At 38.1% G+C, this 1,062,092-nt stretch overlaps 6 protein-coding genes and 1 pseudogene across 9 annotated transcripts; 2 read left to right on the top strand and 5 right to left on the bottom strand.

The window, feature by feature from the left end:
• Window positions 1-4,156: 4,156 nt before the first annotated feature.
• Window positions 4,157-90,328, bottom strand: DPP4 (dipeptidyl peptidase 4; the record flags this gene model as incomplete). Its single annotated transcript, XM_081095210.1, has 26 exons — window positions 4,157-5,263; window positions 6,936-7,009; window positions 7,273-7,345; window positions 16,973-17,037; window positions 20,058-20,157; window positions 20,745-20,799; window positions 24,315-24,509; window positions 26,296-26,365; window positions 28,629-28,727; window positions 28,976-29,023; window positions 31,131-31,252; window positions 31,614-31,667; window positions 32,568-32,635; window positions 32,910-33,017; window positions 35,277-35,321; window positions 38,130-38,265; window positions 48,075-48,178; window positions 49,611-49,771; window positions 56,819-56,939; window positions 57,785-57,853; window positions 57,966-58,022; window positions 64,548-64,628; window positions 66,116-66,207; window positions 66,564-66,659; window positions 89,714-89,798; window positions 90,323-90,328. 26 exons carry the CDS (start codon window positions 90,326-90,328, stop codon window positions 5,162-5,164), a joined length of 2,286 nt encoding a protein of 761 aa, XP_080951336.1. The 3' UTR covers window positions 4,157-5,161.
• Window positions 90,329-146,010: 55,682 nt separating this feature from the next.
• On the bottom strand, window positions 146,011-151,004 carry GCG (glucagon; the record flags this gene model as incomplete). The annotated part of the gene is made up of 4 exons (XM_081096092.1): window positions 146,011-146,152; window positions 147,492-147,629; window positions 149,285-149,446; window positions 150,913-151,004. 4 exons carry the CDS (start codon window positions 151,002-151,004, stop codon window positions 146,011-146,013), a joined length of 534 nt encoding a protein of 177 aa, XP_080952218.1.
• A 20,822-nt stretch (window positions 151,005-171,826) lies between these two features.
• Window positions 171,827-233,668, bottom strand: FAP (fibroblast activation protein alpha; the record flags this gene model as incomplete). Its single annotated transcript, XM_081095209.1, has 26 exons — window positions 171,827-172,216; window positions 173,850-173,923; window positions 174,186-174,258; window positions 174,730-174,794; window positions 175,825-175,924; window positions 183,774-183,828; window positions 188,876-189,070; window positions 189,808-189,877; window positions 190,342-190,440; window positions 195,725-195,772; window positions 199,340-199,464; window positions 201,338-201,391; window positions 204,333-204,403; window positions 204,501-204,605; window positions 210,759-210,803; window positions 214,618-214,753; window positions 215,227-215,330; window positions 217,542-217,696; window positions 218,590-218,710; window positions 219,391-219,463; window positions 224,881-224,933; window positions 226,459-226,533; window positions 227,433-227,527; window positions 228,723-228,824; window positions 231,903-231,944; window positions 233,578-233,668. 26 exons carry the CDS (start codon window positions 233,666-233,668, stop codon window positions 172,115-172,117), a joined length of 2,328 nt encoding a protein of 775 aa, XP_080951335.1. The 3' UTR covers window positions 171,827-172,114.
• A 31,300-nt stretch (window positions 233,669-264,968) lies between these two features.
• Window positions 264,969-326,167, bottom strand: IFIH1 (interferon induced with helicase C domain 1). The gene is made up of 16 exons (XM_081095329.1): window positions 325,133-326,167; window positions 318,495-318,654; window positions 311,135-311,281; window positions 296,358-296,462; window positions 290,331-290,551; window positions 284,366-284,576; window positions 283,502-283,719; window positions 282,002-282,118; window positions 276,264-276,387; window positions 275,437-275,709; window positions 274,595-274,854; window positions 271,831-271,980; window positions 270,142-270,303; window positions 266,222-266,412; window positions 265,675-265,768; window positions 264,969-265,576 (listed from the first exon to the last, which is right to left on the bottom strand). The coding sequence occupies exons 1-16, from the start codon at window positions 325,583-325,585 to the stop codon at window positions 265,397-265,399; spliced, it is 3,066 nt and encodes a 1,021-aa protein (XP_080951455.1). The 5' UTR covers window positions 325,586-326,167; the 3' UTR covers window positions 264,969-265,396.
• Window positions 326,168-345,437: 19,270 nt separating this feature from the next.
• GCA (grancalcin) lies at window positions 345,438-360,940 on the top strand (the record flags this gene model as incomplete). The annotated part of the gene is made up of 8 exons (XM_081095170.1): window positions 345,438-345,464; window positions 349,848-350,021; window positions 353,056-353,125; window positions 356,483-356,526; window positions 356,841-356,988; window positions 359,713-359,826; window positions 360,147-360,205; window positions 360,809-360,940. The coding sequence occupies 8 exons, from the start codon at window positions 345,438-345,440 to the stop codon at window positions 360,833-360,835; spliced, it is 663 nt and encodes a 220-aa protein (XP_080951296.1). The 3' UTR covers window positions 360,836-360,940.
• Window positions 360,941-372,539: 11,599 nt separating this feature from the next.
• Window positions 372,540-777,909, bottom strand: KCNH7 (potassium voltage-gated channel subfamily H member 7). Of its 3 annotated transcripts, none has more exons than XM_081095167.1 (17): window positions 777,622-777,909; window positions 775,729-775,959; window positions 518,792-518,947; window positions 503,834-504,262; window positions 497,906-497,926; window positions 497,461-497,484; window positions 489,123-489,337; window positions 442,798-443,223; window positions 428,200-428,599; window positions 422,830-423,029; window positions 405,850-406,102; window positions 402,576-402,781; window positions 399,602-399,701; window positions 393,099-393,362; window positions 386,303-386,471; window positions 375,554-375,746; window positions 372,540-374,151 (listed from the first exon to the last, which is right to left on the bottom strand). In XM_081095167.1, the coding sequence occupies exons 1-17, from the start codon at window positions 777,695-777,697 to the stop codon at window positions 373,885-373,887; spliced, it is 3,630 nt and encodes a 1,209-aa protein (XP_080951293.1). In that variant the 5' UTR covers window positions 777,698-777,909; the 3' UTR covers window positions 372,540-373,884. The 3 variants fall into 3 exon arrangements, with proteins under 3 accessions (XP_080951293.1, XP_080951294.1, XP_080951295.1); XM_081095168.1 differs by having other exon boundaries at window positions 405,850-406,093; XM_081095169.1 differs by lacking the exon at window positions 497,461-497,484.
• Window positions 608,040-610,348, top strand: LOC308521979 (targeting protein for Xklp2-like; annotated as a pseudogene). Its single transcript has 2 exons — window positions 608,040-608,875; window positions 608,943-610,348. The product of its transcript is annotated as a targeting protein for Xklp2-like (transcript).
• Window positions 777,910-1,062,092: the final 284,183 nt, after the last annotated feature.

Below are 1,062,092 nucleotides of genomic sequence, written 5' to 3'. Positions count from 1 at the left end.
TCCAAGGCTCAAACCAAACTCTGTGAGTGGTCTATAAACTTCTAGTAAGACTGCATCCAAATAGACTGAAGTGTACTCCCTGGGTACTTAGTAAGTCACTCCAGATATAATAGCTATATTATAAATCCTTTTATGTAGAGCATTCCTTTAGATAATGTGTTTGAGTTCTACTTGGAAATAAATGTTTTGAAAAACATGATATTGCCCTGGCTGGTTTGGCTCAGTGGATAGTGCGTTGGCCTATGGACTGAAGAGTCCCAGGTTTGATTCCAGTCAAGGGCACATGCCCAGGTTGTGGGCTTGATCCCCAGTGGGCGGGGTGGGGGGGGGGTGTGAGCAGGAGGCAGCCAATCAGTGATTCTCTCTCTCATCATTGATACTTCTCTCTCTCTCTCTCTCTCTCTCTCTCTCTCTCTCTCTCTCTCTCTCTTCTCTCTCTCTGAAATCAATAAAAATATATTTTAAAAATAGAAAAGAAAAGCATGATATCACAGTAATCCTGAGACTGTTGAAGAAATCTCAGTGTAGTACAAAATTCAGCCAGTGGCTGGTTCATCTGGGCCTAGAGGCCACCTGCTCCCACCCATCCTTTAATTCTCTTCATTACATCCATTTTTACCATGGACTCAGCTTTGTATCTACATAGTCTTGTCATCAGATGCGGGTGTAGTCATAGATGTCTGCCATGTAACTTGCTTCTTCCATTTGTTTATAAGCTCCTTGAAGGCAGGAATAGTGTTTATCTCTCCTTTGTAACTCTCCAGAGCCTAGTTCTGTGTTCTGCTCTTTATCCACCCAGTAAAGGCCGTGGACAGAATTATAAGTAAAATGTATCAGAAGATGCTATTGCTCAATTTACTAAGAATGATTAAAGATCCAAAAAAGATTCTCACTCACATATTAATTTTGGAACAAAAAGAAATGCTTATTTTTTAAAAAAATATTTTTATTGAGTTTATTTATTTCAGACAGGAAGGGAGAGGGAGAGAGAGATGGAAACATCAATGATGAGAGAGAATCATTGATAGGCTGCGGGCACACTGGGAATTGAGCCCGCAACCCGGGCATATGCCCTGACTGGGAATTGAACCAGTGACCTCCAGGTTCATAGGTCGACACTCAACCACTGAGCCACGCCTGTCAGGCAAGAAATGCTTATTTTTGAAGTGTATCTAGCACCTGTGGACACACAAGGCTCAAGTGAAAATCTGAACAATCTATGGTGTCATCAAACTAGGAGAGGAAGCTAAATAGTTGTGGCTAGGAGGTAGAAAAAAGGGAAAGCAAGGTGCCAGGCATAGATATAATGCCATAATATATAAGTAATCAGCAGGTGTTTTTGCACTTCTTTCATATTCAGAAACTGACATTCAAAGAGGCTAAGCAATGGTCTTTAAAATGTGTTTCTCACTGTGGGAGGTGGTTCTGAGACAACCCATGTCTATGTAACCTCAGCTGCAGTACCCTGAATCTCCAGCAGAAGGTGAGCATTGGGTGCCTTCCTCATTTAACAGGCACTCACTCAAGCTCATGCAACCAGACTCAGGTTAAGATGTGCAGTGTTCCTTCTCAGTTATATTATATTTTCTTTGTCACTCATATTTCTGTGGTTAACATTGGGAACCGAACCTACTCAGTGAACTACTTTTTTTTTTCATGCTCACGAGTCACAAATATCATGACTTTGGACAGGAAAAACTTAATGGAATAGTTTGGGTTTTTGCAGTTGGATGGGTCACACTTCTCTCTATACAGTACATGCATTTTAAATATCAGCCAAATTTGTGGTGACTTTTCAGGGAAAGATTAAAGATTATGTAGATTAAGAACTTTAATTGAGTTTGTTTAAAGTCTGTAATACCAGAAAAGATACCATTCGCAATTTAACTGTAAGAAAATTATCTTTCTTTTTATTAAATTTAAATATCAATATTATCACAGAAAGATGACATGCAGAAAGATGATAAATTTCTACTGAGCATGACATTGGTCTTACTAATGCCCTGCTCTGAGCTTTTCTTATTGGTAGTGACTTATGCTTTATTACCATGTTCATCTCTCATTCTCAACCTTTTGTATCTGTCAGAAATCCTGAATAGCCACTCCAGGTCATTGAGGATATATGTAAGAAGGTTCTCAGACACTGCTAAAAGAACTGTCACAAAGTTCTCAAAACAAACTCCTCTTACTTTAAACTCGTTTTTTTGGTTGCTTTTTCTTTGTTAAACGGCATTTAAATATATAAAATAAATATCAAAAATATAAATCTTTGTTTTACTATGGTTGCAAATATCAAAACATTTCTACATGTGACACAGCACTAGAGTTAAGTTAGGGTTTTTCAAAATGCTGACACGCCGAGGTCAAAAGGTTCACCATCACTGCTCTAACAGGTTGTTTGTGAGAGGAATCTCAGCATCCACGTCCCTGCTGAGGCTGCGGCTGACAATGGCAGGTGAGTCTGAATCTCTTAAGGTTTCATTAGGTCCTGGGTGTTTCAGACTTGCCCTCAGACTAAGTTTCTCTCTAACTTATTTGTCAATGTCTTTAACTTCCTTTTCCAAAACGCTAAAACTCTTATTGGAGAGTAAAACTTCTCTTGGGGGGGAATGGGGGGGAGGGCGGGAACGTCAAATGAAATCTGACTTTAACTTCAGTCACATTATTGCCATTTGCAACCTTAATTATGCAAAAAAATATGCTGAGATTGTTTTTACCTCTGGGTTCCAGAAGAAACAGTTTTGATATTGTACAATACTTATACAATAATATCAAGTCAGCCATTGTACAATATCTGATATTACACAATGGTCTTACTATCTATTATTTATTTGATATTGTACAACATCTGCTATTGTACAATGGCCTTATTAATATCTGATATTGTGCCATTTATGGTTTCAATTAAGATAAAAGGAGGATTTCCATTTCATTTGCTTTTATGACTATTAATTCAGTCCAGGATGTGAACATATGCTCTATGACTACTGTTCTGGATATAGAGCTTTGCAAAGATCAGTCCAGCTACTCACTATGATTAACTCTATTAAGAAATAAAATTATAACAAGAACCCTACAGGCTTGGATGTCAGTTTATAATTCCAATGGATGAGTGAGATTTGAGATTTAAAGTGAAGCTACTCAATGGCATGCTCTGAAAATACAGTTAAAGCTGAATTTCACAATCCTCTGTCCATTCCCATGCATGACTCACCAGTTTAATATTAACAGATTTTTTCCATTTCTTCCATTTTAAGATATTTATGCTATAGCTCACTGTCTGAAATAACTTTTTCCAACAAATGGTCTGAAGCTAAGTTTAAGTTTCTAAAATCAAATTTTAAAAAAATGAGGCCATTTTGCAAATAACTGAGCAAAAAGTCATGTTTCCTTGGTTATCTAGTCATTACTTTGCTAGGCTAAAGTCAGCATCTGAAATCTATGCTTTCATTAATATACTGGTAGTTATATGATCCAAAAACAGTCAAAACCTTAAGTGATTAACTTGGCTCTTTTTTATGCTACTGAGCCATCAGAGTTACCAAGATGATATTGTTAATATTACTTGTTCTTATAATATGAGCCTCATCATAGTTACCTGGGATTAAATTATAAATTACATAAGTAACCAAAATTTTTAAGTTGATGTTTTCAAAAGTTTTATATATATATATATATATATATATATATATATATATATATATATATAGTTATAGTTATATATATGTATATATATCAGTTGTTTATATATGTAAAAAACTGACATATATATTTCATGAAAATCTTATGAAATGCTTAATTTAACATTTCTATGTATCAATTTTTAAAAAATATTTTTTTATTGATTTCAGAGCGGGAGAGAGCTAGAAATATCAATGATGAGAGAATCATTGATTGGCTGCTTCTTGCATGATTCCTATTGGGAATTAAACCATGACCTCCTGGTTCATAGGTCGATACTCAACCACTGAGCCACACAGGCCAGGCAAATGTATCTATTTTTTAACAAGAACTGAACTCCGCATGTTTACAAGGCTGTCTGGAATAAGAAGCAAAATAAACAAGAGGCTTTCTGGATAAATGTGTCCATATGCCAAAGTGATTTATGTCTGATTCAAGACACAAAACTCATTACCTCTAAAAATAAAACAACAAAAAAAAACGAAGGCGCATTTATTAAATGACCAGGAGAAATTCTACAGTATGTAGAACAGGAATAATAATACATAATTTTATAGTTTATTTTTAAAAAACAAATCCAAGGAAGTAAAAATATTCTTTTAATTAAATGCTCGAAGAAATAAGAAAAATTGGTGCAAGGACGCCTTCAAGTTAGGATTTATGATACAAATATTTTCATCTTTTAATAGGGCAAGCTGGTGTTCACATCTCAGTTCCAAGCTGCCTCTTTCAGGAGGAAATATCAATATTTTTTAAAGCACATGTACAATGCTTTGCCATCACCCCTGCTGTGTTTTTGTAGCACCTATAGCCATAACTGGCACCTGGGGGCCTTGCATTGTTGGCAGTTTCCCTCTCATTTCTTTGGAGTCTGTTCACCTGCTGTGGTTTTACTTAGAAGTCAGTGCTTTGCATAGATGATTTCCTGAGGCAGTTTGAACAGTCTTTCTCAGAAAATTGTGCCCTTCTGCCTGTGAACAGCTCTTCTCTGGGCGGCGCTGACAGCAGCCTGGTCGGGTCCGCGTGCTTGGACTTGGGTTCCCAGCCATGCCGGGCTAGCTTCTCTCCCTGTCCTCTCTTCCCCCCGTTTCTGTGACATCACTGCCCACATCTTGCTGTTCCTTTAAAGAAGAGAACAAGATTTGGACTAGTCCAGTTAGAAAAAAATAAAATGCTTCCCAGGAAACTGATGCAAAGCTCCCATAAAAGCAATTCATAGTTGTTTCAGCAACTGATGTGAAAGTGATTTTAAATAATAAACAAAACCAGACTGAATATTTCAAATTTCTGTAAGGCAATAATCTGTTGCAAGGACATAAGTCTCCACTGCGTGTTCTATCTATGAAATTTGGGAACAAAGTTAACCTTAAATTTTCTTGATTTGAGAATCTTTTTAAAAGATCATCTTGACAGTGCAGTTTTAAGATAATAAAAACAAAATGGCTTTAATAAGCTTTAAATGGCATGCTGCTTTGAGGTGCTAAGGTAAAGAGAAGCACTGCTTTATGAAGTGGGTCATGTGGGTATATATATGTTGGTGTGCTGTGCTGGTAGCAATTCCATGGTCTTCGTCAGTATACCACTAAAGAGAGAAAGAAAGAGGTCAGGATTAGAAAGTCAGTTGTCTTTTATCCCGCAATCAATTCAAATGAGCTGTCATGAGCATGCACAGAATAAAACAGGGTGTTTTAACTCCCAAATCGGTGTGTGAGCTAAAACGTCATCACCAGGGTGCCTAATCCCCCCCCCCTCCCCCAAGCTTTCCCAGGGCGAATTGTTCTGTCCCACAGAAGGTGCGGAAAGAACTCACTGTGAATTGGGTTTTAAGGATGTGTACATTCTAATAAAAATACCCGAATCCATTTCTAATTTGAGTCAAAGGACACTTAGAACCATATCAAGCACAGGATGGAATGTTTATCCCATTATGCTCACTAGTTTTAATTAAGTGTTAGCAAGTGTCAAATTTCTCCTACACTGCAGTAAGATAAACTGTATTAAAAATAAATGAGTTCTTTTAAAGGTAATTTTCCCTAATATATGTCAGGAAGAAACTAGAAAAATCTACGTTGGTATTCCATAAGTGAAGTCAAAAGTCAAATGTGTTATTTGGAAACACTTCGATTTTGCACTAGAGATTTTATCTATATGTCTGGCATTTATGTAGAATGAGTTGACCTGAAGCAAAAATTTATCAACTCATGCTGCATTAAGCAACTGAGACATCATTGCCAGGCAAACATATATTATGGAGAGATAAATTAACTTTTAAAAATTGCTTAATTAAAGCATGTCTTTTCTTTGAATATGAAAAAATAAACCCCAACCTCTTATAAGAATCTGACCCAAAAGATATTTACCACATGTTTTGAGTATAAATGACTATCTCACTCCTATACAATGGGCACCATTTGAACTGAGCATACAGCAAAGAGTGTGTGTTACAAGAAAGTGAGGAAAAGCAGGCTTTTCCAGCTAATACAGACAACACACATATGAATGTGTATTTACATAGATACTAGAGGCCCGATGCATGAAATTTGTGCAAGGGGCTCAGCCCTCACAGCCACGACTTCGTCCGGAAGGTCGTCTGGAAGGTCATTGGCTGTCTGTCTGGTCTAATTAGCATATTATGCTTTTATTATTATAGATTATTTTTCTTAATCAGAAAAGGTCAGGTGCAGAAAATGAATTTCACTTAATACCTAGAAACCTCCTACTATATAGGCAACAACTGCTCTAGCCATTTCTGACTTTATAAAACAATCCTAATTATTTATTGCATGTGGTTGTTCAACAAAAGACAACATGCCAATTGCAAAACCTGAAGTGTGCGGATTATTAATATTCCACTGTTAGAGAAGCTAGTAATACACAAGGCAGAGGTGGAGTTTCCTATTTGAATTGAGCTCTTATCATGCTGGTTTCACTTCAGAATTACTCTGCCACACATTTCCTGAGTAAGTGATTATTTCTGAATCAAAATAGGGAGAGACTGAACAATCACACCAATAGGAGAGCAGTGTCTGACAAGCACAGGAAATGTTGTGCTTCTCAACTCCCAACTCCCTAATATCATTGAACATTTCTCTGTCTGCGGTTCAAGGATCTCACTTCTCCCACTTCTCATTGGAACCACAACCCTTCTAATTCCGTTCCTGTCTCCTGAGACCTCTGTGAGGCGCAGAATCCCAAAGTGGAGAAACCAGACCCCATCAGCAAGCTCCCTCCCCTTGCACAAAGTTTTGCTATACCATCGCCTGGAAATCCACGCCAGCATCCACTAAGGCTCTGGTGATCTGAGCTGACTGCTGAAAATGAACGTTATCTGCGGGCAGAGAAAGGAAACATAGTCACTCACAGCAGCTCCAGTTTTCTGATCTGGAAGGGTGGGAAAGGCATAAGAAGAAAGGGACTGTTTAAAGTTCCAGGACTCAGCATCCCATTTAGCCCAAGACAAGTGAGTTGTGGAAAGCAACACTGTTTTATTGAAGTAGATGTAACAGTCTTGCCCCTCATGCTTTTGTTTTGTCAGTAGTGAAATTGCAAACCTGTCTGTGATACTAAAAAGTCTAATTAACTGAAACTCACCATCTGCTGTTCCATGAATAAGGAGGTACTCGACGAGTTTAAAATTTTCAGCTCTGCTCATGACTGTTGAATTCTGGAATTGGGGGAAAAAAAGAATGTCATTATTCAAAAAAAGATCTGCCATAAACTGATTTTTCAGTTCAGTTTACAAAATAAAATGTTTTCAGCTGGGGCCCCCTTTGATACAAAATATAGCAAACCGATATTCAAGCAAATGCTGTCTCCATGCATGGCAGAATGCATAGCATGCCCTGAGCCTGGGAGACAGGACTGGAGAGGGAGATGCCACATCTTCCTTGCCCGTGTAGGAAGAGGGTACCTGCTACTCAGGCTGCATGCAAAGCCCCTTGAGCTCCAGACCCCATATTGGCTGTGTCCTATGCATTAGCACAGGGCAGAGTCTCATATTAGCAATGTATGTTCCATGGGCTTATGCTGTAGTTCAGCCAAAAAGTGTATTGCTATGGCAACCATGTGTCACATGGTGCCATACATGCTACGTTTCAAAGAGCCTGTACATAGCATTTGCAACTAAACATACTCTGCAATATGGCACATGAACTTTGGTCCACATTGCTAGGCTCTGAATGAGAAGCAAGTATACCTCTTTTGGAGCAGATGTTTAAAAACCTAGGCAAATGTAACATATGGGAGGGAAAACGGGTGAAAAAGATCAAGAACGGCCTTAGGGAATCAGTAGGTTGTTGTCTGCTTCATTCTGTATTGCGGAAAACGCCGCTATTGGATCAAGTTGTTCCCAAATCAGCCAGGAAAGTAGGACCCAAAATTGGGAGGTCAGTTTTTTGAAGACTGGTTTATGGCCTCAAGTAGGACTTTCAGAATGAGGGTGGAGTCTTGGGTGAAAAGGCCTTTGAAAGCACGGAACTGGTTGTTCTGATCTTAATTCCTGATGTTTACAAAGTTGGGATGAAGGTAAAAATGGCACATAGACATTTTAGTGCCTTTGGGAGGGGATGAGCTGGAGGCGTCTGCTTCTGTTGTCTTGTTATGGGTTGGGAGGGTTGAAACCAGCCAGCTAGTCCCACAGCATCCTGGTGAATCAAACTCAACTTTGTAAGGGCCAAGGTTTGTATTTTACAGATATCTTTGTAGCTACCACCAGCAGCAGCCTAACATTTTTTTATGGGAACCCTGATTGTCTGGCTGGAAGCTGGATGGGGCTAAGGGCAGAGCGCTTGTGTCTAGTCCGGGTTCAATGTCAGTGAGCTGTGCACTGGAGACAGGCTGGGCTCTGAGCCTGGTTTTCCATAAAATGGGAATGAGAACAACTCCTCTTCCTCCCTTACAGAAATAGGGACCTAGAGACATGGCTTTCTCCACCCCACACCCCCTTTTTAGGTTAAATTGCTGACGCTGATGTGAGAATGCTGTAACACAGGGAAGACATTCTGTCCACAACTTTCAGGACAGAGTTAACCAACATGTTTCAGTGGACTGAGGCTCCCAAGGGCATGTTGCCCAAACATGCTGAGAGCAGATGCCCACCCACTCCAGTGCAGGCTGGTTCCCATTTGTCCTGACCGTATTACATTTCGGACCCATGTTGAGAGGTTTCCCATGAGCTTTAGGAATAAACACCTAGGACTCATTAAAGATCACACTTTCATTTTACTTCATTTTGAAAGAAGTGTTTTATCTGGTGAGATGTCCCAGATAAATTTATCCATGTATATGAATCCATCGATCCCAACATTACCCCATTTATTCTTTCATCTGTTCATTCATTTTTTTTCATCCAATCAGTCAATACTTATTTGTGATATATCCCACTAAACAATAAGATCCATGAGAAAAAGGATCTGTCTATATTGTTCATCATCATATTCTTAGCATCTAGTACAGTGCTAAGTAGTAACCAAAGGAATAGCTGAGGGACATTTAAGCACCTATATTGTACTATTCACTGTAAGTGGTCCTACTTTTGCAGAGGCAAGTGGGAGCCGCTGGGGTAGGTGAATCCTGAGATATGTTTTGCCGACTTTTAACCCGTACCCCATGCCATTAGTAATAGTAGCTAACATTTATTGAGTATTCACTCTGTCAGTCGCTGTGCTAAGCACCATGACAGATTTATAAAAGCACTGCTCTCATTCCCGTGAGATCCTGCTTCCCACGTGGAGACAGCGAGATCCAGAAGTGAGTAATTTCCACCTGGTTCCATCTGTGGGAAGTGACAGAGCTGGACACGAAGTCTGGCGGCAAAACCCTATCCACCTCCTATGCTCGTGATCTGGGCTGCCAGCAACGGAGCAGCGGGGAATAAGCTGTTAATTAGCCGTCTTGGAGGTTAGCACACAGATACAACGGGACCCTTTGGCTCCTGGGTCCCCAGGCTTCCTGAGCCCGAGCTAATTGGCAGAGATCTTGGTCTGCACAGCCCTGCGAGATTTGTGAGGCACGTTTTCTGACGGTGGGTGCCCGTGCAGCAGAGGAAAAGGGTCAAATTCAATCTCCCTACAGGACAGGGTAGGAGTCTAAGCTGGAGACAGAGAGGCTGGGCCTGAACCCTGACAGTGAACGTGAATAACCTGAGCCCAGGCCCTTTCGAGTCCTTCTGGGTGATCCTCTCTGCTGGCTCGCTCCTCAGCCTGCGCAGACTGCACTGCCGTGTCCTCCCCTTGCTCCTGCCACGTTAAATCTAGCTCTCTGCTCACAGAAGACAGTCAACGTTAGCACCTAGGTCTGACCCAAATGTGCATCTGTGTCAGCTCACCTCACCTCCCAAAGCCTCACAGTGCTTTCCTGTTTGGCAGCGTGAACAGCAAAAGCTGCTCCTACAACCTCCCTGAGCCATACAACTGAGAAATGCCACCGAAACATAGAGTCATGCTTAGGAGACATATAAATACGCAGGACAGTTAGCAAGGAATGTGATAACTACTGGAGTTTGGACCAAAACAGTTTCTGGCTGCCTTTTTTTTCTTTCTTTTTTTTTTCTTAAATGGAGTGAATACAGGCTGAAAGAAGACAATTTTTATAAACAAGTAAAACCCCGAGCCTAAGATAAATGTTGTGATGTACACACTGTAGCTGTGATGAACTAGACATGGTGAGAAATGCAACATACTGAGAAAAAGACGAAAACTGTGATAAAAGTGTCATGATGCAAATTGTTTTACATTAACAATATTACACTACAAAGAAAGAAAGACAAATACTTTAATGCAGCAAGGGGAAAAAATCACACAAAAGCTTCCCCTGCAACTGCAAGATCAGAGCGCCGCTGCCAAAGCACGCTTCCCCTGCGCAGGGGCGAAGCCTCCTCTCCCTGCGAGGGAGACAGGCCGCCAGCGCGCGCTCCCACTCCAGGCTCTCCGGCTGCTGAGAACATTTTTTCTCCCCCAAAAACGTGCAGCCGTGTCCCCTAGCCTCACTCCCTACCAGACTGCGCACCCTGGTTTCTCCTCAAGAAAGACTCACGGTAGAGCCCTTTGACTGTGAACGTCAACCCCCAAAGCCAGGGAAAGAAATGCGTTCATTTCAGGTCTGATTAGCAATGAGAAACAACTGCATTGTGCTATTTTAATCCACCCCATTTGGATAATCCCCGTTTGCCTGTTGATGGGAACTGGAATAAAAAAAAATTTTAAAAAAAAGGAAATGGATGACTAAGTTAGAAGTCGAACAGTCTATCACCAACTACTAAAAAGGAAGCTAAGAGTGATAAATGGGCAAGGATGCAATGGTGGTGCAGTTGGCACCCTCCTGAGGCTAGAAACTTCCGGAAAGCCCCGCTGCCAGCGACAGTCTGGCAAAGCAGAGTGGGAAGGATCGGTCCAGTGGCAGTGCCGACTCCACAGCATCTCTGCAAGGAGCTTTTCCTTCAAGCCCCAAGGAGAACCATCTGTAGCTGCTCCTTGGATCATGCTGGCTCCTCAGTTACCTTCCAACAAATAAATCTTTGTATTTTTGAAATAAAAGAGAGAACTGATGAGAGTGGGGAAGTACTGTGAGAAACAGAAGGTCTCACAATTTTTAAGCTACCCCCTGTGCCATCCAGGAGCCACAAGGACGACTGGCTTCCTGAGGACAAAGGTGGCAGCTGCCATGTTTACAAAGCTTACTTCATGGCACAGGCACAGGGATCTCACTGAATCCCTGCAATAGCCCTGGGGTGGATCTGATTATCCCCATTATCCAGAGGAGAAAGCTGAGGTTCAGAGAGCCGATGTAGCCTCCCAAAGCTCATCCTGCTAGTAAGAACTAGATTTTGAGTACAGGGCTAATTCCAAAGCCCATTCCCTTCACAGGATAGCCAGACAACTTATTCCCTTTCCAGAACCTTGTAGAAAGAGTAAACAGCCACCGGTCTCATGGACAGCGCAGTACTTCAGTGACACACTAGCTTGGGTGTACTGACTTCTTAATGCATTCTCCCCCTTGAAACAAAGCCTTATAAAATAATATTAAATGGTGCTATGTGGGGAAGCACCAGCAATGCCACAGAAAACAGGGGCTACTGAAAATATTTAAGAAAAAATCAATTCAACCCACGATATCAGATGTTTTACTTGTTTACATCTCTCACACAACTGTCCCCACGAGATGCCAAGCAAAGAGCGCCCATCAACCCGACAGGGGGCTCTACCTTAGGCCTCAGCAAGCAACACTGGCTCCTTTAAAGATCACACAGCAGTCAACATTTTATCAGCACTCAACAAACAAGTTAAGGTTTGGCTTAAATCTGAAGGTCTCTCTCCCTTTGGCATATTCTGGGATAATAGAACAAATGTCAAATCAGTACAAGATGGCATATTTACAAAATTGCACCCTGTTTTGCATAACCTAACGATGCAGCAGTTCTTAAGGATTGAACATTTCAAATCTGCTAGCAGAAGACTGCCAAATCTATGACTGTTTCACACACTTGCCAAAAGCCTATCAAATTTTGAGCAAAATGCAAAATAAATCTCCTCTACAAGTTAAATCAGTCCCTTCTGTGTGTTCCAGGCTGCCCTCTCTCCTGGCAACCAGTCTCAGGACTTGGGTCTCATTTCCCTTGCCCTTGATCTTATACTCTTCTCTTATGCATTCATAAATCCATTCCCTCCCCAGTCTTCTGTCCTGCCTGATTGGTCCCTATTTGACCTGCTCTTCCCACAGACCTTCTTTGGTGTTATTCCTCCGTTCATGGGACCTGCTTCCCAACCCCGAGAATACCAGCTCTGTCTGCTATTCCTGTGTCTACTGTGCCTCACTGCCTCGTCCCTGTGCGGCCCGGGGAGAACACCTATGCTCCTCCTCTCCATCTTCCTCAGTCTGCCTAGGTTGGCCCCAGATAACTGCCCTCTCCCTTTTCTTCAATATCTGTATGTTATATAACATTTTGTGCCTCGGTTTCTGTGTCTGTAAAATTGAGATAAATTTAGAGCACTTATTTCAGAGAATTCAAAGGAAAATTGAACCTAACAGTTCATTCATGTAAAGAGCTTAGAATAATGTTTGGCCATAAACGTACGCACTTAATAAATGAATGAAAAAAAAGAAACAGATGGAACTGGATCCCCCTGGTTGAGAAGAGGGGTGGGAAGGTGACACCCTAACTTCTTGGCCACTTCCCTTCCCCTCCCTACATCCTTGGAAGGTACAGAATTCTTGGGACGCCACAGTCACAATTTGGGAACCAATAGCCTTTTTTATACCTATGAGGCACTTTGTCTAATTTAAGTTCATGCTTCACTACCTACTCTCTTTTATTTATCTCCCAAAGTTTTGCGGGCATGTTTTGTTTCACCAAGACACCTGAACAGTTAAAACAGCAGCCACCTTAAATAGTAAACGAAAGTCTACCACATGTTAGTATTTTTTTTATGGATTTAACTAAAATACCTATGGTTAACCATATAAGAGACTATTTGGCAAGGTGAGTCAGGAACCCACTCCTCAAAGTGTGGTCACAGTTGTTCATTGCTTATTATTGCTATTGGGGGTGAGGGTTCTCTCATTGGCTATCTGATGCCTGTGTTCAAGTCTGTCTGTGGACTGAAACCCACTGCAGAAAAAATGTGTACAGGTCAACACTGCCTATTAGCTGTGTGTGTCATCCCTACAGTTTGGCTGCTGACTTAGAGCTTCTGGGACCATCTCATTGGGGTTTTAAGGAGATGAACATTTTCCTTCTTCTTTGAGTCCCTGGTATCCTTTAAAAGTGCTTATGCACCACAAGAGTCTGATGGAGTCCCTGCCTTTGTCGCTGCAATGGGTTCAAGCCTTAGTTCCTGGGTCCCCTCATTTCAACAACAGTTTTGTGAGACGAGGAAAAGGTGCTCTCTCAGGATGCGGCCTCAGAGGTCCTCGCCTTAGGGGATGCATCATAGACTAGCTTTCACCAGTGTGCAAGCTAAACAATTGTTCATGGCATCCCTGGCTCTGCCACTGGAATTTGTATGTGGTTCCCCCAAGTCCCTTCCCCAAATGGTAGATAGAACCTTTATTTCACAAATGTGCCTCTCTTGGCGATCTGGGTTTCTCTAAGTTCTTCCAAATATGGGTCATCAATCACCTAATCATGAATCCCATTTGAGTTTTATTAAAATTTGTATTCTCTTCCAAAGGCTCTAGTGCTGGCCACTGCACAGATGATTTGTTAGCTGAAAACACGGACGAAGATCAGGGTCTTGCTTCTCACAGACACTTCGGGCCCTTTTATCCTGGATGTGCTGAAGGGAGTCATTGGCCAGAGTACATGGGAATCATTTTCAAAAAGCTGTCCTTCTGACCCAGGAAATGAACAGGGCAGTGAAAGCCTCTAAGAAATTACCTTCTTTGTCTTTTTAAAGAGGGTGGGAGGATAAATGGGGAGAGAGAGAGAGGAGAGAGAGAGAGAATAAATATAAACCACCTGGGAAAGAAAAGTAAAAGAAGATGGGGTCCAGAGGGGCAGCTGGGGCCTTGGAGGAAAATAGAATCTTTGAATATATTCTTGCCAGAGACAAAAGCACAGGCTCATTTAAAAAACAAAGGAGGGCAGCTTTATTCTAAAGCCTGCTGTGCACCAAAAATAGGCACTTTAGATTCAGTTCTCCACATTCAGAGGAAGCAGCAAACCAGGGTGGAAAGAATTCTGTGAATACATTCACCTCACTTTCTCCGGCCCACCTTAACCATTGCTGCCCAAATAATTCCTCTGAGTAACACATTGGGAACCTTTAGCTCCCTGGTACTGGCAGTTTTAATGTGTCCATTGCCAGCAGTGAAATCTGTGCCAAGAAAACCCGACTCCTGGCGGTGGAAGGATTAAACAGTCCTCGGGTGCCATCTGTGCAGTGAATCGAAGGAGTGACTCTGTGCACCCAGTGTGCGTGTGTTGCCATTGGCAGTGAGAAGTGACTTCTGTTTACATGACTAGCTCATGCAGCTGAACACCTAAGGGGAGAGATGAAAGCGGCCATGGCAGTGAGGGGTAGGCTGGGACAGAGGGGGACCATTGTGAGAACGAGGAGCCCATGGGAAGGTCTAAAAAAGATGAAATGGCAGATTAATTATCCAATAAGGGGAGGGCTGGTTAGAGGAAACACCCTGTTGGCAGATGTTCATCTGGGGAAGTAGGCTAGGTGCCATGAACTTGCTTAGATTCAGGATTTGGACTTGCCTGTGTACTTACTTCTAAGTTCAAAGACTTTTTTCAATATGTAATTTTGAAAGTGAATGTTTGATTCACCACCCACCAGCTTCTAGAGTCAGGGTTAGGATCCTGGGCAGTACACCTTCAATGTTTCAGGAATTTTTAGTACATTGGGCAATCTGCAAAGGGCCTTGGGCTACTCAGCAAATATGGCGTACTACAGAAGGGGTGGTTTTCAAATGCAAGCATCCTGGTCAGGTCATTGACAAGAAAATTCCAGCTGTAAAATGAGAGAGGTGGTGGAGACAGATTTTTATAACAATGTTTCCCTTCAAAGAGTTTAAAAATTAGATAGGGAAAAGTTTCAAGGTTTATACTTCATAGTGGGTAATCCAAAAAATATATAAGGTTGAGTAAAGCCTTAAATAGCTAAGAATACTGCAGAGGGGAAATGGGAGTACAATCCAACCATGAGTCCAAGACAGTGAAGTGGGGGCTCAACGAGATCTGAGGAAGACGTCATGGCATTCCAAAGGGGGTGCTACTCCTAAGGGAGAGCAGTACAAGTCTCCCAATAGATGGAGATGGAAAGGAAATGACATTCCACGCAGAGGGAAAAGAGGACAAAGCCCCCAAATATTCAGAGAACAGTGAACAGTCCAGGTAAAATGGGCCATTAAAGTGTTGTGGGTAGGGGTTAATCTCATAACTCTGTGGGGTATAGGGTAGAAGATACAAAGACAGCTAAGGGGAGATCAATTGGCCTATTGTTTTACAAGGGAAGGTAGTCATGTGATGGCAACGACATGGTTATGAAGAAGGGAATGGGTGTCTGAAGCAGCTTATTGGATGTGGAGGAGAAAGAGTGGAAAGAATGGAGTCCAAAGTATCATGTGGGACAGTTAGCAGAAATGGGGCTGGCCTGATTTGAGCATCTCACTTTATAGGTTGAAACACACACACACACACACACACACACACACACACACACATACACACACACACCCCTCCCTGCCTCTCCTCCACCAGCCTTGTTAAATAATGCTGAAAATAAGAGGTAGGACGGCACTGTCTATGCGTGTGTTGCAAAACTAGAAATTTTGAGTTTTATTGTGTTTTGATCAAGTGGCATTAGAATCCATAGTAAAAACATTTTATTAAAATGTGCAAATAATGCTCAGAGAAATGTATCAATATGAAACCCATATCTTGAGAGTTGTGGTACAAATTGTTCTCTTAAATTATTCTTGTTTTGTTTTGTTTTCCCTTCTTTCTTTCTTTTTAATTAACTGTCCTGGGAAGAGTTTTGAATTTCCTTTGGAGAATGTAAATATCAGATGATTTGCCTTGTCATCTGGAGTTTCAGCGTTTTTGACTAACATGACAGAATCAGGAACATTTTAGATGAGCCACAGTGCTAGAAGGGTCCCCCAGTCCTTAGACTAACACTTCCATCTACCTCAGTGTGGCTCTGGCTTCGTGGCAACATCCACACTAGCACATGGGGCTGCCACTATCACCGACAGCCCCATATTTCAAGTGCTGTAGCCCATCAGAAGAGCAACCTGCCCACGGGGTCTCCTGTCAGGCAACAGCCTGTTGGATGCTATTGAGCAATTAGGGTTCAAGGGCTTTTCGGGGTATGGCTCACTGTATTACTCCTCACCTACGTTAGTCAAATCTTGTGTGAAAAAAAACTACATGCTTAGTTATGAATAAGAAAATTATAAGCTTGTTCATACATCTTAATTATGATAATACCATAAAAAATTTAATATATTGCTAAAGTTTTAGAGTCTTCTGGCTGTAAAAAAAAATATGCTGAATTTGACATGTTTTCTAAACTGAAATTTTTATAATTAAAGTAATTATCTGGTGTTGCTTTGTATTTCCAAATGAATGCATATTGTGACCTATATAGCATACGATAAAGATTGTAATTATGCAGAATATAGTAGGGGAAGCTACTGGAGTATCTTTAAACCACCTGTGTTATTTCTTTCAACAAGAATTTTGTTGGAAATAAAAAAAATATATTTTATAAAATACAATTTAACATGTTCTTAAACCACTTCTAAATAGGTTATGAAATGGACCCGGTTCCTCATCTCTTACCTTGTAATGGTCAAGGTTGTCTTCTGGAGTAGGGAGACCCATGTAACGTTCTGTGTACACTGAATCTATGGTGGAGAAAAGAAAAAAAAGTTAATTCATACAACAAAAACTTTTCTTACTTTTATTGGGTTACTTTATGTGCTTTGGTATGTCTTAACTTTGCATAGGTCTGTAGTGTTATCCTCAGAAATATCTCCTCCAGATCATTTTTATTTGGCTTGTTAATTCAGCCAGACACCTGCTCAGACTCCTGCTTTCCACACTCTTGCCTAGCCTATCCCCAGTTAGCCCTCATGGTGAGTGCAGAGAGAGATCAAACTAGATGATCAGAAACCCAATCAATAACCCACTTTCAGGAAAAGCAAAGGTGAAGTGCTAAGAGGTCAGGAATCTATACATTAACATCTGACCTTCTCAAATAATCTTAATTAGGAAGTCACTTAATGCCTCAGTTGTCTTGAATGTTTTGGTCCTGACACAGTGTGTGCCCTAATTTATAATATGCTATTATTACCTTTTGGAAATCTCTAATAGTGTCCAATTACTGGTTGCTTAGATAAATCATAATTTTGGCAGGTTGAAATTCACTGTAATACAATAATTCAGTTATCATTTATATTTGCTGTATAACCCCATATTGGCTCAGCTACTCCATCATACTGCAAGTTAAACATTCGTTTTCTTTCATTTTGTGCAGAGGCCTCAATTTTGATGTAGTGGTTGGGTATTGTGAAACAGATTACATTAATATCTGTCTGCTGAAATGACATAAACTTTTTAACCTACCTATATATGGCAAAAAATGTATGCATTATTGGTTTGGTTATTTTGGGTTATTAAACATATTTTTGCTCTATTAAAAAAATTAATCATATATAATATCTATCATATATGATATGTGTATTATATCTTGCATATATGATTTTTATATCATATCAGTTATATCATATTATATACATTATATGTATTATTATATATGTCCTAAAATATCAGTGAGTTATTTCCAATATAACTTTAAAAATCTGAAAGAATTGTTTTGAAAGATGCTCCCTTAAATGACCAGATTATAGAAAATAAAAGTATAAGAATAATACATTGCCATTGTGCTGTATAGGTATGACTTGAATTTCACTGTAATTGTACAGGTATTTTAATACTGATCTCATTAATTCTTTAAATTAATATATCACCTAAACCACCAGCTCAAGCAACATTCTTACCCTTTTCGTAGATAAGAAAAGACATTGATAATGAGTGTTAATTGCTCCACATGTCTTCTTTTGACATGTCATTTCTATGCAAGTCTTAAATATTTTCCTCCAAACATGGTAAGAGTAGTATTTTGCCATTTTGGCTACAATAAATACAGACTATATGTGTTTTTACATGCCCAAAGGACAATAAAATAGAAAATATAATATTTTAGAGGATACTTTATGAGATCTTCATAAAATACTCATATCCTTTTAAAAATATTTAAATATGAATAACATAGTAATTTGATAGGGGAAAAATGTCCTTTTAGGGCAAAATAAATTTTTTCTCAAACAGCCACAGACTTCAATTCTTCTTGTCCTAGAACATAATAACCCTTTCTTATCAAACTTGCAAGTGTAAGATGTCACATTTTAAAAATAAAATTTAAAAAATGCATAATGCACCCTGGCTGATGTTGCTCAGTGATTAGAGCATGTGCTCCCGTGCACTGAAGGGTCATGGGTTTCATTCCAAGTCAAGGGCAGTGCCTGAGTTTGATCCCTGCCACCCTCCCCCAGGGGAGAGGGTAGGGGGAGATACATGCGGAAGGCAACCAATTGATGTATCTCTCCCACATCAATGTCTCTCTCTTTCTCTCCCTCTCTTCCACTGTCTCTAAAAATCAATGGAAAAAATATCCTCCTCAGATGAGGATTAACAACAACAAAATAGATAATGCAGTCGTAAACCTTTAGAAATATGCCATGAAATACCATATATGTGTTCCTTTGATCTGATCTGTTATGTAAAATTTTTCAAATTTACATATGTAGAAGAATTTTAGAAAGCTCCGATGTGTTAGGTTGGTCCATAGACATTTATGGAAGATTTCTTCTTATCATGACATGTCTCTAAACTCACAGTTTGTTCCTATTATTTTATTGACCACCAGAGGTCTCCAAAAACAAGCCATCCAATAGAATAATTATTAATATCAAGCAGAAAAGTGTTATATGGAAACAAATCCATGGTGTGAAGATCAAATCCTAACGATGTTCTCCAATTTTTTTAAAACAGAAAGATAGCAATATATTTTCTTACATTGGCTTCTCTTGATTTGGAGAGGGTTTAAAAAAGCATTTCCACAAGATCGGTGCTACCATATGTTAGGACATAAAATATTTAATGAGCATATTCATTATCGATGATTCTATGCTTACACTTCAGAAAGGACTTGAGATGGGGTCAGACGAGACACAGCAAAAAATTCATTTCCTCACTACCTCTGACTCTTCTTCCCTACTTACTGTTGCCCTGCTCACTCCTTCCCCCTTGGGAATTATAGTGTTACATGTGTATGATGCTTGATAGAATAACATTTTCTTGATGATGAAGATTACTTAGAGACAATGAAAAAAACAAACCTCCCAGAAATTCCATTGTCTCTACTCTCCTCTTTCCATCCAAAGCCTTACTTATATTTGATCTTTACCAGAAGAGAGACACATGTTTCTCTTATTCTGCTAATATGTGAAGCTCAACCCTCAAGATAGAATAAAGATAAGGAAGGGTTTATTTATCTGCAGAAATGTAGCATTGGGGATGTCTGGGAATTTGGAAAACAGAATTTGTTTACAAGATTTGTTGGTAAGAGATTTGAGAAACAGAATTTATTGCTAAGTAAATGTGTAGATAACATATATACCATCCAGCCTTTCACAGTAGCAGAATAAGGGAGATTGTTTTATTACAAGTCTCCATAAAGTATGTGTAAGATAAGTCAGTTTATTCACTGTAGAAATACTGCAACCCAAAAAGGAATGGTTTTGTCATTGGAATTTCAAGGTCAACACTCAGTGTCTCTTTGTACTTGATAGCAATTACATACCATAGAACTCCCATGCTGACACGGGCGCCACGGCTATTCCACACTTGAACACACGACTTCCTGCTCCCAGGACCATCGAGGTTACGTACCCTCCATATGACTAAGGAATGGAAATGGTTATTTTTATGGAGGTAAAGGAATTAAGAACATATGGTAAGCGAGTTGCAGTTTCCACATTTCTCACATCTTTATATATTGTGCCTCTTTAGAGATAGAAAGCATGGTAGAGGAGGCTTAAATTGGCCTTAATTGGACAGTATCTCAAGACACATTTTCAGAGCCCTGTCCCTTTTCTTAGTAGGTGTGAGGGGGAAAACACTGAAAAGTTGCTGGATAGTACCATTAAAAAAATTAAAATAAAAACAATAAACACTAAATATTTACAGACTTTGACTCATGAGAAAAAATCTTCCTCCCTCTCTCATTCCCCTTCTTCTTCCCTCCCTCTCTCCCTCTTTCTTTCCTTCCTCACTTCCCTCCTTCATCATAATAAACAAAGGTGTTTATAAACTTGGCTAGTAGGAACTCATTGCTTAGAGGTCTAGGACATTTTATTCGGACCTTTTAGATTAAAATGATAGACAGGATTTCATCTCCAAATATTTGCATACAAAAGATATATTCTCCTGCTCTGGGTTATATTCACCAAGAAATGTGTATAGAGTTATCAGCCAAACAACTACTCACCCAGCCCCAAATTGCAATTCGTTTGTCGTCCACAAATCCCATTTTTGAAAATTGTCTAAAATACATGGGAGGAGTCCACAGATTAGTATTATGTCGTATATAGAAAACTAAGATAAATATACAATGTGAAACCCTGACATTTGTTCTCTATTTCATTCTATGAGAAACTAAGATATATTACTGCCAGCAGTCAAACACCTGAGACCAATGTCTATCATTTTTAACTTAAGAGCCAGATGAACAAGGTTCACCTTCGTTGGAGTCCATAAAAATCGCACGTGTGTGTGTGTGTGTGTGTGTGTGTGTGTGTGTGTGTGTAGGGAGAGAAGGGTATGATTCACAGAAAACAAATCCTGGCAGTTTTTTTCACAGCTTTATATAAAAATTTGCAGCCCAGATGCACTTTTCTTTACATAATTGAATTTAAATCTCTCCAGATGTTTTTCAGTTTGCGAGAGGCTGCCCCTGCTGTGGAGAAATACAGGGGCCTGGAGAACATCTGGGTAGGACTTAGAAATGTATCTGAGCTCCCTACCTGAGAACTTAAAAACCATTCTCTAAATAAATCCCTTCTAATGATGGGTGTTGATTAGTTAGCTCAGCACTGTTAAACCAGAAAGACTTTTTCCTTGATGAATTAAGAACTCTTTTTGCCACAAAATAGCGTTCAAGATAGGAACCCAGGTAAAGAAAAAAGAAAAATGTTTTATGCTAAAAATACTCATCTTGGAATTACATAAAAAATAACTTACTTTTTAAAAATCTAGCCTTTGGGACACAATTTTGTAGTACTGAGGAGTGTGGGAAACCCTTGCTTTGACCTATATGTGACTTGGAGAATCTGTGTTTTCAATTGATAATGTATGTCTCAGGCTACCCTGAGTAAGCAATATTGCTTAAGCAATACTAATAAAAATCTAATGTAGTTTTCAACTCGTCATCTTCTTCTTCAGTAAACCTTTAAAATGTAGAATGTATATGTAAAAAAAAATGTGCACCAAGTCATGGGTGTAAACGTTGTTAGGTCTTTACAAAGTGAGCATATCCTTGAACAAAGATAAAGAGCTTACTATCACCCAGAAGTCTCTGGGTCGTTTGGGTTCTATAAAAATTTCACCTAAATTTGTGCCATGGTTTTGACTTTATGGAAATTGGGCTGTGCCTGGCTTCTTCCATTCAACAGTTTGCCTGTGAGATTCATCTATGTGGTGGTGTATAGTTCTTTTTAGTTGCTGAAAAAATACTCCATTGTATAAACACACTACATCTCATTACTTTTTAAAACTGCAGTTGTATATTGTGGATATTCAATTCTATAATTTTAGGGCTTGCCTCCATCAGACTTGAGAAGCCCTGGGAACTATCCCCTTTCTCCCAGGGGACCAATGCAAATACATAAAAACTCATTTGCAAAAGAGTACAGCTTCACTCTTGAAAAAAAATGTCCTCTCTCTAATCTAAGCCTCTCCTTTTTTGATTTTAAGGAAATAGTTCATCATTAGTGTTGGTATAAGAGACTCAGAAATACTCAATAAGTTGACATCTCTTCAGTTGTTCCTGTTCTTAAAGGAATTTTCCTCTACCCATTTAATCACTCACGATTTTTCTGCATTTCCTGGTTTATGACTTCACAATATTATTTTAAATCACCTACTTATTATGCTTCTGTGGACATTTAAGCACTTGGTTATAGAAAGTCAAAGATTACATTTCCCATTTACCAGTTGAACGCAACTGAATGTAAGACCTGGATTCCAACCCTGACTGACCTAATTTAGGACCCTCCATTTTATTCACCTGAAACATGTAATACCAACATCCACCTCCCAGGTTTGCTATGCAGCTTCAATGACAATGCACGTGAAACTTTTCCCATGTTGCACGCACATTAAGGAGTAACCAACATCTATAATTAAGATCTCTGTTAAGTCAGATCAAGTCTATCTCTACAGTCCCACAACTGGAGAGCACAAGAATGAAATGGGACTCATCCTTCACAAAGCCCTTATCATTGTGAATAATGAGGGTTGTGCTCCACACTTTTCCCAAAATTAGATGAGGAGTAATCCTTATCCAGCCGGCTGTAGGAGCCACTCCTAGGACTCCATAGTCTTCACCCTCCTCCAGGTTAAATAAACACGGAACTCCTCTCCTTATCCCTGCCTGTATGGATGGTTTGCTTGCTTCACTAGATGTTTACCCAAGTGCACATTTATCCTTCAATTTGTCCACGTGTTTGATGCATTTTGAGTTTCTGTTCCTCAAAGGGGGTAGCACACGTGTCAATTTCCTTTTTAGAGTCGCATATAGACAGGGATTTAGGAAATATCTTTTTTAAACTTTATATAAAGCTATAATTGTTATAGGCAGTTAGACAGACACGAGCAGAGCAAGGATGATGGGCAGAAAGCCCTGGATGCCTAGCAAGGGGCAAAACTGGGAAAAGGTTACTCCCCAGGTAACCTTTCCTCCCCTACCATATCGCTGGTCATGCGGTTTGGACCCCTGATTTTTCATTTCGCTAGTCATGATGTTTAGACCCCTAACCTTTTCCTCCCTAAAGATAACATCTAAGCCTCAGTTGTATTTCAGTTCCAGGCCCAGAAAAGCAGCAAAATCAGACAAATGACCCTAAGGCTGCTTCAGGACCAGCTACACCCTGGCACTTCCAAGCAGTGGAGACCGTGACCCTGAAAGAGCACACCTGGAAAGCTGATGATTATTCTGTTGAGCCCCCCCCCCCTGAGACCTCCCCTAAGATTTCCACCTGCAAGAGAGAGACAAACATGCTCAGGCTGAAGGAACCAGCCCATGTTCTCCCCCAGGGGAGCAGGCCCACACCATTCCCTCCCCGCTTCTTCCCACTAAGTGACTCCAGGAGACTTGCAACCAGAGGAGCAATGGGCAGCGGCAGCTCTTCCTGGGCTAACCCCCTGAACCTGTCTCCAAGGCCCCCTTTTCTCTGTCTTCTCAGTGAGCCAAAGCAGCCCAGCCTAGGCTCTCCTGGTGCTTCTCCTATGTCCTTCCTTGTTTCACTGTCCTAAGTATATTTTTGCTGAGGCCAATAAATTCTTGCTTGCTTTATTTTTTCTTTTAAATATTTTTATTGATTTTTTACAGCGAGGAAGGGAGAAGGATAGAGTCAGAAACATCGATGAGAGAGAAACATCGACCAGCTGCCTCCTGCACACCCTCCACTGGGGATGTGCCCGCAACCAAGGTACATGCCCTTGACTGAAATCGAACCTAGGACCCTTCAGTCCGCAGGCCGACACTCTATCCACTGAGCCAAATTGGTTAGGGAAATTCTTGCTTGCTTTGGTGCACTTTGTCTCTTGATTGAAATCTTTCCTTTAAGAAGACAAGATCCTACCTCTTGTTGTCCCACCAGTAACATATTAACACATATTTTTTTTTGTCTAAATATGATTATCTTCACAAAAAATCCACCCCAAGGATGAAACACTACAAGTTCATGCCAGGACACTTTAAATTCTTTACACTTTAGGGAATTAAATATAAATTGGATGAGGGAGATCAGACCTTTGAATTTATCTCCTAGTCACTCACTTGGCTGCTTCAATTTGATCTTCAACTTCAAATGTTCCCAATCTTCTGTTGATTGCATGCATGATCTTATCTCCTTGGTAACCGCTTCCTCTGCCATCAAAGCTAGCTACTATAATATTTTCTGTGCTTGCAAGGTAAGTAGCCCAGCTGAGTTTGAAGGTGGCATCTGCTTTTTGACTACAGGGGCCTGCATACCTGTGGGGGGAAAAAACAAATTTTTAGCCTGTATGGTTTTCCTGAACCGATTGAGGAGTGCTTGCATTTCTAATCCTTGTGGACAAGAAGTGTGCATCTTTCCTGATCATGAGCCTGAAATCGTGCCAGCCACCGAGGTGTTCACAATAGGTCTTCTAATACTTGGCAACATGACTATAATGACTGTGTGTTCCCTTCAGATATGTACCCATTAATTTCATCTTTGAAGATTGTTATCAAACAGACTTCATTGGCCAACATTTTCTTGGAAATCAAAGAAATAAATTTCTCTGCAGAATTATGTTATGAAAAAATAACGAGGATGACAATAAATGCAGCTTTGAAAACGCCTTTCCATCTCAGCTTACAAAGATTTCTTTCCTAGACTCCAAGTGTCTTTCCTAGGTTGGAACTTCCTTAGGGACTTTGACTACTACATGATATGCATCGCATTTCCTCCACTTCTCAGCACCAGGGTGCACACTAAAGCTCCCAAAATCATGTGGAATGGACCAAAGTATGAATGAACACGATTCTTTAAAAGTTCCAAGGATAAGCAGACTATTTGAAATTGGGTAGGTTGTTTGGCGTTCTATTTGTTAACAAGTTTAACTCCCTTGAATCTGCGATCTTTATAAGCTACATCTTACCCAATACACAGCTGTATGCAAATTTCTCTCCAAGCCCTCTCTTTTCCCCTTGTTAATCAAAAGAGGCTCCCCATCGCTTCCTCATTGCTTTTAATTTAAACATCTGGAAACTTAAAATACCTCTTTCCTTCAGCTTATATGTTTTGTTTACACAGAACTGTAAATACAATGGAACATGGCTGTATCTGATGCTAAATGTGTACCCTTCCTTCTTTTGCTGGTAACAACAGAAATGTGGTGTTCCTGAGTTTGAGCTTCAGTTTTTCTCTTCTGCATAATGGGCCCAACAGAACTCACCACATGGGTTTGCTGTGTGAACCAAAGAAGGCAAGTCACCTGGCACACACAAGGCACCCAACCCATTTGTTGTTTTGTTTTGTTCTGTTCTGTTTTGTTTTGAATAAAGGAAATGAGTCAAGCTAGAACAGGAAGACTGGCATTGTGGCATTGTGGGTGAAGTCAGAGCAATTTTAGAAGGATGAAAGTTAAATGTATTCCTAATAATTATCAAAGATGTTTCACAAAGCTGCCATATTTAGAATTCACATGAGTTCACAGTTATTGCTCAAAGACTTGTGATTTCAGAACTTTCTTTAAGATTTGAAGAAGTTTGGATTATAATGACTACTTTCTTATATCACATATGTTCTTTTCACCAAAAAGAGGAATGGAAAATACCAGGCAGTGATATTTCAGGAACTAAAGAAAAACCTGATGTCCTATTAAAACAAAGGCAATCATGGGAAATGTTGTGGCCAAGTTTGTGGGTAAGGAAACTGTAAAAGCTGTTAATACCATCTTTCTCATTAAAATGTCCACAATGAAAGGATAAAAATGGGGACTTGAGAATTCCTTTGGAATTCTCTTGGAGTTCAGGGAAACAAATAAAAACAAACTCCATATGCTATTATGATGAAAGAAGGGTGTCTCCCTTCTCCATTAAAAAGAAGGTAGAAAATACATGCTTGGGTCTGTGATTACAAAATAGAAGGAAATAGTAAAATTGCTGCACAGTGATCCAGGAAGAGAGAAAGGATGTGTTTTGCTTTAGTTTTTCAGCAAGCTACACTGAGCATAAAAAAGTACAATAGTTAATTTCTGAATTTTTAGTTCCCTCCTCTTGAATACATACTTACACATCTATTAGTAGAGGATATTTCTTGGATTTATCAAAATGAGGAGGCAAGATCATCTGATACCAAAATTCTAAACAAACAGAAAGATTAATTAGTGAATTAAGAACAATGATTAGCACATGATTTTGGTTCCTTAACTGTTAGTAATAAGTCATATCTAGAGTTTAAAAATGTGTTAAATTAGAATAGGAAAAAGAAGTGAACTACTTGCATTCAGAATGCTTTTAAGAAATAAAATCATTCTCTATCAGGTTAAAATACTAGTTCAGATTAAATCAATAAAATTGTTTCTAATGTATCTACTAATTACTATTAAATACATTGGCGCCTTGTAAGATAAAAGTGCATTTTAGAATTGCTAATGCTTTGTTTTTGTGATTCTGTTCTTTGGCATTTTGATCTACTTATCTAGTTTGTTTATGGCTTATGTTCTAAGTTTGCCTGCAAAATGTTTTCCTCTTCTTGAATTTCCTTGAAGATGTTTAGGATTTTTAGTTGGCCCCAATTCTATTTTAAAGCTCTTATCTAATAACATTTGTGTAATTCTTATTGCCATCCCAGGCCACGAAGCCGAGCTCCCATTCTCAGCTGTATGCTTCACAGCATGAAATCAGGCTTACATAGAGCAGACTGTTGGGTACTTTCTATACGATCTTTCCCAGGCCTGTTTAATTCTCTGTGCTTGATTTAACATCAGTTCAATAAAATGTGTCCCTAAATAATGAATTGGTTTCCTTTGCTCCCAAATTCAGGTTGATGAGCTAGACTAATAAATCAAAAAGAGAGAAAAAAATGAGTTGTTCCATATTTTAATAAGATTGCCTCCAGCTTCAGGAGATTGGACTAACCTGTAGGGAAAAATTTCCCTGTCTGGAGCTGCTTCTTCCTTAGATTTATCTTTTTGGTTTTTTTGTGACAATTATTTTAATTGTTGAAAAAAGTAAGATTTAGGAGTGAAGTCTTTATATAGACTTCTCCCATTTGTATGTTACTGATTATTTTATGTCTTTTGATCAAATGTATTTATAAGATCAGAAATGTCAGTGTTTATTACATTTTGATCTATGAGTTAGTTGATCATAATGTTTCTAATGAATATGCCAAACCCACCATTGGATCTCTCTTTTGTTTGAATTAGCACTAGTTGATTAGAAGTGTTTTAGTTCCCCCCTTTGAAGATGCGCAGTCTATTCTTTGGGGAGTGGGTGTTCCTTCTAATCCCTAGTCCTACCTCCCTTTGCTCCCTCCTCCCAGACTCTCCCTAGGCCTTTCTTTCCTGGAGTTTGAATGGTATAATCATGCCCCAGCTGGAGCCTCCCCCTCTGGCAACACCATCCTTCACTTTCTATCAGGTTATCTATCCAGTCCTGTGGTTTCCCTGGCCCTAAAACCTTCTGGAGCTCCCCACTGTTTACCAACTGAAATAGAACTTCACATTTTGGTATTCAATGCCTCTGTACCTGGAAGTCCAGCTAGTTCTCCCAAACACTAAGGGGGTAAGCCCTTGCCAGATAAGCCTGGTACAGGGGGAGCAGCTCTGGCAATGCTTGGAAACTTATTACAAACTCAGAATCCTGGGCCCACCCTAATAGGAATGTGCATATTATCAAGGTCCAAGGTGACTCTTTTGCACATTCAGTTTGAATAGCACTGCTCTAGGCTGTTCTTCAGAGGTGCCCTACACTTCCCAGGGCTCTTCCTGCCATTTAAAATTAGATGAGGTGAGTTTTTTTCTATTATTGTCCTATATTTAAAAAAAATAAATCTAATACTGTCAACAATAAAATTAAATTTAAAAAATAAATCTAAAATAAATCCTGATGGATTTCTCCCTCTTTATGAATTGTCAGCCCTTAGAAAAAAAACAAGCAAGCAAACAGAAATGAACAAATTATAAGATTTCCTACTTGTTGTTCTTAGTGATCCCTTAATATAATCCATGATCAAGCAACCAGGCCAAGGACTAGAGTAACTCTTTCTTGGGACTAGAGGGTTAGGAAAAATTCAGAATTTCTCTCCTGAGACAGAGTTTCAACATTGTATAGCAAACCTTAATTTTTTTATACAACCATCTTAGATATTTTTTGTCACTTTGGGTTAAGAGAAAGTACATGAAGGTATCATTAAGTTAAACACACAATTAAGACTTATTAGGAGAAAAGAGTTACTATTGAGATGAGTGATGCTGTATTTTAAGACAAAAGAACGTAAAACTAGTAGTTCTTGTGACAACATTTCATGGGGAGACAACCTTCAATTCCATTTATATACACTCTGAAATGCATATTTTCAGATCAAGTGATTGTATTTATTTGTATTTTTATTTAACTTACTCGTCCCATTCAAATGAAAGAAGTCCAGTGTTTTACTTGGCATCTGGATGTTCTGCAGTGTCTCATACAAAGCTGTATTGTTTTCCAGGAGTCTCAGTTCTAAACAAATAGTCGAGATTACCGGAAATTCATTACAATGTGAAGCATTTGCATTGTGCAAAGCAATAAAGCACAAGTGGACAATTCACTGATGGGACTATGCATGCATCAGGTTATAAACCGTGTGTTCAGTGTAACTGTTAAGACACTCTAAAGCCAAAGAAAATCCCACTACATTAAGTACACATCGGTCCTGTTTACATACACTTTTCTAAGAAGCAAAAGAATGATGAAATAAAAGAGAATACCTTTATCATTGCTGCTGCTATGCAAACTATAGCGGGGGATTTGCGGGCCTGTTAACATAATCAGGGAAAAAATATATTTTAATACATTTTAGCATAGTATTCTTTTTTTTTTCTAAATACATATTTTTCAAAAAAGGCATTTATTACCATTTAACGTTGATAGAATTTTGATACCATTTAACTTTGATGGAATACATATCATAGTGGATAAGGGACTTAATAAGTGTTAGCTGTTTTCCCTTCCTTAAAATCAGTGCAACTTGAGTGTGAGTGTGAGAAATATTACCAGAAAGGCACAGGGCTCAGGGGAAAGAAGCAGGAAATGAACTTCTGGCCCTGCTGGTGCCTCCGGCACGTTATCATTCTGGTGCCCAATTTCCTCATTTGTGCACTAAGCCGTTGGAGAGCTGCTAGGATTCTCTGCCCTAAATCCACAATCCCGAAGGACCACACAAGTCCTCAGGCCCGCTGCCCCTCTGAGTGGAGCTGTGGAGCCAGCCTCCCCTAGGGGAGGGCGGATTTCCCTCCCGCTGCCCACGGAGGAGTCCTCAGCCTCGCGGCACATCTGCACAGTGCCTGACTTGGATAAGCAGTTCCTTCCTGGCATGCAAAAGTGTTTTTCTCACCCTCCCATATCTTCACTATTTATCCCAACTGTGGGAGTTGCAGAGTGGAAGGTAATGTATAGAAAAGCTATTTTGTGAGCTATTTAATTTTCTGCATTTGGATAATATTAATTTTTTCCTTGATCAGGACCACAGTGAAAGCATTACCTGGTATACAGACCTGGGTTTGAATCCTGTCTTACCTGCAGTGTGACTTAGGACAACATATCGATGCTTCAGTTTCCTCATATAAAATGAGGATAATATTATCTACATTAAAGAGTTTTCTCAAGGATCAAACTTGATCATGAAGCTAAAACTTTTAACACAGTGCGAAACAGCCATAGTAAAGAGCCATAAAGAAAACTATGATAATGAAGCAACTATGCTAGTAAAGAAAGATTCGGATAACTGGTTTGAAGACCTATTTTGGTTAGGAACAGTTTCCAGAATATCCAGATTCTGTCATTTTGAGATGTAATTTAGCACAGTATTACAGGGAGGACTTGGGAGACAGGGGCCTGTGTTTTAACCCTGTTGTGCCTTTATTAGCTGTGTGACCTGTGGACATCACATTACCTCTCCTTGTCCAGGTTTCTTCATTTATAATAAAAAACACACACACACAATAATAACAATAGCAACAGAAGATAGGGCAGTGAGCAAGTGGGGTAATGGGCACCATCCACATACATTTTCTCATTTAAAAGGGAAAGTGCAAAAAATAATAAACCATTCACAGTATCTTATATAATAAAACCCTAATGTGCAAATTGACCGAATGGCAGAACGACTGGTTACTATGACACGCACTGACCACCAGGGGGAAGACACTCAACACAGGAGCTGCCCACTGGTGGTCAGTGCACTCCCACAGGGGGAGCACCCCTCAGCCAGAAGCCGGGCTCATGCAGCCACAGTGGCAGGAGCCTCTCCTGCCTCCATTGCAGGCGGGCGGTAAGGAGTGAGGGGTCCCGGACTGGGAGAGCCCTGGACTGTGAGAGGGATGTCTGACTGCTGGCTTAGGCCCAATGCCCCCAGGGGACATCCTCCAGGCATCCCAGACTGCGAGAGGGCGCAGACCCGGCTGAGAGACCCTCTGCGCCAGTGCACGAATCTAGTGCACTGGGCCTCTAGTGTTTATATCTAAGGATGGAGTGCTATGTTACACAAGAGCTCTGGGGTGTGACTGTTTTCAGAATAAAACAAGCCTCTTGGTTAGAAGGGGAAGGAAAGGTGATTAACTCACCACTTAGATGTGAGTGAAGAGGACTTATATGATTTCAAGAACTCCTCAGATTCAAAAGGAGAGAACTGAGCAGGGAAGAAAGAATGTTTCCTAAACTGGACATAGAAAGAGAGACTTCACGGATGGAAATGCTGAGCCAGGAGGTAGTAAGAAGGTTGTCCAGAGAGAGGAGGGGCCATCAGCTGGGGAAGTGTGGAGGGAGGGGAGCTCACAAGCAGAGGGATGGAGGGAGCTACTTCAGATGGACATTGTGGGTACCCACTGCTGCTAATCTACCTCCCAGAGGTCAGGTCACACTTACCTGAACATCTCAGCTGATAGTACTTCGCCCCTTTACTAAATGATGCCGAATAGTACTGACACCTTTCTGGATCCAGCTCACAACTCAGACATGTCACGTTTGCGTAGTTATTAAGTTGGATTCTGTAAAACCAATGGCAGAAATTAAGTGTTTGATTAAAGGGTAAAGAAAGAGAGGAATTGAATAATGCCCTATTCCAAGATATCAGAATGCCAAAGCAATCCTCGGAAACTTTTAAAAATCAAAACTATGCACTGATTCATAATAACCTCAAACCTCCCAATGTTTGGAAATATCACAAAACATCTAATAAAGTCATTCTCTTTTGTTGACCTGCAGATTGATTTATAAAGAAATAAAAGCATTTGAGAATAACTGCAGTTTAATATATTAATTAGGATAAGCTTTTCCTCCCCCCCCCCAAAGAATCAAGAAAGTGTTCACCAGCTTAAAAGACTCAGATCAATTTGACAGAATTCTTACTTATAAAGATTTCTTCCTCCTGGCATTCCTTTATATTCATTACTGATGTAGTATCTGGGAAGAAAATAAATGAAGTGTTTATTAATTATGTTTTTAAGAAAAGTCAAGTACATCGTATTTAACTCAACACCAAGCATTAGTGCTCATACATTAGTACTTGCCCTTCTTTTACAATTTTCCCCTGCCCCTGGCCCCCAGAAGCCATTTTTTGCCATCATCTCTAAATAGGATATTCTTTTTATTTAACAGACTGAAATATCTGAATGCCAGGATTGCTCCCCTAACTAAAGTGGCAAGGAAAATCTCAAAAGAAGTATTTTCTAGGAAAAAATGTAATTGGACAATGAACTTGAAGTTGAGACCCCATTTATCTATACTGTTTCCCGTATTTTCTGGTTTATAACCCACTCCTAGATGGCAGCAGCCCCATCTGAAGAGAACCTTTGAAAACTGCTTTGGGCAGTGGCCACCTTCTTCCATGGGGAGACCAATGAAGAATTACAACTGTGCCCGAGATTCTAATGAAAATGAACACTCCCTTCCCCACCAATTCATGGTAGCCGACAACCTCTGCAAAGCTTTCCATTTTCCAGAGTAAGGCCGAGACATGGGCAGTTAAAATAGCTGCTCCAAGCCTACCAAAATGTCAGTGCCAGTTGGAATTTAATGAAATGCCCCTGAATACTAGTTCAGTATTCCAAGGTGGTTAAGAAAAAGAGGCTACAGCTCTTCTAGTGTAAAGCAGGTAAGAGCAAGAGGTAGAGCTGCTTGGTGGCAGGGTATCAAATCTGCTGAGCATATGTGAAAATCATTAAGGCTCCGTATGTTAAAAAGAAAAAAAAAATCTGAACTCATTCCAAACAGACTACTCTTTATTTGTATGATATTTTTTTCCTATTTCTGGGCAAAGAGGGTGTGATTACGACGAGTACATTTACCTCCTAGAATACTCACAGGTAATCGTTGGTAAGGGCTTCTATCCCGATGACTTCCCAGGCTCCTTTTGTAATAAATGTGCAATCCTGATTGGGATTTTTTTTAAAAAAGAGGTTGATTAGACTCTCTTTCTAACTGAGGTTAAGGAGAGAATTAAATCATTTCTATTAGGAATTCAGATCATCTCAGGTCTTTTTCTTGGGTCTCCCACCCCATCCACCTTACTTTGATGCACCGAGAACTTGGAGTTAGTTTGATTATTTGTACACATTCATCGAATGCCTTCCACTTCAAGTCAGATTCAAAAAAATAAATAAATAAATAAAACCAACCTGAAATGAATTGTGTAAGAATACTTACTGGCTTATCAATTTGGAAAAGACAAATGTGTTTGTAGCCCTCACTATTGCTCATGATCTTGTAGAAGCTATTCCCATCAGAGGTAAAATGAGGTTCTGCAGGCTTAAACTAGAAAATAATAGAAAACAAAAAGCATGTTAAAGCACAGTCATCTCATCTCAGTCCCAGCTTTAGTTTTAGAAATTACAACACCTATGCTTGAAACCCAGCCTTCATTTACTTGCCAAATGAAACCAATTTTGTCTTGAAAGAAAATTCTCCTTCTAGAAAATGCAGACAAAAAGATCTAAGTCCTAGAGAATTCTTTTGTGAGGAGCAAATGAGAGCATGCCCATAAGGAAGCTTACATAGGATACGCAATGCATAGCAAGCAGTTACTGTTATTCTTGGACATCTCTCTTTGAGGGCTAATGCTGACTTCTGGCTATAGATGTGCAAAAATTAGCATTCGCCTTGCAGTTGCAAGTAGTAAACTTCCTCAGTGTCACAAATGCGCTTTCTTGAAGCAGACTAATATTATTGTTGACTGTCTTTTACACAGATTTCCTTATGAAAAGTCAGACTTAGAAAGCCTTTAACCATTTCTGGACTAGATACCATAAGAAATGTGTCGTGTATTTCAGTACAGAAACATTCATATAGTTATCATTTTTATTATAAGCCTCTTCATTTTGCTGAATACGATCAACAGTTTACAAAAAAACAGTTGTATGGAAATATAGAACAAAATTTCCATTTTTTTTACAGTGCAATAAAGATAGTTCTCAGAACATAATGTTGTTTAAGCAGAAAGAGTATCTACCCCAGCCTGAAAGGAATATGTCGCTTCACAACTTCAGTTTCCTTACTACATTTGAGAGCAGGTAGGAGATGGCCTTTTGAAATTGTTGGTTCCCTTCACCCTTGATGTTTCCTTTCTCATCAGCTCCCATTTTGGAAATGAAGAAAAATGCTCTCCGGTTCTCTTTAGTGATTCAAAGCGAATTCATTTATGGAGCAAGCTGAGGCGTGCAGTACACTGTTCTCATTACAGAGCTCTGAAACACATTCCCCTCTCTAGACCTGTGTTCACAGCCTTATCTTTTTAATACATTTCCCTGTTTCCCCTGGATGGAGTTGTGCCTAGTAGAAATGTGTGAAAAGTGGCATCTGTCTGGTTAAATACAGAGAGGAAAAAACATATTTTTTTCCAGAGAGTCGTGAGGAAGTGTAGCATGTCTCTTGCCATGGAGGAAACCACTTTTCATGTTGGCAAACCTCTCTCCTCTGCCCAATCAATGCCTGAAGAGAAAGGACGTGTGAATGCTATCGAGCTCCCAGCCCAGCTGGAAGGGGCCGTGCTCCTGAACCAGGGGGCCCCACATCCATACCCAACGAGCTGTGAAAGCTTGGCATGCTTTGTGTCACCTTGTTTCTCTCTTAAAGAGGGCTTAACAGAAGCGGTCATAAAAGCTAGGTGAGATTCAGGCTCCATCTTTCACATGAGGTGCCACGATGGCTGGAGTTCCTTTATCCACTTGCTTCATTCCATGGCTTACAGCAGCATGGTTGGTGATTCTGCCCAAGGCCTACTACGCATTGCGATGGGAGTTAGAAGCCCGAGAAGTCTCCGAGGGTCACTGCGCTTTCTTAGGTAAAGCTCTGCATCTGGGGCCTATCCAAGTGTCAATCCACATGAGTATAACGTGCTCCAGAGAGAGCTGCATGGGGGTGTGACGTGCATGCCACTGAATTTCTGCTGATGTACAGTGGTCACATCTCCTTCCACACTTGTGCAGGCCATGGATGCAAACCATGTTTTTTGTCTCCGAAGCACATAACTTCAAACAGGAGGTCAGTGAGCACATTCAGCATCTTAGCTGCAGTGAGTGATTGCTTTTCACACACCGGGAGCTACCATTTGCCTAGAGCAGTGGTCGGCAAACTGCGGCCCCTTGAGTGTGGCTCTTCCACAAAATACCACGTGTGGGCGCGCACGTACAGTGCGACTGAAACTTCGTGGCCACACTCAAGGGGCCAAAGAGCCTCATGTGGCTCGTGAGCCACCGTTTGCCGACCACGGGCCTAGAGTATGTGTCTTGTTTTGTCTGCTCATCATTATTGCTTTTCTGCCTTTTGGCTAAGATCAAGTGCATGTTCTTCATTGATTTTTCCATTTGTCCCCTTACTTTTTTCAACTGAGTATGTTATCCTTGTCTATAAAAAGATGTCTCTGCAGGGAGCATGTAAATATTTTGAGAAACAGGTAAACACATATCTTTACTATTAGCAAGTAACCTAGGGCCCTTGTTTGGTATATCTACATATTAAATAGCTCTGAGTATCTGAGCCATACAACAGAAAAACCCATAACTCTTAAACACTTACTCTTCCAACCCAGCCAGTAGTACTCGCTTCAATATGTTGCCGTGACTAGGAGGGAAAAAGACAAAGACAGTGTTTTAAAAATAAGTGAGATAGGAATTCAATTCTTTAGTCCTAATTTGTGGTAATATAAATAAAATTGCATTTATAATAAAATAATTAAAAACATTCTCCATTCATATATTTGTATCTGTGTTAGTATTTTTTATATATTATATAATTACTAGAGGCCCAGTGCATGAAATTTGTGCACGGGGCAGGATCCCCTCAGCCCAGCCTGTACCTTCTCCAATCCCGGACCCATCGGGGGATGTCCGACTGCCAGTTTAGGCCAGATCCCGGACCTAAACCGGCAGTCAGACATCCCTCTCACAATCCTGGACTGCTGGCTCCTAATCGCTCACCTGCCTGCCTGCCTGCCTGGTAGCCCCCATCTGCCCCCCCCCCACCAGCCTAGTTGTCCCTCACTGCCCCCCCTGCCAGCCTAATTGTCCCAACTGCCCCACCTGCCAGCCTGGTTGCCCCCAACTGCATCTCTCTGCTGGCCTGGTCACCCCTAACTGCCCCCTCTGCTGGCCTGGTTGCCCCCAACTGCACCCCCTGTTGGCTTGGTTGCCCCTCATGGCCCCCCCCACAAGTCTGGTTGCCCTACGCAGCCTGCTGTTCAGTCATTTGGTCATCCCTCACTGACCCCCCTGCCGGCCTGGTCATAGGCAGCCATCTTGTGAGGGTGTGAGGGTTAATTTGCATATTACCTCTTTATTATATCGGATATAACTTACCTCTCTTACCTAGAGCTCTGTCCTGGGTCCATACCCACCTGATGCCCTGAAGCTCTACTGGCATTTCAGTTCAACATGTAAAGAACTGGGATAACCTCATTATCTTCCCTCCATCCCCACCAGCTTGTTCTTACTCCTTCATTCTTCTCCTAGTTCAAGCATTTCACACTCAAAGGCTACCATGGGCCAAATAAATGAGGCATGCAGCCCGCGGGCTGCGAGTTTGACATGCTTGTCCTAGTTAGTGGCTGATTCACCCAAGCCATAGATGTGGAATCACTCTAGACTCCTACTCTTCTGTGGTGAGTCACTCCCTCAGCCCCTGCCATCTAGTTCTTTGACTTTGCTTGTCCTTGTCCACCACTACTGCTCTAGTTTATGGCCTCAGGTGTGCCTTGGTGCATTGCCCTGATCTCCTGGGTGGAGACCCTGCTCTTCTTCTCTCCTACCAGACAGCTCTCCACCTGTTCAACCCCCAGCCTACTTCATTTGGCAACAGGTAGCTCTATCTCACCATCATCCTTTCCTATTTAAAATAGCTCTCATGTCTTTAAGATATGTCCAAAGTTCTCAGAATGGCACCTGAGCCTTATTCTGGATCTCCAACTTCAGTTCTCCCCATTGTCCTTCTCTCCCAAACCTAGGCCTATGTACCTCGCCCCCCCCCCCCCCCCCCCGCAATCTTGCATGCTCCAACCTATTTACACTGCACAGCTTCTACTCATAGGGCCTTTATTCCTTTACCTGCCCAGCATATGGCAATTTATTCCAGAAGGATCCAGGTCTCTCCCACTTCATATCCCATCCCACTGTGTCTGCCCTCAGTCAAGTTGATCTTATTCCTTTTCTCTACATTCTTTGAGCCTTGCTTATGCCCTTCTAGGGCATAATACTCTGATATTGGATAGTTTAATTGGCGGGAAGCAAAAAACTTAGGTTTTACACTTTGCATTCAGGTTATTGTGTGACCTTAACCAGCTCCCTAACCTTACTGAGCCTCAGTCTCCACAGTGTGTGGCTACTGTGAGTGTTCAAGAAATGGTAACTATTACTATTGATTTTTCTAATAGTAATGGTATTCCTTACTGGAACATAAATATTTGGCGGAAAGGCATACGGTCTAATTATTTTTTTATTTTAAAAAAATATCCAGTGCTTAGCACAGAGCTGGGAAAATAATAGTGTTTGTTGCATAAAGAAACGAATGAATGAATCAAGATACTGGGTGCCTAAACTTTCTGAGGTGAGACTCTGTCCTTTTCCCAACCAGGATGGGAACAGTAAGGGATGGTGTGCAGGCCCATTACCAGAAAAGCAGTTTGTAGAGGTGTCGCTGACTTACGCCAGCAAACCTCCACCAGGCTTTACTCTCCCTGGGGAACTGGCTCCCAAAGGGGCTTTAATCCTGCTGCACCAGCCTGGCTGTACCCTGTGGTCTCCTGGATGGACAAATCCCCCCCCCCCGCCCCGCCCTCTGCTTACCTGGCACCTCAAGGTTGGATCAACACTCTCATTTGCTTCATTGTTGCCACCCTCAGACTGGTAGTTCTATATTTAAATTCTAAAACTGTTTACTGCTTAAAGATAGTCATGGTATGGTATAAATCTGTAGCCTCTTGATATTTGTTTTGTTTCATATATATATATATATATATATATATATATATATATATATATATATTCATTCAGCCCGTCATTCCCCATCCCATGTATTTTCTCTTTTGAAACACACTTCATTGACTGCGCAGAACCTGGCCTCTGGTACTTTTGAATTTTGACATCAAATTCTATCTTCTGGGTTTCCAATCACCAACCTTCCCAAGTGGCAATATCCATAACCAAAACAGCATGACCCGTGAGCGAAGGTGAAATAGAAGCACCGCCAGATATCCCGTTACAGTATCTAAAAGTTAGTCAATACTTACTTACTGCCTCAGGGTCAGACAAAGAGTTGGAAAGAACAGAAACTCAAACTTTACTTCCTGATGCCCAAACATTCCCTCTCTCCCAGTTTTCACACAGCCCTTTGCTGATAACATGTAGCTTTAGAAGCAGAACATCCCATCAACCTTACCACTAAGCAATTCCATTTGGGAGTGGACTCATTATAGTCACAAATATCTATTATTGAATAGTTCTGAATCCTCCGGAGCCACTGCAAAGAAATCCTTTCTTTGGTTGCCCATGTCACGTCACACAAGTAGTGATCCCTGGAAGAAAGGAAGGAAGGAAGAAGGGGAGAATACTTATTTCTAGATCTTGGTACATTTAGACATTCTACTCAATGCAATGAATCTTAATGGGAAGACAATTTTAAATGTCTGTTGAAAGCATTTAATACCATTGTGAATGAAAAAGAGGTCTTATGGAAAGCAACCTCACGGGGTGATCTGATCATAAATTCCTAACTGGGCCGGTTATGGTGCTTCAAGCCTATAATGTCTTTAGTAAAAGGTCCATTTTTTGCCTTAAGCAAGCCCTGTTTATTTTAGTGCATGTAGGTAACACACCTTTGAAATGTCTCCTTTTAGACCTCTCAGGAGCAAAACCACCCTCAAGAGAGCATATAATCTTGTTAACTATCCTGTAATCCAATCACAAGCCTGCCTGGCTCCCCCTTCCCCACCCCTTAATTCAAATGCATAAAAGAAGCTGCAAACTGCCAATCTCCAAAGCATTTTTCTCAGTCTGGTGAGATCTTCCAAGTGTATCCTCTGTTTGACTCAAATTATTTTTTCTAAAAATTTCCACAGGTCATGTCACTACCATAATATTATACCTTTTCTGAAAGCTCAAAGTGTAATTTAAAAAATATATATGTTCTTATTTTTTTATTTTATTTTATTTTTTAGAGAGAGAGAGGCAGGGAGAGGGAGAAAGAAACATCAAATGAAACATAAGTTGATTGCCTCCCATACATACCCTGGCTGTGATCGAACCCGAAAGCTGGCATGTGACCTTTCTGTGCACAGGACTATGCTCAGCCAACTGAGCCACACTGGCCTGGGCAAAGTGTAATTTAATTTAATTTTATTTTATTTTTTATTTTTTTAATATATTTTATTGATTTTTTACAGAGAGGAAGGGAGCGAGATAGAGAGTTAGAAACATCAATCAGCTGCCTCCCGCACATCTCCTACTGGGGAAGTGCCCGCAACCCAGGTACATGCCCTTGACCGGAATCGAACCTGGGCCCTTTCAGTCCGCAGGCCGACGCTCTATCCACTGAGCCATACCGGTTATGGCATAATTTAATTTTAAATAGAAATTAAAATAAATCTGACAAAAGGAAAGCAGCTAACGTTACATGGCAGTTAGCAGATGTGGCCCACACCATGACAGGATATTTCAAGTCCTCAGCTTGGCCTTCGGTGGTGCCAGGGAGTCAAGGGTGACATTTTCCCATCACTTTTCTCTCTTGTGGGAACGTTACCGTGAGGCCAGTGACTCTGACTGAGTTTGGAGTATTTTCTGGTAATTTGACGTGCTTCTCTAGAAAATTTTTATTTGAATGAAACCACAGCTGACCTTTTTCTCAATTTCATGTTTAAAGGGGGAAAAGATTGACTCATATCTCTACAAACGTTGAAAATAAAATAATGATATTCCAAAAAAACTTCACAGGAGTCAAAACACGAACAATGTGAAGAAATTAAGAAACGCTTCGGCATTTTAAGGTAAATTTATACAAATCGAGATATCTCTAGCAGTGCATTTTCTGCCCACACATACCTTTAAAAGTTTTTGGAACTGCGTTTTGATTTGTAGTGTCATGTGTGGAATTCATAATTTACTTTTCTGCTAGCTTCCCTAACACTATTTGCTCTGGATATTTTGTTTTATCTGCTCTCCCACCTCCCATTGTGATTGTGTATAACTGCTCTTACGTTGCTCTTTTCCACTGACAAAAGCCTGCTTCCAGCCTGGCCCCGTGGCTGCAATCCCTCCCCATAAAAGCTCTGAGACCCTCCCTTGCTCTGTCCTTCACAGGCTCTGCCCAGCCCTCCTCCGGCACTTAGTGGACTGGAAGCTCTCTGAGGCAGCCCACAGTTGTCTTGTTTGCAAGATACACCCCCAAGGCCTGGCAGAATACCTGCACGAACCAAGGACTCACTAAAATTCTGAGGAATGCAGCACTGAAGAAAGGGGGGGAAATGCTATGCCGTCCTTTGTGGCTTAAATAGCTTTCCTTCTGCACAATTCACGGGTCACTTTCCCGTGCCATTCCCTTTATAGACACTAAATCAAACAATAAACATTTATTGAGCACTTAGGGTGAATCAGGTGCTGGATTAAGCACTTTACAGTAAATCCCTCACCATTTCACTAACCCCCTTTCACAGCCGGGTACACAAGGTGCTCATGCAGCCAGGGTACCAGGGCCTCTAGGCTGTCCCCACATAGGTGGCAGACACTGAAGGAAGACCAACCCCCTTCACCCAGCAGCAAAGCACTACATTCCCGGAAGCAGGCACTCCCCTCCACGTCAAACTTTTCTCTTATTAAGAATATATATTCAGTGCAGCCAGCATGGTTCAGTGGTTGGGTGTCTGCCTATGGACCAGGAGGTCAATGTTCAATTCCTGTTCAGGGCATATGCCCGGTGGCAGGCTCAATCCCCAGTAGGAGGCGGCTGACCAAAGATTCTCTCTCATCATGGATGTTTCTATCTCTCTCTCATTCTCCCTTCCTCTTTGAAATATATTTAAGAAAATAAAAATCTTAATAAAAAAGAATGTATATTCAGCCCTAGCCAGTTTGGCTTGGCAGTTAGAGTGTCAGCCCTCAGACCGAAGGGTCTTGGGTTCCATTCCAGGCCAAGAGCAGGTACCTCAGTTGCAGATTTGTCCAGTGACCTGACAGGAGGCAACCAATCGATGTGTCTCTTTCATGTCAATGTTTCTCTCCCCCCCCCCTTTCCCCTCTCTCTAAAAAGTCAATGGAAAAAATATCTTCAGGTGAGGATAAAAAAAACAAAAGTACATTCGTTATCTCGTCTGCATGGCTGGTATTCCTAGCTGCCCCGCTTTGTTCAGCCTGTCCTTCAGTCTGAAACGCCTGTCATGCTCTAACTCCTTTATTTACTCAAACATCCCCTGGCCATGATGATTTCTAGGAAACTCCTCCTCCTACACCACTCAGTCTGATGGTGCTGAAGGGTCTGAGAGTGCAAATGTTTCTTCAAATACCCAGGAGCAAGGGTGCCCCATCTAGTCTAATTCTTCATGGTGCCCAATGCATGTTACATGAGGAAAAGGAAAGGCAAATAAATCTGACAGGGAATTACAATACTTGTAAAGGGAATGGAAGAATGCAACACAAAAGAGAAAATGAAACTTTCTGAAATTAACTTTTTAGGCTATGATCAGAAAACTTTCAGGAAAGGACCAGATAGTAAAATTTTAAGCTTCCTGGGCAATATTCCCTCTGTCACAACTACTCAACTCTGCCTTTCAGAGACCGTAAGTAAACAAAAGAGTGTGGCTGGGCTTTGTGGCAGGCAATAAGACAGGCATGAGCAGAGCAGGGACGATGGGCCAGGTACAGAAGGTCACCAGAGCAGAAAGCCCTGGGTGCCTAGCAAAGGGCAATTGGAAAATAGGACCTCACCCCCAGGGTGACCTTTCCTCCCGAGCATATGACTGGTCATGCAGTTTAGACCCCCTGATCTTTCCTCCCTATAGATAACATCTAGGCCTGTGTTTCAGCTCCAGACCTAGAAAAGCAGCAAAACCAGACAAGGGACCCCCCACTGACATCAGGTCCAGCTGCCGTGGCTCCGACCCAGAAAGGACACCTAGACCTGGAAAGCTGCTGACTATTCTATTGAGATCTTCCCCTGGGACCTCTCCTAAAATTACCCTTAAAACCCTTCGGATGGAGGACCCAGTGTGCTCTCCCTCCCCAGAGCACACCAGTGCCTTCCCTTTTCCTCTCCTTCCCCCCCCTTCCCCCCTCCCCTCAAGCATGTCACCGTTACCTTCCTCACATCTAAGCTCCAAGGGCCTTTTCTTTGCCTCTATAACTTGTTTCCTTGGCTCATTTCTTCTATGAATTACTTCTTCTACCTTTGCGATTTTCTAAATAAATGTTCTCTTATACTTGGAGTCTAGGCTCTGAATTCTTTCTTAGCCAGAACAGAGGTACTAAGGTTGCTGAACCCAGGTCTGGTCATATCCCACCGGTCTAGCACCTAGTGCCATTCTTGCCACCCCCAATAGTCCCAAAGAAATGCTGACATTTGAAGTTCATATAATTTTTACATCTCATGAAGTATAATGCTTCATTTGATTTTCCCCCCAACTATTCAAAAATGTAAAGTTATTCAAACTTGCAGATCATAAAAAATGGTCAGGGAGGTAGGACTTGCCCAGTGGTATGCTCTATATAAGTAGTTCTCACTCTTTTAGGTAAAAAATTCTACGTACATGTGATTACAATTATGTATCTCCACACCCATCTATACACTTTCCAAGGGTTCCATGGGACATCGTTAGGAACCTGGGCTCCAGAAAGAGCCTTCCCCCTTTCTACAGTGGCTTGGCAGGGGAAGGGACAGACAAGGGGGAAAGACTCTTACATGATTAGTGGGTCACCTGGTACTGAATGCTTTATCTACTTACAGCCATAAATAATGCTTTCGTGTTCACAAATCAGCCATAGAAACTATTCCCCATTTGAAAACACTGAGCAATGGAACTTGGGAAGTCTGCCAGGAAACTCACATGCATCTGGCACCTTCCCTGCCCATTTCTAGATCAAAGGTTCATGAGCCTGTATCCTCCACTACCTTTGTCACTCTCCATAGCTCAGGGTGTACTCTGCACCCTGGGAGTGCCCAGTGAGATAGTTCACCAGCAGAGCATGCAGTAATTTTTGAATTCTAAGGTATATGCATTTCTCTTCAATCATAGTTTCTATTTAGGGCTTGGAATTAGCAGGAGACAGCATAAGAGTGCATATCCCAGCCCAGAGTTGAGATCATGACAGGACCAGATGTCAGTGAGTCATGAAAAAGATATAAGGGAACCAATGGCTCAACGGTACTTTTTACCGAAAGGTCGAAGTCTCCTTTTAAAACTAGAAAACCCCAACAAGCAGGATTATCAGCTATACTTTTCACTCCAGCTGATTTTATTCTGCAAAAATCAGGGAGGCAACTGTGGAGTAGACTTTGGTTAGGTAATGGTTGGGGGGCGGGGGGCGCGTGTAGAAGAGGGATTGTGACCTCCTCTTGAGACAGTGACTGCCTACCCCAGATTTGACCTAGTGATTCAACCAGCTCTTCTAACTTCTGGAATGGGGTTAGTACAATGGGAATAGGGAGCAATGGAGTAATTTATGGACAAAATAATAGGTTACACCCATGTGGAATCTACTATGTACCAGGAACCGTTCTAAGTGCTCTCTTGACATAAAGCTCATACCCACTGTATGTGGCAGGAATGTTAGAGTTCCTGTTTCGCAGACATGGAAATGGCAGGGCAGAAAGGCTAAGTGACTTGCCCAAGGTCACACTCTGGAAAATGCTGGAGCCAGTATTCAAACTGAGCAGCTGGCTTCAGATTTTCCGCTTCTAGTCGCTCCCTCTGTGGAACCTCTACCCATCCCTCTGGTAAACATTGCTAGCTTCACCTTTTTGCTTCTTTTCAGGATAAAATTCCTCACTCTAGGAAATCTATCTATTCCTAGCGAGTGTGTTTAAACTGAACAACTGAATTTGACAAAGCAAATCATATTTGAATGCACTGGGAGAGACTTGCTTTTGAAAGTCACACTACAGGGAATCCCCTGGTAAAGTGACTGCTGCCTTGCAAACAGTAGGCATTTAGTAACTGTCTGTTGAGTGACATTAATACCCCTAACTTGTGTAAATGTTTCTTTTGGTATATTAAAGATGCTTAAAATAAGGTACACATTACTAACTGGAAAGAATATTGGAGAGAAAACTGCTACTAAGAGCAAGTGCAGACGGTGCCGTGATTAATTCAGCGGATCACCCAAGGAAGCAGGCGTCCTGCCAGTGCTGGCCGTGGGCTCCATGCCACCCTCTGCTCTGACAGAGATGCCAACCCTCCCGGGGCCGCTGACAGATCGCTGAGGAGAGGAATGGGTGGGGTGAGATGGAGCAGATCTGAGCTCCTAATCTGCCTCCTTTCTTGGAGGTGTCACCAGCTTCCAGGGCACTGCTATCCAGTTCATTCATCTCCTGTGTGACAATCTCAGACCGTCTTGTCTCTACTTTATATACCACGGGTCATCAACTGTTCAGAGGAGACATAGCAAGTCTATCTATGGTGTTCCTCAGGAGCAGAGAGCTGGGTGGGGTAGGTCCCCTGAGCCATTGAGCAGATGTTGGGTTGGATCACCTCAGTAGAACTCTCCCTGATCCTCCAGCTTCAGGCCACAGAATTTTCCCTGATCCTCAAGCTTCAGGCCACAGAATTTTCAAATGACTGGGAGGGGGCAGAATACTGGAAATGCTATGCCAGGTCATTTTGAAGGTCATCTTTGGTGCCAACTGTCTAAGCTATTTTGCACTCACAAAGTCACATGTGAACTATACCTCTCCTATTCACCCATCCATGCATTAACTCTATCCATTTATTCTATAAATATCAACTGGGTATCTGCTATGTCTTAGGCATCCTGCTAGGCACTGACTATATTATAGTAAAGATTGGCCTCTACCTGTAGAACTCATCTTACTTCAATTCAGCAATGTGAAGCATTGCTCTAAATAAAGCAGTTAGGAAGGAGATTGATGATTTTACATTACCTGTTGTTTTCTCCCAAATAGTTTGAGCTTTCAAACTCCCAGCATGAGCAGTCAATACAAAAGCACAGCTTAACAAATCCAATGAACTTGAGCTCTAAATCAGGGAAGGCGGTAGGGAGGCTCACCCTAATTCAGAGTCAGGCTTGTGCCTCTGGCAGAGGGACCTGGATGCCCTTCTCGCTTGTTATCAGAGCAGCCCATTCCTAACAAACTGCAAACCAGCCTTATCCTCTTGTAGGATTTCACCTGCTGGAAGCTCGGGGGTGAAAGGTCATGGCCTAACAGGAAAATTGTGGTGGGCGCATGGGCTGAGGAGGAAACAATCATGCTGCTCCTGGCAGGGCGTCACACTCCGGGACCTGTGACTTACCAGGCAATGCAGCATAGGGTGCTGGGCAGTTTACTGAGAGGCATAACTTGCCTGGCTCTACTTGGCCTTGCTGGATCTTTGCGTGAGGCCAGAAAACGGAGCATGACCATGTGTTAGAATGTTTCCACAGACATGATCTCAAGCCTGGTTTAAGTACAGCTGGGTCCTTACTGATATTAACAGAGACCAGAGCGGGATTTGCACTTTCCTATCTTATATATCCTGTGGCATTTCCAAAATACAATTCTTTGGTAAAATATGTTCCACACAAATATCTCCATGGAGTGAGGGAGCCTTCGGTAGGAGGGTGCTGTAAAGAACTACAAAGAACTACATGGGGCAAAAAATAAATCCTTAGAATTACGGAAGTTTCCTGAGCTTGGAAATTCACTCCTGCTCCTCGGAAAGTAATTTCTAAGTGGGGAGGACTCTATCTCTTCGTCTGTTAAATGGCCATGAAAATTACACCATAGGGAGTATGTGGAAAATAAATGAGCAGACACCAAGCACAATCCCAGCCCACAGGAAGCACTCAATATGTTTTAACTCAATTATTCTATTATTCTGGCCTGGCAGGTGCTGGCCTCTGTCTTATTACCAGTTCCCACACTAACTTGCTGTGTGACCGTGACCAAATGAGCTTACCTCTCTGGACTTCAGTTCTTTCACCTGTGTCTCACAGTGGTGTTCTGGAGCCTGCAGGTTCTGTCTAATTGCCTGAGACTCGGGGGGATAGGAAAGGGGATGAGGACTGGGCCTGCAACCTGCGCAGCTTCCATTTTCTGACTGTACTTCTGTGCTATCTCACTTGAACAAAGTCTTCTGGGTCTTCAAAAAAAAGTTTTCCAACCACTGGTGAGGTCTAAATCCCCTTCCAGATCTAATACATATATACTTTTATTGATTTCAGAGAGGAAGGGAGAGGGAAAGAGAGATAGAAACTTCAATGATGAGAGAGAATCATTGATCGGCTGCCTCCTGCATGCCCCCTACTAGGGATTGAGCTTGCAACCAAGGCATATGCCCTGACTGGGAATCAAACTGTAGACCTCCTGGTTCATAGTTTGATGCTCAACCACTGAGTCACACTGGCTGGGCTAGATCTAATATTTTTTCAGAGCAGACGCTCATGGTTCATCCTCCCCTCAGACAGATATTAGCTGTAGACCAGGTGGTCACACCAGGCCCTGCTGCTCTTGGACAGCCCCACCCTTTCCCATGTGGTTCCTCCCACCTCAGTGCTCTTCCCACCGTGCCCTGCTGTAATCCTACCTGTTCAATCGGCAGATTCTTTGATTGCTGGGGTCATGAAAAACCTGCCTCTCCCCCACTCCCTCCAGAAGGCCTCCAGCCTTTTGTTTATACCTCTGTCACATTTGCTCTTGGAGTCATTTATGGGAATGTCTTACATCCTCTACCCGATCATAAGTCTTAGAAGGGCAGAAACTCACTCTGAGGACTTTCGTGTGTGTAAATAGTGGGTGCTCAATCAATGTTGATTGAAGAGATGGCTGGATGGGACCGAACACCAGGTTTTAGAACCACTGGGTAAATTTTTTCTATCCTCGGACAAACTCAGGAAAAAATTATTTTTAAATTTACTAGTAACTGGTCTCCCTCCAAAGAATAAATAGGTTAATATAAATATTTCTAAACAAGTTAATGAATTAGCAATTACAGAGCAAAGCTGACAGCATGCCTGATGTAGTAAATGCAACCCTGAGAAAGCGGATACTACATTTTACTCTGATGACAGCTTCAGGAACCTGAGGGCACCACCTGAATTCGCACAGAAGGAGACACCTAGCAGAATGCTTACAAGCGCTGTTCTCCAAGTCAGAAAGACAAGTTTGAATACAAAATCCTACTTGGTCATTTTCTTAATCTCTAGGACTCATTTTTCTTATCTGTAACACAGGCATATGATAATAGTTGTTGGAAAGAGAGAGTTACTTTTGACAGTAGCCTGTGTTTGGCACATAGGGAGTGCTCAAAATATGCGAGTTATTATTTAACAACAACAACAAAACCACTATAGATAAAAGAAATGAGCAAGGAGAAACTTGATAGCACTAAATCGCATGCAATACAGTGGTTATCTTTACAAGAAAATAACAAGGGGCAGAATTCTCAATAGCAGAATTTCAAACCACTAAGGATTATTTAAGCAACTGACATCCTCAGGCACATCAGCATCATGAGGCTCCCAAAATTGAATCCACAGTTGTCCTGCATTTTCCTAGTTCTTAAGTGGACTTGGAAAGCCTGTGTGATCTGGCCTTCCTCGCAGCACTTTCCTCTTCACTCAGGTGGCTCCGTCACCCTGTCCTCCTCACAGGTCCTTTAATGCACCAAGCGTGTTCTCTCCGCAGGGTGCTTCCACTTGCTCTACCTCTGCCTGGATTCGGTACCCCTCGCTATCCATGTGGCAAGACCCACCCCCACCCCGTTCTTCACATCAATGCTCACAGGTCATCTCATCAGAGAGGCCTTCCCTAACACTCCTCCCCGCCCCCCAGCATCACCATCTCCGTCACTTTGCCCTGCTTTAGTTGTCTTCACAACATTTGTCACCACCTGACATTTTATATATATCTTTATTTGTTTCCCTGGTTCTTGTCCGCTTCTCCCACCTTGAGTATAGGGTCCATGACACTAGGGACTCTGACGGCTCTATTCATTGTGCAACAACATCTCTGCCCAGCACAGAGACCTCAAGTGTGGTCAACAAAGATTAACTAAGTGAAAGAATGAATGACTGCCAGCCTGGGTGATACCATGGGAGGATACTACGGAATCTGCTATTCATTTTTTAAATTTTCTCCTTGGGAGCGATGCAGCTACCCACTCATTCGGGTCAAGAGTCTTACCCTATTAACACAGAAGCAGGAGCAACGATTTGCACAGGCTCTAGATTGGTGAGGTTGTCAGTATTTACAACATAGAGCTTTACAGTTGGATTCTTAGCTCCTGCCTAGGAAAAAGCAATCACAGGATTGGTATTGACAAAAAATACAACATCATTGCACAAGTTTAAAACTGTACAAAAATGTCTGCATTACAGCCATAAAATTATAACAATCAGACACATTCAAATAATTTAATGTGGATAAAATGAACATAAGGGAGGGTCATGAAATGCAACCTTTTCATGTTCAGTCAGAAATATATAGAGACCCCAAACACTCCTGTTTAATTAATAAATATTCATAATTTATGTATACTTTATGCAGACAAGTATACATTTCTTAAAATCATTTCTGATATTTTGCAAATATATCCTGACTCCAGAAGACAAGAAGTCAACTGGCTGACCACTAGGAAAAATTCCTTGGGTTCAGCCAAAGACACAATCCACCAGGAAAATTAGTTTCCCTGAGATGAGAGCCAATAATGCTAATTAGGAAGCTGTCATTTTCACTCCAAATTCAGGTTCACCACGTTGGAGCTTTACAATAAATAGCATGACAGAAATCTATAAAACCTTCTTATATACACACATAGATCCTCAACTGACAAATTAGCTAGAAATAATGTATTTTTAGTAAGAACATTTTATGGTTTGTTTGTTTTTTTGCCAGTTTCACTCATCAAAAATTACATTTCACTGAAAATACATCTCCATATTTAGTCTCTGATCTTTTTTTCTCTGTCTTCCTAAAATGGCAGCTCTTCATAAAACAAATTGAGCGAGTTGGTAAAAATAAAAATCCCTTTTTCCAAATTGCTTACAGCAAAACAGCACTTTACTATTACATTTTCCTATGGACAACATGGTGGCCATTATTATTATGATACTAGTGAAGAATTGTAGTTCTTCTAAATTCCCCTCTTCCTTAGCTTACACTGCTGAAGGGAGCTTTTCAATTTTCATAAACATGCATCCGGAGGGGGAGAACAGCCTTGAGAACCAAGACATGACACTATTATTCCAAATGTAGGATGTGTGAAATTAGCACTAGTGCCAAATCTATAATAGAACCACTAAAACTAGTCTTGTATCTGTTAATTAGTAATACAACCTGATATATAATCAAGCTTTTCAACTTCATCTAGGGCACATTCCAACTTCCACAAATGAGATGAGCTTGTGATTCAATTATAGCCTCTCTTTTCCTCCATTCAAACATTTTCAGTCCCCCTACCTCTTTTAAAAGCATTTCCCCCATCTTTTTCGGCTTGTCATTCCTCAAAGTTTTTGGAGAAATTACAAAACCTTAAATCACACTCTTTCCTGGGATAATAAAAATACTTTAAAATTGCCAGATGCTGTTGACTTCAGCAAGGGTAATCACAGCAAGCTGTTGAAGAGAGACTGACAATATTTTCATTAGCAGGAAAGGATTAAATGAAACCATTCTCTTCCCATCAAATCACAGAACTGCTATATGAATAGGAGCACAGACCTTTGGATATGGAATGTGGATAGTCTTTGGGTACTGCAGCGACTCGTCCAAGTAGACAGAGTATTCAATACGTGGGACGTCGGTGTCGTTAAACTGGGCATATGCTAAAAATGTGCCGTTTGGAGACCACCACAGAGCGGAGTGGGTACTGAAGATTTCCTCTGAAAAGAGACATAAATTGTTCTGTTACAAGAAGTAGATGATAAATTGGCTTTGGCATTCAAAATATTGTTCTCATTAGCTTTAGTAATTACAGTAGAGTTCAACTAATGAACCACTTTGCATTTGCTGGGCTTCCAAAATCAGAGTAATACAAATGAATAAAAACAAAATCTTCAAGGATAGATCTGGGCTATAAAAATAAGTAACCCATTGGACTGTTTTTAGAATATTTTAGCACATAATATTTAATATAAGCTCTACATGTTTTTCTTTATCTTATAATCCTCTAAATTTATGCTGCAAAACATACTCAAAGTAAATTTCACATAAGGGGCTGATCCTCCTTTCACATTTTCAAACCGTCAACATGCCAGCATACTCTCCCCAACTGGGTGGGTGGTGTGTGGCTCTATGCTATTAAACCAATATGGTGCCCAGAGTTTACTACTCTTGGCACAAACAAGGTGAGGGAAGGATAGATTTAGAGTGGCGAGGAGCTCCATGAGACCCCTACTCAGAAACATCTCCTTCGCCTAATCCAGTGGTCGGCAAACAGCGGCTCGCAAGCCACATGCGACTCTTTGGCCCCGTGGCATGGGCCACGAAGTTTCAATTGCACTGTACGTGCACACCCGCACGTGGTATTTTGTGGAAGGGTCACACTCAAGGGGCCAGTTTGCTGACCGCTGGCCTAACCTGAAGAAACTGAAGACTCCCTTGGATTAACACCCTCCTCTGATGTCTAAGATGATGGGTGAGGAAAGAGGGCCAAAGAGGAATGCAAAGGAAAGGAAAGGTCTTGATTTCCAGAACACTCTTGGCCTAGTTCTCACTCTCTGGCAAAGGTAGCTCCTTCCTGTGTTTATTATCAAGTCTGTTCATGGGACTTCCAACTACTAGTTGTGAAAATGCCAGAACCTCTTTTATCAACTGGGGATGGAGGATTCAAGTAGACTAGATAGAGACTCCTAGTTCTTTATGCAGATTTAAACCACAAATCTTATGTTCTGATGTGAATATAAAGGTAAAAACAAAGGCATAGAAACTTGAATCTTAGAATTAGGAAACTATTTATCCCAATTACTTTTCTGATTCCTGGGGCTTCCTTACAAGTTTCTTCCAAATGCTTGTTTTCAATAATAACAACAATAGTAGTAGTTACAGTATTAATAATAACAATAATAAAGTACAATACTAATTAAGATGAGCAGCAGCATATAATGAATGCACCAGGAATTGAAAAGCAACTGACATCTATTATCTCAGTTAATCCTCATGATAATTCATTGTGTGCAGATGAGCAAAAGGAGGCAGTTAGGCTTGAAGAGAATAAGTAATTTGTCCAGGATCACGCAGGCAACAATTGATAGAATCAAGAATAAATCCAGGCTTATTTGGTATGAGTCCATGCTTTTCATTTCCATGCTCTGCTATGTCTTCCTACCTATTTCAGCACCTCTAGTAACAGAGAACCTTCTTCTTGATTAGGAAGCCTGCTCCCCCTTTGACTGCTTTATACCTATATTGTTGACTTACATTTATGTAGCAATTTAGAATTTACAAACCACTTATCTAATTTAGTCTTCACAAAGATCCATGGGAGAGTCTATTCATAGCCCATTTTACAGAAAAGGCAACTAAGGCAGAGAAGGACTGAGTGAATTAGGATGCAGGCCTTGTGATTCTAAGTCAAGGATATTTTGCACTAAGAACTTCATTATACCGAATTGATGTCTCACTACTTGTGGCCTCTACCCATTGGTTCTAGTCTAAGATCAAGATGCAAATACATAAAATTAATATAATTACAGCAAGATTATGATTTTTAAAATTTCTTGTAAATACAAGTAGCAGATAGTGCTCTAAGTTTTGAATTGGTGGTTATTCAGAATACAGAACATGCTTTTCTACATTAATGAATATTAAAATCCTATATAATAAAAGGGTAATATGCAAATTGATCAAGTGGCAGAATGACCAGTTGCTATGACACACACTGACCACCAGGGGGCAGACGCTCATTGCAGGAACTGCCCCCTGGTGGTCAGTGTACTCCCATAGGGGGAGCTCCACTCAGCCAGAAGCCTTATCATGGCTGGTGAGCACAGGAGCAGTGGTGAGAGCCTTTCCTGCCTCTGTGGCAGCTCTAAGGATATCTGCCTGCCGGCTTAGGCCCAAGGACTCCCAGACTACAAGAGGGCACAGGCCGGGCTGAGGGACCCCCCTCCCCCCCCCCCCCCCCGAGTGCATGAATCTCGTGCACCAGGCCTCAAGTTATCATTATAAAACTACATCTGGTTGAGGGTTTTGGGTCAAGATGGCAGTGTAAATAAATGTGGTTCTTGCATCCTCCCACAACCACATTGAAATTACAACTAAAATACAGAAAAAAAGCATCACTCAGAACTACCTGAAATCTAGTTGAACCTGAATGGAAGTCCTACAACTAAGGAATTAAACAAGAAACTACATCAGAACTGATAGGAGGGGTGGAGATGCAGAACAGGCTGGTCCCACACCCATGTGTAGTGGATAAAAAAGGTATATCTTGGCTACAGAGGCCCCCCACTGAGGAGCAAGGGGTTCCAGCCCCACACCAAGCCCACTAGCCCAGGGTTTCAATGCCAGGAAGAGAAGTCCTCACAACTTCTGTCTATAAAAAGAGCAGGGATTGTGGCTCAGTGAGATGGAAGGCTGCTGGAGTCCCAGGCATTCCTCTTAAAGGGCCCATACATGCATTTATTCAGACTCACTGGCTCTGAGCTCCAGCACTGGGGCAGCAGCTCAAAAGGCACCGGGTATATACAAGGATGAACTGAATTGTCTGGTGTGAGGGCAAGAGCTGGAGGGGCAGCTTTGACAGAAGTATTGACAGAGGCCATTGTTTCTCTGATGAGCCCTGCTCCCACAGAGCAGGCAGGTGGGTACCATATCCGAGTCTCTATCAACCTGGCTCACACTGTTAGCCTCACCCTGGTGATTCCCTGAGACCCTGCCCCACCCAACTTGTGGGCTCACCCAAGCTTTTCCATACAAATGACCTGTCTTGGCTCATGCTTCCAACTTTCCTAAAACTTTCAAACAAGCAGCATCTGGCATTGGCATGCCCTGTACCTCTTTGTATGTGGCCTCAGGCCTGGTAATAGTGGGAGCCAGCCTTGGTTGGCAGCTTGGCCTCTCCTAGGCACCTCTAAGTCCAGTACAAGTAGCATCCACCTGCAAATTGCTTTGTAGCTCATAATTGGTGGTCCCAAACTGAACACAGATGGTGGCTGACCTTGGCCAGCACCTCCCAGGAAGCTCCAGAGGCAGCACACCTAGTTGGCAGCTTCAAACCACGTTGACGCACCACCCAACCACCTCCACAAGCGACACACCCCACAATGGACTCAGCAGGCACAAGAGCCCTGTTAAAGTAAGTCCTGTTCTGTGGAGTGGGCCCCAGCACAGCTGATCTTCCACAGTGGGCACAGCCAGTCTTTGCAGCCAATGAGCCTAGGCATAAATCCCTCCCATTGACATGTCAACAACAATCAAGTCTCAACTGCAACAGAGGGTATACACAGGCCACATGGGGGCACACCTGGAGTGTCTAGCTTGGGTGATCAAGGAGACTATGCCACTGGACCCTACAGGACACCTACTACATAAGGCCACTCTACCAAGCCCAAGAGACATACTAGCTCTACCTAATACATAGAAACAAACACAGGGAGGCTGCCAAAATGAGGAGACAAAGAAACATGTACCAAATGAAAGAACAGAACAAAACTCCAGAAGAACACTAAACACAATGGAGACAAGCAATCTACTAGATGTAGAGTTTAAAACACTGATTATAAGGTTGCTCAGTGAACTTAGGGAAAGAGTAGGTGAAGTTAGTGAGGACTTCAACAAAGAGACAGAAAACATAAAAAACAAAACTATAAGACATAAAAGAGAGCCAGTCAGAAATAAAGAATATACTAATTGAAATGAAGAATACATTACAAGGAAACAACAGTGGAGTAGATGAAGCAGAGGATCAAATCTGAGATTTGGAAGATAAGAAAGCAGAAAACACCCAATCACAATAGCAAAAAGAAAAAAGAATCCAAAAAAGGGCAGTATACGGAGCCTCTGGAACAATTTCAAGCACACCAACATTCACATCATGAGGGAGCCAGAAGGAGAAAGAAAGAGCAAGGAATTGAAAACCTATGTGAAAAAATAATGACAGAAAACTTCCTAATCATTTTTCTGATTCCTGGGGCTTCCTTACAAGTTTCTTCCTAATGCTTGTTTTTAATCCTATCTAATAAAAGACAAAAAGGGTAATTAACTGTACCTCCACTATGCTTCCCATTGGCTAATCAGGGTGATATGCAAATTAACTGCCAAGAAAGATGGCGGTTAACTGCCAACAAAGATGGTGGTTAATTTGCATATGTAGGTGCCAAGCGATGGAGTGAAGCTGGCTGGCCCCAGGCAGGAGCAGTGAGCGAAGGCTGGCGTGGTGAGCGAAGAGCAAAGAGGGGGGCCCGCCTGCCACGTGCCGTGGCCACCACCACGCCCCCTGGGGCCTGTGCACGGCAGGCTGGGGGCTTAGCTAAGGCTTAGTGCATACTCCCTGGTGGCCCCACAGCAGGGCATCCTGGCAGACTCCTGACAGGCGGGGGGGCTGGGAGAGCTGAGTGGGGCAGGGGCTGCAAGGAGCCATGGAGGGGCAGAGCAGCCAGAGCCAAGTTCCCAGGGGTCTGAGGAGAGTGCTTGACAGGAGCCCGGACTGCAAAGAAGGAAGAGAAAGTGGCCACAGGGAGCTCTTCTAATCCCCCTGCACGGACACCCTACCACAGCCCCCCATACCCCTGGGGGAACGGGGAGGCTGACCAGACAGGAGAAGACCCAGCTTTGGGGGAAGCTGCAGCCCATATCTCTGACTCCCGACGTCTTCCCCTGCCACCCCCGCCAGGGGCGCCCACAACAATAGCACGCCTGCGACAACCTGTCAGCATCCCCGAGGCACCTGAGGCCTGTGGCCTGCTGCTGCTGGGCCCCCTCCGCTGGGGCCAGGCACGCCTCTCCTCCCTACAACTCCAGACCCGGGTGAAGGCAGGCCTAAGTGGCCCCTCAGGGTCAGACTCATTCCCCCCCACACCCCTTCCCCTACAGCAGTGGCTCCATCTCTGCAGCAGAAGTGCACTGAACCTTGTTGGGGAAGCAGCTAAACCCGCCCTCCTAGCCCACTAAGCAGTCAGTTGGACATCCCCCCAGGGCTCCCAGGCTGTGAGAAGGCACAGGCCACACTGAGGGACCACCCGCCCCCCCAGTGCATGAATTTCGTGCACCGGGCCTCTAGTAATAATAATAATAGTAGTGGTTACAGTATTAATAATCCTATATAATAAAAGCCTAATATGCTAAGTGTCTGGTCTTCCGGTGACTGGTTGACTGTTCAACCAATCAAAGCATAATATGCTAAGGCCACTCAACCACTCACTATCATGTGCACTGATCACTAGGGGGTAGACTCTCTGACTGGTAGGTTAGCTTGATGCTGGGCAAGATGGGCTGGAAATGCCCTGGAGTCCTCCTGCAGTCCCTCCCCAGCCCCAATTGTGCACTGGTGGGGTCCCTCAGCCTGGCCTGGCCCCTCTCACAATCTGGAACCCCTCAGGGGGTGTTGGAGAGCTGGTTTCAGCCTGATCCCACAGGCCACTCTCCTGGGGAGGGTGCCAGATGCAGGGCTCATGGCTGGCAAGTACTGCTGCAGAGGCAGGAGCCTCTCCCAATTGGGACTGATTGGGCAGGAGCTCACAGCAGGCACAGTGGGACCAGATGAGCAGGAGCGGCAGGTAGGAGCTGCAGCTGGCATTGGACTGTGGGTTTCAGTGCGATCTCCGCAGGCCACTCCGAGGGACCCCACCCATGCATGAATTTGTGCACAAGCCTCAAGTAACAATAATAAAATACAATAATAATTAAGATGAGCAGCAGCATATAATGAGTGCACCAGAAATTGATAAGCAACTGACATCTATTATTTAATGCAGGGGTGTCCTTATTTTACATGCAGCTATTCCTGAGGAAGGGTCGGGTCACAGCTTTGGGAAGAGGCTGTATGCTGTTCACACTGGGGATCCTGGAGGCTTTGCTGTGCTGTCCACCAAGTGTTGAAGATGTTTTCAATTTCTAAGTGACTAGTCTTAGTAAATTTCATTGCAAGTTTTAATCATTTCTTTTAAAGTAATTTTTTATATATAATGTTATTCATTTAATTAAACTTGACTTGAACTGGGAGACAACCAAAATTAGGTTATGAAGGAAACTACTTTTTTAACTATGAAGAAAAAATAATAGGATGAAATAAGGAGTCTTTAATAAGAATGAGACAACTTTGTGAACTATTTGAAACATCTCAAAATACCTCTTACCTTGTCAACTATAGACATGAAAAATGTTTTTCTAATATTTCCTAAGTCTCTAGAATGTTTTATATTTCCTAAAACTCTGTGTCTTAAAGAAAATAAATCCTTTTTTATCACTTTTAGTTCTGTTTTTTGACCCATTTTTTCTTAAGCCTTTCCAATCATTTCTTTTAGTTTTTAACATCAGGAAATTATAATTTGCCTAAGAAAATTAACATAAATCTTTTATAAAATGGGTGTTTTCTTCACCTCTGCCCCTCAACCTCCAAACAATATTTTGTCATCCTTTGGAATGTTGTGGGAGTACTTAGCTTACTTCTGGGGTAGGTAGGCTTGATGTTAATCTGCAGGCTTTTATGCATCTGTAAAGCAGAAAAGCTACCTACACAGAAAGGCTCTTTGTAGCGGTTGACTGAAGACAATAGGAGCATTGAGAGACAATGAGGACATAAGCAGCACTAGCTACTGCTAAGAAACTCTTCTGTGAGGTATCTGGTGCTGTGCTAAAAAAGATTGATAACATTATAAAAAGTGCAACTTTTTTGAATGCCACTGAATGTCTTCCCTTTTGAAGAAATGTTTGACTGTTTTTAAAAAACTTACAGATTTTCTGATTTAAAAACACTTTAAAGTCTCTACCTTCATAAACCCAGTCAGTTATTCCATTACTGATTGCATCTTCTCTTCCATCATGTGTGACCCTCTGACTTGGTGAATATGGATCATTTTTAACATAAATATCATTGTTCCAAACATATGCCTAGAAAAATAAAAAATAATATTGACATATAATTACATGATATAATATATTTTATCTTGAAGTTCAAGAAAACATTTATCAATTATTTTATTTTAAAACAATATTGGTGTGCAAGTATAATGGTTACCTTAGGTTATTCAATTTGGGAAAAATGAAGAGTCATTTACTCCCTCCCCTTCATATTCTTAAATTATCAGTATACAAGCTACAACCCTAATTAATTTTAAGAATACTCTTAATATATTAAAAAGAAGAAGCTCACAACCACCACTATTTGGATGCTAACGTATATAAGAACACTGACCACTTCTATGGAATGATGTGTGCTTTGCATTTGTTCTTAGGGGAGGTGACTAAGGGAGTGCAGTTGCATGCTGGGAGGGAGAAGTTTAACTACAAGGTAAACATTCCATCTTCCTGTTTAGATTGGGAATTTAACATTCTCTTAGCTCTATAGAACATGCAGATATATCTCTAGTGACGCAGAGAAGGTCATAGAACTAGCAGAAAGCAGGTATGCTTTAAAAACACCCACCCACAAACTATAACAACAGCAACCACTCCCCATAAAAACCCCAAACAAACCGAAAGCACAATAGAGATTAGAATTTAAGAGTTAACTGAACATTTTCCCATTAAATAAACAATTTCCTAAGAGTAGTTCAGAGACTTTCAGGAATTGTGTTTACTATGTTAGACTAGTAAAATATTATTTTAGGCAATAATACTATATCTGATACTAAAGTTTTGGCTCCCTAAGTGTCTACTGTGCATCAAGATTAACAGCTTCTGCATATGAGAGACTTGAACCATTATTCCTCTGACAGAAAAAAAGACTCACTAACCAATTTATGACCCTCTGGTGACCATCTGATCAATTGTGTGTCATTTGGAATTCTTTCTTCTGTTATCAGCTGCCTGGAAAAAAGATAAAAGGAAAGAACTACCAAATGAATAAATCACAGTGTTTTGTTTTGTTTTAATTATTACACTAAAAAAGCATAATATGTTTTTTGAGGAAGTCACTGACCTTTTATTTAAGTCATAAATGTCATATGAAGCTGTGTAGGAATGTCTCCATTTCTATAAAAGAAAATAAACATTTCAGGCTTCTGTGATTATGGATAGTTTTTCCACTTGCTATAGGAGCTCAAGATGACAAAGTAATAAAATGTATAATTCTCAAAGTTTATCTCTTCTTATAATTCTCTATTTAGATTCTTAGAATTTTGGAATTAGAAAAAAAATCTTAGAGACCATCTAGTCCAAACTCCTCTGGATTTCATCTACAACCTAATTTTAACATCCCCTTTGCCGAGGAGCCTTTCCAGAACCTCAGGAGGCTAATGTGCCACTTCCTGTGTAAACATTATTCCTAGCACTAACCACAGCATGTTAAGTTCACCTGTTGAAGAAGAATACAAATTTTCACTTTTCAACCATTTTACTAGCAAAATATTTAAAATATCTATACTTCTAGCCCGGCCAGCGTGGCTCAGTGGTTGAGTGTCAACCTATGAACCAGGAGGTCATGGTTTGATTTCAGTCAGGGCATATGCCCGGGTTGTGGGCTTGATCCCCAGTGTGAAATGTGCAGGAGGCAGCCAATCAATGATTCTCTCTCATCGTTGATGTTTCTATCTCTCTCTCCCTCTCCTTTTCTCTCTGAAATAAATAAAAATATTTTTAAAAATCTATACTTCTATTGCTAGAGGTGATGTGGAGAAATGTTTACTTTTCTACACTGACCATAAAAATATGAAGTATTATAGATATTTTGAAAGCCACCTACCAATATATATTAAAATTGAAATACATATACTATCAATATTTTAAACAACCCTCTCAAGAAGATCAAAAATGAAAAGCAAACCAAATCTAAAGAAATCAGAAAAAAGAAATAATAAAGGTAAAAGCAGTAATCAAATAAAAAAAACAGTAGAGATAATTCACCAAAGTCAAAAATTGGTTCTTTAAAAGATTAAAAAATGCTAACATAGTAAGTATGAGAGAAAAAAAGGTATGAATGACAAATATCAAAATGGAAAATGATATACCACAACAGACTACAGACATTACAAGATTATAAGACCCTACTACAAACATTTTTTTGCTAATAAATTTTGTTAGAAAAGGAAAAATTCCTCATAAAACAAGTTATTAAAAATAAGACAAGAAAAAATGAAAAATCTGAAGCAAAAATGGAAAAAAGATAAATATATATATGATTACAGATTCATATTTATGAAAATGTTTATATGTGGATGCAAATGTAAACTTAAAAAATCATTTATCTGAATGTCCATCTCCCTTACCATATTCCTAGAGGGAAAAAATTGTCTTCTATTCACCTTTAAAATACTAGAGCTTGGTCTAGTGGAACTGCATAGTATGTATTCAAGGAAGAAACACAACAAAAAGAAAAGTCAGATTTTATCTAGAAGGATGAAATAGATATGAAATAAGTTACCCAAGGACCCAGCTGTATAATGGCAGAGCTGAGACACAAGCCATGGTTCCTAACCTTGAATAATATTTCCCTCATATCATTTGTCATCCTGTAACCTCTTATGTCAACAAATATTTATTAAGGCCTACTTTTTGCAAGTTCTACATTCCTTTTTGAATCCTGGATTATTTTGACACACCCCAGGCTTGTTTCTGGGAAACCTCTGAGTATACTTGCTAGAGCCAAAAGGTGTGGTGCAGGCTAAAAACACAGAGATTTAAGAAGGTCTGAGATCATTTCAGGATGACAGATCCACCCCAGATTTTAAAAGGACACCCAACGCATTTGTAATGTTCACTTCATCTTTTGGAACAGACTCATCTATCTACACTAATAAAAGACAAATATGCAAATTGACCATATCTCCACTACACCCTAAGCCACGCCCACCAGACAATCAGAGCGACTATATGCAAATTAACCCAACCAAGATGGCGACCGGCAGCCACGAAGCTAGAGCAAGCAGGAGGCTTGGTTGCCCCAGCAATGGAGGAAGCCAAGCTTCCCACCTGCCATTGACGGCTCTGAGCTCCACTCAAGACAACAAAGTTTCAATTATAGAAGATAAATAAATCCCAGATACCTGCTTTCAGCCAGCTGTGCCCATTGAGCTGGAGCGAGCAGGAGGCTTGGGTTGCCCCTGGTGATGGAGGAAGCCAAGCTTCCCACCTGCCCTGGCCTGCTCAGAGCTCCACTCAAGGCTACAAAGTTTTAATTATAGAAGGTAAATAAATCCCAGAATAAAACAAACAAAACAAGAAAAGGAGAGGCTGGGAGCTTCCATCGCTGGGGGGCTTGGCCAGCCAGGAAATGGCCCTCAGCCCCTCACCCAGACTGGCCAGGCACCCCAGTGGGGACGCCCCAGCCATCAGCCCCTCACCCAGGCTGTCCAAACCTCCATGGGGTGAGGGTCCCCACTGAGGGGGCTTGACCAGCCTGCAAACAGCCATCAGCCCCTCACCTAGGCTGGCCAGGCACCCCAGTGGCGACCCCCACCTTGAAGGGGGTGTGACCAGCTACAGAAAGCCATCAGCCCCTCACCCAGGCTGGCAAGGTACCCCAGTGAGGACCTCCACCCTGAAGGGGGTGTGACCAGCTGCAAAAAGCCATCAGCCTCTCACCCAGGCTGGCAAGGCACCCCAGTGGGAACCCTCACCCTGAATGGGGTGTGACCAGCTGCAAACAGCCATCAGCCCCTCACCCTAGCAGGACCCCCACCCTGATCCGGGACACCCTTCAGGGCAAACCAGCCGGCCCCCACCCATGCACCAGGCCTCTATCCTATATAATAAAAGGGTAATATGCAAATTAACCCTAACAGCAGAATGACTGGAAATGACTGGTCACTATGACACACACTGACCACCAGGGGGCAGATGCTCAATGCAGGAGCTGTCCCCTGGTGGTCAGTGCGCTCCCACAGGGGAAGCTCTGCTCAGCCACAAGCCAGGCTGACGGCTGCCAGCACAGTGGTGGTGGCGGAAGCCTCTCCCGCCTCCTCAGCAGCACTAAGGATGTCCGACTGCAGCTTAGGTCTGCTCCCCGCTGGTAAGTGGACATCCCCCTAGGGCTGCCGGGCTGCCAGAGGGATGTCTGACTGCCAGCTTGGGCCCAATCCCCCAAGGAGTGGGCCTAAGCCAGCAGGTGGACATCCTCCGAGGGATAGGCCGGGCTGAGGGACCCCCCTGAGTGCACAAATTTTTGTGCACTGGGCCTCTAGTTTAGGATATAAACATTGGCAACTATCCCCTGTGAAGTATTATTAGATAAAACAGGCTCCCTCTCTCTGAAGATTCATAGTTGAATGGGGGACATGAACAAGTGAATACAAGAAAAGAATCACAGAAGATTAAATAGAGATGGGTGGGGATAGGTAGAAATCATAAATTGGGCCTTGGGGAGAGAAAAAGCCCTACAAAAGGTGATTCTTGGACCAAGTTTCAGTGGCAGAGGATGTTCACACAGAGAAGAGGTAAATGAAAGTATTGTAGCAGAGAAAAATGGAAGCACAAAGATAGGAAAGATTACAGAGTCTTCTAACCTGGATTCAAGTCTTGCTATAGACTGAATATTTATACCTCCCATCCCTAAATCATATGTTGAAGTCCCCAATGTGATCATATTTGGAGGTGGGGCCTTTGGGTGGTGACTAAAATTAGCTCAAGAGGTTGGAGCCCTCATGAATGCATTAGTTCCCTTATAAGAGACTCCAGAGAGATTCTTTGCCCTGACCACCATGTAAGGATATGCAGAGAAGATGGCCAGTTATGATCCAGAAAGCAGCACCTCACCAGACACTGACTCTGCCAGCACCTTGATTTTGACTTCTCAGCCTCCAGACAGTGAGAAATAAATTTCTGTGATTAAGCCATCCAGTCTGTGGTATGCTGTTACAGCCACTTAAATGGACTAAGATAAGTCTCTAAGGTGTAACAGCAGACAAGTTTCTCTCTAAGCTTCAATTTTCTCTTTATGAAAATGTCCACAATGACAACAATAATCTCATGTGAATGAGAATGCATGTGAAGTGCTCAGAAGGATGAAATAGCTATGAAATAAGTGAAGTGCTTAGCAAGGCTCCTGGAATTATCAATGTGTGATAGGTGAGGCTACTGTTTCTAGCGCATTAGGCAATGAGTAAAGATGGTAGGAGAACATCCATACCAGGCTGTATGGTACTTATTTATTTATGTATTCACTTATATTTTATAGCCACTTAGAAATGATCATTACTTCTTAGAAATATCTTAGAAGTAATAACTGATCTTTCTGGAAGCACTAACTCAGTCATGAAGAAGTCATGAAGTAGGCTATAAAGAACACTGCATAGCAGACCTTCCAAGGAAATGGAATAAAATTAGACTAATTTTTTGTTCTGGATAGGTTTCTTGAGCATTAATTAGTCAAAAAAATTATGCTGCACAGAAAATTCTATTGCATACTCTGGGAAGTAACATAGAAGATATAGTTCTTTACTTTCAATAATCTTATATTTTAGTGTTTTGCAATAAATTTATGAAGAAAGTAAAATAAGCTAACATGTTAGAGAGTAAATGGTGCATTGTGGGGGAACAGAATGACAGAGGGCAATGTTAAACACAGTGATCCAAACCAGCCTGGACCTGAATTACTAAAAAGGGAGAGCCAGTTGATGATTGGGGAAAGAAAGTTCCAGAAGAAAGCAATGGAAAATGCATTAGCCCATAGGTAGAAATGAAAGTAATGTTTGATTAAAATAAAAAGCTGTGTATTTAAAGGTTCTTAACTTTGGATCCTTGGGTCACCTGGGAGTCCTTAAATCTATCCATGCCTGGGCCCACCCATGGGTATGTGGGGCTAATTGGTGAGGGGTAGGTTACATGCATCTGTATTTTTAAAAACCTCCTCAAGTCATTCTAAGGGGCACACAGGAGGAGAAGCACTGGCCAACCATGGTGAATGCAGAGAGAGTTGGTAGGAGATGGGTTCTGATGGGCAGAATGGGGTCCAATCACACAGGCTTCTGAGGATGCTGTGTTAGAGTCTGAGCTATTGGAAGCCAATGATAATGAGGATTTAAGCATAAACATGATATAATCTGACTTAAAAGGAGCTCTTGGATACTGCCTGACAAGCATGGATGGCAGGAGGAAGGAAAAGAGTGAAAATAGAATAAGCAGTTAAATACACATGTATATTCCAGTGACATGACAAATACAAATTACCAGTGAGGGTTGTCCAGCTAAGGTCCACCAGGGAATACATCCATTAGTGCACTTCAAATTAGTGCACCTGCTGAGCTTGGCTACATAGTAAATTGAGTTGGCAGTTACTATTCCATTTCTATCTTAACCTCACAGTCTGTATATGTTAGTCTTTAGCATAGGCCAATGTTATTCAGTGGTTCTCAACCTTGATTGCCGATTAGAATAATCTACAGATTGAAAAAAATAATAGTGATGCTGGCTTCAGTCTAAAGACTTCAATTCATTGATTTGAGAATTGAACTTGGACACTGAGAATTTTGTAAAACTCCAGTGATTTTAATACATAGACAGCAGTACAAACCACTGAATTAAACAAACAATAATCCATTAATAGGGAACAGATGTGCTAAAGTTGGCATAGAATTCTGATTTGCTCATAGTTGATAAGTTTAGCAGAACACAGTCATCTAGTCTTCATGTCCAGGAAATGGAGCCCAGCACAGTGAATCCAGGGTAAATATTATGATTGGGAGTCACCATCCCAAAATAGGAAACGGAATATGGGATGGTTTGCTTGGCCCGAGTACAGCAGCATTGGTGTTTGAGATAAGGTATTTATACTAATATTTATCATTTATTCTAGAAAACAAGCAGAGATGGGGATCCCCAGCTTTGTATTTTTTTTTCAATGCAGGATATCTCTACAGGTTTTTGGTTTTTCTTACGTCTCACAACTTCCTATACTTCACATACTGTTGTCAAATCCACGAATAACCAAAAAGCTGCGGTTAAAATTACTGGTGCTTTGCAGCCATCCCAAACATGAAGAGGATGTGTGATCAAACTGTAACCTTTCCATGAATGTGGGAGAACTTGATGTGGGGCTGGATGACTGGGGGAAGCTGAGTGTTCTTATAGGGATGGGGCTCCCCTTTAGAATGGGGTATATATGGTGGGACAGGCAGGCTGGGGAGTGGTCTGGGTCACCTTGCAGAGTCTCTTCTGAAGGAAGAGAAGTTTAATATTTTTCAAAGCAAATACTTATTGAGAGTTTTACTGCATGTAAAGCTGAGACAAAGAAAATAAGGAGTTATATTACTGGATGTTCAAGTCAGACATGCAAACTTACTTTTCAATTATAAGTTCTATTTTGTTATGTTTTTAGTATCTATATTATATTACCTATACTTTTTAGTATTTGCAAATACTCAAATAAATGTCTTTTAAAACATTTTTTGGATTTATGAATGAGAAGCATTTCTCCTCCACAGGCTGAATTAATAAGTTTTTAGTGCCTGCTATATTACTAGGTATCAATCTTAAATGTACCTAGTACATATCCTGGAAATCAGTTATAACATAACATACTCTTAGGATTCTTTAAATGTCACAATAAGAAAACATTTCTGTTACCTTCACATAGTTGTACTCGAAGAGAACAAACTGTCTGTCAGGAGACACTGAATAATCACTTATGGAATGTCCAAATTGATCCTGCCAATCAAGTAGAAAAAAGAACAATTAAACAATCCCATTTAACTGCCATTTATTGAGCACTTACTATGTAGAGGGTATCGCTTTAGATATGAGGCTTGTGCCTTGGGAGCTTCCAATCTGGAAAGATGGCACATTCTTCCACACCAATGACCATGATGAAAGGTGGATGGTGATCAGGGTTAGAGAACCAGGGAGGGAAGGATTAATTTTAATGAAGAAAAGACAGCTGTGAGGGTGGGGATCAGAAACAGAGAACTTTCTTGGTAGGGGGAACAGCATGAGCAAAAAGGGTATCTATATATATATATATTATTGATTTTTACAGAGAGGGAGGGAGAGGGATGGAGAGTTAGAAACATCGATGAGAGAGAAACATCTATCAGCTGCCTCCAGCACACCCCCTACTGGGGATGTGCCCGCAACCAAGGTATATGCCCTTTACTGAAATCGAACCCGGGACCCTTCAGTCCTCAGGCTGATGCTATCCACTGAGCCAAACTGGTTAGGGCAGGGTATGCATATTTAAAGACTGTCTAAAGGTTAGGTGTAACATGAATACTAGTACAGTATATGGTATATCAGACAAAATATAAGCTAAGAGGACATAAAATTATAAAAATAGCTAGGACTTAAATATAAGAAGCAGAAATATGACTATTTTTGCAGATGAATTTGCTAGAATCTTATCTGTTTTTTTACAAAGGTGCTCTGGTGACACAGTAACTGAGATGAGATGAGAGGGGTTGTCTCAGCCCTGGATGTGGGCAATGCAGTGATCTGGTCTATGGTTTGGAGAGAGGGACACACATTAGAATACTCACTATCACAAGATGAAACAAGCCTTGAACCAGGACTCTACAGTGAAATGGAAACCTGAGAGACACTTGAGAGGTTTTGTTGATTAGCTAAATATGGGGAGGAGCCAAGGAGGATTGGCTTGTAGGAGAGCACTATTTACCAAGATAGGGAACTCAGGAAGAGGAGCAGGATGCTCTCAGTTTGCTAGGAGAGTGAAGGGAAAATAACTAGTTTAGTTTGGGATACTGAGTTTAAAATGCCTGCAGACCATTCATTTACAGAAACAAGCAAGCTATTAGAAACAGAGGTTTAGATCATGAGAGGAGGTTAGTGTTAAAAGTGTATACTGGAGAATCAAGGCCAGAAAGAGAATGCTGAGGTTGTGGAAGGGCATGGACTTTACTGAAGGAGAGCATGCAAAGTGAGGAGAGGGGCCAGCCAAGTGAGGAGAGGGGCCCTGAGGACACTTACATTCAGGAGTATGGGCAGAGGAGGAGGAATCGTCAAAGGAGACTAAAAAGTAGCCAAGGCAGGGAACATTCCAAGAAGGAGAGAAAGATCCACTGTGCCATATGCTGCAGAGAGAGTCCAACAGCATGAAAAGATAGTACTCAGAATTTAAAAGGTTATGAAAAAAATCCCCAGAATTTCCTTAAAGTATGAATTAATTATGTGATTAAACATACAAATGTACTGTTCTCCAAGAAAGTGGAGCTGTTTCCATGGTCAGCATTGAATAGCAAGATATTATTTTCTTGTTTGTAGAGATATTCATGGTCTAAAGAGAGAAAACGACCAGATCAATATTTCAAGTTGCTATTAAACATCTTCATAAGCTAAAAATTATGCAACAAAAATTTAAGATTCAAGTTTGCACAAATACTAAATAAGCATTTCTAAGTTTAAAAAAACGTTAAGTGATGACAATTACACTGGTATCCATTCACTTGTCCATGATTTTTGTGAAATAAACTTTCTAGCTTAACTCCCTTTGCACCCTTAGGTAGAAAAAGATTCTTTCCTATATGATTTTTAAAAGCAAGAATATCTTCTCAGTACCATAAAAGTGCTCCACAACCTAACTGGAATGAATATAAGCATAAAAATCCGCCCCCTTCCCCAAAAAATCCTTACCTGAAATCCACCGCAAGTTGTAGTTCTTCATTCTAATAGTACTTTTTAAATAATCAGTTAGAGTGTAGGTCCTGCGATCATCAACTATAACATCATCTGTTGGTTGAAAAAAGAGCCAAATGTTTAGTAAGATGGAATAACCTAAGTTTTGCATAAAATAAACAAATGGGTCTCTATAATATACTGGTTACAAGATACAAAAATATACTCACAAAATGCAAAGCACATTTTGAAAGATTTCGAATTGGGTGGATGGAGTGAAAACGCATTTAACCATTAAAGAGTATGTGAGTGTGTGTTTCACCATATATTAGTGACCTTCATTATGAAGGTCTAGATCAGTGATGTTCAATCTATACTAATAAAAGGGTAATATGATAATTAGACCGGATTGACCGGACATCTTCTGGATGTCCGACTTCCTTCTGGACAAAGCCATGATGGTGGGGGCCGAGGCAGAGACGATTAGGGGCAATCAGGCCAGCAGGGGAGGGCAGGTAAGGGTGAGATCAGGCCGGCCAGGGAGAAAGCAGTTAGGGTGATCAGGCCGGCAGGGGAACAAGCATTTAGTGGTGCAATCAAGCCGGTGGGGGAGCAGTTAGGGGGCAGTCAGGCAGGCAGGCAGAGGTGGTTAGGGGTGATCAGGAAGGCAGGCAGAGTGGTTAGGGGCGATCAGGCTGTCAGGGGAGCAGTTAGGGGCAATCATGCAGGCAGGCAGAGGTGGTTAGGGGTGATCAGGAAGGCAGGCAGAGTGGTTAGGGGTGATCAGGCAGGCAAGTAGGTGAGCGGTTAGGAGCCAGCGGTCCTGGATTGCGAGAGGGATGTCCAACTGCCGGTTTGGGCCTAAACCGGCAGATGGACATCCCCTGAGGGGTCCCGGATTGGAGAGGGTGCAGGCCAGGCTGAGGGACACCCCTCCCCCCCATTCACAAATTTCATTCATTGGGCCTCTAGTAAAGATACAATGTAAGTACACTTTCTAGTGAGCCTTATTAAAAATTTTTAAGATGAAATTAATTTTAACAGTATCTTTTATTTAATCCAATATATCCAAAATATCACCATTTCAATGTGTAGTCAATATTTAAATGCTATTACTGGGGTCTTTAACATTCTTTTTTAAATGCTACATCTTTGAAATCTGGTATATATTTTATGATTACAGCATATACTAGTTTGACTAGGCACATTCCCAGCCAATAGCTGCTTTCTTGAGGCCCCAAGGTCTCTTTCAATCCCTCTCCCAATGCACAGACCTTTAAGACATGCTCATTACCCAATTCAGGGATCTTTGGTTGTATGGTCACTTTTCCTTAACTTGGTGGAAGTTTTCATGAAACCTTGCCCTTGATTCTGTAACTCTTCAGCTGTTCTGACTCATTGACCGTTACTTTTTCTATCTCCTGTTTTGACTCAATGTTTCTCCATTGACCTCTAAGGCAGAAATGCTTTGATTCTCAGCCTTCAGCTTTCTGTGCTTCTCTCTATATATTATTCCTTCCAGAGAACTCCGAAGAATGTGACTTCCTGAATTTTAGGCATATTTTCCATTTAAATAAATGACAAAATCTGTACTCATTACCACACCCCAAATACATTTCCCGTGCTGTGTTGCAGTTTCTTAGTTGACTTGTCCCATGCTTAATCCTATACCTACTTTATCTAAAAGTATTGTCTTCCTTCCAAAAGTAGTTTTCCCTAGAGAGTTTGTGTGGTTTTAAATTTTTTACTGGTGACCCAAATTCAAAATCTGAACATCATTTTTGATGTCTCCCTCTCTTTTACCATTATCCCCATCCACACAATCCTCTAGAGCAGCAGTTCTCAACCTGTGGGTCACGACCCCTTTGGGGGTCGAATGACCCTTTCACAGGGGTCACCTAAGACCACCGGAAAACACATATATAATTACATATTGTTTTTGTGATTAATCACTATGCTTTAATTATGTTCAATTTGTAACAATGAAATTGGGGGTTACCACAACATGAGGAACTGTATTAAAGGGTGGCGGCATTAGGAAGGTTGAGAACCACTGCTCTAGAGTCTTCCTGTGAAACCTTTTTTCCCAGGTACCCTGGCATAGGTTTCTCTAATCCAATGCTTCCACTGCACAGCCACTAGAATGGTTTTCCTAAAATGCCACTTTCCTCCTGGCGATCTCTTCCTCAAAATCTTTCAATGATTCGCCACTGCCTGCAGGAAGATTCATACTCCTCAGCCTGGTATTTGTGGCCTCCACAATCTAACATGAGACTCCCTTTCCAACCTCATTTCCACTCTCTCCTGCATGAACCTTCTTACCTAGCTACACTGATCTGCCTACTGAACCCAACAGATCTTCTGAGGCTTTCCTGCCTCTGTTTCTTGGCCTAAGCCACTTCCCTGCAATGTCTTCAAATGCTTCCTTGGCTGTGGCAATGCTCCACCCTCCAATTCCCACCTCTTCACGGAAACTTCAATTCTACCTTCTCTGACTTTTGCCCCACACTGCTCATTTGGCTCTTGTAACAATGACCTGCACTGATAACTGTTTTTCCAGGCCTACCAGCCTACCTGTGTGGTCTCTACACAGGTAGGCCATGTAGGCCCTTATGTATGTATGTATGTATGTATGTATGTATGTGTGTATGTATGTATGTATATATGTATAGCATCCATCTTAGCTCCTAGCACAGTTCTATGCTATAGTAAGTAGGCACACACACAAAAAGGTTTTGTTTTTGAGTGACATAGGATATATTCCAACAAGCATAGTCAAGACAATGTGATTCTTCTTCCTCAACCCCAGATCTTCCACTGATGACAAACAGCCTGAAGTCTTTTTTTCCAAATTCTCTACTGTTTCCACATGCAAGCAAACACAAACTCACAAAAGCAACCACCATCATAATATTCCTACAGTGGCAATTCTTACTCTTTGGGGATTGTAAAGCTAGCAATACCTTCTCTAGTTAATTTTTTACAGCCTTTGGAAATGTTATTCTCTTATAGGAAATCCTCTTTCAAAATCTATTCTTAAGACTTTATTTCTTTTGATCTTATCACACAGCCTTGATTCTGTCTATGAAAGCTTTAGTTTTAAACAGATAAATTTGCAACATTTTGCTTCATTACTCCATGGATTTAAACCTAGTTTATTAATTAAGTAAAAGAGGTTTGATTTTTAGAAAAAAAACACCTTTATTTTTATTTTTTTTTTCAAAATTAGGTCTGCATTTTACCTCTGAAAGTTAGTAAGATATTTATGTTTGTAAGCAGAAATAAAGCAAATGAATATAACCAGCCTTTGGATTTGTCAACATTCAAACAAGAGTAAAGCCTTGGGCCACAGAAAATATTATGTGAAACTTATATTGGACTACAAAACTACAAATCTAGATTTGTCCAGTAAATGCCCTCAGTTGTTTGTATTCATTCAATCAGTCTTTCATACATCAAATAGCTATAAAGTGAGTACTAAAAATACTGTTGAGAATATATAACCTGCTACCAAGAGATATTAGTCTAACATATACATAACACCCATCCCTAAATTAGTATAAATCAAAATATAAATGGTTATAGACATTCACAGTCCTAATATTATCTGCTACTGCTTATGTCTAGATAGACCTATACTTACAGCCTACCTCACTTTTTTTGCATATACAGCAATGGACTGAATGTTTGTGTCCCACCAAAATTCATATGTAGAAATTTTAACCCCGACGTGATGGTGTTTGGAGATGAGGCCTTTGGAAGGTGATTAGGTCATGAAGGTGGATTCCTCATGAATGGAATTAGTGTGCTTAGAAAAGTGACTCCACCATGTGATGCCACAGGACACAGACCCTCACCAGACACCAGACACTGAATCCTCCAGTGCCTTAGACTTCCCCATCTCCAGAACTATGAGAAATAAATGTTTGCTGTTTAAGTCACCCAGACGATGTTAAGCTGATACAGCAGCCTGAATAGACTAAGTTGTATATATAAAAAGCAGACATATCCCCACAGAACATCTATCACAGATCCTTGGTTTTGTAAGAAGAGAATGAATTGAGTATCTCTAATAGATCACACACAGTATTTACTCAGGTTTCCCAGAATAATACAACTACATCTGAAATATTGTTAATTGAGGTAAAATTCCCTGTGCTGTCACAGCGCTGCCCAGAATGCTGCTCTTCTCACTGAGCACTTACCTGCCCTCCTCAGACACTGCTGGGCTCATTTTCCGTTAGGCCATAGCTTTTCTAAAGCCATCCTCTCTACCATGCTCAGCCTCCTTTCTGCTCATAATGGGCCCAGCGTGATTTTGACCCATCTGCTCATGTTCCAGATATCAACATGGATGCCACACTCTTGCTATGGCCCATGACACCCATGCCAGGCTCAGGTCCCCCTTGTTCTGTGTTGGTTCACTCGGCTCCTTTACAATGACCCTGCGAGTCAGCTTCCATATCCTGGCTACCCAGCCCAGAACAGTGCTGCTAAATTGGAGCAAGTAGAGCAACAAATGTTCCTTGTTTTTTTGCCTTGCCATTTGATAAGCAGTGCGCATTGGAAGACACTTGTGAAACATCTAGCTAAGCGAGTTCTGTGAGATGTGAGTGCCAAGTCCAGGTTTTGACCTTTAGCAAGTTCACAGTTGGCTGCCAAGTTACAACCTATTCTGTCAAACAGAGGACATGCCCACGTCTCTCCTTCCTGTCTACTTGCTCACTGACAGGGCGCTGCTGCGGCGACAGATGAAGGGCTTTGGCTGCTTGTGTGGTTTTCCTGGTGGGCCTGGGACATGTCGTTCATTTGACTTATCAGTTCAAAGCACTGTGCTAGCCAAGTAGAGCAGTTAATCATATGTTATCCGTCAGCATATATAGAAACTCTCAGATTCACATTAAAAATAATTTAAATTTTCTTCAATTTAAAAATTAAAAAAAGGCTAACAACTTTATATTCTACTTCTTGGATGAGAGCAACCAGTAGGTTGAACCATAGGAAAATGCCATTTTTTATCAGTCAAAACTGCTTTAGCATAACAGCTTCCAAAATGATTCAACCTGAGGATGAATTCTCATCAAAGTGTGTGGTCATCTAATGAATCCTTGCTATGGGATCAAAATCATTTCTGAGTACAAGTAATTCCAGAATGGCAAGATCCAAGTAAGAGAGTAATGTCGTCCCATGGAATAGTCTTGCTTTGATCAGTTGTTCCTTTATGGTTACAGGATATTTTGAATACTTATATACTCATTAATAATAAACTTTTTTTTGTCTGTATTAAGCTATGATGTATAATATTTCTACTTCACAAAGTTAAGCTGTTTTAGTAAATAAGTGGCTAATGAAATATGCTCTTTACACCTCATAAACTCATAAAGTTATTAAACATGGGAAAAAGATATCTGGTTATAAAGTACTTGTGTTCCATACGGTAATTGTGGGAAACTGACTGTTTATTGCCTTCACTATCTGATAAGCATAGACAGAGAACCCCCCCCCCCCAAGGCTGGATGCCTTTGAAGCCCTAGCAAAGGTCGGAGCTAGGCACCACCTCTGTTTGTCCAGACAGTGGTAGCTGAAACAACTCCCCCATTTATGATTATGTAAATCCTTGCTGATGGGCTAGTCTGCCTGTTGCAGGGGGTCACCTGCCTAAGGGCTATGCTATGGGTGCATCCCAGATCAATAAAAGCTTGGTGAGGCCTGAGCACAGGAGGAAGTCCTTCCCCTTGAGTTGGACTTGTCCGCCTGGTCCCCCAATATTTCAAATTATCTCTTGTCTTTTCATATTCATTTGTGTGCGGCTCTGCTTCCAGTTCCTGAACCCTGAGCCACGCGGGACGTTGGAAGGAAACACTCAACAGGTAATCAGTTATTTTATATTGATGCTAGGGAAATAAAATGAGGGTTACTTTAGAATTTGATCTAGAAAAATAGTAGCTTTGACATAGGGACAGAGGAAGAAACATCAGGACGGCAGAAGGAGAAATTGACTAGAAGGTTCCTCATATCCTGTGTGACCAGCAGGACATGCAGGCTACCACCCATCTCCCAGTATATTGATTCAACAAATCTCAATAAGGGGTTGGGTCCCTAGTGGCTTTGAAATCAGAGAGATTGGATTTGAGCTCAGGTCTAATTCTCCCTCTGAAGCCTTGGGAAAATTATCGAATCTTTCAAAACCTCACTTTTTTAAATCTATAAAATGAGAATAAAAGCATTATCTAGCCCATAGGGATTTGCCATGATTAAATGAGATAACATATGTAAAGTGCTTAGCTCAGGATTAAAATTCAGGAAGCCCTATGTGCTGGGCATTCAGGCACAAAAATGAATAGCAAGTCTCTCCTTTGAATACCGAGCAGTGGTGCTGAAATTAAATAATTGCCATTTAGTTTCACCATGTTCATATCCCAAACGATCCTAATAAGAGCATCACATTGAAAAAATATCTATTAAATATCTATTGTACTTGTACAATCTGATCATTTGCTAAGTGCTAGTGAACATTACTTTTTTCTCATCGACATGTCTAATACCATCCATAGCATCTATAGTGGGAGTCAGCTGTATGGAGGGAAAGTGTTGAAGTTAATGGACTTAGAGGATTTGTGAAAGGTGATGTTTTTCGGATTACCATATACAAGATGCATTATAGCACATAATCACAATAGTCAGATTTGCCTCCTCAGTAGAAGAAACATCAAGGTACTTCAAGTGGCCTCTGAAAAATGCATTGCCATCACTTTTTTTCTATGGCTTGAGCTTATAGAATTTACTCTAAGATCAGAGTGTCAGATGACCAAATTTTTCTTAAGGAAGTTATTAATGTACTAGAGGCTCAGTGCATGAAAATTCATGCACTGGGGGGGAGGGGAATCCCTCAGCCTGGCCTGTCCCCTCTCATAGTCTGGGAGCCCTCAGGGGCAGGAGGCGACCCGGCAATGAGGGGAAGGCAATGCCCCATCACACCTCTGCTGCTACCACTGCTGGCAGTGCAAGCCTAGGCCAGCCCTGGTTACCTGAGCCTCAGGAGGCCCTGGACAGCTGGGCAGCCACTATCCGAGGCTTCCCTGTCCCTCGGGCCGGCCCTGGGCAGCTGGGGTGCTGAGGGGACTGGGGGATTCCAGAGGCAGGCACGCGGAGTGGCCGGGCCCATCTGCCACCCCGGTGGGCCTGAGGGGACTGGCCACCACCATCTTGTGGCTCTGGGCACTGCCATCTTTGTGATGGTGTGAGAGTCAATTAGCATATTCCCTCTTCATTAGATAGGATTTTCAAAGGTCTACTCTGAAAGGCCAACCAAATGACACAATGCACATTTCTCAGAATAGTAATAATTTGGAAAAAAAGGGAAACAATTTAATGGGGCAGGTGTTGTCTGTTATGAAAAAGCCTCACCTTCTCATCCCCCGCCTTTTCACTCTACTCCATCCACAGTGGCTTCCTGCTGTTCCACAGACACAGGGGCCCATTCCTGCCTTAGGGACCTTGAACTTGTACTCTCGGCCTGTAATGCTCTCCTCAGATATGCCCAAGGCTTGCTATTCCCTCCCTTCAGATCTTTGTTTAAAGTAGTCTTTCTTCCCCAGACCAATACTTCCAACCCCTCCTCCCAACACCCACACTCACATACACACACACACACCACCACCACCACCACTAGTTTACACTGCCAGATTCACTCTGCCTTCACCCTGTAAGAGCCAGCAGATTCAGCACACACAGGAAGCCGGCACCAAACAGGATGTCAAGGCTGTTGTATTCTTTCATGAAATGGAAATTGCTTTATCATTATCTTTTCTGACTATAGTCACTCCCTCTTCCCTTGTTAGGACTGTTCGGGGAATAAACAAGACTAGTACCATAATGGTCAAACAAGGTTTTCAAGGTTTTTTATGTCCTACTGTGTCGACTGACATTAAGCCAGTGTAATTCAAGGTGATGAGAAAGGTGGAACTGTATAGATAAATGACCCACAGGACCATGAAACATGCAAAAATTGAAGCAAAGTTCTGGTTTCTCCTGAACACTACTCAAAATAGTTGTAGTAAGACATCAATGGAAGGTGTTACAGTGCAAGCTAAGAGTGACTAGTCTGTGTTAGGAAGAAAACTGATTCGAGAACATCAGCATTTGAGGAAGTTGGAAGCTCTAATAGTGAATCATTCAAGAACTTCCCAGAAAAATTTATAGGCAATGCTACTCTCTGTGCCAAGTGTTTGTCTTCATTTGAGAAAAAATGATCATTGGAAAACAAAACTACAATAGAAATTGCCCTTACCAGCATTCGCCAGGCAAAACTTTCAAGAGTGTGGGACAGGTGCTATTACAGTACCTGCCCCTAGAACTATTAAAATAATAATAAAAAAGTTGAAAATACATAAAAAATAATAATTACAAATGCTTACAGAGTTCTTACAGTGTTCTGGGCTGTTCTAGCGACTGTATACAACTTATTCTCATCCCATTTTACAGGTAAGGAAACTGAGGCACACATAGGCTTGGACAATAACTGGACTCAAGTCCATGACTAGTGAGCACCAAACCACATCTGAACTAGACAATGTGGCTGCAAAACTTGTGATTATAACCATTCTTCTAAACAATCCAAGTATCTGGAAAAGTGGCTACACATAGTAAATGCTATGTTGGCAGTTTTTGTGAATTAGTGTAGATGAATTACACTTTATGGAAGTGTTCGTATTCAAAATTTGAAACTAATACCAATAAGCAGGTTGGTAGTAACATTTGGACTTGGGTCACTGAGTAGGTTACCTTAGAACATAATTTGTTCAAGTGCTACTTAGTCAAAGGGGTACCAATTCTTCCTGAAAACCCTACAGTGTTCTCTCTAGACTCTTATTCAGAATGGCAACTCTGTGACTTCCTGGAAAGGAGCTTCTACCACCCTCATTCTCTCTTCCCTCGTATTTCCAGTAACTCTCATTATCTCTTTCTTTTTAAACTCATAGTTTTCATGAGAGCTTTATAACAGGCTTCTTTCCTTCCTTTCTCTTTTTCATGTTTCCAAGATTTAAAACAGAACACAATCCTGAACAATTCAGCACCTGCATACACATTTTCAAAACAGTATGAAGTTGTCCAATGAGAAGATTCAGTGATTCCTCCTTTGCAGCAAAAGCCACCATAGAGCGCATTTCCCCCTTCTATCTGTCCCTTGCACCACTCTTCAATCCTTTCCTTGGCTCTCAGAGTGACCAGCAGGCCTGGCCTGTGCCTCAGATCCTTGTCTTCTTGCTCCTTAGGGGCTTTGTTTTCATCTCTTCTCCCTCAGCACCTATTCAATTTCTATTCACTGCTCACTCCTGCCTTGTTCTTAAGTTTGCACAGGGTGTGCTGATCCTAAAAACTATTTACCTGACCCTGCTGCTTCCTCAAGCCATCTCTTCTCAAGTAAACAGTCCACATCTGTGGCCTTTATTTTCTCAGGGCCCCTCCTTGTGCCTCTGGATCAGTCCCTTACTACTTACGTCATTTCTCTTTCCTTATCATCTTTAATAATTATTTGCTATACCAAAAAGTTTGCCAATTAATCAAATAATTTTATATCATTATTAAAATATTTACTCTGAACAGTCTTATCTTAAATAGACTATAAGTAAGCTGGAAGAATGAGTTTATTTTACCTTTATCAAACAGCAGCTAGCACTGTGCTCTAGCGATAGGAGGTACACATGATCTAGTACTGGATGACTCAACTTTATATTTATGAATGTAAGTATTTTTATCAGAATAAAGCAACATTAAAAATCTTTCATCAACAATTTTTTTTTTTCGCATGAGCTCTAAGATAATCCCTTTAATTCACCAAATACTTGTCAGGTTGTATTGGGTTGAAGAGTCCAGTTGGAATCTTAGAACAGGACCTTATTTGGAAATAGGGATTTGCAGATGTAGTAGTTAAGATGTGGTCAGACTGAATTAGGATGGGTCCTAAGTGCAATGACTGATGTCCTTACAAGAAGGCACGTGAAGACATACTTTTGCTGACTTGGAGATAGATAAGACCATGGGGAGACACAGAAGGAAGAAGGCCCTGTGGAGATGGAAGCAGAATTTGGAGCTTCCATACAGCTACAAGCCAAGAAACACCAATGATTGCCAGGCAAAATATTCAAGGGCGCGAGACAAGTGTTATTACAGTACCTGTCTCTAGAACTGTTAAGATAATTTAAAAAGTTGAAAATATATAAAGAATAATAATTACAAATGCGTACAGAATTCTTCCAGTGTGCTGGGGTGTTCTAGGGACTGTATACAACTTATTCTCATTCCCATTTTACAGGTAAGGAAACTGAGGCACACATAGGCTTGGACAATAACTGGACTCAAGTCCATGACTAGTGAGCACCAAGCCACATCTGAACTATACAATGTGGCTGCAAAACTTGTGATTATAACCATTCTTCTAAACAGTCCAAGTATCTGGGAAAGTGACTACACATAGTAAATGCTATGTTGGCAGTTGTTGTGAATTAGTGTAGATGCATTACACTTTATGGGAGTGTTTGTATTCAAAGTTTGGTAGGTTACATTAGAACGTAATTTGTTCTAGTGCTACTCAGTCAAAGGGGTACCAATTCTTCCTAAAAACCACCAGAAGCTAGGAAGAGGCCAGGAAGGATTATTCTCTGGAGTCTTCAGAGGAAGCATGGCCCTCTCAACACCATGATTTTGAACTTCTAGCTCTCATAACTGTGAGAGAATAAGTTTTTGTTATTTTAAGCCACCCAGTTTGTGGTAGCTTGTTCTGGTTGCCCTAGGAAGCTAGTATAAGCACTCACTGTGTTCTTCAATGTTTAAGGCACTAGCTATAAGAATGAGTAGAACATGAAAACTCCTGCCTCAGAAAGCTTACATTCTAATGGGGGGACACATAGGAACATATAGTAAGTAAATAATGCACATGTTAGGTGGTAAGTGCCACAGAGAAAATGAAGTAGGGAAGGAGTGACAGGTCTGGGGACACTGCTGTGATAAACAGTATGTATGGTGAGGGAAGGTCTCACCGATAAGGTGGCATTTTAGCAGATGCCGAAAGAAACTGAGGGGGTGAGCAATGGACAGGCCCAAGGAAGAGGAATCTTGGCAGAAAGAGCAGCAAGAATAAAACCTCTAAGTCATGAGTGAGAAAAGGGAAGAGAGTAGGAGAGGAACTCAGAGAGGCAAGGCAGTGGAGCTCAGGTTACAAGGGCCTTGTTAGTCATTGTAAGGACTCTGGTGTTTATTCTGAGGGAGATGGGAAGCCGTGGGATGGATCTGAGCAGAGGAGGATGTAATCTGACTTATGTGTAAAAATGATCACTGTATTAGCTTTCTATTGCCGTGTAACAAATGATCACCAATGTAGCGGTGAATCCAATGTAAATATTAGCTCAGAGTGCTGTAGGTCGGAATTCCAGCCTGGCATGGTTGGGCTCTCTGCTCAGAGTCGCAAGGTTGAAATCAAGGTGTTGGCCGAGCTGAGTTCTCACCTGGAGGTGCTGGGGGAAAAGCTGCTTCCAAGTTCAGCAGGTTGCTGGCAGGATTCAGGTCCACATGGCTGTAGGACTGAGGGCCCTGTTTCCTGCTGGCTGCCAGCCTGGGGCTGCTCTCATCTCCTAGAGGCCAGCCACATTCCTTGCCATAGGGTTGCTTCCATCTTCCAAGCCAGCAGTGGTCTGTCAAATCTTTTTGTCAAATCTTTCTCAGCTGATGACCTTGCTTTTTGTCTTCATGGGAAAATTAAAGCCATCAGAAGAGAGCTTTCTCAATTCCCTCCAGCCTGTGCACTCACCTGCACTGCCTCTCCCCGGGCAATGGATGAACTCTCCCAGCACCTGCCCAAGGCCAGTCCTCCTTTGTGCACAGGCCCAACCCCCTTTGCCAGATGTGTCCATCTGGCTGCTGTGAGCAGCCAGAAAAAATGCTCTAAAGGGCTCATGTGATTAGATCGGGCCTTTCTTAAAGTGGAGTGTACCATAGAACATAACCTTATTACCAGAAATAAACTCAACATATTCCCAACCTCAGAGATTAGGCAGGGATTAGTACATGGGGGAAGGCAGAAAAATTTGGGAGCCATTTAAAGTTCTTTCTACTACAATCACCTTGACTGTTGTGTTGAAAACATACTGTAGGAAGATAGGAAAAGAAATAGGGAGATTTTTACGATAATTCAGATGAAAGGTGATGGTGTCTTGGACTAGGGTGGTAGCAGTGAAGGTGGTAAGATATGGTCAAATTCCGAAAGAATATGAAGGAAGAAGTGATAGGATTTGCTGACCATTGGATATTGAGTGTGAATGATAGGGAGGAGTTAAGGAGTGTGAATGAAAGAGAGGAGTCAAGGAGAACTGCATGGACTTGTGCTTCAGCAACTGGAAAAATGGAATTGCTATTTGCTAAGAGACAAGCTATGCTAAGGGAGGAACAGGTTTGGGGGGATAAAAGCTTTTGGGAGATGCTACTTGAGATGCCAAACACACCCAAACGGGGTTGTCCACATAGTAGTTGCATATATACAATAGAGTTCAGGAAAAGAGTCTGGCCTGGAGACATAAATTTTGGCATTATCAGGTTGTAGATGGGGTTTAAGGCCATGGGATGAATGAGATCACCTAGTGGAAAGAGGGAAGGAGTTCCAGGATGGAGCCCTGGAGAGTGGTTCAAGGTTAGAAGTCAGGCACAAGGAGGAACTCCCAAGGAGAATGAAAGGGAGCATGTAGAGAGGTGGACAGCAACTAGGAGAGAGGGGAACCCCAGAGGGTGCTGAGAAGGGGGATGATCAACTGACAGGGCATGAGACACTCAGAGGAAAAGCTGAGCTCTGGACTTGGTAACATAGAGGTCAGGGACCTTGGTGAGAACAGAGCTGTTTTAGTGGCTGGGTGACCATAAGCCTTACTCCAGTGGGTTTAGGAGGGAGCCAAGAGAGAAACTGCAGACAGTGATATTAAACTCTTTGAGGAGTTTGTGGTAAGGAGAGCAAGGAAAGAGACTGGGAGATTGGTAGGGATGTGAGGACCAAAGAGGACCTTCCTTCTTTCCTCCCTTCCTTCCTACCTCCCTCCCTCCCTGCCTGCCTTCCAGGATGTGAGAGATTACAACATGTTTATAGAGAGAGAGGGGAAATGGAGATGCAGCAGGCAGGGCAAATAGCTGGAGCCATGTCTTTGAGTAAGCAAAAGGGGTTGGGCCTGTGCACAAAGGAGGACTGGCCTTGGGCAGGTGCTGGGAGAGTTCATCCATTGCCCGGGGAGAGGCAGTGCAGGTGAGTGCACAGGCTGGAGGGAATTGAGAAAGCTCTCTTCTGATGGCTTTAATTTTCCCATGAAGACAAAAAGCAAGGTCATCAGCTGAGAAAGAACATAGTGGGGCCGGGGGGCTGGAAGCTTAGGAAGAGGAGAGACAGGAGAGAGGCCATCAGGAGAGAGGGCTAGTGAGCAAGTGGGGAATATGGGGCATTGCCAGACAGTACCAAGGGGCCACTTGATGGTGGGTTATGGATTTTATTTTCAATGCAGTCAAGCCATTTTCATGCAGATTAATTTCTTCCTTCTTGGAAATTTTACAACAAAGATTTGTCATCAATTAGGTTATTTTTCTCCATGTCACATTCAACAGGAGGTAGCTTCTAGATATTGTGAAGTTATTCTGTTTGCCTTTATTTATTTATTTACTTATTTTATTTTGTATTATGGCCATGAATTATTTTAAGTCCTACTTTCCTGGGTCGACTTTTGGAGATCTAGTTTTTGCCATGTATTTTTAAACTTTGTCCATTTTATTTTATGTTGACTGTGCCACATTTTCCATTATGAATTGACATGATAAAATATGACATAATAATGATATAATGATAAAATATTACCGTTTATATGTGCTTTTTATGAGCAATTTGAGAGTAATTTCCCTCAGATGTTTCTGACCCACTCTATTGTCTCAGATTTATATCTTAAATGATGTAAAATCAAATCTTCCCTATTCTTTATCACTTTGAATACCAAGAGAAAGCAAGTGCTGGCCCCAAAATACCCTCAGGATTAAAAAAAAAAAAAAAGGCAGCATCAAAACACTCTGTTTTGCAATAAACTCATGTGGTTAAGAAAGAAAGTGAGAAGAGGGGAAGGAGAGGGTTATATGCTCATATTCTTCGGAGATAGGAGCTGCCTTGACATCTATTTAATATATATATATACACTTGAGAGAAAGAGATTTGTTGTTCTACTCATTTACGCATTTATTAGTTTATTCTTGCATGTGCCTGGACCAGGGATCAAACCTGCAACCTTGGTATATCTGGATGGTGCTCTAACCAACTGAGCTACTATTTCCTTTTGTTAGCAAACTAAAATTTTTAATGTAATGATCAAAGGGTGGTTATAAAGTATATCATATGCCTTCACAGACAACTCCCAATCTTTCAGAATTCCTAATTCAACTTAGGTAGTTAACTTTACTCTTCAACCTTCCTTTTCCAAGTGCTAAGGAAAGAGTTTCCTCCTTGTCCCAGAAAGATGAGTCTTGATTAATCTAGTCCAAGCTTGGTAATTCATTCCCTTTGCCAACGATCCGTTTTGAAGTGGACAAGTGACACAAATCTGGCCAACAAGACATGAAGGAAAGTTATCTTGGGCTGAAGGACTTCTGAAATGTTTTTTCCCCCTGATAAAACAGATTGTCTCCCTGATAAGATAGCATCCCTTCTGCTTGTGAAGCAGCTGTGTGAGCAAATGATGTGTTGTTGCAGCAGCCACACTTGCCCCTAGAGGACAAGCTTGAGAACAAAAGCCAACAGTCTGAGAATGGCAAAGCTGAAAGACAGAACGAACCTGGGTCCTTGAGGATGTTGTTGGATCACTGCGCTGTCTTACTTCTGCACTTCCAATTATATAGCATGCTAATAATATCACAATAAGAAAGAGGAACATTTAATACATGTTGAGGAGTTAATAAATATGGCATCTGGCCTCTATAGGCCAAAGTTCAAACCCTTGGTCAGCTTTTCTGTTACTTGTAGCCAAACACTGACACACTCCTCATACAGAACCAGGGGATGTGAATTGTTGAGCTCTACACATTTGTTGAACTGCACACCTGGCACCCAGTCCCATGGCTCCAGGATTGGAAGGTGTGTGTTTAGGCCTATAAATTATTAACTCTTTGAGTTTGGTTGTTTTCTGTGCAGACTTGCCTGGGCAGCATTTATCATTTGCTTTTTAATGTTTCCATTGCACTTAGATCATTTAATGGAGAGACATTTAGCACTTTTTATCATAGTTGATGCTTACGTTTCCTTTAAATTTGTGAATTATTTGAGGACAACGGTCTTACCTATCCTTTTTATATCTTTGGTGACCACCAAAGTGCCTGGCTATAGAAAATGCTCAATTAACATGTGCTGACTTGGAGAATTACTTTCTATTGACATGTGTGTGCTGGGTGCACGATGCAGAAGGCCCTCCTGAGCTCGGCAGTGGGAAGGGGAAGCAGATTCTTTAGGAAGAAGAGTTAGGTCAGAGGAACCTAGTAGATTAGCTCTTGTCAAAAGGACACAGTCATGCGGACACGAGAAAATTCTGCACTTTGATGATCCAGCAAGCATTTAGGGAGTCATCCCTGTCTCTACTCTTCCTCATTCTTTTTCTCTTTTTAAGGGTAGTAAAGATTGACTTATTTATTTATTTACTTATTTTTAATCCTCACCTGAGGATATTTTTCCATTGATTTTTAGAGAGAGTGGAAGAGAGAGGGAAAGACAGAGAGAAATATCAATGTGGGAGAAACACATCGATTGGTTGCCTCCTGCACTCGCTTGGGACCAGGGCCTGGGCCAGAGAGGAGCCTGCAACCAAGGAGCATGCCCTTGACTGTGCCCTTGACCAGAATTGAGCCTGGGACCCTTTGGTCTGCAGACCGTTGCTTTATCCACTGAAGCCAAACGGTCTAGGGCTTCCTCACTCTTCATGTTCCCATACATTATGACTTACCATCAAAATACATCTTGCTCTTTTTTTTTTTTTTTAGCATCTCCAATGCTATCACTCCCTCCAATCTGCCATCTCTCACCTGGACAAACCAACCTTCACCCCCTGCCGCCATTATCTACACAGTGTCAGAGACATATTATAGAAACAGAAATAAGAGCCTGCCACACTCATGCTTAGAGTCAAGAGAAATTCCTCTCTGTGTCCCTCTGTCCTCTCTATCACACTATTTTTGTCCTAGCAGCTATTACTGTCTGATATTACTCATGTGCTTGCCTACTACCCATTGCCCCATAAATTATAAAGGTCCATGGTAGCAGGCTCCTCATCTCTACTGTTTAGGACCAGATCCCTGCACCTTCCATAACACCTGCCATGCAGGGAGCATTTAATACATGTTGAGGAGTTAACAAATATGGCATCTGGCCACTATAGGCCTTAGCCTTGAAGAGGTTTTAAATGGAATTAAATAATAAAGAAAAGCCACAGGGAAATGAAGCTGTCGGTTAAACTCATGGACCTGAGCTTGAGCGGGTGGGGTTTTAAAGCAACTGGGAAAACAAGAAGAGGAGGTTTCAGCCCTACAAAGATGGTATAAGATGACAGGAGCCATCAAGACAGTTTTGTGGGACCCAGTGTGAAGTCAGAGAAGGGATGGGTGATAGTATCCACCTGATACCCACCCCGTAGACTTCCTCTTTCTCCCTCATACGTCCTGAATCAGAGTGGCCCCCAGATGTCATTATTAAAGTCCCTTCTGGCTTTGGCTCTGCTTTAAATTACCTCTGCTTTTTTGGGCCTTAGATGCTGAATTGTGTGACTTAAGCTGAATTCTGTGACTTTGGTTTACTTCCCCAGTGAACCAAATAATGAAAAAATGTGCACGTTAATGTGTACTCTTAACTAAAGCAAATGGTTTATCATTAAATTAAAAAAAAAACACCTTCCTAGGAAGTTATAATTTTGAAGTGCAATATAAAACTTCAAATACAGTACTTGGCAAAAATAAAACAGCTAACTCTGAAGTTCCAGTTTTGTGGTTTCAGTTTACTCTAGGTTGAGAGACACACCTCTATTGGAAGTCACAATGGAGCTATGAAGACTAAAGGTAAAAATATTTACAAGCTACTGATTTACAACAATGAAAGTCTAAGCATCAAGCCATAAAGCAATGATTTATCATTAACTTAAAAAACTCTCATCAAAGCATTTTTTCACACAGTTACGTATGGGAACCAGCAGCCTGGAGGAGGGCTAGAAGTCAAAAGACTTGGATTCCCAAGGCCTAGTACTTACAAAGCCCCGGCTTCGATGCTTCAGTTTCTTCAGTGTATAAAGTCAGGCTATTAATACCTCTTTCTGATGTGGTTGTTTCATGAAGATCAAATGAAATAATACAACATCCATTGGAAACAAAGCAAGTGTAATTCAGTGCAAGAAGTACATCTGGAACTACTACTACTACTAAAAACACTAAATAAGTCCAGTCAAAAGCGTGGGGTATCAGTCCTGGGCTGGAAGGCGTTGCCTATCTACAGCTTATACAGGAAAGGAGGCAGCAACAGCCGGTGCTTTTCCTCAGGACACTTAGCATCCAGGGATTGATTAGCAGTCATGACATTATAATCCAGGTATATGAGTGGGAATTTGTAACGTTTATGCAAATACGGCCTCATTAATTTTATACTTGATCACTAACAGAACGATTTGGGTTCAAGAACACCAGCTCTAACGTCACATTGCCTAATTCTAACTCGGTGCAACTTAGAGCAAGTTCCTTAGCTTTTCTGGTAGCCAGCCTCCAAGATGGCCCCAGTAATATCCGCCACTAGCACCCATGCCCTTGTGTAATGCCTCTCACACTGCAGCAGGGTTGCTCTGTGTGACCAACGGAATACAACAGACATGATGGTTGTATAGCATTGGTCACACTTCTGAGGCGAGGTCATAAAAGGCACTGCAGCCTCCTACATGGATCCTTCATTCTAAGGCAGTGGTTCTCAACCTGTGGGTCGCCAACCTGTGGGTCGCGACCCCTTTGGGGGTCGAATGACCCTTTCACAGGGGTCGCCTAAGACCATCGGAAAACACATATATAATTACATATTGTTTTTGTGATTAATCACTATGCTTTAATTATGTTCAATTTGTAACAATGAAAATACATCCTGCATATCAGATATTTACATTATGATTCATAACAGTAGCAAAATTACAGTTATGTAGTAGCAACGAAAATAATTTTATGTTTGGGGGTCACCACAACATGAGGAACTGTATTAAAGGGTAGCGCCATTAGGAAGGTTGAGAACCACTGTTCTAAGGGAAGCCAGCTGTCCTGGTACCCTATAGAGAGGCCCACATGGTGGGGAACTGAGGCCTGTAGCTATTTACAGCAATGTGAGAGAGCTTGAAAGTGGATCCTGTAGCCCCAGTCAAGCTTTCAGATAATACTTTGCCTGCAACCTCCTGACAGACCTTGACCAGAGCCACCCAGCTAAGCTGCTGCCAAATTCCTGACACAACTATGACGTAACAAATGTTTGTTGTGTTAAGTTCTGGGGTAATTCATTGTGCAGTAATAAATCATTAAAGCAACTTCTCAGTTTCTGAAAACCATCTGTAAAAATGGGGATGATAATAGTATCCTTTTCAAAGGGTTATTGTAAGAATCAAATGAGAAGTATATTAAAAGCCCTCAGCCCCATACCTGGCACACAATGTTGGCTGTTATTACATCTTTGCATACCTTCTTTTCCACAAGCAAGGTGATCCCACATGCATTTACAGTCACAGTCCCTGTAGGCCTTAGCACTTTGTTAAATCATAAAATTTCAAGTATATAGATCCAGCTCTAGTCAGTCCCTTTCTATGGCTTTCTCTAAAACCATCAATTGGGCAAAGAGTCTTCCCTTTTTCTCTCTAATCCCTTTTGGGATGAGCAGCAAGATGTCTAAGAGAGAAAAATCAAAGGCACATGCTATGGCCAGGGAACCAAATGCCAAATGAGCCGGCCTGAAAAAGACCAACCCATTGACCTTATGAACACTCAACAATGGCTGACAATAGTTAACTGAGCTAACTGGAGTCAATGCGAGCTTTCACAGAGCTCACTGTTTAGAAATTGCCCCTGAAATATACAAAGCTTTCATTCAGGCTTATTTCTGTGCTGGTAAGCCTGGAATAGATGCTGAACTTCCTCAGGCAAACTTCATAGATGTTATCTTTCTTTCTTTGATTATTCCTGTCTCCTTCACATTTGGGTTTTCTTTTGTTACTGATGGATGGGTGAGCAGTCAAATTTCCTATGCACTGCAGAAAGGTATTGAGGAAATTTACTGCTAAAGCAGTGCAAAGGAAAAAAGAACATCTATGTTTCTATTCCATAGTAAAACTCAATAATAAAATCATTTGACAAATAATAAAATGAAGTAATAAAACCATGTGACAAACATTTTAAAAACTCAGCCAATCATATAATTTAAAGAGGGAAATAAAGAGATCAAAGTACTGAATGAGACGGTTCTATTGCCACTAAGCCATGAGGACTTCTATAATCCATTATGAGTACAATATATGTTTTACTGCTGATCCTCTGGGAAAAGAATGCTTAAATATGTAATATCCCTTTTAGGAGGCTATTTTAGAAATTTAAAACAAAACACAATCCTTTTTTTGTACATAAAAAAGGAGGTGAACTTTTAATTTTGCTTAGTGAATGCATAATTCCTGACATCAAGGAGTTTTTATTCTGAAAAACATATAACATTAGTATTAAGTAGGCTTCCCCCCCCTCCCCCCCCCCCCCCCCCCACACACACACACTCATTTTCCACCTCCTTTCTGGGTGTGTCTAGTTCTGCTGAAGTCATCCTTTCATATGGAAACACTTAACCTTCTCTTAAACCAGTCTCTCAGGGGATGAAACTGAGTTTGCTCATTTCTTCCTCCTTACTTTTGGCTGTTTATTTCTTTGCTTTCCACATAATCTAGCATTTTGTTTTGTTTTTCTATCAAATTATTCCTTCATTCCTTCCTTTTCTCTCTTTTTTCCTTTCCTTCCCATTTGTATTTCCACTCTCCTGCCTCACCTCCTCTCTTCCTTCCAGGTATGTGTTTGATTTTAAACCTAGATTGATGATATGAAAGACATTTTTGGGGTAATAACTCTGAATTCTTTGTAATAATGCAATCTCTTACAGTGGCCCAGCCCAGGAAAGGTATGGCTGATTTAGCAAAAATTCTGTGTCAAGGCAGGAATTGAAACATGGTGAGTTCCCTTTTCTCCTCAAATATGTAAACTGTAAATGCCATTTAAGAAATATGAGGAGCCCTGGCCGGTGTGGCTCAGTTGGTTGAGCATCATCCCAAACACCAAGAGTTCAGTGGTTCAATTCCCAGTCAGAGCACCTGCCTGGGTTGCAGGCTCAATCCCCGTAGGGGGCATGCAGGAGGCAGCTGATCAATGTTTCACTCTTATTGATATTTCTCTCTCTCCCTTCATCTCTCTCTAAAATCAATGAAAAAAACATATTCTTAAAAAATGTATGAGGAGACAACTTCACTGGTGGTATAAATAAAGCACAAAATGAAAGCACATCTCCACCTAGTTTCCCAAGAATTGTCCTTAGCCAAGCTCCCCTTACTTCCTGTGTTCCCAAAAAGCAAAACCTAATCATCCACATTTCTGAGTAGCTCTTTACAGTATAGGCTCTACATTCTGGTCTGCACCACCAGTCTCCGGGGATACGTCCCTTGATTTCCCTCCAGCCTTGCTCCACTTAAACTCACCTTCCTACTGTCATGCCCAAGGGTTCAGGCATGCCCAGAATTCTCCAGCAGTTCTTCATCCCCTACAGGTTAAAATCATATCCTTTTCCTGCTGCCCACCTTCCTCTCTTGCTCAGAGTCCTTTTATAATCCCAGATTAGAGCATGTGATCTGGTGTCTCTGTGTTGACACAAAAGGCATTCACATTCTTTCTAGAAAAACCTGACCTCCAGAGCCTGGTGTTAACCATTCAAGACTCCCTGCATAGGAAGCTTCTTGGGAAGGTTTCCCCATACGTTCCCAGAAAGATCCTTCTAACCCCAGGGAAGTTTGCTCAAGCCTCACTAACTTGTCTTCTTGAGTCACATTCATAGGTGAAGACGTGAATCTCTGGGGAAGACCCTATCAGAGAAGATGTTCTTGAGATATTTGTTCAAATTTCATTTGCAGAGAAAAACTAAGTACTCTTTAAGGGAGGGAAATGATAAGACAGACAGCCCCTCCCGGGCTTCAGGAGCCACTCAACGAAACAAAACACTCCTAGTTTAGCCACCAAACCCCTTGGAAGACAGTTTTGTGACCTAAGCCCCTAGGCCAGTGGTCGGCAAACCGTGGCTCGAGAGCCACATGCGGCTCCTTGGCCCCTTGAGTGTGGCTCTTCCACAAAATACCACGTGAGGGCGCGCACGTACAGTGAGATTGAAACTTCGTGGCCCATGCGCAGAAGTCGGTTTTCGGCCTGGGCGAGTCTATTTTGAAGAAGTGGCGTTAGAAGAAGTGGGGTACATTCGCTGAGGTCGACCCCTCAGATTGAGGACGTTTTTAGCAAAGGCCAGTTTAGGAGTACCCTAATTAAGTTAATAACAATGCACCTACCTATATAGTGTAAGTTTAAAAAATTTGGCTCTCAAAAGAAATTTCAGTCGTTGTACTGTTGATATTTGGCTCTGTTGACTAATGAGTTTGCCAATCACTGCCCTAGGCCATTTCACTGCCATCCCAAGTGGCTTATCAAAGTAGAGTGTTCCGTCCCCTAAGGCAAGTTCTGGTAATTACAGTTTTACCTATCCTTCCTGAGCCATGTGGTGGCTCAGTGATGTTTTGGTTACTTTGATTTGTTTGCATATGTGTCCCACTAAATTACTATGAACTTCTTGAGGTCAGAGTTCTTTACATTTATAAAATTTAACCTTTGTCTTTGCAGCCACTAGTACAGTGCCTGACACATAATGTAAGAGGTGAATATTTGCTTGTATGAATGACCCATTCTTTGGCTTTGTGTGTGTGGTTGTTTAAATATACAAAGTATCATTTTATAAAAAGAGTTAAAGTTCAACAGTTCACAACAGAGTCAAATGTGTGACTGATGCCTGACGTGTAACAGTCTAAAATGGTAGTAACCATTGCTTTGAGTCAGTAAAGTCATTATCAATAGGTCAACACATTCAGTTATTTAACCTTTGGCACCTTTGCCCTGGAACTGAAACTGCTGGGCAAACAAGGTTTTTGATAGCTCTATAAACCAGTTCTGAACAGAGATTTGGGTAGCACACCCTCAGTATATAAGCACTATCCACACACTTCCTGGCTGACTACACCATCCAGAGTGGATGCTTCAGCTAGCTGCCCAGCATGTGTAACACTGAACTGACAATAAATCTTTAAAAGGAAAGTTGGACCGAGGAGACCCAAACTAGTTCTTCTCGAATGCTCACATCGACAGCGCGTGTTCCGTTATATGAATGTTTTATATTAAGAGCTAGGGCTGAACTGGAGCAGTTGGCCAAGCTGAAGGAAATGAAGGTGGCTTTAAATGGAAGAACCCACCAAGCATCACTGCTTCTACCCCGCTCTGAATATCATCATGTAGTCCAGCAGCTTCATGATTTAACTCTGAAATACTTACGTCTCTAACTTCTATAAGTGGCCAAACAGTTATGGTCCCTCAACCCACCTCTGAGGGGTTTCCCTCATTCCTGAAGGGAAACTACCTGGGGCGCGGTGCTCTGTCTTCTCCAAACCGCATTTTGGGGCCCACACCCCTGTGACATTTGATATCTTTAAACACTGCCTCCTTTCCTTTGAAGACCACAACCACGAACATTTAAAAAATTAATTTGAATTTAATACAAAAAAATCCTAACCCGCCCCGCTCCCCTAATTTCAGGAGGTATGTGTTGCTTATACCCAGGCTCTTGCAGCATCAACACGGGAGACCCCGCGGAAGTCCATCTAACTGCTACCCCAGAAGCAGCAGCAACGCCTGGGACGCCTCAGCTACAACCTGTCACACGGGTCCCAGCCCCCGACAACATCCCCTGTCCCCCTTCCTGTAGTGAAACAGAAGCAGATCCTGGTCTCCAATGGTCGAATCTCGTTCAAAGAGGACAAACTTACTACCTTTGCTCAGCAGAACCGCGGGCACGGTGATGATGGTGATGAGCGCCGCAGCCCCCAGCAGTCCCAGCAGCACCTTCCATTGCGTCTGCAAGCGGTTAGATCAGTCCAGTTAGATCAAGCCCTTCAGCCCTCGTCGGGGTGAGGGGGTCGGGACCTGGGCTTGCACCCCTGGCCATGGGGAGTGGGGGGGGGTTGCCGGGGGGCGCGCATTGGGAGGGGGCCCGGTGGGCTGGGAGGGTTGGGAGCCAGTGGGAGGTTGTAAGAGCGGTCGCCCTTGAACTTGTGACCTCTGAGCACATTACCCTTTGCTTCTGCTAAGCCTGCACGTCAGAAGCGCAGTGAGAGTTCTGGCGTGCGTTTTAGGGGTGTCTCTCCGGGTCGTCCGAGGCTCAGCGCCCGGGTCCTAGCCGAACCCCGCAGGTCCCAGAGGGAGAGCCGAGATCTAGAAAGTCCCTTCACCTGTCAGAGGGCCGCCCTGGCGCTGCTGCCTAAGGAGCCCCCTGGTTCCGCTCCGGGGGACTTGTGGGATCATTTGGGGAGAGTTTGGTGGAGAGGCACCTACACCTCGACCCTGGGGCTGGGGGAGCGGGAGGCGCGCTACTCACTCACCTTCATCGTCGGCGGCTCCTCGGAACTGAGCGTCCGTCCAGAGCGGGGAGGCAGCAGAAGTCAGACTCGCCCGGGACGCGCGTCCAGCTCCCCGCTCCCCGCCGGCCCGGAGTCACTCGGCGCTCCAAGTTTCGGCCCCGAGTTAAACATTAGCGAGGGCCCGGCCCGCTAGGCATAAAGGGCTGCGGGGCAAGCTGCGGGGCAAGGCGCGCCGCCTCCGGACACTGGCATCCCGGCCGGGGGGCGCCAGAGAGGCACCTCTCCTGCGCTGTGCGGGGCGCCCGGCGGCAGCCAGGGTGCGCTCCGTGCGGGGGGGGGCCCGGGACTCGCGGAGCGGGTGTGAGACCCCTATGGGGATACGCTGGCGCCCGGGATCCCACGCGGCGTCCCAGGTGGCAGACGCCGGGACCTGGGTCTGTTTTGTAAGAAGCCTTGGAGCTGAGCTCCTGCAAGCTCGCGTGGACAGGCAGAGCCCAGAGAGGGCATGGGCTCCGTGCGCTCACACAGCTAGCTCACTGTGAGCAGCTGCGACTAAAGCCCAGGCCTCTCTCTAGCCAGTGAAAGGTGTGTTGGGGAGAAGGGGGTGTTTAAAGCTTCTGGATGGCAAAGCGAGGGAGAAGGTGAGTGTTCACATATGAATGAAACTTAGAGGCTAGGTATCTGGATTCACCCTCAACAGGGAATTTCTGGCTTGCTTTGCAGGCTTACCTTTTCATCAAGATGCCAAAAATAATAACACTGACTCTGGTGTGGAATCTCCCCCCCCCCCCCCCAGGCGTTGCTCTAAGCATTTGCTGTGTTTATTTTACAGGAAGGAAGTCTAGGCTCAGAGAGGTTGAGTCACTTGGCCCCTTCGCTCAGCTAGGAAGTCGTGGAGTCTGAATTAGGGGCCAAGTTAAGAATAACCACAGGCGCTCGCTTATCTTTCAGGCTTGCAAAGAAGATTTGAAGAAGAGAAAAACCATCAGGTGTGGCTCTGCCTTTTCCCAGCTCCCCATTATACCCTGTAGGTTCGCTCGTCCGTCCGTCCATCCATCCATCCATCCATCCATCCATCCATCTCCACACCCTCCCATTTATTCCATCCATTTCACTAATATGTTCATGACTCTCTTTTAGAAGCCAAAGTAGAGAAGTGGAACAAGACAGATGAGGTCTGTGCACTTGGCGCTTTCAGTATAAAACACACAGGTACATATTTGCGTTGTGGGCCCCTCTTCACTCATTCTCTTGAGGATGTGCTACACTTTACCTTCTAAAAGGCCTCTTCAGTTTGTTCACAGCTGTTGAAAAACAAAGCCTCTCTGCCCATAGTTAAAAATGCAAAGTCCTATGGAGCATTAAAACACACAGATGGCGGGGGGGGGGGGGGAGCATAAGAGGGGAAGGGAGTAATGGGGCGATAAAGATGCATATGTAGTCTTTTTAATCAATAAAAAATGATTATGAATAAATTCAAATTTCCCATCTGTGTCTCCATTCCAGACTTAGCTTCTGCAGTCAAGGGCTTGTTTCGCCTCTTGACCACTAGTTGCTTATGATACACACATACGCTCATCCACACCCACCTCCACAGGCTCAGACTGAACTCCGTCTTCCCCAATACCCCCGGCCCACCCTTCTCCGATCATCTTTACCTTCATTAAACATATCTCCATTCACCGTTCACAGAAACTGAAAACATTAGTCATCTCAGGGTTTCTCTTCTACTCTCCTGCTATAGTCTCTTCACCACCAGCAGAAACAGAGCTTTAGTCATCTCAGGTTTCCTCTTCTTGCTTCACTCACTTCATCACCAGTTCCTCACCAATTCTGCCTTTACCAGAATCTCTCAAATCCATCCCCGCCTCCCTCTTCCAGCTTCTGGTAAAAGCGTGTCAATAGCAATATTGTTACTGGAGCCTGTGAGCTGGAGCGGTGAAAACAGAACGTCTAACAAAGATGAGAGGGAACAGTGCCATATTGGGAGCTCAGTGTCAGCCGCTGCTCTCACCAGTCTGTACACTGAGCAATGGAGGAAGGAAGCTACAGCTTTGGGGTGGGCCATGCATGCATTGAGCCTATGCTTAACCTCCAGGCCCACACCATGGCACTGTACATCCAGCAAACGCTGGGGAGGTTGGGGAAAGGTTGGGTACCATCCAAGGAACATATCATCTTGTTCTATGGAGGCCATGGCATGAGACACACGTCTTCACACTTGATGCCCATTTCAAAAAATTCTTCCACACATCTCCCTCACTCAGACCTTTGTCACCAGTCTCTCAATCTTGTTTTTGAAAAGTCTCTAGGAAACAGCTGGCCAACACATTAGCCACCACTTATGAGTCAGTGTAATTTTATATTAGGCCATCTCTCTTTCCATACAAAATGGAAAAACAGATGTACTGCTCAAAGTTCTGCCTGTTAGGAAGATTTCTCTTTCTACAGTATTTCAGGGTATCCCTGAGAAGGGGCTGTGATGACTCAATGGCTGGTACCAACTTACTTTGCATAAGGCCCACTCTTTTCCCTCCTCTGTTGCTTGGTTATATGGTACTCCCCATGAAAGTACAGGAATGTGTGGAGGGAGAGACACTGAAATAGAGGAAGCGGGTACCATGGAGTCCGAATTCTCTGCTCATATGGACTTCTTGTGCCTCTGGGACACTTGGGTGTATCTCCTATAGCTTATAGATGCCATTTCCACTTAATAATGGGATGCTGCTGAGCATGCCCAACTATCACTTGGTGGATCAGGTAACGATCAGTTTATTATGGGTAGTTCAGGTTGTACGGTTACTTGTTGTTATGGGTTGAACTGTGTCCCCTCCAAAAGAGATACGTTGGGCTCCTAATCACCAGTATTTTAGAAAGTGACCTTCTTTGGAGATCAGGTCTTCACAGAAGTAATCAGGCTGAAAGGAAGTCATTAGGGCGTGCTCTGATCCAAAATGACCAGTGTCCTTATTAAGAGGGGAAATTTGCACACACAGACACACATAGAGAGAAGATGGTGTGAAGAAACACAGGGAGAAGGCAGTCTTCAACGAATGAAGGAGAGAAGCTTGGAACACATCCTTCCCTCACAGGCCTCAGAAGGAACGTTGCAACCTTGTCAGTCCCTTGATTCTGGACTTTCAGCCTCCAGAACAGTGAGACAACACATTTCTGTTGGGTAAGCCACCCAATTGGTGATGCTTTGTTATGGTAGCCCTAGCAACCTATGTGCTTGGTGTTCCATGACCATGCTTTCAGTCTCTACCAAAACCTTGTAGAAAGAGAGGAGCCTAGGGGGTGGGGGATGGTTGAGAAAGGTGAAGGTGAATAAAACGTACAAACTTCCAGTTATAAAAAACATAAGCCATGGAGATGCAATGTACAGCTCAGGGAATATAGTCAATAATATTGTAATAACTTTTCATGGAGACAGATGGTTGCTAAACTTAACATGTTGATCACACCGTCAGGTATGTAAATGTCGAATCATTATGTTGTACACCTGAAACTAATATAATACTGTGTAACTATGCTTTAATTAAAACATTTTAAAATAAAACACAATCAATTCTGGGAAAGCAGCACTGGGGGCATGGGCTAGGCAGAGGGAAAAGAAGGACACAAAAATAAAAAGAAAGAAGTTGATTTTCATACAGTGAATAGTCATTGGTTGCTGTAGCCATCATCCAAGAAGAGCCCCAAAATATATGGGGTATTTTATTATATACCAATAGATAACGAATACATTTTTAAAAAAATGGCCTGGCTTTATTCTAAAAACGTTAAGCATATCCTCTGTGATTCTCCTATTGGGGTTTACTGGAGGCTCTATAAGTTTTCTCTGGTTGCCACAGACATTTCTGGCAACTATTGTGTCTGCTAAGTCATTAGAACCCCAGTATCAAGGCAGCTTGTACTATAGCCTGGTCCTAGGGAGCCCTCTCTTGCTCCAGGCTTTATTCAAAGCAGACAGCCTTATAGGTTACTGACCAAATGGGTTGGAGAAGCACATCCATTTGTGGTATATGGTGTCTCCAAAATCCAAAGAGTTCTGGCAAACATTGTCCCGCTTGTGGTGGGCATGCAAGGTGTAGTAACTTAACTTGCATTTAGCAGGTGTATCCTGACATGTTCTAAACCACTGGGTGCCTTGAAACTTTCAAAAATCTTCATGGGATTTATCCTCTACCACGTGGCTACATTTATCTTACTAAAACATTTAAGGAATTTGCTACTTATGTACGCCAGGGTGAATTAGCATAATGTCACCATGTAATGGACCAATGTGATGTTCTATGGGATAGCAAGATGATCTAGTTTTCAATAGACTATGTTATAACACAGAGCAAGAGAGTTGGCTTAGCCCTGAGTAAGATGGTGAAAATAAACTGTTGCCTCTTCCAGGTAAAGGCAGACTTTTTAAATTGGTCTTTATTAATTAAACTCAAGGGGGAAAAAGTGCTCATCAGTTTAGTAGCCCCAGAAACCAGGACTGTATTGCTTGACCTCGTAAAGTTACCATACCTGAGATGTCAGCTGAGATGGATTCATAATAATTTCCCACAATCCATTTTACTTTGCACAGGCTGAACAGGACTATTTCAGTGAGTGTGGGATAGGAAACCCACACCCCTGCCTATTTCAGAGCTTTAGATTAGTGACACTAACCTCTATATTTGCCCAGAAATGCAGTATTATTTTGGTTCACCATGTAGTTGTGGTGGGACAGTGCTAAGGGTTTCCATGTGGTCTGTCCTGCCACAGTCTCTCTCCAGGGGTCAGGAGGATAAATGAGCCAAGGAATGCAGGCCAACCCCAGAAGCTGGAGAATTCAAGCAAATAATTTCTCCCCCAGAGCCTCTAGAACAGTGGTTCCCAATCTTTTTTGGCCATGCCCCACCTAAGCATCTCTAAAATCCTGATGCTTCCCCTCCATCCCCATGACATATAATTCTTCTTATTCAGAAAGTGAACTCCCATTCACATGGAGGAAGCCTAAAAGGCCATTAACTTGGTCTAAACAAGCTTCCAAAGAACATGGCATCCATGAAAGAGAAAAATAAAAGAATAAAAAGACAGTTGAAGTACTGAGGAAGAAATCACTAAGAAATTGTTTAAAAAATAATAATATGAAGTGTTTTAAAAATAGCCAATAAAGTTTCAAAACATTTAATAGAGAATTGAAATGCATAAATATGTCACAATATATTTATATACTCTATATGAGGCCCCTAGAACCATAAGAAATGCAAACAAATTTACTGTTAATAACTCATTTTTGAATTGCCCCCCCCTTAAAATCAACTTGCCTCCCTGTGGCACACGCCTCACATTGGGAACCAATGTTTTACAGCCGTGGGCAAACTACGGCCCGCGGGCCAGATCCGGCCCGTTTGAAATGAATAAAACTGAAAAAAAAAAAAAAAAAAAAAAAAAAGACCGTACCCTTTTATGTAATGATGTTTACTTTGAATTTATATTAGTTTACACAAACACTCCATCGATGCTTTTGTTCCGGCCCTCCGGTCCAGTTTAAGAACCCATTGTGGCCCTCGAGTCAAAAAGTTTGCCCACCCCTGCTAGAAGGAACTTTAGTTGGACCCATTTCAGACTTCTGACCGCCAGGACTATCAGATAAGAAATTTGTGTTGTTTTAAGCCACTGGGTTTGTGGTAATTCACCTCTGAACCATGGTGGTGCTTTAACTACACAGGAATTAGTAGAAACCAAAGGCCAGTATTTAAGAACTCCTGGGAGGTCTCAGCTTATCCCATTTCACAGGTCATTTTCAAACTTAGTTTTATGCTATGTGTGCTCCTGAGGAAGGCTTGGAAGAAGACATAGGTATGTACTGTGGCAGCACTGCAGGCTCCATCCTAAAAAGGTCTGGTTTCCATTTCAAACAAGGCATTCTGGGCCTATGAACTGGTTGGAGTTTGAGACTTGATGAGAGGCCATGAATTTATATTATGACGACTTAAGGGAGATTTCTGCACCATACATTATTTTTATGAGTGTTTAAATCAAGCCATAGTTTAGAATGCTGCCCATCTATTTCCTTCTTAAGTACCCCAGGATAAATGAACCACCACCACTGCAGGTCAAACACTCTTAATACAAGAGGTATCCCTGCAATCTTTTGTGGGAATAGCCCCTATAAAGAATCTGTGACTTGGAGGTGGGGGTCTCCGAGAATGAACTGTTGACCTGGAGGGATAAAGCCAAAAGCACAAAGAAAACACAAAGCAAAAGGAATAAATACTTTGGTCTCTTTTCTTCCTTGTCTTCAATACCTTGCTGGTACCTTTTCTTGACTGAACCCAACTAAAGGTGGAGGGTAAAGATCCTTATTGCACGGTTGGTATGACTCAGTGGTTGAGCATCAACCTATGAACCAGGAAGTCATGATTCAATCCCAGGTCAGGGCACATGCCTTGGTTGCGGGCTCAGTCCCCAGTGTGGGGTGTGCAGGAGGCAGCAGAGTAATGATTCTATCTCAGATTGATGTTTCTATCTCTTTCTCCCTCCCTCTCCCTTCCTGTCTGAAATTAATATATATATATATGTATATATATATATATATATATACATATATGTATATATGTATATATGTATATATATAGTCTCAATCTTATTTTAATAGAGGATGCTATCCGCAGCCTCCTAAGGCACCAGACAGGGAACATAAGAGTGAAGAATGTATTAGAGACCAAATGAAAAATAACTTGGTAAGTAGCCCAATACCATTATAGCAAATATTATTTGCTAAACTATCACTTCATGAAGATGGGAAATGTTGCAGTTATTTTATCTTTCTTCCCATCTTTCTCTCTATATTGCCTAATAATGTGCCTGGAACACATCAGTAGTCAATAAGAGTGTATTGAGTAAATAAAGTGAAATTATAAATGAAGAAAAAATAACATCAGATCTTTCTCTGTGTTCTTGGGGACTGTAATTAGAGGCCTGTAAGAAATGGGATCTTACACTGGAAAGAAGGAAAGAGGGAGGATGGCATGGGGGTGGGAAAAGCAGTGATGAGGAAGCTGAACAGATCTCACTCCCTGCCCTCCACTCTGGAAGATAAGCAAAGTGTGTTTTTTGGAATTTTTTATTTTTTCTCCTTGGACACTTGCCCTTCAATCAGGGAACTCTGTCCTTGCTATATTAGGCTCTGAGAAAATCAGACTTTGCTTTTGTTCTCAGTTAGATGGTCTTTGTTCATTTCCATATAAGAAGTGAGGATGCAGCCATGAAAGAACTTACACATGTTTCAGGAGCAAGCATGGTTCATTCATTGGTTTCTGTTTTTTTTCCCAACTCCACCAAAGGCGGTTATAACATTATTTATTTTCTTTTATCAACCACACTATCTTAATAATTTTAATGATGTGTCCACATTCATCAGCCATTTGACTACAACAGTTATAATATTCAACATATGATATATATTTTAGAAAACTAAAAGAAATATTTTGAGCATAACTAGTTGTTTATTTACATTTAGCTTTGATTCAATAAAGGTTAACATTTATTGAGATGCTACTTTGCAGACAGTGTACTGAGAATATCTTGGTGAACAATCAGGCCCATCACTGGGATAACAATGCTTACAAATAAGTTAGCAATTGCTAATTCATCTATGCTTGCTAGGAAACCCCAGATCAAACCATTACTGGCCTCCAAAAAGCTTTTTTTACAGGAGGCTGAGGGAAGAAAGTGGAATTCCCAGAGGCTACCGGAACACACTAGGCTGTGGATCTGATGTTTATTGTGGAGGTCCTCTTGGCTCCTTCCTGGAGGTGTCCTCCCTCTTTCGGTCTCTTTCATTGTCTCTTTTAAGCCCAGTATCCCCTTCAAACCAGTCCCCTCAGACAGAGGCTCCACTTCTCCACCCTGCCTCCACTCTCCAACTCCACCCAGTCTGATGAATAGACTTGATTGGAGGTTGACATGATTGACATCGGCATTTTATCTGTACTTTTGGGGCCAGAGGTTCTTCCTGATTCCCACAAGTTGTACCAAATACACCTCAGACACACCTCCATCACTGCCCTTACCATATTATATCAAAATGACTGTTGACTTCCTCTCTCTCTTACCCTGCTTTGAATGTGGCAGACATGCTTTATTAATATTTGTGTTTCCATAAACTACAGCAGTGTTGGGCTGGAGTGAACGCACCCAAGCCATGAGCGCAGAAATGAACACTTCTTCCAAGCACTCAATATACCCCCTGGAAAGCAGCATGGAGATGAGAAAAAGGCACAGATTTAAAGTCAGACAGGCCTGGATCTGTCATCTAATTATTATATGCCTGTGGGTCTTTTCTTTTAACCCACTTCACAGAGTTAAGGGGATTTAATGATATAATAACTGAGTAATCTCAGCTACTCCTTGAAGTGTTCAAAGGTATCTATCCGCTGATGATTTCTCCACATATCTCTTTAGTTGGGATTTCTCTACTGGATTCTGAACCACCTGGATGTCCTGGCCTGGATGATTCAGAGGCCTATCAAAAGCAATTTAACCAAGAGTCAGTTAATCATTAATTATTGCTGGCACTACCCCCACTTATCCCACCTTCCCCACTACACACACACACACACACACACACACACACACACCAAGTATGATCCTTTTTCATCTTGTCCCACCTCAGTGAGAGGAATCGCCTGCCAGGTTGTCCAAGCCAGAAACCCAGGAGCTACTGGTCTACTTACCCCACACATCAACCTCTTCAATATCTCTTACTTCTCTACATCCCTCAAGGCTTCACCTTTGTTCAGGCCTTCCCCTCTTTAGGTTCAGATCACTGCACCAGTCTCCTGTGACTGGCCTCTTGTCTTGTAATTTCACTCCAGTGCAGCCTCTATTATCTTCCCACTTAAAATGTGGCTTCCCCCACTGCAGAATAAAGTCCATTCCTTAACATGGCCTAGTCTCTCAACTTTCCTTTTCACTGCTCCTCCCCAACCTTCCACACCTGCACTAAGCTACTTGCATTTCTAAGAATTGCTGTCTTTCTCCTTTGCTTCCAAAATATCAGACACAATGTTCCCTCTACCTGGTGTTTCATTCCCCTTGTTTTTCTTCTGGCTAAATCCTAGTAACCTTCCGGACTCGGGTGCCACCTCTAAGAAGCCCTCCAAGAAGCCCTGCCCACCTCCTGTCCCAGGGTAGTGTGTTGCCTCTGGGCTCTCTCAGAGCACGAATAAATGCTAATTCATTTGTCTCCTCCTGAAGGCCAGGGACTGGGGTTTCTCCACCGTTATTCCCAGCAACTAGCCTGGCATCTGGCACATAATAAAATTGTTGAGCCTCTCTCTCTCTATGTTCATAGCCACGTTGAGTTCTGAGGTTCCATTTTGACTTATTTCTTTTAGACCTTGCTTCCCGCCCACTATGCATTGACACACTTTGCTGCGTGTCGATTTTCAGTGTGAAGAAAAAAACCTGGTCAGCTGCTGCTTGACAGCTGGAAAAACAGAGCTGCACCGGAGCCAAACAGTCCGGCACCTCGGAGAAGTAGGGAGGAGAGCCTCTTGCCTCGAGAGGCGTGTGGGCGGAGGGCTGAATCATCGAGTTCTTTGAGTTCCTTGGAAAAAGGTCATCAAAGGAATATTACACAACATGGAGGAATAGGAGAATAAGCAGGCATGGAACATGACTGAAATGTTGAAAACGAAAATCAACGAGACTAAAAATAGCTGAGACCAAGTTGGGACAAGGAAAGGCTGCGGGTCCATGTTCCAGTGCCCCAGAGAGCCGCGCGCCTGAGCAGGCTCCAGTCTGAAAGATGCTGAACAGATGTTCACAGTCCTGTTGGAGGAGAGGAATGTGCAAGAGGCAAAGGCAGCCCTTTGAGGAGCAGAGAAGGGAAAAGACAGCCTGGGCTTCGGCAAAACATTGTGAAAGGATGTCCTCACGTTCCCCGGAACCCAGGCAGAGGGGAAGGGGGTGCATAAGCAAGGATAGTATTTCCTAGGTAGTAGGTATATTTGGAATTTTTCTTTTCCTGGAGATTTCATGTCCTAATCAATTTGAAAAGTGCATTGCAAAATTTTTCTAGAAATTTTGAAAACTTAGGGTGGGGCGGAGTGTGTATGTGTGTGGGGGGCAGGTCAGACTTGGCTAGTCACGTAAACAAAATTCTCAGCTCCCATCCCTGGCTTGTTTGGTAGCTAACACTTCAGAGGTAAATTGGCATCGGAGAGGGAGTGTGGACCAGCTGCCTACACAGGCTATGCCTCCTGGTCTTTTGAGCAGCATGTTGCCAGCAGTGTTCCAAGGACTGCAGAGGGACACAAAATAATTAAACACGTACTGAAGGGCACTCGGGAGGCTCCACGCCTGGGCATGGGGCTATCATTAGTATTATTTGTCACTAGCATTATTTTCTTAATTTCCCAGCTAGGATTTCTGAAGATATTGCCCAACCATGAGAAAAACTGGTGTAGGTGGATCTCAAAGTCAGAAGAGCTTATGATTAGAATGAAGGGACTGAATTTTCGCCAGTCCCTGGTTAAGGGGGGATTGTGGGTGTATTTTATTCAACAGTTTGTTCCACAGCCCCTGTTTGGGTATTAAGGGAGGTGCCATATAAGTGTATGGTAACAATTAGTGCCTTGAGGGAGGAGGGGGACTGTGTTATAGGATGTTTTCTAATTCTTTCATATACGTTCATCTTTTCTGCCCTAGAAGAATGCGCACATTTTATGGGAAGGGACCACATCTTTTAATCTGTATTTATAACCTTTCTTTTCTTTTCTCAAAGTTTTCAGGAACTAAAAATGCACATGTGGATCAAACAAATCCAGAAATTTAAGCTACTTGTATTGCTAATTACACGTAGAATTTCATAAATGTAATTTATAAAGTATAAATGGCAAGTTTTTTTTTTACCCAATGACTTTGTGTGACACTAGGTATGCTACACATAGTAGCAAACTACGGCAACCCTGGTTCCTGTGAAGACTTCCATCAGGCAGGTCTGACCTCCTTCCTGGATCTCAGGGGTTAAGGGTGCAATGTGCCTGCATCCCTACTCCGAGGTCCTGCTGACCCTACGGCTGCTTTGAAGCAGAAGTGACCAAGGCACTCTCACTTTTGAGGGGTAGTGAAATAAAACTGTCTGGACAAACCAGTTTCTTTGAGTAAAGCCCTCAATCTTCCTGTTCTCCCAAGAGGAGGCTCTGCTTTTCTTATACTCTATCGAAGGCATAGCTGGTGGACAGTTTTCAGTGGACAGTTTTCTCCTCTCTATTGTTTTGAAAGGCGTTGATTAATAAGTAGATTATTTATGCTTTGCAATTACTCTTTGAAGTTTTATTCAAACACATAATTTACTGTAAAACAAACCAGTCTTCATTGTTTCAGTAAATATCATAAATTTAACTCAAACATACATAAAATTAGGTTTCCAGACCTCTTATCCACCTAGTGACTAGGACCTAGTCATTCCTGTTGGAAGTTAATTTTTATGGATGGGTGAACTACTTTTACAAGTGGTGAATGGAATGTATGTTATAAAGATGTTACTTCCTTTAGGCATTCACTTGTGATTTGGTGAACATTTGATAATTTATCCTGATAATGGAAAGGGGTAAAAAACACACACACTGGTTTGCAAGGATTAGCTTTGAACCACGTGAAATTGCTGATTCTTGAGCATTTTGACCCATGGTATGACAATTTAATATAGTTCAACCTAATGTGTCTGTGGTTTGTTCATCACACAACACATTCTACACTATGTCAATATAAAATTGAAATTGGAACAGTAACATAGAACATAAGTTCAGAAGAAGATAAGAAGGTAAAAAAATAAGTTCAAAAATTGATTTAAATACAGCTGCAAAGTAGGAACATGATAGCAACTTCCATTCTACAGTGGACCAGTAATTGATGAAAGAAGACCCAATTATGTTTTGTACCCAGTAATTAAATACTAGTTTTATAATGATAAAGATATATTAGTTTATTATTCATACTAAAGTCAATAACGTTTTATGAATTAACAATTGTGTTGTCAGAGATGAATTGTGTTGAGGAGGTTTAGGAAATCTTCCTTTATCTCACTGAAGATTATGTACTTTAATAAGTAATGATTAAATTTTAACTACTCTACATGTGAATAAACAGTGCTAATGCATAAAATATATAAAAATTAATTAGTAAAAATAGTCAATAATAATTTTAATTAACTGTTATCATGAGAATCCAAGAAATGTGCACAACGGTGCTTTGGGAAAAACTATCTTTGAAAAGCTTATAGTCTGTTTTACTTTCTGTGCATTGGAAAACTATATCCTGTATAATAAAGTGCTAATATGCAAATGGTCATCACGCCCTCATGCTGTCATGCCATAACAGCTCAGACACTCAACACTGGGAAGAGAGGAATGGGGACGAGCCAGACACAAATGAGCTCACAGGGGAGGAATGGGGACCAGCCAGGCTGTGGCCCGGGAGATGGACAAGCTGGATGCCCCGTGGTCCCTGTGGTCCCTGGGGTCTGCAGCCTGGGAGAGGGACAAGCCACTGGCCCCATGGTCCCAGGTGCCAGTGCCTGTGCTTGTGGCCCAGGAGAGGGACGAGCTGCCCGCCTCACAGTCCTGGGCATCTGGGGCTGAGGCCTAGGTGAAGCCAGCCCAGGTCCTGGGTGCCTGTGGCCGGCCAGAGGGAGGCAAGCCCGGGTCTCAGGTGCCTGGAACTGGCCGGAGGAGGGAATCCTGGGTGTGGGGCAAGGCAGAGGCAGTTAGGGGCGATCAGGCCAGCAGGGTAGCAGTTAGGGGTGATCAGGCTGTTAGGGGAGCAGTTAAGGGTTATCAGGCAGGCAGGCAGAGGTGGTTAGGGGCAATCAGGCAGGCAAAGGTGGTTAGGGGCAATCAGGCAGGCAGGCAGAGGAGTTAGGGGGAATCAGGCAGGCAGGCAGGCAGGCGAGCGGTTAGGAGCCAGAGGTCCCAGATTAAGAGAGGCAGTCAGACATCATCCAAGGGGTCCCAGATTGGAGAGGGTGCAGGCCGGGCTGAGGGACCCCTGCCCCCATGCATAAATTTCATGCACCAGATCTCTAGTAGAATAATAAAAAGAACACACTTTTAAATTAGATATGACTTTATATTTCAGCTTCACAATTTTCCAGGCTTGTGAATTTGAGTAATTTATCCAACTTTCCTGAGACTTAAGATATGAATCAGTATAGGGATGAAAGATGCCTATCTTATGGAGTTCTTCTAAGTGCTAAAATGAGACTCATCAAACATCCTATAATAAAAGGCTAATATGCAAATTTTCCCCTCCACCAGGAGTTGACAGGGAGTTTGACCAGGGGGCAGGGTGGCTGACCAACCACCGGTAGCCCCTCCCCCCAACTGGCCTGACCCAATCTGCCCTGATCAGCGTGGGCCGGCTGGACCCCACCTGTGCATGAATTCATGCACCAGGCCTCTAGTGTACTAAAATAGGCTCTTGAAAATGTTGGCATCTGTTCCCAAATGCAGCTTAACTTCCACTTAACAGGAATCTGCTCACCTTTCCGGTGGTCTTGAGATGCTCCTCCCTCATGTATGTGATCACGAGCTCACACAATTATAAAAACATATTGAAAAGAGGGTAAGAGAGTTTATACTTATTAAAAAGAATATTCATAAATATTATAAATTAATCAAATATGTATTTTCCAAGAATTTATAAATGTTTAAAGCATTATATGTCAAATATCCTATCTTACTATATAAAATAAGTAAATTTAAAATTAGATTTCAATGGACAGAACTCAGTTTTATGGCGTGGGGTTCAAATAGAATTGTATAGTGCATTAATTTAAAAATTAATTGTTTGCAACTAAATAGACTCAACATTTTAAATTTTGAATGTATATTTTAAAATATAATGTAATTGTGTTTTATACTTGGTAATAACATAACTTTTAAAGCAAAATTTTCTCTAAATAGTTACAGTAATTACTCATTTTACTTGCTTGAGTAATGAGTTAAGAGATATGCAGAAACTTCTTTTTCTTCTTCTTGTTATTTGGTGAAAGTCTATATTCTAAACTAGGACAAAACAGAGTATGCTGAGATAGCCTTATCTTCACAAAATTTATATAGCCCACGGCTAGTTTTACATGTTTTCTTTGCCGGCTGGATTGTGGCTGATCATGGCCAAGTGTTTTGATGCTGTTGGTTTGGCTCTCAAATGAAATTGGATCCTGACAGCAAAGTTCAAGAAGTATTGTCGGCTTTTCTGCATAACTTAGAAGCATCTCCAAAGGCATATGTACTATTGCCCTAGCAGACATATACATGAGTACAGTGTAACACCTCCATCCTCCATGCTTGGCAAGTTAATGTGGATGTTCATTTTTATAGCCGCTAACTTATTAGCTGTGGATTAGGTTGTCACTTTGTGTGTTACATTTCCAAGCATAAGAAGTGTGAGTGAGTTCTAAGACATGTGAAATGAAGGATCAGCTCGCAAAAGCTGGTCTTGAAGGCATCAGAGAGTAGGGATAAAGCTCGATCATGTGGTTCAAAGAGCCTGCCAATTCTTTGATTGACAGCTCTCTGTATGGCAAATCTTGAGGGACTGGGTATTTAAATCTAATTACAAAAAAGTGTGATAGAATACTAAAAACCATTCAAGGAAACTGGAAGGCTTATCAGTAATATTTCTCTATTAATCTCATATACAGAATAAAATATGATTGACAAGATGCATACAAAGAGTGTAAAGGAATTTAGGACATCAGCACAAACCTGAAAGGAAAATTTTAAACCATGTGCCATAAATATGCCCTACTTTATAAATTAAATTGTCCCATAATCATATATGCAAAATGATTAAAATTAGCTTTATAATAAGATATAATCTAACTGGTCCAAACACCTAAAATCTCAGTAACAAGATCCAAACAAACAAAATGTAATATAAATAGCTGCCTTTCTTAGGAAATAAAAATCACAAGAATTTATTACAGAAAGAAAAGGATCTTTTTTCAAAAGATATAAATAAGACAAGTGTAGAGCTAAATTTTTAAAAGTAAAAATTGAGAGATATTCAAGAATGCCAGTTATGCTCTTGTGTATTTATATCTTTGTAATTCCCTATTTAAAAAATATTTTTATTGATTTCAGAGAGGAAGGGAGAGGGAGAGAGAGAGATAGAAACATAAATGATGAGAGAGAATCACTGATCAGCTGCTTCCTGCATGCCCCCACTGGGGATTAAACCTGCAACCCCAGCATGTGCCCTGACCAGGAATCGAACCATGACCTCCTGATTCATAGGTTGACACTCAATCACTGAGCCACGCCGGCTGGGCTGTCATTTCTTATTAATTTATTCATTCAATAAACACATGAAGGGATTATCCAAATCTTTGCCAAGTGCAGAGTTTGAAGATAACAATGGCAAGGTCAGATCAGAGTCCAGCAGGAAAGCACTCATAAAAAGTCATAGCAATAGACTGTCATTCAAGTAAAATAAAAAACCTGGATATCTTCTGTTCCCCAACCCCCATAGCCATTCTCCACCCTTCTCTACCTTGCTCTTTCTTTTCCCTGGAGCGGCTGATTTGTATAAACTGTATTAATGGGTTCCTTTGCCCATTGGCTCTGGTTGGGGTCTGCCAATGGAGACCCTTGCAGCAGATCAAAGGAAAGGAAAAGTGTGAGGTAAAGTATCAAATCTCCTGGCTCCTTTCACAGTGGGCTGCCTGCATCTGTTGACCAGTCACAGTTCATTTCAGGAAATGTATACAAATTACCCATGTGGATGTACCGTCTGTTTCCAAGCAGGCCCTGACTGATACACTGTGGGAACGCATAGGAAGGAATCCTATGAGGAATCTAGAAAGACTCCATAGAGCAAGTGGCACTTGAGCTGGGTCTTCAAAGATGAGTAGGAGTTCCTCAGGAGATGGGGGAGAAGTTCAGTGTGCCTGGCACACAGGGCAAATGAATAAAAGGTGGGAAGGAATTGAGACAAATATTGGGGTGGATTGTGAAGAGGCTTGTGTTTTCTATAGAGATGTTTGGACTTAATCCACAGACAATAGGCAATAGCGTATTTTGGTGGGTTTTAAAGGAGAAGGTAACTGATAACAGTATAAAGCAGTGTTTCTCAAATCTAATTATTACATGCATTCTTTGAATGGAAGTATTTTTTAAGAACTATTTTAGCTCCTTTAATGAATATTTATTTGTATTCAGTAAAATAGCAGGATACAAAATACATATCCAGAGTTCAGTTGTATTTTTATACACCAATAATGAACTATCAGAAAAAGAAACTAAGAAAATAATCCCATTTATAATTGCATAAAAAATGCCTAGGCATAATTTATCCAAGGAGTGAAAGACCTATACTTTGAAAATTGTAAGACACTGAAGAAAGAAACTAAAGAAGACACCAATAAGTGGAAGCATATACTGTGTTCATGGATAGGAAGAATTAACATCATTAAAATGTCAATACTATCCAAAGGAGTCTGTAGATTTAATACAATTCCAACAAGGTACCAATGGCACATTCCAAAGAACTGGAAAAATATTCTAAATATTTATGTGGAATAATGAGAGACCCAGAAAATCCACAGTAATCTTGAGAAAAAAGAACAATGTTTGAGGAATCATGCTACAAATCATGCTGTTATCAAACCATTACCAGGCCATGGTAATCAAAACAGCATGGCACTGGCATTAAAATAGACATATAGGCCAATGGAACAGAATAGAGAACCCAGAAATAAACCTACAACTTTATGATCAACTAAAGTTTGACAAGGGAGGAAAGAACTTACAACGGGATAAAGATAGTCTATTCAATAAATGGTACTGGGAAAATTCAATAAATGGTACTGGACAGATATGTGCAAACAAAAAATTAAACTAGGCTACCTTCTTACACCATACACAAAAATAAACTCAAAATTTATTAAAGACTTAAATATTAGACTCAAAAACATAAAAATCCTAGAAGAAAATCTTGGCAGTAAAATCTCAGTCATTTCTCATAGTAATATTTTTTTCTGATATATCTCCTTGGACAAGGAAAACAATAGAAAAAACAGACAAATGGGACTACATAAAACTATAAAAGTTTTGCACAGTAAAAGAAACCATCAACAAAATGAAAAGACAACCCACTGAATGGGAGAACATATTCACTGAAGATACATCTGATAAGGGGTTAATACTCAAAATTTATAAAGCACTTGAACAACTGAACACAAAAACAAACAATTGAATTAAAACATGGGCAAAGGACCTGAATAAACGCCTCTCCAACAAGGACAAACAGATAGCCAATCTATATATATAAAAACCTAAGCGACCAAACAACTGAGCAACTTGTTGACCGATCGCTATGATGCTCATTGACCACCAGGGAGCAGATGCTCAACACAGGAGCTGCCCCTGGTTGTCAGTGTGCTCCCACAGTGGAAGTGTCGCTCAGCTGACCAACCCATCCCAGCAGTCCTCCAGCCCAGCGGCAGCCACTCAATCCCTCAGTAGTCCTACAGGTCTAATTTCTGGAGAACAGGCCAAACATCAATGGACCAGTGCCACTAGCATGATCCTGACAGTGCTGCCAGGCTCCTGGAAGTCAGCCTCGGCACTGCTGCCACTTCCCCTCCCTAGACACTCCACAAGGAAGAAACTATACAAAAGTGGTGGTCAGGTGGCTCCTGACAACTGGCAAGAACGTCAACGGGATGGATCCAGATCCTGGGCCAGCAAGGGCGTCCCACTGCCTGCCCAGTGGGCTGATTTTGTCCCCCCCCCCGCCCCCCCGCACACACACACACAGGACAGGTGCCAGATACAGGGTTCATGGCTGGCGAATGCTACTGAGGTGGCACAAGCCTCTCCCAATCAGGACTGACTGGGTGTGAGCTCGAGGCAGGTGCAGCGAGGCTGGGATGAGCAGAAGTGGCAGGCAAGAGCAAAAGGTGGCATTGGACTGCTGGTTTTGGCCCAATCCCCACAGGCCACACCGAGGGACCCCACCCATGCACAAATTTGTGCACTGGGCCTCTACTAGATATACAAAAAGATGCTCAACATCACCAATCATCAGAGAAATGCAAGTTAAAACCACAAGGAGATATTGCTTCACTGTTGAGTGTTTCCTTCCACGTCCCGCATGGATGAGGGTTCAGGACCTGGAAGCAGAGCCTCAGACAAATGAAAATGAAAAGACAAGAGATAATTTGAAATATTGGGGGACCAGGCAGGCAAGTCCAACTCAAGGGGAAGGACTTCCACCCGTGCTTAGGCCTCACCAAGCTTTTATTGATCTGGGTGCACCCACAGCATAGCCCTTAGGCAGGCGACCCTCCATTAACAGGCAGACTAGCCCATCAGCAAGGATTTACATAATGATAAATGGGGGAGTAGTTTCAGCTACCACTGTCTGGACAAACAGAGGTGGTGCCTAGCTCCGACCTTTGCTAGGGCTTCAAAGGCACCCAGCCTTCGGGGACGGGGGAAGGGGGGCTTCTCTGTCTATGCTTATCAGATAGTGAAGGCAATAAACAGTTTCCCACACTTCACATCTCTCATAATGGCTATCATCAATAAATAAACAATAAGTGTTGGCATGGATATGGAGAAAAGAGAACTGTCGTGTACTGTTGGTAGGAATGCAAATTGGTGCAGCCACTATAGAAAACAGTATGAATTTTCTAAAAAAATTAAAAAAGGAACTGCCTTATGCCAGCAATTTCATTTTTGAGAATATATCAGAAGAAATCCCAAACACTAATTCAAAATGATATATGCACCCTTATGTTCATTGCAGCATTACTTACAATAGCCAAGATATGGAAGCCATCCAAGTGCCCATCAATAGATGCATGAATAAAATAGTTGTGGTACATTTACATAATGGAATCTTACTCAGCCATAAAAAAGAATGAGATCTTATCATTTGCAACATGGGTGGACCTGGAGAGTGTTATGCTAAGTGAAATAAGCCAGTCAGAGAAAGATAAGTACCATATGATTTCACTTGTATGTGAAATCTAATGACCAGAGTAAACTAACAACAACAACAACAAAAATAGAAACACACTCATAGATACAGAGAACAGACTAACAGCTATCAGAGGAGAGGGGGTTTGAGGGTTGAGTGAAAAAGGTGAAGGAATTAAGCAAAAAACCCCACAAAACACAAAACAGTATGGTGATTACCAGAAGGAAAAGGGAGTCAGGGGAGGGAGAGGGAAAAAAAGAAATAACTTTATCAGGGTGGGTTTAAATTATTTTTATTATAATATGTATCCTATATATGTCAGTTTTAACTGGTTATATATAAATTCCTTTTGCTTATAATTTTTATACAACTAAAGAACCCAAATTAATTTACATAATAAATGAAAACAAAATCATATGAAATTTAAAGTCAAATAACATTAACATAATGTGAAGGATTATGTTTTGCTAAAGTAAATTTATGAAAATAACAAGTTTCATTAATCATAAAAGAGTGCCACATAACTATAATACCCTGTGTTTGTGATATTTTAATTCTTCTACTTCTTTTTGTTGCTCAAACTGTAATGAACTTTTCATCTATACAACATGCAGGGAAGGCATTTGATTTTCATTTAATATATTAAGTCTCGCTCAAAATCAGCTGCTTAAAGAATCATTTTATTATGCTTATGGATTCTGTGAGTCAGGAATTCAGACTGAGCACAGTGAAAATGGCGTGTTTTTTCTCCAGAATACCTGGGGCTCAGTTGAGAAAACTCAATGGCTGGAGGTAACTCAACATCTTCACTTTGGTAATTGATGAGGACTGTTGGCAGGGACCTCAGCTGGAGGGGTTAATAGGAGCTTCAACAGATGCCTTTCCAGGCAGCCCCAGACGTCTCCCAACATGGGACTGTCAGGGTAGTCAGGCTACTTTTGTAATAAAATGATTTATTTCTAAAATATAAAAATATTAATGTGACATTTGTAGACACATCCTATCTACTAAAAGAGAAACATGGTAATTAGCGTACATCCACTACCATTGCCATTGGCTAATCAACAAGATATGCAAATTAACTGCCAGCCAAGATGGCGGCAGGCAGCCAGGCAGCTGGAAGCTAACATGAGGCTTGCTTGCTTCAGTGACGGAGGAAACCAACGTTCCCCACTTGCCTTGCCGGCCTCTGAGCCTGCAGTTTGAAACATCGTTACAAATATAGAAGCTAAACAAAACCCCAGAAATCTGCTTTCAGCCCACCAGGATCTCAGAGCTGGAGTTGATACAGTGTTTTGATTATACAACCCAAACAAAAAAGATACCTGCTTTCAGCAGCAGAGGCCTCAGAGCTGGAGCCAGAGCTAAAGCTGGCCCAGAATAAAAAAGAAAAAGAAAAAAAGGAGCAGTTGGGAGCTTCCGTCACCCGCCAGCCTGAAGACAGCCCTCAGCCCCTCACCCAGACTGGCCAGGCACCCCAGTGGGGACCCCCACCCTGAAGGGTGTGTGACCAGCTGCAAACAGCCATCATCCCCTCACCCAGGCTGGCCAGGCACCCCAGTGGGGACCCCCACCCTGATCCAGGACACCCTTCAGGGCAAACCAGCCAGCCCCCACCCGTGCACCAGGCCTCTATCCTATACAGTAAAAGGGTAATATGCCTCCCAGCACTGGGATCAGCGGAGCCGAGAGGCCTCCAGGCACTGGGATCAGTGTGACAGGGGGAAGCGCCCAAACCCCCTGATGGCCCTGTGGCTCTGTGTGTAACAGGGGGTGGGGCCACAACCTCCCTATCCGCCCTGCTCTCTTCATGACAGAGGAAGGTGCCCCAACCCCCTGATCAGCCCTGCTCTGTGCCTGATAGGGGGAAGCTCCCCAACCCCCGGATCGCCCTGCGGCTGTGTGTGACAGGGTGCGGTGCCCCAACCCCCTGATCGGCCCTGCTCTGTGTGTGACAGGGTGCAGCGCCCCAACCACCCCCCCCCCCCCCCACACACACACACGGGCCCTGCTCTGTGTGTGACAGGGTAGAGCCATAACCTCCCCATCGGCCCTGCCCTGAGTGTGACAGTGGTGGCGCCGCAACCCCCTGATCGACCCTGCTCTGTGGGTGATAGAGGGCAGCGCCCCAACCCCCTGATGGGCCCTGCTCTGTGCGTGACAGGGGGTGGCGCCGCAACCTCCCCATCGACCCTGCCTTGAGTGTGACAGGGGATGGTGCCCCAACCCCCCAATCGGCCCTACCCTGAGCTTGACTAAGGGTGGCATCGCAACCTCCTGATTCGCCCTGCTCTGTGCATGACAGGGGGCGACGCCCCAACTCCCCAATCGGCCCTGCTCTGAGCCCGACCAGGGGCTGCACCTAGGGATTGGGCCTGCCCTCTGCCACCCGGGAGCAGGCCTAAGCCAGCAGGTTGTTATCTCCTGAGGGGTCCCAGACTGTGAGAAGGCACAGTCGGGCTGAGGGATCCCCCCCTTCCCCCCTAGTGCACAAATTTTTGTGCACCGGGCCTCTAGTTCTATATAATAAAAGCCTAATATGCAAATTGTTTGACTGGGAGTTCAACCTCTCTCTATGACATGTGCTGATCACCAGGGGGCAGCATGGAACATGGCAGGTGTTGGCAACGCTGCACCAGAAGTGGGTGGCAGTGGAGGTGCTGCTGACCCTGATGGGCCCTGATGAGAGCAGGACCACGACAGGATGGTGGAGCAGGTAAGTGGGTGGTGCCAGGTCAATGCAACTGCGAGCGGGGAGCCTGATCACCCCACAGACAGTGACCAGTGGCAGGGCCAGCCCCAACTGATTGCCCTGCAGGCGGGATGGTGAAGCAGGTGAGGGGGTGGCGCCAGACCATGGCAAAGTGCCAGATGGGGCTGTGAGTCTGGGGGGTGCGAGCTGGGGCCCAATCCCCGCAGGCCACCCAGGGGGACCCCACCTGTGCACGAATTTGTGCATCAGGCCTCTAGTATAAGAGTTATTATGGTAAAGTCTTTTTTAAAAAGGCATGGGGTTACTTCATTTTAAAAATCTAATATAAATATTATGTTCAAGGAAAAAAGCTCAAGTTTCTTAAATTTTTGAAAAGATATTTGGACATCTTATAGAAATTTTAATATTTAGTATCTTCCCTCATGGACTGTGTTGTATTTTTATCATAATACAACAGCATAATATAAAGAAAATGTAACAAATTTTATACCAACCCCTCAGACTTCTAGAGTTCATTCATGATTTGCCTCTGGCTAATTGGCTTCATGAGTTTATGAAACATTAAGTAACCTCCAGGACTGTGATTCTCAAAATGTGGATGGCAAGAACTAGGAAGGATTTGAGATTTATCCTACTTAAGGCTAATAGGTTAGCCTGCCACAGTTTCATGTATGCTGGCAGAAGACATGGGATGCTTGGGTCAGAGACTAAGAACAATTTGTTATCACAACCACAGCAATAGCAAAAGCTTCATCACTTTTGCACCAAGTTCACCAAATCTCAGTTCCCATATGGCAGCATGAAAAGTGTCAGCTGACATCTGCACATGCAATGAATGGTATCACAGGAGAGAAAGCAGAATCATTGATAATGGGCATTATGAGGTTTTCTAATGAACTTTTGCCCCAGAGACAGACGTATCTTTATTATGTTGACACTAAGAAAGCCTACTCTTTTCTCTGGAAGGAGACACTGTCTCTGTTTTTCCAAGCTTGTTCACAATACAAACATTTTTGAAAAAATAGTGCTAGAAGGTGGTTGGTGCCTGTGCTGTGAGACATGCAGAGACACAAGAGCCTCATGCAGAATTGTCTTCCAACAGTTGATGGAAACTCTAAAGTTCCCTGAGTCCTTACATGGGGGCATCAATGAGACCAAGACTTTAAGACATTATTTGCCTTTTCATTCTTTTTGTTGTTGTTATTAATCCTCACCTGAGAATATTTTGCCATTGCTTTTCAGAGAGAGTGGAAGGGATGGGGTTGGAGAGAGAGAGAGAGAGAGAGAGAGAGAGAGAGAGAGAGAGAGAGAGATGCGTTGACTGGTTGCTTCCTGAATGGACCCTGAGATCCTGCAACCCAGGTATGTGCCCTTGACCAGGAATCAAAACCATGACCCTTCGGTGTTCAGGCCAATACTCTAACCACTGAGAAATACCATCCAGGGCACCCTATTCACTCTTATTCCCACATGAGTGTACAGCGGAGATTCCCAGAGGCTAATGAGATGACATGATGCCATCACTCTGATGGCTAATAAAAGGTGTGCATCTGTATTTATGTGTTTTAAAAACTTCTCTATTTCAATTTCAATAGACATAACCACATAAACAAAAGCTCTTTGGGGTCTTCAATATTTTTAAGAGGGAAAGGAGTTCTGAGATCAAAAAGTCTGAGAATTGCTGCCCCAGCAAAATGGTCAGGAAAACAAGACCTCGGGAGTGATGTTTGTATATGTTAGTCCTCCCCCTGAGTAGAAAGGAGACTCCAGGAAAATTGCTTCCAGACATTGAGGAAGTCCTAGGAAAGGGAGATCAGTCTTTTCTGAGCTGCATGCCAGGTCAGGCAGTTGATTACACTAAGTTGCTATGAACTTAATTTGAGCAAAATGATCAGAGATTTGGATAGAGATGACAGGGTAGAGTGAAGAGCTAACAGTGCAGTTGTTGGCACTCACACCCTTTGGTGTGGCAAGGGTGCATGATTTTCCTCTGAGTCACTTGAACACTTTGTAGTCAGCTTCAACCATCTTGTCAGTACCCCACCCAAAAGGACTGGGGTGAAGGAGTTTGAGCCTCAAGAGGCTCTGGGGTAGATCACTGAAAATAGGAGATGGAAGCTATGGACATTCTACATATTTGACAACTGGCTTGCCAAAAATAAAATTGAACTAATTTGTAATTTTTGCCAATTTGTGTACTGTAAATTCTCCTACCATGGCTGATTTCAAGCTATCGATGGATTAACAACCAGTTAAAATAATTTCTGAAATTTTAACAACTGGCCATTGTGTGCTGGCTCCATAGGAACTGGAATAAGTTAAGCTGGATCAGATATCCTATACTCAGAACTATATAAGAACACACCATGCCCCAAAGTGAATTCATACTGTGCTTCAAAAGAGGCCACATCCAAGGATTGGATCAATAACCAGTGTAGTCAAGAGAGAACTACAACAGCGCCCGATTGTCTCTTTCCATAACTTCTATACCCCTGACTCCCCACATTCTCACCTGAGAAGTGAAAATACTAAAGATGAGGACCACATCTTCTGTTCCCTACAGGTTTCAGGCCATTGGTTAAGCAGCAGGAGTTGGAGGAAGGAGAAAAGAACCATATGACAGCGAAGTTTTAACTGGTTTAAAATGGACTGGACTGGAAGTAATCTGAAAGTAACTTGAAAGAACAAATGAATGTTGTAATTGGGAAACTGTTTTAGGTTTAGACTCCCACCAAGTTCAGCCTTTTAGTAAATCATATTAAATTGATTTGAAGTTTATAAAAACAAATTTTTTAGAAATGATATTCTGGATAATTCACAGAAAGATACTTTAAGAATAGACTGAAACTGGGAGGTGAATTAGAAAACTAGTAATTGTCCAGAATTCAAGGTTGAAGATCTGAATTAAGGAAATGGTAGATAAGAATTTGGATGGAGACTGGAGACAGATTCAAGAGGCAGATACCTGACTGGGTGACCAGTGTTACAGGACGGGCAAGAAACAAAGTGTTAAGATTGACTTTTATTTTCTAACTTGGAAGGCTAAATGTAGTTTTGTGTTTTTGGAACTAACAGTTTTTTAAATTGGCATGAATTTAGAAGACATTATTTTACATGTATGTTGAAGTTGGAAGAGTCCTATCTGAATCATAAACTAAGATAAAGATGATGAATGTATCTCACAGTGTAACATTTACTAAGATTCATGTTATTAACATAGTTTTGCTTGTTTTAGAGCTTTTTATTAATGGCATCATATTCTGTTTGGTCTTCTGGGACTTAATTATTCCACTCATTATGTTTCTAAGATTTATTCACGCTCAGTTGTGTGTAGCTATCGTGCATTCATTTCCACTGATGAGCATGCTATGGGGTGAATATAACATAATTCATTTATCTGTTCTTTGTTGGAGGAATGTTTGTGCTGTTTTTAGTTGTGTGTTATAATTATTATGTACTGCCATGCACGTTCTCCTGGTGCCCATATGAGGGATAAGATAGAGAAGAGGACAGGGCGTTTAAAATGTATTAATGTATTAATTCTTAATTTGTGGTGAACTTCATAGGTGTTTATTTTATTAGTATGTTTCTAATTTACATATATCTTATGTAGATTATTTTGTGTGCATCAAAGATTACACTGTAAAAGAATAAAATAGTGTCGTGGAGAGAATAAGTGGAAAGAGAATAAGTGGAAAGGAGAATGTCAGTTTGGAGAGGGAAGGGCGGCTGGTTAAGTGGGGTGGGCAGAAAAGACTCACTGAAAAGGGGACATTGAGCAAGACCCCAGGGAGGCAAGGGTGTGGCCATGAGGAGATCTGGGGAAAAAGAGTTCAACTATAGATGCCATGTAAAAACTCGAAAAAGAAGACACTAACAGCTATTAAAAGGGATCTGTGGGGAGAGAGAAGGGCACAGAATCCGTTATAACAGCTGTTCCCATCCTTCCTCTTGAGTTTCTCCCCTGGCTCTTTAGTTGGAACAGCTGCTGTGAGTGGGATTTATGGCTTCTAGAAACAGAGCTCTGCAGCTAAATTCACCAAAGTGGGGAAAATCCCCTTTGCTTTTAGCTTTTGGGACACACACAGGCATGTTCACACAGACAGGCACACACATAGGACCTGACTAGAATACATGAACATAGAAATCGATCCATTTACAAGATACAATTTGTTCTAAAGAAAGTAAAATATAGCCCTAACTGACCTCGGTATCACTTCTGTTCTGAAAGTCAAACCTGTTTGGCAAGCTGTATCCAAAAGTTCCTCCTTTGAATCTTTGGGTAATACCCTGTTCTAATTTCTATTCCTCCTCATTTCTCCTCGGGCCTCATCCTCTTCAGAAGCAGACCCGGGGCAAAGAGTTGAATTGTGGGCTCACTTAGGTGAACAAATGCTTAGTGAATTTGTGGATACTTTTCTGGAGAAGGTAACCTTGTCCTCAAAATACATCAGAAATATGTACTGGCTTTCCCTACATCTCTTCACATCACCTACCGTGTGGTAAAGTCATTTCTTCCTGAAAAATTTGATAATAAACCTTGAAATAAGACAATGAGATTTTTATTATTTATTAATTTTTAATCCTCACCCAAGGACATGTTTTTTTTAAAATTCATTTTAGAGAGGAAGGAAGAGAGAGGGAGAGAGAGAGAAAAGGGGTGGGGGAAGAGAGAAGAGAGAGAGAGAGAGAGAGAGAGAGAGAGAGAGAGAGAGAGAAAGAGAGAAACACTGATGGGTTGCCTTCTGCGTGCATCCTGACTGGGGATTGAACCAGCAACCTAGGTATGCGCCCTGACCAAGAATCAAACATGAAACCTTTTCGGTGTACGGAACAACATTCTAAACAATTGTGCCACAGGCCAGGATGGCGATGAGATTTTTAAATAAACTTTAAGAGGGGTTACTAAAAGTATCATGGCCCCCACAACAAGCCAAAGAATAAGTCATTTTCCTTAAAAAGCACTGTAACTGGAACAGTTTTGTTTCCTGGTAGATGTTAAAAATTTCCCCATTATTCTCTTATATCAACTAACAATGCTGCTATTGATAATAAAATATACAGGAAACTCATACAGGAAAACTCTAAGTCATCATAAGGAGCCCAAACATTTGTTGGTGGTGCAAAGATACTTTTGGCAAGAAAGCACCTGCTATGACAAATATGATTATTCAGTGTATTATGTAAATGAAATGTAAACTGTGCTTTCTCAGGCCACCCCAGCCTGGGGAGGATGACCAAGTGGTTCCAGTGGGATTTTGGGGACCCCCAAGCTCCTGTCCCCCAACTCCCAAGCTGATTCCTTTTTAAATGTGTTTTTATTGATTTTACAGAAAGGAAGGGAGAGGAAGAAAGAGAGAGAGAGAGACATTGATGAAAGAGAGAAACATTGATTGGTTGCCTCTCAAATGACCTTAACCAGGGATCAAACCCACAACCTGGATATGTGTGTGCCCTGACCAGGAATCGAACTGGTAATATTTTGGTTCATGGGACAAAACTCAACCAACTTAGCCACACCTTCAAGGGCCCAAGCTGATTCTTTAAAAAAAAAAAAAAATCTTTATTGTTTAAAGTATTACATGAGTCTACTTTTTCCCCCATTGACCCCCTCCCCCGCCACCCCTCCCCCAAGCACAAGCCCTCACCCCCCTACTGTCTGTGTGCATTGGTTTTGCTCATATGCATGCATACAAGTCCTTTGGTTGATCACTTATCCTGCCCCCCCTCCCCACTTCCCTCATAGGTTGTACAGTCTGATGCTTCTATTTTTGTTTATCAGTTTATGTTGTTCATTATATTCCACAAATAAGTGAGACCATGTGATATTTATCTTTCTCTTACTGGCTTATTTCACTTAGCATAATGTTCTCCAGTTCCATCCATGCTGATGCAAATGGTAAGAATTCCTTCTTTTTTACAGCAGCATAGTATTCCGTTGTGTGGAGGTACCATAGTTTTCTAATCTACTCATCTGCTGATGGGCACTTAGGCTGTTTCCAAATCTTAGCTATGGTGAATTGTGCTGCTATGAACATAGGGGTGCATATATCCTTTCTGATTGGTGTTTCTGTTTTCTTGTGATGCATTCCTAGAAGTGGGATCACTGGGTCAAATGGAAATTCCATTCTTTAATTTTTTGAGGAAACACCATACTATTTTTCACAGTGGCTGCACCAGTCTGCATTCCCACCAGCAGTGCATGAAGGCTCCTTTTTCTCCGCATCCTCACCAGCACTTGTCATTTGTTAAGTTGTTGATGATAGCCATTCTGACAGGTGTGTGATGGTACCTCATTGTTGTTTTGATTTGAATCTCTCAGATGATTAGTGACTTTGAGCATGTTTTCATATGTCTTTAGGCCTTCTGTATGTCCTCTTTTGAAAAATGTCTATTTAGATTCTTTGCCCATTTTTTGATTGGATTGTTTATCTTCCTTTTGTTAAGTTGTATGAGTTCCCTGTAAATTTTGGAGATTAAACACTTATTGGAGAGAACATTGGCAAATATGTTCTCCCATGCAATGGGCTTTCTTGTTGTTTTGTTGATGATTTCTTTTGTTATGCAGAAGCTTTTTATTTTGATGTAGTCCCATTTGTTTATTTTTTCCTTAGTTTCCATTGCTCTAGGAGCTGTATTGGTAAGGATATTGCTACCACATATGTCTGCTATTTTGCTGCCTATGGAATCTTCTAAGATTTTTATGGTTTCCCATCTTATGTTTAAGTAATTTATCCATTTTGAGTTTCTTTTTGTGTATGGTGTAAGTTGGTGGTATAGTTTCATTTTTTTGAAAATATATGTCCAATTTTCCCAACATCATTTATTGAAGAGTCTGTCTTGACTCCATTGTATGCTCTTGCCTCCTTTGTCAAATATTAATTGAGCATAATGGCTTGGGTGGATTTCTGAGTTCTCTGTTCTGTTCCATTGGTCTATATGTCTGTTTCTGTGCCAGTATCAGACAATTTTGAGAGTAGTGGCTTTGGAATATAGCTTGATATCTGGTATTATGATTCTTCCAACATTGTTCTTCTTTCTCAATATTGCTGTAGCTATTTGGGGTCTGTTTTTACTCCAGATGAATTTTTGGAAAGTTTGTTCTAGGTCTTTGAAATATGCTGTTGGTATTTTAATGGGGATTGCATTGAATCTATAGATTGCTTTGGGTAGTATGGACATTTTAATGATGTTAATTCTACCAATGCATGAACACGGTATATTCTTCCATTTGTTTATGTCTTCCTCTATCTCTTTTTTCAGTGGCCTGTAATTTTCTGAGTACAGGTCCTTTACCTCCTTGGTTAAATTTATTCCTAGGTATCTTATTTTTTGTTGTTGTTGCAATGGTAAATGGGATTTTTTTTTTTTTTAGTTTCTCTTCCACGCTGATTCTTAATCTTGTTGTGAAGTAGAGGGAACTCAGTTTTACCTTGGAAGCCATGGCAGCCACTATTGATGTCCTGGTACAGCTCTGGCCTAGATATTGGCTTTCTTTGTGATGGCTGCTGTCCTGATTGGATCTTGTCAAGACATCTGTTGATCTCCCTTTTAATTCAACTGAACTCTGAGTAGCCTATTCCTTGAGGAATACTGAGAGCCTTTTGTCTTAGAACTAGAGCAACATACCTAATTTCAAAGCTTTGTCCACCCCTTACTACATTGAGTGGTTGAAACAGTGCAGAGGGGAAGGAGAAAAGACTCCAGGGGAACTCCCCTAGTCCTCTGGGCCATCTGAGGAGTCAGAAGCTGGTGTTTGGTGACAGTGAAAGAACAGCTCCTCCAGGGGCCAGAGCAACCATTGTCCAGCGAAGGCCTGCAGCAGGCTGGGCTCTCAGGAGCTTTGGGCACCAGTTGGGAACAGTGCTGTGTGTTGAGTTCTAGCTGGAATGGCCTGATGACAGGCTGTCTGGGGAAATGTCAATGCTGGCCTGGGATAATAGCTTGCCAGGTCCAAGTAGATTGGAGAACTTTCCATATGGGAAGGGAGATATAATTGGGAGTGGACAGTTGCCTATAATTCCTTCAGCTCTTTGGGTCCTGGTGGAATGTGGGGGCCACTAAGCAAATGCTGCATTGGATGGATGATCTTTTAGCCCCAGGCTTTCCACTCACTGACTTTGTGCATCAGTCACCTTAGCCTAAATTGTATGACAGGAATAAATGACCCTCAAATAAACACAGGATCATTTCTTGTTCAGCTTACATGTCCACTGTGGATTGGCTAAGGCTCAACTCTACTTATTTTATCACTGACCCAGCTTATTCCCAGGGCATGCAGGTCTATGGCAAGGAAAGGGAGGTAGAATAATCACTTTTAAAGCTTGTGTTTAGAATTGGCATCTGGCCCTCTATTCACATTTCATTAGCCCAAGCAAGTCACACTGCCAAGCATGATATCAAATATGTGACAAGGTTTAATCCTACCATGGTGTGGGGCAGCCCATATTTGGGTACAACAATATAGCTTGTCATACTTTGTCAACTTGAGCAAGACTTTTACCTCTCTGAGCCTCAGCTTTCTCCTATGCACAGAGGCTAAGCATAGCCTTTTACCCCTCAGGGTTGCTTAGAAGGTAAAATGAAGTAATGCATTTAAATGCCATGTAAGTGTGAGTCAGAGAATTGAAATGCTTCCCCAGGATGGCTCTATCTCAAATATTATTATCTCAAAAAGCTGTGAAAAATTTCCCCGTTTGATTTCTTATTCAATACAGGAAATAATTATAAGGAAAAATATACATTTTTAATAAAGATATTCGCACATGTGAAAAATGTATCTTGTCAACATTAAAAATTGTACCTTATTTGTCTTACTTCCAAAAAAGTTATGCAATACAGCAAAAGTTGTTAACGTAGGGGTCTTTCTACAACTTTAGGCCACTGTTCCCTTCCTCCTAAAGGGAGGTATGGCTGTGAATGCCTGGTTTCTTCCCCTGGGCCCTTCCAAGGAGGCTCTGCCACTGCCCACCAGTCAGTAGAATGTGTGCTGCAGAATTTTGAGACCACGGATAGGCACCTGTCCCTCAGGGTCAGAAGGAAAGGAGAGGGTGGAGCGATAAGAGCCCTGTCATGGAGAGGTGAGATGTTTTTCTCTTGGGGATTGAAATAAAAGTCTCTTGGGGCCAGGGTCCTAGAGACTGCAGGTGGAGAGGAGTTTTTCTAGGGCATTTTAGTAAAGGAGAATATAGAAACGCAGAATGTAAGGGATTCAACTTTGAATCAGTCAAGATTACATTGGTCTGCAAGCAAAGAAAAACCTCTGAATTATAGTAGTTTGAATAAAACAGAGGATTGATCCTTAGTCAAAAAACCAGAGGTAGTTCATCACCATTATGGAAGTACCATGACTATCAAGGACTCAAGTTCCTTTTCTCTTCTTGTCCACCATCCTTAGCAAGTTCTCTCATGGTTCAAAAAGTAGGTGTTTCAGTTCTAGCCAAAGCATTTGTATTTTTGTCCAGCATAAAAGAGGAAGGAACAAAGAAAGCCTGCCAATTACCCTTTGGGTAAATTTTCCATGTGTTGCACCCAATACCTCTACTTAAACTGTCGCCCAGCACTTAGTCACCTGGGCAACTTGGGAAGTGGTTTATTTTATTCTAAACATCTAGCAAAATCAGGAGTTCCATTTTTAAGGAAGGAAAGAAAAATGGATATTGGGATGAATCACTAGCAGGAGTGCCATTACAGAAGGGAAAGAGAATCTTAAGGGAGTCTTGTAAACTGTGTACTTCAATATTTTCCACAGTTCTTAAGAAATGAAGAACTTGAGTTATTTTGAAATGAAAGCTTGGTTTCTATACTATATTTTATTGCCTGCGACATAGATTTTTTTTTATTGTTTAAAGTATTACATATGTCTCGGCTGAGCCACATTAGCCACAGCTTAGCACTTATCTGGCCACTAAGTTCTTTTTTTCTGGGTATCACCCATGGGCTCCTCCCACTGAAATGCCTTTCTGCTTCCGTCTATATAACCATCTGTGAGGCAGGAAAGGACTTTGCCCCCCATCAACATTCTAATTTATTGGATTCCCAATGGACGGCCCTATCTCTTGCTCTCATATACAGTGAAGACATGTATATTTAATTATATTACACTCCTTTTTGAAAACTTGAGACAAAGTGTTGTGGACAAGAGCATTTCTCTATTAAGAACGTCAGTGTTCTAGAGCAAAGCCCAGGGCCCTGGGACTCTTTCCTATGTGAAGATGTGGTTTCTGCCCATAGGAGAATCTAGGAAATGTCCTGTTGCCTCACTCCTCTTACATAAGAGTGTTAATGTTGGAGTCCTGTGAGCCTCACCTCTAGGAGTCTATGCTAATTTGCCATTCTCTTATGGTAGTCTTCAAAAGCCCAAGTTTCACCAATAAGTATACAGATTAACCATTTACATTTCTTTTTTCTCAGGATGCTGGTTATAAATACATTATAATACAATTTTTATTATAAAAATGCATCTTCATTGTAAGAAATTTGGAAAAGTATAAAAAAGGAAAAAAGAGCACTCACATTCTAACCATCTTAACCATGTTCATTGGATTCTTTCCAGTCTTATTTCTATGGGTTTAAATGTGTGTACATGTCTATATGTGTGTTTACATGCGTGTTTTAAGCAAAATTGGTAATATTCTACAAACACACTGTTTATGTGTTTTGCTTTTCACTTAACTTGAGCACTTTCTATCCAAAATATTTTTTGCAAGCATAATTTTAATTGCTGCATATTACTTACTTGTATATACCACTAACGTACACTTCAGTAGGGATTTCCATTTCTTTGCTGTTGTTGGGTTTTAAAAGTGAAATGACTTTAACAACCACATGGCAAAGTCAAAATTAGTAAGGATTGATTTGGTATTTGAAAACAGAGTAGAGGCAAATGTCATAAACAGCTGACTGAGAAATTTCCGTTCAAAATCATTTTTTATTCATTTGGGAAGGTTGTGCTTTAGAAAGTATACCTTGTTTTGCTTTGGAACTCCAAACTTAAAAACAAGAATCAGGTGTACACAAGCTGTGGAAACGGTGTTGTGTCCTTGCTGTTTCCACCACAGTACAGGGAGGCCAGGGGAGGTGTGACAGTAGAGGTACCATTGAGCCAGGTGCTTAGGTAGGTGTGTTAAACGTGGGAAAGTTATGGTTTTACACGGTTTCTGGGATTTGAAATAAGAAGAAAAGAACTGGAATTATTTTCAAGCTTTCTTTGCTCAACCCTATTCTTTAGCCTCTTGTGGTCAAAGGTAGGTTTTAGAAAAAAAAGCCAGAAGTAGGGTGGAGGGAGATAGATGTAGAAGAGGAAGGATGGGGCACTCATGCAACTTGCACTTTCTCCAAGAAAGACACAATCACAGCCCTCACATGAAAAGCAGAGTGCTTTCCCTGTTCCTCTTTTTCTCAGGCCTCCTCTCCCTCTGAAACCAAAGCACAGGCTGCACTCCACGGGAAGTCCTGCAGAATAAGAAAGGGCAGTAGCCTTCCCGGGAGGCCTAGAAAAGACCTGAGACCTCGGCTGAGGACAGAAGTGTGTTCCTCATGTGTCCTGAGCCCGGTGCTGTGGAACAAATTTGTAGGCGTGGCAATCAGAGTTTTTGTACCTCAGAATCAGAAAGTCCGCTTCTCTGCCATCATGGGAAATAATTAATGGGAAGAGGTCAGCACAGAACAAATGCTCAACAAATCTCGTTACCCCTGTTCAGACTGCAGCACGGAGGCATCTCCGCGCTAACATAATCAAGTTGCAGTGTCCAAGAGGCGATGTGCAAGTATGAAGTATCATAGAAAATAAGGAGGGATCTTAGTCAATAAAATTGTGGTGGCTATGCATGCTGCCAGGTGGGTACTGGGAATATCAGGTGGAACACTTTGTAAAGTATAGGATTGTCTGATCAGTATGCGGTACACCTGAAACTACTAATAAAATAATACTGAATCTAAACTGTAATTTTAAAAAAATTAAATTTTTGAATAAATAAATAAAAGTTAAATAAAATAAGGAACACCCCAGGCTATTAAATACCAAAGCCCCTTTAGCTGTTAGAAGGGTGGGCTCTGAGGTGGGCTCTGAGGTGGGCCCTGTCATGTGGTAGAGGGCATCCCTGCCACCCTGAACTTGTGCTCTCTTGCTCTAAACATTTAAAAACATGACAAGCGTACACAAACCTCCTGCAGAATATTCTCATGACTGCAAATTTTAACCGTGAGGGAAAATTTTAGTAGAAATAACCAGCACCCAGGTGAGCCTTCTACAAAAACAACATGAAGCGCCCTGAAAAAGGTGGGCCTACTTAGGTTGCTGCCAACTTTCTAATTCACAAAGGCGTGTGTGTGCTCCTCTCAAGGTTGTTATTGAAGCCTGGCCGCTTGCTGTGTACAATTGGAGCTGCCCGGAGAGGCTCCCTCTCACTGTGAAATTTCCCAGCTAACCCAATTCTGACTTCAGCTTTCAACATGACTCTGCTCGGCTTACCCCTTTCAACAAACCACCCGCTGCTTCTCTTCTCTGTTCTCCCAGGAAATATGGGCACTGAGTGGTTTTCCGAGGTATGTGTTACTTGGTCTCACCCTGGAACAGAGGCGATTTTGCCTTATTCAACTTCAAAAGGCTCCTTTGATAAATTGATTCGGGGTTCTTACTTAAATATTGAACAATCCAGCTTATTAGCACTTCTACTTTGTTTTAAAAATGATTTTTTTTATTACACCCACTAAATTCATACCAAGAATGTCCAGTTTCTCCTTAAGCAATTAAGAAAAGCCACCTGCCCTGACCGGTTTGGCTCAGTGGATAGAGCATCGGCCTGCGGACTGAAGGGTCCCAGGTTTGATTCCGGTCAAGGGCATGTACCTTGGTTGCGGGCACATCCCCAGGAGGGGGCGTGTAGGAGGCAGCTGATCGATGTTTCTCTCTCATCGATGTTTCTAACTCTCCATCCCTCTCCCTTCCTCTCTGTAAAAAACTCAATAAAATGTATTAAAAAAAAAAAGCCACCTGGATGTAATGTACAGTGTAAGGAACAGGGTCAATAATATCATAATAACTATGCATGGTGACAGATGGTTGCTAGACTTATTGTGGTGATCACTTTGTAAGGTACATAAATGTTCAACCATTATGTTGTATACCTGAAATTAATATTGTATGTCAACCATAATTAAGAAGATGTTTTTTTAAAAAGAATATATGTTTGAGGAAAAAATTAAAAACCACCCCATCTATCAGCTGTAGGAAGGCTGAGTATGGGGTTATGCAATGTTTAACAATTGTCCCTTCTGTCTGGGGTCTTGTGCCTTAATCCTACCCAGTCACAATATTCAGCTGTCAGGCCACCTGTGGGTTCTTATTGCATAAATGAACCAGATTATGTCAGACTAATTCTGAGCGATCAAACCCAGCAGACTCATTTGTGAAACAGTAGGCCAACTTAAATAATTTACAATGAATGAAATGCCAGGTCAAACCACAGAGCAACTGCTGCTAGTTGAAATATTCCGTCATCCATAGAATATTTATTGATATTAAGCCAAACATTAGTGTTCCTTCAAGCATAGTTTGAGAAGTGCTGAGACAGCATGTATTGAAACAATTTCATTACATTATTTCTACTCTAGGATTCAGCTAAAAAAACACCCCTCCAGGGGCCCTGCCTGACTTGACCTCTATTGTACTACTTACTCTGGAACACACTGTGTGAGCTCCCTCTCTCTGTCTCCCCTTGGATTGTGTGCTCTTCACATGTATTAGCCACAAGTTTGGCTTTGTAGATGAATTGAATGAACAAATAAGTAAATCAATGAATGAATGAGTGCTGCATCAGATGTGTGTAATGTTGGAAGAATATTGCACATGATGAGTAGCTGTATAACCCAGGACTTTCCATGTGTTATGGTGACGGTATTACCCACCTCGGAAGGTTGATGAGAAGAAAAAATGAGATGAGCCCTATTATTTTATTCAACAACCTTATAATCGAGTGTCTACTCTAAGCCAAATACTGTGAGAACATTCCAAAGTGCTTAAAAGTGATGTTTCTATTTATCTCATAATAGAATTTGGTTGGGAATGCCTTTAACTGTACATACACCACGAGAGAAGGCAACTTTCCATTGCTCTCTAACATCCTGTTTTGGGATTTTCCAGCTAGGAATTAACATTTCCTCATAGCTTACTGGTATTACTACTTTGTAGTATTATAACAATATGAGTGGTCCCATAGGGATCCTGTACCAGGAGCATTTTGATAATCTTACTTGGTTTAATTTGGACATGGTTGTGGAAAAAGAAAAGAGGGGAAAAAATAAAAACTTTAACATTTGTGTTTTAATAATTAAACATAATCCTTTAAAGATATCATACTTATTTATTTTAGTTTTTTTTAAACTTCAATTTCTATTGCACTTGGTGTGTTCCAAATAATCAGAGAATAGCTTGAGTATGGAAAACAAGTTTGATAGAAATCTGAATTTATATTTGTTTGGCAGTTGCATGCCAGAGCAACGTAAGAAACATTTTCAAAATTTGAGACTATTTGGGTTTTTTAAAAGTATGTATTATGTAAGGTAATGAGTACATGGTTTTAAAATGGTACACACACTAATATATGACTGACAGGAAAAGTCAGGAACAAAAGGGCATTTTCACTACGAACAGCTAAGTTTTGGAACTAACAAGCGTAGAGCACATAGATAATTTGGTAATTGTTGCATGGAATAAACATACATGGTAAAAGCCCATTTACTTCGAGAACATTCCTATGTTTTCCAAAATAAGGTATAACGTCATTTTGTATAATGGATAGGTTTCTTTCAGTGGTCATGGTTTCATAATTTGTAAGACCTAAAAAATGTGTGAGCTTCCAGCTAGAATTTTTGCTTTTGTAGTTATTTTCTAGAGTGCTACGGTGTATTAAATTGCTTTGTGTTGAGTGTTTTAAATTCTGATAGATATGGCTCCCAAAGGTGCTCAAATAAAATGGCAGAAAGACAGACTCATTGGCCTCAATAGTTACTTAAGTCAAATAACAAATTTGTACGCGACTACAGATTGTGTTGTGCTTCTTCACTAATGAAAAAATTGGGTTTCAAACACTTTGAGGTTTGGGTCTCAGACCCTCATTTTCATAGAAAACCTGACATAAATGATGCGTAGGTTCTGAAGCCACGCCATCAGGATAATTGAATATACATGGCTGCAGAAGGCTGACTTCAAAAGTAAAATCAGGAGCTTGACTCATGACTGAGTATTCCTAAAGGGGGGTTCATGGTATCAGGGCCAGGCAGTCTCTGTGGTCCTCCGGCCTGAAGTCGAAGTCCTATGCAAGGAGCTGTAGAACTTTACGTGAAGGATGAGGAAGGTTGGATGCTGGCAGAGGTGCCAAAGGCAGGGCTGCCTCAGGCAAAGGGGGAGGTTTCGGGCTCTGTCACTAGGGGGTTGTGGTGGTTGCAGTGCAGAAAGTTAGTGCTTTCTCAACAACATTGGGGAGGATGGGTGTCTGTGGGTACAGATGACAGGCAGATGCTCATGCAGCCTAGAGAGAGTAGGTGTGACTGGGCTTTCATAAGCTGTGTCTGTAAATGACGCTCTTATAGTTACCACGTGTAACAACCACAAGACTTAGTGGTGTGAAAAAACATACCAACTGTTATTATGTTCATGAATGCTTTGGACAGGGCACAGTGAGGACAGCTTGTTTCAATGAGATCTGAGGTCTCATCCAGAAGACTGGAAGTCTGGGGCTGAAATTATCTGAAGACTTGCTCACTGTCTGGTGGATGACCTGGCTGTTGGCTGAGGGACTTTTCTGGGGGTGTTAATGGGAGAGCCACACGTGGCTTCTCCATGTGGCCTGGGCTTTCCCTCAGCTTGGTGGTGGGTTGTCTGGGGTGAGCATCTTGAGCAGGGCTGGCTTTCTGGGCCTGTGTGACCAGTGCAGTCACACAGGGCCCCACACTCAAATGGAGCCTGTACTGGGTCTGCGTTTTGTTGTCATTGTCATGAAATGTTTAATCTTTGAATAAGGGGCTAGTTGCCGTTTTTAGCCTAGTCTAGGAAGTCAGGCTCCCACTACGCTGTTTCTGTTAGAAGTGAGTCACTGAGATGTCCCATATTCAAAGAGAGAAGAATACACTTCAGTGCTTGATGGAAGGATGTCAAGATTCTGGGAGAGTTTGTGGAACATGAATATTGCTGTGTTTAGTTTTCACAAATACAATCTGTCATAGGTGCAACCTACTGGGTAGAGTTTTTTTGTTGGATAATCTTGTGTAATAGAGCATTAAAATTCAAGTTGGAGACTGTGGACCCCGAGATGGACTTGATGTGCTATTCTATCATCAGATCACAATATGCAAAGTTTACATTCCATGGCGTCAAGCCCCGCGACCCCTTTTATATGGAAAGGGCTCACCTGGAGGAGAATTTTTCATCGTTTCTCTGAGAAGAACAGTTGCTCCATCCTAGGGAATGGTGGTGCTCCCACTTTATTTACTAAGAGGAGACCTCAAAGGTTTTGAACAATGTTTCTTGCAGTTGGGATTCTGAGAGGACTAGTGCCCAAGTTATACCTTGGAAAACCAAAGAGGGCAATGACAATAGGATAAACTGCTAGCCTTGTTTTTTATTAAAATCTTATATTATTAAATATGTTTTTTATTACTATTACTTTATTTAAAATAAGTTTCATTTTTAAATTATGTTATTAAAATTATTTTAGCTTTTTGAAAGAAACTTAATAAGGCCTTTATGATCATACCGTATAGTGTAAACAAAGTAGGTAGCCCCAGGTTAGGGTTATTTATGAACTCACCATATACTCACAGGGGCTACGTGTGGACTTGACCTCATCCATGAGGAGTGGGAATCTTCCTGAGGATCCCCTTGGCCGTCATCAGACTCTCTCAGAGGTGATGGAAGGAATATGTCCTATGGGCCCAGGATACACGATTCTCTCCAGGAAAGGGGAAGGGAGGCATGGGGACCTGCTTTCTCTGTGCTTTTGGAGATGATAACTGCAAATATTTGGATTCAGGCAGGATGGAGGGTTCATACTTTCAGATTTCAAAGGAGCAAAGGACTATTTCCTGTGGACCGGATATGTGAGTAACTTGGCTCAGTGAATCAATGTGGGTTTATCTTAAAGCCCTAAAGGGGTGAAGGGCCAGAAACCAGAAATTAGAATTAATACCAGATGATTAAGGGCTGTTGAAGTACCCACAACTAAGGTGACCCACCATTCTGGTTTGCCTGGGCCTGGGGGGGGGGGGGGCTTCCCAGGACACACCTTTCAGTACTAAAAAAGAGACATTCCTGACAACCCAAGCAAAACAGCACGCACCTGTCTGCCTCGCCCCTTCCAAGATGCAGGAATTGCAGGGAAGGGATCCAGGAGAGACCCTATAGACACCTATGAAAGTGTTCATGAAAGAAAGACCCAATTGTGAACATTTTAAACAAGGCCAGTTTCAGGATCAACATTTCTTATCCCCTTACTCGTTTTCTCTCTTCTCTTGGCTCTGGCTCCAACAGGGACACTGCCTGCCAAGCTGCGGGGAGGCGCGGGGCGGGAGGAGAAAGCATAAGGTGGAGAATGAGCCACCCACAGGGAAGCAGCCCAAGCAAGGGGCCAGTTCCGATTAGAGAAGATATTCTAATTACTACATTTAAAAGCTCCATTTGCTACTTTAGTGACTATAGGGTGTCCTTGTCCTGACATAGATACCCGAGAGTATCTAGGAAAGTCCTAGATGTGTCTGAGTGCTCATCCAGGGGCAAGGGAAGGTCAACTTTACTGAACTGCTTTGCAGGCAGAGTGCACCACAAAAACAGAGGTGCTGGGACCTCATGATGGCCATGCCAGCTCAATATCTGTTACACGAAAAATTAAAAAACCCTCTTGCCTGGGGCGGGCGTGGAGGTGGGCTGGAGGGGGTCAATGGGAGGAAAAGGGGAACATAAGTAATACTTTCAACAATAAAGAATTATTTAAAAAAATAAAAAACCCCTCTCGAACGAGAAGCAACAAATTGCATGTCCAAGAAATAACTTGTCATTTCTTTTAATTTTTTTAATTCTCACCTGAGGATATTTTTGCATTGATTTTTAGGAAGAATGAAAGAGAGAGAGAAAGGCAGAGAGGAACATCGATGTGAGAGAAACACTTCATTGATTGGTTGCCTCCTGTAGGAGCCTGACCAGGCCCAGGCCGGGGAGGAGCCTGCAACCGAGGTACATGCCCTTGACCAGAATCGAACCTGGGACTTTTTGGTCTGCAGGCCAATGCTCTACTCACTGAGCCAAACCAGCTGGGGCTGGCTGTCAGTTCTTTTACTCCACTTTTTAAGAATTACCCATTTTCCATGAATTGTTTAAAATCCGTAGGATGATCTAGTTAGATGAAGAAAAAAACCCACCCATTCCATCCTTAGCTTAGCCCCCAATCATATCAATGGCCATTCCACTAAGATATATAAATATATTTGTTTCTCCCTCGGTCCAGAGGTCCAAGAATTCAAGGAGATAAGCATCAGATCTTCCACATGAACTTTGGGTTCATTTATTCTCTGGGATGACTACCAGAAATGATTCAGCCTCCTCCGCATCCACCCCACCCTCTCAGTAAGGTGACCCACCCACCTGCTCCTTCCACCTGTGCTCAGCTGGGTCTATCTACTTCGGTTTGAGTTCTGGCACCAAGGAAATGCCTCTTCCGGCTGATTGTCAGTGTCACTATTCCCATCCAATCCCTGCACCCACCCATATCTGGCACCTAGTCTCAAGATGTGATGTTGGTTCCCTGGTCTTTCTGGAATAAGCCATCTGAAGCTTCTGACTCTGCTGCATAGGATTTCTGTGAGGGCCCTGGTTGTTGCTGCCCAGGCGCTGCTTCTTGGCTATTTTGGATCTGGATTCTAGTCTCAGTTCTGTTACCACGCTCAGTATAATTTCAGACAATTGTTTTAGCCTCTGCAAGCCTTAGTTTCTTCATCCATACACTTGGGATAAAAATAGCTGCTTTTCTTAGGGATATTGTGAAGAAACAATAAACTCAAAAGCAATTCGGACAAGTTAGGTAATAAATATATGAATGATGTTATTATTAGTACAATCTGGTTACCAAGATGGAATTGGGGTTCCCACTACTGTAAATTTATCTCTACCCTTTTCTATCATTACTGCATCCCTTGGCCCTTTACCCAAATCCCTGATTCTCAAGATCTGGTGTTCTAAATGCTAATATCTACTCTCCCACATGGACCATCTCCCTAGGGTCAATGTCCTCCTACTGATTCATGCAAATGACAACTTCTCTCCTTCAATCTTAGATGTGCCGCTCTAGTCATCTCTGTTTGACTATTCTCTCTAACCCAATCTCTTAATGACTATAGAGATCTGTATAATTCCAGTTTAACCACCACTCTTCTGCCTTCTGCCCTCATAGCAGTCCTACAGGAAAAACAAAACAAACAAACATACAAAAAACCCCAGGAGAACAAAGTGTTCTGGACACCAGGTAAAAAGTTTTGGAAGAAGTAAAGAGTGAACAGTCATATCACATATTGACAATTAAGGAAGATGAGGACTGAGAATGAATTATTGGATTTATCACCATGGAAGCTATTGGTGAGCTTGATAGAAACAAATAAATGTTAATAAACCTTTGATTAGAGTAGGCTCAACAGGGAACAGAAGGAGCTAAATTAGAGACAAGTATAGACAGATCTTTCAAGGACTGTTGTTTTTAAGGGAATGAGAAGAATGGGCAAGAACTGGAGAGAGAAATAGGATGAAGAGAGTTTTTAATCAGTGAAAACAGACATAAAAGCATATGTATAGGCTGATAGAAAAGACCCAGTAGAGAGGAATACATCGATGGGGCAGGAGAAACAGAGGAAATTGCTGGAGCAACGGCTTGAGTAAGTTAGAGGGGATAGGGTTTAGTGCACCACTGGGGGGGATTGGCCTTTTGGAACATGAATGGATCAACCATAATGCAATAAGGGAAGTGGTGCATGTGCACACTTATAGGCGGGAGAGTAGATGTGAAGGGACCCCTCTAATTGATTTAATTTTCTTAGTTACATAGGAAGCAAAGTCATCCTCTGAGAATGAGGATGAAGGAGGTGTTGGAATTTGAGAAGGTAGGACATAGTCACTTTGGAGAATAAAACTGTAAATGACCTAAAAAAAATACAATATAATTATTGGACAATGTAAATCACCCCCATAATGTAAGCAACAGGCATCTAGATAGATGGCATCAGTGGATTTTTCTCTAAATACAGTGAGGGCTTGACTTACGAGTGTCCCGACTAACGAGTTTTTTGAGATACCAGCTGTCTCTAGGCTGATTTTTTGCATTGAGTTGACAGAGTAATTTGAGTTAACAAGCTCCTTAACGAGCTCAGTCTCGGAACGAATTAAACTCCTAAGTCAAGGCCCCACTGCATGTTTATCTGGGTCTCTAAGCGAGTTCATCTGTCTCTAAACATAGGCATGGAATACGGATAATGTTCAATTTAACTAGCATTGGCTTCAGCCGAGACAGTTTGATGAAGCAAGAGCAGAACAAATTTAAGGAAGTGATAAGTATGGAATTTAAACTGGATAATGGGAGAAATGAGTGAAGATTTAAGGACCAGTGAAAATGTTGTAGAATCAGTGAATGGAGGTATTTGTGGAGTTGAGGAGTTGTTGAAAGTGGGGTATAGGAAGTGAGCTGGGGAGTGAAAAGGTAGTTATTGGTCAGAATGTAGGCTGTTTAAAATTTATATAATCAAGGACTTGCAGTTATTATGTCCAAGGTTATTTCCATAGGAATGAGTGGCCAAGGTCTAGGGAAGGACAAGATCATTGGAAGAGGGGAGGGCAAGAAACTGAGAGGACAGACATGAGGAGCATTATCTACATGCATAGTGAACTTACCAAGAAATATGGGAGGAGTAGAATTAGAAAGAGTGGACCTTATACCAGCTTCAAAGAATAATAAGAAGTAACCAAGTAACACTGAGGGCAGTGTTGGAGTGGGGGTGTAGATGATTTCAACAAATTCAGTCACCTCCAGAATGACATCCAGGTCTGGCTTAACATGTTCTCCTAGCTGTTCCATACAGGCAAGCGGACAATGAGGATCCATTGTTCAATGCTAGTGTTGTTATCCTCCTCATCATTATTTTTTAGTTTGTTGAATCATAAGTATTAAAAAACAAAGAGAGAGGAAAGAATTTGGAGTAATAATAATCCAGCCAAGTAATTAATTTCAAAGTGTGGCCTGGCATCCCCTGGAGTTCCCCAGGCCCTTTCTCAGCTCATAACTATTTTCATAATAGTATTAAGATGTCATTTGCAGTTTTCACTTCTTGTCTCATGCATGTACAGTGGAGTTTTTCCAGAGGCCCCATGATGTATGATGGCACAACAGATTAAGTGTAGAAGTAGACTTGAGAATCCAGCTATCTTCTATTAAACTAGAAATTAAAGAGATTTCAAAAGATGTGAAACTGCCACTTGAATTTTTTTTCTGTTTTGAAAAATACTGTTATTTTCCCCATAAAAAATAGTTATTTGTGTCAATTTTTTGTTTATTTACTTTAAATTCCATCAATTTATTAAACAAATTTACTGAGTGTCAACTATGTTATAGATATTGAAGAGGATTCTGAGATAATTTGTATAGCTTACTGGATGATGGAGAAATCAGACACAGAAACAAATAAAACACAGTGTTATAATGGTATGATAATATTTTCTGTCTGTGGGTATAGCTACATTTCCTCCTTCCTGTTCCTTCTTCCCCAACCCTCATCTTCTCACAGCTGGTTTCTCATCATTTGAGGTCTCAGCTAAAATGTTTCCTTCTCAATAAGATTTCCCTCAGTCTATCAAATTATCTGAAGTATCCTATAGCCAGCTCCTTCCATAAACACGTCTGAAGACACCAACCAACAGAATATGCCAAATGTCATAAGATATATGTGAATCTATCATTCTCTTATATACGACTGTAGTGCCCTGTTTTTTTTTTTAAAAAAAAATCTTTATTGTTGTTTTTAAATATTTTTTATTGATTTCAGAGAGAGGAAGGGAGAGGGAGAGATAGAAGTATCAATAAGAGAGAATCATTGATTGGCTGCCTCTTTCATGCCCCCTACTGGGGATTGAGCAGGAAACCTGGGCATGTGCACTGACTGGGAATGGAACTGTGATCCCCCTGATTCATGGGTCATGCCAAAATCTTCCAGTTCCCCAAGAGTTATTGAGGTACAATTGACAAATAAAATTGTAAGTCTGCAGTGGATGATTTGATATGTGTATACATTGTGAAAGGATTCCCTCATGGGGTTAATTAACACATCTCAAACCTCACGTATTTACCGTTTTATTTTGTTTTTGCTTAGAATATTTAAGTTCAATTATGGTAGCACATTTCAATTTACAATACAGTGGCATCAACTATAGTCACTATGTTATACATTAAGTGTTAAGAACATACAACTTACTTATAATTCTACCTCTCAGAGATGAGTTACTGTATTATCTATTTTCTTTTGTCTTTTTAAACAAAGTTATCATGTTGTATATATCTACTACCCTTACTTAACCTTTTATTATGAGCATTTTCTAATTTGACATTATTTGAAATCATTATATGTAGTGAGGTATGTATTCCATTTAGATTATTCAACTTATTTAGCCAGTCTGCTTCAGTTGGACAGGAGAAGTTCCCTGCCTCCCATTTTTTATAAAGAATACTAGAGGCCCAATGCATGAAATTCATGCAAGAGTAGGCCTTCCTTCCCCTGGCTGCCGGCATCGGCTTCCCACTGGCACCCAGGACCTGGGCTTCCCTCACAGAGAGAGGCCCTGCCCCCACGCTGCAGCCCTCCAGTCTGTGGCCAGGCCATCCCTCTTTAGGGCTATCATGGAGCCCCGCAATTGATCGCCCTGCTAGCCGGTGACTTGGGCCTCCCTCTGTGGGGCGATCATGGGCGATGACTGGGCCCCCAACCAATCGCATTGCACCTGCCTTGGCTGGCCTGTTGACAGTGGGTGTCACAGCATGGTCCCGAATGGTCATCCAGATGGTCGGATGGTCAGTCTGCTGTTCGGCCGTTCGGTCTGTTTGTATATTATGCTTTTATTATATAGGATTTGAATGTGTCCCTCTCTATATAATCATTTATTCTGCACACATGCACACACATACACTTGTGCATGCCAAAAACTCTGAATATGTTCTTGTCTACATTACTGGTTCAAAAACATCTATTTTACTGAGGAAAATAAATATTGCAAAGTTTTAACATTCTTCCAAATTCACTTCTACATATATTGTTATATTTTTAGGCAATTCCAATAAAAGTGCCAGTGGATTGAAATAAAATGATTAAATGAGCCCAACATCATGTGGATAAATTAAAAGATAAGAAAGACTTTAAAGTTGAAGACATTACTGAGGGGTAATATCGGTCTAGTGAATATTAAAATGTATTATAAAACTAAGACTATTGAAACAGCATGGTTTTGGATTGAAAGAAAAAATAAAATCACCTAAAAACATAGTGTAGCATATATAGAAACTTAGTATACAATTAAAGGCAGTATTACAAATAAATAATGACACTGAAGGCTGCTCAAGAAAAGGTGTATTAACTCTTTAGAAAACAATAAACAAACAAAAGCAAATCCCATTGCTAAACAGCAAGTTTGAGATAAAATCAGAAGGAAAGACACATGGTGCCATCTAGTGGCAAAACAGATAATTGCATACATATTGCTCAATGCAGCATCTATTGGCAGAAATTTAAAACAGAAGGAGACTCCAGGGAGGTAAATTATTCACTAATAAAAAGACTTATATCTCCCATTTCAGCACTAATTTAAGGAAAATTTTGTCATGCTGATAATATGATTTTACTGTTTTCGAGAATATAATAAATGGTAGCCTGTATAATGATCCTAAGTAACAATGTAAGAAATTACAGTTATAGACATTCATGCCAACCTGTCAGACATTTTAAAATAACACGAAATAAAAGAACAATTTAAGTAAGAGAATGCTGACTGAAAATTCATGGGTGAGAGTAGACTCTGCCAGGAGCTATAGTCCTGAATAAGAACTCAGTCCTGGAAACGGCTTGCAGGATTATGGAGGCTTATGGCAGTCCAGAGCGCTCCTGGCCTTGTGGCTACTGTGGCTGTGTAGTTCCCGGGGTTAGTGTAGGCTTCAACGCTCCTCACTGGCCCAGGTAGAAGCTCACACGTGCAATCACCTCCCCATTGGTGTACCTTCAGGCTTTCCATCAGTCATCTCAGTGGCTGCAAGGACCCATGGGCGAATCTGCAAAGAAGCCCTTCCATTTCTGGGAACAAGCCCTCCTTCCCATCCAAGTGGCCTCAGCACAGGCGCCCTGTTCTCATGCACCTCCGCTCCTCTTCAGAGGTGAGCCCCCAGGCTCAAGCTGGGCCTAGGCGTCCTGCGTATTGGCCCTTTGGATTCAGGACTGAGAAAACTGGGTCATTCTATCCTGGGTGAGCTTAAAACTCGGGAGCTTTGGGCGACCATTAATAGAACTGGAGAAACAGAAAGAGCACGTGAAGGGGATGCAGCCCAAGGAGCAGCAGTGGGTGCTGAATGAAGCCCCGGGGCGCCCGTCCTGGCTCTGCTGCTCCTGACAAGCACCTTAGCTGTTTGCTAAGCTTGGATGTTCGGTTAGTTCCTCCTTGGACTCCTTATGTTCTCAACAGCCCTCCGATAAACTTCCTTTTGCTGAAGCAAATGTAATTTTTTTCCTCCTGAATTCAAGTGGACTAATACATCTTTTGCAGGACATAACTGATCTATATCTTTCAGTGGCTGCTCATGACCTTTCACATCGAGTCCAAATTCTTTAGCGTGGCCTGTGAAGCTTCTCGTGATCTCCCAAGCCTCACGCCGACTTTCCCTCGCTCTCTGCCTCCTCCCATGCCCCCTACATCCTCGTCCTCCACCTTCTATGCTCGAGCCATAGCCAAAGACGCTGACTTGTGGCACCATGGCATGCTGCCAGCCTCTCAGCCAGGCTGCTTTCTCTCCAGGAAATACTCTTCCAGCACGCTCCTCCCCCAGCAGGTTCTATTCATCTGCCCCTTGCTCCAGCTGAGCTGGTTCTTCCATGTATGTTAGCTCTGGGTCTCCCACCCCATTATAGCTTTTATCACTCTGTATCCAAACCGTCTGCTAATTTGCTTGTCTCTCCCAGGGGATTCTAAGCTCCCCGAGGAAGGGGCAGGGTCAGCCTCACTGTTGCATGCCAGTGCTTTGTGCATAACCTGGAATATTGTCAGCACTCAAGTATTTGTTCAATGAGCAAATAAATGCACACAGAGACCGTATCTGTTATCTAAGTGAGAAACACTAAATCCCAAGCGAGCTGCAAATCTTTTCAGAGCAAAGTGTCCAATCAGCCTCATTTCTGCTTAGACCAGGGCCTGTACATCTCTATTAATGTTTTTGAGAGCTGCAGCCTCAGATTTCAAAACCAGACAAATAATTCTAACATATGTAACTCCCTCATAGGCTAAATCAAAGCTAAGTGCACATGAATCAATATGCGGGTTATCTGTATTTTGTGGACATGGGTGGTCCAGACACCTACGAGGAGATAAATAAATGTTTGAGGTGGGTCCTTCAATGATTTTTACAACTGATGCCAATTTGGCAAGCTTGACCGGGCCCTACCAGTGTGAGGAACCATGATTTTGGTATGATGTTGGGGAATTTGTGGCTTCCATCTGCTGGTTATCTCACAAAATGTGGAGCTGAGAAAAATCACATACTGATTAAATCATAGAATCCCACACTTGGAAGGGACTTCATGAGCTGATCTGGGCCCGCCTCCTGAAGGTCAATGCATAAATCATCTTGTGCAGATGGCTGTTTATACTATTTTTAAAGCTCTTTAAGGATGGAGATCACACAGCTTCCCTTGATAGTCTGATCTTCATGGTCAAGAACTTCCTTTTTTAAAAGCCCATCTTTGCACTGCAGTGTGCCCCATTCTCTCTCTCTCTCTCTCTCTCTCTCTCTCTCTCTCTCCTCTCTCCTCTCTCTCTCTCTCTCTCTCTCTCTCTCTCTCTCTCTCTCTCTCTATATATATATATATATATATATATATATATATATATATATATATAGTGAGTACACGGTCAACCTTTTCTACTAATTATCTCTGGCCCTCACTCCATACTGTTGCAATTAATAATTAAGATTCCTGCTATTTCTCTCCCCCTCCCCAAACTACACAGTTATAATTCCTTTATTTTTCAGAAGACTTATTTTTTTTTCTCCCTCTATAAGGGTTTCTTTAATTTAGTTTTTCTCCTTAGAGTTTATTCCATAGCTCACTGTATAAAACTGTTCATGGTATTTCTGCTCAAGTTCTAATCAGCTGCAAATAATAGCAGAAATTTCTACTTGTCTACCCAGCCAGCATGGTTCAGTGGTTGAGCGTCGACTTATGGACCAGGAGGTCATGGTTTGATTCCTAGTCAGGGCACATGCCTGAGTTGGGGGCTTGATTCCTAGTGTGGGACATGGAGGAGGCAGCTGATCAATGATTCTCATCATTGATATTTCTCCCCCCCCCTTTTCTCTCTGAAATCAATAAAAATATATATTTTTTAAAAATTTCTTCTTGTCTTATCCCAGTATCATATTTGCTGTTTAAATTATATCAGTTCCTTTTTTTTGTTGTTGTTTCTGGCCTAAGTTATGTTCTACAATAAATCTGAAGCCTTTTACTGTCAAACTGCTACTTTCTACATGCCATATCTGTATAATGTATCTTGGGTTTTGGGGTAGGCTAAATAAGGACCACCTAAAAGATATTCACATCTGTACCCCAGGACTTGTGATTATGTTAACTTACATGGAAAAGAAGACTTTGCAGATGTGATTAACTTAATGATCTTGTGATAAGGATTATCCAGGTTGAATCAAGTGATCACAAGGGTCCTTAGAAGGGATAGATAGGTGGATTAGGGTCAGAGAGAAAAGAGATAGGATGATGGGAGCAGAGATCAGACACATACACTTGGAATATAGAGGTAGAGGCCACAAGCCAAGGAATGCAGGCAGTCTCTAAGAGGTTGGAAAAGGCAAGGATATGAAGTTTTCCCTAAGGCCCCTGGAGGAAGTGTAGCCCTGTTAACATTTTGATATCAGCCTATTAAAACCCATGTTGAGCTTCTGACCTGCAGAACTATAAAGTAATAAATGTGTGTTGTTTTAAACAATCAGTTTATGGTAATTTGTTATAGCAGCCATAAGAAATGAACACAACTCGACTTGTAAAAATATCTGCACTTGTTTCGAACTTCATGGTTTTATTTAATAGATCATTTTTGGATTTATAAATGTCTCTTAGTATTATGTTCCCATCATCCAAATTCACAACAAAACTAGTGGGTTTTCACCAGACTATTGCTAACCTTAACTGCTTATCAATTGTTTTAAAATATGTTATGTAATGTAGGATTTCATGTATCAAAAGGGTTTTATGTGCCAGGCACTGCACTATGAACTTGGAATGGGCTATCTTACTTATGTGTCACAACAAAGCCACGAGGTAGGAATTATTATCCCCATTTTGCTGGGGCTTGAAGAAGTGAAGCAGCATGACCAGTCACCAGCAGAGCTGATATTCAAGCCCAGTCTGCCTGATTTTAAAGCACATCTCTCTGCTCTGCCACGTTGATCTGTCACTGTTCTATGTTCAATTTCTCTAGCTGGGGTAGAATATTAAGAATCTGAAGCGCCATGAATTTTCAGGAAAGATGTGTTACTATAAATGTATCTTTCTTAGGGGGGAAAAGCTAGTTTCCTAGAATGTCATGTGCTTGTTCCAGATGTCAGATGGAAATGATTTCAAACATCAAAATTGAAATTGTGATTGTTGGAAAAGTCAGAGGGATCACTCAAAAACACTGAGGGGAAAGCAAAAACTCTCTCTGTCTTGGCAGGAACCTATAATTTCCCTGGGGAAAAAAAGAGTAAAACTTTTGAATTAATACCCAGCAAAGTTATGGTGTAAACTCATATTCTGCCTATGAAGTTTTCTGAAACTGTATTACTCTTCAGTTGTTTTTTGTTACCTACATACTAGACGCGTTAGCCGAGGACAGATGCTATTTTCGCCCCTGGGCTCTCTACTTTTTCTCAGTTCTCTCTGTTTGAAAGAGAGCGCAACTTGAAGGGAGTGCAATTTCATTTTGCATGCTCACCTTTTCCAGTTCTGTGTTACATGTAGTCTGCTCAGGCTGGGAGGAGGTACAACTCTGTTCTCCAGGCACCTCTTCTGAATGAATCAGCTGACACATTAAACCAGCTAACAGCAAATCCTCGAATTCTACCAATCAGCCCCTTTCCCTCTTTTCCATCTGAACAATTAGTAAGTATATCATTTTTCAATTTTATATAGTACATTTTCAAAGTCAAGTCCTACCCCTCTTCCAACCAACCATGCTGCTCCTTGCCCTTCTTATGTCTAAGGACACTCCTCTTGGGAGAAACCTGGAAGACCACAGTGGTTCGTTATCTGTACCCCCATTTCTTTTGGTCTCTTCTTTTCCACTGTCAGTACATCGCCATCACTGTTTTGTGGGACAAGTTCTAGTGGGTTCGTGTGGGGTAGGGATGGATGTGGAAGCCAACTGGATATCCTTGTTATGACCAAACTAAACCTTCTGTTTCCCCTCCAGCCTCTAAAAATCTCTTCCTCATTCAGTGTTTACAGCAAGTCCTTAAATAATATTGTTTTTTCAATGTTGTTTTGTTATAACATTGATGAGATGCCACAGGAACTTAACTCTTGTTTGTATCAATTAGCCTACGGTAAAATTAGTTTTATTGTATTTTTTTTTTCGCTTAAAGGCACAGAACCTATGAATGACATTGGGTGTCATAATTATACATATCTGTACAGACAAATACATATATGTGTGGAGATAATAAAATAAATTTTTAGATCTCTTAATATGATCTAATTACATCAATAAATTTCCTAATATTGAAACATCCTTGGTAATTTGGAATAAATTACACTTGGTCATGGTGTAGTAATATTTTTAATATGCTGTTGAATTCTATTTGCTGATTATTTTTTGGGATTTCAAAATCAAGATCCATAAGCGAGATTAGTCCATACTTTTCTTTTTGTTTCTTCTATCTTTATCAAGTGTAGGTTTCAATGATATACTCAGATTATTAAAAGAATTAGGTCATTCTTCTCATTATTTCCCCTAGCCTCTGGAATAATTTATGAAGCATATTATTTACCCACTCTTTGAAAGTTTGATAGATGTTCCATGCGAAACCATCTGGATCTATACCATTTTATGAGTTGGTTCTTTAATACTTTTGAATACTTCTTTGATGGAAATAAGTTTTTTAAAACTTTTTATCTGTACTAGTGACAATTTTTAAAAATTGCGTTTAAAATTGTATCTATAAATCTTAGATTTTAAAATATTTTTATTCAGCACTTTCAGCAGTCTCAAATTTGTTTTAATTCACCTGTTTCAATGGTTATTTCCTAATTAATTTAATTTTATTTATAAGGCTGGGAAAAGTAGGTTTATAGATGTAATACAAGTAAATAATACAATAATTAAGAAATAACAATACAGGAATAAACTCTGTGCTTTGTGAACTCACAACGGTAACTCTGCTCAGCCCTGCATTGCTTACTTTTATTCTTTGCTTAGGTTGGCTAGTGCTGTTCTATTTTATTACTTTTTATAAAGTCCTAATTTTGATTTATTATTCCTACAAATTATTTTTTTCTACCCAAAGTAGTTAAAGGTTTTAACTTTATTATTATTATTTTCTGAGAGTTTAGCACAATGTTAATGGGTCTTGAATTTCATTAGGTGTGTTTGCTACATTTATTGAAACAAGCATATTAATTTTCTTCTGTTTATTTCTGTTAGTGTTGTGAATTAGTGTTGATTTGTAAAACATAATAAACCACCCAGAAATTCTTAGAATGCACCATGTTTGTATTGTTATATTTTTCTTATATATTGCTAGATTTGATTATTGATGTTTTGTATAGGATTTTTCACCTCTGTCCATTAATCAGATTGGTCTTTTCCTTTTCTATAAATTCTTTGTTAGATTTTTGTATCAATAGTATCCTGGCCTCATACAATGAGCTGGGAAATATTCCTTATTTTTTCCTTATTTTGAAGAGTTTATGTAATGTTGATGTCTTTTCTTCCTTAAATGTTTAGAATAATTCACCTGTTAAGCCATCTGGGCCTGAAGTTCTTTCTGGAAAATTTTAAAAATAACACATCCAACTTTGAGAGTACAAAGAGGACTATTAAGATTTTCCTATTATTTGTGTCTATTTTAGTAATATTTTTAAAAGAGTTTGTTCATTTCATCTAATTGCTAAATTTGTAAGGCATACACTTTTATGCAGCACAGAGGTGGGCAAGAGTAGCTTTATAGTTTGTGAGTATGCTAAACACAGAGTTAATAAAGCTATTGTAATAATCATAACCCACATGTATTTTTTCTGTATGAACAACTGTAAACCTACTTTTGTCCACCCCTGTATGTTCTTATTATACTTTTATTGTTTGCAAAATCTTTAGAATTTTCCCCTTTTACTATATATTAGAGGCCCAGTGCATGAAAATTTGGGGTGGGGGGTCCCTCAGTTTTGCCTGTGCCCTCTCACAGTCCAGGAGTCCTCAGGGGATGTCTTACTGATGTCTGGCCTCCCTCTGCAGGAGGTGACTGGGCAGGCAATCAGGGGATGGTGCCGCCCCATCACCCTGCCATTGCCACCCGGCCTCCCTCTGCGGGAAGCAACCAGATGGGCCTATCAGAGGATGGTGCTGGCCCCCCTATTGCCCCTCTGCCGTTGCTGCTGGTTGCAGCCTCCCCTCCCCTGCAAGGCCGTTCCCTCCCTCTGCCCCCTGGCATGCGCCTTGGCTGGCCTGGCACAGCCTGCTCATTGGCCCCACCCCCTGCCAACTGGTCATTCTGCAGTTTGGTCGATTTGCATATTACTCTTTTATTATATAAGATACTGGTAACTTTTTCTCTCTTTTCTTTTTCTTGCTTCGTCTTGCTAGGAACTTATTAATTTTACTAATCTGGTCAAAGAACAAACTTTTGGCTTTCTTCATTTTTATTGCCAATTTTTGTGTATTTCATTATTTTCTCCTATCTTTTTCATTTCCTCTTGTTTACTTTTTGAGAGGTGATGTTCTTTTTTTCCAGTTTTTTGAGGTAAAAGTTAAGCTATTGTTTTTCTAATTTCTTCTTTTCTAACAAATGTATTTAAAGCTATCTTTTACCCTTAAGCACTGCTTTAGTTGTGTCTCCAGTTTGTATTTATTATATCTTCATTATCATAGAATTCAAAGGTATTTAATTTTATTTTACTATGATCTCTTCTTTGACCCATGGGTTATATAGAAATGATTGCCTAGTTTCAAGCAGTTGTGAATATGTAAGGTATCTTTTTTTTTTTAATTTTTAGCTTAATTCCACTGGGTCAAAGATCATACTCTAAATAATTTCAATCACTGAAATTTATTGAAGATTTTTGATCCAGCATAAGTCAATCTTGGTAAATATTTAAAGTGTACTTAAAATATTAATTTTATTATTCCTAGGTGCAATATACTATAAATGTTAAGTGTATTTAGTTGATTGAGTTTATCAGATTTTATTGATTTTCCTGTCATTTTGCTCTGTCAGCTCAGCCCTGAGAAAGAAGGAAATTCTGCCATTTACCAACAACGTGAATAACTTTGAGGGTATTATGCTTAGTGAGATAAGCCAGACAGAGAATAACAAATATTATATAATATCACTTATATGTGAAATCTAAAAAGCCAAACTCATAGAAACAGAGAGTAGAATGGTGGTTACCAGGGCCTAAGGGTGGAGGAATTGGGGAGACATTCTCAGAGGGTACAAACTTGCAACTAGAAGATGAGTAAATTCTGCCATCTAATGCAGAGCATAGCGATTAAAATCCACAATACTGTATTATTTACTTAAAATTTGCTAGAAGACTAGATCTTAAATGTTCTCATGCCCTAAAGAAATAATCATTATGTGACCTGATAGGTTTGCTAAAACTAAGGTGGTAATCATATGGCAATAAATAAATGTATAAAATTTGCTCATTGTACAACTTAAACAATGTTATATGTTGATTATCTCTAATAATAAAAGCCTAATATGCTAATTAGACCAGACATCCTTCTGGACGACCTTCCAGATGAGGCCACAGCAGCGGCGGGGGCTGAGCTCCTTGCACGAATTTTGTGCATTGAGCCTCTAGTATTGTGCCTGGCATGGCAATCGACATCAGACTGACCCAAGATACTGGACAATGCAGGATGGGGAGATAGGGTACAGGGCATGATGGTTACTTAAATGTCAGCAGGTGCCAGGCAAGTGAGATGCATAAGTAAAGTGGGCCAGGGGAAAGTGCCTACTGTGTACATTACATGGGTGTGGGTATATGAGCACATATAAGTGTGCAGTTTGTGTGTGCGTGTGTGTGTGTGTGTGTGTGGGTGTGTGTGTGTGTGTAGGGGGCACAATAATGAGCTGTGACTCTTTAAAAGGAGGCAGCTGGTATTCCTCTCCAGAAGAGATTTGTTTTGTGGGTCTAATGTTGCCTGATGTCCTAATTTTTCAAGAGAAGCCAGAAAACAATACATTTATATAAAATATCATGAGTTTGCAACATTGGCTCAAAATGTTAACAACATGAAGCAATGCCTGGGTGCCAGAGTTGGGTTGTGGACTTCAGGCTCGGGAAGAAGAGATGTTTGGAAGGAGTGGGGGCAGGAAGAAGCGAAAACAGACAACAGTAAAGAAGCTTGAAGGTTTTATTTAAGTATGTCTTTGATATATTGAAAGATGAGCATTTTTATGACAAAAGTTTCAAGAAGAAAGTTTTCTTTCCAGTTTCACCACTGTGACTACCAGCCCAATCCTTATTTTAATGCAGAGATGCTGTGATTGGAATAATTTACATGTACAAATTATATCATAGAAAACCAATTCCATTGCTAACTATAAGCAGGTTAGTGTACTTCATCCAAAATAAGAAGAAAATAAGAGACTTTGCACTTTTATATTTTAAAGCTGATATTTTAGCAATAGTTTGACAATGGTTTATTCCATTTATACTCTTTTGGCAACACAACCTTAAAAGACAATCTATTCATTGGCATGCAAAGCAACATGGCTTCAGAATACACCTCTTAAATTTACAGAACTTAAAATTTCAAACATCACATGTGGCTGGTGACGTTATGAAGATGATCTTGAGTAGTGACATACTTATTTCCTAAAGACAAAAGAAAAAGACAGTCATATAGCAGAGCTATCATACTCAGATGATGTAGTTAAATTATCTGGGAAATATTTTAAAGATTTATTTTGGTAAAAGCTGTTTATTAATCTTTTTGTCTTATGAATCCCTTAGTCTTTTGAATTTTTCAAATATTTGCATTCAAAGATGACATCCTAAAGTTCCCCGATCAAAGAATATAAAGTATATAAGTAGTTATAAAAAGCCATTATAACCCATCAAGATAAGTGGTTACTTTCGGTGTTTTGATTTTTATTACTATCCTTATTAAATTAAGTATATAATACCAAATTTATTTGTGCTAAAAATTCAAAATACATAGCAATATAGAATGTCACATTACCACGTGAATGATGTATATTTCCACGTTTTATTCTTATCTGTGTTCCTAATGCCCTGTCCCTTAATTGATACTTAGGAAATATTTTTGGAGTAAGTGGGTGAATGAGTAAAAGTGTAATTATCTAAAACAAATATAACGATGTATTCTTCAATGAGACATACTTTTGCTTATCTACCAAGGGAGCAAAGACTCCCCTCCCCACACAAGGAACACCCTGTCGCTGTATGATACAACGTATGAAAGCTTTGATGGTTTTCAGAATGCACTAAAATGCAATCACCTGTCGGTATATTTGTTTTGCAGCAGCCAGTTTATAAAGTCCTGGGTGGCAAGATTATCAAGAACTGTGTTCATCTCATCAGAGAAAGAGCCTTCGGCATGTCTGCGGCGGAGCGCTTCAGGAATGGCTTCTGGGAGGCTGAGGACAAGGGGGATAAAAATCGGTATTTGGTTAAAGGCTTTAAATAAAGGCTTTCTGACTGCACATCACCGGTAACGTGTGCGGATCACTGAGAAAGCAGGACGTCATATTTACAGAGGGCCAACTGTGGGGACCTGCATGAACGGGTGCATATCAGAATGGACCATCTGGAGGTAGTGACGACCAGAGCAGGACGGGAAACCCAGCCTGTATAACTTCCTGCCTTGTGCAGCGGTCCAGCTGCTCCAGAGATTTTAGTGTATTGGCAACACAGAAGTTATTACTGAGACTATTACTTTGTTTAAAATTCAGGAAAATGTAAAACTAGTGGTTATTAGAACAGCCTTGCAAAGTGCAGTAGTTAGGCATTAAACTTTAATTTATATTAGATTTTCTTTTTTTATTAGCTTAATTAGCAGCATTTTTGGTGCCCCTTTAAAATATTATAAAACATCCTCAAGTATCAGTGACTATTTTACCACTGATTTTGTAAATTGGATCATCAATGTTTAAAAAAACAGTGACAATATCAGGTTATTAGCTAAATAATAACACAATCCCTTTTGTCTTAAGATTTCTCCAAGTCTCAGTAAGCTTGTTTTAAATCTCACAAAAAATTGAGTTGAACATGAATTTCCTGCTTCTCATAATTCAAATGTCAATCAAAATGGCCAAGAGAAAATGAGCTGGTTCAGGGGTCTGTTTGGTTGTGGTAAGATCCAAGAAGGTACCTAACGGCTTAGTCTTATTTTCAGCTGTGAAACTTTAATGGCTATTTATATGACAGTCCCATAAAAAATGGGGATGTTGTTAAATATATGGATGTTTGCACATATTTATATTTTGAGTGTCATTTCATTAAACATCTTAAGTTTAATACCTTTCAGTCTTCATCAGATTATTAGCTAAACAGTAATACAAATATATGTTGATCCCATATGTAAATACTTAACGTCAAACTTTAAGTTTTCAGCATTATTTCTTTTTTTCCTTATCCCGAGTTTTTCTAGTTTAAGCTTATCATCCTGATGTAGTTCTCCATAGCACCTTATTCTCAAAAGTGTCTTGGATTGACAAATTAATAGCTTAATTATAACACAACTCTAATGTGGGATAAAAATACCACCTGTCTGACTCTATCATTAATACTTGCTACTACAGATAAAACATATTAAATTCTTGTAGATTGTCTCCCACCAATAGGAGTTATTTCCTTACTTTGTGAGACTATACTAATTGTTTCTGTAACTCAAATCAACAAATAGATAACTGTAGTGTAAGTTTTCAACATCATGCAAACATAAAAAAAAAGTTAAATAAGAGTGTACAGACTTACTCTTGCCTTTCTAGGCCTTTCACCAGCCAAGCAATGAATTCCTTGGCAGCTTTGCCGTCCAAATAAGAACTGAAATCACTGGTAAAGGTCCCTTCAGAGTGTCTCTCAAATTCATCATGACGTTTGGCAATGTTATTACTGAAAGAAATGTGAACGTTACATTGAAGATCTGTCTCTCTAGCAATATGGTTTGCACCTATAAGTAGTGGCAGCTTGGGGTTGAAGAGGCTTAGGGAGATTTAGGAGATGAGGGTAGTTAGGAGACTCGTCCTGAAACTTCATGAATTATCTGAACGGACGGTTGGTGGGCCAGAGATAATAGCAGTTAAGGGGAGCATTTGGCCCACTCAGCACACCCATTTCCACATCTTTTGCTTATCCGTGCCATTGATTATTACGGTTGCATTTACTTCAGCCTCAGTGTATGTGGACTGTCCAATGTGCTATGCAGCTTGCAGACAAGGCAGCTGTTTGTTAATACTTACAGGCTCAGACATAGTTAAATGAGTCAAGGGAAAGCTAAGGATCATCTCAAAATGTCATCAAAAGGACCACGTGATAATGGATGAAAGGAAACATGTGATGGGACAGCAGTGAGGAAAGCTAAGATGATGACCCCATCTCATCCTCAAACGTGATCTGTGTAGGTGGTTGACCAGCTGCCCTCCTGGATCTATTACCCCTGGAAGGTTTCAACTTAAACACAAAACAGAAATCGCCTGAGAGGGAGGATTATTTTACAGTAGATTACCAAATTGTAGCATTACCTTTCCAGAAATGAGGATAATTGTTTTCTTTTTTTTTTTTTTTCAAATTTGTGATTCCTCTTATTTCACCAATGGCCATGTCTGTAGTCACTAACAGGGACTTCTCCCAGTGTCTGCTCTGACCATGACAACCATCTTTCCTGTCATGCCCTCCACTTTAAGAACTTTTGGTAAACCACTCTGTCTCTCCAATTCTTCCTGCTGGCCCATATTCATTCATTGTCTCATTCATTTTCTCTCTCTCTTTCTTCCTCTCTCTCTCTCAGCAAATCTATGTCCTTATCCTGATAACTTAGATTCCTTCAGCTACTTTGTATGCACAACTCCCTTCCCCTGTGGGCTACTCTCCAAAGAAATTGTGAAATTCCACCATCTCTGTGAAACCCTTGTGGAAGATTTCCTTCAGTAGCCTACATGCATCGTAAAACCCAACACTGTCAACGAAAATCCAACATTAAAATGTATGCCTTACGAAGGGCTTGTGCTCTTATTTGCCTTCTTCTCTCTTTATGCGGTGCAGCTAGGTTATAATTTTAAATGTGTATCTTGGATTGTATTCTACAAGAAAATGACTGCATCTGTTTCCATTCCTTACCATGATTAAGTTGGCTAGGGTTACTTTAAATGTGATTGCAGTCATGAGTTTGAATCCTACAAGGGAATGTTGAATTTGCTGTTATCTTTTGGTCAAAAAATAGATTCCTAACCATTCTGGTCTAAAAAAGTCAGCTTTCAATTTTAATAGAAAATGGGTAAGAGAGTAAATATTGCTCAGACCACAGTAGGGAAAATAATTTAAAATCTACGTTTTATTACAGGGTGGGTAAGGCATTTTCAGGGTGAGAAGTGGGACTTTCAGAGGCATAATATGAAGGAGAGCATCACCAACCTTGAAATCATCAAAGCTGAAAGAGCTTATCTGCCCAATTTGATGAGCACGGTAACATAAGGAAAGTCAGGAGATATTTTAGACATAGTTAGCTAATACATTTGTGTGCAAATTTGGGGCTAGGTTTAGACTCTCACTTGGTCCTCTTGCTGGCCATCAACCACTCCACAAAATCCTGGGCACGCCTGGCGTCCAGGTACTTGCTGTAGTCACTGGTGAATGTGCCCTGGGAGTGGCGCTTCTCTTCATTGATCTGATCCGGGCCATTGAGCGAGTCTGCCTGGGGAGCTGGGAGCGAGCTGTGAAGAACAGTGATTGGTGCAACTAAGTCTCTTCTTGAGTGGACTCGCTCAAGAAGCATCTTGAAAACACAAGACCACAGGAAATTGAAAGGCAGGTGCCTTGAGCATTTCAGTTGATATGAGAGACACCTTGCTTGCCACGGGAATCTCAGAGTTTTGTTAGAGTTGAATACACTCTGATTCTGAATCCTGGGAGCAGATTTTTAACTGGCTTCCTCTTTAATGAAATAAGATCAAATAAATAGTTTTTTAAAGTAATTAATGTACTTATGATTCTGCTAGTAATGATAGAAGAGAGCAATGAATTGACTATTTTAAAAGAGTGAAGTATCCCAAATCATTTGGGCAGCTGATCTGTGTTCTGAATTTTGTTTGCATGTGTTAATATAAAAATGTAGCTCCATTACCTGGTTACATGATAGCTGATGATGAAAGAGGAAGACAATTAAAAATATAAAGAATGCCAAGAAAAAGCCCACTTGCTAATTTCAAACTGTGTAGTGGATAATCCACATGCTGGTAATCAACAGTTGTTTGCCATGGCAAATATGGAGAAATATTCAATAGTATTAATACTCAGAAATAAAATTGAGATACTATTCTCACCTGTCAAAATAGCAAAGATTAAATATGGGGGAAGGTATTATGAAAGGAATATTTCTATAAGGCTGATGGAAGTGTGCATGTGTATGACTTTTCTGGAAAGCAAGCTGGCAAGATATTACAAAAGACTTAAACTTATTCAAACCCTTTGATACAGTAATTTTAGTAGCAAAAATCTAGCCTCAGGAAAGAGTAAAAAGTATAGGGAGAAAAGTTATTTGCAGCATTCTTTGTGGGAAAATGTAAAAGAACTCAAGTGTTCAATAGAAGAGGAATAGCTAAATAAATATTGTACATTTTTGAGATGAAATAGTATGCAGCTATCAAATATCATACATTTAATAGATATTTGTAAAGCTATACGAAAGAGCTAACAATACAATGCTAAGATAAAAGGCATAATATGAAGCTGTATAATGATCTGAGATATATTCTATATACAGTACATACATAACATTTTTTGCATATTTTGTATCATGAACATGTATGACTTTTACAATTAGTAAGAAACAGTGTTATTTTTTAAAAAGGAATAAAAAAAGAAAAAGTTGGTGTGAATAATTAAAATAATCTACTATGCAGTGTGTGAGTAATGAATGGATAGATAGGATCAGCTGAAGATTTCAACAAGCTATAATTTCCCATGTAACACATTTTCCAACATAGCCTACTCCTTTGGTTGCGAAACAACGTACTCTGATCTATACTCCAGAAACAACTTTATCACAATGATATTTTAAACTTTTTAAAATTGTACAGAGTATTTACTCTCAGTTACTGAGCCCTCTTCACAAATCATAGTTTTCACAGGCTGTATTATAACCATCGTGCTTGTTAGTTCAAGTCTAAAGATTGAATACCTGGACTTCTCCTCTGTGTCCTGAAGAGAACGCTGCCAGCTGCCTTGGACCAACATCACAAATAATCCAGCCACAAAGTAAATGCTTTTCATGTTTGCTGCCTGTTGGTGCACAGAGGCAGGGAGAGGTGGGGGAGGGAGAAAGGCAACCATATTTAAACACATCAGGCTCAATTCATTTAATTATGATGAAGTAAATATTATAAATAAAAAGAAAATCTATTTCATTTTGAGTATATTTTAAAAAGTAGATTATATTTTCCCCTAGTTTTTTTTTTTGGTGGCAAAAAAAGGATTTAAAAAATGTGTACCACCTTTAAGATTTTTCATTAATGTAAGACACTTCTGTTAATAATTAGAAGGCTCATTTCCAGATTTGGAATTAAAAATGTCTATGATAAACATTTAAGATACCCACTGTAGATGATATACTACATATGGTTAGCCTGAATGTCACCTTATCCATAATGCCACCCCCTTCACTATCAGTCTGGCTTTCAATTAATAGTCCTTCATTTCCAAGCATTTACATTATACTGCATTTCAACCATCTTAAAGCAGCCTCGGGCTACAACTTGGCATACCAGCTGTCGGTTCAGATGTATTATTCATTTATATTTTAAATAGTGTAACTTGGTCTAGACTTTGTAATTATAAAGCGGCCAACAGATTTGAGGTATTTTAGGGTGCTTTGACCTGTTCTAAATTAAAGGGAAAAAATTGTTTTAAAGACAAGCAATTTGCAACAAGAACTAATGCTTCTGGCAACTTGAACAATCACAAGTAAGAAACTCAAGAGATCACTGTCATAATGAAAATTAACGCCTGTTTCTGAAGTCTCAGAAGTCCCCAGGTTGTTTTATAATTGGACTTAGTCCAGGACGTGTCACTCACTGCTTGTGACACCCCAGGCCTAGTTGTGGGATACACCTGGTTGCTTGTCCTTGTACCACACGCAGATGCCCCGTGAAGCCACCGTATGCCAAAGGCATGATGATGCAGTGTGCAAGGTGGGAACTAAAATGAATTTGGGGCAGAAGATCCCCACAGGGCAAGCTCCTCTATTTTCTGAATAGAAACCTCAAGTCCAGCATTTGTCATGGACTTCTCTCTACTTCTCAAGTCCCACCATGTTTCTGTGAGATGTGGGGATTTCAATCCCAGTTTGATTATGTTTATCCATAAATAATTTGAATGAGTATTTTTAGCAAATGGCATTTGGTTTGAAATAAGGATTTTACAAATATTATCATTTCAAACTATCAATCTTTTCTTTAACATCCTAGCCATATTTACTGTCTAGCTTTGGCACTAAAACATGGAGACTGGAATGGCAGCAGTGGCATTTTTTTCTTTGAAATATTAAGTCTCTTTAGATTAAGTAGTTAGTTAAACAAAGCAACATAATAGTAATTACATATTCACCCTTCTTCATTCATCAACATGAAATTACTAATTTGGCATTTTGCTATGCTTTGGTTGATCTAGTCGGCAAACTTTGGAAACTTTGCCATATATGTAGGTAGTGTCTGCTGATTATACATCTCAATTATAAACTCATGCTTTCCAGAATTAAAAAAAAAAAGCTAAGATTTCTTTTAGAATCACACCCCTGTTGCAAAAACAAATTAGTCCCAAATAATTCCTTCTATGCAAAGTCCCTAAAGGTTTTCAAAATCTTCATTATATTCTATATGGAGGGAGATTTAAAGCATGTGCTGTTCTGCTGCTATGGGAGCCGATGGAGGGAGAAACAGAAGTGAATGTTCCAAGACCTCTATAGGCAGTGAATTGAGTTCTACTGAAAGAGAAATTGATTTTTAAAATTTTATTCATTCATTTGTAAGTTTATAGAATTGTGAAAAACTTTGAGAATAAGTTTAATTGTTTGAATGCCACTACTGAGAAAGCAAATGTTTATATTATTTTAGATTCAAAATCTTATTCAATAATAGAAGAGTTTCCAGTTACTCCCCTCCACCCTCCTTCGGATAGCCTAAGGAGAGAATGTGTAGTTTTGTAAAAACCACACATTTCCACTCAAATTTAAAGGGAAAATATGGGAATATGGGAACAATAGCATTCTCTGTGTAGGAAGTCTTTTAGAAAGATTAATCTTAGACATAAGCAAGGTGACATTATATAATAGCTCTAAATGTATTCGTGTTGTAGGCCAAATACATACTTTTTAAAACTGACCAGCTCATTTCCTTTCATAGGTCCTTGGTATGTGTGGGAAAACACACCGCTTGATCATTTACTCCATTGAGGATCTTTGCAAAATCATTCTTTGTCCCCAAGGGCTTAAATAGGTATTTTAGAACATCTGATTTTGTTTCTATAGAGAATTACTAAAATCTTATTTCAGATTGTGGGCATTTTAGACAGTTTATTTATTGCTATTGGTTCTGAATACATAGTAGATAATTATTAATCGGAGGTTTCACTCAGCTCCATTCAAAGAATTCCCAATAATTGATTAGTTCACTGCACCAAATGTGCTGTCTTATTTACAAACAGCTGATTTCATGGACTTAGAGTTTTTGATAGACTTATCAGAAATTTGAATATTTGAAAGATGATGTTGATTCTTCTCTTTTAGAAAATGATAAATTTTCATTGGTAAGGAGCAATTGCTATTATAGCCTCTCTAATGGACACATTTCTGCTGAATGTAAAAGGCGCCTTCTGTTCAAAGTAATAGATACGTTAATCAAAACTAAGAAAAATATTTATATATTTTAAAAACACAGTTCTCATAACAGTTAAGTCTTATAACAAGTGCCTTGATTTGAATCTTTGTTTTTCTTTCTACTTCATATCTTTTTATTGAATTATTTTTCCGACTCATTTTGCGGCTTCACTGTGTTGACGTTTATGTAAATACATTTTGTATCACTTTTTCATCTCAATTCTACCCTGTGTGTTATTAGTGAAAAGTATAAGATGAAAGAACAACATTCAAATTCATAATACTTTATCCCCTTAAAAATACTTAACTGTACCCAAATCAGAATAGACAGTCTTACAATCACTCAACAGAAATCTTACCTTCTGATACCAGGCGTGGAACAGAGCAGGTGGAGAGAGAGAGAGCCCTCTTTGGAACTGGAGATGAGCTGGGTCTTGAGCTCTGTACTTCTGCACCAAAGCACACTGCTTTTATATACTCTCTAGCGCTGTTTAGCCCCACAGATATTACGCTGACAATATAAATTTCTCATCTGTAAGTAATGGGTTTTTGTTACAAATGATTTAACTCGCCCACTCACTTTGCTCATCTCATTCTATGCTTGCATTGGGTGGGATCTCAGAGGCCAGGAAACTTTATTTACTCTCCTGCCTTTATTTTTTTCCTGGGGAATGGAAAGGACAATTGGGAAATTCACCTTTCACTCACCAATCAGGCATGAAAATTGCTGACGGACTCTTGTTGTAATGTACCCTGCGAGTCGAACAGAGGACACTTCAGTCACGAAATCGAATCAAGGAGTCTTTAATTTAAAAGCCAGCGGCTACAAGGGGGCATTAGCTCTCCAAATCTCGCAGTCCCAAGTGAGTACAGCAGAAGCTTATAAAGGCAAAAAACAAATCCTGCTAGATGTTGGAATGTGGAACTACCTTGTGAAAGCAATTAGTACAGAAGCCAAATTGAGCAAAGTTAGGTATTTCTAAAGGTTATCTATAGCTTTAGTTCCTGGAGCCACTGAATCAAGGGAAAGCATTTTTGCAGTTCTGGTTCTCAGGTACAGAAGAATAGCCTTTGTAAAACCACAATGGGCTGGCAACAAAATGGGGTGATTTATGTGAGTTTCCAGGTATTATTCTGGAAACAGAGGTCAAAATGGAGTCCCTTAGGCTAACTACCCAATTATTTAAACAAGCAAATGTTTACAGAAGCCAGAATATCAGGGTTGAAATTTTAAACAGCAGTTTTTACCCAAGATGGAGGTTACTATGCTTTACTCTAAGTGAGTTTTGATGCTGCGGATGTGAAATTGCTTAGTTTTTGGCTAACCTTTCTTTGAGGACGGCCTCAGTTAAGGGTCTTACAAGTCTTTCTGTTTTGCTACTTAGTTATGATGAATTGATCTGAATATAATCCTTTCATCTCCCCAAATAAATACATCACCCACTTAAAACATGGTTAGTAATCTTCTCATCCCCACTATATGGAATTCATTTGTATTTTTTTGGCAATTTTAAAGAATATTCATTCGAACCTAAACTGTTCTATTGCAATAAATTGGAGTCCAGAAGAAGGATAAAGCAAAATGAGGATTAAACATCCAAGATAGGTGATGCTAATAAGACACAGTTTAGTATATCTTTTTCCTTCTAATGGATATTTAAAGGCTAATTCTACTGATAAGAGAGCTGGACACTAATTTACAAAAGGACAGGATACAATGCATGCTATCATATGTATTTTTTTGAGTTTCATCATCTGCCACTTAGGACTTCAATGATCTATAGGATTTAGCAGATATGAGTCTGATCACTTTAGACAAAGAGAAATATAGGAAGTGACTGGACAGACAGCATGAGGACTGTGTAAGTGTAATTAGGTTTTAGCCTGGCTGCTGTCAACATGTTGTGTGACTGTGGTCCAGTCACACATCGCTCTGTGCCTCAGCTTCTGGAACTGTAAAATGAGAGGGTGGCTTCAACGACCCTTCTAAAATAAAAATCTAATTCCATGTGACAAACCCAACACAACATTTTCTAACTAGGTGTCAATCTTCTAATATCAGCAGCAGCGCGGTGAATCTGATGACTTGTACAGAAGTAAATCACTGATACAACTGGAAGAACATTTCCAATGCACTCAAACTCTTCAGTGGTGGATTGGACCCACTATTGGGTAGAGAACTACTTACATGCCATCGGGATTAATTCTACATGAAATTGGAAAACCTCAGGAAGGGGTTTCCATGCTGGTGATTTCTGATGATAGAAGGCGGTGTAATTCAAAGCATAGTCTATGGACCGGAATCACCTGCTAGAAATGTAGACTCTGGGCCAAGCCCAGACTTACTGAATAAGAACCTGCATTTTACCAAGATTCCAGGCAATTCATATGCATATTAAGGTTTGTGAAGCACAGCTGCATAAAACACCGGCTCATTTCTTCACCTCTTCCCTGGTGCTTGCTGCAGTTTTGACCTGAGGACTGCTTCTTGGCACTGCCAGCAGGGGGGGCAAAAGAGCAGAGAACAGTGACACCCAGGGCCATCTGGACCAACACATAAATGCAGTAAGGGCGTGAAAGTGTGATTTAGTTTAACATATGATCAAATTGTGCTTCCCTCTTGCCCTGATCCTCATGAGTATATTGACTACAGTTTATTGTTTGGCATTCAGTTCTACTTTTCTTCCTTGCCAATGTGGGTAGGTGCTTCTTTGCCTCTCTCTTTCTGTGTCTCTGATTTTCTTTCCTTTCCAGGTGCTACTTGTTTGTGGGGCAGTCCTAAGAAGGGAGCTCTGCAGGTGATGTAACGATATAAGATATAAAGACATTAAGCCAACACAACATCTGGCATCTCAGTAAAAGTCCTCCCCCAATATCTCACGAAAACTTGTCTCTTTCCCTCCACCTCACTTGCTTTCTATGATTTCAGAAGTGACGATCCCAAGTTCTTTCAGGAAATTTCTTCTGGCTTCATCTCCAGCCCACCAACACTGATTCTTGGGGTGCTTGACACCATAATGATAAGCATTCTGAGAATACAGAAGCATTAAGAACCCCACTATATAGCGCTCGACTCTAGGAAGGGCAAATCAAGCTCTTACGGACATTGCATTATGAGAAAAGAAGACAAGCATCAAGTGCATTTTGAATGTATAGATCTTCCAATATTGTCCCAACACCAGCCTCCACTTGGCCTCCAATTTCCATTATAGCAGTAATTTATTTAGATGAGAGTCAAGAAAAGTAGTGGCCTTATATTTATATGACTAGTGTTAAAAAGCTTGTCTGGAAGTAGGGAAGTTCTGAGAGATGTCACCTATAGTTTTCCTATCAGGCGACAAGGGGGTTGCCTGATGTTCTGACCAGTATATGTTTGATCTCAGTATATGAAAGGTCAATTTAATTTGATATAAGTAATATAAAACACAATTACTATATGGAATAGAGTGGAAAAATTTACACAATTTTAGATAAAATAAGGTACTTATTCAAATATTTTTTTATTATGATGCTTAGGAGCAGAGACAGCACCCATGGGCGTATGACCTATGCCATTGCATGGGGACACATGCTTACAAGGGCTCCATGCTTGGCTTAATGCTGTACTCTTACTATCTTGAAATTTTAATGATTTGAACAAGGGTTCCATTATTTGATTTTGTACCTGGTCCTGCTCAGTACCTCACCGCACAAAATCATGGTGCGTGAGGTTTTTTCATGTTTGTTTTCCTTAGCTGTTCAGGATACTTAGGTTGAAATGTTTGAGAATGGTGATGATCCAGGTACACGGTGCACTCTGTTGGCAAGAATATGGACAAGACTGATGGCAGTGTGACATGTCACAGATGATTGGAGGCACAATTTGACAATAGTATCAAAATTATAAATACCTGTAACCCTTCGTCTACTGATGCGAAAGCACCATTCTAAAAATTAATCATATATACATATCTATATATATATACACACATATACATATATATGTACATATGTGTATACATAATGGTGTCAGTACAAGGTTCTTCATTGAAGTATTGTGTATAATAGTAACAGTTTGGAACCAACCGAAGGGACCATCAGTGGAGCAGTGTTTAGTAAAAGAATGAAGAACAACCTCTTTGTTCACCAATATGGAAAGACACCAAGATATGTTGTTAAGGGAAAATAGGGAGATGCATTATGGATATATAGGAGGCTACCTTTGGTAGGAGGAGATGAAAGGGGTCAGCTATGTTAACTTACTCATAATTGTATTTAAAAATTTAAAAAAATGCACAAGAAACTAAGGAAAGTGTTTTCCTGTAGTTTGAAGCAGTGGGTTAGATGGGAGCAAGGAGAAAATAATACTCCTCATCATATACCTGTTAAGGTGTTTTGATTTTCTTGGCCATTTAATTTAATTATTAATTTACCCCACCTCTCTCCCCCCCCAAAAAAGCTATTTACAACCACTTTGGGAAAAGGTTAAACTTTAAAGCTAAAGGTACAACTACACTTTGACTCATAATTCCACTTTTGGGCATTTTATCCAAGAGAAATGAAAACATGTACCCACAAAAAACCTCATACAAAAATATCCACAACAGCTTCATAGATACAATAACTAGAAAGTCGAAACAACCAAACTATCCATCAACAAAAGAAAGAATAGACAAACTATGGCATGAAATTGGTCCACAGGGATACTACTAAACAATAAGAACACAACGGAACCAATAACACACTGGCAGCAGCATGGATGAATTCCATAGTATTATGCTGAGTGAAAGAAGCTGGACACAAAAAGCTCCATGCTGCATGAACCACTTTGTAGATGTTAAAGAACAGGTAAAACTAAGGTTAACAAAACTCAGAGCTGTGGTTGTGTCTTTCTCAGGAGACAGAAATATTCTATATTGTGAAAGGGGTGTGTGTTACCCAGGTATGTTTGATTGCCAAAATGCTGTAGCTAGGACTTGTCATTTCAATTTATGTAAATTTTAACTAAAGAAAAAAAGTAGTAAAATTTAAAGAGGGGTGTGGGTGAATGAATAAATAATACAAGCATGGCAGACTTATTGAAGCTGGCTGATGGATAGACAAGGTTTACTCTGAGATTCTGTTTAAAATATATATATATATTTGAAATTTTCCAAACTAAAAAATTTAATTAAAACTATAATAATAAAAAAAAGTGTGGGGCAGGGCATTAGCACCAATTAATCAGTTACTTTGGAAGCTAAAGAGTTTGACCTTTCAGTTACTACTGATAAGTATGAGCTAGGTAAAGCAAAAGTAGCTTGAAGATAATTGGGAATATCAAAGCTTGGAGGTAAAATGGTAGCACAGGGCAGAGCCCAGGAAAAGAAAAACAATTGCAATGAAGGCAGGGCCAGGGAGTTACCGTTCATTCAGAGATAATAGAATAATGATTCCAGTTTCACGTTTTAAACTTCTTCCAGGCCTGTCCTGAGGGTGTGACTCCACTCTGTTACACGAGACCTGGTAATGCCCAAGGAAACTTTCCGTAGGAGCTCGAGATCCATTTTTGTTTCGAGGAGGTAATCATCTCAGTATGCCCTGCTCTTCCCAGATTAGAACACAATTCTCCATAACAAGGGTCTTCTGAAAATAAGTGTGAGCCTTCAAAAGATTTTTTAAAGTAATTAAAAATATGTATAGCACGCGCGAAAAAAAGTTTACATTGAGATTTTTTTTAGCTTTGAAGAAAAAAATATAGCCATTTCACAATAGGCTTTGAAAATTCACAGAGTTGAGTACACAGGCTGTAAGGATCCACTCTAGAAGGGCCTTGATGGGATCAGGGATCCAGGGGCAATAAAGGAAGAACTTCTGGGACATCCTGAGTTTGCCTGAGGATGTGAGGAATGTTCTGAGAGATATATTGAAGAGACAGCTGTGACCCATCCATCTGGGACTTGGGGGTGTGGGGGAGATTGGGTCATCAGCTCAGTGGACAGTCTTCCTGCCTTGAGGCTCTGAAACCAGAGTTCACAAGTCTGAGCCCGGGACTTAGCATCACGGCTTTGCACACGTTGCTTTTATCCTTTGCTGGATCCCTGGTATAATGAGATGCTTAAAATTGTTCTAAGTTTCAGTTGTTATTTTTATTCATAAAGGGAACAAGAAAAAGAAAGAAAACAAAATCACATTTGTACAAAATAATCTTATCTCATCATTGGTAACTAGAATATATATTTATATGTATAAATACATATATATCATTGAATACATGTGTTATGCTTCTATTTTTCACATATTGTAGCTATAAAAAAGCAAGCCATATGTCATTACATTTATCCAACCTCTTGCTCATCTGGAAAGACTTTTTCTTCTTCAAGCTTGTAAGAGTCTTTAGTGTGAACCAGTTGAAAAATTGAAAATTTTCAAAATTTTCTAATTTTCAGCCATTAGAAAATTTGAAGTTTGAAGTCTGTATACTAAGCAAATGAAAAAAATGCAAAAGGGTGTTATAAGCACTTTTCTTTATTCATTACTAGAGGCCCGATGCATGAATTCATGCACCAGTGGGATCCCTCAGCCTGGCCTGTGGGATCGGTCCGAAACTGGCTCTCCGACATCCCTGAGGGGTCCTGGATTGCAAGAGGGCGCAGGCCAGACTGAGGGACCCCACCAGTGCACTACCAGGGCCTGGGAGGGATACAGGAGGTTGGCCAGCTGGGGAGGGGCTGCAGGAGGGCTCCAGAGCATTTCTAGCCCCTCTTGCTCAGTCTGGATCGGCAGGACTCCAGCAGCAAGCTAACCTACTGGTTGGAGCGTCTGCCCCCTGGTGATCAGTGCAAGTCACAGTGAGTGGTTGAGCAGCCTTATCATTAGCATATTATTAGCATATTATGCTTTGATTGGTTGAACGGATGACTGGACGACTGGATACGTAACATATTAAGTTTTTATTATATAGGACACCTGGTATTGAAATTGCCTCCTGCTTGAAACTTGTTCAGTGTTGCCCATTCATATTTTATCAGATGTTTTGCAAAGATATGCTCAGTTTTTTGGTGATATTGAAATGACATAAGCATAGAGTGGAGGACAATTTATACAGCCCTACATACTATTGTTCTATTTTTAAGCAGAATTTATAAATTTTATGATAATTCATTGTTTGGTTATTTTATTTTTCAAACATAAATAATTACTTTTTATAATTTCATTTTTTAATGAATCACCAAAATAAGTTATTTCTGCACTCAAATACATCTATGACCAGGAAGTCTTCAATACTGTGGTCTAATCCTGATTCCTGCTAAAAAAAAAAAAAAAAAAAAGTAAGAGATTTCTTTGTTGCCACATTATCAGAGGAAGCAAAGATGGATTTTTCACTTTTATTTTAATCATTTTTTTTCTTGATAGAGCACAACAGAGTAGTGACTGTGAGCCCTTTCTAATGCCGAAGAAAGATAAATCCGGCCCATGACCACCAGCATCCGTCTCCAGGAACACAGACCAGCTGAATGCTAGAACTCAAAGGGCATGGCTCTTACACTGTCTCTGCACCCCTTCCTCTCAGCATTGGGCATGTTGCATAGCAAGAGATGATTCAATGAAAATCTTAAAATTTGGTTTGATTTATTAAGCACCAATTTGCATCTAATATTTTTAAGGGCAAGCCCTACATAAATGTATCATTTAGGACAGTTAACACTGATGAAAACAATGATCATTTCAGGGCTGCATCTGACTAAACACCTGGATGAAAGTGTAATAGCCAATCATACATGTTTAGCACATAGTACCAAACACCTGGGTAGGTAATTACTTTCTTTCACTTTTCACCTGGAATTAATACTCCGACTTAATTACCAGCAACAAATATAGAAAACAATAATAACTCGAAGGGAATAAAAGATACTTCTACAATTTAAGTCAGAATTTTTTACTTGTCAGAGATGATAGAAATAGCTACCATTTACTGAATGCCTACTAAAGGCAAAACTCTTGAGTATGTTATTGTCCAATCCTCACAATATTTCTGCCTCCACTTTACAAATAATGAGATGAGGCTTTTGAACAGGTAACCAATTTGTTGAAAGCCACAGCTGTATCTGAATCCAGACCACATTGCTTTTCTAGAGCAAGGCTCTGCCAAGTAGTGGTAGGAGTCCCAGCAAAATCTTCTAACCACCTCAGAATCTGCCATGACTGCTGTCTGAATCTATTCATAGCTGCCAGATGGTTAAGGTAGCAAAACATCTAAAGATTAAACAATTGGCAATCCCAGATACTTTATAGTTTAGCTTTTATTTTTAGAGTATATGATTCAGTGGTTTTTAGTATAGTCACAATGTTGTGTAACCCTCATTACTGTTTACTTCCAGAACTTTTTCATTATTCCCAAAAGAAACTCTATACCCATTAATAGTGACTCCTCATTACCCCTTTCCAAACACTTTATGACCACTACTCTACTTTCTCTCTATTTATATATTTGTGTAATCTGTACTTTTCATGTAAATGGACTCACTCAATATGTATGTGGCCTCTTGCATCTGTTTTCTCTTCCTTAGCATAATATTTTCAAGGCTCATCAATGTTGTAGCATAGATCAGTACTTCATTTCCTTTCTTTTGTTTTCTAAAGTTAAATTTATTGGGGTGACATTGGTTAATAAGATCATATAGGTTTGAAGTGTAAATTTCTAAGATACATGCATAATCTGTATATTGTGATGTGTGACCACCGCCCACGGTCAAATAGCCTTCTGTCACCATATATTTGGTCCCCCTTTTCCTTTACTACTGTTCCCCACCCTCTTCCCTTTGGTAACCACCATACTATTGTCTGTATTTAAGGGGTTTCATTTTTATATCCCACATATGAGTGAAATTGCATAGTTCTTAGCTTTTCTGACTGACTTATTTTGCTTAGCTAATATTCTAAAGGTCCATCCATGTTGTCCCAATAGCAGTATTTCATCTTTTCTTATGGCTACATAGTATTCCATTGTATATGTGTACCACATCTTCTTTATCCAATACTCTATCAAATGATGCTTTGGTTGTCTCTATGTCTTGGCCACTGTGAATAATGCTGCAATGAACATAGGAGCGCATACATCTATGTTTTCAAGTTTTTCAGGTAGATCCTCAGAAGAGGGACAACTGGGCCATATGGTAACTCTATTTTTAATTTTTTGAGACAATGTCATACTGTTTTCCATAGTGGCTGTACCAGTTTACTTTCCTACCAGTGGTGAATGAGGGTTCTTTTTCTCCACAACCTCTCCGACACTTGTTATTAGCTCTCTTGTTGATAATAGCCATGCTAACAGGTGTGAGGTGGCATCTCATTGTAGTTTTGATTTGTATTTTCCTAATGGCTAGTGAAGGTGAGCATCTTTTAATATATTTGTTGGTAATTTGTATGTCTTTTTGGGAGAGGTGTCTGTCGCAAAGCTCAAGTCTATTCTAGAAATAAAGTCATAATTATTTATAAGTAATACAGATTACTTATACTGAAAATTATTTTAAAAACAGATTAAAAGAATTGTTGAAATGATATTTATATAATAAAATCAAACCTTTTTAAATAAACAATTCTTTGGCATGGAGTACATTCACACCCCTATCTAGTACCAAAACATTTTCATCATTCTAAAATAAAACTCCCTGTCCATTAAGCACTTTCTCCTCATTTTCCCCTCCTGCATCCTCTGGCAAATATGAATCTGCCTTCTATCTCTACGGATTTACCTATTCTGGATATTTCACATAAATGGAATCATACAATACTATTCTGTGTTTGGTTTCTTTCAGTTAGGATGTTTTCAAAGTTTATACCTCAGCATTTATCAGTACATCATACCTCTTTATGGCTGAATAATAGTCCATTGTATGTATATATGGCAATTTGTTTATCCATTCATCCTTTGATGGACCTTTGGGTTGTTTCTGCCCTTTGCCTATTGTGAACAGTGCTGCTATGAACATGCTTGTATATGTATCTGATTGAGAACCTGTTTTTAATTCTTTTGAGTATATATCCAGGAGTGGAATTGTTGGATTATATGGTAATTCTATGTTTAACTTTTTAGGAGCTCCCAAACTGTTTTTCACAGCAGCTGAACCATTTTACATCCCCACCAGCAATGTGTGAGGGTTCCAATTTCTCCACATTCTCGCCAACACTTCCTTTCCTTTCTTTTTCAAGTAGCCATCTTCATAGGTGTGAGTTGGTACTTCAGTGTGGTTTTGATTTGCATTTTCCTAATGACTAAGGATGCTGAGAATTTTTTCATGTGCCTGATGGCCACTTGTATATCTTCTTTGGAGAAATATCTATTCAAAACCTTTGCCCATTTTAAAATTGTGTGGTTGAATACTTTATTATTCTAGATAATGGGACTCTACAAATAAAGTTAAAAATAAATATATATATACACACACTTATACATGTATATGTATATTGTGCATACAAACATACAAAATATGAATATAACATATAAAATCATTGTTCAAAAATGAATAAAATTCTAATGAAAAAGTATACATTTTAATGAATTACACATGTTTACAATTGCATTTATTGTGTACTCATTTTCTGGAAAATATAACACAAGGTTCTGTGACTATTGATTAGCTATTTATAAGATTTACCACAAATTTTTAACAGTTTGTTATTGATGAATTCCCAATATTTGGTAAGAAGAAATACCATGCCAAAGACTGTAAGTCTACATCAAGAAACTGATACCAGGGTTTCTTATAGCAGGGTTCAGAAGATTATGTAAACAATTTTTTATGGCTCCTGATGCTGTAACTTGAAAAAGTAAATAAAAGTACTCTGGATATTTTGAAAGTGCTTTGGCAACCTAGAGGCACACAAATTTCTTCTTCTTCTCCTTCTTTTTTTTACAGAATACATTGACAGCCTCTAACTCAAAACAGGGAAGAGATACAAAATACTCATTTCACATGGAGTTAAAATTTTTTACTTTTTGTTTTTCTAAAAAGCTAATCTGGAGGAATGAAAAAACCTCAGGTTTATACTTTCATTGTTCTTTATTTCTGGAGACTCTGCTTTGGCAGCCTGAGTGCTGTTGGCAAGACGCAACCGATGCCAAGTTGGGGACCATTCTTGTGTGATATCTTTGAAGCTCCCCCACCCCAAGCTGCCTCCTTCTGAATCTTCATGGCCACGGCGTAGGAGTTGGCAGGAGAACAGGTGTGGGAAGACACAGAGCAGGGGTAACATCAGAGAGAAGACATCGAGAAAAACTACTGATGAGCAGAGAAAAGGTGATGGGAAGACTGGAAAGCTAACGTTATTTTGAGCCTAGTCACGAATTGGATTTACATATTGGATAGCTTGCCTGTACACACACAATATTTTGCTGGGGCCAGAAACAAGTTGCAAACCCTGCAGAAGTCGCTAAGTTATTGAGGGAGGCACAGAATTCTGTTTTCAAAGCCACCCTATACGTATTTATTTAAGCAGTCACTTAATGCTATTCATTAACTGTGCTTAAATTCTAATAATGGCTGATAAGAGCCTATTACTAGGGTTGTTTACTTATACAGACCTCTGTATTGAACATTTGATTAATGGTAGTAATAGGTGACAAAGCCATCTGGTAGGCATCTCACATACTCCTGGAAGTAGCTGACCAATGGTGCTGCCCTTGTCACGTGGAGGTATGATGGTGCTAGGAACACCTGAACCTATGGAATCTCAAGTAAGTTTCCTAACTTGTACCTCATTTTCCTAATCAGAAGTACACATATTTTTATTTTATTTTTTTAAAAATATTTTTAATTGATTTTTTAGAGAGAGGAAGGGAGAGGAATAGAGAGTTAGAAACATCGATGAGAGAGAAACATCGATCAGCTGCCTCCTGCACACCTGCTACTGGAGATGTTCCCACAACCAAGATACATGCCCTTGACCAGAATCGAACCTGGGACCTTTCAGTCCGCAGGTCGACGCTCTCTCCACTGAGCCAAACCAGTCAGGGCCACATATTTTTATTTACAATGTACAGAATTTGGATAATTAAATGAAACAATGCGTATGGAGTCCTTGGTATATAACTGACATCCAAATAGAAACGGATACCCACAGGTTAAGTCTGGCCCACAGATGCGTTTTATTTACTTGTGTATTAGCTGCCAAGCGCTCAAAATTGAGGCTTTACATTTTAAAATCCAGTTTTTTTTTATTCCTCTTGACAAAAAGGAGGCCAGCAAACAATAGGCCCACTTTCCCACCCGGCAACGATTTGAACCAGTAGTTACCTCTTCAGTTGTGCCCACCAGCTTGCCGACGTCCCACCCTGAGGTTATGAGAGACCGTGCTGACACTTCCTTGGTTTGCTTCATTCATTCTGGGTGCCTCACTGGCCTCAGCAGTTGTTTGAGATTGGGAACTGTATGCTAAGGCATCTGTTACATTTTTCCAATACAAGATTCTAAACCTTTAATTAATTCATACAAAATCAATCTCATTAAGGAAGATGGTAGATAGTGATGGTGATGACAGTTATTTTGAGTATCTATCTATCTATCTATCTATCTATCTATCATCTCCTAATGGCTTATTTTTGATGATTCTAAGTTTATAATCTGCATTTAAAAGAACCAGCCAACCAAAATTTCAGGGTCTGAACATATGGCCGACCTTTCCCTTAAACAGTGTAAGGCATGGTATCATTGTTTTATACTGTAAATATAACCATTAGTACTTAAAATATATTAAGTGAAATATATTTTTAAAAATACTGTGTGTTTTGTTTTTTTTTTAAATAAACGCTGCTAGAATAACCAGTATTACTCTGGAGGTTTAGCTGACCTTTTCCCATCTGAACATTTCTGCAAAACATTCTCAGTTGCGGCGTCCTGACGATTCACCCAGAGGCAGTAAGAATTAGTGGTAGGACAGTACAGTGGGCTGTGTTCTCACGTCCTAACCAAAATCATTTTTGTTGAAAGACCAACCTCTTTTAGATTTCTGTCTAAGGTTCATGTCCTTCCTAACCCCATTCTCCTGGCTGTGGGCTACCTGCTGCTCAGGGATTTTTTTCTCTCTGTTTGCTTTAAGGGGGAAACAGCAAGTTTCTATTACATACTAATTTCCAGAAAGGGTGAGATAGATGTCTCCACTGTGAGATCACACATAAGGATTCCAGTTTTATGCCTCCCCCCGGCCCCTGTGCACAGAAGACGGAAATAGAGTCAGCACATATTTATCAAGCTCCTAACATCTTATCCCAGGACTGTCTAGTCTAGACCCTGGTGCAGAGATTTGAAAAGACAGAGGGTCACTGCTCATAGGGAGCTTATATTTGAATGAAAGAAATAGGTAACCAATAAGCACACACATAAGTAAAATAACTTCTGATGCTCCTGAGTGATATCAAGAAAACAGTGAGATAATGTGGTTGGAAATCTCTGGATGTGGTAGAATACAGTGAGCAGAGAAGTCCCCTCTAAGGTGGCCATGCAGAGAGAGAGAGAGAGAGAGAGAGAGAGAGAGGGAGAAAGGAGGCTGGTGTGGCTGGCTTTGGGAGAGTGGTGGAGATCCTCGCCCCTCAACCACACGGTTCCCTGGCTGGCGGTCCTCCCCAAAGGTGCTTCCATCACTATTATCAAATATTTGACTCTTCAAACAGGTATCAAGGATGGACAACTTATTCAAGATAAAGTACCAAGGTTGATGAGCTTCCTTGGACACTCACAACTTCTATATTGGTTATTCCTAAAAGGCCCCATTCTTTCAGAAAAAGATAAAGATTAATTTTTAATTGGATTGATGATCCTGGTACTTAAGCTACATTCACTGATCTGGAAAAGAAACTATTGGCTTCTGAATCAGACTATTAATTTCTTGAGAATTAATTTATTGAACATACTAACTTAAAAGTTGTTTGCTTTATGTACGTAGCAAACCCTTACAAAATACTTACCACATGCCAAACACTGTTAGCTCTACAAATAACAACTAATTTATAAGCTATCTTGTATACTATTTGAAAAGGAACAATTGCAATATTGGAAAGTATACTTTAGTCTTCTGAAAATAAAAAACACAAGAGAGACACATTGTTTCCTGTTAGTATGCATATAAAGTACTCGTATATATTAAAGCATCATCACTTTTTATCATCTCTTAAAACTGAAAAGTTAGCTTAGTTCTAGAGTGATATAGGCAACTTTTATGACATATCTAAAATATCTATGTCCATTAATATCTAAAAATATGTTTTAATAACAAACTGAAGATGCGTGAATGGATAGTAGTTTTTTTAATGAGTAGTTTTTATATCATTTTAAATGTTTCATTAAGGCATTTATCTAAAAAAATTCACCTTACGTAGCAGTTAAAAAAATTACTGCCCCTAATAATTAATGGCTAGTAAAGATGTTCCCGTTTTTTTCTTGTCAATTAAAAGCAATTAGGAGAGAAGGAAAATGAGTTGTCAAACCATTGTGGCATGAACCTGGCTTAATTACCGCTCTCTCTTACTCACAGGAAACAGACTTTATAACCACCGAGTGCAGAATGGAATGCTGTACCAATGAATCTTTGTGAAAACAGATACTGTCAAAGCAATTTTTTAAGTAAAGTAAATAATGGAGTATTAATTAGAGGCTAATAGACTGATATCATATTGCTCTAACTTGCCAAAGACATTACCTGTTTGTCAAAAAAGAACTGTTTGTGGCCAGCATGTGAAGCTGCAAGCCAATAATCTGAGCAGGTGGTCATTAGAGACTTTTGCCAGAGGCCAGATCATTTTCTCCATGAGTAGCTTGGTAAGGTTCAGGCACTTATTTCTCCCTGAATCAGCAATTATTCCACTTCCAACTGCCGAGGTACCTGTCCATAATGCCAAGGAAGAGTTTGAGTATTTCTCCTTTCATAAGCTGAGATTGATTTACTGTGTTCAGAATTTCTTTATCTGTTTTATTGGGTAAACTCAAAATATCTGCTCTACTGGATAAATTTCAATGATCTGGTAAGTGCCTCCTTTCTTCTCTACAAACAGCATATTTGAAAACATTGTTTTGGTAGAATCTTCCCAGAAGACCACATAATCACTATTTAAATTAGCCCTAATTCATTTTACATTTGCTTATTTTACTGTTAACTTTCCCAGAACTGTATTTTTTGTTTTACAATTAGAACATCTGAATTTTAATTACATTACCATCAAGAAGCTCATTAAAGTCACTTAATTGGCAACATTTCCAAAAAAACCTTAGCTGGGTTTAATATATTTTAAAGAGTTACTGTCAAAGTATAATTTCACCATTACAAACAGCTTGGCAACAACATTTGCATAAAGATCTGTCAGTTTCTGAAAAATGCTCAAATGTTGGGAAAATCAGATTCGTTAAGTCGCCTTTACTGAAACAGTCCGGAAATGGAGAAATTGTCACATAAGTCATCTTTGTAACCTCTGCAGTGTGCAGAGCACTGCCATGCACAGCACAGATATTCAAAAGCGCTTTCATGAAGAAATAAATCATACATTTTATATTTTGGGGGTAGATTTTTAAAAAGTTAAAACTTCAAAAAAGTTTCTTTATTTGTGTTCAGTTTAATAAAATATTCATTTTCTTGCTGCTTCTTTCTCATTTACTCTGAGAAATATTATTTTTTTAAAAAAATGAGCTGGCCCAGTGTGGCTCAGTTGGTTGAGTGTCACCTTGTGCACCAAAAGGTTGCCAGTTAGATTCCAGGTCAGGACACATACCAAGGTTGCAGGTTCAGTCCCAGTTGGGGTGGAGAGAGGCACCCGATTGATGTTTTTCTCTCCCTCTCCCTTCCTCTCTCTCAGAAAAATCAATGAAAACATTAAAGAAGAGAAATATTAAATGGTCACTTAGAATTTTGAAACCTTTAAAAATATCTCTAAAGTCAGCATTGTGAGACTAAGAGATGAGATTATTTTGAGATGGCAAAATATTTTATAGTTTCCTTCTTACACATACTAGAATCCCATCCCTACAGCACTGATCTCATTTGAAGTTGATTGTAGTTACATTCATTTCTCACTTTTACAAGACTTGGCGCCCCTGCCTTTAGACAGGCATCCTCTCTAATATACTGGTCTGTTTCGGGAGGATGGGGGTCCTGAAATAGTAGCTTGCAATGTCATTTGTCAAACAAATGAATGAAAATCTGAAGTTTGTCATATATGAAGGATAACTGTGCATTCATTAGGGTGTTGGGGCATTCTTCACCCCAAACTTCATGTGCAAGAATAAAATGTGATCAATGGTAGTTATTACAATTTGTTTCCTACAAATATAAAAGGTAAGATGTTCTTCAATTATCCCTTTTACTTTGGTATTTTCTACTAAAACTTTTCCCTCTGTGGTTTGCATACCTCTTATCTTCCAAGCCAAAAGGAGAATTTAGAAAAGCTCTACAAAAGGTGAGCATTCAAAAAAACAACAACAAAAAGCACTGCCTCTCAAGTTGCTACCTTACTCTCTGCTGTAGCCTCAACGTCCTGCAGAGTGTCTGATACGTAGACAGACTCAATGCACGTTTGTTGAATAAATGAATAAATACATAAACACACACCGACAGGCCTGAGGAGCATCCGGATGGTTCTGCCGGAGGGGCTCAGGGAAGGCTGCATCGACAGAAATGTAGGAAACCTGAGTCCCCGAGCACAGAGGCATTCACTCACTCATCATTGGTGAGCTCCTGTCCTTGGCTGCGTCCCAGGATACGGCCTGTGAAGACTCCCCCAGGACAGCACCAACCAATCGAAGTTTTGTGATGATGGCAGCAGTCTACATCGGATACCTCCACTACCGTGTGGTGGACCCTGGAGGGTCCTACATGGGAAAATGACACAATTAGATTTGCCTTTGAGACATTGCCTCTGTGACAGTGGGAACGAAGGCCTGAGGTGAAGACCACTTACTGCGTGGTGATACCAAATGCATATCCCACCACGGCAGAAAATAAGTGGGAGGAGCAAGACTGTCTATTACTTCTGATTGTCCTGTTGTCTCTGACTGGTGGTTTCTCTCCTCTCCCTGGCTGGAGAGAGTAAATGGTGAGGAAATTATGAGGCAATCTTGTGGGCTTGCTTCAGAGGCTGCTCCACGCAGAATGGGAAGTGAAGGTATTAGCTTCTCTCTGACCCTCAGGGCACCTGCAGCTGCTGTGGAGGAAGGAGGCTGTGGCCAGCCCTGAATCTGTGGGGGTGCTGTCCAGGCTCCCTGACCACCACAAAGTACCTGAGGGCTGAGGTGGGGCCATCTGGCGTGAGTGGGAGGCATGCTTTCAGAACACAGTGGTGGTAAGAGTGCTGGACTAAGAAATCTGGAAACTCTAGGGGAGTCTGTTCTCTGACCTTTGACACCCCTTCCTGCTCAATGTTGTATGTCTGTGTTCTGGCTACAACACATGAGAGAAGGCCTGAGGGTCTTCTACCTGCAATTGGAAAGAATCAAGCTAGGGGTGGGAAGACAGCATCCAGGGCAATCAGTGCTGGGAAAGATGGCAATGAAGAGTGCCTGAGGCATCGGCTGCACGGACACTTCCAACATTCAGTGAAGAAGTAGCTTCTGCTGACCTGGCGTGGCTCTCTGTCATTCCGTGGCACTCACAGAGATGGCGAGCTGCCCACACACTTCTCATTGATGGGGATAGTTCCTGGCAGAGCACTGCCTTTGCGATTTCAGTCATTATGGCTTTTTTTCCCCTGTTTCAGAATGAACTCTATAGCGTAGAAGTCAAACCCCAGAAAATCTCATAGACAACATTTTTCCTTTTCAGCTACTGATGTCCATTTTATTTAGTTTGGGGGTTCATTTAGGCTGGTGTGGTTTAGCAATCTGAAGGCAGTTACTATGACTAATTCAAAAAAGGGATACAAAATAGGTATGTTTCTAATTTTGAAGCATCTCTTAAAAGGAGCCCGAACACAAAATTCTGACTATGCTCCTGGCAATGATGAAGAAGTCTTCTGGGAGACATGCAATAAACATTTCCTGGAGGGAGAGCATAGCTGCAACATCAGAGTTCCTCTCCCAGTGCCTCTCTGACTGATCTCTGCCCAATGCCATTGGGTGCTCTGAGCCAGCATTAGAGTTCTCATTACAAAACACCCCACTCTGCCCCTGGATCCTCCTCCGTCACAACCAGCCACCCTGATAGTACTCACGCCCTTGCCTAGCAGAATGCCTTGCTTTCTTCCATAGAGACTGGAACCTGAAATCACTGAACACAGACAAGATAATAGCATCGGAACTTCTGACTTTATTTCCCCCCAAACAGGTGATACAATACTGTGTCTGAAGCAAAAGGCCCGGCTCCCTTTTCTCTCCTTCCGCAGAGTAACAGAGAAATGTAAACAATATTTCCATTGAACCCCCGAGTCCACCTAATTTTTGGCCAGCCATTCGAACAACATTCACTTGTTTGTTTATACCAACACTTAACAGAATAAAGAGTAACACAAGCAAACAGTCTGAGGCGTTTATCTGATGTGTTCAGATGGTGATACAGGCTTGTATCGGCACCGTGTTCAGTCTGACAAAGAAAAGCATTGCTTCAGGAAGTGGGTCATGTGGGTGTACAAGTGCTTTATGGACAGGCCGGATATGCCATGGTTCTGGTCAGAGTACCACTGAAACACAAAAGGAAGAAGCCGCCTTAGTCCTGCAGCCACACGATGTCGTGACCTTTTCAGGCTCTAGGACCTGGCTAACTTTTCTAATATTTTAGTTGAAATTCTACCTAAGAACACTCAAATACACAAATGTAAGCATTTGGAGTGGAACGATTGAAGGATCTGTTAACCTTCACTACAGTTTTGTCTACTTTAAACTACAGTTTAGATCTCTGTGGCTAAGTGTTGCCGACGGCCAGCGTCTCGGGGTCAGGAGACACGGATCCCAGAGCTCAGGTGCTGGGTCCATTGCTTTGCTTGTCTGGAGCTTGGTTTCCTCATTTGTAAAATGAGAGGCTTGGATCTGATTTTCTCTCAGGTTCCTTTGAGCGCAGACATCCCATGAGGCTTTTAGTCTCTGACTCTAATTCCTCTCTGTGGCAGAAAATCCACTACACGTATCAACATAAACATCCTTTACAGGATTTAAAAAGAGTATCATTTTCAAAACCAGAAATATGATACCATAGATTTAAACTTTATTGTAGGAGAGATGTTGGTAAGATTATTTTCACTAAATAAAAGCGGCTAGTGGTGGTGATGTAATACTATGAACTTATAAGTTTAATTTACCTTGGGAGGTGACAATAAAAAAAACAACAACAACTAGTCCAGCCAGTGTTGCTCAGTGGTTGAGCATTGACCTCTGAACCAGGAGGTCATGGTTCGATTCCCAGTCAAGGCACATGCCCAGGTTTCGGGCTTGCTCCCCAGTGTGGGGCATGCAGCAGGCAGCCGGCCAATGATTATCTCTCATCATTGGTGTTTTTATCTATCCCTCTCTCTTTTCCTCTGAAATCAATAAAAATATATTTAAAAAAAAAAGACTGGGAAAATCTCACCTCACCTTTAGTACATTATTAAAAAAACCCACACACAACAAATTTCCAAAAGGTGGGGGTTTCCTTTTCTGGATTCTGTTCAATATATAAGCAAGTGAGGAATAATTTAGGCTTCCTAAGAGGGGGAAGGATAGGCATTAGGGATTGTCTGTCTTGCGTTGGTTTTTATTTTATTTTCCTCTGTTTTCATTTCCCATTCCTCATTTTACAATTTTAAAATCCAAAACCTGGATTTTACAATGAGCTCATTCGGTCCTTCACTCAGTGAAAACGGGAGTCCTGTGTTGGCCACATCTGTGCCAGGGGCTGAGGACACATGGAAGAAAGGATCCTCTAATGAGTGGAGTGGCATGACTTCGGGGAGCCTCGGCGGGTCTGATAACGTCCTGCGCTTGCTTCTTACAGAATAAACAGAATCTTCTAGCTGCTTTGGGACTCCCGGGTTGTGCAGGGACTCCTGGCATATAGGATCACAAAACTATTGGATGTGTGAGCTAGATAATCTAATCTTGTGGACGCCTTTATTTTATACAGGACTCAACCGGGACCACGAGAGGGGCCAGGACTTGCCTAGTGTCCTTCAGGGAGTTAACGAAATATCAAGATTCATTTGTTAATGTTATGCCTACTCTACCCTTCCGCCTGTTTGTCAGGTTTTGTAAAAAAAACAATTAAGAATTAAAAGTAAGATTCCTCCTTTTAGCTTAGGGGTCTAAGGCCGTGAACATGAGTGAAAGAAAATTAGGTACCATTGCCTGGAAATCCACTTGTGCATTAACCAGAGCTTTAGCAATCTGTGCTGAGTTTTGAAAGTGCACATTATCTGCAACAAAGAGAGAGAATTAAAGTGCTGTTAAATACCAGAAAGCGCAGAGTGACAATGTACTGCCTGGAAATGAACACCGACAATTATCTAGTCATGCCGTTGACATTGTCAGCAGTGCGGAATCACACTCGTTTATGGAAATGCCCCTGACTCTTAGGTACTGACCCTGAGCACAGGCATAGGAGGATGCTTAATGTTTCTTAAACAAAGTGATGCTGGCTCAGTATTTTTATGTGTAAGAGTCTTGCTTAAACCTCACCATCTGCTGTTCCGTGGATGAGAAGATAGTCTACATTTCTGAAATATTCTGCTCTTGCCATCACAGTTGAATTCTGGAAAAGAGGAAAAATTAACATTTTAGTTGCTGCAAGTTCTAATAGAAAACCAGCTAAATCATTGTGCAATGGACTTAGCACCAATACTGAAATTATGTATTGCTTTGGTTGATAAATATTTAAGAGTCAGAGCAACACATTTTCTTCATCATTTGCATTACCTCCATCTGATTCTTGGTTTGAAAAACTGAAAGTTTATGTGTCATATGTTACATATGAGTGAGACCTTAGGCATAAATGATGCCTGCTCAAGCTGTGGAGGGGTTGGGGGTGGGAGGGAGGGTGGAAAAAGAAAGAATAAAATCCGAAAGGAGTAAATTCCTTTCTAGTGAGGTGTTTTACAGCAAACAAAAGATCATCATACTTCTTTGGGGACCCAGCAAAAGTGAAAACTCTGAATGACAGCTTTAAAATTATTGTGCACATCTGAAAGAAATTAATGACCTAAATATCACAAAAGATTCTTACTTTATAGTGCTCCAGATTATCATCCTTTGTCGGGAGACCCATGAATCGCTCCGTGTAGATAGATGCTATAAAATTATAAGAAGATGTTGTTTGCATAGGGTATGTATCATTTCATTGACCCATGAGACCCCCTGGTTTGATAACTGCTCCTCAGTTCTCCCATGTGCAGCTGCTCAGGAAGGTTCTTGCTGTTCTTTACTGCGATGCTCCACCCAAGGCTGTTGCTCTACAATTTCCCTCCGTAGGGCTGGCGAGGGAATGGAGGAGGAGATTATGGAAACGGGAGCATCTATCATTAGAAAAGGTTGATTCTTAGCTTTTCCACTTCTACCCAAAGTGTGTCCCTTGAGGGAATGTTGAGCTAGAAATGACCCCATGGAATGACTTCATTTTATTTAAAAGAAATCACACATGTAGCCACCTGTATTACTCTCCTTCGTGTCTTAAATAATCTGGGATAGACATCTGTCCCCCAGCACACATATACATTATTTTTTTTTCCTGAATAAGGATTCCCTACAAGTCACAACTGTCTCATTTCTACCCCAACACAGGGACGAGCGTCTGATGAGAGCTCATTTTTGTAAAATTATTAGAGTTAATTCCAAATAGTCATCTGCATTGATATGAATCATAAAAAACAGGCAGCAGGAGAGGTGTAATTTTTGAACAGATAGTTATTGCTCTGATCTCTGAAGCAATGGAGCTGGAAGCTGCAGATTGTGGTGTAGAGATGAATTACTTGGCCTTCATCGGACTTGGTATAGGATGTGCTTAGAAGCCAGCTATGCTGCAACTGTGTCTGCAGAAACACAATTCGCTCTGATTTTAAAGGTTTGGTTCAGCAGGAGGAGCAATATTTATTGAGAGAAGAAGATATATTGGATTTTGGAAAAGTCCTCCCCACTCTAAAATGTCTTAAATTGTTACAACACGATTATATTGAATCATATAAATAATCTTGTTTATACATTGTATTTCCCCGGTGATGCTGGGGTAAATTTTACTGCATAATTTGTTTTCCTAGCAACCTCAAATATAGAGTAATTACGTGTTAAATGCTTTCGCAGCAATGTTTATGAAATGTTTCCATACCATAATATTCCCAGCTGGAGACTGGAGCTACCGCTATCCCACATTTGAAAAGACCAGTTCCGGATGCAAGGGCCAGTGATGAAACATAACCACCGTAGGACTGTGGAGACATTGGTATGAGTTAGTCCCACATTTCCTTTCAGGAATTCTCCTCTATATTTTTACAGTAACTTTACTCACAATAAGTGCTGATGGGAGCTGGGGAACATGGATAGGGTAGGTTAAATGTCTACCTTACACCCTTGGCAGCAAGCCCCACCAGACGTGACTAATTTCATCCCTAGTAAATGACAAATACTTGGCATGTTGATCAGAACATGGTAGGAGCAGTTTAAAAGATATAATTGTAATTTTTCTGAAAACATTTCTTTTTTTCCCCTCTCTCTTCTATATTTTTCCAACCAGGGCTTTGCTACAGCAAAAACAGGATTTGACTTAAAAGAAATGCACCAAAAAAGATTTTTCCCAAAATGTAAATGCAAGCTACTTCCCATAGTTTGCAAAAGTCCTGTGAGGCAGAGCTTGTGTCTGTGTATTTACTAATTTACATAACAGAACAACAAGGTAATGACATAAGAACCTTCTAGATTGTTTAAGACATGGCCAGGGTCTGTGTATAATATCCTGTTACATATTCTGAATTAAGGATTTCTGGCAAGGCAGCTCAAAGAAGGGAAAGCCATAGTGTTTTAAACATTTTTACACACCCTCTCACAAATATAACAGAAAAACAAAGAAATACACATGGAAATACAAATTTCAGAGTCAAGAGCAGGTTTATCTTTCATCACTTTTTCCCTAAGAATCAATAGGTAATTCAGAAAAGGGACTCTAAGAACAGAAGGAGCTGTCTGTCCATGTTGCTCAGAAACACGAACCTTTTTCTAAAAAATGAAGAAAGAAGCAGAGCATCACCATAAGGTCACATCTCTCCCTAATCTGTATGCACAGCTGGGAGTGGTACTTCTCCTGGGAACATGGATTGAGCAGTGTTCTAGAGCATGAAACACCCCCTACACACACACACACACACACACACGTGTGTGTGTGTGCTAGATTAGGAAGCGAGTCTTGGTGCTATTCTTGCCCCAGTGCTGGGACATCCCCACAAGACGTAAGAGGACAGTGTAAGCCTCCAACTAAGGACGTACCACAAATATTATTAAAATATTATTGCCACAAATTTCTGGGAATCATTTCCCTCAGGTCAGGAGAGATCCTACCCCCTTTTGGTACAGAAAAGTCTGTCTTTAGAGAGAGTGAAAGAGTGAGAGTGAGAACTCTACAGAGCAAGACAGATGGCCAGACGGACAGACAAATGTAACAATGGCAGCAGGAAAGCGCCAGGGGCCTAATCTTAATCCACAAAACACATGAAATGGGGGAACAAGCTAAGCAATCTTGCTGAATGCAATAGTTAAAGACCGAACTCTCTACATAGTTTACAGTTTTATGTTTCCCGCTGCCAGGAGTTTTACTGAGACCCTTGACTCTGAAACAGAATAAAAGAGGCAGTTCTGATTCTACCATGGGCTCTTGTTGTTCTACATGGAGAAAAACGAAAACATGTTACAATAGGGGAAATATATTTTAAAAACAGGAGAAACACTTGGACTGCAAAATCATTTTGGTAAGTGAAAATCACTATCAAGTTCAAGCTTTCACCTCTAATACCCAAATGTTTTGTTTTGATGAGTAGGTTAGCAACAAGTATTACTGAAACAGAAGATCTTTCCTTCCTTCTTAATTGTAGGTTCAAATGAGAGTAGAGCAAGCTTAAGTTCATTGTTGCTTATGGTTTTATTGGGGAAGTGTGTTCACTGCAAATAACAAGGCTGGGTCCTGCCTCTCCTCGTCTATGCTCCAGAACAGGAAATAGCATGGCGTGAGATGGAAAATTGAAAGCATTTGCATAGAGCAAAAGGGTTTTGAACATTGCTCTTCAAAATCTTAGAAATTCTTAATCTGTATCTACTCAGGGATTAGATAATAGTGCTGTATCTAAATAAAATGTCCATGTTTTCAGGATGAATACAAACTGTCTCTAAGAATGTGCAAGAACATAACTATAGTGGCAGCACAACAAAAGAAGGTATACTTTAAATTCTCAGGCAGCCTCGCTAAGCTGATTCCTCTGTACAAAGGAAGAGGAGAAAAAAACACCAGAGTTAACATCTTTCTGCTCTCCCATGGGTGGGGCTCCAAGGCAGAGTGGGTGGCTGCCACAAGAAAAGAACCCACGGAGCAGATTGGCCATGAGAATTCTAGAAGTTTGTCCTTTGCACTTAGACGCCTTGCCATTTTGCTTAAATGAAGAATGCCTTTAAAACATTTTTAGAAGGGCACAGAATTTTTAGGGGTTTGTGGAATATTCTTATGTGAACTATAATGCACATTGGAACATTTTCCCTACAGGCAATAACAATGAGCTAATGTTTGTATGGCCAATGTACTGCAAATGTCTTTGTGGTCCCACACAATGTCTCCCTTTTCCCACCTCCCACCTCCCACCTCCTACCTCCCCCTTGCTCACTGCCCATCTTCATGTTCTTTGAACTCTCCAAACATGATCTAGCCCCAGGACATTTGCAAATGATGCCACTCTCTGCCTAGAATACTCTTACTCCAGAAATCAGCATGGCTCACCTGTCCTACTAATCTGAAAAACCAATCAACCCTGCACACCATGCTTCTTTCTTGATTTTTCTTTCCTCCAGCGCGCTTAACGTCATTTTAATAACCTAAATATTTTACTTATTTATCTTGCTTATTGTATTTCAACCATTCCTAACTCCAGAAAGGTAAAGATTTTTATCTGTCTTGTTAATGAACATATCCCCAGCACTGGGAATATGACCTAAAACACAGAAGGGATATATTGGTTTAATATATGACTTCCCTATTAATTCATCTAACCTTCCCAGTGGTGAAGAAATTATTGCTGAATTTCCTGATGAGGAAACTTGAGGCTCAGAGTCAACTTAGAGGAGATATATGTTCAGTAAGCAGCAGAGCTGATATCAGCCCAGGACACCTGGCTCTCCAACCCATGCCACTTCCTCTGCATCCCGACACTAGAGCAAATGCCGTGGGGAGCTTTAAGTTTAGAATCTAATGTAGTCTCATTAGAGGTGCATTTGTCCTACTTTTACATCGTTGATCACACATAGCAATTCAAATCGCTTATAATTAGTCACTGGAAGAGAAAGGAACTAAGATTAAATCATGCACTAATGCTTATTCAACACCACCTGGCTAGGCCTATATTAACAAAGCAAATCCCATAAATGAGGTTGTTATTCTAATAATTTAGGCAAACCCCCCACTGTTCTTCAAATCATCAGAAAATAATTGCTCCAAGTTTTGTTCCATAAACCAGGCTTTGCAACTGCAGTGCTGTTGACACTTGGGGCTGGACAGATCTTTTTTTGTGGGATCTGTCTGTGCATTGTGGGATAGTTAACAGCATCCCTGGCGTCTCTTCACTAGATGCCAGTAGTACCACCCCAGTTGTAACAACCAAAATCTCTCCAGACAGTGACAGATGTCATCTGAGGGACAAAACTGCCCGGTTAAACACCTCTGTCACAACAGGCTCTTCCTAGGCACAGTACTGAGGGCAGAGTGGATAATAAGTAGCTAAAACCAGGACTGGACTTCGGTTTGTGTGAGCCAGAAAAAAAATGAAAGGGTAAGATAAAAATTCCTCCTCTCCTCTTCTTAATCTGGATAGGGGAAGGAAACAGGATTTGCAGCTTATTAACCAACTGACTTCAAAAAATGTTGTGTGGTTAGCTATAGTACATTTCTCAGGCCGTTAACATGCCTAACGCTTCATGGAATCAGAAAGTTCCTTCCCAAATATGGAACACAATAATAGCCAGATAACCCTCATGGTCATTCTCAGTGTCTTCCTCTCCTCCCTCTCCAATTTCCCATACCATAGAAGAGCACTCAGAGCTATGACCTCTTCACACCCCCTACTTCGCTGCCTAAATTCAGGCCCTTCGTATTGGTTGCCAGTATTACTTGTTGCCTCACTCCTTAGCCCACTCCCTCCCTGCACCACAGACCATTCTTTACTTTGTAGCCAGAATCTTTCTGATACACCAATTCCACCCTCTATTGAGTTCCAGAGCACTTCTCAGATAAATACTTTTTGGTAATACTGTATTACACAAAATTTAACAGCATTCTTTTTTCATAGATTTTAAATATATTTTTATTGATTTCAGAGAGGAAGGGGGAGAGATAGAGAGATAGAAACATCAATAATGAAAGAGAATCATTCATTGGCTGCCTCCTGCACACCCCCTACTGGGGATTGACCCCACAACCCAGACTTGTGCCTCTGACTGGAATTGAACCTGGGACCCTTCAGTCTGCAGGCCGAGGCTCTATCCACGGAGCTAAACTGGCTAAGGCTAACAGGATTCTTTACTACTCCTTTCCTAAAGTCTATAGGCTCTATTATTTAGAATTTATGATTTACCAAATTATTAGACCAGGGGACCTTTTCTTGAAAAGTTTCTTGTCACTAATAGAACACATTTGAGGAAACTTTGACTTATACGGTTAAATTCAGTATAAACAACATCATCGATGTGTGACATGGTCAAGCATTGTGCTAAGCATTTGAAAAAGAAAGCTAAATAAAAGACAAAGTCCATTCCCTTGATGAACTTACATTCTTATGGGAAAAACCAAGAGACAGACAAAACATTGTAATTCCTATAAGAGCAGTATAAAGATCTATTGGAGCACAAAACATGTCATATGTGAGTTAGGTCTTAAAGAAAAAGTCAGAATTATCCATTGTGGGTTGAGGAATAGATGGGGAATAGAAGAAAAGAGTGGACAGGTATAGGGAACAAAACTAACAAAATCACTGGAACTAGGAAAAACAGACATAAATCAAACTATTAAACAGGTGCAGGGAAAAGTGAAGAGAGATGAGACTGGAAAATTAGGCTGCATCCAGTTTGTCAAGGACCTCGCATGCAAGGAAATATTTTTGGGCACTAGAGTGAGGTCAATGTAATAGAGTGAACCCTATGAAATATATAAGCAGAAAAGCAACTTGTTAAGAGTTGTGCTTTGTAACAATAACCTCATTAGAAATATTGAAGCTTGTGAGTCCAAAGCAGTGAGGCTAGTTAAGAATAGTTAAACTGGTACCACACAAACAATTGGAATAGTTAAACTGGTACCACACAACCTATGGACCATAGACCAAAAGAATCAGCCTTACCTGAGATCCTGTTAGAAATGCAACCCCTAGGCTTCCACCTGAAGTACTGAATCACCATCTCAGGTAGTAAGGCCCTGGAAACTAGGTTTAACAAGTTCTCCAGGTGATACACATGCAGCCCAAATTTGAGAAGCTCTGGCCTAAATAACATGAAGAACTATGGCAATGTCAGTGGGGATGATAAAAGATTTCAATGTTTGAAGGTAGAATTGACAGAATTTACTAACCAAGACTGTTTGGAGTCAGGGAGCAGGGAAAGTTGAAAACAGCTCTGAACTTAATGACTTGGATGACTAGGTGTGTGGTGGGGTCCTTAATAAAGATGAGGACGTGTTTTAAAGTAGACTACTACAAGCTTAGCTTGAGCAAGTTAAGCGTGAGGCCCCTTCATGACATTTTCAAGAGGTGATCAGCAGGTATTTGAAAGGTGGAGCTCAGAAGAGAGAAGCGGGTTAGTGGCAGGGATCTGGCACTTGTCATTATCCTTGAAACCACATGGGTTTCCCCAAGGAAATGAAGAACAGTGAGAACCAAGCTCAGACCCAGAGAAAACACCAACAATTAAAGAGTGAGTGGATTGTAATGACCATAGAGACATAGGAAAATGAGAAGAGAAACATGTCACAGAGCCATGGATAAAGCCCATTCTCCTTTATGTGGCCTAAAAGGACTTCAGGTTCATGGCTACCTATCTACTCAGATGCACCTACACCGTATTCATCATACACCTTATAGTGATAAAATTTCGGGCATTCCTAACGAACTCAGGGCCCCCTCCCATAGGCCATACTCTTTGTTACCTTAGGACCTGGGCAACGTTGCCTTCACTCTGCCTGGACTGCCCCTTCACTAACTTCTTTTCATCAAGCTCTGATGCTACCTCATTTCTGAGTCGCTCCTGAGCTCTCGCAGCCAGAATTAACCACTCTTCTCCCTGGTGTTCTCCACAAGTTTTATCTCTCCCAACACTTGCAACGTTTCCTGAGCAATTCTTTTCTTACTCTCTGTGTTCTCTACTAGAGGTCCAGGGAGATAACTTACTCATCTTTTCATCCTCTAAAGAACCTAATAGAGGATCTAGTTGAGATCCACTAACTCTTTTGTACATGGAAGGAAGAATGAATGAGTCAACGATAAGATGGATGGATTAATAAATACGAATTGGTCTTACACTTAAAGAACTAACAAAACCAGTACAGTGTGAAGGTCTTTTTCCTTCATGAACCCCCAGGTCTTCCTGCTGATTTTAGGGGCTGCTCAAGTGTTACATCCCTTAGCAGTTTACTCATTTCTTCGCCCACACATGCTTTCAGGGTTTACCTCACAATCACTGCCATGTTGGAAAGTAAGCAATAAAGGGGCCTAATATACAATTTCTTCCAGAAGCATTGCACAGATATGGTGAAAATCTCTTATTAAAGAATTTCAGACTGATATGGATGTATTTTTGGGTGATGAGTGGGTTCCTAAAATCATCCCACATAGATGGTTCTCTACCAAATTAATAGTTAGAATGTTCCAGAAATGAAATTAAAAGTTTTACTTTATAGTTATTTCAAAGCCTACAATAAAAGCATAGTAAAATTCTAAGAGAAATGTTAATGATTATATGTGAGTATTCGGCTTGAAATTTGAATCTTTCAAAGCTTTACTTTAGAAAACTTCATAAAAATGGATGGTAGGATGGGTCTTATCTGAAATATTTCACTATAAAGTATTTTATTTATTTACACCCTTTGAGTCCCATTCTGTTTAGATACTTAACATTTGATGGTTTTTAAGAAGCACCAAATGGCCTGAAGTAACAACTTTCCACAAAATCACAACAGCTCTTCATCTGGTCACTGAGCTGAGACTTGCGCTGAATTCTGCAGATTCCCTTCAATATTGGGTTTCATTCCCTCCATCGTGTGCAGGCCTCTCTCACAGAAAACAGCCAAGAAAAACAACGCAAGCACAAATGGCTGCAAATTGACTTGCAAATGTACAAATTCAGACCAAAAAGTGAAATAGGAAATCTTTCTTGAAGAGTAATTATCATAATTTATAGTGGGCAAATTAAATCCTTTGCAATATTTCTCTAAACTTTTTAGTGGCTTCATTTCCCATAACTGATAACTTTTGCCACTTCCTTTTAAAGACCAGCACAGTTCCTTAGAGATGGGAAATTATTGCCAGGACCTGTAGCTAGCACAAATTAACATTAGGTTTGGTAAAAATTTTTATTACCCCTCTGCCCCTAAATCAAATAAGATATGACCTGGATAAAAAAGATTCTAGGGAATTTATATTCTGAATGTTTCTATAATTTCAAACTTTAACTTAGATTTTCATAAAAATGAAATGATTAAACATGAAACAAAAGATATGTATTAACCTGAATATGACAAAGGGAATTCAACCTCAGATAAATACGGATCAGTCCAGTAAAATATAATATAATACCAAAAAATTAAGTAGAAATGTGTTAATCATGAGTTAATTTGCTATACAGGGAAGAAATGAAACGATTGGTGGAAAAAAGAAACAAACAATTATGGCCATCACTTTGAAGCCCAGATTATTAAAATTGACTGTTTTCATTGACAGATTAAATTATGTTTCAACATTAACATTTCATGAGAAATCTTATAAGCGAACAATTTAGAAAATGATTGCTGAACTGAATAACAAGCATAAAACATATAAAACAACTCACCCAGCCCCATATGGCTATTCTTTTTTCATCAATGAAACCCATTTCTATGAATTTTCTAAAGTAAAAGAAACAAATTTTTAGAATTTTAAGTGTGTACACATGACATTTACTTCATTACACAAGCATATTTAATTCAAAAACTTAATAGAAGTGCTACATTTTCTTTGTTTAAACACATGCATAATCAGGCTGCATTTACAAATAATTAAAAGAATATTATCATGTTTTTTTCAAAAGATAAGAGGATCCTCTAGACTCCGATGTACATCTATCAAGTAGTGCTTTTCAGGGCTGGAAGGCCTTATAACCTAATTGTGTGGCTGAGTTATGTGCAACTCAGAGAGGTCAAGAGACAGGCTCACAGTAACACAAGGGGTAGTGGCACAATGACTAGGGCCATATTTCCAAATCCCCAGCTTTGGAAAATAATATTTTTGTTGTTGCTTTTTAAAATTTTATTTATTTTATCATGCCCTGGTTTGCTTAGATGCTAATGATAATCACCATCTCATTTTTGGTCACAGCCATCCATGGGAAAATATCCACCCCTCTCCCATTTCATACTTCAGTACCCTCAGTTTATCATGGTATCAACAATCATGTGTGTCTTTAAGCACATGGACGTGGTTCAGTTGAGCTCCATCACAGAAGAGCCTCTATTTGAAAACTATTTTGAAAATAAATCTCTCCTTAGGAACAAGGGGCATGCTGAAGGGCAGCCTTTACAAGTCATGGGAAGCCCTCAGAAATGTAACTTTGCAAGGTTGGCACACACACACACACACACACACACACACGTTTTCTTAGGCTAATTTATCCCATGCTCCCTTGAGGGCTGGTCTTCCAGAGAAGTTGTGATTTATTTCGAGAATGGTGTGATAAAAACTCAGGAAACTCGCAGAGAAACAGAAGCAGAGGGAGGAAAAGGCAAACTGGACGAGCCATTGCAGAGGCCAGGATGCAACAGTAATGGGGAGGAGAGGAGGAGACAGAGTGGCAGACATGCCCCCAGAAAAACACATATTTTTTTGTTCCTCTCAGCTATGTTAGTGCTCTTTCTGGCTCTTCTCGGAAGGCAGGATGGAGTGATTTTCATTAGTTGAAACACTGAGCTTCTCTACCGTGACCATGTTGCTCATTGCATTGATTCGACGTGTGCATCGCCAGTGCGCAGAGGAGTTGGGTACATGCCCGGGACAAACAGATGGGAAGAAGCCCTGTCAGTCACAGCTTACCCAACACCGACTTTGAGGGACACCGAGGCGTGTACAGGGAGGAAATGCAGTAGCAAATGGAAAATTGCTACCTGGGCGGATGCCGTTCACGGTAAAGCAGAGAAAATGTGCAGCCAATTGTGGCATTTTGGCAATTCTTCCTCCAACTTCAAAAGTCCAATGAAAAAAGAAAAGGTTTACTTCCTTTGTTAAAAAAGTAAGCTTGCCACTACTGCTTGAAGACAGTTCTGAGCTATAAAACCAATCGTGATTTTTATGATCTCCCAGAAGCTAGCAATCATATAACCTTGCATCTGGGGTAAAAGCAAATAACAGGTGATACATGGGAACAGGAAATTTTTAACAGCTCCCTTCCTAGGTGTATTCTGAAACGATGACGTTCATAGGAAGTGATAGCGCAATAGTTAACATGGAAATGAAACATTAACACTTAATGTGGCAGGACTAGGTTAAAGGTTACCTAGATAATATGAGCACTTTGGGACCAACAAGGCTCTATAAAACGCACCTCCAAATTCTAAAGAGCTTCCAGAAGGGTTATCAGAAACACTGTTGATAATGCGGTTAAATCAACAAAATGTTAGTAACAACTGAAAAAGCATGTTTTTCTAATTTGGGATGCTGGACTGAACTTTACAACTTTTCTCTCATAAAAAATAGCCCTAGACCAAAGGTCAACTTGGAATTCTAGTGATCAATTATTATTCTATTTTAGAAATGCTCTTATTGATACCAAGTATAATAATATGATATATATATTTTTTAATATATTTTATTGATTTTTTACAGAGAGGAAGGGAGAGAGATAGAGAGTTAGAAATATCGATGAGAGAGAAACATCGATTAGCCGCCTCCTGCACATCTCCTACTGGGGATGTGCCCGCAACCCAGGTACACGCCCTTGACCGGAATCGAACTCGGGACCTTTCAGTCTGCAGGCCGACGCTCTATCCACTGAGCCAAACTGGTTTCGGCAATATGATATATTTTTATTCCATAATTCTTCCTTTATTATTAACCTCAAGTTATATAAAATTTCCAAACTGTGGGAATGTAAAAAATGCCGAATATATCCCAAATGAGCAGAGTTGACTCTGTATCTACCAGAATTTTTGGCTCTCACATATGTAGCATTTGCAGAGGAGCCCGAAGAAAGCAGGTTCCAGTTTTACTTATTCTTTGACCTCACAAGCGTCTCCTTTGAAAGATTTCCTTTGTGTAGTCAAAAGTTGTGAGGTTGCGCATTTTCTTTTTAAACATTCCCCCCGCCCCTTGCTTTTTCTTTGTTTGAATCTCTTTTTCGACCCTGACTAGAATTTACTGTTGTTTCCAAGCATATACATATGATTTTCTTTTAGTATGTAAACATTTAGCCAGATTGAATTTTATAAGAGATTCACAGGGTCAAATTTCATTCTTTCGGGGGGAGGTCATTTGAGGACTACCACAGAGGGATTGTGATCCCAGTTCCCTAGGTCAGACATTCAGTGTCAGATTCCTAAAACACTTCTTGGGGAACCTGTGGTTGAGCTATTCCCGGATTATCATTATAAATCTATTCTTTTTAGCCTTTGTTTTTGCAAATCATTGGGTTCCAAGTCTTCCCTGTCATTTACACAGAACAACAGTTTCAAGCAAAGCCAAGGCCAGCCCCACTGGCACCTTCACTGTGGCGTATGTCCTTGGTGTGGGCCACGCAGCTACCTCTTATTCACTAGGGTGTTTACTGAAAGTTTTATTGAACAGCAGTGCTGTCTCTTTAGAGTGTAGGTGGTTTAACCACTTTACAAAGATTGTAAGTACATTGAGACTAGAGATTGTAAACTGCACATGTTTATACAGAGTGTATTTCAATGGCATATAGTAATAGTTGATCTTGTTGAGTGGCTGAGCAAATGAGTGAACATATGCCTGACCTGTAGCAGGAGAACTTCTTTAGGTTCCATTCTAAAAATAGTTCCCTGGAGATAAAGGTAGCCAATTACTGCCACTGGTTGGTTCACCTGCAATTCTAAATGCCAAAGACATTTATTTATGTTAGAGTGAAAAGCAGTAGACTTTTTGGCTTCTTGTGCTGTATGCTGAACACCAGAAAGAACAAACTTTTTTAAGGTTTCTACATAGGCTTCAGTTTTACATTTCCATTCCATCCAAGGGACACATTAAGAAGCTATCTGTGTTGTTTCTTGGGGTATTCTTAAATTTGAATGCTACATTTTTGGTGGCAAATAAATGCACAAAAATATAATGTCAAATTTTGTTGTTATTGGTAGGTTGTGGTGATAAAATGATGATCATGGGATTGTTTTTTAACCAATGCCAAAACAAACCACTTTTTAGCTCTATGAATTTTGGGAAATATCTAATTGATTACAAGTGAGGCATAATTTACATCTCTATCTTTTGATGTGGTCCCAGGATTACCTGTCATTGGTGTTTATTCCATGGTTTAAATACAAATAGATTTGAACTGAAGTGTGAAAAGAATTAGGTCTATACTTCTGACAATTGTATTAATATTCCTGGTAAGGTACACCATAGTCTTATCTCCCTGTGGAGTTTTTCTTTGAACTATCTCTTCTATTTCTCTCCATCAGGCAGAAGACTCTCCCAAGGTTAATAGCAGAAAGGTAAAAAAGCTGGATTAATAAAAAAGATGGAACTTCCTACAACGTAGGCATGAATGCCCTACAGATTGTGAAGTGTTATTTGATAATCTACTTACTGATTTGTAAGATTTTACTCAGAGTCTGTTTTTAATCAAATTTTTTGTGTGTATTACTGTTCACAGAATGGAAGAAAAATTGGAAAACATATGGGTTATGATTACTTTTCTATTTTAAAAAATAATTACTTTTGAGTCTAAACTTTTCTGCTTTGATTACAGACAAAATACAGAAAAGTGTTGTCTGGGCCTGGCTCCTAGATGTAAAATACAATCTGTGTTGTATATGCTGAATGAAATCAATGACTATTAATAACATTAAGATGATCAAAGAAATGTACTAATGAATTTTCTAAATTGCTATTTGGTGTGACACACTGTGACTAAGAGTGCCATCAACCTGTGTTCGCTTTTACATTTATAAACTACTATTGTCTACCTTCATCTACTCACACCAATAATAATAGAAACCCAACAACTATAGAGAAATATCCAGAAAAATCCTGAACAGTGTTTTCAAATAAGCAACATATTGATGACTATAACTTGTGTGTTTTTTTTTTTTAAGGAAAAGATGATTGATCCATAAATTGTGGTTGAGAATGTAGTTGGGAAGAAGGACTCAGGTCATAAACCTGTCTTTTCTCTTAATGTTTTCATAATATAATTTCTGTAATGTAAATGAACTTTTTTCAAATGAAAATAAGGAAACACTTTTATGCTAGTACAACCATGCTTCACAGCTGGTTTATTACAAATAAATGTTTAACATCTATAGGTATAGAGTGCTGATGAAATCTTGACCAACTCCTAAATGTGTGAGTTAGAATCCACAATACTTGGCAAATTCAGCTGTTTGGTTTCCCACAGACCATCCCTAGAATTATACACAATTTTCTGCTATTGTGAGGCATGTTAATAAATGAAAGGATATAAGAATAACAAACATCGGAAGAGAGTATTTGTCACTATCTCTATGAATCACTTTTCTACACATTTATCAGCTCTCTTCTATGAAGAATATTTTTCTCATCTTGGACAAAAATATCCCTTTAAGATTAATGGTAGCTTTAGATGAAGTTGGAAAACTAGACATTATAAAAATAAGCAAAAAAGAATTAAGCCATTAAGCATGAGAAACCTGATAGTAATTGCATGACTTTTGTCGCACATCAATTTCTGCCTGAATGACCGGTGCTCACCTGACAGCTGTGATCTGGTCCTCAACTTCGTACACACCCAGCTTTCGATACACTGCATGCAGGTGTTTGTCACCTTGGAAAGCTGTTCCTCTACCATCCACCAAGGCAATGACTATTCCTTCCTTACTTGCAAGATAAGATATCCAACTAATAGCAAATACAGACCTTACACTCTGACTGCAGGGACCACCATACCTACAGGAAAGAAAACAGAATCTCTGATTCCTTTGTAAAACTCAACTTCCCATCATGGCCAAGAATTGCCTTTAGTACTTCCCAGTACATTTGTGTGATAAGATTTCAATAACAGTGACATTAGAACTGGCTCAAAACCAAGAGAGGACCAGGATTTTCCCCAGAGGTTTGCTATGAGGAAGTTGTTTTGGGACACAGCCTCTCCTATTCCCCAAAACGGATACATCTAGGGTTGGCATTTCAAGGAATATGTGTGGGTTTTTCGTCATTTCTGCCACCTGCCACTTGCTAAAAGCAGACATAAGATATACTAAAAAAAATGCATGGTGTTTTAAGCAAATTGTGTGTAGGTCAGCACTGATTTTGGGTGTTATTCCACTAAATGTATTCCATTCCCTTATTTCATTTCTAACTCAATTACATAAGATGCTAAGATGATTTACAATATTTTTTTTTTGGCTGCAATTTATCTCAAAGGTATTCTGACACATTCGGCAATTTGCCATACAAAGGAAATTCGACACAGCAAATGCAAGCAAGTCCATCTAAAATCTTAAAACTTCCTCAATCTATTTAAATAGCCATATTTTATTTACTCTTATTAGTGGAGGAATATATAAAAACAGCATCAATAGGAAATCTTACTAAAGAGAGTGGTTCATTCTATCTCATAAATGTGTGTTTAATCCAACATATTTTCAGTAAATAATTTTTACACCAAAGAAAATATTACATACACTTGAATTAGCAAGGGATACTTCTTTGATCTGTCAAATTGAGGAGGAAAAATCATCTTGTACCATAAAGCTTAGGGGGAAAAAAGAGAGAGAAATCTTTATTACACTATACTCATAGTATTATTTATTTCCTTTAATAACATATATAACATAAAATCAATTTGTCACTAGTAAATTGTTGAGAATCCAGAAAATGTTTTAAATAGATTTTTACATATTTTTGTTTAATTTATGAATTGCTAGAAATCTTGAGTAATTGGTTTATTAGAAACACACATTCTATAATTAAAATTAGATAAGCTCTTTAAAAAAATCAGCCTTGAAATAGGACTATAGAAAAGTATAACATCAACTCTATTTACAAGCATATTAAAAATATTTTGTAAAACTGTAACTGTTGTTACAGCAAGATTGTTTTAATTAAGATCCATATAATGTCAGATTTGGACTATAATATTTACGGTATCGTTTTTTAAAAGCAAGATAAGTGCTCAAATTCTTATCTATAAATGAGAAGTTTTTAAAAGATCTTACTAATTCCATCCACTTCAAGTTTCTTTATTTCCTCTTTAGGCAGCTGGATATTTTTCAAAGCACTTTCCAATTCCTTGTTTTCTTCCAGGATTTTAATTTCTTAAAAAAAATAAAATGTCCATTTTTAATTAGTAGCATTCCATAAGAAAATTCCTTTCTAAAAATGCCTTTGTGTTTAATATGGACGCAACTGAAACAACGTAAGGACTGCTTCAGGAGTTTCACATCGGCAAGCATATTTTGAATCCAGCCTTTAAAACAGGTATGAGCTTAGGAAGGACGGCAACCATTATCTCCTAAACAGATTCTTAGAGGATTAGAACACATTTTGAGCAGAATCACAGAAGCAAGAATGTTTATTAAGCCATATTTTCCCATCTCTAATTTTTTTTTTAACATAGCTATGACCTGAGTGGGTCACATTTATTTTATCATTCACTAAAAACGGGAGAAATAAAAACTTTATTTCTGAAACCCCAAATTTAACATAATTATTTAAGTGGTTATGAAAGCTGTTTTAAAATGTTAATGTATTGCTTCAAATACATTTCTGGTTTTTTAATATGTATTTCTTCCTTAACCCTTTCCTGCTGTATACTTGATTGATATAGGGCATTCCTTTTTTGTATTGAATTACTGTGCATCTTATTTCTTCAAATTCTTTCTCTCATAGTAGTTATATATCTTACTAAAACAACAGTATGTACACATTATGATCTCTTTCTGTTTTTCACCTTTAAAACTTCTCTTAAAAAACCCCACTGTTTATATGTAAGCTTAGTTATATTTCACACTTTACTCTTTGAGCTGAACAAATCCATTTTTCAGCATACAGGGCTTTTTGTAAGTTTTATTTTGAACTAGAGTCTGTACCAAGCATCTTCTAGAGAAAAGTTAAACTTTCATATAATATGTAGAGTTTGTAGCTTTATTTTTTAAAAGCAAGTCTGAATAATTTCTGAAATACAGAGGTTTCTACGTAAGACATCCTGTGAACTTCTTGTTTTTGTGCCTTTTAAAAAAAGTAGTCCTTGAAGATGAGGAACTGGAGGAGGAGTACTTGGTGCTACACTAGGTTTGCCAAACCACTTCCCTTGTAACTCTCAGTTTTCATATATTCATGGCATTTTGCTCCAACATGTTATATTTAATCTTAGAACAATTATAGATGTTTTTGGTTTGACTTGTATAAGACATAATAAATTTCATTTTAACTTTGGATAATCCATCAGGAAAGAGATACTTATGTCATCTTAAAAGTTAAAACCAGTCCTGGCCAGTGTGATCAGTGGTTAGAGCATTGTCCCATGCTCACAAGGATTGTAGGTTTGATTCCTGGTCAAGGGCAGGTACCTGGGTTGCAGGTTCAATTGCCAGCCCCAGTCAGGACAGGTGCGGGAGACAACCAATCAATGTGTCTCTCTCACATGACTCTCTCTCTCTCTCTCTCTCTTCCTTCCACTCTCTAAAAATCAATGGAAAAAATATCCTTGGGTGAGTATTAGCAAAAAAATAAATATATAAAAAAGGATAAAACCAGCCTTGTCTGGATGGCTCAGTTGGTTGGAGCATGGTCCCATAGTCCCACACACCAAAAGGTTTCAGGTTCATTCCTGGTCAGGGCACATGCTGAGGTTGCGGGTTTGACCCTCAGTCAGGGGCATCAGGAGGCAACCAATCGATGGTTCTCTCTCGCATTGATGTTTCTCCCTTCTCTCTCTCCCTTCCTTTCTCTCTAAAAAAAATCAATGAAAAAACATATTCTCTGTGAGGATTAAAAAGAAAAAGTTAACATTAAATTATATATATGAATAAATAAATGGATACACAATTCTGAGTATAATGAAGCCTGCTCTTCATTCTCCCTGTGTGGGTTCTATATGTTGAACTATCATGGATACAGGAAATCCTGTGTGAAGCAAACACACACTGTGGCTGCTTGTTTTATTTTTTTACTAGAGGCCCAGTGCACGACATTCATGCGCTGGGGGTGGGAAGGTTCCTCAGCCCGGCCTGCGCCCCCTTGCAGTCTGGAACCCCTTGGGGGATGTCCACCTGCCGGCTGAGGCCCTCTCCCTGCCAGCAGACAGACATCTCTGAGGGGTCCTTAGTACTGCTGCAGAGGCAGGAGCTGCTGCACTCACCAGCCATGAGCCCAGCTTCTGGCTGAGTGGCACTCCCCCTGTGGGAGCACACTGACCACCAGGCTGCAGCTCCTGCGTTGAGCATCTGCCCCTATGGTGGTCAGTGCATGTCATAGCGACTGGTCATTCCACTGTTTAGTCGATTTCCATATTAGCCTTTCATTATTTAGGGTTTATTTATTTATTTCTATTATTATCATTTCTCCAACACATATTAGAAGTCAGAGACAATGAGTAGATGTTTCCAGATTGGTTTGACTTTGATTTCATCTCCATTCTGTCCCTAGTTATTTAACTTTTCTGATTCTTAACTTACTGAAATGTCAAATTTAATTTAAAAGTTTACTAATATTTTTACTGTCTAGAGTTGCATTTTTACTAAGAAAAGGGTGATTTTTTTCACCCCTTGGAGCAAAATGGAATTTTATAGGCTGTGAGGAGTGGGGGGATGGCAATTGGGCTTCTCTATGTAGCTTTGCATTAAAAGCCTATAATCTGGCAAAGGAGTGTCACAGTCTAGACTGCACCTTTAACCTTGTTCCACTCATTGTATATACTGCTCAGTGCCCAGCACTCAGTACCTAGTACCTGACATGTAGTATGTCTTCTCTGCATATTTGTAGACTTTTTGTTATGATAAAATTAAGTGGTAAGAATGATGGATCATGTAGGAGATTTTTGGTTAAATCATATTAACTAGCATATATTGCCCATTAATTAAATTATGTGAAGAATCTGTTAAAAGCTGATAAATGAGGTCATTCCATCAGTCGGGTAATTTTAATGAGCACCTGCTGTGCCTGAAGCAACTAATCCTCAACGGGGCCCTCAATGTCAAGTGCCAACTCTTCTGAGTTTCTACAGCATCTGGTTCAAGTACTATCTGTTGTTTTCAAATGACCTTACCCACTTTGCAGAGAAAATGAAGCTGTTGTACTATTTTCTGCAATGTCTGCAAGCTTTCATACAATTGCATCCATAATTCTCCACTCGCTCTTCCTTCACAATGCCAGAGATCAATCCCCTCACCTATCTCTGGACTCCATCTTTTCCCAACCTGTCAGGGACCTCCCTCCTTAAGGCTTCTACCCCTTCTGTTCTCCTAATTAAATTTACTTCAGTCTGGTTTCCACTTCCATTGTTTCACTGAAATGGCTCTGATAAACTAATGCTAATTTCCCTCTTGCTAAACTCATGGATTTAAAGCAGGCCTCACTCTCTGTAGCACCTGACACAGATTCTCTTTTGCCCCACCCTCTAGGCCAACATACTTTCAAGGTTGTCCTCCTCCTTCTGTTCCCTCTTGGTCTTCTTTACAGATTCATGTTTTTCTTTCCACTTCTGGTGTTGGTGTTCTACACAGCTTCAGTCTAAGCTGACTCTCCACTCTCCCTGCTCTCCCTCATTTTCCCCACTCCGCTGTCTATCCGCTTCCATGGTCATGGTAACCATGTGATCAATGTCAATAAACAACTCAATATCATTCCATTGACCAAGCAGCATCAATCCTTCCTTCACTTGTATGAGTCAGTAGTCTGATATAGCTATCATTAAGAAACATTTCCCAACCCAAAACCCAGATGAGCTGTCCTACTTATGTGCTTCCCATGCTATTAATACTGTACCCCACTGCATCCTTACTGTCCATTCACATATTTGCATTCTCCACTAATCTATATTCTCATTGAGGACAGAGACCATATCTGAGCCAATATCAGTTCATTTTAAGAATTTATAATCCAACATAGTGTGAGAAGTGCTTAATAAAGATCTGTGGAATAAAGATTTGTGGCACCAAATGCAGTGGGAAATGAATGAAAAAACTACAAATAAATAGAAGACACACCATCTGCTATAAAATGCAATTCCAATTTTTTTTTGAGAATTTATTAAAAACACAGATTACCTAACCTAATCTAGGATCTATTGAATTGCATCTTCTGGGAAGAGCCTCAGAGTATTTACAATAAACATCTCTGGAGAATTTTATCATTAGGCACATTTGCAGAACTGTGCTCTAAAAAAATTGCATTCTATTTCACAAGTTGGAAAACATATAATCATAATATGTATTATGTATATTTCTAAGTATTAGGTAAAGTCATGAAGCTATGTGAGCCTTACAGTAATTGGTGTCTGGGAAAAGGGAAGCTGACCTTTATTTTGCAGTCACAGAAAAATAGGAATTACACATTTATAGTGATTTTCATTAAAATAAAAAATGTTACAGATTTGAAAGTGGAACTGCTTTAAGTTCTGAAGATTGAGATGTGCCAAACTAAGAAATGCAATGTTATTCTTAAATGTATTTCATTATTAGACCCAAGGTAAAACAACAAAAACAAAAAAAAACTTCAAAATGAAACTAAATTCACAGTCCCATTACTACAATGCCTGTTCTGCCCAGAACCGCGGAGTTGACGTCCTCATTCCCTTATTTTCACCTATTCCTGAGCCTTTGAGCTGACAGCCAGCCTCATCCCAAAGCATTCTCCTGGCTTGTCACAGAGGCTGTGCAGGGATGTCTGCAGGCATGAGTGCCGAAGTCCCTCATTGTCCCTAGTCACCATCAGCTTCAACCCTATAATTCTGTTTAATAGTCCGTCGAAGGTATGGAGAACTTCAGGAAGAGGTTCAGGGCAATCATACACTTGGATAACTCTGCTGAGAACAAAAAGGGTTATCTGCGATCTGTGAACTATTTTGAGGCAATATCACAAATATAGGATGGACAAGGACTATCTTGGTAGCAGTTAAACATGGAGAGAGCCTCCAAATTTGGGGCTTTCCTATGTGACAACAGTGTGACTTAGCTGTTAAAACAAAAAAGCTAGCATGATAGTCACCCCCTGCTTTGAACTGAAGTTATGTCTGGAATTTGTCTCCAGTTTGAAATGTTACAGAAAACCAAAAAAACAGGAATTTGGTAAGTTATACTAACTACCCTAAGTTTCCTTCCAATTTTAAGCTTCTGTGCTTTTTATAAAGCTGATTGGGGAAGATAGAACTAATCCCTCTGATATAGCTCATCTGTGTTATGTCAAGTTCTTACTGCAAATAATTATTAAATTTTATATGATCTGGTTTGACTCAAAGAATAGCCAACTCTGTGTAACAATCAGCTGGGTGGTAACAGGGTTCCATCACACCTCCCCTTGTTGGTGTGGAAACCCTCTGGCTTCCTTCAGGGTAGTGTGAGGCTGTCTGTAGTCAAGACAACAGCATGCAGGAGAGCCTACCTTGATCGGTGCGGCCATCATGAAGGGTGGAGATGGGGAGGCCTGGGCCTGTGCACAAAAGGAGAACAAAAACATAACTTAGTTTGCAATGAGAACTGCTAATAGTATTGGTGATTAATGTCAAGTACATGTTTTAATTCTGCACCTATTTTTTCTCCCATAGAGAAGTAAACACCACCTTTTAAGTTACATTTAAACAACGCATGAGATCAGAGCCCAGTCCAAGAACAGATGTGAGGGGGGAGTTGCCAGGGCACTTTTCCAAGAGAGATACTGAAGTTCGGATCTATTTACGGGTGGACCCAGAAGTGGCAGTAATCTGTGGCCTTCTGGGAAGATGTCATGCTGTTTGGGCCAGTTTTAGCTGTGTCTTTATCAAGTAACCTTCACCAGTACCCAGATTATATTTTCAATGTGGCTTTTTGGTTCATTCATTTTGGTGCATAAAATCCAGCATCTCTTTTTAAAGTAATTAATACATTAAGAAATGAATTTATATAGAATAATTTGCCTGTTCCAATAAGCTGTGGAAGGTCACATTCCATAGGAAACAGACCCAGAAGGAGTTTTGTGGGGCAGAAGTTTATCTGGGGGGAGGTATTAGAATGCACACCTGTGGGAGAGGGGAGGAAAATTGGGCTACAAAGGAGGGTGAGCTTTAGTGAAGTCACAATGGAGACCTCAGCCAACCCCCGGAGAGCTCAGGAGCTGATGTCATGAAGAGTTGCCTCAAATAGTGTCAATGGGGCTGGCTTTTAGACTGCATGGTGGAGCAGTCATTGGATATAGCCTGGGTTGAGAGCAATCCCCAGGAGGTGGGGAGGGGGCTGGGCTGTGAGGTGTCAGCCACCAGAACTCTCAGCAGCTGGAGATATGAGGGATTCGGTCCTGAGGTTGGGAGGTCTGGGTGACACACCAGTGTCTACTATCTATTCCAACATGGAATGCAGGTTCTCTGCGTAGGAACTAGATATTTTAACAAGATGTACAAATCATTACACACGATCACAGATATGAGATACAGAATAAAATAGTTCCCCGGGTAAATTTGCTCAAGCAGTCAGTAGGTTAAAAGCAGCAAGCATGGAGCTAGGGGTGAAGGTACATCTGTCCTCCTTCGGAAGCTTGCTTCCTTCGATGTGGAAGGAGTGTCATTAGAGCAGCACCTTGGTCCCAAACAAGCAGAGGGGAATGACCTATTTGCTGAGGTCTGAGAAGACCGGAGCATAAGTAACTCCTTGTTCTGCCCTGTTCCAGGCACTTTTCACCTGCGGAAACATGCTTTTGATCTGCTCCTCAGTGCTCTACGTGTGACAGTGCCAGGTGCCATGGGAGAAGCCAGTGCCATCCAGTTGTGCTCACATTTGTGTAATTAATTCTGGGGTATGATATTAGGAAGCTGCACCCTAGCCACATTTCCCAACTAACCTTTACAGGTAATAAAGCTAATATTTTGATTTCCTTCCTGACACCTCAATCTAACTTGGGAGTAAAGAGCAGGGATATTATGTATTAGGATCCCTCAAAAATCAGGAGTTCTGTATGGTACGGAGTTTCAGAATTTTATAGAATTTCTTTTCAGAGATTTTTGTTCTGCTTTTCTTCAAAGTTATTAAAAGGAACAAGCACACATTATATTTTTGGTCAGGATGTAAGGAAATGAGACATAAATCTGGATTTCTTGACTTTAGTCAATCAGTATCCGCCCTATGGAATTTTCATGGCTATGCAGCTCCAGAAGTGACAACTGGCATATCTTTTTTTTGCTCAAGCTACAAGACAAACTAATGCCTGACTGCCCTTGACGAAAATGGCCTGAGGGTGTGATCCTAATGGCTTAAGCACCAATTGTCTAGAATTCCTCTTTGGCACTGCTTTTGTTCCATCAGCATCATGAACGTGATTTCCCCTATTTTAATCCTATTATTTGGGATTTACTCACCATCGCTCTTGGAGAGTTTGAAGTTACATAATGAGGCTTTACTCTTAATCCTAAAGGGAAAGATTTCAAGGTTTTTCTTATGATGGTGCGGTGACTCATTTTACTGGAGCTTCAAAAACACCAGACGATGTGATGCTTCCCACACAGTATATTTTTTGCTAAATGGGAAATTACCATACTGCCGAACAAGAGGGAGTGTGGAAAAGTCAGGCAATTCAAGTTCCAGAAAGGACTCTTCCACCAACTTTTGACTTGAGCTTAGATTTTGCTCTCTTATCCCTTCAGTGGGCACTCCGGCTTAAGCAGGCAAAGTGATGCAGTGCTTTCAAAAAGGGTTAAAAGTGTTGGATAAAGGCAGAATGCATATAAATATAGAGGGATAGAATGAGTCTGTTGGTAGATTGCAAAAGGCAGCAGCAATACTTTGATCTTTCTAGCACTTATGTTCATTCAACAAGCACTCAATGTCTGTTACCCATTAGCCATTCTTCTTGGCCTTGTGATTATAAAGATTTAAAGAAAGCAGTTTCTGTCTTCAGGAGAAAAGGACAGACAGACAACTCAGTACAATTAGTTCAATACCACATGCCTGGCATGTAAGCTTTCAATATGTTGTATAAATATATAGCTTGAATTGAAAAAATGTTACATATAACTTGAAAGGACATTAATGTATACCTTTAAATGCCACAATCACACATATATCAACAACAACAATCTCTTGACTTTTCAAAGATGCCATTGACCAAACATTGTATGAAAGTGTTGTATCAAAATGACTTATTGAAGGAGCATTTGGGCTTAAATGCTCATTCATTTCCACATGGTCAGATGAGCTGGGTTGCAGGCTCTGGGGCCAGGTGGTTGGGGTGATAGAAGTGGCATGTCAGGGTGCCTTCCTTCTGGGAAGTAAAGGGAACCTCAGGGTCCTTTGCAACTAGGCAGGGATCTCAATCAAAGATTCTATTTGTTGCCTTAGCCGCCCACCCTCACATGGGGAGTTGAAACCAGAAACAGGGAAATAATGGGCATTTTGTAATAACTTCTGTTTTCTGTCCCCCACCAGGGAAACTCAGGGATTAACTGGGGCATAGGTCAGAGAATGACAAGTAGATATTTCCCAAGTCTGTTTTCTAAACCCCTAGGACCCAAGCATAGTTCATCAATCCACTCATCCCCTAACCTAACCTATTTTATTGCTTACCCAATGATCAAGATATAAATAACATTTTATGTATAAAATTATCTGGATAGAAATTATTCACTAAATGTACACGTGGCCTAAGCAAGCTGGAAATATTTAATTTATTACCTATGATTTTTTAAAATATTTGAATGAATACTTATTATGTTTCCCAAATTTAGAAAAAAACATACTCGGTGACAAAAGTTCATTTTCCATCCCATCTGAAACTACATTTTAAAGAATTACTGGCCTCCAAGTGAAGGGCTTTGGTTTCTAGGCCACTGTTCTTTCCCTGGGCTGAATGAGTTTGACATTTCTCCAGGCAAATGGGTGAAGTCCAGCAACCATTTTATCAGAGAACACTTCCTTGTATGATATTGTTTAAATCCTGCTTACTCATCCGTAGCTAAGGATTGATCAGATGGTGGTGACGAGGATGACGACAGTGGCAGTGAAGTGGTGCACTTGTGTTAAGTCCATTACCTACCATAGCAGATGAGTGCATAGTACTTGGAGTAGTCACTGAAACTTGCTGTGTAATATTGGCACCTTTCTTGCCTTAGATGGCAGGTAATACACTTCTTGCTTGGAGGATAGCTTCCAATGCTAATTCTAGAGAAAAATGAAAATAAATTCAAAATTTAAGATTGTATTTATCAAAATGTACTAATGCACTATAAAACGACTAATTTACATATTGACATCAAACCTACTCCATTTTTCTGGTGCCAATGTCATTTAAAGTGAAGGGGAGCCAGGCCAGTGTGGCTCAATGGTTGAGCATTGACCTAGAAACCAGGAGGTCACCAGTTCAAAACCTGGACGCAAGCCCAGGTTTCTGGCTCGATCCCTAGTAGGGAGCGTGTAGGAGGCAGCCGATCAATGTTTCTCTCTCACGGATGTCTCTATCTCTCTACTCCTTTCCCTTCCTCTCTCTCTCTCTAAAAGTCAATAAAAACATGAAAAAAATAAAGTGAAGGGGAATTCTTAGCATTCTGATGTAGCCTGATTTTCAATTTTTGCCTGACTAGGCACAAGCCTCAAGGGAGAAGCCCTCTGTGGTTTCCTTGGGTGGGGGAAGTATCTAACACCTCGGATGGGCATGAGGTAATCACTTCTCATAGCCATTCATCTCTCACACTTCACAAAGCGATTGGGAATGCATAGCTCTTCCTCTTCCCACCTCTCTTTTTGCATTCCCACCAGCAAAGCATACCAGGGGAATCTGTTCTTATCATATAACTGGAAGGGGAAATTACTAACAAGCAAATTGGAAATAAGAAACCACAAGTTATGTTCCTCCTGTGCCTTCCTTCCATGAAACAGGACATTTGGGCCCAGGGAAGCTCTTCCTGGCAATGCTCCCTCCACACATTTCTGCACAAGCCAACCTGCACCTACCATGCTGGGCCCACTCTCTCCTCGGCAGAGGCCTCTGCGTGGTTTCTGAATGGGGTGATTGGCTTTGACATACAGACTCCCAGATCCTGTCAGAACTCTAGTCTTATAATTTGGTGGAGACTAGGTGGTATCATGCCAGGATGGAGGCAGGGTCATAAGCACAGCATGGGTGGTAAGGTCTCCTGTGGTCTCGTCAGTGTTCCTTCTGCTGCTTCCCCTGACTTTGCCTTGGGTAGAGGGTGGCCAGAGACATGGCGAGCTCCATAGAGGGATTCTCCCCAACCCCAACCAATAAGGAGACAAGATCCAAGGGGGAACAGAGGAACAGAGGAATGCAGCAGAGTGAAAATGTCTTGTTTCCTCAGTTACAGTTAATATTCATGTTCATATTTTGGTGTGATCTGGGAAATGTGAGGTAGGCTGCTCACAGTAAGGGGTCAGGTGCAGCTTGCCCAGGTACAAATCCTGGCTTCAGCTATATCACCTGCCTCTTAGATTTGTTGTGGGAGTTAAGTAAGATTAATACATAAAGCAGTAAGAAGGTACCTGGCAAATAGCAAACTCACCAGCCTACAGTTACTGTTGTTTGTACTCCACATCCAGAAGGGGCTGTTTAGGGCACCCTTCCAATCATCAGAGCAACCACTGGACCAACTTAAACACTAATTAGGAACGCAGATGAACTCCTTCCAATCACCGGAGGCTTATGCCATAGTGAATGATGTTCAAAGAAATCACACATGATGGGAATAAATGCAGTAGGTACTTAATACATGAGTGTAAGTGAATAAATGTCCTCAATTACCTGTAATAATTTAGTTAAATTATTTAGCATTATGTTTACATCTGCATTAAAATTTCATGATTTTTCTTTTTGAAAACAAACATTTGAGTTAGCTGATATTTGGGGGTTATATAACTTTATACTGATTTAGTGCAAAACATTCTCTGAATGTTTTATCTCAATTCACAAGTTATTCCTACTTCATTTCAGGCTTTTAAATTCTATATATCCTGAGGATCATGACAGATTTTATTCAAATATCAATACAGAAATATACTAAACTGAATTGACATAAATTACCTGTAGATATTTCTTCTTCCAGGGACACCTTCAAATTCATTGCTAGAATAAAACCTGAAAGATATTCAGAAGTTATTAAATAACTGCCAATAACTAAATGGTAATACGATTGTTGGTACTAATTCTGACATATTAAACAATGCAGTCCAATGTTCATCTAAACTACTCTATTAATAAACAATAAATGAATGATTAATTTGTAAACTAATCCTAATTAAAGTATTAATAAACACTTCATGAAACTGTTTACTGATTGACACTTATATTCATAAATCTCTACTGTTTATAACTGAATTTTGTGTGCTTACTCTGACTTTCAAACCTTAGAGGATTAAATTAAGCAGAGTACTCTTTTATTATAGGTACTAGAGATCCAGTGCATGAAAAATCTTGCACTGGTGGGGTTCCTTCAGCCAGACCTGCACCCTCTCAGTCTGGGAGTCCTCAGGGGATGTCCTACTGGACATCCTGGTGAAAGCGGGCCTAAGCCGCAGTCTGGCCTCCCTCTGCAGGAAGCAACCAGGTCAGCTGATCAGGGGACAGCACTGCCCCCATCACCCCGCTGTTGCTGCTGGGCCTCCCTCTGTGGGAGGCAACCGGATGGCCCATCAGTGAATGGTGCTGGCCCCCTCCATCACCGTTCCCTCCCTCTGCCTGCTGGCACATGCCTTGGCTGGCCTGGCGCTGCCTGCTCGCTGGCCCTGTCCCCCACTGACTGGTCATTCCGCCGTTCAGTCAATTTGCATATTTGCTTTTATTGTATAAGATATTATATTCCATTTCACTAGCTCTGAGCCACAAAAAATAAACTAAGATATTTGATTAATATCGCCCATTTCTTTTTCCATGATTAACAGTTTACTGGTTTCTCTATGCTATATTATTTAATTTTGTCTACTATTCTAAACACATTTGAATTTACTTTACAGATGCCCTGACAATACATAGGTTTGCTATAAACCAGGAAACTCATCCACACTGGGGTTCCACACAAAGGAGCATGCTAATTTACCCAGATGCAAAACAACTCGCAAGAAAACATACTTGCTACTTAAGTGTCTGGGTCCAGTTCTAACCTGTCTTCATATAGCCATGAGGCGGTAAAGCCAATTACACAGCATGATTTTCACTCATCTGGGAGTGAGTTCATCTGACTAATACAAAGTAACTGTCTTGTTTTTTGTTTGTTTGCTTTTTGGAAGACCATAATAGGGTGTGAAAAGTTTAGAATAACCAAGGTTATTAAAAGAATAACCACTTTTTAATTACCAGGACTCTTCGGCAGCCCGGGTACTTTTCTGTCCTTACTCTCATAAAAGTCTTGTTATTGCCAAATAAAAGGAAAAGGCAGCATGATACAGCTCACTCACAGTGTTAAATGTATCCGTCTACATGTTTTTCCTAACTTCACGTGACTCCAGTCATCACTTGCACTTGCCTTTCCCACATCATCTCAAATTATTTGTGAATAAACTACTCAGAATCTTTTCCAACAGCCCCCTGCCGTTTTCTGATGTCAAAGGTTTCACAACTGTCTTCATCTCTGACACTTGCCACAGCATCCATGTTCCTCTTTTTGTTCCCTTCTCCCTCACAGCCACTAAGCCACCACTCCTGCTCAGCCTCCATCTGTCTTTCCTGTCTATCTATCTATCTCTCCTCTCATTCATTTAACAAATATTCATTGAACTCTGGCTCTGTGTCAGGCACTATGCCAAGTGTCAAGGATGAAAAAAAGAAGGAAAGAAAGAAAGAAAGAAAGAAAGAAAGAAAGAAAGAAAGAAAGAAAGAAAGAAAGAAAGAAAGGAAGGAAGAAAAAAAGAAAGAAAGAAAGAAAGAAAGAAAGAAAGAAAGAAAGAAAGAAAGAAAGAAAGAAAAAGAAAGAAAGAAAGAAAGAAAGAAAGAAAGAAAGAAAGAAAGAAAGAAAGAAAGAAAGGCATCATTTTTCCCTCAAAGAGTCTGTATTTCACTGCCACTGTGCTAGTTCATGTCTCTGTCACCTCAGGCCTAGATTGTGACCATACCTGGGTCTTCCTGCCTTCAGTTTTCCCCTACCTTCTGAACATATCATGCCTGAAATCCCCCATCTGTTTTTATCTTGCCACTCCTCTTACGCTGGTGATTTTAATGGCTGCTCCATATAATGTCTGAACTCCTTTGCTGACTGTTCAAAGAATTTCATGGATTGGCAACAGTTTCTGGCAGGTTTCAGCCAGTGAGCCTGAACTAATGGTCCTCCTCTTTGCTTTTAGAATTCCAGCTAATGGTAAGCAAGTCATGGCAGAGTACCCTGGATTTGGACCTTATAAGGAGTGAGGAAAAGGCACTATACATTCTTGATTACAGAAGTTTGACCACAAATGACTATTTTAAGGCGGTTTATTTAGACTGTATGCAGGATGGACCAGAAAGGAAAGAAGTCCCCGTGTGGAGGTTAACAATAAGAACGTTAGGTTGAACGGGTTCTAAGTTTGAATCCTAGCTCTGCCACTAACTATGTGGCCTTGGCCAAGTTAAATTTCCAAGTATTGGTTTTCTTATCTGTAAAACTGGGATAATTGTTTCTACTTTACAGCATGCGGTACACAGTAATTGTTCAATAAACTATAGGTGTTACAGATAATAACAACTTTACATAGCAGTGAATCACGACAAAAACGTTTTCTATGTACGGGTTGCCATCAGTGGATTTTTCAAGCTTGCTCATTGCTTCAGGTGCTGAAGAGTAAAACTTGTCTTTAGAGCCAGTTATTACTTTTTAAATTTACACTTTTATATAGTAACCTATCACATATCAGAAAAGAAACGACCACCTACCGTATATTCTTTCCTAGTTGTTAAAGAAATGCAGTCTTAAGAAAAGCATAGCTGTCTGAACTAAACTACAGAGTAGATAACTAAAATGCTCTTAACAGAAAGAAGTGGTGCAGGATCCCTTGTAGTCCATTGGCTAATTAAACCCTCATTAGGGCAACATGCTTCATGCAATACTTACAGTGAATCCTGTGTTATTCTGAATATATTTATGGCCTCCCACTTGCCACTTGTAATTTGAGTAGCGTTTTCCTTTAAAAGACAAACATTATGTGGTGTGAAGCTGAGCGTTATTTGAGCAACCTCAAGTGAATGATCTTTGAGGAGATAAATATTGGAAGGAGCGTACCACGGTGTCTTTGATATAGTGAATATGTTTGTAGCCATCCTTGTCACTAAATATTTTGTAGTATGAAGTGGCATCATAGCTGAAAACTGGTGTTGAAACAAAGAACTGAAAAAGAAAAGGTTGTGTTCAAAAGACAAACCAAACTGAAACTATCGATTTTTAAAAGCAATATGTATAAGAACTAGAACACCTCCCCCCACACCTCCACCTTCCGTCACTCACATTTGGAAGTCCATTCTTTTAGGTAGACAGTTTTTCTAGTGATTTTAACAGGCACTTTTACATTCCAACTACTGTTTAATTGCTACTACAAACCCCTGGGTTTAAAATGTTTAATTTGATTGAGTGTTTAATTTGTATGTTCTGAGATTATGTGATGGACTGGAAAGGAGAGTTGAAAGAATCACACATGAATGTTGATATTTAAGCAAGTCAGTCTTCAAAATGTGATATTTGACCAAAATGTGGACTCTTATGAAGGCTGATAGCCCTTTTAATTCTTGATATGTATGATGCCAAGTACCTAATGCCAGTGATTCAATGAAGACATTTGAAATATTAAATATCATGGCCTGCTAGCCACAGTTTTAGGGAGAGACTTCTAGCTAGAGAGAAAAATGTTACCCAGGACAAGCAAGTGGGGGATTTAGTTCTTGAACTTGGGGAGCAGAGTAGACCTCATTAGCATCCATGACTTCTTTGCAGGGACCCTGCTGGGCACCCCTTAATGACCTAAGGAGTCTCTGACACTCAGTTCTAGTGTGCCCTGGAGCAGAGCGGGCCACAAGTCGACATCCTGAATGGTACAGATAACTAAAAGCCTGCCAAGGTCCTCAGACCCAATTTTAGCTGGTAGTTACTCCCCTTAAAAATGTAGACTCATCTTACATTTGCTGGTGTATTTATAATCCTGGTCAGCAGGTTTTGAAATGGCAGTAAAGTGATGAAGGTGTTACTCAACATCACTCAGAGTCTGTATTCCCACAGATAATCCAAAACCAGCTCTCTCTAGCCCCGTGCTTTCATATGGCGGTGAACATGATGCTCAACTCCTGTAGAACTGACCAAGCAACAACAGCCAAATGACTGCAGTATCTTTTAGCTAAAGACACCGATCCTGCTGACACCCAGCCTGGGACTCCCTTTTGAGTAAGAACATAGGGAAAGTTGATGTTTGCTACTTTAGTGATGGTCCCGTGTGTGATCTGATATTTGATGCTTTCGATAAAATTGAGTATGATTATGTGACTTTTTAAATGCAATTTATTTGACATGGTATCTGTAATATTCTGAATAGTCTTCCCTAAAATTCATTTCCATCCAGAACTTCAGAAGGGGACTATTAGAGACTGAATATTTCTCCCAAATTCATATGTTGAAACCTTACCCCCCACAAAGATGGTATTAGGAGGTAATTAGGGTTAGATGAGATCATAGGGTTGGCGCTCCCATGAATGAGATTAGTACCCTTATAAGAATCACCAGAGAGCTTGCTTGCTTCCTTTGCTCTGCCCTCTGCCACATTAGGATACAAGAGGTGGAAGGGTGCAACTGGAAGAGAGCTTTCACCAGAATGTGACTATGCTGGACCCTGATCTCAGACTTCCAGTTTCTAGAACTGTGAGAAATAAATTCCTGTTGTTAATAAGCCACCAGTCTGTGGCACTTTGTTGAAGCAGCCCAAACCGACTAAGACAATGACACTATTTAAAAATAGTCTTTACAGATGTAATCAAGGTAAGAATCAAGATGTGAGACTGGATTAGGTTAGGCTCTAAACCAGTGATGGTGAACCTATGACACGCAAACACATTTTTTTTGGTTGATTTTCCTTTGTTAAGTGGCATTTAAATATATAAAATAAATATCAAAAATATAAATCTTTGTTTTACTATGGTTGCAAATATCAAAAAATTTCTATATGTGACACAGCACCAGAGTTAAGTTAGGGTTTTTCAAAATGCTGCAACGCCGAGCTCAAAAGGTTCGCCATCACTGCTCTAAACCCAATGACTAGTGTCCTCATAAGAAGAGAAGAGGATGCAGAGATACAGAGAGATATGAAGAAACAGAGATTGGAGTGTTGTAGCTACAAGTTCAGCACGTCCAAGGATTGCCAGCAGCTATCAGAAGCTGGAAGAGGCAAGGAAGAATTTTTTCCTGGAACTTTCAGAGGGAGCCTGGCTCCACAGACACCTTGACTTTGGACTTCTAACCTCCAGAATGGTGAGAGAATGAATGTACGTAGTTTTAAGCCACCAAGAGTGTGGTAATTTGTTACAGCAGCCCCAGGAAACTAACAGTGTCCTAAGTCATCACTTTGGCATAGAAATGATAAATCTTTAACAAAATGAAAATGGAATAATGAGAAAATGCGGTTTCCTTGCACGAACCTCTTATTAATTGCATTAATAAGACCAGCCTTGGTAGCATTTTGTGTATTGAGACCAGTGCCTCTAAGTGAAATTGAGAGGCAAGAATCCCAAGAATAGGAAATTCTGATTTGCAGTTTTGTGGACAGAATTTCATTAGTGTATGTCTCACAACAATCATTCTTTTACTCTAGAAAAAATTGTGCTTTTTTTAGCAAATGAGTATATACTTAGTAGTAACCACTTTACTCTTACTAGTAACCTCTCACTCCTCAGGATAAAAGTAAAAAACTGGCTTTACGTTGTCTTAACTGCTAAAACGGAACCGGGGTCACAAAATACTTTAAGGTGCTAGAGTAAAACTACATTCTCCTCACACCTGCAGTTAGTTGAGAAACTTGGGGGAAAACCTTTGTTCTAGATTGAAACTTAAGATTTAATTTTCACACACAAAAATAATAACAGGGTAGAGTGTTATGTTTTTAAGATACTAGAATCAAGCAAACAGGAAGAATATTTTTTGCTAAGTAAAGACTGTTATCTTCTCCCCTTTTGCTGCTCACATCAAAGACACCTACTTTAGATAAACAGGTAACTGGGGTGCAGTAAAGAGAGTGTGAAATATGTCCTCATTCACTTTTCCAGGGCTGGGTCCACAATGCATTCTCATTTAAGTGCTTCTGGCAACAGGTCACATCTGGACCCTAGAAAGTCACAGTTATCACCAGCCTCTTCACAGATCCCTTTATCTTGCTTAGATTTTCTGATAAATTACTCATCTCTATGTGCAAAGCCATTCAAAATACCTTACTTGGAAGGTAAGATTATTTACCACCAGATAATTTCTTGCTAAGGTTGGCAAATGATCTACTTACTAAGGCTAATGCCTGAACTGAGTCCACATGTAGTCAAAGCACAGACTTCCAAGCATCAAGCAGAAAATTTATTTTTCCCAGCTGAGGGATTTGGCCAACAGTCTAAAGGAGATGTGGTGTATTGCTTAATTATTTTGAAATTATTTAAATGTGGCTTTGCAGTCTAAGCATTATGCTTTGTAGTGTTTGTTCCCACAAACTTAGTGATTAAATACCAGATACATTGATTACATCCTCCTTTTAGTCTGTTTTCTATAAAGAGCAAAAAGAGATTTATTTCAAGTGAATTTGTTGTTTGCTTTCTGATCAAATACAGAAAAACTTAGGCTATTTTTCCCAAGTTCAGACACTGACTATCTCATGCTGGAGGAAAAAAAGTGATAAAGTTCTTAAGAAACTGTTTGCTAGTTTTGTGCCTGCAACTAAACAGGTCAATTTTAGCAAGTCAATTAATCTCACTTTTCTAATTCTTAGGTAATCTCTGAAGGCCTTTTTCAGTTCAAAGCACTTTGATAAGTTCTAAAGGAAGAACTGTTCTGAAGTTACTCTTTAAATTTATATGAATAAGACCAGCTTGTACATTTGTCCACAAACCTCATAAATATTACCTGAATAAATATCAGAAAGACATATTTCTGGGTAATTTTATCAAGTCACTGATTTAATTATTGGTTCAAGGAAGCTAAATAGCATACTAGGGCAAAGAAGCTAGCTATGACTATATGAAGTTGTGCCCTGTCTTTTTCTAAAAAAGATGTCTGAACCTATAAAATCTAAAGAATCACCTCTTCAAAGCAGTTCCCTTGGGAGAGTGAGAGCATACTTTTGAAAGCCATCATTGCAAAGAATTTTTGACAATTCCACTTCTGGTATTTTTAAAGTTTACTTACTACTGGATATATTTTAAGAGCTTGAGATTAGTCAATAAGAAATATAATGTTTCCCAATAGAATTCTAAAGCTACAAGTATTGACATGATCTAGCACAAAATCATGTGCTGCAGATACTTTATTTATTCACTAGATTTATTTTGGCAAGACTTTGGATTTAATATCAGAACCTCATCTTCCCTCAAAGAACACTTATGTCCCTCCACTGAAGGTATTTTTTAAAAATATATTTTTATTGATTTCAGAGAGGAAGAGAGAGGGAGAGAAAGAGAGAAACATTAATGATGAGATAGAATCATCAATCAGCTGCCTCCTGCATGCCCCATACTGGGTATAGAGCCTGCAACCTGGGCATTTGCCCTGACTGGGAATCGAACCGTGAAATCCTGGTTCATAGGTCAACACTCAACCACTGAGCCATGCTGGCAGGGCACTGAGGGTATTTAAAACAGTGATCTATAGTTTTAGAAGGCTACTTATTTATTTATTTATTTATCTATTCACCCATTCATCCAGCTAATGTTTGCTCTATAGAGTGTAAAAAATGATAAGATGCAAATATTTCAGAATGTTTTGAATGCTGGTACCATTTTCAGAATAAAATATGGATTCCTAAAATTATGTCTTTGAGAAGGTTGTTGGTATCATTGTTTATCTATCTGTAAAATCACATCATTCATGTTACTTTATAGTAACCTTAGTTATATTATCATCATGGAGAACACAATGAAAGGAAGTTTCAAGCCTTCTCCCTTTCTTTCATTCTTTACTGGAAATCTTTATAATGGGAGTGAATTCATAGGTTAATTTTCCCTTTTATTCAAGTTTTCAAATGCTGGTCTAGGAATTGTCTTCCTAGAAGGCGAGCTTCTGATTAACCAAGAATCCAAAATATTTAGAAGATCCTATTCTTTTACTGAATATGCCTAATTTTTCCTGGGTTATTTAGTACAGTGACAAAGATTAAATTAAATAGGACTTTCCAGGTTTTTTTTTTTTTCCTGACTTATCCGTATCCTTGTTACCTTGTTATTTTAGAATATATTTTACATTTACTGTATATAATTAATAAAGTAATAACTAGTCTTTAGCTAATGAATATAACTGAAGACTGAGTGAACATATGCAAACTAAAATCATTGGATCTAGGAAAAGTGTTCAATAGAGTTTTTAATATCTAAAGATTTTTACTTTATAATTTACCTTCTCCTTACCCATTTTAACTTTGAATTTTTATGAGACTTACCATCTTAGAATTGACTTCTGAATTATTTGTTGTCCTTTTATTATGGGTTAATGTGTTAAATGAAGTCACAAGAGTTTCCTCTTTCTTTGAATGTGTCAAAATCTCAGAAAACATCGTGTTTTTAAAAACCCAAATGTTAGTTGAATTCAATCATATTTTTGTATTAAGTTGCAGTAACCTTGCAACATTCACTTATTCTGTCTTATTTTGTATTATTTATAGAGGATGTTAGATACAATTGATATTTTCCTAAAACCTATTTTTTCACAGTAAAAATCCCCATAAATCACTGAATAAGCTTATCCAAGTGATCACAAATCAGAACCAAACACACATCTTCCTATTTGCTATCACTTTGCTTAAAAACTAAAATGAATGAACATATATAAATGAATATATATACACATTCATTTTAGTTTTTAAGCAATTTCAGTTTATAATAAAATTTAATGAGAGTTAGATTGTCTCTAAATTTCAAAGGATACTCAATATATTTATTTTTGCTGAATTCAAATGGCTAATGATTAATAAGATAATTTTAGGCAGATCAGGGACTATGTTCCTTTTTTAAAAATGATCTTTATTATATTTGTTTAAGAAGTAATATTAATTATCCATATCAGACAGTTTGTTGAAAAAGTTAAGGTTGGAACATGAAGAATATGATTGATTTCTTCTCAAAAGAATTCTAAATGTACATTAAAATTGTCTAGCACAAAATTGCTGAAGGGATCACTACCTTTATATTTTTTACCTTGATATTTTTTTCTATTAAAAAAAGTACTGCCAGTTTGAATACATTTCAAATGGTCCTTTCATAGTTGAGAATCTGTCAAGTGTCATTAAAATATAAAAAAAAGATAGCAAAATCATACTCCACCAGCCCATCCAGTTCTGCTTTCTTCTATATGCTCCTGGGTCTAAAAGAAAAAAAAAAAAAAAAGATCATATAAAGCTTAGTGTTAGTAAGCTGTTTTTTCTAAATATAATCTGGACATTTGAACCAGTTAAGCTGCCTCATCAGAATGTACTATCAATAGTTAACTAACTTCACACTTGAGTTTAAGATGACTATATTAAAAATTTTGTACAATAACACTATTGCATGCACATGGATAATCTAAAGGCTGGATTTTATCACAAACCTTTAATAATTCTGGTTAAACTTTCTATGATACAGTGAATTATCACATCATCAATGAAGGCCTAGCAAAACCCAAGTACTTGGTGTCATATAGGTAAAAGGGCATATAGGGATCTTAATATTTGCACCAAATCTTATTTTGGTATACATTTTAGCATGGTACCAATCAATCATGTATTGAACAAATATTTAGTAAGCCTAAGAAAATGAATAGGCTTTTCTAGACCAATAATTAGAGAAAGAACATTCTAGGTAGAATGAACAGTGTAGAGACTAGGCCAGCTTAGTAAACTACAGGTGATTGAGTGTGCTGAGTGAAGGGTGACTAAGGGAAAGAGAAGATGAGGGCGGATCCAGAGGTATCAGCAAGATCTCTGAGAAACTTTTATGCCACCCTAAGAAGTTTAAATTTCTCTTGGTAAATCCTTTGAAGGATTTCAAATCCACAATTTGGGAAACACAATTGTGAACATGATACAGAAAATAGATCAGAAGTGGGTAAGATAGAAGGAGGCAGACAGATTGCTTGGATGGCTACTGTATTGTTTGGAAAAGGATGATAAAGACTCAAGTCTAGTTAGCAGTAGTAAGATGGAGCAGAGAAGATGTTGTCAGAGATATTTAAAAGTTCAAATCCGCAGAAAGAATTAACAACCATTTTTTCTTTTTTTATCCCCCCCCTCACCTGAGGATATGTTTTGAGAGAGAGAGAGAGAGAGAGAGAGAGAGAGAGAGAGAGAGGAAGAGAGAGAGAGAGATGGGTTGTCTCTCATGCACACCCCCACTGGGGACTGAACCCACAATCTGAATATGTGCCCTGACTGGAAATCAAACCAGCAAACTTTTGGTGCATGAAATGAGTTATTTTTTTACTCGGATGTTAGCAAGACTGTATTTCCCAGGCCCTCTTCCAATTGGATGTGGTCATGTGATAAATTTTAACCAATTGTGTGAAAGCAAAAGTGACTCATGCTACTTCTAGGCCTAATCTATAAAAACCTCTTGTTATGCACAATCCTCTGTTCTTTACCCCAGCCCCCAGATGGATGTTGATGATCAGGCTTGAATAGCCTTGGACTAGCCTAGGTAGTCACTGGATGAAGACAGCAGAAAGATCATCAACCTGAGTTCCTTACTGACTGCGTGGAGCAGAGCACCCCATCCTCCATCCCCTCCCTAGTCCCCAGTTACTTAGATTCACTATTAGGTGGGCACACAAATGTAAAAAATTTATACTCTATTAATCCAATGAATTATTGGAGGTATTTTGTTGTTGTTATTGCTATTGTTATAACAGTTAGCCTACCTTGAAAATATATTAACTTGGAGAATATTAAGATTTCTAGAGAAGTCAGAAGAAGAGCTAGAAAGGAAAAGAAGAATCAATGAAGTAGACAAAGGATCATGAGAAAAGTACTGTCATAAAAAGCTAGGGAATAATAAATTTAAAAAACAGTTTGGATTTTCTCCTATAGGATAGGCCAGTGCCTCTGAGAGAATAAGACATGAAAAAATAGTGAAACATTTTGACTCATTACTTGTAGCTATAAAGATAAAATTAATTTTGATTCCCTTTTGAGAGAAAAAAGAATAATATGAAAGGTGTTCCTCCCCCTAGTTATAAATTTCTTAATAAATCTTATTAATGTAATTCTAATAAAAGTATTGCCAGTTTCCTTTGCTTCTTTGTTTTTGGTATGACTTCCAACATGAATAAAATGTTGCCAGATCAATTAATCTTAAATGGTATTTGTTTTAAACACACACACATCAATCATGAGTCTGGTTGCTGGAAAATTTAATACTCTGTTGTTCTTAAATTTAAAAATGTGTTCCATGTAATTATCAGATTATTTTGAAAAAGAGGTTGTTTTGAAATCCCAAGATTATTCAAACCTGGTGTTCTAAATGTAATCACTTTTTTGGGCCATTAACTAAAGTTTATATTCCAGGTAACTCCATATCTTAGTGAACAAGCATCTATATGTTCTGTCAGTTTGGATTAAAATAGTCTCAGGTTGTAATAAATTAGAATTTCATATTCCAAAGCAATCATAGTTTTGAAATGCCTAGTTTTAATAACTAAAATGGTATCTAAATGACCAATTTTATAGTTTTAAACTAACAAAATTAAAACTATAATTTCTAACACCCAGATTCAAGAAAATGTCAAAGCTGACTAATCAGACCAATGGTTTCTAATTAACCAGCATAATCCAATTTATTCTCTCTTTTTGAGTATGTGTATGACACTACATTAAGGCCAACATCTTTCTGCTTTGTATACCAAAATATAAATAAGATAAAAATAAACTTCTAGCATATTCCATCAAAATTAGTTAAGCTTATTGCAGAAATAGTAGTGATTTTAAAAAATATATATTTTTTAGCCTGAGTAACTTGGCCATTCTAGTCCTGATGTAGTTCCAAACAGATTCACATGACTTTTTTCTTGCAGAACATAATGTCCTAATTTCTAGATAGAATTCAGTGATTTACTTTGATTGCTCTGTGCTTTTCTTCTTACTTTACAAAATAGGTTTATCCTATATTTGGTTTAATGAAACATCTTTTTATAATTAGAAGTCTCATGAAATGTACCCATCAAATTTCCTATTTAAAGAAAACATTTTTGCATTTCTTAGTCTCTAATGTGAGTACTTATGAACAAGCTCATTATAAAGCTTTTAGATTGGTGAAGTAGTTTTCTGACTCATTAATTCAACAGATTATGTTTGGATTTGAGCAATAGAAACAATTAAAACTCAACAATAAATCTGTGCCTAGTTTTCTCATTTTTTTTCTCCCTAAAATTAGCACAGTATAAAGAACTCTCCTAAGATAGGATTGCAAGACAATTAGATCTAATATTTTACCTCATATTTGCAGTTATCTACTTTTGATTTTAAAATGGGAATATTTGGCTTTCTTGCTTTTCATTTTCTTTATAATTTTTATTCTTCAACTTTGACATTGAATAGAAGTGCCACCATTTGCATGTTATCTCAGTTCTTTTGAGCAGAACATATATTTCCCTAATAAACCCAGCTTATCTTTTCATCTTCATTGTTTTGCTTTTTTGGACTGTCAATTTTGTAATATCAAAAGTATGAATTTCCATCCTAATACAGAACCAGATACTTGATGTTTCCAATTAACATATTATTTTATTTAGTTTTTTTCTTTATTCTAAACAAAGGCTAAAATTATTCAAAAGCTAATATTATTTATTTAATAAAAAAATGACCCTGCAAATAGGGAGTGTTGTTTTGTTGTTTGTTTGTTTGTTTTGCAAAGCAACCCAGAGTTGGATGCAGTAATTTCTGCTTTATAGTATAAACTAAAGGCCCAGTGCATGAATTCACTCACAGGTGGGGTCTGGCCAACCTGCCCTGATCAGGGCCAATTGGGCCGGGCCATCCGGGGAGGAGGGGACCTGGGAAGTTAGCCAGCTGGCGCCGCCCCCTGGTTGAACTCCTGGTTGAGGGGACAATTTGCATATTAGCCTTTTATTATATAGGATGTTGGCTATAAATAAGTCCCCTCTCTTGAACTTTTTTCGGAAAGACACTTCTGTTTTAATAACCTACCTTTGGACAATTCCATGTCTGCCAGCCTTCATTGAAATCACATATAGACAAGACCGAAACATTCTGAATTCTTTTTAGCCACTGCAAGCATATTCGTTCATCAGTAACCCACGTGAGCCAACTGAAATAATAATCACTGCAAATAAATTGAAACCGACTGTCACAACCATAAACCAATATCACATTCAAGTAATTTTTTAATTCTGTTTTCTAAAGGATCTATTTTATTGTTATTACATTAAATACTTATTCCATAGATAAGGAAGGCAAAATGTTCCCTTTCCGCTGAGTAAGTTTAAATATACCTGCTGACTTTTAAAGACTATCTATAAGAGTTCATCCATCTAATGCAATTATTATTTTACTTGAGTTTGCTCCCCATTTTGGATTTTTATATTTTAGAAAAGAATTTAAGACATAAAGCCAAAGCTACTGGTCCATGTGTAGGAGAGAAAGCATTAAATTAGCTCTTAGGCATAGGTAAACTCAATTTTTGCTTATAGTGCATATACTCATCATTAACTCACTAGAAAATAAATCTGAGCACTGATTAAGAAATTTGTATTAAAATATCACTTCAAAGGTGGAAAGCATCTGAGATGAATATACCTTGAGGCTATCATTGCTGGAACTGGCACTTCTATGGGACCTACATACTCAGGGTAAGTGGTATCGACAATAAATATCCGAACAACAGGATTCTTAGCTCCAGCCTGACAAGAAAATAAAGATAGATCAGCTCATAAAATTCTAATTATCACCAACATTTGAAAGACGTTTTAAGAATTTAGGCATGTTTTTATAAGATAAAAATATTAAGTATATTTCTGTTGAAAAAAATATAATTATAACATGACCAGGGATTTTATTTCAATTTTACTTGCAGGGCAATTACAAATACTGTGTCAATTAGTGTGAAAACACATATTTTAAGTGATTAATTAAGAAGCTTTGATTCATAGAAAAAATATTTTGGATATAGTTCTGTAATCGATATTTTCTTTTCTGATTTTTAAGGCAGATTATTTCCCATTTATGATGATGATGACGATGATAATTATTATCATTATTATCATTTCTCCCTCTGCTAGGGCGATTGTGGTTGAGAGGCAAGTGTAAAACTACATAGTGAAAGATACTTTTTGCTTTTACCCTATAATTTTGTCCAAACAATCACCAAACAATCTCCTAGATGGTTACACTACTACTGCTACCATCCCTCCAAACTTAGAAAAGTTTCATCTCCAAATATGGAATTTATAATTTCCTTGTTTTATGTTTTCTATGCTGTTATACACCCTAAATATATATGACAGTATAGTTCACGCCCAAACAGCTTCTTATAGTTTCTCTGTTATTTCACCATAGGAAAAGAGAATCTTGTAATTGTTAAATAACTTAAATCAACTGTTTAGGTCAGTAGTCTTAAATGACTCCATGCTGTTTGGATTTATCTAAGGACTGTGCGCGTTTTCCTCTGACCCCCTGTTTTACTGAAGGCTCAGCTGGAACTTCTTGCTTCTTCCAACTAGTCTCACCTCTCAGTCCAAAGTCAGATGATTTAGGAACTTTGGTCTTCAAAGAAACATGGGAATTTGGGTCCTAACTTCTCTGTCAGTTCTAGTTACTCCTCAGCTCTTCATCGCTTCCTGCTCCCTTTCACCTTCCTAAAGACCCAAGTCCTTTTACATCACGGATCCCAAGTATCACATCTCTCGCTTCCAAGCACCTCCAGCTTTCAGACTTTATAGTCAGCCCTTGAGAGGTCTCCTACCTAAACACTCATCTCTATTCCTTAATGTTTCTCCTACGACTTTAAAGCGAATTTTAAACTGTGTAACATTTCTATTTCTGTCGCTATGGCCACTTCAGAATCTGCTAGTGTGTAGGTATATCCATCTCATCTCTGTCACATAGGGACCCACTGGGTCCATCCATGGCAGTGTCCCCTGACAAGTAAAAACAATGGGGCCCAAACCGGTTTGGCTCAGTGGACAGAGCGTCGACCTGCGGACTGAAGGGTCCCGGGTTCGATTCCGGTCAAGGGCATGTACCTGGGTTGCGGGCACATCCCCAGTAGGAGAGGTGCAGGAGGCAGCTGATCGTTGTTTCTCTCTCATCGATGTTTCTGACTCTCTATCTCTCTCCCTACCTCTCTGTAAAAAATCAATAAAAAGTATATACATTAAAAAAAAAAAAACAATGGGGAGGAAAGGACATTGTGCTACTTTCTAAAATCACTTTCACTCCTTGTGCAAGAGGAGAATTTGTGATTTGCTCTCCTTTCAGACTTATTGTCTAAATTAAATTAGGACATGATGTTCTCCACTGAGACCTGGCCATTCTCCAACTGCACATACAGGTCTCTCCAGACGTGGGAATGAATGAAAAGTATGTACACTAAGACTTCTAGAATGTTTATGCAAAAGTCTTTGGACTCACACCCAGTCTAATTCACTCAAGGCTCACAAATTTAAGCTACCTTTTATGTCCAGAAAAGAGCATAACTCATGCTTGCTTCTACCTGACAGGAACATCAAGTTCAACATTTGTATTCCCCATTCAAACTTGCATGTACATGGGAATTCAAGAAGAAACTGCAAGACAGAACTTTACCCTGAATTCGGAGCATGAAATATGAAAAAATTAAATTTAAGTTAAGCTTGTTTTTCCTCCATGATCTAGACCATATGTTTTTCAAAGCTTCTGCAATAGAATTTAGCAAAGACAACTTCATCCAGCACAACCAGATGTCCAAAGCAACAGATGTCCACATAAATAATAGATCACAGTACAATGTTTGCTTCACAATGCACAAGGATAAGAAGCTCTCCAAACTTGTTGGTCCCACCTCTCTTCATAGTATTGGTTGCTCATTTTGACACCAGGGAAATAGAAGCATCTGCTAAAAGTATTCAACATACCTTTGGGTATGGAATATTTATTGTCCTAGGATATTGCTCATCACCATAATAGGAATAGGCAATCACTGGGATTTCTGTATCATTAAACTCTGCATATGCCAAAAATTTTCCATTCGGAGACCACCAGAGAGCATATTTTGAAGCAAGCATTTCCTCTGAAAAATAAATACTAGTATATTAATTATAATTGGAGCTTACTCTTAAAGTCATTATAAATATTTTAAAATACATTGTATATATCCATTATTGCCCAAAATAATTTATTTAATGTAGATGTGATATATGTCCTACTTTGGTTTTTAAAAGATAAATAATCTGGATTTAGAGGAATAGTTTAGCATTATGCCCTTTATCAAACAGACTTCTTAGGATTTGACATTAATCAGAAATGTAATTTTAAAATAAATAATAAACGTATTAACAGGAATTAATTTTTCCCTTTGGGGCAACTTCTGGTTCTTATAGTCACCTAAAATAGCCAAAACAAGGAAACTGTAATTATGCTACAGAGTAACATAAACATTGAATGTTGACTTTCTCTCCTGGGAATATTATTTTTTTAAAAAACAGTTAAGTTACATATTTATTTAATAAAAAATAAGGACCAGAAAGCCTTTTAAAGTCCAGTTATTTCCTGGATCTTACAGAACCTAGAAAGAGGACAAAATTCACAAAAGTATAACAAATTAAGGATATTTTCCTACAAAATAATATAAACAGTTGTTTAGTTTTAGAAAAAAATATTTCTTTCTTAAGAAAAAACAAACCTGAGAAAATGAACTAACACAGCATTTAAGGACCATAAACTTCTTGGAATATAAATTGTTACTACCACTATCTGATGCTCATTAAAAATAAACTCTACCAGTCTGATAAGATTTTGTTCTTTCAGAACATGCACGTCCTGTTCATAGCACAGAAAACAGCTTTCAGAAATGCCACCATTCATCTCAGCAGCATAGCACTCATCTAAATGCTACTAAACGTATGCAATTATTTTCAATTAAAAGCCTAACACAGCAGCAGTAGAAAGAAGAATACAGCTTACCTTCATAAACCCAGTCTGGGATCCCATTAAATATTTTATTTTCTTTTCCATTATATGTTATTTGGAAAGGTGGGTTTTCTGGTCTTTGTTTCAAATAGATATTGTTCTGATACACATATGCCTGAAAGTGGCGGTAAGCTAGTTAATACAGGGAAATTCCATAAGAAATACAATTAAGTCTGTATAGTTGTGTTAATTATTGACCTAATGACTTTTAAAAGTGTAGCAATTCAGATGCAAAAAGACTCACAAGTACTATCTCACTTTAATAGGTCAAAAAACAACAACTGATTCACATGATCATCTGTTATGATTTTTAAAGTCTATGTCAAATAAAGAATAAAGTCTACTATTTTATTTGTGGTTTTATTACCCAAGTAAATAATTATATGTATATTAACAGAAAGTAAAATCAATCTCTGAATATTAATAGCTAGCCAGATCTAATCTTTATTTAGAGTCCTTAAATAAGAGCTTGGACAAAATTTCATGTTGTCTGAAGCTAGTCTGGGAAACTTGTGAAAACCATATTTTTCCTGAGCTTTCTGGCACAACGCATTCTGGCTGAGTATAAGGATAAAGTTTCTGACTGAGATATTTAAAGAAGTCTATCCATGAGCTTGAGATTTTGCGGAATTCTCAGATGGGTTTCAATTTATCAAAACTCTTCTTGTTTTTAACCACTGAAAAATAGTAATACATTTTTTTTTTTCTTTTAAGCAAGGGAATTTACCAAAGGCCAAAACAAATGGCTCCTCTTTTATTTAAAGGATTAAATACTTCTATAATTCAAACACTTACTAATTTACTCCCAATGGGTGACCAGCAAATGTACTGAATTGGACGGGGAAGCTCATTTCTTCGTACAAAATCTCTAGAAGGAAAAAAAGACAAAAAGAAAATACACACAAAAAACCTTGCTGCTCAATGTAAAAAAAAAAAAATCTTTATAAACAGAAAAAATAAACAAACAATAAAAACGAAGAGTCATTCTCTCAGCTTCTTCAAGCCTAATGGAAAGAATGCCGCCCCTGGGGACTGGAGAGATGGGCTGGCAGCTGTAGCTCTTCACTAGTTACTTAGACATCATTTAACTTCTCTAGGTCTCCGTTTGCTGGCCTTTGTAGGGAGATAGTAAGTTAAAGATGTATAGACTGTGAAAGTGGGAACAGCTCTAGAAATTATCTAATGGAACTCCATTTTGTAGAAAATAAATGTGAGGTTAGAGAAATAGTAGGACTTTCAAAAATCACACTGTTAGTTCTTGGCAGAGGCCCAAATTAAACTCAAGCCTTTGGCCCTGTTTTGTCCACACCAGGGTAGGATGGTCGCTGGAGTGCCTTCCTGCTCTGACATCTACAATGGTGCTGACGTTTTATAAGTACTCTTGCGCATTCCCATTCACAACCCCAGCTCTGTGCATGCACATGCATTTCAAATTTTTGAAAATAAGATGCCATTTGACAATCTCCCCAGAGATCTGACTTGAAATCAGAAACAGAAAGGAACATCCGATCTAAGTTAAAATGAAAAACAGATTGTATACTAGGCAGTATGCCTTAAGCTTGCTAAGTCCTACATTCATGGGGAAACTTCAAATATCCTTTTAGCCAAAAACCTCACTTTGATCCTTAGAGTCACCTTGCAAATTCTCAATGGACTGACTTGCTTTGGGGAGCTTTTGCACTTCTTCAGCAAGAATGTGTTCCGATTTCATGTATTAAAGACTCATAAGATGCCATGCTTAAGTTTTAATTATCTTCTTGGAGATACATATTAATAGTTTCATTTAGATTTGGGAGCAACCCAAGTGTCCATCAGCAGATGAGTGAATTAAAAAGCTGTGGTACATTTACACAATGGAATACTACTTAGCCATAAAAAAGAAAGGAAATCATATCCTTTGCAACAGAATGGATGGACCTGGAGAACATTATGCTATGTGAAATAAGCCAGTCAGAGAAAGACAAATACCATATGGCTTCATTCATATGTGGAATCTAACAAATAAAATATAAACAGACTCATAGATAGAGAACAGACTGATAGCTGTCAGAGGGGTGGGAGGATTGGGGGAGTAGGTGAAAAAGATGAATGGATTAAGCAAACAAACAAACAAACAAACAAATACCTCATAGAGAGACAAGAGCATGGTGATTACTAGAGGAGGAGGATGGGGAAGGTAGAAAAGGGTATAGGGGACTAAATGGTGATGGGAGGAGACTTGCTTGGAGTGGTGAGCACAAATGCAATATACAGATGATGTCCTGAAAGCTATATAATTTTATTAACCAATGTCACCCCAATAAATTCAGCTAAAAAAATGTTTTTGTGGAAACGCAAAGCAAGACCTACCTGGGGAACACTTGAAATCTTGCCCTTAGCATACGTTGTCAATTTGGCTCAAAAAACTCTTATAAAAGTTCTAAAAAAAAAAAGAAGACCTACCTTCTAGGTGTAATGTGAGAAGCCTGAAGAAAGACTCTTTTCCTTCCCTCTCTAAAACAAATCTCCAACCTGGACCTAATATATACCTGATATTTCTACTTTTCTAACTTGTTTAAGCTTTGGAAACCATGAAGCCTTATAATATACATTGATTTAACTTATTAGGTCATGCAGCATGAGGCCTAGCAGACACTGAGGGAGCAGGGCACTGGACAGACCCGCTTTGACTGGAGAAAGGGTGGAGGCCCCGGAGGAAGACCACTGGGGCGGCCATGGGAAGCCTGACACCCGGAGAGCAGTTTAAGGCACCCGGCCCTGGGAGGTCTGGAACATATTGAAAGACATCCGAGGGCACAGGCAAGGAAATGACCCAACGGGAGAAAGATCTTCACCTGGTTTACAATTCTGTCTCAAGCCAGAGTGCCTGTGACCTTTGACATTGCAACACCGCCTGATGTTGCCAAATGCTGTGGCATCACCTACCCAGTCATGTAGACAGTGCCAAGCTGCAAATCGCAGCACACAGTCTCTTCATGACCCTCAAGTCACCAGGTGGTCATTTTCTGTGTTTTCTAAGTAATTCACAGCATGAGAGAAAGTGGCGGAGGCTGCTTTTCAAAGGCTTTCATCTCCTCAGTATCCCTTCCCTGGCCTGAAACCAGAACCATGTTCATTCTCTCTGTGGTAAATGTTTATAGACTCTTCCAAGGCACACAGAACATTTGCAGTTAGTGGTACCCGATTTTGCCTTAAATCTCAACAAATTTGTCATCCCTCACTTTCTAAATTATTGTATATTTAACTGACAAAAACAGTCTGCCAAATTAATAGTTGTGAAGGAAAAAACCAACAACAGTGGTTTGATTAAATTCACTGCACAAAAGCTAAACATTTGCAATGATTCTAGGCTTTAAAGCTGATACAAACCATGATTAAAATATTAGTATTGCCATATTCTTGGAATTCTGTTTAATTTGGTGAACCTCAACATAGGAGTTGGAGAATTTCAAAATGATTAAAAGAAAAATAAGAAAATGATGCATGCCTTTCTTAAAGCATTAAGTAATTCAGTACACATTTTTAATTGTATTGAAAGAGTGGGTTTTCTCCTTGCTAGTCTAAATGTTTCTTGAGAGTAGGGTTGGTGACTTCAGCTCATTTGTATTCTTCCATATATGCTTTTCACAAAATAAGTCCTCAATAAGTAACTCTTGTATTTGGTGACAAAGTGGATCAGAGAAGAGAAAGACACAATGCATTAGATGAATTTAGATTCTACTTTATGTAGTAGTTCCTATTTCTTAATTTGACAGTTTAAGAAGATCAGAGTTAGTCTCTTCTGAACATTTAAAAGAAGTAGGTAAATATTTTTTGAACTTTTGTGCTCTTGCTAAACAAAAGGGGAAATAGACCATAAGATTTTTAATACCTCTTCAAGATATATAATTATTTTCCCTTTTATATAACACAAATAGGATATCGCATTAAGATGAGTAAGTAAACCAATTCATTGTCCATTCTTAGTCAAAGTTATTTTTCTAAAGTGCAAATCTGATCATGTCATTTCCCATTTGAAACTCTTCAGTGATTCCCTATTGTCATCAGAATGAAATTTACACCTCTTTTAATAGTTTCCTCATTATTATTTGGCCGAGGCTTCCTGGCCTCAACTCCTTCCCAACCTTACACCACCTCCCAGTAGTCATACCCTCCTCCAGTTTCAACTCAACTGACCTACTTTCAGTTTCCTGAACCTTCCATGCTCTCCATTTCCCTTTGTGTTTTTATATAATACTAGAGGCCCGGTGCACAAAAACTTGTGCACCCGGGGGGGGGGGGGGGATCCCTCAGCCCGGCCTGTGCCCTCTCGCAGTCTGGGACCCCTCGGGAGATAATGACCTGCTGGCTTAGGCCTGCTCCCAGGTGGCAGAGGGAAGGCCCAATCCCTAGGTGCAGCCCCTGGTCGGGCTCAGAGCAGGGCCGATTGGGGAGTTGGGGTGCCGCCCCCTGTCATACACAGACCAGGGCGATCGGGAGGTTGTGATTCCACCCTCAGTCACGCTCAGGGTAGGGCCAATTGGGGGGTTGGGGCACCATCCCCTGTCACACTCAAGGCAGGGTCGATGGGGAGGTTGCAGCACCACCCCCTGTCATGCACAGAGCAGGGCCAATCAGGGGGTTGGGGCATTTCCCCCTGTCACCCACAGAGAAGGGCCGATCAGGGGGTTGGGGTGCTACTACTCTCACACTCAGGGCAGGGCCGATTGGGAGGTTATGGCTCTACCCCGTCACACACAGAGCAGGGCCCGTGGGGGCGGGGGGGGGGGGGGTTGGGGCGCCACACCCTGTCACACACAGAGCCGCAGGGCGATCAGGGGGTTTAGGCGTGCCCTCTGTCACGCTGATCCCGGTGCTGGGAGGCCTCTCGGCTCCGCTGATCCCGGTGCTGGGAGGCATATTACCCTTTTACTATATAGGGTAGAGGCCTGGTGCATGGGTGGGTGCCGGCTGGTTTGCCCTGAAGGGTGTCCTGGATCAGGGTGGGGGTCCCCACTGGGGTGCCTGGCCAGCCTGGGTGTGGGGATGATGGCTGTTTGCAGCTGGCCACACACCCTTCAGGGTGGGGGTCCCCACTGGGGTGCCTGGCCAGCCTGGGTGAGGGGCTGAGGGCTGTTTGCAGCTGGTCACACATCCTTCAGGGTGGGGGTCCCCACTGGGGTGCCTGGCCAGCCTGGGTGAGGGGATGATGGCTGTTTGCAGCTGGTCACACACCCTTCAGGGTGGGGGTCCCCACTGGGGTGCCTGGCCAGTCTGGGTGAGGGGCTGAGGGCTGTTTTCAGGCTGGTGGTGACTGAAGCTCCCAACCGCTCCTTTTTTTCTTTTTCTTTTATATTCTGGGCCAGCTTTAGCTTTGAGGCTTGGCTCCAGCTCTTAGGCCTCCGCTGCTGAAAGTAGGTTTCTGGCCTTTGCTTACAATGTTGCAATCCTGCTGGCTGAAGCCAGCAGGTTTCTGGGGTTTTGTTTAGCTTCTATGTTTGTTACATAGTTGCTTGCAGCTCAGAGGCCTGCAGGGGCAGGCGGGGAACGTTGGAGTCCTCCATCACTGAAGCAAGCAAGCCTCATGTTAGTTTCAAGCTGCCTGGCTGCTTGCCGCCATCTTGGCTGACAGTTAATTTGCATATTGCCCTGATTAGCCAATGGAAAGGGTAGCGGTCGTACACCAATTACCATGTTTCTCTTTTATTAGATAGGATTCCTTCTGCCAGGAATTCTCTTTCTCAGTTTTTCTACTACTGACTTATTTGCATATATTTTCTGTTTGAAATATATTGTAAATAGTTAAACTTACAAATAAATAAAACAATATAATTGATGGCAATTTATGTACCATCTAAATTTGAGATATTAACACTTTGGAATTTTAAAAACAAGTAATTTAAAATCAACTAACAGAGTATATGTTCAGATACAACTAATGGCCTCCCTCCCTTCTGCTTCCTACCAATGAAGCAGCCACCTTCCTAGAAGCAGTGTATCATTACCATGCATATTTTATACTTTTAGTACTTATGTTTATTTCCATAAATAGCATATTTGCAATTTGGTGTTCAGACCTATGGGGGAACTAGGTTGTTTATAAAAATGCAAAATATTAGCCAAATAAAAAGATGAGTATTGCATAGGAATATTTCCTTGAATTTCTTAATTTATGGGTGCACATATATTGTAAAGAAGCAAGAAGCTAAGATCAGTAACAGGATAGTCAACCTCAAATCAGAGTTTGGAATGAAAAGTCTATGTAGTAGAGTTAAGTAGTATTCATAAATAAACATGAAGTTTTACCCATTCCTCAGGTCATAGATGTGATATGTTGCTGTGTAAGAATATCTCCAAAGCTGTCAGAAAGAAGAGAGGCAAAGACAAATTTTAATCTTTTAAAAGCTTATATCAGGAATGTATAGTCATAGGTCATTCAATTCAAGGTTCAGAATTATAAAAAGACTATTTTCACAGGGCACTAGGAAGAGTAAGTTGCAATTCCTAATTAGTCTTCATTTAAAGAATTTTACTGTGGACTTTTGTGCTGTTTGTCCATATTCCATAATTCAGCCCTCACTCCATAATAACCGTATTCAAAGACATTTGCTAATTTGACAAGCTTTTCTTTGACATGCTCTATAGAATTTTCCCTTCATATTTTACCTTGACTGAAGTAAAACCACCATTATTTCCATGGCCCATAAGGAGTCATCAGAATGAAATGTAAACTCCTTTTAATAGTTTCCTCATTATTATTTGCACCTGAATCATTGGTTATCATGACACCCATTAAAACAAGATAAAAAGAATTTCATTCAATGTATAGTTTTATTGTAAAATGCTCGCCTTTCTTTGAATATGGTTTTTAAAATTAATAGATATTTTTTAAAAAATAGGAGAGATAGAGCATGTGACTCCTCCTTTAAAAACTAGTGTTTTTTTGTGTTGTTTTTTTGTTTTGTTTTTTTTCTCATTAGTATACTTATATCGTGGTTAGTGAATAATGCAGGTATTTTTTGGATTTTGTTTCTTAAAAGGGCGTTCAGACTCTTGACAAAGAAGGGCCAGAAGGCTGAAACATGTCTTTCTAAAGAGTGCTGGCACCAGGACCCGGTCCTTTGGAAAACAATCAGTTGACTAAACAACAAGCAGGGGCTAGAGATGAACTTTTCATTCTGAATATGAAGGGAGTTTTGCATCTCAAGTAGGATATGAAAAATGACAGTTAAAACTATAGGTTCTTGATCTAAAAGTAATTGTTAGATGTTTAAATCAGTATTAAATTCCCTTGGCCTTTTGCAAAAATAAAAATCATCCTGAAGATGTATAAATAGAAAAAAATAAGTTGTTGAACTTACCTGCAACTTCAGTCAGGAGGGGAAATTAAGTGAGGGCAAATGGGCTCGTTTGTGGGATTCTCCTACACGAAGCTTTTGGAGACAGATTTAAACTTCTGGTCTGTTAATGATTGAATGTCATCTTGCTTGAGCAAGTGAGTTAAATAAGTCACATCTTGATTTTTTCTTCATTTTAAATAATGAGCTTTTATGAGGTTAAAATGTGGGAATGAACTAATGATTTGTGATGCCAAATAGCTTTAGAAATACAAAGATAATTCTCCCCTTTCTGGTGAATATCTGTGCCCTCAAATAAAGTGTTTTCCCAGAGGAAACTAGTTGCTACTACTTGCTGATAACCAGATAAGCAAGCAAAATTATTTGCTTATGTTTCAGTTATGCTTTTGGGGCTCATCTAGAGCCCACATTAACTTCTTGAGTATTTAGAGATAAAAATACACTCTTGCTTCCTCTTTCATTTATAAACCAAACTGTTGATTAGTAAGAGATATAACCAGATATATCAAAAGTAAATAGTCAATACCTTTGAATAATCACTTTCTAGATATGCAAATTGCCGATCAGGTGATAAGCCATAATTTGAAGCATTCACACTTTTCTGAAATTATGAAAAAATTGATTAGGATGCAGAAAAAAATAACAGAGCCATGTTAATTTGTAGTCCTAACAGAATAACACATCTTTGATATATCCTACTTGCATATATCTTCAGTGCAATTTTAAAACATTTATGCAGTACCTATTGTATAGGAAGAAACGTACTAGATATTATGGGAGGACAGTATAATAAAGATATACTTTGTGATTTCAAAAAGCTTATAATGTTAAACTTGTAAATAAGTCACTTATATTGCAAATTAGTTCTATAAAAGAAATATAACTTTACAAAAGCATTAAGGAAGAAGTGCTTGAATCCACATGAGAGTGATTGCTTGCATAGAGGAGGAGAGAGTCACCTGACTGTGGCTTTAAAAGATTAGTGGGCTCTTGAGGGGAGAGAAAGTAGGAGGGCTGAGAGCCGAGGAGGACCGAGTAGCATGTGCCTGTTTATTCTATGCCAGGCACTGTCCAGAGCACTTTCAAATGTTACTTCACTTAATTCTTACATTACTCCAAAGAGCTATTATTATTCCTACTTTACAGAGGAAGCTGAAGCTTGGTAGTGTTAGTGTCGTGTGGAACCATACCCAATTTTCCACATGTTGTAAGTGGCAGAGCCAGGATTTCAGCCTCAGTATGCCTGACTACAGGATTGAGCTCTTAACTCTTATCTCAGACCATATTATTTCCACAGAGGAAGAAAGCTGCTGGGTGATTTAGAGGAGGGAAGGGCAGGAGTCTAGTGTGAGGAGAAGGGAGAATTAAAGGAGAAGTACAGTGGGATGGAGCTGAGAAGGCAGGTTGGGTCCAGATCGGGTGCTAAGAGTCTGGGCTCTTTCTTGACCAGTGAAGAGCTGGCAAAGTCTTTTGAGGAGGAAGATGATGTTGTATACATACCATGGTGGTATTACTCAAAATGGTATATGATTCTCCTGTTTCAATATTATAAAATACTATGTTATTATCTGTAGATTGATGGAGGTACTCTTGTCCTTTAAACAAGAAGGAAAACAAAACTTGAAATAATCTCCCTTAACAGGAACTACATTTATAACAAAAAGAAATCTCTCTTATTTCACAGATTTATTTTGTTTTTCCTCTTTGTTCAGTACATATGACTTTGTCAGATTTAAAATAAGTTAATTGTAAAGGGAGAAAAGAATATAATTTCCTACTTTCCACAAAGATAACCTCTTTGTTAATAGCAGCCCTATCCTAACCAGTTCAGTGTGTTGGAATAAAATTGCCTTTTATCTGTGTTACAAAGAGGATAAACTAGTTTTAAATGCTAATTTTTTTGCAATAAAAATTCATTTAATTTGGGTTATGCCTGATTGAGTTTAAAACCGTTTTTATGTACATTTTATTTTCTAAAGAAAAAAATGAAAATATTTGATTTTGTTTAGTGGCACTTTAGACAAAACTTAGTTGACTTTATTATTTTTGATTAGCTTTATTTGACAACATCCTATTTTATAAAACTGTATGTAAATATTAATTTTATGGCCCTTAAAGGATTTGTTTTTAGGATGGGATTTGTCCATTTCTGGGATTATCCAGATTAACAATGGATTTCCCTTTTAGTAAAATTCTCATGACTTCTCTTAAATAGGTGTTTCTCTTCCATTCTGAATAGCTATACCATATGCTCAGATTATTGTAACAATTCTCAGCTTTTACTTTTCTGCTAAACTCCTATTGGTCTCATTATCGGGGAAAATCTGGTCTAAAAGCCTCTGCCAAAAGTGCTTTGCTGGTCACTTGATTTGTCTAAATAAATGCTGTTTTTCCCCCATGTAAACTGATACGGCTTTTGTTACCATAGAGATACATTGGCACTAAAAGCAAAAACAGAAAACATACATTTTTTTTGCATTAAGTTTTCTGATCTTTTCTTTTTTTTCTTTTTTTATTGTTTAAAGTATTACAAATAGTAGTACATATGTCTCCTTCCCCCCCATTGACCTCCCCACCCCCACCCCCCGCACCCTCCCACCCCCCCCACCCCCGCACATGCCCTCACCACACACCCCGCAGGGATCTGTGTCCATTGGTTATGCTTATATGCATGCATGCAAGTCCTTAGGTTGATCTCTGACCCTCTACCCCCAACCCAAACCTTTCTCTGCCTTCCCTCTGTAGTTTGACATTTAAAAAAAAAAAAAAGTAAAAAAGAAGTTCACCTACCTGAAATCCAAGTTGGAAAATATGTCCAATAAGAAAATGTCCCATTTAAAATATCTTTCAGTGTAAGTGCTCTTGTTGTATTATTTCCTTCAGAGTTATGATCTTTGGGGGAAGATGAAACAAACTATTACTAAAAAGAAGATTAATAACTCAAAGTCTAAGGTTCTCTCTCATCTGTTCTCATATAATAAAAAAAGCTGCCATTTGCAAAACACTTGTTTAACTTCTGTCTTAATAGATATAAGTATTATTTCCATTTTTATAGACAGGGTAACTGAGGCTTAGACAGGTGGTTTGATTGCCTGGAAGGGAAACTGGTGGGAAAAAATTGTGGAGTATGAAGGGCATGGAGGGGGATGGTGCCGAGCAGTGGGGACGTTATTGTTCAGTTTGTGAAGAATTGTCAGAGATTTTTTTAAGAAGGAGAGTGAAATGAGGTTCCAACATATCTAAGCTTTGCAAAACTGGGATTGAAGACCATGTGATTTTGACTAAAACTAGATTCTTAAGCACTTGACTGCATTTCCTCACATATGCATGGCTTGGATTTCTACTGACTTATTGAACATGTATTTTAGCAGCCCAGTTGTTCAGATGAGATCAGCCAGAATCCTTACCTTTGGATATCTCAAGAGAGGCATTAATGAAGAGAGATAATTGCTTATCCTGACTACAGACTGTTACAAACAGAAAGTGAACCAGAAGAAAAGAAAGCCACATCATCTGGACAAATAATCTTAGAAATTCCAAGAGTAAAGATTTTCCATATAAAAGCTAACCTAAGGTAGCTTATAACTATGAACAAATTTCACTTATATTTAAGTTGTCCAAAAAAATTGTGTTTTTCAAACATGACTATGCTCAGAGCCCTGAAACAGATCTGCTCAAATGGATTGCATGGCAACCAACTTCCAATCTCCTTCATGTCCCTATTGCTATTTTTCATCCCTTCTCCAGGCCATTGCTTACAGAACCAAAACTTAGAAAAATGTTCTATACCTTGAATAGCATTTAGGAATCTGGTATTTGCCCATGTAAAAATAACACTGCTGAAGATGAGGGTTTTATCTTCCTGCTAAACTTTTCCAGAGCGTTCCATGACTCTTAGAATTAAGGTCAAAAGTGTTAGTCTGGACTATAGTCTCTCACTGGTCTAGATGGCCTGTCCCTCCAGCCCCTTCACTGGGCTTTCTGTTCCTCAAATATTCATTTCTTTCTCTAGGGCTTTGGCACCTCTTTCTACCCTCTCCCTTCTTCTCATAACTTCTATCCAGCCTTTACTACTCAATATAAGGGCCACTTTCTCTGGGGATCCCTTTCTGACCCCTGGTTTAGGCCTGGCTCCCTTGTTATACATTATCAGGGGTATGTTATTTTTTAAAAGAGCATTTGTCTTGCTTTGTTATCATGTGTGTATTTGAGTGATTATCTTATTAATATTTTTCACCTCCATCTGTATTCTCAAAACAGTCACCATAAGTCTGGAGATTGTGTATGTCTCGTTTTGCTCTTCATCACATCCCTAGTGTCTAGCACATAATAAGCAAGCATTTAATAGATACTTGTTGAATAAATGGATGCATGAAATGCAGGATGAAATGATGGATGAATGGAGGGATAGATGGATGGAGTTTGTGCTCTCTTCTTTACAGACTGCTTCTACTGCTAATTCCCTGTATGATTTTGGGAAGTCAATTTCTGGCATCACAGCTTTCTTAGCTAAAATATAAAGGACTAGATTAGAAAATGTTGATAATATCTTTCAGTTCTACTGTATTAAATTTTGATATTTGAGACTCAACATGTCCTGTTAGCTTTGTAGTTACATAAATGTACTGCCACGGTGATAAGAGCCAATTGACCAACTGGATAATAGCATCTACTGCTATTTTAACCAATTAACACTGGGACATGCATGACCCGCACAACTGATTAAGATCATGAATTATTTTCTTAATTTACTAAAAATTACTTTGGTGGTGGCTATAAGAACACATTATCAGTGTTCAAAACACAAGTGATTGATGAGCTCCTTTGTAGCCAGACAATAAATGCTTAATAACATTAGCTTATTCTAAATTTTAAATGATCATCTTCTTACATTCTCTTTGGACCCTAAGTGAGGTTGTACATGCCATATTATTACTTATAGTGAAAGTTTTTCTATTTAATTAAATGATCTTGTGCAAAATTCATATCACTGATTTTATAATTCCCAATAAATAAATAAAAGACCATTTTGCTATAATAGCATTAGAATAAGCATTTTAACTAGATTTTATTTAGCTCTCCTAAAAGCACATTGCAATCTATATCTAATGTTGTCAAGAGGAATTTCTAGCACTGTTATTGGCAATGAAAATTATTGTGTTTTTATTTATATTTTAGAGAGAGAGGAACAGAGGGGGAAAGAGAGAGAGAGAAACATTCATGTGAGAGAGAAACATTGATTAGTTGCCTTCTTTTCACAGCCCACCAGATCAGGGATCAAATCCCTAAGCTCAGTAAGTTCCTTGACCAGAGATCAGACCCGAAACCTGTTGGCATATGGGTCAATGCTCCAATCAACTGGGCTACCTGGACAAGGCAAAAATTGTTTTCCTTTTAAGATAATTTAATTTGTGTCTACACAATCTTGAACATATAGATATAAAATGTAGGGAATCCCTTTATTGTGAAAACTTAGATAATTATTTTATTTAAAATTGTTTAAATTGATTCAATAAATAAATATAACTGTGGAGATGCCTTTTTTGTCTAGCATAAATAATGTTTTTATTATGGCTAATGACTTATATAATAGATTTTCCTATTTAAGTATACTTGCATATAATTTTACTTACTTGCAATTATGAGTAATTGAAAAATTCTTAGCTAAAGTTAATCTTTATTTTTATAGAAAGTTACAATAAATGACCTTATTCAAATGAAACATTTAGCTCTATTCTTGGCACATGATAAGCTGTCAATACATTTTGGATTTTGCTTTATCATAACTTATCAGTATTTTTCAAATAAATATTTTTGATCAGTGTTTCACAAAGTAATTTAATTGATAGGACTTGTTTTGTTTTTGTTTTTGTGTATCTACTAAGATCACAGTCTGGGGCAAAAGCAGTTTCATGTTAGGCTATTAATATATATAATTAATATTTACTTTTATTCTAATATGAAACTTACCAGTTGTACTTGGAACATTTTGGTCATCCTGCAGCCTTCTAACTGAAATATCACAATCATGATATTAAATACAGTTAGTACTTATATCACATATATGGATAAGTAAAATTTATAAAAACAGTAGTTTTTAAATACCTACTTCTACATATTTTTCTTTTCATATAATTAATAATTGTGTTGATCCTTATCAAATTTTTCAAAAATTTTCAAGGATTAGTTATTTGCTCTTTTATAACCTCTTATTTAGATTATCCAGCAAATTTACAAGAGGGTATATTTTATATTAGTTCCTAGTTAGCCATTTATTTTAAACTAGAGGCCTGGTGCATGAAATTCGTGCACTCAGTGGGGGTGAGGGTCCCTCAGTCCAGCCTGCATCCTCTCACAATCTGGGAGTCATCAGTCGGACATCCTTAGCACTGCTGTGGAGGCGGGAGAGGCTCCCACCGCCACTGTGCTCGCTGTGAGCCCAGGGCTCAGGGTTTCTGGCTGAGTGGTGCGCCCCTGTGGCAGCACACTGACCACTAGGGGGCAGCTCTTGCATTGAGCACCTGCCCCCTGGTGGTCAGTGAACATCATAGCAACCAGTTGTTCTGCCATTCAGTTGATTTGCATATTAGCCTTTTATTATATAGGATGTGTTCATAGCAGCTATAAATGCCAATAATCTATATAGAGAACTTAGCATATGTCATGTTATGACTCAAGTTACCTGTATAGCAATTTTAATCATGCATTAATTATACTACTAATTACCATGATGATAATAAGCCACACCAGCACCCAAGAAGCAATGAGTAAATGTATAGAAAATATATTCAGTGGAGCCAGTTCTATTTATTCAGATATAGGGTTCATGCACAGATTTGGGTTTGGTGAGTATGAACCTCACATGTGGTGCAGGTGAGGCTCAGAGGTGTGATTGATTATGCTGGAGTCAGGTGGGGCTCAGAAAGATACCAAATCAAATGGGAAGACTCTAAATTAGTCATTCTGCTCTTCCTGTTTATAAATGTAATGAAGTAATGTGTCTGCTCTGAGATGTTGCATTAGGTCACATATTCAGATGTATAAAACATAAAGTTTACTTAGAATTTTCAACCTTAGCTCTGGTTCTTTGTATATTGAGAAAGATTATAAACATAGTAATGTTTCATTGCACTATCAATGCTGACCACTACCATCAGCCATCAGCAGAAATGACCTTCCAGTGGGCTCTATGAAAATGCTATTGGCTTATTGCTATCTCAACACTTAGCGCAATTTATTGAATATAAACATTCTGTCTTTATATTTCCGTGAATTGTATAAGGCATAGGTCTTTATCCATGGTAACAGAGTCTGTATTTGATTTTTCTCACTGTCATATGTCCAGTAGCTAGAATAATGCTTCACATACAGTGGGAGCATGATAAATATTTTTGAATGAAAAAAAATAAATCAACTTGACAGATTTTATGTTAACTTATTTTCACTAATTTCCCCCCAAAGATATACCTGCCCTTATTCTCTACCCTCCTATCCATGTGGTAAATTTCAACGTGGATAGGCCCTAATTAAAAAATGTATCCAAATTTAGTCCCTGGAGTCACTTGGATGCTGTTTGAAAAATACATTCCTAATATTTATCTCAAACCTAATGGTTCATAATCTCTGGGGATGAGGTCCTGCTAACCTTCAGTTTTACCAATACCCCCAGGATATTCTTCTGCAAAGAATCCAAACTTCATGATTTCACTGACTCTATTCAGGGAATTGTACTTCATTGTACCCCTGTACCTCTCATTGGGATGCCCTTTGCCTTTAAACTCTTGGTATGTGGATGGGCATGGCCTGACTAGCAATCCATACCTCATGGACATAGATACCCACAACTAAGTGTTGATCGTGGCCTTCAAGGAATGTTAATGATCTACAATGTTTATACGCCTATTCAGTCCTCTTGCCCACTATCTATTCAGGCTACACGCAATTGGATTCTTCTTAAGTACATTTCCTCTGGTGATCCTTGAAGAATGAAAACAGCACAAGGGGTCTGATTCTGATCCAGATTAGATTTAACCAAGATTGCAGGGAATCACTGGGGGTTTTATTTTCTAGTGTCGTGAATGTGTGTGTGTATGTAAATTAGTATAACATGTATCTCTATGACTAAACAAGTTCCTGTCACCTAAAAAAGATGCCACTAGTAATTACTGAATGAATAACTGGATTGTCATGCTCCTTACAAATAATCCTATATGATAAAAGAGAAACATGCAAATTAGCCATCCCTCCGCTATGTTCAAGCCACGCCCACAAGTCATGCCCACCAGCCAATCAGGAGCAAGTATGCAAATTAACCCAACTAAGATGTCAGCGGCCATGGAGCTGGAGCGAGCAGGAGGCTTGGGTTGCCCCCGGTGATGGAGGAAGCCAAGCTTCCCGCCTGCCCTGGCCAGCCCTCGGCTCCGCTCAAGGCTACAAAGTTTCAATTATAGAAGATAAATAAATCCCAGATACCTGCTTCCAGCTGGACCTGGGCTCTGCTCAAGGCTACAAAGTTTCAATTATAGAAGATAAATAAATCCCAGAAAAAAAGTAAAAAAGGAGAGGCTGGGAGCTCGGGTCACCGGGGGGCATAGCCAGCCTGAAAACGGCCTTTAGCCCCTCACCCAGGCTGGCCAGGCACCCCAGCGGGAACCCCCACCCTGAAGGGGCAGTGGAAAGCATAAAAACTGCCCTCAACCCCTCACACAGGCTGGCCACACCCCCATGGGTGAGGGTCCCCACTGAGGGGCTTGGCCAGCCTGCAAACAGCTATCAGCCCCTCACACAGGCTGGCCAGACACCACAGTAGGGACCCCCACCCTGAAGGGGGTGTGGCCAGCCTGAAAATGGCCCTCAGCCCCTCACCCAGGCTGACCAGACACCACAGTAGGGAACCCCACCCTGAAGGGAGTGTGGCCAGCCTGCAAACAGCCATCAGCCCCTCACCCAGGCTGGCCACAGCCCCATGGGGTGAGGGTCCCCTCTGGGGGGCTTGACCAGCCTGCAAACAGCCATCAGCCCCTCACCTAGGCTGGCCAGGCACCCCAGTGGGGACCTCCACCCTGAAGGAGTGTGGCCAGCCTGAAAACAGCCTTCAGCCCCTCACCCAGGCTGGCCAGGCACCCCAGCGGGACCCCCACCCTGATCCAGGACACTCTTCAGGGCAAACCAGCCGGCCCCCACTCGTGCACCAGGCTTCTATCCTATATAATAAAAGGGCAATATGCAAATTAACTATAACAGCAGAACAACTGGGAATGACTGGTCACTATGACACACACTGACCACCAGGGGGCAGATGCTCAATGCAGGAGATGCCCCCTGGTGGTCAGTGTGCTGACACAGGGGGAGCTCTGCTCAGCCACAAGCCAGGCTGACAGCTGACAGCACAGAGGTGGTGGCAGGAGCCTCTCCTGCCTCCTCAGCAGGGCTAAGGATGTCCAACTGCAACTTAGGCCTGCTCTCTGCTGGCAAGTAGACATCCCCCGAGGGCTTCCTGGCTGCCAGAGGGACGTCTGACTGCCAACTTAGGCCCAATCCCCCGGGGAGCGGGCCTAAGCCAGTAGGTGGACATCCCCCGAGGGGTCCCAGACTGTGAGAGGGCACAGGCCGGGTTGAGGGACCCCCCTGAATGAACAAATTTTTGTGCATTGGGCTTCTAGTTATATTGAAATATAACCTTTTGGTTGTTTTGAAAGTTTAGTTTTGACATGTATAATTTTTAAACTCTAAATATTTGAGCTGAAGCAGTAATGACTTCTGAAAACATCTCTCTTCTATATGTAACTGACACTTCCTTGATCAATACTTAATTATTCACAGTGTCCTTAGAGTCAACTTGGCCCATCTTTAGCACAGTTCCTCATACACCACTTAAACACTCTAATTAACTATACATTTGCATTTGAACTTATTAAAACAAAGCTGAAAACTACTTCAATTATGAATCCAAGAAATTACAATCCACAGAAATGATTCACAAGTAATGATTCACTATTCTAATTCTTTTTTAAAACTTTGTGCTTATTCTTTATTAAGATTCTGTTTCTGTTTCTGCCATTTAATTTTCTAGTCCTGAAAAATTGGGAATAAGTGCCAGAGCAGAAGCATTCAATGTTAGCTCTAATACTTTTCACAAACTAAATGAGAAAATATGTTTTATTAAAGTGGGCACACAAATGGCAGGGTCCCTTTGTTCTCATTTCCGTATTTGATTCAGAACTGATGCTAAATAAGCCACTCTAAGGAAAGTGACGTGGGTTCCCAGGCACACCACACATGTCTGCAGAGAAACTATCTAGAAGAAGGCATCATCTCTAGGCATTGCTTTAAGTCATGTCTGTTTGTTTGTTTATTAGTTTTTCTTGAGTAAGCACCACAGGTGCAAATGTAGGAAATTTTAGAGTGTAGAATCTACTATTTAAAAACTAATATAAACAGAGGCGAAGAAGCATTGAACAGACTGTCAAACTACAGCGGGAAGGTAGGTAGGGTTGGGGAGGTAAGAGATAAACCAAAGGACTTGTATGCATGCATATAAGCACAATCAACAGTCGCAAGACACTGGGGTGTGTGGGATGGTGAGAGCAAGTTCCAAGGGGTAGGGGAGGCTAGGGGGAGGTCAATGGGGGCAATAAATGAGACATATGTACTACTATTCGTAATACCTTAAACAATAAAATAAAAAATAAAGTAATGAATTTAAAAAAACCATGAATATATTTGAGCAAAAGCTGACAACTGGGAACAAATGGATCTGAGGTAGCTTTAAACAAATAATAGGAAGTATTGTAATTGATGAAGTTTTCATAAGTACCAAGCACTCTAAATGCATGGTCCCATGACATCCTCACTCACCTCTCTGAGATGGACTGTTATTAACTTCATTTTACAGATTAGGGCATGGGAATTAGAGGCAAAATAACTTGCTTAATACGTGACAGAGCTGGGATTTAAATCCAGCTCCATCTGATTTTAGAGGCTGGGCACTTTATCACTATACTATGATTTAAAGCAAAAGAACATGTGTAATAAAATAACAAACAATAACAGCAAAACAAACCAAACAAAAATTAGGTCAAGAAGCAAGCAACACACAAGGGAGGTAGAATAATTATTCATGGAAATGTAGGCCCATTGAGCCTCCTTTGCCAGCTCATCTTCCTCTAATCTCTACCTTAAATTTTGGTATGGCTCATACGGGTGTTACTTGGGGTCTGAGGAAGAGCCCCTGTCCTCAGCCATTTCATTCTCCTGGGGTTTCCTTTATATATCTCTAGGCTGACTCACCCCACCACCTGACCTGACCCCCCCAGTGGATTTCTCCTCTGAATTCCAGACCTGTATATTAAAGTTCTTCCTTGTCACCTATACTTGGCTGCCTGCTATATGTGGCCTGACCAGGGACTGAACCAGCAACCTTTCGGTGCACAGGACGATGCTCAACCAACTGAGCCACTCTGGCCATGCATATTTTGTTCTTTTAAAGAGTCTTATCACATCAGTGTTTCTACCAACTATAAAATCATAATATGTATTAAAAATTTTAATTTAGACACTAAGAAATTCTTTTTATTATTAATAGGAATAAAGGTTTAAAATGATTTTGTTATTCTGTTTATACTACATAATTTTTGTTAGTTCACCAGGATACTAAAATGAACAATAACTTCTTTTCTCTACTTAAAATGGGCAGTAAGCCCTAGCCAGTTTGGTACAGTGGATAGAGGATTGGCCCTCATACTGAAGAGTCCCGGGTTCAATTCCAGTGAAGGGCACATACCTTAGTTACAGGCTCAGTCCCCAGCCCTGGTTGGTGCACGTGTGGAAGGCAACCAGTCAATGTGTCTTTCTCACATCAATCTTTCTCTCTTTCTGTCTTTTCCCATCCCTCCCACTCTCTCTAAACATCAATAGAAAAATATCATCCAGTGAGGATTAACAACAAAAAAAGGCAATAAATTTGAAAAAGGCTAATTAGTATTTGAATATTATATGAAAATATCATTTCAATTGTGCCTACTATGTTAATTATTGTTATATTTGAAAGCTCTGCATGACTGTCTCTGTTTCTTAAGAACTTTGAGCTCTGATTCCACATTCCTGATTTGAGCTTTAGAACACGTATTTCTTAAGGTGTATTTATGATTAGCTATTCTTGTATAAGTTGTAACACAATTTGCTTAGGAAATAGGAGACAGGTAAACTGGTCTACTTTATGGAAATCATCCAAAGACTTGGATTATTTTCTAAATTATTTAAAATTTGGCAAAACTCAAAGCAAGTTTGCAAAGATTCATCTTCTGTGATTTTAAAATCCAAGGGCAAACCAGAGAAATATAATCTGCAAAGTTGATTTATTTACCCTCACCTCAAAAGCTCTTTTATGTTTGTGAACTTTCTAAACCCTTTAGACTTCTCCATATTTCCTCCAAAAGAACAGTGAATAAATAAGCTTAAAACTCTTAAGATGTTTGAGGGAGTCTGTTTCACAGTTCTAAATGTTGATACTGGGAAAATTTCAAGCCTTAAAAACATATTCTCATCTCCTGTGAAGATGGTTTCATCTCACATATATCTTATATTCTAAAAAGTGGTTGTTGAAGTTATAGTAATAGTAACAATAATAATAACAACAATGGATTTCTGACTAAAACACGGACATTCTAAATGATATTCTTACAAAATATTGTTTTCTATCTAAATTTCACATATCTTCTGAAATAAATCGAACTTCCTGTTTATAGGTTGATGTTCAACTACTGGGCAACACTGGCTGGGTCACTCCAGTTGTTCTTGATAGCACTTTTAAGAATTTGAAATATTCTGTTAATTTATTTGTTTACCTATTTACTATCAAACTGTTCTTTCTTAATGGTAGAGACTTTGTCATTCATGCCTCAGACAACAGGAAAGTACTTAATAAATAATTGTGGGACAAATAATCCAAGTGTCCAGGGGCCACAGTTGACAGGACACTGTGGATAATAGATGACTATGGGATACTAATCTCAGGTTTTTCATATTCAGTAGTTATTTTTAAACGCATCATATATGTTTTTGGTGTGTGTGTGTGTGTGTTTCAGCCCAAGGATTAAAAATCCAATGTTTATCGACTTCAGGCTGATACTGTGAATGAATATGGTATCTTGTACATAATTAAATAGAAAGTTGTGGGAAACTGGAAAAGCATTGCCCATCTGAAGGCACCTGCTTCTTAGCTAACTATTACCATGGGCCCATTGCTGCCAGATTTAATATTTAAAGAGAAGCCAAAAATATAAATTTTTATATGAAATCCTCTGATTTTTTAAAGTTGGTGACTATTACAAAGTTTTGTAAAACACAGCAGGCCCAAAACAACAACAGTAAAAGGAACAGTGTTTAAAGGCAGACAGGAGGACGGCAGGGGGATCTGAGAGGCACCCCCTCCGTTGTTTCTTTCCCTCAGATTCACTCTCCATTTCGCCCCTCCCCCAAGTCCCTTTATCTTTTCTTTTCTTCTTTTGCCTCAGAACTTGTGATGTCTCCTATGAGTTCCTTGTACACAAAAGTTTCTAAAAAATATATGTTGTTTTTGATCCAAGGCAATGGGGAACAGGAACAGGGATGATACCCAAGGATAAAGACACCCCGTCACACACACACTCTCAGAATTAAGAACATTGTTGAAATTGAAATATATCGCACAGAGGGGCCTAGTCATCATCTTTGTGTGCATGTGTATATGAGGGTGAAGAATACGGTGAAATTCTAGCTGCCACTTGTTAAGTAGCTACTGCATGTTAGAAATTACAGAAAAATAATAGCTGGCATTTATTGAGTGTTTGCTCATCACCATATGAGAAACTCAACACTCAATAGAATTCAAGGAGAGAGTAGATGACTCCTACATTTCATTTCACAAATGAATTTCGCAAAGGTAGGTCCAGGAATTCAGAAACTGCGAATCATGAAGCAAGACGGTATTGCCGGAAGCCGGTCAACCCTTGCTGTTTCAAAGGACCTGGCATATATGGCATACTGTTCTTAAAATGTTTGCTCACCTTCTTGGCACTATGTGTTTTAACCAAGGTCTCCTCTCTGAGAAAGGTTGTTTCCCCAGGTAGGGATTTTCCCCTGAAGTTAGGGAGGGAATAAAACCGCTCAACTAAGTGCCAGGTGGGTAATTAATCACTTTAACTACAAACAATCATGCTTAAGCTACATAATCTTTTCTCCCTGGAATGGAGATAAGAAACGCCCTAACCTTTGAAATAGAGATTGATAGGATTTGAATCAACTGGTATAAATACGGATGTAACAAGACAGAGAGAGAGACAGAAATTGGCACAGAACCTACACAGAACGTTCTCTAGAGACAGAAGAACTTCGCTGGAGAGAACATGTCAAAAGATCCTGGACAGAAACTGGCCTCAGAACCTAGAGACAGAACCTAGCGAGAGAACATGGCAAAAGATCCTGGACTGAACCTGACTACAGAAATTGGCAAGAGAACCTGACTAGAACCTGGTGACTGAACCTGGCTGGAGAACCTGGACAGAACCTGGCTGGAGAACCTAGTGAGGGAACATGGCTACAGAACCTGGTTGGAGAACCTGGAGAACCTAGCAAGAGAACATGGACACAGAACTTGGCTGGAGACCCTAAGCAGAACCTCTCTGGAGATCGAGACCAGAACTTGGCTGGAGATCCTGGCTAGAGATCCTGGCTAGGCTGCTGATCAACTGAACTCCGTCCCCATGTCATTCCTTCTTCGCCGACTCCGTCCACACCTTTGGGGACCCCTGGACCCGCTGGGGTTGGACCCCAGCACCGTATAGAATTTACTTTGGAAATTCTGGAGCCTCTGTCACTTTGCAATTTTTGTTTTCTGTTTCTTTGGCTTTTGTTATTGTCACCTCTGTAAATCTCTTGAAACAAGGCCCGTGTGTTTCTTTTGGGGGTTGACAAAATTGAAGGGAAGGTGTGGAGCTCAGTTTCCATTCTCCGCCTGGTTGTATCTTCACACAGGAAGAAGGGTGGTGCTTGGGAAGGAGAGAGAAAGTAAATCGAGGCAGGAGAATAGAACAGGCATCAGTTTAATGGGAATAGGCTGAGGCCAAGGAGGACAGCCTGGGACTAAGAGGTAGAAACCCATATGTGTTTTCCATTTGGGTGAAAATAAAAATGGGAAATTTTGAAAGTTTCAAAAAAAAAAAGTTGTCCCTTATTTTTATTACTATGTGAGTGATCTAAATGGATTTTTCTCATTTCACCACCACATTTTCCTATTTGTTCATAAAATTCTGCCTAAATTCTCCACAGCCCTTTGCATCCTGAGGTTGGTGTTCCCTGGGCCTCTCTCTCCACAGAAGAGCCCCTGTCATTTCTTCTTTGACCTAGACCTGGTGGGGAACAACAGAAACCCCGACCTCCTGTTGGTGGTGAGGCCATGCACCCGCTCTGGATTCTTACCCCGACTTTCAGAGGGAAATCTAGACTGCTGAATCTCTACTTCCCCGACACTTGGCACAACGATGGGCAAGTAGTCAGTGGGACTTAATTCCTCAATATATAAATGAATAAATGAATGTTTCTGAAGTGGGTTTTTAACTTTCTCCAGAGAAGACTGTTCTTATGTTGTTAGCACATAATACTGGGCTAAGAATACAAGGGCATCTAAGGTAAATGTGAGGTAATGGAGCTTCTGAGAAAGCTTGAAAAGGCCAACTAGGAGCTTCCTTCCCTTCGAATTCTCTGTTCCTTCTCCTCCCTCCTCTTTCCCTTCTCCTGCTTTGCCACCTTAGATCCTATCTCACCAGGCACTGGGCAGTTGTGAGAGTGAGAACTGGACCTGAAGCTCTAGACCAGTGATGGCGAACCTATGACACGCGTGTCAGAGGTGACACGCGAACTCATTTTTTTGGTTGATTTTTCTTTGTTAAATGGCATTTAAATACATAAAATAAATATCAAAAATATAAATCTTTGTTTTACCATGGTTGCAAATATCAAAAAAATTTCTATATGTGACACGGCATCAGAGTTAAGTTAGGGTTTTTCAAAATGCTGACACGCCGAGCTCAAAAGGTTCGCCATCACTGGTGTGGACTAAGGATGATTGAGGAGTGGGGTGTGGGAAGAAGGAGGGAGGTCAGAGGATCCACTTCAAATCAGGGCTGTCTATACCACTGCCTGGAGGGAGGAGGGCTTCCCCTGGCCTACTCTGCAAAGTAGGGGAGTGAATGGTTCCAGTACAAGTCATTTAAATGACATTCTGAGCAGTTTTTCAGCCAATTTAGAATAGAAAGAGAATGGTATTATGGACAAAAAGTGTAATTCTAAACTTTTTAATAAATTTTCTGTTTCTGGATGAGTAATAAAATTCCTCCTAAAGTTTAATTTTATTACTTCACTCTACAAGGAAACTAATTTGCTCTGAGAATTATCCCATTGGTTGAAACAGAAAACTAGGATTTAAATGACATAGACTTTTATAATATATGTAGTTTATAACATACATTTATGTGCATGTTATACATGTCTAAACTTGGAGAGAAGGTAAGGATTAGGGTTATAAATAACTAGAGGCCTGGTGCACGAAATTCATGCATGGGGGCGTGGGGTGAGGGGTGGGGTGAGGTTCCTCAACCTGGCCTGAATCCTCTTGCAATCCGGGACCCCTTGGGGGATGTCAGGCCTAAACCAGCAGTAGGACATCCCTCTCACAATCTGGGATGCTGCATGCACCAGTGACCATAATTTTCATATAGGTGGAAGGCATCTTGCTGTTGTATGGGCAGCTAGATGCTCTGATTATAAAAAGTAGTACATAACATGAGCCTTCTGAGGCAGTAGTACCATTCTACCCATCTTATGGGTGGAAAAACTGAAGCAGAGAGAAGTTAAGTAATTGGCTTTTTCACACAGTTATAAGTGTCAGAATCAGGGCTGACCACAAAATGTGCAAACCATAGTCCATGCATGTCATTGCTGCATCATCCTGTTTTTTCAGTGTTAGAGTAGCCTTGCCAGGTTTTAATTTTTAAATCTAAAAGACTGTTCCCAATATATAGGGTAGGTTCCCTAGGCCTGGCCAGCGATCAGGGCCATCTGTGGGGCTACCGGAAGGCAGGGCAATCAGGGGCCCCCTGCTGGCACCCACCTTGACTGGCAGCCTGACACTGCCCACTGATCACTGCTGCAGGTCACCTCCCTCCAGGTCAGGGGCAGCTCCTGTGTTGAGCGCCTGCCCCAAGGTGGTCAATGCACATCATAGCAACTGGTCATTCCGCCATTCAGTTGATTTGCATATTAGGGTTTTATTATGTAGGACTACACAAATATCTATGTGGGCGTATACTTATATATTATTTATAAATATGTAACTATAGTATATTTCCTATTAGAAATTATGGCTCAAATTCCAAAGTGCTAAGGCAAGCCATCCTTGCCTGTGGACATGGAAGCAGGCTCACAAGTTAGCCCATACACTTTCTCCTCAGAATATTCATTTCTGAGGAAGCAACATGTTGATTTCAAGTACTGGGGATTTCTTTTAAAATCAGGAGCTAATTCTGAACACATTGGCATTCAACGGGTCAATGGGACCTAATATGTCGCTTGACAATTGCTGGCATGAGGGAAATATGGCTCCCAAGCCACTGAGGTAAAACACTGATCTGGAAACAATTTTAACTTGAAAAAATATAAAAAGTATGGATGCACACAATACCTCTCAACAGCCTAAGAATAATTGTGTGCTGGCAGAGAGCAGGAAATGGATTGAAGATTAACACTGAAGATGCAAGCACAATGCCTTCATCATATTGACTAACCTCTTCATTTTGTAATTCTGTGAAAGTCCCATGAGCATTTTGAATTTTTCAAAATATTTTCTGTATTCTAATTTTTAAAGCAATGGATCATTTAGGACTCCTACATTCTTTAGCTAAAGATTTGTCATTTATTTTCCTTTACTGACAGTTAACTTTTAACCAAAGGTATTCCCCAACTTAGCTATTATAAGCTTTTAATAATTGTTGCTACATACTTTCCCCTCAAAGCACAAGACCTGTTATTGTTGTGTTTTTCTCCTGGCTCAGAATTTGAGCTTCTCTTCATAACTTTTACAGAAACATACCTTTAATATTGCTGGATAATGTACAGACAGAGTCTTAATTTAAATTTAAGCTACCCCCTATCAGTCCATAGTATCTTCCAACTTTCAGCAAAGGGAGGTTGATGTTAATCTAAACCCTTTTTAAAAGAATTCATTTATCACTAAACATAATGCTTGTTTAATAGTTTTTCATTTTCTATTCTAATTGTTCACTGCTACTGCGTCTAGAACAACAATTTTAGTTTTTCTATACAGCTATACTCAAGGTCTCTACTCTAGACCGCCTTCCTAAATTTTTGAAAAGACTCATAATAAACAAACAAACACAAAGCCATAGTTTCTGTTTTAACTTTTCAATTCATACTCACTTTTACTTTCCATGAGGCGATCCGTTCAAGCAACGTTAGTCAAAAATATCGCCTCTAAAGGTCTGTCAAAGCTTGTAATTTAGTTTATATTTGGGGAGGTGTGGGAATGATACAGCAAGTGCTTAGGTTTTTCTATTGCTGAAATCATATTGGAAATCTCTTTCTGCTCCTGCCTTAAATTCCTCATGATTTCTGGTTGCACAAGGACATATCTGTGAGCTTATAAGTCTTCATGGAAATAACAGGCTTACTTTGGAAAATAAGCACTTTGGAAATGTTCAATCACTCGTGACCATGTGTTAGTGCATTTTCCAAGGCTGACAGAGAAAATCAGAGAAAAATTCTTACCTCTCAAAGGACGTAAGGCAATGCACATCACCAATAAAGCAAGCACAGCAGAGGTGGCAATTCCAAATAAGATTTTTAACCATGTCTACATAAAATAAAAATGAATTAGATATACATCCAGTTTCTGCTAAGTAGTAGAAAACACAAAATTTTGTTTGCCGTTAAATCTTAGTTCTCCTTAACACAAACTTTTGATAGTCTTCCACTGGTCTGGCTCTAATTGCTGGAATTTTTCCAGCTCCACACAGACAAATGTTTCTACAGTATATTTAGAATAATCTCCCAATCTCAACCCACTCCAGGAAGTACATACTTATGGACAAATCCTCACCTTCTAAACAAAATAAAACATTGTTCGCACTCAATTCTGCCAGCCCTCATTCTTTAGCAACACCTGAGTTTGCATGTACTAACCTTCATTTTTCCAGATGTTTGTGAAAGTCAGCTAATTCTGACTTCGGAGCGTGGGTCACTGCATCTGTGAAAACCGTTGAAAGGAAGCAAGTCTGTCTTTGGAGTTGGAAGAGGAAGCTAGGACAAGGTTTTTTTCTTTCCATGGACTTTTCAAAACCGTGCCAAATTTCAAAAGATTTCTGTAAAATTAGAAACAGATTTTGGGGGCGTTCTTGGCCTTGGAGTGAACTGTGAATGGCTTAAGGGAGGTTTTACAGCCTTCTCATCCTTGTAAATTCTACACCAACATCTGCTTACGTTGACATACAGAGGTTTTTAAGCCTTTTTTTTTTTTCACAAGTTTAGTTTTATGTTTCATTTTCCTCTAGAAATCTCTCACCAATTACTTTGGCAATTTATTGAGTTTCATATAACCTTTCTATTTGCAACTAAAAGAAGAATTAAAATAATACCCACGTTCAGGTATGTACAGTATACGTGTTCTAATTTCAAGGAGAGAAAGAAAATTACAGCCAGGAAAGATTCTGTGAGAAATACGCCATGCGACTGTACTTTTCTTCCTCTAAGACACTGTGAGGTACTGCAGACAGAAATGTTTTCCTTTCAGTACAAGTTCTTTGTCCATATAGCACCATATGCACTTCCAGTAAATACAGAAGTTTAAAAATTCAACTGTCTAAACCCACGACTGCTTTCCTTTAAAGAAATAAAATGCCATCTGGTGAAATTTAGTATGGGTTAGGTGTGTATGCACAGGCCAGAAAGATGGAAAGATCGGGAAGAATAATTTACCAGCAGACCTTTGGGAGAATGGAAATGGCTTTGCACAAGTGATATTTTTGCTTCCATTTCAGAATGTCTTCTGAGAGAGGAGAACATTTAGCAATTATAAAGCCTTTAAAATAAACACAACAACATTTGAAAAGAGAAGGGAACAGTACGTACAATTTCATTTTGTCTAAATCCACCTAATTGCAAAGCAATTGCTCAGTATGACAGATCAGTCAAATGGGTGAGTGAATTGAAAGCATACATAGGGGCCAACAGTGTCTTGAAGTACTCTGGCTGGTCCAATGCCATTCGCATGGATAGAGTCTGTGGTTCCACACACACGGTTAGTTACTAGCCTTCTGTGTCTTTAGTTTTTCCACTAATAGTTTTCTTCTTTGGAAGTTTATAATGTTCTCAACCTGACTAATACAAACTTCAGGGTGACCTTTCAGGGACTGTTTACGGAAGATCAGGAGGAAACGTTACTGAAATCTGTTGCTGTTTGCTTTGGTCCACTGGTGTGGCTATCATGGGAGGCTTTCTCCAGCAGACAGCACGACTGTGGCTTGTGAACTTCCTCCCAGACATTCTCTAGACAGCCCTCCCTGAATTCCAGTCTCATGAAAATTCTGTTGAGGAAAATGAGTCATTAAGCACTTATTGGCAGAGATCTGTAGCCACCCTGCTTCTACATGAGGCCCCTCCTGTGCAGTTGATGGGGCCAGCTCTTCACAAACTGAAGCAGTCATTAAGAGCAATCTCCAAGTTATGCTATACACCGGTAGGCATCTCCATGTGATGGTGAGATCCTCAAATCTAAGGGAAAAGCCACCAGCCAGGTCCCAAATGAACTGCTCCCCGATGGTACCGCTCACGTTGACTGCCTTCTTTGGAAAATCCACACAGCATGTTCTCAGAAGTTCTGTCCCAGCCTGCCAAAGCCCCACAGTCCACAGTACTTTTTAGTGGGTTATTTCCAAGACTGTGCGCTCTGAACAAAAACTGACTGTAATAAATGATTAAGGTGTCATTAAAATGGATACTATTTGCTCTAACAATTAAAAATGCACTGACAGGAGACTAGTCCATGTACCACTTAGGATTGCAGCCAGGTGTGGGCATCCACAGGAGACTCATTTAACAGGTCCCATGAAGAAATCGGGGTGCTTTAAGAGGGACAGCTTTATGTTGAAACTGTGAGGGGGGAAATTATGAGTCTAAAACATGTTTATTTTATTTTGTTTGGGTTTGTGGTTTTCTTTATTTTACTTTTTTTTGGACGCTTGGGTGTTTCAAACTGCAACTTACGGTTATAAGCTGTTTTAAGCAAAATGAAACTGACTACAGAAATTAAAATGGAAAGGGTTTTTTTTTTCATTTGATTTCATGGATTAACAATTTATTGCTTATAGCAGAGCGACACATCTCCACCCTTTTGAGATAATGTGTAAGAGTTCCAATTTTTTCTTCAGACAGGGAATCCTACAAAAATGTGGATTCTTTTACATTAGAATGTCTTTACTGGCTTTTTCTCCTTTCAAAGTCAAAATAAAAATGCCAATGCTAACACTTTAAAAAAAACATTAAAGAAACTGACTATTATTCTTATTTGACACAGTTAGCACCCAGTAGACTGTCTTTTGGGGGGAGGGACAGGATGGAATATGAAAAAGTCTCAGCCTGTGTCCTCAGAAAGCTCACATTCTAGGACAACTGTGGCAGGTGAGTTCTTACACTTTCTTTTCCCTTCCTGGAGCTCTTGCTGAGCGTGAGCCTGAGCCTAAAGCTGGGATTGTGCTTAGGAGGAAAGAGCGCGCTGGCTGGTTGTGGGTTTCTGCATGGACCCAGGAAGAGAGGCAGAATGTACACATGGCACATATTTGTCAAATCCTTAACTCAAGTCTAATTTTGTCAGGACTGGAACTTTTCTCAAAAAGCAACTGTGTATTCTATTAGAATGCTACAGAAATGGAAAGTATGGCTTTGACTTGTAAAAATTAAGAGCAAGCATTAGGATAATAGATGCTCAACTGAGCTTTTTCCAGAGATGGACCTATTATAAAACTTAATTTGGAATATGACTACATTCTGGATAAATTAACTAGAACATAAATCCTTAACTTTCTAAGAGAGTTCTCTAGAACTATTTAGTAATAACCATGGTAGGTCTGCCAAAAATTATGTTGGTTTAGTTGTTTTCCCAGAAAATACACTCAACTCTATATTCCGAGAGTGTTCATGTAAGACCATGCTGCAAGCATAGTAAGGGTGTTGTCTTTTTATTCGTGGGTAGGGAGAGAAAGAAAACGGGATGCATTTATTTACCTAAAGCTAAGACAGATTATTTAAGAGTAAGTGATAAGTAAGGGAACTCTTTCTCCTGGAGTCATCAAGGGGAGGCCAGTAGACTTTATCAGGCCAAACAGACAAAGCTTTGGCTGTGCGAACGGAGGGGTTTGCATCTGTCAGGCATGCAAGGAAAGGTCCCTCCCAGAGTCACAGTAGACTGTGTCTGTCACCCCTTGAGTCTCTCTGGACCTCTCCACCCTGGGCCCACGCAGCTGACTTCTCTTGCAGGGCATGAGCTCCCTTGGGGGGGGGGGGGGCGGGTATTACATTCCTCCAGGCTAATTTCATTTCATATGGTGGGGAGTGCTTGACCCAAGAATGATGGCCTCTGTATATGGTATGGGAAAGGAACTCATCACAGGGAACCTGGCCACTGTCTCTTCAGCTCTTCCTGGAGCCACACCTCGGTCTCTCCTCACACAAGTCTAGTCTGCTCTGCCCTCCCCCTGCCAGAACCCAGAGTGAGTGACTGTAAACAAAAATTTTGTGACTTGGCCCTTTAAGAGGGTGCCTGTGTTTCTAGCAGACTCCTCTCTCTCCCTGTGAACAGAATCCCCAATCATTTCCACAGCCTGATGATATATGGACTCCTCCTCCTTGCTCTGATGTTCTGGGCTTGGAAGCCAGGCATGGGGGTGGGACCCCACCCTCCTCAGGGGAATTCTTTGCACCCAAGAATCCCCTCTGAATACTCAGCTACCTCAGGTGTGTGTGGGGGGGGGGGGAGGGGAGGGGGAGGCAGGCCTTTTAGTATCTCTACCCTTCCTACCAGTTTTGATGTGGTTTCTTCTGTAAATCCTTAGTTTTCAGACTTCTGTTCAGCTAGTCTTCAGTTCGTTATTCAGGTCAATTTTTCTATAATTTAGTTGTAATTCAAGTTTGTTCCTGATAGAAGGTTAGGCTAACTTCCACCTGCTTCACTGCCACCTTAGATCCTCAATCAGATCTATTTTTTTTTTTGAGTAACTGATTCTAAGTTTGGGTTGTTTTCATGTCACTTGTAACAAGAGTCTCAAGAGTCACATAACTGATGGGACATAAAGAGTAATCTTAAGAATATTCTCTACTGAGAAGCATGAGAAATACTACTGAACCCACAGAGAAAGAAATGTAATTCTATCCAACTAATTAGTTCAGAAGCATTATTTACATGGTACACAAATTATAAAAATATAATCATAGCAATGTTAAATATTACTTAAAAACAAAGAAATGCAAAATAAAATACCCAAATGGGATAATTTTCACTTATTGGATTAACAGATTTACAAGTGGAAGAAAGGGTGCAGAGAAACAGGTACTCTCATGTTGGTAGAGGAGAGCACTACAAACTTTCTGTAGGGCGATTTAGGAGTAAATGTCAAAAATATGCCTCTCCCTTTGGAATAGCAATTCTCTCTCTACAAATGTACTTTAAGGATGATATTGGGTAAGTGTACAAATATTCAACCAGAAGAGTGCTGCTGAAACTCAGCTTACAGTATCTAGAAATGGAAAATCATCCAAAGAGAATGAGGCAAATCCATTGTAGAATACTAGAGGCCCAATGCACAAAATTCGTGCTAGAGTAGGCCTTCCTTCCCCTGGCTGCTGGCACTGGCATCCCTCCGGCACATGGAACCCGAGCTTCCCTACAGCTGCTGCAGGCACCCAGGACCAAGCTTCCCTCGAAGCCCTTGTTTTGTCCTGAAGGTCGTCCAGAAGGACGTCCGGAAGGACATCTGGTCTAATTAGTATATTATGCTTTTATTATTATAGATATGTATATGAATGATGTAGGTCTACAATCTATTGCTTAGTATATATAGTATGATCTCAAGTTTTGTGGAGGGAGGAAGAAAATGTTTATGTAGGTGTAAAATAGTAGAAACTCTGGAAAGACATTCCTCAGAGCTTTGGGTACCAAGGGAGTGTGTGCTGGGAGCAGTCTTCCCTGGAAGCAGACAATAAGGGGAATACTTGGTCTATAGCATACTTAGGAATAATAATAAAACCCACTAAGATCAATCTGCTTTTTATTATCACCCTGTCCAGCAATTCTAAAGAATTGTAGTGATAAATACTCCTTACTGCTTAAGCAGACCACTCCATTCCCACCATACCCCAACTTGGTATGCCATTCCATCAAAGGTCAAACAGTGGTATCCCTGTGAGAAAATAAAAGGTAGGTCAGAGGGCCTGGTGGTCAGGAAAATTTCTTTGTGGGAGTAACAAATATCCCTGTGTGTTTATTTATACAAAGTGTATGAAGCCTAGTTTAAGGCCTTACAATCCTTGCCTGGTCTCTATCTGTATGTTTGCCCCCCACACCCCATTTGATCCCTGGTCTAACAGTATAAGCCAGGAATCCTCTGTCTACAAACCTGCAAATCTATGCCACAGACACTGCCTTTTCCCTTCATGGGTGTTCTTCCCCCCACCCCCCCCCCACCTTGAGTCTTATGCCCATGACAAATTTTAATTTCAAAAGAGAATTGCTAATAATACTATAGCATAATGAATATTTTAATGATGGTAAGTGCAGACAGTTTGGCTGATTGATGGGAAAATTATGCAACTTCTTTAAGAAGTCCATTATAAAACAGTAAAGGAACTGGGAGAACAGGAGAGACAACTTTTGGTAGCACATCTCGTGTCATATCATAAGGTCAGGCCACTTAGCTTTCAAGAAATAAATCATGCGCTATCATAAAAAAACAACAAAAACTGGCACTGATCTAACATGTATGCTTTAACGTCTTAAGCCTCTACATAAACAATTTTCTAATGCGCCTAAAAGAAAACATCAGGAAAGATAATGACAACAAAATAAGATTTATGGATCAGAAAATAGGAAAGACATTACAAGGGCTATAGTCCTCACTCAAATATCACCCCTTCAGTGAGGCTGAATCACTCATTAAAATTGACTGCTCTCAGACTGCAGTTTTTCTTGGCTTCCTCTTTTTCCCCCTACAGACTTTACCACTTTTCAATATCCTGTAATATGTATTACGTATATATGTGTGTACATTTTTTTTACTGCTTATTCCTCTTTGCCCCGCATATAGCTCCATTTTTGGCTTATTTCATTCATACATCCCAAGGATATAGGACCAATGATTGGCATAAAATAGGTGCTTAATAAATACTTCTGTCTAAATGAATGAGGGAAAGAAGGAAGGAAGGAAGGAAGGAAGGAAGGAAGGAAGGAAGGAAGGAAGGAAGGAAGGAAGGAAGGAAGGAAGAAAATAGAGGAAATGGAGCTCACCCCTTGCTTACTATAGGCCTTAGTTAGATAACACTCAAAGAGAGCATCTCCAGGTGTGACCATTAAACTGTCAAGCTTATTATTATTAAACAATTATATATTAACCATTGTTACCTAACAATGGTCATTTAATCCTTGTGCTACTGCTTCAGGGTGTTTTTCAACATGAATTGCAGTTTTGCTCATTATAGCATGGAGAATTAGTAACAGGAGACTTTACTGCAGCTATTCATTTAGTTTTTCCTGAGAACTAAGGAAAGATTACCAGCTATTTATGAGAAGTATCTGTTTATGGATTAGCAAAGTGAGAATTAGTTGAACTCTATGTCTACTTCCTTTTGACATTCTAATTAGCAAAATTTCAGTGAATACATAATCTAATTTATTGCTGTGTTTCACTCTGATACTTTTTCTAGCAACTTGTAGTTTAAACTACACTCTATAAAACAATAGTACCAGTATATTATACCTAATTACAAAAGCAACCATTTGGTTAAATTCTAGGAATGCTAGAAATCTAGAAAAACTCTGTGTGGGGTTCATGTGCCAGAATTATGGGACTTTTGTGTGTTTTTTTAAAGCCCAGCATGACTTTATTGGCTTCACGCTCCTTCTTAATGGGGTTGATCATCCCATTGGTGGAAGAACCCTGAGAGGTCACTGGGCTGCTGCCACCAAGCTCAGGCTCAATTTTCTTAGCCAGCTGCCTGCCTGGTTCCACTCTCCATTAACCAGCAAGACCCACAGACACCAACATAGGGATGCAAATATAAAGGCCAGAAAGGTGGGACTTCTGGGAGGAAGAAGAGAAAAGTAGAGACTTTAGAACAGTGGTTCTCAACCTGGGGGTCGCGACCCCTTTGGGGGTCGAACGACCCTTTCACAGGGGTCGCCTAAGACCATCAGAAAACACACATATAATTACATATTGTTTTTGTGATTAATCACTATGCTTTAATTATGTTCAATTTGTAACAATGAAAATGCATCCTGCATATCAGATATTTACATTACGATTCATAACAGTAGCAACATTACAGTTATGAAGTAGCAACGAAAATAATTTTAAGGTTGGGGGTCACCACAACATGAGGCACTGTAGTAAAGGGTCGCGGCATTAGGAAGGTTGAGAACCGCTGCTTTAGAAGATCATGTTACCATACCCTGCACACTGCTCTGCATCTCTGAGCAATCAGGTAGGCTCCGGAGAGCCAGCACAAGGAAGACAGCAGTACTCCGTCAGTGTCAGGAAATGTTTGGGCTACTGTATCATGCAGCTGATACCTTTTCGTTTGTGGATAATTTCGCATGCTTCAATGCGGTCCTGTTGGTGAACACCAGTTTTGATCATACCCTTCATTCAGTTGTCACTTTGGCCATTGCGAAAACCTCTATATGCGAAAAGAAAGACGAGAGTGAACAGAGGGAGGGTCAGAGAGAGTTCACATGTGAAGTAATTACAATACACAGAAATGAATCAAACCTGACTCCTGCTTTCCCCCCTCCTCAATTCAAACACTGACTATAATCTACTTCATATTCTCACTTAAACTGGGTTCCCTGGAAACAGACCTCTGAGATGGAGAGATGCAAGCATGGCTTTGGGGGAGATGGAAAGTGTGTGTGTGTTGGGGGGCAGTTGTGAAGTTGATCTTAAGAGATACACCTGTGGGGAAGTGAAGAAGGCAGGATGGGGCAGAGGGAGACACTGAGACGCAGTAGAATTGCAAAGCGGTCTCAGTTTACCCTACAGGGCCCTCAGGAGTGTGATGGCCCTTCAGAGTTTTCCTAAATGGAGTAAAGGAGGACTCGCTTGTGTTGCTTCATGAGTCATTTGGCTTCGGCCACTCTCAAGAGGGCATAACATTAGAATGGCAGTTCCCCAAAGCCTAAGGTAATATCCAGAGAAATGGGCAGCTGTGAGCCTTCAGCAGCCATACTCCCAGGCTGGGGTGGGTGGCTGTGGTGGGGGGGCGGTGTTGGCCCTGAAGGAAGGGTCTGGTCAGAGAACCATGGTGTCCATTATGTATTCTCAAGATGTTTTATCCGATATAACGATATGCACAACCAGGAAGATAAGACTTCAGGAAATTAAGAGAAAGTAAGAGAATGTAAAATTAGGTAATACCTTGCAAGAAAACAATTGGAACTTCATGTTTAAGCTGAATTTTTCTATGATTTCTTAAAAAAATAGAATGTCTAGAATTGCACTGTTCACTACAGTAGCCACTAGCCAAACGTGCCTATTGAACATCTGAAATTTGGCAAGTTCAAATTGAGATGTGCTAGACATAAAAAATACATACTATATTTTGGACACTGAAGAAAAAATAATGTAAAATACCTTATTAATAATTTTATATTGATAACATGCCAATATGATATTTTTATTATATTGAGTTGAATAAGTTATTAACATTAATCTCATCTTTTCTTTTACCTTTTTAATGTAGCTATTGGCAAACTGTACATTAGTGATGTGTGTCACACTACAGTTTTATTGGGCAGAGCTAGTCTAGAATAATCATACAGTCTGACAAAGGCGTCATCTCAGGCTACAGCCTGAGACAGAGCAGCACTGGAAGGGAACACAGAACAGGGAGTGAAGAAACCGTCTTTCCAGAAACTTACTTCCCTGCCTTACTGGAATGGTAACCCAAAAGCACATACTTAGTTCTTGAGAGACCAAGATAGCAGTTGGGTCATACAACCAGTCTGCCCCCATTGGTAGAGTAAGAATGGAAGTAGGAAATATATGAGATTCCCTCTGCTATTCTTCTTAGGACCCAGAGCCTTTGGGAAGTAAATGGTTTGCTTTATTCAAAAAGCAGGAGCTTCTGACTCATGTGAAACCTTGTCCTCAGGACAAGGAAATTGTATCCACCACAGCTCAGTAATCCATTGGGTGGACTACAGAACAGCTGGAACTCAGTGAGCAAGTTCTTGGGAGCAAGAACATAGTTACTCCATGTGCCAGGACTATGACCACCACATGTGGCGCTAGATGACGTACAAGCAGAACTGAGTCATACTGAGAGCAAAAATGAGTTGTGTAAAGATATTTCTTGTATTTGTTTCTATCACCAACTGTTCTGTATTTTTGTATTTATTTTGTGTATTGGCATCAATTCTATGTCAGCCATGTCTTCCCATAGCATGGTTTTATTTCAATGTCATTCAGAACTACTCATTCCTTCTATTCTCACTGCCAATAACCAAGTCCACATTTTCATCACTTCAGCCTGAATGACCACAACCAGCTCCGTCCTTGATCTTTTTCCTTCCAATGTTTCTCCCTTTATTTTGACTTAGCCTGCTAACTCTTTATAGGTCATCTTTCCAAAATATGTCACTCCACTGCTCAAAAAATTAAAACGACTTCATTCTTGATTACCCAATCAAGCTCAGACTCAGTGTGACATTCCAATAAATATGCAAACTATGTTTATTTTTCCCCTCCTTCTTCCTCTTTACCTCCATTTAGAATGCACTTGGTGCTCTTCTTCCCTTTTAAAATTATTTGAAATTCAGAAGCTTTTCTCAGTTGATCCCTGAATTTTTAACTCTATGATACCTATAATTTACACAAGTGTTGTATTCTCATCTTTTTTTTTTCCGATAATTTTGTGCCTATAATCATTGACTTCAAAATGAATTTGTTAATTCCCCAAGGTCAGAGATTGCAACTTAAACCCCGAATAAAAAAAAAAAAAGGAAACTAATATTTATTTAGAATGATTTCCTTTTGTCCATCACTGCACAGTGCATTTACCAATTGTTATGTGGAATGTTCTGTATCCACTTTTCCTGTGTGTGCTCAGCATTTCCATATCGCCCTGCCAGTGGCCCTGGGGCCTGGTGCCAAATAGCAACCAACTGAAGTAAGTAGCAGATTTACTGGTGTTTGGGGACAATGATGGTGGAATTTCCACAGATCTTTTCTATTTGGGCCGCAGCCTCCTGCCTTGCTCCTGGGACTCCTGCTCTCTTCCACATTTCTCCCTTCCTCTCCAGTGCCTCCTAACTGATCTTGTTTCATGCAAAACAATTCACCTATCTCTTTGATGAATTACCCAGGGAGCCAAAAGAAGGCCTTTAACACTAAACACTATCTTTGAGGTGGGGTTTCTAAAACAAAGATAGTTTTTTTTTTCTCCTTGAGAGGTATGCTCGCAGTTTTAAGTAATTAGTTTCTCTGTAATACACATATTTTCTCTTTTAATCCTTCAAGCAATTCATTACACGGTCTTTCATGCAAGGCAGGAATTTTTGGTTTCGCTACTGTATTACAAAAGTGGTTCTTTGGATTCAGAAAACAGAGTACATTCTATCCTGTTTCTAATTCTCTGTTTAGAGAAATGGTCAGATGCATTTGAGTCATTTCCTGTATGAAGTACAATGCTTACATATAAGAGTCTTTGGCTATTTGAAAACGATAACTTCTTATGAACTAATTCTCATAGTTCTTTAGAGATATTGTATGAGTCTGGGTTCATTCTCATTGGAGAAACCACAGAGTAATTTGAACAGGTAAACTTTAATATAAGTAATTATTAAGTATAAAGGAATTACAATAACAGAGGATTAGATAATAAGAAGTAAAAAGAACTCTAAAGTATGTAGAAACAGCAGGGGTATGAAGCAGCCACTTCCCTGGTGGCTGAGATAGAGCACCCAAGGCTGAGATGCAGACCATGGGGGACAGGACAGTCACAGGTCCTGACAGCACAGGAGCTGCCGTGGTGCCCCCAGAACCTGCTGGATGTCTGCTTTCTGGAGCTTGCTGGGAACGTGCCCATTGGGTGCCAGGAAAGCTGTTCGCGGGGAGCTGTCTCCCTGGAGGCAAGCTACCTAATCTGCCTGAGAAGGTGCAGTTGCCGCTCACTGAGCACTGCTGGCTGCGATGCAGGGCCTTGGTGCTGGAGAAACCACATGTCCTACGGGGACCAGGCGCCGGAGAAACCACCAGCACTGCAGAAGCTCGCCAAGCAGGCCCACCAGAACCGGGAAGCAAAACCTTTCTTTCCGGCAGTCTCTCCAGCACCTTCTACAGACAAAGTTTAATGTCATGCCAGCTGGCAAAGCCAAAATATTTAAAGGGCCCAGATGCACGTTTAGGAGCAAATAAAAAGGTTGAATTTGGAGATGAAAGGCAATAAATTGCTAACTGGCACTCTAGGGACTAAAAATGTTAGTGTGAATATTCACAAAAATTCCCCACTTCCCAATGTACCTTTCTAAGGTGGAAAAGCCATTTGTGGTTTGGGCATTTATCAAGACTAAGAAAAGGGACAGTGAGAAAAAAAAATGACACAGTAATAGCATACAGGCTTACATTATACAAGAAAGAGACTGGGAAAAGGAGTAGAAAAGGCAGAAAGGAACACAGGATGATTTTAGGAAGGTGATGTTAAGGATTTGGGAAAGGAAGAAGAGGTGGTGAAGCATTTCTCAAGTATCATGAATAATTCTTTGGGAAAATCAGACTTTAAAAATATTTTAAAATACTTGTATAATATGCAATATACATTTGGACTTTTGCATGTCAGAAATATTTAAATGACTTAATTAATTTGGATGTTGATGTTGGGTTTCTTCTAGATACAACCTCTTGCTGAGAGAGGACCAGCTTTATTTGGATTACACTGGACCAGAACATTTTAAAGCTTTTTGAATCCTTCACAAATTTTTAAATATTCAGATATTTTCCTTCTACATACTTTCAAAGAATAAACGTAACAGGACTTAGCCTCATATATTGCACGTATTTATTAAATCAGCGATTTTCAACTGGTATGCTGCAAGTATTTTTAAAACTTGCAATACCTGACTATTTAATCGGGGGCACTGACCTCTTTTCCTTTAGCTTGTCAAATAAAAGAAATGACAGCAACTAACACAACAATAGCCATCTGGTGTGAATGACTCAAAAGTATGTCTTTTTATTTATTTATTTTTTGTCACATGGGCAAACATTTTTGCCACAGAATTTAGTAATGAGATTAAAAAGTTTTTAAATCGCTGTAGTAAATCGTTAGTTCTGCATTTATTATCTCTAATTCAGCCAGTTCTAATACTGCATGGCAATCTTCTTATCAGTTTCCAATTAGTCGTTTTTCCTTCCTCAAACATGTTTGAAAATCTTTACTACTTTTCTTATGTCCCCACGTCCATCCTCAAATCCAAAGCCCAACTCAGCAGATAGCCTAGTGATCGATGCCAGGTGAACGTACTCCACCAGCCGCCTACTTTTGTACCTTTACACTTAACTGTATCTTTTATTCATAGTTGTTTTTCTTCTGCTTCAGAAGCAGCAGCTACCCCTCTATCCAACTTTAACCTCTTCCTGTGCTCTTAGCCTCATTTTCTTCCTTGTTCCCGAGCATTTTGTTTCAACAGTTATAGCCTCTTCTCTTACTCTTGAGTCTTAAATTTCTCCCTCTGTCTTACTCCTTGGCCTATGAACAGGCTTGAAACTTTGAATCCTTTTAAAAAAATTATTCCCATCTATTTTCTTTTTTTTTTTTAACACTGCTCATTTAAAGATCATCTATGCTTATTACATCTATTTCCTCTCCCCCCCAAATTCACTCTTCACTGAAGCTTATTTACAAGGCTCCACTGGTACAGGTGTTTTTCTTAGTCTAATCACTCAGTTCAGTCAAATTGGGTACCCAGAGTAAAGCATATTGAAAACATGTTTAAAATATACTAACAACTGGGTATTGTGCACAAAGATGTGCATGCCACCAACTATCCATCTCTTCACCTACCATCCTGGTTCCAGAGCAAACTATGGTTGTCTGACATTTTTTTCCTCAGTAGCTATCGAGTAATGATCTTCCCTGGGCCAGAAGATGACTTTGCTGGGCCAGTTGCTGTGGCCTTTGTCTAGGAGAATGTTGAAAAAATAGGATTGGGTCTCAAGGCGTCTTTGAAAAGACTGCATATGATCAGAGCACAGGCATCTCACAGTCTTCCTCCCACCTCTAGCTCCATTCAGAGAAGTCTTGACCTTTCCCCATGACTGTTCCTCAGTCAGACGTTGGCATCCTCCTTCATTAGTTTATTTCCTTTTCAAACCCCTTCAGAGGAGTTGAATTTTATTAATACTAGTTTCACTATTTCATAATTACTTAGGTAAATAGAGTTTATAATATTTTTAAATAAAATGTTATGTTAAGCTACAAAATTATCTCAAACTTATACACTTTAAACAAAATAATATTTTATTCTAAACGTAATTAGAATGACATTTTCTTTTTGAATGGGAGGTCACCATAACAATATTTAATGGTAAAATTATCTTTTATGGATTGTCAGGTGTTCTCCTTTTTTCTTACCTCTATAATCTTCAACCTCAATATCCCCATGCCCAAGATGGGATTACCCCAAAAAGGACTTTGAGTAACCCCCTGGACACTCTACAATCCATTGCCATCATCTTTCTTTCATTCCTGTTGAAAATAATCTCTTCTTCTCCTCACCTATGGCACCATATATTATTGTCTTCTGTATATTATTGTCACTTATGCATTTGACAAATCTCTGTCAATGAATCCTAAAAGCAAGACCCTTTACTCATTAGTAAGTAAATGATCCTTACTATTGTGTAAGATAATTTGTGGACAAGATCCTTATTTTTCTCACTACTTTCTGTGCCTAAAATAGAGTGCCTTACAAATAATAGGACTTCAAAAAATTTAATGAATGGTTTTCATCAAATATTGAAAATGTGAAATAAATAATTGGTCGTTTATTACATACTAGAGGCCCTGTGTACAAAATTCGTGCACGGGTAGGGTCCCTAGGACTGGCCAGCGATCAGGGTCGATCAGGTTCCCCACCTGCCTCCCCACCTCCTCCTTCCCTCACTCCCTCAGCACCCCACCATCACTGGTCGCCCACCATGTTCTGTGCCATCACCTGGTGGTCAGCGCACGTCATAGCAGGTGATTGAACTCCTGGTCTCCCAGTCGAACTCCAGAGGGGAAACTTTGCATATTAGCCATTTATATATATAGTGGTGTATATACCTGTTAAACTTATTTTTCCTTTCTTATTTGTCTACATATTTTAGTGTATCTTTTTATTTTATTTGCTTCTATTTCATTTTTTCATTTTTAACCTTTATTTTCTCTTCTTTTACTTCTCAGGCAAAAACATATTTTACATGGAATAAAACCTTTTGTTTCTTATTTGAGTTTTACATTTTATCTCAAAATTAATGAATGATAAAAATAAAATACTAAACTAAGTTGTTTATTACAAAATTTATGGAACCTTAACTGATCTTTCCCATGAGCTTAGTGGATTTCAAAAGAAAAAGAAACTAAACTAAACACAAGAAACATCAATGTGTTAGAGAAAAATTTTGGATTCGTTTGTCTAATGAAATAAATAAAGTTATAAGTTGAAATTTTAAAATCAAGAGGTTATTGATATGTAGTATGAATTGTGCAAAGTAAAGTCATGAAATTATATACCTGGGTCAAATGCTATGAATAAAGTAAATTTAGCAGTAGAAACCTTAGTGTGATACTGAATTGATATTAATCTCTGGTGGGCAACCCCATTAAAGTTAACAGTAAATCAATTGTTTTGATAATTTTAGTATTATACAAATTCTTATAGCTTGATAAATTACAATAATTTCCAGGACCTGTTAAGATATTCAAAATGAAATAATCAACCATTCAGCAGTCCATTTATTCTATACATAGTCAGTAAAATACAAGCCCTCAGAAAAAATAGCAGAAGACAGGAATAGAAGGAGATATTTAAGTTGAAAAATGTTCATCTTTGATTTATTATTATATATGTATATAACTAACTGAATTAAACATTTAAATTTCTTTCATAAGTGTCAAAATGTCCATTTTTGAAGTTATTATGTAAAAAAATAATATACTTCATCAGATTTATTTAACTTAAGTAGTGGCCCAAATATATTCTAACTGCATGGTTATATATATATTTGCATATATATATATATATATATATATCAGTCTGCCCCTCTTCCCACACTCCTATATAGGATCTGGCCTTTAACTTGGATATAAAAATAGTGTACTAAGAGGGCTCCTCATTGTCCAATTTCATCTTCAAATGAAATGGTTATGGAATGATTAATTTTGTGTGAAGGGGAACTTAGTAATACTCTGTGAAAAATTTCTAAAAATTATTATCATTTTAGTATATTTTTATTGATTTCAGAGAGGAAGGGAGAGAGAGAGAGAGAGATGGAAACATCAATGATGAGAGAGAATCATTGATCAGCTGCCTCCTGCATGCCCCGAGCCCGCGACCTGGGCATGTGCCCTTGATCGGAATTGAACCTGGGACCCTTTAGTCCGCAGGCCTACGCTCTATCCACTAGCCAAACCAGCTAGAGAAAATATCTAAAAATTATAAAAATATCTGCAGTGCTTTCCATATGTATTTTATATTTTATAACCTGTGACCTGAGGGAAAAAGTTTAAGGAATTAGAAACAAAAGGCAACCACCTCTTATGCTGGACCGAAATTACTGGACATTAAATCCTCCCTGTGGCTACACTGAATACATATTCATAGTGCTCATGTTTCATTACAAACACTATTTACTTTTTGGGATAAACCACCTAGACTAAATCAATATTGGATGTGGGGGCTTTTTAATAGCAAATGTAGGTCTAAAAATGTTCTGTTGTTATGCAATACCTACAGCTGTGCTGCAACTGCTGCTGCTTTTCTGGCCCCTCTTACTACTATATTTCATACATTAATTCCTACTAAGTGCCAACTGCTGGGGAAGTTCATGCCATACCCAAATTCTCATGCCAGTCCCGCAAGGTTGGTATTAGTTCCCTACAGTCTCTGAGAGGTTACATGACTTGCCCAAGTCACAGAGCCAGTGAGGATACTGTCCCCACAAAAACCAAGTTACACACTTGTATCTCTAGTGCAACTAATTAAGGAGAACTTCACAAACGGAAGAAAACAAAAGCTTATAGTCATTCCAAATTAACTTCATGACTCTCAGAAGAAAATAAAATCGTTTTCTTATTTTTTCTTTATTACTATGACTCATGTAATTGTTTACCAGATTTTGGAAATGAGCATTTGGTCATGCTCAGAGTGATGAGCACTACTTTCCCTGTCTGTTCTCTCCACTCCAGTTCTGAAAAAGTGAACTATGTGAGATGTTGGGAAGTGACACAGGGGTTTTGTTTTTGAAGAACATAAAGGACGGCTCCTGAAGAGGTGGTGAAGAAGGACTTCTAACCATGTGCAAAGGCCCACATTTGAGAATGGATCAGGGTGACCAGAAAAGACCGAGGCAAGAGCATTTGGTAGAAAATATCAATTACACCCAGTGAGCATTTACTTGGGGTTGAACATTACTAATATTTCTCACTCTCTTCCTAATCAGTACATAAGTGTGTTCAAGTCTCTCATGCCTTCAAAGGAATGATGAGAGACTCCAAATCCTCTTTGGCTTTACCTTCAACTAAATTGAAAGCAATACCAGAAGCCTCCTTTTCCCTAAGGCATGACTCTCTGATGTGGGGAATATTAAATTGCAGAGAGAAAAATACCTCTCTTATAGCATTTTTCACTTTCTTTTTTTTTTAAAAAAATATATTTTATTGATTTTTTCACAGAGAGGAAGGGAGAGGGATAGAGAGTCAGAAACATCGATGAGAGAGAAACATCGACCAGCTGCCTCCTGCACACTCCCCACTGGGTATGTGCCCGCAACCAAGGTACATGCCCTTGACCAGAATCGAACCCGGGACCCTTGAGTCCGCAGGCCAATACTCTATCCACTGAGCCAAACTGGTCAGGGCAGCATTTTTCACTTTCAGCAATTGCTTATGACATGTACTCAATTCAAGCTATTTATATAAACTGTGAGTTACTGTATTTTAATTTCATATGGTCTGAAATAATCTCAAACTTTTGGTATAAAATTTTTACATTTCTTATTCACAAGGTTTACTTGGAAATACGTGTTGTTCTAAAATTTCCTGACTTTCAGGCCTTTCAAACCTGCCTTGAGACACGTACCTTCAGCTAGCGTATCTGTTTCGTGAGACCCCTTTAGCTGCCTTCAGACTGAGCAAGTGTAAGACAAACAAGGACTTAAAATGAAGAAGCCAGGGAGCCAGAGCATGGACTAAGACAGTGGTCGGCAAACTGCAGCTCGGCAAACTGCGGCTCGCGAGCCACATGCGGCTCTTTGGCCTCTTGAGTGTGGCTCTTCCACAAAATACCGACTTCTGTGCATGGGCCACGAAGTTTCAGTCGCACTGTATGTGCGCGCCCGCACGTGGTATTTTGTGAAAGAGCCACACTCAGGGGGGCAAAGAGCTGCATGTGGCTCGCGAGCCGCAATTTGCCGACCACGGGACTAGGCAAATGGTGGAGTTATAAGAGACCTTTGAAATCATTTAATCCAATCTCATTTTCCAGGAGGGGAAACACAGGCCCTATGAGGTGAGATTGAAACACAGGCCCTGTGAGATGAGGTTGCTCAACATCGCCCAACTAACTGAAGGTGTTATGGTGACCAAAACTTGGGAATTCTGGGAGGCTGATGTCTGCATGTTATGAGCACATTCTGTAAATTACCCTAACGTATTATGAGTATTAAACTGTTCAATAACAATCCATCAAATGCTACAATTATCAATTGTTTTTTATGAAATACATTGCACCATGGTTTGAGTTTCAGGTATAATCACATATTAAGTTTAATACTATTTGAAACATATATTTTAAAACTTTGAAGTAGAAATAAAACACTTCTTTATTTAAAAATTAGTGGAAACATAGACGAAAAAAAAACTGATATTTGTTGACACCTTAAAAACAGTCTACATATGTTACAGTAGTACATTTAGCTATGTTATGCATTTGGTTTCTTGCATAGTTTCCAATGTGTTTTAGAAGAGAGCAATAATTTATGTGGAGTCAGCTGGAGTTTTAAAAGGTATTTTAAGAAACCACAATCTTCTTTTGCCCTCTTGCATTCCCAAGAGCTCTGACTGGTTAATATTCACCGTTGCTTAAGTCCTCTTAGGATTCAAAGTTACTGCTAGACTGAATTTAATGAATCCATCAAAATCACAGAAGATGCCGAAACCGGTTTGGCTCAGTGGATAGAGCATCGGCCTGCGGACTGAAAGGTCCCAGGTTCGATTCCGGTCAAGGGCATGTACCTGGGTTGCGGGCACATCCCCAGTGGGAGATGTGCAGGAGGCAGCTGATTGATGTTTCTCTCTCATCGATGTTTCTGACTCTCTCTGTCTCTCTCCCTTCCTCTCTGTAAAAAAATCAATAAAAAAATATATTAAAAAAAATCACAGAAGAATTTTCTTTTGCCTCCTCCAACACCTTGCTTCTCCTTAGTCATGGGAGGAAAATGCTTCTGTGAAGCAGAACACCTGTGAGACTGGGCAGTGTGGTTGAAATGGTCAGTTGTGGCTCTGTCTCAATCATGTGGCTCTTCTATGCCTAAAGAGGCCACTTGTCTACTGGGAGAACATTCTAGAATGCTAGACCTTGCATCCATCAACAAACGGGCACACTTCATTCAGAAACGCTGAAAATGGCACAGCACCCAGAGTTTACTCTTCTGTCTTGGGCTAGGGGTGGGGTGATGAAAGTAGACGTTTAGACTTTATTCCCTAATAACATCCAGCATCGGCTCCTTGCTAAATCCCTTGTGAGCCCTGGACATCTCCACTGACACAGGTGATCTTGCAGGTTTTAATAACTGGTCTGGAGCCACCATTCCTGTTGTTAGGTAATTTTTGAGTATAGTGTCATGTTCATGGAGGGAAACCTGAGGAAGCAAGTCTTAAGCCACCTGATGCCACATCCTAATAATATCTTGCCTTTGATGGTGCTCCAGATTTTTCACTTATATGTCACTTATCAACAGAAACTGGGCAAGTGGTGTAGGAGGCATAATTCTAGGATCGCCTCCAAGATTTCTGCCTGCTGCTACATATGCCCTGGACAATCCCCTCACCTCAGGTGTGGGCAGGACCTGGGAATGGGATGAGATAGTAAGCCCTGTGATTACAGTGAAGACTTCATTTTAGCAGATGAGAGAGAGAGGGAGGGAGGGAGAGAGGGAGAGATTCTCCTGCTGGCCTTGAAGCAGCAATAGCTGTGCTGTAAAAGGGCCAGGTGGTGAGGGAGGCCCTCGCTCAGAGCGCTCCCAGTGGACAGTTAGTAAGGAAACAGGAATCCCACTCTACAGCTGCAAGCACGCAACAGCCAACAACTTGAACGAGCTTGGAAGTGATCCTCCCTGACTGTGTTCAGATGAGAACATCGTCTGGCTGACACCTTCTCAGACCCTGAGCAGAAGACCCTGCTCAGACCTCTGAGCTACACAGCACCTGCAATAATAAATGGGCATTGTTTTGAGCCACTAAGCTTGTGGTAATTTTTTATGCAACAATAGAAAACTAATAAAAGCAACGGCAGACAATGTTACAACCATTTCACCAATAAGAAGACTGGTTCAGAAAGATGACTGATTTGCTTATTTTATTTTGAAAATTCGTGACAGGACTGAAATTGGTACCTTAGACCCTCATTTGTACTCTGCATTTTTTCCACAGTACTCGCCACCCTATTGCTCCACACTAATGAATATTATTGATAGAATTTCTTTACCCCTGTCCATAAACAAGATAAATAATGAAAAGTATGATATATTGTTTTACTCCATACAGCTCATCTCAAAGTACAGCAATTATTTTATTAAATTCTTGCATCAGTTCTTTAGTATAATAAAAAACAATCAAAATCATATTAAGTGTTAAGTTCACAATGTTTTAAAAGAATATTCAACCAAATGTCAATCTTCATCACTAAACAAACAATATTCTGAATAGTCCAGATCAGGAAATGGGATAGGTAATTCTACCCATTTTTTGAATTGTTTCTTTGTTGCATTACTTTTGAAAGACACTACAAAATTCTTTATTTTGAGACAAGGCAAATCTAAGCCTTTGTGCACCATCATCGTTCCCCAAGCCTGGAAAACAAAAGAGAGAACAAACAAAAATTAAATTTACATTAAATTAAGAATTCCTTTTGGCCAAAGTAGGAATGAACCCACAGCTATATACTCACCTGGCCACATGTTTTGCAGATGATCTCGCCATTTGTTTGATAGTCTGCAAACTTCTTTTGCAGTGCTTTGTTCTCTCTCACAATGTAGAGTTCCCTAAAATTATCAAGGAGTAAGAAACATCCCTGAGAATTCGCAAATGACCACTATGCAGCCCATAGGTGCATGTTGTTGAACTTGACACTCATCCTCAGGCAGATGTCCCTTCACATCCACCTCTCCAGGAGCATGTTACCTTTTGTGGCTTCTTTCAATCTGTTAATTATTTTAACTTGACTTAAGTTCTTCAAAACTTTGAGAACAAATATGAACATACACACACTGATATGCCTTGGATCAAAATGGCTTGAAGTACATATTACACTTCTCCCTCCCTCCCCAGTGCAGTATATTTGAAAAGTAGACATTTGAAATAGAGATACAATTTGAGGAAGTTAAAAAAGTTCTGGAAAATAATAAATTCAATTTGTACTATTTTGGAAGAACGTTTACAATACAACCTGCTTCACATCCTATAAAGAAGCTTAAGTGGACTCTCCTTGAACTTACTTGAATTCTGGTGTCATATTGACATGGTGCATTTTCTCAATCACGTGGATATAGTCTCCAGTGCAGGCGACCACACTGCAGTTTTTGCAGAGGAAACTTATTAACGATGGGTTTTCCTTGCAAAGCTTTGCGTTACTTCTCTTGACTTTCATTTTCTTTTCCATTATACTTTGCATCTGCAATTCCAAAATCTGCATCGAGAAAAGAGTATTCTGTGGTTTATTTATTCGCTGTCTCACTGAAGTAAGATTCTTGAATTCAGAGACCTTAGATAGTTGTGAAACTATACTCTTGGTTTATGTCCTAGAAGTTGAAATAATGAGGCAATAGCCCATGTACAACTTAGTATATGGACCTTCATGCAATCATGAAAATGTGGGACCCTCAAAAATCAAACCCTTCTATTTTTTAAAAAGTTCTAGTGTGAGAAAGTCCTTAGCAATATTTAGCAAAAAAATAAAATAAACCCAAAAACTCACCATCTACCCACCTCGTTTTAATTATCTCATAAAATAAATATAAACTTTCTTCCATATGAATCTCTTTAAGAACTAAACATTGTTATGACATCACCCATAGTCTTCTCTTATCTATGACAACCCCCCAGTTTCTTTCGTTGTTTCTCATTTAATTTCTAGATGCTTCATTATCTTAGCAAATCTCCTTAGCGACATCTCTTCATGTTCGTAACAGAAACTACCAGGTTACAATCTCGTAGCCATTTTTCCTAGGAACAGAACCATAATTTTATTCTGGGTGGAAATATGCTAGCTAAATGACTATATTTCCAAGCTAGAGGTCAAGGAGACATAAGAAAATATTAAGTGGTGTTTCTCCTATGTATGTGTACTTTTGCCTTTTCTATCTTTTTCCTCCTTCCTGCCTAGAATGAGCATGTGGCAGCTAAAATTCTAAAAGCTATCTTAGACCCTGAGAATGGGAGCCAAGTACTAAAGGGTGGAGAAGACAGAGAAGAGGCCTGAGGTCCTCCTAATATCATGAAGCTGTCATATGACTTTAGATTGTCCACATTCTTGATTCGAGAGAATAAGCCCTTATGCCATGCATTCCAGGCTCTGTGACTAGCGGCCAAACTTATTTCATCACATAAACCATCTAGTTTATCAAAGGCAGAAAACCTGAAGTAGGGACTGATTAGTTCTCACACTTACACAACTTCACAGGAAAAAAACGTGGTTCTTAAATAATATACCTCCAAACTGAATCTCTTCTAAATGGCCAATTTGTATTAAATTGTGGAGGAAACCATTGTTTGCCTTAAGACCTAGCGAAAACTTTTATGTTTTCAGTGAAAGTAAAGTATCAGTGCTGATGAGTGAAGTTGAATGGTCCATCTCTTTCATTCTTGCCTCTCTGTTCTGGGCCTTGACTTGAGGTAGCCATATTTGCACAGAGAAGAACAACTTACATGCAAACCTACAGGGTGTTGAATAGTTTAATCAGAGAAGTACAAAGATTAATTTCCTATGAAAATTATAACAATATAATAAATTAGCCTGGCTGGTGTGGCTCAACAGTTGAGCACTGACTCATGAACCAGGATGTCACAGTTGGAATCCGGTCAGGACACATGCCCAGGTTGTGGGCTGAAATCCCCAGTAGGGGATATGCATCAGGCAATGAATCAATGATTATCATCATTGATGTTTTTCTCTCTCCCTCTCCCTTCCTCTCTGAAATAAATAAGAATATATTTAAAAAAAACCCCAACATAATAAATTAAAGTTCTCTGATTCCAGTTGTTTTTGAGAGTTATCAATGGTTTAGTGAGCTGATTGAATGATGATTTGTCATAGGATCACATACATGTGGGCAATTAAGACACACCTATGAGTTCAATGGGAAAATAGAAGTAAAACTACGATCATTATAGGATATGTAACCAGGACACCATAAACTAAAAGATTAGCCCTAAAATAGTAAAGCATATAATAAAATAATTAGAGAGGGGGGGAAGAAATTATGATAATTGATAGGCACAGCTACAGTCAGACTGTCTGTTGAACCTCAGAGGGAAGGCAGGGGAGGGTGGGTGGGAAGAGATCAACCAATGAACCTGTATGCATGTACGCATAATCCATGGACACAGACAGTAGGGTGGTGAAGGCCTGGGGTGGGGGAGGGGGGTAGGGGCGGGCTAGGAGAAGTCAATGGGGGAAAAAGGGGAATTATGTAATACTTTCAACAATAAAGATTTAAGAAAGAAAAAGTCCAAATAAAATGTAATACTGTAGTAAAAGTTGTTGGGTCAATGCTAGGGCAAAGTTTAAGATCTCCAATTTTAGAAGCTTTCAGTTATGTATAAAGTTTGTATAAGACATGAAAACTCACCTATGCGTCAGCTCTTACCATTAATTTGCAGTTACCCAGCATTGAGTAAATGCGGAGGATTCTCTAATTCAGTGGTTCTCAACCTTGGCTGCACATTAGAATCACCTGGGAATCTTTTTAAAATCCTGATTTCTGGGCCTCACACCTCCGGAAATTCTGTTTCTTTGTTATGGGGTGGAGCCGCAACATTAGTAACAAAGAAACAGAATTTCGGGAGGATGGGGCCCAGAAATCAGGATTTTAAAAAGATTCCCAGGTGATTCTAATGTGCAGCCAAGGTTGAGAACCACTGACTTAGTCAAAAGAGACCTAAAAAGATAGTCCATTCTGGAGTCCCTAAAGGATCTGTGTCTTATTCTAGATATTGTCTGGACAAAATTGACTCAAACTCCAGAGGTTGTTCTAGAGTTTATCCAATACAACTAGCCTCGAAACATCAATTTTTGAAAACAGCCACTTGATCTCACTCATTTAGGACATTAAATGTAAGACAGTAACTTTCCAGTGACATTATTTGGCCACAAATGCTTGATTTGACACTACAACATGTTTGGTTTGCCTTATATTTTAAAAGGGTTTTAAAATACAAGTTTGTGTAGAAACCTGGCCAGGAAACCTTGGAGTTGGTTATAGCAATGCACACCAATTTGAAAGCAACCCTTTCGTGAAACTCTATTTAGGGTAGAGCCAATTCCAATGTTAAGAAACTAACATTCACACCCATATGCAAGGGTGTGAATTTTCTTCTAAATGGATTGTTTGCTATTATAGTACTTACAGTCTTTAATTCAGTGGTATGGGGGATTTCCTGAAATATTGCAGAAATACTTGCTTCTTTCACGGCATTCTTCTCACCACCCAAATAACTCTATGTTAGTAAACGGAGATGCTGCTAGATGACATAATATGTATTTTCTTTTTATTGAGATGTAGTCTAGTCTCACTCCCTCGAAGAGGCCTATCCCAACTATTCCGTCTAAAGTGCCTATCTAGTGACTTTTTCCACATCATCCCTTTCTAATTTTCCAGCACTTGTTTCTGCATGATATAGTTCTTGCTTCATTTCTGTTTATTATTTCTCCTCTTCAAATCCTCAAATCTCACTATATACACATTAGAATATAAGCTTCATGCTGCAGGGGCCTATCTTTGTTATTTGTCTGTCTGTTTTCTATTTCTAGAACGTTCCCTGGAACACAGGAGGCATTCCATAAATATTTCTGGAATGAAGAAAAAAAATATGCCTGTGCAACCAGATTGAACCAAACCAGAATTACTAGGTTGGGTTGAATGGATGAGTTACACTAGTCCTTCCAGATTGAGCACAGCTTAAATTTATATTAGCGAAGTTTATGGCTGGTTCTGCTGGAATGGCTCCCTGACAATCCCTGGCCAGTAGGGATCCTGATTCTTCGTATGGGAATCTGGACTAAGCGTAGCTCATCAAACTGGAACTCATAGTTCGGCACACTTTCTGTCTGGAGACTCGGCCACAAAGATATCGATGGTCAACCACATGCAGCTATTTTAAAGTGAAAACTAAATTCGGAGAGGCCCCCAAACAGTACCTTGTGAGCATACTCCTCTGGCTTCATATTTTGAACACGGTCTATAGCTTTATACATCATTTGCTCTCGGAAGGCATTAACTGTCTCACGTTCAACAACTCCAGAGCCGCTGTGGGCAACCAGGACGTAGGTGCTTTCATCGGCTCTGGCTCGACCACGGGCCTGAGGACAGAGGGAAGTCACGTAAAAGAAAGGCCCTGCCTTGCTGAGATCTCTCCCTTTTTGTCCTGGAATGATGTTCACTGCTCAGTGTCCCAGCCTTCAAATGCTCTCTTAATTGTCAGTAACGTAAGCTATAACCCATTCTTTATAAGTGCATTATTTGAAACTCAAAATGCGCTTGGTGGCAGAACAATGTTCTTGAATGATGATGGTTAGGTCCCCACACAACCCGCAAAAGCCTCGATAACACAATACCATCCTGTCCAGCCTTTCGGGACCCTGGGGTCCCTGTCTCAAACCCTAGGAACCATCAGTAGTGATTTGGACTAGGGGAGCCCACACCCTCCCACCAGTGAGGATGGATGGATGGATGAGGAGAAGGGGCCTCTCTGACCTTGACACCAGGGCCCTGGAGCGTGCAGCTCTCTCCCAGCACCTTACATTGGATTTTGGACACATTTCCCCATGAAAACACACTCAACATGGTGATAAACCTCCATAGCCCTCTTTATAAAGTGATATTCAGATACATTGTGAGTAACAGCAAACTGTGTGGCCTGGTCCAGGAACCTAACTATCAACTCTAATACTATGCTCATGAAAAATGCATTCTGAGTAACGACTAACAAATCAACTCCTGCAATAGAATTACTTCCTGATTTGGTGCCTGCCTAGTGATCTTAGTCCTCCAGGACTTGTCTTCCATTCAAGATGCAATTTAAAGTATGAAACAACCCTTTTGTTACTTTTATGGGAAGAATATTAAGCAACAACTCCTATGCTTACTCAACAAAAGGTAACAATTGTATTGTTAACATAATGTGGGCAAAAGATAAAGTAAAATTGAATGAAAACTGGGACATTTCACTTTTTTCTCTTTCTTTGCATATATATATATATATATATATATATATATATATATATATCTGCCTCCCACCCATCACCATTTTATTATAAAAAAATTTAAACATACAGAAGTTGAAAGAATAAAAAAGGAAAATGCAGAAACAGCAGGGCTCCCTAAGGTTTCACGTGTTACTTTGTTGGACATTCGTGGGATGCTGTGCGTTAGACTCCTGGTCCAGCTGGGAGCTCACAGACATCCTGGAAATAAGAAGGCCTACTTTGATTCTTACAGATGGGGCCAATGCCATGTTCCTAAAAAGTCTTAGGACACAGAAATAACAAACAAAGAAAAGTTGCTGTTTAAAAAGACAACAGGTATCTGGCTGTAATATGAATTAAACAATACAAAAGGCAGTAGTGCACAGCCCTTCAAGATTTCTCTCTTTTTGTTTCATTGAGGTATAATTGACATGTGTTACTTGTAGGTGTGCAACATAATGATTCGATACTTGTATACAATGTGAGATGATTTCTCTTTTCATAGGAAAACCGCTATATTTTTAAAAGCTATGTGTGCTATTTTACTAAATAGAACGACTAAAATAAAATAAGAACACAAAATTTAAAAATTAATAGAAAACAAAATTAAAAAATTAATAGATTAGAGGTATTTGAATGTACCTGGACCATGGCTATTTCATTAGTGACAAGACCATAACGAATAACGATATTGCATTCTTCAATATCCAGACCTTCTTCTGCCACTGTGGTAGCGATAAGTAGATTTATTTTTCCTGTGCGAAATTTACTAATGACTTCTTTTTGTTCATTCTGTAGAGACATTTTAATAAATTAAATTTTGTGATGCTAACCACATTAAAATCATCTAATTAGGAGAAGAAATAATAAATTGCAACTGGTCAGTGTAAATCAAAGGATTAGATCAGACACGATTTGATGCCATCTGTTTTTGTCATTGAACAAAGACATGATGGTGAGACAACATTTGATTTCCAATCTGGGATTATCACACAATAACAAAAATATTTCCATCTTCCAGTCTGGAGGTGGGGAGATCATTTATGCCAAGGAAATCAACTGATGGGCAACTTGGGAGGAAGAAAGGAAGAGATGAGGAACTTAAATGGGCTTTGCTTTTCACTACATTAACTTCAGAATCTTTAATATTCAAAGCATAGCATGCAGTGACACTTCTAAAAATGGTTGTGTCTTGAGTCATCAAGAAATACACACTATGCACATTTGGTCACACTAAGAGGCATTCAAGCCAGAAACGTGTGGAATATTCCTGGAAGGACAGGTGAGGAACTGAAAACACTGGGTGCCTGCAAAGGAGGGAGCTGGAAAACTGGAGGACAGTGATGGGCCCTGTGCCGTACTAGTTTTCAAAGAAGTAAACCTATTCTCTGTTCAAAGGGATGGCACAAATAAACATGAAAGAATAAGTTATCAAAACACAATTAAAACAATTATATTTAAGTTCAAAAATCTGAATTCTGAAAGTTAACATAAATACAGAAATTAATTATGCTTTCTGGCCCTTGCATCAGAGGAATGGGGGAGCATAAACTAGCCCCATATGGCTAGCATAGTTTTATTTTCATAATCACTCCCATCAAAGCTGTTGGTCCAGTTTGCCTATGGTGCACATTCACACTATCTCTTGCCCCCATACTTTAAGCAAAAATAAACATGTCAGACTGACAGTGTTCTCCCATCCCTTCCTTTCTTCTGAGAGGCAGCATGTGCCTTGATCTGACTCTTAGCTGCTGCAGAATCCTGCAGAGAGCTCCCTACCCAGTCTTTGATAATTTCTCCCTCTTGCTCATATGTCTACTGATAAAAACTTACATGTCCTTGGATTTTAACAGAAGATGTAACCTTAATAAAAAGAATTTCAGACACAGTGTTAGACAACCACCCCCCCCCCCCAAAAAAAAACAAACCAAAACAAACAACAACAACAACAACAAAAAAAAACCATCAAGAGTTAGGCAACTCCTCTCCCAGGAAGTCAGCTCAGTTTACAAGGTGAGGCTGTGGGGAGTGAGGAAAGGGGTGTGTGCTATATTCGCATGCAGCCTCCAAGTCCTAAATGAGTAAGTAGCAAAAAGTAGCTTGAAAATATACTTTCCATTTGTACTTCACCTTTTTTTCAAAGAAGAACTGAGGCCATATACAAAGTATCACACTCAAACTAATATAATAGAAACATAAAAACAGGACCAAAAGCGACCAACTATAGACGTATTACTTGTAAGAATTAACACAGAGGCTGTGAAACTAAACTTCAATTTTTCCTGTAAGACTCCTAGAATCTAAGGCAAAAAGAGAAACATATTAACTAAACTAGCTCTCATCACAAAGAAGCAAGCTCCTTACCCATAAAAACAAATGCTTTCTCTGGAATTAATTTGAGAGGCAATTTTAACATGAGTCCATCTAGAGCAGTGGTTCTCAACCTTCCTAAAGCCGCGACCCTTTAATACAGTTCCTCATGTTGTGGCGACCCCCAATTTCATTGTTACAAATCAAACATAATTAAAGCATAGTGATTAATCACAAAAACAATATGTAATTATATATGTTTTCCGATGGTCTTAGGCGACCCCTGTGAAAGGGTCGCTCGACCCCCAAAGGGGTCGCGACCCACAGGTTGAGAACCGCTGATCTAGAGAGTATGTTAAGAGTTACAGTGGACAATTTCAAGAACTTCCTTTACAGCAAACGCTGAAACAAATTTAATTTGCTCCATTGGACCAAATGGTGATGACCATATCAGAGTTGAAGTGCCCTGTTGTCCAGCAAGATTCGGGAATAATATGACTTTAGGAGAACATTTTACTCTAACAAGCCACATGCGTGTAACGTCTACAAGTGCCTTTTTTCTCTCCCAAGTGTTTTTTACTGTGCACATGAGAGGTAGCATAATGAAATGACAACAAAACAAAACAAAAAAAACTAAAAAGGAAAAGCTCTCATAATCCCAAATCTCTAACACATCAAATGTCTTAAAATTTTCCAAGTTCCCTTACAGATCTCATGCTACGCAAACATATTTTACATAGTTCTAATTATAATGCACATATGTTTGAGGAGACTGGATTTTTCCACTTGATAATTATATTGCAACCATTTTTTCTATCTTGTTTCTAAGTTTCAGTGTCAATCATTTTTGCAAAGGAAACTCACTTTAGAAAGTTCCTTCAAGTATGTGGATAAAAATGACTCCCAGGACAATGCTTAGCCTATCAAATACCACAGGTTAGATTGCTATGAAACTCACATTTTACTTCAAGAACAAATGCTTCATTCCATAAAATTATTTGTGGGGTGGTGAGGGAATTGATGAAAAGAAAGACAACAAGTAGTTTGTGAAGAGTAATGACAGTATAAGATTAGCAGTCCAGAAAGGTGTTTATACCTGTGTCATGGGCTTAAACTCACTGCTGTGTCCAGCTCCAATCAGATGGTGGGCTTTGACTCCTACTTCTGCAAATTTTTCATTTTCAGTAATCCACTGGGAAAGGGCATATGCACTCTGTCGTGTTTTTGTGAAAATTATTCCTCTTGCTGACCCCGCAGTCCTTGTATATTGTTCCATTATGGTATTTCTTAATTTGGTCAGCTTTTCATTTTCATATTCTGGGTTTTCAGCCAGTTTCTTCAACATTTTCTTGTTATCTTTAAAAATAATTAGTTTAAATTAGTAAAATATATGGTTACAGGGGAAGATTTTATGTAACGATGCACTGAGTTCAATTACAGCTAATCTTTTATCTATATCTAATAATCAGGCTACTTAATAAATGTGCCCAGTCAGCATGGCTCAGTGGTTGAGCATTGACCTATGAACCAGGAGGTCACAGTTCAATTCCCAGTCAGGGCACATGCCCAGGTTTCTGGCTCAATCCTCAGTAGGGGGCATACAGGAGGCAGCCCATCAAATATTCTCTTTCATCACTGATGTTTGTATCTCTCTCTCCCTCTCTTCCTCTCTGAAATCAATAAAAATATGTTTAAAATTAATAAATGTATTGCAGTCATCTTGACCAAAATTTACATGATCAAATTAGTGATTGTGATCATACAATTCATGGCTACTCTGGTCATATCAACTAGAAATAGACCCAATATGAGTAGGAGTTCTCCTTTCAAAATGAAATATGTTCAGAGGGCCTTTTGGAGAGCTCTTAAAAATCAACAGTTCACACCAAAGAGGTAAAATGCATGAGACCATGCAATAAATGTCACATTGATTCTTACCAAAAAATAAATCCATGAGAAATTTATCAGTGTCATCCAGTTTCAAAGGTTTCTTGCCATCATTCCCACCTTCATCACCATCATCGCTATTGTCACCACTCTCATCACTATCTTCTCGGATTGCAAACTTCTTTTCTCTCTCATCTTTATAGAAAGTTTCAAGGTGATTATAGGCATCAATCATTCGGATTGTGTCATTAATTTGCAGGGCCTCATTGTACTTCCTCAAGTGTTCTGTACAGAGACGGTCTTTGCGATTTCCTTCTCTTGCAGCTATAAAAGAATACAGTATGTAGAGTGAAATAATGATCAATCACCCCCCTTAATACCGTGCTGTGGACTTAAATATGTTTATTATACGACTCTAAAATAGGTTTCACCTTGTTTCTGAAATGAGAAAGCAAGACTCAAAATGTGCCGAGAGCTTAAAAAGGGGGCAAGTTTTCCAACTCTGACACTTGCTGTTTGAGTTTTGCATCAGCAAGAACACATGCCTGATCCAAGCTGAGTCAGAGGAATGGCATAAAAATATATATATATATATATATATATATATATATATTAGTTGAGCTTGCAACTGGAGACAGAGTTGTTAATTTTTATCTTAATATTTTAAATATACAATAAGTGAAAGACTGGTGATAAAAAGAAACTGGATGAATTGATGCCGCCTTCCTTAGATAAGGAATTAGGATGTTTAACCTTGTCCTACTTAGAACACAGAAATTCCATCTGCTTTCAGTTTTCTTGGGAATATGTGATATAGTCATCTGAAATCTTGGCATAAACATGGGATAAACTAAATGTTAGATCAAAACCCCAATTACCTTTTTTTTCCATTTGAATGGTCCATTGTTCATAGGGTTGAGTTCCAAAATCTGGCATTGGGTTCATTTGGCAAAAAGTTTGAATCTTTGTCATTATTTCCAGAAGTCTGCCTTTAAATGGATCCTAAAAGTAAGTTATACACTTATTCTTAGATGTTTATATTGTTAAAGGAATAACATTATCTTTGTGAAAATAATTTCCATCTATATATATACTAGGGGCCCGGTGCACGAAATTCGTGCACTGGGTGTGTGTGGGGGAGGGAGTGTCCCTCAGCCCAGCCTGCCCCCTCTCACATACTGGGAGCCCTCAGGCGTTGACCCCATCACCCTCCAATCGCAGGATCGGCCCCTTGCCCAGGCCTGACGCCTCTGACAGAGGTGTCAGGCTTGGACAGGGGACCCCCATCTCCCCCCTATCACTGGCTCTGACCCCCATTTCCCCCCATCACTGGTTCTGCCTCCAGCCCAGGCCTGATGCCTCTTGCCCAGGAATCATACCTGGGCAGGGGACCCCCAGACCCCTCCGATTGCTGGCTCTGCCCCTTGCCCAGGCCTGATGCCTCGGCCAGAGGCATAGACCCCCATCACCCTCCGATCGCCTGATCGGCCCGTTGCCCAGGCCTGACGCCTCCGCCAGAGGTGTCAGGCTTGGACAGGGGACCCCCATCTCCCCCCGATCACTGGCTCTGACCCCCGCCCAGGCCTGAGGCCTCTGGCCCAGGAATCATGCCTGGGCAGGGGACCCCCATCTCCCTCTGATCGCTTGCTCCACCCCCTGCCCAAGCCTGATGCCTCTGACCCAGGCTTCAGGCCTGGGCAAGGGGACCATCATATCCCCCCAATCCCCGGCTCCGCCCCCCCACCCAGGCCTGATGCCTCTGGCCCAGGCATCAGGCCTGGGCAGGGGACCCCCCAGCCCCCCGCCCAGGCCTGATGCCTCGGCCAGAGGAGTTGACCCTCATCACCCTCTGATCACCAATCACCGGATCGGCCCCTTGACCAGGCCTGAGGCCTCCGGCAGAGGTGTCAGGCCTGGGCAGGGGACCCCCAGCTCCCCGCGGTTGCAGGCTCCGCCCCTGCCCAGGCCTAACGCCTCTGGCCTAGGCGTCCAGCTCGGGCAGCAGGGACCCGCAGCTGCAGCGGCCCTGCGATCGTGGGCTCCGCTTTAGGCCCAGGCAAGGGACTCCTAGCTCCCGGGACTGCCAGCTTCGACCGTGCCCAGCTCCCATTGCTGGCTCCACCCCTACTTCCTGCTATCACTGGCCAGGGCGGCAAAGGTGCCTGATTCTCTGATCAAGCCTGGGGGGCAGGGCAAAGGCGGCCCCAGGGTTTCCAATCACTGCCAGTGGGTTTCCAATCACTGCCAGTGGCAGGGGGCTTCTTCCTGCTTTCCCTTTCGCCTCCCTGCATTGTGCCTACATATGCAAATTAACCGCCATCTTGTTGGCAGTTAATTTGCATATAGCCCTGATTAGCCAATGAAAAGGGTATCGCCGTACGCCAATTACCATTTTTCTCTTTTATTAGTGTAGAAAAGCACCAGAGGACAGACACTCAATGAAAAAGCTGCCCCCTGGTGGTCAGTGCACTCCCATAGCAAATCTCTAGTGCAGCGGTTCTCAACCTCTGGGTCGCGACCCCTTTGGGGGTCGAATGACCCTTTCACAGGGGTTGCCTAAGACTATCGGAAAACACATATATAATTACATATTGTTTTTGTGATTCATCACTATGCTTTAGTTATGTTCCATTTGTAACAATGAAAATACATCCTGCATATCAGACATTTACATGACAATTCATAACAGTAGCAAAATTACAGTTATGAAGTAGCACCGAAAATAATTTATGGTTGGGGGTCACCACAACATGAGGAACTGTATTAAAGGGTCGCGACATTAGGAAGGTTGAGAACCACGGCTCTAGTGGTTGGCCAGCAGCATCAACATCCATTCATCTGCGGATGGCCCGGTGACCATTGCTTCCTCTCCTGACCCCGCTGGGGCCTTTGGCCCAGGGCTGGGATGGGGAACCGAGGGTGGGGGGCTCCTTCCCCAGGGGAGCTGAGGGCCAACTTCCTCCTTGGAGCTGGCAGCCAACCTCCCGTGCTGTGTCCCTCCCCCTAGATGGCAGACCCCAATCTACCCACCACCTTCCCAAGGCAGTGGTGGCGTGATGGCAAGGGAGGGAGAAGGGGGGAGGCAGGGAACCGCACGGTGGTGGGGTGCCTGAGTCGGCGACCGCATCCATTCCTTTTGCACCCGGCCTGGTGACCATCACCTCCTCTCCTGACCAAGGCGGGGGGGTGGGGGGTCAATGGCAGGCTCCCTCCTCAGGGCTGGCAGCCAACCTCCCGTGCTTCGTCCCTCCCGGGCAGCAGGCCCCATTGGGCCCACAGTCCCTCCCTCATCTCTCCCCAAGGCCAGCAGGCCCCGATTGCCTGCCAGACCTATGGACCCCACACGTGCACGAATTCGTGCACCGGGCCTCTAGTGTTATAATAAATTTGATTCAGATTCTTTGTCTAGGCAAAGTAGTAAGTTAACCTCTGATCACCTCTTTGTAAATTTATTTTTTATTGGTTTTTCTTTTAAGAATCTTTATCTCAAGACACATCCACACCAACACCCTGTACTACTTCTGGAATTTTCAATTTAAAAATTTTATAAAAAACCCTCGCTGGTTTGGCTCAGTGGATAGAGCACTGGCCTGCAGACTGAAGGGTCCTTGGTTCAGTTCCAGTCAAGAGCATATAGCTGGGTTGTGGGCTCGATCCCCATTGTTGGGCGTGCAGGAGGCAGCCAATCAATGATTCTCTCTCATCATTGATGTCTTTATCTCTCCCTCTCCCTTCCTCTCTGAAATCAATATTTTTAAAATTTTACTAAAGAAAAATTAATGAGTGATAATACTGGATGCTAATACTAATTTTGAAAAACATTATAGAAATGCCACAATTAGTTAGAAAACCTACAATCCAATTTAAGAGACATTTCTCTTGGAAGAACTGGTTTCAGCATTATACCAGAATTAAAAGTGAAGAGAATTTTAGAAAAAGCTAGACACAGAAAATTGCTTACTGTATGACTTCATTCATATAAAGTTCAAAATCAGTCAAAATCCATCCTTTGTGCTAAAAGTCAGGGTATAGTGACTGGAGGGGGGGGGGGGATGACGAGTTTCTGGGGTGCTGGCAATATTCTGTCTTGATCTGGATTTGGGTTACACAAGTGTGTTCTGTTTATGAAAATTCAGCGGTCTATATTAGACACTTAAAATTTGTACTTTCTTATGTGTGTTATATTTCAACAAAAAGTATACTAAAAGTTAAAAGTTAGGTGGCAGATTTTTAAATATATATATACTAGGGGCCCGGTGCACGAAATTCGTGCACTGGGTGTGTGTGGGGGGGAGTGTCCCTCAGCCCAGTTTGCCCCCTCTCACATACTGGGAGCCCTCAGGGGTTGACCCCCATCACCCTCCAATTGCAGGATCGGCCCCTTGCCCAGGCCTGACGCCTCTGACAGAGGCGTCAGGCCTGGGCAGGGGACCCTCATTTCCCCCCATCACTGGTTCTGCCCCCAGCCCAGGCCTGATGCCACTGGCCCAGACATCAGGCCTGGGCAGGGGACCCCCCGGATCCCTCCGATTGCTGGCTCTGCCACTTGCCCAGGCCTGACGCCTCCGCCAGAGGTGTCAGGCTTGGACAGGGGACCCCCACCTCCCCCTGATCACTGGCTCTGGCCCCCGCCCAGGCCTGAGGCCTCTGGCCCAGGAATCATGCCTGGGCAGGGTACCCCCATCTCCCTCTGATCGCTTGCTCCACCCCCTGCCCAAGCCTGACGCCTCTGACCAGGCTTCAGGCTTGGGCAAGGGGACCATCATATCCCCCCAATCCCCGGCTCCGCCCCCCACCCAGGCCTGATGCCTCTGGCCAGAGGAGTTGACCCTCATCACCCTCTGATCACCAATCACCGGATCGGCCCCTTGACCAGGCCTGAGGCCTCCGGCAGAGGTGTCAGGCCTGGGCAGGGGACCCCCAGCTCCCCGCGGTTGCAGGCTTCGCCCCTGCCCAGGCCTAACGCCTCTGGCCTAGGCGTCCAGCCCGGGCAGCAGGGACCCACAGCTGCAGCGGTCCCGCGATCGTGAGCTTTCCTTTAGGCCCAGGCAAGGGACCCCTAGCTCCTGGGACTGCCAGCTTTGACTGTGCCCAGCTCCCATCGCTGGCTCCACCCCTACTTCCTGCTATCACTGGCCAGGGCGGCAAAGGCGCCTGATTCTCCAATCATGGCTGGGGGGCAGGGCAAAGGCGGCCCCAGGGCTGCCTTTGCCCTGCCCCCCAGCTCTTAGCTGCCCCCTGGGTTTCTGATCACTGTCAGTGGCAGGGGGCTTCTTCCTGCTTTCCCTTTCGCCTCCCTGCATTGTGCCTACATATGCAAATTAGCCGCCATCTTGTTGGCAGTTAACTGCCAATCTTAGTTGGCAGTTAATTTGCATATAGCCGTGATTAGCCAATGAAAAGGGTAGCGCCGTATGCCAATTACCATTTTTCTCTTTTATTGGTGTAGATATATATATATATATATATATATGTATATATATATATATTCTAAATCACATCCAGCAATTTAATCCCAGCCCATTTCCCTGAAAAATAAAAATAAAAATGTCCTAAGAATGTTGTAAGTAGAAAAGTGCATTTAAACTTATCAAGCAAAACTGAGTAACAAAAGTGAAGGGAAAATGGACACAGACACTGGGGCAGTGGGGGCTTGCCCGGGGTGGGAATGGCTGGGGGCGGGGTGGGGAGTCAACTCAGGAAAAAGGAGATATATGTAAAACTTTAGACAATAAAGAAAAAAATCATAATAAAAAAAGTGAAGGGAAATAAAGTATATCAAATGTGCTAGTTCAGCTGGAATAGATAAGTACTCTTCCAGAATTAAAACACACACACACACACACACACACACACACACACACACACAAAACAAATCCTGAAACAGACCAATGGACAATGGTCACCAATTAGTTAAGTGCCTACTACATTTCAAACACAATATTATTTATTATGCATATTTCATATCACTTAATCCTAATATCCTTATGAGGCATATTTTCCATGATTGTTTCTTATTATCCAGTACATATAGGTAAAACTTATCATGCTTCGTAAATTTTACAAAAGTATTGACATATGCACTGGTCATAGCATCTAAAAAGCACAATCAAAGTAAGTATTTCACTTCTTCGCCACATCAGTGTTTTCCTAAGAAAGTAGATATGCAAATTAGATAGGATTTCCATGATCATTGCCAACAGTAATCTGGTAGCAACAAAATGGCTCTGTGGAATGTCAGAAAACAGATCCTAGAATTTACCAAGAAAGTAAAAAAAAAAAAAAAAGAAAAGAAAAAGATAGAACAAACTATGGTATAATCCCTCTAGTTTAGCTATGTCACCTTCCCTACCCTCACTTACCCCCGACACCCCATGGCTCATATTAGTCCATCAGTTACTGAGCTACTCTCTGTGAACTGGAAAACTAAAAGAAGGATGGAAAAGAAAATTCACAGCAGTGCTTTATGGCCTAACCTCAATAAACAAATACAAAACTGTAGCTTTTTTGCTAAAAATTTAAAACAATATTATTCCGGTGGCAAATATACAATCTTTGCATCTTTCAATTGAGTATGATATCAGCAATCAATTAAAATGACACTTTAAACACATACTTGTCTGGTGTCATCTGCAATGACAAACTTTTTGCATGGCTCTTTTATTTGTTCTTTAAGTTGACGGATGTTTTCTTTCACTGTTTTAATAGTAAATGCATCAAGATTGGCACATATCTGGAAAAGAAACATTTTTCAATATTTAAATAATTAGTTTTCTCTCTCAGAATTGATTCAATGTAGTGGGGTTTTTTTTGTGTGTATACAGCATTTTAGTATTGCTTTACTGTGGATCTGATTAACCAGTAATCAACATTTGTCCTGATAAAGTAAAAAGGAGCTTCTAAATCAAGTTGGTGGATAATACCAGAAAAGCGTGTTTATTTTCATTCTTTACATTCTATGTTCTAGCTGGAAAAACTGACACGGAAGGAGTGTAGCAACTTGCAGAGATTAGCAGAGAATGTTAATGAGAAAACCATATTGCATGAGGCATTTTAAAGGTCATTTTGACATCCGTGGATCATATCACCACCCTCTTCTACAGTATGAAGCTAGGAGCAGCTGAAGCCCATGTGCCGGGATCTAGATTAGAATTTGTCCTTAATCCCAGCAATAAAATATCTCTTGGAGCCAATAATTGTACCTCTGTCTACTCTACATGATTTTTGCTGTATTCAAATTAAAATAGGGACTTAAAAATACAAATGCAATTGACCTTGATGCCAACACACTTCTTGGGTTATTTTGAATTCATTTAACACTTGAGATCAACAAGAGTACTTTATGTGTTGTTACCATTTGGGGGCAGCTGATGAGTAATACGTTTGTAATTACAGATCTGCATGTCCCCAGTTTCCCATTTAATTTGGATTACCCAGAATCTGAGAATTACACAGAACAAAAAAGTTAGCAGCAAAGACATAATTTGAAATTCACTGAGTATGAAAATAAGAAACATTTATAACTTTATTTATATTCCAATATCAAATACATCATTAACTTTTACACTAGGAGGAGATATTTAAAAGAAGGTATTCAATTTGCCCCCACATCTCATTAATCATATCAGCTTTCCGTAGTCTTTGTGATTTGTTCTGTCACAATTGTTTATTAAGGTATATTACTGTTTTGTAGAAAACTGAATATACTTACTTTAACTAAAGCAAATAGATTTTATTTAACTGGTGATCCTGGAATACCTCCTTTAATGCACTTGATGGCACTTGAACCTGAACTTACTTAAAAAACACACACACACACAAAAGCCCAGCTGGTATGGCTCAGTAGTTGAGCATCAACACATGAACAAGGAGGTCACAGTTCGATTCCTGGGCAGGGTACATGCCCAGGTTGGGGGCTGGATCTCCAGTATGGGGCTTGCAGGAGGCAGTCGATCTATGATTCTCTCTCATCATTGATGTTTCTCGCTCTCTCCCTTGCCCTTCCTCTCTCTGAAGTCAATTAAAAAACACACATATTAAAATAATAAAGCCCAAGAAGTACTGGTATTTCTTTAAACGTTGATTCTCTTGTTTATACATAAAGTCAGTAACTTACTTTTAAGATGTGTTCTTCAGCTTTGGCTTGCTTGGTGGCCCCGCCGACACCTGGGGAGGCTGTTAGTCCCAGGATCTGAGGTAGAGGAATCACTGGTTTGTTTTCTTTCCTGAGCTTATTGTTTTTCAACTTCTGTTTCAAATAACGCCTCATGATGTTATTATAGACTGCTTCTTTGTTGGTGTGGTGGCATTCATCAATGATGATGAGGGAAAAGTCTTAAAAGAAAATTCAAATGGTTCATTTGGCCATACCAACAAGGCACAATAAAGAAAAACAAACGAAAAACCCCCCACTAAGTTTATTGTCCAAAATTCTCAAGATTATGCTTTTGTTCTTTAATATAATGTTTAATCTTAAGTGGATGAATCTTGCATTTATTATGTCAAATTAAAACTACTCTATTCAAAGAGGGAAATTTTTGGCATGTTTTAACATTGCATTTAATTATTGTGATTTTTTGTACATATTTCCCTTCCTCTCTCACCTTCTCTTCTAATTCCTCACAAAAAAAGAAAAGATAATATATCTGTTCTATGGAGCAGAAGGCAAATCTAACAGGATACACTAGCATATAAAAAGAACTTGTCAGTACCTAGAATTAAGAAGCAAATGGAAAGTATAGTGGTTATTTGATGTAATAATGATATTCTTATGCAAAACAGTGATCTAATTAAAAACTTTTCAATTTTTTTGTTTCCACAAAGAAGTAAAAGGGTTTTAATGAAAACTTAATGAATAAAAGATAATATAAACGAAAGTTAATCTTTTTAAATCAACATTTACACAGCCTTTATTACTACCATTAATGTTAATACTAATTACTATTAATTAATTTGTTCAAAAATAAATACTTCAACCAACCTGACAACTGGACACCATCATCTTCTCCTTTTTCTGAGTTTAAAAGGGAGTTTTCAAGGATTTGAGCTGTACTGATGATAATGTCATAGGATTTGACAAATTTTGGAAATGATATTTTCATTTGGGTATCACCACTTACTCTCGTAATGCAATACCATTTCTTCAAAAATTTTTGAAACTCTTTACGGAAGAGCTGTTCAACTAGTGGTACCTTTAAAAATGCCAAAAGTAAAAGAGAGAGAGATTTGTCAAAGCAAAAGGAGTATTAATCAAAGGCCTACTATGTGTTAAGCATTAACAAAGGTGTTTACATTATCAGTTAATTAGACATAACAACCTATTCATCATTCCATTCATCTGTTAATAAGCAATTATTGAGTGCCTGTTCAGTGTAGACATTGTGTCTGGGACACAACGATATTGTGTCTGAGTTCACAACTTTCAGGAACTCAGTCTACCTGAGTGCACAGACCAAGACTGAAAATGAAACAAATTAATAAAACACCATGTAATAATTCTCCGATGGAAACACATTCAAAGTGACAGCAATGAGAAAGAAGTAATCGACTGCTCAAAAGAAGGGCTTAAACAGAATTTTAATCTTGTAAGCCATGGGTCAGTGAAGATATAAATAAAAACTGAGGCTGGATAAGAAATAAATTTTGAATTGATGGAGAAGGACCAGGCTAAAAAGGGCTGTGAACACCAGCAGAGTATTTTAAATTTATGGAACAGTTTACAGAAGCTTTATGAGCTGTGTGACATTTAGCGTTGGTTTATTACAGGTGTTTGGGGATCAGGCAGAGGCAGCATGCCTGAAGAACCGGGGCAGGGAGGCAAAGTGAGAAGGTAAGGCGTCGCCTAGGAGAGTGCCACCTAGGAGAGCGGATGTGAAGTGAAGAATGAACTGCTGGAATAGCTTTGGTGGCTGAGAAAGAACAAAACAACAAAGAGATTTGGCACAAAAGGTGCAACTCTTTCAGAGACAACTGGCATTGTCTAGTGAGAGTGTGTTGGCTTTGAGGTGACTTGACCTGGTTGGTAATTTACAGTATCTTCTCCTTCACTAACAGGTCAAAAGGCAATCCTCTGAAGACCTTGAGCTGCAAGACCATCAACATGGAACCCAGTGATGCCGTGGATAATGTGAGGGCCAGCGCCAGGATAAAGAAGGCATCCCTGCCCTGGCCAACAGAGCTCATCTTTGCAGGCCAGAAGCTGGAAGATGGTCTCACTCTTGAAGACTACAGCCTCCAGAGTCAACCCTGCACCTGCACCTCTGTCTGAGGAGTGGCTGTATTCTTACGATAAAGTAAGCCAAAGAAAATGTTAATAAGAAAATCATAAGAAAGAGAAATAGATTTACAGTATTTATTGAAAAAAAATCTGTGTATAAGTGGACTCATGCAGTTCAGCCTCATATGCTTCAAGGGTCAACTGTATTTTTTTCATTCCATTAATGCAAGACAGAGGTGATAATCTAAGAAGGAAGTATCCTGAGGAAGAGACTGGGGATTAAATTTAATGAAAAGAAAGTGCAATCCTTAGGAAAGAAAGTCAGCTCTGAAAACAACTACCGCAGCTACTTGCTTATTATGTGATCTTGGACAAGTTACTTAATCATCTCAATTTCCGCACTAATAAAGTGGGGATAATATTAACCAGTGGTGAGGTCGTTGTGGAAAATTAAATGAAATAACAGCTGACATATTACTGGTACTCAGAAAAAAAAAAAAACAACAACTTTCCTTTTATTCTAGCAGTGAGTATGGTGGAGAGAGACCAGCTGACTTCAGAAGAACAAGGTTCAAGTCTCAGATCCACTGATAATTGGCTGGATGATCCCTGGGGCTAATTAAAGCCTCTGAGACTCAGTTTTCTGATGGGTAAAAAGGGGATCATTATACTTACTTCAAAAAATAGCCAGGTGGTTTTTAGGAGATAATATAAAGTACAATACCATATTATTATATTATTAATATATTTCTTTCATTTCCTAGACTGTAGATCCCTTGGAGACATGATCTGTATTTCATTTGTCTTTATTTTTTTAAATATATTTTTATTGATTTCATAGAGAAAAGGAGATGGAGAGAGGGAGATAGAAACACCAATGATGCGAGAGAATCATTGATCAGCTGCCTCCTGCATGCCCCACACTGGGGAGTGAACCCACAACCCAGGCATGTGCCCTGACCGGGAATTGAACTGTAACCTGCTGCTTCATAGATTGATGCTCAATCATGGAGTCACACCAGCTGGACTCATCTGTCTTTAAATACCCTCATGCTACCAAGAAATTTAAGATTCTTTATTCCATGAAATTACATAGAGAACTGAGATTCTGTCCATAAAGGGTGAGTCAAAGAATCGGCATCTTCTCATCTACAGAACAAAAAGAAGCTGTCACAGGAGAAAGCAGGTGTTGGAAATCCTGATACTCACTCTGGTTGGCAATGACCTCCTGTTGAAGGACAAGAGAAAGCCAGATGCAAGTCTGACATGGCTAATTGGGAGATGTGTGGTCTTTTTGGAGCCTGTTCCTGAGATGTGACAGAGTGCCTGCCAAGTCTAATCAAACCCAACTGCTACCCACTTCTGCTGAATCATATGGGCTGCATCACGGCATCTGAAGGAACCTGGGGTTTGTCTCTCATGATGTGGAAGCCCTAGATAGGAAATAGAAAGTCTGGAAACACAGGTGGTGTTTTCATTTCTCCCTGCATTTGAAGGCGATAACTTTGGAAAGGATGGAGAAAGGAAGATGAAAGTAAATGGTATTAGGGAACAGGATTTTTCCTTTCTAGATCAAGGGTTATAATACCTTGTTCTTGGGCCAAATACAGAATGCAGGTTAGGTTGACTTACTGGGCCACAGATTTCCTGACTCAATAAAAAATAATTAAAATTACATTACATTAAAATTCAAAGAAATTGTATAATAAAGGAAAACATTATGACATACATGAAAGAACTAATGGAGGAATTTCTAGTAATTCTTAAGGAAAAACAGTAGGGAAACAGGAATTAGAGTCACATCCTTAAATATCTACAGAACAGTGCAATTGGATATGAATAATTAATGATGATAATTTAACATTTAAACATGGCTACAAATTTGATTTCATATGAATCTCCTAGATCCAGTGGGATGAAAGATTTGCAACAAGAACTTAGCACTGAGAGGACAAGTAATTATTACAAAAAAGAAGATGCATTAGATGCATACAAGAACACAAATCCTGAAATGACCAATTAACATAATGATATCTATCTATCTATCTATCATCTATCTATCTATCTATAGATCTATATATCTATATATCTATATATACAAAAGCCTACGTGACCTTTATGATCAAATGACCAGACGACTGGAAGGACTGGTCAACCAGTCACTATGACATGCACTGACCACCAGGGGGCAGATATTCAATGCAGGAGCTGCCCCCTGGTGGTCAGTGCACTCCTACAGACAACCTCCTGTAGCCGGCCAACTTCCTATGGTCCCGGCTGGCCAACCTCCCGCAGTTCCTCCCCCTGGCCAGCCCCAATCACCAGCCAAGCCTAGGGACCCCACTCATGCACAAATTCTTGCACTGGGCCTCTAATGAAGAAATAAACATAAGTAATTGTGTTTAGGCTCAAAAAATAACTGCACAAACATAACTTAAGAGATCTATTCTAACAGCTTTTTCAAATGAACTTGGGCTTTTTAGGTTATAGCAAGCACAGATGAGTCTCTGGGTGACAAAGGCAGACCCAGTCACGGTCTAAGTGTTACATCTCATCTCTCCTAAACTCTGCACTGTAAAACTGTATCTATAGTATTTTGTTTAACACTGGATACTGTGTTTTAAGAGGGTCTGAGATAAAATTCTGGAAAAGTATGAGCACTCAGGATGATGGAAAGTCTGGAAACCATGTTATATAAAGAACAGTGACAGGAACTGGGGATATTTATCCCAGGGAACAAGAAGATAAATCACGTAAATGCTGCATGATGCTTGCTGCCTTCTCTATGTGGAGGGCTGTAATACCATAAGAGAATTACAACTTAACTTACTCTGTATCATCACAGAGGAAAGAACTCTAACCAATGAGAGTGGATTCCAGAGAACCAGATTTTGATGAATACATGATAGGCTTTCTAACAGTGTCAGCTGTTCAAATAATAGATGGAGATATCTTGTTAGGAGGGAGACATCCTTGATGTTAGAAGTTACTCAGCAGAGGTGAGGGAATCACTTGGCAATGGATGAAAGCTGATTTTGAAGGCCTCCTTCAACTCTAGTACAGTCATCTATGACACTGTGCCTGATAAGGGAAGTGAAGGAAGCAGATAAACCAAAAATACCTCCTAGCTTTTGAGGCTACAGGCTTTGGAGGAGGTGATATAACAGATAAGTAGAGTAGAAGAGCTCTTTGGGAGGGTAGATGGGACTTAACCTTAAGGAAGTGGTGAAGCTCAAATGGTATTAAGAACATCAACTGAAGTGGTTTTGAATTCAGTTAACGTTTTTGTTTTGTTTTGTTTTTCTGGACCTGACACTGCTCACTGGCTAAAGAATACTAAATTTCATTTCATTCATTATGAAGGTAAAGGGGAAGGAGAGGGAGAAAGATCTAATATTCACTGAGTTATTCCTGGGCTATAGATAGATCATCAAATTTAAACTTCTGAACATCTATACAGGGTAGTGTTATTTTATTCCTTTTATAGATGAGGAATCTAAAGTCAGAGAAATTTGTAATTTGTCCAAGATCAAACACTAAATTTATTGTATTCCAAAAGACAATAGCCATAATAAAGGGAATATATGAAAAGCTATATGAAAAGCTATTGTATTACCATTACCACAAAAGAAATCAAACTGTTTTAATTATGTGCACACTAGTATAAAGCGAGAGGTCTTTAGGCTTAGCACATATGCCTATAAAATGCATTTGGAATGACATGATGGAAATCATTCAGATCATGGATTCTGAGTAAGTTTCTTCAGTACTGAAAAGCAGGTTGCATCTAACACTGTTATAATAGAAATAAAAAAGATACAGTAAAGTTGCATAGCCTATTGCTACATTTTCTATAAAGAAATAACTGAAATCTAGTTATCATAGCTAGTGGAATAAATAGACTTTCTGATAATGGAAAAATATCCATTATCATAAAATGGTAAATATTACTATTCACAATTTATAAGTTCATAAATTAATAAACTCTCATTTATCTGAATAAAGCTCAATAAGAACACTGTTTAAAATGGAGACTTACACATATGTAATACCTTAATCAATAAAGAAATTGAAAGTAAAAAAATAAAATATAAAATAGAGACTTATACCTATTTATAAGGATGGCTTTCAAATTCCTCAAGTTATAAATTATTAAAGACCTGTGTTGCATTTAATAATATCTATATATTTAATATATATATAAAATCTTTGAAAGCTATTTACCTATTTAACTTGATATAAATCAACCAAATATTAATTTTCTCTTTCTCTTAAAATAATTATATATATATATATATATATATATATATATATATATATGCTGGATAAAGAGCACTTGCCACCTTTGACTAAGAGCCAATGGTTAGAGACTCTAGAAGACAACATTTGATCCTAGATTCCAGTAATATTTTGGTGTCATTGATGTTCACATGCAATAATAACTTAACTTAGTACCAGTCAACCTTAATGAATATGTGAGTAAATATATTGTTTATACATAAGTTACAGCTATTTGACTTAATCTGGTTTTATAGAAAATTTCCATTTTAATGGCTAAAACTAAGATTTTACATATAACTTGAAATGCAAAGATTTGAGATAAAATAACTTGACATTTTCCCTAATAAAACTAAATCTGTGTGGTCTATGGTTACAAATGTCACTATACAAATGTTTCAAAATAATAAAATGAAAATAGACAATGTTATTTCATGTCCCGCTTGAATACCTTATTGACGAGGACAATAACTTTTCCCAGTTCAGCTGCTTTTTTCTTCTTGTCCAAGTGATCCTTGGCAATGTAAACAGCCACTCTGGTTTTCCCGCTCCCTGTAGGGAGGCATATAATGATATTCTTTCCCTCCAAAGCTGGCTGGGCAACTTCCATTTGATATGGCCTGAGATTCAGTTCTGGCTCTGGGGATGCTCTTTCTGCCTTTTTCTCTTCATCTGAAAGAGGTGAAAAGAAAGAAAAATAAGGGAAATCCTATATAATAAAAGCCTAATATTCTAAGTGTCCAGTCGTCTGGTCATCCACTCAACCAATCAAAGCATAATATGCTAATGACATACTAAGGTCACTCAACTGCTTGCTATGATGTGCACTGACCACCAGGGGGTAAATGCTCCTACTGGTAGGTTAGTTTGCTGCTGGGGTCCCGCCGATCAGGACTGGGCAAGATGGGCCGGACATGCCCTGGAGCCCTCCCGTGGTCCCTCCCCAGCTGGCCAACCTCCCACATCCCTCCCTGGCCCCAATCGTGCACCAGTGGAGCCCCTCCACCTGGCCTGCGCCCTCTTGCAATCCGGGACCCTTCAGGGGATTTTGGAGACCCCGTTCGGCCTGATCCCATAAGCCAGGCTGAGGGACCCTACTGGTGCACAAATTCATGCACAGGGCCTCTAATAAATAAATAAAGGAATGGGCAACAAAATGACTAAGGCTAAGAAGCCCTCATACTGAACATAGGTCTCTGTGTTTAAATTGCTTTTCATGTATTGTCCAAACCAATTCATTTTCTATTTTCTGTACCAAATGGGCATCAGCTCTGTTTGTATTTGCAGGATGCAGTCCAGGCCCTCTGTCCTGGGGTGCAGAGGGAGTGAATTAACAGGGCAGAGGACTGGAAGGGGGCGACATGCGGAGTCAAGGACAAAGTACAGAAAGGTGCAATAGTGGCAGTTATGGTTCTTAATGCTTCACACTTCCCATCTCTTTGTGGGCCATTATGCCTTACGTGTTTCTCTCAGGTCTTAGGAAGCACCTGAAATCCAGAGGGCTGAGTAGGTGGGAACCATCAGTCCTCCTTATTCTGTATCCCCCTTACTTTTTATTACAAAAAGATATTATAGCTGAAGCTACTTCCCTTCATTTGAAAAACTTTGTTTGACAACCAAACACCCAAAAGCCTGCATATTGATCTATCCACTTATCTGTCTATCTCAAATATCTAAAAATGGCAGCCTGGCGGCGTGGCTCAGTGGTTGAGCATCAACCTATGAACTAGGAGGTCACAGTTCAATTCCTGGTCAGGGTACATGCCCAGGTTGCGGGCTCAATGTGGGGCATGCAGGAGACAGACGATCACTGATTCTTTATCATCATTGATGTTTCTATATCCCTCTCCTTTTCCCTTCCTTTCTGAAATCAATAAAATATATATTTAAAAAATATGTAAATAAAATAAAAAAATGGCCCAAAAAGATCAAATTTTTGGCATTTGAACCAACCAAATTAAACAGAATCAATATTTATGCAGAAAGGGAAAAACTCATTCCATATAGCCTTTAATTTATAAGTTTTCATTGAATGACAAAAAAAAATTTGTTAGTTTAAACTGCACTGTGACTAATTTTGCTATTAATTTTGAATTGTGATCTTTATTGCTTCTTTATTGTGTATGTCTCCACATATTCCTATTCTCTTAAAACTCAAAGCACAATAAACTTTAATGAAATTCTAATTAACATTTCTAAATTTAAAATACTGATAAAGTAAGTACTAACACACATGGATTTTATAAACATTTGGATAAAATTATTATAGCATATCTCAGTTTAACTATGTTTTGTTTAGAAGTGGCCATATTTATCCATATTAGCAGGGGGAAAAAGATCTAAAAATGTATAACTTATCAGGTGGAATGCAGGAAAGTAATAAATATTATATCAATTTAAAAGCCTAACTTATGCTTTATGTAAGCATAAGAAAAAAATGACATGACAGCAATTATCAGTATTTTGTGACACATGAAGTGTTCTTTCTCTTATCGATGATCGCAATAAAACTAAGCTAACATAATCCCGTTAACTTCAAAAAGGTTGCTGATGGTTCCATTTCGGCAAAGGGATGATTCCACTCAACTGCGTTTTACCTTGTTGTGATAGTACCATCTGAACAGGTAGGAAAATTCACACCAAACACCACTTAGCAAGAGTCATCTACTAACCTGGCAGGAAATTTGCCTTCTGTATGGATGAGTAAACACAGATGCAATATATTTAAGATATCATTGGATCAGCTGCTGATTCATCTAATATGATTTTCAGAAAAAATCTTTCAAAATCACCAATATTAAAAATATTCATTTACAAGTTTTCTCCCCATGCTACTTTTGAACTCTACACCAATTATAGTATTTCATCTTCTATTATATTTATGAAAGGCTCAAATTTATGTAAGGATATCATTACTTCTCCTAAATGGCTTTTATAGATTATCAAAATATTAATATTCCACCTATATTATGAGCATTTATCACATAACTTTTCTAAAAGAGCCACAATACTTGAAAAGGAAGATGTATTTTAAATTATGTTTAACACCATCATCCAGAAATTTACTTTAGCAAAATTGCTCTTTGAGCTAGGAAGTTTGTCAAATGATATTAGAAAATTCCCCCCTTTTTAAAATTTCACTCTAGGTATACTTTTGCATAGATTTAAAAAATAATAATAAAATTCTGCTTTCCTCATAATAGCTGCATGCACTTTTTTAAACCATTATTTCCCCCTTTTGTTTTTCATGCTTATTCGTAAAATCTTGGGTAACAAAAATTTAAAAGAAAACCTTAGAGAAATTTCCAGAGTCTCTTCCTGAGGAATCTAAAACTAAATCAAGTGCATAAAACATCAATATCACTCATGCATATTAATATTGTACTAATAAATTTTAGAAGACTTAGACAACAGAAAGGGCTGGCACGTTCAAATTTAAGTCTGGAATCAAAGTATGACATTGCACTGCTATTTAACTAGTCATACACCATTAATTCATTCTGCAGTAATTATTTACTGGGTGCCTATTATATTCATGTGATCTCAAGAATACAGTCCTTGTCCTTGAGGAATTTAGAGTCTAGGGCACTGTACTGCTGCCACAAAAAATATCTGGCTATTAGATAGATAGTTTAATAATCGTCCACATTTTTTTTAGTCAAGTCTAAGAAACTTGATGGGTGATCTCAAGTTTAACAGAGAAGTACAGAGTGAATATGGAAAAAATTAGAGTTGGATTCACTGTGAGAATAGTATCCAAAGAAAAAGGGCTGGGTGAGTGCTAAATATTCAACCTGATTCTTGCCTTATCACATCCTCTGACATAGGGATAGAAGAATTTATCCACATAAGCAATAAAAAGAGAAATCTTTTCTGTCACCAGAAGGAGAGAACTGGACTGGTGTCAATGAGCCAGGAGCCAATTTCCTTTATAAAAAAAAAAAATGTTTGGGTTTTGTTTGTTTGTTGTTGGTTTCTTTTTGGCTCTCTTTGAAAAGAAAAATCCATTAAATGCAATAATAAAAATGGTATTCAAAATATGCACAGGTTTTGAATTACTTTGCATCCTTCCTCTACAACAAATACTGATTAAGGACCTTTAAATTATACTATTCGTATAAATGGTCAAAAAATGAAATAAAATAGGGTTTAAATAATAACATTCTATTGGAACTACACCATGTGGCAAATTTCATTCTCACATTGATTTTGACAGCTGAGTTATTCTTGGAGAGAAAAGGTCTGTCACTGCATGTGTTTGAAATTGAAAAAGTACTCCTTTACCTATAGTATATAACCACAAAAACATGCCATTCCAGCTGGACAAATATTAATAGGTATTACCTTGAAATAGTAAGGAAACACTTTCTACATATCAGGCCAATGTGTATTCCAAAAAAATTTGCTACTTTGTGTTAAGCAGTATATCTCTCTGAAAATAAGAAACAGAACAACAAAATGCCTTCCATAGTATAATTAGTATATTAAAACTTAAAAAGCATAGCTAATTATCTTTTGCTATGGCATAATACTTCACAAAGAAACATGTTATATATGTCCATGATCCTTACGGCCCATTATGTAACCTTTGAAAATGGACAAAGGACGAGTGGAAGAACATTCCTTTGATGTCAGCCCCAAAGGTGAAAATAGAATCCCAAACATTGTAATTACTGCTTTTCAGTGATTCCATGTGTGTTTAACAATTAGCAATTCATCCAAACCTTTTTTTAAAAACTGATTTCTAGTTCATCCTATATCATGTACTTAAGGGAAGAGATTTTCATAATTTTATAATTTCAGAATTCTACTACCATTATGCAAAACAATTCTTTGTCCTAAGCACTGACCCCATCTAAAACGTCAGTGGATAGCCTTTGAAAATGTTTGTCTTCACATATATTTGCCTTTGAAAATGTATTTGCTTTTTAAAAGTAGGTTGCATTTAGATTTATCACGTCTTTCATGCCACACTGAGCACTGAAAATCAGTAAACAGTTACATTTGCTAACAGCTCGAACTAGACAAAATGCCCTGCACAGAGAGAATGGCCATGAAATATTTACTGAATGAATGACTACTCTTGAAAAACCCTCACATAGACAAACAAAAATTAGGATGAGTTCCAGAAGTTTAAAACTACCCATAAAATGATACATATTAGCTAGATTATATTTTGAATTCTAGAATCAATAGCATTTAATTTTAAAATCATAATTAAATTAAACAATTGTATAATAGGCATACAAAAAACTAGATATAACCCACAGAAATAAGCACATGGCAAGAACTTCGTAAACACTGACTGAATTGAACAGAAAATGAATTAACCCTTTTTAGTTAAAGTTAATGTTATGACTGACATTTGATGAATTGGGTTTCCTCAAACCAACTTGTTTGACAAGGGATTCAGAAGTCTTGTTGAGACTTCTTATAAAAGAAGTGATACACTTCAATTTGGAAATCTTTTAGGGCAGCAGAACATCCTTATGTAAATTATTTTGACCCTTTAGACCTATTGTGGACCTAAATTTCTATAATTCTTCTGAGAATGCAGGACAATCTGAAGTACACAGTATTGTCTAAGTGTTTACTACAACTCAACCACAAAACATAAAGATTAACGTAATTTGTTTCTTAACTTGCCAATTCTCTGCTGCTTCTTAGCTGGCCACATTGCAAAGCATTTTTAAAAAATTTCTTAGTTTTAAGATGATTTATTTTAAACATATAGCCAAATTTAGAAAGGTGTATAACAGACATCTAGGGCCCATCACCCGTTCTGAAAAGATGTTAACATTTTAGCTCAGTAATAATAATGGAAACACACATTCAAAGAACAGGAAGAAGAGATTTGAAACTGATCAGATGGACAAAAGTTAGGAAATCTGACAACAGAAAGTGTTGCTCACGTGTGCTGAGACACATTTATTGCTGGGGGTGCATTCAGCTAACGCGGAGAGCAATTTAGGAAACACCTAGCAAAATTCTCATTTGCAAACGCTACTCCTATGCAAGAGATATCCATACAAATTGGAACTATTTAACTGCATATGTAATTTCTAGTTCTTCATTTAAAGAAGAACCCTTAAAGTTTTTATTTAAAATGTATTTTAATAAGAAAAAAGAATAGGATTTTGGAATACATGTACCAAATTGCATACAGGATTTAAGACAGTGAAATTAATTGAAACAGATTTCATAAATAAACTAGATAACATTGATTCTCTGGAATGTGGCATATGCCAGACCAAAAAGCCATGTACTAGATCAAAATTACAGAGCTTGATGCTAAGACTTTTGTAAGTTGTACTTTTAAAGGATGTGAATGGCAAAGTTCCAGAACTCCTTCAACTGTAGAAAAGAATTGCTTTAATTGCACAAATACATTAGGGAGGGTATGAACAACCCCCATGCTTTCCACTATATGGTGTCTTATTTCACACTTGTTAAGGTTTACACAACAGTGAGGCAGTACCTGAATCACTGCCCATGGTGCCTGAATCACTGCCCATGTTGCTGTTATGTCCAAGACTTTCATCTAAGCAGTTGACACTTCCTTCTGCCAAACTTGTGTCTGATTCTGCAAAGGAAAACATTTTAAAATATTTTTAAAATATTTCTGAGAATAAACATATTTTAACTACACACCTCTACAGCACACAGTACATACAGTTCAGTGCAAGTAAGAAAGGCACACCCAGATAATTATGCACAAAAGGTAAGAGTTTCTGGCAAGCTGCATTTAAACACTCCACTGTGGATGAGAAGCTGCGGGTAGTGAATCGAGTACATGTATCTACTTAAAGTACCATACATTCAATATGAGCGCTCATGCAAATTGGTAAGGATTTATGATTTTTGTCAGCCTCCCCCCCCCGCATGTAAATTTTGTCCAAGAAAAGATCTAGGCTTGACAATGTCATTTAAACAAAAAATATATTATATAGAAACCACTGAGTTATTTTCACGTAAAATGGTAGGTAATGAATAAAGTAAAAAAAAATAATAAAGAAGGTGGATTTACTCGTTAGTTATGAAAACAGCAGTTCAGTAACAAACATAATTGTACTATATTAAAAACAATTGGCTCAGGAAGAATATCATTAAAGCTTGGCACTGCAGTTGTACTGGAGCTTATGTGAGGTGGCAAATAATTTTTTTTTTATTGTAATGAAACTATGCTTCTGTGAATGGGTTGCAGTTAATGTGAGAGTGGCAAGGGCACAGCATTCATGTGTTAACCCCACTTTTCTGTTTTTAGTGCTTAGTATCAATTCTGTTTGGAAATCTTTCCAAGGGAAGACTTCCCTCCTTACAGTTTATTTCCAAGGATGTTTGCAGTCCAGTCCTCCAGGATCAGAACTATTGCTAAACTGGTAACAATAAATGAAAGATGGTCGCAAATGTTGGCTTTGGACTCCGAAGGATCTGTGACATCTGCTGTTGCAGTTGCTCTGTGCCTGACTTCCTCTATTTAAAATGAGGCTAGGACAATTCCCCTCATCGGGCAGGATAGTCATGCAATAATGTAGGTACAGTCAGCTCTGAGCACTTTAGCTTAATTCTGATGATTGGAAAATGAAATAAAATTCAAGCATTTGGCATACTAATAGGGCAAGAGTTTCATTTAATAATGTTCTTATAATTAATAACATTTCATTATACTTATAATTGTTAGATAACTATTATTTCATGCTAAAGCTGCTAAATGCACTAAATAAATTATGTATATTAATGTAGTCTTTATCCATTGAAAGTGGTCCGGGTGTCACACATTTGGGCTGGAAATAGAAATGGGTGAAAAATATACACATAGTATGTTATCGACAAAACTTCTCTGGAAGGAGACAATATACAAACTCTCTAAAACTACAGGTACCTTCTCTTACTTTAGCCATCTATATATTTAAGTCAGGTGTCTTCAATTATATGTACACACTGGAAGTGACTCTTTTTAGGTATATAGTCCGACGAATGTATACAGTTCATCACCACTATCACAGTCAAGATTTTTCCATCATCTTTAAAGACCCCTCACGCTCCTTCGTAGTCAGCTCCCTCCTGCCGTCTGTCCCCTGGCAGTCACTGACTTGGTTTCTGACCCTATACTTTTGTCTTTCCAAAATATCATATAAATAGATTGATAGAATGTGTAGCCTTTATGTTTGGCTTTAACTTAGCGCAGGCAGTTCGAGATGCATCCATGTTGTTCTCTCTATCAGTAATTTGTGCCTTTTTATTGCCGACTAGTATTTCACTGGGCATCTGTGACATCTATGGCCTCCCCCTGGCAACCCGGGTAAGTCTGTTTAGCTTAGGAAAGAACGGAATTACAGCCGGTGCCAATCAGATATGTGAGGTATCTCTCTTCAGAGTTAAGAGAATGCTATTAAGAAATTTGTAGAAAAATTCTCAATGGACACACATACTGTTTAAGTACATTAGCACAACATAAATATACTAATGTGAAAATACTGTGCTTATCAGTTGTGGTAGATTAGCTCTAAAACTCGGATTTGAGGAATCCCTTATGATCACACGGGGAAACCTGTACATCTCACTGAGAGATTTTAAATATGGCACTTTGCAATTCCCAGAGGTATGCCTTGTTAGGAGCTCAGAGGCGAGTGCGGGATAGAGCTGTCAAGTAGAACAGTGTTTTGGGCAGATGTACTGATGAAAAGAGAATGTGATTTGTAAGAAAAAGGCAAGGTGTAAAATGAGATGAGGAAAATACCATTGCAAGGCTAACTCCCAATCTTAGATGTATAGACCAAGATTTTAGAGACAAAAAAAATTAATTTTGACATGCTTTTCATATGCTGTATTAAATATGGTACTGAGACCTGAAAACAATACCCAAAACACGGATAAATACTAATAAATATTATCTACAATCTAACACTGTAGTTTTAAGTTTCCAACTAAGTGTAATCCAAATGGAAATTATATTTTATTTCTGTTTTGTTTTCTAATCACTAACAGTTAAACCATAAACTTAAACCTGCTCCATGTAAGTGTATAGTCAAGATTTTCCCCAAGCTTTGTTCTAACATGCATACCTATTTAATGCAATGCATGCAAATAATTAGTGAATATTAAAGACAGCTTCTACCCAAAATAGGGTATGATTAATTAAGTTTGCGATTTGGATTATTTTCATCTAATCAATAAATCTGCAATGTGTCACTGAACTTTGTGCTTTCACAGATGTAATATAAATTACATTTTAAACTCTCAGCATCCTCTGTGGTACATACCCATTATCACCTCCATGTTCTAGGTGAGAAACCACAGCTCAGAGAGGTTCGATCAGTGATTCAGATCACACAGCTAGAATAGGGCAGCGCTGGAAGTCCCATTATCTGATTCTATGTCCAGTATCCCAATGCTTTTACCCAACACTAGGCATGGCTGATAAGCTATGCGACGCTTTGTAAATAAGCAGACAATCCTGTAGCCACACTTCTAAGTGAAGTAAAGTTGTTTTTTAAGCATCTAGACATTTTCACTGTAATGTCAAATTTTCTATCAATCTTGAAACAGCTTGTCTTTGCAAGAAAAGTTGGATTTTTTATTTTGTTAATATTTCTGATTTCATCCATAGACTTTTGTTTACTTTACATTTAAATATCCACACTTATGTTAAAACTATTTTCTGCACACAAATAAAAGAATATTTGTATCCTGTTGACAAAATTAATTGCAATAATTCTGCTAGAGATCATATGGAAGTGAAGGTGACTATCAGAGGTCCATTTGTCATTTTAAGGATATATGTTTCCACTTTCTCAGTACAAAAATAAGTCTGTTTCCTAGACTGCAAATGCTTATGCACTTGACATATTTTTATTTCATAGAAATATAAGTACTCTAGGAAATAACTTTAATAATAGAAGAAAGCATATTGTATCTTCTATAACATTGAAAATATCTTCCCCAGAGATTTGATTTTCTTCCTGTATTCATTTTTTTTTTAAGTTATGTCATACACGTGCGTGCGCACGCGCACACACACACACACACACCAAAAAGCCAGATCCAGAAAGTGCTTAAGTGATACCAAAATTAAACCAACCTATTGAGTTTATAAGCCAAGAATTCCTGCAATGGACTATATAGAAATATCTTGTTTCACTCTGTACTTTTCACAGTATGTCAATCTGAACTGATGTCCTAATGGAAAAAGTCATGTGTCTATGATTTTAAAACAGATCAGATAAAATCAAGTCAACTGGAGACTGAGGGTTGCCATGAAAAGAGTACATGCTGTGGAGTCAGACAGATCGGTCTCCAGATCTACTCTCAGCCACTGCTAACAAGGGATTTAACCTTTTAAAAATTTTGCAATACAAATTGTAGTTTCTACTTTCTCATTTATTGTGAGAATTTATCAAGAAATAAATCATGAAGAGAAATATCTGAAATTCTTGTGAAGTTGCAGCTTGAAGAGGCTTTGAATATTTGAGTTTTATTACATAATACATTTAGTTAACTTTTATGTAGGTCTTATTTCCTCTAGGAAAAATACCAAAGCTAGTTATGAAACAGATCAGAAAATGCTGGTTATTTCTGTTAAAGAATAGCAGTTATTCATATCAAACTGTATGGAAATGAAGTAAAGTGTTACTCATCCAGTTAAAAGATGGGATTTTCTGTAATAATTTTGTAAACAACACAAAAAAGAACAGCTTTGCTTACGGCGATAGTGTCTACGACCAGTCCATAAGCCATAAGAAAAACTGCTTCTTTGCAAGCAGAACTTGAACATTTTTATTACTAATAAGGCAGAAATATTAACTGGAATCTGATAAATTTCATATTTAACATCCTCTGGACCTTAAATACTTTGAAAATATTTAAAACCCACTTAGAAACCTAATATTTTGAGGTAAAAAAAAAAAAATTCTATTGAAAAGCTCTTGATTGAAGGTCTTTTTAGAGCTATTTCAATGTAAAGTCCGCCCTCTGCTGGAAAATGCTATTATAACAATTTGTTGATAAGGAACATTGTGTTTTCAGCCTAAGACCTAAGTCTCATTAGGTAAGATACAAATTACTTCTCACTTCTATTCCTACAGGTGGCGCCCCTCCTGTTTTCAGCCTGGATGCACTTCTCAGTCCACAGACTATTTCTCTCCTACCGCTGGCCTCGGGCCATCCTGCATTCTCTTGGTTGGGAGGCGGTTTTGCATCAGAGCAGGAAGCCATGCAAGGGGCCCTGTGCCCACCCAGGAAGAAGGTCACCAGCAGACCCCGTTCTCCTGAGAGGCAGTGCTGCCGGGTCTGCAAACAGTCTAGTTCCTCTTGTCACGGTCACTTTATATCTATCCTAGCTCTGACCCTCCGATGCATGTTAGTAGCTTCAGGTCCTTAGCCATTCCTACTTCCCTCCAGTTGCCTAACCCCGCAGCCTAGCCGTCCAAGACCACCCCTGAGGCTTCCAACATGTGCACACCGGGGCCCTCACACAGAGCCAGCATGGACCTCTGGAGTGTGCTTAACTTTCTTGCCACTAATAATACATATTTCTTTTTCTTTTGACATAATCTTTTTTGAGAGGAAATAGATGACTTTTATTTTCAGCTAGCTCCATGTATATGGATGTGTGCGTGAGCGCGTGCGCGCGCACACACACACACACACACACACACACACGCTCACATTTGGGTCTGTCAGATTTTGCTCTCCATGCCAGGGAACATGTGTTCCCACAGAATGGAGAGAAGCCACCTCCACCCACCTTGCATATTCTCTCCTGGATCCAAGCTTCTAGGAAATGAGTTTCCCAAAGAGAAAGAGAGAGAAAAACACACATACAAAAAAACTCTCCTAGAACCTTAGCCCGCATGGCTGTCCGAGGAGCTCCTTGCTCCCGTTTATGGAATTATAAAATTCATACACTGAAATGTTCTAGTCAGAATTAAATTTGAGTTGTGTGTGAGGACATTGGCGTACATTGTATCTCTATGCCCTTTAGCCTTTAGAGTTGGGTCTCAAATAGAAAGGTAGTTATTAAATAGTTATTAAAGTACAGGGTTGTGAGGATAACATACCCACTAGGACAACCCATTCATTCACTGCCAGTCAGTAACACAGGCACAAAGCCCTAGCGCAGAGTCAGGTATGAGTGATGAGTCAGATGACCACATGGCAAGCAAATCTTGGCAATAACAAGGTTTAGGGATGGCAAGGTGGGAGATGAATTGCAAAGTTCTTAAGCTGATAGGCAAGAGAAGCTGTGCAAGTTAAGCAGACATAAACAGACTCATGAGGAAAGTGTGTGGAGAGATACATCTATGGGTGTCCCGGTAAATGTTCAGAATTCGGGCTCTTAATATAGGAGGGGGGAAGCCACAATTTGAAACTGTTAGCCAATTTCCAGTGTAAGTATTCCCACCACGGCTCATTTCAAGCCATGGGGTGATGTCACTGTGTGGACTTGGGGAGTCCTGTGCCTGTTGGGCTCCTGCAAGCCGGTATCAGCCACTCCCAGCACCTCAAAGGATACTTTCCTCTAATTAAGGGCTTTCCTACAAACATCATCTCAGGTAATCACATATGCTTTATGCTAGTACTTTATAATTGTTCAAATGATGAATGATAAACTTTTAAAAAAATGATTTTTCAGAGAGAGGAAGTGAGAGGGAGAAAGAGAGAGAAACATCGATGTCCGTTCAAGCCCTACAGGAGACTGAACATGCAACGCGGGTGTGTGCTCTGACCGGAATGGAACCGACGACTGTTTGATGCACTTGTGAGGATGCTCCAACCAACTGAGCCGCACCGGCCAGAGCATGATGATAAACTGCTAACAGTGTTTTTGTTGTTGTTGTTGTTTTGTTTTGTTTTGTTTTTTGTTTTAAGCTGTGGTACATTTACATAATGGAATACTCCTCAGCCATAAAAAAGAAGGAAATCTTACCCAACAACATGGATGGACCTGGAGAGCATTATGCTAAGTAAAATAAGCCAGGCAGAGAAAGACAAATACCATATCATTTCACTCATATGTGGACTCTAATGAACAAAATAAACTAACAAACAAAATAGAAACAGTCTCATGGAGAACAGACTGACAGCTGTCAGAGGGGAGGGGACCGTGAGGCTGGGTGAAAAAGATGTAGGGATTAAACAAACAAACAAATGCCTCATAGACACATACAGCAGTATGGTGATTACCAGAGGGGAAAGGGTGGGGGGAGGAGGAGGAGGTATGGGGAGATAAACTGTGATGGAAGAAGACTTGACTTGGGGTGATGAACACACCATACAATATACAGATGATGTATTATAGAATTTGTATTAACCAGTGTCACCCCAATAAATTCAATAACAAATAAAAATAAAAGCATATCCTTTTGCCTTAGAAAAGCATTTGTAAAAATCATAGAGAAACCCCTGAATTCTCAGTGATCTTCGAAATCTCCTCTGCCACCTCCCTCCTCCACAAATCCTCCCCACCCTAATCAAACTGTCCCCCTGAATACACTTTGTTATAGGATTTTTCTGTGTTTATTACAGCTGGAGAACGATGCTTATTGTATATAATAAATATATTATGTAACTGTATTAATGCATTTACTCCCTGCCCCCACACAGGCATAGCCTCCCCCATTACCCGCATCTCCCACGCTGAACGCATTTTGCACTCTGCTATACCTGCACTTTTGTTCATGTTGTTTGTGCAGGCTAAAATGCTGCCTGCCACTTCTGTTCACAAACCCAACACAGGACCTTCACGGCTCAGCCGGAATGTCTCATACTCCTCCTCTGCTAAGCTCTCTCTGTCTTCCTTTTTTTTTTTTTTTGCAAGTCTTCTCTCCTCATCCTTTACGTTCTATTTGGCTGTAGATAGATTACCATTTCTCTTTGGGGCCTTGTAACTTGTTTTCTTGAACTGGATTATAAACACTTTGAGGGTGAAGCCAATACCTCAGTGCTTGGTTCTTGACCAACGAACTTTATTTCCACTGCTCTAGTTTCTAGTCCTCATTCGCACACCAAAATAGAGAAGGTAAGGTCTAATAATAAAATTAATGCTAGAATCACCATCTTTGTTAAAATTTGCTAAAATCCCCCACAAATAAACAAAAAATACACATTAGGTTTGTGGCCATAAAAGGGGTGTCATGAAAATAAATCTAGCATGTATTAGCTGAACACTAGGGAGATTTCTTTTCATCAAAATATCTTTCTCCTCAATTCTGAGATAAGAATGGTAAACCTCCTAGAGCTATTATGCAATTATAAGTCATATAACAGATCTAGATGGCCCATGACAGGTTTCAAATAAAATAAAAACCTATACTTTTCTTTAAAAAAAACATCAATATCAACATCAACATCTTTCTCTCAGCTCAAATTCTTATCTGCCTTTCGGATTGCCTCAACAGTCCAATAATTAATGAAACTAAAATTAGAAAAATATAGAAGTAAAGGAGCACTGTCTTAATTCAAACCAATGCTGCAATAGGATAGGCAATTCTGACACACCCTTTTCTTTCCCACTAAGTTCCCAACTGCTATATGGTGTTTATTGGTAGAGATTCTAAGAATTTCTAAATTTCTAGAGGTTAGTGCTATAGAACATTATTCTTGTCCTCAAGTGCAAGGATAAATTTTGTGGCATTTTAACAGAAAATAGTTTAGGCCAAATCTAAGATTGGACTTTGGTCTATAAAAAGGCAAAACAAAACAACAACAACAAAAGTGCTGGAACAGATTGGGCCAGGGAGAAGGAGGCTGTTTTATAAAGGTCAATTTTTAAACCCCTCCTACAGAACATGATCTATGCAAAATATATCCACAATATATTCCAAAGCATAATGTCACCGGATAAACCTAAGGAGTGGAACATATGGGAGAATATGAAAAAGAAGGTATTAAAGTCTGAAAACAAGCAGGTTGGTAAGCTCATTAGCTGGGGTGGAATTTTAAAATCTTCACGTGAGCGAATATGTAAATCAAAATATACACATGCATTCATAGTCATGCGCACCGTACATTCACACATGGCACCGTTACATTATACTGTTACCTTATACTAGAACAGTGAAATTTCAGTCTCGTTATAAATGTAAAAGCGCCCTCTGCTGGCCAATCTGGGGTATTTGCATTTTCTAGTTTGACAACAGGAAGATTCAACATAGGATGATAAAGTTTCTGGGAAACTCCGCATGACAGTAAGCTTATTCCAAGTACAATACTTTTTTTAGTTGTGCGTCTCATTTACTTCACTTTTATTTTAGTGTAGAGCTTTAATTTAAAAAATAGTATAATAAAAATATCGATGCAACATAACTACTCACTTGCAACAAAACTAGCAGACAACTAAAACTGATTGTGTGATTGATTTGATTGTACACTTAGAGAATTTTAAAAATCCAGAGAAGTATGTGCTTGCTCTAAGTAAAATAGTTTTAATAGAAAAAAAGGACACACCCATCAGTAGGCTTTATGCCCCACCGATGTTTTCTAGGGAAGTGTGGTTTAGAGAAACATCGAAGTTTCCAATATCTTCTTGTTATAAGATAACCAGTGACTTCAGAAAGCAGACCTACAGCACCCAGCATTAAAATCCTACTACTAGTCTGAGAACTAGTCAAAATTATTGTGCTAACTTGGAAAAAGAAATAACTTTTATTGACCACCGTTTTAATGGGAAGCAGTTGGAAGGAGGAAGGAAGAACTGCCAGCCCCCAACGCGGAGACCTGATGAAGTCACCCTCCAGACCTACTGGGGAATTCTGATATACTGCTCCTAGGATGAAGGGGAGATTAACTAAAATTGACCTTGGGACAGGCCACTGCTTTTAATGGCAAATCTGTCTCACCCATGAGATGTATTAAGGAGTAAAAGGAGCCAGAAAAACAATATATGATGAATATTTGCATTAAAATCATACATAATTAACATTTGTATGCACTATACAAATATTTTAGAAACTGGTTCAGAAATAAAATTACAGAAGTCTTCATTTGAACTGGGAAATAATTCAAGTCAATTTTTTTCTTTCTGCATATGAAAATTCATATGTACAGATGATGTGTACCTTAAGTAAAAAGTTTCTTTCAATGCCATTTTGGTAACTGTATTTAAAATCTTAACACAATATATTAGAATTAAAAATAAAGTTTATACATTATCAGTATCAATAAGATACACAAAACACAATTATGCAAATGCATATTAGAGACTATGGGAGGCTTTCATATACTTTTTGATGGTTAATTCTGTCAAAGAATGCCAATGTAGGCAAAAATCCTTTCATAGTAAATTTGCAATATAAAATTCAATCAACAGAACTCCAATAACTTCTTTGGGTTACTGGCATTTTACAAGTAATTTACATCAGTACTTTTAGTTCTGTAGAGCAACAAGAAAATAACAGACACTTGGATTAATCCACAGCAGCAGTGTCTATGCCCTAAAGCATAGTATAAATCTGCTCCCAAATCTATATCACAAGGATCTTCTAGACTAGAAGATTGGTAATGTCCATGTACTGGATGGAGTCCTCAGATTTCTGTATATCTTACTGTACTCTTAAATGTTCTCAGGCATATACATATATATATATTTTTTCCATTGATTTTAGACAAGAAAGGGGAGGGAGGGAGAGATAGAAACATCAACAATGAGAGAATCACTGATCAGCTGCCTCCTGCACATCCCACACGGGGGATTAAGCCTGCAACCTGACCGGGAATGGAACTGTGACCTCCTGGTTCATAGGTCGATGCTCAACCACTGAGCCATGCGTGCTGGATGATTATATAGATTTTGATTGTCTGTACTTTTCTTTCACAGCACTTACTACAGTAGTATTGCATAGCACTTACTATGCAGCTAATATAGTGACTAATGTTCGCCCGACACGCCCATCAGTTGAAAGCACCAGGGGCAGAACCAGTTTCTGTTATTCCCACACTGGATTTACTTTCCTGGGACATGACAGACATTTGCTAATGAAACAGTGAAGGGCAGAGAGGAAGGGAGGAAACCCCAGAGCAAAAGATAACCCTTTCTGCTCCCTATGGTCATCATGAAGATCCATTTTCCCCCCACAAGATGTAGCTTTAAATTCTAAGGAAATAGATATTTAAAAGTTTTGCTTTTAACTTTGTCCACTTAGAGACTCAGAACCCTCCACACATCAGGCACACTCTGATGAGATGCACTAGGCAATCTTTGAGGAAAAACCCTTATTTGAGATGCAGGATCATGTCCGAGTCTCTATCCTGTCTTCAATTCTTTCCAGTGTGAATTTAAAAAATAGCCAGTAACCCACCAAGATGTCACGTAGCCTATCAAGGAAATGTAATAAAAGGTGAAAACCCCAAAGTCAGACAGTGGGTATTGCCATTCCTACAGAATCAAGATTTCTGAAGGAAAGCGCAACTGCTCAAATGGAAAAGGAAAAGTCTTCTAAGGTGCCGGTGTAAGAGCTTTGCCATTCTACACATGAAATCTCGCTGATTAACGGGTAGTCCCGGACCAGCCCGAGCAGCATGGGCTGGGAGCCAGTGGGGAAGGCAGAATCCCAGGTCCCACACAGGACCTACTGAATCAGAGTCTGCATTTCAACAAGACCCCCTGCTCCAGTTGACTCCTGTGGACATTCAAACTTCAGGTGCCTTGCATGAAAAAGCAAGCACCGTGTACAAGCCTAAATAGCAGACAAACTAGAAAAAAAATCGCTACTACTCATGACAAAGGATAGCTATAGGTAGTTCATATAAACCAGCAAGATTATAAAGAACCTCTTAGAAAAACAGTTAGGTGATTAACAAAAACAAACAAAAAAGAATGAACTTGTAAACATGTTTTTCACTAGGAATTAAAAAATTCAAATTGAAATAATAAAATATTTGAAAATATTACCCATTCTTATAGAAGAGATTTCAAGGCAAGAGGTACGCTCTCTATTGTTGGAGGACATGTAAATTGATACCAGTTCCTGGTGTAAAATTTGACATTATTAAATGTCTTAAAATTGTAGAAATCATGCCCTGACCGGTTTGGCTCAGTGGATAGAGCGTCAGCCTGCAGATTGAAGGGTCCTGGGTTCGATTCCAGTCAAGGGCATGTACCTTGGTTGCGGGCACATCCCCAGTGGGGGGAGTGCAGGAGGCAGCTGATCGATGTTTCTCTCTCATCGATGTTTCTAACTCTCTATCCCTCTCCCCTCCTCTCGGTGGAAAAATCAATAAAATATATTTTAAAAAAATTGTAGAAATCATTTGATCCAGAAATTTCAATTATGTCATATGTTTATAAAAATCAAACTGAGACATAAATACAGTTATTGTAGCATTATTCACAATGTAGAAATTTGGAAGCACCTTAAATGTTCAATAATTAAATAATCCATTCTAATGCATCCAGATGCAATTATTATTCTGTTTTTATAAGTCATTCTGTAGAAGAACATCAAATGAACAGAGGAGAAATGTCCTTATATATAAACATCCAGGTGTGTAAACCTACCGGAAGGCTACACATCCAATTGTTAAGAGTGATCTATACTGAAGGAGAATGGGCCACTTTCTTTGTATGTTTCTATGTTTTCAAATTTGCTGCAATGCAGCCATATTACTTTTCTGAGTCAAAAATAGTAAACTTTACTAGTGGTATGCGAGGGTCAGCTTAATACCAGCTCACAATAGCCAATTGTTAAATTTTGAGAAATTTTGTGAGCCAGCTGTTAAGCACAGCATTTTAAAAAAATTAAATTACATAAACTTACAATTAAATAAATTACATTAAAACAAAGGCAATAAATACTTAAAACCCACCATTCCTGATCATCTTACTGTATTATCTAAGCTTATTGCATCTGTATGGTGGGAATCTTACATAATGGTATGCTGCTGCGCATCTCTCCCCATCTTTGTACTCAGTGACGTTATGATGGAGGCTTAAAATCAGCCTTAGTGAGAGCATTTACACCAGGGACATTGGTATACACTGCCAATCAGGCCTTTTTTTCTTTTCCCCAGAGAGCTACTTGTTAAAAATGTATCAGCATACCACAGACTTTACGTATTTCTTGAAAATAGAACATGACCCTTTTGAGGAGGTAGGGGAGGAGGGAAGAATTCTATCATGAAAAAATTAGGGAGAGGAACAAAATTAAATTGATTTGATCCTTCCAGGGTTGTTTCATATAAAAACGATGGACTTGAATGCTCTCTGAGAGCATACCCGCACCTTTCTTCCCTCAGAGGCCTGCATCTTTACTTTTCTCTCTTAAACCCAGGAGACTTGCAACCAGGGGAGCGGTGGGCAGTGGCACCTCATCCCTCACTAACCCCCTGAACCTGTCCCCAAGGCCTCCTTTTCTCTGAGTTTTCCGTGAGCTAGGCTCTCTCCTGTTGCTACTTCTACCCTAAGCCCTTCCTTGTTTCACTGTCTCCAGCTTTAATAAATATACTCTCAAAATAAATAAAAATACAAAGGTGGATATGGTGGTATCAGTGCTCACACTGTTAGATACTGCAGTTCAAGCCAACACCAGTCTAGCACCTGTTCATCTGCCTTTCTACAGCCTTGGTTTTACGCTACAATCCAGCCGAACCGCTCAGAGACTTCCTGGTCTGTAAAGTAGGGGAAAAGGTAATGGCCTTACTTAATCATCAGAGCTTTGCATGCAACAAGCTGCTCAACAAATGGGACTTGTTCTGAGAAATGGCTTTAGGTGGTTTTGTTTTTGTGCGAACATCACAGAGTTCACTTACACAAATCTGGGTGGGATCGCTTACTGCACACCTAGGCTGTATGGTGTAGTCTATGGCCAACAGACTACAAGCCTTCACAGCATGTTACTGTACAAAACAACAGAAGATTACATCAAGCACAAGGGAAATGATGCAATCAAGAGATGCAGTAAAATGAGATGTCTGAGGCTACTGCCAGGATAACGCGGCATACTGTTTTAAAGCAAACTGTTTTATTTCCAAGTAGAAAGAGTACACTCTAAAATAATGATAAAAAGTATAGGACAGTGAATACGTAAAACAGTAACATAATCGTGTTTTGTTTTGTTTTTATCCTCACCTAAGGATATTTTTCCCATTGATTCTTTAAGCAGTGGTTCTCAACCTTCCTAATGTCGCGACCCTTTAATACAGTCCCTCATGTTGTGGTGACCCCCAACCATAAAATTATTTTCGTTGCTACTTCATAACTGTAATGTTGCTACTGTTATGAGTCGTAATGTAAATATCTGATATGCAGGATGTATTTTCATGGTTACAAATTGAACATAACTAAAGCATAGTGATTAATCACAAAAATAATATGTAATTATATATGTATTTTCCGATGGTCTTAGGAGACCCGTGTGGAAGGGTCATTCGACCCCTAAAGGGGTTGCAACCCACAGGTTGGCCACCCACAGGTTGAGAACCGCTGCTTTAGGGAGAGTGGAAGGAAGGGGGAGAGGTAGAGAGAGAGAAACATCAATGTGAAGATATGAGAGAGAGACACATCCACCCGTTGCCTTCCCCATGCATCCCGACCAGTACCATCCAGACCAGGGCCAGGGATCGAGCCTGCAACCAGGTATGTGCCCTTGACTGGAGTCGAACCCAGGATGCTTCAGTCCATAGGCCAGCACTCTATCCTCTGAGGCAAACCGGCTAGGACACATAGTCCTTTTAAAACCTGTTATGTACTGTACGTAATTGCGAATGTTACACCTTCAGATGACTGGCAGCTTTTTGTTTCCAAGAGCATCATCACAAGCACCTGAGCCGCGCATTGCACTACCACCGTACACAGCTAGGACTAAGACGTCACAAGGCAATAGGTGTGTTTCCGCTCCATTATGATATAGTGAGACCACAGTCCTACGTGCGGTCTGTCACTGACCAAAACGTCCTTATGTGGCACATGACTAGAATGTATTTGAAAGAACATTGAAAACCATGAAAATATGGGACATGCTTATGATATTTATCACATCAAAAGGCCTGCAGATGTCTTAGAAAGTAAAATTAGAACCAAATGTGTTCATATTCATAACATATTAATATTGCATTAGTTTTGAAAACATTTTTAGCCACCAAGAGGAATTATTCTAATTTATACTCTTCTAAAAATATTATTTTAATAAAAATGTTCACAAGGCCCCAAAAGCCCAAATTTTATCCCTCTGCTTAACAGACCCCGATGTCATCGATGCCCCGATGGGTTTTTGTGATGTAGTCATTAGTGTACAAAAAGCACGTATGTGTTCCAAGTACCTGAGACTACGGAAGAATCCGTAAAAGATGATTCCACTGAATTGCTTTGAATGTCCCAGGCATCTTTCTCTGGACTTGACTGATCTGTGGCTAAAAGAAGTGGCTCTTTATCTTCAGGACTGTCTTCTTGTGATGAATTCTCACTTCCTATGAATAAAAGCATTAGAATGTAAAGCATAGCGCAATGCAAGTTTTCATGCCGTGTACAAAAGGCCATTACTGCTATTTTGACAATGAAATGGGGGGTTCCTAATAGAGATTTAATTGAATATACCTCAATACCTTGAGATTCTAATCAGAATATTTCAGACCATCAAACCTCAGAGGGAAGGTAGGGGAGGGTGGGGGTAAGGGGGAGAGATCAACCAAAGGACTGTATGCATGCATATAAGCCTAAACAATGGGCACAGACACCAGGGGAGTGAGGGCATGAGTGGGGGATGGGGGGGATGGGGGGATAAGGACACATATGTAATACCTTAATCAATAAAGAAAAATATTTTAAAAAATTGTATTACCATGGTGAGCTTTTATACACTATAAATGCCTGTTATTGTTACTCTGAAAACCAAGTTGGGGTTTCTCTTAGAGATTTGCCCAAATGTACTTCAGTACCTTCATGTTTTGAAAGGCTTGGGATGTGTTTTTTGTTCTGACACAGTATTTTTATTATTAATACGGTCATAATGAGTAATTCTTTGCAATGATCAAATTTTGCCTAAAAAGACAACATGATATTATTCTAGTCACAGGAAAGGTGTGTGACGATTTCCTATCCGATCATCACCTTTAGGAAGTAAGCCACGTATTCAGGGATGCAAAGCCACATTTAAGGCTGAATTAATGAAATGCAAATTGGGTGGTGGTTTTTCTTTAGCTTGTGCTCTTGCCATTTTGTTCCCTCACTGTGTGTTTTACGGGAGATGTACATATGCTTTAATGTCAGCCTGAATGCATGTATTCTGAATTTCTGGGGATTTTTAAAAATTCAATAAAATATTCTACATCCTTTATTTCTTCTTTCCTTTATTTCCCCAGTCTGGCCTTGCTTCCTTCAACCCACATATATTGAGCATTTTCTTAAGGGACTATTTGTTTACAAAAAAAAAACAACAAGATTTTCTGTCCTTCTGAAGCTGCAATCTGTCAGAGAAGACTGATCCCATAAAGAAAAAATTTAAGTATCATTTTGGATTAGGTCATCTTACAAAATAAGGGGCAAATGAGTCATGTGTATAAAGAATTTCCTGAAAAACTGTTGTGTCTTTGGACTTTGTCTTTGGCCAGACAACTTGACAATGTATGCAGCTACATATTAACTATGTTTGTAGTTTATAATCATAACAGTCAATTGTTTGGGGCTTACTATATAAGCACTTTGCATAGGTTAAATAATTTAATTCTCAAAATAACCCTAATAAATAAGCAACATTATTATCCCCATTTCACAGAGAAGTAAACTGAGGCATGGAGAGGGCAAGTACCTGGCCAAAGTCACACATTCAGGGACGTAAAGGAACAAGAGCTCAGTAAGCATAAGGATTCAGAGCCTAGGCCACCATAACAAAATGTTATAGACTGAGTGTCTTGAGCAACAGAATTTCATTTTCTCACAGTTCTGTGGATTGGAAGTCTAAGATCAATGTGCTAGCAAAGTTGGTGTCTGGTGAGAGCTCTTGCTCTTTATTTAGGTTGCAAAAGGTCACCTTCTTACTATGTCATCACATGGGGGGGGGGGAGTGGAGAGGGAGAGAAAGAGAGAGAGAGATTGAGAGAGAGAGAGAAGAAGGAGAAAGAGGAAGAGGAGAAGGAGGAGGAGGAGGAGGAGGAAGAGGAGGAGGAGGAGGAGGAGAAAAAGAAAATATCTCTTCTTCTTCTTATAAGGCCACAGTATTATTGGATTAGGGCCCGCCATTTTTACCTCATTTAACTTTAATTATCTCCTTAAAAACCCTATATCCTGATACAGTCTCATTGGGAGTTAGGGCTTCAGCATATGAATCCAGTCCATAGCCGCTCCTACCACAAGAATAATCACAGCTAACTTTCTGGTCAGTAAGACCTACTAGGAAAATGCTTAGATTTCCATGATAAGATGTACTGTTCAGCAAACAACACTGAAATTCCTGGTCTGCTGATTAGATTTCCTTAAGAAATAAAAATTCAGTCCCACTTGTTTGGAATGAGCTGGCGGGGGCGCAGAGGAATGCTGAGCCCCAGACAGAGATCGGCACTTGCCATTTGACCTTTGAAAAGAAGCTTAGAGATCCAGGTCTCTTCTCTCCCTGCCCTCATGAGAGCCCGCATACCTGAGTCAACATCCATCATCATTCCCTTTGGTCGAAAGAGAGAGAAATCCCAGGACCCTGCCATGGGCCCAGGGAGGGATAGAAGGGTGAATTGGTGTCACTGTTTTTCTTTTCACAAGGACTCTCCCCTTGTATCAAATGTTTGGCCTGGCCAGCCAGGATATATACACATGAGCAGAGAGAATCTGGATAAACTAGTCCCCAAGTCATTCTGAAAGAAGCATCAAGACAAGGTTATTGCATATAATGAGGACAGAAACGAGGGAGGTATGTGAATATTAGGTGGAAGTGATGAGGTGTGTTTAACACAGGCATTACGTGAGATTTACTATACATACTCTCCATAGACTGTTATTGTTCAAAGAACTATAATTTGAAAAATTATGTTAAACTTCTAACAAGGCACTTTGTAAAGTAGAATTTAAAAAAAGATCTTAGCAAGAAATATTGCCAGACATGCTGTCCATGTCTGGAGAAATCTAGAAGACACTTTGTAGCAAATCTTTTAGACCCTTTCCTAAACAATTACGTCACTGAACACAACTGGGGGATGGATATGAGAAGGCCTTTTGTGATTTTTAAAGGCTGCCCTTTCTAATACCCTTTGATACACTGAGGCCAAAATTTCCCTGGGAGTGAAAACCAAACTAGTCATTTCCTTTTGAAGTTTAAGTCCTAGAATGTTTGTCCTGAATGGAGGTGTTTGCATGGGGTCTTGAAAGGAAACTCATCATGAGATGGGGGAGTCTGGCCTGGCGTCCAGCTCATCCATGAGGTGTGCAGGAAAAATTTGGCGCCATCATTGTATGTAGCTTCGGCTGGAAGTACCTCTAGATTTAGAAAACTGGCCTTGGAGATATGCTATGGAAACAATGGCTGGGCTGTAACATATAAGTGCAAAAAACCGTAATCTTGATGTTGCAACTGAGGCCTCTCCAGAGAACTGAAGCAAAGTAAAGATGCTTCTGATTGAGAAGAAATGTTTTTTTTAAACCAGGTGGCAGTCTCGATTTGGCTCATGGGTTATACTTTTCCAACACTGGCAAATTTACTACACCAGATCATAGACTTTTTTCTCTTTTTACTGTCTACTGAAGAGCTTTTTATTGTTTGTTTTGTTTTTTATTGTTTAAAGTGTTACAAATAGTAGCACATATGTCTTCTTTTCCCCCCATTCACCTCCCCCTGGTCCCCCCCCCCCCCCGGCACATGCCCTCACTCCCCCGCCCCCAGTGTCTGTGTGCATTGGTTATGCTTATATGCATGCATACAAGTCCTTCGGTTGATCACTTACCCCCACCCCCCCAACCCTTCCCAGCCTTCCCGCTGAAATTTGACAGTTTATTCAATGCTTCTTTGTCTCTGCATCCATTTTTGTTTATCAGTTTCTGATATTCATTATAGTCCACAAATAAGTGAGATCATTTGATATTTATCTTTCTCTGACTGGCTTATTTCACTTAGCAAAATGCTCTCCAGGTCCATCCATGCTGTTGCGAATGGTAAGAATTCATTCTTTATTACAGCAGTGTAGTATTCCATTGTGTAGATGTACCATAGTTTCTAATCTACTCATCTGCCGATGGGCACTTAGGCTGTTTCCAAATCTTAGCTATTGTAAATTGTGCTGCTATGAACATAGGGGTGCATATATCCTTTCTGATTGATGTTTCTGTTTTCTAAATAAAAGACTTAAACGTAAGATGGGAAACCACAAAAATCTTAGAAGAAGCCATAGGCAACAAAATAGCAGACATTTGTCATGGCAATATCTGCCGGGAGCCGGTCCATCCTTGCTGTTTCAAGGGACCTGGCATATATGGCATACTGTTCTTGATATGTTTGCTCACCTTCTTGGCACTATGTGTTTTAACCAAGGTCACCTCTCTGAGAAAGGTTGTTTCCCCAGGTAGGGATTTTCCCCTGAAGTTAGGGAGGGAATAAAACCTCTTAACTAAGTGCCAGGAGGGTAATTAATCACTTTAACTACAAACAATCATGCTTAAGCTACATAATCTTTACTCCCTGGAATGGAGATAAGAAACGCCCTAACCTTTGGAATAGAGATTGATAGGATTGGAATCAACTGGTATAAATACAGATGTAAGAAGACAGAACTTAGAAGACAGAACCTACATAGAACCTAGAGACAGAAGAACTTCACTGGAGAGAACATGGCAAAAGATCCTGGACAGAAACTGGCAACAGAACCTAGAGACAGAACCTAGCGAGAGAACATGGCAAAAGATCCTGGACAGAAACTGGCAACAGAACCTAGAGACAGAACATAGCGAGAGAACATGGCAAAAGATCCTGGACTGAACCTGACTATAGAACATGGCAAGAGAACCTGACTAGAAACTGGCGACAGAACCTAGCAAGAGAACATGGACACAGAACCTGGCTGGAGATCCTAAGCAGAACCTCTCTGAAGATCCAGAACAGAACTTGGCTGGAGACCCTGGCTAGGCTGCTGATCAACTGAACGCTGTCTCCGTGTCATTCCTTCCTTCTTCGCCGACTCCGTCCACACCTTTGGGGACCCCTGGACCTGCTGGGGTTGGACCCCAGCAAATATCTTTACTGATATAGCTCCTAGAGCAATGGAAACTAAGGAGAAAATAAACAAATGGGACTACATCAAAATAAAAAGCTTCTGCACAGCAAAGGAAACCATCAACAAAACAAGAAAGCCCACAGCTTGGGAAAACATATTTGCCAATGTTATCTTTGATAAGGGTTTAATCTCCAAAATTTATAGGGAACTCATACAACTTAACAAAAAGAAGATAAACAATCCAATCAGAAAAATGGTCAAAGGACCTAAATAGACACTTTTCCAAAGAGGACATACAGAAAGCCAAGAGACATATGAAAACATGCTCAAAGTCATTAATCATCTGAGAGATGCAAATCAAAACAACAATGAGGTACTATCTCACACCTGTCAGACTGGCTATCATCAACAAATCAACAAACAACAAGAGCTGGAGAGGATGCAGAGAAAAAAGAACCCTCGGGCACTGCTGGTGGGAATGCAGACTGGTGCAGCCACTGTGGCAAACAGTATGGTGTTTCTTCAAAAAATTAAAAATGGAACTTCCATCTAACCCAGTAATCCCACTTCTAGGTATGTGCCCTCATGAGAGCCCACATACCTGAGTCAACATCCATCATCATTCCCTTTGGTCGAAAGAGAGAGAAATCCCAGGACCCTGCCATGGGCCCTGGGAGGGATAGAAGGGTGAATCGGTGTCACTGTTTTTCTTTTCACAAGGACTCTCCCCTTGTATCAAATGTTTGGCCTGGCCAGCCAGGATATACACATGAGCAGAGAGCATCTGGATAAACTAGTCCCCAAGTCATTCTGAAAGAAGCATCAAGACAAGGTTATTGCATATAATGAGGACAGAAACGAGGAAGGTATGTGAATATTAGGTGGAATATAATATTCCACCTAATATTTCTTTTTTCAAATATGCTTCCATTGATCCTAGAGAGAGAATAAGGGAGAGGCAGAGAGAGAAAGAAACACTGATATGAGAGAGAAACATTCATGGGCTGCTTCCTGCACACCCCCTACTAGGGATCAAGCCTGAAACCTGGGCATGTGCCCCAACCCAGAATCAAACCAGCAACCCTTTGGTGCACAGGAGACTGCTCAATGAACCGAGCCACACCATCCAGGGCTGAGAAGAACTTTTGACACAGTTAAGCTTTGCTGTGGAAACAGAAGCAATGCCAGTAGAAACCCTGGATCCTGCTTGGGGACAGATCATGGAGTTACTGCCTGGATTTTGAAAGCTGGATTGACTAAGTTTGACTGAGCAAGCACCCTCCCCACCACTTACTCCTTCAATAGTTCAGGACAGAAGGGAAAGCTGCAAGGCCTCTTGAGATTTGCATTTTGTGGCATTCTTGAACATATGACACTGCAAAGCATTGGGGTGAAGATAAAAGAACTTACCCCCAAACATTTAGAGCTTTTTAATACCTCATAGTAAAAATATTGTTATTTTCTCCTTCTCTGTCTCTCGTTATATATGCAGATAGATAGATACAGATATATATACCAGGTACATCTTTATGTATATGTATATCTGTGTGTGTGTATTTCAAACCACTGGGCAGTATTAAGCTATTTACTTAATATAATATAAACATATAACATACTGTTAATAATTTAGTAACTATATTTTTATTTTGCATAGATAACTTAGAAAATAGTTTACTGGGTATCTTATTCCATTAGAAAGTGTGGTATATGGGGGTAGGGAATTTGTATGTCTCTTTGAAGTCATGCCCTAGCCCTACAACAGTGTCTGGCTCTTCCTTGGCACTCACGAAGTGTTAGTTGAATGGCTGACTGAATGACTGAATGAGTTGATATGAGCTTGAAGTGGTTCTAAGTCAGTTATATAAGTTACTACCAATTAACTTTCAATTTGTCTTACATATATTTTTTGAAAACATAGGGTATGTACTCTGAAAAATATATGGCAGTTTAAGTTTTACAAATAATACATATGAAATGCTATATAATGTTAACTTTTGTTATTATAATTGAATAATTTTAAAAACTCACATGAAGTGATATTGAAATATGTTGTTATGACCGACCTTTTATCAAATATTTATTAAATTCCTTTAAAATGTATATAAATATCCAGGAGACTGTGCGGCAGAATTGTAATACCATCAAAACACTTTCTTCCCATTTATGTGTGTCTGTTCAATGTTAAAAATGTCTCAATAAAATTTCAGGCAATTGCCTCATTTCTCAAATAAGATGGCTAGTGGAAAGAGTATTGGACTGGGAGTCAGCTGCCAATATTCTCAACCATTTTGCTGACTTTGTAAATTAATCTTTTCCTAGAGAGCAGTTTCCTCATTCATAAAGAGGATAAAAGAGATGATCTCTCAAATCCTTTTCAGTTTTGCAATTTCGATTCTAAGTATCTTAGTGTTTGGCCTTTTGTCTACAAGCTTCATTAAACTCTCAACCACCAGGCAAAATGTGCAAACTCTTCCCCCCGTAGAACAAGATGTACCTGCATTGCTGTCGGTGCCTGTTAACTCCTGGGCAAGCGCTTCGTTCTCTGTTTGCCTCAGAACAGTCACAAACGCAGAAAACCAGTTTTCTTTCTGCACAATCCTTCTCAGTAGCTCTCTCACACCTGCCTCGTTCCCATTTTTTTCTGCAGCAGAAATCTGTTTTAAGAGAAAAGCAGAATTAAAAAAGATCAAACATCCTCTGAATGAATTTAAAAAGGAACTACCTTTAGAAAAATCGAGCAAGTAAGCATAAGTATAAATAAAGCCCTATTTCCAACACTAAAACAGCAGGGCCACTTGTAGCAGTAAATATTTCACCTCAGTTATTCTGAGTAAGAGGTGCAAAAGAAAGGGCCTTTAATCTCTAGCCATTTTACGTCTGTTTGCATCAATTTCTGTCTGTATTTCTAGGACTTGATTTTTCCTTTTAACTCATAGAATCTGCAAATGGGAAACAAAACATTTCTTATCCAACTTCTGTTTCTTGACTATCACCATCTATGAAGTCATTACCATCATCACATATTCTTGCCTACTTACTATTTGCAATATTTATCATTACCATAATATTTTTCTTAAATTGGTATTTATTTCATATTATCAGAACATTTTATTTCTATATCCCTCCCCCTTTTTTTGAAATAGGGAGCAGAATTATTTCTACATCTATTTGTTACAAACCTTAGCTTTTATTAAATGTCCCCTTTAATCTAAGTAAATCTTTCTAAATGTGGATCATTTATGAAATGATTATCACAGTGCATCTCCCCAGTTCGTAATATAGCACCAAACATTTGGAGAAAAGAGTAATACAAGCCACATTTCGACCAGAAAAACGATCAGACAGGACATCATCGGCTTGCTGTGCCCTTAGGCAAGGTACTTTATCTCTCCGGGACCTCAGTTCCTGTATGTGTAAACTGAAGCAACTAAAAAGAAATGTCAGGCATTCTCCATCCTTGTCGCACTAGAATCACCTGGGGAGCTTGGAATCACCTGATCTACTCCCCAAAATTCTGATTTGTTTTTGTCTATTCTGGGAAACTAGAAAAAAAATTCTTTTTTAATCCTCACTTGAGGATATTTTGTCATTGCTTTTTAGAGGGAGTGGGAGAGGGAAAGACAGAGAGAAATATCAATGTGAGAGAAACACTCGATTGCTCGCCGCCTACATGTGCCCCGACCAGGGCCCAGGCTGAGGAGGAGCCTGCAACTGAGGTACATGCCTTTGACCGGAATTAAACCCGGGACCCTTCAGTCCGCAGGCTGACACGCTATCCACTGAGCCAAATCAGGTAAGGCTAGGAAATTGTTTAAAAAGCTGGTTTGGCTCAGTGGATAGAGCATTGGCCTGCGGACTGAAGGGTCCCAGGTTTAATTCCGGTCAAGGGCACATGCCTGGGTTGTGACATGCCCTGGAGCCCTCCCACTGTACCTCCCTGGCTGGCTGGTCCCCATCGGCCCCGGGACTGGGCGAGACGCCCCGATCACCAGCCAGGCTGAGGGACCCTACCCATGCACGAATTCGTGCACCGGGACTCTAGTGCTGTTATAAAGGCTTTGTATATATTAACCCAGCAACCCTAAAGAGTATAACAATATTAACCCATTTTACAGATTAAAAAAATCCAAGGTGCAGAGAAGTCCAGTTACCTCCCCAGGAATACACAGCTAATTAAATGGCTGAGGTAGAAGTGGATCCCAGCAATTGACTTCAATGCTATCTTCCTGTACTATAATTATAGGCAATAGTTGTCTCTAATTTTATGTTCATTTTCTGGCAAGAAGGTTTAAAATGCTTACTTGAATTTCATAAATTGTAGGTGATTTCAGTTCATCTCTCCCACAGCATTTTCTAAGCAGATTATTGCTTATTTCTTACCTTTTCCTCTAACTTCATTAATCTCCTAATAAAAATTCTTTGTCTTCGAAGGTGTTTGTAGTCTCATTATTATTATTAAGTAATTTAATCACAAAGAATTTCTCTAAAAACAAGTCAGGCACTGTAATAAATACTTTGATTAAAAACCTAAGCATTTTATGTCCACTAAATTTTCTTTAACTGTTAATGAGTTGATTTTTACCATAAAATTACATTTGTCAAACTTGTTTTGCCCTTACTCAGCTTAGGCATTTAAGGATTCTTATGCCATTATTTCCTATACGTATTTTTATCATTTGAATGTAGAGCTACATATAATACCTGTGCAATTTTGTCAGCTTCATCAAGACTCTGAGTTGTTTTTTGCCCTGACCAGTTTGGCTCTGTGGCTAGAGCGTCGGCCTGTGGACTGAAGAGTCCCAGGTTCGATTCTGGTCAAGGGCATGTACCTTGGTTGCGGCACATCCCCAGTAGGGGGTGTGCAGGAGGCAGCTGATGGATGTTTCTCTCTCATGGATGTTTCTAACTCTCTATCCCTCTCCCTTCCTCTCTGTAAAAAATCAATGAAATATATTTTTTTAAAAAAAGACTCTGAGTTTTTAAGGAATATCCCCCTTTGGGGTGCTAGAAAAAAATCAATACCTGTTGAAGTAACCACCCATTTTTTAAAAACTTAATCTGTTCTCCTAAAACCCAGTAAAGATATTAGATTCCACATGATGATTGCTGAAATTCTTGGGAGGCAAATATTTAGCTTTGAAGCTGCAACAGGATTTCAATCTCCATACACTTGTCCCTCCTACCCATATATCACAGCTCCTGAAAATGGTCTTAGATTTAACTTTGTGTGCAGTGACTACCCAAACAAACTTATGTAACTGATTTACTTATACATCGATTTGGTTTAAATTTATAGACTGGCACAAAGATGCCATGATAGAGAAAAGATTGGTGGCTAACAAAGGTCTGTTTTTATGGAGCTTATGTTGCAGTGTTGATCAGTGTTTATTCTTCCAACAAATAGTGAAAGAATGTCTAGGTTATACTAGATACTGTTCTGAATATTGGTGACTAAGCAATAAGTACAAGAGTCACTTTATGGATCATTATAATAGAACTAGAGGCCCGGTGTACTAATTCATGCATGGGTGGGGTCCAGCCAGCCCACCCTGATCCGGCCAATTGGGAGGTTGGCCGGCTGGCCCTGCTCCCAATCGGGCCGGTTGGCCGGCCACAGTGTGCACCATAGCCACCGGTTGTTCCAGTCGTTCCGGTTGCTTGGCTTTTATATATATGATGATAGCTAACTGTAGGGAGTGCCCCTGTACTGATATGCTTCGGTTTTAGAATGCTAATTGGACATTTTGGCCCATTCACTGACTTAGACAGCAATGAACTCTGGAAAAGAAGGGGTCACATAAACATTTCCATAATGTCGTAATATCAGTCTGAACAGCTCAAGAGAGGTAAACTGAAAGACCACGTAAAATATGTCTACTGGAAAACAGGAAAAGAAATAAAAGAAAATACATTTTTTTAGAAGTTCTAACTACTTAATTGAATACTACTTTATGTTGTTCAGAAATCAAATTTTGAATTCTTATGTTTATCATCCATCTATTCCCCAATGGCTGATATGATTCATCATATCATATGTTTGTATCTCTTATTCCAGACAACTCTTTGAAAATAAATCGATCAATCACTTAAATATTAACCAATCACTATTTATTAAGTACCAACCCTATACCTCATCTTGGCTAGGTTCTGGGAGCTTAAAGATCAAAGTTATAGTTTCTTCTTCAAATCACAGTTTAATCCAGGGACTTTAAGAAGCAGATCTCAATTTCAACATGGGAGATTTACCTAAATTCTCTAATTTCTCTAAATTCACAAGGAAATATAACCAAATGAATAATAAAAAAAAAATGTCATCATCATCATCATAGTAAAATAGCTTTTTACTATTTAAACAGCTTTTTCATAAACATGATTTTGTGTTTGTTAATATTCTGAGAGGAGAGATTATACTATATAATAAAGAGGTGATAAGCAAATTGACCATCACTCCAACACACAAGATGGCCGCCCCTATGTGGACACAAGATGGACAGCAGGGGAGGGCAGTTAAGGGGACCAGGCCTGCAAGGAAGGAAAGTTGGGGGGACCAGGCCTGCAGGGGAGGGAAGTTGGGGGGAACCAGGTCTGCAGGGGAGGGAAGTTGGGGGTGATCAGGCTGGCAGGGGAGCAGTTAGGAGTCGATCAGGCTGGCAGGAGAGTGGTTAGGGGGTGATCAGGATGGCATTCAGAAGCGGTTAGGGGCAGGTGAGCAGTTGGGAGGCAGCTGTCCTGGATTATGAGAGGAATCTCCGACTGCCCATTTAGGCCCAATCCCACTGGGCCTAAACAGACTGTCGGGCATCCCTTGAGGGGTCCCAGACTGGAGAGGGTGTAGGCTGGGCTGAGGGATACACACACCACCCCTGTGCACGAATTTCGTGCAACGGACCTCTAGTTATTATATTAATTCTCATGGGTAATCTTAGGATCAGGGAACTTAAAAACTTGGTCCAGATTAATACATATGGTAAGAAACAAAGATATTAAGCCCAGGTTTTTCTATTCCAAATTCCCATGCTTTTCTCATTGCACTTTGCCATTTAAGATAAGCATTCATCAATGACCTCGGTACCAATAGCTTCTTCTAAACCTAGAATGCCCTTCCCATCATCCACCATAGCTTATTTTTTATTCTGATGATACAATTGAAATTATGTTTACAAAAAACATTCCAGAATCTCACAGAGACACTATTCCTCCTTAGAGAGCCTCGAATGCATAGCTCCTCTGTCTTTCAGGGCCTCCTTTAAAATATGAACCTGGGGGAAGTGTTTGGATTGCTTTGGCCTTAACTGTTATCAGTACACAAATGTCCTTTTACTCTATATCTTCTTTGTGTCAACTCCCTTGCATTACTGCTAGCTGCCTCCAAGCTTGCCAGAATCAAGAACTTGGATAGAATCTAGCTGGAGGAAATTCAATCCAGGCAAGACAAAAGTGATGCTGATAGGCAGACGTATTTAGAGTAAATAAGGAGAAGTGCTGTTTCACTGGCAATCGGGACACCATCCCCACCAAACATAAACAGCTTTGTGGTGTTACTGGACTCTGTTGCTTCTGGACTTCCTAACAGCTACTGTGGCTGGAAATGCCATCTTCCATCTCCAGCTGGCTTGAAGGCTGCATACTGTCTTCCAAATTAAGATTCTGCCACAGTGATGTACACATTTGTCATATCCAGCTGGACTACTATAATGCGTTCTAGCTGGTTCTCAATACACAACACTACATAAACGTTACAGACAACAGTGTAAAGTAATTTGCTTGTTGGGAAAACCAGCCATCAAAATGAGATGCAGGCTTAGGTCTTTGGACGGGCCGCATGGCTGTCAAATCTGTAAAGGAGTATTAACTTTATTCACTAAAGACTAAGTCACATCATAGGCTGGTATGAGTCCAAAGCCCAAAACTTTGTAATGAGGATAGAAACAATAAATAAAAAAAAAAAGAGCGAATGAAGGAAGAAAATGTCAAATTCATAGCATGGTAGATAGAGCCTTTGATTTTTAGCCATGGGTTTATTTCCCTGCTTGCCTTTCAAAATAAGACTTTTGACCTATGACCCACCCTGAATATGTCTGATTTAAATGGGTCATCATTTCTACACTTCCTATAGTACATTCTTACTCATTGAAAAACAATGAACAATAAAACATTACATTAAGTGTAAAGTCACTTGTGAAATTCACCCTATCAAAACACCTAGAAAACCCACTACTCCTTCAGTAATATGAAAAATTACAACTAGAGACATATTTTTCAATAAATTATCTCCAATTATGATTCTCAAAGAATGTTGAAACTTTAGAGGAAAAAAAAGCATGTGTATTATTTGTAATTTCCCTATTTGGAACAAGACTAAATGGCAAAATGTATAATATTAGCCAGAGATTGGCAAATATTTTCTCTAAAGACCAGATAACAAATATTTAGGCTATGTGGGCTATATGGTTCCTGTCCAAGTGCTCTTGAACTGCAAAAGCAGTCATACTATATAAATGAATGAGCATGACTGTGTTCTAATAAAGCTTTATACACACTGAACATTTTTAAATCTAAAAACCATCCTTAGGTTGGGGGCTGGCAAAAACCAGTAGCAGTCTGGACTTAGCCCATGGGTCATATGTTCTGATCCCTGTTGTACGGAAGTATACTAAATAAGACATAAAATACCACACCATCAGGCCCTAAATCACTAGCCCTGCCACTATCTTCCTAAGAAACCTTGGGCAAGTGATTTAACCTGCCTCGGTTTTCTCATCTGTAAAACAGACTTCATAACATTATACACCTCAATGGATTACTCTGAGCAAGAATTCTGAATATACATTTTGAAAAATATACTAACTGCACATAGTAAGTGTTCATTACATAGTCTCTACTAGCACACATTTATTCTAGAAGTAACTCTTTAGCTAATTTCAATGCAAGAATTAGAGAGAAAAAAAAGCCTTTTTGTGTTTAAGTGTTTAAAATTATGTTTTATATGACTAGATATTCTCTTCCAGAGCAAGGAGGGATCCAGATTTACCCAAAGATGTCAAAGAACATTTGGAACGGGGCCAATCCATGGGCCAGCCACAAGTGGCAAAACCTGCCTAAAAGGCCAGCTCCACCTGAGCGGACACCTACCCGGCTTCGGTCTTCAACGGTCAGCAGCTCCTCGGCCACACATCTATCCAGGACATCTCTGACCAGCAGCTTCTCCACCAGGGTGGGCTGCAGGAGGGTCAGCAGTTGGAAACACTCGTCGTTCGCGTTCTCGCTGGAGGGAGAGGGCAGGTCCGTGAGCTCAGGGTCCATGTAGCGGGCGGCGAGGGGGTTGCCTGCTCGCCGGAGGGCCTCCACGAATACGCGGGTCCAGCCCGGGGGCCAGGCCCCCTTCGCCAAGGTGCTCAGGAGCAGCTCCGCGGCGCCAATGTTCCCGTGGGTGGCGACCCTGGTCTGGATCTGCTCCTTCACCTCCGCAGGCAGGAAGGTCAGGTAGTCCAGCACGGGCTCCACCTCGATGTACCTTCTCACTCTGGCCCGGAAGCACGAGAGGAGATAATGGAAATTCTTGTCCGCCGAATGCCCATTCGTCATCGTTCCTTCTCAGAGAAGGGAGAGGTCCCCCCACCTAGACGGACAGGTTGCTGTTCTCTGCTCAACAGGTGCTGTCAGCCCCGTGCCTGGGGGCAGCAGGCTGTGCAGCCAGGTGCCTGGCAGCGACAGGGCTGCCCGCAGAGCCCCCGATGGTCCCGCCGCGGGGAGGTCGCCCCTGGCAGGTGGGCAGGTGGGCAGGTGGGCGGGACGCGGCTGCGGACGGACGGACGACGGACGGACGACGGACGGACGGAGCGGCCGCCTGGCCTCTGCAGTGCTCGCCGGCCCCAACCAGGCTGCTCCCCAGCGCATTCCCGTGGGAGCTTTAAGCCCAGTTTGCCGGGCGGTTTCTGTTTCGATTCTCCGCTCCCGTCAGTTTCCAAACGTCAGGCGCAGGGCGGGGAGTGGTGGCGGTCCGAGAGGGACACCCTTTGGTCGGATCTGGCAAGGGCAGCGCTTTGGCCCAGGGCGCAGTGGGGCGGAGAAAAGGAAAGCGAACTCCCCCGGGGGCAAGGCAAGGGCGCCCGGCCGTGCTCTCCCCGCGGGATCCCGTCTTCCTTGCAGATTCCGCCTCTTTCCCGCAGCCGTCAGCGTCACCCCCTGGCAGCTAACATGTGGGGGGCTGTGAAAGCGCCTGACTCGGGACTTTCCAGCCTGTCAGTGAAGGGAAACCCATGCCAACTTGGCTGGGGAATGCAGGCAGGTTCTGGCCCCGCCAGAGAGGTAAGACTGCAAGGGACAGGGGGAGAGAGGAAGTTTCCAGAGAGGTGTAACCCCGGGGCCCCAGGATGAAGGGACGTCTGCACCTTTTCTAGATAGAAGCCCGATGTCCTGCGGGTCCCCAAGAACGAACCTTGTCCTCAGGGAATTTCTGGGTGGGTACGAAAAAGCGTGAGTCATGATAAAAGTTAACTTCAGTCCCTCATTTGCCCATTGCAGTATTTATTTTCTGCTTTGACCAGGGCCTGGTTGGTGATAGACACAGAGGGACTTGAACCACCAACTCAGTTTAGGAGGAAGCCAAGATTGAAGGTTTCCTCTCCCAGCATGTAAATTCCCCATATTCTTTAATATACAACTTTCCTTTAATAAAACAAAACAAAATCCCCAGCAACTTATTTTTGACATAGCTGCCATTCTTTTCTTGGATTCAATACAGCAAGTTTTGGCTGAGGCAGCTAGGAACTTAATTAGCAACTAATGTACCAACTTGTAGTAAACATCAACATTTGTCTATGTCATGAAGAAAAAAAAAAAAAGACACCCATACTGAAAAATGGCAGCTTCGTTTTCGTGCAGAAGCCATATAAACAGGAGTCCTTCAGGTTGCTGCTCAGGCATTCTGCCACCCTGGGGGATTGCGGGTGGTAGTACATATGCTTCATAATGAGAACCCCATGGTCCAGAATTAGATGGAGGATGGAGGGGTCATTTAAGCTATGAAAAAGATGTGTTTAGGAAAATTAATTTGTTAGCAAGCTCATTCAGTGATGTTAGTCTAGGCCAGGAGAGCCTGGCCATGCTTTCGCCTGTATAAAAGAAATACAGTAGGATGTGGAAAAAAGGGTACCCTTGTGCACTGTTGGTGGGAATGCAGACTGCTGCAGCTACTGTGGAAAACAGTGTAGAGTTTCCTCAAAAAATTAAAACTGGAGCTGCCTTTTGACTCAGTGATCTCACTTCTGGGAATATATCCTAAGAATACTGAAACACCAACCAGAAAAAAGAATATGTTTATGTTTATAGCAGCATTATTTACAATAGCCAAGATCTAGAAACAGCCCAAGTGCCCATCGACAGATGAGTGGTTAAAAAATCTGTGGTGCATCTACACAATGGAATACTAGTTGGCTATAAAAAAGAAGGAACTCTTATACCTTTGAGACAGCATGGATGGACCTGGAGAATAATAAGGTAAGTGAAATAAGTCAGTCAGAGAAAGTCAAATACCATATGATCTCACTAATATGTTGAACGTAAAGAACAAAATAAACTGATGAACAAAATGGAACTGGAAGCATAGAAACATGGGACAGACCGGCCAGTGCCTGAGGGGGGTGACTGGATAAAGAAGGTGAAGGGATTACCTAAAGAACATATATGCATACCCCATGGACATGAACAATAGTTTGGTGAAGGCCAAGGGGTGGAGGGGGCAGAGGTAGACAAAGTGGAGAGAAATCGGGGACACTTGCAATTATGTCATTTTTATTTATTTATTTTCAGAGAGAGGAAGGGGAGAGGAGAGAGAGAGAGAGAGAGAGAGAGAGAGAGAGAGAGAGAGAGAGAAACATTGACTTTTTGTTCTACTTATTTATGCATTCATAGGTTGATTCATGTGCCCAGACCAAGCAACCAATCCACAACCTTGGGGTATGGGGATTGAAAGGTTCGGAGTGGGCTGGGGTCGTGCACCTATGACATGAGGTCATAATGTGTCAAAAGAGATTTTATTCTGACCACCTGGGTGCAGGTGGGCTGAGACTGAGAAAAGCATCAGCGAAGAGAACGGGGAGTGATAGGTTTTTATTAATTTTTGCCGGCTGCAGGCCGCTCTGCTAATGTGAGGGTTTGGTCTGTCCTTGGTTCCTCCCATGCCTGACGTCTTCTGGTTATCTGAGCTATGCGGTGTTCAAGGCGGCAAGCTTTCTGCAAGATATCTGCTGAGCACAGTAAGTCTTTCTTTGCCCCGGTTCATTCTCTTTAACCCTTTCAGGGGTGACGCTCTAACCAACTGAGCTACCCAGCCAGGGCGGAATCTACCATAACTGTTTCATTTTATCTTTAGATTTTTTCAAATTGATCTTTTAGAGAGAAAGGTGGGGAGAGGAGGAGGAGGAGGAGGAGGAGGAGGAGGAGGAGGAGGAGGAGGAAGGGGAGGAGGAGGAGGAGAGAGAGAGAGGGAGAGAGAGAGAGAGAGAGAGAGAGAGAGAGAGAGAGAGAGAAATATCGATGTGTGAGAGAGTAATGAGCTGCCTCCTGCATGCCTCCCCTGCTCCCTTCCCCACATGTGTCCAGACTAGGAATCAAACTGGCAACATTTCAGGGCACAGGACAACACTCAACCAACTGAGCCACACCAGCCAGGGATCTACCATGATCTTCACTGCACCTCTTCTGGGGGAAGAAGCCAAAGAGACAAAGCCAAACCACAGCATCTCGAATGTATCTTTTCTCCTTACCTATATTTTTGCATCATTATTTACTTTCCTTTTGGCCTTTTGTTTGAATACTCGTTAGTTTCTTCTAACAGCAATCATTTTCATCTTCCTTTTGTTTTCTAAATGTAAGTTTCTGTTTCCTTTCTCCTTTGAGGTGGAAAATCCTGCTGATCTCTTTTTCTTTTTCCTAGACCTGCCTATTCTCTTTAAACTCAAAAGGCACATTGCAGTCTCCATCAGTTTAAAAAGCCTCCTTTTAGTATTTTGTTCTTTAAATAATATGTCAGGAATATACTAGATCATAGATTCCCACTGTTATCCAACTTTTCATTTGAGTTTTCTACATTTAAGAAATAGTAAAAATCATAGCTGCCACTTTTTTTGACAAGCCAGAGCTACAACTTAATGGCCATCCATGGCAGGGATGCCTTTTCCTAAGAAAATGACAACAAATTTAATTTAATGAGGGAATCTTTTTAGAATTATTATCATTTTCCTTCGTTAGTTTACTAGTTGTATCAGTAAAGAGCCTACTCTGTATAATTTCAAGTTAGCCTAGCAATATGGAGTTGTGGTGAAGCATAGGGGCTCTGAGCTCAGGATGCCAGAATTCACATCTCAGCACTGACTATTAATTGCTGTGTGATCTTGAGAAAAATCACCTCAAATTTCTCAGTTGTAAAATGAGAATGATACTAGCACGGTGCCATCAGGTTGTTAGAAGGATAGGCTGTAAGCACTTAGCATCAAGCCCAGAATATTATATTTCCTCTGTAAGTGACTGCCAGCATTATTACACAAACAATGGATAAGAGGTGGGACTATCCCTCAAAGAACATCCAGTTTATTAACTAGCCATGTAATTAAGTTTCTAGACAGAATCCCTTTTTGCAAGAAACAGAAGTTGATATGCTGATTTAGCAGAAAAGTTTATCGAAAGATACTGCCGTGGCTTTATATCTCAAAAACATAAGTAGGCCCGAAATAGAAATTCTGACAATGTTTACCAGACCATGATATGCATGTCTAAATTACTTCCTCCAATTCAGTAATAAAATCTGGTTTTAAAAGCTTTTCTATATGACAAACAGTTTTGTCACCCCCACCCCCACTCCCCCAAAAAATCAAGTATCAATGGAAATTTTTTCCCAAATATCCATTTTTCCAAATGCTTCCTCCACAGATTAAGTCTCTTCAAAAACAAGTTATTTGCACATGTTTTTGTGAAAACAGCATCTTTACCTCAAAGGCACTGCTTGGCCTCAAAGGCACTTCTTTAACTTAATTTAAAATAAGTGCTTAAGAGCAAACTACAGTAAAATGTAGTGCCATTATCTTTGTCTTGAAACCCAGTTTGATGTTTAGCTGGTAGACAATTTGAAAGAGTTAGCTCTCTCAACCTGTGTCCATCCGGATTGAGGGGGTGCCTGTTCTACTTCTGAGTACTCACCCTGTAGAATTAATTATATATTTTTATTTAACCTCTGAAATATTATTACTGACAAAGTTTTGGAGTAGGAGTAGGCGTGCTGTAGAATGAGTTATTGAAATCAAATATTGGGGTAAACCGAACCAAACTTTTGAATTGCTAAATCACAAAGGCTGGAACTAAAATTTTAAAAAATAACAAAGCACTATCAATTTATAATTTTTTTATGATTAATGTACTAAATTACATCAATTACATTTAAAAATCTTCTTTCATCTTCATCTGATTCCTTAGTTTTTAATGTTTATTTGTATTTTAGGTTGTTGTTATAGTTGTACATGCAAAGATTTTCTAAATAAATAGACAAATATTTATTAAGGCTCATGTTCAAATATTTTTACTGGTAGGGATCAAGAACAAACTACTTGAAGACCACACTCTAGAGAACCTCCTAAATGCCAGAGATTGCGATGAGTGTGAAGAGCAAGGTTATGAAGAATGAAAGAGGAAGCTGTGTAGGTGAAAGGAGAGAGAACTCTGGAAAGAAATGGGTAATTCAGCATTTAATCTTGGAAGTACTAGAGCATGCCAAAACTCTGGTATTATTATTGCTGTATGACAAATGTCAGTAAGTCAAACATGGAACCTGAATATATTTTATATCCTATTGTCAGACATGGTGTCCAGACATGTTCTTGTATTGAATATTTTTAAAAAATTATTTTGTTATTTAAAAAAAAGTTTATCCTGTAGACATTTCAGGCAGGATATCAGATAATATTGAAGAAGATTTATAAATTACTAAGTTATTCCATCATCCAGAGATGGGCATTTTTAATATTTTAAGTGTATTTCCCATCAATACTTCATTATGTGTGTGTATGCATACACACACTCCATTTGTTCAACAGAGAGTGAGCTGAAATGGTCTCAACTGTAGAGAAGGGATCTCTAAGGAAGAGTTCTCTGTAGGAGGATCCTGTTAACATGCCAAGGGGAGGAAGAGCCTGTGAGAACTTCCTTGTGGCAGGATGGCCAGGATATTTGGGCAACAATTCCTAATCCCATATACTAAAGAGGTAATATGCAAATTGACCATCACACCCTCACACAAGATGGCCGCCCCCATGTGGTAAAAGATGGCCATCACAAGATGACCGGCAGGGGAGGGTGGTTGTGGGCAATCAGGCCAGCAGGGGAGGGCAATTAGGGGTGACCAAGCCTGCAGGGGAGGACAGTTAGGGGTGACCAGGCCAGCAGGGGAAGGCAGTAAGGGGAGACTGGGCTGGAAGGGGAGAGAAGTTAGGGGTGACCAGGCCAGCAGGGGAGGGCAGTTGGGGATGACCGAGCCAGAAGGGGAAGGCAGTTAGGGGGAATCAGGGGAGCAGTTAGGCATCGATCAGGCTGGCAGGGGAGTGGTTGGGAGCCAGCAGTCCCAGATTGTGAGAAGGATGTCCGACTGCTGGTTTAGGGATCTGGCCTAAACCAGCAGTCAGACATCCCTCAAGGGGTGCTAGGTTGAAGAGGATGCAGGCTACCCCCCCCCCCCCGTGCATGAATTTCGTGCACCGTGCTTCTAGTATGAAATAACAAGTTTATTCCTGTAGTGCACTTGTTGTACTGGCCTTTCTTAGTTCCAGAACTTTCATAAAAGTCTGCCAACATAAGAGGCTGTGTTGTGGTGCTTTGGTTAATAAAGGAGGAGAGGGAGGTAGTGGCCCTGTGCTATGAAGCGGAGCTGCACAGAAAGAAAGTGAATCTGAAGAAAGTGAGAAAAGACGTTTGGATTGAGAATTTCATCCAAGGGAGACGAGGAGAGCATAGCCCCCTAGGGATCTTCTAACATTTGAGGAATTGTGCCAGACCTGCCATGCTCTGTGGGATGGAAGGGGCTCTCTCAGTAGACATGCTTTTGGTTGCAAGGCAAAGAATGCCTGACTAGATGTGGCCCAACCAGAGGGATTGGTTTTTCTCTCTTAAGAAGAGCCAGCGATTCATTGAGGTGAGAACTCTGATATGTTCTGTAATTTTCTTGGTTTTTCTCTCATGGTTGTAAAATTGTGCTGCAACTGCTCCAAACATCATTTCTTCCTTCAACTTTGGTTAAAATGTGGTTGGTTGCCAGGCTCCCACTTACCTCCTCCCAACATTGAGGTGGAAAATATCCCAGGAGTCTCCCAGCTGAATTTCTTGTATATCTCATTGGCTGGAACTGGACTGTGCCCATCTCCCCTAAAATAAAGTGCTACTTGCTCAAAACATGTGAAAAATCTAAGTTCTAACAATAAGGCAGTATTTGTCACAGGAGCTCCAGCCATTTTGTTTAAATATTAAAATATAAAGATGATAATATAAACATGGTCCACTGAAGGCTAGAAAACTTGTTCTCCAGGTAGTTTCCCTATTTGCGCACACTCATTACCCTGAAGAGTATCCCCAAAAGGAAGAACCAACGCAGCCATTCAATTCTCTTGTGGCAGCAAAGGAAGCTAGGAAATGATCGCAAGCCTTGCTCCATATTAGATTCACATGGAAAGACGTACACCCCTATTCATTGCGTCAGAATCTCCGTGACTGGAACTTCAATGTCAGTTATTTTTCCCGTCAGTTCCACTCGTGATTCCACGCTTCAGCCAGAGTTGAGAACTAGAAATTAGGGCCTTCACTCACGGAGGGCCAGCTCAGAGCACAGTGGAGTCTCATTACTCACAGCTGTTATGTTCTATGAAGTTGTAGGGAAGCACTGAATTAGAGAATACTGAACCATGGCTCCTGGAGAAATCAGAAGTAGGTTCCTACAAGCTTCTGGTCACAGTATTTCTAAAATCAATCCATTCATAATCCTGCTTTCCTATGTGTGTTTCTGTTGAAAGACACCTTATTTCATATATGTTGATTCATTAACATTGAACTCATAGCTAGCAACACTGTCCCATTCCTGAATGAAGCTTAGCTGACATTCTCTCTGTGGGGTACATCACAGTGTTCCTGCGCTTAGAAACACTAGATAACTCTTCAGAACTATTCATTTTTAAACAGTAAAACCACCAGCAAAAAGCATAAAACTGCAAAAAAATTGGCAGCAAATATACCATGAAAAGGACACGTGTTTATACTGTATTAGAGCTGAAATTAAAAGGCAGAGTATCGCCTTGTTCAACCTTAGCTGGGAACATGCAATTCAGATGACTCAAATTTTCACTGCTCTGCACATATCCGCCAATGGCTGTGAAAGCACCCAAACTAACGATTTGGGGGTTAGAAAACAAAATTTAGCGAGTAGGTGGAGAGTTTCTTGGTCTAACCAGGAAGCTTTAGGAAACTCAATTGTGCTTTTTAGACTTATTCCTGAATCATTCATACTAGCTCACTTTAGCTAAAGCTATAATATAAATGAACATACATTTTCAACTATTTATGAAAAATGATGCTGCAGTTTGGAACATTTATCTGCCAAATCCATTGACCTGGGCATTGTCAGATATTTGCTTAGAACAAATGAAATCTATTATGTATCATAGAAAATATAGATCATCATGACCGTAACACCGGGGACACTTCAGAATGTAAATCTCTAACTTATATTTGGAAAAAACTGACCACATATGAATTCAACTAAAAAGGTCACCTAATGTGTGTGAAAAGAGAAAGTAACAAGGAAATCTGACTCTGAGTGACTGAAAAAATTTTTACGTATCTCATGCCTCACTGTTACCCAGGTCCTGATAGTTCTCCAATCTATGGTTTAGCAAAGAGAAAGAGCAACAGAGAGGGAAGCCCTATATCACGGACACTGTCTTGCTTACAGTAAATAAATGAAATTTCTCATACTTTACCAACCATAAAGAGGGAAGTAAGAAAGATTATCAGGACATTCATATTCCATGCAACATTAAACTCAACTGCATAGCCACTGTTAACTGCAAGTTTATTATGCCCTAGGTGACCAATTCTAACTACTTTGAGGAAACTTAATGTAACATAGTGATACTATAGAAGGTGATGGAGAGGCTAAATGGGCTAGGAGGCTTTGGGCCCGAATTCAACTCCAAAGAGAGCAGGTCAAGTTTGATTGGCTATATATTTTGGAGTTCCATATTTTTGGGAAGATATTTGAAAACTTCTGTGCTAGGAGATCCGAACATCATTCATGTTAAATATTTTTTTTTAATCCTCACCTGAGGATATGCTTAGAGAGAGGAAAAGGGAGAGAAAGAAAAACTTGGGATCAAACCCACAACCCATGTATGTGGCTTGACAGAAATCAAACCAGCAACCTTCTGGTGCACAAAATAATGCTCAACCCACTGAACCACTCCAGCCTGGCAAGAATTCTTACAAAACTAGAACTGTTGTATCTGAGCCTTCTCAGACTATCTCAGACTATCTCACACTTATATCGGCCCAACCAGTAGCAATATGAGTTTTGGATGGTCAGCTGCCTTTACCCCATCAATTTTTCATAGAATCAAATAAATATCAGAGAAGCTGGGCAAGTTCTGGAACCAGTATACCATATTGTTGAGGGATGGAAAGGGTCTTCATTTTATTTTTTAATATATTTTTATTGATTTCACAGGGGAAGAGAGAAAGGAGAGAGAGAGAGAGAGAGAGAAACATCAATGATGAGAGAGAATCATTGATCGGCTAACTCTTGCACGCCCCACACTGGGGATCGAGCCTGCAACCCGGGCATGTGCCCTTGACAGGAATTGAACCTGGGACCCTTCAGTCCACAGGCTGACACTCTATCCACTGAGCCAACCCAGCTAGGGCTGGAAAGGGACTTTAATTATATTATGTGCTATTGTTATAAATGAAAGAATGCATGAGTAAAATCGGTAAAAGAATGAAAGGATGACAGACTGATTTATTGAGGCTCCAAATTATATCACATTGTATAAAATACATGAAATTGTATAATTTAAATTTATAATTAAAATGAAAGAAATTTAAATGTTATAATACGTCAAAACACTTTGAAAATATTTTTAAAAAATGCATCTCAATTACTCCTAAAGAACTAATTTTTTCCCCTCTGAATTTCTAATTAGGATGTATGTGTATATCTGTGTTACATTTTCACATCTATGCATATTTGTGTTGAGAGTGCATAGATTTAACAGCTCCAGGGGAGCTTGCACAGTTCTTCCCCCTTAGGGCTGGTACAAAATTTTAGAACTTTAGCGCAAATGGTCATTTCATCAATTCTTTCTCCCTCAAATGCAGTAAAAATATCAAGAGGGACATATTTCCCCATGAGATAGATTTTTAAAAAAAATTATAGCAGAGTCTAAATTACTTTATTACTATAAATGATCTACTTTAAGATACTTCAAGATGAAGTATGATGGTTTTTATAATTTGATTAATGTAAGTAAGGCAGTAAGCATGGGCTGAGTGAAATCTAATTTTATACAATTCAGAAACGCTTTGTTTTTCAGGAATAGACTGCCTGTGTATACGTACATATGCAGCATGTTGTTAATTAGGGATTAAAAATAATATTAACATTTAATACTAGTGGGACACCCCCTTGAATTATAGAGAACACCTGAGCTTCCTCACAAAATGAATTCTGAAAGCTAGGCCCCCCTCTCTGGGAGGGGTGGGCAAGCTCTGTCTACGGCTCATTACATTCCCTGAAACCTTAAGGACACAATGGCTCCTCCGCGAGCCCTCAGACACAGAGCAGCCCAGGGCAGTCAGACATTCCGTTGTATTCACTCTCTTCCCAGAAAGGAACTAAGGGAGAAAGCTTCCCCTGGCTTTCTTCCTTAGGCTCTTCTCTGCAGCAGCGGCCCGCTGGTGATGGTGTTGCCTCTGCCGCCACCTTGTGGAGTTTTACTGTTAAATCTTAGCTATGTCAAACTGGTTGGGTTGGTTTCAAGTAAGTAAAATTGTAACTATGTACAACTATAAATTTTTTGACAGGTAACAGAAAAAAGAGGCAATCTATATGTCTCAATGGGAAGAAAAAAAACCATGGCTATAATTAGGTATAAACTTAAAGTATTCTATTTTATAAAAGCAGAAATCATAAAGAGAAGTAATTGATTTTTCTAGTAGGGAATATCGCCATTGTGCAAAGGAAGACCCAAGATTCATAGAAGTTGTATTATGTTGCCCAATATCACACAGTCAACAGATGAACTTCCTTGGAGTCAAGCATCAACCTCTAAAATATTTATTGCATAGTTTCTATGAGTTAGCGTAGACCATAACGAAGAACCAATTGTTTTAAAATGTAGGTTTTATTATTCCAGTATGATGCGGACAATAGCTCAGAAGATGACTGCCAATGAAAAAAAACAGTTTGTTATTGTGTCCAAGACGAGGGACACACCAAACCATGGGGAAACACTAGAGTCAGTCAGGAGGCAGAAGAATCAAGAGGAAGCATGGGCCAGAGGCTTTACTTTAGTTTCCATGGGAACGGCAAGGTAAAGGGGGTTAAAACTGGCTAGTTTGCATAAGTTCAGCAGGCTCTGGGGCATACAGGCTCTCCATAGTTGCCTGGTATCTGCTGCTGGGGAGAGTAGTGCAGAGGAATACTGCCTCTTGAAGTGTAAGCCAAATGAGGAGATATAGTTCAGGGTGTGAGCTCTGGACTGAATAGTTTGCCTGTGCAAGAGCACACTCCCTGGTGATTCATTTGCTCTCTAAGAATTGGCAGGTCATGGGAGGGAAGTCTCTCTCTCTCTTTTTTTTTAAGGCAGATTTCTTATTTATTTATCTAAATTTGTATTGATTTGAGAGGGAGAGAGAGAGAGAGAGAGAGAGAGAGAGAGAGAGAGAGAGAGAGAGAAACATTGATTTGTTGTCCACTTACTTATACATTAATTCATTGGTTGATTCTTGTATGTTCCCTAACCAGGGTTTGAACCCACAACCTTGGCTTATCAGGATGATGTTCTAACCAACTGAGCTACCAGGCCAAGGCGGGCAGCAACTTTCCAGTCAGCCAGGCCCCAGATGCCAGAACATCAAGAACACAGAAAAAAAGAAAATATAGTTAATACACCAGTTAACATACTTTTTTGAAATAGATAGCATATGTGAATGAATGAATCAGTGGAGTTAATAAAGAGAAATTCTCCTAACTCTGATATTGGTATTAATTTACTATCTGCATGATATAGTTAGCTGACAGTTTTCTACATGAATGTTTCCCAAATGTCAGTCAGGAGAAATATCAAAGGTGATCTAAAAACTATGTCAGGTTTGTATGCTTGAAGATACAGGTTTTGCTTACTTAATCCTTTCAAGGTTAAGATCATAATCATTTAATTTTCAACTTTATACTGAAAAGGCTATATTTTAGGCACATGGTTTTCTAATAGAAATCAGTTTTGTTTCCTTATAAACAGTTTTCACTTTATGTGCACATTTATTTACGTAAAATAATGTATAGAAAGACACTTTACACAGGAATTTAGATTTAAATACTTGATATTTATTACCCACTTGCTCAGATATTTTCTATGTGCCTACTCGTCCTTTTTTGGTACTTTTTCTTCATTTAATTATGTTTTCTGATATCACTAACTACCATTTCTGCAATTTATGAGCAAACCGTGTCCTAAAGATTCTGTTGCTAGGTTACATCCTCCTTTCTCCCACCTTCCCATCCCTTTTCCCTGGGCTGGTTGCCATAGTGCTTCTTGTAATGGGTGGCTCAAGTCTGTTTTGGAATCATGGTGGCTGAATAAAAATCTAGGTTCTCTCTCACTCTCTTTTGTCTATGTAGCCTAGTTGCTCAATCAAGTATTGGAATTTAATTAAACAGAGAGTCACCATTCAGTATAATTATTCTATATTTACTTTATACAATGGATGTGAATTTTGCCATACAGAAAAATTACGTAAGTTGACTCTCTAATTGAAGAGTTGTTAAATTTTGGCAGGATTGTGAGTGTACATTGGGGAACTCCTTTTTTTTCCCTTGTATTTGATATTTTCCACTAGCCTCTGAAGATCCATGCTCCATTCTCCTCCACATTTTCCTGTTCCTTGGGAGGCTGACCTTAATGGATGTAATCCATAAACTCCCCTTTCCTCTGGCTTCTGAGATCAGACAATGGAAACACTGGCAGGAGACCAGAGGCAGGAATGAGAGTGAGGTTATAGTATTCCTTTCCTAGGCTCTCTTCCATTTAGTTCATTTGCAACACAAAGAGAGTTCTCTCCAGATAATGACCTTGCTGAAACCTTGATCTCAGACTTTCAGTCTCCACAACTGTGAGAAATAAATGTCTGTAGTTTAAGCCACCCAATCTCCAGTATTTTGTTATGGTAGCAAGCTGGCTGAGACATTGTGTATAGTTTCTCAAGCTACATGGATTTAAAAATTGCCAGAACCATTTGCAAATATAATAAGTTACACTGTTAATGCACTAGGTCATAAAGCTACTTCTACTACTATTCATTACTTTTTATGAACAATGATGTCAAAGAGGCAGTAATTTCTTTGGAACTTTCACTTTTATTACCAGCATTAGCAATTAATTTTCATTTTAGGTCCACTTTGGAGCAATACCTTCGGTTAAGTTCTCTACTGCTTCTCTACAGGTGCTGCATATGTATCAAGTGGAGAATAACAAGGTTCATCAAAATGCAGATGCCGGGTGGTTGGTAGGCACCCTTACTAGCTAAACTATTTACCCTAGCTAGCCTCTTAGATCAACAACCTACCTGACATTGTCACCAAGTCTCATAGACGTCTCAAATTTAATATGTCCCATATTGATTTTTGATTTGGCCATCCCAAACATTCCTTCATTCTTCACCATTGACAAAGATAAACAAAGACCTTAGTTAAAGTGATAAGGATGATTTTAATTGGTAATATACTATTAGTAATAGGGAAATAATAATATTAATAAAAAGAGTCCAGTGTGTGAACTGAACTGAATTTTGATTTGTATAGAGGAAATCAGGTATTTTAAAGGGAGAAACAGAAATAGAGAAAGGCAAGTTGGGTCTCTGTAGGGTGAGGGAGTGAAAAGGTACAAAAATCAGGAAGAGGGGGCTGAGTCCTATGAAACCCATCTGGGTTTCCTAACTGGTGCTTATTGAAGTTAGGCTCCGACCCTCTCACAAAAAACCAGGAGACAGGACTCCATCTTCAGATATTGACTGGAACAAACAGTAAAGTCTTTCAGAAGCCTTGGGTTTTGTCAGTAGGCATTTTAAGGAAGCCAGGGTCATCCTGGGAATGCACCCTTGAGCTGTCAGAAACCATGTTAGTGTTTGTCCAAGCCCTTATAGGCGAGGATTAAGGCCTAATCAAGAAGAGAGCTCAGAAGAACCTGGCTAAAGTTTGGTCAAGGAGAGAATCTTTGTCACCATGTCATTAAAGAGCAGATCCAAAGCAAAAAGTAATTCCTGAGGGTCCATCTTACAAATAGAAAACAATCTCACCATTTCTTACCATGTTAACGGCAGCACCCTGGTAAGTCACCATCATTTCTAAATTACCAACAGGTTGTTAAGAGATCCCCTTGCCTCTACACTAACCCCTTCAGTTTACTGTCAACAGGGTGATCCTTTGAAAATAAGTTATCCCATATCTCACTCAGGCTCCAACCTTTAAGTGTCTTCTTATCTCAGCAGAGTACAAAATGAAGTATTTACAATGACCCATAAAAGCTCTACTGACCTGCTCCAGTATTCCTGCACTGTAACCACTCTTATGACTTCCACTCTAGCTCAATCCACACCGGATGCACTGACCTCATTCCTGTTTCTTAAACAGGTCAGCAGCCTTCTGCCTTAGGACCACAACTCTAGTTCTGCCTGGAGTATTCTTCCTATAGGTCTAATAACTACATGTCTAACTCATTCGTGTCCTTTAAGTCTTTGCTCAAACCTGACCTTCATAAAGAGGTTGCTTTCAGCATCCTGGTTAGTACTGCAACTTACTCTGTCACTTCTCTAACCCTACCCATTTTTATTTTCCTCTTGTTCCATAGTTTTTATCATCTTCTAACATACTATATAATGTACTTATTATCTTTACTTATTATTGTCTGTTCTTCCTGTCAGAATATAAGCTCCAACAGGGCAAGAGCATCTCCCCAACACCACTGCTGGGTTTTATTTTTTCTTCACTAAAGTAGTTTTACATTGTGGATGTTCAATCGATATTTGTTGAATAAATAAATAAATTTATTGATCTAAGTAAACTTTCTTAGTGATATAAAATAAGCTCCATGAATGCTGTTTTTCATTAGCTGGGTATAGTTATATGTCTTGTTATAATATTTGGCATAGAACATAGAAATTATTTCTATGAGATAGGTAGGCTCTGCTCTGAAGCTGAAATTTGCTGAGGAGCAGTAAATTTTACTCTTGTCTCTCATGGCCCTGTTTCCCCACTGTAAAGAGAGGGGGAAAGAAAATACACACATAGAGGGAAAAAGATAATGAGGTGGCAACAAATAGAAAAGGGGACCATAGTTACATCAGTGATTATACTGTACTGATAAATGTACTGGATAACTGAATATCTAAATTTATAATAAGACCAAAGACCACCAAGAACTGGAAGAAATATCACAAGTAGATATAATCATGAAAACGTAGTGATCAGAAAGCATAGATGCTATGTAAGAGAAATAATTACATTGGCAAATCTTAGTAAAAAACATGCATTTTCTTGTCTATTTCTCTACTTATTGATGTGCCATTTTCTACTCTTTAAACCCTTTCCTCTTATAATGTAAACCAGAAGCCCGGTGCATGAAATTTGTACATGGGTAGGGTGCCTAGGCCTGGCTGGAGATAAGGGCTGATCAGGTTCCCTGCCTCACCATCTCCCTGATTCTTCCTCCTTTCGCTCCTTCAACCCCCCACTGCCACAGCTGGTTCCCACCATGTTCCATACCACCCCCTGGTGGTCAGCACACATCATAGCAAGCAATCAAACTCCCAGTCTCCCAAACTCCCTAGGGAGAACAATTTGCATATTAGCCTTTTATTAAATAGGACTAGAGGCCTGGTGCACAAAAATTTGTGCACTCGGGGAAGAGGGGGGTCCCTCAGCCCGGCCTGTGCCCTCTCTCAGTCTGGGACCCCTCAGGAGATAACGACCTGCTGGCTTAGGCCTGCTCCCTGGTGGCAGAGGGCAGGCCCAATCCCTAGGTGCAGCCCCTGGTTGGGCTCAGAGCAGGGCTGATTGGGGAGTTGGGGTGCTGCCCCCTGTCATGCACAGAGCAGGGCGATCGGGAGGTTGTGATGCCACCCTCAGTCATGCTCAGGGTAGGGCCGACTGGGGGGTTGGGGCACCGTCCCCTGTCACACTCAAGGCAGGGTCGACGGGGAGGTTGCGGCGCCACCCCCTGTCATGCACAGAGCAGGACCAAGCAGGGGGTTGGGGCACTGCCCCCTGTCACTCACAGAGCAGGGCCCATCAGGGGGGTTGGGGCGCTGCCCCCTGTCATGCACAGAGCAGGGCCCATCAGGGGGTTGGGGCGCCGCACCCTGTCACACACAGAGCCGCAGGGTGATCAGGGGGTTGGGGAGCTCCCCCCTATCAGGCACAGAGCAGGGCTGATCAGGGGGTTGGGGCACCTTCCCCTGTCATGAACAGAGCAGGGTGGATAGGGAGGTTGTGGCCCCGCCCCCTGTCACACACAGAGCAGGGCCGATCAGGGCGCTGCCCCCTGTCACGCTGATCCTGGTGGAAGGCCTCATGGCTCCGCTGATCCCGGTGCTGGGAGGCATATTACCCTTTTACTATATAGCATAGAGGCCTGGTGCATGGGTGGGGGCCGGCTGGTTTGCCCTGAAGGGTGTCCTGGATCAGTGTGGGGGTCCCCACTGGGGTGCCTGGCCAGTCTGTGTGAGGGGCTGAGGGATGTTTTCAGGCTGGCGGGTGACTGAAGCTCCCAACTGCTCCTTTTTTTCTTTTTTTTTTTTTTATTCTGGGCCAGCTTTAGCTCTGGCTCCAGCTCTGAGGCCTCCGCTGCTGAAAGCAGGTATCTGGTTTGTTTGGGTTCTATAATCGAAACACTGTATCAACTCCAGCTCTGAGATCCTGGAGGCTGAAAGCAGGGTTCTGGGGTTTTGTTTAGCTTCTATATTTGTAACAATGTTTTAAACTGCAAGCTCAGAGGCCGGCAAGGCAGGCGGGGAACAGTGGAGTCCTCCGTCACTGAAGCAAGCAAGCCTCATGTTCGCTTCAAGCTGCCTGGCTGCTGGCCGCCATCTTGGCTGGCAGTTAATTTGCATATCGCCCTGATTAGCCAATGGGAAGGGTAGCGGACATACAGCTAATTACCATGTTTCTCTTTTATTAGATAGGATAATTTTTATTATATTTGTAAATAGTTTGGTGGGGTTAGTAAGGGAAGCAGAAATGCATTGTTTAATAGACCACATTCTGCAGCCAAATTTCCTGGGCTTTAATTTCAGCTTTGCTATTAACTATGCAACTATATGCAAGTGATTACAACTCTTGACCTTAGTTTATGCATTTATACAGAGGAGATAGTAATAATATATAACTGATGGAGTTATTTTGAGGATTCCTCACAACACACAGTTCCTGTTATATAGTATTCACTCTATAGTTATTTTCACATAATAATGAAGTATTCTCTGAAAAGAAAAATGTACAATTTAAAATTGTATACACTACATTTTTATAAAATTATATTGTTCATATAATACTAACTGAATCATGGAGGCAAATTTTCATTACTAATATTTTTTTAAAAACTCTTTGTACACTCATTTGAATTTTCAAATTCCTATGCTACAAAATTTTTAATTTGAAATACTAGGTTTAGAGAGAGAGAGATACTGTATACTGGAGTGTCAAAAATCCTTTCTGTATCTCATATGGTAGTGTACTAGAGGTAAGATAATTTCCCCTTTACTCTTTTGAGTTCTGCATTGAGATCAATCTCTGTAATAAAAAAACAGATTAACACGAGAAAAAGCTCAGAAGTTTATTGACATGTATCCTCATGTATACATTAGGGACAACCAGGGAAAAATCAGTAACTCTCAGAGGTGAATTAGAACTTCATCTTAAATACCATCTTCAGCTAAAGAGAAAAGAAAAAGTGTGGAGAAAGCTATAGGAAGGCTACTAGGAAAAGCAGAATAAATAAGTGCAAGATTTGTTATGCAGATTTAAGTCTCTACTTTCTCCATTTCTAATGTTGTCTTGCAGTATGAGGAGGGTCACTTTTATAAACTTATGTCCTGCTTTTAGGCAAATAGCGGGAAAGCAGAAAGTTTTTCTTTTCTTTTTTAAATTGCTTTCAGTAAAAAAAAATCATCATATGAAAGTGGCATATTGGGGAGTGGCATATTCTGCTACCCTTTAATAGGAACTCTGGGTAGCTCTTTGTCTAAGAGATAAATTGCTAAGAGCTATGAAGGATCTGTTATTTCATCCTACTTGCAAGCTACTAAGAAGCCTGCTACAGTTTCATAGAAGTTGACAGAAGGCGTGAGATTCCTCTACAGGAGGCAAAGGACTTGACTGCTCACAGCACAACAGGGAGCATGCACTTCAGATTCTCTTAGATTCCTCTGGCTCCCAAATTCTAGGAGGCAAATTGGAGCTGCTAGGCAGGTGTTGCACAAGCATTGGGTGTGTATTAGAATGGACAAATGTCACGCTTGGGAAAGTCCTGCTAGCAAACTTACCCAAACTTTAACATGGAGGGAGAGATGATCTTTGCCATCTTGCAACCATGTCTCTGCCCTTGAAGGAACTACTATCTTGGAAACTATAACTTGTAAAAATGCAAGAGGACCACAGAGATTTGACTCCCACCATAACACACATATAACGCATCCATAGGGCTACTGTGCTGAAGAGAAGGTGCACAAAGGTTCTGACCAGAGATTTAGACTGACTTTGTAAGTATAAAACCCTCGGTGCTTACTAAGTCTTTGAATATACAGTTAACCAAGAAGAGTAAAACGTTACAACAATTTGTTTTGCTTTGTCCTGCTTTATCACTTCATACTTTTATGAATCATGTGTTCTTTCCTCTTATCATATAAGTTTTACCACACCCCTCTACACTTATTTGTGCCGATAATTTAATCTTATTGGCTAAAGTATTTTTTTTTGTGTTAGAAGAACTAACACACTTTCATAAGAGTGGCAATCTTCCTTTCTCTCCTAATAAAATTAGGTTTCACAAGGTTCAACGTGTTCCTCCTCTGTAGGGTAGCTGAGCAATAGTTACTCAGCTTTGCAAGGTTTATTTCCTCTGTGAATAATTAACACTCCCCCTCACCCCACCCCCAAAAAGTATTTTTAAAATGGTTTTTTGTGGTTGTCTTATTCAGAAATTACTCAAAATTATGTCATCCTGGTCTTTTGCGTGTGTTTTTAAGCAAAAGCTACAGCTGTCCTTGTACTGTGTGTGTCTTGTCCTTTTAAAGCTGGGGCTACAAAATTCATTTGAATTCCCGAGAAAAGCAGAAATGTCAACTACTATTACTTAATAAACCAAGGAATTGAGCATTTACGTTTTTGCCTGACTGAAGACATTTAATCATGTAAATCATGTAATATTTGAGACATTTATAACAATTCCTTGTTTACTAGAAAATGAAATGTAACTGGATTTCCTATGTTTTTATTTCCTAAACCTGGCAACTCTGGTTACTGTTTATCTACTAAACAAACTACAAATAACCTTTTGGTAAAATTTGACAAGTGGGTGTTAGCTCAGAAGCACTCCCCTTGGCGCAGGGGTAAAGGTTTCAAAGTTTTGATTGTGACATCAACGCTATTCAAAAATAAATGTAACTCTACACGGTTTTACATTCATAGATGTGCATCTGGAAGTCCGGCTCAAGAACGGTGGTGAAAAGAAGTAATGACCGGTCTGGGGTTTTTGAAGAAACTTGGGGGGGCAGCCTTTCCAAAGAGGGTGGATGTAACCGCGCCAGTGTGCTTCGTGGTTCAGTGAGGAGAGCGCGACACCTGAGCGAGCCAATAGGAGCCGAGCAGGAAAGAGCTGGGCGCGTGAAGCCAATCAGAGACAAGAGGGGTGGGACTGAGACTCCGGAAAGGGGCGTGCCCCCAAGCGCGGGGCTCAGCCAATCGGAGCCGAGTGGGGCGGTGCTGGGTGCCGGCGGTGGGTGGTCTCGGGGAAGCAAAGGACGCTGCGAGTGAGCCTCTGAGCCGCACTTGCACTTGTACCTGCACCTACGCTTCTCACCGGCAGGGCGGACGCAGGCTCCAAGGGTGACGGGGAACGGGGTGGCACTTGATCCGCTCGTCATGGCCTATCCGGGATACGGAGGAGGGGTGAGTGCTGTCCTCTGCGCGCGGCCACCGCTCTGCGGGGTGTGGCGCCCCTGCTGGCGGTGCCGAGGGACCGGGCCACCTTCGGCGCCTGAATCTTCGCCGCCTCTTGCACTGCCTCTTGTGCCCGCAGTCCGAGTCCTGGTCCCCGAGGCGTGTCCTTGTGTAGCCAAGAGTGTGATGTGGTTTTAGAAACATCTTTCCTGGAGCGGCGCGGGGAAAAGCACCCTTTTCTTGTTCCAGTCATCTGCTGTGCCCCGCCCCCAATGTGTCACTCCGTTTTGCTAGACATCCTCTTTCTGGATTTTTTGACCACTTATTTTCTATCCTTAAGAATAAATGAAGATGCGCTAAATGTCTCCTAATCTTTACTGTTCTGCTAAGGGCAGTCTGTTCTTCTACACTTTTTGGGGAGTGGGAGGGTTACTCTTTTCTTACATAACTCTTTATTTTGCATCACCTTTGAGAGTTGGAAATTATAAGTGCAGTATCCTGGTGGCTAGCTGGCTGGCTTTTTCTTCTCAGAAAGTTGCACAACCTTCAGTATTTATGTCAGTGATCTTCAGAGTGGGGGAGCACACTTTGTATTAAAATGTGCACGAGGGATAATCCATTGGGCTGTTGGTAGACAATAATATAATTCTAATATTAATTGTACTTGTTTTTAACCCAGAAAGAGAAATTGAGCTTTACTAATATTTAATATAGGTTTTAGTACTGTCAGATGGCAGTGTTGAAAACCTGGCCTCAGTTCCTCCTGGCCCCTTCTACTTTAAGATGCCTAAGGAAGGTAAGGCCTTCTTCAACCATTAGTCAAAGGAGCGTTTGAAAATTTTCACACTGATGTAAAATACAGGGAGTAAACTGAGGGATGAAGTAGAGACATTTGGTTTCTCAACTTGTTTGTTCCTTTAGCTTAATGTGATATATTACAGTTTATACATACATAGTTCTCTGGCGTTGCAGATTCTATAATCTAGTTTAACTAAAATAACCCTTCCAAACTGGACCCGTAGTTTGAAAATTTCTGGGAAGAAACTAGGAATCCAAGATAATATTAAGGATTCAGAAATGTGCAAAACAATGTGAAAATGACATTGCCATCAGCTTTTAAGTCCAAGCTGTTCTTCAGTCACGTTACCAGATAGTAACTCTATGTAATAGTCAGTGTTGACTCATTTGACACTACCAAGAAGACAACTTGAAATATGAATTTTTTAAACTATTTTTATGGATTGGCCTTAATGACTAGGAGCTCCAGTTCTCCATGGGGGTCCTTCTACATGAGTCTTGGGCTTCCTTATGCTGGCTTTGTTCTAAGAGAGAAACAGAAAGTGCCTTTTGAAGTCTTTAGTCTGGAATGGACTTTGGTGCAATTTCTGCTGTATTCTATCAGTTACGGCTGACACAGGCCCAGCTTAGATTCAAAGGGATGGAAAAAGTCCGCCTTGCATAGGGGAGACGGCAAAGAATTTTCAATCATCTGTACTCTGACCACGACCAGCTCTCATGTTTTTGGATTTGGGGGCAGTGAATGCTGCATGTCAGGAAGGAAAGAGAGGCAGAAGGTTATTCATAAGGTCAGATTCTTCATGTAATATAGCTTGCCTGACTTGTTTAAAAAAATGGAACAAATGGAGATGCTATAGTAAAGGGTTCATGGTCATCTTTTGGCATCACCTCAACATTAGCTTTTCACTAATATGCTTAGATTTAGTTTGACCTCGTTTCTTATAAAACACTTTTAGTTTTTCTTCCGGATGTGAATCTTACAGTGGTGAGGGTCGCCAGTAAGCCCTAACTTCCTGGATATGCCCTAACACTTGTTTTCACTCCTTGTCCTTGGATGTTATTTCTACATGCCCAAAGAGCAAAAGCTTTACGAGTTTTGCTAAACTGTTCACCTCAGGGGTTAGACTTGTCCTCAGATATTGGCCTGGAAATTTCCTTCCATTGGTAAGATGATTTAAAAATAATATTTTGCAACATTTGGATTATTTTTATTACTAAGATTGATAAAATTATCCTAGCCTGCCATTATTAGAAATAGGAAGATTTTTTCTCCCTTGAGTCAATATTTATAATTTTAGAAGGGCCATTTCACCTACGTTTTCCAAATATATTGGTAAAAAGGTATACATAGCATTGTTAATATATATTTTAAAATTTAAATTCTATTTGTGGTTGAATACTCTCCTTTTCTTTTTTTAAAATATATTTTTATTGATTTCAGAGAGGAAGGGAGAGAGTGATAGAAACATCAATGATGAGAGACTCATTGATTGGCTGCCTCCTGCACGCCCCCTACTGGGGATCGAGCCCACAGCCCGGGTATCTGCTCTTGAGGGGAATCGAACCTGGGGCCCTTCAGTCCCCAAGCCTATACTCTGTCCACTGAGCCAGCCCTACTAGGGCCCTTTTACTATTTGTCAGCCTGGTCTGTCCATCTCTTCTTTTCAAAGAAGCAACTTTTAAACAATCATATCTATTTTTTTTTTGCTAATATTGTCTTACTGTTTCCTTTCTTGTACTTCATTGCTTCAGAATCTATATATGTTTTGACCACCTCCTGAGGAAGTTTCCTGGAACTCTTAATACTTCCTCCATACTTTTGCTCTTACCACATCCCTGCCCAGGGCTTTTCAGAGTACCTCAAAAAGTCTCTATCTTTTATCTTCTTTGCCCTTTATCTTAATCTTTTTTGCCTCTGGCAATCTCTACTGACCCTTAAAGAATGCAAGTGAAGTTACAAACTAGCATTTGCAAAATAGTCATGGGAATGTGAAGTTCAGCATAGGGAATATAATCAATAATATTGTAATAATTATATATGGTGTCTGCGGGTAGTAGACTTATCTGGGAGATCACTTTGTAAGTTATATAAATATCTAAGCACTACGCTGTACACCTGAAACTAATATAATATTAAATGCCAACTGTAATTTTAAAAAAATTTCAAGAGAATACTATATGAAAAAAAGAATGTAAGTGAAAAATATTTTCATTCAAGTACCATATGATTCTGGAATCTAATGAACAAAATGAACTAACAAGCAAAATAGAGACAGACTCACAGACAGACACCAGGCTGACTGGCTGTGTCGAGGGAGCTAGGTGTGGAGGAGGGTGGAGGGATTGAGCAAAAAAGAAAGGGGAAAAAACTCTTGAACACAGACCACAATGTGGTAATTCCCCGGGGTTAGAGGTGGGGGGATGGAGGAAGGTGGAGGAGGGTATGGGGGGATAAATGGATGGAAGCTTTTCTTGGGATGGTAAATACAAAGTACAGAGTACAGATGATGTGTTTTAGAATTGTGCACCTGAAACCTGTATAATTTTGTTAACCAGTGTCACCCCAATAAGTTCAATAAAAAGGAAAAAACACACCCAAAATGGAATAATGAACTATCTTTATACTTCCTTCACACTAAAAAAAAAAAAAACACCAAAAAACAAACCCAAAAAAACAACTGAGTAAAGTTATCTTTTTAAAGTTATTAATAATGTGTACCAAGTTCCAACTGAAAAGAAAAGAGGAACCACAGATATAGCAGGAAACAAATAGTAGGTAGCCTCTGGGTCATACTGTCTATTTTTGAATCATGATCTACTTCTTACTAGTTATCTGACCTTAACCAATTCAGGAAGCCTCCTGAAGTTTCAGGTCCTCAATTGCAAAAAGGACATAGTACTTTTATACCTCATAGGGTTGTTGGAAAATCAAATAACGTAATAGATGGAAAGTACTTAGAACAGTAGTACCTGGATATAAAAAGCTCTCAAAAAATATTAGCTCTGTATTATTATTGTTTGTATTCTTGTTGTTACTCTTAGTTTTGAAAAGGACCATGGTTAGAATTATAAATTTATTGACCTGTTCATTGATTTCTTCCTTAAAAAAATTTTTTTTTGATGGAGCAGGTATTTCAGTCCTACGCTGTTTCCCTTGATTTATTCACAATTTCATTGTATTTTACCATGCATTCTTCTAAGTATGTGTCCTGAGTTATACTACTTGTTAGTTTTTCTGTAGGTAAATTTTCTTACACTTTTTATTTTTGTTTATTTTAGTGTTGATTATGGTAAACACTTTTTCAAATTATGTATGTTCATCTATTAGATTGAGTTCTTAGTGGCTAGAGATTTTTTTTTTCTTTCACAGTTTTTTTAATTCTGGATAACATGTTAATGAATGGAATTAGATCCAATTATGGAACATCTAGCATTTTGGAGCTAACAGCTTTTGTGATAGTGAATTTGGAAGCTTTCAGTAACTCTGTTTCTGCACTGCAATGGACTGCTCATAAGTATTTCTTTTTAAACCAACGTTAGTGGATAATAGGTAGCATTTTGTGATAATAACTTCCTCCTTTTTCACTCTTCTAGTTTGGAAATTTTATTGGTCAGATGCCAGGAATGCAGATGCAGATGGGACAGCCAGTGCCAGGAACAGGACCACAGGTGCTCCCTGGTGGATACCCCAGACACCCAGCTTACTTGAACAATTACTCCTCAGCCGAAGACCCCATGTGGACATACTTTACTGCTGTTGCTGGACAGGTGAGATCCTAAATACATTGGACAAATATCAGTTAAAAATGATTGCTGTTTAAAGACATGCCACTTTTTTTATTTAGTGTATCATTTAAAATGTATATCAAATTTGTATTTTAAACCTTTCTAGACTACTTTTCTTCCTGAGATCAGAGATGAGGTTAGTCATTTTATTTTAAAAAGTCTGTTAGCATGATCCCTGACACATAGTTTATTTAACCAAAAGTGGAACCAGGGTGGTGTCTGGAGAGTGAGCCAGAGAGGATTTGGAAAAAGATATCTACAAGTACAGATTGGTGACATCACTAAGTTGCTATAGAGTCAAGTTCTGTCTTGCGCTAGGCGTCTTGTATAAAACAATAAATCCTTAGTTTTTTAAGCCCCTTTAATAGCATTTTTTATTGTTTGCAGCTAAATGAAATCTTGTTACATTATACCCTTCTTATCAGGAACTGGACATATATATTTAGAGACTTTTATTTGACTTCTGATCTATTACAGTATAACAGTTTTCAACAATGATTTTCTATGTTTGTACTGTTTGATACTTGCCTCAATTTTTCCATAGCCTTGTGCTTTTGTGTAGTTAAACTCCATGAAGAGATGGCTCTTGCAATATTGTCCCCTACCAACTTGACACTAGGAATATATTAGTCATTCAATACATGGGTTGAGTGGGTACATAAGCTATTTCATTTCTAATTTTTTAGTTCAAATATTTAGACAATTCTTGTATATGTTGAATTTTGCCTAGCTTTAGGATCAGGTGTAATATCAGACTTACATAATATGCTTCTACAACCCCGTTACTGAACTCACCACTATAGCTGTATTCTTTTTTAATAGGCCATATAATGGCCTATATGATGCTCTACAAGAAATGCCCAGTTAAAGCTTTCTGCAGTGTTCCTTTTATAGGATGATGTTTTCTGAACAGTGATGATTTAATCATCAGTTGATTTGAGGAAATTCTGGTTCGTACCTTCATAAACACACAAACATACACACATGCACACACACACACACATCATGAATTTCAATAATAGCAACACCTTTAACTTTAGTGTGCACACTGCTTCCACTTCTGAAGTGGATGCAGAAGAACTTCAGAAATGTTTGACACAGTCTGGAATTAGTGGAACTTACTCTTGTGAGATCTTTTTTACTCCACTGGGCCCCTGCACACATTCCTTATTACCTTTACTCTGCTGTATTTTCCCCTTATCACTTACTATCATCAAAGTAATTTCTTCTTTATTGTCTCTCTACCATCACTAACATGTAAACTGTATGAAGGTGAGGAATTTGTTTTGAACAGTGTTAGATAACTAGTCCTATTAATGGTGCTTGTACATAGTAGGTTGCTTAATAAATATTTGTTAAATTAATTTCTTATTCTTTCTAAATGGAAGATATTTATTTGGTTGCTTCTCTTCATTTTCTTAACATACTTGATTTATTGATTGCTATAAAATTAATTTCATTTTGTATGGGATTGTTCTAAATTGTTAATTTTTGTTGGTTGTCTTGTTGACCATTAGATTTTTTTTATATACTTTCGACTTTTGGTTCATAAACTTGCTTTGCTTGGAGTTCTTGTGTATTTCCTCCCTTCTTTTGGTCCCCCTTCCATGTTACACCTTTCCTTCCCCATGTCGCCCTTCCTTGTGTAGTGATTTTGTGATTGTCCCCACCTCGATTGTGTCCACAATTTAAAATATGGCTGATTTTTTTAAAAGAACTATTTTCTAACTACAGAATTTAATTTTTTAAATGTATTTTTTATTGAAATTTTTTGGGTGACATTGGTTAATACAGTTATATAGATTTCAGGTATACAGTTCTATAATACATTTAAAATTATGTAAACAAGATTACAAAAACCTGCATGACAGACAGACAGACAACCACTTAGATGCTGTGTAGTACTAAACAGTACTACATGGTTGGTTCATTGAGAAGAAGTTTTCGTATAAGGAAATCTAAGCTAAAGATCAGAATATGAGTGTTTATAGTAATTCTTAGCCATAGTTTTTCGAAGTTGTTATTTTTTTTTTCCTTTGGTCCTACAAAGTACATTTTAAATTTGTCCCCTTGATCCTTTCTCAGAGCTATTGTTTGGTATTCAGACAATGTATTTGATACCTCCAAGTAAAATATTCTCCTCTCTATATTTTTTTTTAAATAGAAAATAGGATGAGGTACTGAAACCTGAGACTCCTCAACCTGTTTCACTTCCATTGTGATTTCTTATTTGTATTAAAAACATATTTTCCATAAGTTCAAGCCAAGAATGTTTGGGCAATAATCAGAAGACTACTACCAAAATGTACGGAACTCTAAAATTTTGCTGGGGGTAATAGTTTTGGAGGGAAAATATATTTTCTTTTTTAATATTCATTAGAAATAATCTCCCCCCCCAAAAAAAAATAGGCATGAAAGGAAAGTTTTGAGATTTTTCTTAAAAATTCCATTGTAGGTATTTTTCCAACTAATTGAAGTAGAGGTCCAGTGTTTCCCCCAAGATATTATTTTGAGCTATTATTGTATAGAATGATTATGCCATTTCCTCAAAGTAGAAAAAATAAATTATATTTGAGATGCTTCAAAAATTAATAGATTATAATTTGATTGTGAAAAATTATTTATAGTTCATGATGTTCTGTAATATGCCTTTGCTATAAAAGTCACCTATTATTTTGTAGTTGATAATAGAGTAATATTGTGAAGAATGCATATTTTTTGATTGGTCTAGATCAGTGGTTCTCAACCTTCCTAATACAGTTCCTCATATTGCGGTGACCCCCAATTTCATTGTTACAAATTGAACATAATTAAAGCATAGTGATTAATCACAAAAACAATATGTAATTATATATGTGTTTTCTGATGGTCTTAGGCGATCCCTGTGAAAGGGTCCTTCAACCCCCAAAGGGGTTGCGACCCACAGGTTGGGAACCGCTGGTCTAGATGGACAGTTAGCACTTTAATGTGCATTTACACAACTGTACATTAAATCAAGTTATAATTATTTTAACAGGATGGTGAAGTGGATGCAGAAGAACTTCAGAAATGTTTGACACAGTCTGGAATTAGTGGAACTTATTCTCGTGAGATCTCCCCCCTGCGCCCCCCGTTGAAATTGGAATAGGAAATTCATATCCTAACATTTTGCACCCATACTTATATTACTTTACAGTTTGTTTGTTTTTTTTATCACAGATATACATGCACATAGTTTAAAGAGTCAAATAATTCTTCAGAGTTTGTTATGAAAATAACTGTTCATTGTTCATTGCTCTCTCCCCAGTGTTAACCACTCACAGAGGAAATTTCTTTCAACTTTCTCAGCTGATTGTTTTGAAATTTGCCTCCAGATCTCAAAACAGCATGCTTTTTAAATCACTATTGCTTTTCAGTTTTAATGATTATCAGTGGAGGTCTTCTGTGGGGCATGAGGATTTAACTCTCAACCTTAAACTCACCCTTGTCCCTGCCCTCCACACAGGAGCCCTACCCATCCTCCCATCCATTCAGCACAGCGATGTAATAATTTACGTTAGGTCGACAATCAGTATTTGCCTTTTTGTTACTATCTAAATGCTCTTCTTATGTCTTGCGATAGGTATGATTAATATTCCATTTTACATAACTTTCCTTTCCTGAAATTAATCATCATCTTGGAGCTTCCTGTTGTGCTGTACTCTGTGCAGAGCCGTCACACTGGCATTTCATCACCATTGTTCGGGAGCTATCTTTCTCTCTCTGGAGTTGGATCTTCCCTTTATTTCATCTCTTGTCATCTTTTTTAATTCTATAAAGTATAACATTAGCTTTCTATTAAAAGAGTACATGGGAGGTAAATTTTTTTGAGGCTTCATCTGAAAATGCTTTCATTCTGTCCTCAGAATTAAATGAATGGCCAGGTGTAGAATGCTGTTACAAGTAATTTTCACTTAGAATCTTAAAGGTACCATTGTTTCTAGCTTCCACTGTTGCTCTGTCTTTCTGTGTCCTGCCTATATGTCATATGTCTTTCCTCTCTTGAGGCCTGTGAAATGTTTGTTCCTAGTCTGATGGTTCACAGTCATGTGCCTAGTTGTGTTGTGTAGGGAACTCAGTAAGTACCCCCAGTCTGGGACTCATTTGCTTTAGTTCTGGGATATTTTCTTCAGTGATGTTTTCTCTATTTTCTCTTTCTAGAATGCCTGTTATTTGGGATGGATTACTTATTTTCTCCTACTTCTTCTTTTCCTCTATTTTGGGAGGACATGTCCATATCTTTATTTTCTAAACCTTCTATTGAGCCTTGTTTACTGCCATGTTCTTAAAATCCAAGAGCATCTGTGTGTTTTTTTCTTCATGAATGTGATATCTTCCATGATCTCTCTGAGATTTAAAGTTTTTTTCTTTCTACATAACCTTTGTTTCCAACAGATTGCTTCTTCCTCCCCCCCCCCCCCCATTTGTTTGTCTTTTATATTAGATGCTTTTCTCAGGTGTCTGGTGATCCTGGGATTCTCATACTTAACTAAAAGGCTGGTTAGAAGCTGTGAGATCATGGTTAGGTGCTGATTGTAGAGCCCTCTGTCTGATGGTTAGGCTGGGCAGTTTGGTGTGCAACACTGGGTGTTAGTATTCTCTAGGGTTTCCTTTTGGGCTGGTTGTCCAGCTGATCTTCTGTCTGGAAAGGAGGGGGAAAGAATCAGCAGGGCTCTCAGTCTTTTGTAAATTGTCATTTAATTGCCAGCTAGCTAACCCTGTTCTGGAATCCTGCAATCTAGAGACTTCTCCCAGGAATAAAACCCCAGACTTCTGCTGAGGTGAGAGCAGACATAGCCTTCCACTGAACTGAGGCCAGGAGGGGATTTAGAGCTCTGAATGCTCCTTAAGTAGACATTCAGTCACTCCTGTTTTTATCTTATCTTTACCCATTTACAGAAGTATTGCCAATTCTTAAACTTTTGGGGTCTTTTCCAGGATAAGTAGGCTGCTTCTCAGCTGTTTTTATTGCAGGTTCAGGAAAACACTTTTTTATAACTTAGGTTAGTTAACTCACATCCATCTACTTTTCCAGCTTGCAAAATTTGGTTCCTTTGTTTCTTCTCCCATTCTCTTTTTCTCTAAAGGTTTATGACTTTTAAAAAAAATCCATTTACTCTCTATTCTAATGGAATGTGGTGAGAGAGAGGGGAACTCTTGTCAATTTTCCTGAAAATTCTCTTCATTCTTTGTCAAAATATTTAATCTGATTAAATGTTTATGTTTATGTGAAATCACAAAACACACACTATCCGGTACATAGAAAATGCGCATTGAGTATCTGCTGAAATTGTCAGCCTGGAAATACTGTAACCACCTATTCTAACATTAATTAAACATTTAAAGAAAATCAGCTACTAAAGCTTGTGGGATGTTTTACAATTTTTTTTTTCTTAATGGATCTAAAATTTAGCTGAAATCATTTGTTTCTTTATAGAATTTCAAAAATATCAAATAGCATAAAATAAGTCAACTTAATTTTAAGTATTTTTATTTATTTATTTTTATTTTAATGAGCTATTAGCTAAGAGAACTTTGTAAGCTTAACTGTGCTAATATAATGTTTTATTTATCAGGGCTATGATATAGTCTTGAATAAATCACATACTAATTGAATGCAATTACAGTAAGGATTTGAGAAATTAAATTCTATTTACTGAGTCCTCAGTTATGGTTCTATAATTACAAAAGTGTTAATATTTCTAATAAACCCTAATTTTAAGATAGTGTTTATTTATTCCTTCTTTCTTTTCTTGCCCCCCTTCCTCATCCCCAAGGGGGGGGGGGAAACATTTGCTTCAGTTAAGAAACTTATCTTTTCTTACTTAATCAAATTACAGTAAAACTATCAAATGATTTACCTACATCCATTTTCATCTCACTTTACAGTCTATTCAGGGTAAACTAATGTTTCTGAAATGAAGATTTTAGAATTGTCCCTCTGCTTAAAATCCTTCAGTGACTTCCATTGGTCTAAATCTTTAGGTTGGCATTTACGACTTTCATGATCTAGCCCTCATCTGTCTTTCTGATGTCATCATATGCAACTCCCTCCCATATACCCCAGGCTTTAACCAAATTGCTAACTCCTTTAAGTTTTGTGATTTTAGTATATGTCAAATGCCTACTTAAACTCCGCTTGTCATTTGTATTAGGAAGACTAAAACGCTCCTCTATGTGATAGCAGTTTTCAGTTACTTTATGATTGCTTATTTAATTATCTAAATCCCCTTATTAGATATGATTAGATTGAAGGTAGCAATTTTTTTTTTTTTTATGGATGGCTAATGTGTTAAATTTGCTGATTAGGGTGATTGTATATTTTTGGCAGTTTTGAATGTTTTAAGTTAACAATAGAAATTGTCATAGTCTTACATAGATAAAATTGTTCAAACTCTAATTGAAATAATAAATATGTTTTACAGCCTTCAGTTTGGAAACCTGCAGAATTATGATTGCCATGTTGGATGTATCCTTGAGTAAAAATAGCAAATACTATTGAATAGTGTCTTTTTCATACAAGGCAGTTGTGGATTATAGATTACCACAGTAAGCCAGAGTTTAAAAATGCTTTGTAAGATCCTGTTTGAATTCCATACTTTTCCAGTTTTACATAGAAATCTACTCATATGCCAAATTTAGCTAACTCTTGCAGAAGCATCCTATCGTGTGCGTGTGTGTGTGTGTGTGTGTGTGTGTGTGTGTGTGTGTGAATGATTTGGAGTTTTGGGTTAAGTAAATTCTCTTTGGTATCAATTTCATTTTTGTTAATAAAACTGTCAGAGAGATTACACAGGAAAAATGGGATTTAATGAATTCAAAGAACTTTGGACAGCTCTTAATGCCTGGAAACAAAATTTCATAACTATTGATCAAGACGGAAGTGGCACAGTGGAGCATCATGAGTTGAATCAAGCCATTGCTGCTATGGGTAAGAATATTAAAATTCTTTAGCATCCATCCAGGTCATCTTTGTCCTTTGATCAGATGAATCTTAATTGTTTTAATTTTTTAAGTAATAAAGGGATATATTATTTCACCTAGATTGATTTCAAGGTTGTAGGTAAATTCTAACTAAGGACCTTTAACAACACCAACAAAAACCATTTTATCCATTATTTTTTCAAAAGATGAACTTTCATACATTCTGGATGATAAAATAACTTCTGAATTTTCTCTGCTGAGCATATTTAAATTTATTCCTCTAATTATTAGTTCTCACTTATTATTTATAGTATTCTTTTGTATCTTGGTAAGACCTCCAATTTGATAATCTAGTTTTTTGGCAGTAAACACCATAGTTTTTGTTTTGGTTTTTTTCTTAAGTAGTAGAGAATACACAGTAGATGCCAAAATACCTCCAAATTAGAAGTATGCGTTTTAGAATATTTTTAAATAATTTAATGTTATTTTTTGTCAATCTCTGATAAGCTAAGGTTCTAAGTCTACTTTCTTTCAAAAAGTGATTATATACAATGGTGTGTAACTTGCTTACAGTTAACAACAGTTTTCAGTAAATTTAAGTGTGTTTCTCTTTATGATTTTATTTATACTCATTTCTAAACAAAATACATCTATAAGAAAATTAACTTCTTGAAAGTTAAAATCTGGAACCAATATAAATTATCTCAAATTCTAATTTAAAAAAGTAAAAACTAGTGATTTTCTTTGTTTTATAAATCGACATTTTAATTTAATAAATGGTGATTTTAGGGACAATCCTGGCTATATAAACATGTACTATAGTTTATAGAGCCTTAATAATTAATGGATTAAACTTGTTCCTTAATTCAGCATAATGTTGGAAAATTAATATAACCTTTTGCAAAAAAGAAAATAGCCAAACAATTCACATAGGCATCCTATATAATAAAAGCCTAATATGCTAAGTGTCCGGTCATCCGGTCGTCCGTTCAACCAAAGTGTAATATGCTAATGATATGCTAAGGCCGCTCAACTGCTCGCTATGCTGTGCACTGACCACCAGGGGGCAGATGCTCCGACTGGTAGGTTAGCTTGCTTCTGGGATACAGCTGATTGGGACTGAGCAAGATGGGCCAGACACACCCTGGAGCCTTTCCATGGTCCCTCTCCAGCTGGCCAACTTCCTATGTCCCTCCCTGGCCCTGATTGTGCACCGGTGGGGTCCCTGGCCCTGGCATCTACCCTTTCGCAATCCGGGACCCCTTGAGGGAAGTCGGAGAGCTGGTTTTGGTCTGATCCCACAGGCCAGGCCAAGGGATCCCACTGGTACACGAATTCATTCACCAGGCCTCTACTATATAGATAAACTTGTTTAATTAGGCCTGCTTTCTGATTTAGCTAAACTTTTTCCAGCCCAGTGAAGCACCCCAACTTCTCTTTCAAGTAATTGTCAGCAATATGCAGTAAATATCAACATGAAGCAGATTATTATTATAGATCTCGCAGGGAGAACAAAGGGTAAAATATTTAGCTGCAGCAGTGTTTGGCTATATTCTGCGCAGTGAGAAAACATGAAGTTATTTTCAGGGTCCACTATTTCTTACTTCTTTTCAGTTGAGTCAAGTTTCTGAGCTTTCTAAATCTCCATTTTCTGGGTAATGAAAAGAAAATAAGATTTCACCGAGTCTCCTCTCTGCCTACTCTAAGACTTCTGTGAGGATCAAATGAGATGAGGCACAGGAAAATGCTTCCCAGACAATTGGTTAAAGTGTAAAATATTTCCACCTGGCTATAAAGCAAGTTGTGTTCCTGGACTGAAGAAACCCCAAGGAGGCTAGTTGCTAGGGGAGAGGAAACTGGGCATTGCTATGTGATGTCATTACCTGGCACCCACAGCCACCGTTTCTGGGCTGGGCTGTGGGCTGTATTTTGCGCCATGGGGTCTCAGCAGCGTAGGCTGCGATTTGGTGGGGTGTTGCTCTGGGGTGGTGGTGGGGCCTGTGTCCCACTTCAGGGAAGCCGAGTGTTGCTTTGTGGATGCCAGGTCCGCGGTGCCATTTCTTTGTAAATAGCCAGTGTGCATCACAGCAGCTCCTGCATTGAGCGTCTGCCCTCTGGTGGTCAGTGCGTGTCATAGCAACTGGCCAGACTGTCAGACACTTAGCATATTAGCCTTTTATATATATATATAGAACATATGTTTTAATTCTCACCCAAGGATTTTTTTTTCTCCATTAATTTTTAGAGTAGAAGTTGAGGGGGAAAGACAGAGAGAAACATCATTCTGAGAGAGATACATCAATTGGTTGCCTTCTGCATGCACCTTAACCAGGGCCAGGGATAGCGCCTCCAACCGAGATATGTGCCCTTGACTGGAATCAAATTCGGGACCCTTCAGTCCACAGGCCAAGGCTCTATCCACTGAAAAAAAACTGGTTAGGGTTCAAAATATATTTTTTAAATCACAAATAATATATTTTTTAGCTTCGACTTTATTAGAAAGCTAGATTTGTGATATTCATGTACCACTATTAATAATTAACAGTTGCTTTGATCAATTTCAGTATGAATGTGTTTTGTTTCTAACATTGTGCTTTGTTCTTAACACGTTTTTTATGGAATGCATTTTGAAAGTTAATTTATTTATGACTATTAACAAGAATGCAGTGTTTGTTGTGGTGTTATGTGCTTAGTATTAGAAGGTATAATTTATCAATTTCTTTTTTTTTAGGTTATAGGTTGAGTCCTCAAACCTTAAGTGCTATTGTTAAACGTTATAGCAAGCATGGCAGGATCTTCTTTGATGATTATGTGGCTTGCTGTGTGAAGCTTCGGGCTTTGACAGGTATGGATCATTTACTAGTAAAAGTGGGTACAGCTACTTTTCTTAAGTAATGTTTGTTGCTTTCTCTAGCAAGTTTATATTATGTTTTCCCCTTTATTCATTATTAAATTTATCAGAGTGGTAGGCTTTAAAATTTTTGAAATATACGTAGTGAAAAATTGTTATAGCTCAGTTTTGGAGGTTTTTTCTTGTCTGAGATGCATAATCACTTATGATTTAATTGAGTATGAAATTATTAATATTTTAGTACCTGGGGACACCAAGTATTTGAAACTATAGATTTTTCAGTTGTAATAAAAAAGTAATTTCTTTGTTTAAAGATTTCTTTAGGAGAAGAGACCACTTGCAGCAAGGGGTTGTGAATTTCATATATGATGATGTGAGTATCTTGTGTAAACTTTTGATATTTATACTGTGTTCTAGAAGTGTTCATGGTTACCAAAAACTATTAAGTGATCCCTGGCACCAACACTGGGAATAATATATTTTGTAGGCCATGTTTTTTTTCTATAAGATTAAATATTGGTACAAATACCAACTTGACTTTACAGTAAACATACAAAATATTTTAAAATTTTATTACAGGTTTCTGGCAGTTTTTCTTCCAAATCATTTTAAAGGGTAAAACTACCATTATTTTCTTAGTTCTAATAGAGATAGGAAATTTTCACATATAATAGATTATAAAGCTATTCATTTCTCATTTCAGATAATTGCTATTAACCTGAATCCAGCTTTTTTAAAAAATTGATTATATAAGCAAGTTATATTTCAAATGTGTTCCGAAGTTTTAGTTTTTTCTTGTTTTTGTTTTTATGTGAAAGTTATAGGGTTGACATTACCCTACTAGCATATACTGGTTGAATTATAAATCTTGGAAAATCAAAGTTTCTCATCTTGTGAAAATACTTTTATGGAATATAATTAATAAAAATAAACATGATTTTATTGTTACCAGCTGATGATTTTGCTTATTTATTAGTTTTTGCAGGGCACGATGGCAATTTGAATATCTAGAATTTGAAAACTAAAGAAATACTGTGAATGTTTCTGCTTGGAAGAAATGAACTGGACTACTTTAAATTTAAGCTTTTGGGGCTTTTCATGTTTCTACCTATTAAATCTATTCCCTTTATAATATACATATATATATATATATATATATATATATATATATATAGTACATCTAGTAAAATGTGTTTTTATTTTAATGCACAATTCAAAGCAGTAAAAGAGATGCTTTTGTATTTGGGATGTTTCTGCTTTTAAAGAAGTTTTCTCTTGATGGATATCTGTATAATGTCATCAAATATTGGTATGTGATTAATTGATGTATATATGTCTTTGCCTTAATTTGAACAATATAAACTTGGAGGAATGTACTTATGAGATTATGTAAGAACCTAAATGATGAAAGCCTAGCTAACACTGACTTAAACTTATCTGAAGGTTACAGATTTTGCTTTCAGATTTTGTTTGTAGTTGTTGGTGTTTGAAGGTAAGCTAGAGGGGCAGTCCTGGATTTTGTGCCATATTCGTCATAGGGTTTGTTCTTATTCACATTATCAGAGAACAAACTCCCAGATCTTTAACTGTGAAGAATAAAATTGTAGTTCCTAAAATTTTATCTTAAATCACCTTAGGTGGAGCATAAAATAACGTATAGTGAAATAAGACTACAGGAGACATCATTTTTCTTTTTTCTTATTCAATATATTGTATATTTTTTCTTCAACATGTCTTGTTGTTTTCTATGGGAAAAAAGTTCTTAATAAACAACTTTTCTCTCTGAACTTTATTTTGTTACTAAAAACATAGATAACCTCAAATGACATCTTTTGCTACATCTAGATTTTTCTGGAAATTATATTTTTAATGAAATGTCAACATTTAAACTTATTCTACTAAACTAAATTATTATTTATACATAATGCCAATTGTGTATAAAGTTAAAAAATCAGATAATTTTCCACTTTGTTTAAATGTTGAGAAATTATAAATTTGACTTTCTTGACGACGTTAACTGCTGGTTTTGGCATTAGTACACCAATATGTCTTTTGAGCGCATCTGTGTACTGTGGGGTACGGAGCCTGGTAGACACCGCAGCAGTGTTGCTGTGTGGCATTACTATGGAAATTGCCAAGTTGGGCCGCTAGGATTTTAGCATTTAAAAACCCCTGGAATAAGCTGCTATAATGAAGCAAGCCCCTTTTTTTGTCCACACCTTCAGTCTTTCTCAATGAAGATTTAATAAACATACTTTATTTGAATCTCTTCCTCAGCTTAAAGGTAAATAACAGTAGTCCCCCCTGATCCAGAGTGATATATCCTAAGATCCCCAGAGAATGCCTGAAACCATAGATAGCACCTAAATATAATGTTTTTTTCTATACACACACAGTTGTGTTAAAGTTTCATTTATAAATTAAGCACAGTAAAAGGTTAACCAGAGTCAATATAAAATAGATCATTATAACAATATACTGTATTAAAAGTTATGTGAATGTGGACTCTGTCTCTCTTAAAATAATTTACTGTACTGCACGTCCCAGGAGGGATGACCTGGGACGACTCGAGTTTTCTTCACACTACTCAGAACAGACGCAATTTAAAACTTATGAATTGTTTATTTCTGGAACTTTCTATTTTATGTTTTCGGTAGCTGACCTCAGGTACTGAAACCAGGATACGGGGGCAGTACTGTACAAATTGATATAATTTTAGTATGGTGAGTGACCAAGTAAATATATAGTTTTTATAAAACTTTCTTTTTTTAAAGACTATATCTTTATTGATGTCAGAGAGGAAGGGAAAGGGAGAGAGAGATAGACACATCAATGATGAGAGAGAATCATCAATTGGCTGCCTTCTGCATGCCCCCACTGGCGCTTAAGCCCATCACCCAGGCATGTGCTCTGACTGGAAATCGAACAGTGACCTCCTGGTTCATAGGTGACGTGCAATCACTGAGCCACACCAGCCAGGCCAAAACTATGTTTCTTAAAAAATGGAGGATTAACAGTAGTATCTTGAAAAAAAAAAAGTTGAAAGGATGTAATTATAGTCATTTAATTATGTAAATAATAATTTTACATAATTAGCTATCAAATTCATTTGGTCAGTTTTATAAAAATATGTGTATAAATAACCCATATAATTTTATCCTCTGTCTGTTAATTTTTTTTTCTTGAACATACATTTGATAATGTGAGAGGGCATTAACTGAGCCATAGAAAATATAGAATTTTAATAAAATAAATTGAAGTTAATATTGAAAAAAATACAGAATTTTAAATAGAAGTATTGTAGTAAGAGCTAATGTAAACACACTGTATATTATTCCCATACAATAAAGATGTTAATATGACTCAGCAGTCTAGAATCTTAATATCCCACTTACAGGTGGTCAAGTTACAATGCTCTTCTGAGGTCAATTATAATTTTCCTTACTTGGAGTCTCCAAGTTGAGGTAGAACTTTTAAAAATGACATGTGATGTTCCTATAAGTTTCTGCCAAATGACACTTTGTATTAGAAGTCTTTACACAGTCCCCTAACTCCGATTTTCAACCTTTTTCATCTCATGGCACATACAAACTATTAAAATGCTGTGGCACACCAAAAAATATACTTTTTTGCTGATCTGACAATAAAAGTAGGCATAATTTTGATTCATTTACACCGGACAATGTTGGCTGTTGTCATTCTTTTATTTGACACTCTAAGGCAGGGGTGGGGAAAGGCCAGCCAGTGAGCCGTAGAAGACCCACAAATTCATCTGGTCTGGCCCTGCCAGGCATTAGGGGTGAGTTAATTAAATGTTTGACCAAATATAGCAGCCTAATTTTTAAGTTGATAATTTTGTAAGGTCGGAGAATGATGTTATAAATATCCAAGTGGCCCTCGGCAGAGAAAAGGTTCCCCACCCCTGCTCTCAGGGGAAAGAGGTCAGAGCCCCTGACTAGTCAGGCATTGAATGTTTTTAAATGTTCTTGTGGCACACTGACTGAAAACCGCTGCTCTAACTCATCCTTTTCTATAGGTATTCCTGTGCCTTTGGTGTTAGGAGGTCTGTAAGAATGAGTTTCCATGGCCAGACATAGTTGAGAAATTATCATCCTCCTCAGGGAACTTGAGAAATCCCAAGGTACATACAATCCTGTTAATTTTATTTGACCTAGTTTATTCCAGATTCTTTGGACACAGAACCCTTTTCCTAGCAAAATAATTTTCCAGCCAATCCAACTTCATTGTGAGACAACTCCTTTGCATTTTAATTAAATAGATAATCTTTTAAAAACATTAGACAATAGAGAATATTTCACTGGGGTTTTTACACTGAAATGCAATTCACTCAGTTCACTCAATGTTTTAAGATAATTGATGTAAACCAACATCCATCACTAAAGTAATAATTAAATAGTTTTATGATAAACATGACTGGAATATTAATATGTCATATTAATATAATAATTTGTACTGGTTAATTCATGCTCGATTTTCTTATGATATAAATTATTGAATAATGTACACTCTTAATTCTAAGTGCTTTTATTTATACAGTACACATGTTTCCATGTCATTTGAGAATTTTTTAAATAAACATTCAAATAGCTTGCTGTAAATTTTAGTATCATACAAAATCTGTTACATATATATATTATGAGATGCTTAGATTCAAATAACAGTGCAGTAATTCACCTATGCCTAAAAAACTGACAAATAATTAAATGTCAGGAATTCCACTTCTATTTTCGGTGCCAGTTTACACATTTTAAGTTACATAAAAGGGAAATCAATACTATTAGAGTGTTAATTTGGTCCACTTTAAATGTAATCGTAAGGACTGTGCTCATTTGATCTATTTAAGCATGCATTCAGAAACAAAAAGTCATACAAATATCAAGTGATATGTTTATTTCCAGAAAAGACATTTACCCTGGAGGAGAGTAGAATTTATGAATGTAGTTTAAAGTCTGTGCAATTAAAAAAGTAACAAAAACATCAATTTGTGATTATTTCTTTAAATAAAATATACAAATCAAGTTCACTTGTAATCTTTGGGCATTACTAAACTGAACAAACAAAATAGATACTGTTTGTCAGAAATGTGCTTTTCTATCTCTTTTTATGTTTGACAACTTCATGGAAGATATGTATTCTATATGTAGCAGTTTTCTGGGAAATTAATAGCAATAAATCTGTGGAAAATCTGGTAAATTAAATCTATTAAGTAAAAACTTTACAATGCAACCATGGGTGTTTTATTACCTTAAAATTTGTATTAAAAGATCACAAATTCTTTTGGTCTTAATGCAGTCATGTACGCAGTAAATTAAGCACTTTGAAATAAATGTATAATGTTAAGGTATCTAAGAGTATGTCTTGACTTCATAATAATATTAGGTGATGCAAAAACATTTTGAACTTTATAGTGATGAATGCAAAAAGGATCTTAAATGAATATTTTTCAGATATTTGTGGTCTAGAATAAGGTCATGATGTCACATATGTACATATATTAAAATCATTTTGTAATTTAGAATACTGAGCACAAAATTTCCAGCAAAACACCAGAAAACATATGAAAAATTTCTGCCTGACTCTCAGCTCATTATAGAATACTGGGAAATCTTGTGCTTTTAATTATTTCTTGCCATCTTTTTCTACTTATTTTAAAAAACATATTTTACTGGCATATAAAAGAAGAGCCTTATGTTACTTAACATTCCTTTTACCCAAGTTGCTTGGTAATGTGCAGCTTTGTATATTTGCGAGCATTCAAAACTCAGATGTGCTTCTATATATCTGAATAGATAGTAAGTAGACATTGGCAGCACTTCTACATAACTATGATGTGCGTAGAGTTAGGAAAGGAGGGGGGGTCCTTGCCTATGTGCTACTTACTGTTTTAAGGTGCACCCCTTTTGCAATATCAGAGATGGCGACAATTTGCAAAGTTTACAGGGAATGAGAAGAATTGGGTTTAGGTCATCATGTAACAGCTTGCCAGGAATGAGTCCCTTCTGATGACATTGTTGGGGAGGGGAAGGGAGTGTTCAACTTTTTCTATTAAGCATAATAATATACATATGCACTTTACAGATGCATGCATACAGCCATTTGCATTTTAGATGACCATATTTAATCACATTTTATCGTCCTATGATTACTGAAATCTCAACGGATAACCTGAACAGTGCTAGTATGATTGTCCTAGAAACATACTAACTAAAGATCCATATTCTTTTGAAAATTATAGGCCATTTAAAAATGATTTTAGATTAATTGAACTTTTGGATGCATATTTCATTCCCAATGCTATCTAAATGTAGGACTCCCCAATTTGTTCTTATAACAAAAGACTTTAAGTTTTTAAACATTAAGCTTTTTCATACTTTGAATCTTATTTTATAATCACCTCACTTATCAATACAGCTTTCTTCTAAACTGTATTTGGTTTATTTTTTCACTTATCAAATAGGGAAATGTTCTCTTGGATTTTTAAACCTTAAAAATAAATGGTAGCGATTCTAAACCACTAAACAGACTAAACAATCCTTAGCTTAGAAAATTTCCACATCATGACCAACAAATTTTATTTAAAAGTTTTACTTGAAGATAGTTGGATGTTTTTCTTAAATAACAGATTAATGATTCTGGATGGGGGAGAGGAGAATTAAGAATGTATGAAACTTAAGCAAATGAAAATAATATTATCTGGATATTTTCTTCTTAATGCAAAAAAATGAATCAAACATACATTATAATAATTTTGTTTCACATGTAAGTTAATTTCTTTAGCCATCATAAATTTTAAGTAATCAAGTATTTTAGTAAATAACTATGTTATTCTTGATAACAGTAATAAAAATAAAATGTTTTTGTTTCTTTAATTTTGATTTAATGCTTTTTACCACTCAATCCAACTTACTAGTGTCCTAGTGGAACTCAATAAAACTGTAGATGCACTGTTGCAATTATGTGATATGAAATACATCAGCACCACCATGCCCATACCTAGTACTGTGCCTAGTGAAATGTTGGAAATAGTTGGCTTCTCTAATAAAAGTATCCTAACTAGCTATTGAGATTTACTTTATTTTTCCCCAAAATAATTTGTTTTTACAAATTCTTGAATTTTCATGTATAAATAGATGAGAAATTATATGCTTCATTCTTAAATTATGTATATATGCTATATTTTCAATACAACTTGTACACTTTTAGTTACCAAAAGTTTGCAATCATTTTTACACAAAATTTACATTTTTCATATTTACAGATATTTGTAGAAGGTTATTGCAAAACTAGTTGTGCAAGTAGATTACATTGTCAATACCACATACCAATCTTTGAAGAAAATATTTGCTAAAAAATAAATATTTCTGCACAGAGTATTTGAAAAGCATCATGATTTCATGCTACATTATGTGCATAAAGACTAGGAAATAGTATGTGTTTTGGTAGATTGTTTCATTATGTTTAAAGCATTCCAAGGAACTTACTACTGAACCAATGCAAGTGAGCTTCTTTATACCAGGTAACTGATATTTTCAAGAGATCATACATTATTTTTTGAAATCTATTCTTTAACTGGCAAACATTCTGTTACACATTTTCTATCAAAATTATAGAATGAAGATTTCAGCTAAAAAGAGGTAATATACCTTTAATTAAAACCAGTAGGTGCCTAGAAGATAAAAACCAGGAATCCCTCAATATTTTTATCTTACTTAATATTTGAAAAAAGGGTATCTTGTCATTGTAAAGCTTTTGTAATAATGGGGACATTTTGATGAAGCTGTGGAGGAGTTCATTACAAGATTACTGATCCTTGAATTTTACTCCTAAATAAAATAAGGATGATGGAATGGTGTGGAGTTTTCTTGTACAGTCAAACAATGTAACGTCAACATGAAAAAATATATAGTTTAAATGCTAACAGTTGTGATTATTTTCAGCTTAAACAAAACAGGAAGTACAAAGAATATAGGTTAAATATATAGCACTTTAAAATCATAGGTGTACCAAGTAATTTTGTATTGCTTGAAATATAAATTATAACTAATGGAAATCACAGATGTCATGACTATAACACAGGAATTTAAGTTTTGACATTACTAGTAGCTTTTTAAGAATAACCATGTTAATATTGCCACTTAATGTAAATAACAATATTTTATTGGGATCATATCTATAATAATTCTTGTTATTCCCATTTAAAAGTTTGATTATGATTGTAGAACAATTAAATCGGTCAGTTGATTGTATTCATTCTTAACATCTGCGTTCTTAACACTGTATTTATGTAGATGTTTTATTCGTCTATTCATAGTAATAACTTGTTAGTTTTATTTTTTATTTATTTATTTTAGTAAGAGTGCAGAGAGAGGAAGGGGGAGAGCGAGAGAGAGAAGCATCGATGTGAGAAAGGAACATCCATCTATTGCCTCCCACACATGCCTGGACCTGGGATCGAACCCACAATATGGGGATGTGGCCTGACCGGGAATTGAACCCATCACCTTTTGGTGCACAGGACAATGCTCCAAATAAGCCACACTGACAAGGCTAATTTGTTAGTTTTAAATAACTTCCTGTTAATAACCTTTTCCAACCCCCCACTTAATGGTTTATGTAAGTAAGTTTTGTGATCATTTCATGCTGCCAGTTATTAATAATTCATGTCTTCCTGTGAATTTTCTATGTTGCATATTCTTAAAACAAAGTGAATTTGTACCATAAAAGCAAGAATCTATTATAAGTTGGGCACTGATCAATCACAATGCCTAATACTTTATAAAGCATTTTAAAAAATCATCCTTTTAGTTTTGAAATATTAATATTACTTCATTATAAGTTAAATAGAAACACATACAGACAAACAGCTTTGAATGAGAATACTTGAGAAGTGAGGGGGAGAGCTACTGCCTACCTAGAAAACAATTGCAATACAAATAAATGTAAAATTTTATGAATGTTGGACAAGGAAATATTTGACAAATATTGGGATGTTGTAGCAGAGGAAATGTCCCTAACACTGGCATTCTCCTGCTCTGAGCAAATGGATCTTTGCGAGTTGTGTGAGAATCTTTTCATAGATTTTTAAAAATTTTGTTCAGTTAATATTGGTTAACATCTTCCATGGATTTTTGTCATAGGGTGTAAATGCGATCAGTGTTGAGTAGGGGAAAGCAATGGAAGGCTTTCAGAAGACCTGCATGGTTCTACTGCACTTCCACCATAATAACACCATCTCCTTGACCGTGGACAAGTCACATGATGAACTCCCAGTTTTATAGTGCTTTATGGTTTACCAAGCACTTTCACATAATATATATGGTGTCCCCAAAAATATATACACAACTTTAATAATTATTCCAATGTTCTTTTCAGACTTAACCCTTTGGGATGAATAATTTTTCAAGGTGGGTATATATTTTTTGGGGACACCTAATACCTCTCTTGAAGATATTTAGGACATTACCTCCATTTTTATAGTTTTGGATACTGGGGCCCATTGAGAATTTATCTTGAGAGTAGGTGGAGAAGGTCACATTTGAATTCAGATTTGTTATATTGAATCTTGCCATTTGCATCATTTCACACTAGAGCCTGTCTAAAGCTGTATAATACAGCTGTGTAGTGAGGGAGCAGGCCTAGTCGCCTGAAAAAAACAACAAAAAAAACAACCATTGTAACTTGAAAATTCTATTTTATGAAAAAAAATAGAAAGTGTATTTTCTTTCAAAATTGTGCTTTGAAAATGTCTTTTCAAACATCCATTTAGGAACTATATCCCATGAATGTAAAGAGGTGCTTCCACAGGGAGGGGCAGCCTTACAGAATCCATTCTGGTAGCAATGAATTTGACAGATGGCTTTTGTATCCTGGGCCTTTACTACCAATTCAGCGTAGATGCATTTGTAACCATGAGAATCATACTCTATTATTGTAAATAATAAGTATTACTTTAAAGTTCTAAGCCTAATTAGTACAAAATACAATTAAGAGAGAGATGAAACAATAAGTACATTTGTGTTTTTTCTGAATCAAAAACTTCAGTCTTGGTAACAGCTGTTTAGTTGGAGCCAGCATATTGTACAAAAGCTAAATTAAAAATTATTTGTTTTTCTGACCGAAACGTCATGTTCCTGGATGAGAACCAAAGAATCTAACATTTTTGAGCACCTACTATGTGCCGTAAACTTTACTATAGGGTATCTCATTTCCTCCACAAGCTTCTCCAAGGCAGGTCCCATGATCTTATTTTTAAAGATTTAGAGAAAAGACTTGGGGACATTGATTAACTTGCTAAGGGTCACACAGCTATGAATGAAAGAACTCACACTGACCCCCCAGACGGTCTGACTGCAGAGGCCATGCTCTCATTGTTCATTCTTAAAGTTTTCATGTGCATCCGGATTTTATGGGGAAGGCCTTCTTAAAAAGATTGCTGGGTCCCACCACCTGAGTGTCTAATTTAGTAGGTTTGGGTGGGGCCCAAGAATGTGTATGTCTCTAAATTCCCAGGTTGTTGGTGCGAGTGCTGCTAATTTGAGGACCACACTTAATGTTATCTCATCTTGTCTTCCTGGTGACTCTTTGAACTCACCTGATAGACACATTGGTTTTACCACAAAAATGTAATTAGAAATCTAATAACATTTGAATTATTTAGTAATTTATAAATGTTTTTATTTGAAATAAGAAGCCTGATTAAATATAGCTATCTAGTTTTGGTTTTAACCACAGATAAACAATTTAAAGACTACACTGTATTATAAAGTAGTCAATGTTATAATTCATGTTTAGCAAGCAGATCTACTGCATTCCATTTCCTAACCATGGAAAGTGTTCAGGAGAAAAGATACTGTCAACAATTATTTTAGATATGCTGACGCGGTGATACATTTTCTTAGACAATATATGATGGGGTTTTAAAATAACATTTGGATAGAACTTTTTTCTTTTAGGCATTTTGGAACCATTGCTAGAGATTAAATTCCAAAAGGACCTTGTAAGCAACTGTTATACATGCATATTAAACTAGACACCACATGCCCCTCTGCCCTGACTTGGTTTCTGTATCCCCTGATTTGGAGAATTGGAAAGGTCAGCTGTGATGACCAACCATTATAATGGACTTAAGAAACTATGTCCCAAATGTGCCTCTACCTTCCTATGCTTGTTGAATGAGTGATTATTAATTTTAAAACCCTGCAAGAATATTGCTTCCGCATTTTTCACTCTGGGTTTTCTTGTTAACTAATTAGAGCATGGGACTCCCCTGCAGGGTAAAATTGTAAGTCTAAGTTTTAACACTCTGCCCAGCAATTAATAACAGTAGGAAACATCTAACCCAAATAATGTTTAGATTTTAGATGGCATTTTATTTAGGCCTGGGGACCAGGTAGCAATATTTTTAGGTGGGAAGCAAAAGGTGTTGGGTGAGCGCTTTTAGTTACCAAAAGGGAGAGCAGTTGCTGTACTGCCCTTAGCATTGGTTGCAGCAGTTAAACCCTGCTTTCAGTAGGGTCCCAAGACGGAGGGGTCAGACTGTTTTTGCTACATCCCATGAGGAAAGTTGACAGTGATTTTAGGCATTAGGTCTTCGGCTGGGACAAAGGGATGAATTTTGTAAATTAAGATAATTGCATTGGTCATCTATAAGGCATTTTAACCATTGAGTCGTCTGACATTTATGACTGAGTAATGGCATCTTTATGTTGCTCGGGCTCTTCTTAAGCTAAGGCCTTGTGGGAAGGGATCTTCCTAATCCTAATTCTCTGACTTAGATTTTAATATCAAGCAATTGATTTATATAAAGGCTGACGAAAAAAGGTTTGTGTCATGCTACTGTTTTAAAAAGTTGAATGCTTGCATGCTGTCCCCCATCTTCCCATTCCTTCATTCTCAGTTTTTATAGAGAAGGATAGTGACTTTATGTGGAAGGGATTTTATGCATGTCATACCAAATGTTGCCACTGAAGCATTCAAGAATCAAACAATCAGATCTAAATTCCTCACCCGCCAAATTCTCTTTCCCTACAAATGAACAGTCTCTGGTGAATTTATTCTGAATTTCCCTGGAGCTTAAACTGGCAATCCTTATGAAATTTGTTGCAGCTGCAAAAATGGCCTAAATATGGAAATAAAATCCCTAAATCATCCTCTGAATCAGAGTTAGCCTTTTCTCTCTCTCCCCTGGCACCCACAAATGTTTGTTGAATGAGGAAATAAAAGCATCAGTTAGTCCCTAAATTTCTATTTGCAAAACACCAAATGGTTTGGGAAGCTGGCTAAAATTATTATACTTCTACTGAATTGACTGGTCATGTTGCCATCCGTACTTGGTTAAAAATGTTTTGGTGTTTCAAAAATTAAGGAGAGATTAACATGCTCATGCCTATAGATTGTCTCCCACACATATGAGCAATTTATGTGACCATTTAAAAATATATAGGGAACCATTTAAGGTTACTTTAATCATATTTTAAATAGTTCAATAGTGTTTGTTAATGTAAATAAATTGCTTGTATTTGACACTAATATATTAGCATAAATTGGTAATGGTAAATAAATAGGTAAAGTTAAATATTTCTATCCCCTAGGATAGAAATATAGTATATATTTAATAATGTGCACAGGTATAATATTTCTTTAAAACTATATGAGTATAAGAATTAGTGAAGGACTAAGAAAATTTCAACAAATTTCAAATTTTTATCCAGAAGGAATGACTATAATGCTTGAGCTCATAATATGTTTAAAATTGTACTCAAATGAATTGAAAAATAAAACATCTTAACTAGAACTTGACTAATCAGAATTCTAAATTAATTTGCACATTTTTCTGTACCTTGATTTTAAAAGCGGTTTAGGCCTCCCTCCCCCAAAGAAAATCTAACAGTTAAAAATATTAAAACATTGCATTATGAATATATTTTAATATTGTGATGGAATATTAAATGGAATATATTCATATGTTCCAATATTCTAGGGTCGATGTATATTCATTTAATCTTTGATTAGCAAATGTGTGTGAATGACCCAATAAAACTGAAATGTTACGGTTGGTGGGTGTGCACTTCCTTCATAGGCAAGTAAATGCACATCGTTTTTTTCCACAGCTGGGGTTAGAAAGCCATAGAATAACTGATACTCAATGAAAGCTAGTTTTGCTATGCAAACCCATTCAAATTGCATATTTAAAAAAAAATAAAACTATGTACCATCACTCTTATGATCAAATTCAAGATTGACCTAAAATATATATTAGGAGAAAGCTGTGGATATCAGTTTTTATCAGTCACTCATTAGTAGTTCTCCCTTCCCACCCCCCACCCCCCAAAATAGAAAAATTAGAGAAACCTGCTTCTAATCAAGGAAATGTGCCAGTGGAAAGTATTTTAGGTAGTTTGTAAATGCAGTTAGTGACGGAATTTCAAACAAAAAGGCCTTTTTTATGTCCTCATTAATGCTTGCCTATATTCATGTATTTGGAGATGGCTACGTATATATACGTATATAGAGATTTATAACTCTAAACTGCATTTTCTTCTGTCAGTGTGGGGTGGAATGAATGTAATTAACTATGAATATCAGTTCTCGAAAGTGACTAAGCTCCCTTTTTCCTCCTTGAACTTCCTCGAGTTGAGGATCATCTGAGTTGCATCCGTGAACAAATTTTATCCCTTGGTTTCTAATTGAAGGCATTTTCATAACAAAGTACTGATTTAGTAAAAGCAGGAAACAGGAGTCTCCATGCAAGAGAAATTGGAGTTTCCTAACATGCACATGATTTAAAAAAAAAAAAATAAGGTGCCTTGAGATGCTGGCAGTTTAACATTTAGAACAAAAGAATTCATATGTACATTTACATCCTAACCGCTCAGTTTTACCACACAAGCTTCAGTTTAGGAAAATATACAGTACTTTTGCATATAATGGTACCTTTGAGCCCCTGAGTCAAGTAGAGAGGATTTAAATACAAAAAGGAAAACAGCCATTAAAAGCACTTACATTGTATGTGGAATAAATAGTACAAAATGATTATTTCCCCGGAAGACCAGGATCAGAAACATGCCTATGAAGACCCAAGATGCCTGCAGTGCTCGGGGAGGTATCTGTTAAAGAAGGATGCCTAATTGGATGAAGGTAAGTTTTTCTTTGCCGCGATTGAAGCTCTAAAGAGAGCTCGCTGTCTTGTTTTAAACGTGAAGGCAAGTTGTCTTCCGAAGCTGTGTTCAGATGCACACCACTTGAGAGCGATTCTTTGGATTTAAGTTTAGATTTGTCAAGGTCTAGAAATTCAGGACACTGACAGAAAGAAAAGAAAAGATGTTTTTATAATTTATTTGGACAGATTCCTAAAATTACACTCATGAAATCTAAATATGTTTTCTTTCCTCCCAAATCTGTATTTGATTAGTAATATTAGCCAACCTTTCCCTCCCAAAGATGGGTCAAGACATTGCAGATTAGGTGTTAGGTTAGGTCAGTGGTCGGCAAGCTCATTAGTCAACAGAGCCAGATATCACAGTACAACGACTGAAATTTCTTTCGAGAGCCAAATTTTTTAAACTTAAACTATATTGGTAGGTACATTGTTATTAACTTAATTAGGGTACTCCTAAGCTGGCCTTTGCTAAAAACGTTCTCGATCTGACCGAGGTACATTCGCTGAGGTCGACCCCTTCCAACTCTCCCATTCACTCTCATCTTGCATACTAGGTTAACTTACCTTTGAAATAAAACATGACCATCCTCAGGAGAGCACATAATCTTGTTAACTATCCTGTGCTCCAATCCCGGCCTTGCTTTCTCCCACCTCTATGGAATATTCCTACCTTCCTCCTTAATTTTAAATGCATAAATGAAGCTGCAAAACTGTTATTCCCTGGAGCATTTGAGATCTTGCTCCTTGACATAAGTTGCCAGTTTGGCTCAAATAAACTCTTCTAAAATTTCTCTATAGGTTTGGATGTTTCTTATGTCATTATTTCATTTCCCAGAATATTTTGCACTAAATCCCCAAACTTTAAAGACGGTTTTCCACAATTGTTCTGTAAATCCTTATTTAAATCATTATTCTTAGGTGCAATTTGGCCATAGTGATTAAGTAATTAAGAATGATTTCCAAAATAGAATTCCAAGGGAATTGACCTTCAAAGTAACATAATTCAAAGGGGTTAATTTGGAGGGCTTCAGAGGCAAGATGAGGGACTGCTCCTCTTCCCATTCTCCAGGGGGAAAAAAAGTTTAGAGATCTTTGGGAATGGTAGGGTACAGATATCTAAGATTACTAATTTGTCTGCTCTTGAACCTCAGGTCTTCTGTGTCCAGCTGCTATTTTTCCTCCACTTGAGACCCTGCCCAAGAATTCATCTGGTCACTCGAGTAAACTGCATACTTGTCTCTGAAGAGCTTTTTGGACCAGGGCTACTCCTTGTTTTCCAAGCTCTGCCACATACACACTTAAGTAGATTGACTCTTGAGAAAAGCTTTTTCTTTAAAAAAAAAAAAAAGTATTGTTTAAGATTATTCTTCTAGGTCCATTCTTCTCAAACTTTAAATGTGTAAAATGTGTATTACAGGGTCCATTCCCAGAACTGAGTAGAGTGAGAATCTGTATGTTCCACAGCAGCCCAGGTGATTTTGATTCAGGTGGTCCCTAGAACACACTTTCAGACACTCTTGGTTGTACCCTACCTACACTCACTTGTGAGGAAGGACTGAAACTTTGATCCGTCTTGATGGATGCTCTCGGATGACTGGTTCTCATCAGGTGGATGGTGGGTCTCTGATACTCCGCCGCAGCAGTTACCATACTGTAGGCTGGGGGGACCGCAGTGGTTTGTTTCTGCAGCAACTGTAAGATGGTCTGGATGTCTGCAGTCATTTGGGATTCAAGTCTGCAGGACAGACAGAAATGGGAAGACAGTCCTGAAATAGTTCATTTCTCAAAGAATTTGAGAAAATTTCAGCACCACTACTGTGTATTGGTTTAATATGATTTTAAATTCATTTGTTAATGACGTAAGTGAATTTGATCCACCTGTTTATGACAAAGACAAAGTTGTAGAAATGAGTTGTTTTGACATGAGAATGAAGTTGTGTGAGAAAGACGCCATCTCCTTTGTTGTCATTAATAACATGTGGAGAAGCGATGATGGCAAGGGGATATTTAAACTATAAATACTGAGAGTGTGTGGGGACAACCCCAGAGTTTTGGTCAGGGCAAGTTGACACCTTGCTGGCCTAAATAGCTCTCGAAGATCTTGAGGCATTTGCTCCTGCTGTGGCCAGAGAGATGCTGGTCAGCATGAAGCTCAAGAGTGCAGCAGCCTCAGGAAGTGAAGGCACTCCTTGTGGGTGGTGGTGCAAAGCCAGCAGAGGCCCTAACCCCTGGAGCAGCTCTGAATGTCCATCAACACTGGTACCTCTGTTCTCTAGCAATGTTCTCTAGCAACAGGGGCCTCTTATTTTTGTGCTGGCAGCTGGATGTCAGCTCTTGCTTGGCCAAGTGCCTCTCCCAAGTGCCTGCTCGTATAAAAGGTTCCTCATCTTTTTACCTGGGCAATTCCTCCTCCTTTTACCTGGGACAATAATGTAATTAATCTATCATTGCTGTGGAACATGTTATTTCTTTATTTGGCTTATTAAGAGATAGTATCCTGTATGCTATTCCCTTGTGAAATTATAATTCCAAGGCAAACCTCTATTAAATAAATTGATGGCAAAGACAAAATCAGTCTCTGAGCATAAGTTTGCCACCCAAACAAAACAACCACCAACAAACAGAATTATGGCCCTGCTTTAAACAAGAAGAACAGGAGAGGGAGCATGGAGATTCTCTCCTGGCTGTTGCTAACTTTCTATGTCTCACTAATGGTTCTGATAAAGACCATTGCTTTCCTGCTTATTTAATAGTACCTTATCAGGAAAACAGCTGAATTGAATAGACTATATTTTTACAATGTACTTTGTATTACATTTTTACAATTAAGCTTTATTGTGTTCAAAATTTAAAACACACTGAGAATCTATTTTACATCAATAATTGTCTTTTCTGTTTAATCAAGCTTTGCTCAGTTTCTTGTGAAAGTCTATCTACTCTATAAAAAAGAGATTTGGGGAGCACATTTCAGTTTTTTTTTTATTTTTAAAAATATTTTTTAAATTGATATTTAGAGAGAGAAGAAGGGAGAGGGAGAGAGAGAAAAAAAAAAATCTATGTGAGAGCATAATATCCCAATCAGCTGCCTCTTGCATGCCCCCTAATGAAGATCAAGTCTACAACCCAGGTATGTGCCCTGACTGAGAATGGACCTGGCAACCTTTTGGTGCATGGGATGACGCCCAACCAACTGAGTCACACTGGCCAGGGCGTGGTTAGCACATTTCTTTCATAGTTACAATTGGATAATTTCTTATTTGTTTCAAATTTATATTACCTTTATTTTACTTTGCCTATCTCCTATCCACATCAAGGCTTGTATATTATTCATTATAGTCTTTCTGTAATGTGAAGTACTGTTAAATGTTAAATTCCTTTCCAGTCTAAGTTCAGGGCGTTTGACATTTATGAAGCAAATCAATGTAAAAGTTTACTTGCCTCTATGATCCACCTGGCTTGCAAAATACTAATCTTATCATTTTTTACCCAAAGCTCAAAGTAGCCAACTGGCTTGTTAATTTTATTCTCATTTTAAATTAAAATTCAAGGGAAAATACAATAGGGCTGATTCTCCTCCTTTGCATTTGTTAACACCTTTTCAAAAAAGGAATTATGTGGCATAAGAACAGAAAATTTGGACCATATGCCTCTTTAGACAACTCAATTCTCTTAACTCTTTACTGACTTGTCTATAAATGAAAAATGCAAAGGAAAGCTAAATCTTACAAAAATATTAAAATCATAAAACTAATTTTGCTCAATTATATACATTCTATATTTATTGAAGAGAACTTAGCCTTTGATTTGAAAGAGAACAGAATAAACCTGGAAAACATGAGAAAATATTGTTTTTTTTTAACTCAATATTAATTGATACTGCAAATCTTCCTTCTGAAAAAACATTGTTCTATACCAAATATAGAAAAAAATAGCTTATTGTCTTCTAAACCAATAGCTATAAATTATACATGATTCTGTCTTGTAAATGACAAAAGCTCACATTAAAAAAAGAAAAATTGAGCCATCCACTAGTTTATTTATCTACTTGTTACCTTCAGGATTGATCTAATTTTTTTATGGTGTCAACTAAATTGGGTAGACTAGCTATTTATTGTTGTACACCATTTCATTTTCATTCCTCGAGGTCCAGCTCAAATTTAATCTGCAACCAAAAATCTTCCCTTATCTGAATCACTCAGAATTAATTTATCTCTCCTCTGAGCCTCCAAAGAAAATTCTGCATTCAGTCTTCATTGTAAATATTTCTGTACAAATTTGTCCCATCACTAAAAGTATTTAATATTTAGCAAGGGGCTTACAAATGTTTATTACATTGAATTTAAAAGGATTTGGAGATGGAGCATGTAATACAAACTTCATCAATAAAGGAGGATTCAAGCCCCAATAGACAGTCAAAAATTATGGTAATATATCTGAGTCATGTGAGACCTTTGTCAAACAGCTATGGTCTCAGAAACAAGATCTCTATACCATGGATGCTATCTATTTGAATAGATCCTTAGAGGAAAAACTCTATTGGAATGTGGACTTTTACTGATTGAAACATGCTGTCATGAACGGGACTCACTTCACCTTCAAATGTGCTTATCAAATAAGTTTTATTTATCCAGGCTTGCTTCAAGAGCCTTACCTCATTGTGTCTAACAATTCCGAGCTATTATGTCATGAACTTTGGCCATTTCCAATCAGTCCCTACCTTGAAAGGCCCAGCCAGACTCTAAAATCCTATCTATATCCTACTTCTAATCCCCTTCTGAGATATCACTTAGGCTCTGTCAAGGTTTGTTTCATTAACTGGTGATCATCTGATATTTCGGGTAATTCAATGCAATGATTAAATGTTGCCCCCCCGCCCCCCCCCCCCCCGGCCCCATTCATATGTTGAAGCTCCAACCCCCAGTGTGATGGTATTAAGATGTGGTGCCTTTGGAAGGCAATTAGGTCATAAGGGTAGAGCCCTCATGAATGGGATTAATGCTCTTTTAAAAGAGACCCGATGGCCGAAACCGGTTTGGCTCAGTGGATAGAGCGTCGGCCTGTGGACTGAAAGGTCCTAGGTTCGATTCTGGTCAAGGGCATGTACCTGGGTTGCAGGCACATCCCCAGTAGGAGATGTGCAGGAGGTGGCTGATCGATGTTTCTAACTCTCTATCTCTCTCCCTTCCTCTCTGTAAAAAATCAATAAAATATATTAAAAAAAAAAAAGAGAGACTCGAAAGAGCTCCTTTCCTTTTTCTAACTGTGAGGACACAGTGAGAAGACAATCACCTGTGAACCAGGAACCTAGCCCTCACCAGATACAGAATCTTCTGGCAACTTGATCTTGGACTTCCCAGCCTCCAGAATTGTGAGAAATAAACATTTGTTGTATATACGCCACCACTCAATGGCATTTTTGTTATAGCAGCCTGGAAAGACTAAGACATTCAGTGAAGGGGAGCATTAGTGAAGAATTTCCTTACTATGCATGGATTAAGTTTTCATGTCTTATGTCTAGGGTCTACTGGCTTCATTAGAAAAGGCTCTTCTACTGAGACGAAATAATCTGTTTCACTCAGGAGGAATAACAACCATTTTTGAAAGTCCAACTTGGCCTTTGAAACAGAAAAGGACAATCCAGTTTTAAAACTTTTTTGATCAGTGAAGGGTACCAGAATATGCCACCCCAAAATATGCCACTTTGGCATATTGATTATTTTGAGCTGTAGGTACTTGAAAAACAGCAAGTGCAGGGAGAGGCTTTCTCTGAACTCCCATTATCTGCCTTAAGGCAGATTCCCCCAAATGACTGAACTTGTCTTGAATCCCCTCCCTGGGAATTTTAGCTATCAGAGAAGATTGACTCTTGTCACAGGAGAGGAGACTAGAAGCTCCACACCCAGGCAAATTTTGTCACAAGCTAGAGATACCTCCCATCTCTTTTCCTATGGGTCTGTTCATCTTTCCTAAAAAGCATTCACTCTTCTCTAAGAGGCCTACATCCCCCTTCCCCTTGCTCTGTTAAAATGGTATTTAATCTTAAATTCTAAGCCACCTTGGAAGTTACTCATTTTTCCTGGATATTTCCCAAATATGCATGGGGTATACTTGTTACTAAGCATATGTTTGTTTCTCCCTTGTTAACTTGACTTTTATTACCAGGGGTCTCAGCCAAGAACTCAGAGGGCAGAGGGAAATTATTTTTCTTTCCCTACATCAGCAAAGCTGTACTGCTGTGTAAAATGCATGTTTTCATTCACTTACTCACAGACTCACAATGTATCAGGCACTGTGCTAGGGAGGAAGGAGTAGAAAGGACATGATGATGAAAGGAAATAACTCTGATCTGGGGTGCCTACTGGAGCTGACTACCTAGGATGGAAAAATGAAGGAAGCGCATAAAAAGCCATAACTCTTCTGTGGTCGGCAAACTGCGGCTCGCGAGCCACATGCGGCTCTTTGGCCCCTTGAGTGTGGCACTTCCTAAGCCTTAGGAGTACCCTAATTAAGTTATTAACAATGTACCTACCTATATAGTTTAAGTTTAAAAAATTTGGCTCTCAAAAGAAATTTCAATCGTTGTACTGTTGATATTTGGCTCTGTTGACTAATGAGTTTGCTGACCACTGATCTAGACGAGTCTCAACTGGGCTGACTGGGCACTTCAAGTCTCTGCCACGTATCTGTTCCATGCCAGTAGGCTACCTCAGGAATGTCCTCATGGAGATGACAGAAACACAAGAAAGAGCAAGGCCTCTCGAGTTGTAGACTTAGAAGCATCATACTTGCACTTCTGCTTCATTCTATTACCCAAAGCCAGGCACATGGTCAAGTCCAGAGACAGAGGCAGAGGACCCTTCAAAGTTAAATGCCCAAGGGGGTGGATGCAGAGAGGGTAAAAGATCATTCAACCCATCATCAAGACCTATCAATTCTACCTTAGAAATACTTTCCACACCTGTCCAATCCTCCTTCTATCTTATTGCTACCACCACTTCCGTTCACCATGATCTCTCTTACCTATCACCACCTGACTGCTCTGTCCAAATCTTTCTTGTCCATTCCTTCTCAGGCCATTCTCAATGCAGCAAGGAGAATAAACTTAAAAAGAAAACCTGCTCTGACCACTCATTTAATTAAGTCTGCCAAATGGTTTCCTATTGTTCTCAGGATAAAGGTAAAAATCCTGAGTAAGGCCTGAATTGTTTTCAATTTTCAACTGAGTGGTTATTTTAAAGCAAATAGGTGAACCTGGTGAAAGGGAGAAAGAGAGTGAAGAGGAAGTGTGGGAAAGAGAGGCTTTGTAATGACTTCCATGTGAGGACAGCCTGGGACCCCTGTCTCCACCCTCCGCCAACCTCATCTCCTTCCATCCTTTCTTTCACTTTATGGTTGGAACACATCGCAATTCCCCAACTTGTACACTATTTTAAGTCTCTGGGGTGTTACTTGGACTGCTCTGTGTCCAAGAAGAATTCTTTATCCCTCCTTTTGGTACCGCTTGAAAACCCTCTGCCTTATGCCCTAAAAAAAAAGAGAGGAAAAGAGCATAGGTTGGTTTGGCTCAGTGGATAGAGTGTTGGCCTGCGGACTGAAGGGTCCCAGGTTCGGTTCCAGAGAGAGAGAGAGAGAGAGAGAGAGAGAGGAGGCAACAGATAAATTGCTCTGGGCCTTCTGCAAGGGGTAGAATTATTTACTAAATCTTTACTCTCTAGGGCCTCCCCACTCAAAGTGTGGCCAAAGCTGGGAGCTAGTTAAAATGTGAATCTCCAGAACTACTGACTTAGAATCTGTATTTTAACAGGATTCCCAGGTGTTTTACATGCACATTCAATTTGAGAAGCAGTGCTTTAGGATCAAGTGTTAATGATTTCCCTATCATCTGAAGGCATAATATATAAGTATATAAGAACATTTCTTATATGAACCTTTACCGCAAATATAGTTTAATTGGCCATTAAAGCAGAAAAGCAGCAGCAGCAAGGACAATTGAAGATAGAACATTTAAGTTTGCTTTCATTGCATTATGTACTTAATATGTGCATTTGGATGAGACAAATGGGGGTAGAAATTCACGGTTCTACGTTTGAACAGAATGATGAAGCTAAGTGGGATACACCCAACTCTAGAAAGTACCCCAGGATTCTCACCTCACAAAGTTAAAGACCAAATTGGGTTGCCCTCTGCAAAATTGTTTTTGCCTTCTAGAGTAAAGTGGAGGAGGAAAGAGGTTGTTGGAGACGGCAGTACAGTAAAAATGTAATATTTTGGATTTTATGTTTTAGGTTTCAAAGGGGCTGAGTTAGGCAATGAAGTATTTGTGAAAATATTCAGAAATAGAAAGAAGTTAGTCAAAGGAAAAGAAATATGTCTAAGGACATACAGGTGCTGGGAATATGTCAAAACAGATTTAATTGTTCTTTGGCTGTGGAAAAGTTTCTAATAATAACAATAATAGTAGTGATAATAATAATAATAATTCTAGTAATTATTCTAGAAAATAAAAATTATTATTACTAATGGCAGTTGCAAACCAAATGGATCCTAGCTATATTACCCTTAAAATTTTATACTTTCAGCCCTGAGATATATTAAAAACAAATGTTTTCAATAATTTTTGACAATGCTAACTGCAACGATTGGTACACATGATAAGGCAACAAAGGTAACCTATCAACTTTAGATCTGAAGAAAGGTCAAATCAAGAAACACAATTATATGTAAAGTAGGAGAATAAACTAGACAACCATCAATAATAGAACTGAACATTATTGTTAATCAAATTTTGCCTAAGAGCAAGTACTGCACCTTTTATGTTGTATAACAAATATAGTTTGCACATGTACTGTCTCTGTCTTTACAATGGCATTGCAGATAGAGTCAAAGAAAGAAACTGAAGAGATTTACATGACTTGCCCCAGTCACCCTGTAAGCAGTTAAGTAGAAGAGTTATTACTTTAGGATAACTTAATTACAAGTACTTTGCAAATATTGTGCTAAAGAACTCACTGCTAGCTCTGTCATTCATTCTTTCATTCACTCACTTTTTTATTTGCTAAACAAATTGAATATATACTTGTCTTGGCAGTAAAGAAATGGGCAGTTTTTTTCTCTCAGTCACAAGAATAGAAGTTCAAGTTCAGGCCACACACATTAATTCTGTATTATACGGTATATAGTCTTATATATTTTATAGATAAAATATCAAAGTGGCTTGGCATATATAGCAGGGAGAGAAAAAACACAAATGTATTAAGTACCTAAATATGCTTCTCTATCCAATAATAATTAATATGATAAGTTCTTATACTTTAATTAGGAATTACTGACTCTAAGTAAATGATAATCTGTTTTAATTTTCTCAGGTATGTTTCAATTTACAAAACTTTAATTTGACACTTGGGAATGATATACGGACCTCAGCACCAGGCAATTTTAAAATCAATTCAATTTTATGGTGATGTATATGTGTGTGCACACACAATTTAATGTATTTACTATATTGTTTGAAGCTATTTGATTCTCTCATAAAAATTTTAAAAAGCAATAGAAGCAGTAAAAAGAATGGATAAAACACATAAGAAATACTAATCAGATAGTAAGTAAGCAAGTAACATATATAGCAGAGGCAAAACTTAGAGGATGTTTTAAGTATAGTTAATGTATAAGTAAGTAGCAATTAGACATGGGCAGAATTCATAAATGTATTAAATACAGACAGAAGGCAAGTAACCTGTGAGACATGCCAAAAATAGAACAGAAATATGATGTAGCAAATCAGAGAGTAGCTGATACATAGGAAAAAGATGGAAAGAACAAATTATTTTCATGTCACCTCTGGGCAGACACTTCCACTCCCAAATTTGATCACCCATTGGTGATGCAAAGTATAGGTTCATTCTGGCTTCACATATGCTTTGGCTACAAAAGGGCTATAAGCAGTTTGCTGTTCAGCAGGCTAATTACATGTAAGACACTTGGCCTTATATCCCTGTGGTAGAGCAAGCGTGTGCCATGGGCACAGGGGATTTTTTTTTTTTTTTTTTTTTTTTTTTTTTTTTTTTGTCTGTGGAACCCTTTGTGCAAACTTCAACTGTGGGCCTAGTAACCACACCATCAGCAGAGAAGGCTGATGCAACAGATGGGAACATTGGGTAAATCAGGATCCAGGTACTGTGCTTGTACTTCATAGAAATATGTTAATTACTGCATCTAGCTCTTCTCATCTCTCATTGTGTTTTAGTAAATCCTGTTGTTATGGACAGTTCGACAGCGATGAGCAGAGCGAGGAGGATGGGCCAGGTGCAGAAACTCACCAGGGCAGAAAGCCCCGGATGCCTAGCAGGGAGCAAAACTGGAAAACAAGAACCTCGGCCCCAGAATAACCTTTCCTCCCCAGCGTATTGCTGGTCATGCAGTTTGGACCCCCTGACTTTTCAGATACCTAGCTTATCAGGAGGTTTAGAGTCCAGCCTGTTATCTTCCTCCCTTCAGATCATATCTAGGCCTTGGCTGTAGTTCAGCTCCAGCCCCAGAAAAGCAGCAAAACCAGACAAGTGATGCAGGGGCTACCTCAGGACCAGCTACACTGACTAATGACCCCCTGCCTTGGCACCGACCAATCAGTGGAGAGCCTGAAAGAGCACACCTGGAAAGCTGATGAATATTTTACCGAGCCCCGCCCCTGAGGCCTCCCTTAAGATTTCCACCTGCAAAAGAGAGATACATATGCTCAGGACGAAGGGCCTGGGGCTTGCTCTCCCCTAGGGGAGCATGCCTATGCCATCCTTCCCCCTTTTTTCCTCTGAGGCAGGGATGGGGAAACTTTTTTCTGCTAAGGGCCATTTTGATATTTATAACATCAATCCTAGGGCCTAGGCCAGCCGTGGGCAAACTACGGCCCGTGGGCTGGATCCGGCCCATTAGGCCTGCGTGGCAGCCTGGCAGACTCAGAGACCTAAAATAACCACCAAGGATGGTCTGAAATTAAACTTTAACTAAAAGCAGTTATGGTGGGCAGTTATGTCCTAGGCCAGTATCTTCACTGACAAGATCAACTTTGATCCTTACTGAGCCCATTTGCCTTTTTGCCTCTAAGATAACATACCCTTGAAATGTCTGGGTAACTTGTAACTTCCCTTTTTCTGGAGCCCCTGGGGCACAACCAAATGTTCTGGGCGCCAGGGCAGATACCACAAATTCCTTCATTATCATGGTAATTGATCCTGCACCCACCTAAGTATGTGTCCATCATTTTACTTTTTATCCTATCCTAGAGGTCCCCCCCTCCCCCCGCCCCGCGCTTCGCTTAATCCCACCTCCTTAAATCTGTCACCAATGAATTTCATGTAACCCACCTATATCCCTCCTTTGATTGCAATGTATAAATACAATTGTAACCCCGCCATTCATCGGAGCACTATCTCAATTCGTTGAGGTTCTGCTTCCCGGCATATGTCGACAGTTTGGCTCAAATAAACTCACAAAAATTCTTTACAGGTTTCAATGTTTTTTTTTTATGTTAACACTGCTAACACTGTGTTTGACTCATGAAGTTTTCCATTTGTGACCCCTAGAATACCTTGCCTGGTGATGTACCTGGGGTCTACTTTTAAATCAGTATAAAGCCCCACATGAACTACAACTATAGTAGCTATATCATACTCATTCATTCATTTTTTTTTCTGAGTCTTATTGACCAGTTTAGTTTTAAAAAATCACTTTAGATTTGTGTTAAAGAGTTCCATCCTTCTCAAAACCTAAGTTAAATCCTCATTTTAAAAAAGTATAGATCAAAGATTGAAGAAAAAAATGGAGAGGATATGGGCTTCAACTCTGTGAGACTTTCAATTCAATCACATTTTTAACAAGTTGACTAAATAACTGTTTAAAGAATTTTGTTGATGCTTTTTAAAAAATGTCATAACACATAACTAAATTACCAGAAACAACCAAAAAGTATAAAAGAAGGCTTAAAAGAGGAAGGGTATTTGTCAATAAGCTAGCTAAATATAAAACATTTCCTTAGGCAGTTGGCATGGGTGATATACTAGTTTTATGGCAAGTAACGAAACAGTAGGATTTATGCTGCCCAAAGTTTGGAGTGTTCTAAATAAATGCTCTTTGCAACACAGATGAATAATTCTGTCAACTTCTAGTCTTATTTTAAATCAGTAAGTGTAGAAGAAAAATATGAGATTGTGGCACAAGGAATTTGCTACTTACAAGGAGTAAAGCTAGACCCAACTAAGGGCTTGGTTTATATCCCCTTTGTCCTGACATTGCTTATACCTGTTGAGTTGTTCTTGAAGCAAATCCAACCTTTGTTCCACTTCCCCACAAGTGAGGTCACTTTCGGTTTCAGAGATCCCCCAGGCAGTTTGCTGAGGTGCTGAGTGACTCGACTCATCGGCCTGAGTCCGGGCATTTTCTTGCTCCCAGCTTCTTGTGTCAGAGATATCTGTGGGAAATAGCAAGAGGGATGTCAACTTCTTTGTGTGCCCATGTGCACTGGTGATACAGACACCCACAATACAAGCAAGAAGGGATCTTAAAGTTTAGCCCAAAGACAGAGACCCAGAGTGACTCAGGGACCTCTCTAGGGACCACGACCAATTGCTAGCTCACCCAGAGCCTGCTTGCCACCCCTCTCAACCATTTCCAGATGATTAAAAACAGCTAGCCAGTTTTGAATCTTAAACACAACTTTGTCTTCTGTTTGTGCTAAGAGTAAACATGGATGGCAACCCAATGCTGATTAGAGAGCAGTGATTTTGCGATTTTATGTTGGGAAGAAACAGCACCATTTGTTTGTAATGCTTCACACCTGGATTTAAGTTTTTAGGGCTCTTTCCCACAGGGCAGTTTGCATACTTCATGATTCAGAGTGGGCCCAAGAGAGGAGCCACGGGCAAGAGCTGATATTGAGGGGGATTCCTTCAGGCCGACCCAACTCAAGGTCAAGCCGAGAAACAATGAGCCATAAGTGATGGGGGCATTGAGTAAAGGTCCTCTAGTCCCTCGATGCTCTTAGAAGTTTCTGTTTCTCGGGGCTCCTTCTGCACTGTCCTTTAATCGTCACATCAACTTCCAATAGGTTTTCTGTGTCTCTTGTATTTAGAATATTTTTATGTTACTAAACTTGAGCACATATGGCCAATCTGTTCATGTCCTCTTTTCAAATGTTCTGTGTGTCTGTTATGAGCCATTCTGCTGAATGCGGAGGAATTAAAGACAAGACACAGGCCCTGATCCTGAGAAATTCAGTTTATCAAAGTTTTGAGCATTTTTCATACAGAGATTTGTTTTCTGAGCTTCTTTTAATTTACTGTTTCTCCTACAATCTGTATTTGCGAGTTGTCAATATCTAAGAACAAATAATATCATTTTCCTATTTTGTTTTACTTTTGATGACTTTTGCTATGCTTTCTTACCCTCTACATTTTACATATTTTAGAGAAGGCTTAAAATGATTAAAAAGTTGGAAAACAGCCCAGCTGGTTTGGTTCAGTGGATAGAGCATCAGCCTGCGGACTGAAGGGTCCCAGGTTCAATTCCACTCAGGGGCACATGCTCGGGTTGCAGGCTTGATCCCTAGTAGGGGGCATGCAGGAGGCAGCCGATCAATGATTCACTCTCATCATTGATTTTTCTATCTCTTTCTCCCTTCCTATCTGAAATCAATAAAAATATATTTTTAAAAAAGTAGAAAATAAAACTCATGAAAAAATACTATTGGAATTGGGAGTTTATTTTTCAGGTAAAGAAAGGGCGACATTTCTTCCTCACTGGGAGAACTGGTAGGAGGAAAAGATGATCTACAGAGGTTTTTAATGATCACATTGCAACAGATTTGAATTAGAGGTAGAGATTTTGGCTTTATAGACTTTTTTTTTTTTTTTTTTGACAGGGAACTTTGATTAAACTCTGCAGAAGTTATGTCAAGTTAAGGAATTATATCCTTGGCTGATTAAAAAATAGATGAAAAGTAACTGATTTGGTGAGAATTAGCTATAATTTTAGAAATAGGGAGCAGAATGTGTAGGACTTCTCGAAATCCCTTCCTTTGCTACAGTTTCTCCAAAGTACAGTCAGATAGCTCAAAAGCATGCCCTTTCTCCAAGTCACAGACAAAATTCCTATATTCGTTTTATGATGGTTTTTCTATCACTATCCTTTTATTACTGAATACACAGAACTTTCTCTAATAAAGTGTCTACAATTTCCTACAATTTCTGCTTCAATTGGCTGAAGCTATGACAAAGGGATTAGCATACTCAAAGACAGCAGTGGAAAAATCTCAGGTTAGGGTTGCCTGTTCTATTGAAATAGCTAGCAGACCTCAGAGAGCATGCTGTGTATTCCAGAATGGTTTTTCATGATTAAAGCTTCCTTAGCCTATGGGATCCTGGTGTTTTGTTTTCGTTTTTAAAAGCAACAGTATATAATTTACTGAACTCCACAAAATGAAAATAAGCATAAAAATATAAAGTTCCTGCCCAGCTGGTGTGGCTAAGTGGTTGAGTGTCAACCTATGAACCAGGAGGTCATGGTTTGATTCCTGGTCAGAGCACATGCATGGATTTTTGTGGGCTAGATCCCCAATCGGGGGTGTGCAGAAGGCAGCCGATCAATGATTTTCTCTCATATTGCTGTTTCTATCTCTCTCTCCCTTTCCCTTCCTCTCTGAAATCAATAAATATATTTTTTTAAAAATACAAAATTCCTGGAGTTTTAATTAATATATCAGCAGATTTTCAGTGAAAAGTATGACTTATTATTCACAGGCATGTCACATTTTAAATAAAAAACAAAGCTCTAATGTCCAATGGACTAGGTTTTCAATTTTGGAGCAGCAATGCCCAACAAACATTCAGAACACACATATTAATGGTCTGGAATTGTCAATATTTATCCCTGTCTAGCTGCCTGCTGGCTGATTAATGTAGGAATTTTTTTTAAAAAGATAATAAGAACTGGTAGAATGAAGTTACATATTTTGCTCAAAAGTTTTGTGCTGAGAAAGTGTACAGAATTTCTGTTTATGCTTAACAGGTTCTCATTTTTAAATCATCCTATCTAATAAAAGAGAAACATGGTAATTGGCGTATGACCGCTACCCTTCCCATTGGCTAATCAGGGCAATATGCAAATTAAGTATCAGCCAAGATGGCGGCCGGCAGCCAGGCAGCTTGAAACTAACATGAGGCTTGCTTGCTTCAGTGACGGAGGACTTCAACGTTCCCCGCCTGCCGCTGCAGGCCTCTGAGCTGCAAGCAACTATGTAACAAATATAGAAGCTAAACAAAACCCCAGAAACCTGATGGGTTTCAGCCAGCAGGATCACAACATTGTAAGCAAAGGCCAGAAACCTACTTTCAGCAGCAGAGGCCTAAGAGCTGGAGCCAAGCCTCAAAGCTAAAGCTGGCCCAGAATAAAAAAGAAAAAGAAAAAAAGGAGCGGTTGGGAGCTTCAGTCACCCCCAGCATGAAAACAGTCCTTAGCTCCTCACCCAGACTGGCCAGGCACCCCAGTGGGGACCCCCACCCTGAAGGGTGTGTGATCAGCTGCAAACAGCCATCATCCCCTCACCCAGGCTGGCCAGGCACTCCAGTGGGGACCCCCACCCTGATCCAGGACACCCTTCAGGGCAAACCAGCCGGCACCCACCCATGCACCAGGCCTCTACCCTATATAGTAAAAGGGTAATATGCCTCCCAGCACCGGGATCAGCGGAGCCACAAGGCCTCCTGGCACCGGGATCAGCGTGACAGGGGGCAGCGCCCAAATCCCCTGATCGCCCTGCGGCTCTGTGTGTGACAGGGTGAGGCGCCCCAACCCCCTGATCGGCTCTGCTCTGTGTGTGACAGGGTGCGGCGCCTCAAACCCTCCCCACCCCCCCCAAGGGCCCTGCTCTGTGTGTGACGGGGTAGAGCCATAACCTCCCCATCGGCCCTGCCCTGAGTGTGAGAGTGGCGGCACCCCAACCCCCTGATTGGCCCTGCTCTTTGAGTGACAGGGGGTGGCGCCGCAACCTCCCCATCGACCCTGCCTTGAATGTGACAGGGGATGATGCCCCAACCCCCCAATGGGCCCTACCCTGAGCGTGACTGAGGGTGGCATCACAACCTCCCGATCCGCCCTGCTCTGTGCATGACAGGGAGCGGTGCCCCAACTCCCCAATTGGCCCTGCTCTGAGCCCGACCAGGGGCTGCACCTAGGGATTGGGCCTGCCCTCTGCTACCCGGGAGCAGGCCTAAGCCAGCAGGTCTTTATCTCCCGAGGGGTCCCAGACTGCGAGAGGGCACAGGCCGAGCTGAGGGACCCCCCTCTCCCCTGAGTGCACAAATTTTTGTGCACCGGGCCTCTAGTATATAATAAATTGATATTTAAAGAACAATGGTGGATCACATGGAATAAATGATGCAGGCTTATATTTTTTCTTCAACGCTCAAAGAAAAAAAACTGATCATGTTCACTTAGAAGACACGAATAAAATGTAAACTTAAATAGAGGCTTCCTTAACTATAATGTACTCTTTTATTAAAATCTAGATATGTATGGTGTGCCTGTTTTAGCAGCAATATGAAAAAAAAGTTCAAGAGGGAAATCCTGCTTAGGGTCTTAATAAAAATGAACATCTTTCTAAATATAGCTCAAAAAAAAAAATCTGCACTCTGTTGCCTTGGAAAATGTTGCTATAGTTGCAAGATACTTTCCTGGAAATGGATAAACAGAAAGTAAACTTCCACTTTTCTCTGGATACACAATTTTCCTAGAGTCAACTTTTGACCTCAATCTAAGTACGATCAGAGTCTGTTTCTTTTTCTGCTTGTTTGTTTCTTTTTAGTTTTGCCTGAAAGGTGCTTTGCAGGACAAATGCCAGGAATGTGAGTGAGGGAAATTTCCTACTAATGAAAAATCTAAAAATTGTAGGGGGTTAGTGATTCAAATTGCAGCAGTTACAGGTGCACCCTACATGTTATTCAAATTCTCAAACATCCCTCATTACTTCACCTTAAATAATCATTAGGGAATGAAATTTGCAGTGGTTTAGTAATACTTTATTTGTTAATCATATTAATTAACCAGGTTGACTGTGTGTCACATTGATGTTATATGACATCAATTGTATTTATTCAATTGACATGCATATTTAGCTATGCAGTTTCAAAGTAGTTATTTACTATTTGAATAAAGATTGCATTATAAATTTTTGAAAATTAAAAATTTACAGATATTAAAATTATTTGTTGGAATACTATTTTATTGTGCATGTAGAATAATTAAAAATAATTGGAAGAAGTGGCAAAGAAAAACATAAGATGAAGGGCATGAAAATTCAGTCAGCAGAGGTATTATAAAGTTGAATAAAATCCCAAAAATATATCTTCAATAACTTGTCACTTGAGGCTCAAAATCCAGTGGTAAAACTCAAAACATAGTTTTTAAAAAAAAGTCAGGCCCACATTAGGCTGACTTTTGGAGATAGTAGATATGGTTCATCAAGCTCTTCAGAACTTTTGACTTCCACAATACAACCTTTTCCTCTTTTTAGCACTTCCCAAAATTCATTTTCATAAATAACTAAAATGGGGCATTTGGTAATGACATCTAATATTCCATTCTTCCACTGTGATAAATGAGGTACTATTTTCACCCACTTCATCAAGATTTTAGATTGTCCAGAGAACATATTCTTAGCTTACTTCAATGTGGGGTCATGGCAAAAATTGATTTGATAAGATAGGGAAAGTAGCTGTGGAAAAATGTAAAGCCTAAACATCCAGGATTCAATAAGACTTTTGTTGTTAAATATAGTCACTGCAAATAATGGTGACATGGATAGATAATATTTACTTTGTCCCATAATTTTGCTATCCTGCCAGTCTGAGAACATCTCATTTTTACTTTATTTCTGTAATATTCTTTTGACTTTTTTCTATGCCTTTGATTTTTTTTATATATGCAGGGATATATTCAATGATTAAAGGGTTAGAAAAATAAAACCTGTGAGAAAATACTAAACCTAATTGGGGACTGTATTTCAGAATAGATAATTTATGCTTGTTATCTTGTTAACAATGACAATTGATTAGTTATTTAGAAAATATTCCTACCTTAAAGGTGAGCAAACTGAGTCTTAGTGGGGCCTGTTAGTCACTTTTCCTAAGTTTTAATGGGAGCAAGTGACAGAGTTATAAATGGAACCCAGGTAATCTGAGCCACACCTATTCTCGCACCCACTTAATAGATAAACCTAACAAGATCTGTAGATATAGCTCTGGTTATTCTAAGCTAATTGTTCTTCCAAGTGATAGTTCTCAAGTTTTTCTGAATTTCCCATCCTTTAGCATCAAATTTATATTCATTATTATCCTTCTCATGCATGTTTTCTACAGCAAAACCCATATATTTGGGTGTTTCTTTTGGTGAAGATGTTAAATAAATGTATTCAAATTAGTTGGATCAAGAGCATACTTTACTTAGCGGTATTTCCACTAATTTTCTCATAATTCCCAGTAAAAAGAATCTTTGAGCACTTGTTGTAGTGTTATTGCATTGGCCTTTCATGCTATAAGCCATTAGGCTTCTCCATGTCATTACATTAAGTGTGATTGGTGATAAAAAAACAAAACAAACAAAAAAACCTCTCATGCTTGGGAATAATTACCACTATTCCAGAATGGTACAAACGATTTGTAGGTGATCTGAGATTTGAACTCTTTTTTTAAAAATATATTTTATTGATTTTTCACAGAGAGGAAGGGAGAGAGATAGAGAGTTAGAAACATCGATGGGAGAGAAACATCGATCAGCCGCCTCCTGCACATCTCCCACTGGGGATGTGCCCGCAACCCAGGCACATGCCCTTGACCAGAATCGAACCTGGGATCTTTCAGTCCGCAGGCCGACGCTCTATCCACTGAGCCAAACTGGCTTCGGCGAGATTTGAACTCTTTGCAAATATTTTATGAAATCGCAAAAGATGAGAGTAACACGTGTTAAGTGCAGTTATTTGTGAAAAGTCGCCATTTTATGATGAGCACCAAAGAGAGACAACCTGATTCCCGAGAAACTCAATTACCTTTGCAAGAGTGACTTCTTTTATCTATGTGAATTCTTCCTGATGTGGGCACTACTTCTTTAAAATTGAGTCCAGTTGCTTTCCCTACGCCTGGCGGGGAATCTACTATTCCTGAGAAGAGAGGCTTTTGTTCATCGTCAATGGAGGAGATGAAAGATGAAGATCTGCTTTTTTTCTCTTCTGTGTGTTTTTTTGAACTCTGATAATTTCTTATGGTGTCTCCAGAATCTTCAGCATCATTTGTACTGTTTCCTTTCCCAAAATCTATCAAGGAAAGTTATTTTATAGAAGATAATTAAATATGATACTCTATGCATATTACACTACTTATATGATGTTCTTTGAATAACTTAATTTCTATAAAATCACCAGAAAAGTTGTTCTTTCTCTTTTTTTTCTGTTAAAAAAGTAGCTAATTACATAGACTTTTTCTTAATTTGGGGAATATTAGATTATTCTAATGAAATACATGATTCATTTTAAAATTAAAAGATAATCTGGAAAGTAATAATATTTTATTTCAGGGAAAAATAACACTGTAAGATAACTTGCAGGCTTATGCCTGCTCAACAATTACTTTTATTCTTGAAATCTGATGCATTATCTGTTAAGGAAATAAAAAGGGAGGAGAAATGTGTCCCAATTCTAAAATATCAGCACTAGGCAGCTTGTTGTTTGTTTTTAAATTTCACACCCTGGCATCTGCAGAGACCTTCATACATTGCAAAGGTGTAAAGTGGAAGCTCTTTGTGCTAAAGGCTGGCAGCTGAATTTCAACTGCAGACATCAATGTAATGGCCTTGGAATTCTGGAATTTGTTAGTGTAGCATGTTGCAAAGAACATAAAGCTAAATACAGTAATTAGGGTGGGTTTACCAATTACATTATAGCCAGTAGTGCCTATTAACTGTTTTATGCAGAAATATCAGGATAATTTCAGCCGTTAAGTTTGTGTTAGAATGTACGTCAGGAAGAACACTCAAAGAGACAAACACCAGAGGTTGTTTCCATTAGTTTCCTGGGGAGACAGTATAATTCTCCATCTGGTTACTGCTAATAACTAACCAACATACTATATCACTTTCTAGGGAAATGGTTGAGACAGTGTCTCCATCTACGCTCTGACTGGTTGTGCTTGCTTTGATTGTTATAGAAGGCAAAAAACAACAACAACAACTGATTTAAGGCCACTCCAGAGACACTTCCAATTGTTTTTTAAAATTCCCATATGGAGTAGAAATTAGAGATTTTTTTCTTTATTTAAAAAATCATAATTTAAAATATGAGAAGCCAGAAAGCAACCCAGTATAAAAATGGATAGAATTCAAAAGTCAGCCTCATGTAAACTTGTTATTAAGGAGTCAGTGTTCTGTCAATTAAAGTTAATATAACAAAAGGGGATAGCTCAATTTATTCCTTAAGAATTCACACTTGCTCAGTGACTTCATTTTTGCTGAGGAGACCACAGACCTTTCTGTGCTCACGCACTGTAGACATCATTGATCACGCAGTGTCACTTATATTTCTCTACTCAACCATTGGTCTAATTGTTGTGAGTATTTCAAGCAGCTCTTCCTGCACAAACCCTCTGTCCTCCAGAGTCACTGACACAGCCTCTTCCAGCTTCTGAACTTCATTCTTGTCATTTCCTCCTGTTTACTTTGATTGTTAACTTCTCCCCTCCTGAAAACTTGATCAACATTCCCCACTTTATGAACATATAATTTTGTTCCTCAAGAAATAATAGTTTCCAATTTTAGGTTGATAGATGTTTTTTTAAAAAGTAAAAGCTTCACTTTTCTAAATTATCCTCATATCTGCCAAGTGAATTGCAGCAGTTTGCTGCTGCTAAGTAAACCTTTGTGCAGTTTGACCACCAGGGGCGTTTGAATGAGCTTTTCTTTTAAACACCTTCAAGGGTATCTTTTCTGGCAGAATCAAATGCAAACTGATTTAACCATTCATTCATTTGGCTCTAAGTATGAAAATGCTAACGTTAATATTTGTGTTGAATGTAGCTTAAAAATATTGAATCACTTTGTCTCTTCGGCTTGAGAGGTCTTGGAAGGCCTCTGTAGGTTTTTAAATCCTCACACACCCCCAGTAAAATGTCCTTGTTGGACTTGCTACATGAACCTCAGTCTTTGTTTACAAATTTATGGCCTAATTTTGGATGCTTAGGGACAAATTCATCAGTTAACATATATTGTTAAATTAAATTGTAGTTTGCTGACTTCCACTCAGGTTAAGTATTCACAAAATGTGGTGAGTGAAGGATTATCATTTAGTTCTAAAGTGAAATGGAGATTACTTCATGTTCTTGGTATCTAAATCCTTTAGCAAAAATTCCATGTAAAAGCAGGATCATGAAAGAAGAAGAAATTGTTTGATATCTTTGAATTGTTCCACTACTTAAAGAGAATTCCTCCATCTTTATTTCCATGTTCCTTGCCACCTGACAGTCAGTCAGCTGCCTCCCAGAATGCAGGCATCTGAATGGTTTCTTTGATGCAGCTTGTCTGCAACAACAATTTTCTATTCCCTACTAAATAAATCACAGCTTCATCTTCTATCATCTACAATGAAAGTGGAAATGACAATCTATTTGTGGGTTAAAAATAGAAACTGCTCAGGCTGAGTCTGGAGGTTGGCTGATGGAATACATGAAATTGGGCTGAAATGCATTCTAATGAGCTCCCAGGTACCTCTAGATTTTGATGGCCTGTTTCATTTCTGCCTTTTTTTAGTTAAAGTAAATTATTTGATGGCTATTAAATAGTATTAGGTACCACTTTTTTCTTAATGCTATTTTTATTCTACTTAGAAATATTGTTCTGAGAGCATTGATCTGAAAGTGTTTAACATTTTCCTCTTTGCTAGCAGTGAGGTTGTCTAATCACTTGTTACCATCATTTTGAAAAAAAAAAAAAAAAAGCCTGTTTAGTTAAGCCTGAAAGTTGCTTTCTGATTTAGATGACTGAAAACTATTTTTAAAATCTTTTGTTTCTGCAGGCTGACAATTCATCTTTCTTTTCCGCATAGGACACAATTCTAAAGCATTTTGTGACTGGTCCTGCGGTGTCTCTCTGTGCTCAGAATGACTTGAACAGCACAGAAAAGGAGTGTCCAGCTGGAGTCTTTCTCTCAGATTAATTACCATTTTATTTGTCAGAACTAACAGGTAGATCAACTTCTGGACAAAGGGAGACATTTAATGCACTCTCTCCGCATCTGAATGTTAGATTTCTTACTGGTAACAATTTTTCAAAAAGCTGAGCATTTCCAGGAAGATGCATTTTAAAAATTGATTTCATTGGAAAATTGACCTCTAAAATATATTATTTCCTTAGATTTCAAATACCTTAGTTTCTCTCTAGTTTCAAAGAATGAAGACTAGTATCATTTTTCTGTACAAATAAAAGATGAAAAATTTAAAACTGTCTTAAAAACAGAAATAAAGATACACTTATAAATTAGTATTGCTGAAATGGATGAGAGATAGTCACTATTTGTTATTAGAGAAGATATTCCAGAGAGGCCAAAGTATAATACCAATATATTTAAACAATTTAATAAAATTATAATTATACTCATGCCTGTTCTCCAAAAATAAGTTTAACAATGCATATATTTATTCCTTACTTCAATAACTTTCATAGAAGTTATTTTATTTTGGAGAAACACTTTCAAAGCTTACTGACTTTTGGATGACCCTGTGAAATCATTAATCACTAAGCTACTATTACAAAGAGAGAAAGTTTATTGCTAAATAAATGAAGTGCCAGGTGTGATGAGCTCAAGATATTTCCACTCTCATATTTTGGGACATTACATGTCTTCAGTTGAAATATATAGACGTGCCTGCCAATTTTAATAAAAATTATATGGGTAGGAAAATGAGAAAACTGCAGCCTTTCTCCCCTACTTTTATGATGTGTAAATAATATATCTTAAAATGGGTTCCTGTTTTCAAGGCGATGTGTTGTACCATCTAAGTCCAGTGGAAAGAGGATGATGAACATTTTGTTTTACTTTAATTTCCACTCCTTTGGTTGGCATGGACACATCATTAACAGTGTTTTGATGATTTTTCCTTGTTTCTTGGATCTGTTACATTGCTGTTCTCATTGGCTTATTCTCTGACAAATGGTTATTGATTCCCTAAATCAATTGTTAGTAACAACTTTGATACTAAATTTTCTATCCCTAGAAAGAGTTGAGCAGACTATTTCAAATGTTTGGTCACAAAAATGCTATTGGTAAAAGTGTGTGTGTGTGTGTGTGTGTGTGTGTGTGTGTGTGTGTATGTGTGTTTGTAGCTCATGTGCCATCATACAGGGTGGAGAATACATTTTGTTGTATTAATATATTATCTATATTATAAAATATGAAAAATATAAAAATTTAAAAGCAATATTCCCCATAACCCTGGGTCATAATGGCACACTCTGAGGTACGCACAATCTGATCTAACTTTGTAGACTCCTTAGAGAATATTTTCAACATGTTCTTACTGGCTATACCTCGTTTACTTCTATCCTACCCAATCATATTATCAATGCCCGTGTCCACTCAATAGGTCATTGAAGATTTATTTTTATTCTTCATTATATGTAACAATAGCTTTTTATTTCTATCTCAAGAACTATAGCACCTCCTGGTAAAATGACCCAAGTCAAATTAGGAAGGTCCTGGGCACCTCCATGCCAGAATTTTAGGAAGGAAAGAGAGAACTACTAGATGATACCTTCAAAAAATACAAGGTGTCCACCCTGGCCAGGTGGCTCAGTTGGTTGGAGTGTCCTCCTGTACACCAACATTTTGCACATTCAATTGCTGGTCAGGGCACGAATGGGTGGCAACTGATTGATGTTTCTCACAGCAATGTTTCTCTCTATCTCATTCTCTCTGTCTCCCTCTCCCTTCTTCTCTGAAATCAATAAAAACATATTTTAAAAAAACATATTTTCAGATGAAGATTAAAAGAAATACAAGGGGTCCTCCTCAAATTGAGAACTAAACTGATGGCTCTTTCCTGTCCGGAAATGGTTTTATTTTTCCAGAAGAAATGCTAAGCTCCCAAGGACAAACCACTGTCATCAACAAATTCATTTTAAGAGAGAAGTGATTCAATATGTTAAGCTTCTATTTGTTCAAGGTTCTCTTTATACCTATTCTTTTAAAATATACCCTTTTAAATGTAAGCTCCTTAGCATCATGTGGTAGGCAAGATTGAAGGGAGTGGGGAGAGATGAGGACTGAAACCCAAAGAGTTTCAGTGCCTAGTCGAGTAGGTATGTAGTGAGGTAATGCTGTGCAGTTGATTGAATGGTGGTGCCACTGAAAGACATAGCAACTGATGGAGAGACAGGTTTCCAGGGGGACGTTGTGAGTTGAGTTTAGGAAATCTTGAGTTTGAGCTGCCTTTGAGATCTCAAGTTGATGGGTTAATAAGCAGTTGGGTATACTAGTATGAGATTGACGCTTAGATGGTCTGGGATTAAATATGCACACTTCCTATGTGAGGCTATCATAAAACTGTAAGCATAAACATAGAATAGGGAGAGAAGAGGGCCTAGGACCATGCCTTAAGAAACTCTAGTAACTAATGGCCGAGTTTAAAAGATAATAATTTTGTGACTGTTTCAAAGAATTAGTGAGAGTAGGAGGAAAACAGGAAGAGTGCAGAGTCACAGATGCCAAGAGAGAAATACATAAGAAGAAGAAGAGAATTGGTTTACAGTGATTCTGCTGAGAGGCCAAATGAAGTGAAGACTGGAATGTGTGATGGATCAGCATGCGTAAAGAGTGAAGGCTTCTTCAGGAAAGCCTTCTCCCATCTGCCCAGGCACAATTAGAAGTATCCTCATTTGGCTTCCCACGGAGGTTTGCTTACTCTGGTTACAGCACCTAGTATTTATATTTGAAATAATAGAGGGTTTATCATCTCTCTTCTTCGGGAGGACAAGGGTTGTTTTACACCATTTGTTTCTCAGAGATAGAGTAGCTCTTTTAAAAATATGAAATGTTAAATGTATGTTTGTTGTATTTATGAGTGAAACATAAAGAGTAGTTAAAAGGACAGAAAATTCTAGAGAGGACAAAGAATGGCAAGTACCTCAAAGAATACCATCTTCATGCATGTCCTGCATGTGTGAGGACTAAGCATTGAGCCCGTGAGAAGACTCTTCTCTCCAGAACACTCTGCTCAGAATTCTGAGGCATAGTTATTCAGCTGTTATTAATTGGCCTCCTTTAAAAAAATCTATGCTATTTCTCTATTTGTGATGTCCTTGTAGCTATCAGATGGCTTTGTTGAATGACATTGCTGACAGCTGTCAATCAGGAACCATATCATTAGCTACTGAATAAGAGCAAAGGATTTGCCTTCCTAAAACCTGAATAAAGTTTCCCCTTGGCATCAGAAGTATAATGATCAATTAAGTAAAAAGAGCTAATAACCACATGCTCTACAGTTCAACTTTATAAATCGAATGAATTACCTGTCTCTCCTTCACTATCAAATGATAATTTCCGTCTTCGTAGTTTACAGTTGTCTCCTTCGGAGTCATTCATGGACTGTGATCGTAGTAAGAGATCAGCCTTTGTTAATAGCACATGAAGATAAAATGGAAGATTATTCAATTTAAATAATGCATTATCAGTAAACTCTTTACTATTTCATATGATTTCAACCACCGTGAGACTTAATTATTAGAGTGTAGACAAACAGCCATGATGCTTTGCTTAATGATTATCTCTAAATTATAAAGTAGACTGATAGAATAATTCTAATAATTTCCCATTTTCCATAATATGCGAAATTATAGCTTTAGAAGTTATTTATCAGAAATGTTTGGGGATGATGTTGATGACATTTAGAGACTATGTTCTTTCATGTGGAATGCATTTTATATAACTTTGTAAAGTTAAAATAAAACAATAGCAATTTTTAAAATCCTTGCAGAATATGTATTATTTCAGAGAAAAAAGAGAGTGAACTAATTATAATTAGCTGTGATGTTTAAATTGCATGGTAATGATTAGAAGGTGGTATAGTTACACAATGGAATACTACTCAGCCATAAAAGCAGAAAACCTTACCCTTTTTGATAGCATGGAGGGGCCTGAACAGCATTATGCTAAGTAAAATAAGCCAGTCAGAGAAAGACAAGTACTATATGATTTCACTTATATGTGAAATCTAGTACCCTAGTGACCTTAAAAATCAAGCTAAAAAGTTTTTGCACAACGAAGAAATTCATCAAGAAAGTGAAAAAAAAACACCAAAACAAAAACACCAACCCACTGAATAGGAGAACATATTCTCCAGTGATACATTCTACAAGGGGTTAATAGCCAAAATTTATGAAGAACTCATACAAATCAATACCAAGAAAACAAACAATCCAATTATAAAACGGTCAGAGGACCTGAAAAGACAATTCTCCAAAGGGGACATACTGATAACTAATATATATATGCTCAATGTCACTAATTGTCAGAGAAATTCAAATTAAAACTATGAGATATCACCTCATATTTTTCAGAATAGCTATTATCAATAAATCAATAAACAACAAATGTTGACAAGGATTGAAGAAAATTGAACCCTTGTGCACTATTGGTAGGATTGCAAATTGGTGTAGCAACTATAGAAAGAGTATGGAGGTTCCTCAAAAGACTAAAAATAAAAGTGCCTTATGACCCAGAAATTATACTTCTGGGTTATATGTTCGAAGAAGTCCAAAACACTAATTGGAAAACATACGCACCCCTACTTTCATTGCAGTGTGATTCACAGGGGTCAAGATATGGAAGCAACCCAAATGCCCATAAATGGACAAATGGATAAAGAAGTGGTGGGTCCAGATCGTGTGGCTCAATGGTTGAGCATCTACCCATGCACTAGGAGGACACTGGTTCAATTCCCAGGCAGGGCACATGCCCAGGCTTCAGGCTCAATCCCCAGCAAGGGGCATACAGGAGGCAGCAGATCAATGTTGATGTTTCTCTCTCATGGATGTTTCTATCTCTCCCTCTTTCTCTCTAAAATCAATAAAAACATATTTTTTAAAAAAAGAAGTGGTGGTACATATATGCAATGGAATGTTACTTGGCCATAAAAAAGAATCTTACTATTTGGGACAATATGGATGAACTTATAGGGTATTATCCTAAATAAAATAAGCCAGTCAGAGAAAGACAAATACCATATAATTTCAGTTATATGTAGAATCTAAAGAACTAAATAAACAAACAACAGAAACAGACTCAGATATAGAGAACAAACCGAGGGTTGCTAGATGAGAGGAGGGTTGGGTATTCCAGTGAAAAAGGTGAAGGGAGCTAGAAGTACAAAACAGTGAAAAAGGAAAAGGGATGCAATGTACAGTATGAGAAATAGTAATATGGTGATAACTACGCATGGTGCCAGGTGGGTACTAGAATTATCAGGAGGACGCTTTGTAAATTGAATAATTGTCTAAACATTATGCTGTACACCTGAAACTAACAATAAGATAATATTGAGTGTCAACTGTAAATAAAACAAATTTAAGTCTCTCAAGTACATGGGAATGACTGTAACTCCAGGAAGAATTAAATCTGCCATTTTTTGCCTAGCTATTTACTTGAGGATCTTTATTTGCAAAGAGTGTATAGTTAGCATTAAGATACATTGGCAAGTTTCAAAAGCCCAAAATTTTATTTCTGACCAAAAAAATATTTAGAATTGGAGTTTGGATTACAGGATATTTTTGGAGGGGGGGAGGATGGAGGAATAATCTAATAATAAATGTGGGCTGCTACATTTAAGTTCTATATTCTTAAAACAGTGGTAGATCATAAGGATGTATGTTCATAGTGTAGGAGAGTGAGAGATATAAGGGCTACACTCTCAAAACTCATTTAAAAAGATTTTATGTAAAATCACTTAAAATTAGACCATATGCTATCCATTCTGAAGTACTAATTTTGATGCAGGTATAAACCTGACTAATTTTTACCTATGTCATTTGGAAATTATGTTAAATATGGATATAAAGTGGAATAAGTTTACTTTTTTATTATTAAAAAGACATTACTAACCAATGTCTGGTATAAAAAATAGCTGAGAGAATATTTAACCTCTGTATAAGATAAATTTGGTTAGGGAATTTTCAATACTCTAGAATCACCCATTTCTTACAAATAGTTGTCCAATATAAGCCAAGGTTATTTTATATCAAGTATGCCACCTAAGAGTTCCTAAGAGGTAAGATTTAATTGACCTACTTAGAGTTATTTAATATATTTGAAAGTAATTAGACTAAATTCATTCCCTATAATTTAGAAATTCAATATTAAATAGGCTTTTTCTTCCAAATATTCAGAATTGGTAGTTTTGTTACAATATTTTGCTTGAGGTATTTGAGCAATCCAACAATAAAATAAAATGTCTAAAGTATAAGAAATAAGCAAACAGTTCACATATACCTTTGCACTCTCATGTCTTAGGTTGAAAGTCAACTCTAGGTTTGTGAGAAAGTGATCAGAAAACTCAGGATACATATCCAGAACCTCTAACAAGTCTTCTCTCTGGATCTTATGCAAATCACAGTATGTTAGAGCTCTTACATCTGCATTAGACTTTCCAGGTTTGGCATAAAGATGAACCATTTCTCCAAATATATCGTTTTTCCCTTTAAAAAAGAAAAAAAGAAAATGAATTAAAGAAATCTGAATTGAATGTTGTAATTTTTTTTTTATTTTTATTTTTTGGAACAAGTAGAAGGGAACCACTGACTAATCTCTGAACTAAAAAGCCTATATAATAAAGAGGTAATATGCAAATTGACCATCACTCCAATACACAAGATGACTTTCCCTTGTGGTCAAAGATGGTCACCACAAGATGGCCAGCAGGGGAGGGCAGTTGGGAGGGACCAGGCCTGCAAGGGAAGGCAATTGGGGGCAATCAGGCCTTCAGGGGAGGGCAGTTAGGGGAGATCAGGCCAGTAGGGGAGGGAAGTTGGGGCAACCAGGCTGGCAAGGGCAGACTGGGCCAGCAGGGGAGGGCAGTTGGGGGGGCGATCAGGCCTGCAGGGGAGGGCAGTTGGGGGGGGGGGCAAGGCCTGCAGGGGAGGACAGTTAGGGGTGACCAGGCCAGCAGGGGAGCAGTTAGGCATCGATCAGGCTGGCAGGGGAATGGTTAGGGGGTGATCAGGCTGGCAGGCAGAAGCGGTTAGGGGCAATCAGGCAGGCAGGCAAGTGGTTGGGAGCCAGCAGTCCTGGATTGTGATAGGGATGTACGAATGCCATTTTAGGCCTAATCCAGTCTAAACCGGCAGTTGGACATCCCTCGAGGGGTCCCAGATTGGAGAGGGTGCAGGCTGGGCTGAGGGACATCTACCCCCCAGTGCACAAATTTCATGTACTGGGCCTCTAGTTTCAAATATAAAACCCATGCCCAACAGGCTCTTGAGTAGTCACCTCATAGTAACTACTTAGTTTGTTTGCTGAGTAGAATTTGCCTTTTAGTGCACTGGTCCTAGTATAAACCCAACTACTTTCTTGTTTTGATTCTTTGGCTAAACAACTAGAAAGCAGCAAATATGGCCTTACTCTGCTATCCCCCACATTGCTAAAAAAAGGGCCTTGTCAGATAGGTGTGGTCTAATTTTGTTAATGCAGAAATATGAGAAAGGCTATGTGAGTCAGATGCATGAACTTTCTATCTCAGGGTGGTCTCTGCGGGAGATGCTAAGCATGGGGTTATGGTGGAACACTTTCCCACTTAGAGAACTAGGGGTACAATTTGAACATACCCTGTTTCCTTTAGTAACCAATTTTGGATTTGCCTTTAATGAATTTATCCCATTGTTTAATAATCTAGTTATATTTTCTCAACATACACATTCATACTTTCTTATCACATGGCCTTTATTCTAAAAGTGTGTCCTTGAAGTCTTTCCAAACCTGGGTTAATTTAGTGTCTGGCTTCCAATGGGCCTTTGCCATCCCCTCTGCCTGGCTGAACAGTGAGGATGATAATGACAGCAGCAACAAATGCTCATTAAAGGCTAAGTAGGTGCCAGGCACTGTGCATTATTTAATTTAATACCCTAAATAACCTCATAAAGAAATCGCTAATTCTTATCCAAATTTTATGAATATGTAAAGAGGATTAAAGAGTTCAACTGATTAGGTCAAGGTGACCTACTTAGATGGGTAACAGGAGGGAGAGAGTAACTATGAACAAATCCCATGCACTCTGACTCCAGTCAAAATCTTTACGCACCACTTGTGTTTAAATTCCTTCCAATATTTTCCCTGAATGTCGTGGCCACTCAGATTTTTCTGTCTGAATGTCAAGACACTTAAAAAAAAATTGTGCCTGTCGAATATGTACTAATTAACTCTTGATAGATTGTTGATTGCATGTAGATTATTGATTACATGACTTTTAAAGATCATCAATAAGTGTAAAATAGTACTTGCTTGCAAATATCCTGGTTTCTTTTCATATTTAGAAAAAACCTCCTTGGATCTGTTAACTTTATTTTTCTTAAACATAATTGTATTGTGTTCAGAGAGGAAGGGAGAGGGAGAGATAGAAACATCAATGATGAGAGAGAATCATTGATCAGCTGCCTTCTGCACACCGCACACCGGGGAACTAAGCGCACAACCCTGGCATGTGCCCTGACTGGGACCTCCTGTTTCATAGGTTGACGCTCAACCACTGAGCCATGGCAGCTGGGCTGTTAACTTCATTTTTGTTAGACGAGTTCATACATACCCGACCATGGAAACCATCAAAGACTTTGAAACAATAAAGTTCTAAATATTAAAAATATGCTGTAGTGTTCTTACCTTAAATGTGAATTGAGTGGGAAGAAATCAGATCCCATATCTTTATAATAAAAATTGATATTAGAGCAAATACATTAACTTTAAATAATACTTAGCTTTTAAAAAATAGAGTTAATAAACACAACTTGTGAAGACTTCAGGTGGATGTGGAGACAGAAAAGGAGAATATCTTCATATTCTTTACAGTTTTGGTACTTAAGTATAGGTATTATCAAAGAAAATCCCAGAACTAAATTCAGCCTGGGCTTTGTATTTTAATTAGCTTATATGACTGTGAATGAGCAAAAAGTAAGCCAGTCAGCATATATACCTTAGCTATGTTCACCCTGACTTAATATATTTTTAAGAGACCAATTGGACAGATGACTCTCTTTTGCACTCAAACCAGTTTATTGCTAATTATAATATCCTCACTGCAAGTTCATAGCTCTTATCTCCTAGGTAACGACTCATGTAATTCCATTTGATGGCACACAGCAGGTTGAAGTGCATGGCAAATAGGTGAAATACATCAAAACCTAAACCCAGTCCAACAGGGTCTAGCTACTATGCTTACAACATGTACATTTTATTTAAGGGGTAAAAGGATCAAGCATGAATCCAAAATCCTCTAAGATGAAAAGGAGAATACTGACTACGTTCATATAACGGCCATCAAATGCCTACACAGCTACCAAGGACAGAAGAGTGTCATGGAACCGTTTACACATCAGAGGAAAAGTGAGAGTCAAGAGAGGTTAATTTGATTTGAATTGAAATGAAGCTTTAAAATTACCCATCAGTCTTAAGTTGTACCCATGAATAAATAAAATCGGTCATTTTTTATGTGGTTTTAAACTCTGCATCGCTCCAGGTTGTAACTGACTTTGTCCCCATCCAGTTCTAAAACACTCACCCAGAATAGCTACTACAATGTCATCTTTGAGGATTTCAATGGAGCCTCTGGATAAGAAATAAAGTGCAGTGAGGACATCCCCACAGTGAACCAGAGTGTCTCCCGGAGGTGCATGGGTGGTCTTAAACTTCATTGCCAAAGCTCTAAGGCAACCTTTACTTGCCCCCCGAAAGGCTTTGCAGTTTTGTAGCAAAGTCTGGTTGAGATGTAGACATATGTCAGCTTGTAAACATTCTGGGAAACCCTTGAGGACCTGAAGAGAAAAAGCAAAGAGTTTCATACCACAGCACACAGGGCACCTCCACCTGAAATAAAATATATTTCTTGCTCACAGAACCGCAGGCATGATAATTGTTACACAGGAGTTCTCACAATCCTTCTACCTCGCCTACTTTAATGAATACTTGGTTTGCTAAACATGTTAAAGTTTTAACTAAAATACTTGTTCTCTAAATTAACTGCAGGCATTCAGACTCAACACAAATGTTATCTCGTTAAAATGTAATGCCTACAACGTTTCACACTGCTTCTCATTCCCTGCCTTATGTTCTTTAACATCATGCCGTGCACAGATATAATACAATGTGACAATCAATAAGACATAATTAATGAAAGGCAGTACAATTAGAAAGACAACTTTGTGAAGAAATCTCAAGTCAATTTGGATTGCTATCTCTGGCATCTTGTGTCTTAGTTATAATTTATAAAAATACAATCCTGAAATAGCCATTGTAGTTGCAAAGGTCATATACTGGAGTGCTATTAGTTAACAGTACTAGGATTATTTTTGTGTCATATGCACATTAGTACTAAATATTGCGGTAAGCACTGAAAATAGAGAATGAGAACAGGAATCATACTTTAAATGTCTAGTTTAGTTTTTAGAATTGGAAATTGTGCCAGAATTTACAATGCATACATAAAGTTTCTAACAGTGCTACTATTTTGACAGCCTATTCAGTGACTAATTTAAAACTTGTAGAAAACATTAAATAATAGCTTGTGACAAGTGCTACTTAATTTAAACTGAATAAAATTTTATGCTATTTTATAGAATTCTCAGCATTCACTGGGAAAAGGCACTCAACGTTTGCTTCTCTGCGTGTATTGAGCTATTTAGGGTGTCATATGTAGATTTTAATGATCATGTTGGTTTTCAGTAAGAATAAATCCATTTATATATGTTTTGGGGGTAAGAGGGAGAAGGCATCATATAGTTCCCAATAATGCAATTTTAGGATTTCCTACCTTTTTGGGTTAACCTATTGCTGTTCAATGTAGTTAAAAGTAATCATGAATTATTTGTATAGATAATTCAAATGTATGTGACCCATAAAGGAACTTCAAATTAGATTGTATTTGAGTTAACTTGCAATTATTATTACTTTAAATAGTAAAGCAGCCAGAGGGACCCTGGTTCCGTAGAGCCCTGTGGGATGCAGTTGGTCAGACTGACTATGATTATGGTGCCAAAGGATCAAAGAGAGAATCAATGAGAGATCTGAAACACAAGCACTATCTCCAATCTGGTCTCCTTCACTGTAGAGTCACCCAAAGAAATGGGTCAAGGGTTTTTTAGAAGAAAACCCAGGGAATATGAGTTCTGGTCATGAATTTGCCATAGGTTGATGCTTGTGCAAGTCACTCCATCCATCTGTGTTTCTTTGCCAGAGAATAAGAGCCTTTACAATATTGAACATTGTCCTGCGTGCCAATCATCAGACACTGCTCACTCAGCTCTGCACAGCTGTAGGAAGTCAGACTTTTGTGCTGAAGTTTCTGTGTTGTCTGGCTCAGACCCAAAAGAACGGAGCCTTCCTCATCTGAAACCTCTTCCCTTAACAGTAGCTTTCAGACTTCGTCTACATGCCTAGACTCCTGACAGGTTTCCTACTTGGATTTCAATATGTAACTTGCCTAGTCTTTGCCCATTCCTGCCTTTAGGGCTGGATGCTCTTTTCCCCACTGTTTGTTGGGATCCAACAGTCCAGCTCCTCTCAACCTTCTAGGTTGCTGATCCTCTCTACCTATTGAAACTATTACTCGTACATTGGATTCCTTGGCGAGTGATGCTAGACTGGAATCAAGCTAGGTTTGAGCACTGTTTTCTGAAACAGGGCCACTTTATTTGGGAGTGTTATAGTAGGAAAAAAACCCACTTCACTGGCCTCTGCATATGATGTACTTTTCCTCCCTGAAGTTGTGACCTCAGCATAACTCTTAGATATCCCCATACAGATAAAATGTAAAGATCAGTACACCAAGTAACAAATTAGATATGCCTATTTTCCTCTAAATATTTGGCTGTAATAAAGTACAAAAAGGCATGTTATATTTCATGTAAATAGGGGAGATATTGCTACCATTATAGTAGTTGAAATGAGAATGCTGAACTTGTAGTTGCTATTTCTGGCATTTTTCTGAAATTTCTCAGTTATACTTTCTGAATATAGCTTGGATATAGAAGGAAAAATTATGCACATGTATACACAGATGCTTTGATTTGGAAGGTGCAGATGAGATGGAGGTAGGGGAGATTCATTTCTCTGAGTGTGTTTTATGAGCTATAGAATCAGATAGGCATGAAGTCCCAATTCCATCACTTACTATTTGTGACTTTGTTTTTTTCTACTGTAAAATTAATAATATCTACTTGACAGGGTTGTGCTCACAATTAAATGCAATGATGTGTGTAAATTTTATGTATTGTAAAATGTTCCACAGATGTTTCACTTCTGACCCTTTCCTTATTCCTTCCTCCCTTCTTTTCTTCCTTTTTTTGGTCATAAATATTTATTGTTGCTGAAGAACTTGTATGTTCTCTTTAGCTCAAAATTGAGAGATATGACCCCATTTTATTATTTTCTTTGGTCTCTGTGAATAAGAAATTCCCTATTAAATTTTGTGCTCCATTTCCTCAACAGAGCTTAAGAATTCTTTACCTCCTCATTTCTCTAACTTTTGTTCCCTGTTTCTGACTTGTGTTAAATATTTTGGCTTACTTGCACTTAGGTTTTCTCTGCAAGTTGTCTTACTTTCTGTTTGGAAGCAGGCAGTTACTAAACTCAATTTACAAGTGTGATCTTGGAATTCCAATATTCTGATAATCATTCACAAATACTTAAAGGGAACTTGGGAAAGTTTTTCAACATCAGTCTCTTCTCAGTACCCTTTTTAAATGTTGCCATCTCCTAACAGTCATTTTATTAGAAGTGATACCGGTTGGAAAGAATAACCTCAAGTTGGAGGTACCATAGTATTCCCGGAGAAGCCTTTATTTGCACGGGAAGATGATTCACAGATCTTGGCATGAAAGACTTGTCTAGGTTAAGTTATTTTCCTGTGATATTAGCCCTTAACTGATTTTTAAGTCAGTTACATAGATCACTCAAATAAAACTCAATAGAAGTTAGTTTTCTGTAATTAAAGATCTTGCTAGCCCAGAACATTGGATGTCCTAAATAAGCCAGCAGCTTTGGAATCTGGGTTATGCCTAACTATAGGCAGTTTTTAATCATTTTATTTTATTGATTTTTAGAGAGAGAGGAAGGAAGAGGGAGAGAGAGAGAGAAACAGATGTGAGCGAAACATCAATTGGCTGCCTGCTGCATACAACCCAGGCATGTGCTCTGACCGAATCAAAGTGGCGATCTTTTGGTGCACAGGGTGATGCCCAACCAACTGAGCCACACAGGTCAGGGCTAAGTAAAGGTTCTTTAAAAATGAGAGTTAGAGGAGAGGGAGCTGTAGTGAAATAGAGGTAGAAGAACACTGAAAAAGAGTTGGTAGAATAGGGAAGTTTTAAGTAGATATTTATCTAAGGCACCCGTTCCTTTGGTCCCAACTGTGTGGTCTTTATTCCTTCCTACTCGTGGTTTTTTTTTTTTTTTTTTTTTTTTTTTTTTTTTTTTGTGGTGAGGTTTAGTTCCTCTGCTAATTTACCTGACTTGGAACTTCCTCAAATAGCACTCAAATATTGGAATTTTACCATGCCAAGCAGATCTGGCTGCAAAAAACAGCTATGGCAAGTACAAACCAGGACACAAGCTGGGTTAGTGACTGTTACAATCTTTGCCACTACTGTGTACACAACCTTCTTGTCTGTCATGTTCTAAAACTCTGAGGGTACAAAGCACCTTTTGCTGTGCATCTAGAGCCATTGTTTTATTGACTGAGTCTGAGTTCAAAGACCCTGGGCATTACCCAGAATCATTTTCATGGCCTACACCTAGAAATGTAGTCCTCATTCTTTTAGCAAATATTTATGATCTACTATATGCCAGGCACTATGCTAGGCATGGGAGACAGTAAGAAATAAAACGTGCTCTGAAAATATACATACTCTCAAGCCTTTCTCTAAATGCCCAGATTAAAAAAAAATAATAGGTTTAACCAGAAGTTCCTACACTCATCTTTTCATGCCAAATTCAGATATTTGTAATGCATGTTTATAATCCTAATGGTTATTTAAATGAACCCTTGAGGTAACAGTTACATTTCCTCATATTGACTGTTATGTGGGCAGATTTTTAAAACTCCCTGAAGTTTCAGAAATTTTTTTCAAGGTTGGTAAAAATCCCACATCTTTATTATGCGTAAGTCACTTGAATATTTTATAAATACAAGATTAATTTCTCTTTACTTAAATTTATGTAGATAAAACTCTTTGGAATGCTCAAATTATGTAAGATGAATGAGACATTTTTTTCTTTTATGTGAGTATGAAATGCTTTCTGTGATTGTTAAATCAACTCCATAGATTAGGACCCAAACTTTAAGAACATTCCAACAAGAATTATCCAACAATTATAAAGCAAGATAACATTATAATATCAAAGTAAAACTCTTTGCAGAAATTACACAGAAAACCAAAATGGAAGTAATTAGCTATTCCACAGCAAGCAATAGCAAACTTGATCAAACATTAATTCAGAAGTATTTAATTTATGTTAATCTTCCCTCAAATGTACATATGCTGACATGCATCTAATGGGATAAGCATACAATATTGTTAATATTTGTAATTATGTAGTATGTGAATTCAAATTTTCTCTAAAACTTAGCATGAATATAAAATTTAGTAGTGAATGAATGCTGAAGTTAATGTAAGCCTTCATCTTCTAATTTGATATATGTTTGCTCATCAAAATGGCATTAGTCTTATTAACTTTTTAATAAGTAAATCCTTAAATTTAAATATATCCAGGGTGAGGCAAAAGTAGGTTTACAATTGTGAGTATGCAAAAGAGAGTTTTTGTTCAGATATTATTATTTATTAATTATTATATTAGTTTCTATGCGAATACCAGTTAACCTCTGTTCATCAACCCTGTATGTTGACAATAAATTTTATTATTCCTGCCTCAAATTTAAAGTATTTTTTTAATATATATTTTATTGATTTTTTACAGAGAGGAAGGCAAAGGGATAGAGAGTTAGAAACATTGATGAGAGAGAAATATCGATCAGCTGCCTCCTGCACACTCCCTACTGGGGATGTGTCCACAACCAAGGTACATGCCCTTGACCAGAATCGAACCTGGGACCCTTGAGTCCATAGGCCGCGGCTCTATCCACTGAGCCAAACTGGTTAGGGCCCTGACTCAAATTTAAAACATGGGATTCAATACATGCTGTTTCTTCACCAGGATTGCAAAGTCTCTGTATGGGGCTTATACTTTCTAAGACCTGTTGGAAGAGAGCCAACAATTGAGTTTTTATCAAGACTCTCTCTAGACTCCTTTCATAGTGTTTTAAACATTGTATTGCTTTCAAAAGAATAAAACTATATTCTGATAGATACATAATAGATATCCCTTGTCCAGATAGTGCTGGAAAGGTAATCTATGTTGTAATGAATGGCTTTTGATTTGTTTTAAATAGTACAGCTGTACAGGGGAACATCCTAAAGGCAGGCTGAAAAGGCACATTGAGAAAGACAGTCTGAGTGTGGCAAATGGTTTTTCTAAACAGCAAATTAATCATATAAACAACTTTGATAATTGTGATAACTAACATTAGAAAATTTTCTGGAAAAATTCTCTGGGTCATTAAATACACATAAATGTTGACAAATAAGGATTAATCAAAACACAAAATAATACTCCCTATGAAGCATTAAACTTCAAGCATGATTGTCAAATAGATTATGGAAGTAAAATGTTAACTCTTCAGTCTCTTCATATAAAATATGAAGTCTACAGCCTTAATATTTTATGATATTTTCTAATTCTTGTGGAATTATTGTCTGCCATGTGGGCATTCAGCATTTAATAATCATAAGTACTTATAAAATAGTAAACCATGCTTTTTGTTGTTTCTAGAAGATAATGCCCTTCCTTAATGGAATCTATAATTTTGAGGTCATCCCAGGTCATATTAGTTCTATGGTGATGATTTACTATGAAGGAATAGAAAATACATGTCTTTCATATTTCCTTGGCGATTACATATTTATTATTTCATGTTTAAGCACTGATCATGCTAGGTGGATTCTTTTAGTAGTTTTAAAAATATAAATATATAGAATCCTAGTCTAAGGCTCAAATTTTTTGCCATCTACTTTTTTATTTTATCGTCATGGGGCTGATGAAAAGAAAGAAGCATTGTTTTGTATGAGGACTTCATATCTGGCCAGATTGTTGGCAAAGCAGACTATTGTGGAATCCATGACTAAGGACATTTATAATCCTTGAGTAAATTAGTTTTCTGCATGTAAGTTTGCAATGTTTATTATATGGCTACATGAGTTAGGGGGAAAACAGATAAGCAGAAGAAAAACTTGCCATATGTATACATGGAGAATAACATGAATCCTGAACCAGTTTTGGTACAAGTAAAGATTTCTAAACAATGAAAGAGTCCTCCCTCCTGCATCTTCCCCTTCCCTCTCCCACAGCTCCTGCCCCCATTTAACGGCATGACTGTGAGATGTTTCTTTATTTTTAAAGGGACTTGTAAGCTTTAACCTGACCCAAATTAAGTGAGGGCCAAGGATGAGTGGGAATGTGAGTGATGGTGTGTAGGCGGAGGGGACTTACTGCTTTTACATACTCATCCTGGTTACCCAGACTCTGGAGTCCTTCTGCTAATTCAGGGATGCCTGACTTAAGAAGGTGCATCACAATATCTGAAAAGTGGCCTCAGGGGAACTCTTGAAACCCACTAGGATTTCTAAAGGTAACAGGAGAGATCTGCATCCTGAGAGACAATTTCAGGACTTTCCCCTCAGCCCTCTAATTGCTTGAGAGAGCAAGCGAGGGAAAGCATGAACAGATATACCTATAGTGGGGTCTATTGAGTGCTTTGCAGACGCTTCTTCTAAAATAGATGGATTGTGGATGACCTAAGCTTGCTCGCAAAGTAAGGAACAGGGAACAGGGAGGTGCTATTTGCAAAGAAATGAAAAAAAAAAAAGATTTAAATACCACCTTGTACTTGATACACCATTTTAAACTTGAGTCTACTTTTATGTCTCAGAAACATTGCTCATATATAACATCCTTTGATTCATGTGTCAACTTTATGTAAAGAATAGAGAATGGCAAGTCGCCTATTTGCATATGTGGAAGCTGAATATAAATGCATGAAAGATTTTTATTTCTGAAAGAACTAAGTCTCTGAACTTAGTCCAGGATTTCTTCCACTATTGTGCCTTAGCTGCCTCTCAGACTGGATTTCTAAAGTTGCTCCCAGTAGAATGAGATGCAAAATATTTCCCATTCATTTTATTTATTAGCTTTATTAATAAGTAACAAAGAATAGAATGTAGCATATATGCCATTTTCATTTTGTACCAGTTAGAGTATTTGTTCCCCCAAAAGATTAGGCCTAGACAATAATGCAATTGTGTTCTAGAGAATGTTATGGCTGTATCAGCAATTATGTAACATTTTGCAAAACAGCAGAAGTTCTCAAAATAGTTTTCTTCCTCTATCTATCAGATCTCCCTTCTGTAAATGTATTGTTTCTCGTTACCCAGCACTCTGAGCGTTCCAGACACTGCTGTATCCCCTCACATTTCTACTTCTACCAATTGAGTTTTAAAGCAGCTGTGTATGTTTTGAAATCTATTTATGACAGCTGTACTGGTTAGTGGAATTATATAATTCAATTTTATAATGCACAAAGGAATAAAATATGGGTAAAGAAAGATAGCAGATCCCTCCAACCCCTGCCATGTAAATAAAGCTAAATACTTTGGAAACCTTTATAAAGGTCATTCACTTTTAAAAATGCAACCACAGCTTGCTTTTGCATTAAGTGTGGGTGCCTAAACATTTATAAGAATAGAAATGTTATATAGCCCATTAACTCTGATTATAATCCCAAAATAAGAATCCATTATTTTAAAGTGACCAGAAAGTTAGAAGTATATGAAACCTAAGAATAGCATTCTATGATAGCCTTTGGATTAAATAAGAAATAATTTAAAAGCAATGAAAGGAGAACATTTTATGTCAAAACCCATGACCCAGAGAAAACTTGCATTAGAAAAGAAAATGTATAGTTTCAATGTCTTCATTATTACAGAGAAAATCCGAAATAATAAAAGATCTTAATATAGATGTTAAGAATAATAGGACAGTCCAAAGAAATAAAAAAGGAGATTAATGAAGGCAAATGCTAAAAATGAAAAGAAGTAAATAAACTAACCCAAAAGCAAGTTCCTTGAAAAAAACAATAAAACATAGAAATATTTCAAAGGCCTGCTGAAGGAAAGAAGAGAGAACAAAAATATACAAGTTTAGGAATGAGAAAGCAGTACCAAAAAAATTGAGTTTCAAGAGAATTCTATATGCAATTTCATAAGAACTTTGAAAGCCTAGATGAAATGGATGAACTCTTGGCAAAATATAAGTTGTCAATGTTTATTAAGGAAGAAATAGAATATATAATTACCATACTAGAGTTGGAATGGTAATTAATGGTTTAAATTAAAACCACCAAGGTGAAGGGAAACTAAGAAAACAATCCCATTTACAACTGAATAAAAATAACAACAACAACAACAACAACACACACACACACAGAATAAACCTAGGAATAAACTTAACCAAGGAAGTAAAAGACCTATACTCCAAAAATTGTAAAACTCTGAAGAAAGAAATTGAAGAAGATACAAACAAATGGAAATGTACACTGTGCCCATGGACAGGAAGAGTTAATATTGTGAAAACATCCAAAGCAATCTATAGATGCAATGCAATTCCTGTCAAAATACCAATGGCATATTTCACAAAACTAAATAAATATTCCAAAAAAAATGTATATGGAACCACAAAAGACCCCGAATAACCACAGCAATCTTGAGAAAGAACAAAGTTGGAGGAAACATGCTATCTATAATAATAAAAGTGTAAGATGCTAATTAGAGCAGACATCCTTCTGGATGACCTTCCAGACGAAGCTGTGGCAGTGGGGACTGAGACAGAGGCAGCGGCGGCAGAGGCTGAGCCCCTTGCAAGAATTTCGTGCATCGGGCCTCTAGTCTATGTATATAAAAGCCTAAGCGCCTGAACGATCAAACAACCAGAACGACTGGAACAACAGTAACCACCGGTCGCTATGATGCGCACTGACCACCAGGGGGCAGACGCTCAACGCAGGAGATGCCCCCTGGTGGTCAGTGCGCTCCCAGTGTGAACACTGCTCAGCTGACCAAGCCATCCCGGTGGCCCACCAGCCCAGTGGCCGCCACTCACCCTCTCAGTAGTCCTGCAGGTCCAATCTCTGAAGAATGAGCCAGGCACCGAAGGACCAGCACCACTGGCATGATCCTGACAGCACTGTTGGCCTCCTAAAAGTCAGCCTCGGGCACCAATCCACTACCCTCCCTAGACGCTCCACAAGGAAGAAACAATATAAAAGCAGCTGTCAGGTGGCTCCCGACAACCAGCGTGAATGTCAGCAGGACGTTTCCAGATCCCAGGCCAGCAAGGGTGTCCTACCACCCGCCCACCCACCCAGAGGGCCAATCTCGTTCCCCCACCCCCTTGGGACCCCACCCATGCCTGAATTCATGCACTGGGCCACTAGTTTGATGTAAAATCACCAGTACCACATGGGTTTACAGATGTTTTCTAACATTTAAAGAGCATATAATGATAGATCAATATCATTATAAAATAGATGCAACATTTTAAATAATTTACTTATCAATATAAACAAAGCTTCAAAAATATATGAAAAAATAATATTTATTGTAGAAAAGCAATGATCTTTACAAGTATTAGTTTTAAAAGTAAAGCTATTTGCTTTAAAATCAGCCAGTGTGGTTTAGTGGTTGAACATTGACCTAAACACCAAGTGGTCACCCGTTCAATTCCTGGTCGGGGCATATGCCTGGGGTTTCAGGATTGATCCCCAGTAAGGGTGTGCAGGATTTCTACCTCTCTGTCCTTCTCCCATCCTCCCCGTCTCTAAAATAAATAAAAACATGTTTAAAAATCAGCTATTACCATTTAAAATTATTTAGGAGGATCTAGTGAACTAAAAGAGCCACCTGACCAATAGGAGCCAAAGATACAAGTGAAAAGAAGTCCTTTAGGAATATCTGACGTGAAAGTGATAATGACTATATATTTTTTCCGTCCACACTCATCCCCCTGGATAGCAATGCAATGTCTAAACCAAGAAAAACAAATAAATATCTGTAATTTTCTTGAGTACTTCTGCCTAAGGCTATATGGTCAACAGGGTTAGATGAACCACTATGCTTATTTTCACCTTTAGAAAATGATTTTACAATCTGACATATTGGAAATTCCAAGGCCACTGGGAATGTCTCAGATAATTCTTCCATGAAAAAAAATATTAAACTTTTATTTTTGAAGAAATTGCAGATGGTTTGATTCCATAAGCTTTGATAAATATTGAATTCTTCTAATATAGAACTAAAATGGACTTAAAGTAATATTTCCAAGGAATCGTTTAAAACTGAACTCTGATGTCTCTCTCTACATTTTTATTATCGGCTAAACTGGTGTTGAATATTAAGTGTTTTTAAGCTGAATTGAGTGTGATTTCATCCTGTGTTCCTATCACAACAAAGATAGTGTTTGGAAACATGTCACACTCTTCAGCAAAAGGAATTGCACTCTAGAGTCCTGATCAGAGAGTACCATTATTTTAGAGTTATAAAACAATTTGAGACATCATTTTCACCTTCCTGCTACTGTAAGAGGGAGAAACTGAAGCACAGAAGTGTGTTCATTGCCTCAGCTTGGTGTTCCTGCACCGACTGTTTTCCCTGTTTAAAGCCCCAGCCATGCTGTCATTATGTCTTTTAGCTCAGGAACCTCTAAAGAAGCAGCATGGTGGCAGCTGTAATTAAGTCCTTCTTGATAATGGTTAGAGATCAGGATGAAGTGACCATCATCATTTGGCTGAGCACATATCATATGGGAGCGGAAAATACCAGATGCCTGTCTTACGCTTGATATTGTTCATGTCAGGAGGCTCCAGATGGCAAGTGTTGTTCTCTGTGGTATTTTTGAGACTTTAGGGCAAACAGCCTCTGTGAAAAATAGAAAGTGCATGAGCCTTGACCTTTTTAAGCACCTGCTGTTCAGGGGCTGGCTACAGTAGGCAAGTGTGTATGTTCATAGCAGATAGCCTGCTGGTGCAAAATTTTACTACTTATCCAATTTCTGCAGAGCTAGACAATTCCTATAGACTCATCAACATGAAGATGAAAACATCTTTTAAAGGCATGTAGACAACTATTATTTTAATTCAACTCCTAAATGATAACTAGATGTGTATTTTTTTTTTTTCAAAAAACTAAAACATGTCACCAGTCCTGAGGGTCTTTATCACTTAAATGCAGGTTTTTGCCAGTCTCCATGCCCCCTTTCTAAATGTGTGGATTTACTTGTTGGTCCATTTGGGCCTCAGTGCAGGGAATAAGCATGTGTCTTTCAACTTGGGCAATATTTTCAATGCTTTGTTCAACTTGACTGCTAATTTTGAACCTATGCTTTTTTGTTAGAATATTACTGGTTAAACAAAAAATATCAATTAAATTGTACAGGCTTACCTATGGCAAATTTGTATTATGCTATTGATGTCTTTAGAAGTGAGTGATTTTTCTTTTCTGAAGAATTCTTACAAAAGGGCTCCTTGCCCAGTCAGTGGTGGAGTAGTCAAATATGAGGGCACCATATTTTTTGTCATTTTATTTATAGCTCTATGACTAGTCAGTCAAAGCTTTCTCATTGACTATATTTATCAACTTAAATATATAAAGAATCATTAGAAAAAGGTAACATGGAATTAAAAGCAATGTGATGGAAATAAGCCATGTTATTTTATAAATCTTGATTTATATTTTTGATGGGGTTTAATGTGACAAGGATTGTTTTTACTTGAGTTGCTGAATTGAACATAACTGAAAAAACTTGTCATTACATTTCACTGTGGTCTATTGAAACAGTCCATGAGTGAATGGGAAAGTCTGGCACAGATGAAGTCATTTAAATATACATTGAGAAGTTTTTGAAATAGTAGGGTTAGAATGTGGATGCAAATATAAGGTGTTATAGCTAGTAGATAATAGTAGGTAGTAAGTAGTGGTAGTAAGCAGTAATTAGTTAAAGTTAGTAGCTAGCAGAGGCTAATCTGACAGAAAACAGGGAGCTGGAAAGAGAAATAGGAGGAAAGGAAATCAAATTTCATTAACACAATCCTAAGAAATTACATCAGTCTCAAGAAATAAGAATTTATGTGAAACAATCTGTAATTCTTCAATATATTCTTTTCCATTTTGATTGGCTTTGTTGGGCCCATGATAAGTATATCCTTTCTCACTTAGATTCTCACTGTGGTTCTACCCATTTTTTTAGTGTACTAGGTTGACTAAAATCCCTAACTATCCTTCCTTTTACAACTCTGCCCCTATCTTATACCACCTCCTTTCTGAGGAATTAGTTTAATCTTTGCCAGACCAAGAAGACTGGACCATGTAGTGTAAGGGACACGGAGTTTTCTCCTTTACTTCTCAAAGCCAAGGCCATCACCTTTTCTCTTTTCCTCCTGCCTGCCTTTCAGAAGCCTTGCCTATCTGCCTTGCTGAAGAATTTATCCCTCTTCCTCGATTCTTATTCCAACTCCTTGTACATCTGTTGCTCAAAATTGTCTCCATTAATATCAAGGCCTAACAAAAACAAAGAGCAAAACCCAACTATATTGTTATTTTTCATAAAATAAAGTTGTTTCTGGAGTACCTCCCCTAATTCTACCTTGTACTCTCCCACATATGTGCTTTTATTCCTGTCCTTGTCTTTACCTGAAATGATCCCCTTTGGTTCTCTGCCATCAACTATTCTACCACTCGTTTAGTCAATTTAGTCCAGTGGTGTTTAATAATACGAAGCAGATGTTTCATAAGGGAGAATAAGGTCCCCCTCAGGGAGTGAGGGGGGGCAGCAGATAGGTTAGAATCTCCATCCTCAAGCTGAAAAATATCCCATAATAACTGTTTTTGCATATTTAGCATATTTGAGTTCTGGTGCTTTAAAAATATTTGAAAATGACAAGTTTAATGAAATTGCAGAGAGATTAAGTGACTTGTCCAAGATTAGTGGCATATTGATGGGGCATTTTTAGGTAAAATAGAATTTGTCATTAAGTGTTCACAAAGATTTTCTTTCATGACAATGTAATTTTAAGTTATGGAGTAATTTCTGCCACAATTGATTATTTGTCTCCATCCGAATGAGGTATAGACCATGGTTTTTGGGTCCTTTCTTTAGGCATTCCAGTTCTTGTGTGTGATACGAGGAAACTTGATTCTACTCTGACATGGAAAGTGATTTTCAGCTCTTGGTAATGTTTTGTAACTAAAATCTATGTTGGATAATGTCAGAAAGTTTCATATTGAGTTAGAAGACAGCATTGATCTGGGGAAATTCCTTGAGATGCCTTTCATCCTATGCTGAGAAAGTTTCTCCTTCTTAATGAGTCAAATTTCTGGGAGTAAAAGGGAAAGAGTTTTTCAGAATTGATCTAAAGACATTTTGAAGATAATTTATACTATTCCTAAGCCTGACATCAGATGCAAAAGAACACCTTCCTTTCACCAGCTTCACTATCCTGACCCTCTTCCTTTTGCACTCTGAACCATTTGGTTCAACTGGAATGCTTTTGGTCCTGGAACATTCTGGCAATTGCTGTTGCACAAAATAAACAAAAGATGCAGGAATTAAGGAATGTGGCTGCACATTTTAGGTTAATTCGTTCCTATGTTTTGTGATCTATTAAGGAATCAAATATTTTGGGTTATGAAGAATAACTCTAGGTCAATTTATACAGTATGACCAGACATCTTGAACCGCATTTGGCTGAAGAGCAAAAATGACCTGAAATGTTTCATGAGAAATTATATTTAAGGTTATACTTAAATGAAATAAGATGGAATGCTGGTGAAAGATACAACAGTTTGATGTACTTTTATGTATCACGATACATACATGTATATAACTTTAAATTATTATATTACACTTAGTAAACAATTAACTGACAAGACACAGAGATTTTAACAGTGTTTTTGGAAGTAAAAAAAATCTACTTAGATTTTTTTTCTACCTCTCAATAGTCTAAGAGTACAATTGTTTTTTCTCTAATCAACTTGGTTTTGCACAGCCTGCTCAATTAGCAAGTATCTTCCATTTGCTGAGTTTTCAGTTATCTCGCACTTTGATTTTTTTACTCACTTTTCGGTCACAAGGTGAGAAATGCAGACACTGTATACACACAAGAAGTTCATGCAAAGTCAAGCTCTCAAAACCACATGCAAGCTCACATGGTTTGGAGCTCACACACTTCAGGACCACGTAACACAGGCATGCAGATGAGAGGGAGGGAAATACCTACATTATGAAAATAGAGGATGGTGAAAAAGAATGACATTTTCTTTATGACAGTTATCTAATGCAAACCGTATACCCATAATCTTTACCGGAGTGGAGGAAGGGGCAGGTAAGTGACTTTTTGTGGGGGAGGGGAAAGTGTATATAAATATCACTGGAGGTCAAGTCATCGTTAAAAATTAAGGATTTCTATCCTGCACTTGGCCTCTTCTAGGTTGTCTTTCCCGATTGCTTGCTTTGTATAGCCTCTGCTACATCATGCAAAAAAAGATCAGAACTAACACTGGAAACCAATTAAGAAGCTCTAAACCTGACAGATAGCAAGGGTGTTCTCCACAGTTTACACGAGAATTAAATTGGATATAAATACCTCCTGTTCTTACCGGTGGGTGTTGTGATTCCATGTATTAAGGTGTGAAGCAGACAGGAAAGAGATAAATCTTTCATAAGTACATTGTAAAGAAGCAAGTGGTATATAAACCATATTTATAGGTAATAGAGTCAAACAATGAAAGGTAAATAGATGTCACAAAATAGACTTTATCACAAAATATGGCCACAAAACTAGAGTTATATGGAGAGGGGAGGTACAATAAATAGGTGTTTTATTACTGTTATTGAAATAATCTGGCGTATAAAACAACAAAATTGAGTGGCACATGTGTTGATAAAAAATTCTTGGCACTGCTTCAGCCAACCCAGCATTAGAGAAACCCCGATAGTTTCTGAATGATGATATCTTTGTTAAATAATAATATATAAAAGTGATGAATTTGTAGGTGTTTTCTTGTGAGACTAAAGTGTTAACCTAGTAAGATCAATGTATCAAATAAATTTTCACAAAGAACACTGGGATACTTGGAAATGACTCATGAAGTTCGGTTATGATTTTGTGTAAAATGTGCTAATTGATTGGCTCTTCAAATTAAAGTTTTTTATTATGGCATGTCCTCACTTCTCAGTCAAGTCAATCTCACATACTATGGTAAGTTCATCTGTATGTAAATATGTCTTTCAAATTGGGCAATATTTGTTATAATTTCTATATCTGGACTGCTAATTTTGAATCTTTGCTCTTTTTGGTTAGAATATTTACTAGTCAATTAAAAGATGTCAATCTAAATTGTATAGGTTCACTTATGCAAAAATTGTATTATACTGTTGATGTCATTATATGCAAGGGGTTTTATTTTCTGAATATTTTTAGAAACAGGTCCTTGTCCAGTGGAGGAGTAGCTATATGAAATGCACCATATTTTTAATCTTTTAAAAAATAGGTCTATGGTATGTTATAGAATTTGGACCTGTTATATAGTTAATCTTGAGCAATCAGTTTCTATAAGCCAAACAGCTAGGTCAAAGAAATGTACCCAATTTTCCTAATATTAAAAAGAGCTTGATAGACCACAGTTATGTTGATTTGGGGGCATTGTCAGAGGAATAAATGGTTATGAAAAGTGATTGCTAATGTTGAATTAGCTTAAAAATAATGAAGAAATCTGCACTTCCCTTTTTAAAAGGAAATATACATTAAACCAGATATAGTAAAAGGGCACATAATTAATTTTTTTAATATAGAAAAAATTTTCCATACCATAAACATGAAACTTCCTATCATAAAGTGTTTATGACATACTTAAGCTTCCTAACTTCTTCCACAAATTCTCAAAATGACCTATTTTTTTGAAGAGCGTTAATCTTGGATTTCTGTTTGGGGCCATCATACTTATTATTACTGTTTACTAGGACTTGTATAAAATCTTAATGCAAATGGGTCCAACTATTTTTGGGGGTACTGGTAGGTAGGCCATGTGGTGAAAGACCAAGTCCCAGCTTAGCAACATTCTCTCTAAACAGAAGTGGACACTCTACTGCACATAGTTATATCAGTTTGCATCATGTTATAATGCCTTTGCCACACAGTATAACTAGAATATAGCACCATGCAATGCCATGAATTGAGAATGAGAGATTATCTCCAGGGGAGAAAATAAACATCTGAGAGAGAAAAACAAAAGCAAGGGGTTCAAAGCTGGTGAGACTAGCTTTTCCATTTTGGCTGTAGCTAAAATGCTTATGGTTCTTTTGTTTTGGAAACAGAAATACATACCATATTCATGTCAATGCCGTTGGTGTAAGTCCATGCATGTTGGAAATATTCTTCAAGCCGTTGTCTCAGAGGATTAGGAATTTGGTGAAAGCGAATGAACTCTTTTACTCGCAGCATCTGCATGTGGTACCTGGCAGTTCCCGAGTATAATCTTTGAATAATTGCAGATACATTCCCAAAAATGCTTGCATACATTAGTGCTGGATTGAATAAAAAACAAAGTTATGGGGGAAGACTGAATTTTTGGCATATTACATCTTGTCAGAATCTCAAGTATGTTAATTTTTATTTATCTCAATCCAGTTATGAGGATCTACCATTGGCCCTTGGAGGAAAAACATGGTCAGGCCAATGCAGCTTTAAATTTTATCATTTTGATGGCAAATCTGGAGAGGAAAAGTCTCTAAATTCCTGATGGATTCTTAAAGTTAAAACTCAGGTTGTTTACAATATCAACCTGTAAGCTGGAGTGCTGATTAGAGATAAAATGCATTTAGAATAAATATTTTGTTTGTAGAGAAAGTTAGACTACATCTTTGTTTTTTGCCTGTTTTTTTTTTGTTTTTGTTTTTTTTGTCTATGGGAAGAAGTAAACTGCTATGACACTCTTTCTATGTATTCATGCTTAGGTGGAATAACCTTTTCAGTGCTTCCTGGGCTAAATCTTCATAAGTTAACGTGAAGCTTTTAAGTCTTCTTCTCTTTATCATTATATTGTCATTCTGTTTCTAATAATCCTAAAAAGTGCTATACTGCACAGAAAATCAAATCATGACAAATGGTCTCTACCTTGATCTTTGGATGTGTCGTCAGAACATTAGAGAGAAGGTTATATATGTTTAAGGCACTGGAACTACAATATATCAAGCAGGTGGGAAAAATAAACAAACATGTTGAAGTGTTTGATTCAACTATATTCTATCAACACATTTTTCCCCCCAACACTTTTTATAAAACACTATCTCTATAAACCATGTAAGCCATTTTAAAAGTTGATTTTGGCCAAGTTCAAGGTGTTTTAAAGTGACTTTTCTTGGTAATTGGCTTTCTTTGTCTCTTGGTTAACATGGTCCTTGCTTACCACAGGTGTTCCTACTAAGAGAAGGTTCCAAAGAAAGCAGCGGCCCTTTGTTTTTATCTAATTAAAAGGATGAAAGTTGGGGCCATCTGCAGTGAGGCTGAATTGGGAAGTGTGAAAGACAATATGTCTCAGTAAGGCAGACAAACTGTTTAGGCTGTATCTGCCACAGGAAAAAAATACACGAGGCTAACTTTAATACATGAATAGTTGATTAAGAAGGGAGTTAGCAATACTTGCCTGAAACTGATTCCTGTGATCCAAGGAGATTCATGTGAAAAATATATTTTACTCTTCCTAATTGTAGTGTTGGAAATATTTATGCATGCTGTTATGTCTCCATAGCACCTATCATATGCTCAGGAAACAGTACAAATTAAATTCACTTGATTTAATCAGAGGGCACATAATCAATGCTAGTTATTTTACCTAAACCACATAATTACTTAAGAGACAGGGAAAACATGCTTATTTCATATTTAATAAATACTGTGGTTTTAAATCCATATTGCCATAAGAATGAACCAAAACATTAGTTTGGGTCATAAACAGGTATTTCCACTCCTTGACAAGATGGTAAAATCTAGATTATAAGTACATTGAATACATGAATGACCTGTATTTCTCCTAAGAAATTATATGCTGATGGCTTCTTAGATTATAATAGAGACATAATATTTTTTCTATTGTTTAAGGAAGCAAATAAGTCTAAAGACTGTCAGCAAGAGAGAAGCACATAATGACGATCTTACGTATACATTATTAAGGCAATGCCCATCAACTGGCATAAACTGTGAGTCAAAAGCATCTTGGAGTAATATTTTCAGGCATTTCTTTCCTAACTCACTATTTTATTTAGCTTTTCACAGTAGGGAGTTGTTATTTCATTAAAATTATTTGCTTTAGTTTTAGATATTATAGAAAAATACATTTATCTTAAACATTTCTTCAGCATAATATACCCCAAATCTGATATGCTAACCAAACTAATGAATTTAGTTGGCTATTTAGGTATTAGCTGAAACATGTTGATAGAACAAATACACTTGATTTTTCTACAAATTACACAAACTTAAAAAAAATTGTAACTTAAACATTTTATTGATGTGTAATTTACATATAATAAAATGAATCTGTTTTAAATGTAACGTCCAGTTAGTTTTGACAAATGTATACACTCCTGTAAACACATTCAATATATAAAACATTTTCATTACCCCGAAATATTTATTGTGTCCCTTGGCTGTCTGCTTACTCATTTCAGACCCTAGAAAACCACCGAGGTCCTTTATCTCATTAAAGTTTACTTTTCATTTCCTGGAATTTCATATAAATAAACTCAAAATGTACATGTTCATTTGTGCCTGACTTCTTTTGCTCAACATTATGATTTTGAGTTTCATTTTGTGTTTAGTGTATCATTAAATTATTTTTATTTTTATCACTGAGCAGATTTGTATTGTATGGCCATACTACAGTTTCTCTCCTCTGTAGCTAGAAAGCTCACTGTTTCTAGTTTTTGACTATAATGAATAAAAGTGCCATGAACATTTGTATACAAATCTTTGGGCAAACATTTTCATTCCCCTTTTAAAACCTAAAAATAAAATAGCTGAGTTGTATGGCATGTTTGACTTTATAAGAAATGGCCAAACTGTTTCCTAAAATCATTATGTCACACTCCTACCAGCAATGCATGAGAATTTCACCTCTGTTTTAAAGATTTTTTACCTTTTTATCATTAGTTTTCAGTATTTTTATTGTAATGCATCGTGTGTGTGTGTGTGTGTGTGTGTGTGTCTGTTTGGGATTTACTGAACTTCTAGGATCTATGAGTTATAGTTTTTATCAGTTTTGGAAAAACCTCAGCCATTTCTAAAAATTTTTTTTTTTTTGCTTCCTGTCCATTTTCTGGAAGTCCACGTACACATTTGTTCAAGGTTTGGTATTGTCTGCTACTCCCATCATCTCTGTTAACTCCAGCTGTAGGTTAAAAACATGTTTTTTCTCCTGCTTATGGGTTACATTTCTCATTTCTTAGCATATTAATCTTTTAATGGATGATGAGCATTGTTCATTGCTTGATATTCTTTGTCATCCTTTAGAAATGGTGGATTTTGTTCTTGCAGGCAGTTAAATGACTCATAGATCAGTTTGCTCCTTTTGAGGCTAGTATTTTAGGCTTTGCTAAGCTAGACAACTCTAGTACTATGGCAATATTTTTGTGAGATTTAGGGTTTTCCACTCTGCTGGTGGGAATTGTTCAGCTTACAGTACTTCTGGAATTTATTTGTCAGTATTGGAGGAATTTTACCTCATGCATTTGTGACTTGGTATTCATCAGTAGACACAAGGGGATACCTATACAGGTTTCTTGAGATTTTCTATGCCATGGCTGCCTCTTTTCTGGTTCTCTGTCTTGCCAATACTAGCACCTGCCTCCACAACTTCTGATCCTGTGTTTTTAGCTCAGTGAGACACCTTTCACTGCAGAAAGTGCCTCCAGATTGAAAGCGCGGCTAACAGGAGGCCCATCTTGTTTGTTTTCCTTCTTTGAGGGATCATATCCCCTACTATTTTATCTCCAATGTATAAAAACAGTTGACCTGTATATTTTGTTTAGTTTTATGCTCTTTAAAAAAATATATCGGGGTATTCTAGTTATTCCACCATGGTTAAAAGAAGAAACCCAGTAACATGTTTTCCATGCTATAAACACAAGGATTTCTTCCAAGATGTTTGTTAAGTAGATCATAGATGAAATACATTTGCCTTTGTTTCCTGGTTTATGTGTTTTTAAAAGTTAAATGTCTTTTATTCTATTTATGATAGTTGAATAAAGAATAAATTTGCATATTAGAATACATAGATGTAAGTACGTGAAAATAACTTACATTTACACTTATTTGATGGCTAGCAAATATCAGTGACATTTTTACGATTGTTAAGTTTCAAGTCTTAATTTTACTTTTTTCTTTATTCATGGCTTAACAGGTCATGATAAAGTCCTTCAGGAATATGTACACATTTTTTCCTGTGTGACATTAAGCTTTACATATTCCCACTTTGATTAAGGTTTGCAAAACTGATTTGCTATTCAAATAAAGGATGTCATATAGGAAGTGGATGTCTCATACTCTACCCAATTAACTAGAATGTTTTTTTCTTTTTTAAAAACAAGAAATTCACTTGCAGGAGACACAATCCTAAAGAATCAATAAAAATAACCTCACGTCACATTTAAAAAGAAGAAAGAGTAAAGAAAGAAAGAAGAAAAGTAGAAAGGAAACAAAGAAGAATGAAAACTGCCAAAAATCCCCTGGTTTAGGAATTAAAGATTAGATATATGGGCCAACACTCTAACCACTTAGCAACACCAGTCATGGCTACAAGATTACTTGTTAAAGGGGATTTATAATTCCATGTACAAGCCCCTAAAAAATGTAAAAAATAAACTCTTTGAGTCTATTTTCAAATTTGTATGCAGTATAAGGATGATGCTATTTTTAAGTTTATACATTCATCAATTTGCCAACTGCTTCCTGGTATCAGCAAGGTTATCTTTAGTGGTTCCAAGGTGTGATTTTGAAAAAAAAAATATACTAACATTAAAACATCTTTAGTTCAATACAAACTCTTTTTCTTATTTCAAAGAATGCTCCTTATAAGTAATACTCATGATACTACTCAATTACAAGGTAAAGGTCAATCAGTTAGGCCTTGACATAGTGTCACAGGGAAAGGGATTTATAGGCAATAACAGGGTGATATATATATACACACACACACACACACACACACATAAAGTATATATAGGAGATTAACTTGCATTATTATTAGTGATCATATATACATATAAATTTGTGATATATATTTCTATATCGAATTAGGACATCTAGTAATATAATGTAAGCTAATCTTTCTCATTCCAACCTGCCTCAGCTGGAAATAGAAAATAACCATTGGTAATAAATTATGGACACTCTTTTACAGCAGTAAAGGTGAACTGCAGGTCTTAATTGCTGAATCCCAAGACCCATGTGACTCCAGTTTTATGCTCATGCTTTCCTGAGGTCCTGAAAACCTTTGGTTGCTTCCTTGCAAAGACAAATACACTATGATGCCTAAATATGTAACCCCATTACTTCTAAAATTATATATATATATATATATATATATATATATATATATATATATATATATATATATAAACCTTACTCTAAATGTTCTGGTGATATCAATTTTGTGATATTATTTTGTCCTAATAGATAACAAAAGAGAAGTCTACTTACAGCCAATCAACATGACACAAATTGAAAAGATTTTTTCCGAATTGGTGTTAGGTGACACATTCCCGAATCCTACACTGGTTAAACTGCTGAAGGTAAAATAAAGTGCTGTGACGTATTTGTCTTTAATGGATGGCCCAGAACTTGAGTCACTGTCATTGTAGCGTTTTCCAATCTGTTGTCCTAAGGAATCCAACCATCCGATTTTGTCAGTCAGGTAGGGCCTTTCTACATTCCCAATTGCATACCAAATGCAAGCCAGCCAGTGAGCAATCAGGGCAAATATGCACATTAAGAGCATTAGAACAGCAGCGCCATATTCTGAATACCGATCAAGCTTCCGAGCCACTCGCACCAGGCGGAGGAGTCGAGCTGTCTTCAGAAGGCCAATCAGTGTTGTTGTCTGTGGAAATAAATATGCGTGGTCAGAAACAGTTGATTAAAAAAAAAAGGTATGTCCCTGTGAAGCTAGGTAGCAGGAACAGGTTAAAACAATATGGTGGCATCAACGATAACTGTATATTTGAATTAAGTATTTTCTTACCCACTTTGCAAAATATTCTGAAAATGTGCATTACACTAATTCAGTATCTTGGCATGCAAGAACTCCGGGACCAAGAATTTATCTATCTTGCTTTATGCTCTAACCACCATGGTAAATCATTCATTCACCAACAAACCTCCCGGGGTGTTATTAGTGTGCCTAGCAAGTGCCACACACTGGAAGTAGAGTATTGAAAAGAACATACATTGTCACTTTTCTATGAGAGACAGTTATCTGGCAGACAAAGAGTCTTCTTTTTTTATTTTTTATTGTTTTATTGATTAAAGTATTACAAAGGGTATTACATATGTGTCCTTTTTTCCCCCCGCCCTTGACAATCCCCTGACCTCCCCTACCCCCAGTGTCTTATGTCCATTGGTTATGCTTATATGCATGCATACAAGTCCTTTGGTTGATCTCTTACCCCCTCCCTCCTGCCCCCCAACCCTCCCTGGCCTTCCTGCTGCAGTTTGACAATCAGTTTGAGGCAGCTCTGCCTCTGTGTCTATTATTATTCATAAGTTTATAATGGTCTTTATTATCCATGAATGAGTGAGATCATGTGGTATTTTTCCTTCATTGACTGACTTATTTCACTTAGCATAATGCTCTCCAGTTCCATCCATGCCACTGCAAATGGCGGTAAGAGTTCCTTCTTCTTTACAGCAGCATAGTATTCCATCGTGTAGATGTACCACAGTTTTCTAATCCATTCATCTACTGATGGGCACTTAGGCTGTTTCCAGATCTTAGCTATGGTGAATTGTGCTGCTATGAACATATGGGTGTATATATCCTTTCTGATTGGTGTTTTTGGTTTCTTGGGATATATTCCTAGAAGTGGAATCACAGGGTCAAATGGGAGTTCCATTTTTAGTTTTTTGAGGAAATTCCATACTGTCTTTCATAGTGGCTGCACCAGTCTGCATTCCCACCAGCAGTGCACGAGTGTTCCTTTTTCTCTACATCCTCTCCAGCACTTGTCGTTTGTTGATTTGTTGATGATAGCCAGTCTGACAGGTGTGAGATGGTACCTCATTGTTGTTTTGATTTGCATCTCCCGGATGATTAGTGACTTTGAGCATGTCAATTGATGCAGAAAAAGCATTTGAAAAAATCCAACACCCATTTTTGATAAAAACTCTCAGCAAGGTGGGAATAGAAGGATCATACCTCAACATAATAAAAGTCATATATGACAGGCCCACAGCCAACATCCTACTCAATGGACAAAAACTAACACCATTTTCCCTAAGAACAGGAACAAGACAGGGATGCCCACTCTCACCACTCCTGTTCAACATAGTCCTGGAAGTATTAGCCATTGCAATTAGACAAGAAGAAGAAATAAAAGGTATCCAAACTGGAAAACTGTCCTTATTTGCAGATGACATGATATTATACATACAAAACCCTAGAGACTCCGTCAAAAAACTACTAGACTCTATACACGAATCTGGCAATTTAGCAGGATTCAAAATTAACCCTAAGAAATCTGAGGCATTTCTATACACCAATAGTGAACTTTCAGAAAGAGAGATTATAAAAACAACCCCGTTTAGCATCGCACCAAAAAAATTAAGCTACCTAGGAATAAACTTAACTAAAGAGGTAAAAGACCTCTACTCAGAAAACTACAGGACGTTGAAAAAAAAGATAGAGGAAGACATAAACAGATGGAAGAACATACCGTGTTCATGGATTGGTAGAATCAACATCATTAAAATGTCCATAAGCAATCTATAAATTCAACGCACTTCCCATTAAAATACCAACGGCATACTTCACAGATCTAGAATGAACTCTCCAAAAATTCATCTGGAATAAAAAAAGACCCCGAATAGCTGCAGCAATCCTGAAAAGAACAAAGTAGGTGGGATCTCAATACCAGATATCAAGATGTATTACAAAGCCACTGTTCTCAAAACTGCCTGGTACTGGCACAAGAACAGACATATAGATCAATGGAATAGAATACAGAGCCCAGAAATCGGCCCGAACCAATATGCTCAATTAATATTTGACAAAGGAGGCAAGAACATACAATGGAGCCAAGATAGCCTCTTCAATAAATGGTGTTGGGAAAATTGGACAGATATATGCAAGAAAATGAAACTAGACCACCAACTTACACCATACACAAGAATAAACTCAAAATGGATAAAGGACTTAAATGTACGACGGAAAACCATAAAAAGTCTAGAAGAATCCAAAGGCAACAAAATCTCAGACCTATGCCGAAGCAATTTCTTCACTGATACAGCTCCTAGGGTAATTGAAACTAAAGAGAAAATGAACAAATGGGACTACATCAAAATAAAAAGCTTCTGCACAGCAAAAGAAACCATCAACAAAACAACAAGAAAGCCCACTGCGTGGGAAAACATATTTGCCAACGTCATATCTGATAAGGGCCTAATCTACAAAATTTATAGGGAACTCATACAACTTAACAAAAAGAAGATAAACAATCCAATCAAAAAATGGGCAAAAGATCTAAATAGACACTTTTCAAAAGAGGACATTCAGAAAGCCAAGAGACAAAGAGTCTTCTTTAATGAAGAGAAACAAGTTCACTCTCTATTGGGAAGATAAATAAACAATAAGGTCATTTCAGAGATGAGAAGTGCCATATGAAAATAAGACAGAGTGATATAATAGAAGATGTTTGGGGGCCTGGGTTGGAATGGGGCCCAGTTTATAAAAGAGGGCCTTGCTGAGGAGCTGTCCTAGAATTGAGAAAGATCTGCATAAGGAGAAGGAGCCAGTCAAGCAGATAACTGGGAAACTTATTGGATGATTGCATACATGCAGTAGAAACTATATTTAAATGCATTTTTTTTCTTCTTAAATGTGTTAAGTTGATAAATTGTTTCTTGCTCTCCCAACCATACTGTGCATTTTGCTTTGTGGTGTAATATATGTAACTAATTACATGATTATTATTGATCACGTATCTAATGATAGGACACTTCCATATAATAACATGATACTTAACTGGTTGTTTGGAATTTAAATCTAATAAGTACAAATTACAAGTTTAGTTTTTGGGTTTCCTAAATAATGTCAACTATAAGTACTACATATATCACAGTGCATATAATTATTCCATAGCTACATGGTGTTTACCAATCAATTATTTAGTCATTTTATCTGTTCATTGTTGGTGTTTATTTCACAAAGTGCATCCAACTGAGTTAAGAACATATATTTTAATTAGAGAAATAGTTCATGACATAAGTATCACCCTATATCTATTCACATTGACTTGGTGGAAAACTGGCACTAAGTGTCAAGAAAAACATTTTCATTAAAATACTGTAATTGTTGCATTTTCCCCTTCAACCCCTCCACCCCCCTTGGGTCAAAATGGTGACAAGAGAAGGGGAGATTTCTCAGTTTCACTGAATTCTTTAATTAAGGGAGTACTGACACCCTCTACAGGTGAGAAGGGCTTGTGTAGTTGAGACATTCTGATCACAATTGGACAGCAGACTTAGCTCATTTCGGAATGTGTGGAGAGGCGAGTCTTCCCTGTTTTCAATGCTGGGTTCTTTTTTTTCAGGTGCAATACAGAAAATAGTTTTTTTTGTCCTTCACAAATTTAAAAGTATATCTCATCGCAGTAAATAAACGGAGAATTTAAGTTAGTATTAAGTAGTTCGTTGGGAGAAAAGTCAACTTTCTACTATTTGTATTATCAGCATTTTAGTTTAGCACCTATGTGCTAAGACTGTTTGATTTCTGCTTTTAGGAAAAGTTAGTTATTTAATCTGTAAGCATCAGTTTTCAATGTTATGGGCATAATAATGACTACCTTACCGGACTGTAGAAAATACCCAATAAATGTTAGCTCTTCATGTTCTTATTTGAACACCCCAGGCATTTTATTTTCATTAGTAAGCAGGAACTTTTATTATAAAATGAGTTGATAGAGTTTACACACTTTCAAAATGCATTACCCAGATATCTGGAATCCCAAATGGAGGTATTTTAACATTGGCTTTGCAGGTTCCACAGGAAATGGCGGGAATTTTATTTTATTTTATTTATTTTTGGTTAATCCTCGACCGAGGATACTTTTCCATTGATTTTTAGAGAGAGTGGAAGGGAGAGGGAGAGACACAGAGAGAGAAACACATCAATGTGTGAGAAACACATTGATTTATTGACTCCAGGCATGTGCCCAACCAGGGCTGGGGATCGAGCCTGCAACCAAAGTACTAGGTTCGTGCCCTTGACTGGAATCAAATCCAGGAACCTTCCGTCCATGGGCCAATGCTATATTCACTAGGCCAAACCAGCTAGGGCATGGCAGGGATTTTTAAAGACAAGAACTTCATCCAGTTGCACTGACTGCTCAGACTCTGATAATACGAATCACTCTGGTTTAATGTGTCATCATTTCTATACTTCACAGCTTAAGTTTACAAGTTTATTTTTATTCTCGCCCAGTTATCTATTTCCTTCTACGGAGAAGTAATATCTGAGGATTATTATTCAAAACTTCTTGTCCTTGGAATGAAATTTCTCTTTGAACTCTAAAGTAAATGAAATATAATGAAAATTCTCTACCTATTTGATTAATGAAGTGAGATGCTTCAAAAGAAATGAGCTGTTTTTAGACCATAATGTGATAATAAGAACGGACTCTTCCGGCTGCAGAAGTGGTAGAGTAAAAATGTTCTGAGGAGAGGAAAATGGGAGTAAAACCTGCTGGTAGGATACCCACCTCATTTTTGTTCTCTTCCCAAGGAAACCTCTGACGTTTCCTCTCGAATTATATTAAAATGAGATAAAACCTGAATGACAGTACATTTTCTGACCAGATAAATAAATATATCTTATATAATAACACCCAAGAGACATCTGTTATGAACAAAGAAAGCCTAAGAAATAGGGTACACACTGAAGTCTCAACCCAATTTCAAAAGTGAATATTGACTTCAGAGTCAAAACCATGTACCCAAGCGTAACTATATGTTAGTTTGACAATATGACAAATGACTTGACCTTCTTTTCTTGTTATCGAGATGCACTCATACACCTGAGCATTCTTTCTTGACTGCAATTGTATACAGCACATCTTGTAGGTAACACAGTATTGCAATAACTACTTTCTTCTTGTTGCTTTAATATCTCTTTATAGATTTAAGGGAAGTTTTGTCCCAGGTTGCACAACAGAAAGAAGTGATTGCACCCAAATCTCAGGGAGAATAGACTAAGGAATGATCAATATCCTCTTGCTGATTTGTTGGAGATCGTTTGTCTCCATTGTTTAGTACAATGAAGTATCTTGTATTACCTGCAAGTGAAAAATGGGACCAACAACTACCTTACAATATAATTGTGTTGACATCAGAATTTGGCTGAGTGGAGTGTTTTCAGAATGTATCTCACAGCATATCTAATTTTATGTACTATCCAGACATATTATGGAAGACTGTCTTTGTGGGTTTTCTCAATTTTTAAAAATAGACATGAAACCATCCTTAAATCAATTATAATAATTTCAAAAATGATAGAGATAATGGACTTTCTCTTAGATGATAGTTCTTGAGCTTTTCATTGGATATTAGAAAAATATTGCATTTATTGTTACTTTTGGTAGAGATTAAATAACATTAAAGCTCATTAGAGGTAAGTATTATTATTATTATGAAATATAAAGACATAATGATAATAAATAAGATATAGAAAGAGCTGAGCCATTTTGCAGTGGATTGAAGCAAGGAACTTTGTTTTCTGACCTGCCCATGTACTACAGCAAGTCAAGTCTCCACCTCATCAATATCCACACCATCTCAGAACTCAACTCCTTTACCTTGACTCAATGATATTTCAAATTCTTTTTGCTTTGAATGCCATAATTTAAAAAGTCTATTTATTTAAGGCTTTTATTTTTAATGCATTTTTAAAAATATTTTTTAAAAATGTAAAATGCCTTTTCCCCTGGAAATTCACTTATTTAAATTTCAGGGGGAGGGGAGGGGGGCACTGATGAATATAATCCAATTTCAATTTTTTAAAAATGTATCTATATCCATAGCTTATTAAAGTCCTAGATACTTTATTATATTGAGTTAGAAATTAGTTTTCTTTATTAAGTATGACTTTCTCAACTAAATTTTATTTTAATAATGTATACTCTGAACAATTATGTCCTTGCAACTATGTTAGGTACTAGACCCAGATTCAAGAAGATTATGTGATTTTTTTACTAGACATTTTACAATATATCAGGCAATATTCTCTCTTAATGTAGTGGAATTCATTTTCAAGGCCTGAAATAGAATAGGATATTTCTGATCAGTATTCAACAACTCTCAACTCAAGATTAAATGTGGCTACAGTTAAACTGAGAAAACCTAATCTGTAAGAGAAAATCTTATGCTCAAATGGTTTTCAAAATTATTTTGAAAAATAATTCTACTGTCTTTTTAGTAAGCATTTTCAAGACTCTTACATTTAAAATACTTTATTTACCGGTGTTTACGGTAAGTGGAAATAAATATTCTTTTATAAATGAGGAAATATAAGTATGTGATCTTTGGTTTCATGTACAGGGTTGATAAATTGAATTGTCACTGAAACTTTCTACTTAATCCATTAGTTTGTCTTGCTTGTCAAGAAATATTTGGATACTAGAGGGGAAATGGGAAGAGTGAGTAATAAATTTCATAACTGTACACTTATGCTTTGCTTTATATTTTATTTCAATTACCTTTAAGCTCTGGTACTTGTAAACAGCATTTAATGAATTACTTAGCAATATAACTTAATAATTTTGAAACTAGTTTCTAGTCTGTTGTTCATCTTGAGTCACATTATTTCAATATTTCTAAGAACACACTCACTAATACAATCAAAGAGCTACATTTTGAGTGTGTTACAAACATTGAAGGAATAACCTAACTTATCCTTTCTTTATTCATACCAAACCTCACACATTTCTCCACTAACTGTGGCTTTTAAAGAGAAGATGAACTTAAACCTTCCTGGGAAACTCGCTCCAATATTGAACAACCTTTACTGTTTAAGCCTTTTATTTTTATTTTGTTTTATAATTAATATTCTATTTTTCTGAAATTTAAAATCATTTTTTCTTTCCTTAGTTATAGTAACACAGAAAACTGGGCATCAAATGATTCTAAATACTATGTAAATGGTGTAGTAAATAAACAACCATGGATATTCCATTTTTAAAATGGGAATTTTATTTGGTCTGAGAAATATGTAACCAAAAATTGTACCTTTGTGCCATCTCTAGCAAATTGTAGTCAATACATCACAATAGATCACACATAAATAATGACTAGATGATTAACTTAATGCAAAATAAAAAAAACAACAAAACTTTTTATGGAATGTTCCTATATCTCCTTAGTTCAAAAATTATTCCATTGGGAATTTTGTGTCTCTCACTTATGTCACAAGTTTTGCAGGCATGACCAATAGCTTCAAATACAAGCCATTGGAAACTTCTGCCAGACCACCCCAAGAACTAGCTAAAGATAGAGACACAGTAACTTTATGTATAGGCCCATACTTGAAATTGCGTCACTAAAATGTGCTTTGTTATTTAAAGTTAAACATGAATATGTCTAATCCTATCTAATAGAGGGAATATGCTAATTGACCCTTACACTGTCGCAAAGATGGCAGCACCCACAGCCAATAGGGAGGGAATATGCTAATTGACTGCCCCACCCTCAAAGATGGTGGCGCCCACAGCCACAAGATGATGGCGCCCAGTCCCCTCAGCCCCGCTGGGGTGGGAGACACATGGCAAGGCCAGGCCCAGCCGTAGGCGGGCCCGGCCTTTCTGCACGCCTGCCTCTGGAGTCCCCCAGTCCCCTTAGCCTCCCATCTGCCTAGGGCTGGCCCGAGGCACAGGCAAGCCTTGGATGTTGGATGCCCAGACGCCCAGGGCAGACCTGACGCTCAGGTATCCAGGGCCGGCCGAAGCTTGCACTGCTGGCAGTGGCAGCAGCAGAAGTGTGATGGGGCATCGCCTTCCCCTGATTGCCAGGTCCCCTCATGCCCCTGAGGGCTCCTGGACTGTGAGAGATGGCAGGCCAGGCTGAAAGACCCCCCTCTCCAGTGCATGCATTTTCATGCACCAGGCCTCTAGTGTTTTATAAATTCACTTCCATCAAACTAATGATGACTATTGGGGAGGTCAGTTTCAGAAAGAACGCTGACAAGATAATCAGATGCCTGCTAAGTTTTTCTTTGTATCCATTCCATGATTCATCTATCAGATTAATGAAGCAAACATCAATGTGAGCAGGAACTCCTCCTTCTGCTTACAATTTTCCCTCAGAGAGCACTTCAGTTACTTAGGTTTCAAGGGTCTTGCCTGCATTCACGAATCATGAAGAATAACTGTTAAGTGTGAAAGTAAAGAGGCCAACAAAGCAAGTAATTAATCAAAAGAATACTATTTTCAGGGGTGGAAGAAGTTAATGAAGCTTTTAACTAAACAGAATGCTTTAGGTTCTAACTGTTAATATTCCTGAAACTAAGACTTGCCACAGCTAAGAAAAATATGGGAAAATTTGAGGCAGATAATGAAAAGTTGGCTTTCTGGAGGCTGATCCAATAATATTGCTCCTTTGCATCAATAATATGAAAGTAATTTGCTATGGATAGCATGATGTTTGATGATGCGAATATTAAGAAATAAAGAACCATTTCCTTGGTCTGTCTGGATGACACTAACATCCAGGAAATATTAATGACATAGGCCTACTTATTGCTAGTATTCATTTTCTACAATCTATTTTTTTTAACATTATAGAAGATCCACCAATTATTTGCAGGTAATTTGCATTTACTCAAACTAAAAGAAATTAATGATATTTTGAAGAAAATAAACAATTCTGCTCATGTATCTATTTTAGTAAAAATGTATATGCCAAGCTATCCTTTGTATGTATATGACAAGCTTACCTATAAAACATGTTACCATTGCTAACATGTACTATAGATAAAATAATATAAATCCAAAATTCAAATAATTTTTCTTCTCCTGAGTTGAGTGTAAATAAAACAAAAATGCAACAGTAGCTTACAATTTAGGGAAATTATTAATTCACACACTACAGGCCTGGTGCATGAATTCGTGTACCAGTGGGGTTCCTCGGCCTGGCATGCGGGATTGGGCTGAAATCAGCTCTCTGACATCCCCTGAGGGGTCCCAGGTTGCGAGAGGGTGCCAGCCAGGCCAAGGGAACCCACTGGTGCATGGCTGGGGTCAGAAAGGGATGTGGGAGGTTGGCCAACTGGGGAGGGACTGCAGGAGGGCTCCTTGGCATGTCTGGCCTATTTTGCTCAATCCCGATTGGCCAGACCCCAGCAGCAAGCTAACTTACCAGTTAGAGTGTCTGCCCCTTGGTCGTCAGTGCACATAATAGCGAGTGTGCAGCCTTAGCATAGCATTAGCATATTATGCTCTGATTGGCTGAACAGCCAACTGGCCGACTGGATACTTAGCATATTAGGCCTTTATTATATAGGATTTATTGTTGTTGATTTCAAAGAGTGGAAGGGAGAGGGAGAGAGAGAGAGAAACATCAATGAAGAAAGAGAATCATCTATCAGCTGTCTCCTGCATGCCCCCTACTGGGGATCGAGTCCAAAACCAGGCATGTGAACCGACTTGGAATGGAACTGAGACCTCCTGGTTCATGGGTTGACACTCAACCACTGAGCGCACTGGCTGGGCTGGGAAATTAGAAGGAAGATATTCATGTTTAATTGACATTAACAAAATTCTTTTCTCTAAGGCCATTCATGATGCTGTGATACATGGAAACATTTTAATAATTCAGTTAAAATTAAGCAATTAAGAAATTATGAATGGGCCTGGCCAGTATAGCTCAGATGGTTGGGCAAAATCCTGTGCATTGAAAAGTTGCTGGTTCAATTCCAAGTCAGGCCACATGTCCAGGTTGTGGGTTCAATCCCAGTGGGGGCATGCAGGAGGCAGCCGATCGAAGTTTTGCTTTCACATAGATATTTCTCTCTCCTCCCTTTCTCTCTAAAAATCAATAAAAATATTAGGGACAAAAATAAGTCATGATTGTTCTTACATTTAGTTTAAAATCACTTTAACTTGTTTATTCATGTATTTATTTGTAGAACTATTCTGTGAACACACAAAAGCTCTCTCGTGGGCTTCCCCTTTGTCCCAGGCCTCTGGATCTCATACATCTGGCAGAAGAATTGTTCCTACAACTTTTTAAAATGCCAGCTGCAAGGCTTTGCTTCAGACCTGCCAGATATGAATCTCCATTCTTTTCTAAGACCCATGTAGAAACTAGTGCATGGTCCTGCTGTAGAAGCTCTGATCCAAACAAACCTTTGTCATGATTGCATCTGATTTATAATCCAATGAATCTCATTTTCTTTTCTTATACTCACTCATCTTTCTAGCTGCCCATGTGGTGCTCAACTTGCCTACTGAGATAACAAATAGGCATCACAAACTTAGCATGGCCTGAATGGAATTTCTACCCCCATAACGCACCTTCTTCTCCCCAGATTTCTTCCATTTGGATAAATGTGCGACAATCTATAAAAGTTGCTTAAGTCCCCTCCCCAACCCCCCAAAAATTTCAAACAAGAAAGAAACAACAAAATCTTTGAGTGATCATTAATTCTGCTTTTCTCTTTTTTTAAAACAAATATATATTTTTTTATTATTGACTTCAGAGAGGAAGGGAGAGGGAGGAAGAAATGAAAACATCAATGATAAGAGAGAATCATTGATTGGCTCCCTCCTGCATGCCCCACACTGGGGATCGAGCTCACAACCCAGGTATGTGCCCTGACTGAGAATCAAATCATGACCTCCTGGTTCATAGGTTAATGCTTAACCACTGAGCCATACTGGCCAGGCAATTTTGCTTTTCTCTTAATCCTCCAACAATATTTAATCCATCAACAAGCTCTCCTCTAATATATTCCAAATGTACCTACTTCTCTTCACCTGTATTGCCACCACGTAGTCCAAGCCATTGTTGTTTTTCCATCTTACATTATGCCAGTAGCAAAACTTCTCAAGTGATTTCCCTATTTCTACTCTGACTAAATTGTCTGCAGACATCAGCCATGAGGTGTTTCAAAATATCCAGTGGATCATGTCATTCCCACCCCAAAGGTTTCATTGCAGCCAGAAGAAACACAGATTCCAAGGCTGCGTGTGATGTGGCCCCTGTCTCTGTATCCTCACATCTTAGCATGCCGCATCTCACTATGGTCAGCCTGGCTGCCACTGCCTTCGTTCTGGTCTTCTCACACGCCAAGGCTGTGCCCCAGTGGGGCCATTTTCACCAGTGTTTTCTTTTGCTTGAAATGTTCTGCATGTGGTTTCATGAAGCTTGTTGCTTCTGGTTAAGCCTCAACTCAATTGGCACTTCCTCTCAGAGGTCTTTCCTAATCTTCCCATCCAAATTAGCCCCCCACCGAAGTCATTCTGTACCACATGACTCTTTCTTGTCAGCACACAAACATCTTAGGAGAAAAAACAAACACAACAAAATAACAATAAGCCTTTCCTTCACCATGTGAAGACTTCTAATATTGTCCTTTTTCTTTCCTTTTATTGCCAAGACCAGAGGCCCAGTGCACAAAATTCATGCACTGGATGGGGGGGGGGAGTCCCTCAGCTTGGCCTACATCCTCTCACAGTTCAGGACCCCTAGGGGGATGTCCTCCTGCTGGCTTACATCCCTTTAAGCTGGCAGTCAGACATCCCTCTTGCAGTCTGGGCTCTTGCAGTCTGGGACCCCTCGCTCCTTATTGCCTGCCTGCAGCAGAGGCGGGAGAGACTCCTACCAACTGCCTCTGCACTCACCAGCTGTGATCCTGGCTTCTGAGCATAGGGGCAGTGGCGGAAGCCTCACCTGCCTCTGAGGCATTGCTAAGAAGCAGCAAGCCCAGCTTCTGGCTGAGCGGCACTCCCACAGGGGGAGCACACTGACCACCAGGGGGCAGCTCCTGCATTGAGCATCTGCCTCCTGGTGGTTAAAATGCGTTGTAGCGACCAGACATTTCTGCCATCCTGTTCAATTTACATATTAGCCTTATATTGTATAGGATTCTAGCAAGAGGAGGCCCTACTCACATCCTGTTCATTTCAGAAGCCACATTAGTTTGGCTTATGGCTAATATCCAATTAATATTAATGAACATGGAATTGATATGCTCAATGACTTATTTTCAGTCCTCATCATGCTTTATGTATTTATAGCATTTGACACTCTCACCTTGAATTGCCCTTTACTTCCAGTAGAGTGAGGTAGGTAAAAGTCCTATAATGCTGAAAGCAGTTTCCAGTAAAACAAAAATGTTGTGTTCTACAAAACAGTCATTTGTATAAGCTAAAAATAAATTTATAGCTACTGAGCCTTGAAACTAGGTTTTACATATAAAAATAAATTCAGTTTTGCCCATTTTAATATTCATTACATTTTCCAGGAATTTAGCCACCATGTAAATTGAGATATGATTAATTTGTTTAGTTTGGACATTTACTAAGAGTTGTTTAATGTTTCAGAACATTATACCTTCAATGACAAGAGGTCTTGTGGTGTGGTATTTGTGTACTATGTGATATGTAGCATGGTTATATCAGTAACCTATGTATGTATCCTATATAATAAAAGGGTAATATGCAAATTGTCCCCTCGACCGAGAGTTTGACCTGAGTTCAACCAGGGAAATGGGCTGGCCTGCCAACCACCTGGGGCCCCTTTCCCTGGTCGTCCCTGCCCCTGATAGGCCACAGACACCCCAATCGGGGGTAGGGTCAGCACACCAACCACTCACAACTCCTTCCCCCAGCATACCTGGCCCGATTGGCCCCAATCAGGGCTGGCTGGCCAGATCCCACCTGTGCATGAATTCATGCAGCAGGCCTCTAGTATATGTATAAGTGTACTATATATATGTATACATCTGTAGTTATCACAGTCACAGTGTTTCTAGGTGTGTATAAATGTTAAAATGCTTATATATGCATAACTACCTGTATATATACACATATATACATATATAAGCACATGTATATATATCCAACCCTTATGTTAAAATGCAAATATAAAGAAAATATTTAGTTAAATATTTAATTTATTGTTTAAATATGGACTTCCTCATTATAAATAGGTATAGTATTTAGTAACTTCATTATATCATTTAATATAGATATGCTTGAAGCATTTATATATTTAATTAGGTATTTTATTAGAAACATTTCATTTATTTCCCCTTTCCATGCTCACATGTTCCCTTGTCCACAGCACTATGAAAGCATGCCTCAGACAGTACTTATTCTATTCATCTGCTGCTCTCCCACTGCAGACTGCAACCTCCCAGACAGTGTGGTCCTTGTCTCACTCTTTCCTGTAAACTTGGCACATAGTAGGTTCTCAATAGATGCTTACAGAATGAATGAACCTATTTGAAAATCTGACTAAAGCTACGAACTCTGTATTCAGAAAATGTACTACACATACACCTACCAGCTTTCCACCCAGTTTCCAGCGTTCTAAGGTATTAGGAACACAAGAAGTATTTTCCGACCTAGATATTATTAAAGAGAAAGCTTTGGAACAAGACATTTCAGAAAATGCCTCTTCCACATAATTTGAACACAAAACAAGTAAACCTCTTCTCTCTCAAATCACAATTTTAAGTGAAGAAAAGAACATCTTTGCCTTTGACAGTTTTATACCTATGGATTAACATGTAGTGATTTTATACCCTGGGAATGTGCTATGTGCTATGAAACACTGTTTTATTGTTTAAGTTTGGTTAAAGGTAAATAATATTTAGTATCTCTTAGCAAAAATAGAAAGAATTGTGAATTACTTGCAATGGCAAAATGGTTCCATTTCATGTTATAGCATTTTCAATTGAAAATGAATTTTACCAGTGAGATACGAGGAGTTTGTAAAGCAACCAGGTACTTTACTTTTTTGCAGTTAAAAAATAGATTCACTTTTATACCTGCGATCTTTCAGAAAGTAAGATGCTTATGCTGCTCTTACCTCATCAGAACCAGATCCAAAAATCAGCAAGTCGAAAGGAATCGCTGCCACCATGTCAATCAGGAACCAGCCTTTGAAGTAGTGGATCGCTATTTTGGCGGGGTCACTTACCACTTCCTCATTCTGATTTACGTACGTAGTTCTGAAGTTTATTAGAATATCTATGATGAACATAATATCCACAATCAAGTCTACCACATTCAAAGGGCTGCAAGAGTAGCCACATTCTCGCCGCTTCTGCTCCTCTCTGTCATTGAGGAGAAAGGCTGCCGAGTAGGGGGTGAATATAGCCGTGTATATGACCAACAGCAGGATAAGCCAGTCCCAGACGGCCTTGAAGGGACTGTAGTGCAATATTGTAAACTTGTTGATGCGCGGCGTCTGCAGTTTGTATTCTGGCAGGACGTCTGCTCCTAAGGAGAGAACCTGAATGTAGAAAAGAAAAACATATACCATATAAAAATGCCATTATTTAATCCCCACACCTATACAAATATTAAGGTAATTAAATAGCAAAACCTATTAGAAAGGATTCACGTAATGGAATTCATACATTGTAAAGTGATATTTGAGGAAGCCCGTATAAATCCCTAACTTGAGAAACCTCACTGGTGTTTTTGATAAATATTATTTACACTGAAAAACATGAGACAACAAGTAATGGTTACCAGTTCCTTTGGAACATACTACTTGTCAGAAATAAAACATAGTCGTTGGGTTTTTTTTGTTTTTTTATTTATTTTTTAAGAAAACCATGAAATCAGTTTGATACACGAGTAATTCAGTTTTCAAACCCAAGAAAGGATAGGCTGTAATGAATAGAAGCAGTCTACTTGGTTCCAGGATCACGTTCATAGTCTGGGACAAATAGACTTTCACCTGAACTTCTCCATCACATTTAGAGAATTGTGAAGAGAGAATTGTGCAAGGGGATGTTTAGAAGAATAACCTGGAAATGTTGCAGAATTCTTACATATCAAGGAGTGCTCAGACTCTAAGATTTATTCTACTTAATAAGGCACTGAGTAGACTAAAATAGTTCATTTTTTTAGAGTTTTAGGTTATCTGAAAAAAAAAAAAAAGAGTTAAACTTGAAGTGTGACTTTACCCAGTAGGAAAGTTCATGTGTTTGTGATTTTAAACCAAATTTTAAGAACAAAGGTAAAATAAAATATTAGCTACCCAGAAAATGTAAATACATGGGTTTTCAAAAATTTTACATTTTGATGGATCCACAAATGGCACATAGAAGCATTTTTTAAAGGAGTGATGGATTATAATTTTACCTTATGGATATCCCACATAGATGTAATGGCTTTATTTCAAAATGAATCTCACTAAATAAATGTTCTTAGACTAGATTCTTCTAAACGCAGCTAATAAATCATCAGCTTTTCAGCATGGCTCTCAGTAAATCCCATTAATTAGTCAAAGAGTGTTATTTCTGTGTTCTTAGTAATTCTATCCATGTAGGTTTTAACTTAACTATAATAATAAACTATCTCAGACAAATTGCAACTTGCAATTTTATTTTTATTGTCATACTTCTTACATCCCCACCCACATATAAGTTACTGTTCTATTTAAATAAAAAAAAAAGTTGAGAAGTTAAATAACAACCTCACATGAGATACAACATGACTTTTAAATATAACAGAAAGAGTTCAGTTAAAATAAGCGAAGCTCTTTTTAGATAATAGCTAAAGTGATTCAACTAGCTTTGAAAAATACAATAAAGAACCTAACCATTTTTCTCAGTCCAGAATAACGTTGTATATGGAGGAAACAGGGCTTTAATTTAAGCTATTGTGAAAAGTGATAGGAATTAATTATTACTAAGAGAGAAATCTGTAAAATAAAGTGATTTCACTATTTATTAAACACCAAAAATCCTCAGAATCCAAGATCTAAATACATATCTATAGTTCTAGTGATATCTGACTTCCACAATCCAAATAGGAATGATGTTTAAATAATCTATCAATTCATAAGTGCAGATCGATAGAATGCAATCCTGTTATGCTTAGTACAGAAAAACAGTGTAAGATATTTTGGTCTGGAAAGAATGGATCATCTCTTATGGTGTCATTATGTAACATCTCTTTCTCAAACATCAGGACTACTCAGAATATAGAAAGTAAATCCAAAACCTTATTTTGGCTCTCAAAGTAATCTAAAATATGGACCCATTCTGTCTTTCCAGTTCCTCTCTCATTATATTTCTCTATGCACACAGTGTCCTCTGGCAAGACAACTAAAATTTTTAAGCTGCTTCCCAAATTGCTAAATTCACAAATTTCTCTCATAAAAAAAGGTATGTAGTTTTTCAAAGAGAACCAGAAAAAAAGTCATTTTTAAAGACAGGAATATATGTCTGAGCTTGCTCCCTGCTTTAGTGACCTGCTTCTGATACGAACCTCCCATGGGGGCAATCTAAATATTTGTTTTAGCAGAAGTTATACTACATACATATAGCACCTTAGAGCTTCCCCTGAGAAGCAAAACTGTGGATGGAACTCTTTCCATTGCACATATGCAAAAATTGGAAAGGAAATAATATTACACGAAGAGTTAAAAGAAAGGCAGGGAGGTATGAAATAATGTGTTGTGGGTTAAGCTGCTTTATAATGTTGATGAATAAAATGCAAGGAAACAGTGGTAGAGGAGGGCAGTGAATAGGGACAGTGACAGGCTGTAGAAGATGTAATACGACATGATAGTAATCTCAGGCTTTCTCATTTAGGTCAGGGTTTCTCACACTTGAATAAAATATAGACTCCGTTTAAGGCTAAGATACTTATTGCCTAATGATGATTTATAATATTTGAAATGATAATGTTAGGTAAATATGTACCAAAATAAAACTGGTTAAAACCTCTTGTGGGTTGAATTGTGTACCCCCAAAAGATATGCTGAAATCCTAATATCTGGTACCTCCTAATGTGACCTTACTTGAAAATAGGGTCTTTGTAGGTGTAATCAAGTAATAGGTAGTCATGGTGGACTGGAGTGGGCCCTGATGAAATAATTGGTGTCCTTACACAAAGAGGGAAATGTGGCTGCAGAGACACAGCCGTGTGACAATGGAGGCAGAGAGAGCTGCAAGCCAAGGACCACCAAGGGTTGATGGCAGCCACCAAAACCTGCAAGAAGAATATGGAACAGATTCTCCCTCAGAGCTTCCAGAAGGAACCGTGATTTTGGACTCCCAGCCCTCAGAGTAATTTCCATTGTTTTAAGCCACTCTGTGATATTTTACTATAGCAATTCTAGAAAACGAACGCAATGACAAAAACATAAACAAATACATTATAGAAAAAAAATTGCAAAACTATCATCACTAATTTAATATTTGATATACCTGATTGCATTTTGACTATTATGTGTGGTTTGATCTAATAGATAAACTATTTTTCTCAGTTCTAACCCAAAGTGCCTTTTTGTATTAACATGTTATCAAAATGATATCACAAAATTAAAAAATTGTATTACCATTATAGGGTAATTTAATCGAATTCTTAATTCAAATTTCATTCATAATAGTTGTTTAAAACCAATTTTAAAGGTGTTACTTGATACTGTACAAAAGTTTTTTGTTTACTTGAAGTTCAATTTTGCTTTGGAGCAATATTGAATTATACATTAATTATCTAATTAAATTATTTCTGGAACTAGGTTCAGAAAGGAAGTTCATTTGCAATATTCAAATGTATCTATTGATACCAAACCATTGAAATTTGGTATATACAACAATGGAACATGTTTTGAAAATGCATTTGTAGCAATTGGCATGGAACTAAAAGTTATGGTACAAATTCTTTTGATTTCTGAAAGGCCATGCCATTTTTATATATTATTCAATTCTTTCATGACTTTTATCAGCCAATTATACAGCATGCTTTAGTGTCATGCGGTCTCATTGTAAACCCCAAAATAGTCCTAGGCACTGAGGCAGTACTCTGTTATTAAGTGATTATCTTATTGATTCAAAAGATTATTATATTGTTTTAGCTTTTCACCAAGATACAGTAATTTTTAAGATTTTCCAGGAGAACTAGAAAGAAGTTCCATATGCTCTTTGCATAATATATGGAGCATATAGAATTTTTTCATATGATCTCTTTAGTAGGATAGTATGATGTCTTATGTAGATGCTCAGTACTCCCAAGAGACTGTGGAAATACTCAGTCCTCTTAAGGTCAAGTTCTGGAATTGGCACAACATCACTTCTGCCATAATTTACTGGCCAAAGCAGTCACAGGCTATCCAAGATTCAGTAACGTGGAAGGTTATCCTTTACCTCTTGACAGGAAATGACATACATGGGAAAGAGAAGAACTCAACTGTGGCCACAGGAATTGCTGAGAATTATTGTTCTTAGGTATGATGATAATATCATGCTTATGTTTTTTTTAAATAGTCCTCATCTTTCAGGGATTCACAGGGAAATATTTTTGAGTAAAATTATATAGTATTTGGGGTTTTCTTCAATATCACCCAGAATGGGAGAAGATAACAGGGAGAGAGTGTCTGCTTGTATGCAACAATATCAACTGTATATTGATTTTATTGAAACTGGGTGATGGGTATGTATAGGTATCTCTAGTTTCATAATATGTTTAAACATTTTTGCAATAAGAAGTTAAAAGAAGTTCTAGAATCTCAGCCAGAAAGGTCTAAGATATTTGAGGAAGTAATTTCTTGATGGAAAATAAAGAAATAGGTCTACAAACGTCACAGAAGTTCGCATCTATCAAAATTGAGTTGGTTCTGTATCAGGTAAGTTTGGATTCTTGTTTATACAGAAGAATGGGTAGTTTGCTCTCTGCACATCTAATTCATATGATGCTGACCTTTATTCAACAACACAGACTACACACAATCCCTATTTTGCCTACGCTCCAACTGTTTGCCTTCATATTTCCATCATATTGGGGCAAATCACACTTACAAGAAGGTAATTGGACAGGCTAAATCTGCAGATGCTCATCCCTCTCAGAATACTTAGCTACATTGTTCAACAAGTTAGGTTAAAATACAGACACTTTTCAAAAACTCATAAGGTTAGGCCTCTTATTGAGAAACAGTGTTCTCATATTCAAAGCTTTCATTCTAGTTTGATATAGGAGGTATGTTTTTGCATTTCCCCCATAAAACTACCACTGAATGCAATGTATATGTTGTAATATCATTTTTGTAAAGATTTGCATTAGATATTATTTTTATAATTTATTTCTAGAAAATAATTGAGTTCTTTTGAGGAATCAAAGTTTTCATCTCTCTTTCATTTTAAAAACTGACAGTGAATAACTTATTTCATTAATTGCAGTTTCTTTTTGCTTTCTTGCAGAAAACTATATGAGTTCAGAATTTTAGTACAATTATTTATGTTGTTTTAATAGTTCTATTTCCATTTTAATAGTCCAAATGCATATATATGTTATAATGTCACCTTATACTTCTTTGGAAATAGGAAAAATGTATAAGTCATAGTCCCAAGTAAGTTTATTAATCAAAAAAAGACTTTGGAGTGCTGTTAGAAATAAAATATTAGATACGTAAATATTTGTTTTAAAAACATGAATAGGATTTTAAGGGGCTCATGATTAAAAAGTAAAAGGCAACTACACAGTCTATTAACTTTTCTTAAGAGAGCCAACTTCTACACATTTGGGAAGTAAGATACTTTAGAAAGATAAAACATGGTTAATTAAACTTTGATAAGGCTTTTCTTTTTTATATATGTTTTTATTGATTTTTAGGGAGAGAGGAAGGGAGAGGGATAGAGAGATAGAAATATCAATGAGAGAGAATCATTAATTGCTCAGCTGCCTCCTGCACACCCCTTACTGGGCTTTGAGCCTGCACCCCAGGCATGTGCCCTGACCAGAAATCGAAGCAGTGACCTCTTGGTTCATGGGTCGACACTAAACCACTGAGCCATACCAGCTGGGCAATAGACTTTTCTTTTAAGAAAGGAAGAGAGAGAGAGAGAGAGAGAGAGAGAGAGAGAGAGAGAGAGAAAAGAAAAAAAAGGAAGGAAGGAAGGAAGGGAGGGAGGGAGGGAGGGAGGGGAGGAAGAGGGGGTAAAACTCACTGTACTAAAAAAGGGGGAACTGTATGATCTCCAGAAAAAAAAATATTTATATTTTCTCTTTCCTGAAACCACCAATTAAATTTACAGTTTAATACAGTCTAAAATATTGTTCTCTTTACCAAATACAATTTTCCTAGTTGCTAGCACACTGCTATTTGTTTAACCTCTAACTGCTAAGTGTTATATACAACAAAAATCTATATGTGAAACAACACTATTTATTCAATGAAGATCTACTGTGAAAATTTTGTGGGAACACCAGTATTAATAACTACTCTTCTCTTCAGAAAAGTGCAGTAGGGAACGATTAAGTCTTCCAAAAGATTATATGATACTTCTGGCAGCTGTTAAAGTCATGCTGAGGTGTTGGTAGAGACTGCTCATCTGTTATTTATCCTTTATTCAGGACTCAGAGTTAACTAATAGGCTAGCTGTATTTTTAACTATTGGGAAGAGCAGTATGTAACAAAATGAATCAGGTAAAACATATAGCATCTGGAAAGATTTAGAATCCCTGGCTTTTCAGCAGATGATTTGAGAAATACAGCAAAGCCTGAGTAATTATTGCAACAGGCAGCCCCACTGAAGATTACCCAGACATTTAAATTAAAAGATGAAAGGGATTCACACAATAAATCAAGTCTGTCACAAAGGAAGTTTTAAATAAATAAAATATTAAAATTAGACTGTAGAATCACTGCAGCATTCTATATTGAAATAACTTTCTAAGGCTTCAATTAAAGTAGAAATTTAGTCATTTGTGTGTATGTGCACATCTGTGTATGCATGGATGTTTAATAAGTCGGGATGATTGTATGATTTTGTAAATATCAGAGTCAAGCAGGTTCAGCTAAATGTCAGGTTTAGTGTCTGGCATGTGCTGTATATGCTGATCTAAAAATGCTGACTTCTTAATATATGTGACTCAGTATAAGAGAAAGAGGTTAGATCATATCTCAAACATTTATAATATTTATAAATTACTTAAAATATATACATATTAAAAAATCAAACTCTTGCCCTGATTGAACCAAGAGGTCATGGTTCAATTCCTGCTCAGGGCACATGCCTGCTTAGCTCATCAATGCTTTATCTTGGAGAAATAGGATTGTTAATACTGACTCTCTTTATGTTAGTCACCAGGTCCAGTGTTAAATTCTGACATTCAATTTTCTCAGTGGCTCTTTGAGATAATCATTATTATCTATATTTTTATAGACGAGGAAACTGACTCAGAGAGAATAAATAATTTACCTGAGGTCTCAGAGACAAATATAATATGATCAACCATAAAATTCCCTAACCTTATTGAATGCCTTGATTTTTTTTTACTGAAGACTTGATGGGCATTATCTCATTATATTACAGGTTTACAATGTAAGTGCTTGCTGTAGGTTGAATTGTGTACCCCAACAAAATATATGCTCTATTCTAAATCCTAGGACCTGTGAATGTCACCTTATTTGAAAATAGGATCTTTGCAGATGTAATCAACTTAAGATGAGGTAGGTTATACTCAGTGGATTGAAGAGGGCCCTATACAAAGAGGGAAGAGACAGAGACAGACACACAGAAAGAATGACACATAGCAATGGAGACAGAAATAGGAGTGATGTGTCTATAAGGCAAGGAACACCAAGACTTCCAGCAACACAGAAACTCAGAGGAAGGCAGGAAACTGATTTTCCTCTGTAGGCTTCACAGAACATGCCCCAGTTAATGGCTTGATTTCACACTTTCATCCTCCAGAGTGTTGAGAGAATAAACTTCTGTTTTTTTTAAGCCTCTCAGTTTCAATTCATTTCATTATGGGGATAAAGCCTACGTTTTCTTACTGCACATGCTGTTTCTAGAAAAAGAATTTATTTTATAAGGATCTGTGTAAACCCTTTCATAGTGATAAAACCATTTTTAATAAAATTCTAATCACATAAGTCAAAATAATGAATATAGAGAATTATGCAGAATCACTTCATTTTTTATAAATCTTTATTGTTGAAAGTATTACATATGTCCTTTTTCCCCCCCATTGCCTCTTCCCCTTTCCCCACCAAGCCTTCACCACTCTATTATCTGTGTCTATGGGTTATGCATATGCACATATGAGTTCATTGGTTGATCTCTCACCCCCCGCCCTCCACTCAAATCACTTCTTGCCATGAGCCTCAATGCTACTTGTTGGGATAGACACACAGATGTAGGACATAGGGAGAACAAAATAGCAACGTTAGATGGCCATGATGGGCACCCAAAATAAAGACAATTTCCACTAATTAGAAATGCATAATCTGTCCAATATTGCTGCATAGGTTAGACTCTGGGCTGAGATGGCTCTGTTACATATCACAGCTCTGCCGTGGCCCATTCAAAAAATCTCCCTGAGCAGCAGATTCTTTAGCAGCAACATGAGGACAGCAATACCTACATCATAAGCCACAGTGTACTAGGTAAGATCACACATGTATAAAGTTTATAGAGAACCCCTGTCTTACCCTAAACTCCCCATAAGTGAATACTACTATTATAATTTTAGGCACATTTAACTTGACCAACTCAAAATTAAATTATAAATAACACTGAATGTCAACTATAATTATTGACTGAACCCAATTCTCTTATGTAACCTTTGGATTAAGTCAATCATGCAAAGAAAGATAGCCAAAGACAGATAATTATGGTTCGTGGTTTTGCTGGTAAGATAAAAGTTTTTCTTTGATTATGAACATCTTAGTTATGCTATGTTGGCTCGTGGGTTATTTGTCAAGTAGTGATTTAAGGGATCAATCATTTTTAAAAAGCTCTCCAACACTTTGCAAAGACCCAGTTTAAGCAAAGAATAAGATATTTCTTCATAAAAGCATGGGTCCTGGAACTAGGGAACAGTTAGTTAATTGGGTTAGAATGGCTATCATAAAAAAGAACTGTCAATCTGATGGGTGGTTGGAGAAAATTACTTTTGAGCATCTTCTGAGAATACATGACTTTCTCAATTTTTCTGCAAGTAATAAAATGGCATTTCTTTAAAATGAATTCAGTAGGTATTTATGGAGTTCCTGTCCACTTTACAATTTGAGTATATTTTCCAAGGATCCTGTAGAAATTTATATATATATATATATATATATATATATATATATATATATACATAGAGATGATATCTGAGATTCTGCAGTTTTATTATTTTATCTAACACACATTGTTTGCTCAATTACAATAAATTAGTGTGATTTTACTATGTTTGCATCTTCTAAAGGTCAAGGATTATTGTGTTTTAAAGGCAGAAATAGGCAACACTCTCCATGAAAATTCCAGGATGATGGGGAAATGTAAATGTGTGTATATGTGTGTGAGCAAATAGAATTGTCTACCATGGTGTATTATTCCGGGATATATGGGTAGGCTTTTATTAACTCCTCAGTCACCTATGACCTACAATGAGGTAAAAACCTTGACTTAGGGCCTAAATTTCTCTGAATCCCTTAGAGGAGACTTAGAGGAGAGAGAGGGAGAGAGAGAGAGAGAGAGAGAGAGAGAGAGAGAGAGAGAGAGAGAGAGAGAGAGAGAGAGGAAGGCAAAAGAGTAAGAATAAGAGATGAGTAAGAAGAGAGGTTTAGAGAGAAAGTGAAGCTTAAAGTAATGGGGGTGGCATTGTAGGAAATGAGCTCAAAGTTACAGTAAAGTCAGAGATGGCATCTTGACTGACTGAAGCACAGAGGCACTGTTTCTCCATTACTGATAGATTTTCTTCCTAGTGTGCTTTGCTTTTAAATAACTTGGCTTCAAGAACAGTTTCTCCTTCCTGCTATATTTCAAAATGAGAAATGTCTTCTAGTTGAGGATTGAGTACATTCAGTTATAAGTAGCTTCAGAAAGTGTGTGACATTCCTATGAAATTTGTAGTTAATGAGTCTTGGTTTGTCTGTATTTTAGGATTAAGGATCAGTTAATAGTCTGTAAAATCTTATCTTAATTTCAGGAACCCATTTAAGTAATTTCCTTTAGTAAAAACATCCTTGGAAGGCCCTCCTTTGCCTCCTGGACTTGTTCTTTTTGGTGGCCTGTCAAGCTTCATTTAGGACCCAGATTAGCAATAAACAGAAAAATGCCAGAATGTCTACAGGTCAATTCAACAAAACCTTAAGAAGTAGAACATGATCTCTTCTCCAGAGTCAGGTGTTAAATCACCTATTTTGTTTCTTTTCCTCCTTCCTTTTTTTGCCCTTCCTCCATTCCTTCCAAAATGAAAAGGGTTAACAGATGCTGAACTTCTGCAAGAAGAATTTCTAACTTAGGGTACAGAGTTGTTTACTAGATTCTAAACGGCCTGATGGCCTTAACCATTGTTTGCTCTATTTTTGCAGCGAGAGCCATGCCATGTCCATTGCCGCCCACATAGTAAGTACTCAATACATATTTTCTATTGGACAACTAACCTTTCAAACAAATAGTCAACAATGAATGAGAAGGAGAAGGTTGATTCCATGATAATTTATATTATTTTTTAAAAAATTCAAAAGATCCTAAGAAAGATGTCTTGTTAAGACTCAGAAATAACCCTTATGTATGGCATGGGCAAGTTGATTACTAAAAAAACCTACATGCCTCTTTCATGTTCAAATAATAAAATCAAAACAAACAGCAGCAACAATCAAAATATTTAAAAAGAACATTCCATATTCAAAAATTACTGAATAAATAGTCATAAATTACTTTTAATTATGATATATTAACTGTTCTTTTAAGAGAGAAAACAAACCAAATATTCTACTATTATCCATGATGAGTCTTGGAATTAAATCTGACACTGATTCCATCATAGTCAAAAAAGAGTTGTACCTAAACAATGGCTAGAAGTGTCACTGAGATAACTTTCTTTGATAACCAACTATCAATCACAGTCTACCTTTTAGTCATGCTGAAGAAATCTGAGTAGTGCATTCAAGAAAATCATCTTTGCTATTTTAAGGAACTTTAGAATAATGAGCATATGAATCATCTGAAGTAAATGAAAAAAATAAATATGGCATTCTCGATTATTCAGAAGACTTTATATAGAAACATAATTTTGTATCAAAGATTCATTGGCTTCCTAGTTTTGTTCATCACCTTGCAGGGATAACTCCCTAGGAGGCAATTATTCATAATTGTAAATTGTCCTGAATTCCATTTTGGCTATTATACTTTTTATCTCATCAGACATTTTTTTACTTTGACAACTTTTTGTGGGGAAAAAACAACTACTAAGATGTTTTTACTCCTATTCATGTTCCCGGGAGGGAGGCATGAATATGATAACACTTATCTGAAACAAAAAGTATGATGCAAGTGACACAGAACAAATAAAAATCAAGCCAGGTTGTGCCTCTTCATGATATCCTCTAGCCTAATAAATGTGTAATAATATGATTATGACCACACCTCAATCTTCTTGACTTCTTTATTTTTAAAAAAATATATTTTATTGATCTTCTACAGAGAGGAAGGGAGAGGGATAGAGAGCCAGAAACATCCATGAGAGAGAAACATCCATCAGCTGCCTCCTGCACACCCCGCACTGGGGATGTGCCCACAACCAAGGTACATGCCCTTGACCGGAACCGAACCTGGGTCTCCTCAGTCCACAGGCCGACACTCTAGCCACTGAGCCAAACTGGTTAGGGCTTGACTTCTTTATTTTCACACCTTTTACATCTTATTGATAGATAAAATATGCCAATTTTTTCAAAATCGGTTAAAAACTGATATATTTACTCTCTTGTCAAAGATACATATAAATAGCAAATGACACGTTTTATTTCCTTTCAGAATTTTTATCCAATTTTTACATGGTAAATAGGCACAATGTCTAGCATAATTAATTTCATAACGAACCCTTCTTACTAATTTTGCTTTATTGGTACATTGTTTAAGCCTTTCATACGTAGAGTAGCCACTGAACTCCATTTTCTATTGGTTTCTAACTCAGTGGTCCCCCAACTCTTGGATTTTAGAGTTTTGTAAAATTAAAAAGAAATGGGTGTTTTGCGATATTTTCCACATTAGGAATGTTATGAAAAGCAGTCATCTTTCTCTACCACCATTATTTCCTAAAAGTATCCTATATAATAAAAGGTCAGAGGTGTCACGACCAAAATGACCAGAGACCAGATGGCCCCGCCCCCAAGCAAGCAGTTAGAGGCAATCAGGCAAGCAGGCAGAGTGGTTAGGGGTGATCAGGTAGGCAGGTAAGTGGTTAAGGACAATCGGGTAGGCAGACGGCCCCTCACAGGGCTGGCCCCACCCCCCCCCCAGCAAAGAAAGAGAGAGGCCCAGGCCAGCCAAGCCATTGACCCAACCAAGCCTGTTGCCTGAAGAGGGAGGTCACTGGTGGCAGGAAAGTGGGGGAAGTGCTGCACAGGTGCCAAGGAGTGGCAGCAGCGGGAGTGGGGCCAGTTGCCTGTAGCCTGGGGAAAGAAAGCCTCCATAGGCCCTGATCTCAGGCCAGGCCTAGGGATCTTACCCGAGGGGTCCTGGATTGTGAGAGGGTGCAGGCTGGGCTGAGGAACGCCCCCACCCGAGTACACAAATTTTCATGCACTGGGCTTCTAGTGTTAATATAAAAAATCAGAAAGGACAGAATCTTAAAATAAAAAGCAATCATTTTAAATAAGTTCAACTTTGTGAAATCTGGTTATGATGTTTCACCTTTCTTGCCATTTGTTGTGGACAGTTCCAATTGTGTCATCAGCAAGCACTTCTCTGGACACTTGCCACACTAATTATCTCAATTATAAAATACACAGGTTGAGTTAAGCTATCTCTAAAATCCCTCCTAGCCTTAACATACTCTAACAGTAATATGACTGTCACTGTTTTTTTTATACTGTAAATTACTCTGTTAGTCAAGGGTGGTTACTACATTTGTGATATTAAAACCAAGCTCTATTGTGAAAGGGAAAGTTTCCACTATATATATTTAATTTTTTAAAGCATAAGGATGTATCCTATATACTCATTTGATGGGAATTTGCCATGGTGGTGCAGGACTTGATGGTGGCAGACCACTGAGCACTGAGGTTGATGTCCATGTGTATTTTATATGTAATCCAACTGTTCTAGAGTAAAGGCTGCCTCAGGTCAATCATTTTGGTCACAAGGATATTATTCTGTACAGTAAGAATTCAGTGAGTCATGTCGAATAATATCATGTACTGTATCCTTGATAATAGTATAAGTTGGACCTGACCATAGTTAACTGTGTGTATTAACATTATACATTTATAAAAAATCCACTAAGTATCATGTAAATGTGCATCCTGCCATGCAGTCATGGGTCTCCTTATCCCATTTTTATCTTTTTCCCTTTGCATTTTTAAGTAGCTATGGACCTAGAGGAGACACCTATTTTCTAAGATGATTGACTGTCCACCGTTCATCTATTTTTCAAATCCACATTTAAGATTTCCTTTTTATACAGGTTTTCTTTGAACTAAACCTCTGAAGGCAATCAGAATTAACACAGCATTGCACAAAATCAAACCTAACATCTCATTGGTATGCTCTCTTGTCTTTGTTTAATTGACCACATCTACATCCTTGTCACTATAAGCTCAATGGTTAGAGGCTATGCTTATAACTGTGATACAAGTGAGTGTATAAATATAATATCTGTATATCTGTATTCACACACACACACACACACACACACATATCTATGTTGGTATGTTGGCTAGAAGTCTGAAAATGGGAAGAGAGAGACACTATGTAAAATGTGCTAGGAAACTATTGCCTGTCAATAATGTATCATGAAAGAAACTCAGAAGACATAAAAAACACATTTCTATAGTTCACTATACGTGTTGTAGATCAAGACTGTTTAATTCTGTAGTGAGCTACAGCATTCAGGCTGCTATTTCTTTACTGTAAGTAGGTCGGGTTCCTCCTTCATTTTGAGGACTCATAATGGGCTTTAAGTGATTGCCATTCAGGTAAAATACTCAAGATTATTGCATTAACAGTAATTTTGGAAAAAGTTAATTGGGTGCTAACATTATAAATAAGTTGTTGTGAGGAGAGGTGATTCTAATATATTAAATGTCATACAGTGTAATAGTGAATGATTTTGAAGGGAGAAATGATCACTGACAAACGATGAGATGCATTATTTTATCAACCTTTGCTTATGTCTGCTCTTTAGAGAAGGAGGTGAATTATCATGAGCAGGATGTCATTTCCAAGTAATTCTGTTTGACTTCAGCATGGATTTTAGTTCCTTCCTATGACAGTGGGAGGCTTTCTTCTGGGAATTCACAAGGTATTAAAAAGAACAAGAAAAAAATTTATAGCCTAAAGCCTCCCACACTGACTAAGGAGCTGGCAAGCTAGGTAAGTTTCCTGTCTTTGGGGAAGAGGCTAGTAAGCAGAAGTCATCATGTTACAGAAAAGTTGGAAGAGATTCTTTCACCAAAACTTGTGAAATCAATATGTCAACTGATATCTATACCTAATACACCATGCTCCATCAGCTGGTGAACTTGTACATTTAAGTGCCAGGAGCCAATTCTGTTGGTTACTTATGTGTTTTGATGCTCACACCTCTTTGTCCTTTCCACCTTGGAGTAAACAAACCACCTGGCAGTGGTGGGCTCAGCAGTGACCCCATTTAAATGTGTTTGGTTATGAATCTTAGCACCTGTGTACCTTAATTGGAAGAGTGTGATTGTTGGCTGCTGATACACTCCAAATTTAAATTAGAGAAAAAAAATCAGCAGAAATCTTGAAGCATTAAAATAATTAGACACCGAAATGTAAATAAAGTACCAATACAATCTGACTTTGCATTTGTGTTAAGGAATATAAAACTATTAAACCAACACAACTAAAATTTGTTCATTATCTACTTTGCAGCTAGCTATTCCAAATTATGCAAGATTATCAACTAAACTAGACTAAACTAGAGGCCTGGTGCATGAAAATTCATGCACTGGAGAGGGGCCCCTCAGCTTGGCCTGCCCCCTCTCACAGTCCGGGAGCCCCCAGGGATGGGAGACTACCTGACGATCAGGGGAAGGCGATGCCCCATCACACCTTGGCTGGCCTTGGTTACCTGAGCCTCCAGCATCCGTGGGGGGCTGGGGGACTGAAGGGACTGGGGTTCTCCAGAAGCAGGCCACGTGCCTGCTGCCCTGGTGGGGCTAAGGGGTCTGGGCGCCGCCATCTTTGAGCGCAGGGTAGTCAATTAGCATATTCCCTCTTTATTAGATAAGTATCTTGGCAGAAGAATTTAATTTACATGTCCTATTATATATCTTGGACAAGATATTTATTCTTTATTATAATATATTTGAAAAGTTAAGGTGGCGTGTGATGACTAAATACTGCTATATTTTATTTTATATTGAAAAAAATCAAGTCTTACGGACTCATATAAGATAACACATATGACAGCAAAAACGTATTTTAATGTAATAGCTAAAATTTCAGGAAACACTGACTGAACAATGACCAACTTAGATCCAATAGCGGAAGTGCTGCCAGAGGTGGTCCTTACACTCAGGTGCTTTTGAACTGACCTGGAGAATGAACATGTAAACTAATAATTTACACGTGATGTACCAAGGGCCAGGCAAGCAGGATCTGTCAGCTACTGTGCAGCCTTCTAGGGATGCTTGACAAGGGTGCTATGTGAGTAAATATTGATGGTTAACTGGGATTCCCTGTGCCCTCTCCCTCCCCCACAGTTAGAAATAAGATGCGTTCCAGGGAGTCCACAACACTACTAAACTACTAAAGCCTGGAAACATATTCATCAAGATCATTCAGAGGGACAAGGTCTTCAAACTTTTTTATGTATGAGGAGTACTGGAAGCTTGTCAAAATGCTGATTTCTGCCCTCAACCCTCTGAGTCCAGAGGAGCCTTGGGAATCTGAATTTAAACAAGCATTTAGAGGTAATTCAAAGCAGTTAGTCTCCTGTGTGTATATTTGTGTGTCTGTGGATGTGTGTACTTGTGGTGCATTTAGTAGGTGTGTATGTGTTTATGTGTGTATGTATTTGAGAGTGGGCAAAAGAAGCAGGATATGTGGAGAGGGTGTGGATTAAGAGGTCTGTGGGGAGCAGGTTGTATGAAGTTTTAAATGCCTGGCTGAGAAGTCTGGCTTGTAAAGAAATACAGCTGTTATGAAGTTGTAAACTTCAAAATCCCAAATAATGGGAAGCCAGTGAAAGAAAGATTGACTCTTATCTAAATTGTATCTTAAGAACTGTGAGTGAAGAAAAGCATGTTCTTTGATCTAAACAACTCTTGTTTGGGTGTCAGTCTTTTCAAAGCCACACTTGAAATAATCTTATGGAACCAGGAGCTGGGAGTGAAGGGATCAGTAACGGAGGTGAGAAGTAGTATCAAGAAATGGAGAGGAAAAGAGACTGCATCAGAAATCTCTCAAATAATTCATTCATTAAATCATTCCACACACTTGTTTTGGGGACCTACTATGTGCCAGGAACTGAGCAAGACTCTCTATGTACAGAAATACAGTCATCTTTCTCTTGAGGCAATCGGATTTTAATAGGACCACAGAGCAATAAATAGACCATGATAATACAGCAGTGTAATATGTATGATTATAGAGTTAGGCATGTGAGCTGGGGGAGTATAAGAAGGGCCACCGGACCCAGAATTGTGGTGTGTGCGCGTGCGTGCGTGCGTGCGTGTGTGTGTGTGTGTGTGTGTGTGTGTGTGAGGTTTCCTGGAGGAAAACTGAACTCTCTGAATTGAGTATTTAAGCATAAATATAAGTTCTTCAGCTAAAGAAGAATAGGGAAAGGCTGTTCAGGTGAAGGAGACCATCCTGTAAGAGGTCAACATTGCCTTCCCACTGTAGGTTGTTATAGTTGCAGAGAAACTGGGGAAGTTATAATAACAACCTCCCCTTGCTGAGGTCTTACCATGCGCTAGATAGTGTGCCACAAGCTGCACAAGGACTGCCTTCCTTAATTATCACAAAATCCTAAAATGTAGGTATTATTATTGTTTCAAGTTTCAATGAGGAAACTGAAGTTTTGTGAGGTTAATAAACTTTCCCCAAGGCATAAAACTGATAAATTGTGGAGCCAGGATTTGAACCCAGGCAGCCTGTCTTTAGAGCCCATGACCTTAAAGACCATTTAATACTGCCTTTATGCCCCATATAAAGGGTGTCCCAAAATTCACGCAAGATTTGAATTTTGCGTGAGCATTAACAACAACAACAACAAAAATAAAAGCCTAATTTTACTTGGTTTATTGGATCAGTATCTCATATCTGTTGCCCTTTGATTTCAATCCCTTCAATTTGATAAGCATTACCAAGTACCAATTATGGCCCAGGAGCAGGGACAATGAAAACCAATGAAGACCATGGCTTTGCGTATGTGTCAGCAAAGCTGTGGAAGCCATTTACCCTATGTGCTATTCCATACATAACCCTATACTGTATTCTTTATGAATCAATAAAATATTTACAATTTTTTAGTTATAAACCTGTTTTTTCTATCAAAATTACTTCTTGCCTGAATTTTGGGACACCCTTTATAAACGGTCTTGTATGTCATATTAAGAAGCTTAGACATTCTCTTGAGGACAACTAGCAGTTGTTAAACACAATAATCAGATTTTCCGTTTTTAAAGACCACTTTGCCACAGCAAGTGTTGTTTGATTGGAGGAGACACAATCTGGCTCTGAGACTAACTAGAGGTGGTTGCTATAATTTTTCAGAGAGACATGCTGAGGTTTGAACAAAGATTGTCCCTCACTGTGGAAGGCAGCCTCTGTAATGGCTCCCGGTGATTTCTGGCTCCTGGATTTCAGTGTCGTGGTGTAATCCCTTCCCCTTGAGTGTAGAGTGGGTTTATTGACTTGCTTCTAATGGTTAGAATATGTCAGATGTGATGGGAAGTCACCCTCAGTTTTAGGTTATACAAAGACTGTGGCTTCAGTCTTCCGTGCGCACCCTCTCCCTCCCTTGGACTGCTGCTCTGGAGGAAGCCAGCTGCCACGTTGTGAGGCAGCCCCACGCAGAGGATCAGAAGCCAGCCACAGCCCCTTGAGTGAACTTGGAAGCTAATCCCTCGCTAGCCTGGCCTTGAGATGACTGCAGCCATGGCTGTCACCTTACTGCAGCTATGGCCGTCACCTTACTGCAGCCTTGACAAAGACCTTTAATAGGAACCACCTAGCTAAGCCTCTCCTTGACTCCTGACCCACAGAAGCTGTGAAAGGAGAAGTGCTTGTTGTCTACAGTCACTAAGATTTGGAGTAATTTGTTACTCAACAATAGAAAACTAACATGTCAAGAACTATCACCCTAATCATCATATATACCACAAGCCCCTGGAGACACTTGACATATATGTGGCAGGTTGACACTGTTTAATGATGTCATTTGTGTACAGAATACTATGTTGGAGGTTTTTTCTGGGAGAATGTTAGTACCTCTAATTGACAGGAAAGCCTTGAAAAATTCTACTTACCTTATAATAATCTGTTTTTGTCTATGTTTCTCACAAAATATATTTTTGGTAATTTTAGTATCATTTTGGAACCTCTAATTGACAGGAAAGCCCTGACAAATTCTAACTGCCTTATAATAATCTGTTTTTGTCTATTTTTCTCATGAAATATTTTTTTGGTAATTTCAGTATCATTTTGGAAGACCTGATAGTGGACCCTCATTGCCACTAACGTGGCACGAGGTAAGATAATGGAACTTGCATTCCCAGTCTGGACTCAGATTGCCCCTCACTCTGGATATTAAGCCAGCTCTTTATCCACCATCTGGGTGTACAGAAGAAACCATGTGTATTATGACATAGTTGCTATTGCATCATGCACAGTATAGCCAAGTAGGTGACTGTTGAGTATACAGCGAATGCTTTTTGACACGGGTGAGATTGTGATGCACACCTATAGCTGAATATGGTATATTTACAACCCTTAAATATCTGCCTCTCATTATGTATTCTCCCCTAAATAGCTGACAAAGGAGAAGGCAAATTTAAAATGGAGTCCTCAAAGGCCCCCCACCCCCACCCCTGAGGTGTACTTGCTCAGCTCCGGAGACAGGGGCTGTGTGCATACAGTTGGCTCAGATGAGCTGGCACCCTTGAAACAGAGCAGCTGCACTGAACAATTACCAGGCTCTGACTGAGAACATTTCCCGTGGGGGACAAAGAGCCAGCTGGGCATTGCTGGTGCTTGTCTGGTGGATGTTTGTTAGTTTGTGTGAACACTCAGATTCCCTGGGCAGCATTCAGTGGGTGAGAGAATTCAGTCTAGAATACATTAACCCAGAAAACGGCTACTGGCGAAGACCCTCTTGTGGGGGCAGTGTGTGCCTTCAGCAAGCAAGTTGGCAAGCCTAGGCCAGAACATTAAGAACTTGGATGAGGCCCCTGAAGCTTGGCATCTCATTAAAGGAGTCTGGCACCCATTAATGAAATTCAATCTATCAAGCCTTAGCTTTCTCAATGTAACCTGCTGAAATAATGTCCTTAAACTTTCTGGTCAAAATTACACTAGAACTTTACACTGGTATATAAAGATTATAGAATATATTCATTATACCAGGGGCTGTATCTAAATATTAATATTTGCAAAGATTGCTCTCAGATAAGATCACCTCAAAGCACCTTAATACACTCAGTAATTCAGAAAAACTCATTATCTTGAAACTATCATTTACCTTGTGATGAAGACAGATGCTGAAATGAGGTGATTTTTATAGCAGCTTTTTTTATCTTTAATGTAATATATATTTTAAATGAAGGTTATGAATCTTAAACTAATGAAGGGTTTTCTTAACACTTCATTTTAAATTACTTCCATTTTGCTAAGCTATATATCATTTGGTCTGTCTCTTTAAAACTATAGGTTCATTAGTACATTTTACTAATGCATTTTATATCATCTTTAAGTAATCTTGAGATAAACAATGAAACAGTGGTTAGCTTTCCATTCCCTGTAGTAAATGATAATGGTAGATAACATCATGCATTGCTTATGAGTTGAGGAAAGAATACTTTTCCAGAGACTATTTGCAAATTTTTAAGCTTCAAAAAATACCAGCCTGTTCTTACCTCTTGTAGAAACTGAGCTTCTCAGATGTTAAAAGAGATTATGCATATGATTAAGTCCCACATTTGCAATACAAGCTTTTGTGGTAACAATAAAAATGCGCATTGGTCAGAAGCAGAAGATGTACCCCTGAGCAGCATGTCATGTTTCATTTGCCTTGGGAGATAAGAAACAGGACATCTAAGGTTTAGGCTAGCCACATAAGCCTTGTCACTCACTAGCACCTATTAAGCTATTTTTAAGAAAAATTTTCTAACTGCAGTAAAAAATAAATGTGACATTCTTGCCTGGGCCTTGGTAACAATTAAGGGCAGTGTCTTGAAAGTTTAGAGGTTCGTGATCATTCCTGACATTTTGCAGTTTTTCCTGCCATGACATTTCTTGGGGTTGGGAGCTCTCACCTCCTAGTTTGGACTCACTCAGTGGGAGACTAAGGCCCTGTAGGCACCACAAGTGTTCAGAGCTTAATGTGCCTTTGGAGAGTAAAGGAGCAGGGTGAGCAAGAGGCAAAGATAAAACAGAAGCTTTGCAAGACAGGGGCCTGGCAGCCGCACCAGTCACATCCCTATGCCTTTGGCTCTTTTTTCCACTTCCAGTTCTATCTTCCCCAACAAGGAGACGTGAGAGAAAAATTCAATGATTCTTCCCTGTAGGCTTTAGAGAAGGAAAGAATCTAAATGGAGAAAGTTTTCTTTTTCTTTCTTTTCTTTCTTTTTTTTTTTTTTTTTTTGCAGTTGGCAGGCCCTAAAAAAAGCAGTCTGTCATTTTTGTCTTCACAGGGAATAATACTGATGAACATACGAAGCAAAAATACTATAAACTCTACAACAAAATATTTTGTGTTCATGCTTCCTTATTTTCAACCTTTTTATATTATTGGATAAAATATTGTTTAGCTCTTAAAAGCCAAATACCATAATAGATTTAGGAGGGGGCTTGTTAGAAATCTGGCTCTGAAACCAACAGCAAATCATTGCAGACTAGACATATTAAAATTTAGCTTTTAGTTAAGGTTATTAAATAATTCCTTCTTAACTGTCATAGCTAAGGAGGAGAATGTAGTCCTGTCCCACATGGGGCCTGCAGGCCTTGCTATAAGCAAGTTTCAAAAGGTATACTCTGCTTAATAAGGTAAGAGAAAAATGTAGCCAGTTGAGCATAAAATGGATAGTTCTGTTCTTTTCTTTTTGCTCTTAAGAAAATGTCACTGACTCACAATCCCAAGATGTCTTACAGATCTTTCTTTCTGTTTGAGGCCATCTGGCCATAGCCACATAGACATGGACAGGATGCCACCAGGAGATGAATAAATCAGATTGTGGAAGCTTGCATAAGAACTGACCAATCAACACAGCCCCCCTGACCTTGAAACCCTTAGTCATGATTACTCATGATTTTTGTCCTATAAAACCTCTTGTCTGTAAACCATTAAGGAGTTCTGGCTTTGAAACCACTTAGTTTCCCATTCTGAGTGGTGTCATTTATAATAAAATAAAAAAAAATATTTCCCCATTGTAAAGCCTAATGTCAGTTCTTGACTCACAGGCATACAGGTGGGCATGGATTCTCTTTTTACTCGCTCAATTTCAGCTCCTCCTCAAACACAGGCCTACTCTTCCTAAGAAAAATAGATATCCACCCATCCATTCATCCATCCATCCATCCATCCATCCATCCATCCATCTGACATTTACTGAGCACCAACAATGTATCAGACACCAACAATGTATCAGACTCTCATGTATAAGAAAATAATGAGAGACAAAAAAGGCACTGCTCCTGTATTTAATGAGTTTACATACAAGAGGGGAGATAGCATAACACAAAGGACTACACAAATAAAAATTTGATTACAATTTTAATCTATCTATCTATCTATCTATCTATCTATCTATCTATCATCTATCTATCATCTATCATAAATGATAAAAGAAAGGTACTATCAGAGCATAAAACTAGGTGAATTTAACATAGTCTAGTGGGGGTGAGGGTGGTTAAAGAAGGCATCCTTGAGGAAATGGTATTTAAGTTGAAGTGAGTTAGGTATGCTGATGGCACATAAAGGTGAGACTAGAGACAGGTAGGGCTCACACACCTGGAATGACTGACTGCCTTGGGGCTCCATGTGTTTCCCTAGAACTAGGAATCTAGATTTCTCCTGTTAAAAGCTATCTTTGTCTCCCATTAGTATGCCATGTTTTCCCACTTAGTTGTTCTTTATAGCTTTGAGAGCTTCAGAAGTTTTCCCATGTGGATTAAAGTTTATAGACTATTAGAGATAAACACAGGCTAACAGATTGTGAACAAACAACTGTGACCTCCTTAAGATCACAGAACATCATGTATTACCTCAGTGTTGAACATCTTGTAGATTTAATTTACTTGTTTGTTACAGAAGTTTTAAGTTCAATAAAAATTATTTGTAAGTTGTACATTCATTCTGTGACTCTTTTAAGGTAACCCTTGAGCATATTTTGTTGGTTTCTGCTCTCATAAATGAATATTTCCTTATTTCATTTTGCAAAATTTCTCCTCCACCCCACAAGAAAAGAACCATTTTAGAGAATGCACAAAACTATTTTGAACCAGGTCATCATCTGGTTAATTCAAAATTGCATAAGTCTAAATGAATTAGGTTTTCAAGGCTTTATTACACAGTATAATTCCCCATCTTTCAGTCCAATATGAAGCCACAGAATCATGAGTACCAGCAATTTCTGGTGCTAATTTAATTTCCGACTTGCTTGCCTTTGGTGTAAGGTAGGCCCTCTGGCAGTTCAAGTTCCTGACCTACTTAGAGTTTATTTTATGCTCTGGAATGTAGCCCATTTTATAGAGCAGGTTAAACTCTAGAACAGGTCATTAATCATTGTAGCTCCCTGGGCTTTCCTGGTGCTTTTGAGAAAGAAGCAGAACTGATACAAATAAAGCATGTAGGGAATTTTTATTTTGAAAGCCTCAAATCTGCTCACAGAAATCACCAGGGAGGAGAGATACTGTATTCTAAATTTAGGTAGGTGGAAAAGACTCAATTACTGGAAAATGTTGCCTTTCCCTAACAGGAATGGGGAACATGAGAATCTAAATGTACTCCTTTAAATTATATAAAAGGTCACTTGATATATTGAGTTTATATCATATAGTTATTGATAAGCTGAATATGTTATTTATCTTTTAAAACTAATGATAATTATTTATTAGCTAAAGGATACCCGTATCAATCAAAGGTTTTATTTTATGTTATATACTATTAGAGCTTGGCTTTCTGGTGAAAACAGAAGGCTTATGAACTTTATGTATTCTTGTAGATTTTGAGAAAGCATATGTTTTTATTCATGAGAGCCAATGATCAGCACCCAAAGCACAACTCAAAACTCAACTGAATAAGCAATTAGCTTTCACAATTTAAGAGTAAATCAAGTAATGATACATATTTTGCTACTTGTTCAGTATTTATAAACAAGAAATGAAATTTATATATTTACTCATAGGAACATAAGCTCTCACGAGGCATTTACCTAAGGAAACTCAGAAGGATTGACGGTAAAACATGTGAGGTCCTAATGACAACGTTTATGAGAACAGCAGCATTGTCCTTGATACTCCCTTCTCAGGGTCTCTGCTGGGCCTTGGCTCAGCTTCATCCTCGTGTCTATTGCACCCTCGCCATTATTCTAAATGCTATGCATCATTCCAGGCTCAGAACAAGTCCTCTCCCATGAAGTTTCCCCTGACCATGCAGATACACCTTTACCTGATTTCTAAATGCAAATATTATCTGGCCCATATGTGCTATCCTTCATACACAGCACTGTAGTATATTTTAAATTATGTCATATATTATAACATAATTTAAAATATGTTAGTCATCCCAAACATCCCATAAAAAGTTTCATTGTACCTGCTCATGCATGGCAGGTGAAAGGGTCTTAGGTGTCATAGGTACACAATAAATGATGCCTCCTGAGGATAGATGCAGTGGAATAAAACTCAAGTTACAACATTAAGAAACTCTGCATGTGTTGGGAAGATTGTTCCTATTTATATGATGACTGAAATATAGACAAGAATCAGATCTGAAGAGCTGAAGGAAAATATTTTTACCTACCTGGGGATGCCTTTGGAGAGGTCTTGATAGAATTCTTACTAATGCCTTCTTTAAAGTTCTGACTTTCTGTCTTTCTTAGAATAGAAATAAGTTCAGGCTGATTCTCAAGACAGAGGGATGGCATTTATTTTAATTTCTACTTTATGACAATGTCATCTTAGATTTTATTTGAAGGTACTGCAAATGAAACCTGATATTCCGTGAAGAATGATTTTGCCAAGGAGACCATAATTTCTCAAGGATTTAATGAAGCTATTTCATTACTTGCAAGAGAAAAGAAAATCTCTAAGGACAGGTGTTACATTAAGCCATAAAAAACAAAGTTCTGATTAGTTAATATAAGAATTCTGTTGTTTAAAAATGTAGGGATATGGAAATGCTATTATTTTATTTACTTTTTAAATATATTTTATTGATTTTAGAGGGGAGGGGAGAAGGGGAAAGAGATTGAAACATCAATGATGAAAGAGAATCATTGATTGGCTGCCTCCTGAATGCCCCACACTGGGGATCGAACATGCAACCCAACTGAGAATCAAACCATGACCTTCTGGCTGGTTCATAGGTTGATGCTCAACCACTGAGCTATGCTGGCCTGGTGGAAATGCTATTATTTTAAATAGACTCTTGTGGTGGATGCATTTTTCTTATTTCCTTATTTTATTTTATTTTATTTTATTTATTTTATTTTTACTACAATGAAAGTGAGTCCATCTACAGTAAGCACAGGAATCCCAACACATTCATAAATATATTTAAAATTACTACTAATGTGCCGTCTTCAAGAGGAGCCTATTCTGCTCTAGCCATTTTGGCTCAGTGGATAGAGCCTCGGCCTGCAGACTGAAGGGTCCTGGGTTTGATTCCGGTCAAGGGCACATGCTGAGGTTGCAGGCTTGATCCCAAGTAGGGGGCATATAGGAGGCAGCTGATCAGTGATTCTCTCTCATCATTGATGTTTCTATCTCTCTCTCCCTTTTCCATCCTCTCTGAAATCAGTGAAAAAAAATTCTTTAAAGAGGAGTCTATTTTATTGATCCCCAAACTCTTTCCAAAGGTGAAGAGAGGAGGATGATTATGGCAATGGGGCTGGGTGGTACCTGAGGAAAGTTAAGTGGCAGGAAGTTTTGGGAGGATAAGAAGGCCTGCTATTCCTTCATCTCCTCCCACTATGTTTTCATCAACAGAATATCCACTTGAGACAATGAGTTTCTCCATCATGATGCAAACCCATCCCAAGGAGAACAAAACTCCCAGCTTTTTCATGAAGGTTTATATGAAACTAGTGGCTCGGTGCACGGAATTTGTGCACGTTAAAAGGGAATTAATTAGAGGAAATATTTTAATATTTCTATTTGTCAGGGACACAGGCAGGCAGTGTCACAGTCCTGGCCAGGGATGCAGGAAGGAAGCTTCACCTCAGCACTGGGCGGGGATGCACGCAGGCAGCACCATGCAGGCAGGCAGCATGACGTCGGCGCTGGGCAGGCCTGCGCATGCCTCCACTGGTGGCCACTTCTGCTGGGGCCGCTCCACCTCAGCCTAGGGCGGGGACACCGTGGGCCTGCTCGCGATCCCCGGCCGGGCAGCTTCCGGGCTAGGCGGCGCCCCCACTGGTGGCCATTTCTGCCGGAGGTCGCTCCTGGGCTGTGCCTGACAGGGCGTGACTATTACATGCCTAACTGGTCGTGACTGTTACAGTGTCTGGGCTAATTAGCATATCCCTCTATTGTTATATAGGATACTCTCATCAAACTAGTAGCATTCAGAAAACCTGGATTTTTATTGCAATGAGAACGGAGGGAATTTCTTTTTAAACAGACTCGAATTGCAATTTTGTATATTACTTTAAAACGTTTGGATAGTCCATTGGGTATCTTCCCACAGCAACCTGGAACTTAGCCTCCCCTATTCACTAGGCTTGGAAATCTCTGTGCTAATGTTTGTGTGTGCCATCTGCCCTCAACTGCCCATGTCTATAGCTGGTTAATATCTTCTACTATTTCTCTTTCTTCATATTTCAGCATAGGCATTGCTTCCTCCAATTCCTCCAGGCTGGGTTAGATGCCTCTTCTCTGCTCAGAGATCACCCTTACTCCATAGTATAATTTTTATCACACCTTTTTATGGGTTCTGTTAATCTTTCTGTCTTTGTGCACTGAGGTGGATGGTAGGTATGTGTTACCATTGCCACAGACTTTCCAACACAGTGTCCTGTTCAGAGTTGGTACTCTATACATATTTGGAGAATGAGAGAATCATTTGTTTTGCCTCATACTTAACACATTTAGTGAGTACCTACAATAAGGAAGGTCCCTACTCAGATCCTTCAATCAATGTAGACAAGAACATTGTCAGTATTGAGTGATAAGGCCTGTAATTAAAATCCAGGTGACATTCTCTGATCTCCATTTAGAAGCGCATAGTATCAGAGTTTCACCCTCTTACAGTTCAGCCTAGGCTGGTCCTCCCTATCTGTTGCTCTGTCTGTTACAATGTCTCCTATCACTTCTTGCCTCTTTCCTTATTGGAAAAGGATGAGAGAGAGAGAAGAGAGAGAGAGAGAGACAGAGAGAGAGAGAGAGAGAGAGAGAGAGAGAGAGAGAGAGAGAGAGAGAGAGAGAGAGAGAGAGAGAGAGAGAGAGAGAGAGAGAGAGAGAGGACAAGGACATAATATATAAAAGGGGGAGTATACTTAATTTTCATGAATCTTATTTGACCTACCTGGCGCCTAGAAATAACTTTAAATGAATGGGTCCATGAGGGCCTTATTTCTTCCAACCAAAGAAGTATTACCAGAAGTTAGAATCTTCTCCTGTGAGTACCAAGAATGTACCAGATAAAATGGCATTTTATTTACCCCTTTTATAGTCTGATGAGTGAGCACTGTGCTAGTTCTTTGGAGCATATTTTTCAAATATATTATAATCTTATTTCTCAAAGCTTTCTAGTTAAGAAGATAACAAAATTCATTATACATCCACACATACACAGAAATATTTAGCATCTATGTATCCAACTATGTGTCTATGTCCCTTCCTACCTAACCTCCCTACCTACCTGTCATATGTCCATCTAACAAGAGATACAACGTAGTTTCAGTTGTGTGGGAACAGACCAAGTGCCTCAGAATGTAAGCATGAAAGAGGTCAATGCAAGCTTGGATGCCGACAACTTGAGCTGGAGACGGTGTGGATTTCAGAAATGGAAGAGTTTGATGTATAGAGAAAAGAACGGCACCAATGCAAATCTAGGCATCTCTGACAGCAAACCTCAAGTCTTGTTATAAGCAGGACAAGCAGAGCTTTAAGGAGACTGTGGGTCCAGAGACAAAACAACTGGCGAGGAGTGAGAACACAAGTTGCAAGGAAGGCGGAAAGCACTCGTCGTGTAAGAAGGGGTGGAAGGGAGGAAATACTCCAATGCCTTCTGCAGTGTGTTTGTATGTGCGTTTTTTTTTTCAGGAATATGGGAAAAGTTGACATATTAAAGTGAGTTCATGTGGATGATAGTGCAAGAAAGGAATCAGTCCATTAAAAAACAAAGTTTTCTCTCTAAGACAGGGTTGGGAATAACTATTTCAAACAATGCTAATACTTTTAAATAGCTATATTGAGCTCACTGGTTGAAGCATAATCAAGGTGTGGCAATTCACCCAAGTTACACAGTAAGACAAAGCAAGAGAAAAGAATGTCTGCTGTCTCTGCAGCTACAGAAGCTGGGAAAGAGCAAATGTTGCGGAAGCAGGGTCTTCTAACCTCTATAGATTAATCAAGAATATTTCCTTCCTCTGCTGGATAACTGTTCTAAAAATAATTGTTTCCCTGCAACCTTCAAAGTGTGTTCCTTAAGTTTGCTGGAACACAAAGTGAATTTCAAGTGCCAACTGAATATAATCATATCCCAATTATTAGCAGGTTAATTTTCACATGTTGTAACCAAAAATTCCTGGCACTGTTAGCACCAGTAATTGGGTTCTGAGTTTATTCTCAAGGGTTGAGGATGGGGAAGAACTCCTATTATCAAGGAATTAACTCGTCATAAGCTATGGAAATAAAAATAGAATGCAGAAAAAAATAAATTATATTACTGATTTTAATAAGTTCTCAAATTTCACTCTTGAAATACAGAAACTTAAAAATTCTAATTTAACAATGCATATGGATGGGAAACAGAGATGTATGAGTGTTAAATACATAGATATATTTTAAAAACTCTTACCTAAAGCCAATAAGTGAAACATTTTATAATATAACCTCTTCAAATATTGTGGACAAGGAGCCATGCTGGCCAAGTCAAGTTTCAGATAGTCCCCTAGGCATATAATTTTGTATTTTGATATATTTTGCTATATGGAATTCAATTTTGCTTGCAATGAAAAAGGATTCTGCAATGTGGAATTATTGTTCTTGACAACATTTAGGAATCCTATTTTTCCAAGAGAAAAATAATTTCTTAAGGAACAGAAGTTCATTGTTTTCTTTGTTGCTTTGTCCTTGTATATTGTGTCTCTTCTTGACAATTAATATCACTTCTACTTTTAAACCTGTTGGCACAAAAGTAGCATCAGATTCTTTTTTCTGAGAATCTTCTTAGAACAAATAAGAAATAACCTAAATTCTTGTGACTGTGATAAACAAAAATTCTTTGCTTTCCCAGAAAGTTAATTTTCTGTCCTATTCTTGAGGCAGATAGAAGAATATTCATTTCAAAAAGTAGCCTATTTGACTACTTGGTTGTAACTAGTTCTAAAAACTCACTTCTGGAGATACAGGAATTAAAATGGCTCTGTTCCCAAGTGGGAGTGCCAAGTGGAAAGGGCCCTACACTACACATTCAGAAATTAGAGTTCTAGTTGTAGTTGTGCAGTCAATAACTTATGGAACTTTGGATAATTCGCTTCACTGAAAAGTATCTATAAAAATAAAGACTTGATAACCAGAATCAATGAAGTCCAAGCAGTTTTCATAAAGGAAAGCACAAAATAAGTAGCAGAACTAGACCAAAGTTTATTCAGAGTGCCTGACTAAAGTTTTTCAGAACATACCACACACACACACACACACACACACACACACACACACACACACACCCTTAAGGGAAAGCCAATACATGAAACCACTCAGAATGAAGCTTATCTGACTGAATCTGGGGGTAGTGTGAAAGTCTCAATGCTCCATCCCCTTGAGCCCCATCCTCTTTATTGGCATCTAATAATTTAAGGAGCTCAAGTTTCAAAACTACTGGAATAATTGCATCAAGACATTCTTTTATTTAATAAAGTGGTTTTTCTCTGAAATAACACTAGAGCATTTCTCTCTTACTTTATTAAAAAAAATCATTGCTGTCAGGATGAACACTAATCTAGCCATATAATCTGTGATCATTCTTTTCTTGTTCATTGGATAGGCCAGAGATGATAACTGTGGAAATTAAACGGGAACTAAAATAATCTTTATCTCTGTTGTGTGTTTTTTTAGTAACTGAAAAAAAGGAGAGAATGGCTTGAAGGTTCAGGATGGAACAAAACTGCCTCCAAGGCAACATTCCTTCAACTTCACTCTGCACTGATGTTTTCTCCTCTCCACCTTCGTGATTCTAAAGGAGGAGTTTGGCTTCAAAATGTAGGCAAATTTGAGGGAAAATGTGTAAGAAACATATTCAGAATCTTAATATGACTAATCAGAAGTCAAAGCTGAGAGATTATGGTTATTTATTATATAAACTAGAGGCCCAGTGGACAAAAATTCATGCATGGTGGTGGGGGGGGGGGATCCCTCAGCCCAGTTTGTGCCCTCTGGCAGTCCGGGACTCCTTGGAGGATGTCCACCTGCCGGCTTAGGCCCACTCTCCAGGGGATAGGGCCTAACCTGGCAGTCAGACATCCCTCTGGCAGCTTGGCCCTCGGGGAATGTCCGATTGATGGGGGGTGCGGCTTAAGTCACAGTCGAACATCCTAGGGCTGCCAAGGAGGTGGGAGAGGCTCCCGCCACCACCACTGCACTCACAGCCATCAGCCTGGCTTGTGGCTAAGCTGGGCTTCCCCTGTGGGAGTGCACTGACCACCAGGGGGCAGCTCCTGTGCTGAGCATCTGCCCCCTGGTGGTCACTGCGCATCATCGCGACCAGTCATTCCTGGTCATTCCACTGTTAGGGTCAATTTGCATATTACCCTTTTATCATATAGGATAATATTAAATGATTCTAAAATGTAAAAATAAGATAATCATCTCTCTCTGTTTTTAATATCCAGGAGGCTAATGGTTTAGTCTTTCAAGTAATAGGTTGTCTAGAGTAGGCAGTGATATTTATTCCTTGGAAAATACTTTATTTTTAGTTAACTTTATACAGAAATCTTATGCTTGCACATTTCCATTTACTAGAATTATAAGCACCTTTTTCATTAGGACTTATTCATTCATTTCTATGGAAGGAAATATAGGAAAGAGAAAAGAGAAGTCTTTCTTCACTGGAAACATGAAGTGGGCTGGTAGGATCTAACAATGATAGAAAATAAATGAGAGGCAGTAGAGTAGGCAGTTTTGGAAGTAATTCAGGTGCCTGCAGGTAGGAAAATTTAGGGGCCTGAAATCACACTATTTTCTGATTCCAACCCATGAATAATGGATATAGCTATGGGCATAATTTACAAATGACAGCTTATCACCTTAAACAGGATTGTACAGCTCAACTGACTGCTGCCAGTCAACCAAAAAACAGTTCTAGAATGTATCTCTCTATTACATTCTTTTTTTTTCCTTTTGATTTCAATCAATTTCACCCAGTGTTGTCACCATGACCTGAAAATTAAGACTGTGTTCCTAATAATGATTTGGGGATTTGTCAGCTTGATTCTTCACTTCCAATGTGAGAAAGATCAACAGGCAACAGGAACTAGAGCTGGCTATAGACCATTTTCCATATTTTCTGCCATATCTGAAAAGGAACACTGAGAGACCAACAGGAAATAGAGGAGACAAGAGTATAAAACACAGCTTGTCTTTGTAACCTGGTTCACCTCACACTGCAGGCCACCTCATCTGTCCCTTCCATTGGTGGTACCTCCTTGTACCACTGATCTCCGGACTTTGGGACCAGAGCAGAAAAAGAGTTCTCTACTCTCAACTCTTTAACTACTAAAATACAAGAGAAAGGCAGCTTTAACTATGGTATTCTCAGAAGAGAGATTTAGACACTTTTTAATTCTCTTCTCCATGACCTTGCATCCCACATTTTTTTTCCCTTTCTAAGTGATTCTAAAGGAGTGGGCTCCACAATACAAAGTGTGTTTGTGAAAGATATATTTGAAACATGAAAAGAGATAGAGATGACATTTAAAAGAGAAAAGAAAGGAAATGCAGATGGTATTTTCTCCTTCTCTAAGCCAGTTCTATATTTGGTATGGTTAGAAAATAAACCCTAGTAGACTTCATTAAAACAATAAGGAAAAGTATAGTTCCCATTGAGGGGAAGCAGAATATGTGACTCCAAAATATATCACTTTGGCATGTGGATTATTTGGAGCTGAAGACCATCAGGCTCCAACAGCCTCAGGAAGGGTTGTTTACCTTCCCCTTAAATGCCTAAAAATTTTTAGATAGAGAACTCGTGACAGGAGAGAGTTAATACCAAAGATGACTTTTCATCAGAATGGCTTATCTGCACAGCAAGGCAAACATTTGTTTACCATTTACTCCTCATCTTCCTTTGAACTGTCTTTTCCCCACTTTGAAGTGCAGACACCTACCCCTTCTCCTTAATTCAGGATGACACACAGCCTCACCTTCCTGACTATCTTCGGGTCTCATGACTTGGGGCTCCTACACACAAAATTTGTTTTTCGCCTATTATTCTGTCTATGTCATTTTAATTATTAGACCATCTAAAGAACCTAACTGGGAAGGAAGCTAAAGTTTTCAGCTCCTATACTATTAAGTACCACCCCTTTCTCACCAGTCATACCGCACGCCCATCCCAACCTCCTTTCTTTAAAAAGTTTTAAAATTTATCACACATCCATTTTTGAATTGAATAATCAGTACTCACAGTCACCTGTGAAAAAACATTATTACCTAAAGAATATTATCTAAATATTCTCCCCTCAAATATGAATTCCTCAGGATAAGAATGGGTACAAAATATAAACAAATAATTAAAAACAGTTTTTGTCATAAAAATGTTTGAGAAATAAAGGGTAAAGCTGTTTTGTAGATGTGTTTAATTCAGTACTTCTCAGAACTTTTAAGGTGCTAATTCACCATGTTAATTTCTGGGGAGAGTGGGTATTATTTGACAAAGAAAACTTTTCTTCTAGGAAACACTTATGAGAAGCCGGTACTAGAGCACTCCAGCCTAGCCCCTCTCTTCAATGGAGCTTGTTTCTCTGAGGAAGATTGCTTCTTGAATTCAATATGGCAGTAGCTCCCTGATGAAGGCGAGCCTGTTATCCAGTATGATTTGCATAAACAAGAATTATGTCTCTTTTAAGAACAAAGATATTATAACTAAAACATCATAAGAAAATATAACTGGACCAATGAACTCATTAAGAAATCTACAGAAAACAATACAATGTACAATGCCAACTGAAGAAATGTGAAACCTCAGTCTCTACTGGGTTCTCTTTTCAGCTTCTTTAACTGCAGAATAAAAGGATTGGGCAACATCCATGTTTTACAAATTTGCCCGATATTAATAATGTGGAAACAGAGGTTGTAAATGCAATGGAGATTGTTAAAAATTCAAAATCCTCAGGCTCCATTGAAATGTATTTGAGTTTCCAGGGAATAGAGAGAGGGAGGCAGGAAGAGAGAAAAGAGAAAGAGAGAGGATGATATCTAAAGTTTCTTTAAAATTTTAAAATTCTATGACGACTCACTGCTTTTAAATGAACTTTTAAAAAGCGATTGGGTTTTATAGGTTTAATATCTAATTACAAATCTTTCATTATAAACAATATCCCATGATTGAATTCAACTTAAGGAATAGTTCAGTCACTTAACATTACAAGATCTTGTGCCACTTGGGTGTGTGAAAATGATATGTGTGCTCCGGAGTTTCATATCTGATACAAAGATCTTTTACCTAATTTTCATCCTGTGAATAATAGAAAATTTATTGCTACTGCCCTCTTTCATTAGGCGACTCACATTGAACTACATTTGTCCCAACCTCTAGGCCATGAGGGCAAATGAGCAAAGGAACTCTTCCGCCAGTGTGTTCTTCCTGGTCCTGAGTCTGACTTTTACCCAAGGCTCATACTAATGGGGAGGGGACCAAAACTGAATCATCTTGGTAACACATATCTGCAATCTTCCTGTGTGGTCATTGCCATAGCAACCAGACAATTGTAATGTATGCTAAGCTAAATTATTTTTATCTATCTCTTTTGACCACTCATATTTTACTTCAAGCATCTATTTTCAACTTCTTTCTTTGGCTGACAGAACTTTTAAAGGAGGCAATATTTTCCTTCCTTCATTTCAAAATGTGTGATGAATGTACAAAACTAAACAGGTTCTTCCTAAAAGCAATTATACATACATGCTTCCCCTACAAACTATGGCTCTTAGTCAGTGGCTATCAGCGATTCATATGGATACTTTCTTTCATCACCTAGTCCTAGAGTATGGATAAGTATTACTTGTAAGCTAATTAAGGTGTTTTAAATTGAATGAAATTTTATTTTAATTTAGAATATATGTCAGCAAGTGATGGTCAGTTTTGATATGCCTTATATTTAGTAAAAATAGTTAGAAAATAACTCCTTTCTTTTTAAAATTACTTTCCTATTCAAAATAATGAATATCCTTATTTTATATTTAATATGTATATAGCATACAACATTCTTGAATTAAACAATTGCTACTTAAATGTCTATAGTTACTTACTATATACTAGAGGCCTGGTGCATGAGATTTGTGCACTGGGGGCCAGGGGGAGGGGCAGGAGATGGGAGGTCCCTCAGCCCAGTCTGGAACCCCTGGGCAGTCGGACATCTCTCTCACAGTCCGGGACTCTCACAGTCTGGGACCCCTTGCTCCTTACAACCCACCTGTAGCAGAGGTGGGGAGAGGCTCCCGCCACATCACCACTGCTGCGCTCGCCAGCTGTGAGCCCAGCCAGAGCCCAGCTTCTGGCTGAGCGGCGCTCCCCCTGTGGGAGCACACTGACCACCAGGGGGCAGCTTCTGAGTTGAGTGTCTGTCCCCTGGTGGTCAGTGAGCATCATAGCGACTGGTCATTCTGCTCTTTGGTTGATTATATTAGGATTTTATTGTATAGGATTCCTTATTATTGAAAGATTATAGGATATACTAGTATTTATTTGCCCAGAGGAAAACAAATCTTGAAGATCAAAGATTCGTATTCAATCAAAGGCACTTGAAAACAAAAACCTTGACTTAAACATTTTGTATCTCCATTGTACATAACACTGGGGTTCTACAGAAAGTAACTTCACAGGGTGATCTGATCATAAATTCCTAACTGCACAGTCATGGTGGGTAGTCATGCCCCAGACATATAACTTCTTTAGTAAGCTCTGTTCGTTGTTCCTGTGCATCTAGGTTAGCACACCTTTGCAATGCCCCTTTCCGACTCACCAAGAGAACACATTCTTAACTACCCTCTAATTCCATCCTCAAGTTGCTTCCCCTCTCCTCCATGTAACTTTCCTTACATTCTCTCCTTAATTTAAAATGTATAAAAGAAACTGCGAAACTGTTATTCTCTGGAGCATTTGAGATCTTGCTTCCTGGCATATGTCTTGTCAGTTTGGCTCAACTAAACTGTTATAAAAATTCTCTACAGGTTTGGATGTTTCTTACATTGACAACACTTTGACTTATATTTAGTAAGTACTCATGTGGACAAAAAAGGGGCCATAAACTAAACATGACAAGCTCAGGGGAGGTCTGCATGGCTGGCCTTACAAACCCTGATACCTAAGTAACCACATGGGATGGTCTGCAATTAAAACTTCCTAACTAAAAGAGATTGAAGGTGGGTAGTCATGTCCTAGGCTAGTATCTTTCCTGACAAAGGTCAATCTTTACTTTAACTGAGCCTGTCTATTGTGCTTTTCGCATCTAAGACAACAATTCTCAACCTGTGGGTCGCGACCCTTTCACAGGGGTCGCCTAAATACATCCTGCATATCAGATATTTACATTATGATTCATAACACTAGCAAAATTACAATTATGAAGTAGCAACGAAAATAATTTTATGGTTGGGGGTCACCACAACATGAGGAACTGTATTAAAGGGTCGCGGCATTAGGAAGGTTGAGAACCACTTAGATTCTAAGCTAACATACCTTTGGAATGTCAGGTAATTTCCTTTCCCAGACCTATTAGGGCACAATCTCCCACCAGAGCAGGAGACCACACCTTATTTTAATTGTTATCCTAGTAATTGTTAACTATCCTGTATCTACCTATGTAAAAGAAGTATGTGTCTATTCCTTTTACTTTTTATCCAATCCCAGAGATTTTTCCACTTTGCTTCCTCCCACCTCCCTAATCTATCTATGGATTTCAGATAACTTCTTACACTCCCCAACCTCCCTCCTTTGATTCTGATGTATAAAATAAGGTGAAAAACTGCCATTCTCTGGAAAATTTTCTCAATCTCTTGAGATTTTGGTTCCCAGCAACTGTGGTCAGTTTGGCTCAAATAAACTCACAAAAATTCTCTACAGGTTTAAATGTTCCTTTCCTTGACACTCACACATATTGAATCGGTTATTATTTTGCTGAATGGGTTTCATTTGTATTTGCATCATCCATTTATATTGTTTTCCATTTCACTTTGTATGAATGGACATAGACCAAATTCAGAATATGGGGAAAACATTGGATAGGGATTTCTGTTTTGCTAAACCAATTTTATGGTATTCTGTAAATAGCAGTAAGACAATGAATATAAAACTGATGCCATATTAAATTCAACGTGTTCAGAGGCAATTTTGAACTTGTTTTTCATTTCAATTTTAATTTGGAATTTTGTAATTACTGCTATTTTTGAAAGTTCAAAATGACCTTATAGTTTATTTTTTTATTATTATTTTTTTTAAATATATTTTATTGATTTTTTACAGAGAGGAAGGGAGAGAGATAGAGAGTAGAAACATCGATGAGAGAGAAACATCGATCAGCTGCCTCCTGCACACTCCCCACTGGGGATGCGCCCGCAACCCAGGTATATGCCCTTGACCGGAATCGAACCCAGGACCCTTCAGTCCGCAAGTTAACGCTCTATCCACTGAGCCAAACCGGTTTCGGCAGATCTTATAGTTTATTGAAGTTTACTTGATATCTAATTTAGGCAACAAATGAAGTTTATTTAAATCATACTGAAGAAGTATTGTGAATTTTGTTTTTTGTACTTTCAAGTGTGAGAATCACACTTGAAAGTACAAAAATTGTGAGAATCACACTTGAAAGTATAAAAATTAACCATTAAAAAATAGAGACTTTTTAATTAAGTGTAATTTTAAATTCATGACTGATAATGTGATTCATTTTAAGAAATATATATTTGGTCTAAGTCTCTTCTTTACAAAACAGAATCAGGACACTTAAATCTTTGAAATTTCCTAAGTGGTGAGAGGGAGCAAGGTGTCTTTTGTTATGTTAATGAGGTGACTTTTGCAAAACCCCTAAATCATAAAAGGATTGGGGCTGGTCACCAGAGGAACGAACTAAGATATTAGAGGGTTGCAATTTTCAGTTCCACCCTTTTACCTACAGGGTGGGGGTAGGGGTTGGAGGTTAAAGCCATCAAAATGGACAATGAGTTACCCAATAATGCCTACATAATGAAGCCTCCATAAGAAAAACACACAAAGAAAGGACTGCATTGGTAGAGCTTCCAGAACACTTCCACTTGCTATCATTCCAGGCCCGAACATGGAGACAGAAGCTCCTGTTCAGGACCTCCTGCTAGGTATCCCTTCATCTGGCTATTGATTCCTATCCTTTGTAATAAATTGGCAATCTAGTTAGTAAACAGGCTTCCTGACTTTCTGTGAGTTGTTCTAGCAAATTAATTGAACCCAAGGATGGGGTCATGGCAACCTCCAACTTATAGCCACTGGGTCAGAAGCACAGGTGACCACCTGGACTTGCAATGGGTGTCTGAAGTGGGGGGAAGTCTTGTGGGACTGAACCCTTAACCTGTGGCATCTGGTGCTATAACCAGGTAGAAAGTGCCAGAATTGAGTTGTGGGGCATCCAGTTGGTGTCAGAATCTGAACTGGAGTCAGAGTTACAATGATATTATTGTTGGAAAGTATTGCTCTATATAAAACCACTTTTAATTTGTAGTTGTATCTGGAAGACATTTGTTTTTTAATGTGTTTAAATTGATTTTCGAGAGAAAGGAATGGAGAGGAAGAGAGAGAGAGCCATCTACGTGAGAGAGAGAAATGAATTGGTTGCCTCCCTCACACAACCTGACTGGGGCCAGAGATCAAACCTGCAGCCCACATATGTGCCCTTGACTGGGAATCAAACCCTCGACCCTTTGGTGCACAGGCAGACACTCTCACCCCTGAGCAACAGTAGCCAGAGTGGGAAGATATTTTTATTAGTATCATTGAAGACAGTTTATGATGAAGTTTATCCAATTTGAAACTACAGAAAGCATTAAGAAATGTTGTACTATTATGCCTGAGATAGTGAGGCAGGTCAGTAATCCCTGGCAAGCGGAATGAAGAAACTGAGACAAATGGTTGAACAAATGGCCGAATGGCTAAGCAATTAACAGTCCGCTGATAAATCACAAGACTCTGTTCTCCCTAACCAAAGATACCTAAGAGCAAGTCGTCTAAATCTATCCTCCTTAACCGAAGATATCTAACAGCAGGTGGTTTAAATTGCCTTAATCAGGGAGATAGATTAAAAATACAATGAGAGCCAGACTAATCCAAGATAGAGGTGCAACTAACCAAAGAATGACTCCTGATCCCACTATATAGTCATTTTGATCAATAGGCATACTAAACCACACACCTGGAGATCTAATGAATATTCTGTTGAAATCCTACTCTGGGGCATCCCCTAAAATTTCAGCCTATAGAAAATAGATAAAACTCTCTGGACAAAGGATGCCATTATGTGCTCTTCTTTGAGCACACCTGTGCCCCCTCCTTTCCTGAGGCATGTAATTAGCTCTAAGGGTCTAATAAGGCTTGCACCCAGGGGAGCAGTGGGCAGCAGCAGCTAATCCTAGGCTTACCCCCTAATTCTGTCTCCGGGGCTCTTCCTTTGCCTCACTGTCCCAAGCTTTAATAAACTTACTCTACCTTTCGCCTGCATGAGTCAAGAAACTGGACACGCAACGGTCCCAGGCCATGCTGGGGCAGGGCTAGCCACTGTTGCAGAAGTGGTCTGGTAACAATAACTAATACCTTTTTTTTTAAGCTCTATTAGGGTATAATTGCTATACAAAAATTGCAGACACTTTTAATTTTAAACATTAGATTATATAATGAAATAAATACTGTTTATTATAAATCCATCTCTAGTTCTGACGAAATACTGAATTATAAACACTGTTTTGCAGTTCTGTCAAAATTAATGTAAATTGAGAGCCATTGAATTACATGAGCATATTACAATGGACAAAGATCAGTGGGAAGTAAGAAACCATAATCTTTAAACTTATCTTTATGCTAGTAGTCTGTGTAATTTTGCCTTTCTTGCAACTGTCACATGTCACCAACAAAAAACAAAAGCTCTTCATCCTAATCTAAAATCAATAGAAGGAAAATGGGATATAGCCTTAAACAAGAGATAATGCTGAAATGAATCTCCCCTTTTAAGGGTGGCTTTATTTAGCTTTTTGGTGAGTTTGAGGAGGTTCTCTTCCTATTTATCTGTAGGCTCACTTTTCTAATTAGTTACTACTAAACTTTCAGATTATGACATTTTACCATGCTGTCAAATGTTACAGGTATACCCAAATGCCATGCTAATTTCTGAATATATTTAATGGAAAAATAGGGAAACAACTGAATCATGGAGAGGGTGTCCTTAGAGATTAAGAACTTCATGTTTGGAGTCAGATGACCTATTTGAAGGCTACTCTACGTTAACTAGGTAACCTGAATAAGCTGCTTCCTCTCTCTAAGCAAGATTCCCCTTCTACAAAATGGAGATGATAATAATAGTACCAACTCATAGGACTGTTATGTGGATTAAAATTGATAATCTATCAAACCACTTAGCATAGAGCCTGGCACATAGTAAATGCTCGATCAACGTCAGCTATTATTAGATCTATCATAATTCTATTTTTATGAGAATAATATTCTTAAATGATTCCAAAATAATGGAAATCTATTTTGGCTTTAAAGTTCTTTATAGATTTTAAGATTTTATGACTTTTTATACATTCTTTCTTATGACCTAAGTCTCTTTGTGATTACTCCCAAAACTAATTTTCCTGAGTACTCTCCTTCATGATGCAATAGGAAAACTATACTTGTGGTAAATCTCATTCCCATCATCTCTTTTCCAGATTAAAATCTCCTGTTCATTTAGATTCCTTCATATGTATTATTTTCTAGTGATCCTGACATGGGTTTCTTTTACATTTACCAGGCATTTCTCTTAAGTAATAAAGTAATAAATGACAGAACTATGTGGTCATAATTTGACTAGTAGAGAGCCTTAAAAAAACATCTCAAACTACATTTAGTTTTTACAATATGATCTGTATAATTTTTTATATTAGCGCTTACAAGTGCTATTATTATGTATTTTGTTGTATGGTGTTTCTCTAAGTCTGTTATAACCCCTTGATTATTGGTACTAGGTTTTATACTTCTGTGTCTCTAGTACCTCTTCAGCACATATAATGTATATTCAATGTGTGTGCGCGTGTGTGTGACAGAGAGAGAGTGAGAGAGAGAGAGAGGGAGAGAGATGCGGTTAGTCTGAATTCCTATCTCATCTCCGCAATGGGGCATTGCTATTTGTTCTTCTTTTTAGTGGATCTTCTCCCCCAGTGAAATTTTCTGGTGTGGTTGTCAGTCAAAGCACCATGAGGATGAGCACAGGACTGAAGTTGGCCAATCAGGGGCTACATTCTCAGGAATGATATGGACACTAGAGGAGAGACGGCTCTCTTAACAGATCACCAGCTATGAGTATTAAGTGAGACAGGAGAGTCTGAGGGCCTTGCTTCCACCAGAGGGCTAGTGAAGTAAACACAGAAGAAAGCATGGCTGATGGGGACCATGGGTGGGAGGGCGGGGGGGAGAGCATCATCATCTGTTAAACAAAGAATACAGCCATGCCCCAAAGCAGATATGCCCCTGCATTTAGATTATATGCTCCATTAAACTGTAGCTCCTCCATTTATTTTTTGCTTAAGGTGGCTTCAGTTGGACTCTATTACTGGCATTGTGTTATAGCATTGACTAATAGAGTGTCATGTGACTGGCCAATAAAGTCTTGGAATCCAGAGCCATCATCTTTCTAAAAAAAACCCTCTTTCTAAAAAAAATGTTTTTTATTGATTTCAGAGAGGAAGAGAGAGATGATGAGAGAGAATCATTGATCAGCTGCCTCCTGCACGCCCCACACCAGGGATTGTGCTTGCAACTCAGGCATGTGCCCCTGACCAGAATTGAACCGTGACCTCCTGGTTCATCGGTTGATGCCCAACCACTGAGCCACGCCAGCTGGGCATACACCCTCTTGATACATATCTAAGGAGATTGACCTAATACTAAATTTGTAAAAGCTGAACATGACAAAGAAATGATACTTTTTATTTACCATAAAAATTAGCATAACATTTGAACTGGAACTAGAACTAGCCTCAGAAATAATGAAATAATACAAGAGGCAAAGTTTGGTTTACTTTATTTAAAAGGAGGCAGATATAACCAAGAATTTGGCTGTCAATTATGAACCACAACTGCATAGTAAAAGCAAAACTTTGTTTTGTATTCAACTTTTCTTTCAATTCATTGTTTTCTCTTCATCACTCCAAAGAAGTGGTAGAAACCTGCCAACGGAGGCCTTGCCTCCCTGCGGTAGGCCTTACTACACATCAGTCTGTCCCCGCTGTGTTACAGTAACGACTGAAAACATCCGCACCTTCTGAGAGCTATTTTCTATTTTTTTCTAGTGAACAGAGAAAGTCAGCTGGACTATGGCAGAAAGAGCTGATGCAATCCATAACTTTGTCCTGTGAAAGCAGCCAATGAAATAGGTCTCTAAAGCAACACAAAGAATCAAAAATGTTGTCTAAGGGGAGAATTTAGAAGACAGATACTTGCTTTAGGGATTTTTGACCTACAGATTTATTCTTATTTAATTCTCTCCAGTACATTTAGTGGTCCATTTCTGAATCTTTTAAGATTCTTCTTAATGTTGTGTATTATGCTATGCACTAGTGATACTTCATGCTTCACTCATTCATTGGTATCCACAGTTTCCCAAGGGTGCCCCACTCCATATTCTAATTCCTAACCTTGAAAACGTCTCAAGTTTCAAAACTCATCTAAGAGTTTATATTCCCCCAGCACTACCCCAAACTCCTAGCATAGGTAATGTTTCCTCTTCTCTCCTCACAACTTCTGCACTCTGAGCATATCTGTAGAGTAATGTTTCATGCTGCATTGTAATGCCTATGTACTGTACTCATACATCTCCCTCACTTCTCAAAGACAGAAAATTTGCCTTTTAACATGAATTCTCAGAATCTAGTATTATGAACATTAGTTGTCAATATATGCTTGTTAAGTGGATAAGTAAATAGATCAGGGGTCCTCAAACTTTTTAAACAGGGGGCCAGCTCACTGTCCCTCAGACTGTTGGGGGGCCGGACTATAGTTTAAAAAAAACTATGAACAAATTCCTATGCACACTGCACATATCTTATTTTGAAGTAAAACAACAAAACGGGAACAAATACAATATTTGTATTTGCATGTGGCCCGCGGGCCGTAGTTTGAGGAACCCTGAAATAGATGCATGCATGCATGTATGGATGAATGAAGGAATGACAACCTGATCTCTACTCTGAAGAAGCCCACTCTAGCTAAGGAGGCAAACAACAAATTGGCTAATTAGCAATTAGCCAATGTATACTAGAGATGGGACACAAAGGGGTAGAATGCATAACATAAACAGAGATCAATGTTCCTTTCATTTATGCCTTTTTTAAAAAAAAAATGTTTGCACTATTGTTTGTGCTCAGTGGGGCATTAAAAACTCACTGTTGGCCCCAGCTGGTTTGGCTCAGTGAATAGAGTGTCGGCCTGCAGACTGAAGGGTCCTGGGTTCTATTCCAGTCAAGGGCACATACCTAGGTTGCGGGCTCCATCCCCAGTAGGGGGTGTGCAGGAGGCAGTTGATTAATTATTCTCTTTTATCATTTATATTTCTCTCTCTTCCTTTCCCTTCCTCTCTGAAATAAATAAAAATATATTCAAAAAACAAAAACAAAAACAAAACTCACTGTTGGATGATCTGTGAACCAAACCCTGAAGACTTTTGAAGAAATAATTGACATAAATGCATTAAGGGAATAAAACAAATAAGAACATTAGATAAAGAAAATACTGCTCGCTGCCCATAGCAAATATATTGTGAATATCTAGATAAGGAGAATTTCCACACAGGTCTAACAAGGGGAATAATAAAGTCTTGGGTTATTACAAGTTATTTTAAGTGACTAGGAGATAATGGTGTTATATGTTGTGAATATGGGAATTCCAGAGAGAGCCATGATCAGGAACCTTCACAAACACTAAATGAGAAAACAGTGATAGGATCACCCAGCTTCCAAGTGCTTAAACGACATTTCAGAGGCTATGTCTGCGGGAGGAATTTCTCAGTCGTTGATGTCTATCTTGTTTGGTATGGCTGTGGACAATTGGAAGCTTTATTACTAAGAGCTAAAGGAGGCACTAAGAAAAAGATAGAGTGTTCCTACTGATCATTTTTTCTAGTTTCTTGTCTCGTCCTTTTTCCAGTCCCTCATTATTTCTGGCCAGAACATAGCCAGCCACTTAAGTGTTCTATCTGTCTCCAGAATCACCTTCCTATCACTGTATCTTTCACAGTGTTAAAAAAAAAAAAAGGATCCTTTATAAAACAAAATCCAATTCCAATCTTCCAATGCCTTAAAAAGTTTTTTGCCTGCATCATACTTACCCAAGTGGGATATTTTGGAGGTTGTGGAGAGGGGCACTCCACGATTTGGGTGAAGTAAGAGAAGTTGTAGGAACACTGTGGGGTCTTTTGGTGGGCCTCTGATTCCTTCAGTGGTAAGTCATTTAAAACATGTTTTTAAAATGTTAAAACAAATACTGTAGTGTTATAAAACTAAGTAAAAAGTCACATGGATTTAAGGAGAAAGTATGAGCCCTTAAAAGAATGCTTTAATGGAAGCTATTGTATTTTACCCAGACCCCCAAGGTGGTAAAGAACCATTTAGAGGGGAAAGTTTCAGCAGCTCCCTAACCTGTGACAAGCCCCTGCCCAGAGTAGTCTCTCCCTGGTTCATTTGTTCTCATAAGACACATGGACTTTTGTGTCTCTAGAACTTTGTTCTTGCTGTTTTCCTAACTGTGATTATCACTCCTTCCTTTATTCACTTGGCCAACATCCCTTTCCTAAATTTCTCCCTCCCTCCCTCCCTCCTTCCCTCCCTCCCCCCTCCCTCTCTCCCTTCCTCTTCCTCCCTTCCTTCCTTCCTTCCTTCCTTCCTTCCTCCCTCCCTTCCTTCCTTCCTCCCTTCCTTCCTTCCTTCCTTCCTTCCTTCCTTCCTCCCTCCCTCCCTCCCTCCCTCCCTCCCTCCCTCCCTTCCTCCCTTCCTCCCTCCCTCCCTCCTTCCCTCCCTCCCTCCCTCCCTCCCTCCCTCCCTTCCTTCCTTCCTTCCTTCCTTCCTTCCTTCCTTCCTTCCTTCCTTAAATATTTCATGAACCTCTTTACACTAGGTGTCCTAGACCCTGGGAATGTAGGGATAAAAGAATACTGCAGAAATGGTGAGGTGGGCAGGGGTTATTAGAAAACAGAATAATGTCTAAAATTAAGTGTTATGTACTTAGCACTGTGGTGAACATTTTCTACACATTATTCTATTTAAGTCTTATATCAATACTGAGAAATAAGTTTTGCCAACAGTTGCCTCAATGTTACACAATAAATGATACTTGTCTCTATGGCACACAATGAGTGACTTAGCCAGAATTAAAACACAAGTGTATGTGACTCCCCAGTTATGCTCTCAGATGTCATTTACTTCCCAGTTTGATAAGTAACTTCCTAGATCTAGTTTAAATGTCCCATCATATCTCTGTTTTCTCCTCTGGAAATTCTCTTATTAAAGTATAATTACTTTCCCCCTAACCTGTATTCCTGTATTCTTTATTAACATTATTTCTTTATGGCTATTTGTATAAATGTTTTCTCTCTCATCAGGCCTAGAAAGACCCCAGAGCAGGTAGCTGGCACCTCAGATCCACACTGGCATCACCCTCTTCTGGCACCGTGGACCTGGTCAGTTGGCAGGATTGGGTGGGCCCTGTGGTATACCAAGAGCTTTGCCAAGGTCACACTTGGCTGCCCACAGGCCTCAAAGTGTGCTTTGTTTGGCCTAAAAGTGTTTTGCATTAGTTTGCTAACTTTTATTAATTAAGAGCTTAATCATAAATTCTGGGCTTCCAGCTTCTTTTTAAAAATTGGAGGATTTGAAACCATCAGTTAAACACTCCATGACCACATCGTTAGAGGCCCCTGCACTATACAATTCCTTATAGTCTCCTCTCCTGCTCTGCTGCCCTCACCACTCCTCAGGTATGCTACTGCCAACACCCTGACCCTAATATTTGCCACCAGTCTCCTGGGCAGTTTCTAAAGTGTCTTAATTTCTATATAGCCATATGATGGTTACTGTCTACAAATAATGGAATTTTTAAGGTAAAATTTGAAGCATCATAGACGTGATAATACAGTAGACCTTTCCTTTACCATTGTTAGCTCATTTTACTAAGAAGAACAAAATGCCAAGGGTAGAGAGCCTCATTATTACATAAATATCAAAGTATGTATCAGAGTATGGCATGTACCATTTTCCATCTCCAATAGGGACTGCTCAGGTTTATTTTCAATGGACATGCAGTCATTACGTAGCTATCAGCTCACACAATAAGGTTATTTACAAAGTACTAGAGTGTTGCTTGCAGTAATTATAATTACAGAACATACTTATGAATTCAAAATCTTCAATGCTTGGTAAAGAGATTTGGGTCAAGTTTATCTTTATATTGTGACAGTTTATGAAAAAAATTTGCTAAGCAAATATACTAAGTACTTTGTTTATAAGAAAAAAAAAAGGTTTACTTGACACAAGTTTTAGAGTCATGAATTCCCAACGATTTAAGAGCATTGTAAGCAAAAGCTATATACTACTTAGGCTGGTCTTTTAATATAATAAGTACAAGTAATTTTTCCCTAGTCTTAAAACATAACTCCTGCTAGACAGTACTTTTTTATCCTAGTTCAACATGCAATATTTACTTGAAAACAATAAAATATTGTTACGGGAAAACACATTGGTTTACTCTGACTTTCCATCATCCCAGTCAGCTCTTTTCCCCAAGTTAACTGACTTATCTGACTCTACTTAGGAGAGTAAGTGCAAAATAGAAGGCCACAGTTAAGAGTAAATTCCGATTAGTCACCTAAAGCTTCAATAGACACATCCATTATAATAACATACCATGCTTTAATAATGCAAGAGTCGGCAGCAAAACAATAAATGTCTAAACATGATGAATAGCAGGTTAACCACCTCTACAGTATAAAGGGAACAATGATGCCAAGTTAGCCTATTTTTGCTCAGTCTTGTAATAAACAAAATTATACTTTATAGATAGAATGCAAATAAATAGCTTACCTCTCTTGATAGTCATTCATGAAAAAAAAAAAGAATGTATTTTATCGTGCAGAAAAGAACCTTTAAAAGAGTTGAAGTTGATAGTAAAATCATGTCCTACCTGGGTAACTTTCTCTGTCACATTGTGTGTTCGATCTTTAACCTTGGGTGCAATAATAGTTTTATCTGAAGAAGGAGGGGATGTACTCTTTTTTTCAGTTTTGACATCTGAAAAATTCAGAGTGAGCTGTGGAATCTTGTTAATGGTGCTGTATTTGTTGAGGTTTGAATCCGATGTGGATCCCAGGAGGCTTGACTTGATATGATTAAAAGGCCCTAAAAAAATTGGAAAGTATTTGTGAAAGCAATATCAGAAGAAATAGAAGAAGAAAAAACTAGTCCTGAATGACCTGTTGGTGACCCATGATTAATGTGACCCTGATTCAGGTGTGACTAAATTTAGCTAGGTGATACCCAAACATAGGGTTTAGGGTCACTGTCTGCCACATAGAGTAGCACATGAGTATCCGAGGATAAGATGGGGTCTAGGTGTACACCCAGGGAGAGATGGAGGCTTTAGCTATTATTCAGCTTCGTTCATTAAAGGGTGAGATAAAAGAAAAAGAGAGGGAAATAAAACAACAACTCTACTCTCTATCATTGGCCAAATTCTACCTTCAAAGTTTCTCAAGAATTTCCTTTTATAATCCAGGGATTACTCAAGGAAGGATTTGCCTCTGGTTAAAATCATGCTGGCCATGAAATTTCTGAATGGGCAGGCTTCCTTGATCCAATTCATATTATTCTCCTCTCTGTGCTATGTTTTTTGCAGAGCTTCCAGAGCAGCTAAGCCCAGATGGAGGAATTTCAGATAAGACTAAGAAGGGCAAATGTCTTTCCTTTGCCTTTCTCTCTTTCTTTTGTTATTATTTTTTATTCTTGAAAACTCTAGGATCCTGTGTGGGATTTTAAAATATTTTCCTTCTTTTTCTGTTTTCCTTTTGTTTAGAATTGACTGACCACTTACTGAGGGAAAAAAAGAGAAAAAGAAATAAAATCCATACCAGAAGAATGCTTTGCAAACAATTTACAATTGAAGTGCCTGTAGCTAGGCAATAGGATATACCTGAAGTTGGTATTACCTTGTTATTTCTTTGACTCTCTCTCTCTCTCTCTCTCTCTCTCTCTCTCTCTCTCTCTCTCTCTCTCTTTCTCTCTCTCTCTCTCTCTCTCTTTAAATAAAAACACCACGCTACACATTTGATCCCAGGAACTTATTCATCTTAGAGCTGGAAATTTGTACCCTTTGACCAACTCTCAGGACATCTCAAATTCCTTTCCCACAAAGATTATTTGGCAAGGTGCCAGGACTCCTGACCTATTGTTAAGGATAAGCACCCTGGCCAGCAACATCTTTTGAGATGAACCTATTGTTCTTTGCTTATGAAGACTCAGAAAATGCTCCAGGGGTTCTTGTACAATGGGTAATGCTATGTAGCTCTTAGAAATTAGCATCAGGAAGAATTGTAGAAAAATCCAGAGCCCACGAGTATTATACAGACATTAACTTTTTGCTTCAGAGAGTGCTTAAAACAAAAATTGCATGAATGAACTTGCTAGTTAACACATTTTGCCTTATTTTTTCCCTGTTCAGAATGAAACTAACACAGTTTAGGGATCAAAATGTACTTAATGCACCGAGTGAGGTATAATCAGTTGAAAATTTTATAGTTTGTGTATTTTGGACTACAACAACCAATCAACTCAGATTCAATATAATGCTAAAAAAATGCTCATCACTTAGTTTCATTTGAAGAAAAATCACATTATGTTTGTTTTTTAAGAGTTATATTTGATTATTATAAACATTTGAAGTTATTTAAAGAGCATTTTTATCAGGGTTGCAAACACTTTGTTTCTTGGGGTGCATTTCTGTTCATTTCCTGAGTTTTCGTTCTGTGATGATGATCACGTCCACCTAGGTGAAAAGTGTCATTGAGTTCTCTGAATATATATTGCCTAGCATGTTCTCATTTGCATGTAGAATTTCACTTTCTTTTCTGTTTATATGACAAGGAAAGAAGTAAGAGCCAAAAGTGGTACCAAATTGTTCTAGCCTTCAGATAGGACTGGACAGAACCCTAGGTCTGTGTGGAACTCTCCACTACATGCACTCATTTATTTTATTATTTTTAAACTATATTTTTATTTATTTCAGAGAGGAAAGAAGAGAGAGAGATTAAAAAAAATCAGTGATGAGAGAGAATCATCCACCAGCTGCCTCTTGCACAATTCCTCCTGGGGATTGAGCCGGCAACCCAAGCATGTACCCAGACTGGGAATTGAACCTGTGACCTCCTGGTTCATAGGTCAATGTTCAACCACTGTGCCATACTGGCTGGGCCATGCATTCTTTGGGACCTAGCCTTAATGGTGTTTCCTTTTTTTTTGTATCCTTCTATGCGTACATTCCAAGTCTATATCTTAATATTTACAGTTTGTAAAATGCTCTAGGAACGCAGATATCTTGGTATTGTCCATTGCTCAGCTCTGATGTCATATTTTCACTCCTTAGGTAACTTTGCTGTACATAGAAATACTGACAAGAGATTGCAGAAGGTTAAAGTATAAAGTTAAAAAATGTGTTTAAAATCCTTTAGCCCAATTTTCAATTCCCTTTCTCTATCATCCTTCTATATGTTGGATTTCTGCAGCAGGTTATCTACAAAGTTGTTTACAAAACTGGATAAAAACATGGATCATCTATGATGTTACAGCAGAAAGACTGTTAAATATACTTTGATTGTCCTGTGACCCATTCCACTAGAAAAACTCCACTGAATTGGTTACATAGATAAACAAGTGGTCTCTACTATGAGAGTAATTCACTCTAAGGGCAGCGATTTTCAATGGGGTACCATGAGAGGCACAATGGTGTGCCACAAGAATTTTTAAAACAAGCAATACTTGATAATTTAGTCAGGGGCATTGACCTCTTTTCCCTTAGATTGTCAAATTAAAAAAATGACAACAGCCAACACAATAATAGTCATACAGTGTGAATGAATCAAAATCATACCTATTTTTTGTCACATCAGCAAGAAATATATATTTTTGGTGTGTCACAGTGTTTTAGTAATTGGTTTGTGTGCCATGAGATGAAAAAGCTTGAAAATCGCTGCTCTAAGGGCATTTGTGAGGCATTTTTATTTATCACAATGATGTTAGGTGTCTATTCGGTCACCTTGAAAAATTGTCCCATAGGCCCCAATGGGCATTCATGTAGGTGAAAAGCCTGTTTATAACTATCTGAACCTTGAACCTGTTTCACATATAGAGTACAATGTACTTTTAAGATGCTTTCATATATATGAAATTTTCTAGAGCTATAACTACCATGTAAAGGTAAGGTTTTTATGCAGAACTTTACCAGAAGTTATACCATTTTGGAATATCAAATCACTTAGAGCTACATTAGTTATGGCTTTTGAGTTGCCAAAACAAATTTCAGACTTCAAGTTAGAGTCTATGTGTGTAGTTGTCACATGTAAATGTATGTAAGCAAAGAGATTTGAATCTTGTTTTAAAAGTGTTGGAGCCAGATATTATATAATTTCCAGAGATTATAGGAGTCACACTAAAAATCACTAATAAAATTTTACTTTAAAATATTTCATACTTGTGTCCTATATATGTAAAATTATGTGATACAATGAAATTAAATCAATGTAATAAAAACTAAACATTTGAAATGATTTGTCCTAGGATTGCCTGTTGGTTTCTAATTTCTCCTTAGTAACTCCCTAGAGATCTGCCATAATTCCTCCAGAATGTCTTGATTCCCATTTCTTCTTCCAATCCATCTTCTAGTTCCCATTGCTTCTGAAGGCATGTGGTCTGTAAGGCCTTTCTTAAGTGTTGAAGAATGAATATATGTCCTGACATTTAGTGGGATTTCTTTCTTCCGTGCAATTCATTACTATTGCATGTTATCAAAGAGGGAATCATTTTAACGTTACACTTAAAAGTAAGGGCCAGCTCATTTGTGACAATATTATACTTTCTCATTTCTACCCACTTTATCTTGGTATAGTACTCATAATTCAATTTTTGTTTCCTATTTTTCATTTTTAAGTATTTTCCCCTTTATTTTATTTTATTATTTTTTCCATCACCACTTATCCCTCATATACCCTTTTCCACCTCCAAACCCCCTCCTACCCCCTCTAGTTACCACACTGTTGTACCTGTCCATGAGTTCTTACTTTTAAAATTCATATATATAAATCCAATATGTTACTATTTATTCCAATAGTGAATTTTATTTTGTTATCCACCCATATTTCTTTTCTATCATTTTGTTCAGTACTTCTATGGGCAGTGTTCTCATGGCTTCAATGCACTTACAGTCAATATTTTCTTATGTCTAATTATTGCATTATGTCTTTCAGTGTAGTTACTGTTGGACATTAACATATTGAGATAATTACCATTACATTACAAACTGTTTTCTTTTATCTTTGTTTTAGGTTGCAGTTAAGGAATCATGTCATTCTTTTAGAAATAAGTTAAATTATTTCTGAGTGAAGTTTCAGGATAGTAAAATGCATATTAAAAATATTGGTTGCAATACGAGGATAGGGCTAAGATTTGGCCTCAGAATATTACAAATTCATTGCAGTGTGTATTTTAGCTTTTCTTATGTACTGTTGGAAAACCTTTCTAAACTGCTACTCTACTCTGTTTCTTGTTTTTTAAGCTCTTAGTATTAGAGATTTAATCTAGGTGACCATTTAATCTATCCATTTAAATAATTCAGCAAAAATTAAAATATTTCTTAAAATAATTCATGCATGCTCCTTAGATAAGACTTTTACAACCCACTTTATCCTACATAACAAAGATTATTATGTTCCTTTCCACTAATTTTGAAGCATATGTTTATATGCAGAAGTCTGTTAGAGTGTGCAATATGATCAGTGTTGTTTCTAAAATCTATTGAAGTTATAATAAAAAAGTTTCCAATACTTTAATTAAGATAGGTATTAGCAATATCTTTATTTTACCAATTGTAAAACAAGGCAGATAGAATATGTGGCCAAAAGGGAATAAGAATCAAGGATAGAAGTCAAAATACAGGGATTCCTACCTCCTAATCTATATTCAGAGAGGCTTGGCTGAGGATTTAGAGGTGAAAGACAGCCTCCCTGAGTGTGGTCATGAAGAGATGGGGTTTAGGAGTCTAATGAAAGAAAGGAGAGTAACCTGAAAAGTTAAATCAATTTAAAGAAAGTAAATGGGCAGAAATAAAGCGAACTAATGGATTCAGTTGAAAGAAATGTAAAACTCAAAAATATAATAGAAAGACTCGATGTTTTTTTAGAGAACCATTGGCAAAATGGACGCCCTGATGGAGATGGAAATGAGGTGACTAAGAAGACTAAACCAGCAGCTACATCAGGCTCTAATATATCACAAGTGTCTGATTAAATATAAAGTGGGGCAGGTTCTAGCTACAAAGAAATTCTCTGCATTTAGAGATCAAGCTAGAGGCTAAAGCAACAACTAGGAAGAATTTTAAATTTATCATGAGTGACAAGATACTAAAGGAGAATATATTCTCTTTTAGATGGTGCTGGACATACAGCTAAGGACACCTAATATATTTTTTAAATATATATACATTTAAGATCTTTGCTCTTGAGGGCTGAATGGGTCAAGAGAGGAGGAAATCATAAAGATTAAGGTTGTTTTTAATTCATCTGGTGTTTATACAATATTTCTTAGGGTACTGAGTTTATTTTGCTAAAGTTTAATAAAGCCTAAGTTACTGACGTGACAACATTAAAGAAATGCAAGAGCAGTGTTTAGAAATTGAATTTTGTAAAAGAACACTGTCACTAGCATAAGGAAAAAAAAATTAAGACTAGAAAAAGATAAGTAGTCAAATTATTTGTAGTCGATATCATATTGTCTGTTTCAGCACATGGCATATAATTTACAGAAGAAAACTGTCACCATTGAAAAATCAACTTGCAACTCAACTTATACAATCACAAATACTCAGTAATGGTCAATATAGTTTATGAGAAACATTTGTATCAGATTTCCATTGTGAGTCTGATAGTTTTGGTGGTATAGAGAAGGTAAAAGCTGTACTAAATCTGGAGAGTACTTTTGCTTTGACTCATATGCCAGATTCTTAGACAAGTTAGAAACTGAACATACCATTGTCAGTGGGATGCAGTATTACATGAGATGATCAGGAGGTGGAAGCAACAGAGAGGTAAAATTATATTAATGACTTATTTACTAGGTAGATAGGGGTTAATTTTTATTGATGACTTGGAAAGCAGAATAAACAGATAAGCCACTAAGTTGGAGATGAGAATCTGTTTATGTGTGATTGTAGGATTAAGTTCACCTCTCAAATATTAAGAGAAATTAGTGAAAAATATAATGTACACAGACACACAAATAAATAGCATATGCAATTTATTTGAATTATTTTTTTCACTCTTTGATAATGAGGTACACTTTTTGATCTCTGAATTCTAATTTTAAAGTGTCAGAGTGCTATCAGAATTTATTAAAGGGAAACACAATTGATCCCAAGAAAGAAGGTTAAATGGAAATTATTCAATTTAGAAGAAAAGATTGAGTATCAGTTTGCTGTTTTTATACTGTGATATTACATCAAGATTAGAAGTAGCTAGCTAGCATCTCTGTCCAACTCAGGATAGATGAAGGGGAATAAATTACATTTCAGCAAGAAGGATTTAGCTTAGCTCTTTGTGTAACAGGCAATAAAATAGATTTCCCAAGAAAATTAAAGAATGGGCTCACTGGAGATAAAGATGCCTCTACCACTTGTGCAAAGGATTTAGACAACACCCTTGCCCAAGGGGAATGAATCAAATAATCTCAAAAACCTTCTAAATGTCTTCCTAAATTATTTTTTTTATTTTGGTACAGAAATAATTTTTAGTTGAGATAAAACTAATTATGCATTTGTATACAAAGAAGTGTAGAAATTTGTCTTTCTTTTAAAAAATTTTTTAATTTAAATGTAGTTTAGGAACAAATCCAAAATTTAAACAGCATGGTTAATTTATTGTCTTATATCTAATTAGATTAATTGCTCTGTGAATATTTTAAGGAGCCAGACACTTAAATATTTTTCAAGCTGTTTTCAAAACTAGAGCTTGAACAAATAATGAAGACTTTGGAGGGCACAGGTACATTACATTTTTATTAAGTTTGCACATGCTTTATCTAATTTGGGAATTTAATTTCATAAATATTAATATACAAAAACTTTCTACAATGGTTTAGAGTTTCCTAATTGCAAATTCTGATTTTATGATTCATTTTCATTCAAAGACAACTGCTACTTAAAAATGAAGGGTTGAGAAAAAAAAGTTGAAGAATAAGTGGACTAGTTTGAGACAAAAATAGAACTGCTGCAGTTTGAATGACAATTATGTGAGCTACTAGTTTGGAAGATAAGCAAGCTTAATTTTTTATTTATTGAGAAAAAATTAGATTCATTTCTAATTAGATTCATTTTATTTAAAAGATCACCGGAAAATTAATGTTTGATAATTAATTGTTAATTATTAAAGCTAAGGCCAGCCATATGTCACAGAGGCAAGTTGGTGAGAGCTGTTTGTATTCTGTTTTTTGAGGTTATGTTCTGCATTAGATCAAGTCAAATCACCATCTGCAGCTGACACTGATTTGCTTTCTTTTAGGAATCTCAGGCCAAGGATAGAATAAGCATGTACATGAAATCTCATCCTGTTATTGGAGTTCACCTGCACAGACCCTTTTGGAAATGCTTAAAAAATAAAACCAGGATGGAAAGAAGTTGCCACAATTTCCCTTATTTTCAAGTTATCCTGGGCTGCTAAAAACATCTTTAGTTTTAGTGATATTAATTCATCACAGTCACCAGCTCTGAATTAATTAGACCAGGGATTGAGAAATCAATATCCAAAACTTCACCGTGATTAGAGTAGCAGTCACATAGGAAAGAGGTCAACTCAGTGAGTTCTCAGTAATGATGGTTACTGGTGGAGACGTGTCCATGCAACACACATGCACAAAATGAGTCACTGTCACCACATGCATACCCACAGCAGCATGCATGGCCTATGTTAAAAGACTAAGCCCCACAAGTTTTCCATTGGATGAGAACATAGGATTATTTTAGGCTGTGATTCCTGGTATCCACTATGATCTAGTAGAAAAACAGAAGTGAATTTCAAATTTTTAGCCAACTCCCGATTGTCCAGAGGTTATTTCTCCATTAAACAATACCCTGTAGGAGCTATAGGTCATGCCAATGATTTCAGACTAATAATAAGACACAAACATGATTGCAATGTAATATAGAAAAACGGAAGGTGACTACCATGCATGAATCGTTTACTACTACAGTAAGCTTAAAACCATACCCCCTGCCATCCAGGAACGCGAAACTAGTTTTAAGGAAACAAAAGAGGAACAAGTAAAGTGATGCTGTCATGTAGCACTTTGCTTACTTTATTTAATCTTGAACTAAAAGATTTTTTGTTTGGGCTGAAATAAGCTTATGTGCCTCTTCCACACAGGAATATATGTAGCTTGGTATTTGTATCTTTCCAAGTGATTTAAATATTTAGGAAGTGTTCACTGTCAACCTAGGCTTATGCTTCTTGCAGGAAAAAGTTCATAACAAACACCACTGAGAAAGTAACAATGCCTCCAGCCAAAATCAAGCCATGATGTCTCCACCAGGCACTTGGACTAGCTAAGGGCAGCATGATGTTGCATTGAACAGGGCATACAGCAGGCAACTTCACATGCCAAGTAAAGGGGCACTGGGAGCATCAGATGTTAAAATTTGAGTTCGTACTTTACCTTTGACATTGCGACCATTGTCTGTTTTGAACACATAAGGATAAAAGAAAAGAGAAATATAAAAAGACTAAAATTATGTCATATACACTGAATTACCTCTGTACAAAAGCAGAGAAAACAGAATGTAATTCTTAAAATTTTAACTTTGAAATTAACATTTTGACCTATTCAGCCAAGTAAAATGCATATGCTAGAAATAGTATCTGCTGTCATAAACATTCATGCTAAAATATGTGAAACATTTACCTCAATTTAAATGGATTCCAAGATACAGATATTATAATTATGACAGTTTGGAGAAAGACATACCCAGCTGCATGTAGTTGTGATAAAAACTTTCAACCTTGTCAGAAGCCATTTTTAGTGTTGCTTCAACCATCATTTAACAAAGAAGGACTACACAACATTTTGCATGTTAAACAATTTTTTTTGTATAATTTCACCTAGAGTTTCAATAAGGAAAAATATTTCTAAAAGAGCATTTTATCTTATAAATCAACTTGCATATTAATCACAAATTTATTTTTTGTCCCTCTCATAAATGTTCTTTAATGTATATTTTGAAAATACCAAATTGTACACGAAGAGTCACTCCTAGGCAAAAAATGATTACAAGAAATCAGTGAGACACTGGATTATTCAAAGGGAATGTAAGATTTTAAAATTTACGTTGTTATAATGTACTCAGTATAATACCTAGAATATTTAGGAAATTTGTTATATTAAAACTGGAGGCCTGGCGCATGAAATTGTGCACAGGTAGGGTCCCTGGCCTGGCCTGTGATCAGGGCTGATCTTCCTCAGCTGCCGGCAACCGGCCCCGCCCCCTGCCACTGCTGGTTGCCCTCCGTGTGTGTGGGGGGCGAATTGCTAGGCGATTGGGGCACTGGCACCGCCCACATTCGCTGCCACTCACTCCTGGTTCCCAGTTCCCCAACAGGCGATTGGGGCCTGTGGGCTGGGGGCAGCGTTTGCATTGAGCATCTGCCATCTGCCCCCTGGTGGTCAGTGCGTGTCATAGCCGGCCAGTCTTTCTGCCGTCTGATATATTTGCATATTACGCTTTTATCTATATAGATGGGCTGTTTTCAAATCTCAGAATGGAGTCTGTAAGGATAGATAAAGGCCTTTCCTTTTCTTTGCTTTGGCCTTCCACAGCTTAAGAGAAGCACCTGGTCATTAACCCCCAAGATTATTGGCTCCTCTGATTCAAACAGCTCCTCTGTTCAAACTACAGATAAGATAAGCTACTCTCAAGGCTTCATTCTTGCATCCCTCTTATTCCTGCTGTTTTCACAACTCAGGGATAATTCTCAGCGAGGAGTCTCTAGTTAGTAGAAGGTCCTATTCCCCCTCCCCTTCAAACCAAGCCTCTTTTTAACTCTTCATAACTTTTGTTCTAAGCTTGTTTTATGGGCTTGGGAAAAATCCTGATAAGATACCTCCTTAGGACATCTGCCGGACTGTCTCCTGGAAAACAAACAAACCGTAACTTTTCAAGAAAAACCCCCTCCTATCTGCTCAGCTTCAACAGGACCCCCCTCCTGTCCTTGTCGCTTAGCAACAGCCACTGCTTCAAAGAGTAGGCCACCCTTTCTTTCCTGCCCTGTACTGACTAGCAATGCTTGGCCCTTTCCTCTCTTGGAAAGTAAATAAACGTCCTCTCTGCATCTCGTCTTTTACTTGTGAATTCTTTCACAGCCCATGTCACCAGCCAAACCCTAACAGAGTGTTTTCAGATTTAGAGATTAGCAATCTGACTCTTTGTTACATATTTGCTACGAGCAAAATAAGCCTGACTAGTTTTGAAACAAGCAGAGCATAAAATAAACAAAGTCATGTCAAAACCATTCAAATATATCCAAGATTTGAAAAATCTGTTCAACATTTGTTGACATCTCTGCTAATATTGGGAATGTTTAAAATCTTGGGATATATTAGCATTGTTTCAAAGCTTATAATTGAAGCAATTTCAATAGTGTGTATATTGAATCGCTAGTGTAGACATTGCCTTAGACAGAGATACACAAAGACTGTGACCTTACATGACAACTCTCTGCCCACTTTGAGGGACCATTAAAAGCAAATAGGGACAATGGAAGAGACCTTGATTACATAGAATTATCTATCCCCATCAGAAGCTGGGTTCAAACATCATTAGTAGAATAGCAAGTGCTTTCAAGAGTTTAAAAATTAAAATTCTACTTCCCAAACCTGAAAATTACATATAAAATTTTGCAAATTAAGACACACACACACACACACACACACACACACACACACACCCTCATTTGAATTCATATTGTTGTCTCCTACTCCAAGAAGAGCAATTTCCTCCTATATTGGCTATCTTTATAGAACTTTCAGTAATTTGCAAATATATTCATGTTATATAGTCACATTATATAGTCACATTACATAGTTAATGCTGCTTTGATGATCTAAGGCAGAGCATGGGGTTCATTCTGCTGGTTCTAGCTAGATATAATTGTTTTTCCTCTGTGGCAGCATAAAGACAGCAGGTAGAGTAAGTGTGGCAGAAGAATTTTACATCTTTCACCCTAATTATAAAACAATTGGGGTTTATATTTTGTATGTCTATCTTTTTTGAATTTCATTTTTCTAGTAGTATATTTTTATTGTATTTATAAATATATTGGTTCATGATGGCTTAGATAAAAATTTCTGGTCCTTCACTGTAAATGGGTTGAGAAATACAATTCTAAGGAACTTGATAATGTAGATTCAATGAAATAATAATGTAAAATATTATGCCCTAATATATTTGCAAGTTTTTTTAAAGTGCTACAAAGATAACCAACATAGGAGGAAATTGCTCTTCTTGAAATAGGAGAGAACAACATAAATTCAAAATCTGGTGCAGGTGGAGGTTAACCTGTTAACCAGTTACATGAATTCATAAAACTAAAATCAGTTTTAAAAGTTTTCCGCTTTCCCTTTTCAGTGGCTCAGTTTCTAAAATATAAAAAATATATAGCCTTAGGAAGTGTAGTCTTCTATGTTAATGAGTGTTGTAGCTAAAATTATTCTGAAGCTAAGTACAAAATGTCCACTGAATTTTATCAGGCATTAACTGTAGCATCTGCAAGAAAGTGATACAATTTTTTTGACAATAACATAACTTGGATGATCAATAACATAAATTAAAGATCTCAACTCATGTCCATGTATAGAATCCATACTGAGAAATCAAAAAATGTTAAATCACCCTTTCCCATAATTGTATCAGTAACTGCACTAAATGGAGATCACATAAAATTGAAAACTGTAAAGTTAAATCATGAAATCTGATCTAACCTCCTAGCATAACTGTCAAATCACAGGCTAAGTTTGTGTCTATACTGCACTGATTATGTATCATTTAATACTTAAAGGTACTGTTTCTGAATGTTATTATATTATAACTTAGGTGCTAGGCAAAAAGGCCAGTCTCTGAAAAGTCAGCATAATTCCTAAAAATGGTTACACTAATTGTATTAACTAATTAAAATATATGCTGGTCATTTAAGTTACTATGTTGATTTTACTGTTTTTCAGTCATAGGATCTATTGCTCAAAGATCAAATTTCAGAGCTCTCATTGGGTCAGGCGATATCGAACATGCAATTACTACATGGTTTAGAGCCTTAGATAATTATCCAGTTTCAAAATTGTCCTTTATTTTATTTTATTTTCTCTCTTTTTGACATTCTTTGGGCTACAGATTAAAATGGATGTGCTCATTGCTCTTTGACTATATAGAGTTTCTTAAATCTATCTGATAGAAAACTGTTCCTTCTGTTTCAGTGATATTGACTTTTCTTCTCTTTGAAAAATTTCCTGCCAATACATTTTCTTTCACCTCTTCTGCCTTCTCTACTTCACTGGGGATCTATCCCCACATGATTCAACCCTAAGCTTTTGGTTTAAATTTTAGAGCATTATGGAGCAGGTAACTCATTTCCTGATGTCTGTGTGTTTTCAGAACATGTTTCACAAGCATGGCCTTGTCAATTTTAACCAGCACTTACTGAGTTCCTGTCGTAATACAGGCAATAGTTCTGGATACTGAGGCTGCAGAGCTAATTGTGCCAGAACTCCCATGTCAGGGAGCTCATAGCAACATAATTACTTGCTTGCATATCCAACAGGGATGACACAGACATATAATGCAGTATAATGTAGACTACATTAAATGCTGTAATATATGTAAACACAGCTTTGCACACTCAGGTGCAAATTGAATTCCTCTGGTTTGAGAAGGGGCAGTGGGTCCTTACAGCTATGGGGGAAAGCTGGGAAGAGTGCTTCTGGCAGAAGAAAATAATGAAGCCAAGAAAGTGCATGATACATTTTTAGAAAAGGCAATTAAGTTTTGTGGAGGATTGGAATAGAATACACAGGAGGGGAGAGAGCCTTGGAGAGGCCAGAAATGAGGCTTAAAAAATAACTGTGACAAGCTGGCAAAGTACCTAGTACCCTTCACTCAGGAGCCCCAGGGTCGGATTTATGTTAAAAAGCAGCAGCATGAGTGATGATGGGCACTTGCAGGAAGGAATACAAGAAAGGACAATGGGTCTCTCAAGATCCCAAATCTGCAGGATTCAGAAAACTGATGTGTCCGTGCAGCAGGCACTCTGAATCCTGGACACTGTGGGAAAAGTTCAATGATTCAAAAGACCCCTTGTACAGGGAGGTTTTATGGAGCAGGAGTGAGGAAAGAAAAAAAACATGAATCGATTGTGGGCTTTGGGTTTAAAGCCAGCTCTGACACTCTATAATCTTGAGCTAGTTATTTATTTAGCATATGTATGCCTCGGTTTCTTCATCTATAAAATGGGGCTTAATAATAGTTCCTAATTTATAAGGTTGTTATGAGAGCTAAATGAGAATTAATATGTACCAATCAATTACATTGCTTCTCACATAGTACATACTCAACAAATGTTATTCATTATTATGTTAACCATCCACAGTTTTGGCCAATGCTTTTTTATAAATCCATACTTTAACTACTAGTTAATATAAGAATGTGAAAAAATAAGAAGCTAGGGAGAAATGAGTGAATTCCGACTTTGCTTTCCAAGTTGATTTTGTTTAAGATCAAGAGTTTCAGGTTTTTGTTTTGTTTTGTTTTTGTTCCTTAAACTTTTACCCTTCCCCCTACCTATTCGCTCCCTTAATCAATTTATAGCTTCCTGATCACTCACTATGGAACATTTCAGACACCTCTTCCTTTGGAAAGAGTTGGCCAATTAAATAGTCCTGTGATAGCACACCACTGTTTCTGCCCAGGGCTTGACTATTTGCTAAATATAACACGATTAATTATGCTTGAGATGATAGCATTATGACCTAAGCACATCTTATATTATGTCATTAATTCATTAAACTTCCATTAAGTAGGCAGATAGTGGTTATCATACTATTTCAAAAACACAGATAAATAAGCCACAAGAAACCAAATTAGTCACTGGGGTTTCAAGAAGAAATCAGTAACAACTCTGAATGTAGGACTCATATTTTTTAATAGCCTCTACTCACATTTCTTCCTTTAAGCCTTAAGGAATACCAGGCAACGATTTTCAACTGTTGTGCCACAATAATTTTTAAAACGTAATACTATTTAGTCAAAGGTGCTGACCTTCTTTCCCTTAGAGTGGCAAATAAAAAAAATGACAATAGGCAACACAATAATAGCTATCTGGTGTGACTGAATCAAAATTATACCTTTTTTTTTTGTTAGGCAAAAAATTTATTTATTTTTGCAGAAGTTTAGTAATTAGTGTATCGTGTCATGAGATGAAAAACGTTGAAAATCACTGCTCTTAGGCATAAAGATTAATGTAGAAATGAAAAACAGTATCGAAATTCCCTATCATTACCCATTAATTTATGTTTTCACATTTTAAAAAACTTCAGACGTACCTTCACTGGCATGTCGGTCTCTAAATATGTTCTTGGGGTGGACACTGAATCCTTCCATATCATGGACTGAAGAAGCCCTCCGTATACTACAAATGCTTTCTTTCGATCTGGAATGGGTCAGCTTGGAGCTTGACTGAAGCATGTCAGGGTAGAGTCGGTCCCACTGCCTTTTGGGAGAGGAATGGTCCAGAGGTCCAGATATATTCACCAACGGGGAGCATTTGCTGGGCTGTATCAAGGCTTTTGTATCATCTGCTTCAGAGGGGCTGCAGCTTTCTTTTGTAGGAGATTTAAAGTGCTTCATGGCCACTGAATCATCACTGTGTTTAGATGAATCAATCACAACCACATCAGGGTCTTCTTGTGGTAAGGACTCCTTTCTGTAAGTGAGCACTCTCAGGCCAGGGAACTTGAACCCAAAAAGTTTCCCTAAAGTAGAGACAGAAAAGAGCATTATTAGAAGACAAAATATACACCCCTTAAAATAAACAAGCAAATATGTTTGGTTCATATTTAAATTATGTGTAAGATTTACTCGTCAATATTTAATGTACAGTTGGAATGAGGCAAATTGTAGAAAACTTCTCTGAGGGTCATACAAATTATCATGTGAGTGTAAGAAAGTAGTAGACATAATTTTACCATGTTTTTATAGGTAGATATTCTCCAGTGATGTGAACCCATTATTTGAATGACACAAGGTTTTTTGTTTTAATAAATTAAAAGTATATATCCATTATATATCCATTCTTTGAGGGTATTTGAAAGGAAGAGCATAGTTTAGAAAGAAAAAAAAGAGATGGGGCACTGTGTGTAAAAGGATCAGATACAGAAAAGACTATAAGGTATGCATGTGTATGTGTTGGGGGCTACTCTATTGCAAGTAGCAGGGAAGGGAATGAGGTGGAGATGAGGAGCTGGCCTGACATAACTAGAAGGTTTCTATTGGATAATAATGTTAGTTGAGTGTGGATGGAAAAGTGAGGTCAACTATGTATGAGATGTTTCTTATTCCATTTGGAATTCTTGCAAGACTTTTGGTTTCAGAGAGAGATGTATGGTAAAGATAGGAATTCATTTTTCCTGATTTTTTGTCCTGAAATCTGAGAATATAACTAAGAAACACATAAACTCATTGGTAGTAAAATTCAAATTAAAAAAAAGCATAACATTTAGTGTTGGCAAAAAATGCTGGAGAGCATTGCAACCTGCTACAAATTCTTTGGAAAGTCATTTTACAATATCCATTAAAATGAGAAAATACACTTTTCATTTGACTCATCAACCCCATTTATAGAATATCACAAGCCACAAAAACTAGACATAATCTGAATATTCATAAGATGAAGAATGGTTGTATAGATTATGGCATCATTATATTTTGAAATCGTATGACATTTTTTTTTTTAAAAAAACAAGAATAGGCTTATGTTCTTGATGTTTGGAAGTAGGGAAAATATAATATATTGCATCTCTCTTGTTTGTTACGGCAAGCATGCATTCTTTTATAAATTAAAAAAAAACTAAAAAGGTAAAACTTCTGTCCTTACAGAGAAATGAAAATATAAGAGAAAGCATCCAAATAATATTGTATAATTTAAAGATTTTCTAAGAATTGTCTGCAAGAAAATGCAGAGTTTCTAGTTTGTATTGCCAGCTTAGTAGCCTCAGTCCACATCAGCCATGCCTTTCCAATTACATGTTGCCATTCTAGTTAGTCAGTTGGTGTCTTTGGTTTACCTTCTTATTTCTCTGATGGTCAGGGGCACCACTTTCTTTAATATATTTACTATGAATTTTTCCTCAGTGGATTGAAGGTGGTCTTAAAATGTGAAAGAACACTCAAAACTCATGAACTTTCCTGCATTTTATTTGCGTATGGTCTTCTAGTGGATGATCTCATGCACACACATGTTCAATGATTTATAAATTTGTATCTCCAGCCTCGATCTCCTTTCTTAGTTCTAGAATTGCATATCTAAAGGCCTCATCAGCATCTTCATTCAGAATTCTTAATAATACCTCAAAATCTCATAGAAAATTCAACCTCATGATCTATCTTTCCAAGCCCAGTCCTTTCTTTCAGTGAATAGCATCACAATCCATCTAGTTCTATAAGCCTGTGATTTGAGACTCATTGTAGTTACTGTTCTCTCTCACCTTCATTCCCTATATCTGATGAGTCCCCTAACTGTGTTCATTTCATCTCTGGAATATCTTTTTAATGATAGTCATAATAATCATTTTCACTTCTCTCATTTCCACTGCTCTCACTTTTGTCTAAGCTACTATAGGTTCATCTGATTTCTTGCATCATATTGTCCATCCTTTAAAAAATAGTTTTCTATCTTTTAAGAAAATGTCACTTTTGATCACATAGACCAGCGGTTCTCAACCTGTGGGTCACGACCTTTTAGGGGTCGAACGACCCTTCCACAGGGGTCGCCTAAGACCATCGGAAAACACATATATAATTACATATTGTTTTTGTGATTAATCACTATGCTTTAATGATGTTCAATTTGTAACAGTGAAATTGGGGGTCACCACAACATGAGGAACTGTATTAAAGGGTCTCGGCATTAGGAAGGTTGAGAACCGCTGACATAGACTATGATTTAATATTTCACTGCTCCCAATAATTCCCTGCATTGGGAATAAAGGCAACTCTATCTCCATTCTGCAGCTTCATCTTTCCTCCCTCACCCTCTAGGACCCAGTCCTGTGGACTTCATAATTCCTTCGGAGGCCTATGCTTCTTTCGAGGCTTCCTTGTGTTGATAAATTTTACTCTTCCCACTTAATACATCCTTTAGGTTTTAGCTCCAAAGTTATTTCCTTTGGAAAATGTTTCCTTCCTTCTGAACTGGATTAGCATCCCCTTTACACCTTTCACCACAGTTCCCTAGTTATACACTTGTTGACTTTCTTATTTCTCTCCCTTAGTGGACTGTAGGCTCATAGGCGAAGGGCCCTTGTCTGTTTTGCTCACCAAACCCCAGCTCTGACAGGATGCTTGAGTTTAGTAAATAACTTTCCACAAGCAGATGCCAAACTGAAAATGTGCTTCAATCTTTACTGTAGAAAAACTAGAATATTTAATTGCTCTGACCAACTTAATTAGAGAATCTTAGCCTGCTGAAATTGTATTGACCCCTATTTACCAAAAAATGATTGATTGCATTGAACTTGGTAGCTCGTGGAAATGGTGAACTGTATACTGTGTACTATAAACTTGCTACAGCTCTTCCTAGCATTGTAAATTTCATCTTTCTTCATTGTTTATTAATTGCTACTATTCTGATCTTAGAGCATACAAGTGTTTTCAAACTCATCATCATCTAGTGAATTTTATGAAAAATACCCACTCAGAAAATTTTAAAACTAAATAGTTTAATTAATTATTGCACACTTTCATTTGTAAGCTAGTGGACACCTAATTAACAGTGTCAAATATAATTGAAATAAAATTGATCTTTCTGGTTGAAGACATGACACAATGCATAGACAAACCCCAAATATGTTGAACATTAAACTCATTTCTAAAATTTCAGTTTTTTCCATCACCATTTATCCCATTAGGGTCTCTTCCACCTTCACCTATCCCCCTTCACCCATGAAATCACCCACTCTGTTGCTCATGTCCATGAGTTCTCTCTCTCTTTTTTCTTTTTTGCTCCATCCTTCTGCCCCCACCCAACCCAGCTGTCTGCCTGCTCTCTATCTATGAGCATTAAGCTGTTGATTAATAAAATGCAGAAGAGAGTAATGAATCCATGCAAATGGGATTAAATGATAGCATATTACAATAACTGTTCTGCAGGAATTTTTACATAATTCTACTGACAATGTTTATATGCTCAAGTAAATTGGCAAGTTAAAAATTAGTGAACTGCATCAGAATCATTTGATTAGTTTTTAATGCACATGAAATTGAATAATAAAGCAGTTTACAAATCAATTCTGTAAGCTTATTACAATGGCCTGAAGGTCAATGCCTATTTTTATTCATTTTTCATCACTTACATTACTCCCTTCTTTTAAAGACAATTCACTGCCTTTCTTAAATAATGATCACACAAGGCGTGTAGTTTGCTCACACAGTTTAGTGATGTACAAGGTGGCACAGATGGTTTTTTCTGCATCACTAGGTTAATATGACCATGTTATATTGTATTACAGATTTAGTTGTCTAACTGTCGTTCATCCGGAAAGAATACACATTGAGAATTTTGCTTAGTGCTGGCACTTTCAGGCATGAAATAGAAAACACTAAATGAGTGTAGTCCTGTTAGGATCTTAACACTGAAAAACACCCTCGCAAGTCAAGTCTTCAGATTTCACTACATACGTATTCTAACTTGAATAGCGAAAATAGATACAGTTTAGCCTATTTACTAAGATGTTCAATAAATCTGAAATCAGAATAGCTGAATATGGTTTTACACATGTTTTACACATTCTCCAAAATAAATATAAGCACTGATAAACTACTTCTATGAATATAATTTTGCTTAAATACACCACTTTCAGATAAGAAGATATATAGTTTCTGATATAACATGAACTTATAAGTAACAATTATGACAAGGTCTTTCTCTGGAGGTTTTTTGTGGAGCTGCTAAATATAAGTTAGAAGCTGCATCTTCATGTATCCTGTGTCATATTGAACTAAGAGCTTTCTACTTTTCAACCAAGAAGGCACATTGATATTCCCCTTGTCTTTTTCTTTGAGAACTCTAGAATTATGACTTTAACCAAATATGGAAAGATATGAAATACTTGGCCCCCAGTCAAATAAGAAATCAGGGTAAAGTCAGAATAAAACAGTAGTTTCCCTGATTTAATTTCAGTTTATTCAAGATTTGCTGGGTTTTTTTTGACTATGAATATCCACCTGAGAATCTAATGAGAATCATAACTTTCTTCTCTAAATAAATGCAGATAAATACATACCCACAATTTTATTTATTATCTCAGAGATTGAATAAGGACCCACTCCCGTTTCCCAAACCAAAATTCTTCTATTAACCTCCCTAGAATCTCCTAGGATTAGTTGACTGTTAATATTACTTCCATTTTTGACTTACTTTGCTTATATCTTTGTGCTAATGGAAGTTCTCACAAAATTATAACAATCAAATCTATCCTCTCTCCTGTGGTAATGGGACTTTAGAAAATGGTTTTGCTAAACATTCCCAAATTGAAAATATCTCATTAATCTGAACTGTTCTCTCTCTCTCTCTCTCTCTCTCTCTCTCTCTCTCTCTCTCTCTCTTTCTCCCTTCCACCCCCCCTCAGAGCTGGTTCTCATCTAGTGAGTTTGGAAGAAAACTATTGCACCAATTTGACTACAAACAATTTTTCTATTAAGATTATACCTAGGAATGTTAGACATAACATTGAGAAGCACTGCTTCCCACCTGGCCAGGTCATCATGAGAGTAAGAAGCAGAAAATGCAGGTGTGGGAGAAGGGAGATAAGACAGCCAGGACATGGCAGTGGACTGCTTTTAGCCACCCAAGGTTGTAATCCCTAGTGAGGAGGGAGTGGTAATGAAAGCAAACACATCAGTGTTATTAGTATATAGACTTCACTAGGGTTGAATGTGATAATTGCTGAATAAATCAATGTATGATTTATAATAACCGTTACTTTATCTTCCATTGATTTCTTCCTTTTCCAAATGCCAAGTTAAACAATCCATTCAAATTGTGTGAAAATAATAACATGTTTGCCTAGACTGACTCAAAATGACCGGGTAGTTATAATATTGACAGGGATTCTCTTCATAGGATATTCTAAATACAAATGGAACAAACATTACTCAAATGTTGTATGACTAGGGCCTCGGCCTGATTTAGGGGTTGCTAAGTAACAAAAGCTTCCAAATGATATACATATGGGGAGGGACTCTGGTGTGGATATGCTAATTTAAGTGATCATTAACATTCATTGTTAATGAAGAGATAATGCGTACTGATTTTCCTCTACTAGCAACTTTCTTGATCTTAAAAATATAATTTTGCCCAAATCCCAGGGAGAAACATGACATAAAATCAATTGTAACCTATGACTGAACTTTTCCCAGATTTCCATTAGCAGCCATGCCATGGTTCATTTTGCTATATTAAATATAATCTTTAAAAAGAGGTAACTTCCAAACACATAATAGAAAACATAGCAATGTTGTAAAACCTTTAATTAAATTCATGTGAATAATAGATTGTTTCTAGGTAATGCTTGTTGAGAGAGAAACTATACTAATATTAGAGGCCTGGTGCACAGCATTCGTGCACTGGAGTGGGGGTGTCCCTCAGCCTGGCCTGTGCCCTCCTACAGTCTGGGACACATCGGGGGATGTCCGCCTTCCGGCTTAGACCCATGTGGGCCTAAGCCAGCAGGCGGACATCCACCCAGGGGTCCTTAGCGCTGCTGTGGAGGCAGGAGAGGCTTCCTCTACCACTGCTGTGCTCACCAGCTGTGAGCCAGGCTTCTGGGTGAGCGGCGCTCCTCCTGTGGGAGCAGCGATCAGCCAGAAACTGAGCTCGCTGCTCCTTAGCGCTGCCTCAGAGGCAGGAGAGGATCCTGCCACTGTCGCTGAGCTCGCCAGCTATGAGCCCGGCTTCTGGCCTAGCAGTGCTCCCCTTGTGGGAGCGCACTGACCACCAGGGGGCAGCTCCTGCATTGAGGGTCTGCCCCTAGGTGGTCAGTGAGGGTCATAGGGACCAGTCGTTCCACTGTTCGGTTGATTTTCATATTAGCCTTTTATTATATAGGATACCAGCTTTTCATCTTTGAATTAAAGGATGACTTTCAGCTCCAATGGAGAATCATAAAAACACTATGACTGCCTTTTTATGAACCAGCTATTTAGAAAATTTATTTGTTCCTGAGCTTGAGGTGTGAAAATTGAGATACAAATTTGAGGGAGTAATGCAGCTATTCAGGAAAAGACATATTTTATGTGTTAATTATTCAAAATGTTGAGTCCAAATCATAGAAATAAATTTTTAAGGCTAAAATTAGCCAGATAATTCCCTAAATTATCAACTTTATTCTGTGTGTGGAGACAGCTTCAGTCAAAGCTTTTAGAGTAATTCAAACTTTTATTTTAGTAAGGATGAAAGTAAAGCTCTGCTTTGATTTGGGGAAGTATAATTTTAATCATTTTAAAGATAATTAAAGATAATTATAGTACCATAATAAGATTAAATATAAAGCTCCCTTTTGAAAATTACTGAGAGAATAACAAATGATAGAAATTTAACTTTGTTTTGCTAAATTTTTATATTTTGTTTCACTTAAAATTTATCTTTATAATTTTATATAAACATTAATTAAGTTAGTCCAGTAGTTTCCAAAATTTAGTGGGTATCAGAATGATCTAAAGAGTTTGTTAAAATATGGATTATTGAATTTCTCTATTTCTTATTCAGCTGTTCTGGTGTAAGGCCCATGAACCTGTATCTCAAACATGTTGCAAGGTGATGCTGATGGTCTCACACTTAAAGAGCCACTGAGTTAGACAATCTGGGTAGTGCTGATTCAATAGGAAAAAAAATCAAACCCCTAATTACTCAATGTAATAATAATATTCATTCATTTATATATTATATGAATAAGTATTAGGTACGCACTATTTATAAAATGGGGATAACTGCATGAATTAGAGCTGAACAAGGTAAAAACAGAATGAATTCATTTTCTGTTTAGAAGTATATTGGTAAATTAATATTTTTAAAATTTAAGATGGGTTTTCTGTGGAAGGCAGTATGTAGTTACCTAAACAATTAAAAATGGAACTGCCTATGACCCAGAAATTCCACTGCTGGGAGTGTAACTGAGGAAATCCCAAACACTAATTTGGAAGAATATATGCACCCCCATGTTCACTGCAGCATAATTTACAATAGCCAAGATTTGGAAGCAGCCCGAGTGCACATCAGTAGATGAGTGGATTAAAAATCTGTGGTACATATATACAGTGGAATACTACTCAGCTGTAAAGAAGGAACTCTTGCTCTGCCTGGGTGCTCAGTTGGTTAAAGTGTGGTCCCATACAACAAAAGGCGGCAAATTCTTTTGATTCCTGGTCAGGGCACATACCTAGGTTTCGAGTTTAATCCCTGGTTGCGGCAAATACGGAAGGCAACTATAGATGTTTCTTTCTCATCTCTCTCTTACTGTCTCTCTCTCTCTCTGACTCTCTCCCTCCCTCTCTCAAAATCAATAAAAACATATCCTCAGGTGAGGATTAATTGAAAAAAAAAAAGAAGGAAATCTTACCCTTTGGGGAGAGCATGGATGGACCTAGAGAGCATTATCCTAAGTGAAATAAGCCAGGCAGAGAAAGACAAATATCAAAATACCGCAAGATCTCACATATTTATATGTGGAATTTAATCAAAGTAGACTAACAAACAAATTTAGAAAAAGATAAATTTTCTCAATCTCCCTTGATAAATTGTTGTTGTTAATCCTCTCAGGAGGATATTTTTTACATTGATTTTTAGAGTACTGGAAGGTGGAGAGAGAGAGAGACGTCTTTGTGAAAGAGACACATTGATTGGTTGCCTCCAGCATGCCTGCAACCCTTCTGTGTGTGGGGCCCATACACTAACCACTGAGCATGCTGGCCAGGGCTCCCTTGAGAAATTTTTAATAAATTAAAGTGTGTGTGTGAGGGAGGGAGGGAGAGAGAGAGAGAGAGAGAGAGAGAGAGAGAGAGAGAGAGAGAGAGAAATGGACTGGTGATTCTAGATTCCTGGTATGAAAACTCAAATATACTTGTGAATAATATAATATGAAGCTTAAAAAGTATTTCAGTTAAAATACTAAAAGCAGCATTTTCTTAAACTTGACAATAATTAACTTTGAAATTAATTGTGTAAGCTAAAACACATAATTTGGTTATTTTCAACATTGTACAAATATGAGAGAGAGAGAGAGAGAGAGAGAGAGAGAGAGAGAGAGAGAGAGAGAACTTGTTTTCCCATTAGTATTATTTCCTTTAGATGTGGTTTCCTTTCAGTTATTAAAATAAACAACAAACAAAATAATCACACAATTTTCTTTGTTAGTCTGTATCATTTCTACTTTTTAGATTGTGGAGTTTTTACAGAAACAATCGAGATAAAAAAATTAACTATATCTGTTGCTTGGTATTTATATTTATTACATAGCAATTTGTTCACTCAATTGTGTAGTATTTATCAGTTTGATAGATATACCTATCAAAACAGTACTCTCCACTGTACTTGCTTCACTCTAGGGACATAAGTCATCTATATGTGACTGGTCCTATATCCTTGACAAAGAATAAGTTTGTGAAAAATTAGTTCTTCCTAGAGAAAGCTCTTCATGTTTTCTGTGAACCCTGAAACTATTTGTCCTGAGAAATGATCCACCACTCCATTTAGTACAAAGCAAGTTTATAGGTTTCCAGAACTTAGTAAGCCCCATGTATCATAGTTCCTTTTTATGATCCATCTTTTCTATTGTGCATTTAGGTCCTTTTCTTTTATTTAATATTCTCAATTTAATACTTCACTTCTTTTTCATTTTTGTTTCTTGTGTTGTTAGTTCACATTTTTTTTCTTTATTTTGTCGACAATTCAGGAGAGGCATTTAAATATACAGAAACTCCCATGTTCTCAGTTGCCTTTTCTCTATTACTCTCATTTAAATCCCACCACTTGGGGGCACATACTGTAGACAAGTACACATTCCTTATTTAGATTATACACTAAATATTTTGAAGATAAGATGTTTCTGGAAAAAAAAGATGTCTCGATATTTAATTTTCTTAAATGTATTGATTGATTGATTGATTGATTAAGGTATTACATACGTGTCCTTATACCCCCATCGCCCTCTCCCGCTCCCGCTCATGCCCTCACCCCCCTAGTGTCTGTGTCCATTGGTTATGCTTATATGCATGCATACAAGTCCTTTGGTTGATCTCTCTCCCTTTTTGTTTGTTTATTGTCTGTCCATCCTTGGAACAACAATGTTGGAAATAGCCAATGCAATTATTTTATTCAGTTATAATAAGTTATACTTGAAGAAAAAAAATCAGAAGGAGTTACCAAAGATCAGATATAATAAAAAGTAGGAATTGTATCATATCAGAATTACCCAGCTTAATTTGTCTCTCTTTCACTTTTCTGCTTGATCTAACAATCAACTTTTCAAAACCTGACACCAAATAAAAGGAAATGTAGAGAGTATAATGATAGAAGGGTGTAATCTAAACCCAGTTTACTGGTTGTAAGTAATGGGCCTTTTGTAATGCTCTGGAAACAGTTCTACCTGCATATCTGTACCCTCTTCAATGATTCCCTTAGGATTGACAGCTGCAGTGTGGGGAAACCTTTCATGTTCACAACATAAGAAATGATCTCTGCTGAATACGCTCTCACTTGCACATGAGGCTCTATTTTAGTCACAGTGTAGAGTAGCATAGATAATGTATTATATTCTGGAAGGCTACTGTATAGATTATCTTCCATTTGAGATCAAAGTTTCAATTCTCCATTTACATTTTAGTTTGAAATGAGTGCTTTCTTTATTAAAAAAGTATCTTCTCTCTGCCATTGTTGTATCAGAAAGCTGATACAACTTTCTCTTTTTCATGTCCATCCAATTTGATGAATGATGCAAGACAACCACTTTATGGAAAAAATAAAGAATTTGTGAAGACAATGAAGAAGCAAACCAGTCTTAAAAGAATAAGACTTTGGTATCACAATGTTTTTTTATGGTACTTTAATTTCATTTCTAAATATATCACTTGGGAAATTGATAAACTGATGATTTTGATAGAGAATTTTCCCTAAGAGTAATATTGTTCAGAGTAAAATATTCAGAATATTAGAATCATATTATATTAAAATATTTTTTCCAACATTGCTTTAACAGAATATTGTACTGTCACTTAGATATAACTAAGAAAGTAAGTGGTATTGTAAAAATTCTCAGTTGATGTACATGTGATCTAGCATTATACTTAGGTTTATAACAATGACTTTTGAAAATGTGATTTTTAATATATATATATATATATATATATATATATATATATATATATTGAGTTATCTGAATTTATATAAAGTATAACAGATTTTTAAAAATATTAAGTTTTGCAATAAGGCTTTCATCTTCCCACAGACAATGACAGATACCTAAATGCCAATTTTCTCAGGGATCCTCCTAAAAGTCATAAAGGTCAATAAGGAGTCAAATAAAAATACCCATAAACTATGCCTAAAGAATAATTAGAGAAAGAGACATTACCAACTTTAATTTACATGTAAGCAGGGAAATAAATGTTCGAAACCAGCAGAACTGGCTCAGGAGAGCACACTGCAATAGCGTTGGGCAAAAAATAAGTGGAAAAGGGGGCATACCCAAGTCTCCTTGGAGTGGGTGGGAGACATATCGTTAGGTTTACTCTCAGAAGAGGGCTGCCCCTGAGTAAGAAATGCTGTAAGCAGGCGAGTGACCCGGATGAACAGAGCGCTGGTTACTAGAGAGACAATTGAAAGTGGCTTGGAAAGTGCACAAGACCCCAGAGAGTAGTCTCAGAAAAGCGGTACTTCTTGGAGAGGTGGGGGAAACTTCAAAGGTGGAATTGTCCCTTGGGGAGAGGGAAACAAAGAGGCAGCTGAATATAAGGTCCTTTTACTGATATAAAAGGAAAAGTAACAATTAATAAACCAATAAAGCCCAGCCAATAAACCAATAAATCAGTGGATGAGCATCGACCTATGAACCAGGAGGTCACAGTTCGATTCCAGGTCAGGGCACATGCCTGGGCTGGGGGCTCAATCACCAGTATGAGGCATGCAGGAGGCAGCTAATCAATGATTCTCTCTCATCATTCATGTTTCTCTATCTCGCTCTCTCTTCCTCTCTGAAATCAATAAAAATATTAAAAAAAACAATAAAGATTAGTTCTTTGGAAAGAAAAGTACTAATAAAAAATTTAGATGGAGGAAACAAAAAAACGGAGAACTGTCACAAAGGAAATAACTGTAGAAACAAAGAAAATACTTAAGCATATTATAAAAGACTACTTTGAATAATTCTATTAAAATAAAATTTTAAAGTCTACATGAATAATTTCTAGAAAATAAAATTTAACAAAATTAATGCTGGTTGAGGTGAATAATTTGACTAGACCAATCTCTGGAGGAAAAAAAAAACAAAAGCAAAAACAACAAACTTGTTCAAAAGCTACTACACTGATAAGTACTGGGCCTAGACCAGTGGTCAGCAAACCACGGCTCGCGAACCACATGTGGTTCTTTGGCCCCTTGAGTGTGGCAATTCCACAAAATACCATGTGCAGGCACGCACATATAGCACGAAGTTGACTTAAAACTTTAAGTAAAGTTTATTAAGTTAATTTTAGGGAATGTTGTGGAGTGAAAGAAGATGTAGTGTAGAGGATTGAGAAAGGTATGTTGAGATGGTTTGGACATATAGAGAGGATGAACGAAAGGAGATAGACGAAACAAGTATACAAGACAAGTGTGTATGGGAGAGTTGGAAGGGGTCGACCTCAGCGAATGTACCTCAATCAGATTGAGAACGTTTTTTAGCAAAGGCCAGCTTAGGAGTACCCTAATTAAGTTAATAACAATGTACCTACCTATATAGTTTAAGTTTAAAAAATTTGGCTCTCAAAAGAAATTTCAATCGTTGTACTGTTGATATTTGGCTCTGTTGACTGAGTTTGCCGACCACTGGCCTAGATCATTTTACAGAAGAATCAAACTTAACTTTTGAATCTAGATAATACTCAAACTATTTAAAGAGTTCTGTAGCATAAAAAATAAGAGAAGAAACTCCAGATTATTTTTTAAGGAATTATAACATTGATATAAATATCTATGAAATTGCACATACACACAAAATATTACAGAATCCCTAATGAATATCAATGCAATAATTCTAAATTCATTTTAGATGAAGTTGTTCAACAGCATATTACAAATAAAGTTCATCATGTCCAAATGTGGTCCCTTTTAGAGTTACAAGTATGATTTCACATTAATAAAATTCATTTATAAAATTTACCATAAAAATAAGAAAAAAATAGTGCACTCATTTCGACAGATCCTGAAAGGCAATTTACAAATTTCAGCACCCATTCTTAATAAATATGTCAGTGGAGACTATCTTAAAATTATAAAACACATACAACTTAGTCCACATGCCATCATTTCAATTAATTGGGAACACTGATGACGTGCACACAAATTTAGGAATTAGGCAAGATGCTCACCGACAACTTCTTTTTAATGATATGTCGGAGGGAATAGCCAGTGCAATTAGAAAAGAAAAAACTACAGTATTTGATGCATAAGAGTTGAAAAGGTAAAGCAATCTCTGAGAGTCAATGTATAAGCCACTTGCAAACTAAGACACGTCACTAAGAGAGTAGACTATAAAGTGAACCTACTCTAAAAACCTGTAGCCTTAAAAATATGAAAGAGAAGATTCTATTTATAATAGCTGCAACAAAATAGTTAAATGTCAAGTAGCAAACAAAACAATGAGGAAATTTTTAAAGCACTCCTAAAAAACACAAAAATTAGACTTAAAAATGAAAATACATAAAACACACAATTTTGCATAGAATGACTCAATATTATAAAGATTTTAACTTCCTTCAAATTAATTTATAAAGGTAATGTGAATTTAATAAAAATATAAAAAGGATTTTTTTCTATCTAGATATGTTGTTTCTAAAGTTCATCTACAGTGTTAAGCAAGAAATAACTCCAAACCCCTAAAAATTAATATCAAAAAGAGCGTTTCATGTCAGATACTTAAAAATGTGTTATTCTGAAGGATAAATAGACCAAGAGAGCAGAATAAAGTTGAGAAGTAGATGAAAGTACACAAGAAGTTTAGTATGTGATAAAGGTGGCATTTGAAATTCCTGGTAAAAAGATAGATTTTCTAATCAATAAAGAAGTACAGCCATTGATTAAATGATAAATTAAATTGATACCATGCACTATAAAACGAGCTAAACTTAAGTGTACTAGAGATCCTAAAATATAAAACCAAACAAGTTCTAGATTAAGAATAAATTTACTTACAACCTTGAAATGGTTAAAGCTTTTCTACTATGACTTAAGAATTCAGAATCAACAAGGAAAAATGTTGATAAATTTAGCCAAATTAACAAAAATTGCTTTTGCATGACAAAAATCAGGAAAAAAAGATAAAAAACAATGTACTTGCTGCAGAAGTGATTTGTAACTGATTCTAAAATTTGAAAGAACAAAAAAAAGCAATAATGTATGTAAGAAATAGTTGACAGGAAAAATGTTTGTAGTGCTTAAATATATAAGCCTCACTCATAATAACAGAAATGTAAACTAAATTAATTGAGATACTACTCACCTAGCATAATGACAAAAATCAAGAAGGCTGACTCACTCTGTTAGTATTGCTTTGGGGAAAATGTCTACCATACTGCTTGTAATAGTGCAAAATGGTTGAAACCATAAGGAGGGGAGTTTGGCAGTATCTAAAAAGATTACGTATGCATCTACAATTTGACCCAGGAATCCCACATATAAAACCTAACCTAAAGATGCTTCATCCAAAAATCTACACATACACTTATGAAAATATATATGAACAATTCATTCTGGCATTAATCGTAGTAGCCAAAGTTTGCAACAACCTAAATGTCCCTCAGTAGGGGACTGGTTGGATTTACCATGGTATATACAAGTCAAATGGCTTTGAAAGCAGCTGATTGATTCTGTAAGGCACCAAAGTAAAATTTCAGCTATGGTTTTTTAAAATAGAAAGTTATTTTACTTAAAAAGTAAACTTATTTTGAGAACTGAAATAGTAAATGAAGAATGTATTAAAATATTTATAACAGCAGAATAACAAGAACATTATGTACACATTACTTTTACTTACGGTTGATAGTTTTGACTGGTAATATTGGGTTTACCCTCTCTGGGGAAGCAGCATTTTCCTCATCTGTCACATATTCAAAGTTAATGATGAACATCATAGCCACACCCTCTTGATTTTTCACTGGAATTATGTGTGTGTTACAAATGAAAGTGGACCCTGAGGAAATGAAAGACGAGTGTTAGGTTAAAAATATGCCAACATTTTGAAGTATCGTCATATTAAAATTTTAATAAAGCCGTATAGAATTTTCTCTTACATGATAATTGAAATTAAATAAAAAATTTTTGATTTTCTTCTTATTACATATGCTTTTATTGCAATAAATATGCATCCTTTTATTGCAATACATAATGCAGTAATATGTTAAGCCACATCCTGGATTTGCACAACCTTGGTTCTTTCCTTCCCCAGGGTAGCTGGTACACTAACCTCATATACATTTCTCCCCACCCCCAATTTTTACTGTAACTAAATACTAAGCATCATTCCATAAAAACTGCATTATTTTCTATTTTAAAAGATTATATGAATGGTACATGCATGTTATTTACAATTGGTATATTTTTCAATTACAGTTTATATTCAATATTATTTTATATTAGTGTCAGGTGTACAACATAGTGGTTAGACATTTATATAATTTACAAAATAACCCCCCAATAAGTCTAGAACCCACCTGGCACTATACATACTTATAATCTTAGTAACTATATTTCCTATGCTGTACTTTACATTTCCATGACTATTTTGCAACTATCAATTTGCACTTCTTAAAAAAATACTTGATTTTTTATTTCATATTTTATTACATAGATACTAACTTAAAATATGCACAAAATGTGTCAGAAAGTATTCACAGGCAAATTCAGGTATTATGTTATGGAATAACAGAATATGAATGCTCATTTGTTTCACCCCCAATAAGTCAGACAGACTATAAAAATTAGTATATGGAAAAAGACATATTTTTAAACTTTCTAGAAAAAATTCTTAGCCTTTCCTTATATATTTTGCTTAAATCTGAATTTATATAAAATTTGTGTACAAACAATAAAGATAACTCCTTTTGTACCATTCTGATTTTAGCATTAAAGGAATTATTTCCTTTTTCTCATCTACTTTCTTGGGAATAATCCAGTAGATTATTGACTCTCACATATGTTCCAATAATTGTTTCTTTTTTTGTGCAAAATTCCCAATGCCCTAATTATAATAATTTTATTTGATTTGTAACCTGTCAGCAAATGGGAACAAAATTTTGTCTATATTATTGTTTTAATTTGATCCCTTCAACCAAAAAGTTGAAATTCTTTGATAAAAACAATTATAGGGGTAATTAGATATATTTTATTAGGATTATCCAGAAATTACCAAAGGGATGACTCAGTTTACAATCAACTAGTACCACCCATCCTTGAAGAGAAAACCTAAGATTCACGATTTAGAGAATATAGCCAAGAAAGTGACTTCCTTTAAATCAATTGAATTCTGTCTTCTTGTGTCTGACTTTTCAAACTAAGTATAACCTCAAAGCAGGTTCTTCATAATTGTATCATCTAAATATTTTTTATTGAGGTATAATTAAAGTGTAACATTATACATATTGGTTTTAGGTGTATAACATAATTATTCAATATCTGTATACGTTGTGAAATGATCTCCACCATCTAGTTAACATCTGTCACCAAATAGCTATATTTTTTCTTTTTGTTCTTGTGATGAGGACTTTTAAGATTTGCTCTCTTAGCAACGTTTAGATTTGCAATATGGTATTATTATTACGTACAGTATATAGTAACCATGCTGTATATTACATTCCATTATTTATTTATTTTATAGCTGGAAGTTTGTACCTTTTGACCCCCTTTTCCTATTTGTTTATCCCTTGCACCCCCTTCCTTGGCAACCACCAATCTGTTCTCTGTGTCTATGAGCTTTTTATTGGTTGTTGTTACTGTTTGTTTATTTTGTTTGTTAGAGTCCACATGTGAGATCATATGGTATTTGTCTTTGTCTGACTTATTTCACTTAACATAATGCCCTCAAGGTCTTGAATAATTTTTTTAGTCATGGTGACAGAAATCTCACAGGTTAGGGATTCAAAAGTATTGTACGTTTAAAATGCAAAAACTTCAGAAAGAGTTCTCATTCAAGTAATAGTGTATATTTTGATTGCCTTTATTTTTTTCACATTTTTAATTCGATTCATTGGGGTGACATTGGTTAATAAACTGATATAGGTTTCAAGTGGACAATTCTATAACATATCATCTGTATATTGCATTGTGTTTACCACCCAAAGTCAAGTCTTTTCTGTCATCACATATTTGATCCCGTTTATCTTTTTTTTTTTTTTTTACTACCACCAGACTCCCTTTCTCTCTGGTAACTCTCATACTGTTGTCTGTGTCTATGCGTTTTTGTTTGCTTGTTTGTTTATTTGTTGCTTTCAGTTTTATATCCCACAAGAGTGAAATCAAATGGTTCTTGACTTTTTCTGTTTGACTTAGCTCCCTTAGCATGATATTCCATCCATGTTGTCACAAACGGCAGTTTCTTCTCCCCATTCATCCTCTGCTTTTTTATGTGTTACTCCAGGCCTCAAAGCTGCTGACTTCCTCAACCTGCAGAACCCTGAGTTCTGGGTGGATTTGGCTAATGAGTGGCATTGGCAAGAGATAGGAGGGAGGGAAGGTGAAACTAACGGTGCCCCCAGCCTTGCGAGGGTCACAGGCCCTAAAGGCCAGCTTCTTTCAAGAGTGGTAATGGTTCCTGGTTGATGCTAGGCCCTGGGTGCCTGGAAGTTCTCCAGTGGCTCTTGTAACCCTGTTCACATCTCTGCAAATGTTCTACACTTGCCTCTGTTGAACACCACTTGTGTCCTGCCAGGACCCCACTCATATACCTCTCGCCTGAACCATTTACACTGAGGGTGGGCCCTTTATATGGGTTCCTGGGGCAGCGGGGACATATGACAGAAGTCACTAAACCTGCAGAGATAATGCACAGCCCAATGGCTTTCTTTTTAAACAACTGGTTGAGACTGCCTTGACTCTTCAGGACAGTGATAGCTCACTTTAGAGTTAGGAGTAGGTTGGCAGCAAGGTGGGTCCAGCACCAAATTGAGAGCGAGATGCAGGAAAACAAAAGGACACCAAGATGCTGAAGACGTGGGCAAAGGCAAATAGCAGAATTTAGTTGGGGGCCCCAACATCTGGGAAGGCCAATGGATGCGAGTATTCCAAAACAGCGCCCCATCTACACTTTGACTGTTGAAAACAAAATGAGTATGAGAACACTCCTTCCTTTCTCCTCACCCCTATAACATGGCTCCTTCTGCCAGAGCTGAGAACAAAAGTTACTGCTAATATTACTATAGCCTGAGACATCACAGGCTTTTGAGGGTGGGCCTGGAGATCTATTATTTATGAAATTATTTCTATGGGTGAACATATTCTAATTTCCAAGGAACTGATTTACAATAACACTTTCAGAACATGGACTTTGTAAGTTGGAGAAACCTAAGCGCTAGTTATGACTCAGATTTGAAATGTGGACAGCATCCCAAATCTGTAATGTATAAGACTTTATTTATAATTATTTTCATATTTTCTACAAGTGTGACCATGGTTTTACTGATGTGGGAAAGTGTGTTTTAAGAATGACATGCTGCCGAAACCGGTTTGGCTCAGTGGATAGAGCGTCGGCCTGCGGACTGAAAGGTCCCAGGTTCGATTCCGGTCAAGGGCATGTACCTGGGTTGCGGGCACATCCCCAGTGGGAGATGTGCAGGAGGCAGCTGATCGATGTTTCTCTCTCATCGATGTTTCTAACTCTCTATCTCTATCCCTTCCTCTCTGTAAAAAATCAATAAAATATATTTAAAAAAAAAAGAATGACATGCTGAACCCTCACAGTCTTCAGCTACATCTTTAATTTATTTAATAAAATAGTGAGCTAGAACACTTGTCACAGTTACCATGGTAACAAGCAGGATAACGTTAGTAAACAGAAAATACGCAATTTAAGAATGTTCCATTAGAACTAAAAATAGAAGTGGTTCAGGCCAGGCATCACACTACAAATTGGTTAAACAGAGTCTATGGAGATGCTAGAAATAGCCCTTATGTATTTTGCTAATGAACCAAAATACATATTGATTTTATCACTTAAAATGACATATCTTGGATCATTTAGAGTATCGTGAATTTGCAGATTTGTTACTTAGTTTAAAATTTTTACATTTGAGCATACTGCTGACTGTACAAAAAACATAAAGCACAGATTGGGTGAGAAATCAATAAAGGATATGAGGATAGAAATCTAACAGTTTTATAAGTGAGCAGAGTAATTTTGTTTTCAGTAGTTAAGGGGAAAATAATTTTTTTCAATACAAATGCTTGTAAACTTATTATCTAGGGCTAAACAAATAATAAAATTACAGTGCTTTATTAAAAAAAGTTTATATGCATTAGCCCCAAAGCATATTAAATAAGTATATTTATCTTGGATTTACTGCCCACTACTATTGTTTCCTGCATATTTCTTCTAAAGTTAACTGAAGACTTGTATTTCCTTTTTTTCTCCTTTAGTTTTTTGGATTTAATATCTCCATTCATCTTTCATAGCCTTCTGGAAAGCAGCTATTGAAAGGAAGTACATATAATTTAGAAAAGGAGACTCAAGTACATTTTATAGGGCAAAAACATTTTAACTTGCATAATTGTACAAATTCTAAATTCTGTTAAGCTATTACTTTGTAAAGTAATATTATCTTAAGATTATCTTAAAATTACACTACAGTATTATTCTACATATTTTTCTTGAATACAAAATTAGAAGCAAGAGATATGGAAATATAATTCAGCCAATGCTAATCTAGCAATGAAGAAAAAAATAATCACATTCAATAATGCATAAATAGGGACCTAAAAAAAAATTTAGAATAAAAAGTTCAGTCCTTGTTAAAATGAACCTTGCATTCACATAAAACTAATGTTTATTAATAAACTTATTTATAATAACATTACCCAATAATTATAAAGTTACATTTGCCTTGATCCTAATGTTATTTAAAATCACGTTCACTTCTCTATTGTCTCCTGAGTGGGAGACAATAGTAGCTTCTAACAGGTTCTCATTCTCAGAGTGGGAAAGAATGGGCAGGAAGAATAGTGCTCATTTTAATTAAATGTCTAGCTAGAATGTTAATTTTTAACTGTAACAACGGAGCCCGCAAACTCAGGGTGATCTGAATAAGTACTTCTTTATTAATAAATTGGTGGCATACTCCTAGCTGCATTTTATTAATTTTTCCCTTTATTTTATTTATTATTTTTAAGGCCAGGACTCTTCCCTTTGAGCAGTAAACAAAACAGATGCATACCCTTGCCATTGCGTAGTTTACAATCTAGTGGAGTTGGGAGAGACAAATAAATAAGTGAAATACATAGTCGATTAAAAGGTGAGAAAAATCATTGAATATTATGAAGAATATAGAGAAAGAGGAGTGAGTGCCAGGAGGAAGGAAGAGTTTGGGCTGACAAAGGAGAGCTATCAGATGGAATGAGAAAGGGAATTGATAGGTTCTGGCCCCCTAAAAAGACATGGATACACGAAACACTTTATGTTAGTTTATTAAGTAACTTCATTCAGATAGACTAATAGTATACCAGACCATCTAGTATAGCTGGGGAGTGATAGATAAGGCTTGAACAGTAGGATGTCATATCCTGATGGCTTTCTATGGTCTTGGAATTCAGTCTCTTGGTCTTGGGATATAGTGAATTGTTTTAACTGTGAGAGTATCTTCAGAAGTATTTTAGTGTACAGACAGGACATGGGCGGTTTTAGGCACTAGAGTTATCTTAAAAAAAGAAGAAAGTTCAAAAGATACAGGAGCTATTTATTTGATTGAAGAGACAGATGGCACATTTAGAAGACTGGCTTAATTAATTCTTATACAATATCATATCAACAACAATAAATGGAGTAGCAGCTCCATCGAGCACATATAGTCTCTTTGGCCTTGTAGATTGGGTTAAACTTGACTACTTATGGGATACAAGTATCCTAATACTTGCCCGTTTCTCTTATTTCATCAGTCTACTGCTTAAGCCCGATAAAGTCCAGTTAAAGCATGTAGAGAAACTCATGTGAATTAATAAAAACATTTTCTCCAGAAGCATTATTAACAAAAGGACTGAGCTGTGCATCTGATAATACATTAAGTGTAAAGAAATAACCTTAACACCATAATCATCAACATATATAGATTTAATATAACAATCGCCAGTATAATTTAATCATAACAATTGTGAACATATTTAGATAGTTGAGATAGTTGTTGGAATATCATGTGACAACGAGTACCCTTTTGAAATTTCCAGGGGAGATTATTTACTTGAAAAATAAAATACTAACCTAATTTACACAGATCTGGCTGTCAGATTCTTGTTCTGTGTGGTAGTATTAGCGCTCTCTCAGATTCCAACAGCATGAATGATTTATTTTAATTACTTTTAACATGAAATGATTTTAAACATTTAGAAAATAGTGAGGCAGTGCCAGTGAGTAGTAGCTCTGTTTTGTTGGACAGACCTGGCTCTGCTATTATTTTCTGAGCGATCTTGGGCAGATTGCTTAACATCCCCAAGACTCAGATTCCTCATCTATAAAATGAGAGAAGGTAGAGAGTATCCTACCTGATAGTGTTGTTGAGAAAGTGAAATTAGATAATTCATGTAAAGTACTTAGCGTGGAGCCTGGAGGATAGAAAGTGAGCAGTAAGTCAGCGTTAATATGATTTAGTGGTGTGGGAACATCAATTTCTCAACTTGAAATGGTGGTTAAACTTCCTTCACACATTTGATGATGATGTTGAGCCACTCAAATCCCATGGAGCTTCCGAGATGAACTCACCAGCTTATCCCCTAGTTTTTAGATGAGAAGGTTTACCAAATAGCAATTTGAATAGGATGAGGACATAGTAGAGGGGATTTCCTTTTATCAGCTAGTGTCTTAAAAGTGTCTTGTCTACCTGTAAGTGTCGAGGCCTTCGGTTTATTTGCTATTTTTCTCCTGTCCCTCTAGACTATCTTTCTGCCTCTAAAAAGTGTACTATATACTAGGGAACTTTTCTGATAGCAGAACTCAGCTGCTTTTGGCAAGCTCCACAGTCAGTAGAATTTGTCATATAGTAGAAATGTGTGGAACAATATTTATTTCTGGATTTACTCTAGGAGGACCACAATCAGTATTTGAAAGCACATTTTAGCAAAAAGGGAGCTAATCACAGCTAACATTAGTTGGGTGCCAGCCACTGTTCTAATGGCTTTATGTACCTTAATGTTATTTACATCTTCACAAAATTTGATGATGACACCATTATCACCTCTATTATGCAGACAAAACGTCAGCCATGCACAGTCTCTCCTTTCCCTTGATCTTTGGGTACTTTTTCCCTTCCCATCTTTGGGGCAGAATGCTTGGGTTCCAATTTCTTCATGATAATAACCCTGAATTCCATGAATTTTTAATTAGGTGTATTTGCTTATCTCTTGTTGTCTTTCATAAGCAATATTTTATAAGCATTTTTTATCTTTGACATGTTTTTGTCTTTACAAGGAATGGCCTGAGAACTAACCCTCTCCCGTGTCTTTCGGTCTTGCATATTTCTGCCCTCCTTCTCCTGCCACCATCCACTTACCCAGCCTGCCCTACCCAGCATTTTATATATTTATTTGTAAATATAATTTTTATTGATTTCAGAGATTGAAACATCAATGATAGAGAGAACTATCAATTGGCTGCCTCCTGCAAGCCCCCAGCAGGGATTGAGCCTGAAACCTGGGCACGTGCCCTGAAGGGGAATCAAATCCTGACTCCTGGTTCATAGGTTGATGCTCAACCACTGAGCCATGCTGGCCGGGCTCCATCTTTCATTTTAATCCATTCAGTCCTATACTGCCTCATGGCCACTTTCCATCTCCTCTCTTTTTTATCAGCTCTGGACCGTCTAAGAATAAAGGTGCTCTACGCTACTCCCTTAACCCCTATACATTTAATTTACTGTTACTGTTAACAACATAATTAAATCATAGCTACTATTTTCTGAATGTTTTCTGTGTGCCACATGTTGCTCATGAGCAATTATCTTAGAGAAGTTTTTCTGTAAATAGTAGAAGAGCATTTGAACCCAGACCTTTGCATCTTTTACTGTCTCCTACATCAACGTTTCTGAAGCAGTGAGATAGAATAGATGTTACTGGAAAAGGCTTTCTCTAATTAACCCAGCTTGGGAAACGTCCTCCTCTAGGAGATGCGCAATGAGTATTATTGTATTAGAGGTTTGGAGAAGTTCTAAAAACACAAGAATATTCACTTAGTTTAATACAGCAGTTTCCAAATTTATTTGACTCTGAAATCCTACTTTAGAGAAATTTGTGATTACATCTAGCTTCTTGGAATGTCATTCAAAAACACTGAATTGTGTTATGCTCCCTCCCTGTTTCAGGCATCCACCTGCAGGGGAGGACAGTGAACATCACAGGTCACCTTGGCGCTTGTTGGAGAGGGAGGAGCTGCCAGGAACAAAGGGCTGGAGCAGGTGGGGAGGGATTGGCAAAGGCCAGTGTCACCCACTCTATCTATTTTTCTTGGTATCAGGTTCTGATCTGAGCTCTCAGAAACCCAACTAAAGAAGCATTGTCATATTTAGACACATATCTTGCAGTAATGGTTTCACTATAATCTAGCTCTAAGTTGAAAGGCCATCACTAAATAAAACACAATAGAGTGTTTCACATCCTAGGTCCAGTTCATACCGTTTGATAGAGATCAGGTTTTAGAACATAAAAGCCCTAATTCAATAATCCATTACTATTCTGTACATTAAGTTACATGAAATCTCTGACATCTGCCAGGAAATATTTTCACTGTTTTCTCAGGAGTCTTTCATATTCAAAATCTCTGGACACATGTAAACTTATAATTAATTGTTGACCTTACTTTTTTTTTTCCACTGGCACATTCTCCGTTAACATTTATGCTTAGATAGGAGGTTCTCTTTATACTACAAACCTGATTATTGAAAATATCAAGTTCAGCTATTTTTCTGTACTTGATAAAACACTAATAAATTATTTGGAGGTTGAAATTATAAATAAAAATTCTTATACTTGTCTGCCTTATATATCAGATTGTATCTTAACATGTACTATTCTACCAGTAATTACCCCATTCCCAGACCTGATTTCTATTTAATTTGGGAGTTTTTAAATTTGAATTAGTGTATAGGAATATATGAGTGCTAAAACAAGCTGAGGCTAATTTGCAGCTCTATACTCGGTATCCAGGCAAGCCAAGTCTACATTTCTGATCAGGAACTTTGGGGTATGTTTGTGACATTTTTAAATACTTTGTGGTTTTTACACACAAGTAAACATTTGTTTCAAATCTTTTCTTTTTCATAAGTCGTAGTCATGTTTTCAGGCCTCAAATGTAACTCAAGCCAGGCCACTCCACTAAACTGCCATTCATTCAGAAAAACTGCGTGAACACTGAAATGCCTGGACTGACTCAGAATATGAGTGAACCTGCACATCACCATGGTCGACACACATTGCTCTCAAGGTCTATTAGAATCCTGAGGCCAGTCACCACTGTGTGGATGTCATTGGTAACTCAGGCTGTGCATGGCCATATGCGTGGTTTGCTCTGTTCATGGTGTATTCATGATTACTGAAAATAAATTGTTTGCTTTCACTATGTTTGCAACTTTGGAGCAGAACTAAAGTTATGAATAATGTGAGTTTATTGCATATCTTAGAATGAGTACAATATATTTTAAATTAATAAAATTTAACATTAATATTAGGTATTTCTGGTGTGTCAAGGTACTGCACCTAAAATTGTAAGATTTACAAACATGAATAAAGCAGAGAAGTTTTATATATACATATGTATATATATATATATGTCTATATATATATATGTCTATATATATATATACATATACATATATATTTATGTGTGTGTATGTGTGTGTGTGTGTGTATACACATACACACACTAATAATAGAAGAATATGCAAATTGTCTGGGACACCGTCACATTAGCAGTAATGGCCAAATAGCAGGCTGCGCGGGGTGACCAGGCTGGCAGGGGGGTTAGTGAGGGGCGACCAAACGACTGAACAGCAGGATGAGTGGGGTAGCCAGGTTGGCAGGGGGGGCAGTTGGAGGTGACCCAGCTGGCAAGGGGGGGGGCAGTAGGGTTGACCAGGCTGGTGCGGGGCGGGGGGACATTTAGGGGTGATAAGGCAGGCAGGCAGGTGAGCAGTTAGGAGCCAGCGGTCCTGGATTGTGAGATTGATGTCCGAATGCCGGTTTAGGCCCGATCCCAGGCCTAAACCGGCATTTGGACATTCCCTGAGGGGTCCCAGATTGGAGAGGGTGCAGGCTGCGCTGATGGGAACACCCTTCCCCCATGCATGAATTTCGTGCACCGGGCCTCTACTCCTGAGAATGTGCTGGAATGCCTGAGAAGAGAACAAGTCATTCCACTCAGGAATGTGGGAGGTTTCATAGAGAAGCATTGGTTAAGCTGGGTCCTGAGAGATTGTGACAGGTAGAAATTGGGAGTGGAGCCATTACAAGTCGAGGGGACAGTATGAGCAATGAAGACACATGGTGACTCTAGGGAAAAGTGAGTGATGTGTGGCCCCTTCTGGGACAACCGATTTAATTACCTTTATGTCCTGTATTTCTGATTTTGATAACAACAATAACAAATAGCTGGCATTTATTAAACAATTGCTATGTGCCAGTTATCATGTTGAGTCCTTTACATGCTTCATCTTATTTAATCTTCATAAGAGCCTTAATGAAGTACATAGACTAAATACTCCCATTTCAGAGAAGAGGTTCCTGATACATAAAAAGAACAATTAACTTCCCCCAAGTCACACAGCTAGTCTGTAGGACAGTCAGGATTCCAATTGAAATGATCTAACACATGCCATGGTCTGCACACAACATAGTGACGCTTTTATTTCTACTCTTTATAGGTGACCCAAATGACCTCCGTCACACAGAGCTCTATATTCTTCCTGGGTTACATACCTTAGGGATTCTTGAGATAGATACCCTCTACTTGAGATAGCACAAAAAGGCACATTTTAAAAAAACAACAACAAAAATTATTGAAAGCGGGTCAGGTTTCTGAGGATCCTCTACAATGAGTACAAACCTTGATAGAGTTAAAATTAGGGTATATAGGCCAGTCTGGATACAAGTGATAGAAGCAGAAAAAGATGGAATTAAAAGTATTTCTATAAATAACTTAGCCCTCCCTTCTTCTCACAAAAATTATCTTGTTAAAACATGGGATTTTCATATTTATTTTACACACCTAGATTATTCATTTTAATAGCAGAGGAAGCAGGTGGGATGTCCCAGAAATGAGTGATAACAGGCCCTTTCTTCCCATTGGCAGTGTTGGTGGGGAACATCCTCTCCCAGGCTTTGACACTAAGCTTTGGGGCATGTGGCTGCTACAGATGTTCCCTGCTCAAAGGCTGCTGAAGGCATGAGCCTGCAGCAGACGCCTGATGGCAGGGCTTGCTTTGCAATAACTCATTTTGCCCTGGATATTTTTTTCCAAATACAGCTGCACAGCAAGAGAGAGAGAGAGATGTTTTATTTCAAATTCATCCCAAGCACATTTATTGCTGCTTTTGTATTTGACCCATACCAGGACTTATGACCTCGCCTAGTGATTTTTCAAGGCAACAGAGTAGTGACTGATATGGTCTGGCTGTACATTGAGAGAAGAGAGAAAAATATGGGGTGGGGATAATCTAAAATGTGCACAAAGCACCATATGTTTATATGAGGGGCAGGATGTACTTTCTGGGTCTATGAAAGGCAATGTGTTCAGTGGTTAAACATGAAGGCTTGGGATCAGACTGTCAGGGGTTAATTCTGGATCTCCCACTTTCCAGTGTTTGACCTTGAAATAAGTTACTTAACTGCTCCGAGACTTAGTTTTTCCTGCTGTAGAATGGGGGTGGTGTTAACTCACTTCATGGAGTTATTGTGAGAATTAAATAACCCAATATCTGCATAAGTCTTAAAACATTTCCTTGCATACTGAAAAGAATCCTATCAAATAATAGAGAAACATGGTAATTAACCATAACTTCGCTACCCTTCCCATTGGCTAATCCACATGATATGCAAATTACCTGCCAACCAAGATGGTGGCTGGCAGCCAGTCAGCTGAAGCGAGCAGGAGGCTTGCTTGCTCCAGTGATGGAGGAAGCCAAGGTTCCCCCCCTGCCGCTGCCGGCCTCTGAGCTGCAGTCTAAGAAACATTGTTACAAATATAGAAGCTAAACAAAACCCCAGAAACCTGCTTTCAGCCAGCCGGGATCTCAGAGCTGGAGTTGCAGCAGTGTTACAATTATAGAACCCAAACAAACCCAGATACCTGCTTTCAGCAGCCGAGGTCTCAGAGCTGGAGACGAGCCTCAGAGCTAAAGCCAGCTCTCAGCTCCAGTGACAGCCATAGAAGGTAAATAAATCCCAGAATTAAGAAAAAAAAAAGAGGTTGGGAGCTTCAGTCACCCGCCAGCCTGAAAACGGCCCTCAGCCCCTCACCCAGACTGGCCAGGCACCCCAGTGGGGACCGCCACCCTGAAGAGGGTGTGACCAGCTGCAAACAGCCATCAGCCCCTCACCTAGGCTGGCCAGGCACCCAAGCAGGACCCCCACCCTGATCCAGGACACCCTTCAGGGCAAATAGCCGGCCCCCACCCGTGCACCAGGCCTCTATCCTGTATAGTAAAAGGGTAATATGCAAACTGACCCTAACAGCAGAAGGACTGGGAATGACTGGTCACTATGACACACACTGACCACCAGGGGGCAGACGCTCAATGGAGGAGCTGACCTCTGGTGGTCAGGGCGCTCTCACATGGGCAGAGCTCTGTTCAGCCACAAGCCAGGTTGATGGCTGCCAGTACAGTGGTGGTGGTGGGAGCCTCTTCTGCCTCCTCAGCAGCGCTAAGGATGTCTGACTGCAGTGTAGGCCTGCTCCCTGCTGGCAACTGGACATCCCCCGAGGGCTGCCGAGCTGTCGGGCTGCCAGAGGGATGTCTGATTGCCATCTTAGGCCCAATCCCCTGGGGAGCGGGCCTAAGCCAGCAGGTGGTCATCCCCTGAGGGGTCCCAGACTGCGAGAGGTCACAGTCCGGGCTGAGGGACCCCCCCTCCCCCCCAAGTGCACAAATTTTTGTGCACTGGGCCTCTAGCATTAACTATAATGATCATGATGGGATTATCAAAGACTAATTTTTAGTTCTGTAGTCAGTAAGTCATTATCTGAAAGATAAAGCCAGATATTTTTTAGGTGAGGAAAAGGGGAAAATGTGATGTAATCTACCCATTTTTCTTGTGAACATCTAACTGCCTGCCTACACCCTATATTTCCATTCCTACTGGCCTCTAGTTATACAGTTGCCTTCTCAGGCCTTGCCTGAAATAAATCTTAACTGTGGTATTTTTGAAAAACTGCCAGATAAGTCCTATTTTGATTGGTTTTACCCATGACTATATTGGTAAAATATGTTGGTTATAAAAAGTAGGGTTAATTTTTTTAAAATATATTTTATTGATTTTTTACAGAGAGGAAGGGAGAGGGATAGAGAGTTAGAAACATCAATGAGAGAGAAACATTGATCAGCTGCCTCCTGCACACTCCCCACTGGGGATGTGCCCACAAACAAGGTACATGCCCTTGACCAGAATTGAACCTGGGACCCTTGAGTCCGCAGGCCGACGCTCTATCCGCTTAGCCAAACTGGTTAGGGCAAGGGTTAATTTTTTGAGGAAACGCCATATTGTTCTCCACAATGGCTGCACCAGTCTGTATTTTCACCAGCAGTGCACATCCTCTCCAGCACTTGTCGTTTGTTGATGATAGCCATCCTGACAGGTGTGAGATGGTACCTCATTGTTTTGATTTGCATCTCTCGGGTGATTAGTGACTTTGAGCATATTTTCATAATCCCACTTCCTGGGATGTATCTCAAGAAACCAGAAACACCAGTCAGAAAGGATATATGCACCCCTATGTTCATAGCAGCACAATTTACAATAGCTAAGATTTGGAAACAGCCTAACACAACAGTCCATCAGCAGATGAGTGGATTAGAAAACTGTGGAACATCTACACAATGGAATTCTATGCTGCTGTAAAAAAGAAGGAATTCTTACCATTTGCAACAGCATGGATGGAACTAGAGAACATTATGCTAAGCAAAATAAGCCAGTCAGAGAAAGATAAATATCACATGATCTCACTCATTTGTGGAATATAATGAACAACATAAACTGATGAACAAAAATAGAACCAGAGACATAGAAGCATCAAACAGACTGTATAACCTATTAGGGAAGGTGGGGGATGGGGGGTGAGGGGGTAAGAGATCAAAGGACTTATATGCATGCATATGAGCAGAGGGGAGGATGAGGGATTGTGGTTGGGAGAGCAGTTGGCAGGGGAGAGATCAATGGGGGGAAAAAAGGAGGCTCATGTAATACTTTAAACAATAATTAAAAACAAACAAAAAAAAACTAGGGTTAATTCCATTAGCTAAAGTTTAACTCTTCAGCTGATCTAAACTGGAACCTCCATCTAAATACCAATGATTCTTTTTGCCTGATGACTTTGAAGCTCATCAGTGACCACATTGATTGTTACCTCTCTAAGTTAATTCAAGTCCACTTGATAGGAAGTTTCTGGAGATAAAATCCTATGTCAGGTAAGTTTCTCTAAGGAAATTTCAGGCATTATGGTGAGCCAATGGGAGAGACATTTTAATGGCAATGGAGACTTTTATCAATCCTCAAATAATAATAAAAAACTGAGAAAATATTAGATTGAACATATTGGTGAGGTTTCAAACAGACATTATACAACCACAAGCTAGGTTTATCTATCATGTATTATATTTCAGAAGAAAGATATTACAAGATTTAAGATGAAAGGAATTAATTTCCTAGATTTCCCCCCTTACTATTATAATTCCTAGGGACAAAGAAAGGAAGCAATATTTTATACGATTTATGTTATGTTAATGATAACAAGTACAAGGGAGGAGCCAATGTTTGGTCATCTCCTAACATCACTGGAAAAAACATAGTCAAAAGGTCTGTAACAGAAGTTTTGACTGACAAGAACAGATTGAATTGGTTTGATTGATATTTTTTTTAAATGCTGCTCCTTCTAAGAACTGCACCTGAGAAACAACCAGCATTTCAAAGTGTCTCCATGTGGATTTCATGGAAAGCTTCCCAGGGAGGTAACATCAAGTTGCATCTTAATTGAAGAAGGCATAAATATTTCCAAAATCATTTCAGAAGCCAAGATGATGTAGAATGCTTGGAGATATATATGTGTGTGTGTGTGTATATATATATATATATATATATATATATATATATATATATATATATATGACATTTCAGAAACTAGCTGGAGGGGAAATAATTGAACAATGGCATATGCTTCTTCTAAGCCATACCTTCTCTAGAAGGGCATTGAGATAAGAGAATAAGCAGTGTTAGATTTCTGCTGGACTTCTTCAGTTTGCCTTTCCAGCTCACTCTCCATCCTTCTGCTCCTGCTCAAAATGAAGAGAAGATGCTAAAGGGACTCTATTATCCTCTTGCTTAAGACTGGAGTGAAGTAGGAGAATGATGGAGTATTTTCCCCCTAGACTGCAGCCCTACTGGGTTGCAGAGTTCTGGCTGCATCTCTCACTAAGCTCATACCCTTGTCAGTCCTCAGAAAACAGCTCTATTTCAGGGTTCCAGTAATTTATCAGTTTCTCTGCTGGTCCCTTCCATGGCCCTCCACTGCTGCTAAGCCTGGGACACTGAAAGAGTAAACCCAACTTTCACTTTTGTAAATTATTCTTTCATTAATTCTTCTCAAATTAATGAAGATTTGTGTTCCAGAAATATTTGGATACTGATTCATACAGGATAAAAATATTACTGGACAAAGACAGTAAGTGAAAATTTGATAAGTAGACATTGCATATTTAAAAAGTAAAGATGTAGGAAAAAAAACTGGGGATAATGAGAATCAGTTGGCTATGTTAGACAAGACAAAAAGAACCCTGAAAATTAGGCCAGATAAGAATAATATGGCACTACATTTGTCCCCATATAGATTGGCAGAAATCTTAATCAAGACAAAATGTGGGTGTCAGATAGTTGGATAAGATAAATGACTTTCCAAGATTAAATTCATTTAGAACTTTAAGGGAAATGAAATATAATAGATTTAGTTCTGAGCAGTGGTCAGAAGAATTTCAAATTACCAAGGGGTAATAGCATGATCAAATTCAACATTTTAGTGAAAGTGAGGGGAACTAAAAATATTCATCAGAAGGAGAGTGACTAATGATAGAAAAGAAACAAAATATAGCAAAAATGACAGAATATTTCAAACATTCTTTTAAAAAGTACTAATTAATATCCCAGGGGAAACCTTTAAGTCACTTAAAAGCACCACAATATATTTCCAAGAAAATAACTTGACCACAAGTCCTGCAGGACTAAATGGCAAAATCATACACTTAAATGAAGAAAAGCCAATAAAAACATTTAAAACCTTTCAAAATGAAGAAATTGTGAAGGAGAATCAGGAAACCTAATAAGAGTTGAAGATCAAGCTTAACAAATTATGCCCCAAGTCATTTGAGAGGCACTTGCAAAGAATTCCTAGGTAATTAAGTTAAGTAAGATATTTGATGATAAAAAACAACAACAACAAAAACCAAAGATGAACTGGGGAATAAATTTGATCAGTGAAGATATATTGAATGGAAAAAAGGAAACAGCTAAAAATTACTCTGCTAGATATGGAAGAGTTCTAGAACCACACAGTAAAACTAGGATGTATTAAATGTATTATACAAACACAATATAAATAAATCACCTCCCATGATTAATATTTAAAGTATTCAAGATGTGTGTCAGCACCTGAAATATGTAATTTATTTTATTGATCATCATGTGTTGGTCAGTGTGATGCTCACAATATGCACTTAAGAGAGACCAGCAGATTAGAACAGTGCTTCCATACCAGGCAAGCTGTTGCCCAAGGAAATAGATTGTAGGTTACTAAAACCCTGCTGAGAATAATGTGTTGTTGGAAAATTAACATTTTTCTGTAAGGCAAAATCTGGCCTGTTTCATCTCTTGGAGATACTTTAGTTTAAATGAAAATCAAGCAAAACCAAAATGGAAAGAAAAGAAAAATAAAACAAAGAAATAGGACAGAAATTTTTAGCTAGCCACTCTGGACCTAGCACCATGGTAAGAATTTTAACACGCCCATTAAATACTGACAGTGCTCCAGCGTTCAGAATCGTGGTTTCTATTTTACAGAAAGAAATAGATTACAAGGGATCCATAACTACTTAACTAACCGGTCAAGGTGAAATTGCCATGAAGAAGTAGAATCCAGACTTGTATGTCTAGTTCTAAGTACCCTGTTTATTTCAATAAATCATTTTGATTTTTAATGAACTTAGAGGATATTTATCAGAGTTTAGAGGGTTTTAAACTTGAATGGCATTCTGATTTGGACAGTGTTTTGCAAAGACAAAGGAGCTGATATAAAAATTAGTTTAAAAAATGATCGGAACAATCAGATCTAGGAATTGTTAAGTGTTTACAAGGTAGAATACTGAGATGGTCCCCCAAATTTCCTGCCTTCGGCATACACAACCTTGCATAATTCTAGCCACAGTGAATCTCATAGATTTGACTTTCACAATTAGCTTATGTCATGGCACAGCTGACTTTAAGAAAGGGAGATTATTGGGAGTCTTTGTTTTGTTTTACAAGCAAAAGTTTATTTAGAAAGTCACAGAGGTCAAAGAAGTGAGCCCTGGAAGAAGTGAGCCCAGAAAACAAGTTGCAGAGCAAAAGGCGGGCCCTTGGAACTTAGGAGAGAGAAAGCAGAGAGATACGCCTGAAAGGAAGAAGGTGCAGGTAGAGAGACGAGAGAGAGAGAGAGAGAGAGAGAGAGAGAGAGAGAGAGAGAGAGAGAGAGAGAGAGAGAGAGATTGATTGAGATTGGCACTTGGGGGCTTTAAAAGCAGAGATTTTTCTCTGGCTGGTCAGAGGGGCAGATGTCTTCTTTGACTGCTGGCTTGGAAGAAAGCAAACACCCTATATGAACTGCTCAGAGGGGAAGGGAAGCCCTTGGAAGCTGAGTGCAGTGCTGAACTGACAGCTGGCAGGAATGAATTCTGCCATCAACCAGCGCGCTTGAAGAGTTCATGAGCACACATGAGAACCCCTGCCTTGATGGATAGCTTGATTTCAGCCTGGTAAGACCCTGAGGCCAGAACTCTGTGCCTTTCTTTGCCTTTTATAGCTTTCAGAGGTTACCTGCATCCCTTGGCTCATAGCCCTGTCCTCTGTGCTCAAGCAAGCAATGCAATGCTATCAAATCAGCCTCCGACTATGACTCCTGCTTCTGTTATCCCCTCTGCCTCCCTCTCTCCCTCTGCTTCTGGGGTCACATCACCTTCATTGACTATGACCTCCCGCCTCCATCCTAGAAGGACCCTGTGAGTACATTGGGACCACATGGGAAATCCGGGAGAATCTCCCCATCTCAAGATGCTGAACTTAATGACATTGGCAGAGTCCCTTTTGCCATGTAAACCAATACATCCCCAGGCTCTGGGGCTTGGGGTATGTACCTCTTTCCAGGGCCATTGTCCAGCCTACCACGTGGGATATACTTTAGTTGTATATGTTTGCCTATATAGTACTTCTGGAAAGAGAAGATGTCATATGATATTAAGAATTCAAACACTTCTGGGAAAACATTCTGCAGATGCATCCACATGACACTATGTAAAAGATTTACTGTGTGGAAATTTCCAAAACTGCGAGCAGCCAGTGGTGACAATGGAATTGCCACATGAGAGGAGCTTAGAGGTGGCAACTTGGTTGGAAAGCGAGAGCTAGGAAACTTACTATGGATGTGTGCTGACATAGAAGCTTGACATTTTTACATGGATTTTGTATTTATTCCCAGACAGATTGAGGTCAGGGGTTAATGGAATTATTGGAGCCACATTCTTCCTTTCCTTTCCCTCATCAAGCCAAATCCCTTGACTCTATCCGTGCCCGTTAGAAATCCTGCTGAATGGGGCGGAGAAGAGACAAGACATGCAGACTGGCCCCACGGTGTGCAATTTATTTGGGGTTAATACTAATAAAGTAAGTCCTGCTGTTTTGACATTTTATTTTATCTTGTAGGTCACCTAAATGTTAATATGCTCATGTACCTGTTTTCACTCACTGACAAGCTGGAGTCATAGTCCGAGGAGATTTGAAAGTATTATAGTGCTTGCCTGAAAATAGGGGAAAGAGCCATGAGCCAAGGGATGCAGGGGACCTTGGGAAGCTATAAAAGGCAAAGAAAGGGTCTGAGTTCTTGCCTCAGTTTCTCAGTATTTATAATTTGATACCCTTTACCCAATATATAATCTAGTCTTTCATTAGAATTTTGCATGACATAATAAAATAAAGATTCTCCTTGTGACATATTGAACTTAATCTTAATGTAGGCACCCAGAGTTTTGAACTAAATCTGATTATTTAGAAGACTTAGTCCTGGCAATATAATGGGAATTTCAGGTTTTAGGTGTTTCTAGTTCTTGTGGTCTTTGCATATTCATCATTTTATGATCTGAATGAAGACAAGCAGTCTCATGGTATCTATAAGGATTAGAGTTAAAACATTTGTCATATGGTCATAAACTATTCTGATCTATTGGAGTAAAATTTTCTATACTTTTTAGGATAATTATTTTTCTAGTTTTCTTGCTTATAGAATTCTGTAGTGTAAGATAAATTTAAAAATAAGTATGTTCATTGCAGTGTTTTATGTGTTGTTAGTTCAAATAGTAAAAAAGGAAATCAAATAGAACCCTGGATATTTTTCATATATAGTATACTCTTGATAAATTAAAAAACAACATGGCTATAAAAAGGAATGAGACATATTTACATGTATTATTATGAAATCATGTTCATATAATGTAGTAAAGAGTTAAAAAATCAGTTTAAAACTAAGCATTTATGATTCCATAATTTTTTCCTAAAAATGTATACATTTAATTATGCATACTTAGAATAGAATCTGGAAGGAAACACACTTAGACATCAATATGTTACTAATTAAAACTATCATATAGAATACTTATTATATTACAGGCTTTGTTCTATATGCTTTGAATGTATCCTTTTATATAGTTCCACAGGAAGCCTATGAATCATTATTGTCTTAAGTTTATAGATGAAAACGAATCACAAAGATGAAATGAATCACCAAACACACCTGGTTATCTAACACTCTCTTTGGGATGTGACTACTCAAAGGATTCCTACCTCTCCTTTGTTCACAGCCTATGTTGAAATTGTCAATAATGGATATTTATTTTATAACTATGAAAAAGAAGAAAGGTATTTTCCATTTGGTAAAAAATCATGATTCTACACAAAAGAGTAAATCAGTTGCAAACACCTGGCTGCAATTTACCTGATGATATATTATTTAAAAGGTAAGGAAATGGATACTTGAAAACCTATATTACTGAGTCTTTAAAATCCATTACTTTTGAAGAGAAACTCAAATTAGATCCAAAAATATCCACTCTGATAATTGAATAAAAATGCAATGACTGTTTTTAGTGTTTGCACGTGAATTCATCTATTCCAAAAATTAATTTTCAGCATAAGCTGCAAAACATATGAAATAATAATCTTCATTTTAAAATTAATTTATAGAATTTTAAAGGCACATAGCATCAATATGCTGAAACCATGAAGGGTTTTATTTAAAATCGGCTTGGTTTTAATTAAATTGTGTTAATGGATTCATAGAAAGAATCAAAGACAAGTTATGCAGCAGGTCAGCTGGCATTCTGGTTATCTATTGCTATGTCACAAACCACCCAATAATTAGTAATTTAAAAATGCCAATTTATTATGATTTCGCATGGTTCTGGAGTTTAAGTTCTGAGCTAGGTGGTTCTAGCTTAGGTTCCTTCATGTTGCAGGCAGAATTCAGTTGTGGCTGCCGTCATCTGAAGGCTGGACTGGACTGTATATCCAATGGCACAGGGCTGCCAGTTAAAGCTGGCTGATGGTTGTGAGTCAAAAATTCAAATGTCTTAGGCTTTTCCAAGAATGGTACCTTGGTTTCTAAAGGAAGCATGCCAAGAATGAGTGCTCAGTTGTGAGCTTTACAAGACACAGAAAGTGGAAGCTGCCAGGCTTATTAATGGCCAAGTCCGGAACCAGCACAGCATCACTTTTTTCACACTATTTGTCAAAGAGGCCGCAGTCCACCTGTATTCAAGGGAGTATGGAAATAGGCTTCCCGTTTTGATGGAACAGTGGCAAGAGAGAGGAGATAATGGAGATATTGATGACATTGTCTTTAAAAAATGCAACCTGCTGCAGTGAAGAAGCAAATTTTATTTAGTCTTTGTAAGATATATTTGATGTAAAAAAGTTATGTTATTGAAGAGGAAGTGTTGAATTCCTGGACCTGAACCTGGGTACGCAAGTGATCTCTTTCTCATTGTTAATGATTATCTATAATAATAAAAGGGTAATATGCTAATTAGACCAGATGTCTTCCAGACGACCTTCCTAAGGAAGCCAGGGCTGGAGGGAAGCCAGCCCGGGTCCAGGGAGCCTGCCAGCAGCCAGAGGAGGGAAGCAGCCTGGGTCCCAGGTGCCGGAGGGAAGCTGGTGCCAGCAGCCTGGGGAAGGAAGGCCTACTCTTGCACGAATTTTCGTGCATCCGGCCTCTAGTTATAAATAATGCTGGGTGTGCCAGTTTACATTAGTGACAATCTAATATAGAGGGAATAGAATCCATTCTGTATAATTGTAGTAAGTATATCTTTGTACCATGTAATTTATAAAGATATTTCATACTATTTCCGTTTTGAATTTGCATCAAACTTTTTATGAACCAGGAGGCTGAGAAATAGGTAAATTATGTCCTTACAGTCACATAACTAGCAATAAGGATTAAGACACAGGTTTTTCTGCCTTCATGACCCTTCTCTTTGCATCACAGTCCCTTCATAGGCTTTTCTATTTGAAAAGCAGGTGAAGAAACTAGGATGAGAAGTGTCAGTGGATTAGAGGAAAGACAATTATATAATACGAGAAAACTACTTGACCTTTTTAACCTGGAAAAAAATAAAATGCAGAAGTGCCCTCCCTGTAAAATTGCTGGAATGATTAAAATGTAATAAAGTCAAATAGAGTGATAGGCCTTAGCACATACTTCTATTATGGCAAGTATCATTAATATCACCTGAGAAAGACAATATGGCACAGCAGAGAATGTATAGAGTCAGACAGAAGCAGTTTTTATTGATCAGTGTAATTGGTAAGAATTGCTATAATTTTTTAAGGCAGAAAACCACTTGGTGAGAATACCTTTCTGTCATTAAAATTGCCTGGGAAGTTATTGTCGAATTTGTCCCTATATTAGTCGCCTTTGGAAGACTACAATACACTATGGGCAAAGCTATGTCCCAAATCTCAGTAGCCCACTCCAAAAATGGCTTATTTTTGCACCTGTCCAACACAGACTAAAGCAGCTAAGAGATGTCTGTGTCTCTGCTCCTAGACCCTTCTTTAGTGACAAGACCAATTGTTCTAATGGCAGAGAAAAACACAACAACTGAACCACATGATGGCTCTTAAAATTTTTGTTCAAATTTGATATATGCCATTTATACTCACATTTCATTAGCCCAAGACATATTCTATGGTGAAGCTCAACCTCAATGTGTCAAGGATGCTTAGTCCTTTTACAAAAAGATGATTAAATAATTAGAAACGATAAAACGATCTATTATAGTCCAATATAGGAATCACATACTGCTTCACTGAAAGGTCCTGGAGGCAATTTTTTTAAAAAAATAAATATTTAAAAATATTTGTTTCTCATTGCCTAGCTCACAAATTCATACACTGAAGGTGCTCACTAAATATTAATTGTTGAATTCATTATATAAGCAAATATTAACATGTGGCAGACAGACCCTTGCACTTGACACCTTCTCTCACCATGCCTGAGATTGAACAAGCAATGATTAAAATTTTAATTCCTGTCCTTTTTTTGTTGTTGGTGTTGGTAATCCTCACCCTAGAATATTTTCCCCATTAATTTGTAGAAAGAATGAAAAGAGTGAGGAGAGACAGAGAGAGGGAGAAACCCTGAGGTACCTGCCCTTGACCAGAATTGAACCCAGGACCCTTCAGTCCTCGAGCCAACATTCTATCCACTGAGCCAAACTAGCTAGGGCCTAATTCCTATTCTTAAACTAAATATGTGTTGAAACATACTCAGAAAATAACTAAAGTACCCTTTATATGATCGCAGTAATAATGGAGGAGATTAAGCTATTACAGGCAATTTGGTCAAGTTAAGGTAGTTAATTCATTTAGTCAGCAAACAGGCTAGGAGAGCTTTCTATGTGCCAGGCACTGAACAAAGTATTTAAAGATAAACAAGCTCAGGTATAGCCCTTGCCCTTAATGAAGTATAGTAACACTTAATCAAGTCCATAGGAAGTTTTACAGTGAAAAGTTTGGTAGATTAATTTTATGTTTAGAATTTAAGATCCTAAACTAGAGTGGAGAGATATGTCTTTGTATGTGTATAAATAATTAATTCAGTAAAGCTTTTTAAAAATAGTCCCCCTAATTTAAAGAATATGATAATTCCCCCAAAAATAGGAGGTAGCACTGCACACAGACATATTTTGACATTACCTCTTAAATCACAAGCAAATTTATCTTTATATATTATGGGAAACAACTATTTAGGAAGGTGGGTGGGTAGGAAGTGATCAACCAAAGAACCTGTATGCATATATGCATAGCCCATGGACACAGACCATGGAGTGGTGAAGGCCTGGGTCAGGGAGTGGAGGCGGGCTAGAGGAGGTCAATGGGGGGGGGGGCAGAGGGGGGAAGGAAGAGGGACCTATGTAATACTTTCCACACTAAAGATTTAATTAAAAATAAATAAAAGTATGTTCATTGTACATAAAATATTAAAATTCAATCTTCAAATATTACATCACCTTGTGAAGATTTTAAATGCTAAATTATTTTTTTTAATATATTTTATTGATTTTTCACAGAGAGGAAGGGAGAGAGATAGAGAGTTAGAAACATCGATGAGAGAGAAACATCGATCAGCTGCCTCCTGCACATCTCCCACTGGGGATATGCCCACAACCCAGGTACATGCCCTAGACCGGAATCGAACCTGGGACCTTTCAGTCCGCAGGCTGACGCTCTATCCACTGAGCCAAACCGTTTTCGGCTGCTAAATTATTTTTATAAAACATGTATTGCAGAAAGAATAACATATAGTGCTTTAATTGACACTTCCTTCTGCAAAGAGATAGAATTTAAAAATTTTCCAGTTCCTTTCCTTTTCTTAACATAACAATACATATCACAGCTACATACCCAAGAGTTATCTAGAGATTCATGAGGATGTAGATTGAATATTGGTGGAAAGAAAAGGAACATTCCCAAATCTTACATAAGCATTAAGCAAATATCAAAATATAAATTAATAAATAGAATTATAGTTTCCAAAATATCTTCCCAATTAACAACCTGTTACATAAAACAGGTGGGGTTTTTGATAATCATGTCTAATAAGATATTAAAAATCACAAAAGATATATTAAATCCCTGGGAAAACAGTGTTACTTCTAAAAAGCATTCTTAAAAGTGGCTATTATACCCTGGCCGGTTTGGCTCAGTGGATAGAGCATCAGTCTGCAGACTGGAGGGTCCTGGGTTCGATTCCTCCAAGGGCACATGCCTGGGTTGCGGGCTCAATCCCCAGTGCGGGGCGTGCAGGAGGCAGCTGATCAATGATTCTCTCTCATTATTGATGTTTCTATCTCTCTCTATCACTCGCCCTTCCTCTCTAAAATCAACAAAAATATGTTAAAAAACTACCAATTTTTTTTAAAAAGTGGCTATTACTTTAACTGTGAGATCTGTTTTGGGGGTCAATTGACCCAACATTTGATTTTTACTGATAAAAAGTAGCACACACAGTGCTTTTTAAAATTACAAAAATTTGAGGTTAATTTCTACTTAGATTGATGTGGATATGATTTGGGAACTTTATAAGAAGTGCCTTTAAAATAAATGTTTCCGCCCCTCCTACACGATGGGATGATTTTGAAACTAAATATTAAAAAAAAAAATCAAAATTACATTATTCACCTTCCTGCAAGCTCATGAGCAAGTGAAGTCTGTGCTGGGGGCAGTGATCACAGGGACCCCGTAGTGTGCGTTCCTCCCAGGGGCTCTCTGCTCCACAGCAGCTGAGCAGGGACTATGATTTTTCCGGAGTGCTCAAGCTGGGCTTTCCTCTTTCCACTTGGTCTTCCTCTCTCTAACATGGCAGTGCTCTTGATCTGAGTCACCTGCCTACCTTCTGTAGCAGTTTTGAAAGGACTTTAACTCTCTTTTCCTTCTGCCACTCTGTCACTTTTCTACAGAACTATAATGAAACCCCAATGAGGTGACCATCAGAATAATCCTACTTTCTCGCTCAAGTTGCAATTACCCACTGCAGCATAAAGCGCTGGGTATCACACATACTGAGGGCTATCGTACTATGAATGTTTTCAGTACAAGAGGAAGAATCTGAAAAAGAGGCATATCAGATTATGTTAATTAGAGAGAAAAAGGATCACACATTACAATGTAGAAAGTCTGATTAAAAATAAAACATCATACTAAAAATCCTAGGATTTTATGTGTCCTACTTTTCATGCGCCCTACTCAAATTTGATGTTTTGCAAAAACAAAGCTTTTTTGAAATTCTTATAAGTTCAAGGCTCTGTTAAAGGAGCCTTTTATAGATGTCATGAGCTTGTGAGTAATTTTAGATCGATTTTAGTCTGTATAAATCTTAAATAAGTGAAAGGAATGAATAGTGCTGTGGTAGAAAATTTACAAATGAGGATTTAAAAAGTCATGCGGATAAGCATTTTTTGGAGAATTCGTACCCAATCCTGAACTTTTTATTTATGCTTTGGCCCATGAAAGAAGGTGCGAGGAAATCAGAATAAAGTGCATAACGTTCTGACATAAAGCTAAAATACAAAACAAAGTCTCTTCTTAAAAGGGTTGCACTAGTCCAAAAGAATAAATAGATGGTCTACAGGTGGGAAAAGCATGGTTTACACTACATAGAACCATAGGATTTAAAATTCATCACATTTAAGCTCCTCATTAACAGATAAAGCAGTGGTTCTCAACTTTCTGGCCCTTTAAATACAGTAGTTCCTCATGTTGTGACCCAACCATAAAATTATTTTCGTTGCTACTTCATAACTGTAGTGTTGCTACTGTTATGAATCGTAAAGTAAATATCTGATATGCAGGATGGTCTTAGGCGACCCCTGTGAAAGGGTCGTTCGACTGCCAAAGGGGTCGTGACCTACATGTTGAGAACCGCTTAGATAAAGAATCTGAACCAAAGCATTTAAGGAACTAGACACCAGAGTAGTAAACAATTTTTAAAGAACTCAATTAAAGGCCCACATTTAAAGAGCTCTATATCAAAGACTCTTAATGAAGCATTTGGAGAAAAAAATCAATGTTAGAGTCAGCTGCCATCAATAATGGCAGAATTCATAATAAATGTGCTGAATTATGCCAGAAATTGCACATATTACTCTCTATATTTACTATCAATCCTATTTCCCACATTATTATTTGCAAAGCTATTGTATTTTAGAATGTTTAAAAGCAAAGGTAAATAAAAAACAAAACAAAAGCTAATCTCTCTCTCAGTTTACCATTCTATGACCTCACACTAATGCAACCAAGACACCCATAACCATAATATAATATTACTAGAGGTCTGGTGCACGAATTCGTGCATGGGTGGGGTCCCTCAGCCTGGCTGGTGATAGAGGCCGTCTAGCCCAGTCCTGATGGGGCTGACTTGGGGGAGGGACTGCAGGAGGTTGGCCAGCCGCAGGAGGTTGGCTGTAGGAGCACACTGACCACCCCCCTGGTGGTCAGTGAGCATCATAGCTACCGGCTGGTCACCTGGTCCTAACAGTCACTTAGGCTTTTATATAATATACTAGAGGCCCGGTGTACAAAAATTTGTGCACTTGGGGAGGGGGGATCCCTCATCCCGGCCAGTGCCCTCTCGCAGTCTGGGACCCCTCAGGAGATAACGACCTGCTGGCTTAGGCCTACTTCCGGGTGGCAGAGGGCTGGCCCAATCCCTAGGTGCAGCCCCTGGTCGGGCTCAGAGCAGGGCCGATTAGGGAGTTGGGGCGCTGCCCCCTGTCATCCACAGAGCAGGGAGGATTGGGAGGTTGCGATGCCACCTTCAGTCACGCTCAGGGTAGGGCCAATTGGGGGGTTGGGGCACCGCCCCCGACACTCAAGGCAGGGTCGATGGGGAGGTTGCGGCACCACCCCCTGTCATGCACAAAGCAGGGCCAATCAGGGGGTTGGGGCGCTGCCCCCTGTCACTCACAGAGCAGGGCCCATCAGGGGGGTTGGGGCTCCGTACCTTGTCACGCACAAAGCAGGGTCAATCAGGGGTTTGGGGAGCTCCCCCCTGTCACGCACAAAGCAGGGCTGATCAGGGGGTTGAGGAGCTCCCCCCTGTCACTCACAGAGTAGGGCCGATAGGGGAGTTGGGGCACCGCCCCCTGTCACCCACAGAGCAGGGCCGATCAGGGGGTTGGGGCGCCGCCACTGTCACACTCAGGGCAGGGCCAATGGGGAGGTTATGGCTCTACGGCGTCACACACAGAGCAGGGCCCGTGGGGGGCGGTTGGGGCGCCACACCCTGTCACACACAGAGCAGGACCGATCAGGGGGTTGGGGAGCTCCCCCCTATCAGGCACAGAGCAGGCCTGATCAGGGGGTTGGGGCCCCTTCCCCTGTCACGAAACAGAGCAGGGCGGATAGGGAGGTTGTGGCCCCGCCCCCGTCACACACAGAGCCACAGGGCAATCAGGGGGTTTGGGCGCTGCCCCTGTCACGCTGATCCCAGTGCTGGGAGGCCTCGCGACTCCTCTGATCCTGGTGCTGGGAGGCATATTACCCTTTTACTATATAGGATAGAGGCCTGTTGCATGGGTGGGTGCCGGCTGGTGTGCACTGAAGGGTGTCCTGGATCAGGGTGGGGGTTCCCACTGGGGTGCCTGGCCAGCCTGGGTGAGGGGATGATGGCTGTTTGCAGCTGGTCACACACCCTTCAGAGTGGGGGTCCCCACTGAGGTGCCTGGCCAGTCTGGGTGAGGGGCTGAGGGCTGTTTTCAGGCTGGCGGGTGACTGAAGCTCCCAACTGCTCCTTTTTTTCTTTTTTATTCTGGGCCAGCTTTAGCTCTGGCTCCAGCTCTGAGGCTCTGCTGCTGAAAGCAGGTATCTGGTTTGTTTGGGTTCTATAATAGAAACACTGTATCAACTCCAGCTCTGAGATCCCTGCTGGCTGAAAGCAGGTTTCTGGGGTTTTGTTTAGCTTCTATATTTGTAACAATGTTTCAAACTGCAAGCTCAGAGGCCGGCAAGGCAGACGGGGAACGTTGGGGTCCTCTGTCACTGGAGCAAGCAAGCCTCATGTTAGTTTCAAGCTGCCTGGCTGCCGGCCGCCATCTTGGCTGGCAGTTAATTTGCATATCGTCCTCATTAGCCAATGGGAAGGGTAGCAGACATATGGGTAATTACCATGTTTCTCTTTTATTAGATAGGATAGATTTCCAAGTTGCCCTATTGATTCTTTTGAGTCATTGTCATTACTGGTGGTATAACTGCTTTAAGATTGAAGCTTCAGATTTGAACATGAAAGGGAACAAGAAAACAAGTGGGACCAATGAAATGGTGATGGTATCTATACTGATGGGGTAAGGGCGACCTTCCGAATGTGTCTGCATGGACTGTACGGCTGAACTAAGGTTGGTCTATGTGGACAATGGAAAGTGGAGGGTGTGGGTGTGTGCCTGAAGTATGTTACAAACGATATCTAATGCATAGAGTTCTTAAGTATGTGGTCGCAGTATTCGAGGTTAAAAATTTTATGCATTTGAGCTAGTGAAGTTAAAAAAGTATGAAAAAGAATTAGAAAGCTTTTGGAACACACAGGGTTTTTTTTCCATATATTTTTTATTGATTAAGATATTACATATGTGTCCTTATCCCTACGTTATCCCCTACCCCCTCTCATGCCCTCACCCCCCCATTGTCCATGTCCATTGGTTAGGCCTATATGCTTGCATAGAAGTCCTTTGGTTGATCTCCCCCCCTTACCCCCACCCTCTCCTACCTTCCCTCCAAGGCCCGACAGTCCAATCAATGCCTCTCCATCTCTGGATCAGTCCTTGTTCATCAGTTTATGTTGTTCATTATATTCCACAAATAAGTGAGATCATGTGGTATTTATCCTTCTCTGACTAGCTTATTTCACTTAGCATAATGCTCTCCAGTTTCATCCATGCTGTGGCAAATGGTAAGAGTTCCTTCTTTTTTACAGCAGCATAGTATTCCATTGTGTAGATGTACCACAGTTTTCTAACATGCTCAAAGTCACTAATCATCCGAGAGATGCAAATCAAAACAATGAGGTACCATCTCACACCTGTCAGAATGGCTATCATTAACAAATCAACAAACGACAAGTCCTGGAGTGGATGTGGAGAAAAAGGAACACTTGTGCACTGCTGGTGGGAATGCAGACTGGTGCAGCCACTATGGAAGACAGTATGGAGTTTCCTCAAAAAGTTAAAAATGGAACTTTGATCCAGTGATCCCACTTCTAGGAATATATCCCAAGAAACCAGAAACACCAATCAGAAAGGATATATGTTCCCTATGTTCATAGCAGCACAATTTACCATAGCTAAGATTTGGAAATAGCCTAAGTGCTCATCAACAGATGAATGGATTAGAAAACTGTGGAACATACAGTTTTAATGTCTATATCACACTTCCAACACTGAAGCTGAAGAAAACAGGATAGAATTCTTTTCATCTTTAGAAACTAACACCCACAATAGGCATTAGTCATAGCTTTCTAAAAGATTTAGTTTCTGACTTACAAACTTAACCTATATGTTTGTCTGTGATAAAGTTGATTCTATTTGGGGGTAAACGATGAGAAGTATTGAGGATACCAACTATGAGACAATTAATACATGTCAACTACCAGAACAAAAATTCAATTAAGTAAATGCCAAATCGCATTGATACAAAATTTATAAATCAGGGAACCGAGTTTTCCCCTGTGTAGGGAAGTTTACATTTATGAAGCATTTCTCTGCCGTTTCAAAAAAAAATGTGACTATAAAGCTCTGATCTTAGAGATGAAAGCTCTTTTCACTTCACGTAAGCAGCTAACTTCTAACCATACTATCAGAACAAGAGCAAAAGTAGTACACACACCACTTTGGCCTCCAGGAGAAGTCAGGAGAGAGGGGAGGCCACAGGTCCAAAGGGAAGGGCCCACTTAGCCAGGTTGGAATAGCTAGAATCAGCATATAGCTGGGTGGCCAGCAACAAGGATTAAAAAGGGGACAGAGGGACAGAGGGAATGGACCGTGCCCCAGCTCTGACTGTTTAACCTTTGTGTATAAAAGGATACCTGCAATATTCGAGGTTAAAAGTGTTATGCCTTTGAACTAGTGCAGCCGGTCAAGTATGAACAAGAATGATAGCTTTTAGAGCATCATTTTAATGTCTGTATTATAGTCCCAACCTCGAAACTAAAGGAAAATCTGATAAAACTAATATGCTTTCATGAGCTATCGGTTCAAAATAGAAATGATTTTATTTCTACAAATGCTTGTGTTTTATAAATATTGCAGAGTTTCAGAAGATTAAAGGGGCTGTAATGAGACTCATTAACAGGCAACTCTTTAGGCCATGGCTCATTCCATGATTCACACTTCTTGAAATAACTAAGTATGGGGCCATTTTTCCCCCAGTATGTTAGTCTCTGCAAGAATATCTGTTGTTAAAAGGAAATGATCCTTACACAAAACCAGGGTAATCAGCCAGCTTCATATTTAAAATATAGAATTAGAATAACACTTTTTTTTTTTTTTTACAATCTGGAAATATTGTTTCTACTGACTGTTGAATTTTATAACACCAAATGTTTTGCTCAGTGGGAGATTTCTCTCAGATCTGTAATTTTTATTTATATTCCAGCAAGACCATAATTATGCAGCTAATTTATATGGAAAATCCATGATGTATAATGCAAATGCTTTTCTTCCTTTTCTTTATTCCTTTAAGCACTTTCCTTTTTTTTTTTTTATTTTCACTGTGGCTGTTGCTTTTGTTACAAAGTAATAGTAGTAGTTGTCATGGCTGCTGCAAAGGGCGGCATCTCATTTTCTCTAAGACAAATGTTTACTTTTTAGCGAAAATGAAAACTTTGCATTGAAATATACAAAAAATTTGTCCATATCTTAATACAATTTATTATCTATATTATAAAAGGACTGTGGCCCTAACGCCATAACACCAAAGACCAGCGCTGGTGGGCAGGGCTGCGCACCCGGGTGGGCAGGGCTGTGTGATTTGGCATGCTGGACTTCTAGTTGATTTATAAAGTAGGTATTTCTATTAAAATATTGCTCAGATATATTAAAGAGGCAAGTGAGATAGGCTTTAGCGGTAAGGATGTAGGTTTGTCAGTATAATAGCTTCTTCTACATGTATACGTGCTGCTGTCCGAACACTGCGCTTATCTCTCACATGGAGACTGGGTGTCCTGGGCTGGATTCTGAATGGGCTGAGCAGAGGTTTTGGGTGGGTTCAGGCTGCTGCAGTGAAGCAAAGGATGGGAGTGGATCTTGCTGGTGTTAGCCACTTGGGGAAACAGGCCAGTCCTTAGTTCAGATGTTAGCACATGAAAGGCAAGTATGTCTCTCTGGGCCATGCCTGTTGGGTCTGGGCTTGGGGGTAGCTGAGGATGTTGCCAAGTGGTTGGGAAGGGTGGCCTCTGCCAAAGAGAAGTTGCTGGCTGGGAATCCCCAATGTACTGGGATCTCTCAAATGGGCTCTTCCACGTCTATGCTACTTTCTTTGTCTTCCCCATGATGCTCCTGGGCCCTTAGAAAAGTCTGATTTAAATGGTATAGGATAAGCTCAGTCCTTCCAGAATCTTCTTCACGTTGGGTGTTCAGACTTGTGCCATGCACCCCTTGTGGCCTTGGGAGCAGAGAAGAATGCTTGCCATCTGGGAGATACTACTGCTATTGCTAATGTTGGAGGATGACAGTAGGTCTTGGTCTTTCTTGAAAATGTCCCCTTTCATGTCCCCTATGGCAAGTACTGTCAACATTTATAAGGTAAGCCACTGCCACTAAGCGAAAGACGGTGTATTCATGGAGTTTGAAGGTACAGTGATAAGCACCTCCCAGGAAGGAGCAACTGCCAAGGTTTTGCATTTTATCTCTTCTACACACTATCTGAGGAAACTTGTTTTCTTCATCTGAGAACTCAGTTAATACCAACTCCCTTTTAGGTGGTTTTCAGCCTGAATTCACCTAATGACTTGCAGGAAAGTCCTAGACACATAAATGCTATCATTTAGTAAGCAGCAATTGACAGCAGTTTTAAGATATGCAGGCATTTACATCTTAATTACTCCATCTTGTATTGTGTTTCTTGATTAACATATTATGGAAATTTACACACAAACACACACACCCTTCTCAGCAATGGGCTTATTTGCACGGATTAGAACACAAGGCAATTAATTATGCTCTTTCTAGCTAATAGTGAATCTAAGATGAAATGGCACACATATATCAGACAAAGGATACCTTTGCAAAGATTTAACAACTTCTGGTGCTGTGTCCATGATTTTCCAAATATTACTTTTTACCTAATTCTTTAAAAATAAGAAGTAAAAATTTATTTCGAAGTTTATCAATTGTAAACTGAAAGGGTACTAGCCCAGCATGTTTGCTGTTGGCTAAAGGTATATACTTAGGGTTCTGCCAATGAGATCATCCAGATACTGAGATGACTTCATGGCATTGTCTCCTTGTGATTACAGACAGTGACTGAACCTTACAATCATCTAACTTACAAAAATTAATTCCTAATTTTATCTTTTCCCCTTAACATTCTCTTGTGCCCAGTATTTACAGCAATGTTTTATTGTGAAGTTATTTAAGAGATATCTTTTCCCAATAAAACGCAGCTATTCTTATCTGAGGCTTACATTTCGTTATCTAGAGTAAAATTTTCATTAGGCATTCATTCTCTAATAGCAACAAACCAGTAAAATGCAAAATGACTTTCTTTCAAAACGTAAAACATGTATATTACATTGTTTTCTTCTATGTCCTTCCCCCCTACCCATTTTTTTGAAATAATTACCACATATATGTTGCTTCTTTTATGCTGTTTTTCTATCCCATGTTTCCTTTTTTTAAAAAAAATCTCTCTTTCTAAAATCATTGTGCAGCATGGTTAGATCTCTATTTTTCTAACTGATTTACAGATCTGACCCAGAGAGTCTAAATAACATGACTAAGATTAAAGAACAAAGCAGAAATTTCACAGGAATTGAGTCCCAATTTACAGCCTTAGCGCAGACATTGAAAGAGAATATTATATTTGCAGAATTCTTCTTAATTAATTTTCTGAGCTTTGCCAACATGAAACAGGCCATGTCCCCCTGAGGAAATTGAGGTCCAGAGAGGTGAAAGAGAATTCACTAACCCCAAAAATGGCTTATACAATTGATCTATTCTGCTTTTCTTTCTTGGAGAACTTGGGAAGGCCCTTTGTGGTAAATTTAAAGAGACATTTATACAGGCTATTTTCTCCTATTATATATTGCAGAATATTTTGTGGGTGACCTTGACCACTGAAACATTAAGAATGAGAAGGATTATTGGTTTAGGATTAAGAAAATAGAACATAATATGTTTGCATATGTGCAATTACTTCTTGATTCTACCACTGAAATTCATTAAAGGCCCAATCTACATTCTGTTCATGTTTAGCATCCTCAGATCAATATTTCTCCTTCGTCATCAGACTTCTTATTCTATATTTCACGAACTTGGAAAATTCATAATAGCTCTCTAGTCTCCTCAAAACCTAACCTGGTTAAAATAACTTTAGCATTAGATTAGACCAGTGATTTTCTTCCAGTGTGCTTCAACAATTTTTATAACATGCAATACCTGTCTATTTAGTCAGGAGCACTTGATTCTTTTCCCTTAGATTGTCAAATAATATAAAGACGACAACAGCCAACACAACAATAGCTGTCTGGTGTGAATACATCAAAATTACACCTATTTTTTGTTGTTGTTAATCCTTATCTGAGGAGTGAGAATATTTTTCCATTGATTTTTAGAGAGAGTGGAAGAGAGAGGGACAGACAGAGAGCCAAAAACATTGATATGAAAGAGACACATCAATCGGTTGCCTCCCCCAATCACCCCAAGCAGGGCCAGGGATTGAGCCTGCAACTGAGGTACATGCCTGTTACCAGAACTGAACCCCGGACCCTTCAGTTCATGGGCTGATGCTCTATCCACTAAGCCAAACCAGCTAAGGATAAATTACATCTATTTTTAAAAATGTATAATATAGTTTTTGGTGTGCTGCAGAAGTTTAGTAATTAGTTTATGTGTGCCATGAGATAAAAAAGGTTGAAAATTGTTGGATTAGACATGTTATTGGGAGCCATTTTTATTTCTGAAGCCTAATTCAACTCAGCAATGGATTAGTGATGGCATATCTCCTTAACCTCCAAAGTAATTTGATTTTATGTTCTCAGGTTGGAATGATGCCCTAACTATTAATATTTCATACCAACAAGTAGAGGGCTTCAACATGTCCATCGGCTAGACTGGCAGAATGACTGCTAGTATCTGAATATTGTCCCTAGGAATGAGTAGTAATATTCAGCCTCCTTTCATTGACACGGTGTGTTGTTGTTGATTTGCATTAGGTCTTTTCTGTATGATGCTTAGGGTAATTTAAGATATATTTCCTTCCTGCTCATCACTTGTTTAAGTAACATGTGCAAATAAATTATTTTGTTTGAAAATAAAAATTAGATATATGAAACATCTCCATTTACATAAGTTATAGACAACATTAGCTTTAAAATATAAAGTATATTTTAATTATTTAGTATATTCCCCCATTGGGATATAATGTTTTACATATAATTTTGGGAAATGAACTGCATACAAAAATAACTTGATAAATGTACCAAAGGATGACATCTTTTTTTACTGAACGGTAAAATAAGATGAAAAGGAAAAAGTTAGCATTATGTTGCTGTATGAAGGATTTCAATGTGTCCTATTAAATAGTCACTGGTTGAACGGTGGTTTAGTTATTCTAATACTGTAGAGTATTCCTGGGATTCCAAACACACATTAGGAGACTGCAAGTCTGGAGTCAATCCTTGATCTCTCAAAAGCATTACAAGGGATGTGAAACTGTATTTATAAAATTGAGGCACCCAAAGAGTTTTTTGGTGTATTTAAGTTTGGGAACAGAATAGTGTTTAAAAATATACTCACACCTTGGATTCAAATATTAGCTCTCTAATCCAGAAGTGTGTGGTCTTGGACACAATTACTAAGACTTTTGTGCCTTTGCTTCCTCATCTATATAACACAAGGATAATATAGGGTTTTGTGGGGATAAATTTAATAGCTATTAGGTACTTAGTATACTAAATATTTAATAAATATTAGCTTATTATTTATTGTTTAAGATATTTACAAGTAACCTTCATCTCTCTGGAAACCATATTCTGCATGACAGCTCATAGTAGAGGACTGGAAGTCTTTGAGAGACATTAAGCTAAGAGGCCACTGCCAGCTCCAGCCCTTCCCTCCTCAAAGGAAGCCTCTGTTGTTTGTTATTCTGTGTTTTCCCTCTGCATCATACTTTGTGGAGCTCACCAGCCTCATTGTCAGAACACTTACCAGGGTTCAATGTCTTTTCTAAGTCTATTTTTGTGTACGGTCACTTTGTCCTAGTCCAATTTCATTTAAGGACAGGGTAATATTTTGGGACTTGCAGGTGTTCAGTAAAGGCTCTGTAGCCATTTTCAGCTCATTTATTTATAACATGATGAGAATGAGGCTTCCTCACAGACTCAGATCCATATGGCCTATCCTGTGGCCACAAATTATCTGCCTAAATTGATCTAGTTGTCAAGAGAATTAGATCATTAAGTACAACCAAGGAAAAATAAGGTATTGCCACATATGTAAACAACATGAATTCATTATTCATTTAATCAGGAAACATTCATTAAGTACCAAATAAAGAGCAGGTAGTATTTGCTTGAAGCTGCAAAGACATTAAGAGATAGTAATTGTCATTGAGGGACTTTTATTCTGATGAGCAAAGGTGAGGTCAGAGAGAGAGAGAAAATCTATAAACACCAAAGTATAATATTTTTGGTTCAGCAACTATGAGAATGATATACTGAAAACAAGGGTACACAATAAAAGTGATACTATTTTTCTGGGTAGGTGAATAGCCATAACTTTGGGTTCTGAAAATAATAGTCATGAAGATGCAAGTATAGTCTAATAATTTTCATACTTGCTTTCAATAAGCCCTGAAACTAATTTCTTCAAGAAATGGGAAATGGTAGAAAAAAACTTTATATAAACTAACTTAAGTATCTTAAATGTCATCATATATAGAAAGGTCAAAAGGGAAATTGTGATAGGAGATGGAGAAATTCTGAAATCAAGCCATGATTGGGTGAGAGACCCTCAAAGGTAGAAATAATAGTCCATTGCTCTTTATTGTGGCAGCACCTAGCCCCCCCCCACCAATACCTTAAAAAGAGGAGATAAACAAATACAAGTGTGAATGAATGTTTGAATTTAATAATAACAATTAATAACAATGATATTTTTTGAGTTATAGTTTAATACATAGACAATTGCTTTGCTACATATATTCACTGGGGAAAAATGCCCATGAGAATAAGTTACTATATAAATTGCATGTGATATAAAGAGCAGAATAGGCATATTTGTGAGTCATCATTTTTTATTTATTCAAGTTATCATCAAACTTCTGACTCTCAAGTACCTAAATGTTCATAAAATTTTGAAATTTGTCTTAAATATTGATATTGAATTGTTTTAATCACATAATGCACTGGCTAGTTATTGAACAAGTTTACAAAACAGGTGTATTTTGCATCTCCATGGCATGGATATTTATATTTTTCCTTGGACACTTAATACATAAATATTAATAAACATCAATGTTTCATATAATGCAAATTTGACTGCTGAAGAGAAATTGAACTTTGAATTCTGACTTCTTACTAGTCATTTTTCAAGTTGACAGAAGAGCCTGTCTCAACTCATTATTTCAGGGTTTTATGGTCTCTTTTTAATATTAGCATAGGTTTCTTTTTAAGTCTTAATTTCTTTTCTTTGTAGAATAAAAGGACAAAAACTAAATCATGTACTTGTTAGAGAGTTGGCTCAATAGAACAACTGAAATATTCCTTCATTATGGTCTCTTAATACAGTTGTATACATGCATTTGAAATGTAATCTTAATAGATTGCAATGACTTTCAGAAGCTATTGAGGGCAAAATACTTTTGTTGTTGTTTGTTCATTAGTTTTCCATTTAAGCATTTGATGCTATAAATGCCATGTGGACTTTCTAGAAGAAAAATCCCTGGATACTTGAGTAGTGCTTACCCCTTTGAGTTTTCAAATGAAAACATTATGGAAAACTGGGACTAAAAGGAGCCGGTGAGCTCATCCTGCCAACACACAAATAATGAGAACAACGCGGAGTCCCCACAGCCAGTCCCAGCAGGTCCATGCCTGACGCCCAACTGGGAGACTCAGTTCCATGTGTAGTCTTCTGTATCATCAGGCTGAGTTTTCAAAAGCGAAACTTTAACTATCGTTTCATCTCCTGATCAAATAGGTTTCAGGTAGAATGCTAATACTGAGGAGGATGAGAATTGTCAATATTGTATGAGCTATTGTTGGCATACACTATCAAAAGCCAGTGGATGTGTTGGGAATGTGAGGCTTTCATTCTCTTGATTTTTTTCCTGTTATTGTGGTAAAATTGCAGTGCTCATTCCAGGCATTGCCTCTGTACAGCCCCAGCCGCCTCTTCTCCAGCTAAGTCCCTTGGCAGGCTTAGCCCAGGATCCCGGGCTGGGATTCTGACTGTGCGTGGGAGTGTTTAGAGCTGTAAAACCTTCTATTCAGAGACACAGGATCAAATCACAACTGCTGCTAGTTTGCTCCTGACCTTGAAGATCAAGTAGAATAACTGGCCTTCTGCCTTATTCTTCAACGCTGGTTCCCTTCCCACGTGTCCTTACTCCTGCTTTCTTGTCTAAATTTCAGTCTTTGTAACTAGCTTTGGTTTCTATTTCTGTAGGATAGGGTCCCATGAGGACTTCAGTTGGCTTCTATCTATTGTCAGGGGCTCAGCTACTGCTAGATAGATTTGCTTGAGACTAACTGTCCATCTGCCTGCCTAGAATTCCTGACACTCTGCTTTGATGCCTGTCGAGTCACCCTCTCAACTTCTGATGGATCCCTTTACACCAAATGATGCCCAGGACAGACAGCTCTTGCCCACAGCCATGTTTCATACTTGTTTTATTCTATCATGGGCTAAACTTTCCCCCGGCACCAGCAGCTACGTCTGACATCCTAGAGACTGACTTCCCCAGGAAACAGATGAACATTTCAGGTTGGGCTGCTATTATCTGCCCCTTTCTTCTGCTTGTAACTGTACTACCTGGCTACATCCCACTGGCGTTTTCAAATACTTCCTCATGCCTTTATTAAACAAGAGCAATTATTTGTGTATAAACTGGGAGTACAATATCTTTACTCAGAACTTAGGAGATTATGTTTGTGTGAGTTAAAACATGAAAAATGACAACACTAAAAAAAAAAAATCCTTTAACAAACCAAACCACTACTTTAGTTTAAAAAATCCAAAGCAAGCTACAGAGATATTTTACTTTTTCAGGTAGCCATAGGTCTGTAAAATTAATTTAAAGGAAACAATTATTTTTGCAGTTCTTGAAGCATTGTGAATGATCTTTCACATAGCTGACTCACTTGTAGGAAATGGGTTTTGCCATGCATAAACAACTCTGAGAATCACATAATTTGGATTTGATTTAAAAGTGAATCCATGAGTTTTGAAGAAGGTTGGAATTTGGCAAAGTGCATTTTTTAATAGCAACATCTATTCTTCGCATAAACAGAGATCATGGCTGCACACCAAGTAACTGTTGTTTGTCATTGCCCCCTCCCGTTAATCGATGTGAAGAATTCAAATTCTCTCATGGAAATTTCCCTGGCTTTACTAATAGTGGTTTAATAAGCTTTTTTTCTCTGACACTATTTGAGATTCTGGTTTAGGAATTCTTAAGGCAAAAGATAAGGAAAAAAAATGCTGTCCCTTTAACTTCTTTGCAACTTCCCTTGAGTTATATAACCTTTCTGACTTTCATTTCCTAATTCTTTAAAATTGAAGGTTTAGGAATAGTGAGAGGGAAGGAGATAAAATGTCTTTCAATTCCAACATCCCAAGATTTAAGGTGTCAGGGAACTACTTAGAATGGAACCTATTCATTAATGAAATCTGTCCCTTAAAGGTGAAAACGAAGACTTGGAACAGTTACTGAAATTAGCCAGTCCTCCTTCCTTTTATCTAGCCTTAACCTTTTCCCATCTCTTACTTAAGTCCAGTTTGCCTCAACAAAGTGCCTTACCCCACTGCTTTCCTTCTAAAAAAAGTCCACCACAACCACAAAAGTGTTCTTAGTGTTTTTTTTCCTTGTTTGTAAGATAAAAATAGTGGTGTATCACAGATGTTTAGAGATAGAAGGGACTAAGATGATGACCAAAACAGTATTACCAATAAGAGATGGAGTTGAAGAGACAAGAGGTAAAAAAGAGAAAGAAGAAAATTTGAATTTGACCTGGTGGGATTAGGTTGAACAGAAGCTTTTTCAAGCAGCATAATTTATTATAAACTTCTTGCAAATTCTGTCCTCACTCTCCCTCATTTAAAGCCACATCAAATTACCTTAACATCTTTAATTTCCGGCTCTGAAAACTTCTCTGGAAGCTGGTCTAGGATGGCAAAGGAATGGTGAGGCTTGGGTAAAAGCTCTGAACTTTGGACTTTGGATTCTGGGCCCTGCATCCTTCCCTATTTGTATGAGATTCTCTGAAGTTTCAGTCAAGGCACTTAACCTAATTTCAGTTACTCCTGTCAAATTGAGAAAATATCACCTGTTCCTTTCCTCACAGACTTTTATTAACTCAGATGAGGAAGATTTCTAGGGAGAGTATTTTATAAACTGCAAAAGACTATGTTCACATAAAATACTTCATTTCTTTCTTTCTCCATAGAGTGGATTTACTTAACCCTCTTAAGGTAGCACAGTTTTACTTAAAAGACTCTTGCATTCTAGAATTTTCAGCAAGTTCCCCATTAACCAAATAAATAATTAAACTTCGCATATTTATATCATCAGCTTCAGGTTCTTTCCACATATTTTCATTTTACAGTTGAAGAAATAGAGGCTAACGACATTAAGTCACCTGCCCAAGGTGAAAAGCTTAAATTGCTGAGCTATGCATTTATGGTCAGTCTAGGATGCTGTGCCCTTGGATCCAAGGAATATCGGCACAAGTCCGTCTGCTAACAATACACACCCAAGTCAAATGTGCCTGCAGTGATCCAGACCATTTTCCACAGAAAGTGTTTCTATGGCATCTCTGAAGCATGACACCCACTGCGTATTCTCTTCTCCAGTCCTTTTCACTGATTTATTCGGTGCTGACTCAGATCATCTATCACACACCCCAACCAGGAATTGAACCGGAGACCTGGGTATGTGCCCTGACCAGTAACTGAGTCCGAGGAATTTCATTGCAGGGGCAGATGCTTCAACCAACTGAGCCACAGGGGCAAGGCCAGAAACATTTCTTAAAAGGGTGAGCTAGATTTTCACAAAATTGTCACGAAGATGAGCATGGTTTTGACTCTTTCCCATAGCCCAGTCTGCACTCTTTCTCCCTTCAGCCTTTTCTCTCTTTTGAGGTCTTCCTATCAGAACTGATTCTCATAAGACATCTGTTTTTGTTTATATCTCAGTGGGAAGAAATTTAGTTGTTAAAGAGCCCCACCGTAGGAATATTCATTATCTATTATTTGGACTGAAATAACTTGTTTCTGGATAGGAGAATTTCATGAATCAAAGAAGTGGGAGAGCGCTTTAGAGTGGTGTGCATGTGTGTTCATTCATTTATTGATTTGCTCCACCAATGAATGCCTTAAAAATGCTACGTGCTATTGAGACAAAGGTAAATAAAAGACACAAAGCCCTTGTCCTCATAGAGCTTAAAGCCAAGTAAGTCACACAATAAATAAGGATTTACAAATAAAATGTGATAAATGCTATCTGATAGAATCTTTTGTTGTTGTTAATGCTCATCTGAGGATATTTTCCCATTCCCATTGATTTTTAGAGAGAGTGGAAAGGAGAGGGAGAGACAGATAAAGAGAAACGTTGATGTGAGAGAGACACATCTATTGGTTGCCTCTTACATGTGCCCAGACCAGGACTGAGAATAGAGCCTGCAACCCAGGACCCTTCAGACCATGGGCTGAGCCTCTATCCACTGAGCCAAACTGGCTAGTGCTGACAGAATGTCTTGAGAAAATACTGACCTTACAAGTCTAGGAGTGTGTTTGTGTGGCTGTGTGAGATTTTGAGAAAGCAATGGGCCCTTCAGCACTAACTGAGGCAGTAGCAAAGGGAGAGAGATGAAAATAACATTTATTGAACAATAACATACATAGTAAGTCCTCATCATATCCCTGTAAGGTAGATATGATTATTTCTAATTCACAGAGGTTAATGACATGTCTGATTGCAAACCAGATAGTGAAACAACTAAGGCTTCTGATACCCAGGTTTGGGCTCTTGCCAGTGTCTAAAGATCAATTCAGCCAAGCTGGTGTGGATCAGTGATTGAGTGTTGACCTATGAACCAGGAGGTCACAGTTCGATTCCTGGTCAGGACACATGCCCCGGTTGTGGGCTCAGTCCTCACTGTGGGGTGTGAGGGAAGCAGCCAATCAATGATACTCTCTCATTATTGATGCTTCTATCCCTCTCTCCCTCTCCCTTACTCTCTGAAATTATATATATATATATATATATTTCCAATGCTTCCCAAAACTTAGGGAGCATTTCCATATATATATATATATATATATATATATATATATATATATATATATATTTTTTTTTTTTTTAAAGATCAATTCAGTGCCCAAGTATAGCCAACAAGGTAGGGCATTACACCTGGGACTTTAGGCAGCCAGGGCTGGACTTATTTAGATGACAGTGAGAGAAGAAACTGGAGTACTTTGCCTATTTCAGGGTTTTCTGTGGACTCCCAGTGGCACCCAGAGGTCAGGCTGTCTCATCCATGGCAGAGAAACTAAGGGTTAATATCCACTTCAAGTGTAAAAGAGAAAAGTAATTCCTGGTGTTAAAAGTGAGAGCAACTTTCTTCCATAAGCATCCTTTGCTATAACTGGAAAAACAAATGGACTTCCTTTGAGTACAGTCTTATGAAATTATTATTATTTTCAGTCTACTTAAAACAAAAATTAAGTTTTTATTCATTTTTTATGAGATTTTTATGTATGGCAAGGTAATCAGTTTTACTTTATGTCTACCTGTCTACTGAAACACCCACACTTGGACTGACTGGGTAATAAAATAATTCTATTTATCAGTGAAATCCAGCCATAGCATGAAGGAAAATATATGCCAGGTTTGTTTTTTCTGGGGTCATTTATGAGGTTTATGAAGGCTGTGTGAATCCTTAAGCGTCACATAAATTATTCCCAAGAGGGTCAAGCCGTTTCTTATTTGTGTTGACTGAGGGAGAATGAGGCCTGCAGAGTACTTCACTGCTTCTGAGTATGAAGCTCGTTTCTCCCAAGAGCCAGGCTCACAGTAAACAGGTCACCTGGCTCCTCTGTGGGCTTGAGCCACTCTTGACCCCTCCTGGGGAACAGAAAGAGAATATGGGTCTAAGTGTGGGTTTATTCAACTTTTCTTCCTACAGAGGGAGATGTCGTATTTCGGGGTTGATATGAAGTGTGTGGAAACAACTCCTGTAATCACATTTCCAAGGAGGTAATGTCCTTTTTGCTCCTCTGCTATGTCAACATGAAAAATCCGTTTTCTCCAGCTTGAGTGAGCAGCATGGAAACACTTCAGTCTCCCTAGAGTCTGACTTATCCCTGGCAGCACGGAAATTGTAGAGCTTCTCACCCTGGGTGTCGTCAAGCAGCTGGGGAGCAAGTCCAGGGATGTTAGCAGATCACGGGCCCCAGATCAGCTCACCCCTCACAAGGTGGGCACTGCTAAGGCAGTCTGCGCAGAGCCTTCCTTCATGTCTGTACTTCAGAATGGCCACAGAGGCAGCCGTTTAATGAGGAACTCTAGCCAAGTCAGATACGTGGATAGATCGCATTTTAAATCATAGATAGAGCACATTTTTTTTCTCCAGAAAGATTAGCAACTGGAACTGTGAAAAATAAAATTTTACATAAAGATAACAAGTTCTTATTTATGAAATATTCTTGTAATCATTTTTCAAAGGTTTTTTATGGGAAAGTAAAACTCGCTTTCCGTAGATGAAAAAATTTAAATAAAATAACACCCCCAGGAAGAGCTGCTGCCACTTCGTGCAGTGCTTCTCCATCTCCATTCCAGGCAGGCTGGCTGTAAGCCAGGCCACCTGCACCCCAGGCCATTCTTTTGAAGGTGTCCACATAATGCAGCTCCGTGACCGTCCCTGGCTCGCATTGCAGGCATCATAGCTCAAAGCCAGGAAGGTCTTTCTAAGTTATAACTGAATGCTTGTCCTCTGGCAGTGCCAACCTGTTTACAGTATTTATGGTGCACTGTCCACGTCCATCACTTTGAAATAATATGTTGGTTTTCAGACCAAAACAAATATTACTAAGTTCCTAAAAGTAATAAATAAGACTCATTTCTCCTCTCTCATGAAGATATAATATTTCATAAGAGTGAACTTTTAATAAATATGAGTGTCCATAAATCCAAAACATGGAAGGAGCTGTCACCCCAAGAAGTGAACCTTGGGCTTACGCTAAGAGTATAAACAGGGAGGCTTCAGAAAGAAGGGTCTAGCACCAAGGTATCTCATTCCAATTCCGCCCATCGTAGCCCAAACCTTTCCACTGCATTCAACACAACTGAATTCACTTTAATTTTATTTGACGCAACTCAACTCAACAATTTTAATGACAAACAGAGTGTTCCTGTGTTGCTGTAGAAAGGATGTCCTCTCTGTGAACATCACATATCCTGGAAGAGCACTGAAGGGCGTGAATGAGAGAAAGAGGACCTGCTGGGAGAAGAGACTTAACCATCCCGCCATCAGCAGCCACAGGGAGGATGAGGAGATTGCCTGATCTGGGGTAGAAAGCAGAGAGCACAGTTAAGCACAGTGTCCCTGGAGGCACTGAGGAACACATAGGAGACACCTGTAAGATTCCTGCACAGAAATGGTCTCAGGATGTCAAAAGGCCTGGGTGATATTTTTTTAGAGAAAGGAGAGAGTGAGGCTAACCGATTTTTTTTTTTAATGCGTGAAATTTTTTATGTTGGTTGAGCACAGTGAGAGTCATGGACTGTTTATTGATATTGATTCACCATTATTAAACCTCAGATAGAAAAAGTACTAGTACATACAGTAACCTACTTTTCCCAGGCTTTGAAGAATGTGGAGTTACCATGACAGGCACTGGTGGCAGGCTTTAGGCAAGTGAAATTTGGCAAATCCATGGGTAGCTCCCTGATTTACAAGCAGTAAAACTTCCATTTTGATTTCACATAATAGGGTTTCACATTTTAAAACCTGTTATGCGTATTTTTTTAAAAAAATTCAACCAAGCATGGCATCTGTACAATTTACTTTGCTAGCTGCACGTTGCATCCCTAAGTGATGGAAGAGACTATAATAAATCAAATAACAATGGATAGCTGTTCCCAGAACTGCATGAAATATATAAATGACTGAACATTACACCAATCACTATTATAACAGCTTAGCAAAAATAGAATCATTGTTTTATTACATCCATTGTGAAGGTATTTGGGGCACATGCTTTTGGAGGTGAGAGTTTATTCTCTGCTTTATTATAAGGAGACACATTGCAGGTCATATTTCCTGCTTGTCCTTTCCAACCATGGAAAATTACTTTATGTTTTATTGATACTACTTTAGGTTTTTTTAAAGAGTAGATTTAAATGCAAATTTTCCCCAAGTTGCAAACTTTAATTTACAAAATGGAATCTTGTTAGATCACTAGACTGATTAAAAATTAACATTTATTTTGTTGAGTAATATGTATAATTACTGGGGAAAATACAATACCAAATGCCAGGAACAAAATTACAATATAAGGTCATATATCTTAATTTATTGGAATTTGGTTTGATTTATAATTAAAAAAAAAACAAAAAACAAAAACAACACTGCAATAATCCAGGGAGATGTCTCAAACCTTTTTACAAGAATCCCACCTAACTCAAGAAATCAAAAGCAGTGATGAGCTACTCATGCCTGAATAAACTGCTGAGTTGAAAATCTCCCTCCCCCACCTTCAGGCTTCTCATTTGAGTTGATAAGCACAGTGTCTGATGGTAGGACTAGGGAGATCTCCCGGTATAAGCCAGCTTGCAAAGCAAAATGAGTTGGGTGAACCGAAGGGCCATTTAGACCAGGCTGGGTAGGCGTGGCTGCACAATATTGCCCTTTGCAGTTTGAGATTTATGAGGAAGGTGATTCTAAAAGGTCAGGATGATCTCTGCTGGGACAGGGTGTAAGACTCCATTTGGCCTTGCAAGTAGTTAGCTGCCCGTATGCTTCGGTTTTGGAATGTACTGCCCCAAACAACCTGCCATTCTTTCTTAGGATAGAAGAGTCTTCTGAAGTCTCTTATTAAAGGAATAAACTTAGGGAGCATTTCCCCAAACTCTTATATAGTGCTGTTCTTTAGCATTTGCCCCGTTAGTAAGAATTAGCAGGGATAAAACACAGCGTAATCACTGTAGGTCACTTTAGGAATGGCAGGAAGCCTCCTTAGAGAAACTCAACAATTCGGTTGAGGCATTCTGCTCTTTTACTTGTGGGGCAAGGTCTTTACTCTACAACCTAATATTCAGTGAGATCGCTGGAAGCCAGCCCTGCTGACGGAGTCTGGCTGAGTCATACTCTTTGTTCCTGGTCCACACCACCGGCTTGGCACTCAAGACAATGGAGTCACAAGCTTTGGGCAGATGAGGTCACTTACTTCTGTTTAGATAGAGCACAGCATTTCAAATGAAAACAAAACTGTTCAATTAGATCCAAAGCGAGGGGACCTGAGCCTCACACTAATTAGCTGTGTGATTATGCGCAACCTACAAAGCCTCTCCCTAAAACCTCACTTTCCTCCTCAGATCAAAGGGACTGGATGAGATTGTTCTATGATCATTATCTTGGATATCAGATGACACCTGCATCTAGAAAATAAAACCAGGAACAATTCAAGTTGAGTTTGCTACAACTGCTTGCTCCTAAATCTTCCCACACTCAGTAGCATTTTCAAATGTTACGTTTTGGTTGCCTAGTAAGACTGAGAGGTTTATTATCTATTTTTGGCATAAACAATGGAGACAACTTCTGTGGTAAGTGCTAAATTTCAAAATTGCATCCCTCGTTGTCTTTTTGAAGTTTTAAAACACCCTCAACTGTTTAAACAAGGCTGCTTGACTAATAGCTACTAATTTTTGTAATTAGGTACTGTATATTTTGAGAAATTGCCATTTCCAAGAATCTACAGGAGCTTCAGGTAGGTGACCAGATGGTTAGCAGAAAAGATTGGGTGGATAACTTGTTTGTTGCAAAGAGAAAATTCGTATTTTCTATAGGAAAAAGACTAGGATTTTTGTCATGCTTTCTATGAAGGAAAAAACTTAGATATACTCCCATCAGCATATTACAAGTAGTAAAAATTGTTTTCCCTGGTGTATAGGAAAATATCACAGTCATATTTCAAGCCATAGCTACATTTTCCCCAGGGTAATTTTGCCAGTATACAAAGCTTAAGAAGATTGAAAGTCTCTCTAAGCAATTACCTTGCTATTCTTGCTCTGGTTACTAAGAACAATGTTAAACAAAGTTTCCCACCTATGATTAATATATCTGTTTTTAAACAAGCAAAGAAAAAAAAAAACCTACTGAGCTTTCCAGTGCTGATGTAAAGTACTTTTATTATAATAGTATGGAAAATATATAAAGACATAAAATTTAGAATTAATTGAAAATGTCTACTATTCTTAACACATTTAGTACCAAAATGCATTTATAAGTTGAATACAACCAAAACAACAAAGACACAATCAAAATTCAATGTCTTTTACAAAATTCAAAGTCAGATTTTAGAAATGGGCATACCCGATAATCAAACATATTAATATCTTTGCATAATAAATACATACATATTCACAGTAAAAGATATAGTAAAGAAAAACTATAAAAAGCATCAGGTCCGTAAAATTAAGTTTGCTACCAAATGAGTCAAAAGCACTTACTTTACTTTTTTTTTGGCTTTCAGAACTTATGGCATTTAGAATTGTTCATGTTATAGGCCTATAGGCCTCTGGTACAGTGTGCTATGAGATGACTTATTTTACATCCTCTAAAACCTCTTTCACATGGCACTACCATGGGATGGAAACATCATATATGTATTAAGTCCATCTCCATTGTTTCTTTTATTTCAATATGATTATGTAATTTTTCTAGAGCATCTGCTTAGCCCTAAGAATATGCCCTTGAATTTTCAAGAGTCTTAGACCCTAGTTTGAGAAATGAACCAAGATCTAACACATTTGAGAGTCTAAAAGGTGGACCTCAGATACCACCCAAAGTGGTTTAGCTCTTGAAATCCCAAAAGGAGCTTGTTACAAATCTGTGAGAATTTAGCCTTGTCACCTAAATCCTAGAGCGATGGAAGCTGGAGGTGATGGTATTAGAGAAGCTACTACATACTAACCCATCCTTTGGTCTTTACACACATTATCTTCTGGGATATTATTGCTGAGGAATCTAGATCTCAAAGTCACCTACTGTTTTATCCTCATGTCACTACATTTTGCTATAGTAGCATTAAGCTTTTACCCACCAATTATGCTTACAATTTCTTCATATAGAAAAAAAAGAAGCAATGGGATGAGCACAAGGCTTACTTAGGTTTTGCCCTAATTCTGTCTTCATTTACTTTTTGTTTAGCTCTGAGCAAGTCACTTTCCCTAATTCATTGCCAGTTGTCTGACCTGTAAAACAAAGGCTCTCTCTACCTGCCTCACTGAGTGCTGCAGGGTTTCCTGAGACTATGAGCCTATGAAAGTGCTTTGTAAAAGGAGCCATGCTGAGGGACTCCACCACCAGCCCTCTGGGCAGGTGCAGAGCCAGGGCTCCCCCCAGCTGGTCTGTGCTCTGGGCTCAGGTTGATGGGGATTTGACAGCTGGGGGTGGGCTTTTCCCTTTGCAACTTGCTCCCCTCAATCCAGCAACTTAAGTGACTACAGTGGAAACATAACTATGACCACTCCGAGGCCCATATTCTTCTTGATTTCTATTTTCTGAACATCTTTGCATTTTGTGTGTTTTTAACTCCCATTGATAGATTGTAGCTCTTTGGGTTAGGATCTGTTTATTCCTTCGTATATCTGTCACTCTCTCTCTAGTCCCTCATGATTAGCAAGTGTCTTTGCATAAAGTGACATTTGAGTAATTTCTTGGCTTAATAAAATAAAATAATAAAATAAAATAAAATAAAACATAACTTGTAAAAATGTAGTATATCTAAAAACCCACTTTTCCCAAACTTGAACAAATCTGACCAAATGTTTTTTTTATTTTAATAATTCAAAGATTTTGGAAGAAAATAAAATTTAAATTAATCTTTTGATAATGATTCATAAAGCATTTCTAAACTGTCCTCTAGTATATTCTGAATAATAGCCTCTATCTAATATAAATAAACACAATTAAATAAATCACTAAAATAAAAAGACATAACTGGATAAAAGATTAAATAATGAACAATTTTCTGGGTTCTAGCTAATTAATCCAAACTTAGAGCAAGCATTTTCAGGAGCACTGTTAGATTGGTATTAAGCAAGTTAGGATTGTGCTGGAATTGGTCATGTTTATAAGGCTTATCTACATCTACTTAAAAGGATGAAGGTATATGTATTACAGAGAAACTCAACAAATGTATGAATTCACAAAGCCACAGGATCTCAGGATATGTGTAGGATCTCAGAACATTTACAACAATTTTTCAAACATAAAGCATATTTTTAAACAATAAAAGCCTTCCTTTAAAAATAAAATTTAAAATTTCCAGCCCTTTTTATGTATTCATAATTGGATTACTGTTAATACATGAAAGTATTATTTCTCTTTTAATTTGATAATTGTGGCAGATTGCAAACTGTGGCCATGAATTCCTCCTGTCCTTATGGCACACTCATTTACAATGTGACAGCCCTGCTCTGCTCATCAAAGGGTAAAGCATCTTTTCTACCTCATCCCCCTTAAATCTGGTCAGGCTTTGCAACTTGCTTTGACTAATAGAATGAGCCAGAGGTGATACTGTGAAAAAACTGAGATTAGATCTCAAAAAGTCTCATAGCTCCTGTTTTGCAGTTGGTTTGTTTTGCTTTGTTTTGTTAATCCAAAGATATTTTTCCATTGATTTTTAGAGAGAATGGAAGGGAGGAGGAGAGACACAGAGAGAGAAACATCAATGTGAGAGAGATGCATCCATTGGTTGCCACCCGCATGAGGCCTGGATAGAGCCTACATCTGAGGTACATGCCCTTGACCTAGGAGGAATCAAACCCTGGACCCTTCAGTCCGCGGGCCAATGTTCTATCCACTGAACCAAACTGGCTAGCCTGTTTTGCTCTTTTGGAACTCTGAAAGCACCATGGTCTGAAGAAGGGTGGAATGATGGACCACATGGAGGAAAGGTTGAGCCTCACAGCTATCCTAGCCATTCCAGCTGAGGCCTCACACCTGTCAAGGCTCAGACCTGGAATTTTCTTACACTTAAAATCAATAGAAAACAACATTGAAAGTTAATTAACATTAGAAATAGAGTGACACATACCAATTTCCTAGTACAAATAATTTTCACTGTCATAAAAACCCATTACAATTTTAATATCTAATATAAAATATGGAATATCTGTATCAACTTTATCAAGTATACTCTACCTATTTATGCATACTTCTATCATTGTCATGGCCAAAATTCTGTCAAGATTGGATGTCCAATATAAACTCTGATTCATACACTATATACACATTTTTATTCCCCCATGGAAGGAATAGCTTCATGCTCTCCCATCTCAAATTCTGTCGCTTAAATGTTACTTGTAAACAAGGCTTTCATCTGGTGGTATTAAATGAATACATATACATGAATACTACTACAACAGTATGGCTGCAATTATTTGCCCATAATTTATATATTTAATTTTCTGCTTCTGTACTATACTATTGACTTCATATATATGAGTGATCTGCCAGTCCCATTAGGGCAACTTGCATAGGCTTCATCAAACACTTTGACTACATCAGTTTTTTAGTTGGGAGATATTTTCTTTATTTGTTTGTTTGTTTTTAAATATATGTTTATTGATTTCAGAGAGGAAGGGAGAGGGAGTAGGAGATATTTTAAAGTCCATATTTTTGTCATATTAAACCCAAACAAAAGTTTTAGAATACACTGCAATACAGTTTCCCTTAAAATATATGTTTATATCCTCCAGTCTATTAGGCATGCACTAATAATAACTTGCTAGAGCAATCACAAGCTTGAGTAAAAGAACTAATAGAATCTATGTTAAAACATTGCCGAGATTCTTTCTAATATTAATTTTATTGTGAAGCTTTTGTTCTTTTAGCATTAAGAGTATTTTAAATGTAAGGTACAGAAGCAGCAGCAAAAACACGTATTTTTAACTGTACACACACATATGCTATGTCATCCATGCTCTCTGTGTGTTCTGGTAAGTCTATTCTGGTTTATATAGTTTCCTTTCCCCATTTTTATCCAGAAAGGACATTGGCATGTGTGATGATAAATAGCAAATTCAAAAGCATATCCCTTTTGCACTGTAGTGACTGGTTAGATCTATGGAGTACTCAAACATTTGCTTCTTACCACAATATATGTTGCCTTTCCTTTCCTTTGCTTTTTGTATAAGATGCCAAGTTCATTTAGCTATGTCTTTATGTTTTTCACACCCCAAGAATTCATGATGAGTCAGTATAGCACAACTGAGATACATGCAAGTTCTGCTGCAAAAAGAGCATTTCCCAGGAAACAGCTTTATATCTGTAGTTGCTGCCAAGACAAGGTAAGCAGCCATACTATTGAATAGCAACAGCGGTGCCACTGGCAAACCATCCTTTCTTCCTCCCACTGCTCCTGCACTGAACCAGCTATTACAAGACCACAGAATGTAGGCAACTAATGCAACATAGCATATGTGTTATCTGAAAGAGTCACTGGTAATGATGACTCAATTCCTAACTCTTCACCTCTGAATATTACCCACATTATAATACCTGGAAGAAAAGTTAGGGGAAAAATTAAAAAAACAGCACAGATCTGAATTCAGTCACTTCCTTGAAAAAAAAAAACAAAACAAAGAACAAACTAATATATTTTAATGGTATCTTTACCCAATAAGTAATCTCTCTTTGACATAGATCAAGGTGGTAGTTTCATTATAATATTTAATGTGGAGCAGATCTAAATGTTTATGAATTTGTTACTGTTAATTGCTTAATTAACCAATATGTTATTATTAAGTAATATGCTACTATGACTATGGCCTTTTCCATACACACCCCCCAAAACAAAAGTTGGGTATTTGTCGGATTGAGGTATGTGTAATAAATCTATGAACTTCTTATTGAAGCAAAAGTTAACTTTCTTAATCCATTATTTATCTGGTAAATTCTAGAGTCATTTCTCCAATAATGACAATGAATTATCAGTTAGCCTGTCTGTCCTCTTGCCTTCCCTCCATGTGATCAACAGCAGGTGTAGCCCTTAACCTGGATTACTATACTCAGGAGTGAAGTTTGGATACCAGGACCCATGTGACGGACATTGTAATTTTTTTTTCTGATAGGCTGCCCCATCCCAATCACATTTTCATGAGTAGATAATCTGGAGAGTTAATTTTTCTGCCTAAATGTGGCCTAAGATATTCATATTTCAACTTGTACTAAAGATTCCATCCCTATTCACCTCACCATGTTGTTAAAGGAGTAACTACAAGAAGACTTCTGGGTGGGGAGTGGCGATGTGGCATGGCACCCTATGAGTTTCTGGGCCTAATAACCTCCAGCGGAGGCCATAAACGGCATGAATCAGGAGAGTGGTGGGAAGGGTCCACAAAGACGACATTATGCATTGACTAAGACTGCACTTTTGAAGACAGTACTCTCTTCAGTGTTTATCAAGAAGCAGAGGCTAGAATATTCTTCTCTGTAGCTTGCATGCATTACCATGATCCTAAAATTAAGAGGTGTCTGCGTGTGTGTGTGTGTGTGTGTGTGTGTGTGTGTGAAATATCTTCAGTATTTGTGAATTATGGTCTTAACAAGTAGAACATGTAGGAAAGCCCCCAAATCTGACATTTTAAAGAAACATATCTAGAATAATTGGAGTTTCAAATTCCATTTTTCAGAGCATGAGATTGCATGAGGCTAGGTGCCTGAAGCATAATCACAGAACACACAGGAGAGACTGACGGTGGCTCATCTTCCTCTTTCCGAGCAGCTCTCCTCTGACCTGCTTTACATACTGGGGGCTGGAGCTCCACATAGGATTCTATCTGAGGAACAGCTCCACTGATAAAATAACTTTTAAAGCCATGGATTTCACATAAAATAAACTCAATTTTCTAATTTCATGCATGGGTGACTTTTGATACAAAAGATAATAGGTAATGGTGATGTACAAAGCACCATTACTGCTATTGCCTCTATTAATCATTAAGTATGCAGCATTTTGTTCAAATAGTTGTACATTAAAGTAAGAACCAATATCTTGAGAAATGAAGAAGAGGAAGACCACACGAGATATGCAAAGCTAGATTAGCTCATTCGATGCAGAAGGCATTAGTTAAGTGATAAAAACCCCAGATGGGCACTATATGTGGAGCTTTGGATAGAAGCTGGAAGTAGAGGAGGAAGAGAACATATTCAACTATAGAAAATGAAAACAAGTGGAGAAAAATTGGCTTTTAGAGACTTTTATGTAGAAATAGATTTAAAAATAGTTTTGTCCCACCGAAAAATCAAAGAGATTGCACAAGTTCCCAACCATGGCATGGCAGGAGAAAAAGATGTCTTCTACTAGGCATTTATCCTAGTGCATTTGCGTGGGAGGGGAGCCCCACCTCCCGGAGTCTGGCAAATGCAATAGCTGTGGATAGGAGAGAGCTAGCACAAATATTTTTAAAATTTGCAATTGGAGACGAAAACAGAAAACACCTTTAAGATTCATATTTTAGCTCTAACATAGAAAAGACTCTAATGTTATGAAAATCCTGATGGATCAATGCCTGCCCCAACTTGGACTGGAAGGTGACGGAGAAGCATATCACAAGAACTTTGATCCAGAAAAATAACAAAAGAAGACAAAAGGAAGGTTGTAGTATCTAGTCTTCCTCATGATCAAGGCAAAACCATAGATTCCATTTTTATTATTTTCCTAGCACCCAAATTATCAACATCGCCTTCACCTACCATTTGACCTCATCTTCACTACTCCCATCCCCACTCAGTATTTTAGCCACAATAAATGTTCTGTTCCCGGAACATGACCAACCCCAACTCCTGCCCATGAACATTTGCTGGCTCCTCTCCTTTGAATGCATTTTCCTGGCCCTTCAATGGCTGGCTCTGTCTCTATATTCAAGGTTCAGTTAGACTATCATCTTCTCAGGGAGATCTTCCATGAACAACCAATCCACCTTCCTCAACAAGGTTAGTTTCTTTATATGGAACCCAATTTATTATCCACGTTATTTGAAATTATGCACTTCCTTTTGTTTTTTGTTAATCTTCACCCAAGGATAGTTTCCTCATTAATTTTTTAGAGAGAATGGAAGGGAGGGGGAGAGACAGAGAGAGAAATAGCAATGTGAGAGAGACACATATATTGGTTGCCTCCTGCATGTGCCCAATCGGATTGAGCCTGCAACTGAGGTATGTGCCTTTGACCAGGAATCGAACTGGGACCCTTCAGTCCCCAGGCCGACACTGTAACCACTGAGCAAAACCAACTAGAGCATATAAACTTCTTTTATTTTTATTTTTGGTCTGTACTCTCACACTGCAATGTGATTCTAACAGGGCAAGGATCCTCCTCACATTTGTCTTTGCAGATCTTAGGACTGTGTCCAGCATGTTATAAGCATACTAGAGGCCCAGTGCATGAAATTCATGCACTTGTGGGGGGTGGGGGGGGCAGTGGCATCTCTCAGCTCGGGCTATGGTTTCTCACAGTCTGGGACCCCTCGGGGGATGTCCAAATGCCGGGAGCGGGCCTAAGCCTGCAGTTAGACATCCTTCTCGCAGTCCAGGACCCCTTGCTCCTTACAGCCTGCCTGCTGGCTGCTCCTTACTGCTCCACTTGCTGCTCCTTAGTGCTACCGTGGAGACGGCAGAGACTCCTGCCACTACTGCTGCACTTCCCAGCTATGAACTTGACTTCTGGCTGAGCAGTGCTCCTCCTGTGGGAGCACACTGACCACCAGGGGGCAGCTCCTGCATTGAGCGTATGCCCCCTGGTGGTCAGTGCACATCATAGCAACTGGTCATTCTGCCATAATGGTCACTTAGGCTTTTATTATACAGACTAGAGTCCTGGTGCATGGCATTCTTGCACTCGGTGGGGGAGGGGAGGGTCCCTCAGCTCGGCCTGTGCCCTTTCACAGTCCTGGAGCACTCAGGGGATGTCTGACTGACAGCTTAGGGGAGGGGGCTGCCAGTTGTTCCACTGTTTGCTCAGTTTGCATATTACCATTTTATTACATAGGATAGTGAGAGCTCAATCATTATTTTACTTTATTTTTTAAAATAATCATTTATTTTTAAAAATCGATAACCTCTTGTCATTTCTAGCTGTTCCTATTTCAGAATTCCACCTTCACTAAAGCAATTCTTCCCCAGAACTATACAACTACATATATTTTGTGGAAGACATAAAAAGCAATATAGAAACCATCCATGACATGAAAATAAATAGCCAATCTGCACAGTGGTGCAGCTAAGTAAACCACACGCGGCTGCTGCTAAGTGGCTAAACATCTCTCAGTGAGTCATCAAGTGACTTATGTCTCATAGTTTCGTCATGTCACTATGCTAAAAATGGGTACCTGAAGGTATCCTGACTGTGACACAAAAATCTATAAAATATTTTTTATCAATTAAAATTTGTGGTTGAAACTTTTCATATTTTTGAAGAAGTGAAGAACTTTTTTTTTTTATTTTTGAAATTTAAACCCTTATTGTTAATAGTTTATTTTCTACTCCATTAAGAATCAATGCCTGTTAGCTCTGCTTTCTCTTCCTCTCACAGATTAACTTCTAGTTCCAGTGCCAGTTAATAACTTTATGAGAAACTTGTTTAAAGACTTGTGAATGTTCAGGTTATGGTAAAAGTACCATGCAGAATCAATGGATTTCAGTCCACTTTGACTTTCTGTCTATTACATTGGAGAGAGAGAGAGAGAGAGAGAGAGAGAGAGAGAGAGAGAGAGAGAGAGCTCTCCTTTTCCACTTAGCAAAACACTGACAAAGATGTTGAGAACAGTGTGAGGTTGATGGGGCGATTCAAGTCTCCCACAGCTAAAAGGTTACTTAATTCAGAGTTGTGCTGAGTTTAGACCAGATCTATTCCTAGTTTCCCGATAGACAAAGGCTTCACCCACAACCTGCAATCGGCACTGGAGTTATATTAAGGTGAGGAGACAGATGCATTTGTAGGTGCATTGGCGAGGCAAGGGGTGGGAACTATCAGAGGCAGGGAAGACATCATAAGATCAGAGTCCAGCCTAGTGCATAGGGTCCCAGACTTGTGGAGGGACAACGGGAAAACAGCGTATTTGTTTATCAGGTCTTCTTTGTGAGTCTTCTTCCTACAAATTCTGAAATGCTGTGTGAAGATGAGTACTTGGCTAAGGGCAATAGGCTGGCTGAGAAATTTAATGGCAGGGACAAGTGCCAAGAAATTGGCTGGCATAGCTCAGTGGTTGAGTGTTGGCCCATGAACCAAGAGATCACGGTTCCCTTCCTGGTCAGGGCACATGCCTGGGTTATGGGCTCAATCCCCAGTAGGTGGTGGGCAGGAGGCAACTGATTGATGTTCCTCATCAATGTTTCTATTTCTCTATCCTCCTTCCTTCCTCTCTCTAAAATCAATAAAAAATATATTTTTAAAAAAGAAATGAATTGGCTAAAACTAATACTTACATCTCTCCTTATAGTCACCCCCCAAGCCTTTATTTACTTACTAGAGAATTTAACACTACTTTATTTGTTTGCCTATGTTAGTATAATGATGTTAAACTGTATATACATATATTTATAAAATGTATATATAGAAGATTTTATTTTCTGACTCCTATTTATGGATTATAATGGCAAATATTTGCCTTGTCAATGTATTACCTTCTGTTGAGCTGGCCGAGTTTACAAATATAAAATCTTTTTCCTTCTTGATATCAAAATATTGATACATGTTTGACACCTCACAACTAATTCCATATTAGAAGCATTTCACAACATTTTATAAGTGAAGTAAGAGTGCATTCTATTTTCTAGGGTTAGAAACATTCCAATTTTTATACAAATAATTTAACTTACTAATAATCAACCACTTGTTACATTTAAATGAGCAATATTATTAATAACCCTAAGATGAGCTAAATAGTAAATATTTTAGGTTGTGTTGTTCTTATGATATCTCTGACACTGCATAATTTTTTTAATCTCTTAAAATATAAAAATAATTCTTACTTTAAGGGTCATATAAAAAATAGGTTGCTGAATTTGGCCCATGGACCTTAATTTGCTGACCCTTGTCATAAGTAATAGAAAAGATATTTAAGAAATTTCTTTGTTTCAACCAAAAAGCTTCACTTTTTCCCCTCAGTATAATGGGTATTATAATGTAGGCAGACAGAATTGACAAGTGTTCTGTATTTTGGGAGAAAAGACTCACTTTGAGAGTAAGAATGTTAAACGTTTCTAAATGCCCACAGTAAGGCAGTCCATCTTTGTCTAGTCTAGTTTAATCTTTGATAAAACTGCGATCCAATTTAACGTTGGTAGCAAAGATTTTTGTTTGTTTCTAGGAAAGGCATTCTACATAATTCTGAAATGCCATCTTTAATGTTGTTATTTGGTTATTTAAGTTGGAGGAAGTTGGACTGGAATAAGAAGTTGGACTGCCATTTCTCATTTGTGAGAATATGATTTTCCACCTCTTATTTCCTTCTTTCAGGCCAAATCTTTAGTCTTGATAACTAATACCAACAATATTAAGGCTGTGCCTAGTTGACATTTTCAATTTGCAGAGTTCTCATTTCTAAAATAAAATTGAAGATGTTTTCTCTACATTTTTTTAAAATAATACTTGTCAAAGACTCAATCTCATAACTAAGGAGAGTTAGTTGAATCAAATTAACTTCAAAACAGACAACTATATATATATTTATTGACTCAATATGTCCATGGACAATTATTCAGACATTGCACACTTTCATTCAAATATTGCATATGCTCATTCTAATGTTATTTTCTCTTTCTTGCACTTGCTCTTGACTGGCTAATCTTACATATGAAGGATGACGGAAGGACTATGGCCTTAGTACTGTGACATCATTTGGAGCAGGGGATCCTGTCTTCTGTGATCTTCTGGGACCAGGTCTTTTCTCATTTGGTGGCAGTTTCCTGTGGTTGTATGGCATACATTTAGTTTATCACATTCCGAATTAGACTTGGAATTTGGTGAAGATCTTGCAAATTTGGGGTAAGAAAGGACACTGTCTTTCAGAAGAACATTATAGTTTATCTGTGTACTATTATCCAGAGAACTACTACCCAGTTTTTCCAGAAATCTGCAGACCTTGCTCACATTGTACCAATATTCATTCTCTTTTTCTACTCCCTCTCTCTTCTTTCTCTCATGATTCAAACACAGTCAAAATTGCAGATAACATTTCTATCATGATAAAGAAGCTACTGAAACTAACATTATATACACAAGTTAAACAGATCAGAGCCAGCTGTGTGCTGAGGAGACTTTGTGTAATTCTTTTAGAGTACCTATGAAGTTAATGGGGAGTTACCATAAAACTTTTCTTTGTTTATAAGCTGAGGATATAACAACAGAGGTGGAATCTTGTAAAAAAAAAAAAGTGACATTTTACAGCATATCAAGAACACAATGAGAAAGAGTCCTTTAATTATACAAAGACACATCTGAAGATTGTTAAATGTGAAAATAAGCTATAGATATCCAAATGCATAAGTAGTCTTTAAAACTGCTAAACTTATTTCAGTGTTACATATGGCAAAAAATCCCTCTAGATATTGAAAAACTGCAACATTTTAAAATCACAGTAGCAGTTATAGTCAGCACATAGGCTAAAATTTTATTTGCATTTAAATGAATGTAAAGGCTCCTTTGCTGGGTGGGTTAGAAAAATTTTTAAAGAAGTGTTACTGCACACTGAAGGGCACTGTGTGGGCATTGATTCAGTAGTTATATTTATCAAAGGGGTTGTTACATTAAATGTGTCAAATGAAACGATTAATAGGATTAGGTTAAAAGTCCTAGCTTGCCCTTGCCACTTTGGCTCAGTGGCATTGGCCTGCAGGCCAAGGGTCCTGGGTTCGATTCCAGTCAAGGGCACATACTTCCGTTGCAGGCTCCTCCCTAGCACAGGCCCTGGTTGGGGCTCTTGCAGGAGGCAGCCAATTGATGTGTTTCCCTCACATAGATGTTTCTCTCTGTCTTTCCCTCTCTCTTCCACTCTTCCTAACAATTAATGGAAAAATAAGTCCTAGCTAGCATTAAAGGTCAATGGGTACTATAGAAGTTTCTACAGCAGTTTTTCTTTCTTTCTTTCCACACTAGATATTATGTGATACTAGCATTACTAAGAAATTTCCCATATTCTTAGTAATGTTCTATATCAAATCATATTAAATATTTTACAAACAAGCTTTGCAAGGATTTTATAATTTCTCAATATTTAATGTAATAGCTTTATAATCACTTTTAGGAAAGGTTATGTGACTCAACTTTTCTCATAAATTAGCATTTCTTTGAGAGGAGAAATTAAACTTCACATAAATACCATTCCCTTAGAAGATCACAGAATCTTAGGTCTTTCCTACTGTTGGAGCCAAGAAAAGCTGTAAGTTAATAGCCTGGATTAACACTATCTCCATAAAATAATTTTCCAAAATCAAATCAGAGTTTACAACATTCCAGATCTTTTTATTTATGGCCTAAAACCCTTATAATGTTAAGCTATTTCTCTTCACTTCTCTTTGGACACTGACCAGCTTTGTACTATCAACACTTCTAAATCCTTTTTATTAACACTTTTTAATTTTCTCTACTTTCCTTGTAGTTATTTCCATCCTAGGTCTCTGGTTCTTTTCCATGGTTTCCAAGACTCTAATTTATATGCCTCATAAATTAATTTTAAAGTGTTAGTGATTAATCTACATTTTCATCAACAAAATTACAAACTATATTTAATCAAATATTTGATCATACATTTTATGAAGTACAGATTACTTTGCTTCTTTTAGTTGTACAATCCAGAATTACATTTTCTAATCCAAAGACAGTCTACAACTCTGTAGTTAACAACTCATCCATTTCAAACTTGAATTTGAACAGCCTGAGGTCTCTTTAGCAAGTACGTTGCTTCACAGTGGATTCTAGGGAACTCAATTTTGTTTGCTTGCAATCATTTTTCAAACTGTCAAGGTCATTTTTAATTCTAAGTCTGTCTTCCTAGGTGTCCACCTATCCTGATGATGTGATGTACTTGGCAAATTTAATGACTACTCTCTCCAGCTCGTAATCAATCACATACAGAGATGTTAAATGCACCCAGGACTTTTCTCTGCAGAACATAACCCCTTAGAGGCTTGGGGGCAATGGTTCTACATTGTGTTATTTTTAAATTCTCATGATTGCCTCTTACTCTTCACACTGGGTATCAGAAAAAGATAAATAGACATCTCACTGAGTTAAATGAGACCCAGCAGACACAGGAAGGTGATCTCCCTAGGAGGCATTTTCCCTAGGGGCACTTGACGAATAATGGCACTCTGCCTTGTCATTATTTCATGGAGGAACCAGATAATTTGAGGGTGAAAGATTTTGCCTCTGAAGATTTACCATCCATCTGATCTCAAGACAAGCAGGATATTGCCCAGTATTTAGGGAAATTTTGTTTTGTCTGTATGAAAAGAATCAGTTACAGTGACAACTCCCTGAAACTCTATTACTGTTGTGTAGGTGTAGCGTAGAAATGGTAAAGAAGTGAGCCTTTCAAATTGTCAGCTCAGTACCAAAGAGCTCTATGTATATGTTTTGGTTTAGAAACTTGGAAAATGAGGCAAAGGAGATTAAAGTTTTACTTCTTGCATGGCTCAATAGAGAAAAGCTCCCTTTCAATATTATAGGCTGGATTTCTCAGTCCAGCTGTGAATGCGTTCTGGGTCTCTGTGAAATGGAAATCTGGACTGGAACAGGTGGGCGTGGCAGCTTGTTTTCACCAGGAGTGCCAAGTGATGGGAACTGGCTGCTATAAGTGCGCTCCTAAAAATGGTGGATTCTTTGTTTCATAGGAAAGAACATTCCATGGAGTAGTGATGTTTCCCAGGAGGAGATAAAAAAGGGAAGCGGCATAATGTATGCCATTTATTATCCCTTTAACTATATGATTTTAAAAGTCCGCTATTTGCTCTAAGATTCAATGAAAACATAAAAAGGAAAGAAGAGAAAGGGTAACATAGAGTTCACATCAATATTCCTGCTGAGAGAATAACATCATGAGTTGGAATCCTGCTCCACTAGCTAGTTGAGAAGAGAGCCTGTGCTCAACACGAACCAGTAAAAGTTTGTGACCTGTGGTGTCCAGTGGTTTGCAGATAATGGAGCAAATGATAGCAGTCGACTAGAGGACCCTGCATTTAAGATGAAGGGACCTCAAGGTTGTGGGCATTCAGCTCTAACTTGTTTCACCAGCCATCACCTGAGTACATTGCATCTGTTCTGACTTTCCAATTAAAAACAAAACAAAAAACCTCTTGTTCTTTCTTTGTGTTTTCTTTTTTTAACATTTCTCAAGCTAAACTTCTAAATCATGGAAAAAGTAATTTTTAATGATCTTGCCATTATTTAATTTGTTCTTAAATGTCACATTTCCTAATAAAGTATATAATTAATCTTTTTAACTTTTTGTTTGGACCACCAATGGTAAAGTTTATTCTAGCTTGTCTTCTTTGAAGGGTAATAATTCATCCAATTATCTGTGCCATAAGAAATGTACTGTCATAGCTGATCAATTTTAATGATTTTGGAAGACTTTTTCTTATCAAGTTATATTGAATATTGTAAACACTTGGCTGTGTGGATGCCCCCTTTCATGGGTATTTTATTTTTCCTAGTAACCTTTCACAACATGCTCCTCTTTAACTTTTATAAGAAATGAACACTGTAGCATCCTTAAATTCATGTTCTCTGAAAAACAGATTAATGTCCAATTTAAGAAGAGAAATGAAGAGTTTAGTGGGGAGTTTAAAAAATACAGGATTCTATTCCAAAATATTATAAACCAGATATGAAGAAATTAAGTGCTCCTGAGTCTGACTGGGTAAGGAAATAAAACTAGAAGTGTCCACTTGCATATGAGGGTCCTTGCAGAAGAAGACACTGGGTGAGAGCCGGGGAGGGCACGTATAGGAGAATCTATTACAATATTTTGAAATAAAATGCATTACTTAAATGCATTTTATAAAATATGTTTTTATTGATTTCAGAGAGAGGATGGGAGAGGGAAAGATAACAGCATCAATGATGAGAATCATACATAGGTTGCCTCTTGCACGCCCCCTACTGGGGATCAAGCCCATGACCCGGACATGTGCCTGACTGGAAATCCAACCATTACCTCCTGGTTCATGGGTTGATGCTCAAGCTGGGCTGCATTCTCATTTTATTTTTTTCCCTCCTTCCAAGTGGGTAAGGAACAAAGTCCAGTAAGTTTGACTAACGATAGTAAGTAGGAGGCCTAGAAAGAAATTTTCAATTTCTGAGCAATAGTCAAACCCTGGTAGGCCACTAGGCAGAAAGGGTAGAGTTTCAGGGCCCACCGGAGGCAGGGTAGCTGGTGGGAAAACACAAACTATGTTTGAAAGTCACCAAGCTAACAGGCATGAGGAAGGTGTTAAATCTCAAGCCTTCCCCATGTCCTGCAAAACCCTAAGTGGCCAGGCTTACCTTTTGAACCTTATTTCTGCTCTTCTTCTCATTCACTGAAGTCAGCCTCTTCAAGCATATCTTTGCCATTGCAGACTTCACATTGCTACATTCCCTTTGCCAGGATATTTACTTGTTTTATCCCGTCACTATATTCAGGTACCTGCTCAATTTCATTTTTCAGAAAGATCCTTCATGACTACGTTATTTAAAATAGTCCATTGTTAGTTATCACATTACTCTGAATTGTTTTTCTTTATAATTCATCACTGTGTGGTGTTATATTAAATTATTTTTTTAGTGAATGAATGAATGAATGAATGAATGAATGAAGAGGCCAGAAAAAGGGGAAATAAGCTGAGAATAAATAGCTGAGAATATCAAAACCCAATGAAATGTCATAAAGTGACAGGAGTAAGCCAATTTTTCAGAATTAAGACATTGAAATGTGAAGAGAAGAAGCTGGGGTTCTCTTTTGGTAGCATTCCCGTAGAATGGCATTGGGAGCAATTTGGAACCATAGCAGGGACACCCAGAATTAGACTAGTGCATCCTCACACTCAGAAGTTATCATGAGAAACAGAAAGGTAGAGTTTAGGAATTTGAGATTAGTTTGATGTCAACTCTGTGATTTGTAAGGGGTAGAGTCTTATTATTTTTTATTACTCTGAATTCTAGGGCTCAAGAATACAAATAGACTATAGAAATTCATGAAATGTATACCAAATTATAATTTGACTGCACTATGCATTTGGGATACACAGATTGCAAGAAGATAAATTATGACCCAATAAAGAGAACATGGTAGTTTTTACTATTTATTTTAAAATCTGTTCTTTGTGGGGGCTTTGATAGGTCTCTCAAATTCTCATTTTGTTCTCATATTTGTTGTATTTACAAAATATTAAATACTGTGTTTTAATTATTTACATGGCCAAGTCTTTCTATGGTATTTTCAAATAATTAACGAAAAACACAAAAAGTGGTTGTAAAACATTCTCACTATCTTCAAGAAAGAAAATAAAATCACAGAGTTGTGACATCTAGAGATATTTTTATACACTTTCATTTAAGGAACAAGAGAAATATAACCCTTTCTAAAATGTCTATCTACTCCAAATCACTTCCCCACTACTCTCTATGCTTTAACCCTGTCTTCATTCTGGTTTTCTAGAATGGAAAGATTTAGACCCAGAATTCCTAAGCTAACTCATTAGCTCTTATTAATTTATTCTAGTACTGTGCTTAAAATATATAAAAGGCGTTTGCAGAATTGCTTGCATTTCTCACAGGTGGTAGTCAAATACTAACTGTTAAAATAAAAGCCTTAAAAATAAAATCTCAACCCATATGTACTGTCATTTAAATTATTAAGGAAGCTCGACCTTTTGATTCTTCTCTCATTGACATGAAACTATCTGTGTGGCAAACACATTCATAAGGTAGAATTTACTGATTTAGCTAGAGAAAGTTCAATTTGACACTAGGGATTCCTTTCCAAATTTGATTGCTCAAGAAGAAAACACACATTTTCCCGAATAGAGGCTGTTGGCCACAATTAATTTTTAGGAATTAAATAAGTGTATACTGATTATACATGGTCATGATTGATGAACAGAAAAGATAGAAAGGAGTGGTTATGAACATTGTAGTAAAACTCTTCTTTGGTTCAATAATAAATTGTTCATTGGTTCTAAAATTAAGAAAAAATGTAATATTTTTTTCTGTGGGAGTTTGGGCATTGATTTATAGACAATTACCGTTGTACTTAGTTGATTTCACTCAGTCCTATGAATTTAATGACCCTTGCAGTGGTAAGGGTTCCCAAATCTATTTGAGCCCAGACTTCTCTCCCAGCTTCCTCCTGCACATCAGACTGCCTATTCCACACATGCTTCATAAATGATATGTCCAAAGCTAAACTGTTTATTTTCCACTCCAAATCACTTCCTTTATTTTAAAAAAATATTTTTATTGATTTCAGAGAGGAAGGAGAAGGAGAGAGAGATAGAAACATCAATGATGAGAGAGAATCATTGATTGGCTGCTTCCTATACGCCCTCTACTGGGGATCAAGCCCACAACCCAGGTATTTGCCCTTTACCGGAATCAAACCCAGGACCATTCAGTCCACAGGTGGATGGTCTATCTACTGAGCCAAACCAGCTACGGCCTTTTAGACCTCTTGATTATACTTTCTATAAATCTTTCTTATCCATTCCATCCACATTTTTTTTTATTAGTCGAGATTTTGTTGCTTTAGAAAAAAAAAATGACCATCTGATCTGGGAAGCAAGAAAAAGAAAGAAGACCCTCACTCTAATCTTTTATACAAAAAAACTGGGTTTTAGGAGTTGTGTATCAGAATTGAGAATGATGAACAGCTAAAAATATTGTGCTCAAAAATAGTAGTATTAGTCCTAAAATATCATCAACTTATTACAAATATTTTTACAAGCTACTACAGAGGTGCCTAATCAATTCTCTTTGTTCCATAAGAAAATAGAAAAGTATTTAATCTTATGTGAAACTCAAAGAGAATTGCAAAGAGGAAGTGCCTATCAGGAGCTTCATTTTTTGGGAGAGATTGAAAGAGTGTAAACATGCCAATCTCTCTTCATCCTACCTGGCTGAAATGAATGAAGCTTAACACACATTTTCCATGTACCTAAATTAGTACTAGATTTCTTGGGTTGAGCATGGAAAGAAAACTAAAGTAGCATTAATTACTGTCACAGACTACAGATAGGCTAGAGTTCACCTTTATGATGGCAGATTAGTTTTTCAATGTAGTCTGCTTTGTATCTATGACAAGATAAATCATTTCTGAGGAGAATTGTTAAACCTGATTAGGATTCCTGTTTTAGTAGCTATCAAACATAATCTTATAATGGTCCAGTGATCAGTAGTAAATAAGGAGTTACAACTAGAAATCTTTGGGAAAGGAATACCAAAGGCATTTTTATTTTTCAAATCTGTAGGAAAAGTAAAACAGTTACCAATTGGATTACCAGCTGGGACCGTGGTTCTTTTTGTGGACGCAGAAAAGTTTTTAAGGTCAATGAAAATGAAAATAAAGCAAAGTGGGGTTTACTGAAGATACACTTCAAATGAGGAGTGAGCCGAGAGAGAGAGAGAGAGAGAGAGAGAGAGAGAGAGAGAGAGAGAGAGCGACCCCTAAACTCCTGGGTTTAGAAGAGGGATTTTCTGGATGGAGACTTTCCTTTGCGTTCAGGGATGATTGGCAGAAACTAGATTTCTTCTGGGCATACTCTTACCCATAATGCATACAGAAAAATCCACACGGGGCGGGGTCAAAACTGAAATGCAAATTTTATTTTAATTAGCTCAGGACCCTTACTAGGTCACAATGAGGTTATGACTTTTTCCTCTGAGCTTGCTCCGAGAGCCAGTTGGCTCCTACCTGCCAGTGGCAGTCTGCTGGGCTGCCCATAGAGCAGTGGTTGGCAAACTCATTAGTCAACAGAGCCAAATATCAACAGTACAACGATTGAAATTTCTTTTGAGAGCCAAATTTTTCAAACTTAAACTATATAGGTAGGTACATTGTTATTAACTTAATTAGGGTACTCCTAAGCTGGCCTTTGCTGAAAACGTCCTCAATCTGATTGTGGTACATTGGCTAGGTCGACCCCTTCCAACTCTCCCATCCACACTGTCTTGTATACTTGTTTCAGAGAGACAAGTGTGGATGGGAGAGTTGAAAGGGGTCGACCTCAGCGAATGGTACCTCAAAACAATGTACCTCCCCTGCGCTGTGTATCCTGCGGCCCGCCTGTTCCATGTCTCCCTTCGCCCGACCGACCGACACCCCCCACTTCTTCTAATGCCACTTCTTCAAAATAGACTCGCCCAGGCTGAAAACCCATTTCTGCGATGGGCCACGAAGTTTCAATCACACTGTACGTGCGCACCCGCATGTGGCATTTTGTGGAAGAGCCACACTCAAGGGGCCAAAGAGCCGCATGTGGCTCGCGAGCCGCGGTTTGCCGACCACTGCCATAGAGAGACAGTATGAAGGCAGTGTTGGTCCCACCCCTGTGCAGGTCCCCAGGGCAGGCCCCACACCAGTTGCTAATGTCTAACTTCATACCTAATAAAACCTCCAGTCTTTTGAAAGAATTTCCTTGTGGTTTCTAGATGCCTAGAAGGTGAAAGATGTGAGCACTAACATTCTGCTTTAATGTAAATTCTGCAACTATAATTTCCTTGATGGAAAATATTCTAAATGTAAGAAGACATTCTGGTTGCTGAAGTTTCAATTTCAGCTTTGACCCTTTCCTTTTGGAAGCCTGTACCATCCCTGTTACAGGGCTTGATAATTTGCTTTTGTTGGTATTAAAACAGTCCCTTGGACCTAGTCTGATATGATAGCTCAGTATGTTAGAGCATCATCCTGATATGCCAAGGTTTCAGGTTTGATCCCGGTCAGGGTGTATATAAGAGTCAACAATGACTGCATAAATAAGTGGGGGAAAAATGATTTCTCTCTCTCTCTCAAAAATTCAATTAAAAATTAATGACTTGACAAAGTAAGGAATAAAAATTCCACAGCTTTTACAAGTAAAAAATCTGGGATTCCACTTATAGCTTAAACACAACTAGGACTCAGGATAATTAAAGTTTACAAATTTACCAGGATTTTTTTGTAAATTAAGTAGACATAATGCATGCCTTCTTAGTAAATTCCATGTGCAGTGTTTTTAAAAAATATATATTTTTATTGATTTCAGAGAGGGAAGGAGGGGGAGAAAGATAGAAACATTAATGATGACAGCGAATCATTGACAGGCTGCCTCCTGCACACCCCACACTGAGGATCAAGCCCTCAACCCAGACACATGCCCTGACCAGGAATTTAACCATGACCTCTTGTTTCCTGGGTCGATGCTCAGCCACTGAGCCACGCCAGCCATGCTTGTGGTTTTTGTTGTTGTTGTTTTTTTTTCTTTATACTTGTGGGAGAAAGATTAACATTCTGTTCAGATAGATTTTATAAGCAATGGCTGACTACATAGCAGAAGATCCCCTTGTGTATAAATAAATCTCACTCACTACCTTTAAATTCTAATATTAAAGATGTATTTCTCAGGCCCATGAATTTTTTTTTTCCAGATCTTTTTTTGGATGCTACTAGGCAATAGGAATTGTTAGTTATCACATTACTGATAGTCTGATAAGCTAATTTTTTTTAAAAAATGCCATTAAGTATGTTGCATTGTGGTTTAAAATAACTAATGAGTTCTGAAAAAGAAAAATAATATTTCATTTTGAGTTATATGTTTTTAAAAATTAGATGTGAATGGGTGCAAAGTACGAATATTTTGTCTTTTTAGAGAGGATGTGTGGAAAAGGTTTGAGGGTTTGGGATGGGAGAAGTATTTTGCAAAGCTATCAATGTCCAAATAATTTTTTTTAAAAAAAATAAAGATATTTAAGCAGTGAAAAAAAAAATAAGTTTGAGCTTGTAGCATGGGGCATGTGACCCAGAAGAAAGGGCGTAAAGTGAAAGAAAACCGAGGCACTGTATAAGCCTCCAGTAAGAACATGACTTAGGAATTCAAAATTAAAAGCCAAGCTTAAAAGAAACCAAAAACTACACTGAGTTAAAAATTATCGGTTTAATTAAAATTGTCATTGAGATATATGACAGGAAATTAAAGTTGCTTAATTTTTAAATATTCATTTAATTACATGGTGACATTTACTGTTATCTATTTTAAATATTTTTTTCAACTCGGTGTTTTAAATCCTAAGTTCTATGTTATTAATAGGACAGAAAAGGAAAGGTAACAGAGGGTATGAACAGTTAATAGAAGCAATTCAAATGGGTTATATATGTAAAAGATGTTCTACCTCACTATTAATCTTATCAAAGTAAATTTGGGCAGATGACCATTTTTTGCCTATCATGATAACCAAGATAAATACATAGTGCTGTTGAGGATTTTATACCTGAGAATAAATTCGTTAAAAGAAAAACAAAACCTTCCAGAGAAGAAATGTGGCAAGATAACCTTTAAAGTTCATCCATTTTGATTCAGTAATTATCTTGGAAATCTACATTATTAAAATAATCAGATATTTAAACAAAAGGTGTGACAAAGATATATATTAAAATGTTATTTTTACCCCTGGACAGTGTTGCTTAGTGATAGAGTGTCAGCCTGTGCACCTAAGGGTCTCTGGGTCTCTGGTTCATTTCCCAATCAAGGGCACATGTTCTTGCAGGTTCGTTCCTGGCCCTGGTCAGGGTGCCTTTGGGAGGCAACTAATCATGTGTCTCTCACACATTGATGTTTCTCTCTCTCTCCCCCTTCCCTCCCTTTCGTTCTCTCTAAAAATCAATGGAAAAATATTCTCGAGTGAGAATTAGCAATGGAAAGGTTACATTAATTAGGAAAGAGCTGAAAACAGCCTAATTGTATGGCAATAAGAGAATAACTAAATAAATTATTGTGCATTCATAGTTTGAAGTAGTATAATACTACTAAAACTGGTGTTTTCATGAGTACATATTAACTTGAAATACCAAAGTAAATGAAACCAAAAAAGGCTGATACAGCATCCTATATAATAAAAGGGTAATATGCAAATTGACCCTAATGGCAGAACCATGGGGAATGACCAGTTGCTATGACGCATACTGACCACTATGGGGCTGATGCTCAGTGCAGGAGCTGCCCCCTGGTGGTCAGTGCGCTCCCACAGGGGGAGCTCAGATCAGCCACAAGCTGAGCTGACGGCTGCGAAAGGAGCCTCTCCTGCCTCCTCGGCAGTGCTAAGGATGTCCTACTGTGGCTTAGGCTCCTGGGCTGTCAGAGAGATGTCTGATGGCCAGCTTAGGCTGGATCCCCTGGGGAGTGGGCCTAAGCTGGCAGGTGGACATCCCCCTAAAGTGCCCAGACTGCGAGAGAGCGCAAGCTGGTCTGAGGGTCCCCCAGAGTCCATGAATTTTCGTGCCCAGGGCCTCTAGTGTATATGTAAGGATTTCAATTTTTCAAATACATATATTGATTAAAAATCAAGCTAGAAATGAATACATGTCAAACTATGATGGTGATTATTTGTAGGTGGTGAGATTATAAATTGTTTTCTTCATGTTGTTATTTACCTATGACCACACATTCATTTTACAATTTAAAAAACAAATGTTTTTGAAAATTGATAAAAATATGGCTTGTATATTAACAGAAAGCAAGATTACTACATAGCTGTTAAATTTTGAAAGAGAGAAAATATATTGGAATAAAGAGAAAAAAGTCTTGAATTATTACCTCATTTATATTTTGCATATAATGACGTTAATGAAAAATAATGTTAGCTGTGTGAAATTACTCACTTCATTGGCAATATCCTAATACCCTTAACATATGCTTATTTAAATTGAGTGAAAATTCTCAACACACTATAATTAATACAAATCATTTCCTGAAAACAGAATAGTTAATACTTTACACTTCTCACATCTTTGAATGAAGATATAACATTTCAAAGTACTAGATTTTACCAAAAAAAAACGACACTTTGATCTCCTCCAAATTTAATGAATTCAACCAGCTTGAGGATATGAACATAGTTACAATGTTCTGAAAATATAGACTCTGCTGGCTTACAAGATTTCTTAATTTACAAAATTTGACTTATTCCTTTAGCTATTTCTAAACTTAGTAAATATTCCATATCTATATTTCTTAGTGTCATTCTATTACATTAGGTTTCAAATCTATTTAGGATTTGGGGTGTACTTGGACTGGGGTGTTTACAAAGGTGTCATATTTTGATGACATATTTTAATTTCTGTGTATTGACCTTATGTGCATATAGTGCACAAAATGAACAACTCCACTGACAGGAGCCTGCTTTGGCACTGAGAAGAAAGGATTCTGTGAGGAGCTGATGACATGATTAGCTGATGTGGACCTTCCTTCCAGCATAATTTTGTATCTTTAATTCCCAACAAGATTTGTTTTTAATGGTGTTAAAATTAGTACTATAGGCACAGGATGATTACAAACTCTAGGCTCTACAACCAGGGCATTTGGGATATGAACTGTAGTTGTGCATAATGTGGCCACATTGCAATAAGAAGTCATTTCCTCTGATTTTCTAAGTGCGTGTAATTTCTATCCCTCCCGGTGCACAAGTGGGGCACTCTGTGGAGCTATCATAATTCTTTTTATTCAGTGATAGAATAAGTAGGAGGTGGCAAATTTTGTCCAGTGAATTCTTATTTCCGCTCTAACTTTAGTCAAGGGACTATCTACAGTTCCCTGAAAAATTCATGCATTCCTCTGACTCTGCCTTTGGCCACACTGTTAACTGTACCAGGAGTTACTGATCATCATGCCCTCGCCATATGTGTTAGCACAGTGGATTTCAAGTAATTTATGTTAATCAATCTCTGATGTTACAAGCATTCTATTTACTTGTTATTTTCTATGGGAGCTTCTCAAATGCACATTACTGTCTGGTTTCATATTGCTGTTTAAATGCTCTGCAGCCAAGCTTGAAAAGGAGGCCCCCTTATTCTAACTTTTGTACCTTTACAGGAACCATTCCCTTTGCTTAGACCATTGTCCCCTCTATCACTGAATTTAATGATGGCTCTACAACACACACACACACACACACACACACACACACACACACATACACACACACACTCCAAATCTCCCTTTTTTCCAAGAGGATTTTTCTAGTTTCCCCATCCGAAAAGAAACCCACGCACCCTGCACTTTCTCTATGGCAGCCCGTTGGAATTAACTTCTCACTTCATCATCTGCAGGTAAAGCTCCACAAGACTTTGTCCGTTCCTTTATCATTCGTGAAAAAATCAATTAATGAATAAGTAAATGAACTCCTCAAATATTATTTAACTTTTCTTACCTGTAGGTCTTCTATACTTAACAATGAGGTTATAAAATTGCTGGTTCAAAAAATGCATATATTTTGAGTCTGCTATATCACTCAGCATTTCACACATAATGGATATTCAATATTTATATTAATTTTTTTTAAGGACTGGGTCGGAATTTTTCTGTGCATTGTTGTCTTCACATGAAGTCATAGAACTTGTCTCTAGAAGGGCCCTTAGAGATCACTTAGTTCAACCTTTTCATTGATATATATTTGGATTTCACTGTGAAGGTATTTTAGGTATTTTGGCCCAGAGGCAAAATGATTTCGTTAAGGGAGAAAGTGCTAAGAGTGCATAAATGAAGTTAAGGCAAACTTTTTGCAGCTTTCTTCTACTTTGAATGGAGATTTGGTAGAAAGTAGAGGAAAGAGAGGGGAGAACTGGGGAGTGGAATAGCAGCTTCTGAAAGAGAGCCAGGCATTAATGGTGATTCTGAAAGTGTAGAGGATTCAAATGAGTTGGAGGGTTAGGGCAGGGCTGTAATTGTATTGGCGCTGGTCTGGGCCTGGGACAAATCTGCCAGGAGGGTATAGCCTCAAAGAGATCCCCTAAAGGGAGTAGCTAAATGAGTTATTTTTGCTCAGGTCACATCATTTTCAAGAAACATTGCCTCTATGGAGTGCTGGTATCTCTAAGCCTAGCACTCAGGAAAACCATCACAATTCACTAAATGCTAACTCTATTCTGCCATTGAGATGGAAAATAAAAGCAGTAAGGGAATTGTTTTATATGTATATTTATGAAAATGAGAATTCTCTAATTTTATTAACTTACATGTGATTAATATCTTCTGCTTTCCTATTCCCATTTTCCCCCAATATAGTTATAATCTACTTAATAGGAGAATAGGCATAAGACTTAGTTATTTAGTTATTTTATCTTCATTCATGTTGTCTCTGATAAAGTATTGAAATAATAATTGGTTTAATATTCTGAGTACTAGACCTTCACTTTGCTTACCTCGAAGTAGAGAGTGAGAATGTGGTAAGAATTAAAATTTATTGTAGAAGGTATTAATCACTCATGTGCACACACACACATACACACAGAGAGAGAGAGAGTGAGAGAGAGAGAGAGCAAGAGCGAGAAAGAGAGAGAGAGAGAGAGAGAGAGAGAGAGAGAGAGAGAGAGAGAGAGAGAGACTGAGCTGTAAGACAATATGGTTAAAAGCCAGGTTCAGTGAAAATATAATATTGATCAAAATGAGAAGGTGTGTTAGATAAAGGAGGTAAAGAAGGACTTCAGATCCTACTCTCTGAAGGGATCTTGAGAAGAAACTGCACAACCATTCATCAATTAAGGGTACAGTATAAGAAAGGAAACCTGAATGCCAGAGGTTTAACTTTTTAATTTTTTTAAATCATTTTCGATCGTACTTGGCATAGGTGGAAATTTGAAAGCTGGGTCCACCACTGAGCTTGCTATGGGCACTGGGGTTGACTGTGGTGTGGCAGTGATGCATTGGTCCCCAACCAGAGTAGAAAGAGACAAGAGCCTGAGTTACATAGGCCTTATTCATTATCTAAGGGTGCCAACAGGGTGAGCTACATAAAGTGGACAAGTGAGTTTGTCCCATGACATGAGTAACAAGATATCATCACACCTCTATACTTTGACTTTTGTTCTTTGATACAAGGTTGTGTAAGACACACTCTACTCTTCAATACTCCCATGTATTCTGCAAAGAAACTGAGAAAGGGATAATGAGCTAAGAAATATGAGATAGTAAAAGATGGGGTTTTTTTGAGTGAACACTATTTAAAGGGACTAACGAAAGTAGCACATCTGAAAAAATAATTGAATAGGTTTGGCATTCAGCTAAGATTAAGACATGCTTGAAGTTATGGGAAAGACAACATTAGTAATAGGAGAGAAAAGAGTTATAAATTCTTGCTCATTTGAGCATAATGTGAGTTAAACCTGAAATTTTACTTCACAACAATGTACCAGATTGATACAGAGAAGGGGTAGCACACATTTCCTCTCCTGAGACACTTAACATTGAGTAGGAATATAGATAATGGCATTGCTTCGCTGATACCTGACTCCTGTCCATGTTGTGAGATTCACTTCAAGGTGAGATCTTAAAAAGTGCTTCAGAAAGGGGGCAGAAATTGAGTTGAATCTTACTTTATGCTTTGGACTCAGAATAATGGAGAAAGCCACTACAGGAAGAATGAGTGTTTGGAACAGAGCTTTGGACTCAGGAGCACTTAGAGTGTGGCTAATAGGAAAGAGAAAATTTCACTTCCATACTCAGTGTTATGACATATTACATAATTTGAAAAACTCCATGAATAGCAAATAACTAGAAATGTTGGATAACATAGAGCAAATGTTCATTTTAGACTCAGAACTCAGCTTTCAGGAGAGGAAGGGAAATAACCAGAAGCAATAGTGAAGGGCATGCTAAAATCCAGAGGGGAAGCTGATGTGGACATTGTGGCTGCTTTGGAAGGGTTTTCCAATCTTGGTGATGAAGAGGACTGAGTATTTTTAAAAATATATTTGTATTGATTTCAGAGAGGAATGGAGAGAAAGAGAGAGAGAGAGAGATAGAAACATCAATGGTGAGAGAGAATCTTCAATTAGCTGCCTCCTGCATGCCCCCCATTGGGGATTGAGCCTGCAACTAGGGCATGTGCACTGACCTGGAATCAAACCATGACCTCCTGGTTCATAGGTCGATGCTCAAGCACTGAGCCACACTGACTGGGCGAGAGGACTGAGTATGTTAATGGCCATGCAAGCTTAATGCAGAGAGCACCAGACAAAGTAAGAATTCATGAAAGATTAGATATTGGTGAAAAGTGGATTTAAAAAACAAATAAACTCATCTATCTTGGCCTGAGCTTGAGTGAGAAAAAGTTTTCTCTTGAAAAATCTGTAATCAATGACTTACATTCACATTGTTTAAAGTTCAAAACTGTACTCTGTAGGTGGTTTCAGAGACCTCCAGATAGCAAATTACCATGAGTAATTGGTAGTGATTGGTATTATATCAGGACATCTGGCAGAAGGAAATGAAACTTCTCAGACTTCTCAGAGATAAAGTACTGCCAAACATAAGCTCAAAGTTCATAATTACAAAACACAGGAGGAAGAATCTGAAAAGCATGTAATTAAAATTAGATTCACAAGAACACCAAATAATTTAGTTACTGAGTATAGAATGTAAATACATATATTTAAGATGCTTAGAGAAAATGGATTGAAACATGGAAAAACAATACTTTGTTGAAAGATAATCACTATTTTATAAAGAATTTATATAAATGAAAAATGAATTGTTAAAATTTAAAATCCAGTGGAAACCTTAAATATCAGACTACTCCAGACACCAGCTAAAGGGATAACTAGCAAATAAATATAATGTATTGAGTTACCCAGAATTTATCACGGAGACACAAGATGAAAAATATGTCAGGGAACTCAAGAGTCCTGGAGGACTGAATGAAATGATTTAACATGTATGTAATTGGGCTTCTGATTAAAGGATTCTATATAATGAAAGAAAGGAAGGAAAGTAATACCACAGATACCTGTACTTTCTAGAATTGAAAAGCATGGATCATTGAGTGAGGATAATAAATATCAATTAGGTAAACAAAAAAAAATCCATAGCTAGACACATCATGCCTTAGTGAAACTGCAGGAAACTAAACACCATAAGAATATTTCAAAAGCTGCCTGGAAAAAAGGCTGATTTTTCTCCAAATGATTGTAATTAGAGTGACTACAAATTCCCAATAGCACCGTTAGAAGGTAGAAGACAGTAGAACAATTCTTCCATGTACTAAGAAAAAAGCTCCTACATAGAATTTTATTCAAGGGAAGAATATGTATTTTAGTCAAAACAACACAAAGGATTGGCTATCAACAGACATTCAGTGAATAAATAAAAAATCATAAATCAATGAAATTTTTTAGTTACTATGATTAAATTTATTCCAGAAGTAAGACAAAAGGTCAAAAGAAACTGAGGCACAAAACTGGTTAAAAATGACATGCAAGAGGAAAGCGAATGTATGTAGATAAGTTCACATGTTAAATTTTTGAAAGGTCATTACTAGAAGAACAGAAATAGTGTTTAAATTCTATAGTAGAGGAGGAATAAAATTGAATCAGAATAATATCTCTGCCAAAAGAAAGTTTTAAAAATAAGCAGAGGAAAGGAGGGGTAACAGAGCACAAAGAAGCAAAGATGGCCCACATTTCCAGTGTGAATCAAAATCAGCACAAGTATTCTGAAGAAGAAGAATTGACAATATCTTAGAAAGCAAATCATGACTACTTACGACAACACCAATCTATACAAGGGTATGTAGACTAAAGGAATACTTCATAAGCAATCAAAAAACAAACAAAGAACACATAACCACATATTAAATGTGTAATCCATTACAGTTCAATAATTTTGCAAAATGTATGGGTAATAGAGCAATGTCAAATTGCTATAAAAGTTTTCAAATGTTTACTCTGGGTGGTTATATTTACCTCATCATAAAACTGTAGTAATTTATTGATTAACCCTGTCCACACCACACCTTGAGTAGCACTTGCTCTATAGAAAATCTTAAAAAAACATTCGTAGGCAGAAATATATCAGAATAATCACAGTACCACTCCTTCCAATAACAAAACGAAATAAACAAAACAAAACAAAAAACAACTAGCTAAATGCTAAAAACAAATAATAGCTAAGTACATTGTGGAATATATTTATACATCTAATAATATTTAGTCATGTGAATGAATGAACTAGAAGTAAATGTGTCGAAGTAGACAAGTAGTAAAAAAACATAATGCATGGAAAAAGCTACATCTCATATAATAGTATTATAAAATACATGCCCAGCCAGTGTGGCTCAGTGACTGAGCATTGACCTATGAACCAGGAGGTCCTGGTTCAATTCCAGGTCAGGACACATGCCCAGTTTTCGGGCTTGATCGCCAGTGTGAGGCATGCAGGAGGCAGCCAATCAATGATTCTCTCTCATCATTAATGTTTCTATCTATCTCTCTCTCCCTCTCCTTTCCTCTCTGAAATCAATAAAAATATATTTAAAAAAATAGAAATCATCCTGTTTTCTTGAGAAATACCCATATTTGTAGTGAATTATAAAAACATGTACAGGAGTGATGAGCAGCAAGTATAGGATAGTTACTACCTCTAGGTGGTGGGAAGGGAAGAAGTGCTATTGGAGAGGGTTCTTGAACTCCACTTGTATTATTATACTTCTTCAGCTGGGTAGCAATTTCAAGCACTAATTATAATAATTATATATTTTTGTATGTTTAAAATTGCATAAAGAAAAAAGATACATTGATAAAAATATTTAAGTTGACAGTTAAAAATTATAACAATATGGTTTAAATGTCAGCAATCATTCAGATCTGCCATTCTCTAGCATACTTGAGTAATTTTGTTTTTCACAGGTTACAGAACTTCAAATTATGTGTGGTCAATATTTCAAGGTAGCATATTACCTGTAGCTTCTGGTCACTCACACCCCTTGTCCTGAGTCCTACCCCTAAACAAATCAAGTGTTTTCTAGGACCCAGTGTGCAGGCAGCCTGGAGCCCATCAGAGATTTTATATAAAGATTCTAATAAACATAAGAAAGTGCTGTGCTTCCCACACTGGGGTCCAAGCTTAACTACTAGATGTTTTTAATTTTTTTACTCGGCACTTCAAACATTGCACACAAACATGTTAATTGTAAATAAACAGGAAATTGCCTTTGTTGACTGTTTACATAAAAGAGAAGACATTAAATATAAATCACTCAAGGGACTCACTTAGCAGCTGAAACCTATAGAGGGTTTGCCTCCAAGGTCAGGATAACTTGTACATTCTTTGTTTGATTCTCCTGAGGCTTAAAACATTTATTAATGTTCTTAAGTGTTAGATAGCAAGGCAAAGTCATAATCCTACAGTAAGAATCATATCACCACTCTGCATACAAGCAAGTATTATCTATCAATCTTACATTTAATTATCATTATTTATCATTTATGCCAGCACTCTCGTAATGCAGTTATTTAGAGTCATTATTAAAGTACTTAAACAATGAGGTTATTAAAATCTTATTGCGTTAGTATATGTCTTTTTTTAAGATTGTGATCAGCAAAAAAAATTAGCTCTGGGAGAATGTTTATAATGCAATTATAATTATGAATGCACATGCAAAAATGTGCAAATGACCAATACTTTAAATATACTAACCAAAAGAAGTGAAACTTCTTTCCTAAATTGCTTATTATAAGTTAGTTTTGAAGTAATTAACAAAATGATTTCCTACTTCAAACTAAATTAGAAGATACTAAATTAGAGATAGGAAAGTTGCTGAAATATCTTCTAATACTACGGTTTTCTAAACTGCCTTCAATTCCAAAGCATTGCTAGAGTGGAAATCAGGGAATCTTTAAAAATGTTAAAGATTCTCATTGTGAACTGGCTATGATGAGCAGGGCCTACCAATCCAGATTTGACTGATCTTTATTTCCAAAGTTCAGTTTATAACTCATGGGGATAACAGAGTGAAATTCAATTTCACTCAATTTAATTCTAACTCATATATATTAAACACAGGGTTCCTTATATGCCAACCTATGTGGAGGCTGATATGGAGTGGATGGCATAGCCCTCCTCATCTAGATTCTTTAAGACAAGACTTGGAATGCTTAATCTTTTAAGTGAAAAAATAATCACACTAATGAATCAGCTCTGGTGGAGGAGATAATTAATGAATGTCAGAAATTTCGATTATTATTCATGTGTGTCACCAGCTAGTTGTATGGTTTTGGTAAAATACCACTTTACACCTCTGGGATCTTGGTTTTCTGATTTGGAAAATGAGCAAATCAGACTGTAGGGTGTCTAAATTCCTTCCAAGTCTTCCTACAGCATCAATTTTGTTGGCCTTTTTGTCCTTATAGATTTGTATTCAGCCTCAATCTTACCTTTGTTACATGAGGTTGGTGTGGGTGAGAATGAAAAAGTAGTCCGGTAATCAAATTCTGTAAGTCTTTAGATTTGACCTATGCCCTAGGTTTCTTTTTAACATGGGGAAAATATACAATGATCTAAGCACTTGTACAATTTATATTACAATGAAAACTTATTTCTACTTAGAAAAAGTACCCTAGCCTGGCTGGATTGACTCAATGGTTGAGCATTGACCTATGAGCCAGGAGGTTATGGTTTGATTCTGGGTTATGGCACATGCCCGGGTTTCTGGCTCAATCCCCAGTAGGGGGCAAGCAAGGAGGCAGTTTATCAACGTTTCTTTCTCATCATTGATGTTATTATTTTCTATCTCTCCCTTCTTCTGTGAAATCAATAAACATAATTTTTTTTAAAAAGAAAGTACTCTGTTTTTTTCACACAATGCCATTGACTTTTCTGCTTTAAAATATAGGGATTCATTCTAAAGAGAACAATTCAGTTGCCCCACCTATTACTGCGGGGTGGCTTTCAGGTAAGCATGGTTGTGTTCTTTTTATTTCTGTAAGTGTGTTTCTTGGGCTCTATATCTGTTCAGTGCTGGGAAAGTGGAGTTTAAGGTTGGGGGGCATTGAGAGTCAGCGAGTCAGTTAACAGTGTGATTGGAAAAGCCAGACAGAGTGCAATAAACACTAATGTCTTTGGCTTTAAGGACTTAGAAAAACCAAAGCAACAGGTCTCCAACAGAGGTTCCACTGAGTCAGATGATAGCAGAATAGAGAAAGACTGAGAAAAATGCAAAAAGAGCTGGAGTTAGGATTCTTCAGAGCACTTTAATACTGGTCACAAATCAGATGTACAGAAATTGTTTGGGGAATACTTGCCTCACAATTATTAGTGTAACATTTCTAATGGGTTAAATTGGTTACTCACATACAAGAAATTACAAACTTTCCAAATTTAATGTGAATTAATACTAAATAAAATCTGTATAAGTAACTATAAAATCCAATTTATAAATAAGAAGAAAAATCTGCATTTATTAAAATAATATTCCATTTAGAATATTTTTAACAATTCTATAATTTTAGCTTCTTAATTCTGATAATCACAAACCTAAAATTTGGGGAGCTTTTTAACATTTATGTTTTTTCATTTAAGAAAAAATAAAAGAATAAATGAATGAAAATATTCCTAGATAAATCTAGCTTTAGTAAAGAGATGTATATAATTAATTTATCCTTTTTAGCAGGATAATAGAGAAAAGATTGATTGTATTTTTCTAAGTAAATATATCATAATAATAGTAAAATTATTATAAGGTGATGCATTTATAGATTACTGCAGCTACAAAATTTCTATCTACCTCTTTTCCTAGTATTTAGCCTCAGGTGTTTATTTTGTAAATGAGAAATGCTCAGTTGCTCTTGGAGGCAGTATAACTAGGAGAGAGAAAAACCAGAGTAGTCTCTAATCCTTGACATGGTTTAGGACACACTACCCCAATATCTGACACCTTTGTATATGGAAAATTTCAAGCTCAAGGAATTTGAGAAATGACATATGCAGAAAGGACTTTATGACCTTCCACTGAAGTCATAACCCCTCATGTGAGAAATGCCCTCCCTACACCCCGAGGATAGGAGCATCTTTACCTCTGAAGACAATGGGACACAGAGGAGACTCTGAAGGAACCAGCCTTTGAACAACCCCTCTCTTCGCTCCCCCTTCCCTGCCATTTACCACACAGCTCGGTCCCTTTGCTTTATCACATCTTTCCACTCATCCTCAAGCCTAGTTTTAAAATACTCAGATTTAACCATTTCTTTTGGTCTTTGTTTCCTTATGAAGGCTCCCTGTAACATAAAAGTTAAAGTAAATAAAGTGTGTGCTTTTCTCCTGTTTAGCTATCTTTGTGGGTCTAATTTTCAGACCCAGGCAGGGGCCCCAGAGGGTCAAGGAAAACTTTTTCCTCCTCTACATCCATAGTACTGAATGTATAACACAGATTCTACAATGTCGTGAAATAAATTAATTATTTATAAGATCCGCATCTTAAAGATAATTTTAGAGGACACATACACCAATACACACACGAGCTGACATAAACGTTTAGTTTAAATATATATACAAAGAAAGCATTCATTTTAAAAAAGTCAAATACTGCTTTGAAAATAAAATAATGTCCAATTTTACTTTGGGAAGACAAAATAGTCTATCTTATTTTTCAAACTCTAATCTTTCATAAACCACCACATTTGGTTTAAAAGTTTTTGGTATTTTTTTCATTACTTGTGTTCTATAAAAATCTGAGTTTATAATGGCAGATACTAATGGATTGATGAATCAATTGAATCTTCTCTCAAACTAACTGATGTAGCTTAATAAATGTCAGTGATTCTCTCCTATATGCACTAAAGGAGGTATGAAAAACTGTCCAGCACAGCAAACTGATTTTAAGTTCCATTATTATATAGATTAGCTAATGGGAAAGCATGAAGAGCTAGATTAAAAAAAAGAGACCAGGCAGTGGTGTTAGGGCTCATTATCATATTCATTCATGCATGTTTTGGTTCATTCTTTCAGCAATATTTGTTAAAATTCTATCATGGGTAAATCTCTCTTCCAGGCACTCTTAGGGATACAAAGATGCGAGTGAAGAAAGACCCTGTCCTTAAAGATACAATCTTAGCCAGCTTTTGTTGAATGTATACCTCATCTATCTATCCATTCATTCACCTACTCTTCATTAATAATTGTGTGTCAAGAGATACATGGGGCTATTTATTTACTAACTATAGAAAGTAAAATGTTACTTAAAAATTATCCACCTTAATAAATACAACATACTCCAGTTTATTAAGATATTCTCCAAACAAATAAGAAGGTCTGAAAAAAACATTGCTAGGAAAATAAGGACTAAATTAGAAAATATCAAAATTTCTTTAACTGGGTATATCCTATGGGCCATCAGGACAAAACACCAAGGGTAATACTGAAAAGCTCTTTGAGGGGAATTAATTATTATTTTTTATAATTCTCCCAAAAAAGTAACAACAAGCAGAATTAGACCTATTCCAGGATACACAATTCTTCCAAAAAGCCAAATCCCTTCTCCTAGTCTACCTCTAGAAAACCCTCCAAAATCAATGCCACATGACAGCTAATCTATTAATGCTTTCCTCTGTGACAGCACAACCTCAGAACTAAATAAAGACAACTATGTTCTTTCCCCAAAGGGATCCTTTTAATAGATAAGCCAATTTATATTCTTATCATTGAGGAAATCATTCTTTTTTCCTCTTTGGTATTTGCTGACAACTAAAGACTTTAAAGTTAAACTCCACATCCTGGAAGATGCTTTACAGTAATTAAGACAACTTATTTCACAGCATATAGCTTGGAAATTGTTATTATTTAGCCTCACACTTTTATTTATCTTTATACCCTTTTAAAGGGACAGAAGTATTACTAGTTATCAACCTTTAAGCTTTTGGGATTGTACCACAACTTGTTGTATGGAGGCAGCTAAATTAGAATGGAGCACCGAGTCCAAAGCCCTGGGAGACCTATGGTCAGTCTCCAGATCCACTGCTTATAGTTAGCCGATCTTGCATTATATCATTATGTGTTCTCTAAGATAGACAGAGGCATAGATGTACAGATATATAGAGAGATATTGGATATCATGTCAGACGGTATTAGTGGCGAAGTGGGACTCTATGATCTCTAAGGTCCCTTCTAGTGGTTTGAATGTCAACTTGGTCCAGAAATTTTAACATCCATGCAAAATCATCTATATACTGATGATTTCAAATGTGTATTTCTTGTTTCTTTAGACCCTTGTTGATTATTATAAGATAAAACAACTTTCTTGGCTTGCCTTTGACCCCCAAAAAAGTATTTTAGATTGTTATTCTTTGAAATATTTTTCTTCTAATATTTCATCCCTGTTACTGACAATGACATTTCTCAATTTGTCTAGACTTATAACTTATGTCTGATTTTGAGATCCTTTTCCACCATGACTTATTTTAAATAATTTTAAAATTCTGTTGATTACACCTCTGATAGAACTACGGATCCTCATTATTTGTGTCCTACTTACTAAGTAACAGTCAACTCATGTATATACAAATGGGCAACACTTTCACAATTTTTCTTGCCTCTATTGCTCTGGATGCCAAGAAACCATAGACTAATCTTCCTGTCACAAGTCTTCTGTCACTTAATTCCTTTGCTCAGTAATAAACAAGAAATCTCTAATACCGAGCCTCAGTACAATGTATTTATTATTCAAACTGCATACTATGCTGGAACAAAAAGCATAAACTGGGAATGCCCCCAGTCAATTGGGGCATATGGTCAGTCTAAACAGAAATAACTCAAACCTCTTTCTCTGCCTTCCAAACGCCTCTATCAATGAACTTATCTCATTCTTTCTTCCATTTCACATATATTTGTATGTGTATTGTTCTGTTTAAACATTTTTTTTTAGTTACTCCCACAGGATATTGATAATTTTTAACCTTGTAGCTTCTGTAGATGCAAAGCTACAATTCTATTTTGTGATTTCTTGTTTTATCCTCTGCTTCAAATCCTGGGTAAGAGCATCATTAAAGTCAGAGTACATGTAAGGGTGATGCATGGCATGGAAGACCCTAATTGTGTGCTCCTGCTGGCAATAACCTTGTATCTAATGAATACCAGGAGGACACAGACATCTCTCTCAACTGACAATGCTCCTTTGCTCTGTCACACTTAGGAATTCATGAACTTATCTCACTGTGTGTTTAAAGTGGGGGAAGAGACTGGAACCCTTTTACAGGTGTAATACCCTACATATAAGTATTAGGAAATTTGAAAATAATTTGTGCTTAATACATTTATTTTTATAACTGATTACACACTATTAACTATGTGACTGTGTAAAACCACACATAATTACTATCTACATATATATTTAATTTGCAGACTTCAAATCAATTTAATAAGTACATATTCAGTACTTATCCTGTGTTGGTGTTTACATACTAGTATATAGAAAAACAAAAGATTAAATATTATCAGCTGGTTAAATTTCTCCAGAGGCAGATATTTTTCATAAGCAGTTGTTCAGTTAAAGTAGCCATTAACTTTTATTTTAATCCAATAGAGATAGTTCATTTAGTTGCATTCATTAATCATTTTGTATTATTCTCTGCATCATTAATTACATGCATAGCACAAATATCTCTTTTATTAGAGGAGTCACCAAAATACCAAAAGATAAAATTGCTATTATAGGGTATTTTCCTCTTGCAACTTCTCATATGAATCTCTTAAAACAATATTCAGTCTAATCTCTCTCTTCGTTTATACTTTGCTATTCTATTTCTGCAAAATGAGAACATTCTGTTCTATTCATTCTCCAACTTACTTTTAGAAACTGCAGAGAAGCTTAAATTAAACTGCTAAATAAATTAACTGCCATTCCTATGCATAATTGTCAAACATACAATATTCCTGTGTCAGCTGCGCATAGGAGTAATGCCATGCTGATGAGCGATCAGCTCTGCCTTCATAAAACACACCACAGGGTGGGGGAGTGTCAAAATTGGGTCAACAAAATGGAACCAGAAACATAAATACCTGGAACAGACTGGCGGGTGCCAGAGGGGAGAGGGGGTGGGGGTGACTGGATAAAGAAGGTGAAAGGATTACCTAAATGACATAAATGCCTACCCCATAGACAGGGCCAATAGTGGGGTGAAGGCCAAGGGAGGGGAAGGCAAGGGTAGGTGGAGGTGAGCAAAGGGGGTGGAATGAGGGACATCTGCAATAGTATCAACATTAAACATTTTAAATTAAAAAATATAAAGAAAAAGTGGGTCAGTATCATCCTGTCATGTCACGTGATGATATTCAGGCCCTGTTTTTTTGAGCCAGTGAGGGAAAGGGAAAGGATACCGGCCACCAGATCACAAAGATATGTACAGAACAGGATGGTTTCTTTGGGTCTAACACAACTACATTGGAATTCTTTTATTGCAAATCAATATTAAGTGTCATCAAATAGTCTTTTAAGTCTGGCAGCTGTCAAATGAAGTTAAATTAGTTTATTAATACAGGATAATTACATTAAATAACTGTGTGTCAAAAGAAGCTTTAGTACGTCCTTTGGTTTCAATTTTATTTTTTATTGGAAATGGGGTGAAGAATGAGATTGATCTTTGTGTTTTTATCTAGGTCTGAGATTTTGTCTCTTAATGTCTAGACTTCTGGACTGCAATAGTAAATTCTCCAATTTATATTTGTGTATGTTCCACTAAGAGCCAGTTGTAGTTGATCATAAAGCCTGGCTGTGGATCTAAGAAAAAAAGTCCTAATTACACATGCCCAGAAAATCAAAAGCTATCAAGTATGTGGTTCATAAACAAAGAGGACTGGTATATAAATTGTGCTTTGAGTCTTGGCTTTGCCTCAAATACATTTTGTTTCATAGATTTTTGCTACTGTTCTGTAGATTCTATTCTGTAAAACAAAGATGTATAAGGAGAGTATTTTTGCATTTTAATCCTGTTATCCTAATCATTAGTGAAAAACACTAGTCCAAAGATGGGAGAGCAAGTAAACGAACGTCTTTAAGAAGAAATATATGAATTATTTATGGCTGAGATGGGTGGGATGTATTATATGGTTAAATAAAGATTTTGGTAAGGCAAGTTGTAAAACAAACTAATGGATTACCTAGCTCTGTATTTTGTATTTGATGAGGGGTTATTGGTACTAGGGCATAGTGATTTTCCATAATGTTATCCTAGAAAGGTTCAAGATGTCTTCGCATATCTCCGATTTTTTTAGAAGTAATTTCAATTACTTACAAGATACTACATTAAGATTTTCTAAAATGTTTATATGTCATTGAATCATTTGCTTAGAGATACTGCATACTATAACCTGTCTCTTCTTTTCATTTTTATAAATCTAAAATTGTTGAGTGGTAGCAAGATTATATCATTTAACCTTGATGATAATTTACAGAGTAATATTTATATTACACATTTTCTTATTAAAGGATCTGATGTGTTGACAAAAATAAACTGGTTTGACTACAGAACTGCTTTTTATGTATGGCTTATTAATACTGTGAACAGACACTGAAAAACACTCATTAGTGTAGAGGTTAGGAACCTGGATTCTGGAGCTAGACTACTAGGGTTTAAAGCCCAGCTCTATGAATCAGTCATATCATGAGCTAATTATATAATCTCCTTGTACCTCATTTTACTGTAAAATAGAGATAGTAGTACCTTATGAGGATGTGATAAATGAACTAATATTTATAAATTCTTTGAAGGTGAATGCATCAAGTTTATACTATGTAGATGGTAATAACATTATCTTTGACCCAGTAATTTCAGGAGTCTATGAGAGTCAGGAGAACAGGATTAGGAGTAAGATCTGTAGGATCAGAGAAATGAAGATTTCCTTCTCTATTCCATACAGATCTGTTCTTCATTTGAAAAGTGGGAAGTTATCACCCTTATAAATGCATAGTGTAAAACCTGGTTTGCTATCATTTGCTACCATGCAGTGCCCTCCTTTTATTTATACATTGTCACCTCTCAAAATTTCCAAAGTCCTCTTTAAGTTCTGATATTCCAAAATTAAGTAGACAAGTATTTATTTATTTTAACTATATCTTTCATTATTTTTATGGACTGCTATCATAAACATCTTCCCAGAAAAAAAGAAATTTTAATCTTCTTTGGTAACTCCCTACATGATAACCTTACCATCTCTCTTATCAATTTGAAAAAAAATAGATATTTTTTTATTGATTTCAGAGAAGAAGGAAGTGGAATAGAGAGATAGAAACATCAATGATGAGAGAGAATCATTGATTGGCTGCCCCACAGTGGGGATCGAGCCCGCAACCCAGACATGTGCCCTGATTGGGAATTGAACCATGACCTTCCTGGTTCATAGGTCCATGCTCAACCACTGAGCCATGCCAGCTGGGCTCTTTTACCAATTTTTAAAGCTTTTCTCCTAAACTTCTCTAATTTTGTTGTGAGTTGCATAATGATTCATTTCATTATACCAAAGCAAGTTACAGATGATTTTAAGTGGCCTGGTGTTTAAATGTGTAACTGCTAAGTTTACTTCCCTGAGTGCAAATCCTGGCTTTGTTCTGTGCTAGGCAAATGCCTTGGACAATTTACCTAACCCCGTGTGGCCTTGGTTCCCTCATCTATAAAAGAAAAAAAAAGGGGTGCCTCATAGCAGTAAAGATTAAATTAGTAAATGCAGACAAAGCATTTGGAATTTTAGCTGGCGCATGATAAGTATTCAACAAATGTTGCCTGTTACTATTTTCTCACTTTAGGCAAGTAGAAGCTAGTAGCGGGTGAAGGACTGGTGAGGAATGAAGACTTTTAGAGGTACAGCTGCTTTAGGTAGAATCAGGCCCCAGGCAGCATGATTTCTTTTCAAAGGGAAGAAAAAAAGTGTTCTATAGCTATTACATGATTTAAAAAGTAGAATTGGGTAGCCAGAAAAAAATTGAATATTCAACCTCTGCTCCACCCCAGAGGGTTTTGTTGTTTAACTTTCTAGTATTCTGTTATACATGAGGATAGTAGAAGAAAGAGCAACAATATTGGGAATTACATTAAATAGTTTACATTGAATAGTTTACAAAAGGAAATAATCTATCATGAAAGGTAGAGGTAGGAGCTAAAATAAAAAGATATAGGCTGAGTGGTGGGTGAAGTGAGAGAGGAGACGATGTACTACATACTACATAGTCTATAGAAATGATTTGAAATTCATAGCTAAATATTTGTTAATAAAGTAAAACCCGAAGGATATGAGACTACCAGTGGTTTTGATATTTCATTGTATAATAACATTTTAATGTCTTGGATTTGGAACTACTTAGGAACTTGTGGTGGCTGAGTGGTTGGCTTGGCCTCAGGAATAATCTGGCCATGACATCTGTCACTTCATTGATTGCCAGGATAGAGTCACATGGAATTTTTATAGTGAGTAAATTCTTTGAGAATAGAAACTATAGCTTTTTTCCTTTGCAGTCTCAAAGTGTAGTAGTGACTTGTTCATACTGGATATTCAGAAATTGTTAAATAAAAGAAGGACTGATTTATTGACCATGCAATTTAAGGAAGTCTCATATGTATAATGTCATAGTTTTTACTGAAAGTATCAAATTGCATAAAAATAATGATGAATTAGTTATATATAAAATCAAGATACATGCATGTGTACACACATATTCCTTTAGGCTTCCAAATATTAGATGACTTGCTTGTCTCATCAATGGGCTGCTGCATAAGAAAAATACCCTCATGCAAGAGCTCTGGCAAGTGTTCCACATGATTACACTTTCACTACTTCATTGATACAATGGGAATATGTATTAAATAAATACTATAAAAATCAATTTGGAAAGAAGACATTTTGTGTACAGATTCTAAAATACCAGAAATCAAAGTAGGAGCAAAAAGGAAGCTCTTGAAATGGGCATGGCTCTTCCAGCTAAAGTGAAGTGAGTTTCTGTTGTACTTTTAAAAGTGAAAAATAAAATTACTCTTACTAATGATGGGTAAAGAGAGAGCTCACATGGGGGGGGGTATCTTTTATAGCTTTTAGGGCAACAAGCTAATTCCAGAAACCCCTCTGACTTGTAGTTGATAAGATGATCTAAGAGGAAAATTCATGTAAATAAAGTGAAAATTAATGGAAGTAATAAAATTATTCAGCAAGATAGTAAGTTCCCCAAGCTCAATGGATTTTTTATAAAGCAGAAACACCAATTAGAAGATATAATGGCAAAAATAATATAATTTGTAATACCAACAATAACAAAAACAAATTATTGAGAATACATTGAAAAAGGAATGCATGATGACTATCTAAAGAAAATTCCAAGCTTATTGAATGTGCAATGCTAAAAATAACTCAATAATTAGAGAAATATATCACCTTCAGATTTAAATACTCAGTTGATTTAGAAAGTCATTTTCTTCTCAAATTAATCTATAAATTTAAAGCAATTCCAATCAAAATCTCAACACTATAGGCTCCAGAAAAATACATCTGAATAAATATTAATTAGCTTGAATAAATGGCATTGAAATCTTTTTGGAAAGGATAGACTATTCAAGAAATAGTGTTGTGACAATCAGTTAATCATTCAAAATGAAATAAAATTAGATCATCTAGAGTGCTCTATGCTATCAGATTTTATATGGATTAAAAATCAAAATATTAGGACTGGAGAGCCTGGGTTCAAATTTTCAACAGCACTGACTGAATCCCATTGCAGTTCTATGGGCACTCCACTGTTGCAGCTGAGAAGTTCTTGATAAGAAGTACATGCTAGACTCCTAGATTTCAGAAGAGAGGTGAAAGCATATTGAAACTTTTATTGGACTAGCAGATTAAACCACAGGTAGGGACAATGTCACAAGCTAAAGCTCCTTATTTTGATGATGCTCCCATGGACTTCATCAGTTTTACATCTTTGAATGATGAGGAAGATCCCCCAAAGATAGATTCTTGTTTTGAAGAGGAGGCCTAGTTGGAGAATAAGTTTCCCAGGGAAAATAGGGCAGGGCCTTTTCAGGACAAATCTCCTTTGAGAAAGGCAAATCCTCAGAAAGCTATTGTCACACATTTGAGACCAATTGACAACACTTATTACAAAGAGTCTGAAAAAGGAAATCTGGTACAACAGTCAATTCCTCCAAATGCTTGTCCTTCCCTCGAGGTCAAGAGAACCATCTCAAGAAATACTCCAACCCAGCCTCAGAGACGATATGTTAGACTCTGTGCTGAGAAGGATTTGGCACACAAAGGAAAACACCGTGTAAAAATGAAAGCTATGCCTATACCATGTGAAAATGTGTTATTCCAATAATCATCAGTGAAATTCCACCTCCAGAAGAATGAAAGTCTCTAAATATAAAAAGAAGCCAGAAGAGGAAGATAGTTGTGCTCATCAAAATACTTGTGGAAAGAATGAGTCTTCCCCAGAGAGAGCCAGACAGACATACTGTGCCTTGTATGTCACCTGTAAGGCAAACAATTCTAAAAAGGACTGAGGAGCAAGAGCATGGGAATATAGAAGGTAATGGAGATGCAGAAAAAATAATGAAGAATTCAAGAAACTTGCTTTTGCAAAAGCAGGGCAGCCTGTGAAAAAATCAGTGAGCCAGGTAACCAAACAGCTGACTTCCACTTACGCACAGAGAGTGAATCAAAGAACATCCTAAGAACAAGGCGGTGTATTGGGAAGTGAACTTTTTTTTAAAATCTCTCTCTCCGTCTTCCTTCCTCTCTGATATAATATATATAATTTCAGAAAGTGAACTTTCCATCAGAATTGTAAGAGCGCCCTCTATTTCCTGCCCAAGTGACCAAAGGATGCACCATTATAGTGTTTCAACCTGTCCCAAGGAAAGAAAATTACTCTTGATGAAACAGTTCATTCCTATGTGCCTTTTACACAGCAGGTCAAATCCTTCTATAAATGAACCTCTAATATATGTCATTTGAGGAGCAAGAAGGAGGATCTTACTTTGCTACCCCCCAAATCTGCTGTGGCCAAGACTTCCAGAGACCCACAGACTCCTGTGTTGCAAACCAAACAGCTTGCAAGGAGACCACTGGCTCCTGTGACCTGCAAAAGTGCAGCAGATCAGGAGGCCGAGGCCCTTGAGAAACTGCAACAATATAAATTCAAAACATGGGAACTTGATCTCGGAATTCTTGAAGGTGGGCTTATCTTGTCCAAGAAACCACCTGTGAAGCCACACCCTCAGCCCATTGACTTTGATTTGGAAATTAAGAAAAGAATCCAGGATTTTAAGTCAAAGAAGAAGTCAGAAGAACACTTTGAATTTCATTCCAAACCTTGCCTGACTAAGATCTTCGAAGATCCTGTGGATGTTCCTGAAAACAATGTATTTCCAATCACTGCCCCCAAGTCTGCCTTTCCATTAAAGAACAGAATCTGAATGTCCACCAACATGAGGAAGAGGAGCTGGTAGTGATAAGAGCTCAACCCGTATCACATTTTGGGGAGCCTTTTAAGCCCAATATCCCAGAGGCAAAAGCTGTGGAAATATGCCCTTTCTCTTTTGAGTCTCCAGACAAAGAACGTCAGTTATGGAAGGAGAAGAAAATTAAAGAACTGCAGAAAGGGAAGGTGCCCGAGTTCAAGGCACTTCCTTAGCCTCATTTAAACACCGTTAACCGGCCAGAGAAGGGCGTGAAGAGGGAAACCCCGATTGAGCTTTTCTGCTAGGAGACAGACCAAAGAGGTGCTGTGAAGGCACAGACTGGGAAGCTCCAGATGGAGGAAGAACTGGAGAGCAGGAAGAAGCAACTTGCTTCAAGACTTGTTCACGCAACATCATCTTCCAGGAGCAGCCCTTTGCTCCCAAGAAAGAGAAAAAGTCCATTGCTGAGGAACTTTTTGGTTCTCTAGTTCTGGAACCTTTTTAGCTGGTCATTGAGAAGAGAGCCAAGGAGCTGCAAGAGCAGGAGGAGAAAATGTCTGTGGTAGAAGACCAGAGAGGCCAGCAGTTGGAGGAGGCCAGGCAGCAGGAGGAAGAGCAGCAGAAGAAGGAGCTAGACAGGCTATGGAAAGAACTGAAGCACAAGGCAAACCCAATATGGAAATACCTGGATGTGGAGATAAAGTCACATGACCTGCCTCTGACTGTGCCTGTATCTCCCAAGTTCTCCACTCCGTTCCACTGCTAACCTCAGCTGTGAGCTGCAGACACCACCTGAGAACAGAGCTTCTTTTTCCATCAAACCAGGAGCCTTCTTTCTTTATCATGGGGGCATGGAGAGAACCCATTTCATCGGACTTCTACCTACCCATGTCCAACACAGCATACCTAACAAGTGTGGACTCCAATGTTGTTGAGAATTATCCTGCATTATTGAAACCAATAATGAGACAACTCGCATATGTCTCCATCTGACTCCATGTCCTTATTTCCTTCAAACCATCAGTTGACCTTTAAAATAGATTTAACTCTGACTAGAATTTAAAGTCTTTATATCCTACAGTGTAATTTCTATTGCCTCTCCCCTTACCCCCGCCTTTTTTTCTATTTTAAATAAGAAAATAAGGATAAATATTGAGATAGGATTTAAGTCATGGCTTCAATGAGGAATGATCAGTATATCAAATTCTTTCCTCTTTGCACAAAATGAATTTAGAGTTAAGGAGCCATTTGCTACAAGGGGAAAGGCCTCATTAACTACACAATGAAGAAGATGAACATGTGGACTGCTGGGAAGCCTCACAGTAGCCATGGGCAAGCTTTCGGCAGAGCTGCTGCTGTTAGGAAACATTCTTCCCTTGTTGGTGCTGATAATAACAGGGAATGCGGTGCAGCACACGATTTAAGTCCTCCAGTAACCTGGACTGGAATAAATAAATTTGTCTTTTCTTCCCTGTTTTTGTTTTTTGATGTTTTAAAATTTGCCAACAAATATCAAAATATTAGATAAAAATAGAGAAGAATATTTTATAATCATGTAAATGAAGTTGAAAAGTAGGGGAAGACTTCCTAAATAAAATGGAAACCAACAATCATAAAGCTAAGAAAAATCTGATAGATTTAACTAAATAAGAATGAATTATTTTCTTTTACGAAAGATAAGAAAAATAAAAGTCATAGCATTTACTATCTCTTATGTATCAGGCATTGTAATAAAGACTAAGAATAATGTTTTTAATCCTCCCAACAACCCATCAATGGGTATACTTCTCATTTCACTGATGAGGGGACTAGACTCAGGAGGTTTAAGGAACATACCCAGATACTCTGCAAGTACTTAACTGACCCAAGGTATCAACAGGTCTGTGTGCTTAGTGTCTTCCATTGTGCTCTGCCATAGACACATAGTCAACGGTGATGAGATGGATAAGTCAACAAAGAAACAACTGGTCAAATTTATCTAACCTGATATATGAGATTATTTTATTTTTCTTTTGGATTGCTTACTTGATGAAAGATGATAAATTGAGATGGGGAACAGATAATAGTCAAGTAGTATTTTAAAAAGCAGGTTATATATCCAACACCTTCTGCTTCTTCTATTCTTTTGCAAAATGTAGCACCACACTGTCCAACATGTGACTACTTAATTTTACATTTAAATTATTTAAAATAAAATAAAGTTAATAATTAAGTTCCTAGTTGCATTGGCCATATTTCAAGTGCTTAATAGATATATGTGGCTATCAGCTATCAAATTGGGCAGTGCCAAAAATTTCCATCACAGAAATCTCTATTGAACAATGTTGATTTAATACATCTGACATAGAAGTCATATTTTGGAGTTACTCGATAGTTTAATTTTTCTCAGTGAATATTTAAATACATTATATGCCAAGAAATCAGCTAGACTTTAATTTATAAAAATAGGTAAGACATAATCTCTTTCCTTAAGTTTCTTAAAATATAGTGGGAGACAAATGCAATGGAATCACCATTCTTGGGGATAATAATAATAGGTCCAAAAGGAAATACTATACATTTTATGGTCTCATTCCCTGTACAGATGTATAATCGTTGCCTATTCCAACTTGATCTGGGGTGCTCTGAATTATCTGTTGCCCTAACATTCAATGAGTTTAATCCTTATTTTGACCTTAAAGTTTTGCAAATCCTAGTGTTGATTTCACAGTCACCTACACAGGCTCAGAAATGCTGCCTTGCCATTTTAGTCACAATTTCTACTAATTCTTTTTAGATAATAACGTTGTCAAGAGTGATCTATTTACATCTTTGTCTTTGTTACCTAGTGAAAAATAGAAAATCTTGACCGAGAATTCCCCTCATTTCATTTTGTACAAAATAACCACTGATAAAACTATCAGCAAAACTGTCTGATTCTTTATTGCTTTATGCATTTGAAGTTTCTCACTTTTGAGCAGCTGCTGGAAAACTCTGTTGTTCTCTTGCCATGTGAGAGAAAACCATCAGTTTTTACCAACAAGCTAAAAGTGCTTTTGAAAACATCTTGCTGCCATAAAAAGCTATCAAATATGCCTCTTATGTGGGCTCTCTCTTTTCTTCCAATTAATGAGAATAATTTTGTTTTTCACTTTAAAAAATACAACAAAAAGTCACTTCACCTTTGCTGGAAGAGCCATGTCCATTTAATTAGAGCTTCCTTTTTGCACCTACTTTGATTTTAGGTATTTTAGAATCCATGCATAAAATGTCTCCTTTCCAAATTTATGTTTCCTAGTATTTATCTAGCACATTTTTCTAATTGACAACGAGAGCATTTTATGAAGCAACATTATTTCCCGAAGACAGCCTAAAATCAGCATTATCAAATAAGGGGTAAGTCAGAATCGTACCCAAGGACAGAAACGAAGAACTGATTAAATGTATATAAAGCATTCATCTTCCTCTGAGGAAAGATTTTCACTGAATGTTTTCCAGTTTTTACCTGAATCATTCTGTTTGTAGGACATTTATTACAGCTGTTGCCAAGTGCTATCAACCAAAGAGCCAGTATCATGTTGATTGCTGCTTCCTGCTGGTTGCTGGACACTCCTCATGCTTTCTAATCCATGCAAAATCAAGCTTGGCTGGTTTCTCACATTCTCTTTTCCTCACTGGCTAGATAAACATTTCTCTCTTGTTTCCAGGCCTGGATGATTTATTTTAATGCCAAACAAATGGCTGAACATTAAAATTCAGTATGCCACATCGCCCAGTGTAATTTTTAATAAACTGACTATAGTCAGTTTGCTTTTTAGGTAGTTTTTCTTCATATAAATAGAAGCAATACATCAATTGAAATGAATGGAACCAAACAATCCCACTGGATTAGCTTACAAATTATTTGAGGTACTCAATCTCTTTTCCTCCAGTGTCCTAAGTCTTGCACTGTGCTTTGCTAGGCCAGCCTGACACATACTACTGAGTAACAGCTTGTCATTGTCACTTGCAATTTAACTCTTAACCCTCCACCTTTCCACAAAGGATTCCTACTCCTAATCTAGGACCACCTGGCTACCTTTCCCCCCCTCTCTCCTTCATTCTTCTTACTTTAAGAATCATACAGGAAGGGTCCTTTTTGTTTTAGGTAATTAATTAGGGCCTCAATCAAGAGGACTCAATGCTGAGACATTCTTCTTTATTCCTCCAACCCCTATCACATTGCCTACATTAAAATGTACTTCCTCTGTGCCTTCTGTTCTGGTCTCTGACAGTCAATAGTATCATTTTTCACATATATGGTTAGGAAGAACCCCATCCTTATGTTTTTATTTGGAGACATCTCACATTTATGGCTTCTCTCTTCACCAATCAATTCTTCCTTTATATAAGGTGGTCCTCTTATCTCCTTGAGCAGACCTTGTGGGTTGAGGGATTAAGTCCTCTGTAGCTTGCCAGGTACTAGTAAGTATCTGCTTTGTAGACTATTCCTTTTATTATCTTACGTTAGTGGAAGAGACATATGAGATATTACATGTCACCAAACATCTAAATCTGGGCATGTGCCTTGGGAATCAAACCAGTGACCTCCTGGTTCATGGGTCTATGCTCAACCACTGAGCAACACCAGCCGAGCAACCCCTCGTTATTTTTTACACAGATGCAGAAGCAATTCAGTGGAGGAAAGGTAACGTTTTCAACAAATGGAGCTGGAGTAATTGGGCATCCCATCCATAGGCAGAAAACTAACCAACCAAACAAACAAAAAAAATTGACCTGAACCTCGCGCCTTGTATGAAAATTAATTTGAAATGTATTACAAGTTTAAATGTAAAATACAAGGCTACACTTTTTAAAAATAGGGTAATATCTTTAAGATCTAGACTTAACATAACAATCATGACCCATCAAAGGAAAAATGGATAACTTGGACTTCATTAAAACTAAAAAACTTTGGTAAAAAGACAAGCTACAGAGTGGGAGAAAACATTTACACATACCAACACATAACCAACAAAGGACTAGTCTATGGCATACTATGTAACTCAAGAAGATCAGCAGTAGAGAAATACACAACTCAATTAGAAAATAACAAGAACATAAACAGACACTCCACTTGAGAGAATATACTTATGGCAAATAATCATATGAAAACATGTCAATCTTATTAACAATTAGAGAAAGGAAAGTTAAAAACACAATAAAATATCACTATACAGCTATCAAAATACTGAAATAAACAATACTGACAAAACCAAATGCTCCTGAGGGTTTAGAGGAACTGGATCACTCATTCATTGTCCATGAGAATGTTCAATGGTAAAGCCACTCGGTAAAACAGTTTGGCACTTTCTTACAACATAAACATGTTCCTGCCATCTAATAAAGCGATTGTATTCCTGGGAATTTATCACAGAGAAATGAAAACTTATGTTCACACAAAACCTGTACATGAATTTTTATAGCAGCTTTATTTATAAAAGCCAAATCCTAGAAATAACACAGATGTCCTTCAGTAGATGAATGATTGAACAAATTCTGATACATCCGTGCCATGGAATACTAGTCAACAATAAAAGCAACTACCCATGCATGCAAAAACCTGGATAAATGTCCAGGGAATTATGCTGAGTGAGGAAAAGAAGGATAAATACTGTATTATTGTGCTCTATTTATATATAACAGTTTTGAGATGACAAAATTATAGAACTAGAGAACAGATTAGGGGTTGCCAGAGATTAAGGAGGACATTGGGATAGGAGGAAAGTAGCAGTGATCACAAAGGCAACCTAAGAGATCCTGTGATAGAAATGTTTTCTATCTTAATTCTATCCATGATAATATCCTGATTGCTTTATTGTATTTTTGCAAGATGTTACCACTGGGGGAAATTAGGTAAAGGGTGCATGGGATCTCTTTGTATTATTTCTTATAACTTCATTTCTTATAATTATTTCAGAATAATAAAGCATAATTTTAAAATATGACAGAGAAAAATATCAGAGTCTGGAACATCTAAATCAGTTTAATAATTGGAACACCTTATACATATTTTTTAACCATTTCAGTTTCAATGAAGCCCAAGCAGTTACTTTCTTTTATTTGCTCATAAGAAGCACAATGATGTGGCCACTCAGAGTACATCTTTTAAGTGAAACTAAAGATTCCTCAACCTAATAAGTTTCAATAGGTAGGTATTAAGTAGAGAGGGTGCCTTGATTAAATTCACTATCTCAAGCCCTACTGATCCTTACCTCCACATACCTGTTCAAGTTTCCTGAATACTCCCCAGTAATGATCCCTGGCTAGACTCTAAAAGCACTCATTGGTGTGCACAACTCAACTAGTATATTAATCATAACAACCAATTTGTATTGACTGTCTCCTATATGTAAGGCATTGAGGTAGAACACAGTACCTTTTGCATTATTATCTTGTCATTTGATTTTATGCCATTTAATTTTCATTAGCACATGCATTTTTTTGTAAACAAATTGATTGTAAGGCCCACATGGTTAAGTTTGTCTTGGAATCTTGTCTCTGTATCCCTCATGACCCTTGAAATGACTCATGTGCAGTAGGCATACAACATACATTTTTGAATTATGTGATTAACTGAAAGATTTCCAACTTAGCTATCTACAGTGCTTTCACAAGAAAAGGCATGACATACATGTGGGCTCTCAAAGGGGTGTGTTGTTTTCAATATTTGAATTATATGGGCAGGGTAATTTCTACTGCCAGGATGCTTCTTCCATTTGTGTCACCCTTCGGTAACTCCCAGGGACATGGCAGCAGAAACACCCACACCAGCTACATGTGTTTGTTGGAAGTCACAGATGTGCCTTAGGGCTCAGTGACACTGGCTTCACTTAAAATCCACAACATCATGCAAGTGTTTTCTTGCTAGTCTTGTGAAATGGAGAGTAACCAGGAGGCTGGAGTTTCAATATGCATTTACTGTTTTGCTGAAACAATTTAACAAGGCAAAATATAGTGGTCAAATTCTGGGCATTTGGGGAAATTTCAAATGAAAGAATGCTTATAGTTTGAGAATTAAAAAGTGCTTTATGGAGTACAATGAGAGAGAAAAATATTTATACAATTAAAACTTGAAAACTAGTAATAGCCCTAGCTATTACTAAGAGAAACCTCTAAGTTTATGGAATTTGTTCCTTTGAAATATTTTAATAACTTGAAAAACTGCCATCCTAGTGTTTTCATGCAAATTGTGTTTTGGTGTCAGACATACCTAGTTCAAGTGCTATCTTTGCTGCCAACTAGAATTATGATCATTAGCAAATTATTTTCTATAAACTTTATTTTTCCTCATCTGTAAAATGGAGTTAATAGTATTATAGAATTCAAAACATTTTAAGAAATAGAAGAAATAATACATGAAGAAGATTGAGCATGGTGACTACCACAAATTAAGCACTCAGTTAATATTATTTATTTGCATTAACAATTTATTGATGAGGAAACAGTACTCATTTGTAAATAATATGTTCAGAAATATTGGCATCTTCTTTGGAAATGTACTGTTTCCTTACAGTAGCAGTGTTTTCACATAATGTTAATGAATGCTTAACATGCTTCAAGATGCCTCCAGCTCAAGTCTGACCTACATATTAAGAAGGCAGCTTCAACAATTTGGCCCTTACAAAGGCTCTGTTCTTCTGGGCTGAGGAAATTGCATAATTACTACTTTATCCATTGCTATAGAATGATTTCAATTATATTAAAGTACTACAATCCTTAATGTCCTTAATTGGCTACTGTTTCTAAATTAATTCTTTCTAGCTCATTGCAAATACCCCAAGTCCCCATAAAAATATAATAAAATAATTTTATAAAATGTGCTTATAATGGGGACACTATTATTAATAATCAGACTTTAGAGTATCTAAGGTCATCTTTAAAGAAATGCTACAAATAACATAATGCTAACATAAGATAATATATAATTTTTAAAAATCATAATTTGGTATATTATACAATTCATGTAATTGTGAAATTTTTATTTTCACAGTTACATGAATTGTATAATGAACTCTACTTTGTCCAATAAGATAAAAAATCAAACTATTATAGTCTTTATTCTTGATATCATATTTTTGAAGGGAAATCGATGGAATACAATCCTCAGAGAAAGACTCAATGGAAGATTTAAAATTTGAAGGAAAGTTCCTATGAGGCCTGGGGGAACTGTTAAGAATGGGCAGGAGAGATTTCCAAAGGGTTGTGAGTGTTGCAGTCAGAAGTGAAAGCAGTGTGGAAGAGAGAAAGAATGTGTGAGACAAAGAGGGCAGAACATGAACCAATATATAAAAGTTACAAGTAGTTGTTCAAAAATGGCATGTACGGTTTGGGAGCAGTTTGTAGTTCCCTGTTCTTGGAAGAATGCCGGCAGGTACCAGATGCTTACTTGTCTCTCATGATAGGTTGTTGCTTCATTAGATGATGGGCTTCTAAGGATACTGCTCATTTTTATCATCTCTGATTCTAGAACATTAGGCAATTGAAGTTCATTTCTTTCTGGGCTTGAGTATCTTCAGGTTTGATTCTTGTATGCACCCTGTCAGGTTCGAACCTGCAACTTTGGCATATTAGGATCATACTCTAACTGAGCTTCCTGGCTAGGGCTCTTATTAGCTTCTTTGTTGGAATGGGCCCTAGCCGGTTTGGCTCAGTGGATAGCATGTCGCCCTGTGGACTGAATGGTCCTGGGTTTGATTCCGGTTGGTTGTGGGCTCAATCCCTGGCTCTGGTCAGGGCACGTGCAGGAGGCAACCAATTAATGTGTCTCTCTTACATTGATGTTTCTCTTTCTTTGTCTCTCTGCCTCTTTTCCAGTCTCTTTAAAAATCAATGGAAAAATATCCCCAGGTGAGGATTAACAACAATAACAAAATTGGGAATGGACCTAATATTTGAGGATTCTTTCCAAATATTACAAATATTCTGCAAATGATCATCTTTAATTTTTTTTTAAATAAAAGTGTAATTTAATCACTGTCAAGGTAATGGTTTGAAATTTAAATGACTCCACAGAACACCCCAAAAATACATAATCTGTTTCAATGAGATATTACCATTAATAGTATTGGTTTCTGAAACTGAAAAACAAGCAACTATTTAAGTTAAATGTGTTGAGCAAGAACACATGTTTCTAGCATGATAGTTTTCTCTTCACCACTGCCTATATGGTTTTATTTGAGATAAACAGAGAGAGAATAGTACTTGAAATAAATGTCCAACACAGATATTTTATATTGCTAATTGAAGCTTCGGCTAGGCTATGGCAGGTAACTACACAATCAGTGTTAGGTAATAATACAAAGTACTAAACAGAGTTCATGTTTCAGGAAGATGGAAATTTCATTAAGACTCTAGTTCCACTATCAATTATTAACTATCTCCACCTTGGTGTTTTTTTCTCCTTACCCATTCAAGACAAAACCTTCTCAGAGGAGGAGCATGTTCTTTGTTATGCATGAGTGTGGATTTTGAAATGAAAAGCACTAAAGCCTTTTTGTATTTGGAAGATTTCTTAGAGATTATATCTGAATAATTATGTCAGAAGGCTCAACTCTGCACACATAGTAATTGTCAGAGAACAAAAGCATGCCAGAATAACTTGAAAATAATTTTGACCTTTAGGTTTTTAATAACAACTGTCTAGTGTTATTTTGCATTCAATGGATTTTTAATATTCACTTATTATTTGGACATCATTGAAATATTAGTTCCCCGAGAAGTCTCATTGCTATGCATAGTAGTACAGAATGCGTTTTCTTGTTCTTGGCACTAGCACATGAGGAATCTCTCATGAAAACTCAGTGAGACCTCAGAAGAACCTGAGAACAAATCCTGCGTCTTAATTTCCCTGTTCTGCCTTGAAAGGCTTCTTTGATGATGTGTTGCCATTAAATATTATATCGAGAGAGAGAGAGAGAGAGAGAGAGAGAGAGAGAGAGAGAGAGAGAGAGAGAGAGAGAAATGATTTTCAGAGGATATTTACAACTAAGAATATTTACTTCGAATTAAAAGGCAGCCTGCTCTCTCTTTGTTGTTGGGCCAGTAACAGAGCATAGTTAAACATAGCTAAGTTTACATTCATCTATACAATTATATAGCAATAACAATATATTTTTATGTTCGTGACACAGGGCTATTTGATTGTTTACTCATATAATTTATTCCTATTTTATTGGGCCTTTAGGGAGAGCCAAACAATTCAGTAAGGAGTAAAGGAAAAAGTAATTGCTTCCACCTTCAAGTTATTCAAGCACTTAAATAAGCTAATGAGTTTGACTCTCGGCATAGTTATAGGATATTTTTTCTCATTGCTCTTATGGATTTTTAGTTTGATTATGAGATCTCAGAATGCAGGAGCATTATCTTATATTTCTTTGAATCTCTAAAGCCTAGCACAATTCCTGGCAAAGTGTAGTAATTTGTGAGGCCTTTAAAGAATTCCACATGGCTAAAACCTGTGAGCATTTTTCCCGATTGTAAACCATATAGTACAGTTGTCTTATATGAAAGAAATCTATTTCATGACTTAGCTTCATTTATACTTTTATACTGGATCTTTATTATAATTTAGAACCAAAGTGTCCAGTTATATTCTGCACAGCTGTGTTTCAATATATAATATTGATACCATATGAAAGAAGCTAATAAGAGCCCTAGCCAGGAAGCTCAGTTAGAGTATGATCCTGATATGCCAAAGTTGCAGGTTCGATCCCGACAGGGCACATACAAGAATCAACCAATGAAGGCATAAATAGGTGGAACATTAAGTTGATGTGTCTCTCTCTCTCTCTTCTTTCTCCTCTCTCTAAAAATCAATAAACAAAAACTTTTTTAAAAGTTAGTATGAATATCTGGCATATGCTACTATCATGAGAGGAACTCATTCTCTCCTCTTCACTTGGTCATTCCTCAGACCTAGGTTCAAATGTCACCTCTTCAGCAAAACTCCTTGACAAGGCTCCATTCTCTCGTCAGGTACTCTCTCCCTAATATTGATACCAAATTCTTTATATCGCTTAGTTTTATATTTTTGGGAAAATTTTATATTTGCAAAAATTGAGCTTGCTATGCTTTCCTTACCCTTTTCTATTTTCTTTTCATAAGTGTGTGTGTGTGCGTGTGTGTGTGTGTGTGTGTTTTGAGACCATTTTTGATGATTTACTAATGACAACTAATTCAAATAGAATTTCTCTTATGTTTTTTCTTCTCAAAGGAACACCTAATTTGGATTAACACTAAGTTATTCTTTTTAATAGAGAGCTGATTAGTTTGCTCTTCCAGAAAAATGTCATTAGCTTTTTTGTCTACTCTGAAAATATTCAAGAGAATCAAATGATTTCTTGTCAGAGAATAGAAATTGAAATGCAAATCTAAACATTTAACCTGTGTAGAGAAGAGCTCTTTGAATAAACTTCATCCAACCCTAATAAAAGTAATTGAGAACAGGTTATATTAGATATTATGATAATATTACAGTAATGAGATGGCTTAAATGTCTCAAAATGGGGTAGAAATGTCAATGCAAAACACATCACACAGTAAACTGAACTGTGTAAATGGTTTTGAGTAACAAGGAAAGATAAAACAGAAGCAACTTTAAATATAATAGCTTCCCAGGATTGTTAAAAATCACCGCCCTTACTGCAGACCCCTTTACAAAGCTGCAATGGTTTTACCTGGCTTTCCTAATTCTGTTTGACCTTATCTACTCATTTCTGCCACTCAGCCTTCTCTTCAAGACCATGTCAATGCTATGGTCTCCTTTCTCTGCAAATTCTCTACATTGATTCCCCTGTGTAAAGTTTCGATTTCTGCACTGGCCAGTGTTGCTCAGTGGTCTCAGGTTTAATTCCCAGGCAAGGGTATGTGCCTATGTTGCAGGTTTCATACCTGGCTTTGGTGGGGACATGTGGGATGAAACCAATTGATGTATCTCTCTTACATCAATGTTTCTTTTTCTCTCTTCCCCCTTTTTTCCTCCCTTCTACTCTCTCTAAAAAAATAAATAAATGGAGCCCTAGCTAGTTTTACTCACTGGATAGAGCATTGGTCTGCAGACTGAGGTTTGTGGGTTCAATCCTGGCAAGGGCATGTACCTTGGTTGCAGGCTTGATCCCAAGCCTGGTTGGGGAGAGTGAGAGAGGCAACTAATAATGTGTGATGTGTCTTTCTCACATAATTGTTTCTCTGTGTCTCTTCCCCTCCCATTCACTCTCTCTAAAAATCAATGGGAAAAAAATATCCTTGGGTGAGGATTAAAAAAAAAATAAAGTCATGATTCCTGTTCAGTTGCTGTTCTTACTCCCTGTTCTTTTTTTAAAAATGTTTTTATTGATTTTTTTTTTAGATGAAAAAAGGGATAGTGAGAAATAGAAGCATTGATGAGAGATAAACATCTATCGGCTGCCTTTTGCATACCCCCTACTGGGGAATGAGCCTGCAGTCCAGGAAAGTGCCCTGACCAGGAATTGAACCAGTGACCTCTTGGTGCATGGGATGATGCTCAATCCACTGAGCCACACTGGCCAGGACTTCCTCTCTGGTCTTCATCTTTTCCTCTTTCCATGTCTTTCATTCCCTCTCCTCCCTCTCCTCTTCCTGCCAACTTTTTCTTTTTCAATCACTTTTTTCTTCTTAACTGTTTTAAATTCAAAACCCCCTTTAAAAAGATTGCGAATGCTATAGACCTTTTCCCCCAGAGGAGTGTTTGTGCAGATAACCTGTTTTACTTGCATTTTAGGGGATTCTTTAACATCCTAAGGCCCAACCATGTGTAAACTCCAGGTGAAAAATACCTGCTTTAGCAATTGCCTTCTAGTTCTCAAATCAGTAGCAATCGTCCCCGTTTACTGGGTAACTTCCACGCACCAGAGATTGTGCTGGATGCCTCCTGTTCGTTGTCTCTAAACATCATACGACCGATTCAGTAGAAGATGAAGTCGAATAATAAATTGAAGAAATTTCCCTGGTTTGTTTATAGTGAAAAATAGAATGTGAATCCAAGTCTAATTCTAAATCCATGCATGTTTTTCCCACAGTTTCCAGCAATAATGTCATCGGGCCTTACACTTCCATGCACCTCATCAGAAGCCCAACCTACTCAGAATTTCTCACATCTTATTGATGATTACCTTCTAAATCTTCCAAATGTTCTGTACATTCCCTAATAAATCCTTTTATTTTTTTTCCCATTTCTAGCTTCTTAAACCATTCACCAGTGCCTTTCAGCATTATCATTGCATCTAAAGGATACTTCCCTCCTTCTTCAAACTCTTTTATGGTTTCCTTCACCTACTTACTCCTAGTAAAACCTCACTATTTCCTGGAGAGTATATATATATATATATATATATATTGAATCTCTATATATTTTGAAATATATATATTTTAAAATACACTCAAAATTCATTATAGGTAAAAATAACACATGAAAAAAACAAATTGTAAAACCTTCTTAAAAAGCTCTAAGAATTTGCAATAAGGAAATATTTATTTACCAAGATCCTAAAAGTATTAATCATAAAGAAAATACTGATCAGTATGATTGCATTATAAGTTAGACCTTCTAGTCCTCAAAAGACAACACAAAGAAATTAAAGAGACAAACTACAAATTGGGAAAATATATTTACAACAAATACCTAACAAAAATTAATTGTAAAATATATACTAGACTCCTACAAATCAGTAGAACTACAATAAATAGCTAATTTTGAAAAATAGGCAAAAATGAGCACATATTTTACAATACAGTATACTTGATATATTGATATATTATATATAACATATGTAAGATATATTAAGATATAATCAACATCATTAGTAATAAATTAGATGCAAATTAAAGCTTGAGTTAACATTTTATATTCATTAAATTGACAAAAATTAAGAAGTCAGACAGTGCAAAGTACTGATGGAATTTGGACCTACAGGAAGCCTTTAGATTCCTAAAGGAAGTGAAAACTCATTCAATAATTCAGAAAAATAATTTTTATTTATTGATTTTAAATAGCAAGATTATTTCCAACAGCAAGAAAACTAGAAAAATAAATGTAAATTAAGTGAATAAATGTTGGATAAATAAATTATAGTACATTCATACAAAGTTATATCATGTAGTAAAAACTAAGCAGGAAAAATAGAAGGGAAGGATGCATTGAAGTGGACAATCAGTATTGGCTTGACTGTCTTATAGTAATGATACTACTAAAAGGCTATCTTCCATTCAGACTGGAAGAGTTATCAGCAAGGCTCTGTTCCAACTACAGAGAAACATGTTAATATTTAGAAAATGTTCTTATGGTTTTAATGTGAGCAATGGAACTTATCAAGTACTCTAGAAGGAAATCTCATTGAAGAGACCTCCAAATCTCTGTTAGACTTAAATAGAAAGCAATTGTACATTAAAATGCATATATGCATAACTCATAGACACAGACAATAAGGTGGTGAAGGCCTGAGGTGGGGAATGGGGGAGGGCTAGAAGAGGTCAATGGGGGAAAAAGAGGGACATATGTAATTCTTTCAAAAATAAAGATTAAAAATATAAATAAATAAAATGGGCCTATTTCATGCTGCTATCCATTTATGAAATAATTACAACTTTCTGGGCATTTAGCATGTAGGATTTAGAAAAACAACCAAGAGAAATTCTAAATGCTCCATTTCCTCTGCTTCCATTGACACAGTTGCATGAAACAATATCTACTCCCCCACACCCCCCCCCCCAAAAAAGGATGAAACAGAAAGAACAAAATTGAACTTTCACTGGCAAGCAAGGCCCTTCCAATGTCTACGTCTATGCTAGGAGACATGCAACTGCCACAGCCAACATTCCCTGGAGCTTTGGGAGTAATTTTAAAAACAAACTAGAACTAAATGTTCCAAGCAGCTGTACCTTGGAGACCTCCAATAGTTGCCCCTGTCATGGGTTTAAAATTTGATATAAAAAAGAAGAGTTCCAAAGTAACTTTACCATAGCCTTTTCCATTTAGCACTGTCACATAAGGCTTCATTTTGTGATAGAATACGTTCTCTCTTGTTTCATGTGTCTGCTATTTCCCTGAGAAAAATTACACATGCTTAGAAAATTTACAAGGGTATCATTTATGAAAAAATAAAAAAAATAAATTAAATGTATGTATAAGTCCTCTCTCTAGGTATGCACACCTAGAAAAAGGATCAGAACAAAATATGCCAAAATAATAATACCTGGAGGTGAAATTGTGTGTAATTATATTTTTCAAATTTCCTAAAGTATAAATAGGACCTTTAAAATCAGAAAACCCCACAAATGTATATTATGAAAAATTATTTTTCAAATGTCAAATAAAATGAGGATAAAAGTTCATATATCTCAAACATTTTTCCCTAAATGAGGCATTTTTATTGTTCTAGCTTTTATTTCTTTTGAGTATACAGTGAGTCAACTTGTTTCTTACAAAATTAAAAAAAAAAAACTCAAATGAGTATATCTGGAGGCTCTGTCTGTGTGGATTTTGCTTTGGAAGCTTGGAGAGTGAGAAACTTACTTAATACTTGATGTTAACAAACTTTGGAGACATATACTTGGGGTCAAGTGGCCTAATTTCCTATTGATCTCTGCCAAGAAACTCAAAGTTTTTGTAGTAGGATATATTTTCCAAACATATTAGGGATATTTAGGGAATGGGAGTAATATTAGGCTTGTGCACAATATTTATCCAAATGTAAAGTGAGAAAAGTCTGGAGCCTTAACATTGAATGAAGATGATAATTTTCAAATGTATTAAAAACATTAGCCACAGTTTGAAGTGCATACCTACAATAGGCACTGGATGCTTTTGAAGAAGATTTGAGTCCAGGAGTTTTATATTCCAATTGGACTTCAGGGAATATAAATATAGGCTGAGGCAAAATTTGAAATAACAGGTCACAGGGAGGAAATTAGAAATAACAGCAGCATATAGTAAAAGTTTTCAGACACAGAGTAGATCTTTTTAGCCAAGTTGATAATATGCCCTTGATATGCTAGTACAAAGAGAAGGGAAGAGATCCATACAATGGGATTGGCCAATAGCAGCTTTCCAGAACAGTAGTCTTGCTTTACAGTCTCAGAGTAGAAAGAATTGTTATCATGTAGTCATATCTTTAGTCATCTCAGAGAGATCAACAAGTTAATATTGCAAAATTTTCAGGTTTGCATGTGTAAGCTAATGTATGTGTATTTAATATATTAGAGTGAACTGGGAGATTATTGAGATATATTGTTTTAATTTAAATTATTTGAATGTTATGCTTTGGGGAAGGGCTATTACCAACGCTTAAAAACTCTAGAGTTAAGAGCATCATTCTATATTACTGCATCCCTGATGCACTAATTACGAAAACACTCAGAGCAGTTATTTAAAATATAGGAGCAATTTAGAGAGTTAAATACAGAAAAACATCATCAAACTATGCATTTTCTTGCTTTTATGTTATGAGTCTCACATTCAATGTTTTCTTTATATCATTATCTTTATTTCTCCTCCATTCAGTAACCCAGGAGTCATATAAAAAATACCCCACGGTGTTGTCTTTTAATTATCTTTCTTTCAGGGTAAAAAACGGTGGAAAGGTTCAGCTTTGTGTTAACTAATGTATTATGCCTTATTTATGTGTGCATCCCCTATTTCTCAATTGTAATGATATTTTGAAATAGCTTTCTAAATTTTCTTTAATTTGCTTTTGAAAATCAATTTTAAAAACTTATTTGAGAATATTTAAAGTATGTGGTATATTTGGAATTTACAGAATTTAAGAATATAGAAAATTGTTTTATTTTCAGATGTAGAAAATATGCCATATTTAAACCTACTGCAGAAATAAAATCAACAAAGAAAATAGCATCTTTCTAGGTAATGAATGGCAAAATGTAGCTAACCAACATGATTGATGCTCATCATGCTATATATAGCACACATGTTCTTTTGTATCTATAAAATTATTTATACATAATATTTAAAAATAATTTCTACAAAAAATATCTGAAAACTTTTACATGTTATCTCTGTGGTGCAGGATCACGGTAACACCCACTTTATTCATTTCTGAGGAGTTTTAATTTTTTAAAATGAACATAAAATATCTATTTTTATTTATTCATTTATTGAAATATATTTTTATTTATTTGAGAAAGGAAGGCATATGGAAAGATAGAAACATCAATGATGAGAGAGAATCATTGATCGGCTGCCTCCTGCATGCCCCACACTGGGAATCCGGCCCACAACCCAGGCATGTGCCCTGACCAGGAATTGAACTTTGACCTCCTGGATCATAGGTCCACGCTCAACCACTGAGTCATGCCAGTGAGGCAAAATATCTATTTTTAAAATGACACAGTGAAGAAAGAAAGATAAATAAAGAGGATGGTAAATGCTCAGCCAGAGTGTTCTAGTGACGGGCCTAAGCAAGGGGGCTTGGATGATGAAGGGAAATTGTAAAGTACTGCATAGGGAATATAGTCAGTAATACTGTGATAAATTTTTCAATATATATTTTATTGATCTCAGAGAGGAAGGAAGAGGAAGAGAGAAATATCAATGCTGAGAAAGAATCATTGATCGGCTGCCTCCTGCACACCCCCTACTGGGGATTGAGCCCACAACCCAGGCATGTGCCCTTGACAGGAATCAAACCTGGGACCCTTCAGTCCGCAGGCTCACGCTCTAGCCACTGAGCCAAACTGGCTAGGGCATACTGATAAGTACTGAAAATATCAGGGGGAACACTTTATAAAGTACATGATTGTCTAACCACTATGCTGTACACTTGAAACCAATACAAAATAATATTGGAAGTAAATTATAATTGAAAAATAAATAAATATAAATAAATTAAAAATTTATGCGTCAAAACAAAAAGCCAAAGAGTGTCAGAGAAGTCTCTAAAAACAAAGGTTTCATAGCACACAAAGAGAAGAGGGTGGAGTGAGTAGTCATGGGAATAAGTACAGTAGCATAAGCATGCCACACACCCAGAGCAGTGCTGGGCGCTCTTTAGAAAAGAGGTTTATGTAGACACTGGGAGGGGCCCCAAGGAAAGTGTCTGGGTGATGGCAGCATTCTATTTCTTGATACACATTTAAATAACATAAAGATACTTCAACTTAAGACTATGATTTTTCTCCTTTAAAAAAGTCCATATTTATGTAATTGGCTTTGGTGCATTTGGAAGAAAATGGATTTGAAAACAAAAGGCATGAGAGATAAAGTTTTGAAAAACTTATCTCTAGCACTTGTCATTTGCTTCCTGTTACTGGAAATTAATTTTTTGTCTGTGTTTTTCTTCCCCAAAACTAGTTTTCCTTTCATAATATTTGGTTGCAATGAATTTATTCCATGATTATTCAGAAAGATAAAGTCATAAAACTGTATTTGTAATCCTGATGAGTCAGATCTTAGAATAGAGTTGGATCTTAGAATACACCAATGCATAGAGATCCCATGAAGCCAGAATGGAATAGTCACACCTCCCCGTCTTTCAATTCAGTGTGTATCCATCACTGAAGCAATGTTGATCAGTGTGCTAATAGGAGCCAGGTCCTGTTCTAAGCAATGGAGTGTCAGGATTGTCAACACTTACATGCAGCATATAGAGCAATAGAAATCTGTTATTCAAGGGCCATTTTTAGAAGCATAAAGCCTTGCTGAAGCTATTACCCACTTCCTATCAACTGTAAGGACTGATTTTTTAAGTAAGTCTAGTTGTTCTGAGAGGGAAAAAAGGGCTATAAAAATTTGGGAAATTTTGTAACAAAATATCTAGGTTTAATGTACCAGGATCATAGTTGAGTCTATCTGTATTTCAGGAAGAATGGCAACAGGTTGATAAAGTGACATATATTTATTTTTTCAAAAAACATAAATATACAAAATTGTAGCATAAAATTTGTTAAAGAATGTTCAACAAAATGTTATCCATTTCTATTTCTGTGTGGTAGAGTTATATATGATTTTACTTTCTTCTGTGTGCTATAATTTACAATTTAAATAAAAAGACATTAATTCCTTTTGTAATCAGAAGAAAACAATAAATTATAAAGTAAAAAATCCTAAAACTAAGTTTAATAATGTGCTAAAGGACCTGCTTATATCTGCAATATTCAATATCACCATGTTTAGACAGGACCGCAGAAAACCATATTTCCTGACTATTCATCCAGGAAAAACCCAGACAATAAATGATTTGTCAATTAATACATTTTAGCTTAAGAAAGGCTTTCATACATAGTGTCTTTCACTACAATTGGCTTACTTAATATATGAAAGTATAGATTTTTTTGCATTTCTCTTCTAAATGGCATGGATAAAAAAATAGATGCAATAGAAAGATGACATTGAAACAGAAATATTGAAGCATGTGGTTAAAACTGTAAGCATTGTTGGTAAGTGAAAATGTAGTGCAGAAGTAGTTTTCCTGCTGAACAAACCGTAACTCTCTATTGCAGGGCACTGAAATGTGAAGGTGTCTATTTACTTACAGAGAGACATTAAATTTTAGTATGTTGAGATTCACATCCCTCTCTGTGAAGCAAATCAAAACATCACATTTCTCACATGTACATCTGCCTTTTGGTATTCAAATGAAGCATACAATTCCTTATTCAGAAAGTACAGATATTTTAAAAAATAATGTAATATCTTTAGATGTCCAAGTCAAAAGGCCTCATTTAGAAAAATTTCTCACTGGGAATTATGGTATTTCAGAGCTGAAAATAGCCTTTGAATTCATCAACTATAATTTCTTCATTGTTGAGATGAAGGCATTGGTGATTGGGAAATTAGGTGGTTTATTCAAACTCATCTAAATGATAAAAGGCAGAGTTCAGTTTTGAACCTTGTTCTTCTATCCTTAGCCTGGTATCTTTCTGTTAATCTTGTCTAAAATGGTCTTACACATTCAACCATTTTGACAACTTATTCTTTGCAAGTATTTTTTCCCTTTGATTTTAATTTTTATTTATGTGTGGAAAGTCACCCTAAATCCAACCTCATGTGACACATTGAGAGCAATTCAAGTAAACTACCCTAGTATGTCAGAATTCACAAATGTTAGAAATAGTGAAAATATTTCTGATAAAAGGCATGGGTCACATGAGAAAAGTGTCTAGTTCCCAGTATAAAAGGACATTTCCTGTGTATCTAAATCATTTAAATACAATATTTCTCTAATTCAATCACAGTACTCTCTGATATCAATAAGCAGTTTTTTAGTACCTGTTGGGTACCTAAGAAATCTTATTGATCTTATCAATAATATCAATATATAATTTCTGGACCATGCCTTAGGGAAGTGAGCATCTTATTTTAGGAGATAAAATATACAATTAGAAAATCAGTATGGCATCAGTTAATATACCACAACAAGCCTACTGAATATATTCTAATGACAGATGTATAGTGGAAAGATGGCTTATTACAGATTGTCAGAAGGAAACGCTGGAATTATTGGGAATGGCTCTGTGATGAATCTGGAACTGAGGTGGTGCTGAGAGACTGATAGATTTTCAAGGTGAAAAATCATATTAGAAAGAAAATAGAAGCAAAGGTTGATGGGCAGTGACAGAAGTGCCTGGTGAGAGAGGATATTTCAGATGTATTAGGAAAAGTAAGATAGATAAAGCCAGAGAGGAAAGTTACAGATGTATCTGAGAAGCTAATGAAGCCATCTGAATAGGATTGTGCCAGGACCTGGGCCAGAGAACAGACAGAAAGAGACAAAACTAAAAATCAAGGGGAAGGGAAATTAAATAGAACAAGAAAATTAGACAGGACATGAAAACAGATTTAAACAAACTTTAATAATGATTCATTGTCACTCATCCAGGCAGGGAAGATAAAACAAATCAGAACAAAACAATAAACAGATGTCCCATGTTAAAATAAGTCAGCTCACTGAATCTTACCTCTGTATGTTTCTAATCATGATTAATAATCTGACTACAATGTGACAAAAACACTTCAGTTTAGCATTTTCTCTCTGACATTACTGTCCAGACCATAAGCTAGTTTTTATGGAAGAAGCTAACCAAGTCAAGGTGACTGAGACATAAGGAAGAAAGTGTATTTATCAGAATATTGGAGGACAATTAGTGTATAAGGCAATGAATTTAGCTTCCAATGGGCATAAAAATGATCTTAAAGGATTGATTGGGCACCAACTGCAGTAGGTGCAGCAGGGTCGGGATGAGCTGGAGTGGCAGGCAGGAGCAGCAGGCGGCATTGGTCTACAGGTTTTGGCCCATTCCCCACAGGCCACCTCAAGGGACCTCGCTTGTGCACAAATGTGTGCACCAGGACTCTAGTTATTTTATAACATTGTATAATGTACTAGAGGCCTGGTACATGAAAATTCATGCGCTGGAGGGGGGAGTGGGTCCCTGAGCCTGGCCTGCTCCCTCTCACAGTCTGGGAGCCCTCAGGGGCAGGAGGGGACCCGGCAATCAGGGGAAGGAGACATGTGCGTCACACCTCTGCTGCTGCCACTGCCAGCAGCACAAGCCTTGGCTGGCCCTGGTTACCTGAGCCTCAAGCAGCCCTGGGCAGCTAGGCAGCTGCCATCCGAGGCTTGCCTGTGCCTCAAGTCGTCGCTGGGCGGCTGGAGGGCTGAGGGGACTTGGTGACTCTGGAGGCAGGCTTGCGGTAGGGCCACATGCCTGCAGCACTGATGGGGCTGAGGGGACTGGGCACCACCATTTTTTAGGGAGGGGCCATAATTAGCATATTTTCTCCTTATTGGCTGTGGGAGCTGCCATCTTTGAGGGCAGGGCAGTTAATTAGCATATTCCCTCCTTATTGACTATCGGCGCCACCATCTTTGTGACAGTGTGAGGGTCAATTAGCATATTCCCTCTTTATTAGATAAGATGCTCTTGATATTATTTATGCCATTGTATCTGTATGGTAGAAATACTTCATAGGATGTATTACTGCATATTTCTTCACAACTCTGCACTCGGTAATGTCACATTGGTAGCTTGACATTAGCCATGTTAGAAGTATTTACCCCCCAAACTGGCAAAGAAAAACAAAATCAGAGCTCCCCTTTCCACCTCCCTGAAATGCTGGTTAAAAATTTACTAGCACATCACTAAGGATCCATCATTTTAAAAGCTTATGCATGGAGAACAATAAAGAGTATGTCAATTTAAAATTCAGCTTTTTTTGTGCATGATAATCACCAGACTGATTTTCTCTGGTCCAGGAGCCTTTCTAGTAAATAAAAACTACTTTTGTGCACAATCCTTAGTGAACGTTATTAAGCATTTCATCAAGACATTTTATTAAAAACATATTTTACTATATAGAGTAACAATTAAAAAGTAAATTGAATAGTCATAATTTATAATATATAGAACTAATGGTACAGTTTTGAGAATGAGATAAAAACTCATTAAGCAATTAGGATGTATATTTCCTACCAAGCTATTTTATTGTGTGAGATAAGAGTAAAGAAATAACTCTATTTAGGACACTTCATTTAGAGTGAATTCTCAGTTTTCCAGTGAAATTATGATGAATCAACGCAATCCAGTTCAACTCAAATTTTTGTTCTTGTAAATTTTAAACATGCTATCAGTAATTTTTAGTAATTCTCTGCTTCTAAGTTATTATCTCTTTTTAAAAATATCTTTTTATTGATTTTAGAGAGGGAGGAAGGAAAAGGGAGAGACTGAAACATCAATTGGCTGCTTCCTGTATGCGCCCTACTAGGGATGGAACCTGCATCCTGGGCATGTGCCCTGACCAGGAAAGGACTCAGGGACCTTTTGGTGCACAGGATGAAGTTTAACCAAAGGAGCCACATAGGCCTGGGTAAAAGTAATTATCTCTTTAAGTACTACTAACCTTTCTTCCCTCAACCCTGTTTTTCTTTTTGTTTGTTTGGTTGGGTTTTTTTTGGCAGAGGAGGGGAAGAGTGGGGGTGTTGGCTGTCTACATTGTTACTTAAAGACATAATTTGCTTTATTGTCATTCAGCAAATGGGTGTAGGTGCCTTATCTCCCAGAGTTTTTTTAAGCTTAAATAGTGCAAAGAGCCCAGCAGTGGAGTCAGAAAGATCTCGAATGAATCCCTTCTTTGCTACTTATAAGCTATCTAACCTTTGAGCCTCAATTTTCTTATCCATAAAACAGGCATATCAGCTGGTATCTAGCCAGAGTTGTTGCAAACCTGAGTAATAATGCAATAAAGGTCCATACCCCAAGTCAGTGTCTGGCACATAATTCATTTTATATAAATAATACATATAATTATACTCCCCTGATACTAAATATGGAAGACAATACTTAGTAATTATTGGATCATATTACATTATTATGGTTATTTAGTCTTCTCTCTTATTCATTAGCAAGGAATCTTGAAAACATATTTTCTTTTGAAAAGATAAACATGATGCCTAGTAGGAACAAATTCAATTCAAGAACTGCAATATGTAAGGTTCAGTTAAATGTTTGAATCAGTACCAGTTGAAATATATTTTGTGCTTTTTAGGATTTTATTGACTCAAGTAAAGGAAACAATGGTTTTCTATCCATTATGCATTTTTCAAAGGTTGTGGCATGCACTATTTAATCTAAAACTGTATGATTTCTAGAGCTTCTATTTTATATAGAAAATGCATAATCATTTCGACAATTTCAGATAAAAATATCTGAGGAGGATGAGGAAGATGAGTATGACGAGGATAGGCATGTCTACCTTATTCATGACCAGTGGCTTTATGAAAAATCTGCCTTCAGCTGGCATACAAGTATGGTTTTATTTAAAATAATCCTACAAGGGAAAAGAGGAAGAAAACAATGTCTGCCTTTAAATAAAAGAATCCAGTCAATAGTATCTTGTCAAATAACTGGCATTTCAACCACACTTTTATTTAGTGAGAAAAAACTTTAATAAGAAATTTCACTTTCTATTTTTACCCAGGATATCTACTGCCTATTTCATTTTCAGCACTACCCATTTGTGAGAGATTCCGGGTGGTTCTGTGTACTCCTCACTTAGGTAGATATCAGGTCAATTTGAATTGTTGTTTCTCGTCCTTAATGGAGACACAGAGGGATTTGTGGTCATGCACACAGACTTCAGGGAGTGGTGCTATTTTCATTTCTGAATGATAGAAGTGGACTTGTAACAACAGCAGATTTTAAATCTCTCTATCAAATGAGATTAAATTAAAATATATCGACTATATAATAGAAAACAGTTTGATATATCAACATTTAAGAGAAGTGGAGGTTTTCTCTGGATATTTTTAAATTATTTTATTTTTCTAGAACCATTACTAGTAATTTACTTCCTAGGCCATTTTATTTCTTTCTTGAATTTATATACTATTTGTTACTGCTCTATGTGTATAGTTAATTTTTTTTTTTCTAACCCATGGAGACCTTAGTTTGAGTGAATGTTTGCCACGAAGACTATTCTGAAAACATATCAAGAGGCATTGTTCAGCAAGTAGAGTAACAGTTCTGTCCCAGTCTCTGTTGAGGTTTTATATGCATGATTCTTATTAACACAATTTGTTCTAAAAAAAATCCTTAAAAATAATGAATTATGTGGAAAATAATAAATAGTTATATTTAATTCTTTACAATTGAAGTCAGTCCACTCTAGCAACTTTAGGGGTAATATGATCAGCTAGGTCATATCCACATGTGGAAACAACAAACTAGCTGGTTATACGTTTCACATATGTGTGAGTTCCATTTAAAAATTTCATTGCAATAAGGCTAAAAACTGTTCCTTGGTTCTACACTTCCTTCACCCACTCTTAAATGGACTAGCAAACCAAGACTACTGCATAATAGACAGCTGCTTTTAAAAATACCTTTGCCGAGGCCGGTTTGGCTCAGTGGATAGAGCATCGGCCTGCGGACTGAAGGGTCCCAGGTTCAATTCGGGTCAAGGGCATGTACCTGGGTTGCGGGCATATCCCCAGTGGGAGATGTGCAGGAGGCAGCTGATCGATGGTTCTCTCTCATCGATGTTTCTAACTCTCTATCTCTCTCCCTTCCTCTCTGTAAAAAATCAATAAAAATATATTTTAAAAAAATAAATAAATAAAATAAAAATACCTTTTATTTTAATAGATCATCTCATATATTTTTCATGACAAATATTGCTATTCTATAACCTCTTTTTTAGCAATTAATTACAAATCATACCAATCATTTGAAAGCATGAAAGACAATTCAGGCCTTTGAGAAAGATGTAAAATACCAATGTCCCTGAGGTGGTTAAGATTGGATAATTTTCTCTTCACAGCCTCAAAGAAAACCTGTTTTTTTCCTCCTGTGATTTATACTTTTGCTGATCTACTGAAATCATGACATGACCAATTACATTTAGTTCTGCAAATCTGATAGCTCACATCTACTTATCATTTAGACCATGACATTGGCACTGTTTAAGGGGAATTGACGTTGCTGTGAACATTAGATTTTATCATCAAAGTTACACCACGGTTACAATCAGTTGTGGATCTTAGAATCCATATCAGACTATTCTAAACAAAATACCCTTACTGTACACACATGTACAAACGCATTTTTGCATTTGATGTGTCACATTGTTTGAGTATTTTAATAAAAAATATTGTATGCCAAATTTTGAAGGCTGTATGACATTGGGGAACAGATCATTTACTGCTTCATTTTGCTACAGACAAATCCAATCGGCATGAGGGAGTCTCTAGATAATTGGATTTTTTTTCTCTATTGATATTTTAGAGTATAGGCCAGCATAACACTGTTAAGGACAAAAGGAATGTTTGAGGTGAGTAAGTAAGGGTTGAGAAAAGTTCATATGTGTGGTCTATTTTCAATCATCAAAAAGAAAACAAATATTGGTGTTCAAGAATTAGGGGCCACATGGGAGAATTGGAAAGTACTTCAAAAATAAATGTAATTCAATAAAAGTAAACACTGCCAAGTAACCAGCACACCGCAAGTAATCTCAAAAAAAGCAAGTATGAGACAGAAAAAAATATTGATAAGAAAAAAAGTGCTAGAGTTCTGGAGAACATTTTTAAATAATATAGAGAAAAAACTAAATAAGTAAATAAGACAAAACAAAACTACATGCTCATTTATTTTGTTTAATTGGTAAAAAGGTAAATGATCACATTTAGGTTATATCTACATAGGCAAGAATACCAAACACTACCCTAACCGGTTTGGCTCAGTGGAGAGAGTGTTGGCCTGCGGACTGAAGGGTCCCAGGTTCGATTCTGGTCAAGGCATGTACCTTGGTTGTGGGCACATTCCCAGTAGGGGGTGTGCAGGAGGTAGCTGATCGATGTTTCTCTCTCATTGATATTTCTAACTCTCTATCCCTCTCCCTTCCTCTCTGTAAAAAATCAATAAAATATATTTTTTTAAAAAAAGAATGCCAAACAGTACCTACACAAGAAAGCTGAATAAGTGGGAAAATACATATTTTTGGAGGAAGGGTCTCTCTAAACCAGGGGTCCTCAAACTTTTTAAACAGGGGGCCAGTTCACTGTCCCTCAGACCGTTGAAGGGCCAGACTATAGTTTAAAAAAAAACAAACTGTGAACAAATTCCTATGCACACAGCGGCGGCAAAACAACCGGAGGGCCGGATAAATGTTTTCAGCGGGCCGCATGTGTCCCGCGGGCCGTAGTTTGAGGACCCCTGCTCTAAACAGTTTATTTGATAAAAGTCTTTTACTTGTTAAAACTGCTCCTAAGACCTTTAGCTTTACTCTGATACTTCATTTTGAAGGACCTCTTGAGTAAACTGATCCTGCACACACAGGAAAACTACTACACCAAACATACATGCAACTGTTGCACCGAGAAATAGCTTAAGGGTAGATCGTTATAAAGCAAAGGAAGTGGCTAAATTTTCAAGGGGGATGTGGTAAGGTTAAATCAGTAGTGTTCTATTATAGCATGAGATTTGTATTTCCTCCAGATCAGTTCTAATCATACGTCAGAAGAATGCCACCTATTCAGGAAGTACTAAACATGGATAAGGTTACAGTGAAGAATTATCCCATGTTCAAACAGTTTCAGGGCAGTGAAAAGTCAGGTTCAATATGGAATGCATTATAACATGAGCACATATATCCAATCATGAATCAGAATAGCTAAGAAAACCCACTGACGGCAGAAGGCAGAAGGCTACATGGTGCCCCTACAGAACAGGCAAGTAATCTTTTAGGAAAAAACGTGGCTGAAGGACAGTGGAATGTTGAACATGTAGGTGAGAAAATGGACACAAAAAACTCACAAAAGATGACATTTATAATTTAATGAGTGAAAAGAATAAAGACAACTTACAAACCTTTGAAAATATGTGGATACTAAACATTCCTCATGTTAAAAAATATATAAAAATGAAAGACTGACGGTTATCTCAGAGGAGATGATAATGAGGAACCAATTAAGATGCTATTGCCAGAAGAAACACTATTCTATTGCTGTTAATTTTGAATGGTATGGTTACTTTGTAATTTAATCATATAAAAAAAGCCTTTTCAATTTAAAGTGTATTTCAAGATATATAGTTTCTCCTCCAGCCCTTGATTTTTCTTCGAGTTTATTTATAATAATATGGAGGGCATTGGACCTGTAGCATTTTCAGTTTTCATCGTGCTTACTGCATGCTCATGGTATAATGCCACGTGGTTCTCGGTCCTCTGTGTTTCCTGCAAGTTGGCAGCTGGATCAAAGACCAGATCAGACACAGCCCCATCCCTTTGGCTAGAACAATGTGGTTGTAGAAGTGGTGTGTGTGGGGACACAGGCACAATGGGGAACACCATCTTCTGGGGCTCCAGTCAAATGGGAGAAGAGATCAAACAGAGTTTGAATATCACTGTAGGAAAAGACTGAGAGAAAACACCTTCATCTATATACAACCATGAGATGCTATCCTGAATCAATGCTCACACTGCAAGTTGGCCAGCCTCAGAGAGAGATCCCTGTGGTCCAGTTTCTCTGCTTTCCTTTCAGTGGGAAAGTTTTTAGTCTGTAAGGATCATGATTTGAAATACATATTTTTCCGTGTGCCTGGAAAGGAAATACGTATGAATTAAATATGACAAAACTGCCATCCCTTACTCTACTAGAAAACCACTCTGGAATTCTACATGTAAAAAATGTAAATGTTTGCAAGGAGTCACTTCTTTAAAAAAAAAAATCCATTACTTTATGACTGTCAGCATATTTGAAAAATAAAGATCCTCTCCAACTTTTGATGCTAACAGAATCTGTTTCTTAGTAATTGTGTCAGAGGTGTAAAAACTGTTGCTCTCAGTTTTTTCATTAACATTTAAGAATCTGTTTCTTTTTTGAGTCTGTCAAAGGCTTTTAACAAATTGGAAGTGTTGCTCATTCAGTTAGATTCTTCCCCCCCATGGATGAACATGATGCAACAAATCTGTTTTGGTGTCTTTAAAATCGGAGTTTTGGCTTATTCAAATAGTTAAATAGTGGTTGCTCTCTTTAAGGCTTTGAGATTGTCTTCTGAAATGGAATTACTCTTGTGTTTGCTCCAAGTGGCAGGGCATTGGTTTCATAAGAAACAACTGGACCAACAGTTTTTCACATACTCAGCTGCTCAGTGTAGAACTATTATAGTGCAATTAATGAATTGTGAGTTGTTACTAAGGACACTCCCAACATAAAATGGTTCTAAAGGAGTCCCTGGAATAAGAAGGAAAAAAAAAGCCATTTTGAGTATTGTCAGATGTAAATAATTAGGACACTCCCATTCCTGTGGTTTAGATTTTATTTATAGTTTCTCGAGTGTAGACATCTGAATTATTTTTTCTGCGGGATGTGCATAAAAAAATTTCACAAGTGGTGTATAATTGATGAGTGATCTGGAAACTTATTATGTTAGCAAATACATATATATATTTTTTTTTCATTATAGCCTATTTTATATCTCAAAATATTCAATAAACAGTTTACAGACCATTTCTGAAAACTTATACTGATTGAAATTCATTCACATATTATTCTAATATCTTTAAAAATAATTTTATTTACTGTTTTCAGCATCAAAGTGTCCAGAAAAAAAATTATATTGACACAAGGAACCAGATATGCCAAATTCCTCTAGAGATGGCTATTTTAGGCACATTGTCTTCAAATCTATAATTTCGTAAGCCCTCCAAACACCTCTAAAAGCAAATAACTACAGAATTCAAAATGAAGCTGAGAGAGTTTAACCTCATAAACATGTAATTTCAAATTAAAGATTTATCTTGCATCAGTATTATATACTTTAACCAATTTCAATTTCTAAAGGGTACTACAAGTGATAAAATATTATTTTCAAATGTTAAGTCATTTTAAAGAAAATTAAGAGCAGTGAGAAATATTAGCCAGTATGAATTATAAACAATATCATCATCATCATCATCATCCCTCATTGTGATAAGCACAATATTCTATTTCAAAATCAGACAAAACTAGATATCTTTCCTACCACAGTATTGAATTCAGAGGTTATTGCACCATATTATGCATAGATTAGCCACAGTAGTAAAATAAGTTGTAGGATATCAATTTTTACTGTCAAATAAATGACACACCATCAGGTAGAGACATCTGGTTCCTACCTTGAATGTAATATATTATCTCTTGATTGCTGTGACTCAAATTATATTACTCATCATTTGCTTGAATTGCTTAAAAATTTCTAAAAATAATTGTAACAATTATCTCATGATAATCTGTCAAATAGTGCCATGCAGATATAGTGAAAGAATTCAAGACATGTGTTACAATATTTTAAAGAAAAGAAGTCAAAATCTCAGTTAAATTTTTATTCATGCTTTCAAAACACTGCATATCTGACTCCCCTTTCTCTCTCAGAATTCTGGTCCATAGAACAAGATGGTATCTGTGTTTGCAGTATCCGCGTCTAGCTGTTACTCTTACCAAGTTAGTTCTTCCTTCCCTTTTCATTTTTTCCTCGTCAGTCTTGTCAATGTAAATCTCCTCCTATTTTCTTTCTTCCTAATTAGTCCAAATGTTTCTTAAAGACAATATTTGATCTATCATTGGAAATCCGGTTCCCGAAATGCATTAGTCATTGTAGAAACTCAATCAATGCTTGGGTAAAGAGAGCTAGTTAGCAATAGTTCAAACAGATAGCAAAAACCTGGACTATCATTAGGGCCAGTCATATCAATAATTTCTGTAAACACTGGATGTGATAGATACTAAAAAGGAGTAGTTTTGATATATAATTATGTATAGTAGTTTTAGGTAAATAATAACGATAGCTAATAATAGTTGGTAGTAGATACTAGCATGCACCATGCCTTATTCAGTATTCCACTTGATCCCCAAAACAACCCATGTTGTGGCTACTCTCTCTACCTTAATTACAATGACAATATGCAAATGTTAAGGATTTAAGCCTGTATACTTGAGAGAATACAACCGGAAGAACTACGAAATGTCAGAGGAGGAAATCGTTTGAATAAATATATAATATCTCTATCATCACTTTATATTAAAATTTTGCATTCAAACATTTTAAATGATACATCTACATTAAACACAAATAATGGTAAACTTTATATGTAATGTCTACACAGAGCAATCTCTTTAAGGTGCAGGTATTCTAAAACTGATAAAAAGAAAAAAGAAGCATAAGACAAATATAACCACTTCACAATTTAGTTTAAGATTAACATTGACTTTTTCAGACAGGCATTACCTGTCACCATAGTCATCATGGAACTCAAAGGATAATGACAATTATTTGAAATGGTGACTCAATTATCTTAGAGCTGGAAAGTCTAGCACTTCTAGGGCATGGATTATGATCTTAAGAAAAATGACGGAAACAGTCGAAAGTGTTTTGATCAAGTATCTATCTACCTGCTAACAGTTTAATAATTATATCTGAGTTTCTTAGAAAAGAACAGAAAAATAAATAATGAGATTTTTATCAATATGTAAACATCATAAAGGTAAAAATAGTTTATAGTAATACTGTGCAAAATAGTAATACTATGACTTTTGCGCTTCTAATATATTTTTAAAAGTTACAATAAAATCATAATATTAGCAAATAACTTTATCTGTGAGCTTTTTGAAAAATATTGAGCGACTATTTTCCAGAGTAAAAATATAGTTTTAGATATCTATCTCTTATGCCTCCATAGACACTGAAATTGTTTGACCTTGACTAAATCATATAATATTTCCTGTATTTTAGTTTCCACTGCTTCTAAAGTAGGTGGGTGTTAACAGATTTGGAGTTTAAAACCTGCAAAACAATGACAAAACATTATCCTTACTTTAATATGTTCAATAAAAAATTCAGTTAGAGAAGCAATCAAGTCACTAAAATCTCAGGGAAAGATATTATAGAACACCAGAGGCCCGATGCACAAAATTCGTGCAAGGGGCTCGGACCTCACAGCCCCGGCTTTGTCCAGAAGGTCATCTGGAAGGACGTCCCGAAGGTCGTTCGGCTGTCCCGTCTAATTAGCATATTATGCTTTTATTATTATAGATTGCCTTTTCTCCTATGAGTTTAAATTGACTAAAAATATAACATTTAATTGTACAGAAATTATAGCTTGTATTTTATGAGTTGTATGCCTTGGTTCACTGTGACATAGGATCAAAATTTTATTTATTTTTTTAAAAATATATTTATTTGATTTCTACAGAGAGGAAGGGAGAGGGATAGAGAGTTAGAAACATCAATGAGAGAGAAACATCAATCAGCTGCCTCCTGTACACTTCCCACTGGGGATGTGCCCGCAATCAAGGTACATGCCCTTGACCGGAATCAAATCCGGGACCTTTAAGTCCACAGGCCGATGCTCTATCCACTGAACCAAACCGGTTAGGGCAGGATCAAAATTTTAGAAGCTTTTGTCTTTTGGAAGAGTTATTGGTTTTAAATACTTGATTTTAAAAAAAATTCCACAGCTTAATTGAGATAGAGCATCTCTTTCCAGCTCCATAGACAGGAAAGGAACCCCACTAGGCAACAGAAGAGACCATTTCTTTTCTTGCTCCTTCTGAGGTTCCCTGCTGCTTTGAGCCCTGGTATTAGTATTAGCCAGCTGTCTCTGAAATCATGACCCCTACTTGGCATCTCTAGGCAATTGAAGCCAAAATGGCTTTATGGCCAGGCAGAGTATACGAGGATACCAGAAACCTATGTAAATATGCTCTATATGTCCTCTCAAAGTCTGATTTGAAGTGGAGCTGGAGATAAGAAAAAGAAATTTAGGAGGAAAACCTTATAGCAAAAAAGATTCTCATATTTTTTGAAAATCTGTTTTTAAAAAAAATTAAGATGGATAAAACCTAAAGTAAATGAGTTTAAATTTTAGCACTTTTAAACAGTTTGTCACTTTGGATTTTTTTTGATGAATGATGAATCATATTTTTAATTATAACTCATTTTTATTATCATGCATTTTATTTATACACTGAAGTTATACGGAAATTATTAAATCATTGTCATCAAGAGAAAAGCTGATGAAAATATTTCATAACAATTAGGAAATATATTTAAAAGTAATTCAATAACTAAAAATAGATGTATGTGTATAGAATTTACATGCAGCTCACATAGCATATTCAGTAACAGGGTTGTATTGGAACCATGCAAGCATTCTCCATGCCTGTTTCTTTATCTAAACATTAGAGCTATCTGTTTAAGTGAGAAAAAGTACAAGGTCATAGATTTTTAAAGTATTTTTAAAATAGGAACTTAGAGCAACTAAAGGGTGTAATGGCAATTTTATTATCAATAGGGTTTTACTCAAACAGGTAAGTTTTACAGGTCTTGAGCCATCTTCCTCACTTATGGGAAGACTGGTTTATCTATATAATAAAAGCCTAAGCAACTATTACTGTGGAATGACCAGAACGACCGGTCACTATGATGCGCACTGACCACCAGGCAGCAGACGCTCAATGCAGGAGCTGCCCCGTGATGGTCAGTACCCTCCCACAGGGGGAGTGCTGCTCAGCCAGAAGCCGGGCTCATGGCTGGCATGTGCAGTGGCAGTGGAGGGAGCCTCTCCTGCCTCTGTGGCAGTGCTAAGGAGCAGTGAGCCAAGCGGTAAGGAGCAGTGAGCAGGTGGGCGGTAAGGAGCAAGGTGTCCTGTGGGGCGCAGGCTTAAGCTGGCAGTCAGACATCCCCCAAGGGGTCCCAGACTGCAAAAGGGCACAGGCCGGGCTGAGGGACCCCCCTCCCCCAGTGCACAAATTTTGTGCATGGATCCTCTTGTTACATAATATTTGCCTTTAAAGAACATTGAAACAATTAGATGGATTCAAGATGTTTGCCTCATGCCTCAAAAGGAAATTATGTCTAGCCATACTCTTTTGTCTTTTTTGATATAAATTTGTTACAGCCTAAGTTGCTAAAATGTGCTAACCTTGTGTTCAGGGATTAGACCAATTAAATGATGCCCATTTTTATCCTTAGACTTATTATATATTATGAATGAATAGCGAGACTCAACTTGAATAATTTCAGACTTAAATTAGCCTTTGCCCATCAAAAACAATGCTATGAGCATCCAAGAAAAAGTTGGTATTTAGTGATGAAATTAATGAATTTTTTCTCATCTGTAAATTTTGGGGACAAATTTGAAAAAATCCTAAAAATGCATTAAAATTAAGGTCTGAAGGCAGGGGCACATGTGGGTTGGATGAGGTGAATGGGGAAGAGGAAAAGGGGCATCTGTAATACTTTCAACAATAAACATAAATTTAAAAAAATACTCTAAACCAACTGTCTGCCAGTGTTTCCATCTGGAGCATTCATAATGCAATAAAATTAGAGCATTGGAAACAAAACATACTTTACACAAATGTACTTGATTTTAAAGTCAGACTCCACATTTTGAAGTTTTTGATATTTCAGCTGAGCTTATGTTGTGCATTCCCACAGAGGAATACTCCCAGTCACAGAAGAGTGCTCTGTAAGTGTAAAATCTAATGTGCCCCATTACTCAAAGACAGGAGGGCTTGGCGAGCTTTGCTGGACACTATGGCACTTTGTTGCATTTGTTATAACTTAGTCAACCTAATAAACCTTGGAAATATTTAAAGTTTACCTTGTAAGCTACAGAAACTTAGAACTTTTTCAAAAATGAAAAACTTAGGGAAGAAGTATAATCTCCTTAAGAATGACTTTAGTAATTATATAGATGATCATGGTAATATGAATGAAGATAATGTTGGTGATGAGGACGATAAGAAAAGTTCTCATATACTGAATATCTTCTATGTACTTCATGTGCATCATTCAATCCTCATAAAACTCTATGCTAGAGCACCCCTATTATCCCAATTTTACAGAAGAAAAGACAGAAGATAAGAGGTGTTAAGTAGCCTGACATCATAGTAAACATATGGCCAAGTCCATTCAGGAGCTCAGATATGCCTTATACTAAATTTTTATCCTTAATCATCCTACTCTTTTACATACTCAAGAGTGTTCAACCCCCTTCAACAAATGTACTATCTGATATCTCTGTAACATATATTTATTTCAGAAGCTTCCAGAACTCTTGATAAACTGTTTGGCTCTAATTGACTCTACCTTCAGAGAAGTAGTGTCAGCCAACTCTGAAATGTAGCTGCCTATTGAAAGAAAGTAGCTTCGAATAATGTTCATCCACATTGCAAACAAAAGCTGCTAAAATTGGCCCTGGTACGTAAAAAAAGGTAATAACTACAGTTAGAGGTTGGTCTAGTCATTTAACCAACACTTTATGTTTTACAACATATGCTACTGAGACCTTTAATGAGCTTAATTGGGGTGAAGAAGTTTTCTATTTCTGAAAGCCATAAAACATCTCCAGGTTCACGGTGTTATAGCACACTAGAATATGCATCCAATTAAGCCCAAGGACACACTTTTAACACATTTTTTTATAGTTCACATACAATATTATATTAATTTCAGTTGTACAACCCAGTGATTACACATTGTATAACTCACTACGTGATCATCTTGATAAATCTAGTACCTATCTGAAAACATACATAGTTATTACAATATCATTGACTATGTTCCTTATTTTTTAATTTATATCCAAAACTATTCTGTGGCTACTGATTTGTACTTCTTAATACCTTCACCTTTTGCACCCATTCCCCAAACTCCTCTCCCATCTTAAAGAAAATTCTTTATATTTCTTCTAGTACTGGTTTGGTGGCATTAACTTTTTTTTTAATCTGGGAAAGTATCTGTTCTAGTATCCTAATATTTAATATTTTTTGCCAATCCCTTCTGGTCTGCAAAGTTTCTGTTGAGAAATCACCTGAGAGTCTTATGGGAGCTCCCTTGTATATGACTAACAGCTTTTATCTTCCTTCTTTTAAGATTCTCTCTTTGTCTTTAACCTTTGGCATTTTAATTATAATGTGTCCTGGTATGAGCCTCTTTAGGTTCATCTAGTACTGGACTCTGCACTTTCTGGAATTTTATTTCTGTTTCCTTCACAAAATAGGGCAAGTTTTCTGTCATAGTTCTTCAAATAGGTTTTCAATATCTTGCTCTCTCTTCTCCTTCTGACACCCCATGATACAAATGTTCTTATGCTTGAAGTTGTCCCAGAGGCTCTTTGTACTATCCTCTTTTTTTGAATTATTTTTTTTCGTTTTTTGCTATTCTGATTGTGTGTTTTCTGTTTTCTTATCTTCCAAAGCTTTAATTCAATCTCTGCTTCATCTACTCCACTGTTGATTCCCTGTAATGTATTCTTCATTTCAGTTAGTTTATTCATTTCTGACTGGTTCTTTTTTATGTTTTCTATCCCAATTTTTGTTTCCTATCTCTTTGTTAAAGTTCTCACTAAATTCATTGATCATACTTATAACCAGTGTTTTCAACTCTGCATCTAGCATATTGCTTGTCTCCATTTTGTTTAGTTCTTTTGTTTTGTTTTGTTCTTTCCTTGGGACATATGTTTTTTATCTCCTCATTTAAGCTATCTCATTGTGTTTGTTTCTATGTATTAGGTAGAGCTGCTACATTTCCTAGACCTGGTACAGGCCTTACATAGTAGGTATCCTGTAGCATCCAGTGATACAGCAGCCCTGATCACCTGAGTTGGGCACCCCATGTGTGCCCCTATGTGGGCTGTGTACACCCTCCTGTTGTAGTTGAGTCTTGATTGCTTTTGGCACTTCAATGGGAGGCATTTACTCCCAGGCTGACTGGCTGCAAACATTGTGGAGGATCAGCTGTGTGGGGGTCATCCCTATAGAGCAGGACTCTGGTGCCCTTTGAGTCCACCCCTTGAGTATGTCACTGGTGGAGGTGGTTGGGTGGTACTTCAATGTGGTCAGAAGCTGTCCATCAAGTCTTTCAGGAGATGCAGGCCAAGTTCAACTACCACCTGTGCCCAGTCCAGAGCCACCTGGAATCAACTACAAAGTGATCAGCAGTTGGCTGCTACTTGTGCTGGGCTTGGAGGGACCCAGGAGAGGCCGAGCTGCAAACCAAGGCTGGCTGCTGTTAGTCCCATAGCTAAGGATACTTATCGAGAGGTACAGGGCATACCAAGGACAGATGCTACTTGTTTGAGGAATTTTAAGAAAGTCTGAAGCATTAGCCAAGAAAGTCCATTTGTATGGAAAAGTCATTGGAAAAAGTCTGGGTGTGCCTGCAAGTTGGGTAGGGCAAGATCTCATAGAATCACCAGACTAGGACTAAAAATGTTAGCCAGGTTATAGAGACTCATATATGACACCCACCTGCCATCTCTGTTGGGGGGGGAGGGGGGCTCAGAAAAGGAAAAATGACATCTACTAGCACTTTTGTCTGGCAGAAAGCTCAACTCTTTCCCTGGCAACAGGCAATTCAGTTCTCCCCTGTATGCCCCTGGTTCCTTTTTTGCTGCTACCCCAGTGCTGGAGCTCAGAGGGAGAGACGTCAAGTAGTTCTGTGTGCAGGCCCCTTACAAGGAACTGCCACGACTCCAGGAGTCCTCCATCTCACTCAGCCTCAATCCCAGCTATTTTTTATAGGCAGAAGCTATGTAGACTTGTATTCCCAGCACTGGAATCATAGGCTGGGGTGTCTGGTGTGGGGTTGGAATGCCTTGCTCTTCAGGGGAACTGCCACAGTCAAATACCCCTCCCAATTTTTATCCGCCACACATTGGTGGAGGACCAGACCTTTCTGAGTCTCTGTCCCTCCTACCAGTCTTGATGTGGTATCTTCTTTAAATTCCTAGTGGTAGGACTTCCACTTGGCTAGATTTTAGGCAGTTCTGAATGATGGTTGTTCTATAGTTTAGCTGTAACTTTGATGTGGTTGTGAGAATTCTAGTACCATGTTTACCTGTGCCACCATCTTGACTGGAACCAACACATTTTGTGACAGTCCATATTTTTCCCATGAGAGTTTCACAGTTAGAGAACCTCACTTCTCTTTGTATTTGAAAATCAAAGAAAGAGAATCCAAGTCTATGTGTCTATAAAACATTTCATTGATTCCATTTTGTTAAGGTGTGTGTGTGTGTGTGTGTGTGTGTGTTTGTCTTAGTTATAAATTTAAAGTTACATATGTAAACTCATTTGTTACTCCTTTAAAGGCCAAGAACAGAATTCATGAATTCAAAAAAAGGTAAAAAACACTAGGATCATTAACCTTTAAAGAGAAGGCTTTGATATCAGTTTAAAATGGCCAACTTATTTGTCATCCTTCTTAAAACTGGAAAATATAAAATGATCTTCACCATAAACTATGTAGCCAGCAACTGTCATCTGAAAAAAAATTAATTTAAATAATTTTAAATATGTTTAAAAAGAAAATTTTCTTTTTTTAAGTCATTTTTTCATGTAATTTTAAGTATATCTATTGTATCAAAATAACAAAAATAGAGTGCAAAATGGGTACAATGATGAGCAAAATTAAACCCTGCATAAAAAAGATGATGTTCAAATAAAAAGGATGGGGAATGTATATAAATAGCTTTGACATAAAGAAATATGTAATGAGTACCCAAAATAGACAAAAGAGCGAGGTAGAGAAAAAGGTAAGTGACCTCATCTGACACATAACATCATCTGTGCCTTTTCCCCTTTGCCCACTCTGCTCTGGCCAGGCTAATTACCTCATGATTTCTGGATTAACCAGGTATTCTTCAGTCACAGGGCTTTTGCAATTGGTTTCTTTTCTGCCCAGATATCACTTTCATCTAAACCTTCCTCAAATGTTTCTCAGGGACACCTTCCCTTTAGTGCCCTATTTAAAATTTCAACCTCCCAAAAGGGTAACGGGGATGCAAAGTCAAGCATAGGGAATATAATCAATAACCATGTGATAAGTATGCATGATGTCAATTGGTGCTGTAAATATCAGGGGTAACACTTTGTAAAGTGTATGATTGTCTTACCACTATGCTATACACTGGCAACTAATAAAAAACAATATTGAATATAAACTGCAGTGGAAATATATAATTAAAATAAAATTACAACCCCAAATCCCTACACCTTACTCAATATCCTTGCCTACCTTATTTTTCTCTTTAGCTTATTAATTTCAAGCACAGTAAATATATCCTTACATGATATTTGTCTCCTTCCTACTGTCTAAGAGCAGTAGGGACAAGGCACTTTATTTTGTTTACTGTTAGCTTACTAGAGCTTGGAATGTAGTAGGCATATAGTGGGCATTCAAGAGTAACTTGTTGAATAAATAAATGAAGCATTGACTAGCTTAGGGTGAGGGTCTGTAGGACAAAACAATTAAAGACTTAGGATAATAGCTACAGTATTATCAGGATCCAGAGAAAGTTTTGCTTTACTAAAACTAAGGTAGGTTGAAATGTACTTGTATGCCAAGAAATACGAGGTAGAGACTAAAGAAAGAAAAAATAATTTAGAAATGAAACCATTGAGGATCAAAGTCCTGAAAGAATTGAAGGACACAGACTGAGTGGCACAAATACTAGTAGAGCAATTAGCTTTCTCTCTAGGAACAGTTCTTCCTTTAACATAGGATCACAGGAGGGCAGAGAGATAGGTGAGAATAAAGAGGACCTTGCAAATGTTAAACGGACACTCAGAAGTGCTAAGGAAATGGATTTTCTTCAAGGCCATTTACTAAGAATGAAGGGTATAGGGTCAGAAGCTGGCAACTTCTGAAGGGACGGTACACAATTGGAATAGCTTTTCAATAGAGTGCAAAAGAGAATGACTAGAGATAAAAGTAGAATGGTTTTTAAGGGGAATGAGATTTGGATTGCAAGTATATAATATGCACCTAGAGAGGAGTCTCTCAGCCACCTTACATGCACTCCCTATCATCTTGGAGAAAGACCAGATAAGAAATATTGTGGGTGCCATCCTGGTCTAGGGACAAGGAAGATCAGAGTGACAGAATTCCAGAGGAGACAGCTATGAACTAAAACAAAAAAATAGCATAACTTTAGAATCACCTAATATTAGTTTCAGCACATAGAACTACATTGTAGACACCCAGTAAATGAGCTAATATTGTTGTTTCTAATATTTGAAGAATCACAAAATGAAAGAATCAAGGTTAGACTCAGGGAGAGTAGTGAGGTGGTAATATGCCAATGCTTCTCATTAGTGGAGTCCATTTGATTCATAAGTTTCTAGTTATGCCTCAATTTTACCATCTATATAACAGAGATGCCATTAGTATCTACCTCAAAGTTTTAATATGATGATTAAATTAACTTCATTCTAATTCTGAGGAAAAATATATTAATAGTGAATAAAAACTGATATAAGTTTAAAATAAAGTATCTTGCTTAAGTAAGCACTGTAAGTGTTGTTTTTTGTGTTTTGTTCAAGCAAAACCCTGAGAACCAAACATCTCAATCCAGTGCTTATTAGCATTTCTAGATCTTCTAAACTAATTGATAGTAAGATGGGTAACAATCTGTAACAGTGGTTCACCAAAGCAGAGGTTCTAAATGCTCATATAGAAGATGAAGTAGGGGTGTCAGAACACTTGAATGTGGCTGAAGACAAGAGAGTATGGATAGGGTGTGTGTATGTGTGTGTTTGTGTGTGTTGTGTGTTTGAAGCAAAGACATAAAGAGTAGCTTCATTTACCAAAAATATCCTAACTAGCCTTCCAGTGTTCTCCTTCTTTCTTTTATGACTGAGTCTACATTTTTATTTTTGTCCATGATTGTATTTTTAGCACCTAGAAAAGTGTGTGGTACATAGCATGTACTTAATAAATACACATTGAATGGATAAACAATGTTGCCCAATAAGTAGTCTAAAAGCTATGCCAACATCTCCTGGTCTGAGTCTTCTGTGGCTATTTCTTATTTATCCTATCTAATAAAAGAGAAAAATGGTAATTAGCGTACGACTGCTACCATTCCCATTGGCTAATCAGGGCGATATGCAAATTAACTGCCAGCCAAGATGGCGGCCGGCAGCCAGGCAGCTTAAACTGAACATGAGGCTTGCTTACTTCAGTGACAGAGGACTGCAATGATCCCCGCCTGCCTTGCCTGCCTCTGAGCTGGCAGTTTGAAACATTGTAACAAATATAGAAGCTAAACAAAACTCCAGAAACCAGCTTTCAGAGAGCTGGGATCTCAGAGCTGGAGTTGATACAGAGTTTCGATTATAGGACCTAAACAAACCAGATACCTGCTATCAGCAGCTGAGGCCTCAGAGCTGGAGCCAGGCTAAAGCTGGCCCAGAATAAAAAAGAAAAAAAAGAAAAAAAGGAGCAGTTGGGAGTTTCAGTCCCAGCCTGAAAACAGCCCTCCGCCCCTCACCCAGACTGGCCAGGCACCCCAGTGGGGACCCCCACCCTGATCCAGGACACCCTTCAGGGAAAACCAGCCAGCCCCCACCCATGCACCAGGCCTCTATTCTATATAGTAAAAGGGTAATATGCCTCCAAGCACCGGCATCAGAGGAGCCACGAGGCCTCCCGGCACCGGGATCAGCGTGACAGGGGGCAGCACCCAAACCCCCTGATCACCGTGCGGATCTGTGTATGACAGGGGGCGGGGCCACAACCTCCCTATCGGCCCTGCTCTGTTCCTGACAGGGGAAGGCGCCCCAACCCCCTGATTGGCCCTGCTCTGTGCCTGATAGGGCGGAGCTCCCCAACCCCCTGATCACCCTGCTGCTCTGTGTGTGACAGGGTGCGGCACCCCAACCCCCTTCCCCCCCACTGGCCCTGCTCTGTGTGTGACGGGGTAGAGCCATAACTTCCCCATTGGCCCTGCCCTGAGTGTGACAGTGGCGGTGCCCCAACCCCCTGATCAGCCCTGCTCTGTGGGTGATAGAGGTTGGCGCCCCAGCTCCCTGATCGGCCCTGCTCTGTGTGACAGGGGGCAGTGTCCCAACTCCCCTATCGCCCCTACTCTGTGAGTGACAGGGGGGAGCTCCTCAACCCCCTGATGGGCCCTGCTCTGTGCGTGACAGGGGGGAGCTCCCCAACCCCCCTGATGGGCCCTGCTCTGTGCGTGACAGGGGGGAACTCCCCAACCCCCTGATCGACCCTGCTCTGTGCATGACTGGGGGTGCTCCCCAACCCCCTGATGGGCCCTGCTCTGTGCGTGACAGGGGGGAGCTACCCAACCCCCTGATCGACCCTGCTCTGTGCGTGACAGGGTACGGAGCCCCAACCCCCCTGATGGGCCCTGCTCTGTGCGTGACAGGGGGCAGCGCCCCAACACCCTGATTGGCCCTGCTCTCTGCGTGACAGGCGGTGGCGCCACAACCTCCCTATCGACCCTGCCTTGAGTGTGACGGGGGCGGTGCCCCAATCCCCCAATCGGCCCTACCCTAAGCATGACTGAGGGTGGCATCGCAACCTCCCAATCCACCCTGCTCTGTGCATGACAGGGGGTGGCGCCCCAACTCCCCAATCGGCCCTGCTCTGAGCCCTACCAGGGGCTGCACCTAGGGATTGCGCCTGCCCTCTCCCACCTGGGAGCAGGCCTAAGCCAGCAAGTTGTTATCTCCCGAGGGGTCCCAGACTGCGAGAGGGCACAGGCCGGGCTGAGGGACCCCCCTTTTCTCCCGAGTGCACAAATTTTTGCCCACCAGGCCTCTAGTCTACACTAATAAAAGACAAAGATGCTAATTTGCCGTACCTTCACTAAGCCCTAAGCCATGCCCACCGTCCAATCAGAGCGACTATATGCAAATTAACCCAACCAAGATGGCGGCCGGCAGCTATGGAACTGGAGCAAACAGGAGGCTTGGTTGCCTGGGCAATGGAGGAAGCCAAGCTTCCCACCTGCTCTGAGCCGGCCATGGCCTCCACAAAAGGCTACAAGGTTTCAATTATAGAATCTAAATAAATCCCAGATACCTGCTTCCAGCCAGCCTCCACTGGGAGCTTGGGTGGGTTGGGGCAGTGGCCAGCCTGAAAACAGCCATCAGCCCCTCATCCAGGCTGGCCACACCCTCATGGGGTGAGGGTCCTTTTTGGGGGGCTTAGAGAGCCTGAAAACGGCCCTCAGCCCCTCACCCAGGCTGGCCAGCACCCCAGTGGGGACCCCGACACTGAAGGTGCTGTGGCCAGCCTGCAAACAGCCATCAGCCCCTCACCCAAGCTGGCCAGGCACCCCAGGGGAGACCCCACACTAAAGGGGCTGTGGCCAGCCTGAAAATGGCCCTCAGCTCCTCACACACGCTGGCCAGACACTCCAATATAATAAAGGGGTAATATGCAAATTGACCCTAACAGCAGAACGACTGGGAATGACTGGTCCTATGACACACACTGACCACCAGGGGGGCAGATGCTCAATGCAGGAGCTGCCCCCAGTGGTCAGTGTGCTCTCACAGGGGGAACTCTGCTCAGCCACAAACCAGGCTGATGGCTGCCAGTACAGCGGTGGTGGTGGGCGCCTCTCCTGCCTCCTCAGCAGTGCTAAGGATGTCCGACTGCAGCTTAGACCTGCTCCCCGCTGGCAAGTGGACACCCCCCGAGGGCTCCCGGGCTGTCAGAGGGATGTCTGACTGCCAGCTTAGGCCCAATCCCCCCAGGGAGCAGGCCTAAGCCAGCAGGTGGTCATCCCCTGAGGGGTCCCAGACTGCAAGAGGGCACAAGCCGGGCTGAGGGACCCCCCAAGTGCACAAATTTTTGTGCCCTGGGCCTCTAGTATAAAATAATCTTTGAGCTCCTAAGCTTAAAAATCAAGGCCCACCACATTCTGCCCCAACTTCTCTTGCATACCTTTACTCTAGCTAGCCAATCTATTCTTTCAACATCTCCACTTCCCTATTCCCAAGCCATTTTTGTCATTGTATATATTTAGAATACTTTTGTCTGGATTGCTAGTCACCATTCGCCCTGTTAATGCTCTACTCAAGCCCTACCTCAGCACTCCATCTGTCCCAAGCCATAGAGATAAGTTCCCTTTTGGACTGTTGAACTTAAAATCTGTATCCTCACAGACTGGCCAATACATATCAGGTACCCAAAATGTGTGCTTCTATTGAAGGTAGACAGCATGGTCATTCAATAGTAGATGCTGAAAGGGTAAAACTGGATCCTTTGAGAGTGGATTTTGAAGGTAACTCACTCTTCTACACATGTATGATCATCAAAGAAGGAAGAAAATGGAGGAAAAAAGAGAAAATAATTGAGTAGGAATCCACTAGTTTCCCAGAGTGACAGTCAGGGATTTGCCCATCATGGATCAGAGATGATTAAATGTTAAAATAGCTTTGCTTCATAATCACACAAAGTAAATCTGACATCCAAAAATACCTTCAATCCTCAAAAGGAACTATGAAAAACAGTTGCTTAGAATTAGCCCAATAAAATTTTTACATACTTGAAAACATTAAAATGACTCTGGAAACCACCACAGTAATTTGAAACAAAACAATATTAAGCATTAAAATACAAGCCATGAATGTATAATCAAATTAGGCTTGTGTATTTCTAGATACTTTGACCAAGTTTCTGGATTAGTTCAGAACTTTCTGGTTATGTTTCCTTTTGATTTGCTGATGATCCATGCCTATTGCCAGACCTTTGGTAGTGATACTGTGGAAAAATGAGTATACCATGCAGTAGAATTGCACCAAGTGTCATCATAAAGCAGTGTTTACATATTCACAGCAAATAAAAACTTATCGACACTACTATCCACTAATATTTGGGAGAAGCACATTCAAACTTAAGCATTTTGTTGGAACAAAGATGATATGCCCAAAGCCTTTAAGGCAGGTGACATGCATGAGCATAGTGGAAGGGGTGCAGGTACATTACACATACATACATAAGGATGTGGGCTGTCAGGGACTCTGGCAAACATTGGCCAGAGCTGCCCTTTGAGGAGCTTATGTTACTTAACTCCAGTCAATTTTGTCATTGAGAATGTTGGCCTAGTGTAGCCAAACCTTACAAGACTTTAAGAGAAACTGGAAACCTCCAAATCTTAAGGTGAAATGGGAAGATTTTAAAAGTTGGCTAGACTTCTTCTGAAATAGTATTATAGATCAAACTGAACACATGTGTGGTCCTAGTATGGCCTGCAAATGACCATTTTTGCAAGTTTCCCTTGGATTCCTGTGAAGATCCTTTTGAGTGTCACTTTAATTCAGCAACCACATCAAAAACTTACCTATAAGATGTTAAAAATAACTATTACCCTTTTTAGAATATACCTCCACAGGCTGAAAAATCCTTATCTAAAAATAGCAGCAGAGGCTTTGAAATGATATGTGAAAACCAAGGAGCAAGGGGCAGGAGTTTTTAAGGGAAAATGTAGATAACATGATATTCTTGTGCCTATTTCTAAGTGCATGCCCTCTGGGCTGAATATATGTATTTCTAAAGAAATAATCCAGATGTCATCTCTAGGCCTTCTGTATGGGCAGAGATTTTGAAAGGTACTGTTTTTAGAACTCTTTCACGGAGGCTGCCATTGCCACCATTAATCTATTACTCTCTGCCTCCACCAGGAAGGTACAATGAAAATAGTCTCTAAGCACCTAGATAAAGTTTAAATGTGAGAAACTTCTGGCTCTTTGGAGGATCAGGTTGTGTGAGTAAAAGGCTTTCACAATGTCTGTTGTTCAACAAAAGTTACAGAATATTGCCAGGCTCCACCTAAATTCTGCATTTTCATTACAGATTTCAGAGGGAATGTAGTTCATATTCTTATCATTAAAATAATGACTTTGTGTGCTCATGTAACCTGACAGGACCTTTTCCTAAGGACCAATAGCCATGTTTGCCTTCAGCAGTTAACATAACTCAAAAACTGGAAAGGGTAAAATATGCTCTCCACTTAGAAGTCTAGACAGCCAGAGTAAGTCCTGAATGCTTCACACAATAAACGTGTTTTTGTTTCCATAAAAGAAGGAGCACACAGCAGAAGCCCCCTTCCTGCCGTGAAACAGGTTTACAATAGCTATTATCTTCAAAAGGAGAAGGCCAACACACCCAAGCAAACATACAGGCACAAGCTGAAGGCAATAAAGATGAAAGGGTGAAGAGCTCTGAGAAGACAAAAGGAGAACAGCTTTCTCACACTCTCTTCCCATCTGTCTTTGTCTCTTTTCCATTGTTATGCATTTAGGAGGTTGTATTTTCTCCTCAAAGCTTCATAATAGAACCAGAGTACTCTGATCAAAGTGTGCTTTGCCCTCCTGTACAAGGCATTTTATTTGGCACTTCAATTGGCTACACTTTTTACTCTATTAAGGTTTTTCCCATCATATTTTTAGCCAGTGAATTCTTGGCATTTTTAGATTTTAAAAAAACAATGAAACATTTTAGTGTGATCTGAATAAAAGGTTTTGAGAAAAGATGCTTCTGTGCTGCACACTCTTTCCTCTGCAGTTATGTTCTTTGTGAGACTGTCTCCCATTTCACTTCATTATCAGTCTCCAAATCCCACCTCCACCCCACTCAGCAAAGCTGCGCTGTAAATCCTTCTCTGCAGTGCCCTCCACTGCTGTCTCCCCTCACTTTTCATGACAAGGCACTGTCTTTTTGCTGCATCAGGGAAGAGTGGTTGAGATAAAATTACTCATCTACACTCAGAATGGTTGAAGATAATAAGAATTTGAAATAGACAACTATCAGAGTGATTTTCAAACAAAGGAGGGTGAAGGATAAGATGAGCAAACCGTTCTCAAGATGTTCTTAAAATAGGTTAATTTATACTGTCTAAAACATCTATATTGGTATCTTATGGCACACAAATGCCTTAATACTGCTCTTCTACCAGCTTGTTTGCTATCAGCTTTCAAGATATAAGATTTAAATGATCATTTTAAAAGTCTTAGTGGTTAACCAGTTTGTATATTTTAAGAGTCACTTAGAGCAGTCTACTGAACTTTACTAGGCAAAAGGAACATGTTTCCTCCTTTATTTAAAAGAAAGGAGACATAGTGGCTGCACCAGTCTGTATTTTCCTCAAAATATTAAAAATGGAACTCCCATTTGACCCATTTTTATATCCTAAAAAACTATAAACACCAATCAGAAAGGATATATGCACCCCTATGTTCATAGCAGCACAATTTACAATAGCTAAGATATAGAAATAGTCCAAGTGCCCACCAGCAGATGAGTGGATGAAAAAGTTGTGGTACATTTACACAGTGGAATACTACACAGCTGTGAAAAGGGAAAAAAAATGTTTACCATTTGCAACATCATGGATGGACCTGGGGATCATTACGCTAAGCAAAATAAGCCAGTTAGAGATAAGTATCACATGATCTCACTCTTATGTAGAATTTAATGAACAAAATAAACTGATGAACAAAATAGATCCAGAGACATAGAAGCATGGAAGAGATTGATGAATTTCAGAGGGAAGGTGGCAGTGGGGGTGGGTGCGGGGAGGACAGAGATTAACCAGTGGACTTATATGAATATAGACAGAGCCCATAGACACTGACAATAAAGTGGTGAAGGCCTGGGAGGGGTGGGTGTGGGGTGGAGGGGGTCAATGGGAAAAAACACACAAAGGGGACATCTGTAATACTTTCAACAATAAAGATAAATTAGATAAGTTAAATAAATAAAGGTGAAAAAAATAATCATTTGCATTAGATTGTGAAATGCCAGTTGAAAGTTGTTGCAGGATGTAGCTACCTGGCTGTAATATCTCTCTCTTTCTGTATGTGAGAGGAGAGATATGTATAGAGTCTAAATAACTGATTCAGGATGTTGAAATGACAATTCTTTATTATTGGAGAAAGCAGCCAAAGATAAGGCATTTACTGTCAAGAGAAGGAATAAGATGGGCACTTCTTGCTTCACAATTTGAGAAAGAGTGACTGGGAGGGCAAGCTCTGAGACAGAGTGCTAAGAAAATTGCTGTCTTAGCCAGAAAACCTCTAATAATAGGTAGAGGATGCTTTGTGGCTGGTAACTCTGGGGAAAAATAGATGATATTCTGATCCCAAAATGCACTGAACACCTAGAACCTTTTCAGCATTGAGAACTAATTAATTACAAAGTAAGAAGTAACTTTTGAATTAGAAAAAAAAAACTCTAGCAGGTTTGGCTCAGTGGGTAGTAGCCCTGCAGACTGAAGGGTCCTGAGTTCCATTGTGATCAAGGGCACCCTGGGTTGCAGCTCCTCCCTGGCCCGGGGCCTGGTCAGGGTGCATGCAGGAGGTAACCAATCCATGTGTTTTTTCACATAGATGTTTCTCTCTGTCTTTCCCTCTCTCCTCCACTCTCCCTAAAATCAGTGGAAAAATATCATCAGGTGAGGATTAAAAAACAAAACAAAACCTTATAGTCCAGTGTGAGGATAAAGGCAGGAATACATAAAATTGCTCATGCTAGTTTAGTAGCTATTCATAAATTCAAATATATAGATACATAACAGCTAAAAATTGAAGACAGTATGTATATACAAGCATAATGTTATGCTTAAATGTAGGATTTGAATTCTGGCATATAATCATTTAACAAAACATTATATATTTAATTTAGGAAATAAGGATCACGTGAAAAATATAAATGACTGAAATGTCTAATGAACCATATCTATAAGATATGGTTCTAATTTTTAGAGTTGGCATATCTGGGTTCTACACCACGCTATTCCATTTACTAATTATCCACTTATTTTGGAGAGGTTAAGTCTATTTTGAGCTGAAAATGTTAGGTCAGAGGCTGCAGGCTCCTGCTGGAGGTGGGGGTGGATGCAGTCATAGTTGTTGCTGCCTCTGACAGATGGGAATGTTCCATAGCTGGTCTTCTCCTTGAGATGAAATGTGCAGGAACAACTGGTCAGTCAAACGCACATCAGTTAATAGTCCAAACCTGAGCTGCAAGGACACTGCAGAAGGATAGCCAGCTAGTGTGAAGTTGAAAGATGGATAAAGCAAAAGAGATGGGAAAGAAGAATATAAAGTAGAAGCTAAGCTGACACACCAATTCATTGCAGTACTACTGGTCAAAAATCATATAATACTCCTGGCCCTTCCAAAGATCTTAGAAGACTAACACAAATAATCAAGCTAGACTTCTTTAGAAATGTCTGTTTAAAAACCTAAGATCCATGTAGGCTTTCTACAACAGGGGCTCAGCAAGCTTTTTCTGTAAAGAGCCAGAGAGTAGTAAATATTTGCGCTCCTGTTGCAACTACTCCACTCTGCCTCTGTAATGTGAAAGCAGCTAGAATCTGAACTTTGGTTTTTAATTGAAATCTGAATTCAGAGAAACACAGAAACTAATAAGGTACAAGAGACAAGCAAGCTAAATATTTAGAAACAATGTACATTAAAGCAACTTCAATAATCTAAAACGTTTTCTTAAATAAAGATCTATGTTTGCATTTAACAAATTTACAGTTATTTTTCAAAGCAAAATGTATAAACTTATTTACTTACACATACTCTCTACTATAAGAAATAATAATCTAATTTAATTATTTCTAAAGGAGTAAATGGTAATGGGTTAAAAGACTCAGAAATGAGTCTTAATCTTAAATATTGTGAAACCAGATCTTATTCAAGTCGTCTTGCCTTTCAAAGAAATTCTGCCTAGATTACAGAAATTTATATTTTCTAATCAATTCTATTGTATATTCTATGCCCCAAAATAATATATTGTGAAATGTTACCTTGAATATTGTTTTAGGTAAATGCTTTTTGCAAGTGCATTGCATATAGAATCAGTCTACAAAGAGAATTGAACAAGGTCTATACATTTACCTTTTTAGACTAAACACTATCTCTCACACAAAATAATGATAATAGCTTTTTATGTGGTCTTGGGTATAGAATATTATCTGACACAATTCATTATTTCTATGTGGAAAAATATATATCATGTACTAATATGGACTCATTTTGAATGCAAAGTTAGGAATGGTTTTATAACTCCATGCAAAATCACCAGGATGTTTGAGAAAGTAACCAGGACATACATTGCATTTGGGGATGACAAGGAAACTGCATAAGACTTGTCTTTCTATTGGGATAATAAATAGTTTAACCTAAAAAATATACATCATCATTATCAAATAGTAATTAATAATTTCTGAAGATCTGCCTTTTGTCATACATGTAAATGTCTCTCCAACTCTCACATCCCCATTTTCAGATGAGGAACCTGAGGCTTACTCCGTGACCTTTAGTAGTACCCTACCAGTAAATAAATGGAGGAGCCATAGTTTGGCTCATACTCGTCCCTTCCAAAGCTGTGTCCCTTCTTCTATATGAGGTTACAGCATAAAATATCCTGGGTATTGGAATATCAGAGAGATTTTAAAAGGGCTTAATAGTCAATTATTTCTTCACTTATTGTAAAACCCTAATAACAAGATACTTTAAAGTAACACAGAGTTACAGTACTATATTAGGTGATTAGAGTTTTATTACAAGACTATATAAATGTGAAACATCCAGCAATTTATGAAACCTAGAGATGAAAGAATACTCAATAATTATCTTCTGTATTACGGACAAAAAAAATGGACTCAGAAAAGATTATCAATTAAAAAGTCAGAGAACACACACACACACATTTAAATCTGAAACCCAATTCTAATGTCTTTTTGATTTTTGAGAAAAAATACATTTTAATAAAATAAATCTCAACCAAGTGGACTTCAAACAGGCCATTAACTTTTGGCAGAGGTTTACTTTGTGTACTGACCAGCAGCTATGGGCCAGCAAAGCCTTGTTTCAATAAGGCCATGGCCATTCAGAACTTTAAGGAGCAGATGATTCATTTTTGACACTAGATGAGATAATATAGAAAAAAGACTGAGCTTGTTGAAATCCACCATTTTTTTTTCTGTGTCTGTGGATTATTTTTTCTTCTTAATTCCTTCACTTTTTTTCACCCAGTCCCTCTGATAGCTGTCAGTCTGTCCTCTCTATCTCTGAGTCTGTTTTTATTTTGTTTGTTAGGGAAATCTAATCATTTGGGACAGCATGGATAGACTGGAGAGTATTATGCTAAGTGAAATAAGCCAGTCAGGAAAGGCATGTACCATATGAGTTCACTTATATATGGAATCTAATGAATGCTATCCAGCTTTTTTAAACCTATTGCCATCTAGGCCAATACTCTACTTTGAAACTTTTAGGATAAGAAGCACAGAAGTAAAGGGGTGGGGGGAAAGTTGAGGAATAATGAACTTGCTTTAAATCTGTTTTTCAAATTACTCTGATTTGTTAAAGAAACACACAGAGAGAAAGAAAGGAAGAGAGAAAGAGATGCCTAGATGAAAATCTTTATTGCAAAAATGTCAGATCATTCCAAATTTATTTATCAATTTAACACAATTTCAATTAAATTTAGTTTTAAGAATACATTTTAAAAATTTCTACTCATGTATTTATTTTTACTTTTACGTAAACTTTTTATTTTGAGATTATTGTAGTTTCAAATGCAATAGTAAAATATAATTCATAAAGACCTGTGTAGCCTTTACCTAATTTCCCCCAAAGATAACTGTAACTTGCAAAACTATAGTACATTTTCACTACCAGGATATTGACAGTGATATGTCAAGCACAGAATATTTCCATCACCAGAGGATCTTTCATGTGATCCTTTTATCCGTATTTACTTATTACTGCCCACATCCCTTCATTAATCCCTAGCAAAAACAAACCTGTTCTTCATTTCTATAATTTTGTCATTTTAAGAATGCTATTAAAATGGAATCATGTAGTGTGCAGCCTTTTATCCAACATAACTCTCTGAAGTTTTTATTTCTGAGTAGTGTTCCATCTTACATATAGATGAGCCTGAATCTGTTTAACTACTCATGTGTTGACGAACAACTAAGTTGTTTCTAGTTTTTAGCTATAAAGATAAAGCTGCTGTGAAATTCCTGTATCTACAGGTTTTCGTGTAAACACAAGTTTTCATTTCTCTGGGAAAAATGCCCAGGAATGCAAATATGAGGTCATATGAGAGTTTCGTGTTTAGTTTTTTAAACAAGCCAGCAAAGTGTTCTCTGGAGTGGCTATACCGTTTTACATTCAAACCAGTAATGTATGCGTGGTCCAGTTTCTCAGCATTCTTGCCAACACTTCACAGTCTTACTTTTTTAAAAAATTAACCTTTTTGAAATAGGTATAGTGACAACTCATTGCGACAGCTAATGATGTTGAAGTAAAAGGAAAAAGGTAAGAAATAAAGAATTTGATTTAATTTTGAGTTTTGGAAAAAGAACACACACAAACATACAGGCAGAAAGAGATGTGAATATTTCTAGATAAGAAAAATTATAATATAAAATATCAAATCTCCCAAATTTACCTATAAATTTAACACAATTATAATAAAACCCCAATGCTTTTATTAGTTTAATAAAAATAATATATAAATTTACCTGAGAGTGTAATAGAATAAGAGTAAACAAGAAAATTTTGTTAAGGAGCAGTGATGAATAATAAAATTCCATACACTAAATTTAATGTTTATACTATTTTTATATGTTACATATATTTAATTTTAATGAAAAATTATTAAAATAAGAAAATAAAGAAAAACATTATTAAAATAATGGCATACTGGCTCAGGAATAGATGGTGGAAAGAAAGAGAATAAAAGCCCAAAACCATACACAAGCAATTTTTCTAAATTTAGTATTTGACAGAGATGCATTTCAATTTAGTAACAGCATATATTTTGCCTTTGACAGAAAAATTACAGTTAGGTCCCCATTGTTCCACGCAGCAAAATAAAAGTGAGATAAATTAGAAAGTCAATGGAAAAATGAAATCATGAAATGTGATTAAAATGTACTACAATATTGAATCACTGGAAATGGTTCAATTTACTAATATTTACACGACTTAGCAATCCTGTAAAAAGATAGCCTCTGATTATAGCCATTATATATATTATTTCTTATGTTTACATTTCTATGCTTTTAAAATATTTTCCTTTAACAAACGTCATACTTTTGCGATTATGAAAAAAAGGCATAAAAACGCTATCCAAGTTGTGTTTTTATAAAGATTTTGAAAAGAGGGAGGTCTGCTTTAGTGGAGCTAAACCTAAAATAGAACTAATAAATGGCAGCCATTACAAGGTTTTGAAGGAAAAAGAACTGCATGGAAACTCCTAACCATTAGCCAGAGCTAGAAAGTTAACTATTTTTAAGGTTTCCCCTTTTGATATGGGAACAGATATTTAACTCTTTCTTTCTTGGAATGACAAACTTTATGTCTTCACTCTCTCTTCCTTCACCTACTACTTAATCACTGATAACACTATGTCAAGTGTTCTGTTTAATTGCCACACCTATGAGATGGTGCTACTGCTATTCCCATTTGTCTGTTGGGGATCTAAGGCATGAAGAGGCTAGGTAACTTGCACACATATAATAACTGATGAAGCTCATGGCTATTCCTTGTTTTCCATTACGCCACTATGAGGAAGGATGCACCACCTCCCCACCAGCTCCTGCTCACTCCTCTTCAGCCTCACCGGCACCTTGATATTCCTCAGGGCCCTTAGCATCTTTGTACTTGTTCTCTCTGGTAGGAAAACATTCTAATGATAAAGCATTCTGATATGTGATCATTTGTCACCCTCTCAAAGCAGCCTTTCCGACCACACTGAATAAAATGGTGTCCCCCAACACACCTTTATCCTGCTTAATTTTCCTTCATAGCTTCTCTCACCACCTCGCCTTCTGCTAGTCATTCCGGTATTTATAGCCCGCTTCTACCACAAGAAGGTAAGTGCCTGTGTTGTTAACAGCTTTTTCCCCCCCGCACCTGAAGAACAGATGAAGGAGATATTGCTACTTATGGAAAATAAATCCAGTAGTACCTGAAAATGATCACTAAAGAATGAAATTCCTTAGCTGACATCGATAAGAAGTACTAGACACTGTGGACACCAATATTTGATTTTAAAAGCTCGTGCCACCTTTAACCTAATCTACTGTGTGCCAAAAGGAGCACGGTGACTGTGAAATGAAATCCAGCTCTAAGTAGTGCTTTCAGTGTCCTGACTTCAAGGATTCTGCCATTATTCAAACACATTCCTTGCAAGGACTCTTCGTCATCACCTTCAGAGCTTGTGAAAATATTAACTTTGATATACCCAATGATGGATTTTTTTAATCTATTGGGAGTGGACTTAGTCTTAGAAATAGCCACTAGTTATTTAAAGCCCATGTGGGGAAAATGATAGGAACCAAGCAGACCTTATGAATTTTTCATCAAAAACAGTGATGTGACTAGAACATAAGACTCTCTTCTTCACTGATTGCTCATAAAATGGCTCTGGAAGAAATTTCAAAATTGGACTGTGAGACTCGTTTTGAATGTCATACATAGTATAACATGAACCATGGAAATGCCTTCCCAAATCACTACTTTGGATGTTACAACACCCATTGTGATGTTTAAATTATAATACATTTGATTTATATTTTTAAATTAACAATTCACTGTTAGAGTTAACATACACAGAGTTTGGAATAAAACAGTTTCTCTACAGTCTCCACATAACATTTCATTTCAAATGTCTCTAATTCTGCATATGGATAACTTTTTAGTTGTTCTTTATAAAATCGTATTAACTAGCTGGGTGGATAAACCTCTTTTTGCCCAGTGGGTATGTTTCCGACATTCTGTATAGCAACCTAATTGTAAGAGTCAGAGAGTTATACAACTTTAGATGCAGAAGAGAAATTGGTTCTGGAAAAGGCAAAATGATGGGGGCCAGTAGTTGCTAGGAGTTGGGTGGGGGCGGGACAAACCACGCAGAGAAGAGGGCATTTAGGGTAGTGGGGCTACTCTTTAGAATCCTGGAATATTGGGTTCATCGCATAGTGCCGTGGTCGGCAAACCGCGGCCTGCGAGCCACATGCAGCTCTTTGGCCCCTTCAGGGTGGCCACGAAGTTCCAATTGCACTGTACGTGTGCGCCCGCACGTGGTATTTTGTGGAAGAGCCACACTCAAGGGGCCGCAGTTTGCCGGCCACTGGCATAGTGCATTGGTCCTGAAGAGGACCAAAGCTCTTCCACTTCGAAGATGTGCCTTTTGGGATATTGATTTTTAAGCTGGTTAAGAAACAAAACTCAGAAAGAACATTTAACCCTCCCCTTTTCCTGTTTAAGAGATTAAGGTAGGAAGGCCTGCTCCAGGAAGGAAAGCTCGGCCTAGTCAGCTTAGTATTAGAGAGGAATATTCCACCGAGGGTCCTGTTAGCTAGATCCCCCTGTGTGTCCCAATCTTTCTGGATTGCCTAGCAGCGTTTTGTTTGCCACGTGTGCCCCACTCTTTCCAGCTAACTCTGAAACACCATTCTTTCCCTTTCGAAATCCCAGGCCCTCTGTGGTTTTCTCCTCTGTCTATAATGGCATATAAGGCTCAACGTCCAATGTATTTCAGTTCTCATTCTTATGACAACCCTGAATGTGCGCTCATATAATAAACTCTGGACATTTTATCCTGTTATCATGATTGTTAGCCCAGCTAGAAGAACTGAGAAGGTGGGGGAAAAATTTAACCCCCACAAATTCATAGAATGTAAAACATTCAAGAGTGAACCCTAAAGTAAACTCTGGATTTGAGGTGTTTGTCATGTATTGATGTAAGTTCTACAATTATAATGAATGTACCACTCTGCTGGGGCATATGGATAATGGAGAGCCTATGAAGACGTAGTTACACGAAAAATGTCTATACTGTTTCTCATTTTTTAAAAAAATATATTTTTATTCATTTCAGAGAGGAAGGGAGAGGGATAGAGAGATAGAATCATCAATGATGAGAGTCATTGATTGGCTGCCTCCTGCACACCCCCCACTGGGGGAGATTGAACCTGCAACCCCAGCACATGCCCCTGGCCGGAATCGAACCTGGGACCCTTCAGTCCACAGGCCGATGCTCTATCCACTGAGCCAAACCAGCCAGGGCCTGTTTCTCATTTTTGCTGTGAAACAAAAACTTCTCTAAAGCATAAAGTCTTAATTTTAAAAAAATATCTAGGACGACTCCTAAGAAAATGCAGTCTCTTCTAAAAAGTAGACTGCGAACCAGGATTAAGTTTGAATTCATATTTTAGTTTATTCATTTCCTTACTGTTTAAATTTTGCATTCATGCTTACTCTTATATAAGATTTCTAGGGAATGCCACTCACTTGGTAACACTGAGTCTAATATTCTACACATTTTATATATGACAAATTTGAAATTTGAAATACTACTTTTATTTTTAAATATATTTATTGTTGATAGCATTACAGATATCTCTCATTTCCCCTCCCTTTACCCTGCTTTTTCCAGCCACTACCAGTCCCCCCACACCAACCCAGGATCTTCACTACCTATTGCGCGTATCCATGGGCTACGTACATAAATATATGTTCTTTGGTTTATCCCTTCTCATCTTTTATAATGATGTCTTATATCACAAGTTACTTAAGTCCTTTCTAAGTCATTAAAGATTAAGTTTAAGATGGTTTTATGTTAAATATATTTTATTATATTCTAATTCTTTGAAAATTTATTATGTATAATAAATCTACTTGCTGGTAACTCAATTAATCTGAACAATCTCTTATCCAAACATTTAAAATATATATTCAAAATATAAAGAAAAAATTTGGCCCATAATCTCCCACCTCTCTGGCAATTCAGTAATATCTTTCTCTGAAAGAAAAAAAAAATCAGGCAGGAGATAAGTTCTTATTGCAAATTGGTAATATATACAGACAAGGTACCTAACTGTTTTGGATCACAGCTTCCACTGTGTTGATGAATGTAGCACTAATCACTACAATTCCTTCCAGCCCTAGCAATTCTTTTATTCAACTCACTACTTCAAAGAACCTTATTGTAAAATACCTTATAAAGTTAGTATTTATTTTTACTTCATCCATTTTAGGAAAATGTAGGAAGTCTGCATCCATGTTAAATGTGTAAGCTGCACGATTTCTTGTTTATTTGTTCTTAATGAAGGGAGTATTACAAATTTAAACTTGCATTCTAAAAGATTAGAATGTCAAACTATTCAGTAATAAAGGGTACTTATGAAAAGATTTGTTCTGAAGTGAACTGACTCGCATTCTTTTCTTTTCTGATATCCACAAAATATCTCTACTTGCTTAGGAATAGAGGTTTCATCAAGTTTTAGCAAGAAGCATTTTATAATATTAAGAACACCCAGACTATGCAAATGGCAATTTTAAGCAGATGGAGTAAAATCCCTAATTTTTGCAACATTGTTTTTAAATAGCAATACGTGGGCTAGTTACTAAATACAAAACCATGACTTCAATCAATTCACTATCCCAAATTGCTTGCTATTTTTAATCAGCATCCTCAGGTCTAAGAAAAACAAACAAACAAAAAACTCCCAAGATAGAAAAAGCCCACCTGAATTTGCCATTCCAGACTTTCCACACCCTCCTCTTGTGATAATCTTAGTTTGAATGGTTCCCTGCAAGTTTATTTATATCACAGTGCTCATTAGTGTATATGTTGAAAATATTAGCAGCTGTTAGCCATGGCCAAGATAAAAATAAGGCCGCAAATCCTGCCAATCCGAGTTTCCCTTGCCTTACAACTATGGAGATAAGGCTCATAAACCTATGGCCTGCACTGCTACCTTGAGACATGTGCATCAGGAAGCCCAGGAGTCAAATGTTTTCACTGCCATATATTTATAGATGGTTTTGCAGCTCCACAGCAACCATTTGCTGAAATGCTAGTCTTTATATAGCCCCAGGGAAAAAGATTGGTAGGCAGATTTCTTTTTCAGTCAAGTACAAAAGATCAACTGAAATTAAATCTCTACAAGCCTTCTTTCTGTGCTCACCTGCACTTAAAAAAAACTGTGTTGTGCCCAGCCAGCTCAGTGGCTCAGTGGTTGAGTGTTGACCTATGAACTAGGAGGTCACAGTTCAATTCCTGGTCAGAGCACTTGCCTAGGATTGCTTGATCCCCAGTGTGAGGTGTGGCATGAAGAAGTCTATGAGTGATTCGCGCTTATTATTGACGTTTCTATCTCTCTCGCCCTCTCCGTTCCTCTCTCTGAAATCAATAAAAGCATATATATATATATATATATATATATATATATATAGTCTGTGGTGTTTTATTTAAATAAAAGAAACAAAAAGAATCATGGAGTAGATAAATCAAGTCTTCTGGAGTTATCTGAGACTTAATTGATGTGGGCAGTATTGAGAAAAAAGTGCACATATGCATACAAACATAAGTTGACTATATTTTTTGCTGATATAAAAATTGTATAGTACACAATTTTAAAATAAAAAATAATACTCTATTGTAAATTTCATATAGCCAGTAGATTCTTACAGAATGCTTTAGTTGCATTTTGCTGAATCCTGGTATCTTGAGCCAAAAGATGGTTGCAGTTGATCAATGAGTGTAGTTCTGACTTGAATGTTGGTTGACATTTTAATTTAAGTTGATGAGTAAGATGGAAGTGAAGCAACTACAATATTTGTTGAAACTTCACTTGTTTGTCTTTATTGTAAGTGACTTCATCACATTGGATAATAGTTTCTGAATGCTGGGAGAGCATCTCCTCAATTTTTTTGTGAAAATATAATGGCTACATACACTATGAACTTTTACCTGCATTAGTAGCATTTTTTCCTGTGACTTTGTCAAATGTAGGCAATCAACAAAGCAACACATCAAGTCAGGACTTGTAGTGTTTGCTAATTTCTGAGGTGTAAATCTGACTCCAGTACCTATTTCAAACTACTAGCATGATGCCAGCAAATGGGAAATTGGGAAGCAGTGCACAGCAGTGCTTTGTTATATAGTATTTCCATCACTTAGCCAATAGATGTAAATAACCTCAAGGACACAGATCATAGTAAAATGGAACAAAATAATTAGGGAGTGATTAGTTTTGAGAATTTTAAGATTTTTTTAAATTGTAAGTTTCTATAAGTTAATTTTCAATAATGTCTGGCATTTAAAAATAATTTTAATGGTTTAACAACTGGCTCACAAAACTCCTAAAAATTTTTAAACTAGCTCTTGTGTGTTGGTCAAGATGGTGCTCATCACTATATGTGGGGAAATACCACCCTCTTCTATTTACCCTAAAAGCTAAATAAGTTGAAGACACTAAAAGAGACAGACACAGATTTTGTCCCCAGTCACAGTGCAGTGTTTTCTCTCCCTGAAGTTGCTCGCTCTCCTCTCTGTTCTATACTGCTTGATCTCACAAACAAGTAGGGAAGTTGAGAAATGCTTGGATTAGTTTTTTGGTTGCCTTAGCAGTTCTTTCTTACTGGCTAAATTTCAAATAATTAATATACTTTTAATTATTTTGTACTTCAAATGTTTTTAGAAGTAAAATACTTCACACTAACTCTAAAGATACCATAGAACCACAGTATCATTTATGTAAGTTAAAACAATTTCAAGGTTTATAAAGATAAAAAATTAAGAATTTTCAAAAGATTAAAAATAAATAATAGCAATGTTTAATGATTTACTAAAAGAAAACTGATGATTTTATATTCTACCAAGTAATTATACATAATTAAAAGCTAAGAAAAAAATGAAGTTGATTGCATTAAAATCTTTACAGAAAAAATAATTAGTAATATTTAACAGTTTATTTTTTGCTAATATATATATATATATATATATATATATATATATTAACATTCTTCTTTATGATGACTTTAGAGCCCAGCATTCAACCTTTCAACAATACATATTACTGATATAATAGCTGATACCATCAAGAGAACATGAGAATACAGGTCAAAATAAACTTATAAATGATTTTTTTTTATTACTAAATGAAGCAGAATTATTGGGAAAGAGAAATCAAGACCTAAAAATAAGCATAATAAATACACTCAAATAGTTTAAGAAAAATTCAAAAGAGAAATGGAGTAATAATTTTAGGGCTTCAAAGTGAAAAATAAATCTATGTAGGCTTTTATATAAAGCTAAACTAACATTTAAATGAGAAGGTATTATAAAGATATTCTCATGATAGAGTCTCAGATAGTTTGTTTCATAAAGATTAATTTTTAAAACTCTCGCTGAAACCGGTTTGGCTCAGTGGATAGAGCGTCGGCCTGAGGACTGAAAGGTCCCAGGTTCGATTCCGGCCAAGGGCATGTACCTGGGTTGCGGGCACATCCCCAGTAGGAGATGTACAGGAGGCAGCTGATCGATGTTTCTCTCTCATCAATGTTTCTAACTCTCTATCTCTCTCCCTTCCTCTCTGTAAAAAATCAATAAAATATATTAAAAAAAAATAAAACTCTCTTGGAATAAGAATCCAAATGAGAAAGGCAGTAAATACAGGATGACATTAAAAGTAGAGGAAGTAAATACAGCTTATTATGTTATGAAACAGGAAGCAGCAAAGAAGTAATATACCAAAAGTGTATTAATGCCCGGCCAGTGTAGCCCAGAGATTAGGTGTTGACCTATCAACCAGGAAGTCATGGTTTGATTCCTGGTCAGGGCACATGCCTGAGTTTTGGGCTCAATCCCCAGTAGTGGGTATGTGGGAAGCAGCCAACCAATGATTCTCTCTCATTATTGATGTTTCTATCTCTCTCTCCCTCTCTGAAATCAATAAAAATATATATTTTTAAAAAGTATTAATAAAACTTCAGAACTTTAAATCCAGGCATTATAAATATTGCCTAAATGGGGCTAGGGAGGGGAGAAACAAAAGAGATGTTAAAGCATAATAAAATATATGTTTTTTTTTTATAGGAGAGTATGGATAGTGGTAAATTTAAAATTTATAAACCTAAATATCAGTATGGGTTTTAAGGACAAACACCATATAAACAAAAATAAAACAATTAACTTTTATACTTGTTGAAGAAAATGACATAAACTATTAAAAACAGAAGAGAAATATGATAAGAAAAGGAAGTAAAGTAAATGAAATACATGAAAAAATGGCAGAAATAAGAGTAATTAAAATAGGTATAAATAGATTTTAACTCACCTATTAAATGATAGATATTTTCAGGTTTGATAAAAAATATTTAAGAATATGTTGGTTCAAAGAGACACATTTAAAACATTATAATATCAAAAGTTTAAAATAAAAGAATAGAAAAAGATAAAGCAAGCAAAAATTAACCAAAATAAAGTTGGAATAGTAATATCTGATACAATTTAAAAGAAATTTAAAACAGAATAATTTAAAGCAAACTGACAGAAGGGACAAAGAGAAATAAATAATAAGGAAAACAATAGAGCAGATTATATAACTATCATAAGTATATATAAAGTATAAAGTTAAAGTATGTAATGCAATAAGCATAATACTGCAAGAAAAATAGACAAATCACCAATATAGTTTAATTTTTTTTGTAACTCCTTTACTAAAAAATGCAAATGAACAGAAATATAAATAAATAATTTGTCTAATATAATTGACAACTTTCAATTAGGACATTAAATATAAAACACTGCATCCAAAAATAGAGGTGGGAAGAGAGTGTGCACAGTAGTTAGGTATATTTTTAAGTATCTTTTCAGGCAAAAATATAGGTTAAGATTACAACTAGCCAAAATATTCAAATCAAAGAATTGTAAAGAAAGCAATAGAGCAAGCCCAAAGAAACAAGAAGAAAGGCTAAAATAAAGAAAAAGGGCAAAAGTCATTGAAACAAAAAAGCAGTAAAACAAAACAAATGATTGTTCTTAAATCATATTAATAAGATAAATCTCTGGCAAATGTGATAAAGAGAAAAAAGTATATATAAACAATAGTCAAAAAGAATTATAAGAAAGCATTATAGACTTAGAATTTTTTCAAAGTATTATGAATATATGACTCTAACTTCAAATCCCATAAGAAATGGTTCTATATTTCAAAATATGTATATTGCACAAAATGATACAAGGAGAAATAGAAAACCTAAACATATAAACAATTATTAAAAAAATGAAATGGTAAAGACTTTCTTACTTATAATCTAGGATCACACAACAAGGGTGTTAATAAACCTTAGTGCTAATTCTTATTTTTACTAGTTTAAAACACAGCTAGTGAGTGTAATTCAGTTCTAAAACTGGAAAAGAATTAAATGAAAGAATACCATGAGACATTTTATTCATGAGTATATATGTAAAAATCCTAAATAAAATATTAGCTAATGGAATCCAATAGTGGACAAAATATGATTTAATATAGGTCAACACATTTATGTATCAGGACAGAATTAAAAGTGAAATTCCTTAATTTAATTTAAAATTTACATACCAAAATTCTACTATCACTTAATATACAGGAAGTCCAGACAACGTTATAAGAAAAGAAATACAACAGAAGTATCAAGATTGAAAGGTGATTAAAATAGGATTTATAGCCCTAGCCTGTTTGGCTTAGCGGATAGAGTGTCAGCCTGCAGACCAAAGGGCCCCACATTCAATTCTGGTCAAGGGCACATGCCAGGGTTGCAGACTTAATCCCCAGTGGGGGTCATGCAGGAGGCAGACAATTAATGATTCTCTCTCATCATTGATATTGCTATCTCTCTGTCCCTCTCCCTTCCTCTCTGAAATCAATAAAAATGTATTTTTAAAAAATTAGGATTTGTAAGTGTCATAATTGTGTAAGAAAACATAAAAGAATTAGAGTTTGTAAAATAGGTTAGCAAAGTTGCTAGATTAATAAAATTGAACAAAATAATATATCTCTCACCAGAGGTATATATTTTTAAAAATGGCTTTATGTAGAAAGTAGTTTACCAAAGAATAATCAAAACCTATTTACAGAGAATGTTAAAACCCTACTGAAGGACATAAAATACATTGTAAGAATGGTAAAACATCCTATGCTTTTGATTGGGGCACCGCTAATAAAAAAATGACATACATTCTAACCTAATTAATCTATACTTACAATGCAATCCCAAATTCCAAACTGAAACTCCTGGTGGATTTTTTTTAAGGATATGTCAATCATTTTGAAATTTACAGAGAATAATAGAAGTCCATGAATAGCTATGTTATCACTGTACAAGAATAATGAGGGGACTTGTTCTTCTAGATTGCAAAAAACACCCCAAACCCGTAGTTATAAAAACAGTGCAATGACACATAAATAACCAATTAGATCAATGGGAAAAAAAAACACATGGAATTACAGAGATCAAGTCATGTATAAATGAGAACTCAATTTATAACGAAATCTTCACAAACCAATGAGGAGAAAACAAATTGTTTGGTAAATGGTCTTGTTAAAACTTGCTCACTGTAATAAGCCAGTCAGAGAAAGATAAGTATCATATAATTTCAGTGATATGTGGAATCTGATGAACAAAATAGACTAACAAAGTGGAGACTGACTCATGGATACAGAGAACATGCTGATAGCTGTCAGAGGGGAGGGAGTTGGGGGCTAGGTGAGACTGGTGAAGGAATTAAGAAATAAAAAAGACTCATGGACACAGACAACAGTATGGTGATTGCCAAAGGGAAGGGTGGTTGGGGGAGGTAGAAAAGGCTAATGGGGGGATAATTGATGATGGAAGGAAACTTGACTTGGGGTGGAAAACACACAATACAATATACAGATGAAATGCTGTAGTATTATATTCCTGAAACCTGTATCATTTTATAGCCAATGTCACCCCAATAAATTCAATTAAAAAAAAAAAAAACACTTGCTCATGTATGGAGAAAAACAAAATTCCATCTTACTACCTAATCATGAGGGGACTCCATATACCTTTAAAAACCCATGCATAAGAGGTAAAACTATAGTTATGAAAAAATATTATCTTGTGACCTAGGGATAAAGTGTACTTCTTTTAAAAAATATACAGCACAAAATCAAATCAATATCCTTACTCTAAAATCATGAAGGCTACAATAATAAATAAGGAACAATCCACAAAATTTCAAAAACAGGCTCTTAACAAGTTTTACTGGAAAGAGGCATTTGATAAAAATTTGGTTAGGAGAAATAAAAATGAAAAGTTTTCTAATAACTCTAGTTTAAATTATGGTCTTGGAAAATGAAATAAATCAAATCAACAACTTTGGAATAATAGGTAACAGTGCAACATAGAGATTCTGCCCGTCTAATATATTTCTAGCTTAGAAAAATGGTTGATTTTCTAGACTTGTTAACATAGTGCTAAATCTACTCTATGTGTGTGTGTATCAAATAGCATTAAAATAAATATAGTTGCCCTAACCGGTTTGGCTCAGTGGATAGAGCGTCAGCCTGCGGAATGAAGGGTCCCAGGTTCGATTCCGGTCAAGGGCATGTACCTTGATTGCAGGCACATCCCCAGTAGGGGGTGTGCAGGAGGCAGCTAATTGATGTTTCTCTCTAATCAATGTTTCTAACTCTCTATCCCTCTCCCTTCCCCTCTGTAAAAAATCAATAAAATATATTTAAAAAATAAATAAATGAATATAGTTCAATAGATATAATGGCAATTCCCTGCATTAAAGGAAAGGGTTACTTCTTTTAAATCTCATGTAACATCCTTGGAAAATATGTGTTGTTGTTTTTCTTTTTTCATGACTCACTCAAAGTGTGTTTTATTTTTGGAAGGACTTCTGAAAAGCTAAGGTCACATTAGCCAACAGCTTGCTGATGAATATTACTGTAATTTGAAAAAGAATGCTTATAAACCTAATTTTGGCCATGACTGTGGTTTTCTCAATTCTATTGTTAAATAAAGTAAATGATTAGAAGGAGATCATTTCAAACGCTTTTGATAACATGAGTTACATATTTAATAATGCAAATTCAAATTTGTCTCTGGTAATATTCACTTCTATACTTTACATTCACACCAAGCACTGCTTCTTCCTGCAATAGTTTAATATATATAGTATAAGGAAAATCAAATTAATATGGTAATCTTCCTTAACATTTTTCCAATTTATGTTGAAATTTAGAGCAGAAACACTTATTGCCATCTTTGCTTACATTTTTATAATGAATATTCTTTAAGGCAGCATTTATTTTTTAAAAAAAACATAATTATAAACAAAAAATCCTTAATCATAGGGTAATCACAGGCACTCTAGAAGATACATTCAGAATATGTTTATTCAACTTTCATATAGTCTAAAATTTTTACAAAAGGCACCCAATATCATGTGAGGTTTAATTACCTTGTCCTACTGCATCTCATGTCACTACACTAGAATAATAAAAGCACTCAGGTAATTCAGGCACAAGACGACCAAAATTAAAGTCTAGGTTCTCTTTCCCTTTCTCTTTCCTCATTCTCTCTCTCTCTCTCTCTCTCTCTCTCTCTCTCTCTCTCTCTCTCTCTCCTCTCCTCTCTCTTTTCCTTTTTTTCTTTCTTTCTTTATTTCCTGCAAGCAGTTTAAGGTTTTGTCTTATTTTATTTTTTAAAATATATTTTTATTGATTTCAGAGAGGAAGTGAGAGGGAGAGAGATAGAAACATCAGTGATGAGAGAGAATTATTGATCAGTTGCCTCCTGCATGCCCCTCATTGGGGATCAAGAGGGGATTGAGCCAACAACCAAAGCATGTGCCCTGACCTGGAATAAAACCATTACCTCCTAGTTCATAGGTCGATGCTCATCCACTGAGCCATGCTGACTGGACTTTCTTGTTTCTTTTACACTGAGCATATAGAACATGATGGATATTTTAAAACTTCTTTATTATTATGAAAAACTTTGAATACATTCACAATGAGAGATAATAGAGTGAAAATATCTGATACATTCAATATTAAACTTAAACAATTATCAACTCACTAGAGTCCCTCACCTTGGCCTGCACCCTCTAGTAATCTGGGACCCCTCAGCAGATGTCCGACTGCCGGTTTAGGCCAAATCCCACAGGAATCCCTGCAGGATTGAGCCTAAACCTGCAGTTGGACATCCCTCTCACAATCCAGAATACTGGCTCCTAACAACTCACCTGCCTTATCGCCCCTAACCACTCTGCCTGCCTGCCTGATCACCAATAACCACTCGCCTGCCTGCCTGAACGCCCATAACCGCCTCTGCCTCGGCCCCTGCCACTGCAGCTTCATCCAGAAGAATATCCGGAATGACATCCAGAAGGTTGTTTGGCTGTCCAGTCAAATTAGCATATTTGCTTTTATTATTATAGACTAGAGGCCCGGTTCATGAAATTTGTGAACTGGAGGGGGTGTCCCTCAGCCCAGCCTGCACCCTTTCCAATCTGGGACCCCTCAGGGTATGTCCGACTGACGGTTTAGGCCCGGCCGGCAGAGATATCCCTCTCACAATCCAGGACTGCTGGCTCCAACCCCTCACCTGCCTGCCTGCCTGCCTGATTGCCCCTAACCACTTCTGCCTACCAGCCTGATCACCCCCTAACCACTCTCCTGCCAGCCTGATAGATGCCTAAATGATCCTCTGCCAGCCTGATTGCCCCCAAATGCTCTCCCCTGCCTGCCCAATAGTCCCCAACTGCCTTCCCCTGCCAGCCCGGTCACCCCTAACTTCCCTCTCCTGCTGGCCTGGTCGCCCCTAACTGCCCTCCCCTGCAGGCCTGGTCGCCCCCAACTGCCCTCCCATGCAGGCCTGGTTGACCCCAACTGCCCTCCCCTGCAGGTCTCATCAACCCTAACTGCCCTCCCCTGCAGGCCTGGTCACCCCTAACTGCCCTCCCCTGCAGGCCTGGTCGCCCCCAACTGCCCTCCCATGCAGGCCTGGTTGAGCCCAACTGCCCTCCCCTGCAGGTCTCGTCACCCCTAACTGCCCTCCCCTGCAGGCCTGGTCACTCCTTACTGTCCTCCCCTGCAGGCCTGGTTGCTCCTTACTGCCCTCCCCTGCCAGCCTGGTCGCTCCTAATTGCCCTCCCCTGCAGGCCTGTTCCCACCCAACTGGCCTCCCCTGCCTGCATCTTGTGGCTGTGGCACTGCCATCTTTGAGGGTGGGACAGTCAAATAGCATATTCCCTCCTTATTGGCTATGGGTGCCACCATTTTGCGATGGCATGAGGGTCAATTAGCATATCCCCTCTTTATTAGATAGGATTAGTAATGTTGTTTCATATAAACCCTTATCCATACCCATGGAGCATCATTTTTATTTCTAGTATTAAGAAGCATGGCACAGATTGTTGAACCTCAGAGAGAAGTGGGGGAGGGTGGGTAGGCGGGAAGAGATCAACCAAAGAATTTGTAAGCATATATGCATAACCCATGGACACAGACAATAGGGTGGTGAAGGCCTAGGATGGTGGGCTAAGCCAGCTAGAGAGAGGAAACATATGTAATACTTTCAACAATAAAGATTTTTTTTCTAAAGAGATATTATTTTCTACAAACTGGACAATGGTATGGATAAACAATTTACAAATAAGGAAACCTAAATGACAAATAACCAACTGTGCATTATCATATTGAACAAACTAAAAGTCTTTATAATATTAAATATCACTGAGGTTCAAAGCAATGTGGCATCTCCCAGTCAGTTGTAAAAAAAGGTAAATCTGTCGCTCTTATTTGGAGATTAATTTGGCAATATTTAAGAAAGCTGAGGGTGGGTATATTTTTAACACACCAACACTATTTCTAATTTATATGCATTATAAAATTTTTGCAAATGTACATAAGAAACTGCTCCTGTAACTTCGTTTGAAAAGAAATAGTGGTCTAATGGAGAGGAAAAGGAAGTGGAAAAGAAAAAGGAAAGGGAAAGAGAAGGAAAACTTAAATGTCCATAAAGAGAATATTAAGCTATTCTTGTATATTCAATCCTATTGAGTCTTGTATATTAATTAAAATAAATGAACTTGTGCTACATGTACCAATATGGGTAAATAATCATAATATTGAATAAAATGTGCACAGTAAAGAAAGTAAAATCTTTTTATAATATTTTATAGAACACATAAAATAAGCTTTACTATTTTTATGGTTAACTGCTATTAATAAACATTCATAACTATTTATGAAAATAATCTGTATCAAACTCAGGATGGTGACTTACTTTTGGGAAATAAAATTTGGAAGTTTTGTGTTTTTTTAAAGTAAAAAGTTGAAATAATTGTTACAAAATTAAATTTGGTAACTAATGCTAGCTGGTGGGTATAATTATTTTTGTTTTGTCAACATTTAAAATACTTTACAATTACAGAAATCTATAATAATAAAAGGGTAATATGCAAATTAGACCAGACAGCCAAACGACCTTCCGAATGTCCTCCTGCATGACCTTCCAGATGGGCCGAGGCAAGCCTCTGCGGCTGCGAGGGCCGAGCCCCTTGCACAAATTTCATGCATCAGGCCTCTAGTATAAATATAAAAAGAAACCTATTGGCTTAGAAACCTGAACTGTTGACAGCTGGCAGATGAAGTTGGCAGAAATAAGGCCCTTGAGTTCTCTGCTAAATGACAGAGTAAGCTCAAGCTAAGCAGCTACAGACACTAGACAGATGCTGCGGGTGACCACTCCCCCCTGCCCTCCCCTGCAGCCACAGAACACCAGGGCCACCATGGTGGTGTTGCAAGCAAGATGCCCGGGAGTGGGCAGGCTACAAAGACAATGAGAGGGGCTCTGTGTGAGGAGGATGGAGATTTCATTTTCCTGTTTGTGCAGCTTGCCATCCTCCTGAGCGGATATTGAAAGTTAAAGTAACATTTGCCTGATTATGTGACAGCCTGTGATGTACACTGTAGCAGGGAATGCTAATATTAAGTCAGGCCCTTTGAAACCAGTAGGTTTTATGTAGAAAAAAAGGAAACCAAAAGTAAGTTAAATCAGAACCTGGTACATACATATTCTATTCGTTTATACCTTTCTTCCAAGGATATATTCCTTTAGAGTTTGCACGTTTATGTGGATAATTAGCGCTTCACATTTATTCAGTTACTGGTTAAAAAACTAATATGGTTAAAGTCACATATTAGGGATCCTGTAGGTAGAACTAAAATGAATGCAAAACATATTGGAAGTAAAATACATTTGGAGATCCAATGACTTATATTTCCAATTACAAGTTGTGTTCACCTTGGTAAGCGACTTTGCTTCTTTGAACCTTAATATCTTCCTTTGTAACAGCAAAACTACAATTGTTAATAACCACCTCAGAAGATTACTGTGAGCCTTAAAAAGATGAGATATGGGGACAAACGCTGTTCCGGTATTTGGTACTTTTATTATGCCTATTACAAATAGGGTTAAGGCAGGACTGGTATGTCTTCTTTGAGCCCTTCAAGGGTCTCTGGGAAGAAAAGGGTAGTCAGGACAAAGCTCTGATGGACTGTAGATTGTCTTATTGTTCTATGAGTTGGCTTCTGAGTGATGTGAAGGCTGAGAACAGCAGGTGAGGGCTGCTCATAGATTTGGAGAGCACCCGGTTCATACTCATGGATCAGAACAGTGAGAGAGCTCAGCTTTGTGACTATCACGAGGCAAGGTGAGAGCACCCGATCAGAAAGGAGGAACTGAGACATGGCCACAAGGAATACTCACACTGTCACCAGGAGAGATATAATGTAAGCATTTGGCTGCATATATCAAATTATATAGAACCCCTCAAAGGGAAGATATGCACTAAATTTTGTTTAAAAGACTAAATAAAGTAGCTTTTGAAAATAAGGTGTTCAAAATCGCATCCTATATTTAAAGAAAATGATATCAATGACTGATAGATACCACAGCATCAAGGACAAGAATTATGATACTCAAAGTCAATCACAAACACATTCTGGAAATGTACTGGCTGAATCTAAATTATTTTTTTCTTTCTTTACCATTATTGCACTTTCCTGCTGTAAGATCAAGAGGGTTGAACACTGGATGATATTGCTTGGTTTTTTAAAATAGTTGTGAGAACAGCTCTACTTCATTCTTGCTACAATGAAATAGAATATTTCTGTAATACTCTCCTTTTTAAAATTCTAACCTTAAAGGTTGGTAGCCAAACCATTTAGTTAGTTCTAGTGACATATTTTGTGATTATGTGTGCATGTGTATACGTGTAAGTACCTACACAGATATCTACATAAGTGTGCTTTTAGTCTTTTTTTTAAATATATTTTATTGATTTTTTACAGAGAGGAAGGGAGAGAGAGATAGTTAGAAACATCGATGGGAGAGAAACATCGATCAGCCACCTCCTGCACATCTCCTACTGGGGATGTGCCCGCAACCCAGGTACATGCCCTTGACCGGAATCGAACCTGGGACCTTTCAGTCTGCAGGCCGACGCTCTATCCACTGAGCCAAACCGGTTTCGGCATGCTTTTAGTCTTCATTGGCAAAGGCCCTGCTCCCTCTGTGTATAACCCCTTGATGAGTGAGTTCTTGATGAACCCCATCAAAGTCAGCCCACCCAGGGTTCTTAACCACAAAGAAGTGCAGCCCTTACACATTGAGAAGATCACTGCCCCAACTTGACATTTTTAAAAAGACAACTTAGCCTTGGTAGTGTTCATTTAATCATGGTTCTGTAGAACTTGCTGACGAAAGCTTTCCAACTCAGTCAGGTCTCCGAACTCTGTAGCTTTCTGCTGAATGCTGCCTAACCTGACACAGTTCTTCCCAGGGAAAAAGAATCCTAAAGGAAACCCTGGAACGAAGTCGATGCTGACGGAGCACATTGGACAGATGTTCAAAAAACAAGCTCAGAGCCCTGTTTTCTAAAGTCTGCCTGATTGTTAAGCATTTTTTAAATCTTTACTGAGACTAATACACCATAAAACAAGGGTAACATCCACCTTATGTGGCCTCCCAGGAGGCTAAAAGAATATAATAAATACAGCACAATATTAGTGCATCTTAATCGTCTGCCAGTTGTCTACATGGTTTTACCCCACCTGTGCGTTCTGAACTTCACTGCAACACACATTTGGTAAAAGCAGAACACCATTTTCATTAGGTCCCAGTGAGGCTCAGCCTAACTCCTACTTCATAATCCCTCCCCTCTAGATTCCTACTCAGAGACCTAGTTCTGCCTCTGCTTCTGGACACTACCCCACACCTGGGCAGGAGCTCAACTTTCCTTGAGTTCCCCATGCCCGCTGGCAACCAGGCCCTTCTGAAATACAGATGCCCATCTTCTTTGGGCGCCTCATCCCTCTTGGGCCCCTGTGTGCTCCAGTTCTCAAAATGCACTTGTGCCCTGATGCCTATTTTTAAATCCTCTTCTCAAAACCTTTTCTGCATGCCTTCCCTGCTCATGGCTTTCTTTCCTTCACACTATATACTCCCTGAATTCCTGTCTCAAGGGCTATGAATCATGCTTCAAATTCCTGTTAAGTGGCTAAGGTCTACCTCCCAGCTGATTCATTCCCATTGCCAAATGTGTACCACCATTTCTGATTGTTATCTCCATAAAACGTTAGATGCCTCATTATCAAGTTTTGACATGCCTTTACGTTGTCCGTCAACATCCTGATTACCAACCACACATATACTTGGATGCTCTCAAATTTTGCCTTGCTACCTAAGGCACCATGATTTTCTAGCTGCTAGCTTAAATTTGTCCTTACTGTGTACAGCTGTACCGTGGGGACCATCCTGGGTTATTGCAGGCAACTGAGATATTGTGCCTCGAGTTATGTATGAAGCCCAGTTATCAGGTGAGCCTCCCCAATTTTCTAAGTTCCCTTTGCAGGCTGGACCAACACTATGAACATTCTAGGCCTGGCCATAGTCTCTGTAAGGCCTGGTCATTGCAAGCAAGTGCCTCATTAGTATTTTTCCAGATAGCTTGGTCTGGCTTCACTGGGTTATCAAAGTCTCAGATCCCAAATCATTCCTTTCTCTCCCATTCTACTACAAGTAGTTGGAGGTTAGTAGCCACATCTAAAGATATGATCGCTCAGACATAATGTGAATAGACACAGCTATGAGGTATGGCAAGTAGGGTGGCACTGCATGGGTGAGGAAGGCTGTGGACTGAGCTGAGTCCCAGAAGGGCCTATTCATTTTAATATTACACATGAGGAGGTTTAACTGCACAGCAAAAACTAATCTAGACAAGGGGTTTTGACAGTCCATGGGCCAGTGGTCCAAGGGGCCAAATATGGTAGAAATGGTTCAACAAGTCTTGGCATATTAATACCCAAGGTGAAGGGTGGGTGATTCCTGTTCAGTGGATGGTGCACAAATGCAGTGATATTTCAGTGACAACCAGTAATGTCAAATCCTCATTGTTCAAAGAGATCTATCCCTTTGTGTCAGGAACATAGCCAGGAGCTGAAGTGCAGGTGTGTATGTGTGTCAAGGGAGAGGAACAACAAGAACATAGGACACAAATACTCAGATGAGGCAAAGGCTTACTACAAAAAAGGGTTTGGAGCAATGCCCTGGTGTTAGGTAAACCTGGGCCACAAGGCAGCTAACACAGCAGACGAACAGGAGTTAGAGGCTTTGTGAGTAAAAGGCCAAAGAGACCCCAGGGGTCCTGCCAGGCAGGTCAGGCAACAATGTGGCAGCACAGCTGGATTCCAACAAGCACCAGGTGGGAAGAGTGGGGATGCTGGCTGCTCTCCTCACTGGATGGAAGGGAGTTTGTGTCTACAGCTAAGACTCATAAGTACATCCAATTAATGAGAAAGACATGGGATACAGAAGTTGTTATAGTCACACCCTTCCTCAATATCTTTGCCTCAATGAGTATCCGATTTGAATCCTCAAACGGGTATCTTTAGCCCTCTCAGTCCTGGCCAGCTCGGCCAGCTCATCCAGCTCTTGTACTTTCCATTGTTTCTGCCTCCATGACTTTGCTCTAGTCCTCCGCTGCATTTCTCTTTCCTCTTTCTGTTAACCTTCCCAAGGCCTGCCATGTCACCAGAAATGCTATAGCTCTTTTGGGCAGGGACTCTCAGTAAAGCACTTTTCTGAACTTTCTGGAGTTAGATTGATACAAATGAGGGTTTGAAATAATCCCAAAGACATGGTTTTTTTTTTCTTATTATTTCTTAAGATTTTTCTCAAAATCTTAACTTTAAACCCTGCAAATGATATAGACTTCAGAAATATTTGATCAGTTGATAATTGCTTATGCATTCCAGACATGTTAACTTAGTCTTCTCAAGGTAAAAGGCAACCAATGTTTCAGTTAAAGGGAGTTTGGAATTACACAATGAAATACATATGTTACATACATAACATGTGGTTTTTATGTTAAGTTAAAAAATTATAATGGCAAAGGATTGTAAAATGAGTTGCTATGCATTTTTATATTATTACTAAAAACCCGGTGCACCGAAATTTGTGCATGGGTAGGGTCTCTTTGGCCTAGCTGGTGATCAGGGCCAATCAGAATCTTCTGGCTGCCAGCCGGGTCCTTCCTTCCCTTCCCCTGGCTGCTGGCAGGGTCCTTCCTTCATTCTGCGCTGCCCCTGGTGGTCAGCACACGTCATAGCAGTTGAACTCCCGGTTGATTGAACTCCGGAGGGGACAATTTGCATTATTAACCTTTTATGATATAGGATATTAAATAGGGTTGTTACATATTTTATATTATCGTATTATATAATGCTAATTGCAATATGCTCTATGTTACTTATTATATGTTTTATTCATTTATCACTACTGTTTTATCAATATGCCCATGGCTAATTGTAATTCCATTTAGTCAACAGTCTGAGTTCAGCTTTTAAGTTATAAGTTTTAAGTATGAAAATCTCAAGTTTCATAAACTCTATTGTAGCCCTCATAAGAAAGATAGATAACTAGCTATTCATACCATAAAAATAATGGTGTTTACATTTATTTAGCGCTTTACAAAATATTTTACATTTCTCAATGCACTTTTATATGCTAGCTCCCTTTACAAAGTATCCTACAATTTTTATGAAACAATGAGAGAGATGTAAGATTTAAAACTCAATTTAAAGGTTAAAAAAATCTTTGTTTTCCTGCAGTTAAGATAATTTATTTTCTTTAAAGCAATCCAGTGGCCTGTGAATAGATTTATGGATGCAGAGAATGGTTGGGTTTATCTCTATGTTTTGAAAATATACTTATGTTATCACTTGTGGTGGCATAACCAATGCTTAAAATGCTCCTATGAAGAACCCCAAATATTGTCTTTAAGTCCAAGATGTGACTTCAAGTTCAAATTATCACAGCCATTCTGAGCCTGAAAGCCACATCTCCAGATAGTTGTGCTGGAGAGACACAGTTTCAAAGAATAAAAAAACCCAGAACTAGGAGTGGTCTAAATAGTTACGATCAACGTGACTTGAAAATGATTCAAAGTAATGTGTCACTCAAAGAGTGACAGGATCTGTTTTTGTTCATCAGTTTATGTTGCTCATTATATCCCATAAATGAGTGAGATCATGTGATATTTATCTTTCTCTGACTGGCTTATTTCACTTACAGATCCAGAGACAGAGAAGCATCGATCAGACCATCAAATCTCAGAGGGAAGGTAGGGGACGTTGCGGGTAAGAGGGAAAGATCAACCAAAGGACTTGTATACATACATATAAGCCTAACAAATGGACACAGACAACAGGGGGGTGAGGGCATGAGTGTGGGGGATGGGGGGTTAAGGTGAGATAAGGACACATATGTAATGCCTTAATCAATAATGAAATTTAAAAAAAAAAAGAGTGACAGGAGGAATTGGTTTAACTTTTAACTTTTTTCTGTATTTGTTAATAGACTGGTAGTAAAATGGGCTCCCTCTTACTTCATTTCTATAGATTACATAAGTTTTCCCTCTTGTTTCATTATTGACTATAAAATAGAAAAATATTTTTCTTGGTTTAGAAGTTAAATGTTAACTTGAATCCATTAATTATATAAATATAGTTTGCATATTTAATCAATTTTGTTATCTACCTACTATTTTGCACATTTTCCTTTTCACTATTCATTCCTGGTAAGAATGTGAAGCTTCCCCCCCGCCTTCCTTTCCTTTTTTCCTCTTTAGAACTAAAAGTTTTTTTTTTGTTTTTTTTTAAATATTCCTTCAGAGAGAATGGAATAACATTGTACACAAATTATTTGCAACTCAACTAAGTGTATGATTAAAACTGGACAAATGTTTTCATTTTAGGCCTCACTCCTTTCATCACATGGCACTTGGGCATTAACTTGCTAGTACAGACGAAAATAACAGAAAGATTAAGAGACTTTCCTATTGTTGACTGTACACTTGAAACTTAGCAAAGGTTGTGATATATGTTAATGGATCTTACAAGAATTAGAGATATGCTCCAATTACCTCAGGCAGTGGGCGTTTGTGGTCAGGATATTAAGTACAGAAGTAAGAAAAGTCTCAGAATTAAACATTCAGGTTTTAGGAGAATTGGAATGTTATTCTTCACTTGTGGTAATCTGTCACAGGTTCTGGTTCTGATGGCCCAGAAGAAACTCTAGTTGTATGCATGTTTGGGATTAAAATTTTCCTTCTGTGATTTTCTTACTAGTTGTTGCTGTTTCCTGTCAACTTCTCGAATGTATCTTCCTCCACCGCATTATATCATTCTATACGATAGAGGCTATGGATCAGAGGTGAGAGCATTTCTGTATACTGTACTTATAATTTTAGATTTTGTGCCTTGTGTCTTTATTTTGTAACAATTAATATATCAATAATGTAAAAGAACTTCTAAAGAAAGTAATTCCTAAGTGATAAAATCACTAGAAAGAAAAAGGGAAAGAATAAAAGAGATGAATGCATCTATGATTTAAAAGGCAAACAAACCAGAGGGCATTTTCAAAATCAAAATGATGTCATATAATATAGAATGTTAGCAAAGGGGAAATAACAAAACGCTAATTTACCAATATAAATAAAACCTGATTAAGAACTGGAATCAGAATGCAGGCTCCATGACTAGAATACCAGATTCATCATATTTCTGGTACTGAAATTAGAAGTATACAAAATGTTTTAATGCACTGGTTCTGTAAACCAATGAACATTATACAGGTCAAACTTTCAGTATTTTAGAGTAAACTGACAATAATAACAACAATAAAAATTAAAAAGACTTAATAAAGTGGACCTTAGATTTTTTTTTTAATATTATTCCACTCTAGAATGCCAGTGCCTGGAATTCATTAAAAACCTTAATCATGGAACAAGAATTAGACAAATATCAGAAATTGCATCTAGCCCTGGCTGGTGTGGCTCATTTGATTGAGCATCATCCCATATACCCCAGATGTTACTGGTTTGATTCCCAGCCTGGTTGCAATTTGATCCCCAGTAGGGGGTGTGCAGGAGGCAGCAGATCAATGTTTCTCTCTCTCTCTTTCACCCTTCTTCTCTCTAAAATCAACAAAAACATATTTAAGAACGTATTAAAAATAAATAAAATAAAATGTCCCTTATTTCGTGGGGGCAGTTTGAGTCCCTATCAGTCCATACTCAGAAAAGTTTGAAAAAATAAAAAAAAGAATTGCATCTAAAGAGAAATAACATATTTTATAACGTTTTCCCACTTTATATTAATGGGTAAGGAGGATGATCCACTGCCACAAAATTATATGGTAAACTTCACATTTATCTAAGTTCTGGTGAAATGAATTTATTTCAAGATATTTTACAGACACAGAAGACTACCTTTTTTTCTATTTAAGATACCCTGTAATTATTGGGTTCATCACACCCCAAAATGTTGATGATCCAGAAGTCATTAGGGAGATAAGAGTAATTAAGGAATAAATAGGAATAAATAATATTTATAAACATATACATCTGTCAGGTTATGAAAAACTGACAAACTCACCTGACTACTCATACCCAAAGTCAGATTAGCCATAGAACATATATGCATAGCCCATGGACACACACCACAGTGTGGTGAAAGCCAGGGGAGGGGGAGGCTGGGTAAAGGTGGGCAAAGGGGGGGGATAGGTGACAGCTGTAATACTGTCAACAAAAAGGTGATTAGAAAACCCATAAAGGTCTACTTTAGTAAATGCATTATAATAATACCAAAACACAAATTGTCAGGGAATATGACATCATTTTTTATTGTATTAAACAAGTAGTAATTTTCAGTAGGTTCTCTAAGATATATAACTGCTGTTAATACAACCTTTAAGATAAGCAACAGTCTTTTCTCCACCATGTTTCTGGACTTTTCCTTTGTATTCACTATAATTAAGTTCTTCCCAAGTAAACAAGCTTCCTACCAGGCAGGTATTTCCAATTCCTCCTAGTGTAATCATCACACTCTCACTAGTTCTGCCCTGACAATTTTAATTCTACACATATAATTTTATTCCTATTTACAAAACTTTCAATTCCCACAATAAACTGTGATTCCAGACATATGACTAGTGTGGCAGCCCTGCTGATATTTAGACTCCAGTTAACTTTCCTGATTGGTTCCCACAAGTAACCAAACACTTTGTAAGAGTAGAGATATTGCTCATAGGTTTTTACCTATCTACTTTTTGACATTCAGGTCGCCAAATGACCCAAAATGCTTTTTCTCTGGAAGTCATCAAAACATTGAAATTTGAAAATATCCTTGTAGGACTCCTTGACTTTACTAGTATATGAACTTGACTAGTAAAGCTTCTACCCCTTTTATAGACAGGCATGCCAAGCCAGGGTCTTGCCAACATGAAGCAATTTGACAGTCATTTGTAAATTCAATCCCAATTCTGATTTAAGCTTCATTTACTTTAACATAGCTGGCTCACTTACCTCTACTCAACCCCTGTATTTGACCTACATTAAAAAATACATATATTGATTTGAGAGAGAGAGAGAGGAAAAAAGAGAAAGAGAGAGAGGAAAATCAACTTGTTGTTCTATTTATTTATGTATTCATTGGTTGATTCTTGTGTGTGTCCTGACCAGGGATCAAACTTGCAACCTTGCCATATGGGGACAATGCTCTAACCAACTGGCCTACCCAGTCAGAGCTTGACCTACCTTTTAAAACTGCAGTTTGACAATATGAAAAGCTTTTTTTACTAAAGAATCCATTATTTATAGTGAATGAATGCCGCAAAATACTAGGTGAGATACCTAGGAAGTGACAGGGTAAATCCTCTAATCAAGATTTTCCTTTAGTTTGAAAATAAGAATCTTACCAGGTAATTTCAATAAAAATTTACCTTAAACAAAAAAGTAAATATGACTTTTATTGCCATAAAGATATTCTTTCAAAAACGCAGTATTTCCCACAAAATATATTTCCCAAAGGTACCAACTAGATATTAAATGTAATATAAATCAATAATATATAACAGTATACCACTTTCTACTTCTAAAGTATGTTTGTTTAATCACAATTCAAGAAGACTAACACAAACAAGACTAGATAAAGGTATGTTTATTCTAAGCTTACTAGAATAACATCTTCAGTAATGTCTTTTTTCTTAGTTTTTTCCCCTCTTAAAAGAAGCTTTCAATTTTTATCTGTTTCTTTATAAAAAAAAAAAAAAGGTATTAAAGAGCACTTAAATGTGCTGTTGTTTTTTATCTTATAACCCAAAGTCTGCTGTGTCCCAGCTCAGTAGGAAGAGATAGAGACAGAGATAGAGATAGATAGAGATAGAGATAGAGATAGAGATAGAGATAGAGATAGAGATAGAGATAGAGATGACAGAGATAGAGATAGAGATGGGGGGGAGGGAGGGAGGGAGGGAGGGAGAGAGAGAGAGAGAGAGAGAGAGAGAGAGAGAGAGAGAGAGAGAGATTAACTTGAGTGAAAGAGAAACATAGATGGCTGCCTCCTGAATGCCTCCTACTGGGGATAGAGCATGCAATCTAGGCATATGCCCTGACTAGGAATTGAACAGGTGACCTTCTGGTTCGTGGAACGATGTTCAACCAACTGAGCCACACTGACCAGAGCTACCTGAGTATCTTTTAAAACAAGAACAAAACAATTATTTTCCTCCAACCTCCCTTTCTCTGATATTTTGGTTTTCAGATTTTCAAACTAGAACTACAATAGAGATATAGAAATCGGTATTGCTAGAAAATAGGTTTATTAGATTATAAAACTTAGCATTTCAGCCAAATCCTTCTCCATAATTCTATTGAAAAATTTATAGTATTCAAATAGTAACTTGTCATCTTAGCTTGTAAAAAGATGTTCAATTAGGACAGTAATGTTGAGAATGTTAATATATAAAAAGGAATCTGAGCTAGAGGTCAGAAAGTATTTTTATCTTGAAAATATTTATAGTGAATCCGGCTTCAGTTCCAATGGGTTCTTATCCCTTGAGGATTTCTTTGAGGTTTAAATGAACCAGAAAACTTAAACTCAAAACTCATTTTACACTGCCAAACTTTACATGCTTTCTGCCTAAAATAATAAATCAAATTGGAAATTCAGCCCAGATTTGCTTAAAACTCCAATTTCTTGAAATCACCAATGTCCTTAAACATCAATACAACTTACTGTAAACCAAAAGCAAGTATGTATATCAGAATTAGGTAAATTACAGATTACATATGGAGACAGAATATGTCATTAGCAGAGGATATTTAAAAGACAACATTTTAAAGACTAAAAACTTGAAATTATCCATGAAGTTTTTCAAAATAGGACAGAATAAAAGAAATGGGGAAAAATTAATCACTCTCTTCTTCCTCTGTCTTAGGTTACCATGAGTTCCAAATGAGACTGTCATCAGTCATCAATAATTTAAAAATTTAGTTGTTTCTGCCCATCGGGAAATGATAATAAATTTAAAGTAACCAAAAAGTGGGAAAAGAATAAATATTCTTGACCATTTTGTCGGATAAATATATTAAAAACTGGCTATAAAATATTCTCCATGCATTTACTTTCAGAGTTTTATAGTTTAATTCCCGAGTAGCCGACTGAGTACTCCATTGCATGGAGGGGAAACTGGATGGTGTGCTAAGAAATGTCTTAAAAATAAGGTAGAAAAAATGCCATCTGGTGTGAACAGCAATTGAATGAATAAGAAAACTGTGAATCTTAAAAAAAAAAATAAAAAAGCTTTATCTAAATGGGGGTTAGAGACTAAGGATTTAAAATTGATGAGAGTTAAAAATAATAAAATAAACTAGCAAGAGCTTTGATCTGTTAGCATTGACAAGGAAGGAAGCCAATTCACAGTTCCTGGGAATTGTTCCTGTGAGTTTCCAAAAGCAGATGCATATTCTGTACTCTTCATGTTTGAGAATAAAGTGGTTGGGTTTTTATTGCTTTTTGTTGGTATATTTAAAGATATTGTTTGTACATTCTAATAGGGTGTCAGTTGAGCAGCTGGGATTTGTGGAGTGACAGCAAATGTGTCGGTGGAACTGAACTCAATATCCTTTAAGGTGGGAGAGTGGCCTGCTAATTGAAATTGCTCTACCAGTTGAATTGAATTTGAACACTACTCAGAAGATGGAACAGACAGGATTAATGAAAAGATAAAAAACTTATAAACAGAGTTTTAAACATCAAACTACTGGTGACCACCAATAGTTTGATGTTTATAACTTCTAGTGTAGAATCAGATTCTTGATATTCAAATTCACTCATGTTTGTATAATTGATTTTTGGAAAACGGTGATGTTTTGTCTATCATGACCTAGTGACCCTTAAGAATTGCTTATAGTACTTTCTAAAGTGGCACAGAAAAACGATTAAGTAATTTATATAATATGTCTCTTCCCTGAGTAGTCATTCTGATTTTTTATTCTCACCTTTCTCTACAGCTCTTCCATAGTTTAGAGATACGGTGATGGGAGTGGTTGTCTGAGAATCAAACCAAATATTGGACCTTGAAATGATAATCTTTGCATATCAAATCAATAAAAAACATCTTCCTCTGAAAGTCTTTGAAAAACACTAAACTTGGTCTGTGTGGACTTGCACAAAGGAAATGCACATGTCCTTGTGGCTTCATTATTTCATAATACTGAAGGAATACTATAGGAAAGCACAGAACACATTATAGGATGCCACATATCAAAGAATTTTGTTATGTTTTCGGTGAAATGTGTCTTCAGTGCCACCAGTGTAGTTTTAAATTCCATATGCCCGCTGGTGATATTCAGCTAAAATAATAGTCCTTTTGCTAGGATAAGATATACTAGATTTTTATGCCTTTCCCCAGATTCATTGAACTCCCCATTTTTCATCTTAGTCAAGCTGCTTAATGAACAATCCTGTATTGTGTATATGGAATATGAAATACCAATATCAAGGCATTCATAATAAAAGGAAAATAGTAGACTCCATGCATCAGGGTATCTAAATGCAATAGTCATAATTATTTAACTGATCTGGCTGCTAAACAGGCATACTCTTTCTTTCTCATAATTCTGTGATTTTTCTTCCCAAATACGATTTTTCCAGACAAAGTAGGATCCCTCTCTAAAATTAGTATACACAGAAAGAGCGGCCACACTATTTTTGTAATAACTTTCAAAAGACTCCTAAAAAGTATGGACATGTGACTGTGAGCAAAGAAGACATAACACTAACAAAGCAGCAAAGCAATTCTTAACAAAGTCAACAGGCATCTATTTAATCTTAATATTTTTTTCTTTTCTTCCTCCCCTCCCCCCCCTGTACTGAATATCTACCCAATTTGGATTTTAAAAACACACTACACTGTGAACTAAGGAGCATGGAAATGTGACATAATATAGAAAACAGATCATATTCATGCACTCAGCCACCATTCCTGGACCATATATTATGTACTAGGTAGACCTCTAGGTTCATAGGATATATTAGTGAACAAAATACACAAAAATCTCTGTTCTTGTTGGGTTTATCTTCTAATGGTAAGGACAGACTATAAATAATAACATAATAACAATAATATATAAGTAGAATTTGCAATATATGCTGTGAAATGTTACAAGTAATGTGTGAAACGTTGAGCAGGCCAAGGGGTTCAAGAATATGGGGATGACAAATGTGAGAAGAGGGGTGAGTAGAAAATAGCAGTTTTAAACAGCTAGTCTCTTTAAAAGCTGACATTTGAGCAGAAATTTGAAGAAGTTAGGCAATCCTCAAGTTAGAAGATCTCCAAGACATATGAATTATGTAATTGAGCAGAAAGTGCACAGAAAAATGAAACATGGCAAAAAATACCAAATGCAATATATCTCCAAGAAGAAATTAATAGAATACAGCAGATCTCTGTGGGTGCCGAAGGAATGCACAGCGCATAAATGGTTAGAATTTAAAGATGATAATAAGGACCGAATGAAGGAGAGAGAGCAGTCCCGCTGAGAATGGAGTAAAGTTTAAAGGTAGCAAGAAAGAAATGCTGTGATAGGAATGAGAAAATATTTTTAATGAGTAAACTTAATTTAATCCTACTGATGACCTGAAAAGACCTTCAAATTGTGGCTTCTCTGCTTTCAAACATGAAACTTCCCCTGGGGACTTATGTGAACCTAGGAAGGTTAATCAGATTAATTAAAAGGAATGACAAATCTGGGTTCAATCCATTAACATACAGGAGATAAGGATAAAAACTTTAAAATCAGTAATGACAGCAAGTCAGGCTTTGCAAAGCCAGGGAGTCAACAGAACACACTGGGGCACTGGCCTCAAGGCAGTGGTGCCACAGGAAGAAGGTGACAATGGAATAGGATGCAAAGAGAAAACCACAAGCATTGCTGTGTTCTGGATGCAAATACAGAGAGAACACAGAGAATGTCATTAGAATTAACCTTTAATCCCACAAAGGAAAAAGAAAATCATGTGAGCAACTAAACAAAAAATACCTAATGTACTTTAGTTTATGTAATAATATATCTATATAATAAACACATATGTACTATATAGTATATACATATTATATACATATATATGACCTAACAATTCCAGATAAGCTTAAAAAATAAAATGTTATTAGTACTAGGTAAACTTTATGCTAGAATAAAGTGGTTATAGAATTCATAGAATTATTGTAACCCATAAAGTTTTTGCAATCGAATAAATATACTTTATAAAATATTTTCTAGGGCTAACACTGTATTGAATGAATGAACTTGTATGATATACCTAGAGTAAAGGGAATTTGGAGTTATAATTTAGTAAGTACACTAAGCCATTTGTAAAAGTTAGAAGGCAGGTTGACAGATATATTTAGCACTGTAGGACAGTTTGATTTGTATAATTGTTATCAGCATTTTAATTTTGTTTGATTTATGTTTTAGAAGGTGTATTAAAGAATGTGTCACCTTGGAATTAATTTTGCTCAAGTTCACACATGAAAACAAGAAGGAAAAAAGTTATGCCTCTGGCCAGAACTGGTTTGGCTCAGTGGATAGAGCACTGGCCTGCAGACTCAAGGGTCCCAGGTTCGATTCCAGTCAAGGGCATGTACCTTGGTTGCAGGCACATCCCCAGTGGGGGGCGTGCAGGAGGCAGCTAATCAATGTTTCTCTCTCATTGATGTTTCTGGCACTCTGTCCCTCTACCTTCCTCTCTGTAAAAAATCAATAAAATATATATATATATATATATATATATATATATATATATATATATATATATTAAAAGTTATACCTCTGAATATTTTTATGAGAAACGTCAAATCTGAAAGAATCTCATTGAAAATATGTACCTCTTTCTTTTATGCTATAATAATTACATATTTTAAAAACTTCATTTAATAAATTTAACTGGATTACTTTTGTTTGTTTGTTAGAACTTTCCAAGATTTATTTCCCTTATATTCAACTTACAGGCCACATTAAAAAACAAACATACAAACAAAAAACAAGACAACTTCATCACCAACCAGTTATTTCCTGAGATAAGACTCTTTTACTCAAACACAATATGGTCTCATAATGGGAGATCATTGATGTGTTACACTGGACCTCCTGATTTCTGGATGTCTTGGGGGCGGGGGTGGGGGGGCGAGTGGGGGCATCTGTAATACTCTCAACAATAAAGATTTTTTTTAAAAAATCTATCTTAAGGACTAACCAACCAATGTCTGCCCAGGATCATGGAGAACAGAGAGGATTTTCAAGAAGAAAATACAGCCTGTTCATTTCTTCAAGTATCTGCTTGCTTTCTAGCATATACCTTGCATCTTTAAAAAAACAAGTGAGTTAATGTCTTCTCTATTTTTGTTTAATGATTTCTTCTTATTGATGTTTAAATAAGTCACCTTTAAGCTGAAGATCTAGGGTTAAAATAACTAAAGAAATTCCTAACTAATTTCTCTGTGTCCAGGCAAGATCAGACTTTGAAATTGTCCCAGGCCAGGCATTTTACCTGTGATTCTGGAATCTGTTAGGTTGGAGGGTTAAAAATTTCATCATAATAACATTAAATATTGATTTAACTTTGTTATTATTCGGGCACATGGAGGGCACCCCAAATATACCACAATGGCATGTTGATCATTATTTTTTTAATCCCTGAATGAGATGAGGATATATTTTTTCCCCATTGATTCTAGAGAGAGTGGAAAGGAGGTGGGAGACGAGAGAGAGAGAGAGAGAGAGAGAGAGAGAGAGAGAGAGAGAGAGAGAAAGAGAGAGAGAGAGAGAGAGAGAGAGAGAGAGAGAGAGAGAGAGAGAGAAACATCGATGTGACAGAGACACATCAATTGGTTACCTCCCACACTTGCCACAATAGGGGGGAGGGTTGGGAGGGGGACTGAACTTGCAACCAAGGAACCTGGCCTTGACCGTGAATTGAACCCACTACCCTCCCATGGGCAGGCTGATGCTCTAACCACTGAACCATGTCAGCCAGGGCAGCATGATGATTATTTTTAATTAAAATCACTTAAGAAGCAAGTGGCAGAAGCAAGAGGAGCTCTCTGACTCTCTTCAGTCTAAGTGCAAGAAATAAATCTCCATCAGAAAGATGCCCTTCCAGATAGAAAAGGGCTAGCAAGCAACAAGGTGAACAAAGAGCTGTCTTATAGATGGAAACAGAGAATCCAGAGTTGCAAAGCCTGTATCAACAAATCCTTGTTAGTTTTACTGACTGCCTAAGCCTGCATCCCACTTAAATTTCTTACTATGTACCCCAACACCTATGCTCCTTTGTCCTATCAATTTCTCATAAATGTATTATTTTTCTAAAAATTATAGATAGGTACTTGGTTCAATCATTTTTAAGCCTCATTTTATGATTGAGCATCATATCACCACCTCCCATGTGCTTTTATTAATCTGGTGTTTTTTTTCTCCTGTAAGCTTGTCTTGTGTTAATTATTTTTTAATATATTTTATTGATTTTTCACAGAGAGGAAGGGAGAGGGATAGAGAGCCAGAAACATCGACGAGAGAGAAACATCGATCAGCCGCCTCCTGCACACTCCCCACCGGGGACGTGCCCGCAACCAAGGCACACGCCCCCGACCGAAATCGAATCTGGGACCCCTGAGTCCACAGGCCGATGCTTTATCCACTGAGCCAAACCAACCGGTCAGGGCTCTTGTGTTAATTTTATTACTTTCTTCCTAGTCTAGCTATAAGAAAAAAGAAGGATTGGGGGGGGGGATTCTTTCTGGCCCTAACATTACCAAATGATATAATTGTTTTATATCAACTATGATGTGATAAATATCTCAAGCTATTGTTTATACTCATCGTCTTTGTTCCTACTTAATACGTTATCCAAGAAAAATATATTTATGTATAATAAACTTCATATTTTTACTTTATTTTTTAAAAAATTATTGATTGATTGATTTTAGAGAGAGAGAAGAAAGGAGAGAGAGAGAGAGAGAGAGAGAGAGAGAGAGAGAGAGAGAGAACAACCTGTTGTTCCACCCTCTATGCACCCATTGGGGATGGAGCCCACAACCTGGGCATGTGCCGTGACTGGGAGTCAAACCAGCAACCTTTTGGTGTACCGGATGATGCCCAACCAACTGAGCCAAACTGGCCAGGGCTGGCCTGCTTGGATGTGGCAACTATGCACATACAATTTCAATTTCCTTCAACAGAGTTTTCTGTCAGAGTTATTTTCTATATTTGAAAGGTACTTTGTAATTTCAGAGATGTCATAAAAACAGATTAGAAGTTAGTATTAAAGCCAGGCCATTGAGGTTCTCCTTCCCTAGAATCTGAATCATGAATAGAGGGGGAAAGAGACTGAAAATAGTGGTTTTTCTATTCTACCCAAACAACTGTGTTAAAGTGAATTCAGCCTCCGGTGGGGTTGGCAAAACCCTAATATTCTTTCAGTAAATGTCTTCTTATTTATGTTAGTTGGAGTTGGTTCTATTGAAACACAAAACCCTAATTCTATAATCTCTCAGTTGGCATCCTAGATAAATTGCTGTAGATGAGACTATTCCATTTTATTATTTTTAAATTAGTTTTAAACAAGCTGCTCACCCTTCTTTGCTAATAGAATTTCCTAGACGAATGACTTTGGGTTTAAGATTTATTTCTCCTTCTTGTTTAGCTTCTCTTTTTACTTTCTCTTCCTCTCTAAAAGCTTAGCAAACTCATATAGTTGGTATATAGTTAAGTTTTAAAAGTCTTATTTGCAGAGTGAAGAGGAGCAGAATTTGCCACCCAAAATATGCCTCTTTGGCAAAACTATTACCTTAAACTGGTTATTTTTAAGAAACTACAGACAAGGGAGAAGCTCTAGAAACAGCAGAAATCACCCTTTTATAATAGCTTTATAAAGGTATCTCCACCTGCGTACCAGGAGGAGGCCAGATAACTCAATCACTAGAAATTTATTAATGTAGAAGCCATATCCTTATTTACTGTGCTTTGCCTGATAACCTCCCATAACAGACTCACCCCACCCTCAGTATCTTCTTGTGCCTTCAGGTGAAGATGGTATTTAAAGTGATGGCTTGGGCCATTTTGGGGAGATATTCATTTTTTCTGGTTATCTCCCATGTATACAGAAGGTATGCATGTTATGAAACTTCTGTTTAAATCCTGTTATTCTATATTTTATTACAGTGTGTGTGTGTGGGGGGAGGGGGGGCTGTCTCAGCCAAGAACCTGGCCTGGCAGAAAAAGAGTAATAGCTTACATGTGTTATGAGTTAATCATTTACAATTCCCCTATCAATTTCAACTTATAATGAACATTATTACATTAAAAATATTTCTTGCTTTTAATCTTGAGAATAAGCTATATAGATTATATGTAAGCAATTTTAACAGAATAAAACACTAATATAAGAAAATAATATTGATAATTTATTGCAAACTTATTTATTAAATGATATTTATTATATCCACTATAATATTATTGGAAATAGCCTTTCATTTCCCAGAGTGTAAAACTCAAACCAGCACAATGATGGTCATAATACTAAAGGATGGATTTGAGAAAGTAGAAATTGAAAACAGGGAAGGGAGAAAGCAAATTGTTACAATAGAACAGGTGACAGAAGTCATCCACTGGACAAGACATGTAGAAAAGAGAAAAGAATTTTAAAAAGGAGAAAAAAGAAAGATATTGCAAAGAGTGAATCAACAACTTTGGCTACTGATTTAATAAGAAGAGGTGGGCAGAGTATGGTAAGTATATAACAATTAAGAGTTGTGACAAAAATAAAATTATTGGATGAACAAGAAAAAGGTTTGGGAGAAAATGGTTAAAATAATTAGAACATATTTCAATGTGAAGCGAGACTGAGGTGCTAGTAAGCTTTCTATGTGGAGATATCCCAGTGGCAGGAGAAGGCCTGGACTGGGTCTGTACAATTATAAATTGCAGAGCAGATGTTATTTGAAATAATGAGATCAGAAGAGTGAGTTTGGGGACAGAATCTTGGAGAGATTGCATGTATTTTAAGAGATTAGGAGATTTAAGAGAGGAACAGCTGAAAGATGAGACTGAGAGGAAATATTCAGAAGAGTCAAATCACGAGGGTGTAATTCATTCAAATGCAAATGAATATAATGCAAAAAAAAATAATAAAGCTAAGAAGAATCAATTGGATTCAGCACTTAGCAAACTTGTGGAAACTTGGGAAAGCAGCTTTGGTATAGTGCTAAACACCAAAGTCACTTTGCAAGGAATTCATTTTGGCCCCAAATAAACATATGAATTATCTGGCTGCTAAATTGGAAAACCTCTGACTCCACTGTACATCTAATGACAGCCATATAGCTCTCTAAACAGGGTTTTTTACTTTACAACATTCTTCCTGTTTATATTTAACATTCTTTATTATTTTTTTCCTAAAAAATTGAAACAAAATTAATTTTTTCCCCAAAAATGTCATTTTCTTTTGAACAGAGAGTACTGTCTATACAGTTGATGTATAAATACATATGCATTCATTACATAATAAAAAACAAAATTTAACAATCTGCTTTATTTACAGTAATTTGATGCAGTTTTCTGCAGAAATGTTTAGTTTGAATCCTTGAATGATGCTGTGTGAATGTAGATTTGAATACAAAGGTAGTTATGATGATGGTTTCCAGCAAAACACATATGGAGGAACTACAATATATCTATCTTAAGATGTAATGACAGAAATTTCAATCCACTTACAAACACATCTAAACAAACATTATCATTTTATTATCCTATATAATAAAAGGGTAATATTCAAATTGACCCTAACCTGGAACAACCAGTTGCTATGATGCGCACTGACCACCAGGAGGCAGATGCTCAATGCAGGAGCTGCCCCCTGGTGGTCAGTGCACTCCCACAGGGGGGAGCTCTGCTCAGCCACAAGCCAGACTGACAGCTGCAAGGGCAGAGGTAGTGGTGGGAGCCTCTCCCACCTTCTTGGCAGTGCTAAGAATGTCCAACTGCAGCTTAGGCCCACCCCCCATCAGTCGGACATTCCCCAATGGCTCCTGGGCTGCCAGAGGGACGTCTGACAGCAAGCTTAGGCCTGGTCCCCCAAGGGGTCCTGGATTGTGAGAGGGCGCAGTCTGGGATGAGGGACCCCCCCAACAAGTACACAAATTTTTGTGCCCCAGGACTCTAGTTGACTTATAGAAATCTTAACCATGTTATTTATTAAATACTAATCATTAGCTGTAATCAACTTGGGATTGGAGAATTAAAATCATTGGCATGTACAGGGTCAATCTAAATGATAATCTTTAACAAAATCTAGAAGTGATATGTACTATAAGCAGATCATTAGTTCTATTTATATGTTTTATTGTTGTTGAATTAGGTAAGTTAATATCTTAATATTATCAAAATACTTAGTTAAGAGAAGTAGTTAGGAGAAGCAAGTAAAATTTTTAAATTCAACATTTCACATTTTCTTTTAAGGGATAGATTCTATTCTAATTATGTTGATCAAAGAATTCTATTTTGACCCTGGCTGGGTGGATCAGTTGGTTGGAGTCACCACCCAGACACCAAAAGATGGCAGGTTTGATTCCCAGTCAGGGCATATACCCAACTTGTGGGTTGGATCCCTGGGATACCTATAAGAGGCAACTGTTTTTCTCACATAGAAACCTCTCTCTCTCTCTCTCTCTCTCTCTCTCTCTCTCTCTCTCTCTCTCTAATAATGAAAAAAAAAATTACCTAAATTACTTTCTAGGTAAAAAAAGTGTCCTAAGTTTTTATTAGTTAATCATAAAAAATGATTTATAAAATAAACATAAAAATAAATACCTGTTTTATTATTCAGACTGAGACTGATAAAAATTTTAAATATCTTTCTTTCAAAATAAATCAAAATTTTAAGTGTGAGCTAACTAAAAGGTCAATATGATTTATAAAAACAACCAAAAGAAATAGAATAACTTACCAAGTTTTCAATTTTAATATGTAAAAGTCATAGGCTTGAATGCAAAGTATGTGAAAGAAGGCCCTTTGTTTGCTGTTGTTACAGTATTTAGGACAAATCCTAGCATATATTAGACTCTCAATAAATGCTTATTGTTGAAGTGACATTTCTCCAACTTCAGTCTCCTTTCTGTTACATCAGAGGAAAATTTTTGTTACTTTCTGTTGAGGCTGAAATATCCTAAGTGTCCACCAGCAGATAAGTGGATTAAAAAACTGTGGTATATCTACACAATGGGAATACTACAATGCTGTAAAAAAGAAAGAACTCTTACCATTCACAACAGCATGGATGGACATGGAGAGGATTATGCTAAGCAAAATAAGCCAGTCAGAGAAAGGTAAATATCACATGATCTCACTCATTTGTGGAATATAATGAACAACATAAACTGATGAACAAAAATAGATCCAGAGAAAGAGAAGCATTGAATAGACTGTCAAACCTCAGAGGGAAAGGAGGGGAAGGGGGAGTGGGGTAAGAGGTCAACCAAAGGACTTGTGCGCATGCAAATAAGCATAGCCAATGGATACAGACACTAGGGGGTTGAGGGCATGCATTGGGGGGTGGGGTGAGAGTGGCCGGGGAGAGCACAACGGGGGGGTGGGGGGGGAAGGAAACATATGTAATACTTTAAACAATAAAGACTTAAAATAAATAAATAATATTAAAAATAAATAAATAAATAAACAAACAAACTTAGAGGACTTGTTTAAAAAACAGTTTAATTTATAGGTGGGGTATTTCTAAAGTGGGATTTGCTTTTAGATAATGCAATTTAAAAAACAAACATGAACTAATCCTTTAGCTAAACAATCACAAATTTTAATTTAAAAGGATCTAAATCCATATCATTTTTTTTACAAAGTCCATGTTAGTCATCAACAATACATATCCAGTGATAAAATTAAGTCTTATTTACATTTCATGGAGGAATTTATTTTTCACCATTTGGGAGAGTCTAATAAAAACATCTCTTGGTTTAAGAATATTTTTCTATGTTTAATTTTAGTTACATATATTTCAGTTTGAGATTATTATTTTTCATTTGAATCTGGAAAGCTGCTAGAAAATGTGGAATAAATTACTGAGGTGATCATCTGCTGTTTTACCATTTCCTTCTGGTGCCAGCTAAAATTAAAGCAGGAATATCAGTATTTAGAGTTTTAAATGTTACAAATGATGGAAACAGTTTCATTTGAAAGAAAGACTCCCAGACAAATCGTTCAACATGTATTGAAAAGGCAGCTGATTTTAATGACTACCCTTCAGGTTCCTCAATTAGTCTATTTAATGCATTTTCTCTTTCCAAAAGTGCAGTCTTGATCAGACTGCTGATGAAATGATATAGCTTTATTGCTAGAATTTAATTGGCAAAAAATACAAAACAAAATGATATGTCCCTGAAATGACTCTAGATTAGCTAAACCCCCTCCAAATATGTATATTCCTAGAAGCTTTTGACCACAAAGGGATATGTTACCAAATGTTTAAAAGAAGTAACTGCAGTGCAGAGATGATTATTTCTTGAGAGCTCACAAAAATGCTGCAAAGAACTATGCAAAATGATTTTTTTCTCCCCTGTAACCGGGGAGCATGTGACATCAGACCCTAGATTTCTCACAGTGATGGCGAACCTATGACACTCATTTTTTTGGTTGATTTTTCTTTGTTAAATGACATTTAAATATATAAAATAAATATCAAAAATATAAGTCTTTGTTTTACTATGGTTGCAAATATAAAAAAATTTCTATATGTGACACGGCACCAGAGTTAAGTTAGGGTTTTTCAAAATGCTGACACGCCGAGCTCAAAAGGTTCGCCATCACTGCTAGGACATGCATGTCTACTACAACTGAATAGTAGCCAAAGAAACTGTTTCTTGGTACAACTGACTAGGTAGAGAGGTTCTCCAACAATCCAATAATCTGGTACTTATCCTGTGCTGCCATTGAGTGCTATGTATTCCTGCACTCACCAGGTGACTGTACTTTGCACTACTGAGATGCCCTCACTTCCAAAGAGCTCACTGCGTTTGGGCAGAACCAAAACTAGAGTCAAGTCCAAGGAATGAGACTGGAGATTTTATATGCAGATCTGGTCTATCAACTCCAGGAGAAAAGGGACAATAACGTATCCTTTCTCTACTTTTCCATGAGGCCCATTATACCTATAAATAGTAAGAGCTGGGTAAATGTTTGAATAAACAAATGGATGTTTAATGAGTTTGTTTGAAAAAACATGAGATACCTTAAGGGAAAGTGAAAAAAAAAATTCTTTTGAGATTTAAATTCTAGCAATAAAGTTATATCATTTCATCAGTAGTGGGGTCATGACGGCTCTTTCATCCCGGGAGGGGGAGATAGTCCGTGCTCCTGGGCAGGCATTAGAGATTGGGCAGGGTCCAGGTTCCATTGCTATTGAAGGGTATATTGTCCAGTCAAACTGGAAAAAATTGTTTTGATATTAAAAGAAGGCCAACAATGTTGAAGAAACTCTAGTTTTACATAGCGACTTTAATTGCTTTAAAACCTATATCTATAGTAGTGTTAATGCTTTCGACACCAAAATATATATAAATCTGATAAAGCATTAAATTTAGAAAAAATTACTTCTTATACCAAAGGATATATCATTGAATCCCCTATCGATTCATTCTGTATACTTAACATGTGAGTCCATTTACAGAACTTTCAAAAAAAACTGGAAGCAAACAAAAGCCTGGGGTCTCCTGGGTGTAAAGGGAAGTTGTCCAAGCCAGAGAAGTGAATTGCATTGACTTTTCTGTTAAGGAAACCCAGCCTCCCACACAGTTCTGAGGCGGTAACACAAACCCCGAGTAAAGGTCGCTGCATGAGTATTGGTGGAATCTGCACAGGATTGCCCAGCATGACAATTAGGAAGAGAACTTGATGCAGAAATGGCCCCTTTCATACTGTATCTCCTCAGCGTAAGACAAGGAGCATCTTCAGTGCTGACCATAATAGATTAACCAACCAAGTCTTTTCAACCCATTGACTTGGGCTCTGTAAACCCCAGAGCCTCTACAACCCAAGAAGAATAAGATGCACTAAAATGATTGCTCTTGGACATATCATTGCCATGGGTTGGAAAATTGGATTAAATACCAAAACTAAGGAAGAAGGAAGAAAGAAAAGAAGGGAAGTGAGGGGGAGGAGAGGAGGCAGTAAGGGACACAGAGAGGGAGGAGAGATGGTGGGAGAAAATAAAATAAAAATAAAAAATAGGGCAGAGAAAGGATAACTTTTGCTTTCTTAAAACCAGAGACTCTAGAAACGATATAAACATGTTGCAAATGTATCAGTAATTGCTTTCTAGGTAATAATGGATGTTTTCTTCCATTAATTGATCTCTACTCTGTTACTAAGACTGCCAAATTAGGCTTCAGAATCCCAACTATTAAACATTCAAAAGATGCAAAGTCCTGCAGAATCAATATGTGGTAACTTTGTATATAGTGTGTTTACTGAAAATAGGAGATAATAAAGTAGTTTAAGTGGAATATGTCTTAGTATTTTCACAGTAATGACTAGTTATGTGAAATGCAGTACATAATCTCTTAATGCTGTAAACTAATATAGTTTATGATGCTAGATAGAACAGTTAGCTTCAACAATATGTTGGCATAGTTTAGAAATATGACACCTTTCAGTGAGAATCTAAAGCAGGAGCTTCAAAACTTTTTCCTGTTTAAGGACAACTTTACATGATTTCTAAAAATGCCTCAGGTTTACACATATTTTATTTTGATATATATTGATTAAAGAGATCATTAGTGTCCTCAAACCATTATTCAGTAACTAATTTACATTTCTATCAACCTCAACAACTACTTATATCTGAAAAAATTTATGTGTTCAAGACGTTTCTTTTTTTTAATTCAATGTTCAGATAATGCTTATTTTTCCTATGGATTTGTGGGGCTAACACAATAATTCTGCATCCCTTAAGGTCTGTGATCCATAGGTTGGAGACCTATAATTATTCCGTTATCTTTAAAAGTGTAAAATATTATAAATTTTGATTTTGAGCTAAGAGATATTAAGATCTCTCCATTATTTCTCTAGATGATATCTTCAGAATCATATACTAGTATTCTTTTTTTAAAAAATATATGTTTTTATTTATTTTAGAGAGAGGAAAGGAGAGGGAGGGAGAGAGAGAGAGAGACATCAATAATGAGTGATAGGCTGCCTCCTGCACGCCTCCTACTGGGGATGGACCCAGCAACCTGAGCATGTGCCCTGACCAGGAAAAAAACTGCGTGACATCCTGGTTCATAGGTTAATGCTCAACTGCTAGCTCAGTGCTAGCCACACTGGCTTGGCCTAGTATTCTTCGTGCAATCAAAAGTAGTGAATCACTTGTATTTAAAACTCAGTTACACCAGAAATGTGTCCAGTATGCATACAAATAAGCTGAACTTCAATATTTTATTTTGTTGAATTTATTTCATTGCAGCATCTGTTCAACAAGAATTTCTCTTTTAAATATATACTTTATTGAATGCATAAATGTGGTCTTGAACACACTTCAAACATCTATAAAAACTTCTTTAGAAAGATCAGTACAGAATATTATTCTTTCAGTTATATAAAGCACATTATTTACATGCATAACAGCAGTTAGTTATAATTTAGATATATCACTGGAGTTGTTTGGCAGTGATTTCTAAATTTATGAATGTCTTCTAAAAGTTTCTCAATATAAGAATCAGAGTGACACATTAAAATGAAAATAAGTTCATTTTTTATATTCTATAAAAGTGAACAAAACAAGTATGTTTTGGCCAATGAATACTTACCTAACCTATTTATGTATATATTTGTATTCCTCTACATTTATATATACATATATATATATATATATATATATATATATATATATAATTTATATCTATAGCAGATATTTGGTTAGAGACTCCCTCAAGCAAGCTCACGGAAGGAGAGTTAGCATAGGCATAGGGTAAATACTGTGGATATCTGTGGTGAGCATCTAATGTGTGGTCTGCCCAGCATCTCTTCCATCTCTTCCTCTGGAAATGCCTTCCCCTTCTGACTTCAACCTTGTAGTTCCAAAGTACCTGTGCCCTTACATCCTGAACAGATGACCACACTCAGAATAACTGGCGACTATCTCAAATTGTTCCAACCAGAACCCAGGGATGAGAAATTGTCTCTCTCAAGCAACAGCACTATCCAAAGTCAAAATACCTGTTACAATAACAATGATAGTTGATATTTCTACTAAGCACCTTGAATATTTTACAACAACCCTAGCATTAGTCAGCACATTGTACAGGTGAGTATACTATAGGTTAGAGTTATTATCCAAGTCTTAGTGCAAATGAGTGATAGTCTGGTGTTTGAAGTAGAGCAGTTGATTATAATTTGGCAGCTTTTAATAGTGCATTCCCCTCCTACCAACAGGAGGAAGCCTTATAAGAATACGATGCACAGCACAAAGGAATTAGACAAGAGTGTCTGGTGGTATTTGACAATGTGGTTCCAGTTGCTTCGGAGTTATGGCTATATTAGTGCTACAGCCTCCGTCCTTCGCACTGTTTGAATATCAAATAGTCTTTTAATTCTGACAGCATCTCTCATTCTCTCAGTAAGCCTCAATTCCCCCACGTCAATGACCCCTGCCCTTAAACTAACTAGTTTGAGTTGGGTTGCTGATATGTCAAGAAAAGGAAGCATAGTAGAGGCAAGCCACTCAGGGATGGAGAGAGGGTTTGGGAAGCCAACATCCAATGTTGCTCTATTGCTCTGCCTTCCAAGGGCAGCAATGATCTCTCTCTCTCTCTCTCTCTCTCTCTCTCTCTCTCTCTCTCTCCCTCTCCCTCTCCCCCCCCCACCCCACTGCTTTTCCCCATCTACACATGTTACTTTCAATGGCTAAGACTTTTCTCTTTTCCAGTTTATTTTTCTCCTATGCACTATACAATTCCCTTTAAATGCGCCATGAAATAACATATGCCTGTATGTATGAGTCCTTGTTATAACATCTGGGCAGCAAGTAACTTGATCTAACCAAGATCTTATTGGAGGGGAAGGGACCCTGGGATCGGAGAAAGGATAGGAGGTATAGAGACTGGGCTATACCTTCGTGAGGAGAAGGAAGAAAGGTGATGGTTTTTATATTCACTCAGGCCTATTTAGCAGAGGAGGAATTGACAAAGGCCATCCCATGATACAAATTGAAATGCCTCTTTCCAACACTATTGTATATGTCACACATTTAGATCTTATTTTAATGCCTCAAGTGTGTGTTTTCACATCCTAATGAAAGTTAGGGATCCTTTAAGGGAGTCTGAAGAAAGCTTGCTGGAGCCTTTAGAACTGGACTTTAGTCATATTTTCTCTGTGCCTCAAACTCAATGTTTATACAATAAGTAAACTGACTCCTGGCCTGTTGACCTTATAATATTGTTGTGAGACATAAAGTTATAATTAATATTAATATGCTTAGAAAGCTTTAAAGATACAGATAGACATGAGAAGCATGGTTTTTAACATGCATTTAATCTAGAATAAGTAGTGAATATATTCCACGGATTTAAGAAACTTATTTCAGCATTTTCTGAACTTGATTGAGAGAAAAGAAGGGCATTCGGCCACTAAAACAACAGATTCATTGAGGCATCTTAAAAGCATGCGATTCTATGATGGATAAAATAGAGATGATAAGGTCCATCTCTGCTACTATAACTCTTTCTTCTTTCCACATCTTTATCACCTTTTCAAACGTAGTTCAGGAGCCTTACCCATCCAATGGACAGATACCTTTCAACTTCCAAAATTTTGTTTGAATTATACAAAATGACTTTCATAAGGGAATGCACACTCCTTAAGACAGCAACCATAGTCTGCTGAACACCACTCTGAGTACTCAGTAAACACTAAAAATATTATTTTAGAGTCCAGTGTTTAAATCACTCAACTCATCAGTATTTTAAATAAAATGTCTTAGATCTATATTTATTCTTATGCCAGTGATCACTATGCTATTTTGCTTGCCATTCATGATATGCCAAGTAGATATCATTTGTTCATTGCAAATAGTATCCACATACTGATGATTTTTATATAGAACTGGAAATTACTCCCTCCAAGTTACATAGCATGCTTCTTTCTAGTTTCTATCATTATGCCAGCACTTAAAATCAGATAAGTAAATTGGTAGGAAATGGGGTAATCAGAGCTTGATGCCTCAACAGATTATATATATATATATATATATGACTGAAATAGACAGAGTGTGTGGGTTTATATAGATGAATGACCAGAGAACCTCAGAGGGCTGGTCATTGTGCCAGAGTTGGGTTGATCACCTGGTGGAACATTGACCTAGAAGGAAAGCATTTGCAGCAGGAGTGTTTTACACGACCTGTGCTTATTGGCTGCCTCATTCATTACATATTTATTCAGTACCTATTGTGTGCCATCTACTATAGTAGTCTCTGTGGATAAAATTTAGTGTGTTTGTCTTTAACCAAACAGATGTGTAAACAATGTGACAAGTAATATAGGGAAGCAAGGAAAACATAATAAAATTGCCTTAGGGTGCGTGTGCGTGCGTGTGTGTGTGTGTGTGTGTGTGTGTGTGTGTGTGTGGCTGCTCTATCTGAAGGAAAGATTTTATACCAGTAGACAGCACTTGTAAATGTATCTCTTTCCAGCATTTTTCTTGCTATTTACTTGCCTTTTCTTTGCTTATATTTTCCACATAAGAAGTGACTAAATACTTTCTAATAATATATTGCTATGACTTTAAAATTCCATAAGATCTCATGTAAGTTTCAAGTAAGAGAACTATACTAGTAAGTCAGGAACTAGAAAATGTACAGTTAGTATGATATATCAGAAACTTTCATTTTATAAAAGAAAAATATCAACATCTACAAGAGTCAGTGATGCCTTGATTTTATTGTTAATGTGACCATAAAAATTTAAGGCACAAGGTAGCAATATTTTATATAAGGACTAGAGCCCCAGTACATGAATTCGTGTACCAGTGGGGTCCCTTGGCCTGGCCTGCAGGATAGGTCTGACACCGACTCTCCGATATCCTCTTAAGGGTCCCAGATTGTGAAAGTGTGCAAGTCAGGCCGAGGAACCCCACCGGTGCATGATCAGGGCCAGGGAGGGATGCAGGAGGTTGGCCAGCTAGGGAGGGACCTCAGGAGGGCTCCAGGGTGTATCCAGATCATCTCACTCCAACCCAATATCTGCCTGATCCCAGTAGCAAGCTAACCTACTGGTCAAAGCATCTTCCCCCTGGTGGTCAGTGCATGTCATAGCAAGCAGTTGAGCAACCTTAGCATATTATGCTTTGATTGGTTGAACAGACAAATGGATGACTGAACACTTAGCATATTAGGCTTTTATTATATAGGATTATAAAAAAAGTTCTTGCCTGGCCAGGTGTGGCTCAGCAGTTGAGTGTCAACCCAGGAAACAAGAGGTCACTGGTTCATTTCCTGGTCAGGGCATATGCCTGGATTTCAGGCTTGATCCCCAGTGAGGGGCATGCAGGAGGCAGCAGACCAATGATTCTCTCTCATCATTGATGTTTCTATTTCAATCTCTCTCTCTCTCACTCTCCTTTCCTCTCTGAAATCCATAAAAATATACATAAAAAAGGAAATTCTTTCTAAGGAAATATTTTTCTCCATGTATATATTCTTTATAATATCTTATAATTAGACAGTACTTTTTATATTTTACCTCAATCATCCAAATGTTGATAATGTTGACAAAATCTAGTATAAGCCAGCAAGATTATTCTAAAGTATCCTCAGAAACTCCTAAAAATGCAAAATGGTAATTTAAAAAACAATTGGCAAAGCAGACTGATTGTCCCACTTGAATCATGACCAGGTATAAATGATCACGCCCTTTACAAATTACTATAATAGCTAGAACAAAACTGACAAAAGAATCAATGTAGGAGTGGATATATGTAACCAAAAAATCAATTTACAAATTATTTTTAATAAACTATAGACATTTATTCAATGTAAACATAAATATCCCTAAGAGGACGCAGTTTCAACTTTAAATTTATTTTTTCCAAACACATGACATTTTAGCATATTATGAAGAATCAATATAAGTTTACTCCAACCAAGCAATATTTATGTTAAGTAGCAAAGAAAGCCTCACCAACATGTTTTGGTTAGCTAATATAATTTTTAAAGCTGTCATACATTTTTAAATTGTTAGATATATATAACCATATAAACATTAAATAGAACCATAAAAAGAAATGTAAAAACATTAAAATATTGTGATACTGACATTTACTTTATTTTATCTGATGTGATGAAGAAAAAAGATATGTAAGGAGAAAAATGAATACAGGTGAGCAGGAAATAGGCCACTTTGCTACCAACACAAACATTCAGCAGTAAACTTAATGTTTCAGAAAGCAAGGTGGAAGAAAAGGAAGAAAGTCAGAACAGACCTGAATGTGGTACATTATGAGGAAAATGAATAGAAGAATAAATGTCAAAACTCCTTCAATATATGTTACTTAAATCCTGGTCCAAGTCCAAAAAATATATACATGTGTATTTTCTTAACTATCTATTTTAAACATTTAGATCAGCTTTCCTGACATCATGTTTAGGAAGAGAACTAAAATTGTCATTGCTGAGCACGTGCACCTTAAACCTCACTGTGAGTGTCAATTTTTCCAATCCTGTGTGGCTTCTACTATATGGTAGGTCCTTTGCTCTGTGCTTGAGGGTCATCTGCATAGGATCTGGAGGTGATATGTCCTAGATTGTTGTCAGCACAGTGTTTTCCTAAAACTAGTTGTTAGTAAAGATAAGAAAAAAGTATTTGTGTGTGTGTTTATATGTGTGTGTGGGACACAAAAGGCAAGAAGGCTTGAAATCAGTGATGCCTGTTATTGATTGAGAAAGTCCAATTTCATCACCAGTCAAGATTGCTCACACATTACACATATACATTAACATGGAACAAAAGTTAATGTAAAAGTAAACCAAACAAAAATCCAAACAAAAGAAAGCAAATTTATGAAAGTCTTGATTATTTGTAAAAGGAAGGTTTAGAACATAAAGTCCCTTCTGCTAACTCTTTAAATCAGTCTAGCATGTCTTTGTTGTCAAACTATTTTTCATAAGTCCAAATTCCAAAACAAGTCATAAAATTTTAGCAGAGTTATCCCCATTTAGAAAGCTTGCTTCAAAGTGGTGTTGGATCTCAAAGCTTATTTAAAAGTAGAAAAATACATTTCCTTGCCAAGATAAAATATTTGTGACATGTGGGATAAATAGATTATGTACTTGAGGGTTATGTGCATATGATCCAGAGGTCATAAGCCCCACATTGTTGTATTAGTAAGAATAGTCATTTGTTTGTGTTAGCAGGATTTGTTAGAACATAATATACACATCAAAATATTTCTAAGTTTTATTTTATTGACTTAAAACTAATTTTAAGTACCTAAATTATTGACTTCAAAACTAATTTGAGCACAAGCAATTAGTACATTGAAGGCTCACTACCGAGAGAGAGAGAGATAAAAATAAATGAAAGATATTGTTGACAGATTAATCAAAACAAAACCTCATGGGAAATTAAATTGAGATGAAATTACTAGAATTTTAATTATTTGGAACAAGTTTCTGAGGCTTTAATTTTGATAAACTATGCCTGTATTTTCTTTTCTTATAAATACATTTTATTGATTTTTTAGAGAGGAAGGGAGAGGGATAGAGAGTTAGAAACATCGATGAGAGAAACATCGATCAACTGCCTCCTGCACACCCCCTATTAGGGATGTGCCTACAACCAAGGTACATGCCCTTGATCGGAATCGAACCCCAGGCCAGCACTCTTCACTGAGCCAAACCGGTTAGGGCTATCCTTGTATTTTCTACCATATGGAGAAGCCCAACAACCTTGAGCATCTAACACCACTCATTTACATGTGAAGTCAAAACTTAGCTATTTTTTGTCCAATTCGTTAGCTACTCTGGAGATAGCAGTCCACAGACTCCATTCAGCCATCACATTTGGCTCAGTGGCATGGATATAGTGGGTTAGGGAGGGAAATGGAAACAAAAGGCAGAGGTGAAAGAGACATAATTACTTCATTAAGAGAATTAGAGAGGCCAGTATATTTTTTAAAGGAATATAAAGAAAAGTTAGGGAATCAAGCAACCAGATTCACCATAAGTGTCCATTTCTGAAGCTTTGGCCAGGAGTGAGTCTTCCAGCTCTTGCAAAGTGTAAATGCAAGCTCTGCCCCACCCCACATCCTCTCCCCCATGCAGTCAAATAACCAACCAGCATTTTCATCCAAAGGCAGGCCATACTGGTGCACAAAAGGAACAGAGGAAGGGGTGATGAGGAGGGACTGCTTCGTGTTAAAGGGAGAGCTTTTCCACAGAGTTCCGTGGTTGCTGTAGTAACATTTCTTATTTGTGCCTATTTAGAACTGCTTCCTTTGAGTTTCTGGTGGCAGGGATAACATGGAGGTAACTGAGAGGAAAAGGAGCACCACTCTGACCATGGAAAATAGTTTCCATAGATTATTCTTGTTTGACTAGATTTAAATGTGGGTTTTGAATGTTAGCAAAAGGATCTTCTTGCCCTACCCGGTATGACTCAGTGGATAGAGCCTCAGCCTGCAGACTGAAGGGTCCCGGGTTTGATGCCAGTCAAGGTTGTGGGCTCCATCCCCAATAGGGGGCGTGTAGGAGGCAGCTGATCAATGATTCTCTCTCATAATTGATGTTTCTGTCTCTCTCTTTGCCTCTCCCTTCCTCTCTAAAATCAATAAAAATATATTTTTAAAAATCTTCTAAAAGATTAATTTCACCAAGGAAAGACCTAGGTCTGGTGTGATCTACAAGTTGTCTTTTACTAACTTAACAGTAGACCTGTGCTCTCTTGTTGCCTTAAGACTTGAAACCTTCCATTCTCTTTCCACCTGGAGTACAGACTATTGCAAGCTCCCCAGAAGGCATTTCCCTCCTGTTGAGAAAAGTAGCTCTTCCAAATGACCACAAATCTCTATGCACCTTTCTAAGTCCCAGTGTTCATCTAATTAGAGCTTTTCCTGGCTGCAAGATTTACAATGTTGAATTGCTTCTTAAAAACAAATATAATGATGCTTCATAACAAACATGATGAATATTTATAAACCGATAATATTCACTAAATTAACAGTCCTATTGCCCACATACTGTTATTACACCCATACAATTAGGCCTTCTATAGTAAAGAAGGTCCATCTCCAATGAAAAGGTACAGAAAAATATGGTTTCATTTTTCATTTTAAAGAGCAAATGCTTATACACACATATATGTAAATAACATGGAAAATATGCTCTTCTTTAAAGAAATGAATGCCCAACCAATGTATGTCATAGGTATACTATATATATATATATATATATATATATATATATATATATATATATACATATATATATATACACACACACACACAGTATATATGTATACAGATGACATATGAATATGTAAGTACATGGCATAAAATTGAAACCCAAGGGGTTAGAAATGCTGAAACAAAATATAAAAAAATGCCATCTGCTGATTGAGTACCAAATTGTGTGAACACAAATTTAAGATGCAAATAAGCAAAGCCGGAGGCACAGATGTTCTCATAAACAAAATTGAACATAGTTGTACTACTGTTTCAAACCCTTTGGGATTTTAGAAACATGTAATATGAAAGCAAAGTGATTCTCTTGTTGTTTTTTTTTAATTATAATATATTCATCATTTGCCTAATGAGGGACTTGTAAACTTTGAGATTTTAGTAAAATCTCTTTGTGTTTTTAGTAAAATCTATGAAATGTTTGATTGTTTGCTTTTCCAACTGCTGGTATTCATAGGTTCTACATCTTAAGCCTCAATTCATAGCAACATTTGCCTGAAAATTCTCACAACAATCCACTCATTTTATTTTTATACCACATAAAATCTGAATGAACAAATTTTGATTCAAAATTTGAAGGAACCAAGAGAACAACAAACATGTTTAGATTATTGAATTAAATGTAGAATTCCTGAACATTAATATTGGATATCATCTGTATACTAATACATAATTATTTCACTTATTTAATTATGCTATTTTAGAATCTAAAGATTTTTTACTAACTTCAGTTTACTATAAATAGTTAATAGTTAACTATAATTATTAAAGGTGAGATTTTAAGTCAAAGACAAGCACAAATATCCAGATTTCTTTGCTTTCTGACTGCTTGACTTGGGGCAAGTTGTCTAACCTCTCTGATAATCAGTCTCACAAACTATTACACAATGACACTAATACCTTTGGGACACATTTTTTATTGAATCAACTAAGACAAGACATGGAAATTCTTGCAGAAATTATAACTATGAAATGTTATAATAAAATGTTATAATAATATCTGTTATGAAAGTAACCAGTTTCATTAATCTCATGAATTATTCTGAAATTCACTTGTATCCTCTTTTTGTATATTATCAATATGGTGATCACATCCAAATCTCATAATTTAGTAAAATTTTCTTCCAAATTCCCTATCTGAATTTTTAAAATGTTTGCAACTGAAGTCCCATTGATATCCTCAAATTAATTTAATTTAACTCTGAACAATTCATTGCATCTTCCAAACAAATTTCTCTTTCTTCTGTCATATTCCTGGTAGAAGCATTTGCCTTTGTTCCAGTTTCTCAGATTTAAAATTTTAGTTACATTTTCCTTATATCCAGGTGACTAAGTTTTACATCTTCACAACTCAGAGCTGCCTTATGGATTTGAGCTCTCATTTTTATTCCCGCTTTACTCTGGTTGAAATTATTAATTTGCTCAGACTATTACAGGGAGTCTCCAGAGCTCCAAGTTCCCGTCATACTAACAGCAAGCTCCTTTTCCCAAAGCACATGTTACTGTCTTCCTCAAATAATTGATAGTTTCTAGCTTCCAAAGGTACAGATGAAAATTCTTAGCCCAATTCTCAGGGCATTCCATGATCAAAATCCAACCTAAACATGATTATTATTTTCATTGCTCTTATCAAATGAAACTTCTCATGACCCCCTAACATTATCCATGTATTTACAACACTGCTTTTTTTGCAAGCTAATGCCTACGCTGTTTCCCTTGCATGTGAAGCCTTCCTATCTACCTTATAGAGGTCAAATATCACGTCTTTTGGAGGTTGTCTTCAATTCTCTCCCTTGTATTAAGGTATTTGTTGTTGGTTCTTCTTCTGACACTTGTATTTGGCTTTGTGTCATTATTACTTTGGTTTATTTCTAATTACCTTGGTTTACTTTTCCAACTGCTGGTATTCACATATTAAGCGATTTTTAGAGATATTTTTTATTCAATTTAGTGTTCATTATAGGAACTATTATAATAAACTTATATGAAAGGTATTCAAATCAATAACATTTCTACAAATTTAAATGGTTTACACATGACTTTGTAATTTCTGATTTATCAATAAAGTCTCAAAGTTAAGCTCATTTTTTCTAACCTTTCATCTGATTTCATATTTTTGTATCCTCAGAATATTTCCATTTGAATATTTCATAAATAGCTTTAAAATTATGCTATGTTGTTGATGGGATTGTTGCAGGAATATAACTAATGAGTAGTCTAAGTTCTTGAAAAGAATTGTTCAAGAAAGAATATCCCTTTTCTTCTTGAAGACAGCTTATGTTTGAGACTGAGATATCTATCTCCAGACCTGAAGTGGCAGGTTTAAGAGGATAATCCTACAAGCTGAAGTAGAGAAGCATAAAGAAAAGAAGAAGCTGAGTCCATGATGACATAATAGAGCTGTTGAATTACCAACCCTGGATGTGTTCTATCTCAAGATAATAAAACCCTTGTTGTATCCCCTTGTAGTCAGGTTTTCTATTACTCTTGACCCCCCAAAATCATAAAGGATGGCACAGGAATGCAACGAAATGAGGTCATGATAGACCATGAGATTCTCAGGGAGCAAGAGAGAGTAATAAAGAGAATAGAGTCACAATAGCTTTTAAAATGTTAGTAGCCAGGCTTTACTTTTCTATCATCTATCTATCTTTCATCTGTCTGTATATCTATCTGTCTATATATCTATCTATCTATCTATCTATCATCTATCTATCTATCTATCTATCTATCTATCTATCTATCTATCTCACCCGGGAATATTTTTTCCATTTATTTATTTTTTAGAAAGAATGGAAGGGAGTGAGAGAGTAGGAGAGAGAGAGAGCATTAATGTGAGACACATCCATTAGTCACCTCCACATGCTCCCTGACCAGGGTGGAGGTCAAACCTGCAACCCAGGTACTTGTCCTGGACCAGGAATCAAACCCGCCACCCTTTAGTGTTCAGGCCGATGCTCTAATTACTTAGGCACACTGGCCAGGGTTAGGTATAACTTTCTTGATTAGCTATTAATTTCCCTGTACTTTTAAACTATATCCCTATTTTATTTTAGTAAACAGGTTTCAGATTCTTTAATCTACCCAATCACTAAAAAAAAGTATCATCACATTTAATCATCATGACATAACTCTGTAAGTAAAATATTAATATTTCTTTTATTTTCAAGATGAGAAAACTGAGGAATGCAAAGGTCATGGTCAGTAACCAGAGGAAAGTCTGAACTTGAATGTAGATTTTCTGACTAGGAAGGCTGTTCTTTCTCTCCATACTATGTCATTTCCACTGCATTCATTTTATTGCCTCCTTATAGTCTTTTATTTCCAACTCTCCATAACATCAATTATATGGCCTCTGGATTTAATAAAGATACAACTTTTAACACTTTATCCTTTTTCATCCCAACTCATTCAAAATAATATAGTTTCTCCTCTTGAAGTGTTTATTAAATATGTGTTCCTTTTCCCAACTTTCACTGGCCACAAGTGTAGCTGAAGTCCAGTGAATACCAGAGCAGCAGCTGGAGACACCACTATTTCAAACCTCAGATCTTCAACACTTACACCATCAATAGTGGAAGCCAACTGACTGCAGTTAAATATGACTTTAACCTTTATATCAGAATTTTGCCTCCCCTTTCTTTCTCCTACTTCAATAAATTCAATGCATTAAACATTCATTTAGTGTGTGTCAAATTGAAATATACCATCCTTATCTTTGAGGAGCTTCTACAGTGGATGAATACACAACTCAGAGAAGAAAAACAAAGAGAACTAGTTTCTACTTTTTCCATAAAACGTAAAAATTGATCCCTATATGGCTAATCATAAACTTTGAACTTATCTCTTCATAAGCAGTCATTATTATCAAGCTTCACTTTAATTGGATCAGTTCACCTCAAACATTATAGGACCTTTTATATACATTTACTAGATACCCAGTGCATGAAATTCATGCACGCGGGTGGGGGAGGTCCCTCAGCCCAGCCTGCACCCTCTTCAATCAGGGACCCCTGTGGGATCGGGCCTAAACTGGCAGTTGGACATGCCTCTCACAATCTGGGACTGCTGGCTCCTAACCACTCACCTGCCTGCCTTCCTGATCACCTCTAACCCCACTGCCTGCCTGCCTGATCACCCCTAACCATCTCTGCCTGCCTGATTGCCCATAACCACCTCTGCCTGTCTACCTGATCACCCCTTACTGCTCCCCTGCTGGCCTGATCACCCCTAACTCTTCCCCTGCTGGCCCCTAACTGCCTCTGCTTTGGCCCCGCACCTGGGGCCCAGGCTTTCCTCCTCAGGCCGGCCACAGGCACCCGGGACCCAGGCTGGCTTCACTCGGGACCTCGGTGAGTGGATTCTCTTCTCCTGGGATGCAGCCACAGGTGCTGGCACCCAGGACCATGGGTAAGCGGCTTCATTGGGCCCGGCTTTGTCAGGAAGGATGTCTGGAAGACGTCTGGTCTAATTAGCATATTACCCTTTTATTAGTATAGATATATAACTGTTCTTGGTTAATTTTCTTACCTTCTCAGAATTTTTTTCTAGAGCAAAACATGGCTAAATTTTCTTAAATTAAATGATACTTTATAACAGTCAAGTGATAGACTGTTCTCCAATGTCAAAAGAAGATAATCCATGAAAAGAGATAAATAACAGGTCTTGCTAAAAAATTAAAATAAAAATGTATCTCAAGTAAATATTCTCCAAATCTTAAAATAGATATTTATGAGGTTATAATACTAAAAAATTTGACCAAAATTCAATATACATATGTTAAATAGGCAATGTACATATAAAGACAAATAAGAAGTAAGTACTAGGATTCCAGAAATTTATAAATTTGTAGAACAAATAATTGTTCTTATATAAAGGAAAGGTTTCTAAATAAAATTTAGCTTGCACTTTAGCTACTTTCTTCTCAGGTTTCAGTATTAGTAATTGACAAGGGCTAGTTTAATCTGACTGAAAGTTTCCAGCCACCAAAAACAATCTATAACAAAGGAGATTACAAACTTATTATAATTCATTGAATGTCCAACTAAAATCGCTTTGAATATTGCAGTCATAAAAATAACTCTTATTCTCAATAATGCCAATATGTCTTTATAAGGATCAACAATGTTTTCTGGAACTTGTGTCTTGCCAACTTGAACTGAAGATGTTGGCAAATGACAGTGAAAAAAAAGCTGGAATAAGAATTGTGTTAACTTATGACTCACAAGTAAAAAAACAGAGAGCACAGTGACAAAAATAAGTCAAAACTTCCTACAAAAAAAACACATAAAAATAAAAGCTGGTAGAAATCAGTCTTTTTATGAAATAACCCTTCATTTTGTATTGAGACTAAACTTTAGCTAATCAGAGTCAGTGTCAGCACAAAACAATACTTAAGATAAACCAATTCTGAGTAGTAACAGTATTTTATAAATGTTTTAAATCCTATCATCATCTATTCTATTTTTAATAATAGTGATAAGCAGTATATTGCCTTTCTCAAAAAATATAAGTGTAAAAATTAGTTATCACTGTTTTCACAAACTTGAATAATTTATTTTCAAAACAAATATTTCTAAGCATTTCTTTCTGGCTCTAAATTATTTTGCTAAAAATAATTTTAAGTGCTATTTTAATTGAATTTCATAGTTCCTGTGTCATGGTTTAGTTACTTACCCTTTTTGAGAGGAAAAGCAGGGAATTTACCTAAAATATAAATCTAAAATGTATAATGCTCAACCTTTCAGATAAAGGAGTAGTAAATGTGTTTCCCTGAGTTCTGTGAGCAAATTAATTGAACCTAGGAGGGGCTCGTAAGAATCTCCAAACTACTGCCTGTTGGTCAGAGCACAGCTGATAATCCGGGTTTGGGACTGGCATTTGGGGGACCACCTTGTGGGGATGAGCCCTTCACCTGTGGGATCTGACGCTATCTCTGGGTAAATGGTGTCAGAATTGAGTTAAATTGTAGACACCCAGAGTGAGTCACAGAAAATTGCTTGTTGTGGGGAAAACCCTCCACCCATTTGGTGAGCTGAGTATCAGAAGTGAAGTGTTCTGTGTGAATAAGAAAGGAGACACAGACGGACAAGACACAGAACAAGGAAAAACTCAGTGCTCCCTTACATAGGAAGAAAAAAGCTGAGGATTTTCTCCGAAGCAGCTGCCCATTCAAAGAATTTCATCTTGAGAAAGGGCATATTTGAATGGTAGTATTTGCTGCTATTGCACAACAATTATGCTAGGGTGAGCAACCTCAGGCTTCTTTTAACTTGGACCCATAAGATTTGGGGCCAAACACCAGAAGCAAGTCCCTCCCCAGGATAAGCTGGCAGGTCCAGGCTCTGGCTTATCTATAGTGAAAAGACAAGGAGATTCTTTTAGACGCAAACCTAATGGAAAACCTTGGTCCTCATACCGACCTGCTGATGGTAGAAAATTTGGAATGTCAAAATATATAGTAAAAAATTATGTATAAATCCACCATCCTGAAATAAATACTATAAATATTTTGGTGTATTTACTTCAAGTCTCCTCTTGTTTTTTAATGCATTTGCACCTGCATTTATGTATATCTCTAGAATAATTTTATAAACATCACTTCAATGGTATTTAACAATTATATTAATTTTTTATAAATATCATTTTGAGAGTAGTATATTTTATACCTATGATCTCTAATGTAACATTCCCTCATTATTGAACATTTAAATGATCACTAGGCTTAATTTGTATGAATATATAATGATGAGCAGCATTGTACACAAATTTATGCCATCCTTGAAATAATTTTCTTAGAATATATATTTTTGAAAGAGAAATAAATGAATATGCTACAGCTCTTAATAACACATTTCATCATATTGTTTGCTGAAGAGAAACACCTCTCCTGCTTTGTGCCTCCTGTACATTGGGGAGTATTACTATTTCTTTAAATGTGCATGTTTAGTTAAAAAGTAAATCTGTTAGTTTTTCTTTGATTAAGACTAAGTCTAATTTCAAATATATTGTAATTTTAATTTCCTTTTAATGGTCTTTGTGTGTCACATAATATTTTATAGTCACTGGACTCGTTCTTTGTTGCATAAAGGCTTTCCTCTTATTGTCCACCATGCTGTCCTCTCTACTCACCTACTGTCCTTTTAGGAGGCATTGGCATTTTGTGGTTCCAGGCAATAGAATAGAAATTGAGTAGAAATGGTTCCTACAACAAGAATAGCCATCATATTGAACATTCAAATGGATATGGTTGAAATGTATATTAAAAGGAAAAAGATGGATGAGAAAAAAGAAGAAAAGGAGAGATTTATAACCAGGCAAAGGAGAGAAATGGGAGAAAAACCCAGGTTTTTAGAAATAAATGTTTGTACATTTTAGCCATGCATTTGCATTGCATACCAGGAAAATCGGACCTTTTAGTTATCTATTAATGAGCTACTATAATACTCCATTCTCTTATTTTATAACTATTACTAAAAATACTAAAATATTAGTAGGGGCATAAATTAATATAGACTCGCTTAATATTGTCTGACTAAAGCATAGGGTTGGAGACAGTTTAGAATGGGGGTTGAGTGTGCATGTGTTCAGTGTGTCCTTGCACAGACTTGGATCTGCTCTTTGGTAGCTTTGTAAATTATCTCCCTGAACAAGTCATTTGACTTCTCTGTTCCTGATTTTCCCATAGGACTTTGGTAAGAATTAGAGTGAACACATTGGATTTGCATAATGATAAATACCTGGCTATTGATAAACACTAAGCACATACTGGCCATCTATTATTAGTAAAGATGATTCTCATTAGAATAAGCTATAAATTTAGTGGTATCAATTTAGTCATTTATTGAGCACATACTACATTCCTGATTATGTGTGATATGGTGAGAAAATAATAGATACCTTCCCAGTGAACCTGCTCATAGCCTCTGGAGGAGAAGCTGAACATAGATATCCCATGAGTACAACCCCAAGAGCTCAAGTTCACAACTAGGAAGGCCAATACCTTGGCTAATATAAAGCTGGTCCAAACGAGCTCCTCTCTGGGGAGCGTAATTAAAATAGTAAAAGACTGAGTCAATTATCCTTGGGTGATGAACTAAAAAGAGATATTTATTTGAAGACTGCATTTTGAACTAAGTCCAAATGAAAAAATGTTTATGGGAGTGAAGGAGAAAGGAAGGAAGAGAGAGAGAGAGAGAGAGAGAGAGAGAGAGAGAGAGAGAGAGAGAGAGAGAGATGGGAGAAGAAGGAAAGGTAGGGAAGGGGGGGAAAGAGAGAGGAGAGAAAAGAAAGAAGGAAAGACAGAGGGGATGAAGAGGATGGGTTGGGAGAGAAGAGAAAGAAGAGAGGACAGAAACATGAGACCATATAGCCTCTGAAAGAGAGAGAATGGCTAAGTGTAGGACGTAATTTCCCTTTCCATGAGGTATACCTGTACTTCACTTCATATTCTTGGTCAACAATTGGATTTACTCTCATATCCTTATAGTATCTGCTGCTGTTCCACTCTCAATTTTACTTGAGGTAGCAAACTGAGGTGTTGTTTCTCATTCCTCCAATAGCTTTAACTAAATCAACGCACAGCAGGTGAACATGAAGTAACTCCCTGCCTTAGGTAAAATATGGGCATGAGACTAGTTATTTTATGAGAAGTTTCTTATAGAAATCTTCCAGAACTATTACTTCTTTCTCTCTTTCCCTATTCTCTATCCTCTGTTGATGGAGTTTCTACTCGAAGTCCAGTGTCCACTTACCATCCCAGACTCCACACATACAGGATGGATGATTTATTATATAAGGAATTCCTGGAATCTTTAGGATCATTCTGCTGCTCCCTAAGTAAGTATCACCAATAGAGCACACTCTTCTAGTAGACTAATATGTGTTGAGCATGTATTATATAAGTGAAGCACCACGCTAAGTACTTCACACGTTTTTGCATTTTATTCTCAAGCAAACTTGTGAGGGTTGTATCATCCTCACTTTATAAAGATGAAAACTGACAGACTCAGTAAAGCGAAGCAATTACCAATGGCCCTAAGGACAGTGGCAGAGCCAAGGTTTAAACAGTTAACATACGTGGCTCTGAGTAAATTCACAACAGAATGTCACAGAGAGGACAGTACCAGGTACTTTATTTAGTCCCTTGTGTGATAGGATGTAGACTAGTGACATAAATTGAGTTAACATTAACTGTATTATCATAGTGACTATAATATTGAGTTGAAGCAGATTTTAAAACACAAGTATCATTTTTCTAATTTGCTGAAAGGAAAAGACTATAACTTGGAACTTTCTAATAATCCTCTTTGGTAAATGAATCATTAAATATAAACCCAATATGTACACTAAGAAAGATTTAAATATAACACAGCATTCAGCACTAAGCTTAAACTCATGGCCAATTGTTTAAAAAGATAAACCCAAATGGAGTAAGGACAGCAATGTTCATGCGCAAGTACAGCATGACTGTGAATGCTCAGTGAGCCACAGAGTACCCATCAAGGTTAAATCATGCTTATAAATTAAATCATGTTTGCATGAGGGATACAAGATTAGCAATAAAATAAATACCAACGTCACTGGTGCGGTAAAACATCAGAGCTTAGGACAACTGAAAATACCTGCAGCACAAGAGGATACATGTTAGAGGAGACACATAAAGAAGGCTGAAAAAAAACACACAGGATTTTGAGAGAAATGATAGCAGAATAGGTTGGGATAAACACTGCTCATTCCTCTGCTTCGGGAAAAGCTGGGGAGATTTAGCCTTCTTCTCTTCTACTCTCACGTGGCTAATTGTAAGCAAGAGTTCTAAGAATAAACTGACGTAATGGGTAAACCTTTACTCCCTACTCTTAATGTTTCCCTGCGAAGAAACTTTTGCTAGGTTAACACTCTTGGACTTTCACCCTTCTCTCAGTTGGCAATGCTTAAGGTTCAATTTAACAAGAAGTACAGTAGTTTTAGCTCTCTGTGGCTTCAGTTACCCATGGTCAACTTCAGCCCAAAAATATTAAATGCAAAATTTCAGAAATTAACCATTCATAAGTTTTAAATCGCTCACCATTCTGAGTAGGGTAATGAAATCTAACACCATCACACTCCATTCCCCCACCCGCTCCCAGGATCTGATTCAACTCTTTGTCCAGTAGTTATTCCCCCTGCACGCACCATTGCCTGTTAGTCACTTAGTAGCCATCTCGCTTATCAGATCAGTTATTGGAGAGAGAGAGAAAGAGAGAGAGACAATATTCACATAACTTTATTATACTATACTAGAGGCCCGGTGCGTGAAATTCATGCATGGGGGGTGCAAGATCCCTCAGCCTGGTTTGCATGCTCTTGAAATCTGGGACCCCTTGGGGGATGTTAATTTGGCAAGTCAAATAAATAGTTCATTGCCCTTCCTCCATAGGATTTTTTTCAGGGTCAAATTTTATGAAAGAATTACGTACACAAAACATCCACTTTCTCTCTATCCTAATCCCCACTCTTCCTAACCACACAGGCTCTGCAATTTGAGACCAGGATGTTAGAGACACTGTGGGTTTTGTAGTTCCCAAAACTGGGTTTATATACTGGACTATTAACTGTATTAACTGTTTGACCTTGAGTAAAATATTTAACACCTTTGATTCTAGATCCTTTTACCTGTAAAATGAGTACAGTAATATTATTGCTACTGTGAAGCTTGAAATAAACAGTTACACAAAATGTAAAATAACATATACATTGCAAGTGATAATAAATATTAGTTCCTCCTTTTCTTCCCTGTCTCCCCTCTTCTCCCCCTTGACTTTAAGTGCTGATACATTTTTCTCAATTATAGACATGAACTCCTCATGTTTGTAGTAAAATGCTTCATTGCTTACAAACAGAGCTTAGATTCCTTAGTTTGTGAAATGGGTTTTGACTCTTGCCTAACTTCCCAGTGTTATTTTTTTTTTACCACTTCTCCAATTAAAAAATAATAGCAGTTTGATAAACTTTAAAATTGAGTTTTTATTGTGAATACAAAGTCAAGAATGACAGACACTTCTTTCTCACAAAAGGTTTTTGTTTGTGTGGTTTTTTTTAGAAAAAAATATCTGAAAACCCATAGACCAAAGGAGAAGAGAATGGCTCTTTGTTTCCTATACCTGATGTCAGTATACTATATGTTTGTTTTCTTTCCACTAAATCTTTATTGCAATGAGGTTCTTATTATATTATTTATCTGAAGAAGAAAGTGATAGGCAAGTTCCTTAAGGTCAAGGATTTTTATGTTTTATTTACTTCTGTTTGCCCAGCACCTTAAACTATAGTAAGGGCATTGCAAGAGTTTCTGCAGTCTTTTTAGTAAATGGAGAATTAGAGAAGCTAATTAATTTGTCAGTGTTACAAGATCAACAAGCAACATGTTGGAGGTGCCAGTCAGGTGTAACTTGAAATCCTTTACTTTTTTCATAATCACACATGAGGGTGGTACTGTGTATATATTTTCATCATCTTGTTATCAGTGTATGCACTGAAATTGGCACAGGATAGGTAATCAGAAAATATTCTTGAATAGATAATATCACAAGGTTCTACCCTATATAGATAGGTGTAAAAATATATATTTTAAAACATAATACTTCTTTCAAAATGTTTAATCATGTAAATAGAGTTGATAGAGAATAGAGACCCAATTCACATTTATTTACATCATAAAGAACTGATATTTCAGATATCACATTTCAAACTAATATACATCCTATCACTGCCTAACATGATATTTTGAGATAAGCATGACCCAAGGGTCTACTATAGAAAAGTTATCCATGGGTATACCAGCATTTTCTGTTTGGTCAATTATTGACACAATTAGCCTGACTCCTTAAAAGAGAAGCCCAATATTTTCTTTCTTTTTTGGGAGGTTCAGCTTCCCAAGTCATTCAACTCAAACCTTAGTGCAACTCAAAAACTCTGTTTTAATATACAATTCTCTTTGTTTTACTTTGCTGATAAAATTTATGGAGAACTTTTTTTTTCAAAACCCATAACATGAATTTTAGGGTTAAGGAAAACAACTTTTAAGAAAGCCTTAAACAACAGTTTTATATACACATACATCATCACATAATACAATTTTTTCTAAGAAGCACTATCAAGGTAAGACCTGAGTTGTTCCATGTGTATTTATCACTATAGTAAATTTTGAATAGTTGCTCATACAATGCTTTCCATTTCTTAATCTGAAAACTATTTCATTTTTACTTCCTTCTACTAATCCACTAACCCATAGTAACCTATACTAATCTATAGCATCCAAACTGTCTTGGGTTGATGATGCCACCTGGTGGCAGAAAACTGTCTGAACCAACCATGTGCCCCTAAGGCAGGGGTTCTCAACCTTCCTAATGCCGAGACCCTTTAATATAGTTCCTCATGTTGTGGTGACTCCCAACCATAAAATTATTTTCGTTGCTACTTCATAACTGTAATTTTGCTACTGTTATGAATCATAATGTAAATATCCGATATGCAGGATGTATTTTCATTGTTACAAATTGAACATAATTAAAGCATAGTGATTAATCACAAAAACAATATGTAATTATATATGTGTTTTCCGATGGTCTTAGGCGACCCCTGTGAAAGGGTCATTTGACCCCCCAAAGGGGTCGCGACCCACACGTTGAGGGCCGCTGCTAAGATCTGCCTTCTCAGAAAATTCTTCAGGATCCAATGTCACCATTTTCTTCTTTCTTTCCTTTCTGCATCTTAGTTCATTGAACCACAAATAATCTGTTTCTCAACGTACTCACAAGTCCTTTTAAGCTTCCTTCCTCCTCGCTCTTACTAGTAATTGCCTCCATTTCCTCAAGATATAGGTCTGTTTTCTCCTTCCCTCTCTTGCAATTGTGAGTTTAAACAAAAATCTTCTGGTGTTTGGTTGATAAATATATCAAGAGTACTTGGGGTATAAGTGTATCCAAGGAGATGAAAAATACAAAGTTGAACATGTGCTCATGAATTCATTTGGATAAGGAACACAGAAATAAGTTTCCCTCTCTCCTTTTTGTTTTTTTCTAGAAAAGTAATTCCCTCCTCTAAAGGTAATAACAGTTAGTAGTGCACTCCACAGACATGTACATAGAATTATCATTTTCCTCTACAAGAAAATCATAGTTTATTCATACCTTCCTGTGCCTTATTTCATTTCCACAATATTATATCTTACTGATATATTCATATAGACCCTCAGAGAGCTGCCTCATCATTTTTTAGGGCTACATAGTATTTCACTATATGGCTGTGCCCTGTTTATGTCACAAATTCTTCATTGAAGGATTTTTAGTTTTTCCCCCCTAATCTTTTACTACTCCTGAGAATGATGCCTTGGGCCAGTGCTAAGGTAGTTGTATGATGAATGCCTAGAAACAGTTTCTGAGTCTGAAGGGCAAGGGCAGAAATTATAAACATATTATTAAATTATAAATCTTATACATACACAATTTGAAAAGTAAACTTCAATGAATTAATATGTTCTGATTCCCTTTGATAAGGAAAGCTGTTAGAATATACATTATTCATGTGTAATGAATGTAATAAACTGGTATGATGATGTTATATATTTTATTATTATCATTGTTTAATTAATTTAAGAGATAACTCAAGAGAGGTTATATCACATGTTTATATATTCAAACATGCCCATTTATACACATAACCTATATAGTAGTATAGACTCAGAATTTTATAGCTGAAAAGCAGATTAAAGATAGTTTAGTTTAATATTTTCATTTTATAATTGAGGAACCTAAGAACCAAGGAGGTAAGGTTATTACTTACAAGGTATATATTTATATTTATATTTATATTTATATTTGTATTTATAAATAATAGTATTGGTAATAAGATGAACTTAATATATACTATGTCTTTGGCACCATGCTAAATGTTTTATGTGTATTCACTCATACAATCACATAAAGGTAGAATATATTATTATCTGTTACTATTTAGACAAATGAGGCTTAGGGAAATATAAAATTTTCACAATGTTTGGCATTGTGTACGTAATAAGGCAAGAGACTGAATTTGGGTTGCTTATTAATTCTAATTCCATATTTACTTAGTCCCTATGTTTATTAGCTAAATCTGTATGTTTATTAACTCTCAATGTTATTTATGCATACTCTCACAACCCGAGAGAATGGAAATTACTAACTGTGGCAGAAAAAAATGGGGAAGATAAAAATTGGATTAGTGGAGAAAATAAAAGGAGTCATAGAAGGAAATAGAACAATGGAATAATGTAGGTAAAGATATTTTAGGTTAGCTATATATATTTCTCAAAAGTGCTTTTCCAACACGGGGTCCTTAAAGATTAGTGTCTACACAGTACAATGTAAGAAATCAACAGGAAACATAGACACTTGGTTTTGAACTGTGCTTCCCCTGTCTCTCAGCTCAAGTATTCAATATTTCAGGGGAATCAGTTAGAAAAGTGATTAATTCAGGGCGTGGAGAGGAGAGGAAAAGTCTTACCATGGCTGACACAATTTCCTTTCATGACTGGCTTTTTCAAAACCCTGGAAAGGTAGAAATGTATAGAGCTAGATAAATTCAACAAATCCCCTTCATGTTGCAAGTATCATCAATGAGAGAGGTGAAAGTCAAAATCAAAATAAAAAACTAACTGGAATTTAGACTTTTCTAGGGTTATTTTGAAATATGGCATTTAAAATTACTCATAACACAAATCCCCTGCACGGTTTTTATGGATAGACCAAATAATTTTGAGACTCATTATTTCATTGACTATATTCAACAAATACTCATGAGGTTGCTACGGGCTTGTCGCCCATCATATGCCAGGGACACATTAAGTAAAACACACAAAAATTCTTGCCCTGGTAGGGCTTACATTCTAGTGTAGGAAAATACATAGCAGGCAAAATACATATGGAATATACTGTGTGCTGGATAATGAAAAGGCCATGGAGACCAATCAGGAAAGATAAACAGGGAATCAGCAGTAGAGTTTTAAATAAAATAATCACATAGGCTTTTCTGAGAAGTTGATATTTGGAGAAAGACCAGAAAGAGGTGATGAGATGAGTCATGTGGCTATTTTGGAGAAAAGCATTCCAGGAACAGCAAATGCACAGGCACTAAGGCAGGGGAATGTGTGATTTTTTACAAGGAAACAGGAGGAGGCCAGTGGCTGGAGCTGAGGGAGAAGGAGAAAGAAGTCTGAGGGATAAGGTCAGAGAGGACATGGGGAGCCTAATCTTTAAAATCTTTTAGGTAAACAAAGATTTTACGCTTACCCAAAGTAGCAACATAAAGATTTCTGCACGGTTAAGAACAAAACAAAACAGAAAGCCTTGAGAGGTTCATGAAGAAAACATCCAAGCAGCAAAGCAGAGCAATGTGATGTTGAGTGTGTTTCTACAGCATTATTCTGAGAAGAGAATCAGGTCAAATCGTTTCAGAAGGAGCTTGCCTGGCAGACCCTCCCTGAGGCCTGCAACTGAACAGGCATCCACAGCATGTGCTCAGGAGCACGTGGTGATTTGTGCTGTGTATCTGATTAAGCTAGAAACTGTTTCCCAAACCCACTTTGCTAAATGATTGCCAAGTCCAGTTGATTCAAAGGGGTGCATAGGTGAGATCTGGAAGGCAAAAGTGGACCAGGCCAGGAGCCCTGACCAGGTGATGGTGATCATCAGCTGCTGTGATACGCCAGCTCCTGGTGTGTTCCAGCCTGTCCTAACTCCCCTGCATTGTGCACCTGGCATCTTCCTGGCTGCTGACACTGTCATCCCACAGTGGACGGGGCCACCCCCAGGTGCTTCACAGTGGAAGTACAGAAGTGGTAACTTCTCCGAGGCAACAACTCCCTGCAGACTCCCACACAGGCTTCCCCTGGGCAGTCTAACCCAGTGACTCAAAGTGCCTGGTGTCTCAGATTGACCGCTTCTCCGATGACCCAACTGTCATTTCTGACCTTCCCTGGAATGGCAACTTCCACAACTGTGTAATGTCTAACTTGTATAATGAATGTCTTATCCCATAACACTCCTTAGTGGCTGCTCCAGTCCCGGACTTGCCTGACCTGGTCCATTTACAGAATGTCCATTTGCTTCAACTTTTGGTAAACTTAGAAATATTGGCAAGTTTTGGAAAACTGCAAAATAAACTGAAGTCCTTTGCAGGGCATGTCTGGCTTAAGCCAACAATGTTTTGAGATATGTCAGGAAGGTTTGTCTGTGGTAAACAAAATGTGATTTCATAGCCGATCCAAGGTTTAAGAATAACATCTAATCTCAGCTTCTGCTTCTGAATGCTGTCAATTAGGAAAATGAGAGCAGATGTTGACAGAGATATAATTGCCAGTCTGATGCCTCAGCAAACACTCTGAAGGAAAGACAACATGATACTAGACTGAATAAATTTTCTCCTTTAAGTTTATTTTACCAATTCTTTCAGCTGCATGCCCTAAAAGTGGCATCTCTAAGATGATGAATAAAAATAGGTGTTGTCATTAAAACTCGGCAAAGTTTCTATGTTTTAATACCACTTCCAGGATAAGATACCCTCACCCTCGTTAAAGAGTCTTGCTGCATTTTCCATTTGAAATGTAAATGCACGTCTAATTTATTCATCAGTGATTCCAGACTTTGGAGTTTCTCCTTCCTAAATGTATTGAGTGCATTCCAGTTGCAACTCGAAGAGCTAATAACTGGTAAAGCTGAAAAAGGATATGTAGAAAAACTCAAGTTGTGAGGAATTCCCTTCATTTTTATTCAAGCAACACTCCCATTCAATATGAATTTATGTTGTTTCTACAACAAAGTATTTAGATTTTGTGAAATGGAGACTGCCTATAGAAGAGCAATGGAAGTATTCATCAAAAGACTGGTGTATTTTTAAAAATTTTTAACTTGCTCTCACTAATATGTGGAACCTAATGTACAAAATAAACTAATGAACAAAATAGAACCAGAGGCATGGAACAGTCAGCTGTCAGAGAAGAAGGGGGACATTAGCCAAAGAACATAAAATGCACAGCCTATGGACACAGACAACAGTGTGGTGATGCCCAGAGGGAAGGGTAGGTGGGAGCTGGGTGGCGGTGGGCAGAGGGGGGTGGGAGAATGGAAGACATCTGTAATAGTGTTAACAATAAATTAAAACAAAAACATTTTTAAAAGACATATTATTTGATACTATTGATCCAAATCAAGAACAATTTATTGAGATAACATATATACTAGACATTCTGTATTACATTGTTTTATTTAATCATGCTTGCTGTTCTGTGTTTTATGGAATATGGAGGCTCCAAGAGACAAAATAATTTGCCCATATTTTTAGCATCAGTAAGTGGCAGAGCTACTATGTGGACCCGGGCATACTGACTACCACTAAGCATTCCTCCCTTCAATCTCTGTAATGTTAGGTATGGAAATAATAATACTGACCCCAATATTTTATTTATCATTTAACCATTACCAAGGATGCATTAATTCTCTATTATCAATTATCTAGTCACTGACATGAGCACTAAAGCATTAACTCCTAGTTGAGTGGTTTTATACTAAATTTTATTTATAGTTTCTTTGTAATTTCATCAAGCAGTGGAAAGAGCTTAAGCCAGAAGCCTCCAGATCCATCCTTCGCACATTTACTAGTAATATGAAGCAAATGACTCTCTGAGCTTAATTGTCCTCATCCACAAAAATAGCAGGCATATCACCTTTCCCCCAGCATTGCAGTGAGGGTCAACAGCAGACAGCCATTCATTAATGTTCTATTCCCATCCTTTCCTAACTCTCTCAGAAGGTAGCACTAGATGGGATACCTTGTTTGGGATAATTTCGGCAACTACTTAAGAGGGAAAAAATCATGTGTGTGTATATATATTCCTTTACTTGTTTCTCATCTCTAATTTTTGCAGAAATATTTTTAGAACTTTAAAAGAACTTTAAAAACTTTTAAAAAACATCAGTCTTCATAATGGATGGAAACTTTACAGTAAAATAAAAGAAATAAAGATGGATGAATAGCTAGCTAACTAGTAGATACGAAGAAAAATAGAGAAAGAAAAAAAGGAAGGAAGGAAGGAAGGAAGGAAGGAAGGAAGGAAGGAAGGAAGGAAGGGAGGGACGGAGGGAGGGAGGGAGGGAGGGAGGGAGGGAGGGAGGGAGGGAGGGAGGGAGGAAGGAAGGAAGGAAGGAAGGGAATGGATCTGGTCACTTATGTGCCGCAGACTAACTCAGCTGTATCATATACCCGATATCTGTACATGCAGAATCACTCCCTCTGGTACACTGCAGATTAGCATCACCTTTCCCCTCTTGAAATACAACTCTACTCAGTGCTGGGCTAGAAAAACATCTGAGAGACAAGGAGAAAAGATCAGAGCTGTGTACTCACTGCAGTCCTCATACATTAAATGCATGACCCTCACAAGTTTTTCCCCACCACCAACCTTATAATGTTTACAGTTGCTGTTTTCTCTCATAAGTATGTTCTTCAATACACTTATACTTCTGTTGCCCCTATGAGAAAAGAGAGCTCAGAGAGATTGTACTTAAATGAATTGCCTGAAGTTGCCCTACTAATTAGGCTTACAAAACCAATTTTATTGTACCATTTATATGTTCTTATTATTAATACATGATAATGCCTTGCAAAAAAAAAGCCTAGCTTCAAACTATAATATGGTTAAGATCCTAGAAGAATTTGACATGGAAAAAAAATGACCTTATTAAAATGCATAGAAGCATATTAATTTCATTTCTTAATATCTAGCAGGTTTTATAGTTTTAAAAGTTCTGATCCATGACCTTCAAACCACATATCAGAGTAAGTGAAATTACACTATGTATTTTTTTTCTTTTTAAACTACTCCTTGTACTCTTAACCCAGTTAGTCAGTAATTAAGAACATGCTTTAGTTTCTAATAATATTAACATGAATAAGTAACCACAAAATCTATATTCTTGGACAGTTAACTCATGTCATAGATACTAAAGGGTTTATGAATTAGTTGTAGATTAATGTTTGCATATTATCAATGATTTAATGTTATATGATTCAGTGATGAGATAATACAATTACCTTCTATTAAAATCTTTTTTATCATTACAAAATTTAGTGGATAAATTGGAATGAAACTGCTTAAAACTTTATCATTTCAAATGAGTTTGGCGGTGATAGGGGAGAGAGGAGAATAGGAAAGGAGGGGTCAGAGACAATTATGAAGAATCTAGGCTACACCAGTGTAGTTCAAATTTCTTTTTTAGAACACCCCTTCCTTCAAAGGACATCTCACTCAACTGGAGCTCCTCTGTTTAAAGGAGGTTGAAGTCTGTCCTGAGGGCAACCCCCACCAATGGCTCCTAGAAACTCTTTAAGTTCTATCTTCAGGCCCCCCACTTTGTTATTAACTGACTACCAGCTCTGAGAATCTCTGATTCCAACAAAAACATGAGAAGAATATCAAGGAAGCTGTGAAGGAAGTCCTTGACTACATTCAGATTCTGACCCTGGGGGCTCCTCTGGTCACACTGAGATATGCAGGGAAACCTCAGCACAGGGTCATGGACGTGCTTTGTGAACAGGATCACAAGCAGATGCTGGCTATTTTACTTCTGTGAGGCGGAGGGAAGAAGAGTGGAAAACAGAGACAAAGAAGAGCGCAGAGTAAGAGCGTTACCTCGAAAAGTAAATCTGAAGACAAGCACAATCAGGCCCAAGGAACAAACAGAAAAGTTGAAATTCTAGAATAAATTAGTTTCAAACCAATAACAGCTCTGTTTTGCTTAAATGAGAAGTTGTTTATGTACACCATGAATGACAACATAAAAAGAGCATGGGTCTAAATCTCATATCTACCACTGATGAGCTCCATGACATTAAGAAAGCTATTTAATCTTTCTAAATCTTAGTTTTCTTATCTGGAAAATGAGTATAACAATCTGAACCTCAAAGGATTCTTCAGAGGATTGAATGTAATTATGTATGACGATTGACGTAAGGTGCCAAGGCAGAACCCAGCACATAACAGGCTGCTAGCCAACAATGTTTGACCAAAAAAAAAAAAAAATCTCATTCATATTGAAAGAACCAGAGTCCATTGGGTTTGCAATATTTTGTCCTATGAGATGGGCACCCATCTGCCACAGGTGAGTGTAGTAGGCTCAAGTACTTTCTAAATGAGAACAAGTTTAGAGGTTTGCTTGCATGTAATCCAGAGAATAAACTGATATATGGTTATCCAGTACCCAGCTTAAATTAGATCATACAAAATACATGATAATATGTCACATCCCTTATTATCAGGAAAATATTTCCGAGGATAGGTCCTACCTGTGGCTCCTTAGCAGTAGCAGGTATGTGCAATGTATTCTCTGTTGTGCTTAACATAGTGCATATGCGAGCATTTAACAAGCCGCAGTTCTTATGCACTAGCAACTGCAGGGTATCTGTAAGAAAGCTGTAGCTTCAATAAGGTAAGTTGTGTTTATGTTTGATAGTCATTACTTGGGACTTTTTTTAAACACCTACTTTTGCCTAATCAAGTTTTATTTTTAAATTTTGAATCTCTGTATATAGAGTTGTAACAGGAGATAGGAGATTAGCATACATCTCTTCCTCTGATCTGGCTTACTTTTATTCCAGTTCTCTAGGTAACATTTCATGTGCAAAGATCTAGAACAGGATATGTAGATATTTAGGATGCCTACCCACCCAGTTGGATTGCTGTCTAGTTTCAGGATGGTGGGCAATATTATGGCAAGTACACAATTAATTATAAGGCATACTATAGTAAATTCTCATCTATTGGAACTACAGAAGTTTGATTAACCCTAATCTCTCACAGCCCGTGTCCACCAATAACTGTAGTCTTTCACTATGAACTTGAATTTGGTCTCAGAAATCTTCCCAACATAATACTCAGTCAAGCCAACAGTGTTAGGATTCCTAGGTTATGATGTTGATGACTCCTGCTGGAACACATACATTACCAAATGGATCCATTCATTAGCAGTGATTAGTTTTTAATATTTCAGTAGAAAAGTCTAGCTTACTCAGCCGAAAACAAGAGCATTCATAAGGATGAAGAATCAATACATCTTCGGGGGCCAAGTGCTTACTATAAATGAGTGTAATGAGCTGGAAGTAAAAACAAGGACTTATTGGACTGGGGCTATAGCAGAACAGACACAAGACATTCAAATGAAACATTGTCAAGAACAAAATGAAAGTAAACTGAAGGAATCTTTGGACTAGTTCTAGCCCATAGCCAGTGGTTGGTAAACTCATTAGTCAACAGAGCCAAATATCAACAGTACAACGATTGAAATTTCTTTTGAGAGCCAAATTTTTTAAACTTAAACTATATAGATAGGTACATTGTTATTAACTTAATTAGGGTACTCCTGAGGCTTAGGAAGAGCCACACACTCAAGGGGCCAAAGAGCCGCATGTGGCTTGCGAGCCGCAGTTTGCCGACCAGGGCCGTAGGTCATTGTTCGCATTGATCTGTGACATAAATGTTAAAGGTATGGGGATAGGCTGTTAATGCAGATCTTCAAATGTGACCCAAAGAGCATCCCTAGGAGATTAGAAGAAAGTTTACCATTTTGTCTAAGGCAGGGCCTAACTACCCTAAGAATGCTAACTAAATGTGCAGGCCAAGTTATACCTCTGGAGATTCAGCAAAGGTTAGCAGGAAATATCCAAAAATGAATTTATGGAAATTGATCAAGTCTATTAACATTATGGAAATAGTAGTTTAAATTGTTGCATTACCTGTCTATAGGGGTACATTTCTAAAGTATAAAAAAGACTAATTCTAATTTTTTTCCCTCCTTAATAGAATTAGGAAAACTGTGACTGAATAGAATAATAATACTATTTATAAAGTGAGTTCAGATAAATACATATTTATTTGAAAAACAAAGGTAAAAAGCTTTGTCCCCTTGTGCCCCATATACTCTAGATATAGATATAGTTTATAGCATTTTGCCATTTTCCTTAGTAGAAACTTTCTTTCTAGAAATTTATCATTTTAATAAGAAAACAAAATGGTTGACCCTAAGGCTTTTCAAAATTTAGATTCCCCCCGCAACCCCCCTCCCCATCCCCACCCCCACACACACCCCCTACAAATGTTCTGTCCCAGAGAAACTCTGAAGAAAGTATCATGGAGCTAACACTTTTGAGGGAGGACATTTCAAACTATTTTTAGCAAAAGTTTTCATTTGCATTATAATTGGTATACATATAGTAAGACTCTTAAAGGGACAAACATGAGTTTTAGAAAACTACACATAGAAATTTTGAAGCCTCTGTTAAACATTCTACATTTTGTGTAAATGAATCTTTATAACATTCTAGGATTAATTCTCTAATAATTTTTTTTGTTTTCCTAGTATAGGAATATAATAACAGATTTATTCCAAATGCAAAAATAGTTGAAATATTGGCTCAAACCAAAATAATAATATATTTTGAACCTCTTATCTGCATTTGATTCTATCATTTTCATTTAAAGAAGGCAGTATGAATAAATTCTTATCTCAAAAATTTTTTGTTAAATACTGTGTAAAAACAATATCATTTTTAAGATTCAAAAATTGAAAAAGTCCCATAAAAGGTAACAATAGAAGAGCTATAGCAATCTTTACACTGTATGTGCCAGGCACTACACTGTGAATAAAAAGTGGTCTCTACCCATAAGAAACTCAAAATTCAATAATAAAGATAGACACATAAACAGTAATTATAAAATTTCTGTGGGAGACAAGACATCCTGTTTCATCTAACAGGCCATTCATTTTGGACATGCTACTTACTGTGCAACATTCGTAGACAAACTGAATGATAATTTAGAATTAATACTGATATATACTTTTTTAAATTGTAGTAAAAACAATTCCTATGAGATCTACCCTCTTAAATTTTTAAGTGTATAATACAGTATTGTTAACTATAGGCACAATGTTGTACAGCAGATCTTTGAAATATTTCTCTTGAATAACTGAAACTTTACACACATTGAATAGTAACTCCCCATTTCCTTCTACCCCCAAACCCTTGGCAACCACCATTCTATTCTCTATTTCTATGAGTATGACTATTTTAGATCTATCATATAAGTAGAATCATATAGTATTTGTCTTTCTGTAACTGGCTTATTTCACTTAGCATAATTCCCTCAAAGTTAGTTCATGTTGTCTCATGTTGCAGGATTTCCTTCTCTTTAGAGGCTGAATAATATCCCATGGTATGTATTTACACCTTTTCTTTATCTATATGTCTGCTGATGGACATTTAGGTTTTCCCACATATTGGCTAGCATGAATAATGCTGTAATGAACATGGGAATGAAAATATCTCTTTGAGACCTTGATTTTAATTCTTTTGGATAATACCCAGAAGTGGGATTGTTGGATCATTTGTAGTTCTATTTGTAGGTTTTTGAGGAACTTTCATATTGTTTTCCATAGTGGTTGCACAATTTTACATTCTCACCAACAGTGCACAAGAGTTCTGATTTCTCTGCATCCTTATCTTTAGGTTTTTGCATAATTACCAACATTCTTGGCTTGCTTTTCTTATTTAAAAATATGGTCCCCAATCAATGACTAAGTATTATATCTCGAATACTGGCCAGATAAAAGACTTTCCAACTCTCCTTAGTTCAGCAAAAATCCAACAGAAAGAAATTGAAATAACAAGATTTTTGGAAAGATATTCTTGCTAGAAATTCTCAGTTTTGTTCTTAAAATAAATGAGTTGAATTTTAATGCTTTGTTAATGATTTTCATCAATGGACCCTAAAAAAATGAGCTGTCAAAGACCCTGTGGATAAAGGCCCATTGAAGAAATAGCTTTTATCGTGTTAAATACTAGGGAGAGCTTTGCTTCTCCTAAGAAACAGACGTTTTCTTCTTTTTAACTGGCCCTACTAGAGTTTCCTTAATCTGTCAAGAAGTTCAGTGCCAAATTCAATGCTCAAATATAGCAATTGTAAAGTTCAAAAGATCTATATATTTTGTTATTTTTTCTCCATAAAATTTCCATTAAATTTTTGAGGAAAAATATTATTGAATTGCAGACATCTTTACTAAAGTAGTTATATATTTCATGTGGAATAACATAGAGCATAGGTAATAATCAATAAATTGATATTTTTAAAGATTAGGTGAACATCAATATTATCATTATAACCCAGATCTTAAATTTTCAGAAGTCTGCCTTGCGTCATTGCAAATAGTTATAACTGATCTTTCCTATTTTATCAATAGAGCTATAAAAATTGTATTATATTCATAAAATTAAAATTCATTTAAAATCAGATATAAGAGTATGTAAATGCTCAATGCCTCCCCTCCCCCAGCATACATAAATATTTTGAGACTAAAAATGCCCAGGGAGCAATTTCAACCAATTTATGATTCATAGCAAAACACAGGCAAAACTGGAAGAAACTGCTATAATATAAGAGGAGGTTTTCACTTTTGAAAAACAATTTGTGTGTCTGATTTTCATATCAAAGCCTTAGAAAGTACAGGGCATCATTAATTATGCATCTGTCTTCTGTACTACCAGTGCAATCTAAGTGTATGAGAGGAGGCTTTGTATTATAAATATAAAATACTTTGTTTCAATTTAAACTCACACATCTATGTGTATGTGTACACAGACACTATATATAAATATGCAGAATGGGGGGAGGGACCAATTCAAAGCCTTAGAATAAATATACATATTTTACCTTTTAGAGGAGAAATGGATCTCTTATCAACCATCACAACAAACAGTGGGTGGAGCCAAGGGATACCTTGAACCCTTTTAAGAAAAAGCAAGAAGGACTCATGTGAAAGGGCTTAACCCAGTTTAGAGAAATGACGAGGTGCAGCATTGCAGAAAACAAAAGTAATTAGCTTGCCTGGGCTTGTGCGAGGTCATTTTACTCAAAGTAATGCACAGCATTAGTATTTAAACATTTGTATTATTACTTATGTTAATTCCTTTGTTTCTTTTACCCATCATCTCCAACTTAGAAATTCGGATTAAAACAGTTTAACTCCAGGACACCTCAAGCCCTAATTCAAAACACCCATTAAATGCCTGCCCTTGGAAGTATTTAACCCACCTGTCACAATAAAGGATATAATTCCTTTATTACTCACTTATAATGGAATAGAGCGTCATTGGGTCAAACTACAATGTTTTAAGAAGGCATTGGTCATGCACATAAAAAAAGAGTATCACTCGTTAATGGCTGCAAAGAAAGAAACTGCAATGGTTTTATTATTCCTTGTGCTCCAGGTTGTAAAATACAATAATCACCAATGTTGACATGGCTGATGCATGCTGACATGCCAAGCCTTGGATACTCTCATAATGTCTAAAGTTCTCTGAACAACTCCTAGCTGTAGATTAGTGAAAGTGTTCCTGTGTTCTTATAGGCTTGTCCTACTTATTTAAATATTTTGTTCTATATGTTGTAGAGTATTATTTGGAAATGCAGGCCTCAAGGCAACAATAGTTATCAGAGATTTCTGGCTTTTCTCTCATCAGAAAAGGAAAATATACTCAAATAGCACATGCATTTATTGATTTTTTAGCTCACATCTATACCAGAATATATAAAAGGCTAATATGCTAAGTGTCCGACCATCCAACCAGTTGCTATGATGCGCACTGACCACTGGGGGGCAGATGCTCAATGCAGGAGCTGCCGTGATGCACACTGGCCATTTACAGAGAAACAGCACTGTGGACCTGGCACCCACAAAGCAACTATTGGCTTCCCCCAAGTGGGACACAGGTCCTGCCATCATCCCGTAGCAACAGCCCACCAAATCGCAGCTGACACTGAAGAGACCCCATGGTGAAAAATGCAGCCCACAGCCCAGCTCAGCCCAGAAATGGTGGTTGTGGGTGCTGGGTAATGACATCATGTAGCAATGCCCAGCTTCCTCTCCCTAGCACAGTGGTTCTCAACCTTCCTAATGCCGCGACCCTTTAATACAGTTCCTCATGTTGTGGTGACCCCCAACCATAAAATTATTTTTGTTGCTACTTCATAACTGTAATTTTGCTACTGTTATGAGTCGTAATGTAAATATCTGATATGCAGGATGTATTTTCATTGTTCATGACCCACAGGTTGAGAACCGCTGCTAGCGACTAACCTCCTTGCATTTTCTTCAGCCCAGGATCATGACTCGCTTTATAGCCAGGAGCAAACTTTTCACACTTTAACCAAACGTCTGTGAAGCATTTTCCCGTGCCTCATCTCATTTGATCCTCAGAGAAGTCCTGGAGTACATAGATAGGAGACTCAGTGGAATCCTATTTTCTTTTCATTAGCCAGAAAACAAAGATTTAGAAAGCTTAGAAACTTGACCCGACTGTAAAGAAGTAAGAAATGGTGGTCCTTTAAAATAACTTCAGGTTTTGTCCCTGCGCAGAAGATAGTCAAACACTGATGCAGTTAAATATTTTACCATTTGTTTTCCCTGCATGATCTACAATAATAATCTGCTTCATGTTGATATTTACTGCATGTTGCTGACAATTACCTGAAAGAGAAGTTGGGGTGCTTCACCGGACTGGAAAAAGTTTAGCTAAATCAGAAAGCAGGTCTAATTAAGCAAGTTTATCTATATATATAAAGCTTTCTCTGGTGCCAATCGCACACATGTGCATTGTCGATCGTGAATTTAGCTGACACTTCTATAATAGAGAAAGGGCCAATGGCAATATTAAAATATTTTTTCTAATTAATTTCCTTTCTATGTGCACACATTTGTACACTGGGCCACTAGTTTTAACATAAAATTCATGATTTATATCTTTTAAATCTATATTTAGGTTATGTGGGAATAGAAAAGTGTCAATTTTTAAAAGAAAAAATTCATTCTGATATATTTGGAACTAATGTGAAGGAGGTAGTTATGTTTAGAAAACAATTGCACAGTATTAATAGGCTTGAAAAAAACATAAATGAATAATAAAAGAGAAATGTATTATTGGAAATTTAAAACACAAAAAGACAAGCTTTTCCTTCTTAACTTAAATATTTAAATTTAAATATTGAGGGTGCTAAAATTAACAGCGGTGATAGGAATTCTAAGCAAAGTAATTCCTTTTTTTAAGTTTACACAAGTAAAATCTTCAGTTAAAACAATTAGTAAGGTTCTGAAGAAATTTCTTGAAGCACTTTTTTTTCTAACCCAGGATGTTATATCCAAAATAATTTAGCACCACAAAAGTTACCTAATCATTCTGACATTCTCAAAAGGCAACACTATCATTTTCCTTCAAAAGAGATGAAGTACAGTGGCCTACCTTAAAACTAGCCTATTCCCCCATTCAGCCATTCTTCTGTGCACATTACGAAGAGTAAAAGCATTGTGCTAGCTTAGATTCCCTTGTACCACAATAAAGCAGGACTGTTTGAGAATGCTAAGCAGTAAACTCCCTTAAAACAATGGATAGTAATAATTAAACACTAAATCAGGAAAACCCCTATCTAGAGGTCTTCCTGAAATGAATGACATAATACAAAAAGTTGCTGGAAGAGCGAGTCATGATAGTGCTTTAATAAGTTCCTGACAGCCTCAGTATTTAATTACAATTGGTAGTACTACTTAGTTATGCCCTGAAAACCTGTTGACTTAGTGATATCCTGCCAACTGATGAACTTTATTCACCAGTTAGCAAGAATATTATATTTCAGTACAAGACTATTATATTCCAATGGTTTGCAAACTTTAGTTTAGATTCATCTGGGGGACTTAAATCAGAGATTCCAGGACCCCTATCCCCAAATTTTCTGTTTCAGTAGATCTGGGGTGGAGCTGGAGTCACTGCATATTTACTAAGGTTGCCAGGTGACCCTAGTGTTGTTGGTCCTACAGCGACTTGGAGAGCCACTCTCCTAGTTTAATAACTTTATCTAGTTTGTTTTCCAAACAGCCAGAGAGACAGTAGCATCAGATGCTTCCCAATACTCAAGTGAATCGGACAAACCTAAGCCATTACAGAATAGGTAAGGCCGTCAGTAGTACTCCAGCTAAAGAACAGATTTACACAAGCTGCTAAGACTAAACTCTGGAACAGCTTCTGAATTAGAATCTTTAAGAGGAAACAACTTTTGTGTCCTTCTGCCACATTCTAAGCCTGATCTGACTTATCTAAAGCCTGCATTTAATTCTCAGTGGGATATTTTTACTTCAGCCATCTCTCTATACCAGCATTGCCCAATAGAAATAGAATAAACACTGTAATTTTAAGATTTCTAGTAGCTATGGGAGAAAAAAGTAAAAAGAAACAGATGAAATACATTTAACAATATAATTTATTTAACCCAATATGTAAAAAATATTATTGCAACATGTGGCAATATAAAAATTATTAATGTGATATTATACATTTTTATTAAAATCTTTGAAATTTGGTATCCATTTTATACTCAGAGCACACGTCACTTCAGATCATAAATTTTCACTGGCTTAATTTAAAATGTAGTTTATAAAAACAATAAATATTTTTGTTTAATAGAAAAATACTTAGACTGCTTCAGGAATTTAAATGTAATTTAATTAAAAACAGGAAATAAATCAGTTTTTCAGCCATATTAGTCTGATAGTCAAGTTCCTGCTAGCTACATGCGGCTAAGTGGCTACCATAAAAGATAGCACAAATCTACATGCTCAACAGTATGGATCCATTTCTCTTGGTAGGATAGGTGGGAAGGCTTAAGGACAGGTGATTATGTTAGAGAAATTTTTAGCCTAAAATAGCCCTCAAGTTCTACTGAACATGGCAGAGGAAGAATTGGACAGCTCGAAGAGAAGTAAAACTCAGTGATGTGATGTCACCAACTGAGGAAGGAAAGGCTCATCACTGACAATGCCTTTTGTTCAAGTAATAAAGCACAGCTGAAAGTAGCACATTCAATGATCCCCTGCAAGTGACTATTGTAATGTAGTTACTATTCTTAATTATCCAAAGATTTCTGTTTCAAAAATTAAGTGCTATTCTAACTCTAATATGAATAGATTTTACAATTCATATGTCACTAGTAAGATAGTCAATTTATTTACAAATAAAATTACTCTAAACCAGCAGTTCTCAACCTGTGGGTCGCGACCCCTTTGGCGGTCGAACGACCCTTTCATAAGGGTCGCCTAAGACCATCCTGCATATCAGATATTTACATTATGATTCATAACAGTAGCAACATTACAGTTATGAAGTAGCAACGAAAATAATTGTATGGTTGGGTCACAACATGAGGAACTGTATTTAAAGAGCCAGAAGGTTGAGAACCACTGCGACTTTTCTACAGACTTCTTCAGAAGAAATACTTGAATCATTTAAAATTTATTTCAATTTTATATCAACTTCCATAAATGAGAAATTGCCTGTACCCATGGATTATGCATATATGCATATAAGCTCTTTGGGTGGGTAGGAAGAGATCAATCATAAATTTAGTTTTAAATTTGCTTCCAGTCCCTCAGACCAAGCAGCTGTGCAATAAAAATTATATGGAGAAGGGTTCTGAGCAGTGAAATAAAGTGAACTGGTGGTTGAATTTTGCCCAAGAGAAGCCATCATATTAGTTCTAACTCAGTATTTGGAGTGTGAAAGCTAATCACATTAGTGATTAGCCAAGATCTCCTGACAGATTAATCTAACCCACTAACAACTGAAGTATACACACAAAGATTAATCAAGATTTGGATAGAGTCTTTATGAGATCCATCAACTGAGAGTTGGTTTAACTTAAGATGATTAGTATCATTGACTATATAGTGATATAAAACAAAATTATTATTAAGTCCTGTGTTATCAAAGAGCAAAAGTTCAAATAAAAAAAACATTACTTGGTCACTGTCTCTACCCTTTTTGGAGGCAATCTGAAAAAGGAATTAAAATTTTTATATCGGCTTAAGTCAGATCTTTTGACATCCTTTAGCTTCTTGTTTCTTGTGATACAAATTTATTGGGAATTGGATTTTTCAGAAGATGTTTTTCCTTTAACTTGCAACACTAAGAAATATTGGAATGACATTTAAGAAGTTCTTGTTCTGCCTCTTCTGAGAATCAGTCAAAACTTTATTGATATGTTACTTACAAAACTAAAGGTAAAGATTTATTCAGTACTTATGACTCCTATGACTATTATTGCTCATTTGATTAAGAAACAAATTTCAGACAAATATTGAAAGCAAATTTTGCTAGCAATATTTTGGGGCGCATAAGAAGACCATTAGATGTATAAGAATTAAAACTTTATAAAACTATTTTTCTTTTAGGACAAGGATAACCAGGTCTAACTCTTTTATTTCACATAAACATTTCTAGATAGCCATAGGGTAGTAAATATATAAGCAAATTATAATTTTCCAATTTTACATATTAATTGGTAGGAACAGAGGCAATCTGGAACTGCAATAACATTAACTAATTTATTTAATTCTATAAGGTTCTTATAACTTTTGATTAAGATAGATTCACATATTTTATAATTATTTTATAGAAGACGCATTCTCACCTATTCTTAAAATAAAAAACATATATAATCTAATAATGTCAATAATACATGTATAACATAATATTCAGATTAAAGTTGAGTAAACTGAAATCAATAGAGGTTATGCTTTCAACAGATGGATACCAAACAAGTGCATAATACTAGGAACATATCGCTTAAATGGAGAGAAAAGTGAGTAAGCACATCAAGCTATGGAAGCGGGTGTTGGCAGAAAGTCTGTCAGAAATTTGTCATCCCATCAGAGGTGTTTTTATTATGTGTTTACTGCACATAATAAAAACCAAATAATATAGAAAGAGTAAATGTTTTTAGTTTGAGGGTAGACATAAACTAATATTAATAGAAAAGTCATTTTATATTCATGTTTGCTCATCTCACCCATCTCTGCTATTTGCTATCAGCCTCTGCTACTTGAGGTAATCTAACTGATGCTAGATAATTTATGCCAGCAAGTTCCACTCTTGGGACACTTGGTAAGTAAAAATCTAGTTTTTAAATTTAAAGAGCTAACAAATATGACTTTATGTGTGTCACTTTCCTCTCAATCTGCATATATCATAACACAGAAAGTTGAAAATGAATTTAAATTTAGTTCTATAATCTGATGCAATATGTGCCTCTAAAACTTAGTGTCCTAGTTTATCTTAAAATAAAAAAACCTTACTTTCAGAAACTAAAAATATCTCATAATTGATCAAATAACTAGTTATGCTAAAGGCCAAAACACCACCTCTCCCCCAAAATAAGAAATTTGCTCAAAATATTATTTTATTTTGTTAAGAAACTTTTTATTTTTAGGTAAAACATTTTAAAATTAATTTAATAAGATATAATGAGCTTGAGAGTTGATGGCAGCAAATGCATAATAACAAAAGGGTAGTATGCTAATTAGACTGGACATCTTCCAGACATCATTCCGGACATCCTTCCTGATGAAGCACGGCCAGAAGGAAGCCAGCCCGGGTCCCAGGTGCCTGCGGGTGGCCGAAGGAGGGAAGCTCGGGTCCCGGGTGCCGGAGGGAAGCCAGTGCTGGCAGCCGGGGAAGGAAGGCCTACTCTCGCACAAATTTTCATGCATCAGGCCTCTACTCTTATGATAACAGGCTTTCTACAAAGACACTATAGAAGCTGGTTATATCTCTTGGCTCTCTAGAACATTATAGAGCAGCGGTTCTCAATCTGTGGGTCGCGGCCCCTTTGGGGGTTGAACGACCCTTTCACAGGGGTCGCCTAAGACCATCGGAAAATACATATATAATTACATATTGTTTTTGTGATTAATCACTATGCTTTAATTATGTTCAATTTGTAACAATGAAATTGGGGGTCACCACAACATGAGGAACTGTATTAAAGGGTCGTGGCTTTAGGAAGGTTGAGAACCACTGTTATAGAGTCTTGTATTGAGTACCTTATGGAGAGACAATAACCTAAATGCATGCATAATTTTTCCATTTATTGTTTGTTAGACTTGATCTCAAACATAATATTTTTAAAAAAATTTAGTAGGTAATTGGCAAAAATCAGAAAAGTGTAACAGAAATGCTACAGAGATATTTGAAAATATTATAAACAAATATAAAGAAAATCAATCCAAAAATGTGGAAAAATGGTAATGTACCAAAATAGCATGTTTAACAACAAATACACATTGGATGCCTATACATGCCAGATAAGTATTCTCATTGCACCCTTTTGGCAATTTTCTGAGTCAGGTTCTAGTGTTCCTGTTTTAGAATTGAAAAAGAGATAAGGATTTTGCCCACGATTGCATGACATAAATAGTAGAGTTAAGACTTATACCTAGACCTTAAAAACTAAGTTCTTTCATATCATCACATCATTTAGCAATTTGATAAATGAATTAATTAGTATTTTATTCTTTTATCAATTTAAAAAGAACCTAGTAGCTTTGTTTTGAGCAGTTAAAGTGCTTTAAAGAACATATTACTGCCCTAACCGGTTTGGCTCAGTGGATAGAGCGTCGACCTGGGGACTCAAGGGTCCCAGGTTCGATTCCAGTCAAGGGCATGTACCTTGGCTGCGGGCACATACCCAGTGGGGGGCATGCAGGAGGCAGCTGATTGATGTTTCTCGCTCAGCGATGTTTCTAACTTTCTATCCCTCTCCCTTCCTCTCTGTAAAAAATCAATAAAATATATATTTTTTTAAAAAAAGAACATATTACTATTCTGAATGAGTTTTTGAACTAGATAGAAAGAAAAACTTTACTATTGTAAAGCCATTACAAAATCAGCTAGGATTGTGTGGTATCTTGTTTAGGACAATTTAGAGATGTTGTTCTTTAAAGGAACTGAGGATTTTCAAGAGCTGAAGCTGGAAAAAATGTATTTATGATGAGAAAATACTTACACTGGAAAAACATGGATAGAAACTCAAAATCAAGAGTGTGTACTTATAGGACAGAGAGAGACTCATCTGAAGATAGTCGAGAGGGTAGGGTGTGAAGAGGTGAAAAATCAGAGAAGCTCGACAACTTCATGTGATGTATACAAGAAGTAGGTGGAATCATGACCAGGGTCAATTTAGGGGCTCAAAAACTACATATTTTATAGGAAATAAAATAGGAAAAAGAGTAAATTTGTACATTATATGCATACATATCTCTCCAGAAAACTGATTTCAATTATATGAGTATACAGCAAAGTATGCAAGTGTATATATATATATATATATATATATATATATATATATATTTGTAGTGTGTGTGTGTCTGTATGTGTGTAAACTAGATTACAATACACAGTACAATATTTTTGCTTGGTCATGGTTAAAACAGTTTAGAAACATCAGCCTCTAGAGTTGCGTTAGTTTATGGGAGATACTGAAACTTAACATATTAACATAAATTTTTAACAGGAAGCAGAAAGAATAATTTAATTATTTTGAATATTTTGAGAAAAATAAACAGTTGACAACAGGGCCAAATTGTGGTTATACTGGTAGTCAAATACAGAATAATTGGAGTGAAGATAAAATAACCACTAGGCATTAGGAAATGGTACTTAAAATAAGGGTGAAGAAATAGTTCTATAGATAGGAGTTGAGAAGTCAAGCTGCAGCAAAAACAATAAAAATCTCCAAAGATAGTAAGTGATGAGAATCAAAGAAACATTCAGAAGAGGAAGGATATTGTCATGTCAATAAATACGAGAAAGAAGAGTTCTCTGGGGAATATTCTGAAGAGGGATAGGGCAACCTCACAGAGATGCTGTCCTTGGTGAGCTTTGAGAGTGCAGTTTCACTAGGATTCAATCATTTCTGGGGCTTGAGAATAGACCGAGAGGTAAGGAAATGCAGACAAAAGGTAAGAAGAGTGAACCTAAGAAATCTGACATGGAAAGAAGTGGATAAAAATCAGATAGTAACCAATGAGAAGATAATAGATCTCTCTGAAATGTAGGCACTATCTTTGCATGTTCAAAGTCAGACAGGACAAGGACGAGGGAGACCGGGGGTTGGAAATGCTGCCAGTGAGAGGATAAGCCAGGAAATATGGCAGCCTGTAGAGTTAACTTTCGTTTGCTTTTCTTCCCAGAGCCCAAGCAGCCCCAGAAATAATTGCAACAGGCTAACCTTCAATTCAAAGAAAGGGAGGCTAATCGGAGATGAGAATTAAAACCAAATTTGCACTTGTCACTTTGCCAGCACAGCCTTCCTCATCAGGTGCATCCCTCCACTTTTGTATACACAGTTGTGTCACTGAACAGCAGGGAAGAAAACTTTACTAGCGGGGCTGTAAAACATCAGGCTGCCATCCAGGGTGATTTGTGAGGCTCATTAAAACTTAGTGAAACTTCTAAAAACTGTAGATCAGCACGTTAAGTCCATCGTTCACGCTCTCCCAATTGTTGGTGGGAGAAGCTATAAAGGCACTAAGAGACTTAGTTATTTCCTACTCACCATCAACCACCGCCAACACAGCTTTAAAAATTTAACAGTTCACCTGAATTTTCTAAAGCCTGTCATCAGAAAAATTTAATTTTAATAGTATTTGTATTCTCTTTTGCATTTTAATACAGCAAATGTGACAGAAATAGTTTTTAATAAGCCATGCTCTAGCATTATTTAGAACTTTGAAAGAAATCATAGTTGTAGTGAATTGTCTTTTCGGTACTATTGTCTGCCTCATTCAAGACTGCTCCATTTATTAAGAAACCTCAAAGCAGAACTGGTAGAGTGATTCACAAAATTTCCTAAGCTTTTTTCTTGAATAGCTGATATCAAGACAAATTCAGGTACACTATAACAATTCAGCAATAGTAAAAGAAATTGTGAATTATTCTAACAGTACAATCTTTTTTATAAATAAATTTTTATTGACTTTAGAGAGGAAGGGAGAGGGAGAGAGAGAGAAACACCAATGACGAGAGAGAATCATGGATTGGCTGCCTCCTGCAGGCCCCCGACTGGGAACTGAGCCCGCAACCCCGGCATGTGCCCTTAACTGGAACCAAACCTAGGACTCCTGCGTCTGCAGGCCAATGCTCCATCCACTGAGCCAAACCAGCCAGGGCTCAATACAATCTTGATAAAGAATTTTAAATATAAAAACCTATGATTTCATGTATGAGAGAGATAATCTTCTACATTTCCTCCTGATAAGTAACCTCCTCCCCCACATAACTACTCTAGTGAATTTTCTATAGAAGTACAGAAAAATAGCCATACCAAGCTTTGCTAAAGGAGGGTTTCATTCAAGAATAAAGATTACTTAACACTATGTAGCTCCTAGTAAAAAGAATATTTAAAACTGGTGTGAAATCAGAATTCTAGTGAATATTAGGAGACGTTGGATTTACGTAATAAATAATAATTTCCTTTCATGCTAGCCTTAAACCAAGTAAGCATCTGAGTTGCACTGTGAGAAAAAAAATCACATATGTAACAAATTGTATTTAATAAAAAGGCATAAAGTGACATATATGTGGTATATACACACACACTATTATTTGGTAATTATACTCTGTATAGCCATTTCTGTTAATAAAACCTCAAAGTACTATATACTTTGATAAACAATCACTAATGACCCTTTGAATGCTGCCCACACTACCTTGACTGCACCAGACCCCACAGACGACCACATGAACCAGTTGCTACAGGCTTATTCGGGGGCCTCCAGGAACCTGCTGCAGCCTACACTGGCTGGCTGCCTACCTTGCTGGGAAATAGTCTTTTTTTACTGGTGGTCTGTTTGGTCTAACTAAGCCCATGTCTTACAGGTGGATTAATATTTCATCCCTCTCCTCACGTAAGTTAATAAAAGACAGCTAATTATTATGATTCTTGACTTTAGAATACTTTATTTTTAAATACTGTACATGCATCTTAGTGGTAAATATACTGAGTTTTAGTTTCTAATGAAATAGAGTAATATGATTTATATCAAAAGCTACTTTGATACTGATGCTTAGATTTTTCAAACACCTTGTAATATAGCATAATAGTGAATGAAAAAGAAATAGAATATTATTTTTATATTATAAATATTATATTTAAAAGTTTCCTTCCTTAATTAAAATTTAGGAAGGAAAGAAATAATGATGTGGGGGAAAACAGATTACAGACACCTAAATCTGAATAAAATAGATAAGATGATCCACAACACTATTATTTCTTTTTAAAAATTGAGACAGTCTTCAACATCACATACACAATTAAAATGTCAATGTAACAAAAACATTACCAAATGAAGGTAACAGCAAATGAAATTGCATATTTTCAAAATTCTGACCAAACACTTGTCTTCTCAAAAGATGGGCTTTTAAAAAATGCAATGTTTTATTATTTTCTACAATGAAAATCATCAGGGAAGAACATGCAGGAAGAAGATATCCTTACTGTTGTTGTTTTTTTTTTTGTTTGTTTGTTTTTTTAAATATATTTTTATTGATTTCAGAAAGGAAGTGAGAGGGACAGAGAGATAGAAACATCAGTGATGAGAGAGAATCATTGATTGGCTGCCTCCTGCATGCCCCACAGTAGGGGTTGAGCCCACAATCTAGACATGTGCCCTTGGCCGGAATTGAACCCAAGACCCTTCAGTCCACAGGCCAATGCTCTACTCACCGAGCCAAACCAGTTAGGGCTGTTGTTGTTTCTTTTTAATTTTCCTACCCCCAGTGTCCTCTCGACTGGGAGCCAACACGACATTGTGTGATCACAGCTCGCAGGATGCTAATGCTTTGAATAGGTAATAATCTCTAAGGATTATATTACTAAAATGACTCAGAAAAACACACAAACTCCAATAGTCTAGCTTTAACTAGAATGTACTGTCCTCATTTAACTTTTTTTTCTCTCTACAGTGAACATGAATTGTTTTCATGTCACAGACAAGCCTGGCTGATGTTAGCATTTCTTATGGACACAAACGCAAACATTCTCCAAAATTATCTGCAGTAGCTCAATTCCCAAAACTACCTGCAAGAGCTCATAAAGCAGAGGAAATCAGGCTCAGCAGCACAAACAGACCTGCGTGACATTTCACGTCTAATGCCCCTGCAGATGCTCTGTGAGATGTGAGTTCTCCTCTTAGGATGTTGCACTATCATTTTTAAGCAACAAATGAGGCTCCGCTATTATTAACATACAGTACAAATAGCACCGTATCTGCTCAAGGAGCTTAAATCCATTTATAGATTCATACACTTCATGTATTATGTTGGGAGGAAAAAGTGTCAGGAAAGGTTGTTCAAAAAGCAACCATAAGCGCAAATGAAATGCTCAATGAGGCAATAAGAAGCCATATGACTGCTCAAACTCAGTGAGAAACGCTGATTTTGAAATGCAGGCAGAGTGCTCCACATCCTCAAGGAAAGGAAACTAAATCTTTATTGATAATCCTAAGAGGATTGCTTGTTTGAGAGCATGAGCAGGAAGGCAATGCTTTCCCTATGTAATGGGCCGTCCAGCCCTGTTTTAGAAACTGGAAAATATGGGTCCTGGTCCTGATGTCAAGTGAGCTTGGGCAGGTTGCTTGGCCGTGGCTTCTACATTAGTAAAATAAAGGCTGTTTAAATAAAGAAGGGCAGGAAGCCTATAATAATAAAAGGGTAATATGCTAATTAGACCGGTCGTCTTTCCAATATCATTCCAGACATCCTTCCTGACGAACCCGGGGCCAGAGGGAAGGCAGCCCGGGTCTTGGGTGTCAGCAGCCAGAGGGAAGCTGGTGCTGGCAGCTGGGGGAAGGAAGGCCTACCCTTGCGTGAAGTTCGTGCATTGGGCCTCTACTAAGAAATAAAAAAGAAGGGAGGTAAAAGGCAGGAAGGTAGGCAGTAGGTAGGCAGGCAGAAAGCTGCTTAGTTGGTTAGCATTTGTGGGGCAGCTACCCAGGGCCAGGAACAGCTACCCAGGTGCATTTCCTAGGAAGCACAATCGGTGATCCCAGTTCCTTACCACCTTAACATGTTGTGATTCTGAAGCATTTCATCTCTAGATAATATTGTTTTAAATGGACTCGCAGGTTGAAATGCATCATCATTATCTACCTTGTTTTCTGTGAGGCTTAATCTAGTTACTTCACAAACAGATGAGGTGTGGAAGGCAAAATAGACAAGTTTTCACTTCTAAGACTGTGAAAGTATATTTGTTATTTGGAGAAAAGACCTTTTATCTATAAAGGGGAAGTTCTTTCATCTTTGTAAATGTCAATATATGGTACACAGTAAGATAGAGTGAATTCCGGTGCTGCTACCTTTGTTACAGAGAACAAGTAAGGTGTCTTGTTATCCATTATTCATCACTCTTGCCTTGGCTCCAAATAGAACAGTAAACAGAGCTAAGGAATAAATATTCTTCACAGTGAAGAACTCTCCCTTCTAGGATCATGGTGTGTAGTCTCTTATAACCCTTGAACTTGTGCTTGTCAGAGATTTCATTGGCATGTTTTCTTCTGAGGGAAGTAGCCTTCTCCCTTTATATAGATATTTACTCCCTTCCTTAAAACAGGTTTCTTATCCTACTCACTCTCCATACAGGTCCATGTACTTGTTTTCTTCAGTTGTTTTTTTTCTTTTTCTATATTTGAATCTTTCCTACATCTTTGGGTCTCTTTCAATAACTGAGTAACATATATAAACTTGGTCCTTCTACTCTGAAAATCACATTTTTTCCACAGAAAGCAATCTCTCCAAATATTTCTGAAAGATGATAGTTTGTAATCTAATGTTTACTATAATTAAAGGAGATGATATATCTTATCCTCCAACTTTTTCTAAACATGCTGGCTCAATTTATAATTAGAGGAATAGGATAATAAAAATGAAGCTTCTGTTTAAGTGAGTGAAGTTTTAAAGATCTCAAGCTGATAGACATAATCAGAATAAAGATATTAAAAATGAAACACATAAATGTTTCCAAATAAAAATATAAAGCTTATTCTATAATCTTTAGTAGTTAATTACAGACAAAATAACTAGGATATATTTCGACTCATGATAAATAGGAACAGACATTCTGTCATTAGAAAAATCTTATTAAGTAATGCAATTGCATGTACACTAGGCTTTAGATGTGGATTTGAATTGATTTTAAACTGTTAAACATAAAGAAGAATAAAAGAAAGTGAGAAGCACAAAGCTTGGGTCAGAATGCCCTCACAGAGTATGCACAGTGGAAAGCAAAGGGAGCACCAATGGTTAGGTAGCCACTGAGGAAACCTGGCTGCCCTTGATGTCAGTCTCCTCAGAGTCAATAAAATGTTAAGTTTGCATCTCAAACATGTCAGTCTCAGCTCTAGTGGCTACAAATAAGCTTTTAAGATATGTTTAAAATTCAATTACTATAATCTCTTGAATGCAACCATATTAATACCAATATAACTATACATTTCAACATTATTCTTTCAATCTTCAGAGAAAGCTTGTTATTCTAGGTACCAGCACTTTGGGCATAAAAGATGTATCTGACCACATGAATCACACATAGGTGTCTTTTGTATTATACAATTAATTTCCATGTACCCTTTATTCTCCGGATTAAAAAGCCCATTTAGTAATCTGCTCTACCAAAAATCCCCTTCTACCATACCAGTTTCCTTTCTTTACTGACCCATGTTTTGTTTTTTGTAGAACTCTTTGGATCTGCATCAAAGAAATAGTGACTTTAATTAAAATGGTCATTTATATCCTTTCCCATAATAGAATCTTGAAAACTACAAGCAGAAATCAATAGAGGACACCCTACCCTGAAGGCCTCACAGATTATTGAAGATATTTTTGCTACTTGCAAGTAAAAATAAAGTCCTTAAACAAAATTGAAACACACCATTTACTAAAGTAGAAGAGAATTAAATTTAATTGATTTAGATATAGTTTTAAGAGGATAAAATATTGGTTTAAAATTATAAACTATCACTGTTACAAGGGGTGAGAGTGAATATAAACTCAGCTGACATATAATTAGATAATAGATTTAGCTCCTTAAAGGCATTTTAAAATGTGAGGCAAGTGGGAAAAATAAACCAAAGTAGATGCTAATCAAATGTGTAACCCTTACTTCCCAAATCAAGAACATGGATTCTAGTTGGTATTTCATGAAATTACTAATGTCTTTCAACTTTGAAAACAAAATAGAAAATGAGTTATTGACTGTAATTTTTACTACTATGATGAAAATTCAATCAGCAGAATAGTAAATATAATGCTAATTCCCATGTATGTGAAAGCAAATGTCCAGAATTTAAAGAATGCATTTCCCCTTGATGCATTTATTTATTTATTCTTACTGAAGTCTGTGTAATGATTGTATGGTTATAAAAAAAAGGTCTGATTCTGAAAACATATACTGATTTGACTAAATTGAGGAAAAATTTAAGTATACAATTTATTAAGTTTGGACCAATATAGTGGCTCATATTACCAACACCCTGATCAAAATATAGGATATGTTCATCACTCTCAAAATTTCCTGTGTGCATCCATAGGGGTTCATAAAGAGCCACCCCAAGATGTGCCTCAGCGCTATTTGGATTATTTTAAGTCGGAGGTACCTAGACCCTGGAGGATCAAGAGAAGCTTCTGTCCCTCATTTGAATATTAGGAGGAATTTGGATTGGGAGCCTGACCCACAGTAATAATTATCCCCAGAAATGACTTTTGCCTGTCTATGTGGCAGGGCAAACTAATAACTGCTGAATATATGCTCTTCCTGCAATTACCTTCCAAAGTCCCAAGGTACATAATATCACCCCTAGCTCAGAATGTCATACACCTCATTTTCCCTTTCTGTCTCCTGTATTTGGGGGGTCTCTAACTGTCTCATGTATGCAGGGTTTCTATGTATAATTAAATGTGGTCATATTCTCTTGATCATTGGCCTCATGTCTAATTGCTTATTAGACCAGAAGAAAGAACCTTCGGGTCAGAGGAAAGTTTCTTTCTTCACAATATTCCCTTCCAGGCAATTCTTACACCCATCCACCCCATAAGCAACACCAGTTGTGATTTCTATCACCATGGTTTAGTTCATTTTTTCTAATCCTTAACTCAGTATAAATAGAATTATGCAGTATCTAGTCTTTTATTTATGTCTTTTTTGTTCAACACATTTTTTATACTCATTCATGGTGTTGTTATTTTATATCAATAGTTTGTTATTACTGATTGATATATCATTGATAGCTATACCACAATTTATCTATTTACCTATTGATAAACATTTAGATTGTTTCCAGATTTGGTCTATCCTATCTAATAAAAGAGTAATATGCAAATTGACCATCACTCCAACACAAGATGGCTACCCCTATGGGGTCAAAGATGGCGACCACAAGATGGCCGGCAGGGGAGGGCAGTTGTGGGCGATCAGGCCAGAAGGGCAGGGCAGTTGGGGGCAACTGAGCCAGCAGGGAAGCAGTTAGGCGTTGATCAGGCTGGCAAGGGAGTGGTTAGGGGTGATCAGGCTGACAGGCAGAAGAGGTTAGGAGCAATCAGGCAGGCAGGCAAGTGGTTGGGAGCCAGCAGTCCCGGATTGTGAGATGGATTGGGCCTAAATGGGCAGTTGGACAACCCCCAAGGGGTCCAGATTGGAGAGGATGCAGGCTGGGCTGAGGGACACCTGCCCCCCCAGTGCATGAATTTAATGCACTGGGCCTCTAGTCTATATATAAAGACTTATTTATACTCTTCTGATTGATTGATCTATTTATATATACTCCACTGTAGCTTTATAGTAATTCTTAAAATTAGATGGTTTGAGTCCTCTAACCTTGTTCTTTTTTTCTGATTATTTTGTGTCTATTCTAAACTATTTGCCTTTTAATATACATTTTTAATCAGTTCATTACTTTATATTTTAAAAGTCTGCTATGATTATGATTAGGATCACATGTTAATTTGGTAAGACTAGATATCTTTACAATGCTGAGACTTTCAATTAATAAACATAGAACATTTCTCCATTTACTTATTTGCTCTTGAACTTCTCTTATCAGTATTTATGCGTTATTTAGTATAGATAAATAATGCATTCAGAACAGGTCTCCTCAAGATGTACCTCTGTGTTAAGAGAATTATTTTAAACTAAAGGTAACCAAGACCCTGCAGGCTCAAGAGATATTTTTATATCTCCCTTAAAGAATTTAAATTAGGGATTGGGTTATAAAAAGAGTTATGACCAGAAATAATGACCTTTATTTAGGGCAGGGAAAACTAGTAATTACTGAAGATCTTATTATCTTGCCCAAGGTGGCTTTCTCATATATATATTTTCCCTCTGCCTCTGGACCTCTTGTATATGTGGGATTCCCGTACATACATATATAATTAGATTTGATTATTTTATCTTGAAGGGCAGAGGAAAGTTTCTTGCTCCCCCACAATGTCTTGCATGGTTTTTGTTAAATTTATTCTATTGACGTTGATTTAAAGGTATTGTTACATTTCATTTTCCTTTTTTTTTCAAACCATGTAAAAAAATGGCATGGTAAGATATTAAAGTTAACATCACCAATAATGGGACAAACTGGTACTAGGTGCTTTTGGTAATGTGCTAAAAAGGATACAACATCATTTCTATATTATATATGACAACAATTCAGAACTCAAAGGAAGTTATGAGGATTTGTCAAACAAATCCAAGTTGAATCCTATATAATAAAAGCCTAAATCGACAGAACAGCAGAATAACTGGTCTCTATGATGTGCACTGACCACCTGGGGGCAGACACTCAACACAGGAGCTTCCCCCTGGTGGTCAGTGTGCTCCCATAGGGAATAAAGCATTGTAGTATTTAAACATGAAAGGTCATGGTCTCTGCAAATTATTTTCAAATGGCTCAGCCAAATATGTAAATAGACAGAAAATAATAATGTGTATATATGTTATACAGACAAATGTAGAGAGAGGCAAAGCAAATGTGGCAACCTGTAAACAATAGCTGAATTTACATGAAGGTAATAAGAGAAGGTACTATTTGTAACTCTTCTGTAGGTCTGAATATTTTTTCAAAGTAGACATTTTAATTAAAATAATAAGAGCAACATTAGACATATGGCTCATTCTTTCTTTTGGTTTTGCAAGAATAATGCTAGTCTTGTTGCCACTTGAAAGACCAGTAAATTTTGCATTGGAGTTGCTAATGATTTCTACCATGTCTGGCCCATGCATTGTTTAGAGACAGAACAATGTTTCCATGGAATAAGGAACCAAGGAAGAATGCTGGGTGGGGGAAAAGAAATGGCTCCTACACTAAGAATGTCACCTGCTGCTCTTTTCTGACTAGCTTTCTTTCATTAATGCTAAACTGAAAAGGGTGCTGAGTGGAAGCCCATGTGTTTTTCTTCCATCCTAGTTCATTAAGAGGGGAAACAATTTCAGCCCAAATTAAGACCACTCACGATAATGAGTGGTTTTTACTTACATCTATACATCCTATATAATAAAAGGCTAATATGCAAATAGACCAAACAAAGGAATGACTAGTCTCTATGATGCGCACTGACCACAGGGGGAGCACCACTCAGCCAGAAGCCAGGCTCACAGCTGGCGATCACAGCAGTGGAGGCGGGAGCCTCTCCCACCTCTGTGGCAGCACTAAGAACCCCTCAGGGGATGTCTTCCTGCCAGCTTAGACCCGCTCCCATGAGGGCCCAAGCGGGCAGGAAGACATTCCCTGAGGGGTCCCAGACTGTGAGAGGGTTCAGGCCAGGCTGAGGGATCCCCCCCGACCAGTGCACGAATGTCGTGCACTGGGCCTCTAGTATCATATAAAGTCTTGAAAGTATTTATTCAGGCATTTTTCTTATTCCATTTTGCTGTTTTGGATTCTAGCACTGGAAATGCTACATTTATTTACAAACCCATTTTTTTCCAGACAAAGGTGATGTTCTTTATGTTTGTATTAGATCTGTAAAAATACAAACAATATGAAAATACCGGCTGTACCACTTTTATTTAACTTTCCTCTGAAAAACAGTCTTAATCCTTATTTTTTTTATTTTTGGATGATTGAATTATTTTTTTAAACTTGGAGAGATCAAGTTCCATTTAAAGCATTTAAGATTATATTTACTTTCTATTGCAGATTTTAATTATGTAATTAAATCATTTTTATTAGAATGTTAGTAACTTTCTGATTTAATGCTGTCTGACAGTCCCAACTTTTCTGGCATTGTTCTTCCTATTTTACATACATCCTTTAGATAACAAATTTTAAACATGAAGGAAGGCTAATTTTATCACAGGATTACAAGTAGAGTAACACAAATGATTAAGACTAATAGTCAGAAGCTGGAAAAATATGGCTGTACACCCATATATTAACAGACTCTCTGACAGAGATCCTTTATGGGTCTTTAATAAAAGATATCTTACAAAGGACTGTTGGCATGCAACAATGAACTCAGTTGCTTTGCCTTTAGTCTGTTCTGTTCTCATGACTTACTATGGTTCACGTAGAGGGGGGAGGTTAATAAGTTTACTTTCAGTTTAACCTTCAACATGGTATTTATAGAGGTGAAGGTTAATTCCTTTACTGAGAATTTTCAATGTGGTACTTATAGAAAGCTTCATTTATAGTCTTATTTCAAAGAGGTCAGCAGGTGCAGTGTTCTTTAGAGGAATTCTGACTCATTTCTCTAGACACAGCCTTTGTCTACACAGGAAGCATTTTAGGCATCACAAGAATGGGTTGCTACATTTTCAAACTCACCAGTTTCAAGAGGCTAAAAAATGTGCATGAAAGTCTGCAGTATAGAATGGTAGACATTTTCAAAACCTCATACACAGTGCCGGGATAGGTGGTATTTAGAGGGTTTATATACCCAGTGTTTCTAGACAGTCCTGGATTTTTCCTGTTCTCCTGGTATACGTATTAATAACTTCTCCTTTCACTGTAAAAAGAATCCCACTTTGAATAACATAGTGTCACCTTAGCTATGGTCCCTATATTTGGATATTTATACATATATATTTTCTTCGAATCAGTAAGTTGTAACTAATCCCACTTCTTTGCTTTAAATAAGATTTATCTCAATTACCACTAAATCCTGGGAGGAGCAGTAGACTGAGCTTATACCTCATTGTGACTTGAGACTTTCAAAACACACTGGTTTCTTGGATACTATTATGGAATTGCTCACAATTTCGCTAAAAGATAGCCATGTAAAGAAATACTGTAAAAGTTCAATTTACCCAGGATGTTGATATTTTTAGGACAACCATACCTAAAACAAGTTGCAGCATTTCAAAATAGATCTAAAAAAATAAATTAAATTGTACAGAAGTTGATTAAGATCATAATCTATAAGTCAAAGCCTCTGTGATTTCACATCTTAAATTTTCAGGAAATACTGTGAATTTATTCTTTTACCTAGTGATATCAGAAATTATATACACATTTTTTACTGTTACACATGCAGCTCCAAATTTCCTTTTGAGCACAACACTCGGGGAGCACTTTGACTTATTATTTTTAACCCAAATCCTTTTCCCATTTTTCATTTGTTAATACTCACGGGGTACTAGGTGCTGTTATAAGTGCTTCCACAAACACAGACACACCTAGTGCTTGTTAAACCTATAAGGTAGATTCAATTATCGTCACAGTCTCCATTTCACTGACGATGAAGCTGAGTACAGGGCAATTGGGTGGGCGGCTTGCAGAAGATCACACAGATTTGGACCCAGGCAACCTAGCTCCAGAGCCCGTGGTCTTTGCCACTGAGTGGTGCTCCCACTTTATCATTCCTTCCAAATAGGAAGAGATGACTTCCACTTTATTGAAGAAGTAACTGACAGATCAGAGTTTGCCTTATATTTTTAATTCATTAATTTCTTTTAAGAAGCTGTTTTTTTTGAACAGCTCCTTTTTGCAAGGCATTGAGATAACATAGGTGAATTTAAGTTATTTTTAAAACACCAGAGGCACATGTTTGTCTAATTGCATTTAAGAGAAGAAGACTCACTTCCAAATCTTGGCTATTGTAAATAATGCTGCCGTGAACATAGGCGTGCATATATTCTTTCGAATTAGTGTTTCAAGTTTCTTTGGGTAAATTCTAAGTAGCGGGATCACTGGGTCATAAGGCAGTTCCCCAAGTATCCATCAGTAGATGAGTGGATAAAAAGGCTGTGGTACATTTACATAATGGAATACTACTCTTATGTGAAAAGGAAGAAAAATTTACCCTTTGTGACAGCATGGGTAGACCTGGAGAACATTACCCTAAGTGAAATAAACCAGGCAGAGAAACATAAGTACCATATGATTTCACTCATATGTGGATTTTAATTTAATGAACAAGTTGAACTATCAAGCAAAATAGAGACAGACTCATAGATATAAAGCAGGCAGACAGCTCTGGTGGAGATGTTGAGGGGGGGAAAGGATTGAGCAAAAATGAAAAACGAGAGAGAGAACTCATGGACATGAACAATAGTATGGTGATTGCCAGAGGGAAGGGGTGGTTGGAGGTGGAAGAGGGTATAGAGGAGATAAATAGGGATGGAAAAAATAAAGTAAAATAATTTTTTAAAAGAGAAGAAGCTTTGTAGCCTCCAAATTTAAAACATTTAAATGCTTAAAACCAGAAACAATTCAGTTTTCTGTTAAGATGGGACCTGGCTCTCCGATATGCGTACATGGTGTGTGTCAGAGAAACCACATGGACAGAGGTGCCAGGCAGTAGAGCAGGGTTCTGAGAGCATAGGCTCAGAAAGAAGACAAACTGCACTTAAACCACAGCTTTGTTATATATACTAATTGTGCGGCCTTCTAAAGGTTATTGACTTCATCTTTTCAATCCGCAAAATGGAAACAGTCAAATACCTATTTCATAGAATGATGTGAAGATTGGGGAAAAATTAGATTTTGGAGGAGTACTAGCATATCGTATATATTCAATAAATGACCGTTATTATTATATTATTTAAAGTGCTCAAATCTCACTCTATTTAATCCCAGAATAGCATATAAGTTGCCACAGAAAGGTAATTCAATAAGCCCAGACTTAGCAAAATACCAATGTAAATAAAAGAAAATAAACAGAAAGAACACCATTCCAGTGTCTGATTTTTCATGTCAGTTATGCTTAAATTAGATGTGGGGGTGGGTGAGAGGTTAATTCTGCAAAAATTAGATTGAGCAAGGAGGTCCTACCTGGTTATATTATGATGTCCATAATTTTTTTTAAAGTTTTCTGGATTTTTATCCCATAGTTCTTAGAATCTTTAATAGAAGGTAGCACATAACACTTCTGCCTGGGATTTCTTTTGTTTGTGTTTTCCAAGTATTCTAACATGCAGCTAAAGTAGTTAAAAGCTCAGGCTTTATCTGCATTTTTTATATTTTAATTTTCAAGTTTTGTAACCTCAGATATTCTAATTAAAGTTTCTAAGCCTTCTCTTCTAATTAATTAATGTTACTAATAATTTTTCAAATGCCATGTAAGAAGTATTTGTAAAATTGCTCTTGCCTATTCTTTTACATTTGAGATTAATTTTAATTTCTGTAGCTGAGCTCTAGCTCAACCAGACACTTAACTTTATTTTCTTAATTGGAGAAAAATTAAGAATGATATTCTAAATCTCTTACTTGGTAAAGATTTCAAGAACATAATTATTATCCCTCACATTTTCAAAAAGTTTAGATTAATAAAAAAGGATGAACATAACTCTTTTAAATGAAGAATTCTCCAGAGGGAAATTCATCATCGAAGTTATCAGAATCCTCTAGGATGTCCATAATGGAAACAAAATGTTGTATAACTCACACTACACTACATTGTTGTGAATATACTTAAAATAATCAATGTTGGTGGGTATGAAATTTCAGTAGGACACCTGCTCCCTCTAGAAACATGAACTGCAAAGAAATGTCCTGCAATTTTGGAGAACTGACTAGAAGCCCATTAACAGGACAGATGAGGTTGTACATCATTAGAGGCATTTTTTTTGTAGTCCTTCATTTGGGGAACAAATTCTGAGAATAGCAATCTGGAAATTCATAAATCCTACTGAGCCTTGGTTAAGTGACATTCATTATAAAGAACACCTGGAGGAAAGACATGAGAATTGAGTTACAGCTAGAAAGATCGGATTACCTGTGTTCTGCATGTCTTGGTTAAGTAAGGTAGCGTAGGAAGGAATGATATATCCCTACACTCATTTCAGTGATATTATCCTATACAAGATGCCCAGTGCACAAAATCTGTGCATGGTGGTGCTGGGGGGGGGATCCCTCAGCCTGGCCTGCACCCTTTCACAATCCAAGACCCCTCAGGAGATGTCCGACTGCCAGTTTAGGCGCGATCCATAGGCAGTCTGACATCCCTCTCGCAATCTGGGACCGCTGACTACTAACCGCTCACCTGCCTTATGCCTCATCATCCCTAACCACTCTGCCTGCCTGCCTGCTCACCCTTAACCCCTCTGCCTACCTGCCTGATTGCCCCTAAGCACTCTGCCTGCCTGCCTGATCACCTCTAACCACTCTGCCTGACAGCCTGATGCCCCCAACTGCTTGCCTGCCTGCCTGATCATCCCTAACCACCTCTGCCTCAGCCCCCACTGCAGCAGCTTTGTCTAGAAGGATGTCTGGAAGGTTGTTCAGCTGTCTGGTCTAATAAGCATGTTATGCTTTCATTATCATAGATAATAAAACCCTAATATGCAAATCAACGGAACAGTGGAACAACCGGTCACTATGATGTGCACTGACCACCAGGGGGCAGATGCTCAATGCAGGATCTGCCTTCTGGGCTCATGGCTGGCAAGCGCAGCAGCGGTGGTGGGAGCCTTTCTCACCTCTGCTGCAGGCGGGCGGTAAGGAGCAAGGGGTCCCGGACTGTGAGAACCCCGGACTGTAAGACGGATGTCTGACTGATGGCTTACGTCAGATCCCCAGGGGATGGACATCCCCAGAGGAGTCCCCGACTGTGAGAGGGCGCAGGCTGGGCTGAGGGACCCGCCCTCACGCCCATGCACAAATTCCACGCATCGGACCTCTAGTATTGGGATAAAGTTAATGGTGTATCTAATACAATGATGAGTTTCTGTCACTTACATATTTCATCATAATTATTTTGTAATTTTGAGCATTTGATTTCATTCATACTTTATAAGTACATTTCATTTCTGTTACACGGTCTTCTAGGTGAATGTTTATTTTTTATGAGTTTATTACCTTTCATGTTTGTCACTTTGAATCTAAGCAAAACAATACAAATATAAAAATATAGCCGAACCGGTTTGGCTCAGTGGATAGAGCGTCGGCCTGTGGACTCAAGGGTCGCAGGTTTGATACCGGTCAAGGGCATGTACCTTGGTTGCGGGCCCATCCTCACTGGGGGGCGTGCAGGAGGCAGCTAATCGATGTTTCTCTCTCATCGATGTTTCTAACTCTCTATCCCTCTCCCTTCTTCTCTGTGAAAAATCAACAAAATATATAGATAGATAGATAGATAGATAGATAGATAGATAGATATAGATATAGATAGATATAGATATAGATAGATATATGTTTATGTATATACTAGAGGCCTGGTGCACGGATTCATGCATAAGTGGGGTCCCTCGGCCTGGCCTGCAAGGATTGGGCCAAAACTGGCTCTCCAACATCCGCCGAGAAGTCCCAGATTGCGAGAGGGCAGTTCTCGGGTGACACACCCTGGAATCAGGCACCCACCTCTCTGGTTCCAGGTGCGTCACTCAAGAACCACAGCTGCCAAGTCACTGCAGCTGGCAGCTTCTATGTTGAGCATCTTCCCCCTGGTGGTCAGTGTGCATCATAGCTACCAGTCGGAATGTCTGCCCCCTAGTGGTCATTGCACGTCATAGCTACCAGTCAAACAGTTGAACAGGCGGATGGTCATTTAGGCTTTTATATAAATACTAGGGGCCCGGTGCACGAAATTCATGCACTGGGTGTGTGTGTGTGGGGGGGGGAGTGTTCCTCAGCCCAGCCTGCCCCCTCTCACATACTGGGAACCCTCAGGCATTGACCCCCATCACCCTCCGATCGCCTGATCGGCCCCTTGCCCAGGCCTGACGCCTCCGCCAGAGGTGTCAGGCTTGGACAGGGGACCTCCATCTCCCCCCGATCACTGGCTCTGGCCCCCGTCCAGGCCTGAGGCCTCTGGCCCAGGAATCATGCCTGGGCAGGGGACCCCCACCTCCCTCTGATCGCTTGCTCCACCCCCCGCCCAAGCCTGACGCCTCTGACCCAGGCTTCAGGCCTGGGCAAGGGGACCATCATATCCCCCCAATCCCCGGCTCCGCCCCCCACCCAGGCCTGATGCCTCAGCCAGAGGAGTTGACCCTCATCACCCTCTGATCACCAATCACCGGATCGGCCCCTTGACCAGGCCTGAGGCCTCCGGCAGAGGTGTCAGGCCTGGGCAGGGGACCCCCAGCTCCCCGCGGTTGCAGGCTCCGCCCCTGCCCAGGCCTAATGCCTCTGACCTAGGCGTCCGGCCCAGGCAGCGGGGACCTGCAGTGGCAGCGGGGGGCGCCGCGATCGTGGGCTTTGCTTTAGGCCCAAGCAAGGGACCCCTAGCTCCTGGGACTGCCAGCTTCGACCTTGCCCAGCTCCCATCGCTGGCTCCACCCCTACTTCCTGCTATCACTGGCCAGGGCGGCAAAGGCGCCTGATTCTCCGATCATGGCTGGGGGGCAGGGCAAAGGCGGCTCTCAGCTCCCCCCTGGGTTTCCGATCACTGTCAGTGGCAGGGGGCTTCTTCCTGCTTTCCCTTTCGCCTCCCTGCATTGTGCCTACATATGCAAATTAGCTGCCATCTTGTTGGCAGTTAACTGCCAAACTTAGTTGGCAGTTAATTTGCACATAGCTCTGATTAGCCAATGAAAAAGGTATCGCCGTACGCCAATTACCATTTTTCTCTTTTATTAGTGTAGACTAGAGGCCCGGTGCACAAAAATTTGTGCACTCGGGGGGGAGGGGGGTCCCTCAGCCCAGCATGTGCCCTCTCGCAGTCTGGGACGCCTCGGGAGATAACAACCTGCTGGCTTAGGCCTGCTCCCAGGTGGCAGAGGGCAGGCCCAATCCCTAGGTGCAGCCCCTGGTCAGGCTCAGAGCAGGGCCGATTGGGGAGTTGGGGCACCGCCCCCTGTCATGCACAGAGCAGGGCGGATCGGGAGGTTGCGATGCCACCCTCAGTCACGCTCAGGGTAGGACCGATTGGGGGGTTGGGGCACCGCCCCCTGTCACACTCAAGGCAGGGTCGATGGGGAGGTTGCGGCGCCACACCATCACGCACAGAGCAGGGCCGATCAGGGGGTTGGGGCACCACACCCTGTCACACACAGAACCGCAAGGCAATCAGGGGGTTGGGGAGCTCCCCCCTATCAGGCACAGAGCAGGGCTGATCAGGGGGTTGGGGCACCTTCCCCTGTCATGAACAGAGCAGGGCAGATAGGGAGGTTGTGGCCTCGCCCCCTGTCACACACAGAGCCGCAGGGCGATCAGGGGGTTTGGGCACTGCCCCCTGTCACACTGATCCCGGTGCCGGGAGGCCTCGCGGCTCTGCTGATCCCGGTGCTGGGAGGCATATTACCCTTTTACTATATAGGATAGAGGCCTGGTGCATGGGTGGGGCTGGCTGGTTTGCCCTCAAGGGTGTCCTGGATCAGGGTGGGGGTCCCGCTTGGGTGCCTGGCCACCCTGGGTGAGGGGATGATGGCTGTTTGCAGCTGGTCACACCCCCTTCAGGATGGGGTCCCTAATGGGGTGCCTGGCCAGTCTGGGTGAGGGGCTGAGAGCTGTTTTCAGGCTGGCGGGTAACTGAAGCTCCCAACCGCTCCTTTTTTTCTTTTTTTTTTAATTCTGTTCCAGCTTTAGCTCTGAGGCTTGGCTCCAGCTCTGAGGCCTCAGCTGCTGAAAGCAGGTATCTGGTTTGTTTGGGTTCTATAATTGTAACACTGTTGCGGTCCTGCTCACTCCAGCTCTGAGATCCCGGCTGGCTGAAAGCAGGGATCTGCGTTTGTTCTATAATTGAAACAATGTTGCGGTCCTGCTGCCTGAAGCCCCGCTGCCTGAAAGCAGGTCTGGGGTTTTGTTTAGCTTCTATATTTGTAACAATGTTTCAAACTGCAAGCTCAGAGGCCGGCAGCGGCAGGTGGGGAACATTGGCTTCCTCCGTCACTGAAGCAAGAAAGCCTAATGTTCACTTCAAGCTGCTTGGCTGCCGGCCGCCACCTTGGCTGGCTGTTAATTTGCATATCGCCCTGACTAGCCAATGGGAAGGGTAGCGGAGGTACAGCTAATTACCATGTTTCTCTTTTATTAGATAGGATATATATATATATATATATATATATATATAGTGTGTGTGTAAACATATATATATATATATATATATATATATATATATATATATATTCAGATGCAAACAACCAAGTAAAAATTATTTTCACTAATCAAGATTTTCATTATAGTCTGCATAGATAATAAGAAATACTGAAAATAACTTAAGATCCTACTTACTCCAAATAGAAAGAAGAAACAGTTCACAGAATGCTGCTAAGTAGTCAAAAATCAGTACTAGTTTCTGAATCTGAGGCTTAAAAAAATGCCAGCAAATTAGTAAAATGAAATGCCAATGTAAAGAGCAGTTTTTTGAAGAGTGACCCTGGTATGCGCTGGGGCATCCAGTCCAGACAGTCAGCTATTTGAGAGATTCCCATCCTTCCCTAGTTTTGGCAATTCAAAGCGTTGTAATCTTTAAATAAGAAAATAAGTCACCTTATATATTTTCCACATGTATTTTTCAGAAGATTGTGGGTTAATTTCAATAATCAGACAAAACAATACTATTTTATAGGGTCAAGAAATATGAAAAAGAATACTAAGTTTTACTGTAAACAGTAAATATGCAATTATGTGCACTTGCTTTTGAAGTTTTATTGGACAACAGGTAACAAAGGTTTTTAAGACACACAAATTATTTTACCCAGCAGTTATACACCTAGAGTATCCACTAAGGAAAAAATTAGTGAAGGTGTGCAAGAGGGATATACATGTTTTCACGACTGCAAAAACTTGAAAACAATAAAGTGTTCAATAATGAGGTATTGGTAATATTTTACTTCCTTTAATGCAGTGGTTCTCAACCTGTGGGTCGCGACCCCTTTGTGGGTCGAACAACCCTTTCACAGGGGTCACCTAAAAAATATATAATTACATATTGTTTTTGTGATGAATCACTATTATGCTTTAATTATGTTCAATTTGTAACAATGAAAATACATCCTGCATATCAGATATTTACATTATGATTCATAACAGTAGCAAAATTACAGTTATGAAGTAGCAACGAAAATAATTTTATGGTTGGGGGGTCACCACAACATGAGGAACTGTATTAAAGGGTTGTGGCATTAGGAAGGTTGAGAACCACTGCTTTAATGCCATACCTTGTGAGTATTAAAATAATTTTCAGACTTCCCATGTGTTAAATAAGATAAAATCATTTAACATGTTCATGATGAATTTCTCAGCGAGAAAACTGGCTACAGCTTAGTATATCTAGTGCTATTCTGGTATTGTAAAAAATAACTGTGTGTGTGTATGTGTGTGTATTTGTGTAGGAAAATTATAGACAGAATACATGCCATCATTCTGATAGTGGCTATCTCTTCGGTTCAAGATTATAGGTCTTCTTTAAAATTTGTTCTTGTATTTTCTAATTTTTTGACATGGGAGTTAAAATCACTATGAGAGAGTAAAGATATGAAATTCTTGAGGAGCTGGTGAAATCCTGTATCAGTATGTGACTGATGAAGTGTCTGCTGATATCATACAGACTTTACAATCTCAACCCATGACTCTGGGCTTGGGAAAAATAATGAAATGTGATGGGAAGCCAGTGTGTGAGGTTGTTTTTAGTGTGTGGAGACAGCAGAAGAAGACATCAGAATAATTTTAAGATTTTATAAGTATTTTATCATGTGTATTCAACTAAGGATTTTCAGGGAAAGTTAAAATGTCTGGTAAACTTGCATGTATTATTGTAAGGACATGTAGACATAATCTTTATTTTATTGATCTGTGGATACTCCATCAGAATCAGCTGACTGTGTAGTGTTAAGGATCTATCTGGATTGTCCTGAACATTCACCTCACTCCTTCTAGTCTAACTGAATAAGAACAATTAGTTCTTATTAGAAAGAGACACAGGTTATTAATATTAGAATGAATTGCTTTATAATATTTAAACCACGTGGCAGCAAGTTATTAAGTTACTAAATTTGTAAACAACATAACTTGTTAATTTTTCGATTCTCATATTAAGCAAAATGGTAGGCAAAGGAGAATGAATGAATGATTGGACAAGACTCTAAAAACTGTCACCTGACATTTCCATTGCTAAACAGGTATAATCCTGGGTTCTTCTACATTTATTTTTTGCTTTCCTTACATTTCCTGTTTTGTTTTGTTTTTTAATATAAGTAAGTACCTCCAAAGAGTTCAACGTTAAATGGAAAAAAAATACATAGAAACAAATTATTACAAAAGAATTTCATAAGTGTTCTAATACAGACAAGGAAAAAAATGTTAGGAAATTCAAATAAGGATGCCCGAAGGATTTAGAGAAGACCAAGCAAAGGAGAGGATGGTGGCCTCTGGGAGGAGCTCAGAGATACAGATCGGAGGGTATGCAGCAAGAACTGAGTCTGACATTGGGCCTTAGATGAAGAAAACAGGAGGTGTTTTAAACAAATCAGACTAATCACACCAGTGAATTTATGATTTCCCATTTAAATATTATTCCCAGGAAAAAAACTCATTTGTGGGAAAAGGAGAGGATAAGAATGCAACAGAGCTTCTGCTGCTGAATCACTCTAACTATATGAATTTTCTTCTGGACTTCCTGGATAATGATGACACAAATAGCAGCCGAGAGGCCCTTTGCTAAAAATATCCCCCTACTATAAATTGACCATGTAATTTACAGTCCAAAATGGGGACATTTTTAAGTATTAAAAAAAGAGTGCAATTAATAATTATGTAAAGATTACAGGCATATGCTAGCTATTTTCACTCTACTGAAATCAAACACCCTGTAATACAGATTCATTTTGAATGATACATTCTGTTTAAAATACAAAATACCTAGATAAAGTTCACTTCATTTACCCTTAGATGTGAATTAAATCAATCACATTCATACCTCATATAATCCAATAAATCTAGGATTAAGAGCTAGAATTAGAACATAAAGGATGGTAGGATGAGATTTTAAAAGTGTATCATTGCCCTTGGCCAGTGTTACTCAGTTGGATGGGCATTGTCCTGTGCACTGAAAGGTTGCCAGTTTAATTCCTGGTTAGGGCACATGCCAGGGTTACAGCCTGGATCCCCAGGAGGGATGTGCAGGAGGCAGCCGATTGATGTTTCCCTCTCACATTGATGTCTCTCTCTCCCTTTCCCTTCTCTCCCTAAAAATCAATAAAAATACTTTTTATGTCTTGTTTTTTGGTTAATCCTCCCTTGATGATATTTTTTCCATTGAGAGAGAGTAGAAGGGAGGGAGGGAGAGAGAGAAACATTGATGAGAGAGAGATACCTTGATTGGTTGCCTCATGCAGGTGTCCTGGGCGGGTCCAGGGAGTGAACCTGCAACCAAGGTACATGCCTTTGACCTGGAATCGAACATGTGAATCTTCGAACTCACAACTCTATTCTCTAACCATGAGCCAGGACAATAAAAATATTTTTTATAAAAAGTGTATCATTAGAGACCTTAAGGTTTGCAAACATAGACAAATCTAGATTTTAAACCGCATCTCCATTTTGCTCTGTGATCATCAGTACTTTACTTATCTGGACTTCAATTTAATTTGTAAAATTGGATAGCTACCCCCAAATCTGTCATTAAAAATAAGATAAAGTAGCATGCAAAGAGGTAGTCACAGACTTAGAACTCAGTTAACATTGGTACTTTGGGAGAAGATATAAATTGGGTAGAGGGGTATGGTCCATGAAATACACCCTGTAGAGCACATCTATGTGTATTAATGATCTAAAAAATGTATAGCTAAAGATCAATTGATTAACATTATTAAAAAAATGGATGGTGTATATAGAAATTTTTAGCAAAAATAAAAGAAATTTTTACTAATTTTGCTAAGATAAGTAAATGGGAATTTGATTCAAAATAATTCACATAACATATAATGTTGCATAACTCTAACATTAATTTTCTTGAATTGATGTGATCTTAATTAGTGTACTCAAAGACCTCACATATTGAAAATGATTTCAATATGTGGTCTTTTCTATCACAAATATTTTTATTATTTTAAATATGTAAATATCTTACTTAGTTTGTGTTAGATGTTGTTCTTTATATTTGAGAAATTGTTTGTGGAAATACCATACATTTTTACATTAATTTTTGTCATCATGTCCATCATCTCGGGTCATTAGTACAGATTTGACTGAACAGAATTAAGAAGGGTGCTTTGAGCATAGAGGTCGATAATCAGTATGAGACGTCACAGTCATTTTAAGTTGTCTTAAACCCATGCAGTTACTGTATGCTTCTCAAAACCAACATTCCAAACAACATGCAAGAATTAATATCCTATCAAAACAAAGAACAACAAATAGCAACACTCCTAATGTGCCTTAGGAAAGAAGGGGAAAAAAACAGGACAGGAAACAACAATGACAAAAAACAATGGTGAGAATCCACCTGCTGTAACCATGTCTTCTGACTGGTCATCCTGGAGGAAAAAGCCGGCAGACAAAGGCCTGGGGCTGGGCAGCCTTGCCAGGCCCCACCTAGCACAGTCTCATTTGAGATCATTTTACAAACTGAGCCAAATAAAGGCGGAAATGCACCCACGGCTCTCTCTCTTTCTTTCCCAACTCCTACCCTCTAAGTACCCCCCAATGCTTGTTCTGCCCATTTTTTTTTTAGGTAAAAAGTAGAGTGAGGCAATCACAAAACAGTAACAAGGAGAATCTGTACATATGCAAACCTACTTTAAGTGAGAAAAGGGCACAGGAGTTGCCTCAGCCAGATGAGCTGTCCCCAGAAAGACTACTTTTATTTTCTTAATTAGATATTTCATAAAAATTAAAGAAACAAGTGGAAGATATAAAATGTTCAGTTACAGCGATAGGAGCCCGGTACTCAATTTTCTCATAACCCACCTGTGACAAGTGGCAATTTGACCTTCTTAATTGTTCAGTAATAGAACAAATTTCCTCTATGGTGATTAATGTCCTACTGCTGCTGCCTGATTCTATTGTTTCTTGGTAGTTCAGTGCTTTTGCTAAATGCAGACAACATCATATATATAGAGAGAAAACACTCCTTTGACAATAATAATTTTAGATTCAACACTCATTGACTGACCCTAAGGTCAGCTTCATTGTCAATTAAAGATTTTTAAGAAAATCCTGTACTAGATATAGAATGTCAATACTCTGTACCTTGTACAGTAAGTAGATGTCAAACAGCAATGAACTCAATTCAGAAAAGACCAGAATAAAACTTAAGTTCAGCTAATACATAGATATTGTTAGAGACACTAGTGAGAGTCATTTTAATTTGGTGGTGAATGAGTGACACTTGGGAACTGGTTAATGGATTCTGGTTAATAGCTTCTCTCTAACTCTTTACTAAATATTTTTCTAGCTATTTGCAAACTATAAGTTATAAAAATGATGTAAGACCTTAGCTTACTAAGCAAAGACATATGTCCATTAATAAAAATTAAGGTGAAAATTATTCTGAACAACATTTTAAAAGTGTTAACAAAGTAAGAAAAACCAAAACACCATACTTTCCATGTAACTCCCTTTCCTCAGAATCGCCTGATCTCAACTGCTTTCTTATTTTTTCAGCTCTGCCATGCCATTTCTCATCATCTGTTTATTCTTTGTGTGAATGCTAATTGAACTCATACTTCATAGCAGGTTATCTTTCACACAGTCTGGAGACAGAGATTAATAAGACTTGGTATTTTTAGTGAATACACTAAAAAAAACACAACACAACAAATGATGTTAACTACAATAAGATGTAATGATGTGTAGCACACTCCAGGTGCTACACTGGAGTTGAGAACCCAGTGTTAAAGAGACACAGAAGTTATGTCAATTAATGTTCGGGAGCAGGCAGTTGGGGCATCAGGGAGGACTTCATACGGAAGTCTTTGGATCTGTTTTTGGAAGGATGACGATGTTTCTTTAGGGTGAGAAACTGAGGGAAGAGCAATCCATTCAGAGACTCTTTATACTGATCATTAGGAAAACTTCTGGAGGGTAAGGAAAGATGGCTTATTTGAGAATCTGAGCAGTCAAGCATTATCAGTACATAAGATTTTTAGGAGAAATGTAGTTGGGAAGATATTTAACTAACTGATGTTTACTGAGCACATATTATGGTCTAGCAACCATGCCATAAATAATGCTATGTACTTTATTGTACACAATATATTCACTCAGCCTAACAAAGTAGATGTTATTCTCCTAATAAAGATCAGAAAAGACAACTGAGGCACCAAGAAGGTAAACTTAGTCATGAAGTTCACCTAGCTATTCCCAAAGCTGATTTCTCTAAACATACCCTACTTGGAATGCAAGTGAATTCAACTTGGAATTCAAGTGAAGGTCACCATGCATCCTAGTAAACTGTCTAAAACATTATCCAGAGAGTTTTAATGAATTAAGATAGATTTTTTTAACCCCACCCGAGGACATATTCATTGATTTTTAGAGGGAGCAAGCGAGCGAGAGAGAAGAAACATTGATGTAAAAGAGAAACATTGATCTGTTGCCTCCTGTAGATACCCTAATCAGAAATCGAACCCACAACCCAGGTATGCACCCTGACCAGGAATGGAACCCGAAACAGTTGGTGCTGAAGATGATGCTCCAATCAACTGAGTGAGCCACCCTGGCCAGGGCTAAGATACATTTCTAAGCCAAGCTAAGATGAGCAGCAAATATGGGTCAGGCTTCACCACCTGATGAACTGTTTGTGATTTGGAAATTACTCCATCCCTCTGGGTCTCTGTTCTTCTCATAAAATGGGGGTAATAAGAGTATATACCTTATGGTACTGTCATAACCATTACTGAATCGATGACATTCATTTACAATGATGCTTAGCTCCCATAAATCATCAGGGTATGCAATTCTCATTTCAGAAATAGCTCTCGGATGGCACTGTGGGAAATGGATTGGAGAGGGACGGAAACTTCAATACTCAATGCTCCAGAAGAAGGATTCGGAGAGTTTCAACGAGGGTACTTGGCAGTGCTGGAGAAGCGGGGGTAACATTGGGAAATATGTCAGAGGTAAAGATTGCAAGGAATTTCCGACCAATTGGGTTTAGGGAGGAGAGGGAGAGAGAAAAATTGAAAATGATCCTGAGGCTTCACTTTCAGATGGCCAGATGAGTGTTGATGTCTTAACAGGTCATGCTCCAACTGCTGCTTCTCTGTGACTCAGTTATCATAGGAGTTTCCTGGCTGCTGATGGCAAGTAAATGATTTAGTGATTATTTATAGCAAAAAAAATTAAAATAGCATCGGAAGCCAATAGAAGCCAGAGAAGCCAGTTCCACCTACCAAATCTAGCCTATGCAGGTAGCTCTAAACTGACCTCCCAAGCCTCTCAGGTGTGAAAATAACCGAGCAGTTGGTTATCTCTAAGGGCTTCTTTGTAGCCCCGAAGTAGCCTAGAGGTATGGTGCTGGCTGGCCAGTGGTGAAAAGAGGCTGATGAGCACAGCCCACCCACAGTTTTAGGGCATTTTGTTTTCCCTTGAGACAGTACTGAAAGAAAGTTTTCAAATTGTGAGGAGGAGTGATTCTTGAGAATTCCGATTTTTAGCAACAAATCCAATTGATTAAGTTTAAAATTTACACAATATCTAAAGTCCATAAGATGTTATAAAGTTTTGGAATATAAAAAAATTAACAGTAATGATGTTACAGTAATATTTCATTGAGTGAAACATGAAAAAACATATACAGAAAGTTAAAATGAGCACCAAAACCAACCCTAGGCAAGATGTTACCTGAAAACTTTTCTTAATTGTTTGAATTTCTCACACACAAAATATATGTCTACTCTTTTCTAAAAACTACCAGCTATATCTCTACACAATTCAGGAATGAGGAGAGTTGAGTATTTTACATGTCACATAACTTATATAAAGCTATTATCAGATTTATTTTTGAGCTATTAAATTTTTAGCTAAACTACATTGTCTCTTTAATAAGTTATTATTACCTACAAATGACAAAATATACTTAAACAAGTTAGAATGGGGGAATAAAGGAAAGGGGTAATTAACCCTAAATTTTGTTCTCCGTTAATATAAAAGACTCTTCATTCAAGAGTTTACATACTCTTTTTATTTTAGAAACAATTTCATAAAAAAAAAATAAAAAAAACATCTTGGGGAGAACATAGAAATGAACACTAGTCACTCTGTAATACAAATATCCTCAAACCAGGGATCAGTTTGTATCCTCCTTTGCATCTCCTGTTTTTCCTCTAGTGCCAACATTACCTTAGGCAGCGGTTCTCAACGTGTGGGTTGTGACCCCTTTCGGGGTCAAACGACCCTTTCACATGGGTCACCTAAATACATCCTGCATATCAGATATTTACTTTATGATTCATAACAGTAGCAAAATTACAGTTATGAAGTAGCAACAAAAATAATTTTATGGTTCGGGGTCACCACAAATGAGGAACTGTATTAAAGGGTCGCGGCATTAGGAAGGTTGAGAACCACTAAGGTGGCCCTCAGTGTATCCTCACCTTCACTCACGACAAAATACTTTCTAAGAGGTCTTTCCAAATTACTCTTAGATAAGGAAGATTCACCTCTTTTTACTTGAGTTGAATTGAATGCTGCCCCTGGAACTTGGTACTGACCCCACTATGACTGGTGTCCTGTCTGGATCTGGTGCCAGGTTGGATCAGAAAAGGACTTCCCTCAGCCCCTTCTCATCCTTTAGTTCTTAAAAAGCAGCACAAAGTTAGGGATATTTGTTATTTGTTAACAAAACTGCCATTGCACTATGTCTAAAAGCATAATGGAGAAAATAAAAGAATGCCCAGACCTTTAAAGATAATGGATTTCAAGTTCTATTTTCCTACTGAGTTAAAACCTTCATTTCTCTTGGAGAAATTTATTTCAATTTTCCAAATGTTTAGAGCTGCTAGATAATTTAAGGTAAAACTCTTCTACCTAAATGTGGTTGAAGTGGTTTAGCACTTAAACTAGCTAGCTCTAATCCATGACACACACCCAACCAGGTCAGCAATAAACTAGGGATGACTAAATTACTAGTAACCCTTCTGGGTTTTTTTTTTTTTTTTTTTTTACCTTAACATCATCTCTAAACTATAAGCTAATTAATAATGGAAGTGTTTGCTATTTCTCAATCACTATTCTTAAAAAGGTGAAAAGGTATTTTTAGAGTGAATATATTATGCTACTAAAATATTTACTTATTCTTATATAAGCTTCAGCATAATTATAGTTTTGTATAATTAGAGTTTTATGTCAAAAGATTTATAGCTTTATCACCTCAAGCAATATTTCACAGCTGCCAAGAATGATTTATGCAATAATGACTTAAACTGTAAAATAGAACCCTCAAAGGAAGGGCTGTCAAGTATTTCTCCCCCAAATAACTAGGCTTTTAAAAATTAATATTCTGGTAAACAGCAAATCCAATTGTGCCCAGTAAAATCCCCAGAACTGGCAAGGTGGGAAGTGTTGCTTCACAATGGTGATCATGTAGCTCACCTGTGGGTACTCGCTCAGATCATGGGGTCTAAAGCCTCTGGCCACGTTGGAAAACAAGCTTTTGGAAATAATGTCACGCTAATTTTGCTACTCCAATATGAGTGAATAAAAAAGTGGAAACAGAATATCTTAAATTTTTGTTAATATGATCGTTGTGCATATTGCATCACTATTCATATTCCTGTAACATGCTAAATTATAGTAATATTCCATGGAATGGAACATGAAAGTTAAAGCAATAAGCAAAGAAAGCATTTTCTATATATACTTCAAACACCAAGAACCTCTCAAAAATAAATGATCTCAATAATGAGGAATTAAGGAAACTTTGAAAAACAAACCAATGAAAATGTTGCTGATTTTGTTCCTTCCTGCTTTTATAAATGTAGAAGAGTGGCTGACAGATCTCTAAGAGGCAAGACTTTCAAAGCATTTGAACTTCTCAAGCTCTGATTTTGTGGATGCCATGTGAAAAAAATCAATAAATTTTGAAGATTATCCTCAAGGTATATGAACTAGTAGCAAAAACACAAGTTGATTATTCAAAGTCAATAATTCTGACTGTGTTTTTACAATCTAAAAGGTCATTCAAATTAATATTTTTCTTTGAAAGAAAAGAAAATGCTTGTTTCCCATATAAATAGAAGCAAAAAACTGCAATATTTGTCATTAGCTCTAAAAGTCCTTGTAGACCGAGTCACATCTATAAATAAAGCCAACAGTATCAAAATCATCACCACATATTGATTACTTCTATACCAAACAAACTTTCAAGTAAACATTCTTTGTCCAAAACAGAGAGGTTTTCACTTATATAACCAAGTAAATCACTAAAATAATAAGATTTGCATTAGTCAAATATGAACATCGCCACTATAAAATTTTTAACATTCAAGTTTGTGATAAATTGCTTTTAAAAATGCCTTTAAGGTGTTCTTGAGATTATTTACACTCATATTATACAAACTAAGCTAGGTTCCAAAACATCACTATTCCAATTAATAAAAACAACTTCTATTTGAAAGTACTATCTGAAAAATATATAGTTAGTTTCCAAGTAATCTGGACAGTCTAGATTCATTTTATACTTAAATTCAAGTTGAAAAACTTCTGAATTGTCCCAGGAAACAAAATAACCAAATGTGGGCCAACATGACCTGTAGTAACCACAATGCAGACTTTGCCAACATCATGATAAATATTCAGATAGAAAAAAAAGTCAGACATTCAAATTATTCCAAAAGTCAAATCAGGCACACACACACACACACACACACACACACACACACGATTAGTTGCATTTGGGTAGTTAAAGCCTCAGTCCAAGAAATGTTTTCAAGACAACAGAGCAATTAGGCCATTTCTAATATACCAATATTACTGATTGAAATGTCTGGGTAAAGCGAAAAGAACTTTAAAAGCTATCTCTGTATTGGTTGATAATCATATAAGTATTTTCATTCCAGATTAATTCAAAAGTATACAAACCTGTTTTTCCAATGATACTTTGTTATACGTACCGACTCAAATTGCTATAAAAATCTAGTAATTAACAATTGTAAGTTTTCTATCATAAAGTATTTAATTATGAGAAAAGAGGAAGAGTTAAACCTTTCCCTGCTAGAATTTGTTCTCTGTATTTTATTAAATGACAAGTAATGATATGATATAGGCTATAACACATCACTCATGTATTGTATTCATTTTCAAAACTTGAGTTAACTAAACAGCTGACTAAATACCCTTCTGTCTCACTAATTTCTATCAATTAAATAAAAAGAAATACATGATAATGCAATATCAACAAAACTAACTACAACATGCATTTAATCTATTCCCTTTTATCCCTAAATTGTCAAATATTTCCAAAGTGTGTACCTTTGGAAATGTGTATCTTAAAAATAGGTATACCTGAATATTCATTACATGTGAGTTTATATACATACATATTATGGATTTAGTGAATGCATATCCATTAAATGTGATTTTTTGAGAACTGTTACAGATCTAAAATATTTATGGTCCCTCAGCAAGCCTGGAAGAAGGAGTGCCCTTGAAGTTGAGGTATGACCTTAAGTTGAAGATGCCAGTTTTGCTGCAGTTGTAAAAATGAGTACTAATAACTCCACAGTACCATAGTTCCTTTCTCCATTTTGTGTTTTAGAGCAAATCTTGAATATATGAACAGTCTTTATTATTTGAATATACATAGGTTTACTAGACCAATTTTAGAAGTTCCTGTATATCAGTCTTAATCTTGTATGAAAAGGAACAAAAGCGGAAAGAGGTGTGTTACCTAACAAATAAAGCCAGGAAGAGCCAGGAAACATTTACAACACAGTACTTTTAGTCTCGTATATAGTTTTCAACAAGACTTTGCTTTGTAAAGAATTTGAGTTCAAGCCAATAAAACTCTGTCTTTTTCTCCCACAAAATGCATATCAATTAAACCAGTAAATCATTGGCCCTCTTATCATTCCTTCGACAGGGGAGAGAGTAAGACTGATTTGTGGCATCCTGTCCCCAGCGACATTAAGTTACTGCACTTTTGAAGAGTACTTGGTACCCTTATTCAAAGAAGAAATTGTTCTCACAGTCCATGAATGACTGCATCCATACTTTTGAAGCCTAAAATACTATAAGCAACGTATACCTGCACCCGAACGTCTGGGGTTCCTGTGAATGTGAACTTTTGGTTTTCAGTTGTCAAAACTTCATTTCAATGGAATCAAACACAAGAAATCCTAAAAAGGTAAACTTTACCATTTTTGTGGTAGTAGGTGACCTCCACTTTCCTCTCCTCTGACCCCAACAGTGCTTGTGCAATTTGGGCAATATCATGCCTCTTGGTCTCGGGCCCATGGAGAAAGTCGCAGGTGCAGGGCTTTTGCATGACATCTGGCCTGGAGAAGCCAGTCATCTCGCAGAACCCATCGTTGCAGTAGATGATGGCACAGTTCTGCACTCTGGCATTTGCAATGATAAATTTTTTATCTGCAATAAGAAGACAGTAAGGCATCCTTTAAAATCCTTCCACAAGATGCTCATAAGCATTGGAATAATTTGTTGCATAAGAGGAGATATAAAATGCAGGTACTTCCCAAATTGCTAACTGTCCCGGCTTTTGAAAGGAAGAGAAAAAAACAAAACAACCAACCTTACATATGAAATACTGGTCATAAGCCATTTTAACAAAAAAGTATTAAGGACTACTCTTCAAATTTTGAGAATGTAATTTCCTAACTAACCTACATCTCCAGCCCTCTAACCCCTGGGGGATTCATTCTAATGACATTCCGCTGCCCCATTGATATTTCCAGGATACCATCTAAATTCAGGGTAAATATTTTCAAAGCCGAAACAGTGAAACATCCTGTAGCTGTCAGATTTCTCACTTCCACCTTGGCCTTTAGAGTACAACTTTCTCAAAGTAGTTATTATTCCTGGATCTGGCTTTTCTCTATCCCTGTAAGGCATGCTACACACACACCATGTCAAAAAAATAAAACTATTAACAATGAAAGTATTTCACGTTAATTAGCAGTTCAGTAATGCAAAGGTTCAACTTTTCATAACAGGTATTTCCCAGAAGATAAACATATTTACACACATATACACAGTAAATATCATGTTCACACCTTTACACTTCTACTTTGGGAGAACCATGAATTTGTGTGTAGTAGTAGGTATTTTAATACAAATGGTTTATTACTTTTGATCACATATTATATTTACCACTTCCAGATAGGACTTACAAGTTTATGTTATACACAAGGTACTATATACTCATGTCACTAGAGACATCACCAAAATAACTGCAAAATGTACAACATAAATGTGTGTCAATGTGGTTTTAAGAAAATGTGGAATATCAATGACCAAGTATAGGATTTAAAATCAACATATTTATATAACATTCATTCATTATAGGTAGTCCATATGAGAATACTGAATTTCTCCGTATTCCATCTTTGTGGGATTCACTTAGTGTACTTCAATTTTTAAATTTCTAGATACACATTGAAGGGGATGATTAAGGGACAGAAATACTCTTTTGAATAATGAACTATTTTCATTGGGAATCAGCACGAGTCAATTTTGTTTCCAAATTATCCTGCAGTGGGGATAGATTTACATTGATGCCATGCAAAGTTTAGCTTCTATAAACTAGCAGCCAGCAAGCATCCAAGTCAAGCCACAGCCTTGCAAATTAACCAAGGTGAGGGATAGCTTGCAGGGCCATTTCCATCGCTGCTACCATTGACATTCCCTAGTTCCAGTAGTATTGTCTGCCCGGCTCCTGACTTTCAAAAAGTCCGCAATTAAAACAGCTTCAAAACACAGACCCAGGTTACACTAGCACTTTCCCTTTAAGATAGTAGAAGAGTAGGACATCAAGTAGCGAGGCAGATAATGGAGCAGTGGGAGAGGAGGATCAAATCGCCTCCTATAATGGAGCCCATAATCTAACATGTGAATCAAAATTAATATCCGAGGGCGCACACTCCCGCCGCCCTTCGAACCTCCTGGCTGGGTTTCACAGCCTCCTAACTTGCCAGAGCCGGAGTTGCCTTCTCCTCCGCTTGTCAGCGGCGGACGCCCAAGGCACTATCGAAGCAGAATAAGCGAGGGGGAGAGAAGAACAAATGAACTTACTTTGCCCTTCAAATTTCCGTATGATGGTGCCCAGAAATGTGTTTTGCGGTGCCACATGCCCCCTGCGGACAGGCATGGTGACCCCGGTGCGCCGAGGGGCGCTCCCCCGGCTCCGAGTTCTCCCGGGATCTCTCCTCCGCTAGAGCCCAGGCCGGCGCGCCAGCCGCTCTTTGTGGCAGAGCATCCTCTTTGGAAAGCAGAAATCTCTTCCCATTAGCGCCACTTCTAGACACCCGCTCTCCCCACCGAGTCCAGTCCCTTCCCCTCACCTCTCAAACTGCCGCGGGTGAGAGGGTTTGGGGGTGGGGAGAGGGAAGGAGGCGGGGTGAGGGGAGGCGGCGGGGGAGGGAGGGAGGAGGGAGTGGTGGGGGTGGGGTGGGGAGGAGGGGGCGGGGAGTCACAAGGGCAATTGATCAGCTTCTCTTTCCCCAAAACAGCGCCAATTTCCCGCTGCAAATGGGCTTAACGGAGCTGTGAGGATGGCCGGCCGGCGGATGGAAGACTTGTGAGGCTGTTGCAGGAAGGGGAGAAGGAAAAGGAGGCTGGCGGACGGGGGGGGGGGGGGGGGGGGGGTGATGGTGGAGGGGGGGTCCTTGACGTTACTGTCCCCGCCCTCTCTCTCTCTTGCTCTCTCTCTAGCTCTCCACAGACACACACACACACACCCCGCACACGCACACACCACACACACACACACACACACACACCGCACACACAAGCGCACACGCGCGCTCCCTTTATCCCGGGAGCTTGGGCGCCGCCACAGCTCGGATTACTCAAGCGTGCTTTGGCGGAAGCCAGCCAAGAAATCTCCAAAACTCAGTGACAAACAGCTACTCTGGGAAGGTGATCTCCATGGCCGCCAGCCACGGGCTCCATCCCTGAGCCCCTCACATCGCAGCAGCTAAATCCTTTAGCTGCAAAGAAAAGACAAGTGGGAACACAGTCCCTCGGAAAGGACCGTTTCTAAACTCCGGTGGCCTTCGGGAGGTTGAGTATTGAGGAGGAGCCACTTAAAGGTGCAGGTTTAGCCTCAGGGTGCACTGGGATCCCCGGGCTCTGCGGGGCGGGGGGTGGGGGGGTGGGGGGCGCTGACGCCCGGGCTGAACTGGCACTATGGTCCCTGCCCGGCGCGGAGCCGCGCCTGCCGAAGTCTGAAGACTGGCGCTGCCGCCGGGCATGCCCAGTTTCACTGCTTGAGCCCTTAAGGAGATGCAAGGTTGAGGGGTGACTCCGTCTCCCGGTGCCAGAGGCTGCCAGGAAGATGAGAAGGCCAAAGACCGTGCGAGCAAGTGGCACAAAACAAAGCAAGAGTTCGAAAAGGGCGAGCCTGGGCGCCAGGGGGAAGGAACAAAAGGTGGGTGGGGCTAAGAGTTGCCAGCCTCGGTGTGGCCTCCCATGCCACTCATCTCCTGAACACACTAGGCACACGGGTCTGATCTCTTCCACCATTCCTACGGAATCTTCTCACTTAGGGTGGGGAAGGCTTCAAGGGGCAGAAGCGAGTCCTCTTCCCTTTTGCTTCTCAGAGCACACCTACTCAGGAATCTCCTCATATAAGTACACACACTTCTGCCCAAATAGTCCTCCTGGAAACTTAGCAAATCAAACGTGACCAGCCATGCGGGGGGGGGGGGGTGTTTTCTAAGTTGTTCTAGTTTTTCTTGCTTCTTTTGGCTTCATTGATATTATTCTCCCCTTTAACCCAATAGCCAGCCTCTCTCCATGCCCCTTCTTCCAATAGAAATTGCCACCACTACAACCTACAGAACTAGAATGCGGACCAACCTCCTCTCCAGTTGGGAATAAAGGATTCAGAGCCCCCTGTCTAAACATGCAGTTGCATGATAAAGTTTTGGGGGTTTCTGTGCCCTGAAATAGTCAAATTCATATTTTCTCAGTTTCAACCTCAAATCTGAAATGTTTTTAAAAAAAGAGGATGGAACTGAGAAGGTCCAAGCGGGAGGGGGACATTAGGAAGATGAATCATGAAGACAGCAATAAATATCGAGGAAATAAATATAATGACTTTTATTTTACGTCCCAGAAAACACAATCTAAAGATAAAAAAATCCAAACAAAAACAAGAACCTAAGCAGTTCTTATTCTTTCATATCAGAGCAATGAAAATGAATTAGAAAGCTGAGACATTGCCTGAATTTGAACTGTTGAATTTCCCAGGTAATTAGCTTTACTTAAAGAGAAGCAATATATAGCAACCTCGGGCTCTTATAGTAGCTTGAGCTTCCCTGAATCTGTGCAGGTTCCTCTCTCGGAATAGAAAAAGGCACGCTCCTCCCGTGCATGGCTTTATTTCCTTCCCCTTTTCGTATAAGTAGATCTTTCTGACATCCCTCTCACTTGCTGCAGCTGGGCTTTAAACAGCACTGTTCTCCCAGGCGCTAAAAGTGTGAAGGAAGCTATCCATGGTGCTGACACTGGCTCTGCCTTTAGCAACTGTAGCAACTGCTCTCTGCCTACACCAGCAACATACAATAGAACTGCCAACTCAGGCAAGTGGCACCGATATATTCATATGCACTATTTGTCTTCACTGTATACCCACAGAAACACAGAGTGCTCTTTGCATCCAATTTCTAAAACACCTTCTTTTTCTACTTTGCTTCTTAGGTAAATCCAAGCTCAAATGCATTGCTCCCAAAATGCATCAAGGACTCCAGAGAAAACTGAACAAACCACGTATTGTGTGGGTTGTAATTAAGTTTTTATGTGCACTAAAGAGGCATTTATAACACAACAGTAAGTCATGTCAAAGTCATATAAAAATACATTTATCAAACCATGTGTAAATTGGGTGAATGTTGCTTTAAACAAAGGGAAACAGGCATTTCCGAATGCGGTTTGAAACACAACATGTACCTGTCACATGGCAAGATGCCTTGACATGCAGAGAGTAACTGCGCATAATGGCTGTAGTTATGAATCTGATATTAACTTTCGCAGACTTTTTTCAGTCTGGGAACCCTTGAATTTCACTTTAAGAGTAGAAAAGTGGTTTCTTCAAACAGAAAAGTGGCATATTGCTCTCTGAAGTATTCTTTCTCTACAATCTTTAGAGTAGCCTCTGTTTGTTTGTCCTGGAAAATTAAATGCATGATGGTTAAAGTTCCATTGTCTGTGTTCATATGAGCAATCTCTGTGGGCTATGAATTTTCCCCCAACCTCATTTAGCTCTAAGATTAGTTCTATTAAGGATTTAGTGTAAAATTATAGGACAGTCTATAACCTATGTACTGTAATTGATTGATCTGAGCGGAAGATTAAAGGCATCCTGTTTCTAAATTACACCAGTAATCGTGTTCATGCATTATACATTGGTGCAGTGGAGACAAGTACATCAGTCTATATTCAGCCAATAATAGAATAAAACCAGAAGATGGTGGTCGTGGCTGCTTGCTGGCTGGAAGGTGACCCCTCCGCTCTACAAGAGCTGAGTTTAGGTTTCGTGTTGAGGCCAGGTTTTATAAATTTTTAGTATTTTGGATCTTTATTTTTAGAATTCCAATTATTGAACAAAGCACATAAATTCAACTGATGAAATCTATCAAGGGTATAATTTAATACTCAACATACTCTACTTATGAGCAAAGATATCTGTTCTGTATGATTCATCAGTTATTTCCATTTCTAAATATTCAGATATATTCTTAAAATTTCTTAATTGTCCCTATTGCTTTAAAATTAAGTAATTTAGTGTTTACAGCATGTTAAAAACTTTTTAGCAATGTCTACCACATAGCAAGTACTCCATAAATTACACACACAGAGAATTTTGTATGTAAGCCCACAGAATTAATGAAGTCCTACTCAAGAACCCTACATTATGCATTATTTTAATATCATACATTAATGCTTGAGTCTTTAAGGAAATGGTAGCAAATTTTATGGGCTATTTAAGTGGAATTCTTATATTGAAAGAGAATGAAAACTTTTTAGATCAAATAAGCAATGCAATTTGTTTCACATTTTTGAAATTAAGTAGAATATAAATCAATGAAATGAATGTGAAGTTTTCTCAATTTGGCAAAATTAGTTTAATGATCTGATGACCACAATGCATTATTAAAAACACTAAGGGGATCCTGAATTATTTTAGTAACTGGGTCACAATCACCTTAGAATAAAACCAGAAGATGGTAATCTAAGAAGCATCTGACTTTACAATTAGTAGTTAGGCAAATTTGGCTTATATTATCATATGTAACTCTAGAATATCAAAAGAGGCAGACATTTTGAGATGATCTATTAAAACAATATTTCTGTGCAGGCAGGAAAAATTAGAATCTCACCTAAAATTGCCACTTATAACAAAAACTAATGAAAATAGTTAAGCTCTCTTGTTTATAGCTCCCTTTCTAAAAAGCAGTATAAAAATCTCCAACTTTCAGTTTCGTGTAAAGAATAACTAGAAAAAAAATGGATATAAAGTGCTTAACACAAATTCTGGCAGGTGGTGAGCATTTAAATAACAGTTGTCCTACAATATAAGCACTCTATATTTTGAAAGTTAGTAAAGTAATAATAATAGCATTAATATATAGGATTTGACTAATTTAATGAAGGTTGTGTTGGTGGCATTTGTGTTTGAAGCATAAGAAGTAGGTATATTCCTGTCCACCAGCCCCTCCTCCACCCCAGCATTCACCTTCTCCCAAAGTACTACTGCTAGTGCATGACAACTCCCGATATGTTCTTCCAACATAAACCTGCCTTATGTGTATAAAAAGAGCATTAGCGAATGCTATACCTGGTCTATATCTGTTCTGTATGATTCATCAGTTGTTTCCATTTCTAAATATTCTCACCACCTTAACCCCATCTCGTTCTGCAGCTGAATGCTACATATGCATCTCATCTGAGAAAATGAGAGAGGGAATTATAACAAGAACCAGCCAGAATAACTCTTTCATTGGATGTAAACTATAGCCATGCTGTCTTCCCTCCAATAAGGCTTTGGCATGCTCCTCCATTCCTTTTCATATGATGTTTGCTTTCTTTCTTTTTTTTTTTTTTTTTTTTTTACCCAAGATATCATCCACTTTGTCTTTCAGTCTCCTGGCTTTTCATTAAGCTTTAATCCCCTCTGTTCTACTTGGCACCCCAAGCTGTGCCTGTTCAATGCATTGCTGTCTTGGCAGGATAGTTCAGTGGACTGGCAGTTTTGAATTACCATTACAGTCCTAAATAGGGCTCTGGGATGTTGCCTCTCCAGAAGCTTTGCAATAAACACACTTTTCTCTGAAGAGTGTGATCTTGTCTTGATCCCTTGGACTCTGCTTTGTCATCAAAGGGCACTGGGTTGGGATGTTCTTCTTGAAAGGTGGTGGCCTGGGTGAGAGGTGTAGAGCAAAGTCTTTTCTTTGACTTGCCCAAGTTGTTCTGCCTCTGGCCTCTGATTCTCAACATACATACCTACATGGCTACTCTTGTTAGTACAGTGTTGATTTTTCAGAAAATATCTATATACCAGCAGGTTTGCTTAGTTTTGACACACTGTCTCCACCACAGTGGCTGCTCTGACAATAAGCTTGGGGACTTTCTCATGGACTGCTGAATGAGGAGGCTGTGCACTCTAAAAGTCTCATCTATTCCCACCTCCGCAGCATGGTTTATACCTGTGTTGTGTGCCCTGGAATGTTTTCCACTTCATATTTCCAAGCAGAAAGATTAGTGTTACAGAAGTACCTACTTATTCCCAGTCCAAGAGATGTAAAGATTGTACTTGAAGTTTTGCACAAATTTCTCTATGAATTTTACACTCAGCAAATGTTAATGCTGGAAGCCATAGTCACCTCCTAATATAGGTCCAAACCTTTGAATGTACTATGTCATAAGCAGCCTACTTAAATTGATTTCGGAGCTCCTCCCTTAGTCCACTCCTTAGAAACAAGGAGTGTGACACTGGCACAGCCTCAGGTGGCATTATAGGCCTCTGAACCAGCCAACGCAACTTTTCTGCCTAAGTCACCTTTGTATAGACTTCATTGAATCAGGCTGTTGTCATCTTAACATCTGTCTTTATGAGTCTGTTTATCCTTACAACTGCCCTTGGCTGATTCAGTCTGACTCATAGCTCGCTTGCTTGTTTCCTTGCTTTGGAAGGCTACCCAAGATATATACACAATACTTTAGGAAGGAAATTGCTAATAATAATAATAATAATAATAATAATACCACTGCAAAGGGGTTGGGAAGAGTGTGGAATAAAGAGATGGCCAGGCTGGATGACTCAAGTATAAATGACTGAGAAATTCTTGGTAAAAGATCAGTCTGACTTTGTGATTAAGTGATGGAGTATAGGAATGGTATAAAAGGAAATAATTGTCTGTTGCTGATATGTTAGAAAGGTACTTCAAAGGCTCCTTGACTTGCATATTTAAAGTTCATAAGATTATGCTTTTTTTTCTCCCTTTGGCTGTGTCACAAACTGTTTTAATCCATGGTTGTGCCTTATTGCTCCATTAAAACTGTATTCTCTGATCCATCAATAAATACTTGTAATTAAAACAATAAAAAAGTAAGATGTAGAATGGAGTAGGTAAATCATACTCACACTCATTAGTTTGAGTGACTTAGACTCATACCAGTGACTGCTCTTAATGTATTAACATAAGCATGACTCATTATAAAACTGAATATTTCTTTAGAAAATGTGGATGCTTTTTTGGTAACATATTTCTTTTAGTTTTAATCTAAATGGCCATTATTCACTATACTTGAGATACTTTGTGATAACATACTCCACATTCTAGTTTTTATCCAAATGGTTAATATTTGGCTTATCTCAGTAATTGCATGTGAATCTTACTTTAAGAATAAGGTCTTCTCTGTGAAGAAAAAGATATTTGTAGATACTTGACTATAACTTATCACCTATAATCTGATTATATGTGTATTGTTAATATATTCATCATGCATTGAAATGCAAAGTGACCTGATTTCTTATAATTTATAAAATCTATGTTTGTTAAAATGAAAACAAACAAATATAGATATTCTAGGTGAAAATTTGATACAGTGCTTTGGTAAGGTTGTTTTAGAAGATGATTTATTTAATCAATTTCTAACTAATTTAGCACAGAGTTCACAAATGAGCCAGTTGTTATACTTTATAGCTTTTAAGAAGACTAAGATAGTGTATGAATTTTCTTTCATGTCAATAGACCTTAAAATTGTTTCTTAGTGGAAAAATGCACTCTTATTATTAACCAGATGAATTATTTGTTGTAGTGATTAACTATAACTTTTCAATATGGAAATATGTATTTTTTCCTAGAATTATACTATATTGCATTGTTTCTTTTGTAGAAAAAAAAATTAACTTTAGTTATTTTTAAAATGTTTTCTATATCTTTGGACAGATTTATCCTGCTAAAGAAATTCTGTAATATTTAAGCAAACCTATACACTGGGAACCAGCCTTTTCCTAAACATAATTTGGAAGCTATTCCTTCAAGTTTCCATATCTGTTCATGATGGAATAATCACATTAAGACTTAACGGTTCACTTTTAACAACTATATAATTGAGCAAAATATTGAAAACAACAGCTTCCAGACATAGAACAAGAAAAACTACAGGAGTCTATTTCCTGAAAAAAGAGCAAAAACAAGGTGAGCTCTATGATTGCCCCAGTGTACCAGCTAAACAGAATTTGCAGACCAAAGTGCACAGAGTGGGAAACAAAACAGAGCTTGAAGAACTGAATTGAGGAGATGAAGTTTGGAGTTTAGGGAAACTAAGTCAGCTTGAATTCGTGGAGCAAAATCATACAGAGGAGGGAGTTGCACAAAAGAAAGGTTCAGATAGCTTCACGGGGGTCAGCTCAAGTCTTGGTCTGAGTGCAGTTTTGCACAAGTGTGTGAGGAAACTACCCAAGAGGGAAAAGAAAAATTAAAGAAATAATTTGACAGAACAATAGGACTGGGAATAGTTACGATGTCACCATCTAAGGTGAAAAACCCTCTAATGCCTGGAACACTGTTTCAACTCATCAGAAAGTTATTGCATCAATAGAGGGATAAAATTAGACCTTAAACAAAGCTCAGAAGCAAGTCTCAAAAGGATTATACTGATATGCTAATTATTTCCCAGAACAAAACCATCTCTATGTAAAAGAATATAAGAAAATCCAACACATAAGGCATACAATTAATGTCTAGCAGTCAACCAACTGTACAGGCATGCAAAAAAGTGGGAGAAAAAGAAGTCAATAGAAAAAAACAGCTTGGCCAGCATGACTCAGTGGTTGAGCATCGACCTACGTACCTGGAGGTTGTAGTTCAATTCCCGGTAAGAGCACATGCCCCAGTTGCAGGCTTGATCCCCAGTGTGGGGTGTGTAAGAGGCAGTTGATCAATGATTCTCTCTCAACATTTAAGTTTTTATCTTTCTCTCTCTCCTTCTCCCTTTCTCTCTGAAATTAATAAAAATATACATTTTTTTTTAAATAAATTAAAAAACCAGAAAGTATACAGATGATTGAATTAGCCCACAAGGACATTGCATAATTATAATAAATGTACTACCTATTCCCAAAAAAGTAAAGGAAAACATGAACCTCATAAAGAAGAAATGAAATATATAACAAAGATCCACATCTGTGATGACCCACATCCTGCGTGGTTCAGGGTTCGGGCTCTGGATAAGGGCTGCATGCAAACGACAGAGATCAGACAAGAAATAACAATTTGGAAATTGGAGGGCCAGGCAGGAGCCTAACACAAGAAGAAGGACTCCGCTTGGGCTCAGGCCTTGCCATCCTTTTATTCAGTTTGGGATATACCTATAGCCCTTAGGCAGACAATTTCCAGTAACAGACAGGCTATGTTATCAGTAAGGATTTACATGACTATCTGGTCGGAAGATTGCTTCAGCTACCATTGTCTCGACTAAACAGTTGGTGCATAGCTCTGACCTTGGCCAGGGCTCAAGGTTCACCAGCATTCTGGGCTCCTTGTTTACACTTCTCGGATAGTAAAGATAACGGGTGCTTCCAACACACATAAAACTATAGATATGTAAATATAACATTAAGAATGAAAAATACATTGTATGAGATTAAGAGCAATTCAACATTACCAAAAACAAACAAATAAATAAATAAATAATAAATCTTGAAGTGAAGGGCATAGCAATAAAATTCACCAAATGAAACAGAGAGAAAAAAACTGTTTTTTTGTGTATGTGTGTTTTTTTTTTAAGAAGAACAGAATTTTTTAACTGTGAGACAATGTCAAGGAAAGGAAATACCAGCTACCAACCCTATATAATAAAGAGGCAATATGCAAATTGACCCTCACTCTGTCATGCCATCACAAGATGGCTGCGCCCACAGCGGAGGCAGGGTTCCCATAACGACCTGTAATGAGTGATCAGCAGGGACCTGAGGCTGCGTGGTGTTGGGCCAGGGTGGAGGACCTGAGCCACACCCCTTCTCTTGGCTCTGGGATGGGGGACCTGAGTCTGTGCCCCTCGCCTGGCAGCAGGCCGGGGACCTGAGGCTGTGTGGCACCGGTCCAGGGCGGGGGATCTGAGGCTGCACCCCTTGTCTCGGTGCTGGGAGGGGGGGCCCTGAGGCTGCACCCCCACCAGGCGGGGCTTGATGTGGGCCCTGAGGCTGTGCCCCCTGCCAGGCAGGACTTGATGGGGGTGGGGCTGTCTGGGTCTGGGTCTCCTGCGATTTCGAGGTGCACGTAGGAGAGCGGGGACTTGACGCTGGGTCCCACAGCATGCCTCAGACTCTGACAGGAGGAAGATTTTCATATACATTTTACTAATTTTCTTTCATCTCTCACACTTCTATTATAGAGAAAGGGCAAATAGCAATATTGAAATATTTCCTCTAATTAATTCCCTTTTAATGTGCACAAATGTTGAAATAAAAGCAGTAAGTGCTTTAGATCCTATAGACTTTTAGAAATGATTTTTAAAATTATGAAAAACTTTATGTTTACAAATTTGTCAAATTAGGTGAAATACATACATCCTCAAATAACATAAGTTAAGGAAAAAAAAAACACAAAAAAATAGATAGCCTGAATAACTAGATAATTATTATTAAAGAACAATTGAATTGGTAGTTTAAATTTTCCTTAAAATAATTGTAGCTTTAGATGGCTTCATTAGTGAATTGTACCAAACACTTATGGGAAGAATAATACCAATTCTAAAACAACTTATACAGAAAGGAAAGAAAGGAAAAATCCCAAATCATGAGAACAAGCAGATACTGTGACCAGATAAAGAAACTACAAGAAATTTCAGAGCACTACCCTTTATGAACATAAATACAAACCTCTCCTCACCCAAATTTAAGAAAACTGAGTGCAGTTTCTATCAAATATTTGATACTCAAAAATCAATGTAATTCACCATCTATTGGTATCTATACATATAAAACCATACTATGCAAATAGACCAAACGGCAGAACAACCGAACAACCAGTCACTATGACATGCACTGACCACCAGGAGTTGCACACAGAACATGGTGGGTGTCGGCCACGGTGGGATGGTGAAATAGGTGAGCAGGGGCACTAGACCAAGGCAGGGTGTCAGTCGCTGTCACTGGGGTGACCCTCTGGTGGTTACTGAAAATTCTTTGCTCCCATGCACCGCAGTCCTGCCTGGTGCTCACAACCTCTGCCAGCGCTGGCCTCCCTTGCGCTCACAGAGGGCGCTGGAGCCACTGCTCACACCTGCTGCTGGCAATGGCCCCACTCACACCCGCTGCCAGTGCTGGAGCCACTGCTCGCACCTGCTGCTGGCAATGGCCCCACTCACACCCGCTGCCAGTGCTGGAGCCACTGCTCGCACCTGCTGCTGGCAATGGCCCCACTCACACCCGCTGCCAGTGCTGGAGCCACTGCTCGCACCTGGTGGTGGCACCCGGAGCTGGTCTCGATTGCTCAGCGCCATAAGTGGGTGCAAGCAGCAATTGCCAGCCCCGATTGGCTCGCACCCACTGCTGGCGCCGGCCCCAATCGCTCTGCACTGTCAGCAGGTGTGAGCGGGACAGTGCTGTTAGCACGTGGAAGCGGTGATGGGACTGGGGGCTGTAGGGAGGGGTGGGCGGGGTGCAGAGGATGGGCCAAGACCTGCCACTGTGACCTCTGCAGCCTCACGGCCCCTAGTATATATATATAAAAGCCTAAGCAACTGTTTGTTTGACCATTCAACCAGTAGCTATGACACACACTGACCGCCAGGAGGGCAGATAATCAATGCACAGGCATGGAAACATGGAACAGACTGATGAATCTCAAAGGGAGAGAGGGATAGGGAAGGGCAGGAAGAGATTAACGAAAGATCTGATATGCATATTAGCGGCCTGGTGCATGGATACGTGCACTGGTGGGGGTCCCTCCACCTGGCCTGCAGGGATCGAGCTGAAACTGGCAGTCCAACATCCCCTGAGGGGTCCCGGATTGCGAGAGGGCATAGGCCAGGCCGAGGGACCCCACTGGTGCACAAATCCATTCACTGGGCCTCTGGTATTGACATAAAAAAGAAAAACATGGTTTTAATAGACAGAAAAATTGACAATATCAAATATTAATTTAATACTTAAAACACTTTTTAATTACATTAGGATTACCAGGTAATTTCCTCAATATGACAAAAGGCATTGATTAAAAATTAAAAAAAAAACATTAAGTACAGAAAAATAAAAAGCCTCTCTCAAATATCATACTTAATGGTAACAAGCTGAATTACCCCTCCCCAAGATCAAGAACAAAGGAAGATCAGGTATCATTCAACCTTTCAAAAGGTTGTGGCCACTGCAAAAAAGGCACAAAAAATAAATTAAAAACATAACTGTAAAGTAAAAAATAAAATTATCTTTATTTCCAGACTATGTGATTGTTTTCTTAGGAAATCCTAAGTAATTCACAAATAAGCTTTAGAAATAATAAGTGGGTTTAGAAAGTTTATAAATATAAGTAGGAATTTTAAAAAATCAGTTGCATTTTATATGTTAGCAATGAGTATTTGGTAATTCAAAATTAATATACAAAGTACTTTAAAATAGCTTAAATATTCAGGAATATATATAAGGGTACAGTTAAAAATTATGAATAAAACTTATACACCAAAATTATTAACAGTCCTGAAATAAATTAAAGAAGACAAATAGATGGAAAAATATACAATGTTTACAGATCAAAATAATTAATATTATTTAAGTGCTAATTCTCCTTAAGTTGATATATAGATTCAACACAATCACAATAGAAACTCCAACAGAATTTTATACAAATTATCAAGCCAATTCTAAAATGGATATAGAAACTCTTCTAAAAGTAAGGATCTAAGTGGGAGGACTTACATTATCTGATTTTAATACTCAGTATAATGCTACATTAATATAGGACAATTCTAAAAGTAAAGAACTAAGTGGGAGGAATTACATTATCTGATTTTGATATTCAGCACAATGCTATTGATATAGATATCGTGGCATTATGTAGAAATAGGCATATAGATAAATGGATCTAAAGGGAGAGTTTAGAAATAGACCCAAACATCATGACTAAATGATTTTCAACAAATGGACCTAGAAAATTCAATGGAGAAAGGATAAATTGTTAATAATCAGTGCTAAAATAATTGGAAGCTGTATGCAAAAAAAGGACTTCAACCCTTATGTCACACAATATACATAAATTAACTCAAAATTATTCATAGACTTCAGTATAAAAACTAAACATATACAAATTTTAGAAGAAAAATAGTAAAAAATCTTAGTAATTTTGGCATAGGCAAAGATTTCTTAAACAGGGCACAAAAAAGTCCACATTATAAAAAATGATCAATTAGAATTCAAAAAAAATAAAAACAAAAAATGGGGGACATCCATAATACTTCCAACAATAATTTTTTTTTAATTAGAAAAATAATATGCAAGCCAGAGATTGGGGAAAACTGAATGTTATATATTCAATAATGTACCTTTATCCAGAATATATACAGCCTTCTTAAAATTTAATAATAAAAGGACAGAATCAATAAAAATAGAAAATATATTTGAGTAGACACCATGCTAACAGAAATGTTCATATTATCTTTACCCATAATATTCCCAAATGTCCAACAACTAGTGGATGGGGAAAAAAAAACCCTGCGGTTTATTTACACAAATAAATACTACTCAGAAATAAAATGGAATAATCTATCCTGATATACTCAACAATATGCATGAATCTCTAAAGAGCTATCTATGCTAAATGAAAGAACCTAGTCACAGAAAATACAAACTATAAGTCCATTTAAACAAAATTTTTAAAAGGCAAAACTATATACTAATAAAAATAGATGAGTAATTTTGAAACCAAAGGGTAGAGTGAAGCAAAGGATTAACTATAAAGGGTGTGCAGGTATCTTTGGGAGTGATGGAAGTGCTTTATGTTAGAATTGTTGTGGTTATATTATTTCAGTTGTAGAAATGAAAATGAAAATAGGAGACATCCAAGCTTTACAACTCATAAAATATTATCTTACAAAGAAAAAAATATGTTTTCAGTACCTAATACAGTACGTAGTATAAAGATCCAATTATTGGTTGAATGAATGAGTAGTCTGAAGATCATTGTGTAACAAATTTGGTAAAAAATTCAGTGTTTATTTGATATATTGTCACTAATATTGAGGATTCAAATATTGAAAACACTAAATTCTCGTCGAGAGAAAATAACAACATGTATAATTGTTATAGACTATTAATTAACCATTAAATCAACATATATTCTCTTTATTAAAGTAAAAAGCACACAGATACTATTATTACCATCCAATAATGTGTTAGGTTAAATTGTTATAATAAAATGTTATATTTAGTTAAATTTCTTTATTCTATTTTTGGGGTTCAAACTTTAAAATTTCAGACTTCTGCTCTAGCCAGTTTTGCTCAGTGGATAGAGCATCAGGCTTCGGACTGAAGGGTCCCAGGTTTGATTCCTGTCAAGGGTACATGCCTGGGTTGGGGGCATGTAGAAGGCAGTGGATCAATGATTCTCTCTCATCATTGATGTTTCTATCTCTTTCTTCCTCTCCCTTCTTCTCTGAAATCAATAAAAATATATTTTAAAAAATTTCAGACTTCTATCACTTCATTGCTGAATTATCAAAATAGTCTCCAAAATTGTTTCTCTATTTTCAGTCTCTTATAACTGTAAACCATCCTATTGATTACTATTGCATTTATATTCTTTGAAACATCAACTTTTTATTGTCCATATTAGAAAAAATAATATCCATTTATTATGGTTGGATAAACATCTAAGATCTATTTATTATGCAAAGCTCTATCTAATTATATGCTTCATCTTTCCTTTCTCATTTCCCACTATAAACCTGTAGATATACTTTCATTTCTAGCTCAATATTCCCTTGTCATTAGTTTTTCATATTTCCTCTACCTCACCTAATTTCTCTGGAGGTTACTTAAGTCCCACCTTCTTTATAATTCTCTGACTACTCTAATCATTGTTTTATTTTCCTCTTCTGAAGCCCAAAGCACCTATGAAGGCACCTCCTCTGCATTGTTATATAATACTTTGAAACTAATCTAATTATTATAATTTATGAGAGCAAAACTCTTATTTTCATTATTTTACAGGTGAGAAAACTAAAGTTCAAATTGGCTAAGAAATTTAAACACATGATCATGGTATCTCCCCTGTTTATCATAGCTAAGATTTAGAAACAGCCTAAGTGCCCATCAGCAGATGAGTGGATTAAAAAACTGTGGTACATCTACACAATGGAATACTACACTGCGGTAAAAAAGAAGGAATTCTTACCATTTGCAACAGCATGGATGGACCTAGAGAGCATTATGTTAAGCGAAATAAGCCAGTCAGAGAAAGATAAATATCACATGATCTCACTCATTTGTGGAACATAATGAAAAACATAAACTGATGAAAAAAAACAGATCCAGAGACAGAGAAGCATCGATCAGACCCTCAAACCTCAGAGGGAAGGTAGGGGAGGGTGGGGGGAAGGGGAGAGATCAACCAAAGGACTTGTACGCATGCATATAAGCCTAACCAATAGACACAGACACCAGGGGGGTGAGGGCATGAGTGGGGGGTGGGGGGCAATGGGGAGATAAGGACACATATGTAATACCTTAATCAATAAAGAAAAAAACCTTAACCACGATCACATAGCTAGTAAGTAGCAGAGCCATTATAATGTCCATGAAGGTATGGAACTCGTTTGATAATAATTTGATAACTTCTACAATTCCTGGTATAACATTAGCATTAAATAAGCACTCAAATATATTTTAAATTGATTTAGTACGGTCTTTATTTTGAAGGAGGGTTTTTAGTTTGTGCCTCTAACTGGTTTTACAGCTTGTTTGGGTACTTCTGGCAAAATGATGGGGCTGCCCTACAAAAGCCTATTTATGGGAGGGATTGTAGAGTCTCTTGGAAAAACATTAATCCAAGTGGGAAAGCATAAAAGTTGATTTAGTAATAAAAAGCAACATCAAGGAAATGCATAAATGTTTCTGGCTACTACATGAAGGATGAGGACCAGGATCTTGTAAGAAAGCTATTTAGAACTTTGCTGAGTCTTGGGCTCTCACTGATATTCGTGGTATTTCCTCCCAGTATTTAGGATATTGTCCCAGAATATAGACTTTTTAAAATCAACCTTTTTGAGGTATAAATTCCATAAAATAAAATGTACTCATATTAAAGGTACAGTTAAAAGAGTTGTTTAAAAAAAGTTTTATGTTGAGATCACTGTGCATGTGAATTCACATGTGGTCATAAGAAACAGAACAAGCTCCCCCCAGTTGCTTCCAGGGATATATTGCACAATTATAGCTCATGTTCTGTACAGAGTACAGTAAAGGGGGCAGGCATCTCTTGGTGTGTTAAGGGTCATTAAGGCTTCTCTTGGGCTACATGATTCACTTGAAGGACTCACAGGAGTCAAAAAGTTTATATATTCATTATTGTAGTTTTATTATAGTAAAAGGATACAAATTACAGAGAAGAGGTACATGGGTGAAGTACAGGAGAAACAGATGCAAATTTCCAAGTGTTCCCTCCCAGTGGACACAGAGACAGACTTAATTTTATCAGAAACAATGTGACCACATATGAATTGTTCACAACCAGGGAAGTTCACCTGAGACTTGGTATCCAAGATTTTTATTACAGATCAGTCACAGAGGCATGCAGTGCTTCTTCCCAGATAGCAGACAGATACAGCATGGCCCAAGGCCTGAGGCAAACAAAAGCACTTGTATCAGGCAGGTTATTCCAAGAACTCAGAAGTCCATTTCTAGGAACTGAAACACGGCCCAGTCCTGCAGACAGGCTTTTTAGCAATGTCCAGGACTGGAGAATCCCAGGGAGGTGTTCTCTGGTGCTTGACTAACCTAAGGTCTCTTCAGAATAAACTTTCTTAGGACATTATGATTGGCTGTTGAAAGGAAGAACAGAGATCTGCGGAGAGAGAGAAATTCTTACCAGCTGTGATAATATCTAACAGTATATCAAAGTGGGAGGTGGTGCTTACTGGCTACCTTAAGTGTCTACAAGAGCCTCTGGAAGTAGGAATGGAGGTTAGAAATGAACATTGTGCACAAGCCTCATTTTTCTAACCCGTACTTCTATTTCCATACTCCTCTATATAATTTTATTAAATTTGCAATTCATCTCTCCTCCTTTCTTAGACACATATGCAATTCTTTGGAAATAATGTGCTATTTATTTCAGGATGCCTAATATTGAGCATGCCATCTGGCACATAGTAAATATCTAAGAAATGATTGTTTTAAGGAAGAAGAAAGGAAAACATATAGGATAAATGTATGGATGAATAGACAAAAGGCAGGCAGGATTCCTGCATGAGAGGAAAAGGAGAAGCAAGAAGGATAGAACAGATCAGAAAGAGAATAGGGAAAATGGGGGATAGAAAGGAGAAAAGCTAAACAGAAGCAGGGAGGAAGAAAGAGAAGGAAGGGATGGAGGAGAAGAGGTAGAAACCAATACTAGGACAGAGGAAGGAGAATGAAAAAGTAAATGAAGGGGGAAAGGAAGAAGGAGAGATAGAAAAAAAAGATGGGATAGTGAAAAGAAAGAAAGAGGGAAGGAATGATGGTAATCATGAGCCTACTATAATTTTTCTGGAAAATGGCCATTTCTACAAATGAAATTCAGCAACCTTTTAAAATTCATACCGACAGCCCCACCCCACAAGACATGCAAGAACTATCTTATGTTCAAATATCAATAAGATTCCATTTCTAAATAAAGAAACATGTTTCATTCAGGTTGATATACAATTACATTATATGCCTGGTACTATAAAGGTGTCTAGAAATAATTTGCTACCTTCTGGCATCCACTTTAATGACATTATAAAGAAGTATAAAGATGTGCATAGGTAAAGTAAAATACTTTCTGATAATATAAAATCAATTACACCTTGAAACTACTAAATTAGAATATGTGTTTGCAATTAAATAGCCTTGTTTGATTATAAATCAAAGATGATCATAGTTTCAAGTGGTTGTTAATATAACAGTAAAATGTAGGGCTTACACATACAATTGTTCTAGGTGCCCTCTCTTCAACCTTTTATGTACTGACTTCCAAGGGGACTTCTTGCCTGGGCAGTCAAGCAGGTAAGGGAACAAGGACTGCTATCTTTCTCAGCTGTTTTACAGCTAAGGAAATCAAGATCAAGAGATTTGCTTTAGGTCACAAAATGAGTTCAGCTCAGTTCATTTCCCAGCCTTGTAACTAAGACATGCATCTCATGCCCTTCCTACCTGCTAAAACAGACTCTTTCTTTCAAATCTGTGAAATTTCTAAATATAACTAATTTGAATGTTTCTTTTTAACCAGCACTGCATGTCTAAGCTGCACTGCACACTCAAGCACATTTTGTAATGTTTTACAGCACTTTGGATCTTGAAATTCTTTGAGCTGTTTTTACCCAATGTGGACATATTTAATCTTTTCAGACAAATTTCCATTTCTCTTTCTCTCATTTGTCTTAACTGAATATTCTATCTCTTTTTGGACAAAATATAATTATAAAACTGTATCACAATAATATTTTATTTCAAACCTTCTGCATTAATTTGCTGAATAAGGCTAATGTATTTTATATAGGGAGTTCATCTAAATAACAAAACTCTGATTCTATTTAATTCAGCATTAGCATTGTTAGCCCTTGGTAGGATTAAGCTTGGGGAATACTTCTCATCTACTACATACATTCTTCCTATTGTATTTCTAAAAATTTAATTTATCATTTTTAAAATCTGAATTATTATTTCATAGAAGAATGTCACATAGCAGCAAATAATAGTGGATCATTTTCCTTGGCAGGCCATTTTTCATTATGCTGTCAACCATAATCTAAGAAATTAATTCAGGTCAAGAAATTCCTCTTCCAATTCTTTTTACTTTTGTTCCATATGTTGTCATGCACCATTATGCCATAATGGGGTTTCTTCTACCTTATACTGGCAGACACTCTATTATGAAACATACTGAAAACAAAATCAGGAGAAAAAGACATTATACAGATGGGGATTCTTTGCTAAAACTGATTATTTAAATAGTACGCACACAAACACACACACACACAAACACCTCAGCCATTATTTTGCTCATCTGTGGCATTTTCTATTTTGAATGTTTCCATAATAATCATTCAGGATAGTTCTAGAATCCTTCACCTTTACAAATCTTTCCAGTCTTAGTGTCAGCATTAAGCAATGTGACATTGGCATCCCACTGAAGAAGTCTGTGCTACCTCACTGGCAGTGGCATTGCAGCAAAATGAGTAAGTGATGGAGGAGGCAGCTCTCTGCACGCTGTGATTCAAAGCGCATTTGTTAGAGTTGCACTTGGATGCAAACAACAGAAAACTCTATACCAATGTGCTTCACTCAGAAGCCTACTCATCTCATGCCATAAAAAGTCCTTGTTGGGGAGTCCTGGGCAGGACAGCTCAAGCATATGCCATTAGGGACACAGTTATCCCATTTTATGCCTATTTTTCTTATGTTTGTTTCTTATAGTCACAAAATAACCAACCACTGATCAATGTTCCAGGAAAAATGAGTTAGAGCAAGAAAAAAAGGGGCATAAAGAGCAGAAAAGGGTATACCACTGAATCTACTTCCCCTTTTCTAAATTAAAAAAGCCATCATGCCCTAGCCAGTGTGGCTCAGTTGGTTGAGGATTGTCCTGTGCACCTAAAGCTCACCAGTTCGATTCCCTGTCAGGGCACATGTTCTGTTTGTGGGCTCAATCCCCAGTAGCGGGGGTGCAGGAGGCAGCTGATGAATGTTTCTCTCTCTCTCCTTCTCTCTGCCTCTCTCTGTAAAATAAATTAAGGAAAAACATTTAAGCGAAAATGAAAAAAAGCCATCATAGTCTCAGAAATAGCACCTAGCAAACTATCTCTTGAGACTCCTTGAGCAGAATTATGCATCATGGCCACTCTCACATGAACTATGACTATAAAGAGTCTTTAATAAATTGTGATTGATATCTGATATTTATTCCTTTCTGTCAAATGCAAAGGTCCAAGAAAATATATACATGCTCAGGTTATATAATACCTTCACTACATAGTGTACCTTAAATAATTCCCCAAAAGAAAATATGCTGACAAACACACTTTTATAAGATGTTTAGTGGCCTAATACTTCACAGAAGCACTTAGATTTCTAATATTAAAAAAAAAACCTTAATTGCTAAGTGCAAAATTTAAGGGTTATGATAAGATCCTGTTATGTAATTTTCATTGTTTGATAGATAATATTTTGGGCAAGCCTGTATTAATTGAGTCTAAATTTTAAAATTAATCTATAATGTTGTTATTTGTCTCAGAAGCATATATAAATGGCTATATAAACACAAAATAAGAATGGGAACCTCCAACCTGAGGATGGAGAAATAAGTCCTCAAAAGATTAATAGACTGTTTGATGAGTACAAAGGAGGAAGTTCTTTGTAATTTATTAAATAGCTAACATTTCATATTTCATCAGATTCTTTATCAATTTCATTAAATTACTTCAAATCATTGATCTTATCATCTATTCTCTGCTTTTACGAAGAAGCAACCAATATAATTATTCTGGCTACAAGTAATATAAATACCTCCAGATGCAGTGGGAAGAAAGTGGTTTGAACATTTTCCTCAGTCTCTTCTTAATAGAAAAAATCAGATTTATCTGTCCAAGCAAAAAACTTGGGTGACAAAAGGCCTCCATACCTACTTTTTTGCCTGTCATTTTCTTGTCCTAATTTTTTTTTCTTTTCCCATCTTAAGCAAACAAAAACAAACAAATAAAACCTTGTTCTGCAGGGATCAGTTCAAATGCTTGTAATTTCTTTTGAAGCATTTCTTGTTTATGTACATTTGGTGTCTTCTTAAATTCCAATGTGTAAGGATGTCAGAAGTTCATTTTCCCTTGAGTTATAGTTCCTTCCCCCAAATATTTCCTTTAGAACTACGTTAGAAACTTCTTAAGGACATTTTCTCTTCCCAATATATCTTCCCCCCCTCCACAGTCCCTAACATGATTATTTTTATATGTAGTTGGTGTACAATAACAATAATTAGGCTGGCTGACTGAAAATAATCAATAATGAATGCCTGCACCTAAGATCCTGCCCATGAAAATTCATTCTAGGTTCTTAAATGTCTACTTGTTCTGAATGTTGGACATTTTGATCAACAAATATTTACTAATCTTCACTATCTTGATAAAGTGGGTTTGGGAAAATTTATAGTTAAATGGAGAGTTATTCAGTCTTGATAAAAGGGACTAACAGATATTCATAAGAACACCAAAAATTAATGCTTTGAAATGGTAACTCAATTAATGCAACTTTGATATTAACATTTGAAAATTTACAACTCCAGTGGGAGCCATTGACATCATAGAACTACCTAAAAAAACTATGTTGAACATTAAAATTGAGGAACTTAGTACTTAATTCATTGGAGCTTTAGGGTTGAGGGTTGCAATCTACACATCAAATCTGTTCATGTTCATCTAGTATTAAGCAAACACAATGAGGATTTACACAAAGAATAAATTTTTTTAATAAAGAATTTACTATAAATGTTAACAATGACACTTTTTAAATTTCCACATAAAACTATTCTTTTGAAGAAATGTATCTACTATCTATTTTGTCTCATGTGTATCCATTCATATATCAATAAACTATTTAGATGAATGTTTTGGCTATGAGATTTGAAATCTATCTGAGTGCATCTTTGGCATATAATAAAGTATTTTATACACACACACACACACACACACACACACACACACGCCAGTTTATTATGACCACCTGACGCTTGTAGGCAAATTATCTATAATTTCGTCCTGAAGTTGCTAGAGGGCCAGACCATTATAAATATGGAAGCAGGTTGTTTACCATGATAGTAGAAGTGATTTTTTTCTGAATATATAGGTAAACAATGCGATTTAACAGCCTTTGAACGTGGGATATATATACTGCGTGGCCAGATTATTATGACCACCTGACATTTGTAGGCAAATTAGCCGTAGACTGCATCATATGGGATATGGAAGCCGAAGCCCTGTTCGAACACATTTGCTGTCTGCAGTTACTGAGATAAAACGTCTCCAATTCACACAGGAACACAAGGATTGGACAGTTGAGCATTGGAAAAAAGTCATGTGGTCCGATGAATCACATTTCCAGTTGCATCATGCAGATGGCAGAGTGAGAATTTGGCAGAAACAGCATGAAAGCATGCACCCCACATGCATGAGTACAACCCTTCAGTGTTATGGTTTGGGGCATGTTTTCCTGGCATGATTTGGGCCCTTTAATTCGTGTGGAAAAACGTCTGAATAGCACAACATACCTAAGTATCATTGCTGATCAAGTTCATCCTATCATGTTGATGGCATATCCCAATGGAGATGGCTTCTTCCAACAGAACAATGCGCCATGCCATGGTGCTCGTATTGTGTAGAAGTGGTTTCAAGAACATGAGGGAGACTTTACCTTGCTTAGGCAGCCCCCACAATCACCAGATCTCAATCCAATTGCGCATTTGTGGGACGAAGTTAAAAGAGCCATCAGGCAGCTGGTTCCATAACCATCAAATCTCATAGAACTGGACAGTGCTATTCATCAGGCATGGTGTCAGGTTCCTCGCATCACTTTTCAACATCTTGTCGAGTCAATGCCAAGAAGAATCAACACAGTATTAAAGGCAAAAGGTGGCCCAACAAAGTACTGATGGGGTGGTCATAATAATCTGGCCACTCAGTGTATAGTATAATATGTGAAATCTCCATGAAGTAGTTTTTCCTTTCTGTTGCATTTACCACTATATCTTCAACAGTTGAAGAAGAGTGCCTATTACATGGTAGGTGTTTGTTTAATAAATATTTACTTAATTGAATAATATAATCGCACAGCTTTTATTTAATGCACTTCTTGTATTAAACTAAATACAATTAACAAGTTTTTGTAAAGTGTATATGTATTCCTGTCAAGACCTACAAATGCTTTGAATGATGCTAAAGCCCTTATTCTGCTTGCCTCCACTAATCCATTCTCCAATATTTTCCACTCTGTTCTCTGCCCTAGGAGTCTGAACTACATGGACTACATTAACACTACTCCCTTGCCTTATGATTCTGAATTCTTCACTGAAAGCTCCAACCAGAGTGAGACCAAAATATTTATTCTCTTACAAGGTTCCTTGCAAGGTTGACTGGCTCTCTCAACCAATGGCCATTGCTTCTCAAAGCAGCTGACTGTTTCTGTCTCTCCTTCTGGGTTCTGGTGTCTGTTCCCTCATATGCATCCTTTCCTAGGGATGGTATTAACTTACTGATACCATCTCCAGGTTTTTCCATGATTCCTTAGGACTTGCCTGCACACATATGTTTGCAAATAGTACCTAAGTAAATAAACCCTACTCAAATGCTATTATCTTGTGTGTGCCATTTGATGGTGGTTGGGACTCTGAGTGATATAGCTTGAAACCTGCTTGAGAAAACAATATTACCATATATTACCAGTATATAATACAAAAATATATTAATGTTCCAGAATATGTGAGATAGACTACTAATATCAGAGGAAATTTAAGAAGGGGACATTTGGGAAGGACCATAGTAACCAGAAAAGGCTTTTTGGGGAGGAGGTTGGACTTGCATGATGCTTGAAGATAGGGTATAATTTCTACAGAGGAAACTGTCAAGCTGCTGGCCAGAAGATCACCAGGAGCAAAATTTAGAAAGAGATTTAAATTTACAATGATTTCACATGGGATGAGGAGAAAATCACTGGGTTAAAAACAAGGTGTTGGCATAGAAGATTTAGAAAGATTTCAAAGATTTAGAAGAGGCATTTCTTTGCCTCTTCCAGCTCCTGGAGGCCACCTGCATTCCTTGGCTCATGATCTCCCTCCTCCATCTTCAGAGCCATCAGTCAGGCAGATCCCTCCTCATGATGCCATCTCTCTGGTGCTCCCTCTTCTGCCATCCTCTTTCATATCTAGAGGTCTCTATGATGACATTGGGCTCTCCTAGAAAATCCAGGATAACCTATCTTAAAATCAGCTGAGGAGCAATCTTAATTCCCTTTACAATCTTAATTCTCCTTTCCTATGAGTTTTCATTTTCTAGGGCTCCCATACACATTTTCACAAGCTGGGCGACTTAACACCACATGCATTTTTCTTTCACCTTTAGGAGACCAAAAGTCAGAAATTAAGGTATCTATAGGGTTGAGTCCTTCTGGAAGCTTGAGGAAGAACTCATTCCATGTTTCTCTCCTGGCTTCTGTTGGTGGTTGCCGGCAGTGCTTGGTGTTCTTTGGTCTACAGATGCATCACTCCAATCTCTGCCTTCAGCTTTACATTACCTTTTTTTTCAGTACCTCTGTGTTGTCCTTTTCTGTCTCTTGTGCATTCATTGGATTTAAGTTCAATCCTCAGTCAATATTATCTCATTATGATGCTTACCTTAATTACATATGCAAGGATTTTATTTCCATATAAGGTCATATTTTGAGGTTCTGGGTGGACATTAATTTTAGTGGACACTATGCAGCCCAGTATACCATATAATGTAGCATGTTCTTGTTATGCCCAGATTTCAAGAGTCCCAAGACCCCACCAGGGAGCCAGCGAGTCCGATGCAAAAGCAAAGAGTCTTTTATTCAAACCCGGGTCTGACTCCCCTACCCTCCTTACTGACACAGCAGCAGGTGGCAGAGAGAGACCTAGCCCGATGGGAAGAGGAGTTTTATAGGGGGGTGGAGAGGTGACTGTGGGTCCTGCCGATTGGCCAGGCGCAAGTCGGTGTCTCGTTACACAGGATGTGGTCATATCGATGGCGTGCACTTCCCTTGATTGTCATTGGTTAGTTTAGAGAAATCCTGGGTGTGGCTAGCAGAGGCTTGGGCTTCCGGGAAGAAGCCTTGCCGAGCACATGGCTCTGCCCCAAAATGGAGGATACGGGGCAAGATGGAGGGTGCAGCCCTCGCCCTTTCATTCTCAGTTTTTGAGAAAACAAGAATAATATCTTTGGGGGTTCATTATTCTGCCTACTACACTCATCTTTCTTGTGAGAAGCCATAGATGTGAGTGGTTCTGGTGCAATAGTGGAATATGGCATGATGGTCTATGACCAAGTCATGTAGCTTATGTGTACTTCCTACATGCTTCTTTCTGATTTAAAACAAACTACTGAAATGGAATTTTTGGACTGGAGCACGCGGTGTTCCCTGGACTGGAACCCGGGTTCTTTGTCGGCCAGAATTGAACAATGAATCCACAGACAAAAGGTGGTATAGCAAAGGTGGAAATTTATTAAAGAACAAGTACAGACTCCCATGTGGGGAGGGGGAAAGAGTCCCACAGAATGGACTCCCAAGTAGGGAGGGGTAAAGGGTCGCACTGAGTTCCTTTTTCCTATGGCTTATAAGGCTGTAGAGCAGCCGTGGGCAAACTACGGCCCGCGGGCCGGATCCGGCCCATTTGAAAGGAATAAAACTAAAAAAAAAAAAGACCGTACCCTTTTATGTAATGATGTTTACTTTGAATTTATATTAGTTCACACAAACACTCCATCCATGCTTTTGTTCTGGCCCTCCTGTCCAGTTTAAGAACCCATTGTGGCCCTCGAGTCAAAAAGTTTGCCCACCCCTGCTGTAGAGCCTTGTGCCTTGATATCTCCTCTGATTGGTCACGATTTCCTTAGGCTGGTTACTATAGTAACTCCCAGGCTCAAAGGTCGAACCTTACATGGGGCATGTGAGGTTCTGCCCCCCTCCTTCCCTATTGTTTTCCTATTCCCTTTGGGCTTTCTTCTTCTCCTTCTGGATGAAGGGCTTACTTATCTTTATTTTGTAAATATATACCCTTTGCTGTTCCCAGCTCCCTCATTCTATGGAAATATACCTGTTGCAGCTTTTCAGCTTCCTTATTCTATGGAAATATAACTTCTGCTGCTCTGCAGGCCTGTACTTCCTCCATGGTCCCCTTAATTTCCAAAATTTCTAAAATTTCCTAAGACCTGTCTTTTTCACCCCAAAAAATTCCTGTTTCACTACTTTCATCTTATGATGGATGGCAGCTGGGTCCACCTGATTTAATGTCTGGATGGGTTTGACAGAACTCAGCTTAAGGTAAGTCTCATTATTGCTTGATGGCTCCTAGTCAGGTGCTCCATCTCTACCAAGGCCTAGTATTACGCCAGGAGCTTTATTTCAATTGCTGTATACTTTTCTGCTTTCCCCAGAACCCTAGAAGTGTGTGTTGTAATTCTCCTACTGATTACGACAGAGCTGTTCTCAGTCTCCTGAACATTCACCCTTGCAATATTCTTGTTAGCTGTCCATCTATTAATCATCTCCATATATCACGTCAACCTCCTCAGTTGTTACACTAACCTTTGTTGGATGCTCTAAAAAACACATACCGGAGTCTTATGGAAAGTAAAGAGATATTTACTATACAATTCAGGATGAGGGTTACCTCTTGCAGGAGAGAAAGGTCAGGATGGTGAAGTGACAGATGAGTGCTGACAATGTTCTATTTTCTTGAACTGTGAGTGTGTTAACATAAATATTTCCCCGTTATAAACAACGTTGTTTAATGTGCTTTCTATGAGTTTCTCCTAAAAAGGGTAAAAATGTATTTACGACAAAGCTAAATAAATAACACCCTGACCTTTTCAAATAAAAATGTTTGCATTAGATTTTCAAATTCCATTTTCTATTATTAAAGTCAAACCACTTTAAAACCTGTTTGATATCAACAATTTGGTATATAAAATGCTATTTTTAAAAATAATACATCATAGCATCCACTCAGGGCAAGCAATTATTTGCTTTCTATGTATTTTAAAACCAACCACCAGGCAGAAGCATTGGAGTTTTACTTGTTACAAGTTGTATTTTTTTTTTTTTTAGCAAGTTCAATTTTAAAGGAGATGGAGGAGGAATGTTTTGATCAATGATTTCCTCATGGAAAATGGATACTAAGAAATGTCATGTGGTTTTTAAAAATTGGAATATCATGGCCTCATTTTGGATGGCTTTACTTCTTGTAACTGTTAAACGACACTTTTCAAGGTGCAAAGGAAAGTGATTGACAAAGGCCAATGCTAAAGGTTAGAAAACAATAGGTTGGAGTCAAGTCAATTGTGGCTAAAAATGCCAGAGGTGTCAATTCTGATGCCACACCCATTCTGATGGTCTCCTCTCCTCTTTTCAACCATTAGTACAGTGGTTCTCAACCTTCCTACAATACAATTCCTCATGTTGTGGTGACCCCCAATTTCATTGTTACAAATTGAACATAATTAAAGCATAGTGATTAATCACAAAAACAATATGTAATTATATATGTGTTTTCCAATGGTCTTAGGCAACCCCTGTGAAAGGGTCGTTTGACCCCCAAAGGGGTCGCGACCCAGAGGTTGAGAACTGCTGCATTAGTCTGAATTTTCCTATACAGTTAAAAAAATTAAATAAGAAATCCTTCTTCTATTTAAACTTGCCAATGATTAATGGAGAGATAAGAATATCTGAAGAGAAGAATATGGTGAAAAATAAGAAAATCTTTGGATTATTAGCACCTGGTCAACCTTGGGAGCTATTGTTCATTCATCCCTTCTAAGTGCCACAACACTGGTCTCTGACAACTGTACCAAATAGTAGGGAAATTGCCTGACTTGACTATTGTTTTAAAGCATAAAGCAATAGCTCTCAAACTTTGCTGTGAAGTTTAATCAACTCAAGACTTCTAAAAGTATCCTAATGATTAGGCTGTGCCACACAATAACTAAACCAAAATCTATGGGAGGTGTACCCAGGCATCTTTATGTTTTAAAATACCATTGGTGACATCAGATTTCAAATATAGTGGTTTAAAGGAAATAATTATATTTTGTTGCCAAAAAGGATATTTAGAAATGTTAACTTGTGTGTCCAATATTATACTTAATATGACTGAAAAGAAAAGAGTTAAGTCAAGTAGTATGTAAATTTCACTCATCCAGTTACCCTCGCCTTGCAAAGAAGACATTTTAAAAAGCATCACAATAATTTCCTTGGATAATAGGAATGCTTAATGAGGACACCCTCAGATCTAACAACAATCCAGTGGTTATAATTGTCCTCCTGATTATAGCAACATATTCATCACATAGGCAGTTTTATTATATCTGATCTGAAATACAAGGTATACATTATTATTGCCATGTAACTGACTATTTTAGAACTTTAAAGAGAACTATGTAAGAGTTCATATTGAAATAGTAAAAAAATCTCATCAAAAGATTAGGGAAAGCTTTTTAGAATGGGCTATGTGTTAACTAGAAGTAGACTGCATTTCATAGAGAAGGAAACCTGAAATAAGAGTGGTTTCAACAAGACAAAATTTTATTTTTCTCTCTTAAATTGAATTCCTACTGGAGGAAATTCTGAAATTACATGACAGTTTCTCTGTTTTAGGGATCCAGACTTCTCCTCTAATTTTAGTGACTTGCCTTAGGATGGCTGCCAGACTTCCAACCATTATAGTCAATTCCACTTAACCAGAAGCAAAAAAGAACTGAATAAGAATAAGCCCCTTTTACAATGTTTATAATTTTTTAAAATGTGGTTTTATTGATTTTTGAGAGAGGAAGGGAGAGGGAGAGAGAAACAGAAACATCAGTGATGAAAGAGAATCATTGATCCGCTGCCTCCTACATACCCCTTACTGGGGATCGAGCCCTGAGCAGGAATCAAACTGTGACCTAATGGTTCATGGGTTGGTGCTCAACCACTGAGCCACACTGGCCAGACTTAATGGCATTCTTTTTAAAAATTTCACATAGCACTTCTACATGTTTGATTGGCCACCATCTATTTACACTTTTTATTGTTCACAACTGTTAGGGAAGAAAAATTTTATATGCATGAAAATGTGCCCAAGTAATTATCAGTGTTCTTCTTCGTAAGGTGCCATAGACAATGGGATAATGGGAAGCAACTAACACTCTTTGTCATAGAATAAGGAAAGAAAGTTATTACACATAGATGTCCAGAAGGTGACAAGACAAAAGTATGATGGCATCATTGAGCCATGTAAATTATTTTCTGAGACATTTGCTATGTGGGAACATTTCTTAAAGTATGCTACTATGTTTATTTTTATGAGACTGGATAGAAAAAAAATAGCCTAAGACAGTGGTTCTCAGTGAAGGAGATTTCATTGTTCTTCTCTCCCACTCCCATTCCTCCATAATATTTGAAAAGGCTGGAAATCATTTTTGGTTGTCACAGCTATGAGGATGCTTCCTGCATCTGGTGAAGAGAGGTCCGAGAAGCTAATAATTATAAGGCACAAACACAAAGAATTATCCAACACAAAATATTAACAGCTAGGTGAAGATATTACACATTTCTCTTTTTTTGTCAAGATGAGGTCAATATCCAAAATGTTAACAACTACACCAACCACACAGCAGCAGCAAAAGCAATTAATTGATATTGTTGAGAGTTGTTTTAAAGAAAATAACCATTTTGAAATAAAAAATGAATCCATTAAAAAACAAATAGTACTACTTTAGTACCTGAAGGCTACATAACAAAGTCCCACACACTGGGTGGCTAAAAACAATAGCATTACAGTTCTGGAAGATACAAGTTCTAAATAAGGGTGTTGGCAAGGCCATGCTCTTTCTGAAGGGGAGGATCTTTCCTTGCCTCTGTTAGGCCAGCAATCTTTGGAGTTCTTTGGTTGTGGATGCATCACTTCAATCTCTGCTACAATGGTGTTCTTCTTGTGTCTCTGTGTATTCATATGATGTTTTTCTCTTTGTGTGTCTGTATCTCTAAGTCCAAGTTTCCCTCTTCTTAAAGGGACAGCAGTCATTGGATTAATGCCCACTGTCATCATCAAGTATTACCTCATTATAACTTGATTACATCAACAATCTCTACTTCCAAATAAGGTTGTGCTCATAAACACCAAACAAATTCAACATATTTGGGGGAGGGGTAAAATTCAACCCTCAACAGTAACCGTGTAAGAACCTGGGCTCTATATTTGTTGAATTATTTTTTTTCTCAAGAAAAGCTGGAAATTTAGCATTTTTGTTACATCCTCAAATTTTTAGAATTTGGCTTTTGAAAAATACATCTGTGGGCTGGATATTAGTGTTTGGCTTTGTCAATGTGCCATACTGTCTTTAGAGTATGAAGAGTTGGAGTATGCCTTCCTTTTCCCCACAAGCTGGTGTCCCAGGAAACTAAGAAAGGTGATGGTGGAAATAAAAACTATGGATATGGTAAGGAAATATGATATTCCTGGAATAACTCAGAGGAAGGATTTTATGATTGATTAAAAGGAAAAAGTGAATAAAAATAGCTGTTCTTCCATGAACAATAAAAGAATAGTAACATATAGGATATGCATAAATGTGTTCTAGGCAAAAGATTGAGTAAGTTTTTACAAATAGTATGTAAATTTGCATCCATGACTCATTTGTATGGATAAATGACTTCATGCATCATTGAAAGTAATGAGCTCATTCATATATTAGACTTCTGAGATAGAACACCTGCTGGATATTTAGTAAGCATCTAGCTTTGTTGAGATGTTTGCTAAAGGAGTATACAATTCCACTTCCAATCTGACATATTTTTGGAAAACATAAACCAAATCTTTTCTTTATTTTTGAAATATTTGAGCTTTCAAAGCTTCCACATTTAGAATTGGCAGACAAAGTTAATACTTATATTTTAAAAATCCATATGTCCACAATTGAAGCCAAGTGTGAAATTAACTCCACCTGAATCACATGGATTAAGAATAGGAGAGAGTGAGTCCTAAGAAAACGATTACCAAAAGAATGAATGGATGGATGCTGGGCTGGCACAATAATACTTATCTTCCTTCCTTTTTTCCTTCCTTCCTTTCTTTCTTTGTTTTTTATTTTATTTCTTATTCCTTTCTTTGTTCCTTCTTCCTCCCTTCCCTTTTTTCCTCTCTTTCTTTCTTGCATTCTTCTAACCATTGAGTGACTAATATTGAGCCCTGTTCAAAATTCTAGGAATATATAATTTAAAATGCAGTTTATTACTAGAAGGTGATGAGTCTTGTGGCAGGATTCAGACCATTGCAAAACAATATAAGTGACTACAGAGGCTGGTAAAGGCTGCTACGAAAGCAATGAAAAGGAATATTGGACTGTCTGCATATGATGTCTAAGTTGATTTCCCAGAGAGATAAGATTAGAAATTTGTCATAAAATATGGGTAAGAGTTAGCCAGGTAAAAAGTGGAATGAGGGCTTTACTACTAAAAGATGAAATAAAATATGTAAGTTATGATGAGTAGAAGGAAGCAGTCAGATACTTGCAAAGAATCTGATATGGCTTTGTGTCTGTAGATGAGTGTCAGGTGAAACTCGGGAGCAATTCCCAGGACATATGCAGGTCATGATAAGAAGTCTGGGTTTTATCCTGATGACCATTTCACGATTTTAATAAGGAAAGAGAGAAAAAAAAATGAGTATTCTACAAAACTACAGGAAGAGGCAGCAGGAAGAAAGATGGATTGGAAGTTCAGCAAACTAGAGGAAGAATATTAAGTAGGAGAATTTTGAAATAACATAGGTAAAAAATGATAAGGTCCTGTATTAAGTTTCTAACAGTGGGAATGAGAGAAGAGGATGGACTTGATGCAGTAAGAAGAGAACAGAGGTTGAAAGAAAATAATATTAGTGAGGCAGAAAATATGGCTGGAGTTCAGAAAAGAAAGGAATAGTAAAATGCTAGTGAGGCTAGAGAGTTAGAGCATGGTGGCTAAAATGTGGAAATTGAATTGGGGATATTCCAGTTTAGTGGAATCCTGAGGATAACAGAGGCACTGACAGGAAGTGAGCAAGTGGAGATTTTCAAAGCCATAATGATGAAGGCAAGGAGTGATAGAATACAATAGCAGAACATGGCCTTGAGGTGGCCAAATAAGTATATTTTTGAGGGAGAATGAATTATAACATGTAAATATACCTAGAACAAAGAGGCAATGTACTGGGAGAGGTTAGAGATCAATAAAGCAGATGAGCAGTGACAATGAAAAGATTAGACTTGAATTCATGCATCTTCCCAATTTGCATACTTCCTCATTGTACTGTAAACCACAACCTTGTAACTAAAGAGATTTTCTGGATTTTTTAGGGCTATTAAGAAAAGCTATTGCTTCCCAGTTTCATTCTTTATCCATAGAAGCTTTTGGCTCAGAAGAGGAATATTTGTGATAGAGCTACTAACTTGCATGTCTTGTCTTCCCTCCCTCCCTCCCTCCCTCCCTCCCTCCCTTCTTTTCATTTTATTTATTTATTTTTTAGCACCCTTCTATACTCCAGAATAAGGAGAAATGAACCTATGGCCCCCTGTTCCTTAGATAACTGATAAACTGTTAACATAATAAGTGAAGGTGGCATTACTGGCATACGGCCATATCTTAGTGGTGGAGTCATCCAGCCATAACTTAGTTGCAGAGCAGGTCACAGTATCTTTTCTCCTAATAGTCACTGTGGCAAAGGCACATGTAAATAACACCAGGGGAGATGGATCTACATATGCCGGGTGATTCGATTTTTCTTTAATTTCTTTATGGAGAATGTAATTTGATAGCAACTGGTGCTAGGAAGGTGCAGATGGTGAGTTCCAGGCAGATCTTATTACCTGCAACGACAGAGTCCAGCTTGCCTTCCACAGCGATAATTGGCCTCCTCCCCCTCTTCGAAGTTGAGATAAAAACATTACCTCTGAGTCCTTGGTGTTTTGCAAGAAGAATGGAATGGTTTATTTTCCATTTATTACTTGTGACAGGAAACTGAACGAGGAAGAGCTGGCCTGAATTCAGGAAAGACAGCAATTCTGGATGAAAGCCTGACCTCCCAGCCATCAAGGTGTACATAATTCAAAGATCATTTTGTAGTTATGTCGAATGTTGGGCAGGAGTCAAATGATAAAATTCTTTTAATTGGCCAGATAAATGTCCACACCAGCTGCAATTATTTTAAATGGTTCCATGAATAGAGAGCAACTCCATAATCACACGGTACCCCCAAAGCCTGCTCTCCTCCAAAGCCTTCTTTCCTGGCATGGGGACTTGATTAAAATTGAATGTGCTGGTCGGTTCATTGCTTGTTAGGGCTGTGGCCAGTCCTTGCTATCAGATCTAAGAGTTCTGACAGCTTTGCATCGATGATGCTGGCTGCTCAAACAAGATCTGCACAAATAAGAATGTCTTAGATTAATTATTCTCCTTCACTCACACACTGCTAGGTAGTAAAACCCCAAAGCAGTCATTTGTATGCAAATATAAAAAGTTAAGTTTTATTTTCAGGCTCCTTCCCTGACCTGGATTCCAGGGAAGATGACTTGAAAAGTACTGGTTGGATAAGGGGAGATTGTTCTCTTTCAGTTTTTGAGTGGTTGGAGAGAGAACGCCTCACTGATAGCTCTTGACAGAACTCAAAATTCTGCATTTAAATCCCAAGAGTCGGTGCACATTTCTGTGAAGAAACATTTGTGTTCTTATAAGTATAAGCTTTCATTGTCCACAATCTTTCCTGTAATTGTATATATAAACTTTAAAGTACAAAACCCCAACCACCAAATGATGACTTTGCTTATTTTAATTTTCTGGAATCGGTTTAATGTTTCATTCCATTCATATCTGCTTAATATTTAATGAAGGACTCAGTAGGGTACATGGCATTTTTATAAACCTCTCATCCAGTACATATGTAAATTTGGATCAAACCACAAGAATAAATAGATCCCAGCAGAAGATACAAAACAGATTCATCATCTATCTTAATAAGGCCTTTTCCCATCAGCATGCCCTCATCTAGTAGTCTAGAAGTAGAAACCTAAAACCATGAATCCTTGAGTAACTCAGATTGGCATCTTGAGGTTTTATTCCAATTCAATTTGGTTCACTTGGATTAAATAAGTTATTTAACATCAATTATGTAGTAGGTAGAAACTGTTCTAGGTACTGTGGATATAAATGTTAGCAAATACATTCAACCAAGACAGGTGCCAGATACACTTCTTTGGAAGGGCAATTTAATTCATTAGAACTCAACTTTGTATTATTATCTAGCCAACAATTTACAGCTTTAGAATTACAAAGTCCAAGCAGAGAATGCTGCACATGTACCAGCTTAAAATGCCTTTGTGCAGCTGCTGTAAAATTCCTATCTGAAGAGCTGGTAAAGAGAGATAGGAAAAATACACATGAGAGGCATAGGGATACCAACAGACTCAGCTAGATTCTAGGCATAAAAGCCAGAAATATTCTAGGAATGAATGCCCCAAGGACATGGATCATGTCCTGTTTATCTCTCTCCAAATTCTAGTAAGTAATAGGCATCCACAATATGCTAATTGAATGATTTTTGAAGATTTGGTAAAAAAAGATTATAAATTTCTAAAATCAGATAATCCCTATCTTTCTCCTTTCCAATCTCTATACTTCAGCAAGTTACTCACCCTCTCTAAAGCATCATTGTGCTCATTTGTCCATGGGAATAAAAGCCATACCAACCCCATAGCATTGTTGTGAGAGACTGTGAGTCAATCATATAACACAGTGCCTGACACATGTAGACTGAATTAATGTTAATTATTGTTGGTCATTGTTTGTCATCTGGAGAACTTTTAAAAAATGCTCAGGTTCTACCTCCAGAGATTCAATTTAATTATTTTACAGTGAGGCATAAACATCTCTCTTTTTAAAAGCTTCCAGGTGATCTGTGCGATATAATGTAAAAAGCAGAAAATCACAGTAGAGGGAAAATACACATACTCCTCAACACCCACACCACATATTTTCCTCTTTAAAAAATTCAACCATTCATTAAATCCATCCAGTTCACTATAACTAGACTGTAGAGATCTCTTTTCAATCTTCTGGTGGTTTATTTTTCTCAAATGATTAATTTTGAGTAAGAACTGAGGACTCCCGTCTCTGTATTATGAAATCAGAGAAGAATCATAGTTCAACAATTCAACATTTGATGACTCAGGTTCCTAAAGCCTGGATTTTATCACCTTTTTTTTGTATCATCTTGGAGATATATTAGATTCTCTTTTTAGTAAGTCAATTTCCTTGTCTAACATGTAGACCATCTGTTATAATTCTTGAATTTCTGTGATACTTAAAACCACGATCTGAGTGTTCAGTATTATTTTATTATGCTTCTCATGCCTGAGACTATGGTAGACCTTTCACTATCTGCCATAGCCACAGATGTTTGCAAATAGACATCTTTTGAACCTTAAAATTAAATGCACAAGTAGAACTTACTTTGTAAAGAAAATGGCCTATGATTTATTATATGTAGGAAATAGTTATCTTCAAATTACTTTATGTAATTTCTATATTATATATTTGCTTAAAGACAATTATGTGTTTATAACAGTTATAAATAAATATACTGAATAAACTATGCACCATTTCAGTACTTACATAGAAACATGAAGTTTATTTTCATCACAGTAACAATTTTCTGAATTTTCAAAACTAATTTTAGTCATTTTATCAAATTCTCTCATATCTATTACATACATTCTCCCTTTTTATTCAGAATTCCTTCTTCTAAACAAAATGTTAGCCCACAGCATAGCTTTTCTTTTTTTCCACTGGTTCCTTTTCTATATCTTTTGCAGAGGCACTGCTATCTTGAGAATGTTTTGGCCTCAGCATGCTACTGTAAAGTGGTTACTAGGTAACACTTTCTGTTTTCCTCCCCAGGCCACTTACTGCCCTCTCTAAAATTATTTTCTTAGATATGATTGGTTAGACTCTCTTGGCACCTGGCTGTGTCTTCTCAGTTCTGAGTCCTTGCCAAAATCCACTCACCTTTTTTGCCTACAAGGCACATGTGTTACATAGTTGATTTTGCTTGTGTGATGAGGGTATGTACATATATTGTTTCATTAAAACACATACACATACATGCACATATACACACACCATGTATAGGAAATGATCACAAAATTATAAGGCTGAGTTTTTATTTATTGTATTGTACAATTTATTCTTCCCTATATTAGCTGGATATGCTCAATTCTGTATCCGAGTTTTGTTTGCTTATTTTTTCTCTTGCACAGTACAGTATTAAAAATAAGATATGCCCTCATGTACTGGTTGGCTAGAACCAAACTACCAATAACTGTATGTGATGCTAGATAAAGGAACTGGATTTGCAAACATTAATAACACACATTCTTCCCAATCAGTGTTAATACCACAGTGATAAAGTCGTTGCTAGGCGCCAAACAGGTGATGGGGTTGCTTTGGACTTCAGGAGTCATATCTACCAGTACATTTCATGTAATCTATGTTAGCTCAATTTATCTTAAAGAACCCGTCTTCTTTACTAGTCTGACGATAAACAACAATCTTGTAAGTTTCATGTCTTCTCAATAATACCTATTTGGAACACCTACTATCTACCCAGAATTGTGCTAGGAGCTTTGCATAAATTAACTCTAATCCTTTTAATAAAACTGAAAAGCAGTGTCTTATTAATTCTCATTTTTCAGCTGAGACCATGCCTTAAAACTCATGGGATTCTCATTTACTCTTTTGCACCTCCTTGGGAGTGTTCTCAGGAGCATGCTGAATTCCCTTGGTGATATTAGATTTCAGTGGATATTCAAAAAAGAAAGGGAAAAATTGAGCCATAATTTGTTGTGATGTATTGAAACAAGTTCTGGAATTACAACTAGAATTTCTAGTTCAACAATTCTTCACTCTGCCAATTTATGTTTCTATCTCCATATTTGTGAAATAGGAATAAGTAGGTATATTTCCTCCCTCGTTCACTCACAAGAGTTTTTTTGAAAACTAGATGCAGTACAACATATAAAGAAAATTGGCAAAGGTAAGGAAATTGCTATGATAGTAGAGTTTTAATGTTTCAAGCATAACAACAAAAAATGATAATTATGTGAGTTTAAAAATGTTAACTAACCTTTTTGTGGTAAACATTTTGCAATATGTAAGTGTACTAAATAATCACATTGTATACCTTAAACTTACATAATACTATATGTCAATTATATCTAAATACAGGGTAGAGAAAAATAGGTTTACAGTTGTTCCTATAGAAAATAATACAATAATTAATAAATAATAATACAAGTGCCAGCTGGTGTGACTCAGTGGTTGAGCATCAACCTATGAACCAAGAGGTCATGGTTTGATTCCCTGTCAGGGCACATGCCCGGGTTGTGGGCCCAATCCCCAGTTGGGGCATGAGGGAAGCAAGTGATCAATGATTCTCTCTCATCATTGACTTTCCCTTCCTCTCTAAAATCAATAAAATATATTTAAAAATAATAATAATACAGTGGGGCCTTTACTTACAAGTTTAATTCGTTCCTTGACGGAGCTCGTAACTCAAATTACTCGTATGTCAAATCATAAAGTGAACGAGTGAGACCCGTGATGCTGGGCTGATGTTGTGGCGTTCACTGTGACGTTTGCTGCGCCAACTAGTGGTGGGGTATCTAAAGCTGGCTCGTAACCCGAATTTTAGCTCGCAACTCAAAGCAAAAAATCGGCCGAGAGATGGCTGGTATCTCAAAAAACTCGTTAGTCGGGACATTCGTAAGTCAAGGCCCCACTGTACAAGAATAAACTCTGTGTTTCATGTACTCATCACTGTAAACATACTATTGCCTCCCAGTGTATATACACACATGTACTCAATTTCAATATAGAAATACATTATTGTATATATGAATAACTCAAATAGTATATTACATAGACAAATACATACTATTGTGACAAATGTAGAAGATTGAACTGCAAAATTCGTCTAATAGAAAAAGTTGACTACAGAAGTCAACCCATATACTCCAGGAGCTTCAACTATTTAAAGCATAATAAATTAGAAAATATTGAACAGCAAGAACGAAAGTGATATCTAGTATTATCAATTATCTAAATACATATTCGTTGAGATGCTATAATAAAATTTTTAGACATTGGAAAAATACCAGTCATCAACTGGCTCTACCATGATGTAAAAATAATAAAAATGGAATAGCTGATAGTGAAAACCAAATACTTAAGCTAAAAGTGGTGATTTTAGTCTTGGGGATTTAGTTTAAAAATGACTTAAGCAACAAAGAGAGGTTATGAACTGCATCTATTTGATATAAAAAATTATTACTGTATGTTTTCAAATAGGATTATTGATTTCCTTTATTTACAAATATTGAAACTACACAAAATAAAAACTTTTTAGTTTTTTTTAATTTAAAAATAACAGTTGAAAACATTTCAAACATCATCTTCAATAATTAAAATAGATCTTTTTTTATTATTTATTTATTTATTTATTTATTTATTTATTTATTTATTTATTTATTTTAAAAGCCTTGACCAGAATCAAACCTGGGACCCTTCAGTCCCCAGGCTGATGCTCTATCCAATGAGCCAAACCGGCTAGGGCAAAATAGATCTTTTTTTAAAACAGATCTTTAAACATCTTATTATTTTCACATTTTCTTTAATAAAGAAACACTGGTTAATAATTGACAATTTTATTTCTTATTTTTTCTTATAGCTGTGTGTGCAGTTTATTAAAAGTGCCAAACTTTAATTATAGAAAATGCTTCTGTCAGGGGTCTTTGAAAACAAATTTAAGAGCATGTGGTTTTTATGCTATGGGGAATGGCTCACCTGGTCAGCCATCCATCTTTGTTTTGCTGCCTTTTCTATACCTTTGCCACCAGGTGGCAGTGAGACAACACATATGGTTACCATGTAATTTCTCACATTTTAGTATAAAATGGCAAAAAGAAAAAAGACTAAGGATACCACTGAAGCAATCATTAAAGACCAAGGTGTTAATGTAAAAATGATGTTCAGATAATACAGGAAAGGTCAATTAATAGATTTTTACATACAATAGTGTATGCAGAAATGAATGTATTAATAGATGTAGAAGCATAACAGGAGAGTTTACTTCTATTTGCAACAGTAGAAATGTTGAGAATAAATATATTAATAATGATTTGATATACAGTACAACATAATAAACTACTTTTAAAGAAAAACACAACAAAAAATAAAAACAGACAGAAATTCATGGCTATCAAAAGTATTACAATAGTGCCGACAGCCTCACCCCACAGAACCTGAAGAGAAACCTGGGAGAGGGCAGTTAAAGGTGTAAAGAGGGTCAGCAACACCCTCTTTATACCTGTTACTGTTATAGCAAGCCTCCTACCCCATTCTTTCCTCCCCCAAGCTCCCCTGTCCCTGAACACTTCACATCCTTGCCAAGCGTTCCATGTAGCTCCTGGTTCTTCTGGCGCCACAGTTGTTTGACATGTTGCCAGAAAAGGCAGCTGAGCAGAGGATGGCACAGCTCAGCGCCTGCCTTCAGGTCCTCCAGCTGGATGGGGAAGAGTCGTGCCAAGCCCTGCACTGCCTACTGCCCCGCTGGCTCAGTCATATAGTCCCAGCTGCAGAGGCAGAGGTCCGTGACTCTCTCCTAAGGGGTCAGAGAGCACAGAATGCTTCCAGACCCTAGTAGTTATGGAGTAGAGGCGTTATAAAAATCTAAGGAGCATATGGATGCTCCAAACCCTAAAAGGTCAGCTGTGGCCCTGGCTATTCTATCTTTGACCCCTGACTTGGGGAAGAGGAGGAGGCCAAAGACCACAGGGGCTCACAGCTAAAAAGAGCCTTGCAGATAAAAGATTCAGACTTATAAAGGTTCCCAGATACTCAGAAAAACAGATGTAGCTGTCCATGCCATTCATTATCTAAATATGGATGATTCTGAGAAAAAAGGAGTCACTATTTATAACATACCATGACAGTAGCCATGACTCCCCAAGCAAACAATGGTCAACCTACAGACACAGTAATAAAATTAGGTTTATTAATTGCCTATTGCTACTTCTATATATACAGAAAGGATTCCTATATAATAAAAGGCTAATATGCAAATTGTCCCCATGGGCAGGAGTTCGAGCAACCGGGAGACCGACCGGGAGTTAGACGTGCACCAACCATGAGGGGGCGGTGCAGAACATGGTGGACATTGGTAACTCAGCACTGGCAGTGGGCGGCAGTGCAGGTGCTGCCAGCCCTGATGGGCCCTGACGAAAGCAGGACCATGGCAGGGTGGTGGAGTAGGTGAGTGGGTCGCAACAAGCCAACACGGGTGTGAGCAGGGGCCCCAATCACCCCGCCAGTCGCCCCACAGATTGGTCCTGATCACCGGCCAGGCCTAGGGACCCTACCCATTCATGAATTTCATGCGCGGGCCTCTAGTAAGAATAATATGAGAAAAACCTCTTCTCCAAAATTCCTCCAGACATAGAACATTTATGAATTCAGAATTTGCTTCTAGTGAAATATGTTTCCTCTCTGCTTTACTTAATGTAATTTTATTTTCATACTAGAGGCCCAGTGCACAAAATTCATGCACTGGGAGGGTCCCTAGCAGCTGCCAGCTGCTGGCCAGGTACTCCCTCTCTTCCCCTAGCCAGTTCTGCCCCCTATCAAACTCCTGGATGAACTCCTGGTTGAGGGGACAATTTGTGTTCTATGCTTTTATTATACAGGATCTTAGCCCAGTCATTAATTTTCTGTTTAAAAGGAAGGTTTTCCTGCTTGAATAGATTAGGTAAAATCTTTCCTTTATAAGCTCTCCTCATAGCCACATATTCGTTCAACCCAACTATTATTTTAATGTACTTTTTATTAATATCTATCTCTATCACTACACTAAACTCCACAGTTAGAAAATCATTCTAGTTTTGATCAGAAGTTATAGCACTGCACATCTAATCTCGCATCATACATATATATAATTTTAAAAAATCCTAATTATTGGGAATACAAACTATAATAGTGTTTTTCTTGGAACAAATGTATTTAACTAATAATAACAGGTCTTCCCAGTTCAAGGTGAAAACTGCAAATCCCCCTGCCCTGATGTGAACTTTATGGAATTTTACAAAATTCCTCTGTAAAGATAAAATATTATTTTAACAATAAACCAAGTCTGTTTTGATTTTTTAATATAGATATAAGAAGCTCATTGCATGAAGATTCACGCAATTGGCCTTCCTTCCCCTGGCTGTTGGCACCGGTTTTCCTCCGGAACCCTAACCCTAATCGTAACCCTAACCCTAACAACCCTAACCCTAACAACCCTAACCCTAACAACCCTAACCCTAACAACCCTAACCCTAACAACCCTAACCCTAACCCTAACCCTTCTGGCTGCAGCGGAGAAGCCAAGCCTCTTCAGACTTCAGTCTTCACTCTGGCCGGAGTCTTCAGTCTTCACTAGGCGCCTGCATATGCAAATTAAATGCCATCTTTGTTGGGTTAATTTGCATAGTTGCTCTGATTGGCTGGTGGGTGTAGCGGAGTGACACCAATTTGCATGTTTCTCTTTTATTAGTGTAGATATTTGTTTTTAGAGAGAGCAAAAGAGAGAGGGAGAGAGAAACCATATGATGTCATTCTCTTTCTCCAGTATGGCTTTACTTCCACCTTCTTCTTCATGCATGTATTGTCAAATGTTTCTCATTTCTGTATTTCTTAGACCCAACAATTCAATTGTATGTGTACTGTTTTATAAAGTTGCTTTTAAAATTAGTGAAGAGAATATAGGTGCAAAAAAATATAGTTTTACTGTGCAGGCATTAAAGGATGACAGTGATTTTAGTTGGTGTTCTATGAGTATCTTTTTTCCTGATTTCTCTGTGAAACTATTGCTTCTGTGGGTATCATTCCAATTATTAGGCTCCACTTATTGCCCCCTAATTGTCTTATTGTTTTTAATAATACCTGGGACACACACTGCTCCATAATCTAAAGTAATTAACATCAGGTCTCTTTGCAGGGGTAATTTTTAAGAGAGCTAGTAGCCTCTTCTTAATTGCTTACAATGAAAATTATTGTTTTTAAGAGTGTCCTTAGTCTTAAAACTTCCCACATTTTGTTCAATAAATTAGGTTTCTTTGGGAGAACTGTGGATCACTATGTTCTGATGGCCTAACTTTTCCCCTGTACAAAATCTCTGTGATGAATGTGGGGCCAGTGATCTGCTTCTCTAGGAATGACACCCTTGGTTTAGAAGCAGTATATTGGGTTAGAATGAATGTCTCTGGTTTTCTTGCATTGTGTCTTCCAACATGAAACCTCCATCCTATGAGCAAAGTGGGGAAAGGGTTATTAGTGTACCAGTATCCTCAGCCTGGCACACTGTTCTCTGAGTGGAGGTTGGTTGACAAAAAGGAATCACCAACTATGGGGATTCATCTACCAGGAAGTTAATCTTTGAAACTCAAAGATATAGGTGGGATATGGAAATGCTGAGGCATATCTCTCTTTCTGGAGAGACACAAATATCCCTTGACTGTAAACTGGAATAAGAGAGGGATTCTCAACCCCTTCTTTTGGGACACACCCACACATAATGGGGCTTCTGTCACACTGACTTAGGATTAGGTAGGGTGCATGTTGTGTCTCAAGTTCCAAAGTCACTCACTATTCCTTCCAAGATTTAGATTTTCTTGAATTATGTGTAATTTCCATCGATCTGTCTTTAAGTTCATTGAATATGGTTTTTTTGTTTGTTTGTTTGTTTTTCTGTAGTAGGCAATCTTCCATCCATTGGATTTTTCTTTTTTAATATTGTAGTTTTTAGTTGTAAAGTTTCCTCTTTTTTTTTTTTAGTTTCTACTTCTCTGCTGAGAGTACTCATCTTTTCACTTGATCTAGCTTTTTTCTTTAGGTCCTTGCATGTTTATAAAATACCTGCTTTACGGTATAGTTCTTGTCTGAATTCTAACATATGAGTCATCTCTCAGTGTCTATTGCCTTTTTTATTGATTATTTGGTATACTTTCTTATTTCTTTGTACAGCTAGTAATTTTTTAAATTTATTGCTGGCAATTGTAGGTCATACATTGTAGGCAGTCTGAATACTATCTTCTTCCTAAAAAAGGTATGGTGTTTTGTTGTGGTATATAGATAAATTATGGGAGATGCTCTTACAGCTGTCTATTTTTCTTTTGGTTTTCGTTTGTTTGTTTGTTTTAGGGCTATTTTGGTGTCAACATTTTCTCTACTGTGGGATCCTTAATACTAAAGTCTTTCTGGGGCCTCAACTTAATGTCCAACATAATGAGATCTCTCCACTTTGGTGAGCCAGAATTTCAGTAGCCTCCACTCTGTGCCATCTCAGATAGTTACATGCAGGTTTCAGTTGCACAGCATCTGCTCTCTGTTAAGTCTCAGTGAGTTCTGTCTTGTTCTTGCACAGCCCAGCCCTCATCTAGGACCACAGGAAAGCGGTAGACATGTTTCTGCACTCATCCTTGTACTGCTTTCTTTTCTCCATTACCTTGTTGCACAAATTCCAGACACTTCATTGAGTCCAAACTCAGATCTCTGTATCCTCAGCCTAGTACTACCTCTGTTATCTCCTTGGGCCCATCTTCCCTGTGCTATGGTCCAGAAAATTCTCCCATGCAGAAAGGAGAAACACTTTGTGTTTTTCTCCCTGTAAAAGATCACAGTACTGCACTACCTGCTATTCAATGCCTCAAACAATGAACTCCTACATTTTGTTCTGTTTTGTATTGTTCATGGCAGGAGGGTAGGTCTGGTACCAATTACTCCATCATGGCGAGAAACAGACATTTCAACATTAGATTTCTTAAAAGATTATGTTCAAGTTCTTAGAAGAGTGTCTGCATATAACAAACACAAAGTTATCATTTTTTAATAAATGTTTCCTTTTTGTTACTATTATCTTTTTTTATTGGAGAACGAAGCCTAGGAAACAAAATGTGATTGAGATTTAGAATTAGAACAAATCCCAGCATCCCCAAATTGTAGCTTTGTGAACTTAGAAAAAAATATTAGGCCTGCTAAGCTTCACTTTCCATATCATCAAATATAAAATAATAATACTTTTCTCAAAGGGTCGCTATGATACTTAATTGAGGGTTTGTTTTCTTTGTGTGTGAAAATATATAAATATCGGTTACATAAAATGGTAGAACTTTAGGCATTTATAAGGGAGGTACAAGGGAAAAATACTTATTGTGGGTGTTTAGAATGTAAAATATGAAGACTCACGAGCTATGCTTGATGGCAGCTCCACTCTTGCTGGTCCTGTGACCTCAAGTTACTTAACATCCCTGAACATTAGTGTTTCATATAGCAAATGAGTTAAAGGTAGTAATCACATTGGATAAAAAGCAGATGTAAACCACTTAGTTCAATGCTCAGTACCTAATAAGATCTCATTAAATTATAACTATTCTTTTTTTTCTTATGTATTTTTATTGATTTAAGAGAGGAAGAGAGAGGGAGAGAGAGAGAAATAGAAGCATTAATGATGAAAGAGAATCATTGAATGGCTGCCTCCTGCACGCCCCACACTGGGGATCAAGCCTGAAACCTGGGCATGTGCCCTGATCAGGAATCGAACTGTGACCTCCTGGTTCATAGGTCGATGCTAAACCACTGAGCCAAGCTGGCTGGGCATAACTATTATTCTAATTATGACTTCCAGTTTCTCTCATAGAGCTATGTTGAAAATTACTTTTAAGATATGTTTTTCCAGTGTAGTTTCATCCTAATAATTGCATCTTTAAAGCCAAGTCCCAGGGAAAAAGAAACTTGCTAGTGTGCCACATTCTTAAGTAAGATAAATTCCTACAACTGCTGGAGGTAAATTGTACCCACGGCATATGGGCTGCATAAGGGCTCTAGGTGCCATAGCTTCAGGGATGCCTAAAGGAATTAAGTGGTGTTATGTGGAACTCACACTTGAACAAATGTTCTAAAATTTCACTAAGGTGCTGGAGAAAGTGATGAGAGAGCCCACATTCTCTGAGAAATAAATGCAAAATCCAAATATTCTCAATTGCTTTTGATCAATTTATGCTTCAGATTCCATCTTCCTGATTGGTTATTATCTATAGTCAATTGAAAGCATATTTTCCACTCTTCCAAACAACTATTGACATCCCCTAATTCACCATCACCTTACATAGACTATTACATTATTTCCCAGAGGTCCTTGTGATGCCATTTTAACCTGGTTATTATTTAATAGGAAAGGAGTGAAAGGGGAGACTAGATAATATAGGCATTGATACAGCTTTGCCAGAGCTGCATTTAACCCTTTCCAAGTCTGTTCCCTGCTGATTAATGGGGAAGGGACTGGACAAAGGCAGTTTAGACCCATGCCCTGTAAGGTCTGAGAGACTTGGGAAGGTGCCTACCTGTCTTCCAGTCATAACTGGGAACAAATTAGTGGACAGGATGGGCATGGCCACTGCAAGCTCAAGAAAAATAACTATATAAACTTCCAATCAAAGGAAGTTCACTTTCTTCTCTTGGATCCAGGGCACTGGGCTCCCATGATTCCTGTTGCTGGAATGCACTCTCCTGAGACCACGTGGCTCATGGCCATGTGGGGCTCCACAAAATAGACTAATGGACTTTAATAAGCTTGGATACTGAACTATACCTGGCTGAAACATGGAACAGAAGTTCTGGACACTGGCCTTGTTTCTGGCTCTGCTGGAACCCCAACTACACCTTTTCTAGGACTGGCTTAAGGGGCAGGAGACTTTGGAACCCGGAAAATGTAACTCCACACCAATAAAACCTTCTTCCACATTCCATCCTCCTATGGGGACTTCTGAAAATGTTTATTTCTGTGGTACCCCAAGAACCTTGCAACCCCAAACAACAGGGAAGTTTGATTCTCGAGTAACACTTGGCACTTCTGCTCTTGCCTCCTACAATCCATTTACCACATAGCAGCAGCCAGAGTAATATATGTATTTAAAATAAATTATATCATGTCAGTCATGCTCTGATTTAAAGCCTTCTGGTGTATTTGAATTTCATTTAGAACAATCCTAAGCTTGCTCTCTCTCAGAGCCAATAATGCTCTTGAATTCTCTCCCTGTCTACCTTCTTGATTTTTATCTCTTATCACTCTCTTTTTTACACATCATACTGCAGTCATACTGAATTTTGTTTTACTTGTTTGTGTATGTGTTTGTGTGTGTGTTTCTCTGATTGTCCAATACAGTAAATGTATTCCTACTCTCGTGCTTCTACATTTGCTGTTCCCTCTTCCTGGAATAATATTCTCTTCATTTAACTTTATTTTTACAAAGTGAGTCGCTATAGTCTGAATGTTTGTGTTTGTCAGAATTCATGTGTTGAAATCCTAATCCTCAATGTGATGATTTTAAGAGATCGGGCCTTTAGAGGTCATTAGGGTGGAGCTCTCATAAATTAGATTAATGTTCTTACAAAAGAGACCCTACAGAGCTCCCCACCCCCTTCCACCATATGAGGACATAGCAAGAAGTTGGCAGTCTGTGACTCAGAAGAGGGCCCTCACTCAACCAGGCTGGTACCCTGATCTCAGACTTCCAGCCTCCAGACTGTTGTCTATAACCCACCTAGTCTATGGTATCTTGTTATTGCAGCCTGAGCAAACTAAGACACTTGTTTTCTATTGTTGCCATGAAAAAACACCACAGACTTAGTGCCTTAAAACCACAGAAATTATTATCTGGGAGTCCTCTAGGTCAGAAGCTGGTGTAGGAATCACTGAAATAAAATCCTCTCTGATAGTTCTAGGGAAAAATTTATTTCCTATTCATTTGGGTTGTTGATAAAATTCAGTTCCTTACAACTGTATGACTCAGGTCTCTGTTTTTCTTGTCTGTGAGCTGAGGCCTATTCTCAGCTTCTGTAGGTTGCTGAATTGCTGGGCTCCTGACCCCTTTTCTTCATCTTCATTGCTGGCAAGGGCAGGTCCATGTTTTGTCATGTCTCATCTCTCTGATCCACTTTTCTTCTTTCCTCTTGTATGTTTTAAAGGTTCTTATGATAAGACTGAGCCCATCCAAATATTCAGGACAATCTTCTTATCTCAAAGTTCTTAAATTTAGTCACACCTGCAAAGTCCTTCTCTCCATGAATGATAACATTATTCACAAGTTGTGGAGATTGGCCTATCAACATCTGCTACTCTTGTGCCTATCACACTGGCTTATTCCCCTCAATTGGATCTCAGCAAAAAAGTCACCTCCATAACAAAATCATCTCACCCATATCAGTAGTCATTCTCTATTACACCTGCTCAGTATATTAATTTCAAAGATTATAGCATTCTCTGAAAGACCTTGTATAATTTCTTTGCTCATTTATTATTATCTCATCTCCCTGGGATATAATCTTTATGAGGGTAGAGATGATTTCTGCTTGTTTCCTTTCTTGTCCTCAGGACTCAAAACAACACAATGCATACAGAAGACCTCAATAAACCATTTTGGGTTGAATGAATGAATGAATTTAAATATTTGTCATTGTTCAAAACTCCATGATTGCTTTGGTGGAAACAATGCTCTTGATGGGATATACTATAAAATTTACTAACCAAATTATTTCCTGCTCTATTCAAATACATTTTTAATTCTTTCTAGCTGGTGTAGATGAGTCTTCCTATTAAATAATAGTATTTTTGTATTTATTTTTTTAAAAAACCTCATATTACTGAGAGTTTTATATTTTCAATTTGCTTACTATGACAGAAAGATATAAAGCCTTTGTTACTAAATCATTTAAAACTGCTCGCCTGGTCATCTTTGCCCATTTAATTTCTAAAATGATTTTAAGTTCTTGGATTTAAAAATCACTAAGTCAATACAAAATATTACTTTTCACTTCTTTGCCTAGAAGTAGTCCCAAAATTGCTGTAACAGCACATGTAAATGTAATGGGATATCAAATACCTATGGGAATAATCAGTCCATGTTCAGCATAATGGTTGACATTATTTCCCTTAACATCTTGAAAATCTATTCTATATCAGCATAAAAAATAATTCTGCTTCTTATAAGTTTGTATCCTTGAATTTTTTATTTGAATGCGTGCTCTTTTTTCAAATGAGGAAAACTAGGCCTCATGAAGGTAAGATTCCAGCTTGTATTTATGTGGCAAGTTACTGGCAGAGCCAAACTGTCACCCGGGATGGTCAGCTTCCAGTCCAGTGTTCATTCCTCCACATTCCACCACCTTGTTGGAAATGGGAAGACACACAAAGAATTGCAAAGCCTTATTTATTAATAACTTAAGATGAGAAGCAAAAAAAAAAGGCCAGATTTAATTTGTAAAGTGGCATAGGTGGTGGGCCTTTGTTCTTAACATATAATGACCCTGGCCTTCTAAAATATCACTCATTAAAAGATCAAAGCCCAGAAAATTTCAGGCCATAATTGCAATTGTAAGACTAGTTAGTAACTTCAATTATAATTACATGACCCCCATGACCACATTGATGTAATTACTGTGATCTCTGTTATTCTGACATAATCTGCAAGTTCTCCTTGGTGCAGATGAGGTCCAGAGCAGGCTGACGCAGGAAGCCAACTTGTCTGTGTCCAGGCTTGACCAGGTTGTTGCTGAGTTATCACATAGCAACCCACACATTCATAAGCATACACAAACACAGCTGGCTTTATTATCTGTATTCTGACCATCTCAGATTGAACAATCAAGGGAAAAGCATGGTGATAGTAAGATCAGAAATTCACTTAGCTCAGTATTAAATCAATGTCTGCATATGGCTTCAGGTTATATGAAGTATCATTTAATTGTTATTTTTCTTTTAATTGAAATAGGTATCTATTTAGGATCCATTATGTATTCAGAACAAATTTGTTTTGAGTGTAAAATCTTTTTCTTTTTTCTGGGTGAAACAAACAACTCAGCACTATTGATCACTGTTCTTTTAAAATTTTATTTTCCTTTCCTTTAATTTTTCTCCCAAGTTTCTGGCTACTCTTGCTTGAATTCTTTTCTTAATCTCTTTTTGCTCAATGAAATACTGTTGACCCATAGGGGGTTGGCAATATGTGGTTTCCTTGAGCAAGCACAATTGATAATGCTGAAAATACCACCCATAAACTATTTATTTTTTAAACTTTCTCTCATCTTAAACCAACCTTGTTCCTATAACCTCAGTTTCCAATCTTGTTAGCATGCCAAGAGACCAAGATGGATATCATAAAGCTATCTTGAACTCTCTGAGATGGATTGAATGGTATACTCCAGTAAGAGATGTTGTAGTCCTAACTTCCAGTAACTCAGAATGTGGCCTTATTTGGAAATAAAATCTTTGCAGATATAATCAAGTTAAGATGAGTTAATTAGGGTGGGCCCAAATCTAAAGCGACTTGTGTCATTCTACGAAAGGGGCAATTTGGACAGAAACACACAGAGGGGATTGTTATGCAGAGACAGCTGGATGCAGCTGCCAGGTAATGGACACTTAGGATGGTGACTGCCACCTAGGAAGAGGCAAGGAAGGATTCTAGCCAGAGTTCCAGAGGGAGCATGACCCTGCTGACACCTGAGTTTCATACTTCTGGTTTCCAGAACTGTGAAAGTGTGAAGTCCTGTTGTTTTGAGCCACTCAGTTTGTGGTCATTCATTATGGCAGCCCTGGGAAACTAAAACATTTTCCTTCTTTCCCACCATACAGCTTCTCTTTCCTACATTTAATAGCTCACCAACTCTCATGAAGTTTGCATTATCACACTGTGGAAAAAAAAAAAAAACACAACACAAAACAAGACGGACTTTTCAATGCTCCTATTAATTTTTAAGCCATTAGATTTACTATCTACCACACAATAGAAAAATATGTTTTGTACATAATCAAAGAGGAAGGGGAGGAATTGGAAAGGTTTGACATGTAGAATTGACAGTAAAACTATTGTTGAGGAACATCCCTCTCCCAGTTTTACCAATATTTAAGCACATCCAGGGGAGCAGTTGTAACATGGTAATATTTTGAAATCACATTCCAAAGCATTCATGTTGATTGGGTTATGTATTTAATAGTATACAAGCAAGAGCTGAGAATTGCTAAATTCTCAAAAACACTTTCAGACCCAAATTCTAGACTTTTAGTTGTGAGTGAAATACCTTGTGTTAAAGTCAGTGTAGATAATTTGTGTTTTAATCCTGCTATTTGAAAAGTATAATATAGTAAGATGGTCGGTCTACCCACAGGGGCAGATAGATAGTTCTGAATAAGTAAAAAAGATTAAAATTCAAGCTCAGATTCTAGTGTGATGATAATAATTGCCATAAAAATGTGAAACCTTTTGGCAAAATGTCAAGCAAACCTGTAAATGCTACTTTAATTCTCAGTGTAGAACTCAGGCCAGGCCTTAACTTTCTCTTGCCCAGAGATGACCTTTGGCAGATTCTCTCTTTGACCGAACTCTGCTCGGGCTCCTTTGAGCTCCTTTTCACCTAGGCCTCAGCCTTTGAACTTTCATGTTCAGCTCTGCATTGTCTAATTTTAGCATTAATCCTGTTAGGTCAACTTTAGTCAGAATCTCCTATTCTCCATTACCTGATCATCCTTAATATCTAATTGGATTCCTTATCTTCTATCAACCCACAAGTGATGTCTGATCATGGGGCCTGCCTCCAGCAAAAATATTATTAGGTCAATTTACCCAGAATCCCTTCTTACCTCTCATGCTTTCTATTAGTACTTTTTCATCTACCAGCTCCCACCCTGCTACTTGGCTATAAATGCCAAATGTTCTTACTGTATTTGGAGTTGAGCCCACTCTCTCTCCCACTGCAAGAAACTCCCTGTACCCATTGCTAATAGTCTCCTCTTTAATAAAGCCTTCCTTACTCTCTTTAACAAGTGTCATGAATAATTTTTTAACACCTTAAGGAAATGAAGTTACCTTTATTTATATCTTCAAATTTGAGCTATTGCTAGAAATAAGTCGAATCAGCAGTATGTATTCTAATAACAAGCTCAAATCAGTTGCAGGGAATGCACTATTTATCAAAAAATGTACTGATGGAATTATACATACAGATAGGAGATAAAACTGTAAGCAAGACATATTAGGTACCTGTTCTGTAAATTTTATTCTGTTTGGGATATAAATTTAAAAAGCAAGGACTGGTTAGAAGGGATTGGGTGAGAGAAATGAAAGAGGAGGTTATGAGGGGTTAAGCTTAGATTGGGTGGCTCGTGAGGGTCTTGAGGAATTCAGAATGTGGAATTTGGGAGATGTGTTCCAGAAAATTTAGGAAGAATACTGATAGAGAGGAGGAAAGTCTTGCTGGTAAATTTGACTTCTTCAAAATTATACCCATGACCCAACTTATGCCTTCCTTCTTTGTATAGGATAATTGTGACACTAATGTAAGCAATACATTAATGTAAGGTGTAATTCCTATAAAGAAGGGCTTTATTAAAACAAACACTCTCAAAATTGATAATGTGAACTTTTCTTAAAAGTCGGAGTTGGAAAGTTATATATTTTGACTATTTAGCCTCTTACTCTCTGTTTCTTTGTTGTATCTTCAGACTCATTTGAATGAGGTTAATATTTAAATATGAAATTTTAAAAGTCATAGATATAAAGGTAGTAATAGATAAACATGTGGCACTGCCTATGAAAACACATCACTGCCAGGCTACTGTTAGCTGGTTAGGTATTTTGACTTGTTTTTCTAGCAGTGTATTGCAGGGATGCACCCTTTCCTGCCTTACAGATTTTTGGAAATTTGCTGGGGTCAGAAGAGTTAAACGAAATCATTCTACAAGTCCTCTGACATCTTTCACTATCAGCCTATTTAATCCTCAAGCTAGTTAAGGAGTGGCATTTTATTGACTACAGATCTCACTTGCAACAGAACGTGGATGATTCACCAGAAACAAGGGGCTGAAACAAATGGATTTTATATTCACACATGAAATATATTTTGTTATGCCTACCTAAGCCATTAGAACATGGAGCCTCAGTTCCAACTCATAATAGGTTTGAAGATAATCCTCTAGTCATTCCTCAAGGGTCTTTGTTAAATAGAGATTGTGTGTATTTATATAGCACCTGTTCCCTAAATTGGGAAAACTTCTGAATTCAACATAGGTAATATTCACAAAATAAACTCAAGAAATGTGTAATTCAGTGTATAGTGAACATCCCTCGATTGGAAACTAAGAAAAGGAAACAGAACTAATCAAAGTTATGTTAGTAAGTGGCTGTGCATATTTATTTTACCCTTCATCTCACCTATCAATGGGCTTATTTCTCTAATTAAGTCAAGGCAATACTAAAACAATGCAATACTATAACAATACAATGCTATAACATTCTCAATTTGCAGCATAGTATTTATAAAACTAGGCTCTCAGATTGACATAAACTACACCTTCAGCAAAAGCAAGTTGATAATTCAGCAATCTTTTCCCAATATCTATTCAGATGCATAATTCAAACATGTTCATGTATTTATCACTATGTATTTATGTCTGACCCAGATTTTTTTCTCTTTACTGTCACTTCTCCATGGTTTCTCAGCTTGAATTCATAATGAAAATACAGAATGAAGGTAGCATTCTGTTCCCCTACCTTGTCAAATATTCTTTTTGAAATGAACATCGCTGGAAAAGTAAGAAAGGGTTAAAATTTGAAATCTTTCCACAAATCCTCTGACATCTTTCACTATCATTTTTAGGAATTACTTTTAGTAGTTATGGAGTTAATTGGAATATTTAATTCTGAAACATGCCTTCTAAATTCAAAATTTGCTTGACTTGCTATTAAAATCTACCTTAGACCATTTTACCTTTCTCGGTTAAAAAGAAGGTCAGTGAGGAGTAATTTGTCCAAAGTGGGTATAGAGGGAAGAATGTGGGAAACTACACATTTCAAGAATGAAAAATCTAAGTTTCCCAGTGACAGGGTCCTTATGACACCTTTAAAACACTCCAGCGGGGAGGTAAGAGATCAACTGAAGGACTTGTATGCATGCATATAAGCATAGCCATGGACACAAAACACTGGGGGTTGGGGGTGCTGAGGGCATGTGTGGGGTGGGGGGACAGGGGAGGCTGGGGGAAGGTCAATGGAGAAAAAAAGGAGACATATGTACTACTATTTGTAATACTTTAAAAAATAAAATAAAATAAAATGACACTCCAGGGAAACCAAAGGACTTGCTAACTACCCTGCCTCCAATTAATGGTCCCCCTGAAATGGCTCCCTGATCTCTTTGCAGCTCTCTAAGCCAATGGTGCTTCCCAGCCAATGTCCACCTGTGACAGCATAACAGACCTGACACTTCCCTCATCTCCCTCTCTGCCAATAGCTCCTATTAGAGCGAGTCAAATTATAAACCTGATGACAAAATTACATACCCTGTGTACTTTTTCATATTGGTTACATCCTAAAGTTATGTTGAAGCATCCATCTAATCTAAAGACAAACAGGCAAATTGACCATACCTTTGCTATGCCTTAAGCCACGCCCACCAGCCAATCAGAGTGACTATATGCAAATTAACCCAATCAAGATGGTGGCCGGTGGCCACAGAGCTGGAGTGAGCAGGAGGCTTGGTTGCTCCAGTGATGGAGGAAGCCAAGCTTCCCGCCTGCCTCGGCCAGCTCTGAGCTCCACTCAAGGCAACAAAGTTTCAATTATAGAAGATAAATAAACCCCAGATACCTGCTTTAATCCGGCCGTGGCCACAGAGCTGTAGCAAGCAGGAGGCTTGGATTGCCCCTGGCAATGGAGGAAGCCAAGCTTCCCGCCCACCCTGGCTGGCTCTGATCTCCACTCAAGGCTACAAAGTTTCAATTATAGAAGGTAAATAAATCTCAGAATAAAAAAAAGAAAAGAAAAAAAGGAGAGGCTGGGAGCTTCCATCGCCGGCTGGATTGGCCAGCCTAAAAACGGCTCTCAGCCCCTCACCCAGACTGGCCAGGCAACCCAGTGGGGACCCCCCACACTAAAGGGACTGTGGCCAACCTGAAAACAGTCATCAGACACTCACCCAGGCTGGCCAGGCACCCCAGTGGGGACCCCACCCAGAAGGGGGTGTGACCAGCTGCAAACAGCCATCAGTCCCTCACCCTGGCTGGCCAGACAACACAGTGAGGACCACCACCCTGAAGGAGGTATGGCCAGCCTGAATACAGCCCTCAGCCCCTCACCCAGGCTTGCCAGGCACCCCAGCGGGACTTTTACCCTGCACCAGGACACCCTTCAGGGCAAACAAGCCAGCCCCCACCCATGCACAAGGCCTCTATCCTATCTAATAAAAGAGAGACATGGTAATTAGACGTACCTCCGCTACCCTTCCCATTGGCTAATCAGCAAGATATGCAAATTAACTGCCAGCCAAGATGGCGGCTGGCAGCCAGGCAGCTTGAAGCCAACATGAAGCTTGCTTGCTTCAGTGATGGAGGACTCCAATGTTCCCCGCCTGCCGCTGCCGGCCTCTGAGCTTGCAGTTTGAAACATTGTTACAAATATAGAAGCTAAACAGAACACCACAAACCTGCTTTAAGCCAGCCAGGATCTCAGAGCTGCAATTGAAACAGTGTTTCGATTATAGAACCCAAACAAACCAGATACCTGCTTTCAGCAGCCAAGGCCTAAGAGCTGGAGCCAAGCCTCAGAGCTAAAGCTGGCCCAGAATAAAAAAAGAAAAAGAAAAAAAGGAGCAGTTGGGAGCTTCAGTCATCTGCCAGCCTGAAAACAGCCCTCATCCCCTAACCCAGACTGGCCAGGCACCCCAGTGGGGACCCCCACCCTAAAGGGTGTGTGACCAGCTGCAAACAGCCATCATCCCCTCATCCAGGCTGGCCTGGCACCCCAGTGGGGACCCCCACCCTGATCAAGGACACCCTTCAGGGCAAACCAGCTGGCCCCCACCCGTACACCAGGTGTCTATCCTATATAGTAAAAGCATAATATGCCTCCCAGCACCGGGATCAGCGGAGCCGTGAGGCCTCCCAGCACCAGGATCAGCATGACAGGAGGCAGTGCCCAAACCCCCTGATCGCACTGTGGCTCTGTGTGTGACAGGGGGCAGGGACACCACCTCCCTATCCGCCCTGCTCTGTTCGTGACAGGGGAAGGTGCCCCAACCCCCTGATCAGCCCTGCTCTGTGCCTGATAGGGGGGAGTTCCCCAACCCCCTGATCACCCTGTGGCTCTGTGTGTGACAGGGTGTGGTGCCCCAACCCCCTCGGCCCTTCTCTGTGTCTTTTAGGGTAGAGCCACAACCTCCCCACCAGCCCTGCCCTGAGTGTGACAGTGGCAGCGCCCCATCACCCTGATCGGCCCTGCTCTGTGGGTGATAGAGGGCAACGCCGCAAACGCCCTCCATGGGCCCTGCTCTGTGTGTGACAGGGTGCAGTGCCCCAACCCCCTGATCCACCCTGCTCTGTGTGTGACAGGGGGTGGTGCCTCAACTCCCCTATCGGACCTACCCTGTGAGTGACAGGCGGGAGCTCCCCAACCCCCTGATCGACCATGCTCTGTGCGTGACAGGGTATGGAGCCTCAACCCCCTTGATGGGCCCTGCTCTGTGAGTGACAGGGGGCAGTGCCCCAACCCCCTGATTGGCTCTGTTCTGTGCGTGACAGGGGGTTGCACCGCAACCTCCCCATCGACCCTGCCTTGAGTGTGACAGGTGGCGGTGCCCCAACCCCCCAATCGGTCCTACCCTGAGCGTGACTGAGGGTGGCATCGCAACCTCCCGATCCGCCCTGCTCTGTGCATGACAGGGGGTGTCGCCCCAACTCCCCAATCAGCCCTGCTCTGAGCCCGACCAGGGGCTGCACCTAGGGATTGGGCCTGCCCTCTGCCACCCGGGAGCAAGCCTAAGCCAGCAGGTCATTATCTCCTGAGGGGTCCCAGACTGCGAGAGGGCACATGCAGGGCTGAGGGACCCTGTCTCCCCCCTGAGTGCACAAATTTTTGTGCACCAGGCCTCTAGTCCTATATAATAAAAGGGTAATATGCAAACTGACCCTAACAGCAGAACGACTGGGAATGGCTAGTCACTATGACACACACTGACCACCAGGGGGCAGACGCTCAATGCAGGAGCTGCCCCCTGGTGGTCATTGCGCTCCCACAGGGGGAGCTCTGCTCAAACACAAGCCAGGCTGATGGCTGCCAGTACAGAGGTGGTGATGGGAGCCTCTCCCACCTCCTCAGCAGCACTAAGGATGTTTGACTGCAGCTTAGGCCTGCTCCCCGCTGGCAAGTGGACATCCCCCGAGGGCTCCCGGGCTGCCATAGGGATGTCTGACTGCCAGCTTAGGCCCAATCACCTGGGGAGCAGGCCTAAACCAGCAGGTGGTCATCCCCTGAGGGGTCCTGGACTGTGAGAGGGCACAGGCCGGGCTGAGGGACCTCCCTCCCACCCAAGTGCACACATTTTTGTGCACTGGGCCTCTAGTCTTATATAAAAACTGCTGTTTGAAATTTTAACCCTGCTATTTCTGGCTTCTGTAAATGCTTGCTTGCTTAAATAATAAGGAAATAAGACTACTCCCATTTCAGAGAGGTCATAAACCTTCCCCAGACAAAGTTATCAGTGCTGGCGCCAGGCCAAGCCTTTGGTTGAGGTCTCAAAGCCCCAGCACATAGGACTCTTTAAGAACTTGCAAAGGGGACCAGAAAAACCCATATTTGGGAGACAAAGAGGGTAAAAATGTATAAATACAGGAAACTCCTGTGTGACTTCGCCCAGAATTCTAGAGACATTTTTCTCTGGGCCGGTGTGTAATAATAATAAATGTAACTCCACCTCTCAAAGCATTGCTTGGTTCCTCTCCAGTTTTCTGTAACAATGTCACTTAGGCACTTTGATGTGCAAAAGAAATTTTTAAAAAACATATAAAGAACATTTATTCTAAGAATCTTAAAACTGATTTGAAACAAGATAAATTTCATTATATTATGAAAATAATAAGTAAATGAGAAGCACTATATGCCCACTTGTTATTATGGTTAGGGCTTATATACATTGGCATTTAATCAAATTCTTTGATAAATTCCAGGCAACTAATTCAAAACCCAAGATTCAACATATCCTATATAATAAAACCCTAATATGCTAAGTGTTCGGTTGTCCATTCAACCAAGCAAAGCATAATATGCTAATGATATGCTAAGGCCACTCAACCGCTCACTATGATGTGCACTGACCACCAGGGGTCAGATGTTCTGAACAGTAGATTAGCTTGTTGCTGGGATTCGGCCAATCGGGACTAAGCAAGACAAGCCAGATATGCCCTGGAGCCCTCCCATGGTCCCTTCCCTTCAGGCCAACATCCCGCGTTCCTCCCCGGCCCCAATCATGCACTGGTGGGGTCCCTTGGCCTGGCTTGCGCCCTCTCGCAATCTGTGACCCCTCAGGGGATGTCGGAGAGCCAGTTTTAGCCCAATCCCGCAGGCCAGGCCGAGGGACCGCACTGGTGCACAAATTCGTGCACCTGGCCTCTAGTATAATTAAAAACAAATATAAAGTATGTTTTGGGTAATTTAATCTCTTTTTAATATCCTTAGGAATTTTTATATTCTAATTATTTATAGAGTGAATATTTCCATAAAAATAATAAACTAAAAAATATCTGAATCACAATTTTAATCTATTAATTTTTTATTAGACAGTATATTTTAGTTTAAAAGCAAATATATTTTAAAACAAAGTCTTGTTGACACCAAAACTTTTTAGTTATCATGGGTGACAGTGAATAAGTCCAATAAGTTGACTTTTCAGTGCAGACTGCCTACAAACATTAGTCAAGAAAAATGTGCTTAATGAGGAGAAATGCTTGCCTAAAAGTAAAGGTAAATTACAAAGCACAATCCTCCTACCTCCCTGCTTCTTTTTTTCCCCTGTAGAGATTATATTAAGTAAAGCAAACTATATTTATATTAACCAAAGAACCTACATGCATATATGCATAACCCATGGACGCAGACTATAGTGTGGTGAAGGCCAGAGGGAGTGTGGGGTGGAGGGAGTCAATGAGGGCAAAAAGGGGGGACAGGAAGACATCTGTAATACTCTCAACAATAAAGATAAATGTTTTTTAAAAAAGTAAATTTTCCCAACTTTAACAATATAAAAATACTTGTACTTTTTTGGAGTATAAGATTTTCAATAGGGCAACTCTGATCCAAAACAGTTTATAATTATCTTTATAGATAACTGACAAGACATTTGACAATCATGTTTCTTGATCATTAAACTCAACATGCAGAGATGGGTGTTCTACAGCTTCTCAGCTTTGGAAGTTGATCTGTAATTTATTTTGTCATGCTTCTGTGTCTTTTCTTAGATAAAATGTTTTCAAAATGATTTCCACAGCTGTCAGAGGGGAGTGGGCAGCAGGGCTAGGTGTAAAAGCTGAAGGGATTAAGCAAAAAACAAACAAAACAAAACAAAAAGAACCTCATAGACAGACAACAGTATGGTGATTACCAGAGGGAAATGGTGGGCTTAGGCAGGAGAGGCTAATGGAGGGATAAGTGGTGATGGAAAGAGAAATGACTTGGGGTAGTGAACACACAATACAATATACAGGTTATGTATTTTAGAATCGTACACCTTAAACATATATAATTTTTATAACCAATGTAACCCCCCCCAAATTAAAATGATTTCCCTAAGCATTTCTAAAAATGTAGGCATATGAAAAATGAACAATTCTAGTATCTGTTATACCGTGCTGTTTTTTCCCCAGTGGAATTGATTATTATTTAAAATTTAAAAAAATTGTTTTCTTCAAACTCAAATGCCACATTGTATAGCAAAAATAGCACAGTAGAGAAATAAAACAACTTTACATGAGAAGAAGATTATCTCTATCTAGCATATACTCAAGAAATTGCTACTATTTTATGGTATATGATGCACATTCACATATAGAATATATCTTATAACATCTATTAAGTTATTATTTCTTTAAATCATAGCATTTCAGAATTTCAAAGGATCTTAGAGCCATTTTGTATAACTCAGTATAACCTAGATAAAACAGCAAAAGCCTAGCAAAAAGCAAGACCTTTCCAGTACTTGAATACAGAATTGATGACTCTTTTCAATTATCCTTTCATGACAGTACACATTGTGCCGCATATGAATAGTCAGTATGGAAGCTGGCATTCATTGAGGTTCAGTCCCATGTCAGTGACTAGTCCAAGCATGTAGCATGCATTACCATCTGTAAAGTTAAGTATTTCTTGTTTAAGCTTTTCTACATACGTCAAGATAATAATGGTCAGCTTTCATAAAAAATGAAAGTGAGTCAAAACATGTATGAAAGTATTTTTCTGTAATCTCTCTTACATCCATTTACCTCTTTTACTTTCACTCCCTAATCTGGGTTTTGGCATCGTACCTTGATTTTTTTCAGTGATCTCTTAACTGAGATCTTGCCTACACTGTCTCTTCATTTCAAGGGACTCTGCACACCACTACCAAACTAATGGTCTTAAAACTTTGCTTATATCAATATTCTCTTTTTGCATAAGTAAATATTGCCAAATATGGCCAAAGTTTGTTGCTTCTAGAATAAAGCATAAATTTCTGATTCTGGCATTCAAAGCTCTCCACCACCTAATGCAAACACAACTTAATCTCCTACTATTCTGCAATTTGTACATCATTATAGTCTGTCTGATCTATTCAATATCTCTTAAAAGTATCTCTTGCTCATTTACTCATCTCTAGGATTCAGAAATACATTATTCCATATTCATTGATCTAAATTCCATTCATTTTTATGGGTCTTTTCAAGACCTCTAGCTCCCTGCATCTTTATTACATTCTGCCAACAGACAATTATTTTAACTCCTGGTGAGATGTTGTTTCCACAAGTTCCTCTCAAACATCACAGTAGATCAGTATTATTTGCAATGCTTGCAAAATGCACATTCCCATGATCCATTATAGATATTCTGATTCTGCAAATCTGAGGTAGGCCCATAGAATCTGCATTTTTAGCAAAAATTGCTGTGGATTCAGACTTCAGTGGACCAGTGACTCATTTATTTGATTCTTGATAATGAAATCATTTATAGTTGCAGATTTTCTATTTGCCTTTTTGATTTTTCTGTTAAGATTATAAATTCATTGAGTTGTTAAAGATAAACTGAGGCATATCATTTTTTTTAAATGTTTATTTGAGCAAAAATCCATTCAATTCAGGCAGTGCCAAAACGGAAGTGGTTAGGAGTGCTCTGCTAATAAGAGCCTACTAAGGGGGGAAAAAGAATATATCTCATAGAAACACTAGGACCCAACTAACATGTACCAGCATGAGGTGGGAAAGTACGTTTGGGACTGGATTATGAGGCTTCTGGACCAAAGGGGACGGTAAATAAATTTGGGTAGTACTCTTAAAAAACATAGCATGTATGACCCTGGCAAGGATCCCGAACATGATGTGAACACACAGCTAAGATGGCATTTACTAGCATGGCACGTAGTGAGGTGGTAATGTCAGAATTACCATGGCAGGTTCTAGAAGAAGAGAGGAAAGTGTCGATGTATGAGTATGTTAGAGGGGTGTATAATATAAGGTCAGAAACTTCATTGGACTATTTTGTTCCATGGGAGAGCCAGTGAGATATACTATTCACCAAAACAATAACTAATATGCTTATGAGATTGGTCCCAGCATCACTGAGAAATGCATCGATTGCTCTCCTCTGTAGTCCCACTGAGATCAGGTGGTAGCACTTCACCATCAGAACTTAACCAGTAGATAGGTGCATTTCCTGTAATGAGCTCTGAGGTTAGAGTCAAATCATGAAGTCAAGGAAACCCAATTCACAGTTACAGACATCGTCAATAGAATACAGCATCTGAAGGGAAATAATAGATAGGTAGTCAAAACATATATTATCCTATCTAATAAAAGAGTTAGATGTAAATTAATTGTAACTCCATGACAAAGATGGCAGAGGCCGGGCCAGGAAGCTTGTGACGAGACAAGTAGATGAGCAGCACGATGGGTGCCATCAGCAGGCCCATGCTGACCATCCACTGCTGTGACAGCGGACCGGGCCCTCGCTGGCAGGGGACAGCAACAAGGCGGGCAGCGATGCGGGTACCAGCAGTTTCACCACAGAGGCCACGCCTGTCAGGGAGAGGCATTCCAATGCCAGGTTTCCCCACCGCTAAGCCAGGAGAATGCTGTGTCTGCCTAAGAACCCATCTTACAAGTCTTGCTCCCACGGTGGCCGATGAGACAGGAGTTAGGAGCTCAGGCTCCGAAGGGAGGGGTTTGCTTCCAAATCCCGTCCAGTGCGGACTGGGGCCTCCTGGCCAGGGACCTTCCAAGGGCTCAGCTTGCTCATCTGTGCAATGGAACCATTGCAGGGCTCTGGGGCTGGTGGTGAGGGATACGCAAGCCAGCGCCTGGCAAAGTGTGACCCTCATACATGTTATATGTGGTTCTAATGGCTAATAGGTGGTGCTGTGACATTGGACATGCCCTTCTGAATTTTTTTTCCCCTGAGCTGCAGTCTGTTTGGCCCTCATGGCAACCTCCGTTGGGTTGTGTTAGTCATTGCTTAACTCCACTGACAATGGGAAGAGAGAAATGGATCCTGAGCAGCATAAAAACCAACTTCTGAAATGACCCTTTCTTGGTGCATCCAGCGTTATGTTCTGTCCTTTTTCTAAGATAAAAGTTGCATGTTGCAGTGGACTGGGGATATTATCTCGTGATGAGTAAGGGAGGCTGTTACCAGGCCACGGCACGAAATGAAAGCTGCCTGCTCTCCCCAGGGGACTCTCTAAAATAACCCTCTTCCCCAGCTAGTGGCCAGGAAGAAGGTGGATTGCAGTCATGTACAGCATCACAAATTCTTTCTCGATCCTCTGTTATCTAAAGTGGCACTTGCCCACCACCTCTCAGGAGATGGGAGTGGCTCACTCACCCATCGGCCTCACCTCACAGCCTGGGAGGCACCAGAAGGCCAGTTCTCTGTCCCCACCACCTGGTTCTTGCAGCTTGAGTCAGCACTCCCCACGCCTCAGCTCCACCCAGAAAGGTAATACCTCCTAAGGATGGGATGTGGCAATTACGGAAACTCTAACCCATCGCGGAAAGATAAGCAGTGAAGATTAGGGAGCTGTCTCCTAGCGACCTCCCCCAAAAGGCCCCATGTACAAACAATTTTAGTTTTAAGTATAGAGGGTGTCCCCCAAAAATGTGTACACACACTCTGAGTAATTCTAAAGGCAGGGCTTATTAAAATACATATCATTTCCAGAATTGATCTACCAGCTGTTAAAGTGTGTGTACGTTGTACATACAGGAGATATATATATATATACACATATATATATAGATACTAAAATCTTTTAAATATATACACATATGAATGTGTATGTGTGTATATGCATGTATACACATCCTTTTAATAATTACATGGATGTATGTAGATACATATATGTGTGCATATACATGCAAATAGCTGGCAGGTAGACATCCCCCGAAGGCTCCTGGGCTGCCAGATGGATGTCTGACTGCCAGCTTAGGCCTTTTGGAGTGGGCCTAAGCTGGCAGGTGGACATCCCCCAAGGGGTCCCAGGCTGCCAGAGGGATGTCTGGCTCAGAGGGGAGGGATGCTCCCACCCACCCACAAGTGCACGAATTTTCGTGCACCGGGCCTGTCATTCAATCTATAAAAGCAATGATGAAAAATCAGGAAGCTGAATGTAAGGGCAAATGCATTGATAAAATGTCACTATGTCTTAACCAGTTTCCATCTCAGAGTCAGATTCAGACCTCAAATCCACTGACTGACAAAGACCTGTAAAGAGGCCTGCAATGCCATAGCAATTTATATATAGCAATGATTCCTAAATCCTTTTCCAAAAGGAAAATCAGGTTTTATTCAGGTATTTGTACATTGGGCAAAGCAAAATAAAATACCTAATCATTTCAAGGACCTTTGAACACAGGTCTGAGATAATATGATATCCTGAGACCTAAAGTACATTATGTACCCCCCCCCTCAGTTATAGTGAGATCAATAAGAACAGATAATAAATGGGGTCCTGGCCCATGCATAGTTTATAGCGGGTCCTCCAGACCTGCTGACTTACCCAGTGGTCATTCTTATGACCACTGTACATCCCAAATGTACAATGGTTATATTTGCTACTTGGTATCATTCTATATATTAGGTTCTTAACCTGTGGCAAAGGAACTATTAAGGCCAAGAGGAAATCTCAGAAACTGCTTCACCCATATTCTTGCTAAGATAGTTAATAAAATACAATATCCCATTGCAGGGGAATAGCAGAAATAAGCATCACCCTAAAGATGCAGCAGTGATAGGCATCATCCTACCTCCGTTTAATACACCTGTTTTGTTTGTAAAAACAAACAAACAAAACCAACAAGAACAAAACTCAAAAAAATCACACACACCCAAAACAAAAAATACAACAAATATTGGAAGATGAAATGGATTACTGAAACTCAAGAAAACATTAGCCTAATCATTGCTGTGGTGCCAGATGTAGCATGTTTGCTAGAACAGATTAGCATGATCTCAGGAACTTGGTAAATAGCCATTGATTTGATCTGGTGAGTGTTTTCTTTTGTATCACTGTCAGAAAATAGAAACAGGCAAAATAATATATTTACAATTTTGCACTAGACCTATGGTAGCTATTCTGTCCTCTGTCATAACAAAGTTTGAAGAAATCAAGACTGTCTGAATATCTCACAGAACATCATATTTATCCACTGTTATATAATAACATTATTCTAATTGGACTGGATGAGCAAGAGGTGGCCAGTCTTGATGAAAGTCTTGGTAAGCCATGTGTACTCCAGAAAGTGTAAAATAAATCCTATGATAATTCAGAGGCCTGTCAGGTTAATAAACATTCCAGGTTTTTAGCATGCTAGCACATTCTCTCCACAATAAAGGACAAACTATTACATGCTGTGCCTCTCACCATGAAGGATGAAACACAGTGGCTGATAGGCCTTTAGGCAGCATATTTCACACCTGGGAATTTATTTACTGCCCTTAAAGGCATCTATGAATGGGCCCCAGAGCAGGAAAGGGTGCTGTGGTAATCCAGGCTGCCGTACAAGCCACTCTGTTCTTGAGTTGTGATCATATGACTCAAGGATCCTGTGGTACTAGAGGTATCATAGTAGGCGTGGGTGGCATATGGACTTTACAGCAAGCCCTCATGGGAGAACATCATGTAGACCTTCAGGTGCGGGAGCAAGTCCTGGGGTTAGTTTAGTATTCTGTGTTACTCTAACACCAATGATGAGAGAGAATCATTGATCTGCTGCCTCCTGCACGCCCCCTACTGGGGATCGAGCCCACAACCCAGGCATATGGCCTGGCCTGGAATTGAACCATGTCCTCCCAGTTCATAGGCCAATGCTCAACCACTGAGCCACACTGGTGGGACAATTCTGTGAGACCTCTGATTATTTCTCTCCTTCTCTGGGTTTTAGAGTGAAAATATTTAAAAGATTAATCTAATTATCGATAATATCTAGGCAAATTAATATAAATAAATATAGTGTATGCTTTCTGATTCAAGAATACTGTTTCTATTAAGCAATGTTACCCCAATAAATTATAAATTCAATTTTATAAATACATTTTCTTTCCATTTTCCAAGGTCACATTTAAATACTTAAAATAACATTTTAACAATAAAAATGTGATATATTTGGGAAAATGCAGAGCTAAGGATTTATTGACACTTCATGAGCTAGATAGAGACTTGCAGAGAAATCAGAGCAGCTGAAACACCAGAAATGTTGTTTTCAACCTGTGCACTACACAAGTCTAGGTGTCACAATTCACATAGACTTGTGTAGTGTTTATCCTGCACCAACATCCAGTGGCCCAAGATACCTGTGAGTAGTTTTTCCAAATGATTCCTAAAGGAGTGCCAAATAATAGCCAACAAATCCAAAGAGGAGAAATGGGCCTTGGGACCATCAGAAAAGAATCATATAATTGACTGCAAAATAGCTGAGAGTAACTCTTCCTATCTTGCACAAGAAAATGGAGTGACTTACAAGAAAGGATTTAGCCCTCAGGGTAAAATTCTGGCACAAATTAAAGAAAGTGAGTAATCTCTCTGGGGAAGGTTTAAGGTCCTCTGGAAAAGGCACACTGAAGGTTTGGCACATCCCCCCCCAGCCAGAACAGATAAAATGGGGAAGCAGAACACCCACTCTGCCCAGAGGGAAATAACTTAAACCACCTCATCTCCAGAGTCAAGTCCCCCTTTTGGCAATTGTGTGGGTCTCCAGGCTCCCTGCCTAAAATAGTCAATCTAATAATTCAATTAGTTGTAAAAGAGCAATCACAATTAAGCAGAGAGTTGAGGACAATTAACATCAGAGTGGTAACAATAATAATACTGCCTAGAAAAGCAATCATTGGAAGAAAAAATAATTAAAATACATAATTAATATCTTCAGAGAATTTTTTCCAAATGACACTGCATTTTAAAAATAAAATCAGAATTATGTGATATTTTATTTCCTTTAAAAGAAAATCAAAGACAAAAGTTTTTTAAATTATGATTTTTGAAAACAAAAATGATGCATATTCTCATTAATAAAATAAACATGCTGAAGACCAAATAAGTAATCTGAATTAAGGAAATTTTCTAAATGGAAAAATAATGTAAATATGTATGTTGAAAGGATCCATGGAATTAATGATTCAGCAAGCCCTGGTGAGAGAATATCATGTCGACCTGTAGGGTCCTGGGGACCTGGGGTTAGTAGCTGGGCTAGTTTGTTCTACCAATCTCCCTCTTCATGGAATTAATGAAAAATTACCAAAGAACCCACAACTAGATACATTCTGAAAGATTCAAGAGAGAGAGAAATGGAGAGTAAAAAATATATCAAGGATAAAACCATATTTACCTCAGACTTTTCATAAGCAACAATAAATAAGATAGAGTAATATATTTTTCTTTTTTAAAAGATATTTTTATTGATTCCAGAGAGGAAGGGAGAGGGAAAGAGAGATAGAAACATCAATGATGGGAGAGAATCATTGATCAGTTGCCTCCTGCCTGCCCCACACTGGGGATCCAGCCTGCAACCCAGGCATGTGCCCTGACTGGGAATGGAACTGTGACCTCCTGGTTCATAGGTAGATGCTCAACCACTGAGCCCTGCTGGCTGGTTCTCTACCTAGCCAAATTATTAAACAAGTGTGAGAAAGCCATAGCTTGCCTCGGCCCTCGCAGCCCCAGTTTTGTCTGGAAAATCATCTGGAATGTTGTCTGGAAGGTTGTTCGGCCATTCGGTCTAATTAGCATATCACACTTTTTTATTAAAGACTAGGGGCCCAGTGCATGAAATTCGTGCACTGGTTGGGGGCGGGGGGAGAGTGTCCCTCAGCCCAGCCTGCCCCCTCTCACATACTGGGAGCCCTCAGGCGTTGATCCCCATCACCCTCTGATCGCCTGATCGGCCCCTTGCCCAGGCCTGACGCCTCCGCCAGAGGTGTCAGGCTTGGACAGGGGAACCCCATCTCCCCCCATCACTGGCTCTGGCCCCCGCCCAGGCCTGAGGCCTCTGGCCCAGGAATCATGCCTGGGCAGGGGACTCCCATCTCCCTCTGATCACTTGCTCCACCCCCTGCCCAAGCCTGACGCCTCTGACCCAGGCTTCAGGCCTGGGCAAGGGGACCATCATATCCCCCCAATCCCCGGCTCCGCCCCCCACCCAGGCCTGATGCCTCGGCCAGAGGAGTTGACCCTCATCACCCTCCGATCACCAATCACCGGATCGGCCCCTTGACCAGGCCTGAGGCCTCCGGCAGAGGTGTCAGGCCTGGGCAGGGGACGCCCAGCTCCCCGCGATTGCAGGCTCCGCCCCTGCCCAGGCCTAACACCTCTGGCCTAGGCATCCGGCCCAGGCAGCGGGGACCTGCAGTGGCAGTGGGGGGCGCCGCGATTGTGGGCTTCGCTTTGGGCCCAGGCAAGGGACCCCTAGCTCCTGGGACTGCCAGCTTCGACCGTGCCCAGCTCCCATCGCTGGCTCCACCCCTACTTCCTGCTATCACTGGCCAGGGTGGCAAAGGCGCCTGATTCTCAGATCATGGCTGGGGGGCAGGGCAAAGGCGGCCCCAGGGCCGCCTTTGCCCTGCCCCCCAGCTCTTAGCTCCCCCCTGGGTTTCAGATCACTGTCAGTGGCAGGGGGCTTCTTCCTGCTTTCCCTTTCGCCTCGCTGCATTGTGCCTACATATGCAAATTAGCCGCCATCTTGTTGGCAGTTAACTGCCAATCTTAGTTGGCAGTTAACTGCCAATCTTAGTTGGCAGTTAATTTGCATATAGCCCTGATTAGCCAATGAAAAAGGTATCGCCGTACGCCAATTACCATTTTTCTCTTTTATTAGTGTAGACTAGTGGTCCAATGCACAAAATCCGTGCATGGGGGGGCGGGTGTCCCTCAGCCTGGCCTGCACCCTCTCCAATCTGGGACATCCCTCTTGCAATCCAGGACCACTGGCTCCTAACTGCTCACCTGCCTGCCTGCCTGATTGCCCCTAACCACTCTGCCTGCTGGCCTGCTCGCCCCCAACTGCCTCCCCCTGCCAGCCTGCTTGCCCCCTACTGCTCCCCCCGCTGGCCTGCTCAGACCCAACTGACTCCCCTGCTGGCCTGATCGCCCCCAACTGCCACCCCCCCCACAGGCCTGATCACCCCCAACTGCCCTCCTCTCCTGGCCTGATCTCCCCTAACTGCCTCTGCCTCAGCCCTGCCAAAATGGTTTTGTTCAGAAGGATATCCGGAAGGTCTCCCAGTCTAATTAGCACATTACCCTTTTATTAGTACAGATGGCAAGCTTTTGGAATAAGGTGGCTTGGGCTGGAATAGTGGGTGTGTGTAAGGAGAAAAGTGAATGGATCTAATGGATGTTTTGAAAATATATGAAAGTAATTAGATGTAAAAATAAGAGAATAGCAAGGAATGAAAGAAAATTAGCATTCTGGCTTGAGTACTGGATCAATGGTTGTTCCAATAGTTAAAGAAAAAAAACACTGGGAGAAGATTAGGGGTGTTTGCTTATCTGTTACTACATCTGTTTTTCCAGAGTGTGAACAACAGTAAAATTGATATTAAACAAATTAAAGTCTAGTCTATATGTAGTACATCTAAGTGGATATGTTCAGTAGGCAACTAGATATACAAGTGTGAAGTGTAGAAGACATATTTGACCTATCAATACAGAGCGGTAGTTTTTAGCTTATGGGAACTTAGAGTGGGTAGTTGAAAACCTGGAGTGTCTGAGATTACCCAGGGAGGCCAAGCGTGATGTCTTAGTCTATTTTGGGCTGCTATTATGAAATGCCATAGACTGGGAGACTAATAAACAGCAGAAATAATTTCTCACAATTCTGGAGACTGGGAAGTCCAAAACCAGGGTATTGGGAGACCCACTTCCCTAGTTCATAGACAGCCATCTTCTTGCTATAATCTCACAGGGTAGAAGGAGCAGAGGAGCTCTCCGAGGTCTCCTTTATAAGGACACTAATCCCATTCATTTTGGCTCTGCCCTTATGACCTAATTGCCTCCACAAAAACCCCAACTCCTAGTACCATCATATTGACAATCAGGTTTCAACGTAGAATTTTGGGGGGCACATGTACTAAGAAGAAAAGAGATGTGTATCCCCTAAAGCACACACACATTTGAGGTTCAAAAAGTATTAGATATATAGTTAGGTCATGTAATCTAGAGGTAGGGAGGAAACCCATTTAGATCTCTCCTTTCCTAGTGTATTAGTCAGGGTTCAATCAGAGAAATAGCTTTGATATCACACAATGTAGAAGCTGGTTAAACAGTCTCAGTAACACTGCATCCTCTGTTTCATCTGCTAGAACTTGAAATACACAAGACATAGACATTAAGGAAGAAGACAGATGTAAAAGTATGGAGCCCAAGGCCATGCTGGCACCTATGAGCATGAGCCGGCTGTAAGTTAATGAGAACAGAGTGTCAATGCCTCCAACCCTCAATAAAGTGACTTACCTGCAGGAGAAGCCGGTACCCTTTCTCATGGAGCTAAACACACCCTTGGCCCTGGAGTCAGACAAACTGAAGGAGGATCAGGGGAAAGTGGACAGTTGTAGGCAGGGCTACCACCCATCCCAAGGTGAGCCTGCAGGTAAGTATCAGCATGCATGAGCATCTGCCTTGAACTGAGAATATCTACAGAGTGGCTGCTGCTTCCTTCTTGCCTTCCAAATATCTCATGAAAATATTTATCATTATCTTTTAAAAATATACGTTTACTGATTTCAGAGAAGAAAGAGAGAGAGAGAAACATCAAGGATGAGAGAGAATCATTGATTGGCTGCCTCTTGCACGCCCCACACTGGGGATCAAGCCCACAACCCGGACATGTGCCCTGACCGGAAATCAAACCATGACCTCCTGGTTCATAGATCAACACTCAACCACTGAGCCTTGCCAGCTAGGCAAAAATATTTACTATTACCCACCCTAATCAGAAACATGCAGGGTATTTGGGGAAATGTAGTTCAATCTTGACATTTTGACACATTGAAAAGCTATCAAATCTAGTGATAAGTCACAGATGTACAACTAGTCAATAGTATCTTCTGACTTTCTGTTATCTAGTTCTTTCCTAACGCTTCTCCTCAAAGTCCCTAGGGCCCTCCCCAGGCAGTGCCTTTCTGTGCCTGTGCTGAATAATCAACATTCAGCCCCTGACCCACCCCACATCAAACTCAAATTCCCAGTGCACCTGACCTTTCAATGCTTCAGGAAATAACATAGAACCTCACATGGAGCTCAACAAATATTTGTTGAATCCTGGATGAATGAATGGACTTATATTGAATTAAATCCCATATAAAGTGCCAGTAGCAATGCAGAAGGCACTAGGAAATGGCAGAAAAAGCAGCAGACATAGTCTCTGGGTCCTGACACCCATCTTCAAATTTTGGCTTCATCACCCTGGTCTTGGAATGTTACTTGACCTTTTTTGGAGCTTTTGCTCCCTCATATGTTTAATTTGATTAATAGTATCATAGCTCACAGGGTGATGGTGAGAATAAAATGTCCTTCAAAGTACTTTTTACATAGCAGTGATTCAACAGATATTAGACACTTCTGCTAATTTAAAAAAACCCAACAAGAGTCCTTTGACTTGACCCATCTATGAAGCCAGGTGAAAAATTCAGCTGAGACATGAAGAACTTAGTTTTTGGCCTGGGTCACTAAGTAGGCATATCTGTCCAGTCCAGGAGCATGAAATGCCACTTCTCCTAAGACATTTTTGTTTTGTTTTATCTTTACATCTTTTCATATATTCCCTTGCTTCTAAATTCGCAAGTCCCCTATTGGGTAGCAAATTTTTAGTTTTTTCTTAAGAGCTATCACAGCATGAGGCAAGTAGGGAGAGGGCAAGTGGCAATGAGGGAAAATAAGTGGTATTGAGAGGCTGCAGGGACAATAACAGACATTTTATCTGCTGTTATTATTAAGTCATGGACTGCTAGTAAAGCTTTAGCATTAGCTCAATAAGTAGTTTAAGTAAGCTTCAATATGCAAACATACTGTGACATGCCACTGTTAAGACTGTTGCCTGGCCCAACCTCTTTACAAGTAACACTGTAGGAGAAAAGAAGAAAATAGACTGAGAGCAACTAGGTCCTTTGAAGCCATTTGAAAAATTCTTATATAGATAAAGACTATGTTGCAAACATCCTACCTATGGCATTAACCTCTTATTCTGGTTTTGATCTGTATTTTACAGGAAGTTTGTCATATCAATTGGTGGCAATTTTTTCTGCCTTCCTCAGTATCACAAAATAGTCATAGTCTTTGATTTACCCTACAGGTTACTTGTTCGGCTTTAACTTTTTATTGCTCTGTTGTGCTACTGTTTTGCTTTCTGTTCTGTTCCATTTTCTACAAGCATAAAAGTGCTTTTATGCTAAAATAGTTGGAATTAAAGGTATGAGAAGACTTTAAGATTCTCAATCTTTTTTTTTGTTTTGTTTTGTTTTGTTTTTTGTTTGTTTGTTTTAATTAAATCTTTATTGTTCAGATTATTACATTAGTTACTCTTTTTTCCCACCATAACTCCCCTCCACCCAGTTCCCCCCACCCTCCGCCCTCAATCCCCACCCACTCTCCTCATCCATAGGTGCACGATTATTGTCCAATCTCTTCCCTCACCCCCCTCACCCCTTTCCCTCCCCCGCAAATATAGTCAGTCCATTCCCTTTCTATGTCCCTGATTCTATTACAATCACCAGTTCATAGTGATTGTTCATCAGATTATTTATTCACTTGATTTTTAGATTCACTTGTTGATAGATGTGTATTTATTGTTCATAATTTGTATTTTTACCTTCTTCTTCTTCCTCTTCTTAAAGGATACCTTTCAGCATTTCATATAATACTGGTTTGGTGGTGATGAACTCCTTTAGCTTTTTCTTATCTGTAAAGCTCTTTATCTGGCCTTCACTTCTGAATGATAGCTTTGCTGGATAAAGTAGTCTTGGTTGTAGGTTCTTGGTATTCATCACTTTGAATATTTCTTGCCACTCCCTTCTGGCCTGCATAATTTCTGTTGAGAAATCAGCTAACAGTCGTATGGGTACTCCCTTGCAGGTAACTGATTTTCTTTCTCTTGCTGTTTTTAGGATTCTCTCTTTGTCTTTTGCTCTTGGCATTTTAATTTGATGTGTCTTGGTGTGGTCCTCTTTGGATTCCTTTTGTTTGGGGTTCTCTGTGCTTCCTGGACTTGGAAGTCTATTTCTTTCACCAGGTAGGGGAAGTTTTCTGTCATTATTTCTTCAAATAGGTTGTCAATATCTTGCTCTCTCTCTTCTTCTGGCACCCCTATAATTTGGATGTTGGTACACTTGAAGCTGTCCCAGAGGCTCCTTACACTATCTTCGTATTTTTGGATTCTTTTTTCATTTTGCTTTTCCGGTTGGGTGTTTTTTGCTTCTTCGCATTTCAAATCTTTGACTTGATTCTTGTGATCCTCTGGTCTGCTGTTGGGAGTCTGTATAATATTCGTTATTTCAGTCCGTGTATGCTTAATTTCTAGTTGGTTCTTTATCACAACATCGAGGGTTTCACCAGTCTTCTTCAAGATCTTACTACATTTATCAGTGGTCTCACCAGTCTTCTTGAAGATCTCACTACATTTATCGGTGGTCTCACCAGTCTTTTTGAGGGCCTTATTAAATTTATCAGTGGCTTCTAGACAGTTCTTTAAAGACCTTAAAAGTGTGGTTTTGAACTCTATATCCAGCAGTTTGCTTTCCTCCAATTCTGTCATTTGTGTCCTGTTTCTTTGTCTCCGCATTTTTTATGCTTCGCTGTGTCAATAGAGTGCCTTTCTGTGCTAAGTGTCACAATTACCTGAGGTAGACACTCTTGGTGCACCCCCTTGTGGGCTTTGTGCACAGTCTTGTTGTAATTAAGCCTTGATTGTTGTAGTTATCACTGTGAGGAATTGACCTCCAGGTCAATTGGCTGTGAGAATCAGCTGTGTCTGAAGTGGGAGAACTTCTGTGCTGGAGACACCCCTCTGGGGCTAGACTTGCTTTGATGGGGCTTTGGTGCTCACTGAGTCTACCCCCTGAGTGTGTCTTTTATGGTTCCACGGAGCTGCAAACTGGATGGTCCCACTCTGACCTCTGGGCTTCAAGATTCTCAATCTTTATGCAAGTTTTTCAGTAATAACCACCTGTTTGTTCTTTGTCATGAAAGCTTCCAGTTACTTTTATGAACCTCTCTACCTGTACTACCACTTTCAGGTACCCAGTTACCAAGAAAATTATGGAAACAGGGTAATTATTTAGATTAGCTTTTTCAGTATTACTGTCATCTAGCTTACTATATGGAATTTAAGATTAAAGACAACATTCAGACTTCAATAATAATGAGCAATTTAGTTCAATTTATGATTCTACAATGTAAAGGGTATTTCTATGTGGTATATCATTTATTTTAGGTAATCAGAATTAGTTCAATACCCGACAGAATTTCTCCTTAAGATAATGTACACAAGACCATTTTAAGTACTTAAAAAGTCCTAATCTCAAGGCTCTTCTATGCCCTAAACATAAGTCATATTTTTAAAATATATTTTTATTGATTTCAGAGAGGAAGGAAAAGGGAGAGAGAGATAGAAACATCAATGATGAGAGAGAATCACTGATTGGCTGCCTCCTGCACGCCCCCAAATGGGGATCAAGCCCACAACCCAGGCATGTGCCCTTGACCGGAATTGAACCTGGGACCCTTCAGTCCGCAGGCTGATGCTCTATCCACCCAGCCAAACCGGCAAGGGCCATAACTCATATTTTAATATACTTTTAGCAAATACAGTGGGACCTTGACTTACAAGTTTAATTCATTCCGAGACTGAGCTCTTTAAGGAGCTTGTTAACTCAAATTACTCTATCAATTCAATGAAAAAAATCAGCCGAGAGACAGCTGGTATCTCAAAAAACTCGTTAGTCGGGACACTCGTAAGTCAAGGCCCCACTGTACTTTCCACAAATGATTTGTTTCTTCTAAAAAGCACTATATAATTGTTGTCTTTCACATCTGAGGTCAACATTGATGATGGCAAATTCTCTACACATGTGCAGCCATGCCTGAAAAGGTCCAAGTGCAGTGGTTCTCAACCTTCCTAATGCCGCGACCCTTTAATACAGTTCCTCATGTTGTGGTGACCCCCAACCATTATTTTCCTTGTTACTTCATAAGTGTAATTTTGCTACTGTTATGAATCATAATGTAAATATCTGATTTGCAGGATGTATTTTCATTGTTACAAATTGAACATAATTAAAGCATAGTGATTAATCACAAAAACAATATGTAATTATATATTCAATATGTGTTTTCTGATGGTCTTAGGCGACCCCTGTGAAAGGGTCGTTTGACCCCCAAAGGGGTCGCAACCCACAGGTTGAGAACCTCTGTCCAAGTGCAACTTACATTCCTTCCTACACAGTTCACAATTACATGGCTCTCTTAGGACTCTTCCCAATACACTCTGTACCCATAATGTCAGAGCATCCATATTTCTTTCAGAGAGAGAGAGAGAGAGAGAGAGGAGAGAGAGAGAGAGAGAGAGAGAGAGAGAGAGAGAGAGAGAGAGCGGAGAGAGAGAGAGAGAGAGAGAGAGAGAGAGAGAGAGAGAGAAGAGAAGAGAAGAGAAGAGAAGAGAAGAGAAGAGAAGAGAAGAGAAGAGAAGAGAGAAGAGAAGAGAAGAGAAGAGAAGAGAAGAGAAGAGAAGAGAAGAGAGAGAGGAGAGAGGAGAGAGGAGAGAGGAGAGAGGAGAGAGGAGAGAGGAGAGAGGAGAGAGGAGAGAGGAGAGAGGAGAGAGGAGAGAGGAGAGAGGAGAGAGGAGAGAGGAGAGGGGAGAGGGGAGAGGGGAGAGGGGAGAGGGGAGAGGGGAGAGAGGAGAGAGGAGAGAGGAGAGAGGAGAGAGGAGAGAGGAGAGGGGAGAGGGGAGAGGGGTAAGGGGAGAGGGGAGAGGGGAGAGAGGGGAGAGAGGAGAGAGGAGAGAGGAGTGGGGAGAGGGGAGAGAGGAGAGGGAATAGGGAAGAGGGAAGAGGGAAAAGGGAAGAGAGAGAAGAAGAGAATATCAGTTGTTGGGTGCCATGTAGACTTAAGAACCAAATGTAGCTGTGTGTGTGTCATATTGATTCAGTGAGCCTGAGAGGTTGGTTATGTTCAGGAATTTGGTTGTGGAATTCCTCTATTGCCCTGGAATTTTGAAAATGATCCTAGGTAAGTTTAATGAAACAGCTGTACAAGTGTGGTGTGTTATCTGTAGCAAGTCCAAGTCTAGCATGCATTTTTAAAACAAAAATGTATACAGGTTGCTCTATGCAAAGGTAATATTTAAAAGTCAGCAACATTTGAAAATACTTTAAAAGTGGAAAATGTGTTATAAGCACAGGTATCTATTAAAAGCTGGGAGGAGGTGTTTATGTAGAATCCTTCAATAAAGAAGACAACTTCCCAAATAGTTAGGGACTCTCAATTGAACAGAAGAAATCAAACGTGTTGCCAGATTAACATTTACCAGATGTTCCAGACTTTAGGATAACTTTTTGACTTTGAGATAAGTTGCTGCTGAGCTAAGGGCCTCACATTAGAGTTGCCTACAAATAACTGTTATGTTTCTCTGACTCAAAAGTAGGTCAGATCCCAGTAAGCTTTGCTCCATTTAAATTCCAGCTCTGTGGAATTGAGAAAAACATAAAATTGGCATCTTCTCTTTCTGAAATTTCATTTATCTGCACTCTTTTTGTCTACTCATATCACAAAGCAAACTTAATTTATACAATTATAAAAAAACCCTACTTTTTATTTCAGCCATGTCAGCCAATCTATATTCTGATAACCTACTAAAAACATCAAAGTGCATTTAGCACTAATACAGTATTTATGATGTCATACTAATATATTACCTGAAAAGAGCTTTGTAGAAACACTAAAATAAAAAGCTAAGGTATTTCACATGTGTTTATGTATATACTAGAGGCCCGGTGCATGAATTCGTGTATGGGTGGGGTCCCTAGGCCTGGCTGGCGATCAGGGCCTATCAAGCCGAGCATATCAGGGCCTGCTGGCCGGAGGGAGGGATGGGGAGTTGGAGGTTGGCCACTGACCTCGAGGAGGGAGCCAGTCCTTGGCCCTCCTGAGAAAGGGGTCGCATCCGCTGCCACCCACCCCTGGTTCCCCATCCCAGCCAAGGGCCTGAAGACCCCAGCAGGGTGGGGAGAGGAGGCGACGGTCACAGGGCTGGGCACAGAAGGAACAGACACCAACGCCGCTGGCCAGCCACAGGAGGTTGGCTGTGGGAGCACACTGACCACCAAGGGGCAGCTCCTCCATTGAGCATCTACTCCCTGATGGTCAGTGCATGTCAAAGCAACTGGTTGACCAGTCGTTCTGGTTGTTCTGGTCATAACAGTTGCTTAGGCTTTTATATATATAGGTATATAGATATACATTTATACATTTATACACATACATATATGCATACATAATTATTACTTTTAAAAATTGAATCGTGTTCAAAATTTTACACTCCATTTTTTCCCCACATATGTATCATATATGATACATACATTCATGATATCTTGATATGGACCATTCCTATAAGTTCACACATCTTTTCTATAGCTGTGCATTATTCCGTAGTGTCCATGTGACATAAATATTGTGTCTGATGTCTTCTGTTTGACCACCCAGGTCCTCTTTTCTCCCATCCCCAACCTATGCTCTAGGAGGCAAATTCCAATGGGTTCCCTTACCCTTTAGTTCTGATTAGGTTGAAAATAGGAAGTCCTGGCAGGAGATTAAAGAAAGAACGAAAGGTGAGGGCCAGGGTATTTATTCCCTTGCTAACTTCATGCAAGTTTGCCTCAGTCTGTCTGTTTCTCTCAATGAAGACCACTTCTCCTCTGAAGGAAGTCTACTCTAGTCTCTCCTTTTTACCTTGGTCAAAGATTCTTCTCCTTGAGCCTATGGAGGGTAACAGCTTCACTCCTACTAAATTTGGGTTGTTGAAATATATCTTATGGATTTCCTACATACTGATCATAGTTTTAAAAATATGCCCCTGTGAATGAATTCTCCTCAAGTTATCATGATTTATCTGTTTCCTTGGGATTCTGATAATATTCAATGTCCCCAAGCTCATGAATTCAGTTTATTTTCTGTATTTTTGCTGGAATAAACATTGTTCTACACATATTTTCAAATGCTGGTACTCTTATTTCTGTAAGATACTTGCCAGAAGTAGCAATGCTCACTCAAAGGTTAAGTGCATTTTTAATCTTTATACTTTCAGTTAACTTTCTAAAAGGTTTTAAGCAATTCTCACTTGAATTAGCAATTTAATTATTTAATTTATCAATTGATTTTAACAAGGAATTTTAAGTATGCCAGACACTCCACAACAGGCTTAACCTCATATAACTCCGTATATAAGGTTTTCATTTTCATATATCCTTACCATCACTGTATGTTATTAATCTTTAATGTTTTCCCAGAGTGACGTGTAATAAATGGTGTCTCGTTATTTAAATAAAGATTTACTTCACTATTAATGAAGCTAAATATCTATCTGTCTTGTCTAATGATGGTTCCTCTTTAATGAATCGTCTATTCATAACCTTTGCCTTTCTATTGGGTGTTTATATTAATGAAACATATTAGATCTAGGGAGTTATTGGAAAACAGATCAAAATGAATTTTAAGGTACAGTATTAACAGTAAATATAGTCTATTCAGGGGCATGAAAGGTTTTTACTTAAAATGTTTACTTAAAAAACCGGTGTCAATTCTGGTTCTGGGTCAGATGGAGAAACAGCATTTTTCTCTGTCTCCTACTAAATGTAACTAAAATCTTTGGATACAATGTAAGCAGAAGCTCTCTGACGACTCTGAAAATCGTTGGACCAGGTGGACTGGAGAAAAACAAACACACACAGAACAGAATGTCCAGTACCCCAAACTGGAGAGAAGTGCCCCATTTCATTTTTCATCTGGTGGTTCCCAGGCTGGACTCCAAGGACACTTGACCTCTGTCACTTGAGCCCTGCTCATCATGTGCCCACAGAAAGGGTGCCAAGGGGCGGCCTCTGTTTCTAGTCTGGGGACTGGGAAAGACAGACCAATGGGTTAGAGAGAGTAAAGAAAATCTCTTACGTTTTTTTTTTTCAACTTTCCTCCTCTGTTTCAGCCACATGCATTTCTATAGCAGTGGGGGCAGCAATGGACTCAATAATTAGACAAGCACCCCAAACTCTAAAGACATGAAGCCTGCTTTCTCTCCAAAGGAACTGTGGTACCAAAATGTGGGGAGACTCTTTGTTGCTATTTTTCTCTTTCCATTCTCTCATCACTTGCTCTCAAAAGCTATCACAGTTATTAGAAGTATGCAACTGAGTAAAAAAAATAAAAACCTAGTTTTCTAGTCAGAGGACAGAAAAGCTGGGATGCTAGAAGGTGAGGGGGTGGGGTTTGATTACAAATGGGCCGTCCAAGAGAGTTTTGGGGATAATAGAACTACTGTGCATCCTGATTGTAGTAGTGATTAAATGAATTTATACATGTGTGAAATCTCATAAAATTTTAGAAGATAATGTCAATTATGAAAATAATGTCAATTTTATTTAAGTAAATGTAAAAACAAAAGAAAATCTTTGATTATAATTTTAGTTGTGTTTCTTGTTACGTTGTCAGCTAGAACAAACATTGCATAATTTTAAATAATGCCAATGACCAGGCCAAAAGAAAAAAAAATAAAATGTGTCACTCATTCTAAAATGTTATAGACATCCCAAGTATATATTTCTCCATAATCAAAATCTTCTCAGTCTTCCAGTGGGTCAAGATTTCTACAATATTAAGAATTATTGAAACAAATTATTTAATTTGCTGTTAATGTATCAATATATCAATATGTCAGTATATCAATGTTAATGTTCTCCATTATTGAAAAGTATGTTTAGTGTGTGGAAAGGCATGTTCTTTGGCACTGTGTTATAGGAAACTATCAAGAAATATCTCCTTTGCACCATTATATTTATAAAAATTGAGACAAAAATGTATAGTTTGAAAGATTTGAGCTTTCTTTAACTTAATTTGATTCCCATCAAGACCAGAAAGAAAATATAAGATAAAATATATACCATATTTTTATAACTTTCTTAAAGCAAGCAGGGTTTGAATTTCAAATGAGTACTCTTTAATGTTCTTTGAGATTTCGGGATATCAATCTATATTTAAATTTGCAACTACTTTATATTACTGTGGTGGTCTTTTTGATGTATCAATTTGGCTAACCGCCTGTTGGAACTCGGTTCCTTCATCCTGCTCCAGTATGCCAACTACTGGGTCCCAGACCCTCTGCCAGTGACTAGACCTTCTGGGACACTGGGTATTTGACAAAGCCATGAGAAGCTGCGGGTAAAATCTAGTTATTTGGAATTAATCTTTTGATTCATATCTCCTACTGATTTTTTTCTGGTTTAAACCTGATTTACATGGTTATCTGAACTGTAATTCCAAACATAATATTACACAATGAAATATACTTTAAAATTACTAAACTGTATTTCCTAACCTTGATAAAAATATGACATCTTAGGAATTAATTGACTTTGAGATTATGTTACATTGCTAGAAGGTAGTCTGTCCGTAAATATTTCTACATTCTGATTTTTCTTATGTTAGCCTCAATAATTTTCTTTCTTAGCCTGCAGAAGCTTGCTTGTTTTCATATTTTTGATAGTTCAGATGTTTATATAAAAATTAGAGGCCCGGTGCACAAAAATTTGTGCACTCTGGGGGGGAGGGGGGCGTCCCTCAGCCCAGCCTTTGCCCTCTTGCAGTCTGGGACCCCTCAGGGGATGACCACCTGCTGGCTTAGGCAGGGGATTGGGCCTAAGATGGGATTGGGCCTAAGATGGCAATCAGAAATCCCTCTGGCAGCCCGGCAGCCCTCGGGGGATGTCTACTTGCCAGCGGGGAGCAGGCCTAAACTGCAGTCGGACATCCTTAGTGCTGCTGAGGAGGCAGGAGAGGCTCCCACCACCACCATTGTACTGGCAGCCATCAGCATGGCTTGTGGCTGAGCAGAGCTCCTCCCATGTGAGAGTGCCCTGATGAGCAGAGGGCAGCTCCTGCATTAAGCATCTTCCCCCTGGTGGTCAGTGTGTGTCATAGTGGCCAGTCATTCTCAGTCATTCTGCTGTTAGGGTCAGTTTGCATATTATCCTTTTACTATATAGGATAGAGGCCTGGTGCATGGGTGGGGGCAGGCTGGTTTGCCCTGAAGGGTGTCCTGGATCAGGGTGGGGGTCCCGCTTGGGTGCCTGGCCAGCCTGGATGAGGGGATGATGGCTGTTTGCAGCTTGTCACACCCCCTTCATGGTGGGGGTCCCCACTGGGGTGCCTGGCCAGTCTGGGTGAGGGGCTGAGGGCTGTTTTCAGGCTGGCGGGTGACTGAAGCTCCCAACCTCTCCTTTTTTTTCTTTTTTTTTTTATTCTGGGTTGATTTACCTCCTATGGCTGTCACTGGAGCTGAGAGCCGGCTTTAGCTCTGAGGCTCGGCTCCAGCTTGAGGCCTCTGCTGCTGAAAGCAGGTATCTGAGTTTGTTTGGCTTCTATAATTGAAACACTGTTGCAACTCCAGCTCTGAGGCCCAGCTGGCTGAAAGCAGGTTTCTGGGGTTTGTTTAGCTTCTATAACTGCAACATTGTTTCTTGGAGTGCAGCTCAGAGGCCGGCAGCGGCAGGTGGGGAACCTTGGCTTCTTCCATCACTGGAGCAAGCAAGCCTCCTGTTCGCTTCAGCTGCCTGGCTGCCGGCAGCCATCTTGGTTGGCAGTTAATTTGCATATCTTGCTAATTAGCCAATGGGAAGGGTAGTGAAGTTATGGTTAATTACCATGTTTCTCTATTATTAGATAGGATGTGTATATTATATGGACATGTAAATTAATATAAACAAGAGGATTGACTTTATTGGCAACCCATAGTTATTAAATCCATATGAGAGAGATTTATATTTGAGACGAGGAATATAGAAACTAAGTATTTTGCTATCTTTCAAAAGCAAAGTGTGGTACCCACTACTATCATCAACCCTGCCATACATAGCCAGAGGCTTCATAGGATGTTGAGTTTTACTCAGAAGATGTCCTCCAAGAAGAGTTTGACCAGAAATACTCAGACATCTCCTTGGAAATTATTTATTTATTTTTTCATAAATATGTTACTGTCACACCCCAGTTAGATATGGTAATGTTACTTAAACAATCCAGGGCTAAATCTTTTCTAAACATTTAGAAGGATAAAGGATCAGCCTATTATACCAAGGATGTTTCCAATTTTAAGTTAACCTTCATTTTAACAGGAATTTATTTTTAAGCTTTTTTTCTTTCCATCTTAAGTGCATTTTCAGAAGTTATAATCTCCTTACACACCCTCTCTTACTCATTAGATTAACAGCATTTTTTTTTCATAATAGTAATACACCATTCAGAAGGATAAACCCAGTCCATGTTGATGAGTGAGGGCTGACAGCAAGTCTCCTGACCCACTGAATTATTTTCCCCCTTTTCCTAATATTAGCTCTTGCAAAATTTTGGGATGTGAGCCAAAATGAGTTTCTCCTACCTTAACCTCCATGGGCTATATTTCTGATTTGGTGAAGTGATGACATTTGATCAGGATCTTAAGCTCCAGAGTTTTCATTACAGAGCTAAAAAAAACAGCCTTGAAATCAATGCTGGAGGACACCAGGTGAGTCATATGAATAAATCATGTGGTAGTGTATTGATAAATGTGCACTACTGAATACACAGAATTTAACATCAAAGTATTGTGGCCGGATTTTCAAATATCACTGTTGGAAAATCATCAATACTGCTATAAGCTATTTTTCTAAACAAGTGTCATCATTTTATTAACATTAGTAACTGCATCCTTAAACTGCATGCTTCAGGGTGCTAGCTGATTGCCTGTAGAGCCCAGAGCGATACTGTTACCTAAACTGGGAAGATAAAATTCATTAGTAGAATAGTGAAGTTTTTCACCCAGCACTGAAGCTTGAGGGATTTTAAATCTAGCTAGAAACAAAATATTCAACTGAACAACTTAATAGTCATAGTCAGTGGGATAAATTATAAATTTGATGTTGCTATCAGGGGCACTGATTTCTTTCTATATTTAAATTTTTTTTTTCGGCTTTCAAAAATAGGAAAGCACTGGTGTCATGAGTAAGGGGCATCCCTGAAGAGAGTCACTCACACAGGTTTGTGTCTTTCCACAAGGCCAGGTTTATTAGGGAAAACCCATCCAATAAGCCACTAGAGGCAGGTTACACACAGTGGTCTAGAGGAGTGGAAGTCTGGAAGGGCTCCAAGTATGAGGTGGTATATAGCCAAGCTCCAACGTTGGGTGGTTGAAGATCTGAGCTCTTATAGCCCAGAAGGGGTGGAGGTCCCACTCATATCAGTGTCCAGGTCAAGTCCTAATCCAAGTGTCCAGACTTGTAGTTTGGGGCTTTCTGGGACCTTTCCAAAGGTATTCCCATTACACCCCATTACCTCAGTCTTGCCATAGTACTTGACATAGCTGTCATAGCTGACATGACTCCACATTGGATTGTAAAAGGTGTCCGAAGAGTCTGCTCTGCTCTTGCTCTATACAAGTGGGAGACCTATACTAGTAAAAATATTTTCCAAAGTAGTCTGAGTTCCTTCTTTCAAAAAATGTTAGAGTCTCTTTCATGCAATCTATAGCTGTGAAAGTCTTTTAAAATAACTTCAATTATCAGAGTGAGATTAGAGTAGTAAGAGTCAAAATCCATCCTTCCCTGGCTCTCTACACATATCTAAGGTATTTTAGATAGTAGAAATGTTCTTTTATTTTGGAATACATGAGCTCTTTGCAAATATTTGCTGTTGAATAAAATACCACAGAATGATAGTGGTGTGAAGGAATTTATTGAAAGTAGACATCTCTTACCAATCAGGCAAGGTGTCCCAGAAGTGTATGGTTTGAATTGAATCTTAAAAAACTGATAACAGCCCTGGCTGGTTTTGCTCAGTGGATAGAGTGTCAGCCTGCACACTGAAGGTTTCTGGGTTCCATTCTGGTCAAGGGCACATGCCTGGGTTTCAGGCTTGATTCCCAGTAGGGGGCGTGCAGGAGGCAGCTGATCAATGATTCTCATCAATTATGTTTCTATCTCCCTCTTCCTCTCTGAAATCATATATATATATGACTGATAAGAACTGGCAGACAGAGGAGATACAAATTATAGAAAAGGAAGGAACTCTTTTTGTTTGTTTTGTTAATCCTCACCCAAGGATATTTTTTCATTGATTTTTAGGGAGAATGGAAGAGAGAGAAAAAGACAGAGAGAAACATGGATGTGAGAGAAACACATCATTGTTTGCTTTCTTCATGGGCTGGGGAGGAGCCTGAAATCAAGGTATGAGCCCTTGACTGGAATTGAACCTAGGACCCTTTGGTCCAGCAGGCCGATGCCCTATCCACTGAGCCAAACTGGCTAGGGCAGGAAGGAACTCTTTATCTGTTGCCACAGCATGGATGGACCTGAATATTATTATGCTAAGCTAAATAAGCCAGTTAGAAAAACAAACACCATTTGATCTCACTTATATGTGGAATCTAATAAAGAAAATAAACTGATGAACAAAATAGAACCAGAGGCATAGATAAATTGTACAGACAGACAGATGTCAGAGGGGAGGCGGGTGGGATGGATGGGATGAAAGAAGGTGAAGAGACTAGTCAAAGAACATATACCAGCATGCATAGCCCATGGACACAGACAACAATGTGATGAGGGCCAGAGGGAGGGAAGAGTGGGGTCTGGGTGGAGGTGGACAAAGGAGGAGAAAATGGGAGACATCTTTAATAGTATCAACAATAAAAAATATATTAAAAATATGTTTCTTTTAATCTAGTGGTTACAAATTTACTCTCTAATGAATCAGGCCATGTATTTTGGACAATAGGGACTTGTAAAACCTTTGGAAAACTGGACCTTACTGCTCCCTTTTCTTGTTGGCATTTGAATAAGTATGAAAAACTATCTATGAAGACTTTCACTTTAATGTAAGAAAAAGTAATTTGCAGGAGACTCACATTCCCAATGTGAACGCCTAGGAAAACCAGATAGATTTTAAAAATCTTATTTTTAAAGGCATCAGAGAGCTGTGAATACAAAGAAGATTAGAGACTAAATTTTTAGAAAAAATATTCAGAAAAGTATTCAGAGGTGAGCTCAGACTTTACAGTTGTGTTTTCCCTGGGAGCATGTGAAATCTGGAGTGTGATCTAGCTCCTGGGGATCTGTGCTTCCGTTAGGGGAAAAACAAACAAACAAAAAACAATGAGAAGGGACAAATAAGCCAACAGAGCTTTTAGCAGTCACTGAGGACTGGAGACTTAAATTCCCTCAAACACATGGCCAATTTCTCTCATAAATCCATAATTTAATTCATAGATGGAAAAAGTGGTTAAAGGACCATGCTAAAAATTTTACTGATTTTTTTTTTTTTTTTTTTTTACCAGACACTGACATTTTACTGAGTACTGAAGTCTCTCTCCAAAGAAAAAGAATATGAAAGCAAGTTTTGAAGGCACTTGAGAGAGTGGTGAAATGACACTGAGAGTCTACCATTAGCTTCACTTTCTGGGGATATTTTGTTATTCTGAGCCCAGTCAGAGGTAGAAAATCAGGCTTGGCCCCAGCAGAGAGTTTTGGGAAATGAAGAAACGGCAAGAGTTTTGGCAGTCAAACACACAGTCAGACTTCTCCATAAAATAATTCCCATTTGAAAGTCTCAGAACAAGATTAAACTAAGAATCTCTATGAAAAGCAGAATAGAAATTCCAACAATCTCCTAGAGGTGAGAGGAAAATGTTTTCCAGGTCCTCTATCAAAAACCCTTGATGGGCATACCATAGAAATAAAGACAAAGTAGGGATGGATTGAATCTTGACATAAATCAAATGCAATGTTGACCTGACTCCATTTCTGATTGGATTAAAGTGATTATTCCTATATTTCATTCCCTAGTACCTTTTTGGTGAATAACATGGCATCTGTAATCAGAACCTTTATAACTTTCTATGTACAGTATTCATAATTATATAAACAAGTGTTAAGCATACCGAGAGATAAGATCATATGATATTAACCAATAGGAGAAGCAGAATAAGACTTTCAAGAGACCCTGGTATTGGGATTGGAAGTCAATGATTTAAAATGACTGTGACAAATATAATTAAGAAATTAGAGTATAGATGGGAAAATAGTAACATGGAGAAGTTCAATACGCTGTAAGAATAAAAAATGAAACTTGTAGAAACAAAAACGCAATACCTAAAATTAAGAAAACAGTAGATGAGCTGTAACGGGTTTGGCTCAGTGGGTAGAGCATCGGCCTGCGGACTGAAGGGTCCCAAGTTCAATTCCGGTCAAGGGCATGCACCTTGGTTGTGGGCACATCCCCAGTGGGGAGCGTGCAGGAGGCATCTGATCAACGTTTCTCTCTCATTGATGTTTCTCTCTATCCCTCTCCCTTCCTCTCTGTAAAAAATCAATAAAATATTTTTAAAAAAAGAATTATGATCCTGGAAAATGGTAAATATTTGGGTAAACACACATTGATTCTATAAAACAATAATTATAATGTTTCATGAAATTTCAAACATAAATATAAGCTTAAATGCCTTACAAGAATAATGCAAAAATGAGAGGTGGATTCTTGAAAGTACAAGTGTTCTAAGATGCTAGCACTACAGGGAAGTGAAATTATTAATAACTTGTATTAGATGGTAATAAGTCAAGAATAAATTTTTAATCAGTAAGCACTAAAAGAGTAATAAAAAATGTATAATTCACAAGGTAATAGAGAAGGAAAAATGGAATAATAAAATTATTGTGCATATCCAAAATAAACCTTAAAAGAAACAAAGGAATAAAGGATACAAGGAACAGAGAGAAAACTAATAGTCAAATGATAGATTTAAATTTGACTATATCAGTAATTATATTAAAGGTAAATGTTTAGATATTTTAATTAAAATACTATGCTGTTAGATTCAAATAAAGAATAACTCTATTCTGCTAAGAAAATAAATATTTTGTGTATAAGAACACAGAGATAGTGAAAATAAAATGATAGGAATTGATAAATCATAGAAATACTAGTAAAAAGAACACCAGTGTATTCATATTACAATAATAGAGGATGTAGGCTTTAAGGCATAAAACACATCTAATAATAGAGCAACATTTCAAAATCATGCAGAAATCAATCAACCAGAAACATATCACAATCCTAAATATATGTGCAATAAATAACACAGATTTAATATATATAAGGAGGGGCAAATTAGGTTTACAATTGTGAAAATGTGAAACACAGAGTTTATTCTTGTATTATTAATTATTAATTATTGTATAATTTTCCATACAAACAACTATAAACCTACTTTTGCCCACCCTGTATATTCACAGGTTTCAGGTTCCAGAGATTATGTTGTGGACATCTTTATGGGACCATTATTTTGCCTACCATACATGACTGTGTATTTATATATTTAGTAAAATTTCACCTAAGGCTTTTAAGTCCAGATCTAGCTTCTTGAACACCTTTTGTAATAGAAGAATATCTATGGAATCCATTCCTGATTTAATTCTGGGTATATGATTGTGCAAATTATTTCACTGAGTTTCTTCAAATGTTGTATTAGGAGGTTAGGTCACTTGATCTCTAAATTAGATACCCGTATACAGAACTGATATAATAATACTAGGGGCCTGATGCACAAAATTTGTGCAAGGAGCTCAGCTCTCACAGCCACGGCAGCTGCCCTCAGTCCTCGCAGGCTGGCTTCATCTGGAAGGACATCCGGAAGGACGTCCGGAAGGTCTTTCAGCTGTCCAGTCTAATTAACATATTACACTTTTATTATTATAGATTAGTAACTAGAGTCCTGGTGCACAGATTCGTACACCAGTGGGGTCCCTCGGCGTGGCCTGCGGGGATCGGGCCGAAACCGGCAGTCCAATGCTGCCTGCCGCTCCTGCCTGCCACTCCTGCTCATTCTGGCCCCGCTGCACCTGCCACGGGTTCACGCCCAGTCAGTCACAATTCGGAGAGGCTCTCGCCACTGCAGTGGCACTCACCAGCCACGAGCCTTGCCTCTGGCTCCCATCAGTCAGCTGAGTGGTGCTCCTACTGTGGGAGCACACTGACCACTAGGCGGCAGCTCTTGCATTGAGCATCTGCCCCCGGTGGTCAGTGTGCATCATAGTGACCGGTCATTCAGTCATTTAGGCTTTTATATATAGAGATAGTAGTATAAAGGACTTAGATTTTACTATTCATTTGAATAATTTAAAAGTATAGTCATCTGGGAATTATTCATTATGGGAAAAAACTTATCAAATATTTCATATCTCATTCAGTCATTCTCTGCTACTCATCATTTTTCTTGGTTTTCCTCTCTTCATTTAAGACATGAAGGTTCATTTTTTAACTTTATGTTCATTGTTAGCACTATTTCAGATGTCCTCATTTTTCCCCTTTTGCCCACCTTCACCCTGCCCCCAACACCTGTTCCCTCTGGCCATCATCTCACTGTTGTTTATGTCTATGGGTTATGCATATATGTGCTTTGGCTAATCTCTTCACCTTCTTTTACCTAGTTCCCCCACCTTCTCCTCTTTGACAACAGTGATTCTGATGAACATTCATTTTAATGATTATAAAGACATGTGCTGCCCCAAATGTGTGCAAGGCATTTCAACTCACAACATAAATGACTTAGGAAGAGCGAAGTAATCATTCCAGGTCATGACAATCTTCAAGGTAGATCCACATCTATTGGAATTCAGGGAACAGTCTACTCCATTCGTAAATGTGGATGTCTGTCCTATAAAGAAGTTGCTTCTTATTTTTCAATGTTATACGATCTCAGTTTAGAATCCACAAGACTCTAGCTTTGCTATAGCCCTTTTGACAGGGGCACTTTGTATGCCATTAATCAACCCATACTGTGTAAATATATCCCAGAATATCAGGGAGAAACATCTTACCTAAAGCCTGGCACTTCATTTTCCAAATCGGAAATGCTAAAAAAAAAAAAAAAAAAATAGCATTCTAAAGTTTATTTTATCTTTCTAAGTGAGGTACTTGATTTCCCAGGGATCACTCAAAAGACTTCCAATTCTGGTGCTTAATGTTGGAACAGCATGCACTCTCATCAGGAGAAGTTACATTAAAATTTAAAATGACTTGGCTATCAGGTGTGGGTCAGTGGTTGACTCCATGAACCAGGAGTCAGGATTCAATTCCTGGTCAGGACACATGCCTGGCTTGCAGGTGCAGGGGGCACACAGGAGGCAGCCAATCAATGATTCTTTCTCATCATTGATATTTCTCTCTCTCCCTCCCCTTTCCTGTCTGAAATCAATCTATATATATAAAAGCCTAAGTGACCTTTCTACCATTTGACTGGTAGCTATGGCGTGCATTGACCACCAGGGGGCAGACGCTCAACACACAGCATGGAAACATGGAACAGACTAACGAATCTCAGAGGGAAGGGGGTAGGGGAGAGAGCGGGAAGAGATTAATCAAATATCTTATATTCATACTAGAGGTCCGGTGCATGGATTCATGCAACAGTCGGACCCCTCAGCCTGGCTTGTGGGCATCGGGCTGAATCCATGCACTGGGCCTCCAACATCCCCCAAGGGGTCCCGGATTGTGAGAGTGTGCAGGCCAGCCTGAGGGACCCCACCGGTTCACAAATCTGTGCACTGGGCCTCTAGTAAAAATACATTTTAAAAGAAATTCAAAATGACTTTTGTTTCTTACCACTCCACATGATACAAGGTTTACCAAATCTAGTATTCTGATATTACTACAACATATGTCTGATATTTTGCTGCCTATGGATTATTCCAGGATTTTTATGGTTTCCAGTCTTACGTTTAAGTCCTTTATCCACTTTGAGTTTATTTTTGTGTATGGTGTAAATTGGTGGTCTAGTTTCAATTTTTTTGCATGTATCTGTCCAATTTTCCTAACACCATTTGTTAAAGAGACTATCTTGACTCCATTGTATGCTCTTGCCTCCTTTGTCATATATTAATTGAGCATAATGGCTTGGGTCAATTTCTGGATTCTCTGTTCTTAATCTCCAAAATTTATAGGAAACTCATACATCTTAACAAAAGGAAAATAAACAATCCAATCAAAAAATGGGCAAAGAACTTAAATAGACACTTTCAAAAGTGGACATACAGAAGGCTAGGAGACATGCAAACATGCTTAAAGTCACTAATCATCTGGGAGATGCAAATCAAAACAACAATGAGGTACCATCTCACACCTGTCAGAATGGCTATCAACAGATCAACAGACGACAAGTACTGGTGAGTATATGGCAAAAAAGGAACCCTCATGCACTGCTGGTGGGAGTGCAGACTAGTGCAGTCAGTGGAAAACAGTATGGAGTCTCCTCAAAAAATTAAAAATGGAACTCCCATTTGACCCAGTGCTCCCACTTCTAGAAATATATCCCAAGAAATCAGAAACACCAATCAGAAAGGACATATGCACCCCTATATTCATAGTAGCACAATTTACAATAGCTAAGATTTGGAAACAGCCTATGAGTGGATTAAAAAACTGTGGTACATCTACACAATGGAATACTATGCTGCTGTAACAAAGAAAGAGCTCTAACCATTTGCAACAGCATGGATGGAGCTGGAGAGCATTATGCTAAGCAAAATAAGCCAGTCAGAGAAAGATAAATATCACATTATCTCACTCATTTGTGGAATATAATGAACAACATAAACTGATGAACAAAAATAGATCCAGAGACATAGAAGCATCGAACAGCCATTCAATCTTCAGAGGGAAGGCAGAAGAGGGTGGGGGGTGGGGAATTAGAGATCAATCAAAGGACTTGCATGCATGCATATAAGCATAACCAATGGACACAGACACTAGGGGGGTGAGGGCATGTGCTGGGGAATGGAGGTGGCCAATGGGGAAAAAAATGGAGACATATGTAATACTATATGTAATACTTTAAACAATAAAGAATTTTTAAAAATCTACTATTCTGACATACTCTGTTGTGTTTTTTCTCACCAATACTGCAGATCATTAATCTTATGTTTGGATTTCCAATAGCCAAGAGTGTTTCCAATGCAATCTGGGTAATAAAAGTCTGGGCAAGAACTTCTGGCCACTGTGCCTAACTTTCTAGCTAAGAGAACTGAAAACCCCAAATTCCATCTTGCATTGGAAATAGAGCATCACATTGCTTACATTTCAGTCTGAAGAAGAAGAATCAGGAAGAATTTACTCATCCAGGAGAAGGTGGCCTGAAGTCCTAGCTTTAGAAATTTTAAATCCAATAAATTTGCTAATAATCTAGGCTGGCCAGTAAGAACTCTGAGAACATTTTGTGTTAACTGAAAATCACTTTTTTTCTTTGTCTCAAGAGATTGTACATAAATTTTATACTTGAAGCAAATGTAAAGGAGATACAGTGCTTGCCCCTGGGTGTATCACTTCTAGATTAGAATAAACCAAGTTTCAGAAAGATGTAAAAATTAAGAGAGTAAAGTTTATAAGAATGTTGGTACTTTCTTGGGTAGCGATAACAGAAATATGCAACATACTCTTCGTTATTCTTAGGAGTTTAAATAAGAGTTCTCCTTCAAGTAGCCCTCCTCCCACATTACCCTGAGTCCTGACACTCTTGAGAATGATGTAACTAACCTGTGTCACTGCTGTGTGACTTTGGTTATTGGTGTAGTTTGTAAGACTAAAATGATGTTTGTGTGTAAACAATGAAACAGTCCCAGGCTGCTATGTTAGGCAAACAGCTCTGCCAAGAATACAGAGAAATGGAACAGAAGAGCCAACAACAACACACCTGTCCTTGAGGCAGAGTCTTGAGGCATAATCTGTATTTTTTTGTTTCAAAGCAGTGGCAGTGTGTGCATTCAATGTGTTAGGCATACATGCAATTGTGAGGGTACACTTAATGATTTGGAGGAAGCTTATTAAATAGTAAACTTTAAATTGTGGAGCATAAAACTAAGTGTGTGTGTGTGTGTGTGTGTGTGTGTGTGTGTGTGTGTGTGAGGAGATAGTTGCAAGGCTGCTGGGAATATGAAATATTTAAGAGTTTTATTTCTACTAATTTATTAAGATGTTTCCAACTATACAGCAGAAGATAAAATCCTATATATCTATAAAAAAGTAAACAATTTATAAGTTTTAAAAGTTACATTTGAGGAGAAAATAAAGCTATAGTCTGTTGAAACAGTTTATAGACACATATGCACATAAATGTTTAGTCTTTACATATGTATCAATAAAATATGATTTATATCTTTTTCTGATAACCACCATTGTGAAGCACTACTTTCCATGTGCAGAATAATCTGTGTGCTTTACATACATCATCGTAGTTGTTCTCACAACACTTTTGAGGGATAGGCATTTCCATCCATCCCATTTCCAAGATGAGGAAATAGAGACTTGGGGAGTTAAGTAAATTGCCCTGGGTCACACTAATCAAATTGTTGATTGATGACCTATTCTCTGTGAACTTCTGTACTCCAAAGAAAATGTTTGTAAATATATCTTTTATTTCTCATACAATTATTTCCTTCAGATACATTCCTGGAAATTGAATTGCTGGTGCACACGGGGAGAGGGAAGGTTACTACATTAAAGATACCCATTTCCTCACATCTCCACTCACACAGAGTACTGTAAGGTTTCACAATGTCAATCTTAAGAGGAAGACCATGTTATACATTTTTATTGGCATTTTATATTACAGAAGTTACATATTTACCTTGTAAATGTTCATTGGCCATTTTTTATTTATTTTCTTTTTCTTTGCAATCTATATTTATGCCCTTTGCATAATTTTCTACCAAGTAAATTGGTCATCTACTTAGTAATTTGATGAAATAATTCTAAAAATAATTTAATGTAACTTACAAATAAGAATATATGAGAAATTTTTGAAAAATGAGAACAATAGAAAGAAAAAGTTGTTCTTTCAGATATTAAAAGATACCACAACTAATATTTTTACTGGAATTTAATAACATACTTAAAGATCAATACATATAGTGTTAATATTTTAAAAATTCCAAATCAATAACATTTGTTCAATAACCTCCAGGTATTTAAATTTTATTTTATATGCCACAATAAGATTTGTTTTATGTTACTTGTTTATTTTACTAAAAATCTATAGGCTTCATATTTATTCGCCAATTTGGTTGCTGTTGTAAATGGAATATATTTTATATTTTCTGAGTACTGATAATTTTTATTTTATTTTATTTCATTGTAGGAAACACTTTTATTTATTTATTAATTAAATTTATTGGGTGACATTGGTTAATTAGAATATATAGGTTTCAAGTATCAATTCTCTGATACATCATCTGTATATTGCATTGTGTGCTCACTACCCAGAGTCAAACTGTTTTCTGTCACCATGGATTTGATCAGCCTTTACCCTTTACTATCCCCCAACTTACCTTCCTTCTAGTGTCTGTGTCTATGAGTTTTTGGTTGGTTGTTTTCTCTTGTTGTTCATTTGTTGCTTTAAGATTTATATCCCACATATGAGTGAAATTATATAGTTCTTAATTTTTTTTTCAATATTTTTCATTTTATAATTCATCATCTAAATTTTATTTCTGCCATATCATTTTCTTTTACGTATATATTATTTTTATGGACTGATTTTTATTTTGTTCTTGTCTTTTGTCATAAACTATATGACACAAACTAAATGGGTTTTGTAGGTCTGGAGGATATGACTGACAATATTGGAATAAAGAAAGGATTAAAGCAAAAGAAAGAAAGTGGAGGAAAGAAAAAGAGAAGATGGCAGGCAGGATCATTTTTGTTGGCTGATAATTGTATTGGAAATTATGTATTTGTTTTGTCTTGTCATGTAGATGTGGATAGACACTGAGAATCTCTCTGCATATTTTCTTTACTCTCACATTAAACCATAGCAAATATCTTTGGCCATTTAACTCTACATATTGTGTTTGCAATAGGACTATCAAGAAATGATAAACATCCTCCTACTAAGCAGGTCTCTTTAGTTAAATAAATGATGATTGGAGCTCCAAGGTTAAACCTCTCACCTACCTCACCTTCCTCCAGCAACTGCCACATCGGTATCTTTACTGGATAATATTATCTTAAGGCAAGTGTTTTATCAGCATTCTATTCTTCACTTTGGTTAAAGTGAACTAATAAGTCTAGTTTTACTGTCTTACATGTCTCATTAAATCCATGGCAATTAGCACCTTGAAAGTAAAGTTTTAGTTCTTTATTCATAAAATTCAAAATATTCACTCAGTTAGGTCTAAGTTTTCATTCTTCATCTTTTCTTTAGTTTATATTTATATAAACACATTGTGAATTTTTTAACCTGAATTCAAGTCATTTTCCATGTTCTACCAAGAATCCAATCTGTATTTTAAGAATATTTGCAACAATAAAAATTGGAACAAATTATTTTGTTATCAAAATAATCATTACAGCCCTGGCCGGTTTGGCTCAGTGGATAGAGTGTCAGCCTGGGGACTCAAGGGTCCCGGGTTCAATTCTGGTCAGGGGCATGTACCCTGGTTGTGGACACATCCCTAGTAGGGAGTGTGCAAGAGGCAGCTGATCAATGTTTCTCTCTCATTGATGTTTCTAACTCTCTATCCCTTTCCCTTTCTCTCTGTAAAAATCAATAAAGTATATTTAAAAAATATATCATTACATTGTTTTAGAAATTAAATATATTTTCTAGTTTGAATTTAGGAACTCACTAAAGAAATAATAACCATTAAACTCCAAATCTTATTAAGCTAGTAAACCCAACAATAATCTCTCAGTCATGAGATACTCTCCCCCAACCATGAACAAAAAAGTGTCTCAAGACAGTCTGTTTTTATTTAGCCCCAAAATTCTCAAATAATATGCATTTGTTCCTGTATGTGTGGGTCCTATATTTTAATTCCTTGGAAGCTTTTAAAAATAATTATATATACCTCAACCTCAAGAAATTCTGGTACACATTTTTCTATTATCTAATTCTTCCCAACCAATATATCACCTCAGAAAAATTGCTACCAGTTTCTTATATCCATCAGTATATGAAAAATTGAGAATAGTAATTATAATCTCCACAGTCAGGATTAAATATTGTAACTAAATTTGGGCTGATATTCCTAAGGTTTTTATAATATTTTTCACAAATCATAATTACTCATACTCATAACTAGTGTTCCTTTTGGGAAATAAAATTGTCTTTATAATTGAATTATTGTGAGATTCTTATGTATGCCCTCTTACCATTCTTGCAAATAGTAATTACTTAAAAATACTTATAAGATAAAGGAAAAAAAGAAAGAATTAAAAAGTTTAGCTCATCACTTTGGAGTGTATCAATATTTTTTTTTTTCCTGTGGGCATATAAATGTTTACTTCATGTCCAAAGAAATGTTGTTTTACATTCCCTCTGTAGTAACTTGCCTGTCAAGCTGTGCAAAATACAATCAACCTCAAATGGATGTAGGATCTCTGACTCCATATACACAAACCTTAATTTCCAGTTATATAATAGGATATTAGAATTCAGTAAGTTAACAAATATCTGGAGCAACCTGCAGGACAAGATTGTATTTGTCCTAAGTTTAAATCACAAAATCATGGGATTTTTAGGTTTTAAAGATACTTTAATGACAATTAGCTCATTTTACCATTCCATCTATTTTTTAAAAATCCAGTTGAATTCTTATAAACTTCCAGATCAGAGAGCCTTTGAGAAGATCTACTTGGCCTTCTGCTAGGATTCTAGTTTTCCTCAAGAACAGTGAAGTTACCATATTATTTCTGCTCCATATTATTACACATAGTACTACTACAGTGGCTGAGAGAAAGATCCAGGGAACTCCATAGATATTACAACTAACCAAAAAGGAAGTAATTGAAAGCCAGAAGCCACGTGTGGTGGCATGTAGAAATGAAGTTATCAGTTGGACAGTTAAGGAATGGGCAGACTGGGAAATTAATTAAAAAGAAAATCTACAGAAAGAAAGGCAGGATAGATATAGGAAACATTTGTTTAAGATCAAAGGGGGTTATTCAAATGTGGATAAATTGAAGAATTGATCACATGAGGTTTAAATCAGCCGCAAAGGACAAGGTTACAGGTAGGTAATAAGTGGAAAGGAGGAAACCAAATTCAAAGAAAAATTGGTTCATGTCAGAGAAGGGCAAGAGCTATGAAGCCATTCAACTCTGTGAACGTGGTCAATTTGCCTACTTTCTCTAAATTTTGCTTTCATTGTAAATTGTAGCAAGAGTACTGAAATCTTATAAGGTTGCTGAAAGCCTATTAAGTGACTGCACATAGTAAATACTCAATCATGAAAAACGGTTGTTATTGTTAAGAGGCTTGGCAGAGTCTTGTTGAGTGGGCAGGGAGTATGCTGTGATATTGGAACCAGTAGTGAGAAAGAATCATGTCTCAGAGTCTATCACACTTTTCTAGTCTGACTTGTTCTTTATGTAAATAGGAACATTCTTCAATTTGATGGAACAAAACCTGCTAGGGACAGTTAAGCAGTCATTAGAAGGTTTAGCAATCACAACAACATGGATCCAGGCCACCTTAGAGACCTTGCAAATTCTTTTTCATTCATCTCTGCTCAGTCACAGAGGTACCATAATTAGAGTTGCAACTGCTCTAATTTTTGAAATAGGATAAAAATGTAATTGCCCAATTCTGCCTTTCTGTAGACCTCTCAGTACAAGGCTGCTATTTTTCCACATCCACACATTTCAATGTCTGCTCCTGCCATGATTTCCAGTGCTGATTACAAGCCTTTATTTCTCTATTTTCTTGTAACAACTACTCTTTTGGGGTGAATAATATCAAGCCATTTTAGCCTCCAGTACTCCTTATTGCTGTCATAATAACATAACCCTTCTCTCTCTCTCTCTCTCTCTCTCTCTCTCTCTCTCTCTCTCTCTCTCTCTCTCTCTCTCTAGATTAGAGAGACCTATAGATCTCTCTCTCTATTGCTGTTATTATGACAGTAATAAGGAGTACTGGAGGCTAAAATGGCTTGATATTAGGATAATATATATACATTATCCTGAGAAATATGGCCTCCATATACACAATTATCCAATAGCCTAGTCTCTTAGTGTTTTGATCTTAACCTTCACCCTCACTTCCCAATGTTTCTTGGACATTTTCATCTAGTGTGTTTGAGTATTTTCCTGTATATAATCTGTCTGATGATGTTAATGGATAAATTTCACAAAACTGTACAAAATATAACTCTATGGCTATCATCCCTAAATTGGTCCTCAGTGCCACCAGATAATGTTTATTATTTCTCAATTATTTGAAACTTAATAAGGTTTCCAATGAATTGGAAAGCAAGCCATTCCAACTTCCACCTCTCTTCATTGCAAGGCTTTCTCCATTCTTTAAAACTTCTCAGTTGCTGGTTTGGCAGAGAAAGTAGAAGACATATGATAAGTATTTTTTTGTTTGTTTGTCTCCCATAGCTATGATCACACAGACTTCCATGCATATACATTCATTTTTCCCCTCTTTCCTTTTAAAATGAAAGCAGTGTCTTTTCTCTTGCCTATGAAATTGTTTTAATTTTATCTTGATCTTATTCTTTTCAGACTCTTCAAGTTTATAATTGTTTCCTTCTTTATACCTACTCTAGATTTAACCATTTTTCTAGTTTTAAGATCTCTATTCTTTTAAAAATATTCTTCCTGAGATTCTTTTTAGCTACTGGATTATATTCATCATCTTCTAACAGTGAAGCAACCCATAGGATTCTCTATACTTATATCCAATTTTTCCCCTTGCAACCACTCCTCAATCTATAACAATTTGGACTTACAATATCCAACTCTGTTGATATTGTTTACCTCAGAGTTACCAAGAACCTATTTGTTTCTAGATACAATAAACACTTCCCAATTTTCTTGCTTGATTTCTTAAAATACACCTGGCATAATTACTCCTGCTTGAAAAAGAAAAAAGATCTTGTGTTGCCATTCTTGCCACCACATTCTCCTGGTTTTCCTTCTACCTTGTGGTTACTACATCTTAATATTTCTTTTAAAAACACACACAGATACACATGATACACACTATATATATAATCTTATATAACAAAAGGCTACTATGCAGATCAAATGAATAGCAGAACGACTGGTTGCTATAGATGTGCACTACCACCAGGGGGCAGACACTCAATGCACAAGCTGCCTCCTGGTGGTCAGTGCACTCCCACAGGGGGAGCACTGCTCAGCCAGAAGCCAGGCTCATGGCTGGCAAGTGTAGGAGCGGTGGCAGGAGCCTTTCCCACCTCCATGGCAGCACTGAGGATGTCTGACTACTGGCTTAGGCCTGCTCCTTGTAGGGAACCTCCCCCTGCCTCCCCCCACCCCCCAAGAGCACGAATTTCATGCACCGGGCCTCATATATCATGTTCCTTGGATGTTAGGATGTTAGGATGTTAGGGCTTCTCTTGGTACTGTCTTCTTTTGTCTCATTGCTTGCTCGAGCCTCACTATTGCCTTTCCCCTAACATAGCCCTACATCCTGTTCTATGCATACTGTGGCCTTCATTGAGATGAAAATACATCCTTGGGACTGAAAACATGATGATTCCTTCACACTAATTATCCTTGCTTTTGCTTAATTTGTACTTGTTGATTATGTCTCAGCTAAGATCTAAACATCTCTGGAAAATCTTCTTTAACCTCAATAAATATCCCTCCAATGTTCTGTCAAACGTTCTTTTATTTCCTCTTTGCTATCCTTATAACAGTGAGTTTAACCTGTCAGGGTTTTTTTCTATTTTCTCCATTAGACTATCAGCTTTAGAATGTAGAGAATGTATGTACCATCCCATTATTAGAACACAGAACTGTATCTGGTATAAAGTAGGCACTTAGTGAATATTTGTCTAAATGAATGAATCAATAAATTATACCCTAAATATGCATTCTAGTGAATTTGATATTAAGCCCTGGAAGAATTAAAAAAATAAATTATTAAATAGATCACTTATAAGCACTTGGAAAATCAAGTGGTGGTGACTAGGAGGCATCATGGATTCACAAAGAACAAGTCATGGCCTATTAATTGGATTTCCTCTGGCAGATGAGAGTGACCTAGATGGAGTGCCTAGACTTTTCTCTTTAGAATGCTTTTACTTCAAAAATTTATATAACTTAGATCGTACATACTCTTATATCATTGTGGGCTAGATGGTGAGATGAGGTCACATAGAAAAACAACAAATAAAGATGATATTTCTAATAGGTTTCTAGTATTACAGATTTAGCAGCTGGCTTTGTTTTTCCAACAATTTTATAAATGCCTTGGGTAAGTACTATATAGGAAAATAGTTTTTTAGGTTTCTTTTGTTGTTGTTGTTTTTTGTTTGTTTGTTTTTATTTGTTTTTATAGTAGCAGCTATAGAATGGAATACTTGCAAAGCATTCAAACACCTGGGTGATAATTTGTGTCAGGGATATTCTTGTTAGAGAACCTATTTCTGTCTTTAGTGGGAGGTTGGTTTTATAATTCCAGTCTTTTCCAAATTTAAGATTTTATGGTTATGCGAAGCATTACCATCTCAGGATATGCTGGGAATATCTGTATAATCCTAAAAGCTCTACATAGAACAAGTTACAGGGTGCATTGCTGGCAATGAGGAAGTTAAATGTATCACCTTGTGTACCTGGGCTTTTCAAAGAATGCAAGGCTTTTCAAAGAATGCAAGGCAAAAATACCTACTATATATATATATAAACCTAAGTGACTGTTATGACTAAAAGACTGGAACAACCAGTTGACCGGTTGCTGTGACACACACTGACCACCAGGGGGCAGTCACTCAATGCAGGAGCTGCCCCCTGGTGATTAGTGCACCCCCACAGCAGGAGCGCCGCTCAGCCAGAAGTCGGGCTCACGGCTGGCGAGTGCAGCAGCGGTGGCGGGAGCCTCTACTGAGCAACTACCGTGGCAGCAATAGGAGCAGCAGCGGAGCTGTGCCCAGCCCTGGCTGGGGTTCCTCCCTGGCTGCCTGCTGCTTCGGTACTGCTACATCCCTCAGGGTCCCGGATTGCAAGGGGGTGCAGGCCAGGCTGAGGGACCCAACCCGTGCATGAATCCGTGCACCGGGCCTCTAAGGTAACAATAAATCTTCAGGAGATACTTAAGGAATAGACTTTTCAAAGTTTATGCTTTGTAGATAATAAAGTTTTAATTATTCACCTATTATCTATAAACAGAAATTACTTGGAAAATATTCAGTCATTTGGAAAATCCAGATGCAGATGTAAATTAACGTTTTTCCCATTTATATGTTTTAAGTACTTTGGAATTTGTTGTTGTTCTGCCACTTGCAAAGCTGACCTCTCTCTACTCCATCATCTAAAGCACCAACAATCTAAGTGGAGCTTTTATATGGTCAAATTCATAACCTCTGTGTTTTCAAAATCCTTTTAAATGATAATGAACCTCTACTGCTTTAGAATTTAATGTTATTTTCTATCTTCAGTAGGGACAGAGGGTTCTCTCCCTGTCAGATATGATTTGGAAAGGACATCAGAGGCCAAGAAACATTGTTGACTTGGAGAAGTTCCACAGATGAAAAGGTCTAATTGAGGGGGCTGGCTAAATTTTGGTAGACAGCCTATAAGTGAAATGCTGTTTCCAAATGGTGTTTGAATAATTATATCCAATAAGAAAGCTTTGGGGTTTGACTTATGTGAACTTTTAAGTGGTAAATTGTCACACATTTCAACTAAGCTAATGTTTCACCAAATAAACTCTTTTGAGACATCTGATTACAGTTAAGTGATAGAAGTTCTAAAGTGAATAAGAAGCAGTTGCCCCATGTTCCAAGACCTTTCATTAGAATGCTATTGCAGCAGATCTTTTCTATTTATTTCCCCACTATAATCCAAATTCAGACCCTTATTGCTTTAGTTGCTCTATTGTGATAATTTCCCAACTGATCTATAGTGCTCCAATTTCTCTTTCCTTTAACTCATTCTGTATGATCAAGTTAAATCTCTAACACTATTTTGGCCACAAGTAACTCCCTTCTGTAAAAACCTTCAATAGGTCTCCACAAACTTAAGCCCAAACCATTCAGCGTGTAGTCAAGTACCTACACCCATCTATCCTTGCCAAAAATTCCACTTTTATCAAATAAATTATTTAATAAAACAGTCTTAAGATCCTGCCTCTAAGCATTTAATGGCAGAATGTTTCTCCCCTGGGCTGTCACCTTTTACTTTTGCCAACTCATAAATCCTTCAGATTTCCTTAGCCCGTCAGAAGGAAGGGACCTGTACCTCTTGGAGACACTTAGAGCCAGTAGTCTCTGAACAACTCACCACTGTGCAATTAATCATCTATAAACTAATGATCCTTCTTATATTTGAATTTTATTTTATTGTTTGTTTTTAAACAATGTAACTATTTTTAAATATATATTTTTATGGATTTTTTACAGAGAGGAAGGGAGAGGGATAGAGAGTTAGAAACACTGATGAGAGAGAAACATCGATCAGCTGCCCCCTGCACATTCCCTACTGAGGATGTGCCCGCAACGAAGGTACATGCCCTTGGCCGGAATCGAACCTGGGACCCTTCAGTCCGCAGGCTGATGCTCTACCCATTGAGCCAAACCGGTTAGGGCTATTTTATTGTTTTTATCACCTTATAAGTTTGATGTTGAAGGGAAGAGGTACCTTAATCTTAATATTTTTAATTATATATAGCACAGTGTCTGTGATAATCTTCTTGGCCCCTCTCCCTGTAAACTTCATATAACTAAACAGTTCAAATTAGCATGCCCTCCACTTACAATATAATCCTTCCCATCCTTTATTTAAGTTCCAATTTTGGGATTGCAACATGATTCTTAACCTGGGAAAAGACAAGAGGCCCAAATCATTAGTTCAATATTATTAAGTCATTTGGAAGTTTACCTTCTTAATTGAGCATCTATATTCTAATAAACTTATTCTTCTACTACAGGAAGTCAAGCTCACATCTCACTCAGAATCGTTGTTCATTGTTCCTACCATTCCCTTCACATATTGATAGTTTTTCTACTTCTGTCTCCATCTATATGCTACTTCTGGTCTATTTCAAACTTAACTGGTCCACCCCCAACAAGCCTGCCTACTTTTTGCAGGTCCTCCATATACTGATTAGTCCTTTCTGTCTTTCTCTAATATCATATTCTAACAATGTTCAATAAAGATTAGCTGATTTCACTTGAAAGTTTTGATATTCTCTTACCAAGCCTGCCAGTGTTCTTGAATGATGGAGCAACACACATGTTTAAAGATAGGATCTTATTCTAGTGTGTTTCTTCTATGACTTGAAGTTGGCAGCTGAAAATTAAGCAAAAAATGTGGCCAAACTTCCGGAATGATATAAAAAATAAAAAATTTTTTTTCTAGCTTAATCTCCTATTCTCCTTTTTCTGTTGCTTTAAGAATCTTTATCTTTCCCTGGCCACTCCTTAACTATATTTTTACTTAATGTCTCCACTCTTCTCACAAAAAAGCACAAAACTTTTAGTAGGAAAGTAATCACTTTAAATGTCATATTGCCTCGTATGTGCTTTTTATTTTGAAGTAAATTTGTAAAATACACTAATTTTGAGATCTAAGAGCCTTGTGTTGTGTGTTCTAGTCAGATGAGTTGCTCTTCTCTGGTGACAATGCATTTTCCCAGGGATCTCAAGTCTTTCAGTTCATGACAGTGATAATGGACACTGACACTGCTCTGTCCCCTGCAGGTGTTAAAGCAATAGATTAGCTGATCTTGGGAAGGGGTGTTATAGAAGAGCTCCAGATCCAACCTGTGGTTAAACTAGGTTACTGCCTTACTCTGAATACACATCAGAATTACCTGAAAATATTTTTTAAATGCCTTGGCTCCTTAAGTCTTGCCTCAGTCAATAATTTGCAAATCTGGCACATGAAAAAATATATAATTCATTTGATTTAAACATATAGTCGGAGTTGAAAACCGGTTAAATCAATTAATTAATTAAAATTGAAATATTCATTCCAGTCTGAAACTTTATTTTATAATTAAAACAGTATTTAGTTCCAGTACCAACCTATCCTAATGTGTCTGTAAATTCTATTAAAAGCTTGTCATAAACACTTTGAATTATAGTGGCCATCACAACCAAAATTGCAATAGAGTTTAGCCAGTCCCCTCAGGACATTAAGAATCACTGGATGAAAAGGAATTGTTTTTTCAATTTTAGTAGACTAGAAAAAGTCACTTTTAAAAAAAAAAAACATGCTGCTATTGCTACTGAAAAGCTTATTTAGAATTTGGATATTTCAAGTATGATTTTTCCTTGACATTAAGAATTCTGTCTCCTCTTTGGTCTTTAAAACCATTGGCTGAGAAAAGCATCTCAATTGGATAATCATTCACTAAGTATCTTCTAGTTCTCCAGGACTCTGCAAAGTCTGTCTCACACACACACACACACACACACACACACACACACACACACACACACGAAGTGTTTTACCCATTTACTTTTCAGTATGTTTTTTGGAAAGTACAGAGAGCTAAAATCCACATATATAAAACAATTATAGAATTACATGAAAACTAACAAATGAAACCCAACACCTGAATGTGTGATGTGTGTGAGAGAAAGAGAGAGAGAGAAACATGGATCAGTTGACAAACTGTATGCTCCCTGACTGGGGATCAAACACACAACCTTTTAGTATATGGGACAATGCTCCAACCAATTGAGCCATACCAGCCAGGGCTAAATCCTTAATGAATTTTGATGTAACCTCAAAATAGGGAATACCATAGACTTCACATTTTTTCATCTATCCATTTTTATAATGTTTCCCATTATATTTGTTACTATTCAGGTAAAGTTGAAATGGTTAATCATTCCAATCTTTGATTCATTCATTGAATAACCTGGACAAATTGTTTCTCTGGGTCTCAGTTTCCTCATTTTCAAAATGGGTATAATGATACTATTACTTGAAAGGAAACGGTACATCAAGCTGTATTTAGGTGATAAGGAAGTATTGAAATGTATATTGTGTAATTAGCACTATGCCTAGCACATTGTAAGCATGAACTAGGTGGTGGCTCTTATTATTATTCTCTTATTATTGTTCTTTTGTTATTATTTGATATATCACTTCTGAATAAACAGAAGCAGTCATGTATTTTTGTCCATGGACCTATGGAATGATAATATTAAAAAAAAGGTTTAAATTAAGCATGTCATTGAAACCATGGACCTCATAGTCATCTTTATGCCACTGCTCAAGGTATTTATTATGTGAAATAGGCCCACTATACAAAATGTTCTAAGTATAAAGCCACCTTTATCTGTGAGGCTTAGAGAATACATTGTACATTCAGGTTTTTTCCATTCATTGGCTCAAAGATAAGCAGCAACCTATTACTCTCTTTTGGGGCTGTCTTCAGAGACTATTTCTAGCCACCACTTGTGGGAATGCTTTATGAGATGTCAGCATGTGTGAGTAGAGATAGCATGGCTTGTCATGGGCAGAGAGGCCATATTCTGCTGTAAACTGGTGGCTTTGTCTTTTATCACTATCACAGGCTTATTTAACAAGCTGTGACTCTGTAGCTCATCACAAAGAAAACTGTCATCCCTAGACACGTGGCCTGAACATCCTTTCATCTTCCATGCTGGTAGGAACTGTCATGTGACATCAAGCAGACCAGCAACTCCAGATGGGCCACGCAGGCTGCAACTGTAACGAGGACAGTTGGTACTGGCACAGATCCAGGGTTTGCACCTCTGATTAGATTACATGGATGAGACAAACATGTGTAAGCTTTTAAGTTGTGTATGCTGATAATATGTCGTAAATGTCACTTGAAAGGAAATGGTACAACCTGTGGTGTTTAGGTGATAATTATTTATCATGGTGTTATTCTGAGTAACTGATAAATGAATTAAGATCGATTTACTCCACCATCCCATCATGTTAGCAAACTCATCTCAGCACTAGGTATTAACAGCATTTAAGTTTTTGAAGCAACTTGTAAAGTTAATTATAAATGGTCCTTTGAAATTGTTGACAATTGGTTAATACTGTGTGTGTGTGCATGTGTGTGTGTAGTAATTGTGTAGAACTTCTTCAAATATTGACTGTTCCATTCATATTATCAATTAAGAAATAACAAATCCAGAGATCTAAAGAGAAAATTCTTTAACATTTATAAGGGAGCTCTATGGCTGAGAGTTGAGGGAGATGCTTAGTTATAGCTTTTCCACCCAAGCCTGGAGGATATATATTTTTGGCTATTGAAACTGGGCCTGTCCTGCTGAGTTCACCAAACTGTCTGTCCCTGGGACATAGTATTCTGCTGTTGCTGTGACTTCACAGATCAGATTAAACTATTTGGGGGACATTAAAGTATAAATATTTCCTGGTGCCCTCATGGAATTGATTTAAGCTAAAACTTTGAAAAGTTTCAGTTGTTTGGTCTCTGATGTTTTCTACCTTTTTGTTCTCTTTAAATTTTCACATTTTGCAAAGTTATCTCTTAGGGAGTATAGCTTTGTCTTTTGGCTGCTGTTTTCTTGATAAGTCCAAGGATGTTTAAAGCTGAAGTCTTGACTACAAAGGTTTAAAACTAAAGGCAAACTATCCATTGGTCAAAGGTGTCTCTTATGAAAGGACAAGATTTCTAAACTGAAGGAGGGAATTTTTGTAAAAGTGAAAACGCAGATAATGACCACACAGTAGAGGGTGATCTCAGGACTGCCATGAATATTGGGCACTGCTCACAAAGGCACCAGCTGAGGTTGTGTGTGGGACTCAAATCCAGCCAGTGCTCAGTTCACCAAGCAACAACATGCCCATAGGGAGATACATTTCCTAACCAACTGCTCAGAGTGAGTAATTTTTCTCTCTGCACAAAGATACCAGATGGGCTAGCAGTGGCCTTGGATAAATGAAGACAGGTGTTTAACCCACAATATATCTGCTTACAAAAAACAAATACTCTAAAGTTTTTCAGGACATTAGAAAAGAGAACATTCAGAATTTGGTAGAAAGTCAACTGTAAGTATTGCCTATTGGTAAATCTATACAGTAGATAAGACTAGATTTGATCCTTCTTATTCCCCTACTTTGAATGTATGGGTTGTACCCTCCATAAGCAGATAACAAATATTTATTTTAATTAATAAGTCTATCTAGTAAATTATAATTTATCTTGATAAAAGGGATGTAATGCCAAACCTGAAATGACTACATTTTAGGTTTGGCATTTCCTGCCTTTGTCAAGCTTGGATTTCAATTTTTGGATAACCAAGATTTTCAAATAGGGTGAATATATTTTAACTACTTAACATAGGATATATAGTATACACACACACACACACATAAATACTTTAGTGAATTTTCAGTTATAATCTAGACTATGCTAATAGAGTATTATTATCTTAGGCAAAAATTTAACTCTTCTGTTCCAGATTAGCTAACAATAGAAGAGGCCCTGGGAAAGTCCCTCCAGAGGGTGGAGTGAACTCACCAGCTGCACATGTATTATACTCACTCTCTTTTTCATTAAATAATTTATAAGTAAAGATAAAACATACAACAATTAGAATTTTTTTAAAAACATAGGGTCCAGATTAAAAGACATATATTTCTTAAATATAAAATACCATCCAAAATATCAAAAATATAAACCAGAAGAGCATAATTATATATTTTGTCTTGATTCTACTGTGGTATTAAAGAATAAATTATTCAGGTTTAAAAGGGAAGCCTGATCCTAGCCAGCATGTCTCAGTGGTTGAGCATTGACCAGGAGGCCATGATTTAATTTCTGGTCAGGGCACATGTGGGAATTTTGGGCTTGATCACCAGTGGAGGTGTGCCGGAGGCATCCTATCAATGATTCTCTCATCATTGATGTTTCTATATATCTCTTTCCCTCTCCCTTCCTCTCTGAAATCAATAAAAAAATATTTTTTTAAATAAAACAGAAGCCTGAGTAGTCTATATATACATAGAATTCCAATATTTAATATTCACATGTAATTAATCACATGATCAATTGAAGCCAGTTAATTCAGTGGAAAAAGAAAACCTATTTGATGGAATATTTAATTTAATTAATCAAAATAAAATATTTAGATTTAAACTGAACAGCAAACAACAAAGATTATATTTTTCATGTTTAGAATCCTTGTTCTTGCATATTCAGGAACACCTAGCAAAATGTGAACCAGTAAACCACAAATATCCATTTCATTGAGTATATCTGTTATAATGAGGATTCATACCTGGTGTAAATTGCTTCCACTTTGTCTTACTAACAGACTATAAACAAATAATGCAAGTGATATATGAGATAAAGATGTAAATGTGCAAGCAGATGTAAATCCCCAATGAGAACTAGAATGTGTAGTTCATCACAAGGATGCCTCCCAAGTTTTATGGACAGAGTAGCTTATGCAGAATGAAAAGCTGATGACTCTCTGACTTTTGCAATTTTAGGCTGGGTGAGGGTTATGACAACATTCAAAAGTCTATGTACTACCTATAAAGCAGTTCCTTCCTGTGTTTCATATTTTACTGATTAGTTATCATCAAGGTAATAGTGGTTCTGGCCATGAGCTCCCACACAGAGCCTGGCATAAATTAGATGTCCCCCCAAATTTTGTTGACTTGATTCATCAGAATTTAGGCTATTTACAAGGTAACTCTGTGAGATCAGGCTAGGCTCATATGATTATAGCAATCCTTGGTATTACAACTACTCTGAAAGGAAGTAGAAACTTTAACAAATGAACTGCTTTATTGAAATATAATTTCCTTCTCTTTTCACACAGATCATCTCAAGACTGCAGCTAAAAGATAATTACCTTGTTCATACTTGTCAGGCTTAGAGATACTCAAGCTCAGAAATAGAAGTAGTACTTTATATTCTTTGAAATTAGATAACATATTGGTTTTATTTCTAGAGAATAAATTGTGACATCTTTGGTGGCCAGTTATTCATTTTACTCCTTGAATTCAAGGCACTAGAAAGTAAATCAGATAAGAGCAAAAAAATTGCTAAAACCTATCTTGAAAAGCCTTTATGAATATCAGATATTTTGAGTTAAGGGTGTCCATAGCATTGTTCATAGGATGCGTATTTGTGAGACAGCATAGGACCCCAAGGACAGAAGGAATGCCAAACCACAAGAATGTCGCCATCTTTCTCCTCTCTTCTAATAAGGCAGAAGTAATTGGCTTTATTTCCCTTCTAAATGCTTACTTCCTAACATGTCTCTGCATGTGCAGTTGATCAAGGTTTGGTGACTATATGATCTTCCTGAGGTGGCCGTAATAGGCAACAATGCCATCTTGCCCCACAGAGCCAGCTTAGAGCTAGTTGCCAAGCAACCCACCAGAAGGAAAAAGTGACCTCACCCTGACATGAAAATTCCACTCCTGAAACTTTCAAAAACCCAACTTTTTCATAAGCCCACCTTTTTGCACAGGCTCACCCTGTGTCCACCTTATAAAAGCAAGTCAAGCAGGGCCAGCCCTCTAGCTAGATCAGAGGATCTTTCTTTTCTCTGTAATATCTCCCTTACACTTGAGCATAAGCTTAATAAGATATGTCTGAAAATTTCTCTGGGGTTTCCTCTCAATGTCTATCTTGGGAAACCCATGAACCCTAATGCAGGTAACATTTTTGTTTTACTGAGAGACTGTGATAGAGTTAAATGTTAGGTCTCTCTAACTCCATCTTATTCAAGCTTGCATTGTTCCCAAGACCTTCAGGCTAATAGCTCCTGCTTTGGACATGCTAATAATTAGAGGAAGTCTGCATGGGGCTCAACCTTTTATGTAAAAAGCCCCTCCTATTTCCCCTTCCCTTGACTGTGAAGAAGCCTGTACTGTGTACTTTCTTAAGATGGATCTGAGGATTACATCTTCCATCTTCTCCATGGCTGCCTTCTCAATTAATAAATGTTTCCTTACTCTAAACTCTGATGTTTTGAGTTTTGGCCTTTCAAAGCTTCAAATATAAGGATTTTGAACCAGTAGTAAGATTAGGCAAGATTCAGCAGATCAGCATTGAAAATCTATCATATTGATGGCATCAAGAACAAAAAATATTTTCACATATATTTTTTCCTATATAGCCAGCAACTTCTCCAGACCTTTCAGGGGATATTATATTTTATTAAAATATCAGCTATATTGCTAAAACTAAATATTTCTTATGATTAATGATTTAAACTAAAACTTCTATCACATTACGATCACTGTGAACATACACTTCTTGAAAATAATATGACTCAAAGTAATTTAGATGCCGGCCACACTTCTCTGAACTCCAATGACTGGCTTCTACAACTGAAGTCCAGCTGCAGACAGCCACCACCATTACTTCAAGAGCAGCTCACCACTGGTGCAGCTTTGCTTTCTAACATTACACAAGTTAGAGAGGCTAAGTGATATTTTCCATTGGGTTTAGAATGTTCAGTAAGTTATAAATATTGCATAATTTGGTCTTGATAATAACTTGGCTATTATTTAACAGGAAAGGAGCAAGGGAAGGCCAAATAATACAGGCATGCCATTGATACAGTTTTGCCAAAAAGCTGCATTTAACACTTTGGAGTCTGTTCCCTCTGGCTGATTGGGGAAGGGAAAAGCCAGTTTAGAGACAGCCCCAGTAAATGTCTGAGTGACATGGGACGATGCTTCCATGTCAATCATACCTGGAAACAGGTCAGGATGAGCATGGCAACTGCCAGCCTGGGAAACCTGAATATATAAACTTCTAGACAAAGGAGCTACCCTCTCTTGGCTCCAAGGTGCCAGGCTCCTGTGACGCCTGTTGCAGGGGCACACTCCCCTGCACCCACGCAGCTCATGGTCATGTGGGGCTATGCATGGACTAATGGACTTTAATTAGCTGGAATGCTAAACCACCCCTGGCTGCAACATAGAATGGAAGCTCTGGATACTGACTTATTTCTGGCTCTGCTGAACTCCCAGCTGCACCTTTTCCAGGACTGGCTTAAGGGGCAGGGGACTTTGGAACCTGAGAAATGTAAATCCATGCCAATAAAATCTTTTTCCACATCCCATCTTCCCGTGGGGTTTCTGAAAATGCTTATGTCAGCATTCCCCAAAGAACCTTCACCTCATTCCCACTCATGTCTGGGAAATATGACCCATTAAGTCCTCCAGCAACAGTTTCAAAAAGTGAAATAAATGGAAAACATGTTTTAACCTTAGCTTTAAGTGTGTGTTTTTTTTCCTTTCCCATTTTTAAGGCTTCTGGCTGCCATCTCAAATTACCGAAGCTCGTGTCCAGCACAAAGGCCCCATCGCAGATTTGTAAATGAAACATATAATTTTTAAACTGATTTCAAAGAGAGGAAGAGAGAACAATGGATCATCTGCCTCCTGGACACCCCCTATTGGGGACTGAGCCCTGACTGGGGATGACCTGTGACCTCCTGGCTCATGGCTCGATGCTCACACACGGAGCCACACCGGCAGCCATATGAAGCAGCTTTTTAACAGTTGTTATGCATGACCATGCTAGTTTTGCTTTCCCAGCACAATAGCTTTTTGAATATTTCATACCTACTCTTTCTTTGAAAATTCTTATTAAATTTATTGGGGTGACTGGGTTAAGAAGATTATATTTGTTTCAGGTGTACAATTCTATAAGATACCATCTGTATATTATATTGTGTGTTCACTACCCCAAATCAAGCCTCTTTGCATAGCTGTTCTTGAATTGAGTCAATTTGCTGATGTCTATCTCAAAATAGTGAGCATTTTATATTCACCTAAACTCACACCTCTTTCATTTTTCCTTCAGGAAGATTAAAACTGTAAAGGTGAACAATTAGTCTTCCTGTCTGCCTGTTTTGTGGCAGGTAGGATGTTTTAATACTGCATTCTATTTATAAAAAGCTTTAATGAGAACATTAACAACAATTTATAAAGAACTCTATTCAAAACCAGAAGCTGGAATGCAGTACGGCACAATAAACAAAAAGGGACATGTGCACACACACAGTCAGCCATGAGTGCTCACATATACATAGACATACACACACCCTAGTCTAGGAACAATGCCCCCAACAAGGCAAACATTGGTGGGGAGAAGGGATGGAAGCATGGGAGAATATAGAGAATAGAGAGGCAAGACATTTAAAACCCCAAAATAGTAGCCGAAACCGGTTTGGCTCAGTGGATAGAGCGTCGGCCTGTGGACTGAAAGGTCCCAGGTTCGATTCCGGTCAAGGGCATGTGCCTGGGTTGCGGGCACGTCCCCGGTGGGAGATGTGCAGGAGGCGGCTGATCGATGTTTCTCTCTCATCGATGTTTCTAACTCTCTATCTCTCTCCCTTCCTCTCTGTAAAAAATCAATAAAATATATTTAAAAACAAAACAAAACAAAACAAAAAAACCCAAAATAGTATTCATATAGTACAAGAAAATTTGCCTTGTGTTGCTTGGAAAGATTTGCACAAAATAGAATTTAATTTAATAGTGTTCTATGTTAGGATTATCTTATTATACACTGATTATTTCCAGTGTACCTAACTGGGCTCAAACAAATCAATATCTTGAGTTCTGTCCTCATAAGCATAACTCCTTCACCAGCAAAAACATGTATTGAAAAGTTGCTAAGCTAGGAAGCAGAACCTTGAGATCCCAGCCTCAGATTGCACAGTGTCTGATTCTATGACCTCAAATAAGCTATTTAACAAATTGTATTTTTGTTTCTTCTTTATTAAACAGGAAGAAAATATTTTGAAATTTAAACGATGTGAAAATATTTTAAAATATATAAAATGCAGTTAAAAGTGCAAATGGCAAATTTATAAGCAAATACATATATGATTGCACATATGTAATTATACTTTTATATATAATGAATAAAAATACACTTAATCAGGATGTATAAAGTTCAAACCCTTAAGTTAGTATTTTGATTATACCTTTGTGTGTGTATGTGTGTGTGTGTGTGTGTGTGTGTGTGTGTGTATGAAATAATTGAAGTAGGTCTTGGAAATATTTACAATAACCCTAATTAAATTACAGTAAATTGAATATATTTTCGGTATGGAACAGTCATGGGAAAGGCCAACATTATTCCTATGTATTTATTTATTATCTATCATATACAGTCTGAGCAAGTTTTTTTTTAATCAGAGATAAAAAAAAAAGGAAAAATCAAGCAAAATACTTCACCTTTTGTTTCTCATACAAAAGGTCAAAGAAATTCTAGTCCCAGAGCAATGTTAGAGAAGCAATTATAAGTTGACTATTAAATAAATTAATGAGTAGTTGGAATCAGAGAGAGCTTTAATTGCAAACAACTAAATCACAGAATGGAATCTCATTTTGAGTCACAAACAACCTGTTCTTTCTCTACTAAAAAATTTTCCTTCAGAGCAATAACCTATTTTCACAAATCCTTATATAACAAACCGATATATTGGTGAAGTGCAGGATTATGTGTGTTCTGTATGTGTCTGTATACATATGTATACAGAAAAATATGCATGTTTAAGGACAGGATGACAGTGGCAATATAAGCACCATTTAAAAGCAATAATGACATTATTTTCTTTCTTCTTAATCCTTTTGAAGTTAAGAAAGGCCACTGTAGGGAAGACTGAATGAAATATAATAGTTTCAGATTATTTTCTGTGGCAGTTTATGATTAAGTTCTAATTCCAAAGTGAATGATAATAATGGGTAGATATTGAATAATTATAAAAGACACATTTAGAGTCTATAACATTTAATGTTTATAATAAATTTAGTCTCAAAGACACTACTTTTAGTCTTAACATAAATTACTTACTAGAGGTAGGCAAGTCCATAGGTAGCCCACTCTATCAATAATGATAAAATTTATCATCTGAAGCAGGTTTTTATAATGAATAAACATTTTTTGAATCTGGAAAGGACTGAGGAAGTGAGAAAGAAAAGAAAAAGAAATGAGGGAAATAAGTGGGATGGAAGGAGAGAGGGGAAGAAGAAAAGAGGAAGGAAGGAAGGAAGGAAGGAAGGAAGGAAGGAAGGAAGGAAGGAAGGGAGGAAGGCTAAATTGTACATTTTAACAAGAATCCCTTGGGAATTTAAAGCTAATTGTAGTATGTAAACAAATATTTTAATATTAGCTCAGAGATTTATGACCTCAGTAAGAACCCCAATGATTTTAAATTTAACTTTCTGATAAAATCTAGCTATACTAATAAAAGGGTAATATGCTAATTAGACTGGGAGACCTTCCAGGAGACCTTTCGGATGTTCTTCTGGACAAAGCCATGGTGGTGGGGTCGAGGTAGAGACAGTTAGAGGACAAGAGGGGAGGGCAGTTGTGGGTGATCAGGCTGGTGGGGAGCAGGACCGTTGAGGATAAGCAGACAAGCAGGGGGCTTGTTGGGGGGCAAGCAGGCCATCAGTGGGGGTCAGTTGGAGGTGATCAGGACAGCGGTGGGGAGGGCCAGTTTGGAGTGAGCAGGCCAGCAGGGGGCAGTTGGGGGTGAGCAGGCCAGTGGGGAGGGGAGGTGGGGGCGAGCAGGCCAGCAGAGGGAGCAGTTGGGGGTGATCAGGCTGGTGAGGGGGGGGGCATTTGGGGGCAAGCAGGCCAGTAGGCAGAGTGGTTAGGGGCAATCAGACAGGCAGGCAGACAGGTAAGCAGTTAGGAGCCAGCAGTCCTGGATTGTGAGAGGGATGTCCGACTGCTGGTTTAGGCCTGATCCCTGTAAACCGGCAGTAGGACATCCTTTGAGGGGTCCCAGATTGGAGAGAGTGCAGGCCGGGTTGAGGAACACCCATCCCCCGTGCATGAATTTTGTGCACCGGGCCACTAGTTTACTATAATAAACTCTAAGTTATCAAGGTAATTTTTGTTTGTCTTCTATCAGACACAGATGAATATAAGAAAAACAGTGGGCTCTAGCTGGTTTGGCTCAGTGGATAGAGTATTGGCCTGAGGACTGAAATGTCCCAGGTTCAATTCTAGTCAAGGGCATATATCCAGGTTGCAGGCTCAATCCCTAGTAGGGGGCATGCAGGAGCCAGCCAATCAATGATTCTCTTTTATTATTGATGTTTCTATCTCTCTCCCTCTCCCTTCGTCTCTGAAATCAATATATATCTATATCTATATCTATATCTATCTATCTATCTATCTATCTATCTATATATATATAGATAGATAGATATATACACATACACACACACACACACACACACAGTGGGAACCTAATGTTAATGAAGTTTTCAGATATTTTAATGCAATGATTTCTACCTATTCATTACTCATTCTTCATAAGAATGAAAACCACTACAGCATTTCAAGAATGTGTGTTGTTAAGGAAAGTCTCAAGTTGTTTTGCTCCTTAAGATAGGAAAATGCACAAATATATTTTAACAATAATTTAAATGTTTTTGAAAACTCTATGCAAAGAAAGACATTCAAATTAAACAAAATTTCTTTGCAGTAACATTGTTGGTCTATTGAGCTTTTTTATTACATCTAACAGCTAGCACACCCTCTAAGAAAGGACCCCATATCTGCATCCTTTAACAAATATTTAATTTTTGATTTTAATTTCAAGGCTTTTATGATGATTTAATTAATTATAATATTTATTTATACTTTCAATACTATTAGAAGATAAAATTGGTTTGCAGAATCAAATGATTTCTTAAGAATAATTTCACTCTACATGGATAGCAGTTTCATTAATCTGCTAAGCTATGAAGGGAATAATTAATATTCTACTATCCATACGAATGATTATTTTTTCCATTTAAGCAATGTTATTTTTCTAATACCCAGTATAGCATCTCTCAAGTTTGGTTTAAGTATTGAAACCTGTGAAGCCAGCGAGGCATGTGTTGTATTCTCCCAAGAAAAAGTACTCTCTTTAAGTACAGAATCCTATTTGCTCCTCCCGGCTGGGTGTTTTGGTGGCTATGTTTCTTTATTCCCCTTTCACTTCTGACTTGTCTCTCTAAGTTTGGGTTGCCAGAAAGACAGGTGGTGCATGAAGGGGACTTAAAACAGTGCCAATTTTAGCTACAGCAAAGACATGCCGAATCGAGTGGAAAGTAATGCCAGGGTGGGAGAGAAGTGGGAGAGTTAATAATGGGCAAGATCCCTTTTCCTCCTTCGGGTGCATTTTAGCATGTTTTCTCTTGTTTTGCCTAGATAAACAACAGAGAGTTCTGAAATTTAGATTAACAAATTATATTACTAATATTCTGTTGGAAGCACTGCAATAGAGCATCTCTTCTCACCTTTATAACACTACCACACAGTAGCTATTATTACATATAGTTTACAGATGAGGTATCTGAGGCCTAAAGTAGTGGAGTGACCTACCCCACTTTTTGAGCATAGAGCTCAAACGTGACAATGCTCAAATATCTAAATATCAGTGGTGGATAGAGGTTCTCAACCAGGAGCAATTTTGCCCTCCAGGGGCATTTGATACTGTCTGTACACACTTTTATTTTCACAACTGGGACGGAACATTACAGGCAACTCGTATGTAGAGACTAGTGATACTGCTAAACATCCTGCAATACACAGGACCAGCCTCCATAGCAATTATCCTGCTCAAAAAACCAATAGTGCTGAACTTGAAAAACCCTGAAATAGAAGTCTTCAAACTCTAGGCTCATCGCTCTTATCACAGCATTTGTTCTCCTCAAGAGATATATTATTTTCCAGTTTTAAATTAAAAAAAAAAATCTTTCCTTTAAACACATAACACAGCAATTAGCTGGTAGCCATGTTACTCAAACTTAAATTGAACAGTACTTTGAGATTTAAGGAGTCAAAGTGGTTTCTTAAGAGAGTATATCTTTCACTGTAAAAAAAACCCATTTAAATTATTAAACAGATATTCAGAGCAAGAGCAAGATATATTAAAAGTTCTATACTATATGTACATATGTATAAATAAGTACTATATATGTATGTATACAAATAATTACTACTGCAATCTGTATAACAATGAAGAAAGCTGGAGATATATATACATATATATATATATATATATATATATATATATATATATATATATACTAGAGGCCTGGTGCACAAAAATTTGTGCACTCGGGGGGGAAGGGGGGTCCCTCAGCCCGGCCTGTGCCCTCTCGCAGTCTGGGACCCCTTGGGAGATAACGACCTGCTGCCTTAGGCCTGCTCCCGGGTGGCAGAGGGCAGGCCCAATCCCTAGGTGCAGCCCCTGGTTGGGCTCAGAGCAGGGCCAATTACGGAGTTGGGGCGCTGCCCCTTGTCATGCACATAGCAGGGTGGATTGGGAGGTTGCGATGCCACCCTCAGTCACGCTCAGGGTAGGGCCAATTGGGGGATTGGGGCACCGCCCCCTGTCACACTCAAGGCAGAGTCGATGGGGAGGTTGTGGCACCACCCCCTGTCACGCACAGAGCAGGGCCGATCAGGGGGTTGGGGAGCTCCCCCCTGTCACACACAGAGCAGGGCCCATCAGGGGGTTGAGGAGCTCCCCCCTGTCACTCACAGAGTAGGGCCGATAGGGGCGTTGGCACACCACCCCCTGTCACCCACAGAGCAGGGCCAATCAGGGGGTTGGGGAGCTCCCCCCTGTCATGCAGAGAGCAGGGCCCATCAGGGGGTTGGGGAGCTCCCCCCTGTCACTCACAGAGTAGGGCCGATAGGGGAGTTGGCATACCACCCCCTGTCACACACAGAGCAGGGCCCATCAGGGGGTTGGGGCGCCGCCCTCTATCACCCACAGAGCAGGGCCGATCAGGGGGTTGGGGCACCTTCCCCTGTCAGGAACAGAGCAGGGCCGATAGGGAGGTTGTGGCCCCGCCCCCTGTCACACACAGAGCCACAGGGCGATCAGGGGGTTTGGGCACTGCCCCCTGTCACACTGATCCCGGTGCCGGGAGGCCTCTCAGCTCCGCTGATCCCAGTGCTGGGAGGCATATTACCCTTTTACTATATAGAATAGAGGCCTGGTGCACGGGTGGGGGCTGGCTGGTTGGCCCTGAAGGGTGTCCTGGATCAGGGTGGGGGTCCCCACTGGGGTGCTTGGCCAGTCTGGGTGAGGGGTTGAGGGCTGTTTTCAGGCTGGGACTGAAGCTCCCAACTGCTCCTTTTTTTCTTTTTCTTTTTTTATTCTGGGCCAGCTTTAGCTCTGAGGCTGCAGCTCTTAGGCCTAAAAGCAGGTATCTGGTTTGTTTGGGTTCTATAATTGAAACTCTGTATCAACTCCAGCTCTGAGATCCCAGCCAGCTGAAAGCTGGTTTCTGGGGTTTTGTTTAGCATCTATATTTGTTACAATGTTTGAAACTGCAGGCTCAGAGGCCTGCAGCGGCCTGCAGGGAACATTGGAGTCCTCCATCACTGAAGCAAGCAAGCCTCATGTTAGTTTCAAGCTGCCTGGCTGCTGGCCGCCATCTTGGCTGACAGTTAATTTGCATATCTCACTGATTAGCCAATGGGAAGGGTAGCGGGTGTACGCCAATTACCATGTTTCTCTTTTATTAGTGTAGATAGGAAGAGGAGAAAATTTATCTCAAGAAAAAAAGCAAAAGATAAAATGGGATTTTCACAGATTGATGGGATTATATAGGAGGAAACAATAAGTAATGATGAATCCTATAGACAGATGCTGAGATTAGTTTAAAGCCAACAGACGTCAAAAGTAGTTTAAACATAGAGTGACAAAGGGTCCTTAATCAAAATAAATAAAACAAATAAGAGTATAGACTCTGTTCCACCAAGATCCAAAGCCACAAATTTAAGAAGGATTTCTTACAGCCCATTTGAATATAATGGATTCACATTGAGAAACTAACAGGACAAATATATCTTGTTTTTTACAAGGTAATATTTTTCATAAAACTTTTAAGAGTAAAATATGCTTACACATATTTTTGATGTGGGAAAATATATGCATTAAGGTGCCAAAGCACACCCAATCAGTTTGCTTTGAAGCACAAAACCTTTTGATTTCTGCCAAATCTATCTCCAATTTGATAGTTATTTTTGTCATCCTGCATGCTAAAAAAGTAGGTTTTTAAAAACCATTGGATATCAGATACAAGCTCATCACCATTGCCTGATTGTTGGAAGATGTGTAAATAATTGAAAAATAAAGATCGCTCTCGCAGCGCCCTGGGCCGTCCCGGGTCTGTCTCTTGCTTCAACAGTGTTTGGAAGGAACAGACCCAGGGATGCCCCTTCTTCCAGCCTCTGGCCACTTGGCCACTCTCCTGCGTCTTATCCAGTCACAACCTCCAGAACCACAGTGTGTGTGCGTGTGTGTGTGTGCGCGCGTTTTCCTACCTTCACTCCTTATTGCTGAGCAATCATGAGCTCTCACATTCGTCAGAATATTCCACCCGGGTGGAGGCTGCGGTCACCCGCCCGGCCAGCCTGCCCCTGCGGGCCTCCCACACCTACCTCTCTCCGGGCTTCTATTTCCGCCCTGAAGATGTGGCTCTCGAGGGCGTGGGCCGCTTCCTCCTCCAGTTGGCGCAGAAGAAGCGGGAGGCGCTGAGCGTCTCTTAAAGATGGAAAACCAGCGCGGTGGCCGCATTCTCTTCAGGACGTGCTGAAGCCTCCCAAGGTGAGTGGGCAAAGCTCAGGACGCTGTGGAAGCCGCCCTGGCCTTGGAGAGGACCTGAACCGGGCCCCTCTGGAGCTGCAGGCCGGGGTTCTACCCTCATCTCAGTGACTTCCGGAGAACCACTTCCGGGTGAGGAGGCGACATTCATTAAGATGGGCAACACCTGACTGACCTCTGCAGGCTGGCGGGCCCCCAGGCTGGGCTGGGCGAGTGTCTCTTCCAAAGGCTCACCCTCAAGCACCACTAGGAGCCTTTGGAGCCCAGAGGCGTTTGAGAGGCCCCTCTGCATCTCCTGGGGTCTGGCTTTTACCTGAGCCTCTCCCCAGAACGACTAGCCATGCTTTTAACCACCCTGAAGCCCTCTCCTATGCATTGGACCAAATGAAACAATAAAGCTTTTAGCAGGAAGAAAAAAAAAAGAAAAAGAAAGGCCAAACTTCTGTATGCAGCTACCTAAAATATGAAGCATTCTAATAGCGAGGCTGTATGAACACAAAAGCAGGGGTAGGATGTGGAGAGACTCAAGGGGGAAGATAGGGATTAATATACATAGAGTTAGGCTGCAAATACCGTGGGCAGAATGATAATTTAATATGCCTTCAAATTGACATTTTTTATATATTTGCTCAACATTTAATTTCTGAGGTCAGAATGAATACCCATGAGAAGTAGTTTATTTGTTTGTCTGTTTTCCATTGGAGGGATCTGTCTTAAGCTGTGAGAGTGAAATCAATTTAAAATTCATGATCTTTATGGTGAGATAAGTGATAATGGATACAATTTTTACTGCTTGTGGCAGCCATGGGTTTGCACTGTTTTGATCTTCCTTCTAAGAAATTTGCTGCAGACAGCATACTTGACTGAGTTTCCAGGGTTCCCCTTTTTCTCCATTCCAGCCACACCAGGGCCGTGCTCACCCAGGCTGCTGCCAGCAACAACTGACAATGGTAGGAGTATTAGAGCCAGACTGTTTCTGTCTGATATTGAACTCTAGGGAAATATTTTGTGAGGATTCCTCATCATCCTAGACTAGATTTTCAATTGCATTTCAGTTTAAAGCTCTCCCTATCCAACGCTTTTCCTTTCCTTCATCTTTCATAGGTGTCAAGTCTGATGTTAGAAGATAGAATCAGAAATAATTTAAATGCACATGGAACGAAAAAAGTATTCATTTACATTTTTAGACCAGTGTTATATAAAGTACTAGAGGCTCAATGCACGAAATTCATGCAAGAGTAGGCCTTCCTTCCCGGCTTCCCTCGGCACCCGGGACCTAGGCTTCTCTCGCAGCTCAGCTTGTCCTGAAGGATGCCTGGAAGGATGTCCAGTCTAATTAGCATATTACACTTTTATTATTATAGATTCTGTTCTCTTTCGTAATACAGCCTTAAGAGATCTGTATCTTCAGAACATGACATTGATCATTTCTTTGATAACATCATAGTGAACAGGCAGAATGAGTATGAAGTGGCTGGTACCTTGGAAGACTTAGCAAAACACATGCACTAAGAGAGTGGGGATTAAGCCCTATGGAAATTTAGAGATTCAGAGACCTACCATTTTTGCTTAAAATGTTAGGGGCTCCATAATCAAGGTCATCCTGCATTGTTTACTCCAAATTAAAAGACAAATTGCTGCACTGAATGGGCCTGTAGTAGTGAGATCCACTGATTATATCACATACTACAACATCCAGAAACAGCTGGTCTCCTTTAATACAGGGATGCCTACCAAAGACAATGCTGAAGTGCCAGCTTGGAAGCAATACTCTGCAGGGAAGTGGTGTCATCACTCAAAATTTAGTATATATACTAAATCAAAAAACTTTTAATGATTCTGTGTTCCCAACAAAAAGAATGCATGGATCAGAGAACTGAAGTATGCTAAGAGAAATGGTCCCTCTTACCATCGCTCCCAATCACCTACTTAGGAAATTATGCTTTCTACCCCTGCAACTCTTGTTTCTGTGGGGTTAGAGAACATGGTATCCAAAAAAAAGAGTATTTTTAGACACAGCAAGGGACACATTGAGCTACAAGCTACAGCTGCCACCGTGGCTTTTGGTATTCCTTGTGACCAGGAGCCACCAGGCAAGAAGAGTCATCATCATATTAGCAGGGGTAATTGACCTTGATTAGTAAGAGGGAGTGGTGCTTTTACAAAATGGTCCTGTCTTACTCAACTCAACCTGCTTTAGTAAGATACCTTGGACTGAAACAAAGTTATTTCTTACGGTTCTAGGGGCTGAGAGTCTGAGACCAGCATGCCAGCATGGTTGAGTTCTGTTGAGGGGTCTTTTCCTGGCCTGAAGACAGCTGCCTTTCAGGTGTGTGTTCACATCTCTTTTCCCTAATGTGTACGCATGGGGAAAAAAATCTCTCTCTCTTCCTCTTCTTATATGACTACCAATCCTTTTGGATTAGGATTTCATCTTTATGACCTCATTTAACCTTAATTAACTCCAAAAGCCCTATTTCCAAAGATAGTCATGTTGGGTATTAGAGCTTCAACATATAAAATTTGGGAGGAGACATTTACATCCATAGCAGGTGATAAAGAGGAATACATGTGAAACCCAGTTGATTCCCCATGGGTGCAGCTTGGCACCTAATTATAATTGCAAAAGACACATGCAGCAAACCCTGGCTTGGGAAGTCAGAAATGTTTAGTTTTTTAAACATACAACCAATTCTAAATTATAAAAAAAATATGTTAATGTTTGGTGAAATATTTTTTGGGGGTAATACCTAATGAAAATATAACCGGACTCCTTTATCTGTCTATGTATAATGTATTTACTAGTATATTAGAATTTTGAGTTAGGTTCACAGAAAATTTCTCACTTATTTATTTTCTTTTAATTTAATTGAGTTCAATAGAGGACAGTGGAGGGCTCTTATCTGGTATGGTGCTGAGTAATTATAATTAAATTATTTCTGACATTCCTTCTTTTATTCAGGGTTAAGTAAAATGCTATATTTCTCTATGGCAATGACCCTGTTAAATAAAAAACATAAATTATTACTCTACAAATCACCTTAAACAGTTTGTCTTTATACTCACTTTCTCATATTCCTTAGCAGATGACCCCAGATATATACCAGGTGTCACACACTCAACATACACAATTGAAAATGGGACTCTGATCCAGAATTCATAGGTTTACTACAAAAGGGGAATATTGGTAATAGAGTGTAGTCAATCAAGATGTATCATAAAGCCAAAAACTAAATCAATCCAATTATTGGTCTCCCCAAAGACCTTCAGCACTTACCTGAAGCACAAAGACATATTCTATTCACTGCGGTTTGGGTAGTATTGATTGTTTTATTCTTCTAAAATGTTTATTGATTTAGATATTTTGTACAGCATAAAGAATTAATGTGTAGGTTGAGTATGCCTTGTTTCTAAAATACTCAAATTCTTAAAAGCCACAACTGTTAAAAATATAGTCATACAAATTTGAAATACTTGTCATACCATATGATGATGGGGAAACTCAAGGATATTTGAGTATAATAAATTGTGAAAGTTTGATTTCCTTTAGAGCAATACATAACTGTTCAGCCTATACAAAGCATACAAGATTTAAATTTTCAAAATTGTACTCAGAGGAGAAAAAAATCTATTTTAAACTAAAACTATCAATTTCTAAAATCATATTATTAGTCCTGGTGAATGTTAAACACATTATCAGAAATTCTGAACTCCAAGTGGAGAGGAGCAGATGTAAGCTGTACACAAATTAAGGTTTGCAAGAGATGTCTTATTTCTTTACTTTCTTTTAATCTAATTAAATTCAATGGAGGTGAAAGAAGAGCCCTCAGACAGTTGGCCTGCTGGGAAATTAGAGCTCAATTATTTTCAGTGTTTCCTCTACTGCAGAGAGTCATGTAAAATACCAGAGTCTCATGCAGTTCATTTGAGAGTAATCTCACTGGTTTTCTGTCTTGCTAGTTATCATGTAGATGCCTGGTTTTCCTAGTCAGCAGGGTCTCTTGAAGTCCTTAAGACCCATTGTCCCAGTAGAAAGTGGATGGGGATGTTAGGTGGTCTCTGCCTTGAATGGGATGGTACCTAACAAAGAAAATTCACTCATTATGGCCCCAGTGTATGGTAAGTAAGAGCAGACAGACATATGGAGAGGTTAGAAAGATCAGACACATGTGGCTTTCTATCTTTTACCTTGAGATATAAAAGATGTGAAAAATAGACTGGGAGAAACATCCTGAAGTGGGTGGGGGACTGGAGTGCATTGATACTAGCCAGTGGTATAATTTCCCAGGAACGCCACAAACCTCTATGTGTACCTTAACACAGTCACACCTATCATGACATGGGGTTATTGTATACCACTGGCAGAAGAAGGTGCCTGGAAAAATCTCTTAAAATGCTTCTGGTTCCCCAGCCCTCTAGGAAGCATAGGGTGTCCAGGTGTTTTGTGTGCCTTGGTTGATGAGCCACAGAGTAACTGAAAAGTTTGGTGAATCTGCAGAAATCTCTTATGTGTGAGGACTTTCTGATCAAGAACAAGCAACCCTGAAAATATGGTTTTAAAGGCTGAACAGGACCAATCTTGCCTCAGTAATTATTAGTTCATAGAAGAGCCCAGTCTGGCCATACCATGTGGCTGAAAGACCCAGGCTTCATCCTCTAATTCTCTCAGATAAGCCTTAGTCTTCATTATATTAAAAATCTATCCAAGAAGAGAGGAGGAAGGAGGAGGAAAGTATCTTCAAGATTTGTGTTAACCAGAGAGAGACAGAGACTAAACTGTCAAAGGGGCTTGAGTTTATCAGACTGAACCATTTTTAGTCAGTACTTTTCTGAAATGGAAGCACATAGAAAAGGATATACATATACATATACATATATATATATATATATATATATATATATATATATTTTAAGAAAAATATATACTAGTGGAATAAATATTATGTAATGGGTTGGTGAGATGCTTTTAAAGAAGGTTAGGTAAGTTATAGAAAATGAACAAGGTATGTTTTCTGTACACATCTAAATATAAAGAATAAATTTGTTATTCTGTTAATAGTAACATGAAACTCTAGGATTTAACCATGACCTTGAGCGGCCAGTATAAGGCCAAATTATAAATAGATAGTAGTGTCTTCTCCTTTCTTGGCCAACAATTACTAACAAAAAAAATGCTTTAGCTTCTCTGTGGTTATAATTCACATTAATCCAGAGCTTTTCCAATTACAGGTTCAGATGTCACCCATTCCGAGAGGATTTGCATTTACTAGTGAACATCTCAGATATAGAAGGCCTTCCAAGTCAGATAAATGAAAGTGTAATTTACCAGAAGAGCTATGAGTACTTGGTTAAAATAATAGTAAAAAGTATAATAATTAGCATTCCCTATGTGCCATGCACTGAATTAAAACCTTTGCTTTGATAGGTTTGCGAGTGTATACCAGTAAGGTAGGAATAAGACACATTGGATTAGAAGGTCATCCTCTGATACCCAAGTCATATCACTCAGTGGTGATGAGCTTTAACACCTTCTTCTCTATTTTAAGTAACTATGTTTGTGCCACGTGTTTGTGAATAGAAACAGTGGGTTTCTATGTGCTAAACTGTTCTTTAGCCATCTGGCTACCTAAAGGACATATAAAAATGGATGTGATGAAAGCCTTTGTTAAGAATAAATTTAAGTATCTCTTCAAGCCATCCGTCCTTCTGTGAAAAACAAAAGGCATAGGAAAATTAAGGAGATGATTCTATCAAGGGTATGACAATAGTGAGAATGCTCATTAATGAAGAATAGTTTTATGGATTCAGGTAAACAAGAAAATTATGTCTTATGTAAGTCATGAAGCACAGAGATGGTTCTAATCTGACTTACTGAGGATAAGTGGCAGTTGGAAAGGAGTCGTTTTTTGGAATATGCCAGAGGAGGAGTGCCCTTTGTGGTTCAGTTAGCTGTTTCTCCAAGTATGAAATGGCAAGGAGAGGTCAGAAAACAAAATGGAGAGAGGACTTCTTAACTGTCATTGTTTTCTGGAAGCACATGACTCATATAAAGATTAGGAGCATTGCTTCCTTCTTCAACTGATGAAAAAAGATATAGAAAAAATAATACAGTGTAGTGTATATTTGTAGCAAATTTCTCCAAATTTATTGAAGTCTTAATTAATCTACTCAACCAACAGAACATTCTGTCAGTAAAATAATTTTGTCTTTCAAGTAGAACATAAACATTTTTAAACAGCATTTATGTACAAAGAAAGACTATTGTCATAGAAAATTTGTTAACTTTAAGGAACATGTATAGCAAAGGAATATATATATATATATATATATATATATATATATATATATATAACCATTTCACTGGTAGCTATGATGCACAATGACCACTAGGGTGCAGACACTCTGACCTGTAGGTTAGCTTGCTGCTGGGGTCCGGCCAATCAGGACTGGGTGAGATGGGGCAGACACGCCCTGGAGCCCTCCCATAGTCCCTCCCCAGCCCCGATCCTGCACTGGTTCGAGGGACCCCACCAGTTCATGCATCTGTGCACCGGGACTCTAGTAGTATAATGTTAAAGGAAAGCATTATTTTTTTTTAAAAGGATAGAGATAAACTTGAGAGAAAATTAAATTTATAAAGTTCAATTTGAAATTGATGGAGATAAATTTTTTAAAATGTTGAAAGAAAGAAATAGAAGTGGAGAATGAGGGAGGAGCCAACAGCTAGTGATGGGTTTTCCTGTAGTTCTATACTCTTTTATAACAAGTAACCCCTATTGTCCCATCAGTGTACTCTCAGAGGGTAGAGGAAGTTAAAGACATTGCACCCTGCTTTATGGTATATAGAACCTGGTCAACTGACAGTTCTCAAATTTTAGTGTAGGATTTCTTACAAATGAGATCCTGGCCCTCTTTCTAATTACAAATGAAAACACCTGTCAGTATACAGAGGCTAAGTAGCAATTAAAAAACCAATCAAATCAGTTTGGCTTCCCTGCTGTGCTCAATAAAATTCTTCAAAATCAGCACAAATGTTTAATTACTGACAGTAAGCTTAATACTGTTATCTTAGTAGAGGTGAAGGTCCAGAAGCATGAATCCACTGCTAAATGCAGAACACTATGAGGGAGGAGACCTCACATCCCCCTGCAGCCTTTTTGTCTTCTTTTCGACCTTTTCTAAATAAAGTCTTAAATGCAAAGCTGGCATTAATTTTTCCCCATTTGTTCTTTTTTATTATTATTATTACCCATCGCTATTCAGCCTATAATAGTAACTTATTTGTTTTTCTTTCCTAGCATGAAGCCAGGTACACTTAGGTTTTAATGAATTATGTGAACTTGGGCAAATTATAGAACTTTCCAAGAATCAGCTTCTATTGTGAAGATAAGTAAGGTAACAAACAATGTGCCAAAGAGTGATGACATGTGGACACTCAACAGTGTCATTTTTCTTGGCCCATTCTTTCTCCCCTGCATTGCTTTCTTTTTGATATGACACCTTAAGTTTTAGGAGCCAGTAATATAAAGAATTTTCTAATTTAAGGTATCTTTCAAATTGGCAAGCCTAATAGTTGAGATTAGGCTTGAGATTGTTTTTGTGTGTGTGTGTGTATTTTTTTTTTTTTTTCTGTACTGAGGGTGGATAATCATTCAGTGTCATGATCATCACCACGCTCCATCAGAATTGCCAATGTCAGTATCAAAGTCATCACCACCACTATTCCCAAGAGCCAATGGCTGGGGACTTGAGGATTTCCCGGGTCATTTTAGATGCTTTATCTATAATACATATTGTATTTTTATGTCATGGTTAATGATCTCTTATCCTACTTATTGATTTTTATCTTTTTCTGTAAACCCTACTTTCATAGGAGTAAAGGGCAGGGAGAAAAATTGAGGCGATAAGTTGTTACAGTTTCCACTCACCTACGTTGGTGATAAATGTGAACTTCAATCTTCCAGGCTGTTGTCCAAAGGAAAGCCCACTGCATGGGAGAACATATTTGCCAATGTTATCTCTGATAAGGGTTTAATCTCCAATATTTACAGGGAACTCATATAACTTAACAAAAGGAAGATAAACAACCCAATAAAAAAATGGGCCAATAACCTAAATAGACACTTTTTGAAAGAGGACATTCAGAAAGCCAAGAGACATATGAAAACATGCTCAAAGTAACTACTCATCTGAGAGATGCAAATCAAAACAACAATGAGGTACTACCTCACACCTGTCAGAATGGCTATCATCAACAAATCAACAAATGACAAGTGCTGGAGAGGATGCAGAGAAAAAGGAACCCTCCTTCACTGCTAGTGGGAATGCAGATTGGTGCAGCCACTGTGGAAAACAGTATAGCATTTCCTCAAATAATTAAAAATGGAACTCCCATTTGACCCAGTAATACCACCTCTAGGAATATAACCCAAGAAAACAGAAACACCAATCAGAAAGGATATATGCACCCCTATGTTCATAGCAGCACAATTTACAATAGCTAAGATTTGGAAACAGCCTACGTGCCCATCAACAGATGAATGGATTAGAAAACTGTGGTACATCTACACAATGGAATATTATGCTGCTGTAAAAAAAAAGGAATTCTTACCATTTGCAACAGCATGGATGGAATTGGAGAGCATTATGCTAAGTGAAATAAGCCAGTCAGTGAAAGAAAATACCACATGATCTCACTCATTTATAGATAATAAAGAACATTATAAACTGATGAACAAAAATAGATACAGAGGCAGAGAACCATTGAACAGACTGTCAAATGACAGCAGGAAGGCTGGGGAGGGTTGGGGGACAGGGTGGGAGAAGTAAGAAATCAACGGAAGGACTTGTATGCATGCATATAAGCATAACCAATGGACGCAAGACACTGGGAGGGGGGTGAGGGCATGTGCTGGGGGGTAGGGGAGGCTGGGGGAAGGTCAATTGGGATAAAAGGAGACATATGTACTAGTATTTGTAATACTTTAAACAATAAAAAAAAGAAAGAAAGAAAAAAAGAAGGGATTGAGATAAGTGAGACTGAAAGAGAGAAAAGCCAGTTAACCCACCTGTGCATGAGGAAGTAACTCATGGGCCAATCAGAGCTCATTCTGCTGGGAAACTTCTGAGGAGCAGAGTGTAGAAAGTACAACCAATTCTGATGTAATGTGGCATATGTGTTTCCAAAATATCATTGGATTATGGAGAATCACGCAATAAAGACCACAGGGTTATAGGGCAAAACTGAAGAACACAAGAAACAAAACCTTTACCAGTCACACACAAAAAGAAAGGATCCTTCAAAATGGTAGCACAGTATCACACATGTTACATGGTTTAGAAATACATAAAATCTACAATAAATAGGGTACTTTAAAGATGGCCTGGTGTTTGCTTTTGGAAGGGAAGGCAGGAAGGGATGCAGTTTATGAGCTATTGCAACCAATAATGTGGAATCTGATGGAAAGTAGATGTGGCAGATGTGGCTCCTAAGATGTAGGGCCCTGAGGTCACTGGTAGATGTTCCAGGTGTGTGCATTGTGTGTGTGTGTGGTCAGCTGCATGCTGTTTTCTGTATTCAACTACATCAGGGGTTATCTTTTTTTTACAGGATCAGATAGTAAATATTTTGAGGTGCATACAGATCCCTTACACGGTCAAAGAAAGGAGGTATAAAAATGAATATCTGTGGTGTTCCAATAAAAAATCTTACTTATAAAGATAGGCATAGAGACAGAGTTTGTCAATCTCTAATTGAATGTTTCCCATGAAAGAAATAATGCATAAGTAAACACAAAGTTTGGGTTCTGTTCAAATCATTCCTATTATATCGATTGTGTTGGAACAAATTCATTTTCAAAACAAGCATGACAGCAGAATTGATTATGTGTCAGAATTTTCCCATTGAGGGGATGTCTCCTGATAATGCTCAGTTCCCAGATGTCCTGGGCTGCCTTTTGCGGGATGAACAATTTCCTGAGTTCTGGAGAAAGCCTAACATTTAGACTGGGGAGGAAATGGACTGGAATGGAAAATTGGTCGGGCCTCTTAAGGACTGTCCCCTACTGCCAGAGGCCAAGGTGGTAGGAGACATGGTGCATCTGCATCTACTCCACTTGCTTGTCTAATTCACAGCTGTATCCTCAGTGCCTGGAGTGCATTAGGCACTTGTAGCACATGCCTTACCTTCTTCACGAAGGGGTCCGCGGACCAAGGAAACCAGTAATGACACCAGCATGGTCCATTCTTAAATGAAATCCTTATCCTCCTGGGTCAGACTTAATAAGATTCCCCAGAATGTTTCACTTTCAGTTACAAGAATGCAGAATCCTCACAGCTTCTTTTTATTTTCTCTTTTGTTTTCCCCTATCTGATTAAGACCTCTTTTATTCCATCTACCAATTTGGAATATTGTATTTCTCACAATTCAGGATATATTTCTAAGCACAATAATCACCTTCCTAGCCCTCACACTAAATACATGATATATTAAAGTTTCTTAAACTAATAGCTTGCCTTGCTTCAACATGGGAGATTTTCCATCTAATCAGTAGTAGTGAGCAATAGCCCTAACCTGTTTGGCTCCATGGAGAGAGCGTCAGCCTGCAGACTCAAGGGTCCCAGGTTCGATTCCGGTCAAGGGCATGTACCATGGTTGTGGGCACATCCCCAGTAGGGAGTGTGCAGGAGGCAGCTGATCGATGTTTCTTGCTCATCGATGTTTCTAACTCGCTATCCCTCTCCCTTCCTCTCTGTAAGAAATCAATAAAATATATTTAAAAAAATAGTAGTGAGCAATACCTCTGACTTATAAGTAGTACTGTGTCCCTCACAGTGAGAGCAAGAGATATTCTAAGAGAAACTTACTTATTGCTAAAATTGTGCTTTAAAAATGGGCTTGTTATGGATGGAATTGTATCTCTCCAAAATTCATACGCTGAAGCATGAATGTGCACTCTAACTCTATTTGGAGAGAGGGCCATTAAGGAGATAATTAAGGTTAAACATGGTTATAAGGTGAGTCATAATTCAATAGGACTGATGTCCTTAGAAGAAAAGGAAGGAGGAGACAGCAGAGAGCGCTCTCACTTCCCTTGATGCACAAAGAAAAGGAGATGTGCAGACACAGCGAGGAGGCCGCCGTTCTAAGCCAGGAAGAAAGGGCTCACCAGAAATCAGCTCTTGGTGCCTGGATCTTGGTCTTCTAGCCTCCAGAACTGTGAGAAGATAACATTTCTGTTTTTAAGCCACTCAGTGTGTGGTATTTTTGTGTGGCAGCTTGATCATACTAATTTAGGGGTATTTAGCACCAGAGGGGGACAATCAGATAAAGAAATATTCCTAAAATAAAACATTTTCCTACTAAGAAATATTAGAAGCAACTATGAACTCAAGCAAATGATTCAATAAACATTTATTAAGCCCTGAATCCAGCAGCTGTTGCTGCCTGTTTTAATCAATAGCCATTGTCTATCTCCACAACAACACCCGCCACTTTTGCTTTATTTCTAGCATAATGGGTCTCCTCCCAGAGAGATCTTGAATTAGAAAAAATATATAAAAATTCCAAATGTGTGTATGTGTTGGCTTCATCCTGTGGCTTTCAGCAAGGGATTACAACAGAGAGAAATTTAGCCTAAGAAAGGTGGAGCTGAAAGGAGGAAGGGAAGAACAACGCAGCCTTGAGAAGAGGAACGTTTTCTGTCTGTATCAGGCCTCCTAAGTAGACTGGGTATACACAATGCCAACATCTGGTAATAAAATTTCAAAAAATAGAACCATTGTTGACATTGCTTCTAACATATAGACTCTTAAATGTTTCAACATATTTACAAAATCTGAAAAGATGATGAATGTGGTGCTAGCTCTGACAAGCAGCACTTCGGCAAGTATATTATAATAAATAGCATACACTTCTGAGTGCTCAGTAACTATGTATTGAATCAGCTTTAGCCCCTAAATGTGAGGAAGCTACAGCTAACACAATGTCCTAATGTTGCAGCATTTTCATGAAAATACAATACAATATAAATCCAACTCAAAATTGAACAGATATTATGGAATAAAATAGTGAGAGAAAAAGGTGATATAACTAAAATATATTCAATCAAAATTTGCAGTTGCTTGGTTTTATTAATGCAATTGCTATTATATAAATAGAACAGTTATTTTTAGGTGTCTTTAATAAACCATGTGTTAAACTACTGCAAAATATAAAACAGAACAATCACTTATATACTTACCAGGAGATAAGAGCCAAAACATAACTAAAATCTATGTCCAATATACTGCATTAAGAATTCAATAAGATACAAATTACTAAAAATTGTAAATACATTTCAACTGAAGCATCAATAAGCACAATACATATTAAGAAAGATGAAGACCATAACAATCCCCCCCAAAGAGCCCATAGTTGATTGCATATACTTATTTTTACCCAATGTATGCCTTCTCACTTTATCAAACCAGTAGGTGCAAAAGAATAACAGGAAGTCCAATATACTTTACCTGATTGACATCCGGGGGGAAATAGTTGACAATAAAGATAATTTGAAAAGAAGACTCATACTTAGCAACAGAAGGCAAATGATGAATATCTACCCAGAGAATGTGATGGGTTAGAGCAACCGTGGGCAAACTACGGCCCGCGGGCCAGATCCAGCCCATTTGAAATGAATAAAACTAAAAAAAAAAAAAAGACCGTACCCTTTTATGTAATGATGTTTACTTTGAATTTATATTAGTTCACACAAACACTCCATCCATGCTTTTGTTCCAGCCCTCCGGTCCAGTTAAGAACCCATTGTGGCCCTCGAGTCAAAAACTTTGCCCACCCCTGGGTTAGAGAGAAGGTTACTAGCAAAATAAATACTTGTGAAATCAAAATGATAAATTGAGACATGGGGGTTAGAGAAAGAGGGAGAACAAGGAGCATATTATCAAGAGATAAGATAAATACACACATATACACATTACATTTAAAATAAATATTAATAAACAGTCATTCCTATTTCCACAGGGAAAAATGCCATATGAATCCACATCTAATCTAATAAAAGAGAAACATGCAAATTGACTGTAACATCACTATGCCCCAAGCCACGCCCACCAGCCAATCAGAGCAACTATATCCAAATTAACCCAACCAGGATGGCGGCTGGAAGCCATGGAGCTGTAGCAAGCAGGAGGCTTGGTTGCCCCAGCAATGGAGGAAGCCAAGCTTCCTGCCTGCTCTGGCCAGCTGTGGCCTCCACTAAAGGCAACAAAGTTTCAATTATAGAAGATAAATAAATCCCAGATACTTGCTTCCAGCCAGCCTCCACTGGGAGCTTGGGTGGCTAGGGGCCGTGGCCAGCCTGCAAACAGCCATCAGCCCTCACCCAGACTGGACAGGAACCCCAGTGGGGACCCCCACCCTGAAGGGACTGTGGCCAGCCTGGAAACAGTCATTAGTCCCTCACCCAGGCTGGCCACACCCTCATGGGGTGAGGGTCCCTGCTAGGGGGCTTGGCAGCCTTCAAACAGCCATCAGCCCCTCACCCAGACTGGTGGGGCACCCTAGCAGGACCCCCCACCCTGAAGGTGGTGTGGCCAGCCTGCAAACAGCCATCAGCCCCTCACCCAGGCTGGCCAGGCACCCTAGGGGGGACCCCCACCCTGAAGGGGCTGTGGCCAGCCTACAAACAACCATCAGCAACTCACCCAGGTTGGCCAGGCACCCCAGCAGGACCCCTCCCTGAAGGGGGTGTGGCCAACCAGAAAACGGCCCTCAGCCCCTCACCTAGGCTGGCCAGGCACCCCAGCGGGACCCTCACCATGATCCGGGACACCCTCCATGGCAAACCAGCCGGCCCCCACCCATGCATCAGGCCTCTATCCTAAATAATAAAAGGGTAATATGCAAACTGACCTTAACAGAAGAATGACTGGGAATGACTGGTCACTATAACACACACTGAACACCAGGGGGCAGATGCTCAATGCAGGAGCTGGCTGGCCCCTGTTGGTCAGTGTGCTCCCACAGGGGGAGCTCTGCTCAGCCACAAGCCAGGCTGATGGCTGCCAGCATAGCAGTGATGGTGGGAGCCTCTCCCTCCTCCTCAGTAGTGCTAAGGATGTCCAACTGCAGCTTAGGCCTGGTCCCCACTGGCAAGTGGACATCCCTTGAGAGCTCCTGGGCTGTCAGAGGGATGTCTGACTGCCAGCTTAGGCCCAATCCCACGGGGAACAGGCCTAAGCCAGCAGGTGGACATCTCCTGAGGGGTCCCAGACTGTGAGAGGGCACAGGCTGGGCTGAGGGACATCCCCTCCACCATGTGCACAAGTTTTTGTGCACCAGGCCTCTAGTCCTATATACTAAAAGGCTAATATGCAAATTTTCCCCTCAGGAGTTCAACTGACCAGGAGTTTGATCAACCAGGAGTTTGAATGCTCGCTATGATGTACGCTGACCACCAGAGGGTGACGTGGAATGAAGAAAGGCCCTGTCCAGCAGCCAGCAGTTCCTATTGGTCCTGATCATCAGCCAGGCCTAGGCACCCTACCCGTGCAAGAATTTCGTGCACTGAGCCTCTAGTAGAGAGATAATGTCCAAATACGTGATTAAATTGACCAATCCTAAAAAGTTCTTAGCCAGTATTATTTTTAATTAGTGTTTTTATTTTAACTGTATTGTAGATAAAAAGTCAAAAAGAAGAAGAGAGAAAAATGTTAGGAGTAAAAATAAGTACACAAATAAAAAAGAAACAAAATTTTATGTATAACTAATTTAGTATCATTGAATTTCTTTCTTATAGAAAAATGTTTGAAACTCAAATTGCCTAATATTTCTGGTCTACTTGGTAAATAATGTTGAGCTAAAAAATAAAGTATGAATACAGATTTAGCCAATAGACTATAAGCTTAGCTTAAAGTACTATAACTGTGCAGGTAATGTTTAATGTTTATTTTTAAAAGAAGTGCTTATTTGTGTAAAGTATTTTTTCAGAAAATTACTTTTTAATCCTCTTAGAAGCAGCCTTTCCATTCATTTACAAGCACAATAAAAAAGGAAAAAGAAAAAAAAAAAAAAAAGGAGAGTTTAAGAACAAAGGACCAAGCTTAAGTACATTAATGAACATATGTGGGCATTGTTGGAAAATTCAATGTTTAGGCTGAGATGCCTTTTATTTGATCATTTGAAAATAATTGTATTTTTATTTATTTCATTTTTCTTGAACAATTTTATAAGTATAGCTATAAAGAGGAATTAATTTTGATTCCTGAAATTATGTATGAAATCAAAAGAAATTTGCTCTGAAATCACAAGATCATAAACTCAGCTTTATGAAACTGAGCCTCTGCAGTCGAGGTGAGCTAGCTGCTCACTCTACTCTCTGACAGTTAAACATTTTTGTGAGTATTTTGCAGGAGAATTTCAGGAGGACTGTGACTAAAAAAAACAAAAACGACATTTGTGGACACTAATTATTCCTTGTAAATATCTCCTGTATACATTCTTGTCATATGCTTAGCAAATGTAGCTACACACAATGTTCACTGGTTGGAATTATATTATTGTAAAATAATTCTATTTGTCTTAAGAAGAAAAAACTTATTTTTCACAGAATCTGATAAAAATTTAAATAATAATTATTATTTATTTCTCCTTTGAAGTCTTGGATATAGCAAATGTGATATGAGACTCATTCTAAAAATCAGATTTTAGCATGAAGCTAGCTATAAGGCCAAATTCTATATTTCTTTGATGTTTTTGTTTTTTATCAACTTATTTCATAATTGATTTAAATTTTGTGATGTTACTAACATTTATTCAAATAAAAACAAAACCAGAACGATAAAACTCAAAAATACAATTGGGAGGTGTTTACAAATACCATCCTAATAAACCAGTAAATTGCTATAATTTATGTTTCCCTCTGTTATTCTTTAATTGATAATTTTTCTTTACTTACAAATATAAATTAAGAGTTTTGTTTAGTATAGTAGAGTACTTCCTATTGGTACAACCAAAACCTCTTCTGGATAACAATTATAAACTCTAAATAGAATATTTTAAAATAAATATTTGAAGACATGGGAGATCAAATAAATAACGATATAAAATTAAAGAGAATTATATCTTAAAAGTGAGTTCAACTTTTCTACTAATGCACATTCTAGTTCAGATGGCATGAGGTGACTACACTCAGGCAGAAAACTGTTGCCTCCAGGGCTTGAGTTCTCCCACAGTAATCTGTGATTTAATATAAAGTAATCTATCATGTGTAATTAGAGTTCCAAAAGAAGCCAGTCGGAGAAAGATAAATGCCACATGATCTCACCCATTTGTGGAATATAATGAACAACATAAACTGATGAACAAAAATAGATCCAGAGACATAGAAGCATTGAACAGACCGTCCAACCTCAGGGGGAAAACAGGGAAGTGGGGGTGGGTAAGAGAGTAACCAAAGGACTTGTATGCATGCATATAAGTATAACCCATGGACACAGACAGTAGGGGGATGATGGCATGTGCTGGGGGCGGGGAGTGGCCAGGGAGAAGTCAATGAGGGAAAAAGGAGACATATGTAATACTTTAAACAATAAAAAAGTAAAAAAATATTTTAGGATATAAGAACTAAAATTTTTCAAAATTTGGTGAAGAATATAAACTACAAAGAGCTCAGCAAATGCAAAGTAAGAGCACAAATTAGATCATATCTAGACACATATAATCAAACCACTGAAAACAAAAATATCCTATATAATAAAAGGGTAATATGCAAATCGACCACAGTGGAATGACTTGTTGCTATGACATTCACTGACCACCAGGGGGCAGACACTCAATGCAGAAGCTGCCCCCTGGTGGTCAGTGTGCTCCCACAGGGGAAGTGCTGCTCAGCCACAAGCCAGGCTGACGACTGGTAAGCGCAGCGGTGGTGGCGGGAGCCACTCCCACCTCCCTAGCAATGCTAAGGATGCCTAAGCCGTCACTCAGACATCTCCCAAGGGTTCTTGGACTGCTAAAGGGTGCAGGCCAGGCTGAGGCCCCTCCTTCCCCAGAGTGCACGAATGTCGTGCACTGGGCCTCTAGTCTACACTAATAAAAGCGAAAAATGGTAATTGGCGTACGGCGATACCGTTTTCATTGGCTAATCAGGGCTATATGCAAATTAACTGCCAACTAAGATTGGCAGTTAACTGCCAACAAGATGGCGGCTATTTGCATATGTAGGCACAATGCAGGGAGGCGAAAGGGAAAGCAGGAAGAAGCCCCCTGCCACTCACAGTGATCGGAAACCCAGGGGGTAGCTAAGAGCTGGGGGGCAGGGCAAAGGCGGCCCTGGGGCCACCTTTGACCTGCCCCCCAGCCATGATCAGAGAATCAGGCACCTTTGCCGCCCTGGCCAGTGATAGCAGGAAGTAGGGGTGGAGCCAGCGATGGGAGCTGGGCACGGTCGAAGCTGGCAGTCCCAGGAGCTAGGGGTCCCTTGCCTGGGCCTAAAGCGAAGCCCACGATCATGGCACCCCCCGCTGCCACTGCAGGTCCCCGCTTTCCGGGCCGGACGCCTAGGCCAGAGGCATTAGGCCTGGGCAAGGGCGGAGCCTGCAACCGCGGGGAGCTGGGGGTCCCCTGCCCAGGCCTGACACCTCTGCCGGAGGCCTCAGGCCTGGTCAAGGGGCCGATCCGGTGATTGGTGACCGGAGGGTGATGAGGGTCAACTCCTCTGGCTAAGGCATCAGGCCTGGGTGGGGGGCGGAGCCAGGGATTGGGGGGATATGATGGTCCCCTTGCCCAGGCCTGAAGCCTGGGTCAGAGGCGTCAGGCTTGGGCGGGGGGTGGAGCAAGTGATCAGAGGGAGATGGGGGTCCCCTGCCCAGGCATGATTCCTGGGCCAGAGGCCTCAGGCCTGGGTGGGGGCCAGAGCCAGTGATCGGGGGGAGATGGGGGTCCCCTGTCCAAGCCTGACACCTCTGGCGGAGGCGTCAGGCCTGGGCAAGGGGCCGATCAGGCGATCGGAGGGTGATGGGGGTCAATGCCTGAGGGCTCCCAGTATGTGAGAGGGGGCAGGCTGGGCTGAGGGACACCCCCCCCCACCCAGTGCACGAATTTCGTGCACCGGGCCCCTAGCGTATATTATAAAGAGAGATAGAACTCTATAAATGACTAGAAGCCTGATGCATGAAATTAGTACAAGGGGCTCGGCTCTTGCAGCCTTGACTTTGTTCAGAAGGTCATCTGGACGGTCATCCGGAAGGTTTTCCGGACAGTCATTCTGCTGTTTGGTCTAATTAGTATATTAGCTCTTTATTATATAAGACTAGAGGCCCAGTGCACTAAATTTGTGCATGGGGTTGGGGGTGTCCCTCAGCCAGGCCTGCAACCTCTCCAATCCAGGACCCCTTGGGGGATGTCCGACTGACGGTTTAGGGCCAAATCCCAATATGGGATCGACATTCCTTTCACAATCCAAGACTGCTGGCTCCTAACTGCTCACCTGCTTGCCTGCCTGATCACCCCTAACCGCCTCTGCCTTGGCCCTGCCACTGTGGCCCTGTCCAGAAGGACGTCTTGATGACGTCCAAGTCTATTTGGTCTAATTAGCATATTACCCTTTTATTAGTATAGATGACTGACTGCCAAGCCGAGTGGAGAGATGGAAAGGGCAAGACTAATAAGAACAAATTAATAAAGATTTCATCTTGGAATATAGTTTAGATGTAGTTGATTCATCAAGTACACTCAATTTGAGTACCTATTTCATGTCAGAACCTGTGGTAAGAAGACAGTAGAGTGAAGAACTGTCTCTATTATCAAGAAATTACAATCTGGGCATGGAATTCTCCTTTTTGTCCTGTATTTTAGAATGACATCACTCCAATCCTTTGTATGCTGAAATTTATCTCCCAGGCTTTTATTTTTTTTCTCCCAAGTTTTTTTTTTCTTTTTTTTTTCTCTCTCTCATTTTAAGAACTGACTTTCTCTTACCTTTCCTTTGGAAAAAAAATGTTTAAAGTCATATCCTGGTCTTCATAATACTTAACGTTCCCTTGTTTGACTTGTGCTCCTATGATTTCATTGAATGAACTCCAACAACTAACCCTATATTCATGTTACCATTCTTCTTAAGACTCAAAGTAATACCTCCTTCTTTTAGTGGTGATTTTGTATAAGTAAATATGGTATCTTTTTATGTGGCATTTACATGGTAAAATTGTATTGGTATATTGTCATTATGATGGTGCTGTCAATAATCAATGTATATATTTTGAAAGTGTAAATCATGTGCCATCAGAAAAGCTAATAATGCTCCCTACTACATTAGTCAGCAAAATTGTCAGAGCTAAAGGTTGCTATATTGAATTTTGGAGGTCATTCAACAAATCATGTCCCGTGCATTAAGCATGTTTATATCCCCTTCAGGAGCAATCATGTGGCCTACATCTTACATGAGGCCAGTACTTTCCTATCATGAGGTAGAAATTACCTAGGGTTGTCTATTCAATGTGGCATCCTGCATCAGATTCCTTTTAGTGTCTACATAGCCTGCATAATTATAACTATTTAGTGGGATCAGGTTTTTTTTTTCTAAGATCACACTAATATTTTTTTTTTTAAATATATTTTATTGATTTTTTACAGAGAGGAAGGGAAAGAGAGATAGAGAGTTAGAAACATCGATGGGAGAGAAACATCGATCAGCCGCCTCCTGCACATCTCCTACTGGGGATGTGCCCGCAACCCAGGTACATGCCCTTGACCGGAATCGAACCTGGGACCTTTCAGTCCGCAGGCCGACGCTCTATCCACTGAGCCAAACCGGTTTTGGCAATCACACTAATATTAATGAAAATTGTTTCAGGGGAATCCTATGAACATTTTTTCTCTTGTTTTAAACACATGATATATGTATATACATGTTTGAAGCATATACAATGGTGGGTAAAAGTAGGTTTACATATTTCTGATGAAAGTAATATAATAATCTACACTAATAAAAGAGAAAAATGGTAATTGGCGTACGGCGATACCGTTTTCATTGGCTAATCAGGGCTATATGCAAATTAACTGCCAACTAAGATTGGCAGTTAACTGCCAACAAGATGGCAGCTAATTTGCATATGTAGGCACAATGCAGGGAGGCGAAAGGGAAAGCAGGAAGAAGCCCCCTGCCACTCACAGTGATCGGAAACCCAGGGGGGAGCTAAGAGCTGGGGGGCAGGGCAAAGGCGGCCCTGGGGCCACCTTTGACCTGCCCCCCAGCCATGATCAGAGAATCAGGCACCTTTGCCGCCCTGGCCAGTGATAGCAGGAAGTAGGGGTGGAGCCAGCGATGGGAGCTGGGCACGGTCGAAGCTGGCAGTCCCAGGAGCTAGGGGTCCCTTGCCTGGGCCTAAAGCGAAGCCCACGATCATGGCACCCCCCGCTGCCACTGCAGGTCCCCGCTTTCCGGGCCGGACGCCTAGGCCAGAGGCATTAGGCCTGGGCAAGGGCGGAGCCTGCAACCGCGGGGAGCTGGGGGTCCCCTGCCCAGGCCTGACACCTCTGCCGGAGGCCTCAGGCCTGGTCAAGGGGCCGATCCGGTGATTGGTGACCGGAGGGTGATGAGAGTCAACTCCTCTGGCTGAGGCATCAGGTCTGGGTGGGGGGCGGAGCCGGGGGTTGGGGGGATATGATGGTCCCCTTGCCCAGGCCTGAAGCCTGGGTCAGAGGCGTCAGGCTTGGGCGGGGGGTGGAGCAAGTGATCAGAGGGAGATGGGGGTCCCCTGCCCAGGCATGATTCCTGGGCCAGAGGCCTCAGGCCTGGGTGGGGGCCAGAGCCAGTGATCGGGGGGAGATGGGGGTCCCCTGTCCAAGCCTGACACCTCTGGCAGAAGCGTCAGGCCTGGGCAAGGGGCCGATCAGGCGATCGGAGGGTGATGGGGGTCAACGCCTGAGGGCTCCCAGTATGTGAGAGGGGGCAGGCTGGGCTGAGGGACACTCCCCCCCCCCCCACCTAGTGCACGAATTTCGTGCACCGGGCCCCTAGTTAATAAATAATGCAAGAATAAACTGTGTATCACATATTCACAACTGTGAACCTATTTTTGCTCAGCCCCCTATATGTACATATGTATATGTATTTAAAGTATAAGAGTTTTAATATAAGGGGAAACACAGCCAATAGTCTTGGCATATTTTTATAACCTCTGTATTCATTTACACAATCTTTCTCTTGGTATATAATTTCCCTGGAGGAAAAAATATTAACTAATACATTATATTATTGGAAAATCTCTATTGCCTGTATAACTATCTTTTAGGAACTTGATATTCAAAAGACAACTGAATGGCTAACATATGGATTTTTCTATTTATTGCTTCTTTGCAACATTCAAAAATTCAGTTTTCATCTCTACAGCACTGCTAGAATTAAAAGACTATGTAACATATATTTTACTTTAAGTCTAAAAACAGTAGTAATTTACCATGTATTTCTTCTCTGATAGCAGCACCTCTTAGTTGCTGGCCTAATGCAAGGGCTTGAGGCATTTTTTGCTATGACGATTGTCCTTCCGGCTGAGCTGGGAGTCACAGCCATGGAGGGAGAGTGGCCTTAGTGCTTTAGAATCTACCCCAAACCACAGAAGGGGTTAATACTAGAGCCAAATCAGACTTAGGTGCCCTTACTGATACTATGCACTCATTTGCAAAGGTTGTGGTGTTTGTTCTCTTTGGGTCTAAGTACTGCCATTTTCTTAAGTTCCCTTTAGAAAAAGGCTGGGAACTGTAGTGTGAAAAGACTGCATCTTCTCTCTTATCAGGTTTCTGTGACAAGCTCAGCTGAATATTTACCTGTGACTAATAGAGACCTCTGTTCTGGACTTCAATTGACTCATTGCATTTTGAAAAGGCAGTGATATTGACATCCCCGTTACCACCTTTGAAACTGATTTTCAAGCTGGCAATAAAAGCTTCTGCTGCCCAGTGAGTGGAAAAAGCCATCAAATAAGCAGAGGCCTTCATTTGCTACACTTTTATCAAAATCATGTAACATTTCGATCTGATCTCTCACTACCACCCAAATCAAATGATACTCCATCCATGATGCTTTTTTTGAGCTCCACTCCAAAGCTAAATATACTATTTCTGGACCTCCACAAAATTTTATCTTTACTTGTGTTATGGAACTGTTTTAAACCTTATGCAACCCATTGTTCTTGTCCTAATGTAGATATCTAAAAGTGTTTTACTATTTTTTCTATCCCCTTTGCATTATAGTTATCATTGTCAAAATATTGTCTGCTCTTTGAAACTTAAGTTACACCATCCTTACAACTGACAACCTTTACTTAACTTCCCCTGGGAGCAGTGCATTTTACCAAGCACTTCATATTATCTCATTTATCCTTGCAGCCACTCTGTAAGAGCTTTTATTCTTATTCTTTAAAAAGGAGGAAATCACTATGAAAAACACTTAAGTATCTTTCCCCCAAATGCCTACTAATCCAGTGGCACAGTAGCAATCCACAACACAGTCCCTGAACTACTATACCATATGCCTCCATCTAGCAAAGAATTGGAATTAAAGTTTCTACAGTATTTGATTAACTTCATAGAACCAATTTTTAATTTTTAAAAATTTATTTGGGTAAGTTTTCAGGATTTTGTCATGTAATTATCAGAAAACTTTTCCCTGTAGCTAACAAAAAGCATTGATTTCCAAAGGGCCAGGTGCCTTAGAATCATTAGGCGCTAGTAAAATTACAGCTTCCTGGCAGCTTCCTACACTTACAGAATCAATTGCCCATGGCTTGTGGGTTTAAGAATTTCCCAGATGACTCTTACACACTTTAAATTTTGTGAAGCTCTGGTTAAAACGAAATGCAGGGTGTTTTTTTCTCTACTATTGTGAAGGGAGTTGGCCTTTACCTGGTTACAGGCCAGCATTTCTGCTGACAGACTTTCTGCTTTCAGTCTATTAAGTTGCTGCTCTGACACAGAAGGTTTGGCTTTACCGTTCATGTCATTCAGTTTTGCAGGGATTGCCACGTAATGGACCATCGCAAGCCCTCTGGTTCTGGATTCAGCACTCAGACCTAGAAAGCTATAGGTCTCACTAAAGCGGAAGCTACCCAGAGGCACTACAGCTGCCATGCTCATCACCTCTCCTGTAATCTTAGGAGAAAAAATAGACATGAAGAAAGCAACAGAGGCTTCACATATTGACCTTATGGTCAATTCTGGTGGGAGAAGATAACTTCACTATTACCCTCCTTCCCCCCAATGGCTTGTCTTTATTAACCTATGACTCTTTAATCAATACTTTTATTCATTCAACAAACATTTATCAAGCACCAATGTATGCAAGGTACTGAAATAAGAACGGGGAATTAAAGTGGACAAAGGATGATCTCTGCCTATGAGGAGATGCAGCGGCCAAGCACAGGAACAGTTATGTTATACTCTATCACAAGCCAAGGGAAGGAAAATGCATGGTAGGGGAAGTCAAGAAAGTCCTGCCAGTGGAGAGCATTCCAAGCGGATGAAAGAGCATGTGAGAAGAGACTGCAGTGTGGCATGGAGTGCTTAATTTAGGAAAAGTGCAAGTTAAGGTTAGGGCCAACCCTTCCTCTACTTGTTTAAAGCGCATTCTCCATTTTAGGTCCCATTAGAATAGAAAACACCTTTTTACTCTCTTATATCATAGTCTCTATAAGTCCTTTTAGATTCCTCTTTTTTCTTCATTCTCTTCAACATCCCTCTACCAACTGTTCTTTTCCTTTTTCTCCAATGGGTAAGCTCAAGACTAGGTACCTTTTATAGCCTGTTCTATAAGATGGACAAGATGTAAAGAGGATGATATGCACACATTATGTTCACATGTTATAAGCTGACAGCCCTACACTATATCACTGACTTGCAGAGATATTAATGACATGTTTTTATAACATGAAAATCTGAAATTATAAGTAAAAATAATCTATTTTAAATAGAAAATACAGTATCTGATGAAGACAGAATATTATGTTGCATAGAATTTCAGGTCTTTTGCCCTTCTGGGTAAATTTTAGAATCAGTTTATCAATGTTGACAAAACAGCTTCTTGGAATTTAGATTGGGATTACATTAAACCTAGTAATCAAGCTGGAAAAAAAATAACATATTAACTATCTAGTCTTCCAATCTACAAACAGAAAATATCTAGCCTTTAATTTACATCATCTTTCATTTCTTTTTGCAATTTTGCTGTTTTTCACAAAAAGATTCTCTATATACATATTGTGTTAGATTTATGCCTAAATGTTTGATTTTTTTACACTATTTTAAATGGAACTTTTAGAATTTAAATCCCAGTGTTTCACTGCTGGTACATAGGAAAGCAATGACTTTTATATATTGGCCTTGGATCCTGCTACCCAGTGCAATCACTTATTAGCTCTAGTAAGTTACTTTAAAGATTCTTTGGCATTTTCTACATAAACAATCATCACATCTGCAAATAAAAATAGTTTTCTTCTATTTATTCTGTATACCTGTTGTTTCTTTTTCTTGTCTTGTATTAGCTAGGACTTCCAGTAATATGCAAAAAGAAGTGGTGAGAGAGGACATTGTTGCCCATGTATTTTTTTACAGTTTTTATTTTCCTCCATTTTTATTGAACTTTTTCGTGTGATGCTGGTTAACAAAATTATACAGGTTTCAGGCCCACAAATCCACAGCACATCATTTGTACACTGTATTGTATGTTCACCATCCCAAGTCAAGACTTCTTCTATCACCATTTATTCCCCCTATACCTTGCTCTAATTTCCCCCACCCTGCCACCCTGGCAATCAATGTTGTCTGTGCCCGTGAGTTTTATCTTTTTCTTATTTTTGCTCAATTCCTCCATCCCTCACCCATTCACCCAATCACCTCACTCCAACATCTGTCAGCCTGCTATCTATGAGTCTATCTCTATTTTGCTTATTAGTTCATTTTGTTCATTAGATTCCACATATGAGTGAAATCATATGGTACTTGTCTTTCTCTGATTTACTTCACTTAGCATAATACTCTCCAGGTCCAACCATGCTGTTCCAAATGGTAATATTTCCTTCTTTTTTATAGATGAGTAGTATTCCATTGTATAAAAGTACCACAGTTGTTATATACACTCATCTCCTGATGGGCATTTGGGCTGCTTCCAAATCTTGGTTATTATAAACTAGAGGCCCGGTGTACAAAAATTTGTGCACTGGGGGGTGGGGGTGGGGGAGTCCCCTCAGCCCGGCCTGTGCCCTCTTGCAGTCTGGGACCCCTTTGGGGATAACCTCCTGCTGCTGGTTTAGGCCCGCTCCCCGTGGGATTGGGCCTACGCTGGCAGTCAGACATCCCTCCCTCTGGCAGCCCAGCAGCCCTCAGGGGTTGTCCACAAGCCAGTGAGGAGCAGGCCTAAGCTGCAGTCAGACATCCTTAGCACGGCTGAGGAGGCAGGAGAGGCTCCCACCACCACTGCTGTACTGGCAGCCGTCAGGCTGGCTTGTGGCCGAGCAGAGCTCCCCCTGTGGGAGCGCACTGACCACCAGGAGGCAGCTCCTGCATTGAGCCTCTTCCCCCTGGTGGTCAGTGTCTGTCATAGTGACCAGTCATTCCCAGTCTTTCTGCTGTTAGGGTCAGTTTGCATATTACCCTTTTACTATGTAGGATAGAGGCCTGGTGCACAGGTGGGGGCCGGCTGGTTTGCCCTGAAGGGTGTCCCAGATCAGGGTGGTGGTCCCGCTGGGGTGCCTGGCCAGCCTGGGTGAGGGGCTGATGGCTGTTTGAAGGCTGGTCAAGCCCCCCCCCCCCCCGCATTGGGAACCCTCACCCCATGGAGGTTTGGCCAGCCTGGGTGAGGGGCTGATGGCTGTTTTCAGGCTGGCCAAGCCCCGCGGTGACAGAAGCTCCCAGCCTCTACTTTTTTTCTTCTTTTTTTTTATTCTGGGATTTATTTACCTTCTATAATTGAAACTTTGTTTCCTTCAGTGGAGCTCAGAGCCGGCTCCTGCTTGCTCCATCTCCTTGGCCACAGCCGGCTAAAAGCAGGTATCTGGGGTTTATTTACCTTCTATAATTAAAACTGTTTCCTTCAGTGGAGCTCAGAGCCAGCGGGAAAGCTTGGCTTCCTCCATCATTGGGGCAACAAAGTCTCCTCCTTGCTCCAGCTCCGTGGCTGCCAGCCGCCATCTTGGTTGGGTTAATTTGCATATAGTTGCTCTGTTTGGCCAGTGGGCATGGCTTAAGGCATAACGAAGGTACGGTCACTTTGCATCTTTGTCTTTTATTAGTGTAGATAGCACAGCAATGAGAATAAAGGTGCATATATTCTTTCTAATTAGTGTTTCAGTTTTCTTCAGATAAATTTCCAGAGTGGAATCACTGGGTCGTAAGACAGTTCCATTTTTATTTTTTGAGGTAATCCTATACTGTTTCCCACAGTGACTGCACCAATTTGCATTCTCATCAATAGTGCATGAAGGTTCCCTTTTCTCTGCATCCTCATCAACATTTGTTATTTATTTATTTATTAATGACAGCCATTCTGACAGGTGTGAGGTGATATCTCATTGTGATTTTAATTTTCGTTTTTTTCTTATGATTAGCCATGTTAAACATCATTTTATATGTCGATGGATCATCTGTGTGTCATCTTTGGAGAAGTGTCTATACAGGTCCTTTATTCATTTTTTATTGGATTGTTTTTGGGGTTTTTTGTTGTTGAGTTTTATAAGTTCTTTATAAATGTTGAAATGTACTTTTGATGTTATAAGTGATATTTTGTTTCAATTTATATTTTTTATGTTATAATTGATAGGCATATCATATTTTATTTACAATAAATATTAAGTAATTCTTTTATTACTTTATTTTTTTGGGAAAATTCAGATTTATTCTAGTCAATATTTTCTACCTGTTACAGAATGGTTAATTTTCCATTTTCTTAAAAAATATTTTAGTTCCTAGTCTGTCAGTTTTAAATAGTATTAATTGACACTCATGTATACAACAGTCAATTATATTATATTTTTCAAATTCCTCACTTCTCCTATTTTGGAATTCTTTCCATATAATCAGAGTATATAACATTTAAACAATATTATTTCACCCATTACCCTACTCTTGTGTTGTTAGTAATTGATTTACAATTAAATATACTAAATAATCACCAGCAATCCATTTACCAAGGTTTCCTAGGTATGTCCTGGTTACGTGAACTCATTCTGTAGTATTTTCCTTGTGAATGACTCCCTATGAAATAATCGTTGGGTTCTTGTACAGTTGAAACTGTTTCTCTATAGTCTTGATACTTTAAAGACAGCTTGGCTGAATATAAAAACCTTAGTTAACTTTTTTTTTTAAATTAAAAACTAGAGGCCTGATGCACAAAATTCGTGCAAGAGGCTTGGCCCCTGCCACCAGGGTGGCCACCTCTGCTTTGGCCCTTGCAGCCCTGGCATTCTTTGTAAGGTTGTCTGGAAGGATGTCCGGAAGGATGTCTGGTCTAATTAGCATATTATGCTTTTATTATATAGGATATTGAAAATGCTGGAACACTGTTGCTTTGTGTTCTATGTTGCTCTTGAGAAGCTGATGCCAGACTAATATTTTGCCAATTAGAGGTAATTTGACTTTTTTTGTTTAGAGGAACTGATAATTTTTTCCCTTTAAAATAAAATAGTTCTACTAACATATTTCTGAGCCATATGTTTTTAAATCATTTTTCCAGGTACAAGGTAGGCTCTTTCAAAATGTGAATTTAAGTTATTTATTCCCAGATAGTTTTCTTGGCTTACATATTTAAATATTTATTTCTGTTCTTTTTCTTTTCCAGAAACTCTAATTATATAAAGAGCAGATTTTTTTTTTCTTGCTTGTCTGGCATTTAATTTACCTTCTCCTTAATGTTTTTACTCTCTTTTAAAAAATCTTAAAGTACTCTCTTTGTTTATTTCCTGCCTTTCCTCAAAGTCCTTTATTAAATTTTCATTTCAATCTATACTCCCTTGGGCACCTTCTAATTTCTCCTTTTGCTCTTGACTTTGTTTTCTTCCTCCATTTTTTTTTTTTTTTCCGGAGCTTGATTGACTTCCATTGAATTGTTTTCTGTGTTTTCCTATTTATGTCATTAGTTTTTAAAATTTCTTATACAGTGCATTTTGTAAATTATAGCTAAATGCTAGCTCATTCAATTTAGAATGTTTGTTATAGTATTCTACTGCAGAATCTATTTTTGGAAAGAATATCACAGAACTATTTTAATTTCCTGTTTACTTTTTGCAGTACTTTTTATTGAATTGTGGTTGGGTTTTTTTGTTTTGTTTTTTAAATCTTGGCTTTTTGTTGTAATTTTCATGGCTCAAGAGTGCCATCTTCTACCAGTAAGATAAAAATTGATTATGTTGGTGATGGTAAGGATGGTGTCAGGAAGTGGAAAGGGGTGGTAAGTCATGTTTGTCTTTTGTTTCTGTGAGATCCTTAACTTCTACTTCTTCCTCTTTCTTATTTCATTCCTTTTCACTGCCACCTCTTCTCTGTGTAGAAAACTCTCTCCCTAGAAGTAATTCTTCCCAAAGGCTGATACCTCCAGTCCTACTTCCTTTCGAGCCCATTCTAGTAGCTGATGCAGGCAACTACCATTTTTTTTACTTGTATTTAATATTTTGATACACTTTTAATTTCTCTTTATGGAAGTGATTTTGTCTTTTATCTGTTTTATATTTCTTTTTCACAGACTCTCTTAAGTCTCCTTCCTTCATTCTTCATAACTTAGAGACTTTCACCAGCCACAAGAGCTTGTGGAATTTGTTTTTCATTTCTCTACATACAAGTACATAAAAGTTTATGGTCTTTTCTGGGCCCTGGTAATGTTTAAAGCATAGCCAATGCTATTTATTTGTGTTCTTTATTTGTCATTGTTTGTCTTGTGGATTTTTGGAAGGTTGCATGAAGGGATTCAGATGGTGACCATTATCCTCTCTACCTGGACACCTTTTCAGGAAAAGTTTTAAACAAGAAAATTGTATTTTTAGAAAGTGAGTGGAGCCACCAGAGCGGAATTGAAGGAGAAGAATGTGATGCATCATTAATTGTTATGGTTGGTGAAGTGACTCACAACAAGATAGCGGCACTAGAATCTAAAAGTGAGAATGAACTCAAATTGCACTCAAAATGATAAGAATTAAATGCCAATTTCTTAAGTAAATTGTGTCACTATTGAAAATAATTGTTATATATAAACTAAATTTCCTATTTTTCAATAGCAAAATAATCAGTTCATGGAGTAAGATATAGTCTCCTGCCCTAACAGGTTTGGCTCAGTGGATAGAGCGTCGGCCTGCAGACTCAAGGGTCCCAGGTTCGATTCCGGTCAAGGGCATGTACCTTGGTTGCGGGCACATCCCCAGTGGGGAGTGTGCAGGAGGCAGCTGATCGATGTTTCTCTCTCATTGATATTTCTAACTCTCTATCCCTCTCCCTTCCTCTCTGTAAAAAATCAATAAAAATATATATTAAAAAAAAAAGATATAGTCTCCTACCAGTATGCAGTAAAGATTCTATTGGTCACTGACTTGCGGGGAAATTCTAAAGGAAACAAACACTAATGAAAATGCTTGTAATACCATATCATCATCATCTCTTCATCCATTATATCAGATTTCAACTTGTTATTCTCATTTTTAACAGCTTTTTTGTTTTTATTCAATTAATTTAGTTTAATTCAGTTAATTGAATCTTTAAATTTTGTTTATGATTTAATTATTGTACCACTTAAAGATGTAAGGCATGTGGAATTTTGCTATTAAGAATATTAAAATGATTTGGATTGAACAGCAGATAATATGAACTGCCACCAATATAAATGCTCAGAACAGAATCTGGAACTTTGTAACTCTTCAATAAATATTGGCTATTATTTGGACGTAGGCTGTGCTAACTTTGATTTTGTTTACACAGCTCTTCTTTTGGACACAACTAATAACACAAATGCCAAATAAAAGTATTTTTGTAGATCATTTGTATCTGATTATGGTCAATAACACCAAAAATATCTCCAGAAACCTCTCCATTTTTAGTATCTAACACCTAAGACTGAGTGAAGTTTCCTGAAGCATTTCACACTATTTTTTTTCAAACAGGGAGTCTTTTATGAACATAGTTTATGGCAAAGACACATTTTATAAATGTTTACTACCAAAGATAAACATGCAAATGTTTCTTTTTATTGAATTTATTGTGGTGACATTGGTTAATAAAATGATATAGGTGGCAAGTATCCAATTGTACAATACATCCTCTGTGTATAGTTCTGTGTGTTTACAGCCCAAGCCAAGTCCCCTTCCATCGCCATTTATCCTCCCTTTACCTTCTTCTATCTTCCCCTGCCCCTTCCTCTGGCAATCACCATACTCAGATATATGTTTCCTAGCCTACTGAACTAATTATTGATAACTTCTTGGTTCTACTGTGATATAACCATGAAGACGATATGTGTTTCTCAGGAGGATATTTGGATTAATAGTTACATTTTCATGGTTACTTAAATGGTTCTATCTTGGCTCTTTGCCATGAAACCCTGTCAGGTGTCCGTGCTTTGTTAAAACCTTCTGTGTGGTAAACTCACATACACAGAGACTTATATTCTTTGAGGGGTCCAGGTGCAATAAATAATCTGAATCTTGAGCTCTAATGTATTTAATAGGACTGACTCATTGATTCTGATATCATCACCAGATGATGTAAAAAAAAAAAATTAGGAGAGAAGCTCAAAGTTTAGATTTTCTTTCTCTCACTTTCTACCAAAAAGAATAAATGAGCTTAAATATTTGTTAAAGGCTGTTGAGTAGAATATAAACTGACACAACCAACAGAGATAAAATTCAGTGGACAAAATTGAAAGCCTTAAGTTCTGAGAGACCCCAGAAGCTATGTCCAGCATAAAAGTCCTTTAGGCCAACTTTAATTTCAGTAGGCAAGAATTAGGGTACAACTAGCATTTTAATGTCTCTTTGAAAAAATCTGTTACCTTTAAAAAGTTTTTGGAGAAGATAATGGAAGTAGAGGTAGAAGCAAGGAATACGTTAGAGAATGATGAACAAGGAAGATGGTTCTGTGGCCCACGGTCCAGATTTGGACAGTCTGTAATTCTGTCTAGGAGAACAGGATGCTGGTCACTTGGAATCAACACCTTACTCTTTAGTTTATAAAAGTGTATCTGTAAAACCTCAAGGGAGCAGAAAGGACCAGGAATGTTATCTTTCCTATGGAAGCATAGCCCTGGTAGTCTTGAGTAAGCAGGTGCCTACTAATTGAGAAATAAAAAGCACTGTCTTCTATTTTTTGCCTCCTTAGGACCTCAGAAACTCACCCATGAATATACAAACCTCCTTCCCTTGCTTTCAGGAGAGAGATGAGCACAGCAGAGGCCCATCGTCATTCGTTGGAGCATGGCAGCATGTCACACATTTCCCGGTGCTTCCTGACATCTGTGAGAGTGCTGTAGACCTTAATGACTAGTGATAAACGATAATATATATGTTTTTAAAGTTTGTAGTTGCATGTGATATTAGAAGCTAAAGGCTTTAGTTGCTACTATTTTTGTGGGTTATGGTGTTCTTAATACGGATGAGTTCAGATTGTCATTCTGTACAAAAGACAAAATAAAATCCTGCAATGGAAAACAGAAATAAGCATACCATTTTTTTGGCAAACAAACCGTATTTGTGACTAAAATGTTAAAATATGCAAATGTATGTTCAGTAAAACTTTGTTATAATGTTACCAAAAGTAATTATTAGCTGAATTTCAAATTCCATTAAAAAAAACAAAAACTTAGCATGAAATTTATTTTGATTTAAGGATTTTTTTTTTTTACTATAGAAGATATAATTGGTTTCTTATAGGACAATGTAGCTCATATCCCTAATTCAAATTAGGAAATAAAAACACTATCTTCTATTTTCTACCTTGAGTTTGGAGGTAAAGCACATAAGAACATTGCTAAATGTCCTCAATCATCACTTCCTTGCACTTTGGGGAAACAAAATCAGAAGAGATGGTGGGTGGGAACAGATGCTATTTAAGTAGAATTCCACTTGGGTTATTTTAAGATGTAAATCCTCTGCAGTCTGGATTTATGATTAATTTTCTATTCATATGGTGTGATATTGTTGTAGTTGAGAAACAGCAGTTTGGCCAAGAAATGTTCAGAGTAAACTATATATACTTTTAAAATATGCCATTAGTTAAATGGCTTTTGATAAATTGCCCAACTTTCCTAAGCCTCATTTTCCTTCATCTGAGATGGAAATAGTTCTCGCTTCATTTTCTTACCATATTGTCATAAGAATTCAAAATGTAACTATTATATATTTGAACTTTCATTGAATCATTTTGTTTAAAGTTCTGGTAATACAACCTAAAATGTGAAGGTCAAAGTTATCCCAATTACCATAAACATAATTACTTCATTAATGAGGACACATAGTCATGTATTGAGAAAGCCATGTGCTTTTACGAGAATTATGAAGTCATGCTGCTAATTAGGTTTGAGTCACTAATGTAGAATAATTTACGAAAAGGTCAGTGCAGCTCAAATATGGAAGTCGAAATCCAAATGTCTCTTTATAATACAAAGAAGTAGTGTTCATGTCTACATAATATGTAGAAAATAGGGGAAAGGACCAATTTAAGGGCTACGTGATAGGAAATTAAAAAAAAAACACTAAAATTGTATAGTAGGAAGTACAAAAGATTAGAGAGTCTACAATAGTGAATCTATTAAATACTTAATAGATTTAAGCTACTGACAGGATTATTGAGGAAAACCTGTGCTTTATAGCAGAAATACTATAGCTGCACCAGATAGGAAAGAGCCCAAGAACCTGAAAATCAGCTGAGTGGAATCATACATATCTGGCTATGAGATAATGAAGGCTTAGCAGATGGCTATGGAAATAGAGGCATGCTTGGACTAGAAGACTAAATAAGTTGCCCACATATCTCAATTTTGTATTGGATGCATAGTATCCTATAACTGAAGGGGTGAAGAATAACTGAGGAACTACAATCAATTTTGGATCAGATGAAGTAAAAGGAAATAATTTCATTTGGGACTTTTAGATTTTAAGTCAGGGGTAGGAAACATAAGTGAGAATGCATGAAAAGCATTTGGAAATTCAACAGATAGGGCTCAAGTGTTTTTACATAGTCTTGACTCAGTGACACAGGCTCTGTATAGACAAAAGCAAAATGCTTCACTGTCTCTTGGGTTCAGCTCCTAATTTTGCATGTTTGGTAAATATTTATTATGCATCTTGTATCTGAGGCCATGCAGTCTCTGGATACAATATGAGCTATTCAGTTTAACTTCTTACCTTTCCATATGCTATTCTTGTCTAGAATGCACTTTCCTTTGTATCCTCCTCTTCAAAACAACAGACTGTGTGATCACATAAGGTGTAGATTTCTGTCTTCAAGTTCTTGTTTATAATAACTACTAGAGGCCTGGTGTATGAAAATTCATGCACTGGAGGTGGGTACCTCAGCCCGGCCTGCCCCCTCTCACAGTCCGAGAGCCCTCAAGGACGGGAGGCTCCGGCGATCAGGGGAAGGCGACGACCCATCACACCTCTGCAGCTGCTACTGCCAGCAGCACAGGCCTTGGCTGGCCCTGGTTACCTGAGCCTCTGGAGGACCTGGGTGGCTTGGAAGCCACCATCTGAAGCTGGCCTGTGCCTTGGGCCAGCCCTGGGCAGCTGGGAGGCTGAGGGGACTGGGGGACTCTGGAGGCAGGCACGCGGCAGGGCTGAGGGGACTGTGCGCCACTATCTTGTGGTTGTGGGTGCCACCATCTTTGAGGGTGGGGCAGTAAATTAGCATATTCCCTTCTTATTGGCTGTGGATGCTGCCATCTTTGAGGGCAGGGCAGTCAATTAGCATATTCCCTCCTTATTGGCTGTGGGCACTGTCATCTTTGTGATGGAATGAGGGTCAATTAGCATATTCCCTCTTTATTAGATAGGATATTTTATTCCTATAATTCCAGTTCCTTTTTGTTTCAAGCACCAATTCCAACAAACTGTTTGGGAATTCAATTTCAGTAGTTATTTTGGGTTCCATCCTCATAACCTGGGATTGTGTGTCAATCAGAGTTAATATGCAGTGAAAAGGCATAAGGAAAGGGGTCAGTTGGGAATCTAGTTATTGTCTCAAATAAATCAATTCACATCTGAATCATATGATAAAATTAAACTTAAAAGTGAATATTAAACAGGTTATAGTGAAAGCATATTTTTTATTCCAAGAGTTTTTTTAATAGTGTGGGTAACAGAGAAGAGAGAATTACTAAACTTAACTACATTGGCATATAAATGAAAATGCAGTCTTGCAGACCAAAATAGATCCAACCAGGGAGCTTTGTGTATATTTTTCTAATTCTGGAAATAAGTGCTGTTTCATACTTCAAGTTACATTTTCAATACATATTTCAGAAATTTGAATTGCCCCATGTTTCCACTACTCTGCTTTTTATGTTCTCTTATTTCTGCTGAATGCATTCCTTGTTTGTCACGTTAGTTTATATGAATATTAACTTATGTATATATTAATTTGTGTTCCTATTTATGTATGTAAGCTATATTCAAATATATGAGAGAAGATTTATATATGTGTGTGTGCCTATGTGTGTATGTATATCTTATCTATCACAGCCATCTTTTCCTAGGATGAGTGAAGGCTGTACATTCTTCAAAGACAGATGCTACTCATTAGATTCAAAGAAACTTGGACTCCATCTTTAGCCAAGATTCATTTAATTATCTCAAGATGACATATAGACTAAAACACTGTAAATTTTTGATGAATAGCAAATATACACATTTTCTTTTATAAATTACAACTGACAATATTTACTTCTTTAAACTCTCAAATGCAAACACTGCATATGCTCTGTACATATTTGTCATTTTTTCCTTTGAACTCTGAAAAAAAAATCTTTACTTTTCCAGAATACCAAACCTTAAGATTCCTTCTCCTATTTTCTAGCAGTGTCAAAGATGAACTATTTAATGAAGTTTCTTATATCATTCAAACAGATTCTGAAGTTCATTCAGTATTAAAGGATTAATACTTCATTTATATTATTCATTTGATATATGCTTATTTTTCCATATTATAATTACCAATATCAAAAATTAAATTTATCCACCCTCCACCTGATATACTAGAATGAGTTAATTATAATAGAATACAAAGCAAAGAAGCATGGGAATTTGGTGGATGGACACTTCATATAAAGAAGATGAATTATAATTTATATAGTAAACATATTTGTAGCCTATAACACAATGGTCCATTAGTACTTCAGCAGTGACAGGGACTATACGTATATAGTCCCTTTACTTTCTTTCATTCAGTCCCCTAACCTCCTCCCCTCTGACAGCTGCCAGTCTATTCCATTTATCCATGCCTCTGTTTCTGTTTCATTCATCAGCTTATTTTATTCATTAGATTCCACATACAAATGAGATGATGTGATATTTGTCTTTCTCTGACTGGCTTATTTAATTTAGCATAATAATCTTCAAGTCCATCTATGCTGTCACAAAATTTAAGACTCCCTTCTTTTTTATGACCAGATATCGAATGAAAGTATGATTGTCTCAGCAGGTATTGTGTGGAGAGGTGGTGACCAAGGACCAGAATCCTCCTGCTGATGCTGTGATGTCCTATAAACCCTAGAAATTTAAAAATATCTCTGAATTATCTTAGCCTGTTTTTCTCAGTGGTTAGAGCATTGGCCTGTGGACTGAAGGGTCCCAAGTTCCATTCTGGTCAAGGGCATGTTCCTGGGTTGCAGACTCCATCCCTAGCCCTGATCAGGGTGCGTGTAGGAGGCAACCAATGTGTCTCTCCCACATCAGTGTTTCCCTCTGTGTGTGTCTCCTCTTCCCTTCCACTCTCTCTAAAAAATCAATGGGAAAAAATATCCTCTGGTGAAAGATTAATATATATATATATATATATATATATATATATATATATAGCAGTAGAGGGATGTCTGAGTTTACCATGAACTATAAAAAATAAGCTATTACTGGGGGGAATGGGGATACATATGAATTTCAGGTATAAAGAAGTAAAGGCAGCTCGACCGGGTAACTCAGTTGGTTGGATCATCATCCCATATACCAAAGGGTTATGCGTTCAATTTTTTATTCCCAGTCTGGGAACATACATAGGTTTGATCCCTGGTTGGGACACATACAAGAGGCAACCTATCCACCTCTCTCTTTCTCTCTCTTTCTCGCTCTCTCTCCCTTCCTCACTCTAAACATATCCTCAGATAAGGATTAAAGGGGTAAAGGGGCGGGGGGCAAGAGTAAAGACGACATGTGTTTCTCCACAATAAAGTTTATGACACATTTTATGGATTTATACATATTAGTTTCTATCTCTATATTAGAACATTCATCTATCTGTAACTACATACAAATACATACAACACATGAGTTAACTCTAGGAGAGATAAGGAATTATTGAAGTAGGCAATGTGCAAAGGACCTACAACCTTTTGCTATATTTATTCTTACCATAGGGATATCTTATGAAAATCATTATTCATATTTGACTTGTTTAGAAAGAAAGTAATTAAATATAACCACTATCTCAAATTTATAATTGTATAATGCATTGTTCTCTGTGTTTAAGAGTAGGTAAAATTTATAATTAAAAAATAGTGAACAGAAGACATTTTTAACTTGAATATTAACCACTTTTGAAAGTTACAGATTTTTTTCAAAGTGCACTTTACAATAATCAAGGATGTTTCTCACTGTAATGGACATAATGACTTTGAGAATGACCTCTATTTGTGTTAACAAAGTTTTGTTTTGTGTATTTGATTGATAATAAGACTTAAAGCAATGCTTCTCAAACTTTAATGCTTCAGAATGACGACCATCAAAAAAGTACAGACTCAATGTATCTGAGATGGAACCTGAAGATCGGCGTTTCTGACAATCTCCCAGATGATGACTTTGCTGCTAAGGACTCTAAAAACAACAAAATATTCTAAATGCAAAATTTAACATTTAATTAATTAATTAATTAAAATTAAAACAACTGACAGATATATGTTCGCAAGTATCCAGGTAAGTAAAATGTTCTATTTTCATTGGAATGCTTGCCCTAATGTTGTGATATCTAAATGGCCATGGAATCAGATGGTATCAAAGATCATTTGACTGTCAGAGTAGGTTTCATTCAGGGTCTGTGACCTGCAAGTGAGTAAAGCAGAAGGCTAACTGTGTGGAAAGGAGTAAGGCAACTACAGAATTTAAGAAAAAAACACGTTTGTTGAATCACTGTGTTAAAATACGCCAGGTCCACGGCAGCTCTCTGGATGTGGGAGCACAGTACTAACCATTTTTTCAGAGCGTTACCATGGTCATTGTTTTTGACATGCTTCATACTTTCAGTTCCAAAGAGAGTGCTTCTAATCACCTACACTTGGATTCCCCAAGGAAAATTTAGGGTGCTGTCAACAGAATAAAAAGGAATAGAAAATGGGTGGCAAACAACAGATGTCTGTGGTGTTGATACCATTGTAATAATCTGTTTTTACTTAACAGGAAAGAAGGAAAGGGAAGGCCAGATAACATAGGCGTGCCATTTATATAGTGTTGCTGCTTGAACGCTCTCCAAGTCTGTTCCCCACTGATTGATGGGGGAAGGCACTGGACAAAGACTTTAAACTACCAGTTTTTGAGGGGTATTAAATTAGTGATTTTGCAAAAATGCACACAGATAAACCATAAGCAAATCAACAAATAAAAACCTTGCAAAGGAGATGGGCTTACCTAAACCTTCAATGCTTTATTAAGTCAAGACCCAAAGTCATTATCAATTTGATTAAATGTTTTGAATACTTGATTATAAATCAGTGGAACTCTGCATGAAATCATAGAAATTTAAAGATGGTAAACAAGACATGACATTTAATGAGTTCTACAAAAGCGATTTAGAGCTGCCTGCATTGTTTTCATTATAACCTGAGAAGCATGTGAGCAATGCAGTATAAAGAATATGCAGTGTAGCTGTGTATTGTAAGGACGTAGTTCATAGATTAAAACAACAAAATACTAAAAGATTAAAAGTTTCAATTTTGTTATCAAAATGCACTTCTAATTAAAAACAAATTAAGCATTGATACTTATTTGAACACAAGAGCCCTGTATCAGTTACATGGTACACAGAGAAATATGAGCCTTGGTTGGTTTTTATCTTAATGAGTTTTGACTCATGTACACCTGTTTCTCATTAGCCAGTCAGAAAATTATAGCAATTCTGAAGGACAGGAGGGAAAAATAGAACAGTCAACTTTGGCACAAACTAAAAGTAAGGTTGCAACTCTCCAAGAGCATTACAAAATATTTCACATTTTTAATGCATAAAGTATTCTTTGAATGTTTGCATTTGTTAATGCAAATGTGAAATAAACTGTTAAAGGCATTGTACTTGAGAGCATTTCAAGCTTTAAAAATATCCTGTCAATAAATAAACATAAAATAAATTTTTTAAAACTGTTGCAGCATAAGAAAGAATAATAGAATACAGTAATAGCATTTCCCCCCAATTACCATGCTAGTATCTTTATGGGAGTTTTTGCACATGTATATCTACATTAAATTACACATTGACCCTTTTTTTAAATCCTCACCTGAGGATATATTTTTATTGTGTTTTTAGAGAGAGAGGAAGGGAGAGAGAGGGAGAGAAACATTGATGTGAGAGAGAAACATGAATCAATTTGATCAGTTGCCTACCATACATACTCTGACTGGGAATTGAGCCAGTAACCTTTTAGTGTATGGGACAATGCTCCAGACAACTGAGCCATCCATCCAGGGCACACAATGACCAATTTTTTTTCCCCTTACATGCTATTGAATTCATAAAGAGAAAGTCACATTAAAATAACATAAATTACTTTTTCAGCCAGGTAGGCAAATTCAAATTCTCTGCTTTCTTATGAATCTTTTTAAAAAATATTTGTCTTTTCTTTTGTTTTTTGTTTGTTTGTTTTCTTTACTGATTAAAGTATTACATATGTGTCATTATACCCCATTACCCCTACACACACACCATCCCCACTCGTGCCCTCAGCCCCCTAGTGTCTGTGCCCATTGGTTATGCTTATTTATGTGCATACAAGTCCTTTGGTTGATCTCTGTCCCTTACCCCCACCCTCCCCTGCCTGATGGTCTGATCAATGCTTTTCTGTCTCTGGATCTATTTTTGTTATCAGTTTATGTTGTTCATTATATTCCACAAATGAGTGAGATCATGTGATGTTTATCTTTCTCTGACTTATTTTGTTTAGCATAATGCTCTCCAGGTCCATCCATGCAGTTGCAAATGGTAGGAGTTCCTTCCTTTTTATAGCATTTTTAAAAATTTATTTTAGAGAGAGGCAGAGAGAGAGAGAGAGAGAGAGAGAGAGAGAGAGAGAGAGAGAAACATCGATGTGAGATATTGATCTGCTGCCTCCAACATGCTCCCTACTGGGGATCGAGCCCACAACCTGGGCATTTGCCCTGACCAGGAATTGCACCAGCGACCTTTTAGTGCATGGAATGACACTCAACCAACTGAGCCACACCAGCCAGGGCCTATGAATCTTACTATCATTCTTTTAAGGATCGTTTATTGCATTTCCTATGATGTGCTAGCTATTGCTACAAGTACTTAGGCATTGTATAATTTATTTTCACAATAATTTTGTAAGGTAACTATAATTATGTACATTTTATGGATGGAAAAATACTGTTAAATTGCCTATGTTCTCAGAGGTGTTAAGCAACATATCTAGAGTAGTACCTCAGATCTGCTAATTCCAGAACTTGCATTCTTAACAACTGTACCTCCCTATAACATTTATTCAATTGCCAGTAATTCAGGTGTTTAAAAGAACACACTCCAAAATTGTATTATTGGTAGAAAATAGACCAAAGTTCTGCTAATGACCTTTCAAATTATTTTACTGTTCTTGGACAAATGTCATTTTAGCAAAAATATCTGCTTTGCCTACTTTTCAGAGTTATAAGAGATGGAGTTAATGCATGTGAGAGCACATTAAATGTTGTAAAGTGTTATGAAAATTTATTATACATAATTGTCACCTTTTAAGTGCTCCTATGTCATTGAAAGTAGTTATTGGTTTAAGTCCCTTATGATTTAATATCTTAATGAAGAGAAATTCCTGCCTATTTCAGGAGACAAACTGCAATGCAGACAGGTCATTATACTGTATCCTCAGTTCAGGAGTTAGTCTTAAAATCCTGGGGCTTTTTAGAAAACCAGAGTAGAAAAATGTTTCTGGCAACCATAAGTGTTCAGGGTGAGGAATGCAAATTCACAGGCCCTCAGAAGCAGTGACAGATGACAATGACCTAAGAACTCATGTTTGTAGATGTCATCTCCTAGGACACCCTCTGAAGCCTTCAGGCGACATAGAAGGTCAGATTTTTACCTCTCAAGTAAATATCCTTTTGAGCAGGATTTGCAAGGTGACATGCAAAACAGACGAAGTATAGGGAGTAGGTTAATGTAAGCTTCAGCTCGCTATTGACATTCAGGGATATTGGCCAGCTATTGACAGGTCCTCCAATTTTTTTCTGGCTTTATTGAGCTATAATCAACATATAGTATTGTGTAAGTGTAAGGTATGCAATGTGATGATTTGATACACATATATTGTACAATGTTTAGCACAATAAGGTAAACACATCCTTAACCTTACACAATTACCATTTTGTTGTTGTTATGGTGAGGACATTAAAGCTCTACTCTCATAGGAACGTTCAGCTATGCAATATAGTATTGTGAACTACAGTATTCATGCCGTACATGAAATCCCAGGATTTATTTATCTTATAGCTGGAAACTTGTACTGTTTGACCAAGATTTCCCATCCCCTCTCTGCCCCCGACCCCATCCCAGGCCCCTGGCAACCACCATTCTACTGTTTCTATGAGTTTGATGTTTTTAGATTCCACATATAAGTCAGATCATACAGCATCTGTCTTTCTCTGTCTAACTTTCTCCACTTAGCATTGTGCTTTCAAGGTCTATAAATTTTCTCACAAATGGCAAGATTTCCTTCTTTTTTATGGCTGAATAATATTTCTATGCATCATTCATCAATGGAGATTTAGGTTGTTCAGCTCTTTCAATTTTTTAGAGATGGCAGAAACTGGTTCTTTGTAAACCTCTCAATTTTTAAATGTTAGAAATGAACTGAAATTAAAACAAAGCAAGCAAGAAGAACAAAATAATTGTTTATGGAATTCATTTTGCAGTCTCTTAATTCATAATCTTTATATCAGTCTTTTATGGAATAGTCCTTGTGTTATTCTCTATAAAATAGTCTCATTATCATTTGATACTTATTAACATCAAGCATTTTATCCCACTGAAAGCAAGCTTGAAACGCATTTTCAAGAGGGTGCAATTCAGTAGCATTTCCCAGTTATCAGTGTCAAAGGAATCTTTTATTTCTGGTTTGGTGGAAGTACTAGGTTTTAGGTTCTGTTCAGAACTCATACTGCCTGAGGGACTGTCTCTCCACTATTCCTCCCTCTGAAGCCTGATTATATGTGTGCAGATGTGGCTGGAATTTTTCATGTTTAAGGAGCAGATGCTTTGCTGGGAAAATCTTCAATTAAACACAAGGCCTAGAGATGCTTAAGGGTACTTGGTCGTTGCTATGGTGGAGAGTTACATTTGTTTTCATAAGCTTCTGTAACAAAGCCTGAGACTCCCTGGCAATTATGTAGACCACATGTCTGTGCCCAGTGGGAACTTCTTGATAAATTAGAATAGCACAGGACCAGCTTCTCTGTAAACTCCCTGGTGCAATGTGACCTCTCTTACAATAGAAATAATAATCTGTGCTCCTGTTGAAATGATTCTGTGAAGAAGGGGAGAAAAGTAGATAATTCATTTGAAACATATTGGGTTCCATGGTTATAAAACTGTGATGTAACTCCAAAGTGTTAGTATCAAATAATAGAATAAGGGTAAGGGAATTTTCTACCCTTTGTTCTAGCTCTAAGATAGCCATTGTAACTTTTGACTTGGTTTTCAAACTCTGTGTCACACACTCAACTGTTTGTTGATGAGTCATCATGAAAAGACTGAGCCAAATCCCAGTGCAATTTTTATTAACTTCTCTGTGTGGAGTTTCCCAGTAGGAGCTAGGAGATGAGCAAAGAAAGAATAAAAAAATATATAGTCTTTGGAACTCATGGTCACCTCTATTAATTTTCTAATTTCCACCTTGGAATATCTTTGTAGATTTTACCATCACATCTCTTTGAAGACCTTCGAAGGAATCTTGATGCTGTATTAATGACAAAGATGTCACTGGTGTTGTTGAAGTTTAAAAAATTATGTCAGCTTCCCAACATATACTATGTTGAATGTTTCTTTCTGAAGTGTTAAATACCATAATTAATTTTGGGCAAGGGTCAGTTTTAATGTAGATTGACAACCCAAAGCTGGAAAACTGTGAGCAGACCCCCGCACACACTTCCAAGAGGAAGCTTAAATTGATTTGAAAGACAGCAAATTTTGACTATGGCACATTTATTAATTATCTGTTTAACCTTCTGCAAACACACAACTCCAGTCTATAATTGGAAAAGTATAACTTCCTTTAGAGAATGAGGAAATCTAAATACTCCACAACAAAGTACTTAAAAGAAATACTATCTCTTCATCAGCAATTGATGGATTGGAAAAGTACTATTTTAACTTATTTTTTCTGGCTTTTTTTGTTATTAATCCTCATCAGAGGATATTTTAGAAAGAGTGGAAGGAAGGGGGATAGACAGAGAGAAACATTGATGTGAGAGTGACACATCAACTGGTTGCCTCCCTCACATCTCTGACCAGGGCCAGGGATTGAGCCTGCAACCGAGGTACATGGCCTTGACTGGAATTGAACCTGAGACTCTTCAGTCCAAGGGCCAATGTTCTAACCACTGAGTAAAATTGGCTAAGGCAATTTTTCTGGCTATTTAATTAACTTTACCAATTTCAAAAAAAATAGTTTCCAGTCCATGCAGATATAGCAGAAGACAGTAAAGTAATTTAGTTATAATCCTTGTGTATACCTGTGCATATCTGTATTTGTACTTGAGAGAACTCATGGTCATCAGATTGTAATTCCATTTTGGAAAAAAGACATCAGGTGTCCTAAGGATAACTACCAAATATTGAGAGTCAGATGTACCCATTGTTAATAAATCAATGTTAGTGTTTTTAATTTCAAAATTAAATCTCAAAATCTTTACCATGTAAAATTCCTTTTCAAGATGTCTTTGGACCATTTTAAGTTTTATTTTTGTTAGTGTATTCAGCTCTGTTTATAACTCAAATCTATATTTTGACTCTTCACATAAGAACCAAGGGAGCATGAAACCCAGAATAGATTCTCTAAGGCACTTCTAGGTCACACTAGAATATCAATACTGCACTCGGTTTAGATTCCGTATTCCTTTTCTTGACATAGCTTTAATGGAAACCTTTGTCTTTATTAGGCAATCAAAGAAAACAATTTTATAGAGATTTGTTTATGTTACATGATATATATGCTAACATACAGAAAAGCAATATTTCCCACAATATGTTTGTGGGACACTAGTTCTACTATGAAATAATATGAGAAAAAGAAAATAAGAATTAAAAAGAATTCACAATGTATATTACTACATTAAGGGCTCTTAAAAACTCATGCTCTAAGTCAATTTGTTGCTCTCTCTTCACCAATTCACAAATTATATGATTGCTTTATGTGTATGTGTGTAGTGTAACATGAAGCCAATGACTTGTGCTAACAGAAAAACTGAAGGCCAAATAATTATTTAGGTGATAAAAACAAATATAAATGAGATAGCATTTTCTAAACTTTTGAAATATGAGTAAAAATTAAGAATAAACTTTTAAGGGTATTTTGTAGAGAAAAAGGGTATTGCATTTTTGTACCCATGTATTTATTTAGATAAAAGTTCCAAATATAGGGGTGAGCAAAAGTAGGTGAATAATGATAATAATAACAAATAAAATAATAAATAAATAATAGCACAAGAAAAATCTCTGTTTCTGATACTCCATGTACACAAATTCTTTCTGAGAGTTAAAAGGGTAAATAAAAATTCTTAAATAGATATCACGTTTGAAATAAATGCAAAAGTACTTCTATACTAAAATACATACCAGCATTACATATTTTGAGAAAGAAAGGGGTAAGGTAAAATGTAAGAAGGAAATACATTGAAATGAGAGGCTGAGAGAGACAAAGTTTAAAGACTAGGAAAGTATAAGGTACAGGTGCTTGCAAAGAAGATATTGAGACAGAGGTGGCGATCTACAGAGAGGGAGCAATTTCTAAGGTTCTAATCTAAGATGTGCTAGGTTACAATGCTTTCAGGGTGTGGAACAGTTGAGCTCTGAATGTGGGGAAAACCATCCCATCATATCCCTTTAAAATGGTAATTAGCCCCTCCTGCTTTGCCTGCAGCTCTTCTCTTTATCCTTAATTCCCACAGAACAGAGCCAAATGAGGCAGCCCCAAGAAGCTCCGTAGGAGAAAAAGTATTTTTTATTTTTCTCAAGCAGTGGCCAGAAAATTCTGAAATCAAGTAAAGGATGAGAATCTTATCTTGAGAAAATTTGAGACTGAAAAATAAACGAAAAAGAAAGAACATTGAAATGTGGAAATAAAAGAAACCAGAATATAAAAGAGTTGGAGAGTGGGTTTTTAGAAGAGGCCCTCCTATCCAGAATGATGCCATTCGCAACTCCCTAGAGCAAACCTTGGGCTCTTCACTGGCAAAGCCTGGTTTGAAATTCAGGTGGTATCACTGATTAGATGTATAATCTTAGACAAATTTTCTAAATTTCTTTTTGCTTCCATTTTCTCAACTTTTATATAGAGATGCTGGTTTCCTTAATCTAAATTCTATTTGCTCATCTCCATTCCCCTGACTCTAAAGTCTTATCCTTAAATTAATGCTTTAACTGTGCCATCAAAATGGAGCTCACATTTCACCTTTTCCAAACCACAAAATTCATTTTCCTCTTGTTATTCCTGCCTGGGTGTGCTGCACAAGCTAATACTGATACATACGTTTCTTAATGTTTGTGATTTATCTCATTGTTGAAAACTCCTTTCTCTAATCAGTCTAAAAATGCCTTAACAGTAGCTTGAGTATTGTTTGTCACTTGAAAAATTTTTTTTATTTTTTTAAATTTTTTTTTTTTTAATCAATGGTGATTGAAGGCAGAATACATGGACTTTCTGAGTCATTTTATTCACTGGTACTCAACTTCAGTTAAGGAGTATTAAAGTTGAAAAAGCCTGTATTTGGTAGAATTCAACAAAAAGCCATTGTTTAAATATATTTTACTTCTTTTTAACAAATCTAAAATATGGACCCAAGAGCTTAGTTGAAAAGAAATAAAGATATTGTATGGAAACACTTCTAAAGGATATATTTTCTGAGTGTGTGCCTACAGGTAGGGCTTTAAAGATACAGTTATTGCTGCACTCAATCAAAATTAGAGGATTTCCAGTTTTATTGCTTCTGCAGCTTCATGACAGCACAATAGTCATCACCTTTTTTCAAGTGCTTTCTAGTACCCAAAAACAAAAAAATAAAAATAAGTGAGCAAACAACAAAAAACTACTATAGTAGTAACACTTTTCATGTTAGTTATCTAAGATCTATTTCCTCATTGCTTCTTCTAGAGGAGGAAGTAAACACACACATACACACACACACACACACACACAAAACCAGAAGTATTATATAGCCCACTGTGGTGGAAAGACTCTATTGTACTCTTTTTTCATAATCATAAGATTCCTAAACGTATAGGCAATTATGGAATATATGCATAGGCTATGACATCACAGGTCTAATTGAGCAATAAAGAATTATAAAGTTTAATTTCTTCTTTCTATCTTTTATTTTCTCTCTTCTCAGAGATGGGTTAGAGGAAATCATTAGATCAAGTGCAAGGCTGCTACCTGAGACAGGCCAGTGAGGCAGGACAAGTGGAACAGGGAAACTGAGACAGGCAGCTGAACAAACTGGCAGAGTGATTTACAGCAAACAAAGGGTCACCTCCTTGGAGATAAATAACATCAAGGCCTCAGCTGTATTTCAGCTCCAGACCCAGGAAAGTGGAAGAATTAAGTGGGGGACACCTACCTATGACCCCCAGCCCTGACACTGACCAGTCGGTGGAGACCACCGACCTGGAGGATGAATATTCTGCTGAAACCCTCCCCTGAGACCTCCCCTAACATTCCTGGCTTTGAGAAAGAAGCAAAGACTCAAAACAAAAGACCCAGCACAAGCTCTCCCTCTTGGGAGCAGCCCCCACCATTCCCTTTCCCTCTCATTTCCCTACATGCCTGCTTCTCCCAAACCCTAATGGACCCCACGAGGCTTGCAACCAGGGGCGCTATGGGCAGTGGCCCCTTGTCTCAGGCTAATCTATGAACCTGATCCCAAGGTGCCCTTTTCTCTGACATCTTAGAGAGCTAGGGCAGCCCAGCTTAGGCTCTCCTGTTACTTCTATGTAAAGTCCTTTCTGGTTTCATTGTCCCCCACTTTAATAAATCTTCCCTCCTAGCCACCTGGACTTGTGAAGTTTTTCCTGCACAAAGTCATGAACCCACACACTACTCGCTGGCCCTAGGCAGACCCTCCAAGGGCCAGACCCGCTTTCTGGTAACCTCCCCATGAGATTAAACTTTATGTAATGCCAAGTTCTCCCTTTATTTTTTTTTTAAATCTATTTTTTATTGATTTCAGAGAGGAAAGGAGAGGTAGAAACATCAATGATGGCAGAGAAACATAATCGATAGGTTGCCTCCTGCACGCATCCTGCAGGGAATCAAGCTGTAACCCAGGCATGTGCTCTGACTGGGAATCAAACCGTGACCTCCTGGTTCATAGGTCAACCACTGAGCCACACCAACCAGGCATGTTCTCCCTTTTTTAGTATATGTAAACAGCACTACTAACAAAGTCACAATTTTTCTTTTATATTCAAACAACCTAATTTCTGAGCAAATCCTCTATCCCATTTTCTCTTAAAATTATTTTGATTCTGAAAAACCTTCTAATTGTGTGTGTGTGTTTAAGCTGTGTTTAAAAAGTGTGTGTGTGCATGGGTGTGCATGCATGTGTGCGTGTTTGTGTGCGTGCGTGTGTGTGTGTGTGTGTGTGTGTGTGTGTGTGTGTGTGTGTGGTTAGAGTATAAGAGTTTTGCATGACATTTTGGACCAGATTTGGGGTGGACTGAAATTCCATGTTGCAGGTTCCCTTCCCCCAAGATTTCAAAGTAGTAATGAGTTGTCCCCTGATCAGGCCAGCAGAGCAATCTCTTGTGTATTGTTTATGATTTCTTAATGGTTATCAAAGATGACTTGTTTAAAGTTGCCACACAGTTCTTTCACTTATTGATGAGCACAAAACCTCTCACTGACTCTTTGCCCATTGATCATATTTCTGTCACCTCTACTTTGCTTCTGCAGCCATGACAATATTCATAGGCTTACCTGCCTCCAATAAGTTTAACCTTTAATCACTAACTCTAATTCCACTAGAATTTCCTAGAACATTTTTTTTGTTCGTGTTATTATGTGCCAAGATTCTCATCTGTGGCAGTGTGAAAATACAACCAAATACCATTGCTGATGCCACTGTTTCCCTGTTCCCTTAATAATAGTATTTTGTTCATAGATATTGGAAGTAACTGAAGATCAGAAATAGTACAAGAATTAGTGGTACATATTTTTTTCAGAGCTTGGAGTACTTACAAAATGATGACTACAGGGTTCCCAAATAAATTCTTGCCATTAACAAAGCATTGATTTCAGTACTTTTTTCCTTGTTGTTGTTATACTAGTAATTGTTGCTGTGTGTGTGTGTGTGTGTGTGTATATTTAATTTACCTAGAAGAACCTCATTGGAAATTATTATTAATGAATTCTCTAAAAATGTCTCAGTAACACAATGCCATCTTGAAAAAGAGCAAATAAAAATATTTATAAGATTATTCTTTGCATTATCTAAAAACAACTTATAAGTGCTGAGTATTTTATCAAACTTAACATTTTAAGATGAGTTCATGACATTAGACAAATCTGAAATAAGCACAATTAACTGTCCTATATTTACCTGTTACCTGTATTATATATTATTTCACTCATTAGTCAACTCATCTTCTTACAATGCCACTTCAACATATTTTTTATTTCAAAATGATCATGTTTGTTTATTTATATTTAAAGGGACTACTGGTTTACTTGTGATTCCTTGATAGCATGTATATTAAAATGACCAATTTGAAATAATACTAGTACTAAATTGTCATCATAGACTAAAGTCAGCTTATACAATATCCGAGAAGAAATTTGTAAAAATCTTACAATGTTATCTCAAAATATTAGCATGCTAAAATTTTGGCTACATTTTACTTTATTAGCTTCAAGTAATTTCATTAAAACAAATAAAATAAGATATTAGATTCTTAGTAGATGATAACAATTTTATTCTATTCAAGAAAGTGGAAACATTTTTTTCATAATTATCAAACACATCATTGGTAAATCGCCATCAGTAAAGTCAGCAGAATCAACCATCAGCCGAATTATATCCAAAAATATCTCTGATTTGAGAAAGGTTGGGTAGAGAATATAAACAAAGTATGTTTAAAATTGAATGGGACCTGAAAGCATGAGCAAGGAACAAGAAACTTTTAGAAAGTAGTAAGATATGAAAACCAAAGCAAACAAAAATCAAACCCAAATAAAATCAATGTGCAATGTCTACAAAGGACATATAATGATGAAATTAGTGGATCTCATAAAAAAAAAATCAGGTCTATGCAAAGTTGAAGATAATTAGTAAACAGATATTAATCTGAAGTTTAGGGAAATGAAAGGATAGAAAACATGAGATATTGAGAGATAAAAAAATAGGAATGTCTATACTTTTCCTTTTCAAAATTCTAGGAAAATTAGAATGTAAGAGAGAGAATCTTTGAAGAGGTATTGGTTGAAATATGCACTCCCTGAATACATGAATTCTCAGATTCAGGTATCTCAACAAAATCCAAACAGGGAAAAAGCAAACAAACAAAACCATAGGACACATATGGTGAAGCTGTAAAACTTAAAAGCAATGAAAAAGCCCTGACCAGTGTGGTCCTGTTCTCTCTCTCTCTCTCTCTCTCTCTCTCTCTCTCTCTCTCTCTCTCTCTCTCCCTCTCTCTCTCCCTCTCCTCTTCTCTTTCCTTTCCTTTCACTCTAAAAAGCAATAAAAACATATCCTAGGTGAGAATTAAAAACACAAATAAATAAACAAGCAAAGCTTATTCTAGCCTTCTTGCTAGCTTTCAGAATTCCACAGCAGATAATTTTGGTGGAAAATTATACTATTCTTAGAGTATAGCTTAGACAACAACTGTAGAGAGTATTTAGCTACTTTTGATTCTCTTGGTGTACAAACCAATTCAATTTATGAGAAGAGAATTATTTTTAAACGTCAACATTTGGTTTCTTGTGTGTGTGTTAGGCTGGAATTTGAAAGCAATGAGAATATTCGCTCAATTTCTTCCAATTATTTTCACCAAAAAGCACTGCCATGTAATATCTTAGATCTTCTCATTTCAAAGTTACCAATCAGTGACTGTGGGGTTTGTCCTTCAGACCTGGGAAGGCACAGAGGAAACGGAGCATGAGAGCCTGGCTTCTTGCTAAAACGTAAGGACTGGGTAGAAAACAAATCAATTTCTAAATATCATAACAACACTATTTTTCACTGATCTTGGTAAATTCATTTTTTCACCATCCCACCCTAAGAAAGCCTAAAAGTGATTTTTATTTTCTGGGTGTGTAGATCAGTTTGTCCAACTCTTTTCAAGCCTGTGAATTTCATAAACTGCATTTCGACTAATGTCTAAAAGAATCATTTTTTTTTTCTCTTCAAAATATCAGAAGTGCATTGTTGCTGGATCATTTTGGATGATGAAAAGACAGAAACCAAAATCAGGGCTTTATGAGTGGAAACATATATTTAAACAGAAACTATAAAAGAAAGTGTTTACCTTTGGTGCTAATGGAAATAACCCCAACTCATGTATATGCTGCTATATAAATATGTGGCAGAGCAGGAGAAATAGACATCACAAGGATTCATGAGGCTCTTTTTTCTGAACGGATCTTTCTTCTCAACTATTAGCCTTTATTAACCACCTAACTACAGAGGGAGGAATCCATGAGTGCTGACAGGGCACCCAAAGAGGAGCAAGCTAAAAAACAAAGGTTCCTGAAATACATACAAGCATGTGATGCCCAGAATTTCAGGCTACTAGTAGATATAATATTGAATAGATTAGGTTCCCATGAAACAGTACTTCTTATAAAAATATAAGTGACAATTTTGCGTGCGGCTAATGAGAGAAGAATGAGAAAGGTTGAGGAGGAAGCTTGTCCTCTGGCAGTCAGCTAGCCATCACAGCAGTGAGACTCTTATAGCAGCTGAAAGTGGTGCAGCAGGAATGAATGCCACCAATTTTATTGGGCAGAATTGGTTATCCTCATGTTGGATGGGTGTGGGGCATATGTGAGGGAAATAGAGGGAGAATGGAGTTACTTTTTTGCTTCTCTGACAGTTAATTAGAATAATTTTTAAAAATATATCACTGCTTGACTTCTGTCTTGCTGGCAGCCAGAGCCCAAAGAGCCCTGTTCTGAGTTTCCTATAATATGCAAAGAGAACATATTGTATGCATACACATACAGACGGAGATGGATTTTAATGTCCAATAAGTTTAAAATAAATGTGTTGAGTGTATTTTGAAAATAAGTTCTTATATTCATGTGTCTATTGAATATTTTAAAAAGGGTGATTTTGGGGGGTGAATTATAGATCTGGGGTGGGTTTCTTTCATTTATCAGTTTGGCTATATGATTAAAGAAATTATGCTTATCTAGCCCTTGGCAAAATAAACACTCCTCCACACTAGGAAATGGCTCAGCTCAGCAGGAAGTGTGGGAATGCGTGGACCCTGTGTGGATGAGGTCTGAGGAGACAGACTCTCCTTTCAGAAGAGAGGAAACAAGCTGTGATGGAGGGGTTCCAGAGTGTGAAAGAGGGACTGTAGGGGAAGCATGGGGAGAGGGGCCCAAGACTGAGCCCCTAAGCTATCAATGCTGCCAACTACCTAGATCAGTGGTCGGCTAACCGCGGCTCGTGAGCCACATGCGACTCTTTGGCCCCTTGAGTGTGGCTCTTCCACAAAATACCACGTTTTTAGCAAAGGCCAGCTTAGGAGTACCCTAATTAAGTTAATAACAATGTACCTACCTATATAGTTTAACTTTAAAAAATTTGGCTCTCAAAAGAAATTTCAATCGTTATACTGTTGATATTTGGCTCTGTTGACTAATGAGTTTGCTGACCACTGATCCAGATGAGGAACCTTCCCCTGCTTTTTTTTTTTTTTAACAAAAGGAGCACAGTAGTAGCAAATATATACATAGAAATAAAATTCTTGTCATCTTAAGTAGTATTTCCATTTGATGCTCTATGTCTTCCACCAATGAGCACAAGATTTCATATTTTCTTTACTAAGAAAAGCAAGTTAAATCCAAGATTCTTAGCATGTTATGGCTGGTGGCTTCATTTATTCACAAATAGTCTAGTTTTGGGTTTTTACATTGTTTTAACTAGACCTCACTTTTATTTACAAACAAATACTCCAGAACCTAAGAAAAAGCTTATCTCCCACAAAAGTGAACTTAAGCTTAAGATGGCCTGGCTAAGCCAATCTGGAAAATAATTAAAACCATACAGATGTTGAGGCACATTGTAGGGCACTACTCTGTTTATCAAAAAAATTTTAGCATAGTAGTGAAGGATTTTGGAAATGGGATGGTCTTAAGTGAAAAGTAGTGCACAGTGAAGACAAACTATATTAAAAAGTACAAAAAAGACTGGGACAGCATACACTGAAACAGATGAAGAGTTCTCATGGGAAAGAGATTAATGTTGATTTTTATTTTATTCTTTGTATTGTTTTGTACTTTCCAATTTGAATACCTATTATTATTTGTTATCACATATTCAATTCATAAAATATATTTTACTTTCATTTCAGTGAAATTACTAATTATGTTCTTATGAGTTTTATATAAAATATGTTCTGTTGTCAACAATTCCATATTAGACCACCTTTCCTGAGTAATTTTAGTTCTTAGACAGTTTCATTTAAGTTAACTTCAATTTATGCAAGTTTAATGCTGCTGAAGTTGAAAACAAATTCATATTCAATTTTTTTTCTATTGTCAATTTCCTTTTTCTTGTTTAACCTATGAGTCAATCAAGGATCGCACTTTTCATTCTCTTACTATAGCTCTTCAGTTGTGTATAAACTATTCTAGACCACATCTCCAGGTGGGTTTTTTTGTGATAATCTTTCATAACATTGACATTTTAAATACCTACGATAATTGTTTTGCAGGATATTTTTTTATTTTAATTTTCTGATTATTTTCTCTTGACCAAATTCAGGTTATCATTTTTTGTCAGAAATACTATACAGGTTATGATATTGTCTCCTTCTCAATACAAAATATTGGGAGCCTTATAAGTCAGTGTGTCCTATTATTTATGGGTGAAGCCAAACTTGATTTCTTGGTCTAGGACCAAGTATCTGCCAGTTTTCATCATTCTTAAGGTATATTTTTCTCTTTGAAATCCATAAGTAGCTTGTGCAGCTTTCCCTCTTCTATTCTGTTAACATTTTTTAAATGTATCTATATAAACTCATGTATTCTTTATTCAGTGTGCTATAAAACCATTTATGTCATGACTCATACTCAATTTCTTTGAAATTTGGCTGGTGAACACCACTTTAAGCTGGCTCCTGTCTCCTCTCCAAATCTCCATTTATGTTGGAATGCTTCTTTACTTTCTGTCTGGCCTATTCCACACTTGTACTTCCCTTGTTCCACCCTTAGTCAGTTTTCTAAGAAGCCCTGGTTTCTTGTAGTAGAAATTAAAAAAAAAATCTGGGTATTAAATAGCTACTGAAATTCTAGTTCCTGTCAATGAACACGAATCCTCTAACACTAATCCCATTTTACAAGGTTCTTTCTCTCCTTTCCTATTCCATATGTGTCTCATATCTCCAACAGAAAGAACCCACTTCCCAATACTATCAATATGTTCCTCCATTTGCTCAATCTTAAAATACCTGCAGATAATTTCAGAATTTCTATATTCCTGTCACTACAAATATCAAAACTGCTATGTAATGTTTTCTCTGCAGTTGTTGCTGTTAATTTATCTTGTATATCCCACCAAGGGTACCATCAGAGAGCTGAGTTCAAAAGAGTATTAATTCCATTTTTTATTAAGCAAATTAATTCTTCTGTATGATTATGTCATCAGTATTCGAGTGTTACATTCCTTTGTTTGTTATTCAAAATGAAAACATGTAGTTAAAAGAGTATCACTCCCAATGCTTTCCTTCCTACCCAATTTTCACTACTCTCTCTGTGTAACCATTTATGTAGTATCTGGTTGTTCATATATATTCAGAATACAGAACTGTCTTATAAATGTCTTAGTCTTACAAGATGATTTAATTTTGCATTTGTCATTTAGCTCATGTCTCAATTCCTTTAATTAAGTTCTTATCCTGAAAGGGAAAAGTGAGCATTTGAATTATGCTAAATAATTAAATAGTATTAAATTGTTAAATTAGGTTTTCATGTATTTAAACTCATCATTGTAGGGCCAGAAATTCTGTACCCAGGATCCCTCAAAGTCCATATATTTTATTAAAAAATCTTATTGATCTCTGGATCTGGATACTTTTATTTGTATTTGACTAGACCCTCAATTGAAGAGTACTATTTTGCTTGCCAGTAACGGAGGTAATTAAAATGCAATTGCATAGGAGCCCATGGGGAACTAATGTGCGAATGCAGCACAACACAATGGGAAAAACTCTGGAATAGGAATCACGAGAATGGGAACATAGTTGTGGTCCTTTCATTATATCTTAAGAGCTTGGGCAATAAATCTCTGGTCTACAATATGCACATTTGTGAAATCTGAGAATTATGACTGATGCTGTTTCAGATTGGAAACTTCACAATTCTGTGATGTCTAGCCCTCCTTACTCAGCCTCTCCTTACAATTCTGTCCTTAATGATGTCTGAACTACCTCAACTCATGCTTCCTAAAATTGTAATCCCAACTCACTTCTTCACTCAAACTGTTCCCTTTGACTCTCACACAAAGCCACATAAATACTTATATAATGAATATAAATATCCACATCCCACACAGTTCATATTTTTCTTACCAGCCTGTATCAACTATATGATAACTTCTATCAAATCAGCCTTGCTTTGTCAACTACCCAAAATTTGGTATTTCTGGTTAAGTGTGTGTGTATGTGTGTGTGTGTACAAAAGCTTGTGCAAGAATAGTTAAGGCACAGGTAGGTATGTATATCCTGAGAACCCTTAGGACTCAGAAAGATACTATGATGAACTCTCTTACTCTTCTTCAGGGCTAGGAGAGTGTGTGCAACCTGACTTGGAATGCTGGAGGTGTGAAATATTGCCACCAGTCTGATATGCTCCCTTAAAATATGGTTGAGCTAGTAATCTTTTGCTCCCTAAGATAGCTCCCATTAGTGGAGCTTTCTTTCTGGAAGCTCCTTCAAGAAGCTCAGTGCTCATTCTGGACACTCGGTCAAAATGATGTTCCTTATATTGCTCTATATCAGGCTTGATTTTAGGCAAGAGTCCACCTGGGGGGAAGTTTTTTGAAGAGCAGTACCCAGGTGTATGCATTTTACCGTTATACCAATTGGCAAAAGGCAGCTTTACATAATTTTATCAAAAAATGTAGTAGAAGGAAAATTTGACTAAATGGTCTATAACTTTGTAAAATCCCATGGAACTGATTATCTTTTTTACTTTCTTAAGAGAAAGTACATTTATAAGTAATATAATATAGCTAAAATTAGCTCTGATGATTGAACCAAATGCCTTTCTTCATTACCTTCATACATATTTTCAAAACAAATGAACCAGAATATAAGATCTGGGATTAATCATATGCCTATCTGACATCTCAAAAGTGACCTCCTTTTCATTAAAACTAGATTTGCAGAAATCATAGCTTTGTAAGGCTATTTTAACTTGATTTTTATGTATGTCCTAAGTTTTGAATATGCATAACATATGTATAACATATCTGAATATGTATAACATATCTGTATATGTCTATGTTGAGCATTGGATGTATGTAATAGACATTTAGTCTAGGACTATTGTTTCCTAGTAACAAGAATCACATACCGATTATTCAAGGAGCTTTATGTCTACAACCATATGCCTTCAATGTATTATCAAGGTAAGATTTCAGAAGTAGCTTCACTTTCTGCACATCTAGCAATCAAAGTAACTGTGCAATTATAGTACATAAAAGGAAAGTCAAATAGAATACCTAGGCAGCAGATTTCTTTAGGTCTGATTTAATTCAAAAAGTCATATAGAAGGAGACTCCCATAAAAACCAATAACATCACCAAAATGGTGTACATTGTGTAGGGCTTAACAGGATGAAGTCATATTTTCAGAGCTAAAATTTTTTAAAATAGTTTAATTTTGAAGTGTTCATAAATCAATGAACTTATAGATAAAAAAATATCCATCTTTCTTTTTTTCCCCCAGAGGGTAAACTAGACTAGTTCTAAGTTGTGTATAGATAAAAAGCTATTTGCAAGTAAATTTATTTTAACTTGTCCTCAAGCCTGTAAAACATTTCAGGCAAAAAAAGACAGAGTTTAGTCTAACATTTACTTTAAAAGTTGCACCTCCTGATTTTTTCCTATCAAATTTTATCTGCTCAAGTGAAAATAAATTGTTTGTATTAAGCTTGAAGTTGATCAATGTTTAGAAATATAAACATGGGTAATAGAAAAAAAATAGTCCAAATACATCTCTTTAACTATGCCATGCATGAAATAATAGAAAAATTAGTAGTTAGAATACCCAAATCCTAATCTATACTATGTCAATAAATGTGATCTCTATGTGCTACTTAATTTTTTTCTGATCTTTTTCTCATCAAGGTAATCAGTCTTAAACTTGAAGTTACTATCAAGGGTCCGGTGTTACTTACTCTGTGTTATATCAAGGACAACACAAAGTATTTTACTGGTACTAGGAAGGGCACTGAGATCAAAAGCAGAATTAGGTGGGAGATTGCTATTGATTAATGGAAACAGAGTTTAACCAATAGGCAGACTATCTGTCCAGGACATGGCTTTGTTACCTGCTGTAAGTGTTTATTTGGAAAGTCATTATAATCTTTTCAAGATTCTAATTTTATAATCTATGCAATGAAGATACTGGCATGCTTCCTCAGAAGGTGATTAAGAATATTAAACCAGGTAAACTATCTAAACTTTGTTTGCAAACTATAGAGTATTTTGGGACTGTGAGATTTCCTTAAGGATAATCATGTCTGTTGAATAAATATATTAATCTTTTCCCAAGATGTTTAGTGCTGCCTTACACAAGAAAATTAATATAAACAATCATCGAGCTAAAATGCAAGACATTAGAAAGCATGTTAGCAAGTTCAGTAAATACTTGGATAAAGGTAACTTGAGCTTCCAGATTGTCATCATCCACATATCTGAGTTTGTAAATTTTAGTATGCTCATTGCATAATGACTGCTATACTTTAAAATTAAGTATGATGACATACCTAATTTCTGAGACTCTTATTCATTTGTTGTACCAACATTTCCATAATTAAGAGGTAATTTGCATGTAAATGAATTTAATTTTAGTAAAATATTTCAAAGATCTAGTAGCTTACTAATAACTTGCAGATCAAGCAAATAAAAGTCATGAAAGCTTCTGACTCTGTCAAAGATGTAAAATTTATAATGCACTAACTGATCTGATGCTAACAATGATAAACCATGGGCAAAATATAAATACTTAAATTAACTGGAGAGTAACAAAAATAAGCACAAGCCAGAGGAGGTTTAACCCTGAAAGAATATAAAATTCTGGATATGATCACCATTGATGTGGTTTCCCGGAGGGAACTCACAAGTCATATGACATGCCTTTCAGAAAACTCAGGGGAAAAAGCTACTATCTTATTGGTTTAAAGAGTCAGACAATAGAATTCATGATTCTAGGAGTGGATAGGATGTGAGGGGGAGCACCTAAGAAAGAAAATTGCCACAGGGATTCTGCATATGAAACCCCTTCAAACTACTGACTTCTAAACTATTCATGTCACTGAACCTGTTTGGGGAAAACAACATCTGCAAGGCTGAAAGTGTTGTACTAAGATATTAGTGGTGACTCACTGCTGGAGACATTGAATGGGAGTGTGAATCTGAACATTTTGAGTAAATTAACAAACATCTCAGGGTCTCCACTGAAACAACATAAGGCTCACACGTTAGCAGTAAAACTGCGTCCAAAGATTAATGGGTTTGCCTCAAGACTCAAAGGAAAAACAACAACTGGCCATTGACCACTCTAAGAATACCTAAAAATAATCTTCACAAGAGTCAATTAAACTGCTTGTAATTTAACTGCATGCTTGTACAATTTACAGCACTTTTCAGAAGCCAATAACAGATTTTCTACAATACTACTAACTGTTCTATATGTTTGCCATAATACCTTGTGATTGGTTAACTGCAAGCTGCCTGTCCTAATATTTTGAAGTTCATGCCTCTCTTGTGTCCTTCCTTCTCCACCCAGTTGGGGTGCCTTAGTAGCTCCACCTAGTTGGGTCCCCGCCCCATTTATTTTCCCTCTCCCATGGTTCCAATTCCTGACTACACAGCTTCCCTCTGTCTCCTCAGAATCTTCCCTTTAGGACTGAAGATGTGAAAAACAGAAAACTTACCCAGTGCAGTTCTGTTTTCCAAGGGTCTACAGCTACACCCTCCAGTTTCTGCCTACCGACAACAACTCAGTGTAGAAGCTGTTGTTACTTTTAGGAGAGTTGATTCAATAGAAGCTACTCAATCATTACCAGACAGGGAACCTATTGGCTTGATTTTAAGCTTTGCTATTGTTTTTGTCTTAGGGAGAATATGTTGATTCATAGATAAAGTCTTTTACTCTTAAGGTATAGCCGTTCCAGGATTTCAAGCCTGAGTTGTTTATCAAGAACCCTATACCTTGTCAGGATTTCAACTGTCTTCCCTAAAATTGGTAAAAGGTAAAACCTCTATTTGTGTGCCCTAAAGTGGGCAATAGGTAAAACCTCTATTTGGCTTTTTAGCCATAATTCTTTGTATTCACTTGTCTCTCCAGTTTGAGGTAGCAATTTGCAGAGTAACCTTGATTCTTCAATTCTAAGAAAAGTTGTTGATTTTTCATTTTTCTGTTCTTTTCTTGTGAATGTTTATTGTTGTTGACAAACACATTTTAATGTAAAGAATGAAGTTCCAAGGCGGTTTAATGAAGATGAGTCATCTATTAAACCTTAGCACCTTAATTATTTCTTAGACCAAATTATAAAATAACTTTAGTTTAAAATCAATAGTCACCTTATACTTCTCTGTGTAATCAATAAGCAAGATTGTCCAATACAATTTTAATGTGACAGATGAGATTTTAAACTATTTAGTTAAGTTGCGTCATGTACGCAGTTTTAACCTGATTTTTTTAGGCATAATTAAATTAGATATTTAAATTAAATGTGACCTTAGTCTTCATAGCATAATGATAGATGTCATCCAATATTAGTTTTGAAATGTAAACTTTATTATCTGAGGTATTGTTTGTAAGCTTTGAATTTAGATCATCTTTTAAATTAAATCATTATATTTAACTGTTATTTGTGTACCTAAATAAGTTAAGAAGAGATATTATCAAAATAATTTGCTGGTACCATAGAGAAGAAAGAAAATGAAAACCTAAAGGAAAATGTGGTATCTATAGCAACAGACAGTATAAAGTAAAGAATACTTTCTCCTCCAATTCATTAAACAAAACTATATATATAGTAATGAAACACCAACGGCAACAACAACTGTGCATCATTATCCACTCTATGTAAGACACAATACGAAACATTACCTGTTAGTTTAGCTGGTGAAAAAAAGCACACTTGAGCACAATGGGATAAAAGGTACAAATGATGTATAAAGGTGAATTGTAAAGGTTTGAGAAAAATTAACATTTATTAAGTGCTCATAATGCTGAGTTCTCGAATTCACAAAGCATATCTTTAATTAATTGCTAACTAAGGAAGCTGAAGTACAGATGGCTTAAGTAATGTAGTACCAGAGTGTAACATCTGGAGTCAGATCATGTCCACCATTCACTCTCATTGTGCAATGTTAACTTTGTCACCTAGCTAAGATGATGCTTACTGCCTCCACTGTACACTTCATAAATTCCTTTTGCAACTAATAATCAACATTTGGTAAGACTATTTAAAACAATGCAAATATTGCATATCTCATCAAAATTGCCTTGTTAATTTGACATCCATTGATATTTTTGCCTGAACTAATCCTTACTGTTATTACATGGTTTATGTACTTAACTTTATATGGTTATAAAATGGTCATTTGATAACCTAGTATTCTTTTCACATGAGCCAATTAGCACTGCTGTAATAATTACTTCCCCCATGGAGACAAACAAAAGAATGTGGCAGACTTAGTAGTGGTATGGGTAGACGGGCACGATAGCTGTACAAAAGGAATGAGAAATGAAAAAGTAAATAAGTGGAAAATAAATAAGAGAGCCAAGGATCAAGATGTTGTGAGCCCTAAGCAATATTTATAATGTAAAAAAAACCCAGGAAGTGTAGAGGACCTTAAACTCTTTTAAGTGATTAGAGGAGAATCAAGGCAGTTAGTGATCCCAGAATTCACAACATAAAGGAATTTACACAGAAAAGTTTGTCAACAAAATAAATATAGTCTACAGGTATAGGGAAATAAGAATTGTTATTATTGATGGCAATAAGTGGAGTATTGGAAATTTAAAGTGAATATTTTTTTTCAGGAGAGTGTAGTAAGATGTAAAACTTCAGAGGTTATAATGAATAAAGAGAAGAATTAAAATCTTGGAATATTGACAAATGTTCAGTAAAATAAAAAGATAAATGCTGGTAATGGGGAGCAAGTGTGGAGAAGCAAAATAATTCATTAGGTTTTGTTTTGTTTTTAAGAGATGCCATGTCCTAAAGTAGCTCAAGACAAACAGTGCAGAGCTGGATATAGAAGCAAGTCCTCAGGTGCCAGGAAATAATGGGATGAAAGGAAACTGATTCTGGATTCCATGGATCACTACATCTTCCCCTGCAACTATTTTTCGGGAAATGTGAAATTGGGTTAAGGGGAATAGATCCAAGAGTCTCCATCCTTTCAACGAAGCCAAAGGTGAGCTCACCCACAAATAGTGTCTGTGGGAGTCAGTGAGCCTGGGACTTGGGCAAAGAATATAATTACTTTGGAGGCCACAGGAGGGCTGCTGCCCAGCTGGTCTCTGTACTGTGTGAAATCTGCATAGTTATCTATCTTCCTCTGGGATTACTTTGGGATTCAGAACAACACAGAGAAAGCAAGTATGAGACTAAAAGGCCAAGGTTTTAGAAAACAATGTGGCAAGAAGAGGAACAACATAGATGAATATAAAGTTCAGGCTAATGAAGTTTCAGTTATCTCAGAATGAGTAATCAGGAACATTCAGATAATTGGGGATATAAGGCTGTTTCTTACTATTTATGTGATGATGCATGCAGATGGTATTTTACATGTATAGTGTATATGGCTGGTCATATAATAATGTAAAGAGATAAGATGGACTATATTACATATTCAGAGAGAAAGTTAATTTTTTAAAGTATTTGGGTCAATGATTCTCATGGCCATTCAACCTCATCTTCACTTCCTTCCTACTTTGCTGATCTTTCATTTATCCTCCATTCAGAAGAATGGCAGGAAGACCACTGCTGCCAATCAGAAGCCATAGATTAGGACAACTTGTAGGTAATTTTTACAACAGGAATAATGAAACTGAAATGATGAATATACTATCTAATGCTGGGAGCTAGAGTTAATTGATATTTGCAATAGTGATTGGTGTTGAAAAGACTTAGATTCACCATAGATTTGTTATATAGTAATGGATGTTATTACCTCATTGGAAATGGTAGGCTATTAATTTTATTTATGAGTTAGAAGAAAACAAATCGGAATTTCTGTAGGGCAAAAGGTAGTCATTAAATATTTTCATATATATTGACAGGCATAGGTATTTGAATAGGCCAATTTGGGGATTAATTTAACTATTAAAAGTTAATATAATTTATATAAAAAGAATTATCTTTTTATGTTTGTAGATCATGAGATAGTATTTATATTTGGTAACTATGTTGTGTTTTACAAACTCACTCTCATGTAATTTTAAAAATTGTTAAGGTTAAATATCTCTAGTTCTTCAAATGAAAGACCTTCTAGATTTGAAGTACACTTTCTAATTGCAGTCAATCTTTAAATATTACTTAATAATTGGCTATTGGGTATACTAGGGAAATGTTAAGAGAAAATTTAAAGCTTAAAAAGTCAAAATACCACAATTAACATGTGAGGAAATAAATTGGTCCTGTGGAGTTGACAAAAGTTAGTGAAAAACTCCTGATCCAAGCAGCACCTCTTCCTCCTACTTCCCACCTTGAAGACAAGAATAAAGTTAAATCAGAACTTCTCATAGACAGGTACATCTCATATTCTGGTAATATAAAAACAGGAGAGCCAGCAAAGTGAAAGGGTATTTGCATACCACCTAGTGGTAGCTTTAAAAAATAGCAAAAGCGTTTCAAACACATTTTTTTTGTTTAAATAGGAATGATGTATATAATTATCCTTGCCCTAAATGTAAATCACAAAACCTGTCATTTCACATGTTCAGAAACTAAGATGAAGAGTGGTTTTGTTCTCTGCCAACATACCACGAATACACTACCGTCACCTAAAAATAGTTATTTCATACTTGTCTAATATTTTATGATATCAAATATGGTGACTTTGCAGTTGCTGCACCATTTTTGTCAGACATTTATGTTTGTTCTTGAGTTCCACCATACCATTAAAAGAGGATGTCCTTATGTTGAATTAAAAATGTAAATGAAACTTTATTTTTTGTAACAGTCGACAACAAAATAAAACAACCAAAGCTTCTATGTGCTTTCCAAAGATTGGGGTCATGTTGAAACTAAAAACCTTTATATAGTGACTTCTGCTGGAGTGCATGTATGCAGACAGAGGCAAAATGATCAGCTCTCTAACTTCCCGTGAGTGATGTCATAATGCAGATCAGTCGTGTGGCTTAGCTCTCCATATATTTTTAATATCTATTTTTAAAAATATTTTTTTATTGATTTTAGAGAGTAAGGGAGAGAGAAATAGAAACATCAGTGATGACAGAGAATCATCAATCAGCTGCCTCCTGGCACGCCTACCACTGGGGATCAAGCCCACAACCCAGGCATGTGACCTGAACAGAATCGAACCACGGTCTTTTGGTTCATGGGTCGACACTCAACCACTGAGCAACACCAGCTGGGTAGCTCTATATTTTTTGCAGATTTAATATAATTGCTAATCATTTAAATATAGAAAGAAGGGTTTGGCAATTCATTTTTCTTAGAGTAACTTAGGGAAGAAGTGTCCAGGTCATAGACTGTAATCATCGCTCACAAGGCCTGTGCTTATGTACTGGCAGAAAAGGTGGCAGGCATTGCTTCCTGATGCCTGAGGGGAGTGGTGAGGAGGGGGTGCCTGTGGCAATGTGAGTGTCAAGAGCAATGCCAAGGGCGCTGCTGCCATAGAAAAGTCAAAGGAATGGGGGATTCCTGGCACATATATTGGAATGGATCACGCTAAGAAAGGAAAACTGAAGTTTGTGATGAAAATAGAATGGAGCCCAGGAGTGGAGTCCTCATTTAGGGGCTTACATAACTGAAAGAAAAATCTGCTTTAAGGCTGAGTCTATGCTGCATAAAACATGCAGGATAGAAGTTGTTTTCATTTTCTTTTGCTCAGAGCTCTAATTAGGGGAGATAGAAAGAACACAATACTAACATGCTCTTGCAACGTTGTGGTGATTAAATTTTGTTTGTGAGCAACTGAAATGTAGGCACTACTCATTCTGGTTTCCTTCAAAGTTGAAGGCATATGGCATTCACTTCTTTTCCTAAGGTGTTTGGTTCAACTCTTAGCTTTTGGAGTTGGCAACATACAGTAACAGAATACTTTTCTAACCTAGAGCCAACTGAGGAACTTAGGTTGCACAAAGCCAAAGGACTGCAGTTCCCCTGGGCTCACCTAGACTTTCCCCTGGAAAGTAGAGCTTAAAATAATGGAATGTACACAAGTGACTTTTTTTAGAAATAATCCCAGAAACTGGAGTGAAATATTGGGGGGTGGGGATGAGGCACACAAACTATGAAAAGTCATTACAGTGTGTGTTCTTGAGATGGTTATCACTAGGGGCATCTGGCCCTTAATTTTACTGGGATTCTCTGAAGAGCCATGCAGAATACATCTCAGAATTGTCCATCTGAGGGACCAGAGGAGAGAACATTGTTTTCATCGATGGAGTCTGGCTCTTTACAATTTAGAGTAAAGGAAGACAGGAGAAATTTAGAGTAGAAAAACGAAAAAACTCAATTATGCCAAAAAACTGTGAAATGGAAACAGATCTCTATGTACTAAAGCACTCACAGGAACAATTTTCCCCAACCCTCCAAGTTCTTTATAACTCTGTTCATACTTAACTGTTTCTATTTCTAAGATGACTTCTCTCCATATTAGATTATTTGGAGGAAATTAGATGAGTCTAGAGTTCTATATTATTTTATGTCCCTCTACGTTCTGACAAATAGTTGTTACTGAATAGTTTCATGAATGAAGACATTGAGACTTGATTTCACCATAACATATCTCATGACTCTGTTTTACCTACTTACCCAGTATCTGGTTTATTTTGGAAAAGTAAAATCTGCCCTGTAGATTTGAGGTTTAGTAAGGAAAATATGAGATAAATTATATAAAAGCACTCTTCAAACTGGAAAACACTTTTTAAATAGTATGAGGAAATGTGCTTTTATGCCATTTCAGCTCTCTGGTATCTAATGTTCTTGGTGCACAAGAATCTTCTGCAAATTGCTATAAAGGGGCCCTTTAAAACTTTCTCCTAACTGAGGGCTTCACAGACTTCCATCAGAATGCTTTTTTTCTTCAACTAAGTTCAATAGTTATGCATTATACAATAAAAACTAAAAAGCAAACTGTACCCTGTCCTCAAAAAGGTTACTATCTCCTCCTAGAAAAAAGGCTTTTGGGGACCATTTGGGGGCAATTTGGGGGTTTTCCTTTGCACCCAGGCTGGAAGTGTGACAGACTGAAAACTCTGCTTGACACCCACGATGCTGAACACTCCACATTCCAAGTATGTAGCTGGAAAACTTCCCAGATGGTACATCTGCCTCTGTAATTTACACCTCAATGAGGGTGAGTGAGGAAGAGGTGAGAAACCCTAATGAGCTACTTGTACTGTGGGAAACTTCCCAGCACACACTGGCACCCTGGCAGCAGGGTCTAGGTGGTAAACAAATATTTGAACATTGAGTTTCAGTGATGCCCATTACGTTGAGATGGTGATCTTGCCTTCAAAAGGTAACCAAGAATCCTTTCTTTTCTTTTTTATCTTCTACTAGAGGCCTGCATAAGTGGGGTTGGGCTGGTCTGCCCCGATGGGGGCTGATTGGGGCCGGGCCGGCTGGGGCGAAGGGAGCGGGTGCCGCGAGAGGTCGGCCAACCCTGCCTCCAATAGGGGGGCTGGTTGGGGATGGGGCTGGCTGGGTGGAGGGGCTGCTGGATGCTGGGGGGTGTGATTGGGGCCTCCACAGTGCACATCATAGCGACTGGTTGTTCCAGTTGTTCCGGTCATTCCACTGTTCTAGTCGCTTGGCTTTTATATATGTAGATTGGTTTTTCCAAGATGCTGTCTGGATCCCAAATAGGACATTCACTTAGTTCATACATTCTGTTGGCTACAAAAATGCTGGTCCCTTTATTGTCACATGTGGGTCTTCTTTCCCACACTATGGATGCTTCTCAGGTAGAAACTATGTCTTCATTGGAATCAAGTGTTGCCTTGGAATGAAACTGCTAAGACACTGAAATCTGGCAAGAGCATGTAAATTCTAAGTTGGCGGTAGCAAAAGAGGAACCAAGTTTGCAGAGAAAATTGCTTACTCTTAGGTCTAAATTAATGGTGCTTCTCAGCAGGCCACATTGTGTAAATAATAATCTGCTGCTTATCCTCAGGGAAGGTGATTATGATCCAACTCAATATTACCTTGAATATGGCATGTTCTGAGTCATTCCATGGTTGGCTATACCTTCCTTGTCCACATCCTAAGTGCTTTTTCGTTTTTGCACAGGTTGTCACCATGGGGTCCATGGGCCCCAGATAGACCACTCAATGTATTTGTGAATGTGGGTGAAACAAATTATGTCTTTACTTTTGCTAACCTCTAACTGAAATTTAGCATATGTTTTTAAATTAAATGTAGGCTACACACCTCAGTATTATTAGCAGAACCTGTGACTTTAGCACTAACGGAAATCACAGGTATTTTCATAACAGGTTACAATTTTTGCCGGTGGCTCAAATAAAATTTAGATTCTTCACTTATTTTAATTATGGTGATTATTAGAGTCACCGTTAGATATTGTTATTTAGGGCATTGATAAAGCAGGACATGTATTACTGCATAACAATGTATTTTGGGAGTCCCTTGAATCTGGCGCCTTAGACCACTCAGCCATCCTGACACTCCAACAATGTATTTTGAAGAACCTTATTTCCATATAGTTAGCTTCAGTTACATTCTATGCATTTGAAAATATTATTCTGTTAAAAATTCATCAGACTGCCAGAGGGGTCTGAATGAAAAATACACTAAGAACTCCTGTTAGACTTACATCGTACCCTCTGTGCAGTCTCAACAACTTGTCCAGGGAGAGCCCAGCACGTCAGTCTTTGTGCATTCACTGCGCTTCACTTGCAAATCATTATTGGCATTTCTGGTGCCCAGTCATGTGTCATGCTCCACCTCCAGTCCTGAGCTTCTGGAAGGAAAGACCCTCCATCTACCATAATTGCTCTACATAATGACTTTGGAGCTGGACTGCATGGGGCCCAGACCCTAAATGAGTCATCTAGCCCCATATGTGTCACCTAAGCCTAGATCCATCAGCTGTTAGTGCTATGACATTGGACAAGTGGCTCTAGTTTTCTCAATATATAATGAAGATGATCATAGTTACTTCCTACACTTGTTCCAAAGTTTAAATGAGTAAAACTCTTAGAGCAAGGCCTGGGATAGTAAGCACTCAATAAATGTTGGCAATAATTATCATCATCTTATTAGCAGCAGCAGCAATATCTTCATTAGTGGTGGTGGTGGTGGATAGGTAAAGGTAGTAACATCTTTGCATCTCCAGAGTCTAGCACACCTACTGCCTGACATATAATCAGCATTCAATTTGTGTTTGTTGAATAAATGAAATAAAAAATAGATTTTTTGCTTTCAAACCATAAATAATTGGATAAATCTGCAACACAAAACCTGAAAACATAAAACATGTATGCAAAATAACTGATCAACCAGGCAAATTGTCCTTCACTGGAGCATTTCAGATCTTGTTCCCAGGCACATGTTATCAGTTTGGCTCAAATAAACTTTTATAAAGAATCTCTAAAAAATTAAAATAAATAAATGTAATAAAATTACTGATCAACCAATCAATAGGTAATGTATAAAGCCTCTGCTATGTGTTCAATACTGTGCTATTTGATCCTAAGTCCTTTCACAACTAATTAGAATTTATACTTTTACCGTTTGAAGAAATTCTCTCTCTCTCTCTCTCTCTCTCTCTCTCTCTCTCTCTCTCTCTCTCTCACACACACACACACACACACACACACACACACACACACACACACGATGAATAAGATGCTAAAATGTAAAGTCTTTTTAGATGCTGCCTTAACAGGAGTGGATGACAATTGACTCCTGGCTCTTATGACTAAGCTTGAACATTTGTGCTCAGCAGTGCCAAATTCCATCCCCATGAGGGCTCTCCTACCCCTCCTCCCCAAATGCACTATCTTCTTCCCAAATGCACTATCTTCTTCCTCACCCTTTTCATAAGCACTACTGCTAACCACCTGACCACTCCTTGCTCAGGGAATTATCTCTTTGGTTATGAGGGATTTAGACTGTGAAGATAAAAAGGAGATAATTCAGAGTGGGTGTTATGCAGAAGGGAACAGAAGGGAAAGGAGCTATAGACAAATGTCTTATGGGGAAGAATATATTTGGAGTCTGTAGTCACCTGAGAAAAAAATGTTACTGAGACTTACCATATCATCTTAACTAAACATTTAGTTCCCCTTGCTCTTTTAATATAGACAAAGCTTTATACCATTTACTTGTCTATATAGAAATGAATGAGTTTAAAACATTGGCATTACATATATATATATATATATATATATATATATATATATGTAATATCACATGCTACTTAGACTGAATTATTTTGATATCATTTTTATTTCCTAAAACAAATTCCTTTGGTAATTTCAAACTCACATAAAGAGATGAAAGTAGTTTGTATTCATAGGGAAGCTCTCTTCTGAACAGTGTTGACAACAGTCGCACCTATACCACTATCTCTGGTCTACAAAGACATACAGAAAAAATATAACTATTGTTAGAGTCTACAAATTTTTATCAACTTCTGAAACTTTAAGAAATAATTTCATCAGTTTATATCATAATTTCCCTAGTTTTTAATATCATATTTTCTTGATTCCATATACACGTGTCTTGTATTTATTTTCTCCCATCTTTATAGCCAATATCTGGACAGAAGATAAAGGTGTATTGTCCTTGCTTGTAGTTATGTCAAATGTAACTTAACAGAATCTAAAAAGAATCTTAACAGATTGTCACCTACATTATTAAATTTTATAAAATCACATCAGTTTATATTTCTATTTGTACACTTAAAAGTCATTTAAAATCTCCTTTAAAAGTTTTTACTATAATAGAGTACTGAAACAATAAAAAACCCATAGAAATATAGTTATGAGATTTAAATACCTATCACTGGATAAAAGACTACATATCCACATTTTCTTATGAAGAAGCAATCAAAACACTTTCAGAATTTCAAGATGCAGATACCAGCAAATAAACAGAGTTGTACAGTAGTCCCCATTATCTGCTGTTTTATTTTCCTCAATTTCAGTTACCCCAGTTGAAGTATGCCCCAGAAATATTAAATGGAAAATTTCAGAAAGAGATATATAATTTATATATTTTGAATTGCATACTGTTTTGAGTAGAATGATAAAATCTTGCCCCATCCTGCTCTATCCGGTATGGGACTTGCATCATCCTTTTATCCACAGTGCACATGAGTGTATACTACTCACCCATTAGTCACTTAGGAGCAGTCTAGATTATCAGAGAGAGAAAGAGAAAGACGACATTCACATTACTTTTATTGGAGTACATTGCTATAATTGTTCTATTTTATTACTTACTAGAGGCCTGGAGCACGAAATCCGTGCACTGGGCCGTGGGGTTCCTTCAGCCCAGCCTGCCCCTCTCACAGTCTGGGAGCCCTCAGTGGATGTCCTACTGGTGGCCACAGTCTGGCAGGAGAGGGTCAGAGCAGGCATCCTGTGTGTGTGTGTGTGTGTGTGTGTGTGTCCACTGGGGGCCTGCCCCCAGCCACATTGGAGGCTCAGAGCAGGCGCTGTGTGTGTGTGTGTGTGAGTGTGTGTGTCTGCTGGGGGCCTGCCCCCAGCCACATCGTGGAGGCTTGGAGCAGGCACCCCTTTGTGTTGATCTCTCAGGCTCCTGGCCTCAATTGTGTGTTTTTCTCTCCCTTGAGCTGTGGCCAGGGTAGGGTGCTGCCTGCAGGCTGCGCTTTTTTGCACATGGATCACTGGATCACTGCAGAGACGAGGGCAGGCCCTGCTGGGTGCTGCCTGTGGGAACTTTCCTGCTCTGGGATCGCCACCTGGGGGCTGCCTGTGGGAACTTTCCTGCTCTAGGATCGCCACCTGGGGGCTGCCTGCCCTCCGCACTTGCCTGCTCTGGGATTGCCATGGGGTCCCAGCTGGCAGCGGGGCTTAGGCAGCACACGGAGGTCCCGGCTGGGGGCGGGGCTTAGGCAGTGGGGGCTTAGGTGGCACACGGGGGTCCGGCTGGGCCGAGGCTTAAGTGATGTGATCTCGCTGCCTAAGCTCAGCTGCCCAGGGCTGCACATAGGCCCGGATGGTGTCAGACGCTGGCCAGCTCTGCCTACAGTATGCAAATTAGCAGCCATCTTTGATGGTGGTTAATTTGCATATGGTGCTAAATAGCCAATGGGAAGCATAGCAAAGGTACAGTCAATTACCCTTTTGTCTTTTATTAGATAGGATTATTTTGTTGTTAATCTCTTACAGTGCCTAATTTATAAATTAAATTTTATCATATGATGTTAGGGGAAAAAGCAAAGTGAAATATATATATGGTTCAGCACTATCTACAGTTTCATGCTCCAGCTGTGGGTCTTGGAACATATCCCCCATGGACAAAGGGGGGGCTATTGTATTTCATTTTGTCATTGAGACTTATTCAAAATAATTGTTTTTCACATATACTAGGCAATACAATTAAGAATCAAAGACAAGGCCAAATCTCTATAACAAGATCATGAATGTCTCAAAGCTAAAAGAACTCATGATCCTTTTTGTGTATCATCAAGGACTATCAGTCAGGTTACAAATTTCATCTTTCAACATTTAACTTTCAGAAGATGCTGTATGACTTTCAGTAATTCAATGACGACTTTCAATGAAGAAAGAAATCAACCTCAAATTGAATCAGATAATAAATAGATAATTATTATATAACATATACCTCAAAATTATATTGCCAATTCTAAAGCTGTTAAAAATATTAATGTCAAAACACTAGTTTTGAAATGTAGCTTCACTTTGATGTTATTTTTTATCTTGTATCATTTTAAAAGACAAGAAGTTACATGAGAATGTATGTATTTACTTTCTCAAATATACTGGCATAGTTATACTTCCATGTAAAGTAAATATAAGATTTTTGTGTTGGTATAAGACTGGTAAATTTTTTTGAATGCTCATACAAGAGATCTCTAGTTAGCACAACTAGTTCATAAAATTTTAATGGGTTGTGTGAACAATAAATTCATCCAATCAGCTGCAAATAAGGTCAGCAGAATGCTTAATGATTTAGTGTTTATTCGGAGAGTACAGCTAAGCATCTTCAAGCCCTTGATGTATGAACAAATCATTTTAGAGAGGACCTAAGCCAGTGGTTCTCCAAATGTGGGCCCAGGATCAGCATCACCTGGGAACCTGTTAGGTATAAGTTCTTGGATCTCAACCTAGACATTCTGAATCAGAAACTCTGAGAGTGGGCCTTAGCAATCTGTGTTTTAACAGCCCTAACAATCTGTGTTTTCATAGCTTTCCAAGTGTATCTCTGAGGCATGCTGAAATTTAAAACCAGTTATCTAAGGAAAAGTATGAGACCTACAGTGTACTGAGTTTTTTCTTCTGCTGCCTTATGGTAAGATTAAAGGGACATCTGCACCGAAGCTTGCAGAATGAGAACATGGTAGAAATAAAACACTCCAAATAACTGAAAAAGCAATCTTTGAAATAGTGCATCAGAACTGAATGAGATAAAAGGACATTGCATGGTAAGAAAAACCTTACAACTCTGACCCAAGAGTGATTCAGAAGAAACTTGAATTCAGAATGTGAAGTTCTATACTGAAACTTAGATGTTTTTTCTTGAGATGAAAATTATATTTAAGTCTAGGAATGATTAAATATTACAGTTAGTTAATAATTGCATATGTACATTTAATATGGTGTTTCTTTTTCTCTAGAAAATCTGTAAGTAAATTATAAGTATAGCATAACAAACAACAGATTAGAACTGATAAATTATTATAGAAATTAAAACTAAGAAAAATCTATATTAAACATATAGAATTCTGTACCGAGGGAATTTTCAGAGCCTTTGACACTATAAAACTCATAAAGTTCTAACAAGTTCATAGTGATTGGTTTTTAAATTGAGTGTTTTGGTGAAACCTGATTTAATTGATTTACTTTGGTAATTTTTTAGACCAATAAATAATAGATTTAATATGAGTTACTATTAAGGGAAATAGAGATATCAAGGGTAGGGATAAGGGAAATTTCTAATTACCTAAGTTTTCTGGTCTGACCTCAAATAGAACAAGGTTAACTTCATCTATTGGTGTTTCTGTCAGAGATATAATTTTGAGCTGGGTAGAAAAACAGAATGGTTCAAGCTGACTTGCTAAATTTATATGAAACTGTGGAAACCTATCAGGAGTTTCCCTGGCAACTAATATTCTGGACAGGATGCCCTGAGTAGTCTAAGGCACCAACTTCGCTGGCAGATATATTATTCCAATGTCTAGTCTTCATGAGTGCCCAGTGTGCCTGCAGTCCTTACGAATCACTTATTCCCAGGAGCTCCTCCAAAAGCCAAGGCATTGCATGGGCTGGGGCTCAAATGCTCATCATCTCTCTGGTTCCACTGCACCATAATAATGTCTTAGTTAATAAAGTGTTAGTTCAACCTAAATACCCAAAATAGAGTAACAGTATTTTCAGTCTACTAATCAATTGACTAATAAACAGGGAAAAAAAGAAAATTAAATAATGTATTTAAATCCCATCACTGTCACTATCAAACAAAACAAATCTGGGAAGCATATCTTTGATGATCTTTTAGGTAAAGAGACTGAACAATGCTTAATGCTACCCAATATATGGAATAAAGGTTTACTTAGGAAACTTTTATTTTTATGGCATAACAATGACATCCATCTTTAAATAATATATTTGCTATTGTATACTTTTCAAATAGAGAGTAATTTAATCTTATTCTGAAACATGTTCTCTGTGCATTTCCAGGCTCTTATATAAGAATTCTATAATTTCAAAGGTCAAACCAGATGGAACATAAAGCTTAAATGGGAAGAATTCTATAGTGAGCAAATTACTCCCAGCTTCTTTCTGCTTAATTATGAGTTCACCCTAAGGAATGAATATAACAATAGACTTTAATTTCTCCATTTTTAGTTATCTTGAGGCTACTGGTGGGCACCAAAGAGAACTTCAAAAGGTTTACCCTATGCCAGCAATTTTCAAGCTTTTTCATCTCATGGCACACAAACTAATTACTAAAATTCTCAAGCACACCAAAATCTGATAAGAAATAGGTATACTTTTGATTTATTCACACTGGAAGGCTATTGTTCTGTTGGCTGTTGTCATTTGTTTTTGATTTGACTATCTAAGGAAAAAAAGGGCAGAGCCCCTGACTAAATAATCAGGTATTGCATGTTTTTAAAATTCTTGTGGAAGAGCAGTTGAAAATCGCTGCCTATTTTGTTTTAATTTCATGAATACTAGTCTATTAGTTGTTTATCTGTGATCAGTCTCAGGTTAGATCCCAGCTAATTTTTTTTTTACAGTCATTTATCTCTACCACAAAAATACACTTAGAAAGTCTTGGGGCAGCCTTAACTTATCTGCCCTCAAATAATGTATTTTTATTTTTTTTTCTATTTAGAGACTTTTAAAGGGGTTACCTTAGCAACTGCTGCAATGTACATATTCCATTGGGATTTTGTTAGTCTGACTTTTTTACAGCAATGTAACGACAACACAGCACAAGAATGTGAGCACTTTATAGTGCAAACTTTCAATCTAGGTCATAGATGTTTCTCATAGAAATCTTTATGACTTCATAGTTTTTCCATAATCATGATTTACTTGTTTTTTTTATGACTCCAAATAAATATTACCTTTTTAAAAAAATAAATAAATTGGGATGTAGGAAGAGGGTAGGATGACATAAGACATAAATGTTGTAGTTTATGTTAAAATGTTAAGGGTAGAACAATAAATTAAGGGAAAATATCTTAAATGATGAATAAGATTCATGCTTATGGATCATGTGACTCTAAGAGTAGAAAAATAATGTTCAAATAGTTTTGTAATTATACACCAATTAGGCTCTGAGATTACTTGGCTAATGGTAAAACACACACACACACACACACACACACACACACACAATAAGGGGGAGGGAGAGTTGGTCATATACAAGCATTTTACAATATAATGTACTTTACATGTACCTAACAATCACATCTTATTTATCTAGGAAAGTGCTAATTAAAGCAACAATGACATATCATTATGCTAAGATCCCTGTTTTTCCTTATCCAGCCCCTACAACTACTATTCTTGTCTGCTCTTCCTTTCTACTATTAAATTCCTGTTTTTACTTATTAATTTCTGTTATTGTATTTATTGTTATAATAACAGAGTTAGTTGTCCTTCTCTAGGTCTGTTTCTATTTTGTTTGTTTTTTTTCCTCTTGATCTTTTTCATGTAACTTGCCATCTCTTATGACTAGTAATTTTGATTTAATGCCAAACATTGTGTATGGAAAGGCATTTTCATGCAATAGATAATGTTGCATTTTTCCAAAGAAGATTTAATGTTGTTTCTGTTGGGCTAGATAAGGGGTAAATAACCTTAAACTTTAAACATATTATTACCTAGATTCTGCTATGAGTGTTGAAAGGTCTATTTCTATTCACCCATTTCTAGGTTGTAGCAGTTCAAGTCTTCAGCTGAAAACCTGAAGTGTTTACCAAATATCCTCCTCCTTAGTCACTTTGAAACATAATTTGTCCCATCAACCTCATGAAATTACCATATTCCCTGCCCATTTCTTAGGCTCTAAGCTACCATTTGCTTTTCACCTTTTTAGCCTAGTGTGTGATTATTGGCAAATACATCAAAAAAAAAAATCTTTCACTAAATATTGGGCTAACCTTTATGAGTTTCATTTTAGTTCCAATGTTTATAATTGTCCAAAGCCTGAATATGTCGATGATTGGTCTGTAACAACCTATTCTCTCTTTAACAGGATTGGAAAAATTATTGATAGTTTTGTAAGGGAAGATTTAATATGTTTGTTAAAATTTCCACTTTAGTATAATATCTTGAAGATAGTAGGTGCTCAAGGAAAATATTTTGAATGCTTTTCCATAGTAATAAAGAATTATTAGTTAATTAATGTTTTCCTTGTTGAAGTGTTAATTAAATAAATATGTGATCACTGTAATAAGTAAAATAATGCAAGTGAGTATAAATAATTAATGATCTCTCCCTAATTACTATCCTCTTTCATCTACTCATAATTGAACCAATGTTAATAGCATTCATACTCCCTCTTATCATTTGTCCATACAAAATTATGTACATATATATGTACATATATAGAGGTTTGGTTTGTTTGCTTTTACAAAAATGGATCATTTTATGCTCATCTTTCTTACATAAAATATATCCCACATTAACAAAAAAAGATCTGATTCTTTTTTGTTCCACTCAAAATTATATAATATGAATTAGCAATTTCAACACTAACACCACCCATACTTTGCTCTGTTTTGCTGAGACAATTTAAAATTTCTATTTTAGGCTTTTATTAATATTCTTTCTTATAATGTTTCTTGAATATTTAGAGTCCTTAAAGCTTTTATTCCAAAAGCATAGTCATTTTAGGTAGTTGGGTAGGAAAAGAGAGGGATGGAGAGTATTTAATGCCCACAAAATTTTCTTTTCCTATTGGTCACCATCTACTTTGAAATCTCCTCTCTGTTTCAATTGTCATCCTATCTAATAAAAGAGAAACATGATAATTAGCCGTTCGTTTGCTACCCTTCCCATTGGCTAATCAGGGCGATATGCAAATTAACTGCCAGCCAAGATGGCGGCCGGCAGCCAGGCAGCTTGAAGTGAACATGAGGCTTGCTTGCTTCAGTGACAGAGGACTCCAACGTTCCCCACCTGCCACTGCCGGCCTCTGAGCTTGCAGTTTGAAACATTGTTACAAATATAGAAGCTAAACAAAATCCCAGAAACCTACTTTTAGCCAGCCGGGATCTCAGAGCTGGAGTTGAAACAGTGTTTTGATTATAGAATCCAAACAAACCAGATACCTGCTTTTAGCAGCGGAGGCCTAAGAGCTGGAGCTAAGCCTCAGAGCTAAAGCTGGCCCAGAATAAAAAAGAAAAAAAAAAGAAATAAAGGAGCGGTTGGGAGCTTGAGTCACCCGCCAGCCTGAAAACAGCCCTCAGCCCCTCACCTAGACTGGCCAGGCACCCCAGTAGGGTCCTCCACCCTGAAGGGGGTGTGACCAGCTGCAAACAGCCATCATCCCCTCATCCAGGCTGGCCAGGCACCCCAGTGGGGACCCCCACCCTGATCCAGGACACCCTTCAGGGCAAACCAGCCGGCCCCCACCCGTGCACGAGGCCTCTATCCTATATAGTAAAAGGGTAATATGCCTCCCGGCACCGGGATCAGCATGACAGGGGGCAGTTCCCAAACCTCCTGATCGCCTTGCGGCTCTGTGTGTGACGGGGGCGGGGCCACAACTTCCCTATCCGCCCTGCTCTGTTTGTGACAGGGGAAGGCGCCCCAACCCCCTGATCAGCCCTGCTCTGTGCCTGCTGGTGGGGGGAGCTCCCCAACCCCCTGATTGCGCTGCGGCTCTGTGTGTGACAGCGGGCGGTGCCCCAACTCCCCTATCGGCCCTACTCTGTGAGTGACAGGGGGGAGCTCCTCAACCCCTTGATCAGCCCTGCTCTGTGTGTGACAGGAGGGAGCTCCCCAAACCCCGATCGACCCTGCTCTGTGCGTGAGAGGGTACTGAGCCCCAACCCCCCTGATGGGCCCTGCTCTGTGCATGACAGGAGGTGGCGCTGCAGCCTCCCCATTGACCCTGCCTTGAGTGTGACAGGGGGCGGTCCCCCAGCCCCCCAATCAGCCCTACCCTGAGTGTGACTGAGGGTGGCATCGCAACCTCCCGATCCGCCCTGCTCTGTGCATGACAGGGGGCAGTGCCCCAACTCCCCTATGGGCCCTGCTCTGAGCCCGACCAGGGGCTGCACCTTGGGATTGGGCCTGCCCTCTGCCAACCGGGAGCAGGCCTAAGCCAGCAGGTCATTATCTCCTGAGGGGTCCCAGACTGCGAAAGGGCACAGGCCTGGCTGAGGGCCCCCCACCCCCCGAGTGCACAAATTTTTGTGCACTGGGCCTCTAGTTTATTTATAATAGTCCTCTGAATATTATCTTAGGATAGGGTAGATTGGTAGTAAAATTCCTGAGTCATTTCCCATCCCTATAGTTTTGTCTTTTCTTTAATTTTATATTGCATTATCCTAGAAAGAAACTCAGAAGGCTATGGAAACCAGAAGTCTGTGATCAAGCTATTCTTTTGCCAAAATTTGAATTGGTGCTTTCCAATAATTCATGCAACAGCATCAGTGTATGTATCCACCACTTCTCTCACTGTAAGGGAAGTTTCTGTTTCATTCTGCTCAACTATATCTTGCTCAATTAGGGATATTTCCCTCTATGATCCCATTCCTAAACAAGCACCCTACTGTCTACTGAGAGTTTCATATAAACAGGACCACCTATAGGGCTGACCATTAGTGTACACAGGGTATCAGGCAAATATTTTATGCAGTAGCCCTTCAATATCTACAACATGATTTTAAAATGCCACAATTTTCCCGTTTCTATATCAGGTATAGTGATTTATTGTGAAGATTTTTTAACAGTGCAGAGGCAAGGCACTTGTGTATTTACTTATTGGCACACATGATGATTCTTTGCAGTGTCCAAGCACAATCTCTTTCTGTTCAGGTTCATGAATGACTTTTGTGTTTGTGTTCTATATTGTCAAATGGCTTTTCCTGGCCAGATTCATATTTCCAATATTTAAAGGGAAATATGTTATTAATCACAATGCTGTGTTTCTTTAGACCTTGTTTGTATAGAAATAATGTAGATCTTGGCACTGCAACTTCTTAATACTGTCAATTTAATGCTGGATACATTGCTACTTATGACACTGCATCATCTATTATGTTGCCTTTAGATACTACTTTTTTTGTGTGTGTTTTTTAATCTTAAGAACTTTATTATTTCATTCAAATGTGATTTGGAACAGCAAAAGACAATATGCTTTTTATAGCACAACTTTCAAGACAACTGCATTGGCAATAAATTCACATGATGAAACTTCCAGCAAGTCTTTGTATGTGTAAGTGAGTATCATTGGTAATTTTCTATTGTATGCAGGGAAATGTGAATAATAATTTATATCTTGGTCATGTTAAATTTTCTACTTGGGAATTCAAAGCAGAAGTTATACATCGTCCACCTATGTCTTTGCAACACTTTAAGCTATAGCCACTGCTTTTCTAGAATGTAATTTTGTAAAAAATAATGTTTTATTTTTTACTGTTTTAGTATTTTGAGAAACACATCATTTGCTATTTATCTTTTCACTAATCTTGTTTCCTAACCCCTGAAGTGAGAACTTCTGGCTTAAAAGAACACACTTTGAGTCACTTTGAGGCCATTGACTGTAATTCATATAATTGCCACCAGATGGTAGTGGTTATCTGTTTTAAAGTGTACACTGAACAATTAAAATCCACAAATGTCTATTTCAAATTTAAGGTATGGAGAAAGCTAACCACTTCCTCTTTAACACCAGAACCTTATTATAGTCTTATAGAATAATTCTTTTATTTAACAAATATTTTAAGGACTTCATATATATCAATCATTAAAGAATCAAGAGGGGATACAAGTCTTGCCTTCAGGGAGATTGTGGATTAGTAGGTCATAATGACAAGTCTTCAGGAATGACACTATTGTCTGATAAGAAATATAAGTAGAGCACAGAAGTATAGAATTCCATGTGTTTGGGTAAAATATACATTGAATCTAACTTAAATCACAGAAGGCTTTCTGGAAGACATGGTTCTCTATAACATACAATTACTACCATTTTATGAGAGTTACTGATTGCAAATAAAGAATCAAAGAAACTGATGGTTTATAAAAGTTAGCTGGAAAGATACATGGAAAAAAAAGAGTACTCCCAAAAGGGAACTAGTATAAGCAACACCTGGAGATTTTATGAAAACTGAAAAAAGATTTATTATGACTGATGTCAGAGAACTAAAAATCCCAAATAGTTTAATTTATATAGGAATATAACCTGAAGTGACTTTTTGTTTGTTTGTTTGTTTTATGGCTTTTTCTTCTTCTTTTTAAAATTCTTTATTGTTTAAAGTTTTACATATAGTGTTACATATGTCTCCTTTTTCCCCCATGACTTCTTCCCTGCCACCCCATCCCCTAGCACATGCCCTTAACCCCCTAGTGCCTGTGTCCATTGATTATGCTTATGTGCATGCATACAAGTCCTTTGGTTGATCTCTTACCACCACTCCTTCCTTCAGAAGTTTGATGGTCTGTTTGATGCTTCTCTGTCTCTGGATCTATTTTTGTTCATCAGTTTATGTTGTTCATTATATTCCACAAATGAGTGAGATCATGTGATATTTATCTTTCTCTGACTGGCTTATTTTGCTTAGCATAATGCTGTCCAGGTCCATTCATGCTGCTGTGAATGGTAAGAGTTCCTTCTTTTTTACAGCAGCATTGTATTCCATTGTGTAGATGTACCACAACTTTTTAATCCATTCATCTGCTGATGGGCACTTAGGCTGTTTCCAAATCTTAGCTATTGTAAATTGTGCTGTTATGAATATAGGGGTATATATGTCCTTTATGATTGGTGTTTCTGATTTCTTGGGATATATTTCTAGAAGTGGGATTACTGGGTCAAACGGAAGTTCCATTTTTAATTTCTTGAGGAGACTCTATATTGTTTTCCACAGTAGTTGCACCAGTCTGCATCCCCACCAGCAGTGCACAAGGGTTCCTTTTTCTCCACATCCTGGCCAGCACTTGTTTGTCGATTTGTTGATGATAGCCATTCTGACAGGTGTGAGATGGTACCTCATTGTCCTTTTGATTTGCATCTTTTGGATGATTAGTGACTTTGATCATGTTTTCATATGTCTCTTGGCCTTCTGTATGTCCACTTTTGCAAAGTGTCTCTTTAAGTCTTTGCCCATTTTTTCATTGTGTTAGTTATCTTTCTTTTGTTAACATGTATGTGTTCTTTATAAATTTTGGAGATTAGCACCTTATCGGATATCACAATGAAGTGACTTTTAAAGAACTGTAAGACCCGCAGGCTCAGACTGTTCTGCAGGTGATTTTTAGCAAACATGTAGGGAATGAGTAATTTCTTCTTATAGATTTATAGTGGCAAACAGATGGGCGAAAAGACATGCTGAAACAGCCAATGGATTTTAAGACACTAGTAAAATCCCACTACAAAATTAGATATAAGAAAGAATGAAAGTTTATAGATGTCTGTTTTCCAATCCAGATTGTGAGGAGCTTAGAAGTCACCCCCCTCCAACAAGTAAAACGATGAACAAACTGATAACCAACAACTTTTCTCAGATCCATCCACAGAGCAAACCACTGCCCCCAAATTAGAGAGACAGGAAGGGGGAAACAGAGTATCCCAGCTTGCTGAGGTAGAAACCCAGGAGCAGAAACCAAGGTAGGAAGCCTGAACTATAAATACCAAGTTGTTGGAGATTCAGAATGGAACCACCTAAGAGGGAGACCCACTCAGAGGGACCAAGCCCGACTTCCATGGTCTTCAGCTCCTGGAGATCAGGTTTCCTGTGAGAATGCTGAGGTCAGAGATAAACCTCCTTGGGCTTCCAGGAGGAGTAGGAGAAAGTATCCACTTTGAAATATAGCAGAGGACTCTGTTCTACTTAACAAGGCCTGGCCTGAAGAGAAACTGTTTACTGGCGCTTATACTAACAAGGTTTTATGCTGGCCCAACCAGGCTGCAGGAAGTAAAATAGAAATACATATTTAGTTGTGTTTGAAAATCTTAGATAATCCCTTAATGAGTCTCAGCTTAAACTATAAAGTGTTTGAGAAGATCCAGAGAATTGAACTCAGAAATTGAGGCTGCTTTTTCTCTTTGATGCCACTGGTCCAAACATCAGGCCTGAATAAAAGTAGGGTTGAAAGAATACAAGACCTTCCTTCAGAGGTACACTACCTTTACTGTGGCTGTCCCCAGTACTGACCAAACAACAGAAGTAGTGTGAGAAACATCTGCCACACCCTTAACTACCTAGAAGACCTTGAATTAGGCGCCTTGCCCATAGTAAGACATTACCAGAGATAACCCCCCTTTTGTAACCTATCTATATAACAGGGCAAATTTTGATTTGCTAAACATCAGCTCTTTTTATTATCTAGCAATGACCTTTAAAGGCCCCCAGGTGATTATCTCATCCCTCGCTCAGAATGTCTTATATCCCTCAATCCCTCTCTCTATTTCTGAACCTCCTGTGCATGTGGGGTCTCTGATTCTCTCATGTAGGCAGGGTTCCCTTACACATGTATGTATTAAATTTGGTTATTTTCTCTTACTAATATGCCTCATGTCTATCTGATTATTAGACCAGCCAGAAGAACCTTGAAGGCAGAGGAAGTTTTACCCACCCCATAGAAACCTATTCATGTTTAATATAAGTTGTCCTTTTATCTACATGTTTGGGCATTCACTGATTCTCTTACCACTCCTTCAAGGTAGAATTTTAATTCACTCAAGACCTAAATTGAGTTTAAGAATATGATAAAGTGTTTGAGGAATAATTACATCTTACAAATGTCAATTTTGAGATCCCCTAGTCCAAACACCTGCAATTCTCAGTGAGAAAACAGTTAGAGAGATGTTAGGTGTTTTGCACAAGTGTGCACATGATGTTAACTTCTAATCATAAAATCATCAAAAAAGAAAAGTAGCTACTAATTTAAAGTTATACTGTAGTTGGAAAAATTGAGAGCTAGATTTGGCCTTTGAAATTGCCTTTCCATCCCTCCTCATTTTGGGGGTAAAATAAGTAAGGATCTAAGGTTACAGGAGACCTGAGATATGGAACCACACCCCTGACCACAGTCTACTTTTCTCTGCGTACTTCGTGGTCGCTACAATTTCAGATGGGTCTATTACACAAAATTTTTAGTTGGGAAATATAATTCATGTGGCATAGCAAATGACATAACTGTAATTATATCCACAGTTGTTTTTATTAGTATTATTGTTTTAGATAATTAATTAGTACTTTTCACAGATATTTCAACTAAAGATTACTTCTGTCCTATTTATTTGCTTGCAAGGTCTATTTTCCTTTTTGGTCAACCTTTCTTTATTTCTGTCCTTCATTTTACTCTTTTTTTTTTTAATATATTTTATTGATTTTTTACAGAGAGGAAGGGAGAGAGAGAGAGATTTAGAAACATTGATGAGAGAGAAACATCGATCAGCTGCCTCCTGCACATCTCCCACTGGGGATGTGCCCGCAACCCAGGTACATGCCCTTGACCGGAATCGAACCTGGGACCTTTCAGTCCGCAGGCCGACGCTCTATCCACTGAGCCAAACCGGTTTCGGCCATTTTACTCTTTTTATGTTTAATTTTTTCATTAATATTTTTTATCTTCACCTGAGGATATGTTTTAGAGAGAGGGGGAGGGAGAGAGACTGAGTGGGGAGGGGGCATAAATATATGAGAGAATCATTGATGGGCTGCCTCCTATACACGCCCCCACCTGTGGATGGAACCCTCAACCCAGGTATATGCCCTGACCCAGAATCAAACCCGCAACCTTTTGGTGCACAGGACCGATGCTTCATCTGACTGAGCCACACTGGCCAGGGCACCTTACTTTTTATTTTAAAAGTTCCCCTTTTTATGTTTACCATGGAAATCACTCTTGTCTTCAGTTTGTTCTGTAATTAGGAGCTATTTGTTTTATGGAATTTATACTTAACACTTTTAATTCTTCAGGGAGACACCCACCTTAAGTGTTAATACTGAATTTATATTTTCCTATTTCCATTTCTTCACCCTAAAAGCTTACTTACCACATCCTGATTTTTAACTGCATGTAATTCATTACACAAAATATCCGACAGATGTCAGTATACACCATCTATTAAAACAAGCAACCTTAAATGCCTTTCCTCAACAAATCCATTTTTTGACAAAACTGTATTGCTTTATGGCTCATCAGATCATAGCTCTGTATTTCCACATGATAAGGTCTAGGGTAGCATTGTAAGAAAATTACAATGACATTAGCAAAACAAATGACTTACACTGAGATTCTCACTAAGTGTGCACTGCCCTTTATCTTGATGTTGCAACCAGCAGCCAACTTAGGAAACAGACAAAACATAGAAAGTTAAGAACTGTACTTGAAGCATGGATATTTAGTCTTTACTTACAAGAGGCATGTACCTTTTTATTTTTTACAAGAAATCTCATTGGATCATTTCAAATTAGACTCTGAAAGCAAAGCGGTAGTCATGCTTTTGTGGTGAATGGTGATTAACCTATGGCTTCCACTCACATACAGATACAAGAAGATAATTTCTGTATGTAACTGTGAAAGGTACTTTTTAAACCCTTCATTTTAGGATTGAGTCTTTTTTAAAGTAATTTTTTTATTTATTTCAGAGAAGAAGGAAGTGGGAGAGAGAGAAATAGAACATCAAAGATGAAAGAGAATCATTGACTGGCTGCCTACTGCATGCCCCCTACTGGTGGCCCTGAGCCTGCAACCCGGACATGTGCCCTGACCAGGAATCAAACCATGACCACCTGGTTCATAGGTCAACGCTCAACCACTGAGCCACACCAGTTGGGCTAGGATTGAGTCTTATAGATAATAAATAACCTGGCCAAAGCCACAAAGGACAGTGTAGGTAGAACTAAGATTTTCAAATCATTAGTGGTTTTACATCTCTCTTAGAAATAAAGAGGTAAGTTGCTTAGCCTACTAGATAAAAAAACATCAAAAATTAAAATGCTAGAGCAGCTAGGGAAGGAAAACGTGCATAGCCAACCTTGTATAACAATTATGTTGGCAAACAAAACCATAATGGTTTTATTTGTTGAGAACTTTATACAACCATTGCATATGGATTATATTTTATAATTCTCACCATTTTATTACATACTGCCTATTTTTTCTGTTTAAAGAATAAACTTATGGTGATAGTTATAAAGCATTGTTGCTATGGTATAAGAGAAATTGTACATGGTCAGAAATATAGAATAACAACAATAACAACATTTATTGAACACCTATTATGGACTAGACAAAAATAATATTAATTAAGAGAAATATTAATTGGTCACTTACTGTATACCAGGCACTGTGCTGGACTCTTTACACAATCACATATATCTGTTATCTTTCAAAGAGCTCTGAAAAATAAAACCATTATTCATAATTCATATAGGGAGCAACAAGAGAGTCAAGAGGCAAGTAAATTGCTCGGAGGTACCTATCAACTCCGAGTTAGAGAAAATATTTAAGTCCAAAATCTAGGCTCTGTAATGCCACACAGATGGCACAAGGCCTAGGAGAGATGTGGGGTAGGTGGTAACTATCCTATATAATAAAAGGCTAATAAACAAATTGTCCTCTCAACCAGGAATTTGACCAGGAGTTCGACTGGGGGGTGGGGGGAGCAGGCAGCCAATCACCTGCAGCCCCTCCCCCTGGCTGGCCCAGCCCGATCGGCCCCAATTGAGGCAGGCCGGCTGGACCCCCCCTGTGCATGAATTCACATGCACCAGGCCTCTAGTATATACATATACATATACATATACATATACACATACATATGTGCATTTATATAAATCTGTGATATATTTGTATATATGCACACATCCTATATAATAAAAGCCTAATATGCTAAGTGTCTGGTCGTCCAGTCATCTATTCAACTAATCAAGGCGTAATATGCTAATGATATGCTAAGGCCACTCAACTGCTCACTATGATGTGCACTGACCACTAGGGGGTAGACAGTCGACCAGTCGACCAGTCACTATGACATGCACTGACCACCAGGGGCAGATGCTCCATCCGGTAGGTTAGCTGGCTGCTGGGGTCCCACCAATCAGGACTGAGCGAGATGGGCCAGACAGACCCTGGAGCCCTCCTTCAGTCCCTCCCAACTGGCTAACATCCCACATCCCTCCCTGGCCCCAATAGTGCACCAGTGGGGTCCCTCGGCCTGGCCTGCACCCTCTCACAATCTGGGCTGAGGGACCCCCCCACCCCGACAAGTGCAAGAATTTTGTGCACCGGGCCTCTAGTACATACATAATTCATTATAAAATATCTTTGGTAGGTAAATAAAAAAAAATGTATTAACTAAGCATTGTAACTCATATCTTCTTTTCTGGTCCTAAAAATAAAACAATAAAACATTTTTAAAAATATTTTTATTGATTTTTAGAGAGAGAGGGATAGAGAAATAGAAACACTGATGAGAGAGGAACATCAATGATTGACTTCCTCCTGCACATGCTCCTATTGGGGCTCAAGCCACGAAACCTGGGCAGATGCCCTGAACAGAAATTGAATCCAACCAGCGACTTCTTGGTTCCTGGGTTGCCGTTCAACCACTGAGCAACACCTGGCTGAGTGAAATACTCTTGAAAAACAAAGCAAGGAAGGTAAACACACACACACACACACACACACCATGATTCCTCTTTAAAAAACAAACTTGTGCCCTACTATCATGGCTCAGTGGTTCTGTCTCTGCCTCTCTTTGAAATCAATAAAAAATATGAAAATACATAAATCAATTAAAAAAACGAACTTGTGAGAGGCTTTTATTCTCTAGTGTCGGATAGCAGTGAAGGAGAGGGGTATAGGCTATCTAAAAATCCAGTGTTTACTCTCAAGTAACAAAAGTGATTCTGGAACCTGTGGGGAGAAGACCAAGTTGATTAAAAGAATGACGGTTAACAGAAAGTAACAAAATGCCTATTTTATATCAGCAATCCATGGCAGTAAGCACTGTGTTTTTTAGGGATTTGTGATATAGTTACATTTTGGGAAATGAGTCCTTTTTATGTCTGTGTTACCTTCAGCAAATTAGTTAATGCTTTTTGCATCTCAGTTTCCTCATCTGTAAAGTGAGAGGAAGGAAAAAGAAGATTATACATAGTGTCTCTTTCAAACTTCAAAACCAAGAATTTTAGGTAGTATTATTTCTGTTGTTGTTTAAAATAAGAAAATTATGGCAATTAATTAATGGAAGCAATCATCCTCCATTTGTTTAAATCCCCAAACAACTGCTTCTTACTCCCTTTGGAGTATTGATTTGCAGGACTTGCACATACTAAGTGGATGTGCCATGATTTGGTCCATATCACCAGGAACTACCAAGACACCGAAACAAAGGAGCAGATTGAAGACAACTCAAGAGCACTGCAAAAGGTCAGCACAACTTTGCATTGGAATGACAATACATAGCCTCAGACTAGGAGAAAGGTAAAGCAGACGGACTTTGCTTACTTCTGGTTCTGCTTTGCTAATTGTAAGTGCAACGTTTTGTGTCTTTTCCTTCTCTCTAAAATGCTAATCGTCTCTATCTCATAGAATTGTCCTGATGATCTAGTTACGTAAGGATTTAAAATAGTGCTGTGTGATCATCCTTACCATTATCTAAAATAAATATGATCTGCATTACAGCTAATTTATTCATCCTGTACTTGCTTATCTTGATTCAAAGTGGCTATTTTTAAAAGTGATCTTAGCTATCTAATTACAGTGATCTCATTTTGTCCTAGTCTGTTTCTGTTTTTGTTTTGTTTTCGAGCCATAATTTCTAGCAGATGAGATTTTAAAAATTCTTATGGAAGCACATTCAAGAGGACTCTATAGTTTGCTAGATTAATTCTAATTTTCAGATAATTCTAATAAAATTCATTTTAATGTAGCTCAATCGCCAAACTCCAAATATCTGCCTAGAAATACATTTCCTCACAGGGATAGGTGTTGTGGAATTCTCTCCTCCCTTTATGCTACTGTGTGGTGATGATATCTGCACAGCTTTGCTTTCCTTTCTCCTTTCTCCCCTCTCTTTTCTTTCTCTTTTGTTTTCTCTATCAAAGGTGATTACTACATTTGGATCTAAGGCACTGACATAATCTGGGCCACTTCATCAGAAGACAAATCAGGTGTCTGCTTCTCTTTAATTGCTGGAGTTATGCCCCCCAAAATCATCTGTATCCCAACCCAAGCAAATCTCCTTCCCTTCTTCTGATGAAATTCCAGGATTAGAAATCCATTTCTCTGTGTAAATCAATAACCTCTCCAGGCAATCTCTTTCAAAATGAAGACACTCAAGGGAATGCTCATCATTAAGCTCTTAGCACCTCTGTGTGAAGGATTTTCCTAGGCCTTTTCCCACTGTGAAAAAACTGCTTGACCCTGTAAGCCAGGTTTGGGTTGTGTGGGGCTGTCCAGACTCCTAGACTGAAAAAAAAGATGAGGATTACTTCAGAAAGGGAAAGGGGTGACAGATTTGCATCAGTTCAAATGTTGGTAAAGCTACCTTCATGGGAGCACTTTCAAGCCCATGGAACCTGCCTTTTCTAATAGAAGTGCCCCTGAGGTTCAAAATATAGAATAGACGAAGAGTTGAAGACTACAGTTTGTCTCTACCAGGTGTCCCAATTTCCCCTCAGGCCAAATAAATCCTGAGAACAAAAATTGGTGGCGACTAAGGGATTGGGGCCAGCTATAAAGGCAGAAATAGTAGGTGAGTATGTGAGGCACATATGTGGGTACCATATTGGAGTTGGTGGCTTGGAAAACAAATAAGAACGCAGGTTCCTGGAGCCAAATCTCACCTTCAGTACCCATAGGAGACACCTGAAGGAGGGACGTTTCAGCCATGCATGTGTGGACAGAGTTTCCAGAACTATACAGCAGAGCAGGTGCTACACAAAGAACAGAGGCTGCTCAGAATGCTGACTGCCCACACGCTGAAAGGAGATACTTAAGAAATAACAACTGTCTCTGCCTATCTCTATAATTATTCCTTTCCTGCATGCTGCAAAATTTTCCATGTTCTCAAGTTCTCTCTCTCTCTCTCTCTCTCTCTCTCTCTCTCTCTCTCTCTCTCTCACACACACACACACACACACACACACACACACACACACACGCAGAAATTCTAGCTTTATAGTTTCTAGGAGACAACTGATCTACGTATTGTCTGTTTGCTTCTGCTCCAAGTAGCCAAACGTGTTTACTGGGGCACAAGCTACAGGACAGTGGGGCACTCTGCCTTCCCTTTGATCCGAATCAGTCATGCAATCAGCCTCCTCTCAATTACCCAGGACCTGAAGCCTAGCCAAGACAGCGGAGGGTAGAGGACTGTATGTCTGCCCTCTTTTCCATTGTGTTCTTGGTTGTTTTTCCTGAGAATATGCAGAGAATGTTCTATTAGGTGTACACAGATGTCTCTCTCTTAGCTGATGCAGGGCAGAGAAATAAAATTGGGCAAAATTAGAAAGCATCAATGCAAATTTGATTCAGTCTGGTGAAAATTTCCTCAACCAATACATTAATTTTTTTCTGCAATTATTCTAAGTTAGTATGTTTTAAGCTCTTCTGTAGGACATTACAATTTGAAACAAGCAAGTTAAAATCTTTCCTCCAAGAGTAATATTTTTCCTAATGACTTTTATGTGCAAACTCTTCAGAATCACTGCTAAGAACTCATCTAGATGTTATAGGCATTGTTTCCAAATCTATAATCCCTTTCTTATCATTCTTTTTAAAAATATATTTGTATTGATTTCAGAGAGGAAGGGAGAGGGAGAGAGAGATAGAAACATCAATGATGAGAGAGAATAATTGATTGGCTGCCTCCTGCACGCTCCCTACTGGGAATCGAGCCCATAACCCAGGCATGCACCCCTTGATCAGAATCAAACTTGAGACCCTTCAGTCCACAGGCTGATGCTCTATCCACTGAGCCAAACCGACTAGGGCTCTTATTATTATTAAATTGCTTTTCAAAAAAGCTGTGAGCCCAGATTTTTCTCTCTTTTGGTATAGATGAGTACTTCATATCCTATATAATAAAAGCCTAATATGCAAATCAACCAACCCGTGGAACAACTGGTCACTATGATGCTCACTGACCACCAGGGTGCAGACGCTCAATGCAGGAGCCTCTAGTCACCCCACAGATTGGCCCTGATTGCCATCCAGGCCTAAGGACCCTACCTATGCATGAATTTTGTGCACCAGGCCTCTAGTTATGGACATAACTTTGATCCATTTACCTTGAGTGACTAATGTCCAAGAGATCAGGCCTGTAGGGCAAATGAAACACCCTATTGATGTAGTGAAGTTACAGTACAACCTATCTTTCTGGGCAAAGAATAACAACTGAAGAGAAATTATGAGACTATATCTTATATGTTTTTTTAAATGCTCCTTGAACAGAAATAATACAATAGTTTCTATCCATGTTCAAACAAATATTCCTTAATTCTGACTCTGAAATAGTATTAAAATATTTAAAGCTAAAGTTGGTCTTTTTTGCTTAAGTTAGGCAAAATTTGAGCAAAAGAACCATTGACCAGATGAGTTTTTAGATTATTCTGTGTTCCTTTGGGTATTCTCTTAAAAGAGTTACAGGGTGGCATAAGTGCACTTTCGTCTGCCTGCTAAACTTAATCCACATGGCTTAACAATCAGCAAAAGAACCCCAACAAAACATTTCCCACCTTTTTTTCTCTGGCAATTCTTACAATGATTGATTCAAATAGAAGTGAAATGGATAATTTGGTTGAATATTCCCAGATAGTTTGCCAATACATGCTGTGTTCCTCATCTCTCTGAGGTTGACAAGGCAGTATAGGTATCCTACTATTTTCTCCAATTTATAGCTGGAAATAAAACTGAGGTTTAAGATGACGTGACTGGCACGAGGATGTATAGCTTGTAATTGGTGCAATCAGATTTGAATGCTGGTGTATGTCTCCTGAGATTCTGGTGAGTACAAACATGCTGTTTCATTCACGTAATGGGAATATGCCTCTGGAAAAAGCTCTCCCACACTCAGCTGCTCCCTAAAACTAAGTTGCTATCTTGTAACTGTTACAACAATGCCATTATTTTATCCTCTGGCTGGGAGAGCAAAAGTATCTATTTTATCCACATAATGTAGAAGGAAGCGTACCCAAGGATTATAGTATTTCAGAGTAGTGGCCCAGGGCCTGCCATGACCTTTCAGTGAACTTGAGCCGGTGCAGCAGGTTGGGGAGCCCCAGCTTGGTCAGGTGACTATATTGCCATCTGCAGTTCTGGACTGGTCATCTGGCCAGTGCTGACCTTTCGGAACATGATCCAGTGAAATCCAAACCTGAGAGCTGCTGGCAGGCAAAATCTGCTCCTCAATGTCAGTTTCACTGCTGAGTCCTTTAATTGTCCACTACAACTTGTAAAGGGCCCATTAGTCTGAGGTCATGAACCTCCCATTTACCATTAATGGATAACCAAATCCTATTTGATTGAAAATGACTTTGTCTTAATTGTATTTCCTTCATAAGTATAAATACCTAACACTTTGGTAACAAATTTTACTAGAATGGTAAAACTGACTTTTTTATAAAACTGACTTTTAAAAAACTAACACCTATTGTTGAAGCTGCTCATCAAAGAATACGATTTCATTAAAATTATATCCCCAAACCGCATAACTGTGATACATATTGCAATGGTGTCCCAGTAGAATGATATAATAGATTTTAATAATTTATTCTCTGACAACATTTTAAAATACAAGGTTTTAATTATATTTCTTGTCATGAACAGATCTCTTTCCATCTCATATACACAAAAAATTTGCTAGACATCTACATAATGATCAATCATTCATTCAATATGCCAGGTGCTATATTGTGCTGTGTACCAGGACAACAAAGATGAAAAGGACCAGGTTCACAGGGAACTTGCAACTTAGTTGGGATGAAAGGCCTATAAAGGGAAACCTTCTGCACTGTTGGTGGGAATGCAGATTGGAGCAGCAACTGTGGAAAACAGTATGGAGTATCCTCAAGAAAAAATTAGAAATGAAACTGACTTATGACTCAGTGATTCCATTTCTGGGAACTTATCTGGGAACACTGTTTCAAAAAAAAACATACTCACAGCTATGTTCATTGCAGTACTACTTACAATAGCTTAGATTTGTAGATGAGCGGATAAAAAAGATGTGGTGCATTTACACAATGGAATACTACTCAGCTATAAAAAGGAGGAAACCTTACCTTTGGTGACAGCATGGATAAACTTAGAGGGTATTATGCTTAGTGAAATAAGCCAGTCAGAGAAAAACAAATACCATATAATTTAACTTATAGGTGAAATCTAATGAACAAAATAAACTAACAAAATAGAAACAGATTCGTAGATACAGAGAACAGACTGACATCTGTCAGGGGGTGGGTGGGCTGGGGCATGGGGTGAAAAAAGTGGAGGGATCAAGCAAAGAAAAGCAAACTCAGAGGAACAGGCAATAGGTTGGTGATAACCAGATGGAAGCGGGGCAGAGAAAGAAGGTAAATGGGAAAAACGGTCATGGAAGGAAACTAGACTTTGAATGGTAAACACACAATGCAATGTGCAGATGATGTATTATAGAATTGTATACTTAAAACCGATATAATTTTATTGATCAATATAACCCCAATAAATTCAATAAAAAAGAAAATCTAAAAAATACCTATAAGTATATAATTTTAAGAAAATCTGGAAAATAGTTGACATAATGCAAGACGACTAGTCTCCCAATGGAAAGTAGTTCTGTGAGGCTATTCAAGTCAGTGGTTAATTTGAAATTCCTGGAAATCTTTTGTGTTCAAGTCTTTTGCCAAGTTGAGCATTTCTCATTTCTGTGCTGTTGATTCAGACTCAATTTCTGTATTACTGCAGGAGAGAAATTGACAGTGCTTTTTATCTGCTATACTCCTTCAGATCTGGTAGAAGGAGCTCCAGGTGCTGAAAATGATCAAATATATATAGGCTGAGGCTTACTCTGCACTTAAAAAAAAAAGGACTGATGCTGGAAAATAAAGGGCTATTTATGCATATGGAATCACTGAGTATATGAGCCTGATACTTTCTTTTTTATTTAATTTTTATTGATTTCAGAGAGGAAGGGATAAGTAGAGAGATAGAAACTTCGATGATGAGAGATAATCATTGATTGACCTCCTCCTGCATGACCCCACTGGGGATCGAACCCGCAACCCGGGCATGTGCCCTCATTGGGAATGGAACTGTGACCTTCTGGTTCATAGGTTGATGCTCAACCACTGAGCCACACCAGCTGGGTGAGGCTAATACTCTCAAATGTAAAAAGTTAAGGAGGGCTTTGAGCATGTTGAATTTGAGCTTCTAATGCAAACCCGAGGAAACAATGATGAGAAAGAAAATAAACCTCAGGAGTAAGGTTAAGTTAGTGCTATACATGTTAGCATGAGCTTCATATAAGCAATACATGTAGCAATGCAAGTTTATGACAAAAGAAAGAAAGAAGAAAGAAAGAAAGGAAGAAAGGAGAAAGAAAGAAAGGAAGAAAGAAAGGATGAAGGAAAGAAAGAAAGAAAGAAGTTCAAGGAGAAACTGACCATTGAGGGAAACCTGAATTTAAGGTATAAAATAAATTAGAAATAGAGAAATAACATGAACACCCTAAAACACATTATCATTGCCATTAAGGAAGGGGAGAATTTAAAGTGTAGTGAAATAATAGCGAAGCCATTATGATAGTTTAATCACTAACAATAGTGAGATTCACCGCAATCCATATTTTCGTATTTTGGTTTGCAGTTGAACAGGTGGGTTCAAGGTTCTTTCTAAAACTAATTTTCTCTGGACCCAGAGGCAGTAGCTGATTTGACATCGACCTCAGTTTTCCCAAATGTAAAATGAAGATGGGATTGAAAATCTTGAATCCCTCCCTTTTGGTGAGGCATCTGGGTACGAGAAAACTGGCATTTCTTGAAAAAATTGCTTTGTAAATTTAAGATGTATTATTGTACATACAATAATACACAATATTATGTATTATCTAAGTGGCCCATACCTGTTTATAAGACTAAGATTATTGGTAATGAAAACCCTCATCAAAATACCCAGCAGTTACCTACTTATATGACACTTCAGGAGATACAGGTATCTTCCGCTCTTCTGCACACACACACACACACACACACACACACACACACACACACACCATGTTCTTTAAAAACGTGTACCACATAATTCTAAGGTAATTCTCCAAAGAGCCTATTAGTCTGTTGTGTCACAGGATATTATGTTATTAATAATACACAGATGAAAGAAAATTGTCCAGTTAATGTCGTTAGCTAGAGATACAAATTGAGAGTCAAGATTCATTGGTTCTATTTTGAGCTCCACCAGTGACTCTGAGCTTTCAGAAGTCACATATTCTTCAAAATAATATTGATTCCTCACAGGCACACAGGATTTAAAAACCAGATAATTTGAAAGTTGTTTGAGATCTTCTGAAGCAGCAGCATTAATAATTTTTCAATTAGCAAAGGATCTTACAAGTTTTCAAGTGTATGTCGCCCACATTGCAGAAAAAGGCTTTAAAATATTTTATATTGAGATAGAGACATTTTTAATAGATCAATGTACTAAATGAGCTATGAATTAAAACATAATGAACATGATATCATTTGCAAAAGGAACGGGATCCAAAGTATATATTTAAACAGCAGTTCTATTAAAAGGTAATGAAGGAATATGTAATGAATATTTTTTTTAAAAAGTGCATGTTAAACAAAAACTTTTATAAAGTATCAAACTAATGTTATTTAATTTTGAGGCCAATTCCAATGTCAGATTATGTCTGTGTTTAAAAAGTTAATCAAAAATATAGTATATAGAACTTGAGTAACTGACAAATTCTCTGTGAAGTCTGCCAATTAGTTTTGTTTGGGTGTGCTCAGGCTCCAGGAATTTTCATTTTACTGGTGTTTCTCTGTTGGAGTTCCTTGTAAGCTGTGTGAGCTTGGGAAGAACCTGGGCTTTGGTGTGTGTGCGTGTGCGTGTGTTTTAATACCTTTAATTTTCCTATAAGTAATCAAGTTTTGAAATGTTTAACATGATAAAACTCCATGGCACATGACATAATTCTGTTAACAGTTTGACTGTAGTGACCCACAACTTAGTGCCAATAACAAATTAGGATAAAAAAGATGGTTGTTATGAGGAAAAACATTACAGTGTGAGGTATAGATAGCCAAAGAACTTCATCTCTCTCTTAAGATTAGTTGCATTGGCGTCCCTTAAAATTGTTTCAAAGGAAATGGAAGATAATTCATTCTGTGATTTACATTAGATGTTACCAACAACATCAATATATCAAGTTTAAAATTATATATAACATGTGCATTATACGTAAGTATATGTATAATCCATAGCTATCTTTTTACATATCATCCATATATATCTTAAAATAGTGCTTAGGATTTCTTAAGCAATTAATAACTCTCCTGAATTTATGTTGTTCATTTTTTTATTTTTCTCTATATTTTATAGACAACCACAGCAAGATTTTAGTTTTCACAATCTGATAATAATGAGCCAGTTTACGTTTAGAGTTACAGCTCCTGTGGAAAGAGAAATAACATTCTAATGACAGGCAGCATTCAGAGCAGGGCCTGTCCACTTTTATCACCTCCTTCCCACATCACCTCTTCTTTCTCTCTTTCCTACTTTATGCTCCAAACCATCATTCACAATCCTCTAACTCTTGAATCCATAAGGATTTACATAATTATTATTACAGTATAAGAATTTATTGAAAGAGTTTGGTGAGAAAAAAAATTAAGGCCTATGAACAAAGACTCATCTACAAGATTATTACTGCATGAATATGTTGATATGAGCAAAATGATTGAGTATAACTTGCATCCATCTATAGAGGATGGTCTAAATAATAGTGCAGTCACATACTAGAATGCTATTCAGTTTTATAGGGAGCTTTTATACTACTGGGAGTAAGGTGAAGACCGGTATATATAGTGTGCTATCTTTTGTATATTACAGGATTAAATAAACTAGAAGGATAAGAAATAAATAAATAAAAATCATCATTTTTTGGAAAAAAAATGGGATAAGACAGTAGTGAAACTTTTTAATATATATATTTTTGAGCCACAAGAATGTGTTACCTTATAATAAAAATGCAGAGAAGCACTAAACAAGTGTTTGTTGAATGAATAAATCAGAAGACTCAAAGTTACTTAGCAGTGCTGACAAATTAAAACGCCTTACTTAATTACCCTAGCTATTGCCACTATACTCTGAATATTTGACTTCTTCAACACTCTTGGTTCACTGAGTGTTCTCATTAAAATGTACAATTCAGCCCTAACTGGTTCAGCTCAGCTGATTGAGCATGGGCTTGCAGACTGAAGGGTCCTGGGTTTGATTCCAGTTAAGGGCACATACTTCAGTTGCAGGCTCAAGTCCAGTGAGTGCTGGAGGCAATCAATCAATGTGTCTGTCACACACCAGTGTTTCTCTCTCTGTGCCTCTCCCCCTCCTTTCCAATCTCTCTAAAAAATCAATGAAAAAATATCCTTGGTTGAAAATTAACAAATTTTTTTAAATGCACAATTCATTCAGAATATTACCTTGTTCTGAAGCATCTGTATTCCTGTACTTTATTTGTTTTTTTGAGTTTAAACTCTTCTAGAGTGGAGATGATCTCTTGTGTTTACTTTTATTCTTTCTTCATTATCTCATATAAAACCTTTATCATAGCTAACGCCCAATAAATCATCACCCTCTATAAATTTCACTAATGTGTCATATATGTGATGCTTATTATAGGACATAAAATTTAGATAACTTTTATCTTCACTCAAATTAATCGAGTCATATCATTTTACAATGATATGAGTCCTGGTGATATGTCATATATTCAGAAATAGTGGCATTTGGATGCATTCCAGGTTATGATAAATCCCCAAGTTTCTTTAGATGACTAATTCAAGTAAGTGAAGAGCATTGACGCTTGCCTTCAGTCCTCGCACTCCTATTGTGGATCTTCTCTCAGGGAAATATGCTTTTATTTTTCTTCCTTATTTTTCAGGGGGAAGGGAGGTATCTCCCTATCATCTTGAATCATCATTCCACCATTCATTAAGACCAAAAACACAAGCAAAAAACAAACAAAAACATATCTGTCCTGTTGACTAATACTTTTGGCCAATTATTCATACTCCTTTTTAGCATAAGATATAGTGTTTATTTTATGAAAAGTTTCTGGTTTTCTATTCACTTTCCACCTTCCCCATAGGCTTGCTCTCAAGCTGCCTTAGGATCCAGGCACATGAGAACACCTTCTAGAAAAGCTGTCTTTTCTACTTTTTTAATTGGAAAAGGTCATTTTGATTAATTTACTTTTAAAAGTCTAACTCTTGCTTTAGAATGAACATAGATGTTCACAGTACTTGCTTTTAATCAGGATAATGTTAAACAAGTGAAAGGCACTAAATAATGATTACACATTAGGGTTACAATGTTTAAATTTATATGTGAAGGTTAATCCTATATAATAAAAGACTAATATGCTAAGTGTTTGGTCGTCCATTTGGCCGTTCAACCAATCAAAGTGTAATATGCTAATGATATGCTAAGGCTGCTCAACCACATGCTATGACATGCACTGACCACCAGGGGACAGATGTCCCAACCAGTAGGTTAGCTTGCTGCTGGGATATGGACAATTGGGACTGAGCAAGATGGGCCAGACACTCCATGGAACCCTCCCACGGTCCCTCCCCACCAGATGCAGCGAGCCGAGTGGCAAGGAGCAGAGAGCAGGCAGGCAGTAAGGAGCAAGGGATCCTGGACTGTGAGAGGGATATCCACCTGCCGGCTTAGGCCCAATCCCCCGATCCCCGGATTGGGCCTAAGCCAGCAAGTCATGAATTTCGTGCACCGGGCCTCTAGTTGTATATAATATATTTGGTCATTAACAAAAAATATTATTAGAAGTATTATTTGTATCCACTTACTTAAACTAAAGCACTAACAGATATTACCATGAACAGATGAATAATACCTACAATAATATTTGTTAAATAAATGGAGTTGTAAAAGTTTGGGAATGTAAACATTTGCAGATGTTTGGAGAATAAAGTTCAAAATATTTTATGGAAGAGACAATGTTTCAACAAATTTTATAACAATTAGAAAGGAGAGGACAACAGAAAAGATGAAATGACCATCCTATGCCTACAATGAAATTTAGGATCATCTCTTGATTAAAACATTAGACTGAAAAATGCAGTGGAGCTGAGTGTAGTATAGAGGGCATGAATAAGAATTGGGTCAAAAACAGAGAATACAAACTTGAAGCCATGAATGTGTTTAATTTAGCTCACATTGAATTTGTTCCAACTCCTACAAATTGGAGGTTTTACATAAGAATCCCATGTTCATCTTCTTTTTACAAAGTACATGACCACCCTAGGAAACTTGCCCTGCTCACAGCTAATTAAAGGTTGTGTGCTTTCCATAGAGTATGTTCTCTAGAGCTCCTCTTAATTCCTACTTGGCAATTTTTTTTTCATTTACTTTACTTGTGTGGGCCCTGTAGACACAAGTCTACAAGTCCTGATTTAAAGGACTTGATCTTTCATCAACTAGATGGTACTAGTTTCCTTTTCTGTCTGAATCTATGTGGTTTTGATTTGGGATAGTAACTTGTACCAAAATCAGAATAATGATAATTATCATCAGGAGAACATGTTAAAATGTGGATTTCAGTCCTTTCCCTTTAGTAGATCAGTGGAGAACATGAGAGACATATTCCTAACAAGTGTCCAAATGATTCTCATGAATTTATTCTCTGACAGACTCTGGAAATTACTGAATAGGAATAGAGCACCAGATACATTTAGTAAATCCTTATGTGTAAAAGACTGAGCTTGAGCTCTTTCTAATTTATTCGCAAATGAGACTGTAATAGCTTTGGCTCCTTGCCAGTGGCCCTGGGAATCTTGAGTTATCCCATTGGTACTCTGGTAATGAATGCTACCAGAATGCATGTTATATGAATACTGAATATAAATTTAAAGAAGTCTTATTATCATTTTTTAAAAATATCTATCCTCTATGTACCAAAAGCCAAATATCAGAGGAGAGCTATGTAATTATAATTAATCATCACTACCTATTAAGTCTCTATCATTCATGATTTCCAAGAAATCTAGTCTAAATCAGGAAGCTGAGGCACATGTAATTAAAGAACTGATTCAGGGTCGCACAAATCAGTAAGTGGTGAGGCTGGTCTGGAACTCCAACAGGTTGATCTTTGTTCCACCACAATGATTCACAGCAGGTATAGAAAACAGTTGATGACATATACATTCTAGGGGACCAGGTTATTTCAGGAGGGTTGAGTTCAGAGTTACAGTGGTATAGATTACAGGTGGTATTAATACATTCTTTCCCTTTCCACCCCTTTTAGACATAAAAAGAACTCAAGTATGTAATTTAGCCGTCTTTTACTAACTGAAAATGTGAATTTAAAATTGTGTACATTAGAGAAAAAATGATAAAATAATATAAAATAATATAAATTTTCTCTGTAAGGAAGGAAGCAAATATTTTAAATGATTAGGACTAATTCATAGGAATAAACCCAACTATCTTAGACATATATTTAGGGGTTAAAATTAGTAAGTTAATGTAACATTCCCTATGAGCCACCAGATGTCACTATTATAGGCATTATGTATCACTTTATATTAAAGGTTACTAGAGATTTTAGCTTTGAACAATATTAACAATTTTGAGTACAAGATCATTGTGTATATTTTACAAAACACTTATATCTTAATAAGGGTGCATCATCATTGTTTTTTTATAACTGTTGATCATAAAAATAAAATAAAATCAAGAAATGAGAAAGATTAAACTGTGAAAGTCTAAACTATTCCAAAAATCTGGTGGTTCTTAAAATTATGTCTTTGTTCAGAATTGGAAGTCAGTGCAATGTAATTTTACAATAATTAATTCAATTAAAGTTTAAAAATCAGTAACTAATATTTGTAGCAGTTTAAGTAGATATTACAATACATAACTATAAATAGGACATGAAAGTTCTTGTCAAGGATCTTAAAATCAGTTAGATATGTAAAAGCTAAACTAAGGTGAAATTAAAATATATGGAAATTAAATGGAAGGAAAGTTCCTTAAATTGGCGTTTTAAAAATGCAAGGTATTTGAGAAGGATGAAGAAAGAAATAAACAAAAGACACAGTTGTGCAAGTACATAGTATATTCAGACAATTCAGACAATTGTGTGACTGAAAAATAGGAATTACGGTGAATAGGATATAGATCTTGAGTTTGGAAAGGTAGTTTGGTTAATTGAATGGAATTTTGAATGAACATGCCTTTAATTTTCAATTCATAATGATCTACTTTATTAATATTTTTTTGATAAGGATATTTTTAAATCATATGATGTAATTACTGTTTGGTAGTCACTGGCCACATGATTATAGGTGCACAGATTAGAGGTAAAAGAGACTTGAGTTATGGAAACCATTTCAATAATAAAATGCCTTGGGTAAAAAAAAAGGGGCAGGATGGTGGTGGTAATAATATAGAGAACATGTATCCCAATAAGAGTTATAGTGAAAGGACAAAGCAGAAACATACTCCTTCCCTCTCCCCTATCTTGCCTTGTAGGGCTGGGCCCTCAGCCCAAGCCCCCTCCTTTTCTGAGTGACCACAAGAATGCCGGTATTGACCTAACTCCCCCAACCACCACCTGAGTGGACCAGTGAAGCTCCAGGAATGCAGCAAAGGTCCTGATAAGGCTATAGTGGGGGACGGCCCAAGCCTCAGAGTGTGCTGGTCACTTCCTGACCTTTGTGCTGTAAGACCCTGATGAAAAACCCTGACCTAAATGACCAATCTCTGTAACCCACGTCACCCCCTAAGCTCACCCAAATAACTAGCCCTATATAACCTTTGTTCTCCTGGGACACGCTCTCTCACCTTACCGCTGCGTCGGACAGAGGCTGGGAGCCAAACCTAGGTTTGATTAATAAAATTAATAAAGACTCCTTGCTTTTGCATCGGAAGAGGCTCCCTGGTGGTGGATTATTGGGGACGCGAACTCTGGGCATAACAATAGAGGTTAGGGGACTTTCCAGAAAATTTTGGCCTTTTTATTTTTATTATTTTTTTTATATATTTTATTGATTTCAAAGAGGAAGGGAAAGGGAAAGGGAAAGAGAGAGAGAGAGAAAAAAAACACAAACATCAATGATGAGAGAGAATCATTGTTCGGCTGCCTCCTTCACATGCCCTACTGGGGATCAAGCCCACAACCCAGGCATGTGCCCTTGACTGGAATTGAACACGTGACCCTTCAGTCACAGGCCAGGCCAGCCAGGGCCATTTTGGCTTTTTAAAAAAGTTTTATTACCAGCCTTTATGAGAAGTTCTTTTAGAGAAGCCCATTCAATTCTATTAATGTTGGGCTTAGATTTTTTTTTTTAATTAAAAATGTCAGGTATTTAAAGGACCTAAGTCTTCCAAAGAGTTATGTGATGATGATTATTAACACTATTATTATTAATAAAATATCTGCCATTTTAGAAAAATATGACTATCATACATAGTAGAGCACTATACTTTCGAGAAACGACTCCAAATGCTACAAATTGATTAGCAACAGCATTCAAATGTAAATAGGAAAGTTGATTGACATGCAATCTCAAGACAATACTTAAATAACTTCCTCCTCAAAATCTGCCTCCAGCTGTCCGTGAACAATGCCTGAAATACGGACTGCTTCCCAACCTATTTAAGATTTGGTCCCCTTCATTAAAGTATTACATTTCTAGGACTGCATTCATCTGTGCAGCAAACATTGATTGCCTACCGTGTGTCAGGACTCTGCAGATTCCTGAGGATACAAAGATGAATGAAATGAGATCCCTGTGTTCAGGGAACTCATAGCTTTAAGATGGAGAAAGACATGTACACAAGCAATTTCCGTGCAATGCAAACTGTACCCATTTCTTTGGGAACACAAAGGAAGAATGTAGTAACTCTGGAGGAAGGAGGGAGTTGTGAAAGGGAGCCCAGAACAGTGATGCTTGGGGCATTTTGAAAAATGAAATAATCCTCAAGACTAGAACCACCCTAGTGAGCTGGCACCATATGGTTGATTGCTAAAATTGACAAAATTAAGTGGCTATCCCACTTTATCTGAGATAGGTCAGTTTTGACTTACTGACTCCCTTTTACTCTTTAAAAATGTGCTAATTTGAATAATGATGGTGTTTACACGATAAAATGTAAATAATGCTACAGTATAGATAGCTGTGAGCCAATTGTCACCATGGCCAGTAGGATAAGTAGATCCAAGGGGCAAAAAAATAGTTTAATGGCAGAATTGGCAAGGAGTCAGTGGCTAGGAGAGCCAAGAGAAATGGAATGGGATTCAAGGTCCTGCAAGGTACTTCTCACTAAAAACATGAAGGAGACATTGGCATATTTTCTAATGGGATGTGGGGGGAAAGGAAGATTTGAAAGTAATAGATTGCAGGGTTCAACTGTAGAATGTTGGGAAAGCATGAACAGTCTTAAATATCTTAGTATGAATTATAAAACAAAGGCTAATATTTATTCAATGTCTACTGTGCTCTAAGTATTATGCTAACCACTTGATAAGAAATAACCCTATTAATTTTTAGGACAACCATATGAAGCATATGGCAGTCATTGAGGATGTTCACTGACTATTTTAGACTTTTTAACTTCTGGGCACTTAGATTTTCCTTTATAAACTCTTGGGGTTGAATAGGGTCACATGATAAGTTATGACCAAGAACTTGTGAGTAGAAGTTATAGTCATTATCTGTGGTCTGAGAATTTAATCTCCTGTTTGAGACTTCAGAACTCTCTTCCTGTATTTCAGCAACCAGAAATCCATATGGTGGTTGCACCACTTGATTGACATGTGACTTGAATAAGATATGTCTTCTGTGGTTTTAATTCTTTGAGATATGGGTGTGGTTTGTTCTAGCAGCATAATATAACCTATATGGATTGGTACCAGATATGTATTATTTCTATATCCATATTATAGATTTAAAAAAACTGATAAAGGTTTTTTAAAAAATATATATGTTTTATTGATTTCAGAGAGGAAAGGAGAGGGAGAGAGAGATAGAAACATCAATGATGAGAGAGAATCACTGATCAGTTGCCTCCTGCACAAGCCCTACTGGTGATTGAGCCTGCAACCCTGGCATGTGCCCTTGACCATAATCAAACCTGGGACCCATCAGTTCACAGGTTGACATTCTATCCACTGAGCCAAACCAGTTAGGCCTTAAACTGGGAAAGTTTTAAGTAACTTACCTAAGTTTATAGAGTTGGTGAATAGATGAGATTAGTAGCCAGGAAGTCTGAATAGATGTAAGCCTGCAGATGCTCCTATTGTCCAATATTGAATCTAAAACACCTAATCCTTAATCCAGTTTATTGGAAATGACTCATAATTCTGATCACATCTTTTCTCCTTTTGTTTCCAACCAAAATTTGGTCATTATTGTGCTTCACCCAGCTCATTCACACAAAAATATCTGAAAGCAAGCAAGCAAAACAAACAAAACAAAAACACAACAACAACCCCCCCCCCCCCCAAACAAACTTTAGGATAATTGTCTGTTTTCCTCTACTAAGAAGTGAACCTCAGACCTCAATTAATAAACAAAATGTGGCGCGCTCAAACATTATGGAGCAGTTTGATTTCCTTTAGATGTTAATTATTTGTAGATTGTGTAGAGATTTTGTAGGAGTCTGGCAAACTTAAGTGCCAGGGAAGTTCCAGTCAGATGTATCTCAACGGCATTGGAAAGTTTTTGCTCTGAGATGGTATGAAATTGTGACAAACTGTATCTCAACCTGTTTGTGTGGTCAGACCTGGACATTTGGAAGGCTGGTACCATCTTCTATTTATTCATAGGGAGGGTTACTAAATACAGATGCCAGTGCTGACTGTGAGTTAAAGAGAAGAGAGAATAAGCACTTAAGCTTAACCTGCAGGGGACCTGGGGAATAAAGAGTCCCAGAGTCCAGCGTTCAGAAGAAGAAGAAAGGGGCGGAAGAAAAAAGAGCGATCAGGCTTACTGAATCTTTTCCTGAAGTCATTGAAATTGGGGAGAGGAGCCTTGGAGAGCAGGACCATGCCCAAAGCAGGCATCAAGTGCCACAGCATCACCAAATTCTTCAAGACTTCACAAATCAGAAAATCAAAATCGGCAGTGGGAAACATACTCATTCAGAGTCATACACTGTCATCATCAAGGTGAAGATATGATAGGAAATATATGACAAACATACCCGCACAGACACTTATTTTTGATACTCAGAAATCCAAGTAAAAGCTTTATTATATTTAGTGGTAATATTCTAACTTTACATAACAGAGAATGTGGTTATATACTTTCTTTTTATATTGACATGACTCAAAAAGCTGAAAACTACAAAAAGACGTTATCCTATCATGAAGGCATTAACAAAACTAGGGGCTCTTTGAGACCCTTCTTTCCTGGAAAGTGCTGAGGAATCAAGTTATAGAAAATGCCTTGCTTGAATGTAGGCTCAGGAGTGCAGAAGCTGAAGGCAACTTGGGCAATACAAGTGAAAAATCTTGATATTTACTGTAAGAGTGAAGTAAATGTATGTTTTAACCAGGAGCCAGCTAAAACAAACTCACTTTCTGTGCAATTTTGATTATTGGAAACTGCCAGCACACCACAAGCAATTTTAATTAGAGGAAACATATCACATTTGATTTGTAAGCAAATGTTGTTGTTTTTTTCTTTTATGACTATAACATTTTGACTAAATAAATTATCTTTTAGTTACATTTGTATGGTAAAAAAAAATAATTTCACTTTCCAGACTCTTACTCTACAAAGTATGACTCATTGTGGAAATAAAATGCCTTTTTCTTTGTTTACAATCTCCCTTTCTTAAATCATTTCTCTAAGTCTTTGTATCTGACTAAACATTTAGCTGGCCAAGAATGACACATTTCGTGTATAAACTGGAATTAAAATGTTCCCTCTTAGAAATGCCTGAATATCAAAAAGGCACACTCCAAATATTCACACACAAGGCTGCATCATTAATGCGTATGTGAATCTACTGTTAGACAAGATAAAAGTTGCAGGCCCAATAAAGTAGAGGCTGAGAGATACTTCAGAGAAAGCCAGATCTGAGCTGGGCTTCCTATGAGGGTCTTACTACCTATCTCAAGTCACTATATTCCTGGAAGGTAAATTGTTTCAAAGATATATGCTTACATACATATAGTAGAAGACATCTAGCATAGTGAACAGGAACACATGGCTGTAGAACTCAGCGCTGCAGGCAGTAAAGGCATTGCCTGCATTTTAGGTTATGATCTTCTGACACCTATAAGCAGCTGACTTAGCAGACTTTTTATTTTTTTGCAGTCTTGTCATCACCACTCTCATTTAGCAAATCAGCTGAAGGAAATCACCCAATCCCTTGAGAATCATTTTCTCATCTATAAAGTAATTTCTAATAATAGTCTATGGCTTTAGTTCTCTTTTTCATTTCTTTGAATGACTTATTATTTTAAAGTTTATATTAAGAAATTTTCAAAAGTAATCATGTTTGAAATAATACATGTCCCCTGTGACTCTGGATTTTAGAAAATGGAAGTTTTGTGATATTTAGTACCCTGGATATCATACATTTTGAATTAAATATTTGGAGATGGATACTTGGTAGAAATCACCTTATGCTATGCTCCATTCCTTCTTCCCACCCCATAATAATATTTTCCTGATACAAGAGGAGCCAATGTCAGATTTTAAGGGGACGGAAAACAAAGGAGAGTAGAAATTTCTGACGGTAGGCTGAGACATTTCAGAAATCAACCTGGTTGAGTCTTCCCTCTGCCTGAAAGTATTTAAGTGTGGGGAGATCAAGAGTACTGGAGGTGTCCCAGGAAGTCTATGCATCCATACAAGAGCCTGCATGCTTTAGAGGCTAAAATAAATACTTTAGGGAAATACACATCTTTTTGTAGCTGCTCCTGCTTATCAAAATACATCTGAAATAATTGAATTAAAAATAATGAAAAAGGGATTGGTAACTCACTTTTGAGAATCCTATATAATAAAAGGCTAATATGTAAATTGTCCCCTCAGGAGTTTGACCGCCAGCTATGATGTGCACTGACCACCAGGGGGCGGCATGGAACAAAGGAAGGCCCCCGGCTGGCAGTCGGAAGGCCCTGATCGGATTGCAGGACAGCTCTGGGGACCCTACCCGTGCATGAATTTTGTGCACGGGGCTTCTAGTTTGTTAATAAAAATCATGGCAATAATAGCTAACACTGATTGGGTAGCTTCTAGGTACAAGGTCCAGGCACTTTACATATATTATTTCTAATTCTCACTAAAACTAAGTAAGATAGATACTTTACCCCTATTTTATAGAAGATGAAGCCAAAGCTCAGAGAAATTCAATGTCTTATCCAAGTTTATAAGCTTATAGAAATTAAACGTGGATTTAAACATGCTTTTTCTGACTCTATAGTCTATGGTTTTTCCACTATTCAACACTGCCTCCTTAACACAAAATTACAACTATATTTTATAAATAATACCTTCATGCAGAAACAATAATTAATAGGATAGATAATAAATTCAACATTTTTTTCCTATTAAAGATTAGTTGTCCTCAAAATAACACCCAGTGCATTTCATTTATTCATTCACTTACTCAACTAATACTGTCTAACTGCTCTGTGCAACTTGCTACTATAGCCACAATGGGAGTATCAGATAGTAAGTGAGCAGAGCCTAGGGTATTGCAATAAAAACATAAACATTATTACACTAGTTATAATGAATTGGTGGCTGTGTAGAACTTGCTTCAGAAAAAAAGAACAAAACAAAATTCAAAATAGGAAGTTAGGGGGAAATGCTTCAGTACGGAAGGTGAAACCAATATTCCGAGGACAGATAAATTGCTACAGTGGAATTGCTAAAATACTTTAAGTGTTCAACTAAATATTAAAAACTATGTTTTGAGACAAAAAAAAAGAAGAGTATTCTGAGACGAAAATGTTGAGAACCAAAACCACAATAGGCAAATTAAAAACTACAATGGAAACAATAGCTAGATGACTGTTATTTAACTAGGCATAATGATAGTTATCCTCTTTCATTAAAAATGTTTTATAGTTATTGCTAATTATTTTAAACTATAAAGCTGAAGGAAGACGAATTTTTAAAAACCATAAAAATTATATTTTGCTAGCATATTTGTATTTTTATAGATTGAAATGCAAACACCTTTTCTGCTTTATAGCTTCTGAATCGTGTATAGAGAACTTTTCTAATTCCTGTGCATAAGATACAAACATATCAAAATATATTCAATAGGTATTAAACATTTTCTAGCTTAACCTAAATGCTCTTCTTGTATTATTGGGTAGACAAGGGAAGTTTATTGCCAACCATGATTCTTAACTATCTCTTTCTTTTTATTGTTTAAATGCCATTTTGTAAATATTAATTATTATGCATTATCACAAATTGATTGATTGAGTGCTTGGGGATTGGTTTAAAAGCACCAGGCATTTCTTTTGCTGCATGTAGCTGTGGATAGAAAGATTGTTTATTTTGAAATTCAGAAATTGAAATAAAACCTAGAAATTGATTTTAGAAAGCTGTCAGAACCCAGGGTTGTAGGTAGTAAAGGCATTGCCTGCATTTTAGGTTATGATGTTCTGACACCTATAAGCAGCTGACTTAGCAGACTTTTTTTAAAGTGGTGCTTAAAAGTGTTGGTATGGAACATAAGTAGATAATGCAAATATGTTACCGACCCCTACCAATAGTTGCAATTATGCAAATTTTAAAACCTTCATCTTTTATAATTATGTGTCCTGGGCTTATGTAGTTAAGGTCTCCACTGGCTAGCTCAAATTTCCTAATCTGTCAAGCAGCGTTTTCCCTAAAAACAATGCACTTCAAGTAAACAAAAATGTAAATTCTGCAAAGGGATGATGCAAAATGTTTGTGATGAAAAGGAAATACATGAATACATGCCATCTTGAATAATTGTTAGTGAAAATTCCTGTTTGTCATTTAAGAAATGTGTTTTTATAAAGAGTTGAGGTTCTTTGACAATAATTCAGCATATTGTTGAATTAATTGGTCAGAGGAGTTTTAATTTTAATTAATAAACTCAATCTCTTTAGAAATGAATTTCTTTTTACTTAGTTCAGAAGGGAAGTAAAATTTATATAATATCTAAAAATTATCCTTATTGGGTAGATAATTTGTCTTAGTTATTTACTATTGCACACTTAAAAAAGCATTATCCAATCTCCTGAAGATATAGAATGTGTAATGCCATTATCAGCACATCCCACAACCATAGGAAATACAATTTTTCAGTAGAATTATACATATATGTTATATATAAATTATACATACACAAAACATATATATTAAGATTTGTATATATTATAAATATTGTACTTACAGATATTCATCTTACTAAACATTTTATTATAATTAATAAGGTCTCAGGAGGTCTGTTGGTATATATAAATTTTTAATTAATAAGTTATACTGACTTGAATAAATTAGAATCTGAGGATTCCATTTCTATTTCAAGGATAGGTCTAGTATCTAACAGGCTGCATTTTAAATAAATTATATATGCTACTTTATTTTCTAACTTAATATTGGGCTGCATTTAAGAACATATTTGATAAAAGGAAAAGGAAAGTACAAAAAGCCAATTCAAGCTTATTTTTACTTAAATGAATCAGTCATTGAACAAGAGAAGATAGGAAAGAAACAGCTACTATGATTTTCTAGGAAGAAATAGTATTCAGTTGAAAGCATCCAAAGACTTGTAGGCCATAACACGATTTTGGATAGTAGCTTTAGAAATAGTGCTTGTAGTTTATGGTCTAAGTGATCTTCCCCAAGTATTTTATCTACTAGCTCTCTAGGAATTAAGGGGAGGAGATCCAATTTGGCTGGTGATTAGCAATAGTAATCAAATGTTAGTTGAAATAATAAAGGCTGAGATATAGTAAAAAGATAGATTTGCTATCTTTCTAAAGATAGATTTGATCAGTTTATATTTCAGTTATTCTCAAAACAGTGAATCACAATTCTTTCTATTAAAATATTAGTAACATGTATCCATTTTTAAAATAGATATAAAAATTTAGAAACCACCCAATACAATTCATTGTGGAGTTATATTAGAAGGTTCATTCCTTCTTTTTTCTAGTCATGTATCTTCTTTAGTTACAATTACTTTAAAACAATATGCTTCTTTAGTCTTACACTTAGATTCAGTGCAGAATCCATCTGTTTCCATGGTTCCAGTGAATTGACCACATATTAGGGAAAAAAAGAATGCCCTAATTTGCAGCCGAGTGAACAAAAAAATTGACTAGTGGACAATAATTATCTAAAAATATTTTTACTATATATTTCACTATTTTACTAATTTGAAATTAGGGCAAATAGTTTAGCACCAGAAATATCAGTCTTTGAAAACAAAACACAGAACAGAAAAGCCAGTTCATCAACACAAGATGGCACTATGGATCAGTCTCTTAGGAGTAAGAACTTGTATTTAAACATTTTCTCTCTTATCTCTCTGAGATTGATTTATGTAATTAATCCCCCTTAATTTTGTATACAATTTTTCTTATAAATTTGGTAATGAGTTTTCTTAATTTGAAAAATGGAAATTTTGAATCAAACAATAAATATTTTTATATAATTGGTATTCACAAATTAAACCTATATGAGGTATCCCTACTGTATTGAAATTTATATATATATAATATATTATACATATATATTATATATATATATTATTCCCACTTTCTTCATGTATATATTCTTCTTATCATCTTATGAATGAACTCCTTTACACTGACATAGCCATCTCCCTATTCTGATTTGCCTAGAATCTAATTTCTTGCTGCTTTTGTTTATCATATACACAGTTATAAGGAAAGAATCATTTTGCTTAAAGGCCATTTTCATTTCACAACTCTTTTTACAAGGTATTTTATTTCAATCAAGCGTCTTCAAAAGACATCATTTATGTATTAATTTAAATATAAATTCTTAATTTTATATTCAACTCCATCCTCATCTGAATTTCACTGGTTTTCACATACACACACACACACACACACACACACACACACTCACATGCACTGCTACTTTTCCTCATCTCTCCAGCCAGACAAGTCCCATTATCTAGCATTTAAAAATATTATGAGAATTCCTGTCATTTGTAAGACCCTTTTCCTGACACGTGCGATAACCATTGTTCATTGGTGTCAATCAATTTCTTTACATTCCTTCACAGAGCTCATCTTCCTGAATAAGTCTAAAGCCATGTTCCTCCAGCACATAAGCCTACATTTTTGGCACATTCATAAACAGTATTTTTATGTAAAAAATTCAGAAAATGTTTAATGATAGACTATTACTTACAAAGCACTGTTTACAGTTGGTGGGACCTATTTTTCTTCTCTTGAGACTACTATAGCTTTATTTATCTACTCGGCTTTCCCCAAATGGGACACAGGCCCCACCACCCCAGAGCAACAGCCCACCAAATTGCAGCCAACATCGCCGAGACCCCATGGAGCAAAATGAGGCCCACAGCCCAGCCCAGCCCAGCCCAGCCCAGCCCGAAAAGGGTCACTGTGGGCACCAGGTAATGACATCACAGAGCAACGCCCGGCGTCCTCTCCCTAGCGACTAGCCTCTTTGCAGTTTCTTCAGCCCAGGAATACGACGTGATTTATAGCCAGGTGCAAACATTTCACACTTTAACCAAATATCTGTGAAGCATTTTCCCGTGCCTCATCTCATTTGATCCTCACAGAAGTCCTGGAGTAGGTAGATAGGAGACTAAGTAGACTCCTTTTTTCTTTTCATTAGCTGGAAAACGGAGATTTAGAAAGTTTAGAAACTTGACCCAACTGAAAAGAAGTAAGAAATGGTGGACCTTGAAAATGACTTCAGGTTTTCTCACTGCACAGAATATAGTCAAACACTGCTGCAGTTAAATATTTTACCCTTTGTTCTCCCTGTGTGACCTACAATAATAATAATGTACTTTGTGTTGATATTTACTGCTGTGTTGCTGACAATTACCTGAAAGAGAAGTTGGGGTGCTTCACTGGGCTGTAAAAAGTTTAGCTACATCAGAAAGCAGATCTAATTAAGCAAGTTTATTCTATATATATAAAAGGCTAAGTTGACTCGCACATGCGTGATACATATAAAACTCTCGCTGGCATCAATTGCATGTGTGTGTTTCCAATCTGTCATTGTCGATCGTGAATTTGGTTGACACTTCTATTATAGAGAAAGGGCAAATAGAGATATTAAATATTTCTTCCAATTAATTTCCTTTCAATGTGCACCAATCCGTGCACCGGGCCACTAGTACTCTATAAAGCTGCTGAAAGGGAACGAGGGTGGCAGCAATGTGTCCTGAATCCACAATAATGCAACTGATACACTACCTTTACTATTTTGGCTTATGTTTCTAGACCCATTCCTCAGATGGGCCAATTTGCCCACAGGGATAGATAGATATCTAGCTAACAACTGTCCTTATATCTACCTCAGTCATAATTAAATCCTAAATGGCAATCATAAAATCCCCTTTCACAGGTTAGGTAATTGCAGACACAGAGAATAAAAGCTTAACTATAACTGTAGGCCTTGTTGCCAGCTGAATATTGTGCTGTGATAGTATTGTGATTACTTAATGTCCCCATGTGGCTTGAAGCCAATGCTCAAAGTACACTTTAAAAAAAATTATAACAGAAAGCATAAACAAAACTTAATTCTCTAATAGCATTTTAATTCTGCTATTGAAAATACATGAGTTTTGCTATCCTAAACTTAAACCTTTGCATAGGGTAGGTCCCTATAGAAAGTACTAGTAAGTTTGAAGAGAAGAGAATGTTATAAAGGTTATACATTAGCAAATACAGTAATCTGATTATATATATATTGGCTCTTAATTTTGGCATCTTAGTCCAATTTTTTACCTGTTAAGGGGTATATCAATCAACTATTCTTTCTTAAGAAAACATCCCAAAACTCAGTGGCCTAAAATAGCCATCATTTATTCTTGTTCATGTATCGGACAGTTGACTGGGGTTTGGATCATCCAGAGCAGGCTCAGCTGGGCTTGGATAATTTTGGCTCCTTAAACAAAGGTGGGTCAAACTCTTCCCCAAATGTCTATCATCCCTCTTGATTTGGTGCATTAGTGGAGCATACTTTTCTAATGGAGAAGTCAGAAATGTAATGGCAAGTCCAACCACTCAGGTGCATTTCAAGTCTTTGCTTACTTCTTTCACATCTTCTAAAATCATTAGTCAAAGTAAGTCACATGGCTAAGCCTAAATCAAGGAGTAGAGAAATATACCCTGCCTCTAATTGGAGGAACTACAAAGTTATATGGAAAAGAATGTGAATTTAGCAGTGGGTAAAAAATCAGAATAAATAACTGTCAACACCAAGAACTAAATCAGTTGTTTTCTGATCTAGTAGCCTTAGAGACTTTTAAACAAACCTCCTCTGCAGGAATAGTAACCAGATTGTTACCCAACCACAATCCAGAAAAAAATATATGTTCATCTCTTTTATAGTCAATGCTCAATTTTCCATTGATTGACTACCCATTTGTCAGATTCATCATGGTAAAAATAACAAATTCACTCTATAATTTATTTTTAATAAGTTCTTATTAGAGAGAGAGAGAGAGAGAGAGAGAGAGAGAGAGAGAGAGAGAGAAAGACATCAACTGGCTGCCTCCTGCAAGCCCTCTACTGGAGATTTTGCCTACAACCTGCGTATGTGCCCTGACCTGGAATTGAACCGTGATCTCTCAGTGCTTAGAACAATGCTCAACCAACTGAGCCACACTGACCAGGGCAAAAAAGAGTGATAGTGACAGAGAATTTTTAACAAAAGGTACATTTTTATCTTTGTCAAGTATTTTGTAGGCTGTGGCTGAGCTGCAGGGTTTCTTTACTTCTTGGAATACATCTAGAATACAGTCGCCAGCCGCTATTGCAGTTAGTTCAGTGGTGTGATGATTCAGGCCAGTAGATTGTGTGCATAGATTATATGTTTCACTGTTTGTACCAAGACAATGAAAATGTGTCCTTTCTACTCACCCTCTTTTCCCATCCAGACACCTAATGCAGAAGGGGAAAAGGTGCTTGAAAATAGTTAAGCAACATAAGGCGAAAAAGCTTATTTCTCTGAAGTAAAGCCATTTATACTGGATTTTGATATTTGGAAGATAAATATTTATTGATTTAAAAGACTGAGAGTTTGGAGTAGTTTGTTACAGCCATTAACATATGTTGACCAAAAGAGAAAAGAAGTCCAAGAGTGGAATGCCAGTGTAAAATGCCACAAAATATTCAGCAATAGGCTTAGTGAATGGGCTGCATGTAATGAAGATCCAATCAATATTAGGCCTAGCTGGTGTGACTCAGTGCTTGAGCGGTGACATAGGAACCAGGAGGTCAGGGTTTGATTCCCAGTCAGGGCACATGCCCGGGTTGCGGGCTTGATCTCCAGTGGAGGTGTGCAGAAGGTAGCCAACCAATGATTCTCTCTCATCATTGATGTTTCTCTCTCTTTCCTCCTTTTCTCTCTGAAATCAATAAAAAATATGTATTTAAAAAATTTTGGGGCTAGTAGACTGGAGGGCCTTGATTTTCTTTGGCAAAATATTCAATCAAATTGCTGATATGATACTTTGGAAGGCAGACCTTGTGCCACTGAGCAGGCAGTTCTAGAAATATTGTTTAGCGAGAAGCACTGCATTAGTTTGTGTTAGATGGCTTTTAGTGACTTTGGAAAACTAGTAAATGAAATAAATGAGTTATAGCAATATTTTTGTGTTTACAAACAGAAATAAACCTGAGTTGAGAAGAACAAAAGTTCTAGAACTGCCTTCTAGACAACAAACAGTAGGAGTGGGAAATGAAAACTTAGAGATAAATCTCAGCTGAAGGCAGTGATTCAGCCATGGGAAAATGATGGTTTTGTTCTGGATGGCCTCAAGTTAGCATCATTAAGTTGAGGCAGAGAAGTATTAGGGGAAAAGAAGCCAGAAGTAAGGAATTGTCTAAGAAGGAACATAATTACTGGTACATAGATTTGATTAGAAGCAATTAGATCTTGCAACTATATTTTTGTCAAGTCTTAAAGAAACCATGAGCCCGTCCTAACTGTTTTGGCTCAGTGGATAGAGCATCGGCCTGCAGACTGAAATGTCCCGGGTTCAATTCCGGTCAAGGGCATGTACCTTGGTTGCGGGCACATCCCCAGTAGGAGGTGTGCAGGAGGCAGCTGATCGATGTTTCTCTCTCATCGATGTTCCTAACTCTCTCTCTCTCTCTCTCTCTCTTCCTTGCCGGAAGCCAGTCCATCCTTGCTGCTTGACACAGTCGCTGCAGGAAAGAAACATCTGCACAGCATATGTTTCAAGGGACCTGGCGTATATAGCATACTGTTCTTAATATGTTTGCTCCCCTTAGCGCTGTGTGTTTTAACCAAGGTCACCTCTCCGAGAAAGGTTGTTTCCCCAGGTAGGAATTTTTCCCTGAAGTCAGGGAGGGGATGCCTCTCCTAGAAAGGTTGTTTCCCCAGGTAGGAATTTTTCCCTGAAGTCAGGGAGGGGATGAAACTCCTTAACTAAGTGCCAGACGGGTAGTTAATCACTACAAACAATCATGCTTAAGCTACATAATCTTTACTCCCTGGAATAGAGATAAGAAACGCCCTAACCTTTGTAATAGAAATTGACAGGATTAAAATCAACTGGTATAAATACGGATGTAACAAAACAATAAAGGCAGAACCTCTCTGGAGATCGAGACCAGAACTTGGCTGGAGATCCTGGCTGGAGATCCTGACTAGGCTGCTGATCAACTGAACACTGTCTCCGTGTCCTTCCTTCTTCGCCGACTCTGTCTACGCCTTTGGGAACCCCTGGACCTGCTGGGGTTGGACCCCGGCACTTCCTCTCTGTAAAAAATCAATAAAATATATATATATTTTTAAAAAAGCAGTGTGCAATAATTTCACAGCTTGCAAGCAGGACATACTCCTCAAGCCTACCTCACATGTGATTATGGAGAATACTTGACAAAGAATAGGCTCCCTGAGGTTAGAGAGAAGGAAACCCAGTAATATGAGCAAATGAGTCCCTTCCAGAGAGCATCAGCAGAGTCTAACTAACTACTCAACAGCCAGGGTAGGTGATATTCAGCGGGTCTACCCCTTGGGTATGGGAAGAGCAGAAAATTTGCCTGTTTTGTTTATAGGTCTTCAGACAACAAGGAGTCACAATTGAACTGAGATAGAGAGTACTGTCTACGCAGATAGCCCAGGCTTAGTACTGGATGCAAATATTGGGTTGGATGTTCTTCCTGGGGAGAAGGGTGTCTGTGTCCCACATGTGGAGAAAAAGAGATAACCAATAAACCTAACTCTTCCATCGCTAGAATGGTCGACTACGGCAGAGGTTACTAGTTCTCACAACTAGATGTGTTCTCTTCTTCTTGGGAACATTGTTAGACAGATTCCCTTGTAGTGATAGAGAATTATACAATGGAGGCCAAAGAAAATAAGGAGAAGTTATATGGCTAAGAGTGAATGTGTCTTCTTCCTCAATCTCTTTTTTTATCCATGCCATTAAATGCAAAAGAAAAAAAAAAGTGAGGCCATAGGAGATTTTGGATCCATAGGAGGTAAGGACCCTGAGTCTGCCAATGACAGTATAGCGCAAATCCACACTGAATATTAACATGGGAGAGCAATAAACTTTGTTTATTTAAACAATTAAACTTGAGAATCTTGTTACAGCAGCTCACACATCATGCTTTATCGTTTATAAGCCATTATTTTAAAATTACTTTTGTATATTAGGTTGATAGCTATACAATTGTGAATGTACTTCAAATATTGGATTTAATTTTAACCAAGTGGTTTTGCATTAAATCCATTTTGCAGGATAGAAATAGTTACGTTTATTGTAGAATTTTAATTTTGTTTTTGTTTTGGTTATTTATGACGTACTCCTACCATGTTAATTTCTGTATACTGGAATTCTATATAAGATATCATGGAAACAGTAGGAAAATCAAACTAATTGAATCTAGGGTTCTCATTTTACATTTTACATGTAAAATGCAGAGTGCCATTCCACTTATAAATAGGCAATCTATTTATATGGCAAGCATGATTTTAATGCATAATAATTTCTATCTATTTCTGTGAACTATAACTTTAAAGCTTTTTTATACATTTTTAAAATTGATTTTAGAGAGGAAGGGAGAGGCAGAGCGAGATAGAAACATCAATGAGAGAGAATCATTTATCAGCTGCCTCCTATATGCACCCTACTGGGGATGGAGCCTGCAACCCAGGCATGTGCCCTTGACCGGAATAGAACCTGGGTCCCTTCAATCTGCAGGCCGACGCTCTGCCCACTGAACCAAACTGGCTAGGGCAGAAAGAGTGGTTGTTAAACTAAGATGGTATTATTGTTAAGTAGCCAGTGGGCACACAACAGTTATTTTTAATAATATCAGGTATTCATTTTATTCACAATTTAGAATGGAACTCATTGACCATTCTAACGCCTTACCTAGTACAATCTCTCTATTATTCAAATAAAAACTGAGCCATAAAGCAATGAATTAATTTTCCCAGGTTCACAAAAGTAGAAAAATATAGATCTAGGCCTAAGAACTAGGTCTCCTAATTCTTAACCCACTGTTCTTTCTACTATAACAAACTGAAATCTATTATAAGTTATACCTTAGCAAAGCTAAAAGAAATATATTAAGATATATTATAATTTCTTCTAAAAGTAATGTATCTATTTAATGAAAATTCAATAAAAATTCCAAAGGGATGATTTTAGAGTCATATATATTTTATAAGAAAGATTAAATAGACATTAATAGTTAGAAAAAATGTTTAATAGGCAGGCTAATAATAGTTGTTTTTCCACACAAGATTTGAAACTTTACTATAAAATAACACAATTAAAACAATTAACACAAATAATATTAGGATAAACATTAGGTCAATAGGATAGACTAAAACTGTCTAGAAAGAGACTCTGCGAAGGAATTTATATATTGCAAGAGATGGAAGGCTATCTAAATAGGGTGGAATAGATCTGTGACTGTTACTTTTCATAAGCAAGTCTGACCAGATTTAGGTCCTTCTTCCTGGTGATGGACAACATTGAGGGGGGAGAGAGAAGAACGTCCGTTCGGAAGTGGTGTAGGTTACTCTCTATTTGGTTTGAATCAGGAGGAGACACTGGTTTTTCTCTCACTGCACTGAAATGTTGAGACTCTTGGTGAGATATTATCACAGTCTCAGTATTTATGCTGTGAGAGAGGTTAACATAAGAGGGTTAGAATGTCTCCTTTCCCAACTCCAATAATTGCTAAGGCATAAAAAACAGTAAAACTTGTGTATTAGTCCTTTTATAGGTTTTCAGAAAATTCTCTCTCACAAGTACAATAGCCCACAGGGAGGATTCATCCCTAATTTGCATAAATTCTAAGAAAAAAATGATATATTAAGCATATAAGGAAATGAAATCACAGCAGAAATATTAATGACTTTTACATCATAATCATTTATCTTCCACTTATAATAATACTAGAGGCCCAGCGCACAATTGAAATCACGCGAGGAGTCACCCTGCCTCCTGCGTGTGAGGAGACACCCGTGTGGGGCCAGGGCCCGCGCCTGACCTGTGTAGCGCTGGCCGCTGCTGCGTTGTGTCAAGTAGGGTGGGGGCGGCTTCCGAGCCGGGCAGCAGCCACTTGGGACGCGCCCCTGCCCACCTCGTTGTGTCCACTGGGGTGGGGGAAGGCGCTCCTGTGTGTTATGGCTCCACTCGGGCCTGCCAGCCCCAGCCTCCCCACGGTCACTGGGGTGGGGGCGGCTCCCAGTCCCCTTCCACCCATCTGCGCTTGCAGCTCTTCCTGAGCGGTTGTGATGCTCATCTAATTAGCATATTCCCTGTTTACACATTGTTTGGGGTAGTTTTTATCACGCGCTAACAGGTGACGCGGGCCATTTTTGCTAATTTTTTGCGCAAATGGCAACGTTCAGTAAAATTACGATAACTTTAGTTTACGTATTTATACTTTACCCGCATTCTACCGCTAGTCTATAAAAAACGTGCCCCGCGCTCTACTTACTACCAGTCAATGTAAAAGTATACAATGTGTTTATATAGATAGATAAAATAGCAAAAATCTTTTAAAAATTACTAATATTTTTATTTAATATGAAAAAACTTGATATAAAATCAATAAGAAAATTACAAAGCCCAAAAGTGGAGAAAAAATGTGAACAAGAAAACCATACATGAATAAATAGGAAGGTTCTAATATCTATAGTAGAGAATATAAATTTTTATAACAAAATTTTTTTAAAATATATTTCATTGATTTTTTACAGAGAGGAAGGAGAGGGATAGTTAGAAACATCGATGAGAGAGAAGCATCGATCAGCTGCCTCCTGAACACCCCCTCCTGGGGATGTGCCCGCAACCAAGGAACATGCCCTTGACCGGAATCGAACCTGGAACCCCTCAGTCCACAGGCCACGCTCTATCCACTGAGCCAAACCAGCCAGGGCTATAACAAAATATTTGAAATATGTATTGTAAGTTTGAAAATGTTGAAACATTATACTCATTACCCATTTTTGGAATCTATTGGTAAACTATTTTTACAATTTTAATTTGATTTAGATAGAAAGCAACTTGAATTAACCAATGTAAGAATGTTAAATAAATCCAGTGAGATATTATATAACTCTTAAAATGAGTATTGGAAAGATTTTTTAATAATTTTTATTTGGTTGAGTAGTATGGAAGTATGGACATATTAATAAAATAACAGCACATGTAAAATATATAACAATATATAAATTCTATAATAAAACATATGCATAAAAAAGGCTAAAGGAAATATATGCCAATTATTAAAGAGTCAATTTGATAATTATGAGTCCATGATAATTTCTTTTTTATGCTTCCACAAATTTTCAAAATATACATTTATTATTTCAACAATTAGAAAATTTTAATATTCGTTCCACCCCACCCTGCCCCCATAATTCTACACATAGATATTATCAGAGTTAAAAGCCACTCGACTAAATAAAGTTTATTTTTAGAGTTGAAAAGGAAATTTCATACTTTACAACTGATTTTCTACATTCATGTTCCTAAAAATCTTTTTTAAACCAATAGATGCATTTATAATTAGAATCCTTTCCTCTGTCTTTATTCAAGTAGAACTTCCATTAAAGTAGTGTTAATTCCCATCCTCCTTCCTGAAATACAGAATTTGAATATATTTTACTTTGCATGTCAAACTGTGTTTTAGAAAACTCAATATTTTAATATCCTGTGGCAAGTAGTATTAAATCCAGTTATAGCCATACTCGGGATATAAAATGTGTTTATCTAATCCCTATTAGTATCTACAATCTTTATCACATTATACAAAAATGCCTTACTCTTATTGCTCTTCCAATCTCCTCCGCCTAATATTTAAGTTCAAAAACTCTAAATTGCACTAACATTCCACAAAGGAAATATTTTATTACAGACAACCAAATGGTGGGTAGGAAGAGAGAGAAAGAAAAATTTCAAACTGATATTTATAGAACTTTAAATAATCAATATACCTTTATATTATTTTTAAGACCTGTTACATGACACGTTAAGTAATAAGAATTCCAAAGTTTAGAATAATTCACTGCTAAGTACAATCTCAAGGACAGCTATATTTTATAAGATGCAATGTGGTTATTAAGCTCATTTATATAAATTGAAGTTTTAAAAACTGCATACATACTATAAAAATAATTTTGTGAGATATTATCTGTTGCTCTGATGAAATGAAAAGGGGTTTTCTCTTGCTGAGTTAAACAGAAGTAATACTTGGTCTTAATTGCAAGATTTCACAGAGCTTTTAGTAAGCTAATGTACTACTAAATTGTTTCTACACTTAACACATTCTTATCCTAAGCTCTCATTTTTAAGAATTGCCTCAATATGTGTAACTCAGAAAATAGTTAAAAAAACACAACCCTGACAATTATTTTACTATCCCTTTTAATGTAAAATGTTGTTTTATCAAACCTATAACCTTTCTCAACAATATGATTGCATGTGACTTAACCTAGAAATCGCCACCACCCCCCCACCGCTACCCCCCCACAAATTACTATAAATATTGTGCTACTTTTTCTGTTTTCTAAGAATAGTCATGCACGCTGGACATGGTTTATTGAGAAGAAAAATAGGGTGGACATAAATAAGGAAGAGCAAAATAGATTCTTAACTTGGATCATGGAGATGGAAACAACTTTCAGAAAACACCCACAACCACACAGCCAGCTAACTACCACGGAGAACTGGATGATCATTTAGATTAAAAACAGCTCTGGACAATCAAGGTGTCCCTTCTACTTGTCACCTTCTCCTCCCTGCTTTAGTGTTCCACATGATGCCAACTTCCCCATTCTCTCTCTCTGCCTCTATAGCTCCTGCAATCACTTGCAAAGTGACCCTCATTATTCTCCTCTCCATTGAGGCATTTTCTTAACACTGAGTCCTACATACCCATAGTTTCTGCTTACTGCTTCTTTTCTGTGCATCTCTCAGCAACTTGCCCGCTATTGTCTTCAGCCTTTCTTTGAATGTCCCATTCAAACTTCACAAAAGAGATGGAAATCTGATTGGGTCTGTCAGTCTCATCCATTTGAAGGCAGCCCAGTTGGTAAAAGTGCTCTCGCCAGGACAACGTCCACTCTGTTGGCCAGACTCTATGTGGGTGCCTTTGTGTCTGGCACATGCTCTGGGGCCAATTGTATATGGTAAGAGAGGTGAGGTCACCTGCTTTAGGAACCCCTGTGAGGGAATGCTGAAGTAACAGGCACCTTGGCATCTCCTAGAGAAGCCATGAAATGGACCGATGGCTTGCAGTGTTCCCTTTTAGTATTATTTACATCTCCTTTTATACTGCATGTAGGATATCCTTAACAATTTTGTACTTTTCACTTGTATACCCATATGAGGAATTTAAAATAGTTTCTGCTTAAATTTGTATAGAGTGTAGATAGATGCCTAAGGGAACAATAAGCACTGTGGATAGAATTCTCATTGAAATTTCAGTAAAAAATGGAACACTAATTTGAAACATGCTGTCAAAGAAATTAAAGGTATCTCTGAAGAAGATCTAGTTTAGTGAACAAATGTGAGCCATGAAATTGGATGGTCAACTGGTTTCGTGAAATAATGCATTGAATAGTAAGGCGGGAGGTCTTATACCTCTAGTAGTATTTTTGCTCCCACAAATTAGAAATGCAGAAAGCCAGTCTGAGACTCCGGAATATTGTTTCTTTCCTTAATCCTTAGAAGAGTAGACCAGAGATGTTGAGTCTGAGAAGATGCATTACCCTCCAGTGCAGGACATCAATAAGGTGCATGCACTGGAATGGGTTGGAAACCATCTAAGGCCAAGAAAATGACAAGCAGGGAATGTAAAGAGCCTTGTGCTCTGTCATCAATAGTTTGAATGCTCGAGAGAGGTCAAGACCCATAAGATTAGCCCCTTCTTCTGTCACACAAAAATTGAAAAGCTGGTTTAAACTGTGCTTTTATAATAGCTCTATAAAGTAAGGTCATTCTTCCATGTATGCCAATAAGAACATTCACATCGGCAGCAATTTGTGCTATGGTAAGCCATAAAAGCAAAAGTGCTTCGCCATATATATTCTTAAGGAACCCAAGTGCCCAGAATCAATGAAATAGGAAAATCACTGAGTGAGCAGGAACACATCTTGAAAAAGTGGCAGTGGCATTGGAATTGTGTTAATTGAGTTACTTCTGTAGCTCGATTTGTACCATTGGTGGCTCCATTTCCTCTGGTGCTCGTGATGGATAATGTGACTAACAATATTAAGCAAAAGGAGTAGGTCTCTTCTGGTGGCATTTGAAGTGCCTCTGTAGTATGGGGGCTTGCAGACTGTTTCTTTTAATCCTGGCAATTCCACACAGTCTCTGCCCTCAAGCCTGTGCAGTGTATGGATCCTGATGGCAGCTTAGAAAGGCAAAGAGTCCCATCACTCTACCATCTTCACCAACCTATCCGTGTTCACAGAAAATGCAAAGTAAATGTTAATGCAGCTCTAAGTACTTATAATTCCAATTGTAATTACCCTAGTTATCTAAAAATGGTGATGTATTTATACATCAACTAACAGAGAAATGTACTTGTATATTTCCTTAAATAGGCAATGCTTCCCAATATCAGGCTCATTTAGAATTATTCTATATTTGTGACGAATTTGACAGATTTTCAGGGCCTAAGCTAACTAGCATGCTTTCTGGTGCCAAGATTTTTTACACATAAACTCAGAAAGGAAATGTGAAACATATTCTTTCAAGGACTGAAAAGGAGTTTTCTGAATATCTATGACCAAAGTCTTTGATAATATCTTTATCTTAAGACAACTTATCTGAAATCGCTTGCATACGAGGAATATCTGAGAGATGTTTTAGGAACGTAGCAAGTTATTATTTTCATTACCTTTGGTCCTGTGGGAGATGTGTGAAGATTTTAAAGGAAGCAAAAAGGGTGACATTTTCAAATTGTTTTCCAGATAACTTTTTATAAAGTGAGTTAGCAGCTTCAGCATAATTTGAGCTCAACAGGTATGAAAAGCACAAAAACAATCCAAAACAAGCAGCATTGTTCCCTGGGATAACAGTTTTTAAGAAAGTCAAAGCAGTTCTGAATGAATTGTAAAGAAAAAAAAAATCCTTCCAGTGATCAGAACATAGAGGGTTGTGGTTCACTGGCTCTGCCTCAAAGGACTCAGGAAACTGGGAGGAGCAACCACTTTCCACACTCCACAGGCCACATGGAAGCTTGGCGGATGAAGAAAAATCCCCGGGGCTAGTGACTGGTCAATTACGAATTGTAATTCAACTGTCTCTATAGTTGCCAGAGAAACCAGCTTGGGAACTGTGGTACCTTTTGAGACATGACTAAAGAATGGCCATGGCTGGTTAGAATACAGTGCAAAGAACAGTGTTTGATCCGCGTGCTGAACAGTACAATACAGGCTATTTCTTGCACTTACCAACTGCTTTATTAGCAAAGAAGGGAGCAACAGCATATGGATATGTCAACATAGCATGGCTGCCTAGTCCACAACTGACTGCATCTGGTGTTAAACTGGAAAACGGATACATCAGAGACATGCATCTGCCACATTTCAAGGATATGACATCTATTGAGAACAAAAATGTGAAAACAAAACAATCCCATGTAGCAGGAAAACACCTTGACAAATATGACGACTTTCACTCATGTCAAACTGTTTTTAAAATGTCCACTTTGCCATCCCTCTCCAGATACTTAACGTTTCCTAACACAAGAATAGAATAAATACAGGAGAGAAATCAATACTCCGCACATCCAACCTGTTCAAGCTTACCGTTGCAATCAAACTTGCTTCTTTTTCTCTGCAAAGTGCTCAGAGGTAGTTTCTCAGTTCAAGGATGAAACATCCTCACCGCTCCTTCTGTAAATATAGATAACCAAAACATTAATTTTCTGAGAATTTAGCACAAGAATTTTTTAGTTGTGTTCTCAGCAGTAGTTTTTCTCTGTCCAGATTGAATGATTCTTTTGTAAATGACCTTGTCAGTAAAGCCCCTAGTAATTGGTAACTTTTTAGTACTTAGTAACTGGTAGAGCAGGCCGTTCTCATGATTTAATGAGAAATAACTTAATGTACACTTTTTAAAAAGGATTATTTTCCTTGAACTCTAATACTCACGAAAGCTGTTAAATTAGCAGCCCTGGAGACTGGAAATTTCCATTTACCCACAAAACCTGTAGAGTACGAAAAGCTTTCCTAGAAGCCCTGGAAATGACAATGAAGAGACGATATTCTCCACACCCCCCAATGTAGGCAGGAGAGTTTTAACAGATACAGTGTGGGCAACAACTTCGGGCTTGTACAGGAAACATACCTGTTCAGAATAAGGGCTGTCCATTAACTCATTTCCAAGAGACTATCTAATTATTATCTGATATCAACTGTCTTTTGAATAGACTGGGGGCTTCCTCCTCTAACCTGCTTTCCAAGTCACTGATGGTTTCCATCGTCCTTGCCTCTCCTGAACTTGAAAACGATTTCATTAAAATCAAGCTGGGTTCTTTTTCTTTCTTTGATGATCAGTGCTTCTTCACAAAATATCAGCACCTTTACCCTCAAACATCCTTGCAGTCCTTGGTTGTTCCCTCCCATAAATCTCATGAATTCGACAGACAGCTGGTTCCAGAAGACTGGAACTTCTGAAGACAATAGTCACGGTTGGATGGCCTGAAAATGATAGGTTTTAAAAAATAATGGCTTAATATTTACTGATTTCTAACAATGTGATGTGTGCTAAAAAGGGAGGCTAGATATATCAGCAATTTGATTTTTAATGGGGAAAAAACAATAATTCAATGTATAAAGACTCATTGTCAGTTTGTGTGTGTGTGTGTGTGTTTTTAAATCAAAAATTGAGAGAATTTATCTTCGGTTGATTCAAAATATCAGCCAAAGAAAAATAAATACTTATTAATTTTAGCAAACATTACTGTAAGGAGAATACAACTGTTTTCATTATTATCTCAACTTCTTGATTCTGCATGTGGGGTCATGTATGGCATGTAACATTTAGAAGTCATGATATATCTATTCCTACTACTGTATTCAAAAACTATAATATAATAACGCTAGCTTATTGCTTTCATTGAGTTCAAGGTTTGAATGTTCTAATTTTTCTTTAAACTATTCTTCACTGGGAATTCTTTCCAAGCAAGAAAATAATGTGAATCTCAGCCGGTGTTGCTCAACCCAGGAACCAGAAGGTCACATTTTGATTCCCCATCAGGACACATGCCAGGATTGCAGGCTTGGTCCGTAAGGGGTATGCAGGAGGCAGCCGATCAAAGACTCTCTCTCATCATTTATATTTCTAAATCTCTCTCACCCTTATTTTCTCTGAAATCAATAAAAACATAAGAAAATAATATGGAAATTTGTTATTTGATTAAACACTTTAATGGGTCAATTATATGGTTGTATATAGTCATATTTCTCTAAGAAAATCAAATGCATGTTGAATTCATTTACCCTGTTGTTCACCTATATCCATGTTTTCCAAAATACATATTGAGACACTAGAAGGCAGAGATCATTTTTATTTAATTATTTATAATCATAACTTTTATTTGCATCATATAGTTCCCCCATCCCACTATATATAGTAAAATCCTATGATAATGATAATCATTATAATGCAGGACCTGCACAAGAATGTATGGTTTAATAAATATCGAATCATAAATATTGAAAACACGGACATATTAAGATCTAGGATGGTTATTCTCTCCTTAGTTTGACAATTACTGAAAAACTTTCCTTCCCCCTCTCTATGTTTATTCAAGTCTGTATGATATATTTAAAATCTCAAAGTCTTAATTTCCTTATGACCAGACCATAAGATAATTTTTGATAAGGGATGGTAAGTAACACTGAAGAAGCAGACAAGACTTAGTATACTAGGATAAGAAATTCATGTTACATCTGAATAGCAATCATGAAATTTTGTGCAAGAAAGCTGCATGCCCATATTTTCACTTTAAAAATATAATTTGAAATTCAATATGGAAAGTTGAATAAAGTAGAGGCAACAGGAAGTGGAAGTTCTCCTACTATAGAATATAGTAACTAGGTTGTGGATATAGCCTAAACTAATATGAGCATGAGATGATGAAGGCCTGAGAGAGAGAATAAGGTATGGACACAGAGTGTATACAGACATTTGAGAAGAAACACCAGATCTGATGAACCAACTGATATGGGGTGGGAATAAAAGAATAATTTGAGGCTAATTTCTGGTTTTGGCTTACCTGAGTAACTGGATGGATGAGAGTGCCATGCGAAAGGTGAGAGAGCCAACAAGAGGAGCAGACTACGTGGGGAAGACAATAAGCTCTATGATGGAGGATTCAGTGTGAGCTATTGGTGGGATAGCCAGATGATAGCCAAAGCCTTTCTCCCTCAATAGAAGATAAGCACGGTATTAGGCGTCATTGAAAAATACTCTCATGGGAGTGCAATGTTCCTCCAGCTCAGTGCTGGCACAGACTAAGATCTCAAGAAGTGTGCATGAACTTTGACATCTTTCACACTGGCTGCAATTATATCTGTGTGTCTGTATCTCACTCTAGCTGCAAATTTCTTGAGAAGACATCCTATATCTCCAGAATTTAGCAAGTGACCATTGGGCAGAAAATATCTAATTAATTTATATTTGTTTACAGTATGAATTAATTAATGAATTACTGAAGGAGTTAATCAGCCAGATTATCACAGAGTTTACTATTTTTAGGGGGAATAGGCAAAGTAATTTAGGGAAGAAATTATCTCTTTACAATCCCTGGGGCACTTTATTAGTTTGCTAATCCTGCCATAGTAAAGAACCACAGAATGGGTGGCTTAAACAACAAAAATTTATTTTCTCACAATTATGGAGGCCAGAAGTCTGAGATCAGGAGGGTGGGTTTCTTCTGAGGTCTCTCTCCTTTGCTTATAGATGGCCTTCTCCTCCCTAGGTCTTCACACGGCCTTCCCTTTGTCTGTGTCTATGTCCAAATTTCCTCTTATGGGGACACCAGTCATATTGAATTAAGTCTCATTCTAATGACCTCATTTTAATTTAATTACTGTTTAATTACTATCTCCAAATACAGTCACACTCTGAGGTCATAGAGGTTAGGACATCAACACAGAAAATTTGGAAATACAAAATTCAGCTCCTAGTTTTTTTTTTTGTTTGTTTTTTTGTTTTTTTTAAATATATTTTATTGATTTTTTACAGAGAGGAAGGGAGAGGGATAGAGAGTTAGAAACATCGATGAGAGAGAAACATCGATCAGCTGCCTCCTGCACATCTCCCACTGGGGATGTGCCTGCAACCCAGGTACATGCCCTCGACCGGAATCGAACCTGGGACCTTTCAGTCCGCAGGCCAACGCTCTATCCACTGAGCCAAACCGGTTTCGGCTCAGCTCCTAGTTTTTTAATAAGCTGGAATCTATATGGACTCTTCAGTAATTTAAAGACATCTTGAGTTTCAGATTTCATCAGACATCACTAAACAATGTGACCTGTAATCCCCTTATTGTTTATATCCTTAAAATTCCCAGGTTTCTTTGTATTCTATTTGTATATCATTCAATTGGAGAATATTAAATAGTTTATTAAGAATACTACATGGATTTCTAAATATTTTTTCTGATTTCAAATTTAAAGTATCTAAAGATGCAAAATAAGTATTCTGAAGAATCTCTTTTCTAATATTTCATATAATTAAAATACGATAATACTATAGGTTCTTCAGTCAATATAATTATTAGACCTGTTTTATGTATTTCAATAAGGAAAGAATTCATATTCTATAAAAGAATAAACATAAAGCAATGTATATATATATTGCTAATATGCAAAGTGTCTCCTCTGGAGTTCGACCTGGAGACTGGGAGATTGATTGCTCACTATAACGTGCGCTGACAACCAGTTGGTGGCACAGAATGAAAGAAGGCCCTAGCCAGCAGCCAGAAGGCCCCAATCGGTCCTCATCGCCGACCCTAGCCCTGCATGAATTTCGTGTACCGGGCCTCTAGTATTTTTATAATCAGTGTTCTCATATGAATGATAAGACATGGCTTACAGAGCAAGTATTTATTCTGAAGAACTCATGCCATTCCTTTCTCATACACATCACGACAGATATTTCCAGCTAAATTAGAGCTATTGTACTAATTCTGAGACAGAGGTGAACTAGAAGAAGAAGAGGAAAATCGGCCTTAGAGTACTGGGGAAGGCACAAAGCCAAAGGAGTGATGTGACTGATTGGGTGAGCCTGCTCCCTTCACTATTCACATCTTGTATTAAGACAATGTTTTACTTTTCAACAGAGGAAACTTGTAAGGCTCAGGAGGTGCATGAAATTAAACCAATTTCTCTGATCCCTTTCTGTCCTTTGGTATTGATGATTCTTCTCTTTGTCTTCAAATAAAGCCGTATAAGCTCCTGAAACTCAGTCTTTTCTACTGAAGGAATTATCCTTCTGTAACTTGTAACTTTCTTATATCTTGTAATGAAGAGCTCAAACTAATTTTTTCATTAACTTTGATTTTTTTACCAATAGTATAAGCTTTGGGAAAAGAGAACAAGTTTAACCTGCTCATTGGGCCAAACTAATTTTTTTTCTCAGTCCTTACCCATTTTACATAAACTACACTCTAGCAGCAGCAAGACAGATCTAAAATCAGCATGTATGTCAGATAGGAGAATATCCACGTGAGTAATTTATCCAGGGAGCCAATTTAAATGCCTCATTTGAATTTCATGGAAATGATCTTGCTTGTCCAGCAACTGGCTGTGGAATAGCCCGTTAGGAGGAGCTTATTTCCCGACCCTCATTTTCTCTCTCTTTGACACTGTCTAAATCTAGCCTCCAGCATGCCTCTATCCAAACAACACAAAACAAAAGTCGTTTTCAGACTTAGGTAACTCCTTCATTCCAAGACGTTTTACTTACAAGTTAGTCGTTATTTGCTAAAGTAGATCTGGTGGAATACACCTCCAGTCAACTTGTAGGCTGTTTGACACAGGTTAGATAGCTGCTCCCTGTCTGTGGTCACCATCTTTTAGGAAATCAGTCAGCTGGGTGAGCAGATATCTCACCGGCAGAAACAAGCTTGGGCACCAAGGCTCTGATGAGAGTTTTCAAAAGCATGAATTTATTTCTGTTTTACTTTAGAATTTCTCTGGCTTTAAAAAGCCCAGGTAGAATTAAAACAGAGGGAGAAGTCTTCAGATGCATCTATGTTGTTTCAGTACAAATCCTATCATTGATTTTGTGGCTGAAAATAACTGATGATCTACTCTTATCTTTACATTTCCATACTCACACAGTTCATTGGGATAGCCTTTACGAAATATTTAAAAACTGGTAAAACAAACCTTCTTAATGACTGACTTTGATAAAGTGGACAACAATCTCAGCTCTGCCCCACATAGATCATAGAGACCTGTGGCATGCAGAGGAGAGGCAGATAACTTGCATCTGGCCACTGGAAAAATGGACTCATTGGGGAGTCCCTCTGACTTCTGAGACCAAATAAAAAATGCAGCTCATTGCTGAATTTGAAAGCCTCGTCCAGATCATCAGTATGTGGTAATAAGGAAGTCTTTATATTCTGATGACCATGGTGTTCAACCTTGTTTGTACTTGGTCTTCCTTACAATATTTTCACAGTTCATCTTATTAAATGGCTGGGCCACATTAACTCTACACCCACTTTCTCCAGACCACAGTGTTTGATCATAGATTTATAGATCATTTAACACAAGCGACAGCTATTTTACCAACAGACTTGCTGTCATTAAGCAGCAGCTACTGTCAAAAGTTCAGGAACAGGCCCAGCAGGATAATGAAAAGAATCAAGACACAGTGCCTTCCGACTGTCACAACAGCAGAGAGAAGCATCTGTTGCCACGAACAGCCAGTGGAAAGGGCAGCAGTAATGGCTGGGCTTGAGTGTGTAGACTTTGGAGAAGCTGCCTGCCCCAACATCCCAGCTTTATCTCCAGGGACAGGCCAACAGACCCCACAAAACTCTCCAGAGCACAAATTTGAAAATTATTTTGCCAGAAGAAGTTTCATGGAATCCTCAGTCCATTCTGAATATCAGAGGAGGTTTTTCTGAAAATTAAAAAAAAAAAAATTGATGAATGTAGACTGAGAGAAAATATTTACCTTACAAAAATATTTATATTAAGAAACATATATTTTTGTTTCCTGCAATCCATATTCATAGAGGAAATAAGCAAATTTCTTTTGTTACACATCCCTTTTGTTATCCTGGTTTGTATCATCTCTTAGCTATATCTTTGTCTCTGACACTAGTTCCTATCATAGTGATACTGTGAGGATTAAATATGAGAATGCATGGACAGTGTCATGTGTGGGGCCTAGGACAAAATAAACATTCCACAAGTAGAACTTTTTTTTTATTCTGAAGATCAAAGTGACACCCATGAGAACTTTGCAACAGTGTCTCTCTTCTTTTATCAAGATTTAAAAAATATTTTTATTGATTTCAGAGAGGAATGAAGAGGGAGAGAGAAATAAAAACATCAATGCTGAGAGAGAATTATTGACTTGCTGCCTCCTGCACGCCCCTAATGGGGATCAAGCCCACAACCCGGCATGTACCCTTGACAGGAATTGAGCCCGAGACCCTTCAGTCCACAGTCCAACGCTCTATCCACTGAGCCAAACCAGCTAGGGCTAATTAAGATTTTTATTTCAAAAACCTCAGAGCAGATTTCCCCTAATAGTGTATTGGTCAGAACTATATCATATGGACAGTCCCATCTACAAAAGAGGTTGGGAAAGAAAGTAGCTAGACTCTCAGTCTCCATAGTGAAAGGTGGATAGGGGAGAAGGAAGTTGAGAATGACTATTAGCCAATAAACAAGTAATCTATAGGAGCCTGTGTTATGCTTGCCCAATGAGTAGGGTAGATGATCTTAACTTCTGAGTGGAAGAAGAAAAAGAGAAAAAGAAGGAAGCATCAACTAATTGATTCTATTAACAAATTGTCTTTATTCCAATCTTTATAGTTCAAGAAATGTCTGTAGCATATTCCTGACAGAAGGTGGCAGGTAATTTAGAATCATCTATTTTAAATTGCTATGTTAATGCAGTATAGATTTAAATGAGGTTTATTTAAAATAAATTGGTTCTTCCTGGCTGTTAGCTAATAGGTTTTTATTCTTCTCCCTTAGTATGTCAATGTACCTTTCTAGCTTTATACATGATTGATATCTTTTAGGAAGAAAAAGAAAAAAATGTTCTAAAGAAAAGTGGTAAAAATGTCAAATTATAATAAAATATTATTTTTCACATAAATAGTTGATTTAACATCATTCTTTATAGTAATTTTATTTGAAGAATTTGAAAACCTTTTAGTGGCTAAAGAGCTATGCAAATAGAAGTTCTCAATGAATACAGAGCCTCTCAGTATGGTAGAATCAAATACTAGTAGATGTATTCTTATCTTTTCTCAACTTCGCAAGTCAATCAATCTTTACTAATAGATGAGATCCTAAGGGATTGACTTAGGAGAATCATATAAAAAGAAGAATGCTAATTTATATATTTTCATTGACAATTTTAACTTTCTACTAATAGAAAGTATCATTACTGGAACATAGTTTCACTCTCAAGGCAGATATGATAGTTGATTAGGCTAAAATAAAAGCAAAAATATGTGACTGGTACAAAGAATAGAATTATGCATATGGAAAAACCTTATAAATTGTTTCTACATTTTAAGATAAATCACTTCTCGAGTTAAATACAGGTGTAAGCAAAAGTAGGTTCACATTAGCTTGTATGAAAAAATAATACAATAATTAATACAGATTAATACAAAAATAAACTGTGCTTCATGTGCTCTCAACTGTAAACCCCCTTTTGCCTATCCCTGTACTGGTGTCTGCCTGATGCAGATAGCACAGAACAAACATTAACCCTTTACAGACTAGTTTCTTTCACTTAATAATATGCATTTAAGGTTCTTCCTTGTCTTTTCATGGACTGACAGCTTATTTCTTTTTAGCAGGGAATAATATTCCATTGTCTGGATATACCATAGTCTGTTGATCTTGCTTCCTTCCAAGAGTAGAAAAGTATAAATAAAGCTCCTATGACATCCCTGCGCAGATTTGGGGTAGACATTAGTTTTGCGTTCCTTTGGGTAAGCACTAAGGAGCAGGACTGCTAGATTGTATAGTAAGGGGATGTGTAGTTTTATAAGCAGCTGCCCAACTATCTTCCAAAGTGACTACTATTTTGCAGTTCCCCCAGCAATGAGTAAGAGCTCCTGCTGTTCCATGTTCTTGCCAGCACTTTGTATTGTCAGTGTTCCAGATTTGGGGCATTCAAATAGTGGTTTCTTAATGTTTTAATTTTCATTTTCTGATGACATCTGATGTGATGTTGTCTGTCTTTTCATATGCTGTCTGTTAAGGTCTTTAGCCCATTTTTTTAAAATTTAGGGTGTTTTTTTATTGTTGAGTTTTAAGAGTTCTTTTTATGTTTTGGATAACAGTTCTTTATCAGATATTTTGAAAATATTGGAAATATTTTCTGTTGTCTGTGGCTTCACTTTTAATTCTCTTGACATTGTCTTTCACAGAGCAGAAGTTTTTAACTTTAATGATGTCTAGCTTATCAATTATTTCTTTCATGGATCATATCTTTGGTGTTATACCAAAAAAGGCATTGCCATAGGCAAGGTCATCTAGGTTTTCTACTATTTACCTAAAAATTTTAGAGTTTCGTGCTTTATATTTTGATACATTATTTACTTTGAGTTTATACTTGTGCAAGTGTAAAATGTGTGTCTAAATCCTTTTTTTTTTTTTTTTGCATGTGGTTGACCAGTTGTTCAGCACCATTTGTCTAAAAGACTATCTTTGCTCCATTGTCTTTGTTCCTTTGTAAAAGATCAGTCAATTATGGGTTCATTTCTGGGCTTTCTATTCTGTTGCACTGATCTATTTGTCTATTCTTTTTTCAATATCACACTGTCTTGATTATGGTAACTTTATAGTAAATCTTGAACTAGGATAACATTAGTTCACCAACTTATTTCTTCTCCAGTCTTGCGTTAGCTACTCTAGGTCTCTTTTTTCTCTACATAAACTTCAGAATCACATAGCCAAAATACATAATCCAACTTGCTGGGATTTTTACTGTGATTTTATTGAATATAGATAAAATTTGGAACAATCAAGATCTTGAGAATATTGAATCTTTCTATCCATGAACATTGAATATCTCTCCATTTATTTAGTTCTTTGATTTCATTCATCAGAGTCTTGTAGTTTTCTTTATATAAATGTTGTACATATTTTGTTAAATTTATATCTAAGTATTTCATATTTAGGAGGGTTGATATAAATGGTATTTTGTTTTCAAATTGTATTAGCTCATAGTTATTATAAAGGAAGGCAATTGGTTTTATAATATTAACCTTGTACTCTGTAACAATGCTATTATCATTTATTAGTTCCAGTAGTTTTTGTCAATTCGTTTGGATTTTCTACATAGACAATCAGGTTATCTGTGAACAAAGAGTTTTATTTCTTCTTTTTTTCCTCTTTTATTGCATTAATACATTAGCAAGAATATCCAATATGATGTTGTAAAGCTTTGGTGAGAGGAGATATCCTTGCTTTGTATCTGATCTTAGTGGGAAAGCTTTGAATTTTTCATAATTAAGTATGATGTTAACTATATGTTTTTGTAGTAGATGTCTTTTTTTGACAATTTGGGAAAATTCCCTTTCCTATTCTTAGTTTACTAAGAGTTTTCATATCATAAATGGGTATGGAACTTTGTGAAATGCTTTTTCTGCATCTGTTGATAACAAGTTGATGTGATGAATTAATTGATTAATTATTATATGTTGAACCATCTTCAAATACACTGGTTATGGTGTATAATTCTTTTTATACTTTTCATATTCAATTTGTTAACATTTTGCTGAAGATTTTGCCTCTGTGTTAATAATACATATTGGTCTATAGTATTCTTTCCTTATGATGTTTTGTCTGGTTTTGGTATGAAGATACTTGTGGCCTCACAGAATGAGTTTGGAAATAATGTCTCTGCTTCAATCCTCTTAAAGAGAATGTAAAAAATTGTTATTTTTTTCCCTTAGATATGTCTTTATTATTTTTCAAACATTTTTTTATTTATTGATTAAGGTATTACATATGTGTCCTTATCCTCCCATTACCTCCCCACCCCCCAATCATGCCTTCACCCCCCTGGTGTCTGTGTCCATTGGTTAGGCTTATATGCATGCATACGGTCCTTTGGTTGATCTCTCCCATACCGCCACCCTCCCCTACCTTTCCTCTGAGGTTTGGCGGTCTGATTGATGCTTCTCTGTCTCTGGACCCATTTTTGTTCATCAGTTTATGTTGTTCATTATATTCCACAAATGAGTGAGGTCGGGTGATATTTATCTTTCTCTGACTGGCTTATTTCACTTAGCATAATGTTTTCCAGTTCCATCCATACTGTTGCAAATGGTAAGAATTCCTTCTTTTATCAGCAGTGTGGTATTACATTGTGTAGTTGTACCACAATTTTTAATCCACTCATCTGCTGATGGGCACTTAGGCTGTTTCCAAATCTTAGCTATGGTAATTGTGCTGCTATGAACATAGGGGTGGATATATCCTTTCTGATTGGTGTTTCTAGCTTCTTGGGATATATTCCTAGAAGTGGGATCATTGGGTCAAATGGAAGTTCCATTTTTAGTTTTTTGAGGAAACTACATACCAAATATTCTCCACAGTGGCTGCACCAGTCCTCATTCCCACCAGCAGTGCATGAGAGTTCCCTTTTCTGCCCATCCTCTCCAGCACTTATTATTTGTTTATTTGTTAATGATAGCCATTCTGACAGGAATGAGATGGTACCACATTGTTGTTTTGATTTGAATCTCTCAGATGATTAGTGACTTTGAGCATGTTTTCATATGTCTCCTAGCCTTCCTTATGTCCTCTTTCAAAAAGTATCTATTTAGGTCTGTTGCTCATTTTTGATTGGGTTGTTTATCTTCCTTTTGTTAAGTTGTATGAGTTCCCTGTAAATGTTGGAGATTAAACCCTTATTGGTGATAACATTGGCAAATGTGTTCTCCCATGCAGTGGGCTTTCTTGTTGTTTTGTTGATGACTTCTTTTGCTGTACAGAAGCTTTTTATTTTGATGTAATCACATTTGTTTATTTTCTCTTTAGTTTCCATTGCCCTAGAAGCTGTATCAGTGAAGATATGCTTCGGCATATGTCTGAGATTTTATTGCCTGTTGATTCCTCTAATATTTTTATGGTATCCGATCTTACTGTTTAAGTCCTTTATCCATACTTAGTTTATTTTTGTGTATGGTTGGTGGTCTAGTTTCATATTTTTGCATGTATCTGTCCAATTTTCCCAACACCATTTATTGATGGGACTGTCTTGACTCCATTGTATGTTCTTGCCTCCTTTGTCAAATATTAATTGAGCATAGTGGTTTGGGTCAATTTCTGGGATCTTTATTCTATTCCATTGATCTATATGTTTGTTCTTGTCCCAATACAGTCAGTTTTGAGAATTGTGGCTTTGTAATACAGCTTGATATGTGGTATTGAGATTCCTCCTACTTTGTTCTTCTTTCTCAGGATTGCTGTAGCTACTCAGGGTCTTTTTTTATTTCAGATAAATTTGGAGAGTTTGTTCTAGGTTTGTGAAATATGCCATTGGTATTTTAATGGGGAGTGCATTGAATCTATAGATTGCTTTGGGTAGTATGGACATTTTAATGATGTTGATTCTACCAATCCATGAACACAGTATGTTCTTCCTTCTGTTTATGTCTTCCTCTATCTCTTTTTTCAGTGTCCTGTAGTTTTCTGAGTACAGGTTGGTCTTTTACCTCCTTAGTTAAGTTTACTCATAGGTATCTTAATTTTTTTTGGTGTGATGGTAAATGGGGTTGTTTTTTTAATCTCTCTTTCTGTAAGTTAGCTATTGGTGTATAAAAATGCCATGGATTTATTGGTGTTAATTTTGTATCCTGCTACATTGCCAAATTCATTTAATAAGTCTAACAATTTTAGATGGCCTCTGTAGGGTTTTCTATGTACAGTATCATGTCATTTGTGAATAATGACAGTGTTATGTCTTTTTTTTTTTTTCCAATTTGGATACCTTTTATTTTTTCTTCTTGTCTAATTGCTATGGCTAGCACTTCCAGTACTATTTCATTCATAAACATTTGGTAGAATTCACCACTGAATTATACATTTGGGTGCTTTCTATTTTGGAAAGTTATTAATTATTGATTCAATTTCTATTCAGATCATCTATTCAGATAATCTATTTCTTTTTTATGTGAGTGTTTGCAGATTGTGCCTTCCAAGTAGTGGGTCTATTTCACCTAGATTATCAAATTTATGGGCATTGCCTGACTGGTTTGGCTCAGTGGATAGAGCTTCGGCCTGTGGACTGAAGGGTCCCGGGTTCGATTCCGGTCAAGGGCAAGTACCTTGGTTGCGGGCACATCCCCAGTGAGGAGTGTGCAGGAGGCAGCTGATCAATGTTTCTCTCTCATCGATGTTTTTAACTCTTTATCCCTCTCCCTTCCTCTCTGTAAAAAATCAATAAAATATATTTAAAAAAATTATGGGCATAGAATTGCTTCCAGTATTCCTTTATTATCCTTTTAATGTCCAAAGATCTGTACTGTTACACCAACTTTCAGTTATAAAATTTGTAATTTGTGTCTTCTTTTTTGTTGTTATTAGCTTGGCTAGAGGCTTATCTATTCTATTGATCTGTTCTAAAAACCAACTTTTGGTTTCTTTCACTTTTCTCTAATAATTTCCTGTTTCCAATTTATTTGACTTCTACCCTCATTTTTAATATTTATTTTTTATTCTGCTTACTTTGGATTTAATTTACTCTTATTTTTCTGTTTCTTAAGGTGAAAACTCGGAGATTTTTGTATCTTTCATCCTTTCTAATATATGCATTCAATTCTATAAATTTCCTTCTTAACACTACTTTTGCTGTATCCCACAAATTTTTATAAGTTTGTACTTATTTTCATTTAGATCAACATTTTTATTTCTCTTCAGATTCTTCTTTGACTCATGTGCTATTGAGAACTATGTTGTTAAACCTCACATATCTAGAACATTTTCATTATCTTTTTATTTCTTTACTGTGGTATAAGAACAGACATTGTATAATATCTCTTCTTTTACACTTATGAAGATGGGTTTTAAGATCCAGAATGCGGTCTATGTTGTTTAATGTTCTATATAACTTGAGAAAAATGTGCATTCTACTCTGGTTGTTTACTACATATCTCACTCACATTTTATTGGTCAAAGTCAGCAATAAGTTCTCTGATTTCAACAGAGAAGGAAAATATAATGTTTCTACAGGAAGGGAATAAATTATGGTGAGGAATAAAAATACTACTACTTCAGTGACATACCATCCTTTATTACTGGCTCTTTTCTCAGACATATTATGATATAAATGAATTTACAGGACCTGAGGATATAATTTAATCCCTTTAATTATATGTGGATATTTCCAGGTTTCTTCACCAGTGCTTTGGGTAGTTTGTTCTGTAAATAGATAACTTATTATTCTTAATTATTACTAACTTATCTTTACATTTATTTATTTCTACTTGTTTTAAAATTTTAACTTAAATCTGCTATCAATTTTTATTCATTTATTTCATGATTAATTTGGCCAATAAATATTTATTGATCATCATTCCAAGAACTATGTTGAGTATAGCTCTACAACTGTGAATGAGACAGATTTATCCTTGACCTTCTTGGAACTTCATAGTTTAGCAACTTGAAATTCTTTGCAAACAAAAGAAATAGATATGGCTAACTAATATAAAAGGAGTGAAAAAATTAGCAAATTACCATTGACAACCATAATAAAGATAACAAATGGCATTGTCCCACACACTGTTCTGTTTTCTTCACAGCATCTTGCCTTAATTGATTCAGTTTGTATAAGTAGCAAAAGCAGGATAATCAACTTTTCCAAAAGCACTAGTCTAATACTTTTACCACTAATATAATAATAAAGGTTAATATGTATTGAGCACATACTACTAGTATATGCTAATAACTGTATATATATATTATTCAACCTAATTTCCAGAGGAACACTGTAAAGGAACTATTATTAATATTTTCATTGTAGAGATAAGGAAATCAAGGCTTAGAATAACTAAATACCATGCCCAATAAGTGAAAAGTAGATTATGAGACTAACTCAAAGCTCATACTAATTCAATTCCCTAAACTGATTATTTCATACCAATATACATTCCCTTCATTTCAGGATTCTTGACAGTGGCATTTCTTGACCTATTTCCAAGGAAAAGGAAGAGAGGAAAGGAATAAAGCAAAATGTAATGAGGCCTGAAAGAGAAAATGAAGAGATGAAAATAGCATTCATGTGTAAAGGATTAATATCTAACAGAGAAATGAAGCCAGGAGCAATGCTCTCATCACTTTTGTGGCCTTGGAGAAATAAATCCTCTGCTTGGCACCTGCCCACTCACTATAATTGGGACTTAGCCTGTAACTACTGTTCTACTCCATCTAGACTCATCATTTCCCTTCAGAACCATCATTTTCCTTCTAATTTAACATCCCCAAACATGTCGATCATTGTCAGACCACTCTCTGAATGTTTTTCATTTATCTATTACAATCTGGGCCTGAATAGATTGTAAGATGCTAAAAGGCAGGCTCTGGTATGGTGTGAATAGAACCTAAAATTCTACCACAATGCTCACAAATATTCCACATATCCATGCAAATGCAGATATACACCTTTTAAAACTGTTTTGATCATTGAATGTTGCCCCATTTCTGCAAAAAATTATGTCACATATATTGTCCTATCAATGTAACCAGCAAACCTCTCTACCACTTTTTTAAAGAAGATTTTTATTGATCTTTAGAGACAGATGAAAGGAGGAGGGAAAAGAAAAAGAGAAACATTGATAGGAGAGTGACACATCAGTTGGCTGCCTCCTGCAGCCGCCTACCAGGGATCGAGCCCACAACCTGGGCACATGCCCTGACCAGGAATGGAACCACAACCCTTCAGTGCATGGGATGATACCCAACAAAATGAGCCACACCAGCCAGGGCTCTCCACCACTTTTTGTTACATTTCCTGTACTCTACGCCTCTCACTGACAGAATACATGAAATATTGGCCTTGCAAACATTCAATATTTTAATGCTTTCATAACTTTGTCCATGGTTTCTCTTGACTTTGAATCTCTCCCAGTCTTCTCCAAATATTAGATTCCAACTTATCTTCCAAACTCTAACCTTTACACATTTTTCCATGCTTAACCATAATCATTTAATCTCTTTCTCCCTAGTAGTCACAGTACTTTGCTTCTACAGTGGAACCTCAGTTTCTGAATTTAATTCATTCTGGAAGACTGAGGAGCAATTTGTTTGAAAACCAAATCGGTTTTTTCCCATTAGAATAATGTAAATTGAATTAATTTATTCCAGATCCCCAAATGATTATCTCTTTTAACCTTTCTTATATACAGTACATGTCTAATGTACTATTTAATCTACAAACAAAAACTTATTTTCTTAAATTTATTGAACAACCCCATGCTAGCCTTAAATGTGTCCCTTTCAGCACTTGTCCCAGGTGTCTTCAGGTCAGTGTGGAGCATCTTCACTTTTTCATATGTCACTGCCATTGATGGCTGTCACTGGCTAAGTGCTTTTCCTTATCCAAATCAAAACGTTTTTTTTACCTCTTCAATTGCCTGCTGTCATTGTTTATTTCACACCCTTAGCAATAATACCACTCTTGATGGCCTCTTTACGTTTTAAAATTGTGCTGATTATCTGTTTTGCCAGCAATAAAACAAACAAAAACACCAACAAAAATATTCACAGCACAATTTCCTGAGATGTTAACAAGTTTTCAATGAGGGAACAAGGGAGCTGTAGCAGTAAATTTACTCTCATTCTCTCTCTCTTTTTTAATTTTCTTTTTTATTTTATTTTATTGTTTAAGGTATTACAAGTAGTAGTACATAAGTCTCCTTTTTTTCCCCTCATTGACCCCCCCCCCCCCACAGCCTCCCCTACCCCCAGGAACTTGCCCTCACCACCCCTGCCCCTGTCTTGCGATTATTGGTTGCTTATATGCACTATGCTGCTGTAAAAAAGGAAGGAATTCTTACCATTGAATGGAACTGTAGAGTATTATGGTAAGTGAAATAAGCCAGTCAGTGAAAGATAAATACCACATGATCTCACTTATATATGGAATATAAAGAACATTATAAACTGTTGAACAAAAATAGATAGAGGCAAAGAAGCATTGAACAGACTGTCAAACTACAGCGGGAAAGCAGGGGAGGTTTGGGGGCGTGGGTAAGAGATCACATTCTCTCTTTTGTCTGTGGCCTGAGAGACGCTTTCTGTCACGCTGATGTATCAGCATGAAAGGGTTGTGAGACAGAGAACTGAAGTCTTTTTCAACAACCCAGACAACTTTTTCTATGAATAACTTTTTGAGAACTGAGTTGTTGAAGATGGGAGGTGTTCAAAAACTGAGGTTTGACTGTATATTGATTACAGTAATTAACACATTGACTTCTATTGACATTAATCTGTACAAATGGGTATTCTCAATTTTTTTATTTATTCAACAAATACAACATGGCATTGTTTGAAGGCAGAGACTTTAACCTTATCTGATAATGTAATATTTTTAGCTATTCACTCCATAAAATTGTAGATTCTGTTTATATTTGTAATACTACCACTGACACATTAAATTATAAATTAGAATAACAATTTTGGTTATTATGTACTGAATAACTACATGTGCCAGAAAATTTTGCTATGCTGTTTTGATATGTCTATAAGAAATGATGATCTTAGAGTGATAATTACTAAGTTTTTATAGGTAAAGAAAATAGAACTAGGGGAGATTAATTTCCCTAAATTCACACAGGAATTAAGTGTCAAATGTGGGATTTAGAGCCAGTTCTGTTTGAAGGGAAAGTCTGTGTTTTAACCATTATTTGCATAATCTCTTGAATAGCAAGTATGCAGCAAGTGTGAATTGAACTAAATGTTGAGCATTTGAAAAATGATACTTTGCTATTAAATAATTGATTAATTATGAGAAATAAAGCTCTATTTTTGGTGCTAATGAGGATAAAAAATATCATATGCCATCCAAATTTAAGATTTATGAGATAGTCTACTTTCAAAAACAACTCATTTTTAATAAAGTAGATACATTGGATAACAAGTAATTCTTGACCTTGGAGTCCTTTTAAGACATCCTAAATATTCATTTGCAAATAAGAATAAGACAAAAAGATAATAATGAAGAAATTGGAGAGCAGTAAGTTAAATTATTAGGAAATAGGTTACATAATCATACAAAGACCTCATCAAAAGGCAGAGAAATCACTCAAGGATTACATTAAGTAATAGGGTTAAAAAGAATATGGTCTGAAAAAAATTGAGTATCTTCTAATAACTGTAAGTACATGAGTTTCTAAAATGCCATACATAATATCCATGAAATTATGTTGCATAATGTAATAACACGTTATGCTACCATTAATGCATTATAACTATGTCATTTGTAAGGCTAATTTTTTTGTGTAAAACCACTTAACTACATAAAATTGAAAATAATGATTATTGTAACTACTTTCACTTTTTATCTTTAGAAGTTCAGGATTAAATACTCCATATGCAGTTATTTTATGGTGATGTGTATTTTTATGGAGTGGTCATATAGTGTTCTAATAATTGTCTTAAAATTCCCAAATACATAAATCATAAGATCTTTTCACATATTATCATTATGAGAAGTCAAGGTAAATCACTTAACATCTACTTAACAATGCATATAGAGTTGAACATAAAATTTGGATAAAATCTTTAAAAAAACCTACAAATTTCAAGAAAAAGCTAAGTTTTAAAAAAATATAGTGCCATTATAGCTGTCTAATATAGCTAAGCCTACTTCTCTTAGAAGCATTTATTCCTTTAAAATACTGATATTCATAGATAGTTTACATTTTATTTTATCAAAATGTTTTATTTTAGGGGAATAATCTTTACCCAGATTGGTTTTGTTGAGAGTCTTTAAAATGGGTAGGGGTGTCAAAAATTATAAACTTTCAGTTATAACTTTTAGTTATAAAGTACATAAGTATAGGATGTAATATATGGCATGGTGACTATGCTTAGCACTGCTATTTGGTATATATGCAAGTTGTTAAGAGAGCATATATTAAACTATCGTTACAGGAAAAAAACTATTTTCTTTTTGTATCTATATTTAGATAATGGATGTTAACTAACTTTTGGTAATCATTTCACAATATATATTAGTCAAGTAATTGCGCTGTGTACCTTAAACAGCGCTGTATGTCAATTATATCTCAACTAGAGGCCCGATGTTCAAAATTCGTGCAAGAGTAGGCTTTCTTTCCCTCTGGCACCCGGAACTGGGTTTCCCTCGCAGCCCTAGCTTCATCTGAAAGGACATCAGACCTAATTAGCATATTACGCTTTTATTATTATAGATAAAACTGGGAAGGCTGGGAAGAGGAAAGGAAAGGAAGGGGAGCTAAAGTTTTCTTGGCTAAGCACTGTATTTTATGTGTAGGATTTATCTAAATCCATGTAAAGTAGAATATTATCTTCTCCACTTTTCTGCATATGATGACTAAGACTCAGAGAGGTAAAAATATGCTCAATGTCACAGAACGAATAGTATCCAAAAGAGGTTTACAACATATCATGCAGCATGTGTGTAATTAGTTACTTTACCTGAGCATTTAGTAGATATTTGATATGGCTCTAGATCAGTGATGGCGAACCTATGACACGCATGTCGGAGGTGACACGCGAACTCAGTTTTTTGGTTGATTTTTCTTTGTTAAATGGCATTTAACTATATAAAATAAACATCAAAAATAGAAATCTTTGTTTTACTATGGTTGTAAATATCAAAAAATTTCTCTATGTGATACGGCACCAGAGTTAAGTTAGGGTTTTTCAAAATGCTGACACGCCGAGCTCAAAAGGTTCACCATCACTGCTCTAGATGCTGAAAATTACAATAATGTTTAAGATGCAGCTTCTATCCTTAAGGATCTCACCATATAGAAAAGAGAGGCAGGTAAATAAATACTTGTAATGTGATAAGTAGTGTAAAGGATCCATTAGATACTATGCTAGTTTGCGTCTTCTTGTAATATGAATTTCATGACTAGGAGAATAATGGCTCATGGCGAGAAAAAAGTAAGGAAAAAAAGAACTGCATCATTATTTAAACTTGCACTGCAATTTTTCCTCTTCTTCCTTGTATTTTATGGCTATATAGGCTTGCATATATGATAGAAACTGTTCTTTGTTAGCAAAGAATACTGACATTATGCTTAACAAACACCACATAATACAGTTGTCATTCAAAAGCAAACAATTTAGGAATTTTTAAAAAAAATTCCATTGCCCTAGCCGGCTTTGTTCAGTGGATAGAGCATCAGCCTGTGAACTGAAGGGTCCCAGGTTCGATTCCTGGTCAGGGCACATGCCTGGGTTGTGGGCTACATCCCCAGTAGGGGGTGTGCAGGAGGCAGCCGATCAATGATTCTCTCTCATCATTGATGTTTCTATCTCTCTCTCCTTCTCCCTTCCTCTCTGAAGTCAATAAAGAAATATATTTTTAAAAATTCCATTGTTTGCCTGCAAGAATAGATGAAGACCATGTAAAGGCTGGTGATAGAGTATTCAAATGAAGATTTGGTATAAGAAAGCCTAAACATGACTTGGTTTAATAAACTGTACTTTTACTGTGATCATCACATTGATTTCTCCAAATCTCAACCATCAAGATTTCATGCATTTTTTTTTGTGTTAGGGCTTCTTGAATAATGTCATTGATGATCTATATACTTAATATGTGTAAGCGTTATTGATAACCATGTACATTTTCTGCCACATTTAAACTTACAATATTTAGTAGTTGTACTACTTTCTATATTATAAATCCTTAAAATTATTTACTAATTTGTCCTTTTCATAGATTTATTATTGATATTTTTCATGGTAGTCTTTTATTTTCCTCTACCATAGTTGCCATTTTTTTTCTTGTATTCTTATAGTTTTCATCATATATCAACCCGATCTATTTTTCTCTTTATTATTTTTTTCTTTTCTTAAATTTTTATTGAAGTTGGCAACATTTCCCAATTATTATCAGCTGCAAATTTAATTAACATGCTGTTTATTTCTTCTTCCAGATAATTAATAAAGTTGTTAGAGAAAACTTGGATATACACCAAACACCCCACCAGACAGCTCTCCTAAGTCAGATGGTCTGCTATTTATAATTACCTTTCTCTTATGGTCCTTAAGCAAACTTTCAGTGTTCATTCCAGAGTCAATTTCAATTAATTTGGAGGGAACTACTTTAAGAAACACACCAACTGTTTCATAATCCCTCCTTAGGACTTTGATTTTGTAAAATATTTGTACTTTATTACTCATGCCAACACTATATTAATGAAATTGAACATTTAAGCCCAAGAGAGCAAAGTCTGAAAGTTCTCAATGAGAGAGCGTGGTCTCAATAAACATTTAAGACAAAACTCTAATTGCATTATTTATGAGTTAAATGAGAACATGAAAGAGGCATTTACTTTTCACCTTTGTGCCGCTGATTTCCCATTTCACTTAACTTAATGAAATTACTAGCTGATTTCAACTTTTATTAATCATTTTTCTGGCACATAATACGTTCTATAGCAATACATTGAAAAGTGATTACCTTTTTGCCAAAACTGAAGAAGAGGTTCAAGAAAGCTTTAAAGTAATATAATTTTAAGAGTTTTAAAGTGTAAAACTTTAGCATTAACCAAGGGTCATTCTCATAATTTCAAACTTATATAAGGTAATACATCCAAATTTAAATATCCTTCTTAGGTTTCTGTATTATATGTTAACATGTAAATATATTATTATTGTATGTGTTACCATATTTTAATCTTACAAACACAGACTTCTAAAGCTAGAAGATACATGAAATAATGAATACAATTCCCTTGTTTTATAGGTGAAAAAAAGACACTGAAATTACAAATGGTACTAGCCCAGATTGTTCAATTTGATAGTGCAGTCCATAGAAGCCGTCTCTTAGAACCAAAACCTAGGGATTTCAATATCTTAGAGATAGCTATTTTAAAAACCCTCAATTTTTGAACCTGTTGAGTGTGACAGCAATCCAGAAGACAGCTGTACAAGTACTGTGTAGATTAAGTAATCGACTTACATCTTTTCCAGAAGCCAAGGAGACATCACAATCAGCAGGTATCATTGCAAATAAATGGCATTAATATAATCATATTGTTATAGTACAACAATCTATAGTATGTAGAGTTACAGAGTGCCTGATCAATTACTGGAAATAGACAGATATGCCAATGATCACTTGTCATAGTTAAATTCAAGCGAAGGGTATTTATTAATAAAGGAAAAGTTCCAGGAACTTGAGAAGCAGAGCCAATAAAGAATCCAAACAGCCAATAAACCCTTCTTGTGTCTAATCACAATAGTCAACCACATCTAATTTAGAGGTTGTAGTTAAGTTTTCTCTTGTCATAACTCACTAAGCAATGATTACTTAAATATTCATACAGACGAAAACATTTCCAAAGAAAATAGCTGTTTTTTATTGCTAAACTTGATACATCACATTCAAAATGCATCTAATCTTTCATTTTCCCTCGTGAAAGCCCAATATCCTATGTCTAAATAAACGATAGAACTTTGATATTAATTAGTTTTCCTTAAGTATAAAATTCACATTTATCAAACTCTTCTCCTACCTCCCAATTTTCCCAAGGAGGTATTAAGTTTGAGAACATACGATATGCTATAGAAAATTTTTACTTACAGGCGTATCCCAGATTATACATATAATCCAATTAGTTGCAACTTTGACAATGCAAATTCTCACAAATTTTGAATATCCTACTGAAAACCTATTTCTTTGAAGTGAAAAATCTTCCAAATAGTCAGAATTAGTATTATTATTGAGGAAGTTATTAAGATGCAAATCAACTGCATATTCAAGATAGAGAGCTGAGCACTTATTTCAAGTACCTTCTCTCATTGAGACTTGTTAAATTGAATATAAAGAGGTATAAATGTGAAAAAACTTTAAAATTCTGAGGTAAAGGCTATAAGTAAGATGAAGACAAGAATATCAGAGAACTAATCATTTTGTAGAAATTCTGGAAAGTGAAAGCATGTGAAATCAAACCTATGGGTAAAGAAGGGCAAGCTAATTTTAAAATTATATACATGTATATATGTTTATATTGATATTTATATGTATCTGTATCCCAAATATTCCTCAGAGTACGGCCTTTTAGTGTTGGCACATGGCCGAGAGTGAGGTATGTTGTCTTTTGCCGGATAGACCAAAATGCAGTCTTCCTGATGTTAAAAAGCTTTATCCACTCACATAGGTTTTGAGGTCAGTCCTCTTAAACCAGGTGAGGTGACAGTAATGTTAAGAGAAGCCCACATGAACTACCTATCTTAATCAAACTAGTTCTTCATAAATAAAAACCAATCAATAAAGAATCATAAGATCTTGAGAATATCAGAAGTTTAAAAGAAAAAGGTAAAATAGCAGAAAGACTAATATCAGAGGAAGCAGAGAAAATTAAAAGAAGAAAAATGATGTTAAAAGAATTTCTCAAAGAGTGTACCATGACACCATTTTATATACACAAGAACATGTCGCTATAATTTTGAAAGACATGAAAAAATGTTCACTGGTTATCTCATAAGAAGTTCTTAGAAGAGTTGTGTTTTATTTTATTTAAACACACACACACACACACACACACACACACACAAACAAAACAAAACAAAAAACACATGTGTTCCAAATGTGTTGATGATGACAAATGACTTCAGTTGTATAATAACTTATTTATTCCCCTTATGTGTTTAAATAAAGGTATTTTTACACCATTTAGTGATAAGGTTTATTCTGAAATAAACTTAAATAAGAACAATGACTTTAAAAAAAGATATTTGGAAATTTGGAACTAATTTATTATTCTAAGTTTTGGTGGCCAAAGTGATATATATCTTCCAGGAAGATACATTTTTGTTGATTTTAAAGACTTGAAAAAATAATTTTCTAACAAGTTTTGAAAAGTAAACAAAGAATTTCAGCAATGTTGAAGCCTGTCTTTAAAAATATTAAAATGCCACTCAAGCCAACTAAATGCAAAAAATAACTGTCATCAGACAGTTGGAAATTTACTAACATTAAAATAAAAAAAATATTTGCATGTTTGGGGTGAAATTTTAAAAATCAGTATCATTATCTTATAAATGCATCCTTTTTCATAATAACTTTATGAGGTATTATTTTGAGCTATGGTAATAATTAAAACAAGTACGTAAATAAGTTGAATCTGGAGCTAGTCTTTGGAATTGCTATACCACCAGGAGTTTAACCAAGATCTCCAAAAATAAGAAATAATATTCCATTATATATAGTTTACTAAAATATTATAGTAATGCATAATTATATTTAATAACATTATGAGAAGCAAAATATTTTCCCTTTTATGAAATATATATTAAAATAGTTTATCTTTTCTCATCCTTTTTAATATTCTCCTTTTGTGTTTTGTAGAACATATATTTAATATAGTTGCATATATAGATATATAATTTATATACAAATGCAAATATATAAGGAACACTTGCTCCATTACTGATAGAAGTGGGGACTATAAAAATTTAAACTGAGTGCAAGGCACCAGTCAATGTGATACTTATATAATGGGACCCTAGTGGCTCAAAGAGCAGACATCTCTTTCCAAGGGCCTAACTTACTGTCAGAAAAATCCCTGCTTAAAGAAGAATATGGTTAATCTAACGATAGGTTAAAATAGCATTGTGCTTTAGTTGCATTTCTCCACAAGGTTAGATTCTGAGGAAAATAAAGAGAAGGGAAGGCAGGTTTTCTTATAGTTTTGGTTTTATAATTTATTACATATTTATTTAGGTTCTGGAATATTTGGCCATTGAGTGGCAAAAAATACTCTTAATTGTACTGATCTAAATAATAGAAAATGAAAAGAAAATTATATATTTAAATTATACATATATTTTGACAAATAACTGAGATGAAAGATACAAATTTATGCTAAAACAAAAGTCCATATATAAAATGGCAAATTTCAAGACAGACAATATTACATCTACTGAGTCCAGGTTTATAGACAGGCCTTAATAGAGCATTCTGTGGTATTTCACAATTACTGCTTAATAATAAATTACTATGTTAAATATGAATATATTTTTCTATTGCATGTGGATATGCAATGACATAATTCCACAAACAGCATCATAAAGAGACATTTTCTCAATATTTTATCAACACAGAATGAAATTCTCAAAATATAATTTTGTTAGCAGCAGCAGTGATATTCATGATACTTTTATCATTTATTTTATAAGCTTGCCTATTTTTTCTCTTTCCTCTTTGGTTGCAAGTTTCCTGGAGAGTAAAAAGTTGATTTTTACATCTTGGATAACGCTCTACAGTGTTGAGATCTACTAAAAAAATTTACCAGTTAACCCCTACTCCCTCTACTCTTTGAGCAAGTTTTTAACTAAATACAGAATTGAAATAGGGTGCTTAGGAGTACCAACTTTGAGAAGGTAAGGATTGCGTGGTGACAAAGTCAGGCCTATTACAATATACTTACCTCAAATATTGGTTATCACATTTGTATTTCTAGTCATGTTTACTTTTTTTAAAAAAAAAATAAAGTGTACTTATGAACAATTCAATGTCTTTGGGGGCCTCACAAATTTCTTGGCAGGAATCATGTATGCCAACCCTGTCTCATCTTTGTTAGGACTGGGTTCAGAATTCAACCTCTCTCCTTGTACCATATCCAATAATGAGAAGGTTTCGGGGCTCAGCTGTAGGTAGATGCTTCCCTATTTCAGCACTGCTAGCTGTAAGGCAGGCTAATACCTATCTCATGGGGGTATCGAGAGGATTAAAAAAAATAGATTTTTATAAAGCTCTTTGGAGATCCTTGGATAAAAGGGGCTGCCGAGGCACACGGCATTCCTATCTCCCCAGTTGCCATGGAGCCTGCTATTTTCCGTGGCATCTTGTATCAACCAGAGAAAAAGCTAGGGTGAGCTGTGGAAAACAGGAGCATTGGCAACTGGAAGGGACAGCAGTAGCCCATGTGAACCACACGGGCTGCCTCCTGAGATGCCAGAAGGTAGTCTAGATCATAATTAATGGATAGGGGTGTAGATTCTCTTTCTGGGATAACTGTGGCATAGCAAATTCATAAAATTACACAGTTCATATTCTGTAATTGTGTTTGACTAAAAAAATATTAACTAGTAAAATAGCCTCCAGGAAAATTCAAAGAAAGCATAACATTAAAATGTGTAATGGGAACAGCTTAGGATTGAGCTTGAAAGGTATCCTGCAGTTAACTATTTCATTTATAGGCTGGGAATTTCTACAAACCAAGTTAAGTAAGTGTTCTTTATAAAGATCCTGCTGGGTTTTGCCCGTGGATAAATATGTTGAACAAGGCATTGCTAGAGGGAGAAAAGCCTTTAACTTTTGCCGTGCATTGTTTTAAGTGTCAAAATATATGCCACATTTTGAATTCCTCTAATTTAAATAAACCATATTGTGGCTTTTAAAAAGCTATTAATTTTAACTGCCTCGTTTTATAAATACCACCTCTGAAAATCACATATTTCTCTTCCCTACAGGAAAACTAATTATGCATTCCACATTGCTGTTATGTGACATAATGACATTAATTTCTTGTATATCTGTGGGTGCAGGAGTAAGGCAAAAGAAGGAGAAACCCTTATTCCTCTTTCTCTGATGGTGCTAGCAATCGCTGAGAGAAAGTAAAATGCAGGGACTAAATAAAAATATGGGGGTAGAGAGGGAAAATCAATAAATATCTAAATTATTTAAAGAGAAGCTACTATCAGGTGTCTTACTGTCATGCATCATCCCCTGGATCTGAAAGCAGACAGGTGAATTGTCTCCAGCCTGCATTGGTTTGGACACTCTCTCCAGCATGCTCATTAGCAGCTCCAAGTCTAGGCTCCCTGTTAGTAGAAAGGCAGGGATCACAGCAGGGAAGTTATATCTCAGGCTTCTCACATTCCTGCTCTATCTTAGCAAAGCGTTACAAAGCCTTTTCTGGCAGCTCATTAGTAGGTGCACTGATGCATAAGAGACAGTCATTAGAAGTGTTTTTCAACATTGGCTTTTGATCAGGTGACTAGAAGCATCGTGGAGACATTTACTTACATGGTTTTCCATAAGAGATTCTGTTGCTATATTCAGAATGACATACATAAGAATGTTGAAAACTAGCTTGACCTTTCTATGACAAAAAGGGAAAAGCAAAAGAAACTCCATTAGTTCCCCGAATCTTGCCTTTATACTGTCAACCATGACGTAATGCACGCGTGGACTGCTCCCTCAGCAACTGCTCTTTTCGCTTTAATAATCTAAGCCAAGTTGAAATCTATCATTTGATTTAGGGTTATGACAAGGAAGACACTAGTGTGAGAAAATACAAATAAAATATCAGAAGCTTTATAGGGCCTCTTCTAATGCTAGGCACTTGTTTTCTCACCATGAAGGCTGACTACAAATAAGGGCAAAAATCCATTGTACACAGCCTAATAAAACATGGTGAAAAAGTAAGGAAACCAAATTCAGGTGGCTGATTAATCTCTGGAGAGAGCTTCCATTGGAAAGAAATTGTTAAGGCTACAGGAAGGATTTCTTTTTAAGTAAAAGCATAAGACATGGCCTGTGGACAAAGTATACATAATCAGATGAGCCCTGTTTTAAAATAGGGCTGAATTTGTCAGTCCTTTAAGAGTGTTCTGTCTATAAAATAAATCAGGTTATTATGGACAATTGTACTTTGGTTAATAACTTTTCTTTTTATTGGTGATTATCTTTCACCACCAATATTCTCTTCTCTTTTCCCCAGATACCAACTTTGTCAAGGCCTTAGTTTGGGGGGAATTTTTATTGCATCTGTTCACATTTATTTAGCCTTTGGTTCGTTAGGAACAGAAGAAAATCATGTTAAGTACATACTCTGACATGTGACGCAAAAGGATGAGAAGCTTTCTTTGTCAAACTTCACTGAAACAAAGTGCATCAGCTTAATCAGGTCTGTTCTTGGCAATGTAGGAACATGACATGCCAATTACATTAACTTTCAACTAAGTGAAGACTCCTGCTGGCTAATTCAGTGTTGATTGTTTTCCACTACTTGGCTACTTGGCTTTGACTGCTTGTTAAGATTAAAAAAAAAAAAAAAAAAACACAAAAGAAGAAGAAAGAGAAAAAAAAAAGAGGGGTGGGAGAGGAGGTAAAAATTGCAGGAATTCTCTCCTTCCTTCAAACATTCTTGTGATTGCCAGCAATTAGTTAAACTTCTCGCCAGTAAAATGACAAGATGGAACTTGACCAAATACAATGTGTGGAACTCACAGGCATCTGCCCCAGCTGAAAGACATTACAATGTTTGTTAACCTTACGGGTCATTCCTGATTCACTTCTGCAGACAGAAAACAAGATTTATATAACACAGATCAATACTGCCCTAAGACTTTCGCCATTGAGGATGTTAGATTGAGGCACTTCTCTTTATCAGTTTACCATGACACTAATGTATTTTGCCTGTTTTGCCTGGGCAGTGATGAATCTGTTGGCAAGAGAAAACAAATAAGTTTTGTTGTTGAGAGACATGTTGTCCATGATTTGTCTCAGCAGACATGCCAACTTGCTGGCCAATTCATTTCCTATTTAATTTAAGTGGCATATCTGTCTTCCCCTTTCAGGTATGTCTTTTGTCTACTGCACAACCACACTGGCAGTGTTCTGAGAGAGTTTGCAGTAGATCTCTGCAAGTAGATTGACACAACGGAGTCAGGAAACCAATCTATAATTTTCAGAAGAATCTTTCTGAAATATAGAGCTGCCATCTAACAGTGTGTGGCATGAAATAATATTTTAGGATTTTACAAATAGTTCATAAATTTAATGCTACTTCCAAATTATAAACATATAGCAAATCTCCTTTTTAAAATCAGAGCTTATTTCCTATATTGAGAGATATTTTGTGTGTGTTTTTGTGTGTATGTGACCAAGCAAGTATTATTTAATTATGAAATATATGTGGTATAATAAGAAAATATGTTGTTATGATATGTTACATGTAGGTGTACTTCCTAATTTCTTATTACCTCAATTTTTTACTCAATAATCTCACATATAAGAGATTGGATAATATTGTATTTAAACAGCAGAGAAACAAAACACAGGGTGATTCATTTTAAAAGCAATGCTTCTGTAGTTTAATTTTAAATGAAACTGCTTTTAAAAGGAAGACAATGCATGCTATCACCAGACTCTTATGACACCTAAGTAAATATTAATAGTAAAGCCAAGGAAGAAATGACTTTACATTTCAAATCATGACAAAGATGACGCTCTAGGAAAATGTGTCGAATGGTGAAACCGTGATATAGGAATTCCTCAGACTCTGACAGTCCTCAAGCAATGGAACAGTTAACATAGCATAGCACAGTCCACAAATATGCCAGCTAAATCTCTGTGTCAGAACACATTAATTATAGCAGTCAGTTTACCTTTCTCCTTCATAACATTTTTGATTAAAATTTCACACATTACAATGATATGTGTCTTTTCTACAAGCTGTGAAATTTATTCAGCCATCAATGGTTTTGGATTTTGTTCCTAAGCAGCGTATAGTACATAAAAAGTTGACTTATGATCTCTGAATAGTGAAATCAAGGAGAGTTTCTTTTGGGTAGACTTAGAATTTTATACCAGCATTGGTGTCACAGAGCGAAACATTCATTAGTAATATTGTACCCCCAAAAGCAATAACTTCTCTCTTAATATGTTGGCTCAGAATTTATAACTGCAAGGCTTAATTAAGCTGTAGATTATGTTTTGAAAGGTATAGTCAATGTAATGAATCCCTGAAGATGAAAAATAAACAATAAAAGATAATCAAAACATTTATCTATTTAATGGATTTATATAAAGTTGTGTTGTAAATGTTATTTAACAGATGTGCAAAGACTAATAAAATAATGCAATGATAATAGTGAACACATTTAAATCATTACTATCTAAATTGGCATGTAATACTTCTTTATGTTAACACAACTATAGGATACAAGTTTATAATAAGTCTATCAATTTGAAATACAATTATTTCTCAGGGTGAAGCACTGTAGTTTTAGATTCTATAGTTTTCTGATGGGTTATACAACACAAGACTGTTCTCCAGTTACAAAATTGAGGATGTATGCAGTAACCTTGAACCAAAATTTCTCCAGTGTTCCATCATTTATCAAGTCTAAAGATTTCATCTACATCAATCATGTCCTTGAATTACTCTTTCTGAGGAATTCTGTTTTTAATAATTATTTAGAAATTTGAAATATGAGTGTGAATGTTTGTGTTCATATATACACAGCATGTGCACATACCTAGCTATCTTCAGACATACAAAGACACACATATAAAGTTTCAGTTCCCCTGGAACTTCTAAAGAAATCAAACATTAATATGTTTTTGTTAATTAAAAATATAATAAATATCAAATCTTTTTCTTATTGAAACAAATTTATTATTGATTTATTAACTCAACTCCTTGTTATTATGCAAAAAACAATTTGATGAAGACAACATTTGAAGTTTTCTATTGAGTTTAAAAGTTATATAAATTTGAATGTCAATGAGCATTTTTAGGTTGTTCTGTCAGATATGAATATTCCCATCTTTCCATTATAAAAAGAAATTTCTTTTAATAAAAGAGCTAATTGAAAATAAATCAATTACTTTAGACTTCAACAATAGTTTTATAACACTCATTAGTTTATGTTTAAAATATTTTTTTCTAAAGGATTATATACAAACAATGTTTGGAAATGGTGGGAATTAAAATTGTCAAATTAAAAAAAAAAGTAACATGAAAGTTTAGCTAAAGGGTAGGTCATTGATTCTAAGGTTTCCTAAATTATAGACTGTAAATATCCTTTTAGCATTCATGAGTAGTTAACTGGAGTTTAACCATTTGTGAGGTAGAACTGCTCACTTCCCATCATGCCTTGCCATTTATTAAGTTCTGCGTTTGGGAATCCATAGTACCTTTCCCATATCTAGACTAAAAATTAAAATGTTTAGGCTTCCTTCTCTCCAAGCCACTGACCAGTTTTCCACTGAAGTCCAATTTCATTAATTATGACACATTCCACTGCTGATTCTAATTCCAAGGCCATGCTAGCAAACCTACCGATAGCCTACCTATTACAATTTAAGCTCATCTTTTTGTTCTTATCATTGAAGTGGATGAATTATTAGTGACTTTTCTCCGTAAGCTTGAAGTAAAGTGGTAGGCTGCCTCTCAGTCTTCCCTTCTCTAAATTATTTAATCTGAATTTCCTTAACTTTCCCTCACTAGTCTGCTTCCAAATCTTCTGATTATTTCCTCATTTTCCATTTATATTGTCTTCAATTTTCCACATTTAGCTTAATATGAGTATCTTGGTACAATTCCATGATTAAGAATATTAATAAACAGTAAAATTCAGTAGTAAACACAAATAAACTGCCAAGTTATCTAATTTGCATGCACTTGCCAAATAGAGTGCTACTTATCTAAGAGTCTTCATTTATTAAGAATATGGGAGGGTACCATACACAGAGGTCACATCAGGACTTTTACCATGCAGTATACTAGTAACCAAGATCAAGAATAGCCTGTTCTTTCCCAAGAAAATGATACATTTGAGTAAAATTAAGATGGGTTAGGTGGTAAAGAAGTTGTGCAAGAGCAGACCTTGCTTTCACTATTCAGACAGCAATAGGAAGGTAACATTTCCTGACCTCTGTGGGGGTCACTTAGGAGACACACATCCTTTCCCACTGCTAACTTAGCTTTGTGGGCCCTGGGAGATGTGTATAGGCTTCTGCTCTTTCTTATCCTCACTCGGTTATACAGAACCTGATTTCCAATGTCCCATTTCTAGAATGCTTCCTCCTATTGCTCTGGCACTGTTGGTGGTAATGTAAACTGGCCTAGCCACTATGGAAAATAGTATGGAAATTACTAAAAAAATTAAAACTAGAACTACCATGTCATCCAGCAATTCTACTCCCAGGGCCCACAGCATTGCAGCATTATTTGCAATAGCCAAGACATGGAAACAACCTAAATGTCCATCATTGAATGAATTGATAAAGAAAATGTGATGTATATCTATAGGATGTCCCAAAGAACTGTATACTCACTTTGAATAATTATAGAGGCAGTGTTTAGTAAAATACATTTCACTTTCTTTTTTTTTTTTATATTTTTTATTGATTAAGATATTACATATGTGTACCCTCTACCCCCCCTCTCCCCGCTCACCCCCTCACCCCCCCGTTGTCCGTGTCCATTGGTTAGGCCTATATGCTTGCATATAAGTCCTTTGGTTGATCTTTCCCCCTTGCCCCCACCCTCCCCTACCTTCCCTCCAAGGCCCGACAGTCCAATCAATGCCTCTCCGTCTCTGGATCAGTCCTTGTTCATCAGTTTATGTTGTTCATTATATTCCACAAATAAGTGAGATCTTGTGGTATTTATCCGCTCTCCAGTTCCATCCATGCTGTGGCAAATGGTAAGAGTTCCTTTTTCTTCTTCCTCTTCTTAAAGAATACCTTTCAGCTTTTCATATAATGCTGGTTTGGTGGTGATGAACTCCTTTAGCTTATTCTTATCCGTGAAGCTCTTTATCTGACCTTCCATTCTGAATGATAGCTTTGCTGGATAAAGTAATCTTGGTTGCAAGTTCTTGCTATTCATCTCTTTGAATATTTCTTGCCACTCTCTTCTGGCCTGCATGGTTTCTGTTGAGAAATCAGCTGACAGTCGGATGGGTACTCCCTTGTAGGTAACTGACTGTCTTTCTCTTGCTGCTTTTAAGATTCTCTCTTTATCTTTTGCTCTTGGCATTTTAATTATGATGTGTCTTGGTGTGGTCCTCTTTGGATTCCTTTTGTTTGGGGTTCTCTGCGCTTCCTGGACTTGTAAGTCCATTTCTTTCACCAGGTGGGGGAAGTTTTCTGTCATTATTTCTTCAAAAAGGTTTTCAATATCTTGCCCTCTCTCTCCTTCTGGTACCCCTATAATTCTGATGTTGGTACGCTTGAAGTTGTCCCAGAGGTTCCTTACACTATCTTCATATTTTTTGAATCTCTTTTCTTTTTTCTTTTTCGGTTGGGTATTTTTTGTTTCTTTGCATTTCAAATCTTTGACTTGATTCTTGGGATCCTCTTGTCTGCTGTTGGAGCTCTGTAAAGTATTCTTTATTTCAGTCAGTGTATGCATAATTTCTAATTGGTCCTTTTTCATGACCTCCATGGTCTCACCATACTCCTTGAGGGATTCATTAAATTTATCGGCGGTTTCCATAAAATTCTTGACAAACCTTATAAACGTGGCCTTGAACTCTATATCCAGTCGTCTGGCCTCCTCCGTTTCTGCCAATTGTGACCTGTTTCTTTGTCTCCGCATTTTGGCTGCTTCCCTGTGTTGATAGAGTGGCCTGCGCGCCAGGTGTCCTGTAGGGCCCAGTGGCTCAGCCTCCCCAGTTACCTGGGGTGGACACTCTTGGTGCACTCTTGGTGCCTCGCTTGTTGTAGGATCACTGGGAGGAATTGACCTCCAGGCCAATTGGCTGTGGGAAGCAGCTGTGTCTGAAGTGGGAGAATGGACCCCCTCTGACCACTGGGTACAGTGGCTCCTGGATCTAAGGAGGTGCTAATTCAGCCCCTGCCTGAGGCCACACAGCAGGAACTACGAAGAGGCTCAGCTGTGAAGCAATGCAAGCCGCTGCGGGGCCTTGGGCCTTCTCTTGGAAGTTCCGGGTCTGGCTGGCCCGGCTGCAGTTAGGTAATTATCAGGTTGCAAAGTTCTGGGGCATTCACATGCAAAAGCCTCTGCCGCAGCCCGGGTGGGGCGGGGTCTCAGGGAGTCAAAGGGCGTAGAAAGAAGCAATGGCTGATTCTCCGCTCCCGGAGTCGCGCGTCTCAGTGTCCCGGCAATGGCTGCAAGCACCTCCGAGGGAAATCTGCCCCCAAGTTCGCCCGCTGCCGCCTGAGAGAGCAGCCTCTCCCCGTATGAGACCTGGGTCCCCAGAGACTTCCCGGAACCGGAGATCAGAGCAGCCGGGAGCTTGTGATTCAAAAAGACAGCCGCGTCCTCAGGTGCCACCCCCTTTCCGCGCGCGCGAGCCACCGTGTACCTCTGCACTCAGCCTCCGCAGCTCCTCTGGCTCTCAGCGTGCTTTTCTTTTCTTCTAGTTGTAGAAATTACACTCAGCCAGCCTTCCTGTTGTTTTGGACGATGTTTGCTCCGTCCTTTGGGCTAATTTTCAATTGTTGTGGGAGGCGACTATTTCCCGGTGTTTATCTATGCCGCCATCTTAGTTTCTCCACATTTCACTTTCAATATTGAGCTATCAGCTGTTAAAGTGTGTATACAATTTTTGGGACACTCTGTACATATCAAGAGATATATCTATAAGTAGGTGCATAGGTTGGTAGAAAGAAAGAAAGAAAGAAAGAAAGAAAGAAAGAAAGAAAGAAAGGAAGGAAGGAAGGAAGGAAGGAAGGAAGGAAGGAAGGAAGGAAGGAAGGAAGGAAGGAGGAAGGAAGGAAGGAAGGAAGGAAGGAAGGAAGGAAGGAAGGAAGAAAGAAAGAAAGAAAGAAAGAAAGAAAGAAAGAAAGAAAAAAGAAAGAAAGTTAGGTAGATGATCATAGATAGATGATAGATAGATAGATAGATAGATAGATAGATAGATAGATAGATAGATAATAGATAAAATTTTCAGATATTAAAAAAAAATGAAATCTTGCCAATTGTGACAACATGGATTGACCTTGAGGGCATTATGTTAAGTGAAATAGTTCAGATATAAAAATATAAACATCATATGACCTACATTATACATAGAATTGAAACAACAAAAACAAACAAGCAAATGAAACCAAGTTAAAAGATACAAAGAACAGATTGGTGATTTCCAGAAGTAGAGGGTAAGAGGTGGACAAAATGGATAAAGGTGGTCAAAAGGTACAAGTTTCCAGTCATAAAATGAATAAGTAATGGGATGTAACATATAGTACAGTGACTATGGTTAGTAATGCTATTTTGCATATTTGAAAGTAGCTAAAAGAGTAGATCCGGAAAGCTCATTACAAGAAAAATATTGCATAACTACATATGGTGACAGATGTTAAGTAGACTTACTATGATGATTATTTTGCAATATATACAAATATAGAATAAAAAATAGAATCCTCTTCTAACAAGCTTTCAGATTATATTAATGCTTTATGTGGAGGAACACACTTTGAGGATCATTAGTGGAAGTTATATCTAAACAAGAAAATTCTAGAAGAAATGAAACTTCCAGGGTTCCACAGAAAAGCGACAAAAATACTAGGATGAACTGAGTTTATCTCTTCCTTCATTATCTTACTTGGATTTAACTTTTCCTTGGAAAATAATTTGGCCTCTAGGGACTGAGAATTTTGTTTATTTTAGTTGGGTTTGGTTGTCTTTCTCAAGGCTGTGATTTGTAGGCAAGGTCAGTGTAGGTGAGAATCTAGTTATAGCTAAGACTATTTGCCCCCTTTGTTGTTTCCCCTTAAACTCATGGAACCACAGGGGAAGGTAGAACTCAGCAACTGCATCTCCCATAAACATGTGCCCATGGGGACAACAAACCCGCTTTTAGTTCTCAAAGTACATCAGGTGGCCAAGTAAGCATCAGGGTTCTAGCATTTTCCCACAGTCATTTATTACATTTCTCTTCTATTTTTGATAATTCTGCGAAGATACATTTTTTTTTTTTTTGGTCTTTAAGAACTCATAGTTTGGTGATGGAAATTGAAAAACTTCCACTTGAATCTCTTTACTATTAAAACCTATTTTTGTAATTATTATTAAATGAGATCTTCAAAATATCCCCATGAGGTGAAACTCACATTTAAGTAATTGCTGAGATTTGTGCATCTTGATTTAGACTTTGAGACAAGGATTTGAGTGCAAATAATTTATTTGGAAAGTCATCTGAAAAGCACTCCTGTCTCTCCTCCATCACTGTAAATGTGACGGAGGAGAGACAGGAGGCGAGCCAATAAATTAAAAGTGCATAAATGAACAAGCTCCCACTGAAATCCACAATCTATGTATTACTTGGTCAAGAAAAGATGATAATATTTTATCAGCAAGAAGACATCTGTGTGTTGTATTACATATATTTTTTTCACCATAAAAAAACATACTTAGCATTACTTAAATGTCGCAATGATATTACTTTTGAGAATTAACAGTAGTTTTCCCCTGCCAATTTTTTTTGCATCAAAGCTGCCTAAGCAGCTCCTACTCTGGAATTTTAAACAAAATCTAATTAAATCAACAAAGTTCGCTGGATGGGGTTAGGCTGTTTCTTGAATGCACATGATTCTGCCGCTCTGCCTGTAACAGCTCTCAGCCTTGTTTTCAGCTGGCTTTTTCCTCTGCTGGCCCTTGATCACGCTTAAGGATCCCCAGCTGTATCAGTTCCCTGCCTGCTTTAACCCCAGTTGGCCTGGCCTCACATCTCTGCAGCGTCTGGAGGACAAATGAAGCCAAGCTGACCAGCACCTCCTTCATGTAGTCCTAAATAATAGGTAGTAATAGGTATGTAAATCTTCCTTTTGTTCTTCTATGTGCTATGAAAATGAATAATCTGTTTTTCTTAAAAATCAGGAGTAAAAGTTAATGTGGTGTGCCTGTCAATCTGGTTGCTGCTATAACACTACCCCCTACCACTCTGACCCACTTCGTTATTTTAAAGATGTTTACAAACCTGCCAGAGCAGTGCAGAGGCTATGGCAGAAAGGTCGTGGAAATCTGTTCACAATTGGCCACAGATGTGCCACAGCCCTAGGCCTGAGTGTGCCCTCATCTATAACCTACTTATTTCTAAAACTGACCCTTTCCCCAGGATACCTGTTTATGAAAATCACAGACCATACTATTAGTAGAGAGATTAGTTTGTTTTAAAGTAGAGATTAAGAAAGTGTCACAAAATCAAGTGGTAGGCATGAAGATTGTTGGGGGGTGGGTGTTAGCTTGTCTTGCCTGACTATTACCTCATTATCAGAAAGGAATAAGGACTCTCATCCTATAGGCGTATATTAACTGATGTAAACTTGGCTGAAGGGTAGGAGGTTGTACACAGTCCAAAAGCTATTGTTAATAAGGAAATAATCAAAACTCACACAGACACACCTTTAATGTTATACGTCCAGCTAATGTCAACTGCCTGACTTTATTGGAATGATTGGTTTATACTTGCACTCATGTACAGTCTCCAATGTAGGTTCTCATTAGGAATTGTTGCTGTTTTTAAGCTCCAATTATTTTTCTTAAAACAGCAACAACAAAAAGGAAAAGACATATTTGGTCACATTCCCCAGCTCAGGAGACTGTTCTGATTTGCCAACACCCTCCTAGTTCCATAGTCATCAACCAAAAAGTCAGTGTCTTCTCTATTCATTTTAGCCACAATATTAGAATATATTGGCAGAGAGAGTTGACACCACAGACTTGAAAATAAATGTTTTAAAGTGTTATTTATTAATTTTCCTAATAATCTTTGTCAGTATGGATGTCAATATAATAAACAAAACTTTATTTTTAAAAATGTACCTACAGAGATTCTTTTTTTTCCCTCTCGACCAGCAGTTTTCAATCATTTTCTTCTCATGGCATACATAAACTAAATACTAAAATTCTGTGACACATCAAAAAATATAGTGTATTTTTTGGCAATCTAACAAAAATCGATATAATTTTGATTCATTTACACCAGATGGCTATTGTGTTGACTGTTGTTATTTTTATATTTGACCAGGTAAGGGGAAAGATGTCAGTGCCACTGACTAAATAGTCAGGTATTGCATGTTTTAAAAATTCTTGCAGCACACCAGTGTGTCATGGCATACCATTTGAAAATCATGATTCTAGACAACTGATGATAGATCATTTTCAAAATTGGACATATATTTGTGGTTAAATTCAAGTTGTGCTTATTTTTATGCTTTTTTTTACAGGGAAGCATTTCTGGGGTGTGTGTGTGTGTATACACATTTACACATGGGTACATATGGGCTACATGCATCTCTGTTATTGTGGTATGTTCTGAAAAAATAAGTGTGTAGATATATACATAAATAAGTATAATATATAGCTACATTAAACTGGTTAAGACTTACCTATTCATTCTCACTTTGAAGAAATTTTAGTGATAAGCACCCTTTGAACAATGTTTCCAGCTGGATATACAGTCGTATTGTAATGCTCTGAGTTTATTTGTGGTTCTTTGAGTTGTCTGAAAAATATGGAACTATTAAATAATGAAACTTACATGACTTAATCATCCCACCTCCTTTCATGTATTTATGCTACAAAGTCAATTCTGCACTTTGATATTTATGCTACAAAATTCCTCTGAGAATTGAAATAAAATCACCAAGTATTGATTTCAGCTTGAGGTTGCCACTTAGCTGCCTGGTAAAATTTTGCCTATAAGTTTATAATTGTGATATCACAGTTGGCTTTTCTGTGCGAGATTTCCCAGCAACACTGATTCCTACCACTGAAGAGGAATGGGTGGCTTTTTTGTTTCTCTTTGTGGGGGTGGGTGGTTAGTAGCATGGGTTGCTTTGCCCCAGCCCCTGAAATTTTATATTTTCACCCCTTAAATCGGATATACTATGTAAGCACCTTAAGACTCTAAAATGTAAAGGACCATGTAAATGCAAGATTTATTCCCTCACCATAAGCTGAAGACCAGCTTCTGAACTTGCCCTAAAGAAAGGATTTTTGCAGCAAATGGTTCAGTGTGCTCTGCATTCAGGTCTGCTGGGATACTGTGTCCAAAGTAAATACCCAAAAAGCCTTCCTTCTACTAAGCTCACCACCTGAATTATCTTCTCCGTGGAGGATTAATTTTCTAAATGCCTATGAATTTCAAACCAGAAATTGCATGGTATAAATTAATAAAGAGTTTAGCTGTAGGGCAATCTACTGGTACTTTTTCTAGTCATGCTCACTATACCCATTGTACTCTTTTAAGATTCTAATAGTTCACCACATGTGTTTGAAGTTACATGGGCATGTCATTCCACAAATACCCTTATTAGGAAAACAATTCCTGAATTAATAAAGTCTGAGACGTTCATTACTAGAATGTAAGGTACATATGATGGATCAGAACAGCAGTGTTACTGTTGAACATAAGGTAAACTAACCGCGTCCACTTCTGAATGCGCTGGTGACAGAGGTGTTCTGAGAACATTGACTCCACTGCTGTTGCTCTCAAGTCAATCAACACCTTAAATGATACTCTTAGCGATTTAGACAGACTAGGATTTTGATCCTCTCATCTTCCTCTTTCTTCTGCCCCTTTTCACCTTCTTCTCAATTTTCTTTCTCTTGTATAACCTCAGATGCAAAGGAACAAATTAAAGTCCTCCACAACTACACCTTATTATCTTCCACCTCTGCAAAGTCTATCACTATTTATTTTGCTTTTATTTTTTTCATTATCCCCATCTTTCTCTTTTCTTCTTTTCAATAGGTTCACACTCTAATATGAAAATACTATTTTTTTGGGGGGAGGGGTGTTAATCCTCACCCATGGATATTTTTCCACTGATTTTTAGAAAGAGTGGAAGGGAGGGGAATTGAACCCGGGATCCTTTAGTACCTGGGCAGATGTTCTATCCATTGAGCTCTGGTGGGGTGTGGGCAGGGTGGAGGAACAGAGCAAAAAAAAAAAAAGAGAGAGAGAGAACTCATGGACAACAGTGTGGTGATTTCAGGGTGGGGGGATGATTGGAGGTGGAAGAGGGCAAAGAGGGGATAAATGGTGACAAAAAATAAAATAAAATAATAAATATAAAAAAAATAAATAAAGTGCAAGCATATTCTGGAATTGGGGGTGTGGGGGGCGGGGAGGCTGGGAGAAACTAGATGGTGATAAAAGCACAGTTGTAGAAAATGATTTTATAAATAACTAGAAAGAAAAGTTTTTTGTCACTTACAATTTCTTTCCTAATGTATGAGAATTTCTTGGTTTGAGAAATTTTGTATTCTTAATGATTTCAATTAAAACTAAAAATCCATACATAGGACTGGAAGAACAGGGTTTGTGACAGTGACTCTGTTAGATTCACCTTTCAGTACTGTGGGTGTAGTAAGAGTGGCAAAATGCGATTAGGAAGGAGTCTCTCTCCCCCAGACTTGAAAGTCCCATCATTACTCTGCTGTGAGGAATGGAGGAGAGAGTGGAGGACATGTGAACACAGAACATAGAGCAACAGGGATCCTAAGTGAAGAAGATATTGACTCAGTCTTGACACGCATGCATTTGGAGAGATTCCCCCAAATGTGCACATGGATTTCCTTTGATCTTTCCAAACACCATCCCATGAACCTCTCTTGTAACAAGTAACATACATAATGCAGAACGTTACTTGTGATGGGAGGTATGATCCATAACCCTTGAATACAACAAAGTAAAATGGGGCCACACAGTACTGAACTCATGACCTTGGATTCATTAGCTGGGTGTTCTCACCAACTGCACAACCAGCCATGGGTATGTACAGGAAATGTGTCCTGCTAAATTTCAATGCCACTTCACAGTCAGACCTCAACTGTAGAAATTTGCCAGACAATCTGTACGAGAGAGAGTGTGAAAGAGGAATAGCAATTCAAGAAATTAGGGTCTGATCATTCTCAAAGATTTCAGTTCATGAATATGACACTGACTAGTACAGATTTTGCTCTTTAAAATATAACGTGATTGTTGGTTTTTGAGTCCTTAATTTATTTAAACTGATTATGATTGGTGAACATGGATAAAAAGTCATTACAAAAGAACTTTTATTAAAAACAATAAACAAACTCTTCATGGGTAGTATTGTTCGGTTTACAACTTAAAGTACATCAGAAAATATAAAAAATTATTAGCATAAATGATGCAAATTTACATGATATAAATATTATATTTATGAATATACTCATATAATATATAAATAATTTAATGAAATATATTTATTGAAATGCAAAATACTATCAATATCTCTTTTTATAAATTAAATTGAACTAAATTATATTATACCCAGTAAATCACAATAAAACATATTTATAAAACCAATGGTTGAGCAACATCTTAGTATCTTCTACAAGAAAATAATATATTACACAAATAATTGCACCTTCAGTAAACTACATTTTATTATAGTGACTTAGAAGACTGTTTGACTCTGGCTGGTGTGACTCAGTTGGTTGGGCATCATCCTGTGCACCTAAAGGTTGCCAGATTGATTCCAGACAGGGCACATGCCCAGGTTGTGGACTTGATCCCTGATAGGGGAGTTGTGGGCGGCAGCCAATTGTTGTTTCACTCTGACATCGATGTTTCTTCCTCTCCTTTCCTCTCTCTCTAAAAATCAATTTATATATATTAGGGTGTTGGGGGCTGATCAGGGGCCAGCTTGGGGGAGGGACCGTGGATGGTTGGTGGCCATCCCTGCCCCTGATTGGGGTGTTGAGGTCCAATAAGGGGCCAGATCAGGCTGCTTGGCTGGTGCAGTGCACATCATAGCCACCTGTTGTTCCGGTCATTCCGGTCGTTCTGCCATTCCAGTCACTGGGCTTTTATATATATACTAGGGGCCCAATGCATGAAATTCGTGCACTGGGAGCGAGGGGCTGTCCCTCAGCCCAGCCTGCCCCCTCTCACATACTGGGAGCCCTCAGGGGATGTCCTAGTGACGGCTTAGGCCTACTCCCTGCTCCCCTTGGGAGCGGGCCTAAGTCACAGTCTGGCCTCCCTTTGTGGAAGGTGATGAGGCTGATCAGGGGAAGGCACCAGCCCCATCACCCGCTGCTGCAGCCACTGCCAGTCACCACAGCCAGCAAGGTTTTCTCATCAACACGGACTCCAGTCCCTTCACCATGAAAAAATGACAACTTTCTTTAAGCATTTTCAAGATGTGTCTTTCATATAATAATGATTTCTTTATTATTTTTTTAATCCTCACCTGAGGATATGTTTCCATTGATTTTTAGAGAATGTGATAGAGAAAGGGAAAGACAGAGTGAAACATCAAAATGAGAGGAACACTTTGATTGGTTGCCTCCTGCATGAGCACTGACCTGGGCCCCGGCCAGGGAGGAGCCTGAAGCCTAGGTACATGCCCTTGGTCAGAATTGAACCCAGACCCTGCCATCAGCAGGCCAAGGCATTATCTACTGAGCCAAACCAGCTAGGGTAGGATATGACATTTCTTAGCCCTCCAGCAGCGGACCTTCGTTATTTTTGCCAGGAGTGTGGTGAAAAAACCTAGATCACCTTTTTGGATTCTTATTACTCAAGTTACTAAGAATATTACCAGTGGCATAGAGGGAGCTTAGCCAATGAGCGGTCAGAAAAGGTGTTTCCTCTGTAGTTCACACCAATCGCTGGCTTGGCCCCCCCTCAGCCCCCCCTGATTGATGGCTCCGCCCCCTGCCCAGGCCTGATGCCTTGGCTAGAGGCATCAACCTCCATCACCCTCTGATCGACAGATCAGCCCCTTTCCCAGTCCTGACGCCTCCACCAGAGGTGTCAGGCCTGGGCAGGGGACCCCCATCTCCCTCGATCACCGACTTCTGGGCAGCTTCTGGGGCTTCTGGGGCCAGCGTTTGGCCGGGATCCGATCCAATCACGGCAGCAGGCAGGCGGCTTCTGGGGTTGCACATGGGGGCCTGGATCGCAGCTCTTGTGCTGGCAGCTGCACTGTCCTGTCTTGCCTGCAGAATGCAAATTAGCTGCCATCTTTGTTGGTGGTTAATTTGCATATCACGCTGATTAAGCCAATGGGAGGCGTAGCGAAGGTATGGTCAATTCCCATGTTTGTCTATTATTAGATAGGATATAGATAACTCCATTAACTGATATGTATAGGAAAGTAGGAATTCTGATTTAAAACAGAGTAAAATTTGTTTTAACTATATTAAATGATCATTTATGCAAGACAAAATAGTCAAATATTGGAGATTTCATATGATTCGATATAACACTATTGTCTAATTTTATTTGCAGTTGGTCACTTTCTTGTCACATAACATATATTCTTAATCAATAAGATTAGTTTTCTTTTCATTTGTCTCCTTCTTTAAAAACAAATATGAAAGAGCAGGCCCCAGTTAATGAAGGTGTGTGGATAAATTGATTATGGCTATAACCAATAGTTTAAGATACTCAAATCTAGATAGAAACTAAAGAAAGCCTGTTAGTTTCAATATTGTACAACAAATATGGAGAGCTTGGTATTGATATTTGATTTGAAAATGTTTATTTAATTACTTCAAAAATTTGATTATACTTTTTAAATTTCTAACTTTTCCAAAGTATTGGGATCTAATTCTCAGTATTAAATTTAAAAATAGATATACACCTAACAAGATAAGTTAATAGTTGTATAAAATATTTTATTTGTGTGCACTTAAATGATTAGGTTCCATAAGTTTATAGACAGAGTATATATAACAAAGTTGTTGGTCAAACAATGTAAAAATGATGGAAAAAATAAGAGTAACTGATTTTCAAAATGAGATATTTTAGTATTATATTAAGTACTTTTTTCTTTTAAATGCTATTTTCATTTGTTGCTTATGAGGCTTGGAGGTTTTGAGGCAAGAAAAATCATAAAATACAGGTGTGAAAATTCAGATAGCAGTTAATTAGTTTAGTTAGACTGTTAATACAAACATAATGGATTTTTAGTTTTTTCTTTTTTATCCTCTGACTTCAGGCAATTATAAGCCAGCACTTCTTGAACAAGTTATTGTACATGATTTCAGAAAATAGGCTGCTTGCACACTTAAGCCCAATCTAATTAATTCAATTTACTGAAATTGTTTATTCATCTTAAATTCAATTGAGTCTACTAATACCATCTTTGGGCTCATTCACATAGTGTTATTGTTGATATGAAGTAAGTTGCCTTTTTAGGTTCCATTGACTCTAGAGGAAAAGTTGTATATTGAGCAATATATAATTTCAGAACACTAATTTTACAAAAGAAAGATTATGTTTATTGATTCTTACCTGATGGACTTGAGAAGTAAACCACATTTGGTCTTGCATTTTATATGAGTATTTTAAATTCATTTTTGACACTTTATGATTTACTTTTTATCTTTCTCTATTTAACACATTGAGAAAATCCCCAAGTGGAAACTGCGTAAAACAATCTAAATTTTTAAAAAATAAGGTAATAGGGTAAGGTTTGGGACTTTGAGAGGTAGTTTCTATTTTCTCATATTATGGGAATATGTATGACAACTTTCCTGATTCAGAATAAGAAACTCCCTTATTCCCAAGAATAGTAGTTCTATCTTAACTTTTCCTTTGTGTTTCTGGACTACAAAGCATTGCTCACTCAAACCCAAGGGTTATTGCTATACCCCACTCCTCGAGCTGGGCATGAAAGAGGTGTCCTAAGATCCCTGAATTGTAGGGAGTCTAAAATTTTTGTAACAATCAGATTTGACAGCAATCATTTATTAATCTTTTTAACTAATTATCTAAACATTTTAGAATTTAGTTTTGGAAAACAGAAATCATTTAACATACTCCTCAAAAGAAATGTAGAGTCTGAGGGAAATGGGCATAATGTTTAAGTAAAGACACAAATATAATAATCTTTCCACTCTACAACTGTCACATGCTCTAAAAAATGCCATCTTCTAGGTTGTTGGTTTTGTTTTGTTTTTTAGTAATTGCATCAATAAATTATGAAAAACTAAAATTCCATGACCAGCCAAAAGATGAAAAAGATGTCTGCCCACAACTGAAGACACCTACTACTTTTAAGGGGTAACTTTTTCTTGGTTTGAGTCCTCAAGAAATCTTAGATTATTTCCAAAATATACCATAAACATAACCTACTAGGGTTTGCTCCATTTACTTAATCCTATATGATAAAAGGCTAATATGCAAATTGTCCCCTCAGAAGTTCAGCTGCTCACTATGACATGCACTGATCACCAGGGGGCAGCACGGAATGAAGGAAGGGCCTGGCTGGTAGCCAGTAGTTGGGGGAAGGAAGGTCCTGATCGGCCCTGATTGCCAGCCAGGCCTAGGGACCCTACCCATGCACAAATTTCATGCACTGGGCCTATAATATAACATAATAGGCCACATCATCAATAGGAAGTTTGATAAAAGGGTAAAAATTAATTTCTTAAGTATTCTCAATGTTCCACAGGAAGTATTTATAACATAGAGTCTCCATGAATAGTGTTTTTTTCACTTTAAAAATAAATGAGGACATGGTTAGGAGGGAGGCAAAATGAAGGAAAGGCAGAAAAATGTTTGTAAGAAACATTGCAGCCCAGCTGTCATGGCTCAGTGGTTGAGCATTGACCTCTGAACCAAGAAGTCACAGTTGGTTGGATTCCCAGTCAAGGCACATGCCCGGGTTGCAGGCTCAATCCCCAGTGGGGGGTGTGCAGGAAGCAGCGATTGCTGATTCTCTCTCATCATGTATGTTTCTATCTCTCTCTTCCTCTCCCTTACTCTCTGAAATCAATAAAAAATATGTGTGTGTTTTTTAAAGAAACAAATGCATGTATAGGGCTTGATTAATTTGCAAGTCACATATAAAAATGACAAGACATATTAGAGATGACTCTAAAATTTCTCTAGTCAAGCATGCTTACAAAACTCTTCTGCTTTTCCTTTATTCATTTGGCACCAAGCAGCTACTTGTAGGTTAAACTTAAACTTGTTGTGAACTCATATGCAATTGTATTTCCATTAATTATTTTACGAAAGTCTGCAACTTTTATTTGTTGTTTATTAAATTTGTAGTGATGGTGTTAACATCAAGTGAAGATGACCAGCAGGCAGGACTAAATCTCAGAAGAGAGTGTGTGGTGAACCACCAGGTAGAGTTATGAGGAAACAGATGTAACAAGACATTTAATGCCAAAGTTCACTATCACTTTCAGGGCTATTAGTTATCTATTTCAAGGCTTCTCCTCGGATTAATTTTGATTCAAGGAATGACAGATGGTTAAAAATTATTTTTT

This window comes from Myotis nattereri (assembly GCF_964212035.1).
Source record: "Myotis nattereri genome assembly, chromosome: 7".
Lineage (NCBI taxonomy): Eukaryota > Metazoa > Chordata > Mammalia > Chiroptera > Vespertilionidae > Myotis > Myotis nattereri.
The sequence above is the reverse complement of the archived record's forward strand: the minus strand, read 5'-3'. Positions and strand labels throughout refer to the sequence as shown.

Coding starts and splice junctions, on each gene's coding strand:
- KCNH7 (XM_081095167.1), bottom strand. CDS start 777,697: ATGCCTGTCCGCAGGGGGCATGTGGCACCGCAAAACACATTTCTGGGC. Junction 775,960..777,621: donor ACGGAAATTTGAAGGGCAAA/GTAAGTTCATTT, acceptor TTCTTATTGCAG/ATAAAAAATTTATCATTGCA. Junction 504,263..518,791: donor ACCAGTCAAAACTATCAACC/GTAAGTAAAAGT, acceptor TCTCTACTTTAG/GGAAACTTTTTGGGTTCAAG.
- IFIH1 (XM_081095329.1), bottom strand. CDS start 325,585: ATGACGAATGGGCATTCGGCGGACAAGAATTTCCATTATCTCCTCTCG. Junction 265,769..266,221: donor AATATGACACCAGAATTCAA/GTAAGTTCAAGG, acceptor TGATAATTTTAG/GGAACTCTACATTGTGAGAG. Junction 265,577..265,674: donor TCTGCAAAACATGTGGCCAG/GTGAGTATATAG, acceptor TTTGTTTTCCAG/GCTTGGGGAACGATGATGGT.